The sequence below is a fragment of the Sciurus vulgaris genome (assembly GCF_902686455.1).
Source record: "Sciurus vulgaris genome assembly, chromosome: 9".
NCBI lineage: Eukaryota > Metazoa > Chordata > Mammalia > Rodentia > Sciuridae > Sciurus > Sciurus vulgaris.
In genome coordinates, this window is record NC_136469.1 from 127,085,010 (window position 1) to 128,238,442 (window position 1,153,433).

Genomic DNA, 1,153,433 nt, shown 5'->3' on the forward strand with positions numbered 1-1,153,433 from the left:
AAAATCTCAGTTTGATACTAGTGCTTTTAACACCTCTCTTGACTCAGGCCAAGAACCGCACTCAAAACTTTTGACCCTATTTAGAACTTAATGTATTATTTTCAACTTTTACATTTGCTTCCTATTGATGACAGCTGATAGGGTTTTTTGTTTGTTTTGTTGTTTTGTTTTGTTTTTAAAGACGCTATCAGCAGAACTGACATGTATGTAGCTCAGTGGTGAAGCACTTGCCTAGCTTGGGGGAGGTTTTGGTTTCCCAAAAAAAAAAAAAAAAAAAAAAAAAGCAAATGTTAGTAGCTCTAAAACAGTGTTAATATATGATGTCACGTGGTTCATTCATTCATGCGTTCAACAGACATTTGCAGAGCACCTACTGTGTGCCAGGATTGCTCCAAACCTTCACGGGAAAGCCCGGGCCTGGTGGAGCTTACATTCTAGCGGTGCAGTCGTGACGATGGTCAGGCATGGCCGGATTTGGGGACTGGCTTCTTAGGGGGGACACTGACCGTCGTCCGAGGCCCCTCCGGGCGCGGAGGCCGGTGTCCGGGGCGGGCGCAGCCAGCTCCCTTCCCCGCGCGCACGGGCGCGGGGCGCGGGGCGCGGGCCGGGGTCTGGCTGCGGCGGCGGCCGGGCGGGCGCGGCTCCTCCTCCCCTTCCTCCCGCGGAGGCTGACGTGGAGTCAACAGCGCGGGCGGCCGCAGGAGGCGGCGGCGCGGCGGCTCGGAGGCGCCGGGCCCTTTCGGGGCCGCGCGGGGCCCGGGCGGCGGCGGCGGCGCGGCGGGAGGAGGAGGAGGAGGAGGAGGAGGAGGAGGAAGGCGTCCATGAAGCCGGCCCGCGCATGGAGGAGGCCATGAGCAGCGACCGCACCGAAAGCGACTGGCAGGGGCTGGTGAGCGAGGTGAGGCCGCGGCGCCGGCCGGGCGGGGAGGGCCGGCCCGATCAGCCACCAGCCCAGGCCCGCGCCCCGGCGAGGCCGAGCGGGGCCGGGACGCGCGGGGCGGGCGCACTCGATGGCCGCGGCGCGCGGTCCCGCGCGACCTGTCAGGTGCGCAGTTCCTCAGTACTTTCGGGTCTAGGCGGACGCCACTGCTTTCCGCGCCATCTGGTGCCAGCCTTTGGAGAGGGGCCTTCCCCTTCCCGGGCAGGGTTTGGCTGTGGATTGGAGAGAGCAGCCCTGAGATCCGGGAGAAGGAGCCAAGCCCCACCTGCCTGCCTGGTCATCACGGTTTTGGAGGCAAGCGATTGGACGTTTGGTGCTGGAGCGCAAGGGTGGAGCCAGGGGGGGATCTGGGCCCTGGGGTAACACCTGGGCCAGGTGGGATTGCTTGCAGCCTTGGTTAGGGTAGGGGAGTTCCGGGTCCTCGCTGCTGCTCATCCATCGTGTATTCGATTCAACCAACACGTGCTTCTGTGGCCTACTATGTGCAAGGTGGTGGGGCCATTTATCAAAGGAGCGAGACCAGTGCAGAGGCGATTAGTTTGTGCAAACAGAACATCAGGCCTCCTAAACGATTTTGTCATACACATCCCTCTGAGACCTGCTTTCAGAGTCATGCTGTTTCCTCTTCAGTCTTCCCTGAGAATTTATTGGCTTGGGAGAGGTTGCAGGTTTCTTTAGGTAAGAGGGATGCTGATGTCTCCCTCTTTTGGGTGAGCTGCCATGGGTTACCTAGCCACCTGATGTCCAGCGTGTGCAGAGCAATGCATTTCTGAAGAGGAAGGAGATATTATAACTTCTGCCCTGGTTTAGTTTGTTTAGTATCAGTCTAAAAGCTCTCCATACCCCCTGGTATTCTGTGGCATGGTGTTGTAACCCATCTCTAGCTCCTTCAACTGTCAAGGGACAGATCCTCTGGGGAACTTTCTCTGGGCCCATCAGGAATCACACTTACTGGTTAAGGAGTCCATAGAAGTGCAGTGGTTAGGTACCCATATGCAGCAGGATATTCCCTGCTCTAACAAATGCCTATCAAATAATGTGTATTAGATACACATTATACATTATAAGATGCTTAGAAATCAGTGGTCAACAAGACAGATAATCCCCCTGCCCTTGAAGAACTCCTGAGGCTCAGTGGTATAGTCTGGGAGGAAGGTCATACCACAAACAACAAGAGCATACTAAAGCATGGGATGCAGTCAAATGCTAAATTGCATGAGATGTCCCGCGAGTGTGCCTCTCAGTGACGAGCTTACTACCACCTTGCACTCACCGTATTGTCCTGTGAATGTGGTCTCCTCACTGGGCCCTGTGATTTATTTGGCTCTTTATTCCCAGTGCCTACACACCCAACTCCATACACAGCAGGTGATCAATAAATGCTGTTGAACAAGTCAGTGGATCCCAAAATGGGTCTTTCGGGAGTTGTCTTGCCCATCCCAGGTGAGTGTCTCTAGAGGAATGCCACCTTGCCTTCCACAGACAGTCATTAAAGATCTCACACGTGGTGAGCACACAGCCAGGTGACAGGGAGATGTGAAAGTGAATCCAACCTGCTTCTCGCCTTAGTCATAGCTGATGGCTATTTCTCGAAGGCGTCCTTCATGTGAAGCACTGTACAGGAAGGAACTAAGCATTTCCCTAGTGGTCTGAGCTTCAGTCTCACAAAGAGACAGGCACAGATGATCTCTTACGCATGTAAGAGAATGATGGTCAGGCAGGTTGGGACTTGCTCAGAGTCTGACAGCTGGTGAATGGAGGAGGCAGGATTGGAACCCTGGTCTGTTTGGCTCCAGAGCCTACTTGGGATCACTACACCCTGCTTTGTATTTTAGTCATTGGTACATCTGTCTACATCTTCCTTTAGATGACAGGTTCCCTTAGGTAGGCGACCATGTCTTATTCATCTTTGAATCCTCAGCATCCAGATTGGTTTTCCTAGAATACTGCCTACTGATCATCCACATCAGAGTCATTTTTGGTGCCTGGGGAAAAAAATGCAAGTTTCAGGTTTCTCTTCAAATCAACTGTGGTAGATTGAATTGTGTCTCAAATTCCCCGCAGAAATGTCCAAGTCCTAACTCCTACTATCTGTGCGGGTGACTTTATTTGGAAACAGGGTCTTTGTAGATATAATCATGTTAAGAATCTTACAATGAGATCATCCTGGATTTAGGGTGGACCTTAAATCTGATGGGCTGGTGTCTTTGTAAGAGTAAAGAGGAGGTTTCAGACACTGAGCCACAGGAAAGAGAGGCTCAGAGGAGGCCCTGTGAAGGCCAAGACAGACTGGAAAGAAGCATCGACAGGCCAAGGAATCCACACTGCATCCACCAGAGGCTGGAAGAGGCACGAGCAGACTCCCCGGGAGCCTCCTGAGAAACCAGCCCTGCTGACACTGATTTTGGACTTCTGGCTTCCAGAACTATGGGAGAATAAACTTGTGTTGTTTTAAGCCCCCGATCTGCAGTGATTTTTGACAGCAGTCACAGGAAATGAAGTCGTACTGTTAGAAAGTGCCTGAGGGTTGCTCTAGGCTGCTTTCCCACAAGCTCAGCTCCTCAAGGGAACCCCTGTGCATCATCGGGGCCTGGTCTGTGGGTGTGGACTGGGCCTGGTACCCAAGCAAGTCTGAGTCAAGGAAGAGGGTGGCCAGTGGCTGGTGGTGTTACAAAGTGATCTGGGAACCCAGAGGAAGACTTGGAGACGATATCACGGCACGTATGACCTGAGCCGAGTGGAGCTTTTGGCCCGTTCAGATCTATTTATGCAGCAGTCCCGGTTTCTGCCGCCCACCTGGGTCCTCACTCCCATCGCCCTCCTGCCCTGCCCTCTCTTTCAATCAGTGTTCTTCCTCGGCTTGCCTCTAGGAAGCAGTTTTCATTTAAAACGATCCTACGGAGATGAGTTTTATTTTCATATTTTTCGTATAACAAGCTGAAATTACAGCCTTCTCTCAGGCCCTGAGGTGAACTCGCCGTGCATGTGGACAGGTCATGGCTGGGGTCCTCGTCGGGAAATGAAATGTCTGGGGGGCCACATGCTCTTCTCATCACCTGAGGTGAGCTTTCCAAACTGGAGAAATCTCAAACACAGCCATGCAGGCAATCAATAACTTCATATTTCCAAGATAAGAATCCTAGTCATCCGTCAGCCTCCCCCACCGTGATGGACGATGCCTAAATTCATTTCACTCTTTGAATTTTGGTTAGTTAATTAGAGAGCAATCGATCTCCTTTTCCTGAGCATGTCATGTACAGCAGACACGAGGTGTATGTAAGACAGCGAACCCTGGGCTTCAGCCCCAAGTAAAGCCCCTGCCTTTGGCAGAAATGGATGGAGCAGGGGTAGAGCTCAGTACAGTCACCAATTAAGAATAAGACCCAAGCCAGGTGCAGTGGCACATGTCTGTAATCTCAGCAACTTGGGAGGCTGAGGGATACTCCCAAGGTGTATCGACAGTTCAAAGCCAGCCTTAGTCACGTAGTGAAGCCCTAAGCAAATCATTGGCTTAGACTCTGAAGATGTTAAGAGATCTGGTGATTCTGCCTCTTCCCTGGTGCAAATGATCAAAATCTAAGCCAAAGTGGCTAAGCTCAGAGAGAATTTATTGGCTGATGCTGTGGATTGAATTTGGCCCCCTCCTCCAACTAAGTTTAAGTCCTGCCCCCTCTACTCCTGTGAAGGTGATCTGTTTTGGAAGTAGAGTCTTTGCAGATATAATAGAGTTAGGATGAGGTCCTACTGGGTGAGCTATAATGCAGTGACCAGCGTCCTTATAAGAAGAGGGGAATTTGGACATAGAGATGCAGAGGGAAGACAATGAGAAGGAGGGAGGGTGGCCGTGTGATGACAGAGGCAGAGGCGGGAGTTACCAGTTGCCAGTCAAGGAAAGCCAAAGATTGCCAGCAACCACCAGAAGCCAGAAAGAGGCCAGGATAGATCCCCACCTAGAGCGCCATCAGGGAATGTGACTCTGCTGACATGCTGATGTAGGACTATGAGAGAAATAATTTATATTGTTTTAAGTCATCCAGTTCGTGGTAGTTTGTTACGGCAGCCCTGAGAAACTAATAGAGCTGAAGTGACTAACACATAACTCCATGATGGAGCTCCCCTTAGGCATGGCTGCATCCAGCATTCCAATGGATGGTTTCCCCCATTTTTGTGTCTGCTTGCTTCCTGGCTTTAGTCTTAGCCTCCCATCATCTCAAGTTCAAGTCCAGAGGAGAAGATGAGACCCTGTCTAGCAGATCCCATAAAACTCCAGGATACTCCTTTCAAACCCCTTGGATCATGGGCCTGTCTTGCAAGAGATTGCTCAGGAGTGTGCTGATCTGATCATCTTCAACCTGGAGACGTACCCAGTCTGCCGGGCTCTGGGGACCGACAGTGGGGGTGGGGTAGACGCCCAAATAAAACCCAGGGGCTATTCCAGAAGAAGGGGATGTTGGGGAAGGTCGCTGCCCATGCCACTTCTCTGAGCCTGGTTTTCGTCATCGTTAGGTGGGATAATGGAAGGACCTAGCTCGTAGGCGCGAGGACTGTGAGAAGCCATGCTTGTCCACGCTTAGCGGCGCCTGGCAGGTGAGCATCCGTCCTGTGAGCTGAGCCCGTGACCCGCACACTGGGGAACACAGAAGGGAGCCCTCCTCATTTCATATAAACCCTTCATCTTGATTGCAGGGTCTCACGGTAGGAGTGGTGGGACGTGCCCTGGACCGGGCCCACACCTCCACCTTCCCTTGAACTGGAATCTCAGCGCCAGGGCAGGTCTGTGCTAAGTCAGGAGCCGGACGTGGCTGGGGACGCGCCGAGTCCTGGCCGTTTTCATTCAGCCTCGTTTTCCGGGCTTTGCTCCAGTATCCGGTCTTGGTCACTCGAGGTCACCATTGCGCGCTCCTTCATCCCCGCTCTGGCCCTTTGGCCGTCTATCCCAAGTCCGTGCCACGTTGGGTGAGTGAAGAGCAGATGGGTGTGTGGCCCGTCATGGCGCTGTTTCCGCTGTGTTCCGCTGCCCTTGTCCTCCGGGGCTGAGATTCTGCTGTCCTGGATTGTGCCAGGGCTGGGGGAAACTGGGAGACCCTCATGCAGTTGTCTGCAGAGGTGCGTCACCTACCAGGCTGGGTCAGGAGCGGGCACTGGCTGCGTCAGAGCCAAGTCTGAGATGCCTGCCCCCCAGGCCTGGTGGCTTCAGTATGATAGGTACTGCTGTCCCTTCCACGTGGTAGCCTGGCGGTCAGGCAGGGAGGCCAGCCCTGTTCTGTGTATCATTTCAGAGCTCTGGTGTCTTTCATGTCATTGCCCCTTCATGCCTCAGGGTGTGGCCCTCATCTGAGTGACTGAACTTGGGTGCCTGCCCCCTTGGGGTCCCAGCACAGTGGCCTGTGCACTGGGAAGGTGGCCAGGGGAGTCCAAGGCAAGGGCTTTTCTTTAAATAGGGACGGCTGGAGAGCTGTCCATTTCACTTCTGCTCACAGCCCATTGGTCTGAGCACAGTCACATGACCAGCTGCAGGGGAGGGGTGAGAAAATGTAACCTTTAGCTGGACTGCCCAGCTTATATTTGGGAGAACTCAGCTAAAAAGTGAGAAGGGCATAGGGGACACAGAAAACGATTCCTCAAGAAAGAAAAGCTGAAATCGGACTTTATTGAAATTAAAAGTTACTTGTTTTTGAAAGTTTCTGTTAAAAAAAGACAAGTCACATATTGGGAGAAAGTATCTAGAATATATAAAGAACCCTCACAATTCAATAATAAGCAGATGGACAATCTAATTTTTAAAATGGGCAAAAGATAAGTGGACACTGCACTGAAGAAGAGGTAGTGATGATCAAAAGCCCAGGAGCAGATGCTGGACTTCCTCCGCCATCAGTGAGGTGTAAATTGAAACCACAGTGAGACACCAGAACACACCTGTTAGATGGAAAACCAGCAACAAGCTGATAAAGAAGGGCTGATAGGGAGACACAGCAACCTGGAGTCTCATACACTGCTGGGGGAACAGAAGACAGTAGGGCAGTAGGATTGAATCCAGGGGAGCTTAGCCACTGAGTCACATCCCCAGCCTTTTGTTATATTTTATTTGAGACATGGTCTTGCTAAGTTGCTTAGGGCCTCAGTTGCTGAGGCTGGCTTTGAACTGGCAATCCTCCGGCCTCAGCCTCCTGAGCTGCTGGATTGTAGGTGCGTGCCACCATGCCCAGTTCAGTTCTACAGTTTCTTGTAAAGTCAGACATACACTTAACAAAACAACCCAGTCATCCTACTCCTAGGCAGGATTGGAGAGGAATGAAGACACATGTCCACACGAAAACCCGTGTGATATTGGATTCATGATCCCTAAAGACTGGAAACAGCCCCACCGGCTCAGTGTGTGGATAAACTGGTCATGGGCGTGAAGCGCTCTGCCCCCCGTGTTCAGGTGGAGTAGCCCGCAGGGCCTTGCAAGGAAGGCTGAACTTGAAGAATCCGGTGGGCCGAGGAAGCAGAGTCAGCGTGCCTCCTGCGTGATTCCATTTGCAAGAAGTGTTTTCTCAGCCACAGGAGGTCCTTCCAACAACATGCAACCCGAGGACTTCATTTTGAGGGATGCAAGGTAGAGGATTCATGGTACGACTGATTGTTTTAATATTTGTGATGAGTGGCTGTTTTGTATTGATTGGTGTCTGTCATACTTCTCTTTAAAAACACTGTTACTAAGGTATAATTGATATAAGAACTTCACATATTCAACAGGTGATTTCATGACTTGAACACGTGCATCCACCCGTGAAACGCTCACTGCCATCGAGCTACGCAGGCATTCTTGAGCAGTCGCAATGCAAAGGGCAGGAAGCAGGGCCTCGGGGGGCGGGAGGGACTGGCTGCAGATGGGCGCAAGCGAGCCTTCCACAGCGACGCGTGCCAAGTCTTGATTTTGGTGACTGTTACATGACGTTCATTAAAAGTCAAAGAACAACAGCAACACCGCCAAAAACTGTACACCTAAAAGACTGAATTTTTCTCTATGTTAATTGTACCTCAGTGAGCCTGATTTATTTTTCCTTTGGTACTGGGAATTGAACCCAGGGTGCGTTACACTCAGATTCCCACAGACTCATCCCTAGTCCTTTTTACTTTTTATTTTGAGACAGGTTCTTGCTAAGCTGCTGAGGGTGTCCCTGAATTGCTGAGGCTGGCCTTGAACTTGGGATCCTCCTGCCTCAACCTCCCAAGTTGCTGGGGTTACAGGCATGTGCCCCTGCACTTGGCAATAAGCCTAATTTTTTTGGACAGAGGGAAGATGTCTATCCAAGACAATAAGCCAGTACCACAGAGAACTGGACCCCCTCCCTCCCAATTCCCCAGCTCAACAGCTTCCCATGAGAACTACCAGTGCCCCCCAGTCCTTACCTCTCCCACCCCAGACCAATGGGGCCAAGCTTGGCATTCCTTCTTAGAGACTAGTAACTAAGTCCTCTTTGCACTTGATTCTTCCTCTTCCTGAACTTGGGATATCTTTCCCAATCTTTTTGAGGGTCAGGGATGGAGGGGACCACAGAGGAGTCTCTTCTATGCCCTGACACCTTAAAGTCTTTCAAAACTAAAGTGGGCATCTCTCTGTTAGCTGTGCTTGGCAGGACTGCCCCTTCTGTGGGGCAGGAAGGCATAGGTCCGGCTCCTGAAAAAGGGCAAGGCATATACAGGGAGAAATAGGGGTGAGGTGAGAAGAGAGGCTGCCAGTCGTCCAGAATATTCATTTCCATTAGCTGGTATTACTATTGAATGAAAATACACTCTACAACAGTAACACAGATCTTAGGGGTGTGTGTGTGTGTGTGTGTGTGTGTGTGTGTGTGTGTGTATGCATTTGGTGACTAAGCAGTGTAGACAACTTAGAAGAAGTAGATCTTTAAATGGGTCTCTTTGCTTTGACTAAAGAGGGCAAAGCAGATCCTGACTGGAAATGGGCATGAATGAGCCCTGAGCTTGTGGTTGGCCTTCCCTGAAACATTCCCGACAAGGGCAGAAACTACTGGGCTGATGTAGCAGGAATCGAGGTGGGATAGTCAGGGCGGACCAGGGGTGAGTGACTCCGAAGCCAGGCAGCAGGTGTGCCCTGTGGCAGCTGGTGGCAGAGAGGACTCGAATGCTGCTTCAGTTAGAGGCACGCCGATGAAGGTCCCTGGGAGAGATCTGTGTCTGCTGGACTCACGGTCATGGAGCTTCTGGTGTCCACGGAACACTGAGCCAGGCAGTGGGGCTATAAGAACAAATTTGGTAACTGCCGAGAATTAGGGAAAGACTGGTTCGGATGAGCTGCTGGGTCCTGGTGCTTTGCTGCCACCATTAAAATTCCCGATTGCTCTCATGGCGCCCCAGTCCTGGCATGTAGGCTATAGTGTGTACCATGCCCTTGACTCCTCTGTGTCCACGCTGGGCTCGAAAGATCGGGAACTCCTTGCGAGTAGGGACCATATGCAATTAATTGTAACCTTAGCACTACCTTGTGTGTTGTAGGTACTCAATAAATGCAGACCATATGAGTTCTTGGGAATCTGAGGGAAGGGATATGGGGCTTCTGTATTAGTGGGCATGGAGAAAAGGAGGAGGCTGGGGGAATCATCTTGGAGGAAGACCCCTTCAGGCCTGGGAGGATGGAGCAGGGTAAGTCCAAGATGGCCCTTTGTTGGGAGAAATCCTAGTTCTTGGCTCGCAGCAGTGAATGTCTCAAGTGTGTAAAGGAAAACCTTCACACATTCACGCCTGTCAGGAAAACCTGCAGAGAGGAGCATTCTGCTCTGGCCACCTAGGAAAGTAAATGACTGCCCCAAATTGACCTAGTGTTACCAAGGGAACCTGTGTAGGAGCCTGGTGGTCTGAACCCCCATGGCACATTGTGATTTATAGGCAAGAAACCTATAAAATGTATACCTGTTCCTGCAGTAAACGAGTTTGCAGGCTGCTCGCCACAAGCCTGCTTCCACCCAACTCCCGGAGTCTTGACTCTGCGGCCCTTACCTGTGCCTGAGCTAGCCTGGCAGCCCTACAGCCCTTGATGGGTGGCCGGAGAGTGGCGGTCCTGGACATGGTAGGAGTGTCAGAGCCTGAGGCCAGGGCTCGTGCTGTTTAGAGCTGTGCCTTGTTCGGAGTTTTCTGGGATTACTTGAACTCTGGCGAGGCGAGCGTAGTGCTCACTGGGAACGTCTTGAAGAGCAGCTATCTTCATAGTGGCAGGCTAATTTCAGAGTAAGTTTATTAAAATGAACATGCGGGGGCAAGTGAGCACACTGCTATTTTTAACTAATGGGATTCATGTTCTCTCCTGTGCAGGGAAATTCGCATATGTGCTTCTAAATTTGACAATTTCTACTCTTCTTATGTGAAAAAAAAATTAATTTAGGGGGTTTCACATTGAATAAAATGCATTGGCTGAAGCTGAGTAGAGGACTTTGGTTTGTCTCTGAATGAAAATGACCAGAGTGAATGACATTTTTGACTCAGTGTCTGGTTTTCCACCAATAAAACCACACCGGGGCTCTGGGCGCTTCGTGGCAGAGAGTTTGCTTCGTCGAGAGTATGTGCTTCCCCACGGAACCTACAGCTAGGTGGCACCAGGAGAAGGGGTTCCTGGTTCCTGTGGAACCAAACCCTCAGTCGATGTTTATTTTGAGGTCATTCTATTTTCATCTACTCTATTTCCATTATCTTCAGCTGTTTTATTGCAACAAATGTCCTAATTGTGCCCAGGGCATGAGATCTTCTGTAAGCCAGTCTGTGCTCTGTACAACTTGTCAAGAAAGTCACCTTGGAAACACAAAACCAAGACATTTTCCCCAAGGGTCTCTGACTCAGAGACCTTCCGTGGATCCCAGGCTAGCCGGGCTCTGTACCCTCTACACTGGCTGCTTCAGCCATGCGGGTCCTTCATGTGTTCTGGCTTCCGTCTTCTTCTCACACGCCAATCCCTTCCCCTGAGGCAAATCTTCCCCTTCTTCCCTGACCACAGCCTTTTCCAGTCGGTGGAAGTGCACATCCTTCCTGCCGTCCATCCACGCCCGCGGAGCTTGCAGCAAGCTCTGCACCCTGTTGCCACACGTCGCTTTCCTTAAAGCCCCACCTGGTCAGCACTCACCTGCTGCCTGAGGAAGGAGGGAGCCCTCTCTGCGTGTGGACATTACCTCCTACACAAGTTAGCTCCTAGGGGAAGGGCCTGGCCCTGTGGTGGAGGGGCCGGAGGCGGGATTTCTGGACTGATGGAGCGTCATGCTGTGGCTCAGGAAGAGCAGGACCTGAGGCCGGGCACGGACAGGGCATCCCACAGCCAACCTGTTCTGGCCCGTTTGCAGTGCTGACCTCGATTTCACATCCTCATTTGTGGGAAGTGACTTGTGGACATGCCTGTCACCTGTAGCTTGATTCGGTCCAAAGGTAGGGGTCAGTGAGGTCAGGATGGGTCCACCATGCCGATCCAGGTTGACTGGTTGTTGTGGAGGAGGAGTGAAGGGCGACCTAGGTAAGATTGTGGGGGCAGGGTGGGTCTCAGGGGACAAGGTCAGCCTCCAGTGGACCAGACACATACTGAGCACCCTGGGTGTGGAGACTTCTGCAGCACCAGAGGAGTCTGCAGGCAGGGGTGGTGGAGAACAGGGATCAGACCCAACACTAGGACATGTACTCTAACAAGGTCTCTGCAGGGTGAGGGAGGTTGACTTACACCGGGGGCCTGAGGAAGGTTCTCAATGGATGTGGCACTGGGTCCTGGAAGTTTGGTCAGGATCAGCAAGTGGAGATATAAAGAAAGAATGGAGCTAGCCAGGGGGCAAAAGACAGGACTTACTGGGGACTCTCAGATCATCTGTCCTCCCGTGGGGACACACAGTGGAGTGTCAGTGTGGTTTTTTGGGCAGACTGTGAATGTCCTGTGAGCTGTAGAGAAGGATCTGGCGTCCTGAGTGTGGCCTTCATTCTGGAGGAGGCTGATGGTGTGACTGTACCCTCTTAGCGTGAGCAGTGGCCTGAGTGCTCTGGAAAGGGAACTGCTCTTCTAGGGGTGGACATGAGGGGCTGGGTGGGGACAGGGTTGGGGAGAGCACAGGACCCATCTGCACCTGCACCTCTGCCCCTTGCTCTTATCCACTCTCAACCCACTTGAGTTTGTTGTCCATACCTTCTTTGTCCAAGTGGCCCTGGAGCATGCCCCCTGCCCCCGCAGCTTCCTGGTCCAGCTGCCATGAGCTACCCAAGTCCTCACACTCCCCTGCTAGGAGCTCCCTGGTCTTGGGCAGAGCTCCTGACCTTGAAGACTCATCTCCTCTGGACCTTGTACAACGGGGATAACACTACCTGCCTGTGTCCTGCCTTGTGTCTCTCAGTTAAGGGAACAATAAAGTGAGGTGGAGCTGTCAGGCGCATTTTAAAGCTCCATCCCCCTGTGGGGCTCCTATCTTTGTCTGCCTTCAGGAAAACCCTTCCCCAGGGCTCCGGAGATGCTTCTCCATAGGGAGGGGATGTGTCAGCTGCCGGCTGTCAACCTGATGCCATTGAAAATTCATATTGATGAGGCACAGATTGATGGCCTGTTTGCTCTGCCATCTGCAGACCCACCACCAAGGCAGGATTGGAGGTGGCAGGGGTGGGACTCCCTCTCCTCGCCAATTCTAATTTGCTTTTTAATGGGCTTCGGGATGGTGAGTGCTGCTGGGGTCAACCTGTAACCTCTTGCTTCCCAGCAGCCTCCAGCTTTTCCAGACTTTCGAGTGTGCTTACCGCCTGTTCCATCAATCCTGGGCAACTTCCTCTTCCCCAGCATCTCAGAGAACCTCTTGTTTACCTTTCAAGTTGGTACCCCACCTATTGTCCACAGTGTTCTGCCCCTTCCATTTGTACCCCTTTCTGGTCTTCAGAGCATCCCTGACTGCTTAGCTTTCTTTGTTTTGAATCAGCCCCTTAGTAAGCTGATTTCAGTGTTTAGGGAAGATAGCACTTGCTCATAAAGAACGAGGGGTCCCTCCCTCTGGCTAGGCATCTCCTCAGCCCTCCAGCTTCCCACATCCCTTTCCACCTTTCCATCCCATCCAAGCTTCTGGAAGCAAAACTCTGACTGTGACTGTTCACTGGAAGACGCTCCCCTTGGCCCTCACTCTGCTGGCATAGAAGGAGTTTCTTACTTTCATTCAAACCAACCTTTGCAGGCTTTGCATTTCCCCTACAAAATGGCAGCACTTCCTGTTCTGAGTCTGGAGCCTGGGTTTCCCCATTCCAAGCCTATCCTCAGGTCAGGCCCCTGCCTGGAACTCTGGTTCTCTTGCTTTTCCTCACTGCTCTTTCAAGGCTCAGCCACGACTGCCTTGCCCATCCAGGAGCCCTCTTCCCCTCCTGCCATTCCCCAGGCAGCCGTCTAGCTCTGCTCCCTGACCACGGATCTGGGGCCACTGTGTTGGGGTTGCCATGTTCCTGCCTCACCCCCAGCTGGCCGCTGCTTCAGAGCAGGAGTTCCCCCTGTGCCCAGCACGATGTCCTGGGTGGAGTGAAAAATCTAGAAGAAACCACAAACCCAAAGGACCCTCAGTTGAACACTTCAACTGAAAAACTACGTGATTAAAACAAGAACATCCCATCATTTTCTTTTCTCCAACCACATTCTCATCTCTTTCTTTCCCCAAAGTCCCCTCAGCTCCATTTTTATCCCACAGAGCTTCTGCCTTCCAAAATAATAGGTTGTGATCTTTTAAAGGTAGTAAGTCACATCACCTTTTAATAAGCTCGGCGGGGTTTATGAGCTTGCCATGACACAAGTCCTTCCTCCCTGTCTTCTTTTCCTTCCTTCCTTCCAACTGGACTCTCACTGTGTCAGATAGACTGCTTGAAAAAAAGCCAGAGGCTGCGGGTGGGAAGTGACTTGGTTATGAAGAGCTCCTTTCTATAGGCATCTCACCTGTACTGTCAGGTGGCTGAGCGAGTGCAATGCTTCCTCTCTGCTCCTGACCAGCGGCTAAGCTTGCTCCAAAGCTCATCTGCCACCCATGGTTGTCTCTTATGCAAAGAAGTCATGTGATTTCTTTCATTTCTATGGTCACCTGCTCATCATGAGAAATAACAATAAAAATAATTCCTTACATTTGTCTTTCCTCAACTGATATTCAAGAGGATTTGCTATGTCCCTGGTGCTCTGCCAAAAATTGGGGGGCAGTATCCATTGTCACCTCCCTCTGTGTTCCCTTCATACCATCTTGATGGTTGCACTGAGCAGGTGGTAGTGTCTTCATTTTATAGATAAAGAAAAGGGAATTCAGAGTATTTTCAGAATGATCAGAAATTTAGAGCCTTGTTTATGGTCACAGCAAGAATTGAAGGCGGAGAGCTAGGTTTTAACTTCTAGTCCATTCTGGGAGTTTGGGCTGGGCCCTCTGCATACCACTTTCATCAAGAGGTGACAGCCCTTTCCTGCTGAAAGACACCTATCCTCATGTCTGCTTCCAGCTGACTCAGATCCAAATCCAAGAATCTAAGCTAAAAAGGGAGACTTTGGCCTGACTTCCTTAACAAGACTCCTAAAGCACAAGAAGTAAAATCAAGAATCAATAAGTGGGATGATTCAAACTAAAAAGCTTCCTCTCATCAAAGGAAACAATCAATAATGTGAAGACAGAACCTACAGAGTGGGAGAAAATTATTACCACATGCACCTCAGGTAGAACACTAATCTCCAGGATATATAAAGAACTCAAAAAACTTACCACCAAAAAAAAAAAAAAAAATACCTAATCAATAAAAGGTCTAAGGAACTAAACAGACACTTCACAAAAGAAGAAATACACTTCATCAACAATGAAAAAAATGTTTGTCATCTCTAACAATTAGAGAAATGCAAATCAAAACTACACAGAGATACCATCTCACTCCAGTCAGAATGACAATTATCAAGAACACAAGCAACAGTCAGTGTTGTCAAGGATGTGGGGGAAAAGGTCACTCACACTTCACTGGTGGAACTGCAGATTGGTGCAACCACTATGAAAAGCAGTATGGAGATTCCTCAGAAAACTTGGAATGGAACCACCATCTGACCCAGGTATCCCACTCCTCAGTTTATACCCAAAGGACTTAAAATTAGCATACTGCGGTGACGCAGTCACATCCATGTTTATAGCAGCTCAATTCACCATAGCTAAACTATGGAACCAACCTAGGTGCCCTTCAACAGATGAATGAATTAAGAAAAGATGATATAGATACACAATGGAATATTACTTAAAGAAGAATGAAATGATGGCATTTGCAGGTAAATGAATGGAGCTGGAGAATATAGGCTGAGCAAAATAAGCCAAACCCAAAAAACCAAAGGCTGAATGTTTTCCCTGAAAAGTGGATGCCGATCCATAATGGGCAGGGGGTGGGGCTGTAGGGAAGAATGAAGGAACTTTGGGTTGGGCAGAGGGCAGTGTGTGGAGGGGTGGGGCAGTGGGGAAGGGAAGGACAGTGGAATGAGACAGATATTATTACCCTGTATACGTGTATGATTACACTGCTGGTGTGACTGCACCATGTACAGCCAGAGGATTGAGAAGTTGTGCTCCATTTGTGCACAGTGTGTCAAAATGCATTCTACTGTCATCTATAACCAATTAGAACAAATTTTTTTTAAAAAGGGGAGTCTTTGGGGTCTGGTTCTAGATTCCTGCCCAGACTTCAGAAAAGGCTGGGAGCTGAGCCACAGTGGGGTTGGGAACCCTTCAGATATGACCTTATCCCAAAGGGACGGTCAAAGCACTCTCTGTGCTGTGCTCAGCTGAGGCAGGTGCACCAGGAGGCCGGCTCTGACCAGCAGTGCCAGGACAGAGAGAACCTCGCAGCACCAGGGGCTCAGCTCCCTCCACCTGCTTCACCCCACGGCAGGGAGTCTCCTTGGGCAGCTGTGGGGCCCGTCCTTGGCCCCTGCACCTGCGGATGAGGGGAGGGTTGGGAAAAGCAAGTGGCTGAAGGGATTGTCTAGAGATGTTACACACCATGGGTGATGGTGGTTTTTAACTTTAAACATTGAATAATATAAATTCACCACACACTCCAAATTTAGAAAATATAGATATGTTTAAAGGGTAAAAAAAATTGATAGTTTCATTACTCAGAACTGAATGCTGTTAACATTCAAACATACCATTCCCCATTCCCGTTTTCTCGTGCCAGTTTCTATAAATGGCTTTATAGTGTATGCTATTTTATTTTTTCATTTGTATTGAGGCTAACTAACACACCGACTGTGAACACACACATTTTAAGTGGGCAGCTCAGTCCTCTTGTACATGTGTCTGGGTCAGTGTGACTTCTACCTGGATCAAGGTCTGGAACATTCTCAGCTCCGCAGAGGGCTCCATATGCCCTTCTCAGTCATATTCCCCCTGCCCCAGAGGGAACCCTTATTCCAATTTCCTGGGTGTATCTCAAAGAGCATCTGACATCCCAGCACTTGGTGGGCGGCGTCTGCTGGAGAACAAGTTCTAGAAGCTACCTCTTCCATTCCTCACCTGCCTTCTGAAAGAGCCACTTTTAAGAGAGGAGAGTTCATTGGACAATTTGAACACCTGATTTTAAGAGAGGTTCTTTTAAGATGGCATTGGTGAGCCAGGAAAGTAGCTGATCTGAGGCCTGGAGTGGTTCATGAAGACCCGGATGAGAAGATGAACCAGGAATCTCCCAGAAACCGCCACCCAGTGCTGAGCAGCCAGCCTTAGAGAGGCCCTGGGCCTTGGCCACGCCCACGGAGAGGCCCGCCCTTTGCCCCTTCTCTGGTTTGGTTTGTGGTGCTCTTCCCACAACTAATACCACAGCCACAACTCTGATTGCCACCGCAGTGTGAGCACACCAATCTGAAACCCAAAATTCTCCAAAATACAAAACTCGGATTGCTGACGTGATCCTCCAGGGATGCCTTCTGATGATGGGTCAGTGTCCACGAGGTTTGTTACATGCACAAAGTCATTAAAAATGTTGCGTAAAACTACCTTCGGGCAGTGGGTATAAGGCAGACACGAACATGAATGGACCTCGAGTTTGCACTTGGGTCCCATCCGCATGTCTCTCCTTCGCACGTTTGACCATTTCAAGATCTGATCGAAGCCCCCAAGCTGAAGCGCCTGCTCCCGAGCACTTCCCATGAGGGATGCTCCACCTGTCCTGCCCTCGTTGTCACCACTAATGGCCGTGAAGTCGCAGAAGTCTCCGCTTGGGGCTTGTCTGAAAGAGCAGGGCACATTTTGTGGGGCACTTTCAACGTGCAGGATGCCTTACCTGTGCGCCTTCCTCTGTTCCTCACAACAGCCGTGGGGGCAGCTGCAGGTGCCATCCGTGCAGGCTGTGGCCCACGCAGCAGGCAGAAGGGGGCATGCCAGAAACGCAAGAGCTGGGCGTGAACCCCAGGCCCTCCCATCCTGTTCTTTCCACTCTCCGGGAGCCTTAGCGAGGGAGTGTATGAACGAAGGAACCGACATACGTGTGAGTGAACCAACCAACCTGGAACACTGAACTTCTTACTTTCAGAAAGTATGTATTTTGAATTATGGTGCCAGAAGGGAAATATGCTTACATTTAACGCCCCCTTTATTGCCCCAGTAGGGTGCTCACACACTGTTGTGTCTTGGAGATCCAGTGTCGGCAGGGGTGACTTCTAAAACCTATTAAGAATTCAATTACACATTGTATACTACAGTGCTGGCGCTGATTTCCTCAAGGTCAGTTGCTTGGGCTTGCCGGTGTAACGCTGGTATGCTCTTTAGGATGACTTTACTGTGGGGCCAGAAAGACTAGCGTCCTAGGGAAGGTAGAACTGTGTCTCTCTCAAGTGCGGCTTGTACCGTGGTTCAAAGTTTGCCAGAGACTGGAAATTTCCATTTCTCTGGCCCCCACCATTCCAAGAGTGTGGACCAGTGTGTGGCTGGAAGGAAGATGGAAGAAGAGTGTTCCTCCCTTAAGGGAATCTGGAGGTCCCACAAGACACTTCTGCCCCCATCCTGTTGTCCACTGCTTTGTGGACCGTCGTGTGATCCGCCCGGTAGGGTCTCCTCGTGAGGGTCAAGTGATCTAGTGTGGGTGAGGGCCCAGACGGTGCCGCCTTCAGTATCTTGGCTAATGCTGCCGTGGTCCTTTCTGGGATCTGGGCCCATCATATTGGGCGGGGCTCTCAGTTACTTTGGGCTTTGTACCCTGCCACCTGGTGTGGACAGCAGCTGGCGCTGATGATGTCCATAGAGAAGATGCCGATGATGGGGCTGGTGTAGATCTCTAGTGAGAGACAGCCACATGCCGGTCACTGGGCTAAACACCTGGTTTGCACAATCTAATTTAGTCATTTAAGCCCTGTGACATAGGTACTGTCGTGGTCCCCGTCTTCCAGATGAAAGACCTTAGGCTCAGCAAGGATGGACTGACTTGCTCAAGATGACTCAGAAGTGAGGGCAGAGGTCGGGACCCAGGGTCTAACTTGGCCTATCCATGCTCTGTACCCGTCGAGTGCACGCTGCCTGTGTTTCTTCTCCCTTTGGAATGGTCAGCTTGGCCATGTACTGAGTCGTCCACTTTGATGCTACTTTTTGTGACAATCCTTATTATCATGGAATTTCTTTACTGAAAGAGAAATACTCATCCTTTGACTTTACCTGCGTCAGTGATACCTGTGTTTAATGTCAGGGATGCTTTTGTCAGGATGTCAAAAACACGCAGACAAGTAAACACAACAACCCATTTTATTGCCATTTAAACATGGTCCTGATGAGCGGCGAGGACAGAGGCAGTGGTGGGGTGGATGGATGGACTGTCAAGGAAAACGAGTTAAACTGTGCCCAGCGTCGGCTTGCACTTCACTGGTGATTTGTAGCCAGCGAGGATTTCTCCCTCTTCCTGGAAGGCCATAATTAACTCGGGTCACCCATGAGAGCCATTTCCTAACATCATCAACCCATTTGCACAGTTATGGACCAGAGAAACAGACCCAGATGATACCATCTCTGCCTTAAGTGGTTACAGTTTAGTTTGTCCTCTGAAAACTCCAGTGGTTTGAATCATGTCGCATGTCCCAAAATGAATCTCTGCCTGACTTTTTGCTGTGGGCTGGGTTCTTGTTGAGGAAAATTTCTTGCTCATCAGTAATGCCTGGCAATGGTGGAAGAAAAGTAAGCACAAGGAAGATGAAGTGCAGCAGCTAATGAGCAGCGTTCCGGAAAAAATGAGCAGGGTATAGAGAGAGCTTCGGCTGCAGACGCCTCCACCCTGTAGGTGAAGATTCAGGGCCCAGGTGGCCCTTTAGCCAGTTTCTGAGGTTCTCATCCAGGGAGAAGGACTGTAACGATCATGACTGGTTGACAGCTTGGCAGGTGGTGGTAGGAGGTCTGCTTACTTGGATATGAAGTGGCGATGGCTGTGCATGACTGATTTCAAGATCCCAAGTCTGCAGACGCCTGCCACTTGGGGCAGACTGGCATGGGACACCTCCTTGCCCATTGGAGGCCCTGCACCTGACTGGAGTGCCCGAGGGTGGGAGCCGGTGCTGTTCCCACATGTGCTCCCCCCACATGTGCTCCCCCGGAGTTGACTCTCTGTCTCCAGCGCTGTGGCCCTCATGGGACTGATCACTCCAGCAGGGGACAGTGTTCATCAGAAGGCAAGACCTCTCGGCAAGCAGGGGCGGAGATCATTTTCTGTCTTGAGTGGAACAAACACTGTTTTGACTTCCGAGTTAAGACTGGTGCCTTTGGAGCTTACTGAGTGGTTCTTTCAGGTGCACTGACTTATGGGATCCTTAGGGCCCTCCTGTGGGGGAATGCGGTGCTGGGTAGAAGTGGCACGGGACAAGCCTGGGTTCAAATCCCACTTTACCTCTTATACGACGTGAGATTTTGTTGTCATTATTTTGAACTATTTTTAAAAATCTCTTAGAGCCTTAGGTTTCCTCATCTGTAAAAGGGGACAGTAATCTCTCCCTTTGGGACAGCTGTGAGGATTAATGGTTGGTGCATGTGAAGCACTAGATCATCTATGGGTTCTGAGGAGCCTCTAAAATAATATTATTTTATAATATTATCATTTATTATAGAGGAGAACACAGAGCCACAAAGTGGGTGAGTGGCTCCTTGTGGTCCTCTTGGTACATGATGGCTGCAAAACCCATACTCTTTCACTCCACGTCCCAGGTGCTTCGTTCTGTCTGCTAGTGGTGCCTTCCCGTCTGGGTCTTCTGAATTCCCTCTTGTCAAAGGGCAGCCAGGAATCGATTTAGTTCTGCACATGCCACCCTGTAGCCCTCTCAGCATCTCCCCTACAAAGCAGAAGCACCCACAGGTCCCCTCTGCCTTGAGAGGTTTGGGGACAGGTCTGAGAAGTCAGCAGCTGAAGCATAGCAGAGGTGCCAAAGTCTGTCAGTGGTAGGAATTTTGGGGTCTTTTTATGATTTCTTCAAGACAAGGGGAAGATGAGCACAGGTGTTTCACATTTAAAGTCAGTCTGACACTTTACCAACTTTTTACCAATATCCTGCCTGCAAAGAAAGCCCTCTGCTACTGAGTTGAATTGTTACTCCATAGGTGGGAACCAGCATGTCCATCACCCACTCCACCCGCGACTGTTGGGTTCAGTGTGCAGCGGAAGGGGGCGATTCACTCTTGAATCTCTTAGCACCTGTCTTACAGGCTGTCTCTGCATCCAGCATATCACAGGCCCCCAGCAACCCATGGAAGTGGGAGAGGTTTGGTTGCAGGTCATTTCATGCTCCATCTTCAACCGCAGTCTCCGGAGCAAACCAGAACCACGGGTCCCACTGTCAGCATCTCTGCCTGAGCCAGAGGCAGGGGTGGATCAGCACTGCGGACAGAGCAACTTCACAATGGGCAAGCAGGGATTTAAAAAATGAATGCTGTCTTTGGCAAAAGGAGAGGGGGGTCCCCTGGCCCATTTATGGCAACGGAAGGAGAGAAATCCACTTTCCTTGTGTTTCCTTTTCATCTCATAGGCCTAGAACGGCACACTGTTGGAGGGTGTAGGGGCTAAGAAGACAAGAAGTGGGGAGAAATAAGAAGAGTGAAAGAACTGGAATAGATATTCAGACGGAGCTTGTTATTGAAAACTTCAGTTAACCAGGACTGTCAGTGAATTCCACATACCCCCCAGCTACTGCAGTTCACATTATAAACCCTTCCAATTACCTGAAATCTCACTTAACTTAAATTTCAGCACATCCCCTGGGGCATCCAAATAATCAAAGTTTGCCTGTCGCAAGTGATGTGGAGAGGGAAAAATGGGATGGTGAGTCTGAGAAAGACAGATCATAAAAAAATTCATCTTAGAGAATGGCATCAGCGTCATTAAGCCACCAACTCGAAATTGCTGAAATGTTATCTGAAAGTTACGGAGGCCAACGCAGATTTGGAAAAGGGCAGTGTGAATGTGCAGGGCGTGGCTGGGTTGGAGGACGGGGTACAGACCCGAGCGGAGAGTTAACCTTGGTGGCGGAGACTGGGCATGCTGGAGGGCTTCAGGAAACCTGCGTCAGCCAGCGGGTAGCTGTAACTGCCTGGCATCTTACTCGGTACACACCCAGACTGGCGTCTGGAGAAGTTAAGTACATGTGTCTCCAAGGGACAGTCCTGTGTGCCTGTGCAGGATGGGCAAATCTGCAGGACTTCTGAGAATGAACGCGACGCATGGATGGCGGCGGTGTGATGGAAGGAAGTGCTCATTGCGTTAAAAATGAGGTCCGCATACAAAGGGAGTTTTGGTAATCGCGCAGGATGTTTCCTGTGCCCTTTCCACGTACACTGATTCCCCCTCCGAAACACGATGCTGAAATGGTATTTAATGGATGGCAAGCACATGAAAATATGGAAGCATATCGGTACGTCCAAATCCACATAGGCATGCATGTTTTCCATGGAAACTGAAATTCGCTTATGTCTCTAATATAGACGGGACACACACCCCGGCCCAGGAGCTGAGCTCCGCTCTGGAGAGGGGATGAGGAAGGTGACGCCCTGGTGTGAGGCAGACAGGCAGGCAGGTGGGCGGGGCAGCTCACAGTGTGCGCATGCGTCTGCATTTGGTTTGTAATCCAGGTAAAGCCAGGCAGCCATCGGGAGCCAGCTCTTCCTGGGCCTGGGGGTGGCCGAGGACTTCCCACACAGGGAGCTAAGTACAGGACAGAGAGAGAGAAGAGAGAGGTGGGGAGGAGTGGAGAGAGTGTGGGAGTAGCTGTGCGGAAGAGCTGCAGGCCATGGAGTCAGAGAGGCAGGTTGGGGCCACACATCAGGGGGCTTATTTACCTGTCTCCTTGACACCAGAGATTTTTGTTAAAGGAGGATGGCCAGGACCTCATTTATGTTTTTCAAGAGGTCTGGGACCTGGACTAGATTGGGAAACCAGAAGAGGCCGCTGCAGGCAGCTGTCACTGGATCAGAGCCCGCAGGGGCCCTGGGAGCTGAGGGCTGGCTTGTTTGGGCTGAGGTGTGTTGACTGTCGCCTCCTGTTTACCTGAGCTGCTTGTTGGATAGAAAGGAGGCATTACTGAAGGGCAGAGGAGGGTGGGGAAAGAGGCAGTGACAGTAGAAAGTAAGAGCAGGTATGTTAGCTTTCTGACACTGTAACAAATCCCCAAGACAATCAACTTATAAAGAGAAAAGGGTTACTTGGGCTCAGCTTTAGCAGTCTTAGGCCATGGTCAGCCCTGTTGCTTTTGGGTCTGTGCTGAATCAGCACATCATGGTTGGGAACTGGTGGTAGAGCAACACCACTCACCTCCTGGCCAGGACATAGAAAGAAGAAAGGGCCCTGGGGTCCCACTCTCCCCTTGGAGGGTGTTCCCAGTGACCTAAAGACCTTCTGCTAGGCCCTACCTCCTAAAGGTCCTACCACCTCCCAATAGCACTGCTCCCAGGAACAAGATTTCAACCCATGGACCGTGGGGGGAAATTTAAGACAAACTATAGCAACAGGGGAGGAAGTTCTCTAAGAAAGAGGTAGTCTGCAGTTGAGAAGTTTCTAAATTATTCCTGAGCACGACCCCTTCAGCCAAGTGCGTTTATCATTACCTGAGAAGCGAGCAGGTCTTTGCAGCAGTTAATGAGAGCTAGCCTTCTCACATCAGTAAAAGTCACCGAGGACCATGAGTCACAGACTGGCTGAGAGGGTCAGTTGGTGGAGATACTCCCCTGACACTCAGCCACCTTCATCTCTCAGCAGCAGTTATCTGGTCGTAAAGCCATCCAAATAGTAATGTAGTATGTCAGATAGTCATTTAATTATTATGGTCTTCCTTGTAGCAATTATGATTTGCTTTATTACAGATAACAGGAGACAGGTAGATAAAAGCCACTCAACAGAGAAAACTGTGGATTTGGGTTCTTAGAAGATGAGTGTGAGGCTACCTTCAGGGTGTTTGTGTGTGGGCATGCGTTCACATTGACAAATGAGTTATGAACCCTGCTTTAAAAAATGTAATTGAAATGCAATTCAAAAGAAATCTCTTTTTGAATGGATAATAAAAATATTTCATGATACGTAGTATACATACCAGAAAACTGGGCTTATTTTCTGATATTTATTCCATTCACAGTTCATTGATTACCCAATCTACAGTGTGTGGGTTGTTCCCCGCTCCAGCTGGCCAGTGTATACCCAGTTGCAGCAGTGGGGGTCTCAGCAGGAGTGCTACTGAGCCCCATTGCACGGTGCATGGGTTCCTGTGCATGGTTTGTAGGGGTGCCGAGGTTAATTCAAATAAAGGGGATTCTTTCTTAAATGACCAGTATTTCTTTTTCAACCTTTATTCATGAACCCAGAAGGTGAACTTTAGCAAGACAGAGAAATACTCAGTGGGATGGTCCCTCCGGGGGGTTGTGGTGAGCATTTGCTGTTTTCTCAGTTCCCAGCATTCACATCTTTCCCAGAGCCCCAGCCCTTGGACAGCCTGCATGCTGTTGGGACTGCGGCAGGTTCCCTGTCCGCACACAGGCAAGGAATGGCACATTGGAGGCCCATTGGGACACCCTTGAACAGAGTGCTGAGAGCCTGAGGCACGTCATCAGCACGCAGAGCTTGCCTGCAGTGAGACCTGGTGGTTGGTGGTGCCAGGTCCTTCCTGTCCCCAGCATACAGAGTTGCCTAGTTCTCCCTGTACTTACGCCTGGCACTGTCCTCCTGCCAAACCTATGAGTGTCTGTGTCCTTCCAGCACATTCCTGTGTTAGAGCATCGGTTACATTGCTCACCACCCAAGAGTCTGACTGATAGTGCAGACGCCAGCTTGGCTCTGTCACTTACCACCTGTGTGATGAAGGATGATGGACCTCTCTGAGCTTCAGTGTCCTCTTCTCTAAAATGGTGTGGATCGTATAGCCTGTTGCCTAGGGTGGTGCGATGTTTCCAGGAGAGCATCAAGCAGAGTTAGGAAAACAGGGGTGCCACCAAATAGTGGCTGCTGCTACTGCAGTCATAATCAAAGAAAGGTCTTCTTGTTTTTATCACTCCTAACAAGGCCTGGCACACAGTCAACAGTCAGAAAATGCTAATTGATTTTTTCCTTCTCCCTTCCTGAAAACTAAGAGAATTCCTTCTCTCCTGAGGTTGAAGGAGAATAAAAACCCACGATCCCCATTCTACCTGTGAACCTGACCAGCAGAATTCGTATAAAGAGAATAAAGAGCAAATCCCTTGGCCCTACCCAAGTGACCAGAAACAGATATGTTCCCAGGCTTTGCCCTGCTCAGCTCGGCCCTTTGGGTTGTGTTTGGGCAGGCACTTGACCCGCTGGCCCATAGCACTCAGATTTGAACTCAGGCATCTGGCCTCCACTATGACCCCAAATTGCATTTCTTTCCGTTGTGAGAGTTTTGTAACTCTCTTTAAAGTTTTGTAATTTTCTTATGGTGTTTAGTATACTGGAGTTTGTAGCTGTTAGTGAATGATAATCAGGTATCTATTACTATCCTCATTATCTTCTATCTATATGACAAGTAATAAATTCTAAGTTCATGGACTTTTTTTCCTCACTAGTCATATTTATATTAATTTGGTGGCATGAAAAGGGCAGTAAGCTTGGAGTGAGAAGAATCCTCAGTTTAGGTCCTGACCTTGGTCTTGCTAGAGCCTTGGATAAGTCACTTCGACATGAGGAGCCCTGGTTTCCTTGTCTGTAGAATGAGGAGCTGGGACTGATTCCTGAGGTCTTTCTTGTTGGGAGTTTGGGCATCCATACCACCTGTGCCACAGGTATGATGAAGCTGGGATGAGATAATGTGTGGGGTTTCCTCATTGTCTGCATGTGTCCGTACATACATTCTCATTTCGTCATTTAGTTCACATGCACATATAAACACATACATATGGAGAGAGAATAGATGGGGACAGTTCACACATCACCTTGCATTTTTCTCAGTGTAGGGATCTGGAATGAATGAAATGAAGTCTGCTGTCATGGAGAAGGTGATACTGAAAATAAACCAGTCATCAAATATGTCACTCAAGGTCAAGTAGTGATACGTGCTATCAGATAATGGGACTGAGAGCTTGGGTGGCGGCAGAGAGGGATGATCATCCTGCAAAGGAAGCAGCAAAGATTTGGATAAAGCCAGGGAATGACCCGTGCAAGGTCCTGGGGTGGGATACAAATGTTTCCCTTAGAGCTGTTCAGTTACCTCTAGGAGCGTCTTGTTGAAAATATGGTTCTCTCCAAGAGAGGTAACATGTTGAGCTGCTGATAACTTCTTTGCTACCAGTGTTTAAGAGTAAAAGGAGCTGGGAATGTGTGCTGGAAACTTCTGCTTTGAGCTGACAGCTATAAGTAATGTGACCCTGAGGAAGACACTTAACCTCTCTGAATTACAGCTACTTTGCCCGTAAAATGGGAAAAACAGTTCTTGTCCCAGTTGTCAAAGTGTTGATTATCATATGAGAGTGTGGAAGTGGTTCATTCGCCTTAAATGCTGTACAACTAATGTCTAATTTTTTAAAAAGTTGGCATGGCATGTTAACACTGCACACTTCAATATCGGTTCATCAGAGTTTGCCTCAGTGGCAAAGAACGAGCCGATTACTCGTTTAGGTAATGGCCGTTGTCCGGGTACCTTTGGTGCCTACTCATTTCTCCACTCAGGTCCAGCATCATCTCTGAAGCTTTCTCCCCTTGGCCCCCACCCAACCTGTATGTCTCTTGTGCCTGGCACTAAATATTTGTTGAAAGAATGAAAAAGTGTGCAGTCATAGTGACTCAAGCTTCTAGTGTCAGTCCACAATAAATGTGTGAAAGCAGGCCCCTGTGCTTCTCGGATGCACATATTCCAAAAGGAAGTTTCATGGAGCCGCTAACCCTTACTGCACAGGATGCACCCTGATGCTTTCCGCTCAGTTCTGAATCTTTTTTTTTTTTTTTTACTGTTAAAATGAGGGTTACAACTGAATTGATTTCACTACCCAGACTAATGGATCATGACCATGATTTGAAAACACTATGGAATATTATGGATGTTACGGAATATTCTGGCTGACAGGAACTTTGTTCTTTGCAGTCAAGAGAGTCACTTGGGTTATCTGTGAGGCTCCTCCCAGCTCCAGCTTTTGATGCTGACTCTGAAAGAGAGAGAAGATAGGAGACTCTGGAAATAGGCACTAGGCATAATGTGAGTTTGAAGATTTAATGCATTTAATGGACTTTTAATTTTTCCCGGCCTACATGAGGATGTAGAAATCTAATGAATGCTTAATTTGGGGGCAACTACTGTTTGAGAAAGGTTTGATTTTAGTCATATACAAATTCCAGAGGCTATGTAGAGATTTGCCAGGGTGACTTCCAAATAAATGTCGGCTTCTTTCTCCAAAGTCTTTGGGCCCCAGATGTGTTTCAGGTACAGGAGTTTGGGAATCTGAAAGGAACCGTGATGAGCATACTGAACATTCTGTGGCACCCCAGCGGAGTCTTGGGCAGCAGCCCCTGAGCAAACACACTTATTTTTGTTCTACACATGTATGACAATTCACATTCTGGGATGGAGATCAATAGCAGCCTTAGATCAGCTGTCGCTGACCAGACAGGAAAATGTGTTCAGTTTTCAGGAATTTCAGGATTTCAGGTAACAGGAAGTGAAATTGCGTCACCCAGGCACCATGTTTTTGCTTTACAAAATTCAGGACCAGAAGTTCATCCCTTTGGGGAACCAGTGCTTGGCTCAATGCCCATCACAAAGAAGGTGCCCAGGAAACATTTGTTGAGTGAATGACTGAGGCCGACCCCAGCTTACAGCAAACTCCTCTTACGATCAAACCACTTTGAGAAGACAACTCTCTCATTCCTTTCTGAGGCCTGACAGTTCTACCCCACTTCCCAATAGTGGATGGAAACCTTATTATTTCTTCTAGGGTCCTCACAAGGAGCAGAGGAAGGATCCATGGGCATCTTTTCTTTTTCATTTCCTGTCAGACCTTGCACTGAGGAAAGAGAAGAGAGGCCCACTAGTTTTAGAGAGAGTTATATGAATAAATAAAACTTTTCACACCCATTTATTCTAGAAAATTCAGAAAAGTAGCCCAATTAATTATTGCCTTCTTACCTCTCATATTCTCAGAACACCAACTAGCTGTAGCTCCAACTTCGCAATGATATTATTATTATTATTTTTTTTTAACAGAATGCTGGCTATTTTTCAGGGATTGGGGCTCCCCAGGCTGACTCCATAATGATCTGGGTTCCAATTCTGGTTCTGCCAATCCTTTGGCACATTACATAAGCTCTTTCATTCAATTCTCCCTCATTTATAAAATATCGATGATAATTGATACTGTAACATCATTGTGTTTTCGTGAGGATTTACAGAGATCATATGGGTAAAGTACGTTCACAAAACTGCCTTTTCTTGTTCATAGTAATATGAATAGTGGTAACATTACTCCTATTCATGGTTGGAGTGACATAGCACAGGCTCAGGGGAGCCAGTGGAATTTCCACCAGACCCACACTCGCATTCTTTCATGTGGGCTGTTTTAGTCAGGATGGGCTGAATTCAGCTACTGTAACAAACAACCCTCACTCAAATCTCAGTGCCTTAACATGGCAATAGTTTATTCCTGGATCATGCAGTGTTCCCTGTGGACTCAAGTGACTGTCCAGGCAACTATTCACTGTTAGCTCTACACTCAGCTCCATTCAGACTGTTTGATCAGCGAGACTTCAGCCTAAGCCTTGTCCTGCTGATACAAATAAATGACATGGAATACAATTTTTGAAAATCAGTGCTTCAGACCATCACACACAAAAGAAAGAACAGCCCAGCATTGACTTGCTTTCTTTTTCTGTACCAGGGATTGAACCCAGGGTGGCTTAACCACTGAGTCACATCCCCAGCCCTTTTTATTTTTTATTGTGAGACAGGGTCTCATTAAGCTGCTTATGGCCTCAGCTAAGATGCTGAGACTGGCTTTGCACTCCTGAGCCACTGGGATTACAGGCATGTGCCATCGCACCTGGCTCAGCATTGACTCTCTGAAGACTGCTGTGTACCTGGTGTGGCTTTGGTTCCTATACAGACTGTATTTGCTTTCTTCTCTGTAGATGGAGCTTGTAACTGTCCTGTCTTCCACGCTGTCAAGGGAGTAGCACCGCAAACCTCTGTTCCTCACACCCCGGGCCACTGGGGCTTAGCAGGGCCTGTTCCCTTCCAGGCACCCTAGACCCAGAGCCAGGGAGGCTTGTTGCTGCCCCCTTGGCTCTGAGGTCCCCCATGGACCTTGGGAGGAAATGACTTTTCTCTTGAACCCTAATAAACAGTCATTCAAAACCAGGGGACTCAAATTTCCACTTTGCCAATAAGAAGTGGCCCTTCCCTATCCCTTTGTTAGATCAGATGTTCCAGCCTAGCCTCCCTACTGCAGCTTAGAGTGTCTGTCTACAATCGGGGTCTTCGTACCCCAAGTCAAAGACATCGTGGGTCTTTGGGGCCTTGGGTTTAAATCTGATAAATTGAAGGGATGAAGGTGAGACTGTCTTAGTGCCACCCACCCCTACAATCCTGACAACTGAGGCTGCTGATTGCAGGAAAAAGAGCTGAAGGGACAAGGGCAGATCTGCTCACTTGTGTGTAAATGGTATTTTTTCCTGTGAAATCTCAATACCTCCCTCAGGATGTCTCCGGGTAGGTCTCTGAGCCGCTCTCCTCTGATATTTACTCGTTGGGATTTTACTCTTGAGAAATCACTCTGGCAACAGAACTGTTTCGCCATGAAGACGATGTCAAAGTCTCAAAATCCAGGACGTTTTAAGGCAGGATTCCAACCTCATTACTGCCAGGGATGAAGCTCAGCCAAGGTGAAGTGTCCTCTCTTAGAACTCAAGCCTGTCTCAGAATGCCTTTTCTTTCCCCTTTGTTTTTGAAGCTAAGCAATTACTTTTTTTTTTTTCTAGAAAAAAAAATTGCGCTAATGCACAAAACTCTCTTTTTTCTCTTTCATTTATTTGAAATTGAACTTAACAAAGTCAGTTGCGAGCAGGCACTATATATGAGTAATGCTTTTTGTCCATAAAAGAGCATTGACTCAAATGGTACGGGGGTGCTGATTCCCTCTCCGCTTTGTGTGAGTCCATAATGACAAAGTACTCATGTCAGAGTGTATAATGAAACTATAAATTGTTTTCATGAATGCTCTGAATTTGGTCTTTTACGGGGCAAATTCAAAAGGTATTTAGTACCACATTTCACATGTGTGAATAACGCCAGATGGTGCAATATATCCAATAAAAGTAGAGTCCTTAGTGGGCTCACACTGGCCGCCGTGGAGGGTGATCGTCAGGTGCAGTTGGTTCATGGTGCAGGGGATTGGGGCGACGGAAGGATGGAGAAAACCCCTAACCAGGAGGCAGAAGTTCTGGCCAAGTGCACAGTTGGGGGAGAAGTCAGCCTGGCGGAAATACTTGGCTGCTAAAACTGGTTTCTACATTTGAGTCATAGAAAAACTTGCAGTATCAAGGTTGAGTTCGTGAACAAATGTATAAGTGAGGAAATGTCTGCTGGGTTTTGTGGGAAGGAGCAATCTGTGAAGTGATTTATGGTCCAACTAAATGATTTTTAATAATATTTTGATTTTTTATTATAGAAACCATTTGGGTTTATCCTTGAAATTTTAGAAAACCCAGAAAAGCAAAAAGAAATCTAAAAACTTGGGCAAATAATTTACTATTGAGAGATCATTTTTACAAAACTTTAATTATCTTTATCTCACAGAATTTCTGCATCTTCCTAAACAGAATTGGAGCCCAGCCATCTGTTTACCTCTCTGTGTAACTTAAAAGAACATTCTGCTTTTTAAACTTATTTGCCAATTAACTTATTATATCTGTCCCAGTTTGTTGAAGTTCATGCATAGCCAAGGTTTTAGTTCTGCCTGGAGGTCAGGCACTGTAGCACCTGTAGGCACGATGTCACCTCCGGCTAGACGCTCGCTCCCTGAAAAGGCAGTCAGGAGTTAGAGTGCAGCCCACGCCGCGCTGACCCGCTCTTGGTGCCTCGCTTTGCAGTACCTGGTGTGTAAAAGGAAGCTGGAGAGTAAGAAGGAGGCACTGCTGATCCTTTCCAAGGAGCTGGACACCTGCCAGCAGGAGAGGGACCAGTTCAAGCTCATGGCCAATCAGCTTCGAGAACGCCACCAGTCCCTGAAAAAGAAGTACCGGGAGCTGATCGTAAGTATGCCAACCGTGACTGTCCTGTGCCCTCCGTGGAGACAGAAAGGTGATTTCATGGCCTTTATCTTAAAAAAAAAAAAAAAAAAAAAAGTGATTGCATTCAAACAGTTCCAAAGTACAAAAGTGCATTGAAAGTCGCCACCTGTTTCTGCCCCAGTCTAGTCCCACCTTTGGTGACCGGCATATGCCTCCAGGCTGCATGCTCCGCAGTCTCTGAACACACACATGCGTCCGTACCTGCTTCTGTGTGATTATTTCTCACTAATTCGTTGATATGGACTTTTTATTTTAAAGAGGATTTGTGTTATAACTCTGCATTGATAAACAGGCCACTGTTTACATGTGGCTATTTAAATTAAAGCTAAATTAATTTGAATGAAACAAAGTAAGAAACTCACTTCCTCAGTCTCCCTTTCACACTTCATGGACTCAGACTCTGGGAGTGGCTGGTGGCTGCTGTCTGGGATGGTGTGGACAGGGAACACTTCCATGGTGCTCACTATACTGGGCGAGGGACATTTCCTTTGGGGCAGAGTCCTACCAGCCAGCACTGTGCAAATGTTAGTCTAAAACATGCCCTTTTTGCTTTGTTCTTTATTTTGGACAACTTTCTAGGCCATAGGTACAGATTTAACTCATTCTTTGAAACATTTGCATAGTCATTCATAGTAAGGGTATATCCAAATTTTTTAAAGTTTTCCCTTATTTGGGGCTGTAAGATTTCTCTTTAGGTTTTCATATGGCAAGATTTTCAAGGATACAGATTATACGGAAGCAGAGGATACCAACTACATGGTCATGTTTTGTGTTCTTGATTCCATCCCCGCCCTCTGACTGATGCAGTCTCTGAAGTGTAGACAGTACTGCTAAGTTTCCATCACGTGCTGGGGTCAGGAACAGAATAGAAAAATCCTCCGGTTTAAATAATGTGGACTTGTCCATGGAGCACATCTGTGTTGGAGTATGCGTTTAGTGAGCATTTACTTATTTCCCTGAGATATTTATATTCCCCAAGGGCTCCAAGAGAGAGCAATTCAATCCTTAAAAGTCATAAAGTCTAACAGGATGGAAAGTTCTGTTAGTGCTTTTTTCTGTGGACCAAATCGTATCCCCCACCCCAGTTTCTGCTCACAGAGAACACTCAAGTGGTAGTGGGGGTGGGGGTGGCTGTCCCTGACCTTTGGTTCTAACTACTTAAAAGAGGAATGAAAAGGAAATTAAATGTTATTTCAGTTTAGTCTCTGCTCAAAAATAATTTCGATAGACTCTGGTTTTTAATTTTTGGTTTTGGTTCACACAGTTTTAGAAAATATATAGGTTTGGTCCTAATTGGAACTAATTTTCCAAAATAACTCTGGCTCAGTGTACAGTTATTTATTTATTCGTTTTTTAAAGCATACTTGAGTTTGGTTCAACACATTACTGATTGCAGGTTGGCAGTGGTGGGGAGGGTCTGAATTTAGGTTCAGAGTTTGGTTCAATTACTTGAGTCTAAATACATAAGATATATGTAATGTTTGCTTCTTTGTAGGATGGAGATCCATCCCTTCCCCCTGAAAAGAGGAAACAGGTAAGACTTATTCCTAATCTTTGATAACTCTCAACTTATTAAGATTATTGTCTTACAATGATTGAGAGGATCAGAGACTCCCTGATCTTATCTTTGACCTCCTATCTTTGACCTTTGGCCGAAGATATCCAAAGACAGCTGTGTTAAACTCTTCTCTACTCCAGAGCTGTTCTGTGCTCGGATGTGCCTCACTTTATAGGTTTGTGTGCTCCAGGGGAGCCCAGACGTTGTTGGTGGTATGTTCCATGTCATGAGAGGCCTCTGCACTTGAGCAGGGCTCAAACTGGAGGCTACAAACAAGGATACAGGAATTATCTGTCCGTTCTCAGCTGTAATGGTTACCAACACCCTGTGTTCGCTGATGAGTGTCAATGACCATCATATATGTGATGCTTGTTCACTGAAGATATACCAGGCACCACATGTAAAATTCATGGGTTCATTACCTTGGGATTTTCAATGCTGGTGAACATTATGCTCAACACATGCATGCACAGACACACACACACACACACACACACACACACACACAATTGTACACACAAGTGCACACACTGCCATACCCATGACTTTTATTCTGAAACAGCAACCCAGTCCTGTGGTCACCCTCCTGTCATTCAATGCTGCTCACTTCCTCCCTCCTTCCTGGTTTATGAGGTTAGTTTATAATGCTCCACGTTTGATCTGAAGTCTAATTTTTCTGTGGAGCTAATTGATGTTTTTTTGTTTTTTTTTTCCCCCTAAATAAAATGACCTGGAAATTTATCATTACTGTTTAAAAACTGAAATCTGTACTCCTGAATTTCTGGGTGTATTTGGTTGTAAGAAGTCATCTTTGTCGCAATTTTAGTTTGTTGGTATTCATGAAGGAGTCTTAAGTGAATTCACATTCTGTGACTTTATAATAAAAAATTTACATTGACCAACGAGGATCTGATGAATTCCAGTAAGTCTGTCAAGCTGCATTCTTACAGTTCTAAAAATACAATCTCAGGGTCCCAAATGTTGGCATTGTCATTTTTAATGCAGCATCTGGTTTCTGTCCCTTTAGGATTTAGCATGGTGGTAGGAGCTTGGGCTGGGCAGCCCCCCTTCCTGGTTGGAGCTTTGAGTGGCTACATGAGCTGGGGTATTTGGAGATGCAAGTGACAGAAATTCTAAACCGCATAACCCATAAAGGAACTGACTGCCTTGTATAACCAGAAGCTCCAAAGCAGTGAAGGCCCCGGGGGCTGCAGGGTCAGTAGTGTCATGAATTTGCCAAGTCCTTGTTTTCTCTGTGGTGCCTCATTAAGCAATAAAAATACTGGGCTCCCAGGGAGAGTTAAATTTCAGACAGCCAATGAAAACCTTTTTAGTATAAAAGTGTGTCCCACGCCATGTTGGGGATATACTTACACTAAAATATCACTTATCATCCTTCTGAAATTCACATTCAACTGGGCATCCTGTACTTTGTTAGACAACCCTATCTCGTCTGCATCCTCTTGTTATTAGGATCTGCTTCCTTCTTGGCTGGTTCTCGGAGCAGGAGAAGCAGAAACCCCAGCCACAAATACAAGCCCTTCCCTCCAGCCTGTTTGGGCCAGTGTAGGAAATGCTCCCAGGGCTGTTCTAATGACCTTCAGCAGGGGAGAGCTCACCTGGCTCAGACTGATCACCTGGGGTGGAAGGGCTGTCGGGGTCAGTGGTGTGGCCTGGGGAGGGCTCCTCTGGGTGTCCACATCTTAGCTTTCTCTAAGGGGTAAATATGGTGTCCACCGCATGAAGAGGCTGTGAGGGGCAGATGGGTTGATGCAGGCCGAGTCCTTAGCCGTGCCTGGCCCAGGTGAGCCTCAGGATGAGCTCATTATCCTCCTTGTCTCATCAGCACTTTTAAAGCAATTCCTTGTTAGCATGTTGATCCATCCATCATGGCTCTTGGTCAGACATGTGTCCTTGTAAGGACCCTCTTCGTTGCACCTGGAACTCAAAGTAACTTGGACCAAAGAACAGGTCCATGGCTCACAGGACCTCAGAAGGGCTGGTCCAGCAGCCTTCATGGGAGGCAGACATGTACCTGGCCTCAGGAGCAGGGACAGCAGGGCTCAGGTCCCCAGGTCCCCCCTCTGCTCTCATCTGTCTCCATCCATCATTCTTTCTTTTTTTTTTTTTAAGGGGGGATACATGGGATTGAATCCAGGGGTGCTTAACCACTGAGCCACACCCTGCCCCCCCCCCTTATTTTCCTCCTCCATATTTTTATTTTTTAATTTTGTTTTTAACTTTGAGACAGGATCTCACTAAGTTGCCTAGGGCCTCGCCAAATTTGCTGAGGCTGGCTTTGAACTCTCAGTCCTCCTGCCTCAGTCTCCTGAGCTGTTAGGATTACAGGCACACCCCACGGTGCCTGGCTCATCATTTCTTGGAATGGCCCCGCTTTCTCCTCAGAATGGGAAATGTGGCCACCAGCCACCCTGGAGCTGTGGACTCCACCTTTTTCCACTAAACACAGGGTGCTCCCAGGGCCTTAGGTGAGATCCTGTAGGCTGTGTTCAGGCCAGAGCCCTGATTCAGGGCCAGACGAGTTTGGACAGGCATCCTGTAGATAGAAGGCAGCTCCTGCCATTGCCCTGGGAAAGGATGCTGAGCACACAGCCTTACGAGCATGTGTTCTCCTGGCCATCAGTTAGCTAGCCACAGCCCGGGTCGCCGCTGACTCTTGCTGTGTTCCGGGCACTGTGGATGATCTCTTTTGGTTCTCACCAGCCCTGTGAGGTCAGTCCCGAGATGATTAGTGCTGACAGGGGACGAGGATGCACCTGCAGTCAAGGAGGTCACACACCAGAAGTGACACAATCCTGGGCGATGGAGCCCGGCTGGGGCCCTGCGGAGTCCTCAGCTCTCCTGCTGGTGACTGTGGGACTCAGGCAATCCTTAGAGGGCGCTTTGTGGGTGTCCTGTGCCGATGTAGACAGGAGGGACATGAGAGTGGAAGAAGTCCAGCCCAAAGCCCCGTGTTGGCTGCCCTTCCTCTGTGTCCACCTTGTCACTCATGCCTCCTGTCCTAGCAGCAAATTTTATTAGTACCCCTTTTATTCCCCAAGGTGTGTTGATCAGGGGATCAATAACCCAGTCATCTTAACTCCAGTAGGGATGCTGTAAACAGACAGGAAGCAAAATCATTAAAATACACTGGATGTTAAATGGCAGTCAGTGCAAAAGAGAGAAAAACCATAGCCCAAAGGTAGGGAGGGAGTTCTGGCTAAGGAATGGGAAGATGTCTTGGTATGTAGTGGGGAAAAAATCATCCTAGGATAAGGAATAAGCATCTCACCCCTTTAAAACATTTCTTACATTTCACTTTCTGTTAACTTATTTAGGCATGCTTGGTCTTTGGTGAGTGGTGTTAAGGTGTCCTCTTCATTAGTTCAGTGTGGGGAAGAAAATGTAGCATTATACTTTTAGGCACTGGGTGCAGCTAACTTTCTATTTAGCCAGAAGCAGGCAGCTTTGGGGTGCACGTGCCAGTGTGGGAAGGAGGTGGCTATTTCCTAAGCTGTGTCATCAGCTGGAAGCAGGTGGACACACACACCTGACCTGGTTACCCTGTCATTACATACTTAAAGTATATTGCACATTTTTCCCAAAGGCAGAGTGACGTGTGAAGGATTTACCCTCCACCTTCCGCTCCCCTGGCCCCCAGAGGCAAAGCGAATGCAACTTGTATAAATGGAAAGCTCTAGAACCAGAACTGGCTGCCAGACTAGCAGGTGTGACCCGGAGGTCACAGGATGCCCGTGTTGGGAAGGGAGAAGATGCACACCGAGCATCTTCATCAATCTCTACTCCGAGGTGGTGTTTCTTGATTTGCGAGGAGGTGTCTGTGACCTTGCCTCACTGGGCTCCTCCTGCTTTTTCTTGACATGGAGGGGTAAGTGGCTGGGATCACTCCCTGGTGTCTTCCAACTTTCAGTTCATTTTTCTGGCTGGGTGTTTTTTATACTATCAGAGATGCCTTTGAGAATCTTTTGAAAGCCATGGGTCTTTGCTCTGGTAAAGGCCCACATCCATGCACGAAAGAAGTTTGCGTACCGTTGCCTGGAGTCACAGACCCCCTGCAGACCACCCATGGAGCCTGGGCATTCCAGGGCTGCATTTCGGAGCTCTAACTGTGCGGGGGTTTTTCCTTACGTACAGATAGGAAACAGTTCCACTTCCTTGTCTTTCTAGTGCTTTCCGGAGACCAGGCATACGTGCATGCACACGTGTATGTAATTTCCCAACTCTCTTCTGAAGTCCCATGGCAGCGAGTCTCTCATACAGTCTCAGGACAGCGCCGCGGGCGGCAGTAAACGGCAAGGACTTTGATTCTGGTGTGCAGTTGCATGGATTCAAATTTAGCCCTTCCACTTGCTGATTGGGTGATGTTGGGCGAGCAGAGGAACCTCTCTGAACCTCAGTTTCCTTCTTATCAAAATGGACATGATAATGAAACATATTCTCAAAGCTCTTAGGAATTGGGGTGGTACTATTTATAATGCTTATTGCCTGATGGTTAGTGAGTGATTGGTGAATGTCAGATATGTAAAATCCTTTCCTGTGCTTTACCCAAGGGCGCACAGTAGGCTAACAGCAGGTCTACAAGCCGAGCCCACCAGTGTGTAGCCTGGTATTCCATATCAGGTTTGGGTTCTTTGATTCTTAGACTGTTTGGGTGGGGAGGATGCTTAATCAACTATCCATCCAGTTACTCTGGAAACCCCCAAATTAAATGCCTTGTTCAGAGTACTCTGCTTAGGGACACTGGAGAACCAGAAAGCAGCTTGGGATTTTACACCGGGCCAGTCTTCCTGTGGCCACCAATATCTGGCCATGATTTATTTTCCTGCTTTTTAAAATCTCCTCCTTAGAGGATGGACTAGAACTGTAATGTTTATGGTGCTAGAGATATAGTTGTCTGGCTTTCTTTTGGAACTTGGAATCCTTTTTTTAAAACAACTCAATTTCCAATGGCAAATCATCCGGTAAAGAAGCTGTGAAGGAATCGTGACAACAGTGATTGCACTAATGGCCTCTCGGGGGACGCTGAAATGAAAACGGCTCCTCGTCACTCCAGGCAGAACCGAGCACAGCGCACCCCGGCGTGCTGCAGCCAGAGATCACCCCGAGATCTCAAACGACCCTTTAAATATTTTTCTTTTGCTAAACAAGCAGTTCCTCCCAGGGAGACAAAGGAGAATTTAAATTGTCTCGGGTTAATCTTCTTAGGAGTTGGGGTCCTTTCTGGTCACAGCGGCACATTTTCCCTCTGCAAACTTCTCCTGGAAGAAACAAACACATCTTGAAGGTCTTTGTCTTTTCCTGTTTGATTTCGAGCAGCTGTACCAGGGGAGGCATCTCTTCTGATCCAGGAGGGAGTCGTTGCTTTCTTGCCTCTGCAAAGTGATGGCTTATTTATACGGTGACATGCACAAGATGACAACCCTGGAGAAAGCAGAGTCCGCAGGGGCCCTCGGCGGGATGGGAGGAAGCCTTTCATTTCCGTAGAAAGGTCTTCTTGGTCAAGCTTATTTCCCTCCTCCATGACTGCATATCAGAGTGACTTTGTATATGTGTCCTGGTTTGATGCTCAGAACCTAAAACTTCCTTCAAAGACCTCTAGTGCTTTGAGATGTTTCTTTTCACAACACTTTGAACGACACAACTTAACCGTTACACCAGGGAAACTTGGAAGAAATCCGAGGTCCGGCTGCTCAGAACTTCCCAAATCGTATCGACAGCAACTTCGTTCTGAGCACCAGCCTACCTTCCGATAAGATATTTGGATCCTTGCAACGATTTTGTAAGGAGAGCAGGCGCAAACCCCCCCCCCCGCCCCCCGTCCAGTTTACATATAAGAAAATTTGAGTTTACAAAGCCTAAAGAACTTGGGAGCCACCAAGGGAGCCACTAAGTTGCAGAAGCAGAATCATAATGACCAGAATTAAGCTAACATTTATTTAAATAGCAGCCCCCCCCACCCATTGAAGGTTGCAAATGCTTTCATTAGCAAGTGTGCTTCTGAGATTAAGGGCGGCTGAGCTGAGTGTGGAGCAAGCTCCCTGTGGTTGTGTTTTGTGAATAATAAAGCTGTTGCTGTGGCAGGGGTCATCATTTTGGCAGTTGCTATGAATAGGGGGCCCTTGCTAAGCAAAGCAAGTTCCACCCAACTGCTGTTCACACAGGACTCACCATCAGACCAAAGCAGCAGAGGAGAAATTAGATTTGCTATCAATCACACCTTTCAAGAATACCCCATGATTCATCAAACATTTTTTTAATGCATTCTTGCTTAATCTAGTACTTTGCCCGGTTGAAGGTGTGGATTTAAGGGGCCAGGGTGTCGACCTTTTTAATGCAGCATTTGCTAAATCTGGTCTTTCTCTTTTTTTCTTATTCTTTTTGAGGAAGTGCCTAGATCAAGGAGTTTGCTTGTCTTTTTCCTCTCTGATTTTTTGGTTCCCTTTCTGACTTATACGTCTGCAAATTGAGAGGTGTGTTACAGGAATTTGTGGCGTGTCTCATTTTATGTTGCGATGTGGGACGATTTTTCTGTGGCTGGATTACTAGAATGGGGTATATACAATAAATTACAAAGACTCAGGATGACTTGGGGGATTGTGCCTTTCTTCTCCCGGCCTGGGTCTGAACCGGTTAAGGACTCAGGTGAGAACAGGTGTCCCTTCCGCTGACTCCTATTCCCAGTGTTTGGAACAGTGAAGGTCAGAAGCTCATCCTCACCTGCTCTCTTTTCTTTCTCTGCTGGGGAGACAGCTTTGCCTCCACCCTCCTAGGTTTGGTGACTGCAACCTGCAAATTTAAATAACAAAAGACAGAACCACAGGAGGAAAAAAAGCATACAACTTTATTAATATTTTATGTCCAATGGGAATTTGCTGAAAAGAAGTAAAACTCAAAGAAGTGTTAGGCTTGGAGCTTCTACTGCCTTTATAAAAAAGAAGGGAAGTTGGGCTTTGGGGGATGACTGATTGTGGGAAAGTGACTGGGAATATACTGGAAAAAATTAAGAGAAATAAGGGGTATGTCAGTGATGTTTATGAAGGCTCCCTGTGCCCACTCTGACCCTCTGTCTCTGGCGAGCAGTCTTTCTAGGCCCTGGAGAGAGGGACCTCTTCACAAATGGAAGTTTATGCCCCAACTTTAGGCAGAAAAGGGGGTGTAGAGAACTCTCCTTGGATCTGTTGATTGTCTGCTGCCTTCAGCTCCAGGTAACACTGTGACCGTGCTACGGTTTGGATGGGAGGTGTCCCCCGAGGCTCCTGTGTTATTGCAGAAATGTTCAGAAGGGAAGAGATTCGAGACCCATAACCTGGTCAGTCCAGCTCAGTGTGAACGGACAGACCTGGTGGCAACCATAGGCAAGTAGGGTGTGGCTAGAGGAAGTGGCCAGTGAGGTTGGTCCTAGAAGGGTTCAGCTCCCGGCCCGCTTCCCCGCCCTCTGCCTCCTGGCCTCAGGAGCTGAGTGGCTGTCTCCGCCAAGCCCTTCTGCCATGAGGTTCTGCCTCACCTGGGGCCCCAAGAATGGTGTTGGCCAACTATGGACTGAACCCCTGGAATCATGAGCCAAAGTAAATTTCTCCTCCTCTAAGTTGGTCTTGTCAGGTATTTTGGTCACAGCAAGGAAAAGCTAGTGTGGGGGTTTCTCGCCATGTCCCGTGTGGATGAGAAAAGGGTTAACAGCCAGAGGATGGTGCTGGCTATAAATCAATCCATTACACGTAAACTTATCTAATCAGTAAACACCCAAGAGCCAGTACTCTTTTTAAATGAGAGGGGGCATGAGGGATCTGGCCACACCAGCTCGGGCCTCTAACAGCGTGGAGTCACCCAGCTCTTATTTATAGCCACACAGGTACAGGGGCCCAGACTGGGAGGGGCTTCTTCTGTGAAGCACAGGATGGGGTGGGGTCAGGGGAGCCATCAGTCCAGGGAAGCCACCACAGAAGCAGACAGGGAAGCATTCCCACACAGCCCACATATTCCCCGGCCATCTGGGACAGTCCTCTGTGGCTGGCTGCCACTGTGTTCTGCGGTTCCACCTCATCTGATTCTGCTAGATAAGGATGGCTCCCCACAAGCTAGCATGGTGGCAGTGGCATAATTTGGAGTGGCATATTCCAATCCCTCTCTTACCCATCTTTTCATTGTTAATAGTGGCACAGAAATGGAATTTAGTAGGTCCTTTTCTCCCCATGTCAAATATTTAGGGCTCACTCTTACAGTTAGTATCCTGAGATCTCTTCTTATGAACCAGCGTTTATTCCCTAACCATTGAAAGTAGAATTCCTTAATAGTGATGATCATCACCAAATATGATAATAATTATATTTAAAAGTTGCCCATTATTTCTTGTAGGTGTAAAAATCATGTGGCTTCTCATCAATGTCTAGAGCAGCTCAATTCACAATAGCCAAGCTATGGAACCAACCTACATGCCCTTAAACAAATGAATAGATAAAGAAAATGTGGTATATATACACAATGGAATATTACTCACCCTTAAAGAAGAATGAAATTATGGCATTAAATGGATGGAACTGGAGATGATCGTGCTAAGTGAAATAAGCCAGTCCCAAAAATTCAAAGGCCAAATGTTCTTTCTGATATGCTGATGCTAACACATGATAATGGGACACTAAAGGGAGAATAGAAGTTCATTGGATTAGACAAAGGGGAATGAAGGGTAGCGGGGATGGGAACAAGAAAGACAGTACAATGAATCAGACATAATTTTTCTGTGTTCATCTATGAATACATGACCAGTTACGATTTGGATATGAGGTGACCCCCCAAAACTCACATGAGACAATACAAGAAGGTTCAGAGGAGAAACGATTGGGTTCTAAGAGTCTTAACCCAATCAGTGAATTAATCCCTGATGGGATTAATTGAAGTGGTAGGCTGTGGCTAGAGGAGATTGGAATTGGGGCGTGGCTAGGGGGTATATATTTCGTATCTGGAGAGTGGACTCTCTCTTTCTCTCTGCTTCCTGATGATGTGAGCTGCTATCCTCTGCCAAGCTCTTCTGCCATATTCAGCCTCACCTTGAGCCCCGAGGAATGGAACTGGCCTTCTATGGACTAAGACTCTGAAACCACGAATCCTCAGATAAACCTTTCCTCCTCTATAACTGTGCTGGTCAGATCATTTAGTCACAGCAGAGAAAAGCTGACTAAAACACCAGTGTAACTCCACATCATGCACAACCACAAAAATGGGAAGTTCTACTCACATGTGATATGTCAGAATACACTCTACTGTCATGTGTATCTAAAAAGAACAAGTTAAAAAATATTTAAAAAATCCTGTGGCATCTATAGTGCAAACTGTTCTGACACATTTTGTGCTGTTCTTAGGGGGACTGACGGGGTAGTAGAGGCAAGAGCTAGTGTTTACCATGCAGCGGGACTTGAAGAAAGATGAACTGATCTACCTCCATGAGAATCTCTGCACAAACGTTGCCAAGAGGTTGAGGGGCAGCCAGCTGCTCCCTTACTCCCCAGTCTCTGCTTGCCATCCCTGTGCAGAGAGCATTTCCAGGGCACCCTGACTCCCAGGGCAGGAGCTGGCTTTGGTGAGGGGCTTCGGCACACATCCACCATGGGAGGGGTCAGGGTGCTCCCTGCCAGCAGAAGGTGTTCAGAGAGGGGAGCCCAATACCCTCTTGCCCTCGAGTCTCCCACTCTATTTCCACCACATCCCCCCTCCCTTCCCCAGCACAATTTTAATAGATGAGCCACTAGCTCGATAGAGCGACTCAGGTGTATGGATTCCATAGTCTGTTCCTCTATTATCAGGGTGAAAATATCAACCTGTAATGTTGGCCCTGGCTGGATCTGAACATTGAAGAGCCCTCTCTGCAAATCTTTGCATGTTTTTCTATTTTTGATGACCCTGCCCCAGAGACCCAGAGGAAACGATCCCAAGTCCTGCTCCCTTCCCTGGGAAACCTTCTGAGACGCCCGCTACTTTCCCCCGACATCTCCTCTGCACAGTGCTACTATTTGAAACTGATGGTCACAGAGTCCTTCTCAATAACACGGAGACAAAACGCTCTGCATAGCTGATAAATTATAAGCAGGCGCCGCACATTCACTTGATGGATTGCTGGAGTGAGTGTGTGTGAGTCACGGGTGTTATTTTTGGTCAGAAGAATTGTGTGAACTTTCCTTCTCTATTCTGAGTGCTTTGAAATGTATGGTTTTTCTTTCTTTTTTTATTCTTTTCTTCTTTTGTTCTTTAAGGTGTATGTCAAAGAATTTAGGTACCATATCAGAATAGTCATTTTCTAGTTTTCAGAGTTATTGTTTTGGAGTTGAGGAGGTGGAAGGGTTGAATAGAGAAGAATTATATGTTGACAAGTAATCCAGTCTATTAAGTGTAAAAGAAAATTACAGTCACCTGCTTTAAGGTGTAGTGGCTCCTCCCCCATCCCACCATTTCTCAGGGTCAAGTTTAAGATGGGGGTGGGGGTAGATTAACATGAACTCACTTGGAGGAATAGGGTTTTTCTTTTTTTATTACCTTTATCTTATTTATTTATTTTTATGTGTTGCTGAGGATCAAACTCAGTGTCTCATGTGTTAGGCAAGTGCTCTACCACCGAGCTACAGCCCCAGCCCTTGGGATTTTAATTGAACATTATTTTGAGGAAATGCCTGGCTTTAGCTGGGTGTAATGGTGCACACCTGTAATCCCAGCAGCTCGGGAGGCTGAGGCAGGAGGATCGCAAGTTCAAAGCCAGCCTCAGCAACTCAGTGAGGCCCTGAGCAATTCAGCGAGACCCTGTCTCTAAGTAAAATGTAAAAAAAAGGGCTGCGGATGTGGCTCAGTGGTTAAGCACCACGCCCCTACCCCGGGCTCAATCCCCAGGACCAAATAAGTAAATAAATAAATACATAAAAATACATAAAGGCCTGACTCATTTTGGTAGATTTCTTCTCAGCCAGATTGCAGAGTGAATAATGTTTGATCATCACTGCGGGTTTCCAGATTGTCTCCTGAAGCAGCCAGGCCCTCTGCCCCGGGTTTCTCTGAAATCTCCCAGTGCCGCTCACACGGGGCGCCGCTCGGGTTTAGTGTCTGAATACTTGGGAGCGTCCTTCACCTCAGTGCTTTTCAGAGTGAGGCCCACGGACCCGCACAGGCTGCAATCTCATTGTTTCTGGGTTTCGATAAGACGATACAGAAATTGAAGTTGGTGTTCAGAGACTTACAGCAATCTGACAGCATGATTTTGTGTCTTTTGAATCCAACAATAAACATTTGATGTTTTATCTTGATGTCTTCTTAAATTCATTTTGCCAGTCATTCATGTTTATTGCATTTTACAAAAGTATCAGTCGGTGATGGGTTGGAGGAAGGGATGGGGTCTTTTACCACTGGAGGACTGAGTTCTTCTGGGTTAGCTACTGAGTCAGAGTTGTGAATGCGCAGGGTCTTCCCCTGTGCCTGAGGGGCACACGCCCTTACGGATTCAAGAAGGGAAGGCCAGGGGGGCTGCGACATTTTCATTGTTTATTTTTTGTCCTTTGGCAAGTTGCTGGGGTTACATGGGAAGTATTCCCCGTCACCCCGTCCTCCTCACTGTTTAGGAGGGGCCTCCGGGGAGGGTAGATTTTGCGGAGGAGGATGCTGAGGTCTTCCTGACTGCGGGTGGCAGCTAGCTCTGGACAGAGCAAGCGCGGTGGCTCCTCCCTGGGACGGTCCCTCCTGTCTGGTGGCCTGTCCCAGTAATGAGGAGCCGTGTTTGCTACTGCGAGAAAAGGCCAGTGAGATTCCGTCTGGGAATATGCTGGAGTCCCGTGCAGGAGAGGCCGAGGCCGCTTGCCTGTGAGACTCTGTGCTCAGCAGAGAGTGGTGGTGGGAGGGAAGTGACCGGGAGGTCCGTCAGGTCACCTCTGACTCCTCTGCAGCCTGGAGCCAGCCTGCCCCAGTGTCCATGGCCGGTTCCTTCAAAGGGAAGCTTGAGATGCGATGGGCAGGGGGAGACGGAAGGCAGGGGGCCCTTCCCCTGCCTGGAATGTTCCCCCGGGTGCCCACGAGGCTTGTGCTCTCTCCTTTGCCAAGTCTGGGTTTCAGTGTGGCCTCCTCTACTCCCTCTTTGTTTGTCTTTGGGGCACTTAATGTGCAACATACAGACTTCGTTTATCCTGATTTAATGTAGCTAATTAGGTGTATGTCGACAAGGGCAGGGTGTTGTCCGTGTTGCTCTCTGCTCTCTCTCCAGGTCTTACACAGTGCCTGGCGCAGAACGCACACTTGGCGAATCCTTGTCTTGTAAATGAATGAACTAACGAACAGGGAAGTGGTAGGGTCAAAGGCTGTGTCCAGCGAGGCACCTGCTGCATCCACACAGTTGTATCAAGTGGTTGTTGGAGCCAATGAAAGACCACAGTCAAGGGCAATAATCAGCCTTTAACAAGCACCTACTGTATGCCAAGCACTGGAGCGGATGATACCGCCGTTTACTGGTGACCAGTTCTGCTCCTTCTAATGTTGAAGATTGAACACTAGAGAAGCACGCCAAGGCAAGCATATTAAGCAGGTTTTATTTAAAGGTAATAATGCAGACTTCTCCCGGCAGGAAGAAGGGGGCCATGGCTGATGTTCTAAAGTCCCAAGAAGTGAGCGCACCCTACATCTTTTATAGGTTAAATTCTCTTTTGTTCTCCTGTTCTCTACCCCCTTATCTCTCCTTCCTATGTGACTATGTGACTAGTCCTGGTTTTGCATTAAGTGAGAAACCATGGGCAGGGGGAGGGCCAGGGTGATTCAGGCAGGTAAGGGCCCAGGGAGCATTAATTAGCAGCTCCTTGTTTGCAATCCTTGATAAAGGCAGGTAAATTTGGTAATCAATGGCCTCCGGAGATCCTTGACATTCCATTCTTCCGGGGGCAGTCTCCAACTTCCAGAGGCAGATGACTTTATGGCCTCCATTTCCTTGATTTGACCCGATTCTCTATTTCTACACTAACTACCTGTTCCCAATTCTGGCTTCACGGACATCTGTGCCCATTATTTAATTAAGTGACAGATTGTCACAAGAAATGTGTATTCTTAGCTGTTTTACAGGTGAGGACGCTCAAGGGTTAGGATCTCGTGCAGAGTGACCCAGCCCAGTTAGTGGCACAACTGAGATGCGACTCAGTCTCTCTGGTTTCATCCAGAGACGGTTCCACATGCTGGAAACTTCTGAAAACGTTGAATACGTTCCACACGCTGCAAACGTTGGTCACTGTGTCTCTTGGTCCTTTGCTTTTCTACTACAAAATGGGAAATAATTGTCCTCATCTTTCACTAACTTTTTATCTCATAATAGAAATCTGGGAAAATTAGAACCAAAGGTATAAGATATGAGTTTTACAAAAATGGGGTGCAAAATTAGATTGGGTTGCTGAATGATGCTCACCACTAAGGAGAGGAGCCCCAAGCGGAATCCCGCCGGTAGGGGCAAGGGTGTTTTGCAGCCAAGACTCAGGTCCAGGCCCTGGTTTCGGTTGTTGGCACCCAGTGGACTTGCTGGCCATGGCCCCTGGGCTGAGGCAGCCTCCAGACCCGGCTGCTTGTCTTTCATTCCAGCAGTATTCATGGAGCATCTGCTGGGTGCTGGGGAGAGGTCAGGAGAGAGAACGAAGTTCCTTGCCCTTCATGGACCTTCTATTTCAGCAAGGAGAGCGAGGCAGGAAATAGACAGGAAGCAGCAAACCATGAAGTAAATTATATAGTGTGTTTAAAGATGGCACGCGCTCTGGAAGGCTGGCAGAGGGGAAGGTCGCGGTATTCAATTGAATGGTCCAGGTGGCCCCTGTTGGACGGTGACCTCAGAGCGGCGTCCTGAGGTGACAGGGAATGAGCAGGTGGGCAGGGAGGGCAGTCCGGTCCCCAGAGAGAGGACAGAAGGCTGGCACCTGCTGAGATGGGGTCAGGCCTGGGAACAGAGGCCAGCGTCTGGGGGCAGGGGACCCCAAGGGCAGAGGCAGCAGGACATCCTCCCATGACTGCGGAGGAGGAGCCCCGTGGAGGGGGACTCAGGCGAGGCTTCCCCTTCTTTCCTTCCCGTCCGTCTCTGTCAGCACCTCACACAGTCCAGCATTCCCCGACGAGTGAGCACTGACGTCTTTGGAGAGGCAGCCACCTCCTCCAGGTTGGTCTCCTGGTGTCTGGATTTGCTTTCTTCAGCTCTAACGTGAAGGGAATCCATTCAGCCATCTGTGGTCCCCCGCCCAGGTCCTGACTGCAGGCTGGCTCCCTCTCCCGCTTCTGTCTGCAGAACACCTGCCCTACCCGGGCCCTAAGTGGAGCCCCGCACGGAGCCGAGGAGGGGCAAGCACTCTGCCTTTCTCTGGCAACGTCCTTGCTAAAGTTGAGAAGGAATGTGAGCAGCAAGGTGAGAAGTGCAGCAAGCAGTTCTCACAAAAAGAATAGTCTCCTGTAGAACGAGACAAGCATGAAATCCTGTAGAAGGAAAGGTCCCGTGAGCGAGGTGGACTGTTGAAAGCTGAGTGGATGGAAGCGGGTAGCCAGCAGGCGGCCAGGAGCTCCAGGGAACCTGGAAGGGAGTGTGGCAGGAGGTGCCTGCTGTCCACAGTCTGGGAAGGGAGACGGAAGCACACGGAGAGGCTGGCAGGGCTTCCCACACAGGGAGGGATAACGTCATGGAGACCAGGAAACGGAAGTGGGGGTCCTGGCTTTGGTACCACTGGAGCTAGAACAAGGGGACAGGAGGTGGGAATCAGCCCAGGAGACTGGAGAGTTACCTCGGGATCCTGATTTTGGAAGTTGTCCCATGTCATGACCTCTTTGACTGGCTCCTAAAATCATGATCAAAATTCTGTGTACTTTTAGCAAAGCAAAGCTCATTAACCAAGAAAAAAAAAAAAAAAAAAAAAAAAAAAAGACCTATCTGAATCAGAAAATGAAACTTACCAGACCCAAAGTGTAGAATTGGATTATGTCCATTTTCAAGATGGGCATTTTTCTGATGCGCTCTTAGAAAATTTTTGAACTAGTCACATACAACTGACTCCTGAACCCTCTCCAGCTGGGTGCCCTCCGCCAGCCATTCTGGAAACAAAGAACCTCCCCAAAAGGAGGCTCACGGCCGCTTCATCAGCAGGGCTGTGACTTACACGCTGACTCTGTGCCATGTGTGTTTGCTCCATTGGGCTCGGTCGCCAGCGTGATCAGATCCCACAAAGCCCCACATTTTTTCTGTCCTCGTTTCTGACTGTATTTCATGATGCCTTGATATTTCCAGGCTAATCTTGCACAACTATTGAGAGAGTCTCAGAACCGAAATAAACATCTGGGAGAAGAAATTAAAGAACTTCAGCAAAGGCTTGGAGAAGTCCAGGGTGACAATAAGGTACTGTGACTGTTGAAAGAGAGCTCTGTCGTGTGGTCGTGCGCTAGAGGTTCACGTATAGCATGTCGGGAAAATGCAATGCAGCAGTGGTTGAAAAATTCGTTTTTAGATTTTGACAATTGCAGTGAAAATTCAGCTTAGCATTTCATATCTTGATTGCACTGCTTTGCGCACGCGCGCGCGCGTGTGTGTGTGTGTGCGCGCGCACCTGCGTGTGTGTTTCTGGGTTGCTCTAAAACATTGTTACAACCCGGTGTGGAGGTTTCATTATGCTCAGCTTGGTGGTGAAGAGCGTTGCGGTTGCGGGCAAAATAAAACCCAAATGCCATACTTTCCCCTTCTGTACAAATAATGGATTTGTGGCTCAGATGATTTGGAATTATTCACATTCGGTTTTGAATTTTAAGTAGTCATCCTACTAATTATGTTCACATAACCAATTTATTTTATTGCTAAATTTGGCAATTTGTATGGAACATTGCTCAAAATCCACTGCTTGGTATTAATCAGACTCCCCTGTTGGCAACGTTAATTATAAAATATGAACTCATAAACTCCAAACTCAATGTGTGTGCTCTCTCTTTCTCCCCGCTGAAGCTGTGAACAAAAGTACAATCGGGAAAGGAAAGAAAAACTACTGAAGTTTAATTTTGTCCCCCAGAATAATTTCCTGTTTTGCCAAGATAGATTTATTTTCAACTTCTTGCCAAAGGCGGATTTTGCAACGGAAATGGCGTTGTATTTTGACTCTAAAAAACAAGAAACAAAACCCCCAAAAACCTTATATTGTGTGTGTGTGTTCAGGGCAGCTTTCTTGGGGAAATGTTTCCTGGATATTACCAAATTCATTGATAAATGACTGTGACTGTTTTTGCTGGGAGTTTTCGGTTATTGGAAGGTGCCAGTTTGAAAGATGTTCACTTAAAAAAAAAATGACAGAACTGTTAGGGAGAGACCTCTTCTGTAACACGAGATCAGAGAGGACTCTGTACCTTCTGCTGCATCAAGAGGCCTGATCTGAGGACACATATCAGCTGGGATGCTGCTGGACTTTGGAGATGGTTTGTCCCTCAAAGGTCCATGTGCTGGAAGTTTGGTCTCCAGTGTAACAGTATTAAAAGGTGCTGGGACCTTTAAAAGGTGAGGCTAATAGAAGGTTGTCACTTCATGACCACCCTTAGGAAGGAATTGACACTGATTTCCTGGAGTGGATCAGTTCCCACAAGAGACACTTGTTACAAAAGAGCAAACTCGACCCCTGCCTGCACAGGCTTCCTCTCGGCATGTGAGCTCTTTGCCATACACCACCCATTCCTCTCTCACACCATCCCACCATGTTGTGATTCAGCCTGCGGGCCCTTACCAGAAGCTCTCAAGCCTCCAGAACTTCTTTGTAATGTACCCAATCTCAGCTATTTTGTTACAGTAACAGCAAAACAAAGAACCAACACTTTGTTACATAGCCTTTTCTCTACTCTGTCTGCCTTAATTTTTTTTTTTTTAGAAAACCTTTTGGATTTCACATAAATTTGAAAAATTAGGTACTACTATTCTTGGTCATGAGGGTAGAGAGAACACCCGGGAAAGGTTTAATTAACACTGGACAAGCTAATCAGGCCTCATGTGTGGTTTTAGTCATCATTACAAGGATTCAAGCCCTGTAACCTAGGTGTTCAGTCACTAATTAAACACCGGACATTCTTAGTCACTTCCTCCAGTGATAACAGCAGGGCAAGCTTTTACAGAGAATGAAGCGTGCATTTGCGTGCCATATATTTTTTTAAGCTCATGAAAACACTGGAGGAATTCTGGAGACATCCTAAGCCTGCTAGAACCTTTGAACGTATGATTTTAAGATTCACGGTTCTTCTTGATTGACTGATTTTTGTCCTATTTCCTTTTTTGGGGTCATTACCCCTCCTCCAACTTTCCTAAAGACCTTTCTGCCTGATCTTTTGGTCGCTTAATCTTTTTGCCTTTTAAGTAAGTGAAATATTAGGCACTGACATCAGCAACTGATGTTCAAGGAAAGAAAGGAAGGACATGTTGTCTGTGTGTGCCCGTACACTGCATGTGCACATGAATACGTGCACACTCAGCTCCTTGTGTGTAGCCACAGTCGGAATGTCATGATTCGCTTGGGAACTGGATCTTTATTGCAGTAGCTGGATACATTTATCAACTGTTTTCTCACCCAAGGTTTAGGGTTTAGTGACTCATATCCAGGACCTGTGAAGTCATTTGCCTGCCAGAAGGTGCAGGAGATGTGGTGGTGTTCAGCAGACCCCAGCGCCCCGCCACCAACAAGAACGAAAAGGGAAAGGACTCCATCTGCATTCTCCTTTGCCTCTGAAGTTCTAGGGCTGGTTGATTTCCAGGCCCTGTGAGTCACAGACCTCCTCCCCCAGCCCGCCCCCAGTCCTCAACGTGAGGCCAGGTTACCCATTTGATGGTGACACCAAGTCAGAGCCCCAACCTGCATGGCAGAGAATGGGTTAGCCTTTGGAGGTTGGGTTTCGTAGTTTTTCTTTTTTTCTGATTCATTGTGTTTAGGCTGCTTCAGCCTTTCCATCATCTTCCAGATCTGGGCCCAGCTCCTGTCCTGGTGTGCCCAGCCTCCATGATCTGTCCCCTGCAGACTTCTTCAGCCACCTTGCCAGGGCTCACCTCATACCTATGCTAATTTCAGCCTGTGTTTTGCTCTGCCACTGTCTGCCACAGGACCTTTGAGCCTGCTGTTTGCTCTTCCTAGAAGGCTTTTCTCCTTGACTTCCCCTGCAACCTCCTGCTCATTTTTCAGGTCACAGGTCAAGTGTAGCCTTTGCCAGCTCTTTGGTGCCAGTCCTGCGCCTGCCCACGTGCTCTGCTCTGCTCCTCCACTGTACCCGTGCAGCACCCCAGCCCTCGGGTCAGCTCTTTGCAGGCTGAGGGCTCACCCTCCATACTGCGGTGTCCCTGGGAATTAGCATTCCTCATTCTCAGTATGCAGACATTGTTTTAAAACCCTTATTGAAGGAACGGAATGGAATAGCAAGCGAGTGACTGAATTCAAGGAACAGAGCAGGGCAAGGAAGGAGCAGCACGGAGGTTCAAGGAAGAGAAAGAAAGAACCCCAGTCCCTGAAGAGCTGCTCCATTCTGCTCAGCACCCGCCGCTCAGCTCGTGGGGTGAGGAGTCGCTGAGGAATCTGGAAAAGCAGGCTGTTTCCCTGAGGAGAAAAACCAGCGCAAGACGTGGGCTTGGGAAGCCCCTGCAGAGCGCAGGGTCGACTGCTGAGCCTTGGTGGGCAAAGCCGCGGGCCCTGCTCCCTGCTGGTCAGCTCCGGAGCCCTCCGCACCATGCTGGACTCCCATGCCAGCCAGAAGGGTCGTGGCCTCCCCTCTGAGTGACCATCCAAGTGGAAGCCGTCCGCCTCTGAGTCGCCGTTGTAGCCGCTGACCCTGAGCCACATTTTGGGAAGCCCAGATTCTAGTAAAGCCGTGTTTGAGAAACAAGGTGATGGGAAATGACTTGCCTTGGGTGTTTCAGGGTAGACTGATTTTCCATTTGTTCAGCTGGAGCCTTGGCAGTCTAAGTGCCATAAAGCATTTATTTCTCAGCAGCCTCTGGAAAGATTCGTCGCCGCCCTGGCTGAGGAGCAGCTCGGCCCCACGTGAGGCCGAGGGGGGCCTTCCTGCGCCAGCAAGGGCATCCCGATGGCCACCTGCCATCTCGCTGCCAGTGCCCAGGGTTCCTCAGACTCCCAGGTCAGCACAAACCCCAGCCCAAACCAGATGAGAGCGGTTAAAAAGGAACCTACCAGACTCCTGCCCCTGCTTTATAATCACAGGTTTTCAACGTGAAGGGGGACAGAGGCGTCTGGGGAAGGGAGGGATCACAATGCCATCAATCACCTGGGAAGAACTTTCCAGAGACTGGGTGCCCAGGACTGCCCCGGGTCAGTGTGTGAGGAATGAGGACCAGCCACGGGGCTCAGGTCCCAGGAGGACTTGCTTCCACCCAGAGGTCTGCCTGCTTCCTCATCTGCCCTCAAGAGCAGAGTGGATTCAGGGGATGTGGAGCTGGAGGAAGCCAGAGGTCTCTGCAATAGAACCAGCAGAGGAGGCGAGCCAGGGAACCCGCCCAGGGGGCAGCGAGCCTGCTGTGCCTCTCATATTCTGTGGCACAAATACCGAGGCCAAGACTAATATCACTCTACCAAAGTAGGATTCGCTCTCCCAAGAGAGCTGCGCCAGCTCCACCATGGAGAGGGACAGTGGGACACCGTCCAGGAGGCCCACACCGGGTACAGACCCAGCTGCACCTGCCATTGTCTGTGTGGCCTTGGCTAAGCCACTTCTCCCTCAGGCCTCAGTTTCCTCGACTGTAAAATGGCAATAACAACACCTCCCATGGAACAGTCCTCGGTTTCATCATGCGAGGCTGGCCAGTGTCCTCACAGCTCAGAGACACCGAGGAATAAGAGATGAGGTCCCCGCTCTCTGGAGCGTGTGTGCTGGCTGGGGGACAGGCGGTGGGAAAACCAGGCACACGCAGTCATCAGACTCTGGCTGGCGCGGCTGGGCAGACTGTCGTGGCAAAGGCAGCGCCCAGCTGGGTAAGTGCTGCTGCCTTTAGCACCACGTGGGCCCAGGTGGCCTGGAAGCTCCTGTGCGGAGCTCCTGGCATCCTGTTGCCAGTGGATTCCGTGTGAGTCCCCGGTGGAGACAGGGCACCGGCTTGGCCAGCGGCAGGCGTCGATGCCTTGGTGCGCTCCTGGCTGCCTCCTGGTTTTTCTTCATGTTCAAGATGGTGGCATGTCTGTGCAGGACCCCAGCGACGGGGAGCAGGAAGCCCAGGCCAGGCTGCTGCTCCTGCCAACAGCAGCTTTCCCAGGCCCGGGGCCCCCGCCGGCAGACTTGGGTCTGGCCGTTGCTGGGTGACATACACCCAGGGCTGTGCCCTTAATAATGAGCTTCATGTTGCCGGCTGACGGCCTTGGAGCACCCGTCCTACCCAGCCTTGGCACTGTCCAGTGATAGAGCCTTTCTGTGAACATACCTCTACTGACGTGGGACTTCTGGACGGATTCAGGGAGCAAACCAATTAAGTCGAAGCCACCAGCCAATACAGAGACCACTGAGCCTGCAGGTGACTAATTAAAGTGTACTTCCTTAAAAAAATGAAAAGCGAAGTTTACTCAGCTGCGGGTGTTGGCCCTGATCCTGGATGAGGGACAAAAGCTCTTTGTAAGCTTTATGCTTCAAGGAGAGCAGAGATGCCCTGGCTGGCGGGAAACCCAGGTGAAGAGGGCACGGTAATGAAAAGCTCCCACCGTGGGCATTACAGAAGCTGATCTCGAAGAATTGCTGTGAGGGACGGGGCCCCCTGCCCGCCAGACCGTCACATCTTGCCCTGACTGGGATCTTGATTATGAACCATAGGCGATGCTCGGCCACACGAGCTCAGCATCACCTGATGTTTCACTGCCAGGTGAATCAGATGCACTTGGTCCTCAGCATCACTGAGCCTGTCCTGGCTTAGATGAACTTGTGGCCTGAGTGGACCCTGTGGTCAAGAGAGCGTGGTTTCAGCTACTCATCACGTAGACCATGCATCGCAACCACACTTCTTAGTAGAAGATTGGTTTTGAAGGAACTCTGCTCAGGGCTTCTAGCACATGGTATCCAAATCACACACTCTCAAATAAAAAGAAGTCCAAGCTGTAAAGCTGCTTGGCAGGGTGATGTAAAAATCATGGCTCTGGGAGCAACGTGTGCTGAATTATCTGACAGGCGCTTAGGTCTTCCTAGCTGTGTGATCTTGGGCCAGTTGCTTGATTTCTCTGTGCTTCAGTCATTCTCATCTGTAGAATAGAGATAACGGGCCGTACTTAACCTACTGGAGGGTGCTTCCATTCAGTACAGTCAACGTGAACTTTTTTAGGACCAACCGAGTGATCTGGGGATGGACAGTAGACAAGGCCATGAGTCCAGCTCTCACCTGGCTTCCGTTTTAGCAGGCAGTGAGAAAACAGGCAAGTCGTATTTCACAGGTTCTGGGCATCTCTGATACAGCCAGTGGCATCGTGGAGTCATGATTGACACTTTATTCTTTTCAGAGGTTTTGAAGTGGGCACAGCTTTATATTGGATGAAATACAATATGTGTCAGAGGATGCTAAGTGCTGGATAGAGAATACAGCTGCCCCCAGGCTTGGGAGTGGCCAGGTGCGCTGGGGATGCTGGTTCCCTGAGTGCCCAGGGAAGGCCTTCTGCTCCTGTGTCCTTGGCACAGGGACCTACAGGAAGTGCAGTGGGCTCCTCCAAGGTGCAAAGGCCCTGAGGCAGGAGAGAGCTTGGGGTGTGAGGCACAGCAGGGGGGAGTGCCCCTTTGAGAGGGTTAAGTTAGCAAAGTTATAAGAAGCATGTGACACAGCATGTTCTATAGGAGGAGCCTATGCAAGGACTGGTGCAGTGGTTGTGGAGAAGGGCGGCACAGCATGGGCGCCGGAGCCCTCAGCTGCAGGCTCCACTCCGCCTCTGCCATTTGGAAATCGGCAACCGAGGAAAGTTACTTTGTCTCTCTGTGCTTCAGTTTCTTGCCTAGAAGGGGAAACAGTAACCACCGGCTAGGTGTCTTGTGGACTTAGGTGGTTGAAGGTGTCAGCACCGAGGACAGCGCAGGGCACCCAGTGCTGGTGCAGGGCGAGCAGAGAGGGAGACCTTCCGCATACGGAGCTCTGGCCCAGGAGACCCGGCCTCCAAGCCCTCGCCGGCCTCCGAGCGCATCCGGGAAGCACCGCGGGAGGGGCGCGCTGATCTCGGGACACGTGAGGCCCGGGGTCAGCAGAGGATTCAGTGCGTGTGACAGCAGGCTTGGCCCCCGCGGGGCCCACGGGGAGCAGGGCACAAACAGGGGGGTGGGGACACTTGATCTAAGACCTGAGTGAGAGGACAGAGGTATTTGGGCAGAGGAAGCGCCCAGGCCCAGAGGCAGGCCAGCGTGGCCGACGCAGAAGGCGGGTGGCATCCTCCTCTTCAGCCTGGTGGGGGCGTCAGGCTGCGTGGAAAGCAACGGTGGTGAGCACCTGTGTGAGGAGCTGCTGGCCTTGCTTCTCGGCCCAGATCCGGAGCTACTGAGCTGGAGACCTTGACACGGCGCTAAGGGGCGCGTGCGCCGTGGGCTCTGGCGCCTGCAGCGGGAGGGCGAGCCGGCCCAGCTCGGGATTGGAATACCAGGAGAGTCTAGGAATTGGCTCTCTACCCTCAGGGTCCAATTTTATTGAGGGTATTTTTGGAAGCTGAGGGGCCAGCTGGAGAGGATATGGAGGAAACCAGCAGGAAACGCACAGAATGGAGGAGCAGGCCTTGCTGATGACGTTGCTGCGCTCCATAAATGTTTAATAATCGCCTTTCGGTGCTGACCTCTTCCTGGGTGTGCAAGGACTAGGGACAAAGAAGGACTGGCATCCACTTCCTGTTCGTAGTTCTTTCATCTGACTCTCCAATAGCCCTGGGAAATAATAACCACTGTATTGGATTGTAACCATACCAACTATAACTCGGATGGCACTTCTAAAGCTCTGTTGAGAGTTGCGTGAACAGTGACCATTGTACTGTGTCTTCATATATAGGAATGGAAACCCCTGGAGCGGGAGATGTGCAGTGCACAACCTGGATAACCGTACATGACTGTCCTATCTACAATATAACTTTTATCCTTACCTTTTAAAAAGCCAGCAAGTCAAGTCACATGCGGTTTAGAAAGTTTAGATAGCTTGCCAAGAGCACACAGCTAGGAGTAGCAGAAAATTATCTGAATATAGATAATAATCCAGAGGATAGCTGTTCCGGCACCTGGCTGCCTCTATCAGGTAGAATGGATTCAGGTGAAAGAAAACAAGATGAGGTGGAGCAGGTTGAGGGCTATAAGAGACAAAGCCTGAGAGGAGATCAAAGAAGGAAGCAAGTCTTTCTAGCCCGCAGGCCTGGGGCGCGCCCCTGGAGGCCGGGGCAGCTGGGGAAGGGCACTCCGACCATCTTAGCACATTGTGCGGCGGCCATATCCCTCCGCCACAGCCGGCTGCAGCTGTGTCTGCTCCTCCAGCGGGTGACTCGCGCCGTAATTCATTCATAAACTTTTATTTCTTTCTAAATCATCAAACGGAGGCATCCATTGGTGGCGATGCGGGTGCTGCACAGGGCACGGATCCACCTGTGGGCTGGCGCAGGGAGGCTGGCGGTGGCGCCGACAGCCCTGTTTGAGGGAGTGAAGTGCCCCGAGCAGTCGCTTCGTGACATTTTCCAAGAGGGCTGGGAATCAGCCCCATTTGCCTGCACTGCAGATCGGGCCGCCCGGCTACCGTCGTAGAGCTCGATCTGAATGCTAATCACGAGAGCAGCTGACGTTTATGAAGCACTTCTGTGCTCCAGGGGTGGCACTGAGTGTCACAGAGAAGAGGCACCTTCTCTCAACAGGGGCAGGGGCTGAAATCAGCCTGGAACAGGCAGAAATTGGTGTCTAGCCCACTTTCTCCTTGATCTTCCCTTAAAATTGTCCGGGAATTCAGGGCCCGTTGTATTCCTGCTCCTGAATTGTAGTGTTATAAAAAATATAAACAGCATGATGTGGCATAAATGTCTCCATGTACATAATATTTGTGCATTTCATAAGCAAATGGGTACTTACTTTTCTGCCTCACTCCCAGGTTAGAACATTGGCCCGAGGAAGGTCGCACACGTTTTAACATATTTCCTTCTCTTCCCTCTCTCTTCCTCCTCTTTGCTGCTAAAACATGTATTTGAGCCCCCTAAGTAGATGCCCATTGGATATTCCTCTCCCGCGTCATGCCTCAGAGGACTGCCCACGGCTGAGCTGTCACCCACGAGGAGCCAGAGGCCCGGAGACGTTCAGATAAGTTTTCCATGTGGCTCAGCTCACGGTCTGTGGAGCCAGGACAGGAGCCCAAGAGCTGTCCACTGGGGGTGGGAGGCAGGAGGACCTCCCAGGACTCAGCCGTTCCTCTGGCCTCACCTCCTCAGGCCCTTCAGCTCCCCGCACTTGAATTTCTGACTCAACTCATGATCCAGCCATTACCAACACGGCCTCACTTCCAAAAAACGAGTGTTTCCACCGGCGCAGCCCTGCAAGTCAACAGTGGCAGTTGTATGCACATTAAACACCAAATGATTGTTAACATATTTATTGAAGCTTAACAGGCATCCGATATATAAAAGATGACTCTCTTATATGGCTGTCAGACCTCAATAAACATGTTTAATAATTAATTGGCAGTAAGCAAACATAATTGTGTGATTCTAAATTAAGCGTTCAGTGAAGCATACCGTGCACGGAAGCCACAGTGGTGTTTTATTGCCTCAAGCTCGGGCTCAGCCTGCTTTTCACGTCGCAAGAGGGATACCCGCTTTCAAGGACACGTCCAGGCGCCCCGCCTCGCGGGCGGGCTCAGCGCTGCTCCTCCCACCGGGCCCTCCATCTGACAGCCGGTTCCCATTCATCTGGCTGTCTGTCCTTCTGTACGTTCACTTTCCGGGTTCTCACATCCTGAGCCAAGAATTTGGTGGCATGAAAGATGCCCCCCATCTCTCCTTTCAGTCGAATTAGCCAGTGCGGGGAAGTCACTGCAGACTCTGGATTGGCCAGTACTGGGCCAGCGCTCCCAGGGAGGCAGGTGCTTCAGGTCTCAGCGTTGTGTCCGCTGGGGGTCAGTTACCACCTTGGTGTGCCCGTCTGTGGTTAGTTCATTCACAGATGCTCCTGGGTCCCACGGAGCCGTGACAGTGCCTGAAGCAGGCTCACTGAACCCGTATGCACAGCACAGCCTTCCTTCTGGCACCCAGGGACACTAGCCAGCATGCCGGCCCCACGCAGCTATCTTAAGGCAACCATTGCGCACTGTTGGAATGTAAATTAGGACTGTCACTGTGGACTGTGGCATGTCCTAGAAATGAAAATGAAATACCATAAGATCCAGGAATCCCACGCCTGGGTGTGTCATATCAAAGAGAATGAAGTCAGTGTGTATGAGAGACAGGGCACACCCTCTGTGTCCATTCATAATAGCCAAGATGGGGAACCAACCCAAGTGTCCACCAGCAACTGCATGGATAAGGAAAATGAGAGTATGCGCTGGGCGCACCCCCCCACACACACAATGAAATACTATTCAGCCTTAAAAAAGATGATGTTCTATCATTTGTGACAATGCAAATGAATCTAGAAGACAGACCAAGCACCGAAGGGCGAACACTTAAGGATTTTACTCATATCTAGAATCTAAAAATGGTCTCTTAGAAGTAGAGAGTAGAAAGGTGATTTTTAGAGGCTGGGGAGAAGGGGAGGGTGGTCAACAGGTACAGGTGGCAGTTGGATAGGGGGAATAAGTCCCCATGTTCTGTTGTGCAGTAGGAGGAGTACAGTTAGCAAGAACCCACTGTTTATTTCAAAATAGTTAGAATATTTTGAATGTGCTCTCCACAAGGAAGTGGTAAGTGTTTGGGGCGGTGGATATGCTAATTGCCCGGATGTGGCCAATACCCCATGTTTACATGCGTCGAAGCAGCGCGTTGTGCCCACAAATCCGCACAGCACACGTCAAGAAAACCCAGCAGGATCACATGCACAAAAAACCTTGGCGCTAACTGGACCACAGAAAGTCCCCTGGTCTCCAGTCGGCGAGCTGAACCGCGGAAGGTGGCCTCGTGTGATCTGTGCAGGGCGCTCGCTGGGAACTGTGTGCTCACCACTTCGCGCGTGTCCTACAATAACCACGAAAGTCCCAAGATGTTGATTTGCGATTTAAAGTAAGGCTGATTGGGAAGGCAGATTCACAAATCCGGAAGCTGGGGCCACGAACAGCCGGAGGGACGGTGCGCAGACCCCGCGCTGCGCAACCACCGGCCCGGCTCGCGCGCACCAGCCCTGGGGGCGCCGCAGCTCCGGGCACCCAACAAGTATTTGTTGAATTCAATAGAGTGGTTTTCAAACAAGGACCCACACTAAATGTCATCGGAAAACGCTCGTTCCTGTCCTTCACTCATCACTTCTTTCCAAGTTCATTGCTGCCGTTTGCTGACTGAGTTTCCTTCGTGTCCTACCTTGGCTTAAATAAGCTTCCTATCTCACCTGCCCTGCATCCTTCAGAGACTTTGAAAACTAAGACGTTGTCTCCATCAATATCTTAAGATTCATGCAGCAGCAAGGAAGAGCAGGCTCCAGCAGGCTGTCCCTGCCAGGTCACATCTGAGTGACAGTGAAGACTGTCCCCAGGACCTCCTCCATGGATAAAGACCATCCATGTGCACCTGCAGGGAGAAGTGGACTCAGGCCTAAAAGCTCCCTCCCAGAAGCATCAGGAAGCAGTGCTTTAACTGCAAACTCTTTTCAGAGCATTGTTTGGCACTGTGATGGGCCAGTTACAGCGACTCTGGGCTGTCCTACTGGGGGCTCCCATAATTCCCATTGTGACCTTACAGGGAAGGTCTGGCGCTGCAGGAGAGTCTTGGCTGCAGAGTCTGGAGAAGCTGTGGTTCTGCTGAGATGCCTTGGAAAATGATGTTTTTGAATACTGAAATTTTCTTCCTAGAGATTTTCAAACCTATAAATAAAATTAAATTTGTGCTTATCATTTAAAAAATTTGAAAGCAAAGAAAGGACAGACAGCAGTCTTACTATCCCCTAAACAGACCATTTTAACATTTTGAAGTACCCTGTCTTTCCTTCTCTCATGCTCGAGTTCTTTGTACAGTACAAGCACACTGCGTAGGAGGGCCTCTGCCCTCTTTTCCCACTCTGCCTGGCACGGCGAGGGCACTGCCTGGCATGACCGCAGCGATGGAGCCCTGGTTTCAGACAGCTGCACGCCTGCCTGGAGAGGGCGGCACTACCTCCGCTAACCCTTCTGCTGTTGGGCACTGTGTCCAGCTTTCTGACCCTCTAAACAGCAGTGCCATCTGATCTGCTTCGTCTTCCTTCCTAAAGCCAGTCCGTCTCTGGGGTTATTCTTAGCCTAGATTGTCAGAAGCAGGGTTACTGGATCATTGGGTAGCGGCGTTTTTAGGGCTCTTGATGGAGTGCCTAGTGGTTATGAGCATGGAGTGTGCCCATCTCAGCAAATCCTTGCCAGCATGGGTTCATCACTTTTGAATCTTTGCTGATTTAAATGAGACCCAGAGTCTGGCTCCTCTTCGTGGAAATGTTTCATGGTGCATCCGCCCTCCCTTTCCACGCCAGGCTTTATGCTCTGTGCATGCGTGGAGAAATTTTAAAATTCACCATATTGATGGACATGCAGCTGTCTTTTCCCCCACTGTTTCTTGAAGCAGTATTTTTTTTTCAGAAGTTTCATTCTGGTGTCCTTCAGTTTTTATTTGGATTTACTTATTCCTATTCTTTCTCTATCTCCTCTGTCTGTCCGTCTGTCTCTGTCCATCCCCTTCTCATCCTCCTGGAAATGCAGCTCTTGAGGATGACAATTGCCAAACAAAGGCTTGGGGATGAAGAGATCGGTGTGCGGCACTTTGCAGCCCACGAGCGTGAAGACTTGGTGCAGCAGCTGGAGCGGGCTAAGGAGCAGGTGACTGCTGGCCTCTGTGAGGGCCGGGGATGCGTTGGCATAGGGGGACGTGTGCAGGGAAGAGCAGCTGTGCCCCTGGGCCCCAGGGTATGTGGGGAGGGTGGGCTGCACCCTGATGTCAGATGCCTCTGTTCTGAACACAAGAAACTTTGCCCCTTCCCAGGGTAGACCAAGAGGGGATCAAAATGTGACAAACAGAACTGAATTTATAAGTTTCCTCTAACATGCTGAGCAATGCCTCTTAGGCAGAATCTCCACGGGTCCAGGGCCCTGGTGAGGGAGCAGCCCTGGGAGCCCAATGGCACTTCCCTCTTACTAATTGGTTCCGAAGAGCAGAGCAAAAGTCCCAGGTCTAGGGTGGATTGGGACAGTACAGATGGGTGGGACACCAGCAGCTGTGGCCAGTGTCCGGCTCAGCCTCTCCAGTCTGTGGCGAAGGGCTTGCTGCAGGGTAGGGACCTGGTTCTGCTCTTCCAGGCTGCCCTGCCTCTGCTGTCTCAGGGACAGTGAGGCCTGGTTGGAAGGCAGCCCCTGTTTCTGCCTCTTGTCCCTGGGCTTTGCCTGTGGCTTCACAGCATGTGGTTAAGAAGCCCAGTGACATGCTCTCTGGCCACAAAGCCAGGCAAGGCCGTCTGAGGGAGGGCGCTGGCTTGGGTTTCAGATCGAGTCTCTGGAGCATGATCTGCAGGCCTCGGTGGATGAGCTTCAGGACGTTAAGGAAGAGCGAGCTTCCTACCAGGACAAGGTGGAGAGGCTGAACCAGGAGCTCAACCACATCCTGGGCGGCCACGAGAACCGCATCATCGACGTGGACGCTCTGTGCATGGAAAACAGGCAAGAGCCGGCCGGCCTGAGCCGCACAGGCTGCTGGCGCTCCTCAGGCAGGGGCCAGCGGGAACCCCCTCAGGCATTTGAGAAAATTGCCTTACAAGTGGAAAGAAAGCCACAACCTCAAAATGATACCAATGTCACGCACTCGCTGTAAGAGTAAGAAAAGAGGCCGGGACGCCTCCCCCCTCCTTCCCCACGCCCGCCCTGGTTGGCCAGAAGGGCGAGGAACCAGCGAGAACTCCTTGTTATTGCTATCAGGGAGAAGGAGAAGAATAAGAAAATAAATTGAGAAATTCCCTTAGCTGTTTCTTTTCCCCGAGGCGGATTTCAGCGTGCGCGTGTGTCTGACTTCCTTGGGCCTGGTGTCGCCCCTTCCTGCTCTTCCTCCCGGTGGGATCATCTTAATGAGAATTATGTGAAAACGGTGTTGCTATCCCTGAGGGAATCTCTGCGAGGCCTGTTTTAAAGTGGGGTGTCTGTGATTTGGGCATGTTTGACCTTGATGGCATCCACTTAGAAAAGGTCACAAACATGCACATTTTTCTCCTCCTCCTTTCTGAGAAGAGAGAGAGCCTTAGCTGATGCCTCAGCTGGCGAGTGGCTTCCCCTGTTTCCTCGTGTGCTCTGGTGTGTGGGTTTTACGTTGCCCCCAAGCACATCCTGACTGCATATGTTCCTCCCCAGGTACCTTCAAGAGAGGTTAAAGCAACTCCACGAAGAGGTGAACCTCTTAAAGTCCAACATTGCAAAATACAAGGTAGTAAAATCACGATGACATTCTGGTCCACCTTGACATCTATACGTCACCCAGTTTGATTTCCCTTTTGTGTGTCACAGGCACAGAGTTTTACCTGGGGGAGAGCTTTACCTGGGGTAACCAATAACAATTAACCTCCAAACAGCAAATGCCACCAAAGCAGTGTCTGCTGGACCCCCTTTGTTGCTGTAGGGACAGAGTACCCTGAACCCCCAAACCTGGTCATTTCTACTTCCAGCCTCAGCCCTTATGAAATTAGGGGCCCTATTTTCTTGTAAAACACACTGTCTTCAGATGCTGTTTGTCTCATAATCATCGATAAGAAAATGATTCCCAAGAGACAGAGGAACAAAGTGAGAGAAATCACGGTCCAAATGACAATGTTCATGTCACAGTGAAAGGGCAGAATGTTTAAATTCTCCCCACTGTTATTTAGTCTAATTCTAGCACCATTAGTTTGATAATATCTATTTCTGCAGATGTTGGTTATAACTGTTATAATTAGAAAAATCTCCTGGGCTTCTCTGCTTTGGAAATAGATTGATTTCTCTTCCTGAGGGTGAAGTTTTGAAGCCATCTAGATGTTTGGAAGAGCCCACTCATGGTCTTGGTGGTTGGCTTTAGTTTTTGTTCACAGAAATATCCCAGCTGTTCCATTCTGTGGGGGCCACGCTTTAGTTTCTACCAGTCTATATACACACATGCAGCCACAGAAATATGCATCTTTTAATGCACAATTTTTAAAAAATGTGTGGATGCATGCATTTAACATTTATCCTTTTCTGTGCGCCAAGCCCTGATTATATATTGCACATGAATTTTAATACAAGACTCTGTTTGAAGAAAGGTATCACTAATCAGTTGTGGCTCTCTTTCCAACCCAGGCCCCAGATCCTTCCAGAGACCACCTTTGGTCCACGGAAGTAAACTTATTCTGTTTCACGTCTCTTTAAATGGAATTTCCAAAACTAGTGACTTTGCATGTCAGACTCTGTTCTTGTGTCAGATTTTATCTAATTTAATGAATATACAGTGAGCACCTTACAAACTTAGGGACAACTTTTTAAAAAAATCTTTACTGGATCCATAAAAACCATAACTCTTGGGCAAGGACTGAGAATTCTGTTTCCGGCCAGCACTCGGAGCTTGCCTGAGGTCCTCCTGTGCCAGAGGGAAATGCATCTCCTATAACTAGGTATTTGTCCATCACTGGCTTTCCTGACCAAGTTTTTTGTTTTTTCCCAATACTGCTTTAGAATGCTCTCGAGAGACGGAAAAACTCAAAAGGCCAGGGCAAATCCAGCAGCAGTGCTCTGACTGGAGTCCTGTCTGCGAAGCAAGGTAGGATCCGGTACCCCAGGCACAGTGCCAGGCCCACTCCAGAGTTCCCCGATAGTAGGTCTGGGGAGGGGACCTAAGAGGACGTGTGTTCCCAGGCGGTTCTGTGGCTGGCTTGGGGCCCTACTTTGAGAATCACTGCATTAGAGGTCTTCCTGATGTCTGGCCCCCTGAGGGAATATTTCCCATATGGCTCTCTGCCTCCAGGAATGCTTTGCCTTCCCTCACTACCAGCTGAGTGCCTGTCTCCAAGACATGTTTGATTCTCCTTGAGCTGCTCCTTCTCCGGGCCTCTGCCATCAGAATGGAAAGCCTGTAGCTGCTGAAATAGTTCCATCGTGGAACATGTGCCTCTTTTAAAGCAGCTTGTATTGATTGCAATTTTGTTCCTCCTTCTTGTCGATTCCTATGAAAAATAATGATCTTCCAGGAACAGTCCAGGGGAATAAATAGCAGAGAGCTTGCTTCTGACACTCGATATTTGGCATTCAGTTCTAAACATAAGCCTCAAGTCGCACATGCTCAGCTGGCCCACTTTTTGGCCATGGATAGTGCAGACCAGCAACTATAATGTGACCATCTTAATCAGAGCGAGGGTGGCTTAAAAGGAAGCTCTGGGTCTCCAGCCCCTCTGCTCCAGGCAACTTGATTTTCCACTCGACTGGGGAAGAACATCCTAGAATGTTTTTAAGAAGAAAACAGTAATACGCTATAAAAACATGCAGTATCCCATCTGCATTTAGCTCCAGCTACCATAAATAGCAACTGACCTTGAATGTGGGTTCCCAGTGCAGTCCCTGAGTGGGCATGCCAGCCACACCCCCACACAGTGGCAGATCTTTAAGTCTGACTCAACGCTTCCAGAAAGCCCCCATGAAAGCTTTTCAACAGTAATCTTTGGCATCAGTAATCAAAGCCAATAAATCTCCAGCAAGGCATTGTGAAAAGCTGAAACTGACCCCCTTTGAACCAAAAAGAAATAATTACAGACACATGCAAGCATTTGTTGCAAGAAAGTTCTACATTAGTTATAAAAAAATTGCAAACATCAATTATGGAGCAATAAACAAATTAGCGTATAGTGTTATATAGACTACTAAATAGACCTTAAGTTTTATGTTTTAGGGGATGGTAATGTTGTGTAACATTGTTAAATGGAGAGATAAGACCTTTTCCCATTTTTGAAGAAAAAAAATATTGTATATTTATTTACATATAGTCACATATATTTCCCTATAGTTACATATCATCACATAGATTTACATATAGTCACATAGGAAACAGCATTTAAGGTAGTGAGAGATTTATATCGTTTCTTCTGTCTGGAAAGAGCACCAGCGTCCTCATTTTACATTATCTTAGTTTATCTACCCTTTCTGAAAATAAAGATGGGATAATACATAGATTCAAAACCTCCAGTCTGTGGCACATGCCTATAATCCCAGGGACCTGGGAGGCTATGGCAGGAGGATCACAAGTTCAAACCAGCCTCAGCAACTTAGCAAAGCCCCAAGCAACTTAGTGAGACCCTATCTCAGAAGTAAATAATAAATAAATAAATAAGTGCTGGGGATGCACCTCAGTGGTAAAGCATCCAGTCCCCAGTATTGCCCCCAAAGTATGCAAACCAGCCTTGAAGAACAGACACTCAGAGTCAGAAAGGACCCATATGCAGGAACCTCTGAATGAACCTTGGGTAGCAAAGGCAGGGCTCTACATGGAGACCAAGCCCATGCTGCAGGAGGGGCTGGTGGTTTCTAACATTTAAGTCACTTTGAGCCCAGCCCAGAATAAATGGGGAAGCAGAGTTTTAGCAGCATCCCATATGAAAAAGCCGTAGAAAGTTTAGCAGATGATATTCTTGTGTTATTTATCAGTGGCGTTTCATTGCCAAAGAAGCTAATGAAATCTTTATTATATTAACATAAGTATGATCTTTGGAATAAAGGAAGGGGTGGGCCTACTGTTTGCTAAGCTAATTATACCATACCTGGGATCTTCCATTATATATTTATAACTGGCATGGAGACAAATCAGAAATGATTTTTTTTTTTTCAACAGACACTTTTTGCAACTAGACAGAAAGCAAGAGAATTTCCCATCAGAGCCATTTATAGGCCACTGGGTATTTGTCAACAGAGACCCACCCAGGGCAGGGGTGCGGAAGAGATGGGCCCCTCCCCCAGGTCAGAACCCTGCAGGCACACTGCCCTGTGTGGTGTTTGGCTTCATGCTGGCCTTGACCATGAATGTGACTTGGCAGTTAGTGGAGTAAGGAGCATCCAGGAACAGCTAGCTAGTCTGTGTGGCGATCTCTTTCCCAGCATTCAGGCATTTGCAATCTGCTGTGCAGTTCTTCACCATATCTTTGGGCCATTTATGCCTTTATTGGCTGAATAGTTTTCTTTGACTCAGTTTAATGTGACATGTTTCACTTGGTCTTGTCTTCTGTAGTAGCATCTGTGTTACATAAAATCACTCAGTTGTCATGCCATTTATTTTCTTTTCTACAATACCTTCAAATAACTCTGTAGCTATCCAAACATGCACAAAAACTATTTTGCATTCTCAATCACCTCCTACATTATCTGGCCACCTGCCAGGTGTATCACACCGTCAGAATATAAATAAGGAGCTCAGAGGTACGCATCATTGTCATTTGCATGGCAGTGTGACCTTTAGCCAGTGTGTTTAACCTATCTGCGCCTTGCTTTCCTGTCCACGAAATGGAAATAAACATTACCTCTTTTTTTTCAATTTTAGATCTCAGTGAGCTAGCATGAAGTGTCTAACATACTGAGCAAACGTAAACATTATTATCTTCTTTCAAATTGCAGATGAGAGTCCATAATCACACTGGATTTTATGTTCTTTTACTCTCGACAATTGAGGTGGTAGTAGAGTAGCATGTCAAAGCTGGGAACCTTCCATTCCCCAGGAGGGACTGACATGGGTCTGTCATCCATTCTAGAGGATTTACCGCTGAGTTGCCAATCTTATCCCACCTAGTTCAGGATCTGCTGTCCGAGGACCAGGGGTGCAGTCTTCCCGCTACTCCCCAGTCCATTTCTGACCTGAAGTCTCTGGCAACTGCCCTGTTGGAGACGATCCACGAGAAAAACATGGTCATCCAGCACCAGAGGCAAACCAACAAGTAGGTGTCGGGACCCTGGGGCTGGAATGGGGGTGGGGGTGGGGGGCTGTGGGTTCAAGTGACCAGAGGTGAATGGCAGGGGGAGGGGGTTCAAGGGGACATCCCTCAAATCTAGGAAGAAACGTATTAAGCTAGAACTGCACTTCTGCTTTGTGCCAGCATCTTGGCCACCTGCTGGGGCTGAGCAGGGCAGTAACACTGGGCATCGCCTGTTGGATGCTTGCCTCAAGGCATGCACAGAGGAATGTGTATTTCGTGATTTCTGCCTGGGTGGCTTAAACTACCGCTCCTCTGGGTCTTCTTTTGGTGGGGAGATTCAGTGCCACTCCACCCTCACAGCATGACTTCGGGGGGCTCTGACTGGCAGGAGCCGTCAACTTCTACCGGCAACTGGACCTCTGAGGAAGTTTCATGTCACTCTTCCAGATAAGCAAAAGAAATGGTGAAAAGAAACAACAAATAAAACAGAATGTCCTGTTTGGTTTTTATAGCATGTTGACTCTGTCATATAAAACCAAGCAAGTTACAGTAGGTTAGAGTAACAATTAGCAGCAGCAGAGTAAAATTGAAAGTGTTCAGAGAATGGTAGAGGAAAACAATAAGTTAAAGCAATAAATATCACACACATTAGTCTGTTTACTATTGCAGTAATTGAATACCTGAGACCAGGTAATTTATAGACTAGTAAGTCCAAGAGCACAGATCTGGCACCCAGTGAGGGCCATCCTGCCGCATTGTAACACAACAAGGGCATCACGTGGTGAAGGACGCTAGCTTGGGTCTCTATTATAAAGCCACTAATGCTGTCATAGGTCTCCACCCTCATGACCTCATCTGGTCCTCATTATTTCCCAAAGGCCCTACCTCCAATACCATTAGCATATAAATGTGTGGATTAAGTTTCCTACGTATGAATTTTGGGGAACATATTTAAATCCTAGAAGGGCCAGCTTCCTGGCATGCAGCCTGTGCTGGCGAGGACCTGGCACTTGATCCTTGTGTTCTGTTGTCGCCATCTTGAAAGTCATAATTTTTTTTTTTTAAAACCAGGGGGCTCATATTTTTATTTTGCACAGAATGCTGCAAATTATGTTTTTGAGTCCTGCTCACAAGACCTACACTCGGAACCAGAATGGAAGTGTGGAAGAGTCTAGCAGGGACTGGAATGCCCGAAGGGGAGGGATCGAGCCCTGGGGGGCTAGCAAAGGCAGGCCACTGGGTAGATGGGCAGGAGGAAAATGAATAAAAGCATTGTAAAAACACAATAGGCGAAGGAGAGGATGGAGCGCAAGGAAGACGCGCGGGAGACTGAGATGTGTGTGGAAGGAAGCAAGGAGCAGGACGCAGAGGTGGCCTCTCCAGGGGCTGGCAAGGATCATTTATTGAGGGAAGTTTACGACATTCCTGCAAAATGAAACCTTCGCCCAGAGACAAAACAGCCTGATGCGGACATGCAGACACCTCCCAGGGAGAAGCAGGAGTTGGAATCTGTGGGACTGTGACAGGTCTGTCCCATCCCTCCAGGGTGCTCCCACGTGCAGTGAGCCTGCTTTGTCCTTACTGCCCACTGAGCACCTCCTGGGAGCTCTGGGGCACTTTCAAACACCCTCAGGTCCTCCAGACCCCGAGCTGCCTGCAGCAAGTAGCCTTAGCTCCTTTGCTGAGCAAGCAGGGGTTACCCAACCGGAGCCCCTCCACCTGCCCCGCCCTGCAGCTCGTGTCTCTGCCCCCTCTCCTCCCTCTGCAGGGAACATGCCACCTGTTGCCCTGTGGGCCCATACCATCGCTTTGCCTTGGGGACTTTGCTCTCCAGCACCTCCTCTCTCAACCTCTTTCTCCCTTTCACCTTGGACCCCAGAGCCTCTCCTCAACCTTCAGCCTTCCCAGGAGCTCCACCCGCTGGGATCCTTGTGAAGGCACCTCCAGAACTTCTGGAGTGGCCACCCATCCAGGTGTGTCCTGGGAGCTGGCCTGGGGTGGAGTTCCCCGGGAGGGCACTTGGCCTTGATCAGGAGTGCGGGTTCCGGGCTCTGGTTCCAGCCCAGGTGAGTCCTTGTGCAGGAAGAGAGGGAACTGCAGCTTGCCTACCTCCCAGACCGCCTCCTGCGTTTTCCACTCATTTTATTTGATGGTCAGTCACCACTGTTCCCCGAGTCGCTCTCACTGAGATTCCTGTACATCAGACTTCCTTGGGCGTCGAGGTGGAAGCTCGGGCCATCTCTGGGGACTCCTTCACTCTTCCCCTGTCACCTCCTGCCCCTCGGCCTCTTATCCTGTCTCCTGTTCTTACCGGCCTTCCCGGGGAGTTCATGCCCTGTCTCTCTTTGCTCTCATTCTCTCTCACGCACTCTTCTCAGATTCTTGTCCCACCCACCCATTAAGGGGGTCCCCGTTTCCAGTTGCTAGACTGACCGTTTCTCCCAATATCCTTCCTGTTCCTCACATCCAGCAAACCCAGATCCTCAGACCCCAGCAGCCCCTCCCGGCCACACACCTAGGCCGCCACCACACCAGCCAACCAGAGTTCTGCACGCAGGCTTCAGCCGCCGCCACCATCAAGCTGGGCGGAGTCCCCCTGCCTGCCAGAGTCAGCCTGCACGAGGCCACCAGCCTGACACTCTTGCAGAGGACCCAGCTTCTCCTGGAGGATTCATTCCCTCACACCCAGGCCGACACACATTCCCCTGGTTCCAGCACTTCCTCCCTCTGCTGAGAAAGACTGCCATTTTCGTTTGGCCGTGTTGGTTTTTGCTTTAAAGCCCCTTTGCATGTTTCACTGTCTTTTATTAACTTTTGAGCCAACCATGGTTAAATTACAATGGATCTCCAAACTTCCCCTCTCAGTTCCCTTCATGAAAGGCACTCCAGTTCCTAATTGCTTATGTTTTCTTCCAAAGGATGCATCATATAAGCAAATACAAAATACACGTATATACACACAAATAAGTAGTCATATGTTTATATAAAAAATGGTTCACGATGGTAGCTAGCATTCACCACAGAAAAGGTCTTATCTCTGTTGTTCTGCACTGTGCTTCCCCCTTTAATAAGAGATCTTAGAGATTGCTTCCTATCAGTACATGAGGTGCCTAATGTGCCATTTTTAATACTTAGAAGGTCTTAAGTTTCATATTTTCAGTAAATGTTTTATTTGGGGGCATGTAAGGAAATCAATTATAAGACAAATGAAGGGCTAAGAATAGACTCTGAACTTGGTCTGCCTGCTGTTATCCCGTGTCACTGAGCCTCCTAACCTCAATAATGGCTTTGCTTTGGTGGAGCCCTGTGGCCTGGACAGAGGAACCCCTTTCTGAAGTGTGTGCTCCCCCTGCTGGCTTTCCGGTTTCGCTGGACAGTTGTCCTTTCCAGGGAGAAGGGGCCTCCATCTTGAAGAGCCGTGGTAAACTTTATGTGGTGATGGGCATTCCATTAATGGACAGTTGGAGGTTCTCTTGTCAAAGTGTTGGCCGTTGTCTGGTTATTACTAAAGAAGAGATGGGGTGGTTTATCTAAGGAGCGGGTACAGAGTGGCTGTTGGGAACGCTCAGTCCACTGAACAGCACTGGTCACTACCAGTGCCCCTGTCCTTCCCCACAAACCACATCCTTGCCTTGGAGGGGGCAGGGTGGGGACTGTATTAACATGCCTCTCCTGCTGTCCTCAAATGGTGTCCTCCTCCTCTTCCCTGGGGCATGGTCATTTTAAGATCTTCGTGGCAGCAGGAGGATGTCATGGATCAGAGCAGAAACTGGAACGGCCACCTGGGTGATTTGGGGTATCTCCAGGTTGTGTCTCCCCTCTAGGGCTGCGGGTGATTTCCTCGAGGACTTACCTGGGTGTTCCCACCTCTGTGATGTCCAGAGAGCAGGCACAGAGTGGGCAGTTCCTCGGTTAGTTTTGTCTTTGCAGATTCTGAAACCCACCCTTGGTGAGTCCACTGTCCTGGGGATCCATGCTGGACAGCCTTGCTGGGCCTGGAGTCTCCGGGATTTTCCTGGCCTGCTATGTGATGAGCTACAGTCTCTGCTATCCTCAAACAACCCACAACTAAATAAAAACTTTATATAAAAATCTCCCCGTCCTCCCCCCACCAGAGACAACACTCTCTTAAGCCTGTTTCTTCCTCAAGTCACGTGTCTCTGCTGAACTCCAGAGTCATCTCTTCCCCTTGCTCAGTCCGCTTTGCTACAACCGTGTCACTTGGGTTCTGGGCTCATCCCGTCCGTGGTCCTGAAACCTCTCCAGGGTCAGGCACATCCTCCAAGCAACCCCTCTCCACCTCCACCTGCACGACTTCTCCCAAGGGTACGTTGGCACTGACCCCTGGCAACTCCGCTCCGCTCTCCTGCGGCAGCTGGGTCCCCTGGCCCTCTCTGGCTGGCCGCTCCTGGCTGTGCGCACTCAGCTGGGGCTCGGAGGCCAGCGTGCCGTTTGGGATCCTGGAGGGCCTCGCCCTCCTCACCTGCCTCCTCTCCACCCCATTCCTTTGGCTTCCCTGCATCCCCTCGGGCCGGGTTGGGCCAGGTTGGGCCCCTGTGGACGACACCCTCCTACTGTCTTCAGGTCCACTCGGGCTCCTGCCAGTCCATGCTCACCTCTGTGCCAGGGACACCTTCCCAATCTTCACTAAATCTGCTTTCTACCTCGAACCCGTCCGCATGTCCCCCTGCCCATGGGTGGCATCTGAGTGGCAAGAGAACTTTCAGAATGGGGTTCATCAGTACCTAAAGACTCAGGAAAAATGAGTTTGTTAACGTAGTGCTGTTTGTTAATGGTAATGAAGTTGCTATTGGTGTTGATGGTGTTCTTGTTACTGTTACTCCTACATAACTTCTACTGGGTTCATTTTATTACCTCCAGTCCTGCATCAGATGATGGTTAAGTGTTAGAGGAGAAAGGAGCTTCCACTGGGACACTGGGGCAGGGACCCTGAACATGAATTATTGGGGACACCAGCAAATTCACTTTGCTCCCTTTTAGGGAGAAAAGGCTGTGTTTTCCAGAAGCACCTGTAAAAGTATGAGCTAATGTCTGTGCATCAGGCCTTCACCTTGGCCCGGACGGCATTCCTCAGTATCCGCAGAGGGAAGCCTTATCTTTTGTTTCCAAGAGGGAGCCAGGAACACATGATCTGATCTCCTTAGGAAACGGGCATCCACTTGAGCGTCATTATGATTGCATCTCAAACCCATCAGCTGTGAAGAGAGAGCTTGGATCAGAAGGTCTGAGCAAAATATTGAAAGTGAGATTTGGAAGAACAGTGTCTATGCAAGGGTCAGGGGCATGAAAGCAAAACGGACCTGATAAATGGAGTGAAAATAGAAAGTAATTGATAAAGACTGCAGAATTTTAAGATGTAAAGAAAAGAAGAAAAGAAAAGCTCTAAGTACCCAGAGGAAGAAAGCCACAGAGTAATGTCAGAGTTTTCTGGGAACTCAGAGGGAATATTAATTAAGATGCTGCAGGTCAACTCAGGTGAAGCAAGGATGATCCAAAGCCAGCTCTATGTGCAGATAGAGACGTATCCGTGCTACATTGGTGTGTGTACGTGGGCGTGTGCAGCTATCTCTGGATCTAAAGAGAGGTGGGAGAATAATTCTGGTGTTCTGATTTCTCCTGCTGCAAGAATTGAAACGTTACTGTTAAAGTGATCTCCATGGCATTTTAGCACAGCAGTGCCAAGAAAATCCCCCCAATAAATAAAGACTGGTTTTCAATTTCCAAGCCAAAGGCAAGTGGTTGAAGTTTTAGATGACTACCCAGCTGTATTTAATTTTGCATAAAGTGGAGGAGAGAGTGAATGCCCACGTGTAACCATGCTCAGGACGGAGTGTGGCTTCCTCCTGCAGAGTGGGATCTTCTCTGATGCTCATTCCAGAACACACATAGCCCAGTGAGTCAGAATGGACATCTTGGAAGGCAACAGAATTACCGAAGACTCTATCATAATGCTTGTTTTTATACTCACCATAGATGATTTCAAATTGTGAACAAAAAGAAAAACATTTTTAATCAGATATATGTACTGGAATCTTCCCTTTCCTGGGCACTGCCCTAGATGCCAGGAAAATGGACCTCAGCAAGACATCTAAGAAGAGTCTAAAATGGCACATCTTATTATTTTATTGACCCCAGAGGAACATGGCCAAGTATGTTCAGCCAACTAATTCTTTGCACTTGGTTGTTTCCAAAAATCAAATCCACCCTCAAAAAAACCAACATATGATACTATTACTTAGGGTGGTCACAATTAATGGCCATCTTTATCAGTGAACAGTTCTCAAAGAGAAATTCCATGAGATATTTTGGGCAATGGTGGGGCAATGGTTTAGCTTCCCAGGGAGCCACCTTGCAGCTGTGGACTCTCTGGATTGGCGTTTGTGGATACACATGACCGTTCACTTACTTTCCATTTCCACAGTCTGGTGCCTACACCCCATGTTGGCAGGTCTTAAATTGCAAACCTTTTTCTGTTTGGGCACTATTGGGTTTCCCAGGAGGCCACCTCTCAGCGCTGACAGCTGACAGGTTAGTCACTAATCTGTTGCCACTTTCTTCCCTTTTCCAGAATCCTAGGGAATCGGGTGGCTGAGCTGGAGAAAAAATTAAGAACTCTGGAAGTTTCTGGTTTGTGGAGTCTTCCAGGTAAGTGAAACTTCATGAAAACTGTTGGTTTGTTTTTCAGTTATTGATTTTGTTTTGTTTTAAAGGAAACTCATATAATTTGCCAAGAAGATTCTGTCTTTTCAATGTCCTTTTATTTGGAGAGCATTGCTGAAAAATCTACTTGTGTTTTAAATTCAGAAACCACCAAGGGAGGGGACAGAATCAGAAAAATCTGAAGAAATATTCAAGTCTCCTCTGTGGGCCACTGAAGTTTTGCTAACCTAAATTCTGAAATTGCTGTATATGTCTGCAGACACACACACACACACACACACACACACACACACACATTTTTAAACTTTGTGATGTAGCAAATTGTTTTAGTTTTTTTCTGTGAGCATCATATAAAGATTTGTTCAATGTAATCATCACTCCTAAAATGAATGTGAGAATATACAAAGATTTGTGCAATTTAATCATGAGGCCTAAACTCAAATGTAAGATTGTATAAAGATTTGTGCAGTTTAATCACTAGTACTAAAAATGAAGAGCCAACAAAATTTCTAATCCAGATGTACTTCCCCACCACCGTCTCCTGCTTCCCCATCACGTAGCTGGAAAACAAACGTTTCCTGAGATTTTTTTTTCCACAGTTGTACAATGTGTGAGGAAATTCTGACGTCTCCCTTTAATTAGCTATAGATATCCCAGTTATCTTGATAAAATACCCCTTTCAGGAGCCACCCTCCCCCCAAGCAATCCCCCTTGTCTTTCCAGTCTGTAGAAACTTATGTTTATCCTTTCCCCCCACCTCCTCTTTCCCTGGAAGGAGCATTGTGTCTATATTTTTAGTTACTTACCCTTTCTGTTCTGACCAGTCTCTTCTCCCCTGACTCACTTGGGCTGCTTCCCTGTAATGTGTGATAAATGGAAATTGCCACAGGGAGGTGGACAACGTCGAGTTTCTTAAATGTAAATCTGCACAGCTGCCTTTGGTTGCCTGGAACTGCGTTTCATATATTGGAAATTTTAGCAGAGGTTCCTTGAACTTGATGTCAAAAGACCCAACAGAACTAATTAGTGGCAAGTGCTGTCCTGGGGATTTGAATGATCCATTTTGCACACGGCCCTTTTGATGCTGTTAAGACCTCATCTTCCACGCAAGGCCTCTCTTTTATTGCACTGAATTCAACACGGTCAGGCAAATCTGTCATTTATTTGTGTAGTCAGAGTCCCATTTCTGGGCATGCACTGGAGTATGGAATTTTTTTTTTTTCCTCAAAATGACTTAGTGAAATTTCCCACTGTTTCATTTCTTTAATTTATGTAAAAAGATAGAAGTTGAATGAGTGAACAAATGCTGAGAATTTTGTCCCTGGTGGTGTTTGTTCCTGGTGGGACTTTATGGCCATTTTGCAATAACAGTTGTTTCTTTCCATTTTTTCTTTTTGTGCTGCCTGAAGGCCTGAGCTACAATGTTTCAGTAGGATTGGGGAGTATGTTCCTTCTTGAAATGTGCATTTGTGGCTAACACCAGCCTTGCTTCTGTCATGCCTGCATGCCAATCAGTAGCAATGCATGGTCTGTGTTTCCTTGAACTTCTCTGATCAGAATAGTCAGTTGAAATGGACAATTTAGTTGGTACAAAACAAAAACTGGAGGGGGTGCTAGCCTTAAGGGACCCACCTGAATGAATTTAATGCCACTTCCTGGTTGTTCTTGTCCCCAGCCTCCTCAGAGATGCAAACTGGGAGGACAGGAGAAAGATCCCCAGACCTGGTGCAGCGTATGTTACGGCAGTGGCACGTCCCTTGTGCAGGGAGTGGGGTGCTCTGCAGAAGCGTCATGTTATGGTCTTTTCCTGTAGGATGTTTTCCATCCCTGGTGACAGGTGGGGGCCTCCTCCCCTGTGAGTCCCAGCAGTCCCTCCATGCTGGTTGTTTGCTGTGTCTCCACTGAAACATCTAGGTGGTGGAGAAGGACTCAGGGTATTCTCCTCCTTCCTCATGTCTTCCCCTGCTTCCTTCCCCTCCCGTTCTCCTCTTCTCGTTCACTCGATCCCCGAATCTTGGTGTTTAGCCAGCTAGCGGACCCTGAGTCCCAGCATTTCCAAGAATTGCCAACTGTCTTCTTGACAGCACCTTGAAGGGGTCGGTGTCTTCTGCAGTAAGCCAGCTCAGCCACGCGGTGACTTCTGGTTGAGCAGGGACTTGGTGGATGGCGCAGAACAGGCTGCTGGTCACACGCTCGCCCCCTCCAGGAGTCTGCAGTTAGGGAGGCCTGAGGGATGGACTCAGGCAGCGAGAGGAGAACAAAGTGGAAGGTTCCAAAGATGTTGGTGTGGGAGGGACCAAGAGTCACCGGAAGGCCAGGTGACAGCAAGGTCAGGGAAGGCAGGTTCTGGGTGGCTGTACAGCACCTGCTCCCACGCCAGAGGCAGACATTGCTAATGGAGCCCTTGGCTCTGCCTGGCTGGTTCCCGATGTTGCCTGCAGTGGCTTCCCCGGCTCCTGTGGCCTTCCAGGAAGTCACCCTCTGACCAGAGCAGCTGTGTGAGTGGACATTCTCCCTGATCTAGTCAGAGCCCCTCGTGCTAGAGAAGGAAACAGGCAGGAAATTAGTGGCACCTGAGGCCACAGAGGTGGCATTAGGATGCAGGCATCAGCTTCTTGAGTCGGCCATCTACGGATGCTGGGGGGCTGCGTCCCGAGAAGACAGGAGCAGGCCCAGGAGCCCTTCTGAGAGCCTGCCAGCGCAGAGGGCCTGCCCCTCGCCACCTCGCAGCCTGAAGACTGCTGGTCTTTGCGCCGTGACTTTTCCTTGACTGCCCTCTCCTGCCCGCCTTGCTCTCTCAGGGACGCCACAGAGTGCTTGATGTGGTTTGCTAGAATTGGGGCCATTGTGTGATCTTGCCAGGAAGCGGACACATTCAACACATGTCACAGCCTGCCGAGAGGAGTCACGGGTAGCAAAGCCCCTTCCACACTCCAGAATGGTCTGTAATGGATAGAGAGGGTGTGGGGCTATTGTGGGAGCCAGAAGGGGCCCCACTGAGGGTGTCCCCCAGCAAGGAACGGCCCTCCACCTCCCCAGGCTCCTGCCCCAGCTCCTTCCCTCAGCCCTCGTCCTGCCCCCAGGAGAATGGGCACCGTCGCTCTGAGGGGAGGCTCCCGGGCGTGTTCATGCTCCAGGTGAAACACCGAAAGCCGGAAGAGCGCAGGCTAGAGCAGCGTCTGGCCCTTCGAGCTTTTCTTTCCTCCTCTGCACGCCAGGCCTCGGACTGGGTATGAGATGTGTGGCTTGAAAGGACTCGGTGCACCTTGGAGAGAGGGGAGGAGGGCTTTGTGCCAGAGGCATCTGCAGGGCTTCCAGAAACTCACTCAAAGCCGAATGGAGGGACCGGGCACTGGTTGGACCTCCACCCTCTGGACATAAGGACCAAAGGACCCAGATGAAGTTCAAGGTGTCAGACCATCAGACTTGCGGCCACTTCACCAACGTGCCTGGGATCTGGACTTGATAGTTAGAAACAATAGAACCAAGAGCCTTCTAGGGAAGGTTTTTGAATCCTCAGACACTTAGCAAGAATGACAGAAACTTGGAGTTCTACCTTAGCTTCAGGAAACAATCTCCCTGGGTAAGAGGAGTCCAGGGAGGTATTTATCTCTTCCGCGCCCCCTCCGGGATGGGGCATGGATGAGGAGTGGCTTGTTTCTCTCTCTACGTGCTTATTTATTTATTTGTTTATTTTTGGGAGAGCTTTGGTGTTGCTGGTATTTTTGAGGAACTGTGTGGAATGGATGGTGACCCTGTGGCCGGGTGGGGTCAATGGGACATTTGTCCTGAGGAATTCCTCTGGAGCAGAAGGCCAAGGCTGGCTTGGTCACAGCCAGCTCTCTCCTCTGCTCATACTTCTGATTCTTTGGCTACCGAGGCAGTAGAGATTGGAAGGGTGTCTGACAAAGAGTGGCAGGGTGTGTTTCTTACCTAGTCCCTGGAAGACTAGACAGTTTTTCATTCAGTTCACCTGCCAGAGAAAGATGGGTCTGGAAATGCAGTCCCATCCTTGACCTGTGCATAGGCTGTGTGGCCTTGATGGAGGGAAACAAGAAATCCACCGTGAGGTACCTGCTGTCCACTCATGATGACCAAAGCCTGGTCTCCATTACCAGGTCGCATCTTTGCAGCATGATGGAGCCCCGATGAAGTGTGGTGACTCAGCCTGAGGACCTCCTGACATCCCAAGTGCACATCAACCGCTGTCTTTGGGAAACCTCTCCAGACTGTGGTCCTGAAGATTTCTAGATTTTTCCCACATGAGGGATGCAGAACATCAGGCTCAGTTTCTACCAGGTTCTACACTTCTGGGATGACTCTCAGGTAGCAGAGAGACCAGAGGTGGTGGCTCCCAATCACCTATTCCATCTGCCTGGGGGCAGCTGCCACACACAGACCACCAGCCTCAGGATTCCTGAGAACACCTCAGTCATTGATTCAGACTCTGTCAGACGTCTATCAAGCACCCACCATGCGCCAACCTCTTACCTGGTCTTGGGAAGCAAGTTAATAAGACATGGACTAATGGGAAGCATGTGCCTGCTCATCATGCTCATGTTCAAAGCCACTCTTCTCTGCCGCTCACCTGTGTAGCTTGCTGCGGCCGCTAGGGTTGGAGTGGTTTCTTTTCCTTCTCCTCTTTGCTGAGAACTTTTCCTATCCATTAGGGATGTCATACTCACAGGTAAGGAGTTTGGCTGAATGGGACTGCATGATCTACTGGAAGCTCAGGTGGGATCATGTGGAGGACTCGATACAACCTGCTAGGGTAGGGTGCTCGTTCCACCCAAATAACCAAATGGAGTTAAATCAGATAAGAGTACGTGTGGTGGAACTTAAGCAATCCAGCAGGTGCCATTTGCTGACCGCTGACCGAACACCCAGATGCTTTTCATTGATCAGTTCATTTCCTCTTCACACCATCGAAAGATGCAGGGGGCGGAGGTGGGGAGGGGGGCGAGTTGCTTCCTCTTCTGACATGAGAGATGTGAGGCCTAGAGGTAAGGTGACTCTTTTGATTTGGCATGAACTGTCTGGTGTAGTTCCAACCCCTGTGCACCTAAGCCCTCTGCTATCATCTTACCCTGCCACTTGGTATTGGTGCCCCCAGGCTGCCCTTTAGTGGTGGCTTTTGTCAGCAGCCATTCCTGAGCAGGGTCTTTCATCATACACATCTGGCCCTAGACCTCACTGCTCCATCTTCATGTAGAGAAGGGGCAGCTGGCCATCTCTCCTCTGGATTACCTGTAATTGGAGAGGGTTCCTAACCCAAACAGCCAGGTAATCACAGGGGAGTAAATGTAACCCAGTTCCACTGATGACATAGCATGTCCCCTTTCCCCCTTTCCACGGCAGGGGGCAAGGACACCCTACTGTTCAGCGACTCTGCTCTTCCCACCATACAGAGGTCGAGATCCCCACTGCTGAAGTTTGTTGAACAGCCCACAGAGACCAGAGTGAATCCCAAGGATGGTAAGCACACTATGGCATCTCTGTCTTTATCTGACCCATGCCTACCATGGAGGAAGCTCTCAGTGGACACCAGTCCCTTTCCCTCTGATAGCTCCTATGGACTATCATGACATTCCTCACATTTACCTGGGTTCATCTTGTTGGAAAATCCCTGCACTCTGGGCAAGGTGGCATACTGATTAAGAGTGGCCTCAGGAGTTGACCAACTTGAGTTCATATTCCAGCCCCACAGCAAAATGGCTGTGAGAACTTGGGATTGTGATTCAATTTCTTCTGCTATAAATAGTGACATGATGGTGCCGACCTTGGGGAAATCTTGGCACATTGCCTGCACATAGTAAGTGATCTGGGAACATGGAGTGGAGAGAACATCTTCATCAGGCACACAGTTCTGGAGGCTGTGTTTGAAGTAGATCAAAGACCCACAAGAGGACCAGGTGAGGCAACAGATATGAGTGCCAGATCTCTTCCTATGTGGAGTCTCATCTCCCCAACAAAACTTTCCTTCCCATTTTTAGAGGTTTTGCTTGTCTCCTTCCTTCACCCCTCAGTAAGGTAGCCTGCTTCCAAGATGGCACCAAGTGATTCCTACCCTTTGGCATTTATACCCTTGTGTACTCCTCTCTTACACTGTATTAGGGTTGGTCTCTGTGTTTAATGGAGTGATGCTGAAGTGATGCACTGTGAATTCTGAGGTTGGGTCATAAAAGACATGTGGCTTGTGCCTTGCTATCTGTCTTGAATCTTTTACTATGGAGGAAGCAGGCTGCCATGTCATGAGGCTCCTCAAGCACCTCACATGCACTTCACATGGTGTGGAATTGAGGCTTGCAGTCATCCACCATGTGAGTGCGCCATCTTGGAAGCATTCCCTCCAGCCCCGGTCAAGCCTTCAGATGATTACAGTCCTGGTCAACACTTCACTGAGAACCTCGCAAGTGACCATTAGTCAGAACCATCCAACTAAACTGTTTCCAGACTCCTGGGTCTTAAACTGCTAGGTTCTGAAATGGTTTTTTTAGATAGCATAGATAACTAATATTCCCAGAATGAGACTATCAAGTTTCTTTCCTTAAACATCTGCATTTGTTCTCCATCTTCTCTTGTTCAAACTCATACCTTCAGTCATCAACTCCATAAGAATATTCTCAAAGTATTTTCTCCCACTGGGCTCCACCTGCAGTTATGACCCCGTATTTCCCAGAGCCTGGCTTTCCCACTGAATACATGTGGACTTCTCAAGCATGATGTCACCAACTCTTCCTGCTTTCTCCTTTTTTTCTCACCCTTTCATCTACTTAGACTGGACCGAGTGGAATCAGCTTCCCTTCCTCTCCATTCCGTCTGTCGCAAAACTCCTTCTGCAGTTTCCTGCCCCTTGGTCCCTCCCACCTCTGGCTCAGTTCAGGTCTTCATTGCCTCATTGGCAGCCCCTGGATTTCCTGCCTCCACAGCAGGGTAAAGCTGCTGGGTGGCTTTCCATCATGTCTGTACACTTTTCAAAAATCCTGAGTAATGCTCAACTGTCTTTTGCCTAAAATCTCAGCTCTGCAGCCTGGCCTTACCCTCCTTTCTAACTTAGGGTCATCTGAACTTTTATCCAATGAACTAACCAGCACTAGCAGTTACTTTTTATTATGCACAACTTGAAGTATCAACAATGTATTATTTACCAGGACCTATTTGTAAATGTATTATTTATCTGACCTATTTGGGTCAAATAGGTGGCTCTGCTGATCCGAGGTGGGTCCATAACCTGTTCAAAACACTCATCATAATGCACGGGAGGGTAAGAGTAGAAGCCAGGGCATGTCTGGGATTTCAACTGAAAGGTTCCCCAAGTACTTGTGGGGGAATTCCTGGAGAAAACCCCTAATTCTGGTAGGTTCCACACTGACCATAGAGCAAGGCTGGTACTTTCCAACCTGTAGCACATGGCTGTTTGCAAGGGTGGCCCATAACACACCATGACTCTTGTCTTGGCTGGTGGTCATCCCATGCTGGCAGCCAGTGTAGAGTGTCCTGTCTGCTCTGCGTGTGCAGAGCCCAGGGGCTGGCCTGGGCCTGCTACACCTAACTGGACCATGAGGCTGGCTTGATTTTCACAAGGCAGCAGTAAGTAACAGATTGATTCAAAATGATAGTTTCCAGAGCTCCATCATTAGCTCTCATTGTTCCAACCCCATCTTTACCAGCACTGAGGGGAAGCAAGGAAGCATTTTGGCGTGGCTCTCAGCATCTGGGATAGCCTTGCTACCACTGCCACCCTGATTAAGTCCAACTGAAAGCAGCGTAGACTCAGGAGTACAAAGCCCAGCAGAGAGCAGTTAACAAAGGCAGACAAATGTCCCCTTTGGGCCAAAGAGGGGGAACCCATTTAGGGGTCTAGCAATCATTTCTACAAAGCAACACTGTTATTTTTCATCTTTAAAGAAGAAAAACCACTTTTCTTTCTACACTATTCGTGTAATGAGGCATCTGTATTAGTCAACTGCCTTATCATTATTGATACATGTAATGTTATTAATAGGCATTAATGATATTAATTCTATTTTTTAAAACAATACAGAATAATTACTATTATTTGCAATAATATTTTCCTACTCTTGCCTGGTTCGGAAATCTTTTATGCAAATGGCAATGCTGTTCTTGAAGGAACAATAAAACCCTCACAGCTTAAGAGTTAACATTCCAGAATCTCAGAGGTAAAGGAGGATTTTGCCTCCACAGCAAGTAACCAAAGGTCTCAAGGGCAGAGCAATGGCTGTGACATTTTCAGGGAACCCTGTGTTCTGATGACTTGAGTATAGAACACTTCCTGGGTATCTTTTAGGTAAGTGAAAGAGGGAATGTGTTGGTAACTCCTACCATTGACCCATAATCCAATCCCAGAGCCTGGCCCCTGTATCTTTATAGTCCTGACTCTGAAAACCCAGCCCTTCTCAGAACGGACCAGACAGAGAACTGCAGCTTGCATCTGTCTATCCCCTTACTGCAGCTGTTGTAACGTAGAACCAGAACGGTGACAGCCACGTCCCCTCCCCCACCTCCATCCCCCTGCAGGAAGGTCGGAAACTTCTCCCTGATCATCTCAAAGGTTTGCCATTTAAAAAAAAAGATTCATATGTTTGGACATGAGCAGAATGTCATCTGAAGAAATGGCAGGAGACAAATACGAGTGATCAAAAGGTCCCATATCATTTAGACCACCCTCCCTGTGAGGTGGACGAAAGCAGAGAAGATCAGCCTGAATCACCGAAAAACACGCTGCTGATGGTTCAGGGGTCAGGGTGTTACGAGTGAGGTTAATTAATTTTTCAGGGGCAGCAGAATATACTATTAAGTGTCCTGGAAGAAGTAATTTCATGAGAGTAATTTCTAGAAGGAGTTTATTCATCTCACGTTGGTGAAAAATTTAACTGCAAAAGGCACCACCGTTTACTCCTTCTGAATAAAGCTGAAAACTTGCTCGCTTAACTCACTGTTTCTCATGTCCTCTCTGCAACCACTATAAAAATGTCCATTTGTTAGTATGAAATTTACGATGGTTCCTTGAGCTATCTTAGGTGTAGCTAAATGTTTGTGTGAGTTAGAAATCTCTCTCTTTTTTATTTTTCCAGAAAGTACCGTTTTAAGAACTTTTAGGGTAGCAACCTGAATTGAATATGACTTGCAATGAAGAATATAAATTCAAGAATTAATTTTCCTATATTAATGCATGGTATTTAAAAATGTGTGCTAATATATTCATGTATTCCTGCATTCATGTATAAGCCCATATATTCAAACTATTTAATAAATTATTTATTGAGTCCCCACTGTAGAACACGGGTGGATTTAAAACATTAATCAGGCTAGATTTTATACTTAATGTAGTTTTAGATAGCAATTTGGTGGGAGAGTGATGTGTAGCCTTGTGGGAAATCAGACACTGGGAATGTGACCTATGGCCAGATTTAACCAGATAGGCTTCGTGTCAGAGGTGGAGTTGGGCCCGACCTTGGAGGTCTGTCTTTGGAATATAGAAGGAAATGACAGTCCTGGAGGAACCAATCACCTAAGCCAAGGCTGGGGACAGGGTGGTGCACCAGGAAGTGTTGCTGGAGGGTAAGTTGGGTGGCAGGTGTTAAGGGAGATGCACGTGGGGTCAGGGAAGCGTGAGTGTCTGAGCTTTGTTCCAAGGCACTGGCAGCCTTGGAAGGTTTTACCGTTGGGGAAAACCAGGGTGAGATTTGTACTTCAAGCTCAGAGTGCTTCTCACACTGCAGTGTGTACCCACATCACCTGGGATCTTGCTAAAATGCAGCTTCTGAACAGGTAAATGGTGGCGGGGATCTGAGATCCTGCATGTCTAAGAAGCTCCCAGGGCTGGTCCGTGGACCCCACCTTGAATAGCAAAGCTTTTAGGAAGGGCTCCTCCCCCAGAAGGGTGAATTGGGGCAGGAGGAAGCGAGCAGCGAAGGAACCTGTTAGGAACTAACGTGCCTGTGATCCTAGCTGAACAGATCTGAATAGGTGTTTTTTTTAATCAAGGTTTGCTTAATCCACTAATTTATACATTCATGTATTTCATTTCAGCACAAGGAATGGTCTCATTTTCAGGTACAGTATTTATGGTAGAAGAATAATACACGGTTGTCCACAAGTAAATTCAGACTTGGGAAGGTATAAAGTAGATTCAATTCCAAGTTTGTCCCTGAGATTTTTCTGTGGTCATCAAAAAGTCTAGAGAGCTGGGTGAGGTGGCATGCATCTGTAATCTCAGCTACTCTGGAAGCAGAGGCAGGAAGATTGCAAGTTCAAAGTCAGCCTGGGCAACTTAATGAGACCCTATCTCAAAATAAAAAAGACTGGGGATGTAACTCAGTGATAGAGCACCCCTGACTTCAGCCCCAAGTAAAACGCGCGCACACACACACACACACACACACACACACACACACACACAGCTAAAGAGAACAAAATGACTTTTTTAAATGTGGAAAGAAATTTGTACCAGGAGAATTAGAGGGAAGACCTGCCTTGCTCAGGTGAAACCCACCATCTCCTCCCTAATGCTTTCATTTATTTAATCACACATAATCACCTCCTCTTCTTGTTCTCCATCCTTCTTCATTTTGGTAGTTTCATTTGCATCTCATAATCCATCTCATTTAGCTGTCTCATGTCTTCTAGGGTTTCTCAGTTTTTTTTAAACCAGAATTTAGTCACTTAAAAATATTGTTCTTAATTTTCAATTGATACATAATGATATTACATGTTTATGGGATATACTGTTACATTTCAATAGATTTATACGCTGTGTAAAAATCAAGTCAAGGTCATGGTATATTCATAACCTCAAATATTTATCATTTTCTTTGGGTGTAGACTCCCAAGCCTTATAAAGGCACTAAATCCTTCAAATCAGGCCAGAATCTTGGAGTTTGCATATCTTATTTTATAAAACTAGTAACACTAGCACATGTTACAAATGTAAATAGCACCAAAAGTGCAATTAAATTTAGAGTCTTTTTCCACCCTTGCTTCCTAGTTTTTCATCATATCAAGCTGGCAAAAATTAAAAAGGTTTTACAAAACTTAGTGTTGCTAGTCTGTTCCCCAAAGGCAACTTAACATTTTAGTGTATACAGGTTAAACATCCCTAATCTGAAATCTGAAAGGCTCCAAAATCTGAAACTTTTTTTTTTTTCAGTACCAGGGATTGAACTCAGGGGTACTCGACCACTGAGCCATATCCCCAGCCCTGTTTTGAATTTTATTTAGAGACAGTCTCACTGAGTTGCTTAGCACCTCAATTTTGCTAAGGCTGGCTTTGAACTTGTGATCCTCTTACCTCAGCCTCCAAAGCCACTGGGCTTACAGGCATTCACCACCAAGCCCTGCTAAAATCTGAAACTTTTTGAGTGCTAACATGATGCCACAAGTAGAGAGTTCTGCACCTGACCTCATGTGATGGGTCACAGTCAAAATGCAAACCCTAACCCCAACCCTAACCCTAACCCTAACCCTAACCTTAACCTTTGTGTAGAAGGTATGTATGGAACAAGGGAATTTCATGTTTAGACTTGGGTCCCATTTCTAAGATATCTCATTATATATGGGCAGATGTTTCAAAATAAAAAAAAAAAAAAAAAAAAAAAAAAAAAATCTGAACTTCTTCTGGTCTCAAGCATTTAGAATAGGGATACTCAACCTGTACGACTAGAAAGAATTTCACCACCGGACAGAGTACTTCCATTCGTAATCCCCTGTTGATGAGCCCTCAGATAGTTTCCATGTTTCTGCTATTAAAATCAATGCTGTATTGAGCATCCAGGAATAAATGTCTTGAAATATTTAGGCTGATATCCATGGGTAGATTCCTAATGATAGAATTACTTTGTCAAATGATTTTAAGGATGAGATAGATGATATTCAAATGACCTATAAGAGAGTCTTTGTACTTTTCATTCTCTTACTTTATAAAATTGCCCTGTTTCCCTGTATCCTTAGCAACATTGAGTTTTGTAAAACTTTTTTAGTTTTTGCCAGCTTAATATGATGAAAAACTACATCCTGTTGTAACTTAGATTACATTAATTGTGTGTGATGTTACAAATCATTTCATATGCTCACTGTATTTCTTTTTCTGTGAATTGCCTATTTTCATTCAATGTTTTTCATTCAATATTTGATGGAAATTGTATACTTAGATGAACAACTTCTAAACACAATGAGGTGAATACAATCCTACAAACATCATGTAGCGCAAAAGGAGCCAACACAAACTGGTGTGCACAGGTTCCAGTATATGAAGTTCAGTGACCAGGCAAAACTGATTTGGGCCTTCTAAACAGGGGTAGTGGTTGCCCTTGGCAGAAGAGAAGTGACCAGGAAGGGAGTCTGGGGAGACTCCACTAGGAAGCATTTGGAGGAGATGGGTCATATTCTGTTTCTCATCCCAGTTTCTGGTTTTACGAGGATTTTCACTTCGTGAAAATGCATTGATCTTGGTATAGTTTGGATCTTGCGTGGCCCCCAAAGGTCTGTGTGTTAGAGGACTGGTCCCCAGGGAGGTGCTGTTGGGAGGTGGTGAGACCTTTAAAAGGCAGGGCCTAGAGAGAAATCTTCGGGCCGTTGGGGTGTACCCTTGAAGGGAACAGTGGAACCTGGGCCCTTCCTCTCTTCTCTGGTGCTTCCTGGTCAGGAGGCAGGCTGTTCTGGTGCACCTCATGCTCCTGCCATGATGTGCTACATTGCCCAAGGTGATGGTGCCCAACAGCAAGGACTGGAACCCCAAAGCGGTGAGCCAGACAAGCCTTTCTGAGTTAGACGTCTCCACTATCGGATGTAGTAACAGGAAGTTTGCTAATGCAGAGCTGTATGCTTACGTAAGATTTGTCCAATCTTCCCGCATGTTATACTTTCATTAAAGGCCTATTTTTGAAACTATTCTTGAATGCTTACAATGTGTCCAATGAGGCCGGCAAGTCAGCTGAGGCTCCTGTTCCCAAGGACTTAGGGTTCTCAAATAAGGTGAAACTTGTCAAATACTTAGCTCAGTGCCTAGCACAGAAGAGCACCCAAATCACATGTGAGCTGGCAGGGTTCCCTTTAGAGAGGGGACAAACTGAACGATGTCATCAGAGACCTAAAGGGTATGTCACCCACCTGGAAGGTCACCTGTGAGTGAACCTGGGAAATGAAGCTTCAGAGTGAAGCGGGACCATGCAAAGGACCTAAGTGAAAGAAATGGAAGTTGGTCCTGAACCTCCAAGGCTCTTGCAAAAGGTTTTAAGCAAGATAATGATGTGTTTAGAACATACTCCAATTTCTCCCCAGCCCTGCTGGGTTCTGCAGCTCCCCACCATCCAGCATGCAGCCTAAAAACACACCTGCATGTATCTGATGGCAAGCCCAATGAGAATGGGTCCTACTGTGACTGGGTTCCAGAGGGCCAGCAAGTGTGTCAGGGCCCTTCATCCCCCCAGGACCTGTGCCTGCACTGTTTTAAACAGCCCTAACCATGGCTCTTCTGCACAGTTTCCTCGCCATTTTGCCTGAGGGCTAGGAACAGCTTGCTGTGGGAAGCAGTGTGGAGCTGGACAGCATGTCCTCGCACTGGGAGCTCACTCCACCAAGCTGCTGCCCAGCATCATCAGGTCTGCGAGGCACCTGAGGGAGCCCTTCCCCTCCCTTTGCATCTGAGACTCAGAGGCCAGACAGGTCCTTCTGATTACAAAGTAAAGGAGCAGGGAAGCAGGGACCAGGTGCTCTTTCCGGGCTCCCCCTTGTGTCCCGCCCCTTCTTGCTGCAGCTGTAGAATTCCCATCACATGCAGAAGGTTTCAGGGACGGTAACAGTGCTCAGCGAGGGACCTTGAAGCCGCTTTTGCACGTAATCTTTTATTTGAGGTTGAAGAAACATCGAAGTGCAGAGTGCGGCATGGACAGCAGGAAGGGGCGCGGTGACACTAAATCCTTCCCGCACAGTCCTGCTTCTCACCCTGAAGGTGGTCAGAGCCTCCTTCCTTTACCAAAGCGCCCCAGGTCTTCCGTAAGCTGCCAAATGCAGTTTCCTCCCAAGGAGGCCCGCTAGAGGTAGCCAGGCACCTAATGCGGAGGGATCGTGAACGTGACCAAGTGCGCTCTGTCCTACATCAGTGACAGCCAGCACGAGAGCACTTGGTCACTCTTTAAAATGTAGGTCCAGTGTTTCCCGTGGGCTGTGGCGCCCCGAATAGATGGGAGGGCTACGGGCGCTCTTCCTGGGTGTCCCTGCGCCAGTCACCGCGGGGCGACAGGTGGGCAGGAGAGGAGGGGCGAGGGCTGGCTTGCTGCCAGAGGTTTGAGGCTGTCTTGTTCTGTTTCAGGGGAGGTTCAGAAGCAAGAAGGAGATGAAAGCTGTGCCGCCGCCGGGGTGTTGACAGCGCCTGACGATGCTGTGAGGCCCGCTGTCAACTCCCCAGCAAATCCGAGCCCCGGGAACCCGCGCGAGCACTTTCATCCTTCATTACCCCAGTTACCTTCTGCGGAAGGAGAAGTAAACAGGCTTGGAAGGGAAATAATTAAACTGACAAAGGAACAGGCAGCTGCTGGACTGGAAGGGGTCAGGAGAGAGAGTCCCACGGAGGGGCGGAGGGGCGAGCTGGGGCTGTCCCTGCCGGGCCTGGCCTCCAGCGGGGAGCTACCCACATCTCTCCTGGACAGCTTGGAGTCCACGCAGCCAGCCGCCGAGGATTGCACACGGGAAGATGGCAAAGGGGTCCCGGAGGGTGGAGACACAGAGAGCGCCGTGCAAACATGAAGGGGACCGGGTCCGACGTGAGGACGCATGGGAGGCAGCAGGGACGGTAAAGAACCGAGGAAACGGCAGAGCGCGCGCCCAGGTTGCCTTCTCCTCAAACACCTCCGCGTGTGCAAATGAGAAAACACTCTGCTCCCGCTGCAAACTGTGAACGTCCCGAGATGCCGCGGCCGTTTGATTTATTAAATGCGGGGCCTCAAGCTCCTCAGCGTCATCTCTTTCTGCCGAAGATGCGCTGCTGTGAACACGGCCAGGCCCGGGAATCGTGGCTGCCATATGGCTGGTTCTCGGCATCCGTCTTTCTGTCAGCATTTGTTTTATTAGAGATAAGATGTTTTTCTATTAGCATTTAATGTTGTCGATCAAAATTATGGGAAGAGCTGGAAACGGATGGGGTTTTTAATCAGGTCTCCGTCTTGGTAATAGTGAGGCGGCTGGAGAGAAAGGTGTCATTGAGCATAATGTGTCCGCAGGGCCCACGGCTGCACTCCGTCATGTCAGGGCCCCGAGGACCTCGCAGCGTGGGTGTTCCTGGCATCCCACTGGCAGCACTGTCTGTCACAGCACCGACTGGCAGGTGGAAGGGGACTTAGGCAGCTGAGTAGGCTGGGCTTCTGGTGTGAAATCCACAGCCCCTGTTGAGGCTGGTGTGCTGACGGCCAGAACTGGGTTCTCCCGCCCCTGGGTCTGAAGGATTCACTGAGGTGAAGTGATGGAGCGGGAGGGGGAAGGGAGGGGGACCCCAGGTTGTTCTGATTTTTTGTTTCTGAGATGAGCTGAGTGCTAGAGCGGGAAATGATGGGTCTCTCTGTTCCGCATGGGCTATATACATGCTTTTATTGCCATTGAGGCTTGGGAAGGGCTACTGCTTCTGGGCCAGTCTAGTTTTCTGGGCTAGCCCTTCACTCCTTCAGAACGGTCAAGCCACCGCCTCTGGGCCACCAGGCACTGGGGTTTTAGAGACAAGACACAGCTTGTGGCCCTACAGAGTAAGGAAAGCATGATGACTTCACTACAGCCCAGCCCAAGGAGAGGACTGAAAACCAAGTATAAGGGTCAAGGGTGGGGAAGGAGGGAATGGTCCACCCTTCCTGCTTCTGTCCTTGGGGGTGAAAATGAGCTTTCCGGGTGACATCAGAGCTGCAAGGAATTGCAGAGGCACCAGACCATAGACCTTTCTCCGAGCTGGGCTGGGTTCCTCTCACCAGGATGGCCCAACGCAGCTCCCAAAGCTGAGTGCACCATGGTCCTCCTCTGAGCACCTCCCGCAGGGAAGGGAGCCTCTGGGGCAGTGGAGGTTGAAAACGCAGCCTAAGGAAACCAAAGCTCGTTCCGGGGTCATGGTCCTGGCTGGGACACCTGACACAGTGGCCAGCCTCCGCCAGTACTTTCCTGTGGTTCTTGTCTCCTGGTGGGGCCTCCAGCTGCTGCTCTCCCACTCCCCAGAGGCCACCTGCCTGCCTTGTGAAACGAGAGGGTGCTGAGTCAGTGCCCTGTTGCTCCTGGGGGCAAGGACACATCCTCGGTCTCTGACCGAGAGCCCCCGGGATTCCATTCCTGCTCTGTGTCCCAGTCTATCATTTACCCCCCAGGCCTACCCCATAACTCCTGCTCAGGGGAGGTGGCTTCTGAATCTCCCGAGCTCACACAGGCCAGTGGTCATGAACTTCCCAGGATTGGGCCTCAACTACTGCACAGGACCCCAGAACCAAAGGAAAACACAACCAGATTTCATACAATAATAACAAAAAGAAAAATTTTGCCACACATACGTTCTGGTGTTGACACACAGTTGAACTCATTTGTCACCTTCTAGAAAGCAGGGCAGATGATAAACTCGAGCACATGTCATCAGGACTGGAAAGCTCTGTGAACCCCAGAGAGCCTGGGCTTTGGGGAGATGGGGACAGAGAGAGCCATGACTTAAACTCTCTGGGTACAATTAGCCTGGGAGGGTCTTGTGTTATTAAGTGGGCCAGGAGCAGGTGAGTGAGAATCCTGTCACATAGGATCCATGTCCAACATGCCATTCACATGTCCCATCTAACATGGTTCTTCTGTTCCTCGGACATTAAAGGGAGCGTCACCAGTTCCTTGTGGTTGTCTGCTGTCTTCTTAAGAGTTGTTGGGAAGATTTGCTATGTTCTTGCCCTCACTCCACAAGATGACCCCACTTCAGTCTTGGTTCTCTCAGCAGCAAGTCACCCTTATGGAAATGTCAACAAAAGGGAAGGGCGTTCTCTTGCATAACAAGATCTTCTGAAGTGCAGCCCTCCAGGGTTGGTGCATTGCAGAAAGTCAGCAGGGATCTGGGCTTCCATCTCCCTGCTTCACTCTCCTCATGATGAGAAGACAGCTGCACCAGCTCCGGGTGTCACCTGTTCCCACGTATGTCCCAGAGCAGAAGGCAGTTTCTCCCCACATATGTAGGTGGGGGCTTTAAGAGCAAGGAATCCAGTTCCTGCCACATTTCATTGGTCAGAATCATCACATGCCACCTAACCAAGCCACATGCCTGTGTCTAAAGCAGTCTCTAGTAAGGAGATGGTTTGCCTGTGATGGGTTTGCGTTCATGGAGATTTACTGTCTGGATCAGGGAGGAGCCTTGTCCCCAGGTGCACAGGCACCAAAGGGATAACATAAAGAAGACCATGTCTTCGAAGTGCAGGAGAGGAAGTCACCAATGGTGACTTTGAGCCCCACATGTCTAGCCCGTCTTTGGTTACCTTTGAGTTTGGAGTTGGGGGAGGGGAATTTTTTGGCCCCCTCCTCCCTGGGCTCTTCAGGCTGTCCTGCTCTGTAGGTGGAGGCTCCCACCTGTTTGACTCTACGGGTGAGTCTGTCCTGCTATGTTCCCAGCTTGCTTGCCTGCAGAATGCAGAAGAGTCTGGATAGATGCAGTCAATCTGGCAGGTCTCCTAACACAGGTTCTTCCCACACTGCATTCCTGTGACTGCTCAGTACCGGGAGCTGTTAGGTGTGGATTTTTACATACGGGTATTTTCTCTTTCTTTTAATTAAGGCATGTGGAAATGGATTGGTGTTTGTAAACCAGGCATTTCTCATCCCCAATTCCTTCCTGTTCCACATGCCTCCTGCCCACCTGTCACCCTCTTGCCTTCTCCCACAGCTTGCCCCATGTCCACTGGGCCAGGGGCCTGGATGGCCCCTGCAGCTCAGCCCTGCTGGTGCCTCCTCCCCACTGGCAACCTTAAGACAGCGGAACGAGTTTCATTTTCCATCCTCATTCCTCTTCCTGTGCCCTGGCTCCCAAACACATATCTCGATCACTGTGCAAAGTTCTAGAACCAGGCTCTGCCCTCAGTTACTCACACTTCAGAGTGATTTTTCCCATGAATCCCTCCCACTGGGAGCATTTACACCCTGCTGATCATATGGCGTGGAAAGTTCTGTTTCCTCTTTTAGGAATTTCAAAGACCAGACACTTGCTTATTGAGGGTGTCTTTCTGACTCTTTAAAATGACAGTTTGCCTTGTCCCTCTAGCTGCACTGTGGGTGACAGGCACCCACTTCTCTTCGGAAAAGTTCTCTTTGAGCACCTTCTCTCTCTGCTATCATTCTGGAAGCCTCCATTTGGAGCAGTCCTCCTCCTTAGTAATACCAGGGTAGCTTCAGACAGCTCCAGTTAGGATGTCAAAAAGTCAAAGCCCGACTCGCTGCTTTAATATATTCCTTTTTCCCCGAATGTCTTTCTGAACAGAGAAAAAACTGAAGATCAGAGAGATGTGAACGGGAGCTCAAAGCAAATCTAATTAGAAAGAAGCAGAAAAAAGTAAGAAGGCCTTGCCTCTCGATATTATGGTGGCTCACAAAACAAAACAGGTTGATACAGCATGAAAGCAATTTAAAGTGATAGATACAGATATGCTGTCTTACCTTTCATATTACCTCTTTGCTAAAAGAATTTTTCTTCTGTATTCAGAGGGAAAGTCTGCAGAACGCTGAACGGTTTGATTTGGAGAATCTGTGAGCTCAGGAATATATTTGGGAAGCGGAGCCAAGGCCAGTGATAGCCTATTAAATTTAAAACAATTGGCTTTTTTTTTTTTTTTTTTTTGTATTTTTATTTAAAGAAAGAAGGAGTCTCTATTCATGTGCAGACCTTGCTATATTGGACTCTCTGATCATCATGTATCGCTACTCTGTCTTTTTTGTTACCTGAAATAAAAATGTGATAATTTTCCTGATATTGATGATTAATTATATTATTTCCTTGTTCTCCCTTGCTATGCTCCCCGCAGGGGCTGAGCATCACTTCCAGCGTATTGTAGCGACTTAGCCAATCTGTCACCTAAAATTATTTGATCATCTGGTAGTCATGAAAAAGATGGGGAATGTAAAGATTTTATGCTTTTAGTCAAAAAAGGCAGATCTAAAATCAGTTAGTTTATTTCCTGCAGTCTTTCAAGTTGACCAAAGCACTTGCTGATTTGCTCCATTTTCTTACGATTTTAGTATTTCTGTGTATATGCACTAAAAAGCCCCGTTTGGGGGGAGGGGGGGAAATTCACTGCAATTCTGAGAAAAAGCTTATCCTAAACATCTAAAGATAGCATTTCTAATTATTGTCTACATTGTGTTTAAACTATGCAAACTTGAACATTATTCTCTCTTTACCAGCTGTGTCTAGGTAGAGTCATTACATCAAACGCTTCTAATTTTACAAAAAGAAATCAAAACAAGTGTGTGTTTAAGTCCCAGTGACAAACGCGAACCCTGTGAGTCAAGTAGGCAAACTGATTAGCAAGCCACCGGGAAGTCAAAACAGCAAATATAAGGAGATTAACAAAACAGATCTGTCAGATTCAAGGAATAAAAATAGACTCCAGAGGCCACGCAGGGTCCAATGGGTGGTCTTGGTGGCACACGAAAGTTCTATGCCAAGAACCAGATGTCTGCCCTGTGCTTTGTGGCACATCTTCATCTCTGTCCCCCACTGCCATGAACTGGGTAGCTGGGTTCATCTCAGCCAGCCTCTTTTTTCTTTTCTTTTTTTTTTTTTTTCCCGCGGTGCTGGGGATTGGACCCAGGGCTTTGTGCTTGCAAGTCAAGCACTCTACCAACTGAGCTATCTCCCCAGCCCCTCAGCCAGCCTTAATGGACGCAGAAATCCTTTTTGAAAACCTCAGAGGTAGCCACCTTCACCTGGATCCTTCCAGTTGCATGACATGATCTTATAAGTCAGCCCAGTCCATTAATAGGTAGCTATTTTTCCTGACCTTAGCCACTGCTCTAACTAGATATTAATTAGATCCTTATTAGGTAAGCAGGCTCTGCTCTCCACCTGTTATTTCATCATGAAATCTTCCCAACAATCCAGTGTGAGGATCTGACTTTACAGATAAGAAAACCCGCATTTCTTTGCCCTTACACCAAATCAGTTCACCCCCTATCAATTCCTCTTTGTTACTTGGCTCTGGAGACCCACAGGATAAGGTGCCAATTCTATTCCCATTAACAGAAGGAAAATGGAATGAGTCTGCTAGAGGGTCTCCCCAGCCCTGTCTAGGGACCAAGGGTGGTAAAGAGGGAAATTAAGAACAGAAGACATTAAAAAGCACCTGCATTCTTTGGGAAAATACAGACCAAAGCCCCTTTGATGATCCTGAGTCAACCACTCTCTGGGCAGCAGAGAGGAAGATAGGGCGATGGGGGTGGGGGGCGTTATTCCCCTTTCAAGTGCTCATATGCAATTGCTACGGCATTTTCGCAACTTTTGATTGTGGATCTAGGCAAATACGTCCATTTAAGATCTGGCTATTTAAAGACTCTGTTTGCTAATACCTTTTCAATGCTGACCTGTAAGTTCCCAGTGAACATTTCAAACCAGGAAGAGCCAGGTGGTGGAGCAAAGCCACCAGCCTCTTTCTCCAGTTGTCACTGGGGTTCAAGGCAAGATGTTAAAATAACAAGTTAGTCCTAGTAAGAGGCAAAAATAACCAGTGGGGCTGGGTTTCTGGCTGTGGTTCACTTTGACTCACTGCCTGATGAGTCTGGGAGAAATGGAAGCGGCCTTTGAGCACCTGGAAAGGAAAATCTATAGTTGGGAGTGGGTCTCCCCAGGAGGTAGTTACCACAAGTGCTTTTGCTTGGTAGATGAAGGTGTATGCACAAACTCTTCTAGTGTGTGTATAGATTATAATTTTCAGAAAGGGAGCTGGAACCCCCACCTAGCCCTAATCAAAATCAGCCTGCCTTTGGAACCCACTGCTTCCCTTTGCCTTCTCAACTTGTCCTGGCACTGATACTTTCAGCACTTTTGGATGCCAGCACCAAGCCCTGTGACTTGCCCAGTCACATGGCTTCACTGGCAGTGACTGGGACATCTGGGAAGTAGACCAAAGGCTGCACTCATAGGCAGACTCAGAGGCCACTGCCCAGGTAAGCTGGGGCTTGCCTCTTCCCACCCAGGCCAGTGGCTCCAGCATTGAAATCACTCACCTGGGCACTTGGTGCAAATGTTTTCTTACTTCCCTTTGGATTCCAAAGGAATCTGGGATGTGCCTGTATGTGTGTGTGTCTCTCTCTCTCACACACACACACATGCACACACACACATATATACTATATTATATATAATATACATGTATGTATTACGCATGTATATATTTTTTGCTATCTCAAAAGAATCAAAATTTTAAAAAAAATTTTAAAAGCTGAATGTGGAAGAGAAACCTCAAACAAACAAAAAGTAGCCAAAATCCCAATGCATGATTGAATTGCTGTGTTTTTAATGTGCAACACAAAATTGCCGAACATCCCCCAAAGGAGCAGCTCTCTGAGGCTGACTGGGAGACAGCAGCAGGCCAAGGTGGGGAGACCCAACAGGGAGGCACTGCAGGAGTGCGGTGGGCAGGAGAGAGGCCCCATAGGAAACCTCAGGGCGGTCTCAGAAGGCCTAGGAGGAGGGGTGGAGGAGGTCCTCAGGGCAGAGAGGGGTCTTTGCCAGTAGGTGGGGGCTTAGGGTCAGGGCCAAAAGTGACCACACCCGGAGGAACTCTGAGTGATGGCCTGTTTCCATGTGCCTGGGTGGGGGGAGCCCAGAGATATTGGGGGGTGACCACTCAGAGGTCCTGGGTGGCCCTCAGGATTGAAAAGGCGAGCGTGTTGCACTCACGGAAGGGGCCTCAGGGTAGAGGGTGTCTCTGGACACAAAGAGACTCAGAGATGGAGGGGGGGTCTAGGACTATGGATTTTTCTCTGGACGCAGAGGGGTTCTCAGTGAACGTGGCAGTGCCTCAGGTGTGGCGGGGGTCTGGGGTCCGTGAAGGTGTCTCAGGGAGAAGGGTCCTGGGGTACACAAGGGTATCCAAGGGGGCTCTCCATTGCACAGGGGCGTGGGGCATGGAGGGCTCTGGGACACATGCAGGTCCAGGTGCAGGGACTCGTGGCACGCAAGGTGTCAGGCCTTGGCGCTGGACATGCGGGGCTGGGCGGCACTCAGGCGGCCTTGCACTCGCTCTCTCGCCTCCGCTTCTTGCGCTCCGCGTGCTCCTGCGCTTGGCGCGCCCAGGGCGCAGGGCCACTGGCGCCTACCACGCAGCAGGCGAGCCGGCGGCCGGCGTTGCCGTTCTCCACGCTGGCCTGGTTGCCGCCGCGGCCCAGGTCGTCCTCGCCGGCATGGACCACCACGGCGCGGCCCAGGATCGAGTAGGGGCCGGCGAGAGAGGCGGCGAGGCCGGCGCGGTATTTCCAGAGGCGGCCGTCGCGCACCGCGAAGTTGCCGAAGTCGCCCGGGTGCTGCGGGTGCTGCACCCCCAGCGGGTTGTAGTGCGGCCCGGTGGACTCGCAGCCCTGGCTCAGGTCCCCGAACTGGTGCACGTGGATGGCGCGGCTGGAGCTGTTGGGCTGGGCCGGGAAGCCCTCCAGGTCGAAGAAAGCCTCGAGCTTGGCGCCGGGTGTCTGCTGCCGGAAGAGGACCAGGCCGCTCACCCGCGGCTGCGCGGCGTCCAGCGAGGCGGAAGGCTGCACTCGGCAGACGGCGTGGAGCGCCGCGGCTGGCTCGCCGCCCGCCTCCCGCCGCTGCGCGAGCTCCTGCCAGATCGCCACCACTTTGGCGTGCGTGTCGCGGATCTGCTCTGCCAAGTCGGAGCCGGGCCCCGCGGGCTCGGGGACATTCCAGGTGTCCGCGAGACGGGCCGCCAGGAGCAGGGAGCAGTACAGCCAGGCCAGCATGGCCGGAGTCAGACACCTGCGGGGCGCCCCCGCGAGGATGGGGCGGAGCAAGCCTTAGTCTCTCGAAATACCGCATCGCAAGGGCCCCCACCGTTGTCAGATCCAGCCCCCCAAGTTCCCAGGGGGCGTCCTGACCCAGCGGGCATTCGGGGACCTGCTGAGTCGTGGGCACTGGGGTAGGAGCTCTTTGTTATAAAGGATGAGACCCCACCTGAGAAATCTCAGCCATCTGAGTCTCCAACCATCATGGTTCTTTCAGGTCCTGTTTCCCTGGCGTGGAGGGAATGGGTCTCAGGGCGCATGGACGGGCGCGGGTGTCTCAGGACCCCCCCAGAACTCCCCGTCCTCATCCCTTCCTGATCTCCTGCCTGGCTCTTTCTGTATCCTTCCAGCAAACAGACACTAGACTTAGGGCCCTGCCTTCTTAATTTTTGCATGTACTGTGCTCTCTCTGCGTGCCCTCCCACGCAGTAGACTTGGAGTTTGTGGTGATACAAACTTGGTTTTTCTTGGGTGTCCCCGGCACCTAGGCCTACACCAAGCAATAGGAGACATATAACTGATTTTTAAGAGAAGACACAAAAGCGAGGGACAGGTGGGTACCAAGTCATTCCAACACCATCTTATGCTGGAGTAGGACAGAGGAGGTCGTGCCCATCTCCCTAGGGAACTCCAGGAAGACTTCCCACCATAGTTGACTTTCTAGCTGAGTGCCACAAGATGGGTAGTTTCCCAGGAGAGCCAGGTAGGATGGCCTATTGGACAACAGGTTGTCCACAGACTGGGAAAGGGTACAGTTTGGGATTGGAGGAAATTCTGGGGCTGGAATGTGGTCTCTCTGACCAGGCAAAGTCGGGGCTCAAGAAGAATCTGGAGCCAGGCACAGAGGGAATGACTTTGCCATGCTAAGGAGGGTGGTATTGGCCAGGAACTGGTGCTGGTGGAAGAGTTCAATCAGAGGAGTGCGCAAGAGAGGGTTTGTTTTGTTTTTTAAAGTCCAGTGTTGTGTATTCAAACAAGCTAGAAGACAGAATTTTGAAAATTCTCACCATAAAGAAGTGCTAATCGAGGAGATAGACATGCTAGCCCTGATATGAACATTATCCAATGTGTACATGTATGGAAATATTGTATGGTATCCCATTACATATGTTCAGATGGTATGTGTCCATTGAAAAATCATTTTACAATAAAGCTCACTGAATCTGACAGGACAAAGGGGAAAGGCTGGGTTTCAGGGATGGAGAGAATAGGGAAAGGGATGGGAATAGTCCAGGGAGAGAGAGACACACACAGAGAAGCAGAGATGGAGAGAGCCTGATGGAGACCAGTTAGGAGGCCGTGGAAATAACCTAGGGCAGAAACCACAGAAACTTGCCAAAGTGGAGGCATCTAATAGAGAGGAGGGCGTGGCCTATCAGCCCTGGCAGGAGGACAGGAGTGGCAGCAAGTGCAGATGCCTGAGGTTCCAGCGGGGGAAACTGAGTGGCACTCAGGGTTCTAGGCCTCTAGGGGAGGGAAGGCATGGAGGACAGGTGAGGCCGGTCTGCTGAGGCTGGGATGCTGGGGCTGACCAGGGGAAGCAGGTGCATGGACCTTTGGAAACCCCGACCTGGAACTGTCTGGGAAGGGGAGACGGAGCTACTCAGTGTTGGCTGCACACCAGATTCTGAAGTTCAAGAATCAGACACCCGGCTCTGCCCAGGAGATTCCCATCCAGCCAACTTGATCGTTGCTGCTGTTGTTTTTTAAAGCAAAGCTCAAAGATTCTGGGGCCAGCCAGGGATCATGGAGCCAGATAAAGATTTGAATTTCAATCACAACATCTACAGTTGACCTTCAGTATCTGTGGGGAATTATTCCCACAACAGCCCCCACCCCATGGATGGACTTTAAAATCTGTGGGTGCTCAAGCCCTCCATAGAAAGAGGTGGGGTTTGCACATAACCTGCACACATGTCAGGCACACTCGAGTCATCTCCGGATTACTTACTGCATTTACCAGTGTATATGCTATGTGAATGGTTGTTATATCATATTGTTTAGAGAATAAAGACAATGAAAAACAGTCTGTACATGTTCAGAACAGACATGATATTTTTTGCCAAATACTTTCCACCTGAAGTTGGTTGTATCCACAGATGCAGAACCCAAGGACATGGAGGGTGACTGTACTATGACTTCATAGGGGCACTGACTTTCCTAGCCTCCTGTTCCTTACCTGTAAAATTAGGACAGTCATAACACCGACGGTCATGGTGAGGATTAAATGAGATATTTATAAACCAGGCTACTTTCACGTTTTAAAATCTGCCCACAGGGATTAATGATGCCTCCAAAGAACCAGTTTGAAGGTCAACTGAACTTTCAAGGCCTTCTTCAACTCCACCGGCCATTTTTAAAACAAGTTGCAGGATGAAGTGTGTCTTCCTTACATAAGTGTTACAGAAAGTCAACTGAGAACAGTGGATGAAGGCGTGGACTCTGGAACTCGCTTCACAAATCCCCAGCCTGCCCGCCACTTCTGCTCTAAGGGCCATTGTCATTTTTATAGAGAGCAGCAGAATAAAATACCCGGCTGCAAAGTGTAGCCGGGCCTACTTCCCCCCTGAGCCTCAGCTTTCTGATCTGCAAACAGGGCTCGGGCACCTGCCTCAGAATCTTGCTGCTAGGCTTGAATATACCACTGGCATTTCTGACACTTCCTGAACACAAAGGTCAGGCCGAAACCTCTTGGCATGTGCTATTTGTTTTAAACCTTCCCGAGACCTCGTGAGGTAGGTGCTAGCCTTATCCAAAACCCAACATGCAGGAAACTGAGGTACACAGGGGCTACTCCTGTGCTAAATGCTGAGCCCGAGGTTCAGGTATCACATGCACAGCTCTCGCCTAGGGCAGGCAGCACAGAGCCTGTGCTGGAAAGTTCTCAGCAAACAGCAGCTGGTAGCCAGCAGAGAGAAACTGGACCATCAGCTAAGAGAGGCTGCGGAAGCCATGGAAGGAGGAGTCGAGGAAAGGTTCCAAGACGGAGGAGCTTCAGAAATGGGCAAGTGGGGGTCATCCCTGTGCACCCTGCCTGGAGCTCCCATCTGCAGGGACCCTCGTTCTGAGGCAACCCTGCCATTCAGGAGCACCTACCCCTGGAGGGCCTTCAGATCATAGAGCAAAAACAGATTGTTTGGTGCGTCAATGGGCTTTGCTTTCAGGAATGCCTGAGTAATAGTAAACAGTTTAACGAGGTGTTCCCTCTTGAATAGAAAAGGAAAAAGACAATGCTTCCTCCCACCCAGGCACATGAGACTCCTTACTTCTAACCCTGTGCATCCCCTGTCCCTGGAGGCCCTACCTAAGCTCAGCCTTCTGGAACAGTCTCCTGTCTAGTGAGACAGCAAACAACCAAGTGACTTTTTGAGGGCCTGCTTTGTGCCAGGGTCTGCAGGGACAAAGCTACCGGGCGGGGAGGGAGGGACCGGGAGGCTTGTCCTGAACCGGAGGAAGCCACCAAGCCTGTATTTTCCTCTTGGCCCGTGTCTGGTCGGCTGCCACTTCCCTGCCATTCCCTGAAGCTGCAGTAGACAGGACACACCAGGCCATGTCAGAGGTGGGACCCGGTGTCACTTTCTCTGCTTCTCCTGCTACTCTCCTAGCCACCTCCTCCTGGGGTTTGGGTGTGCTCGAATCCCTCCCAATCCCTCCACTGCCTCCTAGAAAGAGTCCATGCCCTGAGCCAGAGCTGGCCAGGCCCTGGACAGTGTGCCTTTCCTAAGCAGGTGGCTTCGTAGGGTATGGCACCTCAGGGTGCCGGCCCCAGCCACGCAGCATCCAGAGGACAGGCTTTTCGTCAGGTTTCTTTTTTGTAACCCTGGGGCCTTCACGGGCTGGCCTCTGGCCTCTGGCCTCTGGTCTCTCCAGGTTGCCTCCCTCCTGCCCCCACCCCCACCCCACCCGGTACCTAGGGACCCATCCCCACTTCTGAGGGGCAGGCGTCTTTACTCTCCCACGAACATGATCCAGTCCTTTCCCGAGAAGGGGTCTGTGCCCCACCCCGCTGCCGGCTCCCAGTAGGCACGCTCAGAGGAGAACAAAATGAACCCCAACTTGGCACCCACCTTTCCCGCTCTTCCAAGAGCACTTTCCCTCCTGCGGAGTGGAAGCAGCACCGGCCACTGGAGGAATGCGGGCTGTCCCCAGAGCTGGGGTTTGTGAGCCAGCCGGAAAGCCAGCCCAGCCCGGGGAGTGGTCAGCGGGAGGGAAGAAGGTCATTGGGCCTGTCGAAAAAAGGCGTCCAGATGTCCCTGGTTGCAGAATTGCCTGGCCTCCCACTCCTCTGTCCGCATCTCCCAGCCCGGGCTCTCTTGCCAAGTATTGCTGACCTCCCTGGCTCATGCGGAAGGAGCCAGTAACCTTCAGACACAGCAGGGGACTAACAACGAGAGAGAAAATAGCTTGTTTGAAGAGGTATACAATGGCCTCTTTATTGAAGGTCTTTCATTTTCTCCCGATTTCCTCAGCTATTGACTGATTTTTCTCGATGCTGACATGTGTTTAAGATGGGCACAGGCACCTGGCATCTGTGTGGGGTGTATTCTCCAGGTGTGCCGCCCCACCTTGCAGAGGTGAGCATCAGGTGTGGCAGGGATTACACACTCAGGCTGCAGAGCCCCAGCGTTGTCCCTTCCCTGGATCAGTGACATCCCTGCCTGTGCCTCCCTTTCCCTAGCTGTAAAATGGGTATGTGATGTTGGCCAGCCTGAACAATCACAGTGATGATCAAATGAGATAAACGTGTGTGTGAACCTAGTGCCTGACTCTCGTAAATAATGTCACTGATATGTTATACACAATGACAGTAATAGTAACACTATTGTTGTCATTGTTGTTAATAAAATGACAGAGGAACCTTTTAAAAGAGCGTGTGGTCTGGGGAGACCACAAGCCTTTCCCCCATGGCAGCCTTTTTTCTTTTGCTGCCATGAACTCTTCTCAATCACAGCAGCTCTTTCCAGAAATAGAAGCCTTTCTTTCCCAGAAAGGCACACATGGGAGAGGCAGCGTGCCCCTGCCTGTCTGGCCTGCATTCCTTCAACAAATGTTGACTGGGCGCTCTATCCCCGCCAGGCTCCATGCGGTGTCAGGGACCCAGGGCTGCATGAGTCCCTGCCCTTTGGGGTTCACATTCTGAGGGGGGAGATGGTAGTGTCAACAGATATACCCAGGACCAAGCGAGGAGTACAGCTGGGGAGGAAGGTACAGGGTCCCTGGGAGTCCCCAACATCAGCCTGGGCAACAGGAAAGCTTGTTCAATAATCTAGACCTCTGGGTCCCACCCCACTGCCAGCAGCAACCTCTTAAAATCCCTGCTTTTTAGATGAGCAGCCAGGAACCCTGCTTAGCAGGAAGAAGGAAAAAATAAAGATTTTTGTCCAGGGAGCCATTCCTTCCAGGAGACAAAATGGTGACTTCCCAGAACTCAGGGGCTCCAGCCCCTCTGCCCTGCCGACCGTGCTCCAGGCTCACCAAGAGCTCGGCACCATCAGCTCCTTCCTGCAACTGTGAAGGACAGATGTGGTCACCCTCTGCTCCAAATGCCACCTGTCATCAACCCTCCCACCCCCGCAACATTCTGGCTTCTCACTGTGAATCTTTCAGCCATTTTTTTTTTTGAATCTTTACTTTCATTCAATTCTTGAAATCATTGTTACAGTAGCTCATAGCTACTGTTCCAAGTGGCACTATCTTCACTTGGCACCATGTCATTTCTTCTGAATTCCAAGAAGGCACTCCTCCATCCTGGTGTTCTGTGCTGGGTGTAGAAACCCAGATCCACTTTCTCTTCTGTGGCCTTGTAGGGGAGACGTGCCCATTTGTCACTCCCAACATCCGCTACCACTTTGGAAGCAGCACCCCAATTTCCTTTTGAAAAAGCATTGCACTTTTGGTCTAAGAGGTGATACTGACTTCACCCCTTGCTGCCGAGGTGGGTTCATGGCTTAGGTGTGATCAGTCAGATGATACATTCAGAGACAATGAGTTGCAATGCCACTTTTGCTTGGAGCATTAAAGGAGGTGTATCCTCTTTTCCATTGGACTTGAAACTGGAAGGAAAAGACGAGAATTTCTGTAGCCACGATTCTCCACTACAGGAGAACCTACCTGAGGCTATGCGCAACACAGATCAAAGTGGAATAAAGTAAAGTGAAATTTGGATTTGGTGGCATTGTTTGAGCCCCTGGATCTAGCCATACCTGAACCTTTGTTTTCATTATGTGAGTCAATACCTCCTAATTTTTCTCAAGTTATTTGGGTTGGGTTCCTGTTTGCAACCGAAAACTTTACAAAGCATTTTCTCATACAGTATCTTATTTAATGCTTATTAAAGTTTGTGGGGGTGGATATGAATTTGTCCACTGTATAAATAAAGAAACAAGATTCAGAAAAAAATAAATGAGGGGTCCAAAGTTGCAGGGCTAGAAAATGGGAAATCAAGATCTACACACAGGACTCTGATTCCCAAGCCTGGTCTCTAAATCTTTACAATTTCTTACTACCAACTAATGAAGAGATGAAAGAAAAGTTAGAAAGGAGTAATGGGTGAGTGAGTGCAAATTTTGCAGTTATTTTTGTAATATCAGCAACCACCCTGCAAACGAGACACGGAACCGTTGGCCTCTGCGCCTTCCACATCTGTTAATGTGTAATGCAATAGAAAATCAAGTGGGCGTTGCTGAGCGGCAGTAGCTACAGATGCATCCCAAAGTGCTCCTCCTTCCCAGGCAGAGGCGCCCTCTGCTCCAGAACTTTGTCCCTTTTCTGCAGGAATTCCAGTTGTAAATAGCTGCCTTGCCATTGTGCTCATAAAGCTGACAGAATTAAGTTCCACCAATAGATAGAAGGGTTACCAGCAGCTGCAGATTTTTGAAAGCCACAATGAGGGCTTTGAATTACCTCTCTGCAAAGCCGGGTTTTGTGCGAGGACACTTTGCCCACCCAGAGCACTTCAGACTCGCCTGAGAAAGCTTCCCGTGCCTCTCGCCTCCTCGCTGTTTCCCAGAGCCACTGGGGGAAGTGGAAGTGGACCCGAGAACGCCCCGTCCAGACTTGGCTGCCAAGCACATGTGGGACACAGGAGAAGCAGGTCCTCCCCGGCGAGGTGTGCAGGAAGAGCAGCACCCCTTCTACAAAAAGGAGTAAAATAGTAACAGCCAGGGTTCATCAGGGGCCTGTGTGCCAGGCACTCGCTGGCGATCCACACGCACCTTTTATTCACTGTTCTAGTGGGGAACAGGGGTGGCCTTCCCGGTCACCCTGCATTCTGCACATTTCCTTTTCACTAGGAACATGTCACCCTGCCCTCCAAATGCGGCCAAGAAAGCCAGAGCAACTCCCTGCCAGCTGAGCCCTGCGCTCTGCCGGTGGCTAACTCTGCATCCTGCCCAGGCCTGCAAGGAAACTCAGGCTTCCTGCCTCGCCACACAAAGCAACACGCAGGGCAGCGACTTAGAAGCAAGTCCTTGTACTTGTTTCCTGCGGCTGATTGCAGGGCACTCTACTTGGGAAAAGAGGCACATTTCCAGCTTACTTTTTGTCACGTTGATTTAACAAACATACACAGGACCCACACCCTGATCCCCCCCTTTTCTTACTCCCTCCTACTCTAGAAGCTGGAAAGCGAGACACTGGCCTTCCCAGAATCCCTTTCGACTGACTGTGGTCACGTGGCCCAATTGTGACCAAAGAGATGTGACCTGATGTGGCTCTGGAGAAAGCTTTTACTCTCTTTAGAAAAGGAACAGAAATAGATGGTGACATCCCCGTTCCTCTTGCCTGAACCGCAGGTTGGTGTCTGGCAGTGTGGTGGCTACCTGAGGACCACGAGTGGACAAGGAAGGGAACAGGGGCCATCCTCCCTGGGCACTTCAGCCAACACCAGCTCTGGACTTCTTATAACAGGAGAGACTGACCCTCCATGCACCCCAGGGCTACAGGGCTTCTGTTACTTGCATCCAAATGCACGCCTGACTCGGGCGACTGTGTGTGACCCTGAACAGGCTCCATGACAATGGAGAGATAGAAATCCCAGCCTTCCTTCAAGGGACTCATAGTCTACTTGGAGACACCTAGGTCTGAGGGTCTCACCAGGAAAATGAATAGAATCTTCCAGTGTTACCTCCTCTTATATAGGTGGAAAACAAGATCTGAAGCAGTTAATTTAATTAATTTGTCCAGGGTCACTCCTGTTAGATGCTCAAGCACCTTGAGCCTTCAGGCTGGTGACCTTCAAAGTCACCAGTTCCATCTCTTCACCTTCCCCTGCTGACTCCCAAACATGCAGCCCGAGGAAGAAGAATTCTCTCCAGTCTGAAAGCCAACAGGGCCCAGTCCCTGTCCTCCACACCCCCAGACTGGGCAAACTACAGACAGGATGGGCATAAAACCCCCAGGGAGCAAAGCCCGTGCCCACACACTGCCAGGCGAGAGGAGCAGGGCCTGGGGCGGGCAGCAGTTCCCACTCCTGGGGTTACAGAAGACTCCATTGGAGGGCGGTGCGGAGGAAGGCGAGGTCCTCTGACTCAGCCTCTGTGTTAGCAAAGCCATGAGGAAGTCGAAATGCAGCCAGGATCCAAAAAGCCTCAGTCGAGGTCCAGGGAAGAAAATGGGGAGTCAGCCGTGACTCTCACTAGGAAAATGAATCCAGTCTGCTTCGGGCCATTCTTATGATGGCTCACGGTTACCATCACAGTCCAGACCACCGCTACCCGCCAGCACAGCCATGGAGCAGGAACATGTGGACGATTAGAAGGTTCTGCGGTACATCCCGGCAGTGCGTTTTGAATTTCAATTCACAGAATTCAAGAGCAATCTTCTAAAGCAGCCAGCCTCCTCGTAGAGTCCAGGACTCTAGTCCTTCCTGAAGGACCTCAGCTGGGTCTTAAGACATCTCCTTCCTGGAGGGGATCTGCTCTGAGCAGCTGGCAGCCCTGGCTGGGGACCGAGGAATGGTACTTTAGCCTGTCTCTGCAACATCTCTCCACACTCTTAGATAAAGCAGGAATTTATCTCTCATTGGTCTATTCCCACCAAAAACCAGGGCGGAAAAACTCTGGTAATCAAGTTCATGTGGTATTGACATAATGACAGGCACAGATCAATGGAGCAGGAGAGAATCCCAAACCAACTTACTATATATGGTCAATTGACTTTTGACAAAGGCGTCAAGGTTATTTAATGGACACAGGACAATTTTTTCAACACTTGCTACTGGAACACCTGGCTTCCATATGGAAGCAAAATTAACTTCAGCTTTTATCTTACAATGCTGGCAAAGCTCTTTTCAAAATGGAGCATAGGCCTAAGTGTAAAAGTAAAACCATGAGACTTCTAGCAGGCACTGGTGATTTAGTGGAACACAGAAAAATAAACCAAATTAGGAAAACCGGGCTTCATCACAAGTAAACATGTTTGCTCTTTAATAGACACCTTTAAGAAACTGAGAAGACAACTCACTAACTGGAACAAATATCCCTAATACCTACATCTTTCAAAGGACTTGAGTTCAGAATACATAAAGAACTCATAGGTAAAAAAAAGAAAGACGGTCACGTTTTGAAGATGGGTCAAAGAATCTAACCAACACTTCACAAAAGAAGGTAAGCAAATGGCCAAGAAGTTTCCATTGGTCAGTAGGAAATGCAAAACAAAGCCACAGTTAATATCATTCCACATCACTTTCCTTGGCTAGACATAGTCTGGCAATGTCAATGTTGGCCAGGATGTACAGTCATTAGAAGTCTCAGATGTGACAGGTGGGTGTGAGAGATGCTCCGACCACTTGGGAAAACTGTTCAAAAGTTTCTTATGGGGCTAAATACAGTATACCTAACATATGATCTGATCTTTTCATTCTTAGGAAATGAAAATGTATCGCCACAGAGCTAGACATAAATACGCTTAAGAGTGCTGTTCATCAGGGTCCACTGGAAACTTCACCAAGATCCATTGGCAGCTAAACAAGCAAATATTTATGTTACAGTCTCACATTCTTAATTATGTTGCATTCTTAATTCTATTATGTTGCATCTTAATTCAGAATTAAGATGGAATAAACAACTGGCACATATTTCAACATACCTGTATCTCAGCAGTGTTACTCCAAGCAAAACAAAATAGTACATACTGTATCGTTCCATTTATATGAAGTCCTAGAATGGGAGACTAATCTATTGCCATCTAAATCAGAACAATGACTTCCTGGGATGGGGGTGGAGCAGCAGTGGGGGCGGAGGGCGTTTGTGGGTGGAGGTTGTAGGTTGTTCCAAAGGAGCAGGAGAAGTCTCTTCAGGGAACTGGGAGAGTTCCATATCTTGAATGTTGGAAGCTTATCTGAATGTTTATGTGGCAAAGATCATGCATGTCATTGCTTGTAAATTAGACCTCAATAAATTTGAAAAGCACAGACATCTTGTAAACATTACAGAATAAGAAGATTAGCAGATGTTATGTTAACCTCATTGGTGTGAGGCTGACCTCAAGTTCAAATCCTTTCCAGGCAAAGTTATCCAAATAGAATTTTGTCTTATGTTATTGGTCCTTAAAATTCCATCCTACAGAGTTGGGCTAAGACTTCCAATGAGCAAGGATTCTGGATTAAAAGAGAAACCTTCTCCTTCCCCAGTGTAATGGTTGTCCTGTTGAGGCCCTAACAATCCCTGAGACAACCTGGGGGTGCACTCCACTGAGTCTTCGCCTGGGGACCCCGGATCTCGTGGGAGCACTGCTTCTGACGTCAGGCGCACCACCTACCCCCTCAAAGCCTGCTGTCCCCACGTGCAAAAACAAGAGAGTAATGAAATTAAATCAAATAATGAGATCAACTGATAATTAGTAACATGTAAGGAGATCAGTGAAGTGCAAGGCAGAGAGTAACCACCACGTTTTGTAATTTCATTACCCATTTTTAAAGGATAATTCGTTTTATAAATTGGGCCGAGACCAAAACGCTATGGGTTGGGGATGGGAGGTAGTGTGAATGTAAATGCGTGGCTTTACCTCGTCTCACATGCCCGCTCCTGCTCCTCAGGACTCTGGCGCCCATGCCTTCTGTCTGTGCTTCAGCTGCAGCGGCTTCAGTTGCAAGCGACAGAAATGCGACTCATGCCAACTTCGGCACAAAGGACTTGTACTGGTTCACTTAAGCGAAAACTCGGCATCCTGTATTCTAACAGCCCTGTGGCTTCTCAGGTCTAAGTCTGGCAGCACCAACAGGTCATGGTCCCTCCTCTGAGCTGGGAGAGTGAGGAGGAGGAGGGAATGCAGGGCAGGGTCAGCGCTGCCAGGACCATGTGGGGAGAGGGGAAGACAGGGCTCCCCGAAGGAAGACAGCCAGTGGCTCTGATCGGTCCTCGTTCTGTAATCTGACAGGTGGAACCCGTCCTGCCCATTGCCGCCCTCTGTGCAGGCACCCTGAAGACCACAGAGGAGAAGACGGGAGCGGACTGGAGTCCTGGGAGAAATTCACTCCTGAGGAGCCCTCTGCACCTCACGGGAGCCTCAGTTTCCACATCTATCCCCAGTACTGCCCTGGTTCTTTACACTCCTGTGAACGTTGGCTCCACGCTGAGAAAAGGGCCATTTCTAAAGAGAGTCCATAGTTTTGTCTTGTGATTCCAAACAGACTCTGGAATCTTCTTTCCATTTGTACAGCACAGGGATAACTCCAGCCCCACCCTGTGGTACACGGGAGGTGGAAGGACAGGGAGGCAATGTTTGCTTTTTCATGATTTCTGTTTTCACAAGTGAACTGTTTGGGCCTTGGAACATTTTAATTGCTTCCTGTTATGAGACCAGTCCAATAGGATGAGTGAGTCTGACCATGTAGGTGGAAGCCACAAGTACTAGCTGAAGGCATAAGAAACCAAATTACCCTTTTTCACACGGAAGCCAGGAGGTGTCCCAACCAACACCAGTGGTAAGCTGGCATGTTGTCACGATTGCTCTGTGTTTGGGGACATTCCACTTTCTGCAGATTATTTGCATAATGTATGCAGTGGACACTGTTCCTTTCCTATGGTTGTTAGTCCTTGCTTTTCTTTTCTAGCAGGTATCCATTTTGTTCCAGTATCCGTGTCTCCCCCATAGGACTCAGGGGGTCCCAAGGACAGTTCCTGATTAATCTAGATGGATCAGCACAAGGTGGTCCCAAAGGATGCCGAGCAGAGAGATGGAGGAATCTGGGTCTTGATGGTTGGGCATCTTTTTTCAACCTCTGGGCTTCCCACTCTGTGATTTGATTATATAAGTTAGTGCAAGGCAGGATTTTCTTTTACTGGGAGCCAAAACTAATACAATTTGTCTTACCCTGTGAGGAACTGGCTTCCATAAAGACAGTGTCCAATAAAGAATGCTTTATCCTCTACTCATGCCGGCTCCAGAATCCAGACTGCTGTTTACAATTGGATCAACCCAAGAGTCTCTGCCAGGAATACTTTTGGCTGCAAATAATGGAAAATATGACAAAAAGTTTCTGAAACACTTGGACATTTGTCACAAGAAACAGCCAGTCCAGAGCTGGTGGGGGGCACCATCACACCAGCAGGGCTCAGAGCACTCCCGTGGTCCCTTTCCATCAGCGTCACTGAGCAGACTTCCGACCTCGGGCTGGTGGCCTCAGAGCTGCAGGGTGGCATTTCCACCTCCAGATGTGGCACCTCATTTCGGGCAGGATGAATAAAGGAGAGGTGGCATCCTCTTTCCCAGACAGCTTCAACTGATGTCTGGTGGCCAGAAGCGCATCACGGGGCATCCCTGGAAACAGAGCCTGGCAGAGCGAGTGTTCTAGCTGAACCTATCGCTCCTCTGACAAAACGAATCTCCTGTCCTTACAAGGAAGTGGGGATTTGATGAGGCAGGCGGCCGGCACTGTCTACCACGCTGGGTCTGATATTTATCTCCAGTACTTTAAAGAATTAAGGCGGTTCTCTAATTTTGGATTTCACAGAGACAGCATTAAGCATAGCTGGGAGGAGCCACCAAGCTCATTCCACCCGGTTTAACTGCTCACAGGTTGGCGGGAACAAAGAGGACCTAAACTACAAGCACACGCAATCATACAGTCATACATTTCTGACCTAGAGGGGGATACAAATCTTAGCAAGGTACAGCTAAGGGAAACTTTTTAAAACATTTTTTAAAAATTTGTTCTAATTAGTTGTACGTGACAGTAGAATGCATTTATGCGTTTTGATGAATCATCCATAACTGGAGTACAAGTTCTCTTTTTTCTGACTCTACGTGTTGTAGGATCACATGAGTCCTGCAGGCATCGTGTTTGTGAATACCAGGCTCTTCCTCGTCCCTGGCTATCCTGGCTCTGCATCGCTTTTTGGTTTTTCCCGTATCACTGTGGGTCCCAAGTTGTTCCTACTAGCAGAGCTGGTACACACACTGGCTTCCCCCTGCCTACACAGTCATCCATTCATTCATTCGTCTTTCCGTTTATTCCTTTGGTCTAAGTTTTGTACATTCAATCAAAGTAGCGTCTTGTCGAAGATACTTGTAGAACTTTAGCACTGAGGTTACTGCATAAGTCCGTCTAAATATCCTTTTGACATACACTCACACTACTTTGTTTTGCTGTCTCGCCATCAGAGCTGGAGGGCGACTTTCAGTAGCTGTCTGGGGCAAGCTTCAATCCTCAGCCCAAGAGTGGAAGCATTTTGTGTGGCTCTGATTTTTTTTCTGGGAACAGTAAAATATTCAGGTTGGAGTCCTGCTTGAAAATTCCCCTCACAGAGCTATCGCTGGCTCTCTACGACTTAGGGACGTGTCCAGCACAGCATAGCTAGGCAATGACTCTCGTGTCCCTTCTCAATCAGCACTGGCCCGGAAGCCCGTGGTTTTGCTGTCGAACCTCATGGGGTTGGGCGGCGTTTCTGTCTTGACGCAGGGAGAAAACAAATGGAAGGAAAAGTTAAGAAACAATTTGGCATTTCTCTTTTGGCTTAGACAAGGAAATCTCAATTCTCATCTCCAAAAATCCCAGTAAAGTACTTGTTTTTCCAGGAAACGGGAGGGCGCCTTCCATGGACCCATGCAGGCACGCAGGGATAATTTTCTAAAGGTGTGAGAGAGCTGGGAAGTGCAGCGGGGAGAGGTCTCAGAGTTGCCTCTGGAATACCCTGCCACAGACCGCGAGGTCCAACGACACACGTCGCTTTCTCAGAGTTCTGCAGGCTGCCCCAGGTCAAGGCATTGGCAAGGGCCCCTTCCTGTCCCCCTGTGGTCTGGTCTCTGGTCTCTCTCTTCTTAGTAGGACACTTATCCCATCATGGGGACCATCCTCATGACCTCACCCAAACCTATTACCTTCCTAAACCTTCACCCCAAATTCTACCCTTTAGGGGTTAGGGCTTCAAGGTGTGACTGTGAGGGGACACAAACCTTAGCCCCAAAGAGATGTCCAAGGTGTGTGAACTGGGTGTCTGGCAGGGTGGCAAAGTGTTCTGATTGCTTATTACTATGCAACATCCACCCCAAACTCAGTGGCATTAAACAACAACCATTTTATCACGTGCTATTGGTTAGCTGGGGATGGACTGGCAGACTTCTCTGGGTCTTGCTTGGCTTCCTCCTGGCAGTTGTAGGCTGGAGGTCTAGGTCCTGGGTGCTGAGATGGCTTCTCTCATGTGAGGACTCACCCTCCAAGGACTCTCCTCAGGGCCTCGTGCTGGTTGCCTCATAGCTGCAGAACAGGAAATTAGACTTCCTCTATGGAGCCTCCAGGCCCAGCAAAGGTTCCAAGCCTTCTTAGTGCCTGAGTTCAGAAATCCAGAAACATGCTGGGCATGGTGGTGCACACCTGAAATCCCAGCAGCTGAGGAGGCCGAGGCAGGAGGATTGTGAGTTTGAGGTCAGCCTCAGCAACAACTCAGCAAGACCCTGTTTCAAAATAAAAAATAAAAAGGACTGGGGGCATAAGTCAGTGGTAAAGTGCACCTGGATTCAATTTCCAGAATTGAGAGAGAGAGAGAGAGAGAGAGAGAGAGAGAGAATATAAATGAATGAATCCAGGACTATCATAACATCATTATCAAATTCTATTGGTCACGGCAATCATAGGTCAAACCCAAGAGTAGAAGGAAGGAAATGAACACGAGAAGGATTTGAATGCTTAGAATGTCACAAGGAAGAGAAAGCAGAGGCTGAATCTTGTCTATTTTGCAGTTTGGTTTGTGCCATCATCATGTCCCCAGAATCACTACCCATGTCCCCAGAGCAGAGATACTTAGGAGGCGATTCTAACTGGGGGAATGTGGGCTGTGAATGGGGTTGTGTAAGACTTGGGAATTAAACTCAGAGCCAGAGAGACTTTCAATGATACACTCACTTCCTCTCTGTGGGCCCATGTGTTTTTAATAATCCTTTCCTTGGCTGAAGACAAATCCTGTTTGAAACCACCTCATCCTGCCAGGGCCAAGGAAGGCTTTCTGGCCACCTGTAGCAGCACCTTTATTTAAACAAAATGTGTTGATTATTTTTAGCATAACTTAAGCCCTGGGAGACTAATGAGGTGTTAACAGTGTGTGTTAATTATGTGATTTTTGTTGTCTTCATTAACGTTAAGCTTCTCAATCCTATTTGCCACCTGAAGTCCCAGCGGAGCCACATGACTCTCCTGACCCCGCATCCTTGGTTTCCTGCAGTTCACACAATCACCTGAACAGATATTGTTTCCCCTGCTGAGAGCCAGATGAGCAAGGCTCCCGCATCCAGAAGACCCTGGTCCACCCCCTTTTTCTTTCTTTTCCATTTTTAATCTCCATTATTAGTCGTTGGATCTTACAGTAAGTTCTTGGTGCGAGAAGTTAGCGACATGAGCTCATTTTGGATCTTTCAGAGCTGACTGTCCTTCACTCCACAGAAAACTGCCAGGGAAGCTGAAAGCCAGGAAGAAGAAGCTCAAAATCAGCTTTCGTTGCTTTTTGTAGGCATTTTAATTAACCAAGGAATTGTGTTGCATACACATGCCTCGGATTATTTTAAACTTCTGCAATATATGCTATACCTCTGTCCCGAGTGACAATACATCCCAACCAGAATAACCTTTCCTCAGGAAGTGATAATCACCTAGCCCAGACTCATTTGAAGTCGCAATCAACGTCCCTTTCATGACTGTCTGCATTGCCGATGTTCTGGAGAGACCATTCTGCAATGGTGAGGGGGCCTTATTGCAAGTCCAGGAGGTAAAGGAGTTCAGAATTTCAGCCGGGGATGCCTTAATGATGGCCTCATCAGGGTGCATGAAGTTGGAATGAAAATAGCAGGTGAATCTGACTGGCAAATAGCACATTATGAGTCTTCCCAGTAATTAGAGTGGTCTAAAAATGGAATGGACTATCGCATGAGGTGGTGAGTTCCCTGTCAAGAAGGCAGGGGTGTTGCAGCGCGGGTTGCTTGTCAGGTGGGGCTTACACTCAATCCATTTGGGGGCCTCTTCCTACTTTCACCTTGATCCAGTCACTGTCCTAAGACCACAGAGAGCTGTAGTCTTGACTTTGGCAATTTGAAAGCTGAGTTCCAACCTGGAGTGTGATAGAGCAGGAAGTCAGGCAGCCCGGGTTCAAATCCTTGCTCTGACACTTATCAGCACTATGTAACCAGGAGCAGTTTACTTCAACTCTACACCCCCGTAAAGGAGGATTAAAATATATTGCCTTTAGAACTGTTGTAAGAGTTATAAATGATGCATTTAAATTATGAGTCCAAGGTCAGCACTCAATAAATAATGTCTCTGTTGACCTTTATGAATCTATTTTTCTTTGATATTCACTCTACACTTTAGTGATACTGTCTTGGTTTGTAAAACCAGAAAAAAACGGAGAGCTTATTAAGATAAAGGAACCACATGCTAGTGCTGGACCAACTGAGAAAATCAGATTGATCCAATTTTCCCAAGTAACCAACTAAGGTGTCTGCCTGAGCAGGCAGAATCCTACAGCACTGTCCCCTTCCCAGAAAAGTATATGTGCATTGCTGAGTGCCTAGCAGGTACTGGGCTCAGGCATACATTATCTGAATTTTTCTACACCATTCCCATGTCAACTGCAAGAGAAAGTCCTGGTCATCCCCATTTTATGGAGGTTAAAGCTAGGTGCACAAAGGCTGCGTGTCTAACCCAAGGACATGCAACCACGCCCTGGATCTACCTCACCACTCTGCCACCAAGTTCTAGTTCCATTCAGCATGCTCCCTTCACATGGCAGAGGGGAGCCAGGTGACCAGCTGCCCTTGAAAAGATGCTGCCACAGCTTGGGCCAACCAACGAGAGCTCCTGGGAACTGATGTTGGAGAAGGAGCTGGAGTCTTCGTTTCTAGGTGCCAGATCAGTTGTGATTTGTTATAATCCTGCTCTTTACCCGTTTGCCTTGGGCTTTAGAAGGGAAGGCATGTGTCTGTCAAGACTTCATATTCCCTCTTGCTCTCATGGCTCAAATTTTTTTAAAGTACAAAAAAGAACCACAAGCCATCCTAGCCCCCTGCCTCCCAGGTATCCAGTTCTCCTGCCCCACCCAGAGACAGCTGGCCAGTTTCCATGTACAGCCTGCCAGACCTTTGGAGGTTGTTGTTTTTGTAAATTGAGCAAAATTCACACAACACGCAATTCACCATTTTTAAGTGTGCAATTTGGTCTGTTCATAATATTGCATAACCACAACCGCACTCTAGTTTCCAAACTTCCCCATCACCCCAGAAAACAAAAACACAAAAAACAAAACTGCCCATTAAGTAACACTCCCCACTCCTCCTCTCTTTCCCTGGTAGCTGGGAATCCGCTCTCTGTCTCGATGGATTTGCCCATTATGGGGATATCAGACAGAAGGACTCGTGTAACACACAACCCTTGGTGTCTGACTCCTTCCATTTCACACAGTGGTTTTGAAGTTCTCCCACTTTACAACTTCCATCCAATTTCATTCCTTTTTGCTAATATATTTTTAATTGGTGCACAGTCATTATGTATTTTTATGGACTACAGTGTCACATTTTGACACATGTACACAAAGGAGTAATGATCAGATCTGGGTAACTGGTGTATCTATCACTTCACACAGACACATGTCACTTCTTTGTGATAGGAACATTCAGAATTCTATTAGGTGTTTTGCAACATTCTGTTAAGGGTTGTCATCCATAATTATTCTACTGTGCTCCAGGACATTAGAAGTCACTCCTCCTGACCAACTGCACCCCAGTACCTGTGGAGCATCCTCCCTCCACCCTGCCTCCTCCACATTCTCTCCAAGTTCTGGTGACCACAATTATTCTCCACTTCGTTGCGATAAATCAAGTTCCATATATAAGTAAAAACATGTGGCCTTTGTCTTTCTGTGCCTGGATTATTTCATGTATCCCTTCATGCCTTTTTATGGCTGGATACCTAGTCTGTTGTGTGTGAATACTACAGTTTGCTCATTCATTCATCCATTGTTGGACACTGAGACTTTCTCACCTTGTGTATTATGCTAATGCTTCTATGAAACATGTGTGTACAACTTCTGAAAGGTCATATGTTCTCATTTCTCTTGGGTGTATATCTATGAGTGGAATCTCTAGATCATATGGCAATTCTGTGTTTAAATTTTGAGGAATCCTAGACTTGAGGAAGTTTTGTTTTGGGGTGTTGTGTTGTTTTGTTTTGTTTGCATTATAAAATGGATGCAGTACTGGGGACCGAACTCAGCGCCTTGGGCATACCAAGCAAATACTCTAGCACCACGACACACCCCCAGCCTCCAGAGGTTTTTTTAAAAAAAATTTTGAGGTGGTAGATAGACAGAATGCCTTTATTTTATTTGTTTATTTTTATGTGGTGCTAAGGATCACAGCCAATGCCTCACACATGCTAGGCAAGTGCTCTACCACTGAGCTACAGCCCCAGCAGCCCCCCTGAGGTTTTAATGCATATAATTTATCCTGTTTTTATATTACAATTTGTTTTCATACTATGCATATTGTGCTGTACATAGTTTTATTCACTTGACAGTTTCAGACATCTTTCCAGATGTGTGCTAATAAATGTTTAACAACCAGCTCCCATAGGTTGCAGAGGGCCCTGATTGTAACATTTACAAACTTCCATGAAATAACTCTGACCATGGCCATCTAAGATCACTGACTGCAAAGTTAGGAAAAAATTCTTATGACCTGGTCCAAGCTGGCTCTGGCATACTACTGGATCCTTCCATATCACAGCAGGAAGAGTTGCCTCATTCATTTTTATGACTGCATAGCATGCCATTTTAGGATGTACTATAATTCTTTAACTTGTCCCTGATGACGGACACTTAGGTTGTTTCCAGTATTTTTCTTCCACGCACTAGGCTTTAATGGATAACCTCACGTGAATGTCATTTTGCATGTGTGCTAATGTAGCAGCAGACAAGGTTCCATGACTTCATAAGGACCACCATGGGAAGAAATTCTTTAAAGGCAATTTTTTACCTCCTTGGACAGTTATGGCTGTTAGAAAGTAGTCTGTGCAAAGTGTGATCTGTTTCTGCCCCAATTTCCCTCGGAGTAAAATGAATGCAGATTAATTAGCCAACTCAGAGAAATGCTGTAGGACTTCTAAATGAAATTGAAAACAACATTTTCCTTCTTGAAGACTGGAATTTGGGTAACTATAAAGTAGTGAAATCACACAATGTAACCTCAAGAGCTTTCATTCTATATTGGTGAAGGAAAAAAAAAAATCATCCCTGGGAAACTGTGACCCTGCTCAAGAGTCTCACGATGGTGAGATTTGCAGCAGAGAGAGCCAATTGGTTGATTAGGAAATGGGAAAAAGAGTTTTAGCCCAGTTCTTGTGCAGATTTTTTTCACCAAGAATGGTAAGACACGTGTCTCAATGGTGCTGGTACCTTAGAGCCATCTGGAAAGTTTTAAAATCTTGATGTTTAGGCCACAGCTCAAACCCATCAAGTCAGACTCCCTGAAGGGGGCATCCAGGCATCTGTATTTTTTAATGCTCCCAAGTGATTCCACTGTTCAGCCAAGGTTAAGAAGGGACCAGGAGGAAGGAATCAAATTGGGGAAATAGGGAAACACATTTGTCATGGTTATCTGGAGAAACAGAACCAACGAGAAGTATATATGTACATAGAAAGAAAGATTTGTTGTGATGAATTGGCCTACGTGATTTTGGAAGCTGGCAAGTCCCAAATCTGCAGAGGGTGCTGCAGGCTGAAGACCCAGTGGGAACCTACGCTAGGGTTCAACCCCAAAGGCCCTGCGGCGATTCCCTCCCGCGGGGGCGGGGTTAGCCTTCACTGATTGCATGAGCCCACCCAAGCCTGGGGGACCACCTGCTGGTACACGAAGCCCACAGGTTAAACTTCGATCTGGAACCAAAGCACTCTCAACATCCAGAGCAGTGTTTGGTCTCGTAACCTAGGCAACATCGCCCAACCATTGGGCTACTCCAGAACTTCATCTTCAGGGAGTAAAGACAGTTTTGTGGCTATTCCAAGTTTTATTTCTCTTGTTCGATTACAAATAGATTCTCTTTGAAATTTCTCAGTTGTTTCCTCAAGAGAGACCATTTGCTTGTCATTGGTAAACCCTATTCCCAGAGCCCACAGATTTTTATTAAAATTAAGGATTATCAGCAGAGAAAGTGTTTTGTATTTCCCTCACCTCTGAATTGGAAGTTTTTATTAGAAGATCATCAGCTTTTTTTTTGTCAGCAGCAGTGAATATTGTCATTTTGCAAGGAGACTCACTAGGGCGAAGATGAGAAGGCTGGCTTTAAGATATGAAGATATTCCTTCAGGAAAATCCAATTCCCTCCATTCTCTTGAAAGAACCCCAGTGTCAAAACCAACCAAGACTCAAAAAGATCGGTAGTGAGAGTTTTATTAACCTCAACAGGAAGGAATCTGTGGTTTATTGGGAGAAATCAAGGACAATTGAATCACCCCTTCTCTCCATTATAAAAGAGCTCTTTTAAAGTGACCCTGCGCATCACTAGCAATAGGATTTGCCTCCTTCCATCGTGATTGGAAGCTGAGTTTGGAAGCCCGCTTTTCTAAGTAGCCGGCCCTCGTGTTGGCTGGAGTCCTGAGGAGTTTAATCTCAGGTAGCAGATGAGGAATGAAGTCCTGTTTCAGAGAACATACTAGAACTCTTTGGGCCGGCGAGAAGACCCAGGCCATGAGAACAAAGCAGGGGATCTAGGATCCATGCTGAACCTCTCCTGTGGCTGTATGTGCTGCTCTGATTGCCAGGGCCCTTGGGTTCTGTAACCTGTGGAAGCAGCTGACGGATGAAGCAGAGTGGCTGTGAGTCAGCAGGAAACTGAGTCAGCCTCATCGATTTGGAGTAGGAGGCTGCAGTTGAGTTTGTGGGCACCCTGAATGGGTGTTTGTGGTCATGGAAATAGTTTAATTTGCCAGCTCTGAATCAACTAGCATTCATGCAGGCCCAGAAGCAGAAGAACTAAGGCTAAAAATAAGTCAACCTTTTATTTTTAGGCAAGGCAGATCGCAGCTCTCAAGCAGGAATCTGGGGCATGTGGACCTGCCTCAGTTTACATTCTGAAAGGGAAGGAGCCGAGGCTCAGGGTCCTGCCCATGGACAGGAGGGTGTGTGGGAAGAACTGCCCAAGCAAGGGACAGAGCCTGACCTGAACCTGTGTTACCCTCCTGCCCTATTCCCTGCTCAAGTTCGGGAAACCCAGGGCCTCAACTTTCTGTCTAAAACCCACCAGGAAGGTGATGAGCACACCTGTGCTGTGTGCAGGTGTGAGGTGTGCGGGCAGCAGTCCTGTGTGTCAGTACCCAGCTGCTCTGGTTGTTAAAACATTGGAATATTTCCTTTACTGCTTCATCAGTCGACACTGACCATGCCCACAGTTTGCCTTCCCATTACCAGTCAGCCAGACCTCCTCTGGACCTCCAAATTTCCCCAGTATCCAGAAACTAAGAATTAACTTAGTAAGGCATCCAGAAAATCTGATTCATTCTGGTCTCTTAAACCCCAGTAGCAAAACCCAGAATTCAGAAAGATTAATTGTCAGAGTTCTATCAGCCTCAGTAGAAGGGAATCCATGGTTGGTTGGGAAAATGATGGACAGCCAGTGACCTCTTCTCTCCTTTATAAAAGGACTTTGGAGATTTTCCACATCACCAGCAGTAGGATTTACTTTCTTCCGTAAGTGGTTGTAAGCTTCAGCACCAGGGTCAGCTACATCCTCTTAGATTGGTCCTTGACAATCCTGCAGTGTCTAATAGTGACCATCACCAGTAGGTTTAGACACATGTGTGTTCCAGCAAACAAAGGTGTTGGGCTGCTCACAGAAGGGACTGTATCCATGACCCTGCACACATAGTTAGCAGAAAATATTTCCCCCTATATTCAGTATTCCAGTCCTGTGGTGCCTTCTCTCAAGTACTCAGGCATAGACTCTTGGGTGCTATCATGCAGTGTCTCTGTGACCCATGACCCTCTGCTGGTGGAGATGTCACTTCCATCTTAGGCCTGGGAATCATGACAGGAAAGTAACGTACAGATAGAAGCTTATTGCTCTGATGGACCTAGACTTATTCTCATCCTTTGTAGGTCATTTTCTCAACTTGCACCCCAATGGACACTCTGGAGCAAGTCTGAGTTTCTATCAGTCCCAGATGTCCCTGTGTGTTAGATTTTGGGCCAACCTCATTTTGACAAGCTCTGAGATGAAGAAGGGCTCAAGACCAAGAGCTTGGTCAAGGTGAAACAATACCGAATTCTATCACTCTCTTTTCAAGGATTCAAACTTTCTACCAAGGAGTCAAACCTAGAGTCAACCCACTACAGACTGGATTATCCTCAAATTCCATTTACAATGAATGTGTTATAGCATTTATCCCATTTTATAGAAGAGAACAGACCCAGAGAAGTTTACTAGCTCAGCTAAGCTCACATAACCTATAAAGCGAGGTCTGGTGCCAGAACAGTCACAACAAAACCTGGGCAACTAACCACTCAGCAAAACACTTTTCTCAGGGTCTCTGGAAGTTCTTACCAATCTTTATCCACCAGCACATTGGAAGGTGCAAAGGCACATGAAGCTTATGAGTTAAGCATGAGGCTGAGCTTGAGGACTCTCGGTGGATCCCATACAAAACAGCAGCCAGTAGCAGAAAGCCTAGGGAGGACACTAGAGGTTAGAGGTTCTCCAGTTCCTGACTCAACACGTTGCTGCTCATATTCTCACATGGCTGGTTAAGACTGGCACACACAAGCACAATGACCACACACTGCTCAGTGTGTTCACAAGACCTTGGTCTTCCACATCCTGCTGTTTCTTTCCTCTCCTGCTTCTGGGGCCTATGACAAAGCTCCACTGGGAACAGCTATCATTTTCCTGGCTGATCTTTTCCCATCGGAGTCAACATTGCTGGGTCTTTCCAACGTCTTCCTTTTAAATCTAACCATTGGGCTCACTTCAGCTACACATATACCCAAATCAGAACGTCACAGAGAAGATGAGCAGCCATGCTCAACTCACCCAAGGGTGATGCAAATTCACAAACTGTTCTGCATTTTTATGTATGTGTTGACACATTTTAACTAATCAAAAAAAAAAAAATCTAGCAGTCAGTTGGGTGAACCAATCAGGTCTCTGATTTGCTTGCCAGCCCACAAAACTACCCCTTTATATTCCAGGCAACCTCTGTGATTCTCTGTGAGTGATTTATCCCCAGGCAGGGGTAACTTCTCGAGACTGTGTCTCAAGCACCTCTCTTCCCTCAGTGCCTAGCACTTCATTCTCCTGTGGACACACTGTGATTCCCTCACCTCCCACTTCAAATCCATCCCACAGCAACTTTATATCATTTCCACTAATTCTGCTGTGCAGAGAGACTAAGAAGCATCTTAGAAACAGTTCTTCATTTTCTTACATTTCAGTTAAAGTTTCTTTTCAATATTTTTCTCATTGGGTAAAATTACAAATATGTGCTCTTCTAAAATGTTTTTCCTGGTACACGTGGAAGGCAATTTCATATGGTGGCATAAGTGCCAGGCTCAATACCATTAAGTTAACATATTTGTGGGTTGGGAGGATTAAGACTGGGTATCTTTGGGGAGTCATCGTTCTGCGTTCCGTGGGTGAGGAAAGCTTTAAATAATGTAGAGCGTCTTGCACCAGAAAGTCAAGAAACGCTCAATAAATGATTTGGGCATGTCAGCAGAGCCCCAGGAGCCCGTGTGAAGGGACTTGTATTAGTCTGCTCGGGCTGCCATAACAGATTATCACAGACTGGGTGGCTTACTCAGCTGAAATTCATATTTTCATAGCTCTGGAGGATGCAGGTCCAAGATCAAGGTCTGGTCACTCCCGAGGCCTCCCTCTTCAGCTTGCTTGTGACCACCTTCTGTCTGTGTTCTCACGGGGCCTTTCCTCTGTGTATGCAGTGAGACACACACACACACACACGGAGAGAAATGATTTCTGGTGTCTCTTCTTTGTTTTTTTCTTTTTGACAGGAGGTAGTATTTCTTGCTGGGCTTAGTTAGAGTTGGCAATCCAGTGGAAGCCCTGGAGTGAGTGCAGGGGACACCACTGTCCAGGCTGCCATGCCTGGGGATGTGTTTGACCCCACAGCTATCTGAGATGAGCCATTGCTCAGCCACCATGTCTTCAAACTTACTTGCATTAAACTTGGTAAAGCTCCCACTTCTCTGAGATATGGATCTTCTGGTGGCCAAGGAATTTGAATTTGGCTCAGAATAAGGCCTGAATCATGTGGTTCTTGTTCTGCGACTTGGTGCAGATGAACATGATGACCTGGCCACTGTGTCCTGGGGCCTCCAAAAGGCACCTCACACCTATCTGGAGTCCAGAATGGGAATATCATGAGATCAGAGACGTGGACGTCCATTGGGAAGGGCTGTCTCCAAAGCCCTTAGGGCAACTCATACCAACAGGCTGGCACCCTGCCAAGGGGGCTGCTATTTGCAGTCATCACACACTGAGCCCCTATTAGGCGGGGAGCCTGGCTGGCTTTACTGGTTGCAGTTTCCTCTTACATGGATGATACCAGTGCTGTTGGATTAGGGTCCCAGCCTTATGACTTCATTTAACTTTAATGACCTCCATGAAGGCTTTAGCTTCAAATACAGTTACATTGGTGGTTAGAGTTTCAACACGTGCATTTTGGGGAGACGCAGTTCCATACATGACAGGCCTCCTGTCTGTTTTGTGGTCTAAGTCCCACTGCGTGAGCACAGGAAGGTCAGTACAGCTCTCCGGATGTCAGATGTGCAGGGTGAAGTGGGTGTGTAACCACAACATACAGATGGCCTTGACTCCACGTTGCCTGGAGGACTGACACAAGCAACTCCATTGGGATAGGTGTTACCAAAGGTTTCATATTTACCCATTTCTCCTGCTCATTTCATGGGCCAAAGAGAATTAGATTTGGGTGGAGTGAGTGAACCTGCTTGGGAGATCCTGATCCTGCAAGTAAGTGGACAGCGTAGCTCCCTGGCCCTGATGAGCTGGTCTTCCAAGTCATGTCAACACCTTAAAGCACAGGTCAGCACATGGCCACCATGTGCTGGCACCAGGTAGGGGTGCCTCCATGTAGAGTTGCTCATCTTCTCAATGCCCAGTTCCCCCCAAGCCCAGTCTAAAGAGATTCTCACAGTTACTCTAAACCCTAAGAAAAATGGAGCAATATCATAGACTCACTAAGAAATAAGTCATTTGCTTTTCTTCCTTTCTTCTTTCTTTCCTGTTACAAAAAGTGGAGAAAATCGTCCAGAATCACAAGCTAATTACAGCTTTGCTGCACTTCCACCCAGTGTTCCCCATGTGTCCCTTCCCGCCTATGGCTTCCATCACAGTGACCAGGCAGTCCTCTGCTCTGCCTGTTGCACCTAACCTTAGAGAACGTAATTTGGGGGATTGTGGTTTAAAAACATACCTGCACCTTCTCCGTCACTTCTCTCATGGAGACATGGTGTCTACGTTCCATATTCATGAATCTGGGGTGACATGGTGACTACTTGGCAACCAACTCAATGCAGCGGAAGTGATGCAACTTTCAAAATGGGCTCAGGAAAGCCCTGCTGCTTCTGCTGGCTCTTTGGGGATGTTAGTTTCGGGGGGAACGAGCACTGTGTCAGAAGGCCAAGTGTCCCGAGACCGCCCTGCTGCGGAGCCGGCAGGCAGACACTGATGGACAGCCCAGCCCAGCTCACAGCTGACAGCCAGCATCGGTGCCCGGCTATAGGGTGAGCCGCCCCGCGCATCTCACCCACTCAGCTCGTCAGATGTGTGCAGGCCCAGCTGACACCCCGCTGTAACTGCATGAGTAACCTCAAATGAGAACAGCTCAGCTGAGCCCTTTTCAAACTTCTGATGCTCAAAATTACCAGCAAAATAAAATGGTTGTTTTAAGTTGCTACGTTTCCAGGCAATTTTTCACACAGCAATACTAACCCAAATGAATTTTGATACCTGGAAATGAGGGGTCACTAAAATAAAAACCTAAAAGACATGGCATTGGCTTTGAGATTGGGCAGCAGGGGAGGGTTGGAGGGGCCTTGGGTCTGTTAACTGAAAACTGACAGACCCTGAGAAGGATACCAGCGAGGGCTTCGAGTAGGTGAGGGAAATATTATAAGAAGTAGTAGTGGACGTTCAGCAAAGCTGTCACCTGCAGTAATGTGGTGACAGAAAATATATCAGCTGATCTCCATGATCTAAGAAAATTTCCAGGTGATTTTCTTTGTGTGTGTGTTATTGGGGATTGAACCCAGGGTTTTGTGCACACTAGGCAAGCACTCTACCAGCTGAGCTATATCCTCAGCCCTTCCAAGTGAAGTTTTAAAGATGCCACCCAACTTCTTCTAGCTGCCTGTAGTAAAAGGAGGGCAAAGAGGTATAAACAGATAAACTTTAAAAAAGAAAAACTGTTCCATTTTCAATTGAAATTCAGAAGAAGTATAAATGGACTGAGAGGATATTTTTGGCCAGCAAAGTGTTCTTGACATAAGAAAAGACCTCAGGGAAAAGTCAAGTGGACTGCAGAGACCCTTCAGGACAATGCAACCATGGGGCACAGTGCAGCCTGAGGGGTGAGCTTAAGCCCTTTGTTAAGAATGCAGAAAGATATAAATATTGTGTGGCCCACTGTCCACATCTAAAGATCTTCAGATCATGCTTTGTAGGTCATTTCTTTTAAATAATGAACCTGCTAGGCTTTGAAGGATTTTGTCCCTCACTAGCCTTAAGAAAGATGAAGATACAGGAGAGACCCTACATGGTTTGGGTCAATGAAGGAAACTCTGATTCATAAAAACGGACAAAAATTTCAAGAGAATTATATTGGCAGAAGCAACATCACCTTTGAAAGAGATGAAAAAATGAAAAGAAGATTCTGGATCTACAACCTTCTGTGGGAAAGAAGCAAAATGAGAAGTTACTCAGCTGCACTCATGGGTCAGTTATTTGCGGAAAGAAAAGGTGATTCAGAAGGACAACCAGGAGGCCAGATAGGGGAGCCAAGAGCCACGGAGAGTCATCCCCAAAGAACAACACGGGATTCTAGTCAAGGACTGGTGCACGTGCTCAGTGGGATTTCAAACTCCTGAGCACTACCGACATCCCTGCCTCTTCTGAAGAAGAACACGCACTGTAGTTGTTCCTCCCTGGATCTCTTTAGTCCTTGTGTCTTCAGACACTTGATCAGACTCACATTCACACCTGGACCTGGGTGAGATACAACTCCTGAGCCTGTGGGACGTCTTGATGGGTGAGGGTACTTTGCATGTGGAAGAAATGCAAATATGACTGTAGTTTTTAGACATATCTTTAATTCTTCCCATTGAAGGACGGAGTCTGTCCTCCCCTTGAATTTGGACCAATCTTGTAAGAATGCAGCCAAACACGACAGTACACAACTTTCAAGACCAATTCAGAAAAGGCTCCGAAGCTTCCACCTGTGCTCTTGGAACATCGGCTCTGGGAGAAACCTGAGCCACATGAGTCCAATTACCCCGCGGCTGACGTGCTGGAGAGGCAGAGGGTAAGTGCTGTACAGCATGAAGATCCCAGCTAAGCTTCCGCCTGACAACCACACCAACTGCCGCTCCTTGCAGCGCAGGCCCAGTGGAGCCATCGGGTAGCTGGGGCCCTCTCAGAGATCAGAACGAACTCATGGCAGATTCCAAGAAGAACTGGGGGTCTCTCTGAGCTCCTGAGCTACAAAGCCGTGAGACAGAGAAAACGACTGCTTTAACTCACGGTTTTAAGGTGATTTTGTTAGGCTCCGAGAGTGATTGGAACTTGTTGCTACATAGTCTTCATAATTACTCTTTAAATGACTAGAGCTGCTTTCTGGGATTTTTGTTCTTTTTCTTCTCCGATGTAGGTAATAAAAACAATCGCCTTCCTCGTTTTCCTCCTTTTAGGTTATTTCTTTAGAATAAACTTCCAAAAGAAGAATAACCAAGTAAAAGAGCTTGTGCATTTTTACAACTTCCAGTCTATACCGCCAAAGTACTTTCCTAAAAGATGGTACCATTTGCCGCCAGCAACTTATGGGAACATACAACTCCACCAGCTTTGGGTATTGTTATTTTAAGCCATATTTAAAAGCTGTTGCAGATTTAAAAGATGCTCTGGTGCATTTCCTCCAAAATTCCATTACACCCACCCTAGGAGGGAATCCACGCTAGCTATGGTTAGAGTTCTTTCCTCCTCAGTCTAACTCAGTCCTTTTTAAAAAATCTGGTTAGAGCTTTGCTTTTTTCTTCCAACAGATCCTTCTATTGTCTTCCCAGTCTCGTTCTGGAAAGGTGACCAAGGAGAACATTAACAGCTTGGACTATATTTAACCTGCTGCATTGTTTGCATGTCTCCTCAAAATACCTCTGAACCAGGCTGGCTTTCTGATCTACCTTGGCCTGATATGACAGCAAGCTACTATGGATTGGAAGTTCACCATGAGTCATGCCTTGATTATTTCATTCCTTCTCTAAGCCACCCCACAAGATGGAATTTGTTCCTTATATTCTGATGAGGTTACTAGGCATCAGACATTAAGGAACTTGCCACAGTCTCATAATTTGTGATTGGCAGGTGCAGGATTTGAATTTATGCTTTTGCTCACTGAGCTTCACTGCCTGACCCAGATCACCAATCTGCTTGGTGTTGCCTTCCCATTCACCCAGACTTCCTGGAAGGAAACCAAAAAGCAGTGGGAAGTTCCCATAGGCTCCTTTCAAATGTCGTCTATATCCTCCAAACATTGTCCTGACCCATGTTTTTGAACCACCTCAATTTAAAAGCCAATGTTCACATTAGGAATACTTTTGTATCTGAGTGTAACAATAGCATTAAAATGTGTCTTAATGTACATTTTGTTAGAAATTAATTGGAGAAACTGTAAGTGAGCTTACCTATATTAATATATGAACATCTTTATTAAAAATGTATTCATGCATCTAAGAATATTTATGCTTAAATAACATGGAAAGAAAAAAGAATTTGAAGTCAATCTATTTTCTCTGATTCTTTATGTATCTTCTTCTTCAGGATAAACTGTGAGATGAAAAATTGAAGCCAAAAGAAGACTCCTTGGAGAGACTGCAGAGCGGGCTGTAAACATGACTTTGCTCCTCTGGAATGCGAACTCCAGGAAAGCAAGAACTTTGCTTTGCTCCCTGCTGTGTCTGCAGCACTTTAATAGCACCTGGTACACAGTAGGTGCTCATATTTGTGGAAATAGTGATTGGGCTGCTTGGCTCCCTGCCCAAGAGTTCCCTAGTCTCCTCAGCCGAGATCATTTGTTGTGTGATTCAAGCTCAGACTCTATCGTGGGACCAATCCCAGGCCCTTGACACTCAAGCCTGGTCCTAGGTCAGCATCTGGAAGGTTGTCAGGGAATGCAGAACCTCGGGGCTCCCTCCAGACCCACAGAAAGAATCAGCATGTTATCAGGTCCCTGAGTGACCTGCACCCACGTTTAAGTTTTCACATAAATGCCCAGGCTAGTCTCCACATTTTGTCCCGGGCCAACATTGCCACTGTGACTTGGGAAATTGCTACAAGATCTACTGAAGCAGAGACTTGGGGGGTCAGCCCAGTAATGTGCCCCCATGCCTCCAGGTACTCTGATGCTTGCTGATGTTTGAGCACCTGTTATCCTAAGTCAGCCTCACCTAATGTGGTGAGGCTTAGACCACTTAGACCTTGGCTCTCAGTTGTAGTAACTGAACTATTTTCTTATTTCTTCTTTTTAAGATATTTTTAGTTGTAGATGGCAAAATACCTTTATTCTATTTTTTTAATGTGGTGCTGAGGATCGAACCCAGTGCCTCACACGTGCTAAGCAAGTGCTCTACGGTTGAGCCACAACCCCAGCCCCCTGTTTCCTTATGTCTTATAATCAAACCTTTTCTTGAATTCCTTTGATGGCAGTGAATTCACTGCCTCCTAAAGTTTTATGCTCCAAATTTAGATAGCTCGGAAAATGCTTTCTTACCACTCGTATGTGGTGTGACGTATTCCACTCCACTCCACACGCAATGAGTAGTCTCATTCTTTTGACCCAACCTTCAAAGAGTCCAGATGTAGAATTTGAAATTTGGATTTCAGAACATACCAGTAGGTCATATCAGGCTTATCGGGGGCCACAGCACAGTTACTCCCTGCACTAAGACCCCCAGCAGAAGGGTTGCCGGGAGCTAAAGTCCAGCCTGTCGTCCACTCCTCAAGCGACACATCTAGCTACAGGGCTCTATTCATCCAGGAGGATGCCCTTCTCTAATTGACCCAGGGTATTGGGCATGCTAGCCGTGGCCCTGACTCTTACCCCCATGCCTTGCAAAGGATCATTTCAGTGTTTATGTTCAGCATGGTCCTACTTAACCAGGATCAGGCAGAACACCCAGTTCTGACAGGGTTTTCTACGCTGTGCCAGCCTCCTGGGTTACAGCTGGTGGGTTATTCTCTCCACTCCTTGGAACTGACAGGCACAGGGCTGTTTGTTTTTCCTGCAACTCCTACTCTTTCCTCCGGGTTCACTGATAACCTCTCAGTTGTCAGCAATTTGATCTTTCCTTTGAGGTTTATTAGTGCATTTTCCATTTTTTTGAGAACTCTTATACAAGATTCTGCAAATTCTTTAAAAACAAATACCCATAAGCAAACATATAGGGTTTGTAGTGTATTAATTTCAAAATATAAAATACATATTTGCCATTACAAGTTACAACCTGTAATGAGAAGTAGAGTTTAATTTTTTAAATAGTAGTTAACAAATGCTTACATATATATATTCATGCAATTCTTACAGTCATCATCTGCCTGTCACTTGTCAGAGTCAATTTTTACAAATTAACTGTTTTGTTGTTTATCATTATGCACCCCTTGACTGGCATTATAAGGTAAAGACCCACTTCCAGGTGACCTTTTAGGAAACATATTGATCTATTTCATGTAAAAGGATATGAAATTAAAATGTGTGTACTAGTAGCTTCTGCCCATTGATCCTAGATCTGTCACCAGAGGTAAAGAGAACATACTTTATCCTTCTTCCACCTATCAGTTCTGCAGAAGTTTGGAAACAACTGTATTCCCTCCCCACCTCTACTGTTCCCACACCCTTCATTTTCTGTTCTATAAGCTAAAGTCCCTTCCCCATGCTTTGCCTGGTGGTATTAGTCAGTTTGCCATTCTGATTGCTCTCCTCTGATTGAGTTCTCGCTGGTCTATAGCATGCAAAATGTGTGAGGTCTAAAAATGAAGACAACTTGGAACTTTCTGAGAAGGATGAAACAGAAATGTCATTTCCTTCTCCTTTGGTTTGGATGTGGTTCAACTCAAGGGCTTATATGCTGGAAGCTTGGTCCCCGATGTGGAGGAGTTAAAAGGTAGAACGACCTTTAAGAGGTAGGACCTAGAATGAGGTCACAGGGGACCCAGCCTTGGAAGAGTTTAAGGCAGTTCTTGTCGAACCCCTGACTTAGTTCTCAGGAAGGCAAGTTATAAAAGAAGGAGCCTGACTCCTGAATCACTCTCTGGCTTTCTGTCTCCCCTTATGATCTCTCCTCTCACACATGCTCCACCATTATGGTGCCATCTGCCATGAAGCTTTCACCAGAGCTGAGCAGAAGCCAGTGCCATGCCCTTGAACCTCTAGAACTTTGAGCAAAATATTCCTCTTTTCCTTGTAAACTACTCAGCCTCAGGTATTTCATTGCAGTTAACAGAAAGTGGACTAATACACCATCTTCTTCTGAGAAAATATACCTACATTAATGCTTAGTAACACAGCTTGCTTACTTAGCAGTCAAAACCCAAAAATTGTTGGCTTGCATGTTGTTGATAAACGAGCCATTGTTACTCAACCCTCCTTTGAATGGTTCTTTCTACCACAGCCTTCAGGGACTTTCCCCTTCACCTCCTGACCTTCCAGAAAAGACAACCAGCAGCCAAGTCTCACCACGTCTGTGTTCCCAGGCCCAGTCTCAATCCTGTCCCAGTACAGCCTTTGTAACTACTGCCGACTGCTTGTTTACCACAGACTTGGAAACCTTGATTTTTAACAAGAACAACAAAAAAAGAAGTGCTATCTATGAGGAGATCTGGTGACAATGATTTGTTATTATTACTGCTATTCCCAGCCCAGATGGTTCTCCAGATGAAATGGATAAAAATTGGATCCTCTTTGTGGCTGATGACAGGTGCAGACTTGGCCCCTCCAGTGGGACTTTGCCAGGCGCAGAGCTCACCGCCGACACAGGAGCTTCCCACAGGCCTGTGTGTGCTGTAGCACTCCCGAAACTGTCAAGTGAATAATTGGCCTCTTATCTGGAGTCTTTAGAAGATTCCCTTCTGCACATCCTTTGAAAAGCTGCATCCATCCAGTTCTTTGTTTGCAAGCCACAGAATCAGACTCTGGCTAACTTGAGCAGGAAAGGGTTTTATTAGGTGGACCTGGGGGTCCTTCCAGAACCGATGAACGTCCAGAGGGCCAAACTGTGTACATGACGAGAACCAGGGGAGCCGAAACGCAGGTAGCATGAGATGATTTACAATCTTGTCAGGTGCTGCTAAATACGAACGAAGTAAGCTTTTTATTTTCTGTTTTTGTATCATTCCCATCAAGATTTAGAAGTTGGGACCCAAGAGTTTGATGTCCACTTTTGACTTAGGTATGTTTCCTGGCTAGAAGAGGAAGGGTCTCTGGTTGGCAAGTCCCAGCAAAGCAGCACCTAAGAGGGCAGGAGCAGCCAGAAAAGTGTTGAATGTGGGGCGCGTAGGGAGAGGCACTCAGCAAGTTCTCCAGAAACAACTATAAACCTGGACAGGACTTTCAAAAACAACAACTTCGGAGCACTGAAATTGACGAAAATCATGCGAAAGACTAAGTGTGCATCCTGAGGAGACTCTTAACAAGCGACTGAACAGGGGTACAGCCTCCATCACCCCTCAGTTCCATCTGTGTGGTGGGTCTACTCATCAGGGCACATGGTGAAAAGCAATAGTGCTTCTATCAGAGGGGTGGGGGCTTCAGTGGCGTACAGCATGGAAGAAATCCCATGCCCCAGACATTAGAGCGAGCGAGAAATGGCATTAGTAAACAAACGGGCAAGACCTAAGCGACAGATATTCTGGGCTTGTGATATTGGTCTAGACAGGCAATAGACTGGAAGCATAGCCAGAATGTTGACAGGGAGCTCTAAGGAACCAGACAGCAAGAGCCAGCCTCGTGAAGCTCCCGAGGATCCCTAGGGGTCTGAAAGGCTGTGATCTGTTCAAGGCTGAGTGCACTGCTCAGAAGAGATCGAAGAGGACTCCAGCTGTCTACACTTCCTGGCTGAACGCGCACATGCACAGAAGACAGCGCTCACCAGCAAGGAAGAGCAGGGCAGAATCGTAAACCGGCTGAACTTTCAATGTGTTCCCCGCCCCCACACAGTGCTCCTCAGCAAAGAAGAGAAGCCTCCATGGCTCCACCTGCTGAGCACAACCTCTGACCAAGGGGATCAGCAGGAAGTGAAATTTAGAAATAAAAACAATAACACAAAAGAAAACGCAACAGAGACCTCAGCAGCCATACATGGTAGTAGAAGAAGTCCAGGGAAGTGGATATATAAAACAAACAAACAACAACAACAGTATAACAGACAGGGTGGGAGGATCCCAAAGAGCTTGTTGCTACAATCTGTTGTCTAAAATGTCTAGTTCCTGGTGAATATTTACTAGACATCGGAAGAAATGGGAGGAGGCTCAGGGAAAAAGCAGTCAATAGAAACCATCTTTGAGAAGTCTTTTGAGATGCTGGAGAAAATTCAAGCAGTTAATAAAAATATGTTTAAAAGTTAAAGAAAGTTACACTTTAAAAAGTAAGGGACTATGCTAAGTGAAATAAGCCAGTCCCAAAAAACCAAAGGCCAAATGTTCTCTCTGTAATGCGGATGCTAACACACAATAAGAGGAGGGAGGGAAGAACAAAAGTTCAGTGGATTAGACAAAGGGGAATAAAGGGAAGGGAGGAGGATGGGAATAGGAAAGACAGTAGAATGGACCAGACATGACTTTCCTATAGTCACATACAAATACACGACCAGTGAAACTCCACATCATGTTCAACTGCTAAAATGAGAAGTCATACTCCATGTGTGTATGATATGTCAAAATACACTCCACTGTCACGTATGTCTAAAAAAATAAATAAAATAACCTAAAAAACACAACAAATGAATTGGCAAGTATAGTTCATGGCACCACATGATTCCTTTAATACATTGTTCAAGTGCAGAAAATGTGATGTCATCATACATTGTGACAGAAGGGACATAAAAGCTGTTGTCAGAAGTGGCCTGAGGGAGAGTATCTGGGTGAAGTGATGAATGTTCTACAGTGTTTATTTCTTGACCTGGGTGGTGATTAGGTGGGCTTATTCTCTTAGAGGTGACTTATCAAACTTCTATAATTCCCTTTTAAAGTTTATTAAGTACATTTGTATAACTAGAATGTTACATATAATAAAATAATTTCATCTACATATATAAGATGAAAACTGAAGTGTATCCGATGAAAATAGAACACTGAAGAAGCTTAAAATTTTTTGTATTTGTAAAAACACTTTACATTTAAATGGACATTCATATACATGCAGTAAACACATTACTTCTGAACAGGAAGGGTAGATACCAAGTTCATAAAAATAGTTATCTCTGGGGAAGTAGAGAAGGGAGGTGTGCAAAAGAGGCCTCCACTGTGTGTGTAAATGAACATTCCCGTGTAACTATGGCAAAATGTCATCATTTATTAGATTCAGCTGAAGGGAATATAGTCATTTTTTATATTTGTTGTAATTGCCTATATGAAATATTTCATTTTTTTTAAGTTTTAAAAATTGTAAATAAGTTCTCTTGGCATCAGACATTCTGAAATAGAAATTTTTAATGGCTATACGTTACTGTAATAAACATCCTTATCTTAAAAAAAAAAGTAAGGGAAAGCCAGGTAACAATGAGTCATCAAATAGAGAACATCACCACACGGGTAGAAATTATATTTTTTAAAAAACCAAATAGAAAATCGAGTTGAAAGTAAAATAAGCAAAATGGAAGTTTGACGAGAGGGCTGAACATCAGATTTGAGACAGCTGGACAGATCATCAGTGAACTTGAAGATAGATCAATAAAAATTATCCAATCTGAAGGACAGGGGGAACAATGAAAAACATTAAACAGAGCCTCAAAGGCCTGTGGGGCTCCACTGAACATGCCACCGTGCGTGGACGGGGTCTTCTAGGAGGAGAGAAGTCGGGGGAAGGCATCAGTGCCTCAAAGAAATAATCACCAAAAACATCCCCAGGTGTGTCGAGAAACATTAATCTACACCTTTAAGAAGCCCTATGAACTCCAAAGAGGAAAAAATCCTACTACTACTCGAATGTGTTCAGTTAGTAATTAAAAACACTTTCACAAAGAAAACTCCAGAGCCAGATGGCTTCATTGGTGAATTCTATTAAATTTTTAAATGACAAATAACCCTAACACTTCAGAACCTTTTCAGAAATATAGGGCATGGAAACACTTTCCAAATAATTCTGACACCAGCATTACTCTGAAGCCAAAGTCAGACAAGAAATCACAAGAAAATAAAACTACAGACTAATAGTTTCGTGAACAGAGATACAAAAATCCTCCATGAAATATTAGCAAAATGAATCCAGAAACATACAAAAAGAATTATACACCATGACCAAGTTGAATTTATCTCAGTATTGCAAGATTGGTTTAACATCTGAACATTAATTAATGCAAGGCAACATATTAATAGAATAAAGCACAAATGCCACATGATTATCTCAATAGATGCAGGAAAAGCATTGAACAAAATCCAACACCCATTCAAGTGAAAAATTTGCAAGAAACTAAGAACAAAAGGAAAGTTCTTCAAGTTGATAAAGTACACCTCTGAAAAATTGAAGCTAATTCTATATTTCATGCCGTCCATCACCATCAGGAACACAGCAAGAATATCCTCTCTCACCACTTTCTATTTAACACTGTGGCTAGAAGGCCTAGCTAGCGAAGTAAGGCAAAAAATTTAACTGAAATCAATTCATATTATATAGAGAGAAGTAAAATGGTATGTGAAGACTACTTGATCATATGTGGAGAAAATCTTAAAGAAGCCATTTTTTTTTAACTACTAGAATTATATGGGTGAATCAATATTGATACGAGATCAATATAAAACACCAACTGTATTTCTACAATAGTAATAATGGACAATCCACAAAATGAAATTAAGAAAGCAATTTTAGAATAACATAACAGTGATAAAGCATTTACAAATAAATTTACCAATAAAATGCAAGACTCATGTACTGACAATTATAAAACCCTGCTGAGAGAAACTAAGGGAGATCTTAATACATGGAAAGGTATCCCATGTTCATGAATTGGATGACTCAATATGGTTGAGCTCAAATATCTCCACATTAATCTACAGATTCAAGAAAAAGTCTGTTAAAGTTCCAGATTTTTTTTCAGAAATTGGTGAGCTGATCCTAAAGCAAATATGAAAAGGCAAAGATCCTCGAATAGCAGAAACAATATTGAAAAAGAACAACACTGGAGAACACTCACCTCAAATTTTAAATATAAGCTGTCGCTCCACTTCCACCCTTCCTCAGGAATTCCCTGGCTTTCCCTGCCTTCTGGGAGGTGGCCCCAGAACCACCCGCCTCTGGATGGTCTCACCTGCCAGTGACTCCCCTCTCGTTCTCTGTGTGAGCAACACCTCCCAAAAGCTTGTGGTGTCTTGCTGCCTCTCACCCTCATGTCTTTTCCTTGTCCAGCTCCCCAACTCCTTCTAAATTCCTATGATGTCACAACACAGACGAACCTTAAAGACGTGAAAAGCTACACATCACATGACTTCATTTATATGCCATGTTCAGAGAAGAACACACACAGAGTTTGGAAGACAGATGGATATTTCCTGGAGGTGGGGTGTGTGAGCGAGGGTCGACTTCAAACAGGAAGAAAAGGTGTCTTGGGGTGAAGCATATGCTGGGCTGGGGTGACGACTGCACAACTCTAAACGGAAAAGTCATTGAATTATACATCTACGTGGTGAAGCCCATGGTTGGCAAACAATATCCCATTGAATGACATAAAGTTTCTATTTGAGTGCTGATTCCAAAACGGAGAAGAGCTAATGTTGGGTATGGAAAGAGCGCAAATGCCCAGAGCAGAGGGCTCCTGGAACTGTTATTGACCCCCACTGTCACCACCACGAGTTGAGCGCACAATCACGCGTGGATAGGGAAAGCAGCTGTGCCAATCATGGTTGTTGCTCATCAGTGTAAGATTCCGTTCCCTGTTTTCTGGGCACTGTGTCACTGTACTTTCTGTGTCCCCATGGTTGTTAGAAACATAAGTAGTCCCAGCCAATCAGTTGTGACCAGAAGTGACTGAGGAAGGCTTTCCAGAGTATTGCTCTTTACCCTCATAGTGATGGGCAATGATCCATGTGACTGAAACTCTGACAGGCCCCAGCCCACCTGGAAGTGTTGTTAGGTAGATAAAAATAACCTTTGCTATTTTATACCCCTAAAATTTGGGGGTTGTCACTACAGCATAATTTAACTATCCTGATTGGAAGCCAGCACTTTTTGGTCCAAATCTGAGTGATCTCAATCGCCACTAAAGATTATAGCACAATTTACTAATCAACTACTATGTGCCAGGTGCTTTGTGAGGTGCCTGACATATTCTTAGTTCTCTTAGCATCACTTCTAATTAGAACTAACTTTTCTCAACTGTATGAGAAAACTGAACCTCAAGAAGTTTCAACAACGTGAACAAAAGAGGATTTAAGTCTATTTGGGGCTAATATAAATCTCACTCACAAATTTGTTTGACAAGTATTAGCTGCTACCTCTTGCCTGCGGATCTTACATGCTGAGCACCAGGCCAATGCTAGTGAGCAAGACAATTACAGTCCCTCCTCTTCAAAGTTTAGGTGCTTCAGAACCAGCTGCATGCCTCAGTCTGATCCCCTAGAGATTGATTCAGTTGTTTGGGGAGGGGCCCCTGGTCTCGGGGCTCTTGAAAATTTCCCAGGTGATGCTCTTGAGCACCTGCATGTGAAATATGGATTTGGGGTCCAGCAGAATCAAGCATTTTGGCCCCAAACCCCTAATATCCACTCATCACACAGCCTCTTGCTTCTGTCCATGTTGGGCCAGGTGTGGCTGAGCCTATGCCATTAGCTCAGGTCACCAGGTCCCCTCCTTTCCTCTCGGAAGACCTCACCATAATCATCTTTGTTCCTAGCAATCTCACTCTCTTTGTCTGCCAGCGCATCTGTAATGACAAAATGTCTGAGCTGAATGAGATTTGACTTAGATCAGTGGTGGTCAGTGGTTCTCTTTAATCTCTTAAGTGCTCTTGTCTGTTGCACATAAATTGTTAAGAAAGAGTGGCATATGATGCAGACATTAGTAGAGACCCGAGTACAATTGGAGGTGGCATCAAGGAATGGGTTTTGCCCCTTTTTTGCCCCATACAGGGGCAATTCTCTCCGTAATTTCTCAGGACTCTGAAAGACATAGTTTGAAAACCACTTGTCTCCCCCCTCATTCTCTAGGCAGAGTTACTGAGGACCCTAGAGAAGGGACTTCTTCAAGGTCCCCCAGCTTCCTTAGTTGCAGACACTGAGGTGGGAACTGAGGTCTCTCATGTCCTTTCTTATGCTTACATCACTATAGCATAGAGTCTTCCAGACCATGTTCTTCTTAGCACCACGTTCAAGAATCTGAAAATATCCAAGTGATGAACAGCAGAATCCGTCAGAAAAGGCCTCCTGGAGAAGGAGTGGCTGAGTGAGTGGCACTAGGCAGATCAAGCATTTTAGCCAAGACAGCTGCAAATGTAAAGGTCCTGGGACAGAGGCCGTGATACCCTCAACAGCTTGCAAGTGTCCAGAGAGCAAGTGATGAGAGAGGAGGCTGAAATAACAGCCAGGGCCACAGCTGAATGACACCGACCTGATGCTCAGTTTAGACCTGGACTTCGTCCAGAAGGTGGTCAGAGCGACCTGGGAAAGTTGCCTATTATAGAGCATCACTCTGGCCCTGGTGAGCAGGTGGTTAAGTTGCTCAAGACTTGACACAGAAGGCCCAGGTGAGCTGTTGTGATAGCATACATGGCCAGTTCCAAGGGCATGACAGTCGGGGCAGGATGGAAACCAACCAGGAGGTAATATTGACAGCACCTTCTGAATCATCAAGTTGAAAGGATGAGAGAAAAGAAGGCACCACAGATGACCACCAGGTCTCCCTCGAGCAGCAGGACAGATGACAATGCCACCCACGGAGACAAGGAACAGAGGAGCAGGGAGCAAGGAGAGCAGAAGAGGTAAGATCACCCATCAATCAGGTGAATGTGTTGGCAACAGTGAGAAAACTCAACCTAAGGCCAGGGATAAGGACACACTCTCTTACATTACAAGGAACTCAGAGGTAGGCAGGTTTCCAGGCCTTCAGTTCAGGAGCTCAGCAAGTTCATCAGAGACAGACTTTCAAGAACGCTCTGTCGTGCCTGGTGTACCTGTGCACATGTTCTGGGCGGCAAGCAGCACAGTAGCCTTGTACTTGCACATGCCATCTTGATTTTCTAGAGCCACCCTAACAAAGTGCCAGACTCTGGATGGCTTAAGAGGTAGAAACTTACTGTCTCACAGTTCAGGAGCCAGGAGTCCAAACTCAAGGTGTTTGCGGAGTGGTCTCCTCCTCAAAGGGCTCTGCGGGGAAGCTGTTCCATGGCGTTCTCTGAGCTTCTGGTGTTGCATGAGCCTTGGCGTTCCTGGCTTCCAGCTGCAGAGCCTCTGTCCCTTCCTCTGGTCCAAATCTCCCTCTTATGAGGACTCCGGCCATATGTCATTAAGGATCCACTCTACTCCAGCGTGGCCTCCTCTAACTAATCACGTGCTAATGAAGCCACCCCCAAATGAGACCTTCTAGGACACCAGGTGTTAGGACTTCAACATTATTTTCGGAGGACACAATTCAACGCATAAACAACACCATGGCAGAAAGGGGGTTGATGGTTCGTTTTATGCGTCGACCTCACTAGGCCACTGGGAGTCCAGAGTTATTCCTGTTGTCTGGCTTTGGATGAGATTCACCTTCGGATCAGCACACTGGTAAAGCATGGTGACTGTCCTGTGGGTGGGCCTCCGCCAGTCCACTGAAGGCCTGAGCAGAACAACAAGGCCAAGGCTGGCCTCTCTTGAGGAGCATCCTTCCTTCCTGACTGCCTCCAAATGGGGCTTCAAACTGGGGCGTGGGCTTTCCCCATCTTCTGATTCCAGTGGAAACATGGTTCCTTCTGGGCCTCGGTCCTGTTGGCTTTTGTACTGGGACTTACCCGCTCAGCTGTCCTGGTTCTCAGGACTTCACACTCGGACTGGAAGGAAAGCATCCTCTCTCCCAGGACTCCAGCTTGCAGACTCACCCTGCAGGCCATGGGACTTGCCAGACTCCATAGTAAGCCAACCCCCTGTAATAACAAGTATACACATATCTATGCACACAAGTGTGTACACACACACAGACACAACACACACCTTTTTGGTTTTGTTTATGAGTTCTTGGTATCTCTTTTGCCCTTTTTTAGACCTTGTAAACCTTAGGCAGAAACTGTTCTCATTTGCCAAATTTGGGGAATAAGTCTAGAATGATTGCCTCAGACACATCTAAATTTATCTGAGTGATTTGGAGGAGATGTTGGTTCTGGAACAAAGTTAGGACTTCATCAGCATTGAAGAAGTGGAGAAGGCTTGGCAGGGCTGGCTGCAGCAGTCTGTGGGTCCAGGCCAAGTCAGCCCAGGTCCCGACAGGCAGACGGGGATGCTCTAGGGACCAGTGTGCCCAAGCTGAGGCCAGAGTCCTGCTAGATATTGCCTAGTGTATCCCTCTCAGGACCAGAACCCTCGTCCCAGCAAATGAGCCTCCTGGAATCTCTCATGGTGTGGAAATGGGGAGGTGCTGAAGCCAGATCCTGTCAATCATCTCCCAACTATGGATATAGAGTGATTTCCAGAGTCCCCTCCCATGTGTCATTCCCACGACCATCCTCGCCCTCCAAATGAGCCCAGAGGTGCCCCTGCTCTTCAGTAAGGCCCCAAGCAGTAGACACATTATCTGTCTCTGGCAGGTAGGCTGGGAACACCTGTTACCTCAGAAAATAAGTCCATCTCCACGTTCCAGAGGCTGCAAAGGCCTGAAAGCACATGGTCCCTCCCCTCCCGAAGCTTATCTTCTATTCCAGAACCCAGAACACAAGGGGTGACTAATGGCGCTCCTTTCTGTAAGGGAACTCCCTCCACTCCAGGCACCACGCTGACAACTGGACCTGCGCCTCCCACGTACCCCACTCAACAGCCATGAGACGCACACGGTTATTCGCATTTCACAGGGGAGGGAACAGAAGCTCAAGCACACCCCTAACTTGCTCAAGTGCGCGTGAGCCCACACTTGCGTAAGTTGAACTCACACTCAGCTCTGACCCCAAAGCCCGTCTTCTCGCCCCCACATGGGGCTGGAATGGTATGGGCTGGAGTTGGTGAGTGGGGACAGGTTCCCGTGGGGCGGAAGAAAAGAGCAAAGATCTCTCAAAAGGACAGCAGTTCCCGGAAGCTCACCTTGAACCATGAACAGAATTTATCATCCACTTTCTTTTCTTTCTCAGAGTGAGACAGCGAGACACAGAAGGGGACAATGAATCTTCCAAGGTCATGCCACAAGTCACTAGCCAAGCCTGGCCTGTCACTCAAGTTCTGAATTCCCAGCTCCCTGAGCTCAGCAGTGGAAGCCGCCGTGGTGGGGGTATGTCAAAATAAGTCTGGGATCAACACCTCCCCACCAGGGTCCCCTTCCTCCGCCTCCCCACGCGTCCCCTGCCCCCTCCACCAACACCCTCTCAGGGCCCCCGACCCCCAACCAGTCCATAAACAGACCCGGGAAATGCCAGGATCAGAGCGTCACATTGGCCATGAGGGACTCGGTCAACATCTTTGCCTTCTGGCTGTTCTAAACAAACAAAGGGCAGGGCACAAGTTATTAGTAAATACCAAGGCTCAGTTTATTGTATAAAACTTCAATCCAACAAATAAATGAGCCATCAAGTCTGAATTTATGTAGCATTCAAAACACATTAAAGCCATTTGACCATGACAAAGGCCTTTCCTGCTTTGAATGATGAAGCTGCTCTGTGAATACCCTTCGGATGAGGCATTAAGCGAGGTCCTTTCAGTGTGTCCCTGGGGACTGTCAAGGTGGAAGGGAAGGTTCTGGCTCTCTTTCTAAAGATCCTTTTGGGAAAATCCCATCCTGGCTAACGTCTCCTTTCTTAAAAAAGGGATTTGTAAACCTGTAACAGTCAGAACAATTACAGCCACTCAGCTAGCGGTTATTTGGCTGATCACCCCACATCTTTGTTTACCTTGAGAGATCCGGGAAAGTCAACCTGGAGTTCCTGGGCAAGATCGCATTCCAGGCCGCTGGAAGCTGATTCTAGGAAGTTCTGACCATGGCTGTGGCCTCTGAGCAAGTTCTTCTCTGCACATGGGCTATGATAATCCCTAGAGGGGCGGAGATAGATGAATGGGACAATAGGGGGAGAGCATTTAGACATTCCAAATTAAAGGTGGCATCGTTAATCATGCCTCAGGGTAACAGTTCCTTCCCACCTTCTCACCCCATTTTAGCTTTTCTTTCTTTTGCTTCAGGCAACGGAAAGTTTCTCATTTCTGTTGAAGTTGCTGCTTGTAAGAGCTGGGGTCTGCAGCTCCAGCTCATGATTGAGGGTCTCAGGAGGGACTTCCTGAGGTTGTGCTCCATCCGGTCAAGGACTGAGCCTCAGAATAAGCAAGCTTTCAGGCAATCCCCTACCCCCCCCAGAGACAGAGAGGGCCTAGGAGAGAGGATATTTGTGTGGTCTTCTTCCCAATGTCCCCCCACCCAAAGGCAACCTTCAAAGTGTCCCTTCCAGAAAGCACCAAGGTCTCGCTGGTTTTGAATCTGGGCTCATCGGAGTGCGGGGTCGCTCAGCTCCAGCTCATTTACCTCAGACGCCTTGATAGATGGATGGGCCCAGGTAGCACCTGAGGTGGATGCTTCGAAGGTTAGGCTTCAAGTGAGACAATGAGTGTAAAGCCCTAGTAACATATCTGGACTACTAAGTGTTAGCCACAGACTGAATATTTGTGTCTCTCAAAATTCATATGTTGGAACCTAGACTCCAAAGTGAAGGTCCTAAGCTACAGGATGTCAGTAGGTTCATGGGTGGAACCAGTGTCAGCCCCAGAGAGCTCCCTGTCTCTTCCACAACATGAGCCACAATAAGAAGGGAAGACAGCCATCTATGAAATAGGAGACAGGTTCTCACCACACACTGAACCTACTGGTGCTTTGATCTTGGACTTCCAGCCTCCAGAACTGCAAGAAATCAATTTCCATTGGCTATGCACCACCCAGTCTATGATATTCTTTTAAAGGAGCTCACACAACTAAGGCAGTGTTGAATGTATGGCTGCTGCGTGTCCTTCTACTACAACTATCGTGTCAGAGATGACAGTTCAGGAAGTAGAATCCTGCTAAAAGGCACTGAACGAAGTCAGGTAGATTATTTGTTTATTCAGGGCAGATTCCAAATCCTAAAGGAAACACAGAACTGGGCAAGTTTCTGAGTCTACCAATGGAGAGGAAGGCAGATGTTTGGGTTAAGCATTAGGATTCCCAGTATGTGTGTATCTATCCATCCATCCACCCCTCTATCCACCCATTGACCCTTCCATCCCTTCACTCATCCACCCCTCCATCCACCCATCTACCCATCCATCCATTCGCTCATCTATCCACCCATCATCCATCCATCCATCCGTTCATCCACCCATTCATGGAACAAAATCTTTCTATGCACATCTCGCATACCTGGTACTCGTATAAAATAGTGAACTGATGTTGCTCAGCTCCCAAAAAGCTACCACTGGGGAGGTTGGAAAAAGCAGACACATGCATAATAAACACTGCCATCACAACTGAGAAAAACATTTACAAATGTGCGGCACAGGGTACCACGCTAGGGAACAGTCAAGGGGGACACCTATTTGGAATGGATGGTCAGGGAAGACCTGCCTGAAGAAGCGACATTTGAAACAGACTTTAAGAAGCCAGCCAGGAGAAGGAAGGTTTGAGCGGTGTGAGGGAGACTTGCCCTCACAGAGCTGCCCAGCGGTCTTCATAATAGCAGATCTTGTGGATAGGACACCTGCCTGTGTGCCCTCAACCAATACTGGAGAGAAAGCTAGTGAGTGATACTCCTGGCATCATTGGTTCTGAGACTGGGTCCTAAAAGCGGCCCTAGAAAGATCCCATTTTGGGGAGAAGGACTATCAAAAGCAAGGACTCCCTGAGGGGTGGATGAATATCCATCCATACTCTCCCCAAATTCCTCATGAGATGCATTAGAGGAAAGGATTGGGAGTCTGGGGGACTAGTGGGACTGACCACTTAGTGACCTCTAGTCAGTCTGTTTTCCAAAGCCCCAGAAAGAGCACTATTGCTATTTACATTTCGACATAAATCAAGCTGACTTCAACCAGCAAGGCTATGTAAACTTGTGTTTAATGTCAGGTTTATATTAATATTTGCATTAACAAGATTGATCGTTTACATAACAATGCATACGTAAAGTCTGGGCTGGGTTTGGGTTTACTCACATTTGCATAATGTTTACAGATTGATTGATTAGACAGGCCACGCATAAATCCAAGTAAACTGCTAGTTGTTTGTTTATTTTTTTCTATTGGGGCTTGGTAGCCTATATCTTAATAAATGACTAACCTGAACCTAAGTCCTCTATTATAACCTTCACAGAAGATTAAATAGTTCTGAAAAGTAATTTTCCCTGAAAAAGAGGGAGATGAAATCATTGGGGATTTTCCCCCCCTTAATCTTCAGCATTGAGTGGTTAAAAGAGAGGACATCGGCTTAAACTCTGCTGTAACAGAGATAAAACCAGGCCGTAGGGGGAAATCTAGAGTCTAGACTCCTACCTTAGCCGTTGCAGCAGTGCCTTACAGAGGCTGTGACAGGGACCTTGACAGGACCTCTGGTCTCTGCATCTGCAGCTCAGAGAAGTGATGTGCAAACGGCCGCTCACTTCCTCTGACGTCTTGAGCGCCCCCACCTGGCTGAAAAATGATCCGCATACTTAGCCCCCAAACCCAAGCTGATGTAAGCTTGAAAAGGTGTAGAAGAGATTTCTCAAGAGAGAAATGAAAATCGACTCATTTTAAATGTGTTACTTTAATTTTTGTGACTGCCTGAGAGTTTGGAGACTCTCTTGGTTCATGGCACACAGTCCACATGGACACTGCTACCCAACAAAGGGCACCACTCAAATGCTCCCAGAAGATCCTTTGGAAGGTGTGGGGATAAACGAAAGCTTACCAGTGGAGACCCGCAGTTTCTTTATGGGGGTTTTCTATCGCAAAGGAGGCAGCCGCTGCCATTTGCATCTGGTCGAGACTCAAAGTCTGGCGGAGGAGCTAGAAAACAAGCGGAAATGAGAGTCCTCGTGCGCCCCGCCAGAGGCTGTGGACTTGGGGAAGCCACAGGTGGGCCAATAGGAACAGGGTGTCCTATGTGACCTGTCCTGGTTAGGGGTGCATATTCAGCTTCGTCTAATTGGTCCTCAATTGGAAGTGGAAACAAAAATTATGGAAGCATTCAGGGTTAATTGTTATGCAAGTTATTGTTTGGCTTTTTGAATTATTCTGAGATAGCCATCTAACTGCCGACAAGTTGATCTATGGTAGGCTGGCTCCCTGGGTTGGCTACTGTAGACCAGGGATTAGTTCCCTTAATCTGCAGCATTGAGTGGTTAAAAGAGGACGTCGGTTTCTTCTGCTCTAACAGAGATAAAACCAGGCCGTCGGGGAGAATCTAGAGTCCAGACTCCTACCTTGGCCATTTGTTCAGACATTCAGCTATGGCGGGGACCTTGATAGGATCTCTCTGATCTTTGCACCGGGGCTCAGAGGAGTGATGTGGAGACTGCAGCTTGCTTCCTCTGACGTCTTGAGCACCCCCACCTGACTGAAGAACGATATGGCTGCATGTGCTCCGTAGTATGCACCACTGGACTACACCTTCCACATTTACATCAACTGGTCTCCAGTACCCACTCCCACTAACAGCAGTGAGATCGATATCCTCATGCTTGTTCAACTAAAGGATGGTTTCCAGAGCTTTCTGTTCATATACTCCGGATATGAGAGTTGACTCATAAGATATATGCTCCTTAATGTCAGTAATTACTGCTGGAAGGCTCTCAGAATGGTTATAAACGTCTATATTCTAGCAACAGTGCTTGCGAGTTTTCATTTTTTCACGTCCTTGCCAATATTGGTAGTATTAGGCTATTTGTGGAACATGAGCTGTTCCTCATTTTTTAATGTTTTAATTTTCCTTTTATTTATTACAACTGAGGTTGAGCATCTCTCTTTGTTATGCAGTCAAGATTTCCCCAGTGTGAACTGTCTGTCCATATCCCTTATGCATGTCCTACTGGTTCTCTATCTTTTCCTTGTTCATTTTCAGAAGTTTCCTTTATATTCCAGATACTAATCCTTGATTGGTTTTGGAGGTTATTGGTTTTTTTTTTTTTTTTTTTTTTGTCTTCTAGTGAGTCTTTTTTCTTCTGGTCTAGTGAGCTTTGTTGGACAAAATTTCTGAATTTTGATAGAGACAAATTCATCAATTCTTTGTGTGCTTGGAGGTGACTATTTTAGAAGTACTTCCCTTATAAAAGAACAACAAAAAGAATCTCCTGAACTTTATTGGAGGGTTTTTTAACCAGAATGGCATTAACCTAGAATCAAAGGGTCCGCAAACTTGGATGAGGGAAAAAAATTACATTTTTATTTACACTAATCTCTAATAGACATACAGTATTTCTTTTGATTATAAATGTGGGCAACAAATCACAATAGTACTAACAAACTTGATTTTTTTTTCTTTTTTTTTCTTTTTTTTTTTATTGTAAACAAATGGGATACATGTTGTTTCTCTGTTTGTACATGGCGTAAAGGCATACCATTTGTGTAATCATAAATTTACATAGAGCAATGTTGTTTGATTCATTCTGTTATTTTTTCCCTTCCCCCCATCCCTCCCACCCCTCTTTACCCTCTATACAGTAGTTCCTTCCTCCATACTTGCCCCCCTCCCTAACCCTAACTCTAACCCTTCCCTCCCCCCCATTATGTGTCATCCTCCACTTATTAGCGATATCATTCGTCCTTTGGCTTTTTGAGATTGGCTTATCTCACTTAGCATGATATTCTCCAATTTCATCCATTTGCCTGCAAATGTCATGATTTTATCATTCTTTATGGCTGAGTAATATTCCATAGTATATATATACCACAGTTTCTTTATCCACTCATCAATTGAAGGGCATCTAGGTTGGTTCCACAGTCTGGCTATTGTGAATTGAGCAGCTATGAACATTGATGTGGCTGTATTTCTGTAGTATGCAGATTTTAAGTCCTTTGGGTATAGGCCAAGGAGTGGGATAGCTGGGTCAAATGGTGGTTCCATTCCAAGTTTTCTAAGGAATCTCCACACTGCTTTCCATAGTGGCTGCACTAATTTGCAGCCCCACCAGCAGTGTATGAGTGTACCTTTCTCCCCACATCCTCGCCAACACCTGTTGTTGCTCGTATTCTTGATAATCGCCATTCTAATTGGGGTGAGATGGAATCTTAGGGTGGTTTTGATTTGCATTTCTCTTATTACTAGAGATGTTGAACATTTTTCCATATGTTTGTTGATTGCTTGTAGATCTTCTTCTGTGAAGTGTCTATTCATTTCCTTAGCCCATTTGTTGACTGGACTATTTGAATTCTTGGAGTAGAGTTTTTTGAGTTCTTTATAGATTCTGGAGATTAGTGCTCTATCTGAAGTATGATTGGCAAAGATATTCTCCCACTCTGTAGGCTCTTTCTTCGCATTGCTGATAGTTTCCTTTGCTGAGAGAAAGCTTTTTAGTTTGAATCTATCCCAGTGGTTGATTCTAGCTTTTATTTCTTGTGCTATGGGAGTCCTGTTAAGGAAGTCTGGTCCTAGACCAACAAGGTGAAGATTTGGACCTACTTTTTCTTCTATAATCTGCAGGGTCTCTGGTCTGATTCTGAGGTCCTTAATCCATTTTGAGTTTAGTTTCGTGCAAACTGTTGATTTTGTCACCAAAACAAATGAATATTTGTTTTCACTTTACATTTACAGTTGTAAATATCTTAAAATTTTGTTCAGCCTCATCACTATTTTTGAATTGCTATGGTGATAAGATTTGCTGCTAAATATTATCAGGTAATGTCAAAATAAAAAGCATGTATTTTACTTCACTTTATACAATTTGTACATAATTGGTTTCCTTGGTTATCATATTTCATTTTTCACATTTTAAAATATTGTTCTGAGGAGTCCAAAGGTGTCCTCAGGTAACCAAAAGGATGTATGTTAAGAAGTCCACTTTATAGCTGTGCTCTTTACACTTATTTCTTAATCTGATGTTCATCTTCATGTATGGTTTCAATCCAATCCCTACCTCACACCATAAGCCATCATCACATGCTAAATAATCTTTCTCCTCCCCACTGGATTTTTATGACATCTCTATTACAATAAAACTTCCAACCCAAATTCTACTCTGAGGTTAATGCATGCCCATGAAGTATGCATTTTGAGTTTTATGCCATTTTTGTCTGTCTTATTTTCATGTGTTAATTTTTTCTACATTTGCTTTCAATATAATGAATTAAATAAAGATGTTTTAAAATATTTGTGGAAATGCATGGTTTAATGCTATTGAGTTTCAAATGAGAAAGCCTGAGTTCCCCCAAATGCCATACCAGGTACTGACAAACCTCTTTTGTAAAGGGTCCAATAGTAAATATTACAGGTTTCATAAGCCTAAACCATCCAACTCTGTCCTTTTACCATGAAAGCAGCCCCTGACAACATGGGAGCAAATGGACACGGCTGTGTTCCAATAAAACTTTATTTACAAAAACACACTGGCTGGATCTGGTCAACAGGACATAGTTTGCCAACCCCCATTCTATACCACTTGGAGTCTTCCCTTCCACAAGGGGCATTACAATGGGGTACCAACAGTCTTTACTGGGAAACTCATCAAAGGAATGATAATCTTAATGTAAGTCCCAGAGCAGTGGAGTTAGATATTAGATATCTTCATTTGCTATCCAAGCATATTTTATTATTTGCAGTGACCAATTTTTTTTTTTTTTTTTTTTTTTTTTTTGCGGTGCTGGGGATTGAACCCAGGGCCTTGTGCTTGAAAGGCAAGCACTCTACCAATTGAGCTATATCCCCAACCTCAAATTTTCTTAATGATTTCCTTATCACTGATCATTTGGTGCTCTCCTACATTTAATTTTCTATTTCCTATGATATAGCCATTAAAAATGTTTATGGAAATTAATAATAGCATATGTACATGCTTATGATACAATGTTGACTCAAAAATGAGAGTGAAAATAATGCATATAAGTAATAAATCATGTCTTAAAAGTACACAGAAATGTATAAAAGAAAAATGTTAGTGACAGATCCAGGTTTATGAAAGTATGGATGACTTTTTTTTTCTTCTGACATGTGTCTGAATTCTCTACAGTTTCTACAGTGGAGCTGTATTAATTTTAACTAAGCAATTTCTTTCCTTAAAAAATTTAAGGGATGGCATTTACAAAACACTGCATAAATCCCCTTAACCTCAAAGAACACTGAGCAGGTAGACAATGGAAAAGATGATTTAGTAACATCCCAGTAAATTCAGAGTGTGCCTCAGGTCAAGCCAAAGCCATTTGTACGTTTAGAATTTAATCTTTGTATTGAAAAAGAGCAAGCAATTAATAATGACAAATATTTCAGAAAATATTTAATATGTTAACTTTGGGGACTGTTATCAGGATCACATACAGTATGCCAAGAAGTTCCCAGGGATTGTCTCAGTTAATCTTTCCAATAATTCTCTAAGATATATGCTGTTCTTATCATCCCCATTTTATAGATGAGAAAATTGAGGCTTGTACTAGTTAATAACTGCGCAAGCTCCGCATATCTAGAAAGTAATGAGGATAGGATGCAAATCCAAGGAGATGTGACGCTCGGTCACGCAGGGAAGAAATTGAACTCCTTCCTATTACTTAAAAATAACTATTAGAAGCTTGCTATTTCCATTAGTTGAGGTGCTAGTTTCAAGTGGCTATTAATTATTCACTGAAGCAGTTCCCAGCAGGATCTCTATTAGTCAAACCTTGGTCTTGCCCTCTTTATACTCTGATCTCTGGATAAGCTGCATTTCTTTAAAAACATCCTCCAGTCAGACCGTCCGCTAGCCTCACCTTTCTCTCACGCCCTCTGTGTGATACCCATTCAGAATTCCACAGCTGTGTTGTCCAGCCGTGCACCAAAGTGGTTGCAATGGAGGGTTCTGACCTTGAGGGGCTTGCCTGCGGGAGCCGCCTGCTGCCCTTAAGCACCTCACACCCCAGTTGACACTCGACCACACTGATTTCTTTTGAGTTCTTCCATCATGTCTGGGGAGCTTCCACCTCAGGACATTTGCAGTGTCTGTTCCCTCAGTCCACAATAACTGTTCCCAGCTCTTCCAACAGAGGCTCACATTACCACCCCAGAGCGCCTCCAAGATAGCCATAGCTCACGTCCACTCCTGGCTTCCACCCCAGCACGTGCCGTCCCACACCTGGGATCTGCAGATTTTGTTTTCTTCATAGCACTTCACACTGCCTGCAACCACATCGTTCCTAAAGCCTTGCTTGTGTCCGTCACACTCACTTCTCTGTGGACGGAAACCCTGTTTCTTTTCCTCTACGGTCTCTGTTGCCGGAACCCAGCTACTCCTCACTGAAGATCTAGTCAATACATTTTTCCGTTGAATCTTCCCCACAACCACGGGACGGGTGCTGCTCTACCCTCGAGGGGACTCAGGCTCTGAGAATTTCAAATGATGGTCACAACTGTTTCCCCGAGTCACGCAGCCAAAACCCGGGGAGAGTGGAGATTTGAACCCAAGTCTCTCTGTCTCCTTTTGTTTGACCCTCCCAAGGCCAGGGATGGCTGGGCCCAAGACGCCTGCCCCTGCCTGCCCCTGCCTGCCCCTGGCCAGAGTATGCTGACGGTGGCGTGTTGGTCACATGTACTCATAGCCTAAAGGGAGGTCACACGAGAGCTGCCCTAGGAGGGGGAGCCGTGGAGACTGAGGGAAGCAGGCTTTGGGGTATCAGGAGGGTGAGGCGCCCGGGCTCCCGCGGGACCTCGTCACTGACTTATTTGGACACCTCTCCAGGCTAGCCGGGAACTGAAATGAGCTTCCCTGTCTGTCGAGTAAGAAGGGTCGTTGGTTAAAGGGGCCTCTTCCGTGGGGCAGGGCGGCAAGCGGGGTTTATGGCTCGGCCGTCTGAGGCCCTCCTGACTGCACAGATGCTGTGAGATTGTGTGGACAGGGCAAGAGAAAGCGAGAGGCCAGGTAGGGAGGAGGTGAGGTGCACGTTGCTGCGGAGCAGGACAGTCCAGAGCCCCCGCCAGCGTCCCGAGGGCAGGGCCCGGTCCTTTCCAGAGGGCTTCGTGATCTTCAGGGGATTCTTTCTTTTTTTCAGGAAGGCTGGTCTGTCTGGGAAGAACCTCAAGGGCAACGTTTTAGGGCATCTGAGCTCGTGAGGATGAATGTTGGCAGACTGGGTCTTGGAGCCTGTTCAACACCTGCCAGTGTTTTGCTAGTTGATTTTAAACACCCATAAAAATCAAGCCATACTGATGGGGAGACTAATATCTTCTTGGAAGCGGGCCCTGTTTTGAGCAAAGGCAGGACACACGCTGTCCAGCCGTGGATAACTGACCCAGGAGTCCTCTGGGGCTACTGTGGCCTTGAACGTGCGCACGTCTGAAGACCTTGTCAGCAGTGTGGTCCGCACCTAAGTCATGGCGCTCTTGCCTGCACTTCCGACACGTGGTTGTGTCCAACGTCCCGTTTTCTCCATCTCTGTGGGGTAAAGAGCTGTGTTCAGCTGCCCTTCATTTTGGTGTGTGTGTGTGTGTGTGTGTGTGTGTGCGTGTGTACTGTCAATCTTCATTTCCTGCAGTTGCTTCCTTCCTGTGCTCTTACCTGTCCCTGAAGGAAAGAGGACGTGAACATCAAAGTTGCCAGTGCCTGACTTGCTGGGAAGATGGGCAGCCGTTTTGATCTGCGGCCCTCAGAGAGATGTCACCTGTACGCCCTTCCCCCACCTGACGTTCACGCCTGCATGCACACGCACACGCAGGCATGCACACATAGTCATGTGCTACTGCCACAGACAGTTGGGGTCCCGCCTGTACCGTTTGTCACCTCCCTCCCTCACTCTGGCTGCAAAGAACATGTGCAGGTGCCTCCATCCCTCACCTCCCAGGATTTCGGCCTGGACTGTGCCTCCCACCGCCTCCTGCCCCTTCCGCCTCCCCTCTCCCACCTTCCGGACAGTCCACCTCACCCTTAAGCCCACACTTCCTCAGGGATGTGCATGCTTTACACAGCCCTGCATTTCCCATTCGGTCACCCTCTGTGCGGGGAGGTGGCCCTGTGCATGCCCACAGTGGCTCTGTCAGCTGCCCTGTGACCCTGCTCACATGACAGGCACAAGACTGAGCACCGACCAGGAGGGCCGCCCCGTGCATTTTCTTCCCGAATAGTCCTCGATCTTCCCATCCATTCTGTTCCTCCACCTCGCTTCAGACCCCCATGGATATCCCGTGAAGCAGCGGCAGCCTCTTAACTGAGGCCCTGGGGTCTCCCCTGCCCAGTCATCGGATAACAGGAACCATTGCTGCCCTGGCCTCCCTTCCTGGGACCCCAGTGTGGCGGGCCCTGCTCTGACTCCCCTTCGGCTGTTCCCCTCCCCAGGGAACAAGGAGACTGTGGACTAAGTGGCTGTTCCCACCAAAGCTCATTGACACCCCCCAACACCTGTCCCCTCCCAACAATCCCAGACCGGGATCCACACACCCAGGACGCTGCCTTGACAATTCTCCCGCCCAGGCCTGTTCTAGGCCGGCTCAGGACTCTTGCACTGAAGATGGAGCCACAGCCACCAGGCCTGAGGTGCAGCCAAGGGGCTGCCTTGTTCTTGGGGTGGGGTGTAGCTCCAGAGCTCTGGAGAAAGCTGCATACCTGCTGGAGTGGGCCAGAACTGGGGGAGGCAGAGAAGAGGAGCAGCAGGGTGGTGGGCCCTGATGACCTGAGGGCAGGCTGGGGCCACACAGTCCTGAGGCCACACCCTGCCTTGAGCCTCAAGGACTCCTTGTGGCCCTCAGGAAGCCCCCAGAACTCCTGAGCTGTGCTATGACGCCTAGAAGGGTCTTTCCCCTCCTGCGCATCTCCGGCTTCTGCAGAGCCTCCTCAGACACCTCAGTTTCCCACTCCACACCTACTAAGCGCATTGCAGGACCTTGGCAGATTCATCCTATCTCTTTTCCTCACGAGACTGCATGTTCCTTGAAGAAGACCACCAAGACCTGTTCTGCAAGTCTCCCCACTCCAGGACTCAGGTTGGCCCAGCTCGGACATTCGGGAAATGTGGTGTGGGCCAGGGGAGCTGTGCTCCTGAGAGCAGCCTGCGCCTCCCTGAGCCCGCGCACTCCATGGCTGTGTGTGGGGATGGAGGACGGGCAGCAGGGAGGATGAGAAGCGCGTCTAGGTAACGGGGAATGCTAGCGTGCAAATACACCAGCCCTTGCTAGAAGCTCCTCTGGAACAGAAGCTCTGGATCCCATCCACGCTGCCCTGAGCCTGCAGTCTGACTCTAATCCAGGTGCCCAAGGCCAGAGGGGCCTAAGGGTCTCAGTACTGCAGTGTCCTCTGTGAGTCCTGGACCCAAAGAAATGCTTGAGATTCCTGAAGCATGCATATGGAGACATTTTTAGAGTTCTTTTTCCATTGACGGCCACCATATTTATTTATTTACTTACTTACTTATTTTTTTCATAGAGGAGGTGTGATCCGGTGTGACTCTGGACTGAGGTATCTGCAGATGTGACCCTTATTTTAGCCTTGGGTCCACCACTCATGGTCTCCTAATCTCCATTAGAGGTCAGCAAACATTTTCTGCAAAGGGACAGAACAGGAACACTGTGGGCTTTGCAGGCCTGAACTTCTCAACCCTGCCTGGTGGCAGAGAAGGTGGCAGATGAGGCAGAATCGAATGCATCGTGGCTGTGGCCCAATAAAATAGTATTTACGAGAACAGAGGGCTAAATTGATCCATTGGCCACAGTTTACTAATTCCTGATGTCTTGAGATTCCTGACGTCTGATGTCTGTCATCTCCAACATATCGAAACCTCATCTAGAAAATAAAAACAAAAACAAGGACTTGGTATTTACCTCGGCGTACGCTGCTAGTAGTAGCAGCAGGGCCAGTCCCATTGACACACCACATTTATTATGTCTTCCCATCCACAGGTAAGCGGCAGTCAGCCGAGGGTCCCCTGTCATGCTAGCTGGGAGGGCAGGTCCAGGTAATATTCTCTTCGCTGTCAGACCATGGCCCCCTGCTTGCCTTGCATGCGGGTGCTGGCCACTCTACCTTGGAGGAGAAAGGCCTTTCTTGGGCAAGCTTCCAGATTTAAATCCTAAACAAGGCGAGCCACCTACCATGGGCTCTGCCAGCAGTGGAGGGCTGGCCTTCTCTGCACGGCACTGCCTGAGTCACAGGGCAGTCTTCCAGAACTTTCTGGGCCTGCCTGAAGCCAGGCCTGCCTTAACCCCACAGGGAGGCAAGAGCAGCCGGCACAACCTGAACGCCGAGTCCCCTACCTGAGGAGACCAGATTCAGCAATCTGTCACACACAGCCCGCCTCGTGGTGACACGGGGCTCCAGAAGTCAGGCGGCGCGGGCCGGCGGAAGAGCATCTGTCGCCGTGCCATGTAGACGGAGATTAGCGAGGATGGGGGATGATTATGGCACTGGCGCTCGGGTAACGTGCGTGGCAGGGGTAGAGGATTAAGCTAATTGAAGAAACGCCAGCTCTCCCTCCGAGGCGGCTGCGGAGATTGCTTTATCCTGGCATCGCCTCTGCTTCCGAGAGCCGGCTCGCGGCCTGCCCACATCGCCACTTTGTACCCAGAACTCTTTTCAGAAATAGTGTGAGTTGGCGTTAGCCATTCTGCAAAGGAGAGAGGAGCTAAAAATAAGAGCATGTGAAGGAGGCACCCGCCTTTTTTTTTTTTTTTTTTTCCTTTTTCTTTCTTTCCAATTTCCAAAGTAAGTTTCCCAGAGAAAGACGGAAGGCTGATTTTCCTGAGATGCCCCACATCTGTGCACGTGGGACAGGCAGTGAGAGGATCACACTGCACCCCTCTGCCACCTCTGGGCGCATCAGCTCCCAAGGCCACTGCCTGCAAAGAGAAAGTAAAGGTTTGGGGGTCTTAATCACCACTCTCTGCTCACCACCTTGCGCCCCAGCATCTCCAAACCCCAAACCAAACGCTTGGTCTCACATGAATGAGACGTGGTTTGGGGGTTCCCAGGTGACAGACGCTGGAGTCGCTGTGGAACGTATTTGGAAAAGAAGGAGCTAGTCAGAAAGGTATCCTCTTTCTTTTTAGTTCACAGTCTTATAAGACGTCTTCCCAAATATTATTTCACCAGTAGGCTTTTGTTTCCTCCCAAATAAGACGTCTTGTCTGAAAAACATCGTGGTATCATTTTTACCATGATGGGCTCTTAGATTGCTTAGAAGATGGATGGCCAGGTGAATCCTGGAAATATTTCTTTGAGAGCCCAGGACTAGAGACCTAACTACTTTCTCTGTCACTTACTAGCTTCTGACTTGGAGAACCAACTCCCTTCCTGTATAATGAGGGAACAGAGCTGTGAGGACTGTGTGAGGTCCCTCGAGAATGACATCTGGCAGATGGCGGGCACTCAGACGTGGGCACACCTTCTACCAGAAAGAAGGCACAAGGTACTGCTATATGAGGCAGGTTCTCCAGAGAAAGAAAGCCAATGTGATGTTCTGGAGGGTAATCTGCTTTCCGTGAAGTCTACTACTGGTATAAATGTTAAGTGCATCTAATAAACACTGCACAGCAACATTGAGACTGGTGTGTCTCAGGCACCAGTCTCGCCAAGTGGGCACATAAAATTAACCATTGCAGGTATGTTATCTCTTGCTTCAGAGAAAATTTGACCTGACCACAAGCAATGAGTATTGAATAAATCTTGGATTAACTGTACACTATTAACCGCTCATCTGCTTAACCCCATCAGAAACTTCCCGGGAAGGAAGACACCCAGGTATGATGCCAACACCCCAGTCTGGGAGCTGGCATCCCAGGTTCAAGTCCCCTCTGCCCTTGATTGGCAGGTCCCTGAGAGTTTCTCAACTTCCTTAGCTACAGCTCATAATAAGCACATCTGCCCTGCCAAATGTGCAGGGGAAATGTGCAACTGCAAGACTCCAATGAGGTGGCTTTGGGGAAGGGCTCCGCAAGTCAACTTCTAATGTCTTAATATCAGGCATTATCCTGCAAAGCACACAAAGCTCTGGACAGATTGAGTCCAATTATTAGTACCAAAGCAAATAGAAGCAACTCCACCATGCCATAAGTTCGACCTTACTCTAATACATTAGCTGGCATCATCATTAATGTTTTCAATTAGAATTCATTTTCTCACCTCCTTGGGATTTAGAATGGTTTTTTCGATGTGAATTAAACGACCAAGTTGTTGGAACCCTAACCTTTCTTCCCTCTCTCAATAAATTTTCACATGGAAAGCATTTCATTGCATTTGAGCAGAGCTCGAAGAGGCAGGTCCAGCAAATGTTTGTTGTGGATAATTCATTCATTACAGAGATATTTATGGAGGCCTCACCCCGCGCTGGGCCCTTGATGGAAAGGGGAGTGATTTTAAGTCCGAGGCTGACAGTGAATAGAGTAAGGACTTGATAGATGCCAGCTATTTATTTTTTGTTCATATGTTATTGTGTGACCATTAAATTTTTTGTTTTAAAAAGACAGGAGTGAGCTTTAAAACAAAGACAAGGCAAAACCAAACTTCCTCCCAACCTGACAGCTTGTTCAAAGTTCCCAGCCTGTGGCTCAGTTCAATATCACACCAAAGCCAGGGCACCAGAGCTCAGAAGAGAGAGGTAATCATTCTTTGGAAAACCTCGCCATCAAAGGAAATTGTCTTGTGTTGTCTCTTAGAACACTTCACACTTCATTGGGAAGCTATAAAAACAATTACCAGGTCATTAGTAAAGGTTATTATTTTTTTTAAGATCCAAAGCACCTCTCCCAGGATGACCTTAGCAGCATCGCAGTGCTAGGCGGTTGCTGTGGTGACAGAGCTCGGAGCGGAAGCTGAGGGCCCTGCAGCAAATGCTCACCCTTGGCTGAGCCTCAGTTTCCTCAGCCCTCGTGGTAGCCAGGACTCCCTGCCCATCTCACTGGACTCTGGAGAGGTCGAGATAAAAGAGCCTGTGACTAACACCCTGCACCAGCCTGGCCCCCACAGGGCATCCTTTTCCTTTCCTTGGCCCTAGGTTGCTTGTGTTTGGGGTCAGATGTGAACAGATGGGGCAGGAAAGATGGAGGCAGGCCCCTGGTCCATCAGGATAAGCAAAGTCTTGCTGCAGGAACAACCTGGAACCTCAGCAGTGGAAATAGCCAAGTTCATGTCCCACCCACTCAGAGACACAGGCTGGCAGAAGCTCCATCTCAACACCTCCAAGATCACAGAGGAAGGACCAAAGAAGTGCGATGAGCTACCTGCTAGTTCTGAATGTTTCTGTGCGTCGCGAGGTGCGCTATTACTGCCACGCAACATTTCATTGACCAAAGCAGGTCATGTTGCCGCACCTGGGTGGATGGGGGTGGGGTTGTGCCATTCCACCACAGCAGCAAGGGTTGGAAGCGGAGGAACAGACCATAGATGAGAACCCTGGACCCAAAGTGAGGTCCACAGGTAATAAACTGCAGGTGGAAATCTAGCAAAAGTTTAGTCTTTGACTCTGTCACATTGATTCAAATACTTTCCTTTAAACACTTACCCCTTCATTTATCCAGCAAGTTGGCCATGAGCCTTCAGAGGACCAGGCACTGTACTGGGCTCCGTGAACAGGATCTAGTCCCTGTCTGAGCACAGCGTACTTTCTAGAAGGAGGGCATCCAGCAATCGAGCAGAATGTGCACCCTGCCCCCGGGAGGCACTTGTACTACAAAGAAAAGCAGAACAAGGAAGGGAATCGAGGTTAGTTCGTCAGAGGGACTTGTGATGCGGACTTGCGAAAGTCAAGTGAGCTGAAAGTCCCCCAAATTGTATTTTATCCCTCCCCACCCTCTTGGAACTTTCCAGAAGGCAATGTGGCTGCTTCAAAATAAAGACATCAATGAGACCAACCTGAACCCAGGAAGACCCAGCACACTCTCCTTCCTCCCCCTCTCCCAAACTGCCTCCTCCTGCCAGCATGACTAAGAGACCCAGGGGAGTCCCTCCACGGGCCCCCATGGGGACACCAGGTGGGGAGGAGAGTCCCAGGCAGGATGAGACCACCCTCCCCCCAGACCTGCAGTGGTGATGGACACGCTGGTGAGGCCTCGGCCATCCGGTTTCTGCACTGATCTAGAACATGCCATTAACTCACCTGAAACTGTGTGAGATGCCCAGGTTCAGATTAGGGGTGAAGAACACTAGCATGGGGTCAGAGTTGGGTGCCAGAAGGTCACTTCCATCTTCCCATGGCCACAACCAGGACAGGAAAGTGCCCAGGCCGTTCATCCCCTCTGGCCTGCAGGCGGGTGCTTCCTTCCTCCCTTTGCATGCAGGGAGGGGGTGTGGGGGGCAGGGGTGGAGGTGGGGAGGGGTCCCACAGCGGCAGCTTCAGGCCTGCAGGTGGGTCTCATCATTTGTTGTTACGAGCTGCGCTCATATTATATTCTAGAAATGACCCCCACGACTGTGCTAATGCAGCACACACTTCGCAACCATTTGATGTTGGATAGGTTACACACACACCTCAGGGACCCGAGAGGGGTCTTTAGGATGCCATCATTTTGCATTAGAAAACAGAGACTCTGAGAGGGAACGACTCTGAAAGATACCCTCTCACCTCTGCGCCACCTCACCTCCATTCCCCTTTCCAGCAAGGCCAGGGCTGCTGTCCCTCCTCCCACAACACCTCCCAGACAGACTTTCCACAGGAACTCTTTTCTGTCCCAGACTCCTTTGTGGGTCTAATGATTGACAGAGAATCCCTTAAAAGAAAAAACTCATGAAACGCAAGGGAAAAATTAACCGTGTATTCCATGTGTTGAACCTTTTTGCTAAATCACCTCTCTTGCTTTTAATTGATGATGCAGAAATTGGTAGTTAATCCAATAAGAAAAAAATGAGCACTAAAACAAGTCGATCTTAAATATGCTCAAAAGTCATTCAGCTTTAAAACCATGATGATGTTTGCCTCGAAATAGAAACAGGGGCAGTTGGCATGGTCCGTGCATGTCAGAGTTGATACTCAATCAGCGTGACTTTCCTTTTGAAGATAGTGAATGCTGACTCAAAAGAAATCAGTGCTCCTGAAGTTCTTTGCCACAAGAGAGAAAATGAAGACTTGTGCTAACAAGCAACAGCATTCTCCAAGAGGGAAAATCATGGGCCCATCCACTTTGGTAAATTGCTTCTGAGTGTAAGTAACAAAATACCTAATTTAGTTTGAACTCAGAATGTCTTTTTCCCAATAATAAGCCTGAAGAAAGGGAGCCCCAGTGTGAGTTCAGCAGCTCAACAATATCAGAGTTCCAGGTCAGCTTCTCTGCAGTTCTCTTGACTTCCCCACATAGTCACAAGGTGGCTGCAGTAGCTCCAAACAACACATCTTCACATTAAAAAGACGCGTCAACAGTCACAGAGGGGTGTTGCTTCAATGTTCTTTGCTTCAATGTTCTTTACTTCAAGTCCCAAATAAGCTAGGACAGAGTCATAGAATAAGGATTCCACAAAATCTCTCCGACTGTGTATGTATGACTCCTTTTATTTGGAGGATGAATAATCAATTGTGTAAGATGTTTCAACAAAGGGGTTTTGTATTGAGATGAATACAAGTTTAAATACAGTTCTAGCCTTTTAAAATTAGGATTTTTCATGAGAAATGTCTGCATTATCCAGTGTCAGGATGGACAGGTGTAATTTTGCCCCGAAGCAGCACTGGGGTTGCCTGGGGTAGGAAGTCCTCACATCCAGTAACCTAAGTTGAAACAAAGGGCATATGTAAATTTGGATATCATTTCTTTTCTTTGGCATTTTTCCACTTAAGCTGGGCCCTTGGTAAACAAACACAGGAACGCTCACTCAGGATGAGAGTGCGTGTTGCCATTCGTTCCTGTCAACAGGAAGCTGCACTCCTGACCGGGATGTCGGGGGTGACCGGGATGGCGGGGTCTTCCCTGGCATGTCAGTTGCTAACCTCAGGCAGTAACAGTCTTTCCCACCCCATCTTGGTCTGCAGTGAAACCGCAAATAAAAATATTCTCATATTTAAGGAAAACATGTTGTTTTCACAAGTTAATTTCCAGAAACAAAATCTGAAAGAAAATATCTATTTTCCTGCCAGGAGATCATTCATTGACTACAGGCTGATCATTGTTTGCCAGCAGTTCCATTTTTCTTGGTGTGGCAGGATGGTTAGGTGCTACGTGTCCTGAGACCTCAGGGTCCTGCCGCCAGGGCATCGCCGTACAGGAACTGCCAAGAGAATGGGGTGGGAATGGGCTGCTACCTCCGCCCACTGCGGGCATAGGGTGCGATGTCACAGGGGAGGGTCTCCTTGGAGGCATCTGGCAGAGAAGAGCCGGATGGTCTGCTGAGGGACGGGCATGGCTTTGAAGGCTGGCTTCCCCACCTTGGCATTCTTGTTAGGCCAATTCAGGTCCCTAAACTTTCATTTCCTTACCTGAATAAAGAGGGTGGTCGTTACCTCCCGTGGGAGTGAGCACTCTAAGTTACAAAAATTGATTCTGTTTATAACTAACAGTAATCAAAGAATGTCTTGGTGTCCACAAGAGGCCTTGGAGCAAATGAAGCCAACCTGCATTTCCCCTAGGGAGGCAGGAGAACGGCCATTGGGGCCCAGCCTCCACTGTTCTATGGAGGCCATATGGTAAGGGAGGCCCATGAAGGTTCACGGTTGCAGTTGACTCACGCCAACCCCCAGCCTGCCAAGAGGAGATGCTCTGCCTCCCCTGGTCCAGCTGCAGGACACCAAGGCAGCATGGGAAGCTGACTTGTTTACACTCAGGCCAGAGTGAGAACCCAGAGCCACATGAAAGTCCAAGCCCGTGACCGTGGTTGGCGGCCACCCCACCGCTGTCCTTCGCCAGCCCTTCCCATGCACTCTACCTGCCTGTGAGTTTGCTCGCCACAGCCCAGCAGCCTGAGCAGAGGACTGCCAGGACACAGGAGAGGAGCTGGTGCATCGTCCTGGGTGTGACCACTAACCACAAGATCCGGGTCCTCCAGCCTACACTGGCCTCATCCTGTGGGTGCCAGACTGTGAAGGCTGATGTTTTCACTCTATCATATTTACATTTATCTATCATATCTCACTATATCATATTTATATTTAATATGTTTTCACCACATTTACATTTATCTATTATATTTCACTCTATCATGTTTATATTTATTTATTGTTTTAACCATCACTCTATTATACTTACATTTATTTTCATTCTATTTTCGCTCTCTCATGTTTACATTTGTTTATGTCTTCACTCCATGGCTCATGTGTGTTACTAACCAAGCACATGCTTCTCACTCCACCATTGAATATGCTCATTTCCACCTACGTCAGCATATGGGCTTTGTGTATGGGAATGGGTGTGTATGTGCCCACCATATTGTGCATGTCAGATGTGTCTTCTAGTCTTACTATCTTTCTTAATAAAGGTCCTTCCTCCTGCACAGTCGACTAAGTTCCTGACTGCTGGCCACCAGCTTCCCTGGTGGCTAAGGGTTTTGAGAAACATTTCTCTCCACATAAAGAAACCCGGTTCTGAGCTTCTCCATGATCTCCATCTCCCGCCCCTCAAGCTGTGAAAGAAACGATCACATTCCTATGTTTCCAGAGTCCGTGGAAGTCAAGTTCCAGGTTCTATGAATTCCTAGGTGACATAGGTTCTCAAGGTCACCTGAAGCTTCCCTGTCCTAAATCTATTGCCTGCTGCGCACATCAGTCCTTCCTCAGATTCCCCCTCTGCAGTCACAGCAAAGTAGATCAAAGACTGCAAGTCCACTGCTCTTCCTCAGCTGGGCGAGTTCTGCCTGATCCCCTCTGCGATCCTGGCCTTCTCCCTCTGCCACCTGCTCTTGGCCTTATTTTGTAGATCTGGGCACTCCAGAGGCAGGAGGGAGCTGGAGAAGCAAAGGCTGGAGACTACATTAGAAAACAAGGAGAATTTTCTCAAAGAGCATGGTGATTGCCAGAGAGAGAAAACCAAGCAATGCACTTTCAGGTGGAAAATGGACCTTAAGATGGAGTTATTTATTTAGCTAATATTTACATAGCTTTTCCTGTCCCACATTCTGATTTGAGGTCTTGACAAATCTTATCACATCAGGTCTCATCACACACCCTATGTAGTAGGTACTATTGTCAGACTTACTTTACAGAGGAGGAAACTAAAGATCAGAGAGGTCAAGTCCTTTGTCTAAGATCCCACAGCTTGAGAGCAGGACAGCAAACCCCAATTCAGACTGCCTGATCCAGAGTTCCTGCTGTTACCCTGGCCCTGTGGTCTTTCCTGGGGGGTTTATGGCCTGCATTTCCTTTTATGATAATTCTAAGACATACAAGTAGAGGTTTGGGCCACATTGACTTTGTCGATGACACCAACTTGAGACCCAAGTCTGTGGTGCCCTAGAATATTTGCTTTTAAGACAATTCCTGAATCGATAGACTTTGCTGAAGATGGACGGTGTCACTCATGGAATGGGATCACAGCATAATTTCACAGTCGTCTGCCTCCTTGACAGCTCCTCTCCTGCCTCCCCGCCCCCTCTCGTCTTGCCACTCTCCTCCAGGACTTTATTACACAGCTTTGATCAAGTCACTCCTCTCCAACACACATGTCCAGACCCGACCCTGTGCTCAGATGGACACATTTTTACAAACTTCACAGTATTCTTCTTCAGACAGTTCTAAAAGTTCACCGTCCCTTGAATTCCTGGATCCTTCATTTTCTGAGGAGATAAATCATTTTCCCCAGAATGTTGTCTGTAGGGTGCTCACAGGCAGAGGGTGAGGACCCAGAATGAAAGAGAAGCCACATTCAGAGTCACCTTTGAGAATTGTCATGGAAAAATACTGTGGCCTGATTTTTCTATGTATCCAGTCTCCTTGCGTTCGCTCTACTGATAAGCAGAATCGAGATGTTGGTGCTTCCCAAATAGAATTGTTTATTGCTGAATCCCTGAAAAGCCAAGGCAGAGACATTTTTCAAAAATCTGGCCACTTTGATATCAACAGCAACTTGGGCCCAACGGAGAATGTTACTTGCCGTTGCCAAACTGCAAAGATGTCCTCTCAAGTTTCCAAAAATACCTCCTTGCTGCAGAATTCTTTGCCTCAAAGAAGAAGGGCGATGGGTCACAACAGTCACCGAGTGGAAGGCAGCAGACATTAGTCACGCGGGGAGAAGCCGCAGATAGATTTTAAGAGCCACTGCAAACATGGGCCCGTGTGGTGTCCGGGGGGCATTTTTGTTTTAGCAGATATATCTCGGGATCTTTGAAGGAAGGATTGCACGGCCAACTCGTCAATTAATCAACCATCCCAAGGTCGCCAGGGACGGTGTGGATTGAGCCCAGGCAACAGGGGCCTGGAGGAACCAGCTTTAATTAAAGGATTTGTGCAGTAATGGAATCCTCAAATCCTCTGAGCAATGTTGCATGAACTGGGCCTTTCAATCCCGGTGTGCATTTTCCATGGCTGCAAAAGAGCAACAAATATCCTGACCAAGCACTTGGAGGAAGGAGGTTGTTACCCCATTTAGAAACCCCACCGAAGGACACAGCATTGGGAAACGAGCCCAAGCCAATGAAAAAGCAAACTGCGGTCTGCAGCCAGGGAAGGATATTCATTCTCCAAACTTGTCATAAAGCCCTGATATGGTCATTACTTTTTAAAGAGTTGCTTTGTGGGGCCGTAAGTGTTTTGACATTATCTGCACTTCAGAAACTCACCGAGCATCTTTGCTGAATTGTTACTCACAGTTTGGATGAGATCATCAATATCTAAGAGTTGAACCTCCTGGAGTTTGATGGGGCTCACACATTTGGGGTCATCTGGCAGAATTCTGTCCTTAGATGTTTTGTGACATGCAAAATATTCTTGCAGGACATTTATAAGTTTCTGAAAGGGTCAGCTACTCCATCTTGACCAGGTGAGCCCACTGCACACACAGCCTCACCTGGTTGACTGGCCTGGACATTTTTGAGTTTGTGATCTTCATCAGATATTCCCCAAAGCTGCATTCACCCCCTTTCTGTCATTTGGCACATGTCACACACCCATACCTTCTCCATACTCTCACGTTGTCTCAAAATTTGGGGTGCAGATAGCAAATACAGGCTAGGAGAAATGCCCCTTCCTAGTCACTAACAGGAACCCCACCTTGCTACTAGTGGCTACACATCATTTATCAAGTTCCATCACCAGGAAGCTCAGGGCCTCTGTGACATTCCTCGGTCCTCCACATGTTCTCAAAGAACAGAGACTTAACTTTCAAGAATCATTTTTTTAACAGTAGTTGTTATAAGATCATCTTTACGTGTTTTGAGGAACTGCTTTCAAATTCAAGTACATCGTTCAATGTTTCTCATCAAAGCAACCTGTAGACTGGACTATCCTCAGAGCTCAGAGCTACGATTACGATCTGTTTTCTCAATAACCAGATATGTACGGAACACGTGACTTAGTCTGGCCAGCCTACCATCACAAAACACAGAGGACTCGGGCTAAAGCCACAGACAGCTGTTTTTCACAGTTCTGCAGTCTGCAAGTCAGCAGGGCCAGTTTCTGGAGAGAGCTCACTTCCTGGCTTGCGGATGGCCACTTTCTCTCTGTGTCCTCACAGGTGAGGGACAGAGCACTCTGGTGTCTTCTTAGGAGGACCCTAATCCTCTTGGATCAGGACTCCGCCCTTATGACTTCCTCTATGATTTCATTAATTTTTGTAGTTACAGAATTCAATTTGATCTCTTTCTCTTTGTGTATCTACTTTAGCCTTTTGCTCTGAAATTATAAAAGGACTCACATAAAACATCTTGCAAGTCTGCTTTAAGCTGGTAACAACTTAACTTTTATGAAATAAAAACTCTACATTTAATGACCCTTCTCCCCTCCATTTTTTGTAATTGATGCAAAATTTACATCTTCTTATATGTTAACCTGTAATATATATTAAGACATTAGTTACTTTAAATACTTTGTCTTTGAACTCTTCTACTACAGTTATAAGTGATTTATACACAACTATCACAGTAGTGAAGTATTCTGAATGTGATTACATTCTTATGTTTACAGTGAGATTTATACTCTGATGTAGTTTCATGTTGTCAAGAGTCCCTTTATTTCAACCTGGGAATTTTCTTACCATATCTTGTATGGTAAGGCCAGTGCTGATGGACTCCCTCAGCTTTTATTTGTCTGGAAAACTCTCCATCTGTTTTTTACTTCCAAAGGACCACTTTGGTAGTTTTGGGGTTAGCAGTGTTTTCTTTAGCACTTCTCATATATTGTCCCACTTTCCCCCAACCTGAAAGATTTCTGCTGAGAAATCTGCTGTGATCCTGAGGGGGTTCCCTTGTATATGAGTTTCTTTTGCTGATTTCAAAATTCTCTGTTTGTCTTTGACTTTTGAGAATTTGATTATGATATTTGTCTTTGTGAGGATCTCTTTACGTTGGATCTTTTGGGAATTCTTTGAGATGCATGAATCTAGATGATCATTTCTTTCTCCAGAATGGAAAAGTTTTCTCACAGTATTTCTTAAAACATTATTTCTTTCTGTTTCCCTTTCTCCGCTAACCCTTTCTCTACTTCTTCTGGAATTCCCAGAATGTATACTTTGGTTCATTCAATGATGTCCTATAAGTCCTCTGGGCTTTCTTCTTTCTTTTTCTTTTCTTTTCTTTCTTTTTTTTTTTTTTTTTTTCCTGTTTGCTCCTTTGACTAGTTGATTTCAAATGACCTCTCTCCGGGTGTGCTTGATTTCTCCTCCTGACTGATCGATTCTGCTCTGGAAGCTGTCTAGGGAATTTTTTACCCTAGTCACTGTGTTCTTCACCTCCAGAATTTGGTTCATTTTCATAGTTTCTATTGATTTGTTAAACTTCTGATTTTGTTACAAGTTAAAAGGTAACAGATACGTTAATTAGCTTGATCACAGTAATCATTCCAAAATATTAATTTATATCAAAAACATCATTTTTATGTGCCTTAATATATATGATCGTTACTTGTCACTTTTTCCCAATAAAGCTGGAGAAATGGAAAGGGACAAAGAGAGATTCTAGAGCTTTCCTACTATCCTATGCCATCATGATCTGGTAAAATTGGCTTTCCGGCTTTCCGTGACTTACCAGAATTCTATGTCAGATGCGATCTCAGTTTTAGACATCAGAAAACAGACTCTGACTGGGTAAGCAGAGAAGGAGCTGGCTTCAAGGAAAATGACTGGCTTCCACATTGGGGAAGAGACGGCAGACATAGTTCTCCCTACCCTCCCACCAAGTTCAACTAAAAGCCCTGGAATTTAATTATATGAATAAAGGTGAGACAAAACTGAAAGATGGAGAAAGACTGGCAGAGGAAAAAGGAGAGAACACACAAATTAACGATGCTAGAATGAAGCATGGAGTATTACCACAGATCCAGCATCATCAGAAAGATTACAGGGGATGCCAGGAACAACTCTAAACAGGTAAATTTGATTCTGACCAAGGTCCAAGAGTATGATGTTTTCAGCAGATGATCCTGGGGCAACCAGACATTCACAAGCAAAAAAGGAAAAAAGAAAAAGAAAAAAAAAACCCTTGACTTAAACTTCAGACTTTGTACAAAATTAACTCAAGGGGATCATACACTTAAACATAAAATGTAAAACAACAAAACTTTTAGAAGATAATTTAAGAGGAAATACTTGACTTTTCGAATTTGTTGAAGATTTCTTAGACGTGACTCCAAAAGCACAAACCATAATATTAAAAATAGATAAACTGGATGTCATCAAAATTTAAAACTTTGCCTTGCATAAGACTTTGTTAAGAGGTAACAGATGAACTCTGAACTGAGAGAAAATGTTTGCAAACTACATATCTCACAGAGCTGATTCTAGAATACAGATGTTCCTTGATTTATAATGGGGATACACCCTGATAAACCCACTCTAAGGTGAAAAGAATTGCAAGTCCAAAGTGCCTTTAAAACACGTAACCTACCAGATACGTACGTAGCTTGGCCAGCCTGCCCAGTCATGCTCAGAACACCTGGGCCATCTTCCAGCTGGGAAAAGTCCTTGAGCACCAGGCCCGGCATGCCGTGAAGTGTTGAGCGTTTCACGCACACACACGCCATGGGAAGCAAGAACGCAAAACGCTACCCCAAGCCCCAGGCAGCAGTGCGGTCCAGACCCTCCCGGTCCTGTGCCAAGTGGGCAGGGCAGCCGACTGCTGGGCTCGGCAACAGGGCAGACTGACCCCCTGCACAGCACCAGCCAGGAAGACAAAAACACAGACCTCGAAGTACAGCGTAGACTGAGCGCGTATCACTTCTGGAACCATCTGAAGTGGAAAAATTGTTTCACTGAAACATTGTAAATCAGGGTCCACCTGTACATAAAGAACTCTCAAGATTCTGCATTAAAACAAAGTTAACTAGGCACAAGGCAAAGCCATAAAGAGATATTGAACTGAAGAGAATATATGGGTGGCAAATAAGAACCTGAGAAGATGTTCTCCATCACTAGCCATTAGAGAAAAGGCAGGCTCAAACAGTGAGTCAGCACTACACACCTAGCAAAAGAGCTAATAAATAAATATAAATAAATAAATAAATAAATAAGATTTTTTAAGCAGCAAGCCAGGAGCGGTGGAGCACACCTGAAATCCCAGCAACTCGGGAGGCTGAGGCAGGAGGATTGCAAGTTCCAGGCCAGACTCGGCAACTGAGCGAGACCCTGTCTCAAGATAAAAAATTAAAAGGGGGCTGGGGATATAGCTCAGTTGGTAGAGTGCTTGTCTTGCAAGCACAAGGACCTGGGTTCAATCCCCAGCACCGCAAAAAAAAGAAAAAAAAAAAAAAATTAAAAGGACTGTGGATGTGACTCAGTGGTACAGCAGCCCTGAGTTGTATCCCCAGAATTAAAAAAATAATAATAATAAATGACATTACCAAATGCTGAGGAAGATACAGAGAAAGAGAAGCTGAATCTTTCTTGCATTGCTGATGGGCCTGGGAAATGGCACCTCCACTCCAGAAGCAGTTTGACAGTTAAACAACAACAACAACTACAAAACTGAACATGTCACATGACCCAGGAGTCATGTGACATGACCCTTGGACATTTGTCTAGAGATATGAAAACCTATGTCTACACAAGAGCCTGAACATGATTATTCACGGAAGCACTATTTGTAATAGCCCAGAATTGGAAACCACCAAATTATCCCTCCATAAACGAACTGTTAAACAAATGGCAGTATGTCTCGTCTATAGGACAGAATAAAAGGAACAGAGAACGGTTACATGCAACACCCAGGACAGACCTCAAAGGCACTGTGTGGAGTGAAAACCAAAGTCAGCCTCAGACAACACACGGTGTGAGGCTATCTGTACTCGCCCTCGAATGACGCAGCGTTCAGAGGACAGCATTGAGTGGGTGCCAAGAGGTGGGCAACTGGCAAGAGGAAGAGTTGAGGAGAGCTCGGTGTCTCCGCTACGGTGGTGACCGCGTGGCTCCACCCCCGTACAGAGGCACACTCGTCCACCCGTGTCAATCTCCTGGTTCTCACTATGGCCATTTAAGATGCGGCCCCTGGGGGAACCTAGGCGATCCGGGACTTCCCTGTGTTCTCTTTGAAACTTCCCGTAAACATCTTGTCACTGAAACAATAGATTTTAAAATCTATTAGATTTTAAATAGATTTTAAAATAAGGCTCTTAGCTATCTCACAGATGCGGCTGGAATGCTGGAGAACAGACTCCAGGGCGAGAGCCTAGTGAAAACGGTCAACCCGAGGTGCAGACCTGCTCAGAGGAAGAAATCGCCACCGTGTGCGCTGGACTCCACAGTTTGCAGTGTGTAGAGCCTGCGCTGCGTGAGAGAGAGACAGACAGACAGACAGAGAGACAGAGAGAGAGAGAGAGCGCACAGGAGATGGGGGAGAGGAAAGGAAAGGGAAGAAGGGGAGGGCAAGGGAATATCTTCTGACTGAAGGGGCTGAGGTTACGGTCCCTGTCTCCGCTGCACTGAGGTCAGGATAGCAAAGACCACGTTTCCTGCTTCTGCGGCAGGAGGCAGCTGTCTCACCTGATCACCCGGGAGGTGAGAATCCCCTAAGCAAATGGAAAAAGTGCATCCAGTGGACAAAACAAATGGCCAATGTCCATCTCAAACCCTGGCGGTGAGGCCCCTTCCTGGGTCTCCCTGCCTCCGGCTCTCCTTCCTCCTCCCCATGAGACCTTGACTTGATCACTCCACTCTCCCTCCTGGGATCTCGGCCTCCAGGGCTGAGGGCGAGCTCAGCTGAGCACAGGGGCTTCTCTTCTCCATTCGGCCCTACTGCCCTGGTGTCCTCCTTCCACCACACCCCCTCTTCCCTGTCCGCACTGTCCACACCCTAGACTCCAGCTCAGAAGCCACGCTGAGTCCTTAGAGTCCCCTCCAGCCTCCTCAGGCCACTCCTGCAGGCGTGGGACACTCACTCACCTCCAGCCCATCCCCTTGCAAGGTCTGGCTCTGCTTTATTTTTTCTTTTCTTTTTCTTAATGTCAATTTCACCAGTTTTATTTTCATTAGATTCTACACATTTTGTCACCTGTGAGTTCACAGTTCAGACACCGAGCAGTTCTGATGCCACAGGGAGTCCTTCTAGATTTATTACTTTAAAATAAATAGACGTACGGAATGTCCCAGCCAATGAGAGGGAGTAGAGGTACAATTAAATGACTTATGTTGAAGTAAGAGTACAGCATTAGGTCAGAATGGAAGACCCCACTGAAGGGAGGACACTTCCTGCAACAGAGTCCTTGTGGTAGCCCAGGGAGCCTACGGAGAGAGGCGTCACCGCCACCCGCCTTTAGAGATGGGGATTTGGGGAGGGTTGTCCTTCAGATTGTTGCTTCTAATTCCTGGGACAGGCTATTTCTCTGTCCCTTGATTGCCCAATACCCCCATCTATATATTGTTTGCTTGATGCTTTTATTCTTTTTTTATTTTTTAATTCGTTCTTTTTAGATACACGACAGAAGAGTATATTTCAACACATTATACATGCATGGAGTCTAACTCATTCTAATTAGGATCCCTTTCTTGCGGTTGTATATGGTGTGGCAGGGAGTCACATCCAGTTCATTCTACTGCCTTTTCCATCTCCACCCCCTTTATTCCCCGTTGTCCAGTCCAGTGAACTTCTATTCTCCATCCCACTTGTGTATCAGCATCAGCATATCAGAGAAATTTGGCCCTTATTTTTTGGGATTGGCTTATATCACTTAGCATGGTGTTCTCCAGTTCCATCCATTTACTTGCAAATGCCTTAATTTCATTCTTCTTTAAGGCTGAGTCATTTCCGTTGTGTATGTACACCACGGTTTCTTTATCCACTCATCAACTGAAGGGCATCTAGGTTGGTTCCACAGTCTGGCTATTGTGAACTGAGCAGCTATGAACATTGATGTGGCTGCATCTCTGTAGTGTGCTGATGTTAAGTCCCTTGGGTATAGGCCGAGGAGTGGGAGAGCTGGCTCAAATGGAGGGTCCAAGTTTTCTGAGGAATCTCCACACTGCTTTCCAGAGTGGCTGCACCAATTTGCAGCCCCCCACAGTGTGAGTGTGGCCTTCCCCACATCCTTGTCTGGCTCTGCTTTCTACCCCTCGATTCTAGCAAGCCCCCAGCCCCACCTTTAAAACATTTCCCATTTAATCGAAGTCACCTGAGTAGGTATGTAAACCTCACTCAGCTGCACCCTGGCCCGACCGATGCAGCAGGACACCTGGGACTGTGTTTACTATTTGCTCAAAAGATGGTGTTGGTCACTAACGGGCCCCTTCAAGTACTGCCCCCTCACACTCAGCCTTCCCTCCTCCAGGTAGGTCTCACCGCCTCAGTGAGGGCTTCCTAAGGACCACAGGAGCAGAGCTCCCCAAGGCCCCTCTGCTGGCCCTGTGGTCTCATCACTACGTGCCACCGGGCGTCCATGTGCCCTTGTCTTCCACACCAGCCGAGGCTCTCTGGGAATTAACAGAGTCCCCACACCCAGCAAGACACAAGGTGCGGAGCAGGTGTTCAGTAAGTAGCACCCGGAGCAATAACTCGCTGACACAGGCCCCGCAGCCTTCCCCTGCCTGGAGGAGTCTGGCGATGGCGGGGAGACTACCCAAGGTTTGCAGACGTGGCTTTGCCTCAGTGAGAAGTGATTTCCGCTCTCCTTTGTGGCTGCCAAGCCTGCATTCCTCACTGTGGGTGGGGGAGTCCAGCAAGGAGGGAGCTGGTGCTGACCCACAGTCCACTTCCCCACATGGGCCTCTGGGCCAGCGGGTGACCTGCTCAGCGATGAGGCCACTGCAGAGTGACCTTCCCAGGATCTGGGGCCCTGAACCTCACAGTGGGCCGCAGGAGGCCCTCCGTCCTCCAGAGGCAAACATCAGTGCTTTCCTGCTGACCTCCCTCATTTTAAATGGGTCACCCCAGGAGTCGGTGGGTGGCTGCTGCTGTGGGTGGGTGGGTGGGAAACACTCTGGAGCAGAGCCCTCCCCTGGGCCTGGGGCTGCAGGAACAAATGTCAGATGATCGGCCCCTGGAAACGGAGGCGCACGGGGCGATGCTGGGAGACATGAGCACAGGGACCGTCCTGGGGGCGAACCGCGTGGCTGGGAGCGGCGTGGACTGGCGCGGACAGGAGCCTCCGCTGACCTGGCGGTGGGCGGCTCCCAGGAACGGCTGGTTCTAGGGGCCGCAGAGACCCTCCCGCCACGGCCTCCCTGTGCCTCTCGGACCATGAGGGTGGCCCCCAGCCCAGGGGCTGGCGCTCAGACAGCCATGTCTTCTTTCCCAAGTTCTCATGGAATGAGACACGACAGGTATTCCACATTCCTTCTTAAAGGCAAAGACAGGCAGTGAGCCCCAAGCTCTTGCAGTCTAAAGAGCAAACATCCTGATCCTAATCCAGTGCCTGGTCCACCAAATTTATATTTGGAAGCTGATGGAAGTTCAAATAATAATGAGATGCTAATCATAATAATAATGACAACTGACATTTCTTGAAAATGTACCATGTGACAGTAGGTATTTCAGTGCACGTGATCCCTTTCTTGAAGTAGGTACTGTCATTATCCACATTTTACAGATGAAGAAACTGAAGCCCAGAGAGGTGAAGTAAGTTGTCCAAGATCACACAGCCAGCAAGTGGCAGAAATGGGACTTGAACAATGGTAGACCTCCAGAGCCTTCACTCTCTACCTGTACACATGAGCCCTTGCCAGTGGTCAACATTAGCGGAAGGAGTGACAGCATTTAACTTATGTATTTTGTCTTATTAATTCATCTCCTGATTCTGAAAGTGATTTAGTTATGTTTAGAAATTAAGATATGTTGATTCAATGAACTTTTCCAGTAAAATTTGGAATATTACATAGCAAGGAAAGATGTGCCTGATAAACATTTACACATAAAGCAGGAACAGAATTATAAATAGTATTTTAAAAAGTATAACTCTGCAAATGAAGCATAAGAAAAAAACTATAAAGAAACCCACCAAAATAATTAGTAGTTATGTCAGAGTGTGAGATTACCTGAGATTGGTTTTATTTTTACATGTTCTCTATTTCAAAATTTCCTGGGATTTTTGAAAAAAAAAATTTTAAAGAAATGTGCAAAGCTCCCCCAAATAGCTTATTACTTTGAACCTTTGGCATTTGGGGAACCACAGAGGAAAAAATAATTTATAAAATCAAAAAATATGGGAACGGTTCATATTTTTTCTTTTCATTGTGTCCAAACTTCAAGGAATTTGTCTTGATTGTACTAATAAAAACTTGTCCTCCTTTCCGTCTCCCTAAGGAAAGAAGAGAGGAAGGAAAGAGAGAGAGGAGGGAGGGAGGGAAGGAGAGTGGAGGGGAAGGGGGAGGGCGGAGGGGGAAGGGGAGGGGGAGGAGAGAGAAGGGGAGGGGGGAAGAGGAAGAGGGGGGAGGAGGGGCCGAAGGAGGCGGCGAGGTGAATCTTGTTGCCCAGCGGAACCATTAAATTTCATGGCTTTGGGAACTGCTTAACAAGTCCACGAACACCAATCTTGCTGGATAATTAAAACCGTGTAAATGTCACTCTTCGGATCTCTGACATTTGGTCTGGGTCCTGACAGGGCCCGGGAACTGCAGAGAAGGACCTTTCCTGTCGTGTGCACGTGCCGATGCCCCTGGATGTAGAGAACCTGCACCTGCTACATCCGCGCCGCGCTTCCTCACCGCCACCGGCAGCACGTCTTCCGTGGCGGCTCTGTGTCCTGTATGGCTGCCCTGAATCACTTCAGGCGCGAGTCGGGGCTTCCTGCAAACAGGCCACCTTCCCTCCGGGCCTGGATCCTGTCCTGCGTGTCAGTAACGCACAGTCTCTGCCTTAAACAAGCTCAGGCACATCTGAACAACCCAACAGGGTAACTACCGTTTATTGACCACTTACTACGCACCCGGTTCTGTGCTGCATGCTCACCGGACCCTGGCTGAGCCGTGTGTGCAGTGCTGAGTTGGGAGGGAGCCAGCCTAAGTCCCAAGTCCCCAGTTCCCAGCTCTGTAACCTCAGCCTGTCTAGTCCTTAGGTCCATCCCTGGTAAATGGGAAATAATGGCACCCACTGCTTGGGCTCTTACAGAATCAGATGTGTTGGGACCTACACAAGCAAGGGTGCCTTGCTTGTGGCCACACTCCGGGGACCCCAGGCTGTGTGGATCTCAGTTCGTCACTTACTGCTCTTTCCACTATGGCAGCTCCCAGGTCACACTCACCATCCATTCCAACATTCGCTGCGCCTTCCAAAGTTCCTTCTTAGGGTCCTGCCCCTTCTTGCCCTGATTCTTCCCCTGCTCCCCACTCCCAGTGGGTGATACCCCCGTCCTAATTGTCCAGGTCAGAACCAGGTGTCACCCTTGCCTTCTCCAAGTTCAGCCATTCCTCAGGCCCCGTCGACTCTCCCCCCGAATCCCCCACTGGCTTCCTTCCCTGGGAGCAGCTCAGGGTCAGGGTCAGGGGCCTGGTCAGAGGCTGGCCTCCACTGCTTAGGAGGCGAGGGACGGGCCTCTCCTGCTGCAGTCACAGAACCTGTGCCGTAGGGTGTCGTGAGGCTAAGATCACACACTCCACCTGAACAGCGCCACTTGGGCTGTGGGGCCAGCATCTGTGCCAGGTCCAGCTGCAGTCTGTCCTCCCTGAACTTGCTGTCGTCTTTCTTCTCCTCCCTGCTTCAGGTCTTAGCCTTCAATCCATCACCACACAAAGTCAGAGGGATTTTGAATATGTAAATAAAACCGAATCCCTCCACTGCCAAGAATCTTTCAATGGCTTCCCATTAGATTTGGATAAGAGTCCAAACCCTTGGCTCTGGCCTGCAGCTGCCTACGTGAGGTCACCCTGTCGGCCTTGACCTCCCCTTGCTGCAGTCTAGGGGCACCAGCCACATGTCAGTTCCCCAAATGAGCCAAGCTTCGGCCAGCTGCAGGGCCTTTGCATATGCTGTTACCTGTGTCCCCCAGAACACTCATTCTTTGTGTTTTTCAGGTCTTCAGAGCATAAATGTTCTCTCAGGAGTGGGGGCTGCTCTGCCTTCCTGCTCCCCAGTGGCCTCTCCCTAGTTGTGGTTCTTTGCAGCTGAGTTTGAGAGTATCTCGGTTATTTGTTCCCTGGCTTATCTTCTGTCTGCCCAGCTAGCAGATGGCATGCTGTAGTTATGACGATGGCAAAACAAATTCCCCCCAAACTTAAGGCATGAAGCAGCCATCTGCCATGCTCACAGACCCCCGTGTCCAGGGATGAGGTAAGGCAGGCAGGGGTGGCTTATCTCCTAGGCCTTCTCCAGAGATCAAAGGCCGCGGGCTGGAAGAAGCGGGCCCTGGGGCATCCTTCTCCGTCTCCGAGGTCTCTCCAGCACCCAGCCGCATTTCTTAGGAACATCAACGTGGGGATCTCAAGGCTCCAGTCCCAGGAGAGGGCCTAGAAACAGGGTGTCACCTTTTGGGGTGAAGCCTTACAAGTTACACAGCACAGCTTCCACCAGGGTCGCAGGCCTCCCTGATTCACTGGGACACTCCCAGCTCTTAGTGGCCGAGGGCCAGTGCTGCACTGGCGGGGGAGAACGTGGGACAGAGAACACCCGCGTGGTGGCTTTGCAGACACCATCTGCCCGGGAGCTCGAAGACAGCAGCAACGCTGGCTGGCTGACACTGTCCCATAGCCACAGAGCATGTGTGGCCCACGGTAGGCGCTCAGCAAGCCTTCGTTGACTCAAGGAAAGACGTGCCTCCAGACATCCGGCATCGTCTTGCCCACGAAAACCAAACTGGGGCTCAGCATCAGCTCAGATAGAAACCGAGTCCCCCTAATTCCAATGCCTGGTCCTTCAGTGACATGCCCATCCCTCTCCCGTGTCGAATATTAAATCAACGAATACGGAATAAAAGAACAGAGGCCTCTATTTCGTTCCTCAGGGGCATCATATTAACATCACTCATTGGCATTCAGATCCATCAAGCTTTCTAATTTCCTTCCCAGATTTTTCTTTTCCAAAATTTTTAATGCTGATCCTTTTTTATGAGACATTTTTATTTTTGATCAACACACAGTCATTGTATATATTTACAGGGTCCAGTATGACTTTGCAATGCGTGTGTGCAGTGTGTCGCACTCAGATCAGGGTAACTGGCAAACCCATCCCGAGACTGATTGCGATGCACAGGTGTACCTGGTATCCTTCTGCCATTAGGTCACATGCCTGGTTGCTCCTAAGATGCATAAAACTGCTTCCAGGCAGGAGGCCTGGGAAGGGCCAGGCAGAACCCTCAGTGACCTCCAGTCCAGCGAGGACCGCCTGAGGAGCCTTTCTAACCAAAAGCTTCACTGGTTTCTGCAGTGACCGGAGGTCTGGGGACTGGGTGGTGGTTCTGAAGAAGAGCGTCACCAGGAAGCCCTGCTGTCCCTCCACCTCCTCCAGCGCGGCCCAGGGCTTCCTGCTAGTTGTCCAAAGGCTGTGCAGAGGTCTTCCGAGCAGAATGGAGGAACTCGGCCTTGACCTCTAACCCAAGTACTGGACGTAACCAACACAGAGGCCGACAAAGTCCTAGTGCACCAATGCGCAGGCCAGCGTGGTCCTGAGAGGCCAAGAAGGAAAGCGTTCTCTCTAGAGGGCAACGTGCGTTTTCCCAGCCAGTCTCTTCACTAAACGCTGCTCAGTTAAGGAGGCTAATGCCACCGTCCCTCACTTTCCAGCAAGGCCTCCCCTGGTCCCCTGGGGTTCCTTCCAGTGTGTGCCTTCTCTTGCATTTTCAAGGGTCAATCAGAAATTCCAGTTTGTCACCCAAGGCAGGGAAGAGCAAAGAAGCCTTGCTTTAGTTTGGAGGATGGCAGCGACAAGTAACCGAAAGTCCTCTGCAAACTGTCCAGGCCTGGAGGAAGCCCTAGCTCCTGCTGCAGGAAGCTCCCAGTAGGGGTGGGGTTCAAAACGAGAGTCCAGTGGTCCCAAGGTGCCATCGAGGACCCAGGTTGATCATGGGCAAGTAAAAGGAAAAAATACAGATTCATACAGTGACATCTACTGAGTAAGAGTGCCTGCTCAAGCCGGGCGTGGTGGGGCAGGCCTGTAATCCCAGCGGCTCCGGAGGCTGAGGCAGGAGGATGGTGAGTTCAAAGCCAGCCTCAGCAAAAGTGAGGTGCTAAGCAACTCAGTGAGACCCTGTCTCTAAATAAAATACAAAATAGACAGGGATGTGGCTCAGAGGTCCAGGGCCCCTGGGTTTAATCCCTGGTACCCCCACCCGCCACCGTGCAAAAATACCTGCTCATGAAATAGCTCACACTGCGTGATTCCATTTGCATCAATGCTGTGCTTGAACTCTGGAACATTCCCCAGAGACCCATGAGTTGAAGACTTGGTCCCCAGTCCAGCCGTGTTCAGAGGGGGGCTTGGGAAAGTGGTTGAAGCCTGAGGACTCCCCGCCATGATGTCCTCCTCCTCAGACCCAGGGCCACGGAGCCGCCAACCAAGAAACCATGAGCCAAAATAAATCTCTCCTCCTTTAAGTTGATTTTCCTAGGAATTTGTCACAGTGATGAAAAACTGACTAACAAAAAGAAATTCTAAAACAGGCAAAATGACTCTATTTAGTGATTCGATTTTAGATCAGTCATTATCTGGGGAAGGGATGCTGACAGATTCATTGCAGAAGGCATCGAGGAAGTTTCTTTGGTGTTGAAGATTTTCTGGACATTTCGACAGGATTATGAGTTACTCAGATAGATGTATTCATCAAACCACGTTGGATGGTATCATTAAGATTTGTGTACCTCACATCTATTTTATCTAAAAGAAAAAAACTTTAAATAAACATTGAATGCTTGCTAATGATTTGCATGCTGAAACATTTAGGAATGAAGCATATGGATGTCTGTAGTTTAATTGCACTTAAAAAATAAGATGGACTAAGGGATGGATTGATGTGTGATAAAGAACAGAGGACAAAATGTTAACTACTGTAGGATTAAGGTGTTAGTAAATGAGTATCACTGTACAGTGAGTGTGTTTGTGTGTGTGTATGTGTGTGCGCATGCACGCACACGGGTGCTTCTGGGGATTGGACCCAGGGCCCCTCTATGACTGAGCTATACCCTCAGACCTTTTTATTTTTATTTGAGACAGGGCTTCACTAAGTTGCCAAGGCTGGTCTCAAACTTGCAATCCTCCTGCCTCAGCCTCCCAAGTTGCTGGGATTACATTCATGGTCCACACATCCAGCTCACAGTACAGTTCTTTTCAACTTTTTCTGAATGTTTGAAATTTGCTACAATAATGAAAGAGGAAAATGAAAAAGAGAAAAGAATGAAGCCCGGTGGAAATGGTACACAGACCTGTGTTTGGTTTGAAATGACTTAAGACAAGATCAACTGGGGCTGCTTTGGAATGGAATTATCTCAGCATACTAAATTCCTTCATCTTATTAAGGACAAATTGAGAAGTTACAGATGTCATCGATTAATTTTTTTTAATAAGAAAATTTAAAAATCTGAGGTGCCCCTGAGCTTCCTGGCGCATCCCTGTGGTAGAGGTGAGCTCCCAAATTAGGCTAATTAAGCTAAGGAAAAGAGAATGTTTCACCAACTACTTGAAGCTGGCTGCAACCTCTTGACTAGAGAGACTGCTTTAATGAATGCCTGAGAGCTTACCCTTTCCCAAGGCCAGCACCTTCCTAGTTTTGTACATTTTTTCCAACAAGAATCCTCCCTCTTCAGCTTCCCGCCTCTGGAAAAAGAGGCTGAACACAAAAATAAATCATATTTAAGAGAGCCAAACGACACTGTTTGAACCATGCGGTGAGTTAAGCGAAGATGAACCAGAAGTATATGAATTAAATTTCCCCTCAAGCCCCATAGAAATCCAATAAATAAATTAAGTGCATGTGGATTTAAAAATTAAAGGCCGAGGAGGCTTGAGGCAAAGTGCATTTGACATTTGAAATAATAGAAACCTGAGAGGAGCCACGTAGCAAGATGTGCACTTACCTGGTGTAGCAGGGGCCTTGCTCACCGCCTCCGCCTGGCTCTGTGTTTACAGAGCACACTGGCGTTGCAGAGAAATTCAATGAAACTCTCCGGGCGCAGGTGTGACCGGAGTGCCACATTTAGAGGACGATGTCAGGGGGCCTCAGCTCAGCTCTCGCCTAGGAGAGCCATGATTACCACAGTCCTTACTTTTTCCGAGTTCCCCCTTCCTTTTGGAAAGATTGTCTGTGGTTCCAAGGTGGGTCTGCGGAAGGGCCCGCTTCCCCCTGGCAGCCCTTGGCAAGAGGCCAAAGGACCCGGGGATTCCTCGCTCTGACCTGGTAATTTCTGCTCTTAGGAATTTAGCCTTAGCCAGGAACTTTGAGATGTGGCCAAAGCAGTGCAGACGAGGATATTCATCACAGTGTTATTTAAGATAACAAAAAACTTAAAGCAACCATATGCCCAACAATAGGGAGTTGCATAAATCATTGTTTCAGAGGCTGTTTAACACAGTCCCTAAGACCAAGAAGGGCGTTTGAGACCTGGCTCAACTGCTGGCTAGCTTTGATACCTGGGTCTGTTTCCTACATTCCTCACTGAACCTCCAACTCCTCATCCACAGAATGGGATGATAACATTTCCTCCTAGCTGCTGTCAGAAGGATACAACCAGATAAAAGGAATATGCGGGACCTAATACACGGTCCAGCTTGATGGCTGGTAACACAATAACCATTGCATATCATGTACGCACTATTTTTTAAAAAGTTTTTTATACATATTTCTAGTTGTTGATGGACTTTTCTTTATTTATTTTTATATGAGATGCTTAAAATTGAACTCAGTGCCTCATTCATGTTAGGCAAGCACCCTACCACTGAGTCACACCCCCAGCCCCTCCTGTGCACTCTATTTTATAACAATTGCAAAGTATGTTGTCTGAAGAACAGTCAATGGCATGGAGCATGCTCATAATATCTTGTTAAGTAAGAGAAACAGTACAAAACCGAACATCAAATATAACTCAATTTCATTAAAATAGACATTTTATGAACATGAGGAAAAAGACTGGAAGGAATTTCATCAAAATGTTCCTAATGAGTTTTGAGAACACATGGACCCTCTCAGTTATGTTCTTTACCCTTTCCTCTATTTTCCAAATAATCAACATGGCTCATGTGCTACTTTGTCTAAGTTCCTTTTAAAATATCTTTATTGGTTTATTTTAACAGAGATGAATACAAAGAGCACATTATCTTATCACCTAGAAAACCTGGCTAGAATTGGGGAGAAAAAAAAAAAAGATATAAATATGGTTGGAAAATTTAAAGAAGCCAAAATTAATAGTGGAAATTTCCATTTACCCCCAGTCCCTCCCCTCAAAGATAAACACAGTTAATATTTCCCTTCGAAGCGGGAAAATAAACCATTGTCCAACAGAGCAAACAGCCCCATCCCATTCATTGAGTTTTTATCAAACTTTGTTTCCACCCTATTCTGGAAAGGCCCTGGCTTTTAAATCCTGTCGACACCACCCAGTGCCCGAGTGCACGTCCCCCGCTGGCCACAGCTGGGAACCGAGTGCTTTCCCAGCTCCCTCTGCACCGGGTCATGCGGCACCCTCGTCACTGCGCAGGGGTGCCGCGGGGCTTCCCTTGCTGATGGTGGCACCACACTGCACGTGGGCGCAGCACAGTGTAACTAGCTCCCACAGCGCCTTGACACCACCCGAATTTGCATTTCTCCTGTGGATGGATATTTAGCCTTGTTTCCATTTTTATTATTTTATAGCCAGAATGAAAATATCATTTTTTTAAAGATTTTTGTTTTCCCTTCATTAAACTTAAAACATATAAATACAAATTTTAAATTTTATGTTGGAAGCTTAGAAGCTAAAGTTGATACGGGTTATACGAGGATTTGCATTAACGAGCCATCTGAGTGTTAGGAGGTGTTCACCCACACTGACCCCTTTGAATGAACTTGGCTCACTGTGTTAGTAAACTTTTCGTTGCTATGACCAGGAAACCTGAGGAAAACAACTTAAGAGGAGGAAAACTGTATTTTGGTTCACAGTTTCAGAGGTCTCAGTCCATGGTGGACTGGCTCTGCTACTCTGGGCCGGAAGTGCGGCAGAACACCACGGTGGGAGGGCATGGTGAAGGAAAGCCGCTGAGCTCATGGCAGCCAGGAAGCAGCAACAGAGGGAGGGAGGAGGAGGGAGGAAGGGAACCGGGACCAGATGTAGTCCAAGACCACGCCCCCAGGGGCCTACTTGCTCCAGTCATGCCCCACCTGCCTAGGTTGCAACCCAGTGGTCCATTCAGTTGTCAATGGATTAATCCAGCAAATGGGCTCATCCACCAATAAGGTCAGAACCCTAACATTGAGAACCGCGCTTTCAACACAGATCCAAACGGCCCCTCATTCTCACCCACACTAGACCTCAGAGATGGGCAGTCCGCTCTGGAAGTCAGCAGCTTGCTGCCCCTCCCTGCCACATTGAGGTTTCCCGTCCCCTCCACTTAGCCCCAAAGCTCATCTCCCACTTTTCCTAGCCTGGAGGTAGGGAGTCCTGCTTTGAACTTGCTGTCCCAGCTCCTCACTGATAAACAGCAAGGAGGCGGAGCCAGGAGCAAAGACCCTTCGTCGTTCTTTATACCTTAAGGAGAGAGAAATGACTACCTGAATCAGTACGGAAGTTCCTGCCCCAAGCGGGGCTGCCTTGACAGAAAACTGAACTGTGTGGCCTTGGCGTGGTGGCCCCTTTGAGCCTTCACAGGTGTCTTGTCATGGTGTGGATCTGTCCAGGCTCTAGAATCAGCCTCCTGGCTCCCATGACTCAGCTGATTTTTGGTCAGTGAGGAGTTTTAGGAACAATGATTTCATCTTTACAGCCAAAGAGCGTGTTATGTGGTAGCAAAACACATAGATGCAAAGAGATAATCAGATGCGAATATTTTTGTTTAGGAAGGAAATTTGGTCATGGTTACTGTTCATGGAACTGACAGAAAGCATATTAACAAGAAGCTTACTAAGATTTCGAGGGGTCCCGCTGGCCAAAGACACTGTGAGTCAGGACTTTGTTCAAGTGTTAAACCCGTGTGTCTCCACTGGGGGCGATTTTGCCTTCCAGAGGTTTGCAGCAATGTCTAGACATTTTGGTTATCATTTAATTGGGTAGAGATGCCTCTAGCCACTGGCATCGAATAAGTAAAGGCCACAATGTTGCTAATCATGCTCCAGTACACAGGACAGACCCCATGAAGAGAATTATCCGGCCCCAAGTGTGGACGGTGATGAGCGGGGGGAACCCTCAGTACCCCCTACTCTTAGCAGGAGAAGGGACCCAGGAGAATAACAGACCACAGAGAATTGTAGACAAGGAGGTTTACTTTTAATCAAGAAAGTTCTGCTGGCCAGCAGAGACTTCACAGGTCTGTTCAGGAGGAGTGCATAATGGCCATGAACCAGTGGAGGACATGTGACCACCATCCACCCCTTCCCGAACGGGAAAGCCTACTGCCTCGTCCTGGCCCTGTTTTATGGTCACATTTGAGGCACAGGAGGATGGTGGCAGAGAACTTGACTTTTCAGTTTGCAGGTCAATGAGAATGAAATACTGCATCTGGACCTGGCAGAGATATTATTTGTCACCCAGAGATTTGGGACATTGAGCTGGACACAGTGACTGGACTGGGATCTGAATGAAGATGAGAAAGTCTATGCTTGAAAAAAAGGGTGTGAAGTTGCTTTGGTGATCACAAGGACAGAGTACAACAGAGGTCCCCAAACCCAAACCCTAACCCAGGCCACGTTTCCCTGTCACCGTTGTGTTTTGGTGTGGCTGTGAATCGACCTCTAATCTCTAAAATAAGAGTATCATTATGCTCACCATGGCCTGGCCGGCCCATGCAAACCTCCAGTCAAGCTCCCTCTTTTCCCCCCACTCCACTATGCTCATGCAGAGAAGCATGGGGGACTTGGAAACCCAATGTTGACGAGAACAGAGCCGCAATGTGGAAGGAGCCTGGGTCTGTGCATCACCCGCTGGAGGAGAGCTGCCTCTTAAACTGAAACGACTGTCTAGGGCTTCTGTGAACAAAGCACTCACTTCTCCTGTGTTAATCACATCAGGTTAAGGTTTATCTGTTACTGTCTATGACTAGCACGGCCCTAACTAACATACCAACAGAGGGGATGCTAGTCCAACTGGTTGAATTTTCACCTCTTTTAGGTGTGACTGTGTCTTCAGCCTACCTTGCAAGGCAGATCCACGTGGGACCCAGAATGTTCACTCTGGTTATCCCCAAGTCAGGGCACAATCCAGGAAGTCAGTCTGAGAGGCGCGGACACTTCAACAAAGGACTAGACACTCTCATCCCACAAGGCTGCCCCAGAGGGTCCTGAGACTGAGGCTGAATCACTGGGGTCTCTAGCCAATTTTCCCAGGAGACCCCAGATGAGATGCTACCCAGGATGCTGAAGCCAGAATTAAGGACAGGCAGTTAGTGTAAAAATAGGGATCGGTCAAATCGAGGAAATGAAGCCCTGAAGCCATCTGCCTCTGGAAGTTGGAGACTGCCCCTGAAAGAATGGAATGTCAAGGATCTCCGGAGCCCATTAATTACCAAATTTACCTGCCTTTATCAAGGACTGCAAGCATGGAGTGCTAATTAATGCCCCTTGGGCTCTTGTCTGGCTGAATCACTTTGGCCCTCCCCCTGCCCCATGGCTGCTTCTCACTTTTTACATCTCACCTACAAAACCGGGGCCTAGTCACATAGGCAGGTAAGTGGGGGAAAGAACTGGGGAACAAAAGAGATCTTAACCTATAAAAGGTGTAGGGCGCTCTAACTTCTGGGGACTTTAGAATATCAGCCATGGCCCCCTTCTCCCTCCCGGGAGAAGTCTGTATTATTAACTTTAAATAAAACCTGCTGAATATGCTTGCCTTGGCGTGCTTCTCTAGTGTTCAAACTTCAACATTAGAGGGAGCAGAGCTCATCACCGGTAAACAGCGGTATCAATGCTACCCAGACCTGAGCCAAGCACAGCCCCACTCGCTCCACGTCAAAGACCTGCAGGATCCAGGCCCTGGCTGGAGAGGGATGAAGAGGGCCCAGGTTGGTCCAGTGAGGAGGAGGATGTCATCTTCCAAGGTGCCAGGGCTTGACCAGAGGATCCCTGTATGGGCTCGGAGAATCCCTTGTGGCAGAGCAGATCTCCTGTCCTCCAGAATATTCTCTTTGGAAAGAACCTTAGAGAGCACCTGAGCCAACCTCACCAGAACAGCCTCTCCCCTATAGATGTGAAGTCTAATTCAACCTTGGCTAAGAGGAGCGTTGCCTGTAAGATTCCACCAGTGAAAATCTGAAGACAAGAGTACTAACTGAAACCCTTTGCATCTTGAAACAATACATACAGTAAAACTACTCGGTGCTTTTCTTTGATTGTGAGCTCCCGAGTACAGAGTAGTCTACCCACAACTGTGTATTCCAAGGACAGTTCCTCTGTCTTACACACAGTTGGCCCTCAATATACTTGTTGAGTTGCATCGAATTATTCTAAATGGTCAGGAAGATGGAGTCTCCGAAAGCAGATTCCTCGTTCTAAGGATCCCTCCCTCTGCAGGGACAGGAACATGTTTCCTATGTAAAGGCAGCTTCAGCCACCTCCCTTCCTGATAGGCTTCTCCATTATTACTCCTTTTATTCTGAGTCTGGCCGGGCCTTTGAACTTTGAGGACCTGCTCTTACTGCCCTGGGCTAGACGCACATGGTCCTGAGGTCAGATCCGGAGGCCGGCTTGTGAAAGCACCTGTAATCTGAAAGCCCTGAGCGGGAAGTCTCGCTGCTGTTCTTCTCCTGCTTCTCTCTTCCTAGCAGTGACTGAACGCGGCATCGTGACAAGCCCTGGGCTTGGCATCGTCCTCCATCTGCTCCCTGAACTTCAGAGAGCTCCCCTGGTATCTCCGTTTTACACACTCAAGCTTGGACAGGCTCGGGAACTAGCCAAGAGCTCACAGCTGGGAACCAGCAGAGCTAGGACTGAAACCAACTCTGTCTGATTCCAAAGCTGCCACCCCTTCTCCCCTCCTGGCTATTCTCCTTCCTCCTTTCTTCCCCCTCTACTCTTCCTCTTTTTCCTTCCTTTCTCCCCACCAACCCGGCAGGGGAATAGTGGGGGACAAACACTTGGTGGTCTCCCTGGCAGCCTGTCTCCTGCCCTTCTTCCCTGCACTAAGAATCCTGACTTTGCCCAGGTGTGGATTTCCCACACCTCAGGGGAAGGCAGATCCTCTTCCTGCTTCAGGGGGAATCTGAATTGTTTGGCTCCAAATCAACCAGAGTAATTATATTCCTTCACTCATGAATGTTTTAGGCAGGGGTCTGTAACTCATACTTCCCAGTGTGACGTTTGGGGAGTCTTTTGGGAGCTTATTGAAAAGCTACTTCACCCTATAGAAGGTACACATGGCTGTACAAAGGATGCGATGCCTGGAACTGTAGCAGCCATTTCGTTGCAATGAGAATTGGTCTGATACAAAATGGGAGGGACATGGGCTGTGAGACATCCCTGAGCTCTTGCCCTAACCATCCACAGAGCTGATAGAATAACTCCGGGCTTCTCATGTCATCAGAGTAGCCTCTTATTAATCAGGCTTGAGTTGCTTTTCTGTTTTTTATTTTGGTGTGTGTTTGCATGAATGTGTGTGTGTGTGTGTGTGTGTGTAACCGAAAGTCTGACTCACAGCTCTTTCCTGCCTTTAGTCCTTATTGTTTTCACAGGGTTGAGAAGCGCTGATCAAGCAACCCAACAGCATGGGTCGGATACTCTTTTTTGCACTCTGGAGGCTGTTTTAGAAATGGCAGACAGCAGCGCAAGGGGGCCTAGGTACGGATGCTCTGTGGCAGCCACATGTGCCTGGAGTCCACCTTAGGTTACAGGACAGGTTGGAGCAGATACCTTCCAATTGCCTAAGGCAGTGTCCACAGTCACTGACACACCTAGACACAGGTTCGCTAGGTCGTTACCCGTGGCCCATGACAGAAACACTGTCAGGCTAGAGGACAGGAGTGAGCCCCCGAATGTTGTTTGTGCTGGAAGAGACCTAGCGCATCTTGATCTGTTCCCATTGAGCAAGGAGGGAGGAGGTAAAATAATTGTCCAAGTCACAGCAGTCAGTCATTGCTCCAGGAGGGTCTACAACCCTGGCCTTCAGACTCCTGGGGGCTCCTGCAGCGCTCAGTCGTGCCTCATCCCAGATTGCTAAGTGTTTGCCACCCGGTCCCTGAATATGTAAAGGAAAAGTGCTTCACTTGATAAAGTTCAAATTAACAAGCAGTAAACTAAATCAAAGGGGAGGGCATGTGTGCACTTGTGCGTGGTGTGTGCATGGTGCGTGCGTGTACTCCTGTTGTGCAAAGAGAAGGACAGGTGAGCGTTCCAGAGGGCGGCTACCGCTGACCTGCCTCCCGGGCTCCTGTCCCTGGGCTGGCTGGTCACACCAGCTGCACTTCCCAGAGTGCTTCCCTTCCCAGCCTGCCACCAACAAATTGCTTTGATTTGCAAAACAGACAACTCTGCAATTGCCTGAGTACATTTAATCTTTTCAAATTAAGCCAACTTCACATTCGGCACACCATATGGAATTCTTCAGGGTGTTTATAAACACAGTTACACTTAAGCCCCGTCCACTCTGCTGAAACTGTACCAGAAATAGTACAGAGAGCCAAAACCGTCAGACTGAAGGGACACTCTGCTACCAGGCCAAGTCCTTTCAGAGGTAGAAAGAACTGTAGCTATCATCCGCTCCAGAGGCTGGACCCTGAGGCCCAGGGGCTGGGTTTGGCACACAGATGTGTGTTGAGTTTGGCTCGCTTTGGGTTTCTGAAAAAAAAAACTGCACCAACGTTTAAGAATTGAGTAATTTCATATGAAAATTCAGATTTCAACATCTTTTGAAAGAAGCTGGAAATGGGGCCATCCTGAGTACTCTGAGCAGCACAGCTGAAGAGGAGCAGCTTCTCCCTCTGCCAGGGGCGCCCTCCCCCCACACTCCCCTCCCTCCATTGTCTTTCCCCAACCGTCTGCCTCCCCCACTCCCTGGTCTCACTCTGCCAGACACTGTGGCTTTGCTGTCCTTAGGTAAATCAAGACATGGTTTTACAGAGGAAATAGCTGCATCTCAGCAGCCAAAATTGCCCAGCCTCCCGTCAGAGGAGGGGCAGGTGAGAGAGCCCACATTTAATTCATGGGGTGCTTAGCAGGCCCCGCAGGCTTAGGCAGGGAAAGCACAAGTCTGTCCCCTAACCCATAAGTTTCAGATGCCCGCTGGGCTGGGGCTCACTTCCCTCAGGAGGATGCAGGACAGCTCACTGATTTTACCTGTTTTGAGAGGTAATGGCTAGAGCTTCCCTTGGGATTAGAAGGCCAGGGGAGATTTGATCCTTGGTCTTGGGTTCGTTGAAGAAATTCATTCATTTCTTTGTGTGTGTGCATCAAACATTTATTATGTATGCTTTTCAAGAATTTCCTTAGGCTCTGGGGAGAAAAGGATATTAAATCTTGACTCTGATCCTCCAGGAACGTCCAGTCCAGCCCAGCAGAGGAAAACAGACATGAAAGTGGAGAATTCTAGCCCTAACCCACCCCCAACACCCCTTCTGATCAGATCTATAGGCAGAGGACAGTGATGGGGGGGGGGGGGGGGGGCTGGACACTGAGCTCACAGCCTGGATTCTAATGCTGCTCCTGTCCCTTCTTAGTTGGGGAAAAATGCTTCAACCCCTAAGGATCAGTTTTCACATTCTTTTAAAGCAATTTGATGCCTACCTCAGGGAATTCTTGGGAGGAAACATTTGAAGAGCTCCTTGCCCTGAGTAAGCATTCAATAACTAGAGGTTCTTCTAGAATGTTCCCTACCCTCTTCTCGTTTTCTTTTTCCCCCTTTTATTTCTCTCTCCCTCTTCCCCTCCTTCCTCTCTTCCTCCTCTTCCTCCCGCTCCTCTTCTCCTCTCTCTCTCTCTCTCTCTCTCTCTCTCTCTGTTCCTGACATTATTTTACATTCTGAGATTTCCAAATACTTTCTGGCATCTCGAGTGCTTCCTTGGGTGATGGGCAGGCCTCATAATGGAAAGTGCCAGCACTTATTAAAATGAACCCACGAGGCCTCCATGCTCATAAGTGGTGCATTGTTTGTGTTAACTTCTTTGAAGGACAGAAATTACTAAGGAATAAATCCTTAATTATTTGGTCTCATTTGCATGGAGAATCCTGGTTGCTGGTCCTGCTCTGGGGTTCTCACACACGACAAGTCTTGTGGGCCTTGAGCATTCCAGATTCAAAGGTAAAACAAAAGACCAAGAGCTAAAAAATCTTAGATATTTAATCCCAGGACAGATGCTTGTTCCCTTGTTGGCCATGAGCAAATTACCTCCCTTCCTGGCTTTCCCACCAGCAATGCAAAAATCAATTATTTCCTTGCCTCACTCGAGGGCTGAGAGACTTAATTAAGCTTTTGGAAGATGGTCGTTAGTTAACCTAATTCTCTCTGTAAACTAACAATCCTTTGCTTTCCTAATCACATCTCCCAAACTTTTCATAAATTAGTCCCCTTTTCCTAAAGTCAGAATGTAGGATGACTCTTCTTTTTTAAGATTCACTCCTTAAAGACTTTTAAAATGTTACTTGTATCACTTTCCCATGAACAGGCCCGGAGTGGGAAAATTCTGGTGAAGAATGATCAGGGGTGACCAAGACTACAGGAATGCAGTAGAGCGACCTTCTGTCTCTGTAAGGAAAGTGTTAACTTTGACCTTGAGAATGGAATATGGCCTTGGGCCCTCTGGCCATTATGGCGGCCTGAAGGGGAACCGTGGACCAGGTTAAACTTGCTTACTCTGCAGTGTGTAGCCCTAGCATGAATGAGAGTCCTTCAGACACGGGTTGGAATCCCAGCTTCACCTATTCCTAGTCCAGTGACCCTGGATACTTAAGTTTATGCTTTTTTATCTATGAAATGGTGCTGAAAGAGTCTCCTTCTCAGGCTTGTCTTAAGAATGAAGTGAAGCCATATGCGTTTCCCCTCCACATTCACACACCGAGAAGTGTGGACAGCTGTCCAATTTCCACAGCTAGATCATAACATGCTCCTCCAGAACAGTGGTTGTGTTAAATGCATCCAGCCTTTCTCAACAGGGGTTCTGCCAGACAATTAAGATCTATGGGAGATGATGGGAGTGACTGTATTAGTCAGTTTGCTATCACTGTGACAAAATACCTGAGAAAATCAGCTTAAAAGGAGGTTCATAGTTTCAGAGGTTCCAGTCCATGACTCTGTTGCTTTTGGACTTGTGGTGAGGCAGGACACCATGGCAGGGACCTCATGTTGGAGCAAAACTGCTCACCTCATGGCAACCAGGAAGCAGAGAGAGAAAAAAAGGGGCTGGGGTCCTCCAAAAGCACCCACAGAGACCCAACTTTCTTCAACTAGTCTCCACCTCCTGAAAGTTCCACCATTTCAATAGCACTATCAGCTGGGGACTAAGCCTAAAGCATATAAGTTTTTGGAGAACATTTAAGATCCAACTAGAACAATGACTTCTTTCTCTGTTCTCCCAACCGTGATATATAACTAGATACAAAGAAGAGAATTACCTGCATTGGATGCCTTAGGACATCGGGCCCTTGTTCTCTCTTGCAAACTGCTTAAAGAACTCTGGTAAGGTGAATACTGATCAATATAAAAGATAAACTCCAAACTTTCATTGGCTTAATAGAGCCAAAGTCCATGTCTGAGACAATGTCAATGTTTTGAATTGGCAGGAGCAATATTTCCCAGCCTACCAGGTGTCCACAGTCATCTGCATGAAGGAGAAAGCCCAGAGGAGAGAGTTTTCAGTTCCCATTCTATAAACTAGAACCCAGGTACAAGGGGAGCTAGGGCATGTGGTCTGTGAGACCAGAGAAAAGAAGAAAAAGGTGAGCAGGACCTGCCATATGTAAACGTCACCCAGTGTTCAGACTCTCCTGTCAGATCATACTGCAGGGGATGGCGATTGATAGGTGTTTGTAATGTATGAATGAATGAATCATCTGTTCAATCCATCCTGACACCCTTTTTTTTGGTTTTGTTTTGTTTTGTTGGCATCGGGGATTAAATCTAGGGGTGCTTAACCACTGAGCCATATCTCCAGCCCATTTTTATATTTTAGAGACAGGGTCTCACTGAGTTGCTTAGGGCCTCCTAAGTTGCTGAGGCTGGTTTTGAACTCATGATCCTTCTGCCTCAGCCTCCCAAGCGGCTGGGATTACAGTGTGCACCCCCGTGCCCAGCTCTTACACCCTTTGTGTTTATCTTATGTTCCGTTTTTCTCAGATCCTTCCTTCCAGGCAGCTATCACATATGGTGAAGACTTGACATCGCTCTGTGGATTTAAACTAGGTGTTTGGAAAGAGGACTTGACCTCAACCCCAGAGTCTTTCGATTTTATTTCTTTGTTGTTTGTTTTGCCCTGCTGGGGATCAAAATCAGGGCCCTACTAGGCAAGTGCTATTCTACCCCAGGCCTTCCGGAACCTTTGATCAATTGTCAGGTGAGTGACCTGGAGCCCTTGCTTCTTACTTATCATTATGGATAGGTGGGATGTGCTCTTTTGTCTACAGTTGAAACCATGCTTTGAGGTCCACTCATGGTTTTGGAGAAGGTCACAGAACTTAATGTGAATTAAAGTACTTTGAGAAGTGCCACACAAATGTAAATGCTATTGATATTAAACCTTGTTACATTATTAACTGGAAATGCTCAAGGCGTTTCTCCTCAAAGGGCACCTGCATCATAAGAAAAAACTGAACAGATTTCTAGTTGGGAGATAGCAGGCACTTCCTTTTTAGCCACATACCCACCCACCATGTCCCTGTGTCTTAGAAGTTGCATGTCAATAATTTCCATAAATGCCATCTCAGGGGACCAGAGAAAGGGGTGTTGCTTGAATCTGTAATGATGGTAGGCTCCAAGATAGGGAAGAATATGCAAACAAGCTGGTTCTGTCAGTAAGATTCAAACCAATTCAGAGACGGAAGGAAGAGATAGAGGAAGGGAAGGCCTGGCAGCCACTCCACCCCAGGAAGTGAACACCAGCAGATCCAAGTGAACTATTTCCTCCAAAGGAAAGGGTTAGAGAGAACTGGAGGGAAATGAGATGAAGAAAGTGAGTATTTTAGACTGTTCTACGGGGCAAAAGAACAATACTGTGTCAAGTACATGGAATCCACTGCCTTACACTGTGTGCCTTTGCAGAACAAGAGCGTGAAGGGCAACCCACCTCACAAACAGAACCTCACCCACAAGGAAGAGAATGTATTTGGTGTGTAGAGAAGACGCCAATACACAGCCAAATATAGTTGAGTTTAGATTTTTTTCTTGGACACTTATTTCTGCCTTGTCTTTAGGAAAACCTCTCTGAGCTTTTTGGGAGATAGTAATTCCTATGTCAAAGGTTGATTGCAAAGACTAGATCCACAATACGCCTGTTAGCCTGCCTAGCACGCAGCAGACACTCACTGAGCAAAAGTTATTATTAAATTAGACCAAAGCATCCATCTCCTATGATGATGCAGGAATTGTGTATTGGTGTGGTCAGCACCCACTTCTGAACAATAAAGAAACTTTGCAGAGCCTTGATCAACTTGCACACAATTCTTCTAAAAAGAAGATCCTGTCCCATCAAAGTCAGTGTTTTAGTCAGTTTTTTCACTGCTGTGACTAAAAGGATCTGACCAGCACAACTGTAGGGGAGATAAAAGGTTTATTTGAGGGCTCACGGTTTCAGAGGTCCTAGTCCATAGAAGGCCGACTGCGTTCTTCAGGGCCTGTGGTGAGGCTGAACATCATGGAGGGAAGCAGCTCACATCTTCAGAAAGGAGGGAGAGGGAGAAGGAGAGGGAGAGGGGGATGGGGAGGGTGTGGGGGAGGGGGAGGGGAGGAGGAGAGAGGACTTCATTCTCTAGATACAAAATATATACCCCACAGCCACGTCTCAATTCCCACCTCCTCCAGCCACACCTACCACTTCAGTTAATCCCATCAGGGATTAATTCACTGATTGGGTTAAGACACTTACAACCCAATCATTTCTCCTCTGAACCTTCTTGTGAGTTTTTGGGGGACACATCACATCCAAACCATAACAGTCAGATTGCTAAAAAGTACATCAAGAATCCACTGTCTGTCTGTTTCTGCTGCTATAACAGAATTCCAAAGACTGGTATTTATAAACAAGGGATTATTTGACTCAGGTTCTGGAAGCTGGAAGTCCAGGAGCATGACCCTGGCCTGTGGCGAAGGCCTCGGTGCTTTTTCGTCATACGGCGAAGGGCAAGTCTGCACCTGTGAATCAGAGAGAGAAAGAGGAGCCAACCAAGCCACTCCACACGGCATCAATCCGTGTTGGAGGGCTGAGCCCTCATAGCCCAGCCACAACCTGAAGGTCCTGCCTCTCGACACTGTGACACTGGCAATTAAATTTCAACGTGAGTTTTGGAGGAGACATTCCAAGCATGGCTTCCCACCCCAGCTCCCCCCCCCAATGCATGTACCCAATACATGTATTCCACCCGGAGAGCACCAAGGGTCTCAAACTATCTCCGCACCAACTCCAAAGACACAAGTCCAGAGACCGACCTAAATCAAGTAGGAGACTCAGGGTCCCGTTCATCCTCCGACACATTCCCTCCAGCTACGAGCCCATGATCACAGCAAGTCCTCTGCTCCCGGAAGATGGTGGTGGGACAGGCATAGGACAGAGGTCCCCATTCCAAAAGGGAAAAGTAGGCAAGAAAGGAGGGACAGCTGGTCCCAAAAAAGTCCAGAACCTAACAGGGAAAACGGCATTCCATCTTAAAGCTGGGGGATAACCTTTTGACCCCACTTCCCGCATCCTGGGTACCCTAGGTGACAGCTGGGCCCCCACAGCCCTCGGGGGTCCCACCTCCTTGACTTGGTGAGCTCATCCCGACCGCAGCTGTCACAGGCTGATGGAGTCTTGTGCCTGCTGTTCTCCCAGGCTGACTCCACAGTCTGGGATTTCAAGGGTGAGGCTCCACTAGGAAGTGCCCTAACGGGGCTCTCTGGGGCAGACCCAGCTCTGCCCCCACATTTCTGCCAGGCATTGCCCTAACAGGGGCTCTCTGCCCCTGTGACAAGTGTCTGCCGGGTCCCCAGGCTGTTCGCAACATCTTCTGAAATCGAAGTCCAGGAAGCGACGGCCTACAGCTCTTCATTCTGCGCACCTGCAGAGTGAGCACCGCGCGGACACCGCGGAGGGGCAGCCTGAGCCACAGCCGACCTGCGCATGCGTGCCTGGGTGGCTGCGCAGTGCTGTCGCAGAGTGTGGGGAGCAGAGTCTTGAGGCTGCCCTGGCCAGTGAGCCTTCCAGGCCTCGACCTTCTGAGCCTGTGACAGAAGGGGCGGCCTTGAGGATCTCTAAAACGCCTGTGGGGTCTTTGTCATATGGCTGAACGGCTTCTACCTCCAGGAAGCTCTTGCAGATAGTTACTCGGCCACAGCTCTGCTTTCTCTCCAGAAGTCACTTTCTCACTCTTGATGGCCAAAATGCAAGATTTCCAAATCTTCTCATTCTGCTTCCCTTCTAATTATAAATCCTATCTTTAAAAATGCCACATCTTACTGTGTGCAGTTAAAAGTAGCCGTACAGCAGCTCGAACACTTTGCTGCTTCGATGTTTCTTCTGTGGGTATCCTAGGTCATTGCTCTTGAGTCCCACCTTCCACAGAGCCCCAGGACAGACACAATTTCACCAAGTCTTCTGCTGTAGACAAAAGATGGATTTTACTCAACACCTTGTTCCTTAGTTCCATCTGAGACCTTAACAGAATGGCCTTTATGTCCATATTTCTGCCAACGTTCTCATCAGAACCACCTGGTTAATCTCTATGTCCCACACTTTGCCCAGAGCCCTCCTCTTCTTTAAGCCTTCACCAGAATTATCCTAAATGCTTCCTTCATGGCAACGAAGGATTTTTTCTAGCTAGCTCCTCCAAATCCTTCCAGCCTCTACCCATTACCCAGTCTAAAACCATTTCTGTTTTCAGTTATTGCTGTAGCAATAGCTGCTCTTCTCCATACCCCTTTTCTGTCTTAGTCTGTTTCCTGCTGCTATGACCAGATACCTCAAACTTGATAATTTATAAGCAAGAGGTTGTTGGTTCACAGTTCTGAAGACTGAGAAATCTGAGAGCATAGTGTAGGCATCTGGGGAAGGCCTTCATGCTTTGTCATAACGTGGCAGAAGGATGGGAGGGTACAGGCAAGATGGAGAGAGGAACCAGCAAAATACATCCTTTTTATCAGAAGTCCGCTCTCCATCAGGAGACACTCAAACCCTAGCATGGAAGCACTGTTGGCCCGGTTTTCCTTGGCTAACTCTCTTTAAAGTCATGATTTAAACAGCGCCACCTTTTGGTCAGGGGAGTGCTGCGTCTTGACCCTGCGGTCCTGCACAAACGCTCCTGGGTACCTCACCACTGGGTGTATATGGGCGTACTCTCTTGGTTTATGTCTCTTTTCAACCTCAAAACATAAGCTTCAAGAGGGCAGAGGGCTCCTCTGTCTGGTTGCTAGTGGCTGTGGCGTGTGACAGCCCAAATGCGATGTGTCTAATAAAATGGCTGGGAGGAGGAGAGGGCGGGAAGCTGGGCTGCCTGAATGATGAGTAAACATTTTAGCACCGACAACCCTGGCGCCCGCGCCAGCGCTGCATCCTGAAGCGCAGATGCAGATGCCCTCGGGAGAGGCGGCCGCGGACTGAAATGTGTTCTGGCGTGCAAAGGACTCGTAGGACAAAGGACTCCCCGCACAGCAAAGAGTCTCCGGGGAAGAGGAGCCGAGGAAGGCAAGCAGGGTCACCTGGGCGCGCGGTACAGGTGTGCGCGGGCCGGGAAGCCGCCCTCGCCAGCGCGCGCCCACGCAGAACCCAATTTGCACGCCCCTCCATCAGCCAGCCCTCGGTGAGGCCTCTGTCTTCCTCTCCGTCAGTGGCTGTAGGACAACGAGGAAATGCCTTTCAAGACCAGACCTGAATCTTGCAGTAAACAGGTTTTACTTGGCCCTGTTGTGTAGGCGCTAAACTCCATGATCCCCACGGGGCAGATTGAAATGCTGGCAGAGATGCTGTCAAGATTCCAGGTGGGGCCGGGGGGAATTCTAGCCATGAGGTAAACAAACAAATAAAAAGGCCTGAAAAACCATCCAGCGCCTTTTTCTCCTGAGAAGAGGCAAGTAGAGCTCAGCGCTGGGTTTGCATGACCTCCTTCTCCCTTCCCCAACACCTCCTTTGCCACCTCCCTGCCCCTCTCTCTCTTGTTGGCCTTTCCCCATCTTCCCCCTAGCTCTCTCTCCACTCCCTCCTCTCTCCCTCTCCCTTGTCTCCCTCCTTTCTTCCTTCTCTGTTTCTCTGTCTCCTCTCTTCTCCCCTCTACCTCCTTCTCCTTCTTGCCTCTGTCTGTCTGTCCCTCTCTCAACCGGATCAGTGGGGAAGATTCAAGTTTCATAGTAGATGGGAACTGCAGAAGAGAGATGCCTGACATGTATGAAGCACCTACTGTGTGTCGGGCCCTATACCCTGAGCTCCTGTTGTTTCATTGAACAGTCCTGTAGGAGCCACGCAGCACACAGCTAATCAATCAGACATCTGTCAAACTCCAGTACCTGTACTATTTAATTATTTTGAATTTTATTCAAACTGAGGACTATTTTCCTACAAAAGTGACATGCCATGCTCTTTTGCCCATTAACGTCACTTCCTATGGAAATAATTCAAGATGTATGCACAGGTGCAGCAAAGACTCCGTTACAGCATTGTTTTTTATTTAAAAAAAAAAAAATCAAAAAAACTAATGACCAATAGTAGGAACTGCTCAAATACATTGTGGAATACTCATGCAGTGGCACACCTCACAGACATTACAGAGGGTGCGGGATTGTTTACTGTTGCCATGGAAACGTGTTGATGAGTCCCCCCCTTTATTGTTTTCCATGTTGGTGATTTCTTATTGAAAGTTTCAGAAATAAACAGGCCCCGAATAATACATAAAAACTCATCTTAGCAAATAAATAAAGAGGCAAACATGGGCATATAAAAATTCATAAGGATGCAAAATTCAAGCTTATCTTTGAATGGTAAGATGATAGGTAACTTTTACTGCTTTTGCTTTTGTGTGTCTTTAGACATTTGTCTACCGTGAGCTTGCAATTCTTGAACGCTTTTAGTTTTTTCTATTTGAATCATTATTAGAATGATTAGAAATCTTTCTAAAACATTTGGCTTGAGGGTCCAGAATTTGGAAACATCTCTTTTCTTTTTTTAGCTTCGACTGAAAGGAGAAATACAGATCCTAGCCAAAAACTCACATTTGGCCAACATTGTTTCTTTTTATAATTACATTGTCAATCACGGATTAAAAGTAAGTGCCTGCGGCAGAAACAGGTCCTTTCCCCTTCAGTTTGTGTGGGGGGCTCTTTGGATATTCGCGTTTGCTTCCTTTCTTCTGTCCCCCTCTGGTCTTTATTTTTTCCTTCTTTTCTTCCACTGTTTTATACCAGAAGCTTATTCATTTGGACCCTTTTTCATTCTAGTTCGTGAAAAGAATTTATCGAAGACTGAAACTCTTTTTTTTTTATCTTTGAATAAAATTAGTGTTTGTTGAGTGAAGCGTTGCGTAGGCAGGATGAGGCGGGAGGGGTGTATTTACCCTCCTCTGGAAAATACTTCTGAACACTCTACAGTGTCCTTTTGTGCCCGGTTAATTAATGGGCTGATTACAAATGATTATAACTCATTGAGTTGATTTGGCAGAGTCTCTTCCTGGCAGCTCTCCGTTCTCTATTAGTTTGTATTTCTTGTCGGTATTGAAAATAACAAATCTTTTCCTTACAAATAGCATGGATTTTATTCAGAACTTGCTCAATAATTTGAGTGGATCTTCTGCAGTCTTCTAAATTTCAGATTTTACTATATTTTAGAACCCAGTGTATCCCTCCGTGAGACAAAAACATGGCTTTAAAAACACAAAAGATATTCTTTCACTAAAAACATAAGAATAAAGCCCTGGGGGTGTAGCTCAGTGATACAGTCAGTGTTGCTGAGTTTGCCTGAGGTCCTGGGTTTGATCGCTGCCATATGGACCTGTGTGTGTGTGTCTGTGTGTGGCATGAATTGAAGTATTAGTATGCCCACTGAATAAAACATAACGTAAACAACACCCAAGTGTGTAAAAGTGGAAAGTGGACGCCCACCCAGCCCGCCCCGCCCAGATCCATGCACAGGTGCAGAGGATTTATGCTCCTATACAACGTCGCAAGGGTCACATCCACAGCATTGGGGCGGGCTTTCTTCTCAATCAACTTCTGATGGCTGGATGCTGCCTGACCCTTAATAACACAGCCTCAAAGGCTTCATGGCCACTTGGTACATAAACATCAATTTGACAGAGTTGGCGATTTTCCAGTTTTTCAGAGTTTTGGGTTTTGTTGTTTTGTTTTGTTTAAAGCAAATTCTTTAATAAGCTTTAATAATATACCTACCAGGTAACTTTTTCCTAGGCCAAATGAAACAAGTATAGGAAAAAGGTAAGCTTTTACATATATGTAAGGCCATGGAATCTGAAATGGTACTGTTTAAAAAAGCAAACAGTAACTTGACTATTTAAATCAAAATAATATTTAAAAGTCAGTTCCTCAGTTGCACTAGCCACATTTCAGGGGCTCAAACACCATATGCAACTAGTGACTAGTATGTTGGAGAAAGCAAATAGAGAACATTTCCATCATTGGACAAAGATTTTCTTTTTAGGGGATTTTGGTGTGTTTTTTAAAAATTTATTTATATTTTTGGTGCTGGAAGTTGAACCCAAGACCTCACACATGCTAAGCACATACTCATCACTGAGTTACACCCCCCAACCCCCATTGTAGAAATTTTCTATTGGATAGTGTTGCTCTCGAGTCTAATACAGAACCAAAAAATACAAAATCATTTGTAAAACAATATATATGCTCAAGTCTGGGCTGCAGATATCTTAGACTTTGTATAATGGTGATAGTGCAGGAAGTACAGTATTGCTGGAAGAAGGACTAGACGATATCCCAGGCAGCTTCTGTTCTGTTCCTCCTGTGGAACAGGCCACCCCAGAACTGAATACCTTAAAGCGACAACAATCACTTGGTTGTCTCTCCTGGTTCTGGGCCCTGGACTGAGTGAGGTGGTCCCTACCAGGGCTCTTGGCAGCACAAAGTCTCCCGCTTCTGGGTCTGGTGATGATATGGCCAAGCCCTGGGACCTCTCCTGGAGGAAGCTGCAACACCTCTCTTGACCTGGCCCAGGAAGTCACTTTCAGTACCACACAAAGTCCCAGGCCTCCCCAGTTCAAGGAATGGGAACACATGCTTGTTCTTCACTGTGGAGGCTGCGAGCTTGGAAACTTCCCTTTGCCTCAGTTTCACAGGGACATGCTGCTGTCACTTCCCTCTTGGTTGCTGGCTCTGATTGCAGTTGAAGCACCAGCTAGGAACTGGTCATATTAACAGGAACTTGAATTAGATTCCTGCTGGAGGAATCTGAATCTTTATCATGCCATGGATCCCTTTGGTAATTTGAAAAAAAATCTGTGGATTCCTCAGAATAATGTTTTCTTGGTTGTTGTGGTGGTGGTGTTGTGGCTGGTACTGGGCAGAAGCACTTTACCACTAAGACACATCCCAAGCCCTTTTAATTTTTAAATAGGGTCTCCCTAAGTTGCTCAGGCTGGCCTTGAACTTGTGATCCTCCTGCCTCAACCTCCCAAGCTGTTGAAATTACTGATGTGCTCCCCCAAGTCCAGCAGCAAGAAGGATATTTTTTTTAAATCTCTCTCTCTCTCTCTCTCTCTCTCTCTCTCTCTCTCTCTCTTTGATGCTAGGGATTGAACTCAAGGGTCTTAACCACTGAGCTACATCCCTAGTCATTTTAATTTTATATTTTGAGACAGGGTCTCACAAAGTTTCTTAGGGCCTTGTTAAATTGCTGAGGCTGGTCTTGAACTTGCTATCCTCTTGCCTCAACCTCCTGAGTCTCTGGCATTACAGAGGTGGCCCATGGTACTGAAAGAATGGACATTTTTTTAAGCTGTTTTATCTCAACTCCCTAAGGTCTCCTTCCCAGTAATGGGAACAAAGCCCTTAAAGCTGTTCCAGGAAACAGCCCCAAACAGAGAGTAAAAGAGTAAATTGAGCCAGATAGCCAGATAGTGCTCAAACAGTAGGATTACCAGAAACTGTTGACCAGAATCTACGCCCTGTTGTGAAACATTGTGAAACGTGTTGTATGTTATCAGCCAACTCAGACCCCCTTTGGAATTTCCCGGCAGCTTTGTTTCCCTTTTTTCCTTTTTTTTCCCCTTTTTCTCCCTTTCATGTGCGACCCCTCCCGATGTGTGGTTTCTGCCTTTATAAACTTGTAAGATTTTCTGCTAGGGACTCGACTCCTCGACTCCTGCGTGAGTCACGAGTTGGGTCCCAGCGCTGGAATAAACACCTCTTGTGGTTTGCATCAAGTGATGCCTCCTGCGGTTCATTGGGGTTACCGTCGATCCGAGGGACAGAGTTGGGGTCTCCTTTTTGGGGGTCCTACAGTACCTGGCTCAGAATAATGTTTCCAAGAGCAAAAAATAAAAAATTCAATATAACGGAGAAACCCAGATGTATGGAAACAGTTATCAAATTATTTAGGTTATAATTTAATAATACCTAGTAAGTTCTAACAGCAGGTCTCAAGTACTATAATTTCACAGTTGCGATGAGTGTAAATGATAGAGATATCAAAGGTAACAATTGCAATACAAAAAGATTTGTGATTTCAGTTGATGACAAATTCACAAATACTGCTAACACTGTTGTGCTTTGTTGCCTACATTCATACTAAGAGGAAAAGCTAAATTTCAGTTAAAGGCAAGAACAGGCTGGACATGGTGGCCCCCACCTGTGATCCCTTCAGCTTAGGAAGCTGAGGCAGGAGGATGACAAGTTCAAAGCCAACCTCAGCAATTTAGAGAGGCCCCTAGCAACTTAGTGAGACCCTGTCTCAAAATAAAAAGTAAAAAGGGCTGGGGATGTGGCTCAGTGGTTGAGCACCCCTGAGTTCAATCCCTGGTACCAAAAACAATAAATAAATAAATAAAATAAAGGCAAGAGGAAATACACTTATCTTTTTCTCCTCCAGGTCTGCAGATCCCTGTGTGGCCATGCTGCGGAGCTCAGACCCACAGGGTTCTCTGTGCAGGGCAGCAGCCAGGAGCCCTTCAGGAGGGTGAGGTCAGGTACAGGCTGGGCGCAATGGATAGAGGGCAGGAAAGTAGGAGGGAAAATAGCCCACAGTGAGAATTTGAGGATCTAAGGACAGGAAATCAGAGACCAAGGTCAAAGGTGAGACCTGAGAACAGAATTCCCTCTCGCTGGGATGGCAAAGAAACATTTCCCCTTCCCCATCATTGGGATGCCCTGACTTGGTTTTGTCTGCCCACCCCTAGCCAATGGCCTGAAACTGCTTCTGTTGTCTGACCCTGAGCACCTCCCTTTCTCTGCCCGGCTGGACTTTCTTCCAGCACACACACATGCTTTCTGCAGCAGCACCTTCCTGGAGTCAGTTGGTCCAGATCCTTTTTTTTTTTTTTTTTTTTGGTGGGGTGGGTGGGGTCAGGGCTTAGGGAACTCATTAACTACATCACTCTTCTTTGGGCTCAAATTTTAAATCAAATGAGGGAGCCATGAATGAGGAGATGGATATCAAAACATCTGCTTCATTGCAATCAAACCCCAGGTCGGAGGGCACTGCTTAGCTGCACTCCTCCTGCTTCTCCCTGCCTCAACCGCCACCGGCTTCCGAGGCCTGGAAGCTGCAGGAGAATGTTGGAGTCTGGCCCCAGAGACTTCTCCAGGACCACTTGCCAGCACTGGTCCAGATGAGGGTGGTGAGCCGTGAGAGAGCAGAGAGGCCTGTGTGTGTGTGTGTGTGTGTGTGTGTGTGTGTGTGTGTGTGTGCGCGCGCACGTACACACACATACCTGCCTTTAGCGGTCTTGACAGATTCCTTCAACGGATCTAGAAGCGGGGACCCGCAGCTGACACCCATCAGCCAGGTAATGCATTCCACCTCCAAGAAGAGGAATAAGTATGTGGCAAGAGGCAGAAATGCTTCCAGAAAACTCTTAGTTGGAAAGTGTCTGCCCTCCAAAACCACATTCTAAACTGTCCTACCCAGGCATAAATAGTAAGGATTATGGTTATTATTATTCATAATTATTACAAGAAGAGGAGGATCAAGAGGTTTTCCCTACTTTACAAATAGGAACTAGATTAATATATAATCTCATTTAATCCTCACAATAACCCTCTATCATGGGAAGGTGAATCATGAAATTCTTGATATTGAGACATTTTTGGCTTAAAGGTGGTAATTTTGCATCCTTGCACCTAATGTTTCCCCCAATTTTACAGGTAAAGTCACTGAGATTTATAAAAATTAAGTAACTTGCCAAGGACCACATGGCCAGTAAGTGATCCATCTGGAACGCTAACTCAGGCCTGACTCCAAGGATTGTAGTGGGACCTGCCACAATAGGAAGGGTGTGCACTGAGGCCTGGAAAGGCACTTTGAGGGGTTGGAGGCTCATTTCACAGTACAGAAACTGTCGACCTTCTCTCCCCAGGCCCCGCGAGGGATTGAAAGTAAAGAGATACATAAACTATATGATCTACCCCCAGGGCTATCCTTCAGATCATGTAGTAGGTGCTCAGTAAATATATCTGGGGCAAGTTAATACCAAGCCTCACCCTCCCACACAGCACAAAGGGGGCCAGCTTGCTTGGGAGCAGCCTCTAACCTTGCAATGTCCAGCCCCTTGCTGTTTACTGAGCTCATTTGCGCACGTTCCCAGAGCTGGCCTGCTTCTCTGTTAAGCACCTGATTAAGGGCTGAAACTGATGACTTAGGCTGCTTCCCGAGAGCGATGAATCTCCACCGCTCAGAATTAAGTCGGCTTACAATAGAAATCAGGGCCAGAGTGGGAGCAGCCTTGGGCCAATTTAGAGAAATGTGAGAGATTAAGGGGCCAGCAATTTGGGATTCCTTTTTGCATTTTTTTTTCCTGAGCAAATCCATCCTGAATTCTTATCCCCATCACAAATCATTCCCGGGAAACAGGTCTTCCTTTAGGTACACTCTGACACCCGGGCAAGGGGCCTCTGGCAGTGAGACCCTGCTCCCAGGCTGGACAAGCTGTATTTGCAGCATGTCAGCCCTTCACCCCCAGTTTCCCACCACTGGGGTCTGGCCAGAGGATCACCCAGCCTGGCAGTTCTGCCTCCAAAGTATCTTTGGAGTGTACCCACTTTTATTGTGGTCCAAGTTCACATGGCAATAGTCTCTTCCCCATATCACTGATCTGTTAAAAACCCGACATGATATTGCTCTAGTCTAGCCACACTGAACTGCATGACTCTAGAATCCTGGACTCCCTTCACTCCTCAGATAAGTCATTCTCGAAAAAGCACCCTGCACGCTGCTCGTCCAGCTGGGGCATCTATCTCCCCGTCTGTCTCCCTCCACTCATCTCAGCCCCCATTTCCTGGGAGACGAGCCCTGGTCCTTCTGAGGTGCCTTCACCGCTCCGTGCTTCCTCTGTCCTAATGCATTTCACACCCCCATGGTCTTTCCCTTCTCTGCCTGTCCCACTGCATGTGCCTGAGTCACAGCTGGGTTTCAGTAAGTACTTGCTGAATGAATAAATACATGAACAAATAAAAAAGTGAAATGAAGGTTCCATGCTCCAGACGATTGAAACGTCTTCAAAACTGGCAGCCAGCTGTGTACCTGAGAGGACTTCACTTCTGCTCTGGAGACAGACACACAGACCCCAGGGTTGTCTGGGCAGATGAAAAATCCCAGGGGAGCCCCAGCACCCACAAGGCCACAGAGTGTCATGTCGATTCCCAAAGTCCAAAGTATATGGCAGGGGCTACACATTAGGGTGACTTCTTCATGGTACCATTTCAATCCTATTCAACAATATGAGGTCTAAAGCCCTTCGAGGCTGCCATGGGACTTCTTGATTTGCCTTTATTATCATTTTAAACATGCTGCCTGCATGAATTCTGGATGGCAGCAGCCTTTGTAAAGGACATTGACTTTGACAATGTCATTGCTGCTGTCCACAAGGGTAGGGGCCAGGTGTCTTAGTGTCTTGGGTGGCTATAACGAAATCCCCAAAGCTGGGTAACTTATATAATGAAGAGGTTTATTTGGCTTGATAGTGGTGGCCAGAGGGTCCAAATAGCATGGCGCCAGCATCCGGATGAGGACCTGGGTGCATCATCACAGAATGGACAAGCACAAAGAGAACTGGCCACGTGCGCCAAGAGACCACACGCGCAGTCTGCCCTTGCTTTCTAACAACCCACTCTTGAGAGACAGTATTCATCTGCTTGTGAGAGCGGGACCTCCATGACCTAATGGCCTTTCTGAAGGCCTCACTTAACGTTTCCACTACCCAACACTACTACGCAGGGGACCGAACACCTGGCACGTGAGCTTGTGAGGACAAACCACATCTCAGCCATCAGCTGGGTTACCTGTGAACCATACAGAGATCAGCGCCATCTATGCAGAGGAGACAAGGGGGAGGGAACAGTTATCCTTTGCTCCAAAGAATCTAAATGTTGGCATTTTTCAAGTTGAAATCACTAGAAGATGTGACTGAAAATATTTATTTTTGTTTTCAAGGGATACAAGTGTGGGTTTATTGTTTGTTTGTTGTTTTGTCATTGTTTTGTTTTGTTTTTGCTGCACTAGGGATTAAACCCAGAATCTCACCCATGCTAGGCAAGTGCTCCACCCCTGAGCTATATCCCCAGCCCCAACAAGGGTGCTTTTAAGGCCTATTTTTAATAAGCAACTAAATCCAGGACATTAAGTTACATTACATAAAAATTCACACAACTAGTTCTTATAAGGAATGCTCTCCAGAGTCTAAAGGCAGAGCTATTATAGATTTGTTGAACAAAGGAGGGTGTTCCAAGGTGAAGCCATCCTGTCAAAGACCCCAGAGTAGTCCTGCCTATCACTGTTATCCTTGATGTAACACCCCAAGACGTCAGTGACACTGGGTCCCAAACCAGCAGGTGTTGTAAGAAGATGATAAAGATACAGTATGTGTGTGTTCACGCTTGGCCTGTTCTGCAGTGCGTAGAGGCAGCTATTGGAAACATGCAAATTAAAATAGCAAGACATAAATGCTAAAACACAAGCATCCGAAAGCTTCTCATTGGAACGGGATGTCAAGTCCAAAAGTCCCTTGCATTATGCATCACGTGGAAGAGATGCAAACTTAGATTTGCATTTCCCAGAGCTCCCGATGAAAATGGAATGGAGCAAGGTATTCAGCACAGCACCGTGAGCTAGGTCTCAGACCTGCATAGCTGAGGGCTGGTCCTTGCTTGGCATGCAAAGACCCATGCCTGAGAAAATTGAGAAGTTTCAGATACTATTGAGGCAGATAGAAAGGAGTGGTATTTTGTCTTGAGTGAACAGATTTTTAAATTTTTTATCTGTTTTTTTAGTTATACGTGACAGTAGAGTGTATTTTGACATATTATACATAGAGTATAACTTCCCATTCTTGTGGATTTACATGATGTGGAGTCTCACTGGTCGTGTATTCTTATAGGAACATGGGAAATTCTGTCCCATTCATTCTGTCTTTCTTATTCCTACCCCTCCCTTCCCTTCATTCCCCTTTGTCTAATCCAATGAACTTCTCCCCCCCCCCCCTTATTGAGTGTCATAGCATCTGCATATCCGAGAGAACATTCAGCCTTTGGTTGAGTGAACTGATTCTTAATGTCCCTAAATCACACCATAAAGGTGACAGCCCCTTCTTCCCTCACGGATCTGTCCCAAGGCATATTCATTCAACAGACATCCACTGAGTCACAGCACACTGTGCCAGGCCCGGTTCTGCTGCGGTGGGCATTGTGACATGCTGCCCAAGAAGCCTTTGGGCATGAGGGACTCTCCTTCAGTTGCGAGGGTGTCAGCAACAGCCCAGTTCAGCAGCCACCTGGGCTGGGGACCTGCCTCACCTGGGGTCCCCAGCATCCAATGGCTATCAGCACAGGGTCATACATGCCAACCCCCTCGCCTCGGCTTGGGCAATTCTGAAGGCGCATCACGCCCTAGATTCCTAACGCCATGGTGTTGTTGGGTTCCACTAGACTGCTCTACACTCAGCTTCCCTGGCCCTGTCCTGCTTCCTTTTTTCCCTTCCTATAGGAAAGGATCCCGAAAGCCCTTCCTAATAATCCTTGGGCACACTATTCCCATCTCAGAAGAAAAAGAGATGCTCTACCTGGTTAGCAGCTGCATCCTGCTGCCTCTCCAGAAGGTCAGAGCAGAAGAGAGAGGGGAGAAGGACGCTCTGTTCCCTGGTGTCCAGCATCCAGCTTCTGCAGTCTCTCTTTTTCTCTCTCTTATATTTGCTTGGCAGAGTCCAGGGTCCTTTGACTCATTCTGTCCTCTCTCATTACCAAACTAATCTTGGGCTGCTTTCTTATGTTTAAAATGAGGGAAATGAACTACGATGGCTTGTAAGTTCTATAATTATGATCCATTGAACTTTTAAAAACAGTCATTTCTTTTAAATATCAATCCACATGTTTCAGAGAGCCCCCCAATTTATGCAAACACAAACTAAAGGACATCACAAAATACTATTTGGTTTTTCAATACACTATATTTTAGTAAATACATTTTACGTCACCATCATTGAAGAACATTCAATGAGCGTCCGCCAGATGCATCATATAGCTCTTGAAAAATCAGCAATTGTCAAGATGTTGACATGTTTAAATTTGGCTCCTATTACACGAAGAAAATGCAAGTCCATCTCTTCGATTAGGAATTACATTCAAGGTACATGGCTGTCGTTTCTTCTCCCTCTTCTCTTTTTCTTTCCCTTTCAAGCTGCCAGATGGTGCGAATCGAATGATTCTAGAAGGCAGAAATCCTGGATTTCTGCAGATGAGCATCCTGGCCGGTGCAGACCGTGCTCCCTCCACTGGTCCTCACAGTGGGATGTGCCCAGCCTCGAGCCCCCAGGCAGCCCTGAGCGAGCCCTGCGGCCCAGGGACAAGGGTGGATCCAGCAAGGTTTCAAATAACACTTATTTCAGGAATAAAACCTTCCTTTATCTCTTTCATTTATTTTCTTCAAATCTTAAAAGTGGACTGGACCACTAGGACACATGTTTTATCTTCATCTTAAAAATGGACTGCCCACTACGATACAGTAAAGTGTTACTGTTATCAGACTCCAACTTGAAGAGGTAGACCCTGAAGGAGGACCCGATTGTATTGGGCATTTCTACCTATTGACGTATTTCAACCTTATAAGCACGTCTCCATTTCCCAGAGGAGGAATGTGAAGCACTGAAAAGGGGAAGAACAATTTGCCCAAGGTTATCCTGCTAATGAGAGAGCGCCAGGATTTTAACCAGGGCCCTTGAGGGAAAAGAAACCAACCAGGCTTTGAACCACTTCCCTCGCCAGATGTGTGGTCAGTTAGCATCTCTGTCACTCAGTGTCCCCATTAAGAAACAGGAATAAGAACATCCTCTTTTGTACAGGATTGCTGTGAGGTGGTAAGAGGAGGCAAGGAAATCATTTAGCTCTGCCAGGCACACAGTGGGCTCTCAGGACATATTTGTCACCATTAAATTGCGAGAGACTCCATGGAGAAACGCTCAGATCCCTTGGAGACCTCCCCATTGGATCTGATTTGGCAGCTACACCTTTGAGGAGTTTCAAGTGTTGTTCCCCATCACATGCAGGCAACCAGGATTCCAACTCTCAGGGTGAAGGGAAGTCCTATGCGCATTGTGCAGATGTGCCTTCAAGCACATTGCCTGGGCTCCTCGGGACTCCCTTCACCCCCAGGGTGCTGCCGGCTGGGTGTCCCGTGCTGACTTCCCAGGTACAGAAGAGAGACCATAGTGAGGCGTGACCCAGGCAGGGACAAGGGTGGCCACAGCTACAGCAGCCTTTACTTTTCAAGATGGAATTCTTATTCATATTTTATCGGCAAGAAGATGTAAACTGGTATAAGATTTACAGAGAATAATTTGGGAAGGGCTGTCAAAATTTAAATACACGCACCTCAAGACCTGCGAGTCCCATTGAAAGAAACAGATAACTTCAGCAACGCCGATGAACACAGAAGGTGGAAAGCCAGCTAGATAGATGTCCATATATCTATAAAATCATGTGCAATGTTGGCAATGAAAGAATGAGATAAGTCTGTACTGATAAGAAAAAACACCAAGATATAGATAACTAAGTGAAAAACCCAGATGAAGTCCATGATGATCCATGTAAAATATATGCACACATGTACATATGTAAACAGCTTTGGGGATGTTAGAATAGTAGGCAGGGCACTGACAGGATCTGCTCAAATACGCAGCATCTGGAAGGAGATGCACAGGAACTGGTCTTTGTGGTGGAGGAGGAGGGGACCTGAAAGGGTGAAGGAGACAGATGTTTCACTATGGTTGCTGTCGTCCTTTTGAGATGCTGTGGTGGAGTATACCACCCATCCTCAGGGTAAACAAAATGATACAGAGAGATTAAATGGAACCCTCGCAGAGATGCATGGGAGGCCAGCAAGCCTCTCCAGAGCACCTGAGCGCGACGGACATTCGGGATGGATCATGCCGCCATGTGCACTGTAGCATGTTTACAGGGCTCCTTGGCCTCTACCCACTAAAAACCAGTAGCAACCCTTCCCCAAGTTGTATCATCAAAAATGTCTCCAGACATTGCCAGGCTACCTGCTCCTGGTTGAGAATCTCTGCTCTAGGAAATTTGGTGAGGTTGGATTGTATCTCTCTAATGAACTGAGCCACAGAGGAGTCTAACTCAGCACAGCCCTGTCTCTGCATGAAGCCCGTGTTCTCAGCAGGACAGTGGGCCCACCCAAGCTACCCATAAGAGGAGTGGACAAACCCTTTAATAATTTTCTTCCCTGTCCTTGTCTTTCCCTCCCAGCATGCACACTACACACACACACACACACACACACACACACACACACACACCATCCAGTACCTACGTGTTACAAAGAACCACACAGAACCCAGGGCTTGGGCGGTCTTGCTGACACAGACACCGTGGATTGGGGGAAACTGTCAATCAATCTGAACACAGAAGTCACGTAAGTAAAAAAGACTTTATCTGGGGCCCCACAAACTGCAATCTGGGAGACACTGGTTCAGGTATCTCTGAATCAACATTCTGATAAAGACATGGAAAGTGGGAGCTCAGGTGGGCTGTTGGATGTTGAGAACGAACAGGGGCCACGTGATCGATAGAAGGCAAGGAAAAAGAAGTACAATCAGGATAAAGAAGCCGTGAAACAGAAATCCAACAACCTCTTGATATGCACCTTGAGACTTTAGGCACAGGGTCATCCTCCAGTAGTTCTGGGCCGCCCAGATGCCTGCGTTGGGTCGAGGGTAGAGATGGCCGAAAGTCACACTGAGGCAGCACTGGAGTCACGCACGCGTCCTGCTTCGGCAGCCTCCCTGCTCCACCTGGAGAAGCTCTTTCAATGCTGTTTTCTTCATCGTTTTCCTTTGGTTTCCCCAGAGCCGGGGTGTGTGGTCTGAGGTCAAAGCCAGCCGTTCCCCTGCTGCGTGGCAGCGTTTGTGGGAGCCGGGGATCTGACCTTGGCAGAGGCTGGATCAGACGCGGCCCAGCCTTCTGCCGCTCACAGCTCTGGGGAAAGGCGACCTTCACAGAGCAGGGCGAGGCGGGTGCTAGGGCTGGCGGCCTCCCCGCCTTCCTTCCCTGCTCCTCTCTCCATTTCTCGCTCTCTGGAGTTTCCCACTCGTTCTACTTACTTATTTGTTGTCTGTCCACCTCTACTTAAGAGAGGGCGCCAGGGAAAACGGGCGCTACCCTCACTGTTTCTCCAGCATCAAGAACAGGACTTGGTGGGAAATAAATGATCAATAAATGCCTATTGATTGAATGACTGGAAGAAGGAATAATCCAGGGTATTGGAGAAAGAGGAGAGAAAACAAATGATAATAAGGGAAAAGAAAAAGAATAAGGCAGAAACCAGGACAGGAGCACCTGGGAGTCTCCACCTGGCTTCTCCTGCTTGGAACTGGAAGGGGTGAAAGCTCTTCCCCCCAGGGAGCTGGGATTCCTTCCCATGCCTCCTCCCCGCCTTCTGCCACTTGCCTCCCAGAAGCTGGAGCTGGACCACCCTTTTCAGGGTGCCATACCAGGAGAGGGTGATCCGACTGTGCGCAGGTTCTGGGGCTTGTGCGCCACTTACAGGGTCTTGGCACTGTCCGCCATTTCTGCAAGCAGACAACTGGTGAAAGAGGAGACTGTTCCCACAGCGAAGGCCAGCCTTCCCCGGGACAGAGCAGAATGGTGGCGATTGTCTGTGTTACTGCTGAGCAGTCCTCTCTCCCTCCTGTGGCCTTAGCCTGCGTCCCCACTGCCAGGGGGGCTTCTTTTGCCAGCGGAATCCTAGCAGACACAACTGAGCGAGACTTGGAGGCTAGCCCATTGGCTTGCTTTGTGCACACTGATGTTACCCCAAGGAAAGAGCATACCTGCATGGCCATGGCCTTTCTGGAATGAAGGTACAATGGCCAGGGCTAGGGAGCAATATATCACTGTGTGTGTGACAGAAAACCCCAACCCTAGGTGTTTAAATGAATACAGAGCTAATTTTCCTCATGCAGGGGTTAGAAGCCCAGGGCTGGCGCTGTAGCTGAGCACCACCATCAGGGACCCATGCTCCTCTGCCCTGTTGCTTGCTATTGTCAGCACGTGGCGCGTGGTCCCAACACCTCAAGATGGCTGCTGCGCATCCAGCTGTGGCCTCTGTGCTTCAGGCAGGAAAGTGGGGAGAAGGTGGTAGAGGGGGAAAGAACCAGATCTCTCCAAGGAGGACTGTGTCCTTGTATACAGGAGAGAAAGACTTTCCATTGACTTCCATGTAAGTCTGGAAGGTCAGAAGCGAGCCATGGTGGCCACACCTTGCTGGAAGCTGGCCTGGGAAATCGAGCATGTCCTCATTGCCTCTGCAGTTAAGAAACTAGGGAACTGCAAGTGCTGGGTAATGCAAGCTCCAGCACCTCAGCTGCCACAGACTCCCCACGTCCCGCTGCTCATTTACCTTGCATCCTTGGTCCTGGATGTGTTTGTGTTTGCGTGCCCTGCCACGGTATGGCGCCTGCTTTTGTTCTTCCGTGAGAGGGACTTGGTTTTGGAGTTTGCTCTTGAGTTCCTCCTTCTGGCAGAGACCTTGTAAGCTCACATGAGGACTGACTGCCAAAGACCCACACTCCCAGCTACTTAGCCACATATTTGTCTCTAGTCTCTAATGGTATCTAGGGCAAGAGCAATTTCCAACTTGCTCAAATAAGCAATGGGAAGCTTTTGGTTCATCTCTTAAAGGTAGCTTTCATGGCTGGGCACGGTGACATGCACCTGTAATCCCAGAGACTCGGGAGGCTGAGGCAGGAGGATTGCAAGTTTGAGGCCAGCCTTGGCAACTTAAGAGGCTCTAAGCAACTTAGCAAGACCCTGTCTCGAAATTAAAAACAAGAAGGGCTGGGCGTGTAGCTCAGGGGTGAAATACCCCTGGGTTCAATCCCCAGTACAAAAAAAAACAAACAATCAAACAAAAAATATATATACAGCTTTCACCATAGTAGTTGTCTTCTTGGAGTGGCCTTGGCTTAAAACTGAGGAAATATCCTTTTCCCTCTACTCTATTTGTCCTGTTTTTCCTTTTGATGGACAACTGATAGTTTCATACCATTTTTCGAGGCAGGCTTTTGAAGTTGCAGGAGGTGACCTCTATTTACTACAATAAAATTAGTGATTTATAGAAAGTCAGAATTCCACAATCCCCAGAATGCCCCTTTTATCCTCACTACCATGTCAACACAGCACCCAGCATCCAGTATGGCTCAAAGGTCTGAATTGTGTAGCAAAATAAATCATTTTTAAAATCCCAACAGTAATGTATGGTATGAGCATTCTTAACTTGAATTGAGTAAGGAGGAAGAGAGCAGAAGCATCCAACCTTGGCTGTGGATATTACTCAAGTTGATGTGGGCCAGAGAAGATTGGATATTTAATGTCAACAACACCATGAGAGAGGGTGAAAAATTCCAAGTTGCGATAGAAAGTAAGAAAGCAAATTTTAGGTCCCATAAGCCCCACCCTGTTCCCCCTCCCCCAACATCCTTCTCCCTATTATCTTTCTCTTTCCCCCTCTCCCTCCCTTCCTGCCTCCTGGTTCACTGCTGGATGCTTAGCCAAATTTTTCATAGGTCTCTAACTTAGGTTCAGTATAGACATTTAAATAGACTCAGAATGCTGGTCCCACAGTGAATGTTCTTGATCTTGCCCTTTATATCACCTAAACCTCCGAAACGGGTAGAACTGGGCAGAGCTGTGCATGGCCTGGGCAGATTTGCACATTGAAGGTGGTCTCTGCTCCAGGAGACTCAGGAATCAAGGAGAGGAAAGGTCTATCCATAACCTAGTGGAATAAGCTCAGGGGGCCTGGCTGTTCGGTTGCATCGGTCACTGCAGGTGAACACGTTCATTTTGAGCTTCTACTATTGAGTGCTGGAATACAAGGATCCTTGAGATAGGATTCTGCCCGAGAGCTCTTCAACTAAAGGAGGCGATTGACCCCAAAATAAATCATTTGCCCCTCTGGAAGAGCTCTGGTCCCTTAGGACCAGTCCTTCTTGAACTTAAATGCATGAACAAATCCCCTGAGGTCCTGGTAAAAATGCCAACTTGAATTCAGTAGATTGGGGTGAGCGCTGAGATTCTGCCTGTCTAACAAGCTCCCAGGTGATGCTGTGCTGCTAGCCTAGGGCCACACTTCCAGTAGCTTAGTCCTAAGGTTGGGTGTCAGCTAGGAGGAGGAAGCCTAGGGGGTTGTTGAGCAAGAAATGCCCCAGGGAGCAATTAATGGCTGCCCCTCCACACTGTAGAAGAATGTGGCTTCCAGTCCAGCTAAGCATATAATCTATGCTTTACCCATGACCTTACGTACACCCGTCACTGTGTTGGCACAAACCAAAGGAACATTTTCCAGCTGTGGACTGAAGTGCCGTTACAGGGGGCAGATGTTTGGAAAGGATGCTGCAAACCATTGCTGTGTCTTGGGAGTGGGGTATTGGAGCACTCCTGTTCTACTTAGGACAGTCTCATTTTTCTGTCTTCACTGGAAAAAGGAGCTCGGGGCAGTACGAATTCTGCAGCTCTTCTTCTGTTCTCTCACCCTCACCCCCTGACCCTTAAAGCTTATTTGTAATGATCAGAATTCTAAAGGTATGCAAACATAGTAGGTGCTCAATTAAAGCTTTAACAATCTTGAGCAGAAAACACACAGACATTTTATGCTTTTTACTTTTTCAAATCCCCAAACCAGACTCCAGTGCGGATTTTGTACTCATGGTAATCTCTTGTGTGTGTGTGTGTGTGGTGCTGGGATCAAACCTAGGACTTTGTGTGTGCCGAGCACTCATTCTACCACTGGACTCTCCAGCCAATTTGATAATTTGTTTTCAATTCAATTTTGTTCCTCTGAACAGCTGTTTAGAAAACTTTCCCTTTTTTTTTTTCTTTCCTTTTTTTTAAAGTACTGGGAATTGAACATAGGGCTTTGTACCTGTTAAGCAAGTACTCTACTACTGAAATATACCTCTTGCCCTTCCTCTACTTTCCTATAAAGGATCATGCCAGGGACCCACTCTCTGAAAAACTTTTGAGAGATCAATGAGTTCCCAGTCCCTGAAACTACAAATATATGCTATTTTATGAGCTATGTCCAATCACGCTAATGCTGCATAACAAACAAGACCTCGTATGCAATATGCTTACTGTTCGTGCATCTGGTGATTGGCTTGGAGATTCTGCAGATGTGGGTGGGCTCACTCACATATCTGAAGATTGTGGTTGTCAGAATATCTAGGGGGATCCTAGCTGGACAATTGGGGCAGCTATGCTTTGCAGCATTGTGTTCTATCTTCATGGTAATGTTATGGGTGCAAGAATACAAGTAGAGACACACAAGTGCTTGTCCCAGAGCCTCTACTGACATTATGTCTGCTCATATTCCATGTGTCATAGAAGGCCAAGGTCAGAGTGAGAGGGTGCTCCTAAGCTGTACTGTGAAGGTGCTGGATTTGGGGAGGAGAGAAAATCTGGGGTCATTCATGCAATGCATCGACTGCAGCTTTCACATGCACCGGAAGAACTTCACAGTCATAGTTAAGCTGATCCAAGCAACAGCTTTGCATCCAGCCAGCATCTACCCTTCTCTGCTCCCAGAAAGACAGAACAGCTGCAGAAAGTCAAGAGAAAACAAAGGCATCTGAGAGGATGAGAGCAACAGAGTATTTACCGACAATGCTCTATTCATAATCCACATTTAATTCAAACTCGAAAGGATGCATTTACAATCTGCCAGGCTTTACTCTGCCCGCCCCTTACATGGCATCTCTGCAGCAACAGAAATACCAAGCTTTCTGCCTCTTGCAAAAGCAGGGCCTGAGCTCACCAGGTAAACAAAGGGTAATGAAACAGCAAATGGCAGAGTGTGGAGTTGTGGGGAGGTGTCTAGTGGGATGCCACGGGGACATGATTTCATTCTGGTCTCATTTAACATCTTCATTAATGATCTGGAAGAGGGCAGAAGCAGCACATTAATTATAATCACGAGTGATGCTAAATCGGGATCTGTTGCCTGCACCAAAGGAAGGGACTCTAAAAAGACTGGGCAGGAGAGGAAGCCAGCTTGAAAAGGCGACCAGTGCCGAGGAAAGGCATCACAGCACAGTGGGAGGCCACCAATCTCTGGGAGGCAAGGAGGCCAAAGGCAAAGAAGTTGCCTGCAATCCATTCTGGAACAACCTATGGGATTCGCAGCTAACCAGAAAGAGGAAAAAGTTTACATCAGGAAGATGGCATCCGGAAACTAGATGCCGGCAAGCAGGGCAGCAGAGGGGAGAAAGACAGCGTTGCTTGAAGTCCAAGCAGGATAATCCTTCCTTCCTAGCCTGCTTCTCCCACCCACTAGGACGGGACTCGAGAGGGCAGGATATGTGTGTTGGTTTGTGTTCTGCTGCCTCTCCAGTGCCTGGAATTGGCCCTGCACAGGGAAGTCCCTTAATAAACAATCACTAAGTGAATTCCTGAGTGAATGAATGAGAAATGCAGTATGGCTTCTGAAGAAGCCAACCAAAGACGCTTTCTCCCCATAGGTGCAGAGACCCTGTGGGTCCTGCTGCATACCATAGTCCCTGCAATGACAGTGCCAACAGGTGCAGGGCTCTGACCATCCCGAATGCTTTGCGAACGTTCTTCCACTTAATCATCAAATAAAACCACAAAGCACATGCTATCTTTGCTCCCATTTTATATACAAGGTGCAGAGTTTAAGTACATTTTTCGAAGGTCCCGAAGTGTCGATGTTAGATCATGTCTTGTCCACGTATTTTACCACCTTACTCTGCTGGCTGCACTGGCTTCAGGGAGAGGGTGGGGCCTGTGAATGGGTGGGAAGAGCAAAAAGCACAGTCAAAGGGACACAAGGGACTCCTCCCAGGCTTCCTGCAGTGAGTCCCACCCAGTGGGAGCAGGAGCTGGCTCCACACAGCCCCTCGCCCTGACTGTGCCTGTAGTCTCTATTTTCTTTTTTATCCTTTCACTTCTTATCTCTCTGTTACCTACGTAAAAACCTAGAAACTTAGGTTTTGCTCCTGGGTTCTTCATTGTTTTCTCTACTTCTGTGTACAGATGAGCGCATACCTCTGCCGTTTGCGCGTATGGAGAGCCGAATGCTTTTAAATCACACCTCTAGCGCATGTCAGGTGAGTGGAGGGACTTCCAGGAGCAATTGGGTTTCCAGGGAACTTTTTTTCCCCTCCAACACTTTGACTTTACAACACAGCCCCAACGTCCTGGGCTACTCCTTAAAATCCCTGTAAGTTACTTAGCCTTGGGGCTCATGGTACTGATTTTACAGTAATTGTTTGTCTTGTCTGGTGCTTATGTGAATTCTTGAAGGTCATCAATTTTGACTTCTGTAATCGTCAGCATTTACAGAGGCAGCATGGTCCCCAGTGGGACAGATTGAAAATAAGGCAGGGACAACCGTGACTGGAGAGAGAATTCTAGAAGCATCAAGAAGTTGGGTCCAACCTGTAAGCAAAATAACTGACACGGGGACAGACCTCAATGGGTCAATGATGGCTGTTATAAAGCAGCAGGGTCAAGCAGCATTGGGGCACAGCTTCGGGGGAGAAAATGGTGACCAGTCATCACGAGGGTCTGGGTTTTATAGGTCATGGGACAAGTTGGTTCCCCCTTTTGGTGGGCTCACTGAGGGTGGGACGGAAGGGCAGGTAGGGAAGCTCCTGGGGCGTATTGTACAATTCAGTCAGGTGGGGTTCATCAGGTGCGGGTCAGGTGCTCTGTCTGCCTTCCCTCCGGCCGGGACCTGAGCTTCTAAATGACAGAAGTGTCGATGTACACATGGCAGGAAGGCAGGTGAAGGAACAGCTGCAGGGAGGCAAATGCCCTGAGGTCTCATATCCACGTCCGTCATAACCCCCTAAAGTTTGTCCTTCTGAAAGCTTCTTCCCCAAATTACCAATTTTTTTTTTCTTCTTTTGCCTTGTTCAAATTGAGTTTCTGTCTCTTGCAATGATGTTAGGGTCTGTCCCATTTTAAACATTCTAAACTTTGATTGGAGATTATTATTATTATTATTATTTGGTTCCAGGAATGGAATTGAACGCAGGGTGCTTAGCCACTCAGGCACATCCCTTTTTGTTTAATATTTTATTGGGAGACAGGGTCTCACTGAGTTGCTTAGGGCCTCGCTGAGTTGCTGAGGCTGGCTTTGAACTCATGATCGTCAGCATCCTGAGTTGCTGGAATTAGAGGCACGTACCACCACTTCTGGCTGATTTGGAGATTCTAATACTAATTACTGATGGAAGTCAATTCAGAAGTGCTCTGGGGGACAAAGAGAGGTCATTGTTTCAGACGATTCTGTGTTCCCCTAGAGATTCTAAGAACTGACTCTCACCAACTTTGAAACCAAAATAGTGAATATATGTCATAAACAGAAAGTCTTAATGCTGATGCAAGAAAGTACCAAAAAATTGCTCTCCACAAATCAAGATGACAATGGAAAGGCTTTTTCCAAAGTGTGTTCCACTCAGAATACAACGATCATTTCATTGGTCCTCCACTTTGGGAAATGAAAGGGGACGTCTTTGGCAAATATTCAAGGACAGTGGATGTAAAACAGGGCTGGTCACCCTACGTGAAATGCACTTCAACGAAGAGTTTCCTTGGTCTAGTAGGTTTGGAAAATCTGTATGCTAAACTTCCTTGTTGAGAGCCACACAGCAATTCTGTTAAAGGCATCAAGTATTATAGTAAAGATAAATGTCACCTACGCCAGTATTTCCAAAACCAATTTAATAACAAAATCTTTATTTTCAATAATGTTTACAATCCCAGGGACTCGGTGTTCCAGAGAACATACTTCAGAAAATGTTGACTTTAAATATGTCTGATTCAGATAGAGTATGACTTTCTACCTGCATGAATGACCTGTATCTAGAAGCCTCCAAAGCAAAAATACCTTCCCACCACATTTCTTTTTGACTGCATATTCGACTACTCTTTCCTCCTTTAAGGACCTTTTAAAGGATATGCAATTATAATGGGGTTAGGCGTTATGTCATCTGGAAGGAATAACTCATTAGCTAGCTAAACATTAGCAATAATTAGTTTATCTAAATAGCCACTTACCACCCATTGATTCTAAGTGGAGACTGGGTCCCGCAGGAATTGTCTTCATGGTAGGAGTGGAGAGAAAGGCTCTGGAGTATGGGATGCTGGCCTCGCCTGAGGGGTGTACATTCATATGTTTCTCAACACTTACTCTACCAGGACCTTTTGTCTATCTTTGTGCTTTGTTTTAGTCAGCTTTTTCGCTGCTGTTACTAAAAAGACTGTACCAGAACAACTGTAGAGGAGGAAGAATGTATTTGCAGGCTCACAGTTTGAGAGGTCTCAGTCCATGGACAGCAGGCTCCTTTCCTCAGAGCTTGAGGTAAGCCAGAACATCATGGCGGAAGAGTGTGGTGGAGACAAGAGCTCACATGATGATTAAGCAACAGAGAGACTCCCCTTGCCAGATACAAAATATATGCCCCCAAAGGCATACCCTCAATTGTTGGGAGAAATCCTAGTTCTTGGCTGGCAGCAGTGAAGGTCTCAAGTGTGTAAGGAAAATTTGCAGGGAGGAGCGTTCCACTTGGGCTACCTAGGAAAGTAAGCAACTGCTCCAAGTTGACTCAGTGTTACCAAGGGAACCCGTATAGGAACCTGGTGGTCTGATCCCCCGTGGCACATTGTGATTTGGCAAGAAACCTATAAAATGTATAGCTGTTCCCGCAATAAACGAGTTTGCAGGCTGCTTGCCACAAACTTGCTTCCACCCAACTCCCAGAGTCTGGGTCTTGACTCCACATCCTTACCCCATGTATGAGGTAGCCTGGCACAAGAGAAAAACTACACCCAATGACCCACCTCCTCCAGTCACACCCTACCCACCTTCAGTTATCACTCAGTTAATCCCACCAGGGGATTAACTCACTGATTGGCTCTCATAACCCAATCATGTTTCCTCTAAACCTTCTTGCATTGTTTCACACATGAACTTTTGCAGGACATCCCAAATCCAAACAATAACATGTCCTTATATCCTAACTTTAAAAAATAATGTCTCCCCAAAAGAGCAAACTTACTTAGTAGTGGTTTTTATGGCCTGACTTTCACCCTGCTCCTGAAATTACTTCCCTCCAACTCCAATCATGAGGTTCTAGAAAGAGTTCTTATGATATTCCAAAACCACACATTTTTGTTCCTAGTGAATAGTACAGGGGTAGGACCCTGTACCAAGCTGGACCAATTAGAGAACTTTTCTGGAACTTCAGACATTGTATCAGAGTGAGCAAGCCTCAGTCCCCAAGGGGCAACCAAAGCTGTTGGATAGGTGCTTGGGAGCTGCCAGCCGCCATGTGTCCAGCTACCTGGAGGAATGTTTTGTTTGAATGCTCTCCTCAAATTTCTGTGTTGGAAACTTTACCCTCAAAATGGTGGTATTGGGAGGTAGGACCTTTACATGGGGATTAAGTCATGAGGGCTGTGCCCACACAAATGGATCAATGCCATTATTCCAAGAGTGAGTCCCTTATAAAAGGATGACTTCAGTTCCCTTTTCTCTCTCTCTCTCTCTCTCTCTCTCTCTCTTGCCCTTTTGCCTTGGCCCTTGTGGGATGTAGTACCTCCATTTTGGACTTCCCAGTTTCCAGAACCAGGTTCCTTATCAATTACCCAGACTGATATTCTGTCATAGCAGCGCAAAACTAATTAAGACACAGCCTTAGAACAGAATTTCTCAAGTACTATTGACATTTGAGGTCTAGCAATTGTTTGGGGAGGTTGCTTTCTGTATTGTAGGATGCTTCGCAGCACCCTGGGCCTCTGTGCACTAGGGTCCAGCAGCATCATCTCCTTCTTTGTGATAACCAAAATGTCTCCAGATATTTCCAATGTTCTTAGGGAGGGAGGATCGCTCCCCTTCTCTTCTTGAGAACCACTGGTCTAGAGCATGCAGCTGACACTCTGAAAAGAGCGCAGGTGAGGGACAGGGAAAGAGACAATGTCCTGGTGACATTTAAGGCCCTGGCTCCAGCTGTCCCTGAGGCTCAGCGCACTTCAGTTCTTCCCGTGGATTGATTTCATGAGCCAATTAACTCCACTTTTTTTCTCTCTCTCTAAGCTGGCTCAAGTTGTATTTCTCTAGTTGCACACAAGAGTACTCTGTTAATCTATAATTTCCATTAGGATTTTTTTTTTTAACAAACTGAAAATAACAGGCTTCCTTACTCTCCTCCCCTCCATCAGCCCCAGCACCAGGCCTGTGATACCCTCAAAGACCCTGTGAGTCAGTGTCCCACCCCGACACTAGACTGAATGAGGACTGAGACCGTAACTGAGCCCTGGGCATCGTCTGATGTGCCCACCATCCCACTACCACTAAAGCAAACGGCAAAGACAGCTGCTTTCCTTCCTGGGGTGAGCAGCAGGAGTGACTTTGAGGGCCAGTGAGGGCAGCGGTGATGGAGAATGGGAAAGTGTGTTTTCTTTAGCTACACCAAACCTAGAAGAATAGCAAGTTGATAGCTCCATGTCAGAGGAAGTCTGTTCTTGGATAGATGTATGTATGTATATGTTTTCTAAGGTTTTGTTTTTATTTTTGTTTTGTTTTGTTGTTCCTTTGCAGCAGTGCTGGGGATGGAACCTAGTCATGCACACTCGACAAGCACTCTACCACTGAGCCACATCCTCACCCCCTGTATTTTATATATTGTGATTTTAACCCCGACCAGAAGACAGTTACGATATCTGGAGCTATATCTCTATATCTACATAGACAAAGTTACAGATATAGATACAGATGTAGCTACAAATATATTGTTTTAGACAGCTTCTTCTTTGTTGTGACCACCAGACCTGGCAAGAATAGTGGTGAGGTTGTTGAAATATCATAATAAGTCCACGCCTGTGGGCAAGCAGACCCTGAGCCCGCTGTGCACAGCTTTGCCACCACAACCCATCCCTTGGAGTCCCTGGAGGGCCTGAGGCCCCAGGAACTACCTGGCTAACACTACACCCCAGGCAGCCCCCGACCCTGTTTCTAAGCAAGCCTTTTCTGATTCTTTAGTATTGGTTTTTCACTAGTCTTTCAGTATTTTGAATATCACACCTGAAAGGGGAAACGGGCTGGGCAGAAGGGGAGGGAGGGTGATGAGACGGCGCTTCCTTTGTAATACTGCTTTGGAATGAGCCAGCTTCTGCCTTGCCATCTATGTTTTATGGACACATTTTTTCGGAAAGCACTGTGGACTCTTGCTCAAGTGATGAAGTGGCCTTGGCTCCTGCTGAAGGTGCTCGCAGGCCCACAGAAGAGAGGAGACACGTGTGCTCCAAGCTGCAGGGGAGGGAGAAGGTGCTCCAGCCAGGAGGCTGGGGCTCGGCGGCTGGGTACCGCCATTCCCTGTGGAACCCAGGCTACTTTTTCTGCAGTGTTCCAGAAGCTAGGGTAGACTGGCACTGTGCATCCTGCTCTCTTGTGGTCCTTCCTGATGGGCACAGGAGGGGAAACCCACAAGTAGGAATGAGGCTTGCTTCCCACCACGGAGGAAACACACCTATCACCCTGTCATGTCCAGGCTTTGCTGTGACCCTCTGAGCCACCAAGGCCACATTCATACCACGGCACTGATGCTATCAAGTGCTGCAAAATGTAGACCAGGGAAGGGATTTTTACCACTTTTTTCTTAGATTGCTTTTACTCCTCCTAATTTAGGCAAAGGAGAGATGCTCCAGCCTCCCTCCTTAATTCAGTGTATACTCAGGTCACAGAGAAGCAAACCAACCATTTTAAAACTAGTGCTCTCGAGAAGGCAGAGGAGAAAGCTGTGGGTAATGGCAGGCAAAGTTCACTGATCAAAATAGAAGAAAGACCAAAAAGTGACCCCTTCCATAAATATCTTCCCTCCCTCCTCCTGAGTCTATTTTTCCTTCCACAGTTCATCCTCTCCCTCTGCCACTCTGCGCCCCATTAAAGCAGGATGGTAGGCTCATTCCACAGTCAACTATTAGTTGATAAGGCTTAACAACTCCCAGTAGGTATTTGCATTTTAATAGAGAATTATTGAAGACCAAAAAGCTTTCAGAGGCCACAAGAACAAAGCACAGAGTGGGAAGCTGTGAAGTGATATTTCGGGGAGCGGAGAATTGTGCAGTTTGTTCTCAAGTTTCCCCATGTTGGATTTTGCCCTCTACAAGGACCCCTGATTGTCTGACCCCTGCTCTGGTGTTCTTCCCTCTAACCCCCTCTCCTGCACCATCTCCACAAACACTTCAGCTGACTCTGGCTTGTCTGTGGGCTTCTGAAGGAGAGAACTGTCCTTCACTGAGTGCAGCTCCTGATGGGTCATTCTGACCACGGAAGACCAGCGCTCAGGTCGGTGGCGATGGAGGGAGGGGTGAATGGCCCGACTGAGGAAAAGATCAGGAAGAGAAGGTGGTTGGGGTAGAATCCAAATGGAGAAGGTAAGGAGAGATGAGGAAAAAAGAGACAAGTGGAGATAGGGATGGACTACGGTGTTACATGGAAGACAGGTTGGTAAGGAGTCCATGGTACAAGAAAGGCCAAAGAACTTTTAGAGTAAGGATGTTTAATGATTAATTTAACTTTAGATGTATGTTTATGCTGAGTTCAACCCACTGCTATCGTTTGTATTTGTCTGTCCCCCACAGGTTCATGGGCTGGAGGCTTGGTCCCCAGTGGGTGATGTGAGAGGTGCTGGGACCTTTAAGAGGTGGGGTCTAGTGAAGGTGATTACGTCATTGGAGATGCTGCCTTTGGAAGGAATTAGTGAGGTTCTCATGGAACTTTAATCAGTTCCCTCCAGCCAGGATTGTTGTGGTCCCTTCCCACTCTCTGGTTCCCTGTCATACCATGTGATTGCTCCCTCCTCCCATTACTACATGTGCCATCTTGTTATCTAGCCAAAGGGGCCATCTCCAGAGACCAACTCAGTGGGCCCACCCAATCAGGGAATTTCAGGCTCCAGATACGTGAGCTAAATAAGCCTCTTTTCTTTATCAAACAACAGCTTTGGGTATTTTCTTGTAGCCACAGAAAACAGACTATTACATTCACTGCTGCTCTCAAAATTGTATTAATCAAAAACTTCTTCAGCAACTGGGTGTGATGGCACATGCCTATAATCCCAGTGATTCAGGAGGCTGAGGCAGTTCGATGCCAGCCTGAGCAATTTATAGAGACTCTCTCTCTCAAAATAGAAAACTGAAAAAAAAAAGGGGGGGGAGCAGGGATGTAGCTCAGTGGTAGAGCACCCCTGGGTTTAGTCCCTAGTGCTGCAAAAAAGATAATAAAGCAAAAAACTCTTCTTCAGATTCTAAGATAAATATCTGTGCTAGGCAAACCCTAAATGTTAAAATTTGGATTACTGTGGCCAAATTTTTAAGCCCTGTAGTCTACAAACCTTATTTCTAGGAATTCATCTGAAAATTAATTATATGAACTTAACATAAAACATTATTATACAAATATAGTATTATGTGTTCAAAGAAAAATTAAAAACAATGTCCAAAGTGTCCATAATGTCCTCTCCCAGGAACGCTTCCCCAGCCACTCTCTGTCAACATTTTTTCTCCATCCTTCAAAGTGTCTCAGTTTGATTTCTTACAAAAGCAGATCCTGAGTCAGGGGCTTGGTAAGTGACTTCATTGAAAGAGGAAGACAGGAGGGTGTAATGTTGAAGGGCAGGTTCCTACCGGCCAATCTGGGGATTACTCCCTACAGGGAACTTCTGAGGAACTTCGTAAAATGTGCCACAGAAGCATTCCACCTTGGAACAGGGATGCTGGGCATTGACTCACCTGGAGCACCTTAGTGGAGGGTTGCCACTGCGCTATGCAGTCTGGCGCTTGCAGGTCGCTCCCCAAGGAGACTGAGAACGACTTCATGGCACTGGAGAAAGCCTCAGCGGAGGAGCAGAGAGTCTTTTGAGATGAGGAGTTCTCAGCACACAGGGGCTGTCCTTGACAGCCGACCGTGACCTCAGGAGGTCCTGGTATGATGTGAGCGAGGCAGCTCAGCCTCTGCCAGAGTGCCCTAGTTCAAGTTCATCTCCATGCCAAAGAAAACTTCAGATCTTTTACAGAAGCTTCAGTGTCCCCCTTTGCGATGACAACCTTTTGTCTACGTTGCCCTTACTTTCTGTGTGAGTTTAGGTATCTCTTTTTGCCTCAGTTTCCTCATTTTTAAGGTGGGAAGGAGAATAGACCTGGTGATAATTAGAAAAAATGACTTCAGTTCTTTATTCTTCTGGTGTCCCTGCCCTTTACAACATAATATCGCAGCTCCTCTCACCGTCCTCCTCCCCCACTCCCTGAATCTGGGTTTCCCTTATAAATTTGCTTTGGCCAAATGCAAATGCAGCAGAATGACAGTATGGCATTTCCAAGTCTCAGCTTCTAGAGGTTTGTGCACTTCCACGTGCTCCTTGGAATCCTCCCTATTCCAGGAGAATGAACGGGAGCTAACCTGTTGGAGAGGAGATTCCATAAAACTCAGGCAAATTGTTCCCTCGGAGACCTCCCTCGACCAGCCAGCCCCCCAGCCACCCAGATGCATGAGAGAGCCCAGCCCAGGAGCCTTAGCCAACAGCCAGCTGCTTTGGAAGCAGAAGGGCCAAGCCAATGCATAGACTGGTGGGCAAAAATAAATGTGGAACGCCACGAAGGTTTTATGGTTGTTACCCAGCATTATTATGATAATAGATAACTGATACAGCATCAATTTCACTGAGGATTTTAAAAGCATATAAACATGTGTGCAGGATTTGGCACAGTGCCAGGACCGTGACCCCTTTTCCCTTAGACATTAACTGTTCCTGTTATAGTCATTATCGCACTATCAGAGTGTAGGATGTCGTCCTGTTATTTGTCTATATGTCAGCTTCTCCTTCTAAACTAGGGCCTCCTGGATGATAGAAAACCAGATCCAATTCATTCCGAGTGACATATTTCCCCATATCCAGGAGCCCATCATTCAGCAGGGAGAATGACATGTACATAAAATCCGTGGCAGAGACCCGAAATTGCAAAGACCCAAATGTGCACAGAGCAGGCACAGAGATGCTCAATAACAATGAAGCAGATAATACAAACCAAGCCTCCCCCACATCCCGGCATTTGCATGGAAGGTCAGATTGATTAAGGAGAGATGGTCTTCACCTCCACCACCCAGACACCTCGTCAAGGCAACGAGGGGCTTCTTCAGTGGTTTTATAGCTATAGTAGCCATAGCTGCAGCTCGTGCTTTCAGTCTCTCTCTCTCTCTCTCTCTCTCTCTCTCCAGAGACCAACCATCACATGATGAAAAAACTAATTAGAGCAAGCATGTGCCCAGAATAAGCAGCCTATTAAAGAAATTTGAGTCAAATGAATGCAAAAGGACATCTATTGTAAATCTATCCTTAACAAGTATTTATTTTTGCTCTTTCCCAACTTTCCTAGGGGAGTTTATTGTTTGAGGAAAGGCATGGTAAAAATCAGAATGTTTTTACAATACACCCCAGATCCCCGTAGAGTTCCTCTCTGGGGCCAGCAGGCTGCGTGGAGCCAGCTCCCAGCAGAAACGCTCTGCACCTGCTCAGCCTGGGCAGCAAGGTTAACAGAGACTTGGACAAATTCATCTTCATTTCATGTCTTCGACAGCCTCTCCTCTTAGGTCAAGCCCACGGCAAACCAAGTGATTTTATTAGAGGCAGGGAGAAGAGGTGGAGAACACATGGATTGACTTGGATTCCATTCCCCACTGTGCAACCCACCAGTTGGGGGACCTTAACCCAGTTGCTGAATTTCTCTGAGTCTCAATTCTCTTATCTGTAAAATAGGGATAAAAAGAAGCCACCCTGTAGAGCCCCTAGCAGGCTGGAGAAGAAATGCCAAAGGTCTGGCTCATGACAACCAGCACACAGGGGGCAGAACAGTCCACAGACAAGGAATGAGGCTCTCGAGGCTTTGCCACTTGCAAACTATTCTTAACCTCTCTGTGCCTCTGATTCTGTAAATCTGTAAAGGGGAGAAAATTATGGCTTGCATTGAGACTGTTGTGAGGATTAAACGAGCTATCAAACGTAAAGTCCTTCCAACGGATGTGTGCAGTAGTTCATAAGCGTTAGCTATGATTGTTACTCAGATAGAATTATTAATAGAAATCCCTGCTGACCAGATACCTCCTCATCATCTCACTTGAGTCCAGATATCAGCTGCAAGACATCAGCTCACACACGCAAATGGCAAGAGTGGGTTGAAGCAAATCATAACTCAGTGAGTCACGATTCCAGTTCATGAGCGAGAAGCACAATTCAATTTTATAGGCAGCTGGGCTGCTAATTAAGAAGAAGCCCTTAATTACGGCACCTGACACAAGCCCTGGCTCCAGCTCGCCCGCCTTATTTTTCCTCGCTTCTCCTCCCTCCGTCCATCACACTTCTCCATACAGGGCACGTCACTTGTCCAGAGACCTAGAAAATGAAACTCCCTGACTCTGGAACTTACACAGCACACATTTTGTGCTGGAAAAGCGGTGCTCAGGTCCCCAGACTGGCCACTTCTGAGGGTAACGAGGGAGCCTCAGGAGCAGAGGAAGCAAAGAAAATGGTCCCCAGAACTTACCCCAGGGAAATAAAAACCATTGCTTATATAAATGTCTCTCTGCAGCTGTTTATAATGATTTTATTCATGATTGCCCAGCGTCCTGCCACTGATGAATGGATAAACTGCCACATCTTCATCCAGTAGAATACTACTCAGCAATAAAAAAAGAGCAAGACACAGTTGTGTGTCACTTTGGGATGAAGGTATATTTGGAGGAACGAGTTGCTAGGCAATTTTTGCCATTGTGCAAGCATCACAGCGCATGCTTACATAAATCTAGATGGGACGGGGGAACCGTTCCATGTGTCCTCTGGAGGCAATCAAGAGACACATTAACACAAGATAGGTGAGGCCGCTGTCAGCAGAGTGTGGTAGACACTTGGACAGAAAAGCTTTGCTAAGAAGGAGGAACACACTCTAAAATCACAATAAGAAGGAAAGTGTAGCAAATATGTGACCCAGAAACATGGCCATGTGTTCTCATCATCAAGTGTTCTTTGCTGTACATAATTCTAAGTGTTCAGCTTCTTGTGCTCAGCAGAGTAGTAGGTTTCTTTTCACCAGCCTGACCACAGACCCGAGCGATGTGTACTCTAGGACTTTATGAGACAATGATGTCACTGAATGACCAGAGTTTTTCAATTTTGTTATAATCCCATGGGACTATGTCATATATGCAGCTGGTTGCTATCTGAAATGTCCTTAGTGGTGCATGATTATGTTAATAACACATGTATGACATACATAGATGTATCTCAAATACATTGGCTAAATCAAAGAAGCCAGACTCAAAAGACTTCATAGTGTATGACTCCCATGAATGTGACTTCCTGGAAAAGGTAATATTCTAGGAACAAAAAATATGAATGGTTGCTGGGACCTGGGGTTATAGGAGGGAGGTTAGCTCCAAAGGGCCCTAGGGAATTAGGGCATTTGGAAGGAATGGAAACGTTCCATATATTGATTTTGGTGGTGGTTACCTAGCACTTGTCTTTATTGAAACTCATAGCACTATACACTAAAATACATAAACTTTTGCATGTAAATCATACCTCAGTAAAACTAACTTGAAAATAAAAGTTACCTAGGCAATTCAGAGCAGCAAAAATCATGACCTCGATACCTCCCAAAGTCAAACAAATTTACTTTATTTTTTTAACATTAGGTATTTTAATTTTACATTACACATTTCTTGAGATCCTTGTTACCCATTAAAATATGCATTTTTAAAAATACTTTTTAGACGTTGGTAGATCTTTATTTTATTCTTTTATTTATATGTGGTGCTGAGATCAAACCCAGTGCCTCACACATTCGAGGCAAGCACTCTACCACTGAGCCACAACTCCAGCCCCTAAAATATGCATTTTTAAAAGCAAGGGGACAATCTCATCAAATACAGTAACATTAGCATAGAAAATATTTCCTTTCCAAGCAAAATCAGTCTTGCAGGAAGAATCAGATGTAAATTCCATCTGGCAGAACACGTAGACAGCCCTACTGCAGGTCCGATGACGTCTAAGATGGCATGCGCATGGCTTCAGACTCTGGGCAAGGGAGATAAGGGCTGTTAACATGACTTGCCCAGCCTATTCACAAGTGACTTCGATGCACAGTGAGAATAGCACTGGGAAAGCTGGCCCTATGAAATGAAGGCAAAGTTGAAGAGAGGTTAGTGCCAGGTGGGTACTCCCAGAAGAATGGCTTTGTCCAAGTTCAAGAAGCCAGTGTGGATAGTAACCCAAGAACTCTCATTGGGAACACTCCCAGACCTCTCAGCGCCTAGCATTGCAGAGAGACCTGGCTCTCACTTTTTATCACACACATATAAGCATGAGGACTGGTTGTTGGGAGCTTTCCCCAATTAGAACCATTTCTCTGGCTTAAAACATGTCACCTATGAATCACTAGCATCAGTGATTCAAACAATGACGGCACCAAAACGTGTCAGTTGACAGTGGGTAGCTCAAGGCTGGGAGGATGCCGAGGAGGATGGAAGTGACCAGAGCCCACCAGTACTAAGTCTTTGCTGGGTGAGACGATTGTGACCTCATCTCCTCCCACCACAACCTGCTGGGAAGAGGTTGTTATCACCGCTCTACAGACAGGAGACAAGGCTCATACCTTGTCTGATACCACTTGCTCTAAACCATTTTACATTTTCAGATTCAAATGTTCTGTGATTCCATGGTAAGTGGAAATGGTGATTTCTGAATTGAATTTAGACAGAAGTTGTGGGAGGCAAGAGGAGAGAAAATAAAACCATAAAGAGGTGGGCAGTGATGTGCTGGAAAGTGTTTTAACAACCAGCTCTGGGACGGGGCTGGGCACACCCGAAAACAAGTCCTTCTATCCTAACCCGCAAGCTTCCTGCCCACTGGACAGTCAGTGCTCCTGAGAGTTGTGGGTAAGGAAATCTTTGATGAAAAACATCAATCCAGAAAAAGTGTAAGAGAACCCTGGGGGAACTAGAAGGCAGGCCCACAGCGGAGGGTTAGGGAGAGCAAGGAGGCCGAAGGAGACGGGAGAGCTACAGAGCAGACTGCATTCGGGAGACCCGCCAGCTCCAGATGAAGGCCTTGCTGGAAGCCGAAAGAAACCCCAGGGACACCTACGACCCTTTGTGTTCCACGTCCCCCATGTTTAAGACTGTGGGTAGACTTGGGGTCGACCTCTGGAACAAAGGCGTGTCAAAGAGTTTGCGGCCTTCTTTGAAAACTGCCTTGAGAATGGGAGTGGGGAGCCCCCCAGGGGAAGCCGAGTGCACAGAAGGAAGGACTGGGTGTCCATCAATCCTGAAGGGCACTGAGAGAAATAAGGTGGGATCAGGAAGCGAGGGGCAGACAGGAAGGTCAGCTTGAGACGTCCAGGAGGAGGTCTGCATTTTGATGGGGGCGGTTCCTTGGTAGTGGTGGGGTGCCCCCTGTGCATTGCCAGTGATGCTGTCTGTGCACGGAGCTCTGCTGACCCCAAGTTGCTTCCTAACAGAAGCCTCTGCTTAAGGAGAGTCAGGAACACAGATCCGGGTCAGCATTCAGAGGAGCGACCCGTGGAACGCAAGACGCCGAGGACGAGAAGAGGAGAGCGATTTCACACTCCACCTCGCCCTGACGTCCAAGAAGCCAGGCTTCTACTCCTGAGCTACATCCCCAGCTAGATTTTTATTAATGTTGAGAAATTGCCCTTCCAAATATTTTTTTTTAACCTTCCATCAACAGTTTAGGGAGTTTCTATTTCCCCTCTCCAGGGACAACATTGCCTATTATTAAAAATTTTTTAAATGCTAATCGAGTACATAATTTCACTGCTGTATTCTGATGCTCTTATTTTAATACATTTATTAGCACTCCTTTGAATTTTGTGTTTACACCCTTTGCTTTTATTTCCAGTAACTCATTGGTCTTTTCCATGCAGAATGCAAGGAACTCTTTGCATATTAGAGAGTAACCTTTTGGGCACCATGTATGGCAAACATTTCTCTCTGTGTTTCTTGTTTATTTTTATTTTGTCTACAGAGGGTTATTTGTTTCGATGAGATATTTTTGCTTACAGATTTCAGGGTTTTTAAAAATTCAAAGAACTTGCCTTACTATTAGTTGGTTCTCAATTTCACATCATATTTGGTATGGCCTTCCCTATTCAAACATTTTAACAAAATTAATCCATGTTTTTGTCCAAAGTGGTTGCTGTTTTTGTGGTGTTTCTTTGAGAGTTTCAACCATTGAATTTCCTTTGGTTGAAAAAAGTGATATGAAGATTCAAGTGTCCCTCGTCAAATGACTTCCCCATTTTTCATAATATAATTTATTGATGAAGTATGAAAAGTATGGGGAAAAAAATCTTTTCACCACAATTTAAGAGGCCAGGTCTATCCTAAAATAATGTTCATATATACTTAGTTAATTTCTGAATTCGCCATTCTGTTTATTTAATAGAATTTTTCTGTCTCCATACCAGTCTGCAGCATGTTAAATCCTATAATGTAATGAAACATTTAAATATTTGATAGCAGTATTTCCCTTCATTATTCCTTTTTACCCAAAGACTTTTTAATTGTTCTTCTGCCATGTTTGTTTTTCTAGATGAAGTCCAGAATAATCTTACCGAGTTTTTTAAAACCTTACATTCTGACTGGCATTATCTTGAATTTATAAATGAATTTCAAGAGAGAGTTATCTTTTAATATATTCTTAATAATGTTCATAGCTCTTCAATTCCTAGAACAAAGAGACACACGTCTGTTGATGTGTTCAGCTCTCTTTGAGCAAAATCATATTGCATTATGTGGCATATCTTTGAGAGCTTGAGGACAGGGAGGGAGATCTTTTCTATAATTCTGTAATTACTCTTTGTTTTAACAATAACCCATTCTATAAGCAATTTTGAAGCACCTCTTACGTGTACCAGGCACCGTTTTAGACAATGAAGAAAGAATGAAGTGAACACAGAGTCCTTGTTCTGATACCTTCTCATGTGATGGTGGTTTCTGATGGAGAAGATAGTTGTGAGAAGCTCAGGAGAGTGCGGTGAGTGCTATTCCAGGGGTGGTAAAATGTACTATGGAATAAAGGATCAGAGAGTTTGGAAAGAGCTTATTTTCCTATAGGTTTGTTGGGAGTTTCCAAGATATGATATGTCAACTAGATTTTGAAGAAAAGGGAGTGTTGATCGATAAGAGTATTGTCTATTCATGTATCGACTGGAGTCTTGATGTTACTTCAAAAGATTATTTTAATTAAAAAAAATCTTCTTACTAAAGAAGTATTCATTAAAATTAGCTATTGTATATAAGCAAGTTTTCATACATGTGAGTGAATAAGACACACATTATATATATATAAATATGTATAAATGAATTTTTAACTGTTTTTAACTGTTGTATATGATGTAAATACTTTCAGCTAGCTTTATTAATTTTCATGGTACAGAAGTTCAAAACCTTCACAGTTAAATTTGTCACTTCCTGTTTAATTTCTCCTATTGTTTCAATCTTTCAAAAGCTACCATCTCTACAAAGACCTAGTAAATAGGGTTCCATTTTGGCTACCACATTTCAACAGTCACGTGGAATTTCTGAATAGCATACAAAAATGATGAGAAATGAAAGTAGGTTTCCATTTTTCACAAGTATAAGTTAAAATAGAACAGATCAAAGAGAGAACTTGCATATTGTCCCCAAGAATAATACAGAGGATGATGAGCAATGATTTTCCATGTCCACTAATTTTGATTAAGGAAAAATGTGTTCACAGCAACCTTCAAAAAAAAATTAACACTTTTAGAGGAACACAGGAAAGAAGTTATTTACTATCATGATGCTAGAGCAATGAAATACACTTCAAAATAAGATGAGGACCTTCTAGACCATGGGTCTTCCCAAGAAAACAAACTCCTCGGTGATTTGTACCAGTGGTTTACAACAGGAGTTCTTTGGAGAACCTTGCAGAAGGCTAAGAAAGAAGATAGGCCTGTTAGTTGCCAGAGTAGGACATGGGTCTAATGGCTAAACATAAAGATCTGGAAAAACCAGTTTGCCCTGCCTCTGTTTATAGGTGGTGAGCTGAGTCATCTGAGGGCTCAAGAGCTCTTCTCTCGAGTGCTTGACAGTACTCATCAAAATGCAAGTCACTTTCTTAAAAACAACAGTTGTAGTCACCCCTATGTGATTTTGTAATCTGTATTAATTCACGTCTGGCCTTGGGCAAATGGGCTAACAGTGACATGATGCCCCTCAGTTCCAATACGGCCACATTAAAAAACCAAAACCATTGAGAGATATTTTTAAAGGAGAGAATAAAAAAGCATTTTTCTGTGGTTCAGAAATGCTATGCTGGGAGAAAATTAGATAAAAATAGTTTAGCACATTCCCAAAGTCCCAAATTAACCAAATTTCTTTTCGTTGGGCGTGCATATTCAGCACAGAAGTCAATGGTCAAAATCTGGTCTTCAGTGACTTTGAAGACAGACATAAAGATGCATATGTCACGCTTTGAAAAGTTCTTAATTGACTACTAGCGCCATGGTAAAAGGAGATTAGAAATTTTTTCAGCTGCATAAGATTTTCAATGAGTTCCCTGAGGAAGTGGGTGGATATCTTTGATTTTAAGATTGAGTCGATTAGTAAGAAGGAAATGGAGTGTCAGGCTTAGAACCTCATCTTTATTACCCAGAATTTATGCAATTCATTTCCTCTCTGAATTGAACACATACTTCATCATCTCTTGGTTGATGTGGGCACTGGTACACATAGAGGGCTGGAGCTATAGATATTAGGGAAATGTGGCCAGGTCAAGTGTCACGAGACTGCCTTTTACTGGGAGGGCCACCAAGACCCAAAGTGTAGGAATTTAAGTTCATCTGATTCACTCAGATTTGGAGAGACTTGGCTCATTCACAAATTCTCAACTCTGTGAGGTCAAGAATGACAATGGACGAGTGAGATGCATCTGCCTTTCTTTCCTTGTCAAAGTCGATGGACTCACCAAAGAATTACTTTTAGAAAAATATGAATCCATAACAATGTGGGGAAAATGATAGAAAGCTCCATCACTGAGCCAGATATTTCAAATGATTTCTAAAAGAGAGAAGGCAGCAGGGATTGTATTTAAAAGGAAAAAAATCCTAGAGACTAACATGGGCTAAAACATGTAGCAGGACCAGGCTCCCGGCGTGCAATGCTCCGATCTGTTCTTTAATTCAACAAGTGTTTGTTACACATCTTTCATAGTCCAGCCACTGCTTTAGGCATTTGTGTCTCATCAATAAACCAAGCAAGATTTTTACCCTCTTGGAACTTAGATTCTGGTGGGATGAGACAAACAATAAAAGATACACTTGATAAATAAACATGTCAGTATGTCAGGAAAGGATGGGTGCAGTGGAAAATGAGCCAGTGGCCCAGGGCAGGGGAGATACATTGTCAGGTAAGGGAGTGGATATTGAATGAGAAGAGAAGGAAGCTGAAGGCAGCGGGGTCCTGGGGGAGGGCACTCTAACAGAAGGGACCGTGAGTTTGATGGCACCAGGGTGGGAAAGAGCATACAAGGTCTGCTGAGGGACTTCAGGGTGTCCAGAATGGCCATGGAGAGAAATTGGGAGATTGGAAGGAGATGAGGTTGAGAGTTCCCCGAGAGTATTGTGTGGGCATTGGGTTTATTCTAAATGACTGGGGGACAATCAGAGGGGTTTGTGTGGGGAGGAGAGGGCAGTGCAGGTTTTGAGCAAAGGAGTGATCTTATCAAGATATCCATGCTGAAGGACTGGACTCTGGGTGCCTGTTGAATGGGCTGCAGAGAACTGCAACAGACCCAGGGGAGCCAGTGAGCCTGGTGAGAGAGGAGAGAAGCAGGGCAAGTGATGAAAGTGGCTCATTCTGAATAACTTTTGGAGACAGAAGGAACAGAATTTCCTGAAGCATTGGGTAGAGGATAAAAGAGAAAGAGAAAAGTCATGGGTGACCTGTGTTGTGTGGCCTGACCACCTGAGACAGGGCCCCTACAGATCCCTAATGACATCATCCCAAGGTTATATAGGTCTGTGGCATTTGGGAGAGAGGAAAGGTGGTCCCAAATCCCATTTGGGATTGTACAGGGCTTCAGGTGTCAATTAGATGGTTATGTGGAGCTGTGACCAGGCAGGTGTCCAGGCTCTGCAGTTGAGAAGAGAGGACAGGGCCAGAGGTCTCTATTTGGAGGTTGTTGGGATATGAATCATATCTAAAGCCAAGAAACTGGACAAAATAGCCACATGGGGGAGTGTAGATAAGGAAGAGAGAAACGACATTCATTGATGAAAAAAGCAGATGAGTGTCTCAATGGATGCCCCCCATGAGATGTGCCCCTCGAACGCTTGTTCCTGATTTAGAAACAACAGGGCTCTCAGCAGGCTGGAAAGACGAAGAAACTTCTTTGAAGGCAAAAGAAGAAGGCCTTCGTACACAATGAAAGATATCATGTCCTTAGATGGAAGTCTTTCTGTATATATTTTTTTGTTTTTATCCCCTCTGATTACAAAGCTATTAAGACTTGTTGAACAATCAAAACAGTACAATGATGTATAAAAAGAAAGTCCATTGTCCTTTCATCCCCAGCTCTTTCTCCTGCGAGGTAACAAATGTTAACAACCTGGCGTTGAGCCCGCCGCATCTTTTCCATGGCTCATTCACAATGCCAAGCATTTATGCAGACCACAGATACAGAGGTTTGTTTGCATGCGCTTTGCTTTGACAAAACAAAATCACATCATACATGTTATGCGCTTTTTAAAAAAAGTATTTATGTATTGTTGTGATAGTGGGGGTTGGACCCAGGACACTTTTCCACTGAGCTACAGCCCAAGCCCTTTTTATTTTTGCATTTTGAGACAGAATCTTACTAAGTTGTGGAAGCTGGCCTTGAACTTGCTGTCCTCCTGCCTCAGCCTCTCCAGTTGCTTGAATGACAGATGTGAGCCATCATGTTCAACTAGTTTTTTAGAATTTAACAACGTATCGTGTACATCCTTACAAATATGTAGATACAGAGTCAGTGCCAACTCATTCTCCTAATATATCTCATATAAAATTATATGTGTACAGACACATTATACATGTGTATAATATATGTGTATAAATAATGTGTACACATTATATATATATATATATATATATTCACTAAGAGAATATCATTATGCTAATTGAGATCAGGGTTTTTTTTCCCCTTTCTCCTTTAGGCATCTCCCCAAATCCCTCCTATCCCCAACTTGACATAGTCCCATTAGCAACTCCATGTAGAGCATTTCATGGTTTTGTCCCAAGTTCATTATAAAGACAGAAGTTTGTGTACAAATATAGACATTTACACACACACACACACACACACACACACGCACAAGTACTAGTTCATCCCTGAACACCATAATACACACAATTCTCTGCATCTTGCCTTTTTCATTCAAGACCCTACGGAAATTGTTCTCATTGACATGCAGTAGTTCTAATTTCTTCTTGATAGTAGCTGCATAGAGTTTTATGATGCAGGCACAGTTTATTCAACTGTCATCACGAATGTATATTCACTTGGTTTTAAAGTTTTCTACTCTAAGTTTACATACAGCCTCTGTATTCATTCTTGCATTTCCACTGGCTGCATTCCCAGGCTGCACTGGGTCAAGGCTATGTGGATTCTTCACTTTAATTGATGCTGCTAGACTAGTCTTCTCGAAACACAATAACAGTCCACATTTTCGCAAGCAATGCATGATAGATAATATCATTCTTTTTAATTTTTGCCAGTCTGCTTGGCGTAGAGTAATATCTCATTATTTCAATTTGCAATTCCCTAGATTCTGGAGAGTTTGGTTGACTTTAATATGTTTATTAGCCACTCGGAGTTGCCATTCTGTGAATTACGTTTTTATACCTTTGCACCTTTAAAAACTTGGAATGTTTTATCTTTTGCTTATCAATTGGTAAGAATTGGTTGTATATAAAAAATATTTACCCTTTATGTGTTATCTGAATTGCACATATTTCTCTGAATGCATTTTTTTTACCTGATTTTGTTTTGGTACATTTGGCCATTTAAAAGTTTTAAATTATTATACAATCAAATATGTCTGTCTTGTATGCATCCTGAGTTTCTGGTTTTAGTTAAAGATGTTCTCTATCTCTTAGGTTTATAAAATGTTTTTCTAAGTTTATTGTTTACACCTAAGTTTTTAATCCATTTGAAACTCTTTTTTTTTTTTTTTTGATTTGTTGTGAAATTGAGATACAAGCTCATTTTGTTCTAGATGAATAGCTGGTTATGCCGGCACTATTTATTAAATAAACCATTCTTTCCCACAGAATTGAAATACTACCTTTGTCACATATTAAATTATGATATATACTGAGATCTATTTTTGGATTCACTCTTCTGTTCCAATGGTTTGTCTGCTCTTATACCAATAGCATGTGGATTATATTACAGTGATTTTGATTACAGCAGCTTTCACTTGAAGGCAAGTCTCTCATTATTTATCTTCTACATACTTTTCTTTGCTATTCAAGCATTTATATTTCCATGTGGATTTTTAAATAATTTTATCTTGACTCCACTCCTCAAAATGAGACCTACTGGGAAAATAGGTAGAATTATGCTATACTTATTAATTTAGGGGGATAATTGTTATTTTTAAAATCTGTAAAAATGACTGTAGTTATTTCTTCTAAAATAATCATTTATCACAACTTAAAATTAACAATTTCTTGATATAAGCAAATGTCTGGTTACTGTTCTAATTCCCCAATTATCTCGCAATTTGTTAAATTGCTAAACTTGTGATCTAATAAATTACAATTGGTTTGCTAGGTCTCTAAATCTTTTTAATCCATAAATTCTAATTCTTTCACCTGTTTTCTGGCATTTGACTGAAGAAGATAGGTTGTTTTCCTAGTAGCATTCCCGTAGGCTGAACTTTGATAACTGCACCTCTCTGGTGTCGTTTAATGTATTCTTCTATCCCCCGTAGTTCCCAGGTATATATTGGTGATGCAGTCTAGAGGTTTGATTAGAGTGAGGCTCAATTTTCTGGCAAGTATTCATCACAGAAATTAGCACACAAGGACTTGCGGTGGCATGCACCATCCTTCTCATGGTTAATTGTAGCATCTTTAGAAGTTTCTTCTATGAAGGCATGGTGTCCTCTTCAACCACCTGATAACTAGAAGTACAGTGCATGCAGAGGAATCAGCTAAAGGATTGATTTCCGATGAGCTGGTCTCCTAGAGTCCTCCAAAGGTGGCCTCTATGTTTTATTTAGATTGTTTTGTTATGACCTAGTGGATGTGAGCATGTTAGATGTGTTTTCGATCTAATATAATTACTCTGCTTATATTTCACTGACGGGTGGGAACCCATTAGATTAACTCTTGAGTCTGTGGACACACCCTGGAATCTTTGAGGCTGAACCCAAAGCTTAGGGCAGATGCATTTCCTTCCCTAGACCTCTCGAGCTGCGATCTGAGGGGTTCTGCTATCTCCTGGAGAAAATGGAAGTTGGAACCACATCTGTGCACTTGACTTTACTGGCTTAGTCACTGTGTCTGAGCTTTTTCTGTGAACAGAGAAGAAAATGGTGGTAATTTAGAAGATTACATATGTCATGAGTTTATACTAATAGTTCTACATCAACTACAGGATTTTTGCTTAACTCATTGATCACATTTCTGTGCACTGAACAACTGCAGTCATTAGCAATCCCAGTGGAATTCCTCATTTACTTTAGGCCCCTCTGTATACACTACAGCCCTGGAATAATTGTCTTCATGCCACTTCTAATTCAGGAGATTTCTGTGAGTGACTTATGATATTTTTTGCAGTTCTTTTTGGCCATAACCCACTAGGGATGGGCTATCAAATCACTATGCTTTCAAGTCACTTTAAATAGGTTCTCTATGTGACTGTGCCACCAGCCTAATTCCAGTTGGAATTTTGGGTTTTATTTTACTTTCTATTATTAGGGGTTGATTTTTAAAAAGTTAAGATTGTCATATAATTATGTTTCTCCTCATGTACATGTAAGTTTACGTATAGATGGATACATAAATAGGTAGTGAAATCTACAAACAAGGTATATTCAGAAAGGCCTAGCTTCTGTCTCTGCTACATCTCCCACAGGAAGTCATTTAAAACTGTTTTTAGGGGCTGGGTATATGATTTGGTGGTAGACCACTTGATTAGCATGCGGAAGACCCTGGGTTCATTCCCCAGCAGCACAAAAAGCAAAAACAATAACAAAAATTACTTTGTGGTTAATTAATTCTATTTTCAAATATAAAATGATACAGATTTATGCACATATATGTACATACATAGCATATGCATGTGTGTGTATCTTCTTTTTCTTAATTATGTGTCAGAAAGTTATGTACTCTTCCATCTTGCTTAATCTCAGGGATCACTTGAATTTCAATGTTGTCATTCCATGGAGTTCCCACGCTATCCAATTTCCTGTTAGCTTCAAATTAACCTGCCTTTCCTCAGGTGGGTCCGTAAGTATGAAATCCAACTGTGTCCTGCCTCCCCTTCTTCCATAGGTGAGAAGTTTTATTTTTTGATACTAACTTTTCCCATTCAAGAATAAGATATGTGAAAATGAGAGGTTCTCAGTCATACCTCATGTTAGTAAGTAATTTAATTCAATCCCAATCCAATTCTCTGGGGACTTTTTAGGGGAATTTGGTAAGCTGGTTAGACAATTACTATAAAGGGAAATGCACTTCAATGGCCAAGAGAATTTCAAAATAATAAAATAAGTGAGGGAAGACATTCCCTCCCAGCTAGTCAAGCACACCCTGAGAGTCCACAGTCTATCCATAGGCTAGATTCATGTGGATCTATCTACAACCACACTCTAGTCTATAGTATGGATTTACTTATATTAGGTCTTCTGCTCCTGGCTATGATGAAGTCATAAAGCCCAGATTTAACCTCCTCCCTAAACAAGTATAGTACTAGAGAGAACATTTCTGAGCTGCAGTGCATGGAAGGAGCACCCAACTTGAGAGCTCAGGGTGCAGAGTTGGGGGAGGGAGAAGCAGCTCACAGCCACACTGAAGGCCCTGAAGGTACAAGGGCTCTCTGTTTGAGAGCCCAGCTGAAAACCAGTTAGTAAACCTGTGCTTGGTCAGCTCAGGCTGCTCTAACAAGATACCATAGACTTCGTGGCTTAAATAACTCTCTTATTTCTCTCAGTTCTGGAGGCAGAAAGTCTAACATTAGAGTTTCTGCACCATTGGGATCTTGGTGAAGACTCTTTTTCATGGTTATATCCTTACCTGGTCTTCCCTGCTGCTTGCAGCTGGTTAGGGAGGAATATGTGTCCCCTTTTTGTAAGGATGTTAATCCCATCATAAATGCCTCACCCTCATAATTTAATCTAACCCTAATCACCTTCCAAAGGCCCTATCTTTGAATGCCATTACATTGAAAGCATTTCAACATATGGATTTGGGGGAAGACACAAGCATCCAGTCCATTCAGAATGAAGAAAGTAGATGAGGTGAGGGAAAGACCACCATAATGGACCTGGGTGAGTGATCCCCAGCACTAGTCCTAGGCTCAAGGCAGTTCTTGAACCAACTAACAAATCATCAAGGCAAGTTTTGAAAGAGTCAAATTCATCCCGAGTAACTTAACTGTGTCCAAGAACAAAGACCCAAAACATTTAAAGGAATAAAACAAAAATCCAGTATTGAATGAAACAAAATACAAAGTTTTTGGCACCCAGTAAAATTTACTAGGCCTAGAAGTGATGTTTGTGAGATGACAGAATAGGATTTTTCTACCATCATATGCACATGGAAGATTTTTGATTTTGACAACCACCCACAGATAAGAGTACCTGTGTGGGAGGCTGGGAGTCCAGTGGAGAAGTTTCAGCACACAGTTAGAGCAACGAAACTGAGAATAGATGCATCAAAGAGGGCACGAAGAATAATTTTACCTTGTTTTTATCACTGTTCCCCCAAAGCAGCATAGCTCAAGGCCAAGAGAGACCCGTTCAGCATGCAGTTTCTTCCACAAAAGAAATGAAAGCATAATGAGTGGGTGCATGAGTTCCCCAGGCACACAGGGTGCGCTCCAGAGGTCCACTTTCTTCTCGCATCACCAGGAATACTGAGTGATTGGCACAGCTGAGCACATGGGAGAGGCCGCGAGCAGGAAAGACAGGCAGGGACTTACATCAACCAGGTCTCAGATCGCAGTGAAGGGAAGCTTTTAGCATCCAACCTGGCTTTGCAGGATCAAGAGAAGGCATACAAACTCAGAATCCCACCCCCCAAAAAGAGACAGCAAGAGGTATAGAGCAGGCACATTCATAGAAAAAAATCTGAGGAAGCCTAAGAACCCTTGGATAGGCTGAATCAGGTAAAGAGAGTTCTCTCTAAATTAAGTCAGTAAAAACTGGAGGAGATAACTACTTCTTCAAATGAAAAAAAAAAAAAATGCAAGACTTCAAGAAATGTGAAAAATCAAGAAATATGACACCACTAAAAGGAACAACAATTTTCTAGTAACTGACCCAAAGAAATGGAGAACTATGTATTGCCTGACAATTCGAAATAATTGGTTTAAGAACGTTTAGCAAGTTACAAAATAAAGGGCCATTTTAGTCAGTTTTCTTGCTGCTGTGACTAAAAGCTATGACCAGATCCATCATAGAGGAGGAAAAGTTTATTTAGGGCTCACAGTTTCAGAGGTCTCAACCTATAGACGGCAGGCTCCATTCCTTGGGCTCAAGGTGAGGCAGGTGAAAGAGTGTGGCAGAGAGAACCAGCTTACCCGATGATCAGGAAGCAGAAAGAGAGGTCTCCACTTGCCAGATAGGACTACATACCCCAAAGCCAAGCCCCCATTTCCACCTCCTCCAGCCATATGCTACCACTCCAGTTACCACTCAGTTAATCCCTACCAGGGGATTCATTGCTAATTGGGTTAAGACTCTCACAATCTAATCATTTCTCCTCCAGTCCTTCTTGCATTGTCTCACATGTGAGCTTTTTGGGGACAACTCACATCCAAACAATAACAAGAGCCAATGGTATAATTTAGTGGTAGAGCACTTGAATACCATGCCAAGGCCCTGGGTTCAATCCTCAGGACCACAAAAAGGAAAGAAAATAAAAGTAACACAATTCAACAAAATGAGGAAAACAATACATGAAACCAAAACAAAAAGTACCTCAAAGAGCTAGAACTCAGATCAACCAAATGAAATCTGGAGTTGAGGAATGCAGTGAGTGAAATTTAAAAAGCAAAAGGCAATGTGAACAGTGGACTTGATCAAGAAAAAGAATCTACTTGGGTGCAGTGGCACACACCTGTAATTCCAGTGGCTCAGGAGGCAGAGGCAGGAGGATCTCAAGTTCAAAGCCAGCCTCAGCAACTTAGTGAGGACCTAAACAATTGAACAAGACATTATCTCTAAACAAAAAAATCAAAAACAGGCTGGGGATGTGGCAAGTGGTTTACCTTGGATTCGATCCCAGGTAAAAAAATAAGACGAAACGAAGAAAAGGAATTTATGAATTCAAAGACAGGCCATTTGAAATTTTCCAGTTAGAGAGAGAGAGAGAGAGAGAGAGAGAAGAAGAAAAGGAGGAGGAGGAGGAGGAGGAGGAGGAGGAGGAGGAGGAAAAAGAAAACTTACAGGATTTGCAGGACAACATCAAGAGAACTAATTTATAGATTACGGGAATTCTAGAAGGGAAAGAAAATGGGAGCCAAAAGCTTATTTAAAGAACTAACTGAAGCCTGGTATGGTGGTGCATGCCTGTAATCCCAGTGGTTTGGGAGGCTGAGGCAGGAGGATCTCAAGTTCGAAGCCAGCCTTAGCAAAAAGGAGATGCTGAGTAACTCAGTGAGATCCTGTCTCTAAAAAAAGTACAAAATAGGGCTGGGAATGTGGCTTAGTGGTCGAGTGCCCTGAATTCAATCCCTGGTAGTAAAAAAAAAAAAAAAAAAAAAAAAAAAAAAACTGGAAACTTCCTTAATTTGGGAAGAATTATGAATCCAAATAAATAAAGTTCCAAACAGAGTCAATCTAAAGAGGACTTCATCAAGACACAGTATAATCAAACTGACAAAAATTAAAGACAAAGAGAATTTTGAAAGCAGCAAGAGAAAGAGAGACAAGTCACACACATGGGAAGCCCCTTTCCCTTTAAGATTTTCTGTCGGTTTTTCAATAGAAAACTTGTAGGCTTTGAGATACTCAAAGTGCTAAAGGGAAAAACTGCCAACCAAGAATACTTTACCCAGCAAAGCTATCCCTTAGATATGAAGAATAGCTTAAGAATTGCTTAAATAAATAAAAGCTGAGGAGTTCATCACAACCAGACCTGTTCTACAAGAAATGCTAAAGGGAGTCTTTCGAGATGAGATGAAAGGATGATAATTAGTAATATAAAAGCACAGGAGAGGCTACAACTCACTGGTCAAGGTAAGTATACAGTCAAGTTAGAAGACTCTAGTACTATAATTGTGGTGTGTAGATCACGTGTAAGTCCAGCATAATAGTTAAAAGAGAAAAAGTATTAAAATGATTATAGTTATACTGACTTCCTAAGGGATAAACAGTATTTTTTTAAAAAGTAAAATATGACATCAAACACATAAAAAGTGTGTAAAGGAACAAAAGTGTAGAGTTTTTGTATGTGATTGAAGTTGAATTGCTGTCAGCTTAAAATATACTTTCATAATTATAAAATCTTAATGCAAGCCTCATGGTAATAAGAAAGCAGAAACCTGTAATAGTTACACAAAAGAGAAAGAGAAAGTAGTCAAAGCTCACCACTACAGAAAATTGACAGATGGCAAAGAAAATCAGCAAGGAGGAGGGAGGAATGAAGGAGTTACAAAACAGAGACAACAATGAATGAAATGGCAATAGTAACTTCTTATCATCAATAATGACTTCAAAAGTAAATAGATTAAATTCCCCAATCAAAAAACACAGTGGCTTCATAGATGGGGAAAAAGTATCAAAATATATGCTATGTACAAGAAAATCACTTGAACCTCAAGGGAAAACATACGCTAAAATTGTGAAAGGAAGTGAAAGATTGTCCATGCACATAAAAACTAAAAGAAGAAATGCCATGATAATTGTATCAGACAAGATAGACTTTAAGTCGAACACAGTAAACAAATTCAGTAAAGTTGCAGGTTTGCAAGATATAGAATCTAGAGTCGACCTACAAAGATCAACAGAGTTTCAATAAAAACTGACAATTGATTATGCAAAAAGAAATCAAGGGGGCTGGGGGATGTAGCTCTGTGGAAGAGGACAGCTGACCATGCACAAGGCCCTGGGTTCAATCCCTGGATCAAAAAAGAAGTCCAAAAATGGAAAAGAAATCAAGGAAAGAATTCCATTTACAATGACAACTAAAAGAAAAAAATAAAATAATCAGGAACAAATTTAGCCCAGAAAATGAGAAATTTATGCCCTGAATACTATAATCTTTGAAAGAAGAAATCGGAGAAGACATAAATGAATGGGAAGGAGCCCATGTTCATGGATCGGAAGAATTGGTGTTGTTTAAATGTTCAGACTATCCAGAAGAACCTGCTCAGCGCAATCCCTATCAAAATTCCAATTTACAGAAATAGAAAAAATAATCCTAAAATTCATAAGAAACCACAAAAACTCTGAATTGATAATCTCAAGTCAGAACAGAGCCATAGCATCACACTTTTTAATTTCAAATTATGTTACAAAGCTATAGCAATCAAAACTGGTATAAAAACAGACACAGAGACAAATAAAACAGAATAGAGAGCCCAGAAATAAGCCCCAAACATCTATAGTCAACCAGTCTTTGACAAAGGTACTGGAAACACACACACACACACAGTGGCATTGGAAAAACTGTGATGTTCACACTCAAAAGAATTAAATGGACCTTTGTTCTATAACATCCAAAAATAAATAAATAAGTAAAAATGGATTAAAGACTTAAACCCAAGAACTGAAACCACCGAACCCTTAGAAATAAAAGGATAGAAGAAAAGCCCATGACATTTATCTTGGCAGTGATTTTTGAATAGGACACCAAAAGCACAGACATGGAAAGCAAAAATAAACTATATACAAATAAGAAGTTTCTGCAGAGGAGATAATTGACGAAGTAAAAAGCAATCTACAGAATAGGAGAAAATATTTGCAAGCTACTTATCTGCTGAGGGATTAACATAAAATGTATAAGGAATACATATAACTCAATAGTAAAACAATTAAAAAGTGGACAAGGAGCCAGCCTAGATGTCCATCGATGGATGTAGGAATAAAAAAAGTGGGATATATACACAAGGAATTTTATTCAGCCATAATGAAAAATGAAATTACATCATTTTCAGGGAAGTAGATGGAACTAGAAAGCATGATGTTACACAAAAGAAGTCAAACTCAGAAGATCAGGGTGGTATGTTTTCTCTCATGTGGGGAAGCTAGAAAGAAAAAGGAAAAGAAATATGGGGGGTGGTACTCATGAAAATTCAAGGAAGATTAGAAAAGGGACCAGGGGAGGGCGGGGGCAGTGCTGGGGAGTGAAACTGGCCAAATACTGTTACATTTTGTGCACGCATGAATATATAACAACAAAGCCTATTGTTACATACAACTATAATGCACCAATAAAAAATGAGGAAAGAAAAAACGTGTACAAAAGATCTAACTAGACATTTTTTACATACAAATGCCTCACAGATATATGAGAGATACTCACCATCACTAATCCATCAGTCCCAATGAGACATCACCTCGCCTGTTGGGATGGGTGTTATCAAGCAAGACGGTGAAGGTGGCAGGCAGAGGGAGGCTTGAACAGTGTTGGTGGGAATGTAAATTGGTGCCGTTATTATGGAAAACAGTGTGGAAGCTCCTCAAAAGAATAAAAATAGAGCTACATCATCCAGCAATCCCTCTTCTGGGTATAGATTCTAAGGAGACCAAAATCACTACCCCAAAGAGATATCTGCACCCCTATGTTCATTGCAGCATTGTTACAATAGCCAAGGTATAGAAAAAAACCTAAGCATTTATTAACACATAAATGGATTAAAATGTGGCATATAAATATACATACACTGGAATAATATTCATCCTTAAACAATAAGAAAAATCTGTTATTTGTGATATGGTGGATGAAACTAGAGGACATAATCCTAGATGAAACAAGCCAGGCACAGTAAAACAAATATCACATGGTTTATATAGAATTTTAAAAATTTGGGGCTGGGGAGATAGCTCAGTTGGTAGCATAAGGCCCTGAGTTCGATCCCCAGCACCGCAAAAAAAAAAAAAAAAAAAAAAAAAAGAGTCTAGAATTTTAAAAATTCAATCTCATAAAAGCAGAATGGTGGTTGCCAGGGGCTGAGGGCTTGGGGGTGGAAGAAGTGAGGAGATGTTGGTCAAAGGGTACAACTTTCAGTTATAAGATGAATACATGTCACCAGGCATGGTGGCACACATCTGTAATCCCAGCGTCTCAGGAGGCTGAGGTGGGAGGATCAATGGTTCAAAGCCAGCCTCAGCAAAAGTGAGGCACTAAGCAACTCAGTGAGACCCTGTCTCTAAACAAAAAATACAAAATTGGGCTGGGGATGTAGCTCAGTGGTTGTGTGCCCCTGAGTTCAATCCCTGATACCCTCCTCACAAAAAAGATGAATATGGTCAGGTGATTTAATGTGCAATACAGTGACAATAGTTGAAAATAATGTATATTCTCTGACAGAAGAAAAATGTTCTCACCACACACAAAAAGATAACTATGTGAGGCAATTCATATGTTAATTAGCTTGATTCTGTTGATGATTGCATAATAAAATTGTATCTTAAAACATCACCTTGTACACTTTAAATGTGTACAATTTTATTTGTCAATCATACTGAAAGGTGGAAAATAAAATTGTCAGGTTTGCGAAGAGTAAACCTGCTCTGCTCTGCTTTGGCAAGTATATCCTGAGAAGCGAAAGTGTAGAAAGACAACGGACTCCATTTGTGGGCAGGCAGATCCACCAGAACAAGAACCAACAGGTCCGGTCACATGGCGACTCGTTCACCCCACTCAATGGAGAAACATGGAACAGGGGCAGCCAGCCCATCACCGGATCGGTAGAAGTGGTGAGATCTTCCTCTCTGGCACTTCCCCAAGGGGACGATGCATCTGCCAAGTATATAAAGCAGAGGTGGAAAAGAAGCTATCCCCGTACACCTCAGAAGTTGTAGGCTGAGACCTCAAACTTGGATAGAATATGGTCCCTGTTCCCAAGTCTTACCCCGTGTAATGATCTGCTTTTCTCACTTTCTGTTCCTTTCTGTTTTCTTTACTGTTTTCCATTCTCCTTACTAAAATAACTGAGCATCTGCATGGAACAAGGTGTTGCTCTGAGCTTCCCACCTCTCTATTGTCACAAGAAGAGGAGAAACGTACAAATCACCGGAGCCTGGAGCAGACCTCCCTTGGACGAGGCATCCAGGCTCCTGCCCTGAGACCTGGGTGACACCGAGCTCCACAGGAGCTGTCCTCAGGCCCATACTCACCCACTTGGCAAGGTGTTCTCGTGGCCAATGAAATGTGGCCACTTGGAGTCCCTGCTCCTGGGAGCCTAGACCGCAGCCATTCCGATTGTGCCAGAGTGTCCTTACGGGGAGGTACACACAGCCAGTAGCACTCTTGTATCTTTGCTCCAGATCCCTCAAATATTAGTGGTGAAGCTGCTGGCAATCCACAGGGGCCTGTGTGTATTGCACATTGATACACATCCCTTCTTGCCGAGGTGATTCACCATTATTTCTCACCAGCTTCACCTCTTTCTTTGGGGCCCAGACAGGACATCAGAAATCACTCCTTTTGCTGTTCTTCTGTGTCCTGTCTCTGCCTCACTGGAAAGAATTATCTGTATGCATTTCATTTCCCATTCACTCAGCTTGACCACTTAGGGTTCTCATCCCTACTGCTCTTTGGAAACAACTCATATAAAGACTGCCATTGGCCTCCATCATTCCACATCCAGTGGTCTATCCTAGCCATTTAAATTTTTAAAAAACTTTTTAATTTGTTCTACAGGACAGTAGAATGCATTTTGACACATTGTACACAAATGGAGCACAACTTCTCCTTCCTCTGGGTGTACATGGTGCAGAGTCACACCACCAGCGTAATCATACATGTATGTAGGTTAATAATGTCTGTCTCATCTTATTCCTGTATTAGGTTTGTAATTGCTGCAACAAATGTCTGCACACTTAGTATATTAGCATCTTAAAATGATAAGAATTTTATTATCGTATAGTTCTACATGATACAAGTTTAACAGGGGACTCACCGTCCTAAAATCAAGGTATCTGCAGAGCCATGTTCCTTCCCGGAGACTCCAGGAAAAAGTCTGTGTCCTTGTTCAATGGGATTATAAACAGAGTGTGGTTTTTGTGTTTGTAGGGTTGTTTCCTTGTTGGCCATCAGCTAGGGGTTGTTCCCAGTTCCTAGAGGACACACTCATCCTCTCACTCATGCCCTGCTTCCTTCAACGTTGAAGCCAGCACTGGTGGCTTGAGTCCCTTTCTAGATTTGAGCCTTTCCTGCCCCTTCATCACCTGGACACAGCAGGTTTCCCATAGTAGATTCTCCAACAGCAACCCAAGTGACTCATGAAAAAGTAAAATAAAAAATATCATTTCTTTATGTAAATCCTCCAATGGATTCCCATTGAAATTAGAACAAATCCAAATTCTTTACAATGACCCATGCCCTACACCATCTAGCCCCTGCCACCTAAATGACCTCATCTCAGTTCATTCCTTCTTGCTCACTGTATTCATTCTGACCTTTTTTTCTCTTTACACACTCATACTTGGTTTTCTCCTATATTTGCCCTTTGTCTGTCTGGTGTACTCCCTAGTTTTTAGGAAAATTGATTTCTGTCAGGCATGGTGGTGCACACCTGGAATCCCAGAGGCTCAGGAGGCTGAGGAAGGAGGAGCATGAGTTCAAAGCTAGTCTCAGCAATTTAGCAAGGCCCTAAGCAACTCAGTGAGACCTTTTCTCTAAATAAAATTCAAAAAAGGGCTGGGGATGTGGTTCAGTAGTTAAGTGCCCCTCATTCAATCCCCGGTACAAAAGAAAAAAAAAAGTTGATTTCCTATTATCTTAATCCAAATGTAACCCACTAAGAAGAGTCCAACCATGTGATAGTGCAGCTCTCACATCTCCAGTGCCTGTAGGCTGTGCAATACTTCCCTGAATTATTTTTTCATGCTGCTCCCCAACATCTAAAATTATCATTTAATTTGTTTATTTACTTGTTCACTATTTGCTAGCATGTAGATGCCATGAAAAGAGAAATCACATCTATAATGTTCATTGCTATAGTTTTATGTTATGGTTTAGATATGAGGTGTTCCCCAAAAGTTCATGTGTGAGAAAAATGCATGAAAGTTTAGAGGTGAAATGGTTGGGTTATGAGAGCCTTAACCTGATCAATGCATTAATCCCCTGATAGGGATTAGCTGGGTGGCGACTATAGACAGGTAGGGTGCGGCTGGAGGAGATGGGTCACTGGGAGTTGCCTTTGGGGTCTATATTTTGTCTGTGGTAAGAGGAGCCCTGTCCATCTTTGTTTGCTGGTACCATGTTCTAAACTCTTTTCTTCCACCACACTCTTCTGCCATGATGTTCTGCCTCATCTCAGGCACAGAGCAATGGAGTCAGCTGAAAACTCAGAGTTTCAATAATAGGAAGCACATTTTCCCAAAATGGATCATTGGGAGTGAAGAAAATAGAGTTGTTCCTAATTCCACCTTTTGATTTCTGGACCTACATAGTCTAACTACTGTGGACATAGCCATATAAAGTTCACTCAGTTAGAAAGTACAGTGCATTCTGAAGAGTAGCAGACTGTCTTCATATATTGTCTCTGAGCTTGTGCTTCTATCAGACCACTGTCCTCTGGGTATTGCAGTATGGTGGTTTAAAAAGCAAATCCCATGGTGATGTACCTGTTTCTGCATCTGCTTTAAAGTTAAGTTAGCCCTTTGTTGACAAGTGGGATCTCATACTGCTGATAGAGGCTGGCAGATGCTAATTGGATGATATGTCATTTTTCAGCACCTTCTGTATTATTTGAGGGATGCCTTTTGATAGGCATTAACTTGGGAAACCAAGAAGTGCCTGCTTTCATATGCTCATTCATGTAGCTTTATCATAGGACTTCTTGTCCTCTTATCTGCCAAGGGTATTCTCCTTTCACAACCCTGGCAAAGATTGATGTGGAGTCCTTCCTTGCTAAAGATCCCAAAGGAAAAAGCCATCCCGCAGTGTCATGCAGTATGTGAGCTGAAGTACTGCTGCTGGGGACACACGGTCTTCAGAACCTGAGGAAGCCTACTCAGCAGTCACTGGGCTGCCATTCTTGTGATGGGAGTTACAAAATGAGGACATTTCCCTTACTTTGTAAGGGACATCCCAGCATGCCCCAGATCACTGGACTTTGAAAAGTCACATAAGTGGTAGACTCCTGAATATTTTCAGGTGCATTTCCATCAGGGTGCCTTGTGACTTACCAAGACCTTCAACTTCCTAGCCACTTCTTGTACATTTGAATTAATGTGGTGCTAATGAACTGGTCTAGCGTTATCCTCTGGGACATCCAGCTGGTCCATACCTCTTCCCACCATGTTATGACAGAGAACAGCAAAGTCTTAGCTCTCTTGTGAAGGCTATCAAATGCACAGTGTTGCACATTCCAATGGAATGTGATAAATTGTTTCTGGTTCTATTTTTGGAAGAAAGAGAAAAAGAGTGGATCTGCCAGATCACTGGCCACTATCACACACCAGCATCCGTGCTAACTTGCTCTAGCAAAGCTCACACACCTGGCAAAGAAGCAGTCGCTGAGGATGCTATTTGGTCATGTTTGTGATAGTCCACTGCTACACTCCAGAATCTGTCTGGATGTTGCAGAGGCCAGACTGGCAGATTAAATGGATGTATGAGAAGAACCACCACCTATTCATGTGTTAGGTCTTTAGAGGAGGCAGCCACTTTAACTCTTTTTCTCCCAAGTATTTTTATTATTGTGGTAAAATATATAACTAATAGAATCTATCATTTCAACCATTTGAGTGTATGGTTGAATGCATCAAGGACATTTATCATCACCCATCTCCAGAACTTTGTCTTCCCAAACTGAAACTCTGTCCCTATTAAACAAGAATGTCTTCTTCTCCCTTCCTCCTCAGCCCCTGGCAACTACCATTTTCTGCTTCCTGTATCTATGAATTTGACCACTCTAGGTAACTCACAGAAGTGGATTCACACAATATTCATCCTTTTGTGTCTGTTTTGAAATATTTAGCATAATGCTTTTAAGACATCCATGTTACAGCATACGTCCTTCCATTTTAAAGCTATTCTGTTTATGTATATATGGTGTTTCATTCATCCATTCATCCATCAATGGACATGTGGGTTATTTTCCATTTTAGACTCTTATCTAATAATGCTGTTCTGGACATTAGTGTGCAAATTTCTGATTTAGCTCCTTCTTTCAAGTCTTCTGAGTGTGAACCCTGCAGCAGAATTTCAGGATCACATGGTTTATCTATTTTCAATTTTTTTTTAGGTCTTTCTATGCTGTTTTCCACATTGGCCAGACTATTTTTACATTCCTTCAGGTAATCAATGTTTCCAGGTTATCCACATTTTTGCCAAGACTTGTTATTTTCTCCTTAAAAAATAATCACTATCGTAAGGGTTGTGAAGTGGTATCTCATTATACTTTTGATTTGCAATTCTCTAATGTTTGCTGACACTGAGCATCTTTTCATGTGTTTGCCATTTGTCTACTTTCTTTGAGGAAATGTCTATTCAAGTCCTTTACCTTTTGTAGGGGGGTGGGTACTGGGGATTGAACCCAGGGGCACTTGACCACTGAGCCACATTCCCAGCCCTATTTTGTATTTTATTTAGTGACAGGGTCTCACTGAATTGCTTAGCACCTCACTTTTGCTGATGCTGGCTTTGAACTTGTGATCCTTCTGTCTCAGCCTCCTGAGCTGCTGGGATTTCAGGCATGTTCCACTGTGCCCAGCCCTTTATCCATTTTTTAACCAGGCTGCTTATTATTTTGTCATTGAGTTTTAGGAGTTCTCTAAACATTCTGGATATCAATTCCTTATTACATATGTAATTTGAAAATATTTCCTCCCATTATGTAGGCTGTCTTTTTACTTTGTTTATATTGTTTCTGATGAATAATATTTCTTAGTTTTCATAAAGTCTGGTTTGGGAGGCATGCAGACATGATTTCTTGAAATAGCATCTCTTCCCTCTATCTGTTCCTCTTCTCCTTCTGGAATCCCTACAGTGCATGTATTGGTTTGCTTGACGGTTTGTGTCAGTCAACTTTCCATCACTTTAACAAACACCTGAGATCATTAGATTATAAAGAGAAAAGTTTTATTTTGACTCAGAGTTTTGGAGGTTCTGGTTCATGATCTATTGACCTGTTGTTTAGGGTCTGTGGTGACACGTCATGGTAGAAGCCCTTGGCAGGGCAAATCTACTCACCTGTGGCTGGGGAGTGCAAGAGAAAGACAGAAGAGATAGAAAGACAGAAAGACAGAAGAAGGGTCCAACAATCCCCTTCAAAGACTCACCACCCCTCAATGTGCCAAGTGGGGGACCTTCAACTCACAGACCTCGGGGGGCAGGCCAGATCCACACTAGAACAGTGTCTCAGGTTTCACAGGTTCTGTTCAATTTTTTTCTATTTCTTCTTTTTTTTTTCCGCTCAGACTTAATAATTTCTATTGTCCCTTCTTAAAGTTTGCGAATTCCTTTACTCTGCTTGCTCAAATCTGCCTTTGACTCCCTCAAGTGAAATTGGCATTTCAATTGCTGTACTTTTCAGTTCCAGAATTTCTTTTTGGTTCCTTTTTAGGTTTTCTATTTCTATTGATATTTCCATTTTGTTCAGACATTGTTTTCTTGACTTTCCCAGTACCTTCCTTTACTTCTTTGTGCATCTTTAAGAAAGATAGATGTTTTATCATCTTTGTTTAGTAAATTTGCCATCAGGTCTTTCTCAGAGACAGTGTCTTAGTTTTTCTTTTCTTTTGGGCCATATTTTTCTATTTGCTTACATGCCTTGTGATTTTTTTTAATTGAAAATTAGACATTTGAATCTAATAAATCCCTTCCCCAGGGTTTGCTAGTTTCCTTACTTATTTTTGTGTGTTGATTTTGTCTGTGTTAATGATCACCCTGAGGTAGAACTCAAGGTCTTCTCCGGATCTTTTAGGGCTTTCCTCTGAGCATGTACCTTTTCTAAGATTCTCATTTTCTCTATATACGTTGTTTTTAATGTTCTTATTTTTGCTGTCTGGCTCCAAAAATGGGAAAAACCTAAAAATGAAGGTTTGGGGGGAGGTGCTAGCCCTTTCAATCCCCAGAAGTAACTTTAGCTGCAGGGACTTGCAACAAATGAGGGACTTGCAACAATGGCTGCCTCTGTGATCAGAACGCCCATCCCTGACTTTTGGAGGACATGGTCCTTTTTGCCCACTCTGGGTCCTCTCTAGCTATTTGTAAGCTGCTCCAAGAACATAAGCACAGCTGCCTGGCATGTGAGGTGGGGCATGGGCAACTGCTTCTGTGCTAAGAGCTGAAATTGACTAAATTTAACTGCACTTTACATTCTAGACTTGCCCTGGAAGTTTCAAGACTTCAGTAGACTCCAGAGTTGCCAAAGGGTTTCATCAGATAGAGTCAGTCAGAGCAATTGGTGTCTGAGATGAATTTCTGATTCTTTCTGTTCTGCCATCTTCCCCAACCTAACCCCTAGAGTTTTCCATATACATTTTTGACTAATCTAAGCCACCCTCAAATAACATTACATTGCTTTGTGAGTAGTGTGGGTAACTTGTCACAAAATATCCCCAATTCCCATCCCCCAACCTTGTGACAATGGTGCCATTCATTTCATCAGTCTGTATGGGTCAATCACCCAATACCATGCTATCATTACTTCAAACAAACTGTTGTCTTTTAGATCAATTAAAATTAATAAAAAATTACCTTTATTCACTCCTTCTCCAATACTCTTTCTTTATGTAGATGTTTCTGACCTATATTGTATCTTCTATCTTCTATCTTCCTTCCTGGCTTTCCTTTCCTTTCCCTGTCCTCCCTCCTCCCTCCCTCCCTCCCTCCCTCCCTTCCTTCCTTCCTTCCTTCCCTCCCTCCCTCCCTCCCTCCCTCCCTTTCTTACAGTGTTGGGGTTTGAACCCAGGTCCTCACACAGCTACTGCTGAACTACACTCCCAGCCACCATTTCTTTCTCTTGAAGAATTGTAAAAAATATTTCTTGCATGCAGTTCTGTTGGCAGTGAATTCCCTCTGTTTTTCTTGACTAAGAAAGTCTTTATTTCACTTTCAAAAGATAATTTTTCTCTACCTGAAATTGGAGATTAATGAGTTTTTATCTTTTAGGACTTTAAATATTTCCTTCTCTGCTTGCTTGCTTGGTTTTCACTGTGATTTTTATCTTTGTATTTTAAGTTAGGTATTTTTTCTCTTACTTCATTCAGTATTTTCTTTGTCATTGCTTTGGTGCAGTTTGAGTATAACATACCTACTTCTGTGTGTTTGGGTATTTATCCTGCTTAGTGTTCTCTGAATTTCCTGGATGGTGGTTGTATGTTTCTCATTAATTTTGCAAAATTCTCAGCCATAATTACTTAAAATAATTTGTTCTGTCCCATTCTATCTTTCTTCTCCTTCTGATATTCCTATTATATTTATGCTATACTTTTAAATTTTGACCCACCGTTCTTAATGTTCTGTTTGGGTTTTTTTAAAATTCTTGTTTCTTTTTGCATATCTGTTTAGGAAGTTTCTGTTGACTTACCTTCAATATTGCTGATTCTTTTCTTGGCCAGTTCTAGTGCACTAATGATCTTATCAAAAATGATAAAGATCATCTTCATTAATATTATAGTGTTTATGATTTCTAGCTTTTATTTTTATTTACTTATTTGTTTAGGTACCAGGGATCAAATCCAGGGGCATTTTGCCACTAAGCTGTATCCCCAACCCTTTCATTCTTTATTTTTTTCTTTTTATTTTTTTGCTGTGCTGGGGATCGAACCCAGGGCCTTGTGTTTGCAAGGCAAGCACTCTACCAACTGAGCTATCTCCCCAGCCCTCATTCTTTATTTTAAAAGGCTCTAGCATTGCCTTTTAGTCTTTCTTAGAATTTCCATCTTTCTACTTATAATACCCAGATGCTCTTCCTTGTCTATTTTTAAATGATAGCCCTTAACATATTATTCAGAGTTATTTTAACAGTTATGAATAACTATTATTCATAGTTATTTTGACAGTTCCAAAAGCTGCGTCATATCTGAGTCTGCTTCTAATGCTTGCTTTGTCTTTTCAGACATTTCCTCTTGCCTTGTAGCATGATGTTTTTGGAAATATGAACTGAAAGAAATTGCATTTAGTGTGAGGTTTTATGTTAATCTGGCTAAGAGACAGGCCATGTTTTATATTCACTGTAGCTGGAGATTTAAATCCCTCTACTGTCCTTGTATGGTCTCCCCTATGGAAGCTGGGCTTCTCTAAGAATTCCTTCTTAGCATCTAGATCTTGCAGCTTCTTTAGCTGCAATCCAGTTATTATTCTAGAGCTATGTTGGTATGCTGGTAAGGAGCAGGGAGGGAAAATTGTTTTGTAATCTTATGAATAAATTTTAGTCTCTTATTGGGCTATGACCCTGAGTAGTTGTGACCCTCACAAATTTTTAAAATTCATTTATTTATTTATTTTAACTTCTTCAAGTGAGATAAGAAGAACAAGGCAGAATAAGTTTCTGGAAATGTTTAACATCTCTAGCGATTAGAGAAATGCAAATTAAAACTACAGTGAGATTTTATCTCACTCCAGTCAGAATGGAAATGATCAAGAATACAATAAATGTTGTTGAGGATTGGGGGAAAAGGTACTCATACATTGCTGGTGGGACCACAATTGGTGCAACTGCTCTGGAAAGCAGTATGATTCCTCAGAAAACTTGGAATGGAACCACCGTTTGACCCAGGTTTCCCACTCCTCGGCATATACCCAAAGGACTTAAAATGAGCATACTATAGTGCCACAGTCACATCAATGTTTATAACAGCTCAATTTGCAAGCTGTAGAACCAACCTAGGTGCCTTTCAACAGATGAATGGATCCAGAAAATGTGGTACACGTACATAATGGAATATTACTCAGTCATAAAGAAGAATGAAATTATGGCATTTGCAGGTAAATGGATGGAACTAGAGACTCTCATGCTCAGTGAAATAAACCAGTCCCTCAAAAAACAAAAGCAAATGTTCTCTGTGATATGCAAATGCTAACTCATAATAAGCCGGGGGAGGGGGAGGGAAGAACAGAAGTTCATTGGATTAGACAAAGGGGAATGAGGGAAAGGAGGGGGGATGGGAATAGGAAAGACAGTAGAATAAATTGAACATAACTTGCCTATGTTCTTATGTGAGTACATGACCAGTGTAACTTCACATCATCTACAACCACAAAAATGGAAAGTTGTACTCCATCTATATATAATATGTCAAAATTCTACTGTCATGTATAACTAAAATGAACAAATTAAAAAAAGTTTTAAAGAGAATAAATTTATTCTTTTCCCTGGAAAGTAAGCCTTCACTATGAAGAATGTTCTGGGTATATTTCATAACCATTAGTCTTCTCTTGTCTCTGTGAAAGTCATGATGGCATCTTTATTAGCTTTTCATTGTGAAAATTTGGTGGTCTCCTGGAGGCAAAACCCATGAAAGTGTGGGGGCTTCCTTAAGGTTAAAGCATCCAGCAGTTTCCCCCATCTAGTCTACACCCAGCCCCTAGCAATTTGTTAGAATGCCCATCTGAAAGTCTCTGTTATCCACCGTTGTCATGGTGCTGCAGAGTCCTTTCTCCTGGGGACATGGTCTCTCCCTCTGTCAGTGTAGTCTGAGTCCAAAACCTCACTCAAGTCCAGAAACTAGGCAAATGATGGTGACTCTATCAGGCAGCTGCCCTCAACATTTTGATCATCCTTCCTGTGATGATCTCTGCTGTTCCGATTGAGGACTTGTGCTTATGATTGCCCGTCTATTCTGCCCTGAATGCCTGGGTCTATTCCACCCTCTCCCCAGCCTCTGTGAGTCAGGTCCCCTTGAGCCCCACCCTTCCCTTGAAGCATCCATCTGGCTTCTGAAGTTTAAATGCCACGTGTGACCTCTATGTTACAAGGTCCTATCATCCCTACTTCTGTTAATTAGCCCAGTTCTGAAGAAGCATCTTCTCCCTTCAGCCTGGGTTACAGGCAAAGCCACCACTGAATTACTGGGTGAGGCTGATGCCTCTGGCACCAGAGAATTCCTTATTGATTTTGTAAGTGGCATATCCTCTGAACTTTCCTATGAAAGATATTCATCTGTTGGGCTGTCCAGATTTATATAAGTATTTTCATTCTCACGTGCCACCTTATCTGAGTTGTTTTATTCCCTTTTACAGTGTCAAGAACAGTAGCTTAAGCATTTCTACTTAATTTGGTGTACTGTGGGCTGTTGATGTTCCATGCTTCTTGATGACATTCCAAATGTGGTCACACTTCCACCTGGTGTTCTTATCCGAATCTCATATCCTGGGGGAGTGTTACCAAATTGATAAATTCTGCATATCTAACTTTGTGTTCCATCTCCCACCCATCCATAACCTTCAGAACTCAGTCCCCTGATTACTCTCTTTTGCTCCTGCTGCTACTTGCTGGCCAGGTCCTACAGATTCTTTGAGGTAGGGTTGCATTTCAATACTGTCAGCCCTAAGATGCCCCTGGAATATTATATATAATGATCTGACCCTAATTTTTGTCTAGCTCTCAGAGGGGAGAGGGGGCATCCTGGTGGTCTTCTTGGTGAATGTTATTTTGCAGAGAGGCCTTTACATAATCTTGCAAGGAGAGTGCACTCATATTAATAGGAAGGAGTGGGGCATTTTGGCATGCTCAGCAGATTGAGGATAATCTACAGATTCAAGATTTTTCAGGTACATTAACCTAATGTTCTCCATCTCATGTGTCAGAGTCCCACTCTTTCCCAACCAGTCAATGTGACTCAAAGGTATCTGGGCTCATTTAACAGTTTTAAGTATTGTGAGTGCTCTGTAAGCCAATTTGAAAGGAAGCACTTAGGAATTTTATCATGTAGATACAACATATAACATGCATACAAAGATAAAACGCATAAACACATAGTTTTCATTTTAGAATATTAGTCATGAGACAAAGTGATATGGTAATGAAAACATTATAATCAGGCATAGTGGCACATGCCTATAATCCCAGCAGCTCAGGAGGCTGAGGCAGGAGGATGGTAAGTTCAAAGCCAGCCTCAGCAACTTAGTGAGGCCCTAAGCAACTTATTGAGACCCTGTTTCAAAATAAAACATAAAAAGAGCTGGGGATGTGGATAAGTGGTTGAGTGCCCCTGGGTTCAATACCTAGTACCCAAAAAATATTACCAGTTTATAAAAAGATAGTTGGCTCCAAACTATATTTATGACAAAAGGGAACAAGTTAAGGTCACCTATTCAATTTGAAGATTTTTATTTGTAGTCTTGTGAAGGTTGTAGGCCAAATTTTTCAGGGAAAGCATTCCTCATAGCATTTTGATTCCTAAAAAGGCTCTTTTATCTTCCCCTTTTCTTTTTCTCAGACTCAAATGAGATTAGGAGTTAACTCTTAGATGTAAGCATTCTAGCTAGAACTGGCTGAGATAACAAACCTCCAAGCAACCCTGAATAGCACATTTATCTTAATATAAGCAAAAAAGAAAAAAAATCAGCAGGACAAAACAAAACTAGCGAGCTTAAAAGTCATTACATGCTAACCCTATAATTACAGCTTAGAATTATCTTAATGGTGTTCACAAGAAATGTTTTGAATTAAGCATGTCAATCCGATGAAAATATTAAATTCAGCATGCAGAACCCAATGTGAATTCATCAGAAGTCCATAAGATGTTACCATAAGTTCAATTATGTTAAAAAGTGTAGAAGAAACTGCCAAAAAAAAAAAAGGCAGACTGACCTTAAGAACTTCCCACCAAAGTTATTCTTAAGGATTCTGGGGACAGTTTACATTGCTGGGTCTGAATTTGATTATGCCCAGTACTATCTCCAGGACTCATTTTCAGTCCATTTCTCTCCTGATTTCCAAAGAATACAGTGCTTTGAAATAGTACTACAAAAAAAAAAAAAATCATCTTTTCCCCTTTCATGAATTTATAACTGAAAGTTTGCCCAATTTTGGAAAACAAAACCCAGTGGTCTGCTATGGGGAGTAAATGAACATTTGTTATTGCTTTGGAATTTAGATATAACTGGTAAAAAGTATATAAGCGTGTCATTTATGCTACAGCTAGAATCAGATCTCAGAACAAGCCAGATCAGACCAGGGCTTCCTCTGAGAAGTCCAAACAGAACTTCTCTGGCAGAGATCCTTAGTCCTTACCCAAACTGGGACCATCGCAATGAAAGTCAAACCAGCACTTCCTTTCGAAAGTCAAATATAGGGCATCCTTGAGATAGAAGCCTTGCAGGGAAGGTCAACTAAAGGGAAGGAGAAATAGTATTTGGTCACTTGTACCAATTCCTCAGGTGATAAGATGTCTTTTGGACCCAGGAACCATCTGTCTATTGCAGAAGTGAAATTATGCACCAAAGGTAGGTGGTTCCAAGATGCAGAAATTCCTGGGGATGGTGCCTGCGACAAGTGGCCCAGGTAGCTGCTTTGCCTCTCTATACCAGTAAAGGACAACATGTCATGGGCAAAAAGTCTGTCTGAACTTGCCTCCTGACCGGATCACCAAATTGTTTCCAAAGCAAAATTATTTTTCCCTTTGTGTAGACTGCCAATCACTGACAGGACAGTTTCAAGTTTTGCAAGAAAGTTTATTCACATATGAGGAGTTCAGTGACCCAAGTCACAAATATACCTCTCGAAGGATAGATTTGGAAATATTTATCAGAAAAAGAAGCAGAGTGATACAAGGCAGGGGGAAAGGTGATAGGAAGTGACATATTCAATGGCTTGTGTATGTGTAATCAATCTTTGTGACTCTTCATGGGAAACATTTTCAGAAAATTGCAGCATTAGTCTAAGGGTGGAGTTTCTGGGCCCCTGATGTCAGAGGTTCCCATGACCCAAATGAAGAGTTAGTAGTTATAACAAAAGCAACTTCAAATCCCTGAAAAGTAACCTAAGCAGCTGTTACCCCCATAATCCATATGTCAGATGTGTTGTCTGCAGCAAAGCTAGTGGGAGACTACTGATATATTGCTCAGCTGCAGTACCTCCTAAATTAGTGATTTTTAAAGTCAACTAAAAGCAAGTGAAGCTAGAGGATTTATTCAGGGTTCAGTTTTATTATCATACTAAGTGGAGAACTCAGCTTTCTTTGGGAGTTCCCACTTAATCTTCAGTTACTATTATGTTTAATTTGTGTTTTGTTTTGTTTTTTTGTTTTTTTTGGTACCAGGGATTGAACCAAGGGCTGTGCTTAACCACTGAGCCACATCCCCCAAACCTTTTTATTTTGAGGCAGGGCCTCGATCAGTTGCTTAGGGTGTTGCTAAGTTGCTGAGGCTACCTATGAACTTGCGATCCTGCAGCTACCAAGCTTGACTACTATTATGTTTAAGTTCTGACACTATGCCTCAGTTCCCTCTGCCTTCCTTGCTCTTCGGATGACTCCTAGTTTTCATACTTAGTTCTGATTTGCAGTGATCACTCTAAGTCTTTCGTTGTCTCTCTACAAAGTATCAGTTCTACTTAGCAATAGCCTCAAACTCCAATGCCTTTATAAAGTCACTCTTTTCCCTGTACTTGAGAACACTGCAAGAAGTTTTGCTGTATACCCTGTGTTTTACCCAGCACATTATACATTCCGTTTGCTTTGGCTAGCTATGTTCTACCTGACACCATTGATTCATTGCTGGCCAAAAAACAGGTGACCAACTCCAAAATCCAATCAATATCTGCTATCTTGGACCTTTCCTGGCATCAAATATTTCATGCTGTATTCCATGAAAAGTAGGCCCTGAGTCAAAGATGAGTGTTTAAGAAGTTTATTAGTGAGTACAGTTGGGATCAACGTCAGTGCAAAGGTAGGGAAGAAAACAGGATCGGATGGGGGTAAGTTGGCAGTGATGCTGTTGTATAAAAACACCATCCCCAGTACCTGGGCAGTAACTTCTAAACTCTTGGAATTTCCTGAGTGGTGTTGTATCTTTGTTATTTATAATGGGCCCTTGGACCCCATCTGAATGACTCTGGGCAGGGTTGGGAGCTAGTGGTGCCAGAAAGACCAATCATGTGATTAAAGGTTGAAGTTTTGAGCCACATATCAATCAGTCCAACCTCCTGACCTTTAAGGAGAGGATAGGGGCTAGAAATTGAGTTCAACCTTTGGGCAAGTGATTCAGTCAATCACAGCCATATAATGAAACTCCAATTAAAATTCCAGACACTGAAACTCAGTGGAGCTTCACTGTTTGTGAGAACACAGATGTGTGGGAGGGTCACGTGTCCTAACTTCATGGGGACATGGAGGCTCCAATTTGTATCCTTTATAATAAAACCATAATCATAAGTACAGTGCCTTTCAAATTCCACAAATTCTTGCAAATTATCAAATACTATGGAATCGGGGGAAATCTTGAATTTGTAAACCAGTTGGGTAGAAGTGCAGCTGGTCTGTGGACCCTGGAATTTGTGGCTTCTCTGATGTGGGAGTATCTTCAGTCTTGTTGGGGATTCTACCTTTTACCTTGTGGAATCTGAAGTAGCTCTGGAAGATTAATGGTCAAATTGCACTGTGGTCCACAGATGCCACCCTAACAAAGAACTCAGCTAATTCTCCAGGGAGCCAGATTCTCCACCACTCACAGCTGCCTGGAGTTTAGGAGCGGGGCCAAACCTTCATACCTCTGTGATATGCTCTGACTGACTGGGCATGGCAGCTCTCTTTAGCCAAGGAAATTCCTGAACAGAGTTGACATTTGGGGACCGTCTGTGGGCAGCACTCTGGGCAGCTGAGTGATGGCTCATTCTGGAAGCGGGATTTCATTGCAAGTCAGAGCACCCACTATATTTTGTAACTATTTCTATCTCTTAAATAGTAGAGAGGATACAGTGATTAAAAATAGCACTGAAAATTATTTCGAATTTGTTAGCATTTTGTAGCTAAAGATAACTCAAAAGAGGGAGATTGGTGGGTTGATCCTGGCAAATCCTTGTGAGTGATCATATTGTTTTCCCACTTAAATCATTTCGCTGTCTTCCAATTGTTAGAGGATAACGTCTTACATCTTCAGCAGGCTCCTTGGGCTCTGCATGATGTAGCCTTTCTGGCATCTGGAAGACCACATTCTCCTCAACTCGTAGCACCCATGCGTTGTCCATAACTTTTTGAAATTTCAGGGTCACTGCTTGGAATGTTTGCTTCCTTATGGTCTGTCAATGTCTGTCAATTTCCCTTCCCTTCCCTTCTTCCCTTCCCTACTTCCCTTCCCTTCTTCCCTTCCCTTCCCTTTTCTTTCCTTTCTTTTCTTTCTTTCTCTAAATGTCCCTCTATGGTGTCTGTCCTCTATGATGGCCACAGCTCTACCAACAAAGAATCTAGCTGATTATTGTCTCTCTCTCTCTCCAACAAGTTTCATGGAGGCAGGAACTGTAGCTATATTGTTATTTTCTCTTTTCTCAGCACTTAACTCAGTGTCTGACATTGCAGCTTAACAAATATTTGTTGAATCAACAAATAAATGAGGAAATTAAGGGATGGATAACAGCAAGTCAGTGTAGTGGTTAATAATGTGGGTTCTGGAGTCAGACTGGGTTCAAATCCTCCAAATATTGACTCATCCACTGAGAGCCCTGAATATTAATTCTCCACTTGGATACTACTGTCAATTCACTTTGAGGATATCAGACTGGGAGAAGTCATCTTCAATAACCATACCCTATGAGAAAAATGTGGAACAAGAATACTTACTTAGCAGCAGCAGCTCAGCATAGCAGTTAATCACATACACTATCCGTGCTGAATCCCAGAGCCGTCTTCTTGGTTGCAATACTTAGCCTCTCTGTGCATCAGTTTCCTCATCTGTAAGTGAGTCTGACTCATACACACCTAACTATAAAAAGAGGATAAAATACGCAAGGAGCGGTGTCTGGTTCACTAGTTTAGGTTATGAGACACTGCTGGCTTGGAACTTGGAGCTTGCGAGCAGCGTGGTACGTTTCTCTCAGATGACTAAGTTCAAATAATAGATCAGAGGGTTGTCTAGAAGACATCAGGCGTAAAGGAAATAGAATATTCTCTGGAAATTTTCCAGCAAGCTGGGGTGGGGCATGGTGGGTGGCTCTTCTCTACCTAAAACTCCAGGATGGATCATTTAGTCCTAGAACTCTGTCCCTTCTCTTCAAGGACTGTGAACATTCTGGCAGACTCTGGGTCTTTGTTCCTTTTCATTTCTGGATTCCAGAAAGGTTACTGTCCTTTCTCCAGTCATTCGGGTTACAACATGATTGATTAGGTTAGTTTTCTAGTTAGGCCCTAGGTCTAATAGGAAAGTCTCATTCTTGAGTCTTTACCAAGTCTCCTTGTATGTTAATGAGAGGCTGATTCTCTTAGGTTGGGGCACATCTGCAGGTAGAATTCTAACTTATTTTACTGAATATTTCTGCACATTTTTAGAGCACTTTATAGAACTCTCAAACAGATCCTGGAACCTGGGACTAGACTAGTTGGAATGAAATCTGATTATTGATTTTGTGTTTGACACTAATTGGCTATGTGAACATGGTATTACCAAGGCAATCAGGTTTCCCCATTGGTTAAAATAAGGCAGAAAATCAGCTGGTAACTTTTTCAGAATTAAAATTCAATGAGTTTTCATCATGATCTCTGACAAATGCCAATATACTGTTAATGTACACCTTGGGTGGAAAGTTATACTGAACATTTTATAAGTGAAAAAAAAGGTATGCCGAATATGGTAGGTTGATTTGGTATCAAAATAAGAGTCCTCTTTATCAATTTCAGTTGGAATTATCTTAGTTCAGTTCCGGGAATTTGCTGAGAACCAGAGTAAGAGTCTTCATGGGGGGGGGGGGGGGGCAAGCAGTTCAACGATAACACGCTCATCTAGCATGTGCAAAGCCCTAGGTTTGATCCCTAGCACTGTAAAAATTAGAAATAAAGAAAAGGAAGATGAGTTCGCCTTGCTTGGGTTGGTTCATAGATCTTTTTCTCTTCTTGTGGGAATGAATGCAATTGAGCAAGCAGGCAGATTTTCCGGGGAGAATTGGTGCCACAAAAGTCTTAAGGGTCATCCTGCCCCACCAATTTGCTGTCCTTTAGGTGCAGCCCTAATGGCTGTGTGATTTGTTGACCTCGGTTAGCCTTAACGTCCTCATCTACAAAATACCTTGCAGGGTTGCTGTAAAAAATAAGGACGGAGACAGAGATAACGCTGTGAAAGTGTATAAAAGGCCTAGAGAGAGGGGGGAAAAAAGTAAAATAAAGCGCATAGTGACCCTAGAGATAATTTTCTGTGCCGTATCTAGTAAAAACATCTATCTGTAGCTTGTGTACATGTCGGTGCTAGGTAAAAACAGGACAAAATGAATGATGGCAAGTCTTAACGCTTTTTTCACCTCAGTTTTCGCACTGCAATTAATGTCTGGTGCAAAGCTGCCAAGTTCTAGGTCTGGAGTTGTAAAATAGTTGTGTTCCAATTCTGGCTCTGCCACTTATTGACTGCATGATCTTCTATCAGTTTCTCAACTTCTTTGGGTCTCAGATTTCCCTAAAGTTAGGTGATAGAGATGGATAAGCCTTCCTAACTAAGACCGTACTTTTTCAACTTCCCAAATAAGAGGGATAGGGTGAGGTTGAAATGGAGGGTCAAGGCCACTAGGCGCATCCCCGTTCTAGCAGCGGCTCAGATTGGCTCAAAGCGGGCGGAGGAGGGACCAGGCCGGCGGAGAGGAGAGTGGTCTGACCAATCCGGCGGCTGGCGGGACCGCAGTTCCCGCCTCTGGGCGGCGTGCGCGCGCATCACGCACGCACGCTCAGCACGCACGCTGCGGAAGCGCGCGCGCAGGCCCAGCCCTCGTCGCCGCCGCCATTTTAGCTCCTGGTTCCGGCCGCACGGTGTGGGCTGTTGTAGCGGGAGGGGTGGGGGTCCCCAAGAGTTAAGTAGCTGCCCTCCACTGTGCGGATACAGCCGCCAGCTTTTTTCTTTTTCTTCCTTCCTAACCGCTCGCTCGAAGAGTGCGAAGATGTCCAAGCGGCACCGGTTGGACCTGGGGGAGGATTACCCCTCCGGCAAGAAGCGTGCGGGGACCGATGGGTAAGCCAGGCCGGGGGCGCGAGGCAGCGGCTCGGGCTTTGTTGGGGTCCAGGCGGGGAGCGGGCCACGGCCGGCGTGGCCGAGCGGGTCCCGGAGCCCGAGCCTTTGTTTTCCTTGGGGCTCCGTTCGGCGGCGGTCCGGGCGGAGCGGCGCCGGATCGGCCCGGCAAGGGCGGCGGGGATGTTGGCGGGCCGCCGCCCGGCCCCGTCGCGGGGTGGAGAGGCCTGCGGTGTCCAGCAGGGCGCCGCCTCCGCGGCCCAGCCAGCGGGAGCCACTCTGGACCGAGCAGAGCAGGAGTGGCGCGCGGACCTCGTGGCCTCGGCTCCCGAGCGAGGCCTGGAGAGGGTGGGGGAGGGCGCGGCGAGCGTTCGCGCCCAAGGGCACCGGGCTCGGGGCGGAGGGCCGGGAGAGGGCCCCGGGACGCGGAGGAAGGCGCGGGGCGGCGGGGCGAGGAGCGCGTGGGCCCTGTGGGGCTGCGGCGGGCGGGCGGGCGGGCGGCGGGGCTGAGCGCCGCGGGCGGGCAGGGAGTGAGGGCCTGCGGGGAGAGGAAACGTGGGCCCGGTGGGCCGCGGGCTGCCGTCCCGAGCGTCCGAGCTCACAGTTGGCGGGAGAGCGCGGGCCCCCGTCCATTCAAACTCTTCAGAGCCGCTGGCAGGCTAACTTCCGTCCTCTGCCCACTCTCCCGCCATCTCCTTCATTTCCTGCTTTGGTGAAGACCGTGGTGTAGGGGTAGGAGTTGGAAGGCATGCTTTTTCCCCCCAAAGTTTTTAGTTTCTTTCGTGTTCCCTCCTCCCTTTGTAACTAGGAGACCGTATTCAAAAAGTGGTTTTAGTGTTGATGGCAAAATATCGCCATGTGAGGATTGAGAAATACAAGATTCTTGGTGTTGCAGATTCCTTTTCCTTACCTTTTCCCTAAAGGCGCAGAGGAATTTAGCAGTTAACTTAAGCAGTTATACTACAGTCATTTCTTGTCCAGTGTGTGTTTTCACTGTTGAAGAACAGAGTTCTGTGGGCAGTTAGGCAAAAAGAAAAACTTCAAACAAAAGTTCGAATGTCCAAATACCTTGCATAATTTCGTCATTTTTCTAGGTAATCTTTACTGTCAGTGTGGAGTAAAGACCAGAATGGGATGTACTTTTTCGATGCCTTGCATACATTGAATTATTAAATACAGAAAGATTTATGCCACATTTTAATGTAAGTTTTTTAGAAATTACAAGATTAGGTGTAGTAACCCTACAGTAACATCATAAGACAACCTCTGAGACTGCTCCTTGAGAAAACATTAGTGCGTTTAAACTCTCACAGACTGAGAACTCCAAACAACTTTCAAAAGAGTATAATCAGCTCCATTCAAGAAATGAGAAATGGAGACGGATGGAGTTAAGGTGGCTTGTTCAAGTTAACAGTTTTATAGTAGGATCTAGAATGCTGCTTTTTGAATTTTCACTTTGACACTAAGCCTGATACTGTACTTAAGAGTCATTACAACCTGTTTTAGTGACATTTATAATGGGTTGGTAAAGCAGGGAACACTTGGTTCTTGATTTCTTTGAAATAAAAATAAAATTGCTTGTCGTTTTGCTAAGATGCAGCCGATATCTCCAGTAAGGCCTGATTGGATCAGAGTATACTGGAAGAGAATTGACTCATCCGGTTTATGTGTATATGTACCATTTAAAATGCTTTCCTTGGGATTAGTAATCCCATGATATGCTTATGTGAATGCTCCAAAACAGATACCCTAAATGGACTTTTTGGGTTTGTGATTGTAACCACATGATATTCCCCTTGATACTGTTGGATATTTGCCTGTACATAGAGTGCATCCATGGAATAGTGCTTAAGGCCTGGATAAATTCTGGAGGAAGTTTTTGTACTAACTTCTGTGTCATTTGAGTGCAATTCCTCAAAGGACTAGTTTTCTTTAGCATTGGACTTCTGATGTTTCTATTAGGGTTCAAGATATGTTTGATATTATAATATGTTTGATACTTAAATAACTTTAAGTAATTTTTAAGTAACTTGTTGAATGACCAGTGACCCTGTAGTGGTTGGTTTTGTTTTTTGTTGTTTTAGTGCTGATAGTTAGCAAGTGTATTTGTTTGAGGACACAGGCTTATCACTTTTGTGAATTGTGCTGTCAAACATGATTGTCCCATTTCTCCAGTACTAAGAATGGAGGGTCTTTCAGTGGGAGATTTCACCCATATTCTTGTTTCTCTGCTATATAAGGTTTTATTTACTCCTGGCATGTTTTAGTTTGGAGGCATGTGGAGAAGTTACAGGTCTCATATTCTGCTGCTTTCCTTTTTTCCATGATCCTATACAGTCTTCAGTATAATGTTTCTAACAACAACAAAACAAACCTGGACCATGAAGTTTGGAAAATACTATTTGAAGCCAACATCCTGATGTTTCCTGATCAATACATTTCTTATTGATTATTATACACATTGTACAGTACAGAGTATATACTGTACACCTGACACTTGTAGATTCCTTATATATATATAAACACATTTTCACTACAGTCTTTTGTGGCAGGTAAAGAAAGTTGCAAAAACAAAACAAAAAAAGGCAAATTCCTGGTAATCTATGAAGAACATTTTTTGTGATGAACAGTTTTGGATAGTCATTTTTACCTAAACTGTGAACTGTAATGTTCAATATCAGTGGGATCTTTCAGTATGCATCATTGTGTGCTTTGATAGTTTTGCTAAGATGCCATTATCCTTTTCATTGGCTGTATAGTGTTCCACTTGTAAAGGTATATCATGACTTATTCACTATCCCATTCATTGATGGTTAGGTAGTTTCCCAGTTGTCATTTTATAGATTAAAAGTATGAACATCCTTACGTATACATATTTGTAATTGGAAGTTTTTGGAAGTAAGATTGCGAGGAAAAAAAGCAGTGTTTATTCAAAATATTCTTTTTTTGATGACTACTTTGTCACCATTAGGAGTATTTCAGCATCTGTTATTCCATGTAGAATTTTAACTTTTTTTTGGTACCAAAGTTTGAACCCAGGGATACTTAACACTGAACCACTTCCCCAGCCCTTTTTATTTTAAGGGTTTTACTAAGTTGCTGAAGCTGACTGACTTGGTGATCCATCTACTTTAGCCTCCTGAGTCACTGGGATTACAGGCATGCACCTCTGAGCCTGGCTTTAACATGGTATTCTAATTTTAAAGAAATCTAATAGTAACCAGTATTTACCGGGCATTTTCAGTGCTAGACAACACTTCAAACACATTGCATGCGTTAACTCATTTAATCTTTTCAATACCACGCAAGGCATTAATAGCCGTGTTTTAAATGAGGAAAGAAATATTATCATATAACTAGCTTAAGTACTGAGCCAGAGTTGAGCTGAAAAATTGTATGGAATCGTGTGCTTGACAAAAATGCATATTTAAAAAAGAGAATATGCATAAGCACAAGTCTGTACATATTTATGAAGCAGAAGGTTTAAGTTCCCACTTAACAGACTTAAATCTCATTAATACCTTTCACTATGTAGATTGATAAATTGAGGCTTATGTCTTGCCTGTGATTCTGTCCCTTTTCCTTTTATGCTGTGACTGCCTGCATTTCTTGGTCAACTGCTAATCTTTGTGTCTTCAAAATATATTTGATATTTGCTTCCTGTTCTGTAGGATTTTTTTTTTTTTTTTATAAAGTTGGTCTCTGAAAAATGTTCTTTGTTGACATAGGACGACAAGAGTGTATTTATTCCATAATCCCTCTTCCCCCAGTTTTATTACTCTTGAAAGTTTGGTCCATGTCTTAAGTATCTTGATACTACGTGAAAAGTACAAGAGAAATTCATTAAACTTTTTCTTTTCTTGGTCTCTTCCCTTCTCCCCCATGATGGTATGAGTAGTAGACAATCCTTATATTTAGAACAGATGTTCTTTAAGAGTTCTTTCTAGTTCTGTGTACTATTATCTTTGAGATGTCTACTCTGAGTCATTTATGACTATAGTGCTTCTCACTGAGCATATTTATACATGCTCTTTTGTAAACTATTCCATTGTTCACATTGGGGCTAATATGAATACATATTAAATTTATTGAGTACTTGATAAGGTAGAATGAGAGAAAGAAAGCCAGTAGTTAATAGCATATTTCAAAGATAGGTAAGGACTCTAAAATTTTGATTTGTGAGACTTCATTTTATGTTTAGTCATCCTTCCGATTTTCTTTACCTTTGATTTCTCTTGAGTTTGAGTATAACTTTCTAGCTTGTGTGCCCTATAATTCTGTAGAATGTGGACATTGGAATGGAAGAAGGAAAAATCACCAGTTTAAAATAAGGATTTTCCCCTTTAAGCCTTTTTTTTTTTTAATGGAATAGAATGGCATATTTAAGAAGAACAAGATCAGATCTAATTGGTTAGCTTACCATTTCTGTAAATGAACCATTCTAACTCAATACTGGGTTTAGTATTTTAGCTGTGGTCTGCCAAGAAGTTACTGTTGCCTCACTGATGTACCAGTATGGAGTATGAATGCTCTTTCTTCCTCTGCTACCTCTCTGCTATAGCACAGGAAACTTGTACTTCTTTGTGTGTTATGAATAAGGAGCAATGACATTTAGCTTCCTGTTTTTCCCATTTTTAATCTGGGTCCCAACACATTGTGGCAAGTTTCTTTGCTCTAGGAGTTTGTCTGAAATAAAGTGAATTAGTAAAATGAGCAAGCAAAAGATTTTATTTGTCATCAGGCCCTCAGAGGCCACCAGATGCAGCCCTTTGTCATGCTGCTTGTCAGATTTCCTCAAGTAGATTAGTTAAGAGTATCATTGTATTAGGACAATTTAGTAACTAGAAGTAGATACCAGAATTGGCTACTTAAAATTGGCCTAAGTTTAATAAAGTGGATAGCGGTGTAATTTTAGCATTTTTTAAATAGCAGTGAAATGATGAAGCTTGTTTTAGTTTGGCTATATTTTATTTTATGGTTGACCAGTATACATGGCTTTATCTTGTATACTTTGTAGTGTTTTACTTTTCCAAAAGGCTAAATGCAAGAGTAGACATTGAAAGCAAAGGAGTAAAAGTGTTTTAGTTTTAATTTTTCTTGTAAAGCATTATACACTTACTGAATAAAATTAGAAAGTATGATTAAGAAAACAAACTTGAGACAATCCTGTAATTCGTGTTTGTATTGTGATATTGTGTATAACATTGTACTGTGTTCTTTTCATTTAGCATTACAACATAAAGCAAAGTGCAGCTTGAAGGAGAATCTGGGAAAGATTGTGATGCCATCCTTTTTTTTTTTTGCCCATTATGTCTCTCTCTTCCCCACTCCAGTTGCACTCTATGACTTCTGTTGTGGAAATAGGAATTTTTTTTTTTTTTTTTTTTTTTTTCCACTTGCAGATTTGGTTCTTAGGAGATCTCACCTCATGTTAAGGTTTTTAGAAAGAGAATTTGAGGCATCATGAAGGAAGGGAAGTTTTATGGTGGATCATGGGAAGTCCTTGATTGTTATTTCTGTAATACTGCATAAAATTCAGAATCTGAATTTTAAAATTTTTGTTTCTAGGAAAGAACGAGATCGAGATCGGGATCGCGAAGATAGGTCCAAAGATCGAGACCGAGAACGTGATAGAGGCGATAGAGAACGAGAGAGGGAGAAAGAAAAGGAGAAGGAATTGCGAGCTTCAACCAATGCTATGCTTATCAGTGCCGGATTACCACCTCTGAAAGCTTCCCATTCAGCTCATTCAACCCACTCAGCTCATTCAACACATTCGACACATTCTGCTCATTCAACACACACTGGACATGCAGGACACACATCACTTCCACAGTGCATTAATCCATTCACCAATTTACCCCATACACCTCGATACTATGATATTCTAAAGAAACGACTTCAGCTCCCTGTTTGGGAATACAAGGATAGGTTTACAGATATTCTGGTTAGACACCAGTCATTTGTGCTAGTTGGTGAGACTGGGTCTGGTAAAACAACACAGGTGAGTTAACTGTGTTTTATAGTACAGAGCTTACTAATGTTTAAGCTTACCAGATGTTGCTTATTTGATCCCTGTGGTCATTTCCATTGTCTCCCTGCCTTTTAGAACACGTTGACCAAAGGCTGCTTTGATATTTAGTACTTTATGGTGACAAGTACTAGAGAGTACTTGTCTTCTCCAGAGTATATAGGGGAAAATAGCAGTGCTGGTTTTTTTCCAGTCTTAGTACCTAAAGTATAGCGGCAATGATCTCCCATTCATTTTGACTCTGGAACAGCAGAGATTTGAGGGTGTAAGAATTTCTTTTCTAGTGTTTGGGTCAAGAGATCTGAACCACTGGAGTGTTTTTTATTTGTTTTTGCTTTTTATTATAATTTTGTGGAACTGAATATTAACTTTTCCTTCAAAAAGTAGAAGGCATATGTAGTAACATCTCTGCTAATGACATCCTTCCAGAACTTAAACACTGTTGCCAGAATGTCCATATTAAGACATCTAGAATATTTTTCAAACATGGATGAATCATTAGTTACTGGACCCCTGTTAATAGATATGTAGGCTTTACATGGGCAGATATATTTATAAAAATGGAGACTTGGACCAGGCTGTCTTTTGTAGTTATAATAACGTGTAGCCAAATTACCTTTCCTTCATAGGTAACCTGTCAGTTTACCCTTCTGTATGCATGTGTGTTGGGAGTAACACTGGACTGAAGTCATAGGTGAAAAAAAATGATACTTGAGTAATTTTTGTTTTTTTTTGCTGAGTGAAGTTAACTATTTTTTGTTCATTGTAGAAAATTTGGAAAGTTTTATCTCTGCATAGCAAAATAATTATCTCTGCATAGCAAAATGGGTAAATATTGAAAATTGAATAATTACCCATTTTGCTATGCAGAGATAATTATTAATATATTGTTTTGAGCTGACTTATTTTATGTTTATGATTTAGCATACTGCATTGTTATATGGACCACAGATCAATTTGACTATTTCATAGAGACTTTTCAAAAGATACAGCAACCAAAATAGAAAAACTTTATTGAAGATTGAACTTTAGTGAATACTATTTTTCAAGTGAAGGAAAACTTAGTGCTGATGTTAGGAACAAACTATTGGCTTTTTAAAAAAAGTTTTGAAAACGTGAAAGTCTTTAACTCTTAACTATGCTAATCTATTCCATTAAGTCCCATGTTTTCAATTCTGTAAATAATTGAAAATTATGATGAAATTGACACAGTTGCATTAATATATGTTGGGAATTATTATATAATGCTAATTAAAATTATATTACTGTACTATAATTACATATTACATACTATATAACATTTTTATAGTTGTTCCACATCTGATACAATGGGACAAAATGGGTTAATGTCACAGTATTTTAAATAATTATATCAGCTGTTTTACTGCTTTGCAGAATATAAACACACCTGTTAATTAGGCATTGGGTACTTTACATATATTTTCTTATTTTAAGTTTATCTACGACTGCGGGTGAGGTAATCACATTTTACAGAAGAGTAGAATGTGGCTTAGATTAATGAGAAAACTTAGCTTTAGTGGGTTGGTCTGGGTTGCGTAGTTTTCTAGATTTAGGAGGGTTCAGCATTCAAAATTTTGTCCTTTTCTATAACCAAAGTTACACTTATTTCATACTGCTGTTCTGTGGTTTGATATGGTTAGCCTGTTTCACAGTTGTGTTTATTTGAAGTTTGTGTGAAAAATTTAATTGCTTCACGAGGAGGTGTGTGATTATTTGGATTACATGTGCTTTCATGGGTTACGTGAGATGTGAATACTAAAGGTTGCAGGGAATTTTGAGGATCTGAAGGGAAACTAGAAAGTTAAATAAGTAAATTTCATCCAAATACTTTTCAGCATATTATTACTAAACTTGGACTCACACCTAATAAAGAATGCCATTGTTTTGGTTATCTCTGCCTATCAGAAAATAAAATCAGACTTAATTTGAAATGATAACTTTAACTTTTGAAAGATTCATAGAAAAGACATCATGCATTGTGCTTGGTGTGCACATACTAGACCTATATTTGAGAAATTGAAGGTAGTTCAGTCAGAGGGAAAACATGAGCGAGGGCACAAATTTAGAGAAGGGAACCCTGCATATTTGTCTGGTGTGCAGGGTGTGCTAAGGGGTGATGGGGCGGGTGAGACTAGAGCTGTAGGTTGAGCCTTACTCCCTCTTGCCTGTAGATAAGGAAGCCATCAGAGGTTGTTGTTGTTTTTTTTTTTTTTGCAGTGCTGGGGATTGAACCCAGGGCCTTGTGCTTGCAAGGCAAGCACTTTACCAGCTGAGCTTTCTACCAACTGAGCTTTTTCATTAGAGGGGAGTGACAGATTTTTACAAAAATTTCAGTCATGACAGACCATATAGGAGATCGTAACAAAAGTTTTGACTTTGTCCAAGGGAGTAGTGGGAATGAGGAACAAAGAATGGAGTTAGCATGTTCACTGTTACTGAGTAGGGGACATGGAAAGAATTAAAAGGTGAGAAATGGTTTTGCTTTGAACTTGATGAATTTGAGATACCAATAAAATATTCATCCTTCAGAAGATGACTGCTAGATTAGGAGATGGGAGCTAGAGTTATGAGTTGACATTGTTCTTTTGTAGGCAATGTTAGAATTTAAGAGTATAGAAAAGGCTACTCGGGATAATGTATAAAAGAGGAAAGTCCCAGGAATGAGGATTAGGTTTTGGGAGGATAGCCTCAAGTAGAGGAAGGGAAGGAGGAAGGAAGAGCAAAACAGATGCCTGATTTGAGTAGACCAGTAGCCCACATCTTTCTGGACTTGCTTCCTTCCTAATCATATTTCCTTAGAAAATTCGAGTAGATGCATTATATAAGCTGTTTTGGAAACCTTTAAAAATCTCTGAAACTCTTTTAAAAGTCCAAGAATTTCTTGGTGTTTTTCAAACAAAACAAAATATTGCAACATACCGAATGTAGAGACAGATAAGAGAGTCCAGCTTTCTTCCAATAAGCCATACATTAAAGATATGTAAAAATAATGAAAATGCACTTTACTAGCTCAGTATTTTTTTTGATTGTAAGATGTTTTTTAAAATAGAGGATGGATTGTTATTAGTAACTAATAAACAATTTAGCAGTTTTCCAGTTTTAATTTCCAAGTATAATAAATGTATTAGTTGTTTGGTATCCTCATTGTTAACAGTGTAAGAAGATTCTAAAACTCAGAGAACTGCTAAATTAACCAAAACTTTTTTTAAAAAATAGGGTAAGTTATCAGTTTCATTAGCATAAATTTTTTAAAATGTGAATATTCTTGCCTTCAGAATTATGAATTAATTTTAAGTATTTTAAATCTGCCAATCAGTGGTTTTGAATTTTACATAACTTTTAAATAACTTTTAAAAGTACAATTTGCCTTTAGAGAGGAGGGTTGGTGAAATGAGGGTAGATAAATAAAACGTTATAAGAAGACCTCTTAACCATGGGTCTGTTGGTTTGCAAGACCAGGGAGACTCTGCTGTGTTAGTTTAGTATTTTTGTTCATTGAAAACAATGTAAAAATATGTGTTGTTGTGTTCTCAGAGAAGCAACATAATCATCTCTCAGTTGTTTGTCCAGTGTCATTTTCTTCCAAGTTCAAAAGTCATTGAACTAAAATGTAATAATAATGCAGTAACCAATACTCTTCATCAGGTATCATTGTACAAATAACTGTACCAGAAAACCCATTATATTTTGTATAGCATTAGCCCCTGATAGGCTTTTGGGAGCTTTGGGGAGGACAAATCATGTCTTTGTAGCAGTGGATTCCAGTTTCATGTGGTAGTCATTTGCCTTTTCCCTTGGTTCTTTTTCAGTTAAGTGATTGGAGAAGAACCATAAAATGAAAGGATCTATATGTGTCTTTGGATATGGAATAGGGAGGAAATATACTGTCAGCCTTACAACAATCTTGTGGTGGATTTTCTTTTTCCCTTCCCTCTTGATTGACCTTACCCAGCAAAGTGTGTTGCTGTAGGTCATATTGAATTTGGAACTGGCATTTACTAAAATTGAATTGAAAGATGGCACCTAAAGTGTTGGGATTGTGCATACCACTCCTGAAAGATGGATAGGGGTACTAGAGTTAGGTGCTAGGATTTAGCTTCTGCTGACTTACAGAATTTGAATTGAATTAGCAGGTACACTTAGGCTACAAAGGAATGTTTTCTGCTTTTACCACCATTTTGTAACTCATTGTGAATTTCGATGCTATACTTATTAAAAACTAACATCTATTTATAAAGTTGGATTTGTTTCAAGTAGGATTTTTTGTTTGTTATGTAGAGAAGTAGTTAATAGATGGATTGCTTATGTTGGTGCGCATACCATGCAAAACCTATGTGGACCTCACCCACTGAGTGTAATGATGTCACATCAATGTTATACTTGACCCCTTTTTGGCTATTTTCTATCTAAAATTATGTATGTTAAGTAAGGGAGAAATGTGTTACATAAGTTATTGTTATAAATAATTCTTTGTCACTAGCCTAATTGAATTTTAAGTTATTGAGAAAGTGCTTTATATTAAACATAGTTGATATGCAGAGTAGAATTAATTTATATGTGAAATTATTTGATAGATTCCACAGTGGTGTGTGGAGTATATGAGATCATTACCAGGACCCAAGAGAGGAGTTGCCTGTACACAACCCAGGAGGGTGGCTGCAATGAGCGTGGCTCAGAGGGTTGCTGATGAAATGGATGTGATGTTGGGCCAGGAAGTTGGTTACTCCATTCGATTTGAAGACTGCAGTAGTGCAAAAACCATCCTTAAGTAAGTACTTTATCTTTTAAAATGGATGCTTTTTCTAATGGTAGTTTTCTGCCACTTGTTAGGAACTTTGCTAGTGGAAGCTCATGTTATACAAATTTTGAATCGAATAGTTAGAAGTAGGCCATCTTTGACTTGCCAGATGACATTTTAATGTGGATTCTTTTTCTTGGTTATAGTATACATAGCTTTTTAGTAGAAATTGAAGTTTGTAGGTCATATTTTAGTTGCTTGAAGTTGTATCTCAGGTGAAAATGTAGTTTTAGTAGACGTGTTCTGAAATATCATTTAAATGTGATAGAAAAGTAAAGATATATTTTAGTGGGCTGGGGATGTAGCAGTGGTAGAGTGCTTGCATGAATGAGGCCCTGAGTTCAGTCCCTATCCCTGTGGAAAGAATGATTGATTTATCTTAAAAAAAGCTACTCTTAGAACAATGTGTGAGATGGGATATGATTTATGTGGGGGTGAGGGTTTTTTAATGTTAGTTATGCAGATCTTGCTACGCATACATAATGAACTAAAAGGACAAATCTTGTTATGTACTCAGGGTACCTCAAGGTGTGTTGGTTACTCTTTATAGTTGTCATACACGTGATCATATTGGTCTTTCTGAATGTTTTAACTTGACTAAAATGTCTTCTTCATTTTATAGTTGCATTTTTGCATAAGTAATGTATATTTCCTGATAGTCATTTCTTTAAAAAATCACATTTTTTTTCCTTATTGCTTTTGCTTGTCTGTATATATATGACATTTAAGTTATTTTAAAAGTTATTTCTTGGTGGGCTCAGTGGCACATGTCTGTAATCCTAGCTACTCTGGGGGCTGAGATCACAAGTTCAAAGGCCATCATGGGCAACATAGGCAGACCCTGTTTTGCTATAAAGATAACTGGGGATCTAGTTCAGGTAGAGCCCTTGCCTAGCATGTATAAGGCCTTCAGTGCAATCCCCAGTACTGCAAACAAAACAAAAAACGGGTCCGAGTGCAATTTCCTAAAATTTTTAAAGAAGTCATTTTGTTCCAAAATGGACAGTGACATGAATCTTCGCTGATGGATCTATCTATATCCATCTACAGTGTTAGGGGAGAAGTGGAACTCTTATCTCTCTTTTTTCAACTGTATATTTTATAGATATTTTTAAATGACAGCAGTTTACTAGTATAGTGAACTCCATGTATTTATCATGTATCTTCAACCTTGTATCCATATCCCAGTGTTTTCCCTCTCATTATTTTGAAACAGATCTTAGGTATCATATTATCTTTAAATTTTTAGTGTGTTTCTCAGTTTCTTAAAATATAAATATATCACAACTTTTAAAAAATCCTTCAATCAGAATATTCAGTCACTTCTTTTTTGTCCATTTTTTCCCTAGTTTTTTGGTATACATATTTTGTTTCAGTAGAATTTGATAGTTTCATACTTAAGAGCAGTTGAACATTTTTCATGTAAATCTTAATCTTAACTGAATAAATTTTAGTGATATTACATTATTGTTTGTTTGTAATTACATTGCAATTGACAATAATGTGAAATCATAGCTCGTTTTATACTACTTTAAAGTACTGATAATGTCAAAGATTTGAGGAAAATACTAAATTAACTCATCTCTAGTAGGTGTATCTTTGTGACATTTGATTTGCTGCATCATTTTTTTGGCAAGTTATAGTTAAGTTCAGAATTTAGAAGTTGAATTCGAGAAAGTTTCCATTATTGGAGGGGTGCGTGTGTGTGTATGTTTTCCTGTCTCGTAGGGATTATGCTTGTCCAAGATTTTGAGTTAATGGGGAGTGACAATATAAATAGACATGATAAAGTAAAATATATTTTTAGCATTGTGATGTTTTCTTGTGGAGCAGTTCCCAAAGATTATAACTAAATCTCTACAAGAAAATTTTTTCCAAACAGGGTAAGTTTGTTAATGTTGCTCCTCATAGAATCTGCCTGAAAGGTAGAAACTAACCCATTATTTTTAAATGACATTATAGTAGTAAAAGGGTATGTTATTGTAAATTACTTTAAAGTTTTCAATTTCCAGTGTGACTCTTTATTTCATATGAAGAGGACCAGTGGTAGGTTTAACTGATAAGAATACTTTGTTAAGCATAGTGATTTATTATTCCCTAGGTATATTTCATATAGTCACATTGACACATTGAGAACCAAGATGTTATAAATAGCTAAAGCCATAACTTATTGAACATCAGTTATATAGTTAATTGAGTAGGAAGAATGCATTCATCAAACAATTCTCTGAAGATTCTGCTTGAAGGACTCTGAATTTAGAGGGATTTGGGTTTTTTTGTTTGTTTTTTGTTTTTTAAGAATACTTCAGCTATTTTGGTGTATTTTTTAATTGTCCACATACAGATTTAAGAGTCCAAGGTGTTTCTTCATTGTTTGAGATATATACAGATAGATGATAAGTCTAATATTGTGCTGTTTTCAAAGAACTGATCTATTATAAGTTAATGCACACTGTTTTTAAGTCTTTAGTAACGACTTAGTCCCAGTGTACAAATTGCTAAATGTGTTTTTTTGTATTCTATTAGATATTTACTTGTCCTCATCCTTTCCTTCTGAAACTAATGCAACATATTTATTTTCCTTTTACTGTCTTGGAATAGAAATTTGGTTAGGGAGGAGAGGAAAAAGCCCAGTTGAGATAGCTCTAAAGAAGAGAAGACCAGACCATAAAACATAATGTTGCCATGCCATATTTTTGACTGATCAGTAAAAAATCAATTCATTTTGACGGAAAGAAGGCATTGATGGCGTCTAGCACTTTTGCAGTGGATTTTAAGAGGGACCTTATAGTTGGAGTTGTACACGATTTAAGAAATTCATCACTTTTTATTGTTCTTTTGTGGTGCTGGAGATTGAACTTAGAGCCTTGGGCCTGCCAGGCATTACTCTACCACTGAGCTACAACTCCAGCCTGGGAGCTGATTAATTTTTAGGGAAGACAATGGCTTGATAATTTTGTGCCTGTGGAGAAAGAATATTTGTTAATTTGGTAGCCAATTTCATTGTTATTTTAGGGAATATGCCTTTTGCTTTATTCCAAAGCTGCAAAATTATTGAAGTGTTTTGATATTGAGGGAATTCTGTTATGTACCAAGTAATCTTATTCAGTCATTTGATTGAGTACTTTATATATGTTGGGCAGTGTTAGGTGTAGAAACAAAAAGGAAATCTGGTTCTTGTCCCCAAAAAGCAAATACAAATGTAAGTATAAAATTTCTAAATGAGATAGATTCTGAAATAGAATATATGGAAGTATGCTTTGAGGGTTCAATTTATTTGGAAAAGAGAAGCTGGTATTTAAATCAAGGCCTAAAATGAAAGTAGTACTAGCCAGAACAGGGGGTGGGGGTGCATTCCAAGCAGATGGAACAGTAGGTGTTTTTAGAACTTTGTTTATTGAGTGGAAAAAAATTGTGACTTTTTACTTGAGAAGGTCTTTAATCCATATATTCTTTAAATGTCTGACTGATTTAAGTCAGCATTTTCATACCATATCAATTTTAAGATGTTAAAGAACTAGTTTATGTACTACTCATAGATGATTGAAGATAGCCTGTTTGGTCCTTCTTGCATCACTGGACCATAAACAAAGGGAACAGGGTTTGTGTCTGTATACCTGTGTACTTGCTCTGCACACAACAAACAGAACCTTTGTTCCTTTCTTTAATCTGGGGAAGTTAAAGTCATAATGGAGGAGTTTGAAGTTTTGTTACTATGGTGTAGAATTTGGACAAATTCAGCATAGTCATAAAAAATGGATAGATGATTCATGAAAAGACATTTTCTTTGTTAAAATTTCTTTAGGTGAAGGTGGGGTATAATGATGGAGTGGTATAGTATACATGATTTACCTTTTTTCCCTAAGTCTTGCAGTTTGGGGTGTCATATTCGTTTGAAATTTGGAATTTTACGACCCTAAGGACCCAGTCTGAGATAATATTAATGAACCAGAGCAGCTTTTAGAGGACATGTATGTTGGTTCTGTAATACTGTACCACTTTGAGATATTTTTCTGGTGTGTAACTTCAGGGCAAACCACTAAAAAGGCAAGAAAAGGTAAAGATTAAAGGACATGGTTGAAATATAATTCAGTGACCAAAGAAATGAAGAGTCTGGGATTTCAGAGTGTGATAAATTGTCCCTTGTAAAGCTTAAGGGAGATAAGTTTTGAATAGACTAGCCAAAGAAGTGTGTTTCCACACAATTCAGGTCATAAACCTCTAAAATTTGTTTTTAATCTCAAAAAGATAAAGAAACTCTGTAGGCCAGAAGATCAAAGAGAATACCAGAGTATTTAACAAGTATGTGCTTAATACAAAGACTACTACAGTAAGGAGCTGGAGGGATCAGAATCTTTTTTTTAAGGTTGGCACTGGAAGGCATGGCCATAGCAGATTCTTTTTGTGCCCCTGGAAACAATAGACTGAAGCAGTATTGTTTAAGGGCTACTTCAAGATTTCAGAGTGGGTATTCAGCAAGGCACCCTCTTTTAAAAATAGATGATTTGAGAAGAGAATTGAAAGTAAGTAGATCCCAGAGCACTGCCTCAGGGGTCACAGTAACTAAGTTGTGTCCTAGCTCTTCCACTCAGCAATATGATTTTGACTATGAATTAACCTTCCTGTACTCACTGCTTTTTCAGAAGATGAAGCTTATAATAACTACTTTATGGGGTTGTTCTGAGATCCCTGTTAATTTGTGTATAACCCTTAAGAGTAATTTTTTGATACTCAGATTAGCAGTGTTTCATTCAGCATTGCTGCTGGTAGTAGTGGTAGATTTCCAGCTTGAAAAATTACTGGTTCTTATCAAATCAGCTAACACAACTAGAAAGGCACTTATAAAAGCAGTTTAGTGAAGTTCCTTTTAACACAGTAATTGAGTTGTAATTGAGAAGGGTTAAATAAAATTTGATGGCCAACCTTTGAAGTCATTCCAGGAATTTCTTTGTGGATTCAAGTTTTAGATCTTCAGATTCAGTTTTGATTTATCTGCATAGATAGTTATGCCAGAATAGAGCCTATACTTGGAAAGGTAACCAAACTCTTAACTGTATGGGAATAGTGCAGTCTAACTAGGATTTTCAGAACAGATTTTCTGTTTTTGTGCTGTAGCATAAGGTATACTTGTGTAGCTCTCACTTCTGTGTACCTTGGAGATTGTTCTAGAACAATAATAATAACATCAAGTTACTTCACTCTTATTAATGGTTGCCTGGCATTTGCGATTGTCCTCTAGTTTGACTAATCTATTGATGGATATTTTGCGGTTTTTTCCATTAGAAACAGTTGGTATCCTCATCACCCTCTTACAACTTTGTATGCCCATTTTTTACACATTGGCATATGTGAAATGAATTCCCTGAGTGAAATTGGTTGGATCAAAGGTTTTGTTTGAATTTTACCAGCTTGTTGCCAGATTGCCCTTCATGAAGAATTGATCTACTCCCACCAGTAAGGATTGAGCAGATGAGTGTCTGTTTCTTTGCCTTTTCTGATACAGCCTAGTAAAACATCAATCTTATAAGTGAAAAATGGGGTCTCCTTATGGTTTTAATTTGCATTTCTTCTGTATGAAGTTGAGCATTTTTACAGGTATGTATTAGTCATTTATATATCTTTTGGAATCTGAGACTGATGCTTTTCTTATCTGTCCAGAAGGATTACCCTGGTTGGCAGCAGCTTATAAGGTGGTGTTTTAAAAAATGCATCTCAATTTCAGAGAAAATTGACAAAATGTACAGTTTTACACAATTGATAAAATTCAGTATTTGTTCAGTTTCTTATCTCTCTGTGGTTGGTTCTTAACTGATTTATATAGAGCTCTTAACAAAATTAGCACTTTGGAATTTTTGACTAGGTTGTCATTTGAATCTTAGCCATACTTCATGTAATGAAGAAACTTTTGTTTTTGATCAAGTACTGAACTTACTGCTTTATTTGATGTCCCAAGTTTTGCAACATAACCTGCCCAAGATTGTTTTACGTTATTTAATTCTTGTATTCTACTGTTGTTAAGCATCTTTGCTCAATTTGGATTTGGTTAGGGAGGAATTCATAAGGTTCATTATAAGGACTCACGGAGTTTCCCCTACTACTCCTTTTGCCACCTATACCAAATAACATAATATTGAGCTCTTGGGGCTTGCTTCCCTGCATAATTTTTCACTCATAACTGTAGCATTTAGTCATTGACACTAAAGTTAGGAATAATTTACATATGTAGTTTATTATTAAATTCCTAAATTGTTTGGTTTTCATTTAGAAAAAATGTGAATCGTTTTCTTAGTTTATGATTTTTTTCTTAGGCCAAAACACTTGGTGTTTCAAAAAATTTAAAAATGCATGAGTACAAAATTATAAATAATATGTGAAGGATGTCATGCTTTGCTTTGCTTTATTCAGAATTGGTGATGTCATGTGACTGGGATTAGAATTGGTTAGCTTGTAGTTAACTCTGCTATCTGCATATAGTGATTAGAATACATAAGCTAGGTTAGCACTATCAACACTTTGTGGGGTTTATTTCATTTAACAGTGTTTGCAGATCTGAACTGTTTCTGATTTGACTCAAAGGATTCTATTGCTGCATTAGGCATCTCCTTTGTTTAATCTGCCTCTTGTTTAACTTTATTTAGACTATGCCTTAAACTTTAGCAAGATCCGAATTGCTCGAAGCTCAGAATTTTAACAGTTCTATTAAAACACAGATTTCTATGCCTCACCTTCACAATTTTTGAATAAGTAAATCTGGGATGAGGCCCAAGTTTTCTATTTCTACTCAGTTCCCAGATAATGCTAATGTCTTTAAGTGAGTAGATCATTTCAAGTTTGGTTGTCCCTGTAGCATTTTGTTTACTTGTCCCGTTATTAAAACTTCAGAATTATGACTCATCTTTTAACCTAAGTAAATATTTTATTACTAGTAAGAAAGGTAGTAAAACTTGACATAGGTAAAGGAAAATGGTCTGTGACTTTTAGGACCACCAATATCTTCCTTGTTCTGTCTTCGTTGTGTCGGGTGTCGTCGTTGTCCCCCTCAGCCCCACACACCACTACCACCAGCAAGCAAAGGGTTTCTTAAATTTAACAGTACAGCAAATGATAAGGTACTTTTTTTTCCCTCTTGTTTTAGTGGCTTAAATTTAAAAAAAAAATTATTCTCTCAATTCTAGAGGCCGGAGGTTCAAAATCAATGTATTGACAGAGTTGGTTCCTTCTGGAGAGTCTCAGAGAAGAGCCTTTCATGATTCCATCCTAGCTTCTGGTGATAGCTAGCAGTTCTTGTTATTCCTGACTTGTAGTTATTACAACTCCAGTCTCTTCCTCCATCTTTACCTGACTTCCCCTGTGTCTCAAATTTCCCTCTCATTTCTTTTCATTAAGGATATGTGTCGGGGCTGGGGATATAGCTCAGTTGGTAGAGTGCTTGCCTTGTAAGAACAAGGTCCTGGGTTTGAACCCTGGCACCGCCAAAAAAAAAAAAAAAAAAGATATGTGTCATTAGGTTGAGAGAGCACCATAAATGCTTGTGATCTCATCTGAAGTTTTTAACTTAATTATATCTGTAAAACTTCTATTTTTGAATAAGGTCACATTCAGAAGTACCAGAGGTTAGAACTTGGACATATCTTTGATTAGGTACCTTTTTGTTCCTATGTATGCATGTATGCTGTGTTCCTTTAAGAAGAGTGTGCTAGTGTAGGAGGGGCCCCAAGATTGGGAATTAGTATAACATATTAACTAATTTTAATAAGCTATTTAACTGGTTTTGAGACTCTGGGAAAGTTAACTGTTATTATTCAGGTCTTTTCATTGGACAAGAAAAGCACATTTGACCATCTTAAAAGAGACCCTCCAACTTTAGAACTGTCATTCTCATAAAACTTGTTCAGACAACAAGCTTCATGTATTAATAATAAACCTCACGTATTTTGCAATGTAGGAGATACTAACTGCAGCATCTCATTGTTTGGATCACTGGGTGATTATCAGATTAACATTGAGGAAACATTAGGAGTTGTCTGTGGAATCTGAAAGATAGGGATTGAATTCGGTTGACCATTTATTTTAGTACTTACGATAAACGTGGTTGTTGATAAAGCACGGCAAATAATAGTTCCATTAACTAATTTGTGATGTTCGTAACTTGCCATTTGCAACATTTTCTCTTAGAAAAATACAAAAGAATGGCGAGTTGGTTGGCTGTGCTTTTGTATACTTCCATAATGTGGTTGCCTATGGCTTGAGAAATGTGGAGAAAAAAGATCAAAATAAAGAGAGTGGGTTTTTAGGAATTTTTAAGAAATTTTCAAGTGCAAGCTGTATTATTAGTTTTGTGGGGTTCCCCCCCTCATATTTTTAATGTCCAAAATTGAGGCATATCTTTATGTGGAATCATTATACTTGATGGCATTGTGGTGGTTACCATTGCTTGTGAATGCTTGAACATGATTTGGCTGTAATATTGTTGTCACTTCAATTAAGTAATGTTAGTTATTGGGACTATACACTTACTGAATTTTTGGCTAATTAAAATGTCTTCAAAAATGTTGCCCTGAGATTCCCTATTGCAATGAATAGCTACTGAGTGTAAGTTTGAGAAAGAGTGGTAGGGTATAAATCTGCTTATATTTGGACAAAATAGTATTTGCTCAGATGGAAACATAACCAAACCTTTCCTTCTTTTTTCTCCCTACAAAGCCATACATTAGTTCTCTTGAAGCTAAGGAAGTTAGTTACCCACAAGTGGATTATGTTTTGCCATTGAGATAATGTGCAAGAGGTTAACCTACCTCATGTCAGTAATACATCCAAAGGCACATGCTACCAAGTGTCCTCACATAGATCGAAGAGATTCCAGGGGATCTAGGGGCTATGGTATAGCTGATCCATGCATTGTGCTGGACTGACTTTCAGGCATTGAGTCCTATTTTAATTGGCAGTGTTTTTTCCTTCACAATCTTAATGAAATAATCTTGCAAGTAATACTGTTATCTATTCCAGAAATGGTGGTTGTTAGTTTAAAAAAATAACACCAAGGTATAAGATATAAAATATACAAATGGGACAAATGAACTTGTTTGCCAAAAGTTTTGTTAAATTTAAAGTTTTAAGTTTTGGTGAAATAAAGAGAGGAATTCACTTCTTACACACTGCCTGCCAGTTTGCTGAACTTACTGCTCCAACAGATGGCGTTAGCTAAAAATATCAAGTTGGTTCATGAAAGGTTAGACTAATCATGAAAAAGAGCCAAAAGAATGAAGTCATAAATGATGATTTCATGTATTTTCTACTGCTTTTTAAATCTGTAAATAAAATCATGGGCTTTTATTTACTGAATGAACTGTGACTTCAGCATTTAAAGTCATATTGTGTTTTGTCCAGGTGCCAAACTGAGGACATTTGTTTTGTGTGAGTGATAACAGTAACCAGAGTGGAATGGACAGGAGATGGCTGATACTGAATCTACATGGTGGTTCTTCTGTGATGGTTAGATTCCATATTAACTGCCTTCTCTTGAGCCATTCCTAATCCTGGTTTCCCTCTTTTTGGTTCATCAATCATTCTGGTGTCATTTGCCTTTTATATTCTATTTATTTACTAGCATTTCCACAGTGCTGGTGCTGCCCCTCAGTTCTAGAGCCTTTGTGAATGAATTCTTTTTATGCTTCATTCAGATTATTTTAAGGTGGGAAAATGGTAGACACATTTCTTTGTAAGCCCTTTTCAACCAAGAGCCTGAGCCTGTGAGCTTTATTAAGAATTGTTAGGGCTTTTTAAAAATGTACATTGGCATGTGGTAACATTTATATCTTGAAGCAACCGAAAATGGTTTATTGGTTTTATTTTGCAGGCTGAATGTTTATGCTTAAAATTACTTTTAAGAAATTTATATTTCAGTGTTGAATTTGGCATTTGTGCGCAACTGTGTGGTCATTGCGTTCCATAATCAGGAATATCTTGTGTTTCTCAGTGCATTGCAGTGTTTGAGATGTATGTATTTTATGATGTAGAGTTTGTTTGGTATATGCTTTTAAGAAATTCTCTTGAAGTTTAATTTTGCAATTGATTATGAAACAATAGCACATTTATTGTTGGGGTTGAATCTAGGGATGCTTTACCATTAAGCTACACCCCTAGCCTTTTCATTTTTTTTAGACAGGTTCTTGCTAAGTTGCTGGGTCTGACTTTGAACTTGAAATCCTCCTGCCTCAGACTCCCAAGTCTGCTTATAGGTGTGCACCCTTGCACCTGGCTGAAGAAGTTTAGTTTTTATTTACCTGATGTTCTTGTTTCATCTTTATGTCTTCAAGTTTTCTCTAGAAATGTAGTAAATGAACCTTGACCAACATGTTCTTTGTGAATATAGGTATATGACTGATGGGATGTTACTTCGTGAAGCCATGAACGATCCCCTTCTGGAGCGTTACGGTGTGATAATTCTTGATGAGGCTCATGAAAGGACACTGGCTACAGATATTCTCATGGGTGTTTTAAAGGAAGTTGTAAGACAAAGATCAGACTTAAAGGTGAAGTAATTTCCTTTACCCATTTAGTTCATTTTGTGTGCGTGCATGCATGTATAAAAGTGGAGAACATTCTGATCGCTAATCAGCTATTAAAAAAAAAACTTGTAAAAAATAGTGTCCAAGTGCTAGGTACTTTAATGTGGCTTCATTTTAGATTTCACTTATTTCTGCTACTTTTTAGTAATGTATTTTAAAGCAAAATCTTTGCAATTTCTGACCCACCCAATTCTTCATGATCTAACAACATGATTTTTTGTTTTGTTTTGTGATCATACTACTCACCCTATTCATAATTAAGTACAGAGATTCCTTTCTTAAAGGATCAAATCTTTGTCCCTCAGATCTGTTTTCTCCCAACATATACACATCCAGGACAATCAGAAATCTTGATTTATTAATTTATTTTTCAACCCTTTTCTTGCGTACCATTTGTTCCTTAACCAGTGTTACCATGTTGATTAAAGTCTTAAAACTGCCTGAATATTTTTTTGCCATTTTTGACCCAAAGTCAGGAAGTTCCCCCTTTTGCATTCTTGTGTGCCTGTACCATTCTTTGAAGCTTAAACTCATCAGTTCGTCTTTATTTGTTGGTATGTGTGCTTTAGAAGCACCATTTAAGTACTACTATCATTATTAAAAATTATGAATGAGTTGCAAGGTTTCAGGGAGAAATTTCATTTGAAGTAAAATTAAGAATTCTAGTGGAATGAAGTATGAGGGAGACGTAAAGTAAAATTTTAATGGTAATGATTTATATGGGGGAGGTGTAATCATGAAGTTCTGTACTTGAACAGGTTTGGGGGCAGTGGGGAGGACTGCCTTTTTACAAGTGTAGGAGAACCTTGCTTATTTTGGAGACTTTTTTTTAAAGTTGTGTTTATTAAAGAGGATTTGGAAGAAGTTCAAAAATTTACACCTGATCTACTGGTTAGTTTTGCATTTTCTTTTTTTCATGTGGAAAGTTGTTTTGTTTTATTAAATGCAGCAATAATTACATGACATAGTAATGTCCTCCACCAGTTCTTTTACATAATTTTATGAACTTTCATTTATAAGGTATTGTTTCAAAAAAATTGTAATTTACTTACTAGGCATTTTTAAGTATCTTTGAATATAAAAACTTTTACTGTACCTTTCTGTATTTGATTTTTCAAATGGTTTATTTAAAGATTTTTACAGTAAGTGAGTACTTTTCTATTTTTTCTTTCTTTGAGGCCATGTAAGAACACTTACAAATGACTCAAGTAATTTACTGTTTTCTTTCAGGTTATAGTTATGAGTGCTACTCTAGATGCGGGAAAATTCCAGATTTACTTTGATAACTGTCCTCTCTTAACTATTCCTGGCCGCACACATCCTGTTGAGATCTTTTATACTCCAGAACCAGAGAGAGATTATCTCGAAGCTGCAATTCGAACAGTGATCCAGATACATATGTGTGAAGAGGAGGAGGGAGATCTTCTGCTTTTCTTAACTGGTCAAGAGGTATCATTATGTGCTTTATTGTTTAACTTTTGACATAACATTTTTGTTAAATGGCAACTTCAAACAACAGTTTGACATATATTTATTACCCATAGTTTCCTTAATATTTTTTCCTTCAACCCGATTGTATTAATATATAAAATCTATAGCCCCTTTTATCTGTATACTCTTAGGAATACTTTTTAAACCACTAGTGCTTTTGTGTTAGGGCTAATTATCGAACATTAAATGGTTTTAGAATTCCAAGATTTAACAAATGTGTATCTTCACCTTGGAAAGGCCAAGGTATAAGTGTTATTTTACTGGGGCATGAATTCGCATTACAGCTGCTTTGAAATCAGGCAGTCCTCATAAGTTATTTAGCATGTGCGTGAATTTGAGTGTCGATCAGTTATCAAAAAAACTTTTGTTTTTGTCTCCTGTGCACTCCTTGAGGATTGGAAGGATAGCATGTCTTCTTTAGAATTTATCTCATTTTGAGAGATATATCTCCGTTGTCATGTGTTCTAAACTCTTTCCCATAGGGTATTCATAGACACATACTCTGACATTCTCAAGTGACTGCAATACTTCAGGAAAAACTATTTGGATAAAACAATTTTAGAAAATGTTTTTATTAAAGTGTTTCTTAAAGCTTTTTTCTTTTGCCCTGTTGGGTTTTGTGAATTTTCTGAAACATGCTAGAATTTTCTAGTATGATTCTAAATATACATGCAAATCACTTAGCAAACTTGGAGGTTCTGATTCAGTGGCTTGTGCCTGCCTCTGCCAAGCATACTGATAGTACTAACTTTCCTTCAAAGTTTAGTGGCAGGGTTCTAGAGCAGATCCACCAGAACTTTATAGTGCTAGAAACATGTATTTGCCCTCTTTGCTGTTATCACCACCAAAAAACAGGGCTGTTGAGCATTGCAAGGTGGCTGGGATGAGGAAGGACTAATTTTTAATTGTATCAAATATTAATTTGTTTAAATAGCTACACATGCTGACTCACATCCTATTTTTGTATTTGCATGGCCCACAGGTTAAGAATTGTTTTTACCTTTTTAGAAGGTTGTCTGTTAATAAAAGAACATGGCCATTGAGATTGTAGGCAACTGAGATCATAGATGAATGCAGAACTTAATGTATTTTGGCACCCTTTACAAAAGATCTGACTTTTCTTCTGGAACTTTTTTTTTTTCCTAGGTGTGGTAGACTGCCCATTTAATGGAAGAAAATTCTTTAAGACAAAGCAAATTCTTGTCTCTGTTTTAAACTTGTTGTAATAGATGAAGTTTGGGGGTGAAATGTAGGAATCTGCATCTTCTACAATCTCCTGGGGCCATTTTTATGACCACTTTTCCAGAGGAATATTTTAGTATAGTATGATGCCTGTGATAAAATAATGACATTCACCCCAAACATTGCTGATAGAAATTGCTTTCATCTCTCTGAGATACCAAAGGTCTGCTAAGCAACAACCTCTCTGCAGTAAAATGTGAATTCTCATGTGTGTTCACATTCTACAGGGATATTTGGTAGATAATATTTGAGCAAACACCATTGTTAAAAGCTATGAATGTTGAGTAATTTTTTTTTTATCTTGGATTTCTTCGGGTTTGTCTTGGTCATTTGTGATTTATGATTTGTTGGCCTTGGTTTCCTTTCTTTAAAGAAGGGTCTCTTTGTTGTGGATGCCATATAGAACATTAGTATCTAGCCTCTACCCATCAGATACAGTAATATTTCCTCCCTCAGTATGAAAACCAAAGATGTCTGCAGACATTACCAAATATCCCTTAGGAGGTTGCAGTCATTCCCTATAGAGAATCGTACTTGTTCTTTTGGAAAATGTTGCAAATTCAGTTTCCCAGATAAAGTTATTTTCTCTTGGTCATCCTTTTTATGCATTTTGACTAGGAAATTTCCCTACATTTTTTTTAGATGTTGATAGGCCTTTATTTTATTTATTTATTTATATGTGGTGCTGAGAATCGAACCCAGTGCCTCACATGCTAGACAAGCACTCTACCACTGAGCTACAACCCCAGCCCTCAAATATATTTTTTATGGCATATAAATGACATACGTGTTGTGACACATCGTAGAGGTATTCATTTTGTTCTCTTGTGTCTGGTCTCTAATTTATCACTTCTTCCAAAGTACAGTGCTGGAAACACGTATTTGCACTCTTCGCTGTGATCACCACCAAAAAACAGGGCTATTGAGCATTGCGAGGTGGCTGGGATGAGGAAGGACTAATTTTTAATTGTATCAAACATTAATTTAAGTTTAAATAGGTAGAAAAATGTTTTCTTAAATGACTAGTCACTATGCTCAGATAACCAAGCATATTTAAATTATATCAGATAGCCTCATAGTTAAGACCTCAAAGTGTTTATAGCTGGCGAAACAAAGGCAGTAATCCGTATGGTATTCAGATGTGTGCTAGAGTACATCTTTCATAAAATAAAGTGATACTGTACTTGTGAACTGTGTACCAGTTAATCTTTAGGTGCCTAATCTTGAATTTGGAGACCTTTGGGGAGAAGGTGGATTTTATTGATTGTGTTTAATAGATTTGATGTAAAGATACATAAAATATTACTCTTTCTCCCCTTTTTTGTGGAAGGTTAGTATTTTTAGTTGGTAGGTTAAGTGGTAGATTCTGGGAAGTTGGTACTCTGTCTTCATAAATTTGAATAGAAATTTCAAAGATTATTTAGGACATTAGCAATTTGATCACTTTTTTAAAACCGTGATGCTTCTGTAGTCATCTGAATTAATGTGGGAGGGAGAGAGCCCAGTTTAAATTGGTGAAAGATTGGGAAAATTTTGAAATCTACAATGTTACTGTTATTTCAGTGCATACAATCTGGATTTAAGCTTGCATGGGTACATGCCTGTAATCCCATTGACTTGGGAGGCTGAGGCAGGAGGTTTGCCAAATCTGAGGCTTTAGCAAAATCTTCCTCAAAAATAAAAAGGGCTGGGGATGTGGCTTGGTGGAAGATCACCCCTTTAATCTCTAGTCTGCAAAATAATAAAGAAATAATCTGGACCTATGATTAAAAATTAAGTTTTGTCAAGAGTAGAAGTCCTCAGAAATTATATAGTACTGGAGTAGGTAAGAGATTGTAATTGAAGTACCAATTGTTTGTAAGTGGATACTTGATTCTGAGATTCTTCATTCCTTAAGCAACAGACTCTTTAATTTTCCTTAGTAATATGCTTTCAACATGCATTGATTTCATAAGTAATGTCCAAATTAATTAACTAACATACTTGTGTAGCTGAAAGTCTTTTTCCTCAAGTCAGAAACTCCTGAACTTTTGACTTAATTCTCCATATTGCATTGCTTATGACCAAGTAGATGGCTACTGATTGGAAAGAGAACCTTCCACTTTATCCCTGTTCATTTTCTGATGAATGTAGGAGAGTTTTATGGCATTCTAAACTGATAGTGTTGACCCTAAGGTGGTTAAAACTCGAGGAAAAAAGTGTGGAATTTTAAAAACTGTTGAACATTTTATATATATATATATATATATATATATATATATATAAATATAAGTGATATAGATTTTTTTCCCCTTCACTTCAGAGGATTATTTATATCCCTTGCTGTCATCATTTTGTTTTAGCTGCATACGTGGCTGGACACATAGGTCCCAATTTGAAACTATCTTAAAATGCTGCCTTCTTAAAGCATATGTATAATTTGGGCTGATAATTTTTTAAGATGTGAAATCTGGATGTTAGATGACACTGGACCATTTATTTTCCAGTTGTGTTTTTGGTAAAATTAACAATTACAGATACTCTGAATATTGGAAATCTGATTTTGTACCTATGTTCCAAAATTTGATTTGGTAGAGATCTTAATTTTTGTATTTGCATGCCAGCAGGGGGCATTCTCATCTAGATACAGCATTTGAAGCAATTTTCTTGGTAAATACTTGTTTCCTTTGTTAATATTCTTTTGATGAATAGCATTATAATTTCATTTTCTCCTATGTACTTGAGATTTCAGAGGATACTATTAACATAAGGTTCTTGATAGTGATTTTTCTGGTGTCACAATTTTTAAGGCAGATACCCATTTTCAATAATGTAGTTATGTTTGGGGTAGGTGAAAACAATGTTTTTCTTAATATATCCAAGAACTTTATTCTTCAACACAAAGTTGTACTTGGACTTAAAATCATTTTAAGGAAACAAATTGTAGTTTGATGTAAAATCAGTATATCTGAAATTGCCCCCTCTTTGCAACGTTCTGTCTTTTGCAGAAAAGATAATTTGTTAATGAAGATAGCCTCGGGTTGGGTTATTCATTGAACACATGCCTGATACATTATAGGCTGTTTAATGTACTAACTTTCTCCAAGTTGAATTATTGTTTTGGTGAGATTTAGATAACATTTGTCCACTGTCCACTCCATCCTCTGTATTTTAGACCCCTCTGCTATTCCCAAAGCAGCCACTCCTCCCTCAGTCTCAATATTATTCATTACATAACCTTTTATTTGAATGCAAATGCATTGGAATAGTTTTCTGTGGTAAGGAAAATGCTGAAGCTGCTCTAAGATACTTGTGTTAGCCTAGTTCTTAAATGTCTCTGTTGATACTGTAAAGGTGTTTGTTCTCATTAGGCACAATGAAGCAAATCTTCCATATAATTGCATTAGTGATACGTGACATTAAAGCCTAATTGGCTTATTTAAAATATCTAGCACATCAATTTCTCTTAGATTATGAAAATTGAAAAGGTCAGGAGTGCAGTTAAATATTCCTGGGTGAGAAATTTCAATTTTAGTACAATTTGTTCAGAATTAATTAGGGAATCTGACTCTTCAAGAAAAGGGGTGTGGAATGCAAATAAGGTAGTTATATATTTGGTTGAATACAGAAATCAAAGTATTTTAGGTGGTTTTGGAAATCCCACTGAAATTTGCAAAAGTAGTTCTGGTTAATACATTGAAAATAGGGTATCCAGCAGGTCATGTACATAAAATAAACTGCACAGAAGTGTTTCAGCATTTTTGGTTTTAGACTCAAAACTCTCTATTTTGTAGGAAATTGATGAAGCCTGTAAAAGAATAAAGCGTGAGGTTGATGATTTGGGTCCTGAAGTTGGTGACATTAAAATCATTCCACTGTACTCTACGCTTCCACCCCAGCAGCAACAACGCATCTTTGAACCTCCACCTCCAAAAAAACAGAATGGAGCAATTGGAAGAAAGGTAACATAGAAACTTCCTTTATAACATTTCATTAATATAAAAAGACTTATTGAGATATGAGACTATGTTGTGGGTAATTGTGATTTGGATCAAACACAGCAATTAAGTTTTATAATCCTGCATGTGAGTTTTGGTAAATTCTTAATCTCTAGTCTTAATCAGTTTGGGAGATGGATTGTCAAGGGTAAGCTTGATGTATAACAAGGAACTGGGCTCTGATATATAAGTTTCTTCAGCTTTGTCATATAGGATAAAAATCTTGCCTCAAATTCACAATTTACAGATCCAATTTTTTGCGACCCCCCCCCCCGACTTTTTTGCTTATATTTTTAATGATTACTGAAAATAATAAATTATTAAAGAACATTTAACATTACTAGAAGAAAATATACTTTTGGAATTTACATTTATCAAATACAGTAAATTTGACTTTTAAAAAGTAGTCTAATCAAAGACTCATTGTGCTAAATTGCATTTTTGGTCTTCATGCTGTCTCTAGAATGTGAAAACATCTCCTGTCTAGTTTGTAGGCATTTGAATTTGGGGCGGGGGGAGTAACTTGATGTTTTAAGTGACATCTTTGGCATACAATTTTGAAGTTGATTTGTTGACTGGAAAGAACTTCTTTTATGTGGACTTTTTAGTGCGGTTACATATCATTAGAAGGTATTTATTAAGTATTTCTGTAGTGTTAGGGTTTAGATGTGAGGTGTCTCCACAAAAGCTAACATGTATGAGACAGTGCAAGAAGGTGCAGAGAAGAAATGATTGATTTCTAAGAGCTTAACCCAATCAGTGTATTAATCCCCTGGTAGGGATTAACTGAGTGGTAACTGATGTGGTGCGGTATCTCCGGAGAAGGTGAGGATTGGGACGTGACTTGGGGTACATATATTTGTATCTGGGAAATGGAGACTCTGCTTTCTGATCTTGATGTGATCTACTTCCTCCCATTACACTCCTCTGCATGATGTTCAGCCTAGCCTCTAGCCCTAAGAAATGGAGCTGGCTTATGTGGACTAAGACCTGAAACTCTGAGCCCTCAAATAAACTTTTCCTCCTTTAAAATTGTTCTGATCAGGACTGGAGATAATAGCTCAGTCGGTAGAGTGCTTGCCTTGCAAGCACAAGGCCCTGGGTTCAATCTCCAGTACTGCCAAAAAAAAAGTTCTGGTCAGATCTTGTAGACAAAGCAGTGGAAAAGCTGACTAAAGCACGTAGTAAAGAGAAAATAATACATCCTCTAGGCAGAGCTTAAAAGTTTTTCATTTGTCTTAAAAGTATATGTTCTCTGTATGTTTGCATTTTTTTAATTTTTAAACATTGTGCTATTTTTCATTGATTGAAACTGGCATATGCAGTAAATTTTGCCTCTTCTGCCCATCTTTTCATCTAGTTCTCATTCTGTTGAGATACTTTGACATGTGTGGGCCCACATTTCTTAAAATTTTACATCTAAGCTCTATTAATTAGTATATTAGTTCATGGGAACTTGTACTCAATAAGGTACCAGTCCAACAGAAAACATTTTGTAGAATCTACGATTTAACCCTTGGGCTAGAATTAGTTTTTATATTTCCTTTTTATGTTGCAAATCCTAAGGATGTGGAGAATTTTGTCTTATTGAAAAGAATGACTCAGCAATGGATATATGCTCATTTTGGGTGGCTCATCTTAGGCTTTTAATTCAAAACAAGGACCGCATAACACTTCACTATCCATTCATGGTGCTCCATTCAGCTAATGTTGAGAAATCATGCTGTCTCTTGGTGTGAGTCAGCTTCATCTTAGAGGTTAAGAAAACTCATAACTGCCCTAGAAGATTCCAAGGGGAGTGAGAGTGAGGAAGAATTTCGTGGCGGTCAGTGTGTCATTCTCCTAATGGGTAAGACACTCTGAGGCCCAGCATGTTAAAGCGCAGATGAAAGATTTTCATGTAGTGCTAGCTCCTGGAGGAGCATCTAAATAAACATCAAGTATTTTCAGTGCTGGGCAAGGTGGCTGCCTGAGCTGAGATGGGGGTACCAACTGCATCCCTGAGATCACTGAAACTTGTTCCATACTCTTTTCAAGCACTGACCAGCAGGCAAGATAAAGAGGTGACCAGTAGGCGTAGGGCCTGACAGACCTATTTAGAGCAGCAAAGGTGACTAGAGGATTGTGGGGGAGGAGGAAATGGTGAGAATTAAGAGCAAATGCTGTGGGGGAGGGCAGAGCAGGTAAAGCAGGAAGAACTGCTGTTTTATTTTTGTTTAAAATGCTATAACTTTTATAATAGTCACCTTAAGAAAGTAAAGGATTTAGGGCCACGGCTTGGTTCTGCTGTTATTAATATTACTATGCCAGTTACTATAAGTGTTACCTTTCACTATGATGTTCATAATTAATTTAAAATTGTATGTAGGAACATATAGAGATTTACTGTTTTTTGCTGTGAAAAACAAAATATAACTATTTTGTAAAATTGTTTACTCTTCTAACAAACACAGGATAACAGCACAGAACAGGTTATGAGAATATTGCAAGTTTTTGAACAAATTGAATATTTAATGCATTTTTTAAAAAATTACATCAAAATAATTATGATTATGTATAGCTTTATATTTGTGCCTTTTGTAAGGCAATGCCTTATTCCTCATTCTGTTTAAGCAAAATAGAGTCTATAACTTGATTGTGTTAGCCAACAACAGCCTTTGAGTATTAAATTTTAAAAATATGGTTATATCAAGTTTTGGGGGCATTTGAGCACTTGAGTAGCATTCTACTATTGGACTGATAGTATAATAGTTGAAGTTTTTAACAGTTGAGAAAGGTTGAGAATGCACTAATTTATTTGCATGAGGGTGTTTTTACCTGTTAAAGTTCAAGTATTTCAGTAAGGTAAAAACTGTAGGAGGGTCTTTTAAAATTATAGTTATTGGTAAATCTCTTCTGAGCACCCTAAGACTTCTAATTGTTGCTTTGTAGAATTGGTGTTATTAAAATCCAGCAGTGAGTCTTTAATTTAAAATACTTAGTTTTCATTAATTTGGTCTGTACACATGGTTTTCTGTAGCTTTCCTATAACTTAACTAAGTAATATGGCTCAAAATGTAGATTGCTCAATAAAATAGGGAAATGGCCCTTGTGAAGATGGTTCTGTAGTCTTAAAGAGAGATTTAATGATCCACGATCTCAAGATAGCTTGATGTACAAGCAGATAAATTAATGTCTTTAAATTGGCCAACTCCACAGAGTTCCCTGGAGAATAAAAATTCAAACTAGCTTAACCTAAATGCTTTATTGTGTCCCAAACAATATTCAAGTAGGGCAACACAAATGCTCTGAGTTACTCTGCTTTGAAGTGTAATTACTGAACTAAAAGTGGGTCCCATTAGCAGAGTTTACTCAGGGGGGAAACTTTGCATATTTTGGCAGTAATGCCAAACTTTTACCATGGGGTTTAGTTTGGAGTAATTTACCTCTAGTGAGATTTCAACGCATTTAATAACTATTTGAACTCTTAATGCAGAGGTACATTCTAGAAAGCTTGTAACAGTTACGTAGATTCCTACTGAATCTATGTAATTTTTTGACAAATTCAGGATCACTTTTCTCCTGACCAATTCCTAATTAGATGGTGTGTTATATAACCTGGAACATGCTTAGGACTTGATTCATTCTCTGAGATTCAAACAAAACAAAACAAAAACCTGGCTTTCCAGAGTGTTAGGGGTCATTCTTGAGTCTGCCTGCCAGCCTTATTCAATTTGCTTATGTTTGTTTCACTCCTGTTTATTGCTTGATTATCCTGTACATGTCCTTAAGAATGCCTTTCAGTAATACCATCAGATCACCTTTGCTTAAGAAGCCTTTGCCTTTTGCCAGTTCTTTCAATTAACCAATGAAAAAAGGAAGCCCCCCCCCCTTTTTGACATGTAAATAATCTGAAATACTGGTTGATAAATGTCAAGGTTTTGAACCAGTATTTTAGGAAATCTCCCACTACAATATGAAATCAGAAGTGAAACTCTTAGTATTAAATTCCAAGTAATAGTGGAACAAAAAGCCTATGAACTTTTAAAGCCATTTGATTTGCAAGATTAAAATTTTTCAAAAATAAAATAGGGATAAATAAAAGGCCTTTCATTTCTTAAATATTCCCATGGGGCATTCTTTTTTTTTTGTTTGTTTGTTTTTTTTTGTTTTTTGTTTTTTGCGGTGCTGGGGATTGAACCCAAGGCCTTGTGCTTGCAAGGCAAGCACTCTGGAACTGAGCTATCTCCCCAGCCCTCCCATGGGGCATTCTTATGCACGTATCCTTGTCTGAACTGACCCTTTTATGACTTGTGCCTTTTCTTTTGTGAGTAGATCTCACCTTACCTAAATGCCATTTTCTTGGTAAAACCTTTCTCTTCCTTGTGGAAATAACTCCTGTATAATCTCATAGCACATCTTCAGTGTCACTTACACATTCTATCCTTGTCTTCCCTTGCAAACTGTGAAAGCTAGAGGAGCATACTCTTACAGATTCATTTTGCGTATGTATGTGTATCTAGCTGAATACCAGTAATCTGTTCCTGAAAATCAGATCTTCTGGTTAAAATAATAACAAGGGATACCATTTCCTATTGTTTTTAAAAGGAAAAAAAAATTGTGTCTTTGTTCCTTGGAGTGTCTCCATTATCCTTAAACATATCTAACATGTTGCAAAGCTTGCACATGCAAAAAAAAGCTATTATATTAGTATGTAAATGATTTAACCATTATTCCATGTAACAAATGTGTGGTTCCCAACAGTTGCTTTGCAGGCAGTGTAACACATTACATGTCCTCACTTTGAGACACTTTCCAAAAACATCTCCTGTCCTCCAGTTCTTACTGTAGTATAACCTTTTCTTTATGTGCTGTTTTGTTTAAAATGTTGATTTTCCCCCCTGTGATATGAATATGAAATTTTCCTTTGTAAATATTGTCTGTAAACATTCAAAGAAATGCATGTTTTGTGAAGTTTAGCTATTAAGGAGTGTTATAGCAATAAGACATTCTGTTAGACTTCTATAATGACTTTATTAGTATTTTTCTTTTGATGCTATACTTCTGTGTGAATGATCAAAATGTAATATAGTTTATTGATAATCTGAAGGAATAGCTTTGTTGGAAAGAGGAATTGCTATTGTGAGCTAAATTGAAATTTGTTTTTAAATTGTGTTTGTCTTTTAAAGCATTAGCCATTGAAGATAAATCTTTGCTTCCGTTTTATTTACTGTTTCGGAAGTCATGTTAGTGGTTAATCTTATGTCATGTTAATTTTATTGATGTGTAATAAAAATTTGTATACCGTATTTTGTAACAGGTAGTTGTGTCAACTAACATTGCGGAAACATCATTGACAATAGATGGTGTGGTGTTTGTGATTGATCCTGGATTTGCAAAACAGAAGGTACTTATTTTAGTGCTTTAGTTGAATACTTCATAAATTAGTGTGAGCCTGACAGTATTTACCACACATTCATCTAATTAATTAAAAATTCCTTTTTAGCATTATTTTTCCTTTTTCCTTTTTTCTTTTTGCTGTATGATCCTTTTGCATTTTAGTTGGCTCTCAGAAGTTAAGGTAGTACTTTTTGTTTAATTGTATCTCCCCAGTCCCCCTTTTCCCTTTTCTTTAAGGTGTCTTAGTTTGTATGCTTACCTAAGAAGAGTGGGGTGATAATTAAATACAGGGATTACAGTCCTTGCAGATGAGTCAGGCATCCAGTATTAGAGTTCCTGCTGTGTGCTGGGCACACTGAATAAAGATTCTGAACTGTTCCTTTGGTTAACTGTGATGAACACCAAGCACTTCTGCTGGACAATGCTGGTACACAAATTTTTGGGGGTGGCGTGGGGGATAAGTTGATTATGTTTGTAGGTATATTATCAATGGAAAATATATCTGTTAAGAGCACGTATTTAACTTAATATGGACCAAATTAAAAATAATTTTTAAGATGTCCACTTTTAACATCAGGTGTTGAAATTGCAAGTTTCATTTTAGGAAAATTCTTCACTGTCCAGCATGGTGGAAGGGAAGTTAAATTAGGAGGAATAAAGGTGTTTTTTTTTGTTTGTTTGTTTTTGTTTTTTTTGCGGAGCTGGGGATTGAACCCAGGGCCTTGTGCATGCAAGGCAAGCACTCTACCAACTGAGGTATATCCCCAGCCTGAAATAAAGGTTTTGTAAGCTGTCTCTTATTATTGAATTTTTTCTTGTTAGCTTAAGTCTTCTGGACTAATAAGAGTGCTGGAAAGAAAGACCATGAGAGAGCAAGTTCCTTTTTGGGACAGATGATTAATAGTGATCATTAATATTATTTTGGTATCAGCTGTGGACTTTGGGTATTTCTAATGGGTCTAGTTTTATGTTTAGCTGAGAATTGTTCTTTTATTATGTTCATTCTAATAGGTATACAATCCTCGAATCAGAGTTGAATCCCTTTTGGTGACAGCTATTAGTAAAGCTTCAGCTCAACAAAGGGCTGGTCGAGCTGGACGTACCAGACCTGGGAAATGCTTTAGACTTTACACAGAAAAAGCTTATAAAACAGAAATGCAGGTAAGACATATTGCTGTGTTCTTCCTGTATATTTGGAAGGATAAATTGTGTTACCAGAAGAAAATTGTTTAATTCATCTTGCCTTTTATGAGCTGTTTAGTTTTTCCTTGAGTGAGATTTGTGGTGTAATCTACCAGTACATCTACTTCACCCCAGTTTTGAGTTGAGGTGGACAGTAGTAGACACTTCTGGCATTATAAAGATGGTTTGGGGAAATATCTGATTTCTCTCTAGTCTACTTCACATGTATTTTTATTCTGAGTCAGGAGTGTAGAAGTAATGCCATAGCAAACAACTAATGAGGCAGGGAACACAGATATGAATTCTCTGTAAGGAGGACTAGGAATGTTAAGCCTAACAAATTTTTTTTTTTTTTTTTTTTTTTTTGCTAGGATAACACCTATCCTGAGATATTGCGTTCCAATTTAGGATCAGTTGTGTTACAATTGAAGAAACTTGGTATTGATGATTTGGTGCATTTTGATTTTATGGATCCACCAGGTATGACTTTTCAAAGTACATTTTATTTGATCTTTTAAACAAAATTAAATTTTTAGTTTCTATGAATCCTATTCAGTATATGTATTAAATGCTTTATATTTACCTTTTCTGTTATATGGTAATATTATAACAAAAAAGTGTGACATACTTGAGCACTTATTTTTTTCTCCCTTTCCTTACAAGTTATTCTGGGAGTTTAGATTAATTGAATTTTTTATCTGGGCTCAAAAATGTGAGAATTTTATTTTCTAATTTTTCTTATGGAGAAATTGTTGGATGTGTTAATGGATTAATGTAATACATTTAAGGTGAAGACAGTTTTAACTACAGAAAAAACTTTTGTAATTTTGTATGATTCATTGTTTACTATATCTGTATAATTGAATTTGGTGACAGTTTTTGAGTTTCAAGTTAGGTCCACTGTAAAATGAAAAATGAGACTGCTTATAATAGTTCGTTCACACTGTCACATTTTTGCTTGCTTAAGGCAACTTGTCTAATAGATTGCCCTCTCCCTCTCCCCCAGCTCCTGAAACTCTGATGAGAGCCCTAGAACTTTTGAATTATCTGGCTGCTTTAAATGATGATGGAGATCTGACCGAATTGGGATCCATGATGGCAGAGTTCCCTCTAGATCCACAGCTCGCTAAAATGGTTATTGCAAGTTGTGACTACAACTGTTCTAATGAGGTCCTATCTATTACTGCTATGTTGTCAGGTAATAGAGGGAAAGGAACTAAAAATAGCCAAGCTCTTCAGAGTTTGGGTGGACTTCACTTTTGTTTGTGTTTTTTAATATTTAGTATGATAGTGGATTTTATAGATGGCTTTAAGGATTTCATTTTGTTTCCTAAATACCTTGTAAATAGCTTCATAATGACATAGTACTTACAAAAGTAAAGTATGTCTTTGTGCATAAAACATAGGAAAACATTGGCTCTCTTAAGTGCAAATAAAATTTACAGTAAGAATAAGTTTGAATGCAATTGTACCTGAATTTTTTGGTAGATCCATCAGTGCTATCTCTGAGGTTTATTACTGAAAAGTACAAGAAGAACTTTGTTCTAGTACTTGGCACTATTTAGTGAGCCTGTGGTACATTTAAATTGAACCTTTTCTCCATGTATGGATGTGTATTCCAGTGACAGCCAAACAAACCTGAATTGTAAATTTAGTAAATTTAGTATTAGAAATAGTTTTAGGCTTAAAATCTAATCTGATATTAATGTTCTTTTACAATGGCAGGAAAGCAGTTGGTAAAAGAAATACACTAATAAACTTGCTAATTTTTGAAAATTGGAATATTTAGCTGAGGAATTTGTGCTAATAGTAAAACTTAATCCACAGATGAATAGTAATTTAGAAATTAGATTTTCCAAAAAGGAGATGGAATATTGTTAACAAACAAATGGTTATTCTTACAGCTAAAAATAGAAAATAAGCTTTTACTGACAAATCAAAATATTCCATGCTACTAGTTTCAGTACTGGAGAGAACTACTTGCGGAGTGGTGTATTGATTTTGATTATGTAATGCCACAAGTAATTAAAAATCTATGGAATTAAAGGATAAATTGAAAATTTTTCTAAATATAAATTTATGGCTTAGTTTAGATGTGTGGTATATTCTAATGGTGTGAATTTTTTATTTAAGAAGTAGCTCTAAAATGTTTTCTTGCAGAGTTATGACTGATCAGACTCAGAGCAGATGGGCAGGGCAGTATCGAATCATTTAATTAAATTGTAGTCTCATTTGCGGAGGTGGTGGTAGGTTGTTGTCTGCCTTTCTTACATGTTTTGTTAGATTCTCACAGTTGTACTTCTCCCAAGATTTTAGTTTGTAGGGAAAGTGTGGGGCAAGAGTTAGCAGATTATTTTGTTGTATAGACATTCTGTATAATACCATTGTTTGAGTTTAGAATATTCTTGAATATTCTTGAATATTGTCATTGTGGTGAGGTTGAAAATCTTCCAACTACATCTTAGTGTTACTTGTAATAGGAATTGAGCAAAACATAGGGTTTAGTAGTGGTTGTCTTTAGAACATCAAGAGAATAAAAATTTATGTGCAGCAGTTTTTAAACAGGCCATTTGTGGGAGGAGTTAAAATAAGGAGTGAGGAAGGAATCATGGAATAAAAAGTTTGTTGATCTTTGTTTGCCACTTAAGTATTTTTTTTAAAAGTTTTCAGATGCATATCAGAGGCCTTGTGGGGCACTGCTTATTTATTCCCATTTAACTCTGGTGGCTAGTTCACGTTAACATTCACAGCTGTGAGAAGTTTCTGTACTTTATGAATTACTTGCTTCAGTTACATTAAGCAAGACTAAATATTTACTGTGATCATGTTTTGTTGTCTTTATTTGGCTACCTTGGCATCTTTTTAAAGGGGAAACTGTATGCAAAAGTGTTTTTCACACTGTATTTGATCTCGTTGTTGATTATTCCCATTATCTTTTACCTGAACTGATAATTTTTTTCACTGATAAAGTTTTAAGAGCTTTAAAAATGTGTTGAAAAAGTCCCAAGCTTGTTAAGTATTTATTTTCATATTGCTTCTTATGACTATGGAATTGCTAAAGTGAATTAAGGAAAGTTGTATTTCAAAAAATGTAGTGCACACTTTGTAACAACTTTAAAGCTTTGTGTGAATTAATATTGAGGCTCTAAACAAATAATGTAGTTATATACTTTGATGACCATTGAAATAATGACTGTTTCAGACTAATTGTCAACTTTTTAAATAATGGATTTTCCTTTTATTTTGAGGTTTTGATTCAAATAAGCTCTTTTTTTTTTTTTTTTTTTTAAACTTGGGGCTTTGTTTACTAATCATTTTATTAAAATACTGGAACACTAGGCTGAATATCCCAGCCTTTTTAAGTTTTCTTAATTCTAAGGCGGTTTAACCTTCCACCACTACTGCTATCATCAAACTCAAGATTTCTTGATATTCTTTATGTTTACATATGCTTCTGCTCACCAGTGCTAATAGTGATACCCACCAGTTGGTAATAGCCAGAGAATTAGGGAACAAATTCTGATAGAAGTATGACAGTAGATTGGTTGCACAGTTGTTTGAGTTCTGCAGTGGGCAACTGTAGTTTCTTAACTCACATGGCCATTTGAGGGCTGAATTGATGGCCTTTTAAAAAATACAATTAGCTAAGACTATTGACACCATAATTCTGGTTATTGGTAGAGCTATCAGCACTGGTTTTTGAAATAAGTTGAGCTTTCTAGTATCTTGATGGCCTTCAGAATAGCTGTTTTGATGCCTACTTTTAGATCTAGTTAAAATAATCAGGTACTCTGTAGCTTTGAAACCCTCTTGTCTTACAGATGTGGTTAGGTGTTGATGTACCAAATCAAGGTAGTAAACAGTCCAAGATGCAGTTGGAGGCCATCCTGCCCTGCCCTATGCTCTGTGAACTGACCTAGCTAGGCCTTGTTCCTCTATCTGTGAATGCGTGACTCATCGATATGGGCGTTTGTGTTGGGCCCATACCAACCTTGTTTAGTCCCACAGTGTTTTGTTCGCCCCACGGAGGCCAAGAAAGCTGCAGATGAGGCCAAGATGAGATTTGCCCACATAGATGGAGATCATCTGACACTGCTGAATGTCTACCACGCTTTTAAACAAAGTAAGTACAAATTAGATTGAAGACTCTCTTTTGTCTAAATGTCACTTGCAGCATATAAGATGTTTCTTCATCTCACTTTCATTTATTATCTGTGACAACTTTACATTAGAAACACAGAGGTACTTCAGAAAAACCCCTGACTACCATTTAAAATAGAAATTGGCCAATCTTTTTCAAAGTTGCTTATATTTATAGTCAGGGTGGGAAAACACCAATTATAAAACCCTGAAAAATACAGGGTGATAAAAATGAAACATAAATTCATCACTGAAATACAAATTATTATGTATTTCTTTCCACTCTTATATTTCTGTACATTTTATGCTTATGAACAGTTTTATATTTCTGTAATAAGTACTCTTAACATTTTAACTAAGCTTTATACATTAAAATAAAGCAAGCAGGTAACAATGAGCAACAGATTCAAATGTTGGTTTTTAGTCAGGCTTGCAAGTAGTCTGTAAACATGAGGGAAAAGTTCAAACTCTACTGTTAAGAGTCCTAAGGAATGTGTATGTCAAAAGATGTACCATTTTCTTACCATAATTTAAATGTGGCAGCAACTGAAGAAAATATTAGCTGTGTGGGAGTCCACTTAGTGAAATAATCATACACAGGAGCTTGGAATATAAGTTATGTGGTCTTTATGAAAAGCTGATTCTATATTACCAGTTACCTTAACAACTTAATACTTAATACTTAATACTCTTAATACTCTAACAACTTAATACTCTTTAGCCCAGAAATAATAATCATTAAAGATTTTCATCTCAGAATTACTTAATGATACTACCTAAGTGTCCAGTAGTAGAAAGATGGTCTGTGAATTTTGCTCTAGGCATGAAATATTGTTTGAACTTTTAAAATTATGTTGTCAGGATATTTAATGATGTGAAAAATGTTTGCCAGTTATTTTTAAATGATGAAACAGTAATAATAACCAAGTTATCACTATCTGCTTTTGTTGGAGCATACCATTTATAAAAGTTAAATGAGAAGGAAAGTTAAGGGGGATAAATACAGAAATGAATTGTAACAAAATCTGAAAAGGTTTGATTTCTGTGTACCTAAAAGCTAACCTAATGAATGATACATAATCAAAAACTGGTAACCCTACATAAAATTGTGAGATTATCATTCACTGTGAGCCCATGGTTTTTCATAAAGAGAATTAGTTTCCTTATTTATAAAGTTTCCATCCCAATTTTGTACCTCTTAAATTTGGGCTGATTTTATTATATCATTAAAATTCTATTTATGTTCCTAAAATTAAGCCTATTGACATTTGCAAATCTCTGTAGTGGATAGTAGTGCAAAGGTAGTCTAAAAGTGGTATTGCCAGTATGTGAAACACAATATAACACTTACTTGCATACCAATATATGTTAGCAGCTGTGCATCTGCTGCTAACATATATTGGTATGATTTGAGTAGAATTGCTGACTCTTTAGGAAAAGAAAGGATGGAGCCCTTCTGTTCCAGATCTAACTAATTGGCAAATGTGGGAGGCAAAGGAAACTTGATGAGAAACCCAGGGCTTAAGACCAGCACATGACTTACTTCAGGGCATTTATTTTATCCCTCTTGTGTCCAAATATTGCTAATGCATAATGTTAAAGTCTGTCCTAATCGGATAAGTCAGTTCAAAACCCAAATTCCCATTCGCTAAACATCATACTGGGTGATCAAGGGACATATAACCTGTCCTTGAGTAGGAGCAGTTTCTGTCTATCTTGATTCTTAGAATTCCCAATAATGCTATTATTAAGATAATATTTTAAGTGATAATTTAAATATTTGAAGCAATAGTGTGGTGGTCTTTTACCCTATTATTCTCAACACATTTTAAAGAATATTTTATAATTGGGAAATTGATTTTTTTCATGTAAACTTTTGATAACTAAGAACAGCAATATATTTGGATTTCATAGTGATGTATTGAATTGAAATATGAAAGAATGATATTTTGAAACTGTTTAAAGTATTACATATACTTTATATGTACTTTTATATGCTATATGTACAATATTTGAAATTAGGAATTAATATTTAAAATGGTGAAAGTAATGCTTGTTTATGAATGTATTTGGTCTTTTCAAAAGTTTTTCTCTCAAAATAAATCATGTACATCTACAGATGCTGGTCCAGTCAGAGGGTGTGTAAAGAATTAGTTATAGGTCTGGGGATATCGCTCAGTTTGGTAGAATGCTTGCCTCATAAGCACAAGGCCCTGGGTTCAACCCCCAGCACTAAAAAAAAAAAGAGAGAGAGAGAGAGAGAGAGAGATTTAGAGCTATACCATTCACCTGTTAGATGTGTGGTCATTTTCTAACAAATACTTCCCACTGCCAAAGGGAGGTGAAGGCAGTGGATGATTCTTAACCCTGATCCATATACTTGTCTTAATAAGTCAGAGGAAACAGAATGATTTGATACTTGATAGAACTGTCTTCTTCAAAGGAGTTAAAAGTAAAAATATCTCTAAAGCATAACTTCAAATGGTGGTTTTTTCTTGATTGGTTAGTTGATGGATATTTCAACTAGTTATCATAGTCTTTAAAGATTATTTCCTATCTCCCCTTTTATTTCTGAAATGGATTTTTGTATTGGATAAGAATTTGTTGTTTTCTCTTAAGAATTCATCAAGACAGCTGTGCATTGTAATGGGTGGAATTCTAGAACCTGTAGGAGAAAAATTCTATATCAGTAACTGGGGAATGATGAACATGGTTCTAATTTTATGCTTTTTATTCCCACCCGTTTCCCAAGACTCCTCAGTTTTATTTATCCAAGGACTTGTGAAGTAAATGATGCAGTTTTCCACCATGACTGATTTTTGGGACGTTAAGATGTTAGTGTAAACTTCTTCATGATACTTCACTTTGAACTATTTCCTTAGATGAACAGAACTGGGTTATTTGGAAGCTTACCAAGGATTTGCAGTAGAGAAATAAAATTTTGATAGTGAAATTACATTAAGTGCCTGTTTATTAAGCATGAGTTGAGGTTCCAAACTTCTTGTAAACTTTATCATTTGTATTTCAGGCCTTGCTTATAAATTGCTGAGCAGCATGTGTCATAATTAAACTTTAACCTTTTGAGGTTGAGGGGTCTCTAACACAGGCATAGTTATAGTCCAGAATAATTGTTTGAAGTTTATATTCCTAACTTTTTAAGTGGGGAGTGAACCCAGAGCCCTCCACCATTGGGCTCCATCCCTAGCCAGTCCGTTTTGTTTTGAGACAGGCTCTCAAGTAGCTGAGGCTGGCTTTAAATTTAGAATTCTGCTGCTTCAGCCTCCCTAGTCACTGCATTTTTATAACTGTTATGTAGTATTAGCTAGGTGAATGATAATGATAAATCAATAAGTTCCATAAAAACAGGTGGGGTTTTTTTGGTTTTTTTGTTGTTGTTGTTTGTTTTTGATATTGAGGGATTGAACCCAGTGGCACACTGGGAATGTATCCCCAGCCCTGTTTTGTATTTTATGTAGAGACAGGGTCTGTACATAAAAGCACCAAATTGCTTATTAGCACCTCAGCCTCCACAGCTGCTGGATCACAGGCATGCACGATTCATAATTACTGTTTTGGCATCTAGTGGTCTAAAACTCTTAGTACCGTTTCTGATTTTGAACCATAGTACAGGTCTTTAGAAATTTGGTAAAATTGTAGTTGATTAAAGAAAATGATATGGGTAAAATCTCCTTTTTTGAATTATTTAGCTTTTACTCTTTAAAACAATTTTTCCTTTTTAATAGAAAATATTCCTATGTGGCTGATTCATGGTCCCCCTGTTTTTCCTCCCCTTCAACTTTTTAGATCATGAGTCGGTTCAGTGGTGTTATGACAACTTCATTAACTACCGGTCCCTGATGTCCGCAGACAATGTACGCCAGCAGCTATCTCGAATTATGGACAGATTTAATTTGCCTCGTAGAAGTACTGACTTTACAAGCAGGGACTATTATATTAACATAAGAAAAGCTTTGGTTACTGGGTATTTTATGCAGGTATGTAGATTATAAAAGAATGCATAATTAAATGTTTACATAGTATTAATTGATTTGTTAAACACTTGTATCCACTTAAGTGCCAGAGTTGGTTTCTAGAACCGCCAGGAAGAGTTGATCTTAAGTGTTCTTGCATCTAGTTTGTTTGAGTGAATGAATGTGTTTAGAAATTATGTCTAATGAGTTAAGTTAATGGCCTAAATGGCAAAGTTAGTATTCCAGTTAGGTTAGATGCTACTTGAGAATTACATTTTTACTCCTGGAGTCTTCGTTATACCAAATGGGTACTTGTTGTTTTGTTTTTTTTGGGGTGTGTGTGTGTGAATTTCAACTCGATTTGATAACTGTACTAAGGTTTCCCCAAATCTTAATATCAGTTGGAAGTGTAAAAGTACTAAAAGGGAGCAATTATCTGGGTGCATTCAGAAGTACACACACTAGAAACTAAGTGCCCTCAAATTTAAACTTGCCAGTAAGTAGATTTTATTTACAGTTTACATAGTGATTGTTGGTTATAATACCCTTGGGCATTGCAAAAGCCAAAAATATCTTGGCATGAGCAGTAAAGATGAAAAAATAAAAGATTTCATTTAGTTTAGTTGAAGTGTACAATATTGAAGGCTATCAGAACTGCAATTAAAAGTGTTGGGTAAATACCGTGAGCATTTATTTTAAGGGGAAATTACATATGAAAATTTCAGAAAAAAATCTTCCAATGTTAATAAAATTGAAAATGAACAGTCCATTACTTAAGTTGGGGTTGTTTTTTTCTTAGTTGTCTATTCTGTCTCCTGCTTGATTGTTCATTCCGTCTTTGTCTTTGTCTGTTAAACTGCCAACATTAAGGCCCCTTGTGCTTATTATTTTAGTGAAACTAAACATAATTCCAGAGTCAAAAACCAAAGATCTGTGTACCTGTATTTGAGTTAAAATAATAGTAAGAATGTTTATCATGGCATAAGATCTTTTGCTTATTAAGAATTAGGTGAATATTGTAGTTGAAGGTAAAAAACCTTTTTTTCCAGATGCTTGCCTATTACTATATTATTATTGATTTATTATGTACTCGTATACACTGGCTTATTTTTGACATTTCATAGGTTTTCAGTTCATATCCCAAAAGACTGATAAAAGCTATGTTCAAGTCTGTCTCTATAAAGTTTCATGTAAGCAGCATTCCATGTAGTATCTAACACCTAGTAGGTACTTAATACTTACTGAATGAACTTGAGTATATTTTCTATTATTCACATGCGTTCTTTATGCACAGAATTCTAGAATTGAAAAGGGCTGTTATTGATTCCATATTTGTTAATTAAATATTAGGTGAGTGTCACTAGTCCTGTTTGATTTTCTAAAAAAGAATTATGGGGATGAATTTGATGTAACTGTTCCCTTTTCCCATTCTTTTCTCTGCTTTTTGCTTCTTTGCTCTTTCTAATTCATATCTTAGACACAAATTTGGTAATTGTTCATCTAGTCCGCCGTTGGCACATGGTGCTCAAAAGCCGATTTTCTATAGCATAAGGCAGGAAGGCTCAGATGGTATCTGTGGACCCATTAAATCTTGCCACAAATTGCTTGTAGTGGAGCAGCAGCCATAGACAAATGGGTGTGTCTGTGTTCCAATAAAACTTAGGAATGTTAAAATTTGAATTTCGTATGATTTTCTTGCTTCATAAAATGGTTTTCTTTTGAATTTCCTTTTTTTTCTGCTCCAAGCATTGGCGAGTACGTAGACCATTCTTGACTCACAGGCCTTAGAAATATAAGCCGTAAGTTGAGTTTGGCCTGTGCTTTGCTGATCTTGTGATAAATAGGAGTAGCTATAGGATAAAAGGCACAACGTGAGATCCACCTGTTCTTAATTATATAGTTAGCACTATACTGCTTCTCAGAAGCATTGTGTTAATTTTACTGGGTTTTGATTTCAGGTGGCACATTTAGAACGAACAGGGCATTACTTAACTGTGAAAGATAACCAGGTGGTTCAGTTGCACCCCTCTACTGTTCTCGACCACAAGCCTGAATGGGTGCTTTATAATGAGTTTGTTCTAACAACGAAGAATTACATCCGGACATGTACAGATATCAAGCCAGAATGGTAAGCATAGTTTTTGTTTTGATAGTTTTTATTAGATCAAAATACTCTGTTGCAGGTGTCATGGCCTTCTCATCGGTTTTCTCCTCAGCTAGGAGTCTGTAATCTAGTTTGTCTCTCTTTCGTTTGGTAGGAGGACAGTGGGAGCATTGGTATCAGCAGGATTTGGATTTGAGTACCATCAAGAGTTTCTTTGGAGCCATTCCTTTGTTGCTGTGCTTATAAGTCCATACTATTCTCTAGTTCCAAAAGTCTGTCTTTTCTGTTTTATTTGTCCCAGTGTAGTTAACTGTTTAATATATGATAGTGTTTTAGGAGCTATGCAAGTATAAAAAATACTGCTTTGTATCTTAGCATATTTGCTTTTTAAAAATGTAATTAGAATGGACTTTGATTTTATCTATTTGTTTTTGCCAGACCCATTCTATAACTTAATGATGAGAAATGTTAACCAACAGTGGTGGGACTGAAACACTTAGGGTGATGTCACTTGCTTACTATCGTGCAGCTTTTTTCTTACACAGGATTTTGACAATTATGTACAACCTTGCCTTTTTATCTTTAGTGCTTTATTGAGAAATGCATAGTTGTTTTGGCATATAGAGTTATAGTTATTAAGACATTGACAATGAGAAGATGCAATGATTTGAATGTTAAGATGTTTTCTTAGATAGAACCTGTTTTACTATAATCTTGGACAAACAGGTTAAAGTAGTAAGCTGGAGTGATGAAATCAGTAACCTTACATTAACATCTTCATGTGAACATAAAGAACACTTGGAAAAGAATATATCATCAGGTTCTTTTGTTTTAAAGTTCAGAAGAAATTCAACAGAAATTTTGTATTTTACTAAATACATTTCTAAACGTGGTATTTTTATTGATTTGGATTGGTAGATTTGCCTTTGTTCATCAGTATTATTAATGATAAATGCCTAACTTTTTAACAACTCTAGTACTTTAGTTAAATGTTAATTTGGTTATTTTTCCCTCTCTGGACAGGTTGGTGAAAATTGCCCCTCAATATTATGACATGAGCAATTTCCCACAGTGTGAAGCAAAGAGACAGTTGGACCGCATTATTGCCAAACTTCAATCCAAGGAATATTCACAGTACTGAATTCCATGCTTAGAACTGAAGTTATTCAGAGGACAGCTTTAAAAGATGAATGAACTCAAAAGTTCAAGTTGTGCTCTTCACGTTGGTTCAATAATGGCCTTTATTTGAAAGCTTTTTAATTTTTCTTTACAGTAAATATTCCATTCTGATTTCATAAATTAAACATTTATGCCTCCCCTTTGTGTTGACACTGTAGCTCATACTGGAAAAGTCGATCAATGTTTTGCAGTTTATTGAAAGTAGTTCTATATATAACAATGTTATAAGCATTTCTTTAGAAATGGTTGAAAATGCTTCTAAAATGTGATTATCGACCATGGTATGCATGATCGTTGTAATTGTTGACATTCCTTTTAGAAGTTGTGAAATGTTACAACTTGTGCTTATGTAGACACAATCTTCTGTCTCAGTACAGAGGCACTGACTTCAATAAAGTCTATTTATACTAATTTTGGTCAAAGCCCTTTGGTATCTTTATTCTAGTCTCTTTAAGTATAACTGCTTCTCTTCCCATGTGTGGGACTTTTTCTTTCTTTTTCTTTTTCTTTTTCTTTTTCTTTTTTTTTTATTATAATTGTACTGTTACATCCTTAGCATTTTTCCACAAGGAGTACTCCCTAAGTGAAGTTAGTCATTAAAGCAATATTTTTAAGAGCATAGTGTAGCACTTGTTAGTTTAATCAGTATGTGATCTGTTAGTTTAATCAGTATGTGATATAATGAGATAGTGTGTGTAATATCTTTTGAAATTGAATCCTAAGAGTAATGAAAGATAGCTTCCTCTTTTTCTTACAGTTCCATTTCATAAAGCTGATAATTTATTATCTTGTTACTGCATTTTTGCCAGATTTTTTAATAACTGAGATAAACATTTTAAAGTACTCTATCCTCTGAAACGTGTTTATTTGTATTAGAGGAAATGATATTTATATTGTATATCTTGATGAGTTTTACTAAATTTTCAGTATTGGAAGTTTTATGCCATATACAAAGTCATTTGTATAGTGTGTTAAAATAAGAATTTGACCTTCCATTTCCTATAACAGGCAGTACACAGATTCATATCCCTTTGGAACCAAAAATGGGATGTTTGATGTGGCCCATCAAAGATTCTGTAATAAATCTCAGTTGTTTTCACTTGAAGACTAAATACTGTACTCATTAATGTCTGGACTCCCCCTTTCTCCTCCCTTTTTTTTAAATGTTAAGAGAAAATTTGTAGGTTGTGTTAGATTTAAATATACTTGGAAATATTTTTTAGTATGTGATGTAAAGACTTATTTGGGCAAATTAACTGTTACAGCCTACTAGGATACTTTTTAGTGTGGGTCGCTCGCTGTTAATTAATAATGCCTAGTGGCTTCTAAGACTTATGTTCTTCTGTAGGCACCTCATTTTGTTCCCATAGAATAATTTTCATGCTGGAATAATGTTTTAGATTACAGTTAAGTACTGGTGTGGGTTTCCAGGAATTATGAATGCTGTGTTCATTTTGTAAATGACAAGGCTGCCTGCATTGGAAGTAACCACATCGAGATAGCAGTGCAAGCTGGACTTTGTTCCCCCTCACAGTATCTGCCCCACAGCCTCTGTTTTTGCTAAGCTGACCATATCTAACCAAACCTGGGAGTTCCTTGCTTATTTACTGGCTGAGATATGACTTCTGAAATTATAATCTCTAACCCCTTTATCTTTACAGACTTGGCAACTAGACCCCAAAGTTGTGTGTTCTATAGATTTAGACTTTCAGTACCTTTGTGATACAGAACAAAAGAATTAAATTTTAAAATAACCTGCAACACTAATATTTGGAAAACCTTTTTGAAGAGGTTTTCTTCCTTAACTCTCAGCTAATGCCTTCCCCTTTTTCCTTTATTTTTTCTTCTGTGTGTGTGTGTGTGTGTGTGTGTGTGTGCGCGCGCGCGCTAGGGATCAAACCCAGGTCCTCAACTAAACTAAAACTGAACTCAACTCAGCTGAACTAAACCGAGTTCAACTCAACTGAACTAAAAATATTCCTGATTTGTTTCTCTACATAAGGCTATCTGCTGAGCATTTAAGTATTTGAAGTTATTTGTCATCTTCCCTGTTCCTATCGTTCTTCATCTTTCATGGTTTCTAGGTATCCTGAACATTACTGGTTAATTTCTGCCAGGTGGCTGTGGATTACTGTCAATACTATGGTCTCAACCAGCAGACTTCAGTTGGACTTTTGTATTTCCCAGAGGACCACACCTGCATTCCCTTCTGTTAATGCAGCCTAAGATGACATTAACCTTTTAAGCAGCCACAGCACCTTTTTGGCTCATATTCTTACTTTACATTTAAGTCACCTAATTATTACATGAGAGTTTTAATCTTTGTGGCCCAGGACTGAGAAAGGTCCTTCACAGACCTTGGATGATTTGGTCTTTGAAGACTTCTTCCACACGTTTAAATGCATCTGTAGGTCATTAAGTAATATTTTAAAAATTAAAGCTCAGATGGGAATATCTTAATTATAAATGTTTTCTAACAGTCACAGAATTATTCTAGTACCAGTCTCCTACACATTGTTTTCAAATGCAATTTTCATCAGTATTACATTTTAAAATGAAGTTGACAATTTTGATCAATGATTATATAAACATTAATTTGCATTTTGCAGTATGTGTTTATAGTAGAGGAGAGATTTGTTCTCAAGCATTTCGGTGGTCTCTTACTATACCTTTGCTGCTGTACCTGTGTGCCCCATAAGTTACAAATGGTCAAGTAGTTCATCTTGCAGCAATCAACAAGGCAAACAGATGTGTTTTGAGAATTTACTAATTTTGGTGCCTTTTAATTCTGTTGGTATAGCAGTGGCTGTATTTGACTTGCTGTGAATTCTCTAATTTGAACACTGGATAGTTACTCATTGCCAGAGCATTTGCACTCAAGAAAAGCAGCATTTGCTAGCCAACTCTCTCATTAGGTATGTTGCAAAGATTAGCTCAAACCTGGGAGCTTCATTTCTGGCAAGTTGCTTATAATTTCTTATTTTATTTACTTATATTTTATTGCTTTAAGAATATTTTTCTGTTTTAAAGGACGCTGTTTTTTTTTATAGATTCCTCATTTGTAATTAATAGACTTACAAATTGAAACTGAGAACTCAAGTCATAAAGATGGGAAGACCATATTTCTGTTAACTTGAAAATTGTTTAGTTTTATTTTACTCCCTAGTGATATTCCTTTGTAGGATTTATAATTTGATTAGTGATACTGACCATTGTTCACTTTATTAAGCACCAACTCAGGCATCTCTATGAGACTAGCTATAAAGATAAATTGATAGTAAGAGACCTTCTCAAATTATGGTCTGCTGGAGTTTAAAACCTATACACAAAGAACTAATACAAAGCAAAGCATGAAGAATGCAATATAAAGGAAAGAACTGTCAAGTCAGAAACGAAAGATTGGTAAAGATTAGACAAGTCTCGAGAATTGGCGTCCTCAGAGCTGATGGGAAGAAGGTGGATATAAGCTGCCCTTTAAGTTAACTGGTCAAGTGTGAGCCACTGAAAGTCAGGGAAGCCTGACTGGGCAGATCACCACCTCTCCTGGCTCTTGCTCATTGTTGCCACATCTCAGGGCTGATGGTATTTCATACAATAAAGCTAGAAACCCAGATTTTATATATATGTTGGCTCTCCCTACTACAAAAAAAGCTTTTTTCTTTTTTTTTTTTAAAGCTGAATTCTGCGCCACCATTTACAACTTAGGGATTCAGTAATCATGTACTATTTTGTGGAGAAAGTAGTGTTTCGGTTGGACCTTGAGCAATTTTTAGGATTTCAACAATTAACATTTCTAGCCAAGAGTGACAGGGCAGAGATGCTTTTTAAAAGTTCTGCTTTACTGGAGTACAAATAACATACATAAGCTATACCTTTTTAGATGTAGAGGTACCGTTTGATAAAATTTGACTGATATATCTGCTGTGTAATCACAGTCAATATGTGAAATTTTCATCACCCCAGATATTTCCCCCCATCTTTTTGTAGCTAATTTTCCCCTTTCCAGAGAGCTTGGAAACTCTGAACTTTGTTCTTTTAGTTTTGCCTTTTTTAGAAGGTCATAAATGGAATCATATGTGTCTTAGGTTAAGTGACTAGTCACAGTTTTTGCCCTTTTAATTATTAGTTTGTTTTATTGTTCAGAGAGTGTACTTTGGATCCAACTCCTTCATGAGATAAATGTTTTTTCAGGCCGTAGCCTTGTTTTTTTCCCCAAGAGTATCTTCTGAAGAGCAGAACTTTTAAATATTGATGAAGTCCAGTTTATCTGGTTTTTGTGTTGGTTGTCTTAAATGATTTGTGCTGTTTGTGTCAGGACTACTTTTTTTGGTGTGAAGAGAAGGCAGCAAGGGATGCAGTTGGGCTGCAGCATCATGTATCCTGTCTAGAAAGAGCGAAGACAGATGAGGGTGTGAGTTTAGGTTAGGACTGAGCTGTGAAGGACCTTGAAGTGGGTCCAAATTCAATATATAGGATGGATTGCCAGAGGAGGGGACACTGAAAGCACTCTGAAAAGAATATATTACAATAACCAAGTTGATGAGATTGAACCAGAAGAATAGTGAAAGGGCAAGAGATGAAGTAGCAGGGTTAGCCTAGGGATATATGTGAGTGTATAACTTTGGGTGCCAATTGTGAATCCATGTTTATTGAGATCTTGGTTGCCACTTAGAAAAATAGCATAAATTACAATACAGATCTTTTATAAGGGAAGTAAGAAAGATGAGACCAGAAAGTAAAGCAATTTAATGCAGAGAAGGTATGCTGGGTGAAAGTTGTGAAGATGTAAAGGGCCATTGGAATTTGCAGTTTGGTCTTCAGCCAGTCTAACGTTCAGTGGAGGCTGTACGAAGGTAGCCTGAAGGGCCCAGGTGCAGCCTGAGTGTTTTATGTGACCACTGTGGGATATTTAAACCAGTGGAGAGAAATCACAAATAAGGCTTTCAAATTATTCGTAAGTCTGGCATGGGCAGTCTCCTTAAGATCTGCATCATCCGACATTCAGGCACGTCGGGGTCTTTTCTGCCCTTACCAGGCATGTATTCAGTGTGGCAGCACCTTAGCTTGCTGGCATTTACAATGCCTACCTGGCCCATGGGCATTGTTGAGTGAGAACGGGATTTGCAGAGACTGCTTTTCACCAAGAGGGTCATCATTGAGGAGGGAACCAAGAGGAGGAGCACTTTAAGATGAGGGACATGTTTTGGGGCAAAACTTACATCACTGCTGTAGGAGAGCATGGGATGGAGACCATGAAGTTGAAGCCAAAATTGGTGGTGATACCTTGGAAATAAGGAGAAAGTTTTCTTAAGCCAGGGTAAAGAGAGAAGAGAGGGTTAAGGGACTTCAACTCCAATGGTTTTGTACCTTGGCGGGGAGGGATGGATCTGTAAACTGGAGTGTGAGGTGGATCCTGTTTAGGCTTGAGAAAAGTAAATGTGAAAGAGACTTTGGAGATAAGCAAGAGTTTCTTGGGTGTATTGATCTGATAATTTTGTGAATTCACTCTGGGTTTGCTGGGTAGAGATCTGTAGCCTGAAAACAAGGGGAAGACCAACCCAGGTGAGTAATGACGGGCACAGAGAAGAATGGCAAAGTTCAAAGGTCTTGCCATTACAGCAAATGTTCTTTATTTATACCTGAATTTAATACCTTCACTGTGGTGGATTCACATGGCACCTGTACCCATAACCTCATGTAGAACTGTTCTATGGGTTTTCCTTCTGTCTTGTGCTCTGTGATCTCTGGTTTGTGTTTTGGTGAACATTCTGCACTTCAGTAGTACCCATGACTTTCTTTGCTGAGAGCTGTCTTCATTTGACCTTATAGATAATGCTGTTTGGGTAAAGGTTCGGGCAGTTTAAAGTAGAAATCTTAACTTAGATCTAAGGGAGAATCGGTAAAATGAGACTATCAATTTTAGGAGTGATTTATTTAAAGCCATTATTGAACGGAAGTTTATTTCAATGATTACAGAGATGTGCTTTATTTTAGATCATACAAAGAAATTAATTGCTAAGATGTGGTACTTGGAAATGTTTCAGCTCTTTGGTACTATGGCTGTTTAGTGCCTTAGCATAGCAAAGAACCTAGTATTTAATACATGGGGAGAATTCACTAGTGCTAATGTTCTTTAAATGATATTTTAAGAAATTATAGGCAATCGTACAATAAATTATTTGTTTTTAAATGGTTAGAATTTCACCTCTGGTTTGTAATATGAGTGTATACCATTACTTAATGTATAGTGTCAGTTCTACTTAGTACAAAAACATTAGAAGACTATTTTATACACTATTTTAAAAATGCTTGAACCTTTATATGTGGGTATTTTGTGGTTATTACTTCCTGAAGTCAGTTAATATTAGTGAAACTTTTTGTAACTTGAAGTACAGTTTACATTTTATTTTCTTACTGTTCTCCTTTTACATTTAGGGAGCTGGGCTGATAAAGGTGTTTTTTAATCTTTATGAGTCCCTACTTTGACTTGCCTTTATAGAGAAGTTTAATTGTCTCTGAAATTGAGGAGTTTTTGATCACTTTAGAGGTGTCTGCTTTAAGTAGGACATACTGCTAAGGATCTGTTCACGGCAGACCTGGTCAGTTAATTTATTATAGTCGGGTAAGAAGGATAGAGGTGCAAATTTCCCAGTTTTTGCTTTCCTACCAAAGAGAAATCTAATAAGTATCTTTTGGAATAGGGAACTTTTAAGGAGTGGAAGATAGCTTTTAGACAGTTAAAGTCATGTTTTAGCCAAGAAAAGGAAGACTGAAGGCAATAGAGAAAATGGCTGTCATTATGGAAGGAAATAGAAAATGATCAATAGCAACTTAATTAATTATAGGAATCTCCTTGATCAGAAGTGAACCTCATATATAACTAGGGTAGATTGTATTATCATCTCAGAGGAACTGAGGCCCAGGGTCACATGGCCATTTATCAGTAAAACTGGCATTACTTACTTGGAAGTGCTCCCTCAGCTCCTTGACACCTTTTCCCTTAGTTAGCTGCCTGTTCTGAGATTGTGTGCTCATCCTGAATTTAAGGCATCATTGTGAAAGTTGTGGGCGTAGTAATTTCCCTTTCTGGTTTACTGGTAATGGGAAAGCAGACCTGAAACAGGATTTTCCAGAGCTCTTGGTCCTCCTTTGCAAGGTTCTGAGGAGGGTATCTTCTTTGTGTTGTTTTTTTTTTACCAGTGGCTTGCTCCCTTTATAGTACAGGTATTTGGTACAGTCATTCTTCAATGTTTTTTAAATGAAGAATGATGTAGCTAGTTAAAGGGAACATAATCCAAAAGGAACTTGCGCATTTTGTTGGTTGGAAATATTTCCAAATTGAGTCATACATTCTCACCTGCTTATGTACACCAGATCGGTTTTCCCAGTGACTTGGAGCCATCTCGATGATCATTGTCTTTTTATTGAGTATTTGTGGTTGTTTTCCTCTGCTAGACTGTGAGTTCCTGAAGTGCTAGTGCATGTCACTGTATCCCCAGTACAGCACCAGGCCCAGTATGTGAAAACTTTTCAACAAATCTTAAAATATGACCGCTGTGGCTTTCCTGTTTGCTTTTATTAGTGCTGGTCTTACCTTCTTAGATTGCTTGTGCACGCGCGCGCGCACACACACACACACACACACACACACACACACCTCCCCCACTTTATCTTTAACTAACTAGCCCAGAAACTGATTTTCCAAATGTGTCTAGTTTAGTGTGGTGTAATGGTTATAGCATGCGCATTGTAAACAGACTGATGGGATTTGTAGTCCTAGCTGTGCCCTCATCTAGCACTTAGATGGTGGATTAGTGACTTTGCTAAGCCTCTTGGTCATTTCTAAATGGAAGATTTGATGATAATAGTTACCAAAGTGGTTGTATTCACTAAACGAAGTAATACATGACCAGCGCCTGGTTAGCAGTTGCCTGAAAGTGGCAGCTTTTCCTTTACAGATAGGATTAAGTAGATAGTTGGTGGGGCCTATATGTAAAGCTCATTCTTTATATGGGTTTTGAAGCATGTATTATGACCTTCCAGAGATTCAATGCAGGGTTCTTACTTATCATCTGGAAAGAGATCCTGTGTGTAAGTGTGGATACTACTGTGATTATTATAACTAGAGTGTTTCTCTCAAATGCTTCCCTGTCCCTCATATGCCAGGCAGTGCTTGAAGGGAAGTGACCAGAAAGGATGTACTGAAAGGTGTCACAAGCTCTTCGTGGATAATCCACTTGTATTTGTGAGTCGAAAGTGAGATATCTGTGACAATATTTATGGTATCTGCTGAAGTCAGTGTCTGATTACAAATCAATGACCAAAATGTATCTACAAGGGGAACTTAGGACATGGAATTCTAACAATCAGTTTAAGTTTCCAGGGAAAGACTACATTTGTTGTGACCTTCCACATCCTGAGGGATTTTGGCACAGCCAGACCAGGAGCATGTTTAGGCGTAGAGAAGATTTTGAACTCTGGCATACAGGCTTTTTCTTCTGTAGTCTCTTTTTTTTCTAGTTCAATAAAGGTAGAAAGCAAAGTAATATTGAAATAGTATATATAAAGTAATTAGCTTGTTATATACTTTGTGCTAAAATAAAAATGTTAGCTTTTTTTATAGGCATGAGATCAAGGGAGTAATTTTTTTGAAAATAATTTTCATTGTGGGAAAAAAGTATTTAGGGTTTTTTTTCCCCAAATTTTATCGAGTTACTGTAAATCGTATCAGTCCCATTTTCATATTATGGCATTATATCCACACAATATAAAGATCTATTAATAGTGATCTAAAAGTTTTGTATAGTTGTTGGGTTTCCTATAAAATTTCTAGGCCTATTAGATTTATTTTTATAGTGCGTGTTTAAAGTTTTACTCTTTGTTGGAAAATAGGAAATGAGAAAAGTGGATGAGTGGCCGTGCACCGCCCCTCCCTGTTTATTCCAGGCCTTGGGAAGTGAGGTGGTGAGGAAATTCTGGACCTGGTGCTGGGCAGTTACAAGAAATAGAGTGACAGGCTATGAAATGGTGTCATAACTTACCAGTGGCTAGTAAATAGGGTAGTGGCCTTCTGACACCATTTTGATTGAAGGCAGTTTAATTGTATTGCTTCTGTTTATGATAAGCATTTGGAATCCCCAAATGTGTGAATGCAATGGTTATAGTATTTCTGTTATATAAATTTAATTTCTTAAGTGATATTTCTTCTTTAAGTTCTACTTCACAGTAAAAGTTATTTGAAAAATGTTCCTCACTGCATGTGTTCACAGAGAAATTCAACATTCTTCATGAACATAAGCAGTAATTACATCCAGTGATTGTAAAAAATTGGAAACTTGCACTTAATTGACAGTTGGTGATCCATCTCCATATAGCCCCGAAATTGTTAAAACAATTAAACAATTTAGATTCAGAATTCTGTGGGTTTTTTTAGCTGTATTATTTCTACTTGAAGAAGACTTTGCCCGTGGAGTGAAGATTCTACTTTCTGAGCATATCACATTCATGCTTCCAGCCTCATTGCTTCTTGCAGCATAAACAACAAACACTCAAACCACTGAGCATTTACCAGGATACTCATAGAGGAAGGTTGCAGCCATTTGAGCTAATTTTTGCATGCTTTGTCAATTCAAATTTTCTACTAGGGTGAAAATCCACTTTGGTTTGCAGTGGTGATGGGTTTTATCCTCTGATGAGTCAACCTTTTCGATTTTTGAAAGAGAACAGTTTTAACCTTTGCAGTCATGTAGCACTTTTAAATTCAAAACAAGAGTCTGACTTCTTGGCTCTTAAAATAATACTGTTTGTTTTTGTGGACTGGGAGGGCTAAATGGATAGTTAGTTTCTTTTGCAATTGGAATAACTGTCATAAAATCAGAGAAAATGTTGGAAAGGGATCTCAGGAGTCATTGATTTAAACCCTCATTTTCAGAGAAAACCAACGCCCAGATAGCCAAGTGCTGCTCAAGGTCATTCCATTTCTTGTTTGTCTCCTCATTCCAAGTGAGGGCTTTTCTTCTGTGGTATATTCCTGAAGGGTTTCTTTGGTTTTGGTTTTTGTTTTGTTTTTTAATATTCCCACTTGATTTTCTGCTTTCCCCAAACAAAAACTTTTGAACTATTCCAGTGACATTAAGATGATGGGATATAAAACCTGATTTTAGTTACAAAAGAACATCTTTTTTCCATTAGTTTTCTGATTAACTATGCAGGATGTTTTAAACCTTTACTAATTTCAGACTGATTTTCCCTAATCATTTGATTAGCTTCCGATAATGCTATGAAATGCTGGTTCTTTATAAATAAGATGATGTTTATTTCTTTTTCATTACACTTGCAGATAACTTGTAACCATATCTTGACTTTTCAAATATATTTTTTTAGTTGTGGATGGACACAATACCTTTATTTTGTTTATTTAGTTTTTTTATGTGGTTCTGGGGATTAAACCCAGAACCTCATGCTTGCTAACCAAGAGCTCTACCACTGACCCACAACCCCAGCCCATATCTTGACTTTTTAAGGAAAAGTTTGTTCAATTTGGGGACAAAAAAAAAATATTTCTGGTTTCGATTTACCCCTACCATTTCTTTGAACACTTTCTGTTATGAATCAGGTACTGCTGAGTACATAACATGTGCTATTTATCCTGTCTTTACAATATCCCAGCGAGGCAAATGAGAAATGGAGGGTATGTGACAGGCCCAAGGCCTGTAAGAAAAAAACTGGGTCACAGGTCTTGGGAGCAGAGTGGTGGGGTGGGAACAGTTGCCCACCAGCTTGATCTCCACTTAGCCCACCCCATTTCAGCCTTCCCCTTACTATACACACACATACCACACACACACCCGCTGGTGTTTTAGCCTGTGCCCTTTGGACCTTGTCCCTTAAAGGCCCACGTGTGTCCTGCCCCGGTCTTCCTAAGCTTGGCAGTGTCAAAGCATACCAAGTCACATCATCCTGTAAGATTTGCAGTTCTTTCCTTCCACCTCCATCCCAGGACTTTCCCTATTTTCCTCGTAAGCTTAGGAAAGGTGTTCTACTTATTTCCTTCTGTCTCTCTAGATGTTTTGTTTCAGGAAACTTTCAGGTGGTTTTTTTGAAATCTGTAAAGAAGCAAACCTCTCATGATCATTAAATCAGGAGGTCATGCCACCAGGCTGTCTTAATTATTTGTATGGACGTAGTAAAGATACTTATTAATGTGTGCAGATGAAAGTTTAGTAAATATTTCCTATATTGACATACTTGGACTGCTCATTTTCACTCCTTTAGCAAATCTTACTTGAGTTCTGTTGGCATAATTGAGGTCGATAAACCCTCATTTCTTTTCCTTTCCCTAAAGCTGGACCCAGTGTTCAGGCTTTGAAACCAGAACGCTCCTGTGGGAAAAGTGAAGACCATTTCTTAGCCGCCTGTTTCATACTTCATCTCCATCGTGGAAGGGCAGGGGAGAGCCAGGCAGTTTTGAGCTGAATCTAACTCCCACTACGTACCTCCACAGGGGATTTACCTTCAAGAGATGGAGATTTTGAGCCACTTAACTGACTGCCACGACGGTTCATTCCCTCACCTAGAGACTGCAGTGGCATCTCACCTCTTATCCAGGGGTCAAACTCTAAGCCAGTCCTTAGAAGCAGAACTCATGCTTTAGCCCAAATTTTATCTCCCTAAGAAGGTGGTATGACTGGACTATTTTAAGGAAAATTTGAAAATCATGACCACTTCTTCTGCCAAATTGAAAGCCTACAGATTTTTAGTTTAGAAGCATTATAGTTGGCCTTCATTCAGATGCCATGTACAAAAAAGAAAAATCTTTATCAAAGCAAGAATGTTATTTGGAAGATAACACCGTTTAAGAGACAGACTGGTCTTGAGATGAGCCAGCAACAGTCACACATCTCACACGTGCAAGACATTTGGGCTCAGAGTAGTGGGCAGAGTTGTCCAGACTACATTAATTTTGTTGGTATTTGCTGACACCTCATAATTGAATTATCACTTTTAATTTCTGTCTTGGTACTCTGAGGATGACATTGGGTAATCATGTGACAAATGCAGTGTAAGCTATGATCTCTGTGGTAGACATCAGTGCTGTTCTCCAAGGTTTCTTTGGGTTTGCATGTCCCCCTTGAAGTTTCTATGACCAGAACTCTAGTGTGGCCAGCAGGATTGAGCAGAAGTGACTTGAGACCCATCTTGATGGAAGCCATAAATGCAGTCACATGCAATTCACTGTGCTCCCTGTCTGCCACAGCAACATTCCAGAGCAAGGTGCCACAGAGAAAAGCCACCAGCTGACCCGAGACGAAGATGAGTAAGAAAGCAACCTAGCCCACAGCAATAATCTCAGCTACTTGGGAGGCCAAGGCAGGAGAATCTCAAGTTAAAATCCAGCCTCAGCAATTTAGACCCTGTTTCAAAGTAAAAAGTACTGCTCAGTGGTAGAATACCCGAGTTCAATCCCAAGAAGTCCTAGGTTGTAGAAACCATTGAGATTTGGGGTGGTTATTACAATAAAGCTGAGCACAGCCATCCTCACTGACTACAACACATTCAGGTCTTAGCAGTCTTATGCTATTCTGCTTGTAGTCAGTGAAGTGTGTTTTTTTGTTTTTGTCTTTTTTTTTTTTGGTGCTGGGGATTGAACCCAGGACCTTGTGCTTGCAAGGCAAGCACTCTACCAACTGAGATATCTCCCCAGCCCTGTAGTCAGTGAAGTTTAAGGTGAACATACATTTGTGAATTATATCTAAAACTAAGTCTTCTGAATTCTTAGTGGAAGATAGTGCTAAGCCCCTTCCACTAGCCCCACATGAACAGTAGTAGAACCAGGTGGAGATTGACTATCTTGTGATCGCCTCCTCTAGTCCTGACTGTGCTAGTCAGTCCTAATGTCAGCTCAGAGGACTAGTTGCCGCAGAGGCTAGTTTCAGTTTAAACCTAGGCATTTGCTAAGACTACCTACTTGCTGAAGTTTAGTAGCTCATTTTAAGGGTTATTCTGGATTGAAAATGGAAAATTCAGGTCTCTTCACTTTTTTCTCTGATCCTGACCTTGCAAAAAGTCACACTGAAGCCAGGCAAGGTGTTGCACGCCTGTAATTCCTGCAACTCAGGAGATGGAGGCAGGAGGATCGCAAGTTCAAGACCAACCTGAGCAACTTAGTGAGACCGTGTCTCAAAAATAAGAAGGACTGGGGATGTGACTCAGTGGTTAAGCACCCTTGGGTTCAGTCCCTGCTACCCAAAAAAGACAAAAGTCACCCTGAGGTAAACAACAAAAATCCTTAACTGGCTAAGGGGACTGTCCTTAGCAATTGGCTGTTAAATCGCTCCTGTGGTGGGGCAGTGTGTGTTAGACTCAACTCTTCAGAGCCCTTTGACTTATCTTCCTGATTTGTATTACGTCTTATCTTGAAAAGAAAGCCCTCAGCCACCAAATGTGAGGTGAGTTATCAGAGTGCTACACCTTTCAAATTCAGGTTTTTTTTAAAAAAAATTGTAAAGCCAAATATATTCATTTACATTCACTACAAGTTACTAAGAATTGCTGAGCTGGCGACATTTAATTGCTTAAGAATATCATGTACCACACATGACTCTATCTTGGTTTATTATATAGCTGTATAATTCACTTTTATGCATTTCTGTGTACAAACACGGAAGGAGAGATGAGCAGTTCACTAGTATTGGGGGGACTATTTTATAATATGGTTAAAACAATATTTCTCAGTTCAACACTTTACCTCATACCAATTAAATCAAAAGTGCTGGGCCCAAGTGTTGGGATATGGTCCCTTGTGGATCTAATGTGAATCCAGGGTTGAGAGAACCATGAGGTTGGAATCTGTGTCAGACTGGATTTAATCTGGGTGCACTGAGGAAGCCACTTAAAATAGGGATAGCATCTACCATCATTTAAGTATAACTTTATTAGCTGTTAAGCAGCAAGTCCCTGGTCACAAGTTACTGTGGTTTGTGGGACGTATACACCTGGGTCAGATCTGGACAGAATGTCTTTTCACTGATGCAAACCCAACTTGACCGGGTTTGAGACGTGACTTGCCCAAGTTGGCACAGCTTGGCCTGGGATCCTGTTTTCTTCCTCTAAACTAGATCTGTCATCTTTCCATACCGTGCTCTTTAGATTTCAGCATCTCAGTTGCATCAATTCCAGGGAAACGGGTCCAGCATCTTTCCCAAAGGAAGATCAACATCGAGTGCTTGAGTGTCCACACGGTCCCGCCTCCGCTTGCTCCAATCCCACTGCTTCTCCCAGAACATTGTTAGGTGACAGCACTCGGGGCCTGGGGAAGCCAAGGGACTCTTCGGGCGTGGTGACGTGGGTGTCAGCAGGGTGCAGGAGTGGAGTGATGGGACGCTGGAGTGCGTTGGCCCTGGCTTCTCACTGCCAGCCAAGTACCTTCAGGTCTGCAGGTCAGCTTCTGCGTGGGCTCACTGGCGATTGTGCCTGCCTTTCGGGGCTGTGAGGAGGCTGAATATTACTGACTGTCATTTCCCAGCTGTGTGACCTTGGTAATTACTTGCCTATTAGTGCCATTCGTAGAGCAGGACAATGACAACAGTGCCAGCTCACAGGGTGCTTGTGAAGTCCTGAGCATGTGCCTGGTGGGGGCTGCCTTAGTTGTGCCTTGTTAGGAAAAATGGCCAGTTTCCATCCCTCCTCCTCAAATATGATGAGGTGACACTACTGCAAAGGCTACCGCCTCTTCTGAGGGCTGATGGACAGTGGCCACGAAGCCCCGTGCACTATCACAGAAAGCCCCTTCCCTCTCCCTTGCTCTTCTGTGACCATATCCCACATTTCCCAGCGTGGTCCTGGTGGTCTGCAGTTTCCCTTCTCTGCTTCCCTCTGGTTACCTCCTTATTATTGTCTTTGTCCAGAATGGGAAAGGGAAGTAGGAGAGGACACAGATCTGCACTGCATTCACACCTCCCTGTCACCCAGTGAGCCTCACACTCGAGAAGCTGTGGTTCACAAGGCACTTGCCAGTCTACTGCCTCTGATGGACGTTATTACCCCATTTCTGTGATTGTAAAAACTTATGCTCAAACAGAAGAAGTGATTCCCAGAGCTCTCTTAGTTACTGAAGACAAAGCCTAAAATCTCTTACTTGTGTGTGTGTGTGTGTGTGTGTGTGTGTGACCTCAGGTTCAGAGGACTGAGTTAATCAAGCACACCCTTTAGTAAGTGACACATTATCATCATTTGTTCAAATAAAGTGTAGGGATGTGAGCTACTGCCCAGGGCAGAGGTGAGCGGATGGCGCTGAGCAAATGGCCCCCCTGGGCTTCCCGGGAGGAATGGAGTCGCACTGGGCCCTGTGTGGTGAAGCTGAGTCTCAACGCACCAGCCAAGAGCAGGCCATTCGGGTTCCCTCCCCACCTTTGAAATGTGGCTTGAAACCTCCCCCAGGGTTGGACTGTAAAACATAGCGCCCCATTCCTGAACGACCCTCTTTCCATCGCCCCGTCTGGACCCGTACTTCCCAAGTTCTAGCGAGACACCTGCCAGGTTTATGCTGCTGCCTGAGGCTTTTCCTGCGTCCCCAAGGCAGGCCTGAGGAGTCACTGGCTCCAAACGCAGCCTTGAACCAAAGGTGCCTCCTCAGCTGCACTGCCAGCTGACTCAGCCGAAGCACTGGGCTCTTCCCGGGAGCACGGCTGCCGGCCATGCTTCTCTGAGCCAGTCATCACGACCGGGAGCCGGCCCTGCTGACTGTCTGAGCTGGGTCCTCACTTCACCCTGGGCCGCGGTGCAGTGGTGGACGATGGAGCACAGAGCCTCATGGGACTCATGGGACTAGGAGAAGGGGGTCTCAGAGACACACTGCTGTCACCCACCCGGGAGCCGGGGGTGTGGGTTTAGGCAATTTACCTGACAGGCTTGTTTCCCCATCTATAAGATGGGAATAATAATTAAAGTATTTACTACAAAAAGTGTTGTGTCTTGGTCCTTTCACACTGCTATAATAACATGCCACAGACTAAGTGGTTTATAAAGAAAAGAAGTTTATTTCCCACAGTTTTGGAGGCTGGGAAGTCCAAGGTCACAGCCCTGGCAGACTCAGTGTCTGGTGAGGATTGCTCTCTGGTGCACAGATGGTGTCTTCTCACTGTGTCCTCACACAGTGGGAGGGGCAGCCAGGTCTCGGGCCTCTTTATTAAGTGCACTAACCCCAGGCACGAGAATTGTACCCTCACGATCTCACCTCCTCCTGAGGGCCCACCTTCTGATACCGTCATCTTAGGGGTTAGGACCTCAACATTAGAACTGGGGAGGGGGGCCATGCACATTTAGACCACAGACCACAGTGTCTTAGAACATTGCCTGATACGTGGAATGTCCTCAATCAATGCTTCCTTTCACATGGAACCCCTAGTCCCAAAATTCATTTAGAAGAATAAAAGACCCAGAATAGCCAAAGTGATTCGAAGCCAAAAAAGACTTCATGATACTGGCATAAAACAGACCCAGAGACCAATGGTGCAGAATACAAGACACACAGAAAGTCTCCCACCTACAGTTAGCTGATCCTCGACCATGGTGCCAAAAACATACACCGGGGAAAAGACAGCCTTCTTAACAAGCAGTGCTGGGAACCCTGGTTAACCATATGTAGAAAAACCAAATACCCTGTACAAAAATCAACTCAAAATGGGTCAAATAACTTAGAATTAGATCAGAAACCATGCAACTCTTAAAGTGTAATGTCAACACTTCAGTTTTTAGGCACAGGCAATGACTTTCTCAACAAGACACCCAAAACTCAGGAAATAATACCAAATAATGGTGTAGTATCAAATTCAAAAGAGCCTGTACAGCAAAGGAAACAATTAGGAATGTGAAGGAAGACCCCACAGAAAGGGAGAAAATCTTGGCTAGCTACTCTTCTGACAAAGAATTAATATCTAGAATATATAAAAAATTCAAAAAAACTTTAATACCAACTCCTCCCCACAAATAATCCAATTAATAAATGGGAAAATGAACTACAGACACTTCTCAAAAGAAGAAATGCAAATGGTCAATAGATACATGAAAAGATGTTCAACTTTTTTTTTTTTTTGCACTAGGGATAAAGCCCAGGATCTCCCACATGCTCAGCAAGTTCTCTACAACTGAGCCCTAGCTCTTCCCACTGATTTTTTTAACAGTCTCCATAATACGTAATTAAACCAGGGAAGCAGGTAAGTGCAATCAGAACACTGCTTCCTGAGAACAGGACCAATGCAGAACTGTGCTGACCCGTCACAGGTGCTCAGCTGTCCATTGTATGAGGGGGTAACTGGCACTGAGCGCTGTGCAGGAGAAAGGTGCACTCGATCTGTGGAAATCTATGGGCAGACTCAGGAAGGCCTACCAGCTGGGAGGATTTCATGGTCCCTGGGCATCATTAGCATGATTTGCAGAGGTCAACGTGGCTGATGGTTAATCCAGTTGGTTAAGGGAGAGTTGATTGCTACCGCTGCCCCCACATTAGGTGTTAATATCTAGGGGAAACGTGGGTTTCTTTTGGAAATCACGTGTCTCTCATCTCAAGAACATACCACTTGCTTTCATGGTGGAGGAAGAAGGGAAGGAAAAGGAAGGATGGCATCTCCATCTACAGAGGTAAGGAGCATATAGACCTTGAAAAAAATCTGTTTAATGTAATGATGTTTGAAAATATTCTTTGATACCTACTGTTTTCATGACAAATTATAGAATGAAAAGCTCAAGAAAATTCAGTGGTGGAAATATGCAGAAGCAACAGCAAGCCTAGACAGGAAGTCCAGGAGGAGGCGGCCGTGTCTCCAGTGCCTGTCCCACTGCTTGCTCAATAAAGATGGTGGAAGAAATCAGATTCTCAGCAAGATGCCCACCCTAAGGCAGAGGCAGCTACAGAATTGTAGATTTGGGAAATATAATGCATGCTTTTTAACAAAGGAAGATATGTTTTAAAATATTGAAAAACAATCTTTTAAAAATAATAATAGTTTTTCCAAATAAATCAGGACAGGGTTCTGTTAGTGTACTTCCCAATGTTGCTTCCATAGTGAGGCCTGGTGGAGGGTTGATTCACCTGATGGGTTTTGGACTGTCCAGTTCACCAGCATGAGGTTGCCAAGCACGTGACCGTGGATACGTGGTTACATGGAACAGATGGATGTAGCAAAGCTCTGAGAGCCCACAGCCGCTGAGGACCAAACCTAATTCTGCCAGGTGACTACATCTGGACTTGAACCATAGCTCCTTCCTGGGTCTCTAGCCTGCTGGTCTACCCTGCAGATTTTGGATACAAAACTCCAAAATTTTGTGAGCCAGTTCCTTAAAGTCTCTCTCTGTCTCTATCTCTGTCTCTCTCTCTCAAAAAGACTTTAGATGCTGCCGGTCCGGCTGACTGGCAGAAGTTCTGTAGGCTCAGGAATCACCAGTAGGGACAAGTGACATTTGTGTTTCACTGCTCCTTCTGGAGCACTTGCCTTGGTCAGTGTTGCACTGTGAACAATAGGAGTGGACCTAGGCTCACTGGGCTGAAGAGGTGGTTATGAGGAGCGTGTTGGGAGCTCAAGGACTTGTTGAGGTGCTGGGGATCCATGCTCAACGTCCAGGAGCTGCATCCGAAAGCATAGATCTGTCCAAGAAGGAAGTGGCCATTGCCACTGCCACTGAGCAGCAGGTTGGCTTCTCTAACAGGGACCTGACCTCAGTGGAGATGCCCTGGTCGCCAGCATAGATGCCAACTCTGTGCCAGAAAGTCAGCTTCGTGTTCAACACTGCCCTCAGATACCGGCCTTCTTAGCAGCATGGACTCCATGTTACTCTCTTCTAGGTCAAAGTCTTTAGATGCCCTGAGTGGTGGAGCCTGGGTCTCATGCCTGTGCTCAGCTACCCAGGAGGCCGGGAGAGCCAGGCTTCGGGTGTTGACTCGGAGAGGAGAGCCACCATGATGTGGAGATGGTGTTGCCTGGCATAGGGAGGGTGTTTCACAGGGCTGGTTAGCAAGGAAACAAGACAGATGTCCAAAATGCACTCTTACAGGATGTCCTTGACCACCAGTCTGCTTGTATTGCTCCAGGGAAGGATGCTACTTTCTTTGGAGGACAACCTGACTGGGCCCCAATTCTGGACCTATGTCTCTGCTGAGCTGAATCTATGTCCCCATAACTTCTCCCCTCTGTGTATTTTGAACAGCACAGATAATGGATTTGGTGCAGCACTATGTCCCCCGTCTCAGAGTTGGGCAAATCAGGGTTCAAGTCCAAGCTCCATCTCCTAGGAGCCATGTGGCCCTGGGCACTGCCTTGTTGCGTCAATTCTGTGTTCCCACCTGTAAAATAGGGCTAATGGCGCCTGCCAGATAAATCTGGGGCAAGGACTGAGTGAGGCCTTAACAGAGGACTGGGGCTGGGAACAGCAGTAACCAGGGGATGAGTCGTAACACTTCTTCACATAACACCTTTCAGGAACTGCCATGGTCACTGTCATCATGTCCCCGTACCACCTCAAGCCCCAGTATCTTCTTGTTCAAGTGAGCATGTGTCCATCAGAGGACTCCTACCTCCTGAGACCTGCCCAGTCCATTTCCTGTCTTCTTCTTCCTTTTGACCCTATGTGGGCCCGGGGCCTTCTACTCAGTGTTCACACGTGGCCATCAGGTTCTGGTTTCCCTCCTCCCCTGCTGCCCTCTCCACCCCTACCCTGCCCCCAGGTCACATGCTTCCCGCCGCCTCCATCTTGAAACCTCCCCTTCTTTCCTTTTCTGTTGGTGTCTGTGCAGACTCTTGATGCTTGAGGCTAAAAGACTGATAGATTTTTGGTTTTGATTTCTCCTGTGACAGACTGTGGCACTTCAAAGACTGGATATCACTTCAAAGTCACCTCTTTCCTTAAAGAATACTTGTTTTGACAACTCCCTGTGATGTCTTCTCCACCCACATCTCTTGCTTTTCACTTCTTTCAGCATCCATCTTCCCCTCTTCCTCTTCCCAGCCATCACTCATGGAAGTGAACAGTATATCAGTCATGATGAGAGACTCATTACCTCATTTCACTTAATCCCCATGAACCCTATGGAAGTAAGTAATACAATCCCCACCCAGAAAGGTTATGTACTAGACCAGAAATAGAGTCAAGAATGGATCAAGGGCTGGTGATTCAGAGGACTTAACCCCTCTTAACCACTTAACTATACATCCATCCTTTCATCCATCAATCCATCCATCAATCCACTTACCCACCCATACAACTAACCACCCACTCACCCCATCCATCGACTGACTCACCCACCTACACATCCATCCATCCACTTTCTACCCATCCATTCACCCATTCATCCACTCATCCAGGCAGTCATTCATCCATCCATCCACCCATCCATCCATCCATCCACCCATCCATCCATCCATCCATCCATCCATCCATCCATCCATCCATCCTCCCATCCATCAATTCATCCATCCACCCCTCCATCCACTCATCTAGGCAGCCATCCATCCATCCATCCATCCACCCATTCATCAACTCATTCAGTCATCCATCCGCCCATCCATCCACCCACCCATCCATCCATTCATCCTCCATACACCCATCCACTCATCCATCCACCCAGGCAGTCATCCATCCATCCATCCACCCATTCATCCACTCATCCAGCCATCCATCTGCCCATCCATCCATCCATTCATCCATCCATCCATCCATCCATCCACCCACCCATCCATTCATCCAGGTAGCCATCCACCCCTCCACCCATCCATCCATCCACCCACCCACCCATTCATCCAGGTAGCCATCCACCCATCCAGGCACCCATCCATCCATCCAGGCATCCATCCATCCATCCATCCATCCATCCATCCAGTCATCCATCCATTCATCCTCCATACACCCATCCACTCATCCATCCACCCAGGCAGTCATCCATCCATCCAGGCATCCATCCATCCACCCATCCATCCATCCATCCACCCATCCATCCACCCATCCATCCACCCATCCATCCACCCATCCACCCATCCACCCACCCATCCACCCACCCATCCATCCATCCACCCATCCACCCATCCACCCATCCATCCATCCATCCATCCATCCATCCATCCATCCATCCATCCATCCATCCAGTCATCCACCCATCCACCCAGTGATCCATTCATCTCACCAGCAGCACTTTTCTATTCTACCTCAAGTATTACACTAGGCTCTTACTAGCAAAAGAAGCATGTAGACTCGTGAGGGAAACATAGGTGCTTGAGACTATTAGTCATCTGTTGACTAATTGGACTCCATTTGCTCCCCAGAAAACACATCTGCTCTCATGATGAACTGAGAGCCTCTGGGAAAATGTACTCTGTCACCTTGAAAGCCCTTGCAAAATGGGGAACTGGACCTCTGGCTACCTGACAGGTGACCACCTGCAGCCACGCCTGACACATAGTAGGTGCTGCCTCTGAATGCTGTGAAGTGGGGCCCAGTTGTGCACTGGCCTTGCTCACTGAGGGGGAAAAGAAGCCAATGTGAAAACATTTCCTCCCTCCTTCTTTCTATTCAGTCCAGCAGTGATACACCTGAAGCCAGAGGAGGAGCATATTTTCACAGAAACCCTCAAATGTCTGCAGCTTACTTTATTTCATGGCAGAATCTAGGGTGCATTCTTTTGCACATACACAAATTCACAAATTCTACTTTTCTATCACCTAAGTTATCTTTAACATATACTGTAGATTTTTTTTTTTTCTTCCTAAAGATTTTTCTGGTCATTAAAAGTATTAGAGAGGGTCCTGTGTGGCTTTGGGTAAGTTTCTTAATTTGTCCCAGGGCCTGAGTCTTAATTCTCACATTTTCGCAATGAAAGAGGACTGTGAAGAAGGCAGGGAATGACAGCTACAGAGCATTTCCTCTGGTGCCTGTCACAGAATAGCTGCTCAATAAAATTTTGTTCCCACCATCTCCTGCTGTCTAACAAATGATCTCGAGTGACTTAAAACAGCCACTTCTCTGTATTTCATGAAGTAGGGGTCTGGTTATTGGAGGGGAGGGCAGATGGCTTATGGTCCTCAATGGCTGGGATGGCTCATCAGGGGCTGGCAGATCCAAGACAGCTCACTGACAGCAGGGCAAGATGGTGCCTCTCCTCAGGGCTGCTTGGCCTTCCTCGCAGGAGTGGTTGGGCTCCAAGAGACCATGACAGAACGGCAGTGCTTCTTGTGATCTAGCCTCAAATATCCCCGTGGTGATTCTGCTATTTCGTTTCCTTGGTCAAGCGAGTCCTTAGGGCCAGCTCAGATTCCAGGGGACTGAGTCAGACTCCCCCTGTTGAAAGGACAGCCGTGAGGAACATGCCACCGTCCTTAACCCGCAGGAGCTAGAGGACGTATTCTTTTTCATTGGTCTGAGGCCTGCAGTCAGCACCAGCTGTTGGCTGCTGAGCTGAAAGAGGGTCTACTCAAGGTCAGTCCTTCCAGCTGCCCAGCTGTGGCGCAGCAGCTGGTTCTTCACTTGTCTCTGCTGGCCTCTCACCAAACTGGGAGATGTAGCTCTGGGAGCCGGCCGTGGGCCTACCTCTCTGTCCCTGTGGACTGTGTCTTCCAAGCCATTCAGTGCAGATAGCAAAACTGTGTTTGTGGTTGTGTGTGTGTGTGTGTGTGTGTGTGCGTGTGTGTTGGTGAGTACGGAAAATTCGTGAATACACCATTCCACACTAAGATCAGCTCTGAGTCTACTTTTAGGATCCAGAGCACAGACTTTATTCCCAGTGGTGTGAGTGAAACCTGTTGGTTGCCGGGATCCTTTGTCTTCTGGATTCCCTCTAGGCAGTTGTCTGGGTGCTGGAAAGGTCCTTCCTGTTGTACACACTTTAGGTTTCTTTCTGGTTCTAGGTTTGTATTTGGTCTCATAACTCAGATTTTCCACGGGGACAGTGCTCGGGCACATTTGCCTCTGTCCTTGAGATATCTACACCAAGCCATTATTCAAATGGGTAAAGTCCATCTCGTTACTTTCGGTATGCTCCTTATTTTCCAAAACCAGCATTTCTCAAAGTGAGTATGAATAGATCTCGTGTCTGTAACAAGTGGCCAAGGAAAGGTTGACTGCTTAAACAAAGTCAAGCAAACAGGTTTCTTTCCTGCAGGACTTTTTGGAACTTAACAAACTGATGTTTACTTTGCATTTCAGAGAAAGTAGTGAACACCACGCCTCAGACTCACAGGACCCCAGACCCTTCTCAGAGGGCAGCTCCCTGGACTTATGTCTCACCAGACACTCTAAGAAGTTCAGGCCTCCACCTGGCCCCTTTTGGGGGAAGATGCAGATGACCCACCTCTGGGTCTGCGTCTCCATTTCTGGTGTCTGCAGACCTTCCCTTCCTACAGGTACAGGAGAGTGTTGTCCTTCCCTGGCATCCTGGAGGTGACCTGCTAGAGCAGGAGGAGTTCAGCTTCCATTATTGGTTTCTCCTATTTGCTCTGGGATTCTGGGGAAATAACTAATTCCCTGGAGCCTCAGATTTCTCAGGTTGAATGTGGAGAGAACAGAACCCACTGATCTGGGCCCAGGGAGCTTCTCTGTGGAGGTGCACACAGAGCTGGACCCAGACGGTGCCCTGAGCATGTGTGTTCCCTTCCTAGTTCTGGGGGAGCAATGAGTGAACGCACTCGCCCCCTAGTGGACATTTCTGCCTCTGCCTCCTGAGACCACAATAGAGAGGACTGGATTGTCCCTGGCTGGCTTGCTACTTACTGTCCCCAGGTGGTGTGTGGGCAATTGTCTTAGACTAAAAAGGCAAGAAACTGTTTAGATGAAGGTGATAGGTTTGAGGACAGGGACTGTGGCTCCCATCCCCATTTAAAGATGCTGGCCTGGAGGTCACACAGAAACGTCAGGATGATACTGGAATTGAGGGATGGGCCATTTCCACACATCGGAAAGCTTGCGTGGACACCCAGGAACAAGATATCATTGGCTGCCTTCATCATGTATCATTCTTCGTTTTGAGGGGACAGAAGTATGAGTCACCTCATCTTGTCTGTGACTCAAGGTCATCTCTAATGTCTAAATGCCTTGCAAATGGTAAGCAATCAGTGTTAACAATAGTGTTTACTGAGAGCTTGTTCTTCCAGGTACTGTCTCTGGTGCTTTACATATTTAATCCTTGTGCCAAGCTTTGGAAGATGGTACACATGATTCTTATTCTTTGCAATGGAAACTGAAGCACAGAGTACTTAAGCAACTTGCTCGAGGTCACACAGCTAACATGGGATAAAACCAACATTCAAACCTATGCAGTCTGATTTCACACTCATGTGCTTAACCACTACACCAAGCTGCCCCTCTCCGTAAAAACCACTTGTTGACTACTGGATTAACCAACAAGTACTTCCCATGCCTTTGCTGTGTGCCCGCCCACGTGCCAGAGCTGAGGAGGATACAAAAGATTCATGAGACTATTTGGTATCTATGATTGCTCCAAAATTGGTTTTGACTTCTTAATAAAGGGTAAAATCCCCGAGGAAATACTGAATGATGAAATTTAAAAGAGCGAGGTTTTCAAAGTAGGAAGAAACTGGTTAATAGCAGGCTGAAGGGCAAACATGTTTAAAAAAAGAACCAACCCAGGGAAAATCAACACTGTATTAGTGACACATATGATTTGTATGCCTGTGAGCAGGAAAATGTGAAAGGGGGAGAGAGACGTCTCCTTGAGTAAATGAAGCATGGAAGTTCATTAGAACTATAAAAAAGGAGTTGAAAGAGGAAGCCCTGCCTTCAGAGTGCCGAGGGACTGTAAAATAAACTGTGTCAGGTAGGTGCAAATTGGAAACTGGAGACGCAAAGGCACGATCAGAGGAACACATTTACAAAAATATCAGATAAATAATAAATTATTAACTATGTTAAAAGCTAAAAGGATCCTTACGTCTGCAAGGCTCTTAAATTCAAGGGGAAAAAATGCTGGGTTGGTCTGGTCCAAGGGAGCGAAGGGAGGGGAGGGAGCCGGCCTGGCTGGATGGGTCCTTCCTCTGAAGATGCTGGAACCCCTGGTGGGACTGTCACAGGAAATCCTTAGGCCCAAGGTAGGATGTGAGGCCCCAGAGGAAAGGAAGGAGCCAGCTAACCACACCAGGACACTCTCAAGTGGCAGGTCCCCGTCCCCATCCTGGGTCCCTAGAGGGAGGCCTGGTGGGAGGGCCCGTGTCCGGGACAGGGGGGCCCTTGCTCAGGGTGGCAGGGCTGAGGTGACACTCTGCGGACACCTCCCTCCCTTAGAACATCAGTGCCTGCGTGAGTGAGCTCTCCCGCAGGCTCCCGGGATGATCACTGAGGAAGACAAGATTTATTTGGGCTCACAATTTTAGAGGTTTCAGCCCACGGCCAGTGGGGCCTGCTGCTTTGGGCCCGTGGCGGCCCATCATGGTGGCAGCGAAGGACAGGGCAAAGCTGTTCTCCTCATGGCCCAGAAGCCAAGGAAAGAAAGGAAAAGAGCAGCGTCCCACAACTCACTTAAAGTGGCCCAAAGATGTCCACCAGGCCCACCTCTGACAGGCTCACCACCTCCCATGAGCTCTGCGCCTAGGACCAAGTCTTGAAGGCACAGGCTTGGGGACACCCGAGACCCAGACGACAGCACTCCCTAAGCTGCGGGACTCCTTGCTGCCTCTCCCACCTGCACCACGGGTTTGCACCACCATGACCCTGCGGCCGGCAGAACAGCCAAGAGCAGATGCGCACAGGGCTCAGGGTTCGTCCCTGCTCGGCCTCTGAGCGGCCCGGGTGACCGCAGACCACACAGAGTAAGTTACTTCCATTTCTCTAATCTGTGAAATGAGAAGGATCACGAGAGCCCCCAGTGGAGCCGTAGAGGGTCGGGCTGCCTGTGCCAACCCCGAAACAGGCCTGCCCCGTGGAGGCTGCGCAGTGGGCCGGCCTCCTGGTCGCCTGAACGTGTCTCCAGTGCTGTCTGCGGGGCATTTCCCCAAGCCCCTTAGTGACATGCGTCTTCTTCGTCACTGCCACCACCCTATGAGGCAGTTACAATTCCCATTTTATAGATCAGGAAAATGAGGGGGCCTGAGGTCGCTCAGCTGAGAAGAGGATCACAAGGTCAAGACCAGCCTCAGCCACTGCGTGGGATCCTCTCAGGAAAAAATGTGAAGGGCTGAGGAGGCAGCGCAGTGGGAGAGCGCTCGCCTGGTGGGCGCAAGGCCTGGGCTCCATCCCGCGTGGGGTGGGGGGCAGAAGAATAAGGAGAAGAGGAAAGCAGAGGCTGGTGACCCGTCCAGCGCACATCACGGAGGACGTGAGGCAAACTGATCTGCAGAGGAGTGGGCGGTGCGCAGGCAGGTGGAGGAGGCGTGGTCTGCAGGCGGTGGAGGACCCCGCACAGAGCCGCTGCTTACTTGGTAGTGTGTCCTTGGCGGGGCGCTGTGGCCTCTCAGAACTTCACCCCGTCTCCCGCGCACAGAACAGGCTGGAGGGTGAAGTTCCATGAGGGATGTAAGTGCCTAGCCCAGTGCTTGGCATGTGGTCTGAGTCATGGTTCATATTACTTATTGCTATGAACAGAGATGAACAAGAAAGAGTTTTCCTCCTAAGGTGTCTGTCTCAACAATGGCACTTCCTGAGAGTTGAGAAAGGTCAGAGGTAGGTACTAGTTCCCTCGGTTTATCAGAGTAAACAGATTGAGAAATGGAAGTAACTTACTCTGAATTTTTCAAGCTCCCCAGTGGTGAGACTTGGCAAATGGTGTGCAAACTATCTGGGTCATGATCATGATATGATGATGGTGCCTGGCAGGCTCACAGATAGGAGTATTGTGTGCAAATTCAAATTTATTTATTCTACTGTTGATTAATGCTGATGTCTTAATATCCCAGATTTGCATCTTCAAAAGAAAGGCCAATCCAACACGATCTATTAGGCAGTTTTTAGTTGCTATAATGAAATTCCTGAGGTTGGGTACTTAATAGAGAAAAGAGGTTTCGTTAGCTCACAGTTCTGGAGGCTCAAAGGCATGGCACTGGCTTCTGCTCCGTTCCGATGAGGTCCCCGTGCTGGTGGCATCATGGTGGTGGGAGTGTACGTGGAAGTGAGGGATCGCATGTGAGGCAGGAAGCCAGAGTGGTCTAGGGTCGTGTTCACTCTTCAGTAAGAGCCTTCTCCCAAGAACCACACCATGCCTTCCAGGGCAGTGCCCCCAGTGACCTAGTCACCTGTCGCTGGGCCTGTCTCTTAAAGGTCCCGCCATCTCTATCTCACCACTCTGAGATGGAGTCTCTGACTCCATGCCCTTGGGGGCCACACCCGAGCCGTATGCCAACCACAGCCCTCAGAGCGTGGATGCTGCCGTCGCGGGAGACTTGCCGGCTCACTCCATGTTCACCGCAGCCCTGCGGCCAGGTGGGTGTCACCACCCCTGTACACATAGGGTGACTGGGACCCCGTCGAAGGCCACGCAGAACAGAGCCAGGATCAGCCCCCAGCCCTGGCCCAGGGTCCTGGTCACTCCCGGCTGCCTGGACTCTCACGGATTCCTCATTGCTTTGGTCATTCCCTAGGGTCCCCGTTAAGCTTTTGTTTTATGTCGAGGGACTTGCATCAGTCTGACCCTTGCTCGCGGTGATCACCCTGCCTGTAACTTGCATGTCACTCCATCTCACCTCCTCCGTCCTCCTAGGTGGCCCCTGCCACTCCCCCTCATCACGTCCCTTGGGGAGATAGTTTTCTAGCACGTGGCGATGTCTCGAATCATCCTGTCCACTGATTTGCTTATTCGTTTTACTGCGCATCTCAAGCCACGGGCAGCAAGTTCCATGACAGGAAGAAATGTACTGGCCTCCATTCTCCACTGAGGCCAGGAGATGGCCTGTCGGGGGGACAGTGCAGAGGTATTCAGGTGGGTCCTGGCCTCTCCGCTTACTCTCTGCTGACGGATTGGGTCACGAGGTCTCTCTTTCCTCATGGGCAAAGCAGAGATAGCAGTTGACAAGAAATGGTCTGCAAATGCGGAAAATAGGCGAAAATACGGAGGAGCCAGGAGAGAGTCAGGATGTGTCAGTGGGAAGACGTCAGGCTGTCACGTGGCGCGTAGAGTTGAGACGGGGCTGTGCTTCCTGTCCGCCTGCTTTCCAAACCTGAATTCCCCATGTTCTGGTTTCTGTGCCTCAACTATGGAATGGGGGTGGTCAGGGTCCAGGTCGAAGGGTGGTCAGGGTCTAGGTTGAAGGGTGGTCAGGGTCCAGGTCGAAGGGCGGTGACCCTTCCTGAGATCATGGCGGTGGGGGAGGGGCGTTGCTGGCCCAGCCTGTGACATTGGAGCATTGTCACTATGGCTGCTGTGGTTACTGCAATGTGTCCAGGGAAAAGAAAAGGGTGCAAAATGGTGCAAGATGGAAGCTTGTGTCCACAGGACTGGAGAGTAGAGTTTGTGGACCAAAAAGGCACAGGATCCCTCTGGCCAAATGGTTTTTCTTATTTTATTTCGTTCTTCCTCTATCCATCTCTCCCTCCCTTCTGATAATCTTCCTCCCTTTCTTTCTTTTCACAAGCATGGATTACTTTGTGCAATGAGGAAAAAAACCAAGAAAAGTTCAAATAATCCAAATAATAAAATTGTGAAACAGGTCAGCACACTTTCCAGGGAGCGGGGAGGAGCCTCGGTCCCCTTCCGTCCCTGCGGACACACTTCCCTACCAGAGGCATCTGAACCTGGGAACAATAAGCAGCATTCACCAAAAGCCTTTTGGACCTTGCACTGAGCCGCTCACACATTCCCCAATTCAGTCCTCAGGACAGACCCGCAGGACAGGTACTACTGTTGCTATTACACACGCAAGGAACACAGAGTCCAGGGACTTCCCCGGGGGCCCGGCTTCTGAGGAGGCTGTTGCAACTGACCTGTCTGACTTGAAGCCTGAGGTCTGAAGCTTCCCTGTTCCACCTGTGGGCTGCAGACCAGCAGCGGCACGTCTCCCTGAGTTTGCTAGAAAACAGAACCTCAGGCCCCAGCCCAGCTCTGCCCAGCCAGGATCTGCACCGTGGCTGGATCCCAGGACGTTGCACTCAGCCCAGCTGGAGAAGCCACCATCTGCACCACCGTGTGCCCTGGATTCCTGCTGTGCCAGCCCTTCACCATTGACTTCTCTGTGCCTGGCCTGAGGCCCGTTCCCTGAGGTCTAACCTCCAGATCCAGCAGAACCGAGTAGCAGGGACACCCATGCCGCTCTCGTGAGTAACCACTCTGCGGTTCTGAGACGAAGGTGTGAAGAAAGAGATGTTGGAATCCACCGACCTGACATGGGATCATCTATGGAGCATCGATATCCATTTTATCCCTTTCCAAATAGTGGACTGTAAATAGGGTATTTGTTATTTAAGGAAAACTAAATACTGCGGTCTTCGTAATCAGAGGCCTCTGTGCTACGCTCAAATGTGGCTCAGGTGCTCTGATTTAAGGGTCTAGCGACAGAATGACAAGGGTAAATTCTCCTGGCCGGGGTGTTTGTATATGATGATGGAATGCAAACAAGGGTTGTTTGGCTCAGAAAGGAAGCAGAGAAAACTTCATCTAGGTATTTAATTATACAGGGCTGAGTGGAAATGGGCTTTGTGTCCTCGTTTGCCCAGGGTTGGAAGCCCATTCGTAGGTCACTCCGAGTCAAAAGGCATTAAAATGTATAAGGAGGAACCGGAATGTAAGAGCGAGCCTAAGTTTTCTGCATTTCTGGTTGTCTGTGTCCTCACCCAGGCTGCTGTCAGCCTGTGATTCGCGGCTGTAGCCAGGTATGGAGCTGGATAACATGGTTGGTACCACGTACACAGGTGTGCGTGCACGTGTGCACACACACACACGCACGCACACACATAGAGGCTGCCGACGGTGTCTGTGAGAAAAACCAAGTGGATCAGGTCTGCTCATGTGCCGTTCAACTCCTTATGGGCAAAAACACTGAAAGGAACACTTCCTTCTGACTGTGTGTAACCAGGGCTGCCCAGCCAGGTGACCTCAGGCTCCGGGCCTCACTGCTTGATTTGCCAGGTTCGTATGAAATATCAGAGCTTTTTCACTAGAGTTGGAGCCAAGGAGGGAACTAGAAAGATAAATGATTTAATTCGGACTGTCAGATTCTGTTTGTTTGAAGCAAGGACTCACAAGGAGAAAAGCACATTAATTGAGGTCTCAAGGTGGTGGTAGAACACATTTTCTTTATTGCTGCTCTCTGTGTAGGGGGATTGCTTCCTTCTTCCTCATCTTTGGAAAGTGGATTCCGTCTCGTTCAGTCAACTTTTATTGAACATGGTTCTGAGTCGGTTTAGAAAACCAAGGTAGATAAGACCAGCTCATGGGCAGGGGTAAAATCAGGGAGAAGAGAGACACGAGGGATCCTCCGGGGTTGTTACAAAGGACTGTCCCCCCCAAAAGTGTGACTTCCAAGCCAAGATCTTGAGAAGGTGTCTGCCAGGCAGGAAGGGTAGGGACGGTGTTCCAGGCAAGGAGACGGCAGGGGCAGAGCTATAACTGAGCAGAAGAATGTCCCCGGGCATTTCAGCCAAGTGTGGGTCGGGAGGCCTGAGAGGAGGTGCAGAGAAGAAAGTCCCTGAGGATGAGGCTGTAGGGGCCTTGTAAGGGGCTTGTGGCTCCTTAGAAGGCCATGTGGGATTATCAGAAATCGTGCCAGATCTGAGGGCAGGCAACTCAGCTGGAGGAATTCTGTGACTTGGGTTTCCACCCAAAGGACAGTGGAAGCCACTGGAGGGAAGCCATGGCTAGCTTGGTGCAGAGAAGAGCACTCGGTCTGCAGGGCGAAGGAATGGCTGGTGGAGGGCAAGAGTGGATGCAGAAGGACGCAGCGGGCGACTGCTTTACGGGCAGAGCAAGAGAGGAAGGTGGCCTGGGCTGGGTGACCCAGTGGGAGGGAAGTCCAAGTATTCAAGGAGAGACCCTGGGTGTAGGTGTCCACGGGGAGGGCGTGTCCAGACTTCCTCCTGGCGACCTCCCCCGGACGGTCGCGGCTCCCCATGGCCCTGGCCTTCCAGGTGCGGTTCAGAGGTGGCTTCTGTGGATGAGGCATTAGGTCCTCCCAGCTTTCAGCAGGTGTGGTGGCTGAGTCGGATGTTGGGATCCTGAGTGCCCTTCGCGTCTTCTCCCCTCTGGACTCCTGTCTGCTATGGGGCAGAGACTAAAAAGGAGCTCACTTGGTATCCGTGGGAACCCAGCCTTTCTTAACGCTTGGGGACATAGCAGCTAGACAGCTAGAAACCTCATTTTCCAGACTCCTTTACAGGCAAGGCACGTGACCAAGGTGTCTCCAAGCAAATCCACCTTCTCCTTGCTTAAAGGCGGAAGTAAGCAAATGTGCCCTGGCTGCTAGGTCCGGGGAGAGCCAATGTTCTGGTGGGCAAGGGGGCAACATTTCTTTTTCTCCAGGTACAGAGGAAGGCGGAGTTCCTGCTGTCTGGTCCCTCACGTCAGACAGCTTCTTACTCTGGCAGCTTTGTTCCTGTTTGTAGCATCCAAACCCCATTCTCTGGCCCTCCCAGGAATTAGGTGGCTTACCTGAGACTTTCTGCTTAACTATCTGAAGTGAATTCTGTTCCTGAAAATAAGAACCTGCAACATACACACCAATTAACTTCATTGATCACTGTACATTTTGTTCATTTGTACATGTAGTGGTGTTCTCTCCTTGGAACAGAATCTGAGCTCCTTAAGGACAGGAAAGAGGTCATATGTCCTCCGCAATGTTAACCACAATGCTGAGCACACAGTAGGCATGATGTGGACTGCTGACATTTTTGCCTGCTTCATTGCCAGTCCTTTTTCTTCCAGAAATAGATTAACGTGTTGAGTTCCATTTTTCCCCTAGGACCCACATCCTCTCTGGTCTTGCTTCCCTTGGTTGATGGTGTTCACTTCACGTCTAGTGCCCAGATTTGCATGTGACTCAAGCATGGCCAGTCAGCGCTCCTCGCGACTGCAATTAGTGTAAGATGGGCACAGCACCTAACCAGTACCAATGCTTTGGAATCTCATCCATCATCTTTTGCCAGAGAGAGGGGCAGCAGGCTTTCATATACCCACGCTTCGTCAGGGACACTGATACAAAGGAAGGGGCGAGCCGGGCGCTGCAGAAGGTTCCATGTGGAATTGAGAATGAAGTCAACCCCAAGGCAGCAAAACCAACACATTGTGTTACTGACATGGTTTGAGTCTTTCATAGATCTTCCTTGTCTGAAGACCATCCCACTCCTGGCCTATGCAGCTAGGTGAGCCAACTGAGTTGTTTTCCAGAAAAAGTTTTGTTTTTTGCTTTAGCCAATGGAGTTGGGGATTCTGTAACTTGCAACCAAGAGTCCTGACGAATACAGAAGCTGTCCATAACTATCTTCTGACTAGCTGGTCTGCAAAGAGGCAAGAGTAAAAGGTTATAATTCCTTATTAAACAACACAAAACAAAAACAAAACAGCTGGGTGCCATGGCATATATCTGTAATCCCAGTGGCTCAGGAGGCTGAGGCAGGAGGATCACAAGTTGGAGGCCAGTCTCAGCAACTTAATGAGGCTGTCTCAAAATTAAAAATGCACATGCATGGCACACATCCCCACACAGGGGTAGGGATGTAGCCAAGTGGCTAAGCCCTCCTGGGTTCAATCCCTGGTACCAAATAAATAATGATGGTAATAATTATAATAGCAATAACACTAAACCCTTTCTGTCACCTCCTCTCTAGCCTTTCTCCAGGGGCTCAGGACATGGCCGCCCATTAATTACTTGATGGAATGAACAATTCAAATAAAGTTGAGAAGTACCCTGGTCCAGTATCCTCTTAAACAAGTTGGCAACTACTTCTGGAAAGGAAGAGGCTCCAAGCGAGAGGCAGACACTGAGAAGTGTGATGTGGCTCTAAGCTTGTCCTGCTGTAGGTGTACCATAGAGCATGGTGTTTATGGACCTGGGTCCTAAGGTTACGTGGGTTTGAACATTACTGCAGACTCAGATGTATCATCTTGGCCAGGCTGCTTAATTCCCACAAATCAGGCTCAAACTGACTTGTAATGAAAGAGGGGTTTATTGGCTTGTGCCCTTGGAAAGTTGGGGGAGGTGTTCAGCTTCAGGTCAAGCTGGATCCAGCTGCTCTTAAGCTATGACAGCCATTTATGTTGTTTCCTCTCAAGCTCTTTCCTCTGGGCTGGCTTCATTCTCAAGCAATTGAGTCCATTCTTTGGGAGTAACTTGGCCTGGGAGAACTGCAGGCTAACTTTCTCCCAGTTTTGCTCTCCTGGCAGAAGGAATACTCCTGTATCTCCAGTGATAAACTGAGGCAAGCATTCATTGGGTCAGTGTGGGTCCTGTGCACACTCCTGACGTGAGGCCGATCATAGAGACAGGGGAGGGAAGAGGAACCAATGCTAGGTGGGTGAAAACAGCAGATGCCACTCCACCTGCTTTCCCATGGCATTCTCCGGGATGATCCACCAACCCAGTGTGACATTAAAGGAGCTCATGCTTGGGTCACAGAAGCAGTTCCCACCCCACCCATGCCCCTACACCCCTTAACGCTTCCATGTCCATGGCCCCAGATCCCAGCATCAGCAGCTGAATCCCTTTGCTGGGGGACCATTCTCTGACTGCCGTTGCCCCTTTGCCCATGCTGGCCATAGGCTGGGTATGCTGGGAGCCCACCGCCCCTGGCACAGCCTTCTGCTGAGAAGTTGGAGGATCCTGGCCCCGAAGGAGGGCACCCCTGGGTGCACCCCAGCCTGCCTCCCGGGGGGTCCAAGGATTCAGGCCCCATTGCCCAGAGTGGACTTCCTACAGGTTCCTGGAAAGAAGCACTTCTTTTTGTCACTTCTGCTTCCTTACCTGTGCTTGCTAGCATCACTCCAGTCTTCACCTCAGGGAAGCCCAAGTAAGAAAGTTGTCATGTGTGGACATCAGGCCTGGGGCTCAGGGTGGGCCTGTTTTCTACTGCGCATCCCCGGCTGGGTAGGTTTTAACGAGATGAGGTGTATTTTGTCACCTCATTTTGTATTTGGTGTATAGAGCACCAAGGCGGCAGGGTGTGGGGACAGCAGTGTGTGTGTGCATCTGGTGATGGCCTTCTTGCTGGTGGGCTTCTGAGGTGGCCCAGGGCATCACATGGCAAGAGAAGGGGAGTATGTGTGCGTGTTTCCTCTGGTCCTCTCCCTCTTCTTATAAAGACCCCAGTATTCAACCCTGGTGACGCTATCTAACCCTAATGCCTTCTCCAAAGCCCCATCTCTAAGTACCATCATTAGATTAAGTGTCACCCGTTGGCCTCACATTGGGGATTCAACTCCAGCTCTGACATGAGTCACAAGGTTTGGACTCCGGTCACTTTGTAGCTGAGTGACCTGGGTGAGTTCTTCAGCCTCTCTGAGCCATAGCACATGCTGTTATTGTCTTGGCTGTTTCTAGGTTCGCTGCCACCTGCCTTTCTTTCTGGGTCAACTGTCACGACCTTCTTCCTATCCTGGATCTCTCCCTCTTCGGTTACAAGCATTCCCCTGCCCCTCGAACTTGACCATGTCTCACCACTTCTTAATTTTACTCTTTTCCCAGGATAATTTAAGTTTGATGAGAGGATGTCACTATTTAAATCATTACATAGAAAAATCGGCAACTAAAAAACCAGATAGACCTGCTGACATTTGCTGAGGTTGGAACTTTCCTTAAAGTAGGAGTAATGCTGGTTTTCACTTTGCCTAGAGTTGACACATGTGTTTGTTTTCAGAGAGGTTTCTTTTCCCCTCAAACTAAGACAAATTAGCAGACTTTCTTTTAATAAAGGAGATTGAGTGAAATCTACTTCCTCTGTACATTACATCTGCTTCCCATCTGCAGTTTTAGCCCAAATGATCATTTTTTTATCCACATGCACAAGAATTTGGCCTCTTGTGTCTGCAGAGCCGTGCATCCAGTTGCTGAACGACACCCTAGTGGTACCAGAGTGTTAATGCACCTCATTTAGACACAGGAATCCACCCTGGCATCATCTGGACTGTTAACCAATTTCCACTATGAGATTAATGCAAAACTTATTTCTTGGGAGGGGGAAGTGTTGATGAATAAACATGGATTGCTCACTAATGGAATGCTATCAATTCAACAAATCATGCATTTCAGCCAACAAAGGGTGACTTGGCAAAGGGACACAGGAATGCGTGCCGAAGAAAGTTTGGTTTGTCTTAGGAGAACCAACCCCAGAGGATTTGGAAATCAAAGCTTTAGGTGTTGGGTATCCATCTTCAGACTTCTGCCTACCTCCCAGCAAGGAGCTGGCAAGGTGGCTGGAGTGATCTTTCTCAATGAGCTTACAGTTCCCTCTGCTCCCCAAGGGGCCGTCTCCATCTGTTCTGGCCCCAGTGGGGGTACAGGGGAGGTTGGCTTGTTTTTATGTTGTTGGGAACTAGCGAACAAACCTCTGTGTTGCTGTGCTAATGCAGGTGAGTCAACCTACTGAGAAAGGAAGAATTCTTTTGGGGTGGCGAGGCTGCCCTGGAAGGGGTCTAGCAGGACAGAGAGGAAGGCCTTTTATCAGAAATGAGCTCAGGCAACCCTCTTTGGGGCTTCCCTGTTTTAAAAAAGAAAGAGCTGGAGATTTGAGGGGAGCCAAATGCTTATGGCCAGAGGCCAGACTTCATTTATACAAATGTTCCCCTGGGTGTGCGCCAGGCAGGTTCTTTTCGGCCGATTTTCCACCGCCTCCCTGGTACCTCTGCGGGCCCTGGGCCTGAGCCTGTTCTCACTTCCCTATTTGTCAATAGGAAAGACAAACTTCCAGGGAAGGAGAAATCCTGAGCTGGAATTGTTTGATTTAAGAGTCAGCTCTGCCTCTTACTAGCTGTAGGTAGGAGCTGGAGTTGGGGGGGGGGGGTCTTTCTTTGAGTCTCAATTTCTTCATCTACGAAACAAAAGTGATAATAGTTGCCACCCAGGACAAAAGCGCACTTATCAATTTGGGGCATTGAGAGGTTTGGAACCACTGGTCCATTTGTAGACTGTTTTGTGTGACCATCTGGAACCCCGGGTCATAGAAGAGCAGTGCAATGAAGGGGCATTTTGACTTGGCTGGGAGAGGTAGCTTGAGTTCCATTCCTGTCACTTGGAGCTGGGGAACTGGGGCAGGTTATTTAGCATGAGCCTACTTTCATGTCTGTAGAATGGGGATAAAGAGTCCTGCTTCTTCCAGGTCTTTTTTTTTTTTTTTTTTTTTTTGATGAATAAATCTATTTATTCAACAAATAGGAGATGGAATAACAGAGACAGAAGTGAGGAAAGGGGACCTGAGCTGAAATCAGGGAAGCAATGATTGGAGCAGGAACAGAAATGTCACTTGGGTTAATGCACATATGAGAAGCACTTTGCAAACTGTGTATTTCTACAGTGCTCCGTATAAATGTTATCTAAAGGACTTTATTTAGACAGAAAGTCCAAGAAACCTCAGGAATTGGGCCTAATTTTATATTTTCCAGTCCCTTTACATTTAATGTTTACAGGGACGATGGAGGAGAAGCCCCTCTGTTCAATATTGGTTGAGATCAGCACCGCTTTTGACAACTGAAAGAATTCCCATGGGTCTAATGCTTTCTAAAAACTATTCTATTTTTGAAGCCGAGTCAGTCAGCATTATTAGTACATTAAATTTCATCTTGCAATGTTCTTTCCAACATCATTTTTTAGAAAAAAAAATCGCTTCCTTCCCTATAGTGGCTGGTGGGGACCCTATAGGGACCACTGATTTGTATCACCATTCTTCATTGGATCCAGAAAACAAGATGGTGACCTATTTTTTAAAAAAGGTCATTTGACACATCATTGAAAACCAAGTCAATCTCAGAAAAAGAAAACAGGTATTTAGCCGGAAATCTAATCCGTTTCTGAGTTTCCGCTCAGAAACTCGGGAGCCATGCTATTTGCTAGGAAAAAAGGAGCTGTCTTTCTGGAGGGATTCTTTCTTCTTCCTTTATTTCCCTTCTGAAATCACCAGCTGATGTTTATGACATCACTGGGTTGCTGTGGAAATGTTTATTTCACAGAGGATTTCGACCTCAAGTGGGGAATTTACAAGAGGAAGTGTGAACTCTTGGAAAAACAAAATTGGTTTGAATAAAATGAGCAGCATTTGAAGGGAAGATTCAGAAAGAAAACAATATAAACTGCCTATAAGAATTGTTTCAAGTTTTCCTGCGAGGATTCGCGACTTGGAAGAGCATCGTACACAGAGATGTCAGTTTATATATGAATTTTACTTTCCATAAATATCTATATAAAGAGTCCGGGGAAGCAAGCAAAGAATGTCTTTTGCAGAAAATAAAACAACTTTTAGCTACTCAATTATTAAGACTGAGAGAAAGGTTTGGTCCTGAGATACCATGGGGGTGGGGGAGGAAATTTTATCTATTTACATTTTTATAACATATAACGGATTTAAGAGAAGAGCTCCCTTAAATTTTTTGACTGAAGGGGCCTAGGTTTTAGTACAGAAGCTACCAAATCCTTTTTCGTTTTAAACTGTTAAATCAACAGAACGCCAAACTGGAGCCTTTCTTCCTGCTGGGGCAGTATTGTCCCCTAAATCCACTTTCCAGTCCTCTCAGCCTAGCCTAGTTTGATATAGCATTGACTTAGGCTAACTACAGCAACCGGCAAAAGGAAGTGGGTTTGCTTTTGGGATGACAGGAGGCGGCCACGGGTGTGTGTGTGTGCCTGCGTGTGAGCGCGCGGGGTCTGGGAGACTAGGGGACCGAGAAAGAAAGAAAATCGAGACATAGCAACTGTGTGAAAATAATTTCCCCGTGGCTGGAAAAAAGGATCTGTGCACGGGAAAGCAATTTTAGGAATTAAAAAAAAAAAAAAAAAAAAAAGCAAAAAAAGCCTTCAAACGGGGTGGGAGGAAGGCTTGCCAAGAGGCGCAGGGCGTAAGGGGGGCCTAGGTGTCTTCCCCGACATCCTCCTTTTCTCTTCCCGGGCTTGGGGCGGCCCCCTCTCACCAACCCACCTGCCCGAAGCCGCACTTGCGCCCCCTGTTGCCCAAGGGAGCGCACAGCCGGGCGGGGACGGTGAGATGGGGCTGGCCGCGGGGGCTGCAAAGGTCTGGCGGCGCGGGCTGATTTAGTGGCCGGGGCTGTAGTACAGGCTGTCCCCGGCAGCCGGCGGAGTCAGGGAGCCCACGTGACGGCCCCGGCTCTCCGGTGAGCTCCCCAAACAGACGCACACTCAGCCACGCGGGCGCGCGCGCGCGCGCACACGCACACACACATACACACACGCACACACACACGCGCGCACACACACACACACACACACACACACACACACACACACGCACGCACCCCCGCGCGCACACGCCCGCCCGCCCGCTCTGCCTCTGCGCCCTCCATCCCGGCTCGCTCATTCTCTCGCCCTCTTGCTTCCCCTGCGGTCTCTCGCTCTGCGCGCACACACCACACACACGCACACGCACACACACGCGCGCACACACGCAGCCGGCACAGGCGGCGGCGGCGGCGGCGGCGGCGGCTGCCCAAGTCAGGACGAACCTCTCTAGGTACCGTCTTGAGCAGGCGGCAGCGGCGGCGGCGGCGGCGGCGGCAGCCCGAGCATCCCTCCTCACCCGGAGAGGGAGCACCGCCGAGAGTTTCCGTTCCCTTGGCCATTCCCTTCCCCCTCCTTTTCTTTATTTGCGAGAGAATTTCTTCTTGGCTTATTGGTTTAATTTGATTTTGAACATTTTTGGTTGCTTTTGTGTGTGTGTGTGCTTTTTTTTCTTTCCTCATTTTATTTGCATCCAGAGCATGGCGGGCTGCGGGCTGTCGGAAGACACCTTCTTCTCTTCCTTCTTTTACAACTACGGCTCCTCCTGGGAAACCCCTTCCAACCAGGTAAGGGGTGGCTCGGTGCCGGGTGGCGTCGCGCCCCGTGCCCCCAGCCGCTCGCTCACTTGGCGCTCGGCGGGGAGGCAGAGGCTCGGGAGGGGGTGGGGAGGATGGGGGGCCAAGTGGGTCGCACTGTCTGGGTCAGCGCCAACCGGCGAGAGGAGGTGTCCCTCCTTCCCCCAGCGCCAGATTTCCAGTCTACGGGGTCTGTCGCGTCCCTCCCGTGCCCATTCTGCCATCGACACCTCCCCCCACCACCTCCCAGCCCAGGGGGAACCGGAGAAAGAGGCAGGAGCTGGCGCGTTACCCCGAACAACTCCAGGCAAAAACCAGGGAACTCGAGCGCAACCTTCCCCAAGTCGCCGCGGGCGCCGCGCCCCTGTGCGCCCGGCGCCTGCCCGCCCTCCAGTTGCGCCGAGGGGCTGCGGAGCCGCGAGCCCCCCGCGACGTGCTGTTACCCCCCTCCAATTCCCCCTCCCCGGGCCCTGAGCCACCTCTTTCCCTAAAATGGCTGCAATCTCAAGTAGAGGCGTCCCCTGACCCGCGGAGGTCGGGGGGAGGCGGGGGGAAGCTCCACTCCCCCTGACCCCGCGACTCCCCCGACGCGCACAAGCACCCAACAAACACACACACTTAACTTTGATGACTGTGCAATGCAGTCCGGCTGCATCGTGCCCTGGAAGCTCCCGGCCGCCGGCCTGTAGGTGTGCGTGTCGGTGTGATACGGGGGACCTGGGGAAAGCTGGGGGTAGATGCCGGAGGGGGCACGGGCGGAGATGGGTGTCAGCGGGCCACTGGTATCCTGGAGAGACAGGCATGTGCTCAGGGTCTAGGGATGAAAAAGCTATTCTGGGAGCCAGAGCGAGAATTAGAGGAAAAATGCCTTTTAATTAAATAAATGTTGTAGTCTGCTGCCCCCACCGCTTGTTTGGTGAAAGTCTACAGGCATCTGTCATCTCCAAACTACATGGGGAAGTGGAGCTGGGGTCGGAGGAGGGGAGGAGTGTGTGTGTGCGTGTGTGCGTGTGTGTGCGCGCGCGCGTGTCGGGGCTGGAGAAAGTTGGGGCCAGAGGCTAGGTGGAGGAGCAGTGGTGAAGGCAGCAGCAACTAGGTGGGCCGACCCGGGCGCCGGGGATTCCCGGCCCGGTAGAGCGCGCGCCGCGGGGGGCGGGGGTGTCGAGGAAAAGAGCTCGGCTGGGCCCGGCTCGCCGGGCCGCCGCGGCGCCTCTCTCCGGAGCCCGCCCGGCAGCCTCGGTCGCTCACGAGGCTGCACGCCGCGCTTGCCGGCGCTGGCGCGCTCTCTCCCGGGCCCAGGGCGCAGCGCGCTCCTGAGAGCTCGCGGCAAAGGAAAAAAATAAAAAAAATAAGAGAGAGAGGGAGAAAGAGAGGGAGCGAGGAGAGAGCGAGAGCGATAGAGAGACACCGAAAGCAGAGCGAGGGGAGAGAAAGCTAGCGCCCTAAAGCAAAACAACCGAAAAATGTGTTCCGCCGCCCCGTATCACCCCAAGTTTCCAAGAAGCAAATCGCCAAACTAGTAGTTGCCAGGTGAAGACCTCGCCTCCTCGGCGTGGGCTCTCCAGAAAGCGCCGTGGCCACCCGAGTGAATAATACATAAGGGCTGCCGGGGAGCCTTGGAGAGGCTCCCGCCGCCGCGGCAGCAGCGGCGAGAGGCGGCGCGAGCTCCGGCCAGACCGCCGGGCCGCCGCCGCGCGTGGGGGCGTCTGAGCCGCCCCGGGGAATCACGCGGGTCAGTGGCTGGGCGTAGAGTCCCTGCGGGAGGATAGGCCGCCCCGGCGCGTGAAGATGGGGTTCGCGGCTAGCCAGCCGGCTGAGGGGAGGGAAGCCCCGCTGCGAATGGAAACTTGCCGGAGCTGCCGAGGTGGTCGTGCCGGCGCTGGAGTTGGGGACCCTGGAGAGGCATGAATCGGGCCCTCGGGGCGCCCTGGCTGTCCACAGCCAGCACTGGGGTCTTTTTCCAGACCAATCCCGGGGCTCTCCACCCTTCCCGCGCCTGTTTCGGCTGCTGAGAGCCAACGACCCCTCCAGCTTGGCAAACTCCAGCTGTCCAGGAGCGGGCGTCCGCGTGCTTGTGTGTGTGTGTGTGTGTGTGTGTGTGTGTGTGTGTGTGTGTGTGCATGTATGCATGTGCGTGTGTGTGTTTGTCAATGAGTCAGAAGCCAACGCTAGCTCGCCTTTGAGGACCGAAGCGGGTACCAAAGGCTTGAACCACACATCCGGCACTGGCCTGGCCTGCATTCGGGATTCCTCGGCAGCGCCGCGCCCCCCAGTCCTGGAGTCAGATGCTTTAGGATAAGTTTCCAGACGCGTAGCTTCGACCTGAACCTCCGGGCCGCGAAACTCGGCCACTTAGTATTCCTCCCTAGGAAGAAAGAAGGGAGATCCGATGTGAGGAGGCACGCGGCGATGCCGCTTTACAGCGATGGGAGGTTCGCAGCATCTTTAATGAGATAGGAAAAAAGTCATTTTAAGAGCACTTGCAAGCCAAGGGCCGCGGCCCGATTTCGCAAGACAGGCAATCACGTGCAAACTCCTTGGAAACCAGAGGAGGTGGGCGAGAGGGAGGGGTGCGGGGCAGGTTTGGGGTAAAGGAAAGGCGGAAGCAATGTGGGGGGAGGGGGCGTTTTCAAAAGAGAAAAACTATCGGTTTCTTCGGGTAAAGTTAGTTTAACTTGGTTTGGAAAAGCATTTCCCCAAAAGGCAACATCTTTCTTCTGGAAAGGGAGACTCATGTTGCTAAGAAAATCGAAAGAATTTCTGATAAGGCAGCTGGCGCTGCTCTATGGGAGGATGATTAGCTCACAGGCTGGTATTGGGTAACGTGCTACTCTTAGAGCAGCGGAATCGTATGGTGGGGAAAGGGAGATTATTTGAAGTATTGATTTCTTCTTCCAGTGGTGCGGTATGAACTTTAAGATAAAGTACAGAAACAAATGAGAGATGTACATCATTAGGGGAAGGTGCCATCAAATGCTACCGGAGCTTTTCTGTCTGTTGGCAAAGGCAGCCAGGGCAGTGCGTCTTACCAGGCGTTGCGGCTTGCAAGGCAGCCACCATCACCATTTCCAGGGATGAAGAATGCACAGAGTGTGCATGAGGCCCTTGCTGATCTCCAGTGTGCGTTTCAGCGTCGAGCATGGGCCAAGGACTGAGAAAACTGCTCCTAACTGTTTCTACGAAGAAAAAGGCTAAAACAAAGGCAATAGTTTAAATCCCATCTCGGACTCGGGCAGAGCTGCTATGGAGGCCTGGGCCAAATTTGAAAGAGTGAGAGTTATTCATAATTTTACCTGAATTGCTGCCAGAAGGCTTACAAATCCTCCATTCCCTAAAAATAGCAATGTTCTTCAAATGTAATTTGTTTACTCTACCTCAATTAAAAATAAAACCCTCTTCCTAGTGTTATAAAGTGCTTATGAAGGTAAGGGTTGATGTACTAAAAAAAAATCAAGCTTTTTATTTCTAGATCAATATGATGTGCTCTCAACATCTAATACCATGTAAAAGGAGCCTTTTTACAACATCAATAGCAGGCAGGCATGCCTCCCTAAGAAGCTCTTTTCCTGGAACCACAAGGCATTTTGATTACTTTCATTTTCACAAGAAACATGATTATGACATCTCTCTTTATAAACAAGCAAGTGAAAAAAATAATGAAGATGGAAGTTCTTGATAGATAGACCTGGAAATCAGGAAACAACTGGACTGGGGCATTTATTCAATACCAAAACATGCAAACAAAAACAAGCAAACAAACAAACCAGCCACAAATCACTGCCGACTGGAAGGTTTGTAGTTATTCTGTGACATTTTATTATTAAAGCTGGGGGTGTGTGATTTTTTGGAGAGAGCCCAATGTGTATTGCAGCCGAAACTACATCTGTTACCATTTAAACTGGGAAATTCCATCCTATATCTGAATAGACCATGTTGCAGATATTTCGCACCCACTTGCCAATGTGCAAAACATACCATAGCAAGTGTATGTGTGGGGGTGGGGGTGGCATCTGCTTAGGTGGAATTTATTTCTTCAATTAGAATGAACCCTGGATTAAAGTGTGTATGTGAAATGTCTCTGATTTGGCTCAGTGCAGCAGACAACAGACCACTCTTTAATTTACAGTTTCACGCCTAGGGATGGCAGTAGTGCAAGCTTCAAAACGGAGCCTTATCTTTTCATGTTGTGCTTTTCAACCTGGGATTCTCCCCTGTAGTTGTCTAAGCTTTCTGTCTCCAACGTGAGGCTGACTGTCGAGTGGTCTTTTGGACCTAGGTCACCTTCTTAATCGTCACTGTGTAAGCCCAACTCGAAGCAGGCCAGGCCTGTAAGATACCAAATTCATCAATTGAAAGTGAAAAATGGAGCTAATTAGCTGACTGCTTGGGTGTCCATGGGGCCAGGCATCTGACTTTACTCAGCTGATTGGCCAGTTCTTTGGTTCCCGGTAGTTTACCCCAAGTGTGTAAAAAAAGAAGTGATAACCAGACTTGGCTGTGCTTTTTAACTTTTCTTTTTCTACCCCCTGCCTCTGCCACTCCATCAACATTTTCCAGGCTTGAAATAGAAAATGGCATCCTGTGGGAGCATCCTCCATCTCTCTTCTCAGAGGGGGCCATGCCTGCTTTGAATTCAGCCCTGGACTTTGATTAGCCAGTACCTGTGATTATTTGTACTCCGTCTTTTCAAGTAGGTTAGAAATTTCAATGCAGAATCATTAATGAATGTGGGTAAGTTGTTGAAAGCTTGTTCTGACAGCCTTTTAATTAATTAATTAACTAATTATTATTATTTTTATTTTTGGCTTGGCACTACTTCCGTGAACATGGAAAATAGCCACAGCAGGAAGCTGCCCATTGAGGAACCCTGTTTTACCATCCAGCCCACCTACCATAAGGAATTCAATGTTTTTTTTCTCCCTTTCTGGATATATAATAATTCTTAAACTGGCAACAGCGTTAATTAGTAGCTACAAGAGAAGCTATATGAAGAAGGTGGGGTTTCTCCTTTTCCTATTCCTGTGACCCTATAATGGAAATGTAAAAGTGCAGGGAAGGGTCAAGTCTTGTGTATGCCTTCCCTTGACAAAGTTGTTAGAAAGCCAGTATCTCAAAGTTCAAAAATATAAACTGAGAATCTGTTACTTTAAACATTTGATTTTATTTTCCTGAAGATGTGTGTGTGTGTGATCTGCACAGAATTTTTTTCTTTCTTTCTGGAAATTGTACCCAGGGACTGGCATAGACTAAGTATGTATTCTACTACTGAACTACACCCCCAGCCTGCAAAATAGTTTCAAAGTGCATTTCTACATATTTACCCTAAATCAGTTTTAGAAATCCATCTGTAAATCCAGCTCACATTCTCCTGGTTTTTCTAACTTTTCTCCTGGGTAAATAGAAAAGTGAAAGAGACTAGAATGACAGTTTTTTTGGTGGGTCTTCTAGTAAGCCTAGGTTCCTTATAGCATCAGCTTGAAAATATTCTTCACTTTCCGTAAATTTCTGCAAACCTAAAAGTTGGGAACTGAAGAGTCATGATAGTAACTACCATTCATTAATGCTGTTCCAAGTACTTTATACCTATGTGACTCATTTAATCTTCATAAGAACATGTGAGGTAGTTTTTTTTTTTTTTTTTTACTATTATTCCCCTTTTGCAGATGAAGACTTGATGCTAGTTAAGGGGCAGCTGGGTCTACCAGGTAGCCTGGTGCCAGCTTGCACTTACTGTCTACTCTGTTTTCTCTCCAGGACCACATAAAGATGTTGTGTGGCCACATGTACACTTCTAGTAAGTTTGCAATGGTGTCATATATTTACCAGCTTCAGGAAATAAAGAGATCTCCGTTGCTTGTCCAAGTCTGCCCAGTTTTCTTTCTTTTGTGAAACCAGATAGAACTCTCTTTGGTGAATGAGGTGAAGTCATCAACCATAACTACATGAAGCTTTCTAAATTCTCTTGGTTAAAAGGACTTGATGTTTGAGCTTGCCATTCTTCTTTGGTTTTAATAGTTGAGCCAGCTGGAGAGACTGATGGGGTCTTCAGATTGCCACCTTCCAGACCTGAATGACCAAGAGATAGTGTGGGCTTCATTCCAAATGTACATAAGTGTCCACAAAATAACCCTGCATAGAAGACATAATTTTAAGATCCATAAATCATTTTATAAAAAATTGTTCAGAGGCATCAAAACCCTATCCCATGTATCTATACATCCATATAATTTTTTGGTATGTACCTGCTTTCATTTCATAAAACAACCCATATCATTTTGGGCCTGCACTCTATCGAGAGAGTGATGTTTGAGTTCAGTCCAAAATTTACCTTTCTTATCACGCCATGTTGTAACAGGTATCTTCCGCACAGAATCATGTACCTAACATTTACGTCCATCATGAACTAATGCCTTTTAGTGGTGTAGCCCTTATATTGTGATCTTCCACAGCATAGTTGTGTGAAGGGGAGGGAAACATTAAATGTCAGTAGCTACAGCAAGACGGGCGGTGGGAAGAGGGCAGAGTTTCTCTCTGGTTTCACGTTCCTGTGGCCCTAGCGAAAATGTAAAAGTGCAGGGTTTGCATTGGAATGAGAATGGGGTCACCTCCCTTTTGAAGTCATCATCGAGGAAGCAGAACTTCCTTCCAGAGAGACCATAGGAAATCAATGATCGCACTTTGCCAGCGAAGAGGTAAATGTGTACAGCAGATGGCATTAAATAAAAGGGCAGCAGAAAATGACTTACTCTCCCAGGCAGTGTGACTTTTTGGTCTCTTCAAAGAATTCACATTTTTTGATTTAATAATTATATTTAAATATTTCTTTTCTTTTGGATTATGTATTTTAAAAAAAGAATAAAGGAGAGAAATGCCATTAGGTGCTGTTACAGCCTTTTCACTTTAAAGGTAGTTATTCCGACAAGGCAGGGCGCCTGGAAAACGGTACTGGATCATCTCTCCTCTTTTGGTTAATAAGAATCGACCTGATTTATTGAAAGTGACTAGGCTTGTGCTCATTTATTTATTTATTTGGCGTATTCGCTGAAGAGGGGGAAGTTTGCTGCTGGGGAAGCCTCTCTTTCACAGAAGGGGTTGTTGAGGGATCCTTTAAACAGATGAGGAGGAGACGGAGGCTGAGGTCAAGGGCAATGTGGGTGTGGAAACTTGGTGAACCGGGGAAGAGCCGGCCAGTGGTTCTAGAGCTGGCATGTCTGGCTGCTTTATGAGCACATCTTGCACATTTGAAAGAAATAGCTGCAGGCCAGAGCTAAGGGGCAAAGAGAACGTCCGGCTTGTATCTGGAAGAAGGCAAGACATCTAGGTAATTTCTTGTTGGAAAAAGTATTAGAAAGTGTGTCGGTTGTGTAACAAAGCCAGCAAAAAGATGCCGAGAGAAAGGAACTAGCGAACACCCCCAACCACATTTTGTTCCAATTTATTATTTCCAGTAGCAGTTTAGTCCCTAATGTTAACAATGAGTGATTATGATTCTGTAGTTTCGTTTACAGCATAAATTAGCATTTTGTTTTCTGTTACAGCTTTTGAATGAGGAATTATAATGTATAATTTGCTGAAAATAGATGTTATCATCTCTTAGGATGAGAACAACCACATAAACTTGAACAAATGATAAAAATGGAATCAATTACATTTCAAATGGAAGTAGTTTACAAACCTCCAAATACAAAGTGGCAGTAGTAGCTGGTTATTGTAACAAATAATTAGTTTTTTTAAACAACATTTATTGAATTCCATTGACAATTTGGTAATTGTTCACAGTTGGCTGTAGCCCTCCCTCTTCTGATGCAAAATGTGGCATGGAACAACTGCATTTTATAAACCGCAGTTTGCCTCGTTTCTTTCATTTTTGCCTCCAGAATGTGTACTTATTGGCGTGGGGAACACTTTCTACGAGAAAACATTGAATTATGTCACCAGGCCTAGGTGACAGAGAGACATGGAGGGGCTGATGAGAGAGGGTGTTTTCAGGTTCCTGAAAAAAGAAACAAATTATCAAAATGAGGTGAGTGGGTGGATGTGGAAGGGAAACTTTTTAAACAGTTGATCAAATAGGCAAAGGGTGGCTTTACTCCAGCCTGAACTGAGGTCTCTTCTCCCATAACCCTTTCTGTCTTGTCTTGTTATTATTTATGTGTTGGTCTCACCTCCCATGCTGCGGAGGAAGCTTCTCTGGGGAAAAAGCCAGGCCATTCTTAGTTCCAGATTCCTGGCCAGGTCCAGCCTGGAGCAGACAGAACCCAGGTGCAGGATGAATGGCTGGGTTTCAGAAGACACCTCTTATGCCTCTATGTGTGTCACCTTATTTATTGTTCTTTGTTCCATCTCTTGGGATGATAAGGACAATTCTGCAATGTCATTTTTGAAAATGGGGAATTTGACTTGGAGAACAAATGACTCCCGTTTCCATTTAAGTGTCCCCAGGGAAGAACAAGATTGGGTTAACCTACGCTTACTGAACCTCTTAATTTTTAAAATGAAAAATTATGAAGTATACATTTAAATTAATAAATTCAGAAAGGGTAGAGGAGGAAAAGTGAGAATCTGAGGGCCTTATTTTTTTATTTATTTATTTTTTTTTGGTAACTGCTACACGCTGTGCAGATCATTCATTTTTGATTATTTCTAAAAGATTAATCTATTTCTTTAAAGTTAATATGCAAAGAAATATGTTCAACATCACTTTATTTTTAGATCCCACGATTTAGTCTGAAACAAATCAGTGGTGCATTATAAACACACAAGAATGTATCTAATGATGGGAGTCGGGCTGAACAGATGCTAAGAAAGATGCTTCGCGCGAAGTCGAGGGAGCCGCAGGAGGGAATGGGAAAAATCTCTGGCAGTTGGAGGGCTTGTGAGATGAACGCCGTGGAGAAGTCACCCACCAAGCGTGCCTGTGCAGTTCAGGGCCGGAGACTCTGCTCTGTGCGAGGGCAGGAATGTGACATCTGTCCTTAGACTTGTTGGTGAGGGTGAAATGAGACCTTGGGCCTGGAAGACCTTTGATATCGAGTAATAAAGGGCGAGTCAAGGTCAGGTCTCCTGGCTCATTCCTCCTGTCTTCACGGAACATAGTAGAGTCTCAGTAAATTATGTTGAGTCAATCCCTTTATCGGACACCTACTAGAATATTCCAGAAATGTTTTAAAGTGCCTCACGTGGATTAACCCATCAAAACAACTCTACGTGTGGGTATTGTTCGCATGACACATTGCGGACGTGGGTGTGGAGGCACCAAGAGTTGGAGGGACATGACCAAGATCACACAGTAAGCGGAAGAGCCAGGCTTCACGGTCTGGCTGCCAAGCCCCTGTGTTAGCAAGGCTGCCCTTAGAGGGCAGGTTGATGGGGGAATGGACGGAGGAGCACCTTCAGCATCAGCCTGGGTTAGCAGGGGAAGCTCAGCTCAGGCAGAGGAGGGACGTGGCCAGTGTGGCCAGTGTGTGAAGAAAGGAGCGAATCCCAGTGCTGTGTCCTTTGGAGGAGGGGCCGCTCATGACTGAGGAATCACAGAAGGTTTGTGGGGTTTGTTCTGGGCTTGAAAAAGCAGAGAGGATCTGGGCAGGTGAGAATAGGGGAGGGAATGGGGCAAGAGGGACGTTTCCAGGCAGAAGTGAGTGTAGGAGGAATTTATCATGGAATTGTTGTTGAGGATCATTTGTTTTGTTTGGTCAATTTTCTCATGTAGTAAATTTATTGAGCACCTCCTATGTGCTTGCCCCTGCCCACAAGGAGCTGTAATTTAGTAGGATTCATACCCCACATCTGTGCAGTGTGTGTGTGTGTGTATATATATATATATTTATATCTCATGATCACACACACACACATATATATGTATCTATCTCATGGAACTTGATAGATGAATAGGTATGTGTATTATATATGTATAAAAGAATATAGATATCCCTATGCATATCTACATGTTATATACACATAATATCTGTCAGATATATCATCCATATATACACCCCTGTATCATCTATCATCTCTCATTCATCTGCCTACCTGTCATCTAGCTATCATCATCTTTTCTAAACTGTGCCAAGTGCCAAGAAGGAACTATAAAGAATGGGCACAGAGAGAACAGTGGTAGATTTGGCTTTGGAAATGGACAAGTAGGGACTCACAGGGTGAATCTACAGTCCTCCTCTTGTGTCATGGATTCTCCCATCAGCAGGTCCCCCTCCCACCTCTTCCTAGAAAGGGAAGGAGCTCGCAGAGCTGGGACCACAGGGGGGGAGTGGAGTTGGTGATGGAGACCAGAGGGTTGTCTCCCACCCTTTTGTTCTCTCTGTGACTAGCAAGCAGGAAAGCCCTCAAACTTGAAAGTTAAGATCTTTGACTCATTTAAACCCACTCTGTTGACAATGTCAAAAGAACCGTTTCATTAGTAAACCAAAGAAGTTTTATTTTTGGGTTTTATTGCACTTCAATAGATTACTAACTTATTTCTGGATTAAAAGTAGTCACCCGGGCTAGAAAGCAAAATAGCATCTGAAGCCGGGGGCCACTCTGAGGCCTGCAGAGCAGTGCTAATGAAATCCTGGATGGCTCTCTTTGCACAATGTCCATCTAAAAGGGCTTTGATGAAAACAGTCAAACACACTGTGCATGGGAATGGCATTATCTTTACGCTGTTTGTCAAAGGCTTGTTATTTTAGGAAGTAGGATAGTAACAGTTGCATTAGAAAATTTTAAAAAATTATTTCCTCTAATTAAACTGGTCCTAAAGTCCAAGTTGCAAAGAAACAATGGGTTGATTCATTTATTTACAGGTCTTAAAATATTGGTTTATTTTTCCAAAATCTTGGTCATGTTCTTTCTTTCACTGCACTAGTTTAAATCCAGTACGATGATACTTTGGGCAAACTGTTAAGTGCTTCCTGGGTCGTGATGGTTACAGTGGAAGGAGAGTTTGCCTGTTGAAAAGAGAAATCATTATTAGTGTGAATACAGACCCAGAAATAAAGTTGATCTTAAGTAAATAAATGCTGCAGTCATTAGAAAATGCTTGTTTGCAGTGATATTAAGCATTTGCATGGTGGGCTCAGCTGGGGAATAAGGACCACATCCAGACTGAACCTCTGCCTCTGCTGTAGCCAGTTCTGTCAAGTGACCTCTCCGAGCATCCCCAAGCTTTGACCGAACTCATTTCAGGCTAATGAATCTTCCCCAAGCATCACTAACTAAGCAACTAGCTTTAATAAACGAACCAGAGAAGGTACTGTAATATAAGCATCTCTGAAAATACTCAAAATATCCCACCTTCCCAGAGAATTTTGGGAAAATGCCTCATCTTCTACATGGGCATATACAATTTTGAAGAAGTCTTCATCAGTATTCAGCACTGGTCAAAGGCTAGTTGTTATTAGTTTTCTTTTATTCTTTTGTATCTAGAGTAAATAGTTACAAGTTTTTCCTTAATTGATTTATAAATGCCTTGAATTCTTTGTGTGTGTGTGTGTTTAAACATTATCTGTACCACCACCATATTAAATACAGTTCAGGACATGAAAGAGTTGCTACCTAAAATCCTTATTGATCATTTGAATAGGGAAATCATCTTTAACTCGTTCTAGGAATTTAAAGACATCAGCCCCTAATAACCACGTAATTATGAGCTATAGAAGATCAGAATTTAGAGAGGGTGGAATATTCTTGAATTATTTTCTCTCACCCCCAGAGGTCCTTTCTTACAGAAGGAAATTTTCCTCTTGAAAGTAGGATGAATATCTCTTTTGTTCTGTATTTTCAAATATGGGGAATATCTTCCTTTTAATTTTACTGTTTAATTTTAAACACATATTCAGAACTGTTTTTTTAGGGCAGTGTTTGAAAACCATAAAGCAGAAAATGGATGAAAGGATATTATAGGTTTTTCTTAATGTGATATGTTTTGTTTTGAAATTTTTTTTTTCTTAGAGAAGCTCAGAAAAAAAGAGGAAAGTCAAAATCATACATAATCCAAATACTTCAAGATAATCACAGATAATATTTTGATGTGTATTCTTCCAATCTTTTTTCTAGGCCTAGGTACTTCATATGTACATTAGCATCCCATGTAAGTATTTTTATGATCTGATTTTAGCTCATTTACTGTACAATACCATTGACCTCTGCATCATTTTTAGTTTTCTGTAGTATCCTTGGGTATGATCATAAGACCTTTTATGTAATCACTTTTTATTAGGTATTTAGGTTGTCATCAGTCGTCACTGAACTTAGTGCACATCTATGATTATTCCTTGAGGATCATTCCTAGTGGTTCTGCTGAGTTAAAGGACTCACAAAAGCTCGTTTTGAGATGGTGTCTCACTATGCTGCCTGGGTGGGCCTCACAATTGAGCTCCTCCGTCCTCGGCCTCCTGTGTGGCTGGCTTTGCAGGTGTGCACCACTCTGCTCAGCCTAAAGGCACACACTTCGAGACTTTTGTATTCATTGTCTCTCTAAAAAGATGCATCAGCTTATGCTCCTGAAAAGAACAACAGCAAAACATACACTCCTGACAGCTACATGTAAGGGTATCTGGAGGAGCAGCTATAAAATGAATCCTCCTATTATGGTATTTTCTTTGTCCAAATCAAAACTCAAAACTAAACCATTTTAATTACCATCTCAGTCAAAGGTCATGCTTACAATGATGAAAACCTTCCTTCATCTTAGGTCTTGCAAATTCTTTTGGCTGCTGGAACAAATCGTGGGTCACAGGAACCAAGCAAGTAGTTCATGTCAAGAGTTTCGCTCTGGTTATCAGATGGAAGGATTTTTTTTCCTGCCAGTATCTCTGCAAATACCTACTGACTTAGGTTCTGTTGAGATCCATAGGGAAAGACCTTTCTTCCTCTGTTCACTGAACTACTTCTTCAAAACAGGGAATCAGCCTGACTCCTCACTGTATCTCTTGTCATCCCTGAGATGATTCCAAGGGAAGGGGAACGTCCACTAGGTACTCATGCACCATTTTTGTTGGTCTGGTTGGGACCTGGAAACAACAAACCTTAGAGAAATTTCTGAAACTAAAACTAACTTTTTGTGGTGCTGGGGATCAAACCCAGGGCCTCACACATGTTGGGCAATTGTTGGGCCATGGCCCCACGCTCCAAGTGACTCTTCCACGAAGGGACATGTGTGTGTGGTGACTGTCACGCTTGTTTCTGTCTGGCTTGCCTCTCTCCCTTTCTCAGTTGGCATCCTCACAACTGTCAACAGTGTGCTCAGACCCTGACCAGTGAAAATAAGCTCTCCTCCCCCACCTGATTTCTCCCTGAGAGAGTGCACGGCAGAAGCCGTGACTGTCCCTTTGCCCAAAGGTGTGGCGGGTACTGCTGCTTTGGGAACATTTGCTACCATCACACAAACCAGTATGAGCTCTTTGCCCCCCCAGAGAAATGTAGGTCCCGTCCTATTCTTCTTCCTGGCCACCTTGTAAGGTCCTGGTTATGGCCCTGTGTCTTTGAGGGCTCAGGTCCTTGGCCCTCCTCCTCTTCTCCATCTCATGGTCCCCATCACAGTGGCCTTCAGAATCCAGTGACTTAGCTTCACAGTGACACTTCACCCCACTGTGCTTCAGCAGCCCCAGCACATCACCCACGCCTGGTCTCATCCTCTTGACTGTCTCTGCTTCTGGAACCTTCAGCTGCAGTGTGACTACTGCTAGCTCCTTAGCTTTCTTGCTCACTCCCATTTATTTCCAAGAGATTGGCTCCTTTCTACTCTTCTCTTTCCCAGATCATCAACTAGGTTCTTCCCCTTACTCTTTCTTTTGGCCAGTCAGAGATTCTAGGATGCTTTATTTTATCCTTTCTGTTGCCTAAACCTCAAAGACTATCATCTCTTGCCCTTTTCTCTCTGTCCACAAAATCCCAATCTCAGGTCAGTCCAGCAAACCGCCTTGGTTGTTCTCTGGGCAAGCCATTGACAGCTGTTGAGAAACAAAACCCCAAACAATAATAACAGAAAACCATGTCAGAGATTGCCCCTGTAATTTTATTGTCCCCAACCTCAGTGCCATTGAGCAAGCCCCATGTGGGATACCAAGTTCACTTATGTCCACAGCTGCAGCTCCACCCACTGCTTTTGTCCCCACTCCTCTGGCCACTACTGGGTGCCTTCCCAGGTGAAGACGCGTGGTCCTCCATGAAGGAGAGCCTCTCATCTCTCCCAGCTTTCCTTCTGCCAGTGCCGTGAACATCATCCCCGCGCTTCTTCTGGACTGGAATGCATCAGTTACAGATCAAGTTAGAGTGAGCACACTGAAAGCTGCCCTAGAGAAAAACTTCTCCAGGGAAAAGAACCCCGAGAGAGGCTGCTGGTCTCCTTCTTCCCTCTGTTGCATGGGATGGAGGGTCCAGCTGAGGTTGGGGACCATGCATTCTTACGGCATGAATCTGTGTGACTGAGGTTGGTTGCTCTCAGTAACTCAGTTTCCTGGGGCAAAGAGGGAGACACAGTTCCAGGCGGGGTGACCTATGTGTGCTGACCTCAGCAAGAGATTGTTTGCACTTGTTATTTCCCCTGTCTCTTGTCCATTCACTTTTTAAGGACCTTGAATCAGAGTTTAGCCTTCAACACTTTGCTGAAACTCTTCTGGCAATGGCTTTGTAATTTTCAATGTTGGGACACTGTATTAACCCTATTTGTTTTTAAAGACATACCTGTGACTTTGACTCTTGAGAAATTCTTTTGACCTCTGGGGGATGTCTCTTGTCTTTCATCTTGTCCCCTCCTCTCCCTGACCTTAAGCGTTGGTGTTCCCGGAGTCCCATTCTGGATCTGTTCTTCTTCCACTCTGTCCTTGCTCTTTCAGCAATCTACTCATGCGTGGAAACCAGTCACGTGGCTGTCTTTTAGATTGGTGTTTCCAGACAAGACCTCTCTCCTAAGCTTCAGGGCTATTTAACCAAGAGCTCTGCGGAATTTCCAACATGTTATGTCAAAGGCAATTTCTTATCCAGATTGCTTTGCCCTTGAATTCCGTATCTGGGCCTCAATACTCATCCTACATACCAGTTAATTTGTGGTATATCAAGACCACCCCAAAACTCAGGGACCTAAACCAGCAGCCATGTGGAAATGCAAAGTTATGTGGGTCAGCAGGGTGGGCTGAGTTCAGCCAGAGTGTCCTTTGGCTGGACATGGTTGGTTCCTTTTGTTTGTTGATGGCTTTGCTCGTATATCTGACAGACAGTTGGCTCCTGGCTGGGGAACTGGGGCCAACACAGCCAGGTACCCAGCGTTCCATCTCCCAGTGCCACCCGGACCCTCCGGCAGCAGTGATCATGGATTGCCAACGAGAACAAGAGGAAGGGGCAAGACCTTGGGAGGCCTGCACGGAACCATAAAGCTTTCCCTCTGTCTCTTTCTCTCAGGCAGACATGTCACAGGGTTGGCTCAGGCAGGGAGCAGAGAAATGTTCCTCCTCTTGATGGGAGGGTTGTTAAGGCCACATCACAAGGCCAGGCATGTGGGGGGGGTCGTGCCATTTTTAGACTTCATTACCCCCATATCAGGGCCCACGCTGTGGCCTCATTTTAATGCGGCCATCTCTGTAAAGACCCATCTGCAGACAGTGGTGTTCTGAGGTGCTGGGTTAGGACCTCTGACTTTTTCCGAAGGGAGCAGTTCCGCCCACAGCCGTCTCCCGCCACCCCGGCCTCTGCCTTGTTCTCAGTCGATGCTGCTGTAGTGACAGGGTTCACGATTCCACGTGTCCTGCCCGGTTTCCGTGTCTCCTCCCCTAGACTCTGAGCTCCGTGAGGGCAGAGCGTGACGCGCCTGGCGTCTTCCGCACGTGGAGGAGTCGATACTGACTGAGGCGAAGGAAGGCGAAAACCTTCTGCTTAGGAAGAACAAGGGGAGCTGGACCACCCTCGGCAGCCGTCCTCAGATCCCTGATCTCCAGACTTGTAACTGGGACCCGGGCTGGTGCTGGGGCCTGCTGCCTTTTGGTGGCCCCGCTCCTTCTGAGTCATGTTCCGATTTGCACAGGACCTCGGAAGGCTGGGGGCATGGAACCTTCTAGACCCACCTGTGCAACTTGAACGTGTTCTGCTCACTAAAGAAATGGGCTGCATGGCCAACGACAATGACGTTGGACTTTCCCAGAGCAGTCTGTATTAGGGTTCTCCAGAGAAACAACCGAAGAGGGGTGTCTGTCTGTCTACCTGTGTATCTATCTATCTATGTATTTACTGATTGATTGACTCAGGCCATTGTAGAGGTCAAAACCGACAGGGTAGGCTGGCAGGCTGGAGAACCAAGGAAAAGCAGCACTTGAAGCTGCAATTCTTGTGTTAGTAGGATCCCTTTGTGCTCAGGGAAGGTCAGTCTGTTTTCTATCCAGGCCTTCAACTGATTGGATGAGGCCCACCCACCCCAGACAGGGTTTTCTGCTTTACTGAAAATCCACCAATTTAAATGTTAATCATCCATAAAAACACTGTCACAGAAACCTCCAGAATAATGTTTGATTAAATAGCTGATCATTACAGCCCAGCTAAGTTGATGCATGTAATTAACCATCACACAGTCAAGCCCTGTTGGTTCCATGGGGCATTTTATGACATGGAATGCAATATCTGTAATGTAGGCAGAAAGTGGACTAAAATCAGTCAGTCACTGGTGTATGTACGTACGTGCACAGAAGACATTCTCACTGGAAGTGACATTAGGGTCTTGTCTGATGTAGATGTCACCCAGCATTTTCAAAAGATACTCAGTGGTCTCAAGAGGATAGACATGGGATTTTAGGTGCAAGATATGACAAGCCCCGAGTGTTTAAGGAAACTTTAACATCCTTATTTGAGGGTGAATTCAGTTCCCGTCAATAACAACACAAATAAAGATACGGTATTCATTTTTATGCAGAAATGAAATCAAAGCTCTGGTATGTGCAGGGAAGGCATATTATAGGTTAAAAAAACAATGAAAATCAAAGAATTATTTGATCAGAAACCCAAGCCAGAGTGCTGATTATCTCAACTTAGTTATCTTCCTTACTATTACTCTTAGATCTCTTTGTGATTCACATCAAATTCCTGTAGTCTTGGGTCTTTGAGCAGACTCGGAAGAGGTCTGAAAAGAAATAATTGTTTTCTCAGGCAGTTTTTGGTTTCTGAGGAAGTCCTTCACAGTGGAAGAGGCGTTGGTGGGTGGTCATTTGAGGGGTAGCAAGAGGCAGGCAGCCACACTCTCACTGGGTCTGAAGACACATAGAGAAGCAGGAATCTGGAGTCAGCTGCTGTCCATTCTTCAAATGGCCAGAAACAGAGATGGCGAAATACTGCCTTTGAAGATGGCAGTAGGCATCTGGCCCGGACATCGTATGCAGAGTTTATAGCATTGAGGGAAGAGAGGACTGTTACCTGGAGCAACAGATCCAACAAGGTGGTTATTAATATTGTCATCGTTTTTACTAGTGAGTGTAATCCAGGTTTCAGATTCTTCCATTTTTATCAGGAAGAATCTTTGAAATATATGTATCTCCCTGGGCAGGGTTGTGTACGAATTGCACAAGGCTTCAACGTTTTGACTTCTCCCAGATAGAATCTGTGCATACAGAAGTTCTGGAAGGAGCTCCAAGGATAGCTAATGGTGTGAGCCTGTTACCAACCCTGGGCTGACCTTCGAAGTGGGCCTCACCTCATGGACTTTGTGAGGTCATTGAGAGTTAAATGAGATAATACACACGAAAGCTCAGGACTGTGCCCAGTGTGTGGGAAGCAAACAGAGGGGGATGGTGACGCTAGTGTCAAACAGGAACAGGGGCATGGATGTGGCACTGAGAACACTAGCCGGGCCTACAAGGGACCCTTGGAGAACTGAAATCTATTTGATCTAGTCATTTCTCCATGTCCTTCTGGATTTATTTCCAAGGACCTTGTTGATGAAGAGACATTTCCATACAACATTTTCCAGGAACACATATTTATTCCTTTGTTCAGTCTCATGTCCTTGCTTACACCAGCCAGGCCATTTCTAGAAGATCCATTGTCTGATTTAGATTTTAATATTTTCCCCTGATTTCTGCACACAAAATAGGGGAAAATCCGCCCATTTATTTGCAGGGGATAAAAACATATAATACCAAAGAAAACGAGAAAGTAAAACTCCAGAAAAACATGATTCTTCAGAAAATACAATCCAATTATAGGAGACAGGTAATATCTAGATCATTTTTGGTTGACCTATAATAAATGCAGATTGCCTAGATGTTTAATATAGAGTGGTATTTCAAAACCAAACAGTGGCTATTATTTCCACTATCAGTGGAAAAAGTAATATTAAAGTAGAAATTAAGACTTCAGACTTAGAAATGTGTGGCAGTCTTATGAGCAAAAGGACATGGAAAACTGGTCACTTTTTTGGGGGGGGTTATTGGGGATTGAACTCACGGGTACTTGATCACTGAGCCACATCCCCAGCCCTGTTTTGTATTTTATTTAGAGATAGGGTCTCACTGAGTTGCTTAACGCCTCGCCTTTGCTGAGGCTGGCTTTGAACCCTCGAGCTTCAGATTCCTGAGCCGCTGGATGACAAGCGTGTGCCATTTTTTTAGTTGTAGATGGACACAATTCCTTTCTTTAATTTATTTATTTTCACATGGTGCTGAGGTTTGAACCCAGTGCCCCACAGGTGCTGGGCAAGTGCTCCACCACTGAGCCACAGCCCTGGCCTCTGAAAACTGGTAACTTTTCAAAGCTCAAGTCTGAGGATGGTTCTCCTGACAAATACTTTTGGAAGGTCTGTCACACGGCATGCACAAGAAAGAATGGCTGTGGCTTTGATGGAATGTATCAACTGGCAGGTGCAGACAGAATTAAAACAGTAAGGCTGAAAGGGGGCACAGGATAATTTCTGAAAATTATCATGGTGGTTTCAAAACTGGGCCAAGTGATGCAATAGACAGTGACCAGAGAAAGAATGGGGGTGGTCACGGGGAGTCTCGCTGGGAGGTGGTGGGGGGCTTATGTTCCAGGTGGGCCCTGGTGGGAAGCACTTCCGCTGAGATCTCGGCTGGGGGTGAGGGGCTGTGGCCAGAGGTAAGGTCAGAGGTGGTAATCCAAGGCCGTGTGACTGTGGCTGGTGTAAGGAGCTTGGAAATTATTTCAGTGATACTGGATCCATTGGACACTCTCAAACAGGGGAGGGACCTGCTTCTTGTCTTCAGTGGATTTGTATTTTTCTTCTTTTGGTACCAGGGATTGAACCCAGGGGTGCTTTACCACTGATCACATCTCCAGCCCTTTTTTATATTTTATTTAGAGACAGGGTCCCGATGAGTTACTTAGGGCCTTGCTAAGTTGCTGAGGCTGGCTTTGAACTCACAATCCTCCTGCCTCAGCCTCCTGAGCTGCTGGGATTATAGGTGTGTGCCACGGCACCTGGCTGGACTTGTCTTTTTTGAAGATCACTCTGGCTGCTCTGAAGTGGACGGGCGACAGAGAGGCAAGAATGAGTGCAGAGGACAGTCGGAGGCTCTTGATAATGCAGGTGAGAGAGGGCAGGGCAGGGACTCAGGACGAGACTCATGGACCCAGGTCAAGGAGAGCTTGGGCAGTGGCCTCTGCCCAGCAGCACATTTGGTAAGAAGTGCAGGTGATGAACTTGAAGCTGGCTCTTCAGTCATTCCACGGTGGACACGCCTTTCCCACCAAAGGTGCTTTGGGCTCTGGGCTCCTGCAGTCACTGCGTGCCAAGCGTTGAGCAGCGTCACTCCAGTCCTACGGGAAAGTGACTCTTTGTTTGGGCAAAAGGAGGGAGTTAGGAAACCTTGACAAAAGCCAAGGGCAGGTGTCCCTGGTTTGTTGCCATGCGTGGGAATTCCCGGTAGTGGGAATGGAGCAGTGGCCCTGGACAGAGGCTTCCTCTGCTGAGCCCCTTGGGGCTTTTAGAGAAGAACCTGTCCATCATTTAAACAGGGAGACCCCTGTTTTGCTGGCTGTGGAGCAGATCCATTGCTCGGTTTGAAGTGCGTGGAGAGGGAGTTCCCAGCAGTCCTCTGGGGCCACCGTCCTCTCTGCCACAGTCCCACGGGAGAGGATGTCTTCCCGGCGAGGACTGGGAGAGGCGAGGAGGACCGGGGACGTGGCGGAGGCCAAGGATGTGGCTCCCATCCTTCGTTTTGTTCAAGCTCTTTCGTGCACCAACGGCAGCCCCGTGGCGAAGGGCTTTGGTGGGTGACAGATGCACGCGGCCCATCCTGGGATCGGAGGTCGGGAAGGAGAATGAAGCCACCTCTGGTGGGACACGTGACCGGGTGCTGCAGTTGGCGGGAAGGACGCCACCTTCGCGTCCTGGGAGCCCCTCTCCCTCCGCGGGCTGCTGGTCCTGAGGCTACGCCAGCACCTCTAGGCACCAGGGTCCCGTTGCCCGCCTTCTCCACCCTTCCCTCCGCACCCAGCCGAGCTGTCCTCAGCATCCTCCCGTCTTGCTATCGTCTGAGTTTTTGTCTCTTTCTTTCCCTTGAAGGAATCACAACATACAGAGCTTCGACGCTCAGTAGTAAAAACCCAAAGAAACTAATCAGAGAAAAACAGTTCCAAAACTTGAGCAAACATTCCTCTTAAACAGATTCGCAAAGGGCCATCAGGGTTGAAAAGATGCTCAGAGTCACTGATGATGGGGGAATGTAACCAAACCACCGTGAGACCTCCCCTCACAGCTGAGGATAGCTGTCGAAAGAAAGAAGGAGAAACAATCAACAACAAAGAAACGACCACAGTTAGAGAGGATGTGAAGAAGGTCCGCTGCCCTCTTCCTTACCCTGCTCCTCCACCCGTCAGGGCCCAGAGCCAGGCGGGTGTTAGAGGGTGTGTGGCTTCACCACTGTGATTTCAGAGATATCGAATGAGTATCTTTTAACTAGCAATGTTTTCTAGAGTCTTGGAGTACATTTGGCAAAAGTAGGCAGGTCTCCCCACAATAAACCCAGAAGTACAAATTGGTGAGTTTTTTCTGGTCATTTCCATATTCCCTACCCACCACCTTGTGGCCCCGCTCAGATCTGAGGACTTCAGGAGAGCTATACGTGGACCCTTGACCTCTGAAATGCTTTAAATTTAAAGCTGAACAAATAGCAACCCCTTTCTTTAGAGATTTGGAAGAGCTGAACCCTCTGCGTGCAAAATCATTATTATTTTATAATAACAATAAAACCCACTGCTGGTAATCTGCACAGGCCCTAAGTAAAACATACCAAGCCAGCACCCACAGTCTGTGCCATTGGAATAGACAAAGCGGAATTGTCAAGATATTGATTTTGTATCAACACGGCCTTACTGACACATGATTTAGGAAACGTTTAGATGAAAGGCCAGTCAGAGGAAGGGGATTAGCCAAGTCTTCAACCTAGAAAGACCATCGGTCTTGAGCTCTTACTTAAAGTTCACATCTGTGGAAGCCTCTGCTGCTGGGTTTGGTCCCGGCCGACGGTGGTGATTGTCCTGTGTCTTAGGCAGACCTGGTCTTTTCACTTCTGGGGCTCCTGAGAGGGAACGGCAGCAGGTGTGCTGAGCTAGCTTCAGGTTCTTCAGGTCGAAGCCCTGCCTGTCATCATCAGGTTGATGTGGGGCGTCCAAGGAGATGTGCTGTCTCTTTCTCTCGTTTGTCCTCCCAAACAGACATAAACTGAGTGGCTCTGTTTTAGTCGGCTTTTTCTTTGCTGTGATGAAAAGACCTGACAAGAATTTTAGGAGGAAAAGTTTATTTGGGAGCTCATAGTTTCAGAGGCCTCAGTCCATGGACAGCCAGCTCCCTTCCTCCGGGTTCAAGGTGAGGCTGAACATCATGGCGGAAGAGTGTGGCGGAGGGAAGCAGTTCACATGAGGATCAGAAAGCAGAGAGAGAGAAAGAGAGACTCCATGCTCCAGATACAAAACTCATACCCAAAGGCACACCCCCAGGGACCCACTCCTCCAACCACACCCTACCCGCCTTCATCGACCACTCAGGTAGTCCCGTCAGGGACTTATTTATGACTGGGTTAAGGCTCTCAAAACCCAGTCATTTCTCCTCTGAACCTTCTTGCATTGTCTTACACGTGAGCTTTGGGGGACATCTCACATCCAGCCCAAACACTCACCCAGGCCGCTGTCCCTGAGTCACCCCTCCATACATTTAAGTTGGCCTCCTCTAGAGGCTGGTCCTGACTTTTTCCTTTCCATTGCTTTATGTTCCATCTCTAATGTTCATACAGTTAGCAGTTGACTGTGAGTGACCCTTGTCTTCATCCTTTTTGTTTTTTTTTTTTTATTGCAAATAACATAATATTACAGACTGGGGAAGTTATGAAGAATAGAAGTTTGATCTGGCTTATGGTTCTGGTCCAAAGTCTAGGGGGTCACATCTGGTGAGGGGCTTCATGCTGACAGGGTCCTGAGGTGGCACAGGGCACCATGGAGTGAGAGACAGGGACTGTAGGGGTGATCCATCTAGACTGTCTTTTTAGCAGGTCCATTCTGGAGATAACCCATTAACTCATTAATCCACTAATCCCATGAATGGATTAATCCGTTCATGTGGGCAGAGCACTAATCACCTCTTAAAGGTCCTACCTCTCAATATCTCATAATGGAATTAAATTTGAACATGAATTTTGCAGGGGACAAACCATATTTGTACCATAAAAACCTGTACCGATTTCTGTTTTATTGTATTGGTTTTGTCTTCCAATAAATTAGTTTTTTTCTTTCTTTTCCTCCCTCCCTTCTTTTCTTTTCTTTTCTTTTTGTTTTGTTTCTCTTCTCTTCTTTTCTTAGAAAAACCTCTCAAAATTGACCTGCTCTCTCTGTTATAACTTCAGTACATATTTTCACTGGTTTTTGCTTGGACAAGTGCAGTAGACTCTTCATCGAACCACTTAAAAACAAAAGTTTCTGAAACACAAACGTGGCTGCGGTAATTCCTTGTGGGTCCCATTGCCTTCTGTGTGATTTCAGAGGCTGCCCAGCTCTTGGCGACCTGGTTTGTGATGCCTGCATTTCCTAGTCTCACCTCCTTCCCTCCACACCTCCTTTCCTCAGGAGCTCCTTCTTGGTGTTCATGCGACATAAGCTGCTGAGCCTTGATCCCTGCCCAGACTTCTCTGACTCTTGTGCTTCTGTAATTATTATCACATTATTTTTTTTTAAATACATTTTTTTGAACTAAAATAGTGACACTAAAAGTGAAGGAAGAGAGGTAAAGAATGTGTATAATAATGAACATTATTTGCCCAACCAGACAAATATATAATTTGTGCAGGTTAAAAAAGCATATTAATAACTTCATGAGGCTAACCAATTTAGGACTCAATTAGAAATGAGATCCCAGGAACTACATACAAATTATTATAATTATGGTGACAGGAAATGGTGCTCCTAGGAAATGGTAGGAGGCAGAAATTTAAAAGGGAAATATATTATTTAAAAGTCAGGCAGCTTGTCTTTGCGGCCCTAAGAGTTGAATTGGGAAAATTAAAGATCTCAGATCATAAAACTACTAGCAGAATGAAGGACTAAGCTAATCCACTCAGCGGAAAGCAGTTCACCACCATAATTGGAAATACAGGCTTGTGGTTACTTAATAGAAGCGAACATTTAATCATGTCAGGACCACTGTGTGCCATAGATTTAACATACCATCTCTAACATATTTTGCAACTTGGACGATTAATTCCACACCTGCACTGTCCTGTATCCAGCTTTATAAAACATGTCCTCCCCATAAAAATAAATGTATGTGGCAAATAGCCTCCTCTCTTGTTTGCCAAAAAGCAGATTATTATCCGGAAGGCCAAATTATCACCTGCTGTCAACAAATGGATTACCCAAGTTAAGGTCATTATTGTTGCTGTCATTATCTTAGACGCCGAAGCTGTTCCATGTGAACTTAGGCATGAGATGGAGGATCTCAAATCTCTCTGGGGTTTCCATTAGACCTTTTGAACTTCATTTTGCATGCTTGCAAGATTATGAATTAGAACTATTTAAGTAGCCCCACATTTTTTTTTTTTTTAAAGAAACTGCCGCTTTAAATGAAGAATTTTTCCCTTCCTGCAAAAGGTTTTGGATTAACTCAGCAGCCCATGGGCGCATTCCTGTTTGTCATCGACTGACATTTTTCTTTCTGGATTTTTAGAAATATAATGCAAGATAAAAATACACTTGGAGGTGAAACAGTGAGGGGTAGAGATAACAAGAATATTTATTTAGTTTACTCCTCTGCTTTTATTTTTTTCCCCTTATTATTTATGGAATTTATGTTTGTCCTCGTTCTGAAACTCTAATGTCTGTTTCAGTTAACTGATTTCCATGTTTCTATTTTATTTAATTAAACTTTTTGAAGACCACCCCCCCCCCCCCTTTAAATGAGACATGACTGAGGAGGAAATGAATAGCAACATCTTTGCATAACTGATACGTTGAAAAATGCATGACCACTTAAATGTCACAACTCCATGGAGCATTTCTTTTTCATTCTGGTGCTACTGAATTTTAAGGATGAGCTGTGTTTTGCATTTCCTGCTTTGCTTAAACAAGGCAGCGGCGTACTGCTGGCTGAGAACCATCTCCAGGACAGCCGTGTGCTGGGATCTCTTTACTCCCTTCTCCTTCCTGCTTTCCCTTCTTCCCAGTTTAAGTGAATTCTTCAGTCCTTCCTCCCTTTCTCCCCGCCCTTCCTCCCTTCCTCCCTATTTCCTGCTCTCTTTTCTTTGGCAAATAGCCAGGGCTGTGGGTATGACCGAGGTGAGCCCAGCCTTGGGCTAAGGCAGCAAACTCTGCTTTGGGGGTGGCCGTGCCTCCTCCTGCCTCCCCTGCCTCCTGGGCCTGTTGTGGAGCGAGGCTCCCCCTTCTGCCAGGGCCAGCGAGCGGCAGGAGTTGCTCTGGCTCTGGGTGGTACCTGTCCCCTGCCTCCATCCCCGACCGGACTCCTCATTTACTTGCTCTTCAGTAATCAGGCTGCAGTGGCTTAGACTCGGAGAATGAGGTAAGGTCTGATTCAGACGTCCTACCAGCAGGATCCCATGGGCGGAAAGGGGCAGGAGAATACTAATCTGAAAGGGAAATAAGAGGACACAGGAACAATTAGGTTATTACGAGACAAAATGAATCAAAGCTGGAAGAACGTAAGGGTAAAGGAAGTGGGTCAGGAGACTTCTGTTTCCTAAGAACCTACTATGGGTGGGATGTGCCTGTGGACACGGCAGCCTGGCAGGATGGGATTCTGGCTGGGTGGTGACTGGAGCATGCCTTTGTCCTTGTCACAGTCCCCACCATTCCACAGTGTCTCTCTACAAGTGGCGACTATTTTTAAGGAACATGATTTTTTTAATGTTATTTTAAATCTTAGCTTAATATTGTGCTAGTCCGTGCTTCTTCGGAGGCACCTCTGCCCTGCCAAGGGAGAACCACCAAAGGCAGCCACTTCTCAGTCAGTGGCTGCCATGGAGGACAGCAGCATTGGGGACGAACTCTGAATTTCAACAGAAAGGTGTTCCAGGATTATTTGTCTGTCTGCTCGTTTATTGTGTGTCTGAAATCTCTTGATTTTAAAATGTTGGCAACTAAAACCCCAAATCCCAAAATTAACATTATCAAATAAATGTGTTGGCATGACTGTTTTGGGTCTGGAGGTCACGACTTGACCCCTGTTACCCGCCATGGCTGTCCCACTCTTTAGCGAGAGCTAGTGGACCTACTTGGCAGCCCAGCCCCCAGCTGAGATTGCTAGTCCCTTTTCCAGGTGTTACAGGCAGAAAGTGATTGAAGAGTTTGGAAGAAAACCTGCATTCCATGAATTCTTCTGAGTACCTACTATGTGCCAGAGGCCATGTTGTTCCCTGCTGCTGCCCTGAGAGTACTCTGCTCTACTTCAGAGCACTGGCAGGATCTCTGGAAAGTTCTCCACCACTGCCATATTGAAAGAACAGTTCAGGACGACAAGACGAGGCCTCCCGGGGTTCACTGCCCATGAATTGCACAGATCTTCCTGTTACAGGAACTCAGAGGAAGGAGGGAGATTTCTCTTTGGGCTTGGTATGCAAAGGGTCAACAGATTAGGAATCTTCTTCAAAACAGCCCGGCTAAAGGAGAGAGATTCACAGAAAGAGACTGCGGCAACTTCTGTTTTGGAAGAATTCCTTCTGGAGAAAAGGTCTCCCCCTTGGACTTTAGGGAATTGGCCCCAAAGCTTGAGTCACTTGCCCATGAGTTCATGGTAAATTCATGGTGAGGACAGGCCTAGAACCCCTGGACTCTTTGAGCTTAACATTGACCTTTGATGTGCAGAGCTCAGAATGGTCACAACCAACAGAAATCTGTGGAGAACCACAACAGAGTCCTTTTTACCTGCAGGTTAGAAACTTTCTAATGCTGACTTGCAATTTTTTGCATTTCTCTGGAAATCGTTCTACATGTTCAAATGGTTGATGGTTGTACCCAGATGGTGGCCATATAGTCCCTAGGCATGAGCGTCAGCCCAGTTCTAGTTGAGCATTATACACGGTCACTGGGAAATGCTAGGACGACTTCTAGTCTTGAACCTGGAAGAAGATTACAGAGGGAACACACAGATAACGTCTGCGTGGCATACCTAAGGAGCACTAGCTGCTCTGTAGAGCAGAGATTTTCAGGCCCGATCTTATTAACTGCAAAGCCCTGTGCTCAATTGAACTTCTCACTCAAAACCCCTAGGTTGAAAACAGATAAAAATGGTGCTCCTACCTCCTCTCACCCAGCTTTCCCTTAGGGTGCTGTGTTTATCCCTGGGGCTTAGAAATCCAATATTGCATCAGTTCTTCTCTCAAACAATGAGAAGGATGGAGAAGGATGGCGGGGAGGGGAACAGTATTCAAGCCAGTGTGTTCCAAAGTGCACGACTTTGACCCTTCCTGGGCAGGTGGGAGTCCAAAGCCATGGGGAGAGGCAAGGAAATATGAGAATTTCTGTGTCGATTTATTTTATATCTTATCCTTCTCAATTTCTTTTTGTTTAAGTGTTATATGATATGCATAATATATTAGTTCAGTAGCACTAATTTATAATGGAATGGCATTATAAATTTTATTATATTATAAATTCAAAAGCACATTTTGGTGATATGTATGCAACTTTAATTTTACCAATGAGATACAGGGTCAAAAATGTTTGGAGACTACTCTCCTAGATTTGGAGTATCTTTTGTATTTCCGATTCCTTCTACTGAGGGACCTGGATCCCACCACGATAGAAATGAGAAGCCTAGGCATTCTGTAATTTGTCATTTATGGCAGGTTTTGAGGATATAAACACTGCAGTGGTATTTTTGAGAGGAAATGTTTATCATTATAGCTCCAAAACACATCACAAACAGAAACAATAATTTCATTAGTAGCCGAAAATTGTAATAATGCGGTTGAATATAAATTTCACTGCTATGGTAATTCTGAAACCCAAGGATGATGAATAAAAAATTGCAGCTGTGTTATTGGGAATAAACTTTATTGCTATGAGTAAGACACAAGTGGGAGGATTGATGGAGACTGAAATTTGGGGTGATGTTTTCAGCCAGGAGAACGGGTGTCAGCAGGAACGTATTCTTCCCTCCAATATCAGACCTGGCCTCGTGGAAAATCCCTCCTCTGGAAAGAATGCCTGGTGCTGCCTTCACTCCAGTCTCAAGTGGCTCATCTCTTTCTTCCTCAGTCTTTCTTGTCTCAGCAGCTCTGTGCCATTGCCTAAGCCACACTTGAGGGTCAGCCTGCCTTTCCCTGTTCCTCCACATGGAACCTGCCACCTGTGCCATCCACCTCTGGGCTGTGTCTTGAGTCAGCTTGTTCTTCTCCATCTCCTCTGGCAGCCCCTGGTCCAATCCTGGGCTACACTGTCACCTCGAACTGGCTCTGCTTCCTGTCTCTCCACTCAGCTCATCTGCAGAGTGAGCATTGCCATATGGTCGTGGATCAACCGCTCTTTGGCTAGAACGTTCCTGACTTTCCCTTTCGTAGAGCATTAAATCCAAACTCCGTAACGCAGTCTTTAAAGACTTGTGGCATCGCCAACCTCATCTCGTGTGCTCTTCTCCCTGGGTCACTATGTTCAGTTTCTCATGTCTCCCTTCTGAGTCTCAGACAGCAGTCCACGTCAGCTGTAGGACTCTGTTCCTTCAGCGCTCAGCTGCCCATGTCCACCCTTCAGGGTTTCAGCCACCTATTCCTTTCTGGAGAGACACCTCCCTGACCACCCCAGCTAAATGGCCACTGGGGGCTTCCATTGAAGTTTAGTCTGCACTAGAATTATGGCCTCCATGCATCCAGGACCTGGGTGAGAGGGCCACCTGAAGCTGTGCCAGGAAGCAATCCTACATCTCGTTCTTTCCTTTATTCACACACCTACTTCCAGTCTCACAGTGCCTTGTGTGTCTGCTTGTTGTCAGATGTTGGAATAAACAAAAGCCCATTCTTTAAAGGACAGGAAAGCTTGTGACTTCCAGGCTTGTAGTTCCACATCTGATGACACATTGGGGCAAACAGGATACCTGTGCGTTTCTGATGCTCGGCTGAGCTCTCCACAAAGCAGGCCAGACAGGCATTCCTCGCCTGTGGTGGATCTAGGCGATGGGGTGTCCAGTAGATGTCAACTCATCTGCCACCTCTGCTCACCTGTGAGACCAGCACAACTTGGACCTGGGCCCCACAGAGCCACGCGAGAGCCTGAGGCAGTGGGAAAATCAGTAACACCCACCCTATCTTTACTCAAATTTTAAACATTTTGCTTATCATCAATTTTTTGGTGTTGATTTTTAAACATTGCATTAAAATACTATATTGCTTACTGAGATTTGGGTGTCCCTTCAAGTTTTGCATCTAAGACAAGTACCTAACCTGCTCTACTCTGGCCCAGAATGTTATATTGATCAGGAGTAAATAAGGACTGTATCAGGAACCAGAGGCCTTATTTTGACTGACTAGAAGAGAGAAGTTGAAGAGTAATGTTGTCTGTGGTGAGTGGAGAGCTGGGTGGGTGCCTCCAGCTGCCCACTTTACTAAACAAACCAGATCAGTACACCGCAGGGGCTAGGAAATGTCACAGGGTTATTTTTTTAACAGCTCAGTACATTGATTAAGTCTCAGGGCAGGGTCATAAGAAAATGGTGGAACGCTAGGGCCTCTCATGACCACAGGTTCAAATCTTGCTTTTACCAGGTAATTTACTGCATGATTTAAGGCAAGTGATTTATCTTCCTTGAGCCTCAACATCTTTCTTAGTTAAAACAGAAATTTAAAAATAAACCCACTATTCGGTGGACTGTGGTGGTCATTAAATGATTATTTCAGCGTCTGCCTATGGAGTGCCCACAGGTGCCAGCTCTGTATGTGACTCTGGGTTTCAGAGGTGAGGAAATGGCACCAGGATGTTGTCTCACTCTTCTGGGATCCCAAAGGTGAGAAGGGGAGGTGGACATTCATCTGGGTCTCTCGTGTGGTAAGTCCCCACGTTAGGAAGCCCAGGGAGAGTCTCCTCCAGGAGGCAATGATACAGCTGCAGTCGGAGAGAAAACCAGTGCAGCGGCCACAGCAGGTAGGAAGGCTCCTGAGCAGGGGGAACAGCTCAGGTGAAGGCTCGGTGGAGGGAAGGGCCTGGCCTGACTGCAGAGGTGACGAATGCCAGCGTGACTCTCGTGCAGGGCACTCATTCATGTGGTTTACCATTGCCAGCCTCTCTCCTGGCCTCTGGGTGATACGGGGAGGATGAGTTCCAGAAGCTTCACTGGCTGACTAATGCCACACTCAGGAAGACGTCTAGGTATGGGGCTGTATTTCTAGAGAAGAGAGCCAACTTTACAATGGATGTTGAATAAACAAGAAGGGACGTTTCTGTGTCACTTGCCATATTTCTTGGGAAATAAAAGTTATTTTTCCAGAAATAAGTATTCAGCAAGAAAAGGTCCTGAGCTGTGGAGTGCCAGTGTTGAAAAAAAAAAAAAAAAATCCCTGGTGTGTTAACATTTCTGAACAAAATGTCCAGGCAGCCCTCGTGACAGCACCCATTTTTCCTGCCAGGTAGTGGAGTTTTGGGGGAATCTTTAAGGTTCCAGCTGATAACATGTATCCATGGGCCTGTCTTGAATGTCCAAAAAATTAGGTGAGAGGGAAAGTGAAGCTGTTGAATCTCAAAAGTAATCACAGCGATGCATCGAGGGAACTTGACGTTGGCAGAATCCATCCTTTTTTTCTTTTTTTTTTTTTTAAATATTTTTAGTTGTAGATGGACACAATATGTTTATTTTGTGTTTTATGTGGTTCTGGGGATAAAACCCAGTGCCTCACACATGCTAGGCAAGCGCTCTACCACTGAGTCACAATCTCAGCCCCAGAATTCATTCTTTCTGGAGGTCACAGAGCAGGTGAAAAAGGGCCACTAATTCTGTCCCACAGACTCCTGCTTTCCCTAGCCAGGAGTAACCTCAAAGAGCGTGAGTTTCCAAGCCCCTCCATGAACACTGTGCAGTGTGTTATCACGCGGGTGCAATTTACAGCAGCTGATACTGCCTGGAAATCCTCACCCAATCCAACAGAAGGTGGCCACTCTTCATGGCCTTTTGCATTTGAACTAGTGACTGAGAGGTGAGAAACTCTATCTTCCATTACTAAGTCCTCAGCTCTCCTGGGAACCCCGACAGAGCTGTGACTCTGAGGGTCCTCTCTGTGGCATGCTGCATGGACTGGAAGCGAATCCTCCACGCAAATCCCAGGATGCCAGCTTAGCAATTAACAGCTCCGGCTTTCCTGAGAGGGGCTCCTCGTCGCTGCCAAACTGCGAAAAAATCCCATGTGAGAGGTGGCGAGTTCTTAGCAAAACTCCCCCACAGTCTGTTGTCTAAGCTCCTCATTAGCTCAAGGGCTTTCTTCCCGCTTTGGGAGAGAGGGAGCCATTCTGAGCAGTGGCCTGCCAGGGATCCAAGGGACACCAGTGAGGTTTCCAGGCAACTCAGAGATTGCAAGAGAGAGACCCCAAGAAGAGCCATCGACAGGTCGTTCTCCCCGTCGAGGGTCTTCCGTGGGGGCAGGGCGGGGGGGATAGCCTTTATAGAGGCCAGAGAGGCTCAGTGTTGTGTAGTTAATAAAGGCTTTATAAGGACGGGGACAACACCATCTGGTCCTGGGCTCCTGCCAGGTAGAGGAGACTCATAGCCTCTTGAGTTTCCGCAGAGAAAATGGGGCCATTCAGGGAAGAGAGTGTGTGCTCAGGAAAGTGAGAAGCTAGAGCTCATTTAACAGGAGAGGTGGGGGGTGGGGAGAGGTGGCCCCGTGGTAGAGTACATCTCTAGGGTGGGGGAGTGTGTGCGGGCTAAGATGGACTCTGGCCGAGGATGGGCCACACCTGATCCAAGAATGCAAAAAGGAGTAATTTCTGGCTGGCATTTAGCATCCCAGGCTACCCATTGTCTGGGGTGTGTGGATCTAAGAAGAGGAAACTTGAAATGTAAAAGCCTGTCAAATCCTCCTTTCAGCAAGATTTCTCCTTCGTCAACTCCGAGCGTCTAGAAAGGAGGGTTTAAGGCGAAGACTTCTGCATCCCTTCTGCAGATGGAGGTAATCAGCATCAGCTGGAGGAAGATGTAGTTTTCTAGTTTATGAAACTTGTAGGCCAAACTAAAACCTGGTGACCTATTTCATGAAGTAAACTGAAGACTAGGCAGGCACCCTCCAGAGAATCGTTTGTTCCCCTAGAGCAAAGTCAGATAATATTTATTCATGGTATTAAAAAATTTAAATGAAGTCTTCCAGGAGCAGCATCCTGAGGAAGAAATAAAAATGTACCAGGACACTGGTTAGAAATGCTGCTATAGATTAAGACTATGGAGACAATTAATATTGAGGAAAAAGTCAATCTAGCAAGGTAAGAAATGGAAATATTTATATAAAAAGTTAAAAAAATCCCATTAGTTATTACCCAGGTGGACATATCTCCATGTAATTATGGACTCTGCTAACAAAAGCAAATTGCCCTCCCTGGTTCCATCTCCGAGGCATTACAGTTGGCAGAAGTTCTTTTCATGGGGAAGTAATTTAAATAGATATGGAATGAGTTGAGGGTCTCTGTAAATTTTTTCTTATTTGATAGGTCAAAAATGTGACTCCAGGGTGCAAGGAGAACAGCTGGAGAGGAGACCACCAGGTGCCTCCTGGACACTCTGTGTCCCCGGAACTGCACTGGGAAAGATGGCAGAAGACAGGCAGGGGAGGCACCAAAGCAGTGTTTAGGAGTTGGCAACAGTCATTCCAATAAAGGGAGACTGGAGATGGTGCGTGCGTGTGCGTGTGCATGTGGTGTGTGTGTGTGCGTGTGTGTGTGTATCTTTTTTTTTTTTTTTGTAGTGCTGGGGATGGAACCCAGGGCATCTAATGGGCTCGGGGAGGGCTCTGCCCCAGCCCAGCCCTTGAGCACTATGACACCCACATGCAGGTCGGAAGCTCATGGAGGATTAATGCAAGCTCAGGATCATGTGATCCCCTCTGGTGGGGCCAAGACTAACTCTTCTCATGGGCAGGGCAGGGGAGTGGGCTTCCTCCCAGGGCAGTTCTCAGCAGACCACGCTGGGATGCCAGGTGCATCCCATTCCCTTTCCTTGAGTCCACGCTGGGGCTTGAGGCCTCACTACCGGGAATCCCACGACGGCGCTGACCCCACATGGAGAAAAGGTTTTCAGTTTGGGCCAGGTCTTTGTGCTTCTGGAAATCTCTGCTTCCCCCTGGTTAGCCGTCTTTGGATTCCTCACGGCAGACCGTCCAAAATGAGCTTCCCCTCATCCTCTTCGTATGATGCAGACAATCTTGCCTCCTCTTTCATAGAGGAAAGTAAGCTTGAGGATTGTCTTGTTTTCTTTGCACAGACCTGAGCGTTTGCCCTCGGCAGCTCACATCTTCTGCTCTCCTTGTCCCTCTGGGACAGTTTTGAAGCTCAAGTCCTTCACCTGTGTGCGGGGCTCCCTGGTCCCTTCCTCCTTCTACTACCCTATTGCCTTGATTTCTCCTCTCCTGTCTTCAATGTTGCTCTTCAGTGCATTCGTCCAAGTCACACATGATCTCAGCTCGCTTCCATCTCTCTTTCCCCAGTGAACCTTCTCTGGACATCTCCTTCCATTCCTGTGAACCAGCACCCCACCCCCACTTCCTCTGAGTCCTAACAATTTCACTTCTATCCCCACATGTTATTGAAATGGCTCTGGCTAAGGTTACCACTGACCTAATTTTCAAATCCAATGACCTATTTTTGTCATCTTTCTTGATTTCTTTAAAGCACTTGCCTGAGTCGGCAACTCCCATGTTTTGAAATCCTTTACTTCCTTGACTTGATTGGTTGATTTATTCACTTAATAAATAGTCATTGGTCCTTGCTGTGTGCCAGGGTCCCCATTTGAGGTTCTGGAGACGCAGCAGTGGAATATATTCAGGTGGATCAAGCAGGCAAGAAGATGAATGTCGAGTGTCATGTCGGGTAACGATGAGGCCGAGAAACCCTTCCATTTCTGGCCGCTCCTCCCCCTTGTGAGACCTCTGCTCTCTGTTGTTCTTCTGGTGGCTTCTTGGATATTGGTGTTCCCAGAGTGACAGCATGCTTTGCTTTTGGCTTTCCTAGGCAATCCTCTAAGAGATCTCAGCCACTCCCAGGTTCTAATGATACCTCTGCTGATTACAGACACTATACGTGCTCATCTCAGGTGTATCTTCCAAAGTTTGGATATTTCTATCCATTTGCTGAAATTCCCACTGAGGTATCCTTAGTTACTTCACATTTACCATGTCCAGGCTTCTGTCTCCGGCCTGCTCCAGCTTCTGTGTTGACATCACCTTATTAGTCCCTTGATCTAGAAAATTCTCCCTCATCCCTCCTGTAATAAGTTGCCCAGGGCAGTTGATTGTGTGCCTTAAAGGCTCTGGAACTTTCTGCTGTTCTCAGCCTGGGATCTGCACCATAGTTCCAACTCCCGTGGGGCCTGTCCACTTTCTTGCCTTCTCACCAGCTTCCCCGGCTCCAGCTCCCCACTCCAGCCCACCTCTTGACTGACTGCCAACATTATCACCCTACATATACCTGAGTTTGACATCCCCCATTTAAAAATCTCCTTTGTCTCCCTGTGGCCCACAGCAAGGCTTTAGGAATCCCAGGTACATGAGCAGTGGCTCCTGAGAATGTTTTAAGGGGCTGCAGCAACCATTCTGCAAGATGACGCAGAGAACATCCGAGTGAACTTCACACAGGAAGGCAAGTGTTGCTTTGTGAACCTTTTGTTTCTGTCATAAAATTGGCATGTGCTAGATAGTGATGTCAAATGTCTGTCTTCTCTGGACAGCTTCAGAAAAGCTTTAAAAAGTCCTGGCTTCAAGGGGGTGATCTAAAATCCTTTGGCATATAAGGCCCCCGTAAGTCCCTCCTTCGTCTTCCTCAGCAAGATCCTGCACAGGACCCCATCACAACGACACTCTTCTGCAGTTACGCACGCGGACAGAGCTTCTCACTGCTGGGAGCCTGCTGGGTTCTCCCTGCTCCATGCCTCTGCCCCTACTGCTATCCGAACTGCCTTTAATGTCCCAGTCAGTGTCCCCTCTCTGGCCCATCCTACTCAGGGCCACTTGTTCCCTTCATTCCTGAGCGTCCCCAGGCTTCCTGACCTTCCATCAGCACTGGCATTGTGGGAATGCGATTTCTGTTGATATTCCTTTTCTCCCTAATAGGCCATGTGAAGGGTGGGATGTGAGGTCAATTCATCTTTGTTTCTTTGACCTCTAGCACGGGGCCCGGGACCCAGGTTTCAGGAAATGTAGGAAACTACGTGTGTGTGTAAGAGAGTGCACATGTGCACAAGAAGCTGCCCTTAGTTTTCTGGCAGTGATAACTACGTGTGCGTGCACACCAGCTCCCTTGTGAGCTCTGGGACTGATTCTGTGTATTTACTAGCTTGCCCAGTGCTGGAAGCCAGACACTGACCACAAGGGCCACTTCCAGGCTAAAAAGATGGAACTTTGCAGTGAAACTGCACATGCATGTTGTCAAGCGCCAACTGCAACATGACACCCGTCTCCATCCTTGTGTGGGGTCTCACTTATGAGAGACTCCATAAGGTCAATGGTTTGTGGAATTGGGTCCAATGTCAATTATACTCTGTCTTCATAGAGTCCAGGATTAATTATACCATAGCCTGAGGCTGTTAAATAAGACATTTGTATACCTAATGATAAGAAAGATAATAGTTTCTAAATGAATTTGACAGAGTCACCACAGGAAAGAGAGGAGGGCGGTTGGCCTGAGTATGTTCCTGTTACATAATTTTTACTCCTGAACTATGGTTTTGGATTTATTTTAGAACACAGATCCACCACCGCCTTGCAGCTGGATCAGGTCATGTCCAAGGGTCTTCTTTACTAAGAGGAAAAATGGTCCTGGAGGTGGCCCCACATCCAGTTTCACCTTACAACTTAGTGGCTTAGGTGACTTTGATAAATTCCTTGTATTTGTTGAGCTTTAGCTTCACTCTGCAGAGCAGCACTGTCTTGGAGATCACAGAGGCTAAACATCTTTGGAACCTGTGAATCACCCTAAGGGTGACATTTTGAAGGCAAAGAGAAAGAAATAGAGAGCAGAACAAGACAGGGAATGGGACCTGGCAAAAGAAAGAGAGGAAGGAGGAGGTGGGACCCAGGGCGGGTGGAGAGGACTGGCCCATCTCCGGCTCTTTGGAGGCACCTTTGGCAATTTGGATTCCCTTTGGCAATTCTCTCCACCACCGCTGCCCCAGGCCTTCTCTTCTGAGACACCAGGAGAGGTGCCCAAATCAGGGAGACGCTGGTTCTGAATAGCAAGGGATCCGGACCAGAGTGTCTCAACCTCCGCACTGTTGACATACGGGTTCTGATGACGCTTGGTAGTGGGGGACTGTCCTGAGGGCCCCCTCCATCGCCTACCCCCATTTGACACCAGCAACCCCCCTCCCCCACTGCTCCAGTTATGACGAACCCAGACGTGTCCAGACAGGTACTTTCCACCCTCCTCTGGCACAATGCAGCCATGGGCAGATCTGACAGTGTTGGGCAGGTCACCTCCTAAAAGGACAAAGAGGATAATGATTTGAAAGAAAAGTGACTATAGGACCCTACCAAAGACTAGGTAAGTGACATTTCCAGATAGGCAGGAGGGATTGAAAAAGCAAGCAATAAGAAAACCAGGAAAAGAGGACCCATGCTTACTGGTTTCCTGACATTAAGACTCAACCTTATTATGTTCACGGGGTGAGAATCTGGGAGTTACTGTGACTCAAAGGAATGGGCAGGTGTCCACTCCAGAGGAGCCAGCTCACAGGGCAAGACCCAGAAGAGCCAGGGAGCTGGTGTTGGGATGTCAACCATTTGAAAAAATACTTGCTGTACCTGGCTCCACGTCATTCATTTTCTACAAAGTGCCCAATTGTCTGTGTAAGGAATCCCACGAAAACCACGCTGGACCTGGGAAATCACATAAGGGAGTTCATTAAGCAAACAGAGTGTCTTCCTGCAGGGTAAGAGAGAAAATGAGAGGAAAAGAAAGGAAAGAGAAAGGGCCCGCGCTAGAGAGAGTGGAAAAGCGAGGAGGAGAAAGAAAGTGAGTCAGGGGGAGAAAAGCAAGAGAGGAAGCTGGCAGAGAAGCTATCTTTAAGGATCCCGCTGGGCTAACAGGGGACCAATAACGCAGAAGGATACTTGCAAGCTGACTGATGAACCAATAGCGAGCTAGGATGTTCACAGACTGACAGTAGTTGGGAGGCGGGGAAAATGGCTGCACCGGAAAGGGCGGGGAGAGCAGCTTTCAGACTGACGAACTAGGTTGTGATGCCTCGGAAAGGGCAGGGAGCAGCTTTGTATTACAGTCTGTCCTCCCCCTACTGCTTTTCCAACAAAACAAAGAAACAAACAAAAATCTAGCCAGCAGGTTTCTTGGGAGACTGGTAAGTCTCCACAAAGCAGCTGGACTCTGTTCTCCTGCCTTGGAATGGAATGTTCAGGAAGGTCCTCCTCCCAGACTGTAGTTCCTTTCATCTTGGTCAGACATCATTTCAGATAAAAACCCTTATTTGTGCAGCAGAAAGATTGCAAAGAAGGGAATGGATACAAATTTTTTTGTATATTTGAAACTATTTTTAATTATGATTTTTAAATTGACATAAAGTTTGTACACACTGATGGGGGACCGTGGGACGTTTGGATACACATTGTGTGACATTCAAGTCAGGGTGAGCATAACCACCTCCACAAGCACGTACCCCGTCCCTGTGGTAAAGCCATTAACGTCCATTGCTTTGGCTTCCTTGACAGGCACGACACTGTATCCTTGTCTAGAGCCACCTCCTGTGCCTGGTACAGCCAGATTGTCACTCGTGCCCTTTGACCAACCTCTCCATCCATCCCAACCCTCCTCAGCCTCTGGCAACCACCGTTCTGCTCTCAACGTCTATGAGATTAACATGCAAAATTTTTTAAGTCTGCAAAATCCCTAGTTACCAGAAGGCAGGAAAGAAATACAACTGGGTTCGTGATGAGGACATTAGAAAATTGAAAACACATTAAACTTCATGTGGATCAGACCAGCCTCCACAGCAAACTCTCCGTGACTTTACCTTGCTTCCTCCCCAACCTGGTAGTTAGTTCAACTGTGCCTCACCGTTTTGACCTGCAAAATGGGAATATGGCTGCATCCTTTCACAGAGGTGAAGAAGATATTAGCTCAGATCCTTGCACTTTCCCGACAGCAGAGGCTTAAAAAGGTCAAAATGTTCTCTTCCAGTGTTTGATAAAAACTCCCTTCCTCTTTACAGGGCCTCTTTCTGTGTGTGTTTTTGATTACATGGGTCTGAGTGTTTATCTTTTCAGTATAGCACTATTACCCTAAGGTACATATTTTTTTAGATCATTATAAGATTCCTGGTGTGATAACTCTGGGGAGGGAAAAAAAAATCTGTGCACACAGGCCAGACTCAGCACAGTTTGAGCATTTACAGCAAGATCGTATTGCTCATTTCCAAGCCACACACCTGCGATGTGCGCCACACCATACTTAAGCCATAATGCATGGTTTCAAGGTCACTGCCTGTTATTATCTGACCGGTAATGACCACAGAACTATACATTATTGCTATTAGGGGCCATTTTTGTACTATTTTCAGTTTTCCTTTTTATTGAGTAGCTGCAGACACCCCCAGACTTTCACAGGGTTGGATTACAGTAGCTGAAACCCTCTGTCATTTCGGTGGATTTTCTTTCTGGGAGGAGGTGGTACGAGCTGCTGTTTTTGTTCGTATACTGTCGACGAGACTGAAGTTTATTTGAAATGTTCCTTTTATTTTTAAATGGCACTTAGACTTTTCACCCTAAGGAGCCCTGTTTTTCTCTGCTTTACAATCAGGGCCTAAGGTTGGAGGAGGAGTGGATTTGTTTATTTTCTTACCTTTCCTGAATAATTACTCATTATATCTCCAGGGAATCACGATGTCAATACTAGGTATTCTGGAATTATAAAGCATCCTATTGCCTCTCTTTAAAGAGAAATAGGATTGGGGTCCAAAGTGAACCCATGGTGTCTTTTCCCCTCAACTGTCACCTCAAAGCACACCTATGATTGATTGTGTCACTCATTTTACTGAGGAAACGGGAGCTCTGGAATGTGGATTAGTGAGATCTTTATTTTTCAAACGTGTAAGCGTTTCTTTTTGAAATATTTACTGTTAAATAAAATACCACGGAGGATTTTTATTTTTATTTTTTTGTAAAAGCTCATTATTTCATTGTTAGCTTCTGTCAACTTTCATTTTTTTTTTTTTTTGGTAGAGATTCAAATAATTATTCAGAAACTAATATGAGGGGAAAGAATCAGGAATGCAGCATTGGGAGGATTTGATCCACGATGGGAATTCTCTCTGTGCAAATTCAGGGGGATGCTGACGGATCCCTTCAGCTGAGCCGTTGGATATAAAGGTCTTAGCAGTGAAACTTCATTTTGACAGCTTTTACTGTCGGACAGCAGGGCTCATTATATTTGCCATGTTGATTTATTATTTTTAACTTCTTTTACATATGTATGCATGCTAGGGAGCAATTTCCCTCCTATCTTTTTTTTCCATCGCTACGTGGACTTATGAAGGAGCATATTAACATTTTTAATGGGAGATTTTATGTAGGAATAAGAAACAACTAACATTAATTATTATACTTGTCTAAAGTGGAGAAGAATTTCCACCATATATCTTTGTCTATTTATGTAACTGTCTGATGGTGGATAAATTATACCCTAGTTGCTGCAGTAAATTAAAAAATAATAATAATCCAAGCTACAGAAGCAGTTTTATAAATCTATGGTTCTATGGAAACATATCAGGAGATATATTTGGGTTTTCCCAAGACTTTGTTATTATGTCATGTACAAAGCTTTGCTAATGTGTGTCACTGTGGCCCAGTTACTGCAACAATAATTGTGATCCGTGAGATTTTAAGGTGTTCTCTATTATCTGTTGCTGTAGTATTTTCTTCCATAGGAGAAATCAGATGGGTGGAGAGTTGGGTTCCACGTGATTCTTTGCGAACTAAAGAGGCATTGAGTATTTAGATGATGACAGAATGATCTTTTATACTTTTAAATACACAATCCCAAGAAGGTTTAAATCAATGTGTTAATTGGTAAGTGATATTGTAATTATATGCATAATCAGGGAAATTTTGAATCTAGATTATTTACTTGCTCTCAGGAAATTAATCTGCAGAGGTCATATATTAGATTGCTTGTTTATTAAGTGGAGCCCCTGTAGTTACAAAGTGCCGACTGGCTCTGCTCTCTGTGAAGCATTCTCCTAGATGTTCCCAGCAGGTGTCAACGGTACAGAGCCTCGAGTGCTTATTGATCCAGATTCAAACAGTTCATTAATCTAAGCACACATTATATAGATTTTTCAATGTAATTTTGAAAGGGTTGAAAAACTATATTGAATGATGAGAGATGATACTCAAATTATGCTTTTTATAGCACATCTCCCTTGGGATTGTGGCATGGGGTAGATACTGGAACGCACAACGCGTGGTCACTGCTGCTTCCTTATTACTGGGTGGTTACTGAAAAGTTTGTCCAGCTTGGCTCTTCCCAAGTACTTTTCCCACCCTTCCTTATTTGGCATAACCATTGGGGTTCTCCAAACAGTGTGAACAAAATTAGCTTTAGACACATAAAGTCTGAAAAAAAAAAAATCACATGGAGAGCAAAACATTTTTTAGCATGCTTTTATCTTTCTCATAAATGCAGCAAAAGTTTTTCTGAAGTTTTTCATTCAGTTTTATACATGTACCAGATAGTGTCAAATAATGTGTTTTTAATGTTCTTAAATCAACACAGTAAGACTCCCAGTTCCATAAACAATGTTGGAAAGAATCATTGCATATATGTCAATCTTGACCACCGTGGCCGCCATTTTGTGTCTGACTGAGCCAAAGTAATGCTTCATCGAGATGGGCTGAAGAGTAGGCCTGGTGGGGGAGGTGTTTACTTATCTTTGGCCTGTTGCATGTGTTGTTAGTGTCTTTAATTTGGGATAATGCTTTTACGGCCTTTACAGCCACTGTTAGAAAGGAGGCTGGGACAGGTAACTATTGTATTCTTACAAATGTGCAAATGACTGATACTGGCTTATTTCCTAAGAGGAAAAGCAGCAGCAGCAGGAAGATAATAAGAACTTGACAGGGAGAGAAAGCATACAAAAAGGGAAAGGCTAGAGGTCATGGAATGCCCAGCCATCACCCGATATATCCTGCCTTGACAGTCATAACTTGTCAATAAAGCTGGACCACAATAGAAAGATTTGATTAGCAAGAGACATGTGCTTGGTTTTATTTTATTCTTCTAGCTTAATAGACTGTGTGGTCATCTTTTCTTGAATCTCATTTGGAACGACTTTGAGAGTTTCATCCATCTTTAGTGAAGACATCAGTTTGAATAGACTGAAACCTCTGGCAACCTATCATGGCCCTACCATGCATTAGGCACTGGATAAAGCAAAGCCTACACGTGCCTCGGTGTGGAGCCAACAGGTCACTGGTTTGTCACCAGATACAGGATTATGTCAAGTTGGTGAGTGCTGGAGTTAGGAGAGCAGCAGTGGTAACAAGTTTTGTCCAGTTCATGTGAGCAGGTCTATCGAAGATGTGACATTGAACCAGAACTCAAGTGTGTACATTCAAGGTTTGGGAAAACTACTAGAACTATTCGCTATCTGTAACAGCATAATAGGGGCTGCATATTAATTTTATTTTACACTCAAGGTGTCTGTGTCTTTGCATCTTGGAGAATTGGCTTGAGAGGCTGCAATACTGCTGACCTGTGGGTTAGAATGCTATCATGCTTGAGGATGCTTAGCTAGTGGGGTGCAATTATGCTTACTCAGGCATTTGCAACTGATTAAAGCTTTATTTCCAGAGCTATCTATTGTTTCAGAAGTAATTTGGGCATGATTATGAAAGTTACTGTATTACCAATTTATGCTAACTTTAACATATTCCATACTAAAAGTGTTAAGTTCTGAGGCTATTAAAAATGGCTTGCCTTATGTGGCCATAGTTCTCGATGAGAACTATTTTTTTTTTTTTAAAGGGGAACCAAATAAAAGGCATGTTGGTGTCTTTCATTTACCATTATGTAGTTTGATGTGTAGACGGGCCTGAGTTAATAAGGGAAGGCTTACGAGAAGAAGCAGGTTTTATTCTGGATCTTAAAGTGTGAGAATGAAAGATGGAAAGCTTAGGAAGATCCAGGCATGGAAAAGAGGTTAATAAAAAGAATTCAAAATGAAAATAGAAGACCCTGTCAACTTCAGACTTTATTGTGCTATAATCCATCTGTCCCAAACCATCTCCAGCTTGGAGACATCCCAAGTTCTATCTGACCATATCTGACCATCTTGGATGAGTGATGCTTTTGGTCAAAGGTCAGCAGGTGTTTTTCTTTTGTAAAAGACCAGAGAGTTCATCTCTTGGGCTTTGTGAGCCATATGGACTTTGTTGCCTCTGCACAAATGCAGCTGTAGACAGCGCATGGTTGAGTAGTTGCGGCTGTGTACCAATAAAACTTTATTTGCAAAAATGGGTAACAGTTCTGACTGTGGGCCTCAGTCTGTGATTCCTATTTAAAGTCATTGTTTTCTGAACTTCAATATTTTTGGTACTACTATTAGGAGTTTATTAAATCTGAACAGTACCTGCATTATTGTTTAAATAAATTTCTAGTTTGTAGTAGTTTACTTTTTAATTTTAATAAAGCAACTTAAACATATTTTACAAAGAACTCTATATCACTACCATGGAAAAGCAATGTTATGCTTTACTGATAAGGTACTACTACAAATTAAATACAGTGAAGACAAACCAGTACAGTCATGCACTATTTCATTGTGTGCACACTATGTTTTGGGAAACATTGACTAGGACCATGTCAGTAACAAAGAAGACAGCTTAAAACTCATCTCTCAGATATGATGACTTCTTCCTCAGATGTCTTAAAAGAATGTAGACAGGTAGGCGCCATCATGGAGGTAGTGGCTGAGGAAGGTTGGGTCAAGAATTACTGCATGGAAGACCAGGCTATTATATGATTTCTCCAAGACAGTTCCTGGTCTAGGGTTGTTTGATCAAATATATAACACCCATTAAACTTGAATTCCAGATAAACAACAAATGATTATTTTATTTTAGGATAACAAATGATTATTTTATGTGCCCATGCAATATTTGGCACATACTTATCCTAAAAACTTGGTTGTTTATATGAAACTCAAATTTAACTCAGGCTCATCTTTTTGGCTAACTCTGGTGCTACGGTTTGAATGTATGTACCCCCACCCCCTCCCCCCAAAACCTTCAAAATCTGTATGTTGAAACTTAAATTCTCAATTCCAATAGCACCAAGAGGCAGGACCTTTGGAAGATGGCTCTACTATCATGGATGGGATTAGTGCTCTTCTGAAAAAGGTTTGAAGGAGCTGACTTGCTCTTTCTACCATGAGAAGACACAGCTGGAGGTGCCACCTGTGTCCTAGAAGGAGGCCCTCACCAGATGCAGAATCTTCCAGTGCCTGAGCTTTGACTTAGACTCAAGAGCCTTAAGAAATAAATTTCTGTTGTTTATAAGCCATCCAGTTTAAAGTGTTTTGTGACAGTTGCTTGAATGGGCTAAGACATCTGGCCACCCTATTATGGCTCCACAGCAAGGGTCATTTGGAGGACATGCCAAGTGGTGGTGATGGGGTTGGTGAGTACGAAAAGTGTGGGCAGAGAAGCATCAAAGTGGCCTACTTAAAACTGAGTCCACGGTGGATCTCAGCAGGGGACAGGGAGTAAGTTGGCCTGATCAGGTGGTATGGGTCAGCAATTAAGGCAGATTCTTATGACTTGTAACCCCAGCCAGAATTTTGTGCATCATCAATTTCCATACCAGAAAACCACTGGAGGGTTCTAAAGAAGGGCATGTGCTAGGGCAGAAACTAATCTTTCAAAGAACCTCAACGTTAGCCTATTTGTGCAGCTACATCGTGCCTTCGATGCTCTGGAAAAATAATCAAAGGAGAATTTAGAACTGTTCTCGGATTGTCAGTTTTTCATCTAAAAATGTTAATGTACATTAAACTTTTAATTAAAAAAAGCATATCCCATCACAAACTATTTTTAATATGGAATATTTAGCGGCAGTGCACACATTCTGTTCTGAGCTCTATCAGGCTATTAACCAGAATAATTTGGGTTTAAAAATGAGCTGAATTAGGTTGTGTACCCTCAGGTTAAGTCCCAAACAAGTCACATTATTTAAACTGTCGTCTTTACAAGGTGCATGCGTGTTTTGGGTTGTTCTATGAAGGATGAAGTTATAATTTGGTTGTGAGTGTCTGATGGCATCAGGAATGTCAGCCACCGCCAGAGCCATTTATGGAAAAGAGAAAAGAGGAATCTCATTATGGGTCTTTAGAGCCTATTTTTTCATCTTCCTTTTTGCTTGAAAATAATTTTATTTATATAATTGCAGGTCTTGGGGACTGTATGGGTACAAGGTTGCCTGGATTTAGACTAAATATTTGTTCACATTTGTGAGTTTGTATGAGGATGCATTTGGACATGAAAACCTAAAGTTGGCAGGAATTTTTCTATCCTCTTTTGTCTCTTCTGGGTGATTTGGATGTGATTATAATCAGGAAATAGTTTGAATGTGATAGAACCCTGATGATTCCTAATTCTGGCTGTCATGTGCACCAGCCACTTCTGTTTCTCTCTGGAAGGAATTGAAAAGTCAGCGGATAGAAGTTGCTTTTGCAGACGGATGAGAACCAGTGCACGCCTAGCTCACCTGGCCACTAGGTGGCACTGCAGCCACAAGGAAGTGTGGTCACAGTTACATAGTTCGGCTGTGGCATTAAGGAAGTCCTCCCAGGCTGCAGCTGGGTAAGGACAGCTTGTGTGTTTCTGGCATCCCTATACTGTAGGGCTCCTTGAATTCTGCTGCATACTCTGGGTATCTGGCATGCTGCTGAAAGGGAAGAGGGTGGTTTGCTTAGGATACGAAGCTTCGTGTGTCTGTGTTGTGGTCACACGTGTGTGTAGGCACTTGTGCGTACACACTGAAGATCTGCTGGGGCTGGTGTTGGTTGGGGGATGGGAATTGAAGAACAATTTCACACTTCCGTGGCCAGAAGCAGGATGGTCTCCTCCAGATGAGTGGCAGAGGATCTCCTGACCCAGGCCTTTTTCTTTGGTGTTTATGTACTAGAATGTTCTCAGTAGAGACAACCAACTTCTGGCAGATGTTGAGTATCATAGCATCTCTCTGTATGCCAGCCTCCTCTTCCAGTTTTTTTTCTTTTCTTTTCTGTTTTTAACTACTGAGAAAAGAAATATTATTGTTTGAAAGAATGCTTTCTGTTTTTCCTTTTCAAACAGAAGCCAAGTGTTTGGAGTCTAGACACCAGGGTCACTATTGCCTCAAAGAAGAAAAGAAAGCCAGAAGAATCTAGTAAGAGTGTCAAGGGTGAAAACTGAATAACAACAATCCCAGTTGCTCCTGAAATACAGGGATCTGGCAGAGAATTGGCAAAAATATCTTCTAATTAGTGAAAGATGTGATATTGATTGAAAAGTGCCTGCTGAAATCAAGTTTGCTCTTCAATGACTTAAAGAAACATTGCTTACGGCACTGGTAATTTAATTGGCAAGCAGTGGTTCTTAATGGAAGTGTTAAGGGCCATGTTTATGGAGGTCCTCCTAGGTACCAGATGCTTCACACAGTCTCTACCTTGGCCCCATGAAGTGGATATTATCCAGCTGTTTGGTGCATACAGACATGGCAGCATTGGTAGGTTGGCACCTGGCTTGGGTTCTGATACCCAAGAAGCTCTGCTTAGAATTAGCCAGTTAGGCTCTGACACTTGTCTCTGTGTTTAGAAATGACCTGACAATGAAACATCAAGGTTGCTTCTCCTTACTTCTCCAGGACCTGTCACAGTGCCTGGCTGGCTTCCAGCGGGACCTCAGGAGACATTTGTTCAACCAATAGATAAGAACAGCACACCTGGAAGTATTTAGAAAACTAGTTAATTAGAAAACTAATTGGTAATTAGACATTAGTAATCAGAAAACTAGTTGCCCCTAGATGTACAGAATTCGGATTTGAGCAACTCCCTACGGTTTAGAAGGACCGAGTCTTACTTTATCTCATCCATCCAACCTCAGGCCTCAGAGGGGACTCTCACTGAATTTTACAAAAGGACGAAGCTGGAGCTGTGGGGTTCAGGAAGCTCCTTGAGGCTGTGGTGCTTGAGTCGGGTTTTCTGACTCCAGACTAAAGGGTCTTTAAGGGGGCTGCCCTCCATACATTTCTACGCTATTTTTTGGAAATTAGAATTATATAATGAATAGTATTCCTATTTCTAAGGCATATATGATAAACATCCTTACAGAAAAAACTAAATAAGTAATCTGAGTAGGGAAGTAGTAGAATTGACATATAGAATCCGTTTCACTTAAAAATCTCTGTTTTTAAACTTTTATATATAATAAATGTTAATTCCAGAAGACTTAGAAGATACAGACAAGCAAAGCAAAATCAGATGAAAACCACTTATTTCCTTTTCCAGTTAGAGATAAACATTTATGGAATCTGTAGTTTCATCTATGCATACACATGTTTTTAAGAAGAGATCATGTTTTGTAATTTGCTTTTGAAGCTTAATGTATTGTACACATCTTTATGTGTCGATAAATTATTTCTACATCATAACTTTTAATGGCTGCAAAGTGATCTGCAAGATGAACATATCATAATTTATTTAACCAACCCCTTATTGTGGGCCATTTGGGTTGTTTCCAAATTTTTACTATAATAAAGCAATATTACAACGAACATCCTTGAATAAGTGTCTTTTTGCAGTTAATCTTGACCCTTGTTTTATTGATGCACTTGCGCAGACCCAGACAGGCTCCAGAGCTTGCCTGATGGGCAGAACCTGGGCCAGGTTTCAGGCTCTGACCACTGAGCAGCACTGGGTTTTCCGCCCCGTCAGCAGAGGCTGGTCTGGTGGTTGTGGCCGTTCCCTGTGTGGCATTCTGTGGAAAGGGAGGGATTCTTGATGTGTGCTGGAAGTCATTGAGAAACAGAGCTGTGCTACCCCCAGAAAAGAAGTCAAGTTCAAACAAGGCGGATACTGCCGGGCACGGTGGTGCACACCTGTAATCCCAGGGACTTGGGGGCTGAGGCAGGAGGATCTCAAGTTCAAAGCCAGTCTCAGCAACTTAGCGAGGCATTAAGCAACTTGGTGAGACCCTGTCCTCTAAAAAAAAAAAAAAAAAAAAAAAAAAAAAAAAAAAAAAAAAGCAGATACCGTGGTTTTATTGCTTGAACACTGCACATGGAATTTTTTCTTTACACCCTTTTCTTCTATGACATTCTGTTTCTTCCTGGTTCTCTGACCTTCCTCCTTTTCTTCCTCCTCCCCTCCCTCCCAAGGACCACTATCGCTTGAGTTTCTCTTGGAATTTCTGTCCTTGCCGCCTTTCCCTGTTTAAATGGCGGCCTCTAACTTGCGGGAGACTGCTGCCTGGAGCTGCAGTCTGGCTGTCTTCCCACAGGCCAGGTCCACCCTTCCTGTGCTCGGTTAGACTTTGCATTTCTGGAGCCAAAACTCCTCATGAAAGCCACTCACCTCCTCGGGCTAGACTCCCAGTGGCCTGCGTCCTCTCTGGTCTCCTGGGACCTCTCCGCTGCTGCCGAGTGCAGGCAGGTCTGCTCTCTGCCCTTCTCCCCACACCCACGACCCCTGCCCTGCTTCCAGCGCTCAGTCCCTCCTGCCTGAATGAGTGCACGTGGTCCCACCGCCTCTCTTCTCTTCTGGGCCGTCCTGCACAGGCTTGGCAATCCGTCTTCTGAGGTCACCACCAGATCCACCCTGTCAACCACAGATTCTAGACTCTGTAATCTGTCCCGAAACTACCTTCTTAGCCTCATCTGCCCCCTTTCTCCAGCCCAGACATGTTCAGTCAAGCCAGACTCCTTGGTACTCCCTTGACACCCTGGGTCACAAGTGACGCTGAGCCTTGACCAGGCCAGCCTCTGGGCCTGGAGTGCCCGTCACACACTGCTGTTTAAGATCCTGAACACAAGGCCACATCTTCCACGAGGCCTCCCCTGGTTTCTGAGCCCAGGGTGCTGCTCCTTCTGGGGTCAGTCCTGTCCTGGCTGGTGGTGCTGGACACCTGCCGAGGCTCCTCCTGCGCCTAGTTTTGCTCATCAGATCAGAACTCGCTCTCCTCGTGGAGGGGAGATGAGCTTTCTCAACTCCCTGCAGCCTCCCTTCTCAGCCTCAGCTCAGGAGTGAGTCGGTGCTGGGTTCTCTTAAACTACTGGTTGAATAAATATAATAATTTGGGATTTAAGAAATGTTCAACTATAGTATAGGACAAAATATTAAGTGTCCCTGTTCTCAAAGCAGAGCCAACTCTCTGTCTTCGTAACTATTACTGGTCAGACCCTCTTCTTGCTCAATGTGCTGGCAACACATATGAATGGGATTCATAAATAGCAGCTCAGAAGGTCAGTGGAGTTGGCTGGGAAGTTGAACTTTTGTAAGTGGGAACCCTTCTCTCTGTCCTTAAAATATACTCTGCCTGATCCCTTCCAGCAGAAAGGTCACAGGACTGGAATCAAAACGTTTGACCTCTGCTGCTTATAAACTGTGTAATCCTGGGCAACATTTGTGGTGTGCAATGCAGTAATGGCCTCTTTATTACTTCAGTATTGCATTCGGTTATTGTCAACAGGTGGCTTGAAAATTAAAAGGAAGATTTATTTTTCTTGTAAATAAAGTCCAGAGACAGCCAGGGTTCCCCAGCAGTTAATAAACCCAGCTCTTACTCTGTCTTGCTGTTGGCATGTAGTTCTCATATTCATGGTAGACTAGGATGGCTGCTTGGGCTCCAGCCATCATATCAGCATTCCCAGCAAGAGGATAGAGCCAAAGTCACCACCTCCTCCTTGAAATCTGTCTTTAAACAATTTAAAAGTTTTCTTTTTTTTTTTTCTCCCCAGGAGTTCTAGCCAACACCTTTGTTTTAGAGCTGATGCAGTGCTTAGCCCCAACTGCTTATTTGAAATACATCTGGGCTTTTAAAAAGCACCTATACTTTGGGGCTCACTGTAAATGAGTTAACTCAGAATGTTGATGGTGGGGCTCAGGAGTCAATATTTTTAGACAACCCAGGTGAACCCATTGCATAGCAGAGATGGAGGACCACTGAGCTAGAGACGTTGTAACTGATAATCCACATGGGAGGTCTGGAGAGTGAAAGGGGGGCAAATGGCACACACGGGGCCTGTCCCAGGTGAACTCAGAGAGATTGTTCATCCTGTACCCCTCTTTGCCAGTGGCTAGACTCCCTTTTCTACTGCTACTGTTCTGGAGGGAGAAAGAAGGGGAGAAAAGGTATCGGCTGGAAACAGCACACTCTTCTGTTCTGCTCGGGCTGGGACTAAATGACATAAAGATGCATGAAATCACTCTTTAAGATGCAAATGCTGAAAGATGTGTTCATAAATACCTTCATGATATACTACACTTCAGCACTTGTGATGGTTGGAGGAGCCGCATTGGACTTCCTGAGCCTGTGTTTTTGGTCCACTGAGTTCCTTCAGGTCACCTTCTCAACAGTGAGCGTCCTGGGAGACCAAGCCTCGTGGTGGACTGAAGTTGCATCTGGAGGCCCCCAGGCTGGGTTGAATCCTGGCTGTGCTACCTACTAACTTTGTCACTTGGCTTCTCTAAATCGCTCCAAAGTCCCCAGAATATTACTTGGTTCAAGGAGCAGGTGTAAGGATTAAAGAAACTAACGTGTGGAAAAGATTTTAATCTGTGGAAAAGATTTAATCTGGGGGCCCAGGCAGGCGTGGAACACTCAATAATTGGCCCCACTCTGATTCACAAGATTACCTGGGGAATGCTGAGAAAGGCCTTCTTTTCTGCTTTTCCAGAGTAGGTGTGGGGTTCTTCTTGGGTGAGTCTGGGTTGGGTCCTTCCTCCTCTCTGCTGCTGGTGTCTTGTCCTCACTGATCTCCAACAAGGATGAGGGCTGAATACCGGTGGGGATCTCAGCCAACTATAGAAGCTAATAGCCAGAATTAAATTAATTATTTCGGTGACTTGATCCACACTTGGGGAGACTGTGCATTTGAAGTAACCTTTGCCTGTGGCGATTTTGTCTCTGACTTCTGGCCACCATGTGGGTGGTGTAATCTCCCTTTCCATCCATTCAGTTGCTAACTTGTAAACTTTCTTCCCCCGGGCTTGCTCCTGTAATCTTGCCTGCTCCGTGTTTTGCTGTAGTCTTGTCTTCCTTTATTCATTCTGCATTGCTTTTATCTCCTTACCTTTCTTCCCGCGGAGTGTAAACAAACCTTAAGGCAAAAAAAAAAAAAAAGGCAGGATCTGCTTAGCTCCCTGGAAGGGGAAAGCAGTCTAAATCTTAGAGACAGTACACTTACTGTTGGCAGAGTCCAAATCCAATACTTTCTACTTGTAGCACCGCCGCCCTGCTAAGACGTCTGAGAGAAGAAAAAGCCAGCACCAGCCACCCGCTTGTCAACGTATTTCCAGTTTGTGGATGGAAAACCACTTCCAAGCCTCTGCGATTTTCTTCACGGAGGTGATCCTTCTAATTGAGTTGCAAAGGACCAGAGAGTCAATATTTTAGGCCTTACCGTCCCTTTGGCAACCACTCAATCAGCAGCTCTGTGCAGAAGAGGCTGCAGATGGGGGCGTGGCTGTGTTGCCAATAAAACTTTATGGACATTGACATTTGAATTCCTATATTTTTTCACATGTCATTAAATTTATTCTTCTGATTTTTTTTTTTTTTTTCTTTTCAACTTTTAAAAGATGTGCAAACGGTTCTGAGCTCACAGCCGCAGGGCACCAGGTGGAAGGCGTGGCCTTGGGCAGGGCCTGCAGACCCTTGCGCTCCCTGCCCTGGAGCAGCCCAGCCTGGGGACAGTAAGGAGATCAGTGTTTGCCAGGGGTCGGAGCGGAAGAGGAGGGATGGCTATGGGGAACATGAGGACCTACAGGCAGAGGATGGTGACATTTGTCGAAACCCACGGCACGCGCACACCGAGTCGCTCCAGTGTCAGGTCCGGATCTTGGGTGATGACGATGTGTCAATTTAGGGTCAGTGATCGTAACAGATGAACCTCTCTGATGTGGAGTGTGCATGGCCGGGAGGCCGTGCCTATGTGGGGGCAGAGGCAGATGGGAAATTCTGTGCCATCTACTCAGTTTTGCTGTGACCCTAAAATGAGTCTTAAAAAATAAAACCTATTAAAATATAATAAGGTTGATGATAACTGCTCAGCTGAAGTCAGTGTCCAGCAGACCCAGGGGCACCTTGTAGCCTTGTGGACACTGAGGAAGCAGGACATGATGTTGCTGGCTGGGTCAGTGACCCAGGGCAGGCAGCTTCCTGTCTTTCCCTTGGGGTGTTCCTTCGAACCAGAGTCTGGAGCAAAATCTCTCCAATAAAACATTTCTGGCTGCCTCTCGGATTGTCACAATGTACACGTTCATGTTTCTGAGATGTCATGAAAAACAACCATCACCAAAGGCAAAACCTCTTTTGGATTGTTTCACCCAATAGTTCCCAAACACACACGACCTCAGACACCATGGAACTCTAGTAAAATGGGGAGGGGGCAGTGGCATGGGGTCCACATCACTCTGGGAAGTGCTGGTCCAAGGCGCTTTGGCCAGCATGCAAATCCTTTCTTCACGGAGCCTAGAATAGGATGGAGGGGAGAAGACAAGGACTTAGACTGATGCGTGTCTTATTGCTATTTGATGATACCTCCTAACGTATCATTGTACTTTATTAGAAAATTATAAGTCATTGGCAAATGTATGGATTTAAACCAATCTATTTAAATTAGATTTTTAATATTGTCCTCTATTTTTTTCAATAACAATAGACCATTGGCACAGAAAGGCAAGTTAAAGGAAGAGTCTGCTTCAGTGACAGATATTTGTTCTTTTTTTTTTTCCCCCCCAAACTCACTACCTGAAGAGAGATGTACATAGAATTATGGTTCTTGATATAGCAGCACACATATTAGTGAATTGATTTAATTTATTAGTGAAGTTAATGACTTGCTAACCTCTTTGGTGTTGTTTGTGGGAATAATCAATGACCCTAAAGTAGATTCGTCTGTGAGCTGCTCAGTCTGCAGGCTCCTGCTTGGACTCCCCCAGAGCGGGAAGCAGTTTGGTTGGACTCCCATTTGGCACACACATTGCGTTCTGGTCCAAATGGCATCTCTCTGGGTTGTCAATCATGCTCTCCTGTAAAACCTCCTTCCTTCCTTCCTAGGGATTGAACTCAGGGTACTTTACCACTGAGCTATATCCTCAGTCCTTTTTTTTTTTTTTCCTTTTTTAAAATTTTGAGACAGAGTCTTCCTGAGTTGCTGAGTCTGAGTCTGGCCTCGAACTTAGGATCCTCCTACCTCAGCCTCTCAAATCACTGAGATTACAGGCATGCACCACTCTGACACCCAGAGTGATGAGCACATACCTTCTTAAGACTCTTTCAACCCCGAACCAACCCACGTGGTTGTTTTCCTCAGGCTATCCCACACGCAACCTCCCAAGTGAAGTAGAGTCTGTTGGGTTCCTGAATGTGATGTGCATTTTAGGACAGAAATCCAAAGTGATTTACACTGGGAGGCAGATGATCTATAGTGATATAATATTGCCAAGCCTTGAAAGTCAGTGATTTCTTTTCCATTACAACTTGCAAAAGTTATATCTGCATATTTCAGCACTTTATTGTAGATACTGTCCCTTTAACTCTTTAAGAATCGGGCAACTTCATCAGGAAAAAGTTATTTTCACGTGAAGCAGGGAAGCACAGAGATGTTGAAGAATGTGTCCAAGGACTCCCAGCTAGAAGAAGGTGGAGCCGGGATTGGAATTCCACCCTCAACTCCACTTCTGTCTGCTCTCTTCTCAGAGATGGACACCCTGTGCTTGGGCAGATAATAATGTATCAATGCTGCATTTAAATATCCCTGTGTTTGCTTCTAAGATGAAATCACCTAATAGTCACTAATATTCTTTTTTATTTTTTTGGTACTGGGATTGAACCCAGGGGTGCTTAACCACTGAGCTGCACCCCCTGCCCTTTTAAAAATATTTCGTTTGGAAACAGGGTCTTGCTAAGTTGCTTAGGGCCTTGCTAAGTTGCTGAGACTGGGTTTGAACTCTTGATCCTCCTGCCTCTGTTTCCCCAGTGGCTGGGATTACAGGAGTGCACTACCATGCCTGGCCACTAGCCACTAGTATTCTGATCTCAGTAAACTTCAGGCTTTGTCTGGCCACATCTATAACTCTTACAAAAATCTTTCCATTAGGAAACATTTAAAAAATATCCAAGAGTAGAAGGCAAGAGTCTAATTATTCCCCAAGATCCATTTTCCTAGTTTGACCAATTAGCAACACATGGCCAAGCTTGTTTCAACTATTAACTGGATTAATATGAAAATCCCAGATATAGTATTTCTTCTGTAGATATTTAAGAATGCCTCTCTATGAGATCAAGGTTTCTGATTATGTTTTACTACTTAACAAACCGTCTTCAACCCTAGTGTATTAAAACAATATTTTATTGCTTTTGCTCATGGTTTGGTGGGCTGACTGGCCTCAGATGGGCAGTGCCTGTCTGAAGTCTCTAATGTGATTATAATCAGTTTTCACTGGGGGCTGCAATGGTCTGAAGATGTGACTGGGCTGATCTCCAGGGTGACAAACTCATGATGCTCAGCTGGAGACCCAGGCGGGGCTGCTGACTCTCTTCCTGAGAATGGTCTTTCTGTGTGTGTGTGTGTGTGTGTGTGTGTGTATGTGTGTTTCTCTGAGTTTGGCTGCTGGGTGCCAGGAGGGAATGTCTCAAGAGCAAGGGTTTTGAGACACTTTCATAGAAGCTACAAGGCTCTAGTGACCTGGTCTTGGAGGTCACAGACCATCACTTCCAATCACATTCCACTGGAGCAGCAGATCACAAAGGCCACCCCAGATTCCAAGGAGGGGGATGAGACTCTCAGTGGGAAGAATAACTGAAAAATATGAATAATTTCTTAATATCACAAATACCCAGTAAATGTTCAAATTGCCCCCTAGTTGAACTGTTGGTATATTATAGTTCTCCCCAAAGCAAGATCAAAATGAGGTCTACACATTGTGTTTGGGGGATTTGACTTTTGTGTCTCTTTTATTGTCACATACCTACTCTCCTTCCTTCTTTGCTTGCAATCTATTTGTTGGAGAAGCAGGGTAGTTTGTCCTGTTGAATTTCCCTGTCTGGGTTTTGCTGCCTCCGTCTCTTTCATTTCACTCTTATAAACTGTTAGGTCCAGAAACTTGATCAAGTTCAGGTCCAAGATTTAGGTGGAAATGCATCGTGGGTGGTGGTGTGTGCTTCGGATTCATCACACCAGGAGGTGTGGAATCAGTTTTACTCTCGCTGGGTGATGTTAAAATTGATTTGTGGGTTTGGTGTTGAATCCAGTGCTTCTTACTCCAGTGGAGGCTTTTCAAAAGGAGCTTGGAAATAGCAGCCTCCCATTTTGCAGGCTCAGGAAATGAGTTTGGAATGGGTATCTGAATCTACATCTTCATTTACTGTGCACCCTTCCCAATCGTTCATTCGGATTGATATATTTTTCATTAACAACCTCTTTTCGATTATCCCTGTTTCACGAGGGGGAGATCGAGGCCCAGACCCCTGATTCCTAGTCTCCAGGCAGTGGATGCCTATTGTGTATTGTCATATTCCAGAAGGATTAGCTCTCATTTTCAGAATTCCTGGGGGAAACCAACTTAGGTCTGTGGGGCAGAGAACAAGATCCGTGGGAGTGTGCAATGAGGAATTCACACATTTAGTTGCCTTCTCTTAAAATCTAGTGTCACTGGACTGATCCAGGAGAATTCAGAGGTTGGGAGACACATTCTGTCCCTGCTCCCCACAGTGGGAGGGTGACCTATTTCACATGAACATCTCCCACCCTTTGACTTAGTGTGCAACGGGGCCAGAGGGGTGTGTCCCACTGCCTCTGTGGAGGGTCCAGGGAGGATGCCCTGTCTTATGTTAGTGCTGCTTCCTTTACTCAGACCCTGAGTGCTGACAGGAGGCTCAGAAATGACAATTTTATTTTAAAGAAAATATTTGCAAATGCAATTTGCAGTTTATACATGAAGAGTAATGAGCAAAATGGATGCAGCTGTCTCTTCCACGAACCCTGCGGTGCCACCCAGTTTCACTTCCTCCCCAAGTGATAACGTCATCGTCGGCAGCTTTGGTGCCTCTCGTGAGGACTTTGGAGCCCTCTGGAGCTTCAAAGAGACAGTGGAGTGGGGCTCAAAAATATATGCATGCCCCATGGTGCCTGGGGGTATCTATGACTGCAAGAGCTGAAAAAGAGAAAGTTTGGAAGGACAGAACCCAGGAAGAGCACAGAAATGGTTCCTGTGACCGGGTGTGGGGGCGGGCGTGTGTAATCCCAGCAACTTGGGAGGCTGAGGCAGGAGGATGGAGAGTTCAAAGCCCACCTTAGCAACTTGGTGAGGCTCTATGCAAATCAGTGGGACCCTATCTTTAAATAAAATATAACAAAAGGGCTGGGGATGTGGCTCAGTGGTTAAGCTCCCTTAGGTTCAATCCCTAGTACAAAATAATAATAATAATAATAATAATAATAATAATAATAATAAATAATTTCTGTCTGAGAGTGAGCAGCAAGGATGGGGGAGAGCCCTGACAGGTGCTGCCTGGGAGCAGGAGCCACGCCTTTTCTCCTGGGAGCCCTATTGAAGGACTCTGCATGTCTTGCTTCTCTGCAGAGCTCTGTAGCGCCCTCTTGGGGCTGAATGTCTGCCCTCAAGGTGGTCTTGACCTGTCAGGTCAAGCTCTGTCACCCTCCCGTGGTTGTTCTCCACCTTCTCATGCAGATGTACCCACTGCTGGCGCCCCCCTGGAGCCAGCTGCATCCTCTGAGGAGGGCATTCTGGAAATCCCCATCCTCCCTGTTGCTGGGGTCTCTAGGATCATGGGCTTTGCATTTTGACAAAGCCTCTTTCTTAATGATGCTTGGAAAGCGGAGGTGACTAGTTCCAACTTAGAAGATGCAATTTCTTGGCCTGTGTAGCGTTAGCTTAAGTTATCTTAAAGGGTACTGCGTGACCTCCATCATGGCCAGTCCAAACCCCTTTAGACAAAAAGAGACCAGCACCGGTGTGAAGACACACCCACACAATTTGATTTTGATATCCACTCCGCCAAGCAGATACAAAGATGGTGCCCATGGCTTCGGGGGGAGGGCAGACCCCTCAGGTGAAGCCCGGCCGTGGGTTCCCAGGACAGTTCTGCGGTCCATTTAGGAGAGAGGACTCACCTGGAGGTATGTTACGGCTTTATTTACTTGCAGCCCAACTTCTTTTTGTGGGACGGTGACTGTGGCTGCTGCGTGGAGCCTCGTTAACCTGAACGTATTAGCCACTCAGGGCGAGGGTGTTTTTACTGACCACGCAGTCCCCTCGTTTAAAATGTGTTGGCAATTTATGTGCAGCGTGGTGGCTGCTGCTTCTCAAAATGTGTTTCTGTCACGTGTGCCTTTCCCATGGACAAGGGGTCCTCTCGTGGTACTTCCTCGCCTGCTGTTTGGGACCTAGGGGTTGAACTTCGTATTCTGTATCGGATCATCCAGGAGGAAAAAGTAGGAAGGAATGAAGGGAGGGAGAGAGAGAAAAGGGACAGGGGAGGGTCATGGAAGGAGGAAAAGGGGGACAAAGAAAGGAAAGGAGAAGATAAAAAGAGGGAAGTGGGGTTGGGGAGAGAAAAGAAAGCATGAGCCAGCTTTCTGATCCCCTAAGACTGGGCAGCTCATTAGTCGGGTTGAGGAAAGCACTGTTGACAGATGTGTTTGTCCTCTGCCATCTTGCTTCCCAAGTGAAGAGGATGGGCCTCCCTGGCTGGTGGGAGGCCACCTTGGGTCCTGTCTTCACCCTGGGAGAGCAGCCTGTCCACTGGGGGCCCCCCAGTCGTGATGTCATGGGAGTTTCTACCTCATGCTTGTATGTCATTCACACGAGTGGAGCATTATGGGAGCCGAGCTGGATCGATGTCCTCTCCAAGAATAGCACTGATTATAGAACAGATTTTCCCATGTACAGAGCCATTTTTAATTCACTGCCTACCACAGCTGCCAGCCTGCAGAGATAATTCCTTCTAGCAGAATAGCTTTAGATTATTATAGGGAAATCAAATTTGCATAAAAGCTCTCTCTCCTCTCTCTCTCACTCACCCTCTCTCCTCCTTTCTCAATCAGTAACCAGATACTGCCAATTACTTTTGTTGGAAGAACTTCTTTTGGAGAGAGAAGAAACACATTGTTTTTTTCCTGAAAAAGAAAAAGTGCCACCCAGAACTTCTCAGTACAACTGAGAAGATTGGGACACTGGGACACTTTCCATTTGATACACGCTTTACTGTTTTCAAAGTCCTTTTCAGTTTGACCAACTTTGTATTTTTATTTTCTTTTTTTGACGGAGCAAAAGACCTGAGGCCATTAAAATGCCTGGCCCTTGTTTTCACAACAACTTCATTGGATTTATGCAAAAGCTAGATACAATGCATATGGCAGGCATCATCAGGTCCATTTTGCAGATGAGGGAGCTGAAGCCCAGGGGAGTTTCGGTGACTTCTGGGCCGTGTGTGGAACCGAGAGCGATGGACTGAGAACTGGAAGCTGGTTTGCAGAGTCTGGTTTGGGCTTTTGTGCGGTAGCTACTGTGATGTTACTCAGTGGAGGAAAGACAGTCCACAGCTGCTTGACCAAACCTCTAATCTGACAATATTTAAGAATCAGAAGATTTTACCCTCCCACCCCCTCCCCCTCAAAGGACTTTGACTTCTCTTGAAAACTATAGAGTGTGGCGACTTGAGACTGTACTCTATCAAGTGAGGTGGGACTGAGCAGTTGTGGGCCACTCACTCCCACAGGTCGCTCACGTAAGTGCCCAGCTTTGGGTCCTGAAGGCTCTGGGTTTTCCCCTCCACTGAATCGGGAGAACAGGGACGCGAGTGCTCCATACCTGGAGTAACATTCTTGCACCGTTTTCAAAATAATCTTTTAGTTTTTCCAAGGCTCAATTTATCAGCTCTATAAAAACAAAAAACAAAAAACAAAAAACAAGTAGGCAAGCTTGTCTCCTGGGGGTTCCCAATCCTGATGATTCAGGGTTTGGAGACTCACTAAAGGTTTTTAGTTTACCACTGTCGGCTGAGATTCCACTTGTGTTCCTGAAAAAGCTTTCGTGGTCGCTATCTTATTTAATTGCTTTCTGTTTTCTGATCTGTTTGAAGCCACCTTTTGGGGGATGGAGAGAGGGAAGCTGGTTTTTTCTAGTTCTCACTTTTGTACTTGGACCTTGATTTCCTGATGTTCTGCTGCATCTAGGTTCTTTTTACTAGGAAAATGAGGAGAGGACTATCAGAAGAAATAAATAGAGATGAGCATGGCGTTGAGAGCTGCTCAGATGGGAGGTGCAGCTGAGTTCAAACGTGCTGTGTGAGCTTCATTGAATCATTTGATTCAACCGTGGAAGCTGCAGGCTGGACGGGGTCACCAGCCTAGGGGCCCTTCTGGGAAGGGATCTTGTGCTGTGGGCATTTGTTCTGATCCCCACATCTATGATCCTTCTCGCTTGGGTTATGCTCACCTGTTCGTTTGGAGTTGACTTGGCCATCTGTCCAGGGTCCCGGGATGAGTAGAATGTTGTTTTGGGTGCACCTGGCATAAACTTGCAAGTCTGCAATTCAAAATCCTGGATCTTCTCCATGCACCTCCTGAGCACAGGGCTGCCTGTGCACCGTACGATTTGGTTTCAAAGCTAGTGACAGCCTTCTTGCCCCTAATACTCCTACTTCTTCTCAGTTCTTAAAATTCCACTTAAGTTGTGCTGCTCTGGCTTTAGGCTTTGATTTTGTGTTAAAAGAAAAATCACAGTTACCTTTGCAAATGGAGTTTGCAAAACACATTCATCCACTTTATCTCATTCCATCTCCACAAGAGCCCCTCAAGGCAGGAGAGTGACATTGTCCCTTTTGAGGAAGAGAAAGACAGAGGAAAGACTATGATTTGGGATCCAGATATGCTGGGTTTGAATCTCAGCTCTACTACTCATTAACTGTGTGACCTTGAACAGGCAGTTTGACAGTTCTGAACTTAATTTATTTCCCTCCATGCAGAGGATTCAAACTTTGCTTCACAGAGTGAGCATAAGGATGAATGTTTTCATTAGCTCATTCTTTTCTGATTCATTCTAGAAATATTTATTCAGCCCCTAATGAGAGTTAGGCACTGTCCTAGGCTTTGGGGACATATTAGTAATGTGACAGACTCAGCTCTTTTCTCCCCAGGTCTTACAATCCAGTACCAGGCACATAATAATTCCTCAATTAGTGGTGGTTGCTGAGACTGGTGGGCGTCAAGTTCCATGGTGAATATAGAGCAGAGTGAGAACTAAGCTCAGATTTTGGAGTCTTTGTCCCTAAAGTCTTTGGCTAGTGGATTTTGTCTGCTCATCCTCTGGGGAAAGGGAGCTCCCTGTTATTGCAAATTGAGTCATTTTTTCCCCTAGTCATCATCTCTGGTGTGGACCATTTTAGGACAAATTAGTTAGATGGATTACGACCCAGTTCTGGGGTGAGTGCTGGCTCTGCAGCTAATTGTGTGTCCTTGGACAACTTACCTGACTTCTCTAATTCTCAGTTTCTTCATCTGCAGAGAGGGCAAAGTGAGGGCCCCTGCCTCATTGGCATGCTGTGGGGATCAGCTCTAGAGGTCCCCTGCACGATGCCTGGCTCACAGGGCTGAGCTTGGTCCCTGGTGGTGGTGGTTGTTATGGAGTCGATTCTCGGCACACAGGCCGGTGGCAAGAGTGGCCCCTCGTCCTTCCCAGGATTGGCCACCCTCTCTGGTGACGGGGGGGACCTAACTTAGCAGCAGTTGCCGGGTCTGAGAGCCAATGGGATCTCTCTCCCCATCTCCCATCATTCATCCACATCCTCCATTTTGAAGCGTGATGGGTGGAATGGGTCACTTGGCATATCTACCTCACATTTTCTATGGATGCTTTGAAAAGCCACCATGACCTTCATCATCTTCACCTCCTCTTCCTCCTCCTCCTCCCCAGCATCATCATAGCTAGCTTTTACCCTGTGCTAGGGGCCAGGTGCTCCGCCTGGACCAACTCACGGAATCCTCACATTAGAACATGAGATGAAGTTGTTCTCAAGTCAGACGCCTACAGATGAAGCAAATGTACAGCTATCATTACTGGCAATAGTCACCACGGGGGGACGTGGAGAGGAGTACATCTCAGCTCTCTGAATATTTAAGAATTACTTCATAGAACATTTGGGAGACTCCTTTGGTGTACGTGTATGTGTGTGTGTGTGTGTGTGTGTGTGTGTGTGTGTGTGTGTGTGTTATGGTGAGTATGCAAATATTTGCAATACTTTGCTGGTCTGCTATAATTTGGCTCTTGACTGTGTCCTATGCACTGAAAGCTTGGACCCCAGGCCATGGTGCTCCTGGAGGTGGTGGAATCTTTGGGAAGGGAGCGCAGTGGAGGGAAGTTGGGGGCCTGTCTCTTTTCTTTATTTCCTAGCTGCTCTTAGGTAGATAGGTTCTTCTCATATGTTGCCTTGTCACAGACCCAAAAGCAATGGAGCCAATGAACATGGGCTAAAATCTCCAAAACTGTGAGCCAAAATGAACCTTCCTTCTCTTTCAGTTTATTACCTCAGGTGGTTGTTAGAAAGCTGATTGACACACACCCATTTCTAAAATATTGTCTAGTGGACATGAATATTTGAACTTTGGTAATATAAACACTTAGCAAATATCTACTGTGTTCTGGCACCTCAATGTTTTCCAATACCCCACTTCCTCTGTCCACCTGGGGAAGTTTTTGACTTACATATAATGTTCTTTCTCTACGTTGATGAATTAGTTACTTTCAGTCCCAGCGAGGTAGAGTGTTTTTCCTAGAGCTGCTTCTCCATTCTGCTCTTTGGTGATGGGTAAAGCAGTCTGTAAGAGGCCTTCCAGAACAGTTAACAGGTAAGATATTCCCCATTTTATAGGGCTGAGTCCTTTGTACTTAAATTTTTTTCTGATTCTAGAAAAAACATCAACCTAAACTTCTAATTCTGGCTATGTGGCAGGTTGACCAGATATTCTGATAAATCTTTCTGTTCAAAGAACCTAAGGATACTGGATAAAATATAACTAACATTTTCATAATATCTGCAAAAAAGTAAGTGAAATTTCCATGGGCTAAAAATAAATAGGGAGATGGAAGCAGGGTAGGAAGCATTAGCGGATGTTCTGCCCTGAGGGTGTTTGCTGAGAGCAGAAAGTTAGATTCTTGAGCTTTAACTGCTCTGCTGGGGACTAGAAACCAGGCTTTGGACCCTTGCCATGTGGAAAGCTGAAACTGAGACTGACATAAAGCCTAGTCTCTCAAGAGGCTACACCCTCCATGAAAACTCACTTGGGAGAGAGAGAGAGAGAAAGTAAGAAAGTCCCTCTGTTGGATGAGATTTCTCAGGCATAGCTCTGGGCAGAGAAAAAATGTCTTCTTCCCAAAATTAGTGGCTAGAAGTGCTAAGAAGATGCAGAAGCAAATGTTCTCTGCAGAAAAGCACCTTTATCCCAGTCCCTGGGGCATCTCCACAGGTGCAGATTAGCCTTCCCGTCCCTCCTAATTCACAATTAGAAATGTGTAAAATATTTTAGTTGTCTTGCACTTATTAAGTCAAGGGAAACAACAAATAGCAGAATGAGACCCTCAAATACTTCACATATTGGAATCATGATGACACAGAAAAAAGAATATAGGAATGAGAGAAGTAGGTTTCAAATGTTTTATGAAATCAGAGAACAGAAATCATGAGCAAAGAAATAGGCTAATCCCAAATAATATATATATCCAAAGGTCTATCCAAAAGACTAGGAAGATTTGAAAAAGGATCAAATAGAACATCTGGAAATAAAAATAGAATTATTGAAATTAAAAGTAAACTTTGAAAAGAATAATGGACCCTCACAAATGAACGATTTCAGAAGTGAGCAATGTTAATATTGTTATATAATTCATTCAAGTTTTTCTCATGCAAATTTGCAAGATAGAATATTCCATAACAGTATAATTTTATATGCTATCATTTTCTTCCTATATAATAAACATTTTCCCATCACTGTGCCATAAAATATATGTAGAAATAGGTGCAAAATAAGAAATGCTATAATGCAAACGTGCTGGAATTTATTTATTTGCCTTACAAGCAATATTTGCAAAGAATACTTGACAGAAGCCTCCAGGCCTTCGTAAGGCACAGTGTGACTTTCTCCATATTCTACTGGTTTAAATGAGTTATGTGGCAATCTCAGGCTTGGGTAGCATGGACTGCTTAATGGTGTGAGAACTGGGAGGCCTGGTTCAGGAGAGACCTAGCTGCCATATGTTTTTTCTTTCCTTTAAAGAAATACAAACAGTAGCATATTGCACATTGTTTTGTGTCTTTTTGAGCAAATATTTTGCCATATACATTTGATACTGATACATATATTATTTGGGATTAGCTTTGACTGCAAGTAAAACTCCAATTTACTATTGCTTAAATGAAACAAACATTTGTCTTCTGAATTTAAAAATGTGAAGATAATGGGCATTTCTATTTCATTGGTCCACGATGGGCGATTTCCATTCTCAAGCTACCTCAAGATCCAAATGGCCTTTGCATTCATAATCCAGCCAGAAGGAAAGGAGAAAGTGGGGAAAGAGTATGTGTCTCCTTAAGGGTGCTACCTGGGGTTTGCACCCGTCATTCCCACTTACATCACTCAGGTTAGAACAAATAGGGGGCCATGGCTAGGTACAAGGAGGCTAGGACCTGGGGTCTTTATTATAAGTGGCTATGTACCCAGTTAAAAAGTTGGGGATTTTATTCTAAAGAGGAAGGGGAGAATGGGTATCAGAGGACCAGAGTGCAGTAAAAATTTCTCTTCTTGCCTGTAATCACAGCGGCTCCGGTGGCTGAGGCAGGAGGATCATGAGTTCAAAGTCAGCCTCAGCAAGAGTGAGGTGCTAAGCAACTCAGTGAGACCCTGTCTGTAAATAAAATACGAAATAGGGTTGGGGATATATTCAGTCATTTAGTACCTCTGAGTTCATTTAGTCCCTCCTTACCCTCCCAAAATAGTCTCTCATATTTTATACATTTGAGTCCAAACACAAAAATTTTTATGTAGTCTGCCACATTATTTTAATGAAGATTGTAGCAGCTAAGTGTGCTCAAATACCTCACATCTCCCTCATTAACATAGGATATAATGAATTTTATAATATTGTCAGCTAAAATCTTTGGTTACTAGTGTGGATTGACTTTTTAAAATAGTGTTTGTTAGTCATTTATATTTTATCTTTGGGACCTTTTTGTTTATGTCCCATGTCTGTGAAGTAATTTGGTTTGTTTTTCTTTTCTTTTTCTAATAACTTTATAATGAAGTTATTGACCCTTTATGGTATTAATTTTGGAGCAGAAGTAATGTCTCTCAGTGTTCTGGAACAGGAAATGTTTGGTTCACAGATTTTTTTCTGTAGTACATTAATTGCAGAAATTAGATCTTTCTGTGAAAAAAAAAATCGGAAAAACAAGAAAGACAAGGAGAAAGGGTCTCGTGGACAGTTACATTCAGTTTGTTTGAGGCATAAGCTGTGGGATCACGGCAGTGTGCTTGGCCCCTGAACTGGTTGCATTGACTCTCTGAATCCTGATTTGTCAGGTCTCAAAAGGGGGAAATAAAAATAGAGGACTTGTACTAAGATGTGAGTTCACTCTCCTTTCAAGGTAGAGAAAGTTGTAAGGATGCCACCTGTCCATTAGAGGGCGCTCTACAGACAGCCAAGATGGCAGTCTTTCAGTTAGGGGCACTTCCTCTAATTTGATCTGCACGACATTTCACCCATAGGGAGAATGCTCTCAGAGTTGTTCTGCACTGGACCATAAAGGTCAAGAGTCACAGCCCTTAAAAAGAGACTTTCTCTTGGAGAATAATAGAGCAAACACTTCTCCTAACACAGAAGGGAGGCAACTTGCCTAACATTCCCCAGTTTGTCAACTGTGGCAGCAGGTCTAGAGCTAGCGCCTGTGGGTCGCCATATTAGGGTGGCACTTTCCTCTGGGCCTGGCTGCCTCCGAGCCTTCACCAGCATCCTACTCCTGCCCACAGGGTTTGTGCCTCACACGTGCTCTGGAGTGGCATGGCTGCATATGGAGTCTCTCTGCCATAGACCTACAGAGTTGCCCAGTTCAGCCCTAAATGTAGAAACGCAACAGGTTGCAGCTCTCAGAACACTAGAAACAGGTTGCTTCTCTAGAACTCTAGAAAGATGTGAGCAAGTGGTTGAGGGCTATTGCGAAAGCCTGGAGGATTGATGAAGTTGCCAACCTAGAACAAGAAGACAGAATGGATGGAAAGCAAAATGGTGTAATGAACCCCCTTCTTTGCTCTCTAAAAATGGTTTTTATGATGTGGAAGCATGGAGTGGGCAGGACAAATGCCACATTTGGAGCCAGATGTGGGATTCTTTCCTGACCCTGTTGCTTACAATGATGTGCCTCTGTGCAAGTCCCAGCATGGCTTCTCTGAACCTCAGTTTCTTCCTCCATGAGTTGGAAGAGTAATGCCTGTCCAATCTTACTCCTAGGCTCAGGTTGTGTTGAAGTTGAAATCACCTGGGGAATATAATACACATATTAAAGAAATACTGCTTATCTGGTAGGAAGAGCAGCTTCATGTTCCAAGAGTAGCTTACTCCATATTTCCTCTTCAGGATGATTGGCATTTATAGCATGATTCTGCTTCAGATGTAGCCTGGAGCAGAAAATCACACAGAGCCTGAATCTGGGGTCAGAGAAAGCTAAGAGTGGGGAGTACTGGTTCTTTGGGTCTAATAGAGAGAAAATAATGACCAGTTTTACTATTTATATTATCACTGACTATATTAGTTTCCAATAATAAACATTAAAACAATTTCTGAAAAATCTAGGCAGGAAAATGCTAAGATCCTTATGTTTTCCATTGGGGGTGAGCATGTGCTTAAATATTGAAAGACACAAAGAATGTTGCACATAAACCCACTGAGATTTTGAGAGTTTGTTGCTCATTAAGGTGTCACATCTAGTAGCTGATGGAGGCAGGACTTGAATTCAGGTCTTTCTGGTCAGTTCTGAATCACTGTTTGTATTGTATTGTCTCCAAAGGATGACGATTTATTGCTCTAGTTACATCAAGCGGGACACTGTACCACATACGCTTTTTCATTGTTTTCTGAAAACCAATTAACTTCCAAGCTCTATATTATTTGCTTTTAAGCAATAGTGATTAATAACGTGTCTCATTGATTCCAAGACAAGCGTTTTCCCCCCACATTTTAACATCTCTGAAAATTGGATGCTTCTTAGAAGCGATGGTGTATTGTCATTTAATTGGCAGCATTTTTCTTTCTTAGTGGCATATAAAATAATGGTGCATCTCACAATTGATAGCATCTTAGATTTGATGAAATGCAGTAATAATGACTTGGTTCAGAGAAAGAGAAGTAGGGAGAAACAGACATGACCATGGAGTGAGGCAGGGTGTACCCCAGGGGAGGAACACAAGTCTATTTTCCATCTCTTTTCTTACCACTCCAGCTAAGACCTTTGGCTTCTCTCAGACAGTCTGATGTCTCAGATTTTCTTCCCTTTTCTGCCTGATTCTGTTTTGTATCCCAGCCAGAGTTCTCTGTTTATAGAACTACCTCCCTGTAATGATTCTCCACCATCTCATGTGCAGGTCCAACATGGCGGCATGAACATCAGGGTCCACAGGTCTCCCACATCTGCTTCCTGCCTTCTCTGCCCTTTCATTCTTCTCTCAAGCAGCTCCTCTAGGACTTGGATCACAGTGTTTCCCAGGGACAGCAGCAATCTATTCTGTGAGGACTTCTCCATGTGCTTGATCACGTGGCTTCCTAATCTTGATGGCTCTTTCCCTTACTCAGTGATAATGGCATTCCTAAACTTCCTCCTCCATGATCCTTCCAGAGAGAATTAGTTGTGCATGTCCACAGGACATTGCTTGACATTTGATTTCATACTTCTGTTTTTCTAATCTTAGTTATGTACTTCGTTGACATCCACATGCCCATCTCTGCTGGGATTGGAAGCCTTCTGCAGACAGGGATGCCTTCTCGATGCTTTCCTGTGGCTTCGTTAAGGCCTTCTGTGCAGCTGTAAGAATGAATAGAAGCAGTTGAAATCACGCGACTGATTGTTTTATGCAGTTTCCTCTCCTCTTTCAGATGCCTAGTCTTGGATTAAACAGCTCATTTGTTTGGCTTACACTTAAGTTTCATTGTAGGTAGTAGTTACTAAGGCATTTGTAGAAACTACATTGTTCTTTGCATGGAAGGTCATAGAATCTTCTAAAAACCTTTCATGAGCAAGCAGACCCTGAGGTAAAACCAAAGAAAGGCCAGGAAGCGTGCGTGTGTGTGTGTGTGTGTGTGTGTGTGTGTGATATGCACACACTCATGTGCATGTGTGCTGGTGGGGCAGTAATCCACTGGGCTTAGCATTGTGCTTTCTGGTTGACATTGCTCTTCATTCGAAACCCAAAAGACAAAATTCAGTGACCAAAGATAATGGTAATCTAAGCAGAAAGAAAGAGAGATAAATAAAATACTTGCAGTTTTTATACTTGAGCAGTCCTGTTATCCTTTTCAGAGTCTTAGATAAGGAGCTTTGCTCAGCCTGTACAAGCCGAGGCAATGGGAAAGTGTGCAGAATTACAAAGATAGATGCTGTTTCTGGAAAGAAGTCTGATTCTGCTACCCATGTTGTCTTCTGGAAAGAGAAAGCAGAAAAATCTGGAACCTCTACCCCATCAATTCGGTCTGATTAATGGTGTTTAAGCAGCTCCTAATAAGGCCCCCTGCTTACTCATCTTATCTCTGCTGAGGAGGAATAATGTCAGGAAGGGCGGAGATAAAAATAGGAGGCAGCTTTATGGGCACACACCTTTTATCTCCTTATGAGACTTTCAGAACGTATCTGGCTGCTTTCTATCAAAAATAGCTCTGCTCAGTTCATAGTACGTTCTTAAGGAGTTCGGTGGTGGGGGCAAGGGCGGGAGGCCTCGTGGTTGGCTATTCTCCTTTTAGATTCCCCTACACTGAGGTCCAATCAACATGATAGCTTAATTGCCCTCCGAGGAATGCTCTGGTACAATCAAGACTGACATGTGATGGTCTTTGGAGTGAGAATCTTCATTTTTTTCAAGAAGTCTTCACCTAGTTGACACTCATTTATAAAAGAGAGTTGGGTGTTAATGATTGATGGCAATTGGACACGTCTACTTGTCCTTCTGAGGTTGGTTTCTTTTCCCTTGGTTTTTATTGGCAGATCCAGGGAAGAAGGGGTTGGCAACAATACCCTGATACTCTCAGGTTTTTCTAGGGTCTCCCCGGTGCTTCGGCAAACTGAATTGGAATGATCATTAATTCGATCAATTTTACATTAGAAACTAATTTCCGCTTGTATCTTCTGGATCCTTTGTTGGGGCACAATCCTGTGGTTGGCCGATCTTTAAAAGAATATACAGTGAATCTGTTTCAGAGTCCATTGAAAGCAATTTGCTATTCACATGTTAAATATATGGGACAGTTGGTCTTGCTAGAGCAATACAATTATTGTAGAAAAGAATTTTCAATGATGAAAATGAAAAAAATTTAAAATAGTCATAATTTACTGCTCCGGAGTGCCGGGCAGCTGTTTTCTGCCTCGATCTGTATTCTAATAAGTCTTTTAAATGAAGAGATTTATGAGATTATTTTAATTTTGATGTCTTTTTAATGCTTCATGCATTTTAAATACAACCTTTTAATAGTTTTTGAGATTGAAGAATTTAATTTTGTTTTATACTGCAGAAATAAATGTGTTCTCAGGAGACCACACCATTATTGTAGTTCATTCTTTCTTTTTTAAAATCAGCATATCCACCACATACAGCTCAATTGCCGATCAGAACCAATAAAGTTCGATTTCAGCAAAGTCTTATTGAGGTGGAGAGCCAGCAAATTAGGAGGAAAAAAAATACATGCTGTATTACAAACTAACTGGTATGAAACAGAGTTTTGTGGGTTTAGAGGTAAATTTATCCCAGTGAGGAAAAGATTTCTTGATGAAGATGAACCAGCTTTATTGGGTAGTCAGAGATGTTATGTGGATTGAATATTCTGTTTATGGAGCACACAGCTTGTGAAAAAAAATATGGCCAAGTCGAACTCAAATTTTGGAGAGATCACTGTTGTGTGTATAAAACTGCAAACTGATTCCGAAATATGATGTTATGGACAACATTCACCTAGAAACATATTTTAGAAAAATTATAACCACCTGGTACAATTAGATTTTTAAGAACTTCCTAATAATATTATAATTTTATTTTTACATTCTAGGCAGTGAAAATCATAACGCTAAGGAAAAGCTTCATAGCCAAAAGATTTGAAGTACTCAAAACAGCCCTGTCAAAATGCAAACACAAGGACTTACCCCTCACTAAAAGCTTTTTCCAGATATTTTCAGACACAATTAATTACATTCCCAAGCTGCTGTAGACAACTTTACATGTGCTAATTGGAGTTATTAGGAGGTCATGAAATTTAGATCTGCTATCATCTCAGAAGAGGTTTGAGACACAGAAAATTCTTGAATCTACTTACTTTTCAAGGTTTTTTGGTTTGTTTGCTTGGTTTTGGTAATTGAAGCCAGGGTCTTGTGTATGCTAAGAACATGCTTCTCCACTGAGCTAGGTCCCCCAGCCTCTTATTTTTCTAAAAAGGTAAGAGATCAAAATATAAAGGCTACCAAAAGTAGTTTCAAACATTATTTAATATCATGGAAAATATTCCCACTCTCATGTTACATGGAAACAAATAGAACTGCACTTCCAATATCCCAATGATGAGAGGGAGTAGTTTTTGAGAACAACACCACCAAATTGTTATAACAAAACTGTAGGAAGTGATACACTGTTTTATTTTGCAGTTATGTAAATAAGTGTTAGTGTATACATGGTGTATATGCAAACCTTTACAATATTAAGAATGTTTATTTTGGGGTTGTGGAATTTAGTGTTTTTTTTTTTTTTTTTTTTTTTTTTTTTTTTTTTGGTTTCTCTTTCTCCTGATTTTCCACGATGATTCTTCTACAGCAACACAACCTGATTAAAAATATGCCTGTTTCTGTAAAGTAACAGAATTTATTATACAAATTGCTAAAAATCCTACCCCTGTGGTAAGCATCATATTTTCAAATAGTGGTCTTTTAGTCTGTGTTTTAGAGGGAAAAAGTAATAACTTCCTGTCTCAGGACCTTGATCACCTTTTGTCTGAGGAAGTTATCACATTCCATGAACTTTAGGATATGGCTGTTGAAATGCAGTTTGCATATTGCTGCTTTTGGAAATCCTCTCTTCCTATCATATTCTCTGAAAAAAAGAGTTACGGACAATTCATGCCCTGATTAATGATTACTCCAGTTTTACTATACCACTATAAACTTCAAACCCATCCAAACTACTTTGTCAACAAAGAGGAAGCTCATAAACTCCCAACTGGATCACACTGTGATGGTTGACACCACTTATAGCTTTTTCTTTAATTTGTAGCTTTGGAACAAAACCATCCTCAGCCCTTAATTAACATCTCTCCTAGTGGGGAAGACTGCCAATTGACTTGTTCTCTTAGACCTTGGTTTCTCGAGACATCTATTGGGTCTAAGGCTTGTCTTACGGAGATGTAGTGAAATCATGAGAGTTAATTCATGCAAATGATGGTATGCATGTGAAAGTGATAATAATAGTTTCTATTATCCTTATTTATGTTATCATTATTATTAGTGATAAAGGCGGGCTTCCTCAATACCAGAGCCCTGATGCTTCTGGTATCCCTGTAGCATCTAAGAGTAATAAGGGCTAACATTATCTGTGTACTTATTATGTTCCAGAAATAGCTCTCCTTGCTCTGCAGACATTAATCTCACTTAATATTTACAAGATCTCATGAGATAGGTACTATCATCCCCGTTTTGCAAACGAGGAACCGGGAGCACAGAATGTTTCTGCTGCTCATGGAAGATCTTCCAGCAAATACTGTGGGAGCCCAGATCTGAAACCCTCTGATTTTGCAGCCCCTCCTTCTAATATTTAAGGCCTTTGAGATAGTAAGCAAAACAATCGCTATCTGAGGCACTAGTATAGGTGGTGAGAAGTTCAGTTCTCCTGGAAATATTGGGAAACAGTTTTTGTTAACCTACATCCCTTAAATTGAAACAAGACCTATTAACAACGGATTGATCTAACTCTACCCTAGTATTCTTATTTGTGCATAGTCAAAATCTTACCGAAAATATTTTTTAAAATGGTCTATCGTAAATAGCATTCAAGTCAAAATACAGAGAAACTTGGTAATTTAGCACTTCACTAGCAGTTTACGCTAGAACCGTCTGCCGTCATCATTTCTTTGTTCTTGGGAAAAATGGTGAAAAAAGCATTTTAAAAGTATATTTGCAGACATGGAGTGTATAGATAACAGGGAACCTGTCAGTACCATTTGAATGAGTCATACTTGCAAACGGATAACTCCATTTAACCTTGCATCAGTTCTAAACAGAGCTTCAGAGTCTACGAATGAGTCAGAGTCTACAAATAGTCTATAAGCATGTTTAGATAGATTTTTTAGATCTCTTTTTTTCTACGTAGGACTATTTCCTTTCTATTGATTTTGGTCCTCAGTTACTCCCCCACTCACCCATCCTTCCTGTATTTCTTCCTCCTTCCTTCCTTTTAAATTCTGTATGTTCTTACAAGAACATTAGGGGAAAATTTGAAGAAAGAAGCAAAAATAATTTTTTACAACATAATAATTGTTGTAAAATTCCTACAACATAGCTCTTGTGTTTTGAGTTCGAGTATTATATTATCTTTAAGATGTTTTTTGGTTTGCATACATAATTTGTAATTATATGATTGTGGGTGAAGTGAACAAATAATTTTATTCAGCTTTGTTTCCTATATTTAGTAACTGTGTATTATTCCAATTAAGCTGATGTTTATACTTTTCTTCCACTGCTGACTTGTTCTGTTCTAAGTTTTTGCTCTTTTCAGATAATTCCTAGTGAACGTATTTATGCAGATAGCATTTTCTCCTGTCATATAAGAAATTCCTGGGTTAGAAAAAAATTATTGGGTTAGAGGTAATAAATATTTTAACAAATCTCAATACATATAATGAAACTGATATTTCTAGGTGAACTGAAGGGAAGATACAGATTCTGACCCCATTGTGGGCTGAAGATCTTAACATTAATACCCCAATGAGAATCACAACAAAAATTAAATTTCTTCAATTTCTGTCCAAACTTCTTCAACTAGTTTATAATACTCAAATGGATTTTTATGTAGCCAACCTTAAGTCTATTTCATATTGAAAGAATTGTTCTGTTAATTTAATCTTGGCTACCCAGTAGACAATTTAGGCAAAAATAATTCAATCCTGGTGCCAAATTATTTAGAGCCAGCAATTGAATTCTTTATGTTAACCAACTCTTTCAATGACCTGGGTAACATAAATATTTAAAATGAGAATTTCAAAATGGGATCTCGGATTTTTTTGCATCAACAAGAGACTCGGTGGACGTGGATTTGCTAGATGATGCTGACGTTTTAAGTGCAAACATTTGGGCTTGTGTTGTCATATAACTTGCTTTGCGACTACATGACTGTAGTTTTATTAGGTAAGAAATAATGACTTCATTCTGGGGGGATTGTACTGTACTTGGAGGTAACCACTTAGTGATCAACTATTCAGGCCTTTCTTTCCTAACCCTGTGCTCCTTTCCATTGCTGCTTTCTTCCGCAGTTCATAGTTAGGTTTACGAAAAGGAGTTGTCACACTCTCCTTACATCTGGATCAGCCCTCCCTCTAGGCTTCTGTCCATGCTGCCCACTGACATTGCTCCAGAAATGGTCAATGAGGATTTTCATTATCAAACCTAAATGACATTTTTTGCTCTTATCTTATTGTGCCTCTATAGCATTTCACAATTTTTTAAATTCTTTTTTTATTTGTTCTAATTAGTTATATGTGACCGTAGAATGCATTTTGACACATTGCACACAAATGGAGCACAACTTCCTTCCTTTGGCTGTACCTGGTGCAGAGTCACATAGGTCATGCAATCATACATGTATATAGGGTAATAATGTTCGCTCCACTCCACTGTCCTTCCCACCACCACACCCCTCTGTCCAATCCAAAGTTCCACTATTCTTCCCTAGCCCCACTTCCCTGCCCATTTTGGATCAGCATATGCTTATCAGAGAAACATGCAGCCTTTGGTTTTTTGGGATTGGCTTACTTTGCTTGGCATGATATTCTCCAGCTCCATCCATTTACCTACAAATGCTATAATTTTATTCTTATTTAAGGCTGAATAATATTCCATTGTGTATATCTTTAACCATACATCTGTTGAAAGGCATTCTAGATGCATTTCACAATTTGGGGCACTCCTTGAAAATCTCTGGTCCTGTGATCTTACTCTGACTGTGGAATCTTGGTTACTTTGTTAGCTCTGTCTCTGAATTCAACTGTTGATGTGACTGAGGTTCCTGGACTCCTCACTTACTCAGTCCTTTACAGCAATTTCATCTTTTTTTTTTTTTTTTAAGTGCACAGCTGTATGCTGAGAACTCAAGACTATTCCTCTACCCTTCACTTATCTGGGTATCCAGAGTCACTAATTTTACACTTCCCAAGTCAGATTCCCTGGCTCTTTGACCGGACCCAACTCATATAGTTTATGGTATCGCTCTCTACTCAGTTACTCAATCTAGAAACCAGGAATTAGAAACTTTTTCTTATTCAACCCACATCTAATGGGCCACTAAGACTGCCTATTCTTTTTCTTAACCGGCTCTGGAATGCCTTCCCTCCTTTCTGTTTGTACTGTTTCTGCCTGGGGTAAATCTGTGGGCCTCTCCTCACTTGTATTCCTGACTCTGGTCTTGCTTTTCTCCAGTTCTTTGCTTGCTTCAGCTGGAGTGGCTAATTACTCAGTTAATCCTATTACTGTCCTGATGAACCTCTCCCCATGATGTTTTTCTCAAGTCTTTATGCATCATCTAGAAAGGATATATTGGGCACTAACCACAGTCTTCCAGGATTCTCCACGGGCCATGTCCATCATCATCTTCCAAGATTCTTGGCCATGCTATTTGCATGATATTGTGAACAATGATATTGCTCATTTTTCTTGCTGTTTCCATGTGCCTCCTGCCTCTGTGTCTGGGCTGATTCTCTCTGTCATTATTGAGCAGTTGTTTACTTTGCAAGACTCAGTGCACAGTTGCCTTCCTTCTCTGGGCTTTTATTGGAGTTACTGCCAGGTGCTCAGAGCTCCCTACTCTCAAAGAGATTCTCACGGAGACTGACACTTTTTATCTCCCCAGCAGAGTGTGAATTGGTAGGGCAAAGATAATGTTTTTCCTCAAATAACATTTACGTCCCATGATTTTCAAAAAGCACCAAATATTTATTTTATTGTGAAGAATTTAAATAATGAAGTCCAAAGACGGAAGTAAAAACCACAAGTTTTACTTGTATCCCTACTACCCACATTTACATAATCCAGTTTGATTGCATATCTCTATATAATTATTGCTATTACAAAATGGACATCATAGGGCATAGAGAATCTTGTGATCTTTAAGTAAACTAATATATCATGAAAATTTCCCTGTGTATTGAAATATTCTTTAAAAATATAATAATTAATGGTTGAATTATATTTGATGCTGTTATGGATATACCATAATTCATGTAACCAGTGCTCGCTGATGCAGGTTTAATTTTTTCAATTTCAATATGCTGAAGCTTCATTGAACAACATTTTTATTGATATTTAACAAATTTTATGAAATAGAAGAAGAGTAAAAAGAAGATTTATCACAATAAAAACCTAATTTCTTCAAAATTCAAAGGAAGACTTTTATGAAAATCAATAAATGCCTGTTAAATCCAAAGCTTTATTAACCCTTTGGATTTTTTTTAAAAGAGTGTTGATAATTAAATACACTTAAAAAGGCCCAACCTTTGCTGTGGATTAAACATACAGAATGTACCAGAGTGAATATTGCTGAACTTCAGCTTCCCCATCTTCTGATTTTGCAGTAATATAGCTTTTTATGTAACTAGTTCATATTTGTGAAGTGCTTTGGAGATGAAAGCCATTATGTAAAGGCAAAATCACTTCATAAAAATGTTACATATAAAATACAAAAATCCATAGACGGAATCTAAGATTTTCAAAGTAGCATCAACTCTTTCATGTCATCATTTATAACCACCATCTTTAGACTAGTAATCCAGGATTCATTTATAGATTATTCCTGGAGCAGTTTTGTGTTATCTGTGATGGTGAAATTGTTTTCACAGTCAAAGGCGGTGGTTAGGAATGACATTATTCTTTTCAACCATGGTTATTGGAGTTGTAGCACAATTTATAAATAGGCGAGGATAAATAAAAATTGGCCATAAATATACATCTTTCTTTCTGCCATCCAACATTACAACCACACAGATTGGTATTTTGGAGAAAAAGATTTCATCTTGTGCTGTTTAGGTTTTAAAGTTGCAATAATCGTAAATTACAGATCATCTTACTTCTGAAGCATATTAAAGAAAGAGGGTGACACTGCGTGGGTGACAGACCTGGAGTGGTAGCTAGGTGTTGTTAAATCAGGATTCTCTTCTTGTACCTTGTAAACTATATCTCACCTAGACAACGTCACTCCCAAACTCAAGGTGTCTGATGTTAACGTGGGCCCTTTTACTCACATGATGACTTTTCATTCTAAAATGTTGCCTTCAGAGTTCTCTGGACCTCCCTTCCCACTTTCTATGTGTGTCACTGTGACACGAAGCATGATTGAAGCACCCTGAAACCATCACGACCTATTTGCATCGATTGCTGTGATTACAGTTAGCGCTCACCACCCAGACTCATCTTAACTGACCAACCCCAGAGCATCCTTTGCAATGTGCTTTCTTTGCCCAGAATTGAATGTCATTTATGGTGAAGGTAAGAACAGGAGTCAGAGTTGGAGCAGTACAAGGAACCAAGAATCAGGCCAGGTGCAGCTGGCACGCCATGGTGGACGACCAGTGGCTTTGCCCTTGTTTTCATACCTCTCTACTGGAATTGATAGATATTTATGCAATATGACTTTGACTTTGGGAAACATGTGAAATATCCTCCATTGAGTTTTTGTTTATTTACTCTTAGCTCTTCCTCTCTTCTGCTCCTGGCCTCTTCCTTCCTATCACCCCAGATCTGGGCCACTGCCTCTTGCCCCCAGTTGGGCCTGCTTGGCTTTTAGGGGTATTTAAATCCAGGCATACATGGAGTATGACAAAATTAATGTTGCTCTAGAAACCTTTCTCTTTTTTTTTTTGGCATATGACCTTTTTGTACACTTGAAATTGCATTTAATATTTCATTACTACAGGTCTTTCCATTTAATTTCCTGGATTTTTTTTCATTTGGAAAAAATCTACAAATTTGGTTTTGCAGTACAGAATTATGGGGCTCTAATAATTCTCCAGTCTATGACAGTTCGGTAACTGGTGCCCTCTAGCATCTTTATTGCACAGTTTTATTGCTAAAAGGTTAGGCCATTTGACCATTTTATTTTAGACTTATCCATCAAATATTGCCTACAGAGAATTAAAATCATGCATATTTTTAGAGAATTAAAATCATGCACATTTTAAAAAATGTAGCTAATATTGAGTCATTTCTTTGGAAGAACTCAGATTCACCATGAGAAGAACCCCCAATCGAGATGCATAGCACATAGTGGATGGGTTTGTGATGGTGGCAATGTGGGTATACTTCATCCAGCAAGTATACAGCAGCAAAGGTACTTGATAAATGTTTCCTGAATACTATCCTCCTTTTAGTCACCCATAAATATTTCTAGAATATCAACCCTTGGTCAATTGGCAAATTCTTTCGTCCTGATCTAACAAAGAAGAGATCAGTGAGCTGATTACATAAACTCTTCTGCAATCTGTTTTATTTTCCAAGTGACTGAAATGTGATCAAGAGAAGGTTAAGATGGAACTTTCATAAGGTTCCTAACTTTTCTGAGGATTGGGAAATGGAAGGATGCGTTGTGTAGTTGGGCATCTGTTTTTCATGGCTTGAAGATGGACCTTTCCATGGAGCAGAGTGGAAATTCCTTAATGCGACAGCCTTTTATGGAGTCCACTTCTGCCTTCCCTCTTCTTCACCCCCTGCAGGGCTTGAAGTGCCATTTGCTCCATAGGACATGCAGTAAATACCCGATTGCTTTTGGAATTAACTGATTTGATGGAAAGCTCTTGCTTTGCCTCTGGTGAGAAGTTCACATATGCTTATGTGCACTGAATGTGTTAACAAAGTACAGTCATGTGCCACTAACAACATCTCAATCAGTGGATGGACCCCATGTGTGATGGTGGTCACATGAGATATATTCCTAGTGACACCTAGTCTTCTAAGTTTGTGTAAGTACTCCTGTGATTTTCGCACAATGATGAAATCGTTCAAGGACTCTGTTCTCAGCATGTATCCCTGTCGCTAAGCGACCCATGGTGGTATGTATCATACTTCAAAGGTCCTTAATGAGATTGATGATAATAACATGGTAATTTCCCAAAGAAGTTAAAAATGTATAGGCTGTGAGGTGTTACTTAGGGTGTAACTGGAGAGCCCTTCAGGAAAAAGAGCTTGGTGTGTGGTGTTCTTTCTGATGTGAAGTCTCTGTTGTCCTGCGGTCCACCAAGTGATTTCTCCAGTGTTCCTACAGCATCTTTGGTCACCACTTGGCATTAGCAAGCCTCTGTTGGGTCTGCTCTGCTTCTCCTCTTTACCCTTGGATCCCTGTCTGCTGTTCAAGAGCATGACCAAGTGCCTCTTAGGACATGGACTTGCCCTTCCTTCCACCTGGGATACTCTCTTTGGCTCTTACTCAGGCCATTTCCTTCCATCCTTCCCTTGAACCTAAATACTTTCCTGCAGAGAAGGCTTCCCTATGACCCTATGTAGGCCATTTCTTTTTTTTTTTCCTATTGCGACACCCTTTTAATTTCAGTTTTAATGATCTTATTTAATCCCGTTCTTTCCCCACCAATGGAAGCTTTAGCCTCTCCCTTGTGGTTTGCCATGTCCCCAGGTCTACTGCACTGGCTGGCAGAGAGTGGTGCTTAATAACAAATATTTTTTGGATGAATTAATTGATATTCAAGTGACCCATTTAAGTACAATTCTTGCTTCAGCTAGTCGACATGACATTTTCCTTTTTAGCTGTCTTTTGGTCTATCCCCTGTTCCACTGTTGAAGAAGCTGACTGATTTTGATAAAATTTGGTACACTGCACAGCCTAAGTCCCATCTTGAATTGGATTTATAACTCAGTCTGTCATCTTGAATCCAAATGGTGGCAGATAAAACTTGACAAATGGGACTTTGAGCAGATTTCAGTACAGTTTGGTACATGGATCGATGTACCATTTAATTGAAATGTGTGGAGTCTAAATTTCACGAATCTTAACCCTAACCTGAACCCACCTCAACCCGATTTTCCTTTTTAATGATACTGTTTTCTTCAAGACCTAACATTTGGGGCGAGATTAAAAGTGTCTCAGGAGGTGAAAATCAACAAGGAGTTTTAATGGTGGATATTTAGCTATTTTCTCTAAAACCCCTCACATCCCTCAGCCTGACAGGGCCGATGATCGACACAAGATTTCTGTGTGACTTTTGGCAGCCAAGCCACATGGAATGGTCTCTAAAGATAGAGTGACAGAGTAGGATTGTTCTCTCACTTTTCCAGCAGACCAGGAGTAGATGCAGATGGAAGAAAATAAATATCAACCTTGGGTCAGTGGAATAGATTTTCCCACATGGAAAATCTTTCCCTTTCCAGGAAACATTCTCAACATTGTAGGAAAAGTTATGTCTGATATCTGGGATTGTCTCTTAAAAATCCCATATGAGGTTTCATGTATTTTTAGAGCCGGAAAAATCCTGACAAGTGATGTTTAGGAAATGTAAGTGCCTCCTTGGTTTTGTTCTGATTTCTGTATGCCCGTGCTCAATGCTAAGTTCCTTGGCTAGAGAATTGGCATGGGCATTCAGTGATCTATTTGTGTTTGCTATCACACAGCAATTCCCAGCAACTTCCAAAACATTGGAAAAGTCCATGTCCACAATGTGAGCAAGAAAGAAGAAAATATAGACTGCAGATTATTTGCTATTTGCAATGGAGAATTCTGACCCCAATGCCCTGAAAAATATAGTCTCATTAATGAGTAACCCATCACATGTTCTTTTGATCTATTCTTAAAAACACAGCCCTCTCTTTTGGTGTCATAATCCTGTGCCTTCCTTGCCCTCAACCTCAACCAGGGACCTTTTCCTCCTTGTCCCTTCTTTATCACTTATAAACATGCATAACATGCTTCAGTTCCTCCTTTCAATTTTTTTCTGATCATAAAAGACATGTTCATTTATTATAGATTTGCAATCTGCAGACCTGCATATGGAAGAGACTAGAAATGACCCATGAGTCTAATGTGTGGCGGTAAACCATCCTCACAGGTTTTAGCATGTTTCCGTTTAGACTTTTTCCCCCTATATCTGTATATGTATGGATAGGACAAAACTAATTTCTAGCAGCAATCTTATTTAGAGCTTCAGTGCTAAGCATTTTTCTTGCTGCTTAGTCTCAGTGGTCTGAGAAATTCATTCGATGGCCCTGCCAAAGATGGAAAGGGCAAATATCTTTTATTTTGCTGTCTTTTTTCCTCCTCCATCTGTGCAGGCACCTTTTGCCCTGATATCACTAGACCCGACTGTTTCCTCATTAGCTGCCTTTGACCGTGTGCCTCCTTTCCCCTGCTCTTTGGGCTGCAGGAGGCCAGCACTGGCCTACTTATCTCGTGGCCTGCAGTTCTGTGAGTTCACACTTGTAGCTTCTCCCTTCCAGGGTGGAGGGCTGGATTGTGTTTCTGCTTCTCTGCAGCGGAGGGAGGGAGGAGGCTGCTGATCATGGTGGGGAGGCTGAGCTTTGAAGCGCTAAGTGTCTTTCTGACTGGCGTTGATCTGCTCAGCCAAAGACATAGGGATTCTAGAAAAATCCAGTCTGGCTTTCCTCCAGCTCTTTCTTCTCTGCTTGCAGAACCTCCTGTCACCTCCAAGTTGTAGGAAGGGACAGTAGCTGATATGTATGCAGCATTAGTACTTTGCTACATTCACTCCTCATACTGACCCATGAAATAGGTATTATTATCTGCATTTTGGGGATAAGGAAGTGGAGACTTAGGGAGGTTAAGTGGCTTGTTTAAGGCCACCACCTGAGGATTTGATACCAGGTCTGTGTAACTCCAAAGCCTGTGTGTTTCACCAAAACACAAAGTCCTTTTTGGTAGAGAAATAAACCTCAACTCTTATCAGCTCTCTGGAAAAGGCTAAGTAAGAACTGCAGTTAGAATAAAGCAAACGTGCTTACTGATAAAAACTACATAGGCAAGTGAAAACAAGAAAAGGTCACCTGTCTCTACACTGAGATCAAGGACTCAAAGAATGTTAGAGCTAGACAGGACCCTAGGGGTCATACTGGTCAGAGATCCTCCACTCTGGCCACGTTAGAACCACCTGGGAAACTTAAACACACACAGACACTCAGCACACACTAACCCATTCAATAATTTCTAGGTGTGGCCATTGTTTTTTTTTTTTTTTTGGTACTAGGAATTGGACCCAGGGGCGCTTAACCACTGAGCCAAATCCCCGGCTCTTTTTAAAATTTTTGTTTTTTTGAGACAGGGTCTCACTAAGTTGCTTAGGGTCTCACCAAGTTGCCAAGGCTGGTTTTGAACTCATAATTCTCCTGCTTCATTCTCCAGAGCTACTGGAATTACAGGCATGTGCCCTTGTGCCTAACCAGGTGGGGGAATTTTTATAAAACTCTTCAGAGGATTCTAACATGAAACTAGCTTTGAAAACCAGCCACTGATTTAGGTCAACCATCTCATTTGCCATTTAAGTAAACTCAAATGTCAACAAGTCACAAGGTTAGTCAGGAAAAGACATGGAAGGAGATTGTAGCTCATAGTCAGTTTTGGTGCTGCCTCTGGGTGAATGGAATGAGCTCGGAGCTGTCCATCAAAACTTCATCGGATCAGAAATGCATGTGCTTCTCCCAACTCTGGAGGTGGGGGTGGGTGGGGAAAGAGCGAGACCTCTTTCTCAATGCCCTTCCGCAGGTTAAGTCGCATAAGGTGGTCTTAGTTACAGATGAGCCCGTTCTGCTGACTTGCCATGTTCCACTCGTGGAAGGTCCAGGTGCCCATCGTCACATCCCGTCTGTGGACTGTCCCCCACCCACACCTCTTCCTTTACCTCGTTGACTTTTCGCCTTTCCTTTTCCAGAGATGCCGGGTCACCTCTCCTTTGGAGAAGGCAGTGTGGGTTGGAGACCGTACAGAGGGCAGTTACCACCACTCAACGCCCCTCTCAAGTCTCCGGGCACCTTCATTATTCAGAGGAAGTGTATTAGGGACAGAAGGGGCGGAAGGCTTAGAGGTAGAATGCAGTCGTGTTTGCTGGTTTAATGAGGCACGGATAGCTCAACTGTGCTATGACGTCATTCACGTAATGGAGATGAGAGAAGCCAAGGGGAAGGTGAGGGGGACAGAATGGGGTCAGGGACTCTTGTTCCTGCTTTCCATTGACCTGTTTGATGGGCTGGAGCACTTGCACCTCTTTTGTGACTAATAGAACCAGAGAGATATCCCCTCTAGAGAAACTAGATGCTTTTTCTTGGGTTGAGTTGAGAATCAAATTGACATGGTTAAATCCGTTTTTGAGAACAGGATTCAGCTTAATAAGATGACCATCCTAATAACGAGGCTCCTCAAATCCAAGTTATTAATCTACTCTCTTTTTTTGTCCATCTCTATGTGTCTATTTCTATATGTCCCATCAATCTATATAAACTTATCTATATATTTTATCTTTATACTATCACTATTATTTACTCTCTATTATGTATCCATCCATGAGGCCAAGTCTTAGAGGAAAGTGCCAATTTTTGACCATTTGTTATCTCAAACAAATGAACAAACCAACCAACCACTAGTGGCTAGTGGTTTCAGATGGTTTAATCTAATAACTTATTTTACTTTTTTAATCTCCAGATATTTATTCAGAGAAAAAAATTTATATCATCATTTCAAATGGAAACCAGTCTCACTGGCTGTAAATAGAAGGATACCTAAAACAAGTAAAAGAGCACCAAGTCAGCATCAGAGAGGCCTGCTGAGCACCCTGAGCCTGAATCCCGCTTCTCCTCCGTCGAGAGGAGCACGGAGCTGGGCAGGAGAGGGAGGTTTAAGGTATGCTACTCCCAGGCCCGGAATCACAGGCATGGAAGACGGGGCTGAGAAGGAGGCAGCACATGACCTCGTGCTGCTGGGACCCTGCAGAGCCTCCATTTTCTGCAGGTGCAGTGGTCTCACACCCTGGTGACCTGGAGGCACAGGAGGCCATTGTGACTTGCTGAGCCCCGCTACCACTACCTGGGTAGGTTGAGGTGCTGGCTGCCTTTCTTCATGGTGACAAAGTCAACTGTGTTGACGGGGCAGTTGTGACTTCTTGAATAATTATGCAACAGCGAGTGTGCCAGAACTCTTCTTGCTGCATTTATAGCTACGGCTTTGCAGGGTGTTAAAAAAGCATGGCGCGCTCCCAGCTACCATGCTTTTAAAAAAGTGAATGAGCTTGGGGCTTTCTGTTTCTTCCTCTGTGTGACCCTGAGCACTCTTCCTCTTCCCTCAGAACCTCAGTGTTCTCATGTGTAAGTTGGAGACTGGTCCTGCTTCTCTTACCTGCTTTGCAGGATTCTAATAAAGACACATGAGACAGTGATTGGCAAGTGCATTAAGGACGTAAAGTATTGCTATTATTCTGGCTCAGATAAACTTACCTGTAACTCCCAAGTCGCTAAGAATATTCTCCTCCCGCTTCCCCTTATCAGTGAACAGGAACTGTTAGAGAGAGAGTGTTCCTCATTTCCGATGGAGTGGCCATGTTCAGAGTGTTAATATGAAGTGGCAAACCATTAGATTTGAACTATTGGTAAAAATAACTTTGGTTTTTATCTGTGTAAAAATGATGTATCTGTTCAATTAAAACATCCGTGCCTTGGTTCAGATATATGGTGTCCCCCAAAACCTCTGGTGTGAGACTATGCAAGAATTTGCAGAGGTGAAATCATTATATTATAAAAGTGTAACCTAATCAGTGGATTAATCCATTGAAATGGATTAACTGGGTCATAACTGTAGGCAGGTAGTGTGTGGCTGGAGGAGGGGGGTCAGTGGGGGCGTGCCTTTGGGGTTTATATCTTGTCCCTGGTGTGTGGGGCTCTCTCTCTGCTTCCTGGTGGCCATGTCCTGAGCTGTCTTCCTCCTCCACATCTTTCCATCATGATGTTCAGCTTCAGCTTGTTCCCAGAGCAATGGCTTCAGCTGACCTTGTACTGAACTTCTGAAACCATGAGCCAAAATAAATTTTTCCTCCCCTAAGTTGTTCTTTTTAGGTCTTTGGGTGACAGCAACAAATAAAAATGACTAGAACAATTGGCAAAATAGCCATAAACCAAAAGAAGGAAGGCACCATGATCTGTGTTCTCACTCTTGTCTTCCGTTCTCTTATCTCTGTCAATTCTTATGTCCAAGAACCATGTGTCTTCATATCTGTGGCCTGGGACAGAGATGCTCAGTCTCTTCTGCAAGGGCGGTGGTCAGAGCCAGCTGGGTGAGGCGGGAGGTTGAAGGGACGGCAGAGTGAGGCTCCGGAGTCTCTGACGTGTCTCCATTCCCTTGTTGGGAGGGGTTTGTGCGTCCTTTTTCAAAGAAGATGAAGAAAATGGAAAGAAACTGAGTTACAGGCTCCAAAAAAAAAAAAAAAAAAAAAAGCCATTTCTACCTGTTTCCTGTTTTGTAATGTGTCTCCTGGTGGATGCGCCTCATTCTCGTTGTTTTGTTCAAGGGAATGTTTTGACTTTCATACATGGTAGTTTCAACTATCTCCCTTCTGCTTAAGACATTGATTAAAATATTAATCAGGTTATGGCATAGCGCACTGGGAACAGGACACTTAAAGGTCTTTTTTTTTTCACTTGGTGTGGTGTAAATTATATGGTAAAAATGTATAGAGTAGTATATTGATATTTTAAAAGTCTTTGTTTAGGAAATTTGCCTTAAAATTACCAAGTAACATCTTGAAGAGAAAGTTCAATCTTCAATCCCATTATTGTAGGAATCTTGGTTACCCAGCTTCAGATAGGAATATATAACAAGAGAAAAACTATAAGGTGATATCAGGAGAAAGGGGAGAGAAGTTTTTTTTTTTTTTTTTTTTTTTTGCAAAGTTCTAAATTTGCATGCAGGTTACCATGACTACCCAATATCTTTATCGCTTATTGAAAGCATCTGTTAACCTTCTTGGTGTCCCACCCATAGCTGTATTCCAGGAATGCTATGCTAAGATTGTGCGGTACTTCAGAACTGCCCCTTTGATTGCTGAGTTTGAGTTGGGGAAGTCCAGTTATTATGCAAATGGAGTGCAGAACTCCTTCTTTCTGTAGTTTCAACTTCACTTTTGACCCACTGGTTAAGATGATTCCTATCTCACATCCTAACATGCAGCAGGGCGTTTAGGTTTCTGTGACTTGAAAGTAAATGAGAAATATCTCAGTCATTTTGGCAAGTTATAGGAAGATATCTTTAGAAAAACTTACTTATATAATTTTGATGTCTTTTCCTTTCTCTCTCTTCCATGTAGAAACCATAGGTGAGTGCATAGAAATTTGGTACTCTGGGAACTGAAGATATTTGTGTCCCTTGAAGAAAAGGATGTACTTCCTAGTTGTACTCTGGGAGGGACTGGCTTATGATTACAGTGATTGTCCCTGTTTATTGGAGTGTTTTATAATTTCTGGTTATGCTGGTTTTCTCTAAAGCACTATCTATCCTGTTAAGCACAAAAGGACTCTGAAAGTGGCTAGATTTGCTTTTTAAGTTTTTTTCTCCAGCAGTAAAGAAACAATGATACCTTCATTAAGGCAGTATACATATTAATACATGTTTATAGAAATTGACTTCCATTTCTAAGCAAGCAAGAAAAGACCTTTTTAGATATTTTAACATGTCCTTGACATCTTCCCACTGTTCCTTCTAAATTTCTTATTAATATTTGCATTAATCTGGAATTAGTCTCATCTTTCAAAACTGAAGCTCCCAGAGTTGTTTGTAGGCAGGGCTGGCTTAGCTGACCAGATTCCTGACATACCAGAGCTCAGTGCCCAGCCCTGTCATCTGGAATTTTCTGGTGTGTGAACCTTTTACACTTCAGCTGTTAAATACAAGCTTTAAAAGTCAAGATGAGCTCTGAAGATCAGAAGTTTTCTTTCTGTGTTTGCTCTCTCAGTCTTAATTCTAAACTAACAATTGGATTCTGGTGACTAGTTGGGCTCACTGGTGGCTATTTAGCACACGTTTCGCTGATGGATGATGGAATGGAGGGTCATCTTCCTTCGTGGTGTTCCCGAGATCACCCTGCGTCCTCCTCGGGTGCCCACTTTCCCTTCTGCCGAGTGGTTACTAACCCCTGGGATCTTTTTTTTTTTTTTCTCCATTTTTTTGTTAAAAATCATAAATTTACATAGGGCAATGTTGTTTGATTCCCCCTGGGATCTTAATAGTGGTGGCCAACCATGAACCCAAATCCTTCTCTTGACCACAGTCGCTTTTCAAAAGGACTAAAGTCCCCATGGGACAATTTCAGCCATTATGACCTATTTTGACCACACACCCCAGAAGAGACCAGGAGTTTAGAAAGAGCCTTGTCGTTTCTCCATGAGTGTGCACATAAAATGACAACGCCTCACCCGCCTCCTGAAACATTCCTGAACAGAATCCCAGCACAGTGGTCATCTTGCAAGCAGGATCAGAGTTCGAAGGTACCAGAAAAGTGTTGAAAATAGTTCTTTTTTTTTTTTTATTTCAGAGAGCAAAAATTCCTTCCAATGACTGTGATCAGTGAAATTATACTGCGTTACCTCCAAGAAGGGCCTGCCTGGGTTAGGTTTTGCTGTCTCTTAATTCATTACAATGAGGGCATTGGCTAAAAATTGTATAGGACTTTACATCTTGAGAGGGGCAGAGGAGAAAACACTGAACTGGGTTCAGGATTTTTGAGAAGTGTCTGTTGGGGAGGCACCTTTGGAGCTTCCAAAACACTCAGTTCTACTAGTTTAATCAGTATCAGTTTTGTGCTATCTGGTTTTCCTGAAATAGGAGAAAAATGTTTGCTGTTGGTCATGGGAAGGGAGCCTTAAAATAGAAGATAAAGGAAATAAACATATTTCTTTTCTCAGCTAGATTACTAAGAGTGGAGTCAATTATTATAAAAGAAAAAAGTCACTGAACAATCCTTTCTGGACTAGAAAGTTTTTAGGTAAATACCAGTTCTCACATAAATTGTATAGAGTCAATAAAAATCGGCCTAATCATTTCAATAAACATGACATGATTTCTTTTCTCATTAAAGATTTAAGGACTAATGCTACCTAGATGACAAGTCTCTTCAATGAAGGAAACTGAATAAAGTATGTGAAAAGAATATTCTGGCTGTTTCCCAGAAAGAAATGCTGGCATTTGGGTTTAAATGCCAAGGAATCACATTTCTGACTTAATCTTTCAATGGCACAAATTTAAATTCTTTGCCAGGAAATTTCTGACTGATGAGTCCTCCACTTGTTCAAGCTCAGTGGTTTCCATCCAGTAGGTAACAGGGGGAGGAATGTTTAGCTCTTTCCTCTGCCTCACCCCCTCTCCCTCTCAAGTTGATTATGAGAGAAGCCAAACTTGGCAAAGTATAGCATACCAAGTGATCCGGCTGTTCTAAATCTTTCATTGTATATTCTCTAATTTTGAACCTGTCAAGTATTATCTGTCAATCATCTGCATATAGCTCTTTAAGATTACAGAGTCGTGGATGTGCATAGGAGATTGACTAAATCCTCTGATTGGCAATAAGATGAATAAGAAAAAAAGTCGAAGCATACATTAAAGAAACCTATGGCTAATAAAGACCTCAATGTTTTCTTAGGAGGAATAGAAAAGATGTGATCGGGGAAAAAAGGAAGTTTGGAGAATGCAGCACAAATGGGATTTATCTGATGTACATTTAATAAGATAATAATGCTGCCGCACCGGCAATGCTGAAGAACAAGAGGAATTATTAGATGTGTGCATGGAAGGTAAAATTCCTGCAAAGAATTGCTTTGGGGAGTATACAAGATACAGGAAATGAAATGAAATAAAATAAATACCGGGAGAGGACTGCTTTCTCTTTATTGCTGGATGAATCTAATTAATTGCTAATAAAGCATTGAGCTCCAAATTACTCAAATCATGGCCCTTGTTTCAATTTGGGAATTTTCTTTTTAAATACTGATTCATTAGGACAGGAGAAAATGTCACCGGGCAGGGAACAAGTTTATGGTTTTGAATGTTGACTTTTCAAAGCTATAAAATATTGAGAGTTATCATGAAGGTATTTTAAAATAGTTTGGAAGCTTTTTTCCTCTTTATTTTGGTGGGAGCCTTATTGTTTTTAAAAGTCCCATTGGAACCTACAGTCAATCAAAGAACTTGTCAATTTTTCAATGCCATCTCTACAGTTTTTGTTGTGCTAGGGATTTCAGAATGGGCAGGGCGTAGGGGAAATGGTCAGGGTTTTTGATATGAGCAAGTCTCATTCAAATCCTGGATTTAGTGTTCAGAAGTGTCTGCTGGGTAAGTTACAAAACTTCACTGAGCCCTAGTCTCTGTTGTTGATAAGCATCCTTTTATGAGGGTTACTAATAATCAATTTATTTACTATTTATTGAGTAGTCACACGCTACTAATTGCTGTGTGCTCCGCATATAATCTGCTGATACAGTAACTGGAGCCAATACTTGCTGAAAACTTATTAGCTGTTGGATATTGTACTCACCATTTCATATACAGTATCTAATCGAACATTTACTACATCTCTGCAATACATGCATGTATCTAGGTACACACATATACAAAATCCATTCAAACAGAGATCTATAACTGACTATATAATAGAAGTGGAATAATTTACTCTCAGGAAAGATTGGTTTCCTCATTAGAGGTAAGTTTAAAATTTTTTTTTTTTCCTTTCTTCTTTTCTTGTTATTCTTAGAAGAAAAGACTCGACTAGTACTCATTTGAGCAGCTAGAGAAGAATGACATAGGATTCGGATGCCTTGAGAAGGGAGGAGATGCCCACATGTTGGCTTCATGCAGAGTTGGAGGGTGGCCCCAGGGCAGCTCCTAGATGCAGCCTGACAGGAATCCCTGGTTTCAGTGCTTCCAGCTTTTAACATGGTGCTTTGTGTCTGAACATCACTTCCGCTAAACGTTTTGCCATTGGAAATGTCATGCAAACCAAAGTTTGCCGTGTACTAATTCACAGAGAAGAGAGATGGTGTTGTTGCCTGCAGGAAATCCCTTTATGTAATTTGAATGTCTTTATTATAAATAAGCCTCGAGCCCCTTAACGCTTAATCCTGGTCCAGATAGGCTGCTTCTCTTCCCGTCCCTGTGAGCCAGGATACTGGATCATCCACCGCTGATATTTGCAAGCCATTTATTTTGCAGTTGTTAAAAGGGGGTGGACTTGTTCTGGAGATCTTGGGCCTCTACAGCTGAATCTCACAAGAAAATCTTTAGCCAAGTCAGGTTTTAATCGCTGTGTTAGTCATCCTACTGATTACATAAGGAACACTGTAGGAGCATTTCAAATGCCATCGGCTCTTGGCAGTGGAATGACAATAAGGAGGAAGTATTAAAAACTAGGTGCTCTTAAAGGCAGACGTGGAGAGGGGCCTCCAACCTCTGCTCCTGAACATGCCTCCCATCCATTCTGCTCCTTTATAAGAGTACTCAGTGGAAGGAAAGCATCATTTGAATTAATTATTTGCACATATGGTGCAGTCCTGATGTCAGCTAATGCTACATTAAGGACAGACATGCTGGGCACCCATTAAATAATCAAGTAAATATTTGTATTGTTTATGATAAACGGGTTCCTTCTGCGGGTATTTTCTGTGCCTCTGTAAACATTCCGTTAGGAGGCAGATTTTGTTTGTCGGGGCTTCATACCGGGCTTAAATCTGACAGAGAGTGCTGTTTAAATTCCAAATCCGACAAAGAAACCTCACACCCACTGTGTTTTTTGGAGCTAAGTGAATATTTAGTAACACTTTAATATAATAGCTGGATCATTATGGTATATTACTGAACTAATGCTATGTTAATAACATTAATCACGTGGACTCCTTGTCCTAGCCTGAATGTTGTAAGTATTTCTATATGATTTCCACTATAATTCAATAGTCATTAGTGCCACAATGACTTCAAGCTGGCAGCACATGTTTGTATTGAACCAACATGAGGGTTGGGTCCCCACACATAAGGGAGCTGGGCCTTGCAATAAAAGACAGGCCAGGTGAGGCAGGCCGGTCCTCCTGGGGGACATCTGTTGTGTACAGGAACACAGGCAAGGTTTAGGAGTGTCCTGGAGATGGGGGTCAAGGTTGGCCTTTCACAGTATCACTGGAGGTCACACTGGAGAGGGAAATATGCAAGGAGCAATTTCTGGACACATTTTTCTGAAAAGAATCCAGTGTTGGAGAATCGCCTGTGGCCCGTCAGAGAGAGGATGCTGGAGGCCTGAGGATCTGTGCTTGGAGTTCTCTGAATAGAAATGCCTGGTGACCGTTAGGGCTTGTCACCATAAGGATCTCATAATGATTCTTTTTCAACGAGCTTGAGGGAATCTTGATGCTCAGTGCACTATGTGTGGAAGGAGTTTCGGGGTGTGCTCGAATACCTCTTTCGCTTCATGAAAACAAAGGTTATCATGTGCTTCATACTTCACCCAAGTATGGAAGTGCGTGGTGGTGTTCAACCAGGGTTCTTGGGAAATGAGGACAAGCTGTGCCCAACGCTGTTGGCTCATGGAAGTGAGTGTAACTGCATGACCAGACTCGCAAGCAACCTCTCAACATTTCTTGTAAAGTTAAAGGCAAGGTCCTCATTCACTTTCTCCAAGTGGAAAAAGCAGGCCAATAAGAGTTTCTATTTCACTTTATGTCACTGCAACTTGTAACTGGCTACTTCTTGGCTGTGTATAGCCATTTTATCTTCTTTTATACCTTGCTTAAAAAAAAAAAAAAAAAAAAACTCTCTAAATTTACTTTTTCTTTAACCCCAAGGACAGATTTCTGGTCTCTTAGTTAAAGAATTCAGTCATTCATTCAGTTACTTGTTGAGCAAACTCTTACTGATTGCTTGCTGGGTCTCAGAAGTTGGGCTCCATGCTGGAATGGATATGGGAATCTCGAACCTGTGTTTTGGAGCAGCAGAAAGAGTGGGTGGGAGATGTAAATTCCTGAAAAGGAAGCTTGTCACAGTCAACCTCTGAAGTGGGTGAAGGACAGAGAGGGGACCCCTGACTGGAGTCCTCAGAGGAGGATGCCAGGGGCAGGAATGCGAAGAATGTTCTGGATCAATTGCAGCACTGAGCAGACACAAGTTTGGTAAGGGACTTAATCTTGCTGTTCTTAAGGCTTTACTATGACAGAAAGTCTCTCTCAGAATGTTCCCACTGGGCTGAAGTCTAGTTTATCTTCTCTTTTCCCGGCGCTGGAAATGGAAGGCAGGGCCTCACTAGGCCGGGGAGCGCTTCACCGCTGAGCCACACCCAGCCTGGCTGGTCTCATCTCCATTCCTGCATGGGAACTCATCCCGATTGTGGGCTAGGACTGAGGAGACTGCTGGTCCCAGGGAAGGATCAGACTTCACTCTCAGTGGGAGCCTGTCCCTCAGCCTCTGGCTTTCTGAAGTCAGAAGGAGGCTTCTTCAGCTGAGGCCAGGGCTTCCCCTGCTGGGGCAGTGGTGTGAGGGTACTGCTGCTTCCCTTGTGGGGGGTTCCTGAGTGTCAGTTTCTCTAGCTTTTACCTGGGTGTCTTGGATTTAGAATAGCACTAGTTTTTTTCTCTTTGATTTTTAGATTTGCATTATTTTATAGGCAAACAAATGAAAATGGAGTCATTCCAACAATGGATACATTCAGAGTGTCACACACACATCCCGTCTATAGGAAAGGACATAAAAGGCAATGTGGAGAAAGAGAGAGAAGGAGATAGAGCGACAGAGACAGGGACAGAAAGAGACAGATTTCATTTGGAGGGAAGTTTATGAAATTTTGGTAATACTTTTGAAATGAGAGAGAGAGGGGGGGGGGGACTTGGACACATCAGGCCTTGTTGACCTTATTGCTATAAGAACTGGCACTTGGTTCTCCTCCCTGAGGTAAACCTGGGGTGGAGGGACATGGGGCACAGGGTGGGGTGGGGGATCCCAGTCCTCACACGTCCTGATGTTTCCCTACTGAGTTCCTGCTTGCCATTTAAATCACGTCCTCTCCCTGTTCCTTCTGGAGCTTTTGGGGTCTGGCCCCTGCTGCATCTCCCGCCACTCCTTCCCTCCTCTGCTCTGCTGAAGTCCCCTCTGCATTCCAGCCTGAGCACCCACACGAGTCCTCACCTCCTCACATGCCCACATTTCCCTCCGCCCAAGAGCTGCTTGGCCAGGCCCTCTCTGCACCTAACTGGGCAGGAGCCAGCGTCCTGTTGAATCCCGCCAGGAACTTGATCCGGGCCCCAGAGGCTGCCCACCGACTCAAGCTCTTTATAAGGTGTGGCTCTGTGGTCGGCGTTGAAGCCCCGGGACGATGCCACCATGCTCCAGCTCCTGCTGGCCGCGGGCACTGCATGATCTGGGGCGTAGATGCTCTTATTACCCTTCCAGGCCTGAAAAGAAAGCTGAGTCTAAGGCAGAACCAGGCACCGCCCGAGGCGCCCCAGCTGCCGGCCTTTGCTCAATCCAGCGCCGCCTCGCCTCGGCAGATGTACCCAAGAACCCTGGTGAGCCGAGTGCTGTTCCAAGGGCCTGGTGAACAGGGCTGCCTAAATGCTTGCATCCTGTTCCCACACACTCCTGTTCTGGAGCGGAAAGGCAGAGAACGCAGGAGCCCGGGTCGGGGCCGCAGGGCACCCGGGAGCTGAGGAAAGTGAGCAGGAAGGGGCAGGAGGGCGTTGGGTCTGGAGTCTCTGCCAGACAGGAGGCAACTGTGGTGGAGCAGTGACAGTCCAGAGAGGATGTCTGGAATGGCCACCCATGGCCACCCATGACCACCAGGAGGCTGGCTGTGAATGGTGGTGTGGAGTTTGGGTTCTGCTCTGAAGCCACGGATGGATGATGGAGGAAAGACCTAATCTGACTTGTGTTTTTAAAAACTGATTCCCATAACCGGGTGGAGTGTGGACCATGTGGGGGGCTGAAGGTGACTTCAGGGGGACCAGTTAGGAAGCTTTGGCCCCCATCTCGGGGACTGCGATGGTGGCTGGCTGCTGTGGACATGGCAGGGAGTTAACAGGCTCAAGAGGTATTGGAATGTCAAGCCAGTTATGTCTTCCGATAGATAGAATGTGAGCTCTAAGAGGAAAAGAAGGAAAACTTGCCTGGTTGTGGGGAGAGTGGGTCCATCTTCTGCTCAGACAGAAGAGACCTGCATTTACTTCCAGGCGGCTGGTATTAGTTCCTGGGGCTGCTGTAACAACAGATCCCAAACTTGGATGGCTTACACCAGAAATGTATTATCTCACAGCTCTGGAGGGCTGGCCTGGCTGCTGAACAGGACAAACCACCCCCAGGTTTACTAACACGGTGCAGCATCAGGGCCCAGGAAGCCATCTTTCAATCATGCTGGAGGATCTCGGCTCTGAGAAATGGGAATGGAGGGGTGCTTTAGGCATGGAAGACATGGGGAGGGGTTTGGAAGTAAAGGCACTGCTAGAGAAGGAGACTGTGAGTGAAGGGAAAAGGCTGATTCTAGATTTATACTCTGGAAGGCACAACTAAGGACACAGGCAGAGGTGATGCTGAGAACATTTAAATGTAGCTTGAGCATTTGGGTCAATATCGGGCATCATGGTGAAGAGAGTTACCGTGTTTTAAGAGTATGGGTTGGAGTCAGAGCCTGACTTGAATCTGCCCTCTGCCATTTACTGTGTATCCTGGGCAAGGTACTTACCCTCTCATGGCTTTAGTTACCAAATCTATAAAATGGGGATATGATACTACCACATTCATAGGGTTCTTTTAAAGATGAAATAAGTTAGTACATAAAGATCTTGGAGCAGCATGTGGCACACATAAACACTTTGTTACACAAAAAGAGCTTGGGTGTGGGGTTGAGCTCTGACTCTGCCAAATACTACCTGCATGGCCTTGAGCAGGTTACCAGTCTTAATTTCCTTATCTGTAAGGTGGACATAATAACACCTGCCTGAAAAGGCCAGTGTGAGGATTAGTGAGATACTATGGATGGCGTCTCTGGAATGCCACCAGATACATTGTGGGCATTCATAAATGTTAGCTCTGTATTAACAGGAGAGACTCACCACCCTGGGAAACAGGCATGATGTAGACATGCCTATCTCATGAAGCATGGATGATAGGCATGGTGGCCATTTGTCAGGGATTCAGGGGATGAATGCTGGCATTAGGAGGAAGGTCCGAGATAATATCTTTTCCAGCTTTCAGCCAGACCATTTTTTTGCAAAGGGAGCTGCTAAAACCAAAAAAGTAGGAAAAAATTTAACAAAGAAATGTATTTCCAATTTATCACTTGAATGCATTGATTAAATATTATGCCAGATATAGAATGGTGAACTTGTGATAGGAATATTGGAATGAACAGTATAATTTAGGGCCCAAGAGTATGACCTCTGGCATCAGCCAGCCTGGGTTTGGTTTTCACCAATTTCTTGGGGATGTTTTGTCTGTTGACCTTGCCTTGAATCTGACCCTGAGTCTCAGACTTGGACTGCAGTTACTTATTTGGCTGCAAATTTCTTTGGCTGCTTCCAGGGGAGTATCTTGGAAGAGAGCATAAGGAAGTCAGGTTAGGTGTGTTAATGAGCAGGTTACTGCTAGGGGCACCTGGAGCCCACTTCTGCTGGCATTTCTCAATGACAGCATCTCCCTGTCTCAGCATCATCCCAGGCAAGTGGAGAGGAAGCTCCAGTGTTATCCACCAACTCCTGTTTGTCATTATGTGATGGGGTACAGGAAGTGCTTCACACTCCCATACTCCCCCACTCAGGGTCAAAGTACTTTTGTGACCAGAGCAAGTCCTCAGGTAAAGGGTCTTGGCTTGAGGGAAGAAGCTCAGGATCCTGACCCATGTGTACAGAGGGTGGGCACTGACAATATCTGCTGAGACAAGTCATTTGATTTCTCTAAATCTCAGTTTCCTCCTCTAGAAAATGGGAACAATAATAACGTATACTCATAGTTCTTTGTGGGGGTTGAGGGAGATAATGAACGTATAATGTTGAACCTCCATGGCTTGGTCTGTGGAAAGCCAGCAAGGATAGCTATTATTGTGATGGAAGAGAATTATATGAACAAGGAGACTGTACCTCCCAAAGAATAGTGTCCACAAACACTGCTCACGAAATAAATTATTAGAGAGAGTTTGTGTCCATTTAATTTGCTTGGAGAAGTGCCCATAATAGAATCTTATACCATTGGACACTTCAAAGAATTATGTGTGGCCAACACATTGAAGACATTTATCCACTTGGACAGAAGGTTCATCTTGAATATAGAGCCTGTAATTTACTTACAGGTGTATATAGTGGGATAACTCAGGTTAATGTCCATGAACAGAGACCAACAATTAGCAAGTTAATTAGGGTCCTGATTCTAGTAGCAAAAGATAATCATTTATTAGCTTAGGTCAGACCTTGGACCTTCTTATGAAGTGACTTTTTATGAAAATGTTGACTAAAAGAGAATCTCTGTACCTTCTCACGTAGAATTCATGCACGCTTGGGAAACCAATTCTCATGGAGACCAGGGTAAGGACCACAGTGAGTTTTGGAGGCTTGGCCTCAGCCAGCCTGTCTATAATGATGGCCAAAATATAAACAGGATCCTAATGTGATAGGAATATGGGTCCTGCTTCTCTTACTCTTCTGCTGGTATGTGACTAGCATGTACTATTTTGCAGCCAAATCTCAGATAAATTAACATTATCATCTCAATCGGGTATTTGTTTAAAAAAACCAATATCATCATCATCATCAACAATAACAACAAAACAAACAAAACACCAAGGGTACTATTGAGCCTGGGGCTAAAAGGCATTAGGAAGTGGTAAGCTTTCCTTTTTTTTTGTTCTTCACCATTGACTGGCACCTGGGATTCTGCACAAGGGCTGGGGACTATAAATCCAATTTACAGAAGGGGTGAAGGCAAGCGGGGAGACAGTTTGCAACGGAAGAGGTTGTGAAGCTGCAGCTCCTTTTTTGGGTCATAAAAGGCAGGCGTTTATTGTGTCTGTTTGAAATCCCTCTCTGGCCTGCCTTGCCTGTTCTTCTGGCACCAGTGCCTGCTTAGTGTGGTTGGAAAGTTGCTTAGAATGTCCCTTGACTAATAAGGTGATGCTTGGCCATGCCTCACGAGCTGCAGAGAGGATGATGGACAAGGTTTGTAAAATCTGTTTGGCTCCTGCTTTCTACCCCATCAGTCATGAATTGTAAGAGTGCATTGTTTCTTTTCGTAAAATAGGAGCCGAGATGAGGTCGTGACAAACGTAGCATTGTTAGTCACTTCAGCCTCCAGAAAGAAGTTGATCCTGGGTTCCAACACATCTCCTGACCTTCCTTTGCTGGGGCAGACCTCCTGTACCCATTTCCCATATTGATATGAGCTGGGTTGGCCAAAGGAAATGCTTAATATGAAAAATCCAAGTTAAAAACAAATTGATGCTTTTAAATTACATACGACATAATCCCCCCACCTCTCCTTAACATTGCCTTGGTAAACTTAATTTTAGGAAATAAGAGAAAACCAAATGGTGGACTACTCCAAAACTCATTTTCTGTGGCCCAGGTTCCAACACTCTAGGTATTGGTGAAGTTTAATGAATCATTCCTATTCAATATGTATCCTTGGGGAGGCAGGTGAAAGAATAAAGTTCCCCTCCCTTTACTGGGTCTGTGTCCTGATCCCAGAGCTTGTGAATGTCCCCTTACTAGCAGATAGACTTTGCAGATATGATGAAGGTTACAGACCTTGAGATGGAGAGATTATCTCAAATTGTCTGGGGAGACCCAGTGGAATCACATGAGTCCTTAAAATTGGAGGATGTGTCTTGGATGTGGCTAGAAAGAGGCCTGGCATGGATGAGATGTGGGGAGTGTGCCTGAGGAGCTGGATTCTGCCAACAGCAGTAATGAGTAAGGAAGAGATCCTCCACTACAGCCCCAGGAAGGAGCTCAGCCCTTCCTGGATTTGAGTCTAGGGAGACCATATCAGACCTCTTACCTAGACTGCAGATTAGTCCATTTGTGTTGGTTTAAGCCGCAGCATGTGTGGCGATTGGTTGCAGCAGCAATAGCAAACCCATCCATTGCTGTATCTCTGATCTAGAGTTGTCCTAGTGATGGAGTGGCTTCTGAATCCAGTGTGCATATGCCACCATCAGGAAGAGCTGCCTCCTTTCCTAGTCAAAGGAAAAGCTCAGGCTCTGCAGTGTTTTGAGGACATCCACCTGTGGTCCTAGGGTGCTACAAAGTCAGGAGACGTGGGCAGTGGAGGACCAGCAAGGAATGAAGGACTATTCATGGTGCCCCCTGCATTCCTGACTGTGCTGGGTTTTCATCAGCTTCCTACCCCCACAACCATCTGTGAGGTGAACATCATATTTTACAGATGGGAACCTTGTTTTGAGAAGCTCAATGACTTTTCCGAGCTTACAGAAAGTAGTAAGTAGGATAGTGGTATCCTGGACCTCCGGGGAGTATGTTCTTTGTCCTGCTCTCTACTCTTGGATTCTTCTTAGCGAGACCTGGGAGTTAAAATTTAGTGGGCAACTCACTGCAGAAAACAAGAAAATAGAACCACTTGCTGATCTTTCCTTAATGTTTCTTGAGCTGATGGAACTTGAGGGAGGGCTGGGGTGTGGCTGAGTGGTAGAGCACTTGCCTAGCATGCAGAAAAACCCTGGGTTTGATCCCCAGCACCTCACCCCCATCACACCCCCAAACAAAAACATCGATGAAGGCGGAGGGCATTGGGCATGCCTTCCCCCACAAAACCGGAGTCGGAGGGTGGGATCTAGACAGAAGGGCTCATGCAGGCTCCACTTAGACCCCTCTGGTGTTCAGCTTCCCCAATTACTAATGTTTGTGGAACCAGGTTGGTGTTTAAGATGAAAGACTATTGGGATAAAAAGAAAGATGGATTATTTCAAAGGGTCACTGCCGACTGGCTTTGCAGGTCTACTGCGTTAAGCCAGAGTTGGTTCCATTGCTGGCAATGCCGCGGGTTAAGATATGTACACCATGCCCCTGAACTCCCAAGAATTCAGTGGGAGGACTGCTGGAGGCCTGCAGTCAGGATTTGGTTAATAGGTGGCTTTAAAGCACTCACTGCCCGGCATTGGCTCTACAGGAACAGAGAAGCAGATCTACAAGCGCTGGCTGCTTCTGAGGACCATCTGGTTGACAAGATGAGCAGGTTTCTCTGAACAGCTCCTCTTGTGCTCCACAGGTGGGAGGGGAACTCAGAGGTCACCTGGGCACATGCCCAGATTTGGCGCAGGCTGGCAGTCCAAATGTTGGAGGTGCTTGTTTGCTCAGGGATTGGTTTGTGGGGGATGCAGCTTAGAACCTAGTCCTCAGACTTTGGCCAGGGTTTGAGGACTGGACCTCAGTGTGTTACTCAAGAGTTGTGTGGCCATCTGGATACCACCCCTGAGAGTGGGGGGTTGGACGTTGGTCATCCTCTGTGCACCCACACCCATAGGATGTCGAATGTTAGACCATTATTCTTACATATACCCTTCCTTGATCCAGCTTCTAGAATCTTCTGCCATGTTTTTCCCCACTCCCGTTGGCCATTCCAGTCCTACCTGCACTCTCTCCCAGCTTCTGATGGCGGTGGTCTTCTACCTCTGTGCTTTTTGTTGGTCCTCTTTGCCACAGCCTACACCTTGCCTCCAGGGTCAGTCTTCCCTGCCTCCCGTCTTGGGATCCGTGCTGGTTCCTGCCCCTCATGACCTTCACCTCCCAGACTTCTCCTGGCCTCTCACCTCCCAGTGCCGGTGGCTCCCTCACTGAAGCCCCAGAAGGCCCCATTCAGCAGTTGGAATAGCAAGAGTGAACCCCAAGTCAGTCTCCTTGGTTTCCACCCTTCAGGTTTTTAACTCTGCTTTGAGAATTTTTCTGTGACCCTAGAACCGAAGAAACATTGGACCTCACCTAGCAAATTTTCACAGGAACTTCTACATAGGATAGAATTCAAATTCTTACTGAAATAAAAAAGTAAATCCTTTCTTCTTTGTAGGAGGCCATTTTTAAGAAGATCCTCCCCCATAGCAAAAAAAAAAAAAAAAAAAAAAAAAAAAAGTAATTTTTAAGTTAAAAAATAGTATCAGAGTACTCTATTCCTCCAATCAGGGTGCCATACAATTTCTGTACCATGAAATCTTTTTATTCCCTCCCTAAGCTCAACTCTTAAGATAATTTTAAATATGCAAGCCTCACACATCTTACACTGGATAATTAGTGTCTTTTTGGAAAGGGTTTTAGGTTGTATTTGTCTTTATTTTTGTGAATGATTTTTATTTTTCGTAAATAGAATCCTTTAATGTAAATTATAACTGAAAGTAAGTCTCACACTTCAAGCAAAACACCTGTAGTTAAAACATCTGTTTTAAACACTGCTTTCAACATAGCCCTCCTCTGCTCAGAAATTTTGAGTGGTTTCCTAACTTCTTTTTTCCTGTAATCTAAATTTTAGAGTCTGACTCTCCAGGTCTTCTAGCATTGAGCCCCACCTGGCACTTACCTTTGCAGAAGTTTTTTTTTTTTTTTTTTTTTTTTTTTTTTTTTTTTTTTTTAATTTAATTGCCCTTCAACCACATTCTGCTCATAATGAATGAGAAGCTCTGTTGTTGTTAGTAATAGAGACCCTGATGCCAGAGTTTCTGGGCTTAAGCCATGTCTGTTGGCTGTAGGACTTTGGCAAAGTGCATGCTTAGTTAGTTTTGGTTTCCCTATCTGTAAGATGGGGTAGTAATGGGTCCCATCTTATAGGGTTGGGCATGAGGATGAAATATATTCTTGGCTGTGGAATGCTTTCTGGCACCCAGTAAGTGCCCAGTAGTTGTGAGTTATGATAACATTTTTCTCATGAAGGATTTGTGATGTGGATAAGAGAAATATTTATGTTCTTTTCTTTGTTCTCTTACATCTGGGGTGTATGTGTCCTTGCATTAGGCTTAACCTGAAATTGGCATAGCATTTGGAAGTTTTTGCAGGTGTTATTGGTACCAGTGCACCCAACCACAGGAAACTTTGCTAGTTCAGGTTGTACCAAGTAAAGAATTTCCCCAAAGTGACACAAATTATTATGCTCAGCCCTCACCATTATACACACAAGTTATTATTTTAAATCAAGAAAGTCAAACAAGTTTTAGGTTTGGATCACTATGTTAGTTCATTTCTGCTGCTATAACAAAATGCCAGAGATGGTCTGATTTGTAAACAATGAAATTTATTTCTCAACATTTCTGGAGGCTGGGAAATCTAAGCAGAGGCGCCAGTGGGTTTTGGTGTCTGGGGAGGCTGCTCTCTAATCCAGGATGATTCTCTGTGCACTCTGGAGGGCCTGGATGCTGAGCCCTCACATGATGGAAGGAATGGAAGGGCAGAAGGAAGTCACCCCTCAAACCCTTACATAAAACCCTCATCTTATCCGTGAGCACAGACCCCACATGGCCTGATCACCTCCCAAAGTTCCCACCTCTTAACACTGTTGCCTTGGGGATCAAGTTTCAATGTGAATTCTGGAGGGACACAAACATTCAAACCCTGGTAATCACTTTTCCTAAATTTATTGCCATGTCCTTGACACTAGTCGTTATGGTTAGGGTCTGAGGTGTCCCCTTTGTTAACGTGTGCTCCTGTGTTAATGCAGGAGCGTTCAGAGGTGAAATGATCGAATTCTGAGTGCTGTTCCCTAATCAGTGGATTAATTCATTTGACGGCTTAATAACTCGAAAGGGCTACACTGGGTGGAAACCGTAGGCAGGTAGAGTTTGGCTGGAGGAAGTAGGAGTCTGAAGGGGGATTAGCTCTTGTCCTCTAGCTTCTCTCTCTCGCTCTGCTTCCTGGTGGCGGTGAACTGAGCCGATTTCCTCCACCTTGCCCTCTGTCAGGATGTTCTGTCTCACCTCACCTCAGACCCAGAGCAGTGGGACCTGCTGACTGTGGACTGAAATCTCTGAAACCATGAGCTCAAAATAAACTTTTTCTCCTCTAAGTTGTTCTGCCCAGGTGTTTTGGTCATGGTGATGAAAACTGACTAACAACACTAGCTCAGGGTACGGTGTAGGTAATTCATCTGTGAAGATGGGTTCGGTTTGAATCAGGAAACTGTAAGAAGCGGAGTGTTTTAGTGGTGGTTTTGCTATTTTGAAATTTTCTATTCTGGTTTCCCAGTCCTCTGCCTCCAAATAAATCCCACAAGCCAAGTGACCTTCAAAGCTTAGTTTGTAGTTCACTGAGAACATCAGAAAATGAGAATGTCACAGTGAGTCAGATTTCTAGCCTCTCACCCATTTTTCTGTCACCAATATTGAGGGAAACCTGACAGAGATATAGCAGAAGATTATCTTGGGGAAGTTGGCTACTCTGCTCTACCCTATCAGCAAAGCAAGGCAATCCAGTGGATCAACCTGGGTTGGATGTCCATGATGGAACCCAAAGAAGAAATCAAAGGCTCAATTTCAGAGTCTGTACATTTTTTTCAACTGTTCCAAAACTTAGTTTAATTAAAAGAAAGTTTGTGTTTAATCATTTCACTCATTTGCTTTAAAGAACAATCCCTTTGATTTTAGCATACCCTCAGGAAGGAAATCCATTTTGCATCACAAATTTTGGTCCTGGTATTATAATATAGGAAATACTTCCATCTTTATCATGTGGTATCCATGATATATAGTTCTCTCTGAAAGACAAACTAATAGGATTCTTACTGTTATTTTTTAGTCGAGGGAGGCAAAATAGTATAATAGATAAAACAGATTTTAGGAATAAAATATTTGGTAATTGTCAGCAATACCACCTCAGGCAAGTTCCCTAAACTGTAAGCCTCCGATTGCTCATTTGTAATTGCAGACAAATTTTAATGAAAATCACACACACACACACACTCATACACACACACACACTTACTCACATACATACATTATATACGTACTTCTTGAAGAATACTTTCCAGTGTAAGTGAACCTATACAAGCGAAATGCTTAAGACATGATCTTGCATTCATTAAGAGCTCCATGCACAGATATTCCATCTGTCAGCACTCAGATGCCTTTTAATTCCATGCATGTGAAAGGCACAGGGGCCACCAGATGAGAAATAAATGGCCTCTGCCCTTGAGAATCTTATAAAGATACAAAATGTGGGAAGTCTGAGTTTCAGTAAAGAAGAAAGAAGTTGGGTGTGGGTTTATTGTATGTTGTGGTGAGATGATGGAGATATCTTTTTAAAAATTTTTATTGTACACAAGTGGGATACATGTTGTTTCTCTGTTTGTACATGAAGTAAAGGCATACCATTTGTGTAATCACACATTTACATAGGGTAATGCTGTTTGATGGAGATATCTTCAAAATGGCAGCAAGGCCTGCCAGGATCTGTCTCCTGCCTGTGTGAACAGCCTGATCCCAGGCTTATTCCTTCTGTACTCACTAAACTTCAGCTACATTTGCCATATCTACTCAGTCAACAACTATTTAGCAGGTATTTAGTGAGCACCTTCTATAAGCAAGACACCAGTTCATGTGGTGTGGTGAACAAAGCAAGTTTGGATCCTGCTTTGCTGGAACACATAAGTCACCAGTGTCTCAAGCTCTTTCTCACCACAAGGCCTTTAATTATATGCCTTCTTTGCCTAGAATGTATTTTCTTGGATGTCTTCTCTACACTATTTGTCCTTTAGAGCATAAAGTTCCTCTATAGATAAGACTTGTTGACCTCTGAGCCCCGAGTCACTCTAAATGAAATTCCACCATTATCCTTTCTCAAGGTATCCTTTGCTTTTATTTTGAAACACATTTCACAGTTTGTTTCTACCATTGCTCCTTTACTGCCTCATGCACTAGACTAGACTCTAAGCTCCACGAGGTCACAAGACTCTTGACTTATTGTTTTATCCACCCCATCTAGGACTTAACAGGCTCCCAACGGAATCTTAAAGATATATGCTGATCTAATTAAAGAATTGATTTAGTATTGAAATATGTTTTCATTTTAGAAGCACTGATGGAAAATGTGTGCAGATCTTTAGTGGTGATAATCCATTTAGATTGGTAGGTTTATTTTGGTTCTTCTAGTTGATTTTATATATGTGTGTATGTATAGTTTTTTAATTGCTAAAGTATGATCCCAGGGAGCTTATTCCTTATCTTTGAAAAGCTTTCAAATAGTTTTCTTTTCTTCCCTATAGGAATAGCTTGTAGAGTGAATTTTTTTTCTTGGGATTTTGGCATGTTCTTTAATCTTTGTAATAGCACAGGTTACTCAGAATTAAATGCCTTGGGTGTAGCTGAGGTTCATTGTTCAGTAGGAAAATGTAAATCCTCTCCCTTAATTGCCCATGTCATTGGTGTAAACACAAATCTCTGGAGATCACTTTTAGAAGAAAATGAAGAAACAAATGGATGATGTTCTGAACCAATGCTGCCCATGTGTTTGCCTGCTGCAGGTGGGGGTAGACGGGCTGGAAGTGGTGTGGATGGTGGCTTTAAGGTGACCGGGCACTAAAACCTAGAAGCATGACTCAAACAGAAAGCTTTTGGCTGAGTGGACAAAGCCAGGTCACTGTGGTTCCATATTTTGGAAAGTGTTCATTTCAAGTTCCCATACTGCTATCTAAAAAAAAAAAAATCTGCCATCACGGCAAATGATACTGTTGGATGTGGACTGAAACCCCATAAAATTGTATGGGTGATATTAATTTAGTCACCTACGGCTTAATAGTCATTTTATGGACATTAAAAAAAAGTTTTGTAGCCATAATGTTTTATCTATCTTTATGGTCTCTTATGCTGTGTTTAATCAGTGTAATTATGGGAGGAGATAATTAAATATAGTACTATACAGTTCTTAAGATTTTAATGCAGTTATTACTGATTTAACCACAAAAAGGATATATAAGATCTAAGCCATTGCAAATCTTAAGGAGAAATATTCAACCAGAATTTTTAGTAAGCAGTTTAAATGATAGAGGGGAAAGTTGTGCCTTCTTGGTTTGTCAGTTTATTTATGCCATTCAATATATTTTTTATTTATAACTGGGATGGAAAATCAGGAGGAGATGACTATTTGTACTAGTCTGTAAGCCAAGTGATGTCTCTCTATAGTTCAAACTGGTTACATTAGAAATAGTTTAGTGCCCCCAAAGACTATTCATGAAAACAATTTAAAACTGAGATTATACATGTAATATATTTTATTGTATATGTCTACTCAATATACATTAGCTATATCATTTTTTTTCTGAGCATAACTGAAAACAATTCCATTTATTTTTTTAAAATAGAAAGAGGCATTGCCAATCAATGCCTGTATCCTGAACTATCTTCTTTAGGGAAGGCAGCATTGAGCTCCTATTGCTATTTGTAAAAGCATAAAGTTTTGAGCTGGAAGCACTACTTGGAGGGTCTGGATAGTCTGTGTGGGTCTCCACAAAGGAACAGTTTTTGAGTGGCACTCAGGGAACAAGACCTAGACTGGAGAAAACAGGGAGGAGGGTGTGTCTGGTGGGGGACCAGTGTAAGCAAAGGTAGAAAGGCTTGGCATCTCTGAGGAAAGGCAATGAACTCCTTCCTGATCACCTCTGCCTCAGAGCAGGTGGACCTGTGTAATTGGAAATAAATTAGGAGAAGGGAAAAAAAAAATCAGGCCATAACGTGGGGGTCTTAAAGCATCCTGCAAAAATTACTGAACACAATGGGATATTGCTCAGGCTTCAAAAGGAATGAGATTCTGATATATGCACATTTTTATGAATGAACCTTGATGACATCATGCTAAGTGAAATAAACCAGACACAAGAGGACAAGTATTATAGAATTTGCTTGTACGAGGGACCTATGGTAGTGAAGCTCATGGAGATGGGAAGCAGAATGGAGGTTACCAGGCGTCAGGGAAGAGAGGCATTGGAGTGATATTTCAGCAGGTACAGATTAGTGGTAGCGATTCCACAGCAACGTGAACAGATGTATTTAATGCCACTGAATTGTATCCTTGAACATGGCTAAAATGGTAAACTTCAGGTTATGTCTATTTTACCACAATAGGAAAACAAAAAAAAGTACTGGACTGAATTTTGTGAGCAATGGGAAGTCATCAGAGAGTCTTCTGGAAGGGATGACAAGATCCCAGCAGAGTGTTGGCATTAGGTCTTTGGTTCCTTTAGCTTTGTGCTTTGAGGGGCAAGCTGTGTTGGAGACCATCTCTACTTCTACAGCAAGGGAAGATGAACCTTCAGTGCCTGTAGTTTTAGGATAAAAGTAACAGTATCCATAAGTAGAAGCTGCTAATGGGGAATGCTTTATAGGGACTAGAACTGAGGCAGGGAAAGACGACTTAAAAACCAAGGTTGGAATCCTCTGTTTGAGGATTTTTGGCAGTGTCAAAGAAATTTTGATTTGTGTGAGCTTCTGGAAAACATGAGTTGGACAAAACACCAAGGCCTGATGTTGACAGTTATCAGCCTGGAATTAATGAAAAATGTGAGACCAGATCCTTAGGTTTTAGAGTAGTGTTGTGCACTGAATTGATGTTGTGTTCTTTTTCATTCTCCAGCAAATGTATTCTCATTGTGTGCTCCAAGGAAATGATTAAAAAACATTATTGAAATACTTCTTTTCCTCTCTCCTTCACTGGAAGAGGCCACAAGTGTCTGACTTTTCAATTTGAACCAATCCTCTACTTTTGTGTTCTATAGCAGCTCTGAATGCTTTCCCTGTGGTTCACTGGCTTGCAGGATTTTACAGCAGAAGAATCCCAAAGGGGTTAACAAACCATCGTCTCCCATCTCTTTTCTTTGGAGACAAAGAAGCTGGAGCCCGGAGAATCATCCTGGACCTTTTATAATTCCATCAAATTTCTGGCAATTAAAACACATGGCAAGACGAAGCCAGGTGAAGCTTGTCAGGTGTGCCAAGCTCAAGGAAGAAGGAAGGACCAGCAGAGGAGGGACGCAAGGTGAGGGAGAGTATCGGGGAGGAGGCAGGTTTTGGGGGGAGGTCAGCTCTAGGAACTGAGGAGCTTGGCTGTAGGCTAGGGGCTGCGGGGATGCACAGATGGAGCTTCTGTGGTGGACCTTGGATGAGCTGAAGTGCAGCTTTGAGTTTAGACCTGGGGTTACATGTGGCTTCACTCTCTATGCACTGCGTGATTTTGGATTAACTATTGACTTCTCTGAACCTCAGTTTTCTTATTTGTGACAGAGCAGCAATCTCTTTGTCACAGAAGTGTTCTGAGGGTCAAGGATGAAATGCTGCTAAGCAAGTGCTCAGGGGACAGCTATTATCACATCGTGGAGGTATGGTCAGGCATCCTCTCTGACCTTCTCTGGTTGCCCTTTAGGAGCTCGGGGGCATTTCAGGTGACCTCCGGGGAGCTCTGGTCTCCTGGTGGTGTGGTTTATCTCTCTCCTGCCTCCCCACACAGCATTGCTCTTGGAGGTTAGGGATGCTGTTCAACTTTCTAACCTCCCAGCATGACCCTTCAATGATCATCCAGTGACTGGTAGAATGAATGAATAAGAGAATAACTGACTTGTTTTGCAAAAAGGAGGGACAGAACTTAGGGGGCATAAGCTGGTGACCCCCTGTAGGTGGCATAGGGTACTAGTAGTGAGAATTAGGGTTCAGATGGGCCATTTTTATAAATGACAAATCAAGTGGTGATTATTTGCTTTATAACATACCTATATACAATTTTGAAAAAAATGCTTTGCTCGATAAGGGACCCAGAGAATGTACTTTTTTTGGGGAGGGAGAATGCAATTTAACAATAGAGAGAAACTTAAAAAGCTTCATAACCTTTGAGCCAAGAAGTTTACTTCTGGAATTATTTCCTAAAGAAATAATTGAAAAATGCAGAAAGAACTTTTTGCACCAAGTGTTCATGGTAGCACTATGTAATAGCAAAAATTTGGAAAAAAATGCAACTATTTACCCAAAATGTATTTTGGTATGCTCACACATTGGAATAAGATGCAACCATTAAAATTGATGCTGCTGATAATTGTAATAAAAGGACAATGTATGTATTTATGCAAAAATTAGTGAAATATGCAAATTTATGATGTTTGTTAAAATACAGGAATAAAACACATACACATTTAACAGTGATTGCTTCCATACTGTATTAAGAATGGGTGATTGCTGTATTTTTTATTTTTCTGTATTGTCAATAAACATGAAAGGAGATAGTGTGTTTACAGTTAGACAAAGTTGCACACAGGACCCAGCTTCCCGTGTGCATTTCAGGAGGGAGTGCCCCACCTGGAGAGCACCTCCACCTCCTTTCTCTTCCCAATAGATGAAGAGACGATAGATGAGGGTGTGTCCCTAGTGACAGTGGGACGGGAAGCTCTCACAGACAGGGAGGTGGAAACCACACCCCTGTGATATATGTCCTGGAACCAGACACAAGATCCCAGGGAGAGGCAGCTGAAAGAGACTGGGAGAAGGATGAGGGAAGCCCAGGAAGTTGGGGAAGAAATGGAAGAGGAAGACACTTGGTGTTTTGAGGGGACTGTGAAGAAAACCCCAGCTAGCTCCTTCCATTGCTCTGGGTCTCCGTTGTACTCTGAATGGTAAATTAATAAGTGCTTTATTTTTATTTACTTTATTTAAAAATTGTAGCTTCAAGCAATAAATAAACAGGCATATCCACCCTAGTTCCACCTCTAGGAAGCATTTATAATTCGAATCAGAACCCAGACCATTTTTTCCTCCCAAGTGCCTCATCTGGGAACCTCAGCCCGGGTTGGATTGTGCGTGACTGTGGTCTACGTCCAACCCTTTGTTTTCCCTGATAAAGAATCCTCTGAAATCTAGTGAGCAGCCACTTTCCCAGCTCTGAACAGATCCATAAGTGGGGATACCTTGCTGACATTTGTCACTGGTGGGTGTTTACAGACTTGTGACATCTATGAAAGGAACTTGCTAGAGGAGAGAAGACAAAGAAGCAGCAGCTTAGAGCAGGGGAAAATGGCTTTCGGCATCTAGCACCTGTGAGCGGGTATCTTAACCCTGCCCTCACCCCAGCACCCTACAGACACCACTTCTCTGACTATCCTCATCTGTCTGATGAAGGAAGATTGTCAGACCTAATTCAAGGGTTATTATGAAGACTCAATGACAAACCCCTTACATACGGGGTAGTCACTGGCGTGAGTCTCTGTGCCATTTCTTGTCTGCCTACCTTAAGCCAGGAACGAGGCTAAGTGATTTCCAGGGCCCCTCTAGTAATTTAGACAGACAACTCCCATTATTTCCTTCGAATGCAATAAAGTTGTTTTGAGTATATCCTGATAAGTAATTGCCTCCCTTAATGATACTCTAGTGGAATACAATATGGAAACCTCTGAAGGTTTCTATTCTTGAAACTAATTTTTAAATACAAGTGCTTACAATTAGTCCTACCTCGGTGTGATTCGTAGCATACCAAAAAGCCCTGGGCTTCTAAATATAGAAATCAAGATACCCTGCATCCTCTGATAGCCAAATTGGAAAACCTTACACAAAAGGAGAAAATGCTCACATTCCATGTGTCACGTCATAGGGAATGTGGTCTCTCCAATTAATGAGTCTCAGGAAAATGTTCAGTCTGTTAATAGGTAGCTCCCTGCCCCCACATCCCTCCTTCCCAACATAGTACATAAGGTAATTTCCTGGAAAAACATTCCCAGTAATTAAAACGCAAAACCAAAACCCCCCCAAATTGTGGATGGTAATACTTGGTACTGGAGAACATTGCCAACATGGTAGTTAAAAATTTCCTTGGCAAATAAAAAAAATGGCAAAAATATAGCCAGATGCTAAGTGAGATTCCTGGAATTCCACCTGGATGATGAGTAGACCTCACCCCCTGGGGGTCACACCCTGGTGTCCTGTGACAGAGGTGCTCTCAGCAACTGCATCTGCTTTTGACTGTGCTGAGAACATGACCCTCCTGTCTTTTTACCTCACAAGATCTCTGATAATAGTTTTCCAGTAGATGAAAAAATGGACCACCCTAGATACCTGACTTTCTGTAGCGTGTGCTGATGGAGGTGATGAGCACGCTGGAGTGAGGGAGAAACTTATTCTTTGGCCTCGGTTTCCTCATCTATAAGGTGGGTATATGATATTTACCTCACAGTATTGTCCGGGAGAATCAGTGGAGAAAGTGGCGTGCTTGGTTCTCAAAGTCTGGTTCCCAGATCAGCAGCAGCATCACCCCCAGAAACTTGTTGAAATTACAAAATCCTGGACCCCCCAGACTTTCTGAATCAGAAGCTTGGGAGTGGGGTGTAGCATGTTTAATGAGCCCTCTAGGGACTCTGACATCCTTTAAGTATGGGGACCCCTGGGCCAATTTCCTTCTCCCTGGCCCTTTTGTTATACCCAGAGGTTTGTGGCTCTATAATATGATCCACAAGAGAGACACTTGAGAGTTTGATTTTATTTTGCTATTTCTAACTTACTCTCTGCCTCAGGTAAGATTGAGGAGCTCTCTAGAGCACAGGAGTCTTCCCTGCAGAGTGGGGAGAACAGAATAAGAATTATAAAATGATTAGGGAAAATTTAGCAGACTGAACAATTGGAACAAATATGGAATCATCTTTTGGGACTGCATCGGAAATGTTTAAAATATCAGAAAGTGGGGAAGGTAGAAGAATGTCATTAGGTCATATCCCTAGCAGACCTTTACCTCTTTAAAGTGTTTCCTCATCTGTGATTTTATTTATACTCAGTTTGGCAAATAGCCGAGGGATTATCTTCAGAGTACAGATGAGGAAACAGTCTCAGTGAAGCTGAGTAACTTTCTGAAATACACTCTTCAGAAAATTAATTAATGTTAATTGAGTGTCATATCTAATGATGACTTAATCCATGGCCTTTGCTTCCTGGGCTTCTCCTCTTACACCTTATGTATTTGGGGGATCATAGATGTTCATTTATTCTTTAATTTTGCTTTGAATCAATTGGTTGTAAGTTTTACAGGTTTTTAGTTAGAACTTATTGGTAAATTTCATATATACAAAGTAAGCTATGTACTCTGGGTTCTACATTTTGAAATCACAAGGCAAGGGTGTTTCACACATTCAAGAAATACTTATTGAGGGTTGATTCTGTTGTAGGCACTAGGTTGGATCTTTGTGTTACAGGAGTGAGTGAAATAGACCTCCACTTGTTATTCTCATTTAGTCCTCTCAATTTATCACCTCCAGTGGTGTGGTCTTTCTTGCTGCTGCTAAGCCTGCTCAGACTCCCTGCGTCTTGGGTTCAGCTGGGAGGCATCCCTTGGGACCAGCTTGGAAACCACTGATCTCCAGAGGACCCCAGTCAAAGAAGGTGGTTTGGACAACAAACCAACTTGTAAGCTATTGCCCAACACCCACAACTGTCTAAGTAGACAATCTACCTTGGCCATGCAGAGGTGTCTCTCCATGGGAAGTGGAAGGTTTCACATGGTCTGATAGAGGGAAGATTCAATAAATAATTATTCATATATTCAAACAATATTTTTGGAGAACCACAATAGTCCAGAAACTGGGATTCAAGCATTGAGCAAGGTGTGAACTCTGTCCTTCTGTTTTCTAGTTAAGGGAATTAAGAAACAACTAACTCATAATTCAGGGTAAGGAGATGATGAGTGGTTGTCTAGGGGCAGTGAGATGTGGCTCTTTTAGGCAGTTTTCAGGAGAGGCTTTTCGGAAGAGGGAAGATATGAGCTCAGATCAGAGTGCTACAGAGGAGATACTCTTAGTTGACAGCTAAGAAAAAAGCATTTCGGGGAAGGCAATGCAGAGGCGCCAGGCTTGGCTACTGCTCTGGGAGGCTCTGCCCACTGACTGCACGTAGTTGTGCTGGGCAGTGTGGGACCTGCAAGGTTTTCTCCAGCCACCCTCTTCCCACTGCCTACAGTTGCCACTCAGTCCATTCAGACTGGGATGCTCTGACTAGATGATGGCTCTCAAACCCAGTCATTTCACCTTAGAAGATTCCTGCATTGACATAGGAGCTTTTGGGGAACACCTCATAGCCAAACTGTAACAGCGGTACACGTTTGATGATATGATGATGATGACGATGACGATGATGATGATGATGATGATGATGATAGTGGTAATGATGGTAAGAGAGAGTCCTGAAAGTCAGGCAGGAATTTGCCAGGACAACCTTGGTGGGATGGTGGGGTCATCTGAAATCTGTAAGCTTGAGTGATAGAAGAGGAAAAGAGAGGGTAGAGAGAAAATTCAGCCCCTAGTTTGTACACATTTGAAATTAAAAAAAAAAAAATAGTTCTATTTGGTTTGCTTTGTCAGCTTCAGAAGGAAGTCAATATCTGTTGCCCATCTACTTTATTCATATCTGCATTTGAACCACAAAACTCTTGGGTATGGCGCTAAGTTCTAGGTGGGTAAGACAGACAGAATCCCTACTGGTGAGGAGACTTTTTTCTTTTTCTTTTTTTTTTTTTTTATGCTGCCATTTGTTTATTTTTAATTTTTTTAATTAAAAATCATAAATTCACATAGGGCAATGTTGTTTGATTCAGTCTGTTATTTTTTTCCCCTTCCTCCCCACCCCTCCCACCCCTCTTTTCCCTCTATACAGTCCTTCCTTCCTCCATTCTAACCACCCTCCTTATCCCTAACCCTAAACCTAACCCTAACCCTAACACAAACCCCTCCTACCCCCCATTACATGTCCTCATCCGCTTATCAGCGAGATCATTCTTCCTTTAGTTTTTTGAGATTGGCTTATCTCACTTAGCATGATATCCGGTGAGGAGACTTAAATCAAAGATCACCAGTGCGTAACTGTGGTTGTGGTAAGATATGCAGAATGCATACACTGGCCCAGAAGATCATATCAGCACCTAGCCTAGACTTTGCAGATGACATTCAACTGAACAAGAAGAATGAGGAGATGGTAGGGAACGAGAGGGGAGATCCCCAGGAGGAGGTAGCAGTGGCGAGGACTTGGGGAGCCAGCAACCTGAGTGGTGGCTGTTGTGTAGAGGACAGTGTTTGTGGGACCAGTGGCAGGAGCTGGAGCTGGAGAGGCAGGCAGGACCCATCACCTCAAAATCTCCTTAAGGATTGCAGATTTTATCCTAAGGGTAATGGGGTTCACTGGAATGGTAGTATTTGAGGAGTTCCCAAAATTGCTAAGTCTTTTTGCCTGAAGAGGAGGGGGGAAAAGCTTAAAGTGATGGGAGATGGCGTTGAGGGATGAACTTGGCTGGTTTCACTTGAACAAATAAATCACCAGTTGCCATTTATCCCCAATCAGCCATAATCCCAGCATTCTCACCCGGGGTCAGTCTGGACAAAAGCAGCCCACTCTGCTCCCTTCCACATCTGTCAGCCTGTAATAGCATCCTTATCTGAGGAAATCTCTAGATTGCTCCCCAACATAAACTGTTTGCTGGGTAGCCAGGGTCAGCCATGGCTGCTAAGCTCTCAGACGGCCCCAGGTGCCCTGTTTGAACTGCAGAGGGTTCAACAGAATTGAAGTGGCCGGGCGAGGCGGTGGTGTTTACTGATACAGGTTTGAGTCTGAGACTGTCATTTCTCGGCACCTGTGTGTACAAAGCACCTGCACAAACCACTCTTGGGCTGAATGGCCAAGCAGTGTGACAGCCACAAAGGACATTGGTTTCCCATCACTGCCCTCAAAGAATGGGGACATTTAAAACAAGCTCCTATCACGCAAGGGGGCTGGTTTCTTACACATGTGTGGTGGTGAGGAGAAATAGCCCTCAAGTTACAAAACAGGGCTGTCGCTTTTTTGTGCCAACATTGAAATAAAAATAGCCTCTCTTGGGCAGGGAGGTGATTTTGGTAGGTAAACTCCTCTAACTATCTGCCAGCCATCCTGCCTGTGTTTAAATGTTTAAATATTTCAAATGAGCAGTTTACGTAGAAAGGTCCTCCTTGCCCAAAGGGGTTAAAAACACATGGAACATGTTTCTGAGTGCTTCTTTTCTTTTGTTAATGGGAACTGACATTCCCTACAATCAAATGGGACTGAGCCTAATCATATTCTCCATGACAGAAGAAATTAAGGTCTGTGGTAGAAGACATTATAATCCTGACAGAATTTTCATGCTCTCCCAAAGTCCAAATTACTCTGTTTACTGAAATCACATGTTGGTGGATCTTTGTCTTAATCCTCTGATTTGGGGATCTGTTAATTTCCATTCTGCAGGGCTGGGGAGCCTTCAATGTTATCAGCAATTTTCCATCAGTCTTCCGATGTGCTCCAGCAGATAAGCGGTTGCCTCCCACAGTCCTTTGGAAATCTCCCCCAGGCTGGATGACTTCAGGGCGTGGACTGGCCAGGGGCAGCCTTGAGAACTCAGTCATTTTGTTTTTCTCAAAATAGTTAAAACCAGGCTCAGCATGGTTTCTTCCTTCCCAAATGATCTGTTTGGGATCTAGCAGCAGTTGAGCTGCTCAGAATTTATATAGCAGAATACCTGAGGTCCAGCTCCACACTCAACAGAACAAAACAAAACATTTTATTATTTTTTTAATGATAGATGATGTGATAGTCTATGCTGCTTTTCAAAGCTTACATACATCCAAAGGTAAAGTAGGTGGTGCAGTTACATCATTTGGCGACACACGATGAGGATGGTATTCAAAATATTGCACAATGCTTATAGTAGAAGCATACCCAGTAGAGACCACAGCCAATCAGGATGGATGCCTGTGTAAACAGCTGGTGTCGCAGTAGCCAGTGGGGCTGGGATGTGCTTAACAACAGACTGTCCAGAAAGCTCATAAAGCCCTGAGTTACAGAACATGCTGATTTCTGTGGTATGAACAGTCCCACCAATGCCAATTTCAAGCCACCCAGTGATATTGATTGGCTTACAAAATTCCTGCAAATTTAACAGTCAGCTCTTGCAAAGTCAATCTAAGAGAGTTCCAGCACACCCCTGTCTGTAGCAAGTATTAGCTTGATAGCATTCCTGCATACCCAGACATAGTAGGTCCAGGTACACACATACCCCCAGTACATATACACCCGTTTTTCTTCCTCCAAAAACAAGAAGTTTTAAATTGTACATGGGAACAGTCCAGGGGGGAACAAAGTGGCTGAAGTGTTACAAGATGGGCCATCAGGGTTGTGGCAAGGAAAGCTGGAGTCTGATTATTTTCCGTTTCCCCTTTGTAGTGAAGCTCCAAAGTCAAGTTTCATTTTCAAAATGCATTTCTCACCAAATGCTTTTTTTTTTTTTTTTTTTTTAAATGTGCTTCAACTGAGGAGAGAGAAAATAATTTTGTACCCTGGCCACCAGTGATGCTAGCTTGAAAGTCACCAATTTAAAAAAACCATTTTCAGATTTGGTATGTGGGCAAAATATGTGCAGGCTGTAATCAGGAAATTCTGCATAAGAGGGAGTGCATTTGAGCTGATTTTAACTCGGTGGGTAATGAACGAATTCTCCAGCATTGTAGCTAGAATAATTCCTTGTGCGGCTTCTTGGGGGCAGCTATGATCTAAAAATGGTTGATGCTTTTATTAGGTCAGTGTTCTCCATTAATCCGTGATCTATTTTAGAAGAAAAAACAATCCCATACAGGCGGTGAGATTTTTGATTTGAGCACCTTGGTCAGAGGCCCATTATTTCTCTTTTAGGGACATGTCCAGAGTTGCTTCTTGCAAGTGAAGTCCTTACAAAGAATTCTAATAGGCACCCTGCTGGGTTGTTGTGTGTTCTTAAGTCTCTTTTCATTTGAATTGGAAAGAAATAGCAGTCAGCTGAAATGCTGGTCTCTTTGGAAGTGGCCTTTGTAGAGCGAAACAATACAAACCAACTGTCCATCATCACGCATTACGCCTAAATCATGGCCATCAAATGGTATGGATCGGGTGGATGGTGATCTTCACATTCTACAGCATCTGACAAATATTGCCCAATCCATCCATAAACATCTCCATCGGTGCCTCTCTGGGTTCTGGAAACGTGGTTACGTCAGGAGGGTACTGCTGTGAAGAAATTAGTCACAGAAATACTTGTATCATTCTTTTTGCTTTGATTTCCTTACATATCGAAATCAGTTTCTGATTCCTACTTGGAGAAAATAATACAGTAGTTCCTAGTGGAAAACCTGTCTCCAGTTATATTTAGCAGGGAAATGAGTCAAACTATTGAGAGACTGCCAGCTTCGTCATTATAGGATTATGCATTTTAATGGGACACACATTCGAAGGCCTTCAGGTTTGATAGTTGCGTCACACACGTTTTTTTTTTTTCCAAGCATTCTGAGGCCTGGAAAGTACCTAGTTTTTAAAAGCCAGGTGTTGGGTGACCTCTGTTTCTTTTTGCTTCATTTTAATCACTTGATCCTTCTTACACGGTATCGTTGAGGATGAGGGAATCGACACCAGCACATTTAATTCGAAGGGCACCTCTATTTTGGAAGCTTTACATGATGACTTAGCAGAGAAATGAATTTCCTCTTCTTAGGAGCTTGCTTAGATAATTCAGGCTTGCACAAAGAGGAGTCAGGCCCTTTGTTTCTGAGACTCTTCCTCAGCTCAGCTGGGACTAGTGAGAGAATGGAGGTCTGGATGCCTTACTGGTCTATGTAAGGATGATTTCTGGGAATGGCTGGCGTAGTTTTGTGATTTCAGAGTTCTATCAGGGAAGGCCTTCTGAGAGTTGTTTTCTGCCTCTTGACCTTGTTTACACAAATTCACTTAATGGCAAAATAACAAAACAGGTTTCAGAAGTTTATCATTCATCCTTGTACAGTTGTCTGTGTATGTGTCTCTTGCCACCAATCTGCAAATCTTGGAGGGTCTGTACGGCAGGCTGAGAGGTGTTCTTATGTAAAGCTTTGGCACACATTCCCAGGAGCTTCACTGAGCTTTTCACAGAGAGACACCTGTTTATTGGCTTAGACTTCAAAACCCATCTCTGTTTTTACAAGGATGCTCTTTGCTTTCAAAGGACGTTCATTACCTGGTGAAATGTTTTCAGGTTCCTAATGCTTAAATAACATTTGGGAGATGTCAAAAATAGTAAAAACCAAGTCTTGGTTTAAATGCATAGCTTGACAGAGAGAAAAGAGGGAGTAAGAGAAGGGGGTGTATGTATCATGACTAGTATTGAATGCTAAGGTTACCTACTTGCCTTTGGACTTGGCCAAGGAAATGTGAATTTGGTTGAATAGAATCTATGAGATATAAAATTAAGTGTGGTATTTATTTTCAGTGAAGAAGTTCTATTATTTATTCTAGAATAAAAAAGAGACATGCTTTTCTCCCTTCCTTCCTTCTTGTGATATGAAACATAAGATGGATGGTAGTTGTAGAAAACATTGTGTGACCCTCTAGGAAACAAGAGGCCTCTGGAAGGTTGAAGAGGTCCATGGCAGTACTTCACAGTGAGGAGAGATTTCCTAAAGAAATCCGCTTTTTAGAAATGTAAGTTTATACAATAAATGAAAAGAAATCCTCTCTAGCATTCCTTTAAACGGAACCTTCTCCCTAGTAAGCCCTTCAGTGTTGCTTATTCAAATTGTCTTATTTTGATGGTTTCTGGTGGCCTTGTCCTACATCAGGTGAGGAAGGTGAGGTATACCTGTGTCCAGGAGGACTCTTGCAGAGGAATCGTCTTTCTTTTTGATGAGCCAGCTTTTTGGACAACAAACATTGAAGAAGACTTTAAACAAATTACTATGAAATCAGAGACATCCCTGTGGCCAGAAACAGGTACTTTAGAGAAAAGTAACGCATCCTTCTTATAGTACATTTAACTCACTCTGCAAAAATGTAATGGGAAGAAAACTTTTTTCCCAGACCCCAAATGTCCACCTTGAGTTATGAGTATCAATAATATTCGCAATAACTGCAGACAGAACTGTTGCTTGTATGAGCATCTAATTCTATTAAAAAATAAAGCTCACTAAGCTACTTGGGGAAAAGGGTACCGAATGCAGTGAATTCTAAAAGCTAATTGTATTATGTTAAAAGCACTTCCTCGACCCATTTATTTTTTTCTGTCTTTAATTTCATGGAGTGTTTCCTTGGTCTTGCCTTATGGCCAGGGTAACTAAGAGTGTCCTCCTAGCACAGCCACGGAGCCCCATTCATTAATTATTTTGTTCATACTTTTTATCTTTTTTGACACCTCCTTTTCACAATGAAGTAACTCTCATCTCAAGACAAATGAGGTCTTTTCTCAAATGGATGAGCTTCCTTATTTTTTCTCTTTCCTTCTCTGATCTCAATTGATTTTCTTTTTGGATCTGGAAGATCTGCTGTTTCCCTCTGTCCACAGGAGTAGCATTCACTGTTGAAGGTGATGTTCACATGCTGCTTTGTTGGATGGCCTGGGAGTTCTTCAGATTCTATGGGTTGGGTCACTAATTTGGCACAGCCAGTAGTACCTAGTTACCTCTTCTGTGCTTGTAAGTTCACCACTGGACTGCAGGCTCTTGCGAGCACACACTCAGGGGTGCCCACATCTCTCAGCTTCATTGCTTGATTGACATAGGGACCACCCGGACAAGATCAGAGACAAAAACAGGTCAGTAGAGCCCAGAACCCGACACTTTCTGGTGTGTCTTCAGTGTTTAAACAACGCTGTGTATGGGTTATTGACAGTCTTGATGATGGCAGACTTTTGAAGATGCCACTCCCATGAGGCTGTCCAACTGGGATGAGGAGAGCTTCCTGGGGACAAGTCACCACTTCTGCTGAACCCATCAAGACACACAAAAGTCACAGAGTGCAAGTGTTTACTTCATCTTTTCTGGTGTTTCTTTAGATCGTGGCTCAGTTTCATTAGTTCCTTTAGTCCTTCTAGCTTTAGCTTCAAGCTGAAGAGTTTTAGCTCTTTTCACAGAAGATCTGAAAGACCCATCATTTTGCCAAGAGGAAAGCTGAGTGTGATTTCGTCATTCCACAGATAGAGCAGCCAAGCAGAGGGGTGTACGGAGACCTGTAGGCTCAGCCAGGCCCTAGCCCTGCCAGCTGGTGCTTTCTCCACAAGGCCACGTGGTCTCTTGTCATTAGCTACTTGCATCTTCCTATTTACCGTCCTTCATTTGACAAATCATTAAAAATAGATAGCACAACACCAGCCTCAGGACTCATCTTTGGGCAGCCCCGTTATTTTTAGCTCCCCATGTGGAGAATTGGCTATTTATTCCTGCGCTTGGGTTCCTCTCGGTTAAGAAGGCTTTAATCACGACAGAACTTCACCTTTTACCCCATAGTTACTGACTAGCCCGCCTGGCTTTAATAGCCTCCTATGAGAGACCTTCTCAGCAGCCTTTAGAAAGTCTAAATAAATTATGCCCACGGATTCCTTTTTATCTGCTGTTTTTAGCACACAATTTTCCCAAACAAAAAACCAGGCCAGAGTGCACGTTTGTCTGGGTAGGTGCTTTGAAAGGCCTTTCTGTGGAATTTCTTCTCTCCTTATCCTGGGGTCAAGGTGGATGCTTGTCTGGGGCTGGGGCTGAGGCTGGGGCTGAGGAGGGTGGCAGCAGGTCTGAAGTGAAGAAATCCGGCCATACAGCTGGATTCTCCTTTCCAAGACCCCATGTGGCCCGTCTCATTGCATATTCCTTAGGGCCAACCCTTTAGCATTCACTGTCTCTTCTTGCTCCAGTCCTTCTAAAGGCAGGCTCCTGAGAATCCCCTTCCATTCTTTCATTCCTTGTTGAGCCTTGAAAGCAAGTAGGACCTCTCCTTCCTTGAGGCTTCCTGGTTCCCTCTACAAAACTCTGTCACAAAGCTGTATCACTTTTGCTATTCTTTTATTTACTTGTGGGTTTCACCAGACTTGTCACACTTTTCCTGTCGTGTGCCAGTGTGCAGCAGAGTGACTGGGATGTAGTGAGTGCTCAGTTAATATCCATCTGCTCAGTGAATGGACTCTGTGTCTCCAGGGCCTGGTACAGAGTTGCAGTATAGCAAGATTCAATATTGGTTAATCAATGTATGAATGAGTGTGGTAGTCAACTTTCTGAAGCTGTGACAAAATACCTGAGAGAAAATGCTTATAAGAAGGAAAAATTTATTTTGGCTCACTGCCTCAGGGGTTTCCAGTCATGGTAATCTGGTTTTGTTGCTTTGGGCCTGCAACGAATTGGAACATGATGGCAGTTATTTAGAGGAAGAAAGCTATTTCCTCCTGGCTGCTGAGAAGCAAAGAGAGAGGGAGAAAGAGAAGAGAGAGAGAAAGGAGCAGGGTCTCAGTATCTCCACCAAGGGCACATCCTATCCTCAACTTCTTTCCACTAGGCACCACTTCCTAAAGGTTCCACAACGGACTGGTAGCTGGGACTCCAACCTTCAAGAAAGGAACCTCTCTGGATCTTAAGCTCCAAACCATAATGATGAATTAGGGTTGAGTGACCATGGTTAAGGTCCTCACCAGCTGAGGGCTGGTGGGAAAGCTGCCGATCCCACCTATTTCTTTTTTCTTCTCAGTGCCAGGGATTGAATCCAGGATCTTGCACATTCCCAGGCAAGCTCTGGACCACTGAGCTACATCACAAATCCCAATCAAAACTTCTTAAGCCTCACTTTTCTCATCTGTATAATGGGGAAAATATTACCCACCTCAGAGGGTGAGGGTGAGGATTTAGCCAGGACATTCTGGGAATAATTCTTAGTTACAGTTTGATGTTATTTTAATTTTTGTTCCTGAATCAAAATGAAGTAAACTTCCCCTCCCCCCACCTGTGCACAGAAATGAACATGGCTTCTGCTACAGGACTGGGGATGGTTGGGATGTTCATAGCCATAACTGTACTAAATCAGCCCAAGATGTGGTGGTTTCGAGAATGCCCTATCTACTGTCGCAGTTTTTCAATGTGCTAGGCAAGTTGAGTACTTGGTATTTGATATTTATCTCTCAAAACAAGTCTTTATGGGTAGGCATTCTTATTCCCATTTTACAGACAATGAAATGGAAACTCAGAAGGGTCAATAACAAGGACTTGCATGGGTACATGATGGAACCAAGTGGGGATTTAGGGTCTTGTCCATGAGACCATCTAACCAGTTTGATTTGAAAGTTGCTCTTATAAAAACAGATGGAGGTTTTTAAAAAAAAGTATTCTTATATAAATCTTTGAGGAAAAGTTCATTTGCAACTAAGACCCCCCTTAATGGCACAATCATGCCTCCTCACTTTCGCTTCAAAAGGGTGATAAAACTGCAAGTTACTGAAGAACATCCCCTTAAGTAGTCCTTGAAAGCAAAGCATCTGACCTTTTTGCTAACTGAAGTCAGAGGTCTGGTTTGGAATCTTGACATGCACCCTGTACTGGCTCAGCAGCTACTGAGATGTTGTTGGTCGTTTGGCCCCCTATATCTATCTCTGCTGGTACAGCTGTCTCTGTTCATCTAAGATAGAACCAACTGTGGGAGACATATTTGATCTTGACAAATGCAGCGTCACTTTGGCCAGCCCCTTGTGTCAGGAGAAATTGCGATCATCCTGCTAGATCAAGACAGATGAGAACATTAATGATCCTGAAAATCATTCTGGACTCCAAGAAAAGGGACAAATTGAGCAGAACCCACAGCCCACGAGAGTGAAAAGTGCTAGGTTCAGAAGCTGCACCCTTGGCTTGGCTTGGCATTGGAGGCATGCTGGACAGCATGACCTGGGGTCTTCATGCCGGACAGAGTTCTTGGCAGGCACTGTCCTTTAAGAAGAGTAGGTCCAGACTGGAACCTTTAGATCATTCCATGCTGTCTAGTCTTGTCTGTTCTAAGAGTCTCTTAACTATGGCACTCTTGACATTTTAGACCAGGTAATTTCTTTATTAAAAAAATATTTTTTAGTTTTCAGGATATTTATTTATTTATTTATATGTGGTGCTGTGGATTGAACCCAGTACCTTACACATGCTAGGCAAGTGCTCTACCATTGACCCACAACCCCAGCCCTAGCTAATTCCTTATTTGTGGAAGATGTCTCATGCATTTCTTTGTGGGGTATTTATCAGAATCCCTGGCATCTATCTATTAAATATCAATATCATCTCCCAGTTGGGAAGATAAAATATCTGCAGACATTGCTAATTGTCTCCTGGGAATAGAACAAAATTGACCCTGGTGGAGGAGCTCTGCTATAGGAAACGATCATTGTTTAGAAGTAGTTACCTGTTTGTCATCATCTCTGGGTTTGACCTCATGAAGCAATTCCAAGAGAACTGTCAAATGTTAAGATGTGGGTAGAAGAGCCTTCCTGAGGTGAGAGGGTCTAGACCTTTGACTTCCACTCTGTTTTCATTTCTTTCCCCCCCTTTACAAGGGACATCGGTGTCCCTTGTTTATTCTCTGAAATGGAGCCAAGCTTTCATGGTAGAAACAGCAGTGCCATAAGTGCTGTTAATTATCCTTGAAGGATTTTTAGATGGTGGAAAGCAGATAGCTTTAGAGACTGGGGACATCTGTCTAAATTAGCAGAAGAGACGATTCCTGTCACTACTCTGGATTCCCCAGGCGAATCTCAAGTTTGGGTTAATAATAGCTCTCTACATACAATAATCCATTTTCTAAAGTTAAGCTTTTTGTCCAGGTGATGGATAGAACACATTTTTTTTTTTTTTTTGCAAATTAAAACCAAATGATTAAATATAGGAAGCACTGTAACAGAAACTCCTATTACCACCCAGAGTAATTGTTAACGTTTTGTCATATTTGATTCAATATCTTTTTTAAATTTAAGAAATAGATTGTCTTAGTTAATTTGTGCTGCTATAACAAAATACCTGAGATTAGATAACTTTTAAATAATAGAAATCTTTTTTTTTTTTCACAGTACTGGAGACTGGGAAGTCCAAGGTCAAGGCACCAACATGTTAGGTGTCTGGTAAGGACCCATTCCTCATGGATGGCAATAATAGGTATTCTCACTTGGCAGAATAACAGGGCCAAAGGATCTAAGCTAGTTTCCTCCAGCCCTGTTTAAGGCACTAATCCATCCACCAGAGCAGAATCCTAGTGAGTTCATTGCTTCCCATCAGGCCCCACCTCTTAATTCCACCACATGGGGATTAAATTTCAACTTGAATTTTGAGCACAAATATTCAAACCATAGCAGAGATCTTCATTGGTAAAGGGAAATAATCCATTCCTAATATCAAATCCTTCCAGTTCTTCCAGATGCCTCCCATATTCTGAAGTTGTTATAGACCTTACTAGTGTATTTTTCACTCTTATTTACATACATATGGATCTCTGAAAAATGTATTAGATGCCCTTTAAATTTTTTAACATACATTTTGTTAGACTGGTTTTCTCTCAGATGCACTTCCTTCAAAATAATTTTGAAGCCTATCCACATGGATATGTATAAATCTAGTCAATTAGAAGTTGAACACTTTTTGTATTTCATTGTATGAATAAATTTTATTTTCCTTTCTCCTATTGATGGACATTTATGTTTCCCATTTTTCACTTATACCAATAATATTGCAGTGAATAACCTTGTAATTTCTTCTAGAGTTTCTTTAGTGTATGTCCCTCGCAGTGAAATTGGATTTGGCATACACATTTTAAACTCTGCCTGGTAAAATCAATGTTCTTTAAAACTGGTGGTTCCAGTTGACATTCCCACCATGAGTGTATCAGAATTGCCTCCAATACACTTTCTTGGGTGCGTTGCACTGAAGCTTCCTCTCTTGCTTGACTTTTGATCGACCAGCCAGTGGGGTTATGATATACTGGGTGGAGGTTTTGCAATTGAAAATCATTCTACCACAAACATTGGGTACACTTCCAATCCTGGTAGAAGGGTGACTTGTCTTCAGTTCACTACTGTAATGAACCTTGCAATTGACAATTGATATGGCTGTGAGCAATGAGCTGTTAGGTGCATGCCGCCTATTTTGGCTGGAACATGGCAAATACTTCCCTTCGCTGTTCTGTTGACTCCTGTTTACCTCTGATGTCTCTATCTGAGCTGGTCCTCTCTCTCACCCAGTAAGGCTTTCTCTCCCTTTCCTCCATTCCTTTATTCTCTGGTGTGAAAACTGATGCAAATACATTATTTAGTTTCCCTACAATCTCCTTATCCTTCTGAATATCTCCTTTGTGCATGGCTTGTCTAGCCGATTCACTGATCCCTTTGCAGCCGTCTTACTTCTGATGTACTTAAAGAATTTAATATTATTTGTTGTGTTATCATTGGCTGTTTGTTTTCAAACACCATTTTTAATCCTTTCTAATCTATACTTTACATCTCACCTGCTAAAGTTTATTCTTCTGTAAGCCTCACGCTGGAATGGATTTCAATTTTTTGAAAGATCCTTTTCCTTTGGTCTCAATAAGCTTCAGAATCTTGGTGTTTTTCTTTCTTTTTTGGGCCACTGTTTTTAATTTTTGTTCTGATTATGGATTTCAAATTCAGAATCTCTCTTTTTCAGAGGATTTTTTTTTTCATGAGAGAATCACAGGAAGGATGTTATACACTGTCGGATAAAGCAATAAACAAACAAACTTCTAGGAAAGTAAATTTTCTTGTGTTTTAACAAACCGTTGCATTTTATGCTTCTGGATAGATCCTAGTTAGAGCAGAGGCAGCTGTCTTGGCAGTGGGTTAGTGAATTGAAACCTTATTTTTGGTTAGTAGGTGAAACCCTTTTCCCCTTTTGGGGATGACTGGAGTCACAGAATTAACCAAAAGGAAAAACAAAACATGAAAGCTGATTTTCTGACAAATAAGAAAATTAAAGACCTCTTTTTAATCTTCCTTTTTGATTCTTTCTTCTACAGAAGCCCCTGAATCTTGCAGAGCCTCAGTTCTTAGATACTTCTTCTTCTTTGTGTAGCTAGGGGATCTCATCTAACATTTATAATTGTATTTAGGGTGAGATCTTTTGATAGTGTCTATATGGCTCTGAGGCTCTGTTAATTTTTTCCATTCTTTCTTCTTTGTTCTTCAGATTGTATAATATCTATTGATCAGTAATCAAGCTCATTGGATCATTCCTCTGTCGTTTCTGTTCTGCTGTTAAGCCCATCTAGTTATTAAAAAAAAAAAAAAGGAGAGATATTCTGTTTTGATTTCTGAAAATTCTAGTGAGTTCTTTTTGAATTTATTTTTCATTGTAGGATATCCTATCTAGTCATTCATTACAAACATGTTTTCTTTTACTTCATTGAGCAAAGTTCTAATAGTTGCTTTAAAGTCAAAGTCTACTTTTCAGTATCTGGGTCATCTTGTCTCCCAGTCATTGTAAATTTTATGTTGTGGAGATTCAGATTTGTTATATTCCTCAAAGAGTATTGATATTTTTGTTTTAGTAGTCAATTAACTTGGTTGAACCCCATCAAAACAATTTCTTGGGCAGTGGTTGAAATTGCAGTTCAGTTATTTTGTCCTTAGCTCATCTGCTTTCCTTTGGCTCCATGCAGCTGTGGCTCAGGGCCACCAGAGATTTATTGTCATCTGATTCTTCAGACCAGAAGAACAGGTTATTCTCCTAAATCAGCTAAAAATTATAAAAATGGGAAATACCTGTGACAATATGTTTTCCCCAGTATCAATTTCTTTCTAGAATCTGTCTGTTTTTATTTGCTTTCTAGAGCCTTCACGTAGGTGTTCTTGTTCTTTTGTCCTGAGTTTATGGTTTTTATCTGCAGGCTGTCAATCTGATGCAAGTACTTTCAGTGACATTGGAAGTAGATCTCCTCAACCTCATGTTTGCAATGTCCTTCCTGTGCCCATGCCTGCCACATTTGCAGCTGCAGTTCTGAGCACTCTCTTGAGCTCCTGGCATATGTAGCCTATAGGGTCACTTGTCCTCTCCATTTGGAAGTGTAATAGACATCTCTAACACAATATGCCTAAAATGCATTTATCTTTGTTTTTCTTTCACCCTCATTCTCAATAACTAGAATACCAACCTCCTTGATGTCCAGCTAGCAGTCACTTTTGGCATGTTCTTTTTCACGAATCCTCAACCTGTCAGGGAATCCTATGAGCTCCATCTAACATAAACATTGAGTTCACCCACTTTTCTCCATCTCTAGGATTTCCACATTCCCTCTCTCCTTGACAGATGCTGGAATAACTTCTTGATAATGGACCTTCCTTTCATCTTTTCCACATTCTCTTCAGAGTCTTCATCATAAAACAGCCAGGTATTCTTCAAATATTAATCAGATTATGTGACTCTCTGGGTGGAAACCCTGCAGTGATTTAGATATCTTGCCCATGGCTACTTGTCCTAGTCCCCACGGTCATGTGTGATGCCATTCCTCTTTGCTTCTTGGATCTCATCTTGGCCTCTCTTTCCACCAGGCCCTAGACATTTTCTGTGTCTGGAACAAGTCTCAATCTTTCTCACTTCTGGGTTTTTGCACTTGGTATGCTTTTCATCCGGATGGCTCTCTCTACTCCTTTTGTATTACCGGAACCTCTTCCTCCTTCTTAAATTCAAGCATTACCTTCTTAAAGTGACTTTTTCTACTCAATCAGTAAAATTTCTTTCTATCTTCTCAGCTTGTTTACTTCCCTCATGGAGTATGTCATAGACACTTTGCTTGTTTGTTACTCCTGCTCCTCATTCTAGCATGACCTCCCTGGGACCCAGAATCCTTTTCTGTCTTCATTGCTCTTCCTCAGTGCCAACATTGCATCTGGCATATGGAAGGTACTCAGTAATATTTGTTGAATGAATGAATGAATGAATGAATGAAGTCAGGAATATAGAGCTGTTTCCTCTAATGCAATAATGTCAACTCATCTACACGTTTTCTCTTTTCTAATACCTTATGCTCAAAGGTTAAAAAAAAAAAAAAAAATCACTGCCAGAACTGCGATTTTCCCTATTTGTATCCACCCCTTGGAAATTTTATCCTCATCCCATTACTAATTAGCTGGATGAACCTGAGTGAGTCTCCCATCTTCTTTGGGTATGGTTTTTTCATCTGGATATGATGAAGTAAAGTGAAAATTAATAGTTGACAGTTTTTTAAGGAGTAGGAAATCTTCCCATTTTATTTCAAATAAAGTCTTCTGTTAACCTTCAAAGAGCCCCATTCACAGTGAGGTGGGAGGCCCACTGCCCTTCCTCTCCCTCTCACACTTGACCCCTGAGACACCTCTGCAGAGGCAAGCTGTCAGAGTCCAGCTTGGGAGCCATGTCCTTTAATCTCAAGCAGCCCCTGATTCTATCGCATGATCAGTTTCTCTGAGATGAACTCTAGGTAAATAAATCTCATGCTTCCCACTGTGGAAAAAGAATAATTAATCCCTCTGTACTATATATATCAAAAAATATTCACTCTTGTTTAAAAAACTGAGGCAAGAAAATATGACTCCTGACCCAGCAAACTAAATAAAAGTTAACCTGATTTGAATATACTTTGGAGAAGACATGCTCTTCAAATTTCTTAAATTTTTTCTTTAAATTTTTAAAAAATTCTTGATTTCCTGAGGCATAGCTGTGTTTCCCGATAGTTGAGCAAAGCAGGGCTTTTAGCATCAGAGCTATGGAGCAAGAATTTGTGTCCCTACCTGTCTTGAGTATTCATTTAAAAAGGGAGGACAAGTTAGTGGAAAAAGCAGGCTGAGATGGGAGGGTAGGCTCCTGAGTAGGCTGGGCCTGGGTTACTGTTAATTAATGGCTCAAACTCACTTCATCTTTGGAACCAGCTCCTCTGCTGCTGCTAAGTCATGACTTCTTTTCTTCTTACATACCTGTGTTCCTCAGAGAATCTGCCTTTTTAAGTGTACAGTAGTTCTTTAGTCTTTTAATTGCTACATAAAGACTCGGCTCTTCTGGTTCTTTTAAGCCATGTCCAGGATCAAAATGGAAAGGTTTTCAGCTTCTTCCTTGCCTCCTCTTATTGTGGGTACAGTAAGCTTCTTGAGGCCAAGGAGGGTATTAGAACTGCCTCAAATTCCCAGGAGTGCCTGGCATGATGCTGGGCATATACCTTATCTGTTGACATTGTGCATTTCAAACAAATGTTAGGAAAAGCACTGGTTCCTCTTTGTGAAAGTAATATGTATTTGTTGTAGAAATCTCAATCTCAACAGAAAGAAAGTGTATTCCTACTGTCAGCCAGGGAAGCTGCCTCAGAGGTTTTGATAGAATGGGTGAAGTGTCAGGGTGAAATCTGGGGAATCTCATCTACTTTCTGTATCACTGTAAGGACAGGTGCTACAGGACTACTGTTGGTCACCAAAGGCATATCCCACAGAAGGAGAGCCAGGCCAGTGGGCTGAAACTTACAGATGAGTTAGGTGTTTTTTAAAAGAGGAAATAAGTAGATTTTGGAAATCCTACCGATCAGTGAATATTTTATCAATCTTCAGAAAAATCTGGTAAAACTCTGAAGAAGTAAATAGCTAGGCATTAAACATAGAGAATAAAGAAGCAGCACTAAAATTAACAAAAAAGGAAGCCTAAATAACTTCATTTCTTTTCTTGTGAACTATTAGATTGATAAATCAGACCATATTATACTTAGTGGGAGAGTGATTCCACGTGTATGTTTGGTTATTATTGTTAATATGACTTTCTGGTTGGGGGATGGTGGCGAAGATGGACTGAAGGGTGACACTTAGAAGGATATGGTGTCTATGGGGAAGGTCAGTGGGGTAGAGGGAGATGGAGAAGGAGAGCTGGAGGGAGGAGGGATGGGAAAGGGCAGGATATAGAATGGATTTCACAAGATCATGTTATATACATGCATAAATGTACCAAAGGTAATTTCACCTTTATGTGTATTTAGGAAGTACCAATCCAAAGTAAATAAATAATGGAACAAAAGGAAGATCAGTAGAGTAGAAGAAGGAGAGCAGGTGGAGGAGGGGAAGGGGGAAATTGGCAACTGAAGTCAAATTCCTTACATGTACGATTTTGTAAAAATGAGTTGAACTACTATGTATAATTAGAATGTGCAAATAAAACCATTATTTCATGTAAAAAAGAAGAATATATTGTTGATCAAATAATTATGTACCAGATGTTTTGACACATCAAATTTATCATGGCTACCAGGTTATCACCCACAACGCATAAGCCTCCTCTGGATAATTCTGCCATTATCTTTCTAGATGGTAATGCTTAAAACCACAGAGCATCTTCAGAGTAAACGTCTTTCTTATTTTCTACAAAGTCTGTCAATTCCATTGCCACCATCTTGGTTTAGGTCCTTATTTCTTTCTTATTTCTAAATTACTGATCTCCTTGTCTTTGAATAGTAATACCTTCATGTAGTATACCTAAGCATATTCTTCCTTTAGTACAGACCCAATTCTATCATATCCCTCCTCAAAACATAGAGGATCTAGATCAAGGGTTGACAAATGTTGACATGCAGGTCAAATCTGGCCCACCACCTTTTTTTTTTTTTTTTTTTTTTTTTTTTAATTTGGGTGCTGGGGATTGAACCCAGGACCTTGTGCTTACAAGGCAAGCACTCTACCGACTGGGCTATCTCCCCAGCCCCCACCACTTGTTTTTGTAAATAAAGTTTTACTAGCACATGCCATGTTCATTTGCTTATGCAATTGTCTATGGCTACTTTTGAACTACAAGGACAAACTTGACTGGTTGCAAACATATAGACTGCAAAGCCTAACATATTTATGGTTAAGCCCTTGATCATCAAGTTTGCCATCCTCTGAACTAGACCATTGTTCAGAATTTGCAGATCAGGAAGCTAGTATGCTGGTCGTTCACTGTGTTGTCCAAGGTCTTTCTGTGAATCTGTTGCCCAGTCAAGAACTTATGGGCACACAGACTTTGTCTCATTCTTAGTCCTCTGTGTCTATCGATTGCATTCTCTTAACGTATGGACATTGACTACTCCTACATCCTCTGTTCCTGGTGTCATTCAGATTTCCTCCATGAGGGTACATTCCTGCTTTTGACATGCTCTTCTTCTATTGTGTAAATTCAGTCACATTCTGTGCACTTGTTGGATTGTGGGTCTACCTAGGATGTGATGACCCAGACGTCCCCATAATGGTAATGAGCACCATCTTTTAAGTAGCAGACATCATGCTAGGCATGTAGCACACATCACCTGTAATTCTCACTACCTCCTTGTAGTGAAGACATTATAACTCTTGTCTATAGATCAAGAAATGGAGACAGAGTGGTTAATAAATGTGCCCAAAGTCACACAGATGGTAAATGCTAAAAACCAGATTAGAATCCAGATCTGTTTGACTCCCAAGGTCATGTTCTTTCCATCATGGCCTCCTGCTTCTCAGTGATAGTATGGTGTGTGTGTGTGTGTGTGTGTGTGTGTGTGTGTATACTCCATTTTAGAGTGAACTCAAGCAACTGCCTTGTAGATATAGACCATTTAATTGATTTTGATCTTCACAACAACTTATTAGAATGTAAGCTTCAAAAAGGCAGGGACTTTGTCTGACCTCTCTCAGCCATAATCTTTGTACTTGGCATGGTAGTTGAACAAAGGTTGGTGCTTAAAACTATTTTCTTAAATGAGTGGGTCATCCTTTTGATCTTCTTTTAAAATCCAGTAGCCCATGATTTTTTCCTGGTCCTTCTTTTATCACTAGAACTCTCTGTATAGCATGTATAACTTCCCTGTCATTAAGGGACCACTCTTCCCTACTGGCCAAGAACAGTTCCAGCTTGTTTCTATTGTTTTGGTATGGTTATTAATAAGACCTTCAGTCCCTCTCAAAAGCATCTTAATTTGATCATGTTGTCATCTGCATATAACATTGAAAACATTTCTGAGTGCAGAGGGTTGAATTTGGAAGTCTCGGGGAGAGATTGCTATAAGTACAGACTCTGGAACCAGGCCACTTGGTTTTGAATCTTAGCTCAACTATATACATCCTGTGCAATGTAGGCAAGTAACCTAACCTCTCTGTGCCTTCATTTCCTCTTGGAGACAAGACCGAGATCTACTTTGCAGAATTACTGTGAAGAATTAAATGGAATAACAGTGCAAAGTATTTGCAAGAATTCCTGGGTCATGGTAAGGATTCTAAGTGATAGTTATTGGGTGTACTCCAGTCTAAGCAATTGCAATATGTTTTTTAACAAGTTATAATAAGTTTGGGAGCCTTTTATGAGAAATATCTATCCTTCAGCACTAATAAAACATGAAATGAAGTATACAGGGCCCCCTCCCAAAGCCTGCACTTTGCAACACTAGCAGACAGTCAGTCAGGAATTATCGCTCAAAATACCCTGGTACCCAGTGAGCAGTTTTCTGGAGGCCCTCAATCATCCTGCACTTCTTGGCCTGTCCTCTGGGTGATAGAATCTTCCAGAACAGAAACTTGTCTTCAGATTTGCATTTCAAGGGAGTTGGGGTGGGGACTTGCCCCCAAAGTTCTGTCCCGAAAACGGATGACCATTTCCTATGTACATTTCTTATTGGGACTCACCCCAAGGCAGAAAGAATCTCGCATGTCCATTTCCCCTTCTTTCTAGCATGTGTTTCCAAAGTGAGAGTGTTCGAGCAATACCACGTTCGGTTAAGCTGGACACAAAGAGTCTCTGGTTTAAAAGGCACCAGAAAGGAAAAACAACCAATTTCAGCTTTTTTCCCTTCTTCTCTACAACACTGTTTATTAGACCAGATGATGTACTCGACTCCAAAACATTCATATGGAAAAAAAAATGAAGAATTGTGATTAAAATTGATTTTTTCCCTTTGGGAAGTTGGAATCAAAAATGGTTACCTGCTCATTTATGAAACAGATTTATTCTGTTGACATGGAGGCTTGTTTGAAATGTAATTGAATTTCTGTTACCTAATGGAAAGTGACAGTTAACAGTATTTATTTTCCATTTGTGTCTCAGCAGATAACATAACACAATTTTGATTTGTAGTTAGCTTCGGAATCTGAGATTGTTCTATCTCTGTAATTGAAAAGATGAGAGTGTGATGGCCCCAATACAATCCTTTTTTGTTTTTATACAACCAGTAAAGGTAGCTTTAATACAGTAAACAGCCTCTCTCCCAGGCTGCTAATGGTTCTATTCAGATCTACCGTGTGCATCCTGTCTTTCTTATTAGACTCTGATACATCTTTCTGTGTTGATAATCTCTCCATTTAGGCTCACATTTTTTTTTTTTCTCTAAAACTAATTTCTGTAAATAACCTCATCTCTGTTTTCTGCCCCTCCCTTTGGCTCAGAAATAACTTCTATCTTGGAAATACAGTGAATATTCTTTACAGGATTTGAACGGCTCCTGTTTGAAAAGCTGACATTTTTGGGAGCCTTGTGCATGGGGATGGAAGTTCTGGTGAGGGTGATTTTGGAAGGGGGTGGTAGTTCATGGCTGGTGTTTTCTGGTCAGGGGAAGGCATGTGTCCTTGGATTGGATGTTTGGCTTTTTCTTTATATGAGTCTTGATCCAAGAGGGCTTGCTTCCCTGTACAGAATAAGGACTCCTGAAGTGGACTGCGCATGGGAAGAACGGCCATGAGAGCTTCCTTGTCCCTTACGGAAGTGGCAGCCAGCCCTGCAGCCTCCCCAGCCTCTTTCATTTGTCTTCCCTTAACTTTATTCCTTGGACCTTTTGCTTTCCCAGAAACCCCTTTGGATGGATAATTCCGGACTGCTATTTGAGAAGCACTCTGTGTGTGTGTGTGTGTGACAAATGGCAGAAATGGAGGTTTCACGGCCGCTGGACTTGATTATGGAATGCCCTGCCTGGCCCTTGACTTGCTAAGTGACCGTGGGACGTCTGCGTGGTCCACCTGCTGTAAATGAGGGCCTGGGAGGCCTTCAACAGTGGTGCGTGAAAGGTCTTCAGCGAAGCCTCAGCATTTAGATTCAATAAAAGCAGCCCTCTGCCTCAGGGCCACCTCCATCAAACACCCTGTCAAAGTGCCCTGGTGTAAGACAAGTAGCCACAGTGGCCTGGAGGGCAGGGGCAGAGAGGAGATGGCCAGATGCGGTCCATTCATAACCACAGCCTGCGAGGCGTGAGCAGACATGTCTGTGCCTACTCATTTCAAAGTTGCCCATCAGTCTCTGTGACCAGGGCAGAAATCTTCTAGAGATCGATTCCAGCAAAACTCAGGACATTTAAGCTTTTTTATTATGGTAGGTGGTGTCTTGTAAATACATATGCAGCCATGAAATCAAGCCTTTTATGCGACATCAGATATCATAACCATCAATTATTACTCTATCAAACCATTTCCTCATTCATATTGAAAAATGAATAAAGAAGGAAGACAGGTGTTTGGAGGTGGCTTGAGTCCAGAGTGGCAAGGGGTTCAGGAGAAGGCAGCATCTGCCTTGGAGGGACGAGCAGACAAGGAAGTGGCTTCTCCAAGGCAGGATTAGCATTGCCTCACAGGGCGGGGCTAGTTTCAGGAGGAGCTTCCAGCTTCTAGACTGGGCAGGCCAGTCTAGACAATGGTCACTCCTTCAGGGAACATTTGTGGGCTACCTCTCACGTGCCAGTACTGTGCTATGTTAAGGGGGTGAATGATAAAAAGGCCACAAACAGGATCTTTGCATTTTTAGAAGTTACGGGTCCTAAGAACCAAGAAACCTAGGGCTTCTGTTTAAAAATACATGCTCACACAATTTTGTTTTTAGCAATAGAGGTGGGGTACATTTTAAGTGCTGATCCTGAAATAATCCTCTTTGGTGGCTTCTGCAGCTGATTACGATCTTTCTTAACTGATCTTTATATTCACTAAATGGACCCTGGGCTCTTTACTGATTTGATGACTCAGTTTCTCTGTCAATAAAATTATGTGAATAATTTTACCCATACCATAGAGGTAGTTACAATTTGCTACAAAGTTTAGAGACAAAAAGCTCTGAATCTCTGCTGGTGTAATTATTTACTTAACAGAGTTCAGGTCTCAGCAACATGAACTTCATTAACCCTGGACTTGGATGACTTTTCCAGATAAAATTCTTCCAATTTGTTGCATCTGATAGATTCTGTGTTTTTAAAATTTAATTTTATTATTTATTTAAAATCTTTTTTTGTAGTGCTGGGGATAGAAGCCAGGGCCTTGTGCCTACTAATCAAGTGCTCTATTGCCAGTCCTCTGGGCTTTTTTTTTTTTTTTTTTTTAAAGATGAAGATTGAAAATAAATTCTTCTTGTATTAAGGTAAAATCTCAATTATATTCATTTATTCACTGTTAATGGGCTCTTACATGATTATTTTGACTTTTAATATGGGATCCTTTATACTTATCAGATTAGATAGCAAATCCATTTGGGCATAAACAAATTAGAATTTTTTTTGTCTTTATGAATGAAGACCAGGAATAGGGCCTTCTACTGGTAATAGTGGTATGGAAGTTCCAAAAGCTTACCCAGATATTTTCTTTCTGCTCTGTAGCATCTGAGCTTTAAGATGAAAGAGCTGCTTAAATCTCTAGTCACTATTTTTATGTTTCAGATTGAAAAGAGGAAGGGAAGGGAAGGGGCCCAAAAGAGGTGATCTCCAGCTGTCTGTCATCTCTTAAGTAGTTTCTGGGCCATCCTAGTCAATGACCTCTGCTTGCATGCCATGGGGCAGAGTAGCCCCTGCATAGCTAGCTGAAGGGAGGCCACTGTCGATGGTTCATTTCACAGCTTCCCTTGCAGCTAGATTTTATCATGAAGAAGAGGAGGGGGTGGAAGGAGTACATGCTAGGTAGGCAGCTTGCCTCACAGTTATTAGGTAGACATTCTCTGTCATGATTTCGCTGATGGATCCATTTAATTATAAATTCATTGCCGATGTCAGGTGCCGAAGGTAAATAAGTTTACCTATCTGGAAACTGATATTATCCATTTTTAGTTATGTACGTGGGTGTCTATACATACTTATTTTTATACAGTCATGTATTTTGATATACTTATGCAATGCTTCATCACACAGACACAAATATATGCCAATATGCCTACATCATGTAAGTTTTTAACTTATGCAACAAATGCTAGAGTTTGGAAAAATCCCATTGCTAAAATGAAGAAGAAAAAAAAGAAAACAAGAGCAGCTGCAAGGTGATTTTGCCTTATTTCTAGATAACGAGGTCCTATATATCAAAATGTGGCGAAGGGAACAATGGTATGAAAAAACAAGGAAGACGCAAATAGCAAATGCAAACTGTTCCTGTAAAGGACGCTGGGAGGAGGTGGCCACCCAGGACTGCCAGGTCCTCAGGTCTGTCTCATACTGCTCCCACCTATTCAGGCCTGGCCTCTAGGAGGCACCAATGCAAGGGACCAGATTGGAAATGAGGACTCAGATTGGGAAGGATGAACTAGGCAGAAGCTTAAATTGTAGATATGGAAGTGTTTAATGTTCACATCACAAACAAAAATCCACATGATCTTCTGATGCAGACTGCCATTTCAACACGCATGCTCCCTACAGATGAGGTTGTCTAATATGAAATTAATAGACAATGATTTCGCATTTCTGGAAACAGTGCTTTCTAGCCAAGTGAGTCGCTTTCTAGTTAATCGTTTCTCTTATGATGGTCCGTAACAGGAGAGACAGTTCTGTGCAAGGGCCGGGTTCAGTCAGTGCTTAGCGTGCCATGCGGCATGCTATAGTGATTTGATGGGCAGCCATCCATGTCCATAGGATATTTACGGAAGAGCTGTATTTTGATTTATGTAGAGGAGGACTAACCTGTAGCTCTCAATGGTCACACTCCACACAGAGTCGACTCTTTAATCCCAGCAAGGCCTAACAAGATGGTTAACCATTCAATCCCCAAAGCAGCAAATCACAGCTTCAGGCCACTCTGTACCCTCCTACAGCCCATCTACTTCCCTCTGTATCCTATGTCACCATGGCTTAGGCAATAATGTTTATGCACAAGACACGGACTTTCAACATTGGGATGTCGATACATTTTATATCACACAGGAAACTATGACTTTAGTGAATAATTGTTATTAGCCGAGGTCTCATTTGTCAGTTGGGGACTGTGGTCAGCTGTGGCAACCCAGGCTGACAAATGAGGATATCAGTGCCTGAATTTAAAATTGGGCCCTTTGAGGAGTTGTGTAATAAAGAGCATAAAATTTTCCCTGCAGCAGTTCTTTGTGTTTAATCTGTGAGTTTGGCTGTGACTTTCGGCCGTGTTTGTGCGTGGGTTTTGGTATGGGATGTTTTATCCCCTTCCTGGTAGTGAGACCTATGGATTCCGTGGACTCAATGCTATGCTTCTTTTCACTGCTTGGTCCACCAGTCGCCTATTAGCTGCTCTATTACTGTAGCAAGAGGAGTTGTTTAGGTCCTTATCATTAAACATTTAGTATGCACATTTATTAAACACATATGTGGTATAAATGCTGTTTCACAGAAGGGAGGAATAGGTGCTTCTAGATGTGTACATTCTGAGGAGTAAATTTGTATGACAGATACCAGTAAAACCCAAGAACTTTATGGGAACTATGCCTCTTGGACATCTGTTTCTCGGTTTTATTTTTGATGTCAAATTGAACATATTAAAAGCCATGTTTTACTGAGACACTCTGTATTTCCTATTACATTTTATGCTTGGACACGGCCTTTTTCTATGAGTATTCCCTCTCTATCCTAGAATCTGGTACCTCTAGGTGCTTAGTATCTGTTGGTTGGAATGAACTAGACTATAATGGAGATACTGTGATCAGAACAGGGTAACGAACCGTCTGCAAATCACGGTGGGTAATGGTGATCAGGTATGATAAAATGACAGAAACTATGGCCAACACTTATGGAGTGGTGACAACATAGTGGGCCCTATTCCAAACAGTCTACATGGATTAAAACTTTTAAACCTCACAAGTAAATGAGATGTACACTATTATCATTCCCTTCTTGTAGTCAGGGAAGTCAAGGCACAGAGTGGTTGGGTAACTTATACAAGGTTGCACGGTCAATAAGGCTCAGAACCAGGGTTAGAACCTAGAAGTCGCGTTTCACAGTACTCAACTGTGACCACTACACAATATTTTTATAACCATTTATGTATTTGTCTCCCTAAGGATCCATTCTCCGTTTCTTTCTTTTTCTTTTGGTAAGAGCACATGATTTTGCTTCTCTAACCAGATCTGTGATTCAGATCAGGTCAATCTGAATTTCCCTCCCAGGAACTGGGACACTGACGTAGTTGGAACTGAAGCAAGTTTCCGTGGAGGTGGCTGGTCAGAAGGTCTAATGGTTCCTGTCACCTCGACTTCCTGAGCAAATCCTATCCCCGTTCCCTTTAGAGCCGGACTCTTCCATCTTTTCTTTGGTTGTCTGCGTTTCCGCATGTCAACATTTATTCAGGCTCACATTAGCCAAAGACGGCTTCTGTTGCTCACGACCAGAGAACCTGGTGGACCCTGAGCGCAGCTGACAGGGGTGTGGTTACGTCTTAGTAAATAGTCTGGTCTCCAGTTCCCCGGATGTGGAACAGTAGACGCTTTGAAAGCAGCGAAACAAAAGTTGTGGCTATTTCTTCCTGTGCACAAATGGGATTATCATTAAAGAGTTGCCTCAAAATATGAGGAATAGCACTTTCTCTTTCCCCAAAGCTCATGTGGGCTCAAGTTGTTAGTTATTTTCTGATTCCTGGGATGGAAACAAGCAACCAAGGGTGGCTTTTCTCGACCTTATGGGAGGAATCTTTTTATTTATTTTTTTATTATTATTTATTTTTATTTTTCTGGTGGTTATTAATGTCACAAAGCACACTTTATTTTTATTTGAATTTGCCAAATGTTCTATACAAGGCAGACACTTCACCATGAAATATTTAAATTAAAAATAAATAAGTTCATTCCATCCTACATAGATCTTCATCTGCCACATACAAATAAAAGACATCAGTTATAAATTAAATAAGTTAAAATAAATAGTTGTAGGAGACTGTGTGGTCCAGCAAGATCACCTCTTTGTTCCCTTTGTTCTGGACCCCAATTTCTATGCTGTGTAGGACACTGGACAGTTCATTGGGATTAGCCCCTCAGTGAAAAGCCCTTGAACACAAGTTTCCAAATCATGTTTGGATGCTGGGGTCAGGTGCTCAGAGTCTAGCACAGTGTCTGAAGGCAGAGATCAGCAAGGTGAAAGCTCAGAAGCCCAGGCCTCTTACCCACCACCACACCTTCTTGTAATTTACCCAGAGATACAGAAACAGGAAATTCAAAGAGCACAAAGCAAGACATACCACAGTGAAGCAGTCAGAAATGTCAGTTGAGTCTGAAATGTTGAACGGTCAAACTCTACTTTGTACCAAGACATGGCAATTTCTAACAGTCACAGGCTAAATTTTACCACAGAATTTCTGATTTCATTAAATAGGTTGAACTAATTTAAACCTCTTAATTAGAAAACAAGCCTTCTGGAGGCAGAGTTCAGGTCACAGATGAGGTCTATTCAAGGCCTGTCACTAATCCCCTTCACAGGCAAGGCATTACTCATCAACCACTGCACTCTTTTAGCTCAGATCCCTCCTCCATATAGCACTCCAGACAGCCTCTACCAATCCATTAGTTTTAATGCTTGAGACAAAAATTCATTACTAACCCTAGTCCTTCTCTATGTACTGAACTCTTTCATGTGAAGGAGGCATTGAAGCTGGACACCTATGTATCTTAGGTGCCTTCAGACTAATCATTTAATCTTTTTGAACTGGTGTCTATATATAAATGGATAAAGCCACCTAACTCAGCTGTTGTAAAGATTAGGATAATTTGTGTAAAGTGCTCAGTATCATGCCTGGCACATAGTAGGCATTTAATAAATGATAATTATTATTACCATTATTATTATGGGATAATTTTAAGGCTACTGATGTTGCAAATGGAATTGATAATGACGTTTCCATTGACAGAGGACAGCGTAATATTATATATTAGGTCAAACCATATGCAATGGGTATTTGACTCTTTTTGACCTCTAGACCAATATGCAATGGTCTAGTTCATTCAAATCACTTATATATTCTAACTTTATCAGACTCTTTGCTTCATGGTTGTCCCCAGAGACATATGCCCACCATTTAAAAAGTTCCTCAAATCAGTTGCTAGTGTAAGCACAGCAGGGAATCTGCTGAGGGAAGTTGAGGACTTGATGACTAATCCCACTATCTTGTGTCTATTCATATAACTTCTGGAGGCCTCAATTTCCCTATCTGTAGATTGGAAATAATTTTGTGTGTGTGTGTGTGTGTGTGTGTGTGTGTGTGTGTGTTTTCAAGTGGGGCTTTGTGATGAGAAGAAGAGATAATGGCTGGGAAAGCACTTTTGAAAGTTAAAAATCATTGTACCAAATCAAGGTATTGTTAATTCTACTAGATTATGCCACTTAAGAAAATATTAACATTTAATTTTAATCTTTTTCTATAGAAAAACTGCACATAAGAGAACAGAGAATTCATGCAATCATGCCAAATGACCATCAGAACTGATTTTGATGACACTGTCAAGTAGATGTTAGAACTATTCAGTAAATACCTAATGCTTTGTCCTTAAAATTTGTACCTCATCAAGGTGAAATAAACATGAAACGAGAATAGTGAGAACCATGGGATTTACAAACCCCTCAAATGTCAAGCTTTTACATTCATGTCAGAAATTATACATTTTGGAAAAGCCCACAAGGAAAACAGAGGAATTGCCTTTGTTCTCCCTTGTAGTTCTTTAAAATGGGCTGGCAACGTTTGCTTTTGGTAGAGTTATGCCTAAGGATAGGGAAACAAACTTTATGACCTCCCAAAGTAACTTTCAGACCAACAGTTCCATTTTTCCCTCAAGGGACCGTTCCTTTTCCATGCCCAAAGCCGGGGCGATCAGTTAGTGAGGGAGAATGATGTTCGGACCAGCTACTAGTACAGGTGAGTGTGGCTCAGTCCCAATCCTCAAGTTTTCTTCCCTTGTCCTGTGAACCGCAGCCAGTGCAAGGCACCTGGGAAGGGTCACCTTTAGTCGGCCTCGAAGGCGCTGTTGGTGGCTCCCACAGATTCAGACTTCTTCTTGTGCCTGGTCCACATTTTTCGGAGGATGCCAGAGACACCGCAGGAAGCACTGCCTGTCAGTGGCAGGGAAGCCTCCGCACCCTGGGGGAGAGTTGGATACTCTTCCGTCATCTTCTTGAGATGTCTGGATCCTCTTCCTAGAACAGTTCCATTCTCTGAGCCTGTGGCTACCACCTCTGCTGCAGCTGGAGATTTCACTGAGATCCGGGCCACTGGAGGAATCAGTGATTTTCCATATGCTCGATTCCCACACAGATTTGATGCTTTGGGTTCAGAAATCCCCACAGGTCTGGAGGGGGTTTTGGCGGGATGCGCCCCGGGAGGACGAGCGTTCTGCAGCCGCCTGAACCTGCGGCCTTCGCCTGCGTCCGACGGTCGCTACGGTGCGGCAGCAGCTCCAGGGGCCGGGACGTGTAGAGGTCCGACTCGATCACCACATTCTTGGTCAAGAGGTGTTGAGAGCTTTTGACTCTTCTCCTGGCTGGACTGGACACCTTGGAAGGAATCACGGTGGTGCAAACTTCTATATTTTCATCGCTGCAGCTGTAAATCTGATGCACCGTTTCACCTTCTCTCCCCCAAGTGTCTGGGAACCGGCAGCCTGTCTCTGGACCCCTAGTCGCGAGGTTTCCTAATCCAGTCTGGCTCTCGGATCCTCTTTTTATTTATTTATTTATTTATTGACCCTTTGCTTCTGGATACAAAGAGTACGTATGAATGGATGTGGTCTGTCCATTGGCCTTTTGGGTTGTTACCATTCCCACTATGGCTCATGAAGGTAAATTGTGGTTGGGTTTTGAGGTGAGCTGAAGGACGTGAGGAGCTTATGGGGCATAAGGGAAATGCTTTTAAAAGTACATTTTTGCAAAGAACATGTATCCAAGCATCACGGCCTAGAGGTTCAGAGTTCGTGGGGAGCGACTGCAGGGCTGTGGGCTCACTTCTCCTGGCACTGCTTCTGGGCCTGTTCACTTCCTATCACCTCCTTGCCTGTATTCTGAGGTGTGGTGGTGTGGTGCCCACCCGTGCCTGGTACACAGTAACATTTACTAAATGGTGTTCGCTATTTATAATAATGGTTTGATACCCAGATCTTCTAATGTGCCTGCTTGATGTGAGCATCACTTAGATACTTCCTTACCATCTTTTATTTGTTATGCTTTGATGTCTTTTTATCTCAGCAATACTTAAGTCTATTATTTCTTATCTTCTTCCTCACCATTACCTAACCAATCCCTAGTTTCTAACAGTCTTCCATGCAGTGGAAATAGAGCAGCGTGGACCAGGGAGACAGGAAGATGTGCCCTGGGTGCTAAGCCAGGCTTCTGCCTCCTGGCACCTCCACTTACCAGCTGTGTGATGCTGGACAACTTTCTGCAGCTCACCAAGTGAAAAACTGTACCAGCCTCGCACAGATGGGATGAGTGAGTGACCTTGGTCAGAAAGGCCCAGCATGGGGCTGAATACAAAGGTCACGAGGCAGAGAGACTCAGCACATCCGGGCATAAGATGTTCTTGACAATGCCATCATTTTCTGTGTGGAATGGGAATGGGTTGCCGCTTAACCTTATCCCAGATACACAGCTCAGCAATGCTGGCCATGTAGGTGTGAAGGTCTGTCCTGAACCTATGAATAATTCAAGCAAACCTTCTGCTGACCTAAGTGATCTAGGCAAAGAGGCTGGCCTTTAAGGGACTTTGTCAAACGGGGCTTAACTCCTTGTCTCCTCAGGATTAAGCCAAATTCTTCAGGGATAGGGTTCCAAGATACAAAATAGGATGCCCAGTTAATTTGAATTTCAGATAAATAATGAATAATCTTTAGTACAAGTATGTCCCATGGACAATATTTGAAACATGCTTATGCTATAAAATGATTTGAGTTTGGCATTCAAATTTAGCTGGGTAACCTAGGGGTGTGTGTGTGTGTGTGTCTGTGTGTGTTTCCCCTAAGCTTGATGACCTCATCTGTGGTCCACGTAGTGCCTACCCTGTTAATCTTGCTGATGAATTAAAAAAATCAGGCCTTTCAGGATAAAGTTGGTTTTTTTTTGTCCCCAGTATCTGGTACCCAGGGTTCTAGTCCAAGGCTCTCTGATGCTTTTCCCACACACTCCAATAGCATTTTACCTTAAATTTTGCGTTCATCTATTTTAATCCCTTTCATCAGATGAACAGCATTAACTCATCCTATTTATATATAATCTATTTATAAGCACCGTGAAAGAGAGGGTATGTTTGGCAGGAGAAGCATCTCCTATTTAGCAACTGGCAAACGTCAAGAGAGGTTTTGGCTTCAATAAACATCTCTCAAAGTTGTGATGGAGGGAGGGAGATTATTACCATCCTCTTCCTTTTGGGATAAACTCAAAAAATGAAACAAAAATGAAAACAAACATACAAAAACATCTCATGTGAGGGAATGGCGAGATTTTCTCCGATCCTTAGCCGGTATTCTTTGCGGCTGCTTCTCTATCCCAACTCTCGAGGCACTAAGTAAACAGCTTTGCATGAATTGGAGAGGCAGCTGGGGTGAAGGCAGCGGTTGCTGCCTGCCTCTGATTGACCCCAGCATAGTCAGTCGCTCATGAAGCTCCCTCCTCAGAAGCCTTCCCAGGGGCTTGCTGGCGCCAGGAAGGGTTAGGTGGGCAGAGGGCTTCGGCTGTGCCATGCCACTGCGCTGGCTTCACGGCCAGAGCTGACGCCCTCCAGATGCCTGGTGGGATCTCCCCAGAGCCACAGACACACTTGGTCTGGAAGAACTGGGGTCCTTCCTGTCTTATCACGTTTCTGTGGAATTGTGCATGTGTGTGTTGTCGGGGCGATAGGGCAGAAAATCTTTCTCCTGGGTTCTTATTTTTCAAAAGGAAGAGATGAAGACTAGACTGCCTAGCGAGCCTGTATTTGTGGTGGACACCCAGTGAGCCCTGACTCTCGTTAGGAATCTCCAAGGCCAGGATTCTTTACCCACAGAACACTGGTCTTTGGAGGTAGGTGGTGGGGGAATGGAGTGTAGACCTCACTAGGCTTCTTGGTAACTCAGCTGGCTTATGCTCATTCTGATTCCTTAAATTGTGAGTTAACCATATTTCTGAATTGCTTCCTACTTATTTTAGAAAAGGGAGAATTTGTAGCAATAGATATGCAATATTTATTCCCAGAGAGAGAGAGAGAGAGAGACTTAAGAAATGAAAGCTCATAGATTTAAGCCTTGGCAGAGGAGCAATAGTACATTTTAGGGACCTTGTCCGTGTGTCAAGGGGACGGAGGCATGGTCAAATCACGTTTCATACCAGGGAAGGCTCTGTAGCTATTAAAATAATAATTATGATAATAACCTGCACTGCTATAGGTTTTCAATCTGCCAATTTTGATTCCCAAAGTCTTATGTAAATGAACTCATTGCACTTATATATTTATCCATCTTTCCATTCATACCATAAAAATAGCCTCAGCTTTGGCCCAGGTTTAAGAAAATGCAGTAGGAAAGAGATCAGAAAAATACGATTTCTATATTCTAAGTCCTCGATTTAAATTTGAAACGAGAAGGCGTTTGGGCCTGTAATGGGCAGAAGACAACTTAGGGAGACATGTAATACCAGAACTCAGAGCCAGAGGAAGGCACCTGAGAAACAAGATCATTCTAGAAAGTCCTGAGGAAAGCTGGCACCTCTGAGTGAGGCTGGAAGGAAGGCTGAGCTTTGAAGTGTCTGCCAGGACAGAAGATCACATCTCGGGTGTGGGGAGGAGCAGCTTGGGGGGGAGCCAAGACAGTCATGACAGGTGGCATCTCCAAAGCTTCTCTGGATAAATCAGGGCCAGGAGCATACTCAGGGCATGAGTGCTGCTTGTTTATAGTTCACATTTTCTATAGAACAGCAGACAGAGTCCTGACCTCACAGCCCCTCGTAAAGCAACGAGGATCAGTGCAATCGGGTCATTTAAAGAGACAACATTTCCCTCCTTCCACGCAGGCAGTGTTTGTTGACTATTTGATCAACATATTTGTTGCAGTGTTGAGTGACTATTTTGTACCTGGAGATTTATGTTTGTTCTCCTGGGGATCCTCTGTACACAGGAGCAGGAATGGGGCCAACTCCTTATGGCAGCGCCCACCGGGAGCTAAGTCCTCGGGAAGCCCAGGTGAGGAAGCTTCCAGTGCTGAGTCTTCCCCTTGGTCCATGTCCCTCCCTTCTCTTCTGGTCTCTGAGGAAGCAAGTCCTCTCTCGCTTTTTCTGCCACTTGCTGTGGTCTGACATCCAAGGCGATAACCCTCTTTTCCTTTGTGCTTACAGGAGCCTGGTTATTTTCTTCCAGCTGCTGTAGCCATTTTCTTCCCAAATTCACGTATGTCTTCATTTCTCACGTTCTCCAAAGAATTCTCTCCCTAACTCTTCCACTCTTCGCTGATTCCACCCCAGATGTTTCTCTCTGACTTACTGGTTTTCCCTGCTCCTTTTCTCTTGTAATTCATTTACTTATCCTTCATGTCCTCTGGTGTCCACCCCAGGCACCCTGGCTCCTGAGTTCAGCATGAGTGGGTCAAGATCACAGGCCGTGGGATCAGTTGGACCCAAGACCGAAGCCAGTTCTGTGTCACTGGTTGTGTGTTTGGGGACAAGTTATTGAGTTCTCTGAGCTTCAGTGTTCTCATATTAGGAATAAAACTCCCGCTCTCCGTTGTGTGTGGTACTCAGCACCTTGGCTGGCAGAGAGCTCTGGTCCAATACATGGCAGCTGTGGGCTGTTATTCATTGTTCCATGCCATACTAGCTCAAGATCAAGTTCAAGGCGTACTTTTCAACATTTACATCTTATGTGCATTTACGTATAATGGCTGCACGTAAGCTCTTTTCCACTACAAAACCAAGATGGGCAAATGGTGGAAGAACTTAATTTATTATGTCATTAAGACATAATGATATAATACATTATATATATCTAACTATATATGTGTATATTATATATATAGAGAGAGAGGGAGAGAGCGAGAGAGAATTTCTAATAGGCAGTTTTGTTAGGCCCAGGACTTTGGATTTATTATAGAAAGCAATGCAGCTTCTTTGACGAAGGACTGATGCTGGGCACTGGTTTTAGGGTCCGTTTGGCAGTGGGGTGCAACAGTTAAGGAAGCTGCAGGTAAGAAGCACACATGGGGGCCGCAGTGATGATTCAAGAGGCAGCAAGTGGGAGAAAGGCCTGAATTAAAGGGTCAGCAGTGCCAACAGGAGATGAGAGACAAATGGGGTTCACAAAACAGGAGGATCACGATGGAGAGGAGGAGAGTGTGGACAAACCCAGATTTTGCCTGTAAAATATCATGGAAATGTCTCAAATTAATAAAATGAGGACTTTGCAGAAAGGAATCAGTAGGAAAAGAGACATCAAGTTAAATTTTGGGCAGACTGACTAATGTCACCTCAACTGGATTTCAAAATTAAAATCTAAAGGAGTCAGCGATAAGGGGCTGCCTTGGGAGTCTCCAGCATTAAGTCATTCATTGAAACCTTTTTCACTTCATTAGCGTGACAGGGTTATTAAGTGCCTACTATGTGCCAGGCATGATTCTGTGACCTAGAGATATGTGCAGCACAGTCCTGTCCTCCTGAGCTGAGCCCCAGTGGGCACTCAAGATCATGACCATGACTCATATTGATTGGGGACAGCATGCGATCAGCACTTTACCGGCATTATGTCATTGATCCTTATGACCCCTCAGTGAGGAAGGCACAGTCTCCATTGCACAGATGAGGAAACAGAGCCTGGGAGGGAGAGTTGGGAAGTGGAAAGGAGATGAAGGAGAGGGAGAGACATGGGAGAGAAACCGGAAGCAGAGAGTAGACCAGAGCAACGTCCAGGTACCTTGGGAAGTTCAGCGGAGTAAGAAGTGAGATTCCTGTATCTGGTGGGAAAGCAAACCCTGATGGTCCTGTGGCTAGTCTCCCCAGGGAATACAGGTCCATGCCAGGTTCAGATCTCTTTCCAGGTGGAGGAAGAGCTAGTGGGGAAACAGACAGGACTGCTCATCCCAGGAGGTAGGGAGAGAACCAAGGGAAGTGAAATAGCTGTTAACAGACATGACCACGTGATGCTGTTTTCTGAGTGGAGAAGCCTGAGAGAGGAGATGGGGGCATGGATTTGCTGTGCCATGGGCAGGAGGGACTCTGATTTGGACAACTGACTTTTCTGTGGAGCAAGGAGAGACTGCATGTCATCAGGTCCCTTGCTCAGCAGAAAGGATCCGTGGGAGGAAGATGTGCAGTAGCATCTCCAGGGAATCCATCAAATGGAACTTCACTATTCACTCGGTTGTGTCGCTGACGTCTGCTGCTGTTTATTTATTTATTTAGGGTTTTTAAATAGCCATTGCTCTTATCCTGTTGGTGCATGTCTTGTTCTTGAAGGAAAACGCTGGTGATATGAAGAGGAAATTTGTATTTGCACTTCGTCAGTGGTTCACATCCTCTTCCTGTCAACTTTATGAGTGTGAAATGCCATTAATCATTATGGTGTCATAAAACACACTTTACAATAATGCTATTTCCCCCCCAAGGTTTATTTCTACCATTCTAAGAGATATTTGTGTGGAAATAGCTTTCATTTGGAGCCTTTCATCTTGAACTCCATAGTTATTCCTGGAACTGCCGCCCCTAAGATGATAATTGTCTTCGGATGCCTGTTACAGGCTTTGCAATCTCCTGAGGGAGCTCTGCAGAGGAATGGGTTAGGGTACTAAGGAGACCCTTAGTTTTTGAACTAAAATCAACATATGGCCTTTCCCTGGTACCATGTGTCCAGTCTATGGGGTCTGGAAATCCAGCGGGGTCTTGTCAGGTAGAAGGAGCTCTGAATCCCCGGAGGCGGTCAGGAGCGGCCGGTGGCTGCAGGATCTTCACCCTGGAATCCAGGCTTGATGGCAAATTGAGTCCTGGTCCAGGGAATGACTGTGAGGCCAGCCGCACGACTGCAAGGAGCTGCAAGCTGCAGGGATGGCTGTGAACCTCAAGGAGGACTCCAAGGGGCCCGGGGTCCCTAGGGGCTGGGAGGGACCTCATAAAAGGTGGGGCAGGATGGGAGCAGGCTCGATGGAGTCGGTACTGCCCATGGGCTGTGGGTCAGCACTCAAGGCTTCCGGACGGTAGGTTACTCTTCTCCATTTCCACACTACGCCCAGTCAGGAGCCGTCTTTTTCTGAATATGGGAACATATAGCTTGTCCTTGTTGTTTGGAAGAGGTAGTATTTTTAAAAAAATTGCTCTCCTTTGTATCTCTTGACTTTTGTGTCCATCCAGTGAAAAACGTATATGTGTGTGTGTGTGTGTGTGTGTAAGGGTGGTTACTGAGCATTTTATTGGTCTGAAATGGGAGATACTGGTTCTGTACCAGGGCACTAAAGTGGTAAGTTGCTTCCCTGCTAAACAAGGTACTTAACTTGATTTTATTTTGTTTATTTATTGAGCTAGTTTTTTACTTAACACTTGGTTTTGTATCCGTTAGGGCGATCTTGGCTTCAGATAACCAGAGTCAATGGTAAGAGACTTAAACACTGAAGGAGTTGGTTATCCGATAAGACAGGATGAAGTGTGCAGCCCCTGACACGGCTTCTCTGACCCTTGCTTCTTGATGCCCCTCACTTTGAGTAGGGGCTGGATTTTGGGCCTCATTATAAAGCAGTGGCTTTCTGCTAGGGATGATTTGTCCCCTAGGACATTTGGCAATGTCTGGGGACACTGTTATTTTTTGTCACACCTGGTGTGGTGGTGGTAGCGTTGGCACACAGTGGGTGGAGGCCAGCAGTGGGTGGAGGCCAGGCCTGCTGCTAAACATTCCCACAACGTGCAGGATACCCTTACAGTGGGGAAGGATCCAACAGCAAGATGGAGAGGCCCTGTGTTGCAAGAACAGAATATGGTAGGAAATAATGGATGTCGTGGCTGTGATTAGGTTGTGGAGACTGTGTTGTCTACCCTGGGTGGGCTCCATCACCCCTCTGGGACCCTGGCTCTGGGGAGAGCCCTTGCCACGGGAGGGGCCTGTGTGAGTGAGTTTGGACGTGGATCCTCTGAGGCTGGCCAACGGCCCCATGAGTGGTCTGGGTGTGCCTGCATCTTGATTGTGGCCTGGGGCGGACCCTGAGCCAGAATCCCTCATCCAGGTCCCCCTCAGATTCCTGATCCATCAAAGTTGTGTGATTACGCATGTTGTTCTAAATCGCCATGTTTTGGGGTGACATGAGGTATGGCAGCAGATAAGGAACCCACAAGAAGTCCAGAGGCAAGGCGGGTCCAGAAGTGGATGAGAGACTAGCGATGTGTCCAGGCCCGGGGTCCTCGTGCCTTCGCCCCACCTCTTCTATATGGTCCTTCAGCTTTCTGGTGAAGTTCATGTGCGGGCTATTTAGCTACTTAGTGGCCACAGGCACTCAGAGCTGCAGGCAGGAAAGAAACCCTCTTCTTGGGCATTTCTTTTATTAGGAATAAATGTTCTCTCTGGAGCCACCTGTGGGACTTTTCCCTCAGATCCCTTTGGTCATGATAAAGACATACACTGACGTCTTCGTTGTGAGACAGTCTGGGAAAGTAAATATTAGACATCTTTAGTCTTTTTTGTGAGAAGTGGTTTCTATTAGCAAGGAAGAAGAGCAAGCTGAGGGAGAGAGGATGCCATCTTCCCCCTCATGAGAGGGAGCTGTAGCAGGGGGCCACTCTCCCTTGGTGGCAGCAGCCACATCTTGACTCTGTGAGGCTATTTAATAGATCTCTGGGCTCCTACTCCTAGGGCTAGTATATGTATCACTCGCCACTTCCTCTTTTTAAAAAAAAATTTTTTTTTGTTGTAAATGAACCTTTATTTTATTTATGTATTTATATGTGGTGCTGAGAATTGAACCCTGTGCCTCATGCGTGCTAGGCAAGCACTCTACCACTGAACCATGACCCCAGCCCTGCCACTTCCTCTTTATAGCACGGTTTTCCCACCGAGATATGCTTGGGTACAGGGGAGGAAGGCCCGGGTGGCCCCAGGTGCGTGCTCCTGGCCGCTGGCTGGCTCCGGGCCTGCTGCAGCAATAGCGGGCGGGGCTCTCTCTGAAAGTTTGGGACGAGCAGCTGAGGAGGGATGAACTGGGTTTCAGAATTCTCCTTTCCCTGGAGCTTTGATGGAACGCTGCTGCTTCTGGCTCATTGTGCCATGGCCTCCTAGGCCTCCTAGAGGAGAAATCGTGGAGAGAAACGGAATCACACATTTTATCCTCAGGACTGCACTGGAAGTGGTAGGATGATGAAGAATACGCGTGAGGGAGAAGTTTGTGCACCCAGTGATCTGCAGAGGCAGGGTGAACACGAAGTCTGGCTTACAGACAGTGAATAAGAGGCATCTGAGCTACCATGCCTCAACCCAGAGGCAGAAGGTGCAAGGAAAAGATCATGAAATTAGGAGCTGTTCAAACCTCATTTGCTGTGTGATCTTGGGCAAGTCATTCAACCTTTCTGAGGCTCAATTTCACAATCTGTAGCACATGAAAACACTTGGCTGAGTAAGCAAAGAAGTGACTTGACTCTGCACAGCAGAGAGAATCTTCAAGTTTGGCATTTGCTTCTCATCTTCTAACTCTTTTTAGGAGCTCCCGGCACCTACTCATCCCTCATTCTTCTCTGATGATGTCCACGTGTTTGGGTGTCTGATCATATGGAAAGGACTCAAAGGAATACTAGGGGCAAGAATCTTTAATTTCTGAACTATCTCAGGCATATTTGCATTTTGAGAGCAGAGGGTTGGATGGAGTGAGGCTAAATTCAAAGATATAAATCATGAGTAGTAAGACGTCAGTAGGAAAAGTTTGAGGTGAGGGATACTGTGTCCTTTGGTGGCATTTTAAATCACTCCTCTAGCACACTGACTCCTTCTCTGCCCGAGACTGATTTTACAAAGGCAGATTCCCTGTTAGAACAAAAGGACTGGATTAACACCGGCTCCCCTGGCCCCGGTGAATGAGTTGGCCGCTTCTTCTTTCCTTTCTAATAGGTGGAAGGTGTTCCGCCACATCCCTGCATCAGGGCAGGGCAGATGGGAGGTGTCATTCATTCTTTGGAAAGGGTCAGAGGAGAGAGACTGGAGCCATCCCTAAGTTGGTAGCACCTGGGATACCTCTTCCTGAAGGGCACTCAGCAGACGTGGGAGGGAGCAGGGTCTCTTCATCTCTGTCGTGGCTCCGGGTTGCCCTGTGTGGCCCTTTCCCCTTCAAAATGTCCATTTTAAATGGATTTCCAAGGCTGACTGAAGAACCCACAGCTGAAAACTGACCCCTGGAAGACAGGAAGGAAGCGGTTAAGGACTTGGGCTCTGGAGTTCACAGCCTGGTTCAAATTCCATGCTTGGTAGTCATGACCTTGGAGACATCGCTTAATTAACCTCCCAAAGCTGAGGCTTCTTCATCTGTAACCTGGATTAATGGCAGTGGTAAGAGGCAGCGCCTAGCCGTGTACTACAGCGAGCTCAGACCTGCCCCACACATCGACGACTCCTGTCATCCTCATGGCCACTGAGATCCGAGTGTCCTTGTCGCTCTGGAGCCAAGGCAGGGTAAGGTCCAGTGACTGGGATGAGCCAGTCGGCTTGATGGGTCTGCTTGTCCCTGGATGAGCCAGTTCGTCAACCTCAGGAGGAGGGCCCCATCCCCGCTCCTACCCGCCCGCTGCCCTGATGTCATGGGATTCTGTGGAGGACTCACTGAGATCGTGCAGGCAAAGTCACAGGGACCCCTTGACCTTACTGTCATCTTCTTATTTCCTATTTGTGGGACTACTTTCTAGAGAAAATCTGAAGTGTGTTCCTGAGTGTCAGTTAGGTTAAAGGGTCATCTATTACCGACCCTTGGAAATTTCCAGAAAAATAATTTATAGGCAACCTTTTTCTTCTTCTGCTCCCTCTTTGAAGTTCAAGTGCAACCACTTGAAAGGAGACGTCCGTGTGTTAAGTATCTGAAGGTGAGTAGGGCAGGTGTGTGACCTTCGTCCTTAAAGATGAGAACAGGGAAGAAGCAGTGAGGAGCCCAGGGCTAGTCAGCCACGTGGTCAGGCCTGCCGTCCCTGACCTCCTGCCAGGCCTCGCAGCAGGCTGACTTGGTCATGGTGGAGAGGACACCAACAGTGGAACTCCGCGGGTGAGCACAGCCACGTCTGCTCTTAGAGCCTGATCTTTTTGGATCAAACGTCATTGCCACATCTTTATCAGGACATAATGAGCGTCGCGGGAGGGCGGCTGGTGGTCTGTCGTGTGTCTGGGCCTAAGAGTTGTTGCAAAGGAGAAGCGAAGGCCAGCGACTGGGTCGTTTTGGAGGGGCCGTGGGACGTCACAGCCGTATTATTGAAGTTGACCTTCTGCTTAAACCTGTAGCCGTCTCATCAATCAGCTGCCTGGGGTCTCCTGAAGGGCAGTCAAATGATTCTGTTAATCGCTGGCTCATTCTCGGGTTCTCGCTTCAGGAGTAATAAATTTTTAAAACTTTTTAAAAAATGAAAAGTTGGGTGACAGGTGTGTATGGAAGAAAAATAATCAGATGGAGGAACAGTCATTTAGGAGCGAGCAGTCGGAGCAAGGGCTGGAAAAAGGCAAAAGTTTCTCCTGGCTGTGGAAGACCTCGCTAGCTCCCAGAGCTGTGCCTGGATGAAGAGGGGAAATAAGGCTCTGGACTTAGCCACCACTTGGTTCTCCATCACTTGGTGCTGAGTGTTCAGTACTCAGGAAGACCAGGCAGAGTGCCGGACACAGTGGCACATGCCTGTATTCCCAGAAACATCGGAGGCTGAGGCAAGAGGATCACAAGTTTGAGGCCAGCCTCAGCCACTTAGCAAGGCCCCATGCAACTCACCGAGACCTATCTCTAAATAAAATTAACAAAAGGGGTGAGGATGTGACTCAGTGGTTGAGCATCCCTGGGTTTATTCCCCGGTACCAGAAAATTAAAGACTGTGGACTTGCACATGGGGATGTTCATTACAGAATGAACCACAGAGAGATGATCCACTCCATGACGGCCTCTGACAGACAGGCACCCGTGAAAGTAGGCAGGTGCCTGACTCATTTCTCACTCATCATCTCAAACATTAGCCTTTCTTTTGTTTTATAGCTTCAGGGAAAAACCAAAACCCAGGCATGATAACCCCTGGAGAGCTGTATCTCCATTACTGTAAGCAGGTTGCTTTGCAGAGATTCTTGTATTGATAAGATGGAGAAGCAATCACTAGCCGAGAGCCCTGGGTGGTGCTTGATCATCTGGTTGACAACACTGGCTTGTCTCAGGATCATGGGCCTCCAGGTCAGAATGCCCTGAGCCCATTTAGCTGTGTGACTTTGGGCAAGTTACTTAACCTTTCTGAGTTTCAGTTTCCTCATAGATGGGGATAGTCACATTTACCCTACAGAGTTGTTGTCGTCATTCTGACATAAGATCCCTCATTCATTTAAGAAAGTGTTTATTGATGCAATGAACATCTTAAAATAGCACTGAGGTTAAAAGTATGAATAGTGGAACCGGAATATCTCTGTTGAATTCTGGTCTCACCACTTCCTCAGACAAGCTGAGCATCCATTTTTTGCATCTTTAAAAAATGAGTCTAACACCCTTGTCTCCTTGATGGGATGATTGTGGGGCTCTGATGAGTTTCTGTCTGTAAAGCCCTTGGATTGTGCCTGGCACACAGTCAGTGCAGTGTGAGCCACTGTTTTACAACAGGGACAAAAACACACCAAATAAAAGCAAAAGGAAAACCCAACAGAGGCAAGGTGGCTGCCTTCTGGTAACTCCTGGTTTGCAGGGAAGATGGGGCACACAGAGCGCTATGGCACAGGCCCTGGTACAGTGGGTGTTCAGTATATGGCAGCTGTAAGTGTCGTTGTTGCTGAATTTACTAGGCTTGAGACACGAGAAGCCAGAATCTGAAATGCAGGGGTGAGCTGCACATCATGTGTGGCCCTCCTGTCCTGCCCGGACCTCCTTCCCATTCCTCATCTCGCATAGGGGACGAATGTGTCCTTTGAGATAGGCAAGAAAGCAGAGGTGACTGCTTGACAGCCTGCTTATAAAGTGTATTTTTACCCACGATGACAAATGTTGGGCTCCTCCAGCTTTGGTTGGCTGGTTCGGTTTTGTGTGACCTGTACCCAAGAGAACATGACTGCAGCACGCCAGGATATCTTGAGTGATGAGCCCCATAAGTCTCTGCAGGAAGTAGCTGTTGAGAAACCAGTCCTGGAGTGCCAAAGGGCCAGGAGCAGAACCAAGGCCCACCAGTGCGCAGAGGAGACGGGTTAAGGAGGTGGGGGGCCCGTGAGGTGAGACCACCTGCTCACTCATTTTCATTGCACGAGGAGGGATTAAGCCCGTTGGAAAGAAACGCAGCCCTTCATCTGGAATTCCCTTAGAAATGTGTGCTATAAGAAATATCATGGCTGGGGGTGCACACCTGAAATCTCAGCGCTCGGGAGGTGAGGCAGGAGGATCACAAGTTCAAGGTCAGTCTCAGCAACTTGGTGAGGCCCTAAGCAACTTAGTGAGACCCTGTCTCAAAATAAATAAATAAATAACTAAAAAAAGGTCTGACTGGAGATGTGGCTTAGTGGTTAAGTGCCCCTGGGTTCAATCCCTGGTACCAATGAATGAATGAATGATGAAATAAAATAAAGAAAAAGAAATATTATGGCTGTGTGATGTCTTCCCTACCAACATTTTCTACTCATCAATTAGGAGGCAAAAAGAATATTTCATCCGTTCTATCCTCCCTTAATCTCTCTCTCCCTCTTTTCCTCCCCCAGTCCCACCCCCTCTCTCTCCCTCCTGCTGCTTCCCATCCTCTCCTGGTCCCTGTTCCTGTCCCTCTCTCTCTTTCTGAGGTTAAAGGGCATCCCAGACACAGTAGAACAGACCCACACGGAAGTCAGGAGGCAGCTCTGAAGCAGGTCACAGCGTATTTCTGAGAACAAAAACTGTGATCCTTTGCCCTTTCCACTTCCTGGGAAGTTGGTTGCTTTATTTGGCATTTGTTTAGCATTTATTTACAAAGTTTAGGCAGCAGCTGTGACTTCGGCAGGTACACAGGGAGGAGAGCTAGCAAGCTGCCAGATTCCACGAGTACAAATCAAACGTAATGTCGTAATGTCGTGTTGCGTGAGTTCTCAGCATTGTGTGGAATTAAACTTTGGACTGTTGAGTTGCCGTGTGAGAAAGGTGCGTCCACTGGTCTCTGCTCAGCATTAAAGATGAGATGTCTGTCTGGCTGGGAGGCCTCAGGGTAGTCCTATTTGGAAGGGGTGGGACGCGTGGGGCACTGTTGTGGGAAGAGCGGATAGCGAGATACTGGCTTTCTGGTTGAACTGGGCTGGACCTCTCTAATAATAGCTCTCAGAGGGAAAGGCCAATTTGCTCTCCTGCTGGTTTCTAGAATGCTTAAATTCCTTTTTCTCGGTGGCCCAGTTATGTACCTTAAGCATATGGGAACGCCAGCCACTATCTGCCCCAAATTGTACATCCCAAACACATTTCTAACAATGTGTCCTTTTGATGAGGGCAGAAAGATGGAAGAGGGGCGTCAGAGATGGCCCCATCGTAGCCGTGAACATAGCAGTCGCTCACCCTTGCAGGGGGCTGCAGGGAGCTGCGGTGCCTGAGGGTGTTGCGTATGTCACTGGAGCTTTGTCACCATCTGTGGCAGAAGTGGGGAGTGAAGAGACCATGTGTGAGCCAACGCGGGAGAGTCTGCCTGGTTCTGGCGGGTGAATTCTTTGTTTGTTTGATTTTACTTTTTTGGTTAGAGAGCTAGACACAACGATAACAAATGCTTGGCCTAACTCTGCAGCATTCAAGATGGAAAGATTTTTTCCCTCTCCCCCTTATTACTTCTTTCATGATCGTCTTGAGCAAGCCCATGTTCTTTTTCTTCAACTCCAAACTTCCCTCCACATGAGCCAAGAATAGGGTTTTACGTGGACTACTCAAGAGATTCATGTCACCCCCGCTTCCCCAGGATGCCTGAAAGATCACTAAACTTTGCTTTGCTTTTTGTCCAGCATTTGGCTATTCAAGGCTTCTTGTATGTCTGTTCCACATATTTAAGGTAAAAATACAGACCAGACGAGAGTGGGCCAGATCAGACTAGATCAGATCAGACTACACTATTCCAGACCAGACCAGACCACATTAGAGCAGAGCAGAACAGAACAGACCAAAACAGGTCAGACCAGAGCAGACCAGACCACGTCAGACCAGACCAGATGAGACCAGACCAGACCAAACCAAAATATGCCAGATCAGACCAGATCAGACCAGACCAGACTAGACCAGACCAAACCAAACCAAACCAAACCAGGCCAGATCAGACCAGAACAGATCAGAACAGACAAGACCAGTCCAGAGAAGACCAAAGAGATGATTGGCTCACTCAAGCCAAAGACCATCTTATGATTCAAGCTTGTTAAAGAGAGCAGAATGTGGACAGGTCACAGAAATAGGGAGTTGGAAGAAGGAAAAGGTTAGGTGAGAAAAAACATGGCAGACTCTGTTGGCCAGTGGGAGAATGCTAGCGCCAACATTTTTCTCAGCCCAGTGAGCTTTTCTTCTGGTTCTGAGAACAGTTTCTGTCATTTTTACTATGGAAAGATGTACGTGGGACTCAGCTGCTTGGGCTGGGACATTGGTTTTCTGGTGACTGATTATCTGGTGTGGGGCAAGGTGAAGTTGAGCCTGTCTGCTGAGGAAGCAGAGTTGCCACAGTGAGGTCTAACCACTATGCTTCAGTGCTCCAAAAAACAGTGAGGCTTTGACCCTTCTTGTACAAATCTCATAGTGTGGGGATATCTTATTTTGTTGAGTCAAAATAGCAGAACAGGGTGGAGATTCAGAGGAGGACCCTAGCTCAGGAGTTGTGGGAACAAAGGGGAGTATCTGGGTTAGAGGCTTCTAGAGAAGGGACATACTTCTTCGAGAATCATGAAGGACATGGGGCCCTTGGCCTGCATGCAATATTTGAATTTTCGTAAAACTATATTTTCCCACTCTTTGTTTTTTCTCCTGTGTAGCCATAAGGGTTGGAACTATAATGTTTACAATGAGAGATGGGGCTGGGACAAGTTCCCAGGACCCCGGACAGAACCTGACACACAGCTGGTGCTCAACACGTCAGTTGAATGAATGAATACCTGTTATTAGCCATCCCTTGGATTTGGAGAAAGTGTGAATCTTTTTGTTGCTAATCATTTTCTTTTTGTATTAAAAAAATTCGAAAGTTGAGATGTGCTTCTTGCAACAGAAACCATCTGGAGCTCCTGAACACATCCTTGGTACATTACAGTATCTAATTTAACCTCACAGCAGTGTGCAAAGGAGTTTACTATCCTTTCTATTTTTTAGCAATGACAAAACCAAAGCTCAGAGAAAGTAAGTTGCTTTCTGATGGCATAGCTAGTGAGCAGTAGGGTCCCGTTTACTCTCCTGTCTGTCTGACCCTCAAGCTGGTACTCTGTCCCCATTTATCTGCTGTCTCACATTAATGTTCACAGTTGATTGGAAAGTCAGTCTTTTAAACAAGGGAATAAATGAAATGAGAGAGTTTTATTTCCCATCAGATTTCATCTCCCTTAGAGAGATTTATGTCCCTGGATTGTATTTCATGGAACCTTTTTTACGAGTAGCTAGATTTATAGGTAATAATCAATAGAGTGCTGAGCTGGAATTCTGTTACATATGCATACCTTTCACAAAGAACAGGTGAAATGGTCCAGGGAAGAGATGGGCTTTGTTGTTCCCAAGCCTGCTACTGTGCTGATACTGTTGGAGAGCTCGGAGGAAACAGGCAGAAGCTGTGCTGGGAAGGATACTTGGGAATTAGGGGTTCAGCTCTATATTTGGAAAAGGCAACCCACCAGAGGAAGCCCATCTGTCAGGGGAGGCCATGATTCCCTCCCCAAAGGCTTCTCGTGTGTGTTTTTGAAAATAGAAACCTGTGCAGCATCCCTTGTCTGGAGCTGCGCGCCTCCCGGAACACCTTAGGAACCTGGGTGGGAATTCCTTTTGACGTGAGTCTGTATCTTTCTTTGATGGGCGGGCATGCATGACGCCGTGCATCTTGGTCAGAACAAGTGATCCCAGAACCCAAGTGTGCTTCTGTGTGCGGGCACAAGTCTACTCCTGTGTCTTCGGTACCTTCCCTTTCTTGTGCCTTTCTTGCCCACTTTATATTTTTTGGAGTTGGCCTGTTTAATTTCTTCAGGGTCTCAGTATGATGTGTGAAGAGGACTTAAGCTATTTCTTTTCCCATGTATATCTGAGTCTAATTTCAGTATCCACGGAGACCAGCAAACCTTTAAGAGACAAAGCAATGAGTTGCTAATTATGAGAGTCCAGGCTTTTGAAAGAGTAGTGTTATAATATATCAAGGGCAAAGGGCTCCTCCCAGATGCCTTTCAAATATGGTCATGGCAGCCACTGGTTCCTCAACTTGGAAGTACATCAGAATAAGATGGGAGCTTATTAAAAATACAGAAGTTTGAGAGTAGGCCTCCCAATCCAAACATGCAACTTTGGAATAGAACGCAAGGACCGCAACACTTGAGACCCCAGCACAAAGGCAGCTGCCTCTTCTGCCTTTTGGGGTTGAGCGGGGTCTCAGTGTAAATGCAGCTGTCCAGCCCTGGGGCTCTGAGTCTGTAGCTCTCTCCTGGCAGAGTGACTATGGGCACTCCCTAAGCTATCCACAGGGATGCTTTCTCTAGAGCCGGTGGCGGTAGTCACTTCCCTGTGTCCAGAAGGGCCCGCATGCCTGCTCTTTCTTTAAGTTTGGGCAACTCTAGCGCACGTCTTGTTGAGTCCACCAAACTTTTATCAGAGGCCCCACTGCCTCCTGAAGCGTCCAGGGATAGGATGCAATGATCATTTCAGAGTGTCTTTAAGTTTATGCTTTGCTTCTTCAAATGTCCTAAGATCTGTCTTCCCTCTGTTCCCTCCATCTTTCCTCCCTTCTCTCCTTCGACCTTAAGGTAAAGAAACCAGTATGATGCTTGGTGTCCCAGGAACGGCTCCAGGGCTCTTTCCAGGAGCCTCCATGTATTATATATACATGCCTCACTTGCACATTTGGATCGGCAGTGCGTTCTTGTAAATGCTGTCATAAAGCTAGGCTCTTCCATCCAGAATGGGAATGGAGTTGTTAAAGACAGTTGATGAGGTGGCATCTGTTGGCCAACAGTTTTATGCTGCAGTAGCTCTGAGCAGATAACATTAATAGGAATCACATTTTAAAGTTGTAAATTTGATGTAAAATACTAAATTTGACAATAATTGCATTATAAAGCAAAAATTCTATTTATTAAAGGGCTCCCGCCTCTCCTTCGTGTGAGGGGCTCTGAAATTCTTGCTCATACCTGCCCCTAGCAATTATCATGCCTTCTCTAAAATTCTGTTTTATTTTTCCATTTTCATAACAACTACATTATGATGTGACATATTTTTTCCAGATATTTTGCTTGAATAAATAAATAGGATATTAAATTCAACTGGGGTATTAGATTATAAATTAGTTCTGTAATAGGCGTCATAATGTTATTTAGATTTTCAGTTTACACAGACCTTGTAGCAACTCCCCAGAGCTATGCTACAGAATTAGAAGTAGATAGAAGTTGATGTAAGAAAATTGGTTTTTGTAATATGCTGATGCCAGTCGAGTTGTACTGTAAGGTATTTAAATAAAGCGTTCCTACTTATTTCATTGTACAGACAAAAGATTGATAATGATTCCAAATGATTGATTTGCTGATGCAGATACTGGCCATTTGTGTAGCTAAAATATTTCGTCCCCAAATTAAAGAAGTACTTATATATGAATTAAAAACATCCCAGTCTTAGGAAGCATATCAACTGTTCCATTAATGGGGGTTTCTCTTTCATCTGATTGTTGTAACAGTGACATAATCCCACAACCGTTCTTGGTAGCCAGGTTAGCCCTTTAAGTTGTACTTCACATGGAGGAAGATACTTGAACCAGGGACCCTGCATCATTGTTGAGGTCATTAACAAGAAGGACACAACCTTATTGAACCATTACTTACCCAACACATGGAAAACATGCACATTTAATAAAAAACTCTCATTTTCCAGATGCACACTAAAAGCAATTTATAACAAGAGCATCTGGGTAGCAAAAGGAATTTTTCCTTACATTGGGCTCCCCATTACTCCCATTCGGGGGTTGGTAAGCCATGGTGGGCGAGGCAGATCTGACCCACTCGTTTTGCATAGCTTACCAACCAAGGGTGATTTTTGCATTTAAATGACTGAGTAAAAATTAAAAGAATAATGTTGCTTCATGACACATGGCAGTGATAGGAAATTCAGTTCCAGGGTGGATAAATAAAGTTTTATTGGAACACAGTCATACTCTCTGGCCCTTTATAGAAAACATTGACTGACCTCTGCCTTAAACGAGAGCTAGGAGGGCTGAGGATGTAGCTCAGTTGGTTGAGTGCTTGTCTGGCATGCATGAGTCCCTGGGTTCAATCCCCAGCACCCCAAACAAACAAAAGCAAAGCTGTGTAAACTGCTGTGTCCAGCCACATTGGAAAGCCCTCAGCTGGTCCTGGTAGGAAAAAGATATATCCTGTGCTTGGGACTTCTGCTGACTAGTGAACAGTGGTGCTTTGCCTAAAAGGCAAAATATGAATTAACAAATGAAAAGGATAGTACCCTTGGGTCTTGGTTCAAAAAGATGCCCAATGGGAAATCAATACAACTAACTTCTGTAGCATGAAGGGAAATATCCTACTGGGATAAGCTCACTTCCAAGTTTTATGGAACTTTTATCTGAACAACAACAGCAGGTTGGTACCCTGTGGGATTCAGAAAAGTGCTTTGGCTGGGCTGGCTGTGGTTCAGAGTCCCGCCAGACACACGGTACCAGTGGGAGGGCGTCTTGGGCTGGGCAGGTGAGCTCTGGTCCTGCTAATTTTGCCTCTGACACTTTGGACAAATTTCATTCTCTCGCAGGTGCCAGTTTTTTCATCTGAAAACTGAAGTGGCTGTTCTCAGTGACCTCAGAGATGACACAGTACCTCTGCTTAGGGCACCTATCACTAGCTTAAGAAGGTCCCAGTCCCAGGAAAGACCGTCTTTTCTTTCTGGCATCTTTGTGGCTTCCTCTTGCCTCTAAAAAGCTGCATTTCATTAAGGGTTCACAAGTCTTGACATGTTTGTAAAGAAAGACACGGCAGGAATTCATATGCCTCGCCTTATAACAAACATGTTGTGAATAACCTATATTTGGAATACAATTTGTCATAGGGATGCGGGCAGAGTTTTAAATTTGAACAGCTTCTGAGATGCGATGCTTTATTCTGCACCAGCGGCTCCCAGGGCCCTTCCACTTTGTACTTTGAAGGGAGTCTTTATTGGAGAAGCCGCTCTCTATTCCTGAAGAATGGGAACATTTGCATTAAACGATGCAAGAGATGCCATTGTAATTTCATGAGAATTACCCTTTCCAATGAATGTTAGATTAAGAACCAAGTAAAATCCCTTGAAAGTGGCTGGAAGATAAATCAGAGCGGAGCTGCAGTTAGGTAGAACTAAATTTTATCCCTTCCCTTTAAAATGGTTTTTAATTGATTTGGCATACTTTTTAAGTTAATAATGAATACTCTACCTGGGTCTGCATGATCACTCCTGTGAATTAGATCTATTGCGCTTGAAACAGCTTTCCTTACAGAGGACAGTGATTTTAATGAAGAGTCTTTGCTTATTGCACCGATGGAAATGTGGTTCATGGTGGTTCCAGACAGTTCTCTAATTAGCAGTCCAGTCTGTACCCTTGAATATTTTACCTGAAACGGAATGGAAATGTGGACGGGACAGGTGCTTTATCATGATGGTGGGAGTCCTGCCTACTTTGCATGAAGATCTTGGAGCTGGGAGAGTCATATAAAGATGTGTGAGACCCAGAGATCTTTCAAAAGGGATGGAAGAGGCAACTGAATGAACAGAATGGTTCTTAGGTTAGGGTAGCAAATTTCACAAGGGATTTGCGTGTGTGTGTGTGTGTGTGTGTGTGTGTGTGTGTGTGTGTGTGTTTAATAGAGAGAGAGAGAGAGAGAGAGAGAGAGAGAGAGGGGGAGAGAGAGGGGGGGGGGGAAGGGCATTAAATCCTGTGGATGGAGGTAGGAATTTCATGACTCTTGACTCACCTGCTGGGCAACGGAGTCTCCTCAGGGTTTCTCCGGGTGTGATCAATGGGGCACAGGTTGTGTCCTTGTGACATGCTCAAAGGCCATGATGGGAACCAGAATGGCAGGGCCAAGAAGAGATGAGCCAAAGCCAGGCATTCCCAAGAGCAGATAATGTAGAGTAGCACACAGTGTGTGGCCAGTGACTCCCACTCCTGAGTGAGAAAGAAATGGAGACGATTAGAAGGAGGGAAGAAAGGGAAAGATTAAATTATTTTGAAGACTATATAGTGACCTGAGAGATAGAAGCTAGTATTCAGCACATTTGTACATTAAATAGGGCATTAGATCACAAGTACGGAGACTGGAATCTGGAAAGTTTGGGAAAAGAATGTGAGTATTAAAAAAAAATGATAATAACAACCATTGGCATGTACTGAAGACCTGGCACATTGGTGGTGCCCCGAGTCTCAGGCACAACAGGGTGCACCCTAGTTGTGATGCAACCCCCTGAGGTGGGCATTGCTATATTATCCATTTTAAAGAACAGAAAACTGAGGCACAGAGAAATGACCACGAGCCAAGGTCTTCTGGCTAGGAATGAAGAGAAAGAGGATTTAAATCCTGGAAGAATGACTTCAACTCTCATGCTCGACTGACTGTGCAGAGGAAACCAGGTTCACTACATAAAGGCGGAGGAAGAGTTGCCCATTTCTTCAGCTCACAAAACAACAGTCGGAACTGCAGGCTGAAGAGCTGCCAGTTCCCATCATGCACTTGGAGCAGTAGACCGCTGCATGCTCTCTTGCTACCAAACTGTAATTAAAATTATCATACAGTATAATGATTTCTAATACATTTCAGAACAAATCACCATCTTATATCTGACATGTTGTTAATGTTTACTACCATAATTACCAATTTGAAATATAAGGCAGCAATTTTTATTAGTGTTTGGTTATGTATAATTATGTCAAATATGAGACTACAATTTAGATTGAACTGTATCAGCAGTGATCATACAAAATGATTATACTGTATATTTGACATCCTGGATATTTTATATATGTATGGATTTCCCCCCTCCAAACCATAAAGAATTACTTAAAAATAATTCAAAGGTTATTTATAATACACTTCATGAGTTTCAGAGGATCAGAATATGCATACTATAAATGGAACATACCGAATCATGGTTTAGCTCAAAGAGATGGAGACTATGTGTCAGTGATTCCCTGGTATGCTAGACCCTCTCCGGGACTGTTTGCACATTAAATTTCTAATAGTCTCCATAATACATATAATGCTTTCTCCATTTTCCTGACCAGATGACTGAGGCCCAGATATCTAAAAGATTTTTTTCTATCTTGTACATTGTGAAGCTGAAATTCAAGTTCAAGATCTTTCTTCCAGGTGGTTAATAAAGAGATCATTTGTAGTAGACTACCTCCAGAGTGTACATTCCTATTGTGTTACCCAACTTCCATTATTGTAACAAAATACTTGAGGTAACAAGCTTAAAAAGAAGAAAGTTAATTTTGGTTCACAATTTTGTAGGTGTCATGCCATGGTTGGTTGGCCTGTTGCTTTTGGACCTATGATGAGGTAGTATATCATGACAGTGGTGAGTGACAGAGGAAGCTTCTCACCTCATGGCAACAGGGAAGAACAAAAAGAGAGAAAGAAGAGTGGCCAGGTTCCAATATCCCCTTCAAAGGTAGACCCTCAATGATGTAACTCTTTCCATGAGGTCCCACCTCCTGAAGGTCCCACTACTTTGCAAGAGCACCATAGGCTGGGGGTCAAGCATTTAACACATGGCCCATGGCGGACACTTATTCAAACCACATCACCTATAAAATTAGTAGTGACCTATATTAAATGAGATACTGGATATGCTGGCCCTGCCTTATTTATTGTAGTAGTTAGGCTCCTCCAGAGAAAACACGCGCACACACACCCACACACACTCATTGGTTTATGTGGCTTACATGAGTCTCAGCTTCTGAGCCACAGGAGTCTCATGAGTCACAGAAGTCTCAGAAGCCACCCAGATCTGCAGTCCGAAGGTCCAAGTCCCAAGAGAGTCAGAGATACAAGTTCCAAAGATACAATGGCAGGAGAACCAGGAGGGCTGATAGTGTAAATTCCAGTCTGAGTCTGAGGGTAGAACACTGATGTCCCAGTTTAAATCCTATCAGAGAACAGATTCTCTCTCACTCAGTCTTTTATTCTATTCAGGCCTACAGGGATTTGGATGAGACTTCTCTGCATTGGGAAGGGCAATTCGCTTCACTCAGTCTACTGATCCAAATGTTAACCTTATCCAGAAACACCCTCACGAATGCACCCAGAATATCACTTAACCATATATCTGGGCACCCTGTGGCCCAGTCCAGTGGACACATAAAATCAGCCCTCACATACATTATCTCATAAATAAGTTTCATTAGGTCCATTTTAGAGCTTGGAAAGTGCAAACTCAGAAGGTTTAAGAGTCTTATCTAAGTTTACATAAATTAATAAGTGAACTCAAATTGAAGATTTGTGAACTAAATTCTAGTGTTTTTTTTTTTTTTTTTCAGGACTGATTGTTATCACTGGAGACTCTATAGCTGCCCTTTATTACAAAAAGCTTGAGTTCTTTTAAGCTATCTACATTTATTATACTCGTATATTCCTTGTGATATGTCCCTTTCTGCATAAGGAACTGAAATGTGGGAAGGTTCTCACAGTGGCAAAACTAAGACTTGAATATAGGACTTGTCTGATTTCAGAGTTCATTCACTTATTCATTCCCTCTTGACATAACAATGAAGTCACTTCTTGGAATAAATGTTCCAATTTCTTATCCTCCCCCAAGAAGAAACATTTTTACTCTTAAATGCACATATGTACCTGTCTGTCTGTCTATTGCATTTCCCTGAATACTCTTTTATAAATGTTTCAAATGTTTGACCATCAGAATTTATTCAGATGTAAACATGTCAATGACAAAAACTGAAACATAAAAATAAACAAGCAAATATCAAACACAAAAACCAAAATCCAGAAAGATTATTTCTTGGTCCTGGTGAATAATCAAATTATTTAAAAGAAAGAAATATTTTAGATTTTAAATATAAGAAAACTATATTAGAGAAAGAAGAAAATGGAGTAGTTATATACTTTAATTCAATCACTACTATGACTAGGTGAATCTGCACCCAATGACTCATCTACCTCTACTTTTGTAGGAAAGTTCCATGAGGGCAGGGACCCTGTGCTTTGCTCATGGCTACCCCTGTTGTTTCCAATAGTGCTTTAATTATAGTGGCAGTAATTCCATGAATATGTATAGATTAAAGAATTGATCAATGAAGTACAAATACGTTTAACTTTTTTATTTTGTAGTATGTCATATGCATTTTTAATCATAAGCCTTTTAAATATGGCTTAAAATTAAATTTACAAAGCAATCGATTGTTGGTGGAGAAATTGCATCCCAACCAAGCATGAGATTTATGTCTTTGATTGATATTTTCAAACTGCATCTTACTTTTTTTGGATGGAAGTAATATACCTTTGTATAATTGAAGACTGTTCTCTCTGAGGTCCTATTTGGTAGCCATGGAAACACTTGCAAGAAATTGCACCCTGTACTCACCTGGTGCCAGTTAGCTTTGAAGTCTATGCCTAGCAGAAGGACATCTCGTGTGAGTTTCTGGTTCCCACAGTGGGAAGGGGCTTGTTCACTTGAGTATCCATCATTGGACCAGTAGCTTGGATCTGCAAAGCCAACCCTAGGAACTAGACAAGGCAGGGTTCGATTGTGTTACAACTGAGTTTTTTGGGTGGTTGCTGGTTGAACTCAAAGCAGTGACCTTGGTTGCTGCTGGGTCTGTCTGAGTTACAGGGTGCCCAATCAATCTCACTGAAAATCAGCCCACCCTTGCAGCCCAATGGATAAAATAACATACTTCATTTTTGGTTGTTTTATTGGGCTTTATAGTAGACAGTCATCATGCTTGATTAAAAAGTATACACGACAACATCCAAAAGGTACATGTCAAAATATCACATTCTAACAAAGCAGTTACACATGTGTATTTTTTGTTTCTTTCAAGTGATTCCAACATCACTGGGATGTATGAATAAGTCCTTTTAAGGTTCATCATGAAAAAGAGACTTATAAGTCCTTTAGCCTAATTCTACAATTGATCCTCTAAGAAAAGTTAAATATCACCGTTGTTTATAGATTGCTAGATCACCACAAAGATAATTCTTTTATAAATACAGATGGTGCCCTTATGGAAATTACATGACAGTAAATAGATGCCAATAGAAAAAAAAACATGACATGCTGATTAGCTAATAAAATGGCATTCTGTGGAATTATGCTTTTTTACCTAATTTATGGCTTATTTGAACTCATGATGCCCTGTTTTTCATTTTGGTTTTTAACGAGTGTTCCTTTTCAAATATAAAAAATGTAAAATAATACGAATTTGACTGTCTTAAACATAAAATGCTAGTCACCGACTAGCAGTGAATCAGGCCTGTAGGACTTCCACTTCCTCACCTCCTCCCATATGAACTGATGAGGTTTTTTTTTTTGGTATTGGGGAGCGAATCCAGGGGTGCTTAACTACTGAGCCACATCCCCAGCCCTTTTTTGTATTTTACTTAGAGACAGGGTGTCACTGAGTTACTTAGGGCCTCGCTAAGTCGCTGAGGCTGGCTTTGAACTCCTGATCCTCCTGCCTCAGCCTCCTGAGCTGCTGGGATTACAGGCATGCACCACCATACCCGGCTGAACTGAGGAGGTAAACACTGCCAGAAGCTGACGACCCAACCCTTGACTGAATAATACCAAAACATGAGTCAGTGCATATGCTATTGGAAGATTATAATACAGAAGTTAGTCCTCTGGGCTTTGACAGGCAAGAGGAGAGGGGCTGGAGCAAGAACCTGTATTTCCTGAGAGCTTCCTATCGATCAGAGAAACCATCTCTGTTGGTTCCTCTCTGGGGATTTTTCTTTTATTTTCTGTGGGTTGTATTGTATGGAAATAAACAGCCCGCTGTTCTCTCTCTCTCTCTCTCTCTCTCTCTCTCTCTCTCTCTCTTTCTCTCTCTCTAAACATCAGTAAAAAGAATAAATAGAAAGAGTGGAGAGTAGTGTCCTGAGGCGGGGTCATTTGCATGGGAGTGCGGCGTCCCCAGGGTCATTGCTGTGTTTGGTGGGTGGAGGTTGCCTGACCTCCCCTAAACAGCACGTGAGAAATCCCGTAATCAGTGTAATGTATTCTGTTATGGGAGTAATCAAGTCATTCAGCATTGAAGGAAGATCCAATTTTTAGAAAGTGGTTGATGAATGTAGTTTCAGGTATTCAGAGGAGGCTGATGTACCTGGGCTATTTGGGTCTTCTGCTAGAACAGGGGGGAAAAAAAAGAAAGAAGGAAAAAAAAAAAAAAAAAAGCAGCACTTGAGGAAACTGAAGTGGACCATTCTAAAAATATCTATGTTTCAGGATATATTTTCCTAGCGGCATAGTATGCAATTTAAGATTTTAAAATTAAACATGTCTGTGCTTTTGAATTTCGTATTGCCGAAAGCTTAGTTAGTTGGAAGTGAGACTTGGGGGCGGTGGCCTGAGCTGATCTGAGGATGGGTCCTTCCTCCTCCTAGGCTGTTTCCCCAGATCTTTGCAGGGTGGGGATCCTCCTTGTTATTGAAGTATTAATTGAAAAAATTCCTGCTTCAGAAACTCCTTCCCTGAGCAAATTTTCCCTGTCCCTTCCCTAAGCCATGGAGGTCTTTGAGCTACACTTTCCCTTTACCCCTTCCCTTCCCTTCTCTTCCTTTTTTTTTTTTTTTTTTTTTTTTAATATCATTTTCTTCCAGCTCCTTATCACCAACAGAAATTCTTATTTCCTTGCTCACTTTTCCTCCCCGGGGTGCTCGAAAGCTCTCGGAAAGCAGGATCTTGGTGTTGTTCATCATGGTATCCACAAGCCTCCCAACAATTCCAGACTCCTTGGAGGCCCAGTGAAATGCTGCTTGATTGAAGGAATGCTTGATTCTAAACCAGGGGCTCAGGGGAGCACCCCCAGCCTGTTGGGTGCATCGTGGAGCAGTGCCCTGGAGCAGGGCATTCTCCCTACTGCACCAGCACAGACCCTTCCCTGGTGGCACACCTGATGGGCAAGGCTCACCCAGTCCACCTGGTTCCCAGTTTGGAGGCTGGAGCTAATTAGGCACTCTGGTTCCCAGCCAGGTCCCAAGCTGGCAGTCATGCAAAATGCTGCAGAGTGTCCCCGCTAGTTAAGCTTCATATTACTTAAGACATCCATTTCAAAAATAACTCCGGCATCTATGGGTATGTTCTGTACTCGATTCACAGGGCTTTAGCAGTCCAAATCCCATTAATGCCTGAGCCCTTGCACAAAGCCTTTGTATTGAGTTGGGTCAACTTAATCTGTGAGCTTGTGGTCTCCCTCCCCGCACCTTAGACTTTTCAGCGACTCTCTTGCTTACTTCTCTCATTTGTTCTCTCTTTTTACTTATTCCTCTTTCTTTCATTTCACATACTCTCTTCATTCCTTTTCTCTCCCCTCCTTTCGTTCTGCTTCCCTCTTCTGTGCGTGTGTGTGCACGTGTATGTGTGTGTGTGTGTGTGTGTGTGTGTGTGGTGTCTGCCTGTCTCTCTTCTCTTGACTCAGAGACAGTGGGTGGTCATGGATTCTTTCTTCCTGCCCCTGAATTCTCAGCAGCTTTGACCCCATTTCCTCTCCACCTCTGATTTATCTAGCCACCTAGTTCTAAGTCATGAAAAGTCACATATATGTAACTCTTCACATACAAGCTGGTAATTTGGGGACCAGTCATTGATGTATCAACACATCCCTATAGAATTTCTTTTCTTTTTTCTTTCCTGGCATTGATTTCCTGTTATGAAGGTAATGCATGCTCACTATGAAACTTTTGGATAATAAAGAAAACCTAGGTTGACTTTAAGCAGAAGGATTCCCCCGTGTAGCCAGAAGAGGATTTGGCTTTCAAGAGAATAATTAACGAAACTCGTTTTAAGGGCCTATTTATTGCAGAAAAGAGGGGAATTACCTGTCTGAGGGAATGAGAAGTGTTTAGAGGCTGTAGGCACTTCCCCAGAATGCTCTGTGGTCCCAGAATAATGACTTCTTTTATTGGGAGCAGAGGAGAAGTTGCTGAGGTCCAGTGGATAGGAAACACTGCTGCTAGGCTTTCTTGGTTTGCAGAAAATTTGCCCAAGTTTGCCTTTTCCAAGAAAGCCATCTGAGCACATCAAAACCAAATAGCCATATTTTTATTCCTTTTGTTTTGGTTTTGCAAACCCACATTTCTCAAAGTATATGATTTTTCCATGCCAAAGTGTTCCATGCTCAAATAAGTTGGGCAGACCTTCACACCACTGTTGACCTTTCTTGGGGGTATGTGATGCACAAAGAGGTCTCTGCTCCTTCATTTCCTTGTTTCTGAAAATTTTTGATGGTGGAGGTTTCTTCCTTTGTACTTTTCGACCATATTGCTAATGTTCTCAACATCTATTTTGCCATAAAAACAAACAAGGAAAACAAATAAGCAAACGCAGCTCTTGTTTTCCTGCTCTGGGGTTGTAGTCGGCTTGGCTTGGGCTTTTGTATTTCTGTTGTCCTTTTTGTTCTTAGACCAGAAGATGAGGGAGGTGATCAATCCACGGAATTCTTAGTACCAGACACCAATTTGGTCCTTTTGCATTACTGCATTTCAATCACAGCAACTTGGGGTCCTCCAACCTGTTGGAGTTGAGTGCAGGGCATTGGTGCCAGGACCCCCTGCAGATACCCAAATCCATGGATGTAGTGTTTGCATCTCACCTAAACAAAGTCTCCTCTTGCATACTTTAAATCATCTTTAGATTACATGCAATACCCAAGGCATTGTAAATGCTATGTGAATAATTGTACCTTGTCACTTAGGGAATAATGACAAGAAGCAAAAGTCTGTACACGTTTAGTACAGATGCAATTTCATTTTTTTTTGGTCTGTGATTGGCTGAGTCTGCAGATGCAGGACCCAGAGATGTAGAGAACTGTGTGTGTGTGTGTGTGTGTGTGTGTGTGTGTGTGTGTGTGTGTGTGTGAGCGTATGCATGCATGCGCCAATTTCCCCAGAATCCAGAATCCATTCCAGGGCCTGAAATGTAATAGATGCTTGGTGAAAAATATGTACTGGCATGAAATGGTAGCATTTGTCACTGCTGCATACATATTTACTTGTTTATTTGTTTACAGGGCACCTCTCCATGTCTGTGTGTAAACTTCTCATGGGGAAAGGTGTGGGGGCCATTTGTTCACACCTGTGAACCCATACTACACGCTCAGAAAATGGTGAAAGAATAAATTGTCCAACGACAAGTTTTACTATTACTTCTACTTTCTGAAAACTCTTCAAATTGCTTTCTTTATTCATCTACTTTTCTCTTAGGAGTAGTTAAAATCTACTAAGGGCTGTAAATAAGAGAAAGCTACATCGGTAGCTATTCCAATGTAGCGAGTACTAAAGGGCTCGGGGTTAATATGTGTGGGGCTGCCTGCCTGTCAGATGCAGCTCTAGTCTGGTGCATGGGCAGGATTCTAGCCACAGGGACAGTGTGCAGGGTCACACTCTGCTTCCTACCTCTGCTTACCACTTGCATGGCATGACTGTCTTCTGCAGAAATCCAAAGTTGAAAAAAAATTTCCAGATAGCAGTTACCCTTCCTATCCACCAAAACCAGAGTCCTAGACTTCTTCATCGGGGATGGGGAGATGGGGGGAAGGTATTTCATTGTAATTTATCTCCTTGGCAATCCTTTATAGACCATTTTTGGAAAGGGTTCATGCATTCCATCAGATTGCCAAAGGGACTTGGAAAGGTTATGAACCCCTGAAAAAGCCCTGGCTAGTAAATAGACCGGGTGGGATATTTTGGGTGGTGTCAAGGTAAGGGCAAAGGGTTGAAAAATGGATTTTCTTTAATCTTTCAAGTTAAAAAAAATCTATGTGTGTGTTCAATATTTGCCCCTGCCCTGGACCCTCCATAGCGCTCACTTAGAGCTCTCTCTCTCTCCCTCCCTCCCTGCACACACACACAATGACACACAATCACACACACACACACTTGCCCCGGGTGCCTTTAGAGCAGCAGGGTTCTGGCTCTCCTGTGGCTCAGGAAGGCAGGTGAAGCCTGGCTCCTGAGCAGGACCACCTTCACTTCTGTTGAGCCATCAGAAATGAGCACAGGCTCTGTGTGGAACGCAGAGTGTAGTGGCAGGGCATTCTGCCAAAATGTCTTCCAGCCGGCTGGTGGAGTCTGAAGCACGCCCAGCCCTGATTGGATTGCCACAGCCCCAGAAGCACTTTAATCTCAACTGCAGTTACATGGGGAGGGGAACCTGGGAGGGTGGTGAGGAGATTCCTGGAGGCTGAGCCTCCCAGCTTGGGGTCATGCTGGGAATATTAAATGGCTTGCTCCAGAGATAAAGTAAGGGGTCCCTAAGAATGGGTCTGTTGGCAGTGACCCTGTAACTTGGGTTCTGTGATATTAAATCCTCATCAAAATAGGCTTTCAACACCCACAGTTTGGTAGTGGCAGGTTGGGGATCAGGAGCTGCTTATACTCGGAGGACAAAGCTTTGAAAACAGACACACTTTTATTCTGGATGTGTGTTGAGGGTGGGGAGGAGGAGGAAAAAATAGAGAAGCTGGATCATGAAGAAAGAAGGAATTCGGCAATAGCCAGAAATGGCAAAAGAGAAGGAGAAAGACATGAGAAGCACAGAGTAGCCAGAAACACGTTCTAACCCAAATAAGGGCATTTTCCCAATTACACACGTGTGTCTATGTGAAAGTGGTTGAAAAAATTAAAAGCCCTTCCTTGAAACACGTTTATTTTTGTAGACCCCTACAGAATAACATAAATCACAATAGGTTTCCACTAAACACGTCCAAAGCCAGATGTGGAAATGGACCAGGTTCTTTACCCACTTGGGACCAAAAAGGTGACCTGAGCCAGAGGGGAGCATCCTGGTGGTGAGGAGACTGGATGAGGCAGGAGAGGGCTGGGAGGGGCCCAGGACACAGAGGGGTGTGTGGCCTGCAGAGGGCAGAGGCTCTGAAGGTTGGGACATTTTGCACTTCAGGCAAAAAGCCTGAAAAGAGAGAAAAGCCAGGGCTGAGATTCAAGAATGTGGTCCAGTGGGAGGCAAAGATAGACTGCCCAGCGATGGCACTGTTGATGGATGGTGGTGATGAGGGATGAAGGCTGGAAAGGAGAGGCAGGAAGAGTAACAATGGAGGCATTCTTTACTACCCAGAGGCTCTCCCACTAGGGTGGCAGGGATGTGCTGATTTCTGGAGTGATTTTTATGAAAACCAGTCAGGAAAGTTGACAAGCGGGCAAGCCCCGTGCTCGCTGCAGTAGGAATGTCCCTCTCCGTCTGTGTCTGAGGATGTAGGAACCTGTGAGCATCAGGCAGTGGCAAAGTTGTTGGGGCAGGGGTGGGGGGCGAGCATCAAGGTGGAAATTCATAGCTATTATTCTTGTGGCCTCTAGCTATAAAAGCTAACAGGTGAAGATAGTGTAGAGTCCCAAAGTAGGGAAAAAATGACATTTTAACATTTTTGTCAGGTAAGCAATTTAAAAATAAACTTGAATTCAATACATACCATTAATGCTAGAGGTTGTGTTATAACGATGCAAAAACGCCTATTTTCGAAAGCAATTGGAAAAAAAAATGTCGTAGGGGGTGAGGAACCATATATAGAAGAGGCATATGCGATTGTGGCGGCAATCTCACAAAGCACTGAAAACAGACCCCAACTCTGCCCTGCAGAATTAACACCACCACCTATGTCAGGGCTCACTATTATCGTAATATCTGCTCTTGGATTCTGTCCAGTTCCATTAGCGATTCCCATGTTGATTGCTCTGTTACTCGTGAATGTTAATTGCTTCTAAATCTCGTTGGATGTTCAGATGCTCGGCGGAAAAAAAAAAATTCTGACTGGCGAAGGTGTGAGTTTTATTAATGTGCCAGTAAACAAGAAATCTGTTTAGAGACCCGAGTGCAGTGTCTGTGGCTCGAGACACCGTCACAGCTGATGTGGCGTCTTTCTTTGTCTGTCTGTCGTATGTTGGGTGTGACAGTTGGGGCTGGAGGGACAGCTTTCCAGTGATGCTGTGGTGTTGGTCCAAAGCTGGTATGTTTGTAGAAATACCCAGATCATCAAATCCTCCCCTCCAGGATCCCCAGTTTGCTTACCATGCATGTGACGAGGCCACCTCGGAGCCGTTTTTATGCTTAGTAAGTACTATTAAGTCAGAAGATGTAAAAATGTGGACATGTTTGGCCTGGCACCTGTTTATGGACTAGAAGGAACCCTGGAAATAAGTGTCTTGTGCTGCTACTTCCCTGTTGGGTAATAAAGGCTCAGGGAGAGGAAAAGGGTGAACCACCCGGGACTCCAAGCAGAGCCCATTAGACAGTAAAGGCCACCTGACTCTTGCTCCAGCAACCAAGAGAAGAAAAAACAAAAAGACAAAAAAGAAAAACAAAAAATAAAAATAAAAAAAGGCTATTTATTTACACTTTCCATAACCATTTCACTGGGTGATTGCGGAGTGTTGGGTTGAAAAATCTACTATTATCCAGTATGGAAATTGGTTTGTTAGTAATTATAACAGCATCCCACAGGGAGTAAAAGCAGGTAGGAAAGAAAGGGACAGACCCTAGTGCTGGGCTGTGATCCACTTATTTGGTCAATATTTATATTTTGTCTTGATTCTAGAATTCAGCAGCGAGCAACATAAGTCCCCTGCTCGTTGAAGCTCCTGTTCTAGTGGGGACATGTAGGAAAATGGATCAAAGGCTGTGTGATATTAGGTTATGGTGAGTCTCGCCAAGAAAGGGAAAGAGCCGTGAGGGGCAGGTCTGAGCGCTGCCACTGCTTTACCCAGAGGAGGCCCGGGGAGCCTGAATTTGGACAGAGAACTGGTCAAAGGGGTGGAGCAAGTCATGGTGGTCCTGCCAAGGTGGTCTCATGCCAGGGGAACAGCTGGAGGGACAAAGGTCTGGAGGTGGGAATGTGCGTGGGCATCTGAGGGGGAAAGGGGTAAGGAGAACGGTGGGAAATCGTGACCCTCAAGTCACAGGCACTTTTCCAGGAGACCCATCGGTTAGCTTTTCTGCCATCCCACATAGGACGGCTCATAAACAGAACACAAGCCATCTTTCTTGAGACTATTCCCTGAAAGTGTCATCCTTCTGGAATAGGTGTCTATGACTCACCAGGGGTGTCCGGAAACCAGTGGATCTTTCTGGAGGGTTTTGATCAGAGTGGTCATGGGGCACTAAAACCAAACTGTTGAATGGCGGATTTCTTGATGACAGGACCTACGTTGTACATATTTTTTTTGTGTCTTCCAAGAAACCAGATGCAATGATAAGCTTAAACCTCGTAAGAACTCAACGAATATTGGTTATTTTTTCAATGCATGAATAAATGGCCCAAGAGTGGTAAGAAGGATGGGATGTCCTAGAAAGGATTGTTAAAAATACACCCTTCTAAAAATGTTGCTGGCGAGATTACTTCTGAAGCATCCTGACTTCTTTGGAATATTTTTTTGAAGACAAGTCCATATGCTGACATGTGAACATAAGTATATAACAAACTGAACAGTAGTAACATTATTTTCTGGCCAAATTTTAGTTGGATGGTTGCATTTTGTCAATCTAATTTTTCCTCCATATTTTAAATGGAACGTAGGAAGTTTTCCCACCCCTTTCTTCGGTTTGAAGGGAATCCTGGTGTCTGGGTTCATATGAACACGGGGTTACATGCAACACTGTTTTTCTATGGGCAAAACGTGTCCAATAAGTTCAGATTGTGGTGAAAGTTATGTGGGAAAATAGCAGTCTCCAGGGGGACGGTGGGATGGTCAAGATGCTTTGTGATGGGGAAGAACCAAGTCCTAATCCTTACCCTCCTACCACTGAATTCTCCCCCTAATGGACCAATAGTTGATTCCCCTGTTGACTTCAATCCCCATCTGCAAAGTGGGGGTAACACAAACTTACCCTCTGCCTTTCAGGTTTTTTGCGAAAATCAGTGAACTAATATTGGTAAAATCGGAGCCCCATGGATGAAGGGTACTTTGTAAGTATGACACATTACTGTCATGTTATTTTCTATTACTCCAAAGTGCAAATACCAGATGTCTGCTCTTGCCATATCAGGGATCCAGTAACACCATGTTTCACACCCAGATATTGATAATCTGACTTCTTTTGAGGAATTTAATATTTCTGAACTCTCTAACATTTTTGTCAACATGTTGGATGTAGAAAAGTTATCTTTTTCAGCAAAAAAAAAAAAAAAAAAAAAGAAAATAATTCAAGCAGTGTTTTCTAGATAATTTTGAAGAATGTATGTTTGCACATTATGTAAAAATGTTGATATAATCTGTAGATTTAAATGCATGGTGTTTTTATTCCCTTCCCCCACCCCCTGTTCTTTTTGGATTGTATTTGACTTCATTTTGAGCAGTTTGCTTCTGAGAAGGGGCTGGTTTCGGGCAGAGGTTGAATGTTCCAATGAGGGCGAGCGAGGTTTTGTTAATGGTGACAGGTGGCTAAGTACTGTGTTGCCAGACCTGGGGAGGAGAGCAGGCCAGCCAGGCTGGTGAGCTCAGTGTGGATCGAATCTCTTAAACTAGGTTTCAGTCCAGGTGACTCGGGAGTTGCTTCCTGTCCAAAAAGGTACAAGCCAGAGAGTAGGCAGAGACAGTGCAATCCCAAAGTGACTGTTTCACTTGATTTTCTCCATTGAATGGCATGCCATTTTATTTTGCTAGGTCAAGCAATGTCCTGGAATTCTATGTATGGCTGCGGAGTGGCTGGCTATCTGCCTGGTGCCTTAAAGCCATGGCATTTTCTCTTTTTTAAAAGGGTGGCTGACACTTTTTAAAAACTCCTAACATAGAGATATTTAAAAACTTTTTGAAGCACATTTTAGCCAGTGACCCTGGGACTCATGGGATGGAGGACCTATGTCCGTGGGCCAGTTCCATCTGCCTGGTGCTTGAGAGTCCCTAGAGGCAGAGCATCTGCCCATTGCGACTTCACTTCTTCTAATCGTCTCCACCTGTGGGTCGTGATTTTAGCACCTATACCTATAGAGCACAAGTTTTCCTCTTGCCAAGTGACACCTTTTTAAATACTAGGTGGCACCCCTTGGGTCCCCTCTTGTGTCAGTTTCAGTTTCCTCCACAAGGAGAAGTCGTTGTCATGATTTCCACAATCTTTACCTCCTTGGAAAGGTTCTCACTTGTCTATATCTTTCTTAACAAGCAGCATTAAGAATCTACCTTCACCAGGTCCCATCCTGCATCTCAGAGTCAAGAGACCTAATCAAAGACATGGAAGAGAATGACCTCGGAAGAAATGGTCCAGAATCACGTGCGCCCATGGATCGGTTTGAGTAACAAGACAGCAAAGCCCACATCCCTCTGTGAGGTGCAGATGATTGACAGGGAGAAAGTTGTTTTGGTTGATAATACAATCTGCTTGCCTCCTGTAGACACAGCAGTAGCCTACTAATTCGTTAGAAGTGAATTAAGGTTGTTTACCGATGTTTAAAAGTAACTGTCACAGTGGAAAAAAAAGTTCATGCTAAATGAGACCACTCACCTACTTTGGAGTTGCTGTTTATTTTAAGCTGAGTGCATAAATAATATATTGAGATACGAAGGGTGATTTCGAGCATTAGAACACGAAGCCTCCTGTTTACTAACTGTCATTGGGCTGAAGAGAATTTAAACAGCTCTGAACCTTTTTGTCTGTGGATGCGAGGCATGAAATTAACTTTCATTTCATAGTTAGCAGAAATCATGATTACGGCAGTCCCGTTGTCGTGTCTCCTGCCGATCTGGATCTTTTTTGCTATGCAAGACAAGTCTTGGCAGCAGGATGCTTTCCATGTCTCGCTGGAAACAAGACCTCCTTCCTCCCCCACAACATAGGCAGGGACTGTCTGGATCACAGAGTCCAGGATCAAAGGAGGAATGGTGGAAGTCTAGTTCCCAGGGTGTCAGGTTCTGACTGCCAGCAGCAGGATCTGAAGCTCACTCCCATCTGTAGAATGGGAATAACAGCATTGTCTACTGGCTCACAGAAAGGCACTGAGACCCCAGTGAGGTAACTGTTGTCAAATGACTTCGAAAGGCATGAGGTGTCAGCTGAGCAGGACGAGATCATAACTTTTAATGCTATGAAGGCTGAATGTGAAGTGATCCACACCTATTCACTCATTTCATCCCAGCCGTCCTGTGGGATAGGAACTCTCATGATCCCAATTGTACCAGTACAAGACCTGAAGTACAGGGAAGCTCAGTGACTGCTCCATTCTCTCAGAGCTAAGAGGTTGCAAAGCTGAGGTTCCAGGGGTCGAGGCTTTACGATTCCTTATCTGGGAGGAGCAACCAGGTTTTCCTGCATATGACTTTGCCTCTTAATCATGCACAAGTAAATGAAATATCATTTCTAAAAGCCTGGACCACATTCAGGTGGAGAAAATGCAAATATTAAAGTTCTCCCTCAGCAAAGAGTGCTCTCATTGGGTAGAGATGTAGCAGGCTGTATGGATTAATTATGTTTTATGTATAAAGAGAGGGGTGATTCTTTGACAAAAAGCCCTGAGTAAAAAGACCTATTACTCATGATGCTTTCAGAAACAAGAAATTCGATTCACATTTTGTTCCCTTAAACTTGAAAGTATGATAGCCTATTTTGGAGTGTAGGGAGAATATTAGAGAATGAATAGAAAATGTATGGAATGTTTAATTTTGCATGATTACATTTCATATTTGCTGAAGTAACTGAGGCAAATAGAAATGAATAATAGCATCACAGAATACCTATTTTAGATGTTTTGATGGAATACTCTGGGTTTTACAGTCTAATATATGAACCCTTTGGGATAAATCCTTATTAAGCAAATGAACAAGAATGTATTCGTGTTCGCATCATTGAAAATATGTAATTTGTACAACTACTTTTAAAATTTATATTTACACTATATTTATTTGAATTTCAAAAGAGAAAAGAGCTTACCATGATTAATGGAAACAAAAATTATGTGTATTTGCAGACTTTACCCCCCTGAAAAATGCTCAGTCTGTACTGGGGTCAAACTTGAAATTTGGAGTGTGAAGAGTGGGAGTCTAACTGGCTTTCAGTTTCTGAATGAAGCAGTTCAAAAAACAGGATCATTTCCATAATCCAAGAAAAATGGATGGATTCCTGAGAAGTAATCAGCCGGGGGAAAGAACAGATCCTGTGCTTCCAAATTGCAGAAATCTCAGCAATTGCTTCTGTGCCCTCGTACTTGTTAATACAATAAGATAATTGCATAATTAAATACACTATGGAATTTCAATAATTGGAAACTTTGTTTTCTCATCACAACATGCAACTTGCTGATGCTGAAAAGCTTCCGCAGTGTTTTCAGAGGCCAGGATCATTCTTTCACATCATGTCCTCTGCAGCCTTCTGCGGCTCCTCTCCTAATTCTGAGACACTTCCCTTACAGGTTATTTTTAGTTGGTTGTATTTAGACAAGGTGAAATTAAGCAGGAAGTCCCCAAAGTCTGACTTGCCGGCCCAGGCCATGAGAGTTGAAGATTGTTTTGCTGAAGGTGTTCCTAATTCTATTTGGTCTTTGTACATAGTAGTTGATGCAAAGCAGCCTGAGGGCATGTGCTGTTTGGAACCAGGGAGCACCTCCCTGGGTAATGGTTGTGACACAGCTTAGTGAAGTCTCATGGGTTTGTATCTGGGGTGGCCTTTCTTCTGTGGCAGTGGAAAAGGTACTCAACCTCTCATTTTGGTGTACTGGTAGGAGATGAATAGTAGCACTTACATGTTTGGTGCAAAGCTTAATGGAGTTGGTGTATGGAAAGAGGTTAGAAAAGACTGGGCAGATTCTAACATCCAATAGATGTTAGCTACTGTTCTTAGGCCACGCAGGGAGAAGTTTCATATTCATCAGAACTGTAAAACAAATAAATAGAGTTTTATTCATTAAATGAACATATTTTTTAAGCACTTTATGTACCACCATCTTGGATGCCAAAGGAAAAAAGATGAATTATACCAATTACCTGGAAATGTGCAACCAAATTGGGAAAATAGACATGCAGGTAGAGGCTACTGCTGCTGCTGCTACTGGTAATAATGATGGCAATAAAAATCATATATTAGAACAGTATCAGATGCATAAACATTTTAGCAGGAACTGGCTTTTGATGGCTTCCCCTGCACTGAACACATCTTGAATTTGGCTTAAGATTATTTGCTTGAAAGTCAAAACAGTTGACTGGAATGGAGGAGGTGCCTAGCACAGAGTAGTCACTTAAGTGTGTAGTGCATTTAATACCCACCCAGAGAATAAGTGAGTAGATGGATGCATGGATAAAGTTGGATTTAAGCTTTTTTTTAAATTTTTTTTTTGGGGTGCTGGGGATCAAACCCAGGGCCTTGTGCTTGTAAGGCAAGCACTCTACCGACTGAGCTATCTCCCCAGCCCTAAGCTTTTTATTAGAAGTCAAAAGTGTTTGTACAGTTTGTTACAGTCAGTTTGAGAATGCAGATGAATTTGCCATTGTTCCCTACCAGGACTGGCTCTGGGCAAGGGAAGCACAAGAGATACCAACCTTGAAGAGGGCATCCCTCTTGGGATCCTATGAGTGTTTCCTTAAATTTTGTGTCTTAGATGACTTGCACTTCTCCCCACGATCCAGGTCCTGTTCAGTGCCTCAGTCTCTCATGCATACACCTAGCACACTGCTTTGAACTTTCTTCTCCTAAATCTTATTTTGAAGAATTTCAAACCTACAGAAAGGTTTAAAAATGGCTCACAAAACTCTGTAAACCTTACCCCCACATGCAGCAATGGCTACTATTTTGTCACATTTACCGTATCTTTCTTTGATAAATATAATTTTGAACCTTGCATAATTCCTGATTGAAATCTTATTGCATCCCCCATTCAAAATTCCCAGTGTCTGCCTCTCATGCATGTGATGTTAAATTTGCTTCCTAAATTGGAATCTCAAACATTATAAATTTTGGAAGAAAAAGCCAAAGAGATCATTAAAAGAACTCTGTTTACATTTTTTCAAGTTTAAAAACTGGTGCTCGAAAACTTCTTTTTAGATTCTAACTTACTAATGTATTTAGAATATGTCCAATATAAGATACCTGCAATTTTAAAGATTAGAATGTTTTTCTCGATGCTCTGACATTCTCTTCCACGGAGGAGAGATTTTTTTTTTTTTTTTTTGAAAAGGCAAATTCTCTTGACCATTATTTTTCTGAGTGCCTTTCAAAAGTAAATGGTAGTCCAATTATTCTTGCAATGAAATTCTTGCTTTCCATGTTGAGAAGAATTCACTATAAGGAATGACTTTGCAAATACAACATGGAGGTTTGATTATAATTTTGGTAACATATTCTGAAATAGAATGGAATACAGACTTTATTTTGGGCCACACTGACAAATTTCCACGAGAAAAACCTCTTTTTTTTTTTGATAATCTTGGATGTTTATTAAAAATACATTGTCTGTCACAAAAAAAAAAAAAAGTATGACAAGATTTGCCAGAGTTTGCATTATTTCAGTGGTTTTGGAATTGCTGTCTGTGGAAGCTTAGGGAATGTGGGGAAGGGCCTCTGGGCCCCTTTCAGTGGTAGTGAGGGGGCCACAGGGAGGGAGTAGACCAACATTAGAAATCTAGGTCCCCTCTCAGGTTCCATCAAACGACTCTGACATTATGTGCTTTATATTGGGCATCTACTTAAGAATCGGTTCACAGGAAAATGTTCTAAAGCTAAGAAAGAAATATTTCAGAAATCATAGCTTTAGTGGGTAGAAGAGGAATAGGAGAGGATCATCCTGCAGATGCCGGTTGACAGGGAGAAGTGTAGCTGTCAAGTTGAAGGGTGGGATTGGTCGGAAAAACTATGAAAAGTAGACCCAGGAGCTAAAGCCCAGCTGGACCCAGGAGTCCTAAGCAGGGTCAGATGCTCACCAGGCCCTAAGGTTGTGGTCTTAATTTTGAATGATCCTTGCTCTATAACCTGGAGATTCTGGGTCAACAGGTCTCCGGAGGGGCTCGGGGGTCTAGTCTTTTAACCGTCACCCTGTATCCCTCAGAGCAGTCGCCTGATGTCATGTTCACATCATAGAACGTTACAGGATTTGGTGTTGATAAAGATGACTAGAGTCTTAAAGAAAATGTTAAGTTCCATTCAGGATACTGAAACCCTTTTTCAAATTCAGGGACTTTCTAGAATGAGTTCCTTCTAAATGGTTAAAATATAAAGTTATCCTGATTAATGGAGGGAAAGACAAGTCAGTAAATAATTATATCACAGTGTGAAGTTTACTTAGTCCAGTGGGAGAGGTCCCCATGATGGGAAAGGAAAGAACGTGTCCTGAAGGGTACCCTGAGGGACTCTTGGCAGAGGGAATTTTGGGGAGATGCTTCATGGCTCAGAGGGATGTTCATAGGTTCTGGGTTAGACTCGCCTGGGTTTGAGTCTTGACTCTTTGGGTTACAAGTTGTGGAAGTTTGGGACAAAGGTCCAATCTCTTTAAGCCTGGCTCTTCCTCAGAGGGTCAGAATGGAGATTAAGTTAGATGATGTGTAGAAAGTCCTGAGCACAGGGCCTGCACTCAAGTCCCGAGCACGGATGCTTGATAAGTGGCTGAAATTACTATTATGTAATTTCATACTATTATGTAATAATAGTAATAATAAATACTATTATTATTACTATTAAGATGGACCTTAAAATGCACAGGTTTTAGAGGCAGGGGAGTGTGTTATTTATTGGTTTTGCCCTTGGTTTTGACAGGGGCAGGAACAGGGTGTCAACAGATAATCTAAGAAGAATAACAGCAAAAGCAAACCGATTTAATGCCTTGTTTAGTGTTTCTGAGTGTTGTTCATATAGAAGGTTCTAGATGGTGTGAAAGTTTTATGAGTCATAATTAATCATGATTTTGAAATAGGTATTTTCTATTTAACAGACCATGAAACTGAGGCACGGAAAAGTAAGTTTTCCAAGATGACACAGCTAGGAGTGTCAGAGCCAGGATTTGGACACATTCCCATCTGTACTCCTAATGTCTGTGCTATGCTATTGTAATATTTATGTTCATTAGGAAAAGAACTAGTTTTAATAACCATGGTGTTTATAGACATTGGTGCCTAGAACAATAGAAACATTTTACAAAATAACTTGATTTAAACAAATCATTTAAGATGAGTAACGGTGGGTATTGCATCAAATACAATAAAAATTCTGTCTGTGGCCATCCAGATGACTTTTGGAAATTCTGAGGCAGTAAAAGCAGCAAGGATAGATTGGGGATACTGGGGAAGACTGTTGCCTCCAAATCATTGCATATGAAACAGCAAGAGAGCCTTTAAATTCTAAGGAAGAAGCAAGTCTGTCCACCCCAGGGAGCCTGCTCAGGGAAGGGAGGCCTAAGTAGCTGGACACGTTCTCTCCCATTTCCTGCCTTCCATCCCTCCTTGGCCTGTGTCTGTTGAGTGGCCAGATGGGATGAGGGCAATTTTAGAGATTCTAGTGTCTTCTCCTTTTCTGCCCCTCAGGCCTATCCCCTCTCCTCCCTCTTCCCTCTTTTCTTCCCTCCTCTGCTTTTTATTGTGCATGGGAACAGAGGCCCCAGCATGCGAATGCTTCATGCAATTCAATAGGAGAAAGAGTTTATTGCTTTCGATGGCATTGTAATTTACCTCCAGCACTCCAGGATGGCACCTGGGGCTGCCCTGCATCTCTCCTTTGGATGTGGGCAGGAAAATCTGAAAGCCCAGATAATCCTAAACCAATCCACACATAGGCTTTTCTATTTGCAGCAGATTTACTTTTCTAACAACCTGTTTGAGGCTAATATTAAAATGAGTGTGCAGTCCCTGAGCAAATGAGCACAGGTGTCAGTTCCACACTGCAGCAGTGTCTAGCCCGCCACTCTGGGTGAGGAGTGCAGGGGTAATTTCACGGTCCCCCAGACCTGGGTGTGGGGTGCCTGCCCGCCCTGGGCTCTGGGCCCGCAGTGTTCTGCCCTTGTGATGCTGGGTTCTCATGCCTAGGCGTGATCTGTCTCCTCATCCAGTTTTTCCCATTTCCTCTGTCTTATCCTGAGGAAGGGCATCGTAATCTCTCTTCTCCGTTCCCACCATTTAGTGCTCTCCTTGGCCTATGGTATGCATTCAACAAATGAACTATTTTGCCATTGATCGATGAGCAATATCGATAATTCAGTGTTTCTCAATTCAGTTTTTCTTTCCTGATATTGGGGATTGAATGCAGGGGTCCTCTGCCACTGAACAACATCCCCCACCCTTTATTTAAATTTTATTTTGAGACAGAGTCTTGCTAAGTTGCCCAGACTAGCCTCAAACTTAACAGTCTTCTTGTTTCAGCCTCTTGAGTCACTGGGATTACAGGCATGTAACCCTGTGCTCAGTTCAATAAATGAACTATTGCCCATTGGTTAACAAGTATTATCAATAATTCAGTGTTGCTTGATTCGGATTATATCTCAACACATTTATTCAGTACTTACTATGTGATAGGCATTGTATTTGGTGATTTTGGACTATTTGAATCTTGCCATAGACCTCTGTAGGCGTTGGGCCAATAGCCTCAGCGTGGTGACATGACTTACCTTAAGTCACACACTCTTGGCTCTGTATGATCCAGGTCCAGATGTCAAGGGTCAGGCTGAGTTCTGTTCCTTTATGCTACTTCTCCTGGTTTTGGGAACAGTGAGCTCTTCCTCCCACTGGGGTTTCCTTACAACTGACTCCCCAGGATCTCACTGGTCAACTTCAAGTAGAAGGAATGTTCCTCCTGTATGTAAATGGAGAATTCTATCCTCATGGCATGAGACCCCGAGTGTCCTCAAACACCACTGTCCCCAATGAGGCCAGGAATGGAAGCTTCTTTCAAGTGTGCAGCGGGGGCCTCCTGGGCACCTGGCAGATTAGAATAGTTGTCACAGTGACTAGAAAATTGAATTGGTTAAACCTTCTGGTTTTAGATTGTTTTTGGAGAGTGAGGAACTCTATGATTTTTACTTGTCACAGGCTAAAAGGAAAAAAAATGTAAGAGTGAAACTTCATAGCTATTTTTCTTTCCTGTATGTTCATAGTGGTTATTTATATCTGGGAAGTTTCCATTGGGATTTAGTTCAGGATATAGACTTGGCAGGGTGGCTTCTGCACTCTGTGGTGACATTTGACAGACTGCAGGCAAAGCAGGATGGATCTCTAATATCTAGATGGATGGATTTGGGGGCGAAGTGTTGGGATTGGACTGTATTATGAAATGGATTTATTGATCGGAATCTAAAAGCAGTGCATCACTTGTCAATGTGAGATCTGCATCAATAACATTTGATAAATTAGGACTCCCAACCCTTGCTTTGTTTGCTTTATCAACTCCACTTGGCAATAACAATGAAAGACTCCAGGTGGTGTATTGTGAGTGGCTTATTGCGCTCCTCGTGTGCGTGACTGACCTTAGGGCTCAGCTCCGTGATCCTGTACATGTTCTTACCACCCAGAAGTGCACTGCTGTGCCCGACTTCCTCTCCAGAATTAGACATTCCCCCGCTAAGTTGCATTTCAATATCTGCCTCCTGCATTAACCTTGAAACGCTGTGCCCACGATGAAGACAGCCTCTTCATTTCCCAGCTGAAGAAATTAAGATGCTGTGAGGTTAAATGAGCTGCCCAAGGCCACACGGTAAATCTCGAATACAGCTGGGGTGTGAACAGAGGTGTCATGATTCCCGGGCCAGGGTACTGCACTTCTCTGTGGTTATAGAATTAAAGCAGGTGAATTTGCAAAAAGCTTGCTGACAATCCACTTTCTCCCCAGGTGTGCTGAGGTGGCCATCTTACCTCAGAGTCTTCTGGGGAAGAAACCCATGGCCCTGTGTGTACGAATTAGAGGTTCCTTTGAGTTTTGGCAGGGAAGGTGCTTTATCCGATGTTTGCAGCCACAGAGCAAGGCCGAGGACTTTCTCATCCCACTGGGTGCTAACCTTCTCAGGATGCTCCTCATCATGCCACCTGTATCTTTTGGGGGCAACTCTATACCCAGCCAGATAGATGTTGGATGGCAGGGATGTGGTTGGTACAAAGAGAAGAACTGGTACACCCCCTGCTCCACCCGAAGAGCTAACATTTTAATTGGTGGCATGTTATCCACAAATACCTTCATCTGTGGGCTGTGGAGACCCATGTGCAAGGTGAAATGAGTCCCTTCACAGAACCACAGCCACAAACACAGTAACACTGCACAATTGCAGTGTGCTAATTCAATGTTCTGTACACATTTACTCAGCTGATCCTGAAATAAAGTTAACAGGTATTTGGTACTTGGGGCAAGTGATGTGTGCCAGGTGGGGTTCAGATATAATTTTGAGCACATAGCTGATCTCTTTGATGTAAGCTGTGTTACTATTTTCCTTTTAAGCGTCTTTTAGAATTTTTAATTAAAGTCACTTTACTCTGTCACAATAGTGATGATAAACTGGAATAGAAAACTAAAGGGACAATTACCTGGTGAATTAGAGCAAAATCTTTTATAAACTAGAATGCTTGGAAAGTAAGTAGAGTTTTATCAGATTAGTTAGGGAAAACTGTCATTTTTTACAGTTTTGGTTGAAAATTCCTTCTAAAGTATTTTCATGTCCATAGCTGTGTTTTTCTTTCTTCCTGAGTATACATGACATTATGATTGTAACTCAGTTTTTCTTTTTGTAGAGACTGAGTGGGTTATCATTCTGAGCAATGGAGTATTTTTTTTTTTTTTTAGTCAACTGATTAGCTAGAAATTTTTGATATTGGCCTTTTTCAAATACAGTAAGTTTAAGAGCACTTTCTCTATAATCACACTTCCCTGCCCCTCATTCCAGGGAAGGTGACCTTGCTTTCTACTCCCCAAAGTGTTTCGAATGTGTCTTCCAAGTTTCTTGTGCTAGAAACTTAATCCCCAGAGTCACTTGCTAACAGTATTTGAGAGGTGAGAACTTTGAGGAGGTGACTGGGTCATGAAGGCTCTGCCCTCACAAGTGGAATAATCATTCCACTCTTGGGGTAATGGGTTCATGGGTCACGGAGGGAGGATCTTCCTTATGAATGGAGCTCTCGCCAGCATGCTTGCTCTGTGCTACCTGGCACTCTGCAGAGTCCCCTCCAGCAAGAAGGCTCTCATTAGATGCAGCCCTTCAACCTTGGACTTTCAGGCCTCCAGAACTCAAAGAAGTACATTTCTTTTCTTTTCATAAATTATCCAGTCCGTGGCATTCACTTATAGTGACAGAATGCAAAGGAAGACACTCCCCTCTCCATATTCTCCAGAACTCAAAGAAGAAAGCCGATTTCACCTGAAAACATTGGTAGAAGGACAGATTGCCCCCGAGCTTCACATCTAATTGGTTGACTGCGAATTGTTTTTGCAAAGTTCCCTGTACTTCTCTAGCAAGTCCTCTAACAAGTGTATTAATATCCTTGTTTCTAATAAGTAGGTGCCCTGTGGCCCACACTTGAGAAACAGCGTCAGAGGCAGAATTGGCTCTTCCAATTTCCCCATGAAGCAGGACAGTAGGTGAGTGTTTGGAGGAAACAATTCCTAGAAGATGGTTCCATAGGTGTCTTGGTGGTGGTGGCTTCTAGTCAATGACCAGCTACTTACATAGTCTCATAGAAAACGTAGACCATGTGTCTTGAATCAGTTCAAGTTTACAAACATTCATTAAAGACATGCCCTTAGATCCTAAGGGTCTGAACAAGAAATAGTATATATGGGTCTCAGAGAAACATATTGTGGGAGTCGATTGTTTTTTTTATGATAGAATTTTTCATGCAAAGAATATATTATTTGATTGATATCAGATTGTAGATGATCTGTGGGGGAAAAACAATATTACCAGCAAATTATCCCATTAAAGTTTTTTGTCCAGTCATTTGTACACCATAGGAACAAGCATGCTTTGAAATCTTTAGTTGTCTGTCACATAGAGAAATTATTCATAGAGAGTATTTTCATTACTTTCAAAACAACAACTCTGCTATGACTGAGCTTGTGTGTTTGTGTGTGTGTATACACACATGGTTTGTGAGTGCACACCAGCAAACAAACTATGAACTAATAATAAAACAACAAATTAGCAACAATTTAATTAAGCACAATTGACGTCAAAGTATCTGAATAGGGATATGATTACATAATTACATGTAAAAATTTGAGGCCAAGAGAAGATACTTTTCTTTTTTGATGTTCAGTTCCACATCTGCCAGTGTCCAGCAGCTGTTCTTGGAGCTGCCAAGCCAGGTCACGACTTGGGCGAAATCTTTTCTGAGGGAATGGTCTATGCAAACTGGCAAGCTGTCAAGCTGTGTGTGGTCCTCGTAACAGCAAATGAGTAAATCAGAGTTATAAGTTGCAAATGTGCCCCAAATTAACTTCTGCATAGTAGAGAATGAGCTTGGCATAATTTAGAGTCCGGCTCAGTGACAGCCTTCTCTCGTGGCAGCTGAATCAAGGCGATGAAGGGATATGAGGGCCCAGTGGGTCTCGGTGCTTCCACAGGGTATGAACTCAGTGTACTGTGCTTGAAATGTCACATTCCAAGAGCTCCTGGAATTACCAGGCTCAGTGTCATATCGCACTATGGGTTTTGCTCACATGATGCAATTCCTTGCTTATCTGACCAGGCCTAAAATAAGACACTCGAATGCTTTATTTATGAGCTCTGAGCCACCTAGGCCCAAGATGTAAGTAACCTTGGGGTACACAGCATTGGATCACTTCAATTCCCATTAACTACCTGTTTCTAAATGGGGAAGAGCATCTAACCGGCACATTGTGTTATTCATGAAGACACAAGCAGCCTGTTGTCCTGTCACTCTGGTTGACTCCCGTGTGTGTGATCCAGCTGTTGAAGGCTGCAGAGTGGAAGTTTCTAAGTTGGATTTCTCCTTTCTCTTTTTATTTTCACTTTCCTTTCCTTTCTCTCCTCCTTAACTTTTTTTTTTATATCAATGAAATTAAAACAAGAGAAACAATTCAAAATAACTGGCAAAACGAAAAAAGTAAACAAAATTGATAAACCCTTAGCTACACTTACGAAGAGGAGAGAGAAAACACATATTACTAGGATTAGTGGTAGAAAAGGAAAGATCACAACAGACACCACTGAAATAATAACATAATTAGAAGCTACTCTGAAAATCTATACTCCAACAAAATAGAGAATATTGAAGACACTGACAAATTTTTAGAGACATATGATCCTCCCTCCTACTTTGAAAACAAACATTCTTAAAAAGAACCTTGGCCAATCCCAGCTGTTCTTAAGCACGTACCTATGTGTAAAGTGGCTATGAGTGGATCCCCTCTTCCACAGAGCAGGTCACAGAGTTGGTGGTGGGGACCCATTTTGCATAATGATGTCTGGATTGTGTTGGTGTTTCAACTTTGCTGCTATAATATTTTGGGTTGGGTAGACCTTCCTATAGCCTCTCCTGTGAATTGCAGGATATTTGGAACATCCTTGGTCTCCAGTCACTAGCTACCAGTATTCCTTCCTATTTGTGATGACTAAAATGTCTCCAGACAGTCCCTTCTTTCCTCTTGGGAAGAAGCCTGCCCTGGTTGATTGAGTGTGACAACTTACCAGGTCTTTGTTAATGAGAATCTCAGTAAGCCCGTGGTCATCCCATCTGGGTTTGGGGCAGAAAATTTGGGTTTGAATCTTAGCTCTAATGCTTCTTGGCTGTGTGACTTCAGGCAAATATTTAACTTATCTAAGCCATTGTTTCTTGACCTCTAGAATAGGGATAATAGCATATAACTGCTAAGTTAATTCAAAAATCAGTGTACTAATACGTATAAAGAAAGTGGTGCACAGCACACACTCAAAAATTGATGATCTGATTCTGACCTGATATATGAAATATTACTAATAATGGCTGACCTGGGCCTGCAGAGATGTGAGAGGCAGCAGCCTGAGTCCCTGCCGTGATGTGTTGCTGAGCTCTGGTTTTCTCCTTTGCCCATCTGCTCCCAACCCTGGCCATTCTTATACTCCAGGAATAGGTTAATGATGGCCAGGGACAAGAGACTGGGAGAATGGAAAGAGAAATGGTGAGGTGCAGGGAAGAAGCAGTTTCCTGGAGGACCGTTTCGATGAGCGAGCCCTGTGAAGAGTCTTGGCAGTTCATTTGATGTCTTGAATTTGGAAACATGGAAAGATCATAAAAACAAAGATGGCCTGGGCACATCACTTTTCTGAACCCTGTTCTGTACTCAACAAGTGCCAAATCCACCTCGTATCTTTTGCTCCAGGAGAGAGTGAAATCTCTTTCCTTATTCAGGACCGAGGGTGACAAATGTTAAATCTGTTTTCTTAGGAAGCAGCTGAGAAAACAGTCGAGATGATTCCATGTGACTAGCGCAATTTTCTGCCTGGTTCTTCAAAGTCTGAGTCCCTTTTGAGCTGTATCTGAATCTAAAAATAAGGACCAGGCTAAGGAAGGAGTAGACATCAGACAGCTGGTTACAACTGTAAACTCTGACATCTCTGTCACTCATTGCTCCGACACTTTACAGAGCCTCTCGCGTCTGCTACCTGCCAGCAATGAAGAAAACTTGCACAAAGCCTCTTTTTCCTGTTTGACCTGAAAATCTCCTTTTCTGAGACTGTTGAATTTTCACTAATTTCTGTAGCTTGTTCTGCCTTATGTCCACCCTTTCTTTAGTTTTTTTTCTAGAGGCACCACAGAACACAAAGGTAGGAAGGAAAAGGAGAGATCATCAGGTTCATTAGTTGAACTGCTTCCAGACTATTCTCAACATGTTCCATTTGCCTCCTCTTTGCATGATTCCTGAGATAGGGAGCTCAATATTACCATAAGTCCATGCTGAACCATGGACTCTAATTGTTCGAGGTGCAGAAATTTTCTCTAATCTCTGCATTTGCACCTGATATTCCTCTAACAAGTACATAGTGACAACCCACTATGTGTCAGGACCCAAGGGGATGCTGTGCTCATGGGGATGTGTTGAATGCACATAAATCATCTATTTGTTCTTTCAACAAACATTTGTGAGCCATGCTGATGAGCCAGGCATCTCGATAGGGGTGAAGATATATCAGAACAAGAGTGGCATCCTGTTTTCATGGAGGTTGCAGTCTAATGGAAGAGAAAGATGATCAGAAGTCTACTTTATGAGTACAAAATAGGACAGTAGTGGGGGAAAGGTGTGTAGTTTTGAGTGTGCATAACCATGGAATCTGATTCAAATTGGGTGGAAAGGGGGCTTGGGAAAGTTTCCCCACCATACAGGATGGTGAGTTCTGGTTTTTTCCTTTGCCCATCTGCTCCCAGGATGAGTGGGCATTAGTGAGGTTCTGAGGTTGAAGGAGAGGGGAGGACCTAGAATGCTCAGTGGGTGGCAGGTACCATGATGGCAGCAAGCATCGGGACACAAAGTAGTGGAGGTCAGCAGGATGGGAGTCTGCAGAGTGGAGGGGGTGAGCTCAGCAGGGTTTCAGAGGCTGTATACTTGGGTCTTCATGGTAACATGAAGGCTATGCAAGGGATTTTAAGAGCTGTTTAGGGGCTGAAATTGGCAGACTTTGTCACTGTTAGCCATGAACCAGATCGGATCAGTGGATAGGAAAGACATACTGAGATAAATGCTACAAGAGCACTAAGGACCGAGCGGCAGACTCTGGTGGTGAGGTCAGATGGTGACAAGGGAATCCTTGGGAAGTACCAGTGGATGTTCTCTGAGCCAGCAAGGGGGTGGGGAAAGCGGCAACTGCAGCAACAGCAGGCCTGGGGACTCACAGGAATGCTGCCGAACACAGGTATCCTTCACAGGCTGCAGCACAGGGCCAGGGTCAATGTCGGGCATGAGGACATGAGTCTGCAACACCGACCACCCTGCAGACTGTGCAAGGGCGCTGGGCTCCATCCTGAGAACAAGGCTTTGCAGAGCTCTGAATGGAAGAGCAAGGGCCACGGTTGGAGTTTTAGGACAGCCACGTGGCTCCTGTGTTGAGGTGGAGGCTGGAGCCCAGGGTATCCAGTGCCAGGACTGTACTGCAGTCATGGTGGGGAAGAAAGAGACCTTCCTGCAGGGCAGCATGGTGGGCGGGATCACGAAGGAGAAGGTAGTCCACAGAAGCTGGGGCTCTCACATGCCACTTCCACGCTGGCTATTGCTTTGCTAAGACCTGGGCAAGTGCTGGCTCCTGTGAACTGTAATCTATGCAAAATGTGACTTGGAAAGAAATGACAGCAGAGCAAACTGATTAAACATTCGACGCCTTACGGAAGCAGTAAGGAGCTTTTTCCTTTTGTCTGCTCTATAGAATTGTTTGTGCACCTGTTCATTTTCATTGTCCAAAGTGGAGTATTATTTATAAAATGCTGTCTCCCCCTTGATCAAACATCTGGATATTGGGAATTGCACTGATTAGACATCTGGATTTAGGCCTGAAGTTTTGTCTCTTCTCCCAGCTGTTTGGTGTCCCACTGACAAAGCCCAGGAGTCCCTGTGAACAGCCATCTCATAAAACTAGAAGCTCAACAAGGCTTGAGCTGCGGATTCACTCCCAGGGCCATAAAAGTGGAGAAACGCACACAAAGGTGCTAGGAAGTCATCAGACTAATTATGGTCCAAGGGATGGAGAATTTTTCTGATTCACCAAAAGGATCATACAGTCATGTACTTGAGCGCTTTGGGAATATTCTCAGATGGATGTTTGCTCTGGACCACTGGCAGGGGGGAAGGCCAGGGAGAATACAATGTTACCCCTACAGAAGGGGCTGCCAATTGAATTAAAGTTCATCCTTCAGCCAGGCTGGCAGGCAAAGAGCCAAAGACCTTGAAGCTTGAGTCCATTCTTTTCTAAATAGCATTTGTTGTTGTTGTTATAAAATATCTTCCAAGTTTTTTGATTAACATGTTGTGATCTTTCATGAAAGAATGATCTGCAAGGGGTTTGGGCAATTATTTAAATATAGGAATTATATACACATACTTTAGGAAAGGACAGCTACCTTATAAAATGTAGGGCAGGGAAACATGCATGAAAGAATTTGTGTTAATAAATTGACAGGAAACTGTCTTGTTACTCCTGGAACTGGAGTGGGTGAGCTCATGTCTATACCTCCTACACCTTCAGCATCAGTCTCTCTCCCATCCCCAAGTATCTTTATCTTTGGATGCAAGGGGCATGTGACTATCACAGGTCCCAACGGTCCCAGAGTCTGATGAGGCTGTTCCTGTGCACCAGAAGTGCTGACTTTCCCACTCATCTGCTGAGGATGCCACTCTACTGAAAAGCCCCTTCCTCCTTCCAGACAGGAGAGCTGCCTTGGGGCCCAGGGCATATCTGGCCAGCGACAACCCTCTGCTAGAATTGCCTCCGTTGGAACTACTGTCAAGGCAAAATTGCTTTATTTCCTAATTCTGATGATATTAGCAAATACATGTAATGGGAAATAAAATTAATCAGTTTGTGCTTGTGAAATTGCCTCCTGTTTACCTCAGCCTTGTAGCGATTTTTCCCCCTCCTACAGGGGTTATTTTAATTAACAGCATGAATTTTTGGTAGTTTAATTTATTTTATGATTGTGTAAAAATACTCCTTTGTAAGGGTTTATATATAACTAGCCAGCTAATTAGCAGTAATATTTTAACAACAGCTGTAGAAGCGGGGAGTCCCATGAAACATGGTTTCTCCCTTCAGACCGCCAAGATATTTATTGGTGCCTTTTCTTATCAGCTCAGGCTGGAGGCAGCCGAGGAGGGCAGTGTGCACATCAGATAATTAAAAGAGAAGTGAGTCGAGTCCTCCTCTCACCTGGCACACCGAGCCTCCTCCTAAGGACTTCTGAGTCTCGGAGCCTCTGATTTAGGACTCCAGCCCTGCCTTCGACTTCTTCCTAAGCCTATTATATATTCACCGTGGGTCCCCATGCAAGATATACCTCTCCGGAAAATTATGAGTAGTCTTTTAAGGGCATTAACTTGTACTAATAGCAGTCACCAACATTTGTACTACACTTCCCATTTAGGCAAAGCCGTTTAACATAGAGTGAGGCTCACCTAACTTTCAGGTAACATACTTGAATTTGAGTTTGAAAATGGGGAAGGAGCTTGGGAGGAGGAGAGGAAGTGGGAGGGAAGAGATGCTGGGAAGCAGGGAAGTGGAAGGTTTGAGAAGGAAAGAGACAGGAAGGAGACCAAAGATAGAGCCGTCTAGCTGGCACACGCCCACCACCCGCTCCCCTCCAATCCTCCGTGTTCTGTCCTCACCCCAGACCTATTCAGTCACTTCAGATTTGGGTCCAGAAGAAGTGCACTCCTTGGCCACTCTCGGTGATGTTCCAGAGTTCAAAGAAAAGTGGCTTGCCTTTCATACCACATTTTCACCCCCGGAGGGTCCTTCGGAGCTCAACAGGAATGCTGCCTACTCCTGATTTCCCCTTACAGGTGTCAATTTAGGTCCTAACTTCTGCAAATGTTTGCGATGCTCATAGTCCTGGGAGCTGGGTATCCTTAGCCCTATTTTGTATTCTTAACCTTATTTTATGGATAGGGACATATCCCATGGATATCCCTATCCATGACTTGTGTTGGTTCACACAGACAGGCTGTGTGTGTGTGTGTTTGTGTGTGTGTGTAAGGGGGGCGTGGCATGGAGTGGAACTGTACCCAGTCCTTAAATATCTGTGGCTTCTTTTCTTGGAGCTTCTGCAAATCCCTCCTTATTTTCCACAGGGAACAGACCTTTTTCTCTGTGTTCACAGTGCTTGGTTGTTACAGGGTCCCCATTTTCTTGTTGTGGTTCATTTGCATGCGCTTTTCCCTCATAGGCTTTGAGCCCCAAGAGAGCAGGATCTCTGTCTTTGTGCCTACCTTGGTCCATAGTAGATGCTCAATAAGGGATTTTTTTTAAAAAAATATTTTTATTGTAAACAAATGGGATACATGTTGTTTCTCTGTACATGGAGTAAAGGCATACCATTTGTGTAATCATACATTTACATAGGGTAATGGTGTTTGATTCATTCTGTTAGTTTTTCCTTCCCCCCCACCCCTCCCACCCCTCTTTTCCCTCTATACAGTCCCTCCTTCCTCCATTCTTGCGCCCTCCCACCCCCAATAAGGGATTTTTAGAAAAAAAATTATAATAAGTTGAACCAAAGTTTCCAGTGCAAACTTTATTCAAATAAGGAGCATAAATTTTTGATGAATTGTTTGATATTCAACTTATTATACTAATGGTTATGTCTGAAAATACCACCTGTGTTGTGGTAGCTAGTGTGATGTCTCCAATGTTAACCACCATTATGTCCCCAACTTTAATAAAGTGTCTACATAAAATACAATGTAAAAACTTCCAAAGAGTGTCTAAAGCAATAAAATATGGGGAAGCAGCACACATACTGACATATAGGTGAGTACGTGGGCACATACACATACACATGCAACCTTGGTTTGGTAGGAGTCACTTAACAGGTATTCTGGAGAGGTCAATGCCCAGCATGTGGTGGGGGTGGGGGAGTATAATGTTCCTAGGAAACAGAAGCCTCCTTGTACACTTGCTCACTCCAGTAATCGACATGAGAGTTTACATTTGTAAAGCATTTTACATTCCACACGCAAAAGCACTAGAATACAGTGGCCCTTGGGCTTGCTTTGCTGAATGGATGCTGCATACCCAAAATTTCTAAAGGTGCATCAGTGCCTGACATATAGAGTAGGCACCCAATATACACCAATGGCTTTCACCATAACCTGTGAATTGGTGCTAACATCACCCCTATTTGGCAAATGAGGTGCTTGCAGAGAAGTTAATGATCCTGATGAAAGTTTCCTAGTTAATCAACAGCAGAGCCAGGAGTCCGGCTCACCAAAGGTTATGCTTTATTTTATCAATTTTAAGGTAGCTTCTAGAACAAAAATACCTGTACATGTGGATAGATATTAACTAAGTGTCAAGGCAGCCTGCGGTTGTAGAGCGAGAACTTTGTGTAGTGATTAGACATAAGGCTCTGTCCCCAGGAAAACTTGGTCTCTGCCACTTGTTTCCTGGGAGACTTCCGATGAGTTGTTTAACCTCTTCTCAATGTTTAAACTCTTAACAGTTTTCTCATCTGTTAAATGGAAGCAGTATTAGCCCATGACACTGTCTCAAGAATTGTGGGAGAGGATACCATCACTGAGTGCTGGGCCTGTCCTCAGGGTTCAAGGACAGTTACCTAAAAAGTGGGATGATGGGTCTTGACTTTTGTCCTTATGGCCGTGCGATCTTCCTGGGTCAAACTCTCCTCCTTTGGAAAATGACAAGCTGTGAAGTCTCTTCCCACTCAAACGTTAGTGATCCCAGCACACCTTCGTGGTGTGTGACATTTAATGTGACTCCTTCAGTATTCCTCAAACGTTTTCATTCTTTGATGAAGAGAGAAAATAATAATGTGAAGTGGAAAGAGAGAGGAGAGAAGAGGAATTGTAAGGGCTTGGGTCGGGAGGGTTGCAGGAGTGGGGATCATATGACAAGCAGCTAAATTGACCATTATGGGTATCGAACTCCATTTGGTGTGTGATAGTAGTGAGCACTGGCCATATGAAACTCATATCTATATATCAGCTTTCCCCAGACACCACTGCAATTAATGGGCACCGAATGAGGAATGAGATTTGGCTGGGCAGAGAGAACAGTAGAAAATATGAGAAATATAAGTATAATACTGTAATTAAAGGAAAACCAATGTGACTTATAGCCTCCACCTCAATTCTTTTTCTTTTCTTTCCCCATTAAGTTGCATAAGCAAGAAATCCTGTGGAAAGTAAAAAGGAGATGTGACATTTCTTTAAAAATCTTTAAAAAAAGAAAAGGAGAAATTCAAAGTTGGGATCTCTGGACGGGGAAACAATAAAATGTTAGATAATTCTCAGGTTCTCACTGCAAGAAAACAATAATTATATTTTGTATTTTATTATAATAATAGGTTCCCAGCTAAATGCACAAATCTAATAAAACCATAATACCAAGCTACAATGGGCTTCATGAATTGTAAATGGAAAGAATTTAAATGTTTTTGGCATCTGCCACCTAGTTCCCCAATAATAAGATCTATAATTTCCTGATAAGCATGTGTACGACTCTTGTGAGTTTAGCCCTGAAGAAGGGCCAAAGCCTATTTTCAGTGTTCATGTGAATTTCTTATTGCCTTGGCGAGTCCTACTCTTTCATGTCTAACCCGTTTGCCATTTAAAAGCATTGAAAGTACTGAGAGAGAGATTTTTTTGTGACTTTTAAAGGGATTTTGAACATATAATTAGCTGTACAGGACCAGAAAATGGTGATTCATCTCGGGTTTATTTAAGAAGTCTCTGAAGCACTGGGTATCACTTGTACACATTTAAAGAACACTGTGTTTGCAAATGGAGCAGGAGAAGTGAGTACGTGTTTGTAAGGCCCAGGGCACAGCGGGAAGAGCTGCTGCTTTGATCTGAGTGTCTGCTGTGAGAGTCCAGTGCCTTTTGCTCTGGTTCAGGGTACAGGTGAACTAGCGGTCCATGAGGGTATGGCCAGGGGGGTGGGAAAGAGGGGCTGTGATTTTTCTGCTCAGGATCTCAGAACCCGAAAAGGTCTTGGCTCAGAGTGGGTGCCTCCTGGGGCCTGGCACACAGCACTTCACCAACTTGGGGCACTGCACCAATTCCTTGGAGATGCCCTATCTTAAAAAATAAAAAAAAATGAGAGAGAGAGAGAGAGAGAGAGAGAGAGAGAGAGAGAGAGAGAGAGAGAGAGAGAGAGGAAGTTCCATCACATGTGGGGTCCAAGTGCAGGCCATGTAGCCATATTGTAGAATGCCTGCCCCTCATGCTGGAGGCCCGGGTTCGAGTCCCCAGCACTCTGGGATTACGGAAATGACAAACATGTGGGGTCCACTTCGGCTTGGATCCTGGTTTATGACTATCTAGTGCCAAGTTCCCAAGCATATGCATAAAGAAGCCAGCAGAAGTGTCTTCTGTCTTTAAGTGATCCTGCATCCCTCCAAAGATCCTCATGGGTGGCGCGACTAAAGAGTCCAGAACTCTTGTCAAAAAGCTGGGAGGCATAGGGCATTAAAGCTGCCAGCCCATCACTGGAAACCAGTAGCAGGTACAGTCCCCACCCACTCCTGCACCTGGCTGATGATCCACCCTGTGGATCCTTTAGGCTCCTGCTGAGACTTTGGATATTGTGAGAACTTAATTGCTAGCGGTGGGAGTTTGAGATACTTAGTACATGCAGTCACAGGATGAGGGAAAACGCCCCTGAAGAACTTGCCCTGTGCCCCTGTGTCCCGCACCGCCGCCCCAGTTTCTGTCCTTCTTTTCCTTTCGGGCTTGGAAAGGCGGTTCCGTTGAGCTGAGTCACTTCCTTATCAGCCGCGGGTGAGTCTACCTTGCCTTTGCCCCCAGTCTCATTTAATTAGATATAAGCCTACCTCAAAGTCAATTCATTCTGTTTCTTAACATTGACCGCAGTTTCTCTTTTGGCTAACTCCTTGCCTTTCCCTCTGATTGAAGCAGTGGAGGCTGATAATTCATTTTGTTCCGCCATTATTGATTTGGTGGCTCTGATCCAAAATTTGGAAATTTCTCTCCAGGTTGTTCTTGCCCTTGGTTTTTACAAAGACATTGCATAAAATGAAGGGTGTAGGTCAGAAATAGAAACCTCAGTGCTACTTTAGGGTATGAGGGTCCACTTTCAATTGTGAGAGAGGCTTATTGTTAATTACAGAGATTTCCAAGGGCCTCACGCACTTCTCAGGTGCTGGCTGGGGAAAAAATCCTTCTTACAAAATGCTTTCGAAACTGAGAATGGATTTGAAAGACTATTGTCTGCCCGGGCTCAGAAATTATTCCCTCATAAAGGACTTGTGTAAAGGTTTTCAAGATACCTTTATGTGAAAGATAAACTATATTAAAAGTCCAGGAGTTTCTGCTCACCACATTTTTGCTGAAGGTTTCCTTTCTTGATTCTTGTAAATGTCAGTTCCTTAAAGTCGCTGTCTCTCTTGGATGAAGGATTCTGAACCTGAGACTAGATGCTTCCCTGACAGTCTTTCTTTTTATTCTGGGTACCTTGGTGGGTGTTAAGGGGCCAGCAGAATTTTTCTTGAGGAAGCATTACTACTATGAGATTACGGGTGGGCAGTTATCATAAAAACAAATAAACAAACAAACAAAAAAAACCAAACTTCCTTTCAGGAATGTTCATTCTATGAACATTTCAGAACCCCAGGAATCAAGAATCTGTGTTGCAGAGCTATCATAGAGACTCATGTTTCTCTGTTCATCCTCTAGAATGGAATGTTTTCTTTTTCGTGTTGCAAATGGTTGTAATAAAAGACTCTCCTTAAGAAAAGAAAGGAAGAAAATGAAAACAGTTGGTACAGCAGGCTGAGCCAGTGACTGCTCAGGTCTCTTATTGGATTAGAGGAGAGAACAGAGGAAACGAGTGGAATGTATTATTTGCCTCATGTTACCTTACTTCTCTGTGGAGCTGGGTCCTTTGAATTAGCACAAACCATGGTGGTGTGTGAGCTTCTTCCTTTTCGCCTCTGAGTTTTTAAAAGACAAAGAATCTGTGACATTGTCTTGTATTTTTAGAAAACTGGTAGTAGATGCCTTCCAGAGACACTTATTCTAAATGAAGCTACATTCTTCTCTCTTCCTTCTCTTCTAATTTGATATCATTGGTCTCTATAAATAAAACAGGGCTGCGATGCCAGCTCATCATTGGCTCCTCAGCCTTGACCTCGTGCCTGTAATGAACTTGGTTGCCTCTGCTCAGAGAGGGAAATTGTAACCAGAAAAAGAATGTTTTCCTGAAGCTAAATAGAAACCCCAAAGATGCAATCCCCACCTAGGGACTTTTAAAATATTTCCCTTCTGTCATCACGAGAATTACAAACAGGTAGTGTAAAGAGGTTTATCAGCCTCACTGGCCATCAGCTACCAAAGCCTCCAGCCAAAATTGGGGAAGATTCTTACTGCGTTAAGCATTCTGGCTCGATGCGGCAAAATCCAAATCCACCCATTGTCCTTTGATTTCAATAGACCCTCTAGATTCTTAATTACAACACTGGCTAATTATGCAGTCCAAGTTCTAAACCGCACTGGATTTGCCCAGCACGTCTCTCCTTCTCGCTGGCATTATTGTATTGGTTTTTCCGACCCTGTCAGACTGAGATTTAAATCCTTAAGCTGACATTCATTGTGTTCTGTGTATCAGCTTTTCCTGCCTTTCTGAATTACGTGCCCAATAAAGTTCTCAACTTCTGTCATAGGTCAGGACTTGGTCTTTTATAAATTCTTAGGCTGAGGCCATTTAAATTCTGTTTTTGATTTTATCCTGCCTCTTCAATTATTTGCCTTGTAAGCGCTTTAACTTTTTGGCCTTTAGCCCCAACTTCTTAGGCTATTAATTTTTTTTTAACCTGTGTGACCATTGAAGCAAATTTATAGAAAATCTCACTGACAATGAGGTAGCACCATTCTGGAGAGAGAAGAGAATGTCTGGAACATCTTCAGATTGGAGTATTTGCCAAACCTTGTGTGAGTGAGCACCTGTGTGTCCTCGGGGCAGGTCCACAAGGGAGTCTGCAGCCACCAGAAACTTGAAGGTGTGGGATGCTGTCCATCCTCACATTTCTTCTGTTCTTTAGAGTGTGGTTGCCATTTCAATGGGACAGTATCTTAGTTTCCACTAAATCCAGTTTGGGGGGAAGGGACTCTTTAGCATAATATATTTTTTGAAAGGCTTATGATACATGAACAGGCCAAAATATTTGCTTGGTTATTGGGTGATTTGTTAAAGTAGTTTTGTTTTTGGTTTTCAGCTGGAGAGGAAATTCTCAAATTTCAATTTATTTGCATATGCTTCTCAGTGAGACATTTTGAGTTGACCCTAGGAATTCCAAAGATGTATTGATGACACATGGTTTCTGGCCTTTCCTTAAGAAAAAAGTGGGCCCAAGCCAATATGAACAGGCAAGTGGCACTGTGTCTCCTGGTCCCCTGATGCAGCTTCGAGCACCTCTGTCGGTTCTCCAGTGGCTACTGGACGCTCCTGACATCTGCCTGCCCTGCTTTCTCCTCTACCTATCTCTGCATCGCAGCTGGAAGTCTTTGTCTCCTTTCCTTGGAGTTTCACATTCTGCCAGCTAAATCATGAACACATCCATGAAAATGTGTGAGCCGGTACTAGTTAGCCAATTTATCACCCTTTCTAGAGAAAACATTTGCATTTTTAACAGAATCCTTCTAGAAGCAAAGCACTAAGTCAAAAAGCCGGTGCTCATGGCAAGAATTTAATTTGATCCTGTGAATATCTCCTAAGCAGGCCAGGCCGAGAGCTTGTTCCCTGTACCAGCATGAGAACTAAACCAGCTCTCATAAGACAGTGGCAGCATGTCTTTGTGATTTAAAAAAAATCTATTTATGTATTATGTATATATATGTTTCTGGGTGCGCAGCTTATTGATCCTAGCAGCTGTTGAATTTTTATATGCCATTTATGATTGTTCCCGTGATATAGTAAAATATTCAAGGCAAATTTGATCAGTGTTTCTTAAAAAGGTCAAGTACTTCTGTATAACATTAGTCTGAAGACATTCCAAGATGCTCCCTGCTGGTCCAAAGGGAGTTGGACAGGTGTATGTGACTAATAGAGTCACAAATTGGAGGCTGGCAATGAGGTGACAGGAGAGTTTAGGCAAATTGGCCTTTGCATCAATGGTTAAACTGATCTGAGATCTCGCGGCAAAGGGAGCGATGTCACTCCATGGGGTCACCTCACTTAGGTACAGGAAGAGGTGATTCTGTCACAGGACTTTTCCAGGCGTCCCCCCAGGAAGTAAAGAACGGAGCATGGGAATGACGGTAGTTGGCCAGTCACAGCCTAATTCAGTCATGTCACATGCTGAACTGCCTGGTAATTTCATTGTCACACTGAAAGACAGATTGAGACATATTTCAAAAAAGTGTTTCATGGTGACCTGAAAGGTGATGTATTTGAAGACGGCCACAGAAAAGTAGACAGTGTATACCATTTTGTGTGAATTTGAAAAGTTTTTCTCTTAAATTGAAGGGAAAACAGGAAAAAAAAAATGGCCAAATGCAGGGCTATTTTCTTTGCTAGAATAGTTGTTACTTTTTTTCCCCCTAGAAAAATAAATAGGTTACTATCTAGGTCTTTGTGTTTCTCTTCCTCAACTTTATTGTATGTCTTGTCAGTTTCACTCTGGCAGTATTATATTTGACAAGAAAAGGACTGGATTTTGAGTTGGCAAAAAAAGGAGGAAAAAAAGCAGATGTCCCAAATACCCAAATAATGTTGAGTGGCACCCTGGGTCTTTGTGCTCCTTATGGAAATATGCTTGCTTTCTGATTGGATGTTTCTGATGGAGTTTGACCTCTGCTACAAGCTGCAGCTGCAGAGCTAATCTGGGGAGAGTTGCAACCCTCCCCACCCCAAAGGAATTTGTTGCCTGGGTAAATTCCCAAGACATAAACTCTGTCTCCCAAGATTCCTGAAATTGAGTCCTTTGGCCTCCTGGCAAATCGTCTGTACTGAGCACCCTTAGGAGACCAACCAGACCAGACTGGTGAGTGCCTCATGTGTGGTTATCGGAGGGCTCTGAATGGTTTGGTGTTCTTCAGTGGGATTTACAGGTCAAGACCGCTAGACAGGATGTACAGGGAAAGATGAGAGCCACCGGTGTCATGAAATAAGTGAATGACAGCCCAGGACCAGGTTTTAAACCCAGAGACCCTTCCTTCTACCTCTCTACTCTCCTGCTCATGTTAGTGGTACATTCACAGCTGTGGTGTGGGTATCATTATGGGATGTCAGGACATGAGACCCAGGAGATAGGCAGGGGCTGAAATATAGAGGAACTTGAGTTTAAGCCTGTGGACTTGGAATTTTCTCTGGAGGCACCACAGATTCTCCTGTCACTTGGTTTGGAACAGTCCCTCTGTTCCATACCTGATGAACTCTTTCAGATTATAAAGGTATAGTGACATAATTCCTTGTCAAACAATAAAAATTAAAAAAGTGAATTTTATGATCTGTCTGGTTCCCTGCTTCTTTGCAGAGAGGTACACCCTTAGATCACTTGTATCTGCTTTCTACATCATACTTTGAAGTCAACGCTGAGCCAACGTGCTTGACAGTGTGCAGTTGGCAGTTCTCTCTGCTCAGCGACATGTCTGTCTCACGATGTCATCTGTTTCTTCCACTTTGGACCTTTCCTCACGTCTGCCTTGACTTCCCTCTCTCTTTTCACACTGCTCAGAGACCTCCGCCTTCGGTTCCTAGATTTCTTTCCTTCCTATGTTGTTTTCCTGGTTCAAGTTAGAGACCAAACCCTGGAACAAAGGAAGGTGCTGTAAGGGTGGTTCCAGGGTCATGAGAGGGATAATGGAGGAGTAGGCTCTGCTTCCTGCTTCAGCAGCAGCCAGTGATGACCTTGGGTCAATTTCCTGTCTCTTGTCCTCACCTCCCTCATCTGTGAAGCAAAGCGGTCCAGATCAGATAGGAACTGACCCTTATTAAACCTGGTAGATCCTAGGTCTACCCATGCCTCCCTCACAGGGAACTTCTAGGGGGTCTGGGAGAGAGAGAGAGAGATCCCTAAGGTGGGGGCTTTTACTGTTTGTATTCACTGCGCAGCCAGGTTAGGGATTTAAACATGATCCTTCTCACCCTAAACTGTATGTTTGTTTGTACACACGTAGACATGCAAGAATGCCTAAGGATAATAAATGGGGACGTGTTGCCAAGACCAGCACTTCAATCAACAGCATTGCGATGGTAGCACCACCAACGGGTCTAGTTAAAGAGATTCAGGTTGCACTTCATTTGAAAGTGGATTGGAACCATCGTGGAGCATGGCGGGAGGAAGGAATGGGCAGCCATAGAGTGAAGGTCTGATGCTGGCACTGGCACTTTGGGATTCTGGTCTGCATTTCCAAAAATTGCCTTTGATAGCCATGTTGTCCTGCACTGAGTTATAGGAACTCCAGAGACCAGAGGCATCCACTGAACTGAAGGCTTCCCCTGCCATCAACAACAGCAGGTCCTTTAAGCAATGATTGCTTTAGGGGGGATATACCAGTGGTCTCACTCAAGCTGAACACTCGAATCACCTGGAGAACTTCAAAGGCAGTCCCAATACTAAAATTTTGTTCATAATTAGCTGAATATGAGTTCCTGGGAGTGGACCCCAGACCTCGGGAAAGCTCCTGCACAATGGGGAGGGAGAACCACTCGTTCTAAGTCTTTGCCTCCCTAAGCACGGTCATCACTTGTGGGGGCTTGTAAGATAAAGTTACTGATCCCAGATGATCTTGACAATGGAAGAGAAAGCAAATTCATTGGCAAACAAAAATATGAACTTTGGCCAATAAGATTAACTTGTAATAACTTACTAACACAAAAATTTATAGACTAAATTGATTTGTGATCATTCTTATAAGAGGCATAGCAAGACAGCATTAGACCAAAAAACCAGAGCTGGTCCTCATTGTTGGGAGATTTTGAGGGGGATTATCAGTTTTCTTACCTGAGTTTTGAATAAGTTGAGAAATGAAAGATTTAAAAATGGAGGCCAAATATCTTATTTCCATTGGAGCTTGTTGTGGTTTAGATATTAGGTATCCCCCAAAAGCTCATGAGTGAGACAGTGCAAGAAGGTATAGAGGAGAAATGATTGGGTTAGAGAGCCTTAACTCAATCCGTGAATTCATCACCTGATGGAATTAACTGAGTGGTAACTGAAGGCAGGTGGGGTGTGGCTGGAGGAGGTGGGCATTTGGGGCACGACTTTGGGGTGTATATTCTGTATCTGGTAAGTGGAGTCTTTCTCTCTCTGCTTCTTGGTCATCATGTGAGCTATTTCCCTCCACCACACTCTTCCACCATATTGTTCTGCCTCATCTTGAGCCCTGAGCAATGGAGCTGGCTATCTATGAACTGAGGCCTCTGAAACTATGAGCCCCCAAATAAAATTTTCCTCCTTTACAGTTATTCTGGTAAGGTCTTTTAGTTACAGCAGCCAAAAAGCTGAATAAAAGAGAGCTGAAACTAAGTTTGGCCATGAGAAGCAAGTGGCCCAACACGAGAACCCATTTATTCATCTGGCTATTGCAGGATACTCCCTTTTCCCACTGAGGCTTGCTGGAGTAACCAGGAATGCTGGATTCCTGAGGGTGGCATGTGTCCAACATGAGTAGGATGGAGCTGAGCTAAGCATGTTCAGGTGTTCTTCCCAAATCAGAGAGACTCTCCACTCACTTCCCTGTTATAAAGGGATGTGGAAAGGCAGCAGTTTTCCAGGGGAACATTTCTCCATGAAAACCAGAAATCAGAGAAAGGTGGTTGAGAGCAACCACTAAGTAACTTAGTCTGTTTTCTATTGCTATAACTGAACGGCAAAGACTGGGTAATTTATAAAGAATAGAAGTTCATTTGGCTCATCATTCTGGAGGCTGTGAATTCCCAAAGCATGGCTCTGTCATCTGCTCTGCACCTGGTGAGGGCCTTCTTGCTGTAACATAACATGATGGAAAGTGTCCTATGGTGAGTCCGAACAAATGTGTAGCCCAGATCTCTCATCCTTTTATAAACACACCAATGCCATCATAGGTGTCCCACTCTTACAACCTTGTCTAATCCTAATAGCTCCTAAAGGCCTTACCTCTGTACACCATTAATACAGAAATTTGGGGATTAAATGTCTAACTTGAGAACTTTGGGGCATCACATCAAGCTGTAGCCCTAGGAAACCTTCACCCCATTTTGAACCTCCACAACTCAAGTACCCAATGTCCTTCTCTCTGGAATCTACCTTCAGATTTTTCATTAATGTCCAGTTTTCCCTCCCAGGACATGAGAACCCTGGAGTCTGAGGCATAGCCTGGGACTTGGGGGATTGAAAGACTAGAGTCTGAACTGAAGCTGGGGGTGAGGGGATGCTGGGGGCTCTTCCATCACCTGACTAAACATCCTGCAGTATTGGAAACCACCTTTGTGCCTGACCCATGATTGATGGAGTTAGCATTTTACGTTTATCATCTTTTTTGAGGCTCCTAGTGGCCTGGATTTCTTTGTGTTATTCTAGACCCTTGTCACAGATGAGTCTACTGAGATGTAGACAATGTAGATTATCTGCTGATGGGTATATTTCATGTAGGATTGCAACCAAGAATTCAAACCCATCTTTGGCTGAATGCAAAATATGGGTTTTCTTTCAAGTTCCACTACTCTGCACAGAATGAAGACTAAGATAGGGGGTTTTCCATTTTTTTACTAAATATTCCAAAAGAAGGTGCTCCTGGAGGTGAGGGAGGGGGACCGGCATGCACACCTCTCTCAATTCCTGCCTTTATGCACTTCATTGTCTATAACCTCACACAGTTCTAGATCCTAGAGTGGGAGGGTGTGAGACAGACTGCTGGGTCGGGGGGCAGCCTGTCTTTTGGAAGGAAACTGCTAATTATCTTAATTTTTCCGAATGAGATGACTGAGCAGATGAGGTGCTGTGACTGGTCCAAGATGACACAGTGGTAACGCACTTCTAGGAGGCCTGGGGACTTCATCTCCTCCACCTGCAATGTGGAAACACAGGGCCAAAGAATAAACCCGAGGAAAGGCGGTGAAGGCGCTTTCCTGTGATTATTCCAGAGCAGCTCATTCCTTGCTTTAAGTCAGCCTTCCTACCTGACTGCAGTCAAGAGCCAGAAGCGACTGACTGGGGACCCGTGCTGCACGGCCTCCCTCTGTTCATGTCGCCTGATCCTCCTTATTAGTGGTGAGCAGCCGTTCCGACCTGCCTGAGTCTGCAGGGCAGGGGAAAGACATTGGAGCAATTCTTACCTCACAGCAAACAGCTGCTGAAGGGACAGGGGCTGCGTCAGCTGCGTGTGGCACAGGAGACTGGGCTCTGCTGCCCTGCTGTCGGTCTGATTCCCTGCCACCCGGCAGTCTGGCCAGTGTGAGCTCACGGAAGACAACTGCATGAAAACTCACCGTGTCGCTCGGTAAATAAATACCGAGTCAGATGGTGGCAGAGTCAGACCCCTGCTCCTAGTTCAGCAGGAATGGCAAAAATAGGGACAGTCTAGGCCCCTGAAAACATGATCACCTGGAACTGGTTTTTGATTCTCATTCCTTTACTGCTCTTTCCTTCTCTTTTCTTCCCTCTTATTGGTCCATCTTTCTGACTCTCTTCTTTTGGTCTTATTCTCAATTTTAATTTCTGTTTGTTTCCATTTGATCATTCATTCGGATGTTCATTCAATGTGATCCCCTGTTTCCCGGACAACTAGGAGTATCTGGTAATTTCACAAACTTAGAAAGTTCCCAAAGAAGACTCTTATTCTTCTCTGCCTAACCTCTGCCTTCCACAGTCATTTCTACCTTGGCACGTGGAAATCCCACTTTCCATCTGTTCCCACCCATTAACTTGGGGGTTACCCTTGACTCCTTTCTTTCAATCACATTTTGTATCTGATGCATTTGTAAATCTAGTGGGACATGTCTTCAAAACTTCCCCAGAATCTGATCACCGTCCGTAATCACCCGGGTCCTAGGCTCTTAGCGAGATATTCAGACAGACTTCTCTGGTCTTTCCTTTCCTTTGTGGACCATTCTCAACACAGCAGCAGACCTGGTCTAGGAAAATTAGTCAGAGTATGCCACTCTTTTGCTCCAGACCCTTTAAGCCTCCTCAAGCCACTCAGAGTAAAAGCTCTGGTCCTAAAATAGTGCCCGAGACCCCAAATTCTTCCCTCTCTCGCTGAGCACCGCCCACACCGGCCCCCTTGCTGTTCTCAGAATGTTCTCCACATACTCTTCCCAGTGACCGTGCATATCATATGCTTCCTTGGCCTTCCTCAGATCCCGCGGGGCTTGCTCTCATTGCCTGTTCACGTCTTCTTTCAGTGAGGGCTTCCCTGAGCACCCTATTTAAAGTCATGAGCCTCTCTCTTGCCCCAAAGTGCTCTCACATACCTGAGCTGCCACATTTTCTCCATAGCACATGCCCAGATCTCAGGTTTGGTCTGCTTTGTGTATTTTCTAATTATCGTCGGTGATCTCTACTTTACCCTTGCACCTCGTCCTCATCCCTGTGAGAATGTCAGCTCCGGAAGCCACAGACTCTTGTCTGTTGGGTTCAGCGCTTTAGCTCCCTTGTCTGGACAATTGCCTTCCACAGGAAAAGCGTTCAGTAAATATTTGCTGAATGAGTGAAAAATGTAAGTGATGGAGTGAGTTACTGAGCCGTGGCCAGGCGTGGGGTTAGCATCTAGGCACCGATCATTCCTTCACTTATGTATGCTTTTAACAAATATTTTTGAGGAGCAGTGTGATGTGGTCTTCGTGTCCTGGTACATCCTCTCCTTCTTTCCTTGTGAACTCATTTCTCCTTCCAGACCTCTCTTTGTCCCCATCTCCACGTCAATGTACTGACTCCTTTCTCTTTTTGAAATACCTCACTTCTTTCTCCTATCTCATCTTCACTTGTTCCTCTTTCTATGGCCCTGATCTTTGTCTGACATGGCAGTAGCTGTGCAGTCTGAGCAGAGCCTTAGAGATCTGGTTTGCTGTAGGTTCCCTCCTGTGCACTGCGGTGCTCAGCATGTGAAGACAGCACAGGTGTTCAGGAACCACTCTGCCTGCTACCCCTCCTCAAGCCTGCTCAGCCTTCCTGCTCTGTAAGGAGGTGAGGATTAAGCAACTCTTACGTTTCTGGTTCTACCATGAGTAGTGGAACTTGGCCGACTTCTTAGTCCCATCTATTTCTGATATTTCTGCCCAGGGTTCCATGGGAATTGATTCTCAGAAAAGGCAAGTTTCTTTCTTTGAAAAAAAAAAAAAAAAAGGAAGACATATGAACATCTGCATAATATCATAGTAGCATTAATGCAACTCTAAGTGGGAAGAAGAAGAGCATCACTGTAATACCTGCGTTTATCTCTATTTCCTTTCTACTCCAATCACACAAATTTAGTGTTCTGTATTTTCACGTTCCTACCTAACTTCCACAGTGACTATTTTTAATGGTGGCTTACTCCTGCATTTTCTTGATCATGAGATGCTACTGATTTTAAGATGTACCATTGTTTTCATAATGAAGCTTTTTGAAGATGAAAAGAAATATCACCACATTAAATGTACACATCGAATGTAAGATGCAGTCTTATTTCAGAAGGGTTGAAGTGATCATAAAATTGAGAACATAAAGTACCTCATGGTATATATATTCCACAATCTGCTTTTCCTATCAAAAATCTCCTGCTGTGAAAGTCTATGTGTCCATAGCGTTCATCTTTTGAATGATTTTCTTGGTACACATTCATATGGGTACAAAGATTCTTACGATTGTTTTAAAATCATGCTGCTATGATGTTTTTCAAAAGGTTTAAAACATTTTACACTTGTCACCCAAAATGTGTGCTGAGTATTTATGCCTAATTGCAACTCTGCCAGCATTAGGTATTATGCTTTTTTGGTTTACTTTTGTTTTTTGTTAAGTTTTTATGTTTATATGGGTGGTTTATATTTGCATTATTTTGGTTATTTGGGAGGTGGTATAAAACATATTAGTCGCAGACTTAGTGATGTATCTAAACTGCAGGGAAAGGTGTTGTTATTGACAGGGTGATATAAGTTGATCTCATTTAGATGACAAAGACTGGAATTTATTCTTCAAAGTTCTGGCCTTTGGCTGAGGTGGAGGAGAGATTAAATTAATAGAATTATTGAAAAAGAAAATCAATTTTTGTTTCTGAGAACAAATCTAATTAGACTTTTGCCATTTCCCAAGGACCTTTAAAGAAGGTGCTATCTTCTAACCTTGGAGTTTTCAAGAATTTCTGTTAGGAATGTTATGCTGCTTGTTTCTGCCAGAGTGTGTAAGGAGCATAATCAATGATTGCACCACAATGAGAGTAAGTGACATTTGCATATTGTGTTTGCCATTTGCCGGGCAAAGTGACCTCACCTTGTACACAGTAGCTCATGGAACTTTCCTAATTCCATTCGTTAGGTATTATTACCTTTATTCCCATTGATGGATGAGGAAATTAAGACCCAGAGAAGTTGATGTAGCTCAGACGTAAAGAAGTTGGGGTACAAAAGACGCAGACCAGTTTTCAGCCTGCTTCCTTCAGCACCTCCAGGTACTGTCTTCTCCCAGAACAACGCACTGCGGTGTGGACAGGCGGTTGACAGAGAGTCCTGGAGGACTTCCGACTCTATGCTAATCAGCTTCACTTTCCACCTCTAGGATGGGAGGATGAGATTTATTCCCTTGACAACCGAAAGCACATTTTCCAGCCTCCTCTGCCTCTTGACTCAAGTCCAGAACCAAACACCCTGATGATATCTTTTGCCCTTGGATATGGTCCCTGAATCACGCCCTTCTCTTGTCCCCTTTTCCTTCCCCCTGTGTTATCAGTGGGCATCTCTCAGTGAGGCAGATGTTTGGAACACTGGGATTTGCTAAAATTAACACACACATTCCAAATGCTGCAGTATCCAGGATGCTTCTAGAACGCTTTTATTTCCCTATCGAAAGAATGTTGAACTTTGAAAAAAGGTCTTATCGTTATTGGAGCAAACCAAACCATTTCAACTCGCCAATTTAATGCCTGTTCCTTTGCTCTTCAAAAGCGTCGTTTTGTGCTATTTGAAAGCATGAAAATGTTTCCTTTGTGCTCAGTTGTGAAGAATTAGTAATATGTTTTATTTACCTGAAATTGTACTCTGGTTTAGAAGTTAATTGAGACCAATGATTAAGAGCACAGGTTTTAGAGTCAGAAAGTCCTGGAGAAGAATTCCACCAACTCTCATTCTGTGACCTTGGACAAGTTGTCTGATTCCCTTGGGTGCAGAATAAGGATAAAACCATTGCATCTCATGGGTTTGCTATAAATTGTAAATTAAAAGAATGAGCTAATGCTTATAAAATCCACAGATAATACATGACCATAGTAAGTATTCAATAAATTAGCTAATAATAACACATAGGTAATAGAATGTGATAAAAATTTAGGTGAAGCTCAAAGTTGGCTCTCTTGGGGGCTGCATCTTGTTCTTCTCTAAATCAAGGGCTCCTAGCCTTCTTCATTGCTGCATTTTGGGAATTTTTTCTTCTCCAAACATTTTCTCAAAAAGGTGTAATAATTGAAATTCATTTTGTCTGTGGACATTTAAAAACATAATAATACAGCTTATTTAATGAGCATCAGAGATAACTTTTTTCTTTTTGGTGGGTAGGTAGGAGTTCATTTCTAGAATTGCACAAAGGAATTGGAAGACTGGTGGATTCATTTCCAAGGAGAGATGGTCTCAAATTTCCTATCTAAACTTGCTTCTGCTTAATGATGGGGTCCTGCTGCTGGGTGTTCTCATCAGGAAGTGCCCCCAGTGGGCCTCTCAGCAGGAGGGCAGGGATGGTGGAGAAGTGAACCCCAGAGTGGAAAGGGCCTGTGTGTTGGTTTGTGTCTATGTGGCCTCCAGGACCAAGTTCGAGGTACCCCACCCAGAGAACCAGCCATGTGAACATCAGCCTACCTCCATATATATAACTAGTCTCTGTGGCATCCACGTTTCGGGGAGGGGAGGCGGGACCTCTGGAGTCCAGCCAGGGGCTGCAGGTGTTTAGTGAAGACAGATAAGAGTTAAGGGAATAATGGAGACAACTCGTTGATTGATTGATTGTTAACTAAGCAGGACTCTGCTCCTGAGGCTCTATCTTGATGACGTTTCCTGTGGGATGGAGGCTCTGATGCAGGTGATGACAGAAAACTGACCGGAGAACTCAGGAGAAGCAAGAGCCCCACAGGATGGAGCAGACAACCTGGTTGCTGTTGTTCGTGAGATTCCGCCTGGGAATGTAGCAACCCCAGCCTACAGGCATTGATCTGACAGCTGCTCTCAGCCTTGGAGAGAGACTCAGGGTCAGCTGCTGCCAGATAACAAGAGTTCAGAGCACGCTGCTGGCCCAGGTGTGACTGCCCCTGGCGGTGTGCTGGCACCTGCAGAAAGGCATGGCTGTCTCCTTGGCTCCTTTTCCAAGGGTCATGGGGCCATGGTACTTCCGAGAGGTTTGGCGTGGTACCAGTTACCTCGTGTGCTCACCTTTCTGCTACCGCTGCTTCTGAGTCAGCTGAAAGTGTGAATTCTGAAGAGAAAGCAAGCATCCCCCGCCACCCAGACAGCGTGACAGTTGTTTTAGTCGGAAGAGGGTGGTGAGGTCCTGGTCTCCCTCTTAATGGTTGTACTGGAAGAGCAATGGCCTTACGCATGTGCATCTCAGTCAAAGCAGAATCAAGGGCCATTGGGACGTGAGTCTCAAAGGGACAATAAAAGAGTGCTGGGATGAAGGAACACGATGTCAAACTTCTCCTCTTAGAGAGAAGAATAAAATGTGGTTGGAGGGAGTTAGTGCTGTGACCGATCCGGCTGCTTGCTAGCTCTAGTCCTTGATGGTTTCCCCACTCACCTGCACTTTCTCTGTATTCTTCAAGGTGCAGAGAAACTCCTGTGCATCGCTGTGTCCAAGGTTCCCCAAAGTCATCCTGGAATGTTGTATTCCCATGATAACCACTGCCACTTCAGATTTTGTGTACCAGGATTGGCAGGAATCTTGTCTACCTGTTGCATCTGGGGCTCCTTAATTTCCAGAGCAGATAGTATGTGGCACTTATTTATTCTTTTGACAAACATTCGTAGTGCTCTCATTATATGCCAGTTCCTAATGTGTGTTCTACCAATATTTTAGGTTCAGTAGGTCTCTGGGTAAATTCAGTACCATTTCTCCAATCTGTACTCTGAAATACTCCTTTATCTCTATTTCTAATTTTGTATGAATGACACCAACATTAATGCATTCCTTTCCTGACTTTGTCATTTATTTAAACAACTTTTAAAAACTTGCATTATTTTTGTGTAGATGTTGGGCATTTGTTGTAGAAATATTAGAAGAAAGTCTATGACCTAAAAATTGGGGACAATCACTTGCTATTTCAAACCAGTTGTCACACAGTGATATTCCTACTTTTCCCTGGTCTCTGGTGTGGGACTTCTCTCTCCCTACAGTCACCATCCAGTACCTTCCACATCCTCATGTGCTTGCACCTAAGCAATGACAGTAGTCTCTAACTGGACACCTCCCATTCTCCACATTCTGCTGTCCTTGGAGCCCACTTCTGTGAAGGTCTGGAATGGTCCATACAAGACCATATGATCAAGAATGAAAGTTACCTTGCTACTTATTCTCAACTGACTATTAATTTTGCCTCCACATCTCTGGTAGAGAAAGCAAGGTTACAGTTCTTTAATTACCTCTATGATCTACTGTTTCTGGAGAGTATGTGTGTGGTATAAGTCCGTTGAAATTTTCTTCAGATGTTTTGAAGAAAATACCCGAGGGAACGATAAACTCTCCATTTCCTTAGGTCCTTAGCCTGTGCTTGTCCCTGCTTCTGCACATCACAGCCATTGATCCATATGTTACCTCCGCTCCAGATAATGACTTCAGGTCTGCCAAAGTTGGCCCCAGGCCCTGTCGTAAGATGGAACTTAGTGTATTGAGGACCTAGTGTGTGCCAGGTGCTTTGTGTGTTATCTCTCACATGGTCTTTACAACAGTGATGTATATATTGCATGTATATTGCACCTGTCACTGTTTAGTTCAGCTTTAATGGGAAGCATTGGCACAGAGAACTTGAACAAAGCATCCAGGGTCACAAAACCTGGTTTGGGATGCTTGATGAATAGTCCCTACTCAGGGAGAACCTCAAATGATTAGGAAACCCCAGAGGTGCTTCCTCACTTAAGTCCTTTTTGTATGAGATTTTCTTTCTGTCTTTTTCTTTTTCTCAGGTAATAAGATTTATGTGTAGGTTCCAGAAACTTTCTTTTCAAATCCACTTCAAATATTTGAATAAAGAAGAGATTGGTACCCTGAGATTTTTTTTTTAAAATTATGTTTCATGGAAGAAATAATTTGAGCCAGAAAGTTCAAAAACAAAAACAAAAAACAAAGAGCAGAAATATTCTCAGTATTCTCAGTATATCTTTTCAACTATGAAGAACCTCATTATTGCCTCTGGGAGAAGAGATGAAGTCAGTTTATGGTGTGTCATCTTGTAAGAATGAGCTGCAACATGGGGTGCTTGTGGGGTCCATCCAGCTGGGAGGGTTGGGCAGCCCTCAGATGTACTTGAGAGGTTTACACCCCAGTTTCAAGGGGAGATGGGAAAAGTGGATTGAGTGTTGCTTTGTCTCACCTTTTGTGGGGTGGGGTGGGGGCTGCAAGAACCAATGAGACAGGTGTGCCCTCTCCATGGGGATTGTGTGACAACTGCTTACAGTGAACGCTCAACAAATACTTTTTCACATTAATTCAACGTGGATTCCCCACTATGACTTTCTTAGCCATTTCCCCCAGGCCTAAAAGAGGGAGGAGAACCTTGAACTTGGCACCACGTGATTCATATTCTTTTCTGGCTTCTCCCTGTCAAACCCTTTCTAGGTCTGGTATGAAACATAATTCTCTCTCCCTTTTCTTCCATAATAAATATAGTCTTAATTTAAAGTTGCTTGTAAACCCTTTCAGAACATAGCAAAATCCTACAGGTGAAAGAAAATTTGAATTTAATATTAAGCAACTGGTCATTAGCAAAGGTAGAAGTCACTATCAGGATTATCAGATTTTGAATATTTTAAATTTTGTTCTTTCTCTCTCATGAAGGATCTTAGTAAAAAATTAAAAAAAAAAATCATTTAATGAGGTCAATAACAAGCCAGCACTTTAATGACTGAAATTCAGTGTGGGTCTTCCGGAGCCAATTCTGTGCAGGCATCTTCCAGGGTCCACACAAGGACTCTGTGCCACCATTGTGAATTTGTCTGCTAGTCCATCATCTGCCTTTTGCTCTTGCATATTACCCATCTCTTTGCTTTATATGTTCCCCTCCTCTTCCCTGTTCCAAATTCCTCCCCAGACCTTTCTAGAATAGCCTGTACCGTAATTCTTCCTGCTTGACTTCCATACCGCAGGCGTGGTTTTCAAGGCCTGTGTGAACTCCTGCCTGACTCCAGCTTCCCTGCATCCTTAGCAAGAGAAAGTGAAGCAGGGTTGCTGTTCTTGGCAAGGCATGTCATTTGTTTTACAGGTCTGTAGTTGATTAATTTGCAAATGATATTCCCAATAAAGTGCTTAGAAGTAGATAATTACAACTATATTAACAGTTGCCGGCGAAGCAGATGGTATTGTGAGGAGCTGCCACGTGGCATTAGTGCTGAGCTCCACTCTAATGTCCCATCTACCCCAGAAAACCACCAACAAGCGCAAATCCTGCTGATATTCCAGATTGGGAGGAAATTGTGCTTTTGCCTCACATTCCATTCTTATCAGAATTTTTATGTGTCTTTCCGCCGTTGCTCCAGCGCTCAGTGAACTGGTACATTTTATGTAGAGTCCTGAAACTCTCCGACTCTGTAATTCTGAATTAGCCCCATATTAAGCCTGCACGAAGCCAGTTTTTAAACTGTTCATCAGTGTTCCTCCTACCATGCCAGATATTTTTAAACGTAGATTATCTCTGCACAAACATATAATTTCAATTTCCTAAATTACCTGAGCCAACATGCCATGTTAGATAATCAATTAAGAATTTTTGAAGGCAGAGCAAATCTCTTCCTCTTTTTCTTTTTGTGGCGTAGGAGTGAATACACAGACACACAGATACTCAGAGCATGCTGGTCCGGGTGCTTGTACATACGTACACACATGTGCATGCATGCACACTCTTGTCTACTTAGCATCCATGTTTTATTAAGTTGCTTAGTGGAAAGGGGTCATTTTTCAGCTCCTAGCTCTCAGGAAAAAGGCCACAATGTCATGGCTTCCTGTCTGGACATTCAGAGTTGTCCCTTTCAGTTAGGCTAGAGTTACAGAAGTGTTCACACAACAGGGTGTAGGAATTTGGAAGAAATATTCTTCTGTGCTCTGATTGGCTGAAGACCCCTGGGCTGTGGGGTAAAGCCTGTGAGTCACAAGGGGCAGGCTGGAATATGAAACAAAGCCCCTCCAGGGACCACTGTGGGGTCTTTGCTCCTGATCAGCCACAGCAAGGACCAACCTTCAGCTACTGTTATCCCTGAGCCAGTGCTGGCCTGGAGGACTGAGGCACAGCCCGTGGCAGTAGACTTGGGACCACCTCTACTTGCCCAGGTCCATGGTCATTTCTGCTAAGAGAGTAAGAAAGGGCAGTGCCCACTGTTTCCAAGGAGTGAGGACCACATGTGGGCTGCCAGTACCTCGTGCTTGGGTAACGCTGCCTCGGAGCCTGTGCTTGCTGACTTTTCTAGAAGCAGGCATTGGGGGTCTTGTTAGGGGCTTGTGCATTAGGGGCTTAGTTTAATATGCAAGTTGACTCCAGATTTCCCAAGGAGTTGCTCAATAATTAGCAAGCTTTTTTAAAAATTATTTTATTTTTACTGTTGATGTGCACTAGATGTTTTTGGTTTCAGCTACCATTTCTTGAGTATACTAAGCATCAGACATTGTAATAAATACAAATACTTTGAATACTTTACTCCATTTAATTCTCACAACATTTTATGAAAGATAATATCTGCATTTTACAAGTGAAGACATACTCAGAGAGGTTAAGTAATTTGTTCAAGGTTACTCAACTGATAAGTGTTAAAGTTGAGATTGAAACCCTAAACTGCCAGACTTTTAACTGTGAAATAACTGAATATTCAGTTATGTTATGAAGGTAATTCAATAAATATTTATTTTTTGGCACCTAAAAATTTTTTATGGGACTACACAAGTCTATAAGAATGTCCTACTTGTGTAATAGGTGAACAAGGACATCACTAAAGTTGTAAGGGTTCTGCTCAAGCATCATAGAAGTAGATCCTGGGAAAGGCTGGGAGATGTGGCCCAAGTGGGAGATTGGAGTTGGGTGGACGAAGGTCTGGAAAGTGCTGTGCAGGAGTTGGGAAAGCCTCCAACGGCTGTGGGAAGCCACCAGGGTTCAGGTCAACAAGTCACAGGATCAGACAAGATCTTTAGGAAAGCTTTAGAAAGAAGATGTTTCAGGAGAAGGTGAACAATCTTGTTAGGAAGTCTTTGGAACAACCCAGATGAGTGATGGTCAAGTGCTGGCCAACCCAGGTGATAGGGGAGCAGAAAAGAGCATGACAGAGGTGGAGCATCCCGGTGTACATGTAATGACAGCTGGTATTTATCAGTGCACTGTGACCATGCACCTGTCATTGTTTAAGCATTTAAAAAATGTATGAACCTGTTTAAAAAATGTATGAACCCATTTAATCCTTACAATACCCTAGGAAGTAAGCTGTGTTATTTCCTTTATTTTCTAGATGAGGCGATGGAGAGACAGAGTAGACAGGCAATCTTGAGGTGCTTAACCTCTTGGGTGCACCTGGTCCAAAGAAATATAGTTTGTATGGGGCTGGGCCTGTTTCACTCCAGATCCTGAGTGATCTGGCTAGCTTGGTGTCAGACCCTGGATGGAGGTGGAGGGTCAGGATCCTACTTGTCTTTTCCTGCTCAGGACAGGCATCCTTACACATGGAGCCTTTATACTGCTATCCAGGGCACAATAGATCGAGGGCAAGGGAAGGGCATCTGCTTTACTGAGTGGTGGCTCTGCTCATCTCCTGAATCCTGGCAGCCCTTCCCAGGGGAACGATATCGCTCTTTCTTTCTCTTTACCTCTCTTAGGTAGGAATTACCTTCTGTATTGGAGTCTCCGGTGAAACCGAGATCAGGAGACTTGAGCTCAGGACTGTCTATAGCTTATGAAAGCATGCTCTGAGCACGAGTCTCAGGTCCCTGAGTTTCATGCTTCTCATTGTTCAGGACTGCTTATTCTTCTAGTCATGAGTCAAAGAATAAATACTGCACACCTACTATGGGCCATGCACATGCTAGGGAGGCACTGTGGATACCCAGCCAAGAAAATGTTCCTGCACATGCCCTTAAGTAGTCAGCATTTTGTGCTGGTACAAGTAAGTAAATAAGCAATTGCAATTCCAAGAATCAGGAGACGATATTCATTACTGGTTTTAAAAATCTGAAGTGCTTTGAAATGGTGAGTTATGATTGTTATTAACTCTATTAGGGAGAGTGAGGGGAGTAAGTCAGAAAATGCCAGAGAAATCTAGGCTGGGGGTTGAGCTTTCTGCATCTCCCCAGGCCCCTACTGGGCGAGGTTCCAAAAGTGCAGTCCCCTCCAATGCGGGTGCCATGGCTCCCGCTTGCTTTTGACCTTTTTGGAGAGTACTTGCATGAACACACTTCATTTTCAAAAGTTTAAAAATACGCACTTGGAATTGTAGATGAATAAGCACTAATCCTGGGTCATGAGTGGGTGGGCGGATTGTGCTGAGCTGCGAGTGTGCAAGGGCCACGTGCCCTGGGATTTGACGTCAGTCCCATCCAGGGGGTGCACAGCGTCTGTGCTCCTCCGCGAGGTCACTCTGTGATGCAATGTGTTTTCACAGCCCGTGAATCAATTCCCTCTAGGAATAAACCCCACACACCATGCTGATTAGCTGGATATGCTACTGTTGAAATTCCTGATTTTGCAATATTTAAGCACTTTCTCAGCTGAGAAGGTAAAATAGGGTAAGCAGAAAATTAAAAAACCATGTATTTATTTGAATTAAATCCTTTCCTTTTTGAATGTTGACCTTTGAGTTTCCAAATTGGTCTGAGGAATACCTTGATAAAAGGTTATATGATTGCATTTTGAGAAACAACTTTATATATATATCTATATATTTATAAAGACTTTGTATTTTTGGTAGCACTTTAATATCAGTTTTCTAATTTAATCCTTCAAGCCAACATTGTAAAGCAGGTGGAACATTTGTAATAGATTATAAATGGCACTCAGGACAGAAAAAAAAATTTTTTCCACCCAAGTCTTCAACAAAAAACTAGAAGGAGAAAAAAAAAAAAAAAGGATGGGGGAAATGAATACTTATTGATCAATTACTATGTGCTCGGTATTTAATACACAATCTAGTATAATTTTTATATAATTCTGCAGGGATAAGTGTTCATATTTCCATTTTACAGGTAGTTAAGCCGTGATCAGACAGTTAATTAGAGCTGAAGCTGGAGATTTGATTGTAGATGTCCTTGATTCTAAATCTATATTCAATATTCAGTTATGGAGTTAATTCAGTGAACCTCTGTTTTTAGCACCTAGACCATTTTTACAGACCATGTGGCTATTAAAGGTGAATGTTAAGCAGTGCATATCCTTGATTTTACATGGGTTGTGCTCAGGATGGTGGAGGTAGTGATGTGGGAGGTTGAAGCTGGGCTGGGAAAAGTTTCAGTAGTACTGTGCAGTTTGGACAGGATCCTACAGACCATGGGGAAGGCTTGTGTGTTTAGGAAACGAATCTCATGGTCCCATGTGATTTAGAAAGTGTTGAGACAGGCTGCTCTTTCTCCAGTTGGATGCTTTCTAATGTTCTCTTATCACGTGCACCTATCAGAAAACTCCCCTGAGCAAGCACCTCCAGTAAATGGGTGTTTGTGTTTCGACAAATCACCTGCATGCACTTTGGCACTACTACCCTGTGTGTGTTATAAAACACGCGGGCGGTGGAGACAAATGTGCCTGACTGTGAACAGAAGATGTGCTCGCTTTCTGAACCCTGTTTGGAAGACTGTGATCTAGGCTATGCTCCTTCTCAGCAAGTTAGGGACACAGAGTTCATGGCTGTGACTCAGTCTCTTGGAAACACCCACTGGTCTGCACAGGCATGTGTCAGGGCAGGGTGTTCTCCGCAGTGATATGCTGGCCTTTTGGATAGAACATCTTTTTTTCTTGTGAGGAGCTGTGCTGTGCATTGTGGGATGGTTAGTGGCATCCCCGGCCACTGTCCGTCCATTAGATGCCCCAACTGTGACAACTAAAAATGTCTTCAGACACTGCCAAATGTCCCCTGTTGAGGGATGGGTATGGGTGATCATCCCCACCTGGAAACCACTGCTTAGAGTCATCAATATATGCCCTAAGAAGAAGGCAGATATTTTATCTGACCCATTTTAGATTCACCCAGAGGGCCCTTGGGCTTGGTTCCAACTGGTATCTGTCAGCTCCTGAGGGTGGCCAGCCAGAACAGAGGTCCAGCTGTTCAGGGCTGATAGCAGTCTTTAGATGGCTCCTGTCCCCATGCATATCATGTCTAATTTTAACATCTCATGCTTCACTGCTGATGGACTTTGACAAGGCCCAGCATGGAAGACCATGGTGGTCTAGTGTGGGGTATCCAATGCATGGTAGTTCAGAGCTTGGACCCTAGAGTCAGGTAGACCTATGTTCAAATCTGTATTCTGACGTTGTGACCTTGAACTACTACCTGATCTCTCTCAGCTCATCTACCAAGTAGTGAATAGACATAATGAAGGAAATGTATGAATCATAGTATTTAAAAAGTATTTAGCATCACGATTGTTCCTAGCTCTTATTAAATAGTAGTAGCTATAATTGTGATTATGACAAGGATTATATAAATCAGACTTTTGCCTTGTACATAGTAAGCCCTCAACGGATTATACATATTATAATAATAAAATGTAAACTTGTATGTTTTTGAGTTTGATTACAGATTCCATGAAGTGGGGATTAGAACTGTCTTATTTGCCACTGAATTTCCATTCCCTAGTCCAGCCTGATATGTAATAGGTTGCTCTGGTTTGGATGTTGAATATCCCCCAAAGTTCTTTGTGTTGGAGACTTGGTTCCTAGGGCAGTGGTTTTGGGAGGTGGTGGGACCTTTGAGATGTGGAGGTCTATGGGAGGACCTTAGGTCATTGGGGGTGTCCTCTCCATTTCATTCTGTTTTCTGACTTTTGATGTAAGTGGTTTGCTCTGCCATGCACTCCCACCATGATGTGTCATTGTTGCCAGAGACCCAAAGCAATGGGCCACCTGACCTTGGATTGGACCAGAACTGAGAGCTAATAAAACCATTTCTCCTTATAACTTGATTATCTCAAGTATTTTGTGATAGAGACAGAAGGCTGACGAATGTATGGGAGTCAATAATTGTCATGAGTCCATGAGCATGTGTGGTCTTTCTTGTAAGCCATCAAAGATGTGTGCTCATTATCTCTTTCCATCTACTTTGGGTACCATCTGCAGAAGTGCTCTTGCCTATCTACACTGTGCACCTGAGGTGAGTGAGTATGTTCCCCTCTACCACGGAGAAAGGAAGGAAGGCAGCTCCAGTTTCTCTTATGACTTCAACCTCAAGGAAGAGGGAATTTGTTATTTTATCTCATCAATGGAAATGCATAAACTTAATCATCAGGACTGTCTAATTATGCTCTTGGATTTGACTGTATGCTGTCACAGTATTTTCTGGAATTCCATTTCATAATCAACTTTGCTTATCAGGTTTCAGATTTTTGATTTATTCTTTTTTTTTTTCCCTCTGGCTAGCTTTAGAAAAATTAGAACTCTTTTGTGACTTTATAGAAAGGAAGAAAAAAAAACCTTATGAGGTAGAGGAATTTTTTTATTGAGAATACATATGAAATCATCTATAAATCAGACATAACAATGCTTGATAAATTCAGGAGAAAATTGATTGCAGCAGCAATAGCTGATTTAAACTAATGCCTGGTTGCGTCATTATTCAAACAAACACAGGAGCAACATCCGTTTTAATTTCTGTCTTGTTTAAAAATGAGCATTTCTTTTCAGCAAATGACTGTTGGTGATTTGCATCTTTACATTAAAAAGGGGGAAAATTTTCCACCATTTTCTGACTCGTTCATGTTGTGTGTTCTTGAAATTTTTAGCACCTCAAACCTGTAATTTTCAGAATATGTTTTATAAAAGTGGAATTAGCAGTTTGGGCTTGTTTTTGTGTTTGTATGGGAGTTGAGAGTATATTAGAGAGTTGTGTACATAAGTATGCATGTGGTTTTTGTCGTTTAACCTAAATGAGATATGCAGTTGGAATGTTCCTTTTGTTCAAAAAGCATGCATTCAAAAAAACGTATTACCTCTCAACTTCATTGAATAACCTCTCTTTAGGTATTAATGGAATGAGTGAATAGAAGTTCCATTTTGCCTTGTCTGGTATCACTCAGACTGATTTTATGTTAAATTATATGTAATTGCCTAGCCACATCAAAATATTAAAAAACATTTGAGAGTAAGACAAGTCCTATTATTCCCACTGTGTCTAGGAAAGGATGTTGCAACTCAAAGGAAGTAAATAACTGAGAGACTGAGGGTTTCCAGTTTTTCCCCCAATTATAAACATATCTGAAAAAAGTGGAAAAATTTTTAAGTCAGGAGGAAGAATATTTAAAGTTACATAAAGTTCTGCCATATAATTGCAACTGCTGCTAGCACTCTTGATGGTCTTAGTCTGTTTTTTCTATAGATGAGTTTACATAAAGAAGTTGAGATAATACTGTACATTTTTCCTTTTTGTATCTTGATATTTCTTTCAGGCATCTTGCCATCATGTTTCTGTGTTACTGCAAATTTGAAGCAGTTGAATATCTGTGTTAATGAGTGAACCATAATTGACTAAGCTCTTATTTCTCTCTTGTTAGAAATCTAGGTTGTTTCCATTATTTTTGTTGCACAAAATGGCAGACTTTTTAAGTAGGTGAAAGCACTCTGGCCCAGGTCCTTATTCCATGTCTCCTTCTTTGGTGGTTTTCTTACACTAGCTCCTGTGGTCTTAATTTATCTTCCTCACTAAGCAACGTGGCCTGTGCTACTTGGCCCTCTACTGTTTTATTAAGATGTTCACATTTTTAGCAAGGGCTGGTCTTAGGCATAAAGGGCTCAGGTGATTTACTGCCATCACCTTCAACTCTTGACCCTGGCTTGGGGACCTTACTGCCCTCAGCCCCAAGAAGGGAGACGTGGTTGAAGGAGAGTAAATGAACTTTGCTTTGCCTTTTAGAACTGAGTTTAAATGATTCAAGGTTTGCTTCCTTTCAAACCTGCTTTTAATCTTGAATTGTCAGAAATTTCTTATGTTTGGTCATATTTTGCTCTTACTGAATATGGGTTACTTTATGCAGAAAATGTATGGCTTATTAGCCATAGTCACGAACTTTCCCAATGTGATCCTGCAGCAGAATGAATCCTAAATATCCTGACTCTGACATTAGGATTTGTACGTGGGCATTACGCTCAGAGTGGAAACTGTGCGAGGCACCGATCACGAGCCTGTAAGAAAACCTATGGTTGCTTTCATCCAGGTTGGAAAGACAGAATCAGGGAATGCTGCTGTCCAGAGAGGTCAAGGGCGCACATCTTAAACATCTGCTTCTTTAAATCATGTCTTCCACCAATTTCACATTATAATTTTCATGAGAGACTCTCTCTGCTAAATCAACTTACATTGTGTTAAATATGTAGCTAATGCCCAAAGTCTCTCCTTTTAGATGGGAGATTTAATCTTTCAGCCAATGGTTTTGCTGGCTGTTTTTTTTCTTGTCTTGACTCTTGGTCACATCAGTGGTAACTATTGCTAGGCTGGCCTGAAAGGAAATTTTCATTTAAAAAGTATATAGTGAGCTCAGCTCTTGCTATGTTCTAAGTTATTTCAAAGATGAGTATGGGGTGTAAGGAGCTGGGCGATCCTTTGAGAGGTCCTAGGGTCAATACTGCCACATGTACAGGTGTCCTACCTTATAAAAAAAAAAAAAAAAAAAAAAAAAAAAAAAAAAAAAAAGATGACATCCTGATTTCTGTTGCACAGAGTTTCCTGCTTAATACTCAGTTCTGAACAGTGTGGCTCCTGTGTATGCATCTGTCATTCCCTTGTCTCTATGATCAGGTTCCAGTAAACAAACCCCAAACAACTACTGTGGTCAAGAGCTGTGAGCACAGTGGTGTGGCACCACAGGGGAAGGTAATGCTGCTTCCTGTGGGATCTCAGGGTGTGGAGGGGCAGGACTGGCTTCCTAGAATGATTCTAGGAAGATACCTCCTCCCTCCCATCGCCCCAGGGTATCCGAAGCATCTGACAACACTTATTAACCAGTTACCCTTTACCAGGCTGGAGATGGAATGACGAGGAAGAGGCAAGGTCCTTGCCCTCAAAGAGCTTCTATTCCAGTGGAGCAGCTGGTTAACACTAATTAAACCACCAAATTTCAAAACTCCCCGTGTAAATGTTTCAGTGGCTCTCCATGCTGCCGCCGCTGCTGTCTTAGCAGAAAATCTCTTCTGGCCCCTTATAAGTCCTTTAACTCTTTGCTGGCCCAGTGTGAGTTTTATTAACATCATGCTGCGTTCATAGGAGGCCCTCGTTAAGTACTTGTTGATTAGTTGGCTGATTCTGCAAGTTTCCTAAGAGACATTGGCGTTTTCCTTTAAAATTGAGTTTTCTACATCTTTGACTTTTATCTCGTTTTCAAGCAGGGGCTCCACAGGAGTTGACTCAATGGTGGTTTCAGTTCTGTATCTATAATAAGCAAATCCCTTAAACATTTATTTCTAGAGGTCATGCTCTACTCCAGCAACTTAATTTCATAGTAATGACGAGTTCATTTTCAAATGATCACTTCAAAGCACCCATAGGCACAGAGTCCAGTCCTCTGCGTTCAAGGGATCCAGAATTGAAACCACTCTGAGTACTTTGGCACATTCCTTTTCTTCAAAGAGCTCAGAGCAACTTGTGTGTTTTATCTCTTTGATCCCCACATTATCCACCAGTCATTCACCACGGGCCTTCATTCTGGCCTCACCCTCCGAGTGTCTATGGGCCGAAGGATGCATTTTTATATTCCAAGATGTCTTTTGCTTTTTTATTTTAAAGATGAACCTGTAAGTACTTCTTTGTTTTTCTCCATTTTCTTTCCTGGATCTTTATTTCTCTTTAGTTTTACCCTCCTCCATGTTCTTGAAATAATTCCTTACTTCTGTCTTGGAAGAATGGACCTCCGGGCTTTCTGTTCTTAGTGAAGTAGTTCAGGTTTCTGTGCCCTCCCTGCTGGGCGACCCCACACCTACCATCAGGAAGTCTTCCTATTTCCAACACTCAGCCTCCCATCTGCAGATTGGACTGCAAGTTGGATTTTAAAAGCCGTGCCCTGTTAAATTGAGAACAGTTGAATTTTCAGAGTTACGGCTCTGGTTGGGAATCCCTCCTCTCTCCTTCCAAGGCCCCAGATGTTCTGAAGGAGGATTCTGTCCTGGAAGTGGGCAGAAACCTCCTGGATCTCTTCCCTGCTGGTTTGAGGACTAGCCTCTCCAAAGGTCTTGCACTGTATGGGCTCCCTAAGGCTGATTTATCTGGGAGAGGGCTTTGGAAGGGAGGTTGAATCCTGGCTGACAGTGACCATTTTCTGAAACCAGGGTGGCCAAATAAGTGTTGCTAGGTAATGACCCTGCTTGGACCCACTTGAGAGACACAGTGGGAAGAGGAGCCCACAGGTCTTGTTTGGGAAGGGTCTGGTGGGATGAAAGGACCAACTCTTCACCTCAGGGAAAAAGACAGGGTCTCCTCTGTCCCCAAAGGACAAGAAGAGGGTTGACTCAAATGGAGAGTTTCCCAGCTTTTTGGCACAGTGCTGAAGTCTGTTTAAGTTGCTGGAATCATTTGATACTACCACAGTGTCTACTATGTGGGAGATGCCACCTGTCAGCTTTCACCCCAGTACTCTACACTCTCCACAGGACTAGAGGCAATGGCAACATCAGTCACTCATTCACCCAACCTGTGAGCATCTCCTGAGCACCTTGCATGCTCCTGGCTCTGTTAGATTTGATGGAACCACACCAACAAAATAGGACATGGGTCACTCTCTCTCAAGTGTCATTTGAATCATATTGAAGCCCAAGGCAGGGACATATGACGCAGCTAGAAAACAGTGCCCAGCTGTGTAGAATTGAACTGCACATGGAAATGAACTTGCAACGTTATTTAAAATTGCAATGAAATTAGAAACACTTGATGTCCATCAGCGTGGGAATGCCTGAAAATGAGGATACAACCAAACCATAGGATATTCTGTACCTGTTAAAGGGTGCTATAAATAGAACCATAGGCAACGACATTGAGAGATTGCCAACACTCTCTGTTAAGTGGAAATGAAAGAATCTTACTTTTGCTATGGGCCATTTTATATTGAAAATACTTAGATGTGTTCATGAATGTAGATAAATGCAAGGAGGAGAGACTTCCAGAATTTTTATATGTGTACTTTTGCTTCTCTATTTCATAATGTATTCATATATTACTTATGTAACATGAGAAATGAATAAGGAAGTAGGCGCCATTATATGTGATCAGAAGAGAGAAGCCACAGAGCTGAGGGTGCAGTAAAGATTCTCCTTTTTGACTCTGGATACTGAGCCACCACCTTGGGTGAAGGAGGACCAGGGACTTGGCTGAGGTGGTTCTCCTCGGGCCACAAGAATCAATATGACTTTAAAAATGGCTGACTCTGCTTGTGATCAACACCCCGATGGTGGCACCCAGCATTTGTCTTCATTTGCTCCTTCTATCTGAAGTGTTTGTGTTAATGGGGATGAGGGCTGGCAATGTAACTTTTGGCTCCTTATCCTCAGAGAAGTCCTAAGATGACTGCTTAAAGTCCCTTTCTGCAGTTACTTTTTTAGACCTTGACAGCTGCTGAGATATGAGAGAGCTGGTATTGTACTTATGGCTTCAATTTTATTTTAACATTGATACCAGTCACATGCTAATAAAAAATAAGGTGCATTATGATGATGTAGTTTTATGGCATGCAATGTCTATATACTGAACCGCTCAGGAGCTATTTGAGTGTATATGTTCTTTCTTTCTTGAAAGATTATATATTCATTGCCATCATTGATCTTGTCTTTTTAGCTTGTAGGTATCCCCTGTAACTCTGTAGAATGGCACCTTGTTATGTATTGGACTCTTAAGAAGTGTTTGTTGATTAGATAAATGAATTAATGAATGGAGTAGCCTATGACTTATTGTTCTAATAGGAAACATTTAGAAAACAGAGATAACTCAATATAAATGAGGTCATGGACTGAAAACTGTATAGAATACATCTGCTTTTCAGTGAAATTCCTTGGGCCATTTTTTTTTTTAAATATGAAATCTTTCTGAACAGTAAGAAAAACACAGAGAATAATATAATGAATACAAATGCCTACCAAGCACCCATGTGTTCAATATCCATATTTAACAAATGCTAACAGTTTGTCATGTTTGCATTAGATTTGTTTTTTTGCTTAACCATAAAACATTGCAGTTGCATTAATGTTCTGTTTGCTTTCTCTCCAATCCCGTTTCCCTCTCACCTCTCAGTGGTGGCCACTTTTCTACAGGAAGCCACATATGATTTTTATACTTTCACTTTTTATGTAAGAACATGTTTCATTATGCCATGTAGAGTCTTGTGAGCCTGCAAGCTCACATAACAGCATCGTGCTATAGAGACCCCTCCTGTGTCTTGCTTTGCTCTCAGTATTGGAGCAGATTTCACCATGTTGATGACGTAGATCTAGTTCTTTCATTTGATTGCTCTGATTTACTTATTGCCTGTTGGTTCATGGCTATTGAGGGGCACCTAGATGTGTCCCCTAGTTTTCACAGTTGCTGACAATGTATCAACAGCATCTTCCTGGACATCTTCTTTTGTGTGGGATCATGTTTACTTTAGAGATGTGCTTGGAAGTAAAATGGCTCAGTTGTGGGGACATTATGTTTTCAACTGTAGTAGATATTGGTAAAATATCCTCTCCAAAGCCGATCTGTTTGATTTTCCCAACCGACCACATAGGAACTCGCCGGCTTCTGCATAATCTTCATGACACTTGGTGTCCTGGAGCTCTCTCTTTTGGTTTTCCTAATGGGGATTATTTCTGGCTGGTAATGGCTGTGTTACAAAGTTCAGCTCCTGCCAGTGTGCTTTATGTTCCAGGATTGTGTGATATTGCCTGGCCATGTTACCATGGCTAAAGCCTTTCCCTTTGCCAGGGATGTGTTTCTTGCCTTTGAATGGCAAACTCATTTGTTAGGTCCCAGTGCAAATGCCCTCCATCGAACTTTCTCAGAGTGACTGACTATTCCCTCCTCTTGTCCTCTTGGCTCTCTGTATGGCTCTCATTTATTGCGATTAGCATGTTGGATTATTGTTACTCTCTGTGGCCATTTCCATCACTGGATGGTGAGATTTTTCCAGGTCGGGGACAATGTGCACCATATTCATTTCTGATACCCTTAGATTTTTCTACCAGGTACAGCTCGGTAAATGTATGTTACATAAATACATAATTAGTTAAGAATTTACTACTCAACAAAATCTGCCAAGCACTTTTCTAGGTGGGGTGTCACAGGGAAACAACTCTCTGCTTTCATCGAGCTTACTCGTCTGCATTCGGAGGGCAGGGGTGGGGAAAGGGATAGGTGTTGCACACTTCAACAAAGCAATATAGACCGTGCTGGGGATGAGCATGAAGCCAGGGTCCAGGAGAGAGTCCAGTAGAGAGAGGGAAGCAGTTGCTGATGCTGTCCAGCATCACGTCCCTCCTGCCACCTCTGCCTTTAGCTTCAGCTGGAGAAGAGGTGCTTTGCATGCGACAACTTGTCCCCTCTGGCACCTTCTGCCTGGTGGCTTTCTCCAAAGTGGAGGAGTCACTCCTCTGGAGAGCAGCAGCGTGTAAGTGTGCCGCAGCCCAAAAGACTGGCCCTTCCCTCTGGCAGGTTGAGTTCTGATTGCCCACAAGGATCAGCAGCTCAATCTCCCACTCTTCATTGGCTTTTCCTCCCCATGTTACTTCCCCATTCCCTCCTTCCAGCTCCCTAGAACCACCTCTCCAATAAACAATTGCTTCCAAGATCTCAGTTTGGGGTGCAGGAACCCAAACTAAGAGAAGGCTGGAGGGGCGGCAGTTACGAGGGAGTTAGAAAAGGACTCTTTGGATGGGGCCCTGAATAGAAAGAGAGCGAGCTGTGGACACTGAGGAAAGGTGTCTCAGCTGGCTGGAACAGCAAGTGTCACTCCAGTCCTGCTGCAGAGGCAGGAGTGGGCTTGAGGAACAGGGAGGAGAAACAGCTGGAGCACAGGTGACCAAGACAGAGGGCTGGAGATGAAGCTGGAGGAGGAGAGGGGACCCTGTAAGCAACGCATTCATTCTGGATGAATGAATGGATGGGTCTGAACAGAGGAACGGTGGAATGGGACTCAGGCTTGAAATGGACAAAAGCATTCATGTGTACTTCTGATTGAAACAGACCTAACCAAATACTCTGATGACTTAGAGGCTCCAAGCCACGCATATCTGAAGGATAATTATATTTCACGAGACAGTGTTGCACCCCAACCAACTATTCTGGTCAGGATTGATTTGATGTCATACTTAGATACCCCTGAAGTTGACTACTCTTGGAAGTTGCTAAGCCTGTGAAAGGAGAAGCAGGAACAGGGGGTGGACAATAGGAGTTCGAGGCCAGTTGGAATTTGACCAGTTACTAAGGATTTTGAAAATAACATGTGAGGCAGCCGAGAGGTTACAGCCTCCTTCTTGCTTTGGGATGGGAGCATTTAAGTCAGAGTATACACCGCTTAGTGATGTTTTCTAGCAGGTGGACTGTGAGCAAAGGTAAGCTTCCTTCCCCAAACCAAAGCCCACAGCTAAAGGGGATGTTAGCTAATTCATCAGTTTGCGAGTAAGAAACTGCTAACTGGCAGCTCAATTACTTTTGTGTTCCCTGTGGCGAAGCCATGTAGGATTGTTGGGTTTTATAGCATTTTCTTCTTTACAAGGAGCTGCCTTCTTCCTTTAGTGCTAGGATTTTAAAAAAAAATTATTTATTATTTATTTGTTATTTTTAGTGCATTATGGTTATACATAAGGATATAACTATTTGTTTTGACATATTCATAAATGCATATAACGTAGTCTTTTCTATTTCAATCCCCAGCATTATCTTTTTCCTTCTCCTTCCCCAATCTCCTTCCTCTCTCTTTTGGTTTTCCTTCTACTTATTGATGTATTTTTTTTAATTGGTGCATTACGGTTGTACATAAAGTTTTGTGATGTTTATTTAGGGCTTAGTTTCAAAACAAGCGCACTAATCAGATCACAGAACAAGATGACTCAGTGAAATGATGTCCTGTCCTCTTTTAGTTGTAGGAGCCAAAGGACCTAGTGATACAGGGATGCAGAGTCTGTCTGGGATTAGCCAGACAGGCTGGTCAATGCGTGGGCCTCAAAGTGGGGCTCAGAGAAAGGAAAGTGAGGAAAGTTCAGAGGAATGCCTCTTTTCTGTTTGGAAATTCAGGAATGAATAATCTGACACTAATCTGACTTTCTCTAGGCCTCCTGTTCATTTGCTCCATGTGCATTAAATTTATCATCACTGACGTAGCTGGAAAATAGAGGTCAAGTTTCATTTTGGCCTGTAATGTGATAAAAATGACCTGAGAAAGGTAGATGACAGGTTGTTATTTTATGCCCCTGGAAAATAGCAAAGATCAGAAAGCTCCTCCTCTGTGTCCTCCTTTTTATTCCCCACCCTATCTTCTTGGATGGCTGATACTGACTCTCCTTAGTAATGTATCATAATGCACTTCCTGATTTGTTGGAAGGGTGGTCAAGGTTTGAAATAAGAACGATCTATTCCTAACTGGCAATTTCCATCAGTCCAGGTTGACTAGGCACCTTTCGCCCTGTGAGTTCTTTCCGGAACCACTGACAAGTCATAAAAATATCCAGTGTACAAGCGTGACATTCAAGTGCACTGTCTCTTCTGCTTATAGTTCACTGACTCCCAGAAGTCATCTATTTATAGCAATTAATGATTTCTAAGCAATTAGATCCCCCTGTTCCAACAACTATCATGTTGTAGGATGACTCCTTCACCAAAGAAATGCGTGTGGCAGGCCATTTCAGATACAGGAAGAGAGGCCAGAGCTGGTTTGCACAAGGGAGGAGAAGAAATCCTTTCCTCCAGCCCTCCAGTGGGCTCACAGCCGACAAAGGCTATCAGGAATTGTTCCCATATCAAGCATTTTTTGAACTCAGGAAATGCTTCACCTCTGTGTCACCCTGGCTAAGAGGAGCCTGGTGGCACCTGCCTGTTCCTGTTGCTGCATTGCAGTCTTCTCCACAGGAGGTCCTTCACGAGTCAGGACTCCTCTCTCTGCTCTGTAGAGATCCTTTGCAAAGGCTCATCTTGGGTAATTGTTATTACTACCATCTGCATTACGGTATAATTACCTTTCCAAACGCTAGATCTCTTTAGCTGATGTTTAAAGATAAGTAATAGCCAAATAATTGCAAAGCCTTGGGATACGGAGCAGGAGGACTCCAGAGAAGGGTGGGCTGTGTCGATAGCTCGCATTTCTTCCTCCTGGGTCCAGTTTTCTTTTCTTCTCTGGGGTGACAGATATTCCTCCCTGGCTCCCCTTTATTTTACACAGACGGATGACTAAGTCAACAGTGTAGAATTTATCCTCATCCTAATCCAACATCCACCCTACAGAACCATCAGGATGAGGGGGTGGGGGCCCTTACCGAAGTTAACTTGTGTTAATCAGAAGTCTTGGCTGGTAAGTTTTCTCTCCATACCTGGGATCCAAAGTGGGAAAGCCGATGAAATGAACTGGAGAGAACCCCACAGCCTCCCTGGGAGGGAGGCAGATTTAGTGTGGTCTGTTCTCTCCTCACTTCTCCACTTTTAAATAGGCTGTCGATTGGAACATCTTTTTGGTGGCCCTTATACTCTGAGGTTTAGGTGACAGTTTGGTGGCAAAAACTTGAGCATGTTTCTTTATTAGCATAATCAATCAGCAGAACCTCAGCTACATGTAAACCTGGTGCTTTGGCTATAAATCCCAGAGCAAGAAAAACACAAAATCATGGACGGAGAGACATGAAAATAAGAAGAATGTAAAGTGAAGAAAAGGGGGAACATAGGGATTAATTGATAACACTGAGGAAAAGTATGGCAGTATTGTGATAGTTTACAAATAAAACAAATACTGAATTTATGGCTTTAAAATTGCTCTTTGAATTCCCTTGTTGTTTAGTTGTTCTTGCTTTTCTGGAAATTCATTTGACTAAGCAAATCTGGCCCAAGTATTTACCTAAGTTCTTAAACAAGTAAGGCAGATGGATTACTTTGAGCCACATGGACTCAAAGAATAGTTATAATATGCCCACAAAACATTGTGGTAAGTCCTAGTTTTGTAAAACACCACCTGTCTCCAGAACTTACTTTTGCAGTAAAAACTTTTGGCAGACATAATAATTAGTATGATGGAGATGCTTAAAAATTACAACCATTTGAAGATTATTTACTTCACACTAAACTTTATATTAGCATTATCTTTTTAATCTTCACAGGAGCCCTATGGGTAAAATCACAATCTTTTCCATATTACAGATAAAAAAATTCAGCCTTATAATTTAAATAAGTTGTCCAAAATTATATTAGTTCCCAAAACTGGGATTTGAACCCGGGTTTAGATAATGCAAGTCTGACAGCCTGCATTGTTAACTATTTCATATTTAACATCTGCATTGTATTCATCTAGCAGAGTCGATGGGATCAGTATCTCTCTTTATGTCTTTCTATATTTATGTTCGTGTACATAGACAAAGACGTACAATTCATATATTTGTATATGCAAGTTTATCTGTGATTGTACATTATGACCATTGGATACAGTCTGTGTTAGTAAGCTCTTCACCATTGTGACCAAAATACTTGACATGAACAACTTAAAACAGTTAAAGAAGGAAAGATTTATTTTGTCTTATGGTTTCAGTTCATGATTGCCTGACTCCAAGGCAGAAGTATCATGGTGCAGTGGTGTGGAGGAGGAAAGCTACTTAGCTCAAGGCAGCTGGGAAACAGAGAGAGAGACAGGAAGAGAAGAGAAGAAGGGACCAGGGACACCATATAGTCCCCAAGGGCACATTCACCCAGTGACCTACTTCCCGAATCCATGCCCCACCTACCTGCAGTTCCACTTCCTCCCAACTGTCCATTCTCATTATTTATCCATCACGTGATGAGATTAGAGCCCTCATGTTTTGATAACTTCCCCAAAGCACCATCTCTGAACATTGCTCCTTTGGGAACCAAGTTTTCAACACATGAGTTTTGGGGGTCATTACAGAGCCAACCATATCTCCGTTGTTAGGCTATTTTGAGCCAGGATTGATAGTGGCCTAGAATGCCGATATTTTACCTTAACGGATAACCATTCTCTATTCCAGAAGAGAACATATGCGAGAAAAGATACTGGTTAGCTAGTATTTATTTGTAAGATTGTATATTGGCCTTTTCCCATCTGAAATAGCATCCGCTGATCTGCTCCATTTCCACCATCAATAAAAAAATCATTTTGAAAGCATTTCATACAGTCATATTTTAAGAAATATCTGCACCCATCAGAGCCAGCATTCAGAGAAATATTCAATAGTTTCCTGATGGTGTGTGTGTGTGTGTGTGTGTGTGTGTGTGTGTGTGTGTGTGTGTTCACAGTAGAAATTTGACTTGCTCCCTAAAAGACGTTCTGGAGCCACTGACATCTGAAAGTCCCCTCTTCTATCCTGTTTTCTTTTGTTGTACCATTTAATTCCATGTTCAAGGGCTAAATTCCTGCAAGGGATGTGATGTCATGCCCCAGCACTATTGTAAAATGCAGTGTTTTCTAGAGAAGCAGCATTGGATGAGGACAGGTAGAGAAACAGAAGGAGGGTGAAGACTAGTGAAAACTGAAAGGGGCAATGGGGTTGAAGGATAGGAAGGGGATGCCAAGGGACATGCAGGCAAATGCCTTCTTCCCATTTGTCATTCAACCAGGTCTCACTGGGTGTTTGATTGGATTAGCCAAGAAAGGAGTTGAGTCAGTACTTGCTGCTTTCAAGGACATCCCCCCTTAGCAATAAGAAAATGGGTTCTTCCTGGTGGAGAGGCGCTTATTCTCTGGGTCTATCCGATTTCCTCTCCTTTCCTTTTGCTTGTTGGTGAACTCCACTTTGTGACACTGGAGCAGAAAGAGAGAAAAGGCACAAGGTCTGACCTCACAGAACCCTCAACCTGGGGGACACACTAAGCAACCTCAGTGTGCAGGGCTTCCTAGAGCTCAGGCAAGAGTCACTGGGATAGGTTTTGTTAAAGGTAACATTAAACTCTGGTCCTCCAACATGAACAGCATCCGCGTTCCCCATATGTGGAAGCAGGAGGGAGTGGAAACCGATCAGGAAAATCTCCTTCTAGAGTCAGAATTTTCAGGTCCTAATGAAGGCTCTCATAGCTTGCAAGTAGGGTAAAACAGATGGGTCCTTGAGATCTCACTGGGAGGTGTTCCCTACAAAGATTCACTTCTGGAAGGCTGGGAAGAGGTGATGCTGTGGGTCTGTCTCTCCCTTGCATTCCTCTGACATCTCTAGAAGGGATGCAAATTGAATGTCAAAGCCAAGGTACCCCTTCCTACTACTGTAGTGGATATCTGAGTCATTAAAGATTGACATCACCTCAGTGTTCCCGGCCTTGCTTCCTGGTATCTTCTTGGACCCTCGACGAGGGAGATGCTTAGGGAGAGACAAATACATCCTAAACAGAGGGATTCATACATTTTAAACAAAGAAAACCAGAAGACTTCTAAAAACCTGAAACGCCAAATGGTTGGATATTTGTGAGAAAAGTCGTTAGCCATCCTTAAATTTGCATCACCTCTTATATACGCCAAAGCTTTTGCATTTATAGACTTGGTAATTGATCCATATCTCTCTTCTTGCTTTCTCTTTTCTAATGTTCTGGTCCTAAGAAAAATAGTATTTCTAATTTACATGTCCAAATTGGTTTCAACTTACTTATATTGAATGATAATAGATTTCTTTTTCTTATAATTAATGTTGTCTGAAAACATAATACAGATTTAACTTATCATTGTAAAGATCTTAAGATTTTAATATTTTGCAGAGGCATAAATACAGTGTAGCTATAATTATTTCATTATGTATGTATAAAAATAGGATACGGCAAAAAGTACATGCTTTCCCTCACTGATTACTCTTAATGTCTCCCAAATTTCCTGATTTACAATATTCTCTAAGGATGTAGATTTTTCTAATTGAAGTACAGTAATTTGCATATTTTTAGACCTTGTTGACACAGTTAATTGATATGTCATTACTTATATCATGCTGAATATAATTTATGCTCTTTATTCACGGCAGACTTACAATGCTGTCCTTTTGGGGGAGAATTCACGAAGTAGTGTTCTTTGTCTTGCTTTCCCTTCCTGCTTAACCAATCTTTGACCAAGGAAGACCAAAAAGGAGAGAAAGTCCATTAGCAGGGTTTCTTGTTCAGCTGAATATGAACTATTAACATGGTCACTGAAGAACTCCAAGTCTGAGTGGCAAATTTTTCCCAGCAGCTGACTATTTTCAAGAATTTTGCATGTTATTATCTCAATTAACCCCCCTGTAACCCTTGAGATGGAGATCATTATACTTGGTTTCCCTGTGAGCATGAGGCTCAGTGGGCCTGCAGACTGGTCAAAGGTCATAGGACTAGAGGATGGCAAAGCAGCCATGGGCGGGAACCTTCTTTCTCTAGGAAAGCCGTTTTTCCACTCACCATTCACCAAGAGGTCAGGAAAGAGGATTAGAAGCATGCGCAAAGTAGAACTGGAAAGTAAGGAAGAAATACCATCAGAGCCACGGATCACACATGTGAACTTAGAGACAGATCGGGGTGCCTGTCCATAGTGTCCACAGGCAAGTGCAAAGGATTTCATGGTCCTCTGTAGTGATAAGGCCTTAGCCTTCCTGCTCTGAGAGCTCCGAATGGGAGGTTGTGTGCTCCCCCGAGGTGGGGCCTGGTGTTTTTTGCTGTCTCTTGTCACTCCCATGGTGCTTTGCTGTGTTCAAATGTGTTCAAATGAAATAGCTGTTGAATGAATGAATGAATGGCATTCATCAGAAGTTGGAGTCAATTACGTCTGTGCCAGCTGCGGCCACCCACACCGGCCCTCACCACACAGGCCTCCCCTGCCAGGGAAGATTACTTTTTGCCTTTCTCCTTTCCTTTTCTTCTTCTTTTTAAAGCCCCATTACTCAGGCTGGAGAGTTCTCTTGTTAAAAAGATGGCTGGAATTTGGCTTAGCGTTTACGTGGTTTGCTAAAGATGTAAGATCTGCTGTTGGTGGATTTCCAAGTGTGCAATCTATCCAAGCAGCTGAAAATCACAACAAATGGAGTCCAGAAAGCATGCAAAGGCGAGACATTATTGTATAATGGAAAAAGCATAGGCCTGGTAGAGAGACAGACCTGGGCATGGCTCCAAGGTCTGCCGTTGGCTGGGCATGTCACCCCTTGACAATCACCCATCTGAACCTCAGTTTCCTTTTTCTACACAACAGGGCTCTAGTTAATGCATCCCTCCGAAGGCAGTTCAGAGATCAGGTATGTAAAGTGCATAGCCTGGTACCTGGTGCCTCCTGGGTGCCATTTCTCTTGCTCATTCCTGTCAAGCTGACATGGAATCCATTTAGATGAGTTGCAACTTATGCTCAGAGAACACACACGGCTCAATTCTTCATCACAGATGTGGGATCGTGGGACGTTCTCGTGCTGGGTTAGAGGCCTGGGCACCGATGGAGGGACTACATTCTTCACCCAGCTGCTGTGTGGGCCTTTCATCTCCTGGGACCTGGGGAAGCCAGGAGCTGCCTTAACTCACAGGACAGGCCGTGCAGGATTCTGCTGGAGCTCTTTTTCTGGTGAAGGACAGACTGATGTTCCTTGAGAGGGGTGAGACTGGAAATGTGCTGAGTGAGAGAAAGGAGGGCGGGCTGGATGCTGGCTGAACTTCACCTGGATTTCTAGAGGAACAGGGTAGCAGGGTGGAAAGAGCCCGGGCTGTGGAGACCTGCAGCTGCCTCCTGCCTGTGGCGCCAACTCTAATGAGAAAGGTCCCTTCATCTCTTCAAAGCCAAACTTCCTGCTTTGTAAAGTGGGGCTCATGGGACTTTGAGAGGATTAGAACCTGGGAGTTTTTGGAATTCAGATATTATAGAGGCAACCATTTTCATCATTTTTATTAGATTCCTTCCAGGCCAGTTGTGTCCAAAGATAGAGTTGGTAGCCACCCACGTATTATGATTTTACCCAAGACCAGCCCGTGGCAAGGAGCCACCGCCAGCCAGGGGTCACATTTTTCACAAAGCTTCTGTAACTCTGGGCATTTCAACTGGGTAAGAGTCATCAGGCCACCTGGAAGGGAACCTTCTCAGCAAGGTGCCAGGTTATCAAGGGTTTGTCTATGGGGCATATCAGGTGCCAGGTTATCAAGGGTTTGTGTATGGGGCACATGGGTTCCAGTCCTTGCAACTATGGCAGCACCTTGCAGAAACGGGATGGAGAGCAGGTGTGTCTGAGAGCAGGGTGCCAGAGAGTGGTGGAAGGCATGGTGGTAGAAGGCAATGCTTTGGTGTGGCGTTCAGGGAGGACTAGTGGGGACACCATGAGCTCTAGTTTGCAGGGAAAGAGCCAGGGCCACCATGATCCCCTTGACTAAAGTCAGCTCTGTTTTCAAGGTGTGCCAACTTTGTGAACACATTGTGAATACAAGTTAGAAGAATATAGTCACCTGTGCCAGGAGCAATGTAAGAGCTGTGGGTGGCTGGAGGGGGAGTTGTCCACCCACAGAGGCAAGTAAGGAAGGCTTCACTGAAGAGATGACATTAGGAAGACCCCTGCTCACTGCATCTAGTTCCATTGCTTTTGCTCAGTTCTGGAATACACTGTTCTTTCCTATCCCAGGCCTTTGCATATGCCGTTCCCACAACCTAGAATGCTTTTCACTGTATGCCTTAGCTAACCTACTTCCAGGCATCCTGCAGCCTTATTTTAAATATCCCATCCTTAAAAGATCCCTCAATCTGAGTCAGGTCCTTCCTGTTGTTCTCTTTCAATGGAGCTGCTACTTGTTCTTTAGGACGTTTATTAAAAGTTTGTGACTATATATTTAGATGTATGCTCACTTAACATTATTTCCTCTGCTGGGTTCTTGAAGGCAGGGACCATATCTGGTGTTTTTAATTTTTTTAAATCCCTGCCACATAAGGACAAATGCATGGTTAAACCATAGTAGCTGTGTGATCTTCAATTATTATTTGCTAAATGAATGAATGAATAAATATATCAAGTAACTGTTGATCTAAAGAGATCTTAGTAGATACTGAACATAAAAGATAAAGAGGAATAAACTGAAATCAAAGATAATAATGTAGTTGGCAGCAGATTGTGGACCAGAAATTGAATTTCCTGATCTCCTTACCAGTGATTTTACTTTTCTATAATTTTAGAGGTAGTCTGGTGTGATGGTTTAAGGGGGAATGTTCTGGAATCGGCACTTACTAGCTGGGTACTGTAGGCAAAATACCTCAGCACTTTGGTTTTTTTCATCCATGTCACTGGCAAAGAAAGCCTACCTTCCTCATCAGGTGGTCATGAGAAGCAAGGGAGATGTCCTAGTACAGGAGTTAAGACGTGTGGCCTCTGCAGCGTGCTCCGTAAATCTCAGCCATCACCACCCTGTCACCAGCTCACCACTGTCATCATCTTCACGCCATGAGGGCATCTGCCCATGTCGAGCGACTCCATCTTCAGGTGCGTTGGTAAATGGGACTTGTATTCATGGAATCTTATGGCCTTAAAAATCAAAGTCCCTCGAAAGTCAATGGGAGCTGCGGTCACATGTTCCTCTCTGGGAAGCATAGTGTTTGGCAATTTGAAACGAAGTGTGCTTAAAGAAAAGGTGCACTAAGTTTTTGTCCTAGAAGATGCTCATCTGAAAAACCCCTCTGGCTGCATGGGAATCAGCCTTACGGGTCACAGCAGGTACACAATGTTTTGATGGTGGTTGCTCTATTCTTGGCAGTGCAGCCCACGGCTCTGGTCACCAGTGGCACTAAATGGATGAGAAGATTCTTTGCCTCCCATGTAAAGGAGTGCTTGTTCCAAAGTGGTTCCAGCTGGGGACTCACCTCCTCGCAACCTACCTTGAGAGACTAATGCTCTAATGAAGTGTGAGTAATAGCAGTGGAGGTGTGTGAAGTCCTTCTTCACCAGCTGCCAGCAGGACCCTGAGCCCTTTTCTTGCATTTCTGCTCAAAAACTCATCCCAGCAACCTGCTAGGTTACAGAGGACACCGAGACCCAGAGAGGGTAAATGGACTGCCCAAGATCACCTGGAAAAGATGAGGCACATTTGGGGTCTGAATGCAGAGGAGTCCAGGTTCTTAATAACTGGGTGATCCCAACCTAGGGGAGGCACAACTGTGTGACAGATGGGGTTATTTGAAACCCAGATATCTGTTGGGTTGCTTGACTTTGAATGGATTCACAGGAGGGTCTCTGCACTCTGAGCATTTGACACTGTCTCTGCTTCTGTGTCTCTGTGTCTCTCTGCCCTTCTCTCTTGTTCTCCTTTGCTATGTCATCCCCCCTTCCTCTTTTCCTCACCCTCCCTGCCTCACGCAAGGCTGAAGTCTCCAGTCTGCATGCAGTCTGTACGGTTGATAATTGACATGTATGGTAGAGGCATCGACAAGCCACAAATTCATGAACATTCAAATTGAACTTGCTGTACATGAGTAACCAAAGATTGGCATAAGAATTTTCGCCTCCTGCCAACTTCTCCTCCAATATCTGGAAGTAGAATCTGACCCAGAGATGATTCTTCATACATGTAATGCTTTGGCTGCTTTAAAAGAGAGGAAAAAGGTAAAACTTCTGAAGTCCTGAAAGAAAGCAATATTCTCAACTTAAAAAAAAAAAAATCTATTCTCTTCAGCTATAAACATGCAATAAATCACCCATACAAAGTGCCTAATCTTTAAGCTGAAAGTTGTCAGCTGCTCTACCTAGCTTCTTGGAGTGGCGAGGAGAAAAGCAATGCCAATGTCTTCACCCTTGAGAGGGAACCGTGGCTACACACTGATTGTGAGCTTGTGGAATACTGCGATTTCATAGGTGAGCATTGCTGGGGTACTGGAGGTGGGCTCATCTTGGCGCTTTTGGAAAATCCAGGGTTTGCTGTGTAAATAGGAGGCTGATTTTAGTTCTAAGATGAGAAAACCATGCACCTCTCTGTTTCTTGGGTATGACTTGAGAATTTTAATGATTTTGGAATTACATTGTGACAGGTTGAGATTTTTTGGTGAAGGATGGCAAAGGACATAATTACTCAAGTTTCAGGAAATATCTAGTATTTCATGAGGGAAAATGTCAACAGTTGGTACATCTGATGATTTCATTTTCTATGTGTGAAAACAGAGGCAAATGCCTGTGTTTGAGGAGAGTAATTGTATAGATCAGTGTCTGCACTTTTCTTGAACACACTGTTAAAATCATAATTAAGCCTCTACACCTGTTAGACAGAAAGCAGCAAGCAAAACGCTCTGCTCAGAGCACAGAACCTCCTAAGAAGCGCACAGCATCCCCCAAAGGAGTCTGGGAGCCAGTGTAGCTCTCCCCTCTGGTTCTTCCCCACCCTGCCTCATTCCCCGGTTCCCCTTCACTTTCTGCTTCTGATCACTTCTTCTCCTCCTTCCCCATTTCTCTTTTGGGAAAAACTAGTTCTTGACCATCCAAAATGATTTTAGCTGGGCCATCTTGGATCAGGATTGGGGTTTAGCCCTTTATTTTGTTTCTTGAGTGGAATTTCAGGTCGGCTCTGAAGGACAGGAAGGTGGCAAACGGTCACTATTCCAGGAATGGTCATGTTTTACATCTGCCCCTGGCTAAAGCTAGGCATATAAGGTGAACACCAATCATGGATCTAGCACTTATTAAGCACCTACTGTGTACAGGCATTTAGCTAGGTACCCAGGAGGTATTGTTTTTACCCTCAGGGACCAGATAGTATTGATGGTTGAAAAACTCATGTACCTTTTGCAATCCCAGGTATGGAAAAGAACCTGCTAAGATCTGGTTATATTGATTTCTCCCACACGTCTTCCATACTAGTTTCAGAGATTTTAAACGACCCATATGGGGGGTGAGGGAGAAAAATTGAGTTTAATGTGCATCATTGCATCTTCTGCCTCACCAGAAAATAGAATATTTTCTTTTTTTTTTCCACAGTCAATTTACATATTCTCCTTAAGAAATCAGTTTCCTAATTACCAAATTAGGGATAATAAAAGTCCCAGACTCTGAGTAACATGCTTAGAACAGTATCAAGCATGTTAACACGCTCAATAATTGTTAACTATCATTTTTGTTGTTTTTATTGGCTTCCTAGAATTTTTATCATGGATTCCAGGTAGTTCAGTAATACTTCCACAGCATCACCCTCACCTACTGTTATCAGAGGGCAGGACTGTGACTGAAAAGCAAGTCGGGGGCAGAGGGGGGATACCAAAGGAAGCTTTTGCAGGTTTTTTTTTTTTTTTTTTTTTTTTTGTAAGGAAGTACTTTTCACATCAGGCTCGTGAACATGGAGTCGTGTGTCTTTTCTTTAACTTGTAAACTGATCATTGGCAGAAGCTAGGTTCCCATAACGTCACATTGAAAACACATTTCCCTGAGTCGAGGCCCTAAGTCGAATCTTGCCTTTTTCCTCTTATCACAAGCAGATCCTTTGCAAGATCAGATGTTCCCGACGGAGGTAACAAGGTCATTGAAGGGAGAATTAAAGAGTGGAGTGAGGAAGGAAATTCAGTCCCACGATGAGATTATTGTGTATCACAAAAATGGGGCCCCACTTGCTCCGGGTCTGTTCTGAATATAAACATGATTTTGACCACAATCTAGTACCGAGCAGGGGTTGGAAAAATGCCAGGTATCCAGTGAGCATTGCCCAGCTCTTCTCAGAGCTTAGAGACCCTTGTTTCTGCTTTCTGGTCTCCCACTGAACATTGGCACACCCTTACATGATAAAACTGTGCAGTCGTTGGAAGGTGGAGTGACCCAGGGATCAGACTCTGGGGCCGGGCTGCCTGGTGCACAGCCTGGGTCTGCTGGCTTGGAAAGACTATGTCATAATCAACTTCCTCAGCACCCTGGGCGTCAGTATCCTCATGTATAAAAAGGGGACAGTGCAGGTCCCTACCTGACGGGGGTGACTGTCTACAGAGCGAGCTCATATCTGCAGTATGGGCCACTTAGTAAGTTCCAGAAAAGCATTTACTGGTGTGATTGTTGTTCCTCCCACCAGCTATGACATCTTTTACTCTGTGCCAGGCACTTGGACAAATGCTTCGCATCACACCTGTGATTTTTGTCCTTATTTCCATCTGGTCTTGGATATCGTTTCCTCTTGGAGTCATCTCCTGAGGAAGACATGCTAGCGGCTCTTTTCTTTTCCTTAGAGCCCTCCTCAGAGCCTGGAGTCATTGATGTCACTCCTTTGGTGCTTATCAGGTCGCTCCCACCTAGAATGCCAGCTTGCTGAAGGCAGAGGGGCTGGTGTCTTGTTAACACACCCAGTATTCCTGCTGGCCCGGCAGGCCAGGCATGCCTAGGTGCTCCCAGATACTGATTGATGTGGCTCTCTGGTTCAGCAGAGTTGTCCCCAAGAGCTTGACCCACTTCTCAGATGATTTGATTTCAGCATTTTCTCCAGACCACTATTCATCCTGTTCCTCTTTAAAGTGGTATCAAGACCTGAGCACCATCTATCAGACATGATCTTGTCAACCCAGAGGACTTGGGATACATGGGCTCCCTCACAGGAAAATGGACCCCCCATGTTGTTTTCTCAGTGTGAGATTTTGGTGGCTATTTTTTTTCTTGGTTTCAGTCAGGTAACTCACACATTAGATACTGGACAAATACTCTATGGAGGAAGATTTTTCTTGCACAATTGTAGTTGACCAAGCAGGACTTTACTTTTGTCCTTGATAAATTAAGTTCTCTTGGCTCTGTGCCCAAGTTTCTGTTTGTCAAGGTATCTTGGAACTTTCATTCTGACATCTATTGTATGAACTTGCTCTTATCTTCATTTCACCTGTACCTAGTTAAGCTGCAGGATTATACTCCTTCCTTCAAGGATCTTGCAAACCTGTGGGGGCAGACAGAACCTGGGAAACCCAATGTGGACCCTGCATTTATGAAAAATTGGGCAGAATACCTGCAATAGTAATACCTTGTCTTTCTTAGCATGTGTGAGGCTCTGTTCTAGGAGTTTGGAATGAGTTAGCTCATTGAATCGTCACAAAAAGCCTGCAAGGTATCTGCTATTATTTCTCCATCTACGTGGAGAAACTAAATAACTAATGAGAGAAATCAGACAATAAGCCCAAAACACTTAGGCAGAGTTGGGATTCACACAGGAGGGGATTTGAATCTGTGTTTTTCATTCTAATACAACTCTCTTCTGATTACTCTTGTAGGTGCTGATTGACTCTTTAGTACTTCAGGTTACAGTGCCTAGTACTTCCTCCTTATAGTACTTCCTGGTTACACTGATTTCTAACTTTTAGTAATTCACCTAAGCATACTATCTTATGCTGAAAGAAATTATAAAGCACATTTCCCAATGTTTTGACCAAGTTAAGATTTACTGTGTTTATGGCATTTCTGTGTGTGTGTGTGTGTGTGTGTTTGGTGGGCAATAATTAAATAATTAAAGGGACAAAAAATATGCTTCCAAAGGTGGAAATTGTTTTATTGTGGACTTGGCATCTACCTACCTGGATGAAGCACAGGTAAGCTTCTTTTTCCCAGAGGAGTCATGTTTTGAGTTTTGATTTTGTAAATGACACAGTAACAATGACTTGAAATGCTCTTGCTTAAAAGCTTATGTGGGGGATTGAGAGTATTCGGAAATGCTGTGGGGCACTGGGAATAGTCTAGCAGCTTTTGAACATTCATCTTCTAGTCCACACGGATGGGAATGACCCGTTTCACAGGCTCAGAGCCATCAGAGGGCCTGGTGATATTTACCAGGCCCAACTTCAAGTTGCTTACTCGGATCATGAGCGCTGAAGAGAGTCAAAAGCTCAGTTGGGTCCAACTGTGTCTGCTTGATGGGCCCAGGGTGAGAATACTGCACCAGATTCTTCAGATGGCACGACATTGCTAAAGCAAGTGACCGATGAGTTGTCCTGTCCATAGAGCTCCTTTTGGCTGATAAAACCCTGTAAGTTGTCCCTTCTATATAGTCAATATTCAAAAGTAAAGAGTTGTAGTTAGTCAAATCTGAGTAAAGCAATATTTCTCAGAGTATACTAAGCAGGATGATTTTAAATGGCACACAGATGAATACATTTTTATTTAAAGTAATGTGTAAAAAAAAGGTAACTAGTTTATAAAACAAGTGATCTCACGGTTATTGCCACTTGGGATTAGGCAAAGTGAAAAATGAAAGTCAGGTTTAATTTCATTTAAAGAGAAATATTCAGTAAATAACCATATAGGTAGTTCGCAGATTAGCAACGATTGTGAAAGTAATATGTAAATGAATGTAGTTTGGAGAGTATTGAGCTAATACAATGTTAATTAAAAATGTAATGTTGTGCATGTAAATGACAGTAAAAGTTTTTCATGCTCATTATATTTTCAGAGCTCAAATTGGGCATGTAGTCAGAGTGGATGCAGTTGTTTATAATAGAAAGAAGGGTTGATTAATAGAGGTAAAGCAATAATGATGGTCAATCCCAGAAGGCCATCACTCCTTGGTAGAATGGTGGGATCTGGTAATAAAACACACACAGCGAGGAATAATTAATCTCTACTGATTGTTTAAATCAGATAATTCCATGCTTTTATTTTTTCATATTACTTTAACCTTATACCCTCATTTTTTTTTCCAGTACTGGTGATTGAACCCAGGGACTAGGGTACACTAGACAAAAGATTCACCACTGAACCACATCCCTAGCTCCAACTTTTATTTTTCAATCACAAAATAATTCTAGTGTTTCTGTAACAAATACAAACATGCTAGTTGAGATAGTTGAGCTAACTTTGACTATCTGAACCCTTGTTAACAATGGCACATTTCAGCTCGCTCTTGCTTTGTAACAAGCCACCCCAAGATTTGGTCATTCAAATAATAACCATTTATTTAGCTTGGGATTCAGTGGTTCTGCAGTTTGACCTTGTCTCATCTGGATGCATTTGTCTAGGTTTACTAGACAGCTTTGCATTTGGGACTTGGCAGGCTGTCACCTGGGGTGGTGGGGGTGGTTGGGTCACATGTCTCTCATCTAGAAAGCTAGCATGGGCTTGTTCTTCTGGCAGAGATAGGATCCTAAGAGAGAGGGTATAGAAGAATGTCAGACCTCTTGAGTCTCAGAACTGACACTATACTGTACTGTTTAGGGTACACAGATTGGTTCAAGCAAGTCCCAAGGCCCACTGAGATACAAAGGGAAAGGAACTCTACTTTCAGATGAGAGGAGCTAAGCTCTCATCTACCTCCAGATGAGAGGGGAGGAAGCATGGTGGCCATTTCCCCCAGTCTCTTAGAGCCACTTGGAAAATTTTTCACCTTGGACAAGTCACTTCACTTCATTAGATCTTTGTATCCTTCTGTGTAACACAGAGATCATCCATAGACTCCTCAGCTATCCCAGTTGTAGCACAAACAAGGCCAGTCACAGATTACTCTGTGCATGCAGGCTAACCCTAACCCTAACCCTAACCCCGGCACAAGGAAAGGGCCATAAATGGCAGCAACTCCTTTTTTACTAATAAAAAAGATAAACTATAGGTAGAGAATACTGAGTAGGTTGTGATTAAAAAAGAAACAAAAACAGGAGACAAGGCAAACCCATTGTGGTGAAATATGAGCTTACCCCAAATTTCACAACTGCTTTGCTATAAAATGTCTTTGTTCCTCACCAGTTGATGGCTTTTGAAATCATTTATTTTTATTGTCTAACAAAGGGCACTTTGTTGAGTGCTTCATTATCTGTAGAAATGCTTTAGCGCTTGCACCAAAACTCTGCTCAAATGCTGGTACTGGCAATACCTCTTAGTGATAATTTTCAAGTTAAGTATTATGCATCAGATAAATGATTGTGCATATAAATGGTCATTTTAGATTGTGCATTAGCAGGTAGAAATGGACAGTCTTTCCCAAGAAATATTCAACATTTTCCCCCTACAGTTAACTGCTTCAAGTTAAGATTGTAGAGCATGCTGTGTTGTTGTACAAAGTCAGATTAAAAAAAGAAGAAAGGTTTTCAAACTGTTAGCTCTTCCCAGAAAGGATGTGGTACTTTTGCTGTTTCTTGCTTCCTTGATAGCCTCACAAGGTTTATAATGTTATTTGAGTAATGCTGATAAAAAACACTAATAGCAGTGTGCCAATTAGAACTGTGGTTTTAACACAATACAGGCATTGTTTTAAAGTGCAAACATCTAGATATCATAAAAGCAGGTATCCTCTAGCCAAAGGGCCTCTTTGCCTGCTGCTTTCTGCATTAGAATCTGGAAGGCATGGATTGATTGGATGTTTACTGAGACCTCAGTGGTCAAGTAATAAATGGTAAATAAATGCATATTAAAATGAAGAATGAATGAACCATGGTTTATGGAGAACATTGTTCCTCATTGGTATTATATTTTCAAAGGTCATCCTTTAGCCCAAGACCTCCCAACCAAGAATGTTAAGTGGTGCTGTTTTCCCCAGAGGCAATTCCACATGCTGTTTGCAGGCATGTAGCTCTGTAAGGTAGCCAATTTATGACACACAGAGGAGACAATTTCCTTACAAGGTAACTTTCAAAATTGTAGCTCATCTCTTAGAAATTATGTGTTTACCTGTTTTTTTTTTTTTTTAATTCTATTTTTGTGGTGCTGGGATTGAACCCAGGACCTCATGTGTGCTATGGGAGCACTTTACAACTGAGCCACACCCTGGCCTCCATGCTACATTTTTGTTGTATGGCAGGACTCAGGAAGTGAAGGGCATGTAACAGATCAGAAAAAGTATCTTACAAAAAGAAAAAAATATCACTCGCTGAAAAGGGAGTTCTATTTGTTGTCAGTGCTGGGGACAAAGCAGTATATAATAGTGACTGGGTTATAGGGTGCATGACCTGAAAGAAGAGACCCTTCTTCATGCAACAGACATTCATTGCATCTCCCTGGACTTCCAAGTTGTAGATGGCCCTGGGAATCCAGCTGTCCTCCATAGCCATTCTCCAGTTTTAAGGTTCTGAACAGTGGCTGTTTGCGGAGGTGGGCAAAGTCCCACCCAGGGATCCTCAAGACTTGACAAGACCACAGTGATGGTCAAGTCCTTGCTCTTCACCATGTTTTTAGCTGGAATTCCAAGTGGCTGCTCTTGAAGATGGACCAGTTGATGCTGCTCATGAGTTTTAAGCTTCCAGAGAGGATGCCACATGCTGCCTGGGTAAGTGGTCATTATGGTAATCATGAAATAAATGAGATTCTGGAGGATTTTGCTCTCTCTTCTGACAAGTAGAACTATGAATAAGATTAAAATGAATTTTAAAGATACTTTATTATTTATGTTTAGCTTGGTGCTATTAGCTATATATAAAATAAGAGGAAAGCAACCAAAAGATAAAAAATAATTCACCAGAAATCAGAGTAAGTTCAATAGTTATTGTCACAAAATGGGATCATCTCTTTATCACAAAGAATAGGGAAGGACCTTCCTGCCTCCCAGGGTGGTATTCCATTTCCTCCAGTAAATAATATAGGGTTTCCCCCATAATTACCTGATAGATAGGAATAGCTCCTTGGGATCCATTTCAGTCTATTGGGTAAATGATATGTTTTCTAATGGCATTTTTACCCAACAGTGAAACTTGTGAACTAATGGCACATATAGTGAGGCCACTGCAGGTAAACGTATAGAGGCAGCAGTTACTTTATAAAGTTATAGTAGGCCCCAAGCTACAAGATTCCAGGGAGACAACATTTGTATTTAGTATTACCAGAGAAAATAAACACTTTGCGAGAACATTCTTAGGGCATTTTCACAGGATGTTCTGAGAGGCCATGTGCTGGGCAGAATGCCATTTCTAGCCTGTGACATCCCTCCACTTCAGTCAGTGACATCCCATTCAAAATGCAGCTGCTGTTTGCCGCTATGAAAGACATGTCCGAATTAGTCTGGAAAGATCCCATGACTAGTCCCATAGGGCAGCCTGGAATATTAGTCTTGGAACTGTGGATAGGGGAGTGATTTAGATCACAGAGGTGACCGTGAGATCATGGAAAAAGGCCTCGAGTGGCAGTCATATCTTGGGTTGGAACCTGAGCTGACAGTTCACTTGCCCCCATGAGCCACACTGTCTGTCTTACAATGGGTTTAGGCGTCACCACGTTACACAGGGGGTGGCTGGCTTCCTATATATTAATACTGGGAGGTTCCTGGTAAAACTGGACCTCCAGTGACAGCCTATTAAGAAGCCAGACCAACAATAAATGTTTGGCCAGTATGACAAGTGTTGTCTAAACTTGTCTGCTCCGGGAATCTGTTAAAATACAGAGTTCCTGGTCTTTTACCTGACCTGTTCAGAAGCAAGGCCTGAGAACATTTCTTAAATCTCTGGGTATTCAATGATTGTCCCACATAATTCTTATAGTCAGATGAGGTTGGAAAATGGCAGAGAAGACACAAAGCTGCAAAAGATTGTTCAGTGGTTTTCGTCATCCATGGGACTGAATCAAGTGCATGGTTTGTCCTGCTATACATCCCATTCAAGTGGCCTTGACTCCTGCAATTAGCAATATAGCTGAGCCATTAGGATTGATTCAGGTGTGTGGTGCAGATGTGCCCGTGACTCTCTCATGACCATCTCAGGGTGGTTTGGCTGCATTTCTTTGACAGATTGAATTTTTTTGTTGTTGTTGGGATAAGTCCAAATTGCAAGGCACACTCAATGTATTCTAAGCTTAAAATGAATATCGGTCCAAGAATCATAGTTCCCAAAGAGATAGAAATCAAAGTGACAAGCCTGCACAGCTCTCTCGGAGCTGACCTCAGCTGCTCCATGTAGCATCAGTGCTGGATGCTGAACGGGATGGAGCTGTCATTAAAATGCTCTTCCTGCAGTGGTGATGGGCTTGCTTTGAGTCCATTCAGTCTGGTATCCGTAAGATGCTTAAGAGGTACCCGTGAGCTGGCGCCATGGTCCGTACAGCCTGGCCCTCTGCCTTGAGTCGCACCTATTTAGTAGAGTGTTTGGGGCATCTTGTAATTCCTTTCCGTGTTGATGATCTAGAAAATTAGGCATGTCAGTAGAATAAGAACTATGAGAATGAGCCACAATGCACTGAAAGCTTCGTATGTACCAGAGAGCAGCCCACATTTTAAATGTCATTCCATTTCATCTTCATAACAACTCTGAGTCGCTCTTCCCATTTTATAGATGAGGAAGCTGATGTTTGGAAGAGGTTATGAAACCTGCACAAGATTGTTGAGCTGCTCTAATGGATGACACAGACTTTACTGGAATCCAGTTCCAACCTCCAGCCTTAAACCATTGGGCTGAGATGTTCTCACAGTGCATCCCAATGTTCCAGGCTTTTCCACCTGCTGGCTTCAGATGTAGTCCCATTAATATTTATTCTCTCAGGCTCCGTCTCCTTGACTCCAGTTTGTGTCATTCCTGGCAACCTGCCTTCTCCAGACGTTTCTGAAAAGGTCTGGGAGGGAGGTGGTTTATTTGTGCAGTCCGGTGCTGGCCATTGCTAGTTTGCTTTTGTACAAGATCTCCTGGGTCTTGCTTTTCCACTATTTCCATTCTGAGTCACAGAATCAGAATTAGAAAGGGTTTTAACATTTATTTAGACCAGTCCTGGAACGTCCACAGCATCTTAACTGTACTCTGACCCTCTGTGGACCTCTCTGAACAACTCCAAGCACAGAGCTGTCCAGCCCCAGTCTGCCTATGGCAATGGTGAAAGACATTGCAACCTGTTCACAGTTCCTTCCAGGTACAGTCTTCTGAGGGTATAGTGAGGAAACACAAGGGTACAAAGCCAGTGTTCAAAAATGATGGTTGGTTGAATCCAGGACACGAGATCCCTTGGTTTTGGAAAAATTGTCTTCCTTGGATAAACTCCAAAGCGACTTCACATTGAAGCTTAGGAGAATGGTAAAGTAGAAAAGATTGAAGAGGCTTTTAAGTCACCAAGGGACTGATGTAAAGGAAACATCACAGTGTTTTCAGGATTGAAGGGAGTCTCAACCAGCAAGGGTTAAGTGCCATGTTTGCATTTTATTGATTTCCTACCTATTGATTTCAACGGATGAACTGTCTGCCTGAGAGAAAAGACACGGACAGTGAAGCCGAGCCCCGGATGCTGGGTCCTTCCGGGGAGGGAGGGAATTACTCGGAAAGCACCCCAGGCGCTCTCTTCTTCCTGCTTCCACCCCTGACCACGTTCCCAGGCTGTCATCCTCTTGGAATCCTGGAGGGAGACCTGTGGGCTGCCGAGCCTCCGCCACTCTCCTCCCAGGAAGTCTGGGCTGCAGGGCGAGGAGACGGGGTGCTCTCATTTCCATCGTAGTGAGCCATTAGGATACCAGAACCAGCCTGAGCTTCACCCGTCTGATGCACCTGGGTGTCCCCAATGCCTAGCGACTGGTTGCACAAAGTAGATCCTCAGCAAATGTCTCTAACCATGGATAAAGAAATTGCCTAATGGATTTTCTTTTCTTTAAAATATTCTTGAGTTGGGAGTTTATCTGAACCTTTCCTTTATTTTTTTTTCCAGTTGGAAATACCCAGACGGGCAGGGATTGATCTTAAACTTCTTGGAGGTGATATCTTAGGAGGCCATGGGGTTCAGCATCAGTCTTTTTCTGCTTTGATAGCGTGACGGAGAGTTTTTGCTCTAGTAGAGGCTGCTGTTGGAGGCTGTTCTCCTGCCTCTGTCTTCTCAATTGACTCAGAACACAATGGTAAAACACCTGAATACTTCCAAAATGGAAAGCAACGTGCAGAAGAGAGGAAAGAGAAATGAATTTCACTTGTATTTGTGAATTGACCACACAGTACCTAAGCAAGAAATAAGAAATCTGGGACATTATCATCCCTTTTGTTATATAAGGTGGTTACATTTTTCCACACCAAAATCAGTCTTAAAAATGCACATTGATAAAAAATTCTATAATACCATGAAAGTGGAATGCCATACAGTACATCTGCATATCCCAAATTAATGTCTTTATAGATGTAGCATATGCAATCCCTGTGAATATGACCTGTTCATCAAATAGAAACTTTGCCTTAAAGTATTTCAAGTGTTAAGAATCAATTCAGTTACAAATTTATATTTGGTGGCATGTGCCCAATAGAATTTTGAGTCCAACACAGTTCTGAGTGCTGGGGCATGGCAGTGAACAGCTTTGGTCTCAAGGAACTTATTCTTTAAAGGGGAGATTAAGACAATAAAAAACAAACGAGTAAAATATGTAACATTAGATGGCAATAAATGGTATAGAGAAAAGTTAGGTTGTCAAGGAGGATAGGAACGAGGGACTGGAGGTGAGACTGGGAGAATTTTAAACAAGGTTATCAGGGACAGCTTCACTGAGAAAGGTAATATTTGGGCAAGGACATGATGAAGATGAGAGATCAAGTTGTGTGAGTATATGGGAAGGGGTGGCATTCCAGACAGAAGAAAATGCAGGTGCAAAGGTCCTGTGGCATGAAGGTACATGGTGTGCACAAGTAATAGTGAGAAGGTCAGATCAGATGGTTAGAGTGGAGGGAAAGAGATGTTATCAGAGAAGTGGGACCAAGCAGAGTCAATGACATCCTTAGAACATGCCTTGAAAGGTAGAGAGATCCTTGTCCCAGGGAGAGGCTGAAGGAGCTCTTGGCAGGGATCCAGTGGTGATAGGTCAGGTGTCAAATGATCAACTTGATGCAAGAACTTTTCAGGTCTCTTGCAAAACTGAGATGACATCAGATCCTATGCACTAGAAAGTGGCTGTTCCATACACCCTGGGTGGGGCGTGCGAGTGGGTGGGATTGGAGCTGGGGAGCCTTTGCTCTTCCCACCAGCTGAGGAAAGACCCCCTTGGCATTGAAGGTAGTGGAGATGTGCACTGAGCAGCCTCTGGGGAGCTCAGCACAACATTTCACTTTGTCCTCTGGAGTCTTCCTTGGCCCCTCCCTGCCCTGCCATTGCAATTTAGATCAATTTAAAAATCAAGAATTCTTTTTTTCCCCCTCAGTAGATTATACCCTCTTGGTGTATAGGTAGGAGGGAAAATAATTTAGTTTGTGCAGCTCCAACAGGTACTTTATAGTACATTAATGTCCACTTAGCTGCCACATGGATTGCTCTGTCAATACCCAAGGCATTTAAAGTTGCAATTTTAGGATCTCTTTCACGCTGGTTGCAGACACATTCAAGCTGGAGTTGCTGCCTTGCACACCCCCCGCTGGGGGGGGACTAGTTGATTTTCCACCCTTCAAACCACTCAGTGGAGAACTGTTGGGGCTACAGTCAGGTACCCAGGGAGAGCCACCTGCCACACTGTATTTTAAAAGCTTTCTTTTTCTCTTTAGCAGCTGTTGCATCTGGTCTTTTACCAGTTTGTCAGTGGTGGCAAATGATGGCCCACAGGTTATGCAGGGCCTTCGGGTCTTTTTTTTTTTTTTTTTTTTTTAATGCTCATTGTAAAACCTTAAGTGACTGAGCATTTGGGATACAGTGACCAATGTATAGAAATCATCGTTAAGTTTTCTTATTTATCCTGGAATAAACATCATTTTTTGACCATGCAAAATAGTTTATGGGTCATGTGTATGGCTTTGATGCAAAGAGCCTGTCTTTTTCGAAATGAGCTTTTAAAGTGGTTTTAGATTTACAGAGAAATTGTTCCAGCATGTCCTTGCTCCTGTTTTCCCGCATTCTTCATCTTACATTAATATGGTGCATTTGTTATCATCAATGAACCAATAGTGATACTTTACTATCAACTAAAGTCCACATTTCATTCTCATTTTTTACCTGATGTCCTTTCTCTGTTCCAGGATCCAGGACTCCACAGGACAGTTCATTGTCATGTCTCTTTAGTCTCCTCTTGGGTGTGATGATCTGTTTCCTTTTTTCATTGATGACCCTGATAGTTTGGAGGGGGGTTGGTCAGGCAGTTTGTAAAATGTCCCTTGATTGAGATTTGTCTGGTATGTTTCTCATGATCAGGTTGGGCTTGCGAGTTTTGGGAGAGCAAGAACACCATTTTTATTTTTATTTTTGCTTTTATTTATTTATTTTTTCATTTATTCATTCATTTATTTATTTATTATTATTTTTAGCACGTCTGATCAGGGGTGACTCATCACTGTTGATGCTGAGCTTGGTCAGCTGGCGGCAGCAGTGTGGCCAGCTTCTCACTGTTAAGTGAATCTCTTATTTCCTCTTTTCCTACGCTGCAAGGTTTGGAAGGAAGTCACCACACACCTTGAGGGTGGTGTATATACAGAAATGAGCTGCAGTTTGACTGCATGGGAGATTTGTCTGTCCTTCATTTATTTATTCATTCAATCACGTATTTGTGTCACTATAAACTCATGGATATTTATTTTGTCCTTTGAGTTGTAATCCAGTACTGTTACTAGTCTTGTGCAAGCTTTGGCTGTTGGAAGAGCTCTTTCAGTTGGTTCCTGGGTCCCTTTGACAAGTTCCCGTCATTGTTTGTGTGTATGTGTGAGCGTGTCCTTACTTTCTGGTACTACAAAACATAGGGGTGCCAAAAAGCATTACTGGCTCCAGGATCGTTTTGATATGTTCCCTACCCCAGTCCAAGAACCAGTCATTTCTGCAAGGAGCCCTGGCTGCTTTCTTATGGAGGAAGGCATTAGAAATGAAGACCTGGGCTGTGCAGTGCTCACGGTTGCTGGGATTTCTTCTAAACTCTCAGGTGTAATCTTTATCTGTAACACAAATACCTATGGAGGACACAGTGGTGCTATGGCAGAGCTCAAAGCTGATATTGGGAGCACTAGCTCACGCTTGTCCACGTAAGTGTGAGCGTGAGTGTGAGCATGGGCAAGCCTCACCACCTGAGCCTCAGCTTCCTCTGTGACAGATAAAATGAGGACATTGGTATTTTGCTCAATTCATTAGCAGGATTGCAGCCAAGATCCAGAGAGTCCATATCATTTGATGAGATGTTGCAAATTGAAATTTTACCTAAAGACTGGCTTTATTTTCAACCTTCTAAAACTTTTGTGTATATGGTGCCTTGTCACAGCTGTAATTTAGTTTCATCAAATTTCATGCATGTTCAAGTCGGGGACCCCAAATAACAGCATTCAATACATATCATTTTTAACTTTGGAATTCATCTGTTAATATACCCATTATAAATGAGAAAAAAAGGTCCTAAAATTGTATTTATATTTATTTTCTGCAGATGCCCCCATATTTTAAGAGGTTTAAAATAAAACAGATGAGCTATATTCTGATCAAAAAGATTATTGTGGTCACTACCAGTAGTTATGCCAAGAAAAGTTGGGGGGACTTTGAGCCTTCTTTAGCAGGCTCTCTTTCTACACCACATAAAAGTGCTAAGTCAAAGAGGTGTGCTCATTATGGAAAATGTCACATTGAGACTGTCCCCTCACCCCTGTCCCAATCTGTCTTCCCATCCTCCTCCCTCTGATTGAAATTCTAGGTCTGCCAGTGTGGACAGCCAGAAGGTTTATTTACCCACCAATCTGTGCACTAGAACAAAAGCAAAGACTAAATAATACTTTCCCCACATGCTGTAAGCTGAAGGCCGTGCCTTGTACGGAACGTGGTAGAACTCTCTGCAATTTAACAACCATTCTCCAAGGCAACTAATTTGAAAGGGTAAAACAAAATCAAATCAACCTCTTTCAGTTTGAAGTCCCTTGTGTAAACCACCTAGATGGCCCGTGTGTAGCGCCGTGGAGATAGTTCGAGATGGAGGACCCGGAGGCTCAGCTCAAAGCTGTCAATCTCTGGGCATTGCTCCCTCGGCCTGGGTGACCCTGTGGAATCACCTCCAGCTGTGGGTTATAAATGATGTAGGCGAGGCGGTCAACCAACTCAGCATGAAGGGACACACATTTTGCTGGTGCTGCTGGGTTTGGGCTGCTTATTGGAATTTTAAAATGTGGTTTCCTCCTGGCAAAGGGCCCCCTGCTTTATCCCAGTGGCCAGTGATACCGAGGTTTAGCCTCTGCCCTGGTCACCACTAGACTCCACTCCTGACTGACTCAACTTGGTTTTTCTCTGCACAGAGCTCAGCTTGCACATAACACCTTTTTAAATCAGTTTATTTGTTTTTTCTTTTAATTAAGAGCTAATGTCAGAGAAAGGAAGCGTGCTAGGAAGATAGTTGCCGATTTTACTATGGGATGCAATCCGGAGTTGCTTGTTCTGAAAATGAGAATTATTTCGTTCCAACAGGATTTTTCATTTTGCTGTACATAAACCAGTCTAAGGTGAAATGACCAAGGAAGGAGAAGGTTGAGCAGTGGAGGTCTGGACTGGTTTAAAATGTGCTGATTTAAATTAATAGTCATGGTATTCCAGAGTGATATGGGAAGAAGGCCTTCTCACTGGTTTGAAAACAGCTCCCTACGGGCTGTTTCGTCTTAAACACAGCCTAATGGAGTGGTACTTAATGAGAGCGATGTGGATCTCAAATTCAATTTTGCTTCTAACTGGCTAAAGCACGTATTTAACTTTGATCTGTAAGTAGGAATCGGGAGCATGATTGGCTAATGTTTGACTTCCAGTTGGCTTAATGAGATTTTATGAATATCAATATTGCTACAGCATCATAATGTATTTGCCAGCTTTTTGTGGCAGTGAAAAAATATTGTCATCTCTTTGTCAAGTCACTTGGTTTCATGACGCCACCGTAATTATTCCGATTTCTCTTTAGTGAGTGTGGGACAGCTGCTTCTTAATTTTGGGCGAGGTCAGCATATTTTTTTAATTGATGCTTAGTTTGACTTCATCTACTGTCAGTCAACTGTTGTTAATGGGCTCTATTCTACACAGAAGTGCTGATAGTCCACGCAGTTGGTGAACCCCAGCCGGGCTGGGCATTCAGAAATGTCTGCAAGGTTACATTAGCCATTCAGTAGCAGTACTGAATTTATGTGGTTAAATTCATTTCAGCCATTGAAACTTGACAACTAATTTTGGATAAGAATGATTGGAATTGATAAACTCTCTTATTTTTGGAAGTGGCTGTTTTTCAAAACAAATCTTTTATCTAGTATGGCACATAATTTAGTAGAAACATACAAATCGGCATTGCCGTTGATCATGGGGGCTGGGGAGCATTCAAATCATTAGACCCTTTATTTTTCAGGAAGAAATAAAGACTATTGCATGAAGGCCCACACACCCAGAACAACGCACATCTAGCAACAGTTTGTAACATTATTTTTTTGAAGGGAAGATAGAAACATGGCGACTGTTTTCCACACATTTTCTATTATTACTTTTAGAAGAAAATGTGACAAAATACTTGGACATTTCTGGCATGGTAGAAAATGCCAATAAATTTGATCTAGATCTCCCACTCCTCGGTTATACCCGAAGGACTTAAAATCATTATACTTAGGGATACAGCCACATCAATGTTTATAGCAGCTCAACTCACAATAGCTAAACCATAAAACCAACCTAGGTGTCCTTCAACAGATGAATGGATAAAGAAAATGTGGTGTATACACACAATGGAATATTACTCAGCCTTCAAGAAGAATGAAATGATGGCATTTGCCAGTAAATGGATGGAGCTGGAGAATATCTTGCTAAGGCAAATAAACCAATTCCCAAAACCAAAGGTTAAATGTTTTATCTGGTATGCAGATGCTAATTCACAATAAAGGGGGGCGGACTAGGGAAAAATAGTTACTCTGGATTAGGTAGAAGGGAGTATGGGGTAAGTAGAATGAATCAGGCATTATTACGCCATGTGCATATATGACTGCATGACCAATGTGATTCTAAGTCATGTACAACCAGAAGAATGAGAAGTTGATTCCATTTATGTATGATGTGTCAAAGTGCACACTACTATGCACTACTGTGTACTACTGTTGTGTATAATTAATTGGAACAAATTAAAAAAAAAGGAACAATTTCATGAGAACCTTGGTCTGCAGGAAAGGTTCTTCACACTGTGGCCCCCTTTGTTCTTTCTAAGGATTCTGCACTGTAGCTAACGGGATCCTCCCTTAATAGCTTATGGGACGGATTTGATGAGGCTGCCAGGGCCCCAGACCCATCGCTAGAAGGTGGCTGAGCTAAATGCATGCTCAGGGGGCCTGGCTCTGAGTCCATTTCCTCCCATTACAGCCGGAGCTTCATGAGTGAATGGATCCTCTCACGTCTGCTCACATCTGTGTCTCCCAGCGCTCCACATGGTGGCTGGCACCCAGTGATACCGTCGCTCTGTCATTCCCTTCCCCGACCTCTGACTTCGCCACGGGAACCTCTGCACACTGCCTCTTCCCCTGAACTTCTTCTCTCCAATGATATTCAGTCAGCTGGTTGTACCCACTTATTAATCCGCTGCCTGTCCAGCCTCCTTACCTTTTCTAAGGATGCTGTCATAGTCTCACAACAGCTTCAAGACTGAGGTAGATCCTGTTGCCTCCATCAGGAAATGGGCTCAGGGGAGTTAAGTGACTTCCCTCCAGCACACATCTTGTTGGCCTTACAACTGATATCAGACTCCAAATCTGCCCTGCTTCAAAGTCTGGGCTCCTTCTGCATGGACTCTGAGCTGGGAGGTGACGTTCTAGGTGGAGGCAAGCTGGAATTCATAAATGTGAGGGACAGCAGAGTGGAGTGTCCATAGCCAGTCTCAAGACGAGGGGACTTTGAATACAGTCTTTGGGAGCAGGTGTTTTAGAGTCATTTCCTGCGGGGACCTGGGCCATTTAACCAAGCTGCTCTACTCTTCCTCACTGTGCCAATCCAGACTCCTGACCTTCTGGATTTGGAGCCAGCGAATAGGACTTGAGAGTCATTACTTGGAAGGTGACTTGTCCTTTGACTAACTACTTTTTGGCCGCTCATGGGCTCCCCACTGCGTCTGGAGGGACAACACCTCCCGCTAGGCTGAGCGGAGGTTCAGCCCAGTCCCCCTTTGTGCCTTCCCCCGAAGGCACGGCTCGCGCTTCAGGTCAAACGTTCTCCTGTGTGCCTCTACTGTGTTTTCTAGACTCGCCCCTCCTGAGACACACCTAGTTTTTGGCTTGAGGAGGGAGGGCCTTTGACGGAGCCAGTGACTCTCCAAAACTCTTTCCTGTTGAAATTCTTTTGCTTTTCTTCTCATCGGGCTTCTGTCTAGGGAGCCTCTTAGAGTTAAGAAATTAGACTACAGACAGTCTGTGCTGCACTCCTGTGACACAGAGGCCCAGTCAGAAAGCCCAGTGACATCCAGATTGTCAAATGTTGACTTCAGATCCTTAGCTGTTCAGCTTGCATTGCTGGACGGAGGCAGGCAGGAGTCTCGATTTTCCAAATGTTCCCAACCAACGGAGGTTTCCGGGCGGCCTATTTTGTCTCTGCAGAAAGCTACCCACCTTCTCTCTGTCCCACCTCTTCCTTGTAGCTGTGAGAATCAGGGGTGTTGACTGTTGTTCTTGGCCAACAGTCTGTTGTCTGCTCAGGTCTCAGGAATGAAGAAGCAAGGCTGCCCAGCTATGAGCAGGGTTTTGGCTGCCCCTCCTCTTGTCCTAGGCCTCTACCCCAACCAGTGCCTTGAGGGCACAGTGCAAGGCACACCTGGGCTTCGCGTGGCTCCCCAACTTCACAGAACTAGCACGTGTGATGTGGTCAGCTCTGGTCCAGGCCTCGGGGCTGTGTGGCAAACCAGGTAGATAAGGTAGATAAGGCCGCTGCTCTCCTCACCCTGAGTTTCCTCTCCCTAGGGGACTCCGACCAGCTCGGTGATACTTTTCTTCATCACAAAGGGACGCCTTTGCTATTTTTCTGAGCTTCAGGTAGCATTGTGAACTCTCTCTGCCCTTTCATTCAATCAGCTCAGCATTTTGTGGAACTGAAGTTTGTTTTGCTCAGCAGAGCTTGGGAATTTGGTGCATACTTCTATCCAGATCATTTGTAAAAATATTAAAGAAGGCCAAGATCAGTGTGGCCTCTGGGGCTCCCTCTTGTTGCACTTTGTCTTATCTTTAAGCTGATTTGCCCGACACAGGTTAGGTATATAGTACGTGTTCAATAAATATCGTGTTGATTCATCGATCCCCTTTTCTTGTCAGGCTACTTCCCATAATCCCAGAATGACTCCGTGTTTGAATGGCCCTGGATCTGAAATATTGTCAGAAGTCTCTTTGAAGCTAAATAAGCTGTATGAACTCGTTTCTCCTCTTTCCCGAGTTTGCTTTCTCAGAGGAGTTGCATGATCAAGCAGACCTGAATGTGCCTCCTACCTCACCTGGGCTCCTCTACCCCTGTTAGTTTTGCTGTCTTCAGTGTTCAGTGATCTGACAACTTTGATTCCCAGAGTTTGCAGATCTCTGAATGAAGTGGAGTGCTTTATTTTTCCAGGGTCTGGGAGCATGCCTCTGCCCACCCCACACCGCACTGGCTAAGGGTAGAGATAATCTGAGTGTTTTGTTTGGGAGGCCCTCAGCTTTGTCCTTGAGTTCAAAGCCTGTTTATACATTGCAGTTTTTTTCTAGAAATGGAAGGCAAACCATTGATTTTCATCCATGCAATTATTCGGTGCCAGGACCCATTCTAGTATGAAGAACAAGGGTCTCTGTGTTTGGGGGACTGATGTTCTAGAAATGGGGCGACAAATAAGCAAACACATATAACAAGGAGAATTTCGATTGTGGTAAGGGCTGTGGGACAAATGACTGAGTGGGGGCATTGAGACATGGGACCAGGCAGGGGAAGAGGCACATTTAGATAGATAGCTTCTCCTTTTGGGGAGATGACATCTGACTGCATATGGCTTAGTGAGGAGCCAGCCATGTGGCCATCTTGATGAAGAAAATTCATGGGAGAGGAGAAGCAAGGAACTAGGGACAAGCTTGGCGTTATATTCAGAATTCCTGAGCAACTGGTGACCAGTTCAGGTTTTAATATATCCTCTGACTTCTACTTAACAGCTTTTGCATCATCGAGTGACATGTTGCTAGGAAGTCTATATAGATTAGCAGCAGTTACCTAAGGAGGGCAGGCTATTTATTAGTTTTGGTTCATGATGTATCCCACATGCACATGGAATGTACTTGATGAGGGGAAATACTGGTTAGTGATATGGACCAAATTATACTGTTATATTGTGTGCATGTATGAATATTTCACAAAGAATCCTGCTACTGGGTATAATTATAATGCACTGATAAAGATATGGGCAAAAAGAAAGCATTTAATGAATATTTGTGAAATAAACAACTCCTTCTTGCTGCCTTGCAGAGGAAGCTGCACCTCCCCTAATTTAGAGATCAGAAGCCTAAGATCCAGAGAGGCTAAGTGGGGGGTCATTAAGAGGGAGCTCTGGGATTGGAGCCCAAGCCGGAGACCGTCAGTGTCCAAAGCCCATGGCTTTCCCACTGGGCTGTGCCTCCCTTGCCTGGTTTGGTGTGTTTGATCCCCTGCTTTCAGAGTCTAATCTCGTTAGCGTGCTTGCAGTCAAGATTGAGGCAGGGAGTTAATTTGCCTGTTTGGCTGTCTCCTGTTCATCGGGGAGTGGTCGGTCCTCCGACAGTGGTCCCACCGACTTCCCAGCTCACTTGCTGCCTTTGATACGGGCTCAGATCTTTTCAAAAGCCAGACCTCAAACTCAGGCTGCCAAAGCCTGCCTTCCGAGAGGTTTTACATAAATCATGGAGTCAGCACGGACCCGCTCTTACATTCAGGCAAGTGTAAGAGAGCAGAAAGGAAGGGAACTGGCACGATGGAATACCTACTACGTGGGTTGTTTGGGACAAGCATTTTGCATTCTATGCAGGGAATCTAACTTAACAGTGATTTTTACTGAAAACTGGTGATGCTGGTCGGTGGCGAGGCCAGATAAACCTGGATTAAATTATGGGCTTTAACATTGATCAACTATATGGCTTTAGAAAACTGACTTAATCCCCCTGATTCTTGTTTCTTACTTATATAATGTCTAATGTGACTTATTCCCTAGGCTAATTACGAGGATTAATAAAATAAGGCAACATTTATAAATGCTTGCTCAAAGCCAGCATTCAATGAATGTGGCACATACATTATTAGGCTTTATTGAGTCTAAGATGCAATATATTAAGTACCATTATTTTACATAAAACTTAAAAAAGCTGCCGTCAATTCAACTATCATGCACTATCAAGTATAAGATACATTATGATATGAGAGATGGGAAAATAAGCATTTTTAGAATGATTGAAATATTGGATATATTATAGGTTATATAACCCATTAATAATGACAATAAATTACTGAAGCATCTAAGGCAAATAATTGGCTACTGTTTGTCAAGTGCTGTAGGAATGAGAACTGGCACCTTTCTTTATAGCCTCTCTCAATTACTAATGACCTTCAAAATCAAAAATGATTTTCTTATATTAAGTCAAGCTGTCCCACAACAATTTAAATCAGTTTTACTTATTTATTCTGCTGTGGAGATAACAAGCCAGTGGTCAATGTCCCCAGAATAGTCATTCATCTTCTTGTTAACTTATAACTTAAATGCCTTTCTTTCAGGCTAATTACAGTATAATTATCTAGGCCTGCAAAACGTCTTGCCAATGTAATGTGGATGGACTTGGGGAATTAAGGGATTTTAAAAGCCAGCCATTCATCCATTCAACAGGTGTTGATTGTGCGCAAAACATGTACCTGGTCTTTTTTTATTGTTGGAAGGGGGATAGTGAACTGGACAAGGCCCTGCTGTCATGGAATTTGGGGAGACATTTAATTAATAAGTGAAAAATAGGTAAGATTTTTGAATGGTCATGAAGTCTATGACAAAAATAAGCCAGGATAATGGCAGGGAAAGTGACTTAAGCTGACATTATTGTGGTAGAACAGGAGAGAGGTCACTCTGGGGAGGGGACTGGCGTGCACTGGTCAGGGGCAACAGCTTTCCCTAAGACTCCTGAAGTAGACATGGGATGGACCCGTTTAGGAAACCAGAAACAAGGGGAGGGTAGAGGAGAGAAGGAAAAGGAGGGAGGCAGAGGCTAGGTCATGGGGCATTCTAGGGAGGGATGGCGGGAGTTCACTCTAAATGTGAAAAGGACACAAAGGAACAGGAAGGGCTGGGGACAGGGGTGAGAAGTGATAAGAGCGGATTTGCTTTTTTGCTTTTAACTGTTTTGATTTCCCTGGCTGCAGAGTGAAGTGAGAGAAGCCTGGGGTGAGGACAGGGGTCAGTCATCAAAGCAGGAGAACAGCTAGGAGGATGCCACCGAGATCAGACCGAATCTAAAATGCAAGGAATGGAGAGGCAGCCCTGTGGTCAGCTTGGGGCAGATTTCGGAGATGGAGTTCTTGGGATACGGATTTGGGAGGGTGAAAGGAACAGAAAAGTCCGAACTGGTTCCTAGACATCGGGCTTAAGAAACTGAACAGTCATGCCATTTATTAAGGATAAAGCCAAGAAGAAGTCCACTCAGGGAGTCATCTGTCTGGGCTCCATGGCCATGGATGTGTGTTAGGCATCCTGGGAGAGGTGGAAGGGGGCAGAAATCGAGTCAGGAATTCAGAGGACATAGGTGAATATATAAATTGGGAGTATTATTTAATGTCCAGGCGAGATTTTCTGAGGAGAGAATGGAAGTAGGTTTGAGAACACGTGTAGAGGAAGAAGAGGGGGGAAGGGAACTTTGAAGGAGCTCCCACAGAAGTGGGCTACTAGAAGATGAAGAGCTTCACAGAAAAATTAAGGGGAGAAAAAGGAACAGGGTTAAAGATGCTGCATGCCAGAACCTGATCGTGGAGTGGTCTACCCATCGGGGACTGAGCATGTGGTGGAGGGTGGTGTGTCTGAGGAGCAGAGAGATGGGAACTGCAGCCCGGCCTGATGAGAGACGTGTTGGCCATCTGCCCCGCTGGTTAACAGTGCCATTTCAAAAGAAGTCAGAAGAAGTCCTAATGAAAATAAATGCTGTTTGGAATGGAGAGAGCGGGCAGAGTTCATTTTCTCCCTTTCCTTTTCAGGTAGTTCTGAACAATAAAAACCACCAAGCACTATTCATATCTGATTAAGCAAAAGTATAAGAGAGAGAGAGAGAGAGAGAGAGAGAGAGAGAGAGAGAGAGAGAGAAAGAGAGAGAGAGAGACTGCAAGAGCCAAGTGGCAAGCTTAATCTTTGGTATTTAGAATGATGAAGAGGAGCAATATGTGAAATCCACTTAAAATATGATTTCATGTTCTAATATACATTTTGAATTTATGGGGAACTGACTTCTGCCATTTATCCAGAAAGCAAAAAAAATTCATATGCTATGCTGCTGAACTTATCAGACCATAATGGGACACCTAGCATTTTTCACAAGTGATTGATCTTCCCCGCCCCTTAACAGTCCTATCCTGTTAGATGTATATATATAAAAAAATGGAATACATTTCAAGCTTCTCTTGAGTTGAATTGAGCAGAAACCAAAGAAGGCACTAATATTTGCCAGCTTTAGTAAGGGGAAAAAAGAGAAGGAATATGGGATGGGGGAGTGTTTCCTTCACTTCATGAAAAAGGGAGAAAATTTCCACTGGGACCAAAGCCCAGGGGTGTATATGTTAATTGGAATATTCCCCACTAAGGTTAAATAGAACTTAAACACTGTTTGAAGCCTATGCTATATATCCCAAAATACATACTGAACCAGGAGGTAAAGAAACTGGGTTTTATTTCCAGCTGTGTCGCTGATTTGAACGAGTTGTTTAACCTGTGCGTGGAGCTCAGTTTATCCATCTTCAAAATGAGAAAAACAGCATTCGCCTACACCCAGCAGAAAGCCAGGTTTCATATTCAAAGCTGAGGGTCCTGTTTCAATTTGAGTTGTAAGGTGAGTAGATTCTCTTAAAAAAAAAAAAAAAAATGTTCAGAATCCCAGGAATAGGAAGAAAGAAACAGCAGGGTGTCTGGGTCTAAAAGCCCTTCCTGTGCACAGACCTCCCCCAAGAATACAACACACAGTGCAGCTCCTTTGCTGAATCCCTTGCATCTCCCCGAGGTGACTGACTCTTCTGGTTTTCCTAGGCACCCCCCACCTCCAATTTTAGGACAGAAAAATCCTACATGTTGGGAATGTGCTCAGCCTGGGTCAAGCCCAGACTTCACTGGTCCCTCTAGTTTCCACTGAGCCTTGGGTTGCGCTTGTTTCCGTGTATCTGTAGCTAGACCTCAAGCTTCATGAGGGCACAGGAAGTGAAATAAACGTTTATATTCCCCTTGTGTTTTCTTTTTTTCAATGCTGGGCCTTGAACACATTAGGTAAGCACTCTACTCCTGAGACCAGCTAAGCCACAGCCTCTTCCCCTGGTAGTTTTGACCGTCAGCGCTGGGGGTTGGGGGCCATGGTATGACCCTTGTGTAAATACTATGTTGACTGATTTGTTTCCCAGGTGCAGCCTAAGATCTCAAGTGCCTCTGCAAGATGTTTTGCTAGCTGATTTAAAATACATTATCATATTTAATACTAGACTTTATTGAGGTTATGAGTGATCTTTCTATCTACAGATAAAGAGGTTGAGTTTCAGAGAAGAGAAGGACGCACGCTAGGCCAGCCATCTTCCCAGTGGCTGACCTGAGAGTAGAATACAGCTCTTTGCAGAGCAAGGCCCAGGCTGTTAGTAAGGTTCTTAGTTTCTGGGTCTGGGAGGCCCTTGTCCCTCACTTGATCAGAGCATGTCTGAGCATATCTCAAGATCTAGCTGAACTACTGCAAGGGCCATTCCCTGATACTCTTGCCAGTTAGAATCTCTCTTTTAATTGGGTCAACACCAGTCTTTATTTCTTTGGAATTTAATCTTTCCTGCCTCTTATAATATTGATTTCATATCTGTGTCTTGCTTTATGTTTCTTGGGTGATTGTGTATATTTTGACTACAGGGATGAGAGCTTCAGTAATCTTTGAATTTCTGATTGTGGTATGTCACTTGTTCATTCATTCACTCATTCATCCAAGGTTTGACAACTGGGTCTTGACTGTGAAGGGAAAGGGGCATGTGCTTTGCTTGGATTGATGTCAGTGGCAAAATCTGAAATTAGAAAGCATCGTGTGTCTTTAGTCGGGTTGCCTGCTCATATATACTGAATTTTATTCAAATGCCAGTTGACCAAGACTTGCAATAGTCTCTTCCTATAGAATTGTGCTGTTTTCTCAACATTTTTACAGTTCTACTAGACAATTAAAATGTTCAGATTCTATGACTATTAGAAGAAAGTCATTGGCTTGGTTAGTTTACTTGACAGGCATGTTTTGAGCATTCTCTGTGTGCAGGACGTCCATGGCCAGGTCTCTTAGGCAACTGGAAGAATTGCCCTCCAGAAGCTCCCAATTGGACACATTTGATGGACTCTCAAGGTGGCCACACCCATCCCTTGGGAGAAGAAGTTTCCCAGTGTGCAGGTGCACCAGGTCACAGGGGGCGGGACACAACATTCAGGGAACCCTGGACAACTTCCTGGAGGAAATGGGATTCAAACTGGACCTTAATTTTTGAAGAAAATAAAAAGTAACAGTGCTGACAATTTCAAGTGTCTTCATGAGAAAGGTGGCTCCTGAGTTTGTCTCTGTGAATTCCTCTGCCCAACCTCTACCTTTCTGAGAAATCCTGCTTTTCTGAGACAATTTGTCCTGTGATCTCTTCACTTTTTCCTTTCTTTCTTGCCACCTTGAAGAATCTGTTTGGCAAGGCCAGTATCCTTCAGGTTGGTTTCAGTTTGACCTTATTTCCAGATTTGTAGCGATAGAAACCCTATGTAAAGATCAGATCACACCATTTCTATCCATCAACATGGTCCCTATCCAGCTGTCATTAACATGGCAGAGGGAAGAATATAATCAGGTTTTCATGTGAATGAGGAACATGGGGAAATGTTTACAGCATCTTATGAAATTTTTATGGACTAAGGAGTGAGTGATTGACATGTTAATAAACAGCAGAAAAATATTTGGTTTGCTTTCTAGTTATCCTTGTATTTCCTATTGGAAACCTGTTGTCAACAGGCATATGTCTTCCATGCCCAGTGTACACATGTCTGTTGATAATTGCTATTTATACTTCATTTATAAAGAAATCCTGGCGGAACATTAGAACTCCAATCTGCACTATCTAACTTCATTTTTATTCCGATCATATCTTCCCATTGGTGGAAAGAAGTGAGGAGTGGTGCTTGATATTTTTTTCAAAGCATTCTATTTCTTTGAGATGCTTTTAAAATTATTTCAGTTCTGAATGCTGGAAACCTGGCAAAAATAATTGAATTGTCAGTATTTGGTACAAATTCACATATCCAACGACTAGGTTATTTTCGGTTCACTGGTATTCCTGGTCCTCTTCCATATGACTTACAAACAGAGCATTGGTATTTTCAGCAAACACTCTCTGCTTCTCTACAGTTACCTTTTCCTGCATCCAAAGTGTCTCCCTGAAATCAGATCAGAGCTATTATTACTGTTGCTAACAATAGCTCCTGTCCACAGCAGGGAAGAACAATTAACAAATTCATCAATTGTGTTTGTTTGGATGTCTGAGCTCAAGGCTAATTATTTAATTAATGTCTTCTGTCTTGAACAGAAGTGTTAGCACATGGAGGTGTTGCTGAGCGGCAAACAAGGTGGGATTTGAGAAATTTCAACTTATTTGTGATATGCAAATAGACGTTTATTTATTTAAGACCCAGAATTAGGGTTGGGATATTTTCATCTCTGCAGTTAACACTGGGAATGCTAGGTACCCAGATAATTAATTAAATTAATTAAACTAGCTGATGTCTTTTTATAGTCATTGGAAGGTACTTCGCAGCCATGGCTAGTAATAATAATGAATGGCAAAGTATTCAAATATTGCACCAAAGCTTTGTGGCATTTCATGCTCTCCTGTAGTTACCGAGTGTGCTCAGCCTTCAAGGCCCCACTCCCTCTCTGCCTCTTCAGTGTCACCCCCTAACTCTTTAGGTGTATCTCTTACATGGTGGCATATTCTGCATGGTGTGTAAAGCCACCTTCCTCTCTGGGGGTGTTGGCCCACATCTTGGTGTCCCAGGATCAATCACAGTGTTTGACACATCTCAGGTGTTCCATAAATGTTTGCATGAATGGAAGGCAGATTGTCAGAGTTTCATTGATTTTAATACCAACCAAGGAAAGTGTTTGCTTTTAAAGCTGCTTCTTTTGAAGTATGTAAGTAGAGATAGAAACGTGAGACAGTTACCAGACCTTTGTGGTTAATGAAAAGCTGCTTCCTTTAACTATCTTCGTGTTGGGTGGAAGTGGCTTAAAGAGAAGAAAGAATAACCTTGAGGTGCCCAGCAATTCCCTTGGCTGAGGAGCAGCTCTGTTCTCAGGTTTGTTCGAGTAAGACTGCCATATCCCCTCACCCCCTGCATTGTTGCTGAAACAGATGAACCAGATGAACCAGGTCTTCCTAAGACCACAAGATCTGAGTTTTGTTGAGTTTGATGGTTCCAACCACTTCACATTACTGTCTTTCTGTCCCCTGAGAAACTTTAGGGGGTACTGTTTGAGAAGTCTGGACCTGTATCTGGATGTCATGGTGTCCAAGTTGAGATGGTGACCTCTGGAACCAAAAGGCCTGGGTTCATTCATTAGCTCCATGACAGATGGACTGCATTACCACTGTCTCTGTGCCTCCATGTAACCATCCGTGGGATAGGGCCACTGAGTGCAGGTTGTTGGGGTGAATGAATGAATGAATATATCTAACTAGTAGAACTTAATGCTTGCTGTGAAACGAGGTGCACCCAATAGATGTTCATAGATGTTGTGGACAGATGTTTGTGCTCCTTCAAATTTCATGCACTGAAGTGCTAACCCTCAATGTGATGCTCTTTTGAGGGGGGACCTTTGGGAGCTTACTGCACTTGCCAGAAGCCCTTTCTCCTTCTACTATGTGAGGGGATCTGCAAGCCAGAAAGGGAGCCCCCAACAGGAACAAAACTGTTGGCAGCTTGATTTTGGACCTCCAGCCTCTAGAAGTGTGAGGAATGTATTTCTGCTTAAGCCCCCCCCCCCCAGGCTATGGTGTTCTGTTAGAAATAAGACCCAGGGCGCACACGCACTTTCTACCCTCAGGCTACATATAGTTTGAGGATGGCGAGGTAGAGGAAAGTTTGTTGGCAGCAGCAAGAGGTAACGGGAATGTACAGGAGACAGAACTTGGTGAGGATGTGAGGAGGCAGTGGAAATGGGGATGGGCAAATCTTGGAGGCCCCTGGTAGCAGCACCCGGTCACAGGAAGGATGACACAAAGAACTGACTTTGGATTCAGAGTGACTTAGATGGGATCCAGGCTTGCCTCTTTCAGTTGTATGACCCTGAGGACATCCATGCACCTTTCCAGGTGTTAGAGTGCCTGTCTGTAAAAATCAGTGTCATCTGCATGTGTCACATGCTGTTCTGAAGATGACTGCTATTAGCATTCCCCCCGTGTACCGAGCATGGAGATTTTGGAGTCGAGGAGAGCGACTCCAGCAACAACCTTTAAGAATTACCTGGTGCAAGAAAAGAAAGGACCTGTTGGTTGTAAAATTTCAAAGGAGTGGGGCTTATAGGGTGGGTCAAGCCCTCTCATTTTAATGTGAAGGGTTTAATCTATGTTGATAGGTGTTTTTTTCCTGAACGTCATTTAATCAAAAGCTAAAGCAAAAGATCTCATTCTTACTCCCAGGAGAAGCACAGAGGCTTCAAAGCCACCACAATACTTGCGGAAGGAAGTTTGGAGAAGAATAATACATTAATTAACATTTGTGTCCAATGCCCTTTTACGTTCCACCCACTCATCCTTTCTGCATGAAAATCCCACAGCGACCCAGGTGGTCTCCACTGACCTCCCTACTTATAGTTCGCAAGCTCACCATCCCAGGAGCAATTTTTAACCACAAAACACAGCCTGGTGTGACTTTTCAGTTCATGACTGAGGATGAAATAAGATTCTCTCATCTTGTTTGCACTGCTGATTTGTTAGCTTTTTATCGATTAAAGATCTCAATGCACAATTTGTTTTTCATCTTCAGTAAGGATATTCTGTGTCTGTCCTCCTGTCTATGAGTTATTGATCTACTATGATCTGTAAAAACTCCTTTGTCCCCAAAGTTAGGGGCATTCCACCTTCCTGCAGAGTTTTGGAAAGATAGTCATTCATCCTATTTCGAATCAATGCATTTCAGCTTCTCCCAGGAGATTTGCTGTAAGTGAAGAAAAATTAGATTTAGATTTAGATGAAAACAGTTAAGGCTAGGAAGGCCCCTGTTAATTTCTATTATTTCATAACTGGCTGATTGTAGGAGGATCCATATGTATACATAACCAAAGATCAAAGATTCCACGCTGCTCAGGCTTTTCCACACTTGTTTAGATGCCAGGCATCGTGGCATTTCCATTCTACTTGCAAGTGCCTGTAAGAACGTGTGCATCTCTGGGACAATTAGAAGAGAGCTTGCTTACCCTCTTATAAACTGCACAACTCATTCACATCAGGAAATGTGTGTAAATCATAACATATACGAAACCCAAGCCTTGAATGGCAGCAAATTGATTCCCTAAATGAACAAATAAATTAGTACTAAAAAACGGCAGCCCAACAGACCTTTTTTTTTTTTTTAACCTCAGCCTAGTTCTGTGGATACAGATTCTTTCACTGCCAAATGATTGTTTTTATTAGGAGACTGTCATAAAAGATGCTAGATATTAAAATCTTTTTAAAACTGCTAGATCCAACAACCCATTAATACTGCTTACCTCGGTTTTATCTTTTAGAAATATTGGCTTTAGGAGCAAATGGTGAATTATGAAGATACATACAGGTGGCATATCTTCATTATTCTTGATTTACCATGTAAGATAGATAGAGCTAATAATAACTGTACTCGTAAAGAAAACTGTGGATCAGAACCCTTTTCTCCTTCATTCCCAAGCAGTTGTGAGCATTCTTTTTGTAATTTGCCAATTTTATTGTTGTCATTCATTTAAGCATGCTTTTCCCCTCATTTGAGGATAAGTGCAGTAATAATTTTAATGGGTGTGTGAAAGGGAAGACCACCCAGAGATTAATATTCAGACGCAGCATGATTTGAGAGCAGCCTCGAGTGCTGGTGAGCATGCCACAGTTTTGACAGATAAATGAAGCACAAGTGTTTACATTGCATTTAGCCTGGCATTTGGTCTTAGGTCAGTAGGCTTGTCTCAGCTACTGTTTGTGAATGCCCTTACTTATGAAGAGGGGGGTATGCTTCATCTGTCTTGACAAACATGTACCATGTCCACGTCTACATGACAGAAGCCTAAGTAGTTTTGTTCTGTGTTTACAGATACCTCCAGCTTTGGTCTAGGGTGAGTCAATTATCTAGTCCCCTGACTCAGCCTGTTTGAACTTAGGATTCATTACAGACCTGCGGGTACCTGTTCTTGGCCTGAACCCACCCTAGAGATCTCAGGCCTGCCAGCCCTTTTGCTGCTCTGGGCAGGGCTGAACAGCTTGTGCTTCATCCATACTGATGTGTGGGTTCCTTTTCAACCTGCTGGAGCTCCTCGAGGTGAGAGACCATATCTCTTTGTCTTCTCATATCCAGAATCTGGCAGTGCACAGAGCAGATGCTCAACAAGGAGGGGAAGGAGGGGAGGAGCTCAGTGGCTGGGATATGGTGTTGGAGATCTCAGCTGAGCTCATCCAGGGAGCAATCATTCCACTGAGGCTCAAAGAAGACCTTAGAGAGCAGGTGGGATCAGAGCCTGGCCATGAAAGAGGGGTAGAAGCAGGCTCACAGGCATAGCCCTTGGGCAGATAGAGGGATGGTGTTTCAAAGGTGAGTGCTGCACATTCTACACTCAAAGCCAGTGGAGTGGCCAGGAGTGTGTTCCATTATAGGACGAGAAGCGGCACACAGGCTAGTCTGAGTAAAGCGTGTTTGTGTCGGGGCAGCAATGGGGGGAAAATGAAAGCAGCGCAGACCCTAAGTGGGTTGGAGTGAGGCGCCTGAGGGGCGTGGACAGCCGCTCCTGCTGCCTCTTACAGAGTGGGGCCTGGCTCTTCGAGTTTCTCCAGTTGAAAGAGCTGCCTGTTACTCCAGCTCCTTCATATTTTGATTCATTTTCTTCTTTCCCTCATGGGCCGGTGTGGCTTCATGCTCTGAATTGGTCCAACCTCATAATTCTATTGCCCTTGGTCCACACAGCTCTGGAGCTCTTGGATATTCTCTTAGGAGGATTTGAGCTACTGACCACTGGTGAGTTCATAGGTTGGTTGGCTGTAAACTTGAGGCCATTTCTGGTTCAATTAGCCAAGGTCAGGTAAGGAGGCACCTGTCCAGGTGATTGTGTGATTCAGAATCTTTAAAATGGGCTGTGGGCAGAGCAGACAATAAAATATGCCCAGTGCTGATGGGGGGGAGGGGGAAGACACAGTGAGGGGTCCTCGCAAGTGCCTAAAGGCTTTGGCGTGAGCCCTGTAGCCAGAAGTCTAGTGCAAATGGTTGGCCTTATCCACCCTGATTCAGGACCCTGAGAAATACCCACTCTCTCATGGTGCATGTTACCATGGGGTCTTCCCAAACCGCCTGGCCTTCTGGCTAGACTGTGAGTCCAGGCATGCATGGGACAATCTGCTTGCTCTGCATAGCAGGCCCCCTTCCCCTGGCCTCCTAGGTTCTTTTCTTCTCTTGCCCTGGGGTAGGTCAGGGCTGGTATGAGTGTGAGGAGAAGTGACAATTGTGTTGTCAATTAAACTTTAAGACTGTCAACCCCCAGGCAGGGCATCTGTTCCCCTGAATCAAAGTTTCCTAAGAGTAGAATGTCCTTTCAATACTCAGCAGATATATATTGGGGACTACCCTCTCCCAGGCCTGGGGGCTATGGAGACGAAAGTGAAACACACATTCCTGACCTCATGGAACTTGGCGAGGGGAGAGGCAAAAGAGAAAAAAAAAGATAATATAAGACAGTTAGTGCTATAGAAAATGACCACAGGGGAGTGGGCTGGAAGGCCGCTGGAGGGCTTGAGCAAAGGCAGAGGTCAGAGTAGGCTTCTCCTCCCTGCTGGGTGGGGATGGCCCTGGCACCCTGCTCCTGCCAGCCCCCTCCTGAGCTGCTCCAGAGGTCCAGTGTTGGCCCCTGTGTTGATTTTATCTTTCAGGTCTCATTTAAGCTGCTTGCAACTTGTCTGCTGCTCACGATTCATCTGTGGGGAAAGTGCTGACGCAGATGGGGATGGCCAATGTGTACCTCTTAGTGGGACATCGTGCTTCCCTAGTCAGTGTACGAAGGTGCCCCGTCCCAAGTGTAGAAATATTTGAAGTCACATGCAACGTCTGGCTCACATTAACCCAAAGGGACACACTCTTCCAGAGCTTTGAGGACCTTTGTTCCAACTTTGTTGTCAACTTTATCGAGCTCTTCGTCATCAGGACTTCACTTCCGCAGGAATGTGTGTTCTGGTCCGGGCATGCACGTGGCTGATACTGAGCACTGAACCACGCATGTCCTGTTTATCCTTTGGTTTTGTACTAAATGCTGTTTCTTGCTTTAGTTCTTTGATCCAACATCTATTAAACCGTTTAAATGGGCTAATAATTGAAGAGGCAGTTATCAGTCACTTCTTGAAAAGATTCTGGTGTCAATACCTTCAAAAAAATCTGACAAAAAGTGTCACATCTTGGTGATTCAGAGGACCCTTGTTAGAGATGAAAGAGACCCTTTTAACTCATACTCCCCTACTTGATTGGACCCTGGGCCACTTTGGGGGGCATAATTCCTGGTGGTTGTTCCAGGAATATGTATGAAAATTCTCACTGGACCTGCATCTCCGAACATGGAAATGTCAGGCTCAGAGGAAGCCACGCGCACCAGTGGAAACTTCAAGCACATTATCGCTCACTTACAGGCACTAATGACTCCAATAATGTAGTGAAGTTTAGCATAAATAGGCTCATCATTAAAGTTGATGGCAGAAGTATAAACAAGGCCCACACTATTAAATTTGCTATTTGTTCGTTATGCATCTGGAATTATCCGGCTGTCTGTAGCTGTCTCGGACTGGGTGTTCATAAACCTAAGTAGAATTGTGGTATTCTTTTGTTTTTCTGTCCCACCTAGAAGAATGAGGTGATTTTAAAAGACATGTCTTCTCCTACAAATGGGATTACCAAAGTTGAGAAGGACAGTTCTTGGAGTTGCTGAGGTGACATCTGTCATTCTGGTCACAAGTTCTTTCACAGCCCCAGGGTTTCACAGAAAAACGCAGCAACAGATACAGAGAAGCGGGTTAAGGGTCTGATGATGTGACCTTGGCAAGACACTCAGACTTGTTGAGCTACTGTGCCATTATCTGTAGGCAGAGGTGGTGATATGATTTTATCTGCTGTACAGGGTGGCACGAGACACCAGGCTGAGTTACAGGTGCAGGGGGTTTTGAAGCAGTCTCCCCACGGTTGCTGGGATCAACTGAGTCACTTTGGGTGTGCACCTCATCTCACTGTTCCCCTGTACAGTGGAGCTAATGACAGAGGACTGTGGGGATTAAGTGTGTAAGTCTATGAACTGCTTAGGCCTGTACTTGGTGCACATGTGTGTGTGCGTGCACCCACATGCACACTGTAGCTCTTCCATAAACTAGATGTGCTCAGAACTGTGCAAAACTAGAGGGAGTCATGCAAGATAATAATTATTCCTGGCTCTTAAGAATCCAGATTAAAATTAAAAAAAAAATTAAAAAAGGTTGCTTTTACAACTGGCAAGTGAAAACATGCATTTCCCTGGCTGGGGTGCAAAGTGCCACCTGTGTCATCCCATCCACGGTCTGCATCAGAGGAGGGCTAATGTGTGTTTGAACAGGGGAGCTTTGCACAGGGCGCTCACTCTGTTCTAGGGTCTGGGTGAGGTGACTGTGAAGGTTCGGGCAGGTGGGAAGGGAGGAGTGGAGAAAGGGGACAAGCTCGTGGGACAAAGAGGAGAAAAAGTGGCCTTTCTCAGCAGCTCTCATCCTGCATTTGTCTGGCCAGGTGACCGAGGCCCACATTTCTCCTCCTACAGCAAGGAGCAGGTGTCTGTGTCCTTCCCTGATCTTCCCTTAGTGGACACAGGAGACCAGAAACGTTATGGAGAAGGGATCCGGCTGCACCGCTATTGGTTGCAAATCTGTCTGTGGACACTGGGCCACTGTCTTTAAAACTGCACATTTTCCTTGAGCAGTCGTCCTTAAAGCTTCCAAACCTGCTTCTACTTCTTACTCACCGGCCCATGTACACCTCAATTAGAGTGTTCCTTAGGTCACCAGCTGTCCTCGTGACAATACACACCTCCCTAAAGTTAACATCATAAATCTCACACGTTGGCAGTGGAGGAGGCCTAGGGAACATTTGTGACTTGAAGATAATCAAAACAGTTAACATCTGTCCACTTTATTTGCTAAAATACACGTTAATGTTCCAGGATTAAATGTGCAGACACTTTCTTGGGACACTTTGTGTATTGTAATTGTTGACTTTCATATCTTATCAAATGGGCCATGAGCTCCTTTGGGGGAAACTCTCTTCCATCTCTGTCCCTGTACCTTTGGCCCTGCAGCGGACACAGTGTGTGGTCAGCAGGGGCTGGTTGAATGAACGGATGAACGAGTGAGGAGCACATGCACTCGTGGCTCCGTCAGGACCAGGCTGAAGAGAACCAGTTTAGCTGCTATTTTTGCTTCAAGCTTGCAGCGAACTTGGAATAAGACTGCCAGGTTCCTATTCGTTCCTGGCTCTTCCCCAATTTGCTGTAATGCCAAGTGGCAGTTCTGAGATCCGAGTTTTGCCTGTGATTTGACTTAAGCCTTCCTGAGAATGGGAGCCATGTCTGTGTTATTTATAACTCTATTGCCAGCACAGTTGCCTGAGTGTGATACGTGTTCAATAAATGCTTATTGATGAACAAGTGATCAAGATACTTGGCACACTCATATAAGCAGGCCTAGGTGCTTGCTTTCTCGCCCTCTCCCCCTCCCCACCTTCCTCCCTGTACTGCAAACTATCGTTATTATTATAAAAGCTATTCACATTCATATAGCCCCACTATATTTTAATTGAAAAGCCCTTCTCTCACTCTTGCCGGGCCAGCTCTGCTCTTTTGGCCTTTAGGGTTGAACGTAAATCGCCTCCTCAGTGCGTTCTTCCCTTGTTGAAATCCTCAGTCTCTACCTCAGTCCCCACCTCAGTCCCCATCAGCATGAGTGTCCCAGCTCACAGCAGTCTGATCTGGTCCCTGATTCTGTGGTGCCCACTTCCCTATCACAATGCTGGTCCAGGAGGCAGGGCCTCTGTCTGTCAGAATACCATTATGTCTCCAACACTTGGTACACAGTAGGCTCTTTGCAAACATTTGCTGAATGAGCAATTCAAGGAGTGAAAATGAGAGGAAAAGAAATTATTTCTAATTTTTAATCACACCCCCAAATAACCACCAATAAAATCTTTGGTGTGTATTCTTCTTCTATTATTATTATTATTATTATTTTTGTGGTGCTGGGGATTGAACCCAGGGCCTTGTGCTTGTGAGGCAAGCACTCTACTAAGTGAGCCATATCCCCAGCCCTATTCTTCTCTTTTTGAAAGGAACATGTACACATTGTTTTTAATGAACATAGTTTGAGCCCATGCTGGCTCTTTTCTTACTTGCCTTTCCCCCACATAATAATCCTAAATGTTGACCCTCTGTGTGTCCTAGTGCTACTCATGCTGATTACAGTCACAGTGGGCTCCTTACTGTTCCTTGAACATCCCAGGCATGCTCCAGTCTCAGAGTCTCTGCACATCCCACTCCGTCTCTCTGGAATCTCTCTCTCCCTTTTTATTTTTGGCAAATCCACATGACCAATGTCCCCATGTCCTTTAGGTCTTGTTCAGTTGTTACCTTCTCTGTGGGCTCTTCCTTGACCACCCCTCCCCATCTTAAAATGGCGACCCCAGTCTTGGCCCTGTTCTTCCACATTTCCCTGCTTCATGTTTCTCCCTAGCACTTTGTACCTTCTGACGTGATACACCTTTTTACTTATTTGTGAGTCCTCTTCCACGGCCTTAAAATGCAAGTAACCAGGGAAACACAGAATTTTTCTCATTTTCTTTTTTGCTGCAACCCCAGTGCCCAAAGCAGTGCCGGGGACACTTTATTGAGGTTGGTCTCTGTCCGTGTGTGTGGGATTAATCACCTCTCAAACACTCTCATGTCAGATGTTCCGGCTGGGGGGGCCAAAAGGCTTTAACTGATGGAGTGTATGTTACCCTGTGTGCCGACTCTCTTATAACAGGATAATATTATGAAAGCTAAATAGTTCTTTGAGCGCCTCAGGAAAGGCTCATAAATTAGTTTTATGGCTGATCATTTTTTAGTTTGATGCCATGATTTTTGAGCCACTATTTAGTCGCAGACTTTGTGTCCTGATTAGAAAACTGGTGCCTTTTCCTAGTAGCCGTTCTTAGAACCTGTGGACCTGTGGTGCTTTTTATTTTCACTGAAGGAAACTGAGTGTTTCTCTCTTTACTTCAGATGGTCACATCTTTAGATCCTGAAGAGAGAGAAGCAGCGCGTTCTCTCAGGAGTCCAAATGCAGCAACAGATTTTGCCTCCAAGCAAGTAAGACATGCCATAAAAGCAAGCGACTTTCCTTCACCGTCCCTACCCTCATTTGAATTTTCGACACCTCACTGGTCATTTTGAGATGTAGCTGATTCTGAGACTGTCACAGCAGGGTGAGGGGGGTAGGCGCCATTTTCCCTTGGGCCTCCTGCTTTTGCTTGATAAAGTTAGTCCTTGAATAGCACGTTCTTCACTTCTCCTTTGCTTGTGGTCCCTGCTTGTTGGTCTGAGCAGTACATAATTTGGTGTAACATAATTTGGTGTAATAAATGCTAGGTCTGGGGTTAAGCTGCATCAACCCAGTGATTTTTGAGCATAGAGTCCATGCTAAATATGGTGACCAGAATTCACACCCTCTCTGTGTCCTGTAATCTGCATAGGTGCTTCCAGCAGTGAACTCCCAGTAGGCAGGACACCGAACAGGTGGGCTCTGTGACCAGTTGACCAAGCTTCTCTTCTCTGTGCCTCCCTGGGCTGCCATCTTGGGAGCTATAGACAGTACTATGTCAGTGTTCTGTTGAACTCCTCTGTAGTGAGGGATTTCTCCTGCTCCTCATCCTCTGTTTTCTTCCCAACTCACAGTTCTAAGGATCCTGGCTCAGCACCTTCTGGTGCCTCCAAATGCAGTTTGAAGACTGCATTCAATGATTAGTTCTCCTTAGAGATCTCCTAACTCCTATTAGTCCTTTGGTTGTCTGGGGAATTATTCAATATGGTTCAGAGGAGAAAAAACAGATTAAGTCTTGGTTGCCAAGAACACCCTCTTCATCATTGTTGAATGGGACTGTCTCTATTTTTGTTTCCTTTGGGGAAGAGCCTGGTGGGTGGAGGTAATAGCTCCTCAGTCTGAAAAGGCTGGTGTCTCTGGGTATCTGGGAATAAGCATGTTCATCAGTAACTGATGAATCCTCTAATAATCCTCTAAGTCACCCTTCTCTCAGGCATGTGAGCACAAAGAAAGAGATTCACCTTTCTTTGTCTCTCTTTTCATTAGAATCCTATTCTTAGGCCAGTGGCATATAATTCACATCTCTTACAACCACGTCCTGCACTCCTTTTAGGAATTTCCGGACCCGGTATCTCATGAAGCTGAGGGCAGCCCATTATCAGAGTCCTCTTCTGATGATACATAAAGCTATTTTCAGAAGGTCTTCAATGTAGCATTGTCCAATGATCAGCCACGAAATCACAGATCCTTGACATAGTTGTGAACAAAAGAAATTCCTTGTTCCTGTCTCAATGCAATGTGATTACAGGGCCGGTGATCAGATAGGTGACCCAAGATGGATGCCTTCCCGAATATAACTCAAGTTTATCTGTACCTGTCCCCATCGCTATCGCTGCATATGTCCGTTGCATTAGAAGATGGATTTATTCCAGTCTTGGCCTGAACCACACCTTGTGTTTACCCTTGGTTTCCGTGCTGAGGGCGAATGTACTCTCTCACCTGCACCCTTGTGGCCTGGCGTCTCACAGCCAGATGGCAAGCAGACATCGAGGGCAGTTTTTGGCTCCTGACCCAGCAAGGCTGTCCACATGATCTCCGGAGCAGAGCAGTAGGGCAGAAAACAGGCCTGCCTCTGCTAGCTACATGGAGTACCCTAGCACTTCCTCCTTCTTCCCAAGGAAGAAGGAGGCAGTGTGTTTGGGATTGTTTGCTTATTTTTTGGAGAGGCATGCAGTCGGGTTTTCAGATGAGCTTGTTTCAGAGATGCTGCCTCTTAGGTTTAGTCCTGTGGATAATTGCGTAGTAACGGACCAGAGCTTCACAGGCCTCTCTTTTGGTGCACTCCGTTCCAGCATTTAAGCTCATAAATGAGCACTTCCCTTGTATATCATCAAGGGTTTCGTTTCTTGATACTTGTGCTCAAATGCTTATTAATATGTGCACAGGAAGTAGGTGCTGTAGTGTGCCTTTATGGAGGGACATGCCCAGGATGCTAACTTGCACCTCAAAGTCCTCAGAGTTATGCAAATGGGAAAGAAGTCAGATTAAAAAAAGATCACGTTGGAATTTGGTGGATTTGCCACTGAATGGCATTCTTTGGATGATATTGCATCAACTAATAATGAAAAAAGAAAAGAAAAAGTATAGTTTACAATTGTGTTTACTATTTGTGTATTTCATACTTAGTCATTCATGACAATTGATTTTTTAAAAAATATAACTGTACAGCAAAAATTCACTAGGAAATGTGTCAGAGGTTTCTCTTTGGTAGAGAAAATCAACTTAGTAACTTGTTTCAGCTGAAATAGTTTAACACACTTTGCATCTAACATTGATTTAGAGGAAGAAGAACTGCAGCAAAGAATTCCATGGAGTTTCTAAGGAGGCATTGCTAATGGAAACAAGTTTCCTTGGGTGGATCACAATGTACCACCCGCAACACAAGTTAAGAGAGGTGCTGGATTGAGGATGTGGAGTATCTTGTAGGTTAAAGGTGCAAGTCTCAAAATCAATACTCTTGCTTAATAGACCGTCCCCACTGTGTTTTCATACAGGGTGGAATGTATTCACATGTACACATTAGGATCTTTGCATTCACTTGGGTTTCTCCTGATGTTTCCAGTTGAACGGAGTCTACAGGCCAAAGGGAGAGATGACCACATTAATGGTCAAAGCCCTTTGCTATTGTGAGACGAGACATGATTCTTTTTCACTTCTTAACAAGAATAAGCAGGAACTGAATCTTGTCAGGCTTGGTAAGACTTCAGTGATTTGCAAAAGCAAATGCTTCTCATGTGACCAAGCTGCTTATTCCTGGCCACATACTCTGGGATTTTACCAGGAACAAGCAGAGGCCCCAAAACAAACAGCCCTAAAGGACTTGTGAACAGGAAACGTACCTTCCCGTGTTGACCTGAACTTATATGTTGAGTAAACAAGCGCCTATTCTGTATACCCTGGTGTCTCTAAGCAGCTTCCAATTTCACTGCAATTGGACTGTGTCCAATTGTCCCTTTGGTTCTGGTTCTTAAAACTGCCAAGAATTGAAGCTAGAGAGAGACCTGACTTAACCAGAGAAACTGAATCGGAACAGGCCGTGGGTGGATAGTGTTTCTCAGGTCGTGGGTGAGTTACCTGACCCCGGGGAGGGAGCGGCGGCAGTGACGAGGGACGCACATGACATGGTGGCCCTGTCTGATTGCGTTGTGACTGCAGACCTGGCAGTGTGTTTGTTGTTCTAACTTTTAGATGTCTAATAGCTGGTTTAATCTGGTGAGCACACAGGCCAGGGGTGTGGGCAGTTAATATACTAAGGACCTTGGGTTCCACACTGACACTGGTGCCCTGGATTTTCCTTTGCCAAGTAGTGTGTCAGATGCTTGTATGACGACTCACAAACATGAATTGAGAGAAGTTCATGTAAGATGTCTTTATGGGTTAGTTAGTAACCAGAATCATTTTTATACTAGAAGTATCAAGTAGTTTTTGCCTGTGTATCAGTTAAAACAATGGTTTAGACTGGATTGTTCAGATGGTGCTTTGGGGAAAGGATTTTGAAAAAGCTCTTTGTTTGTATGCAGTGGTCTCCCAGACCCCTTGTCTGTGGCATGGACACATGGAAGCTACCCTGAGATATGAATCTGCCCATGGCCAGAGGCCAGGAATGTTATCTAGGTCTTACGTTTGATGTGATTCTTTCTTCTTGCTGTGCTGCCATTTCTTACAGGAGACTGGGCGTGGGTCTCTGAATATTGGAAGGTGACTTCCTCCTTCCTCCTTGCTGTTTGGCAACTCATCTTGACGGATCTACTTCTACTTGTGCACCTACGAAATGAGTCTGGGGGAATGGGAACCCACATTCCTTGAGGTCCTGAGTTATGCTAAGAAGCTGTGCGTCCAAGTGTGCTGGGGATTCGTAGGTGGGTCTTAGTCCACCCAGGCTGCTCTTACAAAGTCCTGCAGCCTGGGTGGCTTAACAGAAATGTATTTTCTCACAGTTCCAGAGGCTAAAGGTCAACATCAAGAGGGTAGAAGGTTGATTTCATTCTGGTTCCTCTCCCCTCATCGGGTAGATGTCAGCATCCTAGTCTCATGCTCGGGTCATTTACATTTAGGCCCACCCAGAGGACCTTAATTGACCATCTAACCTTAATTACTTTTAAAGGCTTTATCTCCAAGTACAAAAATATGGCCACATTCTGAGGTACTAGGGGTTAGGACTTCAGCATAAGTATCTTAGGGACTCTCAGTTCAGTCCATGATATGTCCCCTAAGAGGTGGGACCAATATTATAATTTCCAGCTGAGAAGACAGACTCTCTTACAGAGAGAGATAAAGCCCAGAGGTGAGTCACTGTCTCACTTCTTATTTGGTGCTCTCTCTCGTTTCTTTGGTTCTGCAGAAGCAGACCTCCGTGCTGGGGACATTTGGCACTATGACTTATAAAGTACGGTGTTTCCGTAGCCCTGTTCCTGTTCCTGGGGTTCTACACCTCTGATTCTTATGACACATGTTCACAGGTTTAGAAAGGGGCTGTGACTCATAGTCTTCCTGTGCTCCATGAGAAATCTAACTCTGCAATATGGCTGTCAGAGTTTAAGAGCTCATTCTTTGTGGAAATGGCAAATGGGCTTGTTATTACCTTTGAATGACCTCTTTCTAGCCCAACACCAAGAAAAAGGGCTCATTGACCCAGTTGACTCTACCCTTTATAATCTTCAAACCGTTCAATTAAGTGCCTGTATAGCATCTCCATATGTTGGCTGGATGCAAGATGCCAATATTTCAACACTGCTTTCTCATTAAAATGATCAGGGCATACGCCTGGAAGATTCCAGTGTGTGCCTCACCTGGGACCTCCCCAAGGGAAACGTGCCTGCCAAGCAAACCAGAAATAGTGTCAGGGAGGAAGTGCACCCCTCTGCTGGCTCCCCTCCTGGATGGAGTCATTAATGAGTACTTTCTACCCTTGGCAGGGCCAGGTAAGTTTGAGAAGTGCACCTCCTGTGGTGTTTAAACACATTTCACTGACTCCCATGATAGCGAGGCATGAAGAATCAACATATTGACCCCCCCAGAGTATATATTAAATTCTGAAGGATTAATCAAAACTGCACCATGTTGTGTGCAATTAAACCCTTGAAAGGCAAAATAAATTTGCTGGAGCAGTAGCAGCTCTCGTACCACTTCTAGCCGGAATGAGGCATTTTTCAGTTCTATTACTAACAGATGAGTTTTTGCACAGGAGCATTTTTCAGGAGGTGGGATGGGCCAGAAGGAGCCATCTGCAAAACTCTTTCATGGATGGGCAGAGAACAGGGAGTCGAACTCCATTCTAGTGTTATCCTTTGGAATCAGGTAAATACCGAGCAAAATTCTTCCATCAGAAAGAGCAGTGGGTTGTGTCATTTTTTATTAGAGGAGAAAATGCCAAGGAGTACATACTGTAGGAAGCATGGAGGGAGTGGAACTTCAGCCATGTGCCAGGGCCCTCAGTGGAGAAACTCCCCGGAAGCAGTCCCCTGGGGAAGGATTGGCTCGTTCACCTAGCCATGCACCTCCATTAATAAGGATGTGATTTGGTGTCTACTACCAATTCAGGTGAGCAGAAACCTGGAGAAATTTCTTTTCTCCTCCATACAACCATGTCTGAAGTCACCCTGGATGGAGCTCACTGCTACCTCTGTGCTCCATTTAAATGTTTCAGTTGTGCCAAATGGTACATTGCACAGCCATTTTAGTTTATTATGTTTTTGAAAGAGTCAATTAGAGTCTGTTGTAAAGCGCTGGGAAGTCTCAGTCCTCCAAGGGCTTCCAAAGGACAAGGCTGTCATTGGATTGCTCTGGAATGACACGTGGTGGTCAACAGGCCGCAGAAGCAGGACTTCCAAGATGGCCCTGAGCACGAAAGGAGAATCAAAGCATTAGAGTTCTGCAGGAAGGGAGTTAAGAAATTTAAAAAACAAACAAACAAACAAACAAACAAAAATACCCAAAACTTGATGAAGGCATGGATGAGACCAGAATGACATTTTTTCTTGTCCACTTTAGGCAATAAATTTTCTGTCCTAGCCAGAGTGACAAAGCTCGAGAGAGAATCTCAAGGATGGAGAAGGGAGCACACTGCTAATGGCACAAATTCATCTCTGTGTCTGCAGATCACTGGGAAAAAATATTAGTGAATAAAAATGCAGAAGCTGTATAAAAAAATCCAAAATTGTATTCATTGCAAGAGAAAATATGTAGAATAATGGGAAATCCTTGAATTAGTAACTTCAGAAGTCTTTACTATATATGCAGCATAACAATTAGAAAGATAAGGATTATGTGCTTAATTTATACAAAGCAAATTTGTTTTTTTCTCTCAAAGTTCAGAAATAAATTTTATTGAGAGATGCATTGAAAACTCTCATGACATCTGGAATATGGAGATCTAATTGCTGATTCAATGGCATTGCGAACACGAAGCATATTTCCTTGGTGAAATGTCAAAAAGGCAGCAATCAAAATGAAGCGTTTAAGCATTAAAATGGAGAAATGATGACTGGGTTGATTCGTAAACATTTATCTCTAAGCTTACTTTATGAAAAAGAAGGAACAAGATTAAGAGCACGATGGCGAATTTACCATTGAGTCCTGGTACCATGAGGGTGTGGGCATCTCAGGATGTGCCGTGGGTTCCATCAAACATTGTGTTTCCCTACACTCTGATCACCCCACTTGACTTTTCACATAGGATTTATTGCATTTTAATCAACGACAAGAGTGGCAAAGGGGTTAGGGAAGGAATGAACAAGAAGGAACATTTCTCTATCTTTGAAATAATCACTTTATGCATGTTTGTAAGTCATTGACTTATCCCTCTAATATTGGTTGGTGATGATTTACTTTGACGTGTGTTATTGAAGAGGTGACTGGGTTAGGAATCTCAACTGGCCTAACTGTGCAGCCTCAGCCATTTAGAGCTGATTGTCCCAAGGGTCAGTGTTGGTGACTCCGATTGTATTCTTTAGAGGTAGATTATGACTTGAGGGTACATCTCAAGCTTGCTTCTCTTTCTGGTAAAAGGAAAACCTAGGAACTGTTAGCCTGGATGTTAACTCTTAACCTGCACGTGAAACCAAAATGTGTTCGGTCAACTGGGGAGAAGCCTAATAAACTTGTTAAAGTAATGGTCTCTCCTGCTGGAAGCAGTGGCACATGTCTGTAATTCTAGCAGTTTGGGAGGCTGGGGCAGGAGGATCACCAGTTCAAGGCCAGCAACTTCGAAAGACCCTAAGCAACTTAGTGAGATCCTGTCTCAACATAAAAAGTAAAAAGAAAAAGGACTGGGCATGTAGCTCAGTGGTTAAGCTCCCTTGGGTTTATCCCCGGTACTGAAAAAAAGAATAATGTTCCCTTGTGCTTGCCAATATAAATCTCCACTTTCTAGAAAAGTTGCCCGGAAAGACTTTTCCAATGAAAAGAGGAAAATTGTTAAATCAACAAAAATCTTCACCTAGGGAGGTGCATATGATTATTGGTCAACAAATGAATAATCTTCCCAAATGAAAATATTTTCTAGGTCCCAAATTATGCCAATCATCTACAGTGAAACCCCTCTTCAACCAAGAGCAGATGAAGAAATAAAATCTGCCCAAGGAGTGAAGTTACTTTTCCCCGAAGCAATGCATTTGTAAGGTCTCCACTGTATTGTGCTTGCAAATAACATTTATTTCTGTAGTGTAAATATGCAAGAGTTCATTTTAATAAAAAGTAAGTCCTAAAATAAGATAAAACCCATGACTAGACTTGCATTTGAAGATTTAGAGTGTATTCATCTGCTGGTTTTCGGTATAAATATTCATTGGTTTTGAGCTCTCAGGTGTTGGAACTTTTAATCTGCATTCAGATGGAGGTACTTTAATCAGACAGTTCATAAAAGTCTGCGACTTTCCCCCCACCAAGAAAAAAAAAAAAAAATAACCACAAAGAGTAACAGAGAGACTAGAGGGTACTAGGGCTTTACAATAACCCACCAAGCTGAACTGCCTTGCTGGAGGGGGACGAGCATAAACACCAAATGCCATTTTGTACCATAATATCAATATTCTATTAAAAATAAATCTCTTGCTGTTAGACCGAAAAGTCTCCAAAACCTGTCACTTGACAGCAGTCTTCAGAGATGAGTGATAATGGGTAAAAAATCCCATAGCATCTGTTTACCATGTACTCACACAAACTGTTAGGAATGTTTTTAAATGTCAGCAGTAATGTATGCGTGTGTATTAGCTATCACAGAGCAGTGTCGCCACCCAGACGGCACTGGGGACTGCTCTAAATTAGGTAGGTCAAGTGAGGAAGGTACAGGAGGAATCCTTTGGAAGGATGTTGTTTGGGAAAAGAAGAATCTGAGCTGCAAATGTGAATACATGAATACTCAGGAAACCCCTTCCACCAGGTTTTGAATCAAGCTTTAAATCACAAGAAAGTTTATCCTCAGGCCCCCGTGCCAAGGTCGGTTTGGGGTGAGCAGAAGGTGGAGGGAAAGTGTTTTGCATGAGATGTATTTTGCATTAGCGGGCTCTCGGGTTTCTCTTGGTAACCTAAGCACATACTCAGAGGAGAAAGTCACTGAGGTGCAATCGCTGACTAAACAATGCGGTGGTGACAATGTTGTTAGCAGCTGTGTAGCACTGGATCATTCTGTCCTGTTCAGCGACCGAGAGGGGAAACCCTGCTCAGGGTCCCTGCAATGTCCCTGGGACTCCGGGCGGTTTCCAAACTTTATGGCCGTGATTGCCTCTTTCATAAAATAGAAAGATGTTTGACAATTGATCTTGATAAAGCAGGTTTTTTCTGCTATGCAAAGCCCCTCGAAGGCAACACGGCAAGTACATGAACGGAGTGTGTGTCATGGGAAACAGGAGTGAAGTTAGCCCTGCCCCTCGCAAGAGCTGGCCTCTGACACCTGTTTAGTATCCCATGCCTCTGCCTCAGTTTCCCCTTCCTCTGAGTGGGGTGTGTGTGACAGCATTGCCTTTGCGGGGTTGCTGGAAGGATTCAGTAAGAACATTCATGTAGACGCCTTTCTCCGCACTCAGGAAGCGCTGAAGGCAAGATCAGAGGGAGGCCAGGCTGAACTGGTCAAAGCCTGCGCCCAGCCTGTTTCAACGTGAAGGTGGCTTCCTTACTTTTGAGTGCACGTGAGAATCTGGCCGTCTGGTCTGGAGAGCTGGACGGTTCAGTCCTCGTTCACACATCAGAACTGCGGGCCTCTGCTTCCTTCCTGAGACGCCTGTTCGTGTACAGAATGGTCCCTTCTAAGGTGCTTATGAGAATCGGCTTCCTTCCTGATCTTGTCTTCTACATTAGATGACTTATTAAGCTCCTTTAAAAAGTAGGATCATCCATTGAAACTGGGAAAAAAAAGTAGAATCAAGGTCACCTTTAGACACCCTCACATTTTGGTTTTTACTTTAAATTGTGATGTTTTAACAAAATGTGGTTTGATTTGGTTTGTCTAGTTGCATAAGTTGCAGGAGGGACGACAGAATCAAAGTAAGTAGCCTCCTCCCATTGTCCAAGCTCAGTTGGAGGCATGTTCAGAAGGCTGCTTCTCCTTTCCTTTCCCCCTTCCTTCCTTCCTTCCTTCCTTCCTCTCTTCCTCTTTCTTTCTTTCTTTCTTTCTTTCTTTCTTTCTTTCTTTCTTTCTTTCTTTCTTTCTTTCTTTCTTTCTTTCTTTCTTTCTTCCTTCCTTCCTTCCTCCCTCCCTCCCCCCCTCCCTTTCTCCCTCCCTCCCTTCCTTTCTCCCTCCCTCCCTTCCTCTCTCTTTCTTTCTTTCTTTCTTTCTTTCTTTCTTTCTTTCTTTCTTTCTTTCTTTCTTTCTTCCTTCCTTCCTTCCTTCCTCCCTCCTCCCCTCCCTCCCTTCCTCCCTCCCTTCCTCCCTTCCTCTCTCTTTCTCCTTTCTTTCTTTCTTTCTTTCTTTCTTTCTTTCTTTCTTTCTTTCTTTCTTTCTTTCTTCCTTCCTTTCTCCCTCCCTCCCTTCATCCCTCCCTTCCTCCCTTCCTCTCTCTTTCTCTTTCTTTCTTTCTTTCTTTCTTTCTTTCTTTCTTTCTTTCTTTCTTTCTTTCTTTCTTTCTTTCTTCCTTCCTTTCTCCCTCCCTCCCTCCCTTTCTTCCTCCCTTCCTCCCTCCCTCCCTTCCTTTCTTTCTTTTCATGGTACACATAACATTCTTCCTTTGTAGCACACATGCACGTTGCCTATTACAGAACAGTTACTGATGTGCACCACGTATCTGTCTTCCGGGTAGCATCCTCACTCTGCCAGGACCCTGTCTTACTTACTAGCACAATATATACTCTCAGAACAATGCCTGGGACTTCCTAGACTCAGTTATCTTTTGTTAACTGAGCATAGTTGTAACAGTAGGTCGGTGATAGAATCTGTGAAATTAGTTTCTAAGGCTTTTGGATCAACCAGTGGATTGTGGTTTTGGTGTCAGACATAACCTTGGTGCTCAGACGAAAACTGTTTTAAACCCTTCCTCAGATGACAACATTTCCCCTCCGCTCAGCAAACATGTATCAGAGAGGTGCTGTGTGCCTGGCCCTGTGCTAGGTCCTGAAGACACACAGTCCCTGGAGCCAGGCCAAGAGTTCATAAGGGGAAGCGGGCACATAAATAAGCCCTGTAGAGTGAAAGGGCAGTGAGTTCACAGGGACCACAAAGGCCAGTTCTATTCAGAAGAGTCAGAAACCACTTCCTGCAGGAAGTGCGTGGGAAATCTCAGCAGGTTTTCTGGGTGCAGAGTAGTTGGGGGAGAGGCAGGGGAACACAGTGAAGACCCCAGGGCTCAGCATGCTGGGACTAGGTATGGAAAAGAGGTGGGTGCTTGAGAGGTGATCCTTGAGCAGATGGCAGGCCCAGTGCCTGGTACCCAGGAGGTTGGACTATATCCTGTAGGTAGTGAGTGGTTGCTGGTGGGTCTTTGGTAGCTTGTGGTATGGGTTGATCTGATTCTCATTAACAGAAGCATCAAATGTTACAGCTGGAGGTGAAATTAGGATAAATCCCCCTGTTTTACAGATGAGGAAGTTCAGACCTGGAAATGTGAAGTGATTTGGAGGTGATGACATTGCACAGGAAGCTGGGTGAAGTGATTTCTAGGACAACAGTTGGGGGTCAGAACTGAGTTTGACCATCTTACTGTGTTTTATCAAACGAGTTCCTTAACCTCAGTTGCTTCATCTTTAAGATGGAGACAGCGATGCAGCCTGCTTCACAGGTGGGTAGGTAAACATTGTTGAGGCAATGCACATGCAGGTCTGACGGAAAGGTATGCTGGAGAAATGTACCTGCTATTTGTATAAAGCCTGGTCTTTGGCCTCAGGTTGCCTGGGTATGAACTTTGACTTCTCCACTTTCAAATTGGACAACGTTGGACAAGTGGCTTAACTTCCCAGTCCTTCAGATCTCTGGATATCAATAGGGATAATAATAGTATTTACTGCATTGTTAGTTGTGAGTATTCAATGACCGTCTATTAAAACACAATCCCCAGAACACTGCAAGTTCTTAATGCATGTTATCCACTACTAATTTATTATTTTATTCTTATTAGCCTAGTGGTCTTTCTAGTACACAATGACTTATTCCCAGACAGCTCCAAATCCACAGAAGTCTTGCAGTTGATCAAATGTATGTTCTAGATGCTTCTATGATGAGCATTTCCTGGGTGATGGCAATAGACCTTGGCTGTTTAGTCCTAGGCCTGGGGGCCTTGGGCATCATCTTAGATGAACCAAGCTCTTCATGGAGGCTCTGGGCTCTAGCTACGGGGATTTCTAAGGTTCCCCTCATAGCAGAGTGCTCCTCAGTCTCAGTGGTTGTATGAAGCATTGATATCTGGATTAAATCTTTCTCTGGCTCACACTCTTTCCTCTCGTTATTGTTGCTATTTACTAGATGGGGTCCTGTCATTTATTTTTTATGTTCCAGATGATGAGAACACCCAAAAATTCATTGTAGGCTTAGTTGAAAATACAGGAATCTATAAAAGATGGAGTCCCCTTTGAAACTGCACAGGGCAGCTCTGCCGTAGGCGCACTGCGACTCTCGTCAGAGCATTAGGAAGGGCTGCTCGCCACTCGGGGGAAGAGTATTTTGTCACGTGCTGTGACTTTTCTCTTGGTGAGACTTTGATGGCTTTAAAGGGGACCCTGCTTCATTTTGCCACAAACTTCAGATCATCTTCTTAAATGATGAGCGGGAAGTAGGCTTTTATTTGGGACATGGGAATATGGCAAGATTTTCACCTTGTTTGACTGAAGCTGCTTTGAAAATAGGATGGGCTTTTATTTAATTTCTATAAATGTGATATAATGATGTGAGGGAAAAATTTGAAAGTGAAGGTAAAAGTTTCCACAATCCCCTACTGACACAAATACTGATTTTGGCTAAATTTATGCCTTATCATTGTACTCACACATGCACACGTGCGTACATACACACAGCCTGAGGAGCTTGGATGTTGCTTCTGACTCTGGGTGCTGAGACCAGCTTTAGTTCTTTTGGTTACATGAACCTTGTCAGGACTGGATCCATAATGCACTCTTTCACCTGACTAATGATAATAAATAAAATGTTACTTATTTAGTGCATTGCACTTATGAGGCACTGTTGTGAGGACTGTATAGATGTCTATCGATCCATGGAACCCATAAGATACATATTCTAGTACAGCCATCACATTACAAATGAGTAAAATCTAAGCCACCATGAAGCAATGTCATGGGCCTGGACCTGGAGTGTTTGGCCAACGTGTGGACTCCACTCTTGATTGGTGTCCTTTCCTCCTGCCATATGCATGGACGACATCAAGGCCAAAGGAGATAGTTGCAAATAAGGTATGGAGGTATGACTCGGGTGAGCAGATGTTCAACAGAGAGAAGCACTTGGAATTTGAATTTGGTGGAAACATGTTACAGAGCTACTATAAGCATGAAAAAACTTGAAGCTCATCTTTGATTCTGTTCCCTAGTACCCAATCAGGCTTTGAGGTTCTCACCAGCCCTCCAGGCTCAATTTAGTGTCTTCAATTATGAGAATTTTCTTCTGGAAGAAATAGAAAGTTGTGAAGGAACTTAGTAGGTTAATTTCTTATGAAGTTAAATCTTTCTCCATATTTTATAAAATATGTACCCCCACATGAATACTTACATATATGTGTATGTATGTATATAGACGAATGTGTGTATATATAAACTAACTATATGATATATTAATATGCATATTAATTAATCATATATAGGTCATTCACATGATTCTTGAGGATTGTACTTGAATTTTGGAAAACAGAGGATGGTACACTCCCATTTCCATTCTCTCTCCCACCAGATCAGAATGTTTCTAAACAGATATTTTGATGTTGTACAAAATCTTCGGATTTCTAAGAAAACTTTGGTGCTTTGGTTTAAGGTGAGGAAAGACTGCTGATCCCTCTGCTCCCCCTCCTGTTTTACTTAGTGACTTTTTGTATTGCAGGGTAATAAAAATCTTTCTAAATACTCTGGCCTTGGCAGCCAATGGTGGATGGTACCATGGTCAGGAAGTTTGTCAAGGCTAAACATTTTTCAAAAAAATAAAAATAAAAGCCAAGCAGACTGATAAAAAGGGCATAGTGCTTTTGATGAGGCCTGCAGAATCTCAAGGCATGGTTCACCCCCTCTTTTAATTATCCAGTTCATTTAGTCAGCTGTGGCCCGGGACTTGAGGAGGTCATCTGCAGTGGGAGAGGAAGGCACAGCCGCTGACCCACGGCTTGGTGCCGGGTTGGAGAATGGCCACCCAGGCTGACTCGTCTTCATCAAATGGAAGCTGGGGATGAGGGCCGTGTGACAGAGTGTGGATCTGAGAGGTCATCCTGATGCCCTGAGCTTCCTTGAAGCTCGTCATAAAAAAGGACTTGCATCTGAGAAACTGGCCAGTGGGCCTGGTTTGGTGATGGTTCATTCACTGGAGCTGAGAGAACTGAGGCTCCAGAATTGAAGTCGCCGGTACTGGCTGCTGGAGTACGGCCTCGGGAGGCGGTCATTAATGTGATGTTGACCCCACCCTTCTCCACCTCTGCTGACTATTTGAAATACAAGGGACAACCTTTTGGGGCTTCTTGCCACCATTAGACAGCAAAAGAGACATCATCTTCAGGCAGGGAGAAAAGGCCAGGAAACTCACCATGCTCCTGCCTCACTGGCTCTGACGCTCACTTGTCCTACGGTGACTCAGGAAAGCGCCCACCTCATCCATCTATGAGGTTTCTGCTTGGGCCTCTTGAGGTCACCACAGTCTGCTCCTGCCATGGAGCTCACTTAAAACCAAGGGACTGGAGAGGTGATTCCGTCCCCTGGTGCAACTTCAGGTTGCAAGTAGCATTGCTGATTGGTTAACTCGGAAGAACTCTGAGTCAACTGACCCGAGTAAAAGATGCGTGTGTGTGTGTGTGTGTGTGTGTGTGTGTGTGTGGTGAGAAGCCAAGACCATCTGATGGCTTAAATTACTATTTAATTTTACAATGGGGAAGAAGTTAATCATTGTCAAATGATGCTCTGTTGGCATTTGTATGGGTTGTAGAGGGAAGGAGATCTGGATTCGGCTCTGCTGTGCCACTTGCAGTGGACGGTCACTGTCCTGGGAAAGTTGCTAACTCTCTGATCTTCACTCTGTCCCCTTAGCTGTAATGTGAAGATAATGATGACTACCTCACTAGGTCATAGTTAGAGCACAGAGCAGCCTTCATTTGAAAGTCAGGCAGAGGTTTTTAAACATTAACTCATCCTCCTCTTGCTTTGCTCTCAGTGTAACACAGGCAAGGAAAGGTGTTCTCTGATTTATTCAAGGAGCCCTGTGAGAGTCCTGCAGGGAACTAGGTGACCACATAGCTCTAGCCCTGTGCAGCATCAGCTCAAGAAACCAATGAGCTCCTTGTTTTACTGTAGAAATAAGGCACATTTACCAAGTTCAGGGCATGAGGTCTGTTACTCAGCTCTTGTTATACAAACCCCTAATAAACTGTATAACTTTTTAGCTACTTTGAAGATTTGATGCCATAATTTGTAATACCAGGTCTCTCCTGTACAGATATTTATGAATATAGAGGACAGGATGTAGGGAAGGAGAAGGAGGTAGGCTTGAGTAGAATTTTCCATCGAAGTCAGGGAGTGTTGTAAAAGTAGGGGGTTGATTGACTTGCAGAACTGCTTCTGTCAGAAAAGAGGTCCCTGGCTACATCTGTTCAGTACCAATGGCAGATGCTTTGGGGTGTGTGGGGTCTCCTCTGGAAGACTCAGAGGTGAGGGTCCACAGCCCCAGATCGCATGATCAGGAAGGCAGTGAGTGTTTGCTTGGAGACCACCCTGGAGATGCAATGAGGAGGAAGCTTCTCTGTGTGCTCACTGTCTGTGACAAAACTGAATTTATAGACATTTTGTTGGAGCTCTTGTGGAGGGAGGATCTGGCAAGCTCTTTGAGAGCCCAGAATGATAATGATAAGTGGGAGTTAATTATGTGATCCCCATCATTATTAATTTAAGATGTGTGAAATACCATTGTTGGACACTATATAACAGAGGATCATTATTCTGCATGCAGTTGGGGCTGATCATAAAACATATTTGGAAATCTTTTCACTATCCTACTCTCAGCCTCTGGCTCCCTAACTCAGTATTTTCTGTGATGTCTAAGTCCCTAACCATGATCTCAGGAGTGTCCTGGACTCAGTCTCATCCCGTGTCTTCTTCCATTCAAGGGGGGAGTGTGAAGTATTTACTCTAAGAAATTGCAAGACCCAGGGAGGTTTTCTGAAATTCTTGTGCTCTCTTGTGTTTACCATAAATCTGAGACAGTGATATGATCAGCAAGCTTATTTATGTCTGAATACAAAACACGAATAAAATTTAAACAGAGCAGTCTCCCTTCCCAGCCTCTCCCTTCGTAGATTGAATATGACGCTGACAACTGTGGTGGACAGTCTGTCCCACGATCAGGTATTGATTAGTCATTTGGTTGGCAGTAAATTGTTCTCCCTGCTAACGTTCGTATCTCCTTTCTTAAAAACGTGCTCCTACCTTCAGTTCCCTCCCCAATGTCATTTGAAGACGCTCTGGCCAGCAGCAAGGGCCCTCCCTCCCTGCTGTCTAGAGAACAAGTCACTTCCGGCGCAGACCCGAAGCTCAGGGCTTCCATGCTGCTCTGCAATGACACACAGATTGCAGGTCATGCCACAGACTGTCAACATAAAGTGTCTGTTGGCATCAATAGGATGACTCTTCAGGAAGTGATAACTTTAAAAATGTATGATGAGTACCAGTGAATTAAGACAGATGGGCTGATTTGTGTTATTCCTAAAATAACCGGCAAGTAGGTGTTTATCTCATTTTGCAACGGGACAAAATTGCTTTTTGGAGTGATTCATTTGTGATCCCGGCTAAGCTGTACTATTAATTTACTTTACTTCTGACTGGTGTGTTTGCCTCAGTATTTATTGTGTTTCCCATCAGTATTGTCAAACTGTGGTGCTGCTTTGACACCTCGACATTTGCATTTAGATTATGGGGTTATGGGTTAGTGCTGTGAGATAGTGTATCTAGCTATAGTTTGGTTTTTGAAGGTGGTATTCAAAGCCATTTCTGACATCTTTCCCTAGATTCTGCATGTAGAATTTTGATGGTTATTATGACCCTCCAACAGGTTCTCCTGCCTCCAATCTTTCTCCACCTTATCACCCATTTTTAGTATTGTTGCTCAGTAAACTTTTTAACATGCAAATTTGATTCTGTTGCAGCGTTTTCTTTCTTTTTCTTTCTTTCTTTCTTTCTTTCTTTCTTTCTTTCTTTCTTTCTTTCTTTCTTTCTTTCTTTTTCTTTCTTTCTTTCTTTCTTTCTTTCTTTCTTTCTTTTTTTCTTTCTTTCTTTCTTCTTCTTCTTTTTTTTTTTTTTTTTTTTTTAAAGCAAACTTAGATTTCTACAGGGATCAGCCTCAACAAAGGCACAGAGCGGTTAGGTGTGATGGTGCCTATCTAGACTAGGAGAAGAGCCTTCAACCCAGCAGTGATGGTCTGGCTACTGGGAAGGCGGGTCCAGTTTCTCAAGGGAATTCAGAAATCCGGGTTTGAGTTGAATGACTTGAAAGTCTCTAACAGGCCAAACACATTGCATCTGTACCCAGTCTCGACTCTGTCCTGTTACAGTCCCTTGCTGTTTCACCATCAGATCACCAGATAGTGACCAAACTCTTTAGCATGGAATGTGCCACTCTTAGTAACGAGGCCTTCATTTCTGTGTGTCTTCTGCGTTGGTCTCCACGCATGTTCCTCGCCTGTCAGTCACATGGAGACAACTAGCATAGAACCTCATACAACACAATCCCACTGGGGAAAAGGAGGAGGAGGGAGCATTTGCCTCGAGGTGCATGAAACGACTGGGGAGACCCTGTGCAGTCAGGCTCTGGCTGCAGGAGCTCATGGCCACCCCAGTCCCATCTGTAGTATGGTACCACCTGGTGGCGGAGGTCTGCTCTGGCTCACTTGTTGAAAAGAAACCCTGGTTGGCTGGGATGTCCAGGATAGCTACTGTGACTCCAGGAGTCTCTAGCTAGTTGTCATCTATTTCTTTGGTTCACTCTGGACTATTAGGTTGGGAGAATATTTTGTATATGGCACTCATATATAGTTTCCCCTCCATGCATGTGACACCATATGGGTGTGTACACACACACACACACACACACACAGACATACAAACACACAACAAAGAACTTTAGCCTTCTCCATTTGAGAACTGGGACTGGACAGACGACAGGGCCAATTCTTAATTATTCCTAAATTCACATCATTGCATGGCATACCATCCTGAGGTCTTCTTGAACTTGTAATTGCTCAAATGGCAGCTGAGTTACATTTAGCTTCTGGGCCTTGTAAGGGCTGTTCTTTCCGGTAGCCTCACTCTGGTTAACTCCTCTTAATCTTTTAGGATTTCGGCTCCTATTTATCCACCTTTTTGAAGCCCTCTCTAAGCCCCTAGTAGGAATCAGATACTTCCCCTTCAGAGTTCTTGGTGTTTCTGAACAATCTAGTGCACCTCTGTAATTGGTTCGTTCTACTTTTATGTCCCAGGCTAGTTTTGAGTGGATCAGGGACAAGGATCATATTCTCAATATCCTTTTCTTTTCCCAGAACCTCTCGGTTGCTTTTTTACACATTTGTTCAATGATTGGAAGAATTAAAATGCAGAATAGCCCAAGAGATGCAGAAAGGTTTCCTAAGTAAGAGTGAAGCAAAAAATGTATATAGACAGATATGCATAAATTGGGATATCTCTGTCTGTTTCTCTTTCTCTCTCAGCCTCTTTCTCCTTTCTGTGCACACACAGGGGTTAAGAAATGAGAGTACCTTGGAGTACCTTCCTCTTCACGCCATCCACCAGTGACATTATTCCACGTTTTTGTTTTTCTCTAAACTTCCTGGCCCAGAACAAAGTCTTGCATGAGGGGGGCCTTTCTTGCTGTTTCCTGGCTTGGACTGAAGTCAGCCGTAGCAGAAAAGAGTCTCACAAATAGGTCTGCTCTCACCAGATCGCCAGCCAAGTTGCGAGGGTTGGATGTGCTCCTGGAAGCTCGGGGCACGCTCTTGCACGGTGCCCTGCCCTTTCACCACCTTCATGTCCTACTGTCCCTGCTGCCCCGTCACCCAGCGCCGGTATGAACGTTCCCTCCACTCCCTCCTCTTCCCCTTGACCTTTTCTCCCTTTGAGTCAGCATTGGTGACGCGCTCTTCCCAGGCACTTGGAGTCTTGAGTCTTGCTAAAACGAGGTTCTCGGGAACAAAGGGAACTCGAGTTCAGGGTTAAGATGCTAAAATCAGATTGTTCTCCTCTGGCAGTAAATTGGTATGCCGCTCTCACTACCGCCGCAGATAAAATTAACCATGCGTTGAAATTATTGCAATAGGCAGTGTCATCAAAGCCTATTTGTAATGAAAATATGATGTTTCAAACCTAAACTCAGGAGTATAATGAATGTAGGACCATATGTTCCCCTCCCACGTAGGCTGCAGAGAGGAGATGCTATTTAAAATATATAGCTGTGGATGGGGCTCCTGGTTTTCTTTGCATTCCTCTCCCTTGTCCCTGTGGGTTGTCCAGAAAGAGCGTAGGGCAGGAAAGAGGTGACCGGGCCCATCCGGGATGGCTGCTGGGGTTGAGGTGGGTTTGGTGGCCTCTCTGGCATGGGCGGCTCTCATTCATGGGCACTGTCTGCCCCTAGTGATCTTCCTGCTGCCAGCTGTTGTGCTTAGGCAGGTCCTGGATGGAGGAGAAGGACCAAAGGTGGACTACTAGTGTGACCCCTGAGACCCAGGGTCCTTACTCAGGGGCTCCGGAGGTAGGGTCATTTGGAGTTCTAGCTGTGGGAAGGAAGACATCCTTATTCCAGCTCCTGGATGTCTTTTCCTGGCCAAACCCACTTTTCTGAGGGGCTGACTTCCATCCCATGACCTGGGGCCTCAGCCACCCAGGTGTGGGGCTTCTGATTCAGCTGCACTGGAGTTCCCAGGAGTGTGACCCGGAATCCTATGGTTACGGGCATGCATAGATAGGCAGTCGTTAATGCCCCTGCTCTTCGGGCGAGGAAGCAGAGGTTAAGAAGCATCCTGGAATGACGGCCAGCATGCTGAATGATTTCCTGCTCATCACTGCTGGAGAGAGGAGAGCAGGAGAGACTAATTACTGGTTGGCATCCTGGCTTTGCTGTTATCTTAGTCCACAGGCAGCTATAGCAATCCTAAAGGCCGAGAGGCTTATAAACAACAGAAATCTATTTCTCACACTTTTGGAGACTGGGTGTCTAAGATCAAGGCAGATTCGGTGTCTGCTAAGGGTGACTTCTGGGGTTATGGAGCCGTCCCCTCTGTGCTCATGCTGTGAAAGGGATGAGGGGTCTTCGCAGGACCTCTTCACTAGGGTACTAACCCCACTGCTATGACTCTGTCCCTATGACACCTCTCAAAGACACCACCTCCTAACACCGTCATCTTGGGAGTTGGGATTTGTTTGTGAATGTTTTAGGAGGACACAAACACAGCAGCTATTTCATACCCAGGGAAATTATTGCAGGTTTCTCACGCTCTCTGACTTGATTTTCTCATCTGTCAAATGGGGGCAATGGTCATGCCCAAAGTCTTTAGGGGATTAGAAGAGATATTGAATGAAGAGGAGGAGGATCAGTACATAAGTGATTCCAAAATCTTGTCATGAATACAGTGCTGTCCCCTCTGCCAGAGAAGGTGCCGTTCCTGCACTTCCCTGCCTCAGCCCAACTGCAGCTGGTGGTTCTGAGCACTGTCTCCTCGTCCCTCTTGTCCTGAGGTCCCTGGGATGTGGATGTGGAGTGTGGGAACCAGATAGACTGAGGTTCAGATCCCTCTTATCAACTGACTGAGCCCTGGAGCCTTAGTTTCCTCACTATAAATTGGTAACACTCATGTGTAGTTTTAAAGGAAGTTTTTTTTTTTTTTTTTTTTTCTGGAAAGATTAAATGAAACTATATGCATTCTAGTACAGTGCAGGCATTTCATATCTCTGAGACTTTTGCTTCTTCATATACTCTTAGCTCTCTTGTTCTGATTCTTATATCATTCTTGGACCTCTTGGTATCATCTGTCCCAGGGATATTTGGAACCAGAGAAGGGTATTTGTGAGAACTAAAAAAAGAATTTAAGAGTCAAGGAATATGCCTCAGAGGGAGGAATTCCATGCACCTTTTATGAGATGACTTTGGATGTGTCTGAGCATATGTAAATAGGAGGTGGGTTTCAGTTGGGCCCAGGGAGTAGAGGGTGACTCAGACACTCACTCATATCTCAAGTCATCCCAGATGAATGACTGCATTCCTTTCTTCTTTGCTTCTTCTCTGTATTGAAGCATGTATCCTATTATCCAAATTACAACCCTCCAATCATTTGCATTTATAATTTTGGTTTTGCCAAGTGTGTACACTGTCTCATTGTAAAGTCGGCTAGGACTTGGACTTTTCTAAAGAAGAACTTGTTAAAATCATGAGCTGCAAGTGAAGAAGTGCCCCCTCGGGTCCCTCTCTGGGTGCTGGTTTGATCTCCTGATGGTTCTCAGCTGGATTGCCACAGAGACACTCTCTTATCTCTTCCCCCTTCAGTTTTCACAGCTGAGACATTGGAAGGGTGCATCCTGCCCCCCTACCACCAGGGCTTCCCCACGGAGTGAGAGAGTTCATGTCTGAGAACATTCTGGGTGCACCTTGGTGAAGGAGAGCAACAGGAGCTGAAGGGGGCCCTTTTTGGGCTCAATTCTTGGCTCTTCCACTGAGAGGTTTTGTCTTCCAGAGGTGGGGGCTTTATTTGGGGGAGAGAGAAGGAACATGGCCAGTTCTCATCTTCTTCATTTTGATAAAACATCTTTTAGAAAGATTTCCTGACCAAAAAAAGCCTCCCTTGGCACGTCTGGGAGCGCTGGCTTGGCATTCCGTTTTATGTTGAGACAATGCTAAACAAAGTCCCTCTCCAATGACTGCCTGATAAAGGAATAAATTGACTGTACAAGGTGATGCGTTTGATAGGTCATTCTTGCCGATGCACTAGAAACACCTTCTATTAAGAACAAAATGAGGACAAATTTGTTATGCACCTTTTGTTATTTTTAGATTGCATTGACATTTTTTTTTTCCAGGTTGGAGCCTATTATTCTGAACTTCCTAATAAACAGCAGTGACTTAGAAAATGCTTCATTGTGTTGACCTCTACTTAATTTTCTATGCGAGTGGAAGAAACTATTACGGAGGGCCAATCAGCACTTTAAATATCCCGTGTGTATATGTTATGCTTATAAATAGATGTGGATGGAGCTTCTGAACATATTTTTATCAGCCTGTGTAAGGGTAAAGGGCTTATTCAATACATATAAATATATATTTATGTATATGTCTATATTTATCTGTTTCTGAGAAGAGGGGGAAATGGTTCATTTCAGGACCATTGTGGTTCTGGCGATCACATGGCTGCTAAAATGTTAAAACCGGGGAGTGTTCTAAAAATAATAATATTCCGCTGTGGCTTGCCTTTGGTGCGAGCACTACGTAGGGCAATTAGACAGAAATGATAGTCCACCACCCTCTTCCTCTTTAGCACAGGGCAGTGGTCAAGAGAGGACGAGAGGTGTTGGAGGGGCCAGGGAATCACACACAGGGGACAGCAGCACCTTTCGGCCTTGGGGAGGGGGTTTCTTTTAATTTTCTTCAAGTTCAAGTTGTAGGAGGGTGGCTAGCACAGCTGTTCTTTGTAGCTTCTCTCTGGCAGGCCGACAAGAAAATCAGAAAGCGGCTGGCGTCCCTGACTTGGCCCATAAATAGCGGCCAAGTGCTGGGTTTTGAAACGCCCGTGTAGCTCATTGACCGCATGTTATGGTTGGGATGCTAATGGTTTATGTGGCCTGCAGGTGACAGGAAGATTTCTGCAGGCAGGGCTTCGTTGTAAATCCCATCTGCTGCCGCCTCCTATGGATCAGAGGCGGTTTCCGAGTGATCACAGGCTTTTTGAGTTACGGTGACGAGGGCCCAGATGAGTGATGGGTGGGCCTGGCACAGCTGTGGCTCCTGTCCGTGGAGTTCCAGAGGCTGCATCCTCTGAGATGGTGCTGCGAGGATCTGGGAATCAGAAATGAGGCCCGACTCGTGTGACAGGCTGGGGACTCAGTGAGAGCACCAGAAGGAATGCTCAGAACTTTTAGGTGACTCCTCAGAACTGGGGTGAGCAGGAGGGTAATTCATCCAGAGAGCATTGATCCTCCTTCTGATCACTGTTGATTATTAACAGCCATTATGTTTGTTCCTGCAAAGGGCTTTTTAGTTCCACAGTGTCCTTCTATCTGTCATCTGGTCTTATCCTCATACCAAGTGGCAGATATTTATGGAAGGGCCCGGGATCTTTTCAGAGGAGCCACGGAGCTCCTGTTGTAAGTGCTGTGCTGTTCCAGGTGCTGCTCAAAGTTAATTAGAAAGAACTGTTCCCTGCCCGCCAGACGCACGGCAAGAGCGATGTGAAGCCGCACATGCGGAACTTGCCGAAGCTGTCCTTCCAAAGACCCTTTCAAAATAAGGGGGACGGGGAGAGGGGATTCTTGTCTGGGGCCTTTCTTGATAAACTTACTCCTGAAGAAACAGTCAATGAACACCAGAAGCACACAGTGACGTCATGTGTGCTTGGCCCTGTCCTCCGTGGTACTGCACGTGGCTTCCCTCACCGAATGGTCACAGCACCTGCACAACATGGGTACTACTCTCAGCCCTGCTTGATCAAAGAGGAAACTGAGGCACCGGGTGAGCTCCAGGCCACACAGCTGGTGGAGCTCGGGTGGTGTCCATTTGATCTTGAAGTAAAGCGTGAAGCTCTGCAGTGACAAGGACATGATTACTTTGAGATTCCAAAGCCCTGCTGGGTAACCATTGCAATCCTTCCAGAGGCATCTAAAACTCCTTTTCCCCAAAGGATTATCTTCCAGCTTCACCATGAAGGCTCATAGCCCTCAATTTTTTTTTTTTTTTTAACATTGTGAAGGTCAGAAGAGAACCCAGTTGGGGGTGCAGCACAGTTGCTAGGTTAGGTTCCCCAAGGTTCACTAGGAACTCTGTACCCAAGGATGCCACGCAATCTTATAACCTAAGAGTAGCGCAGTGGTGCAGAAAGAGAGGATTTGAAGTCTGAAGGTATGAGTTTGAAACTCTGATGAATTTTTGAAGATTTACGCCTGGAATTTAATTTCCCTCTTGTACAATTGAAGCCACGAGGCCTATCTTGCTGTGTGTGAGGGCTCCTGGCTGGACTTGCCCCATCTCCCTGCCTCTGCACATACCTTTCCTTCCTCAGGAGCCGGGATTGCCCCTCCCAGATCTCTGCAACAGGGTGGGGTGGGGAGCTGTCCCTCATCATGCTCCAGGGTCAGCTTGCAGTCTCTCTTGATCATGTTACTCTGGAGACTCTTCTCATTATTTTCCTTCACATTCTTTGTAGCATTTATTCCATTTAGAAATGATCATTCTCCCCTATGCCCCCCCCCCCTTTTTCTTTGCAAGAGATGATCTTTTCATTTGCTTACTGCTTGACTATCTGCAAACCCAAACACACGGAGTGTGAATTCCTGAAATTGTAAACCATCTAGAACCCTGCCTGGAACTGAGAAGACATTCAGTAGGAGTTGTTGAAACAGTTAATGAGGAGGTGAGAGAGGGAGGGAGCTACTTGGGGCTTATTTGGGATAAAGTAAATGAAATTATCTATACAAACTCTTATATTTCATTCCACAAGGAAAATGAAGGGGCAGATTTTGCTTAGGGTATTTAGATGCACCAACGTGGTCTCTCTGAAAACTTGCTTAGGCGGCTGAATGAGGTCTTTCCTCTCATCTGCTTGTGTCAGTTCCAATAAGCGGAAGGCAAGATAATAGCCAACTCAAAATTAGAAAACCTCTTCCCCCATTATCCTCACCATAATGCTGGAATCGAGTTAAGTAAATTTCTTGCATATGTTCTTGATTGAAATTGAATAAAAATCAATGCCCAATGAAGCCCAAAGCTACCTTTAAGATCTTCCAGAGTTTCATGTCTCTGATCTTATCAGGGAGGACAATCAAAGAGAGGATGTGCTGGGTCAGTCTTTGGATAAGAGAGAATTGAAGAATAGCCATTAATGATTTTCTAATACTTTGTCAGCATGAAAGTGCCACGTCATTGGTGTGTTCGACAACAGTGTTTCTGGCAGCCAGAGAGCTTCCGTTTTGCTGGAAGCTGGTTCACAAAGTCTCTTCGGTACCCTGCCCTTCTGTGTTCCATTTTAATTGGAATAAAATGATAATGCTTCTTGATAAAACTCAGAATCAGAAAACCCTCCAAATCCAGGATAAACTTTCAAGATGAGATTGAAATGGAGATGTTTGTTTTCACGTGGTATCACGCAGGCAGAATGATGTATGTCGCACTTCTCGGTTTTTTACAAGCCCCGGGATCTTCCCAAGCACGTTTGATTGTCCCTGCTACCTACCCTCTACCAGAAAAATGTTTATTTAAATATTGTACCATCCCCACAAGCACTTTTATTATTTACCGATTTAAAAAAATGACATCATTACTTTTCTTCTGAATTTTTTAAAGCGACAATTGTGCAATTAAATTACTGAATTCATTTATATTTAATTGTGCTTTTCGTTTTAATGTGCTATTGGACGACATTTCTTTCTGAGGCTGTTAGTTTTCCACGCAACATGGAGAATCTAAGGCTATATCAAGGAAATATATTACATGGGCAAGACAAAGTCTCATTAGTGTTATTTATAGCATGCCGAAACCTCATTAGGGGAAGGTATGCTGGATTCAAAAATGCATTACCGGGAACGCTTTATTTTTTTTGTACTGGAGAAATTGCTTTTATTGTGTTTCTTTGTCACAAGCACAGTAGCTACTGGACATTTTGGTTTCTTAAAGTATGAAATAAATTAAGTTAGAAGAAAAGAGTAATTAATCCACTAGCAAGTATAGCCTCATCATATTAGCAGAATGGCCTGCGTGTGGTTCTAAGGAATTTCTATTTACCCATGTACCTTTCCCCGACCAACCATTAATTTATAACTTGTTTCACCTCAGGTAAAACGCAATATTTTTCAGGGCAGTAGTTTGCATCTTAAACAGTAATAATGTGCTTTTAGTGCATTTCAAATCAGGGATGAGTGAAATCTGAGGTGCAGAGTCACAAATTGCCCAATTTAGGAAGTTCTGCTGGTTCCAGTGTGAGCCATATATTCAGCCCCGCGTAAACAGTGTCCAGAAGGCTGGCTGGAGGGCTGCGATTGGAGGCGAACGGGAACAAAGGAAGGAGACCCTGAGTTATCAGCCTCAGGAATAAAAAGCATTTGTCGTCTGTGGCTGCCCCTGCTTGCCAGTCTGCCTGGCGACATGGAGCAAGGGGCTTTGGGCTATTATAGTTAAAACTCTGCTTTTCTGGGTCTTCGCCTTGCTGCAGGGTGGGATAGTGGAAGTAATTCAGACCCAGTCACTGGTTTCTCTGCTCCATTACCGTCCGGTCTGTGGTGGTTCATTATCATCTGTCTTTGGGTGAAAGGCTGTATCACTTAGGAATAATTTCCACTGTAAGATTCAGAAAACACAACTCACAGTTGTTTACTATGGAAGTACATTTATTATTTATTTAACAGGAAAGGTGTTCCCAGGGCTTGTTCATTAGCTCAGTGATGCCACAAGGAACACAGGGTCTTTACAGCCCTCTTTTCTGTTGTTCTCAGCTGTTTCTCATCTTGCTTACTTCCCCATGCTCTCGAGATAGCTGCCTTGGCTCCAAGTATGGTACCCTTATACCGTACGTGTTGCAAGCAGAAAGGAAAGGGCGGGGCAAAAGGCTTATAAGTTTTATTATCCTTTTTCCCTTTAGAGGAAGCTTCTTCCCCAATTGCACATGTCTCCTTAAGGTTTATCAGCCAGAACTGGGTCATTGGACCGCATCTTCCCCCAAATTACTAAGAAAGAGCAATCAAATAACCAGGATGAGACTGGGGCATGCAGATCTCCCTGAGATGGAGGTTTCTCTCTAGGGGTTAAGGTTATTGGATAATGATCATTTAATATGTATTGTCTGCCTTCTTGGCCACAAAGTAATTGACCAGATACTTTTTTTTTAAATATTTTTTTAGTTGTCAATCTTTAATTTAATTTATTTATTTATGTGGGGTGCTGAGGATTGAACCCTGGACCTCACACATGTCAGCGCTCTACCACTGAGCTACAACTCCAGCCCCCAGGTGGTTCTTACTAGTCCCATTTGTGATCAAGCATTCTGCATCAAGACAGAAGATTTTTCACATCTAGCCTTCCTTTCTCCTTTGATCCATTCATCTGTCCATCCATCCACCCACCCATCTACCCATCCACTTACCTACTGAACATTTGAAGAGTAGCTCCCATTTGCTAGGTACGTATTAATTGATTTTGGGGATACAGAGATAAATCAGACATGGATTGTGTGCTGAAAGGAACCTTATATATTTTGGAAGTCATACACATGCTCAAGACAGGAAGTATGACTTGGACCAGGAGTTCAGAGGTGGGGATCAGGGAAACTTTCTGGAGTAAGGTGGGATTTAAGCAGCCTGTCTGTCTAACATCTGTATTAAACATAGTAGCTCCTTCTGCAGCTTTCTCATTGGAAAAAGAACTTCTACAATCTCCTAGGAGTTATTTTTGACAGCTTTTCTTGTCATGCTGTGACACATGGCATGGTGGAGTGGTCTTGGGTTGAGAAAAGTATGATGACCGGGCAAGGGACGGGGCCCCACGTGCTTCTGCCTGCTTGATAATGAGTGCATTTGAATCTGCAGATGAATGGGTGGCTGGGTTTGATGAGATTGCTACTGGAATTATATCACTAGTGATTCCAAGTGATGCATTGGGGGCAAGATCACTACGGCAAAAACCAAGAGGAGGAATAGAAATCATCAGCCACTTAACGGTGATGAATGATCATGACATTGACGTCTGATCTTTTTTTCCTCTTGGAAGCAGACAGCCCTGTACCTGGCCACATTTCCAGGACAAACTGACATAAATAGCTGCTAGGCGTACACCTACCGATGGCCTACCTGACAACTGATACTTGATGTCGGAAACTATTTAGCGTAGAGGGGCTCACCTGAGACTTGGGGGTCAAGTTCAGCCTGTGGTCACATTCTATTGGGTGTAGGTGGCATTTTAAAAAATCATGAAATGACCAAAAAAAAAAAAAAAAAATCAGGTTTCTGGCTCCTCTTTTGAAAAGGAAGAAATTTCATACCACATTCCTACAAAGATCGTCTGGAACTGCTGTGCCCCAACCTCTTTAGACAGGGTGTGCCTCCCTGTTTGCTGTAGTCACTGCGGTTCCCTCTGGTCTCACAATGACTCTACCGGACTTCCGGTTCCTCGGACTGACAATGGAAACTGTGGGCATTGGTGTCCCTGACTTAGAGGTTTGAGTTCAGATCAAGGCAAAGCAGAACAGATACACTTCCTCCATTAGGAGCAAGTCTATTTATCTTTTAAAGTCCTCAGCAAAGCTCAGTACTGTCTTCACAAAGTTTTATTGTTTTGTTTGTTTGTCTAAAAATCAAGAATAAACTTTAGTGTTTGAATTGCTAATAGCCCTCTTAGTAATGCGTCAACATTTCAGTTAGTTTTAAATGGAGTAAAACTATTTCGGCACGATTAATCTAGCTAAGTGTAACAGGCTTCTTCAGCACACACACACACACACACACACACACACACACACACAGACTCTCTCTACTCTGAGGCATTCTGGAAGGCAATTAACTCTTTCTAGAACTCTCATTAAATGATTCCAAGTGACCCGAAAGAGTTAACCCACCTCCCAAGAATGCAATTAACTTCATTGGGGCACTGCAAATTACAATCTTGGAAAATTTGGTTGAGTTATTGCAGTTGTTACTATTGCTGTTAAATAGTAGTAATAATGGATTTATGTAGTACCTTGACACCACAGAGCTAAAAACAATTACATTTAAATATCAATTTAATTTAATGTGAAGCCATGTTTTGTCTGATCATTGTGGCTAATTGCCATCTTTTAGAAGCAGTTTCCACAACATTTTTATTAACAGTCTGGTAGCAAGTTAGCTGTTTGGAAGTTTCTTGTGTGAAGTATTCTGCAATGTGAATTTTTATGTGTCAAAAATATCTTTTTAAAGGTATTTACTGACTGATGTGTATGTAATGGATGACCCTCTGAAGACTGGGAATGATGGTAGACAGAACATATCTTTGAATCAAATATGTCTGGAGAATGTTCATGTGTCTAAGATGAAGGTTTCAAATAATAAAGTCAATATGTACAAAAATATAAGAAATGGGCTCGCCTACCCCTTTGTAAACCAGGATTCCCTATAAACAATCAATAATTGTTCAATAAATACCCAGAGATCCAACAATATGATAATTAGTGATGTTTGTGATGATCTCCCTAGGGCAATGGAGAATGTGTGTGATCTCACAATAACAACAAAGAAAGACTAAATACCTTAAATGTTTTTTCCCTTAAGCTTCTGATATAAGAAATGATCACACAATGAAAATCAGTGGGAGATAAAAATAATATTTAAGTGGTTTCTATATAATGACCAGCCCAAATGATGGAGTGCTGGGCTTGAAAGTTGGAAGGCCTGGTTTTCCCAGTGCTTCAGCTCTTTCACAGGGAGGGAGAGCTGAAGCAAGTTATTAAGCATTTCTGAGTTCTTGTGGGCTTCTTTTTCTGAAATGAAGATGGATATACCTTCCTGGGTTCTCGGGGGTTTAACGTGTATGGAGCTCACTCAGAGCTGGGCACACTGAAGAGGCTTAGTGTGCTTGTCCAGTGTTCGTTCTTTTTGCTTTTACATGAAGAAAATCTTTTCTGCATGTTGTATATTAGGAACTTTTTAGAAATGGTCAATATTAGTGTCCACAGTCCATGACAATGATCTCATTGTTCTTACCTGAGTTTCCCACCTTGTCCCAAAGTGCCCGTGTGATGACATACCTGGACCTTCTTTCCTGAGGATTATTTTTCTGATGATTTGGTGATTCTTCTTGCAGAGCTGGGGAAGAATTGGTTGGCCTGAGCTGAGACTTTAAGTCCCACAGTACTGAATTAAATGATTTAGACAGGAGTTCGTTTCGTATGTGCACTTCGAACAACAGAACAGCATCTAGTTCATTTCGTGCTCAGGGAACCTCTTCTCAGAAACCACAGGTTGTGATGTTTGGAAGTGAAGCAGAACATACCGAGCTCTTGGGTTAAACTTCTCCATAAGGAAGTGCCCACTGGTCTTTCCATCTAAAGCTAAGTCATGTGGTGGAAATGGGTTGGGTAGACCAGATGGCCAGGTGAGGGCATTGGCATCCAGGCCAAGGTGCTCAGGCTGGCTGCCACGGACAGCTGAGCACTGGTGCGTGCGAAGTAGTGGTGTGGAAAGACATGCGGTCTGGTCACCACCTGTAAAAGTGGAGAGCGCAGAGGGCAAAGTTGGAGACTTGCTAGGAGACAGTTGCTGGAAGGCCCTCCCACCTCAACTGCCCCTCCTCTCCAGGCTCCTGGGCTGCTTCCTCCTCCTCCTCTGCCTGCTCTGTAGGGGTGCTGAGCTCATCTGCAGCAGCTGGAGGGGAGGGTCCCTGGCTCTGTGCCCCTACTTCTAAGGAGACTTAAGTAGAGGAGGGTCTGTTCCTCCAACAGCAGGGGCTCCAGCCCTGTCTTCACTCACACTTTTGAACTTGCTCTTCCTCCCCTCCCCCTTGCTTATGTCTGTGTGGAAGCCTAGAGAGGAGAAGAGGTGTGGGTCACACCACTACTCGGCATTTATCTTCAAGGTCGATCGTAGGGATCAATAATTGAACAGCGAGTTTTAAATATGAAGTGCCATATAAATGCTAAATAGACTTGTAATTGATGGGGGCTCTCATGTTTCAGATGCCATCAGGTGGGATGGGAATGCATAGATATAAAGGCTTCTTCATAAATATAACCACAAAGCAATGCTTGTGTTTGTTCGACAAATATTTAACCAGGGTGTACTAGGAACCCAACATTGTGGAAGGTGCTAGAGAGACAGAGGGAACATCCACAGAACGAGGTTAGACCCCCTCTCCACACTGAAGAGGCACGGATGTTCTCAGGGGGAGAGATAGGAATGAGCCACTGAATGCACAAGATGCACGGAGTGATAAAAAGGTGTTTTACGGAGAAAAATAAAGCAAAGAGGCAGATGAAGAGTCTGAGAAGGTAAAATTGGGAAGGAAGAGGCCCAGAGAAGACCTTGTTGGGTCATATCTTAATAATTAATATTAATATTTTTCAAAATCTATTTCAAGCTGGATAAAGAATGCCTATTCTGTTATATAAGGTAAACTGTGTCCTTTTCAATATGGCAGAGTTGTATCTGTGTGTGTGTGTGTGTGTGTGTGTGTGTGTGTGTGTGTGTGTGTGATCTTTATAACTTCAGATTCAGGATTTCTTTTCTGACCAGTATTTCTGAGTTCTACAAATCCACTAATCCTTTTTCCGGATCCTTCCCAGTTTTTTTGGCCTTCATCCTCCCATGTCTTCCTCTCAATACATCCCATCTGGACCCTAAGTTTAGTAGCATATACTGGCCAAAGTTATCTCTGCGTGAAACGCAGTTACCCTAGAAATTCAAATTCCAAGAAGTCTGGGAACACGTGTGAAGGTCAGGTCCAGAGGGTCTTCACGGCATGTGCACAGACCTGACACAGTGGTCAAGTGTCCAGGCTCAGGAGCTGGCACAGTGGTGCACACCCATAATCCCAGCTGCTTCAGAGGCAGAGGCAGGGGGATCATGAGTTCAAAGTCAGCCTCAGTAACTCAGTGAGGCCCTAGGCAACTCAGCAAGACCTGTCTCTAAATAAAGTACAAAAACAGGCTGGGGATGTGGCTCAGAGGGTAAGTGCTCCTGGGTTCAATCCCTGGTTTGGTACCTGTCCCCCACCTTCCAAAAAGAGTCCAGGTTCTGGGGTTAATGCTGAGGTCTCTGCCAAGTGATCTGATCTTTCTGAACCTCAATTTCTTCATCTGCAAAAAGGGAATAATGATTCCTCCTTAGAGAGCCATGGTGTGATTCAGTGAGGGAATCTCTGAAAAGTGGTTGGCAAGCTCAGCCCTTAGCCTGACCTAGAATATGCCTGGGCTTGTTAGTCGCTTGCTTCCTAATTTTTTCCCTCATTCTAAGTCTTGAAAGATAATTAGTGTACTATCGTTTTCTTATAACTGGAATGGATCATGGAAATTATCTGGTCTAATAGTTTTCAAATTATTTTTTTAATCAATAAAAGGAATCCCATTTTTTCTAAAAGAGATGACGTGGAGTCCTGTGTAAGAGGAAGGTTGAACTTATTGAAATGGGAGCACACAGACTGGATCCTGCCCATGCACCCCGTGCACCTTTGGACCTTCAGTCTATCTTCTCTCCCAATAGCAAGCTCTGAGTCACTCTAGAAACACTCGTGCTTCCTAGGACTTTGAATCAACTGAGGCAGTTTATCAGCATGGGAGGGAAGGTCCAAATGCTGTGCATCTTTATTTTCATTTATTTTTTTGGCAGCGCTGGAGCACCGGGGACCCAGGCCTGGGCTTGCTGGGCAAGCACTGTCCCACTCAGCTCCTTCCCCGCCTGCTATACATGTTTAAATTTCTTTTGTCCACAATCAATCACAAATCACTGCCTTCCTAGAAAAACTCGAGTGGAGAACGATCTCATCCCACCCGCTCCATTCTCTTGGCCTCTTGTGTCTTATTGAATTTTTCCTTTTCAAGTTCAGTGGCTATCTACTTGGCAAACCCAAAGGGTTTTTCATCTTCTTTCATCTCTTTGTAGCATCTGCAACTGACAATCTCCTATTTTCTGGTATTCTACCACTTTGGGCTACCATGAGCCTATGATAAGGACCTGAGGCCACCCAATAATCCTGCCTCATTGACAGCATGGATTACATACTCTCTTTCTCATAAGTCCTCCATGGCTCCCTATTGCCTGCAGAATCAAGAATATACTTGGTAGCCAACATGCAAGGCCCTTCATGATCGATCTGATATTAGTCTTTTTTTGAACTTGAAATTTTTGGATTGCCCTCAATTGTGGCCTAAAACTGCTCTCGACCATCTAAACTGTTTTTGTAAAGCTGAAAAGGTCCACTTATGGCTAGGGAAAGAAAAATATAGAGGTGAGATTAGAGAAGATACAAAAAAATAAAGACGTTCTCTGTAAGGTGGGGAAGATTTATAATGGTAGAGGTGGCAGTGAGAGCAGGACATGTCCTGTGGTCATTAACAGAGCTCGAGCGTGTGTCTTTGTCAGATGGAACTTATTTGAGATCAGGCCCCAATGTGTTATTCAGCCTCAGAAGCTTCTAGAGTCCATAAAATTCTGTGCATCATAATCCTCAACAAATAAATATGTAGAAGAAGGAATGACCAACTGAATTTCAAGTCTAGTGGAGTTAAACAATTTACACAAGTTAATATGGTTTACTAATTAATAGATTTAAGCCTGTGAAAAATGAAAACTAATATAGAAATGAGTCTTTTATTATCTAATTCCCTAATGTGTTTTTTTCGTTTTTATAAATGATGCAGTCATGCTATTATGCTGTATTTGTGTTCATTAATAATTTTGCCAGAGGAAAGTCAGTGTCCTGTTGGAATTATTTGTATTCTCGACCTTTTTATCATGACTTTTCCAAAGAATGCGATGTCAGTTGCTTTTGCCAAATAAAGCTGCAATCATGAAGTACTCCAAAACTTAGTGGCTTGAAGCAGTCACCATTTCTTATTTCTCAAGAGTCTGGGGTTCGTCTGTGCAAATCTGCAGGTCTAAGCCAGGCCCAGCGGATCTCGGCTGGGCTCAGTTTTGTGTCTGGGCCAGCTGGCTGGTGACTGGGGCCTGGCAGGTGGAGGATAACCTTGGCTGTATGCTGAGTGGTCTCAGGCTAGCTCAGGTTTGTTCTCTTGGTGAATGTAGAGGAAAAAGAGAGACTAGGCTCAGATCACCACTGTCACTTCTGCCACATTCTGTTGGCTAAAGCAAGTGACAAGGCAATAGAGATTCAAGGGTTGGCATGATGGACTATGCCATCCCATTTGTTGGGAGAAGCTGCAGGGTCATGAGGTCAAGTTCGGGATACAGGGAGGGAGAGAACACTAGGGGTATCTTTGCTGGCCATCTACCATGTATCATCAATTTTTCTTGAGACCAGGGAAGATGCTTGAAAGATTGGGGGCTGCCTGTCCTCTCCTTGTTCCTTGTTCCTCAAGCTGCTAGCCGAAGGTACCAGAGTGCTTCCTTTCGACCTGCCCCTGAAGCTGAGTCAATCTTTTAAAGCTAATTCTACATTCTGTCCTTTTCATGCCCTCTTAGTTTCTTATCTGAAACATAGGAAAGGATAGATCAGTTGATTTGTTGCCTTTGTGTCTTTAATGAATAGAGAAACGACTTTGGGAAGTTCATAGGAAGCAGAGAGGTAGATAGAGGCTTTTGGGTCGTCTCTTTCTTGGCACTTTTTAAATTTTTTTTAAAGGCAAAATCTAGAAGAAAGAAGAGGAAAGTCTGGGGGATATTTTGTGGTTTGGGAAGGATCTAACTAGGTGTGTGAGGGCATCGGAGGGAGGGAGCAAATGGAAGTGCTGATCTGGGGTATTGGAAGGCAGGAGAAAGAAGGGACTGATCAATACCTATTTTTCAAGTGCGGAGCATAATTTGTGTCAGTCTGCTGAAATGACTTAGTGCTTCACAGTTAATGGCCGTGAGCACATTCCTTTATCGCAGCACTCTCCAAAATGTTTGCCATCAACAATTCTAAAAGGTTGTGAGTGACTCACAGCCAATGTCAGTAATGCACTGGAACTTCGTGAGCTGGGGCCTCTTCTCTGAAAACCCTCCCCTTGGACTTCATGCCTCTATATTTACATCTCCGGCTTGGCAGCCCCTCAAGTCCTCCAGCACACTTGCCATCTTGCTTGATCATCCATTCTATGTCAAGTTTCCCTTCTTTCATTTGGGGCTCTCCTGGGTCCCCCACTTGGCCCTTTCTTAGGCCCTGACAAAATAACATTTTCTTGCTATGCAGTGTGGTCCGTGGAGCAACAGCATAGACCTCACCTGGAAGCTTAGGAGAATACAGTTTCAGGCCCTGCTCTAAGCCTGCTGATTCAGAGCCTGCGCCTCAACAAGGAAGATACAGAGAAGATTTGTGGGTACACAGAAGTTGGAGAAAGTACACTATTCCTCTACCAGTGATTCTCACCCTGCTAATTCTTTTTCCTCCCTGTTAACCTCCCCAGGCCCTTTTTGCTCTTGTCTTAGGTTAGAAAACGCTCCCCGACTTTTTACCAGCCTCTACACAAGTGACTCCAAAGTGTGATGAGTGGCCCTGTCATGAAATGAAATAAGTCCCATTAAAAGAGAATTATTTCTTCAGGCCTGCAGATTTGCTCTGGCAATTGGAAGTTGATGGTGGTTATGAGGTTTTCTTACTTTGCAAAGTGATAGGAACTACAAAGAAGTCTGAGAATTTAGGCATCGCCAAAAGCCAGGTTCATGTTATCTTACCCTCACTGTATCCTAATTTGAATCAAACCTTTCTGCCAGGAGAGTGGGTGCTGTGTGTGATTTGAGGCATACTAGAAATATAATCAAGTAAATAGCTCCCACTTGAGTGAGTTATGTCCATTCACTGGGTCCTTACCACGAACCATGTGCCATACGTGAATATTCATAAGAATTAATCAGCACAGGAGCTCACTGAAATATGCTGCCCATTTTGCAGATGAAGAAACTGAAGCTCAGAGATGGGATTGCCCAAAGTCACACCACTGGTGAACTATAGTGCTTGGCAGAGGCTGCAGTACTGTAGGATATTTCCAAATGGAAATTCCTTTCTTCACCTCTACAATGCTCTTTCCTTGAGGCTTGCCGGGCACGTATTTTGGGGGAGAGCCTTCACACTCAGCTAACTCCTGACCTCCTTCTGGACCCAGGCTCGGGTATTTTGAGTCCCCCTTCTCCTTCCTTTCCTGCATTGTCTGTTTCAAAGTTTTGTCCGGCTTCTCATCTGTCCTGCTACCTCTTGACAAGGCATGGCCTCTCTCTCCTCTGAGCTGTTGTCTGAGATCTTTGGAGCTTGGCTTACTGGTAGACTCGCCTGGCACCCACTCCAGCAAGGTCGTTGTGTCCTTTGCTCCCCTCTGCTCCCTTTGCCCTGCCTGGCACTGTGCCTGGTCCGTCACAAATAACTCGTATTTGTTCAGTGAATTGAATCTGAGCTGATTTCCCTGACAGGGACCTTGGGAGTTTCAGAGCCCGTGAGGGAGGAAGGTTGTTGATGGAGGAGAATTTGGTCCACACAGGCTATTTCACACTTTGTTGCAAGGACCAACCCAGATTTCTCTTCAGAGACAGTCCATCGAGAACCCAGGCTGAGGAGGCAAAGAGCGAGAGACAGTGTGTTCCAAAAGCCTGTAGCCTTTTTGGCCTCCCTCTTACCTACAGGAGTCTACTCAACTGTTAAGGAGCTTTTGTGCTTAAGAATCTCACTAGTAAAACTCATGGAAGAAGAAAGCAGAAAGCATTTAAAACTTCCTCTTGGAAAGCTATTCTGTCTTTGATTTTTCAGAATGTCTTCAAGTGATTTGGGTCTATTTTTAATACCCGTGAGACATGCTGTTGTAAGGAGAGCTAAATATAGGGGCCACATCCCCCTTTCTTTTATTCACTGGCCTTAATCTTCCTAGGAGGAAAAGAAAATGCACAGGACATTTCACCATGGAGTGGTGACGTTCGCCCTGATGGGCCCTGTTGAAAGGAAATTCATAAATACTGTGTCGGAAATAAAGATAATGAATGGATCCTTTTTGGAGAAAACGTTAAGTGGGAGTTTATTTATGTTAAACCTTCCCTGTCGGCTGCAGACTGCGAGATAGTTCCTCTTGTTTTGCTCGGGTCCTTTGGGGACAGCAGTCAGTCTGCGTTACTGGAGTGAGCTCCAGCGCTCGACCAACGGGATGGAGAGGCGCGGGACACTCACCAAAAATAGCACACAGCATCAAAGCAGAGGCTGGAACTCGGGTTCGTTTTATACTGACAAGGCTTTTTCTTTTACTTTCCTTTCTTTTTTTTTTAAAGAAGGCATTAAGCGCATCTTAAAAGCAAACAACTTTGTGAATACCCACTGGACCAGAAGGAGACGCTCTGGCTCGTCGCAGTAGTGGTCAGCCCCAGGGCTCAGGGTCTCAGGGCCTGTGCGTTCTTTCATGCCTTTGTGGCCCCCACCCTTCCAGGCTCCATCATTTCCGGTTTGGGTGAACTCCTAGATTCTCAGAATTTGAGATGTGGCTTACAAAATTCTCCTTGGTGAGTCTTGAACCTGCCTCTGGTTGCTACCCTTGCCTTTGGTCTGCAGCCGGAAAGACCTTGGGAGTGTGACTGACAGAGAGAAATCAAATCATGCGCTTGGTCAAGGTTGCCCTCCCTTTAAGGCCATGGGAACTTCGGGAAGTTTTTGAAGCTCTCCATGCCTCAGTTTCTTGGTCTGTAAAACTAGGGTGATAGTAACATTTCACAGAATTGTCTTAAAGACTGCAGTGTGATAGCATGTGTAGTGTAGGGGAGGCCAGGGAAGCTTCTGGATGAGTCACATGAGTTTAAGACCCTGGTTTGCTATACAGTCGGCTCTCCATACTCATGGGCTCCACACCCATGGCTTCAACCAAACAGATATCAAAAACATTTTTAAAAATTGCCTCTGTACCTAACACAAGAAGACTTTTTTTCCTTGTCATTATTCCATAGGCAACACAATACCACAATTCTTCATACACTTATATTGTCTTAGGTATTAGATGTAATCCAGAGCTGATTTAAAATACAGAAGAGGTACATAGACTACATGCAAGTACCATTTTATGTAAGAGTTTTTGATATCTGCAGATTTTGGTACCTGAAGGGTCCTGGAACCAGTCCCTCAGGATACCTAGAGACGATAATATTTACTATGTTTTAACAACCATCTGGGGGATGGGCTTGAGTTAATATGGATTCCCAGTGCATTCACAGTCCCAATTCCTGGTGTTGTTCCAAGTAGAGTGATAGTTTCAGTGTTAGACAAGAAGTTGTATCTCTGCTCCAGGTGGACCACCTCTTAAAGAAGAGACCTCCCCCTCTTGGCCTCCCACTCTTGGCCTCCCCTGCTGCTTCTCAATAAATAAGAGCAACCCAAGACTTCCGAACTGCAGTGGAAACAGGGGAGAACTTCTGTCACAGGTGGAAATCTACAGCTCTCTGATAGCACCGTTTCTGCCCAAGTCCAGCAGTTCAGTCCAACCCAGTCCCTGAACCTCCCAAAGGAAGCCATACTTGTCCACGTCTTCACTTTTAAATGTGATTTGAAGGACTGTTACCATCTCTGCCCATTCTGGGTAGTGCTGCCTCTGAAGAGAAACTTGGGGGAGGTAGGGCCTTGGAGGCTATTAGACAGAAGGACACTTGTCTCCAGATTTCTTTATTCATACAAATCATTGACTTCAGTGTAAGGAACAAGAGCTTATTGGTTTGTGTGGACACCACTGCTTTGTAGTCATCCATGGATACTTGGATTTAGGATTGAGTCTCAAGAAAAGAAGAGAATCCATGGGTTGGAAGACTGGGAAATGTTGTTCTGGTGCCATGTCTATATTGATGTAGAATTGTTTCAGAAGCTATTTTATTTGAAAACACTGACACCATATACCAAGTTTTTATACGAAGGGTGGGACAGGGTCTCCAGGGTGCTCTTCCCTAAGGACACTATGAGCTCTGACTTGGAGTTGAACTGTGTCAGGTGTAGGGCTGGCCTGGGCTGGATCCCTGGAGTAGGGCAGGTACGTTCCCGGATCTCAAATACTGCTTGTAGCTGCAGTGGTTCGCTTACCTGGCTCTGTCTCAGCAGACGGTGGAGGTCTGGATGCGTCTTTTACATCTCAATCAGTAGCATCTAGTGTAGAACTTAGCACATAGTAGGTGTTCAGTGTGTGCTTTCTGAATCCATGCATATATCCTGGAGCAACACAAAGACATAAAAACATAACTTTGCATCTGTTGACTCATGAAGAAAGACATTTATCTTGATTTCTGTTACCAGATGAAATATATCTAGGATGTCAGTTTAGGATTCAGAAAAACATTTAAATTTGAATTCTGAAATCCGGTACAGTCTATCTATAAATTTATAGTTTGCTTGATAGCTCCGATAGGCACATTTAAAATCTAAAAGAAAGTGGATTAAATAAATCATAGACTTTGTCTCCCAACTCTCACTACCTGCTCCCTAAAAGTGTTCAACAAATATATGCTCGGTTTCACAGAGGCTTGGTCAATATGTGGCCCGCACCTGAAAATTGTAGTTTATCTGTTGTAGAACCTTAAAAATTATGGCTGTTCAGACGGAAGCTAGGAAGTATGAATTCAGCTCTTATTTTGTAGTTCCTGTCATAATGCTCTATTGGAAAAAAAAAAAAGCCATGTTTGTAGCCAGTCGCCTAAACTCTAAATTATATATATATATATATATATATATATATATATATATATATATATATGAAAAATATGTGTGTGTGTGTGTATGTGTGTGTGTGTGTGTGTGTGTGTGTGTGGTGTGGTTTTAAACCAGACCTTGGTGTTACTTTAACTTGGTTTTCATGGTTTAATTTATTTTAGTTGGTAAAGATTATTCATCACTCATTTAATTCCAAGGTTATCTATTGATTCTTTTTTCCTCATTTGGTATTTTCTGACATTTTGTGGCACTCAGTATTGATTTATACAAAATCAGTCATCTGAATGTCCAGAGGAGGAGGCCTCTGTATATCATCAGCTGTTTTTCTGGACTAATAAGGGGAGCAGCCATGGATGTTGAGGGTGTTGGATGATTTTTAGGGGCTGGAATCTGGCCCCTCACACCTACTGGATCCTGCTTGTAAAATGAGATCACTGAGAGGCTAAGTTCTTCCCCATAGTTCTTGTCAGTCATTTTCTTCCCAAGCTCCTCTAAACCTATCACCTAGTGTACAGGTAAATAAATTAATAAATCTTGCTGTGTGAAGAGACCATTAAGGTAAATCTTCCTACCCGACCACTTCTAAAACTTAAGGAATCGGCCTTGTTAAAATACAGATGAAATTCTATAGGTCTGGAGAGGGGCCTGAGCTTTTGCATTTCTAGTCAGCTCCTCAGCCGGGATGCTGGTCTGTAAAGGTTGAGTGGTAAGACCTTAGCCCACCTTCCAACCAAATAACCATCTTCGTTCTCTCTTCTTTTGAAATTCTAGAACTGCATCTGAGGTCCCTCTTGAATCATGTTAATGTAAGGAGTGAATGGAGATGGAGGAAGTGCTCCCTCCCCTTCCCCCAACGTGGAGTTTATATCAGCCATGAGAACCTGGTTATGGCCTATAAGCACATAGACCAATTGGATAGTTTTAATCATCTGTAATCAGAAGAATTTGGTGGTTCACAAAGTCAGTTTTCAAGAGTCTTTGAATTAATATTTTCTAAATTACTTTGTGCCTAGAGGGGCTTTGGTCATCTCTCGCTCTTCTTATCTGACCTCCTTTGAGATCTCCCTTGTCCCTTCCTTTTTCCTGGACTGGTTACAAGGAGTCTTACTCTCTAAGCTGACTTGGGAAATAACTTGTCATGAAGTGGTAGGCGATAAAACTTTGGGCTATCCCTTGTAGGAGGATACAATGATGGAAGTGTTTTAAAACCAAACCATGAGACTGTAGAGATTTTAGACCACTGGAGGACTTTTGGGGTGGGGATGGGAGAGGGTTTGAAATTTCCAGCTTGCTCCATAGACATCAGACAGCTGTTTCTTCTAGTTACTCATACAATCTGCCTTCTCACCCTAGTCCTTAGTATATTGTTATTATTTCTGGGGGCTTATACCTAGAGATGCTCTTTAAAGGAAACTCTTCGAAGAAAGTATTCTGTAATTCATCTCTGCAGGTCTTAATATTTGCCAGGACTGCACTCAGGTCTTTGGGCTCTCTTGTTCTCCAGAACATCACAAAGTCAGGAACAGGATATAAACATCCTGGAAAGGCAAATGTTATTTTTATACTGAATTGGGAAGGATGATGTATGGAATGTCTTCACCTGGTTGGACTTAGATTTGATTCTTCCCAAATCAGTGACAGATTCATAAGTAGAGAAAAATTGGGTTCTCATCTATATGTTGTTTTTATTACATTATTTTGCTTCAGGCTCAAACATATCAAAGTAATTCAGACACTGTGGATGAAATCATCTGATTTCCATCAATAAATGTCTACTAAATCCTTCCGATTATAGGCAGTTGGCATTATTATACAGTTCTAGAAAGGCATGGTAATGCCATGCAGTAATTAATTGGTATCTACATGGTTCAGATTTATACAAAGTTTAATGTTTATAGTTACAGCCAGGCTGCTTCTTACTTAAGTAATATAAGTACACTTACGTAGTGAAACGGATTCTGTTTCTTGGTTGTAACATTTGAGTCTATTGCTTTCTATCTCTATTCATTAGGTGTAGGTTAAGGACAAGCCCTTCCTGTTTTGCCATTTTCTTTCTAATAAAAGAAGTCTCCTTCTGAAAATGGCAGTTGACTGGTTAATCATGTAAGTTGATTAACTTAGGGAATCATAGATAATGTATACACGAGAGCATTCAACTTTGGCTCAAAACACATAAAGGCACATTGGTTGAACACTGCTCTGCTAAGCAGCCATGTGTTTTTTGTGTGAATCACAGAGTGGAATTCTGACGTTTTTCCTGTGTAAACTACATTTCTAAAAAAGCCTCTACGAATTTCTGTTTTCCTTAAAGTGAATTAAGAATCTAAAAATGGTAACTAGCAACCTGAGCACAGAATCTATAGGTTTCTCTGATCCCTGGCTTCCCAAAGCAATATTTTTTTAAAAAATTAAAACTTTTCCCTGTGGGGATCTTTCCAAAGCAGAAGACTTGCTTCATAAATGCAGCAGGTTTCTTTCCATACAAACTAATATTTTATAGACATCCTTATTTAATTAAATTATGTGATTCCATTAGTAGCCCAACTGGCATAAACAGGATTGGGAACAGATGCAAAGGACTCTCCATAAGCCCTCGGCTCAGAGACATGGAGCTGAGGGGTGGCAGTACACTAGGAAGTACTTCCTCCCTGGCCCCAGGTCTCCTGCTGGCCACGATGCCGATGGGATCATGGCAGTTCAGTTGAGATATTGCCGAGAGGGAGTGAGGAGCCGAGCATTTCCAGTGGAACAGTAAGCTGGAAACCAGCACTGTGAGTTTTTCCTCCTCAGAAACACGATGACTATCATGCTGGGGTTCACTGTTTTGGATTTATCATTCTTAGTGACAGAGCTGGTTTTCCTGTTGCTGTGGTTTGCTTGGGAATAAACATATGGCTAGCTCTGGTGTGGGGATTGGATGCACCCTTAGAATATTTCTTGAAGTGAAATTCTGAGGTCCTAGACACTCACTCTACTGGTGTTTAATAAGACAAAAACCAAAACAGAAGTAAAGACACAATTTGGGGGGAAAATGTGATGCTCATATTTTCATGTCTTGGAAAACTTCATTGAAATGGATTTAAATGGGACTATGACATCCAGTAGGTGGCAGGGTCTTGAAGATTCTAGCACAGAGTCGAGTGGGAGAGTGTGTCCCCAACCCTGTGAGTGGGTGTCAGTTTTCTCACATGCCTGGGACCTCCTTGGCCCCAGACTTATTTTCCTCCGTGTCTCTTTCTACCCAGGCTTCTTTTCATTGTTTCTTTTAGACCGAATATCCGCATTACTAGAGCAAGGTACTGTCTTCACCGGCATTTGGTACTGTGGAGTTCATGGTTTAATTTATTTGGAAAACTTTATTTTCTAGTCCTTTGATTCTTACAGTGAAGTATTAACTCATTTTTATTCCACAAGATAAGGGAATTTTCCTTAAAATCAAGGGAAGACCGATGGATGCATTTGGTATAGATTTTTTTCTTTTTACATAGAACTTTTTCATAAGGAAAGTGTTACAGATTCTAAAACTCTTTCTGTTCTTATTAGTCAGCATATTCTTAATATGCTGCTTATCTTGAGGGAAAAATAGAGTTTTCCGTTACCTTTTGGCATCAATCTGATGTCAGTTTCCACGTGGTTCGGGCAGCAATTTGCAGGACCATGCTCCTGATGTGGTGAGCGTAGAGAATTGTTTATTCTGAGGCAAGGAAAGATCGGTGAAAAGTAAGTATTCAGTTTCCTCTACTTAAAGGTGACATTCTAGCATACACTTTATTGTAAACTGTGTTTTATTTTGAATTCAGAAAGCACTGGTTTGCTAAGGGTGCCAGAGCCAAAGTATTGCAAATGAGGTGGCTTACCCAATAGCACTGTTGTCCTGCAGTCCTTGAGGCTGGGAGTCCAAGATCAAGGTGCCCACAGAGTTGGTTCCTCTGAGGACTGGGAGTCTGTGTCACACTTCTGTCCTGCTTTTGATTGCTGCTGGCCATGCTTGGTGCTCTCCGGCTTGGAGATGCATCAGCCTGGTCTCTACCTTCTTCTTCACGAGGTGCTCTTCTCCTGTGCACCTGTGTGTCCAAGTTTCCCCCTGTTGTAAGGACACCAGTCACGTCACATTAAAGTCCACCCCAATGACCTCATTTTCGTTTGATTACCTTTGTAAAGACCCTGTCTCTAAATAATGTCACACTCTGAGGTACTGGGGTTAGGACTCTCACTTATAGTCTCAGGAGAAACAATTTAGTCAACTGAACAGGCATATTTATTAGCACCTGCATTTGAAAACCTTAAAGAAATCAAAGAATCTCAAAGCAGTGTCCCAGAGCAAGCTCAAGGGTGTCCTGTTAAGAGGCACAGGAATTTGATGTGAAAGACTTAACATTCTCAAAATGTCAGTGTTACAATCTGGACAGAGTGGTTAGTCATGCTTTTCTTAGGCTTGATTTTCATAGTTGAACCTTCATTTAATGCAAACATTTGACAAAGATAGAAACAAATCTAATTCCCTTTGATTTCTTGATGCAAGAATAGTGAATAAAAACTATGCTATTTAATAAACTCCTGTATTCATGTATGTCCTCATTATGTTTACACTTGGAGTCCTGCACTTTTTTTTTTTTAAATCATCTGTGAATTCATACTGAGCTACATTTATTATTTGATGCTTCATTTTGCTTTCATTAATTTCCTTGCTAAGTGATAAATGGCATAGAGTCATGCTCTTCTGGGTTTGCTTTCTGAGATGGAGGGATACTGCATTATTAAACAGTTACTTTTTCTTTTAAAAATTTATATTTCTGCATCATCAATAGGAATTCCCACATTAATACTCCTATATCATTAACAGGGGAAAAGAAAGGAAAAGCTATAAAAGAAGGAAATAATAGAGGGTGAAGGGAAAGTGTAGAACAGAGTGAGCCTGTAATAGAATATATTTAAAGTAATATTGCCATCTCACCCAATGCTTGTGATGCGTGTTCCAGCTGCATTATATTTTATTTTATTCTTACAACAATGCTGTACAGTAAGGAAAGTGTATTGGTCAGTATAGGCTAGGTTGTGCTGTGACAACAAATATCCCTGAAGGTTTACTTCTTGTTCACATAATGCCTGTTGTTGGACCAGGTAACTCTCAAGGCAACTGTTTTCCATGAGTTGGCTCAGGGTTCTAGTCTGTTCTGGTGAGAAGGTCCGTGTTATCAGCGTGTGCTTCTGCAATCACTGTGGTAGGGGAAAGCAGGCAAACGACAGTGCTAGTGATGAAGACCTTCTTTGGGAGATAATATCCATAGTTTCCTTGACTGAAAGAAGTCAGGCGATTAGGTCAAATTTTAAGAGGAATAGGAGAGAATGTAATCTTGCTTTGTGTCCAAAAGTAGAGGGGAACCAGATATTAGTGAAAAATATTGTGCTTGAGATGATACTACATGGACATGGAAACTATAAACCAGGGTTCAGATAAGCTAAGGAAGCTTCCCAGGGGCACAGAATTAGAAGAGCGTGGAACTGCTACTCAAAAGCTAGGTCTGTTCTATCCCAGAGGTTGTGTTCCCAACCATTCTGTGTGTTGCCTTCCACAAGAACAGACTCAACTACACTGCAGCTGGTGAGATTCAAATGGGAAAAACTGATTGCTCCCCACTTTCCTTATGGGGTTCTGTTGAGAATTTAAAGAAGATAGGGATGAACCAGATGATTGGCGAGGCTTCCACTGAGTCTGGTCTCTGGGGTAATTTTCTGGACCATTGCTCCTGTAGCTTTCTTACACCTCATCAGAACCTCTGAGAAGCATCTGCACTTTCCCAAGAAAATAAGAACCAAGCAGGGAAAGGCAGGGTTTTGTGTTAGTCTGCTTTGCTTGAGGCGTGGTGGATGGAAGGTATGGTCTGTGATTATCACAAGGATGATAATAGTGAGTTAGCTGGGTTTCAGTCAACTTTTCATCGTTGTGGCCAAAATATCCCAGAACAACTTAGAGGAGGAAAAGTTTATTTGGGGCTTGTGGTTTCAGAGGCCTCAGTCCATAGATGGCTGACTTCTTTGGTCTGGGTCCAAGGTGAGGTAGCACATCATGGGGGAAGGGTCCAACAAAGGAAAGCTGCTAAGTTTATGGCAGCAAGGAAGGAATGGGGAGGGACCACAGGAAGAATAACTCCAGAGTACAGCCCCAGTGACCATCTCCTTCAGCTATGACCACCAGCCTGAAGTTAACACATGAGCAGTCCGTTCAAACAGGAGTGGCCAATGAGGTTTCAACTCTCATAACCTAATCATTTCACTTCAACATTCCTCCACATTAATACAGGAATATTCTTTTCTTTTAGGGAACAGCTCTTATCCAAACTGTAATTCTTCTTATGGCAATTATAGCCTATGAAGCTTGTTCTCATACCACCTGAAGATAAGAATAGACCTAAGTGTAGTAATTGTGATTTCAGATCAGTGAGATGTGATTGTCAAAAGAGCTAATGGGATCTAAGATGGCATGAGTGAAGGGGTATCAAGTAGGTTGGAACTGACCTCAGAGTCAGATCCTGGTTACCTCCTGGTCTCCTCACCTAGACCAATGTCTTCATCTCCCTTGGCGTCTTCATCCATAAATCAGGAGTAGAATGATGACTTCAGAGAATCAAGAGCCTAATGAAGCAATTAACAGTGCTGCTCACCTAGCTCCATGATCCATAAATGCTGGTTGCTCTTCCTATTATGCTGATGGTCGATGATGTGATTTTTCAAACAAGGCATGTGATTATTTGGCTCTATTTGTAATGGTAGGTCACAGAAGGGATATTATAATCACTTTGAGGAATACTCAAGATAGTCGAATTCATTTTGAGGCTGGCAACCAGGATAAAGAAATGACCTGAAACTATCCTATATAGTTTTCTGTAGGAACTAACAATATTTAATCTGGAAAATGGAATCTTGAGTAGAAGCTTGAGGGCATGGTTCACTACCATCTCTGGATCTCTGAAAGGTTGTCCTACAGAACTGACTTCAGTATTACTCTTTATGGGATTAGGATGTAGTGCATCCATGGGTAGAAATTGTAGGGAAAAGGGTATCAGTTCAATGTGGGCAAAGTTGCCATCCATGGAACTCTCTGGGTGGGTTTACTCTTATGGGTGATATAACTTTATTTGGATGGATATTGGCAATGATTCAATAGGAATTTATAATGAATTTTGTGATTCTAAACTGGATGCTCACTGGAACCATACAGAGAACTTTAAAAAAAATACCAGTGTCTTGTGCCCTCTGATAAACCAATTAGCTCTGAATCTCTGAGGTTGAGCCTAGTTCTGAATGGCAGAAGACAGTACCGTTCTGTATGAGGAGCAGTAATGAAGCAGGATAATTTGATTGGACTTGGTGTGGTGGAGTCCCAGATTTGGAGGAGTCCATTCAAACTAGTTTGGGAAAGGTGTTGAAGTTCACAATCAGGTTGAAATGCCTGCCTATGGAACATCTTACTTGGGGGAAAACAGGGAACATGATACCAAGATTCAACTAGAAGGATGAATCTATTTCCACCCAAAGTAGTTCGCTATTATTCATGTTTACTGGCAGCTGAGTGATTCATAAGGTGCTTTTGGGGGGAGATATGTTCAAATGAAATGTGTTTGCTACTACATAAAGATCATTTCTTGTAGGATACACCAGCCTACTAAGGCAACCCTGCAGAACAACTCAGATTCTGCACTCTGGTGTGTGTGTGTGTGTGTGTGTGTGTGTGTGTGTGTGTGTGGGTTGGGGCAAGGAGTTGGGCGTGCACACAGAAATGCACACTTCCACAGTATAGAGCATGCCTTCACATTCGCTCCTCTGACCTTTACACCAGAAGCATAAGAATGACCCTTTATCCACTGGCCCTGAAGCTTGGTTGTTACTAATCTGGATGCTGGATGGCGGAGCTGTCCTTCAGCCTGGTCAGTTGGCAGCTGTCTGGGTAGCCCCACGTATCCTAACTTTGTTCCCGAGTGGCTTCCTCCTGCCTGATCCCTCATCCTCTGGCATGGCATTTTCTCCATGACAGTCTGCCCCTGAACTGCCCTCGCTGCTGCTTTGGTAAAGGCTTGCAAGGAAAGAGAATAAGAGCTGCTGGCGAACCCAGTTTGTGCAGGCAGCACCAGCGATGGATGAGACCTCTTCCAGACTGGAAGAAGACTGGAGAAAAGGACTTCAGCGAGAAGCAAGCTGGCAGGTAAGTGATGTCCTCAATCCAGATGGGACCCAAATTTCTCTCAATTCTTTTAGCCTCAAGTCTCAGGAATACACACAAGTCTATTTGCAGAACTGTATTATCTGCAGGCATATCCATTTGGGACAAGTCATCATTAGTTTCCGTGTCTTTGAAAACCATGCAAATAAGACTCCAAATGAATTTACTCTGGATTTTCAAGCAAGCTAATAGGGTTTTACAAATCTATAGATGTTGCTAAATTTATACTTCTTTAATAAAAAGCCCTTGAATTAGCAAGTTGCAGGTGTATATCAAAAGGAAACATGCAGATTTGGTTTGTTCGAATACAAGTTCATCGCAATATAAAAATTTAATACAACACCTGTCATCAGACTTACTTTATGGTGTTAGAGCAGCTTGGAATAAGGGGACTGGTTTTAACCTATTTTAATGAGGTGACCATTCTTTTAATGCAGCCTGCGTTCCTCCCTTATTTATGCTGAACTCATAATAGGTAGAAACTCGGTGGTATGCAGAGAGTTCAAGCTAAAGAATTCATTTTGGCGTAGAGGCAGTTTTCATTAAAATATGCAAAGTAGTAATGTTTATACGTTACAATACCTATTTCAAATTAGCAAAATTATATGCTGCTGTCTCGTAAGCTGCCAACTGAAATCCCTTCCTAAATCCTGTTGAATGGCTTTGATTACTGTTCTTCACATTACACATTGCACACCTCTAATGCATATTTTTACGCATCCACTCCATTGCCATTTAATTAGACAACTATATTGAAAAGCAATGCCAGAGCTTTTTTCTTTCTTTCTTTCTTTCTTTCTTTCTTTCTTTTTTTTTTTTTTTTTTTTTTTTTTTTTTGATAATCTGCTGCTTTATGGAAAACGAACACCTCTGTTCCTGGAGCTCTTCTGAGGGGTGGTCTTGGTGAAAGTGAAACTGATTTTCCATTTTGTCTCTAGCAGAAAGTTTTCTATAAAGATGGTGGTTCAGAAGGCGTTGATTTTCATTGTCGCTTTAAAAAAAATTCTCCCTTTTTGTCAAAAGAGGGGCCTTTCATAAGATTTCTTCTCTCTCCTGCTATAGAATTTGAGTGAAAAGTACTACTGGTATTGACAGGTGTGTGTTGTTCTTTGCAATGTGATGTTAAATAAAGAGCTTCAGAAAAATCTCCTCTAGCCTGGCATGAAATTAGAGTCCTTCTGCTTTGGGTGGGGAATTTTCTGGAAGGTAAGGAGGGATACAAAGAGAATCCCCACATGCTAATTTGAGAATGACACGTGAGTAATCTCTAGGGGTCCAAACAAATATTAAGATATCTTATGGTATGCTAATGTGACTTTTAGATTTTTGTCTTTTGTTTATGTTTTTCTCTAGAAAGTTGGCATCTTATATATAATCTTCATTTCAAAGAAGAGTGAAGGGAGGAAGGATGTGAGGAGATGACTCAGATATCTCTGTGGATAAAATATTTAAACTAGAAACACCAAGTCCAAATGTTTATGTGAAATTACATGTGTCTTGTCACCGTTAGCATCTCAGGGACCTTTAGCTTATTCATTTCCCCAAAGGCACATAATGACAATGTACTCTGCTATTGGCCTCTAAGGATGTGATCCTTTACAGCCGGCTGATCCCTGTCATTTCTATGGTGACAACCAAGGCTCCCCATTGTAGCTAGCAGTGGGCATCCCAGGTTCTACTGTGGTCTCCCTGACACTTGGCACAGCAAGGCAGTGGGGGGAAAGGATGTCCCAGGGTGTTGCTGCAGCATCACCTACTCTGTCTCCCCTCCCCCACTCCACGAGTTCTGCCCGTGGCCCCCGCTCTTCAGTCATCTGTATTGCTATGCTGGGTCCCCACGAGCACAGTCACCCACTTGAGATGACACAAATGCCTATGTGGTGAGGGTGACTTCTTTTGTCCATCCATGGTAGTAATGAAGATGGGGAAAGTCGAAGGCATTGAAAACTAAACTGTGACAGATGCGAAGCTTTAGCTTAGCCAAATACTACATTTCCTGCCAGAACCGATCTAATACTTCCTACCTACCTAGCATTCACCACTCAGCACCGCGGGGTATGAGTGTGTGTTTTCAGTCACACAGAGCCCAGGTCTCTTAGGCAGTCTGGATCACAGACATGATTGCCCACATCATTTTTTTTTTTTTTAACAATAACTAGAACAAACATTTATTTAGTGTTTTATGCAACATGTATTTATAGGATGTATAAACAAAATATGGAGACTGTCAAGTACTGAATTGAAAATATAGTTTTCTCCGGTCACAGCATTATCCAAAGAGCTGCCTACAGAAGTGCACAGACTTTGGGTGAATTGCCCCAAATTTTACTGATGAGGAAATTAAGGCTTGTGAAGGCCATGTAACCTGCTCAAAGCCATCCTGGGTTCTAGTTCAGGCCTGCTTGACTCCAGGGCTTGGGCCCTTCCACTTTTGTAACGGGGCCATCTGAGTAGAATTTCATCTCATTTTTTATTTCATGGAATAATAGCTTGCAAGCAGCTGTGACGTGGGCAGGCAGGAAACAGGCGGGAGGCAGGGGAAAAGCATGATGATCTTCTAATGGAATAATCAATCTCTGAATCATTAAGACTTTAATAAAATGTTTTTAATAGTTTATTTTTTTAACCCTTGCTCTATACCAGGCCCTAAACAAAACTTAAAATCCTTCCAAGTAGTCTGGCAGGTATTTTTTGTTCCTATTGTACAGATGGGGAAACAGAGGCCCAGTGGTATCAAGAAACGTGTGAAAGGTCACATAACCACTAACCCATTGGCCTGACCCTGGGGCCTGCACTCTTGTTCCGCAGGCTCTGAGTATATGCCATGTTATTTTCTGATCATACATATTTTAATTCTCTCCACTCATAATGATGTGATGACGTTGGTCCTTGAGAAGTCCCCCTGATGGTTCTTATTTATTATTATTATTATTATGTTTTTTAGGAAATTAGGAGTTGGGCAAAGTGCCTTGCTTACTGACTTCTTCAGAATGTGTTTTAATTGGATGCTGTGTGCCTTATGCGAACTGGCTTACCCATGGAGTTGGAAATGAGCTAGATGTAATTTCTAGAGTCGACTCTAAATCTGAATAGTCATTTAGGCACATAACCCATTCTGGAAAACCAACAGCAGTGGCGTCCGGGTCACTGCTCCTACCTCCTGGAGCTCAGTCGGGTCATCTACAAGAGAAGCTCCGGAGCAGAGGGCAGTGGTTTATATGTTCAGGTAACCCATGCTCATGGCAAACTCCTCAATCTGTGTGTCACTTCTTCACTTGTAAACAGGTGATTATACCTGGGCAAGGCCCTGATGATGCTTCATTGATCTGGGTGATTTTCAGCTGGAAAACACTCAAGGGCCGAGGACTCATTTCTGGCTAATGTTTTATCTTGGGGTGGTGCCTTTGATTTGTTTTATTTTAGTTTTTGAACTGGAATCTCACTGTGTTGCCCAGGTTAGCCTTGAACTTCTAGGATTGAATGATCCTGCTACCTCGGCCTCCCAAGTAGCTGGTACTGTAAGTGTGCGTCACCGCCTCTGGCTTTAAAATAATCCATGTCACCGCTGTGTGGCCATTTTGAACCCATCTATCAATGCTGTCTATGTGTGCCTGTCTCCCCACGGGAAGATAAATTCCTCAAGGGCAGAGGTGCATCACAGACCTGGCACAGATAAACCTTGAATGAATGTTTGCCGAGCAGAATGGAATTGCATATTTGATCTGTAAGAAGTGCAGACAGGATCTAGCCCTGAGGCCTTGGTGTTGCAATTGAAAAGGGAGGAAAAGTGGTGCCCCAAATTCCAGGGCTCCTCAGGGGGCAGCAGGAGTTATGGTCTCCTAGTTTGGTCTTCCTTCTCTTCCCTGTTCCGCTTGGATACAAACTCCTTCCTGTGCCTCCAGTTTCTCATCTGTGATATCAGAACTAAAGTGTGATATTTGTGTCTGTTTAGGTGTCTTTCCTTACTAGAGGGTCAAGAACAGGAAATCTCGAGCCAGTCTTCTGGGTTTTAGCCTTGGTGTCCTAGTTACCAACTGTAGAACTTTGGTAAAGTAGTAAAACCTCTCTGTTCTTTGGCTTTTTTTTTAACCTATAAAGTGGGGATAAATGTAGCAGCTATTTGGTATGAGGTTGTTGGGGTGATTCAATGAATTAGTTTGTGGGAAATGTGCAGGAGAGTACTTTAATATGTACCACTTAGCACCCCTAGGGCACATTGCATGTGTCAGCAAGTAGCTACCTCTTATCTATTTAATGTGATCAGAAGGTCGAGTGTTTGAACACCTACTGTGTACAAGGCATATCCACTCTGTCATGGATGAGAAAGTCTGGAGGCAGTGCCCTTTTAGGGGAGAGCACAACAGGCTGGTAGAATTATGGCTAATCCTATAACATGGGAGCCCTGAGTACTGGCCTCCAGGATGGTCCTGGGAAGTGCTTAGATGAGGTAATACTAATTCTCAAACAAAGAAAAGAGGTTAAGCCCAACAAAGAACTGGGATGATGCTTCAAGTCCAAGGGAGAGAACATGTCAGAGACAGGAAGGAGAGGAACAGTAACATGTGTCAAGGAAATGGGCAGGAGTGGTGGGTGATAAGTTTAAAGAAACAGGCAGGAGACAAGTCCTACATGGCCAGACCAAACAGCTCAGCCTGGCAGAGGAGAATCAGAAATGGGTGTTAAGCAGAGACAGGACACAGGTATCAAACTTGACTTCTGGAAAGATTATTCCAGCTTCAATGTGGAGGATAAACTGGGATGCAAAAGACTGGAGGCAAGAAATCCAATTAAGCTGCTTCATGACTTGAAGTGAAGGCTAGCTGGAGCATGGACATAAGATGGAGGCAGAGGGATGGGTTCCAGAAATATCTAGAACGTACCAGGCTCAGGATTTGCTGATTGATTTGTTCTTGGTGATTGCATGGAGGAGGGTGTAGGGGGAGCCAATGGACTCCTATGTTTCTCTTTGGGGTGACCAGCTGGAGATGGGTGCCACTATCAGAGAAGAGATCACTGGAGGCGATGTACAATGAACTAAGATGGGGTGGATCATAACTAACCACATAGTAGAGGAGATTCGTAATAAATAGCAGCAATCTATAGCATGTTATGCCAGGAGGATAAACAAAGCCTGTGAAGACTCAGAGAAAGCAATATGAAAAGTACTTACCATAGACCAAGGCTTACCCTGTGCCAAGAGTGGTTTCAAACACTTTCTTCACATTAACTCATAGACTCTTCCCCATCTGTGAAATAGAGATGCTGGTTCTTTCTCCACTTTGTAGAGGATGTAATTTCATAGAAGGTAAGGTTACTTAACTAGTATGTAGGACTGGATCCAAGCTGCCTGGATCCAGAGCTTATAACCTCACTAGGATTATGTCCATCTCCTTGGAGGCTGGGACAGAATGGGTGGCACATGTACCAGATCTTTCGGGAGGAGCAGAATTTTGCAAGCATGGGACTCTGAATTAGAATCCAGGCTCTTACTGAGGGCGGATAGGCCCTCCTCAGGGCAGATAGAGTTGTCTCTTTCATATCGGGTATCCCAAGATTACGGGACCAGCTGAGCTTTGCAAGATGTGGAAGGTCAGTTCCACAGTTCCCAGCAGCTGTGAGGGAGGCCCCTAGCAAGACTAGTCAGAGTCCAACAGGTCTGTGCCCAGCATGGGTATACCAGAAATGACCAAACTAGAAAATAGGGCTGGGCTGGACATCTGTGGGTCTTCACCTCTCTGAGCTATTTCTCCTCTCTAAGATGAAAAGAAAAATACCCCTCTGCTAGGTAAGAATTCAATTAAGTAATGTGTTTTTGAAAGAGTTTTGCCCACTGTAGAAATTCTGCATGTGTAAAATAAAGCAGAATCATATTTTGAAATAATAACATATAAAAAGAGTGTTCTGATGCAAATCAAAATTACTCTGAGATTTCATTTCGCTCCAATTAGAATGGTAATTATTAGGAATACAGCAACAAATAACATTGGCAAGGATATGGGGGAAAAATACACTCATATATTGCTGGTAAGATTGCAAATTGGTGTAGCTGCTCTGGAAAGCAGTATGGAGATTCCTTGGAAAATTTGGAATGGAACCACCATTTGACCCAGCTATCCCACTCCTTGGCCTATACCCAAAGGACTTAAAATCAGCTACAGTGACACAGTCACATCAATGTTTATAGCTGTTTGATTCACAATAGCTAAATTGTAGAACCAACCTAGATGCCCTTCAATAGATGAATGGATAAAGAAACTGTGCTATATATACACAATGGAATATTAATTTTAAAGGCAAATAAAATTATGGCATTTGAAGGTAAATGGATAGATTTGGAGAATATCATGCTAAATGAGATAAGTCAATCCCCCCAAAACCAAAGGTCAAATGTTTTCTCTGATAAGTGGATGCTGAAACATAACATTGGCAGGATGGCTGATGGTAAGGGAAGAATGGAGGAACTTTGGATTGTGCAGAGGAAAGGGGAGAGGTCAGGGGATGGGAAAGATGGTGAAATGAGACAGACATCATTACCCTATGTATATGTGTGATTGCATGAATGGTGTGACTCTACATAGTGTACATCAGAGAAAAGAAAAGTTGTACTCCATTTGTGTACAATGAATCAAAATGCATTCTGCTGTCATGCATAACTAAACAGATCAACAACAACAAAAAGAGTGTTCTGCATTCTCCACCTTCCTTCCCAATTTCATTACCATTTTGTATTTCCATGTTCATGGAGGAAGGAAAACAAGGTTGGGTGCTGCTTCCTGTTCTTAGGGGAGAAGTTTTTCCTCTGTGTTTGAAGTGTATCCTCTTGGGCACTGATACTGGTTCATGTTTTGAGTTGGCTTCATGTATATAGAAATCTGCTTCAAGATACTGTCAGCCACCAAGCGAGTAAATGGTGATGGCTCAAATCAGCACCGTTGGAACTTCAGGTCAAGTGTGTAATGGACCCAGCACAAACTAACTTAAGCATAGAAGCTACAGGAGTTGTTTATCAGAAAACAAGTCCTGTTCTTCATCTATTGTTGTATTTCTGGCACAACGATATCTTTTGAGAAGGCCCCTTGTCTTATGACTGGTTGTCACTTTTTGTTGTTGCCTTTGAGTGTGGGACCCAATCATTCATTTATTCATTCATGGGCTCAGGGAAGGTGAGTGGTTGATATATGTCTTAGATTCAAATATTATAGATTCATAAGACTGGGAGAGACCTTGGGATTGTTTGCTTTCATCCCACATGTTCCTCATTCTGAGCAGATGCAAGTCCACAAGGCTGAAGATGGATCACCTCATAAAGCCTCTCTCCATAACTCATTGCTGGGCCTAACAAACGATTCTTAGGCTAGGGAAATTCTTCCTTGTGGAGGATTTTAACTGCACCCGTTGCGACTGAGGCCCAGTTCCGCTCCTTCATCCTCCCTGGAGGTGGAGAAAAACAGCTCAGTCACTGTCCTCAGGAATCAGCCTTCCTGGCCTTAAAGATCATTATGAAACCAGCCTTCAGTTTTTGCTTCTCAAGGCTAAGCCGCCTAAACCCATAGGTATAATTCTTCATTTCCATCTTCTTCTTGAGTTTCTTTGAACCTTTTCCAAATCTGCCCATCAGCCCTACCTTCTGTAGCTGGGAACCTTTTGGGAGGATTGACCCGAGACTCACAGTCCCCGTCAGCTGATCATTCATTTAATGAGCTAATACTCATTTATTGAGCGCCATATTTTAAATACTAGAGCTCTGAGTCACTCCTTTAGACCACAGATAGGTGAAGGACAGCACAACGTAGCAGTTCAAAGCCTGGACGTCATGGGTCAGTCCTTGCCCGCTGGGTGCCCGCCAATCCGTTACTTAAGCTCCCCGTGTCCTAGATCTCTTGTGGGCACGATGGGATAACCATAGTCCCTGTCTCATAGAGGTGTCGGGAGTGATGAATAAGCACACCTAACACACCTGGAACAGTGGTTGGCACATAGTTATGGTGACAGAACTCTTTTAAATAGAATAAAAATGAAGTAAGATGCAGACTCTGCCCTTGAGTTGTACCCATTCTACTTAGAAGGATAAACTAAGTGACTCATGAACAACTAATTGTAATTCAGCACATTAAGGGTTTTGGTTACTGTAGCAGTGTGTGGAATGGAAGCTCAGAGACCCAAGGGAAAGGATGCCTGGGGGAGTTGAGATGGCTTTGTGAGTTGGGAAGGTGGACTGTTTTAGGTACTTCCTAGACTCAGGTCTCATTGACTCAGAGGACTGGGAGAGGCCTGAGATGACATCTCACTGTGCATTTTCAACTTGAAAAGTGTTGCCTTGGCCCTTCAGGGAAAGAACGAGGGCTTTCCAGGCTGGTGAAATGGAGGAAAAGTGGTCTAGGCCAAGGGAGCCTTGTGAACTTGTGAATAAAGACCTAAAGAAGGGAACGGTGGCATGTGTCTGAGGAACAATGAGTTGGGTTGTGGTGGGCGATGGGAAGTCTGCAGGGAGCTGGGGCCTTGCCGAGCTATTTGCCTTGTCCCTAACCTAGTCCATGCACATGGGTTTTGACATCTATTTTACAAAGTTATATATCACTAGAGAGACTGCCCAAGCACTGGATGTTTCTCCTCCACAGGTTGAGCCCCCAACCTGAAAACCTGCAATCCAAATTGCTCCAGAATCCACGTTTTGAGTGCCAACATGAAACCCCAAGTAGAAAATTTTACAACATAAAATTTGTTTCATGTGCAGCATTACTAAAAATATTGTGCTAGGTACAGTGGCTCTTGACTGTAATCCCAGGGGTGAGCACCACCGTTCAAAGAGGACCACGAGTTCAAAACCTCAGCAACTGAATGAGGCCCTAAGCAACTTAGTGAGAACCAAAGGGCTAGGGATGTGGCTCAGTGGTTAAGCATCCCTGAGTTCAGTCCCTAGTGCTTGCTATATATATATATATATATATATACACACACACACACACATACATACATACACACACATCAATACATATTTACACTTACACATGTAAATGAAAAAGTATGAAATTACCTCTAGCCTGTTATAAAGTGTATGTGAAAAATAAATTTCACATTTAGACTTGGTTTCCATCCCCAAGATATCTTATTATGTATATGAAAATATTCCAAAATACAAAAACATACCCAATTCCAGAACATTCCTGGTCCCAAGCATTTTGGATAAAGAACATGCACTTGCAGTAGTTTTCTTTCTGCTGGGTTCCGAGCTCTGTGTCACTCCTGGAGGCCAGAGCTTGAATTGCATTTGTTTGCCTATTTCTTTGGGGACTGAGTGCCGGGTCAGAGCGAATTGGAGCCACCACGTGCCTTGAGATGGGGTCAACCCTTGTTCTCACTCCCCTGGAACACGCATGAATGAACACAATGCAACCCAACCATCCAGGGATTTTACAGTTCTCCAGTGTGACTCCATTTCAGCTACCTCTGAGGACAGGGACAGTTTTGTGCCAGACCCAAGCAGTCCCTCTGAGAACTTATTTCTCCCTGTGGTGTCTTTGCCTGTCATGTTCAGCTTCTGTCCCTCCCTCTGTGTGCCACATTTTTGGCTTTTGGCTGGGCCCACCTCCTGTGAACCCAGGGTGGGTCTGAGGCACACACTCTCTTCGCTTCTCTGAGCATCAACCGGCCTAGGACACAAGCCCCGGCCATGAGGTCTAAGGATCATCCGAGATGTGGAAGGCCGATTTTAAAAGAAGGTTGAGGAGAAAAGGCAGCTCTCCAGTATCTAAGGAGACAGATGTGTTTTACATCAAATTCCCCGGCTGGAAAAAAAAAAAAAATGTCAGAAGAAGTGAGAAATACTCAAATTGTAGCAGCTGGTTGAATGTGGCGATTCTCTCACTTAGGGCAAAAGAGCTGCAGTTTTCTATCTAATTCACTACTCAATCATTCCATGGCCCCTGTCTCAAGCTCAATTTAAGCTCAGTCCCCAGTACACAGAGCCACTATACAGTGTAAAAAGAAATGACTGGCCAAAGGGACCGAGGGGAAGCAGGAGCCACGTGGTGACCCAAAGCTTGAGTTATCAAGTAGTCCTGGGACCACGTGGTATCGCTCTCCAAAGTGCTCATAAAGTCCACGTAACTAGGTCATTCCTCCTCTCGCCTTTACATTTTCATTATTACTACCTGATCGGAGAGTATGATCTTTTAAAATGCTCATCACATTTATTGGGGAAACAGACAAATGTGCTCAGCAATCAGGGGCAGAACCTGGATTGAAACTGGGCTGCCTCAAGGGCTTTGAATTGAAATGGAAACAGGCTGGCTCTCTGCAGAACTCTATTACTGTTGATGACTGTTTGTCTTTTTCAGAGGAGTTCGGGTGAGCAATAAATATGACTGCTCTTTAGGGAGAGCGCGCTGAAAACTGTTGGATCTTTCCTTACACATGTCAAGAGTATTTCAGTTTTCAAAAGCACTTTTCCATTTATAATCCTTTTCCAAACTCATGGATGCTGTATGAAGGAAATGGCAGCAATGTTATTAGAACCAATCATCAAGTGAACAGATAGAGCGGTGACAGGTTAAGTGCCTGGTCTGATAGGGCCACGATTAGAACTGGGGTATGAGGCAATCCTGTGCTATTTTGCCCAGATTGTGCTGCCTCTCTGTTCACTGGTCAAAGGTAAGTTTCTTAAAGGTCGTACAAATTGTGTTCTTACACGAATTCCTAATTAGCTTCAACCAATTGTCCCCCCTCTTAAAAGAATGTGGCTTTTAAAGCTAAACAATTTTATGTAATCATTTCTAAGGAACAGTTTCTCCTACCAACTCCAACAAAGAAATCGTTGGTGGAAAAGCAAGATGTTCATGCTTCCAGAGCTGATCATAATGCTTGGGGCATGGGCTTCTTGCAGCGGTGGGAGTCCAGCAGGGCTATTACACAGTCAGTAATCCGGGCATATGCTGCAGAAATACATAATTTTGTGTAACACTCTAAAAGACTTTATTTTTAGCATTGCTGGATTCCTTTTTTTTTTTTTCCTTCACGCTGCAAAAGGAGGCACACCATCTTCCCCAACTCAGCCGAGACGTGACTTCAACAGCATAAATCACCTTAACCTCACTCTTTATGTAAATATTCAGTGGAACAAAGATCTGAACTAATGAGACCCAAATGTTTTCTTAAGAAAATCTGGAAACTGAAGTGGTCAAGTGGTTAGATGATACAGTTTTATTTTGGTGGGGAGAGTATTAAAATTCTTAGATGCATTCTTTCCTTCTTTCATATTTTTCTTTTCTGGTTCGTAATTGATCTTGAACTATGGGCCAGCATCTTATGTTGTACTTTTCTTGCATCATTAATATATGCTTTGTGTCTATGTTGTGTTTGCTTAGAATCAACCTGCTCTTCTCTCTCCCATCTCCTTTCTCAATTCAAGCAATCAATCAAACAAACAAAAGAACCAACAGAAACAAGAAACACACAGAGACCCTCACGGCCATCTTTAAAAACTCCTGTCACCAATGCATAGGACATTGAAATACTAAAATATACTACTTATATCTGAGCTCTGGAGGCAAACCAATGAGGATTTATCTCTACCATTGACTGGGTCACTTTCAATAGACTCCCACATTAAAGATTCATTTACCTTATCTTTAAAATGGGATCAAAATGGTCCCTTTTTCTTGAAATGATTGTAAGAATTAAAGGGAACAACAGTGCTAACTCTCTTGGCAGGATGATTAAGACACAGAAAGCACTTGGTAAGATTAGTAACTATTATTCTCATTGTGAAGGTGTTCTCATGCTCATGGTCAGGGTCATGACAATGTCGTCTACAATTCTGTGCATGCCAACTGACTCCCCCGCGGAATCCGAGGAAGATACCCAAGAGAGGAGACAACAATTTTCATATTATCAGGTGAAATTATTGGTTCCACAGGAAAGGAAAGATACTTAGAACAACTGAAAAGTTATTAGAAATGATGAGAATTGTGTTAGTTGATTTAATATAAAATAAATAAATAAATAAAATAAATAACTTTCTGATATAGTGGTGATAATCAGTCAGAAAATACAAAAAATAAAAATCATTCAGAACAGCATCAACATGTAAAATGTCCAAGAGTAAACTTGTTGAGAAATTAGGTAGATGCTGTACAAAGAAAACAATAAAATGAAGCAGGAGATGTAAGGCAGGACTTGGACTCATGGAGAAGGTGTCATGGTCCTGGAGGGAGGAGTCCATACTGTCAGCCCCTCTGTTCTTCTCAAATGAAGGTGCATATTTAATGCAATTCTAATCGAAATCATGTTGCTCCTGTTGTTTCCTGGAAATTTGACCATGTATTCCAAAGTTCATCTTGAATAATAAAGTGGAAGAGTTAAGGAAAAAAAATAAGAGAGAGAGAGAGAGAGAGAGAGAGAGAGAGAGCAATCTTGTAGATACTACAGTGTTCTATAGTGGTGACCATAGTTAAAACAGGATGTTCTGGATTGTGAACCAACAGATAAGTGGGGTCAAAATCACCCAGAACCCAGACTTTGTGAGTCATGGGAGTTTAGAACATGGTCATAGTTACATTACACCTTAGTTAAGGGACAAAAATTCTGCAGTCAGTGGGATGGAGTCACCTGGCTAAGTGACTGGGAGAAAATAGACCGTCTACAGTTCAGAGGATAAACAGTAAAATGTAAAGAATTGGAAGCATATTTTCAGCAAGGAGAACATCTAGAACAACATGTATCTGTTCAGGGAATGGGAAGGCTTCTAAGCACGAAGGGAAAGGGTAATAATTTTGATTACTGCCAAGTGTGAAAATTATTTCTATGAGAAATGTCAGAAACAAACAATGAAACCCAACAAATAAAATCATGGGAAATATTTTTTGGAAAACTTGGCCAAAAAGTATCTTTAACAGATGAAGTGTTCATACAGATAAGAAATAACTTAACCTTCCATTAGGGAAAGAAGATGAGCTGGGTTCATGGCAACTAGCAGGAATTAAATGAGATCTTGAGAGTCAGTGCTACTGGTGGCTGGGGATTATGGGATGTGCCCCATAGCTACTGCTTCTTTGTTGGTGGGGGATGGGGATCAAGAGTTTAAAAAAACTTCACAATATTATTCCAGAAATAGATCTGAAGAAAATTACCAAAGACAAACTTTTGGTGAAAGGATGTTTATTTTGCTATCGTTTATAATAATAAAATGTTGGTTCAGCCTACATTTCCAGTCACAGGTTAATGGTCAGCTATACTATGAGCTATCCATTAAAATAGGTTTTTGATACTTAGTGTGTGTGGGGAGCTTTGGAAATAAAATTAAGTGGAAATAGCAGGGATGATGATTTGAGTTAAACCCTATGAAAAGACAGCAAAGACATAAAAAGAAAGTTTAAACCTCAAAGGACAAAGAAAATGAAAGAGGAGATGACATTGGTGAAGAACTGTCAGCTACATTTCGAAGGCTCAAAAGAGAATAAACAAATGGTAACTGACTTGGCACGGAATTAAAATAATAGTGAAATTTAAGCTGGTAGTGGGAGGAATCAACAGAAAGTACTGCCAGATTCTGGAAATGCTCAGGAACTGAAGGGGCCAGGTGTCTTAGAAGGCGAGGCACGCAGAGTTCAACTTGGGTGAGCAGGTCACAGAAAGAGCAAGTTGATGAGACCCTGTTCCCCACTGGGCAAGGCTTGAAGTCCCTATTCTAATGAAGCTGAGCCAGAGATCAGGCACCATGCAGGGATAGGTAACATGTAGTCATGAAAATGGAAAGGTTTCCAAGTGAAAGTCTGTAGTCTCAACGGTGAAACCCTACCTTCTCTCTTCTCTTCCAAAGTGCAGGCAGTTGGCTTGTTAGGGGCAAGAGCAAAGAACTCCTTTTTGAAGAGTCTGACCAGTCCAAGCAAGGCCTCTGCAGTGAGGCCCACCTCCTCATGCTGCCCACCCTGCTGTGCTCCTGGGAATTGTAGTCAGCCTTGGATGCTTCACTCTAAAACAGAGCAGATAATGGGATATTCCTGGAATATCTTTAATATGAGAGAGAGAGAGAGAGAGAGAGAGAGAGAGAGAGAGAGAGAGAGAGAGAGAGACCACAATACAAATAAAAAATAACCAGAGAAACTCTGAGACAGTGCAGGACAGATGAAATGTCAAAAAAATCCCTAGCTTATTTTGAGAAGTAAGAGATTTTATTGTATCCATGATACAAGAACAGGTCGCTAGAAAAAAGAATAGAAAGAAAAATCAGAAGGAACTCAGAAAAATGAAACAAAAGAGGTGAAAGACTTCTACAATGAAAACTATAGAACATTAAAGAAAGAAATTGAAGAAGATCTCCCGTATTCTTGGATAGGCAGAATTACATGCTTCCAAAGGTGCTATATAGATTTTATGCAATTCCAATTAAAATTCCATTGACATTTCTCATAGAAATAGAGAAAGCAATCATAAAATTCATCTGGAAGAACAAAAGACCCAGAATAGCCAAAGCAATCCTGGGCAGGAAGAGTGATGCAGGAGGTATCACAATACCAGACCTTAAATTCTACTATTGAACAATAGGAACAAAAAAGGCATGGTAGACCAATGGTAAAGACTAGAGGACACAGAGACAAACACACATAAATACAGTTATCTCATACTACACGAAGTTTCCAAAACCATACAATGGAGAAAAGATAACCTCTTCAACATTTGGTGTTGGAAAAACCGGAAATTCATATGCAGCAAAATGAAATTAAACCCCTATCTCTCACCCTGTACAAAACTCAACTCAAAATGGATCAAGGATCTAGGAATTAGAAATCAATGGAGCAGTAGGAAAATAAATTTGTAATGAATTTATGAGAAAAAAGGAGTAGAAAAAAATTTTTTAAATCTGAGGAATAGCCCAGAAAGTTCAATGTCAAACAGTAGGCATTTCAGAAAGAGATACCAGATAATATGGAAGGAAGGAAACTATTAAAGAAATAATACAGGAGAGTTTCCTTAACAAAGGAGATTTACAGATCTTAAGGGCCTGCTCAAAGTTAGCTTAATGAATGCACAGTGAATGGAACATACACAACACACACACAATACACACTCCTAGATACATCATTAAAGAATTTCAGAACATGCTAAAAAATTCCAGAAAGAAGAAAAGTTTCCATGCAAAAGATTTGAGAATCTCATTGGAAAAACAATGCTTGAAGCCAGAAACAAATAGAACACTGTATTCAAAATTGCAATTGACTCCCAAACTAGAAGTCAATATCGTGTCCCTGCCTCCCATTGCCATGAGAATTTAAAACAGAAGCCATTTCATGGAACTAAATAAGATAACAAGTGTAAGTTGATCAAATTTCGCAATACAATAAGGCATTTTTATAGATGCAAGTTCTTTACACCTTTTTCAGAAAGCTACTAAAGGATGTATGTCATAAAAATAAGAGAGTAAACCAATAAAGAGGACGATACCAGATCCAGGAAATAAAAGATACCAATTAAAAGAGGCCAAAGATAATGCTAGTATAATGACTAACACAGCTCTAGTATGTTCACTCTGAAGAATACCTGGAGAGAAATCAGCCTAGGTCAGAGCAGAAGGATTGAGGACTCCTGGAGAGAAGACCCCTGGTAGGAAGAAAGGAACTCATCTGTTGTCTGCTGTGTTTGCATACATTTCAGAGGAATTTTTCAACCTGACAAGAGTTTGGTATAGGATAAAAAAAACAAAATTATATACATAAATGAAAAAGAAGAAATAAGATAATTAACAAATCCAGGGAAATCTAAGTGGTATTTTTAAAAAATTTAATTATGACATATTATATAACTGAGCAGTGAATGAAATTTAGATAGTTAAAATAATAGCATAAACACTGAATAGTTATTTAACAAAAAACTATAAAATAACTGTTTTGGGAGGATGTGAGGAGAGGTCATGGCTCTGTGAAGAGGGTACGTTTCTATGTTTCCTCATCCACGTTCAAAATTCAGTGGGTGATGTCTGACACAATATGGTGGATGGGTTATTGAGTTTGCAAACAAGGAAACAAGCACGGGGTTAGAGGATCTTTTCAAAGTTTCAAAGAAAGTCCACAGTAAAGCCACAACTAGAACCCAAGGCTTGGTACTGAGATATGGCAGAGAGTTCTGGCAACACGCACGCTCTGCCTTACCACTACTTTTCCCATATCTTCAGGTTGGATCACTCAATACAAGTTCCCTTCTCAATAAGCCAGTATTTGAATTAAGATATGTAACCAGTGGTTTTCTTTGTATTCCTCGTGGGTTTCATTCTAAGAGGCAGAAAATGGACTCAAGTCTTCTGTAAGAGTAAGCAGAATGCATATATGAATTGTGACTCATGGACTGGTGGGTTCTGGGTCTGGGTCTGGGTCTGAAGGCTGACTCTTCCACTGCTGAGCTGTCTGAAACTGGGCAAGCTACTTCATCTATCCTAAGCTTTGGTTTTCTCATTTATAAAATGGGATTTAAAATTGTAGGTGTGATAAGGGATTAAATAAGATAATGAACGTACAGGGTTGAGCACTGCCTGGGTCAGGGAGAGGCTGGACTTGTTAAAGATTATGGCTGCAGTGGAAGTGTAATTGCTGGGTAGGGGGCAGGAGGACAGTTGGTCCCCTATCTCAGTACAAATATTGTACCCTTTGAACATAGTCATAATCTAATAATTTTAATACATGGCTGTTGGAGACTGTGCTGTAAATATATGAGATATGCAGAGAAACTAGTCAAAATGAATGGGACTGGTGTCTGGGTCAGAGCCTGCTGCAAGTGGTATTGAACTGCCTTCAGCAACACTGCAATGTTTGTTATTTCTTCTAGTTACCCACAGACTACTTCTCCATGGGACATCTCTGAATAAGAAATCCGGTTTGAGAATTATTTGAAAATTTCATGAGTATAGTTCCAAGAAGTCACTAAGCAAAAGCAGGCTGCTTGACCTTGACCTCTTGCCTTTACCAGGTGGCCCCTGGTAGAGACCACTTCCAACCACGTATTTTCACAAGGATGGATTGCTAGGTTGCTTGTTCTATCCGGTGAAACCTTTGTAGCAATTTTCTTGTTTTTAAGAAATGCACCACTTATGACACAAAATATTTTCCAAACCTGATGTATTATTCGATGACAAGTCTTGTTCTCTGATAGATGAGGTGGAGATGGGCTCGTGGAAACTTGAAGGTTTCTGCAGAGGGCAGAGAATTATTCTGCCCCTCCAGGGAAATGATGTATTTCTCTCCATCACTGGGCTTTGCCACTTAACCCCTGAGACTTGAAGGAAAGGAAGATATGCTGGGGGCTCAAGTATGTGTCCCTGGAGCAAGAAGCTGGAATCAGTGGGGGTTGACATGGGGCCATTTTCCATCCTTCTGCTTAAAGGAAAAGCACCTGTGCCACTTAGGGAAGGTGGGAGCTTCCCATTCATTGTCCTGCTATGCTTGTGGTTCAAAGGCCAAACCTCTCTGAGTAGAGTCTAGGATGTAGGAAACACATAGTCAGCTGCTTAAGGTCTAAAGCATGCAATTATCAGCATCCCACTGTGCTGGGCAGAACTTCTCAATCACTGACACTTACAGAGGGACAATACTTCACCCAAAATTTCAGGGACTTATATGAGGAGATAAAAGGATAAATTTGATTTCATGGTAGAAAGTGAAATCTCACCAGGATTCTAGAAGGAACATGTGGGGGGAACTACTGTGGAGAAAGGTGACATAAAGGAGGAAATAAAATGTTGTATTTATCAAATCATCATGTTGAAGAAATTTATACAATTCTATTTGTATCTGGACTTGACACAATTGTATTTGCTATCTACATCTCCATAAAGTTGTGGAAAAAAATTAAAAAGCCAAAAAAAAAAAAAAACCCAAAAAGTTCTGAATCGGGGAATGAGGGAATGACTATTTAGGTAATAAGGAGCTAAGTGCATGTGCCATTTCCATTTGATTCTCATGGCCATCTTGTAAACATAACTCTGATTATTCCCATTGACAGCAGAGGAAAGGGAAGGATGGGGAAGTTGCTTCTCCATGAGTGTCCAAGCTCACAGAGGTCGTAGGAGGTAACACTGTCTCCATCTTCCTATCCCCAAAGGTTATCCTTTGCTTCCCCTTATGTATGAGGAATGCTATTTCCTTTCTTTTCCAGTGGCTGGAATTCTCTTTGCTGGGATCCTCCCTCCTAGTGCTTACTGGTCCTATTCACTTTGCCTTCTGGTAATGATTCGCTTTGATGGAATCTGCACAGTGAAGAGGACTGTGGTATCCTGACCCAGGCCTATCCATTTCTGCCTGTCGCTCATTGGATGTGGTGCTGGAGCCCACCCAGAGCCATCGGGGTCCACAGGTACCACCACACTCTCCCCGACCCTTTGCCTCCCCACCACATGTACACATTGCACACGCTGATACCCACATCCGGGAAAGGATCCATCCTGACTGCCTAGAGCGAGGAGAGGCCTGACTTAATGCTGGTCAGTAGCACATGTTGGTCCAAATCCTGGTTCTACCACTAGGGACTGTTCGACATTTAGTAGCTTTTAGTTTACCTACCTTCTTCGAGTTAATTTCTGTGTTTCTCAATCTGAAAAATAACAATAACAATAGTAAATGCACTGAAGGACTGCCCAAATAAGAAAAACCACATTTGCACAGTTGCCACCACCATCATCATACCACCATCACCTACAAGAGCCTGCACATAGTAGGTGCTCTTTTTGCCCGAGATTGGTTTCAGGTATTGGAAGTTTGATTTGCAGGAATTGGGGTGAGTTAAGGGGTCAGTGCTCAAGAGAGGGATGGACTGTGAACATGAGTTGACCCAAAGAAGTTTATATGTGTGTTTTAAGGCCAGTTCAGAAATCTTTGATCGTTGGTTGCACAAAGACTGTGGATTACCACTGAAAGGGTGAGAAAATACTGGGGAGGATGGCTAAGCCATTAAGGATCAAGTTTCTCTTTTTTCGTGTGTATTTGAATTCCTAATTTTCAAATTTATAAGAGCAAGTAATTATATCACCAATTAAATGAGTGAAAAAAATCTATAAAACTAAAGAAATGCTATTCTTGTGGAATAATATATGTACATAAAATTAGAGCAATTCACAAATGTAGAATTCTAATGTTATATTTGATGGTTGCAAGTGCTAAGCCTGCATTCATATTTCCATTACGGCTCTGTTTTCTTTCAGTTTGAGGAAATGTTTCCCTTAGCGAAAAACTCTAATGCTTTATTTTAGCCCGAAGGGATAAATCTCATGCAAGATCTGTTTTAAATGATTTTTTGAGGTTTTGAAGAAATAAAATATTTTTACTTTAATCTCATTAATTTTTTTTGTTGTTCTGGGACGACATAAACATAAATGAACTTTAAAAGTTGAAACTTTCCACCTGCCTAGTTTCTAGTGAGGAGAAATTACTCATGAGCTGAGAACAGTTCAGAGAGAAAAATGAAAGAATCCAGAGGAGGCAGAAGTGTGGAGTCAGGTATTGGAAGGGAGATCAGGGTCATTTGAACCCACTTGTACCCTACAATGACCTGATAAATCTGTAAAATCAATATGCATGTCTAAAATTCAACAGTATATTTATCCTCACTCACCAAGATATAAATTGAAAGAAAATCTAAAATCCCTTCTAGCTTTAATTTAAACATTTCAGAGTAAGAATGTGTGAGCCAGGTGTGGTGGCACATGCCTATAATCCCAGTCACTAGGGAGGCTAAGGTAGGAGGATTGCAAGTTCAAGGCCAGCCTCAGCAACTAAGCAAGGCCCCAAGCAACTTAGTGAGGACTTGTCTCAAAAAAAAAAAAAAAAAAAAAAAAAAAAAAAAAAAAAAATGTAAAAAGAGCCCAGGGTGTGACTCAGTGGTTAAGCACCTCTGGGTTCAATCTCTAGTACAAAAAAAAAAAAAAAAAAAAAGTATAATATAGATTTAAAAAAAATGTTTTTGATTTATAATAAAAATCAATGCAATGAAAAGCAATGGTGTCTTGGCCTACCTCTCCCCCCTCTATGCCTTATGCTTATTCCTTAAAGGCAAATGGTTTTTCCCCTTCCTGCCTTTCAGGATACAACAAAAACAACAAAAAGCAAAACCTTAAATCTCACTTAATCTTCTACTTAACTTTTTAAATTCTTATATGATGCTAAGTCATTACTTAGAATTGATTAGCGAGTTATTTTCCAAGAATCAGGGAATGTAAAAATGAAAAAGTTCTTCAAGATTCAAACGAATTCACCTCATATCATAAATGAAGAAACCAAAGTCCAGACAGATCCTGAGACTCACCCGAGGCAGTTAGTTTATGACAACCTGTGGTGTAAACTTAGGTCTGATGCCCGGTCCTCGCTATCATACTGTTTCTGGGATTGTTCTGGACAATTCAGGCACATGCTGATAGTGCTTTATAAGCTGGGCCAATCCTTTAGAACATTAGACTATTTTAAAATGATAGTTAAGGTGAACGCAGTAGGGGCCATGTGTTCGACGTAGAGATCAGTGCAGAGTATAGTGTACCTGTAAACACTACGGTGTGCCCTGTAATTGACCCAGTTGGGAAGAAAAGGGAAAAGAACATGCAATTTGGAATAGGAAACAAGAAGCATTATGGATGAAGGGAGTTACGTAATATTATGACGTGTAATTGGTAGGAGCTTTTCAATGTTAGGTTCCAGTTCTTTCCATAGTGAATGTTCCTCTGGTTTGTCTTTAGACAAGGAAGAGACTATTGCTGATTTGGAGGTTATGGGAGATCATGTCAGAGTGCGGCAGAGGAAATTTGAGAGTATACAGATAGGGAAAAATAGAAATGAGAACTTGGGATATAGGCGAGTGTGTGCGTGTGTGTGTGTTAGGTGGAGGCAGTGATGGTAAATTGAAGGCAAGAGTCAAGAAAGTGTCCCGGCATTCTTGGAACTGTCTTTAACACAGGACGACACATTTGAAATCTAGTCTTCAGGTCACCAGGAGTTTGATCAGGTAGCAGCTAAGCCATGTTAGGTCAGTTTCACAAACTGAAAGAAAACATAATTGGCCTAGACAAGGGGTTGGCAAAATTATTCTGTAAAGGGCCAACTAGTAAATATTTTAGCCTTTGCCTGCCCTGTCGTAATTACTCAGCTCTCCTCGGCAGCATAAAGGCAACCGTGGACCCATGGATGACATGGAAACCAATGAGCATGGCTGTGGCCCCACGAAGCTTCATTTATGGTGACAGAAATTTGAATTGCATATTATTTTCTTATGTCACAAAACAGTCTCTTCTTTTACTCTTGTTTTCAAATCTGTAAAAATATAAAACCATTCTTATGAGTCATTCAAACTCAGATGGCTGCTGGATTTGGCCCAGGGGCTGTAGTGTGCTGACCACTGGGCTTGACTGATGAAGTGCTTGAATCTATCTTTTAAGAAATGGTTCTTCTGTCCCAGAAAACAGGTAGAGAAGAGTTTCCATTTTTTTTTTCTCCCTAATTTCGTAGTTTCTGGAATCTGAGTACTTTCTGATTTTGCTTTGTTTTCTGTAGAATAGCAATCTTAGGATATGGGACAGAGCAAGACCTGCAAGTGATCTTTTCATTCTAATACCCTATCTTCTAGATGATCTAGAAAGCACTCCAGTGAATAGAGAGGGTTCTTTGCTGCATTGTACCGACCAGCTGCTGAATAGGTTTTTCATCATGATAGGCAGTCCTAAGGATTTTTGTTGCTCTGAAGTATACTCTGTATTCTGGTTATTTCTTTGGAGAATGTGTTCCAGTGAAAGACCTTTCCATGTGTCCTTTAGGTCCCGACATCCTCCCATCCATCACAGAGGGTCTTCTTTTCTAGTGCATCCAGCAGAGAGTGCCCAACCGTGTCCCTCACTGGTCACTGCCGTCCCCACTTGCCGGTAGTGTAATTCCTATTTCTAATCCATACAATTTTGATTGGGTCTTGGCCTCATGATGCCAGTAATCCATATACTGATGGCATATTTTCAAGATGGCGTGTGTCTTCCACATAAAAACTCTTTTGCAGATGGCAGAGTGACACTCAGGGAAGTCACACAGGTAGAAAGTGGTGGAACTATAGCTCAAAGCCAAATTGGCTTCCAGCTGTGTTACTCTTTCTGCTCAGCCAAGCAGCCTTCCTCTAGTTTAGAGTTTATAGGGCTTGGGATCCAAAGCCACTTGTAAAGTTTGATGTGATAAGGTCAATTATTCTTAAAATTTATTGTCAGTAGAGAGTGTTTATTCATTTTATTAATGTGTTTGCTTCCTCCTAAGCTAAAGTCATTGACTCGCATGTAGGAGGACATTTCATGCCTTAGAGAGTGAAAAATGAATACCCACATTCGAATTTGTTGACCAATTAGTTCCTCTTCCCTCTGTTGTTCATGGGGATTTTTTACTTTGTACATTAAAAGAAAATAAGTACCAAGGAAATGGGAGAATTAAAGGATTAGAACACAACTTCAAAATTAAATTCCTTAGGATGTATTGGATGAATGGAGATATATATATATGTGTGTGTGTGCATATATATATATATGATTATATGTATAAAACATATATATACACAGATTACTCTTATTTCAACTAAATACTTGATTATTACTTGATTTCCTTTCCAATATGAATCTATCCCAAATGTGAATGCCTAGAGTATTCCCTTATTCTTTATTCTGCCAAACTTTCAAAAACCCATGCTGTCCTCAATGTCTCCTAGGGAAGATGAGACCTAACTACTAACGCAAGGAGCATTTGGTGTTCTTGCAACAAACAAGAAAGCTTGAAATAACTTAAGAAAAATGTAAAATGGTATGACCAGAGCCACTGTTCATCTTATGATAAGCTGGAAGAACTTAAAAAAATGTGTTTTCAGGCCCACCCAGGAATGTAAAATAAATAAATACATAGGAATGTGTCAAAGCAGAGTGTTTCCGGGAAAGTCTTTGTGATTGGATAGAGCTGACCCAGGCTCTAGAAATGGGTGGGCTTGGGAGGGACAGAGAAACTCATTTCTTGAGTCTGAATTGTGCTGGGCATGATGTTACCCCTTGAATCCTTACTAATCAGCAGTATTACTATATCCACTTTGAATCTGAAGAAAGCAAGGCTCCCAGAGGTAGGACAGCTCATTGAGGAGCAAACCATCTGAGGTCAAATTTCCTGGTGTGACTCTAGGCACTACCATTTTACCAGCCATGTGACAAATGCAAAACCCTAAACTTTCCTTTGCCTTGGTTTCCTTCTTTGTAAAATGGAGATCTTAATAGTTCCTACCTTGTGGCTTTCTTGTGAAGTTCGGATGAATTAAGGCATGTAAAGCACCTGGCACAGAGTAAATGCTCCAAAAATAGCCTGCATGGCAATTGCTTATCACCTGGCACCTTAGCCAGGAGCAGAGCTGAGAATGCAGGTCTGACCCTAACTCCCTGCTTTTTTTGGAAGGTGGTACTGGTGGATCCAGAAGCAGACCAATGCGGGAGGCAGAATGTGACCCCGTGGTGGCACCATGAGGAGTCATGGTGAGAGTGACTTGTTGAGGCAGAGGATTTGGGATAATGAGTGTCATGAAAGAAAGTCGAGCTTGTGGGAAAGTGTACCAGTGTCACCCTGCAAGGCTTATTTAAACAGTCTGTCTGGGTGACGACTAGGTAAACATTACTTTATGCCTTTTCCTTCCACTTCAATTCAGGCCAGGTCTTTGCGAACCTTGTTCTGATGTCACATGCCTCCTGGGAAACACAGGCATATGTAAATGAATGCATGTGCACACACAGTGCACATGGTAGCACTCAGCATAGTGTAGATACTAAATGTGACATGGCACAGCCCTGGCTCTTACTCATCAACCCTATGTGTGCTCAGCATACAGAATTAATTTGCAGTTCCTTGAGCCACATGGAATTATAAGCCCTGTGAGGGCAGGTCGCTGTCCCTCAGGCTCTGCTGTTTCCCTACCTGGCACAGTGCTGGTGCATAGAAGGTGCTCAGGTGGTGGGAAAGTGAATGGTGAGTAATGAGGGTCTCTTACCCTTCTGGACTTTTGTAGCTACTGTTCCCTCTGACTGCAACACTGTGCCTTGTTTAACCTATTGGTTCCTGTCTATCTGCTCTGGAGGCACGCCTTGCTTCTTCCTTCCTCTTTTAAATCTGAGTTGGGTGCACATAGACATGGGCCTCAGTTCCACCTGCTGGGGCTTGGGCTGCACTGTACTGCAATCCCCTCCTTAGACCGGTTGCCTCATTGCACAGTGGCTTCCTGGAGACGGAGACGGAGACAGAGGTGTCCTTATTCAGTACCACATGCCCTGTGCCTAGTGGACTGACTGTCAGCCTCCCCGGAGGATCAGGACCTGTCTGTGAATACAAATGGGTGGGTGTGCACCCCACGCACATGCCATTTTGTCCTAGCCCCTCTGGGCAAGTGAGTCACCAAGGTAAGTGACAGGTGACTCAGGATGGTGGCAGATGTCTCTCTCCTCCTTTTCTGGCAGTGGGGAAGCATGGCTCAGCCTCCATAGTTACTCTGGCAGTTGGAATTCACAAAAACGAGCAGCTGACAGCGGAGTGGAGAGCCGAGCCGGGAAGTCCATAATCAGCCTCGGGACTTTAATGAGTGTTCTCCAGAGCAGAGGCGCTAACTAACCGTCCTGGGCTCCCTTGATCAGTTTAATTGGAGGACAGACGGTCTTAAACATTTAAAAGAGCTGACAGAAGGATCCAATTCCCAAGGCTTCCCCTGTAGCTAAACCTGTGCCTGTAAGCTCACTCTCTCGGCCACGTGCGAGGCTCGATTTTTGACCCTTAGCAGAGTCCAGATCTCAATGTTCCAGCTCTGTTTCTGAGCTTGATCTTAATTTTGTCCTTTTGAGCACATTCAGAGGACTACTGATACCCCCTTCATTCCGATGTCTTGCTACTGAAAATATGTTTGAAAGAGGGGTTCCTCTGGGGAGCGTTTTGATGTCTGCATATGCCATGGATGTCCTGTTTTTATAATGCACATTTACAGCTAACTCTGTTTACTCCCTAACTGTTTAGGAATCACTATAGAATTTCCTACTAATTGAGGTGCTTCTTTGCATTAAATGTGTTTTGTTTTCTTAGCAAATTAAAATACTTGGAACATTGAATTTTTGTCTTAATAATAAGTATTGTAGAAGCTGATAAATGTGAGATTAATGGCCAAAAAGAGACATTTCAGATGGATAATTTAGATTTTATCATTTATTAATCATAGAAAGTAAACCTGCTGTATAAGTAATTTTAGTTTTATCAAGAAGATAAATTGTTCTGGCTAATGAATGTATAGATAGTCTATGCCAAAGGCATTTGGAGTAATCTGTTAATCATTTAACTGTGTCAGGGCATATGCTACGTCTTCATAAAGCAATTAAAACACATAACTTTCTCCACTGAAATGTGTGTTGGCCTTCACTGCCTAAAGCAAATTAAAATGGCATTTGTCTTAGACTAGATTCTGGTGGCACAATATCTAAAGGCAAAAACATGGAGGGCTATAGACGTCATGGCAAAGAAGGACTGGTTCAGTCTCTCATACCAGAGGCGAGGTCGCAAATCACCCTTAGAGTGGAGCCGCACTAATAGGGAAGGACTTTCTGGCTCCCAAGTACCTATCAAAGTGGATGGGTTCTTGGCGGAAAATCCCAGGGGAACTTTTCCCCTTCCAGCGCCTGGGGATTTACATCTGTGGGTCCCATTAGCACTAATGGGTGCTCCTCGAATGCAAACTGTCCTCCTGCTGATGGAGGAGCAAACCCCTCACTAATATTCTTGCTCCATTTATCTGGTGTTCGAAGACGGACAGAGGGCTGCATTAACGGGCTCAGAGAGCGTAATGGTTGCCATTATGCTAATAGAGATTTGTGTCAGCTCTTTTCCAGAGGGTCATAATTCTACTTTTAAAACTCTCTTTCGGGGAAACAAATTTTTAAATATTCATATTACTTTTGTTGTTGTTTTTCCACAAACCAACCATGCCTGCTGCCACAAAAAAGTAATGGACGACGTGCCTCACTTGGCAGGAGCTTGTGGGAGGCGACTTGCCTTCCACCTCTCTTTCAGATGCCTTCTGCCTGACTTGCCTGGGACTCAGGGCTCAGCTTCGATCCTGTGCCTGTGGGTGGAGTCTCAGGGTGGAGTCTGCTGGGTGCTCTGTGGACGGCATCACTTGACACCTGAGGAGACGGAAGGCAAAGAGGGGTCAGGCAGGAACTTGAGACAGTTTGGAAATGAAAGACTGAAACTCACCTGCTTTAGAAACCAGATTTCTGATTTCCAGGCTTAGGGTGATTCTAGTAACTCCCAAAGCAACTGAGGAGGAAGTGCAGAGATAGGCAGGGCCTGGGCCTAGCTTCTACCTGGGCTCCACTGCTTCCATATCAGCGTTATGAAGTTCCCAGCACCTGCTGGCTCCTCAGAAGCTAGTGAACAGCTCACAGACGTGTGAATGGATGGACAGGACTGACGTTGGCTTTGGCCTGTTCCTTTTAGTATCTTCCTGGAACCTAAGGAAGACAATGTGCTCAGATCTCCTGGAGCCCATAGGAGGCATTAAAGAGCACAAAGGCATAGGGTGAACACACAGTAGGTGCTTTTCTCTTGAGGGCAGTTCCCCCTTCCCCTTCTTTTTGCCGATGAAGCATCTTCCCAATTCTTCTGTCCTTACTGGATTCCTTGTCTAAGTTTTTTATTCCTAAAATAAAACCAGCTTCTTTTCTGGTCACAGAGGCCTGTGTGCAGCCGTCTGCCCTCCTTTTTGGTGCCTGGGGGCCTGGAAAACCTCTTCTGGGAGGGGAAGGAGGGAGGGGAAGGTGCTGCTTGGGCAGCTCGGATGCGGGCGTCTGGCCAGCTCCGGAAGGCTGGCCCACTCCAGAGTCTCGAACACAGATTCCCCGCTGAGCGGCATGTCGATGCCAGCAGACTGCCAGGCGGGCCCCCTGATGTTTGTAATACACGGATCCATATCAGCGTTATGAAGTTCCATATTAATATGATGCTAAATAGGGATTCCTACTCTTGGAAGAGGGGGAGGGGGAGCACCGAACGAGGTCACCAGTAGAAACGAAGCCCCAGGACGGAGGAGCAGCGGGCGTGCAGGTGACTGGCGATGCATTAGCAGTGGGGGAAGCTGGAGCAGCAGCTGCCTGCATTATTCCTGGTTCCAGCCCAGTGCCCCCTCTCTCCTCTTTCTCATTGAATTTGATGCTTTATGGAACCTGCAACGTCATAAAAATAACACTCTGCTGCATCCTTCACCCCGGGATCTCAAAGCCCTCTACGGACATTAATATTTATCGCTAGGAACCTGGGATGTCGGTTGAGAAATATTATCCCAATTTTACAGATGAGGAACTTGAGATTGGGTGGTTAAGTGACTTGGCAGAAGTCACTCCCTACCTACTGAGTGGTGGGGCCATGCCCTGGGACGGATCCCAGAAAAGTATGCGGAGCCCTTGGCAGAACGAGAGAATGCCCTTTGTTTAACGGGGAGAAAACAGAGTGCCCCGGACAAGCCAGAGGCGGGCAGACAAGTGGCTCAGCGCCTCTCACTGACTTTTATTCCCCTCTCGTCAGGCTTGAGGGAGTCGTGGCCTGTTCAATTTTTCACTTCTCCGCCAACCTTGCCAATTAAATCTGCCAGTTCAGAATCTGTGGGCAGTTTTCCTTATAGAACTTTCAGGAAATACAAAAGGGCCTGCTTGGGAGAACGATGACCATGATGGTCAAGAAGAAAGAAGACGTGCCTCAGAAGACAAGCGAAAGACCAAAGAGGCTGAGGGAGAAGATTTTCCAAACTGAAGGAGTGTTGAGCCATCTGGTCAGGATGCACCCCTTGGCTGCAGGGCCAGAACTCCGGATCTACAGGCATGTTTTCATCTTGAACTTGAAATTGTTCAGGAGAAATCAAGGGGAGCTTTACATTTTTCTGTGTAAACACAAGGCCTTGAAAAATGCATGGATTTAAAAAAAACAATTTAAATACATTTGTAGACGAGGCTTTCATTTGAAGGAATCTAGCGATCTGTTTTGTTAACAGAAAGGCAATGCTGTAGTGGTAGTTCTTAGCTCTTGGTGATCTGGCTAAGAGGGAGGATAGAGGTAGGATAGTGCTGTACCCACCTAGCTCTCCTTTACTAACCATTTTTACCTCTCTGAGCTGGATCAGAGACTGTATGGCTTCAGAATAAGGAGCCATGTAAATGGAGGTTCCACACTATGGATGGGTGCCCCAGGCCAGGTGGGGAGACATGAGGCTGAATCCCTATGGAAATGTGAGATGAACTGCCTGAAGATTGGTACTCTGACCTTGGGGAGCACAGTGCAAGGGGTGATTCATGTTTGGGATGTTCTACTTGTAGATTATATTCTTCCCAAACTGGCCTTGATGAGGCTGGCACATTTTACCCATGAAGAATCGGATGGTGGTCATCCAGTTCATTTTATGAGTCAACAAAAGCTGTTCAGAAGCACTTGACCTAGTTGAATGAAGTTATGGTTTATGGAAATTTAGGAGACATCAAGAGTCTCATGTCTAACCCTGTAGGTGTTATTATTGTGTCACTGTCACCTGTAGTACACCCTGAGTACTGTTAGAGAAGGACATGAAAGTCACTCTCTTAGAGCCAAAGCATGCTGTTTCCATGCTTCTCAGGTTTTTATCAATAAGGTTAGAATAATGTCCTAGGTCTGAGTTTGCACAGAACTTTGTTTATTGCTAGGAGTATAAATAGATAACAGGACAAGTTTTGTGGACAGGAACCCAGATCCAACGTGCCAAAACCTTCAGTAGACTTGCTATAGCCATTGTTACTTCTTCCCGTGATGCAGAAGAAGGTTGTATAGAGGAAGACTGTACCAATGACAAGGTGAAGCATACCATGTTAAATTGGTAATTGAAGCTGTGGTTCTCCCAAACTCTGTGAAATCTAAGCTCTAGTCAGCTGGCTGGACTTAGAGAAGGTGGTTGAGGACTCCTTTACCCAAACTGGGTAGAGCTAAATGACCTCCTTTCTCCTGGTTTCTGTTTGAGCTCTAGGCCTGTCCTAGGGTACCAACCATAGGTGAGCACCAATTTAGAGCAAGAACTCAAAGCAAAAGCCCAGAGAGGCTGGGACTCCAAGAGCCTGGATTCAGCAGGTCCCTGGAAGTTGACCCCCAGCCTGATCTCTTCCTTCATCATACCCAAAGCACTACATAGTACCATTGCTCAGAATATGATCTTTCTCTTCGACCTGATTCTTCCTTCAAGAAGCGAGTCTGTCTATCAATATTTCTTGGGTTGAGGAATAGAAGTTCTTGTGCTTAGAGGAATAGAAGAATTTTTATCTTCCTCTTGTGGTTGATCTGAGACCTGAGGAAGCAGAGGCAGGATGATTGTTGCCATAAATGTTATGCAGTTTCTAAGACCCTTGCCTGGCATTGTCTTTGACCAGACTGGGCTACTTCAGTCTGTGCATGAAGCCTCTGATGAGTTACCAGAAGAATGAGATCGAGTCAACAGGCTAAATCTGGCTTCCAACCAGGGTGACTGCTCCTCAGCACTGTGGTCCCAACCCACATCTACCTGGTGAAGGCTGGAACAGCAAAAACCGGTCAGCTTTCAGAAAAAACTACCTTATCATGGTGATTGAGAGTGTGGACTCTAGGAGCTGGCTTAAGGCTGGTTCCCAGGGAGACATGGACACATTCTGTAACTCTTTCAGCTTCTTTTTTGTGCATTTAAAAGAACAAAGATGCTTATGCTGTGGGAGCAATGAGTGCTGCTGTAATTAAAGGAATAGTGTGCATAAATAGATAGCACAGTGCATGGCATATGGGAGGTGCCCTCATGATTTTATCTATAAGATGGGGTCAAATATTATGGTAGACCTCACAGGGTTCATTCTAGAATTAAATGGGTTAATTCATGTAGTGCACTGGCATTTACCACCTGGTATAAAGTAAGTACTCATTAAAGCTATTTGTACTACCATATGCTCATTGCTATTGTTTTTCTAAATTAATATAAAGACTTCCAAGGAAGATGCCATGAAGCAATTCCCTTTCCTGGTCACATAGTGAAAAAGAAAGATTTCACTGGGCAAGTCCAAATGGCCAGGACGCTGTGATGACTGACAACCAGAATGTGTGCAGAAGTACTTCCTTTACCGCCATCCCCGCTTCCTTTTTGAAGGGCCATCTTTCCCCAACCTTCATAAGGCCTAAATATCAAAACGCAGAGCGTGGGGGCTTTTGTTTTTACAGTGATTTTTGTTTTTGTTGTTGTTGTTATTCCACAAAAGTACTTTTAAAAATAGCACAACCCAGTATTAGACAAATGTTTATCCGATTATATAAGCACATCAACCAAGAGAACATAATAAGGTAGAGTTTCTAGAAATTCTAAACATGAAAAACAGGCATATTAAAAATGAATGAAAAATTATAGGTATTACTGTGGTAAGCTGCTTGGAATATTCTTTAACGGTGTACATTTCCTGAAATTGTGCTCTGTGGCACTTGCTTGCAAAATGAAAGAAAGTCTGTTTCTAGGGCCTGCTTGTGTGGCCCTGCACACAACCAAGTGGATACTTCCAACTTGTGTGTTTGTTGATTAGATTTTTTGGTTTGGTTTGGCTTTTGGGTTTTAACTTCTGGTTTGGTTTGGCTTCCGAGTCAGGTGAAGTTCTGTCTTTCTCACTGTGCATCTTCAGAGCTTAAAGGCAGAACTTTCATGGTAAGATCACAGGTCTGGAGAAAGCAGCTTTATAGTGAGCCTTCTGGAATAGCCAAAGCTGAATGCCTCTTGTGGTGGGTGTCTGCTGGGGAGGCCCTGCTTGTGCAGTGTGCTGGGGGCATATAGGGAGGCGATTCTGAACCTTGCACTTCCAGAGAGAGAGACCCAGGTGCCTCTTAGGTACTGCAGTTTTGAAGCCAACAATCATTTTAGGCCACGTTGCCCTGGATTGTGGTAGCTGTGGGAATAACCTGGAGAAAAATGATCCTTGTTATAAAGGATGAAGAAAGCTGGAGGGCCCCCCCCCCCCCCCCCCCCCCCGCCACAGGGGAGGACAGAGAGAAGATCTCCTGTTGGGTGCTGAATTCAGAATTGTGTGCACAGTTGGGAAATGATGACATTGGGCTGTCCTGCACGGGGCTTGTCTTGACGATGCTGTGAGATGTTTCAGGGAAATGACCCTTGACAAGAGTGTTTGACAGCCACAGCTGTGCCCAGATGTGGGACCGGGGAGCTATGGGCAGGGGTACAAAATCAATGCCGCTGACAATTGCAGTCCTTCTTCCTTTTCTCTCTCCCACACCAAAGACAACCTCGGGAGAGGCTCAGCGTGCTTGTCAGGAAGATGAATAGCTAAGTATGAAGTTCGAAAGCCGCTTGCTTGTTTAGAGTAATGTTCGAAAACAGCTCGCTCAGCCTTGCTGTGGGGACAGTGCAGCCCACAGTACATTTGGGTGAGCCAGAAGCCTCCGATGTTGCAATTCCCACCAACATAAATGATACTTTGGGTGGATTTGCATCGCTATGTTGGATAAATGCTGAGAAAAGTCCTGTAATCCATGAGTGTGGCAAGCCAGCTGCTGCTCCCCTTGAAAAGGTCAGGATTGCAGTAAGAAGCACGTTTGGAAGTTTTGCTCGGGGTTACCCGGTACTCGGTATGTTCAGACATTTCCCTTGGGATTGCGACGGCACCAGCATGCTCTCTTTGGTCAAAGTGGTGGAGCTTGGTTGAAAGAGTCGTGGATGGGAGCCTAAGAGATCGTTTGATGGGTCTCACTGGCAGAACACAATCAAAACCCATCCCCACTCCCACCTGCCTCCCAGCCCCACACAGACAGTCATTCCCTTCTTTTCTCTGGTCCACTGTATACAAGAAAGTCCTGGTCCTTAGAACATACTCGAATCTTTCATTTTATCTTTGTTTCTCAGCTGCGCTTCTCCCTAGTTGATCTGAATGATTTCCCTTTTGTTTCCTTTACTAAATTTACTGCTTATCTCATAAACAAGAGGAGGGGGCTGCAAATCAATGGCTGCCTGGGTGTGTGGGGGCACGGGGGCCTCTCACGCCGGCTCGTTTGTGAGTGTGTAGGCAGCAGAAGTAAATTAGCTCGCAGATTTCAGGAGAGACTGTTATCAGCGTCCTCTGCCAGGGATCATGCAGAGTGCCAAATTACAATTGATTTCTCAATAAAATTGAGTTCAACCTTCCCCAACATAATCCGAGACAGAAATGACAGAGAACTGTCTCACTTTAAAAATTTTATTCTTTTCAGTCAATTTTGTTCTTGGAGGTTTACGATTGTTATTAGCCTTGGACCATGAGATACTCACTTCCCCTACCTTCTGGACTTCCCAAAGCAGGCAGGGTCAGTGGAGGAAGCACAGGTGCCCAGGGCCAGCTCCCCAGACTCTCCCTCTTGGTGGGGCTCTTCACTGGTGTCACATGAAGAGGCCACTGGCCTGGAAGATCCAGAAATGCAGGAGTCTGCTCTGTATTTGGAATGAATCAGAGGGTCATGGCTGTTTACAGCAGGTGCCCCTTTCCCTCACTCTTCTCCCTACACAGCCACGCATGTGCATGCTCAGACACACTCGTGTGCACACCCCTGCCTTCTGCTCAGAGCCCATTGCTTTGGGAATCACCAACCAACCAACCTAATTAAAACACATTTTTCCATTTGCTGGAGCAATTCCCTGCATGCGGTGCTTTGCTCCCACCAAGCTGGGCCTGCTCAGTTTACTACCTGTGTCCCACTCCTGAAGAGGGTCATCTCTGTCCCCAAAGCAGCCAAGCCAGTTCCTGTCGCTCTGTGTTCTGAGGTTGAAAGCGCTCACCTTCCTCAGGGGAAGCCAACTCCTTCTGGGGAGGGGCATGCCCCGCTGCCCTCTGCCTCCCCCACCACCTCCCCTGCCATCTTCCCGATGACTCAGGTTCTTCGACAATCACGAAGGAACGTGCCATGCTAAATACTCTACGAAAAATCTCGGGCATTTTGATGCCTGCCGTTGCTCCCTCTCCCTCCAGCTTTCTTTTTCCCATCGCGATCATTTTCGAGGGCACGGCTCAGTGACATCAAGCTCGCTCACGTGGGTGTGCAGCCACCACCACCTCCACGGCTCTCTCCATCTTGCGAAGACGAGACTCTGTACCCATTCCACGATGACTCCCCCACCCTCATCCTTCACCTGGCCGCCACTGTTCTACTTTGCATCTATGAATTTGACCACTCTGGCTGGAACCACACGGTATCATTTCACTTAACATGGCGCCCTCGAGTGTATCCTACTGTACCAGAATGTCCTGCCTTTTTAAGGCAGGGTAATATTCCACTACAGGGCCCTACCATGCTGTACTTAATTCATTTGTGCAACGCTGGACAGTTACTTCCACGGTGAGGTTCTTGGGAATAGCCCCTCTGTGAACAGAGGTGTATACTTATCTTTTGAAGATGCTACTTTCAATTCTTTGGTATATAGATCTAGAAGTGGGATTGCTCCATGGTTTGGTAACTCCGTTTTCATTTCTTTATTGAGAAACGCCATGCTGGTTTCCACAGCATCTATGCATTTCACCTTCCCACCAACAGTGCACATAGGGCCTGGTTTTTCCACGTCCTCACCGGCACTTGTCATTTCTGTTTTTCTTCCTTTTATGACAGTAGCTCACCTGCTGGGCATGAGGCAGTGTGTTTCGTGACCCCTCCATGCAGTGGGCTATGTTATTTTCCTCATTTTACACATCAGAATGTGGAGGATTGGGGGTGTCGCGTAAATTGTTCAAGGTCACAGAGCCATTGTCACTCAAGTCGATCTGGTCTTAGAGCCACCATAGAAAAATAAGGTCCCTATTCTGTGCATTGGCCATATGACAATCTAACAATATTGGAGCTTTTCTTTTTCCTTTTAACGTCTAAGTTGCCACGTGCCTTCTTGGGGAGATAGGGCTGTGCTCACTGCACATGAACACACAGAATGCTCTCTTCCTTTATTAGTCTAAGCAAAGCAAAGGGAAAATAAGCCAACCAACGGCATGATTTACTCTCCATGCCATAATAATTTTCCTAATTGACTGGATAAGAACTGACCTAGGGACTCCTCTTAGGGTTAGAAGGAGACTGGCTATTTCCTGTTTTCTACACAGAATGTGCCTTTAAAGAGAATCGATAGTCCAGAGGGTTTTATCTCAGATCTAAGGTCAAAGGCATAAGATATTGACGTATGCATTTCGTTGCCCCCTGGGAACCTTCTGTTTAGCAATCCTATATCTGAGCCCTAAATCTGCCACTTCTCAACTTAGCCACCTTAGGCAAATCTATTCACCTCTCCAAACTTCTGTCTTCTCATCTATAGAATGGGAGTGAAAATATTAAGCTCAGATCTACCTCATCACATCTATCTCTTCTTCCCAAAGAAAGAGTGAAAACAAAATAAACCTCTTATGTATGCCAGAAAATCCAGCTCAGCACTCACCACTGCTCTCTTTAGTTCAGCTGGACAGAGATCTCCCTGATTCAAACTGACTCCATCACTCAACAACCCTGAGGTATTGGATGCTCCAGCGGAGAACCGATCTGGTACCAGGTCACGGTAGAAAAGCAGAAGGACACAGCAAAAATGCCCTCTCTGGGGAGGATGTAAATGGGGAGTCAGGAGCCAGGGGAAATTCAGGGGCCTGGGTCCATCCTGAATTTAGCCAAGTTGATGTGTGACTTGGGGCAGGCCATCAAAGTGCCCCCAGCTGACGGTGCTAATCAATTATGTAAAATGAATGGACACCTTTTCCCAGTTTCTTACTCTTTCTGTAAAGCTAATATAATTTTATCTTTTGGTTCCTTTCATGGCTCTTTTTACTGATCTCTATGGTGCCATGAAATGAGTCTGTGTGTGCATATGCATGTGTGTGCGTGTATGTGTGTGGGGTTCCTTGGCACTTAGAGTTGTTCGGTAAGCATATTCCCCTTCCTTTCTCCTCTCGCTCTGTCTTCCCTTCTGTCTTCCCATGATGCTCTGGAGCAACCAGACTTCAGGGCTACTTCTGCTTCACACTCATTTCATCTCCATCTCCACCCCGACTGAATGCATAGCTACTTCTTGAATAAAGGTGGCTGGTGGTATACTATGACTCGATGGGGTAGGCCCCCAAGCCAGTTTTTCTAAAGGACATGGGAATCTTTGAAAGAGGACCACCATCTCATATTAGAGAGTACATTCCAGAATCACGTGGACGTGGGCTGGAAGGCATGTTGTCCCTTCTTGTAGCTATGCAAGTGAGCCACATTCTACTGCAGAGTTGCAAGCTCTGGTTTTCGTGCTTTTCTCGGTTAAGTTTCAGCCACATGGTAGCTTTAAGATCCAGAGTGCTGCTTAACCTCCTTATTGTGCCTTGACTTTCTGGTCTGTGAAAAGAGTAGTCCCACGACATAATTCATCGGTGGTGAGAATAGATGTGATGACATACATAAAGCATTTACAGCAGCTCCTGGTGTGACTTAGCAATATTGTGGGTACTGCTGCTGCTGTTACCACAATTAGTATCTTTACTTCTGTAGTTACCGTTATGGCTATGATAGAGTCACCTGCCTGCTTAAAAGCACTATCCATTTTAAGACTATTTCTTGGATTCAGATACATCCTGAGAAATATTCCTTCAAGCACAATTGCTCGGTGTCCTATAGTGACTTCAAGTTCTAAAGGGATGACATTTCTTTATTTAAACAGGATTTTTCATATTTTAATAAAGTATGTTAATAGTAACTCGTTTGCCAGTTGAGCGAGATTATGTTTTTACCATGAGATTTAAATATGTATGTAAATGTAAATTATGTGAAAATTTTCCTCAGTTGAAAAGATGTCTTTAAACACCTACAACACCAGAGTGTAACTTATTCCAGAGTACAAATAAGATTAGCGACAGGGAGAAGAGAGCATTAGTATTTTAAAACCCTAAATAGACATGCACAAGCAGAAGGTTGAAAAATTCAAGTGGAATAAATGTTTCCAACATTCTCTCCTTTTTAAGCAAGATATCAATAATGGTGTGTTACCTCAGATGGGTAACGTCCTCTAACAAACTTGTCTTAGTGCCTATACAAGAGGGATTTAAAAAATTGTTTTATAAAGAGGTTATTAAAAGGGAAGTGTTTCATCCATTCCCAGACACCATCTCTCCCTAGTCACAAATAATAATGTCCATATAAAAATGAGCATTTCTTTTTCCCCTTAGGATATCTGTTCTTAAAATCACATTCAGATTCTTATAATTCCAATACTGCAAACAGCTGGTTCTGACCTCTAATCCTTTTTCCATTAGAGATTTCAACACTACTTTGAGCAACACTGGTTAGTTGATGACCCAAATCTTCTTAATCCTGAGTAACTGGAATGTTAGATCAGTAACTAGAGTATATTTTTCTAATTTACTCCATCATTTTTCTTCTTCCCTTTATATCTTTATGATACTCCAGGACTGCACAAGGGCAGGTTGTGCTGTGTCCTTTTGGTTGGCTGAGAGGGTTGAAAGAGCAAGCCCTAGATTTCTTTTGATCCACCTCAGCACCTAATATGGGTTATTACTTTTGTTCTTAGCTCCTAGCACCCATATTTTATTGAGCAATTGGTTGTGCTCTGGTCAGATGCTGAATTTAAGGACATGATCTCATTTAATCTTTGCAACTAACATGGGTCTTCATCTTCATATGAGGAAACTGAGGCACAGAGAATTAAAGTTTCTTGCCACATCTCGGTCAACAAATGGCAAAAGTGGTTAAGAGTCAATCCTAGATCTAGTTTTGAACCTGTGTTCTTATTCACTATAAATTTTAGTATTTGTTTGGATGGAGGAATCCATCTTAAATTCCATTTTCAATGTTTACAAGGATTTAGAGATGAACAGTGTCTTTTTTCTTTTCTTGTTGCCCCTCATTTTCTTTAGGTGAGTCGTAAACCTTTAAAAACAAAATAGTGCCTAACCTTTAATGCACATAAGTTTGCACCCATATTAGTCAATTTTCTCTTCTCTGTTGCTCTTTACCATGGCTTGGTGTCCATTGAGCAACTTAAGGTTAATTTCTTCAGTTATGAAAGTGATGTTTTATATCCTGTATTTGATTTATATTCTGCCCGTGAATTTCAAAACCTTAAATTAACTGAAAAGAGGCATTGGTTGGGTTTCAAATCCTGCCGGACTTAAAAAAAATCTGGTTGCATAACAGGGGAGTTTCTTTGGAATTGTGTCTGTAAATCAAAATGTTTATCTACCAAGTTACCTAAAATAACTCAGAAGAAGACATGGAGAAAGGAAGGTACAGTTGGCATGGCTGACAATGCCGGACAACTGAAATAAATGAAATAAATTAAAAAGCACAGGAAATGTGGCTCATTCCTGGGGCTAGTTCTGTAGGACCTGATTCTACTTGAGTTGTTCCATCTCCTTCAAACTTGGCTTTTCTAAAACACCTCACTCATTCCATCAATCATGTTCATACTGTCATTCCTTGTAACAATATTTGAGTGCCTATTGTATACTTACTACTTTGTCAAGCTCAGAATGACACCTTTTCCTGATTTCTATGATTTTCAATAATATCAGCTTTAGAACTTGGGAATCACTGTTTATACCTTCCAATGAAGTTGGGTATCCAAATCTTGTTCTTTGTTTATTTGTGATACCTCTATACCTGTTATTCTCTCACCCATAAAATGGGAACAAATAGCACTTAACCCAGGGCTGTCATATTAAAAGAAAGGATGAAGCTGGGCATGGTGGTGCACATCTTTAATCCCAGCAGCTTGGGAGGCTGAGGCAGGAGGATCTTGAGTTCAAAGCCAGCCTCAGCAAAAATAAGTGAGGTACTATACAACTCAGTGAGACCCTGTCTCTAAATAAAATACAAAATAGGGCTGGGGATGTGGCTCAGTAGTTGGGTGCCCTGAGTTCAATCCCTTGTACCCACCACCCCACAAAAAATGAAAGGATGAACCTATAGCCCTTGGCATAGAGAGAGTCTCCCTGGAGCAAGGGCAGAAAGAGCTGTCATTGTTGTTGACATCACTGATGACAGAATTTAGCTTTTTTCTTCTAAAAGCGTTCCACTTCTCTCAAACACAAAGATAAGTCTTTTGAATCCCCCCTTTATTCCCAGAGGACTGGAACCATATCTCTTATCACATTCCACTCTTAGTTCTGAGCCAGGCATTCAATAAAATATTTGAATACATGGATGGAGCTCTATGAATAGACTAGGTTCCAAATAGAATGTTGATTGGATTTGGTAGCAAGGCTGATAAAATTGCTTTGGAAATAAGCTAGTTGTCAATGAGTATTTAAGGATCAGACTTTCCTTGGATAAACTGCATTCTCTGGAAATGAATTCCATGATGCCAAAGAACAACCACAACCAAAATATTTCTTTGAAGCAATAGAATTAGAAAGCGAAGGGGACCAAGTGGCCAGACAGGCCACTTCATGTGAAGAGGGAGCCAGACTGCTAGAGGAGTCTGATGTGAGGGGATTAATTAGCAATTTTGGCCCACTCCTTCAACTAAATCGCAGAGAGAAGCCGCTTAACGGAGCCAAAGTGGAGGAAGTGTTTGGTAGGAGGGTTAGAAAGTGACACAAGAGGTTAAACAAAAGGGTACTCTTAGCCACTAAACTATACCATATAAATCAGCAGGATCACATTATTTATTCTGAGGGTCCTCAAAGAGCTAACAAGGGAGATAACTCAGGGAAAAAAAATCTTCAGAAAATCACAAAATGAACCTAAGGAACCATGGAAATATGTAAGTCTTCTACACAGTCAATCATTGATTCAGCTTATTAATGGAGAAGAATACAGACATTTCAAATTGTGGCTAATCCTCAAACTGTTGCTTTTATTTTAAGTGCTTCTATGTTGTCCCATCCATAGAAGGAGAATGAACCTTCTAACTGTATTCTCTAATGTCATGCTGGATTTTCTAGGTGCCATTCATTGATCAGGGCTGGGAGATGGCATCCCAAGGGACACTGAAGAGTTTGAAGAGGGCTGTTTTGGATTGGGGGAGGAGGAACCCACCACTGCCTTAGGCAATGGCAAAATGAATAACCAATGGATAAACCTTGTAAAGCCAAACCCTTCATGGAAGAGTCCTTGCAAGTTTCAAAGTCAAAGGAAAACAGCCATTGGCATTGACTTGTTTTCATCATCCTCTCTCTTCAGTCAAAGCCCAGGAAGTGGGAGAAATGTCAGACTCATGGCTTCCTTCCTCCATTCCTAGCTAGACTTCCAGAAATACAATAGCCACCCGCTGCAAGACTCCCTCCCTTCTCCTCTCCCTCCAAGTTTCCCCCAAGTCTGCCCTAGGTGTCTGCTGACTTTCCCTTCCACCCTCTTTTGAACCTGACAGTTTTCCTCCTCATCTTGCTGTCTTCTCAGGTGCTCCCTTTTCCTGATAAATACAATTGTGGCCCAGAACTCAAAAGAGGAGACGCCAATACCAGAACTTTTCTTGGGAGTGAAGAGTAAAGAACAGAGACTGTGATAATTAACATGTCACCCATGTAACAAGCATAGGGATGATGAACGTTTTCTGTATAAAGATATGTGTCAAGCTGAATGTTGTCTCCACTTTACCCAGAAAGAAATTGAGGTCCGGAGATGGCCTATGTGGGCTAGAGTCAAGAAGACACTTCCTAAATTTCCTTTAGTTGGAACTAGTTGATCAAATCAGTTGACTGACAGGAAGAGGTTAGTGTCTAATAAACTTGGGGGGTTGGGAACACAAGGTCTAGGGAAGACTTGGGTGGAATTATAAAAAGGTGTGAGGATGGCAATACAGAATTTTCTTTCCTTCATAAATTCTGTAGGTGCAGGTTGGACAGAGATACTGTTCTAGGCCCCATTTGGGGTAAGATGCATTTCATGGATATTGGGAAGACTGGCTTGAATCCTGTCTGAGGCTGGATTTCACGGAGTGCTACAAAGCCTCACCAATGGGTGCTTACATTCCCTCTTCTTTGGAATTCTTGAGTTTTGGGTCATAAACTGTGTTTCCCTCAGAAAAGTCCTTACACAGATCCAAGCAGATCAAAGAACTAGTTGTGACTATTGGAGAAACTTGATCACAAATGAGAACAAGAAATAAAATGTCCAAAGAGAGGAGCCGAGGAAGAGAGAGACCTCAGATTTGATCACCTGTGATTAGCAAAGGGCTCTGATGGAGAGATAGTCCTGGGATGCCCAAGACTGTGGAACATGAGTCTGTGTCTATGTATTTGTTAGAGCACATCTTGCTTTTAAAAATAGATGAAAAGGAGAGATTGCAAGCAAGGGTGGCAAGGATGATAAATGGATTAGGAGGCATGGCTTACTGTATGAAGAGAGATTGGAGTAATATAGCGTAGATAGCCTAGAGAAAGAACTAGCAGGGGAGAGGGAAGCTGCTAATACTCCTAAGCACCTGAGAGGTTGTAACATGAGTGACATTCATTCTGGGTCCCGAGCACATCAAAAGGTATGCTTATTATGCTCTGAAGATATATATGTGCCCATTTACCCCCTCAGTTCAATGGTGCTGAACCCCAAAAGGCAGGTAGTGAAGTGTAAAGTCTGAAGAGTTGAAAAGAAAAGATTTAAGTGTTTATGTTACCTTCAAGGAATGATATTATGAACTCACTGCTCTGTAAGATTGAGAGTGACATTAAGCATGGGAGATTGTATAGCTTCCCTGGGTGTGTTCATGAACACAGTTTCTGGCTGACGTCTCAGCCTTCAGGGTACCCTGAGATAGACCTGGTTCACCTGCTTGGTGATGACTAGATCCCAGGTACATTTTGTTTGGCTGAAAAGGACTGATTATAAAGCATTTATTGATTCATGAATGAGTGGTCAAGTGTAGGGGTTCTATAGCACGGGAGTTCAAATCCTCACCTGGTTATATGTTACTGAGACAAGCTGGCAAGAAACAACCTTGCTAACAGTCTCCTTATATGCAAAATGGGGCAAAGAACAATGCTATCTCCTAGGGTTCTTGTGAGGATCAAGAGAGAGAATATATGTGAAGCAGTTAGCACAGTGCGAGGCACTTTGCACTTGAAATTATTGTGTTATTTATTCAATAGATATTGAAGGATCTGTTGTAAACCAAGCTAATTCATGAGCCGTGGATATAGTAGTGAAGTGATTGAAGATCCTGTGCAAGGGGCTTGGTTTCTAGTGGGAATGAGAGAATAAACAAACTAATATGTAATATGTCAACTAGTAATAAGTCTGATGAAGAAAAATAAATCAGGCAAAGAGGCCAGGGCAGAGAGTAGAGAAAGCACCACTCTAAAGGGACCAAAACTGAGAGAGAGAGATGATGAGCATGAGAAACTAGTAGTTCACCCAGACAAAGGATGCCTGGGATGAAGATGAAATGAATGGATCACAGGTTGGGAGAGGTAGATAGGGGCTGGAAGAGAACCTCCAGTGGTTTATCAGTTAGAGAAGGTTTGCTGCCATGATAAGCTTCTACCACAACTCCATTGCTTACCACGGCAGAAAGGAACCCTTTACTCATGTGACAGTTGGTCTTCAAATTGATCCAGGAGCCCAGGTTCCTTCTGTCTTGTGGCTCTTCAATTCTCCATGGTCCCTAAGTTCTAGGATGGACTTTCTGCCTCTAGTGCAGACTGGGACACAGACAGAGCACAGGAAATGGCATGGAAGGTGATTTGGAACCAGGTTGTGCATAGCACAGCTCACTGGTATCCACATTCCATTGGCAGGAAGTTCATGTGGTCACACTTAATGTCCAGGAAGGTAGGACGCTGAACTCCAGCCGTGAGCCCAGGAGAAAGGAAATGGGTTTTGATGAACACACAGCCAGTAACATCTGCCATGTATGTCATGTGGAGGGTCTGGGTTTAATCCTCAGGGTAAAGGGCAGTCACTGATGTAATTTAGTACTGAATGATTGAGTTTGCATTTTAGAAATGTCAGTCTGGTATAGGATCAAATAGGGACAAAAATCCAAGTTAACCAAGTGCCAAGTACATCACTTAAGACCCACAGAGGTGGGTGGAGGGGAGGGGGCAGGCTGAGAGGCATGGAAGAGTTTGGACAGGCTGAAATTTAGTGGATGGAGAGTAGAGAAGACAGGAATCAGTGGGAACATTCAAGAACTCCCACCTGTCATTCACTGAGAGAAGAAACAGAAAGGGAGACAATTGGTGAGGGGAAATGAGGAGTTTGAGGAACAAGAATTTTCTTTTCTGACTCCTGTCTTTTGGTAAGTTTGTTCTTCAAATGAAAATCAGGGAAGTGTCCTGATGGCACAGTGAAGCTGTGGGGCCGCATATTTGTAATCAGGATTTTCTTGGAATATGGGATGCAGTTGCTTTGTGCCTAGTGTTTTCCATACTGTATACTCATTTATTCACAAATTATATTAACTGTACATTTAATGAGGATTTAGTAATGTGCCAGGAATAGTTCTTGGCCCCTGCAACTAAGTCATGATCCCTATAACCAGAAACAAATACTTGCATGGCTTGTTGACTGATAAGTTCATTGATAAAATTGTATTGGTTTTAGATTATGAGGTCAGGGGATGCCCAGTGTATTTTTTTATAGGTTGAACTGTGTCTTCCAAAAAGATATGATGAAGTCTTAACCTCCAGAACCTGTGAATGTGACCTTCTTAAATTGGAAATAGGGTCTTGGCATAATTAGTTGAGTTAAAGTAAGGTCATACTGGATTCATGTGGATCCTAAAGCAAATATGGTGTCATTATAAGACCAGAGGAATTTGAACACATACTCACAGGGATAAAGGCAGATGCAGAAATTGGAATCAAATAACTCCAAGGATTGCTGGCAACCCTTGGAAGCTTGAAGAGGACTAGGATGATTTCTTCGTGGAGTGTTAAGAGAGACTGTGGCCTGCTGACTCCTTGTTTTTGGATTTCTAGACTCCATAACTGTAAGAGAATCAGTGTCTGTTTCTTTAAGCCACTCAGTTTCTAGTACTTTGCTGTAGTAGCCCTCAGGAACCAACACAATTTGTATCTAGCAACATTTAAAGCAAGGAGGTATTTTAATGGAGAGGGATAGCATACCTTTACTTAGTATCCAAAGTAATCATTAATTTGAAAATACGTTTTTCCTTATTTTTATTGGTACATTATCATTTTACATGTTGGGATTCATTGTTACGTATTCATTCATGCATACAATATAACGATGTAATTGGGTCAATATTATTCCCCAGTCTCTTCCCTTTTGTACCCCACCTCCCTCCCCATAGTCCCCTTCGTCTATTTTATTGATCTCCTTTCAGTTTTCATAAGTTCCCTCCCATCTTTCTTTTCCATTTTTCTCTATCTTCCACATATGAGAGAAAACATATGACACTTGACTTTCTGAGTTTGGCTTATTTCAGTTAACAGAATGTTCTCAAGTTCCATCCATTTTCCTATAAAAATATTTTTATGTTTCAAAATCATCAAAATATCTTCATATCTATTCTTATTCTGATGTTATATTATTTCTACTGTAGAGAAGAAGAAACAAAAGGCTTAGTGAACTGTGGAACTTGCCCCAGTTCACATAGCTGATGAGTGGAATTGAGGTCCTCTGGCTGCAATACACATTCTGGGAACTGGGGTGATTCCCTTGCAAGAATTAGGATGGAGGCTTTTGCTGAGTCATCAGGTGCTACCCAGGGAAATTAGGAAGCAGTGACCCTGCAGGCTCTGGGTAGTTCCCCTGAGAACTTCTGTGTTCAGTAGGGCTTAAAATACTTGCCTGCTTGGAAAGGCTTACCTTTCTCCCTCTCTGAGCATTGCCTGGAAGTGCAAAAGACAAGTGCAAATGAGTTGTCCTTGGCTGTCACTTGTGCTATGTGCATGGCAGTTTAAGGACTCTTGTCTGCTTAAAATGTTTCTTTGGGTGTTGCACAAGTGGCCTTCCAGCTGCTGGAGAGTGGAGTGCGCTTTCCAGTGACCAGCCTTGCCAATTAACTGGGTGTCCTGTGCTCTTGTGGAACTCAGTGTCACCACATGTCATTTTGAGATGCGCCCTGTGTTCCTATGGCTCAGAGGTTCTGCAAGCTGAATGTGTACAATGCCTAAAATATCTCAGAGCAGTTGAATATGTCTGAGCTCAGAGTTTTCATGCCAAGCTCAGGATTAAAGATGCTATCTTTTGAAAGCCCAGAACCTGTTAAGGCTTGGTGTGGAGTTAGGAGGAGCACATCCTTTCCTAGAATGAATCCAAAATGGCCACCCTGGCCCTGTGTGAGGCTTCTGAGAGGCCACCATGATTTTGACTAATGATGTTTTATTTCCTAATGCTTTGTGCTGTGCTTGCAGGCATCAGAATGGTTCTTTTAAGAGACTTATCACTGGTGCAACTCAGATTAGAATCTGGCCCTCAAGGTCTTTTAAAAGAGGAAGGCGTCATGAGAAACTGTAGACCAAGAAGACAAAGTGCCATCTCATTTGCTATCTCTGTAAGGGAGTGCTCAGGGTGACTGAGAAGGAAGAAATGGGCTGATTCAGAGACAGACTGTCTTTTGGTAAAAGTGGGAGGGTCCTTGTTACACTTAACTGCCATCTTGCTTGAGAGAGCTTCCGCCCAGGTGCTACTGTTGACATCTGGTAGAATGCAATTAGTGGCAGTGCAGTGACCCAGTTCCACACTGTGAAGTGAAAGTCGTGCACACAAACACATTTCCAGGCCAAATTGATCTGATGGGTGATACATCCAGAATGTGAAACTGTTGGCTCATCTTTACCCCAGAATTGAGGACATGAAATTTCTTTCATATATGCTTTCTCCATTCCTTCCTCAGTGGCAGGTATGGAGAGTGGAAGATGCAAAAATATTCTATTCAATTTTCAATTTCCTTGCTAGATATTAACTGATTTAAGTCAAGTCATGGACTGTGAGAACACCACAAGACCCAGAATAGTGCTTTAAGTATTTTACATATTTAATCCTTAAAGCTAAACCCATTTTAGCTTTGTCCTGCTTAAAACCATTTTACAAATAAGTAAACCAAGTCTGATAGTTTATAACTAAGTAGACTATTTACTATTAGTTTACAATTAAGAAGCCTACTACAGATTAATCACCAGGGTTGGGCAGGAGAGCAAATTGTAGGAAGATATAGAAAAGATGTCATGGACAAAGTAACATTTGAACTGTCTTAGGAAATTCTTTCTGTACAGATAGGAAAATGTGAGCAAAGATATGTTTATAAAATATACGATACTCCATGGAGTGGTGATGGAATTCATCTGGAACCCACAGGAGCACAGAATGGAAAAGTGGAAGTCATAGGAAGTCCCACGTCAGATTAGAAAGGCTCTGAGTCCCAAGCTATAGAATTCCAGAAACTTCTTCCAACAGTAGTTTGCTGAGCACTTGAAGGGTTTGAGCAAGATGGTTTGTGGGGAGGGTTGTAGGAGACGGACAGGATTGTGCTTTCAGGGAGATTAATTTGGTAGCAATGTCTTCTGATAGCATCAGGGGTGGGCTACATAGGTGGACAGGAGACAACAAGAAGAGAACCCTTATTTGGATTTCTAAGTTTAGTTGCAAATTTACTCTTTCAAGATTAAAGGAAATTCATCTCTTGTTTCAGTAGAAGAGAACTAAGGTGGGAGAGGATGAAGGGAAAACATGACCATTTACTGACCCCAGATAAGCCACCTACAAAGTTAATAACTTCAGGAAGATTAGCAAATCATAAGGAACAAAACTGAACTTTTGGGGCAGATCACTTTCTTAGTATCATTGATGACTGATGTTAATGACAGTGACCCAAATAGTCCAGGAGGTCTTTATTAACAAAGAAAACAATGTGGGTAATAAAGAAAGGTATTCCACTGCTAATAAACCTTGGGGACAATGGAGTCCTATATATCTTTGTATTCTTTAGGATTATGATACTAATGGTACCCTTTACACTAACCTGACTTTTTGGCCTAGAAATAGAAAGGCTAATTTATATGCCCATAGGGCACACAGGAGTTTATATACACTATATCATGATATTTAAACAAGTTTATTTATTTAGAGCACATGAGGGTATATACAGCATATCATGATATTTAAACAAGTTTATTTATTTAGAAAAGGTGACTTTTAAATAGAGGATCATTAAAATGACTGACATTAGAAAGACGACATCAACCAAGGTTTTCTTTCACATGGTTTTCAGTTGACATTTATGTGGCCCGGCATCTACTGCACGGATTCCTTTGTTCCCTTCTGCACTACACAGAATAGCTTAAGCTGCCAGTTGCTTAAGGAATATAAGTAGCATGTGTTTCCTGGAGTCAAGGATTATGCAGTGCACTTTAAATTTTAATAGCCACTGATAGAGACCTCAAGAGATTCGTGCACACAGGAGTACTGGACTTCAGCTTTCATTTTTTTTTCCCCCTGTATAGAAAGATGGCCCTGCTGGACCATGGGGGAAGGCACAGAGGCAGAGTGGGTGACTATTTGAAGTAGAATTTATTTTTCATCACATTCCATGCATGTTTCCTATTGGGGTAACTCAGTGTATACATTTTTAATATTATGAAGCCACCAGTATTAATAAAAAAAAAAAAAACAGCTGAATACATATCAACATCCTTGGAGAGCAGGCTTTGGAATGCTGAGTGGGACTGGAAGAAGATAAATAAAACTTGAGGAAATCTCTTTCAGAGATTTTTAGAGACATTTACTTATCAGTAGTCCAGATGGTGCTTGAAATGATGAATAATAAACTTTACAAGTAGGTGAAACCATGGCTGGTAGGAAAAATTTCTGAGGGTGTATGTGAGAAAATACACGATATGAAGAATAAGGAAAGGAGTAAAATTAAAGAGGCAATATAGAGCGATATCTTTTATGCTTATTCTTTATTTGCAGATTTTTGGTGTCTTCTTATAACTTCATATTCCACAATCTAAAACTCCAAAGTAGGACTCTTTAAAGACCAACATAATAGTCATACAATTAGATCATTTATGAAAAAGAATGCCATTTTCTTAAAAATCACCTTTCCATCGGAGGGTATCATATCCTGGGACCATGTATGTGCTTTAAGGTATCTGTTAACTCTTTGAAATTGTATCGGGAAATCCACATGTATGTGACTGCATGAACTGCTAGAGAGAGAGGTCTCTGTATACATATATATTTTTTCCTTTAGACTTACAACAAAGGGGTTTGTAACCCTCCACAGGCAGAGACCCACTGGGTTAATGGAAGGTGGCCCCATCAGTCAGGATTCTGGCAGGTAACAGATGGCACACTGAAATGGGGTTAGAGTGTAATGAAGAGACTATTTTCAGGGGTGTGGGAAGGGTTAAAAGAAATCAACAAGTGATGAATACCCTGGGGCTAGGGACAATGGTGGCAGGTCAGAAACACCCAGAGAGACCTGGAGATGCCAGGGAGGGAGCTGGTTCTGGAGCCCAGAGAACTGTAGCAGCAGCTGTTGGAGAGGGGGTATGGGGACACAGCTGTGTTGGAGGAGGAGTACTGTCTTTTCCAGCTGTGCTGGATGGGGGTCCGGGGGTGGGGGGGCGCTTGGGGAAATGCTCTACCTCATTTTCTTCTTGGCCTTAAATCTATTGTTAGACCTTTCCAATATCTCAACCTTCTCAGAAGTGGAAGGCAAGGAAACCCATAGACACAATCTTTAAAGGCCGGTCTCCTGGGGCCTGTGCAGCAGAGAAGGGTGAAGCTGACATCTGGAAGGATAAATCGAGGCAACCTGGCCCAGGACACTTAGCAAGCGTGTTTTATTACAGTCCCTATGTCTATTCTCCTACTGCCAATGTGGACGGGAGCCAAGTCCTGCTATGATAACTTTCTCAACCTAGGAATATTCACAACCTAGACCAATGCAGCTCTAATTTATGTTTTTCCGATCTTCAGCTTTGTGAGGATGGTTTCTAATTGAGATATGCAAACACTAGGGGTTATCAGTTTAAAATTAATTTCATGTTCATTATTGTGGATGTTGGGAAAAAATTTTAGGTAGGTAGATGCCATATGAGCCAGAATACTGCAGAAGCAAAGAAGAAAAATAATCATTTATTCACTCCCACTGAAACAAAACTTATGGTTCCATTATTTTCGACACAAGTTGTACTTTGCTTTGATTTCAGTGACTCAGATCTGTGAGCTCCAGTATTGCATTAACTCATTGTATGGAGTTCATTATTGTAATTAGACTGCTTTTTAAGTTTATTAGCAGACTCACTAATGTACTCTTTAAAAGCTTTATTTGGAAGACTGTCAATATCCGAAGCCAATAGAACCAAAGAGCTTGTGCCACGCGCTCTCTTGCTGAAAATCATGTTATCAATTTTCATGTGACTGTAAATCAATTAGAGTGACAGAGAGATGATTTGAAGTCAATTTTCTGTTTATTGCTAAATTAGCATTTGATCACATGTGCTTATTTGGGGTTTTAAAGAGGCTCTGAATTCTTTTGTCAAGAGACAGAGTGGAGGTAGACGATGGGGATAATCACTTATGATTTTTAAAATATTTGCATATTAAGATGCAAAGTCTATAACTGATAGTTACAGAACTAAGATGGCAGATCCATGTGTGTGGTCGGGTTGGGAGTTAGTTGAAGAAAACTGATCTGCTGATTGCTGCACCTAAGATAGACCTGGTCAGAGCATAGTCCAGGAAATGAACCAAGTATTGGATATTTATGGACGATTAACACAATTATCCTCAAGATGAACGGGATCCAGTTAGTCAAATAATAATTTACCATAATATGTACCATCTTCAGGGTAGGATATAAGGATAGTTTGGCTATATGGAGCTGAAAACATGCAATTGCTGGTCCCGGTCGTTGGTAAGATATTGACAGCACCAGCAGGCTTTAAACAGAGGACTCTGAAATGAACAGAGAAAGTAAGGGATGTGATGTGGGTATTGGTGATGGTGGTGACTGACTTTTTATTGAGCACCTACTATGTGCCTAACACTATGCCTAGTGTCTTAGAGAATGTGCTTCTGTCAGCCACTCTAGGAGTTGCTCCCTGTGGCAGGTTACTTTAGAGTTATCGTCCATATTTAAAAGAAGGCCAGAAACAAAGGCAACTCTTCTTAACCAGGTTACAGACTACTTATTCTAGGCATTACCATCTCTCTTAATAGAGGAAGAAACCAAAGCAGTGATTGAGGTTGAGTTTTGTCCAACCACAGAGATGACGCCTTTGACCATGATCCTCAGATTTTAACTTAGGATCGGAGGCCTGTTTTCGTGACCTCCTTTAGCCTTTTGTAAGCTGACTCATCTTTGGGTTCCTTTTTCTTGGGCATAAAACACGGGATTAAGCAAAATGAGCTCTAAGGGTTTTTGTAGCCTTAAATATTCAGATTTTAGGACTGTCCAAATGCAGCCATTCCTCTCCAATGTAGAATATTATGCCAATATTCCAGTTATAAATCAAATACTAGGGAATCTGAAATGCAGGCATTATATTTCTCATAAGAACCTCAACTCCTTGTAATTGTGTATTTTCAATTACTCAGTGGTGTAATTGAATCACTAAAGTATGGCTCCCTAATTTATGTCGGCTAGCAGGTGGACAAGTTTACTATCAGAAGTGTTGCACATTCTGACTTTTCTCCCTTTAAGATATGCTTCCAATTGGAAAGCGGAATAAATTACTATGGATTTGTCGATGATTCACAGTTACGGAGGGAACATTACAGCTCTGGGGTGACAGAATGTATTTTGTCCATATATTTGGACAAGTGATGTGGAGTTTAAATTACTTATGATAATATTTAATGGTGGGCCAGTAAATGCACTGTTGTCTGTTTCGTGAGTGTAATTAAATTGTGTAAGACAAGACCTCGCTGTGGCTCTTAGCTATTAAATCTCTGTGGCGACAGGAGGTTAAGGCTGCCAGCATTCTGGGGGGGCAATACCAGGACTGAGGAGTGAAGAGGGAGGATCTGCTAGCTTCTACCATATATCACCTGCTCTATGAGAATCCTGAATGTCCATCTCAATGTAGTGTCAAGGGTACACTTACAAGGTTTAAGTAGGAATTAAAGTGGAGCTGGGTCTGTGGTTGCATGTAGCCCTTTGTTTTCAGAAACACAATTAAAGGAAAGATTAAAAAAAATTCAAGCCACCAACTCATAGGAAAATATTCTTCCCCTTCCTTCAAGATCTCAGAGGGAATAACATCTGCAGGGAGAGCACCAGGGATGGGGTCAGGGCCTGGGTATAGAATGTTCTTGCTCTAGATGCAGCTGAGGGAGACAGCTGGATTGCAAGCTGGATCCAAATAACCCCGGAGGGTCAGAGTCAGGAGAGACAATTACTCTAGCACCTGGTTCCTGAATTGTAAATATCACTTATAGACTTTGGGCCCAACCTTGAGTTAATTGCACTGGCTCAGGGGAAACTGGGCTATGGAGGATGGGTACTACGATTCTGTCTATTTGAGGATGGTTTGGGCAACCTTCACTGCAGACAGATCCACCTCCCTATTAGTTGGGTGCCCTTTGAATTCCAGCAATCTGAGCTAGAGGTGACAAAGACATCCTGATTCTGTTTTATAGAGGGGGCTCCAGGTAATCCTGAATCAAAGGGTCGTGCACAGTGGAGCCATAAGCACTTTATGTTATTTTGCTCTGCAAGGTCAGAACGTTCTGTTGCTCACCCGCTTGTGTTTGGGCGGGTTGTTTACTGCACAGGGGGACTTGATTTGAGAAGGCAAGTAGGAGACTGAAATCCAGTCCATTCCCAGCTTGCTAAACTGTGTGTCCTGGTGCGTGTTGCTTGTTCTGGAAGAAAGGGGTATCTCCTTTGATTTTTTAAAAGGCTACCATTTAGGCTGGCAGCAGCTTGGATCATTGTAGACATTTAGGTCAACACAAAATTGTTGAGTATCTACTTTGTACCAGGCACCATGCTAAGTTCTGGTGGGTATGGAACGAGCAAGCCGTGGCTTCAGCTCTTTAGCGGCTAGGATCTGGGGGAGCTGACAGGCAGGCAAATGGATGAAGGAGCTGTGGTGTGGTATCTGCAGGGATAAGAGCACATACAACACAGCATGCCACTGATACAAAGAGGGGGCGCCTAGGCGGTGGGGCAAGGTCACTGAGGCACATACACAGGTGCACATGCCGTACATGCCTACTCTGATGCCTTTTATGTTATTGGAAAATCTGTTGGTTATCTAAAGGTGAATGTGAACATACAGTTAGGGATGCTCTGCTCTCTCTGCTGGTAATGGAGATCATACTTAATAATAAAATCACAATTGACTACCTTATTGACAGGGTTTTCACAAGTGTGGCTGTAAATAAATTGGAGTTGATACTCCCATGTGATTTGGAAGGATCACGGAGCCTTTCTGGGGTGATGCCTACATAAACATTCTGAAATAAGTCAAACGAAGGTGAGCCCAGGAACATGGCCAACCCATTGTAATTAATGACTGAAATTTCCAGAGTTAGCCTTGTTCATTTTTCTCTGAAAGCTGAAGATTAAATCAATCTAAAAATAGTAATAGTAGCTAACTTTTTTATAAGCATCTCCAAATGACCTGATGAAGCAGTTTCTGTTATGGGCTATATATTAAAGATGAAGAAAATGAGACTCTGGTTGTTAAGAAACATTGCCAAGTCCAGCAAATGGAAGAACCAAGAATTCATGACGATTCATTTAATTGCTAAGGCTCGATGCTTCCAGAGTAGTAATTGGACCTGGTTAGCAGGTCTCCTGTAATAACTTGTCAAATAACTTTCAGGATGGGACTCTATTTGTTAATGTTTATAGAATCGTAACATATCGGGATTCTCAAGAAATGCCTATAGACTCTTCAAAGTGTATAGATCACTAGCAGATGAAAGTAAATAATAATGACATTATTCAAAGCACTTTGTATTACAATGTGCTTTTTATTAATGCATTGAAACTGCAGAACAGTGTATAAAATACATTAATCTTAAGTTTGCAGCTCAGTGGATATGTGTATGTATGCACACTATTTCTAATACTCATTTCAAGAAATGATTACCTAACAGGTAACCAGTCCCTAAGACTACTTCTGTCATTAGCAATTAGTTTTGTCTGTTCTCGAACACTACATACATGGAATTATGTAGTATTTTACTCTTCTACATCTGTTTTCCTTTGCTCAGCCAAATGTCTGTGAGATTTTCCCATGTTCTTACATGTATTAGTGACTGTTCACTTTTTTGCTGTATATTCATTTACCTTCATCTATGTAGTCCTCCTGCAGATGAATGCTCTGGGTTGTTTCTAGTTTGGGGCTAATATAATTAAAGCTACTAGAAACATTTTTGTACATAAGCTTATATAAGCATATATGCTAAGTTTTCTTGTATATAAACCCAGGAGTGGAATTGCAGATGATGCTATGTGCTCGCTTTAGTAGATATTACCAAGTAGTTTTTCACAGTAGTTGAACTAATTTACATTCTCAGCAGCAACATATAGGAGAGTTCTAGTTGCCCCACATTTGTGTCAACATTTGGTGCTATCCATTTAGTGTTAGTCATTTTGGTGGGTATACAATGGTACCTGTTTTGCTCTTCTTCATCTAGTCTCTTAAATTTAATATTGTAAGAACTCCATGAGGTGGGTGCTATTATGTCCCCATTACATAGATGAATAAATTGAGGCACCAATGTTAAATAATTTGCCCAAGCTTACACAGGCAGTCAGTGGAAAAGAAGATTTGAAGCTAGGTAGTCTGGTTCCAGAGTTAACATTCTAAAATGCTTTGCTACACAGTGGGAGTATTTTTGAGAAGTGAAGATACACCTGTTCTCTGGAATAGCATTATTATTTAAAAAAAGTTTTTTAGATGTACATGGACACAATACTTTTATTTTATTTACTTATTTTTTTTTTTTATTTTTTTTTTTTTATGTTGTGCTGATGATTGAACCCAGTACCTCACCACGCTAGGCAAATACGCTCCACTGAGCTCCAGACCCAGCTCCTGGGATAGTGCTATTTAAGGCCACAATTCTTTAAGTCTCTGAATAGTGACTCCTAGCACTTTTGTTATGGTTCCTCACTGATAAAAATATATATTTAAAACTTTAAAATATAAATCATTGTAACATTTTTTAAACCATTTAATCTAAGTAAATGCTGATGCTTTTTGTCTTAGTAAACATTAAAAATAAATATATAGGAAAAGTTGTGTGTGAACCACACCAAATGATCTTGCATGCTGTTGCAGATTTGTAATTTGGGAAACAATGATTTGAAGTAGGCCCTATGAAAATTACCCATATTGTCAATTTTTAAAAAATGTGTTGCTCTATATAATGATTGAAAGCAAACATGAAATTCAATTTATTGGCCTTACAGAGATACACGCACCACCTTATTAGTTTCAACAAGTGTTTCTTGCAAATTTTACTATGTTCCAGTGCTCTCCAGAAGCAGATGATAAGTAAGACCCAGTCTTGGTGGTTTTCTCTCACAGAGAGTACAGTGTGGTAGCTGAGGAGGAATAATTAGCTACGGCCACAGGTTTCTGCACTGGAAGGCAGGCGGGCTTCACGCTCCGGGGACGTCCAGAGGTCTCTGTGCCATTGTCTGCCATACTTGGCCGCCATTTCCCAATGGACTGTCAAGATGAGCAGTTGATAATCATATGTGCCACTTTTTGATCAGAGGAAGAAAAAGCCATTCTGTCTCTGTTCTCAGTTACTATTTTGTCTTCTTACTTCTTTAAAAATAAATCTGTTTAATTTTATCATCAACATACCAAAAACTATTTTAATATATTAGTATGATGAACCACCACGTATCTGTTACCCAGCTTCAACATTTAACGATTCATAGCCAATCTTGTTTCTGTAACATTCCCTTCCCCCATATTACTTTAAAGCAAATCCAAGATACTATTTTCCTGTAAATATTTCATTGTGTATGTTTAATGAATAATAACAGCAGTGAAAATTGAATAATTCTTATTTTCATTTTCATCAAATATGCAGTCAGCCTATTTCCAATTGTATAAAGGTCCTGTGTCTGACAGCATGTTTATACCTACCTAACTCAGGCCCCTGTGTTGCTGCTGTTGATTGATAATGACTTTTAAGTTTGATTTAATCTATAGAGTCCTATAACATCTCTATAGTTGCTTTACTTTAGAACAGGATGACCAATCACTTCCAATTTCTGAGATTAGCGTGGTTAAAGGTGATGTGGATATTGGAGAATGTCTTTTCTCTCCGTCTTCAGTATCTTGAAAGAAAAAGGCCTAGGACTGGCTTCTGAACTACCCTTTGGGAGAAATAATGAGGCTGCTTTGTTTGGAACGCATTTCCGCACGTCCAGCAGATATCTACATGATCATCTATTTATGATGCCGTGGCATCACTGACTCCTCCCCAAGACTCTCTTCCCCACGTGCTCGGGAAGATGAAGGCCAAATGCTCTGCCAGGCATCCTGTGGCTTCGGAGCCAGAGCCTTGCCATTTGGATATGAATGGTATTTTTGAGGGAAAACTGGTTTGAGAGCAGCTTAAATGTAGCAGTAAATGAATATGAGTCGGAGTTAAGCATCCCATGGCCCCGCTCCACGCAGCCCCAGCCCTTCCAGCCATTTGGAGCCATTTCCTCTGCACTCCGCCTAGTCGGTTTCACACAGGGTAGCAGCATGAGACAGGAATGACGGCTTTTGTATGCCGGTCCGTGTGCCGGTTCCCTCTATCAGCCACTCGAAGGCATTTTGGAATTGTGTGCTTTTTTTTTTTTTTTTAAACAGCATATAAAGCTAAATTGAATTCAATGCTAGTAAAAAGGGTGGCTTATGTCAGAGACAAGGATGTGCTCTTTCAACTCTAAATGGAATAGCAAGGACCTGAATGTAAGGTGTTATTTCCTGTAGGGCAGGGAAAGATTATTTTCTTCTGTGATACCTTTTCCCTGTACCACTCTTGATTCTCCGTTGTACTGCTCTTGGTTATTTAATTGGCGTATGTGTGTGTGTGCGTGTATGTATGTATATACAACTACGTATCTGCTTGTTTCTCTTATCTCCTTTATTACGAAAACAGAAAGTGCCAGATGAGTGTTAGTTATCCTCTACCAGCCAATGTTTACAGAACTGTGTATATTGAGTCATTTAATCACAGCCCTTGGCCACTTGCCTGTGTAACCTTGGGCAAGTTACTTAACATCTCTGTGCTTAAATTTCCTCATTTATGAAATGGAGATAATCATTTAATTTGACAAGTCTTTGAGATAAGTGTTTTAATTACTTCCATTCTGCAGAAGAGAAGAGTGAGGCAGAGAGGTTACCAGTCCTAGATCCCACAGATAATAAGTGGTGTACCCCAGACTTCACCTCCTGAGCCTGTGCTCTTGAAAGTTACTCAGTTCAATTTCTTTTTCATGCATATGAATCATGAACATAGATATGAATAAGTAGATACACACAATCTCCTTTCTCCCTTTTTTTTTTAAACTTTTATTTTTGCTTAACATGTGTTAATTGTACATATTCATGGGGTTTATATGCTCCTTCAAAACTATTGAACTATTTTGGGGCAATTCTATATACCGGTTGTGTGATTTGGAACAAATTCTTTAACAACCTCTGCTCCTGGGTTTTTATTCTTAAAATGAAGAAAAAAAAATCTCATGTGCAGTTTTTGTGAGACCAAATAAGAGCATTAATATCTAAGTGCTCATGAACTGAAGCAGATGTTGCACCAGTGCACGGAGTTTAAACAGCATTCCTAACATGTGCTCTGTGCCCCGCTCAGAGGGTTTGCGTGTGACCAGAACACAGAAGGCCCATGCCCTCTTAGAGCTTCCTATCTTCTGGACAAGATCAACAATGACAAATCTTGACAAGTGTCAAAAAAGAAATAAACTACTCTTAGCTTTCCTGAGCATGCCGGGTGTAGCGCTTGGCCCCGTAGGGGAAGCTCAGCAAATACTTGTTGGATTAGATGGACGACATCAGCCACCAAAGACCAGGACCAGTGGCTCAAAAATGCAAATGTCAGATGAGAGTGTGTCTGAAGGGTAGAAGGCAGGGCAGGGCTGACTCAGCAGGAACTGCAGACAACACAAGCATGGAGGAGCCGGAGGGCAGTGGTCTGCCGGGGAGCTGGCCCTGGCAGCAGCATGAGTCCTGTGCACACCATGACAATGGGAAGACAAGAGGCATCTTAAGTCAGGAGTCTTGGGTCTGCTATTGGCCTACTCTGGGTTTAGGGACAAGGTTCTTAGCCTTGGTGAGCTTTTGTCCCGTATGTGTATGTATGTGTGTGTGTGTGTACGCACGTTTTGGTGACTTTATGTCAAAAGGTTTTTATAATCATTGTTATTCATTGTTATTCTCATAACCTTATTATTGCAAAGTTGCTGGTCACTCAGTTTTAGTTTCCTTTCTTTTTAGAAGCCTCAAACACCAGTGTCATATAGGATGTGGTGTGGTAGAATGCTTCCAGTCTGAGGAGAGCAAGTGATCTGGGGCTCATCCTGCCCCCTTGGCAGGGGCGGTCTTAGGATGGCACTGCACTCCTCTGGGCTTCTGCCTTCTCACAGGCAAACTCTGGTTGGGCTGGATGACCCCCCAAGGTAATTTCTGACACTGGGATTCTCTAGTCAATGAGATTGCACACCTGGCCACTGGAGACGCCCCGAGGGGAGGAAGAAGGAGGGGCGCATCACCTACCACTAATTAAAGCTTACTGCGCTGGTTCTCAGTTGGGGGTGATTTCCACTGCTGCCTTCCCAGGGATGTTCAGCCACATCTAGACACTGTACGTTGTCAGCTGGGCGCACTGCTACCCGCATCCAGTGCGGAGGGGCCCTGGTCGTTGCCAAGCCTCTAGCAACACGCAGGACGGACCTCTGCAGCAAAGAGTGATCCGGGCCAAACTGTTAATGGTGCCAAGGCTGAGCACTCTGTCCTTGCTTAACGCTCACCTGTGCTTTCAGACCAACAGGAGCTGAGCCCCAGGTGTCCTTGCACCAAGACTACATCCAGTTATTATTCTAAGCACCTTGGTCATTTAAAAGGCCCACACACACATTTTGATATTTAGGAGGCTTTGCTTCCTTCTCTTTGTCTCTAGGTGACAGGGAGTTGAAAACAAAGGCGAGGTGCCAGGGAAAGAAGAAATGGAATCAGGGATGCCTCAGGGTGGAGGGCAGGAAGCATCTTATGCAAACAGGGGCCAGAGCTGGAGGGGAAATGGGCCACCGTCTATTTAGCTAAGGGACCGACAGGCTGTGAGCGATTAGATTCTTGTGGGAATCCTTTCCTGACGTTAACTCATTCACTCTCCGTGGAGCTCTGGTGGTGGGCAGCTGCATGCTTTTGCTGGGGATACAGAGAGGGCCAAGAGGAGCAGGGACTGCTCCAAAGAGGAGGCCTCCTGTGCCCACCTCCTCCCAGGGCGTCCTAGGGCTCCTTCCAGAATCATCTTGGAGTTGCTTCCTCTTCTGACCCTTCTCTGCAGGCACGTACTTCCCTGCAGAGACCAGGCCTTACAACTTCCTGGATCCCAAGCATCTTGCTCATGCCTGGCATCGGACAGGGACTCAAAGAAAGAAAAATATCTTTTTTTTTTTTTTAAAGAATGAGTGAGCAAATGAATGAATGGGTGGACTGAGGCCTGGCTTCAAAAGCCAGTCTTCAGTCAATTTATTTTAAAACTCCTCCCATTTCCCTTCCAACCTAGCCTACACTGTGTAGCCCAGACTGGAGCGAGATGAGAGAGGCGAGGAGGGCAGCTTTTTGGCTGAGGACGCAGGAGGCTGCCTGGAGGTGACCGTCCTGTGGAGAAAGGGAGGTAAAGGGATCTGAGGGCATTTAAACAGGAGTGAGAACCGTGGATGAGCTGGTGTTGTGGGTCAGGAGCGTGAAGGTGATGAAGGGAAATAATAGGACCAGAACTGCTCTATTATGGGAAGATATTCACGACCTCTATAAAGATGGTATATGGCTCGAAAGGCATTATTTCAGTAGGTGTCTCCAAGTTGTGTGAATTAATACGGAGCAGCCTGGGTGCTGGAACTCATCAGCTTCTCAAACGTAACTTATTTACACTGGAGGTAGACCTTTCTGAGACCGTGGCCTCGGCCAATGTAAATGACGATGTGATGAGAACTGTATTTCCTAGTCGTGACTGTGGCTTTGTCATAAGGCCTCGGGGTGGGGAGGGAGCTTTAAAATGCACTTGATACTTTTTATAGGTGACTTTGTTTTCTGTCACCTGCAGTCCTCCTTGAAACCAACCGTCTGATCCACTGCAAACACACGCACGACCCTCACAAACTGATGGTGTTGGTTAAGCACTATTGTGTAGCTGTCAGTTCAGTTCTTTAAAAGTCACTCACATGGGTTAATTGTCTGCTGTCCGCATCAATAGGTTATTAGTGTTAATTTACAACATGGTCCCTCCCTTTCACCTCACCAGTTAAACCCTTCTGCCTGCATGGGTGCTGAGGTTGGGTGGGGTGCCTCTTCCCGTACTGGCTTCCTTTTGGAGACCCCTTGAATGGCCAGTGCTCCTCCTTTGTCCAGAGGCCTTGATAGTGCACGTGATCCCCAGCAGCCAGTGAACCTAGGGTGTTGGTTTCAGGCTTCAGTGAAGTGGTCCTGTCCATCGAGGCATTTTTTCTGGCTATGGTATGAACGCTTTTTCATAGTAATGTTTCCCCTTAGGGTCCAAAAGACATTTTGGAATCTTAGCATGAAATAAATAACAAGAACAAAGGGACTCCGTTCTCAGATTTTTCAGTTCTCTCTCTCCACCCACCTCACCAACAACTCCCTCAGCAGCTCTGCAGAGCAGAGTGGAGCAGGGGAATCATCTACTGAGTGACACCTGTGTGGCGTGCCATTTTGACCCTTCCTCCCAGGTAGGCATCCTCATCCTGAAAATTCAGATGGAAAAGTCAAGGCCCTGAGATGGTTTGGAACACATCCCAAGTCATAGGCCAGTTAAGTGGAGAACTGGGGTTTCCAATACAGATTGGTCTTTGCTCAAAACTTCTAGAGAATTCCATCAAATCCCATATGCAAGGGAAAGGGAAGGGCCACAGAAAGGCTAAGGCAAGAGAAAAGATTTGTAGTTGGGGAAACAGGAGCATATTGGGTGAGGAGTGGAGGGAGAGAGTCAAGGGGTTTAATTACTTTTCACTCTTGTCATTAAAGGGCTCCATAAACACCCACCAGTGGGCCCAGTGAAATCTTCAGAACCTCCTCATGGATTTTCCCCTGAGGTCATTAACCAGAGGTTACAGGCAGCCACATTCTGGCCAGGGCAGTTATCTGTGTCCCTGACTTGATCATCTTGATGCTGCTTGAACTTTGAGCTCATTTTTTTTTTTTTTTTTTTTTTGTAGAAAGTGGAGGAACAGTGTGGCAAATCATTATATTGATAGCTAGCAATTATTGAGAACTTGTTGCACAACAAGTAAGCACCCAATCTAGGATGTCTTAAATTCCTTCTGGGGAAGGACCCCCTTTCTTTTTACCTTTCTTTCCTTTTTAACATTGCCAATCTGTCATGGACATTGTCCTATTAATTAATAGATGAAATTATAAATGACCTAAAAAGTCTTTTGTTCTATTAATTTTATAGTTAGTGGACCTAAAATTTACTCTATCAACTGTCAGTTTTATTCACTTATCTGATGAGGGACTGGTGATATACAGGAGGCAGGGTGCATGGTCTGTAGACTGTATTTTTGAGGAGCCCTTCTCTGAGCAACTGACATGCAGTACTTCTTGGGAGGCATATGTTCCCATGTTGTAGAGGAGGGGACAAAGACACTGGAAGTAAATATCCACAGCTACAGAGCTAGCGAGATGAGGAGCAGACATTGGAAGGCAGGTAGCCGGTTGCAGAACATTCCCGGTCAACCTCCCTGGATTATGCCTGGACTCATGGGGCACAGAGTTTGAACTTGGACTGGGAGAGATCCTGAGCGAGTCCTGGCCTGGTCTTTAGCTCTTGTATGACATTAGGATTAAGTGACATCTCAAAGACTCATGGCTGGCCCCTGGCATGGTATAGGTGCTCAACAAATAGAAGCCATTCATTTTGACAAGAGCAAAATTCCAAGTGGCACTTTGATAGTGATTTTGGGTGGATTATTTGATTTGATGCAGTTAATATTCCACAAGCCAATGTGTCTCGACTGTCATGTTTATCAGAAAACAGTTTGTCAGTTTTTTATTCTATGAGAGAAATAAGTTTTATTTTATCATTTAAGGTCTCTGCCCATTTATTACTTAACCCTATAGCAGAAATGGCCAGCAATAAAGCTTATCATGAGAATAGATTTTGTTTTCTTGGAGAACCAGTAAAATCACAGATTTTGTTTCTTCGGGGAGTTTCCATCCAAGGTCTGCTTGCCAATTCCAGCTTCTCCAATGATTAGCTGTGGACCGCTGGCTGAGTTACTTTATTCCAAACCTCAGTTGCTTCATCTATAAAGTGGGATGGTGATAACAGGACCTATTTCAGAGTGTTATGGGCAGGATTCAGTAAATCAGTACAGACAATGCTCTTGACACAGAGTCTAAAAGATAATAAGCACTTAGCAAATAATAGTTCTAATTACTGGTGTTGAGTGTTGTCTTGGAAAATGAGAGAAGGGTGGAATCCCAAGATATCACCTATGGGCTTTATGAGGAGACCCCCAGCATACAACCAGAAACAATTTGTGGAATTATCAATATATATATGTATGTATTGCAAATTGAACACAGGGGCACTTTACCACTGAGCTATGTCTCCAACCCTTTTTATTTTTTATTTTGGGACAGGGTCTGGCTTAATTGCTTCAGGGCCTTGCAAATTTGCTGAGTCTGACTTCGAACTTGTGATCCTCCTGCCTTGGCTTTCTTAGTCTCTGGGATTACTACAGGTGTGTGCCACCACACCCAACATGAAATCAATGATAATATGAAGAGTTCACTCAGAACATTTTTCTTTAGCAACTACTACCTGATGGACATGGTGCTGAGCATTCACACACACAATTCCTTGAATTTTCTCAGAATTTTTCTGAGCAGTAGTTAAATGAAATTAAATCTCAAGGTAATTAAGTTAGTTACTCAGTGTCCCACAGTGAGTGCATAGAGGTCTCACAAACTGAAACCAGGGTAAGCCTGTCTGTATCCACACTGTTTTTCAGCTAATTCTAACCAGAAGCAAAACTGATGATAAATAGTTAATATTTACTTCTCTGTTACTATGTGTTGGGCTTTGTTCCCAGTACTGTATATGAAGACTCTTATTTTCGCTCACATAATCCTGAGATAATTGCTACCATGATTCCTGTTTATAGATGAAGAAACAGATCAGGGAAACTTGGAAGCTCAAGCAGAATAATGGAACCCAGCTTGGCATGCAGACAGTCTGGTTCTACAGCCCACACTGCCCCGGATGCAGGGCACACCCAGACACACACACCAGCCTGGGGGCAGGTGTGCATTATCCTGTCCCTTGGGTCAAATGCTTCCTCTGTCTTGGATCTTGGTGCCATTCTCTGAAAACTAAGGGGACGTTAGAGCCTCTTGAAAGTCATTTCTGCCACTAAGAGCCTATGACTGTCAATAGGAGGACAAAATACAGCTTTCCTTCTATGACTCCACCACATTACTGACCTGCTAGAAAATAGCCATCATGGGAAACGGCTTAATTTACACTTAGGCCCTATTTATAAAATTTTGGGGAAAGAAGGCAGGATGGGAGGACCAACAAAGCCATTCAAGGCACGTTATCAGCTCCTTGCCTGGGACTTAATCCTGGAGCGCTGGTTCTGTCCCTAAACACATGCCCTGCCTCCTGGATGGAGAGATTGCTCGGCTGCGCTCCTCACCCACAGCTTTCCTGTATGCCGTGCTCCTTAGACGAACTGCAGATGATTGCCTGTTTTGCACAGTGGACACTCCATGGCTCAGAGTGGTGAATGACGATTATTGGGCGGAAGCGTGTGTCTAAAGACCTACCAATTTCCCCCTGTGGAGTCTTTGAGCGTCTGTGCTGTTGGAGTGGCTCATTTGTTGGTTTGCAGAATTAAAAAAAATGTTTGGAAATTCTGAGCTTTTCATAGTCATCCCGAGTATTCATTTGAAAAGAGCTTTTTGTTCTTTCACTTAAACATAACAGGAGAAAGGGACCTAAAGACCATCATGCACCCACTTTATTCTATTAACAAAGAAGCTGAAGGTCAGAGAGGTGACTCAGCCAAACCCAAGACACTCAAGATAAGACACTCTGGATAATCTTTATCAAGAGTTCCACCCACCTCTGAGCATTTACTCTGAATTGTATGTGTGCAAAGAGTTCTCTGGAGAGAGTCTATGGAAGGGTTCAGAGACATATGGGCTCACAGATCATGTGAATGACTGACAGGTGGAGGGCAGTTGGGACTGGTGGGAAGTGTGGCTAACTGAATGCCACATAGCCCCATTGTCAGGAAAAGGTACTACTGAGCAACAGTCACGTGCTACTGTGGACTAGTGCAAAGCTAGACTGTCAGACATTTGACTTCCAAGAGAAGAAAGTTTTATGAATTTTGTGTAAAATATTTTACTTTTAAATGTTGGTGACTCATAAAAATACTTTTTAAGGTATTGTGCCAGCCAAACATAGTATAATTTCGGAGTGGGTGCAAATCAGGGACAGTCCATTTGCAAAAACAAATCTATAACTTCCATAAGATTCTAGAAAAGGAACACAATCTAACAAACACAGATGTCCCACTCAGGGGACAACAGTCCCAGCCCCAGGCTCCAGGGTTCTCTTCCTCCTTTTCCTATTGTGTTAGATGATGATTCAAAAACATCACCTAGACCTGCTGTGGCGTCCAGGTCAGTCGACAGCGACTCTGTGCCACGGAACACTGTGTCTATTCACAATGGCCCCTAGCTATTGCACCTGAGTCTTCCCTATCTTCTGCACCCCCTCTATTCACCTCTGTACCTTCTTTCCTGGTGACAACGTGTAGCACCAAATACCCATCTGTGAGGGGGGCAAGGCACTGGGCAGATGTGACAGGCCGCACTGCCCAAGTCTTACCAACTTGTCAAACCCGGTTAAGTAAGAGAGATTAGGAGAGGGTGTGGCCGGGTGTGGGAACAAGAGCCCTGATTCCTGGGAAGGGGAGAGAGAATGCTCCTTTAAGAAAGATGGCAGCAATGAATGGGAATTGAAAGGTTTTATCATGGCAGATAAATCTCTACTGTCTTCTCCAAATCCAGGGCCTTAGCTAGGACATAAAGATGGTGTGTAGTCAAGTGTATTGAGGCTCCCACCGATGTGTAGTTGAAGTTCTGTGTTCATAAAACACAGACACATCTCTATTCCTCTTTCCTCGTGCTGTGCTCTCTCTTTGTTAATTGTCTCATTTAGCACCTGAGGATTTCCCCTTTCCAGAAAAGGCATCGCAGAGTGTGCTGCTCTGGGTGGACCACTTGGGGAAAGTCTGGTGTGATCCCTTTTAAAGGGCCAGGAATTGTTTCCTCCTTTAGGAAAGGAAATGCCAAATCGAGGGGCAGGGACAGCTTACGCTGTCACTTTGTGAGATGGTGTGTTTTCAGCCCACTTGCCAGAAGGGCTGTATTTATCAGTATTAAAAGTACTAAGTGAAATATCATTACTTGTGTAACAGGGGGATATAATTAAATTCTACATGCTTTAAGGAATCAAGCCAGGGTCAGAGCTGTTTTGCATATAGCATGCACGGATTAGGTGAAAGTAGCCTGTTTTAACTGTCACTCGATATTAAATTAGCTATTAGGTAAGTGTTTCAGACCCGCCCAGCACAGCAGCTATTTGGCCAGCCTTCCCCATCCTTGCCTTGTGCTATGGAGTGATCTAGTGCTTATATGCTGATCACTTGATAATCTTACACAATTGGACAGCACGGCCACTGTCTGCCCTGTTTAAATTGCCACTAGACGCCATTGGGTTCAGTGCTTTTCATTCCCAAAGAAACTTTGAAGTCTGTCTCTGACAAGGACCTGGAGAGGATGAAGTGGATCTAAATTGGTGCCCATCAGAATTTAGGGGCTGTCACACTGGGCGTGGGCAGCAGTGTGACTAGGCTGGTTAGCAAACCAGAAATTGAGTCATGTGGGAGGCGGCAGGCAGACAGCGGGGGTGGAGGCAGGAGCTGCTTCAGGTGAACCGACCAGAGAAGAGGTGGCTGACAGAATGGAAGTCATGGTCAACGGGATCAGACACACATGTGGATTCAAAATCCGGTTCCATAGTTCACCCCCTGTGTGAACTAACAAAACCTCTCAGCCTTGGTCTCCTTCTCTGTAACATGGGGGATTGGGGTGAGTGAGGATTGCAGGTGAGCCACACAAGAGGTCTGGGTCAGCGCTAGGTGTGAAGAACTTTGTACAAGCTGGTCCCAGATGCACTGGGAGCCTGGCCTTGAATTTTGAAAGGTGTCCCCTAGTGTTTGGATACTGATCCAAACACAGAGAGGCTGCTTGCCCTCTTAGAGTCAGCCTGCGAGTGTGAGCTGCCCATGGCCCCCAGAGTCTACTGCACCCACAGAGAAGGCAGAAACAAAGATTCGTGCCGGTTTGCAATGTAGACCTTCCGGGGAGCAGTCGCTGAGGTCGGCCACCTGTGGGAACGCACTCCGAGGGAGGAGAAGCTCAGTTTTCCTCTGCTCAGAAGGTTTGTAGCGGAACAATCTCAGCTGTCTACTCTCAGGATGCCACCTGCTCTGATCACCCACTCACTTCATCTTTACTTTTTTTATGCCTCTTAGTGTTTCTACCTTGTGTTTGCAGGTTTTTAATCTCCTCTGGACCAAATTCCTGTGTGGCTCAGCTTTGATGCAGTCAGACCAGCCAGTATAATCCCTGGCTATAGCAGGAGCTTAGCCAGTGTTTGTTGAATGAACAAACGTATTTGCTTAGCGGTAGGGGGATGATTTTATTGACCTGTCTTAGTTTCTCTTGGCCAACAATGATATCATCTCTACTTGAAGTATTCAGAGAAATAAAACTTAAGTCTATGACCCTAAGAGTCTTATATTTCCTGTGATGTCAAACTTCATATCCTCAAGGTATCATGGCTGGAAAGTTCTGGAGTCTACAGTCAAGAATGGCCTGAACATCACAGCAGGGAGCCCCCTGTGTAACATCAAGGGGCCACTGGTCTTTCATCTTTCCCTACTTATTGTTGAGGGTCTCGATGGGCCCTTATCTGTTCTTTTCTGAACCTGTCTATCCTCTGTTAACTCAGGTTTCAACTTCCACGTGTATAAAGTATTAACCTTTCTTATAACAAAGTCAGTTTGAGTTGAGTTTTTCCTGAAACTTGCTGCCCAAAGAATGTAAAGGAATCAAAATTAATCTTACCTTGCATATCTATTGTAACAGTGACAATTAATGCAAACTGATGGCAGGTTTGCCAATAATCTTAAATAAAAAAGCAAAATCCCTCCAATACAGCCAGTATGAAGACTGCATAAAAATCAATAATACATAAATGTAGATCACAAAATAATGTTAACTAAAAACAAAGTTGAAAACATTAAGAAGAAATTGTAAAATATTTTAAAGATTTTAATTAATACTTTACACATTGCCTTCTAATTCTTCTTTCTCTTCTTTCTGAAAATGAGGAGTTTTTCAAGGTTAAGGGTCCTATCTTAATCATCCCAATTCCAGGTGTAGTTGCCGGAATATTTTTAGTTTGATATAAGTTAGGATGGATGAAGTTCTGATGCCATGACAAACAACCGTGAAATTTCAATACCAAAAAGTCCAAAAGTTTGTGTCTTGTGTAAGTTTTGTGTCCATATGGGGTTGAGAGGGACGCTGAGCCTGAATCACAGCAGAACCTACGGACCAAGCAGGCTGTGACCCAGCCCCCAGCCCCTGCTCTCTAGGGGCTCTGGCTGTTGTCCAATCTGAGGCAACTGGTTGTTCCATCTTCAAGTGAGTTGCTCCTATTCCTCATCCTCACTTCCCTGGCCCATCACTCACCTTCACCACCATCACCACAAATTCTGGATAGGCTGGGGTGCCTCTGACATGCCAAGTGCTTCTCTGGGCGTTTGGAATCTGTCAAGGAACAGGCAGGCAGGAAATCTCAGCCCCAGACTTTGCATCAGAAGTGCAGGGGGCGCCCACAAGAGGTGACAGGTACCCTAAGGGGAACACACGTGTATTGGAAGGCAGGGAGAGTGGTGGCAAAGAGGGCAGGGAATGGGGAGAAGGCCAGGGAGGGAAAGGCAGCGGTGGAGATGGAGGGAGAGGAGGAGGGAGACAGGTGCCCAGGATGGAGACAACCAGAGACAGAGGAAGAGGAAGAGGAAGGAGGACCAGTGAGGAGCTGGGCAGACAGAGTGAGATGCATAGAAGCCAGGTAGAGCGAGGGCCATGGAGCACCTGGCCGAGCAGAGGAGCAGAGATGTCACCTGCTGCACTCCATCTTGCCACTTGTGAGTCAGCTTTTGAACTTGCCCTGTAGTCCTGCCCTTGTCCTCTGGGTGCCTCCCATTCCACTGCCCTGGCCACTCTGTATGGCCCACAGCTGATCATTTCATCCTCCCTTCCTGCCTGAGCACTTCTGAGTAACGTCCACCTCTGGCTCTGGCCATCCCTCTCTCTCCAGTCTCAGCTCTGTCACCTTAAGTTGGCACATAACCAAATGGCTTTTCTCACATCTCCCACTCTGCAAGGGCTTCTCTGACCTCCTCCCTGGTAACCTGAGACGGGATGCTAACGTGGGTGCACCACACACAGGCCATGCTTCCCAAGGGCCAGTGTCCAGCACCTCCCAGGCAGTGCTTGGCTTCACTGACCACACTTGACACTGGATGCTGTGGTCCTCTTCATTGTAGAGGTAATAAGGTTAAGGCACAGAGAGGTTTAGGAGCTTGCCCAAAATGACCCAGATTGTAAGCAGCAGAGTAGCCTGTTCTTCTACACAAATAGGGGCAGGTTGTACTCATTCCTAACACTAAATTTATCGCAATTTTTTTGATATTTCCCTATCTCCCCTTATCTCCTGTCCTTCCTGCCCCCCGCCCCAGATAACACATCCTGTGAGCTATTTGAGGACTGGACAAACAACTTTGATGCAGAGCTTAGCGCCTGGCGGGAGGCAGCTCCAAATACATCATGCAGGAAGGAAGGAACGTGTCACTGTTAGAACATGCGTACCGTGCGAGGGCCGCAGGTGACCTGAGTACTCTCAGACATGGCTTTAGGAGTCCCAAGTGCCTCCTGTCCTACAGAAGTCTCTCTGAGGGAGCACAGAATGGCAGAGGAGGGATGATCCAGGTGAGGATGCCCTTGGCAATCGATGGTCCATATGTGCTGGCCTAGCAGAACCTCTGCAGCATCTTGTGTGTCTGAAGATGGGAAGAAAGCAGACCAGAAAAGCCCTGTTTCCAGACCAACACTTTCCAGGTGGCATTTCAAAGGTTACAAGGGCCCCGATGCCCCAAGGATCACACAGGTCTTTGCTGAGAAGCCCGGGAAGTCGACTGAAATTCCTCTTGTTTTTGCAGCCTTGGAACCATTAAGTTGGTTGCCTGAGTTGACTGGTTGACCCAGGCTGCGTTGGCCTGAGCAGAGGCCTGGAGGCAGTGTTTAACTCTTGACAGAACTGGGAGAGGTGTTTCCCAGAATAAAATTGCACCCAAGTATTGATATTTACCATTGGCAGATACATGCACTTCCAGATGTCCATGGGCTACATGGGCACATCTCTTCTGAGAGCCCAGGGGTGTGTGAACTGGAGTTGTGGATGAAGATGAGGAAGGGGTCGTTGACCCTCCCCTCTACTCCCAGGCTGTAACATCACACCACTGTGACATCACACACTGTTTTACTCACATGTCCTGATTCCTTCGGAAAGCTCAGGACAGTCCATCTTACAGGCTCCGAGTGACTTGGTCTAGCAGCAGATGGCCTTAAACCTGTGAAGTACTGTCTTGCAGGGTTGGAGAACATTGAACGCAAGAGGAAAACGTAAAATAAATAAGAGCTCCTAAGACAGTCCATATTGATATTATACTTATAAAACCTAAAAGCCCCTGCTGCCTGTGAAAAATTAATGATAGGCATGGTCAATATTAATTGTCCCTCCAAAAAGGCAGGGGAAGAAATTCCTCCAAAATAAGGATCAATATAATCCCCCTGCCAGTACTGTATTGAGCCTCTCTTCCAAAAATAAATATATTTTTTAAAGCATTGACAGGATTATTTAGGAAAGCGTTTACTTAGTTCTGCTAATGGAAACCCATGATAATGATCTTTGAACAATAGGCTTTAGAAGCATCAGCTGTCAGGTAGTAGAGGACTGCTTCCCAGTCAATACTACAGTGCTTCCTCTGCATTGGGAGAAGCCAGCACGAAGGGGTGGAAGGATTTTGGATATCCAATCTTCTCTTTATAAAGTCCCCCCCCACTTCCCATGAATTATTAAGTACAAATCCAGTCACGCACGGGAGAAAAAAAGTACATGATTTACCTAGGAGTGTGCTGGTTAGCTGGTTGCTGAGTTCAGGGAGAATTCCATGTGTTTCTAGTTTCTCTGTCTGTAGAAATGGAGCAAGATCCTTCCTGCATCTCAAGTGAATGATTTTTCAATTAGCCTGGAGTTCCTCTGCGGTATTCCCTTTGCAGTCCTACGTGGGTGATGGAGAGCAAAGGTTTAAGAGGTTTTGGACAATTTATGTGGTTTGGAGAGGCTGTTTGTCAAGAAACAATATCTGCAACAACTTTTATGTTCAATTTGAGTCCCAGGTCTTTTGCTTATTTTTATAGCCCTGTTTTCTGAGGTGTTAAAGCTGACTGAAAGGCGGTGTTTAAGTGGTGTTGGTGGAGTTGGAAAGATGTTTCTGGAGGGTGCTGGAAGAGCGCGGAAACCTAACTCTTGAATACAAGGAGACAGTGGACATTGGAATGACCGGAGGGTCATGTGGTAGGTGCCACGAAAATACTTTGAAACCTGAATGTAGTTTGAGCTGAGACCCTTATTGACAGGGTGGTGGAATGAGTGTTTAAAAGAACAGGTTTTGGAGTCAATCAGATCTGGGGGAACTGCAAATACCATTTCCTAAGACAAAGTACTTATCATCATCATGTCTTGGTTTTCTAACCTGTAATATCAGGGATGATACAAGTTTAAGTAAGATAGGACATGGAAAGTGCTGAGTCACAGCCCCACACCAGGCAAGCCCTCATTGAATATATTTCTATTGTTATTGCTGCTGCTGCTGCTGCTGCTGTTTAAGAGTCTAACTCAGGATAATACAAAGGGATAGATACAAAGACAGAATTGGAAAGATGTCCCTCTAGGTGTTGTTTATAACAGTGAACAACTAAATTGGTTGAATGTACGGTGGCATATATAAACCATGGTTACTGTATTATTTGGCTGTTAAGAACTATATGGTGGGCACTTAATAACCGAAAGGTTAAAGAGTAGTTTAAGTGGAATATTGGATTGCAAAGCAGTATCTTCCCTCCATTTATTCAAGCAGTACGGTCCTCAATCCATACTCACAGATACGAGAGGTATACCTGGCTGTATCCTTGGGGGATGGAACCATGATTTTGAATGTTTGTGGTTTTTGCAATGTCCACAAGATTTTGTTGATCAAAGTCTGTCTCCGATTGGAAGAAAGAAAACCTTAAAATGGGGTGAGGATCCTAGCTGGGGAAGATCTTTAATGGTTAAAAAAAAAAAGTCAAAACATCAGTGAGATTTTGTCAGATTTCAGGATGTGAGTACAGACGGACTGGGGGTTGAGCTACTCCATCAGAAAACGTAAGCAAGGTATGAAAGATCAGGAACATTTGAAAATGAGATCATGAGGAATGAGAACTATACAGTCGCTCGGCCTCATATATTTTTTTTATTAGAAGACTTACTGACATTTGAAAAATGGAGACCTGTGCCACTGGCTTGAGGTTGATTGGCATTTATGGGCAGTATAAGGCATTATCTGCCCCCCTTCTGCCGCCCTCACCCCACATCCAAACCCTCACCCATCCGCCTTCCGAATGAAATTGTATAAGCTGTAAGTCTAAAAATGACTATGTGCAGAAAGACTAGTTGTCGTTTTCAAAATATGACTTATCTGGATAGAAGTTGGAAAAAAGTAACTTGTGACATTTTAAACACTTTTACTGACTCTTGTTGAAAAGGAAAAAAAAAGAAATAAGGAGGAAAAAGAAAATTGTACCTGTTCAGAAAGAAACAGTGAGAACTGAGAATAGTTTCATATCAAGTCTTTATTGAAATAGTCGGGTCTAAATCCCAACGGATTTTGTAAAAATTGAAATAATGTTTGGAAGGAGCACATGATTGCTATAAATATCTATTTATATTCATACCTCAGGAGTGGGCCAGGTCCCTTAATTTTCTTCATAAATGGGAAATTATTTTCACGAACAGAGATTTATCATTTTTATGATAGTACAACTTGACCCTTAGAGTTCTGGAATTTTCAGGACTTCCAACTGAATATATTTCAGAAATAGGATGCATGTATTCCTGTGTAAGCCCACAAATGCTTGTGAATGAGTCTGTTCTCCTCCAAGGGTTAAGGCACATTTATGAATATTTGATCCTTTTTACTTCAAGTGTTTTCAAGGGAAAATTTATACTTGTTCCCAAGTCATAATACTCTCAAGAATGTCCACATACACTTTTTTTTCCTGTCAAGTATTTAATTTCAGGAATAACAAGTTTTATTTTAGGATTTTATTCATCTTTAACACATCCTGGAAGTTGAGCATCAAAAGGATGCTGAATGTTATTTATTTACAAATAATGACAGCATTATTGTTGTTACCAAAATATTCTAAACACAATTTTGCTAGGAAGACTGTTCCAAGTACAAACTTAGGTAGATCAGATTGACTTCCTGAAATGCCCGTTTCTGCCTTAGTTTGTCTCTTTCCTTGTTGCTGTGTGGTTCTCCTTACTCTGCTTGCTGTCTCTGTCTCTGCTTGCCTGTCTTGCCTTTCTCCGATTTTCTCTGGTGTTCATATTTTCATGTATGGAACACCCTGCATTCCCGCTTCAGGAAGCCCTGCCTTCTGGGGGCTGTGGAGACCTGAGCTTCCCAGTGAGACTTATCCTTGACATTCATTACTTCAGAGCCCTTTTGGTTGCCAGGAATTAGTATCAGGGACTAATTGCATGCATACTACTAGGAGATGAAAATATTTAATGCTTTGTGTTCTACTGTGCAGGTCAAAAACTGGCCACCTGGTTATTTTCGTCTATCTAAATGTTTAAATAGTGTTTAATAGATTGCCAGGATTTCAAAGTTTTACATGAAAATGTAGACTTAAAGAATCAGGAGATTTTTGCCAGGCTGAATGTATTTCACATGCAATGTGCTGAAATGTTAGTGGGGCGGGGGGGGGGTGTAGCTACCCATGTTTTCCAGGAAGTCCTGCCCTGCCTTCACCTCCAGGGTCTTCCCTGATCCCTGAAGGCATTTCACTTGGCTGCACTTTCTGCTTCTATAATTCCTCTCCTGGAAACCTTCTTTTCCCTCTATAAAAACAGTAAGCACAATGGGAATTCTAGTTACTGTGACTGGACCAGAGGCAGAGAATGTTGCTATCAGCACTGATAGTATCACTGAAGATCATCAAGATCTGAGGCGATCAACTGTTTAGATTTATTGGTGTAATTCATCATCTGGTATTCTTCAGGTGTGTTGTTTAGGTTTTTAAGCTTAGGGGTCATAAAGTAAGTTTAAATATACCCTATCACCATTTGAACAGTAGTGACATGTGAAAGGACTTAGCGTCCAATGATGCAGGTATATGTGCAGCACTTCTGGGATTTGGCATCTTTCATGGAACCACATCTGAATTTTCCTTTTCCCCTACAAATGTATGATAACTTCTCCTGGGTGTTGCTCCTTCCAGCAGTAGGGATCTTTTGGAAAATGCCAGGATTATATCAGTGCCTGGCCTATACCTGGCATTTAACAGATGTTCGTTAAACGAACACAAGTTTTTTTCTGTATGTTCATTTTTACATATGTTTATGAGACAGAGGTTGGAAAAACCTTACCTTTGATGATACTTTAAGTCAAAGAGAAAATGAGTTAGATTTGGTCAGTTAGCCTGAATGTTTGTTTACATGATAAAATTGCTGTCTTCTTCCCATTTCTTCCCAATCCCCATCACACTGTGACCTCCCTTCTCCATACTGGTTCAGCTTTCACTTACTATGAGTTCTTGAAATGGTCATGTATATTAACGATCCTGATTCTAGTTTGTCCTTTCAACAGGATTTCACTGAAATCATGGTTTTCAATTTTCAGAACATTTACAAAATTATTTCCTTGCTGAAATGATTGATGAATTCTGGGTTCATAATTTTCTATACATTATGCAAATATCACAACCTTTGGCATGACTGTATTGGCAATGATTTTATTAAACCAAAGGACATACGATAAGATATTCGTGCAGATCTTGTCAACCTCCAAAGAACTCAGGCCTTCGTGCTCTTGGGATTCTCCATGGGAGAACCTTACCTCTTTTGGCAAGTATTGATAATGAAGCCAGTATATTTTCTCCAACTGAAAGTGGGGTGTCTTCTCAAAGTTTCTCCACATTACAGAGGGACCGTTAGTATCAGTTTGCTTTGCACATCTTTCTGTAGCTTTGTACTCTTCATGTGTATTGTCTGTTGGACAAACTCAACTCATCTTCTAGAAATGATAAGTACCATGATAGCTTTTCCTTCCAGAGTCTCCCAGGTGTACATACACATGAGCGCACTACACACACACACATACACACATGTCACAGTGAACTGAGACTAGCTCTGAGCTGCTAAAGACCTAGGCAGTCGCAGGCTAGCTTGATGTAGAAGTGAAAGCCAAATTCAGACCCAACGTTCCCTTGTCTCTTCCTTACTTAGGACTCCATTACTTCCTGAATAAATAAATAAATAAGTAAGAAGATGAGGAAGAGAACCCATTTTAATGCAGAGTTAATATAACTGTTTTACCATAAAAACTTTGAAATATCCTCTTAAATACAAGTAAGATGCACCAAACTGAAGGGAGTCCTCATGGGCACCCCGATAACAGAGTAGTTTGGAAAGACGTAGAGATCTCACTTTATAAAGGAGTCTGATCTATCTCTATATTATCTCTACATCATCTATATCTATGTCTAATTATCTTTCATTTAAATATGTATGTGTATACTTGTATATATGTGTATATACATATAGAAATCTATATTCATATCCATATATAAAATATATCCAAGTGTATATTGTCTCATTCTCTTGAACAAAGAAAAGAAAAAATATGGCTACTTTTTCTGGTCCAGCCCAGTAATTGACTGCAGAGTGGTCCTGCCTTCCTTCTGCACCTCTTTTTCTTGTTTCCTGCTGTGCTAGGAAATGACTTGGAGCTAGAAATGTCAAGTGAGAACTGTAGCATTGTAGAAGGCAGAATTTTATCACAGCCCCTAAGACCTGGGTACCCCAGATATATGCCCTTGATTTTCATCAAGTGAGAGCTCATCCTGGGTGGGGGGATCAACTTGATCAGGTAAAAGCCTTTAAGAGAGGAATCTGGTCTTTCCTGTGATGATAGGCTCTCTCCTCAGCTGTGAACTGCCTGTGGAGATGGATGTCCTTTAGAAGCAGGGGACCTCAATCTTACACCCACAGTGTACTGGATATGGGGACCATTTGGTGGAGCATAGAAGAGAATCCTGAGCCCCAATGAGACCAAGTCTGGCAAACACTTGATTGCAGTCTTACAAACCCTGGGCAGAGGACCCAGCTACCTTATAGCCATCCTTTGACCCACAGCAACCACAGCATGACAAATGTGTGTTGTTTTAAGCCACTTAGGTATTAAGAATTGCTAATGCAACAATAGAAGATGAATCCACACATCCAAAGTCCTGTATGTTCAGACAGGGTCTGAGGCCTGCGCTGCTTCCCCTTCATCTTGCTTCGTCCTCCTCCAGAGATGAAACCCAGGAGGGATCCAAATAAGTCTGAGGCATAGACAGCCCTATGTTCACCCCGGCCTGAGTGACTGCTTTTGCTCCGTGTCTGTGAACTCAGCCTTGTTCACATTCGCTTTAGTCTGTTACTACCACAGGGAGAATTTCTCTTTTCAGGGCAGAAATTTTTAGCTTGCTCTCTTGGTTTGGAAATATCAGACCCTGGATGCTGGGAATGGGGTCTTGGAACTGACCTGAAGTTCCCCACAGACATGTCATCCTGTGCCACTGGGTGAGGAGGAAGACATGTGGCTGCCACAGTATACTCCTTTTATGTCCCTACTTTCTTTTTTAATATTCTTTCCTGTTCAGGCTTCTCGGCTCTTTCTTCCCCTTTCCCTTTGTGTGGTGGCATTGGCCTTGAATGTTAATGAGGAAAACTTGGTCCCACCCCAAGAGCTTATTTGGGGGTAATTAATTCTTGGCACCACGACTGTGCTCCACAACTGTGACTTCCTTCGGTACGAATTGACTGACTAAATGTCCAAGCATGGGATATGTGCAATTATTGCCTTTCCTTTTGCCAAAAACTTAATCATTTATTGAACTTGCCCTGGTAGAAATAGGAATGGTGATTGGGTGCGTAGGAGAGTAAGGACGGAATTCATATGAGGATGGATCCAGAATCCTGGAGAACAAAGACTCGAGTTTCTCGAGGCCCCTGCTTTGCAAAGTTATCTTCTGGGGCTCTGGAAGAAGATAGTTCTCACAAGCTGAGCTGGGTCTTATGGAGGTGTTATGGTTTGGATCTAGAAATGTCCCTGAAAAAGTCCAAGTGTTAGGCAGTGCCCCAATGTTCAGAAGTGAAAAACTGAGTTATGAGAGATGTATCCTAATCAGTGGATTAATACATTTGATGGATTAGTAATTCAAATGGATTATTGGGTGGACTGGGTGGTTACTAAAGGCAGATGGGTGCAGCTGGAGGAAGTAGGTCACCGGGGGTGTGCCCTTTGGGACTGTATCTTGTCCCTGGCTCCTCTCCCTCTCTCTCTCTCTCTCACTGTGCTTCTCCCACCATAAGCTGAACAGCTTTCCTCCCCCACACTCTTCTGCCATGATGTTTCTGCAATGCTGTGGGCTGAACATGAACTGAGATCTCTGAAACCCTGAGCCCAAACAAATCTCTCCTTCTCAATGTTGTTCTTCTCAGGAATTTTGATTACAGAAACATAAAGCTGATTGGCACAGGAGGTTATAGTCTATTAGGGGAGCAGGTGGTAAAAAACGACCATTTAAACTGTGTTGCCATGAGTACAAAGAGAGAAAGAAGAAGACCAGGAGACCAAACTCTGTCCAGGACAGTAGGGGAGGCATCTGAGAACTGGTGTTTGGGTTACCATGGGAAGGATCAGGGGAATTTGGCCAGAAGCAGGAGAATATGTGGTGGTGATGAACTCATTAATTCTTCAGCACATGTTGGACTTGGACTTGAAACTGGGTATAATTTCAGAAAAAAACTTGTATTGCCCAATGCATGGCAAAGTAAAAAATAACTAATTAATGCTCTAGTAATTTAGAATCTGCGAAACTAAACACTGCAGGGCTGGGAGTCATCTCCATCTTGTTCTCTGCCATGTCCACAATGTCTAACAGAGATATTTGCCTGTAGTGAGTGCTAATCGCCTAGTGAATGAGTCATTACTAAGCAACCCCTTACAAGGATTTTTCTAATAGAACTGTCTCCTATTCATTGGAGTAGGGCAACAAAGGAATATTGGAAATGAATCCATGGAAAACTCGCTTAGATTCAACGTGTTTTCAATGTACCAAAAATTGTTTTAAAAATACTATCTCCTTTATCTAATATTGGCCTTCTTTCCCATCTGAACTTTTGGATGAGTGAGGATTTCATGAGGCTAGGAAGGCTCTTCTCTTTGGTGTTTTACCAGGCATGAGGACAAGGAAGAATTTTAGAGGCTGACGAGCAAGCCAGGCGTGAATTCAAGACCAGTGATGTAGAAAGTCTCATGAAGCAGGGCTTCAAAGCAGAAGAGCAGGTCAGCAGCCAGTAGGCCACCAAAGACGTGGAGCAGAGACAGTCTGTCCTAGATGACCAGCCTTGGTCATAGAATTGCCAAAAGCAGAAGTCCAGGACAGAGCTTGTTTGTAGAGGGAAGGCTAAGAGTGAACAGTAGAAATCAGATGCTCAAGCCAGCACGTGGCATGCACCTGTCATCCCAACAACTGAGGAGGCTGAGACAGGAGGCTCACAAGTTTGAGGCCAGCCTGGGCCTTGTAGCAATACCCTGTCTCAAAATAAAATAGGAAAGGAATGGAGTGTAGCCCAGTGGTAGACACTTGCCTTGCATGTATGAGGCCCTTTATTCCATCCCCAGCATCCACACCCCCCCAAATGGATCAAGAGTGATGTGAGTACAGGTCCACCACTGAGAGATGGCTGATATTTCTTGACAATAGGCTTTCCAGATATCACCACCTCACGTAGAAATTACCTACTCTGGGCTTGACCAAGAAGGTCCGGTAATGCTAAACATACTCCCCCCAAAAAGTTTCACCTCTTTGTATACACTCAGTTTTAGCTTGAGCTACTCCTGATAATGCTCATTAAAACAAAACAAAACAAAACAAAAAAAAACTCCTTGGTTTCTAAAACTCTCCGGGCATGTAATGGCAGCTCCATTTTGAGCAGTCACTCTCTCACTAGTTTTGAGTGAATATTCTAAGTGCTCCTATGAGGAGGCCAGGAGTATGCAAGGTATAATATAAAACTCAATTTCTATTTTAGGTAGCAGTAGGTTATGTGCATAAAAGGCCTTTTGCTGGGTTGCACGTTAGATACCTCATTAACTTAAAAACAGAATTCAAATGTAAATTATAACCCTTGTTATTACTTATAACTGCAGCTCAGATAAGCTGGCAGTTTCCCCATATCTTCATAAACCAGTAACCTCCAGAAGAAATTACATATTGCACCTCATACCTAATTGTCCTTAAAGAGGTAATGCTTGTTCAGAGAGGGTATCAGGTGGCCACACATTCCACATGAAGCTGCTGCCCCATGCTCCTGGTGAAGTTCCCCCTTTCTGCCATTTTCCTGCAGCTTCCAGGCTGACTGAATTTGGATCTTGAGTGTGAAAGAGGTGAAGCTCTTGCATCTGGTTGTAGGGACTGTGGGCCAGGGAAGGTCGGTGAGAAGGAACATCTAGGACATTGTAAACGCAAGAGAGCAATCTATGAGCAGCCTGTAGAGAGTCCCAGGTGATTCTCCAGAGCCCATGGATTGGAAAGCCAAGCAGCATTGGCACGTTTCCTCTTGGGCTCAAGCTGTCTCATTTACTCTGCAAGCACAGGAGTGAAATGCTCTATAAACTCCTTGAACAAGACTCTCCAACAGGCATCTGCAGGTGTGAGTGAGAGTGTGCCTACGTGTGAGTATGTATGAACTTAGATTCGGTGCTGTTTTATTTCCTTCAGACCCTTAAAATGGGAATAAAATTTTTGGCTGATGGTCAAGTTCTTGCCTGGCTACCCAAAGGCTCCTGAGGGATACTACGGAAGTTCTATCCTCTCTAGAAAGACGACCTGATTTACAAGTCTGTTTTCTGCCGATGACTTATTTGGTAGTGAACAGAAGGAAGAAGGGAAGACGAGCTGTGGTGTTACAGGGAGTACCCCGGGTGCTGCTGGTCACTTGCAGTCGGGACAGCAGAGGTCCCGATTTGACTACCAATTCTTCATACATCTAGGCAAGGAGAAACCCACTAAACCTCGTAATCATGATGAACAGATGGTCCCGAGCCCGCCTCTGGATTTCTGGATGGTGCCAAGTGAAAATTAACACACCTGGGCCTTCTGTTATTTGAAAACGAAGATCTCAGTGTTGGTATGTGGAGGCCCTGTCCCAACCAGAGTGTGTCAGTTATTCCAATTTTCAGCATGTCTCTGCTTCTTGGGCAAGCATTATAGGGTGCATGCAGTCTGCCCTGAGGAGGGTATGTGGACAATTCTAAGTTCTTATCTCTCTCCATTTGATAGTCTAGGTACATGTTTAGTAAGTTACTACACTAGCTCGGACAAAAAATTGTTATATAAGCTCAGTGTTTTGTAGATAGCAGTCCTAAGTGTGCACTAAATCGATGAAGTTCTGGGCACCATTACTTTTCTGACATGTTCCATATCCTTGCTGCACCTTTTGGTCTGTCTTCCCCAAGACAGAATATAAGTCGTATGAGGGTAGGGGCTTTTTGATCCATTGCTGTGTCTCAGAGCAGGCATAGGGTTGGTATCTAGGAAATGTCCCTTAACTGAATGGGTCACTCACGAGGACTGGGTGAGCTGCACTCTAGTGGTGTTTCTGGATCAATGTCCTCTAAGTACTCCCATCTGTACTAAGCCACCGTGAAAACTCACAGTCACTGAGTGGTCTGTTGTGTTCTGGGTACTAGATGAATGGTTTGCTGAACATACAAATGAGTCATTTCATTTACAGTCTTATGAGTTACGGATTATGATCAGACCCATTTCGTGTGTTAAGAGACTTGCTTGAGACACAGTATTAATAAGAGGAGGGACAACAGTTAGACCTCAGGTCTTGTTAACTCCAGGGGCCCTCCTTGAATCACAGATGGCTCCTGTGTCTTTCTTAGATTTGTTTATTCAATCGACCGATTCCCTGACCGGCTCTTCCTGGGGACTTTGTAGTGCAAGCTAATGTGTTGGAGCCTGGCAACATGGTCCGTGCTTTTTCTCATGTAAAGGTGTGTTGAGGGGTGTTCAGGGCAGGGGTTGGGGGTGGGTGAGGTGATGGTGGGCCTGCCAATGCAACCTACACATTACAAAGTTACTAAATGGCTCTTCCCAGTGGAGGAGGAAGCATACAGTGACATGCCCCACGGCTGGTCTGCAGGAACGTGCCCTGCAAACCAGCCCCAACCTCCTGTTCCGAAACTGAGATCTTGTCAGTTTCCCTTCAGTCACGCTAAACCCACAACGATTTCTTACCCTTTTGACTCAACCTGTATGTTACCCACTTTACTTCTCAAAATGGAAGTTGACAGAGCCCGGCTGGTAGTCACAAGAAGAGAAGAGAATGGGAAGAGACCAGCAGTCCACTGTCAGCCCTGCCCAGCACAGCATTCCCTGCTGTCATCCTCATGGGTTGAGTGACTCTTCAGAACTGCTTCTTAGTTTTTATTTAGGGCTGTATTATTTTAATGTCACTCACAATGCTTCATAACCCTCACACTATCGCCAGAAGGCACCTCTAACCAGAGTAAAACCAGACCCTGCTCTCAGAACGAAGACTGTAGAAGAAACTTGACCACCTTCTTTTCTTGCAGAGGCAACATCAAAATGTTGATGTTGGCTTATTAATTCCCAGAATTTACAATCAACTTCTCAATTAATTATGTAAAATTCTTATAAAATAGTGAATCGGCATTAGGAGTCTTTTGCTTTCTCTCTGTCTCTCTTTTTTTTTTTTCCCTTCACTGTATTTTTTTTAATAGGCTGCGGGATACATTGCAGCAACTATTTCACATGGGAGTTTGTGCCACCATAATAATTAATGCCAGAAAGTTATGTGAAGGTCTTCCTGTATTAAGCAAGCTAGCCCTTGCTGAGAAAGAAAGATAAATGGTGGGAAAGTTAAGAAGAAAGCTGCTGTAAAAATGACCTAAGATTTAAGATATATAAACTGCGGGAAAAGAACCCACATATTTTTATCTTTGCCGAGAAAGGTTACTATTTTTCTAAGACAGTAACAGAATAATAACATCCTCAGTTAGCAAATAATTGCACAACTGTGTGATCAGATGTCTATAGATGTTGCAGGAAAGAAAAAAATGGACAGGGAATGACGCCTTGCCCAGCTTTTGTTTGCTGCCCTTCTAGTGATTAGATTCTGTCAATCAAAGCCTGTTTTTATATAAAAAGCCATTAGGAGTTAGAGCTTCAGTATTTCTGAAGGGCAACCAAACTTGAATGCAGTTAGAGATAGCAGGTTCTCCATGCCGGCGCCATCATGGGGGTGAATTATAGGTATTGGCATTTAGCTTTGTAAACTGTGCTTACCTAGGGATTTTAATAAACCATGGATTGAAGTTTTATGTTTTCACTTCCTAAGAACATATAGCATTTTTATACGGAGACTTTATTAGTTGTTTGTATGGCTTCATCAAATCGCAATTCATAGGGAAGATGTACAAGGACTGGAAATAGATATATTCCAAGGAGTGGAATAAGATCAGTTTGTAAGTCAATATCTGCCAAGGGGGGAGGAAAAAAACCTCCTAAGGATCTTTTGTGTTCCCTTTAAATAAAGAGCTCTTTTTCTTCAGGCTTCAAATAAACTTTTATCTTCCCCAAGTTGGTTGTGAGGTCTTCAGTGCATCTAATGAGGACCAAGGCAGAGGTACAATAGGTTGACTCAGCACTGGAGAGTTCAGATGGAGCGTCCGGCTCCTCACATCACTTCCCAGCTGGGCGAGATCTGGCAGAGCGTGAGGGCCGGCTTCCTGCCTCTCCTTGTGCATTCCCAAGACCCCTCTCCATTCGGCTTTGTCATGGTTCGCCCCCATCTGAGCAGGAACCTTTATTGAATATTCTGACCTCATTCTCCGGGTATTGCTCCCAGGATGTCACTGCAAGGTCTGTAGAGAGAGTAGGAGCCTGCGGAAGGGGCCGCACTGCAGGGCTGAGGTCCGTGCGCTGAGCTGGTGCAGAAAGGTGCCCTGAGTCTGCATGTCCCTCTGAGTTCTCCTGGGGATCACTGCAGCGGTCTCCCAACTCCCAAATCCCCCAGCACTTCCACATAACGTCTATCATGCTGCTTTTGATCTGAGCATCTTACCTCTCCTGCCCCTCCCCTGGGATGTTTTTCTTTTAAATGTCATTCACTTGCCCCTAAGACAAAGTTGGGCTCCCTGCCAGAGTTGGGCTCTCTGCTTATTTTACCCCACATCCAGGCCTCCCTTGGGCCTTGGATGGACCCACAGCAATGTAGGTTCTCAAAGCTTTACTTCACCAACCATGGGACCTCTGCAGCTGGCGCTCCCTGTGCACAAAATGCTCTGCCTTTAGCCACAGCTGTCACTTTGTCCCCGGCTGATCTCTCAGCTCCTTCTTCCTTCCTGGGAATGCCATCCAGCCTGAATCACTGCCCTGTCCTGGTCTCCTTCACTGCACCAGGCACCTCTCTTTGAAGCACCTTACCGTACTTGCAGTTGCTATGCCCTATTTGGGGGATGTCTGTTTCTCTCTGGTAAATGACAAATAAGCTTCCTGAGGGCAGAGGTCACTTCCGTTTTGGCTATTCATGCCCTCTCCAGTGCCTGACTTAGAGCCTGTCACAGAGCAGGCATTGAGAGACCTTATTTAAAGAAGGAAAGGATGATAGTCTTGGTGAAAAATATGTGCATGCTCAAGAAGGCACATGGGGTGGGGGTGAGTGGTGCACTCTCCAGTAGCCTAGGACAGAATTGTGCAAATGGCTCTCCCCTTCTGGTTTAGATGTCCTATTTCATTGGGTGTAAGACCCCGTCATGTATGGTGCTTGATTGCTTTGCACACCACCAAGAAACCGAAAACACTGCCGATTAAACTAGGACATAGTATTGATTACAAGACGCATTACAATTTTAGACATCAAACTATCCGATGACAACATGTGGAAATCTGTTCATCTTAGAGTTGATGCACATTAGAATTAAGCTACCTTGAATACAGGAAACATGAACTACATGAGCAGTAAACAGACCCAGGGTAGGATGAGGAAGGCAGGCCATGTGAATTGGTACTACTGTGTAGTAAATTTTGTATTTGGATCTCAGCATTGGTTCTCCCTCTGATTATATGATATGGATTGGGGGCACATCTAGTCATGCAGGAGGCTTTGGTCAACAGGTGAGAAGTAGCTCTCGAGTTGGGATTATGAGGTGCAGTCTAGAAAATGGCAAGAAGACCTCATGGCACTCTGGTATACACCAAGTGGGGGACTAGCAAGTCACAAACAAACATCACAGAATGCAGACCAAAGAGCTGCTCAGGCCAGTTGGTGCATCTCTCTGAGATTGTATCTGCAGTGTTATTCTGAAGGGGAATGGAATAACAATGGTTTGAACCAATGTCTGTTGATAAACAAATACATTGAGAAGCCATTAATCTTGTCCCGTCAGTGAATTTTCCAGCAGCTCTTCTCCACATGAGTGCTGAACCTTTGCTTTACCCTTCAATCTGGGAGAGCTCCTGGGAGAAAGACTAACTTGTCAAAAATCAGGACTCTTGAGGGAAGTCTTGGGTCTATAACTAGCTAAGTGTCCTTGTCAGACCATGTCACCCTATGAGCCTCAGTAGGTTGACATGTGTCCAAGAATCTTCCCACCACCACTCTTGATTCCGACCCCACCCATCTGATACTGGAATCATAAGATTTCTGGTTTGGGGCAGGGATGCCCTCTCTTCCCTGGAGAGACTGCTCCACATTTCTTTTTAACTACTCAACACAATTCGGAGACAGTCACTATACCAAAGCAATGTCTCCTGCCTCCTCTGCCCTTCTGTCCCCTTCTTTTCCTTTCTCTTGGTATTTGTTCTTTTCGTAGGTCTAGCTGTCTGGCCTTTACTCCAGCCCATGTGTAGTACCTCAGATCTACATGCAGATGAATCTGACAGGATCTTTGGGGATTGTCTCAACTAATTAGCTCATTTAACAGAGGAGCAGACTTTCAGGGGGATGGGGTGACCCAGCCGGGGGTGGTGGACCAGGATGTGGCTCTCTAGGCCACCACCCCTGTTCTCTCCAGTACAACAAAACAATTTAATTCTCAACAATGCTCAGGACAGTAGATTCCTGTATCCTCTTTTAAGTTTCCATTTGCTCCTTCTGAGTTTTCAAAATCTATTTTGAAAAAAGATATATCTCTTTTTATCAAAAGCTCTTTTTATTTCACATTAAAATATGAATATGAATTCCCTTACATGTATAGTTCTTATAATTTTCTTTAAACCACCAGCTTTAAGACTCTTGCTGTTTTTAAAAATTTAATCCTCTTTCTTAGTGTGATGTGGGGACCCAGGACACTTCTTTAGGGCCCTTCTAGAGATTCTCATGCTCTTGAAGACGTCACTTGTGTTTGCACGCAGATGGAGTCTTTGAAGGTTGCCAGTGCTTTTGGTAAGCCCTCAAGAGAAAAATCAAGCTGATATGGAATGGACTTTTTTGGGGGCTCTCAAATGTGGTCTTATTTGAATTCTTCCAATGATCCTCTGGGCTAGTCAGTATCACTTTACAAATAAAGATCCACAAGTCACTCAAGTAGCAAGAGTTAGAGACAAGATTCAAACCCAAATCTATTTCTTTCTGAAGCTTGGTGTTCTGCTGGCCATTTGTCTACCCAAAACCAAGAACTTCAATTTTTCCTAATGTGTGGCTAGTTCGTTCTTGAACTGTTGAATTATTTATCTTTTACTGGAGACCAGTTACACAATCAGTGATTTCCTTAAAGAGATTTATACACTGTCCCTTTCATTTTCTGTCTTATCTGAACATCCCTGGGAATTTATCATCCACAAGCAGCTGTCTTAGAGGTGAAAACTGCCTCAGGTTAACAGTGTAGAGTTGCTAGTGAGTGGAGATTGGTAAAATGAAATTAATCGGTTTTAATTCATCTCTCAGGGAGGATTTTGCAACACGTTCACTGCAGGAAGTTGTCAGTTGTGTTTTGATCAGCCCAACCGATCTGCGGTTTGAATCCTAAAGTCATGGAATGTTGCCCTTCTCCATTTGGGGGCCAGTGTCTGTCCCTCTGATCACTCATGCTACTTCTTTTGGAAATCAGAGCATCTTTGGGCTTCAGTTCCCCTCTATCCAACTTGGGAAGCTTAGGTGGCACATTCTGATGTGGTCACAGCTTGGAGCACCCGAGGGTTGCCTGCATTAGAGTTGGGCTCTCTTAAGCTGCTATGGCAACACAGATAGCTTGAGTTCCAAAGATTACTCAACCCAGCGATGCCCAGTATCACTTTCACCTTGCCTCTGTTTCAAAGATCTATCGCTCAGTGTTTCAGAACATGGACAAACCATATGCCTTTGACTGGTGCCAAAGTTCAAGACATTCTTTGAAAAACACCTCTGCATTATTACTTTTGAAGGTTGTGTTGCTGTTTATATAGGGACGGCCAGGGCACCCATTTAGATTTTGCCTTAACATACTTTTTTTTTCAAAAGGACTTTCATGTGTGTTATCTCAGTCCTTCAATCCTTTCTTTGCACTGCAGTTAAAGTGATTTTTGAAAAAAAAAATCAATCTGATCCTATCATATCCTCACTTAAAACCCTCCATTTACTTCCTGTTGCTGTTAAAATAAATTCCAAATTCCTTTCCATGGTGCCTGTGGTAACTGACCCTCACTACCTCTCTACTCCATTCACTTTCTACAAGTAGCCACTCTGGTCTTTTCCTATTCCTGGAATTTGTTTTTGTTCTAGGACCTCTGCCCTTTCTCCCTGTATCTAGGATGCTTTTTGTGAAAATATCTGCCTGGCTGGCTCCTGGACACCCAAAGCAGGTGTCAGCTGAATGATACCCAGAGCCTGGTAATCCAGTGGGACAAGTTCCCTTGCTCAGGGAGGAACCCCACTTCAACCCCTTCCTCAAGTGAATCTTCAACGACACAGTTTCCCATTCGAGTCTACCCTTTCATCTACTCTACAGCTGTGTCAAGCCTTACATACTGTTGAAAATATATTCAGCTAATTTCCTAGAGGCTGAAGGAGCACAGCTGTGATCTCCTCAGGACTCCCCCTTCAGTGCTGCTCACTCAGAGGGCAAGAAAACACGAGGTTTGAAGGCACAGGTAAGACCGCTGGGCTCTGCATAAGAGAACGTGTCCCCCAGACCAGCGATCTCACTCTCCCGTGGCCAACACATCCTCCTCTTCTGGACAATGAGAGACTTTTGGGCTTCATCTTTTCATTTGTGGCCAGAGTTTTCATATGTGACCATGTTTTCCTATACGATCATAAAAGTGGATTTCTCTGTGGTGGTGATGAGAAGAATCAGACTAACTAAATCTTTTAAGATTGCAATGAACCCAATTTTCCATTTCAAAGCTGGGTTCTATCCTCTGGAGAAGATCCCAGACTCTGTGAGGTGGCTGGGTCCCTCCTCTTCTCTCCCTGTGCTTAGCAGGTCGGTCAGGAACAAATTGAAGGAAAAGAAAATGTGACTTGTGGCATGTCGAGTGTGGCATGTGGGACAGTGACTTATAATGAAGGACACTGCTAGGTGTGTTTTCTGGTCCTTTATTTCAAAGTTCCTATGGAGAATTTGACAATTTAATATTGTCTCTGTCCTTTTTTGAAAAAATAGTTTTAGTTGTAAATGAACATAATTACTTTATTTTTTGTGTGGTGCTGAGGATCAAACACAGTGCTTCATGCATGCTAGGAAAATGCTGTACCACTGATCTACAACCCCAGCCCTCTAGTCCTTCTTATTTGTGTTTTTGTGGGGAACAGAGCTAGAAAAATATAGTTATGACTTTTAAAAAAATCAGCTAGCACTTTTGAGAACCATAATTAACACTGGGATAATGCCAAGACTTTGCTTGATTTTTTTTTTTTTTTTAACCCTTTTCTACGATCTCAGCAGCAAATTGCAAGGAGATCAATGATTTCTGTTCTCTGGAAATGAAAAACAAGGTCGAACTGAATTTCTAAAGCAGGGGGATGTTCTAAAAGGAACTCCCAGAAATGAATGTTTTCTTTCAAGTTCTTCTTCTTCTCCTTCTTCTTTTCTTTTTTTTTTTTTTTTTTTTTTTTTTTTTAGTATCACCCAATTTGTGTGAAACACAACAAATGAATAAGAACCCACCTTTTCTGATGGTCATGACAGGTGGCTGATTGTATGTCTTCCTGCTCCATTTTGTGGTATGTTTTGTGTTCCATGTATGATTTATCTGATCATCACCCTTTCCTCTGGGACTAATAGATTCATTAAGTCTCTCCAGATACTTGAAGAACATCCGTTTCACTCCCACACTCTAATTAAAGGCTGGGATCCAACTGTAAGATTTTGCAGTTCTTTAACAGCTTTTCTTGCGTCGTCAGATGGAGTTAATCTCTCTGAAGACAGGCTGAGTTTGGGGCAGGTAAAGCTCCTGGAGAAGATTCTCGTAATTACCAGTGACCAGCATTTAATGTCTCTCCAGCAGACCCCACTTTGCCCCTTTACAAGACGAGATGCAAGGGGGAAAGAAATCAGTAGCTTTACAGTGAGCCGGATTTTGTTTACTAAGTCTAGTCTGGCTTTGGAAATATACCTAGGCTTGCAAACAGTTTCTGAATCTTGTCTGGGCTGTTAGTTGCTACGTTGTTGCTATGTTTTTGCACAGTTGATCTGGCTCCTTTTGAAGATGTACAGTACCATGTTCTCACTTAAAAAAAAATTGCCAGGAGGAAAAAAAATCATTTGCTTCTCCCTTTCTGTTCCTTACAAGGGCGATCTGTATCATTCAGCACGAGAGCTTGTGACAGGTGCCTGGCTTGGCAAAGCACTCAGGTGCTCTAAAGACTCAGTGCAGAAAAATAAAGGGACATCCTGGAGAGGCGAACCATTTGCCCCACTCCCACTAATTAATAGCATATTATAACAAAGGAAATCATTAAAAAGTGCAGGTATGTTTTTGCAAGTCACATTCATCAAACATGGGAAAGTAGTCCGGCGCTCTATTGGTCCCTGCATATTCTCAACATGATATATGGATTTTCCTTTCTATTGTTCAAATGTGAAAATATTTTAGAAAGAAAAACATGCTTGTATTACCATTTATAAAAAGTACTGAAAGGGATAGAAAGGAAAGTGTAATAAGACCAGTATATCTTTTAAAATGCATCTTTAGCTGTAGATACACAAAATACCTCTATTTTATATATTTATTTATTTTATGTGGTGCTAAAGATTGAACCCAGTGCCTTATATGAGCCAGGCAAGTGCTCTATCACTGAGCTCCAACCCCAGCCCAAGACCAGTATTATTTTTATGGCAAAAGTAACCTTTCTGTGGTCCTCTTTAGATAAAAGTGAATATTGGGAAGAAAAGGAAAGATATGTAGTTCCCTTATTTATCTTAGTCTAAAATCTGTTTTACTCCAGCTGGTTGTTGGCATTGTGTGATGCTGTGACACAGGATCAGAGGAGCAGATTATCAGAAAAAAAGGAGATTCCCAATTTAAGTTACTCATCAAAATTTCCCCCTTATCTCTACATCACAGAAAAATAAGTAGTTGTTAGATTTCAAATCCTGCAGTCTTTCTGATTTATCATCAAATCGTGGATGCACTTAGCTGCCTAGCGTCAGGGAATCCAATAAGTCCTGTCACATAAGGAAAAAAGAAAAAGTCCTATTGGATAATGGGTTACATTCTCCCCCACAGTGATTTATTTCTGTCACAAGACTTAATTTTATCATGGGGCAGATGCTCTGTCTGTATCAGTGCATTTATTTCTGCATTTATCTGCTTCATTAAAAGAAAAAGCACCTGCTGCATTGGGGGGGGTGTGTTTGGCTTCTTTATTAGATGCCCTGATGACCTGATTTTGTGCTATTTAAGCACATCTTTAATTTCATTTTAATTTTTTTCTATGAGTTGAAAATTCCTCAGCTCCTTGATAAGGTGAGCCCCATGTGAAGGAGCCACTGCAAATGGAATGGCGAGGGATGGCCAATGGGGAGACAGAGGGTGCTGACATCAGGTCCCCGTACCAAGTGTCTGCCATTCATGTGGGGGGAGTGAGCAGGGCTTAGTGGGGTTACGGGGTGATGCTGGGACGAACCAGTGACGGCCTATGTTATGAATCACATTTTTTTTTGAATAAAGCTTTATTTTTTTTGTTTACAGAATTATATATTTTTTTAAAATTTTGATTCATTGTACACAAATGGGGTACAACGATCGCTTCTCTGGTTGCACACGAATGAATGACTTTTGCTGGCCTGCTGGTGACGGTCGCTGCTGCCCTTCACGAAACCTGCAGGTAGACTTAGAAATGTGTGCAGCAGGAAAGAGCAAGAAAAAGGAATGGAGAGGATGGAAAAGAGGGAAGGAAGGAAGAAACAGACAGGGAAGGAGCAGGGAGGAAAGGAAGGAGGAGGGAGAGAGGAAAAGAAAGGAAGGAGAAAAGGGAAGAAAGGAAAGAAGGATGGGGAAGAAGGAGAGAGGGAAGGGAGGAACTTAGACGATCCCCGTCATTCCGTCGGGACTGAGTCCCTGCGCCTGGCCACAGCACATTTAATGACGTGCTCGGGCCTGGTCAGTACGGCCCTCCCTCCAATCTGCCACTTAATAATAGACTCCGCTCCCCTGAATGATCATCCTGTTCTTGGGGCTGCTGAGGGCCACAGGTTGGAGTCCTTCGCCAACTGTCAGCAGTCCAAGGGGCGGCTACATCTGCCTCTCAGCGCTGCTGCTTTCCGGGGGCCCTCTGTGCACAGCGTCTCCTCTCCCCGCCGCGGGGAGTCCCAGCGAGAGACTGTCAGATGGCCCAACTGTTGGGCAGCTCAGGAGAGCCGCAGTGCCCACTTGACATGTCCTCCCGTCACCTGCCTATGGCGAGTGACAAGACAAACTGGCTTCTAGGAAGTTCCCCAAATCCTGGCCTCACTTCCGGCCACTCTTCCCAACCTGCTTCCTCACCGATTTCCCTTACCAAGCACCAGTTCAGCCCCCACCCACCCTGCAGACCTTTTATGCGTTGGGGAAGGCTCAGAGGTGAAGGCAGATTCTGATGTCGAGTTTCTCAGATTTGCATTTTCGTGGGATCGCTGCAAGAAAGCTAATAGACAGGAAAGGAGACCAAGTTAATGACAATCCTCCAAACAGCTGTTGTATGATTCGGCTCCACTACTTCAGTTAATTAATCAGCACCTTGCTGGCAACTCAGGGGGAGAGACTCGTTAGATACTGGTAGCAGACAGACAGTGCTTTCATATCAAATATGTTCAACAACATCTAATACAGTGATAGCGTCCACAGAAGAGAGTAGGGAATACCAGGGCTTAGAGAGACACTCTGGAAACAGCCCTGATATTGCTGTAGACGCACGCTTGCTGGAAGTACTACATATGCTGTTTTCTTTGTAGTCTGTTACCAGTCCAAATAAAACCCGGGCAAAAGACTCTCCAGGGTTCGCTGTTAACATAGATGCCTCTTTATTGTAATAAATAAATATGTATTTGTAGGTTGATCACAATGTGCATGATACATACTAAATCAAGCATTTCATTTCTGATTTTAGTCACAGTATCCCATTTGGAATTTTAATCACTGAAATCTTCCTCAGACTTGACAACAACTGAGCGAGAAGAGAACCTTCAAATATAGGCCACTCATCAGACCACTGCAGCATTTCACATGAGAGTTATTGACTCCCCAAACTTTTCCCTGACTTTTGGTATTCTAAAGGGAAGCAACCTCTTGTTCTCCCTAGGAAGTCAATAAAGTCATACATATTTTATGAATGATAATGCACAGAAATCTTAAACAGACAAAATTGTATCTATATCTGGCTGAGGTACTCTGAATTTTCTTACTCTTCCGAAATCACTGTCAGGAAAATTGGTACTGAGTTGCGTGTGAAAGTTGTGCTATTCTAACTTTCCTATCACCACATGACCTATTGATTAATTAAATACCATTTTGCATACTCTTCTTACTTCCTTGACTCTCTGTTATATTGTGTCTTTATCTGACACTGCACAGAGAGAAAATTCCGGAAACAGGACTGGCTTAAAAAAAAAACAAAAAACTTCTGCATATTTGCCCTCAAATGATACGTGCTCTCCCAGTCATATTTAAATTTTGCATGACTGATAGAAGGAGAAAGAGAACATTGATCAAAATAAACCATACATGTAATTATTACTTAAGCCTTAAAAATACACATGGGTATGTTTTATGTTTTATGATTTTATCTGTTTTATCATTTTCCATTCTTCAGGGATAAACTTGAAAAGTGGAAATTGTCTCATGTGTGTTAAATGATGATGCTTGAGAAATTCCCTTCTCTGCTATTCTCATAACTAAAATCCAGCCTCTAGTCTCGGGTCCACCTGTCAGAGGTCAGGGGGGAACTTCATACCAAGGACTTGAAGCTGCATTAACCAATTCATCTGGATGAATTATCCAGTCGACCCATATGTACTGATATAGACAATTATGGCTTTGGTTCTTTAATGAATCCTACATTATGGCAGAAGAATATCAGAGTGTCTGTGATACTCCAGGGAACTATAAAGAGAAATGTCCCTTTTAAATTAGCTTTATGGCTCTGAAGCTTTATGTATTTACTCGCAAGTTCAATATTAACTCAAAGTACTCCTCTCAAACCATCCCTGTTGTCGACTACAACGTTGCTTGTAGAAAGGGCTTTTTTGGCAGTTATTAATGGTGAGTCTGTTTCAAAAAGAAAAACAATTCCCACCTGCTACCATCGCTTTTGCTACAGAGAGCAGGTTGCTTTCTTAATCTAGGTAATCTGAAGCACAAACCTGAGATGACAAAAGGACTTTTGCCTAATCCAGCTACTCAGAGTGTGATTTACTTTTAGATTTTATCTATAGATAGACTTTTTGACATCCTTCTTTTTCCACATTATGGGCTCCTGATTTATGACACCTTTAGAAGAGAGAAGAAATTTCCTAGGGAAAGAGGCAGTGGCCGAGGGGTAGCTTTGTGATTGTTCCTCTGTGGTGGGTCTCAGGTTGCTTGAAAATTCTGTTGTTTTATGGTCTCTTTCTTTAGAAACTCCTTTGCATGTTCAAAGCTTAACCAAAGATGGCAGATATAGCACATGTGCCACTATGATTCTTCTGAACCTATGACAGATACTACTCATTGAACATAGCGTCGTTACTACAGGGCTCATGATAGCCTCAGAATCTTTCTGAACCCCAGACTCCACGGAGCCAACTATTTATTGATCAAAGGTGGCATGAGAGATGGAATTGAATTTATTTACTGTCCTTGGCCTAGACCAGAGTTTGGCAAACTATAACTCACAGCCAAATCTGGTTGTCCAGCTGATTTTGTAAATAAAGTTTTATTGGAATACAGCCGTGCTCATTCATTTATATGTTGTTGAAGGCTGCTTCAAGTTTCAGCAATATAGTTGAGTAGTTATGGTAACATGCCTTAAAATACTTAATCTTTGACCCTTTACAGAAAACATCTTGCTGACCCCTGGCTTAGATCTGTGTGTTTCCTGGCTAGGCTTTCCTTTTTAGCAGAAATGGACAGGGTAGGAAGCATTCTCAGGAGAAACGGAGAAGAGTGGGTGGAGAAAACAGATGAGTCAAATTTCAATGCCCAACCAGGCCCCATGAGCAGATGTTGTAGGCTTTGGTTGGAACAGCCTGATGTGGGCTTGAGAAGCAGTGAATTTGCTTCATGGAGGAAATCCCTTTTGATTGAAAGCAGCTCAGGATAGAGGGGCCTCTCAGGATAGAGGGGCTTCTCAGGATAGAGTGACTTCTCAGGATAGAGTGACTTCTCTTTTTTGGAAGCTGCTCTGCAGTGGAAAGATCTTAGGTGTTGCCACCATCATACCTGAGTGGGGGCATGACCTCTACCCACTTCCTGTGTGACTTCAGATCTTGCATTATCAGTGGGGCTGGTGGTGACCTCATCAGTTGCTGGAAAACACCATCACAGCTCTCAAAATGCTGCTCAACTACCACATCCAGGCCCCTGGAATGGTGCTCCCTCTTGTGTCCCCTGAAGATAAGAAGAGTCTCCTCGGAGGACGCTTCTCAAAGGCGACTGGGTTTGGCTTGCTGTCAGATGTCCTGTGGAAGGCTGAGTAGAAATAACCTCATCTTCTCAGACACTCCCACTGGCTTAAAGGGGTTCTCCATGGCTTCATTCAGCTAATCAAGGAGCATGGAAAACAGAATACAACTCATTTCCCTCCCACAGTCTACCAGGAACAGGCGAGTAAACCACCATTAGGCTGGAGAAGGAAGGCCCTGCTGAGGCTTATGGAGAGTGCAGCTCCCTCCCTGGGTGGTCAGCAAAGACTTCCCCTCAGAGGGGGCCCTGACCGAGTTGAGCCATGTGGAGAATTTTGTGCAATGAAGGAGGGGTATGGTGAGGGTCCCAGGCCTGCGAAGAGTCAGGAAGTGATAAAGAGTCAAAGTGAGAGGTACGGCTGGAGAGTGGTGGGCAGAGGTCCTCAGAGAATTACAAAGATCTTCTGTGCAAAGCTAAGGGAATGTGAATTCTAGCTACTGTCCAACTGAGGGGTGGTAAGCAGCACAGTGATGTGATCATATGGTGGACAGGTCTTTAAAAGAGGACCGCATGATGGAGGTCAGAGAGGAACTGTCAGCCGAAATACAACACTTGAGGCGAATAGCTTCAAGACAACATGGAAGACTCAGGGCAAGGAATTCCCCAGATCAGGTGGGTGTGTTTCTCTTTTCTGGGGAATCAATCTACCTGACGTCCCCACTGCGTTTTCTTCCAAGTAGCCCAGGATATCTACAGGACCAAGAGAACCCACCAGCCCTAGATTGGGTGCTCTCCTCGGCTGTGGGCCTGGCCCAGATCCGAGTTTTGATGTGAACACTATTTTCAACTGGAACATGACACAAGAGATTAATTATATATCACAATGATTTTGACTCATGCTAAATGATATTAAACTGCTACCTTAGGTAGAGCTGTCAGTTTCAAACCTACCTTGCACAGGTGTTTCTTTTGGGTCAGCAATCCTTTGTGAATGGAGTTGGTAAACATTCTAAACTTAGAATGGGCTCCTTTCTATCTGGTTGACTTCCAGTCCTTTTTGCTTCTGTGGTCATCTTCTATGTGTATCGCAGTGACCAAACACAGTCCTGGTCTCTGTCATTTTTGACAGGACTCCAGGGCCCTTCTTGCAAAGTTTAACTTGCCCTCCGGACTTCTTTTTTCCTTACGGTATTTTATGCCTTTCCCAGCTCACCTCGTTCCTTCTGCATTCTCTGCAGCTTTAGTCGGAGGCAGTGGGGCATGTTGCAAGGTATATGCACTTGAAGACCTGCCAGACGTGAGGTGGAAACCTGGGTTACCAGATATTCATTTTATGACCTTGGAAAAACGTTTGCTTCTTTCATTTTCCCTTTCTTCATCTGTAAAAATGAAATTACTAGAACCTACCCCACAGATCATCCTTAGCTGTAAATCAGATATGTGATGTGCCTACTGTGATTTACATGCCTGCAAAATGATGGTTGTCTGTGGTACAATCGTAGTATTGTCTTCCTCCCTCCCTTTTCTCTGCCCAATTTGCGTGACTGTTTATTTCCTATGTCATTAGCAGCAAGACCAACTTCCCCACAGATCACTTTTCTCCTCAAGCCCCTGAAAGACTTTTACCCCAGGAAACAAAAGGGCCCCTTTCTCTAGTTCTTTCTGGCAGGTTTACTTTAAAGTCTGTTGAATCTTCCGAGCAGGATCAAAAGAACTCCAGGCTCCTGGATTTCAGAATCATCTAAATCTGCTCAGGAGCCCTCAACTGGTTACAGCCTACAACCCAGGATTACACAGACAGGCGGGATGGGCTTGTTAAGCCAAGACAGAGGGAAGAGGCCAGAATGTTAGCACAAAGAGCAGTCACCCGAAAATGAGGTGCCCAGGATTCTAATCCTCAGCTTAGTACCAGCTCATGGCCAGAGCCTCTGACCAGGCCAGGACATTTTATCTCCGATTCACATTTTCTGGCAACGTCTATTCTACCTTTTTTTAACCTCAGGAGAAATTGTCCAACGCAAATGACAACCTTTTAAATAGTGAACTCCCATTAGGAAGGAAAAGGTGTCTGATTGATTGTTTTTAGCCCTTCAGATACCACTGAAAAAAATGACTCTTGGGGACACTGAATGTCATCCTGTCACTGTCATGCCTCAGCTGAGCTGTGTAGAAAAACACGGCTGCCTTCCTCTCTCCTCTAGATGCTGGTTGACTTCTGAATGCCCCATGTCCATGAAGGTAGGTAACAAGTAACCTGAGAGCATTCAAAGTCAGCGGTTCAAACGCTGTCTCTAGCCCTGCTGAGCTGAGGTCCTTGGGCAGGTACCTTGCTTTTCCAGGCCTCACTCTCAGTATCTGTAAAATGGAGCTGATGATAATTGTCACTGGCTGATAAAATTAAACTAAAAACAAGGTAAACAAGTAGCTAAACTAAGCAGAGTATAGCTGATTTTAAATATGCTATTGTAAATGTGAACTTCTTTTCCATCATGAATCCTGTTTCATGGAAGAACTTGGAAAATGTTTTTTTTTATGACTAGGGGTCATTAGATGACAGTGATTTCTTCCTACTGCCATTGATCTAGTGAATTTTCTCCTCTGGCCTCCTCTGTCATTTTGCAGGGGTTAAATTTATTCCATCTGCAGTGGGTTGGTACCTGAGCTATGATTCAGTACTGAAGGAAGAAATAATCTGTGTAAAGACACATGGTATGTTACAGGGCACATTGTATATATTCAGTAATTATTAAATACCATTATTATTCTTACTAGTTTCTATAATTGGGTAACATAGGGCATAGATTTTCCTACTACTTATTGATCTCTGTGTATACAGAGTTTGCCCTTTTATTTTATCTTGCTTTGTTTGTGGCCTTTGGTTTTTAAGAGGAGACAATAGGGCATTTTCCTTCAGATTCTAGGATTAGGGGATGAAGCTCATTGTCATCTACAGGGGTCACAATTAAACACAAATAGTAGTTTAGTTACTAAGAGGATCTGATTAACAGTACCAAGGGCTCTTTGAATTTTTCACAAAGTAAGTGCTGTGTAGATTAAATATTGTTTAATTGAAAGCAGAGGGCACACTTTCATAGGTCCATAAGTGTTGAAAGTTTTGGCCAGAAGGAGCCAGTAGACCCCATCGCCAGGCGTGAACATGGAGGCAAACACAGGGGAGGGAAGCAGAAAAACTGCGAAGGGAATTGAAGAGATTTTGATACAAGTGGGTCTAAAATTAATGGCTATATCAAGCCCTTCAATCACTCTTTAAAAATGGAAACTTGCAGCTTGTCAAAAGGTATGATTAACACTCACCAAATCAGGCACCCTCCATTTAACTGTGGCTAAAACGTGGGTCTTGGTGTCAAACCCATCTGGATTCAAATCCCAACTGCTGTTTTCTGGGTGCCAATCCGATAAGGACTTATAGGACTTTTCAGGTGTTGGTTTCCTGACTTCTTTTTTAACCTGGAGAAATATAATACCCATTTTTCAGAATTTTTAATGTAGGTTAAATAAACTAATATATACAACACTTAAAGCAATGCTTGGCGCACAGCAGGGATAATGACATCAGTTGATGATAACACATAATGGCAACACGATCACTGTGTTCCTGCGCTCCGTACTGGCCTCGTGGCATAAACAAATGAATAACAGGACTCTATTTTCCATGGGACTGGCACAAGGAAATAGGATTGAAACTTCCTTAAGTTCCTAAGGACTGACCATGTGAAAGGAGAGGAACAATCACTGAGAGAAAGCTGAGGGAGGACTTACTTGTTACATTGTTTAATGCTACAAACAGAATCCCAGGGTCAATTCCTTCCTAAGTTCAGTGCCTGGAAAATATTTTTTGTTCTGCTGAATTGAGATCATACTTAGAAGGAGACAGTGGGAACTTGTTAGATGCTAAGAAACTCACTGTCTACTATTTTGTGCTTTGGTGCTGTAGTAATCTTCTGCTAAGATTTCTTACTATGTTTTTTCCATTCCTCTTTCTTTATGTCTTGGCTTCTGACTTTTGTTTCGTGTTAATTTTCCCATTGAGGTGCTGAAACATCAGCAATGGCTTTCAGAAGCCTGGTCTCATGTTTCTGCTGTGTCCTTGGTTGGTGTGACTATCCTTTGGGGCAATTGGTTCAAGCTGTTGCAGCCTGAGTTTTCTCATTGGTCAAATGAAGGTTTTAAAAACTACTTTGCAGCCAGGTGGCGCACACCTGCAATCCCAGTTACTCGGGAGTCTGAAGCAGGAGGATTAAGTTTGAGACCATCCTAGACAATTTTGCAAGACTATGTCTCAAATAAAATTTAAGAAAGAACTGGAGACATAGCTCAGTGGTAAAACCCTTACCCTGAGTTGGATCCCCAGTACAACAAAAAACAATGAAGAACTACTTTGCGGGTCTGGTCGGGGAATATACTGAGACAATTTAGGTCCAGTGCCTGGAGCAGGGTTGGACTCATTGGGGCTTTCATCTGTCACCTCGGCCACCCCATGTTTCCTTTTATGATTTCTTTGAAGTTCTTTCAGAAAAGAAATCCATTCTCCTTAGAAGGGATCAGAGCTGAGAAGCTTCAGGCTGGAGGGGTGCAGAGACTGCTTCTGTCTTAGTGTTTTCCTCCGGGACAGGTGCTTCTCTTACCTGATTGATTTTTGTTAATTCTAGATCAATCAATTGATTTGTTGAACAAATATTTATTGAGCACTATTTTGCTTGGCATTGGGGGTACAAGAGTGAAGTAAACATTGTTCTTGATTTCACAGAACTTTTTCTGTACTCTTACATCTCTACCTCTCAAAAAGAAAAGCCATCTCTCCATCCTCCTCTGATGTGGTCCTGTCTGTGGAGGAAGGGGCATCAGTTCTGGAAAGGGGAGTGGTCCTATTTTTTGGGATTGACCTTTGAAGGTTGAGCTTGGAAAGGTGGTCCCTCCTGGTAAATGAAATGTTCTGGAAAGCTCTGGAAAGTTCTAGTTTTAACTAGGTATTTCAAATTAATTTAAGCAGATCTACCTATAAGAATGTTTTGATGGCAGTTGCCAAACTCTTGTGGAGTGAGATATTTAGACACGTTTTATTTCTGCATTTCAGGGTGCAGTTTTGGTAATGGAGGCCAGTTTCTGTCTCAGAGGGAGGTGCCTCTTTCCCTCTCTCCTGGACTTGGTTTTGCTGTGTTATACTTTATCCCCCAGCTAAGGAAACTGAAAACGGTGCTTAGGTCGGGTGCTCTTCCATTTCTGCCCATCTCCTCTGGGCTGGTGATGCCTCTGGAGCACCATGTGGCAGTAGGGTGAGCTCACCTCTGTGTGGTGAGCTGGACCCAAGCACAGGGACCAGCTGATCAGTAATCTGGAAATGGCCAGTGTTTTCTCAGAGGGAGCTTAGTCTTCAGCGTGGCTGCTGTGTTCTTACTGTGACGGAATGGAAGATGGATGTTGTTTTTTATGATTCTTGAAAGCATGTGGCAATTTTCTTATGGATAATGTAGTATTATACTAATTACAGTAGGAAAATGATCCATCCTAATGTCTATTAGTTCTGCTTACTACAATCCGTGGTGTACTACTACTGAGGTACAGAGAGGTCGTCCAATGACTGAGCTCATACGCACCTGGCATGCAGGGCTGTGCAGTATATATAACTTGATTGTTGGTGAAACACCCAATTCTTTATTATTGTCCATAGTGTAGATGTCCATAGTGTGTGTGTGTGTCTATGTATGCATGTGTACATGTGTGTGTATTTGTGTACACACATGCACACACTTAGAGGTTAAAGAAACAGCATATTAATATATATACATTTGAAATGGCATGATATATTAATAGTATACAAGGTATTTACATAATAGTTGTATATAATATGATGTAAAAAGAGTTTGAAAATAGATATATTTATATAATATTAATACTGTTTATCATATATAACAGTACACTATTTTCCTGATTTTATTTATAATACAAACACACACGTATACATACACACATATATACATGCACACACAAACATTCTGAAGGGAACATTAACTATATGGATCAATTATTTAAAGAAGCTAATTAAGACTACTACAACAGCTACTTTTTTGCCTTTTGAGATGGGTGAAATTATTAACTGTCTGTTTTTTACCTATGTAATTATTTTCCTTTAAGTAACTTATAATCTTGTCAAATAGTAGCCCAAGATCAAGAGATCTCATATTAGTAAGTTCAGTAATCAGAAATTAGAGTTGAGGTTCACTTTCTACAGTATCCTGTTTTATAAGCTTCAGTATTCATTTACCCCTCCATTCATTCACTCATTCGTTATTTAATTCAGTGATTATTGATTGAGCAGCTATAGGCTCAGAGTCAAGTGATGAAGAAAGTAAAAGCAGAGGCTGTCCCTCTTCGTGGAGTTTACCTTCAGAGTAAATGTGGAACTTTGATACACGCTAACTTCTCCAGTTCTGTAAAACATAGTGGTCCCTCTTTCTTGCCTGTCCTTCTTCCTCTCACCCCAGTTTTCTTGTGGGATTGTTGTGCCTGTCAAATGGAAAGCTGGGTAAAAGCAATCCAGAGCATGTCAAACACAGGGCCAGCGCATCCTGGTACTGCCCCAGGACCTCACCCACCACACTTAGTTATGAAGACAAAGCATACAGTTAAAAACATCTGTCAAGAAAGCAATGCAGTGTTCAACCGCTACAGAAACCATTAATTATTGACATGACCTCTTGTTAACTGAGGATTGAAATGTGCATTATTAAAAGAAAACTCCACCCCAAGTTTTAAAGCCATTAATCTGAAAGTTTAGTAGGTATTAGATCTTGTAATGATGGGGACATTAGAAACACTTTGATAAATATATACTTACTGGCAACCTTTCCAGCTCCACTTTTCTGAATACCCATGTCTGTGTCAGAAAATGTTCCCGAGAGGCTATGGAAGGAGGGTGACATTTCGTATATGTGTGTACATGATATTTATTTTTTAGAAATATATTTCTATTTTAACTATTTTCTATATTATACTAGTATACTATATGTCATGAAAAATATAGGCTATTAATAATGTATCTTTACTATTTTAGATATGTATATACAATAGTGTACTATTTTTTTGACCTATAGGTGTATGTGTGTATATATATATGTATTTGTGTGTGTGTGTGTGTGTGTGTGTGTGTGTGTGTGTGTAGTACTATTGGGATAATTTCTACTAATGCAAAACATGGATATATTCTAATTTCTTAAGAGAGCAAGAAAGTTATTCATCTTCAGTATATCGAGTTTCTAACAAATGTCTTTCAAAGGTTTGTTTGAGAGTAGCTTTTGCTTCTGGATATTTCTAGCAACACTGAGCATCAGATTGTTCTTTCTCATTCACTTAACGAGCATCTGCAGACAAGCCCCAGAGCTGTAACAGTGAGTTGGGAGCTATGGAGGCCATGGGGAAGGAACTGAGGCTCTGGTCTCCTGGGACTTGGAGTTGGGAGGGGAGGTCGGGCAACTGGCAGGTGGGTATAACTCAGAAGCGCGCGTTCTGGAACGTGGAGGTGACGAGACACTGAGAGCATACAGGAGAGGTGCTGCTTCTCAGGACACCATGGAGAAGGCAGCGATGCAGGAATCTCTAAAGCAGGAGAGAAAGGAGGTAGGTGGGCCATGGAGAGGAGCGCGGGGCTGGCTGGGCTGAGTGAACGAGGCCTGCCAGGAGACAGTGTGGATGGCGTCCTGGGCTTAGGAAACCACTAAGGTGACATGTGCACAGGGGCACCATGGTGAGGCCTGGTGTGGATATTAGTGCTAATGGGCAAGTGCTAGAGTCTGTGGAAGTGACCACCCTGAGGTCATTTTCTGCAGTCCCTCGTAGGGCAACCCAGGTGTGACCTGTGGTATTCCACCATCCCAGAAGGGAGAGGGACAAACTCAGTCCCCTTAGCATTGTTCTCAGTAAGTGATTTTGTGCCTTTGGGTTAATATTTCTGACATGTGGATTACCATGAGGAAGCTTCCATTTCACATCCACCAAGTATCCTTAACATACACTAAGAGGTATCCTGGGACTTCAGAGCTAAAGGTAGGCCTTGACACCTTGGGGATTACTTTTACAAGTCCTATGCCCTATCTCACGGCAGTAGCATGAATAAGGAAATACTATGAAGCAACCTGTTATTTCTAGGTTACATAGGATAACTTGATGGTGAGTAGAAATAGTATCCTTGGTGATGTTCGATTTACATTTTGTGATTTTCTTTGTGCTTGTCTCCTTGAAAATGTCATCTGTTTGACATGGAGGCTCAATAATGCCTCCATGTTGGATTGTCTACCATACAGAGGCTAAACGGTATGATGGAGAAGACCCCCGTGCCTTAGTGTGAATTTTATTTTTTGCTGAATACTGGGCTATGTGATATGTGACCCAGGGCAAATCTGACTTTTTTCCAGTCTCAATTTCATCATCTGTAAAAGGTAAATGCTACTACCAACTGTGATTGTGAGATTGAAACAATGAAATGAGATCATGTACATAAAATGTCTAATGTAGTCTAGGTTTCTGTAGGCTTTTTCTCCAAGGGTTGCCCTACCTCCTGCAAGGGAAATTCAATTGCTTTGAGCTTCTGAGAAGCCTGCAGTGCTGGCTCTGTCCAGTGAGTAGCTCTGTTGCTGCTATCCTAGCAAGTAGAGCCTTCCTAACCATTATTTTTAACTGGATGTTACCTGGGGTCACATACAAGTCATTTTAATTTGAGAACTTGAGTCACAATGCCATTGCATTTAAGTTTAATTGATGAAGAGTGCCACGAACCAACGTATAGTGAAATCTTTTTTCCCTAGCTGATCTCTATTAAATGTATGTAAATATTTTAGAGACTTAAAAAATCTTCCTTAAGGCATTTCGATTAATACTGAGATGCATCCCAGTGAATACTTTCCTTTCCAAATGTTTACTAGAAATTCTGATTTTCCATTGATGCTAAGGAGGCCTTCAATATACAGCTCACTTTTAATAACCCTTTGGAGATTTAATATCAGAGACTCAAGTTGTTTTAAAACTGGAAAAGGCCTTAGGGTGTGCCAAATCAATTCTTCTCACCTTATAGGTAAGGAAACTGAGGTCTAGAGAGAGGAAGGTAGTCCGAGATTACACAGCCTGACACAGAGATTAACTGCAGGAGGGAGAGTGGGTCTTCTGATTTCTTGACCAGAGACTTTCAAGTTAGTTTACTATTTTAGGCCATCATTTCCTCATTAAAAAAATGACTGGGGTGTGATACATGACATGTTTTTGGTATGATTAACCCACATGTAAAATAACACCAACAAATATCATTATATATATATATATTTATAATAATTATATATGTACATATGTATATTTATATACATTTTATATTATGTCAGTCAACTTTCTATTACTGTGACAAAATACTTGAGATAATCAACTTATAAGGAGGAAAAGTTTATTGTGGCTCACTCTTTTGGAGGTTTCTGTTCATGGCCTGTTGACCCCATTGCTTTGGGACTTGGGGTGTGGTAATATATTGTGGCAGTTGTACATGGCAGAAGAAACCGCTCATGTTAGGGTGTCCAGGAAGTGAGAGAAAGGTAGGGGCTAGGGTTTCATGATGCCCTTCAAGGGCACACCCCTAGTGACCTAACACCCTCCCACCAGGCCCCACCTCTTAAAGGTTCTACCACCTTCTAATAGTGTCCTTAGTACATGGGCCTTTGAGGGACATATATTTTCTCTATTTGCTCTGTAATTCTTTAAGATTTGTAATTTGATTGTGATATTACAGGATTTATTCGCCTCTATTCTCAAATTTGAAAACAGCTCCCACCTAGACATAACTGGTCAAAATCATCATGCTCACCAATGTACGTTTACCTCTGTTTAGCCAAAATATTTCTTCCTAAAAATACTGAGAATAAATGCCTGCTGTTTAGGCATGGTTGAATGAAAAAATCGTGGAATGTGTCTAATCTTTCTGGCCTTTTCAACCTTCTATATAACCGTTGCTTTTGAATCTTGGACAGTGCTGGTCATCACGATCCAACTGAACCTGTTTCTTCCTCTGATTTTGCATCAGAATGGACTCTAATGGGTGAGCCATCTCACTCTTGAGTATTCAGAAGATGAAACACCAGAAGTGAAATCTGTTGTCCAGCACCCAGTGTCTATGTCGTGAATGAAGCGTCCATCCGTGTATCATTTAAAATCATTTGCTATGTGTTTGGTAGCCTCTGGAACTGCAAAGCAGCTGGCTCCCACCCACCATGTAATAAGTGCTGATGGACTTGAAGGCTGTTAGTAACTCATCTCTCAATTTCTGTCCTCCTGACTTTCACCACAGCTCTACAATCTCTCTCCTTTTAATTCCCAGGGCTTTAATTATTTCCATTTCTGTCTTAGGGTCACTCTGAAATGTTCGTCAGTGTTCGATGGCATTGCATCTACTGGGTTCTACTGACAACTCTAGTTCATGTCTTCCCGAAGGTCCCAAGAATCCCCCAGTGTCCTGCCTGACAACCACCATTGTGGAGTGGGGGTTGGGAGATGGTTTAGTTTTGTTCTTCTACCACCTCCTGTGTGTGGCTCAAGGAAAACATCCGAAGTCTATGAGTTTCCATTGCTTCATCTGTAAAACGGGGCTACAAATTCCTCTCCTCATCTACCTGAAGAGGTGCTGGGGGAATCTGCTATGGTGAAAGGTAGAAAATACTTGTTGAAACATGAGGATGTCCATGGAAAGGGATGTCTGTGGGATTATCCATCTTGCCTTGTCTTACTAGCGACCTTCTTGATAAGACTTTCCTATTTTCCACATTAACCCTCGAAGTCATTTTTAGAAGAATTCATTTTTTTTAATAAAACAGTTCTTGTATCAGTTTAATTAATCAATATTTAGTATTATCTATCTACACTGTGCCAAAGCACAGATGGTAAGACACCCTGAAAGGAAAACAGACATGATATTTGCCCTCATTAGAGGTTAAAATGGATATGTTAATAGATGTTAGAACTGGTGATGGGGTTGGTAGAGAAAGAAGGACAGGATTTAATTGAAATGAACAAATGAGCATTTAAACTGTGATAAGTATCATGAAGGAGAATTAGAAAGACCCATAGAAGCACATAGAGGATAGGAAGGGATCTCTGAAGGAAATGACCTTTCAGAAAAGACCAGAAGGACTACAAAGGAAGGTGGAGGCTGGGGAGAAAAATTCAGTTGTGCATGTCCAGGACTTTGGGAAAACAAAGCTTTATAATTATTTTTATCTAGTTTTTATATTTCTGTTTTAGCCTTTTGGGAGGACATAGGTACATACCATGTGAATGTATGTATGTGCGTGTGTATATACATGTATTTATGTTTCATGCATAGCTTGTAAATGACCAAATAGTCAGGGATGCTAAAACATTTTTGCTAAAAGAAATGTACAACCATACAAGGTAAGAGAACAGCATTTGAGCCAGGTAGAAGAGGATGCCAAAAGGAGGAGTGGCATGGGCAATCTTAAGAAGCTTCCAGAAGAGTAGAACTGTGGTGAGGGAGAAAATGAGAGGGCGGGTGGTGTGTGAGGAGCTGTGCAGAGAGGCACGGGCCAGTGAGCGCTCCTCCTTCTTGTTCAGCACTGGAAAGCCATTGGAGATTCCCTGTCTCCCTCTTCCTTTTACTGTCTTCTCTCCCTTGTTCCCTTTCTTGTCTTCCTTTAATAAATATTTCATTTTGACAGGCGTCATTTCATCATTTCTTATATCCTGTATTCTTGAAATTCTTGGCTTGTGTTTTTGCCTCTCTCCATTCAAGACCTCCTTTATGCAAGGAACGGGTTGTCCTACCTGCTCTTCAAATAGGCACGGAGGGTGCACACTGCATCCCCCACGAGGCATTGCTGCCCCGGGTGGTAGTGTGATGATTTAAAGGCATTGCATCTAATTTGACAAGTGTGTCCATCAAAACAGGAGACTTGATTTGTCTCATGATGTCTCCTATGCATACAGTAGTACTTTCTTGGGACCAGTAGTGGTTATTTATCAAGGTAGAAATAAAATAGAATTTAAAGTTCTTAGAGTGTTTACTGTGTGTGTGGCACCATGCCAGCTACTTTACATAATTTCTATTATTTATTTATTTACTTTTGCAGTGCTGGGGATCGATCCCAGGACCTTGGGCATGCTGGGCGAGCACCCTACTACTCAGCTGCACCCCAGCCTCTCTCCCTCTCTCTTTTTACAATAATACTGTTAAGCATTTACACTCTATAGTGTAAACCAGAAAATGGGACATACATGACCTACAAAAAGAAAGTTTTGTTTGGTGTTATAGATCAGGGTCGACAAAACTTTTTCTGCAAAGGACCAGATAGTGAATAATTTAGATATGTCAGGCCATACCGTTTCTGTTGCAGATCCCTAACTCTACCATTGTAGTAGAAGAGCAACCAGGGACAACATGTATGAACAAATGGACATGACTGTGTTTCAATAAAACTTTATTTACAACAGCAAATAGTGCTCTGTATTTGGACCATGGACTGTTGTTGGCCAACTCCTGTTAAAGGCAATAATAAAAATATAGCATTAATTACTGTCCTTCATCAGCTGCCATTCTGTAGGCCAAATGGTTTCCATACATTTTTCTGCCACTCTTCTTCCCACAACTATTCCCTATGGCAAGTGTTTTAATCCTTGTTCTATAAATGAAAAAACAGACTTAAATAATTTGCTTAAGGTGAAGCAGCTGGTCAGTGACAGAACCAGGGTTTTGTCCTAGGTCTTTGCTCATTGTATAGGCTGTTGGTACCTTCACCCTTTCTTCCTTCCTTTATTATAGCAACTCTGTTTGCCTGAGCTTTCTTCTGTCCAGTTATGAACAACATTTCCTGGCCTTTCTTGCAGTGGGGTGTGATGTGACAATTCCAGGGAGTGAGATGTGAGTGCCACGATGTTTTCAATTTCCATGTACAGCCCATGATGGATGGGATATACTCATCACATTGTCTTCTTCTTCCCTCTGGCTGGAATGCTGTCATGTCGGCCGGCGCTGGATCAGCTCTTTAAACCATGAGTAGAAAGCAGTGTATTGAAGACACCTGAGTCCCTAGCAACATTCTGGCTGAGGACCTGGAATAGAACTAGCATGTCAGCACAAGACTATGTGTTATTTGAACAGCTCTAAACACTTTTCCTAATATAAAAGTCCATTTACATGGTGGAGGGGTATATATTGAGAAGATTCTCAGAAATATCTTTTGCTTATGGGTAGGAGTAAATATATTTTCAGTGTCTGGGAGAAATGAAATGAAGAAGTGCCATTTTATTGATGTGCCTGAGTCAAAACATCTTGCTCTTTCTTCTGAGTTCTTCCATTTCTCTATTTTGACTTTATGGTTTTCTCTCCTGCCTCTTCTGTCCAACATCTTCTGAGTTCTTATGCTTTAATCCAGTTACTCTCACACAATTCCTGGGTTTTCTTTTCACACTAAGTTCAGCATCTCCTCAGCCTCCCTATTCCTAGGGCCTCAAAGACAAGTACAGAAGATTTCATAGCTGATCACTTTGTGATCAAACGAAATCAAACCAAAGCAAAACAAAAATGAAAATAAATGGGATAATAATCATAAGTTTAAAAAAAAAAACTCACCTGGAAAAATTACAAGGATTTAAAAGCTTACAAGTACTTTTGTATGCAGAAGGTCTTTGATCCTTGCTTGTTGGCATCCTTCAAAGGAACTGAGCCTGTTCTTCCTCTCTCCCTCTCTCCCTTTCTCCTCCTGATCCCTTCTCTTTGATAGGTGATGTTCATCCTTTCTTCCAGAATTGCTCCTCTTCTAGTCCACATATAATTTCTCTCAAGTTGCCCACTTTACTCCTGCGACTGTCAGAAAAGACTTGGAGAGAGAATTTCTCTAGCAATGTTCTCTTTGGAACATTTCTCCTATTTCTTGGAAAGTTGAAATCATGGTTGACTCTGCTGTTTACCTTTGTTACCTAAGTTGGAAAGGAACGAACACTCATAAGAAGTTATTTGTGGTCTTCTAGATAGGATTTCCAGTGATTTCAGAAAATGAACACTCAGTGAACCCAGGTTCCTGACTTCTGTCCTCAGGATATTTTTACTGAGATGTGTATGGGGTATTTTAGGAAGGAGGCTGAGTAGTTCACTCGTCTTCACCAGAATTCCCTTAGCCTATGTTTTAGTCAGCATTTAACATCACTGTGACCAATAAACCTGACAAGAATAACATAGAGGAGAAAAAGTTTGTCTTCAAGGTCACTGTTTCAGAGGTCTCAGCCCATAGATGGCCAACCCCACTGCTTTGGGCCCAAGGTGAGGCAGACCATCATGGAGGAAGAGTGTAGTAGAGGAAAGCAGCTCAGAACCTGACAAACAGGAAGCAGAGAGAGTTTCACTCATCAATACAAAATATATACCTCAAAGGCATTCCCTCAGTAACCTACCTCTTCCGGCCACACCCTACCCACCTGCAGTCACCATCCAGTTAATCCATTCAAGTGGATCAATGTGCCTATTAGATTAAGGCTCCCATAATCAATCAGTTCACATCTGAACTTTCTTTCGTTGTCTCACACACGAGTGTTTGAGGGACATCGTATATGCAAACCATAACTGCCTGTCCACAGGAGGGGACTAGTAGGGATCCCCATCTGACAGGATGTTGGGAAATCAAATGAGTATGTGTGAAAGTGCTTTGCAAATTATAATGTAGTTTAAACAGGTCTGATCACGTGTTCTGAAGGAGCAGGCTTCTCTCAGAGTCTGACATCAGAGGCTGCAGGGAGAGGAGGTAGTGAAGCCTCCCATGCCCAGCCTCTACCCTGAGTGACGGGAAGTCTGTGGCTGCCCCAAATGCCTCCGTTCCCCTCTGACTGCCCTGGAGTGATACTGGACATTAGTCTTGGGTGCTCAGTCTCCAGCCTGATGCTTTCCTTTCCTTGAGTTTCTGGGAAATTCTTTATTTCTTTTGATCATTTATTTTTTCTGCTTAAACTGGCCCAAAAAGGTTGTGTTGTTTCCAACTAAGAATCACAACTGATAAAGACCGGGAGATCTATTAAGTAAAGTGACCAAAAGACCAGGGACATTCTCAGAATAGAGTATCCACACCAACAGGGAGCCCACCATAGTAAGAAGCGGAAGCCAGGTTGGGATAGGCAGAGTGGAACCAAGTGACCAGATCACTGAAGGCCACTTAGAGGAGAAACGATCTAAACCAGAGGGAAGGGAAACTACCGAAGATACTGGAGCAGATAAATGACATTCCTGAATACGAGTTTTCAGGAATTATGAAAACTTCATTATGAAAATGAAGACCAAGAGAGAGACCACGATCTTCCCCTGTCTCCTGGCTGGAGGTTTGAATTCAAGCCATAAGAATGGGTGCTGGCTAAGTTAATCAAAACAGAAAAGACAGGCTATGGGGGAGCTCTGGAATCAGAGGAGAGCCAACAGAGCCAGGCTTCAGCAGCGCAGGGCCAGAGCCTCCCCGAGGAGCGGGGGCCCAGGGAGCAGCACTGCAGTCTTTGCAAGGGACTCCTTCCTGCGCTTACCCCACAGCGAGGGCAGACTGTGTGCCCTGATTAACAGCCCCAGTAGGACCACCCACAGAGAGAGCAGTGTTCTCCAGGAAGCTCAGATGCTGTGAGCAGGCGAGACAGGATGTCCACTGCACCTGTCTCAGCCACAGCCTGGAGACATTGCATCCTGGGGGTGCAGAAGACCAAAAGCACATGTGGGTGCTGACTAACTAAACAGAGGTGAGGCAGAAGCATCCGAGGGAAGGGGATCGTTTTCCTCCCTGTATAGCTAAGGCCCCTGGCAACATCCCTCAATAGGTTTACAGCAGCTTCTTGTCCCCCCTGCAGGGCTGTGAATTGGGATCATTAAGTTTTAAGTTGTTCTGCTGTCTCCGTGTAAGTGATCGTGTAAATATCAGGATGCTGGATGGGGAAGCAAGTAACGGCATGACTCTCAAGCCCTGGATTATTGCTTATTAACTGACATCTAGAAAAACCTCAAGAAGCACACCCCAGCCCCCAAATCCTAAGCCAAACCTACTTTATGAGCACCGAGTTAGAAAGGCAAAGCTAATAATTGTAACCATGTAGATGCAGAAACCATTAATGTTCCTCATGCCCTGTGGTAGGAAGAAATATATTAAAAATTGATTTTTGGTTTCTGCCTTTGTCTGTGTAACATTTATAATAAAGGATACAGGAGAGAGTATCCTTTAAAATTGATATTTCCAAGCATTTTGGGCTTGTTGGTGTTAAAATAAATTCTTATTAATGGCTTCATATTGCATGGTAAAAGGTCAACATCTGAATATGACAATTTTATCTTCTTAAAAAAAAAAGAGAGAGATGGTGCTAGCGTTCCTGAATAATTATGTACAAGCCAGGATTTTTGCTACATTATTGGGTTAGGACATTTTTAGACGTGAAATTATCCTTTGAATGTAATGTGAGCTAAGGGTCGTAAAAAGTGCAGCTTACGTTTCTTCTTCCAATTTCTGTCTTTTTCTTTTTCTTTTTTGTTTTGGTCTCTCCCCTTGTTTCTTTCTATATGTGAGAGGGTATGTCTGGCCTCCCTGTCTATGTTCGGTAAGTGGTAAGCCATGTGTTCCTACTATATCTTTGTCTCTGGGCTTCTATTATCAGTTTACTCTTTTATAATTGAAGACGCTTTTGTGATCTGCAAAGAACACATTTCATTTGATTCTGTTCCTGCCGCAGTTTCCTGGACATGAAGCAATGAACATACAATCCTGCGGGTGTTTTTTTTTTTTTTTCCATTTTTCCCTCCCAGTCACTTTAAATAAAACACACTTCTAAAATACCTGCCCTATTTGTTCTGAATGTTTGAGAATGTATCTTAGCTGTAATTCCCCAGAAATGAAATGGCATGTTGCACTTTCTGATGGGTTTTCATTAATCTGGTATAGTTTTGCTGCTGATTTGAGTTTATCAAATAGGGTTATAACCTGATAGAAATAACACTGTCAAATGCTTGGATTTATCATATGTTTTGCAATTCCATAGATGACGTGGACAAGATGGATCCATATCAGAAAATAGCCTTTGATTCAGAGGAGCAGCAGAGGCTGGATGTGTTAATTGCCAAACCACCTAAAGTGTATGAAGAATGACATTTTATGTTACCTCATTCATCATATTTTTAGAAAGTCTGTGTGATGAATTAATAAAACATAACAAATCTTCTATGCAAACCAAGTGTTTATAATATATGGAGCATAATCTAACTGTTCTGCTATAAAATGAATTAAAGTAGTCTCCAGCCAGTAAACTCAAACAGAATAGGGAAGGATGGTTAGGTGACCTCAACATGCAAGAATTTTACTATTGAATGCATTATTTCCTTTCAAATGGTCCTCCCCTGTCACGTTGGAGTGGGTTCAATGTGATGCTGGAGTCTTTTCTTCAGCTAGTAAGTAAGCAATGCTGGATGCAAATTGGAAGCCTAGAGGCTGGGGGTGGGGTGCTAACTATGGCCACTGGGATCTGAATGGAGTCCTTCTATAAATGCCAACTGAAACTGTTGTGGTTTTGATGTGATTGTCTGCCGGCTACTCAATGAACTAGCAATCCTTAAATACTAGTGCGGCACCCACAGTGTGTGAAAACAGAAGGTAAATGTAAATTGTGATGCAGATGCTTCCGATGGCTTATCTACCATCATCACCACCTCAGCATTCATTTACTTTTTCCCTTTAAGTTGTTGACAAGCTGGTGCCATGTTTGTCTTTTAAGTAGGAAGTTTTAGGGGGTGACAATCATAGAAGTAGTTGTACTTTCAAAACTATCCATTTCTCAGACACTTTGATTTTCCATTGTTGGCATATTTAAGGTAGACAGCTTCTTTGAGAGTTTGCTTAGTATTTTTGTCTTTGTTTTGGCTTGTTTCTTACAATGAGCAATTTTACAGATAACTAAACTTCCATTCCAGTCTTCTTCTCTTTGGAAGAGAGGCATTCTATTGTTTTGCCTTGGCTCAGTATCAGTAAATGCAATGACCAGGAGGACGATGGGTTGGCAAATCCTAAGATTTCAGGACATGTGCAGGAGAAGACAGGGTCTATGAGGTGCTGATCCTGGGCCTGCGCACTGTAGAGAGGTAAACTCTCCCTTCTCAGGGGAAAGCGATGGAAAGAAATATTCTTTAGCCGTGATGATTACTACAATATTGTGCTCCCGAATGGACACTGAGAAGCAACCTCCTCTTTTTCCTCCTCCTCCTCCTTCTTCTCCCTCTTCTCTGTCTTTCCCTCCTCCAAATCCTCCTCTCCTTTCTTCTTTTTCAACAGCTAATCAGAAGGACCACAAGCTCTTACATTGACTGTGTTCAAGCTGCCATAATAAGGTTCCTCAATCCGGGGCCTACACAGCAGAAATGTATTCTTGAAGTTCTGGAGACTGAAAGTCCAAGAGCAAATTGCTCCATGGAGTTGAGCAACTTTAACTTTACAGGCTGTGCCATCTTCTCTGGCGTTCTTGTATGGCCTTTGCTCTGGATGTGCACACATTGCTGCTGTCCCTTCCTCTTGACCCTACTGGCTTAGGACCTCAGCCTTACGATCTCATTTAAACTTAGAACTTCCTTCAAGTCTCTGTTTCCTAGTGGAGTCACAATGTATTAGGTCAGGGCATCAATACATAAACGTGGTGGTGGGGCACAATTTAATCTAACAGTCCCTTTACCCCTGTCTGGATAAAGTATCCATTTAGGCATTTTTGGGGAGTGAGAATAGAGAATACTATACTTTTGGAGAATGAAAGAGATGTGAAGGTGTTAACTCTTTGTGAAGGTGGTGACACCCCACCCAATGTCCCTCCTCCCTTTAATATCCCATTTCTCTGTTTTGGGACATCTCAGTCCTCAGGGATCAACTGCCCTCCTTTCTGAAGTCCTGAACCTAGAGATCTGTTGGGATGTTTGTGGCAGAACCTCTAGATTTTAGGAAGCCTATTTATGGATGACTTAACTTCCATGATCCTTCTTTTCTGTTCTTCCCGGAGCTTTCCCATTCTATTGTCCATTCACTACACAGTCTGCCCTTTATTTTTCTAAATCAATGTGAAATCTCTCATATTTGCTAGACCAAACCTGACTCGCTGGCAGTGTGGGAACTTCCAGTTCCTCTCGTTGGCAGAGGAAGGATGGCTGTCAAATTGGTCACTGCTTCCTTTGTCATCACTGCTGATATTTATTGGGCAGCTGTGGTTTATTTGATTCCCACAACCATCTTCAGTAGGATCTCATTACTATCATGATTCATGTATTACAGATGTGCAAACTGAGCCATTAGCTATTTGCATATTAGAAATTAAAAATGAAAGTCCTTAAGAGGTTAGTGATTTGCTCAGGATTGCAGAGCTTGTAACTGGCTGAACAAGAATCTGAATTCAGGAAGCCTGTTTTAGTGCTGGTGCTATTAACTGTGATGCTCTTGGAAGCGTAACTTAGATCAGGTAGAGACCCAGAAACTTCCACGATTCAGGTTTACGTAATTAATGAAAATGCAAAGTTCCAAGTGACTTTTATTTTCATGTGGTCCTACAATGAAAGGTCACTCAACATACTCCGGGAAACTGGGATTATTATTTTTAAAAGAAATGATCAGTTTTTGAACACTTACATACCACTTTGTCTACATAGTCTCAAAGTTTCTCAGTAGAGTAAGATTGGATTTCAATGCCCCCATTTTACAGATAAAGAAACCTATGCCAGCTAAGAGGTTAAAGCGCACACGGTTAGCTAATAATGGGCTTAATGCTCTTACTAGGCGGCTCTTTGCATTCTAACCCTGTTCCTTCCTGTCTCCAGGCTTTGCACTGTGCCCACAGCGCTGACTCCAATCCCGAGGCCTCACTGCTGCCTCACTGGAGGTAGTATTGCCTAAATAAAACACAGGTACCGACTTGGGTGCAACCAGGCTTATTGCTACCAACTTGAAGTTTTCTAACTTCTTCAAGGCTCTCTGGGACTCAATTTTCTTCTATGTTAAATAGGGAAAATAGTGTTAATTATCTCAAGGCAGCGTTTCATTAATTCAATAAATATTTAACATCTTTTATATGACTGTGAACATGAGAAACAGGGTTTCAGCCTCAAAGGTCCCTGTGAGTTTTAAATTAAATAATACATGCAAAGGCTAGCACCGTTTCCTGGACTTGGGACTACGCAGCCACTCTTATGGGACTGTATTATTATTGTTAGTAATAGTATGATTTTGAATCCCATAAGGATGCTCTTAGATGTGAGCAAAACAGATGTTTTATAGAAATATATACTCGCATACATTCTTGAACAGAGAACAATATTTGGTCATGTTATCACTATTGAATCTTCAGTATCATTAATTGGATATGATGCACCTAATCCTTGGCTATCAACCTACCCAAGACTTGGGCCTGTTCTCTATGACTTTATAGTTTTTCTTCTCCCTTTTCATCTCTCGAGGCTGTTACAAGTCCCTCTCTTTGATCTCCAGGAGCTTTCAAAGCAGTTGGAAAAGTTTCCTTTACTTCACGAACCACTCTTTCCTCTCCACGTAGACGTATGTGGGCCCTCTCTTTCTGCATCTTGGTGGTGCAGCCCTCATAGGTTCCCAGTACCAGTAAATTTGTTTTGTTTTATGAATGTTAGTGTCCTCTACCAATGAGGTTCTGTGGTTTCCCCTGAGCTTTGGATTTCATTTCAGAACTGGATCCCATACATTCAATTAGGAACACTTAAAAAACTTCTCTCTACTGGTTTACAGTCCCATCTGGAGGAAGGGGGTTACTCTGCAGAATAAATTGAGTGTGAAATTTGGCTATGCAATAAGAATTCACTTCCGTTAAGGGGAAGAGAAGAGATGTATAAAATTCAAATCATGCATAGAATAAATGCTTTATCTTTAAGAAACATATAAATAGACATCAAACACCATAGGGACATAGAGGGTTTCCTCTCTCTTTTTTTTTAAGAAACAAATTTGTGTGCAATTTCAGAGCAAAACCTTTGCAAGGAAAGATTCTGCATGTCCAATGCTGATAAGACTGCCCAAATATAAATTTTATGATGCATTTCCTTTAGAATTCCATCTTTCTACCAGCACAATCAAAGAAAGGAAAATAAAGTTTGAAAGCCTTTGGAGAACCAAGTGCAGGCCCCTGAGGAAATCAGGAAAGAATTGAGAAGCTGATATTGTAGCTAATTTGTGACATTTTTTGCTAAGGCTGCTCTCCTTAAAAGAAAGCACTTGCTGTCAATTTTCTTTCCTTCTTTAGCCACAGGACTGCCCTCCTGTGCATACCTGCCATTGATAAAAATGCAGGGTAGGAAGTGAGAGAACGAAGCAATAGGGAAGTTTGCAAGCCCCATCCTGAGCCCAGGAAGACCCCAGTGGAAGGACCGCTCATCTGAATTGAATGACAATACAGCTACTGTTTGCTTAACCAGCTGCTGAAGGATCCTCAACCTGACATCAGGGCACAGATAGGCAGTTGATGTCAGTCTGAGGAGGTTCCTTGGAGGACCCTCAGAGGAGGACAGCTGAAGATACCCATGGAAAAATTATCTTTCAAAAATCTTCCAAAAAATAATGATCAGACTTTGTATTTTTGTCTTGGAACATTTACCAAATTGGGACATATAAAAATGGTTTTGTGCACAGATGAATTAGGGGAATATTATTAAAGAAAAAACAGTAATTTTATTTCAGGACTTCTCAAAGCACTTAATGTATTCATCAGCATTGTGAATACCTAAGAGAGAAACATAGTATGAAATAGTAGTTTGATTTTGCAATAAATATCTCATAGGTCTATGATTCTTTGGAACACACTTGAAGATATCCTGGTAGAGTGCTTCACAAAATACTTTCATACGAATTATATTTGAAAAGTGAGCAGATATATATTTCATTGAGGATGTATTAAACTGCAGCCTGTCAGTCTAATAAAATGTCAGTTACCTAAGGGTTGCATGCCTTCATCCGTAGTCGTAGTGAGTAACAAAAACTCATACTTTGGTCATTGTGATCTACAATCCTCTGGAACTTTCTGCGTTGCACATCTGGGTTTTCTATTTTTAGAAGCTGCTGTTTATTTGCAGGAAATATTGAATCCATCTTCCTAGTCTAGGTTTATTCTACTGGCAAGAGATTTCAGATTTTCATTTTTATCATCATCTCTTTAAACCTGATTGTGTTTAACTTCTTACAGTTTCATTATTTCTAAGCACCGCCTCTGATGTTTTACATTTCAAATTTCACTCTATTTCTTTAAACGTCTGTGCCTTTATTCCAGTGTCATTTCGGGGGGTGAATTCCCTCTTTTCAACCTGCTTAACCAACATCATTGGATGAGCAAGTTGGCAGCTATTTTGAAGTGTGGGAAGTTGGTCCTGGTGATAGATTTTGTGTTTGTATTTGGTTTTGAAGTACTGTTTTCTGCTAAAAATGTGAATGAGAGAAAGCTTAACAAATGCAGTTAGATGCCTAGAAGACAGGTCCAAGAGGCCATCTGTAGTTTTGGGGAGAGTGCCCTTGCTTTGAACTATTTCCCTGTAGAAGTGGATTAACCTTCATTAAGTAGCAATTTTGGTAATTCCAAATACACTATGCCCCAACCATCAGGATTATGTGAGTCATTACTACATAGTACCTTACAATTGTCTAGAACCTCACTTCCAAGAATCTCCAAGGATTTTTGCATTTAGTAACAGATATATCTAGGGATTATTTCAGAATATCTGTGTCTCTATCAATCAGCAAAGAGAATGATCTAGGTCCAGCCTGGGAGAGGAGCTTAGAGTCCCCTGCAGTGCTGTGCTGTGCTGGCTGCTCCCCTTTTAGCTCTAAGGTTCTAGAAAGGCCTGGTGTATTATGGGGTGGGCACTGGTGTCCCCAAGTGGCCAGCATGGGTGTGTTGTAGTGTTTAACAATTGATGCAGCTGTACTGTGCTGAGTATCAGGATAGCATGTGTCATCGAAAAGATACTAGGAAACAGGAATAGGAATTATTCTCCTTATTTTAGAAAAATCACAAAAGACAACAGAAATCTGAGACATGAAGACCTCTTGACCTTTAATCAAAATCATTGTCACTGACACTATGCAGAACAGATACCAACCTGATATTCTCTCTGTTGAGGTGGGAAGAAATTAAGGGAGGTAGTGGCCTTGTGTCCCTTTACACAGGTAACACATTTTGGGAAGTTTGGCAAACACTCACAAGAACAATTCCATTCAGGCAAGGAAATTGCATATGACTCCATGAATTGAATCCGCCATTTTCCCAGGGTCAAATGCTAGCTTAATAGCTTAGCCTCCAGGTGGCGCTTGCCGTGCCCCTCTGTAACCATGTGTTATACTGCCTGTACCAGACATCAGCAGCCAAGCATATAAATCATGATTTGAAAAATTGGAGGGGGCTAGACTGGGACATGTGGCTAACAGCTTGTTTTCTGCTACATTGCAAAATAGCAGAGCTGTGCTCAGAGTTGCAAGGCGCACCTGACTTTAGAGCCTACCGTTAACTCATTTGGCTTGTTTCCAGCAGCAAAACCCAAGGAGGTTGCACCAGGAACCCTCAGACCTCTGCAGCAGCAGGCGAAGCATTGCTGGTACCATTTGGTTTCCTATGTAATCAGATGACTGCTGCTATGGTGAGGCGGAATTTGTTGTGCTGAAATGCTCTCTAGCTCCCTGCAGACTGAGGCAGGAATCCTTAGACCAAGAGGCAAAGGACAGCCAGTGAAAAAGGAAATCTGTCTAGCTGTTAGTAAGCCCACATTGCTTTTAGTAAATGAGGTGGGAGTTAGTGATATTCTAAGCCAGCCTGGATGCTCATGGTAGCTAGTATACATCCATATCTATGACTACCTTCCTGTCTAATGGTTGCTTTTGGAATGGCTAGGAGAAATGTTGCCTCATCACTCTGGGAAAATACAAAAGAGAACAGTGGAAAGTCCTCACTCACTCCAGGAGGAAAGATTAAGGGACATAATGGGACATTTTGAGCAGGCGGTATTGAAGTTGCCGCCTGCTGAGAGTGTGTCATTTGTGCTCTGGGCTGTCTTTAGGGTAGGCATGTGTCTGTGAGCCCCGTAGTGGGTGGGTCCAATGACAATTCAGTGGCAAGAAGAAGGAAATCATCAAAATGTCCAGAGGTGTAGGAGTGGAGCTGAATGTAAAGTTATTAGAGAACATAGATTCATGGACAGCCGGAATCACCATGGGAACTTCAAAAGGAAGTCAACAATGAAAATCTTCCAAATTTCCCGAGTACTTAATAGTATAAACTCAGGTAAATACTAATAAGTAAATATTCACTGAGCGAACTGGGTTGTAGCTCAGTGGTAAAATGCTTGTCCAGTATGTGCCTGGCCCTGGGTTCAATCCCCAGCACCCCCCAAAAATATTCATTGAGAACCTCCCTATTCATAGTGCTCTTGCTGGCACTGGAAGTGTCCTGAAAATTCTAAAGGAAATTCCATTATGAAGAGGAGCAGCCCTTATAGTGGCTATAGTTGTGGGTCACAGCTGCATCACTTGCTAACCTGATGACCCTGGGAAAGCCATTTCACATTTATGTGGCTCAGAGTCCATGATGGTAGACCCTGGCTCCTGGGATTCTTGTGAGGTTAATGCACTTCACACATACAGCATTTATAGAAAAGTGTACACAGTAAGCACTTAATCAACGCTAGCCATTTGATGCATACTCTAGACAAACACTGATGAAGACTTTGACCTTGGCACTGTGGCTGTCTGGCTTGAGGCCCAGCCTCGTCTCCACCATTAAGCAGTGGTATGGCTTCAGCAAGTTCTTGCTTCTGCGCTTTGCTGAGACACCGTGCTCTCATCTGTAAGATGGGAATCTTCAGACTCGTTCCCCTGGCCAGAGGGTCACTCAGTAGGCTTCCATAGCAGTCCCTTAACGGAAGCCCTTTGCAAGCTGTAAAGTTCTGGGCAAAAGCAAAGGCTGAGACAGTCTTATTTTATTTTACTATTTTCTGGGTACCAGGTATGGAACTCAGGGGCACTCAACCACTGAACCACATCCCCAGCCCTATTTTGTATTTTATTTAGAGACACGGTCTCACTGAGTTGCTTAGTGCCTCACTTATATTTGCTGAGGCTGGTTTTGAACTTGTGATTCTCCTGCCTCATCCTCCTGAGCTGCTGGGATTACAGATTTGCAGCATCGTGTCTGTCTGGAGGACAGTCTTATTCCAATAAGGCATCTGTTAGTAAGAATAAGTGACTATCATCTAGTTGAAGGTATAAAGTATTTGGAAGAAAAAGGTGACTATTGCTCTAAGATAGATAGTATAAATAAAGAATGCTAAAGATAAATTAGATGCAGAACCATCTGAGAGGGCTTGCTGGGCACGGTGGGATCAGCACTGAGATCTGAAGGAAGGGCCCAGAGACTAGAGAACAATTTTGTGGGACTGAAGACAATGACGATGATGGCAAGGTTGCAAAACCTGTGTTTATGAAGCTGTGATATATGCACTGCTCAACATTTTCTCTAATTAAATTAAAAAAAAAAATCCTTCATGACTCCCACTTTGCTGAGGTGGAGACTGAGGCTTGACTGAGGCTGAGTCACTTGCTGGAAGACACGGGGCTAACAAATGGTGATCATGGGATCTGGATACTGTTCTAGCTGGTGTCAGGGTCTAGGATTTCAGTCACATGGGCTCTACTGCCTCCTCATGATGGTTTCAGAGAGGCCACCATGTGGCTCTCTCTCCTTGTTTAATTTGTTTTTTTTCTGGGAAGACTTTTTTGGTTCTTTTTCTCCCCTATCTTTGGGCTATCTGTCCCCATTTGCTTTCTCCCATGTAGCCTCTGTCCACACTATTGTGTCACACCTGACTTCTGTGTCCTAAGCTTCAGTTGCATGGGGAGGTCCATGAGAGGAGAGAGAGTCTGCCTGTTAACATGAATTCAAGGAAGGAGGAAGGAAGGAGGAAAGGAAAGGAAGGAGGAGAAAGCGGGCAGGTTTCATCAAAGATAAGCCTGGCAATAATGACTTTGAGGTTCAGAGGGTAAAATAATTCTTAGAAGCCACCTCAGAACAGAATTCTTGTATTGTCTCACTGTGCACACAGGTGGGAATATGTTATGCTTTCCCTTAGACTCGAAGTTCTCAAGAGCCTGAGAGGAGCCCATTCCTGGGTAGGCAGACCGGTCCCACCAGAACGTGAGTGTAGCTGTCTGCATGCATCTGTGTACCTGCTCTGCTGGCATGTGGGCCCCATAACTCACAGCCATTGCAGCCAATTTGGTCGATAATCTGCAAATTAAAAATTCAATAAGTAGTTCCCAGAATCATTTTCAAAAGCCAGGATGTAGAAATTAACATGTTAATAATCGGTGCATGGTGGTGTGAGTTTTCTGCTGTGGGTTGCCATTGCTTTAATTTGGTATTACAAAAAGGCCATGGGATGCATTCCTTTAATTTTGTTGCACAGAGTGTCGGCTTTTCGGGGTGTTCTGTAAGTATTGATGTGGGTAATGATATTGCACATGGATTTTGTGGCAACTTAGGCAGGAAATAAATAGGGTGAGGTAGGATCATCAGAATTTCCTTTAATAATAAGGCCTTACATCTGCACAGCACTTTCGGTCTTTAGCACATCCTCAAATGACTCTCAGGCTCGCTTTCAATGAGCCTGAGAGGTAGTCAGGGCAGACATTCTTTCCTGTACTCACACATGAAGGAGCGTGTTGGGAAACACGTGACTTCAACCAACAGCCCTTGTGCAGGAAGGTGTGGAGAGAAACTGGGTTTCTCCATTTTTACATGGATGCCCTTCCCCCTGGATGTGGAACTTGCAGTGCTAACAAATTCTCACACAGTTTGCTCCAACCATTCAGGTATGATCACTTCCATGCCAAATACCTGGTCTAAAAACTACTCTAGGAGCAGCAAAGCTCTGACAGACAGACCTAGGTTCGAATCTCTGTTCCATCACAGATTACTTCAGAGACCCTGGACTTGTTACTTAACCATGTGAGTTTCAGGTATCTCATTGAAGTGATGGGGATAATAAGGACTACTCTGTAGGATCGACATTAGGATGAGAACAGAGAGGATGGTGAAAAATTACTTGGTGGTTGCTTAAAATGTGATTCCCTCTTGCTACTGAAGATGTGTGGGGCAAGGTGTTTGGAATGAAAGGTGTCTTAAACAGTCTTTATTATGGTGTCCGTGTAGTAGCCATGAGCTCCATGTAGCTAGTTACATTTAAACTGATTTGATTTAAAATTTGAAAAAACACCGAGCTCATCTGTCTCCCTACCCAAATGTCAAGTCCAAAAGTCACATGGGCCTAGTGGCCACCATATTGGGTGGCACAGACACAGAACAGTCTCATTGTTATAGAAAGTTCTATAGGACATCACTACCCTACAAGAGATGACCTCTTGAAGGAAACAGGCAGGAGAGATATTACGCAAAGTCTGGACCCCAGGTTGCCATGAGAGGAGACCACCAGGCAAACATGGACCTGTGTGCCCATGTTCCTTTGTTTAGCAATATTGTTTACATTGGAGCTATGCAAATCACGGGTGAGGAATCCAGTGCAGTGCATTTAATAGGCCCACTCCAGAACATCCTGCTGATAATTGTGTAGAGCTCTGCAAATGGTGGGTAATTTCCTCTCAGGTGCCTGTTCTACACGCTTGTTTGGCATGCTTTATTGTCGGGTGGATTTACACTCTGCATTTGCCATAAAAACTGTTTCCAAAAGAAACAAGAAGCGTGGCAAGATAAAAAAGCGATATAAAAAGGGTATTTTGTGATTTATTTATGTCAAATTTATGGAAGATGACAGGAGGCATTACAGTTCCAAAATTAGTTGTCACAGTCAGGCTGTAAATCCTGTAGGACAGAAGTTACAGGAATGGGTTGGAGACCAGGACTCCTGGGTCGGTGAGGGGCCCATGGGAAGGCTAGAGAAGGCAGGGGATTCCTAATCCCCCACAGACGGGCTCTGCCATCTCTCAAGTTCAGGAGCTAGCATTTAAGAGTTAACAAGGATGGGGTGCCTGCTGTTTTAAATAGTTTCTATGTATAATCTCACTTAATTCCCACCATTTCTTGTCATTTTAATCATCTTATAGATGTGGAAACTATACTGTCCCACTGTCCCAAGAAGTACCCTGAATGAGGGGTAAGGGAAAACAAAGAGAGTTGCTGATTTGAATGGACTTGCTATGCTATCACAAAAATCCTTTCAGTTCATTCATGATCCACAGCTCCTATTCAGTACTATGTGCCAGACATAGTACCAAGCACTAGTGGTATAGGAATGACAAGATATGACCTCTGCCATCAGGAACTTTGGAGCTAACAAGTGATGGAGCCTATAGACCAAGAACCCAGGTTTGATTCTGACTGAAAACAGTGGTGTGCTACAGATCATATGGAGTTCTCTGGAGCCACAGGAGGCTCCTTGGCCTTCCAAGTGGAGTGTGTGGAAGAGCTTCATGGAAGATGTGGTCTTTGAGACAGTGATGGGTCCTTCATGGTCAGAGATGGGGAGAAGAATAGACCAACTGATATCACTCAGCTTGTATTTTCCAAGGAAATGAGCTGCAGGGCACCAATCTATTTACATGTTTTAAAAAATTCCTTATGATTGGTTGGTAGATGGTATTCTAAAGAAGAAAGTAGAGGAAGATGAAGTTTCTCCTGCAATTAAAGAATACGGTTTTCTTTATTTGTTAAGTGACATAATTATACCTACTTATGGGATGCAGTGTGATATTATGAACCATGTATATGATGTGCAATGATGAAATGTGGAATGGTGAGCATATCCATCACCTCAACCACGAATCTTTTTGTGACGAGAACATTCAAAATTCTCTCTTGAACTTCCTTGGAAATATGTAATGACTTATCGTTAGCCTAGTCAGTCACTGTGCCGCAGAGCATGACAACTTCTCCCCGTATCTAACTATAATTTAATTTCCTTCAACCAACCTCTCCCCTTCTCAGCCTCCCTCTACCCTCTCCAGCCTCTGAGCATCGTGATTCCACTTCTCCAAGCTTAACAAGCACCCTCTGTTTCTGCAGCCACTCCTACTGGTTCTCCTTTAAGGACTTTATTCAGTATTGAAGACGTCTTCTTCCTTCCCTGTCCCCAAAGGGGTCATCTCCAGCCTTCCTCCTTTCTCTTTCCACATGCTTTCTGTGCCATCTCACCCACTCACCTGACTCAGATCCCATGTGTTTCCTGATGACCCCCCAACTCCCCTCTGGTCTGTAATAGTAGCCCCATCTTCCTTTTGAGCTCCAGATCTATAATTCCACCTGCCCACTAACATTTTCTTTTAATTTTTGTTTTTGAGTTGTAGATGAGCACAATGCCTTTGTTTTATTTATTTATTTGTACGTGGTGCTGAGGATCAAACCCAGGGCCTCACAAGTGCCAGGCAGGTGCTCTACCACTGAGCTACCACCCAAGCCCTGCCCACCAACATATTTTTTTAATCATTATCATTATTTTTATTTAGTTTTTAATTTTTTACAGACTGCATTTTGATTCATTATACACAAATGGGGTACATCATTTCGTTTCTATGGTTGTGCACAATGTAGATTCATACCATTCGTGTAATCAGGGTAATGATGTCTGTCTCATTCCGCCATTTTTTATACCCCCTCCCTCTCATTTCCTTCTACATAATCTAAAGTTCCCCAATTCTTCTCTCACTCCACCCCCCCCACCCCCATTATATATCATTCTCCACTTATCAGGGAAAACATTCGGCCTTTGGTTTTTTGGGCACTAACATTTTTAACAGACCTGTTCCACAGATCCCAAGCTTGTTTTTCTGTCTATTCCCTATCACAGTGAGAGGTACCATGGACCAAGGAAAACCCCAAGGGCCAGTCTAGGTCATCCCTTCTCTCTCCATCTCTACAGCCCACCATTTACCCAGTCCTTAATATATCTATTGCCTTTCTCATCTGAAGTTGCTATTAATAAAGGAGCGATAAAGAGCACAGATTCTGTAGATAGAGGGCATGTGTGGCTTCTGGCTCAGCAACTTAAGTCACTGATGCTCTCTGTACCTTAGCGTCCTCTCCTGTCAAACAGGGACCACATAGAATAGTAACAAGGATTTAATGAATCATAGACTAGTTTCTAGTACAGGTGAGCACCATTTAAGTCTTTGCCATTCTAAGTGAACATTTATGGTGCAGAGCACTGTACTGAGTCCTTGGCCTTTATTTCTTAGAATCTCCACAACGCAGAAGGAATTTTTGTTAGTCCCATTTTACAGATGAGAAAACTGATCCTTCAAGAAGGAAAATAAGTTACCCATACATCTAGAGGGTAACAAAGCTGGCACTCTAACAACAAAGTGGAGCCCAAACCCATACCTTGCCCACTCTGCTTTCTGGATTTACCCAAAAAGCCCCTCCCAACTGGCCTGCTGGCTTCTAGCTTTGTCTCCCTCTAGTGTCTGTCACATAGCCATGCATAATCAGGAAGGCATGATTGGGAAGATGAAGACTTCATAAACTTCAAAATGTCCTCCCTTGCTGGCCCTTCCTCCCTCTTCACTCTGCTCTGGTACCTTTGCTTCTCGTCCCCTTGACCAACTTTCCAAGAACACCCAGGGGCAAGAGCATGGCTGCCAGGAAAGGGGTTCATGAAAGCAATTATGCAGTAAGCAGGGACCCAGTGTTATGGCCATGCATTTATGGGCAGTTAAGCTGCCCAAAGGGTGCTGGGAAATGTATTGACTTCCCTCTAGGGCTCGAGTTAAGACTCTGCCTCCATGTGGCCCTACAATTCTTCCAGGATTTCTCTACCTCTACAAAGAGAAGATGCCTCTTGTTTCAAATGCACTGAGTCTTGGCTAATGATCGTGAAGGATTTCCAGGTGCTGGAAGACAAAGGCAGGGCCTCAATACCCAGGTAATATAAATCATATGTGGATAAAAAGAGACAAGTAAATTAGATCAATCAAAGGTCACTCATTTACTCAGCTGGGTCCACTGAAAGTTCATCCAGCTTTGTTTCTTGCCAGGAGTGAATGGATTTGAAAGTAAAGATTTTCAATGGTATTTTGCTCACAAAAGTTTCCTGCAGTGGGTAAAGAATGATATTGCTCATGGTAATAGCATGAGAGAGGCCAGGGAGGAAGCATAATTTGAAACATGAATGTCCCTTGCTATTTCCTTTGATGAAAAATCATAAAAGATCTTGGAGGTTTAACGCTAGGTCCTCGTTTCTTGAGCCTGTGTTTGAGAAACTGATTGATTGTGGTTTTTCACAGGGTCTCCACCATGTCAGGATCACAAAATGTCACTTTGCAGTTAGATGGCCCCCATCTGAAAGGCACCGAGAGATGCCAATTGCAATTCAAAAATCTCAATTTTCAAATATACCTTACAGCTTATTCCTGGTGAGAAACACTTTCCCCCCCTCATGGGCATGCTAAGTGTTGTGCTGAGAAAAAAGGTGGAGAATGTTCTTTTGAATGAAAGGAAATTTGCAGCTAGAAGCTCGAGTCCCGGGAGCTTAAGGGGCCTCTCTTCTTTTAGTGCTTCTTGCTGTGCAGCTTTCCTGTGGGCTCAGGTAAGAGTAGGAGCCAATTGAAATGGACGAGGTAAAAGGCACAGCCTCATGGCAGCCGCCTTGATCACCTTCTCCACTCAGGCCTCCGTCAAGGTTACAGTCCATACATGCAGGCTTCCAGCAGACCAAGTGCAGACAGTAAGCCCTTGGCAAACAGGAGTCTCCTATTGACTTTTGGGATTGCTCAGACCCAGACAAATAACTCCCTGGCGAGGAAGAGTCAGCCCCAAATTCCAGTCCCAGTTTGGATTTGGGAATGAGGAAGCTTTGACAGTCTCTGACTGTCCCATGTCTTGGCAGCCTTGAGCTCAGAGACAGTAGTCTGTGGAACCATCTTGGTGGAGCCTGAGGAGAGACAACAAGGCCAGGTGGGGAGTTTTGCTTCCTGGTGCTCTTACTAGAGAACTGCTTGACCTTGAGCAAGCCCGTCACCCTCCCTGGGCCTCGGCTTTCTCATCTGTAAAATGAAGCCAAATGACCTGGCAGTCCTAAGAGGCTAAGCTTACATTTCAGCCCTCCCCCCATAATATACAATAGCATTTGACTATCACTGTTGAGTGGATATTTGGATTTTTCTACCCCACTCTATTTTATGTGGGAGAAAATTTGCCCTTTGCTATTTCTGCTTTCTTCTTGGTGTTATTAAAAGAAAGAAAGAAAAAGAAAGAAAGAAAGAAAGAAGGAAGAAAAAAAGCAAGGAAGAAAAGAAGAAAGGAAGGAAGGAAGGAAGGAAGGAAGGAAGGAAGGAAGGAAGGAAGGAAGGAAGGAAGGAAAGAAAGAGGAGGTGTTGTAAAGATGGCCCCATTTGGCCTTCTCAGCAGATTTCCCATTTGATTCTTTCTCCTCTAGTCCTTTTCTTACTGGCCAGAAGGGTTTGATTTAGTTGGAAATGGCACCTAACAGTGCAAATGCTCATTAGCTTTATTGGTCATGATCCCCGAACACATTTCTTTGTCCGAAGCCTTCAAAACAGCTTATTAGTTGAAGTATGCACTTTGACACCTTCAGGGCTGGTGTCACCATGTGGGTTGCTGTCACCTATAGGGAAAGGATGATTTCAGAAGAGTTGGCTGGGATGAGCATCTCATCACTGCCTAACACACACATGGGACTGGGATAGGCCGAATCATACCTGTCCCAATTACCACAGGGAAAAATGCCAGTTCTTATACCACGTGGTCATAATGCAGTCACAGGTGACATGGGAGGGTGGGAGAGAGGCCATTGTCATTCAGCCTGATCGTCATACGTTTTTTTGGGAATTGGAGTCAGACTGAACTACCCACACTTGCCTTCACTGTTAACGAAGGGTGAGGTGTGTGGGTCAGTGGAGGAGATGTTCTGTCTCCCCGATAGGTTCTGAAGGCACATTTGAACTGGCTGAGAACTCCCCAGGGTCCTGTGGCTTCTGTGGAAGTGTAAGGATAAATCATGCCATACACTATAGCCAAGTCTTTGGTTCAGTCCTCGACTCAGGAGATTTTGAGCTTCTTCCAAGTTGGATGAAATTTTGGTCACAGAGAAATTGAATCTACATTGCAATTTTGTCATCGGAACTGCTACTGTGGCAGACCTTTATGGAGTTAGTGTTGTTATGAGATGCAAATAGTAAAGATTTTACTGCTCCTTCTCTAGCATTAAAATTAAAACAGAAATGTGATTAGTACAACCCTTCACAGATTATTTTCTTGATAACTCCGAGAGCACTTCCTGATCTGAGGAGTTTACTCTAACTACCATGTTTTGTCATGTGCTTATAAGTCCAACTGGACCACCAGATTTTCAGAGAAACTGGAATGACTTACTTTAGTGATGTCTAGCTTTGTTATAAATTTGGGCACACTAAGGTGAGCCTGTGGCATCAGGCAATATACCAATGTGATGATGTTCCCTTAGGTAGAGGTAACAGTGCTAATCGAGCATGCTCATTAAATCTTACCTATCTGTAGGAAACATCACAAACTTCATGATGATGGTTTGCCTCCAGATATATTGAGAATTTCACTTCTTTTTCCTTTTAGTCATTTTCACAGGATAGGTGTGACGATTTACCTGAACAAAGCAAGCTCAATGGAGTTCAAGTAGACTTGTGGATTTGGCCCATTCCTACCTCTCAAATTAGAAGCCAAAGGTTGCCAACTCATTTTTCGTGGGCAAATTAGCCATGATTTACCTACATTTGTACACTGTAGAGAAAGGTTTCTTCATAATACCTCAGTACTTATTGACATTTTACACCAGCCGATAATTCTTTATTGGGGGGGCGGGTTTTCTTGTGTAATGCAGCCTCCTGGCCTCTACCTACTAGATGCTGGTAATATTCCCTGCTCCATCCTATCAGTTATCACAACCAAAAGTGTCCCCCAACATTGCCCAGTGCCCTCCAGGGATAAAATGGCTCAGCTTTAGAGATATTTCTGACACAAAAGGATGAGAATTTAGGCCTCCCTATCTAAAATAGAGGCTGAATCTTTCTGACCACCTTATCAGATTTCAAATCAGTTTTTAAAGGTTAGTCTGGATTTATACCTGATTCAACTCAGCAGGAAAAATCATACCATGTTGCGTGTGAAGTGACTATAATTTATTAGCTCATTAGTCTGGCCTCAAAATTGCCATTTTTGAGCCCTTGTCCAGGTTGATAGAGTTTCTTGGGTGAGTTGCTTTTTTACAGACTCAAGGTTACCCTCTGCTTTTGAGCACACACTGCAAGAGTTTCCTGGGCTTGCCCTGGCCTGGTGCACTTACTGATAAGCAGCCTCTACTTGTGTTTCCCACCATTCAAAATCTGCTGCTGCTGTCACCTTTCCAGGTGTTATCAAAGCTCTGTTAGCACAAGGACAAAGAAGGGCTGAAGCAGACAGCTAAGAAGGAGGAAGGCTAACATGCCAAACCCACCTTCCTCCCAGCACCTTCCTAGAAGAGTCTAATCCACAGCTTCTTGAGGGCTCAGAAGGTCAGTCAGAGTCATATCTTCAGGTTGGCATCTTGTCAAATGGCCAGGATGAAGGTAGGGGGAGTGATTTTCCCCAAAGCCACATTGTGCTGCTGTGGCCCATTGAAGGAACAGGGAGGACTCTCAACTTCTTGTGTGGACTGCTCTGTTCACCACCTCTTATTATCACCTTCCGTGGAGTCAAAAATCATACTGGCCAACTGAGGAGGTTTTCCCGTTTAGAAGTATGTCATACCCATCCTAACACCATAATAATTACTGAAATATGCAAGAGGGGCACATTTCATTTTGGACTTGATGCCTGCAAATAATTTGGAGCCTGGGCAGCCAATTCATATATCCTGATGGATTTTTATCTGACCAGGTGTTCACTTTGTTCCCTGCTTAGCTCTCTGTCAGCAAAGAGCTGCTCCTCACGTGGACTCCATCGAGGAGGACCATATGGTGGGCAGTGCCTCCCCTTCCATCAGCCCAGCCACATTCTCTTGTTCATCTGTGGGGGGACGAGGGGGAGGCTCTTCTCCTGCACGGGGAACCTGTCGGTGCTTGGAGAGAACTGAGCATAGAATTCCCTTTTTCCATGTGATGGAGACTTTTTAATTTAATTTTATTTTTGGTAAATAAATCAAGAGTACTAGCTCAATTCATTTATTTGCATACTGAAGTTCTAGGATATGTTCCAAATTCCATTCCTAATGTCTATATGAATAAACCTTTTGGGGATAAATGACACTAATAAACATATTCTTTAAGGAATTAAGATGACTATTATTCTATTTGGCATTTTTAGAGTATATTACAGTTAATACAGATACATGTACTTAAATCAGAGTTTTAAATAATGTAGATTCCAAGTTATAAATTGGAAAGTGTTCAGGCCCCTGGGCTCCAATCTATTTTTGCTATGAATTTGTGGTAGGTCTCAAGTCAATTTATCAGTCCTTTGTAATTTCAATATGCCAATTTATGAGTTTGCCTTTCTGGAATTTTCTAAACATTCTATAAAGACTTCAGATTTTTTTTTCCCGTAAAAGTATGCTTATATTTATAGTAAAACTTTAATTCTATCTACAGTAAAATGAAAAGGAAGTAAAATAATGATTATTGTTAAAATGGTTCAGTGGTTGGCACATGATTCAAACTTGAATCAAATGGAGTTAATTTTTGCATCTTTTGTATACAATAAACCAAGTCTAACTTCATTTCCTCAAAGATGTTTCTTAAACTGAGTTTATGTTTCTTGTCTTTCCATTTTTTTTTCTTATTTGAAATGCCCTTATTTAAAGGCATGCCCAGGAAGGGACTACGAGCAACTAATTATGTCAGTTGCAAAATAGCTACAATCTGGGGCCTCAAGTGAACCCTATACTCAGGTGTCCCTTTCTCCTTTGGTCAACATTCCAGGTTCTCACCATATTGGTAATCATGTGCTTTAAAATCCAGAGGGGGCTGTTTCTTAATTGCACATATAAGAATCAATCAACAAAATTATGAGTACCATCTATAAATAGCTATAGATGTATTATGTGGAGAGCTATGTAAGAGGACTCCTTCAGAGGTTTTTTTTTTTTTTTTTCCCTCTCTCTCTGTCTTCTGTGACATTTGTTGCACCACACATTGTTCTCGTTCTCTCTCAGCAGCAGCCCATAAATGGCCCAAGAGCAGGCGGGGCTTTGCTTTCTTTGCAACTGTGTACTCAGGACCTAGAGGGGAGGCTAGCATGCTGTAGACTCCCATAAACATTGCAGTGAATGACTGAGTGATGGATCTTGATGCGAACAATTTGGAATTTATCTGTTTCAATCCCTTCTCTATACAGATGCGGAAATTAGGCTAAGGATAGTTCTCTAAATTGATTGACTATTCATGCATTTATTTTTCACTCCTTCTGTTCATCCATCAACTATTTATTGAACACTCAGTACGTACCAAGCATTGTATTAACTCATACTGACACCAGAGAAAAATAAAACACAGACCAGTTTCAGGAAGGTCAGGGTTCATAGGGGAAACAGGCAAAGGAACAAATAATGACTCTGGATTAAGTCTTGATAAACCCATAATAAGTTGAAAATATAAGAAGAAGTGTTCTAATACACCTAATCTACAGAATATTATAATTTAGCAGCACAGGACACTGTAGAATATCTGCTCTTTGCAGATTCCTTGGGAAGAGTAGTAAAGGGGAGACTGTCAGAGGAGTTGACTATGGAGAGGGGAGAAGGAGGCAGGAGAAGATGAGGGTCAGGAGGGTACCAAGAAGAAGCCCAGCAATTGCAAAGGCTTGGGAACAGGGATGACATGGCTCATGTCCTTAGCAATTCAATGCACTGAGCATTTGAAACAACTTGGGAAAGGAATAACATTGTAGTGCTTAGAATATGGTCTTTGGATCCAGGGCACTTGAGTTCAAATCCTGGTTTTGTACTTGATGTGTACCATAACATGGGGCAATGTAGGTTCTTTGTGTCCTAGATTCTTATCTGTAAAATGTAAATAATGGTACTACTTCACACAGTAGTCTGAAGATTAAGTGAAGTACATTCGTGCCTTCTACCTAGTAAGAGCTTAATAAAAATTAGTGGCTATTGTTCTCATTGTTATAATTAGGAAATAGTAGGACACAAAATTGGCAAGGTTGACTAAGTGAGGTGGTAGAAATCTTGACTTTGAATTTGATTCAATATGTATTGAGTCACTGCTGGGATGTATGCATGTCTGGGAGGAAAATATTTGGATTTTTATTTAGAGAAAGAACTCTTGGACTGCCAAATAGAGGGAGGACTTTAAAGAGGAGAAAGTTAAAAAGAGGATGAACTAGAGGCTTGTTGGAAGATTACACTGGAGACAGAGGGGAGGGAAGGGAGGTAGAATCTCTGAACTGATATTTCAGAGGTAGAATGGTTAAGATAAGGGAGGGATGCTACAGTTCCCAGCTTAGACTCTGTGTGGTCAAGGGAAGTTACAATCCCAAACCCTGCACATAGGAAGCCAATATGCTCAGGGATTACTTGGGATAGCATTACTGATGGTTCCTATCTTGAGTTGTTTCAACCTATGATTTTTCAACTTTACTATCATGTGAAAGCAATAGGCAATTCTGTAGAATCTGTACTTTAATCTTTTTTCCATCATGGTGATACAGTGCTGTATGATATTCTACCCAGCATCAGTGAGCCAGTTCCGAGTCAGTCGCTTAATCTCAAGGTCAAACCACAGACACTGTGCAGTGCTCTGAACTGCTAAATTTTGCAGTTCTGTAGGCCAGATGTGCTAGAAGCAGTTTCGGCTTTCAACCTATCATGGGTTTATCAGGCTGTGACCCCATCCATCGTAAGTTAAGAAGCCTCTTTATAGTGCTTTGCTACTCAGAGTGTGGTCCGCAGACCAGCAGCAGCGTCGCCTGGAAGCTTGCTGCAATTCAGAAGGTCCAAATCCCATCCCAGATCTTTTGAATCAAAAAAAATCTACATTTTAACAAAACCCATAGGTAATGTGCACACATGTTTCAGTTGGAAAAGTATGGGTCTGGAATAGGTCTTGATGAACTGTGGCCTTGGATCAAATCCAGCTCCCTAGCTGTTTTAGTACAGCCTATGAGCTAAGAATGGTTTTGTATTTTTAAATAATTGAAAAAAAAGGAAGAGGAAAAAATATTCCATGATACATAAAAGTTATATGAAATTCAAATTCAAATTTCAGTGTCTGTAAATATAGTTTTATTGGAACACAGCCATGTCTCCTTCACTGACATGCTGCCTGAGGCTGCTTTCCTCCTGCAGTGGTAGAGGTGAGAACGTACGACTCCCCAAGATGAGCATATTTTCTAGTTGACTTTTTATGGGAAAATTCCTGATTTCTGCTCTAGAAAAAGAATGTGGAAGTCAGGAAGTCCTCAGTTCCAGTCCTGGTATTGCCATGTACCAACACATCAATAACTACATGCTATTAAATAACTAGTTTCTCAATTTGCTCTGTTTCACACTATTTACACAAAACCATTGACTTGAATTCTCTAGGCCTTAATTATTCATACTTGGAAAATGAAGATTAAATTTCAACTTCATGATATCATGAATTATCAGGAATAAGGCATCTATGGTGCTCATCCCGAAGCCTAGCATGTAATAAGTGCTCAATGCATAGTAGCTGTTGTCCTTATGATCAGTAGCTGCATGCAAACTCTTTGCTTTTGTCCTGTGTTTTCTCTTGAGACACCTTCCTTCTCAGGCCCTTCCAGCACTGTAGACCTGAACAAACCACTCCAGGTTCCCTTGATTCCAGGCCTTGTTCAACTAACCAATTTTAGAGAAATGCACAGTAATAAAGAAAATTGCTCCTTTACATCAGTAGTTGGGTCTGTCATGAATAATGATATTAATAACTAATAGCCCACAATGTGGTGTAGATACCAGGGAGTAATTTATTTTGATATTTTTATGCCATCATAATGAATTTGTTTGTTATTCATCGTAACTCACTTTCGAGGCATAAATCAATGCTGTTTTATATTCTGGGCAGATGCCATGTGTATTTCCAGAGGTTTTCTAAGGTAAAGAATTAACATTTATTAATAGTAACACAAGCACTGGGTATTTTGAACACATTTTTAAAAGCAGCAGTAAAGAAGTCACTGCTGTGGATATATTTCCATTTTGAGAGAATGCTGCACATAACCAGGCTGGTATTTAATGCTCCAGACCTTGATTTGAACTTAAATTGAATGTAGATAAACATTTTGGTTATCTTTTCAATTGAAGTATAACTTTTCCTCAAAAGAAAGATACTGTTTCAAGAAAAATTGAATGCTGCTCTCTCCTTGCCTCCACCTTTTCTTATTAGCTACACTCTGATATCTCTTCTAGCAAATTCTGATATCCAGGGATGCTTAGTGAAAAGAGCAAGACAACAGTAAAGCTGAGGATATATATGATTCTATTTTCTCATTGTGAAAATAATATTTGGGCTGCCGTGTTAAGTATCAAGTAATTTCCTTCGATCTTCAATTATTGTAAATATCTTCTCTTCGTACAGTCTTTAAGAGTTAGGAAATAGAAAAACTGAGTCAGATTCCTTGCAAGTTATGGTTATTAAGGATAAAAATAATAGAACATTTCATCTATTTCTTCACAACTTTTCACAAAATATGTACATATTTTTCTATTTGATTCTTAATTTTCATCTTAATGTGCTGTTTCCATCAACTATAAATCAAACATTTATATTTTCAGTAGGCATCTACTAGAATTATTCTAAAGCTACATATATAGTTACTGGGAATTTCAGATATTAATTGAAACATTCAAATAAAACTTCTAAGTGTAAGCTCTTTCTAGAAAGCCTTAAGTTGTAACTCAGTGTAAGTCTCTTGAGTTCTTTTTAATATAAAAGAGTAGGTATTACATTTATATTATAAATAGAACAAAACTGTCCAAAGAGCCTCTAAGATAACTATTGCATAGAGAATATATGTGTTTGGGACTAACATCTGTCTGGGGCCAGACTAAGAGTAAATGCAAAACACATGGAAACTACATTATCAGAGCTAGTGTTACTAAAATACTCAAGTAGAAAAACTCAGTCAGTTTCTCTTACAAACTACATTTAGTTTGGTGAATCTGCTATGGGGCTTTTATACACCAATTCTTTTCCTTTCAGTCCCAGAAATACTGACGTATTAAAAGTTGGAGAAGATAAATTTTAGCTTGGTTTAGAAAGGTAGCCAGCAACCATAAACAACTTAAACTCTTAGCTGTAAAATTGCTATGCACAATTTAAAAATAAATTATTGACTGTAAGGGGTTAGGTGCGTAAGGGATGGCATAGAGAAAACAGTCGTATTTCAAGAGAAACTCAACCGAAGCGTTTTTATTGCACAGTGTTGTCTTATGAAAAATCTTAGAACTGTTCTAATTGAAGGCATTTGTTTTACAAGGTGCCTGGAATATCATTGTGTGTTTGCACATGTGACAACATAGCCTTGTATTTCCTTCTTGGCCCATGTCTCTTAGAGTTTCTAACTTTCTTAGGTGAAGTTGTTTGATGGTTTGAACTGATTACAACATGGTCTGTTCCCAAATAGTCCATCAATGAATGTGAATAATTGCATGGTTCTGAAAACTGAAAAGAATCAGTGGGTCCTACAATAACTTGCAGGCTTAATCTCAGTGAGCTTTGAATATACAGGGCCACTGGTCACATCACTGGAGATACACCTCCATAATCGAACGATTTCCTCATCTTTGATACACATCATGATATCATAGTGAAGTCGGGGCTGACCGTTCACATCGTATCTGCATCAAATGCTTGCAGACAGTGTGTTTGGTATGTTTAAAGCCAAACCAACATTATCCCATAATAAAGTTCTCTCTGCTTCTGTAACACGATAGTACCTTATACTAGGTAGCTGCTAAGAGGTGTATTCAAAAAAGCAGCAGGAAGTGATTTAGAAATGTGAGATAGGAGCATTATATATATTACATGCATAACTGACCTAACATGTCTTTCACACATTTAACAGGTATATAAACATAGTTCGTTTACACATTTAACTAGTATATACCCAGCACATTTAACTTGTGACCTGTTTCAAAAAACTCACAACAGAATTAAGCATTTCCCTCTATGTCTGCCTGGTTTTATTTATTTTTTGCCTACTGCTTTAGGAACGAAAGCTAAGATTAAAAGGCTTGACCTATGTAAGTTATAGCGAACTTCCATGTTTTTCCAGGCAGGTAGGCGACAGGAGCAGAAAGGAAGGCTGTCAATCACATCTTCACATGGTGTGTTCTAATAGACTTCTGAATAAGGATTTCGGCAGAACACAGGATCTATAGAGAGTGCTTAAATGGAAAGACTTTAATGAAGGGACTACTTAAAGAGATATTACCATGTAAAAAGAATAAGTAAATATGTGGGAGCACTAAGAGATTAGCAAAAACTAGATTTTAGGAGAGGACACTTAGCGTGAGGCAAATAAAATTTCAACCTCAGTGTGTCGTGTTTTGTGGGCCCCTGCCAAGTCCCTAAGATGGGCAAGGAATATGTTCCCTTTTTATATTTTATATAAAAATTGAAAATTCAACCACACAGGTTTTGGCCCCTTAAAGCCTGCATGTGCCCCTAACTTTTAACTGTCCTAGGACCAAAGGACAAGGAGAGGACCTGGGGTTGCCTGAGCACTGTGAGACATGCAGGAGGAGGTGAAGGTGTAGGGAGATGGACATGTTGCTAGGAGATTAGCCTGGAAGCAGGAGGAAGTGGGAAAGGAAACTCCTCAACCCGTTCTCACCCCACTCTGGTTTCCTGATGCTGCTTCTCCTTGGCTGAGTCTGGTAGGAAGCCAGCGGGCAAAGGGGCCTGGGCGAGGCTGGGTATGGGCACCCAAGATGCAGAGTAGAGTAGAAAAAGAAGAAGAGCAGATCAGAGACTGGGAGGAGAAAGAGCAAGGGAGAACAACAGCTAGTAAAATGGTGACAAAAATCAGCCTGGCAATCTGTTTTCTCCTATGTGGGTATTGAACGTATGAGTCTGTGGTTTGAATTTTGTTAGAGACTGCTGCCAGCCTGTGAACCAAGGAGGTTAGGTGAAGAATGAAATGCAATACAGTGTCTAAAAAGGCCTATCCTCCAGACTGGGCTTATGCAAAGGTGTGTTCAGAACAAGTAACAGAACACAGAGCAACCATGCGCCGGGGAACCCTGGTGCAGTAAAGTGGAAGGAAATGGCCATGAGTCACAGTTATTCCATCTACAGACACGCTCCCAACGAACACCCACCTTCCAACATCAGCCTTCCTTAATCACTGTTCAGACACTTGCACTTCACTGAGGAATGCTGGTGAACAGTGGACTCCTGAAATGTCCTCTTGGAGGTGAGGCTAGTGGCTTTTCTGGTAGGCAGACTGGAGACAGCTCATTTTTCATGGAAGGATTCTACATTGACTGACCGCAATTTACTCAAGTGGGTAAACTGAGGAGGTTAGGAGAGGGATTAGTTAAGATATAGGTCTCTCTTCTGAATTCTGAAGTAGGTTTAAAGTGAAGTTTAGTCCAGAGAGTCAGCTTTTCAGCTTCCCTGAGATGACTGTCGCCATCATTGTATGGATCCTGTTGTTCCTCACTTGGGAAAGAGATGTTTTCTTTGGAATCTATTGTAAGGTCGGGTTTTCAAACTGAAATGCATTTCATTTATATGTTTTGATCTCTATTTTAAGCTACACTGTGTGATGTATGGATGGCAAAGAATCCCTTGGCCATGCATGGTGTCCTGTCTCCTATTCATTGGTGATCTGCTTCTCAGAGTCTCTAGCCTCCTGTCCCAGATGTTGCTTCTTTATGTCTACTTACTAGTGAAAACAAAGCATGTAGCCCCCCGTAGACAGCTGTGGGCTTCCATTTGTGCTTCTCTCTTGGCCTGGCAGATCCTTCCTGCTTCTAGTCACTCATTCATTACTTAGTTGTCTTGAGTCAGTCCTGGAATCCTGTATAGAAAAGCATCCCTAATCCTTGTGTCCCTCTATCTCATCACTTTTGTCACACATCACTCTGAAATCTGTATGTTTGGCTCTGCCTACTGCACTAGAGGGCTTTTCAGGTCAGGGAACAAGTCTAATTCTTTTCCAGAAAGTACAGGCTCTGGCACGTAGCAAGTCATCAATAAGTATTTGTTGAACGGAACAATTGTATAATTGCAAAAATTTTAGTTTTCCCCAAAGCAGAAAGCACTGTGTAATCCTCAAGGTAGCCCTAGTGTCCTAGTTAAAACTTAGTCCAATGTGTAAAATTTAATTATCTCTCTCTGATTAATTGGCTCCTGAGATGACTTTTGGATTTTCCCTGTGCTTAGGGTAAAATTAGACCAGTAAGTGTCTGCTTCATCACACTAAGCTACCTGAAAGAGTAAGTTGTACTTTTTGTTAAGACTTGAAAGGGCAGATTAGGTAATATCTATTATATGAAGTAGTAGGAAAGAGAACTAACCATGATTGTCACTATCCGGCCATGTCCACAGCAAGTTAAGGTGGTAATGAAGATGTCTGTTACCATACTGGATCCTCACGCACACTCTTGATGTGACCACAATGGGGATCTGACTTGTCAATTTTTACCTGAGAGATATCAAATAATTTCCCCAAGGTCACCATTCTGAAGATGGTAGAATTTGCACATTGGTCTTCCTGAGTGAGGGCCTTTGCTTTGTCTCCATTGTTCCAAGATACCTTTCATCATTGAGAGAAGACTCTATCGTGACCAGGTATGACTGACTTTCATCCACCAATGCTTCTTCTATAATTTTGATAAGGTTTTGGTCTTTTGTTAAAGGACATCATGTGTATTGGGCAGATGATGTGTATTTCTAGCAATTTACGGAAAGTTGGCTTTAGAAATAGTGTTGGAGAGGAAGAGAATTTATAGAAGAGAGGTGGATGAAAAAATGCTAGAGATTGATGAGATAGTGAATATATAATTTTTCTTAGGGCAAGAAAACAGACTCTTGAAGATAAGTTTCTCAGAGAAGATTTATATTAGCATTCTTAAAGATGTATGGAATATATACCTTTCTAGGAAGTGAATTTGAAATCTACTTTGGGGTTATACCTATGATGAGTCAATTTGCCAATGGAGGGTTTGGGATTGGACGATTTCCCATCTGCCTTTCTAAGTACCAAGTGCTTTATACCTTGCCAGGCATCATCCATTTCAGAGGGGAGCACTTTTAAAATGGGTTTCCATCTCAACTCAGCCACATTTTTAGTGCACCGGGAAATTCATTTGAATAATAGGCCTTATTTTCTATGTGCTTTCAGCAGAATTGAGAGCAAGGAAAGAAAACAAGGCAGATTTGTAGGGTAGCTGCAAAGTGAAAATTATGCATTTGAGTGAGTGATGGCATGTGCTTGTTTTCAGTCCCCACCTCTTGTGAATACTTCCCCAGAGTCTCATGGTTAGGAGAGGGGAACGTGGCTCTTGCCCTTGAGTTTGCATCAGGCTGTGTTATTGGACCTTGGAACACTTGACAATACGGATTTTAGGGAAAGAAAACATCATGAGATTTGCAAAGTCTGAAGAGGCCCAGCAAAATGGAATCCATTTGCTTAAAATGGTAGGGAGTTTATTTACTGGATTAAGTGTGAAGTATGTTGATAACAGATGGAACGAGTGATCACATGACATATTTAAATAGTCTAAGGATAACCTCGATGTCCTGGTCAATGTTCCTTCTCTCAATTAATGCCAGTGCTAATTAACTGGCACAAGTGTTCCTAGCCATATGGGGGATGTTGCTGAAAGCCGGCTGGCAGCCTATATCCAGCCTCTACCTGTACGTAATTTAGTGTTTTGCCTGGTGTTTTGGGACTTCCATAATGGAACAAGCCAGCACAGAGAGAGCCGTGGTTGCAAGCATCACGATGTTTTCTTTGTTTCTTTTGTGCAAATTATTCCAAACATGCTTGAAAAATTGGAAATAGCATTGATTTTTTGTTGGAAAGCGAAGCTGTACTTGGTCCATGTATGTAGGGGGAGTTCCTTGAGGTTCTGAGTGGCCTGTTACTTGACCTTTATTCTGATTTCCTAATAATGGGCAGCTAACTCATAAATGATGTTCACTGAACCGGGGCTGTGCCACTGAGTTAGCAAATGCATTATGACTTAAAAAATAAATGGGAGAACTAGTTGAGGCAAATAAAAGGGTATAAGGATTTGGGAGTTGGGTTCTAATTGTGCACCCACTTGTGATTCTTATAGGAAGCAGCTGTGCTAGACCAAAGAGCACTGGATTTGGAGACTGATAATTTGAGGGAGAATCTTACTTATGTTGGTCACCAGCTCTGTGGCCCTGGCTCCTCCTAAGGGCTGGCTTGGGACACAGACTTTAGCTTCAATAAATCTATCAATGCTCTCTAAAGTACCTCAAATAAGAGTCAGATTGAAGTAAAATAGGGTGAAAATTTAATTTATCATCAAAATGGAGCACTTGAGACTGAAAAGAGGAATTCAAAATAATTACTTAGGGACCACAGGCATGTAGCTGGACTATTCTGGGCAACTGGGGTGCAGTATCCACAGGCGAGGACAGTGTGCTCTGCAAATCAACATCAAGACTGGGTGTCTCGTGCTCTGTGTTCCAACAAGATTTCAGCCCCCCAAGAAGTCCCCACCAAGAAACTTTGAAGCCTTCATTGTCTTGGAGAAACATGTGGCCGAACTTCTCTGTTCCTCTGCTAGCTATAAAATGGGGGTTACAGTACTTGCCTGTCAGACCTGTAGAAGCATTAAATGTGTATGAAACATCTGTGACAGGGAGTGTCACAGAGGAATTATTTGTCAGTCAGTCTTATTGTCCTATTATCTCCCTCCTACCCTTTCATTCTTTCGCATGCAGGTGATTGTACAATATGCAAGACAACTAATGCACATATTGAAAGGAAGGTACAATATTTTTGTATTCCCTACTAATGCTGAGTCCTTGGAAGGTAGCACTCATGCGTTATTAAACATTAATCCCGACTGCCTGGTGCCTGGGACAGAGGACCTACTCGGTAACATTTGTTGAAAACATGAATGAATTCGAGAATGAAGGATGAGAGGCAGGCCATAGCAGAGGTTTGCAGACAAGGGAGAATGTGGCTTCCTTCTTGGCTGATGCCCATCCAGGAAGTAAGAGAACACAGCACAGTCTTTCCCAAGTGGAGACGCAAGGCAGTTGGCAAAACAGGAGGGACTGTCAAAATCGAGGGAGACTGTGGCCCTCTCTCCCCTCTTGGCTCCCCAAAACTTGCTGAGTTTTTGAGATGGATCAGAAGCCTAATTGGCGACCAGTGTGGCAGGGAGGGAAAATGCCTGCTGTTTCCCTTGTGCCCACTCTTTGTCTCCCACACTGGCAATTACGTTGCCTGTACTGTCAGAGGCTGCTCAGACAGGCTGCCATGTGCCCAGAGAGCAACAGACAGACCAGGAAACTGAGGCTGTGAGCTCTCATGGTGAACCTGGGAGGACCCTGGGTCCCCATGTGATGGTTGTGAAGTCTGATGTGTCATGTCTTGACTTAGTGGCTGTTGGTTTCCTGTCTGCACTGAGGAGTTGCAGGCAAGCTTTGGGGAGTGGATTGCAAACAGGTCCAAGGAGGCCATGGTCATGGTCTGGTCTGCACACGAGAGGGCAGGCTTGAGGTTCTCCTGCCCAGGCTCAAATTCCACCTCCATCTTTAGTAGCGTTGTCGCCTTGGCCAGATGAACTAAATTCTTGAAGTCTTCATTTTTGCACCTGTAGAAGTGATAATAATCATATTTACCCGAAAGGATGACTTTGAAGGTAAAATGAATCATCTGTGTCAAATACTTAGGACACTGCTTGGCACATTATAGGCACACAATGACTATAAACTGATATTTTTCATATGAACACTAATTAGAATCATCATCATCATCTTCATTTTTAGTGGGTTCTGAGCTTGATCTTTTGTTACACCAAACTCTCTCAGAGAGGTGAATTTTTTCTAGTTAGCTGGCACCAGGGAACCACCTGGGGTGTGGATATATTGTAAGACAGGGAGTTGTCATATCAAGTTTATTACATGTTTCAATAGCCAGGGGCTGATTAGTACAAATGGAGTTTCATACTAACTTGCCAGAGGCAGATAGTGCACAATTGGGCTCTGTGGGTTCAGTTTGATTATTGTAGGAAGATCTTTTACACTAGGGGTGCCACAAGGATATTAAAAAATGCCATCTTTGTACCAGTTAATAACAGTGACACACACGTACATCACACATATACAATGACATGCCTCAGAAAGGTGTTGTGTGGTCACTGCCTGGCAGTGTTGCAACCGTGGTTCCTTATGATTAGGACAGGAGTGAGGATTTCCATCACCTGGAGACACTAGCTGTCCTGATGTCCCAACACAATGCATGACTCACGTGCTGGTGCAGTTGCTAGTGTGAGCAAATGCCCGGTTGCTGCCCATTGTTTAAAAGTGCCGCACTTACGATTATGTGCAGGACATAACACCCGGCCATGGTAGCAAACAACTGCGTTACTGATTTATGTGCTTACTAGCCCATACTTTTAATCATTATTTTAGTATGCACTCCTTCTACAGAAATAGTTTACTGTAAAATAGGACGTGGTGCCATGCCAGCGGCTGCCTAGCACAGCTTGTGTTTACGGCTCCTCTTGATTGTATCATTTTCTCTTGTGCTTGATTTAATCTCACGTAGTTTTGTTCATCCTGGCTCTGGGAGTAATAGGCTGCACTCTATGTACACACACACACACACACACACACACACACACACACACACACACACATGCACACAGCTTAGCTGTATAGTAGGCGACACTGTCTAGATTTTACAGAGTGATGAAATTTCCTGTCTGCATCTCTTAGAATTTATCTCTCTGTTTAAGCCATGCATGACCATATTTGTGTGTATGTATACGTACATATGTGTGTGGGTATATGTATATGCTCATGCATGACTTAAGCATGTATATATATAAATATATATTATGTATATCTACATATTTTATATATTATCACCAGAAAAGAAATATATGCACCTGAAAACTCCTCTCAGACTTGAAGCATGGAAACCAAATTCTATTCTAGGTGGGAGCAAAGCCATAATAGATTAAAAAACACAAACCCCCAAAAATGATCCCCTCTACTGGGGAGCAGAATTCATTGATGTCCTCTCTTCGTTCTTGCATGTCTGGGCTGCACTGGGCCTTTGCTGTCCTTCCTACTAATATTATTCTACTGTCAAGTTCCTGGCATCCCAGAGTAGGAAAGAATTTTTCTCTCCTTGCGCTTGAGCTGGGCGCTGGGAAATCCTCTTGTCCTGGATTTGTGGTGGTGGCAAAGCCATTCTTCACGCTGACGCCACTCTGTATTTTGGCAATTGTTAAATCCAGCCCAGCCTTGGCTCGTGAGGGGCTGTGCTTGATGTAGACAAAAAGTGAATTTCTCCTTTGTGCCTCCATCTGAGTCTCTCTCTCTCTCTCTCTCTCTCTCTCTCTCTCTCTCTCTCTCTCTCTCTCTTTCTCTCTCTCTCTGTGAAAGTAGAACCCGCTTTAATTTTGCTGGTCCTGACGAGGAGATTTCTCCCAGACTGCAAGTCAGCATTTGCCCACACAATTGTTGGGCAAAATCTATTTTTAAAAACGTCCATAAATCCTACTGGGAGATGAGATGGGTGCTCTTCTGGGGGAGGGAAGAGCCTACATACCCCATGGCGGGCTGTCAAGGGACTGAAGCAAGACTCACTCCCTGCGCCTCCCCCCGTGCTCTCGGAGCCTGGCATCCTAAAGATACCCATGCAAAGTTGTAATGTGGGGGAAGTTGCTTCTGCCAGGGGTGAGGGGAGGGCCCAGCCTGTCCTTCTGTGTCTGCCTCCAGCTGTTCTGGGTTGTGCCAGTTCTGAACCTCCAGCCGTTTGTGACTCACATCTGCAGGTCACATGAAGCTGACCATCATGACACGTGCGTCACTGGCCTTGGAAATACAAACTCAGAAATCAGGTTAGGCTTCTTTTATTCTTTTGTTTCTCTTTCTTTGAAATGGGAGCAGATTAGGAAGGTTTGACAAGGGTTTTATTATTGTTTAATCAGAAGTTTTTACAAAAACAAATATGAGAACTTGGGTACAATTAAAAGGCTCAGATTGATGAAAAGATGCAGAAGGCTGTCTTCTTGCCCTGACACTGGTGTGTGAGATTCCTCAGCCACGTGCTCCTCACCTGTCTCTCCTGCTGGGATCACCCTCCCTGCCCGCTGCCCCTTCTCCAGATCAGCTGTCACCTCCCGGCCTCGGCTTTTCCTTTCCTCCGATTCTGTCCTGAGGATTGCTTCTTCTGGTCACTCTCCCGCTCACCAGAGACATTTTAAAGGTGTCTCGCGTATTGCTTTATGGAGTAGTTCTTTGACTTTTCAATAGTACTTTGTCCCTTTTCACTTCAGCTAGGTTGCAGATTCTTTGGAGGAAAGAATAGTATTCCTTGTGTCTTAGTTCTGTATGATTGCTGTATATGTATTCATGTTTACCTACCCTTGTTTTGACTAATTTTTTAAATAAGCATAATATATATTTTGGTACCTCAAAGAAGTGAATAGAGCTAAGCAAAAATAAATTGAAAATGCAAATTGTAGACTTTGGTCATATTAGGTATAAAGTCCAAAATAGTTTTTTAAAAATCATGCCATCTGAATGAAGGGGTGGGGTCAGGGAGAGGTCTTAGAGTGGATGCCTGAAACTGTTTTGTATACTTTTTACATATTAACTGCTAGGAACATTCTTACCTTCTATGGGGTATGTGCAATGACATTCTTATTTTCAAGATGAGGAAACTGAGACTCAGAGCTATAAACTGACTTGCCCACAGCTATATAGTTAACATGTAATAGAGCATTATTTTGTTTATTTGTTTGTTTGTTTTGTACTCAGTGTTGAATCCAGGGGTGCTTTACCACTGAGTTACATCCTCAGCCCTTTTCATTGTTTATTTTGAGACAAAGTCTCACTAAGTTGTGGAAAGACTTGCTAAGTTGCTGAGGCTGGCTTTGAACTTGTGATCCTCCTGCCTCAGCCTCCTGAGCCACTGGGATTACAGGCATGCACCATCGCATCCTGCTGTTTTGCAATCTGTTTTGCAATTTTTTTCACTTGACACATGATAATGCATCCATTTATTAAACAAGCATTTATTAAATAGTTATGTGCTGTGCATTTTGTTAGATTTTGCAGCAGAAGGGAGACACTTCAAAAGTAAACATGGTGTGATCTGTGTTCTACTACAGAAGTTTAGGGTATTATGGGGGCCAACAGCAGCACCTAACCTCCACTGGAGGTGGTTCACATATTTCTCTATCATCCTTCTTCATGCCTATGTTCTTCAAATAAATATCTTAAGTCAGAATCTTTTTAGAGTCGTGGACAAGTTGCTAAGGAGGTAGAGAGAATTCCCATGCATCTTGTCCTAGCTTCGCCTGATTTGCTATGGCACATTTGTCACAGCTAATGAACCTATATTGACACAGTGATCAAAACCTGAACTCCAGACTCCTAATCAGATTCCCTTAGTTCTTCCCTCTTCCCCTGTTCTAGGATACCACTCTGTATTCGGTGGTCATCTCTTAGGTTTTTCTGGGTCATGACATTTTCTCAGATTTTCCTTCTTCTTAATGAGTTTTGAGGAGAACTAGTCGGGTGTTGTGTAGAATGTTTCTCAATTGGGATTTGTCTGATGTTTAGCTCATGGTTGGACTGAGTTTAGGGGAGGAGACCACAGAGGTGAAGTACCATTCTCAACATACTAAGAGATATGCTATTAACATAAGTTATGGCATTATCTTTGAGGCTCTGGCTAAGGTCATACCTGTCAGTTTTCTCCACTGTGAAATCACTCCCTACCCCTATTTCCTAATGCACCCTGTAGAAGTCACTACGCCTAGCCCACAGTTAAGGACTGGGGAGTCATGTTGTATGTCCTTGTGGGAGGAGCATGCCTGCATTTTCACAGTGTATGGATGTTCCAGAACTGATTTGTCAAGCCCCTAAGACTTGACATTGAGGTTTTACCACCTTAGTAACTATTACAAGCAATGACACATGAACATTCTTTACAAATATCCTTGAACTCCTCAAAATTTTTCTTTTTAAATAAAGTCTGCAGTATAAATTTGGGTTAGAGGGCAAGTATTTTCCCCAAACATTTAAAAATTTATATTGATAAATTACTTTCTAGAAAAGTAATACCTATTTACTCTCACGAGTACCAGTTTCAGCAAACCATAGGCATGTTGCCCTTTATTCTTGATCATTGATGGTTTGGTAAGCAGAGAATTTAGACATGAGTAGTTATGTAATTAAAAGAAAACATAGAGTAAAAGTCCTTTTTTGTTTGAGAAATTAACATTATATTTTCTTAATTTATAATGGAGCACGCTAAGGTTTACTAAAAGGTTAATTCAGTGGCTATTTGCTGGGCCATGTGCTAGGTAGGTGAATAGTCCCTACTCCTAAGGATATTTCAGACTAGGGATTTTAGCAACATAAAAAAGTTCAAATTATTCCTGCAACTCAAATAATACCACAATTCAAATTGTACTTACATTTATTCCATTAAAAATTCACAAAGCACCGCCTTAGACTCTGTCTACATGACTTTTCATGCTGAAAAATGGTGAGGACTGCTTGAAGTATTTTTGTAGTGCTAAAATTTATTTAACATGAAATTTAGAGACCTACATAGATGGAGAGGTTATTGGTGCATGAAGGAACCTACACTCCAAACAGAAATTCTTTATGTAAATATTGGACTCTGAAAAGATCCTCACTGAGGAACCTGGCTTTGTGAGTTCACAGATGCCAAATGGGAGGTGATTATGAAAGAATTATGAATTCCAAGATGTAGTGTTACATACGCCTGAGTTTAGATTCCCAAAGGGACCAATTTACTAATACTAAGTGTATGAGCACTAAGTGGGATAAGGGGAAAACAGAACTGCACAGATTCAGTAAGTGCAGAAATGAATTTTAAATAAGTAACAGTTATGAGGGTGTCTCAGAGTTTGGGATTTATCCTAAACCTTTTACTTATTGGTAAGATCTCTGTACTATATCTAGATAGGTTAAATAGAGCAAAAGAGGAAAAAACAATCAGAGTATTGACAGAAAAGTTCACATGTTTGGCTGAGCCTGAACATGCAGAATTGATGGGAGATTGGGAATCATTTAGCTGCAATCAAAATCCAAAGGTTACTAAGTCCTTTCCTAGAGGGACATTTCATGCTGTTCTTCAGTGAATTCAGTAACTTATTCCTCTCCTTTTTCATTGGTTCTTTGCATATATATCCCTTAAAAAAAGTCATGATGTGTCATCATGTGTCATGATAATATTGTTTAAGAACATTCATGGATCAGTATGGCAAGAGAAGAAGAAAAAAATTATTCCATTCAGGTAAAAAATCTACGAGAAGATGGCAATTCTTTTTTTATTTTTATTTTTTATCTTTTGCCTTCTGGAAATATTCCATCTTCTGCAGTGGAAAGACTGTATCTGCTCAGGTTATGTTGTTTTCTTGGGTTGTTGATTTTAAGAGCTAAGGACTGTCCAGCTTAAAGTAGGGAGGACAAAGAGCTCTGGCCAATCTGTGAAACAATGCCACTTTTTAGTCTCCAAATCCAATTAAAATCTGTATTAGTAGGACAGGTAAATAGGAACAGGAAAGATATTATAGCCATTCTTTATAATGTAATTGTACTGGTGGCCAGTGCTGTGACTTGGGTTCATGCAATGAGTTTCTTTAGTGGCAATGCCCAACGCGTGTCCAGGGAAATAACACCTGAGAGAATCGATGGCTATGAAGCCCACTTAGTGGTGACACTGTGCCCCAGGACTGTGCATGGCCCCATAAAGTTAGAACGGTCTTGCATCAGAATTTCTGCTCTGAAAAGCAACACCAGGTGCCCTCTGACATGGAGATCCATCAGCAGAGTCGTTCTCCTTTCTAATGTGAGTATATGTGCAGTGGAACATATATCCTATCTGTGGAGTTTATAATTCCCTTTAGGGACAAGGTTAAAGGTGGGTCATTATTTCTGTTTCAAAAGGTGACCCTGAAATTCTTTGTTTATATCAGTGGCCTGTCTGATCCAGGCTGATGCTATCATACTCTAATCTGTATGTTGAAGTTTTACTCTCTCTCTCTCTTAAAGCAATGTGGATTGGTTAACCCATCTTAGACATAAGGCACTTAAAAAAATCCATTTTCAGTGACTCAGAGTTCCATTTCTACTAAGGTCTCTAATAGACATTAATATTATGACATATTCTAGAAGGCTACGTTTTAGCCTATGTTCTGTGGACATTTTTTGCATCTGAGGCTTTAAATTGAATCTATTTCACAATGAGGTAGGTTGTCTTGTGGAATCCAGGAGGAAATGATCTTAGTTGGGTATTTATGTAGCAAACAACTAAGAAAGACCCAGGAAAATTAGAATCAAGTTCTATAAACTGATTTTTTTTGAGGCCCAGGTTGACTTGTCAGAAAGTTCAGAGAACAAGACAGTTCCATGAACTAACTACACACATTTTGTGGACTAATTGACTTTTTCACTGTCTTCTTTGCTGGTATCATCTGTTTTCATGATGTCGCTTTAACTGATCAGACTGTTCATTTAGTGTGATCATAGGCAGGAAGAGTCAGTGCGTCAGGGGATGTTTTCTTTCTTGTGTTTATTTGTTTTTAACATGTTAGCAGAAACTGCTGCATATTCTCAAATGGAAATCTTTCCTCCCCCATCCTTGGAAATTACCTGCTGAAGTTACCTGAGAAAACACAACTCATCTTTTAAGACTTCAATGAAACATCACCTCCTTCTGGAGTTCCTCAGAAGTTAATGGTACAATTAGAACATTCTCTTCTCTGCTTCATGTGGCCCCTCCCCTAGTCTCTGTTGCAAGATGGGGTTCATTGCATTGATGTGGCTAGTTAGTACATAGCTGTCAATTTCCTCAAGACAGGGATGGTATTTTTTTAAATCTATGTAGCTAAATGGATGAGCGCATGACGAAAGAAAGAAAGAAAGAGTACACTTTATGGGTTTAATAGATTAATTACTGAGTGAAGAAAGTTCCAGATACTTTTTATAGGTTCCATTAAACCACTGGTTGCTTCTAGGAATTTAGACGGATATGGGCATCTCACTCCAAGTGAGAAGGTGGAGTTCTAGGGGATATTCTAGAGAAGTAAAGGAAATGAAATATATTTTCAAATCCATGTTGTTATTACATACAGATTCTGAACACTTCCCCATGAGGGAAGATGAAAGGAGATGACTTGGACTAATGAGACTGACTTTGCTCTTATTACTGAGAGGTAACAGTCTATTTTTGAAAAAAGAAAATATAAACTAGCCTTTGAAAGTTCATATTCTGTCCTTTCTTTGCTAGTTATATATCCTTGAGCCTCAGTGTTCTGGGAGAAACTGGGGTAATACCACCTTTCTGGAGAGTTGTAATTTGAGTTAAATTACGATATTCTATGTGAAGTTCCCAACGTTAGTCACACATATTTGATTAAATGGGAGCCATTGTTAGTGTTGAATTGTAACTCTCTAACTCCTAGGTTTAGTTAGTAAACTACCCTTAATCCTTTCCCTATCTCTAATTTTTAAATAGGATAGAAATGCATTTCCAAGAGAATGTTCAAGCACAGGGCAAAGACAGCAACCTCTGAGCTCCCCTACTGCCATAGAATTCTATGGCCATGATAATCTTTGAAATGTGCTTTGGATTCTTTTAGGAGGAGAGTGTACAGAAATAGAATATAGTTGCTGTTATTTGCTAAATGTCCTTTGACCTAGAGGGTGATAAGGTGACAGACACCCTTCTGAGGGTGCTCATTGCATTTATGCATTATTTTTGCCCATCTGTCAATGAATTAGTCTTTAATTTGGGCTGAGCCATTTTGGTATTTCAAAACAAACAAACATATTTTGAAACAGCACAGAAAAATGTCATTATGGATTTTAATATGTTTACTATGCTTTATTTTGGAAGATTTTGATATGCAAAGTTCCTATTGAAATGCAGAAGAGGTTGCCACCATTGATTTGAGTACTAAAAATAAGACGTAGGCATGTTCTTCTTCCTTTTTTTTATTTTTTCTTTTTTCCTTATTTGAGTAATTGTACGGTAGAGAGCTAAATGACAAGGAAAACAGAATGCTAAAAAGCAACACTGGGTAAGCTGCCCAGGCTGGGCAATCATCACCGTGGACCCCATCCAGCCCAAAATAGCCTTGCTGAGCATCTGAGCAAGCGCAGCTGTGGCAGCTTCTCTCTGACACCAAGGGGGCACCCGACGGGCAGCCACAGGATGCCTGAGAGCCACCAGAGGCCAATGTTCACTGGGCAGCAGACACACCGTCTCCTGGCAGCTCTTTCTTCCCCAATATGAGAGCAATGTCCTACAGGGATGACGAAGGTTGATGTCCCTGTTATTGTCTTTCTCCACTTCTCTGACCTTTTCTTCTAACTTTCTTGCTCAAATCTACCTCTTTCCTCTGCACGACTCCCACCTCATCGAAGGCTCTGGTGCTGCCACGCCCTGAAGTCTCCTGGCTTACTCCCCCGGGCCTCTTGTACCTTCCTTCACCATGCATGGAACTTCCGCCTCACACCTCCAAGGAGGCCTTCCTCGTCATGGCTTTAGTCAGTCACCCTCTCCTGACTTGCACAGCTTCACAGATCCCAGTCAGTCACTTAAAGTCTGTTTTTCTGTCTTGACTGCAAGGTCCTTGAAGGCATGTCTTATCTGCCACTAAATCCTCCAGTGACTCCTTACCATGACATACGCCATATTCTAAGTGTCAATAATTTAATGAAGGCATGAAGGCCTGACCTAGAGAGCTATTAGACCACAAAAAGAGATGAATTTTTTCCTTTAATGAACACGTGTCCCTTGGTGATGCTTTCCAGGAGAGACTTTTCGTGGTTCCTCCGACTGTTTTCTGTGAAGAACTGTTTTTGTGCTGAAATGAAATCCAAGGTAAGAAGCTATACTTAGAAAAAAACAATTTTTTTTGCTGGTTTTCCTGTCCCTGTGCGATTCTTGCACTTCCTCAGCACACTTATTTTTTTAATGTCTCTGGAGCCATGGCTCTGGATCTATCTCATAGGACCCATTTTGGCCATTCTGAGCCTCCCTTGTGACTCCACACTAGATAGTTTCTTTTGGACCTACCTCCAAGCCCGATTGTGCTTATGCATATTATTCTGACTTTGCAAAGTCCTGTGGAGATGAATGGGATGTTTTTCAAGGTACTTCCCTTTGGGACATAGCAAAAAGGGATTGATCCTAAATAATGAGAAGTTGTATAATTGAATAGACTGTGATGATAAGGCAGAAAATATTACCATACAACAGCTCTGCTCTTCCTCCAGGGGACAGAGAGGCAGAGAGATTGTTTCTGTCCCTTGCAGAGCTATTAACCTTTTCAGACTCTCAGGATGTCGAGTGGGAGAATAATATCCCAACAAGTGAGTTTATGTTCAGTGATTGACAAGTCAACTGGACCTTCCTACTTTTCTGGTAAAAGAGGCCTATGGAAGCAGAAAATTTGTTGATTTTAATGGGAAAAAGATGTTGAAGGAAGTCAGTAGAGTTTGTGTCCTGGGATGATTTTTTTTTTTTTTCCAGTGAAAAGAAGAGGGAATTTGTGGGCTGGGAATAGGGACTCTTGGTTATGATCCACAGTTCTACTTCTGGCTTAGTGCCAAGTTTTACTTTGGACAGAAGTGGCAGAACTTTCTGCCCCAATTTCCTGGTACAGAATGGGATCAGCAGTACTTTTGAATGCATCTGCACACATTGCATGAGGGTATTTTGAAGACAATTTAGCTCCTTATCTTGGTGGGAGAAAGACAAAAATTAATGAAAGATGGATTTTCTCCATGAAGACAGCAAAGGTAAGCTACATCAGGAGAAAGCTTCCCAGGGACCTGGGAATATGCTAATTCTTATACTACCTGCTGTCCTCTCCCCTCTCGATGCCATGTAATGGAGGTTGTGGTTGGAAAAGTTGCATCACTCTGGGGACCCTGAAAGTTTGTGATTTGTTGCTATAGCAACTGCTCTCCATTGACTCCTCATGGTCTCTGGTCATAGTGACTTGCCCAGACATTTCTTCCTTTGTTTGGACATTGCCTAGAAGTCCATCTCTTGTGGTGTCCCAGTGCATGTGAGACTTAATGCTCTGCCATTTTTGCCATTTTTACACGATTAGCCTTCTTTTGCCCTTCTGCTGCTATTCATACCTGACTAATGATTGATCACTCTATGCCAGATCTTTACGACAGGATAGTTGAAACCCAGAACTAGACTGTCCAGCCCTATCACTTAGTAGTTCTGTGATCTTAAGGAAATTTCTTAACATAATCGTATTCCATGGCATCATTGTCACCACTGCATTAACATATATTCACATGTATTCTACGCATCCTAATCTTGCACAAAGGCAGTTTAGTAATAAAGGAATTTTAAGAAGTACTGGCACAAGTTTTCTTTAAAAGCTTCACATATTGATTGCATCCAGGGTTTTGCGAAAAATTTGGCATAAAATCTGTGACAATTATGCAGTGAAATAAGTAGTAGCGTGTCCCAGTAGGGTGATAATAAGCATCTCTACCTTAAAGTAATTCTTCCTTATCTACAGTTTCACTTTCTGCAGTTTTTCTTATATGCAGTCAACCACTGTTCTAAAATTTTGAAAGGAAATTTCTAGAAATAAATGATTCATAAGTTTTAAATTTCATGACATTCTGAAATAGAATGATGGAATTTCATACATTACTGCTCCATCCTGCCTGGGGTTTGAATCATCCTTTGTGCAGTGTATCCATGCTGTATACACCATCTGCTTGATAGTCACTGAGCCATCCTGGTTATCAGATCAACTGTCATAGTATCACAGTGCTTGGATATAAAGGTTTGTAATATCTACTGGTATCAGACATTCACTGGGCATCTGGAACATACCCCCTGTTGATAAGCAGGACTAATGTGTCTGGATATCTTGGGATCAGGCATGAGACCTATATGAAGATGATTTAGAATAGTACATAGCACACAATAGTTTTCTGAATACAGACTGATATTGTTATTATCTCTTGGAATCATTTGGTTGATCAATTGTATCTAAAGGCTTTGTAATGATATTGACTCTTAACATTAAACAATACTGATAATACTTTGTTTCCTGATATAAAGCACTAATTAATATTTAGTAAAGCCAGTGCTTAATATTATTAAGTTAACACTTTATGTGTTTAAAGGAGAACATGTCAGTCATTTGCTTTATTGCCTCTTCTTCAAAATAAAATTAAAGGACTACTTATGTAGAGAGTCAAAATTTTAGATATGAACCCATTTTGCAATTCTTTTTAAATGTTTAAATCTAACTTCACTAGTGTATCAGATGTAAAATAGTTAGGAACATGAGATTGGACTCTTTCAATTATGCGTTGAATCCTGATTTCACAATTTACTAGTTGGGCGACCATAGGCAAATCATTTAGACTCTCAGTGTTCACTGTTTTTGTTTGTTTTTGCATCTGTAAAACAGAGATCCTAATGCCAGCCCACAGTTTGCCATTATGATAAAATGAGATATGGCATGCAAATAATTTTGAAGCTGGGGTAAGGTACTATTCCATAGAAAAAGTCATATTGCACACCTTTGGAGGAGCACTATTCACATTGTATCACAAGGCATCTCTTGGAGTTATGCAATAGCTGGTCCTGATACAAAAAACTGATGATCTATTAACCTTGTCATTGTGATGATACAGGTAGGAAAATTACCTCTGAGTCAGAAACACAAGGTAATTTGCTCTTTTTCTGCCAAGTATGTAAGCAGAAACAAAATGTTCAAAATTGGTATATCAGACACAACCATAAGTTATCTCTCTTTTATTTCACCAATTAATGTCCAAGAGGTTCCTGAATGTGTGTTGTACTTAACAGTGATCAAGTCTGTGCTTTTTACAAAATGTACTAGGGGGAAGAGCCGATGGTCATTTCTCGTTGGATGTCCTGAGTGCCGGGCTTAGTCCTGTCCACCCCACCTCCCCGCACACAGGTATTGTAGGCAGCTCTTCTGGGAGGTAGCACAGGACACCAGTAGTATTTTGCAAGAAGGATCCTTGGCTTTGCCTGTGGAGCAGAGAATGTGATCCCCAGCTGGGAGCCAAACCACAAGCATGTGAGCAGAGCCTCGAGCTTGGTTTCTGCCCCAAGTACACGTAGGGGATGTGGAAAAAGACCAGGAACCTTTGTGAAGTGATGCAGCTCACATGTAGAGACAGTTTCCACCAGCTCTGCTGAGATGCTCTGCCGTGGTCCAAAGGAGAAAGTGCAGTGGTAATCATTTTGGCTGACCTGAAATCATCCCCCATGGAAAAGGGATGTGCTCCCCGACTTCCTAGATCTGGGGTCTCAGGCAATTCTATGTAACCTGATGTGCTTGTGTTTCTTCATCTATAACTTGAGATTGATAACCACTGCTCTGCCTATCTGGTAGTGTCTGGTCCAGAGTTATTGCCTCAGCGATGTTTGTTGTAAATATTGCCAACATGGCCAGCTTTGCCATATGGGATGCCCTGAGTTCTAGCTCTTATTGTTATGATTAGTCTACAGAAAGTCTCAGGAGCCCAATGTCAGCAGGAAGTAGAGCTCTCCGTGTGAAGTGTCTCCGTTATGGTCACGATCATAGCTATTCTGTATAACAGGGGTTGATTTGTCCAGAGAGTCCAGCATTTATTTTATTTAATTAATTAATTTATTTTTTTGACTACCAGGCTGAGAGGAGGAGGTAGATGCTGTGCTGTCAACTAGGACAGCTGCTTCAGTTATGACCACACAGTGTCACTGTTGAATGTTGATCCTGCATGGCTCAGAAGAGGCTGGTCCAATATTGTAGGGGCTTTGTGGCTTGCAGATCTTGATGCATGTCTAGCAATGTCCCCTATTTGGGCTCCTCATTACCATTATCTTGATCTCCCTCACAGGCCAAGTCAATACTTTCATTGCACAATACCAAGTCAGAGTAGCAGATTTTGGATTTCTAGTCTTAGCCAAATCTCTCTATCCCCATGTTCACCCAGTGAGGGTCCCTATCTCTCTTGTTGGGTCCTCCTGTGGGAGCTCCTTAGTGGAGGCTGCCCCAGTCTTAAAGAGGAATTCCAATAGTAGTGGACATCGAATGAGACCTTTCAACTTTTCTTTCCAAAGACTTTTCTTAGCCCTTACGCCAATCCATTCCCCTCTCCCCTGTGAACAGTTCTGTGTAGCAAAGGACATTGAGAGACGCTCTCTCTGCAAGGCACTCAGGACTTATTGCAATCTTTCCCTGATGGAATTGGGTGCCTGTGGGCCTCCTGGTTACATAACTAAGGAGAAGACTTCCATTGCCCCACCCCCTGCAGATGCGTGTCTGGCAGCGCTGGTACCCCAGGGCCCATGATGATTAAGTAATGTTACGGAGAACATGCCTTCTAAACTAAAGAACTGTATATAAAGTAAGCCGTTATGATTATTATTAAACGGGCCGGGGATGATTTATACACATGGCACAGGCAGGGCTAGCTCTCATAAACTTCAGGTGATAGCCAGGGAGCTGTCTGAAATAAAATTGCTTTCAGCATCACAGAGTGAGCTGGGCCAGGAGGGCCATTTCCCCTTAATGTTAAATCATGTTTCTTTTCATTCCCTCATTCTCTGTTTTCCACCGTCATCCATTTCACATTAGCTTCTCTTGCTTTGGCTTTATAAGCTCAGAGCCAGTCTGCAGCCAGCAAGAGAGAGCCCAGAAAACCTGTGAGGTAGGAAAGAGGAAGCTCAAAGCCAGATCCAGGAAGCAGAGCAAGGACAACAGTATTAAAAACTCGGGGTAGACCAGCTGTGCTACCTATCCATCTCACCTAACCCCAAAACAAACAGGGCGATTTCTTTTACTTATGAGGAAACTGAGATGGAGGAGGGGAGCATTAGGGACCGGCCCAAGTACATAGCCCTTGAGAAGCAAATGCAAGAGGTGGACTTCCCTTCTTTGCAGGTGTTTTGTTTTAGCACATCCATCTGACTTCTGGAAGGGGCATGGTCCCCTCTTTAAAAAAAAAAAAAAATTGCGCAGAGAGTTCAGACATTTGGCACCAGGATATTGGGAAGAATTCCTTCCTGCGATGCTTGACTTTCTCTTTGGGGTTTTCTCATCTTGATCCAGCAGTCACTACTTGTGGGGAAGTCTACCACCTGGCCGGTGCAAGTGATCTTTCTTCTCTCGGAATGCCAGCACCTGGAGCGAGTGCGTCTCCTGCTCCCAGGTCCTGTTGGTTGTGACTTTCCCTCTTCAGAGCAAATCACTGCGACTGTCAGGGAAATCTAGACACACGGTGCCCCGGAGGCCCCTGATCATCAGACTTTGCATACATTAGCAAGAAAAGTTCCAGCTTCACTCTTCCACAGGGAAATTCTTCCTTCTTAGCTTCACCATGAAATTCTACCCTCCTTGATTGAGCTCTAGTAAGACGTCTTTCTACTGAACACAATTTTTATTTCTCATTTTAAAAAAACAATACCTTTTTCTAGTTCCTTCACTACAAATAGTAAAAATTTTCATTGCTGCCATTTATTGCTCTGGGTTTAGCTGCTATTGTTTCTCCATTTGTATGTGATATTTGTTATGCTTTTCTTACTCATTTGTGTTTCCTGAAAGATCATATTAGGAGCACAAACCCCAGGTTTGTTCCCCCTTCTGCTACTCATGAGCTGTGTGATTTTAGCAAAGTTACTTCATATCTCTGAGCTCTGATTCTTAAAGGGGGAAGAGTGACATGACATCTCCACAGGCAAAAGGAGGATGACCTGGTAATTTCCAACCAAAGAGCTATGAGTCATGCCACCTCAGGACATTATCTGTTGATCTCCACCTTCTCATGAATTATGTCCTTCCAGAATCTTCCAATCTTTTCCACCAGTACCTTTGGTTCTTATCTATTCCTGATAACTGTGAATAATCACTGCTAATGTGTATAGGGCTTGAGTAAATGAAAGGATTTCCTTCTTTCTACCTTTGTCCCTACCCATTACAACCACTGTTAACATTTGCTTTGCATCTGTGAGGGGCCTGACTTTGTGCTGAGTGTAAACCTTTATCTCAGTAATTCCTCTGAACAGCCCTGGCAGTTGTCTACTACTTTCCCCATTTGTGGCACGAGGCTCAGCGAGGTAAAGTGATTGTGCAGCACTCACGGACAGTCAGTCAGTGGTGGAGCCCAGCTCCGGCCCTGGGCATCGCTGACTGCAGAGATCCTGGGAACTCTCCGGCTTCCCGGGGGCTACTGTTTCCTGAGCCACCTACACTTGTAAGCACTTAACATGCTTCAGTTCTTTTTCCCTCACAGCAGTCTTGTAGATTAGGTATTATTATTTCCATTTTACTGCTGAGGATAATAAAGCTTGGAGAGAGATGTTAGGTAAGAGTACCACAGAGGCACACGGCCAATAAATGTTCTCAAGTCCAATGTCAGATGACCTCCCTTCTCGCTTCCTTTCTCTGCTTGTGAATGAATCAGTGAGTATGGTCACCTTCTTCTCTTCTCTCTTCCACTGTTCTTGGCTTCCTCTATTCTCCTTCTTCTTAAAAAAAAAAGAAGAAAAAATATATATATGAGACTTTACTTTTCAAATTGAAAATCTGTCAAATGCTGGAGGTTAAAGAAAAAGTGGGGATACAGAAAAACATGAGCCAAGCAGAGCCAGGCTGGAATCACCTTCCCCCCAGAGGTAACCGCTGTCCTTCCCCTGTTCCCTCCCTCCTTTCCTGCCCTCAATTGGCGTCCTCTTAGCCAAGAGTCACATTCCTTCTCTCCCTCTTCCAGCACGAACTCCCTTTGGGGGTCCGAGTTTCCCTGCTGGCGGGCACTTGGCATAACGTGTGACACACACATTTGCAAAACTAATCAGCTGTGGAAGGCACAGGGAGTCCAGCTCAAGCTAGGGAGGCAGCGGCGCCCACAGCTAATTCCCTCTCCCTGGCCCAGAGCTGGGGGAGAGCAGGCGACTCCCTGTAACTGAGCCCCAGCTGCCCCTTGCTGGGACTGTGGAGGCAACAGAGGCCCTAGCAACGGAAAATGCCACCGGACACTCCATGAGGCGGCATGGTGCCGGCTGCCTCTGGGAGCCTGGCGTTCTAAGCCAAAGTTCAGCTGAAGGGCAGTAGCCAAGCCAGGAAGTCATGCGACTCTCATGTTGGTTAGTGTGTCACTTTGAACAGCTCTTATCTGATATTATTATGACTAACTCAGTGCTGACAGCATGGGACAGATTATAGGGGCCATGTGACAATTATTTAAGGCATCACTGAGCGTGCTGTGTGGCTTATATTAACCCATTCTGTCCAGGATCACTTTCCCACAGGAGTTCATCCCCTTGAGTCCAGGTGGGGAGGGCCAGGAAGAGAGACACAGGAGTCCCCCGAATCCTGAAAGGGCCTCCTGGCTCCCATTTGGACAGCCTCTGTGCCACAATTTATTTTTGTCCCCAAGGCTTGATGGTATATGCTCTTTGGGCTTAAGAAAAAAATCAATGGTGAAGGTTGTTCGTATTTCAAAACCTTTCTTTCTTACACCTTGTGCTGATAAAATTCCTTGCCTTTGTCGTTGTTGTTGTTAAGGTTGATCTTTAAGATATTAGAGAACCGCATTGAAGTCCTAGCTGGAGAAACAGTCCTTCAGCGGTGTACCTAAATGTCAGCGGTGAGAGGGCCCTGCTCCCCGCCATATGATTGGCGTCTTGGATGGAGTGAAGCAGACAGAGGAAATACTGTTATTTATTATTTATATGCTGCTCCGAGTATACATGGATGGCACAACGGTAGGCAGGTGCTCAAGGGCTGGAACACCAAAAACCAAACGCACATTCACTCAGTTAAGCCATGGCAGTGATATAAAGGGTCTTTATGTTTGAGTGAAAGGGATGTTCAAACCTGATTTGGAGACGGGAAAGTAAATAAAACAGAGCATCTGGTTGAAAATTCAGATGCTATCATTGCAGTCTATCCAGGCGCTAAAATACAAGTGCAATTCAACGTGCTTCCCAGAAACGACAAACAGGGGTCAGCAGACCCACAGAACAGGTCAGACAGCAGCCACTCTTGAGGCTTCCTTTGATGGGTGTAGGCCCTCTTAACACTCTGCTATAAAACGGAATAATAATCATACCTTCCTCATAGGATTGTTAAAAAGATTTAATGAGAAGAGACTTATAAAGGCTTAGCCTTAATAAAAGGTGCTTAATAAAAGGTGGCAGGTGTTGTCCTAGTTTTATATCTTGCTGTGTTATTATCTGTAGGGCAAATGTTCTATATCAAAAGGCAGCAAAATTTGAATGTAGGCTTGAGATGTTGACTTTTCCAGGAGAAAACATCATTTCCCATGGAGGCTAAAGCCCTTCCTGATCTGTCTCCCCACCCCACCCCCCACAATGAGTGCCATGTTTTTCCTCCATCAAATGCTTGCTACTTCATCTGTCACGGACATTCAGCAGTGTTCACAGCTTGCTCAGGGACCAGAACCACTTCCAGCAAGGAGTGAGTAGGACCCCAGGAGACAACACCAGCCTTTCCCTATTGTTCCAAATAATTCACCTCTGGCCCCATTTTTACATGTTTCTCACCATACAAAGACCTGTGGTTAGGTTAACCTACAGATAGATGGTAGATTTAGGAACATCTGTGGTATGAGCACAACCTTAGGAACTTGACCAACTTATCCAAGGTTTTCTTTCAAGCATGCATAGCACACAGTCTCATTTTGTCTAAAACAGTGTGTTAGTACCTTGTATAAATTGGTGCTCTGTAGCTCTCCTTGGTTGACCTAACAGTTAATCCAGTTTGGGGTGAGCTCCTTATTCAGTTATTTATGTTGAATGCTTATTTTGTGCCAGATGTTCTTCCAGGGCCTAGAGAAAAACAGCCCAGAAGCCTAAATAATTTTAATTTCCTTCATTTTTCCACCAAAAGCTGTAGGTTTTTACCACTAAGGAAATTTTACTCAGTGGTAGCTGCATATAAGAGCAGTGACCCCTTGGCGGTCAAGCATCAAACCCTGAAAACAGTCTCGATGCTTCTCTTTGGCTCCTGCATCCTCATGCCTCAGATCAAGGTTGATCTTCATCTGAGATGCACATTATGACAGTATTGATGATCAAAATATTGAGATATAATTTTGTAACTAGCTGCTACTCAGGCAGTCTGGGTGCACAATTCCCTGTCACTTGGCGTCTGCTCTTGGAATTCCTTGACTGCCTTGATATCTGGGAAACAAAGGATTAATCCTTGTCATAGCAGAGTTCCTAGGACACATTTTGATTGGTTGGTGGCCCTTTCTATAGTGATTGGAATACCTATGCATGTTTGGGTCATAGCATAATTTTGTTCCATGATTAGAAAGTAAGTCTTTGTAAGCTGGATTTCAGCTGAGGTTAGTGTAGTGCCGTTGAAAAGCCTCGGCTGGATCAAGATTACATCCCTTCTGATTTGTGTGGTCTTGAGTGGGTTAGTCTCATCCCAACCTATCAGAGGGTTAATGCAAGGATAAATTAATTCAGACATGGAAATCACTGAGAACAGTATTTCAGCAAGGCAGGTGCTCAGGAAAGATTGCTTATTTATTATAGGTAGAAAGTTGGTTTGAACTCAAACTTGAATATGATTGGTTTTAAGAAAAGATGAAACCTATCCAATCACCTCCTTCCCCATCTACCAAACTAAATGAAACCAAACTAAATGAAAACAAGAAAGGAACCATAAAACTTTTCTTGGTGGATGTCAACACATGAAGTTCTTGTTTCACAGGCATAATAGCATAAATCTCATCCATGTATAAAATATACACACATATGGTGTTTAGTCAGCTATTTTGCTTCTGTGACTAAAAATTCTGACCAGAACAATTGTGGAGGAATAAAAGTTTATTTGCAGGCTTAAGGTTTCAGAGATCTCAGTCCATAGAAGGCTGGGCTCCATTCCTCAGGGCTCCAGGTGAGGCAGAACATCATGGTGGAAGAATGTGGCAGAGGGAAGCAACCTGCATCAACAGGAAGCAGAGAGAGTCCACTTGCCAGATACAAATATGTACTCAAAGTCATGCCCCAATTCCCACCTCCTCCAGTCACGCCCTACAACTCAGTTAATCTCTACCAGGGATTAAATCAGCCATTGGGTTAAGACTCTCAGAACCCAATCATTTTTTCCTCTGACCTTTCTTGTACTGTCTCACACATGAGTTTTTGGGGGACACCTCACATCTAAAATGTAACATATGGTATTGTGAGTGAGATCATGTATTGGGGTAATTGGTTCAGTGTGAGGTATATGGAGGATGAAGAGGATGAATAAGAGAGCCCCTATTGTCAATCAGCTAATTGTTGTTGGGGGAAACAGATGAACATGGCTACAATGTGCTGGATGCAGTAGCAGACAAGAACATCAGGCACTTAAAGAGCTTGAGCAGAAGGTTCTAACTTGGTCTTCAGAGGTTAATGGAACTTCCCAAGAGACTGCCTTCAGAGCTGATTCTGGAAGGAAGAAGAGTACTAGATAAGGAGAGGGCCCAGAAAGGGATTTGGGACACACCTTAAGCAAGAGCATGACAAAGGGATCTAGATGTGGGACACTCTTTTGGAAGTTGGGAGCAGGCAGTGCTATGAGGTCAGACTGGAGCTACAGGCAAGGCCAAAGCAAAAGAGGCCTCACCATGTTCAAGAGCTCCTCAAGATCCGTGTGGAGGACCAGAAAAGACCTGTGCCTGAGTGATGTGTGGCCAGAGACACGTGCCTGGGTGACATGTCACCAGTAGTGTTTTAGAGAGACCAATGAGGTAAGTTGAGGAGAGCTTGAACTAAAGCTCTATGATGGAATGAAAGGAAAGGGACTAACTTGGGGGGGTGGGGGGGCTAGCTTTGTGGTTTGGGTAGATTGTGTTACCGCTTTCCAGTGGACACAGAGCACAGACAGAAAAGAGGCAGGAGGTGGGGAGGAAGGTCAGGTCCACTGAGATACATTTGAGTTTCCCTGGACCTGTCAGGCAGCAGCGGCCACAGTCCTCTGGCTGCACAGGATGTTCTGGGCTAGAGACATAAACTCGGAACTATCAGTGTAGTGATGGGAGTTAAACCTTGAGAGGCATGAGATTTGCCAAGGAAGAGCAAGAAGGAGGAGGAGGGTGGGCTGGGAACAGAATTACCGGGGACACCTACCTTTAAGGGAGAGGACCCTGAAAAACAGCATTTGGAAAGACTGGGAACCAGAAAAATACAGATGATGAAAAGCAAATTCAGAGGGCAGATAGAAATACAACCATGAGCAATTAACACAATTTTCTTATCCCATTTCCTAGGTGACTTTATAGGTTTGAATTTGGGGGTAACTGCCTTGACTAAAGATTTCTTTTATTTTTAATTTTAAGATCATTTTTATTCTTTCTTTTTTTAATAAGTATTAGTTTCACTGCAGGTAATCATCTAGCACTCAACGAAACCCACATTTTTTTTTTTTTTTTTTTTGCCTGTAGACTAAAAAAACTAAACTATAAAGTGGGACATGAAAAACGCTCCTGCTGTATCTCCTCACATCTCACCCCATCAGTGAAAACCAGGTTCATAAAACCTTCATTGGAGGACTGAACTGGGTTTAGGTCAATTCTCCTTTTTAACTGAATCCATTCTGTTTTCTCTCATCATCCTCCAAATATGTTCTTTAGGCTGCTTTTCACATCCTTTTATGAAATGTTTGTCCTAAATCTCTTTATTTTGAGTGGCACTTATAAACTGGAGTCTAGTGCAGAGCAGATGTATTCATTTACTAGTTTGCTTTGATGGCTCCTTTAAGAGGCTTTATAATCTTTATATTTTACCATTGGGTTTGGGATTTTATGCTCCTTTAACAGGTGTATTACCTTCATCAGATGTTTTCATTTTAAGCTGTTGACTTATAACACATGGCCTGCGGGGATCGGTGTGCGGATAATTTATTCACTTACAGATTTATTCTCCTATTCATTTTTGTATTTAGTGCAGGGAACCCTAGATTGATTGATAATGACAGTTCGTTGGTAAAAATGACTCTTTCCAGGGCCAAATAATTATTTCCTTCAGTTGACAAAGGGTCAATGAAAAGATCACTCGATTGAGAGAATTCTTAAAAAAGTTAATGAAAAACAAAATGCTTTCAGGCCCACGATTAGTCTCCAAGTCTGCGACAATTGTGCTTATACACGGCTTCCTGAGAACACTCGAAGGTTTGTCCATCAGCCTCTTCCACTGTCGAGTCTTTCCACTCTTCAAAGGATAATGTGTTGAACTTAAGATGGGCCTGTCCTGATCGTTTGCACCAGGAGCAGGTCACACCTTCCATGTATGACAGGAAAGGGGGACAGATTGCCATCCCTCCCGCTGGATGTGCAACGTGCGACTGATCAGGAGAGCTGTAAATGAAAACTGCAGGCAACTGGTGGTTCATGACCAGCAGCTCCATCTTGTGCACACTTTGATGATGGGAATGAGGGTAGGAATGTAGTGAGGCAACCGGTCCTGCCCAGCCCTGGGGCTGCGTGGGAGTCCCTATGAGTGTGAAGAGGCTTCTGACTTGGAGGTCTTGCAAAGAAACAATAGGAAATGAAATATTATTTCTTTACTTTTTGTCTTAGACATCTTCTGGGGACATGGAGTAAACCCTTCCACCAAACAGGGTTGGCAATCCGAAAAAGGCTTAGGGCATCTCATAGAAAGGGTAGAGCAAAGCCTTTGTCAACAGAAAGAGGGAGGGCAAGGAGCTTAATTCGGTCTCACTTGGACTCCGGCCTGTTTGCGGTATTATTAAAATGAATGTGATGGTCCCTTCATCTTCTGCGATGGAGTGTCTTCCTCAGAGTAGTCTCTGTGAGTGATCCAGAGAGCTTCGGTATCATTTCTACCTGTGCCCAGGAGGGGCCAGGACTGAGCCAGCATTGCAATGGGATGGCCCCTGGCGCGCTGGACTCTGAAAGGGCCTCTCCTCCTCGTGAAGAATGGGAGCGTGGCCAGCCCTGGAAGAGACGCTCATGAGCTCTCCTCACACTCGTCTTGTGTTCCTTTAAAGTAAACAAAGCCGCTTCAGCATGAAGCAAGAACAATGAAAATATGAAAGAGAGTGTTGAAGGTGGGAGGAGAGTCAGGAGAGGAGGTCGGCCAATCATTCGGAAAGTGAACTTTTGGGGAAAAGCTTTATCTCAGGGACAGAATGTAATGGCTCTTTTCCTTTGTCATCCAGAGGTCAAATGAAAATTTCCACCACAATACAACTGGAGATTTCTAAATAGATGCGGCCCCTCCTTTTATACACGCCCTTCCTCGTTGTTCTTTCTTTTCTTCTTCCTTATTCCGACGGCTCTTCGAATGGACTGCTTTTACTAGCAGTCTTTTCATTCATGTTTTTGTGTCAACAATACTTGTTGACCATTTTCCGCACATCACTACGAGCTCCTTGAGAGAAGAGCGGGTAGGAGTCACATTTTGCTTCCACTACCTGCTAGTCTCTGCCCAGCAACTCTTCTCGTCTCAGGCACTCATTTGTTGAATGTGTGATAAGTGAATAACACATGAGCATTCAGGCAGCTGACAAAGTTTAGGAAGGGTGGTGGATAATGGAAATGGGATCATTTTCAAGTGGGGGAGCTAAGCAGGTCGCCATGTTTCTCAGTCACCGCTGCAACTGTATGAATGGATGGCTGTCAACACAATTCTGTACCTCAGTCTGCCCACCTGAGCAATGTCTCAGTAATAATTTTCTAATACTCAAAACTAGGGTGAGACTTGTTTGTTAGAGCTAAGGAGACTTGATATCCTTTTACCAAAAAAAAAAAAAAAAAAAAATGAAGCCAAGCCAAGCAAACAAACTCGGTGTACTAGATACTTATTGTTTTTCAGAAAAAAATCATCTGGGCTTGACAGCACCAGAGGAGTTAAAAGCAACCCAACAAAATGAAAACTAAAGCTCCCTGGGGGAAAGTCAAGAACTAGAAAACGCAATAGTTAGCTGCTAAAATGTCTGCTTCGTTTTGGCCACTTCTTGAACCTTGCCCATTGCAATGGCCCCCAGTTGAAGTGGCAAAGAGGTGTCAGTGATAAATCACCCTGCCATGAAAGAGCACAAACTTTAGTAAATTGCATGTGGAAGCCAGAGTGAGTACGATAATGGTGCAGCCTAGGCCAGGCAGCAGGACCCAGTGGGGTGGAATATTTGTCCCTCCTTAGCCACAACGGGATGCCTTCTGTTCATTCATAGATGGAAAAATGAGTTGGGCATGTTTTCATTGAAGCATTCCATTGTATCTGTCAAGAATACCAAACAACACCCAGAAGGCTCAATGGGTGGCAGGAAACCCTCACCTCAAAACCCAGAGTGTCAGAGACTTACTATGGGCCCATGAAAGTCAACTCCTGCTTTAAAATCATTATTAAAAAAAAAAAAAAATCAAACGAAAGTGAATTAACTGAACTAATAAAAACTAATCCTCTTAAGACATGGTAGAGTTTTTTTTTTTTTTTTTAAATTAAAAGCCACTGTGTGAACAGATCCACTTCACTACTGTGACTTGGGGAAAGAAAGCAGCAGAAACCCCTTGTCGCTGTAGAGATTCAGACCACGCATGGATGTGCGCCTGCATATTTTGGTGAGAAGGTGAAGTTGTCCGAGATGTTTTCTTCTGGATGTGATGGGATGTCGAGGGCTCCCTGTCTTCTGGTGGATACTGAAGCTAAGTCATGTATTTTTCTCTGACCGGAATCAATTCTCTTGGAGTGCCAGACACCCAGGCCGCTGGAGGCCTGTTTCGACTGTGCCCAACATTTCTTCCTTACACAGAGGGATCTCGACTGTTTGCATACAAGTTCCCTTATCAGACTGCAAATTCCATAAGGTCAAAATCCATCTCTGATTACCGAGGTATCTTTCTCTGCCCACCTTCTGGCAGGGGAGGAACATCATGAACTTAGTGCATATTCAATAAATACTTGTGGGATGAATGAGTGACATTCTTCCCTGTCACTGTGCCCCCTAGCATTTCTAGCACCACACTGTAATTTGGGGGCAGCAGAGACATTCTATTTAGGTAAATGCCATATTTTCCTTTAAGCCATAGATTCTTAATTACTTTTCCTTTAGGACCCCACTTCCTTTTGAAAGTGAATCCAAATAATTCCCCCTTCCCCAGCAACTAAATCACAAAATATGCACCAGTAAGAAACTTGCTTTCATAGGCTCCCTGTGCCTTTTCCAATAAATTCCAGAAGAGCCCCACACAAAAGTTGTGCTTATCTTGTTAACCCCTACCCTCCCCCCTGCCTGAGCTGGATGGGAGGAAGTTTTCAGACCCTTTGTTGTTGCCACTGAAATGTCAAACAAAATGGTGTCAGTGTGCCTGGGGCTTTACATGGACAAGCTGCCTGGCACCCTGGTGTCTGCTGGATAGCTCATTTTTCACATCAGGGCAGCCAAATCAAATCCCACGCCTGGCTCAGGCTGAGCACTGAGACGCCCGGAAGAAACAGTTTTAAATTACAAGGTGTTTCAACCCCCGTGCATTTCCCTCTGCAGAGACCTTCTGGGGAGCTGAAGAATTCCTTGTCATTCAGTTCAGTTCCTTCCACACCCCCTCCTCCTGCCCAGGGCCACACACACTTGGTTATCTGAGGACAGGAGTTGGGTTGTTTACTATTTTCCCAGGGTACAAAGTCTTGAAGAGTTTAATTGTGGATGTAATCTGAAGAATCAAAGTCAGCCTCGTTCCTCAGAAGAATGGGGCGAGTGTGGGAGAAAGGAATTGGTCCGCTTTGCATGGTGCCCAGAACAGCATAGCCCACTCCTTTCCCTTTGAGAAACGTTGTGGGAGGGGGAGGCTGGTGGGGGAGGTTCAATTGTCCTTTTTATGGACGAACCCTTGGTCTTCTGGGTTCTCTCTCTCAGCTGGCTCTTTGCTGTAACCCAGATGGCCAGGCCGGGCTGGGGTCCTGTGACTGGTATGTCAGCAGAGCTGGAGCCCTGGCTGGGGGCAGGTTCCTGGTGGCTGGAACTGGTTTGAAGGATGGGAGGAACCTCTCTGCTCCTTGCAAACAGGAGTCTGTGGTTTCCATAGCAGGAGCCAGCAGGAAGGACTCTAGAGGCTGGGTGGGCAGCAGTGCAGGAGATGAGGAGGCCCACAGAAAGGAATTCCAGTAATACCCTCCCCAATTTGCCCTTTCCTGAGCTTGGGGGGTGGGGTTGAGGTTAGGGCAATGAGTGGAGGAAATTTGGGTGGGGAAAGAAAAAGACAAGATGGGTAATTTCAGTTTTCTTTATAAATAAATTTAGGGTTTCAAGGAAAAATAAGTTTTGGCATGTCCAAGGATTATGCCTCAATCAAATCACCCAGGGGCAAGAAGGTTTGCTGGCCCCTCCTGGGCTCCATGTCCCTCCATGCATTTCCCGGCTGCTGGCTGTGCAGTGTGTTCTGCATCTAGTACTTTAGTGGCAATGGATGGAAAATTGAAAACTTGACCACAGTATAAACAAACTACTGTCCTGAGGACTGATATAGACATTAACCTTGGTTCCATTTTGTTCCTTTCAAAAGGACTTAGATCAAGTCATAGTAGCCAGGCTGCTCTCCAGGAAAAGGGCTGGTAGCTCACTGAGGTAGTTCATCACCTGCCACAGCAGGATACAGTCCCATTGGTAGAAGCTTCTCTGCACTTGATCTTAACCCATACCATTATGTTTATGATTGCTCCTTTGAACATTTTATGTTTATCTTTTCAAATCAATAGATAGTTTTTGACAGATTGTGATGGGGATTTCTTTATGCATACCACTCTTCTTGCTGAGATTAAAATTACAGTCTCTAAAGTGATTTCCATTTACATTTGATCCTATGTGGACCTCAAGGGTCAAACAGAGCACGTCGGAGCTTTTGAATCTTTGCTCTTTTCTTAGCCTCCTCACCCACCACTGGCGATGCCAGTTCCCGTGTTTCCCACTGTCTTCTTGAATATGCTGGCTTCTGTGGTAGCCTCTTAGCAGGATCTTTTATTAACAAAAACCTTACTGTGCTGAACTTGGTTCTTCCGATCTGGATCCAAGTTTCAGGGTGCTTTTCTCTGTCCTCCATTTGCTCTGTGCGTGCTCTGCCTAAGCTACTTTATCAGTGCGTGAAAAGGGAGAACATTTCTGTCAATAACAATATTTTATCTAGGGCTCCTGACCAATTTAGTGTAAGGACTATCACTCAAATCCTATTTCTATTAGTAAGAAGGCGGACTTTTTTTAAAGGGCTGAAGCAGGAGGAGAGAATCGCCATTCATTTATTGGTAACTTAGAATAGAGAGTGAGTAAAAGCTGAGCAGCCTCTCAAGGGGATTTACAATTCACTTCTTTTTTAAGGAAAGAAAAAACACTCGCTTTATTAGATGAAAAGAGATATATTGCAAACTGCAAAAATCCTCCTGCAGTATAAATATCTTCTAAGATATAGAAATCATTGAATGGTAGTTTAATTTAGGACCTTAGAGATTTTCTATTGCCACCTCTCTAGGTTAGAGATGGGGAAACTGAGGCATGCTGTATTTGCATGCTTTTATCCAAAGTTGTGCATTTGGTAAATGTACAAGTAAGTACATGCAGACAGGTCTCCATCAGAACAGGTCTGATACTGATCAGTCCCATGAAATCACACAGAAATGTGTGTGTATGATACTTTTGATATCACTTGCTATCTTATTGATGCTATACAGGGTAGAAAGAACGAAGACCTGAGACTGCTGCCCTCAACACGATTTATGGGTTTTATTTTTTGAAAAATAAGGTATTTTCAAATGGAGAAATCAGAGAATGGGCAGGTTGATATGTAACAAAGCACTAGGTGGTCCAATGTGGCCAGGAGCATCACTGGATATTAACCATGTTGAGTCAGGATTTGGAAATAGATGGATTCCCTAAAAATAACTCACAAAGAGACAGTAAAATAGAGTTATGTAGCAGAACCAGGAGAGGATGGAGAAGCAGAGTGGGCATGAAAATATATGGGACAGGAATGGCAAAATGCTTGTATGTTAGTCAGCTTTTCATGACTGCGACCAAAATACCTGAGAAGAGCAACTTAGAGGTGGGAAGATTCATTGGGGCTCACAGTTTCAGAGGTTTCAGTCCATGGTCAGCCAACTCCAAGGCAGAATCATCATGGCGGAAGGGCGTGTGTGTGGGGGAGGTGTTCTGCTCATGGCAGCCATAAGAGTAGAGAGACAGACAGACAGACAGACACACACACACACACACACACACACACACAAAGAGACTAAAGAGACGATAGCCTTTCAAGGGCAACCCCCAATGACTTACTTGCCCAACTATCTCCCAGTCGTCTGTTCTCCCATCAGTGGATTAATCCACTAATGAGGTCAGAGCCCTCATGATGTCCCATTTCTGAACACATGGGACTTTGGTGGACGTTCTAGGTCCAACCCATAACAACTTGACACACAAGCCACTTGCCCCACTCCTTTTTCACGGCAGACATCACTCATTGATGGCAGTCCTTTTCCTAGAGACCAGTTAGGGTCACTTTATTTACACAAGCTCTGGTAGCTAGTAGAAAATAGTTAGAATGCACAGGAGTAATGAAACTTATTTGCTAACCTTCATGTTGGATAAAAGATCTCCCTGGACGGGATAAATTTTAATATTAGAAGATAAAAATAAAAAAGCCTTACCTTTTTGTGGTCATACATAGTATTTTTCATGATGATCCTTCATGAAGAGGTCTGAAATGTTTATGCATTACCTATTTTAAATTTAAATTATTTGTTGTCCTGCTGGACCTTCCCAAATCTAGCACCTCCTGTAGTGTTTGGTACATGTGGGCATGCAGTAAATATTTGTTGAATGATGAAACTCATGAGGAGTTAATTGTAGCCTTAAAGAGGGGAAAGGCCAGAGTTTTATAAGGTGAATCCATCCAGCTCATGCTGGGACTTCAGCCAGGAAGGGCATATCTGCAATATATCTCAACCTATAAACTACCTTCTTCTATAAAATTGGTGTCAGCAGGACCCTACCGTTCCCTACCAACGCACGTTGCTCTTAAGTCATGGCATTAATTAATAGGGAATATTTATTGTTAAAAAAAAAAGGAGTAGCAATTGTAATCTACCTGTTTTCCTGCTTTTGGATATCTTAAAAAACTCTGTCCTACCACAAATAATATGGCAGTATTCTATTTTCAGAGCCCATGTTACCATTTGATTTTAATTTGTTATGAATTAATGAGATTGTGAAATAGGTGAGATGGGGGTTCAGTCTTTATTCCAACTGCTCATCCACAAGAGAACAACACTTCTCATGTAGTCTTCTATCAGGCAAAGGTAGGGATGCAGAGAAGGATGTGATATGCTTTCCTAATCTCAAGGAGCTCAGACATAGGAGAGGCCAGTGGTGTGAATGGGTAGCCACAGAATCTGCCGCTTTCAGCATGGATACCTTCCACGGGAGTTACTCAGCTACACTTACAGACCGTCTTCTGTTGTATTCTTTATATCCTCAACTTTAGGTTAGCAAATACATTTTATCTCTCCTGCCTGCCTCCAATTGCTTCATAATGACTACTTGGGGATCATTGTCAAAATTTCTGAGGTCACGCATTAGATTCTGGGGAAAAGGGCAGCCGTGGTGAGTGATGTCAGTCTGTAGCAAAGGAGAGCGAGGCCAGCCTGTGCCAGGAAGAACAGTCCTTTGTGCTGAGAAATAGTCGCTTGGGAATATTCCTCAACACCTTCCCCTAGTTTGATTCAGTAGTTCATTTTTATTTCTTCTGAGTTTCGGATGTGGAATTCCTAAATGTCATGCTTTGTAAATGATGCAGTGGACATGACTCCATGGAAGCATCATTCTAGGGGGCTAAAGAGATGGCAGACAAAGGCCTTTCAAGACTTCAATAAGAATGTCTCGATATTTGTCCTTTAAGATAATGGTGAGGATAACTAGCATTTGTATGTTGCATTATAGTTTACAAAGCACTTTCACAAATTGGAAATGACCTAATGTGTGTGAATAGGGTATTGGTCAAATAATCAAGGCACTTGCATACCATAGGTGGAGCTGGGCAGCTGGTACGTGGAATGGCGTGGATCTTTATTTCTGGATAGAGCACCATGGTAAGTGTTTATTAAAATGCAGTTTTCCGGAGCATATCACATATCACGTGTCCAACGCTGTTTGAAAATTTATATTTTCATAAACATATATCTGTGAGGACGGCATAGGAAGAAAGCTGGGATTTATATGATCAAATTCTAATGGTGGTTCTCACTATTTGCTGAGAGATAGAGGGGATCTTTGCATTTTCTAAAAACTTATGCTGAACAAATTCGACTTCCATGAAAAATAAACAACAAAGTCACCCTTTAAAAACTTATGGAAAAGTGTCACTTGTTATGTCACTCAATCCTTACAACTACCCCCATGGGTAGTTACTATCCACATTTTACAAATGAAGAACAGGAGTTCAAATTTACTGCTAACTCTAGTTTTCCTGTGTGCTAGGCAATGATCCAGTTGTTGTACATGTGTGGACATAAACATACATGTACATATGTATTTATGCCATATATATATATATATATATATATATATATCTCCTATATTATCCGTATATATATACTCATTACATTTTCACAGAAATACTTTGAGGTAAAGTATTTTCATTATTCCTATTCCACAGGTGAAGAAATGAGGCACAGAGAGGCTAAGTAAATTGTCAAAAGTCACACAGCTTTCAAGCTTAGAAGTATCAGCGCCAGGATTTTAAAGCCAGGTCACTTGACTCTAGAATCTCCAGTTATACCTTGTTGCCTGAGAGAAGACACAAGAGGACATGGTGGCCCAGGAAACTGAATTCAATCTTCTGGCTCCAAATTATGTCCCCTTGTTCCTACATGTAGGCATGTGCCTTTCATGTGAAGCTGATCATGAATATCAGGCTGTTATCAACCCACCTCGACATAGCCCCATAGGCTGGGTGTAATATTAATTATACAACATTGTGTTAGTCAAGCTTTGCATTGCTGTGACTGAAATACCTGAGAAGAGCCACTTAGGGGAAGGAAAGTTATTCTAGCCTCATGATTTAAGAGGTTCAGTCCATGGTTGACCAACTCCACATGGTCTGGGCTCCAGGTGAAGCAGAACATCAATGGTAGAAGGACATTGCAGAGGATAATTGCTGGGCTCATGGCAGCCAGGAAGCAGAGAGAGAAGCAGTGGAAGGAGGAGACAGGGACAAAATGTAATCCCCAAGGATACACTCCCAGCTACCTCTTCCGCCAGCTAGTCACCACCTACCTGTTGTTAATATCCAGCACAGTAGTCCTTTCAAAGGACTATCCACCAAACAGATTAACCCACTGATCAGGTTATAGCTTGTTTTATCTCTGAACATTCCTGAATTAACACACGAGTTTTGAGGGGACACCTCATATCCAAACCATCACAGACCTCATGATAAATTTCTCTTGAAATCAGATTGGGAATAAAATCTCAATCTCAATTCCCCCATTCCTACCACATGCCAGTCATTGTTTCTAGGCACTTGTGTTAAAATAGTGAAAAAAAAAAAAATTAGACTCCTGCTCTCATGAACTTATAGTCCAGTAGAATGAAGAGAAAATAAGCAAGCAAAGGAAATTGAATTTAGAGTATTGATAACTTCTATGGAGAAAAATGTAAAAGAATGAGGATCTTAATATCTGGTGCAGGAGTGGAACTTGGTAGAGCTGAAGTAAAGAGGTTGGGGAAGTCCTGTTTCCTTTTGTTGGGTTACAAATATTTATTTAACCCAATGCATATTAATTTTTGTCTAAACTGCCAGGAAACTCAGAGCTCCATGTAGAACTTAGTTATAAAAATACAGTGCACTCCAGGCATAGGGCAGGATTTATTTCCTTGCTCCTTTTCAAACCGATTTGATCTGGTTTTCATTTTTATTGTCTTGTTTCATGTGTCTAACTTTATATGTAATCCCCAAATTCCATTTTTATAGATAGATAGGGTACCAATCTTAAACATTAAAAAGAGGAATAGAGTCAGTTCTAAGTACAAAAGAAACAAGACAGCCATCTTCCTCTATCCCAAAGGAGTCCCTCTTCCTTTATACCCATATTGGCCATTGCATATCTCATCTCTGATTTGACTGGGGGACCCTTCCTCTTTCTTTATTGCTTTCTCTCCAACATGAAGTGTGTGTGCACACATTAGCATGTGTGTGCTCTTTTCTGATTTCTATCCCCAAGAAGATCTAGAGTTGTGTGTGTAGAATAGAGATGGCCTTTTTCCCTTCAGATAAAAAAATCTTTACCCTTTAATTGCCATTCACTTTTTGAGTAACCGTGGAACTTTCTAGAATCTCCACGATTCTTAGCAGGAGTCGTGAATGTTGATAGATATTGTAGTTTTCCTGGGTAATTAAAACTACAGTTATTTATAAGGCTTCATTTAGAAAGTGCTGCGATATATAGTTTGCTGTTAATTGATGACAGATACATACTATTGATCAATAATGCAGGATATTAATACCCACGTCTTCTATTGCTGAGTTATGCTTTCAGTATTGAGAGCTTGAGAAGCAGTGCTTTATGCTACTGTCAGTGGCTGGAAGATAATTCAAAGCTGTAATGTTCACTGATATCCCAGGTAGCTGTGATAGGCTCAGGCCACACTGACCTGCAGGTAACATGGTTAGTTACACACACAAAAAAAGAGTCCTGTTTTTAAACAAGATTTTGAAGACATCTGTCACCCCCTGTTAACAGTATTTCTTTTGTTGTTTTTTCTGATAATGATGAGACAAACACTTTTGGCTCATCTAACTGGTTGTGTTCAAAATGATATTCTCCAGTTTGGGGTAATTTTGGGAAGGGGCCTGCTTATGGTTGTGGCAAGGCCTCAGTAAGGCTGTGGGGGTCAGGAGGGCTGCAAGTTGTATTTGTGGCTCTGTCTGTCTCATCCCCTGGACTTAAGGACAGATGCTACGTGTTCTGTAAATTGGCATCTGGGTATAGGGCTGACACGACAAAGATTTACTTAATAAATGAATGCCTATATAAATGAGCCAATCCCTCCTCAAAGAGGTGAGGGGTATGTTCCCTGGGCTCTCCCAAGGCCCTCCTGTGTGGCTTCACTCCAGGACCTAGAACTGAAGCAGTCACACTTGCTTGTTCCCGTGCTCAGTTCCAACCTGTGGGTGCAGCAAAGGCAGGACTTTTGTCTTCCTGTTCACAGTGCTGAGGCCGGTACCACCTGGGAACGTGGACGGCCCTTGTGCTCACTGGGAAAGGGCGGCTGTGGAGAGGGATGGATGGACAGCCGCCTCCTCTGCTGTCCTCTGTTATTAGCTCAAAAGTAAAATAATTGGGTTTGAATCAGTTCATCGGGGAAAACTTTTCTGCCAACCCCTGCAGAGCTGTAGAACTGCAGCCCTCCTCTGTGGACTGCATACGTGTTTACTGAGCTGTTCATTACTGTTTTACCACCTAGCGACAAGACAGTGGCCTTGTCTTCATGCAGCTTGAGTTCTGAACACTCTTCTTTATGCCTCATGTTAACCATTCACGTTCCCTCTGCGCAGAAAGTTCTGGGTTTGCTTTTGAAAAAATAATCACATTAAAAACGACAATCCTGAGCTTTGAGACAGTTCTCTAGATAACCTCTTAGTGATAAAGGACCTCCGTTCAACTCCATTTGATATGCTCATTGACTATGTTGGGTTGTATGTGGGAACAGGGAGAGATTTAAGGGATTACACATGACTTGGGGCTGGCAGGGCTACAATTTATAGGGCAGGTCATCAAGTTAGAAATTCAGTGAAGAGTTGATGCTGCAGTCCTAAGTTCAAAAGGCACAGGACAGCCAAGCAGGCCAGAAACAGAGAGGATTTAATCTCACAGAAACGTTCTTCTCAAGGAAACTTCAGTTTTTGCTCTTAAGGCTTCCCACTGATCTAGTGTACCCACAACTGATTATAAAGATTTCTTACATTCACAAAATACCTTTACGGCAACATCTAAACGAGGGCTTGACCAAATACTTTGACTTTATCGCCTAGCTAAATTGACACATAAAATGAACCTTCAGGGGTATTCTCTCTTATGATCCTGATATATTCTTCATAAGACCGGAAGAGGTAAGAGAGTGTGCTCTGCTTTACAGTTAAGGAAACTGAGCTGCAGAGCGCCTCCAAGCTCTCCCAGGCCCCATGGCTGAGAGCTGAGGTCAGCATCAGAACAGGGTGTCCGGAGGTCCTCAGCTCAGAGTGCCTCTTGGCTTGGCCTGAAACACCTAATTGATGATCTGCTATTGAACAGGTAATCTCCTTACCTGAAATTCTCTCTGCCTTCTTCTCTTAATATTTCCTAATACATTTTTTTAACTTAAAAAATTGGTTTCTTTTATCAGGTATCTTTTCAAACTAGTCCTTATGAACTCTTTGTGGGCCAACCTTTCTCTTTTGTGATTATTGTGTTTGTAATTCATTGTGTTTGGGAACATGCAGTTGCCAAAGAGACCCCAGAATGATCCTTCTTTAAAAATGCTTTTTAGTCTTAGTCAGGTGAGGTAAATGCTGTATAACTTTGTTGCTGTAAGTATCATAATTGTATCTTACACGTGAAAGTTTTAGGTAAATCTCATGTTGATGGTTCTTACCATAATAATAAATGGGAGCTTTTAAAGAGCTACCAATATGCATTTTACTATATAATTTTTGATAAAATTCATATTCACATATCATAATTTCTCTGGTCCTTGATGGACCCCAATTGTTTTTCTGTTGGAAATTTATTGACTAGCTATAGTTTAACACATGTTTATTGGATAAATTCATAATAGTTTAATAAAAAATTAATAGCAAATACTTTCAAATTTGTGGCCCATGGAGGGGGGGGGTCATCAGGTGACTATTAGAAGTTAGCAGTGAGATTAAGTCAAGATTGTGTATCATGTTATCATCCAATATATCTCAAGTAACCAGGAAACATGGGAACTTTTATAGAATTATTTGTGCCCAAATCTCTGACCCCACAAGATCACAAATGCCTCATGAATATTTTGTGTATACCTATAAATAAGATCAATGGGTAATATCATTATCTTGATAATTCAAACATGACAAAGGTGTTTATTTTACTGAGTGTGCCCAACACACCGGATGGTTTTCAGAGTGGGGATGTGGGACAGACCGTCCTGCTAATGCCTGCTTCCCCTTCCTTGCGCTGTTGCAAGAAGGCTGGGGTTCTACTCTCTGTGTTCACTGTGTTCTGTAGATTTATTTCTTCTTTCAGATTAAAAGATCCATTCTCCCTGTAGACTGCATCCCATGAGACTGGGAGCCAGGTTCTTACCCAACTCTGTAGCTTGAGTGCTTCCCACAGTTTTAAGCAGTAAAATTTTAAAACTTTGGCAGGTAATAGAGGGAGTCAGTTTGTTGGTTGGAGGCCAAGTGTGTATTAGGGGTGTGACTCCAGAACCAGGCTGCCCAGGCTCAGTCCCAACCTCCCTGTTTATTAGATATGTAACCTTGAACAAGTTACTCCACACTCTGCATCTCAGTTTCTCCATCTGAAAAGAGAGAGCTAACAATAGTTCTCATTGCATGAGAAAATATCTGTAAAGTACTTGGGATAGTAGTGGATATCTAATGTACATGATAACTTAGATACTTCTTTAAAAACACACCTGGTTCCATTCTAAACTACTCTGTGTCTTATTACTCTGGTCTTCTGGTGACTAGCATTTTATAGGTTAAAGACCAACTTTCATGGTAAGATCACATTAGCAACTGCATCTACCACCCCTCTGACTGAGAATCAAGTCTAAGTTATCACTACTTTTTATATTCATATATTATATGTATTTGCGTGTGTGTGTGTGCGCATATATATATATATATATATATATATATATATATATATAGTCTCTTTTTTGTTGTTTTCTGCATTTCCCTTAGCAGCTAAGCCTGACCTTGTGTGATTCATTGTTTGTCACCAGGACTTCTTATTTTCCAGCCTCCTTAGCATTGAGGAGAACTAACATTTACCACATGTCTACCAGGTGCCAAGCTAGGTGTCTGATCTTTATCTACTCCTGAGGACAGTGGTATCATCTCTATTTTACAGAAGCCCAGGAATATCAAGTACCTTGAACCATTCAAAAACTAAGACAGCCTAGTTCTATCTCATGTCAAAGGAAAAGCTGTCTCTGCCTCCTTATCTTTCCTCCCTCTGCCTAATCTCCTTAGGGTCCCAGCAGCCACCACCCCCGGAATCCCACCAAAAGCCAGCAGAATCCACATGCTCCTTTCCAGACAAGTATGGCTCTTGTAACCCTTCATTTGGGATCCCAGAACTTGTATTAGAAGTTCCTGGCAAGCCCTGTCTGTTTTCCTGTATTTGCATGTTGGTATCCACAAAGGATTAACCGGTACTATATTATCAGTTCAAGCACCCAGGAAAGCAGGGCACCAAGTTAGGAATCAAAATTCTTTCTTTGCACTAGTTTGACATTTGATCTTTTAAACCAATCATCAAAACACCCATTATAACAGAGATCAAGATTTTATTGGGCACCTCTGTATGTACATAATTTAGTGATGAGTCTAGTTTGAATTTTGAGTTATATATGAGCCAGTGGTCTATAAAAGTCTTTGTAGGGCCTGGCTGTATTTATAAGGTTAATTAGATCTATTCTCAAGCTCTTAACTGATCCTCACCCTTCCTTCCCCAGCACACTCACTACTGTTGTATTGGCATGTGGGTGTTTGATTGATTGTATCTGACTGTGGGTGCTTTCATGGAAGGTGGTCATAAAACCTTATATAAGTTGAGCACCTGGCATGTGGCTAGACCATCTTTTGGAGCGTACCAAATTCTTGCTGAGGTTTCCCCTTTTCTCTTGTGTTTTACACAGTTGCATATATATATACATATATATATATATATATATATATATGCACATATATATATACATATATATATAGTTTCACACATGGGCTACATGTGAGAGGTCTGTGGTGTGTCTCATGGCATGACAGAGAAAAAGATAATAATTTACCTCATTAGAATCTTTTCTTTTCTTTTTTTTCTCTTTTTTGGTATTGGGGGTTGAACTCAGAGTCACTTAACTACTGAACACATCCCCAGAGCTTTTTATATTTTGTTTAGAGGCAGGATCTTGCCAAGTTGCTGAGGCTGGCTTTCAACTCTCTATCCTCTTGCCTCAGCCTCCCGAGCTGCTGGGATTACAGGTGTACACCACCATGCCTGGTTCATTGGAATCTTTTATGCAAGAATTTTTAGGTTAATTTTAATTTTCAAGGGTCATCTTTATCTAGCTTTACAAGGTGAGAATACTCTGAATAGTTAGTGTCTACAGATTGAGCATCCCTATTCCTAATTTGAAAGCCAAGTTTTTGAGACTCCCCATGATACCACAAGTGGAAAGTTCCACACCTGACCTAGTAATAGTTTGCAGCCCAAACACAGGTGCAATAAAAGTATTGTATGCAATTACTCTTCAGACTATATAAGGCGTATGTGAAGCATAAAAAGAATTTGATGTTGAGACTTGAATCTCATTCCCAAAATATCTCATTCCATATATGCAAGCATTTCAAAATCCAAAACAATCTAGGATCTGAAATACTTCTGGTCCTACACACTTCAGATAAGAGACACTCAGCATATACTAGGCAGAGTTCATGTCAGGGAGAAGGAAGTCCATTGTGCACCCTTGGACATGTCTAAAGTTACTGTCTGAGACTATAAATATCAACTGCAGACATGAATTGAAGAGACAGATTCCTTGTGGTTAATTTTTCCAAGTAGGATGGTATTTTCTTCTCCGTTCTCTAGTCCTTTTCCAAGTGTCAGTGGTTATTGATAATATTTAGAAAAATAACACGCGGATTTTATGAATGTATCTCTTCTCTCCTATGTCACCAACTTGTTTTATTTATTTATAACTCCGGGCATTTACAGAGTTGTTTTATGATGCAGATATTCAAATAAAGCTTCAGTACTTATAATCAACCTAAGTTTCAGGTTTTCTTTTTTTCTGAATGGAACATTCACCTATGTTTGGAATTTTTAAATTTTTGATTTTTTTTTTAATATTTAATCTTTGATGATTTTTTTCTATAAATACCTAAAGAGATGCTTGAAATTGGAAACACAGGCACTGCCTCTAGTTCTTTTAAAAGAGGTATGTTTTTGTGGCAATGTGCACTGTGTCTTTCCTCAGACATTTGCCCAAACTTGGAATGATTAAGTATTGGTTGCGAATCCAAAGCTCGTTTTATTTCCATTGTAAAGGTTTTGAGCTTTTCTCCATGTGTTTCGTCTTTAGAAGGGCCTCTCTCTCACATATTCATCGTGCAGGCTCACCTTGTGCTTCAGGCAGAGTTGCCTCCTGTCCTTTCTATGCACAAGGCCCCCACTTGGAAACTTGAACTGTTTCCCTTGCGTTTGTGTCTTCGTAAAACCCAAATCCACTCCAAGAAATAAAAAGCATAGAAGCTTTATTGCACATATTTTATTTCAATATGTTTTGAGTGAGGATAGAGAGGGAAGGTGGAGGACAGAGAACTAGTTGAAGCTGAACATCTTTTGGGGGATAGGGGTACACCAGGGATTGAACTCAGGGGCACTCAACCACTGAGCCACATCCCCAGCCCTATTTTGTATTCTATTCAGATACAGGGTCTCACTGAGTTGCTTAGCACCTCACTTATTTTTGTTGAGGCTGTCTTTGAACTCACAATCCTCCTACCCCGGCCTCCATAGCTGCTGATTACTGGCATGTGCCACTGTGCCCGGGGAAGCAGAACATCTCGAAGAAGAAAGGGGCATTTATGTAGCACCCACCACATCCAGGCCCTCTGGAAGTTTCCTTCTCTATATCCCTTTAGTTAATCATGTTGGATTCTAATGAAAAGCCTGTGGGTTGGATATTATTCTCATTTTCCACATGGAAACATTAAAACTCAGAGAAGTTGATTAGCTCAATCTGTGGTGCGTGGACTGAGTGGACGTCACACTCCTGGTCCTGTCTCTGCTTGTCCTCAGTGAGTGCACACCAGCACAGCCAGTGTGTTCCACACCCACCTGAGCTCTCATTCTGCTTTGAGGTGTGTGTTCCTGGCAGCATAATTTGCATACATAGAAAAGGATGATGAATGTGAACTTGGCCTAATGCTCTTTTGGAAAGTGAGTTGCTTTTATTCAAATCAACACCTTTGCATAGACCTCAAGATAATGCACAACCAAAAGAGTGCAACTTTCATTTTTACTAAGTTATACTAGTCAGTTTGGTTTTGGTTTTGGTCTTATGTGTGGTAGTGACAGTGGCAGTGGGTAGTTGAGAATGGTCATGGGCCATCCCAGGTCACCTGTGGTCTTCCAGGCTCCAGAGGGTGTGCGTGCATCAGAGGATCCAGCCTACTCTGACTTTGCATTCTGGGCCATTTATTCTAGACACTATCCCATTGCGGGCCCACAGATCTACCAGGGATGCAGGTATTTTGGAACTCAGTTATAATTGCTGTAAAACCAGGGCCAAAGCCTACATTTCTTTAGGTATATATTCAATAATTTTTTTTTTTTAACATTTCCAGAATCGGAGAAGTTTAAAAAACCATGTATTTTAGCCTCTCTTTTTAAAGACTGGCACCATAAGGAGTTTCGAATGTCCCTAAACCAAATGACCTTGTCATAGTTGACCACTTTTCCAACCAAAGTTTATAAAATATCTGTTGGAAGTTGATTTTAATATTGATACTGGGAGGTGAAACTATGGTCTATTTGTTGAGATCTGTCCCAGATTAGATCAACATATTACATATACTTCATTGTACAGACTTGGCCTTGTAGCACATTTTTAGCATGTAAAGTAGCTTCGAAATATGGTTTGCCCTGTGGTCTAATTATGTGTTAACTATGGTCGTTGTTTGGAATTGTCACTTCAATATATACAATGGAATATTACTCCACCATAAAGAATGATAAAATTATGGCATTTGCAGGCAAATGGATGAAATTGGAGAATATCATGCTAAGTGAGATAAGCCAATCTCAGAAAACCAAAGGATGAATGATCTCGCTAATAAGCAGATGATGACACATAATGGGGGGTGGGAGGGTTTAGTGTTAGGGTTAGGGTTAGGTTTAGGGTTAGGGTTAGGGAGGGTGGCAAGAATGGAGGAAGGAGGGACTGTATAGAGGGAAAAGAGGGGTGGGAGGGGTGGGGGGAAGGGAAAAATAACAGAATGAAACAAACATCATTACCCTATGTAAATCATTACCCTATGTAAATGTATGATTACACAAATGGTATGCCTTTACTCCATGTAAGAGAAACAACATGTATCCCATTTGTTTACAATAAAAAAAAAAAAGGAGGTTCTCATTTCAGTTAAGGAGAAGGGCGGTATTATAATCAGGGCCCTGTCTCCTTTGGGGATGCTCTTCGGTGTCCTGAATCAAACACCTCAAGTTTACTTTATAGGTTTATCTGCAAAGAGAGTTACGTTCTCTTAAATGACACATCAGATCAAGTTCATAGACACTTGTAGTAGGTCTTCCTTTGATCAGAGCAAGTTGCTGAGTGTAGACTGTGTTCTTAGTTCTTGTCTTTCTAATATCCTCAGTAGTTTTAGGTAGATATTTGTGCTTTTTTACTGTTCTTGTGAACATGAAACCGTGGTGCCCTTCTGATTTGTGGTGAAATTCCTCGACATATAAGTTACACGATGGTTGGGCCTGAACAAAAATGCCATTTTTCTGCATAGCCTGGTCATTAAGAGTAAAACATTTGGAGTCAGACAGAACTGGCTTCACATCTCCGGTCTCCCACACACCAGCCTTCTGTCTTTAGAAAAGTTGCTTAACCTCTCTGAAGTCCAGTGAGCTCATCTCTAGAATCAGCAGAATAGTAGCACTTGCTCCTACCATTAGTGTAAGGATTAAATGAGATAATATACCTAACTACTTAGCATATTGCTTGGCAAAATATGCATGCACCAAAAGCTGGATGTCGTTTCCTCATGACACTTATTTTCACACTCACCCAAAGACCTACAGACTATCTAGCAGGTTCTTTCCAAGTTGGAGGTTAGTGGGCAGCAGGAGGAACTTGCTTCATTTTCCATTCTTTAGACTTGTTTATTACAGTCGTAGGTTACCATGGAGACTCTCAGGATTAAGACGGCATTATTGAGTTAAGCATTCAATGAGCACCTCGGGAGAGAAAAGCCATAACATGTATGCTTGCCGTCGCAGTTTCCAGACGAAAAGGTTAGGGGGGAGAAGAAGTTGCAGCTTTCCTTGGTCTTGGAGTTCCCTGACTTCACAGAGAACTATGATCAGGAGTTGAAACTCAGATCATCTCCCTCCTTTCACTCTTGTGTAGACCATTCCATAAAGTTATCGATAGTTAGGGTCAGAGTCCCAAAAGAGGCAGCTCCTCTTTAGAGACCAGGGAATGTGGCTTTCTGAAATAGATTCTGAAGTCGAAAAGAACTCCGAGTGTTTTCTGAGAAGGGTTGACCTCCTTTCATGCCACTTACTGTGAATTAAAGCTGCAAGGGGGAACTAGTTTGGGCTTGTGGTACAGCACTTAGTGCCACCGCTGCCAGGGAACAAGATTTGTGTTTCTAAGGCGATACAACAAAAAGGAGAATGCTTTAAGAGCCAGCGGCTGTCAGAGTGTAAAAGTATCTATGTTCCGAAAGGGAAATAGGAGCTGAATTAAGTAATTTTATACACACGTTACAGGGTGCCCTTCTGCTAGTCATTCTTAAATTCTAAAGCAAATAGTTGTGACCACAAAGGGCTCAGTCCATCTCAGCTGATTTTAGCTGGCAGACTCAAACTGGATATGATTGGTATTGACCTGCCCTATGCATGTGATTTTAAGATGGTCTGACTCTTGTCTGTCATTCTGTTGGGTTGTATTAATAACAGGGGACAAAGGGTGACATAGTCCAGCAGAGGTTTGGGCAGTCACTTGACTACATATTCTGAATAAACTAGAGGAGGAAAACTACAGTTCTACAACTAGGACAGCAAAGCAGAGCCTTTCCCAGTATCTTTAATGCCAATATCAACCTGTTTGCAAATGTTTAGCCGGTAATAGGCATGCAAGTATGTCCTAAACAGGTTCGTTGGATAAAGTACCCTCCCAGGATAGAATTCACAGGGCGAGTACACCCAGAAAAAATTACAGTACTGCTATATTTACTTAGTGTCTCTGCACTAGGATTTATTTTCCACAGTTGGAAAGGGAACCACCTGTCTCAACTGCTGATGTCAGAGAGCTCCCTCGAGACTCGGGGCTGTTGGGAAGCACAGATACTGTACATATTTGCTCTTACGTCCATATCTGGCTAAGATTAGGTTCAAATTTGTGCCCTATCGTGGAGTTCATTGAGCAGTGACTCTGAGGTGCCCTTCTACGTCACCATACCCTTGTGAATTAAAAAGTAGCATGTGTAAGCCCCCGTTTGCAAACATTTCCCCAACTGGAGATACAAGTATTTGCACTGCAGCAAAATGAATGCCACTCGTCCTGGGGTTATCGACTATGGATTCAATTTTGGAAGTGAGTAGCAGGAGGCATTATCTTTGCACGTAGGAGCTGTGGCACTGTTGCTATTGCGGGGGGTGGGGGGCTTTGCTTTATTTCTAGTGGTGAGAGTTTTTTAAAAATATTTATCAGATTGGAGTTTTATGTCTATATTATTAAAGAGGCAATAAAAAAAGATTAGTCTGTAGTACACTTCTATTTATTTCTTAAGCTGGTAGTGTAATCAAAGTGAAGAAATTGTTGTAGAGTAATGAAATGCCTAATTAGAAAAGATTGGATATTATGACCGTGCATTTCAGGCGAACTATTGTGGTCATTTGTCTTTGTATGTTTGTTTGTTTGAAGATTTTTCAGAGGTGTGTAACTCACTCTTCCATTTCTTTGTGCCTGGGAGAGAACGAAGCCTTTTAAACGTAGCTCCCTAAGGAAGCGTGAGGGCCACTAGACTGCACGTCCCCGGGGGGTAGGCTTTGTGTCACAGTCAGGGGCGCCCACTTAAACTCTCCCATTGACTGTACAATTGCAGCAAATACGATGTCATCAACATTACTCAGATATTGCATAAAAATAGAATCGGTACCAACAAAGGCAAAAGACTTGCTATTAGTGAAGTTGTTCATTATTTTAATCGAGCCATGCACCTGAATTTGAATATTTCTACCAACTTGCAAATTATATGGTTATTACACAAAATAGGTGGAAAACAGAATCTGAGGGTATAAATTACATTCTTGGGTCACATCAAATCAATGTCTTATTAGGGATCAGTACCAGGGTTTTTAATTCCCAGCCTTCCTATGATACACACTTGCAATTAAATTTATATCTGAATGATGCTTGGGTATCTTTCTCAAATTCTAAAATAGAGTAAATAGGCTGGGCTAAGACCCCTCGGTTCATCTAATCTTTCCCCTAGTGTAGGATTTCCTCTGAACCATTAAAAGTGTTATAATATATGATTGATATTAATTAGTTTTCTGTAAAGTACTGCACTTCTTAACATGAACTGAACTAGAAATAAATATATTACCATGAATTAAGATTTTATTAGTTGAGAAGAAGAATTAGATGAAGGCACCTATGTGAAATCCAAAGTACAGGCGTCAAATTGAATTAATGCCAGCACTGCCTTGAGATTAATTTGAGTACTGAATAAGAAATAGTATACCATAACATACTGTGTTTACTGAATCATTTTTGGCATCAAAAATGAAGGCTACATTATAGATGCAACAACAGGCTTTTCTCCCTTGGAAGAGAGAGGGTAATTAAAGTAAATGCTACCCTCTGAAAAACGCCTCAGGTCTCCAGGATCCAAAAAGTCTTCTTGAGAACATTGAATCCTTGTATATATCCTGGACTTCACATCGTGGGTGATGCTCTGGCCATCTCCTGCCTCCTATTAGAGTTTTATAATACAATTGGTTCTATCTCCACCCTCCCAACTCTGGAATGCTGGATAAAGCTCACTTTATATATTTGCATCTCATTATTATGTATATGTTTGAAAAGGTGCAGAAGGTGCTGAAAGATTTATGGGATTGCCCCAGGGATGTTCTAAAAGGGATTCCTAATGATTTTGTAAGGAGGATGGATCACATAGCATTTAGTACAGGACCATGCAAGCTGAGCACTGTGAAGCTCAACACCTCACCCTGTAGACTTTGATGGGAGTGGCGCCCCCTGCAGTTGTGCCCTGTTGTGGCTCTGCTCTACTTCTATGACTCCTTTAGTTCTGAAATCCCTAAGCCTGTGATTCATTAATTTATTTGCGTCTATGATGTCACTCCAAGTTTAAATGCACTGTCAAATAGGAATATTATGCATATGTCACATGCAACTTTAAATTTTCTAGTAACCCCATTTTAAACAGATAAATTTAATTTTAACAATATCTTTTATTTAACACAATGTATCCAAATATTTTATCAACATGCAATCTATCAATTATTAATGACCTATTTTGCATTCTACTTTTATAGCAAGACTTTGAAACCGCAGGCATACTTTTTCATTTAAAGAACATCTCTATTTTGATTGGACACATTTCTAGAGCTCAGAAGTCCCTTGTGACTAATGGTTACCATATTGGTCAATACAGTTTTCAACTTGTATGCAGACTTGTCGGCACTCCGTTACACAGAGAAACCACTTTTAAAAAATAACAAATATGGGCGATGAAACACAACATATTCTTTGTCATTTTATCAATTTAAAAAGTGATTGTATGATTGACCACATATTTTCAAGATGTGAATGCTAAGAGAATGTAGCTGATAGTCCACTGGGGGTAAAATTGACTGTGCATTGAATTATTTTGATCCTCTGACTTTGTTTCTATTCTGCCTGCTGTGTGTACTTCAGATATCATCATTTAACATGATTTGATACTTTGGTGATTCCTCCCACATTTGCAAACTCACGGTATCTTGTCAGTTTTCATGCACCATATGGATGTCTTGTTTCTTACAGAGAAATTCTTGAAAGACTCTTGGCTCAAATAACATTGTGGCCAGTCTCTTGGAATCAAAACTGTTTTCTGCACTTGCTGCTTCTGGTCTCTTTAGAGGAAGAGTCAGGTTAGGACTGGTATGAGGTTGTGAGGTTTTTTTTTTTTTTCCTTTCTTTTCTTCATGTCATCAGAGAAACCAACAGGCATTTGGCATCTCTGTGTCCCCATCACTTGTGATGATTCTGTCATGCATAGAAAGTCAGCTTAATATGGGACTTAAAGAGAAAGGCTGCTCTGCTCTGCTCCACTTAACGTCTAGAATTTTTTTCTCGTTAAGATAAGGAAGCCAGGCAAAAAGCAAACTCATGAATCCACTATAATATTACATGATTTTCAAAGGAGTTTTAAATATTCATACATGAATAACAGGTATCACTATTGAGTACTTCTGTGCCAAGCACTGGGCTCATATAATCTCACTTAACCCCAATGCCAGCCATGTAAAATAGGCATTTGCATCGCCATTTTTAAAAGCAAGGTTTTGAGGTTCAGATAGTGTGGGCAACTTGCTTGAGACCTCAGAGATGGGTCAGAAGTGGCAGGTCTATGTGGTCAGACTTTAAGTCTCATGCTGTCAGAGAAGGGGACAGCATCATCAACCCAAGTCAATGACACCCTTCGACAGCGAACTTTGAAGCAAGGATAAAAATACTACAAGTTTGAATTTGGAAGATTCCTTCATTTTATTTGTCCAAAAAGTTCATACAAGCAATACCTAAACCTGTTCCATCTTTTGCAAAAGAGAAAATAGATCTAGAGAGTTCAGTGGCTTTGTCCGAAGTCAAACAAATCAACCATAGCACCAGGTTCCTTGATTCCTGATCCACTGTTGTTTGCCTGAGTGACTTAAAGAAGATGGTTGAGCATGGGGGATTTTTTTTTCCTTAATGAACAGAAAGAAAGCAAACTTTAAAATGTTTTGATATAAAAACATTTCTTTTAGTTTCTTCTTTGTGTATTTTATTCTTTTCATTGAAATATAATGTAGATTTTGAAAAGTGCCCATATCCCCAGGGTTCAGATCAATAAATTTTCCCTAACTGCCCAAACCCATAGAACCACCACTAACATAAGGAAAGAGATGACAACTAGCTCCCCGTGAGTCTGTTGTGCCTGTCTCTCTGCCTGCAGCAAGGGCATCCTCTCTCCTGACTTCCAGCCATGTATATTAGACATGTCTGTGTCAGGGTTTCGTAGAAAAGGGAATCATAAGCAAGGTACTTTTGTGGGTGAGTCTGAGTGTCCCATTATGCAGCTAATGTTCACTTCCTGGTATGTAGCAGTTGTCAGGCTTCTGAAGTATTGGAGCCCCAACAACCATTCTATTGTAGATTTGTTTAACATTAATTATTATTATTATTTAAAATGGGGGGATTATTAGCCATGTTTTGTTTGACTCAGTCTCAGAAGAAAGCTGAGATTCGGTACCTCAGTGGTTGCAGGTATGACAGGTCCCCACGAGCCACTCTTGTCTCGGGTTCTTACGTAATATGTGACATTGGGTAATGTGATCGAGAGACAAAGAGCACACATGCTGAAAATACCCGCAGGAGAGCGCCGGGCTGGAGTTCCCACTTCATGGCTTTGTACGGCTGTGCAAAAGGTTAGGTGTGGCCTATTTTTAGGTGCCCTGCATGGAAAGAAATCTACTAAGATGGATGGTAGAAAGTTCCATCTCAGAGTTGTTAGGGATTTTTGTTTGGAAAGGAAGTAGGAAAAGAATGCACGGTGATCCTCTTCTTGGGCAAAGAGCAAACTGGACTCTTCACAGTATGTCTTGTTTAAAAAAGAGAAACTGTCAAATTCCTTTCGCAGATTACCTTATGGGCACAGAGATCAGGCTTTCTTAGATTAGTTTTCTTTTTGTTTCTTTTCTTCAGTGGCAGGAAAATATGAAGTTAAGTATGTCATGCTGGCGAGTGTTGCTGGTAAGAGCAGGTTTTGAGGGGAGAAGCTGGTGGTTTATCAAGACATTGTTCCGACAGGTTTATCATTGACCTGGTCCAACTTTACCTGTTCCATGTAATCTTTGCTCTTTCTCCAAATTCTCTGGTAGGGAATTTAGTGTGTCTGCTGGTGTTCATTCCTCCCTAGAGGAAAACCTCCAAGCTGGGTGGTATTGGATGGCTTGGAAGCACAAACCCTTTGCATCTTGCTGTAGAAGATGCAGCAAGGTTCTGTGTAGAAAGGAAAGAGTCTATCGGGGAAAACTCTGCCAACTCCCAGGAATACATAAGCTACCCACCCTGTGACATGGCCTTGATTTAGCACGCTGGCTAATAATGCCATGATAAAATATTTTCAGCATATAACCTTCTTTTCTCCCTCCACACCATACAGTGATATCTTAGGTTATCCCCCCTAAATTAAAAAGACACAGGATCTTATTTTATTAAATACAATGAGCTTTTCATTTAAGGGGCAGTGCTCTGATATGAGAAGGAAAAAGGGTGACTTAAAACTTTTATTTCCCTAGATGCTGCAAAACTTACTCACATTTACAAAATCCTACGTTTAGGAGCCACCTTCTTTTCTAAATCTGAGTAACACCATCTCTTCTTTTGTCACAAAACCAAAGCACATGTTGATATATTATATAGCACACATATGCATAGATGTAAGAAAACAGTAACTATGTGTTTTTCACATTTGCTGTGTAAACAGAGACTTTGTCTTACATATGACTTGTGCCACTTAGAAGAATTAATGATAAACAGTATGAGAGCTGCCTTTCTCTGGTAAGCTATCTGGGATTTGTAAGAAACCCATGTCTATAGAAACCAGCTCCTTTCAGCCAACACATGTGCTTTAAAGTATTATATTCACAAGTCTCTTTCCTAGAATGGTTAGTAGTTAAATATCCATGGTACAAGAAAAGTAATGAAGCTGTGCTTTTTCAGTAAAACCTAACACCAGTTAGCTTTCTTGCATGTTGTGCCTGATTCCCAGTGTCCGTACAATGACACACTTGGAGTCACCTTGTGCAGCGGAGTCTTCCTGAGTTGGCTGGGATGCAGGCACATCATAACACTTCAGAGCTGGCCAGCTTCAGAGGTGATGTAATTGAATCTGGCCATCGTTTTTGACAGATAAGGAAACTGAGGCTCCAAATCATTGTGGGAATTACCCCCAGTCAGATGGCTGGCAAAGGACATGGCGGAGTGAGGACCCCAGTTCCTCCTGCTCATCCCACCTTCTTCTTTGAGCTGAATCAAGAGTCACAAAGTCACTCTGTATATTAGGCAGAATGGAGCCTCATGTGACCTTAAGCCACACAGCCTTGGTTTCAACCTCTGTATTCCCCTTCTTACATAAGGAATTATGTAATTACATAAGAAATTGTTATTACTTATGGTCAAAATAATGATCACCCAAGTGCATGTGCAGGAAGGGAGACATGCAGGAGAGACCCAGGAGACTTCAAGAACACTGAAGTGAGTTGCTAACCAAAAAGCCTTCATTCTTGGATGCAGTCAGCTCTCCAGGGGAAGAAGGTGGGTCGGTACCCCTCATGTGAACTTTGGAGGTCCCTCTCCTATTGAGCTTCCTGCCCAGGAGCAAGGATGCAACATGACATCCTTTACCCAGATGGTTCCCATTTGGGGACAAGCAGTGTTCTAAAAGTTCATTTCCAAGTTGCTGGTTTGAAACTTGGAATGTGTTTTCCTCCTCAAGTCAGTTTCAGGTGTCTTTAATGGAAGCCACCTCTCCCTCAATTCTTCCCCTAAGTCTTCTCTTCATGCCCTTCCTGCCTCCCTAGTCAGGAGCTAAGACTCTCTTCCTGAGAAATCTTCTCAAGAGTTTCATCATATCATCTTTTTAAGACACTGACTGTTGTTTTTTTTTTTTTTCTTTGCTATGTTTCTAAACAATATGCGAGCAAACTGTGACCACAAATAGATGCTTTTATATAAATGGATGAAAATTTAACCCTACCAAGGATAATTAATTTCAAAGGAAGAGTTTAACATGAATTGATAACCTTTTAAGTTGAGAGACAAAGTGAAGATGGAATGACATCTGCGAGTCAGTTGTTTGGGTTCATCTCTGAGGTGGCTAGTGGTAGTTGATAGCTTCCCTCTCCCTATAATTCAGGCCTCAGAAGGTTCCTACCAGTACCAGGTAGTGACTTCCTGCTGTCACTCCTGAGTCTTGTGGCCTGAGTGCAGTAGCTGCTAGCCTCAGCGTGATAGAAATGGCTACATTTTAAACAGATGATGAATATTTGAGGAAGATAAGGGATGTCAGAGGTTGTTTCTGTCTGTTCCCTTTCTTGTATGTCAAGAAGACACAGCTCTAATACTGAATATTTCTATTCCTCTCAAAATGAATAGTTATTCTGAATATACAAGTTATCCTTGTTTATGACAGAAAATATAAAGTTACAGAAAGGCACCAGCACACCAAGAAAATTCACCAGGACTTATAATTTCATCAACTACAATGAACAGTTCATTTATGTTCTCTTCTTCATCTTCTTTTCTCCTGACTACAAATATTTATAGGAAAATTTTTTATGATTATAGTTATTTCCAGTTTAATATTAAACCCTAATATATATTGAACATTTCTCATTATGCTATGAAATGTATTTTGTAAGTTTTTAATGGCAACCTTGAATATATATGTATGTATACTGCTTTATAATTTACTTAACTGTGCCTATCAGTATTGGATAGTTACATCACATTCACATTTTGAAAAACATAAATGTAAATGATATAGAGTTGAGGACCCTCAAAAATCTTTGTGCACATTCCTCTGTTATTTTTGTAGGATGAATTTCTAGAATTAGAATTTCTGAGTCTCTCTGGGACTATCCATTTTTAAATATTTTAATACATATTAACTATTTGTCCTCCAGAAAAATTGTACCCATTTATAATCCTGCCAGTAGTATTTTACATTTTTTGTTTGTCTTTTTATTGCACTGCTAAAAGTGAAGGTTGATTGTAGAGGGGATCTTCTTCATTAAGGATGTTTCTTAAAAAGTCCTGTGTCTAATCAAGTTAGTAAGTATCATGTAAAATTCTACATATTACCACAAAATTTAACTAAGACCTTAAAGTTAATTGATTCTTAAGAACTAATTTACTTTCAACCTCTCCCAAATTTGAGGTACATATATTTTATCTTTCTAAAATAAAATACAAATATCAAAGTGCTAAAAAAATCTATAACAGAAACAAAAGCAAAATACCCCACAATTCCTCCAGGCTCTGTCTGATGTGATAAAGAAAAAAAAGAAAAACAAAAAACCAAAAAGGTTCCCAGAACCTCACTCATTTCATTCTTCCTTTTTGAGACTGTTTGCAAAATACAATTTTCTCCCTTAAAATTAAGAAAACTTAAGCTAATTAGGACCAAGCTCCAAAAATAAGTGCCAGGGGAACAGTCTGGCTATGATTTAACAATTTGCAAACCTTAGTTTTCTCCAGCCCTTATAAACCACAGCTAGTGGAATGAAATCTTTCTTTAAATGGAATATGATGTTTTTGAGGTGCAGTAGTGTCTTACATTTTTAACCAATGCCAGATTTAATAAAGTGTGGTATGCCTTATTTTCTCTTCTAATTAAAAAATTAGTAAATAACCCTATTGGACATATCTTATCTAAATAATCAAGAACTCTCTCTATTATAGGTGAATTCACCTGAAATAATTAAGGTTAATGAAAATGTCTGTACATTCACAAATAGGATTGAGTTGCATATGATAACACCAGATTTTAACCCTTCTTTTATTATCTCTTTCTTATCTGTGTTCACTTATTGTTTTATGTTCAGATTAGTCCAACTAACTACAACTCAGATTAATTTTCACATTGTTTTGGTTGTAATATAAAAAATGCCAAAAGGACATAGGACTGGTCTGAAGAAGTTTTTATTGGAGATGAGAGCTGTATTGCTGTGGCTGTCTATCATCTCTTGTTTATTAAAAAAAAAAAAATGCTAGGAGGTATTAAAGTTGTCCACCAACCTTCCTCGACTTGTTTCCCCAAAGATTCTTTGTTCACATTGACATCGCCATGGATGTCTGTGTAAAATAAGATTTAATTTGAGTATTTATAGAATAGAGATCTTTGACATTCCCTATCCTGTATTCAACTCTTGTACCCTGCACAATCTCAGCTTCCAACCCGGAACCCAAAATACATGCTCAGAAATGGATATGGATACCAGGATCAATGGTTCCCTCTAGGAACTAAGAGCCAGCCATTAAGTGACTATAAGCAATGATTAACTTTAAAAATATTAGCCATTCTAGGCAGGTCCCTTTCCTTTCTGGAAGAATGCTCCAGGCAGGCAGCATTCTGGGGAATACCTCTTTCCAGTTACATAGACACTTCCTCAGACACAGTGACCTCAGGGGTCCTTGCTGTGCATTAGATTTGGGGAGGGTTATGATGTGTAGAAATTTACTTCTTCTAGAAGGGCTTTCAGAGATCTGCTTACTCTTTCAACTGTTGTTCAAACTCTTACCTGCCTGATTTTTCTTAGTTATAAAATGGGCACCCAGATGATCTTTCTTGGGAAGGTTTAGGACTACCTTCATAACATAGTATTTGAAGTGCTGATCTCAGTGTCCAACCAGTGCAAGCTTGGCTGTATGTCTCCCTCTTTCTGTTTCTTCCTTGAATAGTGCCACCTTAAATTTATTCCTATTATTGTAAGCCTACAAGAACAAATCAAAGAGACGTTTATACTAATATATTTACTTCTGAGTTTCCTTCAGTGCTCACCTGGATACAATGTTGACACCGAGTGTTTTTCCTATAGTCTGTGGAATGAGTTTGAGTGTTCCAATTTGATTGTATTTATTTATTTTTTTAAATGGGAAATTGTCTGAAATATGGATGATGGACAAAGCTTATAATTTGGGGGCAGGAGTGGGGAAAGAAACCCAGATTTTAAACATTTTGTCAAATATTTTTGTTACAGAATTTAATTATTCTCATGAATTATTGAATTGAATTACCTCCCCCTCCCATCAACTCAAAAGACAGATTCTCCTGCTTCCATCAATGTGGGAACTTTGGAATACATTAATAGGATTATTGAGGGGCGGATTCCATGGGGTGTGGAATCCAGGCTCTGTGTAGATATTATAGGTATCCAGCAGATGTTAATAAATACCTCTTCCAATTGTCGGGAGCAAATGGGGTTGATTTGGATCTGTTTTAGTGGTCAGTGAAAGGAACTTGTGCCTAAATGGGGTGTGTTTTAAAGAGTAGAAGTAGAATCTGGCTATTGAATAAAATGATACTGCTTTTTTACGGCAAATGCTTCTCCATTTTTAAGGTCTGTCATGCCCCTAAAATTGCAAGCTCCCCTGTGTCCCCGTCATACGCCTTCCTGGCAGTCCTTGGGATGCATTGCTGGGCACACAGTAAGGCTTCGATAGATCCTCGTTCACTGAATCAAACATTTGGAAACCTTGGAGGCAGAGTTGTGGAAGGGGTGGAAGGAAGGCTGCAGGGAGAGAGGAAGAGCGGCAGTCAAGGCAGAGAGAGAATTAAATATAGAAACTGCCTGGGGAGCCAGAAAAGACCAAGGTTGGTGAGCAACTAACAATTTAAGTTCTCCTGAGGAAAGGGAAAAACTGGACAGAAGAGAATTTTTAATCTGAGGAGTTAATTAACCAAATTATAAGACCTTTTAAAATATCCCTCTCATTTGAGTTGTAATTTTGAGACTTAAAAAAATAGTAGCAGGTACTCTAATTTGTCCTGTGAATAGGTTTAAATTTGGATTTGTGTACTAGTAGAGATTGAAGGGGGGCAATGCAATATGCTGGAGTTTAGGAGACCTTGAAATGTTTTGACCCCTAAAAATATGGCATATATGAAACCACCTTTCCTCTGGTGGCTTGGTTGATCTGACTGTTTTAAGAAGTGGAATTAGGTGGCAAAACATGAGCGTGGATCCCCCAACTACACAATGCGCAAAGGTTAAAATATCAAAAACTATAATGCAACATACTCTAGTGCAAAGAACGTCTCTAAAATGTGTGAATAGGATTTTTTAAAAAGTATGGTGACTGCCCAGCATTGGATGGAGACAGAGAAAATTGTCAGTGACTTGCACGATGCAGGGATCATTTGATAATAATTAATAAACATCGACTCCTCTTGGCCAAATGACCAATATTATTTCACAGTTGACTGTGTTGAGGGTAGAGCCAATGACCTTTGTCCTGAATTTTAATAATTTACTGAAGTTTTACATTAAGTCAGAATATAATTGGGAGGAAAATTAGTGTTTTTTTTTTTTTTTTTTTTTGTGAGGAGCACAAAGTAATGTCACTAATTGCCTACATGAAAGCATTCCCCAGGTTGTATTTTTCTCTTTTTTTTTTTAAACTTGGAAAATTAAAACTACAGCAACTTTCTGCAAAGTGTAAGGGAATATGTGCCAGAAAAATATATTCAGTTCACTTAAAATGTCAAAGCTCTTGGCCATCTTTTCATGTCCATTAATGACAAACTTGTCAATTTAATCACATTATTCAGAAATTTACTAGCAACTTGTTGCAGGTATCAGAGGAGATGAATCTTTAGATAAGTGGTCTGAAAAAAGCAGCAAACTGGTGGCTTTTTGTCTTGTTTGTTTTATATTGTATTTCTTTCTTTCACTTTACTATTTGAGCATTTCAATATTGAAAATGTGTGTTAGAGAAAAACCACCTACTTTTTTCTTCCTAAGGAGATAGATAATAAAGAACACATTAAATGAACCTCTAGAAGAGGAACTTAAATTAATAGAACTTTCAAAATTATTTTTTAGATACTTGGGATTTTATTTTTAGACAAATTATTGTCCAGTAAAAGGATTGAGCTGATTTTTAAAAGTCTGTTGAGTTTGGAGTTTCATGAAACGTGTCTTTCCAAAGATCCATACATCCCCCTGGAACTTGGAAGGGTTAAGTCTGAGCACTGTAATGTTATGGGAAGTATTTTTCCGCTGTCTCTAGTACCTTGGGTTTGTTATGTATTCAATATGTAGTGTCATCATAAAACAGTAGCACCTGCATTATTAGCCCTCATTGTCTCAAGGTACGAGCTGAGAAATAATAAAACAGTAAAGCTCAAGAAATGAATATTTCTGCTAATGGCATGTGGGTATTTTCCCTTCACTCCATGGGCATTCTTGATTTCAAACGCAAACTGCAGGACCCAGGGCACGAGGGTTGGAATCCAATGTTTATTCAAAAAGGCACCCTAAGGCAGTCAGGGAGGAAAGGCTACATGTATGGAAGAAGGCAGCTGAAAGCCAGAGCTGTTCTGGGCACAGCAGCCGCGGCTGTATTTACTAACATTTGTTTTCTGGGAGCCTATGAAAGAAATGGAAATAATGAGAAGGAACCTGAAAGGATGGGGTTTTGTGGCTTGCTCTCCTTATATGGAGCAAAGCAAACTGCAGTAACAATTCGGGAGCTGGTGTTCCCTACACACATGGGGACAGCCGATTTCTGGGCAGAGGAGTTTGTTTATACCTTAACAAATACAGACTGTTTTGTTGATTAAACAAGCAAAAAAAATGCCTCATTTGCTCTTTCAAACACTCCCCCAATTAGAAAATGTCTCATAAAAATGCATCATGTGATAAGCTCTTGCTTTAGTCCCAAACTGAGCTTGGGTCTACTTGGAGATCTTACGGTCCTTTGAGAATACACATTTTTTAGTTAAGAATATAGTTATTCTGTCGTGAAACAGGGAGCTCTGCCACTTGCTCAATTTGGAGGAAAAATAAATTAAAAAAAGATTGCAGGGGATTTTAGTTATTATATGGCCAGGGCTCTGTTTAGAGTCTGTGGCATTCAAAGCTGGCTTTAATCACAGCATGATGCTTGAAACCTCCAAAAGTCCAAGTGTTTCTTTTCTTTCTTTCTTTCTTTCTTCTTTCCTTTTTTTTTTTTTTTTTTTTTTTTTTTAAGCGTTACTTCACTGAGGCAGAGGGCTGCCTTTGAGTGACGTCAGGAGTTTGAGCAGCAAGCTGCACAGGAGAAGGGAGGCTGGGTGAGTGACAGCCCAGCCTACTTTTTAATAGCTTTGTCATGTGACTGGGGACTGTAGTAAGACAGGTGCCTTCAGTTCACTCTCAGTAAGGGGCTGGTTGCCTGCATGAGTGTGTGCTCGGTATCACTGTGGATTGGAGTTGAAAAAGCTTGACTGGCGTCATTCAGGAGCTGGATGGCGTGGGACATGTGCAGCCAGGACTCTGTATGGAGTGACATCGAGGTGAGCTGGGGCTGGGCTCCGCAGGCATTGCAGCCAGGACCGAAGCTTCCCTCAGATGGAATTATTCCTGTAAGGGGGGATGGGCTTGGGTGAGGAGAGGAGGCAGAAAAGTAGCCGGAGCGGGCGGGAGCTTTTGGAAGGGAATCTCAATCTTATCTTAACTCCAATAAGTTTGCTATTTTAAGGTGGCTCTGAGATGCCTTGAGCAAATCAAAGCTCAGCTGCTGTCATCAGTATCTGTTGCAGTTAGAAACTCTTTCCATGTGCCTTTGGCTCTGTTTCTACTCATATGCAATATTTATGCTCTAAGATATTGATATGAATCAGAAGCTGAAGTCTTTCCAGTGGTGTTTAGTGGCCTGGTTGGAAAAATGCCATTTCTATTTATAAGAAAATGAAGATAAAAATATTAAAATGGATGTGTTCAAATATAGTCCGTTTTGACTCTAGCCCGGATTTTTGGTTTTTTTTCCCTTTCTCTGTTCGTCAGAGAACTTACAAAATCCTAAACGTTCCTGCTGGATTGTTTTAGGTTGCTTTTCCCACAGAATATAAAATGCTGCTGCTGCTTCCTTTAAAACTCCTGTGTGTGGTTGAAAGATTTGGTCAGCAAATTGAAAGAAAGAAAAAAAAAAAAAATGCCTGATAGTGCAAGGTTTTCCGTTTGAGTCAGTGGCAGGGAAGCTAATGGTTAAATCTCCCTGTACCACGGAGAGCTGCCTGAAGAGAATAGAGTTTATGCAGGACTGTGTGTGGAGCTGCTCGCTGCTTGTGTAAAAATAGACGGCAATACATCAATTCCACAGTCTGTGCTGGCTACAATTCATACAGGAGGAAAAAAAAAAAAATGCAAGCGGTTTCCTCGTAATCTCTGGAGTCTAGTTGGGGGACAGAGGACCTCGCCGTGTTTGCATTCAGCACAATGGAATGTTCCCGGAAAGTTTGGGCAACTTGAGAAACAAGCGAAACTTTCTGTGGACTCTGCTGAGATGGACCCAAATTGAATTGCACGGAGGATCCGAGCTGCTAACAATGAACCTGGCAAAGGACTGCGAGTGCTTCCTCCGGGTAGCTGGGGGCACGTAGGGTAAGGGGGAGGATCAAGTGCCACACGTGATTTGATTAAATAAGATGTGCATGCGGTGCAGCGATACACATCTAAAGTGAAAATAATTTGGCCGAGGCCATCTGCGAAAGCATTTTTCCTATCTAGCGAGGCATGCCCTGGATTCTTAACTCCTTGCTGGGTTTGCAAACGTTGGCTCTGCTGCCCTTCTTGCCTTGGCAGATTGTATTTTGTGGGTTGTAATCCTTCTTATCTTGTTGTGATTTCTTGGTAAGGCAGAATAGATATGGAGAATTCATATGTCCTGTAGCTATTAAGAGTCAGGGTTCTAAGTGGCTTCAAAGTCCTAATTGTTTGAGTAGCCTGGAGTGTCCTGTGGGTGGTTGTCTGGCTGGCACCGTGGGTCTCTGCTGCTGTAGTTTCGTTTTTCCATCATGCATAATTCTTGATGCTGTTACTTGATTGAGGAACTAGATCATATGGAAATAAGGAAGGTTAACTTTAACTACTGGAATTCCTGCGGTCATTTTCAAATAAGCATCCAGGCCGATCAGAACAGTGGCCTTTCCTTTTTTTTTTTTTTTTTTTTTTTTAAGGGGGAGAGGTCTTGGGCTCCTTGTCCAGCCATGGATTGAGTTGTAGGTTGGCTGTGACTGGCCAGTCGCTGTTGCACAGTAGGCAGCAACTGCTAGAAGCCCTGCCTTCGCGACAGCCACTCTGGGAATCACCTCTGCCAGTCTCAAATATTAGAGCAGCAGGTAGCGTAGGCAGCTTTCATTTTTTGAATCATTAATGTTTGCTGTCATCCTAAAACGTCTTATGCCCTTTTGCACATAATGACAGGACAGCACACTGGTTAATAAAGGCCCGTATCACTGGAGGTGCTCGGAGTCCCCCGTGTTTCACAGTTTAATGAAGGTGATGTACAATAAGGTTACCAAGATTGATAGAGACAATTCACATGACATACACTCCACCAACACTGTCATTCTTTACGGCCCCCCTCTCCACCCCCTTTCCCTGTCTTGACTAATTTTTTTTTAAAGAAGTTAAGATTCTTTTTTCATTAATATAATTAATGTGGCTGAGTCCACTTTTTCTTCTCTCTCTCTTTAAAATTTACCATCAAAACCTCCAAAAGGTTAATGGAGAATTATACTTAATTATAATGATTCATTATCATCAGTGCAGTTAAGCTAATTTATTGTCTGCTCCTTAACTAAGAGAAAAGTCTGTTGGGGTGAAATAACGTACAATAATTAGCCTTTTGTGTTTAGTGACTGCTTCATCCTCTTAAATCTTATTATAAAATTAAGGCTACAGTTGTGACATAGCTGTCATCGTTGCAAGGAGGCACTAGAACGAGACTGTGTGAGTGCAGTGGAGCACACCTGTTACAGATGTATGGGGAAGCCGTAAATATCAGCATGTCAGATGAGGACAGTTACAGGACTCGGACTCTGTCCACCACCATCCAAAGGCCAAATATAAATTAATAACAGGGACACTTGCTACTACTAATGTGTTTTAGATTAGCAGAATAATGCCACATTCAGAGGCACGGAATTTATTAGCATGTCAACTTTGGCAAGAGCACAGGAACTTTTTGGAACCATAATATAAAAGCAAAACAGGAGAGGGAGAGCAGGAGGAGAGAGAGAGAGATGTGTACAAGACAGTAATATACAACACATTGATCCAGTCTATTCCTTTCAAAAAAAGGTACTTACACATTTCTGGAAAGTTCCAGGGTTTTGTACAGGGCGTGCCTGGAGAGGGCAGTTAGACATTGTCTACCAGTCCATAGGTATGACCCTTCAGCATTCCCAAAACACAGTTCCTGAGTTTCACAACGGGAACTTAAGGCAGAAGTAGACAGCCTACATTTTAATTTTTCGATACTGCTTATGCTTTATTATTTTAAAGGACTATCCCCTCCAACGAAAACCTAGTTTTTTTGCACCATGAACAAAGTTCTCCCCTTGCCTCTGAATGGATGGTGTCGAGGAAGAGTTAATACTGAATGGGTGTGCTTGGACTGTAAGCAGCGCGGGCCAGAATGTGCCCGGGGAGTGTAACACCCATAACAAAACAAGAACATTGGACTGGGACACGATCTGCTCTTCTGTCCGGCCACCATTGCTTTCAACCTCATTGAATATACCCATCTGTAACTTTGGGCTCAGATAATAAAAAGGAAAGACTAATAAAATGATAAGGAAGAAGTTTTGATAGAGAGGACAGCCCTTTCCTTACATTACCTTCTGCCTGCAGCTGGGGATCGCACAGGGCTGGTGGCCTTAGGGAAGAACTGCAGTGATTTTCAGACTCCTCCCATTCTCCTCGTACCAGCTGCCCACTCCATTACCCAGTCCCTACTTCTCAGTGTGTGGCTTATCATCACACTGCTGCATATGATCCGTGTAATGCAGCCTGCCAGGGATGACAGGGGTGCTTGAGGAAAAAAATCTGCATAAAACTTATTCAAAATCTAAATGTCAAGGGATATCTGCAGCTTCATGCCCAACTGCTGCGTGGATGTGAACAACTAGACAGCATCTCTCCTGACCTCATAAGGTAGAGGCATGAGGGTACTGCTTCTGAGTGGGAGACCCAGATTCAGACAGCTTGACTCACAGGTAGATAATGTCCCTATGGCTCTGGCTGGCATCACCAGACCCTGGCCATAGGAGTTTCTGCAGGGTTCTTTATAGTATGCAACCTGGAATCAGCACTTAGATAGCCAATTCAATTTTAGGAAACCACTTCATTGGTAATGGGGTCCACTTCCTTGGAAAGCAATAGGGTGGGGCAGTTAATGATATCTCCTACATGCAAGGAAGCAAAAGAATATAGCAATCTAAAATGGCCTTGGGGACAAGCAGCCCAGCTCCAGTAGAGGATATGTTAAACCTTTCAATATATTGAAATCATTTTATAACTCTGAACCAAAATAGTTATTTTGAATTCATTTGGAGCATAGTTGAGATACACCTGAATAATGAACAAGATATAATTGTGATTGTTATTGTGATTCTTCTTCTCCAGGTGATCCCAAACACACACACACACATGCATGCACACACCTTGTAAGTAACTTGGAGTGAGATATAAAGGCCACATAAGAAAAAATATGATTTTTGTTCTTCATCTCAAGGTTACCTGCTTTTACCTGTTAAAGATGAAGACCAGAAAATCATAAAAAGTTAAGTGAGAGTAAATGATTTAAGTAACAATTCAAGAGAACCACAGATGAGTCAAAGGTCTTGCATCATTAGTTGCTGAATGACAAAGTTTCAAAGGAGCGTGAGTGGAGAAAGTTTTCCTCAAGTAGTTCCTGTCTTCTATCTTTCACTTGCCAGTTGTTTAGGAGAGTCCAGTAAGTGTGATGACAATTCCAAGGTAAAATCAAGCTTATGTCCTTCTCTCTAAAAGACTATACTGTCAGGATAGAGTTAGATTTTGCATACAGTTAACCACAAGACAGTTTGATGTGGTAAAGGCTAACTCTTCAATCGGTACAAACAAATGTTGATTTCTAGCTGGAGAACTCAAAGAGTGCTTCATGAAGCACAGGACTTATCATGGATTTAGAGGTGGGATTTTGCATGGAATAAAGCAGGCAAAGTATCCTTTGGGAGCCAAGTGGGAACAGAATTTAGGGTGTTTTCCCTGGCGATTAAAGCCCCAGAGACCAGCTTTGGTGGTGTCGTTGAATTAACCAGGCTTAATTCCTATCACATGCTATCATGGCTTAATACATTCCTGCAGTTAATGAAAGCTTTTTTTTTTTTTTTCCCCTTTTCTGCCTCCTGCAGTGTGCTGCTCTGGTTGGTGAAGACCAGCCTCTTTGCCCAGATCTTCCTGAGCTTGATCTTTCTGAACTAGATGTGAACGACTTGGACACAGATAGCTTTCTGGGTGGACTCAAGTGGTGCAGTGACCAATCAGAAATAATATCCAACCAGTACAGCAATGAGCCTGCAAACATATTTGAGGTAAGGACCTCCTTTGCAGAAGTTCATTTCTTCTTGACCGTGGCTTGGACCAGTCTGACATGGGATAGGCCTGGAAAGTCTATTGGGTTCTTATTGTATTGCCAGCAAAAGAGTTTTCGTCACACTTTCTTTTTTGATGGAAAAAAATATTTTGGGAAAACAAATGGATTTTTTTTAATAATTAAGGGGCTGAGAACTGACCCCAGAGTGCATTAAGTTGTGTTGAAATACATGGGTTGTGAAAGAATTGATGACAAGAACAAAAGTCTAAACCTGTTTATTCCAATTTCCCAAGGAGAGAGTCTTAGCCATAAATGGTGCCTAATATAAATTAATATAAGAAGGAATTTTTTAACTGAGGATTTAGAAATCTGCCTTTGTTTTATTAAGCAGGTGAGCAGTTTCGATTATTACTCTTATATTTTTGGTATATATCACTAATTTCTTTGTATGGTGGAAACTTTTAAACTCAACAAATCTAATCTATGTTTATAAATTAGTCAAAATTCATTTACCTTTCAATAGTGAAAATTACTTCTAGATGCTTATTATGAGCCTACGCTATAATAAAAAATGTTAACCTTCCCCTACGAACATGTTTCTTAGAGAACAGGGGTGCTTTCTTGCAAGATAAGCACTCTTCTGCTTGAAAAGAAATCATTCCTTGTAGGGACCTTTTAGTGAGGACTCTGACGAGTAAATTGAATAAAAATTAAAAAATCACCTAGTTTTCAATATTAGAATAACCAATGCTATCATCATGAGCTAATATTTTTGAGCACCTACTATGTGCTGATTGCATACAAAGCCTCCATAATCCACCAGTGAAGGCATGTATTGGTTGTTTTCAATGTTCTTTGATTAAATTTCTGAGTCTTTAGGAAAACCAATATTATAGTATTAGTTAAGTTTTCCACCACCCAGCTCATGGAAGACGCTGAATAAATGTTTTTTGAACATTGACAACAATAATAGTAAAACAACAATGGCCAACATTTTGGAACACTTTCCCTGTCATCTTACACGTTCCTCAAAACAACCTATTGTTTAGGTTCTATTAGTATTGGTCCCATTTTACTTATGCAGACACCGAGTCTCAGAGGTTAAATGGTTTTCCCAGAATCACACAGTGGACTAATAAATACTTGGCATTTAAATTCTAAATTTATCTGACTTCAAAGTCTGTACCATTGATAAAAATAGGGGAACAGTGAATTTGGGTGATAGCCATCCTTTAGAAACATGTATGAAACTGCTTCTTGGCTCAACAAATTTAAAAATAGAACAGAATCTTTCAGTGTTGGTTGACTTGGAGGCACAGGCACCCCGTAAGCTGATGGGGGCTCTGCCCTCAGCAAAGATTTTGTAACAGGTCTGGAGCATTAAGTGGGTTTTACAGGAATGCTTCAGGTAGGGGAACGAGGGGGAGGAAATACTGAGGGTTTGTGGTTCCTGTACTTTCCCAGGCATTTCAGCTGGGTCTTAGAAAGTTCATGTGAGGACTTGGCCGGTTAGAACTGGTAAATTGAACATTCCTCATTCAGTACCCTTGTCAGGTTACACACCCATTCTAAGTCATGCTGCATTAAATAAACAGTACTTTAAAAAATGTCCATCTCTATAGATCTCTTATCTAATAATCAATCCACTCCATATTGGGTCAAGGCCACACTTTCTTTAGATCATGGTTAGAGAATAGCTAAAAGGTGGGGTATGGAAGTATGGTCCTCAATGCCTCCCTACTTTCAAAAAGGACAGCTTTCTTCCTGGTCTTAAGTCCCCATATTTCCTGGTGTTGTATCTACATGGGGTGCTTCTTGTTTATTCCTTCAGGATCCTTGCTCATCAGATAAGTGCTCACCAGTTATCTACCTATAGATACTTAATCAGCACAGGGACTTTCCTTATAAAACTTTCAAAAACTGATAGAATTGTTTTCAATGCCCGCCAAACACAAGTCTCATTCCATTTAATCTTGCATTAGGTCATTTTAAGCCAGTGATTCTCAACGGAAAGCAATCCCGCCTCCCCAGATATTTGGCAGCCTTTGGGGGGTGTTTGAGTGTGAGGACTAGGGCAAGGTGATCCTACTGGCATTTAGTGGGCACTATTGGAATTTAGGGCTGGCACTAAATATCCAACAATGCACAGGAAATCTTGCCACAGCACAGGGCTCTGATTTCAAATGACAGTTGTCCTGGAGCTGAGAAACCCTGTTTGTTTGTTTGATTGTTTTTGAAAGTCTCAGCAATCTGACCAATCCATACCCTACATGAAGTTCAAAAGATGAACTGGTCCAATGGTTGTGACAAAACACAGTGAGGCAATGGATACAAAGAATGAGAAGTCACATAAAATCATGGAGCTGCCCGGGGCCTCAGGACTCACACATCAGGTGTACTCTTAGTGACAGAAAGAAGGAGTGACTGTTTAGATAAGTCCCCACTGCAGCCTCTCTGATGTCACAGGGCCTGTTCTTCTCTGTCCAGGCAAAGGGTAAGGTCCTATGTGGCAACAGGCAGCAGCGTCATGAGCATTTGCATAGAGTGTTGACACCTCTACTCTTTGCCCTCCAGTGGTAAATGCAGACATGTTTTCTGAAATGGGAAAAGAAAGTGTGTTTTAAGCTTAAGTGAAATTCTGAAATTGGTCTTCCCTGGCAAAAAAAAAAAAAAAAAAAAAAAAAATTCACATGCAATATAACCTTTGAATATCTCTAACTCCGTGTCTCCAGCAAAGCAGCACTTCAGAGAGGTCCTTTTCCAGGGCTGATGTTTCCAGAGGACTTTTCCCCAGTACATGCCTCCTTCTTCCTCTCAAAGCCCTGCGTTGTCACCTGAGAAGGACTCCTACCAGCCAACCACTTAGCCATGGCTCTGCCTTCGCTTATCTGCCATTAATAAGTATTATCTACTCTGGTTTAAAAAAGCATTGAGCAGTTCAACGCTTTTCCCTGACTCCAGTAGCATGCTGATGATACCTCTGGAAACAGGCCACAGGATTACTAAATTCTAAACAAAGCAGAAAGTGAGATTTAGGGTGGTGTAATGGTATAACAGACCATTATAGCATTGAGAACACAGGAAAGTCTCTTCCTCTTATATCTGAATTGAAATTTAAGTTTCATTTAATTTCCTAAACAGAAAACAAATAATAAAAATAAAAAGAATGAAGTCGTATGTCCCAACTTGGGAAAGAGAACTTCTGAGTGGGAATAAACTGTGCCAGTGTGCATCTGTACACAGTGGTTGGTTAACTGGACACACAAACAATCTGCTTGCACAACCCATGTCCAGATGTGTAAATGCAGGCCACCAGGTATTATGCAGAAGTCCTTTGAGAAACAGAGCACAAGGCCTATAGGCACAGCCTCCAGCAAATCAGATCCATGTGTAAGGAAAACAGGATGCTGTCCCTGGCTGGTAGCAAGATTTATGTTTCAGAATATTGCAACATAACTTCCTTCCCTTCTGCCTTTGTGCATTGTTTGAAGAAGGAGAATAAAGGGCTGCTTTTACAGTGCAGTAGTTTGTAAAGATGGGTGGTATGGGGTTTGTTTCAATAGCACATGACCTCTCTGGGTCACTGTGGGGCCCTTGTCCCAGGTTTATTTTAATACCTGCGTGAATGCCTCCATGATACAAGTGAATGGCATTTTCCATTCATTCATCTGGTACCTGAGAGCGCTGCCCCTTGGAGTTCCTTAGAAGAATGTCCAGTGAGCATGTCGTTGTCCCTAAGTCTTCACTCATAATGTGAACTGAGTCCTGCCTTTACTACCAGGGAGAGGACTCACGGACTGTGGCCGGTATCATGTTTGGTAGTTATGAGAACTCCCAAGAAGGTCTGAGGCTGTGGCATTTTGTAGGGGGGAAGTGTGGGGTAGTTGTGTATTACCTGGGGATAGGGTAGCCTGCTACATGGCCACCAGGAAGTGAGTGGTGAAAGCTTTCAGGAATACTTGGTCATTCTGGTGGGAACATAGATGATGTACATGTTTTCTTCTGGCTTTCCATTTTATTTCTAAATTTTTAAAGAATGAGCACATATTATGTACCTATCAAAAAAGTGAAAATAACAAATCTTGGCAATTCAACAGACCATGAGAATTTGGAGAGCAGGGATTCTGCCTGTCTTGTTCACTGAAAGTTTTCTAGATGTTTGCTTAGCAGAAAGTAAGTGCCTACAAAGCACAAGAGATCTACTTTCTAAAGAAATTGGAATACAGTTTGGGAGGCAGCATGAACAAATATGAAACAATTAACAAACAATGCAAGAATGTGTATACATAAATGAAAATGTATGTATTTGTTTACATATGAGCAATTGGAAATCAATGTGAGATGTGGATTCGTATGTACGAAGTATATGTACACAGATAGAATTATTGATATTACATATATTAGTCATTAGAAACCAGGACAAGACTCTCCTACGCCTGTGTGTGCAAGTGCACGCGCTTGCTGAGGAGGGAAGCAATATGAATAAATTCACCAAGGCTGGTAAGAGAATGAGTCAAGTGTTTTCATGGAGAAGGAATGTCAGTGAGGAGCTTGGTTTCTCAAAGTAAAATATGTATTAATGAGAATACAAGAGTAGAGGAAGTAAGTTTGAATGTAGTGTAGGTATAAAATTATGGGGAGTTGTAAGAACCCAGTTGGAAGTGTTTAGAGCTTATGTGGTAGAAATTAGGGCATAATTGAAGTTTTTTTTTTTCTTTGCAGAAGCACGTAATGCAGGTGCTGACAGTTTTCAGAGGTATAGGCAAATAGGAAGTAGGGGGAGCCAGACAGCAGGCTCTGCTGTATGCCAAACCCAGTGTGATTCAGGGGCAGGGAAGGGACAAGGTGATAGCAGAGGGGATGGCATCCAGAGAGCAGACTCCAAATTCCCTGAAGGAAAATTCCATCACTCCTGGTCATTGTGAGTTGGGTACAGAGGGAGGTGCAAGGAATGCTAACTCAAACATATTCCCAAGAGAGTCAGGACTTCATGGCGGCCATTCCTGGTGATGTGCCCGCTTGCTTTAGGAGCTTTTTCAGACTTGAGTCTTTTTACAAAGGGGCTCTCCATCTCCCTGTGCCTCAGGGACAGAACATATTTAACCCAATCCACAAATTTACATGGTGCCTGCTTTTCCTCACTTGTCTCCTTGGAGGAAATTCTGCAGCCTTCCATGGTAATGAATTCCTGCTTCTGACTGTGCCTGTGGTCAGACCGACTTTTCTATGAATGGCAAACCTCTTGGAATTTTAACAAAGCAAACAGACAAGGAAAAAAAAGCGTGTGTGTAAAAACAACCTCACCTTAATTTAATCAACAAGAGAATAAATTCTCCTTTGTTATGTGGAGAGACTGAATTAATTTACAATAATCACTTTTTAAAGATTTCTGGAATTTCCAATTTGCAATCAATACATTTTTGTCATTTAAATTAAATTTATGGCCCACCACCAGATTTTTGCCACACTTGGTAATGACACTTACGGAGAACATAGACTTCAAGTAAGAAAATAATAGCCATTTAAGTGGGGAGATAATTGGCTGTAACATAAGAACGTTGAAGAATGTGGAAACTCATGGAGACTTATGGAGTATTTTAAAAATTTATGTTGTACTTATCTTTGCATTTGTAGTCTACCACAAAATTCCAAATTCTGGGTATAAATCAGTTAGATGTTCATCTTGGAGACTCACAAATCAGAAAGCAACAATCTAATCCAGCCTGTGTGCTGTTTCATTTTCATCTTCTTCCGTCAGTTTATCTTGCAGGGAAACTAACTAGCAGTGCTGTGTGTGTGTGTTTGTGTGTGTGTGTGTGTGTGTGTGTGTGTGTGTGTGTGTGTGTGAAAGAGAGAGAGAGAGAGTGAGTGTGTGTTCATCTGTACACCTTAGTTAAACACTGTTTCAGACTTCTTGGCTTGATAACATCTGGCTTATCTTGGGAACATCTGGTTTATCGCCCTTTTCCTCCCTGCCATTATGCTGACCACTGGAAAAATATGGTTCAGGAGTTCCAACCCACAGGCCTGTGTTTATTGGTATCATCCCCTCCTGGGGAATAGCAAAGTCACAGGATGCAGGTTCACCAGCTCTAACTTTCCTAGTGAGGCTTTTGGTTGTGGTCACAAGATATGAGGTTGACTGCTATTTATTGTGGAAGCTGATTCAGTTATCAGTCTTTGCAATCTGGAAGGTGAGAATCTATAGGTTCAATTAGGCACAATAATTTTAGAAAATAGTATTTTATGTTTTGGGGGTAGAGACCCATGATTTCTTGTCAGCTGTTCTGGGCACTCCAAGAAGTAGGTGAGTCACTTTATGGGCTCGACTTAGGCTTTTCCAACCTTCCAGACTCTCAAGTGGGTAATTTAAATAAAAATTCCTCTGCTTGGATATCTTTGAGGCCAAAAAAGTGGAGACTCAATTTCACAAGAAGGAAATCTTGGAGTAGAATCAGGAAAAAAATGGCTCATTGCCTTTTAGGTTTACTTCAAAGATGCTAGTCTAGGTGAAAGAAATCAAGGTTCATTCAGGATGCTGCATTGGGTGAATGGTCTACTTGTATAGCAGCCATGTGTGCTGGGCAGTAACCATGTATACATGCTGTATTTATTTGCCCATGTACATTTATCTATACGCCATGCCATAGAAGTACAGCCCAGCAGATGGTCCACCTCTGAATGAGATGAAGACACGAAACAGATAAAAAGATAAAGAAAGTTAAAAACCACGTTGTTAAACTGAGAGCCAAATTGTTCCTCCACCATTCCCTATCCTAGACCTCCTGTTTTTAACAAGGTTAATTTGTCCCTGTAATTATGTTCCTATTCTTTTAGCAATGAAAAATTTTATTGTGAGTTTTATAAAATGAATTGCCTGTGATGTGAAACAATTTCGTAAGGACCATTTTTATCTTCTCCCTTAACCTCTCAGGTTACTTTTAAGACTGTGCGCTCTCAGGTACAACTTGAAAACCACACGAGGCACTGTATTCTCCTGTAGGCTGCAAAGATGCTGACTTATAAGCAGCAAGGACAGGAGCGAGGGAACAGCAGAGAGAGATCCACAGTGAAATACACATGCTTACTCTTGACAAGGGCAAAATTTTTCAAAGATAAGTGACTTCTTATCCATTAAGTTGTCCTGAAGAGATGATAGGAGATACCTTTATGCTTTTCCTTTTCCAAAATGATAGAGGAATTTTCACAGCTTCAGATTCTATACACTCATATTTTGTAGACCTGCCCATCTCCATTACTACCACGAGTTATTCATTCAAGGTTTGCAGCCAGGTGGATTAATGAATTACCAGCTCTTGGGGAAAATGACCTGGCCTGACTTTTATACAATTCCCTTTACTCCACTCCTCTTCGCCCTCACCAGTCTTGAAACTGAGTCCCCTACAGTGTTTTTCCCCAGAAGTAGCTTTTTTAAAGCTCTTGCCCACCCCCCTCTCCATTTTTTATTCTCTCCCAAACTTCTACTCAGAAACAGCACTTTAAGGAGGCGCAATCAGGCTGCTGGGGCAGAGAGGAGGGAGGAGAGTCAGTTGCCAGATCCTTGGTGGCCGTCACCCCTCCCTGTGCCGCATCACACGACTTACTTGATCCCCCTCTTGAGCTCCATGAGTTCCACGGGGTTCCTCACGCAATATGCAGAGCTAGAGCTCTGAACTTTGAAGGAAAGCCTCAGAGCTATTTGCAAAGTGCTAGTGCTTAGTGAATACTAAATTACATTTAGGAAATAGTCTACGGCTACCAGTTATACTTCATTTTTATTCTTGACACAGACACCTAAATCAGAGAACAGTAACATTTGAGAGATTATGGAAGCAGTTTGGGTATGTTCCAACACCATAATAGGATCAGAATTTTAAGGCCTTTTGTATTATTACCAATAGTTACTTAGTTTCTACTGCAGTGTACTTTGTAGGGAATTACAGCTTTTACTAAAAAGATTAAAATGCTATTATGCAAATGATTGCAGTATGTTATTATGTTTACAAATTAACATCCATGGCTCAACACACAAATTAACTAACTATTCTATCTGTGTTATTAAGGATTTAATAAAGTAACTGTTAATAAAAATGGGTAGCTTGGAACACTTAATAAGAAACCAGAGTGATTTAACACGTAGAACTAGAGCATTGTGTTTAATGTTCTAGGTGATGTAATGGTAAAATAAAGTTGAGCAAAGCCCATAGAAGAACCAGAAGTGTGTGAACAGCAGTGCTGCTTGCCTGAGATGCTGATGAACTTGAACTAAATAGCTCTGGGCTACACCGTACAGTGGGCAGCAGTATATCAATAAATCTAAGCAAAGCACACAAAACATCTTCTATTGATAAATAGTTCATTGAAATGATAATTGCCCTCCATTACATGTTTGGTATGTTTCATACTCACAGGGAATACTTGCAGTATTCTAAAATGGAGCTCAGAGGAGATTTTGCAGTGGTGAACAGGATTTAGACGCAGAATATCGCTGCGTGATAAAAGAGGAGAAAGCTAGCTTCAGACTAAGATGACTTTACAAACAGGCTGCAAATTGCTATTCCTGGCTGTTCATAAGAGATCATAAAAGCAAGGAGATAAGAGCCGCCAAGTTCCCTGGGAAATGAATGTATGTGATTATGTTATCTCATGGTTGGATTTACTAGACAAACCAACACCAACTTCACTTTGGCCCAACAGGAAAAGTAAAAGAGATGCAGATTTTGTCTAGCAAACTTTGTTGGACTGGGAGAAAGTTCCAAAACTCTGCAGTTAAAGTGATTCAAAAGACCCTTTGCTGGATCTGAAAACAAGAGTTTAGGGGTATAATCTAGCATTGTGCAAACTAACAAACAAGAAACAAAACAATTACTGGGAAAGTTAATTCATATTTCAAATATTTTGGATGAATTTTTTTTTCTTATTCATCAAAGATGTTGAAGACTTCTGAGTCTGTAAACAATTCTCTGTTTAGGTCTACCTCCTGAGGGCTGTTAAGTTGAGCTTCTCAAGCAGGAATATCTGAGTGTAGTCAGGAAATGTTCTAGCAGAAAAGCGATCACAAAGTTGGTCAAGGTTTGTGCCCTTGCATACAATACAAGCAATTTATTTTGTTCCAAATAGCACCTCTGTTGTTGGGAAACTACTTATGCAAATTTTTGATATCTAGCTTTAGCAAGGTGCCTGGTTCCTTCATTTCCTTCCACATTTGGATAAATTGTGTTGTTCTTCACTATTCCAAATTTGTCCTTGTGGAAGTGAACACTTGCAAATTGGTTGAAGCTTGCTAAGAGTCAGAAAGGGAGGGGAGGAGGGAAGAGAATGAAAATCCGGACCAAAAACAGTTGCTGCAACAGTTGATGTTTGTGGCCTTGTCTGGATCGCAGGCACCTGATCAAGAAAGTAGTATGATCCTGTTATGCGACTCAGTGGGCATTCTGGAAATCTTGCCAATATTCACCTGACATGAACAAGGGTTAAAGTCCTTCCTTGCTGTAACTTTGTACAGAGTGGAAATGTGTGCTTATGTGCGTGTGTGTGTGTGTGTGTGTGTGTGTGTGTGTGTATGTGCATATTTGTGTGTGTGTGTTTGTGTGTATGCGCATGTGCATGCACGCACACAGTCATATATATATATATATATGTATATTTTTAAAACTAAGATAAAAGGGACCTTTGCTATAGAAGGGTGTAAAATAATTAGTCCAGTAGACAACTGTCTTGGCCCATGTTTAAACAGAGCTTTAAGGACACAGTGTTCTCGACACTCACATATCTAAATACAAACCAGTGTCAGCTGCCATGCAGACCAGAATGTAATAGCCTGCTTTCACATAGGTCATCGTCAACCCATTTTGGTCACAGTCACACTGCACATCTGTTTCTGTGAGCTGCAGCTTCTTAAGGTGGCATTTGGACTTCGTAAGAACACAAACAACTGAGCTATAAATTGCCACTGCTGGAGTTATTTTGAATAAGTGTATACTGTTTCATATTTATAATGGTGAGGCTTCATAATATTCACAGTGAATATATAACACCGATCAGTTCAACAAGCATGAAATTGTATGTTGTCAACTTGTCACATAAATAGAGTCATATTCTGGCTTGCGATAATGTTGAACTAACATTTTTTCCCCCAGAATTGTCGAGAGGGTCACAAAAAAGTGAGGCTGTCGCACTTGCTCTGGGTAGATAAACAGTCAGGGCTATTGTAAAGTTGGTATTCCTGTTGATGGACTTCCTTTTCTTTCCTCAGAGTTAGCTTTTCCTGGGTGAATGCTAATTGGTTAATCTGCTGTGTCTTTTCTGTCATCCAATGGTATCATTTTCAGCCAGTGCTTGGTGGATTTCGTTGGGTTTGTATGTGTGAGTGGCATATTTTTCTCCTTTAAAATCATTTTGGGTTTTTTTTTCCATGCCTGTAGTGCAAATCGGTGCTAATTGTCATGAAATTCCCTCCAGCGTTCTCCCTGCTTTTGCACCCCAGTTAACTCTAAATTCATTACCAGAGCATTAGCAAAGAGTGACAGCCAGAGACTTTGTTCAAACTTTCCTGAGACAGAAGATTTAGAGAGAGACAGAAAAAAAATTATAGAACCAAATTTTCAACTTACTGAAATGAGAAAAGACGAATGAAATGTATTTGCCAGTAGCTAGGGAGCAACTCAGAGACCAGTTTCCACAGTGGCTGATATTTCTGCACCAGAGGCATGAGTAGAAACTGATACAAGTTTTTTTTTTTTTTTTTTTGGCTTTTGAGAAATTCTTAGATGTGTTAAACTCTCCCAATCTTTCCCCACATGGCCCGAAGACAAGAAGGCATTGCAGCCTATGTCTGCAATCATTTTGACTTACCTGGTTAAGTCGCTCACTTCAAGACCTCAGGAGAGTGCTTTGGATCTTCTAAAGCACTATGCAGATATTACTGAGGATTTGTGCTAATCCTGTTCTCTTCATCTCATATCCCTTGGGGTATGGGTGGCCACATTTTCTCAAATGAGAAACGAGTCACTGGTCAAAGCTCTTGGTTTCCATCTTTTACACATTTTCACATTTCTTCATGCCTGTGGACTTTACCCACTGATGTGTTTACCCTCTCATCTCAAAAAAATTACCATCAACCATGAGCATGCTTGGTTCCTTGCCCATTTCTGAGGACACACTGGTTAAGAGTTGACATGGTCCTTGGTTCCATGGAACTCATGATTGGTGTTGAACACAGATCTTTAAAACTGAGTGAGAGAATTTCACAGATAGACAAAGCCAAGCAAGGACTTTCTCCACCCCTCTGTTAATCCTGGTCATTGTTAACAGATAAATTCTGTCTTTCTTGCACTCATTAGCTTCAGAAATACCTTTAGCTTGCAGTGGAATCCTAATGGAAAACATTTCTCCTGGCTGGGAGGACCCTCTATTTCCCACCTATAGCCCAGATATAGGGCCCAACAGAAGCAACATAAGGGATAAAATCTTTGAAATTGGGAGACCTGGGATTCATGTTGTCCTACATGCAGTAGTAAACAAGTTTAATGAGTAAACAAGTTTACTCACTGGAATTACTGAGGGAAAATAAGAGGATGCCATCCTAAGGGGAGAAAGTCCAACTGTTAGTAGGAAGTTCTTTAACCAGTGTGCAAATCTGACGTAGCAAGATTGCAGCCCCCTGGCAACGCGCAAGGGGCTTCCGCGGAGGAGAGCCATTTTGTGCCACTTTAGGCCTGTTGACCTTTCTGAGAATGATATTGCAATCCAGCTGGAAGGAGCTGAGCACGCTGCTGGCCTGTAGCAGACACTCTGTAGATGTGGCTCTTCTCCTTCTTGGATCCTTTGTCTCTGGTTTTGTCTCATTACCTCTAGGGTGATGCCACCCTGCCTCCTCAGAAGGAGACAGAGTAGAAGAATGCTACTGACCCCTGTCCCCTCTCTCTGAAAAACCAGGGATCACATCTCTAGCCAGCCCTATTCAGTTAGATCCCTTTCAGATTCCAATAATACTCTAGCTGCAATCTCTTCTGCCTAGTCCTTTTTGAGAAGTATATTTTTACATTCGAGTGGCTCTTGCTTAGGGGACAAAGTCCCCTTTTATAGGAATGCCCTTGGTTTTTCCATGAGCTCTTGGCCAAAGGATATTGGCTTCGCTGGGTGTCATCTCATCTGCTCAGACATGAAGTTGGAGCTTCTGTGTTCCAGACATCCTCGTCCGAGGATCCTCGCCAGCTAAGATTCTATCCAGAAATGTTCTCATGTCAGATTCCTCTTGTGTCTTGCCAGCCCATGCTTAGTGGGGACACCCTGCTGTCCTCTGAGCTACATGGCTCACCCTGGTTTTTTTTTTCTCTGAGGTAGAGCTGCTTGATGGGCAGCTCCTGTTCCCACTGGAGGAGAGTCTGGCAAATGCCTTAGAACTGAAAAGCAGTGATGCTGCATGGGAGAAGTAGCTTCGTTCTCCTGCTGCTCTGCAATTCCAGGGCACTGCATGCAGCAGATTTGAGAGTTACATTAGGTCACAATGCCACTGTCTAGCTCCTTTAATCCTATCATCGGCAATCCCAGCAATGTCGCTGAGGTGGCTGCCCCTGTCCTAAAGGAATTTGTGTCAATTTCTCCCAGGATACAGCTGGTCTGGACCACTTTGCAATATTTGTTCTAACTGGAAATTTTGACAGAGACATTCTGTCCACACAGAGTTAAAGAAATTTCTGTGTTTAGTTGCATTCGGAGGTAACTAAATGTTGCCTGGTCTCGGCAGATAACTGAGTCTGTGAATTCACACAGCACATGCCCTGCCCTGTTTAGTTTGTCTTTGAATGGCAAATGTGTTTCTTTTCTGAGTCAGCAGAAGGGATGATACCCTGTAACAGGACCATATGACCTCCCTGCTGCTTTTCGGGTATTAAAAAACAAAATGCAGATTCCACTATATTCCTTTGGTTACTAGTTTGTTTTTATTTCCCACCAGGTGTACTATGGCTGAAAGAGAAGATGTCTGTCTTACAGAGAGGATGCATGCTTCATGTAATCATAGAGCTATTTTTATAATTTACAGTAGAAAACCTCATTTCTCTGCCCATTTTTAACTTAATATTAGTAATGGTCTGAAACAGAGCCGAGAAATACACCATTTTGTAAAGATGTCTTTGAGAAACCAAACAAGGTTCAGAAAAATTCCCTCACACCTAGCACATTTTATTCCCAGATAAGCTTCTCCATCCCTCACTTAGCACTTGGTTCCTTTTGTTTAATTTATAGTTTAAATGACTCTAGTTACCTGTTTCCTGAGCACGTCAGACATGAGAATAAGTGATTTAGAAAGTTAATAAGATGGTAAAGGAGAACATAGACAGATGAGAGAATTGACCAAAACACAAGACTGAAAACTATAAAGCCTTAACAAACACTCAAAACATGACTCTCTGGGGCCATTTAGTGAGAGGGTAAGTAGCTACAGCTTCCTACAGTCATTTTGCCATATCATACAATGCTACAAAAATCAATTCCCATAATTTTTAATATGGGGGAAATATGTAAATGATTTATAAATCTTTCGATTAAAGTACTTGGATAAAAAGTTTGGTACTTTTTAAAATTAAAGTCACGTTCTTTCATTCATCTGCACAAGTGCCTGTGTGGGCAAATGCCTGATGATGTAAGAGAAAAGTTCAGCATATGTACAACCTGTACGTGTGGTTTTAGATTTAAAATATTTTATAGAGTCTCTAATGCTAGCCTATAAGTCTTTCCCATGCAGGAGCACATGGTAAACAAGAGAATGCTCCAAGAAATGTTGAAGCTAATTTGAGAATCTGTTAGAATACTTTCTCCCCTAGTAAGGGAGAGATTTCCTCCAAGAAAGAGACCACCAATTCTTTTACTTGTCAATTGTAAAGCTCTTTGGCTACAGATACATTATAGATAGTGTATTTTGTATATATATATATATATATATATATATATATTATTATATAGTAAAGATGAATACAACCAAAAGAGTTAACATCAAGTAGGTAACTCCCCACGTTACCTTAGAATGAAATTGCCTCTATGCCCCCTCTCCTTGGATTTCCATCTTTATCCTACCCTGCCTCCAAATAAACCACCACTCCAACAATGCACAGTGTACCTGTACATATCCATGTGCAGCACATTTAATCAAAATATTGGTATCAAGAGTAAACCCTCTCTTTTTCCTTCTCATTTTTTTTGGAGTCTCTTATAAATAAAAAAAAAAAAAATCACTAACCTTAGGACTTGCAAAGCAATCATTAAAATGTGCTGCTTGGTTTTGGATAAAAGATTTCAGTTAATGTATAAGACCAAGTCCCCTAAATCTAATTACTGCCTGGAAACTCAGAGAATCCTGTAGCTGTATCTTTTTTACCCACACCCTCCCGACTGGCTCTGGTTCCTTGCACCTGGAAATGGACAGCTTGGGCTTCTCTATGTGGATCCTGGGTCTTGGTTAGGTCATGACCCCTCATTAATATTCAAACTTGGGCAGTTTCAAAAAGTGCTGTCCTCCTTGTCCACTGTAAGCTGTCCAGCTCCCTTGGAACTTTCTCACGCTTATCCTTTGTATGAAGGCATCCGTGTCTCTCTTCATGTCCCTTTCAGGAGCAATTCTTCCCCTTGTTCAATTTTTCCCCTTTCTCTTTATGGCTGCCGTAATAGCCCCTGATGCCGTCAGGCAGCCATGACCCTGTCCATCACTCACCTGCAAGCTATTCTTGAACCAGTGGATGGTCCCAGAGCGACCGGATTAATTGCGCCAGTGGTGGGCATTTCCACCGACCTTTCGTCTCGTAGCATAAAAGCTGATTCCGGGCTGTGTTCAAGGCAGGCTGCCCTGCCATCTCCCTGCCCTCCATGGAGCCAAGCTGTGGAAAGGAGCGCATCAATGCAAATTAAGGGCAGAGCAGGAATACAAGGTGTGCAGCTGGGGTTATCAGAAATTAAATCACTCCTCTTTTGAGTGCCATTGGAAATAAGTCTTAAGGAGGGAGAATCCACAGGAAATTTTCCATAGATACCATTTCCATAAAGGGCATTGTGACAATGTGCTATTTTAAAGACAGGTTGTTTTGGTCTCTGTTTAGTTGGAGCTTTTACCAGGGACAGGATAAACTATTAAGTCCCTAAATTTAGGAAGGTATTTGTGGCCCTCTTTGGCACAGAGTTGTTGTTCTCACATGTGCCAAGGAGCATCTTTTCCTTCCACTGAGGTCTTTTGATGGCTGTCTAGGTGGTACCTTCTTGACCATGTCTCTTGAACCATATTATAACCACACAAGGGGAAGCTGGCACCTCTTTGCCTCCTCCATGCCTAGCACAATGCCACACACATTGGCACTCTCTCCCTTGCATGCTAACGGATGGACTTACAGTGGTTCTACTGAACTCAGAGAGTGAGAGAGAATAAAATGACCTTCCCAGAGATTCTGACCAATCAGGCTAAAAATAAGACATGTCAAAGATCTGAGAACATGTTCTCCAAGAGATGGTTTATAAACAGAGCCAACAGTGACAGCAGTATGCTGTGCGTCTGCCAGAGCGGCTGTGAACTTGTCTTCTAACTCACTGGTCGACTTGGTGCTCAGAGTAAGATACATGGAGGTTTCAGTGGCAGTTGGGAGACGTGTGGTTTTATGAAGCCATTGTGTGTCCACAGAGGCACTGCTAAGGACATGGAGCATGTGTTCTCTTGTCTCCTACAGAAGAAGGACATTTCTCACACTTAATGAAGAGCTGAAGAACAGGTACCTTTCAGGGGTTCCAGTGAACCCACGTAACTTCTGCCTCTGGATAAGGAACCAGCTGTTACCTAGGAACTCATGAAATGTCAGGGCCACAAATCTGCAGCATACTCTTCCCAACACTTCCCATATTTCCTGGTCAGTTTTGACTCTCTCAATGGGTTAAAACTTCACATTTTTGCAGATGTTTTGTTACCATTGCTGTAGTTTCCTTGTCAACAGTTGCAATGAAAAGAATTTGCCTATTATGGACAAGTGGTTGCATGATTGCACACATTTACTGTTTCATAATTGTACAGCAGTTACCTGATTTGTTGGAAAAGTCAAGCACAGGGGCCAGGGAGAAATCCTGGGGAAGGATGCTAATTCTTATGGCATCCGGGCTTTCTGGAAGTCGTGAATTTTCTATAGACTATGATTATAGGTGCTGTGGTGCAAAAAGAGCAAGGAGAGAATCCCCTCACCTTAATCTTCTGGCTTTTCCTGGTTTCTATAGTGCAGTTGATTTCGTGGTTGGCTACTTTAGCAAGGGCTTTGGTGAGCTTTTCTGGAATGGAATAGAGTAACCGGGTCAGGACTTGAGGATGACTTGCCTGATCAGTATGCTCTGAGGATGCTCTAGTACAAAAACTCGTTTCACACATTCTTAAGTTGACCAGTTTGTCACCTGTTTAAAGAGCAACACCCACCTATGAGACACTGATGTAGGTGCTCATGGTACCAAGGTGCATCATGCATATGATATATAAGAGGCAAGGTTTCCCCTTCAGGGGTCACTTGTGTGAAGACAGCCCTAAAGTATGAGAAGAGGAAGAGATCAGCAGCAAAGATAGAAAGGAAGCACTACCCAGGACACTAGCAGAGGAGTAAAAAGAGGAAAATGGCAATTGTTAGAGTATTTACTCATGAGGCTTGAGTAATCGGAAGTTAAACATATTCATACTCATTTAAGACATGAAGTAAATTGTACATCCCACCTCTTAGGACAAAAACGGTTACACACAGTAGGTTCTTAATCACATGTTTTCATGGATTCGCCTTCTAACAAGCCACATGGATGCCTGCTTGGCACTCTAGCAACTCATTAGATATTAACAAAAGCAGCCCAGCTCAATAAGAAGGATTCCTCAGTCAAACACCCCTGGGGCAATATCTCTGAGAGCAAATGTGACAAATAGAATCAGAAGTGAATTAAATAGTCAGCTACAGCAAGCCAAACTTAAAAAAAAAAAAAAAAAAAGAAAAAAGAAAAGAAAGAAAAGAAAAAAAATTAAAAAAAGCTCTGAAATGACCAAAAATGGAAACATATTACAGTTATCTGCATTCACAGTACAGAGCAAGTTTGGTCGTATTTAAGATAATTCTCTAGTGCCTGCTATTTTTAGCCCAGGGGTAAGCTTCTCTAAGAGTCTTCCAGTACTGCATCCCTTTAACCTGGCCTAACAAACTAAGCCAATAAGCTGTCTGATTTCCCTGTCCGTCCGGGAGGAAGAGAGATAGCTAAAACAAACCATTTGCAGGGAAAATGTTCGGCCTATCTTGTATTAAGAGCTTTTTTCATATAGATTTTTAAAACATCCCAATATTAAGTGTTGCCTGTCAGAGACCAAAATGTCAAGCTTTGCTGTTTTGAAATTGTAGGCTCATGGTTATAAAAAGAGGATTTTATAGGCCTAGTCTAATGGAAATAAACATTACTCCATTACCTTCAGTAAAACCAAGTCTTTACAGCTCAAGCTATCATTATTAATGTCTATGAGAAGAAAGAAACGTTTCTGGGGGTTTATTTATTTTTTTTAGGCAAAGAAAGACCGGCAAGCTGTACCATAGCAAATGAAAGTTTTCTTAACGCGTTCTCCTCAGTGACTTTGCGGTGTGTAATTTAAAAGCAGAAAGCAAAGAAAATGCAGTTTTGAAACACTGCGCTGGCTATTCCTGGTGTCTTTCGTTCTTACACATTAGCAAGTCTTTGTGAGACTATTGCTCTGTCAATTCTTGTCTGTCTGTCTCTATATAGTGTATACAAACAACTTGATCAGCTCTTTAGTGTTCAGCACCTCCATTTTGTGTGTGTGTGTGTGTGTGTGTGTGTGTGTGTGTGTGTGTGTGAAGGGCTACAGGTGTGTGTTGTATAAGCACCTGTGTGAATTACAGAACTTCACAAGGTATTAGCTTTTATTCAATTTTTCAGGCAGGGTTCTGATGACTGATGAAGTTTAAGATTATTCCCAGGGTGACCAGTCTACCCAAATTCAGAAGAGTGCAATTTCCAGTCTAGTGTGAGACGTATTTCAGCCACAGATTCTACCTGTAAGATAATCAATCACCAGATTTATTTTACTTATTTATTTTTGATGATTCTTTTTAGTTATACATGACAGTAGAATCCGTTTCGATAAAATTATAGATGCACAGATTATATGTTATTCTATCTAGTTAGAACCCCATTCTTGTGGATGTACATGATGGTGGGATTTAGTTGGGTATTTTCATATATGTATGTAGGAATGAACTCATATGATTTGCAAGGCATTAGGCCAGGTGCAGTGAGTGATAGGAACATGTCAACACAGGGCGCCAGTCCTCAAGCAGACGAGTTACTGAATAGCAGAGATGAGATGTCACACACACAAAGTGGCAGTCAAAGAAGTTCAGGACGCGCAGAGATCCTACTATGTCCCAGATACCACGCCTAAATCTTCTCTCTTTCAGAGTCTGCACCTACCTGAATCACTAGCTTTCTCATAAAACATTTTATTGGGGCCAGTCACTACCCTTGGTTACACATACTTTCTATCTTCCCACAGATTAGCATTTAACCAGAACTCAAATTTCCTGGTTCCCACTGCTTCTCCTAAGCGTCAATCAGATGAAATTGGCATTTTCTATCTGGAAGCGTCAGAAACACTGGCCAGCCACATAACCACCTCTAAGATATATTTGCCTGATTGAGACACTCTATGGACTCTTAAATGATCAAACGGTGCTTGTTTCCGCAGCGATCTGGCATGGTCCAGGCACCTGAGTCCTGCAGTTACCGACTCCTGCAGTGAGCTGCCCAGAGCCTTGCAGGCTTGTGCTTGATCTTTAGTCCCCTTTAAGTCTGGCTGTTAATCTTTAGCACAAGGCTGACGCTGCAATACAGAGCGCACCAGGTTGCCTAACTTCTTGTTTGTGTGTTCCCAGAGATCACAGCCAGGTTGCTGTTTTTCCCCCAAACCCCAAGCCTTGGGTCAACTGTCTCTGTCTCTGTCCTTTGTTCTCCATGTAAAGTTGCTGAAGCCTCCCTTCTTGTTCTTGGTGAGTGTTCACCACCTTCTACCACGTTTTTGAATCTTCACTCACTTGTACTCAGGTGATCCCAGACACCTCTGCCTGTCCCAGGACTCCTGAGGGTATCACATCCCATACGTACCAGACCTGATGATGGATTCCACCATTATTTTTTCACCTTCTGCTATGTACCTAGAACTTTGTCAGAAACTATGATACATACAAAAGAAGTATATGAACTTTTAAGGATTATCTTTCTTGGGGTATACACAGCTTTTTGGCAAAAAAGACTCACTCAAGTGACACAATCAATGGGTGATTGTCACTTGACAATTGACTTAATCACTAGACACAACCCTGTTCTAGGTATTATATAGAATTTAAATCAATGAACTAGCCCCATCTCCAGTGTCCATTAGAAACTAATTGTCAGGCAAGGAAATGTAGCTGTTGGTAAGATATTAAGCAACAGAGAAGGCATCCAGGTGGAGGTTGCCTCTGAATAGACCTTCTGAAGGGAGAGACTTCCATCTGCAGAGAAGAAAGATACCAGTTTTCATCTTGTTATTATTTTAACACATACTTAGCACTTCTGTGTGCATGAACTTGTATGTGTTAGAGTAAGAAATCGATAGGATAGTGCCAATGTTAAGAACAAGTCATGGTGGGGAGGTCAGCCCAAGCGATGATTAGGAAGCAGAACTCATTGGGTAGAAAACAAAGCGGGTCCAAGTGAACAGAATCTTGGAATTATGCAAAACTACCACGAGATTTAGTTGAGCATGCTAATTGCACAATAGGGAAACTGAGGCACGGGGTTATTAAATGATTTGCATAAGGAGCATCCATGTTCAGTCAGGACAAGCTGGGTGAAGACATCACAAGTTTTGCTGGGAACCTGGCACACCTCTGGAGGCAACGTGGAAGAAGAGCTATCTTGGACATCGATTGCAGGTGTGGGCCCAGTGAGGAAACCACTGTGGTTTTCAAGCTTGAGGTAATGGGGCTTGAATTAGGAGGGAATGGAAAGGATGGATGTGGGAGACTGTGAAGAAAAGATCGATAAAGATCTTTATCATAGAAAGTGATAGGTTCGATGCTGTCTGTGGCGAGAGAAGAATAGTAAAAATGGCTGTGGTTTCAAGGTTGGGCGATTTGGAGAACTGGGATCAGTTGAAGGAAATAAGAGGATCAGAGAGGAGCAAAGAGGAAGGGTCCAGAGTGTAACGTGTGGATGGCCAGGCATGGGGGCTGGCTGCCACGGCGACACAATATCATAATAGCCATGCTCTGGAGTGGTCGTGGAAGGCCGTCTTAAAGAAAATATTTATTTGGCAATATACTAGGGGAGAGACATCAGGGCTCCCCTTTACCCCACTTATTAAAGGTAATTTACTTTTGCTTTGAGACCAATCATTTACTGAAATCTTCTTGCCCATGGTAAAGGTAGCTTTGGTGAGTATTTCCATGTGCCAAGCACTGAGGTTAAACATTTCAAAGCCATGTTTTCATGCAAAGAGAGAAAAAAAAAAAAAAAAAAAACCTTCACTCTATAAAGGTTAATAAGTTAAGTACTAATCTCATCTAATTATCATCATCATCATCACAATGAGTTGGAAATGGTACCTCTGTTTACAGGTGGAAAGGGAGGCATAGATAAGTAACTTGCCCCAGGTCAAGTCACAGAATGATATCAGAAGATCTAAGATTGCCTAACTCCCAAACTTCAGTTCTCAACCGCTCTCTATGCTGCCTCTTAATCCATACCTCAATGGCCAGCACCCAGCCTCTCATCTCCCCGGCCCAGTCCCCTTCAAATTTTTCAAGTGCCTGGAATTACTTCAATATTCTTGTTTTCAATCTTTCTGAATTTTAAAATCACAGGAACCTCTTGAAGTCAGGAAATGTTTTCTGATTAATTCTACCTCTCCCTCAACAGCTGGCAGAGCTGCCTGATCTTGTTCGAATAGATTTGGTGTCATTTAGTGGAGAGATCAGCGTGAATCCGCCCTGCTGCAAACTGGTCAGCAGATGAGAGCTCATGCCTTACTGGACAAAGAGCTGTGGACATTTTCATTTGAAAAGGAGTATCCATAAAAGCGTCTATTAAATTGTTGAGGCTAGGAACTGTGAATTCTTCAGCCCACTGTGAATGCTGCTGATACTTGACTAAGATTTTTGTTGGCAATTGGTTAAGAAGGAAGGCAAATACAAAGTATTGATAATGCATCCTAAACTTGACTTTAATGTTCTTTATTGGACTCTTGGGCATGTCTGTAAAGTAGACTCAATAGACTATGTCTGTAAAAAGTCTGCAAGATAGGTTTAGTAGGGAACAAAATTCTTTTAAAATTCAATTGAATTTTGACTCACAAATAATATCTTGGGGTGCACCAAACCATTTTGTATTTTTTTCTTAGTATTTTGGCTTCTTTGCTTCCCAGGTTAAGGAGTGAAATTGTGCCATCTTCACCTTTTTCTTATACACAATTTTTTTTTCATATAATAGGGGTCCAATAAACATAAGCCCTAAAACTTCATGTTATTCGTCAGCTAAATTATAAGCCAGCATGATGATTTTTATTTCATTTGATTCCTGTATTCTCCTAGAAATTTTTCAGTTGCTAATTCAAAATGGGTAAATAAAAGGTACTCAGTAGCTGGTGAATGAATGGATGAATGAGACGTTGAATTTGTGATCTTTAAAACCACCCTGGAAAAATTACCTGGGTATGAAAATCTGTTTAGTAGCTGCTGGGCTGGGTCTGGTAACTGTATCAAAATCTTCAAATCAGTCAGTAATTCAATTTTGGCTTGTTCATTCTTCATTTTGAATCATATAGGTTCTTGTACATGTTTAAGATGTCCAAAGGATGTCTAGGATATAGCAGTGCCCATTTTGCATTTCTGGTTATGTTTACAAAACAGTGTTTTATCGCTGTCTAAACATGAGAGTGCTCACTACCACTCCCTCTGCAGCACGTGGAGAAAGAGCTGGTGTGTGTCTCTGCCCTTAGTTTGAAATATGTTGTACTTGGAGGTCATAGTGTTCTGGTTTGGGTAGCAAATTATTGATCAGGGTATTATGATAATAGCTATACTGCTGATTGGATGAGGATAAATATCCATGAATGCAACTGGTATTACCTGACTTTGTGGGAGACTGGTCGTCCATGGGACCTCTGTAGGAATGGCCAGTAGTAGGAATATTATCGACACTTAGTAGGCACAGTGTAAGACCATGATACCTAATTCCTCCACTGAACATTATTTACGTTCTTGCTCTTATCTCTGCCTGCATCTTTTTATTCTTTCTTTATATTTCCTTTGACATTTTAGATTTTTTCCACTGTTCTTCATTCATTTTTTTTTTTATTCTTGCCGAAGGAGTCACATTGTCATCCGTTATTTGAAGGATTACGAGGACACAATATTATTGCTGATACCTCCATACTCTTGAGTTTAATGGTGCTTTTTCTAATGTCACTGGAAACTTCTTTTAAAAAATTAATTGCATCTATGTAAGGTATACAACCTGGAGTTTTGATATCCATTGTGAAATGGTTACTGCAGTCAAGCAAATTGACATATCTGTCACCTCAGATATACCTTTTTGTAGTAAGGGCAACTACAATCTACTCAGCAATACCAGGGTTATTAGCTTGGTCCTCAAGAGTCTTGGTCTCCAGACTCTTCATCCTATTATGGAGTTTGTACCCTTTGGCCAACATCTCCTCACTACTTTGGCCCTACCCCTGCTCCGCCCTAGAAACTGTGGTTTTATCCAGAGATTTCTTCATTGTCTAATATCAAAGCCCTTTTGAGTTCCCCATTCTACTTGAACTTTCTATGCTATTTAAGTATTTTTCATTTGCCTAGCTTCTAGTGAAACTTTTTCCCTTGGTGTTTTATTGTAAATATTTGAATTTTTGTTAATGTTCCTCTTTATAGTCTCCCAACTTTTTGAGTACACCTTCTTCTTTGAACATACCTTTTCTCTCTCCTTTGTGAGGAGACCCTGAAGACACCTCTTTGAGCACTCACACAGACTAACGCTAACTGGGCAAACCCAAGACCACGTCTGAGGTGGCTCCCCAGGGCCTCTGTGTCTGACTGTGTTAGCATCATCACTGAGCTAAGAACTGTCTTGGCCTGACTGTGGGATGGGCATTTTAAGTAGTACTTCCTTCCCTAATTAGCAGAGGGACCCCAAGGACAACGGTATATGAAACGATGCTTAAGCAGCTGCCCGGTAGCACTTAGTTCCCTGGGAAGTCTGCAGAGCCGACCATTTCATTTGAACAGTATACTGGAATGGGCTAGTATTAAAAGTCATTATAATAATACCTTAATTTATATTTATAAGCATATTCATTTATATCATGTAAACATATTTAATATTACTTTAATTTGTGTTTATACTTAACTTATTTGATAAAATATAAATTATATATTGATATACCTAAATTTATGTTTATATTCCAACTCCCAGAGTCAGTCCATGCCAATTTTACCTCTTCTTTCTGTCTTCCTAAATGAACTGAAAAAACAAACATTTTGTGGTGTGGAAGTGAATCTCAGAGTTAAGACCCTTGCTGATCCACAAACTAGCAGTCGCAAAGATGGGATTTGACTTTCAATCTTCTGAATATTAAACAGACTCCCAGTTTTATGATATTATCTCTACATAGCATTTTCCATATGTGCGGAGGACCGCATTAAACCTTTAAAAACCAAATGAGTGCTGTATCTCCACTTCACACGGAGAAAACAGTGACTGGAGAGGTTTGCCAGGCTTCCTGAGGTCAGTAGCACTTTCTTTCTCCTTTGCGTGTGTAGAGGAGGCAAGAGGCAGTAGAGCAAGGTGGTTAGGGGACTGGGCCCTGGAGTTGGAGAAGCCCGCATTTCAAAGCCTAGTTCTTGTGCTGGGATCATGGGTACATTTCTCTTTTCATAAAATCATGCTAGTCTCATAGTGTTATTTGTGCATCCAGCAAATATTTACTGATCATCTTCACATGTGAAAGTCTTCTAAGGACAGAGGAGAGAAGAGGAAAACAAAATACTGCCCAAATGAGCCTTTCATTGCCAGGGGTTTTCGTTAGGTCTATAGGAAAAAGCCTTGAAAGTGCTCCGAACAGTGCCAGAGACGAAGATGGTCATGAAGAAATGCTTTTTCACAAAATGAACATAAAGTGTATAGACACCTGGAGGTGATGGGATTCACCTTTTATCCACAAATACAGTCAAAAGGAGAGTCAATATAATATTAAATTTTGTTTCCTAAGAACCATTTCCTTCCATGGAAACCATTAATAATTTACTTACAGGAGATGAGATTTATAATTTAAGCTTCTTTGGTTGCAAACAACAACAACATACCAATAATAACAACATAATAAAAAGAATCAACTTCAGCTTTCTCAAGCAGAGGGCAGAGGATATCTGTGGTAATGGAATTGATGAGAGGGTGTTGAATTAGACTTGACAACTGAAAAATCTGGAACCTGGGAACTGAACTGCAGGAAGATTCTGATCAGGATTCAAATTCTACCTGGCTTGCCTTGGGTCTGGGCCAACCCCTGGGAGGCAAGGAGAGAATGAGACTTTTTGCCTGCTGGCTCTGTGTGTGTCCAGTGGAGAAGGGATGCTCTGTAAAGGGAAAGTGTGGTTCTGTTACAAACATCTTAGAAGCTCAAGAAATAATGCATGATAGCTATGGAGTCTTAACGCTGGATGTGAGATCCTGTAAGCAGAAACTGCTTGACACGGGAAGGAAGGGGGTTCTCGTTCCCAACTAAACAGTGGGAATTCTACCACCCAGTGGCTGTGCTCTGAAATTCCATGAATTGCAATTAGTGTTTATGTTTTAGTTATTTTTTGCCTTTAAAATATAAATACGTATTTATCTGTAGATATATGCATATGGTCAGTAAATGCATTCCATGAAACTTCCTCTCTGACATCATTTGTCACAGGTAAGTGCTCCTTCTTCTGTGGTCTCTGCATTTGTCACTAGGCACTCATTGCCTTTTATATTGTCACAGTAGTTCCAGAAACACTTACAGAGCATCAGTGATGAGCATCTTTTGTGAGCCCCGCAGGCTTTGGGAATAAGGAGAGATGTGTTACATTATATTCTGTTATGACATGTATTTGCTGTCCCTGAGAAATCTTTTATGTATATCTGCCAAGAAACATTAGCTTTTTCATTTTTTCAGTTTTCAAATAATGTATGTAGAGATATAAGGGGAGTGCATAGTTCAATGCCTGTACTTAATTGGTAGTCAATAAATGGCAATTTGTAGGAACATCCAATACACTGAACTTCCTGGATAGCTTTGTAAAACCAAAAGTGTCCTTGGGAACAAAACTGCTTGAGAATTCTGGTCAAGATTCAAATCCCAGGGAGGGAGCATCCAATAATCTGTCCCTGGGCTCTGTGAGCCTTTGGTAAGAATGGGCCTTCTGTTTACTGGTTCCCCAGTATGGATCCAATGTGCACTTCCATCAAAGACAAATTTGAGGAGGGAGGAGCCAGGTCCCTTTACATGGGGTTAACCCCACACCTACCATAGTTCCAAGCTCATGATGTATATCTAAGAATTACTGGATGGAGAAAAGACCACATTGGGAAGCTTTAGACAAAGTTACCTGCTCAAGTGGCTATCATTACTGTGTAATTTTTAAAAGTAATCTGACAACAGGCAAGATGTGCAATCTCTATCATGAAATGTATCCTTTGGAGGGAAGACAAGCAGCCACAGTGTGTCTCTCAGTGCCCTGCAGGTTTGAGCATGGCCTGGGCCTCCCTCTGATGCAGCTGAGGAGGACCTACAGGCAAGGGCATTGTTTGTGTTAAAAGTGAACCACGTGTAGTCAACGATGTTCACAATGACTAATGAGTCCTGGTGAGCAGAAACCAGGAAGCAGGATGTGTGGTCCACACTACCAAAATATCAGCACAGAGAATCTCTGCTCAGAGCGTGGGCTATACAAGTTTTAGCCTTCAGCATTTTCGACAGCTGTTAGATTTTTCTTTACAGTTGTGGTGGCACATTCTGGAAGGGCAGTAAGCACTAATATACATTGTGTGAGCTTTATGGGATGGGGATAAGGGACCCAACTCTTTTGCTTTTTATTATAACTGTCATGGCAAATTTCTGTGTGCTATACTTTATTTTGGTTCAGGATGGGAGAACGTGGTTGGAATAAGTATCAGGCGATTGATTCCTGTGATGTAGTAGTAGTGCAATTATTCCTTTCTCTGATGACTATAGAATGACTTCCTACTCTGTGCCAGGTCCAGTGACAATGGCTTTTTGGGGTACCAGTTGCATGTTTTTGATTTGTTTGACATGCACATGTCTTCATGCCCCTCTGTGCAAGTTTCTATGTATATCACTTCTCACAGACCACAAACCCCCAACACCCCACTCTGGATTCCATAGTAGCTGTGCTGCCCACCATGTTTTCTCAGTCTGCCTGTCAGTATGCCTGGGGAACTATTTGAGGGTCTGGACTAATTTTCATTAGTCACATTACTTAATTCAGTATCTGAAAAAGTATATGCTTATTAGGTGCATGACATTAGGTATGTGTACATTCCACAAAGCACAACAATAGGTATTTTAAGAAGTACCAAGTGTAGGGCTCTTGGTTGCCCCAAAAAAGGTTCCAATTAACTCAACCATTCTTATATATTTAACAGGTGATTTTTGAATATCTGGTTAGTTCCAGGTTATCAACAATTTTAAATTACAGTTGAGTATTTTAAAATATAAATAGAATTAAAAAGTGTTTGACTTGAGTGCTAAAAAGGTAGGTTTGTATGACAACAGGGTGGGACAGGTAACTGGGTCTGAAGGTCATGTGAAGAGGCTGGTAAAATATTTCATACTATTTTATATTAAACAAAGAGAGCCCTCTTTCCCTCTTTCATTTTCCTTCATGTCTGCTCATTTACCTATCTGAGAGTTACCCCGTGTCTGTGTATTCCAACCATTTTATTAGATATTTGGAATATAAACATAAATGTCGCACCCTCCCCAGGAAATGCACATCACTAAACAATGTTTAGAGGTGAGCGCTGCCTCTGAGCCAAACATTTTAGTACAATGCTTATCAGTATAAAAACTCATCTTGGTGGGACAGGGGCATCTTTGTTTATAGAGTTTTTATTCCTTCTTGCAAGCTATGTTTCTGTGCTAAGCCCATGCGACCGTTTGACTCTAAGAACTCAGTCACACTAGACAGCCTGGCATTTGCATGGGAACATTGAAACGTGCACAAATTTCTGGCAACTGGAAAGGTTCATGGTGAAGTTTTATGTAAAGTCTAGAAGTGGTCAAAATGTGCCTTCTCTTCGAATGATTGTCGAAGGGATTTCCATGACCAAAATAACATAACTATGCTAAAAATCCTGTGGCCTGATAAGAAATCCCTCTCCCAGGTTCTTGGCAACATCATTTCAAGCTCAGCATGATTCTCCTTTCTCAGAACTCACACTTCGTATCTGAATGACTTGTCTGACATGTGTCATGTGCACATGGCCTTGTGGAGTCAGCTACATTTTCATTGTTCCTATCTCACTTCCTTGACTGGATTATAAACTCTTTGAGGATAATAAAACTAACAATGATGATAGTTAAAATTTACTGAAGGCATCTATGTGCTGGGAAAAATTCTAAGCACTTCTCATGTTTTAATTCATTTACTCTTTACAACCACCTGTGAGTCAGGTATTTCATCATTTTCTTCCCTGTGGATGGGAAACTGAGACCCAGAGAAGTTTAGTAGCTCCCCCGGGGCAGAGCAAGCCCAGTCACTGTCCACTTAGCTTTTTGTCCCTTGTGCAGCTTGTCCAGGTGTCTCCAGCTTTACCACATGGTGATTTGCATATAAAAATCCTCCAAGCACATATATGCTTCTCTGAGTCATGAGTCATATATCTTTACATATTTATCTTGTTGCACATATAAAGACAGATAAAAATGTACTTATAGGGACTGGGGATGTGGCTCAGCATACAGCACATGCTTAGGGTGTACAAGGCCCTGGGTTCAATCCCCAACACAATAAAACCCCAAAATTACAACAACAGCAAACACACACAAAACCCAGAAACAAAAAATTTTAAACATGTGCTCATAAAAAGACAAAAACTAGACTTTACATAATAAAGTATAAAACAGGGGCTGAGGATATAGCTCAGTTGGTAGAGTGTTTGCTTTGTATGCATAAGGCCCTGGGTTCAAACCTCAGCAAAAAAAAAAAAAAAAAAAAAAAATGTATAAAACATGGCATGATGTGCTAAGATAGTGTAAAATAGTTAGGTCCATGTGCTTAACCAAAAGTTGATGGGACAGGAAGACTTAAACAAGATCTGTAGCCTGAAGGATTTCTATGAGGAAAAAAAAAAAAAAGGAGGAGATTTTTTTTTTTTTTTTTTTTTTTTATATCAGGGATACCAAAATGAGGATGTGAGAAAATCGGGAAATAATTTAAAAAGGGAAACTAGAGGAGAAAGTGATTTCAGTGTTGGGGAGGTGGGCAGAAGATCAAGTGTGTGATGTGGCTGAGAGGGCAGGCCAGTCCCTGGCCACAGAAAGTTGGGTGTTGTGGAGGAGAGAGGGGAGACCTAGAGAAGTCACCCCTGAATGACATGCTCAGTTGCTCCCTATGATCCCTTCTGTCCAGATCATCTGCTCTATTTTTAAAATGCAAAAATTTCAGATTAAATTTTCTGCTCAGTAAATGATATTTATTATTCTAATACTGTTTGAAAACATTTTGTAGTCAAAACCCATGTTTGGGCCCTGTCTGGGCCTGTTCTGGCTAAAGACCTGCAGTTCGTAGCCTGAGCCAGAATGAATGAAATGACAGAATCATCTAAGTCTAACTCAGAACCTGGTGTCAGGCTTCTCTCTCTAGTGGGGATTATTCTATAATCAAACAGAATTTTTTCTGCCCTGTATAATGGGGTTAAGTTCTACAGAAAATGTGCTGCATTGATGGAAACTAGATTCTTGCTATTAAACTGGTGTTTGTGGCTTAGCAGCCTGAGCATCATCTGGGAGCTTGATAGAAACTCAGCATCCCAGGCTGCATCCCAGACTTCCTCAATCAGAATCTGCATTTTTTTTGGGGGGTGGGGGCTACCTGGGATTGAACTCAGGGGCACTTAATCACTGAGTCACATCCCCAGTTGTATTTGGTATTTATTTAGAGAAAGGGTCTCACTGAGTTGCTTAGCACCTCGCTTTTGCTGAGGCTGACTTTGAACTTACGATACTCCTGCTTTGACCTCCTGAGCCGCTGGAATTACAGGATTGTGTCACCTCATCCAGCCAGAATCTGCTTTTTTAACATCTTTAGGTGTTCTGTATGCACATTAATGTGTGAGAAGCACCAAATTTAGTATATTAATGTTCTTGTTTTTAAATAGCCCCTAAAGACAGAGCATATAGCAAAAGTTTGAGCAGACAGCAACATTTCAGAGAACCTCTAGTGTTACTAGTGGAACATGGGACAAGAAAAGGTTCACTGTCACTGAAGCCTGAACAGAGTAGTTAATATGGTAATGCTGACATATTTAGTAATGCATTCACAGTGTTAAGTTCTTTACAAGAACTTGGTGAGCCAACTACAAGGCTTAACACAGATAATGCATTTACTTGGTAATCAGTAAATTACCTTATGTAGTCAGTAAAATGTTGAATCCTAGACAACTGATAAGATCATTTGCTTTCACGTGTATTTTCAATACTGTGCTCAGTCTCAAGTATAAATTGAATAGAGTGACCTTTTGGTACTCTATGAAATTGACTGCATTTCCTAAGATTCTGCGGTTTCAATTACCATAAATTTTTGATATTGGGCCCACAGTCATTGCTTTGGCCTCAGCATAACAATATCATATGGTTGGTTCTGATAATACAGTTGGCACTAGTGCAACATGTGCTACTAAGGTGGGCAGGCCTGTGTGTTCCAATCAGAACTTCCTGTCAGGTACAAGAGCAAGATGCAATTTACCAAATCAAGTCTAATCACCAATCCATTGCAAATGAGAAGGAGTTTTTCAGTCCAGTGATGGAAACTGTGTTCTAGGTTGCTCGCTGGATTTGGAGTTTGTGAGATGGATAAGTCAATTAGTGGTCCCTCAGTTTATTAGCAACTTAATTGTCAGAATGTAATGAGATTTTTGAACTGCAACAATCATTAGAAGCAATGAAACTAGTGACTTCTTTATTTTCTAGAATATTCATTGAGCTCTGTTTTTTCCCCAAAGAAATCTTAATAATAAAATTAACACTTAACTTTAAATTTCTATCTCTGAAAGTGTAAGAATTTCTGAATTCTGTCACTGGAAACATGCTTGGGAATATTTAGGGTCACTGAGGAGAGGAAACTGGGTTCAAATTCCCACTCTGCCACATTTGTTATATATCCTTTGTTAAATTCCTTAATCTCTGTAAACGTCAGTCTCCTAATCTGTAAAACATTGATATAATAGTTATTTCGAGGGATTGTTATATGGATAAAAAGGAATGATCTGTGCAAAGTGCTTAATAATATCCTCAGTACAAGAAAAATTCAGTCAATGACAGTGACCGTCATTCATTTGTAAACCTAGACATTTTTCTTCTCTTACCTTTATTTGAAAATTATTTCATTTTTCAAGATTGAAGGTGTGATCATTAAAAAGCATTGTAGCCCAGGGTATTATCTACTAGTCTGAAGACTGCATCTTGCTGCCATGCTTTTATTTTATAGAAGTCGATGGTTTCTGTCCAATCAGGAGTTGACTTTGTTCCTTGGTAGATCATGGTTGCTCTTAATAGCCTTTATGGCAACATTGGTCCAATGACTTCACAGGAGCTCAAAGAGAAATCTTGCTTCTTCTCTAGTGCTTTATTATATATAGCTGTTGCTACAGAAGACCTTGGCAATGTTTAAGAATAAAGAGCTGTTGGAGTTGTGAGTGGTGATTAAAACTTTAATTCACATTTCAAAGACAGTCATTATTTTCTGAAGTCCACAGCTCTGAAGAGTAGTATAATAAGAAAAGAGTATTTCATTTCCAAATAAAAGTGAGTTAACATTAGGAATTCTTCCATTTTTCTTCTATTTTCCTTTCCTGATTTTCATTTCCATATTTTCAGTTTTTGGTTGTTTTTTTAACCTCCTACAACACACAAATAATCATATTACTTTGCAGATCAGTGAATGCTGGCTAGCTAGGATGCTATGAACAGCATGAGGAGCAGGATATCGACCACCAGATAGCTGCTCACACACCTGAGACACCTGCCATCCAAAACACACTTTCTAAATCTACACACGAATGAGAAAAGCCAAGTAAAACATGTCTGTGGCCTTCAAGAACCTTACCAATGCATATGGCCTCTTCCCTTTTTTTACTGAGACAAAATATTTGTACATATTTGTGGGTACAGTATGATAATTTAATATGAAAAACAATGATTGACTTTTTCTTTAATGTTATCAATAATTTAAGTAAAATGCTTATAGTATTTATTGCAGACTCTTTTACCTAGTCTTATTTTTAAAGAAAATATTTTAATTAGCTTTTTCCTCTTATCATCTTCAAACACAATAAATTTCCTTTTCACATATATCCTTTGTTTATATTTCCTATGGCTCGGTGGTTCTTGGTTACTTTTAAAAAAATGATATTGTTGTCCTTGTTCAGTTATTGCAAATTTAAGGCAATATCTTTGAGTCTTTTACCAGCTAAACTAAACCCAGTTTACATAGATTGTGATATGGCTTATCTTAGGTGGTAGATTAAGTTCTTAGGTCATAGAGTTTCCTAGGGTTTCTTTGTAAGTTTTTCTCATTTACAACAGTGTAACATCTTATAAGTGATTTTACATAAGGAACATCATTAAAGAAATAGTTGGAAATGTTTATATGGTGTGCATCGTGCCTTTCATGCCCAGGGTCTCATTTAATCCTTACCACGACGTCATCCAATGATGATCTCCATTTTTACAGGTTGTGGAGTTCAAGTGCCTTCACAAAGGACACAGGCCTATAGGTGATAAAATTAAAACTTGAATTCCATCTTCTAGAACAAAATCCTATCAGACTACTTTGGAATTATTCACAATGGATGTACTATTGATGGGAATAGCAGCAAAATGAGAGTGCCTGGGTGAATGTTTCAGGAATATTGACTGCTCTTCCAGGGACGAATTGAGCAGCAATTGATGCTATAAATGACATCAAACTATTTTGCTATCAACTGCTAAAGTCTAGTGCTTTCATATCGTGCCTGGAGGTGAAGGGATCTACTCTAGGGCTACCCCAAGCTAATAGCATTGGATCTTTTATTCCTGAGCAGATTACATCGAATGACATTATCCCAACAGACAGCCCTAGTAGTTTTTCTACAACCATTGATATTAGCTAAGGCAAAGGGGATTCCGGGGACAGGTTAGCGGAAGGCATTGTGGTTTCTCTCCTGCTTCAGTGACTTTGCTATATAGACTCTTGTACAGATTCTGTTACTTTTTTTCTACAGGTTTGTTAGAGTCTTCTTGCTATTTTGAAGTGTTGTGAGGAAGAAATAAATTTAAATATTCAACTATATAAGCATGGAACTTGAGAAATTCAATAAATATTTTTTAATGATTTTATCTGAGATGTATGAATCTTTAGTACTACAGTTTTACATAATGCTTCTTACCTCTTCCTCAAAGTACATTGTCATATGTATATTTTTAATGTCCAATAACCTTATTGGATACCCATGGCAGGTTTCATTGCTACTTTTTTACAGATGAGAAAAAGCCCAGGGAAGGTCAATTGGAAGCTGGGTCCGTGAAGTTGAGTTGTCCTGGACTGACCTTTACTCATTATTTAATCACACTTGAGCTTTTCTCTGGCTCCTCTTTTCCCATACTACAAGTACGAGCATATACCGTGGATTTTTATTTTTAGATTTTTTAATTTATAAGTATAAACATGCTTCTTACAGAAAGATTAGAAAAAGATGAATTGATCTGGGTTCTAGGCATCTGAAGTCTCAGCTCCTGTAACATTTTGGTGTTTATTCTTTCAGATGTTTCTCCGTGTAATGCGTAGGCTGTTGTCTAGGTCTATTTGCTCACTTTCTTGATCAACTTAATAATATTTAATGGGTATGCTCCATTTTAGTAGACACTTTCCTAGATCATCATTTTCATGGATGTGAAGCATTCCACTCCATGGAGTACCTAGATGTCTTTTTGTCATTACACCCATAATCCCATAGCCTGTCCAACCTATGGCCAGAGGCAACTCTTCAGTGGTCTCTGATGATTTTTAAAAAGGGATCCAGTTTGATGTTGGTCGTCCCTGTAAATGATGCTCTTGCTGGTGATTGTGCCCATCATATACCAAAAAGCTCTCTTGAGTGGACATACAAGTGCTGAAGAAAGATCTGGGCAGGTAATTGAGGAGAGAACTGGTACTTGGAAAAGAGAGTCCCTCCAGTAAGGGGCCAAGCTTGGATGAAGAATCTACTCTCTGGAGCACAAGAGGGATTCTGGGCAGCTCAAAGTGGGTCAGCCGGTCTTCACTGACAGGCCTCTTCTGCTTCAGCCCATAAAATGGATCACAGCAAATATTCTCCCTTTTTCTCAGTCTCTCCATTCAGTCTTTCATATGAGTGTACCTCAATCCTGGATTCCAATAAAATTTCAACTGGGGGACTTTTACGAGTGCTAATTACCACCTCCAAAAATACTGATTTAATTGTTCTGGGGTGAGTCCAAGCAAAAATAGATTTTTCAAACACACACATGATTTTCGTATGTAGCCAAAGTTGAGAGTTACTGCTCTACATGCGTCTTTTATTTTGTATAAAAGAGAGTAGAAGACTATTTTGGAGTCAGGGTTTTGTACTATGAGTTAGATTTTCAATAGTTTTAAATATTTAAGTGTTTCTCAGTTATCTCAGTATGAAATATTTTCTTAGAAAAATATTCATGCTCTAATTTTATAAATCTGATTTTTAAATATTTTTAGCTTTCTTTAATTGCCTTAACCTTTCACTTATTCCTCACAATTTGTGTGTGTGTGTGTGTGTGTGTGTGTGTGTGTGTGTGTGTATGTTTAGTCTTTTAATTTGTCAATCATCTGTCTTCTCCTGGTAGAAGCACTCTGGGGGCAGGGATTTTTAAATTATTGTGGTCATTATTATATCCCCAGTGTCAAGAAACCGTGGTACATAGTAAGTACTTGATGAATATTTGTTAACATGTTCTGACACACATTTTGATGCATGAATCATGATTTCTAATTTCAAGAAACTTATTATCTATTGAAAAAGACACAGATATGGAAATTAATAATCAGATTTCACTGTTTCTTTAGGACTCAATATATTGGAATTTCACATTTCTAATACTTTAAACAAAATCGAAGCTTAAAGTGTAAGAGAAAGCACCTCACTCTTACTTTCTTTTATTCTCTTGGGAAGCAACATGATAGCAAAACTAAAGAGCCATGTTGACTCAGAACAAATACAAGCTTAGATCAGTTACTAGTAGACCTTGAGACAGTCTGTTTAACCCTTTGGGTGTCTGTGTTCTCATCTCTAACATCACTCCATGGGATGACTTGACTCTTTTGCAGTTCTTACTATTTGGTGTTTCTGTGTTACTCCAGCCTGGCCCATTATTTAAAAGGAGTTGTTAAGTAATCATTAAGTGACTTGTTTTATTTATTTATTTATTTTTCATTGTCTGTAACTCTGGAATTTTTATCCATGCTGTTATAGAACCATATGCTTTTTAAGTCCTGTTATTGATCTCACTTCAATAACAACAACAACAACAACAACAGTAAACACCCCCTTTGGTGTTATCAGCCACTTTATTTAATTCAAAGTCACATGCTACTTCTCTGCATGCTCACCACAGATGCATACAAATCACCCACAATCATGAATGAGTCTGCATTTAGAACCAATTCAGTGGAAAGTATTTAAAGATTCTTCACGAAGGGTACACTCAGTCTGGCATTAAAAGAAGCTCAATTTCTAAATCCTAGGAGATTGCAAACTCAGATGCTTTGGAAACCTAAATCCATGTAGAATTCTTAGATGCAAAGTCATTGAGAAAATGAAGCTCTCATATTGTATTTATTCGGCAAGTATTTATTGACAACTCACGACTGTGCAGAACTCTTAAGTGGAATAGTAAAGTTCTCAAGGAGTCTAAGATCCAATCTCCAGCTCTAAATGGCTCCTACTCTCTTGGGGAAGGGCCAGGGAAAGCACAGAGGATTACCAGGAAGCACACTTTGATTTCCTTTACCCTGGGTGGCCCCACAGTGAGGGCAGCCTTGCCCCTGAATAGCTTCCAGCTTGAGACCATTTTCTCTCTTTCTAATGCTATTGCCAGGATAGTGCGGTAATCAGATCATTTGACATTGCCTGTGTCTTAGTGTACCCAACCTGAAATCCCATCCAGATCCAGGTGTCAGGGACCTGCAGCTGCAGATTCTCACACATCTTGTGGTGCTAAGTCTTTGTGAACAAGTAGCATTGGCCGTTCCAAAGGTGCCTTCTAAGCACTTTCAGGAAAAAAATGAATTACCTTGTAATTTTTTAGCTGTAATAGAGAATTATTATAAACACTGCTTGTATAGTCAGTCTAGAAAACACTGTTTATGCCTGTGGTTAGCATAGTCTGCTAATTTGCAGCAATAAAGCCTTATGAGATATTTACAGTAGGCCTCCTTTCTGAAGTCCTGGTGCTGATGTTCTGAATGATTCATGCTCATGTGTGATGTTTGTTAAATATTTTGAGTACACCCTTCTTCCCACTTATACCTAATGTAAAATATGAACAATTAATTTTTGCTCATGGCAAGTCCCTATCTTAGGGTCTTTAAACTTGCTTTTACTCACTTCTCTGCCTAGAACCTTTCTTTTTTAGTTAGTATAACTTGCTACTTTAAATGCCATCCTTCTACCAATATATAACATATATATTTGTAGTTACTAGGGGAACTTGCATACATTTTCTATTCTCTGTGTGCATATATACATATATGTATATAAATGTAAAACACATATAACTGTACACATTCTCCCTTTATATGTATTTTATCTGTCTATTTATATTTGGAAGGGGTTGCTGGGCTTATTATCTGACATCCTCTCTCCACCAGTCTAAACTGTAAGTTCCTAAAAACCGATAATAATATATACTAGGCACTCATATAAAAACAGATAACACATACTAGGCACTCAAATATGTATAAGTGATTATATATAAATATGTATTATATGTATATGTACATATACATATAAAGTAATTATATGTATATATGTATACATTTGTAAATGTGATATAAGCCTGCATATTTGTGTACAAACGAAAGGTGTGTCAACCATAGATATCATGTTCAATGTGGTATGGATTTCAAGCAATCACTTCATGCCCTGGATCATAACTAACCTTGCTTGTTAATTATCATACCTCAAACCTGACAAGTAACTGGTAAGCACTGATCTTTATACACCCTGTGGGATTTCTGAGTATTCATGTATTTAATAGTTTTGATGTCACACAGTTTATATATAGAGTAGGTATAGTGTACAGAATGTTTTTCTTTTATCCCTTCATTTCTTCATATCCTGTCCCCAGCTCAAATTCTACTTTTGAACTAGTGGTCCATAATGGGACTCAGACATTTGTATTTCTATTGAGGGACCCTGATTGTTCCAATAAAGTATCTAGGAATTTCTAGACACCAGTACAAGTCGGACTTGTTGAAAGCCAAGAAGAAAGAATGCTTAGAATAGGATTTAAAATAGGGATAGTTCATAAGCAAATGAAGGGAAAAGGAAGAACATTCTAGTGGTAGTCAGGGTTTCCCAGCAGGACCGGAGATAGGCCGTGAGGTCACGTGGACCAGTAAGAAATTGTGATAAGCAATTTCAAAACGACTTCATCTTTCTGCATAGAAGACTAACTGCTTAATGGAATATAACTACATCTATCACCTTAGTTTTATCTGTTGATAAATAACTAATATGCTTTTCTAACTCATTTTGCATCCTCTGATTTGAGATAGATTGGAATAGTGCATGTTTATACCCATTTTGTTCTAATAACCTCTTCAGTAAAATTGTAATATATAAAAAAGAAAGCGAGAGCAATATTTTCTTTAGTTATATCTGTTTTAATACCAATTCTGTCTCTCATTAGCCATGTGATTTTGGCATTGATAATAGTGTTAAATAGATTGTTTAAATGAAATAATGCATAGATAGAAATTAATTCAGCATCAAATATAGGAAGCATTCAGTAAAGGTTAGAAGCTATTTACCATTTTAAAATTAAAGTAACTTTTTTTTCCTAAGAGAATTATGACACTATTGAAATGAACAGAAAAAGGTAAGTTGGGGTTATAAGATAATGATCAGTATCTTGTAACCAATCTTAGCAACTGATTGTTTGTACTTTGATTTGGTCAGAGAGGATTGAAAATAATCCTGTTTCATATAAATGAATGTTTTTAAATGGTTCCTGGTTTTAAACTGCTCATCCTCATTTTTCAAAATATTCATTTTTTGAATCACTCAAAGAATCATTCTGTTTTGCTGATTAATGCTATAGTGAGCCTCCAGTATGTTCATGATAAGATAAATAACATATTTAAGTGTGTGCATTGCTTTCTAAAAAATAGTTATATTGGTATATAAGTACACAAAATATATCTCATACCACAATATTGATTATCAACCCTTGTACTAATGTCCACAGTTCCACAGAACACAGTTTAAAAACTCCTGACTGGGATTAGTGATTTTTGGAACTGATAATAGTGATAAATAAATTGTTTACATGAAATAATGCACATATAGAAATTGAATCAGTATTGGACACATAGGAAACATTTAGTAAAGATTGGCTGGTGTTTGCCATTTTAAACTTAAAATAGCATTTGTCTAAGAGAATTATGACACTATTTAAATGAACAGAAAAGAGTTAAGTTGGGATTTAAGATAGTGATCGTATCTTCTAACCCATCTTAGCACCCATTTCAGCCCCAGTGCAAGTGGTGTTGAGTGGCAAGGGGTGACTCTGGTCCTTTTAGACTACATCAGTTGTTTCCTCTTAATTGGTGAGCTGAGACTCCACAGGGGTAGATAGTAAGCTTATCTGGCATGATTTTCTCTTCAAAAATCCATCTTGGCTCTTCTAAGATATTTGCAAATTGACTGCTTGGTGATGTGTGCCAGTATTCTTCCAAAAAACAGAGTTGGGAAGGATAAATCTATGCATTTACAAGACCCTCTCCATCCTTTACAAGAGATGGTTGTCACATTTATTCAGATTCAAAGCTAGTGAATAATTTCAGAATTAGTCACTCTGTACTTGTAGCAATTCAAATTTCTTCTTTCCTGCTCAGAATATATTGGCTACTTACCTGGTCCATCAGCTGGTTTATGTGAAATGAATGCAAGCTTATTTCCAATCATAGTCTGAAATAGACATTATTAAGAAGACAAATGTGCTCGGCATGGGGAATACAGAGAAAATAACCAAAGAAGAATGGAAAGTTACATTATATTCTTAGGACTTTTAAGTTAGTCTTTTTCATTTTAATTAGGCATCTACTATATGCCAAGTAGTGCTGGGTATCAAACCCAGGGTCTTGCTCATGCTAGGCAAGCATTCTACCTCTGAGCTGTACCCACATCCCTACATGCCAGGTATCTTAACAGTGATCAAATAGGTTTTGCAGAGTTTCTATTTTAGATAGCCTTTTAAGAAATTGGTAAGATATATGTTGAGCTATAGAGATGAATGCTGAAAAGGAAATAAACTAGGGAAGATTGGCTAGGATATGTGCAGCGTAGTAGGAAAGGTCTCACTGAGAAGGCGACATTTGAATAAATGAAGGAATGAAAAGGAAACAATGTGACCATCTGTATAAAGACCCTCCTAGACAGAGGAAGCAGCAAGGGCAAAGGCCTCAGGGCAGGAGAGTGCCTGGCTCTTCTGTGGGCCAGTGGGGAGGTCAGAGTGTGTGCAGAGGATTCAGGTAAATGGGGTGTTGACAATGTATGACGATAATCCGGTGTAGGGCATTCGCTTTCCTCTGATAGCCTGTGATAGTCTGGGTTAAGCTTTGAATAATGGATTACATTCTTAAAATGTCCTGGTTTGGATGACAAATTATATGGTGGTCCCGGGCTAATAAGTCACTCTTAAAATTTTGGCTTTTACTCTTAGAGACATAGAAGCCATGGGGTGGGGGTTGTGGGGGCAGTCAGAAGAGGAACAAGAGATGACCTGGGTTTTTCCACTGCCCCTTAGTCTTCTTTGTTGAGTGTGGAGTATTGGGGTGGGCTGGCACGTGGAAAGGGTCAAAACAGAGGCCCATCTGGAGCTTATAGGATGAGCATTGTGGAACATGCATTACAGCTGGAGGGTTGAGCCATTCCAGTTGAGAATGTGAGGCCAGTAGTGGAAACGGAACTGGGTCCATTCTCCCGCCTCACAGTCCTGGCTTCTTTCTCCAGCACCCTGCTTTTCTCTTGGTTGTAAACTTGAGGATAAATGAGATGCCAGCCTCTCATGTTTAGGCCTTTCTATGGAACCTCTGTATTTACAATTTTGGCTCACGTAATCTTTCCAGAATAAGAGATTCTACATGTTCAGCACACACTTATTAACTCATGAATGTGTGATATAAATAAATTAGAATGGAGTCTAAGTACGGATGTGATATAAATTTTATGCCTGCTTAAATACCACGTACGTATTCATGGGAATTAAATGGATTCCCAAGGTCTAAATATATCAGTGGAGGAAATTCTTCAGTTTTGCTTGTATTTTATTTCCACTTGATTTCTGTTTTATCTTTGTAAGAATTACCCTCAGTTCTCGATCATTGCTTTGCTCAGAGTGGACAACAGGGAGAAAGAATGCATGTGCTGATTAAATGCTTTCATGTGTCATCTATAATTGAGTACTTGAGAACAGACTCCAGAGACTGAAGTGTGCATGTATACATTGTTTTAAATATGTGTACTGTGTAAATAAACTTGTGGATGCTGGGGGGAGGAGTGTGGACACATTTACATACATGATATTTCAAGTAGTCTATATGCCCATGGTAAGCTACCCAAGAGTGAAATTAAAATTTGTGCTCTTTCTACTAGCCCCTAAATCCTAGTGACTTTAGCATTCAACTGGGCTTATCTGTCCTGGGAATAAAATAACAATAAGCAAACTCCCAAAGCATTTGTAAGAAGTGAATAGATATACAAGTATTTCGTAAATATGGTGGTTTTTATTGTCTTCATTACTTTATGTTGCACATATATGCTTGAGATTTCTCACTCTCTCTCTCTCTCTCTCTCTCTCTCTCTCCTCTCTCTCTCTCTCTGTTTCTTTCTTTCTATCTTTCTTTCTTTCTTTCTTTCTTTCTTGTCCTGGGGATTGAACCCAGGGGTGCTTAATCACTGAGTCACATCTCTAGCACTTTTTATATTTTATTTAGAGACAAGCTTCACTGAATTAATCAGGACCTCACTAAGTTGGTGAGGTTGGCTTTGAACTTGTGATTCTCCTGCCTCAGCCTCCCCAGCAGCTGGGATTACAGGTGTATGCCACCATGCATACCTTTCCTTTGCTTGAGATTTCTTAAGTTCTTTTTTTCCCCCACCTTCAAGTGTCTGTCCCTTACTCAAAGCCCTGTCTTCTGTGTGTTAAACAAAAAGTTAATGGGTTTAGGGACACCTATCAAATGGGATGGGAGCTAGGAACCTGTAAATAGTGCCATGTGGGGATTCCACATGTTCTCTGATGGGTGTGTGAGAGGGAGGCAAATAGGCTGTCAGTGCCTGCAACTGAATGTAAGAGAAGAAAGAAAAACTGTGGATTGTGGAGAAAGAGTAGAGGGAAAGAAAGACAGTTGTCTGAAGGTGGTATTCAAATATTTAACAAACCAGGCATGTAGCACACACTGGTAATCCCAGAGGCTCGGGAGGCTGAGATAGGAGGATCACAAGTTGAAAGTCAGCCTCAGCAACTTAGTAAGGTCCTGAGCAACTTAGTGAGACCCATTTTCAAAGTAAAATAAATAAATAAGAATGGACTGGGGAAGTGGCTAAGTGGTTAAGCACCCCTTGATTTAATCCCTGGTACCTAAATAAATAAATAAATAAATCTAAAAACAATGAACATCTTATTCTGCAGAGGCTAAGATCATTCAAAGCAGAAATGTGCAATAAACCGTCAAGAGGCATTTTCCTGTGTATAATGCTTTAAAGAAAAAAAATCTAACAGCCTCACATTCTATTTCAGGGGGTTAGTCTGGATTATTATTTTTTAATTTCATTTCAGAAAATAATTTAGTTTCTCTTTATTTTGAACTCAGCTTCTTGAAACTCTTGAATCAAACTTTACACATCAAAAAAAACCAAACTTTATACATTCTAACATTTTTTTTTTATTTGTACATGAAACCATGTACAGAACTTTATGGCGATTCAGGAAAGGGACATCTTTCATCTTTCATATTCCTTATTTGAACACCTAAATTTATTATAAAAGTTGCTTCCTTGTTTAGTTGTTTGAACTCCTGGTGGGGCCTGGTGGAACAAATAATCCAAAATAGTGGATAATCCAAAAATGTCATTTATATTTGGCTTTGGAATACACTACCAGATGTTACTCTAGCAGATTTCCCTTCCTAATTAGGCCTCACTTAAAGTAGAAGTTAATTTTGTCTTCATTAGCTGTTTCCAAATCAGCAGGATAGGGCAAGGAGGAAGCCCAGGGCATGCTGGGTATTTGGGGGAAGCTGGCCCAGAGCTAAAAGTCGGCTGTAGATCGTGCTCAAAGAATGAAATTCAAGTATGGGTAATCAAGATGATGGGCATGTATGCTGGATGTTTATGAGCACCAGCTTGAAGAATTCTCAGGCTTTATCAACTCCTTCTTTATCCTATTAATCATTAGTGCAAAAAAAAAAAATTACATAATGGGAATTAGGCAAAAAATAAAAAAAAAAACCTGAATTTTGTATAGAAAAAAATAAGAGGTTCAAAGAGGTTAAGTGACCCCTCACACAGATTGATCTCTGAGTAAACAGTACCTAAGACTCTGAAACTGATTTATATGATAAGAAGACCCCTCCTGTTTCCTTCTTATTGATGATTTGAATAATGAGGAAACAAGAATTCTCCTGGCCTAATTCGCATTAAGAGAGCTAAGATAATGAAGCTGTGATTAAATGGCTATTAAACTATTTTTATCAAACAGAGATCAAGCGAGTGTGAGAATCTGGGGACACTGAGTGTAATTGCGATCCTACAAGATGCAGAAAAAATTACTACCAGAGCAGGGCATGGTCCTTCCCTAACAGGCCACATTTAAAAACCTTTGGGATACCACACACTGATTCTCTCAGGGGTCAGTTGGCATCCTAGGTCCCTCATCTCCTCCTTGATTCAATGGCTTTATTCGCTCTTGCAGGTGTGGAGTTCAGTGAGTTGAGTGCCCTGTCTGCCTCACCATGTCAAACCAGTTGGAAAGTCCTTTTGCCACCTGCCCACAAGGGAGGAAGCCCCTGTTTTTGTAGACCAGCTCCAGAACTGTAATCTGGAAGTGTCTGTGGACACCCAAAGGGGCACTACCTGCCTTCTTTCAATTGTACCTTTTGAGTTATGTCAGGCCTAATCCAGGTCATTGAGGGACCCACCTGGAGTCCCAAAGAGCAGTGATGAGCCTTCAAATTCTGTTGACTGTTGTAAGCTATCACTTGTTAATGATGTGGCAGGGGTAGGAATCATCGTTGATTCTACATTTTGGGTTGTGGGTATAAATGCCTGTGTATCATCTGTCACTGGAGATTCTTTATACCTGGAGTGAGGTTGTGTCACTGTGTTTTCTTTCTTACTGGAGAGCCCTTGGAGAGTGAAGTTTTACAGGCACCGAGACCTTTGTTTCGGTTGAAAGAACAGCAGCAGAAGGGCATTGTGTAAGGAGAACCCAAGGTTGAACCCACCCCCCACCCCCTCGGAAACGTTTGATAACCAAGGAGCTCAGCTGTGGGAGTACCTGTGGCCTGTTTTCCTCTGCCGCCAGACCCAAGCGGAGTTAAGGTGTAGCAGTTGATTCTTCCCCATGCTTTCTTCCTTTCCTCTCTTATTTTCTTTTTTCTTTCTCTTATTTTTCAACCTGAACACAAGAAGCATATTTTTTATAAATTTCTAATTTCAAACAATTAGCGAGCAGTATCACAGTCAAGTCTTTGAAAGGTTATCTTGCAATGTCATTTTCCTGACTACTGTCTCTCCATACCCTGTCACTTGTGAACAGACATGTGTTCATAGGCCAGTGCACTTCATCTGTGGCGACTTTGATTTATTTGCTCTGTAAATTGGGACCGAAGCGATAATAGAAAGTGACATTAATTGTTTAACAGTCCTCTTTGTCATATCCATTGCCTTCTCTGGGACATGTGATTGTTGAATCTCATATGAAACTAATTGAAATTGCCACAGCGAGGGGCAACAACCACTCAACTTTAGGAGTATTTTTTGAGCTTTGAGACCCAAGTATCACCAATAAATAGCAAGCTTTCTTCCCAGAACTCCATGATTAAAGAACATCGAGATATTTTAAAATAATATTTTTTCTTCCATAATTCAAAATAACAAATAAATTTTTTATTACATAATAATAATGTTTTTTTCTTCCATAATTTATTTTACTAAAATAAATGGTTTTTGAGAATCTCTGAGTCAGTCACATACAGGGATGATAAAAAAAAATATTTAACAATTATTTTGAGTGGACTGTAAATAATGAACACAGACCCACTGGTAAATGTTGGTTGAATACAAGCCTCCTTGGAACACACATGAGTGGGCATGTATGCACACACACGCTCACATGCATGTTATGTCAATCTCCCACTCCACACACCCATCCCTCCCATTGTGGTTCCAGTAGAGAGGAAAATTAAAGTAGTTGGTGGTTTAATCAGATCTTGTAAATTAATTATGACATTGTCAAGCTCCACTATTTCTGCCATTGTATTTGGTGTACATTCACTCAGGCTTATTAAAGAAATTGGAGAAAACTAGTTAATTTAAGTGTCCTTTGTCATTTTGACTTGATTGGAATTATCATAGTTTGTTTACACAAGGGATAGAACTAAGGCACTATTGTATTATGTGATTGAAAGCAAATAGCAACTTGTGGTATTGCTGGAAAACCAAACACAAAATTTAAATCAGGGTAAACAAAATTACTCATTTATTGGTAAACATTTTTGACTGTTTTTCTTGAGCTCTTTTTGAACTTCAGTGAAAGAAGCCTTTTCAAAAATGGGGTACCCGAACAAATGTTCAGTTCATTGAAAATGTGTATATGTGTCTGTGTGCATGTGTAGATTTGAGATAGTTTTAAAGAATGTTTTATTAGATAATATGGAGAAATTTACAGTCATTTCATGAGCATGCAGTGATTTTAAATAACGTATATTTCATTTTAATATAATTATATTTAGAAGAGTTTAATAATCTGAATTTGACTGTTAGCATGTGTAGGAAGCTAAAGACTAAGGTGACTGGCATTTTTGGATACCGGAGTACAATCCTCAGCAGAAAATAAGGGGAAGATCTTTCCCTATCTTTGTTTTTAGGACTACATGAATAGGGTCAGGAGAATCTGGGCTGGCTATGTTCAATAAGCTCTGTTTTGAATTGTGCAGTTTGAGTGCTAATGAATTGGTCAGTAATTGGAAGTAAGTGTGCCATTTTGAGTTGATAGTTTACTTCTGGTTAGGACTGACCTTCTTCAGTAGAGTTTAAAGCTTCATCCAGTGGTCACACCACATGGTAGCCAAATTACTTGACTCAAAATCTCAAATCTAGGAGTGGTAGGGAGATGCATTGAGCAAATGTAAAAATGTGCATTGATGTCCACCATGAGTACAAATAGTTCTTCTTGGCCTCTTGAATCCAAAAGAAAAAGAAGTCTGTAGTTTTACTCCTGGAGAGAAACTGATCAGTAATGAGAGAAAAACAATTTTTATGTGAAAATAGAATGTATACGTGATAAAACTCTGCCTAATTTCTCTAGTAATACAATTTGATTTTCTGATTAGCTGTCTTATTCTGTGATTCTTGTAATTTTGTCAGGTCAATTAACTGGAGTTCAGTGTAGAGAGAAAGGAAGTGTGGGCACTGCTGGCTTCATTAGATGTCAGCAGCTTAGGTGCATTTGTAATAGAATCTGTGTGGGATAATTTAGCACATACTGTTAATGTCATAGCGTACAGAACTTTTAGAAAAGAGACTTTGGAAGCAGGTCAAATTAGACAAACAATATGAAGTGCTAAAGGAAGGAAAAGAAAGTGATCCACGCAGTCTATATTGTTGGCAAAAAAATGCAGATCGGTGAATTATTCAGAAAGTAATCATTGACTATCTAAACTGTGTGTCCAGCCCTGAAACTGATTGTCCAGGTGCAGAGAATTTAATACATTCTCCTGTTAGCAAGGTACACAAGCCCGATTCAGGAGTCCTTGAATGTTTTGTACAGAGTACTGAAATTAGTACTATCTTTTATAATAAATTGTTCACAGGTTCTTCTTTTCCCCTGGAAGGTTTCTGAAGGGATGGAGTTTTGTCTTATTTCTCTTTGTATCTCCACTACCACCTACCCTGGCTGTGGCACAAAGTAAGGTGTTCAAAACCTGTCAGTAGAATCAATGACTGAAGATTAGTTTTCTGTGGGTGTGTTGGTGAGCCTTAATCTGGGAGGTGGGAAAAAATACCACCCTGGTCACAAGAGAAGAGTACATTTAAGTCATTACAAAATAAGATTCTACCAGAAAAAGAGGGATCAACCAGAAGAAGAGGGATTGAGGTAGTTGCAGAAAGTCTGAGGAATTGTTATCCAAGTTAAAGAAGTCAAGAGAAATTAGCAGTTTTGTTGTGAAAAGGTCCAAAGTTTGGGATTTGAAGATAAGTGAGCTATTGTAAAGTAGAAATGTCCAGTAGGCAGTTAGAGATTTATGACTAAAGTTGGGAGAGATGTCAGGGAGAGAAATAAATGATTTTTGGAGTGTTCAGTGATGAGATTATAATTGAAATCAGGAAAGTGTGTAGGTTCTCCTGGTATCGTTTAAGTTTCTGGCAGTGTTCAAATCAGACGTTACCTAAACATTTGCAGGGGTGCTGTATAGAAGATCTAAACACCATGTCTGCAGATTCAATAGAGGATGATTAAGATTCTCTCCAGTCCTGAGATTTCCTAAATCTTACCATTTAGTGAGGGGACAAAACACAAGCCTGTGGAAAGGTGAATGACACAGAATCACACACAGCAGAATCCAGCACTGACATACAGGCTGCTAAGCAGGGCAGTCAACAATCAGAAATGGGTACTGCAGGGGTGTTCTTTAAACATGTGGTTCAGACCCAATCTGAGTCAGGAGAAGCCACGGTCGTCCTGTCCTGGTGAAGTGCAGGATTTCACATACAGTTTACTCATTCTATTGAACACGTGCAGCCCATGCTGATTAATAGTGCTACCCACCTCCCAGTGTCAACTCACTCCTGTCTTCTTCCGGCTTCTTTTCTGCTTTTCCAGAAGATAGATGAAGAGAATGAGGCAAACTTGCTCGCAGTCCTCACAGAGACACTAGACAGTCTCCCTGTGGATGAAGACGGATTGCCCTCATTTGATGCACTGACAGATGGAGACGTGACCACTGACAACGAGGCCAGTCCTTCCTCCATGCCTGACGGCACCCCTCCACCTCAGGAGGCAGAAGAGCCGTCTCTAGTAAGAACCCTTTCTACTGTTTGACTCCCACGAGCCACCTCTGGCTACTGGCTGCGTGGGCATGATGTAGAAGGTTTGGATTTTACACTGATGCCCAAACAATCCTGAGGCACACTCACAGTTGCAAATTCTGCAATTCTCTGTGTAAAAGTGTTGATAATTTAGTTTTTATATAGTATTCGAAGTACTTTTAAAACAATCTCGGAGCTGAGACTGTCGCTCAATGTTAGAGAGCTTGGCCAGCATGCAGGAGTTCCTGAGTTTGAGCCTCAGAACTGTAAAACAATAGATATAGATAAATACAGATATATCAAACATAAAATTATTTTTTGCTGTTTACATATACATGCTTTTATTTCTTAGTATTTATTTCACAGTGCAAACTTACAAAAAGTAGACTAAAAAGAACTAAAAATTCATCTGATTTTAAAAAAATTATATAAAACATGATTGGAATCTCCTTTAAGATATACTATGAACATGTTGATAAAATTTTAAGAATATGAATAATTTTTAGTGCTCACATAGTATTATATTGTATGGGAATGTAATTTATTATGTAATTACTTATGGTTGGATATTTAGGCTTTTTCCTATTTTTCACAATTATGAATTATATAATAATTGACATGTTTGCATTTTTAGCCTTCTGCACACAATTCTATAAATAGAGTTGGTGGATCTAGGGGTATGCAGTATTTGAAAATGCTGGGTTCATATTTCTTATGAAGATTGGAAAAATAATAGCACATTTGCAACCTAAGTTACTTAAAATTTATGGTAGGCAATGAAGAGCGAATTTTCTTTTCAATGCAGTGCTAGACCAGAGTTTTATTAGTTCTAAGACACAGTTTACCTTCTCAGCTATGGTAGCCATTTGTCATTTGCCATAAATCTGATGTAAGAGCATGCTGTGTAAATTACGGGATGCCAGCATCCAGACTCCTGTAATGTGCTTTGGTACGCCATTTGGAGGTAGTTTTCTCACATCCTTAAGTTTTAAAAGAAGGTTCCATAAACGTGGAGACCTTACTCATATTCCTTTGTATTTTGAGATTTCTGGTCTTGAGCATATCTCATGTGTAATTGCCTCTGGTTTAATTTCACTGTTTCTCCACTTCTCAGTGTCATTAGCATTGCTGGCTAGAACTCTGATTTCTTTACATTGTGACCAGATGATTTTCATCTGCACAATTTATCTATTTGGGAGGGTTTGCTGACCCAAAGGCATTCTGTGGGTCAAGGCAGGGAGGTGCTTGAGAGTCAGCCAGGCAAATGAAGAAAAATGTGGAGGACAGCCTTGCCCAGATCAGAGCCCTCACCTCCCAACCTACAGGCTGAGCTACAGAACTCCACCCTGAGGTCCTTTCTTTCCTTTCTGCGATCAGAATGGCCAGAGTTACTGCCCAAACATTCTGTGACTCAGCCAATCTGGAGGGCTGATTGTGAAACATGTTAAAAGCATCACACAATCTTTCACGTATTGCCACTTCATTGATTTGAGGTTTAGAGGAAAATTATGTATCTTTTTCCCACTCCCAAGTCCTCCTTGAGCAAGGCAACATTGCTCAACTCATATAGTAGTGACTTGGAAATCACTTTAGGAGCAACTGCTTTATATCAAAAAATAATTTAAAAAATTACTATTGACAATGCCAAGTCTCAAATAGAAGCAAAGGTACTACTTTCGTGGTTGGTAGTGTACTGCCAAACTTTTTCTCACTTTTTAAAAAATGTATCCTTGAGCTCTGTTGTGCTCAGGTGTGATAGAGTTAAAGAGTGATATAATTAATTTTTATAATAATAATTAAAGTCTAAAACTTCATTTACTGACCTGAGTGCTTAAGAGATCTATAACTGCTCTCGCTCTTCCCTTCCTTGATGTTCCCAGCTTAAGAAGCTCCTGCTGGCACCAGCCAACACTCAGCTGAGTTACAATGAATGCAGTGGCCTCAGTACCCAGAACCATGCAAACCACAATCACAGGATCAGAACAAACCCTGCAGTTGTTAAGGTACAAACGTGTTTTAATACATCAGGGAAGTAACACACATTGTTGCTCAAAGCTGTGAAACAGCCCCTAAGTTTGTATGTATTAATTCAACCGGGTCCTGCAGCCACCTCACGGGTGTGACAAAGATTATGAAATGGGTTTTCAGAAGCAGCATTCAAGCTACTTGAAATAGAAAGAGTTCATTTTAGCCTTGGCTTTGGATGATCGGAACAGAAATACTACGGAGTGTGATCCCTTGCTCACTTTATGAACACGTACAGGAGTGTAGGCTCCAAGAAAAATGTGCTGATTGGCTCTAGGTATCTGTAAGTGACTTTAGGATGCAAGGTGGCTGTTTTGCCAGCCGTCTAACCTGAGAAACATTTCTTTGGAATCGCTGCAAAAGATCTGTCTCTGTCATTAATTGGATGGAATGCTGGCAATGACATAATTCAGTTAGCAGGCTGTATTAAACAATGTTTGTCTTGCCATTCACTGTGAGCGAAAACGGAGCGTTAAGGGGTACTTAAGAGAGTTGTGAATACTGGGCTTCAGCAATCAGCGGTAAATTAAGGTTTAAACCAGCTTATTATTATTTTTTTTTTATTCACAGTAAAGGCGCTGTAGGATCTTGTTAGTTACATGTTGCTGAGTAGGAACATTGAAATGTAGGAGAAATGAAATAAAAAAGCTGCGTAAATGTCATTTAGGAATTTTAAATGTAATTTTCTTTCCTTGTTCTGCAAACAATTATTCACAGCTCATAGATCTAGTACACTTAGACTGAACACTTCACTGGAAATCTCATCTCTTCAGAAAACCTATATCCATTCTGATAAGGTTCAGTTCACTAATTTTAGCTTTCTTTCTGCCTTGTTTTTAAGACCGAGAATTCATGGAGCAATAAAGCGAAGAGCATTTGTCAACAGCAAAAGCCACAAAGACGTCCCTGCTCGGAGCTTCTCAAGTATCTAACCACAAACGATGACCCTCCTCACACCAAACCCACAGAGAACAGGAACAGCAGCAGAGACAAATGCACCTCCAAAAAGAAGTCCCACACACAATCGCAGTCGCAACATGTACAAGGTAGGCGGGGATCAGTGCGCTGTCAGGCGCTGCAGAGACCAAAGACTCAGGGTCTAAGCGCACGTTGAGCACTCGGTCCTGTGGGTGTCTCCATGGAACGGGAATTCAGCACTTTATTACCGAGGGGAAGAAAACCCTTCCTTGGACACAGATTGAGCATATCCTATTCCGCTGATAGGCAGTAGCTGCAACTAACTACCAAAAGATCCCTGAAATTATAGCTGGGTGGAGGGTGAAGTAGATGGGAAGGAATCGCGACATCCTTGAGGCTTATGTGAATCTTTGAATTGCTGAGATCATGGGAGTTAGGTGTGATCTGGGCTAGCCAACTCATTAAAGAGTATTTCGCCACCCCCCCCCCCCCCCCTTTGGGTAATGGAAAAACTAAAGCACTATAGATTTGCTCTCTATACCATAAGAAGTAGTAAACAGTATTTATGTAGCCACTCCCGATTATTAAGTACACTTTTCTTTCCTTCTTTGTTTTTAACACCATATGCTGCGCTTACAGATTTTATATTGTATATAAGGATTTAATGATTTAGAAATTCCTGAAGTTTTTTTTTTTTTTTTTTTTTTGCTCAATTTTTAAAAAAAATGTTGCCTAGATTAAACAAAACATCTGGGTTGATTTTCATTATTCCCATGTATTGCTAGAAGGCCCAAGCTTCTGATGTAAATTGGGGTTATTTGGGGAGAATCTCTTGGCAAAGATATCATTTTCTTCTTTGGCTCTTCCCCCTCAAAACGTTAAGTCCAGGAGACCCAAAGAGAGCTTGTTGGGAGTGACCATTGCTTAAAATAGGCCAGCTCCTACTACCTCTGACATTGTCTAGAAGGAGGCATATTCTAAAATAACCATTATAAACACCCACCTGTTTTTTTTTTTTTTTTTTCCTTTTGTTTCTCCAACTTCTCCTTCTAGCTGCAGAATGATAGCCCCTGATCCCTGTTTTGAACCATGATTGTTTCGTACAGGTATGCTGTTGTTGCTGCTGATGTTCATAAGTATTTTCTTCCCCACTGTTTTGAATCCCCTCCCTTCATCTCCTCCACATTAGCACAAGATTTTTAGGAACTTTCCTTTAATATTTTAATTGGCTCTCAATTGGGTTTTCTGTGGTGGATATGTCAAGTTCATTGTCCATCTCCTTCTGTCAGTTTGGAGAGATATATTTAGTGAAATAGGCCAAGTTCCCTTAGAGCTCCCTTTGTGCAGATTAGTTCCTGATGGCAAGCTCTGTCACAGTTATTTTTTGGGAGCAGAACCCCATGCTGAGGGACCCAGGCTGTTGCAAGCCTGCAGGGAAGGAGAGCCTTTGGGGTAGCTGTAGAAAGTGAGCAGAAGATTTTGCTGTGCTTCTCTGCACCTGTCTTGTCATACATTGGTTTTCTGAAGCTGAATTTAAGTCCTGAGCTCACTAAAACCCTGTGATCAATGAACCCAGCACAGCAGCACATGGCTTAAAGGTCTTATTTATTTATTTTTCTTAAGTTGGTCCTTTTGGATTTTGAAGTTTTTAAAAGTCCACATCCACTAAATATAAATTATTGTAATCTTACAAATCATAGTAGTAAAAAATTAAACAGGCCTCTGTAGGACTTACCCTCGAGGTGAGACCAGTTACATGTAGATTTTGTTAAGGTATGTGTCTGTGGCAAAGCATAAAAGGCTTACCCCAGAACAAAGCCCACTGATTAAAAAATAAAAAATTCCGGTTACTAAAGGAATAAAATTCTGTTTATTAAAGGCCTAAGAGAAATAGAACATGGCTGACTTATAATAACCAATAAATGCTCAGCTCCAGAGATTAAGTTATTATTCAAAATCAAAAAGCAGAAAGTACAAGAACAGTTGAAGATACAAATGAAGAGGATCTGCTGAGTTTCCCTTTCCAAATGTGCCATAATTTTTCCCCCTGAACTGCACATATGCTCTCTGTGATATTGTGGGGTCATACACTTTTCAGTTTCTTAGGAAGATCAACTGGTCTTTGGTATGTGTTGGTATCCCACTTATTCAGTTATTCACTAATGTGTTTACCCAAAAATAGCATGATCTGCATGAAAAAGAGGCATTCCTGTTTTTAAGGACCTAGCAGTCTCTAGTCTACCAATCCTTGGAACACTGTTCATGAAACTCTCAGTAAACCAAACCAATTCTCTTCCATTGGGAGCATCTGTGAGCCCAGTTGATTCAGGGATTAGGTGCTGAATATGGTTTGGGGACTGTCCTCTTCCTATGATTCTCATTTCCTTTTTTGCCATTGGTCCCATTAAATATGACTGTGCTGATACACCTTCTTCCTTGCCCTTGGCCTTAGCTATATAGAACTATCAGAACTGTAGGGGTGTTCCCTTGAGCAGTTCAGAGAGTCTGACTACATCTTGAAACTGGAATTTCAGTTTCTGATTTTCAGTGTACATTTATTGTGTCCTATAGCACCTAGTTCCTTATTTGGTTACATTTTCTATGGGACCTGAATGAATTATCCTAATTCTTAGTTGAAATCCTTAAAAGTGGGCAAATTTCCTTCATAAATGAGTTATTTTTGAAAGGCTCATTAAATTAGATGTACTAAAAAAATTAATGTAAAATCAGCTCATTTATCTGTAGGTATGTAAAAGCCAATTAATCGATGTACCTAATTTGTAGAAGACAGCATGAGCTTTATATTTCTGGATGCACATTGGATAGATGATATGCCATTCAATTGTTAAAAAACTAAATCTAAATCTACAAATTAAATATGTAAATACTATTTATCCAAGTAAAGTACCTAATTTCAGACTAATTTGGATATAAATAATATTTTCCCATTTCAAAGGACCTTAATTACCGGTTTTGATTAATTTATTTTAAAGTCTGTTGAATACAATTCCTTTTGATAATGGGAAAAAGGAAATATCTTGACCAATTCTGCCAGTAACCAGTTTTATGGCCCTGCAAATATCATTTAGCATCTTTGGGTCTCAGTTTCTTCATCCATAAAATAAGAAAGTTTATTATAAAGACACTTTTGGTTTCAACTCTGTGATTTTCATTGCATAAATAACTACTTTTGACCTTCTGAAAGTAGTTGCTTGATGAGAAAAAAGTTGACGTAAACTTGTATACATACAAGTGTATCTTCGTAGAGGAGCATAAAAGTACAAATGAAACCTGAATGTCTAGCTCAAGTACATTTCTCATCACATACTCCCCTCTTTCTGTTCAAAATATAGGACTGACATGGAGAAGTAATTGACATATTGTGATGAGAAGACTCCCACCCATTTCCCTGTCATTATTGGGATATGCCTCCTGTAGGAAATAGGACCTAGGAAAGACTAAAAGGAAGTGGAGAGATCTTGCAAGTCTATGGATCTCTCAACAGATAAACACAATATCTTACTTCAGTTGTCTATCCGAGTTGGGGTTCCAAACTCCATTTAAGCCATCTGGGTCAATGCCCACAATTTGCCTATAATTGCTCAATTAATTTTCAGTGAACGGAATGGTTATTGCTTGAGCTTCGGCCTCACAGAAATAACCTATTCTCAGGGCTAGATATAAAATTACACATTTTAGGAGTAAAATCAACTGAATATTCATAACGTTCTGTCACCTTGTAGTTACTCTGCTGTTTTCTTATCTAAACAAACCATGTACTGTATTCCAAATTAAAACAGAAAACATTATTTCTCTCTGATGATATGATGCAAATTTTGTATTCTTAACAGGATGGTACATTTTGGGGAAAATTCTGTTTTTGTATGTGTTGTCAAATGATAGTTTACTGATGCAAATGTTGTTTGGAATTTGTTTTAGCATAATGGACTGTTCTCTGACTTTGATTCAATTTTCGGGGATTTCCTTAGTTCAGCCTTCCAATTTTCTGGTCATATTTCTAACTTGACTATAGTAGAAAGAAAATAAATCTAAAAAATACTCAATATTTCATAATTAGTTCTTTTTTTCTCCTTTAGCCAAACCAACAACTTTATCTCTTCCTCTGACCCCAGAGTCACCAAAGTAAGTATTAAGAAATGTTACCATTTTCAGAAAGGGAAGGGGGTTCTAATACATTTGGCTACAGCAACTCCATTTCAGTTTGTTTTTATAAATGTGCCATATCTTCCAGTGACCCCAAGGGTTCCCCATTTGAGAACAAGACTATTGAACGAACCTTAAGTGTGGAACTCTCTGGAACTGCAGGTAAGCCTTATATTTCACTTGGAACCTGTATGCATGTATCTGAATGAGAGAGAAATACATATTACTAATGAATGTACTCTCAATGACATAAAGATTACAAACAAAATTTGATAGGAAGTTATCCGTAAATATTTCCAATTGCTTATTTAAAAAAATGAATTAAATGTTTTAAAGACAAGTTGTTTATTATTTGTCAAAACTGGACCAGGTGTTCATTTTCCTTCTGGAGCCTCACAGAATTCTATTTCTGATTAAGACACCAAAACTTGAGTAGGAGAAATGAATATTTTGATCTCCCACCCAATCAATGTGCTAGGGATATAAGTGGTTTTGGTTAATTTCACAGGGACCTCATGAGGATGGTGGTAGTTTTCTCATTTTTAAGATGAAGAGAGAAATTTTAGAGATATGAAGTAAGTTGTACAAGATCATGAGATGCAAAAAGCACAGGCCAAACATTTGAATTCAGACTTGCTATTTATCAGTGTCTCACCTGGAACATTTTCTCTCTGTCATGCTCACCAGCATGACACCACCCTGTATATCATTATTTTTATATCTTTCCAGCAAAGGAGAATACTGAAAATATGTCCATTCATCAAAACAAAATGCTTTTATCTGTTTTTCAACAAGAGCAATTTCCTTCATTATTTGGAACTTCTGATCTCCTTTAGCCAGTCTTTCCTGGCTTGACATGAAGAGGAAGGAGCTTGACAGAGTTGGACTAACTGAAGAGTTTCTAGGCAAACTTCTGAGTTGGTTGTAAATGGTACTTCTGGGCTAAGTGCTTTAGCTTTAGGTACTTGAACTCCACCAGAAACTGAATCTTAAGGTGGCTGAACAAGAAATTCTTTGGCTCTGGCCATTGCTGATAAGGACAAAGGAAGAGTAAGTTAAACACAATGCTTTCAACCAGAACCATGGTGCCTACACGCACCACGGTCATTGTCACCAAGTTTAATTTCACACTTTGAGTTTGCTAAATTACCTACTTATGAAAGGTCTACTGCATGAATGCATGATCTGGTCAAGCAGTAGAGTAGTTAATTTCATGGGATATAAATAATGTATGTGTGAATGCAGAGACATGCATACTTACATGTATACACAATACATCTTTATAATCACACACACACATATATTCACCTATAAGCATATGCACCACATGATTTCTTAAATAAATTATAACTTACATGTATGATTAGAAATAATTCTTGTGTGTACATACTGCATACAATAGTGGCCTTCTTATCTGACCAGTGAGGACTAATAATTTGTGGGTTTAGTTGAAAGATTGATACAAGCACCACAATTTTGTTGTTTTACTTTTGCTTGAAATATATGAATATACATCCTAATGTCACATTTTTGGTTTTTACCTTGAATTTAAGTGTGATAACTAGGGATCTGTTCTTCTTTCTTGCATGACTCAGACTTCTGCTGTATCATAGATGGTATCTACTTTGTTTCTTGTTCTTTGAAGGAAAAGAATTAAAGACATTTGTATGGTAATCTGAATACAAAACTGTTTTAGATTTTTAAGATTTTTCCCAATGTTTTGTGATACCACCTGCCCACAACTAATTTGCAGCCCTTGTTTTAGCAATGTAGCTTCAATGTGTCTTCTCATAGAAGTGACTTTTCATTCATTTACATGATGTTTTACCACTTTACTACATATCAGTCATTGGTGCAGTGAGCATTAACTGGTTTGGGAAAATATCCAAGGGCTCTTGGTAACAATTCAGCTGAAAGGAATCTATTAACTGGGAGTATTCAGAATGTTGTGAGGATTAGATGGTGACTCTGTACTAATTGTGTGCACCAATTCAAGAACACTTTTCATTATTCTGATTATAAACAATGTAAGCCTGCTACAAAAACATCAAAAATATAAACCAGTTGGAAAATATATCATAGTTCTAAGACATAAAGATATCTACAGTATTGTTTTCTATGGATAATTTCATTCATTGATGATGACTTTTTTGTATGTGAGTGTGTATATATAAAATTTTGCATCCCAATCTTTTTTTATTATTTATTTATTTATTTACAGACTACATTTTGATTCATTGTACACAAATGGGGTACATCATTTCGTTTCCATGGTTGTACATGATGTAGATTCATACCATTCGTGTAATCATACATGTGCATAGGGTAATGGTGTCTGAGAATTTTATATCATCTCAAACTATTATCAGACTTTTAGAGTATTGTATAATATTTATTTGAGTAGGCATTTCAAACATTATTTAATCATTCCTCTATTGTTTTATGTTAAGGTTGTTTTTTAATATTACTCTTTGGAAACAGTTCTGCAGTGGAAATCTCCGTTCATAAATTTTTAAATATTATTTTCTCAAAATACGTTCCTAATAGTTGTTAATGTCAAAAATAATGATATAAATATCTTAGGAGCATCTGATGTATGCATTGCCACATTGCTTTCCAAAGGGGGTACTTCTATTTATATCCCATTTTTAGCACTGAATGGACATCTTTGCTTTTGTTTTTTTCCTTTCTCTTACTAGGGATTAAACCCAGGGTACTTTACCAATAAGCTAAATCCCCAACCCCTTTTATTTTGAAACAGGGTCTTGCTAAGTTAACCAAGCTAGCCTCAAACTTACGGTCCTCCTGCCTCAGCCTCCTGAGTTGCTGGGATTACAGACATGTGCCACCATGCTCAGCAGGATCCTTGCTTCATCATGTCTTTCCTGACATTGATTATTTTCATGTTTAAAGTATTTGTCTAATTTATAAACGTGAGCATATCATTTCATTTGCATTTTTTCTATTAGTGAGATTATGGGGTTATAAAACATCACTTCATTTTATTTTATTCTTGGCAGAAGTCGAACATTTTTTTCTGATTGGGAGATTATTTATTCATTGGTTCATTTACTTTTTACTTATTTACTTTTGCAGTACTAGGGATCAAGCCCAAGACTTCTCACATGCTAGGCAAGGGCTCTACCAGAGTCACATCCCAAGCCCCAAAACTTACTTTTAAAGAATTTATTTATAATTTTGGAATTTTAGTAGCCTGATCTACTGAAAGGCAAGTAGAGACTTATTAAGATATTTGGTTCATGTTAGGAATATTTAAAATTTTATAAAGTGGATTTGTTTCTTCAGTGAATCAATATATATCTTATTATTTAAATCTTTTACTCTTGATACTGTTGAAATATTGGGTTCAATGAAATCAATTTACCAACATACTTTGATTCCTGCTCCTTGCTGACGATATGTCAGGTCTTGGTAGATGTTACAGCAAGTGTAAGACAGTCATTCATGCAAACATGGAGCACATAATAGTGCTTGGCTTTAGTAGGTGCTAAATAAATGTTCTCATCTTTTAGGTGTAAGAGTCTAGTCTATTGGAAAAATAACACGTATTGATAAGTACCATGATAAGAAAAAATATTTGTTGGATATAATGTTTTGCCACTTTCTAAGAAAGATAGGCACATAGAGTGGTTTTTATTTGTTAAGCATGATGATAAGAACTGTGTGGATGTAGGCTGTGGAAGCTGAGGTAGAGCCATATTGCATTACATGAGAAAAGGAATCTAGAGCTATAGGAAACAGAGGATGAGGAAGGACTTAGAGAGTGCAGAAGAGGTCTGGAAGGTGAGGCTTGGAACCTGCCATGCGGAAGTAGAAGAGAGGGGTAGAAGGAAGACTTTTTTTTTGTTGCTGTTTTTTGATAAAGTTATTCTAGATATGAAATGCTATGCAGTATATGATGTCTATGGTCTCCATCTCCTCTAAAAATCTTCAGTGAAATGCATCACTTAATAGTGTGACCAACATTGATTGCACTTCAGAATCACAAAGGAAGAAAGGAAGATGTCAAAGGGACCGTGTAACATGGCTCTAAAGTTAAAGACAGCAGTTGTGCAAAAGATTTCTAAGAACTGTAGAAACAGTTCAAGGACTGAAGGATACATTAAGACAATACCATTATCTTAGAGAAAGATGTAGGTGACCCATGGAATGGAGTTTGGAGGACATTGAACTCGCAAAAGACTCAACTAACTTGAGAAATCTTTTGGGAGAAAAGTAGTATCTGCATCAGATTTTGAAGCATGGAGGTGAAAAGGAGAGATATATTCATACAAGAAGAGAAACAGGAAGGCAGGAAATCAACGAGTTGGTGAAATAGCATGAATTCAGCATGGGCAATGAAATCAGTAAGGGACTCCAAAGGGGAACACATGCTTTTTCCCTTGCTAATTTTCTGATTGCTAATACTCTTTTTGTACCCTTTGTTGATTTTTGTACTCTTTGTTGATTTTTTTCTTGTCCTTAGATTTTTCAAATTTTAAGTCACATAACTACCAAATGAAATTACTGTCTGACCCAAAGGAACAAAATATAGGTTGAAATACAATATTGCCAGTGTTTCACCATTTTTTTACATACAAAAATGGTGACCACATGTGGTTCAACGAGAATTAAAATACTCTACAAACAGCAAAGTCACCAATAAAAGTATACTGTTATAACTTTTGAAAAGCAGATAGCATATCTTAGTGAAGTTGTATGAAACCTTGCTTCCATGTGAGATAAATTCAAGTTCAAAATGTGAATCTACCCTTGTCTAGCATATGGGCTTAGTTTGCTCATCTTCCCTAAGATTCAGGATCCTTGCATCAGATGAAGGAATGACCATACTTGCATGTCCATACTGCTGTGGAGATTAAATGAGATAAAACCAAAGTGCCAACCTCTTGTACAAGGATTCATAAATATTAGCCTGTTGGTTACTAATTCGCAGATAACTTCACCTGTGGAGGCCATTGTCCCTTGAATCTGTCTTTTCAACTGTTGACTGTCTTCTGTTCTCTAAGATTGATGATCTTGTTGCTGTATCCTCTTTGGCACTCTCATGTATGAGGTTATTTATTCTGTTTTGTGCCATGCCCAACCCCTGGCCCCAATATACCTACTTCTGTCAAATTGTACAGATACTGTTTTTGGTGTGGGTGTGGGATTTAGCAACTCAGAGCAGAAACCACATCTCTTTCATATTCTCTCAACAACTACTACTTCTATTATTATAAATTCCGATGATTAAATTGTTCCATAATTGGCACTTTACATATATTTTTTGACTCCCTGTCCATTTCATTATTAAGAAAATAGATATATGTTGACTCTGGGTTCAAAGTAGATCTTTGACTAGAGTGAATATCTCTTTCCTGAAGCCTGAAATTTAATTTAGTAGTTGACATCTGTTATGTTAAGGAGGTTTCATTTCACTTGCCAAGTTTCATTGATTGGTATTGACTGCCAGGAGCATTGTGTTGAGAAAGACTCTAAGGCCAAGTCTGCACTCAGTGGGAATGTTGTGATCCATTAGCGATGTCTGCTATAGGTGCAGCAGGGGTGTGGATAGGATGGATACAGCCTTCACATGTTGATTTCATGATCCTTGCTCTACATGTTTAATCTGTTTGGGTAAGGCAAAATAAGTTGATCAAGCTGTTGCCCAATCCTTCTGGTGTATTTCCTTTCTTTAGTCTCACAGATTTTGGTGAAATTTTCTAAACATTTAAGTGGAAATGTAAAGAGTCAACAGAATTCTAAGACCTCCAGAATAATGTCTTTGCCCCATCTGCAGTATCTTTGGGAGACAGGAGGGATGAGATGGGAAGCTTGCTTTATTAGGCATTGCCAGCTGGTCTGACTTCTTTGTGATTGTCCTAAACTAGCTCATTTTGGCTGATAAAAAAAAAACCCTCTTCTCTTTTACAGGTGTAAAAACTAATTTGATTTCAAAATAACTGTTAGTAAAGCAAGATGAGAGAAAAGAGAATGCTCTTTTGGCAGAAGGCATTTAAATCTATTGCATATGGAGATTCAGAGTACTGTGGGGTTTTCTGTTTGTTTGTTTGTTTGTTTGCTTCTGAAAGGAAGTGGTGAGGCAACATCAGCTCCAAAAGTTGATGGTTTTAGCCACAGACTTGAGTGAATATGGCGAGGGACCAAAGTGGCCTTCATATTTCATGCATATCTATGTGTAGATTGTTTAATTGTTATCACCACAAACACTGTAAAAGCAATATGACTATTTCATAACTGAGGAAGAAAACAAGAAGAATAACCAGCAATCTGGTGACCCTAATACAGCTAGGTTTTAGCAATTTTTTTCTCCATTGATATATGCTTTTTTAATGGTTTTAATCACAGTGAAAATATGATTTGATATTATTTGTTTTTCAATTAATATTTCCCTTCATTTAAATCAGCAATCATTATTTTAGTGAACTTATAACTTAAAAAACACTCGTCAATCAATTAATTTCTAACTACTTCTTTCATGTAGATTTTTTTCTTTTTTCTTTTATTCTTTTTTCCCTTTTTTCATGTAGATTTTTATTTGGTCATGTTTGTACTTATTTAAAAGTTCACTTTTCTGGAAGAAATATTGACAAACAGCATAAATTTGATATATCCTTTTGATAGCTTCTTCTTTTGTATGTGACATACTTGGGGTAAAATAGACCAAAGCAAAATATGAACAGGAGTCTGTAGTTTTAAAAAGAAAACCACGGCATCAGAGAACTGGAAAGTGATTTTGACAGGTCATATAATCCATTCCTGTGCAGGGAGAATTCAAGAAAGGGAGACCCAACAAATTCTCTTTACAGCCCATTCCAATGCTTGGCAACTCTCACTGTTAGGAATTTCTTCCATATTTCAGCCACATCCTTCATTTTCTATTTTCAGTCTCATTCCTCATGACCCTTCATCTATAACCATTAGTCCTTTCTTCCTTAGTTTTCTGTTCTGGAAATGGTACTATCCTATTTTCTTGATGTCTGGTATACCAAAGCAGTTTCCTCTCCCACGTCAACTTTAGATTTAGTGGCAGACACCTGCAATGCCAGGTTCCCTGTCCCAGTTCTGCAGAAAGTGTGTGCGGGCCAATCCATGTCTTTACCTTCTGTGAGCAAAAGTTGAGGCGTAAGTAAGGTACATGTTAGAGGAATGGTCGAGCTCTCGACCGTAAGGCTGGTTGGTTCCTCCATAATCAGAGCGATGCAAGGAATATTTGAAGCAGTAAAGTCAGCGCCTCTCCCGTCAGAATGGTCTGCTGTCAACTGGAGCACCAGAGCAGGGTATAAAGCCCCTCTGTGCCAAGTGCTGACATGTTTGTGCCTGGAGCTCATAGAACACCCATGATTCCTGGGAAAGTGGGGGGCGGAGAGCAGGACTTTATCAATGAAAATAGCTACTGCTGTCGGGGTGGCACTGGTCCCCAGTAAGTACCAGCCTTCCCCTGCTCTCTGACCCACTCCAAGTTCTTGAAGCCTACAATATGTGAGAAGGAGAGTCATGTCCTCTTTGTCCAGTCTCCCTATCTTGGTGGGCTTTTAAGCAAAGTAGAAATCCTTTCTTTGTTTTCCCTTGAATACCTGAATTGAGATGCTCCTCAAGCAGATCCCCACTGTTAAATGAACTCAAGACTAAGTTGCGGAGCTAGCACTAGATGCTATAAAATGTTACAAAACTATGACGCAAAACAGGAAAAAAAAAAGAGTCCGCCTAAAGTTGGATGGATGTTGGAGCCAAGCAGAAGTGTCGCCATCTATCAGAGTCATGCAATTAAACAACCCCCAAAGAGGTGTCCTCGGAGAAAATCATTTTAGAGTACACAATGAAAAACAAAACAAAACTTGTCTCTGACTTTTTTTTTTTTTTAATAAAAGGGACTGCTTAAAACGATGACTGTAAGAGTGTGTGCCACTTCGCCCAGATTTGCCGTGCACAAGTGAGGAAGTGTGAGTGATGTAGAGGTACTTGTTTATTATAGAGCACATTTCAATGCAGTAATCATAAATATTGCTAAGGTTGTGCTCTGTTGAAATATGACCTACATCCTCTTGATTGTTTGTGTTACGTGATTTGTCTGACACCCATTACATTCTGGGTAATAGCAGCCATTTGTTGCTCTGCACAGCAGGCTCTTTTGACAAAAGAAAATAGGCAGCAATAAAAAAGCTATAGTCTGAATTACATTCTGCACAGAGCTGCACTGCTGAGAGTTTGTGCAAGTGTGTTAACAATGCTCTGAACTGCCTCTTGTCAGCCTTCAGCCTGTAATGGCCATCTGTCCTCACATAAATCTGTCAAAACCTGCTAAGTTCAAGAGAGAGCATGGAATATACCTTGTAATGTCAACACCAAAATGTACACATTCTCCAGAAAATCAACACACAGGAAATAATCCGGAGGTTATGGGAGGCATTAGCACTGTTGATTTAGGCTTCTGGCATGAAATTGAGAGTCCAGTGATTAGCGGGAAGATGAGCAAAGGTAGTGGCATTAAGGAATTGAGCACTGATCTTTCCTCTGCCCCGGGAAAGGAAGTGTGGGCAGAAGAGGCGAGGTTGGAGAAACACCCTGGATGCAGGGGCATTGCAAGGTTGGGGTGCCCATCAACAGCTCTGGAAAGTTTGACACTATGTTAAAAGAAAAAAAAAAAAAAATACTCTCAGCATTTTAGTCTTGTTTGGCCTGGGGTCTCGACCATATCTGGAGATAGATTTTCAATTAAGCACTTGGCGATAGGAAATCTTGTCATTCTTGCCACTTCTCAGTCTTGTGCTGAGATATTCTCTGGTTAAAGATCTTTAAATAAAAGTTAAAAAATTTAGGGAACTGTCTAAATTATTTTCCTTTAGCCATCTCAGCACTAATCCTAAAGTATCTCTCATCCAGTAAGCAAATATTACTTGTTTGGTTTAACAGGTGATGTGAACAGAAATTCACAGTTCTGATAATTTTCACATGCAGGACATATTTAGTTGTCTCTGAGCATTTCCATAAGTTTTAATCATATCTGAAAGAAAAATATACTGATTTAAAATGTCAAAGAATTGTCTTTTTATTAAAATGAACCATGAAGTCCTTGAGGGTAGAATCCCTGAAACAGCAGCATCTGCAATAGCATCCAGCACATAGTAGGTGTTCACTGAACTCCTATTCAGTGGCCAGAGGCCATCTGATACTGAAGGAGATAAAAAGCTTTGTTTTTAACTCAAAGAAAGTATAAAGTTGCCACTTCCAAGAGCAACTTGAGAACCAGTTATTTAAGCGATAATGAGCTTAGGTACTGGGACAGGGTTTCGAATTTTCAAGACTAAAAAGAATTTCTATATTTAAAATCCCTAGATAGCTGAGCTATTTTTAGAACTCGTCTCTAATAGTGGCCTAATTTGGTGTTTCTGAAGTTTAGGGTTTCTTTTTATAAATCTAGAATGTCCGTCAAAACACACGTTTGGGAGTACCAAGGCGACATCCTACGGAGATTCTTGAGGGTCATGGTGCTCCACGTGTGGTCTGGGCACCTCCCGGTTAAAACTGTTTAGCCAGCTTCTGAAGCGAATCTTGGGCCTCTGAGATGAGAGCTTTTCTGATAAGGAGAAGCTAGAAAAATTAAAATGAGCAAAAACATGTTGTGAGAAATAAGCCCAAGAGATTTCTCCAAAAGAGTCTAAGATCTATTTTGAGAGAAGATACAATTCACATTCAAAAGGAGATAAGCAAGAAGACAGCACTATCTGTCCTATGTGAAGTGAGTGATCCCCACAGTAAACTATCGGAGAAGCAAAAATGATCCTAACTTGGAACGAAGAGGAAAAGATTTGTGGAGTTGGGTTTTAGGAAGTTGTATGTCATTTCTTCCGATTTAAGGGCCCTAACATTTGTCTTATTTAATTGGTATTTATTCAGCAAAAGCGCTTATGTGTCATTATTTCTTGAGCATCTTAGACTCCCGTGAGAAATATTTGAAAACTTGCCATCTCTTTCCTGGGTATCGGTGTCTTTAAATTTGTTGCGTTGGTAGCTGAAGGTAGTGTGTGGTGGAAATGGGGCAGGGCAGAAGTTACCCAGAGCAAGAACAAGAGAGAAAAGAGGAAAGGGAGCACACGGGAACTTCTTAGATTGAACAGAAGACATACTCAGCTAAGAAAGAGGAAGCAGGAGGGGGCATAGCTGAGTGCACAGGTGTTCGTTCAGTCAAATTTTGACCCCTCTCGGCTGCAGAAAGGGGTGAGAGGGTGTTCAAGAGCACCTGCCAGTCAAAACAAGCTCTACTGGCCCAGGAAGCATGGAAGGCAGGATCTACCCCTCTGCACTACCTTCCTGGGCCTTCCAGGCTTTTCTGGAATGGAATTCCAAGGCCAAACCCCTCCCTGTTTCTATACCCTTCATCCTTTCATTTAGAATGAATTACCTATGATTACTAAAATTTGCCCAAAATTGGTGTAAAATAGTTCATTTGGGGGGAGAAAACATTGAGTTCTTCCACCTCCTTTTTGTAGAGTAGGAGAGTGAGGCAGTACCTTCCTGTTCATATCAAAATTTCATGTGGCTTTCTGTGACCTACTTGCTTCTTGATATATATTTATTTTTTTCCAGCAAGGTAGGATTTTTTTTTTCTTGAAATGTGCAGTTGCCTCAAGTCTAACCCCAGGCTTGTTAGCGGGCTGGAAACTCTTTTTTTGCTGAATAGCGTTCACCCATCCTCCTAAATAGAAAGTGTATTGTAAACTAAAATGTTCCCTTGTAAGCATAAAGTCATTTGAACTCCAGCCTGCCCTTCTTCAAAGTCCCTTGGACCCTGGAGCCATTTCACAATGATTCTTCCTGGGTGTGGCGGGAGGAGGAGAATCTACTGAGGGGTGAAACTTAGCAGTAACTACCATGCTTCACGGACCCTCCTACCTTGGCCTCTGAAGGAATTTTCCATCCTTCTGTGGCAGAAGAGGAAAGGCAACAACGGACGGGTGTTCCCCTTTCTTCCTTTCTTTCTTCTTTATTTAATTAGTTGCCAGTGCTCGGATTCATTTCAATCCTTCCGTCTCATCGCCCTCACTGATGTGCTCTAAATAAAATGGTCCACTGGCGGCGATATTTACTGTTACTGTTCACTTAGGTTTCTGTTGCAGAACCATATTTTAGACAGAATGTATTAGTTATGCTTACAAGAACGTATTATACCTACATTAGCCATGGTTTACTAAGCTAATGAACTGTGGAGACAAAGAATCATTGCCGTCAAGTCATGGAGTGACTCTGGTTTCCTGCATTCGTCTGGTCTGTCGTATTTGACTGACTTGGAAGTTGCTTCTCCCATTCCCACCCGGACCAACATTTGCTTTCATTCCATTTTTTTTCTCCAAATTGCTTAATTCCCCAGCTTCAAGGTTAGATTTTCTTGATTGGGTAAAGAGCCCTGAGCCGGATGCCTTTTCTGCAACATTCTTTGCAGACAAATGCTATTAAGGCTACTCTGTGGCTCCCGAGTCCCACTGCTTGAATTTCCATGAGGCAGCCGGTACCATACCCTCGAAGGAATGGAGTCCCGGGGGCCGGGGTGACACCTCCGTGTTTCCTGGGAAGCAGGATTTGTTAGCATCGGTGTTTGAAATACAAAATATCATGGTTCCCACTGCTGCCGGGTGTTGTCGATCCATCTTTTCTTGGTGACAGAGGCTTAGGGGAAGAGTCTGCTTTTAAAGTGTCCTGAATTTAGCTTTCTTTTCTTCACTCAGTTTTAACCCTTGTCTAAAACCTTGAAAAAGTTAGGAAATGTGTCTCGTCATTTAAGAACATTATCTCCGTCTCTTTTCTCTCTTTGTCACTGTTTTTTTTTTTTCTTTCTTTCTTTCTTTGCCTCAGGCCTCACTCCACCCACAACTCCTCCTCATAAAGCCAACCAAGATAACCCTTTTAGGGCTTCTCCAAAGCCGAAGTCCTCCTGCAAGACCGTGGTGCCACCGCCATCAAAGAAGCCCCGGTACAGCGAGTCTTCCGGTACCCAAGGCAATAACTCTACCAAAAAAGGGCCTGAGCAGTCCGAGTTGTACGCGCAGCTCAGCAAGTCCTCGGTGCCCAGCAGTGGACACGAGGAAAGGAAGGCTAAGCGGCCCAGCCCACGCCTGTTTGGTGACCATGACTATTGCCAGTCAATTAATTCCAAGACGGAAATACTTATTCACGTGTCACAGGAGCTCCCAGACTCTAGACAACTAGACTATAAAGATGCCTCCTCTGCCTGGCAGGGGCAGGTTTGTTCTTCCACAGACTCAGACCAGCTCTACCTGAGAGAGACGCTGGAGGCCAGCAGGCAGGCCTCTCCTTGCAGCACCAGAAAACAGCTCCAAGACCAGGAGATCCGAGCCGAGCTGAACAAGCACTTCGGTCATCCCAGTCAAGCTGTTTTTGACGACGAAGCAGATAAGACCAGTGAACTGAGGGACAGTGATTTCAGTAATGAACAATTCTCCAAACTACCTATGTTTATAAATTCAGGACTAGCCATGGATGGCCTGTTCGATGACAGCGAAGATGAAAGTGATAAACTGAGCTGCCCTTGGGATGGCACGCAGTCCTATTCATTGTTCGACGTGTCGCCTTCTTGCTCTTCTTTTAACTCTCCGTGTAGAGATTCGGTGTCACCGCCCAAATCCTTATTTTCTCAAAGACCCCAAAGGATGCGCTCTCGTTCAAGGTCCTTTTCTCGACACAGGTCGTGTTCCCGATCACCGTATTCCAGGTCAAGATCAAGGTCCCCGGGCAGTAGATCCTCCTCAAGGTAAACCTTATCGAAACCCACCCAGGGCTTAAGGTGCTGCCCAGGAAGTCAAAGGCATATCCAAATCCCAGAGCTGACCCAGCTCTCCGCCCCTGCCTTCCCCGTGCTGCTGAAACCATGGTTAAACGTCCTTCCCTCCCCAAGTTCCCTCTCATCTCTCAGACCTGGGCCCAGTGCCTTGAGCCAGTGCGATCAGAGAGAGCAATTTGTAAGAAACTTGTTCATCTAACTTTTTCCATTACCTGGAGAGCTGCCCTGTGCCAGGATAGTTGAGATCCATGCGAGATAAAGCTGACAGCGTACCAGACCTGGTGCTCAGTGTTCACATCAATAAGGAACACAGAGAGAGAACACACTCCTCCCAGGCCCTGAGCTGACGAGCTGATCACAAGCTGTCACTGGGAACTCTCACTAGGCGTTAGGAAGGAAAAGCCAGTTTATGTAGCACGGAGTTCCACGGGATGTTCCCAAGCGCCAATAAACTTGGGGTACATGGCAGTGGCAAATGTCCCTTTCATTTTTCTCCTCTCTCCCAGGTCCTGCTACTACTACGAGTCAAGCCACCACAGACACCGCACACACCGAAATTCTCCCTTATATGTGAGATCACGTTCAAGATCGCCCTACAGCCGGAGGCCCAGGTAATGAGGCGTGTCCTCGTCCTTGGGCTTCTTAGATCCCCTTCCATTAGATGGCAAGATGGCATCTAGAGCCCTTCTGATCTCCCCAAATTACCATTCATCTTGCTCCTGCAAATGGAGGTGGTTGACTTAATGACAAAGTTGTGTTTCCCAGGTATGACAGCTATGAGGCGTATCAGCACGAAAGGCTGAAGAGGGAAGAATACCGCAAAGAGTACGCGAAGCGGGAATCCGAGAGGGCCAAGCAGAGGGAGAGGCAGAGGCAGAAGGCGATTGTAAGCAGCTGGGAGCGAACTTTCTTTTTAAAAGAGGGTTGCTATTTTTTTTTTTTTTTTCTATGTGCCTTTTTTTTTCTTTTCTTTTTTTGGTAGATTAGAAAATAAACTAAAGTTAAGACTTTATTTAAATGGGCCATAATCAGCCTTTTAAAACATGAATGAGTTTTCAGTCCTGCTTAACACAACTTATTGGAGAAAAGTGCTATGTCAGTACATTTCTCATTCTAGGTGCATTTGGAAGTTCATTACTATTTTCGAGTTTTGTTTTGAAGAATGGAGTAGTAGAGATTTACTTGGGCAGATACCAGTTTCATCTGGCTAAAGATGTGTCTCCTCCCTGTTTCTGGTTGCTTCTTTCTCCAAGTGGACAATGAAGAGGGATTGCTGTTTGGTTTCAGTTTTCATCTTTTTGGCAGACACTAGGATTGGATTGTCCATGAGGAGACTGGGTTCATGTTAGCTTTAAAGGAAACTCTAGAGGAAGATTTGCTGAGAAAGTTATCATTTCTTATTTTGGCATCTGCTGATAAGTAGACTTTATCCCAGCTCCACACTGCTGCTTATCCAACTAAACCTTAGATGGCAAATTGAAGCTCTGTGACCATCAAGGCCCAGTACACGCCCGTGGCAGACATTTCTAATTGATTATGGAACTCTGTCCCACCAAGCCCCCACAGAGTCTTAGGGTCTTTCCCAACATGGTGCTCCAGGGAGCCCTGGCTAATCAATCCGATATGGCTCTGTTTTGGTTCATTGCACCTGTGGCCTATCTGTGCTTGTTGCTAAGAGTCAGTTCAGTAAAAATCAGCATTTGACATATTTTGCTTATAAGCTAACCAAGGCTTAGAAATGATTTTAAACTATGAAGGTTGGCTTTCTATGGTACTTTTAAGAAAACCCACTAATATCAAAAAAATTTTGAAAAGTCTCAATAAAAGAGCTAATAGTCAAACTCAAGCATTAGCCAACATTTGCCAGTTGGAGGAAAAAAGGTCAAATGAGAGGTTTGTTAATCACAGGCATCAAGGAGAAAGGAGTGAGAGGTAACTGAACAGTTAGACCTTAGTTCTGGGGTGTTTACTGCCATTTAACTTTGAACCTACCAAAGATTGAATCAAAGGCCTTGTGCAAATTATGACACTTTTCCTCCTTTTTCTCAACTTTCAAATGAGCTTTGATATTAAGATTTGCCAGAGAAACATTAGTTAACACTTACGAAGACTAATGACAATTAAAAATTCAATTTTTCTAATATTGCTATATTTAATTAATGACCTATTCAATAATTATAATAACTCACATTTATATGGTGCCATACAGTTTGCAAAGCCTTTGAATATGGCACATTACAATTAATCATTACAAAAGAGAATCATGTTAAGCAAGCATGTAGGAAAATAGTTATTTCAGTGTTTGCACATTCATATTTTATAAAATCCTTGATTCCCCCCCAATAGAATATTAAAGATAGAGACAATAGTTTCATCTTGTATGTACTCATTTGGTGAAAACATAACTGAATTCTAACAAAAGCCATATTAATATTTTCATCGAAAACATGTAAATAAATAACACATGCCTATTTTATGCCTTTCAAAGATAATTTAGCCCCCAATACTCAGAATAAAGAAACCCTAAAGGGAGGGAGGGCAAAAGATTTCCTATACCTGCAGTGTCAAATATGTGACTGTTAGCTCATGGATGGTTTGACTAAGCAGAATTAAGATATGGTGTGTGTTTAAAGTAAAAAGACTGAATACAAAAATTAATGAAAAAAATTAATACTTTAATATCAGTCTGCAAGAGAGGGAACTTTTTGTTAGTTTGGCTCTTTCCGAACAGATGGGACAGTGTTGTTGTTCTAGATGAGCCAGAAGCTTCCTTGGGGTTTCCACATTCGGTTTGAAAGCAGAAACCACCCTGCCTTCCTTTATGGTACAAATGTTGATGAGTTCCTCAGTTTTTTCTTTTAAAAGGACAATCTTTATCAGTTCTCTTCAAAAAAGGACTTGCAGTGTTGCAAATGTCAACTTGGCTTCTCTTAAATCATTTCTTATAAACTAGGTATTGGAAAGAGTCTTGATTTGGGGACATGTTTTAGCTTTTGGTTTTGAAAAGCAGATAAAAAGCAAAAACCTAGGACACAGAGTTTTCTTACAAATTAAGGGATCTATAGGTACTAAGTGCTTAATAAAGATTTGGAACCTTTCTTTTTTCATTATTTTTCATTGGTTCACAATAGATACACAAAATGTTAGGATCCATTTTGACATAATTATAAATGCATGGAATACAATTTGCTCCAATTCATTCCCGATACTTAGCCTTACCCTGTGCTCTGTCCTCGTATTTCCTTTCATCTACTATACTGATCTTTCTATTTATTTACATTTTGTTTACATTAATGTCTTGTGCATATATATAATGGTGAGTTCGCTACAGTATATTCATGTATGTTCGTTGTAAGATTTGGAACTTTCTGTTGAATCATTCTCCCTGGGACAATTATATGCTATTTTTGTTTAACACAAATGAAAACTCGTGAGTTTCTTTGATGAACATTTGCTAGAGCTTGGGATATAAAATTAGATATGACCTGGTCCCCACAACCAGAGACCTTCAAGTCTCCTGACAGATAAAGCTGCAAAGGCAGACAAAGTAGGGTTATAAATGGTATGATAGAGGATCCCTCTAGGGTGTTGTACTGGTAGTCACCCAGACACGGGAATGAGGAAGGACATCCCTATGTAGATTGAGAATGATCTTAACTAGAAAAGGAAGGGAGGGCAAAGATGTCCTATACCTGCCATGTCAAATATGGTGGCTGGCAGCCCATGGATAGTTTGACTAGGCAGAATTAAGAGACAGTGTGAGATTAAATTTTAATGACTAATTACAAAAATTAATGAAAAAATATGTAATTAATACTTTAATATCAATCCAAAGTTCATACGATAATGGCTTAGATATAGTGAGCTAAATAAAATGTATTTTTAAGATTGAATTTTCAGTTTGTTTTTCTTCTTTTGAATGTGACTCTTTGACAATTTAAAATTACCTACATGGCATATATATATTTTTTAATATTGCTGTTCAAGACAGAGGCTATAGCTCATACTAAGTTTCAGGAAAATAGTTCAATGTATTAGAAGACTACTAGTCATTTAACTAAACCATTGGGGCACAGGAAGAGCAGGAAATAAGTTGAGAGACTTCAGTGAGAGGCAGATTCTGAAGGGTTCTGTAACTCATGCTAAAGATTTTGAAATGTATCTTGAAGGCATAGTGGAACTATTTAATGAATTTACCCACAGGAAGATTTTCTGATTGATTTCCTTTCTCTAAATGGTCTGCTTTCTCGTGCCATAATGCATTTGCAAAGTATGTTTTTATGGACTTGAGCACAGGGTTACATGCAATAATTTTTGACTCATTTGACTAAAATGAGTTTTAAAATTCATTTTTGAAGTAGCTAAGTGAACTAGGACAGGCCCCCCCCAAGTCGGCTGCCAGGTAGGTGATTCCCATGCACTCTTGGAAATACCCTCAAAGTGATGAATGAGGAGCAAATTACATTTGGAATATCTTGGAAGCCATGCTGGATTAACCATTAATCATACCATCATATATTTAGGGGACCAGCACACAGAGGCCCCAAAAGGAAAAATTTTAAAAGCATTAAAAATATAAAAATTTATATTTACAGAATTAGTGTCTTCTATCTTTGTCTTTTGAACTAGGTTGCATTTTATTTTCAATCCCATAAGAAGGTGGTTTAGGATGTCTGTAAACTTTTCATCGATTGTTCCTCTAAAAGGCTAAATCCAGCCAAACTTGCAGGCATCACATCAGAAACTAAGAGAACACTGTTAGCTATTATTAATACAGAATCCTCCAGAGTGGACAAACATCACTATTGTGTCCAGAGCTGTTTTCATACAATTCCCACTCAAATTCTTTCTCGAAAGCCAATTGACTCTCTGCCTTCCTGTGTCTCCTGAACTTGAAATAATTCACATTACAATGGGCTCTGCAAGCCAGAATTTAGTGCCTACTGTCTAAACTGCCACTGCTCTAATTTCTTGGTGAATTCTACTTCCAACTGCATTTGCAATCTGTACAGTTTCCTGCCAGAAAACATGATAATGGGTTGTTAATTTAAAGGACAAATCTAGACATTATGATATGGCTCAGTGCTTAAAACCCAACCCAGATGTGCCTGGGCAGTGGCCATCCATTTCATTGCTCCTCTCTGTTGGTCAGTATGCAGCCCTGGAGCCAGGAACAGTATGTCATCACCCATGACTACAAACTTCTTCCAAATGAAACAACAAATAAACAAAAGTTCCACAATTTGTCAGTTATTCTTTTTGGAGGAAATGCATTGGTTTTTTTATTATAAGCTCTCCCAACCCCATTTTTTTTTTCTCAGTGCTGGAGTATCCAAGCCTTTTTAAGAAGCAATTTCATGTGTGTGATTATAATATTTTATTGCAACTTTAAGTTCAGTATTTGCACATTTTCAGTTTTGTGATAAGATGAACAAATTCTAGAGATCTGCTGTAGAACATATTCCCTATAGTTAATAATATGGTAGCGTGCACTTTGAATTATGCTGAGAGAGAGAGAAAGAGAGAACACAATAGAATACAAGGGGACTTATGGAATGACAGATAAGTTGATTATTTTATTATCTTGGTTATTCTGCTGGAATGGGGCGTGTACATCACCCCAAGTACACATTTAATATGTGCAACTTTTCATACATCAATTATACTTCAATAAAATTTATTAAAAGCAGTTACCATAGTTGCAGTCTGTAGCTTTCATATTTTCTGACTTGCCAGTGTGTTTACTTGCGTCTTGGTTTTTAGTTGGCCAATAGGTCTGAAATAGACCAGGCTGAACTTATTCACATTAGCCTTCTGTAACAAGCAGGGAGATTCCTGGGTAGTACTCAAATGGGGTAATTGGAAAGCAGAATGTTGGTGTATTATTTCTCTCCTAAGGACACTGTTAGTAGCAGACACTTACTGCAAGATTTCTGAATTGGATGAGTGTAATCAGTATTAAGAGAAAGAAGGAAAAAAAAAGACTTGTAATGCATTTTTCAGAGAGTTGGTCTTTCTTTCTGTAAACTCTTATTCTCTCATCACCACTTGTCTCTCTTGCTTGTTTTTAGTAGAGGTACCTACACATACCCTTTGCTTGTCCCTGGTATTCACAATCTCTTTGGAATTTTAGTTTGGTGTGTATGATGCTAGGACTCAAACTCAGGGTCTGGAGCATGCTAAGCATATTCTCTACCCTTGAACTACCCCTCCAGCCCAATCTGGAGACTTTTCAAGGAAGTCACATTGCAGCTAACCTGGAAATGAACACAGCTTTCATTGTCAAGGTGGATAAGCAATTAGCAGGGGAGGAGGAAGTTTGGCATTATTGGCCTGGAAATGTAGAATAAAAGTTCTGAGAAGCGAATTCCAAATTATATCAGACTCTTCCTTGTAGGTACCTAGCATTATAGGACATTGTAGTGAGATAATCCAGAAAAAAGCCTTAAACACAGTACTTGACCTACATGGGGTTCAATAAGTGTAAATCTCCCTACTTCTGTCTTTTCTTAATCTAACACCTTTTACTAAGTAGCTCACTGTTTGATGAGAAACCACCATTGTTTGTTTTCCTCACCTAGCTGGGAGGCTCTTTGCTCTATTTGATAAAGATTTTGGTAAAGCAAAGTAAGTTAATTCAGTCATTTTTTTTTCCTTTTATTTATCTCTTGTGTTTTGGTATAATGAGGATTTAGTATAGCTGTTAATGCAACGTAAATCTTCAATTTTATTACCCATCCCATCAGCAAACTAGCTTTTGTGAAAATTGAAGCTAAAAGTTATTTGATAAATGTTCCGTCCTCCTCAATAGTGAAAACTGGCCTGAAAATCATTTTTCAAGGAGCTTTTTCCAAAGGTTTCTAGTTCCTTCAAGCCTTTCAGAAGTTGGAAATGTTATTAAGCATTTTGATTTCTTTTCCTTTCATCTCCTGTTTAGAAATTAATGTCTTGAAAAATTGGCTGCAAATGTTAAGGTTTTTTAAAGATATGAAATCTATTCATCTGTCTAATACAACTGCAACATGTTAAAAACCATCGGTCCTTTGCTAGACATCTTGGCCAATCTTGGAAAGATTTTTGTCTTTGCCTTCTAGACCTTCAGATGCCTTCTATTTTCGTTTTTAGCACTTGGAAAACAAAGCACTTCAATAATTTTCTCAGATGAGAATTTCAGCATGCATTCAGTCTCTGCGCATTGTAAGAGACTGTATGAGAGCAAGGCAAGTCCCGTTTCTGTGTTTCATAAAGAGAGAAGGTAGACACAAAGGTAATTTAAACAATTGCAGAACAGCCCTCTGGTTCCCTGTTTCTTCCCTCTAGTTTGCCTCTTCTTTTTCCTGCAGAATGTATCAGTATCTATTCTAAAAGGTCCTCCAGTTCATCTTCTTTTTTGTGGAATCGTTGTTGCATACAACTTTGCGTAAAGCTGCAATTCAGGAGCTGCCCCAATATGTCTGCATATGGGTGTACATATGGTCGATTTTAGCTCTAACTTCAAATTTCCTTGAATACATAGACTGTGTGTATTCCCATAATGGTAGATGAGCAATTTCTTTGCTATGGCTCAATTTCTTTCTCTCCTTCTGCATTTCTCTCTCCTTTCCCTCTATGTTGTAGTAACTTTGCTAAAAGGTTCATTAAAAAAAAAAAAAAATCCATAACACGGATGCAAGCAGGCGCCAGGAAATTTAAGTTTAGATAACAGTCCCATCACATTTGACTGTTTGGCTGAAGCTGGCTGTGTAAAGAGAATGGAATGTGGTGTTATAATTCTCTTGCCGATGTGTGCACACTGCTCCAGCATGAGCCTCACCAGCCACTTCTATTTATCGACTACCAGGATGTGCTGGGTGCTGTGAAAGAACACACCCACAACCTTCAGTTGAGACATACAATCTACATGGAAGTGGATCAGGCAGCCCCAGCTGTGTGCTCTGCTTCCTCTGACCAGTTCTGCAGGCTTGATAGCCATTGTCAGAGGAATCCTATTGAACCCAGTATTCCAATGGAGTCCCACCTCTGATTTCCAGAGGTGATATTTTAGGACTGAGAGGCAACACATATGTAGCTTATTCACTTTGTGAAGTCAATCAGCTGAGCTACCTGGGCAGATTTTCTTATGATCAGAGCACCAACACAACTATCATTTTCTTTTATATTAGAGAGTAAGGCACTTAGACATCTTTACTGTAACAAAGGGGACAGAGCAAGTCTAAAAATGATTAATTGGCAGTTGATTTCTTCTATGAGGACTATTCATGAAGATTCTATTATATTTCAGTTATCCTCAAAATAGAGTCATGAAAAGGAAGGATAGAGTCTCTCTTTTCATGAAGTCCTATATGGTACTAGGGAGGCAGATATTGAACAGTAGATAAACTATTAATTATTCAACTACAACTGGGCATAGTACTACAAAGGAGAAATAGAAATGGCTGCATTCCATGTCAGCAGCTAATAAGTCTTATTTCACCTCAAGTATCAGAAAGGAAATGAGTACTGAGCTTAATATAATTCTAGAAAGTGTATGTGAGGGGCTTGGGGTGTAGTATGAGAAGGACATTCCAGAAATGGCTTGTGCAAAACCTTGGGGAGGAAGGAACATGGTATATACTGGGGTCCCAAAGAGGCTCAGTGTGGCTGGAAACCAGTCAAGGAAAGAATGGACTGTGGGAGAGAGTTCTGGTCATGCAAGGCCTGCCTACCAAGTCTTGTTAATGATTTATGCATTTTGTTAAAAGTTGCAAGAAGCCATTGAAATGTTTTAGATGGTAATTGACATGATTAAATTCTTGTTTCCATAGTTAAGACTATTTTGACTGCAATAGCAGAACAGATTGGAAGAAGGAAAATGTGGACACAGGGATTCAAGCTAAAAGGTTATTATACTATCCAGAAGGAGAATCTGGCAGCTTGGCTTAGAGGAGAGCAAATAAAGGAAACAGATGAGAGGGCGATTCAGGAGGTAAAACTCAAGAGAAGTTAGTGACTAGACATAGGGAGGAGACAAGGAGAGAGCAGATATTTTTAAGGGAGGTGCTCAGACTTTTGTTCTGAATAACTGTCTGGATGGTGGTAACTTCACTGATGTAAGAGCCCAGGAAAAGGACCAGCTGGGGAAAGGGGGAGCTGGAGATCCTGGTTTGGGTAAGGCTGGTTCAGTTCGAGATGCCTATGGGATGGCTAGCCTGAGATGTCAAGTAGATAGCTGACTGAGTCTGAAGAACAGACTCTAGAAATAGAGCCTGGAGCATTGTATATGGTACTGTACGGCCAGGCATAAATGAGCAGACCATCCAGGAGGTATGGAGTCTGTGAATAGCTCAGTCACATTTCAAGAGTGCTCATCAAGTGCTCCCTTTCTGCCGGATCATTTGCTAAATGCTTGGCACATGTAAAGGAAAAACATTCAATAGATATTGTGGGAATCTCTCTAAAACTGAATTACCTTTGACACCATCCAAGAATTGAGACTCTCAGTGCATCCAGAGAAAGCTCTTAGACAGGTGAAGTCTGTGTTTGGTCCTGTGTTTCTCAGTCTTTTCGTCCATTAACTGAATCCTGTGCAACCTTAAGTTCATTTTATTCTCCTTTGCCCTTGCTAGACATAGACTAGTTGGTAAGCACATCCTTGTTCTCAGCTCCTTGTGTTCTCTTCTCTCAGTTTTGAGAGACATTGCCACCTTTGGCTTTGCCTCCTTAGAACAAGAGCTGCAGGATTGCTTCTTACCCTGAGAATGCGTCCCTGTTTTATTTATTTAGTTTTTAAAGGAATCTGTCTTCAGGCTACAAAATATTATTCCCATATTTGTAGGTTATAACTTGCTGATGACTTTTAGATTATGATGATATTGACTTCAATTGTGAAAATTAGGCCACACCCCTCTAGTCTGTTCCTAAAATAAGACCAGATCTATTGGCAAAGTGAAATTTATAGCCTCTTTTATTTAGCTCTTACTCTTCAGAGACTCAAGGCTTAACGTGGCCTACATTTTAAGATTAAGTTTTTCAAACTATTGTCTTTAGACTACCTGCATCAGAAACACCAGGGTGTGTTTGTTATAGATGAAGATTGCTGAATCTTGTCTTCCAATTTATTTATTTTTATTGTCCAGGTGGGACAAACCCCCAAAAACTTGTATTTTAAATAAGGAACCCAAGTAATTTTTATGTGTACTAGAATTTAAGAACCATGTTTTAAGAATGTTAAAATTTGTACAACACCTTATTAGAATTCTGAGTTGGTAAGAAATTAAATAGTTTTGCAAGCCAGGTCAGAATTGTAATATTTTTCAAGATTAATAATCAAGATACAAGTATTCAAAACTTTTATAGGCATTGGTCAGTTATCCATTGTTAAAAAAGAAAGAAAAAGATTTAAATGTACAAAATTTCTTTTCCAATACGTGAAATTTCTTGTAAGGAAAGAACCGAACAGATAGGAAATGTAGAAAAGAGCAGAGGTACAGAGAAGAATGCATGGGTGAGAGAGGAGAAATGGACAAGGTGAAAGTTGAAAGTGAAACTGGATTCCCCGGTAGCCTTTTCTTGGTTATGGTATACGATTTGCTCCAGTTGGCACGCTCTGTGAGTTTCTCTTATGCATAGTTGTACTTTATGGATGCTTCTAGATGTGCATCCTCTTTGCTATCTCCAGAACTAGCTACAGTATCTGCTTACTTTCTCCCCCATAGGAAGAGCGCCGTGTGATTTATGTTGGTAAAATCAGACCTGACACTACACGGACAGAACTGAGGGACCGCTTTGAAGTTTTTGGTGAAATTGAGGAGTGCACAGTAAATCTACGGGATGATGGGTGAGAATCTTCAAGATTATTTCTTGTTTAGAAGCTGACGTATGTAAAAAATTATGGCCCTAAGATTACTGGGATGGGAGTTGCCAGTGTAAGTGCTTTGACAGATGACATGTTGAGTTCAGAACCTTATTTATTTTCTTTCATCCCTATTTATTAATCTTTCTAGTTGAGATTTCCTGTCCCAGAAATAAGTATTTAGCTGCTTGACAGGACAATCACACTGATAAATGGATGCAGTGGCTCAGACATTGGCCCCAGCAAAGTCTCCCAAAGTAGAAAGGGTTACAGTGCTGTATGCTAATGCTCCTTAACCAGTTTTGAATTTCTCTTCTTTGTCCACTGCAGAGACAGCTATGGTTTCATTACCTACCGCTACACCTGTGATGCTTTTGCTGCTCTTGAAAATGGATATACTTTGCGCAGGTCAAACGAGACTGACTTCCAGCTGTACTTTTGTGGACGCAAGCAATTTTTCAAGTCTAACTATGCAGACCTAGGTATGGATTTTATTGTATGTAGACTGAGGAATCCATAATGTAGAGCTCAAAACAGGGGCAAACATGCTCTGCAGGCACCTTGGGTTGGAGCATCTCATCACTTTATTTTACTGGAGGGAATATTTGAATGAAGTTTTTTTTTTTTTTTTTTTTCTTTTTTTAATGTATGAATGTTTCAGAAGTAAGGGGCCTAGGTTTTGGCAGTAAATGGCAGAAATAAACTCTTGCGCTATCTGTATAGGTGCTGAAACTGCACTGTGTGTGAGTGCGCGCGTGCCTACGTGTGTAGTGTTTGTGGTATACAATGTGTACACACATGTATTTAGGTTGAGTGTGTGTCTTTTGTGTGGGTGTATTTGTGATCTGCTTTTGCTTTCCATACCTACCCTGAGTCCTTTTCATAAACCTAGTAGTGACTTATTTGTTTTATGGAACAGAATGTGTGAAGGTCCTATTCTTTCTTCCTTATTATTTCACAAACTCTGAAAAATATTATCATTTTCTATGATTTGCAACTTGAGAGGAAAAAGTGAAAACTTCACATGCTACGTCACCCCGCGTTAACTTTTTTTAAAGTGGACAAGAAGATGAGTGCTTCCATTCGCTGGACGCTGTTGTGAGGCTTTGCAAGCCTTTTCTCATTTGATTATTCCAATTAATCTAGGGGGTGGACATTACTGTTGTCGTTCTCATTTCACAGATGATAAGAGTGAAACATACATAGATGTTGTTTCTCTTGTAATAACAGTTGTATAGACTCAAGGGGTAAACTTTGGAAAATACAAAAAACTATTAAGAAGAAAAGTAAAATCACCTATCAACCCATCTCCCAGAGATAACCACTATTACCCTCCAACTGTGTTGCTTTGCAGTATTTTGTCTTGGACTGCCTACTTTCTTATGTTTGAGGATGTAAACAGAATGTGATTCATAGGATGAATCCTCTATCAACACATTTTAATGACCACACAGTATGTATTGGGAAAATAGCATCATCATATTTAATCATTCCATTCTAGAGACAGATTTATTCACTCCTGAATTTTTTGATAATATAAATAATGCTACAGTGGACATCTTAATTTCCTTTCCAACTTTGATTTTCTTCTTTTGCCTGTCATTCCTTATCTCATGTGAAGATTATAAGCCTTTTAATTCTTTGAGGAAGGAATGAAGAAAGGCAAATGTCTTGTGCATATAACGTAATTATTCAAAATTAATTTATTATAATCACAAAATTAGCATATGCATGTATTCCTCAGCATTACTAGACATCATTGCTATCACTCCTGCATGGTGTAAAGAGAGAAATGAATACCAAATACAAGGATTTCTTTTTTCCCTTTCAACAAAGTGATGTCTTCTGGAGTAATTGATATTGGTGGTGTGCATTGTTCAGAGGGAATATGCTATAATTCACTTCACCAGCTAAATAGATAGTGTGAAGCATGGGAGAGGCAGCTGACTGTTAGAGAGATGGAGGCCCAGGGATGAAAATATAAAAGGTGGCAAGTCATTTGTTCAAATGTTGGCTGATAGAAACACTCAAGACAGATTGAAGCCTTGAGTTGATTTGACTTATTTTCTTCAGTGATGAAGGCCAGGGTGTTTCTGGTCTCTCAAAACATCTAGAGTTTAAAATAAGCTACCTAGAGGGGCCTTTAGATCACGATTCATCATGGTAGAGGGAGGATTGGATGGTATTTCCAAACTGAACTGGCACCTCCCTGAAATATTTCTGAGAAGAACGGCTCCCCTCTGGTTATCTCCCTGCCTCGTCAGCAGCCATAGGAACTTTGCCATTGCTCAGCTCACTCTGTATTTTCTTAGAAGTGTGTTTGATGTGCATTGTGGCAGCATGGGATTTTCCAGTTCCCTCAAGCTATCCAGTGGCATGAGAGTAGGCCTAAGAACCCTGGCATTGGAGTCCTGCCAGCCTGGCTTTGAAACTTGGCTCACCACTGGTCTTGGAGAAACCATTCAGCTCCGTTGGCTTCTGGTTCTTCTTTGGTGAAATACCTTCCAATCCTGTTGGGAAAGCTGTATTAAATAAACGTTCAGGGAGCTGTTATCACAGTGTCTGGAGGAACATAGGTGTTCGATAAATAGTAAATGTGATCATAATTAATTAAAAATGATAGCAATGGGAAGTTAGAAATTTGGAGTTGTTTTAAAATGGAAGAATCGACACCGGGGGCAAGCTTTGGAATTCTAAGAAATTCTTGTCTTTGACCCCTGAAGAATTCAAGTTAAATGCTTCAGGAATACACGGGCACTAACTATAGTGAGAATGGGATACACTGGTTCCTTAAAGGAATTGGGAATTTTTATGTATTTCAAGAAAAAAATGATGATAATGAAATAGAGATTACTTTCACCAAGGGAAAAATTACCTATCACTTTAGACAGATTCAATTTTTTCTGTTTTTATTTGCTTCCTTAAGTAAAATTTGCTTACACATTACATTTTTCTATTATTAAAACTAGTTAAACTAACTAGTTACAAACTAGTTAGTTTTAAACTAACAATATTTTTAAATAGAGCAAAACATAGTGATTTCAGCTACTATTCTTGACCTCTTTTTATTAAAAAGACTAAAGTTCAATATGACTTGATAGATGCTACTCTGGTGAGCCCAGGGTGTGAGACTTGGTTTATAGGAATCTTCAGTATGTGTGTCTTTCTACTGACTGTTGTATAAGCAAATGGATCTTTCTAAAATATCCTGATAAAAATATTAAAGAGGAAAGACAGAGAAATTATATTGGGACTATAGATCATAATAGAAGGATGAATCATTGTTATGAATATAATAGTTTTGGTCAGAAAGTAGTTCTGTTTAATACTGATGTTCCAACATATAAGAAAAATGAAATAACACATCCATCACGAATTCCTTTTTAACTGAAAAATGTATTAAATTATTAGCATCTTGAATATATGCATAATTTTACATACACCCTTGCCATTTATTGGTAAATCACTCCCAGATCCCATCACAAATATTTTCAACCATGGTTTGAATAATATATAGGATTTTGAGATTCATATATTCATTCAACAAACATTAATTTGAAAACTACCTTGTGCCCACAGTGTTCTAGGTGCTGGGAATACAAATGTGATGTGATTTGTTTCTATTAATACAGTCTCATTATTTATAATAAATTCTTTTGAAAAATAGATTGACTTTTAAGTCATTCCTAGAAAAATTTTCTCCTATCTTTTGAGTTCTACCATGTTTCTGTTAGTGGGAAAGAATGTGGTGAACTGATTATTATTGTCTAAGAAATGTGACCATGTTCTATTTCATGCAACAAAATAGTTTTCTTTTTTTTTTTTTTTTCTTTTTGGAGGGATACCTGTTGGGTTGCATAGCATGCCTACGTTACAGTACAGGTGTCTTTACTTTCTCATTTAAGGAACCGTTGAGAGTGGAAATACAGAAACATTGAAATTCTGGTATTAGAATAATCCAAAGTTAGGACATTTAATTATTCTCAAAATTCTGTCAAAGGGAGAGTATGTGTACCTGTTCTTGATGGCTTCATGCTGCCTTTTGTCACATAGACCACCGTCTGGGCAAATCACCCATCCTGAGGTACCAGGCAAAGGGAGGCTGATCTCAAACCCTTTTTCCCAGAATAAGACATTTTCTCTACTAAAAAAAAAAATTGATTTGAACAACAGCTGCTCAGGAAGCCTTAGTAATCTAAGCAAACCATTCATTAGGCCACGAAAGAGAGGGCTGACCCAGTGTAATTTAAGAATTGACTATTTGGGATGTTATTGAGGAAATGATGGCCCATTTTTGTCTTTGTTCTTATCTCTGAGGAAAACTGCAACTGTTGTTCTTACCCAGACAACCTGTGGGGAAAAGGAAACTAGGGATGGTGAGATGAAAAGAAAAAGAAAAGTGAAGGAATTTCCTCGTCTTCAAATCTAAGCCAGGGAGAGTTGGCGGAAGCGGGTGGGAGAGGGCAGCAGAAAATCAGCCTGGTGCTGGGCTGCTGGGAGCACGGCGGACGTTTCAGCAAAACAATTAATTATGTCAATGATTGCGCTTCCACTTAATCTATTGTGCTCTTCTATCACTTTGAGCATTTCCATTGTAACTTACTCTGGAAGAAACATGGGAACGCTCATATTTTAGTAGAATTGTTAATGTGTTCCGGAAAGGTCTTGTTTTCCCTTCAAATTAATGTTTTTCAAAGAAGGAATGTATTTGTAAGAGGCTTTTTATTATACTTCCAAGCCAACCTTTCTCACTTGCAAAGGACCAGCAAGAAATATCTGACTTTTTTGCAGATGTCAATGGAGAAAAATCAGAAATATGTAACGGAATTGCATTTTACATTCAACACTGTGGAAGCACATCTGTTTTGTTAAGGGTTTTTTGAAGGAGAAAGTGGAATTTTGTACAAAACCTGACTTGGGACTAGTTCAAGGTTCCAAGAGTGTGATTTTATTTATAGCTGTGTATTTGTTCTCTTCTATTAATGAGCAAAGAGGCTGAATGTACCCTCCCAGCGTCTGAAGCATTTCTCTGGACCTAAATTGGGGCCAGTTTGCACCTCCGCTGTTGGAGTGCCTAGACATTCAGGGGTAGATGCAGGGATTGACTGTATGTCCCTCCTGCCTCAAAAGGGGTATAGCAGGTTGGAGACCAGGGGAAGTTCTGTTGGTTCTCTCCATCTTACTTAACTGACTTGTATGCTTAACGAGACTAACCCCAGTGAGTAGGACATTAGTTCCAGTTTGTACTGATTCTGCATCTAAGTTATTGAGAAGCCCTAGGCAAGTCACTTATTCCAGGGGCAAGAGGAGGGTGGTCATCTATAAAACAGAGGTGTTAAGTCTGCCCTACCTACCTCTCAGAAGTGTTTCAATCTAAAAAAATCAATAGGTATATGTTTTTGAAAGTTCACCACTCCCTGCTCTGCATGTATATATCCAATAACATCTGAGTTTTGCTTTTTAAAGCATATTGATTGTATAAATTGCAATTGAATGGGGTACTCTTGAATTAGGATGCTGTGTTAATGGCAACCAGCAAAGGGTGTCTCTAACCTGACTTGGGTTTCTTTCAGATTCAAACTCAGATGACTTTGACCCTGCTTCCACCAAGAGCAAGTATGACTCTCTGGATTTTGATAGTTTACTGAAAGAAGCTCAGAGAAGCTTGCGCAGGTAACATGTTACCTGGCTAAGGATGACAGAGATGGTGAATACCTCACGGGACAGCGCGCCCTTCCCTAACAGACTATTGCAAGTCATACTTAGGAATTTCTCCTCCTTTACACTCTCTGTACAAAAACGAAACAAAACAACAACAATACAACAAGAACAACAACAACAACAACAACAACAACAATGGTTTACATGAGCAGAGCTGCTGAAGAGGCAAGAGACAGAATGATATCCAGTAAGCACAAGTTTATTCATGGGTGTCAGCTTTGCTTTCCTTGGAGTCTCTTGGTGATTGTGTGTGTGTGTGTGTGTGTGTGTGTGTGTGCGCGCGCGCGCGCACATGTGCACGCTTGGTTTGGGGGAAGTGTGCATGCGTGTGTGTGCCTGTGAGGACTAGGGGCACCTGACCAGAACGAGCAAGGGCAGACCACTTCAAATGGCAGCCGTTTCATGAAGACACACTTAAAACCTAGAACTTCAAAATGTTCATAATCTATTCAAAAGGAAAAAATATATATACATATATACACATAAATTACAAAGGAAAGAAAACTAACCAATCAACCACAAAGCGACCCTAAAATGACAGCTGCTTGATGTCCCGGGCATCAGCCTCCGTACTCTGTTTTTTAAGAAAGTGCAAAATCAACTCGAAGCGAGCTTTCTCTCCTAACATAATGATTATGTGACAATCCCGAAGAAACCACAGGTTCCATAGAACTGATCTCCTCCCTCCCTCTCTCTCTCTCTCTTTCGCTCTCTCTCTCTCCCTCTCTCTCTCTCTCTCTCTCTCTCTGTCTTTTTGTCTCTCTCCTCTCTTTTTCCCTTTTCCTTTTGCCTTGGAATCTGGGTTGGGAGAGGGTACCGAGGGCACCAGAGTGCTAAACTTTCCTAACATTTGAAGTTTCTGTAGTTCGTCCTTTGTCCTGACACCCATGTAAATGTCCAAAACGTTGATCTTCCACTGCAAATCTTAAAAGCCTTGTCAATGGTCAAGCGTGCAGCTCATTCAGCAGTTCTTCCTGAGACGCGGACGCGGTGTTACATTACAAATGAGAGTTGAGTAGAACTCTCTGGATGTGTTCAGATAGTGTAATTGCTACATTCTCTGATGTAGTTAAGTATTTACAGATGTTAAATGGAGTATTTTTATTTTATGTACATACTATACAACGATGTTCTTTTTTTGTTACAGCTATGCACTGTATATGCAGCCTTCTTTTCGAAACTGCTAAATTTTTCTTAATCGAGAATATTCAAATGTAATTATGAGGTGAACCAATTATTGTACACTAACATATTTAGAAGCTGAACTTACTGCTTATATATATTTGATTGTAAAAAAAAAAAACAAAAAACAAAAGACAGTGTGTGTGTCCGTTGAGTGCAACTACAAAAAAAAAAAAAAAAAAATGACGCTTTACGCACATCCATCCCTTCTTTCTTAGGTGAGCTTCAATCTAAGCATCTTGTCAAAAAAAAAAAAAAAAAAATCCTAGTCCCCTCAAGGTATTAACCACTTCTGCGATATTTTTCCACATTTTCTTGTTGCTTGTTTTTCTTTGAAGTTTTATACACTGGATTTGTTAGGGGAATGAAATTTTCTCATCTAAAATTTTTCTAGAAGATATCATGATTTTATGTAAAGTCTCTCAATGGGTAACCATTAAGAAATGTTTTTATTTTCTCTATCAACAGTAGTTTTGAAACTAGAGGTCAAAAATCTTTTTAAAATGCTGTTCTGTTTTAATTTTTGTGATTTTAATTTGATACAAAATGCTGAGGTAATAATTACAGTATGATTTTTACAATAATTAATGTGTGTCTGAAGACTATCTTTGAAGCCAGTATCTCTTTCCCTTGGCAGAGTATGACGATGGTATTTATCTGTATTTTTTACAGTTATGCATCCTGTATAAATACTGATATTTCATTCCTTTGTTTACTAAAAGAGACATATTTATCAGTTGCAGATAGCCTATTTATTATAAATTATGAGATGATAAAAATAATAAAGCCAGAGGAAACTCCCCTAGGATGCATGGCGGTTGTCAGGTGAGCGTGTCAGCTCTTCAGTGGGGAAACTCGCCTTTTGCAGAAGCAGTGTTTGTACTTGCACTAGCATGGCCTCTGACGTGACCATGATGTTGTTCTTGATGACATTGCTTCTGCTAAACTCAATAAAAAAAACTTCAGAAAAACCTCCATTTTGAGCATCAGGATTTCATCTGAGTGTGGAGTCCCTGGAATGGAATTCACTGACGTTTGGAGTGTGTATTCAAGTTTCTAAATTGAGATTCGATTACTGTTTGGCTCCCGTGACTTTTCTGGAAGATGTGACATACCTACTACTTAAGCGTTCTTTTCCTTTCTCTCGCCCAACACGATCTTATACAATGGGTCTCACCCCCAGGCGAATGCAGCGGATTTTGACGGCTGCAGTCATTTATCACCAGCATACTGTGTTCTGAGTGAATCCACTGTCTGTCCTGTTGGATGCTTGCTTGAGTTTTTGGCTTCTTATTTCTAAGTAGATAGAAAGCAATAAAAATACTATGACATAAAAGAACTTGTTCACAGGTTCTGCGTTACAACAGTAACACACCTTCAATCCGCCTAATTCTTGTTGTTCTGTAGGTTAAATGCAGGTATTTTAACTCTTTGTGAACGCCAAACTAAAGTTTACAGTCTTTCTTTTGGAATTTTGAGTATCTTCTGTTGTAGAATAATAATAATAAAAAAAGACTATTAAGAGCAATAAATTATTTTTAAGAAATCAATATTTAGTAAATCCTATTATGTGTTTAAGGACCAGATGCGTTCTCTCTTTTGCCTTTCAATTTTTGTGATCCAATTTAAATACATTCTCCTTTTCGCCCTGGATTGTTGACATGAGTGAAACATTTGGTTTCTTTCCTCACTTATCAAAAGACAACACTACAGACTTCATGTCGAGGATTAATTTGTCCCCTCCCCTCCAGTCTGACAAATATTGTCACCATGAAGATAGTTTTCCTCCATGGATGTCAAATCACATCTCGAATTAGTGAAGCTTTTGTACCTTATGCAGACACTGTGGGTAGCTCATTGAAACGTAAGCTGTGTTCCTTTCATTTTTAATTGTTTTGGGAGAGAATATTTCCAGTGAACATGCACACCCCATCTTCACAGGAGGCAATTTCAGCATAGATGTGCAGGGTTTTTAGATGACCCAGGCCATTGCCTTCACGCTGTGGTAAGTACCACATCTACAATTTTGGTAACCGAACTGGTGCTTTAGAAATGTGGGTTTTTGTTTTTTTTTTTAAAGAGATGTAGCAGACTAATTCTTCCAGTGCAACAAAATCAGTTTTTGCTTAACGACTCCAAGAACAACGGTCGGGCTGTCAACATTCAAAGCAGCAGAGAGGGAACTTTGCACTATTGGGGTATGACGTTTGGGTCCGTTGAAAAAAGGAAACCTTTTCATGCCTTTAGATGTGAGCTTACAGTAGGTGATGATTCTGTGTCCTTCTTTGATGGCTGTAACGAGAACTTCAATCACTGTAGTCTAAGACCTGATCTATAGATGACCTAGAATAGCCATGTAATATAATGTGATGATTCTAAATTTGTACCTATGTGACAGACATTTTCAATAATGTGAACTGCTGATTTGAAAGAGCTACTTTAAGATTTGTAGGTGAAAGTGTAATACTGTTGGTTGAACTATGCTGAAGAGGGAAAGTGAGAGATTAGTTGAGCCCTTGCCGGGCTTTTTTTTCCACCTGCCAATTCTACATGTATTGTTGTGGTTTTATTCATTGTACGAAAATTCCTGTGATTTTTTTTTTTTTAATGTGCAGTACACATCAGCCTCACTGAGCTAATAAAGGGAAACGAATGTTTCAAATCTACTTTTGCTTTTCTTATTTATCGTAACCAAACTGCTGGCATGTTTCTCAGATCAGTACACATTACTTGCTTCTTATTATTCTGTTTCCTCTCTGGTTCTGTCCCCCTTCTCCCTGCTTTTCCATATTCATAGATGCATTTCAGCTCTAAGGAAACGGGCACCTCCTGTATTTTACCTTGTCTTCTTTCCAACTGTAAAGGCAGATGTGGTGATTTCTATAATGAACGTTCAGAGGTGAAAAGTGACATGAGACTTCATCAAATCGATTAGCTCTATTTTCGCTCTTAGCCCTGGAAAGTGTGTATTTTTACATACAAGTTATTGTCCCCAGGGAGGAACCTATGAAATATTCAGTGTAGGAAGCAATTCTACTGTATAGATGAACTGGAGACTTCTCAAAGACATAACGAGATGCCACACCTCGTCATCTGTAAGTCATCTGTTTGTCTGTGGGATGAGCTGATAGTTGCTGATGTGTCTTCTTGTCAGAGTGTGGGTTTGCTCAGGGGGTGGCAGGGGTCCTGATGACAGGGAATTCATTGTTAGCCTCTGCCCTCCCTGATTTCGATGGTCCATTCCACTCTCAACCTCTTGCACTGCAAAATTCAGCATCAGCATAGCTCTGGGGAAGGGGGGCTAAGTGTATCCTAGCCCTTTCCCCAAAATCTCCTAGAAAGAAAAGAATGTTGGTAAATATTGGAAATAGGATAGAGCTACCAAGAACGTGTGAAAATCCAAATGAATGGACTGTCTTTGCTGAGGTTTTGGATTTGGGGTGAGGAAGGGAGGAGAGGAGGACATGGTAAATCTGAGGAAAGAAATTAACCAAATAATGCTACGTCCACATATAAATATACAACAATGGATCCCCAACATAGAGATAGATGGTGCTCTACTTAAAATAGCGATAACGGAAGGGAGATCAGTAGAGTAGAGCAAGTGAGTGGGGGAGGGAGGAAGAGTGGGTAAGGAAGGTACTGGGAAAAATCACCTCATGTGCATGTACAGATAAGGCAAAATGAAGCCCACCATCATGTATGATGATAACGTATCAATTAAAAAGCAGGAGAAATAGTTTTAAAAATGGGCTAAACAACATTGAGCATGCCCCATGATTCTATTTTAAACTACTAACAAAATTTGTCAGTTATTTCATCAATCTCACTTAGATGAAAATGAAGTTACTATTGTCTTAGGCAAATACTGTATTTATCTACAACCGTGGGTACCAACGGTTCTTGGGATCCAGTGAAGAAGCCAGATCCTGACTTGCCTTCACTTTGATTAAATTATGTAGGGCCTCTTTTTGCTTCTGGTGAGAGGCAGCAAGGATATTCAGAATATTGCAAGTCTTGCTTAAAGGGTTAACTTTTTGTTCTAATAAACCCTTTGAGAACAGAGAGAAAATGAGGGATTTTAAGAAGCAAAAGTAGCCACTAGTTTGGTACTGGAGTGTCCTGATTAAAGATAAAGGATTCATTTCATGTTATCCTCAAAACATTAAATCACTTCCATCCTTGATGATACTAATGGCAAAAATAATTACTGAAACCAAAAATAAGCGAACACTTGATATGAATAGTTTATTTAAAAGGAGCTTGTCTCATTTCAAAAGTCCTCCAAACGAAATCTCTCTAATACATACAATGTGATATTGAGCTGAAATTCTTTTTCACCATTGCCAGTTCTCTCTTTTTTGTAGGGTTATTTAGCTAATCACTGGTTATAATTTACAGCCCTAATAACATTATTATACTCATTTGACACCAGTGTTACTAGCTACGCAGTTGTAACTCAGTATTAATTATAGAATATTTTAACCAAAGCATACTTTTTGCAATATTTACTTTGCATTAATCTCACATTTTCCAATTCTCCTTGCTATTCCTTGTTTTCAAACACACTAAACACCATTATAAATCAATCTTTGTACTTTATCAAACAGCAGAGAGTAATAAAGAAGGTCACAACTCATAGAGGAGTTCCTTGGAGGTTTTTAACATCATGATTTAAATCTCAGAAAGATTTAATCAAAAGCTGAATTAATCCCTGGGGGAAAAGATGCTGTATAGATTCCATTGATGGACACAAAGAAGCCTATTTCTTTTCACTGGTCTCTGTAACATGTTGGAGAAAAGGAGCAAAGTCTTTCTGTGAAAGGAAAATATTATTTCCTTGGTTGAGGAAAAGATAATATGCAAAAACCTTCCTGTCATGCTTCATCTCTTCCATGGCTGATTTTATTCTACTTACTGTGGCATGATCTGCTCTTCTAGTACACAGTTAAGTTAAATGTCCTCCACCTTCTCGTTCCCCTCAATATATCCCATGTGATTCCAGTAACTGTGCAGAGTCCCCAGAGCTGCATTCAGTCAAGCATGTGGAATGTGTGGTTCTCATGGGCTGATGTCCAGGTCTCTTCTGTGTAATCAGGTGACTGCCCCAGGGCACATTCTCAGCATTCAAGGACACTGAGAACTCACAAGAAGACGTGAACTTAAAATTCAGGTATTTCCAGGACCAGGTCCTACTGAAAAGCCCAGCATTGTTCCATGACGAGGATGACTGTTTGGGCAAAAGGCTGCCCACCTTTCCGCATGCCACCTTCACCTCCATAATTCCATAGGAATGTGACTAGGTTCCTTTCAGCTCAACACTCATGGCTCACCAAGAGCACTCCTATAGACAGGGCAAAGTGGAATTAATGAGTTGAAAAAAGTGAGAGAACTTTTAGAGGAGAAAACCAAATGATCCTATAATATTTTCATGATTAAATTAAATGAGCATAATTATACATGCCCGTATGCACACCCTGGCATTATTATAATCAAGAACCTTAAAATATTGTATTGTTTCAAATTTATGCATATAGCACTTAACTGAAGGCAAGTAGATAGTGTGATATTTGAATTTGCATATTGACCATTTTCATATATTTTCATATATTAATTTCGAGTAGGAAGAAGCTGAATTATTAGAAAAAAAATCCTGTCCTGGGGAGATGTAGAAAAAATATTGTGCTTCTGCTGGTTTTTGAACATCAGGGGCACTTAGCAACATTCTCTCTCTCTTTTTTTTCCCACATAGTTTTCTGTGATGGATTTTCAACAAGATGACATCCAAGTGAAAGCTGAAATTAAATGGGAAGGAAAGAATGTTAAGTGGTAAAATCCTAAATAGCTTATTAGACTACTTAATTGGAAGGAATTTATTTTTGCTGCTGTTAGGAAGTCTATAGTCAAGCTTCTCTTTAACAATACTAATTGATGAAAAAAAAAGTAGCTATCGTAATGTAGTTACCGCACAATACCCTCCAGCAAGTCATTTAAGGAAATTCACAGGTACTTTCTTGTGATTGACTTTGGTGGTGTTGAAAACCCTGTTCTGTTTCCATTCGTATCATTGCTTTCTCACTTCATTTCCAACCAGGTCCCTTGCTTATTCCTATCACAGCTTCACTGTGCACTTAAAGGACTTACTTAATTCTTAAAAGAAAATGAAGCCATGCTTGTTCTTAGTTGAACCGTTTAGCAGGTTTTTAGTTTGATCACTGCACCCTCTAATTAAATGTATGACTAACGTTTCACAGGGCTTAGAGGTAGTACCCTCTGTGAGCACTTCCCTATTTGAGGGCAGAAATATGTGTAGGCTATCACAGGATGGGAGGTAATTACTCTGCATCCTAGAAAAGGACAGGTTAGTTAACTGGTACACAGCATGCGATGTGGTCATCTTACTTTCATGTCAGGTAACTTCACCACCACTTGCAATGCAAGACCTCATTCTCCTAACACGTAGCTGGATTCGTGGGAAAAGCACCCTTCCCAGGGCCAATCATCTGAATCACAGGGTAACCACCCACAATTAGAGGGAAAGCATAAACTGACATTCATCACCCCTTATTTGGCCTCAGCTTCTGGAGGATGGGACCTATCTGTGTTGGGCTGACATTTCCCATTTCCAGTAACAAGTTAGCAGCACACAAGGGGGGTTTCATTCTGATGAATGAAATAATTCACGGACAACCCATAAGAGCTCCTTTGTCACATGGTGCCAGGGGCTGACAGAGACTGCCTGCCATAGCACACCATGGCGAAGACTAAGAGTAAAAAGGTCACCTGAAGGGAAGAGAAGGTAGAAACAGAAGGTTAACCAAACACACTTGAACTTCAGGTACAAAGCAAGGTTTGGACAAAGCTTTCCTATGGTTTCTTTTATACCTTTTATGATGACACTTTCCATGGGATTATATAAACAAAAGAGGAGACTGCACAGCTAGGGCAGTGGAGCTGTGGAGAACGGCCTTCTGGGGCTGGTTCCTTGTGTGTGGGTGGCTCTGTGTCAGTTGGACAGCAACTGGCCTTTGCCAGCCTGGTGATTGCTCAGAGGGGATGATTAAAATCCTGTTCACTGCCTTGCTACTGGATTGACGGGAGACCTGTGGGGATTTCCACAACCAGGATTTTGGATAGAACTTTTCAGCTTTAATTTTGTGGGATGATAAAAGAATGACCCTATGTGCATAAACATAAAGGACTTTTCATGTTTCAATAATACTTTCAGGGAAACCCCCTTTTATTCTTCGAATTGATTCAATTTTAACATCTGAAAGTAGCTACTTGCATCAAGGGGCATTCACAGAGTTTCAGCATTTTGAAGGTTAAATTTGAATTTTCTGAAAAGTCTTATCTGCTAGATACCATGGAGACATGGCATTGGGGAAATTTAAAGTCGTTATTTGCTTTTTTTTTTACTTTGTTGTTGTTGTTGTTCTCTTACAAACTTAGTCTTATTTACTCTTTTTAGAAACTTAATCAATTTACAGACTTCCTTTCTTAGAATCAGCTCTTAGACACATCTGGTTAACATGATTTCCAGAAACTTCACCTCAGATTATAATGTTCCTTAAGCTGACCCTTTTCCTTTTCCTTTAATATCCCCAGTTCAAAATAAGATGAATCTTCCTGATGCAGAAAAAGAGCAAATATGAAAAGCTACCTTCCAGTTGAAAATGCAATAGATCCAAAGTGTTATGAAAAATGTGAAGAGAATGATAATTATGATGAGGGTATCAGCCAACATTTCCTGTGGATTTACCATCTCTCAGTCGCTTTACTTTGTTGTTTACATGTGCTTCCTTAATCCTCCTTCCTAAAGGATAAGTAGCAACACAACTCTTCCCATTTTGCAGATGAGGAAATAGAAGTTCAGGGAAGTTATTTTCCAGATTTGGACAAAGTCCATTTAACCTCAGAACTTATTTTCTGATCTATTATGCTCTATATAACACCTCCAAGAATAACATATTGTTTCACAGGAAACATTTGTTTTTTCTGTTGTAGGTTATTTGTTGTTGAAAAGTTTGTGGAGTTTTGTTGTTCCCAGCTGGTTGAAGTCAAGCTTTTCATATACTGCATTTATTCTACATTGACTGAGCTCCTCTAAGCATAAGAGATCATGGGAGGTTCTAGGAACAGTGGGGGAATAGACATGAATCTTATTCCACATCTAGTTCACGGATAAGAGTAAAGCAAAATGTGAATTTCCTAATAGCAGAAGTAGGACACTCTCGCCAGGAGCCTTAGTGTGAGTCTCTGGCTCTCTCTCACCTACACATGCTGTAGTTTCTGAAATGTGTGTTGCTGTACAGGAACAGAGGACGGAGGCTGCAGGTCATGCCTGGGACCCATCTAAGGTGAAAAGATCACAAGTCAAAAATGCACTTGCTTAAAAAAAAAAAAAAAAATGCACTTGCTGCATTGAACCTGCCGAGATTGTGGCTTAGGAGCACAGCACACTGCGGAGTTATCAGTAGTTTCCCTGGTGATCCTACAGACGACTCTGAGCTGCAGAGCTTTGCCATGGTCCAGGGTCATGCCAGAGGGATGCACTACATACGACTGGCCCAGGAAAAGATGCCAATCCAAGATTCAAAGTACAAATTCCTCTGAATGTGTATCATTTTCACATCATCTTAAAGTGTTAAAAATCCTCAGTTGAACAATCTGAAGTCAAGGACTGTCTGGATCATCTACATCTATGAAGACTTAGGTCAGAGGATGGCACAGGCTGGGGACCCCACAGTCCAGCCGTACTTGAACCACTTCCCTATGTTAGCCTGGATTTGGAGGTTCAGACAGTCCATCCTTAGTCTGGGGAATTAAATAATAAAAAGAACCAACATTTAAGTGCTCTTTGTGGTTTTCCAAGAGCCACAAAGCTCTTTGTGGTTTTAAATTTTTCTGGTTCAAGACTGGGATATGTGGGAAGCAGTGGACACATTGACAAGCCACCTTTTGACCCAACACTTCCTCCTTCCTGAGGCTATATTCATTGTTCTGACAGAATTCTAGGTTGATTATCATCTGATTGTGACAGGGAACTTCTTCAGATTTCTCAAATTTATTTATCTGGCTGTCTCTCTACCATGCTGACCCTCGAGTTAAGTCTTAGGGTTTCTGTGGACACTGATCTATAGACACAGTCTCAGCTTATGGATAGGCTTTTTGAAGTTGTATCTGGCACAAGTTCAGCTTAGTAGGGAAAGGGGACTCTGTTTCTCATATTGCAATAGCTGGGCCCCAATCCAGTGGCCACGGTCAGTGAAAATGTCAGTTAGAATGACGAAGGGGGGGAGGGGAGATTAGTCACGGGCTTCCATCTATGGAATTCTATGACCCTTAATAAAAATAACCCAGGGCTGTGACATCCAGAGTGGGAGAAGAATTCTCATTAAACGGTTTAACAATGGTTACAAAACAGACACTAGCATACTCTTTTAAAAATGTCCCTTAGGTTTTAATTAGAAAATCATTCAAATAAATATGCAAGTGCACAAAATAATAGAATTGAGCCCTGCCTATCTATTACTCAGACTTATGAGCTATTAACGTTTAACCCCAAATACTGAAAGTAAAAACAAATCACACACCTATCTCTTTCTCTTGCCTCCATAGTAATCTCTCCCCAGTGGTTAGCGTGTGAAATTTCTGTTCATTTATTCGGCAACTACATTTCCACATATCCAAAAGTAACATGCAGAATTATTCTGTGTCTTTTGAAAATTTACATATGTTTTTCTCCTGTAGGAATCCTTTTGCAATTTACCAGTTGTGCCTTTTAATGCAAATGCAATTAGAACAATTGAGCCTTGGTGGAAGTCAGGAGGAGCGCCTTCTTTCAGGTGTTGGGAGTGGCCTTTGCAGCTGCGCTGACTGTCCCAGCTAATCATTCTTCCCAGTTCTCCTAACGTTCATCTTGGTTTTCTATTTATCACTTTGGCTCATGGTTAAGTGCATTTATGCAATAGCTTTAAAAGTCTTCGACCCTTGATCCACACCCTCATTGTGCTTATTGAGTGGCTATAAAGTTGTTCCAGGGGAACAGGAGGTCATAAAATCACAGCAGAAGATGGAAACCCATCCCTAGATAGTTTTTCTTTCTTTCTTTCTTTCTTCTTTTTTTTTTTTTTTTAAATAAGAGAATGAATTCTTTGATTTTTCTTTTTTCTTAGAGCAATTTTTTTGCTAGGCTCTTCATATCCCATTTCCACATACCTGTGCAAGACTTTGCCCTATCTGGAGAGGAAACCGAGGAGCCCCAACACTGAGGAAATTATTTCTCATAATAGTAACCGATTAAACTAGTTACCAGTAGAAGCACTTGTTTCAGCCCTTTAGTTAATTGAAGTGTTGCAAACTAAATATGATTCTAAATTGTTTCAGTATTCCAAAGCTGTTCATGCAAGCAGATAAAAGTGAAAAAAAAAATAACAAATCAGTTTGGAATGTGCAAATCAGGCATACAGTGCTGGCATTTAGATCTATGACCTGATAACTCTGCTGTAGGTACTTGGGAAAACTTTGTGGGCTTCCCTGCCCCCCTTTTTTTTTTTGCTGAACTCTCCTTTGAAACCCCTGAACCACTACTTGATGTGATATTCAATAAGTACAAGTCAGGCTGCAATCAGAAGGGGAACTGTCTGTATCAGGATTTTTCTACCGATTTGCCTGGAAAATAATCTCTTCGTGATTCATTTCACGGCCCAGGTAAGAAGGGGATTGTTGAAGGGAGATTGAGCTTAATGGAGGAAGTGCAGCATGTTATTCTGGAAAAAATCTGGCTAGAACTTGGTTTATGAGCCTAGTTGGAGGGCATACTTCTCTTCCAGGTGGTGGACCTTCTGTACCCACAAACCACGCTCATAATAAATGAATGTCTAAATACAAGAAAGAGAAGGCCACAGGGAAAATCTGGAGACTAAAGAAGGTTTTCTCAGTTTTCCCAGTTTCTTTCTCTTCTTGTTGTTCCCACCCCATTTGTGGACCTATATGTGTTGATCGCCAACACAGATACAGACAACTTTCCATTTCCATAGCTTTCAGGTGCTGTGAGTTTCTTGATTACTTACAAAGATCAGGTCAAGGATTGGAATAAAAGGAGTTATTTATTTCAGTGGGGAGGCGGTGAACCTCTTGGCAGCTTAAGGAAACATCTTGAGTAACAAATCATACAAGATCCATGTCAATTTCCCATCCCTCCAAGGTCCCCCAAAAGAAACCCAAGAAGATCAAGTGAAATTCTATGTCATTGGATTTCATACACTTTATTTGAAAGGATAAATTCTAGGAATTAGAAGGAACTTCAGGACATGGGCCTAAGAGGAAGCAAAAGAGGATGCTCAGGGTCATGAATGGTAAGATTTGGATCATGCAGTAGTAGAATCTCAGTAAGAATGTAGTCTGCCATTTTTGTTCCAGATACACCATACAATGTTGGTGTATCTAGCACCATACAAGATTGGAGCATGGACCAGAAACCCACTAACAAGAACAAATCCATGCAGAAAAACCTGAGTCCATAAGAAGACTAGTGATATTGACTGATCATTCAGGTATGGCCGAAAAGGAAGGCAGAAAAAAGTCTTATTACAGATTAGGCAGCTGCATCAATAGAATGAGTTGAAAGGTTCAGGATAGATCCTTTTCACCAAAATATCTCTTCTATGGCTTACAGATCATACTGGAAATTCAAAATTTGGTGATTTGTGTATTTTTTAAAATAGGCTGGAGATGATAAACTAGCCTAGCATACATTGACTAAGATCATTTCAAGATGAGAGCTAATTGTTTGAGGGCAAAAGTGAGAGAAATCTGGACACACGTGTCCTCACTGCCTAGGGGAACGCAGGACAGACAGTGACACTGGGTGCCCAGGGAAAGGTGGCATAGTGAGGGTGTCATCAACTTTCCCATCAGGCTCCAGTTTGAGGGGCACCTCATCCATTAAACATTGATCAGTGTCAACACTGAGCACAATGTCAAGCATAGAAGGGTTAAATCACGTACCTCCTACCTCCAGGAAACCCTAATCAAGTATGAAGATATACATAATAGTCAACAACAACAAAAAAATTCTACTATATTCCAGATGCTATTTCATTGCCAAAATGTTGAAACTGAATTAAGGAGACACACTGTTCTCCAAAAAAAAAAAAAAAATCGAAATCCAGGAGAAGCACATGGTGAAATGAGTATGGAAGTACAGATGTTCCAAGGTCTATAGGATTAATTCCTCTACTCAGGAGGGAGGAAGGACAGTAGAAGGTCCGTGGAATCTGTCCTATCTGAACTGTGCCTAGATGTGCAGCCTTATACAATAGGGAGAGCAGGAGCAGTAAAACTCCCTTTCCCCAGATCTCCTCTGAAGTCGAGAACAATCTCTATTTGCTTATGAACAGTTACTATTGTTTAGTAAATTAGTTCAAGTGTTGCTTAGCCTATAAAAGCTTTCCTGACCCACTTTTCCCACTCTCTGTCCCTGGATTTGTAGAACTTCTGCACATACATCTATCATAACATTGATAATATCATATTCTAAATTATTAGTTGTATTTTGCCTATTGAGATTATAAAGGTGTAGACTGAATGGATGGATGAATAAAAAAAGGACAGAATTTTCATTTTAGCTAAAGTAATCCATACATTTCCTGGCTCTGAGCCACTTCTGGAATGCCATTCTTCTCAAGCTCCTCTACAAATGGCAATTTATGATTCTTGATATGGGAAAATGATCCCTCAAGCTTTCTCTGAGAAATAGTAAGCCATATTTGTGGTGGTGTTTTCCTTCTCCTGCTTAGTCACAGAACCGCACAACCCCAACAGTTTTACAGTAACAACAATGCAATTTCTTCATGTGGAAGGAGGGTCACAGTGAGTTCTGGTCTGTGCAGAATGTGAGTTGGGCCTTCTAACTCCTCCTAGCCCAGGTCACCTCTGGGGAAGCTGACTGAGGCTTCTCCCTCCTGCACATCTTTTCCTTTTCTTTCTCAGCTGCACAGTTCTAACTTGCCTGGCTTGGATACACCTCACTCAGGCCAAACTTCTGTATTCTTTACCCCCGGGGAAATTTGAGTCAGGCAAGGGACTGCTGAGTGTTGGGCTGCACAGCCAGCTTTTCCAGGACTTGGCGATTATTTTAACAACTCTGGTTATTGTTTTAGGGGCACTTCCCTAGGGGCCTAGAAATTTCTGCTGATCCTAGGGACTTAGAGGAGCTTGAAACTTAGTGCAAAAGACTCACCTGAGCTCAAATGAATGAAGCCTGGGGACATTTGCTCATGCCTTCCAAATATCTGTCTGAAAACATCTCATTTCTGCTATTTCCATGGCCAAATGAATTGTCACATCCATGTGCAACCCTTACCCAGCAATCTGTTTATCAAGAAAGAGAAGCCTGTAGTCTCCCAATTTCTGCTTTCCAGGTGAGTGATATTAATTACTTTGCAGCAGGCACGGTTTATCTCTGGCTGAAACCAAAGCAGATGAAAATGTTGCTGTGCAGTAAGATTTTTTTTTCTTTTCTTGAAACGAATGGGAGGAAGATACGTATCTGGGAGAACAGGTTTCAGGTGGACCTTCCATCAGCAGTGCTTTGAAATGCATTGTTAGACTATGGCTGATCTGAGTAAGGAATAAAAATAGCATGTCGTATGGTGACTACATTAACTCATTTCCAACACAAGAGGCTGAGGGCCCCACACAATGACAGACTTGCTCTGAAAGTAGAAAGCACTGACTCCATTCATAACCATGGAGCTAGTTCTCAATCGAAGGCATTTCCTGAAAGATATGGCTAATTTCTCTAAAGTTATGGCTTTACATTGGAATTCATATCCGTTCCCCAACACAGAGAACAAACTTTTTAATTGGCTTACCCTCGTCTAAGTATTATTAAGACTGACCCCCCTTAAAAATGGGTAGAATGCATATGGAGTCAATCCTGAATCTCCAGAAGTTGACAAACAAATAATTAGGATCCCAGACAGTGAAATAACTGGCAACCGTAGCTATGTGACTCCTTGGCATTGTTTTCTATATATATCTTGGCCTTAGTTTCCTCAATAGAAAATGGGAACCTAAAGTCAATTTGATGGATTAAAAATTTCATTTCCTGGGCTAATTTATCCAAAAGAACCTGGCAAGCAATGCACACACCTCCTTTACTTGGTGGCTTAGATGGATGACACCCTTGCAAAGATGGAAAAGTTGTGGTGAAATTTGAGGGCCAAACAAGTATGTTTTAATTCAGTTTTGTTTTAGTTTCCATACACTCTTCTAGACAGTGAAGGGAACACATAAATGCAAATGCAAAAACCCAGCCTGTGCTACAGCCGAGCACTCCTGGTTCAATATTGGCCCGTTCTGGCTTTACTGTGGACCAGCAGAAAGCACCTTGCCAGTGTGTCTCCCCTCCAGGTACCCCCCACTACATATCTCAAGTGAAGGAGGCAGATGGCTTCTAATCCTGACATGCCATGACTTGCACCTTAAGTCTCAGGGCCTGGTGGCTCCAGTCATCCTTTGCATCTTCTTCATTAGTTCCTTTTCTTCCATTTGTATTTTTCATGCTGTGTTCCCTTGGATTTTTTCTTTTATCATCTTGTCTTTGTGCACATTCTCCTTGGGATATATCGGGCACGGTGGCAACATTGACTTACCTAAGACTGTGGAAGGTCTCCTTGGCCACTTCCCCAAGCTTCAGACTCTTGGATAATTAACTACTGGATACCTCTTTTTGAGTGTCCCCAGAAGTGTAAACACAATGTGTTCCAAAATGGACACTTTATCTTACTCCCTAAAAACCTACTTACATTCCTGTTTTCAGAGATTTTCATCAACTCAAACTGCCCTGGTCAAAAACTGAGGAGTCATAAGAAGCCCTCCCTACTTTCCACAACCACATCTAACTGACACTAAATCTTGTTTATTTCTTTCAAAGCTCTCAAACTCATCCTTTCATTCTCATTATTCCATTTATAATCAATACCACTATATTTTTTGCTTAGTCATTAAAACATACCTTCTAAAACTCTAATTGTACCTACCCTACTCCACTCTTACTTAGAGCTTATGGTGTGTTTCAAATGATTCCACGGAACCAACGTCCTTGACATTGATGGTGTGGGTGAATAGCCTACCTCCTTTTCAAATATTACTTCTATGACACTCTCCATGCCATCAATATTCTGAACTATGGCTCACTCTTTTTGCCTCCTTCAATACTTCTGGAATATTCTATCATATTTCCAATACTTAAAGGTGTTTAAGTATTGAAACAAAGCTGTTTCTTCTTGGAATGCCCTCTCTCTTCTCTCAGAGAAGTTACAGGTATTTTCCTTATAGGTTAAGAGTCTATACTTGGGAGAAAGACAAAGCTGTGTCAAATCCTTGATCCAGTATTTGTAAGTTCTGCAATGAGAGGCAAGTAATCTAAGTTTTAGTTGTATTACTTTTCAAATGAAAATAACAACACTTGCTATATACCATTGCTCAACATTAAATATGCTACTCTTTGAATGGCACTAGGCCCAAAGGAACCTTCCATAATTGGTAAGTAATATTTGTTCTTTGCAATTGGACTCAGCTCCTTTGTCTTTTCCCAGCCATACCTACACATGTCCTGAATCTGGAATTTAAGCTCCATGATGTCAAGTCTATTTTGGTTACGTTTATTTAGCACTTGTCTCTGTGTATGAACAACAGCAGGCCTGCCATAGAAGAGACATTCCATCAGGATTCAACTCAGACACTGTTTCTTCAAGGAAGAACCTGTATCTTCCCGGGTATTGTTTAAATTCTCCTCCAAAGAAACAGGTTCTACTTATTTGCTCTTGGAATGGTTTCTCCTTCCTCTCTCATCTCTTAAAGTTTTAGAGGATAAAGGCTGCATCAGTTGCACCTTGGAATCCCAAGACCCTTCCCAGTTCCATGTGATATTGGTCAAGAAGACCTAAATGAATGAGAGAGTGAATGAATGGCAGAGTGGTAGATCTGGATTTCTTTCCCTTTTACTTTTCTTCCTCCATGCTCCATTTGCTTTCTGTTTCTAAGAGTTAGGCAGACAAGATTGCTTCTTTCCCCAGAGTAGACATCATAGTCAGTCTCCTGTACTCTTATGAAATTGGAGCTTTGATAGCAGCAGTGGGGGAGGTAGGGATCTTTGATTAATGGAGCTTTAGACCAGGGTTCCTCTGAGCAAAAGCAGGCATATCCAAGCTGCTAGAGAGCTTTACCTACCTGCCTGGAGGAAGTCTGAAAAACTAGTAGGTAGGTAAGTGTCCACCCTGGAACTCTGCCCATGGAGGTATAAATAAGAGCCTAGGAGGACTATGTGTATTCAAGTGTCCAGGCGAGAGTGGCTGAGCAACAGTCTGAAAAAGAAGAGAAAGACTTCTTTATTCTCTGGGCCATGGCCTCCAAACCACCTTGTAGGCAAGGCAAAAAAAGCTGAGCTGACTCTGATAGGCATCAAAATGAAAGGGTTTGTGTGCAAATCAGGGAAAAATCCTTTCAGCACCTACAGGACAGATGCCAGGGAGTTAACATTTGGAAACCTCAGCTCAGTGCCAGGTCGTTGTTTGAAAAGGAGCAGATCTTGGAGCAAATGCCAGTGAAGTGCAGTGGGGGAAGAAGTGAGGACAAGGACTCCAGCAATTAGCTATTCAAGAATGTTCCAGACACCTGATAGCTCTTTTCCTTGTCAAAAGGAAAGAGAGAGAGAGAGAAGAAGAAAGGACATTCAAAGGAGCGTTCATGGAAGCAGGCTGCTCGGGGTTTTCAAGGGAATTGGGAGGGCAGATGCTACAAGGTTATTGGAGTCAGTGTCAAATGTGAGAACGGTGTCAGTGACACGAGCTAAGAAATGACTAAGCACTGGAGCCCTGGAGTAGCTAACAGACGGATCCAAAGGCCAAGTGTGGCAGTTGTCTCAACTCATTTGAATATTTCTGATGAGGTGATGAAAAATAGCAGGAGGGATGGAACTTTTTCTGTTTCAAGATATCCCAAGATTATAAGATGATATTCCCTGAATATGTCACTCTGGGATTGCAATTGATCAGTCCTCGCCTTTAGTCACTTTCTCTGGATTTCTAGAGTGGAAGTCTTTGGAGAAATACACACCAAGTTTCCCTTTGACGGGAGGACTTTATTGCTAAGGATGTCCCATTGGCACTGCGGGCTCTCCCCGTTCCCCCCTCAGACTCCCCCATTGGACCTGTACAATGAAGGGCATGGATTCACCCTCAGGCAGGTCACCTTTTGGTTTATGTAGAGCTTCCTGTTCTTCCTGCCGTCTCTGTTTCTCCTTTCAACAGTGTTACTGTAAATATTTTTTGAGGGTTTTTTTTTTGTGTGTGTGTGTGGGAGGGTGCTGGGGACAAAACACAGGTCCTCAACCCTTGCCAGGCAAGTGCTCTATCACTAAACTACATCCCTAGACCCAGTGGTTTATGTCGAGGATTCTGAAAAATTAGGGTCTGCCGGGACATAGGGAAGTCAGAGGAGAAACATTAAAAAAGCAAAATCATAAATATGAATCTCATTCCCTCTCAAGGAGTGTATGCATGTGAAAAGTAATTGAGTAAACATCTGGCATATACTTGATGCTTGATGCTTACTCCTATCCTTGCTTCTCCTCCCTTATTAGTTCCCACGCTCCCTGGCCTTTCTTTCTTGTTGCTTTTTTATGAAAGATTAAGATTACCTTGAGAAGCATGATTGAAAATGAGAGTAGCCACCAATTCCTTGGTGTCTCCTTTGCACGGGACCCTACACTGGTCATTTTTATGATCTCAGTTGTGGTTTCTGCAACCCTGAAATAGAGGGGCGAATGTACCCACTTTACACATGGAAATTGGGTTAGCATGGGGTAAGTCACTTCACTGGGTAGCTGAAAAATGATGGAGCTAGAGCTGAATCTCATGATTTTAATACTGCAATTTCTCTCTCATGGACCATGCAAATGTGGCTCCTTAGAGTGAATACATGTCATTCAGCAGGAATGGGACCAGGGTTGGTTGGATGGGTGAATTAAGAGAAAGCCTTCCCTGTAGCATCTTCTTTTCACCTCCTCTGTTCAGACAGCAGTCAATCATGTTGACTTTTGGTCAAGCACCTGTGGCTACTGGCTGAATCTGGAGCTCACCACTTACTTTTCTGTCCGGTGGGGCTCAAGATCTCAATTAGCTTATTAAATTAACTTATTTTGACTAAGAGTTCTTCCAAAGCCAGAATCCTTTTGTAAATGTTAAATCCAGAGGCAAGGATGGAAATTTTAGGTGGAAAAAGATTTCTGGGAGAAATGTGTGAAGTAGGCAGATTCACTGCCACTCAAATCTCCCAGAGTGGCAGCCATGTTCACAGTTCCATGTCACAAAAGCCCCACTGGAAAATCAGGTGTTGGAACCCAAGTCTCTAATTTGCTCAAGAATAAGTTCCATTTGGGGTCTGTTGCATATTTCTTGAGCACCTACTATCTGCTAAGCTTTTCTCTAGGCAGGAGAGTCAATGGGAAACATGTCAAGTGCCTGAGAGATCTGTGCTACTGGAGATTTTTCCTCCATGTTCCTCCCATTGGATGATTCCCTAGCTTGTTGACCACTTAGGAAGATAACTTTGAAAAGATCAAATATGTGGCTAGGGAGAAAAAAGATTAAGGTGAAAAAAGAGGGATAGCAGTTTTGATATTAGCTTATTTAGAATTACCGGTTTCAATCAATGACAATTTTAAGATATTAAATGCATTCCAGAGTGACTTGTCACAAAAAAAGAAAAGGTGCCATTGCTGATATTCTCCCAGGTTTTTCTAATAAGATCAGGGTCTGTTATGGGAAATAAGCTGGAAGATGAATAGGATGTCAGAATGCAATTGAGTTCCAAGGATTTTCCACAAGTGCCCCAGTAAACACGGCGTGAGTGAGTTTGTTCTGAGATGATGGGTACGGGTGCCTTTGGTGAAATTAGCCCAGGAAATGACTGCTTTCTAACCATGGGAAAGAGTGTCTGGCCATCCTTTCTTAACCAATTGAAAAATATCTCTTGGTATTTTCCTTTGAATTAAGTCAAAGAAGGAGGTTGCTAAATGAACCCTCTTCTCCTTTGATTCTACATTCATTTCTATTCTAACAAAAAGTCTCCATAGATCTTTCTATGGTCCTAATGAAACCAAATCTAGCTCCACAAATTACTAGCTGTGTTACTTTGGGCAAAAATGTAATTCCTCTCAGCCTCAGTTTCCTCATCTAGAGAATGGGGATAATAATATCAAGGCAAATAATAATAGCAAACATTGATCATTGGTTGTTCATAGTCCCACAGAGCTAAATATGCTACATGCATTGATAGTATTACATAGATATTACATGTATTATCAAGAATCATGGTTGTAGTGCAGGAATCACTAGAGGTGACATTCAAAAAAATTATGGTATAGTTTTAAAAGTATGAATGGCTTTACAACTTTTGTGATAATCATCACTGCTGTGGAGTGACTGTTACCTAATAAGTGACATACTTTGTAAGTGCTTCTGCACTCAGCAGGGAGATGGTGCTCTTCTAAATTCCACTGAGTCCTCTGGACAGTAGGATAATAGGATATATCAGTCATCTTCTATTGCTATAATGAAATAACTGAGGTAATTAATATATAAAGAGAAAAGGTTTATTTTGGCTCATAGTTTTGGAGGTTTCAGTTCATGATTGAGCCATGCCAACACTTTAGGCCTCTGACAAGGGAGGCATGTTATGGCAGGAGCACATGGAAGGAAATTGCTTACCTCCTGAACCAGGAAGCAAAAGAGATGAAAGAGACCAGGCTTCTACAATCCAACTTTGAGGGTGTGTGCCCTGGTTCTCAAGCTTACTGGTAGACCCCACATCCTAAAGTTTCCACCATTTCCCAATAGTGCCCTTCAAGGTATCAAGTTTTTAACACACAGATCTTCAGGAGACATTTAACATCCAAACTATAGCATTAGGCATTTAATTGACTAAAAATGTATAGTTGTGTCTGAGCCTATTTTGTGTTGCTATAACAAAATAACCTGGGCTTGGCACTTTATAAGGAAATGGAGTTTATTTAGCTCACTTCGTGTCAGTCTAAGAGCATTGCACTGGCATCAATTTCTGGTGAGTGACCAAGCTCACTCTTTCAACAGGCTGCTCTTGAGGGAACCTAACCCACTCTGAGAGACCAGCATGGATCTCTTCATGAGAGTGAGCCCCTGTGATTAACCATCTCTCCAATATCCTGCCACCTCAAAAATCATACTTTGGGGAGCAAGCTTCCAGTGCACAAAACTTTGAGGGACAGACCATACCCAAAGCATAACAAATATCTATTAAAATAAATGTGCAGATTTATCAATATGCAATAGTGATTCCTTGTTGAATGAGAGAGAGAGAGAAATGCCTCATTACACACCCTTGAAAATGAAGCAGTAAACCACAGTATTCCCACCTGTCACTCTCATCTGTGACCTGCTCTCTGGTTTGGTCTGGAAAATTCCAGCCTAGCAGAACCCAGAATACAAGTGCTTCACCGTCTGCATTGTCCCTGGTGGAGTCTGCCCACACTTCAGCCCTGCAGCAAGCTCTTCTTGAAGAAGGAAGGAAAGGAGCCCTTCCAGTAGGCTCCCACGGAACTGTGGTCTCCTCTTCCCTTCACTGCTGGTCTTGGGTCTTTTCTCTGCTCTACTCTTATGGGATTCATGGTCACCAGTAAAATTTGCTTGTAGGGTCCAGCCACATTGCTCCTGGTTACAATTCAATCCAACCTCCTGGTGGCCTCCATCCTGCCTTGCCTCTGTCCAGCCCTCTGCACTACCATTCCTGATAATATGAACCTCCTTATAGGGAGGTGATTTGGTCTTTTAGATATTTTGGATCATGTGGGCTGGTTGGGAGAATGAGGGTGGGGGGCTGAAAAAAAAAAATAGGTCCCTGAGAATTTAGCAACATCTAGAGATTCCTTGTGGTTTTGGCAGCAAATTATTATAGCAAGAAAGGTGACTTCAGCTGGTGCTGACTGGGAAAAGCTTGACAGAGCTACTTCCTGGGCTTTGCCTGGTCCCTGAATTCCCCTTCATCAACTTTTATATCATTTTTTCATGGTAGGTGTGTGCAAGAAACATTTTATGAGCACCTTGTGCAGCTGAGAAGAAAGAGTCCCTGGTTGCTGCTCAGTCTAAGTGGGGGAGACCGATGAGTAAGTTAGCGAGGAGATTGAAGGCAATGAGTCATGGGGTTCTTGATTGTTTTTCAAATTGCAGAAGAAGCACCTGTTTTCCACCATGGGGTTAGTGGGGCACCAGAGGAAACCTTTCTAGGCACAGTTGCAATGTACTGAATCAGAAGAGTCAGGGATGAACTAATTAGGGGAAGAAGCAGAGGCAGTAGTGGCTGGACATCAAGCAGACATGTGCTCAAATGCTGTATCCACCATGCATGAGCTGTGTTGTTCTGGTCAAACAATTGATTCCCTCAAAATGTAGGTACCTGAGTTCCAGTGTAGATCAACCTTTTTTTTTTTTTCAGGAATTTTTCTGAAAATTAGCAAACTATTTTTAAGTGTTAGACCCATATTTAACAAAGAGCAGCTAATTGATACTTGGAGACACTGTTGTTGTTATTATTCACGATAATTGTTATATGTTATGAATTTATCAAAGAACAACTGAATGATAATTGACACTTGAGCATGATCCCTTGAACATACCAAGGACTTTCAGCTTGACTGTTACCTGCAGTGGTGTAGAAGATTAGGAAACAGGAGGGAAGCCATACCTGTGGATGGTTATGCAGAAACCAGCTTGTTGAAGGCCTTGTGCCCTGGCATTTAGGAGCACATAGTGTGTTCTCAAAGGGGATGGGGCCGCTGACGGTTGGCCACTTTTCAGTAAAAGTTGTGTGGAAGCAATCAGACACCCCAAGATGATGCAGACCTCTTTACTGTGGACTGTCTGATCTCTGTTTGCAAAGCCTTGGTTCATTTACCACCTGGCTGCAGAAAATAGAAACCCAGGCACCACTTGCCTCTGAAGAATTCTCAGCAATTTTTCAGAAGAGTCAAACATTCTGTGTGAAATTCTTGGAGATTTCTCCCCTTCACTCTGAAATGCCCTGAATTTCAAGCAGCTCTAATGTTGCTGACTCATATCTAGTTTCATAAGAATCTGGGTTGACTTGTCATATGTTATAAATCTCTAGTTTACTGAATCTCTCCGGCTGTAAGGTGGACCAGGAAGTCAGTCAAAGGGATTCGAGGTGGGCTAAACAGAAGTTGAGTTAAAAGTGTCCAGGGATATTGCTCACTTTTCCGGTTTCTTCAGTGAAAGGAGATCTTTCATGTTTTTACAGAGGGTTATCATTTAACTTCTGTCTTGAGGGAATTCCAAGGAGTAGACTTCAAAGACATATGTCCATGTAGGGCTGATGGTATTTAACCTAATTTTCCCAGGATTTCCTTTAAAGTCTTACAGAATCTCTCCATATCATTCATGGAAAAAGCAAGTCATAACTCTGACAAGAAGCACGTTTTCTCTTTTTAGGACTTTGGTGTGACTTTCCCTATCAAGGACAGTGACCACAAGCCACTCTGGGAAACTGGATACTCAGGCTTATGTGTTTAACAGGAAATGAAAAGATTTGGCAAAGTAGAGAAAGAGAAAAAGAGTCTGGACTGAAGATAAATATGACTTATGTCACAGTTTTGTTTTGTTTTCCCAGGAATCAACTCTATTGACAAAGCCTACAGAGTAAATACCATGGGACCTAACTCTGAGTTTGTAAGCCAATTTAAATCAGGGCAACTCTTTTCTGTTGAGAATAAATTTGCCTATGCCTTTGGACAGGTTTCTCAGTTAGTTCTCCCAGGATAGGCAGACAGATAAGCTAATGGATGGATGGACAGAGGAAGGGAGGGATGGAGGGATGGAGTGTGTGGAACAGCAGTCCTGCCAGAAAATGTAACTGCTTCATCCATTCTTGTATATATGTTTTTCCTTGAGGATTTCTTTATTTTCTGGCGTTGTTGTTTGTGACATCTATATTCCCCTCTCTTTCAGTTTAATCTTTCTTGGCCAAATCCAAGGTCAGAGAGAGCAATCTGCCACAGCCTGCCTAGTAAAATGCATGTCTCCTGATTAGGAAATTGAGCTTCTACCATTTACCAAGCCGTGGTTTCTCACAGGGAGAGATGCTGACTCACAGAACAGGCAAGGTGATTCATATATGCAAATGCATAATTCATCTACTCACACTGATTTTGTTAACAACAGGTCTGTGGTATCTAAGGAGCCATCAGGCACTCAGGGTTCATTTTGCATAATTATACAATCTGCAATGATATCATCTTACGTCTCCTTATTGTTGTATCATCTCTTTCCCTTTCTAGAGATGGAACTCCATGAAGGCAGGGGTTTCTAGGCCGTTGTTAACTGGAGTACCATCCCTTAGAGTAGTGCCTGGTGGGGTAGAAACCCACTAAATCTTTCAATAAATGAGTGACTGAGTACATGGTTAGGATACCTTCTCCTTTTTTTCTTGTTGCCTTGGTTTCATGCAGTTTTCTAGTATCTCCTTGGGGAGGGTATAAAGAATCCCTAGAGACCTTAGGAGTATTCTTCAGCACTAGGTCATCCCAACATGAGGAGCTGGATTTCCAGGCCCATTCTTTCTCACTGACCTCAGTTGATTTTAAGTCAACCTTTCTGTATTTTGTTTTGTTTTGTTTTGTTTTATTCTCCCTTTACTTCTGGCTTAGCTTGTAGTAGAAACCTATTTTTAGGTTATTTTGCATGTACATACACTTATTTCTAATGTGTTATTAAATCACATTTTATGCTTTATTTTGTTCCCTACAAACTTTGTTTTATTTTCTTTATACCTTCTAATTTGCTCCTCTCATAGATAGTTCTTCCCTTTCAAGTCACTAAACAGTAATTGGCCTGAGTCTCTTGATAGCATCTCTCTTTATTTTGGTATCTTCTACAGTATCTTTCAGCATGCTTGCAATGTGGCCCAGACCAAATAAATACCTTCAATGCGCTTGGCAAGTATTAACTCCTAGTAGCTTACTCCTTTTTATCTATCCTTTAGGTATCCAGACAGATTTGAAGTGAGAAACAGAAGGTCATTTGAACAAGGATCTGTTTTCTTGGGCAGGGGAGGGGAGTCTTCTTAAAGTTGTATTTAGAAGCAGGGTTTTCCATTGACTTCTGTGGTTTGTTTTAAAGGGTAGATAATCTTTCAAAAGAAGTAGTGAAGGCATCTTTTCAAATATGAAAAACACGTATAGTTTCAAAAAAGTTTCAGATATAAAGAAAAAAGGGCAGAATTAAGTGAAGTCAATTATCCATATGAATTTTTTCCTAGCAAATACAATAATGAAACTTTGAATAAATTCAATGAGATGCTGGCATATCTTGTTGAATAATCATACAGATGAGAAAATCAGTTAGGACTGAGGGAAGCAAGATGGCAAAAAACGTGATTGAAACACTCATTTAGGATCCCCTCCCTTCAAAAAACTCAACCATATCCTGAAGAGCAAGGACTTGTGTTTGGGTCATGAACCAAATACCTATGGAATGTGTGCCTGCGATCACGAAGAGGTGCAGTGGGGTTTCACGTTATGTACCAACTCCAGCCGACTGGTTGTAGCTGACTGGAACTCTGTGTAAGGAGCTTCTCAGTGGTAAGTGGTAAGTGTGGGAAAATGTGCCATAATCATCGGCAGTGTCTCCTGGGGCACAGTACTTGGAAGTGAAAGCATGAGTACTGTGAATTTTTCATTGTTGATTCATGTCTAATTATTGCTCCATAGTATCTTTTATTTTTTTCTCTATAATTTTTTTTTGTTTCTAAATTTGGGGTTATAAAATTTGTTTCTGGAAAGATTGATGTATCATAATAGCCATCTGGCCCTTGTGTTGTTTGCCCAGTTGGGGCTATTACAAAATTGCACCCTATCTATCACCTCTGACAGATTTCATAGCAGAGAGCAAATATCCCACATGGACTGTGAAGGAACAGAGATTTTGATCTAAGGAAGTAGAGATATGCAGTATGAATTCACTATTATTTTTATTAGGGAAATGATGCTAGAGACTTCAGTGACTTTACAAAGGGCTCTGCAAATTAAGTATGCTTTCAATCACAAACAACAGCAAACCCAGTCAACAGTGGTGTAGAATTATGTAAATAACTGTTCACTCCACAGATTTGGGAAGTGGGTGGTCGCTGACATTTGTTCGGTCGTGCAATAGTGTCAGGGTCTGCACCTCTTTGGCTCCCTTGGAATGTTTCTCATGGCTACCAAATAGATGCCACAGGCATCTCCTGCCTACCTTGACTTTGCAAATATGGGGCAAGATGAAGCATCTGTGACTTCTGCTCCTTTTATCAGTATGGAGAAAACTTTCACATATGACCTGTGAACTTTGTATCTCTCTGTTTGGAAGAGTGTCCTGTGGCTTGCTCTGGTCCCAGGGGAAGCTGAGAAAGTTCCCATGTAGCTTTCCTGGCCTCTGAGGAAGGAGGCCAGAGAGGAAGGTGTTGGGGTATGTGTTGACTGATCAACCAATAGCCGTTGTCACAATCCTACCCTGCAATTCACAGGCTTTCCTACACAGACTTCTCCGTATGTGTTTGTGTGTGTGTGTGTCTGTGTCATTAATATATAAATATTAATGAAGTCTACTCATTTGTCTTCTGCAGAAAGTAACTCCACATATAATTTGTTTGAAAATACAGCTTGAAATGCAGCATCACTGTGTGACATTTATCAGTTCCAGATGTAGATTTTCTGGTCTAGTGGTGAAAAGCCAGTTATCTGTTCCCTTCACCCAGTGAAGGGACAGGAGAACAATGACATTCCAACTTGGAAAAAGAATGGGAATGACACACAAATTCCTGTTTCTGAATGCGCATAATAGCATGGACTTTGTTTTGGCGGCGGAGTAAATTCTCATATTAGACCATTTGCCCATTCCTGTCTTTTTCTAGGAAGAGTGCTAGGATCTGGGAGGACTCAGGAGATCATTATGCCAATTACATTCACTGCCACATCTGAAGTAGGTCTTGATGAAGATGCTTTTCTGAGGAATGTATGACTTTCCTAGTTTATTTCTTACTCGTGTAGGTTCACAAGGCTGATAGTCGCAGTGATTTTGTTAGTAATTTTCACATAGGTAACTGAAAGGAAATGTATGTGTAGACAGAGTCTTTAATGGTGAAAAATCATGTCTTCTGGGATTAGTTCAAGGATTTGTTCCTAGTGGGCAGTGCCTTATGGAAAAATGGAAGAAAACAAAAGGCTGTGTTGGAAGACAGCAGGCTTGATAAAATTTACGCTAAGAAATAGGGGAAAGAAGGCAGTGGGGGAGGGCCTTGACTATCATAAAGATATAGGGAAATGAGTGAAGGAGCAGTAGGAGAATGAGAGGGAAGAAGGAAGGGAAAGGGAAGAAGATATGGAATGAATGTAACAGAATTATGCTACATGCATATGTAAATGTACCAAAGGGAATTTCACCTCATGTGTAGGTAGTACTCTGTTGTATTCTATTACCACTGCTGAATGTGGACGAGTGCTGTGGCTTGGAGAAACGATGAAATAAATAAATACAGGCATGAAAGTACGACCAGTAGAGTAGAGGAGGGAGAACGGGGGAAGAAAAGGGAAGAGGACTGGAATTTGAAATCAAATTCCTTGCATAATTTTGTCAAAAGGAACCCAAATTTTATATATAATTAAGATGTTCTAATACAAAATTATGCTAAGGCATAACTGTAGGAGTTGTTGAATACCGGCCTTCTGCAGTGCTGCCGGCCAGTGGTAGCTGCTGCCCGCCCACATGTGCAGTGAGTACCCTGACGTAGTGCGGCGGCCACTGATGATCCCTCTCCAGCCCTGAGGCCCATGTTTACTTTGACTCTTCATTGCCTCTGCTCTACTAGCTGCTGCGGTCTGGATCTAGTTCAGGTGTCCCCCAAGGGTCCACTGTGATTTGAGACTTGATCCTCAATATGGCATTGCTGGGAGGAGGGGCCTGCGGGGAGGTCCTCAGGTCATTAGGGCATGCCCTTGGGAGGAAGGAACTGTGAGGTCTCTGACTCCTTCCTGTTGGATGATGCAGGCTCTTCTTTACACACGCGCTTCCACCCTGATGGGAGACCTCGCCAGAATGGAGCCAATGGTAGCGCCGTGAGCTGGGACCTCACGAACTGCATTCTAAACAAGCCTATTCTTCATGAGAAGGTCCTGTGGGGTATTGCGCTACAGTAACGAAAAGTTGACTAGGACCTAGGGCATTAAATACTTTTGGCTTGTATCTACTTAGGTAATCACAGAAGTACATTTTCTTCAGTATAAGGGATCCTGAGACCCATTCGAACATTTTCCAAGGAAATGTCACTTTAGGAAAATGCTAATCAAAGCCTTTAAAAAGGACAGCATCAAGTTTTCAGGAAGTAATAAAAATAAAGAGCAAGTCAGAAATAGGTTTGTTAGAGACAAAGTATGAATCCTTTGAAAGTAGATTTGGGAGATAATTATGCTAATGTAGACCAACTGCTGTGGCTCTCCTCTCCTGTGTGTCTTGGCACAGTGCACTACCCAGGGGCATGTCCTTAAAGCCATTGACCCATCCTGGATACAAGCCAAACAAGGAAGGGTCAAGAGCAGAAGCCCAATTAATCAGGTACCACCAGTGTAGGCGGGCAAGAAACCAAAGACTGGAAGGTCAGCTATGACGGGGGAGCATGAAGGTGTAATAGATCTCGGAACACAAGCAGGGTCCAGAGTCTAGAAGGTTAGGAGTTTGGCAGAAATATCTCTGGTAATAAGCGCTGAACTTGGACCCTAGGGCAGAAAGTACTCCATTGTATTCTGTTATCACTGCTGAATGTGGATGAATTGCTGCGCATTGTCAGAAAGTCTCAAAGCCATTTTTTTGTGATTAAAATAAGGAACAAGATACCAGTGAGACCTTACTGAGATACTGAGATTTAACTACTAGAATCTTTTTTTTTTTTGCTTTTTAATTTTTTTGTCCTCTCATTTATTCATAATAATTTTGAGAATTTATACAATTTTGAAAGCATGCTATTTTGACTGTGAATAATAGCTGACATTTTGGGATGGAATGTCTACAACACACTAGACATAGTTCTAAGTGTTTTACATAGAATAAATATTAATACAATGTACTAAGTGTTAACATTATATAATAGTATATAATAATATAAGGAGTATTTAACCTTTATGACAATATGATGTTTTTGTCACTTTCACTTTAAGGGAAGGACGTAAATCCTGCATAACTCCCAAGAGTCTCTACATAGGCTCTCTACTTGACCATCCTCTTTGGTCCATCTAACCAACCATCCATCCTTCCACTCATTCACTAATTCAAGAAATTGATAAACAACTTATTTTGGTAGATTCTGGAAATAGCAAACACATTTGAGTAGCTCTCTGCTTTGGAACCTTACAGTCCCGGAGGAGACTCAAACAGCAAAATCATCACCTGTGATAAAGTGTGGTAAGTAACGGAAGAAGATGCAAGATACAGTGTGAACTTCAAAGGGGCAGGTGAGGTTGTTCACGAAGAGGCAGAAAAGTTTTTGAGAAGCTATCTGAACTGAAAAACAAAGGGGCGCTAAGGATTCAGTGAGTAGGAGGAAATTCTGTTCAAGTACTTGAAAGGTACGCATTTCTCAATTGGAACATAGAGTGGGAAGAATAAGAGCGAAAGAGATTAGGAAAGAAAGGAAGGCAGGACGCCAGGCTACCAAGGGCATCCTGAAGGGCTTGAATTTTATCTTAATGACACCGGGAAGCTTTTGATGAGTGTTAAGTAGAGAGGAGAGACATGATTCATTTATTTTGCATTCTAGAAGTATTTCTCTGGCTGCAGTGCAGAGCGTGGACTGGCTGGGCAGGACTGTAGGCAAAGTCATTTGGGTGGCCTGTAGTTACAACCTCCAGGTGAGAGGGGGCAGTGGACTGAGTGTGACAGTGGCCATTAGGATGAAGAAAGGTGAATGACGGGGGAGATGCCAGGGATTCGAGGTAGGCAGAACCTGCTGTTGGCCTTCCTCATGGAATGTGTAGTATCATGCATATATTGCAATTCATCTGGAGGAGATATCACTGAATGAAGCCCTCACGCCATATTTTTAACTTCTAATTGCATGCCTGAGGGGTGATGGAAAAACCTATGCTTCCAAAAACACACATTTTCATACAGAGTAGTACACAACAAGAGAATCTCTCATTTTCATAAAAAATAGAGCCCAAAATTTATGGCAAAAACGAGCTATATTTAAGCATTAGGGGGCTTGGTTGACACTTGAAATCTTTTTCTGAAGTTATCAAACCAAGAGGAAGCTATGCTGTGAGGCATTTAAATATGGGGCTTAGTGGGGAGGTTTTGGGGATCTCTTCCAAATATAGTTATTTTTTAAATTTAATCATTTATTTTTTGAATTTTTTACAGACTGCATTTTGATTCCTTGTACACAAATGGGGTACATCATTTTGTTTCTGTGGTTGAACATGAGGTAGATTCATACCATTCCTGTAATCATACATGTACATAGGGTAGTGATGTCTGTCTCAGTCCACCATTTTCATACCCCCTCCCTCTCATTTCCCTCTATATAATCTAAAGTTCCTCCATTCTTGAAAGAAGGAATAAAATAGAAAATATGCGATGCTGTCACGCTGAAATTCTACCTTTCCTCTCAAGTGACCTTTCTTTGAAGGGAAGGAAGACTTGGAGCCAGATTCTAAGAAAGCAAAATTACAGTAGCAACTTAGAAGAATCTGGACTCAGCCTGGTGCCCACGCTAGGCTGTGATGGAAAACCAGAGAAGCCCTATTTTTCACCCCTTTCATAACCAGTAGGTACATGATAGAGACTCCTTTTAGGAATCATATCGCCTCCCTTATCAACTTTAACTTTTGTCCAATTGCAGAGACTCAGATTTTACTGCCAGTCATTTCAGCTGCTAGTCGGCAGACCATGGAGAGTAGCTTTTTCTGGCCTGTGGAGCATGCCTTTCCTGTTGTTTCACGCTGTATTCTGTAGCTTACTCTTATGTTTGTGCTGTGGTTAGCTCAGGCCTAATTCTCAAGTCAGCACCAGTGCTGAGTTTAAGTCCCTTGTGCCTTATCTTGAAAAGAATTAAATCGCATATTTAAATAGGCATCTGGTAGAAGCCAGAGATAGGCTCCTTCTTGCCACTAGGCCATGGCTCTTATTCCATTGCTCTTTTGTCATTTCCAAGGTTCTTCAGAGTGCAGTGACTTTTCTCATCCATGGTCTTGGAGCAAAGTCTTACAGGAAGCTGGGTCCCAGGGAGTTCCTGTGACATCTCCATCGGCTCTCGCCTGAAGGATTGAAATCACCTGTTTTCCTAACTCCCCACCTGCACACCTGCCGTTCTCTAGGATCTCCTAACCTTATCTTTTCTCCCCTGTTGTAATCCCTGAGAGTTATTAGAGACTTTCTCAGCCTGCCTGCTATTAACTCTCCCTGGATTATGATGGTTCATCCAGACTGATCTTTGAGTTTCCTGGGTGGGGTGCACCTTCCCTCTCACCTAGGACTTTCACTTGTAATTCTGGCTGTCTGAAAGAGGCTTCCCAGACTTCTGACCACCCTTCATGTCTCAGCTGAATCCATATTTGCTCTGGAAACCTTCTTTACTTATCCCCAAAGTCAGAGTCCTCTTTCTTTCCCTTATCAAATTTCTTTAATAATTCTTTTTTATAGTCACCTGTTTGCATGTCTGTTTTCCTCACAGATTACAAGCCACTAGGGAAAAGGGACCGTAGTTTTCACCTTTATCAGTGCCTAGCACAATAGCTACCGTAGAGTAAGATCTTGGTAAATTCAAGCCGACTTTTTAGGGTGATAGGAAAGAAATGTTTGCTTCACATCAGAAATCATTCTCAGCAATCAAGGGAAATATCTGATATTAATTCATTCGTTCATGCTTACTCCATAAATATTTTGAGTCCTTATGAATATGGCAGGGACTATTTTGAGCACTAAGGATATAGAGAGGAATATGACTTTTTTTTTCTTATAGACATTCCCAGTTTGTATGGGTAAATAGAGAAGTACATAGTTATGATGTGATGTATGCTATAATAAATAAATACATAAGTTGCTATGGAACATAGAAAAAGAGAGCTGAAGTCTGCCTGAGCACTTAAAGACACGGCACATACCGAGTCTTATTAAGTTGCAAGTGGGGATTGGTGGAGTAAGAGGAAAGAAGCAATTCCTAGGAGGAGTCGAAATGTGGAAAGGATAAAAATTGACGAGAATATTGGTATATCGGGGAAACTGAATGGTCATTGAAGCATCTGATAATGGTGACTCACTGCACCTGTCAGTCTAGTGAGGAACTAAATAATCATGTATTTTGATGTAAATAAAAAATCTAATGCTATTGATTGGTTTTAGGTAGGAGAGAAATATGCTCACAGTGGTGCTTTACAAAGAGCCCTCTAGCAGTGGTGTGGAACTCAGGAAGAGGTAAAGTCAGAGGAGGTGACGGAAAGACTCTTCACTGATATTGCGAAGAAATATAGTAGACCTTCTGGGTCTAAGTTTCTGGCAATATATCTGGAGAGAAAGTGAAAGGATCAGGAGTGAATTAGGAGGTAGAACCGTACTGCCAAGACTTAAAATGTGCTGTTCCTTCTTGTATTATTGCCCTCTCCTTTCTTTAGATAATTACCATTTGTCCTTTGTCATTCAATTTAAGGATTGCCTCTGGCAAGTTTTTCTGCCTCTCTCACCTCAGTCTGATTAGGATACCCCTTCCTTTAGGCTCTCATTGAATATAGTATGTAGCTTCTGCAACACTAAATTATAAGCAATTTGAGAGCAAAGATAATGTCTGATTCAACCTAGCAAAACGTTAGCAGAGTGTCTGGCACCTAGTGTACACTTTGAAAGTGTTTCCTATGTGGATGAATAGATGAGTGACTAAATGACTACTTTTAATGAAAAGTATGTGAAAAAGAACTGTTTAGATTTCTTCTTGGACAAAAAAGAGAAACAGTGGAATAACCACTGAGAAGTGGAAAAGAGGAGGAAAATCAAGTTGACAAGAGTTTGGAAAAGGTGACGATGATGACATCTATTTAGGATGGGTTCGATGTGAGTGGCTTAGGGAGAAGAACTCATAGAAGTGTTCTGGCATGAGGTCAAGATTTGTGACTTATGGGTTGATAGGTAAATGGTAGTTAAAAATGTCATGCAGTTTAGTCATCAGGAACACCGTGTACATGGAGAACAAAAAATGTCAAAAAGAGAGCCCTAAGGATCACCAACATATGGTGCTTGGCTGCAGAAGCACTCAGGGAGACCCAGGAGGGATTGGTAGACATTAACAAAGTATTTTGGAGAAGTATTGCTATAGAAGACAAGAGAGGAATAAGTCTCAGGAATGAGCATTATCAAATATTTCCAAGATGACAGGTATAATAGGGGGTTGAAAATGATCAATTCGTGTGTGTGTATGTGTGTGTGTGGTATTTTTGTTTGTTGGTTGGTTTGTAGTGCTAGGGATAGAATCCAAGGACCCACACACAGTAGGCAAGGGCTCTGTCACTGATTTGTGCCTCCAGCAGCTAAGTTCATTTTTTGTCACTGGGGTATTGGGCATGCTACAGAGTTGGTGATAGTATGAGAAAGGTAATCATTAGAATCAGTGAGTGTAATATCCTCTTCTAGAAAGCTTGTTCATGAAAAAAGCAAAATGGACGGTATATATAGAAATAGAGAAATGTGAGAAATCAGCTATTGAGTTGGGAGTGCTATTTTTTTAAAACTGGAAAAAATAAGCAGGATTATATCTTGAGAATAAGTAGTGATTTAAGAGTAACATTGCATAACTTGTCTACATAAAAATATGAATACACCACAGTAAGTCTTACCATCATGTCCATCCACAAGAAATTAGTTTAAAAAATAGCTATAGGTAAATGGCAGAAGGATCAATAGAGGGTAGAGAGGAGGAGGTAGGGAGAGGGAAGGGGAAGGAGAGGTACTGACTTAGAATAAGATATTTTCTATGTTTGTATAATTATATCAAAATGATTCTACCATCATATATAACTAAAAAGAACCAATAAAATTTAAAAAGAGGCAACATTAATAAAACAGGTGGAGATGTTTTCTGGAACAAGGCTTAGGATTGAATGGGCTCAAGAGCCCCAAATGATGGATCACCATTGTCTGAAGCAGAGTCACATCTGCTCTAAGATTAAAGGGAGATTAAAAGGTGAATACTTGCCTGAATTTGAGTTAAGTGGGCAATCCATTCATACATTATTTCTTCCTTACTCTGGAAAGTGGACAGCAAGATCATCTGCTGAGAATTAAGGGATATAAGTGATAAAGAAAATTGTAAATGCTGTCTTTTGGACTGGCATCTCTAGTAACGACATGGAACTAAACAGATGAAAAGTTATCACGTAGCTGTGCAGATTTGCTCAAGATGAATAAGAATGTCTGTTGTGCAGCAATTTTCACAGTTGCATGATTTGTTTAGCATCAGGAAATAACGTGTCCACCTAAAATTAAGAAGGCAGATAATTACAATGATGCAAATTGACTTGAACTGGATACATACATGGGATCCATGATTCATAGTCCATGTGCAACTTCAGGAGTAGAGAGCTTGTAGGCTCCTTAAAAGGAATACAAAAATTCGCATATATATGGACTTTTATGGAGAGAGAATTCATCCTTAGTTTTCACTCAGCTTTCAAGATGCCTTTGATCAAAATTTTAATATTAAAAGATTGAATGAGGAATACGAATAGTTGTGGGTGAATAAGTGATACTCAATGTTGATGAAAGAATGAGAACGTGATTCTTTGGGGCTACAATATTTGTAAGGGGATTACTTATTTTAAAAAAGTACATGCATCACATACACACATACACCTGAAAAGGGACTAATATCCAGAATATATAAAGAACTCTCAAAATTCAATTGTAAGAAAACAAGCATCCCCAAACAGGCAAAATATTTGAACTGAGTGGCAAAAGATCACATTAACTGCACTGGCCATTAGAGAAATTCAGATTTCAACCACAAAGAAATACTACTACACAATTATTAGAATAGCTCAAGTAAAAAAAAAAAAAAAAAAAAAAAACAAAATAGAAAAGAATGGGAATGTACAATGTCAGTGATGATATAGAGAAAATGGAATTTAACATATTGCTACTCTACACTGCTCAGTATACACCAAAGAGAAATAAAAGGATTTTGGAAAGGAGTTTGCCTTGAGACACAAGGGAATTTGGGCGGGGGGTGATGGAACAATTCTCCATCTTGATTTTTTGGTGGTTACAAGCCAACAATTGTTAAAAATTTTCAAAATGCATAGCCTATTCACATAAAAGTTAAAATATTTTTTGTTGTATGGAACATATTTCAAAACATGTAGAAAAAAGTACAGTGCATAACTCTATGGAAAAAGTGCTCTGAAGGTGAATGGCAGGCAGTGGGTAAATGATTTTGAACTGTTCTCAGCATCACCTTTCCCACAGACTGTTTTTTCTTTGATGCAACCTCTTCTTCAATTACAGAAGCAAAGCACAGAAGGCTCTAAGGTTTTCATGGAGAAGAGCTTCTGGGAGAAGAATCTTCATGTGGTAACAGTAGGAGAAAGAACCCTACTGGCAAGATGAAAATCAATGGAAAACATCTGGGCCCTTTCCAACTAGGATCTTTTTCCCAACTTATTTTCTAGTAAGACTTTGATTTTTAATAAGAATGGATTCCATTGCCTTCCATCATTAAGCCCAAACTTGTGCCCCAGGGAGAGGCAATCACATCAGTTCCTCCCATTCCTGTTTCATCTTACAGAACAGCAGAGAAGATGAGCATATTAGATCTTTGTTCATTGATTAAAGCCAGCCTTGCTTGGAATACATACCGAGTAGGGGTGTTTTCTTAAATCAAAGCAGAAGAGCTTTCATTTCCTGAGGTCCAAGCAAAGAGGAGAACTGTCAGGGTTTGCCCAAGCACCACTCAGTGACCTGGATATGTGGGGGGTGAAAATACGTGGAAGACAAGCAAGAGAAAGTGAAATCGAGGTTGGGAAAGTGCCAAGCATGAAACAATAGCAGCCTTATCCTCCTCGCAACATTCACAAGACCAAGCACATGTAATTAACTCTTCCATCTGTATCTTCAGGTTTGAATTAAAATGAATCGAGTTGAATGGAGTGGCATGGTGTCTGGAAGACTAGGTGTCACTTATGGAAACTCAAGAATGCACCCTAGAAGCATCTATGGGACCAGAGCATCAGTTAATCTTGTTGCTAGTGATGACAAGATGCCGCATGGACCCCGAGGTTTCCTCTTATCCTTGAATATCTGCTGTTATTCCGAAATGCCTAAAGGGTAAAGTCACAGAGCTGGCATGCTCTGTGAAAAATTCCTACGTAAAATGAGTAGCAGGGAGACTGCAGTTAACCCATGGGAACTTACACATGTGAGAGTTGAAGGCTAACACTCCAGAGAAGCGAGAGCTGCTAGTAAATAAGACACAACTGCTTTGAGTTCAGTTCACTATAAGGACACTTCCAGAAAAGCAGCAGAATGGAATGCTCCCTTAACTGCTTCGTGCAATTATAGAATACTGAGTGGACAGGACAGGAGGGACAGGGAAAGGGTGAATTTAGTGAGAAATGCAGAGATGAAACAATTGTCAGAATAAAGGTACCTGGTCAGATTTTTTTTTTACCAAAACATATTGGAGGGAGAACAAATTTTAGCAATGTCATACATAAAGAAGATAATCCAAGTGAAACTTAGACTTCTAAAACTTGGCTGCAGATTGAGAAAAAATTGACATGGATGTAACAATGGTCTGTGTTTAGGAAAGGAAATACCTAATGCGGACTGCTAGGGGACAAAAGCAGCTGGGTTCCCACCAGTGAATACCAGGCCAATGCAGTCATTGACACAGAAGACATCTGCAGTGGCCTGGACCCACAACCAGGCAGAGGTTTTCATGAATTTTTTAGGAAGGGAAAATTAGGAATTAAAATGAGAGTTGCATTTACATACAATTTGACTTTGCTAAATATAGTTTTGTTTACATTATACAGAGAGCTCAACAAGCCAGAGTTTCTGTTTTGCTAGTGTCCTGACAAATAAATGATTACAGACTCCAATCAAGTAATTGGAGGAGTGTTCAATAGAGAAATGATTTCAAAGATAAAGGGAAAAGTCAAGAAATAGAGAGCAGTGGAGTAGTGACAGGGTTACCCATTACCATTTCTAGGAATAAAGGGCAGAGAGAAAAAATAGTCACCGGCAGTAAAGAAGAAAAATACTCAATGTGGGCCATTTCATAGGCCATCTCGTGTGATGAGAATGTAGGAGGTGGAGCACCATGAGTTCAGGGGGGTGAGGACGGTAGCAGGCTTCTTTCTCCTCTCTCCTACTTTGTCCTGTGGCCCCACTGGCTGACTCCTACAGGAGCCAGAGCCTCCTCAGGGGGTACAAGGCAAAGGTGGGGTGAGGAAGAGGAGTGAGCAAATCCACAGAGACAAGATTGCCTGCAACAAGTTCCCCCTAGGCACTCAGCAACCATGTTGTCCAGCAGACGTTGAAAACTTATGATTTCAAGTTGTCAGTGCATCATGGGGGTGACACCAATTCCTTCATTCTACACGAAACTTAAAATACTAGGCAATAGTCATGGTATAAATTAGTGGAAAACATGGAAAACAAGTCATCATAAACTTTAGCTTCCTTCATCTTGCTTTAATTGCTGGTGGTGAGGCAGAATTTGCCATCATCTTTGCCATCTATTAAGGTCCCTCGTGCCTTCTGCCTGCACCTTGGCTGGAGAGGCGGTGGCCTGAACCTTCATCCCCATAGGTCTGTGTCCTACTGATCTTGTCTTTTTGAGGGGATTTAAGTAGATTCCCTTTTCTAATCATTAGTTCTGTTGGGTAAAAGGGAACTAAGAGGTGTCCTTGAGGACCTCCTGCATTATAAGCACAGTCCCCCTTGTGTTCATTGATGACAGCAATCGTCCACACAGAGCAGTCACCTGGCGTTGATCCTGGCAGTCCAGGATCCATCAACCATGTCAAGCAGTCACCCTTCTCTGCCTGTTGGCACAGCTGTGCAGGAACCCTGCATGGCTGAGGGGGAAGAATCAGCTCGAATTTCAAGGGAATCAGCGTTAGTATCTTGTTGCCAGGTGTTTCTCCTTTGGCATTAGGATCTCCAAATACATAAGCCTTCGGAGTTAACCAGCAGATGTCATTAGTAGTAAGTGCCCATTACTGCATTGTTCTTGCCTTAAAATGTATCACCTGGTTGAAGGTCCTATTCTGAGGGGTACTGTACTAGGTTTCCAGACATATATAACAAAGAACCACAAATGGAGCGGATTTAGAAAACAGAAACTTATTTTCTCACAGATCTAACAGTCCAAAGTTCAAGATTACCTGTCAGCAGTACCATGCCTCCTGGGAAGGCTGTGGGGAAGAATCTGTTCCAGGCCTCTCTCCTAGCTTCTGGTGGTTCATGGCTTGTGTCAACAGACCTCCAATTTCTACATGGTATTCTTTCTCTGTGTGTGTGTCTCCTTCCATGCACAAATTAGTCTTTTTCTATAAAGACACAAGTTACAACATTGCATAAATGGACAGCCATGCACCCATGTGACTTTGCCTTACTAAACTGATTGTATCTGCTATAATCCTATTTCCAAATAAGGTTACACTCTGAGGCATAGGGGGGTCAAGACTTCAACATATGAATTTTAAGGGATACAATACAGTTCAACCTGTGGCAGGTGCCATAGCAATCATTATGACTATTTCTCCTTCCACACCAAGTATTTGAGTCCATCACCTGAAGTACCCCTGGAAGAATTACTTTCTTGTAGCAAAATGGAAGGTCTCCATCACAGTTACAACTCCATGAGGTCAGAGCATTTTAAATGACCACTTGTGTTATGTTTATGAGGTCCTGAATTACAAGATCCTTCCAAGTACTTATTGTATATAAACACCAAGGTTGAGGACCACCAGACCAGGTAAATAGCCTGCTATTGAATTTTTATTTAAGGAGTCTTCTTTCTGCCTGTGCATATACTGTGTTACATGCATTTCTTATGAAAGTTGAAAATCTTGCTGAGGCAATTCTGAATAGATGAAGATAGACTCAAATGAAATGACAACTTTGCTTTTTATTAGAGCCATTCTTTCAGTAGAAACAGTGATAGATGGAAGATAGATAGATAGATAGATAGATAGAGCTTTCTCATTGGGGACAGTTCTAGGAACAGCTCCTCAAAGGCTTTATGCTTTTATTATCAGCTCTGTGGTCATGTTTAACATTAAGTAATTTTTCAAATACCAGCATACATTCATGTGCTTACACATACACGTGCTTACACATACATGCATGCTCACATAGGACATAAATGGCTATTTATGTTACGTATGATTTGAGTGACAATAAAAAAACCTTTTTTGTCTTAGAGTCAATTGCCCTTTATCCCATTTTGAATTCCAGAATTGTCACTACATGCCAGGCAAAAATCCTCCCTGCTACAATATTCTGTGCAGAAGTTGTTTATTCTAATAAAATATTTCCTTAGAAGTTGTTTATTCTAATAAAATATCTCTATTGCAGTGCAAAGATGACAGGATTGGGGATAGGGAAATGTAGGCATCACCTCAAGTCCTGGGCCTAACTATCCCTGTACAACTGACAAACTGAATCTATTTAGTCCTGCATTATCTTATTTGAAGATAAAAGGATTGGATAAAAAAATAAAGATTTGTAATATTTTACTGGTCCAAATAATCTCATGGACTACTTGTGAAATGATAGTTTTACAGACCCATTCCAGATGAATCACAATCAAGTCTCTGGAGTAAGAGTCAGCAGGGATTTTTATACTCACATTAATCCCCAGACCCACCTTACATTCTTATGAACCCACAACTTGGGGAAATGATCTCTCAGGTTATTTTTATAGTCTATTCCTGTTCTAATTATCTGTGCAAACTAGATAAAGGCCACTAAACTTTTTAACCCATTAAATCATGTTATTCCTTTCAGTTTTCTGGTGATCATCAGGTAGAAGTATGTCCTGAGGAATGGGGCCCAGGATGGGTAACTTCTGATGAGCTGACAGTTTGGTACTGCAGGAGGCCCAGATGTCAGGTGCAACAGAGGAAGCTTGGATGACTTGAGGACAGAATGAGGGCCTCAGAGATAAATTTGGAGATAAGAAAAAAACTAAATGTGTATATGATCTGTGTGTGTGTGTGTGTGTGTGTGTGTGCGCGTGTGTGTATAAGAAACAAACTCAGTATCCAAATTATAGAGACATTTATAGAAATTGCTAAAAATGATAGTGCAGATCTATATTTATTGAAATGGAAAGATGCACATGATGGGTTTCTAAGTGAAAATTGTGTCTTAGGTTTCACTTTGGAAAAAGAAATATTCCCTTGGAATTTGGAGACTATACATTTGAAGTCTGGCTGAGTTTCTTAAGTGGTGGGAGTAGTTAATTTTTATGCTCTCTCATTTCCCTTTTGATATAAACTAAATTTTTTTACAATGGGAATTCAATAGTTTACAATTGGAAAGAGCAATAAAGCTATTTCCATTCTGACAATAAAAGGGAGTGCTGGTGGCAGGAGGAGGATGAGGGTGGTAGTTGTTGGACACATGAAGAACCAAACAGAACAGAAGCAGGGGTGTGCTGGGTAGAAAACAAACAAGCTCCCCAGGCCACAGAGGAAAAGGCATGCAAGAGCAGAGGGAAGCAGAGCTATTCCTGGGGAAGCTCGCCTTCTTCCAGGTTCTTATCACCTTGCTCCTTGGCCCCCAGATTGCTGTGCAGTCCTCTGTACATTCCTGGGGCTCATAAGCTACCTGTGGGTCGCCAGAGCAAGGATAACTTCAGTGCCCAGGCCATAGTGGATTGTTTAAGATTTAACTCCTTTGCTTCTAGCTGCCAGCTGACAAGTTTGCCTGGGGTTACCTGCTCCACAGACCAATGTATTTATTTCTGATGTGCAACCCAGTATTGCAGGGTTGACTAGCAGCTTAGAGGGAAGGCGAGGGAATGGAGGCTATTTATAGCGAACAGCAACAAAGGTTTCCTTTCTTTCCTTTACCGAGAATTGTATTTCTCTGAAACTCTGCCCATGTTGTGCAGAAATCAAAAGGGCAAAAGAACAAGTTCCTCAGAGCTGGTTGCAAAGTTCCAGGGCTCTGTTTTTAGAGCAAATCTGCCAGCTTCAGAGGAGGTTGCAGCCACCCTCGGATTCTAAATCAGCTTGATGGCGGTGCAAATAGATGCAAATGAGGGTCAAATCAATTTCCATAATGAACAGCACAGGCAAAGCGGACTCCTCTCCACCTGACTCAAAATTACTAGAAAATCCAATGAGGGTGAAAAAAGAAACAAAGAAAGAAAGGGAATGCTAAGTGACTAGGAAACTGTTGTTCCTCGGATCTTGAAAACGGAAATTGTGAGGTCCAAGAATGATTTTGGACTGTGTTCTAGAAGCTTACACAGAAATGGCTAATTGCAGCGTAGCTCTTCTGGAGATTTTGATTGTGACCGGGCCTCCTATGCTTCATGTGTTGTGGTTTAACTTTCCCTGTTCCTGAACTCCACGTAATACCACACTGGTTGGCCTTCGACACCTCCTCCCGTCTTTTACCTTCCTTGAGGTATAGTTCATCTGCCATAAAATTCACCATTGTAGAGTGCATAATTTGGTGATTTTTATAACATCATAGAGCTATACAATCATTACCACTATCAAATTATGGAACTTCCATCATCCCCAAAATAAATCCATGCCCATTAGCAATCATCCATCCCCCTTCCTCCAGTTCTGGCAACTACTAATCTGCTTTCTGTCCCTGTGACTTTGCCTGTTCTGGAGGTTGCATATAAATGGAACCACAGACTAGGTGGTCTTTGGTGCCTGTCTACCTTTACTGTGCCTCGTATTTTCAACATTCGTCCACGTTGGTGGCCTGTATCAGTACTTCATACCTTCCTATGGTGGTTTGGCCTCTCTTCAGCAGAATCTACACCAGGGACATAAATTTCCGTGTCTCAGAGAATTGCAGTGAGCTCTGCTTATTTTGCTGAAAACCACATGAAGTTGGAGATTCAGTAACATGGCTTAACCTTATTACTTGTACATTTGGTCTTTGCCCACTGTTCATTTCCCTGTATGTCAGAAATGAGCTTCATGTCATTCAACCGATGCTGAGCTGAGCTGGGTTTACATTAATCATTAACAGTTTTTTTTTTTTTTTTTTTTTTTTGAGCCACAATGCAGACATTCATTTCCAAAAAGTATTTTGGTACTTCTGGCACAGCCTGTGTCTCTGCATATGGTTGACTTGCTTCTCTGAGAGAGATGAGATTCACTAGAAGTATGATACATATGGGCCATTGACTGAACCATCTGAGGAATTTTTAATTGGTGTGAATATGGAATGTAATAATTTTTGTGAATCCATTGCTTTTAAATGCTTAAGTACATGGAGAGAACTAATTGAATGGGCTTTATTTTCTGGAAGGCCCTTAGTGCTTTGGATACCTCCAAATTTCTTCATATAAAGCTGTATTTCCATGAAAATCATTATGATGCATTTACGAAATGTCTCTCTTGTGCATATCCATACTTTGAAGAACCGTGGTGTCTAACAATAATCATGTACAGTAAACCTTCTGCTCTTGACCATTCAGCCAATAGAGCATCACACTAATCAGGCAATAAACAGGTAGAATGAAAATTGAGGTTCTTGATTATGCCTCCAAGGCAGTGCTTAAATCCATTGCAGGACAAAGGAATCAAGTTTAGCTTTAAATTGTGTTCTTCCTGGGATTTACTATTATGGAGCAAGTTTGACAAGTGGGTGAAAAGAACATAACAGAAATCTATTTTTCTACCAAGTGCTAACAAAGAAGGGATCTCCTGAGAGAGAACTCATTTATTCTAGGGCTGATCTGGGACCTCCACCTGGAGAGATGAGTTCTCTTAAAGTCTGTGTAGTATTCCAGAGGGTCACCATAGTTGTGAAGTGGATTCAGATCTGGACAGACAATGCCATTATTCATATTAGTGTAAAATTAGGGAGAAGATGCCAAATTCATGTGATTTTCAAGATAAAAGATGCTATATCATAAACAGTTGACTCTTATGTTAGCCCATTGTGTTCTGCCAGTCACAAAAGGGTTCAGGTTGACTATGCAGGGAATTGGGTAGGGAAGTTTGAGCAACATTAATGATAGCGATTTTCTTTCCTAAGGCCAAAGAGAAGTAAACGAATTGGCTGTGTATAGCAACTTGACTCTTACTGTAAAGGAAATAATAGAGATTTTAGTAGAAAAACTCTTTCAATCATTCAGATTGCACCCCAACCTACAACCTTAACATCCACCTTCCCCACACTAAACACTGTGTAAGATACTTGGACACAAGACCTATAGGTTATAGCTGTGCCTATGTCCCAAGCATAGCACAGCAGATGGTGGCAGATCACTCTCGTCCTTACAGCACAGAACCCAGCGTCACTTCAGGAGCTGCTACACACCAGAAGCACCGTGGATCAGGTGACAGGAAGTTTTTGGGTAGCACTAGCTAGAGCGACAGTGTGAGGGTAGGAGGGTGGTAAGGATTTGAAAGGGTAGGACGACTGCATTGTGGGCACCCCTGGGATAATAAAGAAGAGTCACACAGCATCCTTGGCGGAACTACTGTGGGCGTAACCTTTCTGTGCCAAGAGCTACTATCCCCTTTTCTATCGTCCTTATGTGGTGAAGGTTGGCATGTTGTGTTCACAGACACATGGGGGAATCGTCAGCATAGGTGGGAAAAATTAGCAGGGTCCTGAAACTCTGCAACAGTAGATTTGGGTGAAAGCCAAAAAAAAAAAAAAAAAAAAAAAAAAAAAAATAATAATAATAATGACTGGAACCATAAAAATAATAGCTATTGCATATACTGTGTGCTAGGCTCTGTGCCAAATGCTTGCATTCGGTGTCTCTTTCAGTCCTCACAATAACTCTTTGAATTAAATACATTTATTACATCCATGATACAGTCAAGGAAGCCAAAGCATCTTAAGTTAGTCTTACCTTGGAAGGGACATTTTCAGAATTTAAATCCAGGTTTGTTTCCCACTCCTAGCTCTTGCTCTTAACCTCCACAGTAAATTACCAACCAGGTAATCACTAGAATAACCTCATTTTTAGCCATTCATGCATTGTGTCTGTATGGATATTTATTTGATCACAATAGTATATTTCTTTGAAATATTATCTAAAACTTTGGCTTAAATACATAAAGATATAGCTATTCAATACTTTAAATGTGCTGTGTTCACATGGACAAGTAACGTCAAAGTAAGTGTGTGAGTGTGATAAAAGAGTAGATTTAAATGTAAATAAAGAGTAATATTGTAGAAACATTTTTATAATTGTTCAGTTTGCTTTGGTGGAGAAAACCAGGAAGAAAGATGTGTTTCCTGAATATCCTGGTTTCTGGTGCATCTTGGTATCACTCTGACCTTCACATCAACCTTGTAAAGTTGATATCATTGTATTTATTTTATAGGTGAGAGAAAGGAGGTCTAGAGATTTTAAGTAACTCACCTGAAATCTTAAGTCAGGAAAGAGATTCAAAATTATGACTTAAAGCCCACCTGCATCGCTGGGGTTCAATCGGGAAAGATGTTAGAGATGGAAAGGATCATTGTTTTCTTAGCCTTTAAACATGGTTAAGCATGGAGGATACATTTTTTTCAATTCATCCATCAAACACTTGTGGAATAGCTACATTATACCATACTAGATGCTGGATATAAGTCTTAAAATTGATCTTGGGGGAAATTCCATTGTCCAATGGGAGAAGCAGAACATAAGACTATTACTGATTAATAGGTGAAAAATGCAAGATTGTGTAGGCAGAAAAGGGGGAAAAATCCACATTGCTAGGTAGACTTGGGAAAATATAGAAGAAGAGGTGACATTGAAGCAGGATCTTGAATAGGAGTTTGCCAGACAGAGAACATGTGAAAGAAAACATCAAAGATCTTCCTGAAGGTGCAGAAGAGCTCAGCTTGGGAAGGGAAGGAACATCCATTTGTGTGACTCCAATCTGGTCTTGAGTAAGGCAGTAGAGAGAAGAAGAGAGAGATCTGGTAGTTTATTCTTGAGGCCTGCTTTTCGAAGATTTTGTATGCCAAAGGAATGACCCTGAACTTCTTCCATGTCCAGTAAAAAAATCATAATAAAGCTTTCACAGGGAATGTGAATGAACTTCTGTGTTCAGAAGATAATTATATAAAGTTTGAGATGCCATATTAAAGTACTAAAAAAGGGGGCATGAAGAAAAAATTTTAAAAGATGGACCATCTTGAAGACATCCCTAAACTTCTAGAACACTCCACACAGAGGATCACCTATTCCTGAGGAATCTCTTCTAAATTAGGTGCCATGGTCACGTTTACGATCCTGTAGCTCGTTCTTACCTGGGCTGTTACCCTGGCTACTTCTCCTGAATCCCTGGTCTCCTATAGCTTGAGTCAGAAGCCTCTGCAAACCCAAGGCCTTGAGGATCCCAAGGATACCTGACTCAGTTTGTGAGTAATGCTATACTGTGGTATCTTTCCTCAGTCAAGGCCATGTTGTTCCTTGCATGAAGCTAAATTTCATAGGAATGGGATGTTTCCTCATGGGTTTGCCCCATATAGATCAAAGTTGATGGAGCTTCTGATGCTTTCAACCTTCAGAACAGCCTGGCAGGACCTGGTGTGACCCAAGACTGGTCACCTTGGACAGCATAGTCTGTCATCCAGTTGCTCTAGTGACTCATGTGTATAACATTAATTTTTTTGTATATGTGGCATGAAGCAAAAACATGACCAATAAGAATTCAAACAGTGTAAAGATTCCTGGGAGATGAGCTTGCAGAAAGGTACAGAGTTAGAGAAAATACTTTACTTCGCATTTCCCATACTAGATTGGAAACATTTCCAGAGATTTGAATTCTGTTCTTGATTCTCTTTGTAGTTTGTTTTATGACCTTGGTCAAGTCAATTAACCTTTCCATTCCTCTGATTGACCTCAGTAAACTTAGAATAATATATCCCTGGCTGCCTGGCTCCCAGGCATGTTCGGTTGAAAGGGTTAATAGGAGAAAGTTTAGAAAGTATCGAAGGCACTGTTTATCTGAAAGTCTACAGTCTGTTGTGATAGGCAATCTACAAGGGAGTGTGACAGATAGTAGTGAGCTATGAAACCTTTATAAGAAAGGTGATTGGGCACAGTTATCTCTTTTCCTTGAAAACCCTCAACTTGCAGGTCAATGAGCACCTCTGTCCTGGGTGATTTTCAAGGTTAGAAGGAACACGTGCCTTACCACTGTACTGTAGCAAAATCAGTTAATTATAGCGCAACCTGTTCCTAACAGCCCCTGAAGGTACTTCCTGACCTTGGACAGGGCTGTGAAAAGACACTCTCCTGACCAGGAAATATCTGGACTTATGAGCCCTTTCCCTGTATTCACGTATTTACAAGGGGAGCTAAATGCAGAAGTCACAATTTCCTTTGAAAGTCACCACACCTGTCTTCTCTCTGTGACTTCTTGATCCTGCCCAGAAAGGACAGTGGCCAGTGGGAGTTTGCTTGTGATTGCAACTGCCAGGCAAGGGAAGTCTGGTGGTATAATGAGGACCATTTCATCACTGGAAAACAGGAGATGCTGAGCCCCAGCAGAACCTGTGGACAGACTGGGGAACCAGGGAGAAAGGCTCAGTTTCAATGTCACATTGAAACCACAATGGCAACACTATGAAGCGCAGAGTAAAGAATACCAACTGGCACCAGTTGATTGGTGCACCCAGTTTAGGGACTTAGTTGGTTTATCAAAGATTAAACTTTCATGTCCTCTGTGATCCAGAAATTCACTTTATAGCCCTATAGAAAAAATATCATTCCTGCATAAAGAACCATGGATACTGACAGACATTTAACACACTTTGTAATTCTTGAAAAGGCATGCCTTAAATACAGGGAATGATGAACTAAGCAACGGACTATTCATATTGTGGAACACAACACGATGACTTAAAAGCACATGGGAGACATGTCTGATCATCAGCATATCCTGTTAGTTTTACTCTGAAATGTACCTTCACTCTGACTAATCCTTACCATTTCCACCCTAGGCCACATCCAACACCTCCACCATCCATCCATCATTGTTCCTATGGAATAGGACCTGGCAGAAGTAGGTCATGACCTCCCAGCTTCCTTATCGTCCTCTACAGTTTATTTTCAATTTAGCAGGCCGTGCGGCACGTGAGATGCCAAAGTCATCACTGCTCTAGAATAACACTGAAGGTCCTCATCAGGGCCTATGGGGCCCCAGACGATTTGAGCCCTGGCTACCTCTACAAATTAATGTCTTATGTTAACATATGGCATAGTGGGTACTCCACAGAGCCCTTCTGAATCCTTGGAAGTGCGCTATATGTGCACCTCGAAGGACAGATGCATAGGACATACAGGTCACTCTGTGGATAACTACACCAACCATCAGTTTGAAATGCCTGGGTTGGGACCCTAGTCATTGGCTTTCAGCTACATGACCTTGTGAAGATTAGCAAGTCTATGTCTCTTAAATTTCTTACCTAAAAATGTGGACTCACTAATGTTTTCTATCTCATAGGAATGTTGTGAGGATTAAATGATCAATTCACTTTAAGCAGTAGAGCCACGTCCCTCTCACGGCCAGTCTCAATTAGTATTGTAGTATTTTCTCCCAACGCTTTGGAGCTCCCATATGAGTTTTTGGTTTTGCTTTTTTAATGTTTTCACCCTGTCATGTGTCATGGGTGTTATATTTATGTAGTGTGATCATAAAGGGACTTATCAATAAGGTGAACTGGAGGCAGTGAAACTGTAGTCCATGTCAATTTTCAGGAAGAATATTTAGGCAGAGAGGATAATTCAAGGAAATGCCCTATGGTTAGGGCATTCCTGAATATTCTATATAGAATAGTACCATGACACATGACATGGAGAAAATAGAAAGAAAAAGAAAGGCAGAGTAGCTTCAAATAGTAGTGATGCAATATTAAGACTTAACTGTGATTAAAATGTAGCTCTCAGCTCTTCTTCATATGTATCACCATTTAATTCTCACTACAAGGCTGATCATTCCAGAAGGAACAAGAGGTAAAGGAATGGGAAGAGTTAGAAACATGGTAAGATGGAGTGGGAGCTTAGAGTATGCAGAGCCTGAGGGCCCAGTGAAGACTTGAGTAACACTCCTGAGGCAGGAAGCTGTGAGGAGGTGGCCTAGGAGACCAACGTGTTGGAAGGACCTGAAAGCAGGGGTAGATAGGACCCTGGTGACTTGCAGAGTACTGGAGAGTGCAGAGTTAAATGATTGAACTGAGAGGCCTTGCTGCAGAACGGGAAGGGGTGTGTGAGAGAAGAGTGAAGTCAAAGAAGACCTGGTTGAGTTAATATATGAGAGGCCTAGTTGACCTGGCTTCTGGTTGAGTTTTGATCAAATGATAAAATTGGATTGCTGTTATGGCATCTATCAAGTGATGGGAGGAGAAAGAATTTAGTCTCCAGGTACAACAAAGGGTTCCATCAGTTTTCACATACAATCAGAGATGTCAAAGAGTTGGATATAAGAGTCTCAAATTCTGGGAAAAAGGCTGGACATATTAAAAACTAAACATTGAATTCTAGAACTCAACCTTGTGCAGACTGGTAATGACCTTGGTATATCTGGTGTGCCTCTGTTGGCAGAGGAGTCCTTTCCTTTTTATTTTTCCTCTGAGTTTTACTTTCAACATTCTTCGTTTGATCTGATTTTCCTACCTGTTGAGAATCAGAAAGAAAGAAAAAATGTAAAAAGTATGTTGGGTTTTTTTTTCCCCTCTTCAGTCTTTCCATTCAAAATGGCACTGTTTTGGCTTAAAAAAACAGAATAGCTGTTGGGTGCCCACAGAGAGGGAGATAAACTGAGAATTGACAGTGATTAGAAATATCTAATACGAGGAGGAAACACGAAATGATTGATAGTATTTTTTATAATGTGGGACTTCAGTGAGACATGATTACAGAGAAACATTCTAGGAGAGAGGATAAAGATGCAAAATCATATGAGCTACAATAATCCCAAGAGTATTAGTTCTAATATGTCAAATGTAGCCGCTATCATAACAATATTATTTTTCTTAACTACTATTACTCTTACTAGCTCTTCTTGTTAACTGCCACTGGTTCTGAATATCAGGGTTCACCTTATACTACCTTATTTGATCCTCGCATGTTGCCCTGTTCTTATTGGTTCATCTGTTGCTCAATTCAGAAAGCTGAGAATCAAAACCAGAGAGTTCTTATCATATGGGCAGTCCTGGTATAGAATTTCCCAAGGTTATTTCACAGAATATTAAGTACTATGAAAAGAAAATGGTGACCCTAGAAAATTGGGAAATGTTAGATTAAACAATATAAACATGCTTTTTAACAGGATTTCTCAGGTCATTAATATGCTAATATGATATGATTCTAAAAGGGCTTTAGCATGCAGCATTTCTCAGCTACTTGAGCACAGAAATGATTTCTTTCCTGGAGCTTCTTGCAAGTTTAATACTAGAAAGAACACATTGTGGAACATGCCTCTTTCGGTCAACATAATATTGTGGAATGATATACATCTATAACTTCGTTTTTAATGGAATTTCTCTCAAAATCTTTCTGCTCTGTCACACTGCCATAAGCATTGGATACAATGATATATTTCTGATTTCTCACTACATCCTGGGTATGGATTTACATTTGATTGATGCCCTGTTGTTGGTCATGCAAGCATGATTTCACCTTGAACATGATTTCAATTTGATGGATGCCCAGAGTGTTTGTCATGTGAGTAGGGTCTGGCCACACCAGATTTTTCTTTGGGCAACTTTGGCTAATGGCCATTGTTCTCTTGCCATGGTTATCTCTTGGGTCCTGGATGCTTTGCACTGTCCTGGTCTCTGTTGACCTGCTTCAGCTCTCCTAGCTCCTCCTAGTTAGATGCAATACCCCAAGTACTTCATATATCAGTAGGGACTTTGTATGAACCCCTTGCTCTGAGAGTGAGGGCATGAGTCACAGCTCTTCACCCGTAGTAGTCCTAGACTCTATGTGGACAGATAACCCTTCTGCAGGTCCCATTGCTGAACGCATGCAACAGGTTCATTCAAAACTCTCAGATATGTTGAAAGGACCCTATTTAGCCCTTGTCAATGTCTCCAGAGATGAGACATTTAACTGTGAACACTTAACTCATGGTTGCGGGCTCAGGTCTCTGTAGATTGATGCCTCAGATAGAGAGTTGTTTGGACTTCTAGGAACCTTTTATTGAGGAGGCTCTTCAGCTATGTTTTGCTTGTTACTGGTACAATAATACATCAAAGACTACAATGGACACTTGGATTTTGTGTATGCTGAGTGTCCAGGCTCGTGCTGAAGCCTTTACACACATTTTTTTAATCGACAGCCTTGTGAGATAAATATAGTTATCCCTCTTTTTCAGAGAAGGAAACTGTGCCGAGTTAACAACTTGCCAAAGTATGTCTCTGCTTCTTAATGGTAGGAACAATATCCAAGCCCAGGTTTTTGTTTTTAGGTCTTTGCTTCCCATATACAATTAGAAAACTGAATCTCTGTGCTTTACCTGAATTTGCTTCTGTTTCCCTTAATTTAAATTTAAATAGTATTGTCCACAAAAAGCAAAGTTACTTTGCGTCAGAATTAACCATGTGTTCATTTGTAATCAAGCAAACATTTATTGGAGGCTAACAGTGTCAGATTTTGTTTCATGAAAGAAAATGGAAAATTTCTAAAAAGACATCATCTCTGACTTCAGGAGGCTCCTGGTTTTTAAGGAGATGGAAACGTAAACAGGTACGTAGGGAACATAATGAATGCTATTATAGGTAGTCATATTTTTAACACTTGTAGTCCTTTAATTCAGTAGAATGACCAGCAGGTCATTGCAAGCACCATTACCTTAGTGTTTAAACCAAATAAATCTCAAAAAGGGTAATCCTCATGCTTATTGTACATATGTTCTAGTAACTATATGGTTAGATGGCTAAGTGAAACATCACTTCTTTTCCTATGTAGGTGACGGTGCTTCCTTTAGTGAATCATTAAGCATACTCCAGAGATGTGAAGAATTGATAATAATCCAGAGTGAATAAATCAGATCACTCAAGTTGATCACAGTTGCAAGACTTCCTTGAAGATTATTTATGCATCAGAGTAAAACTCTCCTCCAGGAAACAGAAGTTGAGTGGGAAGGCCTTAGGTGTCTGTAAGTTTTGAACCAGCAAATGTTGTCATTAGGTACGCTGGAACTTATCCTTGGAAGGTTACAATAAATAAGTAGTTCTACATGTGGGTTCTGGAGAGGCAAGATGGTATCCTCAGGCAACATGGCAGACAGCCAGGAAAGAGGGAAGAACCATAGGGATACCTGAGCCAGACATTTTTGAGAACGAAATTGTGTCAGGAACAGGGATTTGGGGTATGAAGATTCTTCACTGCATTTCCAAGGATGTATAAAATAAAAACTATTCTTGATAAAAAGAAATATATAGCCTACATTTGATCTCATTATTTTTCCATAATTTTAAGTATTTCTTCAATATGTCAGCTTGTTTCAGTTTTTCTAAGAAGAAATATAAAGAGGGATTTGTATCAATATTTGGATCAGAAGAAAAAGAGCTTTCCTGCTGAAATAGAGTAGAAATGGGCAATTTTGTAAAAATCCAATTGTACAATCCAAATTGTATTATGATGTAATAGTAGGAAATTAGGAATAGCAGGTCAGTAGGAGAACAGGGAATAATATCAATAATTCTAGGACATTCATGTACTCAAAATCAAAGATTTTAGTAAGGGATGCTAGGTGTCTAGAATTCTAGAATTGTCTAGTGTAGACAACAGGAAAACCAGCCTTGCTTTGACTGTCAAAACCATGCATGAGTCTAAAATCACAGGGACCCAGGAAGAAGAGACGTTAGCCAGGGACAACAGTTAAGAGTGACAATTTGTTCACTGTTTGCCTCATTAAGCAAGTGAGATTATACTACCTTTCAGAAACCTTAGAATTTTCTATCATCTTCCCTTATTCTGCCCTGGTTTGAAAGCTCATACTGACATCCTAAGGGAGTACGTTTTGCTTTCTAGATTGTGTTGAGGTAGGACTGCTGAAACTTGGTGGGAGTAAAAGTCTGTGTTAGAGATAAGATGATACTCATACCCTGTTTATCAAGGATTACTGTATTATTCATACTGCATATAAAAGAGAAAGGTAAATGTATTTGATTCTTTCTTCATTCAAAATTATCTATAGTGATAAACTATTGACTAGACATGTTGCTGGATCCTAAGGGAAAATTTATAGCTACAAAATCTTTACACTCCATGAATGGTACTGGGACAAAAAATATGATTTTATCTTAAGTGCTAAGCTTTGATAGGTTCAGAAGGCCCTAGCATATCAGAGTAGAAGAAACTCACCATGCCGACGGTGAAGGTTGGCTACTTAGAAATGTTGACACTGAAACAGAGACCTGAAGAGACTTCACCTGTATTAGGTCCAATAAGCCAGCACAGAGACAATAAGGTTTAAAGGAAACAAAGATGGGGCCTTGCTCTGAAGTGTTTTATCTCTCTTTAAAGATATAAGCCATTCTAGAAATTAGCATAACTACGAGACTGTAAATGATTATTAGCTGCAATGTGTGGTAGAGATAAGTTTATGGGAGGTCAGAGGAGGGAAAAGATCTCTGTGGATATCAGTATGGCCAATTTATAAATGACTTGATTTGGATGCCCACTCTGATACTTTGCCATCTGCTTTAAAAGAATTTCCTTCCATTATGTAAAATACCTGATCATAGGGTGGTGCCTATGTTAATGGATGCTTCTTCTTTTGGGGAAGCCTCATGTGCTCCATCTCAAGTAGAGCTTCAAAGTCAGATTACATTAGGTGTTCATGCTGTTTGCCACTTGGCAATTCTAATCTATCAGCAGATGTCTGGTAGAGCACTTTTGTGCATAGAGCCTTTAGGAGAAGACAGAGCTAAGGAAACTCACCAGCCCCTTTAGAGACAGAAACTCACAAGGCACACACCTTACCATCCAATCTTTATGGCTCAGCAGGAGGCCTACAGTATAATTTCAGACTTTTTCTTGGCATGTGGAATCTATTACTCCTAAAACTTCAAAATGTACATATTTCCCCCAAATGAGATGTAAGTCTGTTGAGTTAATTACCATACAATTATAGCAATGGAAAAGAAAACCCTAATCAAACGCGAACAGCTTGTCTAACTATTAACCAGGCCATGGTGAACCATTACTTAGCTCTGACTTACGTGATCTATCATAGACTTTTGGCCCTCGGTGAACAAATGCTTAAATGAGTCCACAATCATTTAAAACCAAGAGGCCTGGCCACATGGAATATTGTGATTGTCTTTAGATTGTTAGTCATTACATTTTACTGGCACAAAGTCATGGCAGCCTTCCTCTTCCTCCAATCTTCTCCATGTGATGGGAAAGAGTGGGCAGGACCAAAGAGGCACCATTTCCCAGGACTCCATCTACTAATGTGGTGATTTGTGTTAAAACATTTCTGCTCATACAGTCCCTTAAGCCACTTCTAAAAAGCATTAATATGTCAAATCGCCCTGGATAAATTTCCTTTCTAGGAAGATCCAGAGTCCAAAGCATCAAATTCAGAGTATCCTTTAACATTCATCCCCTTTGAGCTAATTCAGGCTAATTGGCGTTATTGCCAACATACTACAGTCAAATAAAAAATAAAAATTAAAAAAAATCCCCTCAGCTGTGGCATAATAAACTTTTGGTTTATAGTCCGAAATACAACAGGTCAGTTCTTATCAACTTAAGGCCATGAAAGCAGGGTTTGCTGTGGTTGAATAAACCTAAGTTGTTAGCCAGATTGAGATTCAGGATTGGGAAAGAAAAATAGGAAGGCTAATGCCAATCAGGAGTTATAACACTGCTTTTGAAGTTAGGTAATCAGACTATGGGTTTATTTTATCCCCCAGAGCAGTAAAAAGTAGACATACTACCCAGTACTAACCCCATCACTCCAAGCTTGCCTTGGTATCAGTCACGGGGGTCTCCAAGCCATTGCTGATCAGGAAAGGCATTTATGAGGGGTCAGATACACAGTCAACATGAAGACTGATTGAAGGTTGAGCAGATTCATCTATCTTTGACTTTGACAGAGTGGGGGTTTTAGAAATAAGGGCATGTAGCTGATTCAATTCTGCAAGCGCAGGCTTTACTACTGCAAATGAGTTTTTCTATTGACAAAGAAGTCTACATATCATTTTGGTTTTCTGTTGTTTCCTGGTAACTAGGGTCTGGCACAGGGAGGAGGGGAGGGAGGTGTAAGGAAAGGGTGGAGGTGGATCCCTGCTAATGGTGTTATTGAGCTTCTACAGCAACCACCAACGGTAACCACCCCAAGGGCCTATCTGTAAACAAACAGGCTGTTCCCAAGAAAATATCAGTCTCATAAGACCAGTATGAGCAAGCATATTGTGTCCTTCTTTTTTCCACTCCATCCTTCTGCTAACAAGAAGAGAAAGGCAAACATCTCGGGAATAAGAACCCAGTTGGGGTGATATTCCAGGATGCTTTGAATGTCAAGACTTGCTTTCCAAGCTTACCTTGCTTCCTGTAAGAGTTTTGCAAAAGCTGAAAATTAGCTTTGGAAGAAATCCCAGCTAGACGTTTGCGTGGGGAGAAAATGCCAGAGAGACTGAAGCTTATGAAAAAGTGCCCAGGCCAAGGCTGGGAAAAAGTCAAGCTCAGAAGGTACAGAATAGGAAGCATAGCAATGATTTGTGGAGGCATGGGATGCCTGCAGCAAAGAGGGAGGCAGAGGGAAAGGAGGGGGAAGAAGAGCAATGAAACCCAGAAAAGGAGAAGAGTACAAATAAGGGGACCAGTTTCAGGCTGGAGAGAAAGAGTAAGGAGGGGTCAAGGGACCACCTCCGGGGAAATGTGTCAAGGGCATCTCTGGAGAAGCTCTTAGGCATTAGAACAGAAGCCAATCTCTCAGTCTTGTCTATTGGAGGTGATGGATCTGTTTCCTTCATGAGCTCTATAAAAGCATTTTCCTAGAGAAGATGAGAAACACACTTCTTAGAAGAATAGGGTGGCTTGGTGGAGGCCCACCTGCATATCTTCTGCTTAGGAAATGAAATGACAGGACCTTACAGGGAGATAATAGGTGATGAGTTAATGTGAGTGCTTCACCTTAACAAAAGATAGTGCTGGGTGTGGGCAGGATTGTTGGGAGCTACTTCTCAGTGTTCTGGAAGCTCAGCACGGCCCTGTTTTCACCACCATGACCCTGGGTTTTCTTGTGTTTGAAAAAAGTAGGGCAAAATTGAGTTCATCTGCATTACATACCCACAAAATACAGGAGCTCTGAGTGACTTCTTTGAATTTTTGTGGCCATGGTTGTAAGGTTTTTCCTTGACGAAACCAATTGTTGTTGGAATAGAGAAAACTATCCTTGATATGCTGAATTTTTTCAAAGAGTGCAGCGAGGCCCTTATGCCAGCAGCCAAACGTGAGTTTTAAAAAAACAGGTAAAATAGATTTGGAAGGAGGACAATAAAATTTTTGGGGTAACAAACACCTTCAAAGAAGATTTAGATACCTGCTGCCCACCAGCGTCCCCCAGCAAAGGTGAAGTCACCAACTTTAGCAAAAATTTGCATTCTGATATATTCAATAAAGAAGAACAGAAAAGTGTGTTTAGCATAGATAGGTGAGAGACCTTCTCCGGATGGTTTGCTGGATGGCTCCCAGCATGGGCCTAGTCTGCTAATACTCCTGTTCTCCTGAATATCCTTCATGAATCTGGCGGAAGCAAGCTGATGGAGTCCGACATTTTCCTTGTCCTGCATCAGTACTATTTTGTCCACTCTGACTCCATTCTCCTCTGATACGTAACATTGCCACTGAATAATTTAACCTCTTCATTTAGATTCTGATAACTTATGAGACAGCTTTGTAATAACAGAGCAATAGCAATAGCATCCTTGTGTACACACTATGCCAAGCCATGCACTTGGCTTTTATATGCCATCTTACTTTATCTTCACAGAAACTATGCAAGGTAATTATTTCAGTATCCATTAAACAGATGAAGAAACCTGAGCTTAGAGGAGTTAGTGCATTTCCCCAAGTCTCTGCAGCTTGGAAGTGGTAGAGGAGAAATGCAAATGTGAAGAGAGTCTGACTACAGCCCACAGTCATAGCCATTAAGGTATACAGTCTCCCAGGGGTCACTGACAGGAGTCTGAGGGAGGAGCTATAAATAAATATGTATGCAATTCAAAATTGAATTAGAAATCATCCTTCTTTAGATCTGTCTTCAAATTAATATGCCTTTGACACTTAATGTAGTTACCTTTTAGTCCAGTAGCCAACCAAAACTATAGATACTAAAGCCGGACAGATGTGTGTTCCCTCCTATATCCTCCACCTCCAGCTGTGTGCTCCTGGTCAGGTTACTCAACTTTTCTGAATTTCAATCCACTTATTTTTAAAATTGAGATAATAATGTCTGTATGGAGTTGTAGAAAGGATTACATGCTGTAAACCATGAATGCTCATGGAGTAGATGCCTCAAACACTTTGTCTTCTCCAATACCCTTGTGACTCTGTCTACTGCTTCAGCCAAGCAGTAAGCAGGAAGTCAAAGAGACTTCTTCCCTGGATAACTTTATCAAATGCTTTGCTTTTTGGTCCTTAATTCAATTGTGTCTTTAAAAACATGAAATCTCATCATACCTTCTTTCTAGCATCCCACGTGATAGCTCATGAAAGGTGTTACATTCCCTTGATTTTCTTGATTTTCTCTTCTTCAGATATTAGTTTGTGCCTAGGCACTGTCAATACCCTAATAAGTAACTCGTACCATCTGAGAGTGGCAGGTGCTCTTTTGGAAGTTGATGCCTCCTTTCCATCAACAGACTTTCTTGGTAGTGATCAAGGACAGTAGTGCCATTACAGATGAGTTGGGATTTCATTGAAATCTGTAGAGCAGGGCTAATGGGAAATATTGTCATCCTGTAGATACTGCAAGAGCTGCTGCAGTTACTTAATTTGAAGGGACATTTCATAATCCTGGCTAAATTGGAATCACAAGTCAGAAGAAATCTAGGAGCAAATTGTACTGATCTTGCCCACTAGAGGCTTTGAAAGAATAAGTCTTGCCACAATTGGTCATGGCTGTTGATGAAGGTTTTTTTTTTTTTAGCTCAAGAGGGAAAGCCTCTATTTCAGGAATTGGGAGTTTCCAATGACAGAAATGATCAATTCTTTACAAACCAAAAAGGCTCATGATTAAGCAGGGTGAGAAATATTAGTGTTCAGTGAAGCGGTGTGAAATTAAAGTACTTTTAAAATTATTTTAGGAAGACATAATGGGTGCGCAGGAGAGGCCTGTGCTCACATTAGGGTTCTCATATCAAGTTTAGAGGAGAAAATGATAAAAGCAAATATTGGGTGATTATTCTGGAACTGTGTAAAACACCTCAAACATTATGTCAAGTGATTCTTACAACAATCATGTAGATTGTATCTACAGTTTTAATCTGTGGCTCCTAAAGATTAAATAATCTACTCTAGGGCATATGGCTGGCACATTTCACAACCTGAACTCAAGATCTGTCTGAGGAGCATGTCCTCTTTCTGCCATGTGAATCTCACTTTCTGTCTGGGGCTTTTTTGCCAACATGTCACCTACCACTTGGTCACCCCATTTTAGTGAAACTGGGCTTTCTCTTTATTCATCTAGGATGCAAAATAAGTGGCCTTTAGCATAATACCAGAGATAGAATTACCTAAGAACTGCTAACGATGGAGCCTCATCAGTGGAATGAGAATGGGAAAGAGATTTGAAAATAGTATTTGAACCAGGGACATCCATGGGACTACTTCTGAATGCACGTGAGAATGGTGGTCTGTTCACTACTTCCTCCAGGACCCTCAGGGTGGAAGAAGGAGCCACCCACACTGAGCATGAGGACTCAACAGCAACCAGGAGGCGAGAACTCTTCCCTAAGCAGCTACTCTTTGTCAGGCACTGTACTAGATGTTTCAGCTCGGATCTGCCAAAGTTTCACAGTTTTTATTTTTAAGATAAGATGAATGTTATGAGAACCAACATTTAGATCAAGCATGTTGCACAGAATCACAAAGTTAGGAAGTGACAGAGCTGAGATGGGGATCTGTCCAACTCCAAGTGTTTAGTGTGTCCTACTTTGATCTACTTATGAGTTAATGACCAACATTTACTTACTGTACGTGAAGCATAAGAATCTCGGATAAATAAAGAACAAGTCTTAGCCTCAAGACTTTTTATTTTCTATGTTTGAGACAATCTTTTCCTGTTAGGAAGAAACCTTGACAGATGGTTGAACAGGACTGAGTCTCTCTGCTTTCTCCGCCTGTTCGGCCCTGCACAACTCCAGGTGAGCAGTAGATATTCTGCAGAGCTACATAATTGCCTCATCCATCTCAGGACTCACTTCTCCTACCATCTCCCACTTAAAGAGGTGAATCAGAATCATTCCACTTCAAATCATGACCCCTCAATGCTTTGGAGAATTCCACCTTTGTGATTCCCTTGCTCTTCTATTAAGAGAAGTGGAAATGAGAGTGGCTTCGGGTACAGAGCCCATGGGGTGGGAGAGAAGCTGGAGAGATCAGAAAACAGTGTGTCATAATCTCATAGGTCTTTTCCCTCTGGATTTCAGGACTTTTCTCCTAATGCCAGTTTCCTCTGTGCTGTTGCCCAGATCAATAGAGAAAGACAAAAACAAATAAAAAAAAAACCCTACAAATAGAAGTTTGGGGTGATTCCATCCCACTCGGCTTGGCTCCCTCTCTAGGCAGGAGGATGGAGGGGGCGTTCAGAGCTGCCGGCTTCCTAGCACAGGCAGCTGGAGGGTGCACCATCCTTTTGGGACCCTTTGAGTTCTCAAGAGGTGCTGCAGTGTAGAATGCGGTGCTTCATAGAGACGGGTGACATTTCTCCAACTCTGGCTTTCTCTTTTAGGGCTCAGAACAGTGCATAGTAAGTGCTCAATCAATACAGATTGTTTATAGTAACATGACTTTAAAAAGTGGATAAAGATGGGACAGAGCTTTGTTTACTTCAGTGACAACTCAAAGTCTATGAGACCATAGTTTCTACTAAATTGAAAAATTGATTTGACATATGGATACAGAAACCCTGGTCCATTCGCTTGTGTACCCATTTCGGAAGCAGTAAACCCAGTGACTTCTATGTAAAAGACATGGCTCCAAGCCAAGAAAATACAGTAGTGAATTAATAGACACAGTCTCAGTCCTCAAAGAGTTATAGACTAGTGAAGGAGCAATCTGAAATAAAAGAACAGGAAAACACATATATCATATTATTTTATATTAAATTACAAAAGGAGATGACTAAAGTTCAGATCATGGTATAAAAAGCATTTGTCTCCATGAAAGTCTTTAATTTATTTGATCTCTCTCTCTTTTCCTCCATCTTTTGTTTTCCCTAAAACTCCTGTCACTTAGTTTCCTACACTTAGTAGGCATAATAAATACTACCAGAAATACAAACACTTTTTTAGCACTTTTATGTGTCAGTCATTGCAAAGTGACTTCATCTGTATCTCACATTGTGCTAAACACTTAACAGAATAAGAGAAGCCAGTGACTTTCATGTAATATTCATTTAATCTTCTTAAGATCTCTATAAGGTGTTACTATTATTATAGGTAAATTATACCTTTACAAAGTTCATACAACTGGTAGCTATCTGTATTCAGCTGCGAACCCAGACGGTTTTGTTTCATGGTGACCATTCGTAATTACTGCCCTGAGGGACCCATGCCAACCTTGTCTGAATATACAATAGAATATATCAGAATGCAGTGCAAATGCAAAATAAATCCATATCGTCAGTTATAAATGTACATTCATATAAATATATAATGGGGTCACATATAAATATAAATATGTAATAAAGGATCACAATATAAGATCCATTTCCTGTTTGCATCATGGTCAAAAGAACCTGAGAAGCATTACTACTAACCCACTGAAACCCCATAACACAGGAAAATGCAGAGCTCCACTCATAACTCCAGAAGTGTTTGCTATTTAAAAATGCACTCTGTGGAGAAGGCAAATGCAATGTCAAAAGTAGGCCCATTTTCCATGGTTCATGGACTAACTCCTAAGTTCAACTCCTAAGTTTGTAGCCAGGGATATTATAGATTCTTGACAAAAAATTTTCCCTCAGTGTTAGTTTTTATTTGAGGTCTTATTTGTGGGGTTGTTGCAAAGAGATGTTATATTTAAATTGCTTGGCATATCACTAATGCTTAATAAACATTGTCATGAGTGACTTCTCTGGCCCATTTCGTGATTCATGCTGTTTAGACATTAGATCCTATTTGAAGAAAGCCCTACAGATGCCACAAGTCGGTTGTGTGACCTCAAACTGTTTGGGAGACCTAACATTTTAAATCATTAGGCTATGGTGACTGAGAAGTAGGTCATCTAATCTTTTAGGAAGTCAGTAATAGAGCAACCACTCCAAGTAGCCTAGGAGATGGAATGTGCCAATGCACCTGTCCATATCTTTGTCAAAGAATAAAGCAATGGACAGGGCATGTCAGGGGAAAGGGTAACTGTGATTCTCCAGGCCCATTCATACCAATGATGTTTTGAAGGTGAAGCTGCTATGGAAAGTCACATGTTGGAAGGATTCATTGAGCTTAGGCACATTAAAGATTGGAAGATTGTGGAAACTCCCTCCCAGGCTGCAATCTCCTGAGAACTCTGGAACCTGTATTTTTCCAGTTCTGCAAGGACTCTTGCTCTGAAATGAAAAAAACAGATGCTCCTTGCAGCTGGTTTCACCTATTAGCTCTTTAATCTATCCTAGAAGAGAGCTTTGCTTCCGTAATAGCAATGTGTTCAATCTGGGTAGATGTGCAAGATCCCGGCCTGACAGCATTAAATTGCAGAGGAAATACCAGATACCAATTCTCTTTCTTCACTTCAGTGAATTTCTCTCCTCCTTGTCTCTGCTCCTAGCTCCCACCACTCTTGCCTTGCCCCCACCCCCTACCACCATCACCTTTGTAGTTGAAGGCATGGATGGAGATGTTTCCAACTACTTAGTTTCAATCAATCCTCAGCATTGTTTATATATTGAAAGACTCTTTTCATGTTGTTTTCTTTAGCAACATTTGCTTTTATTTGACTCACTGTTCCAATAATTGGGAAATGAAATCTTCCCTGAAAAGGTGCAAGTGAATAGGACTTAATAGTTCCAATTCAGCCATAGCTACAGGAAATGTTTGAGGGTTACAACCCTTGTCAGAGTGAGACACTTGCTTTTATGAAGAGCATATATTCGAACAATTGCAACTAAATACAGTCGTCCTAACCCCTGCACCCATAAACAGTGATTGTAAATGGTGACCTTTAAAAGGAAAAAAAAAGAAGAAAGATTCTTAGATGTGGGGTTGAGTAGGTTGGAATTGTATTTTTGTACCATTTTTCAGAAGTCTATGTCTTTCTCGTGTGTTGTGTGTGAATTTTTTATTCCTTACTTATTTCTAAAATTTACTATTATTAACATTCAATCTAATGTATTTGTTCTAATCCAATTCTGCTTCCCAATGCCCAGGTTAAGAAAATAAGCATTCACTTTCAGCCATAGGCATCTACAGAAGCAAATACTAACTAAAACATGACCAAAAGTCAACTGAAGGAGAAACAGAACAGATTGGAATTCCTTGTAGCTCCCCTCCTGATTTCTTTCAGGCCCCAGGCAAGTGAGCATGTGCTAATTTGCATGGTTGACTAAATGGCATGCTTAGACCCCAAATTTGCATCTCTGCTTGGGTTCAAAAGTGGGTCCCTGATCCAGTTTCCCTTTGTTTCTGTTGTTTCTCACTCATAAGTTAAACCCTTTGGGGAGCGAGGCTCACCAGGGTACAGCTTAGTGCAGACAAGCAATAATTGTCTGGGCCCCATCTTCATGTAATATGGGGTACAGCCAGCTGGTGCGGATGTGATGGATAAGGTAGGGGATAGGCAGGGAGAGGGAAGGGGAAGAAATCATCGTCATTGCAACCATGCAGAAGGTTTGAGGTAACTTGCCCCACTCTGCTCTTTTCAAGTAAAGAGCTCATTCGCTGAAGGGTGGCCACAGGTCTCCAGCCTCCTTCCTCCTTCTCAGACCTGAAGAGGGAAGTTGGAGGAGGGCCAAGATAAACTGAACAGGCTTATGTGAACTACAGCTTTTTCTCTGCCTCAATTTCCTTGCCTGTGAAATGGGACCTGATCTAAGTCCCTGGATTGTTTGGAAGATTATCTTGTTTTCTGAGATCTTTTAAGATCCAGAAATGGAAAGTCAGTTGCGTCTTGTATGTGATGGTACTGAGAAGACTCCTGAAATACCACGGATGGTCCTTGAGAAAGGATTCAGACACACAGACATGGGCAGCAGGGGCCTGTGTACCTCTCTTAGTCCCGCTGACCTAGTTCACCATGACAATTTCATTGGTGGGGAAATTAACACCCAAAGAACTGAAGTAAGTTGTTAAGTCAGACTGTCAAAGCGAAGTGCTTTATAAAGGTAAAGCCATTGTATATGTATGCCTGTGATGAGGACTACATCAGGTCTTTGCTTGGGAGAAAATTCAACTCAGTAGATATTACTTCCGTGACTGTATTAGTTTGGTTGCAAGTGTCAGAAAATGAACCTGAGCAAACTATTGGCCAGAGGAGTCATTTACCAACCTACACAAAGCAAGAAAACAAGGGGTGGGGAAGAGGGATCCAGTTGAGCCTAAGAAACCATGGGATCAGGGTTTGATTGCTGTAGAACTTCTCTGAAAGTCGCATAGGTAGTTTTGTCTCCATCTCAACTTCATTACTATTATTTTTTCACTACATGTTCTATTTTTGGGGAGGGATATGGAAAACAAGATTCTTATTTATTTATTTATTTATTTTTGCTCTGCCCACAAGAGGGAGCCTGTATCACCCTCTCTGAGGTCTGAAATTTGAACCCAGGGAGGAAGTGAGGTTGTATAAAAATATGGCAGCTCAGTCATGAGCTCATGGGTGGAGCAGGAAAGCAGCTGATCTCAGTAACACCTTTCCTGTGCAGAAAACTAATATGATAGAGTCACTTCAAAGACACACTTAATCACATAAATACGACTGCAGGCCCACTTGATGCCAGAGTTCTCTCATATCTTGCATTAAAAGAGATGAATTTGATGTTGCTACTATCAATCTCAGCTTCCACATTGGGTTGACACTTATCTTGTTCATATGATAAGTCTTCTCAGTTCAAGCGAACTGCTTACTTCCTCTGGCATTTAACTGAAGAAAGAAGGGACCCATGTTAGTGAAGATCCTGTGTGTTTCTGGACCCAAGTTCTTCCTGTTTTTTGCAAGAGGTGATTGACTTGGCATGACCACCCTTCAGTGCTTGGACTGGAACCCCAAGTACAATGGCACTCTTGATCATGTCCAGACCTTCCCAAGCTGGACTTCAAGTTCAGGGGCAGGACCTTCCTTCATCTTCTTTTCATCCCTGGGGTTTTACATATAGCATTGTAGTTTCTTTTGGGCTTGACAAGCTAATAAGTCACTTGTCACCTTCAGTACTCCTAGTAATTAAAAGAACCAACTAACCACATGCTAAATGGAAACATTAAAACTCACATGAGGTTCCTGTGTGACTACAAGGGCAATTGAGGTGACGCAAACCAAAAAAGGCCCAGAGCTTCTCTGAAGGCAGTTTTTATGTTCCAGCCAGGTATTACTGCGATTAGAAATACAAGGTATCATAATTGTAAGGAAAGTATTTTGACTGCCTCAAAAGTATAGCACTTTATAAATCAGTTGTTATGTTCCTGGAGAAAGGAAGCTTTCCAAATAAAATAAAACATCTCAGAAATTAATTGTATTTTTCTTCTAGTAAATAACCTCTTTTGCCCACAGATATGGATGAATGCAAATGAAGGTGCTGTTTTCATATTCATAATGGATTTTAAGTTTAACTGTAACATAGATTAAACTAGGCCAAGGACTATAGAAGGGGATAATATTTATTATATATTTGTTCCAGAGATCTTGTTTCATTCTTTCTCCCAAGTGGAGCAATGCACCCATAACATTGAAAGAAAGCAAAATATTCCCATCGTGGAAAACCAGGGCCTCTATTATACAAGCAGATAAAATCCCCAACACTATACAGACATCACTCCCTGAGTAACATCACTCCTTGAGAAGTAGATGCATAGATGACAAACTGTACATACCCAAAAGAATAAAGTCTTTTATCATTCTCATAGCAATCTTGTGTGCTCTATTTTGTCTTGAAAACTGAAATCCCCCAACATGATTTTGCAATTTCAAGGTCACACAGGTAGTAATTGACACAGCTCACTGAACCACCCTGTCTCTGCTTTGCTTTGGCAAGGCTGATTCCAGAATGAATGAAACATGTTGAGCCCTACTGGAAGCTACATGCCATTCATATCATGTCTTCAAGCTTCCAAGAGAGATTATTATAGTTGGGATTAAAAAAAAATCCCCTTTCAACTTCACATATTTATGAATGTGCCAATGAACACTTTAAGAATGTATCTATCAATATCAAATGTGGTTTTTAGCAGAAACCTTGAAAAAAATTGCAGAATTATCCTCTGAAATATTGCTGCTATTATTTTTTAAAATTGCAAGAAAATGTTCTGCCATTTCAGACCATTTATCTCTGTTAACAAGACACTTCTTTAGTTGGATAGATAATATACACCCATCTGGTGTGCAGTTTCTTCATTTACTCTGGTAATAATAACTAAAGGCACCTCTCCATTGCTATGGCATTGTCCAGGCCTATCTTTTGCCTTTCTTGCTGTTGATGGGGGATGCAAAAAGCAAGAAAAAATTGGGACCTGGGAGTAACACACAGACATGCCACTTAGAATATCATTTCCATGTTGAGGAAGAGAATAGTGCCCGAGTGTTAATGAAAATAGAACTTTACTTAAAATATCCCTGTTCCTTAGGCAAAATACAGGAATTCCACAAGGCATGTTTGGATTACCCGCTTGCTATGGTTTAGATAGAGCTTGACTGTCACCCAACGGTTCATGCATCGGAAGATTGGGTCTCAGTGTGGTGATGATGGGAGATGGGGTGGAACTTTTAGGAGGTGGGCTCTAGTACAAAGTGGTTGTCACTGGGGGCAAAACTTTCATTAGGGATTAAGTAGCTCATGTGGGGCTCCAATAAGTTCTGTGGGAGTGGTGAGCCTGCTTCTGACCTCTGTCTGGCATATTGTCTCGCCACGTACTCTGTTCTTTCTGCAAGCTTCCGCCATTGTGACACCAACTACCATGAGGACCTCACCAGAACTGAACTAATTCTGGCACCATGCCCTTGAATCTCCAAAACTGTGAGCTGTATAAACTTCTTCTCTTTATAAAACACCTAACCTCAGATATTTTGTAATAGTAATAGAAAACTGTTACACTGCTTTTGTTGAACACTGACCCATGATCTTCTCTTCCATTGCATGAAGTTCTCTACCACATATACATATTTGTGAATATTTTTGTCTGAGTTATGTAGAGAGATGAAATAATTATAACGAATTGGACCAACAACTTTTCATTTGTCTTAAACTTTATATTCAATGCAATGAGAAATGAGGACAATTGAGACAATTTTCTGGATAATGCAAGGTAAACAATTTGCTTTAATTTCCTTGATGTTCAATAAATAGTGTTCTTCAGTAACTTGATAGTTCCTTCCTTTCTCCATTTTCTTTCCTATATTCATACAGTTGGCATTTTGGCACAGAATTTGCCTGGGAATTCTTCAAGGTATAAATTTTTGTCCCGAAACTACAAATTACAATTTCACCTTTCTCTTTTGCTTCCATTTCTTATCCTGTGTTTTCTCTTCATCTCATGCTTTCTCTATCTCCTCCTTATTTTTGTATATGTCTGACATCATTAATTGGTATTTAAAGAATATAGTCTATCAAAAAGTGAATTCAGAGAAATTTACTTTTTTGTTTTAGTTTGACTAAAATTTTCTCTTTAATGCTTTGTTTTTGCTTTGCAGCAGCATAGCTAAATACCATGCTTGTTCCAGACCTTTCTTGGCAGGTGAACAGTCTGCCTTCTTGCACTCACGGTTGGTAGCAGTATCTCTGTGCCCCAGCTCACAGTCAGGCTGGGAGACAGGGGGAGGTGGAGATGGAACAACCGGTAATTTTGAAAATGATGGGTAACCACTTACCAGGTGACTTCAAGAGGTTTTTAAAAAATAATAATACAAGTAAACAAAATTCAACCAGCAGGGGCTTTGTCTTGAAGCCATTTCTTTGTATGGACAAGGCTACTTAGTGCTATGCCAGAGTGGCTATTAAAGGGCTCATTTCATTTCATTTTTTTTTTTTCGTGCAAGCAGCAGTTAAAAAATACTCCTATGAAAATACATTTCATTCTTATTTTCCTCTCCAAAAGGTTGTTGATTTAATTTTTCTTATACCATAAGCTAAAGTGACATTCTTTTGTTTTCCTTTTTTTATGTAAGGGCTTTTTAAAGGCATAGTTAATATATAACAAGCAGCACACACTTAGAGTATGTTTTAACATATATATACAGATTTAATCCTGAAACTCCAAAAAAAATTCTTATGTATCCTTGGATCTATTGCTTAAAGTTGACTATGCTTACAATAAGATGAGGCTTTATCCTCATACATACATGTATAAACACATATACATATCTTATATACTGCATTTTCTCTCCATCCCCTTTCTTCTTATTATTCCTGGTTCTGCCGGACACTCTCTTAATTGCTATTTATTGAAGTATTCTATTAAAAAGTGAATTTAAAGAATTCAGATTTAAATTTTATAATAGAACTTATGATTGGAAGAAAGCTGATTAGAGATGATATAACAAGATGCCTTCATTTTGTAGAAGGGGAAACTGAGGATCAAGGTCATTTATTCAAGATCAAAAGATGCTTGGTGATATCCCAGGCAGGTCTCTTGATTTTTGGTGCCATGGCAGTTATATGTACCCATCTGTCATTTTTAGTCTTGATGACAGAAAAAAAAAAATTCTAAAAGGTAAAAAATACTCAACATTATGTTAAGGCCTGATTTGATGCAAATTTTCTTGCTAAATTTACTAGAAAGTAAATAAAAGCAGGCTCTCAAATTCTCCCTTTAGTTCATGAGTGTGTGTTTAGAAGGGTACATTCAAGAAACAAGGTCATGAGATACTCACACAGATATTGGCAGGAGCATAAAGAAAGATATATCATGTAGGACTAGACTTTTTTTTTTTTTTTCTGTTTAATAAATGTGTGCTGACCAAGTTAGAAATACAAAATTCACCATGAAGAAATCCAACACATAAACCACAATGCAGAGACCCAGCGTCCCTATTTTTCTTTTCCATTCTTATTTTGAGATGTTCCTGAATCTTTGTCAAATTTAGCTGTTGTTCCTTCTTGGAATAGGAGCCCTGGGTATGGGAGGTCACTGGAAGATTTTTAAATCGAATATGGGATCAGAAAATGTTTAAACTGTAATTTAAATGCTTATAAAAAAGCACTAAAGGAAGAAGTACAGTAAGCATGTTCAATATACACTTTCTGGCTAAAAATGATCTGTAATATCTGAAAACTAGAAATCTGTGCAAATGATAAAGAATCATGTTCATCTCTTTTTTTTCCCAATCTCTTCTTTAACTTTAAATTTGAATTTTTTTAAGGTTTTTTAAAAATGTATTTCTATTGTAAACAAATGGGATACATGTTGTTTCTCTGGTTGTTCATGAAGTAAAGGCATACCATTTGTGTAATCATACATTTGCATAGGGTAATGGTGTTTGATTCATTCTGTTATTTTTTCCTCCCCCCCACCCCTCCCACCTCTCTTTTCCCTCTATACAGTCCCTCCTTCCTCCATTCTTGCCCCATGTTCCTCTCTTGATGGATGTTTTCCACCTCTGACATAGAATCATCATGCCTGAAGTCAGAGGATCAGTATTTTTGTATGTTGTCAGTGAAGTCCTCTCTATCTTTTCAGTGCAAAAAAAAAGTCTCCTTTTTCTTTACATTTCAGCTTCTATCTTTGTGATTCCTTATAATTAATATGGACGTGGTATCAAGGCCCTACCTATTCCAGGAACCTTACATTGAATACTCATACACACTGAAGTCAGACGATATCGACTCAAAGCAGTTTAAGAGGTATTTGAAGTAAGAAAAAAACATTCAGGAAGACGTGCATAACATGTTTGACAGTACTTCTGGAATATGGCATTATACCCAAACTCCACTGCTCCTGATGTGTTATTTGGGAAGTCTCTGAATGTACACATGCTCTGTTTCTTTTTAACTATGTAATCTCAGCAACTAGTACATTGCCTGAGACCAAGTTGGGTGCTCTGTGCAGTTTAGATAAATGAACAGTCAGGATCAATTCTTTCCAGCCCACTTTTATCCCAGCAGTGACTTAACAAGGGGAGTAATCATTAAGAAGTTCTGTCTGCCCACTTGTTAAGGCCACAGATATTGATTGAATATTTTCTATGGGTCCTAGGATGTTCTAGATATTGGGGTACAAGCCATTAGCAGGAAGACAGATTCCTGCTCTCTCTGAGATGACTGTCTACTAGAGAAAGATAGACAAATCTACACATAATCCCAGATGGAGCTTTATAGAAATTAAAATGCAGTGGTGAGATGGAGTGAGGAACAGGGAGGGTTGGTTAGGAGTGTCTCAGTCAGTCACATCTGTGGGGACATTGACACAATGGGACTGAACCGATCATGGGAAGCTCAGGCTGGACAGTGCTCCAAGAGAACGGCAAGTGCGAAGCTGCAAGAGGGGATAAGGTGATGTACTCAGAGGACAAAAAGGCCACAGCAGCTGAGTGGAGAGAAGGACCGGAACAGTCAGAGAGCTGACAAGAGAGCAATGGGCAAGGCCATGGCAGGCTGTGGAAGTCTGTCTGCTGGATTTTATTAGCTTTAAATAAGTTCTTCATTAAATACCAGTTTTTCATTAAATACCAGCTCCTGATATATTATTTTAAAGTCTACTAAGATAAGCTTTTAGGTTAAAAACCTTATTTCTAATGCTTATTAAGGAATTATGATATTAAGAAATGAATTAAGAATTTGGCAAAAAAAAAAAAAAGCTCTATGTAGCTGTAGCTAGATGAGGTAGTTTGAACTTCCTTCAATGATTAAGTGTTTGTTATAATCAGGGCCTACATACTTTAAGGGATCAGATAGTAAATAATTTAGTAGTTGAGAACCAAGAGGCAAAATCCAGGATATATTTAGGTATTTACAATGTATATTGCAATTACACACAAGAAAGGTTTACTATTGTAACCACTTTTGTGTGTCCAACTCCTTACATAACTATTTACCACCTCAGTCTTTAAACATGTAAAAAATCATTCTTAGCTCATGGGTCAAGCGAAAGAGGCAAGGATGGGTCAGTTAGCTGTGCATCCTCTTTGGCCACCACTGAATTTAAAGAAGTATCAGAAATCTTCTTTTCAGCAGAATAATTGACATCAGTGTGAAAAACATGACATTTTAGAAATTCAAATAACTTTGAATGTAAGCTATAATGCAAAAAAAAGAAGTTAAACAATCCCTGTGATTTTATTTTTATTGAACACCTATTCTCTTGGTTTTGAACATGCAGATTTAAGAAATAACATTTGGTGGAGTTTGTAGCATAAACATTGACAATCAAGGATGATGTCTGTGGTGGTTAATTTTATGTGTCAACTTGACTGGGTTATGGTGCCCAGCTGTTTGATCAAACAGTCTTCTAGCTACTGCTGTAAAGGTTTTTTGCAGATATGATTAACAGCTGATGTTGACTTTAGCAGGGAACAGTAATATGAGAGGATCTCATCCAATCACGCAAGAGCAAAAGCGAATATCTAGGAGACAGAAATGTGTGCTCCAACACAGTAATAGAGACAATCTTGCTTGAATTTTCAGCCTACCTGTCTGCCCTACAGATTTCACCAGCAATTTCTTAAAGATATACATAGCACATGCAGTCATCTTTTGTTGTCTTTGGGGAGTCAGTTCTAGGACCTTTGTGCCTACCAAAATCTTCTAGTGCTTAAGCCCTTTATATAAAACAGTATCATTTGAATTTAAGCTATATACATTCTTCCATGTGTTTTAAATCATCTCTAGATTACTATAACACTTAATATACTACAGATGCCATATAAACCTTCTGCTGTATTGTTGAGAAAACACTGACAGGAAAGAAAAGTCTTGCAAATGTTCAGTCCAGAAACAACTTTTTCTGAATGTTTTTGATCTGTGGTTGGTTGAATCCACAGATATGGAACCCATAGATATGTAGGGCTGACAGTGTGTATGAGTGTATAGATTCTATTTGTTCTCTTCTCTGGAGAAACCTGGATGATACAATGCCCTGGGTGTTTCTTCAAGTCTGAGAAGATTAAAAGTTACTGTCACTTTTTGGAATAAGGCCCCACTGTCTGCTCTTTTGTTTCCAAACTGTAAGTTTCATCATCAGAGTAACAAGCACTTGGCATAGGCATCGCAAGAGTCTCTAGTACTGGACTTAGATATAGCAGCCAAGAATTTTGAGAGTTACATTCCTAAGCCCTGCCCGCAATCTTACATATCACCTATCTTGAGAAAACCCTCTAGTCCATAAATAGAATTTACAATTGTTAGGTCATCGGATTCATTCCATATGCAAGTCTTTCTTTTCACATGCTTCCTCCCTTGGCCTTGTAAATAACCCAAATAAATCCTCTATGTATAGTTTATGGGAGTTCCTACTCTCAATTAGGAATGGAATGCCGTAAACTGGCTATATCAGTTGCAGAAAGAGCTCTTCTCTCCTCATTAACTCACCACTTCAGAGAACTCAGTGCCTAGGGGAACCCTTGTCTTCTACCAGGGTTTCAGGCGCTCTGATATTTTTTTTCCCCAAGAATTGAATGATTGTGCTCTTGGGGAAACAGCATCATCTGTGACAGATAACTTCTTTATTGTGGAAGATGAGTAACAGTGACTGCAGCACTGATATCACACTTAAAAACCAAAAGGGAAAGAAAGGTGATAGTGAGTATCGCCCAACACCTGTCCATAAAGCTCATGATTCATCACACCCAGAGAATTCCGCAGGAATAATACATTCATTGTGTCATGGCCACCGAATCTTCCCAAGTTTAATAGCTGCTGCAGATCCATGGTGCAGAAGCCTCTGAATTAAGATGATTCAGTAGGTTCCAATTCATCCTAAATAAGTGGCTGTCTAGATAAACGAAGTTCATCAAATTGCACTGAATACCATATAACAACCTTGCGGGGACTGCATGCCCTGGGGACATGGACAGTGTCTCACAGTGTGCTTGGCAGCAACTCTGGTGCACAGCTCTTTTTGAGGTCCCTGTTAAATAATAACAATATGACAATGAGTTTGCCCTGAATCACTTTGGTTTTTATCAGCACAGGTAATGGTTTAATAACATCAATTAAGTTACTTAAATTCAACCACATAATGAAATACCCATATGGAATGTGAGCTTTGGAAACAATTTTTTAAGTAGTAATAAAAGAAAACAAAACAAAAGTCAGTGTTAATTACATCTCATTCAATGTGTTGGAAATAGGACAGCTCAGATTCAGGTTTATTTTAATGGATGATCTGGATTGGTGAGATTTCCCTAGCCTCTCAGAGTTCTCTTTAGCTAGTTCCTTGGTTCCCTAGCGTGCTGGAGAGACACTTGGCCAGTGACACAGTATGGCCAGAGGAGCCAAATCATTGGAAAAGACACTGAGTGCTCACTGGGATGCTTAGACAATGAGGTAGTAGGCTGGCTGCTTCTTCTCCAACATTTGCCCCACAGGAAGTAACTATGTCCAAGGTCAGCTTTCCATGGACCAGGGCATCCTCCCTCCAGTAGAGGAACTGTGAGTTCACTGTGCAGGAAATAGCAAGCTCTCACATCCAGACTGGTATTAAGCAGCCTCTGCAACCCCCGAGTCGGAAGTAGGAGTAGGGCTTGTTCCATCCCTGGACTGTCTTCTCACACTGCATGCAATGTCTTGGTCCTGGCCTAACATTTTGTGGGATAATGGAAGGATCAGAAGACTTGGTCCCCCCCTCCCCCCCGTTTTTTTTTTTCTTAATAACATTTGGCTTCAGGAAAGTTTCTCCAGTCTCCAAAAATTCTTCACTCATACTCCTTAATTGATAACATGCATTATAAAATTCTATGTCATGGCAAGTGGGGCTGATGCTAAAGGACTCTCATGGCAGAACACACAGTCTAAGCTGTCATTGGGAGTCCTAATTTCTAGGAATTGCTCTTTTCTTCAAGATGAAGCAGGCCCTTGACACTGGCTGGAGCTAGCTGTTAGGCCGTACCAGTTTCCACCTGACTTGCTGTGGCTAGTTTGCTGCGTAGGGTGAGGGTGAATACTGCCACTTGAAGTGCTTTCCAACCCCTCTTACTGCACCTCTGGGGAGCCCAGCTCTGCAGCTATTTCCTCCTCCTGTGTTTCTGCTTATTGTGGTTTGTATACAGGGTGTCCCCCAAAGCTCCTGTATTGATGCAGGAATGTAAAATGATTAGATTATGAGAACTGTGACCTAATCAGTCCATCCAAGTTTGAATGGACAGACTGGGTGGTAACGGAGGTGGGGGGGGAGTGTGACTGGGCAAGGTGGGTCATTGGGTCCTAGTCCTGGAAGAGTGAATCTTTCCTGAGCCCCTTCCCATCTCTACTTCCTGACCCCACCACCACCTGAGCAGCTTTCTTCCTCTGGGCCCATGATGTTCTGCCTTGCCTTGGGCCCAGAGTAAAGGAGTCAGTCATCTCTGGATTGAGACCTCTGAAACCACGAGTCCCAAATAAATGTTTCCTCCTCTAAGTGGTTATGGGCAGGTATCTTTGTCATAGCGAAGCAAAAATTAACTAGAACTCGGCCATGCTGGGCTGTCCAGGCCTCTTTTGTTTTACAACTTTGGGGCTATTCATGGACCCACAACCAAGACTCTATTTTCTGACTTAACATATCCAATAGTAAAATGGAAATTGGCACACTTACCTTTACTAACGTATTCCTTTTGGAGGCCAGATTACAGTGTTAAGCTATATTTACATTTTACAAATGCTTTTGTGGTGTAAAGGAAAAAAAAAAACAAGGAATTTGGCATTTGAATGTAAAATATGAATCTTATTCTACTATTTAGTAAATCCTTTTATCTCTCTGCCTCTCAATTTTTAGATCCATACAGTATGTCATGGGAAGTTGGGGGTGGGAGGATTTATCACTCGCCAACTTCTCCTGGAGGGATTGTAATGGAAGTTGCTATACTGAAAGTACCTTGCAAAGGTAAAGAGGGGTGCAGAAACATCAGTTAGTGAATGATCTTTGGGACTAAAGGGAGAAAGGGCATGATCCTCATTAAAGGTACAGTAACAGGAATTTGAAAGTTGAAGCTATACAACCAGCCTAACGACAGCAACAGCTGAGACTAGTACTCAGAATTTTTACCCTCAGTTTCAATTTCTGTTTTCTCAATAAGACTGAAGAGAAAAGAAAACAAAATCTGAAGCTTCTACAGTCCTTTAGTTTGAAGATTGACTATTGACTCTGATCACTTCTCTACCACAGGTAGCGACCAGCCTAGTTCAGTCATCTTTCCCCTAAGCATTTGGCTTTAATGTTATATGATGCTACTAGAATCTTCTAGGTGATGTGCCTAGGTATTTTCAGGTACAGAGAGTAAGGAACTGGTTTCTTCAAGTGTATTTTTCTTAATAAGGAGGAAAACTTTTTTAACGGACATGTTATGCATTTTTGAGTCTCAGATTATTTTCAAGTTAACACCATCTAGGAAATTCACATCTTTCCTTCTTATTAGGTATTTTCAGAGACTCTTCCCAGTTTTTAAAATAGTTATCAGTAAAAGAACCTTAAAATTTTGTGTGTGGCTTCATAAAGAACATTTGCTTATACAAATTACTATGTGTAAGAGGTTGTACCTACATAAGAAGATGGAGGTCCTTCCTCTAAATGATTTTTATCTTCATTTCATGGACCAAAGTTATCCCTCCTCTGAGAGGGATAGATCTGGACTTTGTTGGCCAATGTTTTCTTCTGCCTGGGATCAGCATGTGTTCAATATTGCTGATCCACAAGGGTGGTTCTCTCTGATTGTCTTTTTCCTGGCAAATCCTTAGCATCTCCAATGTAAAGCTATGCTTTCAAGACACAAGTGGGTAGCTCTCTGAGCAAGAGCTTTCTGTGAGTGGCAAGAACAGAAAAGATGGTGCTGGCTTGTTCCTCCCCAGCTGAACAGAGCAGGCTGAGCTTCTACCTCATCTAGCTTAGCACACTAACTATGTCCTTGTGGGCAATAAATCATGTACATTACCTGAAAAGGCAAAGCATGAAGGATCCAGTTTCTGCTGTTCTCAGAAAATAAGAACCCCTCTTTTAGGAGTTATTAATCATGCTTCTCAGCTTCTTGTATGAAACACAATAGTTAAAGATGTTTCATCTTTTTTTGTTCAATGATGATAGTGAAGATAGGATATTAAATGGTTGGTGGTTATTGGCATTGATGCTCAGGCATTGACTCTGTCTTGCTTCTCTCCTCCAGGTAGCAATTGGGCAAGGCCGGCTGCCTCCACCTAATCATCTGGTCCTTGGTTACACAAAGTCAATTGAATGTAAGGAGACCTGAGATGAGTGTTCTGGTATAAATCTTTGGGCAGCGGTTGAGTGGACATGAGAAAGTTATATGCAAGACGAGGGAAGAGAAGGCAGTCTTTGACTATGCAGAAATCTCCAGGAAACAGGAAAGAAAACAGTTACAATGGAAAGTGAGCTTAGGTAGTGGGAAAATAATATTTTTAGTGAGTGTTTTGCACGGATGTGCTTGTTAAACCAAAGAGAACAAAACTCTCCATCACCAGAGGAGCCAGCCAGGTGTCCAATATATTTAGAAACCACCATAAGTTATTCACGAGATCCTCTCACCTCATGTATTTCTTGTTTAGCTGAGCTTTGGGAACTAGGGATTTAGGACAAAAATGAAAGAAAAATCAGGGAAGGAAATAGGTTTTGCTGCTGATCACTGAGTTAAGAAGAGAACTTCTAGATATTGCTGTCTGAGAGGCTGAGAATTTCTGTGTTGTGTAAATTAGCATGGATGCCAGGTGATAGTGCCTTGTTGAGGCCATCATGGGGCAAAGAAGCACAGAGACAGATCATGTAGTATAAGGTTACTGGACAAAAGTAAAGCTCTAGTTAGAGAAAAATGGAGACACCATCATAGACATTCTAAGAGACTACACTAATTCCAGGACTGGTGTCTACTAACCCTTTGTATAAATGCAGTGTAAACTTCCTGACCTAATAGGAAAGATGATAGAGCAAAGTAGTTAGGAGAGGGTTTAAAAAATCAAATGTCTGTGCTTGTATCCTAGGTACACATATTCCCAGCTATATCAGCCAGCTATTGTCCTAACAGTGCTGAGCAACAAATCACTCCAAAACTCAGAAGCATAGGATAACTAGACACTTTTGCTCAGATAGGTATTTGGGAGTCAGCGGGGGTTTGACAGAACTGGTCTGATCATTTAGTTTGGGCATCAGTCCACAGATTCACTATTTGACTTCCATTCCTCTGAGACTCATAGGCTACTTGGACCATATTTCTGTAGAGTAAAAGACCAAACTCAAGCAAGCATACCTTCACTTCTATGTACCCACCATTGACTGAGCAAGTCACATAAGCAAGACCTAACTCAAGGGGAAGTACATTCAACCCCCAATGGAGTCAAGTCAAGTATATGGTCAAGTTCAATATCCATGGGAAGCATAGCCCTCCAATGGGAAAGTGAGCTGGGAGAAAGGAGGGTAGTGTTGAGGAAATAATAACTTAATCTACCATGCTGGCTCTGCAAACTTGAGTATTTGCACTTCTCCAGACTCAGTTAACTCATCAGGTAACAGGGAAATGAAGGTGAAATCTGAGGACTGAACTGGATAATATACTTGCAAAGTTAAAAGTCCCTGACCCATAATAGTTTTATTTATCATCTTTCATATACTTTACTCTTACCTCCTTGCTAGATACACACATGCTCATTACTACCTGATTGTTGTAGAACTCAGGTTTTTGTTAGTTATAAGCAAAAGAAATGCCTGTTGTGTTGACACATAAAAAGAAGTGAACCAAAAAACAAATAAATAAAAGTACAAAACTCAGAAGGTTGTCAGGACAGCAGGAAATTTCACTATAAGTCCATCCATATCCATCATAGGGATATTGCTGTCACTGACAGCAATTAGTTGCCACCATTGTTGTTATGTTGCCTCTGGCCCTGGGCCGCTGGTCGCTGGATATCGCTTCTGTTCTACAGCTCCAAATTGAATAGATCCACCAGTGTTCTAGGTTTTTATGAAGACTGTTTCCTGCATTCCTCCCCAGAAGATCCATTCTAGTGGATGAGCCTCGGTCGCATGTACATGAACAGGATTTCGAGGAAGTGATTTTTGATGTTTGCTATTTTGACATTTTTAGTGGAGTTATCTCCTTTCAAGGTGTGTCCTAGGGAATCCTTCACACATGGAGAAGTGTTTCAGATTTGAGATCACCCAGTGCAACTGTGGTTTCTAGCTCCTAAGTTCAGCTTTTGCCTGTGGATGATGGCTTCCGGAAGGCTTAGAAAAGGTCACAGTGTTTCCATGTGAACGGTTGCATCAGAGTGAAATTGCCTCCTGTTGTTTTTGTAGCATTTTGTTTTCTCCTTTCTGTTCATGCTAATTGTGGGTGATTTCTCATCTTCCCCCTTTTTAAATCATGTTGGTTTATCTAACTGGGCTCAAGCACTTCACTTGTCATCAGGTCTCTGAATTTCGATGTTAAGCTTTTAGCTCTCCTTAGTGCGTATCAAAGGGTACACGTGTATATCGTCAGGATTTAGTGAATCGACATGTTTTCGCCATTGGAAACCTATCAGCCACCACTAAAAGGAGTTGCCTAAACTGATGCCTGTCCAGCTGATGCTGTAAACACTGTTCTTAGCTATAAAACAATGACTTTTCTGAGTCTGATTCCTTGGTGGCTATAGGTTGGTTTGAATTAGCCAGACAAGTAATCCCTTTCTGGGACCATGGAATATGTGCAACCTCAAACCTCAAAGTGATTTGGGGTTCTTCAATTTTCTAGCTGTGTCCTTGGGAAAGTTAGCCAACTTCTCTGAGTTTCAGTTTTTAATTTGTTTTCCAGGAATGTCACCATTCTTATACTGGAAGACCCTTGCAAGCCTTAGATAAAATGCACATCAATATTGGGCCACTTTTCTTCTCATTCATTCTGCTCTCGCCAGGCTTTATAATTAATTAATTAATTAATTTTTGACAAGTTCCTTCCGGTCTCAAGGTCTTTTAAAATATTCTTTATCACTTATGTTGCCACCTCTTGACATTAATAGCATTTATTTATTCATTTATGTAACAGATATTTACAGAGTGCCCTATCTAAGGCAAGTATCACTTTAGGTATGGGGACTGTATCAGAGTACAAACAAGAGTACTTGCCTTCTTACAGCTCACACTGTGTTTAGAAGAGAGTCTTACATTAGCTTGTTAGATGGTGGTAAAGGCTAAAGACAAGCCCAGAAGGGCTTAGAAAGGGCAGGGGTTGGAACTATCATTTAAATTGTCCAGTACAGCAAAGTGCTCAATGCTCCCTGGTACCAGGGATGAATTTTTAACCCCTTGCAATGTTATGGGGTCAAATCACTAATTCAGGTTGATGGGCTTATAATAAAAGTGATGTGGTCACTCCCACTGGAGCATTTAAGAGTGGCTTTGCATGGGGGCATGGCCATCCTTCCTCTGCCACAGAGGCCATGGAGGAAGGCTATGTGGTCCAGACAGTGCTGATGAAAGATGGCAGAGCTTTCCTCAGCCCATCTGACCCATCACTGTGGACACATAATGTGAACAAGAAACACACATGTGCTGCGTGATACGGTGCTAATGTGTCACCTCTCCATCATCATCGGCTTATCCCAACTAGTGCAGTGGGTCTCACAGGCACTCACTGAACAGGTGGCTTGATGTCACTATCTCAATGAGGAGGCAGAGTAAGGAGGTTTTTTGTCTCAGATGGCAGCTTAAAAATGACCGTCCTTCACTACTTCTTCAGTGCCACAAGCACAAAGACTACATTTGTTTTGTTTTGTTTATTATATTGAATTTCAGCATTGTAAGAATTCAATACCTTTTGAAAAATGAATAAATGGATATAAATACATAGGCATACGTTCATATTTATATATATGCATCACTATACATATGACTGAAGAATTTGCACAAAAGAGTGTTGGGACACAAATGTAACCATTATTTTTGTATTTAATATTTAATCTCTTGTCTTTAACTTGTTCTTCAAATGAAAACTATCATACATATTTATTTAATTAGGTTTTCTTTGACTCATAACAATATTAATTACACATTACATTTGGACATAAGCAAAGCAGAAGTCATACTGGAACTGAAAGGCTGCTGTATCTGTCAGGTTCAAGGCTGCTGATACGTAATGGACGGCAGCTAATAATGCCTACTATCTATTTGTTGAGAGATCACTATGTTCTCATAAAATGCCAAACCCTTCACATGTATTAACTTATTTAATCCTCATAATGAATCGAATACTTGGTTCCACTATTTCCCCCATGGTGTGGAAATACATAGGGTGAGAAACTCTTTCAAGTTGCCACAGTTAGCAAATGAAAGAGCCAAAATGAGACTGGCTATTTTTATTCCAGAGCTGTGCCATTAATATTTCTACCCTACAGCCTCGACCTGGTCTAGCTTCCTCCATTTCATCTACTGGGTGTTGCTAAGTCCTCAACAGAAAAGTTTGTGGCCTCAGTTTCACATTTTGCTATTCATGTAACTCAGTTCCTCTTATTATGCCTGTTTCTCTCTGGTTCTATCGGCCTGTCTCACCATAAACTTTCTGAACTTGTTTACTGACTTCCTTTCTCATAACCTCAATGCTCCTTTATGCCTTGGCTCTACATGATACCTTCTCTGTAAATCCTTCAGTTTCAGTCTTCAATTACTGATTTTTTTTTTTTTTCAGAACTCAAGCAAGAGTCTATCATACTCTAAGACCCAGCCTAGACTTTCAGAGCAGGGCAGGTCATAATTTCTTACCCACATCATAGACCTCTTGTTGGTACTGCCTACCAAACATCCAGTCATCTTAACCTGTGATAGAAACACTCTTACCTAGGGATTCTTAGAGTGAAATGCTTGGTTGAAACTATTTACTTGAAAAAACTTATGGGCAGGTGGGAATCATAATGAACCTAAGAACCTTCACTGCATGTCTGTGATGAGCCAGGCACCACCCAAAACATACCAGACACATTGGATAATACAGCCTTCAAGATTGTCATCACCATGATTTCTATTTAACAGATGGAGATACTGGGTCTTTTAATCTTGCCCAAGGGGTCAAGGCAAGGAAATAACTGAACAGATATATTCAGACGGTCTCAACAGTTGTACTACACTAGGCCAGAAGTTTCCTTTGCACATATTTATTTTATTTAAAAAATCTCTGCTCTCTTTCTACCTGACATAAATAGAACAGTTGAAAGTCACCACTACTGTCAATATTAGAGGCATGTCAAATGCTGTCACTTAGCCAGAAAGCCACTCTGGAGTAACTGTGTAATATTATACAACATGACAAGCTCTCATCCACAGTGGCAACATTAAAGCCAGGGGCATGTGGTTTGTGCAAAACCCCAAAGCCATTAGCTGAAATCCCAGGACCAGAAGGCTGAAGAATTAACCACCCAACCCAATATGGTGTCGGCCCTGGATAGCAGAGGCCCACGCTGCACGGGTGGGTTATTTTCATTCAAGGCAAAATGTGTGCTGACATTCAGTTTTCTGTTCTGGAGCTAGCTGGGCACATTATCTTCTCAGTGTGGATTGGATGAGGGAGGTGAGAAGCAAACAGAAAATTCTTGGCAGCCAAAGACAGTCAGGCAACAGAGGAAGGGAAGAGAACTGTCAGAGGACTGAGGAGGAGTCACTTGACTTTTGGGATGTTCCTACCACTTTCCTTCAGTCATAAGGCTGATTTTTGAATGTATCTTTTCTTTTGCAATACTGGGGATTGAACCCAGGCCTTCATGCATGCCAGGCAAGTGTTCTTCCACAGAATCACATCCCCAACCTTTGAAAGTATATTCTTGATACATGAGAAATGAGAGAGACTGGAAATGGTTATCTACTGGAAATGGTTTATCAACTTTGCCTCTCTGCCTTTATCCTAAGTATCACTGGATCATCCAGAATTTTAGCAGTTAAGATACTTCCAAGAACAAGAACAGGAACATTCAAATTGTAGGAAAAAATAAAAATATTCAATTGTTTAAATGATGAAAAAATAACACATAGTGATACAAACCACTGAGTTCCCAAAATAGAGTGGGCTTAAAGTAAAATTTGCTACATTTGTTTCTCTATATATTTTTTTAAGCATTAACTGATTTTCTTTGTATTTGCAGTATGGTGGCCAACAACATCCAGTCACATGTTTCTTGGGTCTAGGAAGAGAAAATTGCCCTCTAATAAGTTCTTCAATAAAAGCAAAGGAGATTCCCTTCTAGAAGCCCCAGCCCTCATATCTTCTGGTTTCTTTGCTCTACTTGAATCATCTGCCTATTCCCACTCCAATTACTATGGTTTTGCTGTGGGCTGTGCTGATTAAGTTAAGCTAATTAAGAAGCATCATCGGAGCTCAGGATGAAATCATGTCAAACTAGACTAAAAGTGGGTGGAAGGGTAGTTTTCCATGCATCCTCTTGACTACTAGGGAAGGAAATAAATTCAGTGTGTTAGTCAACTTTGCCTTTCTGGGACTAAAATACCTGGCACTAATAATTTAGTGGGGAGGAAAGTTTATTTGGGGATCATGGTTTCAGAGGTCTCAGTCCATAGATAGCAGAGTCCATGTCCTGGACCCAAGGTGAGGCAGCACATTATGGCAGAAGGAGCCAGTGGAGAAAAACTGCTCAGTTCATGACAGCCACAAAAAAGAGAGAGATGGGGGTAAGGGTTTGCAAGCAAGAAGAGCAACATTACAGGGTGTGCCTCCTGTGATCACCTCCTCCAGCCACATCCTGCCTGCCTACAGTCACCACCCCGTCAATCCATTCAAACTACGATGGACTGATGAAGTTACAGCTTTCTCAATCCAATCAATTTTCCTCTCAACAGGAGTAGCACAGGAGTTGTGTAGTTCACCTCATGTCCAAACCATAACACTCAGGGAGGCAGCGAGACACCATGTGAGGCCCATGTCCCATCTCAGCTGGAGTATTGCAGATCTTCTCATTGAGCTCCTACAGTCTTGTTCCCTTGGGCCCACCATTGATGCTGCTCAGGATGATGAAAACAAGAGATTCAAGCACCTTACCTGGTATACAAAGCCTGTTGTGAACTGCTTCCTACCTATCTTTTACTCTCCTTTCTATTCCCTCTCCACAAAGAACTGTGTGAAGCTTCAGAATCTCTTCCAAACTCGCCCATGTAGCTTTATGTTAGCATTCTTCAAAGATCAGCCCAAACATTTTGTTCTAGAGACCTTTTATGACCTAACCATGTTGGACGAGGTTCCCTGCTCTGTGTGTTCATGAGAACCTGAGATCTCCTTTTATAGTAGAAACATCCTTCTTCATTGATTTGCTTATTCTTCTCTCTCCTCAGGATTTTAAGTTTCTTCAAGGAAAAGTCCTCAGCTTTGTTGCCTGGGATTCCACGTGGCATTATGTACATATTTAGTCACCGACGTGATTCTATTTGCCAGTAAACTCTGCTAAGTTGTGAGGGGGCAGTATGAAAAGGAAACAAAGGAAAACCTAGATCCATGATGTCATAGAGCTTGCATACTAAAAAATAATTAACTCGGCATGGCAGTGCACACCTGTAATCCCAGTGGCCGGGGAGACTGAGGCAGGAGAATTGCAAGTTTGAGGCCAGCCTCAAAATTTCAAGGAGGCTTTATGCAACTTAGTGAGACTCTGTCTCAAAATAAAAAATAAAAAAAGGGCTGAGGGATGTGACTCAGTGACCCTGGGTTCAATCTCCTATATTACAATAAATTAAGTAATGAAATAAAAATAATTATTAAAAAATAAAGAAAGAAATGAGAGAAGGAATGGGAAGCATCTGCCAGCATCTCAGGAGATGTACTGAAAAGAGAATGATGTGGGTCTTTCTCAGTGGAACTGGACGATCTCTGAGCTGCATTTTTAACACCTATAAGATGAGGAGATTTTCTGTGTTTACCATTAAAAGAATAAAATTACATTTTTGCTACACTCCACCAAGTCTTTCTTCCTTTATTCACCTAACAAGTGGAGGGGAGTGGGGCTTGTTGACCTTCATCCGGAGATGTCTGAAGGGATTTTGGCATATCTGGAGGGACAGTCACGTACCAACCCTGTGTGCACACCCAGCTGCAATCCTCTAAGCAGTCCGAGCATCCAACAGTGGATGACTCCTCCCTAGAACACTGCCTGATTTTCTTGGATGAGAATCTCAAAACCACATTTGTATCTACTGATTCAAGACTAAAAAAAAAAAAAAAAAGAACATTATATTAAATGAAAATCCAGTGAATTTGGTTCCAATCTCAATCTTGCCTTGCTGTTCTGGCAACGTATTATTCCAACTTATTGCCAAATAACTTATACCTAACTTTTAACTAACATTTAATGTTGAAAAACTCTAGGTACATAATTCCTATTAATTAAAAACTGCTTATAATTAAGAAAACAAATGCATAATAAATGCTTCCATTATGAAATGGCCTCTATTTATTGTCAATTTTTATTTTTTATTTTTTTGCTCATTTGCTCATTTGTTAAATCTCAGTATTCAGTATCTGAACTGGGTTTCCCAGTCATTATTATGAATTAGCAACATGCTGCTGTAATTCATTGTAATTCACCAGAGAAGAAGTTTGGATAAATAGAGAAAGGATTTTAGCAAAAATCACCGTGGTGAAACCAAATTGCAGGGAAGACTGGGTCCCTCTGCTAACTTTTTATTTCCTGTGTTCCCTACTGTCTTATGAGAGAAAAAAAGGTAAAATAAATGAAGTCCTTTAAAAAATCAAATTCAAAACTAGATTTTAATAAAGTTAACATTAATAGTTGAGATGATTAGAGGAAAAGGGCTTCTAATCAATCCAACAGATAAGATCGCAGTCATAATTGTACTGGCTGTTATTATTTCCTTTTCATGTACTTGCACCAAATGGAAAATAAAGTCTTGAGATGCCTACAAGTGGAAATGAAAATAATGGTTTTCAGTGATAATTTGATAGGAAGTAATTGGCCACCTGAAGAGAAAAACCCTCATCATGGAAATAATTATAAATAATTGGTTACCACAAGATTGGACTATATTTGACACACTCAGCACAATAAATACTCTTAACTAAAGGTGCTAGCATGAGGGTTTGAGGGTGTTAGCAGCCATGTGAGTTGGAGACAAAAATCTTTACTTACAGGCTGGCATGGTGCAGCTTTGGTCCACAGATGTGGTTATTTGAATGACAATATCATTTTTAATTGTATTTTAATTAGATGTTAATGTTGTTAAAATGAAGAAGATTTTGCATAAAAGCCAGTATTTATAGTTTTTCTCTTGAAAAAGAATGAAACTATTGAGCAACACTGGACCTGTATTGCCATAGTCCTATCAACTCTTTGGAACTGATAAAACTCCTAGGGTTACGCACAGTCCCATGTGATCTACTTTATTCATCTAGAAGCCAGCCTGTTTGAATTTGCGCCTCCATCTCTGAGAACATCTCCATATGTATATAAACATCTGAGTTTGTATAATAAGTTCAAAATTCTTAATTTACTTCATCCTCACAACAATTTTGTAGAATAAACAAAGTAGACTCTCAAGAGGCTCATCCAGGAAGACAAGCCCAGAGGTAAACACATGGATCCAAGTGTTCTGACTCTTCACCACAAACCTGTCCACTGAGCCCTTGTCAGAGGTCAGTTGTAAAACTCCCTATTGTAGTAATACGGGCACTCAGGTGAAGTAAACATCTTTTTTTTTTTTTTTTTTTTTTATTCTAAAGAAATAGCCTTTATCGTCATAGATGAAATGACTTATTTTGTGTGAGAAATGCTAAATAACCAAAAGTTAAGATAAGGTTCAAAATTCTGACCCATAGGAACACTTCTAGAAAGTTCCTTGGGGCTATTTGGTTAGTCATAAAAATAACCAATTTCATTTTCTACCCCCAGAGCCTCAGAGGCTTTGCACTAAATAGGATATAGGCTCTCCTCTCACTGGATAGTTGACTTTCTCCAGTTTAATATATTTTAATTGGATCCACTTCAGGGAGACCAGGGCCTAGAACAAGTTGCCTAGAATGTTCTTTGTTTTCCCTCCTAAATCCCGGCTCTTTGAGGACAGGCTTTTCCTCCTCTTCCATGTCTCTGTTCAACAGTCACTTCCTGAATAAGGAGTGGCTTCTCCTGACAAAAGCCCTCTGTGACATCAGTCTGTTTTATTGGCTTCAGAGATCTTTCCACGGCCTCAGTCTTTCTGGCTTAGTCATTGTTTAACAGTGATTACGTAACAATTACTTCTATTATTTTTGTTTCCACAAAGCTGCAGGCTGCACAAAGACAAAGACCTGTTTGGTGTGTTTGCAATGACGTCCCAGCAAGGGGAAGGTGTGCTGAAGATGTTTCGTAAGAAGTTGTCCTCCAGGAGGGGGTTTTACAGCTGCACATGCACACCCTCAGAAAGCTCTGGAGGGCGGTGGATGGGCCTGGTCCAGGGCGAGGACCTCAAGCCCTGGAGCAGGGGCCTCTGCCCTGCCCCGAAGGGAGGCCATGCTGTCAGACACTCTTCTTACCAGCTCTTCTCTCCTCTCATCTGTTTTCCGTACAGCCTGGTTCCTGACGCTCCAGTTGGGCTCTGTTTTCTTTCTTCAGTTCTGCTGACTCACTGTCCTCATTTTGATTCACATACATCAATTTTCAAGGCTGCTTTAAAGTGGAATGACTGTACAAATATTTTTCGAACTTCTGCCTTTCTTAGCATCAGTATTAATTCCAGTATTTTGAGAACAAATGAAATATTTTTGCTATCAACTTTTATACCGGTGCTGCTCAGTATAAATATAGTGCCAGCCAGATATATAATTTTTAAAAGTTTTGAATCACTGAAAGTACAATTTATAATAATTATCTAGTAAATTCATGATTATGAGAGTGACCGCATTAAAAAGTAAAAGGGAACATGAGAAATGAATATTAATAACCTATTTTAATTAAACGAATTCCAAAAAACTTTTAGACAGTATTCAAAATGAAAATGTTGATTTTCATTCTTTCATTTGTACTGGGTCTTTGAAACCCAAAAGGTGCTTTACACTTGCGGCAGATCTCAACCTGGACTAGCCACACTTCAAGTGTTCATTAGGTGCACATGGTCAGTGGCTACCATATGGGCAAAATGGATCTATAATTTCCTCCTGCCATTGCAACAGGGAGAGGGCTAAGGGTGTTCTAGCCTTTCGGTGAGAATAGCCTTGGGAAGATGATTGAAGCATACGACCCTTGATAAGACAAATAGTAATGTTCACAGTGCTGAAGGGACAGCCTGAATGAGAGCCTAAGAAATGGGTGGTTCTCATGAGGATATGATGAGTTGGCAAAAGAGGGAGGCCAGCACTGGGGCGGGGAGCACTTAAGCTAAGGAGAGAGCTAGGAATCGGGGCTAGGAAGGCCTGTCCACTTTCTTCAATTCTCGTCTCCTAGTCCTTACCAAACTGTCCTACTATTTTTATTATGCCACCTGTTACCACTCTAGTCCCCATCATGGACTTTTGAAGTAACTATTTACCAAATTGGTCCAAGTGTGTATGCAGATGATTAGTAAATGGAAGAAAAGAAGCTTATCTTTGAAATAATTGAAAACATCAACTAAATACCTGAAACAATGGACTGACATGTTTAGAACACAGCCAGCACCATTTTTTTCCCCGTTAATCTCTCTGTGTACTTCTAAAACATTAAATGATTCCAATTTCAGAATTTGTGTGTGTGGGTGGGTGTGTGCGTGTGTGTGTGTGTGTGAAATAATGATATCATAGAAGAAAAGACCAGTGTTTTGGTTCTTAAAAGCATCAAGGAACATAGAATGTGAGGATAATAAAACTGACATCACCATCACTAATCCCAGCTACCTTGGCCCCTCTCTTGTTTTCAACTTTTATTCCCATGGTTCAAAGACAAATTCTTGGCATTTCTTCATTCAAATTCTGTAGAGAGGAAAATCTTATTGTTCCACTTTTGTACTCGGTCACATCATCATTTTCTGGGTGGACAGTTCTTGAGCCAGGTCATCCAAGAAGTTCAAGTAGCCATGACAGGAGAGGTGTTGTGATTCCTATTGATCTGTAGATGGACAGGCAAACCAAATGATGTGTTTTAGCATATGTATGTACCTGGCAGGTGGGGGACCAGCTGGCAGGGCTGCCTGGCTTCCTTCAAAGCCATACAGAGTAACAGATGATAGAGGGTGGATTAGGAGAGACTTCCTGGGTCCAAAACTCAACTCTACCAAGGGCCAGTTGAATGTACTCAGGCAAAGTAACCTCTCTGCATATCTCTCATCTGTATAATGAATGGAGATACCAATAGTATTAATATCTATTTCTTGGTTGTTGTTTAGATTAATTCAAGTAGTATATTAAAGTTATTTGCATGGAGTCTGCCATATAGTTAGCTATATACATTCACACACATATATGTGTAGATATATTTACTTATATATAAATATAAATGTAAGTATACATAAATATAAATGTAAATATTTACATATTCATGTATACATTTGTATCTTTTTCCTCTCACTTTTTCAAAGCAAAGAACACACTTGCCACACTGTACTTCATCTTGACAATCTAACAACTACAAACAGTGGGTATTATAATTCTCATACCATCCACCAGGCAACCCTTTTTAGTGTTAAGCTACTCAATCCTAACCACACGATTAAAAGTTGGCAGAGCTCAGACTTTAAATGAAGGGTAATCAATGTCGAAGCATGATCCTCCTCTCACCAGAAATATTTCTGTCCCAAGAGATCACAGATAGCATGTGAGGTGAGTGTTGAGAGTCAGCGTCCTCTGGGAAATTTTATTTCAATGGTATTTGATACATTATCCCAGATCCCATCCTCAGGATCATTTTTGGTTTGCATGGAACCTCATCCCTAGCCCCATGACCTATCCATTGACATGTCTTATACTGTTCAACTGCAAGACCTGCCACTGAGCACTAGACTAGTGCCCTGTACAGTTGGGTCTCACTGCAGTCAAGTTGTCACTGATGTGTTGAAAAGGTTTGTTCTGGTTTGCTTTGCAGAGAATGAACTGATGCCTCCTTGAGCCAGATCAGCCACACTATTTGAATAACAGGGCGGTAGAACCCAGTCAAAAGACCCAGACTTTTGGTCCAGGGACCATAGTGGTGGAAGAGACGACAGCCTTCTAGAAGCTCTCTGTCAGCCCAGTAGACTTGAAATGGCTTGCAAGGCTATGCAGCTTGACCAGAATCCTCCTGCATTTGCAAACACTTTTTTTTTTTTTTTTTTTTTTTATCATGCTTTAGCTTTTTAAAAAGAGGTCCAAGCTTTGAACTGTTCTGTGAAAGATAGACTTTGCCTTTGGAGCTTGGGGAAGGAAAAGAAAAAAAAAAAGACACCTGTGTAGAAAAGTACGAATGTATCCCATTTAAGGGTAGAACCATTATGAACATTGGTGCTGTTAAATTCTGAAAATCAGGGCTTGGAAGGAAATGCCTCCTCTGCTGATTACAGTGTAGCTGGTGCAGCTAAAGAGGCTCCAGACACTACTAGAATAGCAGATCTCCGCGTGTGACTACAGAGGAATATGTAAGAAAGAAAAAGACAGATGGTGTGCTTAGGTGCACTTAAGTCTGATTGCATGAGTTGATAATGAATGTTTAAATATGGCACTCCCATAAAATCAGATACCTGTAGACAATACTGGAATAACTACAGACTTGCTAGGGGGAAAAATGAAGTTGTGGATTCTAATTTTTGTTTTTGTCATTATTATGATTGTCTATTTACTTGTATGGGAATTTTCATAACTTTCTCGGAGCCTAATCATAAAACATAAAACACAATCAGTAGCATAAAAAATAGATTCTTAGAAATAAAAGAGGACTTAAAGATTATTTCAGAGCTGCGGAAGCTTATGACCATATAGGCAAGATTTAAAAGGCCAGGTAGCTCCTGGTGACAGATCGAGGATTAAAGTCATGTCACATAACCTACAGAAACTCCTTGCCCAGTCATTATTCCACCACAGAGCACCATGCTTTCTCTCCAAGAGAATTATATTAAAATGATAAGCCAAACAAGAATCATAAACAAACATAACTTGCATCATTTAAGGGGAATAGTCTTCTACCCCCTCCTATTATTATTATTATTATTATTATTATTATTATTATTAGTTACCGGGGATTAAACTCAGGGCCTTGGACATGCTAGGCAAATACTCTGCCACTGAGCTACATTCCCAGAAGTACATTCATTTACATATTTTATTGACTGCAACAAAATCAAACAGAATTTTTAAGAACTTTATAGAAATGGGTTTCACAGTAATAAATGTGTGCTCATGTTTCTAGAGGGGCTGCAGTTTTCACATCTTTTCTGTCCAAACACCTCTCGAGTTAGACTATCAAAAGTGCAAACACTAAAAAGTCAGGCACCTTACTCAGACCAGGTCCCAGGAAGGGTTATGTCATTGGGTGTTTCTGGGGACCAGGGGTCCACTCCCCTGTGCACTGTGGTGGTGAGGGCACGGGAAAGAGGCAATCAGGACCTGAAGTGCATGCTCCAAGCTGAAAGGAGACATCGATCAGCAGCTGTAAATAAATTGGAAGTGGCACCTTAAGTGCCTTAAATGTTGGAAGTTAAACCTTAAATCGCGACCTTATTCTTAAAGGAGCCGGGGAGCCTCCCATCAAAGACACTGGTGGCATAATCCAGATGAGTAATGCTGCTGATCTCTGTAAGGACTTCATGAGCTGAGTAGGAAAGACAGTCCCTGGTGCAGAGAGCACTAAAAGTCCACCTGTCACTTACCATCTGGGTGGTGAAAGATGCACATATTTAAAGTCAGAGAGTGTTGACATATATGGGGAGCTCCTTGTATGGCAATGGAACTGCTTCCCTATCACCATCTCCAAACAAGGGCCACATCATGCTGCTAAAATGGCCATTCTTGCCAGAAAACACATTTAGAAAATAACTCTTCAACAAGTAAGGAAAGGACAATTTCATAACCATAAATTAATAAATTATGTATAAATTATGCTGCTGTTGAATACAACTATGAAATTACTAGTATTTCCCACAGGAATAGATAGATACATTCAGGAAGCAAATATGATACCCATGTTATTGCTGAGGCTTTTAAAGATTTTTTTTTCTCAACCCTTCAAAATGACAAAATGCTCATTAATTACAATTGCCAAGGGTGGTGTGAATATTGTAAAACACGTACACATCCTTCGCAGATGCCATCAGCAAAACAGAAATTTTGAAAAATTCTGGATCCAGAAAAATCATATAAAATCAGATTGATGTAGAAATCAGAACAGAGAAAATCATAACCATTGGAGGTGTTAGTCACCTTTTTATTGCCATGACCAAAATATCCATCAAGAACAACTTGGAGAAAGAAAAGCTTACTTTGGCTTGTGGTTACAGAGGTTTAATCCATGTTTGCTCTGGGTCCAGGTTGAGGCAGAACATCACATGAATAGGTGTAGAGAAGCCGCATTGCTCTGCTCATGGAAGACAGAAGCAGAAAGAGAGAGAAGGGGCCAGGGAAGAACAACCACTCCAGGGTATACCACCAGTGACCCACCTCCTCCAGTCACACCTCACCTGCTTACAGGTACCACCCTGTTAATCCATTCAAACCAGGATGGACTAGTTAAGCGACAATTCTCAGTCTAATCATTTCACCTGTAAATATTCCTACACTAACACAGGAGCTTTGGATGCACCTCATACGCAAATCAGAACAGGAGGTAAGAGCAATTTTAGCTAACACAGACCCCAAGGGTGTAACACAGACCCCTAATGGCAGTGCAGAAAGAGCATGAGCAATCAGTTGGGTGACTGTGACTGTGTGAGCAGTACCAAGGCTTGGCTATGGCAGACCTGGTCCAGTGACACTTATCCTGTGCCTCCTGCAGCATATGACTCAGGGCTAATTCCTGGTTGTTCCTAGCTGTGTGTTAGGCAGCCTGGTCAACTAGCTTACTTTAGGATTTCACACCTCTGTAATGGATCTGGAAGGATAAAATAATAATAATCATGATACAGGAGAAAGGACAACAGATCCACCCACTATTGAAAGAGTGCAGGGATGGGTGGACGAGTTCCATCCAGAGTAAAGGCACCTTTGTCTGGCAATTCTGAGGGAGGGAGAGGTTTTCAGACCTGAACCTGATCGAGTCATTGATTCTCCAGGAAGTCCACTTGTCCATCAGCCATGTTCTTTAAACACAGCACTCAAACAGCATCCAGCATGTCAGGAAATTGCTATAAGAACAGTCTAATTCAGACAAGAAAGGAGAGAAAGCACAGGCTCCCATTTAATGAGAAAGTCCACATAAGCCACAGAGAATAAAGTTGGGAAAACTGAATTTTAAGATTGACAGGCTTTTTCTAGAAAATATAAGGGACCAAAATTTTGTCCCAAAGAAGGAAATAATCTGAACAGATAGAAAATCATAGGTAAAATTGAGATCTCATTTTTCTTTCTTCCCCCATCAAAGGAAAGAAACCAAAGAAGTTTTATGAGTGAGAGTCATCAATATATTACAAACAAATAAACATTCATTTATGTAAAAATGATCCCAGATCTTAGAATAAAATGGAGAGCTTCTCAACTCAGTCTATAAATCCTTACATCACTACAGGGAAAGAATAGATTTTTTTAAATAAATAAATAACAACAAAAAGCCAAAATCCAAAACCTATTATTCTGTCATATTTATAAATACCTAGACAAAAATTCTCCATCAACATTTAGTAATACAGATTCAATACCTTATTAAACGAATATTTCTTGAGTTGTTATTATGTTGCTGGAGAGTTATGTTAAAAAAAGAAAATGTCCCTTATTTGTTAAGGTGTAACCAGTCTATCCTTGTGAACTGTATAATTTTTATTTTTGATGGTATAAAGATGTTTGAGACACACTAGTATAATCCAGTATGCTTGCTACAGTATCATATAAATGTGGTTTTATTCACATTAAAGAATGTACAATTGACATATAAATGTATATGAGTATTTGTGTGTGCATTTAAAATAGACAATAAAATAAATGGAAGGATAAAATCTCAGTACAATAACAGTGACTGCTTTGAGAAGGATTAGTTTGCTTTTGCAAAACATTTTATCATCTGCAGGTATCAGCATTTGTTAAATAAATTAGTCGAGTTGAGGAAGGACAAAATAAAATTTTCACTTTTATTACAGGAATTCATATTATTCAAATAAGTATATATTTAGTTTATTAAAATAATATAAATCTATGTATTACATGCATACAAACGTACGTAACCACTGTTGTTTAGTGGTCCTTCCCTCAACAAATATTTGTTGATAAAATACAATGTACCAACCATTACTCTACATTCTTGGTACTGATTGCTCAACAAAACTCAATGAAATTTCAAATTACTTATAATTATCATTACTTAATCATTTTTAATCCAACAAACTGATTGATCTCAATCTAGTTCAGATGTTTCATTAGGAGGAATCTATCACATTTCCATTTCATAAAACTGAAAGATTCAACAAAAATGAAATTTTTGCTAATCCTATTCTTCAATATGCACACAAATGCAAATCACAGAGGTCACCTGGAAATGGATTGCTTGGGCTCCTTTTTCTTTCTTTATTTTTGGGTAAAATTCACCAGCACTTACATTAGGACTTTTTGTTAAGACACAAAAATCAACTCTAAGAAAGAAGGATGGGAAATTGTTGATTACTTATAAGTTAGAAAAACGAAAAACTTTCTAACAAAGGGAAAATGCCTCAGAGAACACTGAGTTTGAAACCAGCTTGATATGATTGTAAATGTCATATTAGATGTGTGAGTACTTCTGGGTTTTATACCTGGGCAAGGGTCCGGGAAGTAGTGCTAGCCAGGATGGCTTGGAGAAGCCTGGAGAAAATTATGGACCTCATTAAGTGAGGTAGAAATACTATAATTCTCATAACAGACTGTGGAAGAAGAGCTAGACAAGCAACAAGAAGTGGGCATGTTAGAATGGATAGACTGTATAAACACCCAAAACCCCAGCTGACTGTGTTCCATGGGATGACTCAAAGAAGCTTTTGCTGATAAAAGCAATAAAGAGTTCACTGGTGAGAAGGGTACTGTCATGAGAGTAACTGAGTGATGGTTGTCTTCTGAGGGTCAGACTTGACATTGGGGATGCTTCTTATAGCATTAGGAACAATAGGATTCCCTATTGCCAGGAGCAGAGCATAATTCTCAGAAGCCAAGTGGGGATACTTATTGTAATGAAGAGTGGGATTGGGGTGGTAGCCAGGAGGACTTGACTTACAGACAGCTATGAGGACTGAAAATAAAACAGTAGCCAAAATCATACTGCATGATCTACACTGACAAAAGAAATCAAAACCGGATGATCAGGAGACCAAGGGGAGCTACCTAATAAAACTCCGACTCTCTTGTTTTGCTTCTGGATTGAAGTCAACTTTCACATTTGCAATCCATGAACTAAAGGAGAGGCCAGATTTTCAGGAGAAAGCATCCTAGAGCGCCATGGCAAGTATATAATGTTTCCATATGTCTTCCTACAGGGACCTTCATCCATTTATGACAGGGGAGAGGAATATCCAACATTTCAAGGACAGAGGGTCCAAGTTAACATTGAAATCTAGGGATCCAGAGCCTCATCAGAGCTTCCATGGGGAAGCAAAGCAGTAAATGGCAATTGGCCCAGGTCCAGTTCACAGTGTGTCCAGTGGTTTCAAGGACCCACCTGGTAGTCACTTCCCAGCCTCTGAATACATAATTGGAATGGACATACTTAGTAGTTATCCTCCCATGTTGGATACTTCACTTGTGTAATAAGAGCTATTGTAGAAAGGATGACCTCTGAATCTGAACATCCCTCTTATCAAGTTAGCTGTGGAATAAAAATAGATCATAGATCAGGAAAACAGCAGAAGTCATGCTACCTAAAGATTCAAGGAATATAAGGATGGGAGATTCATTGTATCTCTATTTTATTCACTGGACTATACCTTATCAATCAGATAAATTCTGAAGATAACAGTACTCTCCACTCAGTTGCATAGTACCCCAACTGCAGATGTGACATTATAAGAGGTGGTGCAATCATTAGAATATTGAATGCCTTCAAAGGTATGTCTTAAAGACTTGGTCACCAGGGAGGTGCTACTGAGAGATGGTGGAGTTTTCAGCAGGTAAGATCTGGTGGGAAGTACTTAGGTCACTGGGGGCATGCCCCAAAGGGGGTTGTGGGACCCCAGTCATTTCCTCTCCTTTTTCTCTTTTGCTTCCTGGACAGAAAGTGTGAATTTAACTCTGTCATGTATTCCCATTCTGCATATCCACTGGAGGCTCAGAGTAATGGGTTCACCCAATCATGAATGAGAATCTCTAAAACTAAGAGTCAAAGTCAGGCTTTCTCTTATGGGTTAATTTTCTCAGGCATTTTGTTATAGTGATGGAAAGCTGACTAACAGATGTGGTATGTTTGCTCTAACAGATAAAATATCCTCAAGTATCTGGTATTTAGTCATTCACCTGGTGAATATTTTTTATTTTTTCCATTCTTATTAAAAGGGTGAATCAAAACCAGTTTTAATTCACACAAAAGAGACAACAGTATGAGCTTTCAGTTTTTCCCCAGGACCATGTGAAAACATCTTCTGTGTTCTGTCAAATGTCAACTGAAGAAAGCTGGATGATCATGACATACTTCAGAACATCACACTTATCCATTATACACTGACATCATATAATTCTATGAATGAGCAAAAAGTAGCAAGTGTATTAAAGGCCTTAGTAAGATCTAAGTCCTCAAAGAAGAGGAGATAAATAGGATAAAGATTTAAGAGATATATTGCTAGTGGAATTTTAGAATTTCAGAGGTCTGAGACATGTTGCATAATGCCTTCCAAACTAAGGACAAATGATCACATCTTGCCACCTCACCATCGTGAGGAAAGAGGAAAGGTACCTACTTCACAGATGTCTTCAGGTTCTGGAGATACCCAATTCCATACCTAAGATATTGTTCCAGTTCACATCCTGGATGTCCCAAGATTATAGGTAAATAAGAGTAGAACTCAGGGCAGAAAAGGATTCTGCAGCAGGTTTGACTCCACACAATTGACTTTTGCCACTTACATCATGGCTAATTCTATAACAATAGCATTAATGTTGGTAAAAGATACCATTTTAGTCTGGTATAACAAAAACATCATAACCTGAGTGGCCTTTAAACAACAATATTTATTGCTCACAATTCTGAATACCAGGGAGTCCAAGATCAAGCTCTAGAGATTTGGTGTTTGGCAAGGGCCCACTTCCTGTTTCACTGATGTTCCTTTTTTTGCCCTCACGTGGTAGAAAGGGCGATAAACCTCTCTGGGTTGTGGGACCCGAGTCTTTTCCTCCCCTATTTCTCTTTATGAGGTACTAATTCCCATCATAAGGACTCTCCTTTCAAAACCTAATCACCTCTCAGAGACTGCCCCTCTAAATACCACTCCACTGGACATCAGGATTTAATATATGAATTTTAGAGGGGAAACAATCTATAGCAGAAACTTTGTTGAATTTATGCAAGATTCAGCGATAAGGATGGGGTTTCATTCTCCCTGGTAAACCAACCAGATCAACCATCAGTACTAGCTACGCAGAGGAGAAATTTAGGTAACTGAATAAAGGAAATAATGATGAATTTTAGAACACTTAATAGTTTTAAAATATATTTTTTGAATAAAAAAACCTTCTGAGTTCCAGTTTACTTTACCTGGGAAATGCTAATTTTTTATAAAACAGTGCTAATGAAAAGGGCACAATTTAGGGTCACAAAGGTCAGGACAGAATCTTGTGCTGAGGATTGAGTTGACCTCTGTGTTATCATGTGCACTGCCATATGTCACAAACTATCACACTACTCTAGTTAAGCCTCTTTAAGTGACAGGACATGGCTTACAGTGATCTCAAATGAATAAAGAGAAGGAAGTTGAGAAATTAGGCAAATTCACTCAACTGATGGTATTTGAATGGCTGCTTCTTCACATCGTTGTTCAACTTCTCGCCCGTTGAGAACCAATTCTTGATACTGGAAAATAAGTTATAGTTATGTGCATTTTGAAAAATCCCTTCCAAACTAGGCTTTTGAAATCACAAAAAAATTGCTTTATTTAATCTTTTTTATTACCTAAAATACATAGGTTCTCTTCCTGTTTGGCTGGGTTCTTGTAATTATGTAATATTTCAACAACAATAGCAGCTACAGCGATAATATAATAAAACTACATTTGGTGAGTGAATTATGAATCCAAGGCATTACACTAAGAAATTTTCATATATAATTTATTAATCTTCAAAATGGCTATAAGAATAGATAAAATATCAAACCTATTTAGTATTTGGTAAAATTGAAATAAATTAAAAACTTACTTGAATTCGTAGATCTAGACAATGCTAGAAATGGGGGCTCTTAATTTTATACTATCTGACTTCTCTGGCCATACCCCTAACTACAAGCATAATGCAATAATTGCTGTCAAGCAGTACAAATCTATGGAGCACTGAATGAATTCTCACATATCTTAAATTAATTGTAAAAAGCCCTAGCAAGTATCGGAAGGCAAGGATATGAAGCATCGCATACAGGGACTGTGAAAATAGTTTACATTTAGCAATAAAAACTAGTGTTTACTTTTTCTTCTTTTCAAATGGTATTGCCAACTTAGTGTGTCCATGTCAGCATTATGTAGGAAAGAAATCTGTATCTTAAACCAAGTTTTGTCATCCATGTTGTGGAAATCACAAGTCAATCAACCTCCTGTGACCAAATTTTCTCACGTTTGCAAAAGCATATTACTACCATTCAGATCTGCTTTAATGATTAAATGGGCTAAAGTTGGTAAATCAGGTAGCACAGCATCCCCATCCCTTACAATTAACAAACAAACAATATGCCAATAAGGAAACATGAGGTTTTCAAAGGTCGATGGAGCAACTTACCCTATATCTGTTGTGATACAAAGCTCCTTAAGTGGCCAAAGATATTCACTGGATTTTAAATCCTCATAACATTGTAAACATCTCTGGGGCAATTGCAAATAGACAGGGAATACACATGAGTATTTAGATGTGGAAAGTGATTCCACTTTCTACTTTATTTTGTCCTATGGGGTTTTCTGAATAGCTCCCTTTTCTTTTAATTCTATAGTGAATTAAACAGGCTTTTTTTTTTAGACAGCAGTGTTGCCCAGTTTGGCTTTGAACGCACCAATCTTCAAAACTCCAGTCTCCTGAGTAGCTGTGTTTAGAGATGTGCACCACAGCATGAAGTTTTTTGCTTTCTTTGTTTGCTTGTTGTTTTCATTCATGTCCTCTGACATCAGCATTATGATTTTCCTTTTAGGAAACACCAGTCCACACTTTTATCGAATGCAGTTGGTGTGTGGTGTGGTGGAGATAATCTTGGTCTTCAGCTGAAGAGGAGTGATTTGAGTTGGGGTTTAGGAGTGACCCAGGGGTGAACACTTCAACCAAACCAGGTCAATCAGGGCCAAGGGAATTCATTCTGGATTTCTTACTGGGAAAGAAATGTATTCTTTCTACTGAGTTAGATAGGATACAAATATAAGCTTGGAACTATATAGTAGCTCTCTTGCCATCGTTAATGTCAAGAATCACTCTTGAAGGCAAGATAGCTTCTTGCCAAACCATGGAAGCAACACAGGGAAGTAAAGTTAAGAGACAGAGTCCCAAGGGTGCCATCTGATTTTCTGTGCATCTGCCTGTATCTAAAACTAGAATATGACCAAAATTTTCAGTGTCCAGGACCAACCAATTATCCTTTTTTCCCTTTAATTAGTAAATTGGAACTGTTGTCATTTGCCACCAAACAATACTAAGATATTCTCTTGACTCTCGAGCATCATAACTGCTAAATGCATTTTTTTGGGGGGGGTACCAAGGGTTGAACTCAGGGGAGCTCCAACACTGAGCTATGTCCCCAGCCCTATTTTGTGTTTTATTTAGAGACAGGGTCTCACTGAGTTGCTTAGCACCTCACTTTTGCCGAGGCTGGCTTGAACTCTCGATCCTCCTGCTTCAGCCTCCTGAGTCACTTGGATTACAGGCACGTACCACCACCACGCCCAATTGACAAATGTATTTGAAATGCTCAACCCCACCAGTGACACACACCCCAAGATTTTCAGAGTGCTAACTGTACTCTTCAGACTTGTCTCAGTTAAGTGCTCCTTTCAAAATCCAACCAGTGAGTTCCTTTTTCCAACTTCTGGTCTTACTACATTGTCTTTCCCTTAAGAATCTGAATATAGCAACTGAGCTCTCTATAATAGAATGGCAAGATTATTTTGCATAAACACACATGGCTTCTTCCAACTCTCCCAAATGAGTTCTCTCCATTAGTGCATAGAGATGCCCATGGCATATGGCTCCAACAACACTACTGTGTTCGCTCCCTACAGAGATTCTCTGGGTCAGCTCTGGAGATAGTAATTACTCCTTGCATGGAAGTAGCTGTACTCAGGGGCTTTTGTAATTGATGTTTCTTACGTTACTGTTTCTTTCTCTTCAGAGATGCCTTGGAGAGCTGAAGACTAACTTATCTAGGTAATATTTGCTTTTTATTTACTTTTAAACCAAATATGATGAATAGAATTTCTGATTACAAAGACCCTGCAATCATGTCTGATACTTCTCCTTGCTAATAATAATCCCTCAAAAACAGTTATTGGACATTTTGGTAAAGGCAACTATATTTACTTATTTATAATTAAGACATTACCTCCTGAAATTATGAAGTTGCTCTTTAATATGAATATCACATGATCCATATTGCAGGGGAAACACTTCCTTTCTTAGGCTTTTAAGACTTACTTCTTCACTTTTTAGAGAAAACACCATGTCCTTTTAAATTATTAACACGAGAAAATGTCATTTGTTTCTAGCTCTTTTGAATACTACCTTCAATGTTTCACAGATTTGAGATCTATAATAACCATACAAACTGAAATTACCAGAGCAGCTTCTTAGTTGGCCTAATTTAAGCATAGCAGAGAGAGTGTTAAGCATGCGGCCATCTGATAGAGGACCTTATTTGAAGAACATTATAGCTAAATTGGAGAGAGCATAGGGCAACAGAAATGATAAATGGAATGGAAGGGATTACTGAACATATGAGAAGAGATTAAGAAAAATGGGGTTGTTTAGTCTTGAAAGAAGATGAGTCTGAGGTGAATTGATTGAGGAATTTGAACTAGCTAAGGGCCACAATGCAATTAAGTTTGATCCATTCGAAGGTGTACCTTTAGGCAGAAATGTGTGAAAGGCAAATTAAAGGGCTCTTATTTTACAGAAAGTGTGGTGATAAGCAAAGAAAGGATTTGTAAGTACTAAGCTAAAATAAAATAGTATTATCATACTTAAGAAAATATTTGTATGATTTAATTGAAGACTCTCATAAAAGCAAGAGAAAGATAGTGGGAATAAGTGTCCAAAGTCTTGGCATGTTTTTCTTTTTCTTTTGAGGCAAATCCATTTTTTAAAAAATCATTTCCTACTCATGTTATATTGGGATACAAGCATTTGGTTTGAATTCTAACTATTCACATGTTACCTAATTGAATCTGTGCTTTGGTTTCCTCATCGATTAAAGAGATTTCAGAGCTAATACTTGCACTATTTTGTTATTTGCTAAGTAACTAAATAAAAAAAATTTAAATGCATTATAGTATAAAATTTTGTTACATGGGTATTGTTATATTTGTCAATGTAAATGTGGTCAAGCACAGTTTTACAAAATAATACATGAAATATATTGAGAGCACTGTAAAAAAAATTCAAATAATTTTCTTGTACTCTATCATGATCCCAAAATAGCATGCAGTAGTAATCAAAAATTTATAAAATAATCTAAAATACTCAAAGTAATGCAACAGCAACAAAAATATTAGGAATATAAAATTTACTGAAGAATTAGGCCAAAAATTATATCATGTGGATTTAATATGTGAAGACTACAAAACTTCGTGAAGCTTTCTACCAACCGAGGGTAAAAACTAAACAATTACAACAAAACAACAAAAATCAAAACCCTGAACAGTCACATAGCATAGTAAATTCAGAATAGAATTAGACCAAATGTTATGGCAACAGACAGCTAATCTGAGCATCATGGTCAAATGAGGGCCCACCTAAGGGAACACTACAATCATAATTACCAAATTCCTTAATAACATATTTAACAATAATATAATAATACTTTCCATAGGACTCTCCATTTTTAGTGCCCAACAGCATAAATAGTTGGCATAAAATCAAAATATAAATCTAGGGTAGTTCTAATGAGTATTGTATAAATTGTTCAAACATCTAGTTCTTCCTTGAAATCTTAAATACTATATTTCATTCACTGGTTAATTAATTGCATCCATTAAAAATGAATATCTACTCTTTGTCAAAGTTCAAACTTTTAGTATATACAAAAACAAAGCATAGTCTCTTAATCAGTTCTACTTCTGACTCTAATAGACTAGGTAGTATCAGACTAAACAGCTCGCAGAAATTACTATAAAATCTGAACAAAATATTAAGAAAAAAGATATATTAAGATATAGAAAACAACCAAGGCAATCCAAATTTGGGAGATAAGAATTTAGAGAAATGTTTCTACGGGATCAAGGAACTAAAAAAAAAAAAAAAAAAAAAAAAAATCAGTTGTGTAGTAGTACTTGAGAAATAAAAAAGAAATTTGAGCAATAAAGGGGAAAAAATCAAAGTAAACAGTCTGTGCTTTCTTGAGAGTTTTGAAGTGCTATGCAGTAGGATTATGAACAGATGAACAAATGATAAGTACATGATGCTGACTAAGATGACATAATCTTGTAGCTACTGGTCAGAAGAAAAATAAGTCCTCTGAAAGATAAGCATCTTCAGAATCTTTAAAATTTTGTTGGCTTGCAATATCTAAATTTTAATTAGTTACTCTTATAAAATAGAATCAAATGACCAAAAACAAAAGAAGGAACAAACAAGTAAACAAAAACTAGAAAAATATCTTGAGTAAAAAGTCAAAGAGAGATTTTAAGATAAGCAAGATTAATGGTTCAAAATACATGAAAAAAAAAAAGAATAACATTGATGGAGAACTTGAAAACATGAGAAGAAATCATATTGAAATGCTAGTATTAAAAAATAAAATAATGGCAAGTGTTGAATAGAATTTTTAAATAAAAGACTAAATGCAATAGAAGATAGGATTAGATAAAGAGAAGACAGAATAGTAGGAAATATTCAGTCTGAGGTATATAGAGAATAAAACAGGATGCAAAATACAAAAAAGAGTATAACAAACATATAAAACAGAAGAAAAATGTTAATAAACTTTTAATTTGAGTCCTAGAGTAGGAGAGAATAAGAGAAGGAATGGAAAAAATACTTTTGAATAGATATCAACAGATTATTTTTCAAAACCAATTCAAGACATTAAACCATAAATTTAGCTTAGAAAAGTGAACATAGGATAAATACAAAAAAGATTACAGGCAATCATAGTAGATATATTTTAAAATAAGGATAGACATAAAATCTAAAACCCAGAGAACAAAAACCACATTATTTGCAAAGGAAAGGTTATAGAGCTAAGAAATATTGCTGACTTCTAAATAGAAATGCTGGAAGGATAAAGATAATGGGATAAATTTTAAACTGTAAAACAAAATAATTGCCAACCTAGATATAAAATGTTGCTAGAACATGCCCCCAAATATTGAGGTGAAGTAAAGGCATTTTAAACTGTATTATATTGCTTCCATAATGTGTCATACATTTGATGCCAAATATCATTGCAAGTTGATAGTTTTGTCACAATAAAGATCTGAAGCCCAACGCCAGTCTCATTGGACTGTAAGCAAGTGTGGTAGGATGAGTTCTGTTCTGGAAACTAAGACAATCCATTTCCTTATCTTGTCAAGCTTACAGAAGTCATTCTTACGTCTTGTTGTGTGTCATCCTTTCTCTGTCTTCAAGATTAGCAGTACTGGGCCAAGTCTTTCTCAAACTGCCATCCCTCTGGCTCCCCAAAGCTGTTAAGTTTCTCTAATATTTCTAAAACCATGCATAATTTGAACTATTATCCTCTCAAGATGCCTAACCTCTATCACATTTGTAAAGTTTCTTTTGTCCTAAAATGTATGCATGCATAGGTTTTGAAGATTAGGGTGTTAATATCTTTGGGGGGGGGGGCATCATTCTGCCTATCACACAAATAAAAACATTTAGAACTTGTCACTTGCTAAAAGGAGTGCTTCAAGAAGAAGGAATTTAAATGTTTTTTTTTTAGCTCCAGAAATCATTTTATATGCAACATGTTGTAACTAAAATAATCAAGCACATATTTGCTTTCCATCTCTGAAAAAGTTTTTTCCAAAGTAAAATTAACTAATTAACTAACATGATTATGAGTGATAATAATAAACACTAACATATTACTCAAATATTCTTCACACTTGTAGTTTAAGCCATAGAAATAAGATTATATATTATGTTTCACAGAATCTTACATAGTAGTGGGTTTGACCTACAAAATTTACAGAGGAGGAAAATAACACTTCTCATCATGTGTATGTATACTGAACCATGTTGTATGTTGTTATTTGTAGTATCAATTGTGATTTAAAAGACTGAAAAGCACTATGAAGATACTTCCTTTAATTCATAGGCAGACATAATTATCTTTTTGACCAGATAATCCCAAATATGTTCTATGAGGACAACAACATTATTTGAAAATATTTTTCCTTATATACTTAAAACATGTTTATAGCATCACTGTTTTAACTGTGTTATTGAGTATGAGGGAAAATTATTTTAAAAGAATAATAGTGCAAGTAGAAATAAAATTATTAAAAAGGTCAATATTTGGATAAGCATTACTATTTTAAATGTTAATCTATCTTCAGTTATTGAAATAAGCTCCAGTAATATGCTGGAGCCAGCTAACACCAGTTTGTAGGAACTTACTGCTAAATTTTCATTAATTCTGAAATCTAGTTGTTCCACGCATTACTTAAACCATTATCAAAAACTAAATTGTAGAAAATTACAAGTAAGTAGATTATATTCGTAGATACACAAAATGCAACTTCCAAGTTATTTTACTACATTTCATTATAACTAAGCTTCTGAGACTATTGACATCTATTATACCTCTGAGGGAAATACGACATAGTGATACATGATTTCATTTGTCCCAGCATCATTCAGTGATGTTGGATTGCAATTTGGAGTTGATCATCATAAGGGTATTTACACTATGAAAATTGATAAATACTACTTGATATATCATCTTTATTGATTGTCCAAAAAGGGGCAAAGAATGTTAGTTGGACATCTTAGAATTAGCAGGAAATTGCTCACATCAAAGCACCAAGCTGTAACATTTATCTTCATCATTTCATTTTTATAATGCTCATTAATGTAAGGTAAGAAACCATTGATGTCGTGTCTATCTTTTCTCATGATTGCAACCATCATTTGACAAAGGATATGAGAGTTTAGATAAAAATAACTGGAAGCATTCTGTAAGAATCAATTAGCCATATGAAATTTACAATTGTATTGTATATGATATTATTATTTATAAAATTAGTGCTAGTATTACTTTATATCAGGAGAAAGCACAGATGTTCCTTGACTGATGGTAAGGTTTTGTTCCAGTAAACACATTATAAGTAGAAAATAACATATGTCAAAAATGCACTTAATACTCCTAACCTACTGAAACATCAAAGCTTACCAACAGGGTACAGGGTAGAGCCCTGATTGTTTACCCTGCTCTATGGCTGGCTGAGTGCTGTGGCTGCTGCTGCTGAATAACCTAGAATAATCAGAGACTATCATACTACATATCACTAGTCCAGAAAAACATCAATAATGAAAATTCAAATTATGGTTTCTACTGAATGCATACTGTCTTTACACCATTCTAAAAATCCAAATTATTCTAAGTTAGGGAGGGTCTGTATAACAAATTTGTATATATGCATACATTTTACCCTGAAAACTAATTGCTAAACATTTACCAGTGCATATTGAAGTAGGCCCCCGAAATACAATAGAACAGTGGTGGTATTAAAGTGTTAGAACTGAGAGACAGTGAAATTATTAATTAAGTTCAAGGATTCAGGTTGTAATTTCTAGGGTGACCACTAAATGAATATAAGTAGCAAGAAGAAGATAATCAATTAGGCATTTCTGTTCAAAAAAAAATAAAAGAGAGAGTGAATGTTGTCTCTTAATTTAATGTAATTAATGATATATTTGGAATTAAAAGGATAATCCCATTTTTTGCTTTTTAAAAATTTGATTTATCTACATGTGTTCCTTTTTTTCTTCTATTTTCTCTCTATGTAGAGAAAGTTAGACTTTTAACAAAATTGTTAGCATTTCTCTATATAGATTTGTAGACTGACTTCATTACATGTCATATTGCATGCCATTAAATGTTCTTTGAAACATCATTTTTAATGGCAACATAAAAATCTCATTATATGTACTATTATTTATCCTCTTCCCCATTGGTTGATATTTGCTTTTTTATGAGCTATTATGAATAACGCTATGTGGAACATTCTTTCCCACACATTTCTTTGGCAAACCTTTGATTATTCCCATAGGGTAGGTTCTAGAAATATAATTAAAAGGTACGAGTTGTTTTAAACTCTTCATACATATTGCTAATTATGTATTATCAGAAAGGTTGTGTTAATTCACAAGGATGTTCCTTTCTCACTAGTTTCTTTAACATTGAATATTATTACTTAAAAACATATTTGCCATTCTTTAAAATTTTAAACACACATCTTGTTGGCCTTGGCATTTGCATTTCTTTATAACTATGAAATTTAAGTAGTTTGGGGGTTTATTTTCCAAATCTTTGAATTTTTGGTTCATATCTTTTGTTTTAATTTTTCAAACTTTCCTTTCTTTTATTAATATTTCCCTGTGTTTTATTTTCATTGCTATGAATGGAATGCTTATGTCCTCCCCTCTTCCACCAAACTCAGCTTGAAACATAATCTTCAGGGAATGTTACTTGGTGGGGAGAACTTTGGGAGGGCTCTGTCCTTGTGAATGAGATAACTGCTCCTTTAAAAATGACCCCAGAAACCTTCCTCACCCTTTCTGCCATGTGAGTCCACAGTGAGAAACTGCCATCTTCGAATCAGTAAGTGGGCCCTCAACAGACACTGAATCTGCTAGCATCCTGATCTCCAGAAACATGAGAATCAGATTTCTGCTGTTTATAGCTACTCAGTTTATAGTATTTTGTTATAGCAGATCAACAGACAAAACGTTCCTAATGAACCATCAACCCACAGAATTGCATATGACAATATTAATCAGTTCATTAAATATTTATAGAGATTTACTAGCTTTTAGACCTATGAAGAGTTAAAAATATATAACACACCAAGGAGCTCATAAGCGTGGTAAAAAAATTGTTTATTCATTTAATAATTGAACCCAATTTAGAGTAAAGAATCACCAACAGCCAAATATGTATCACAAGCAATAAACATACACACCAGGAAATACATTATTTGGAAAGTTTTTTTTTTTTTTTTTTTTTTTTTAATGGAGCTGGGTATTCATTGAGACTTGAAGGAAAAATGATGTGTAGATTGAGAGAAGTCAGCTAAAAATGAATAGAAGGATGTCCCAATGTATGTTTGTGGATGAATGGAAAGAGTGGAATCCATGGCCTGGTGCTTTCAGCAAATGCGTTGGTGCCATGATTATTTGAAAAGATTGGTGGAGCCAGATATGTGTCTTGATGCTTCCCCATCAACACATAACAGCCCGCACTCCTTTTCCAACCATAATGCATTTCAAGACCCACTACTGAGGTGAAAAGCAGCAAGAAGACAATGTTGAGAAAGAGGATAAGAGGGTACCCTGCCCGCGGGAGCCAATTCTCTCTCCAGTGATTTTAATGTCAGCGCTCAGTGGAGGAGGCTGGGGAGAGTTCCTGGGGCAGATGACATACACATTGAGATGCTCTAGAGAGAAATAAATGGATGAGAAGATCAGACGTGCCTCAACCCACTACAGGTGGAAAGGACAAACGAGTCTTGAATTTAGGACTTTTATAGACTTCACTTGGCTGATGCATTTGAACATTTGCCTTCCAACCCCTTCTGTTCTGTTTAAAAAAGACAACAAAATAATTATAAACATTCAAATTACAGGGAATAATCTCAAAAGCAAATCATTTAAGGCTTCCTCTTAATCGGCACTGGACTTTCCATCCCGCTTTAAATAACAGGAACACAGGTCAAAATGTAAGAAAGGACTGTCTTGAGGCACTGGAAAACAGGTCGCACAGCACTGAGGAGGGAAACAATTGATATGAATTCCACAGTGCCCCCAGCTTTCTAATGGAAAGTGTTTTCCGAACTGTACAGTAAGGGACAAGCCCCAAGCCCAGCACTGTAGTCTCATGGAGAAGTACAAGGCTCACCACTGTAGTCTCACAAAGAAGCACCAAGCCCGCCACTGTAGTCTTGCTGAGAAGCACCATGCCCAGCCCTATAGTCTCACTGAGGGGAGGATAAAAACAACAGAGTGACTGTTAGAATACTAAGTCAAAAAATGTCAGTCTTTTTCTCCAAAGAACTACCCAAGCAGTTTCTGTGAGAAATAAGATCCACTTTGGGGCACTGTTGGGAGAAGAGAAATAAGAAGACACAGGTTGCACCCAATAACCACCATGTAGAGGGAACAAAAATCAAGAGTAGGGAATGATTATTATTCCCATCATTAATTCACTACAACTTACAAATTTATTTTTACAGTTTACCATTATAAATTATAAATCGACTACAAGTTTACCTCCATACAAACCACATGCTCTAAGAAGGGAGGGTTTTTCTTCTATTCATCCTGAATCCCCAACACCTTGAACACTCCAGGGCAGGTTTCATGTGCTCAAACAATTTTATGAAAATCTAAGTGTCCTTGTGATGCTGTGAGAGCTCAAGTTCTAGATGGGCATGTTTGGTGGGGAGGGGTAAATATTATTTTTCTTTTGACATCTTTTTAATTTGGTATTAAATATCACTATAATCTCAAATTGAACTGCCTGGTTAGCCCACATTAATAATGTCTATACTGAGGAAAAGTGGAAGGAGGTAGAGCAATCAAAATCTGAAATACCATGTCACAAATAAATTTCTTCCAACGAGACATGTTCATAGGGCACCCAGGAAACTGGAGTCCAGGTTGAACCTTCTGCTCAACACCAGTTGCCTTTCATACTTCACTATTATGAAAAGGAAATATGCTTTCTCTTCCTCCTCATGGGGAGAATGAAAGCTTTAAATTTTCAGTAGATTGGTTTATAAAGGAGCATTTTAGTAGTGCTTTATGTCAAGTCACAAACACTCGTCGCCGCCCTAAAGCTTTTGTCCATTTTCCCTGCCATGTTTAAATACACATTTCAAACCAATGCTGCTTCCTTCTTTGCTTTCAGAGAAAATAAAAATTCCCTAAGATACAACTGGAAATAACCCACAGCTATGGAACACCAGAAGTCCTCAGAGGAAAATTTAAGGTGAGAAAGTTGTGTTTCAGTCTCCAATACTTTACCATGTGACAGATGGGCTCCATTTGTGAAAACTTGAACTGACGAAGATGTCAAGGGCCTGATGTTCCCTCCACCAGGATGGAGAGTACTCTGGGTGACTTGAGAGGCCACAGGGACACCTGGAACAGTGATGACCGGGAGTGGTAGGAGCAACAGAAGCGGTCGGGGTTAGACCATCAAGATTCATTTCCCGGATCCACGATGGCGGACTAGAGGGTGACTGCATCTCCAGTCGCTCCAGAACCCAGGATTCAAAAAGGGGAGGCATTGAGAGACTTGGGCTAAAATAGAGAAACAGGGTGAGTCTCCCCCACCCAGTGAAGTGCTGCCCGGGTGGCAGGCCTGGATTCGGTGGCTTATTAGAGTAGGGTAAGGCAGCTAGAGTCTTCCCCAAGCAGCTCTGTGCACTCCGGCGGTGGGCTCCTCCCACAGGGCCAGATTCTCCAGCATCTCGGAGCAGGCCCCCCAGTGAGAGCCTTTCTGCACAGAACCAAGCTTCAAGTCCCTGAACCAGGGCGGTGAGTTCCTGCCTGCAGGTTGCATCAGGGACCAGGACAGGGCAGCCAGGGACTTCCCCAAGCAGCCCGCAGCCCGGCCCCCTCTGGCGGGAAGCGCCTTTCCAGGCCCCCCAGTGATAGCCTTTCCACACAGAACCAGCTCCAAGTCCTGGAAACAGTAGAGGACTAGGGGCAGCTTTCCTTGGAAGCACTGCTTTATCAAGTTACTCCAAGATTTCAGGCTACTGAAGGCAGGAAGGTGATACACTGGAAATCTACAGGGACAATATAAGCCAATAGAAGAATTCTGAAATATCACAAAGTCCTACTGACATCTGACCAATATGAGAAAACAAGGGAAGAAAATGTCCCAAACAAACCTAGATACTATATCAATAAAACCCAATGACAACACAGCAGAAGAAATGTCAGAAAGGGAGTTCAGAATGTACATAATTAAAACAATCAGGGAAGCAAATGAGGAGATGAAAGAGCAAATGCAGGCATTGAAGGAGGAGATGAAAGAGCAAATGCAGGCATTAAATGATCGCACCAATCAATAGTTAAAAGAGCAAATACGGGAAGCAAGAGATCATTTAAATAAAGAGTTAGAGATACTGAAAAAAAACAAACAGAAATCTTTGAAATGAAGGAAACAATAAACCAAGTTAAAAACTCCATAAAAAGCATAATCAATAGGATAGGACACCTGGAAGAAAGAACCTCAGATATTGAAGACAAAATATTTAATCTTGAAAACAAAGTTGACCAAACAGAAAAGATGGTAAGAAATCATGAACAGAATCTACAAGAATTATGGGATATCATGAATAAACCAAATTTAAGAATTATTGGGATTGAGGAAGGCTTAGAGAAACAAACCAAAGCAATGAACAATCTATTCAATGAAATAATATCAGAAAATTTCCCAAATCTCAAGAATGAAATGGAAAACCAAGTACAAGAGGCTTATAGGACTCCAAATATACAAAATTACAACAGACCCACACCAAGGCACATTATTATGAAAATACCTAACATACAAAATAAAGACAGAATTTTAAAGGCCACGAGAGAAAAGAATCAAATTACATTCAGGGGGAAACCAATAAGAATATCAGCAGATTTTTCAATCCAGACCCTAAAAGCTAGAAGGGCCTGGAACAACATTTACCAAGCCCTGAAAGAAAATGGATGCCAACCAAGAATCTTATACCCAGCAAAACTTACTTTCAGATTTGATGATGAAATAAGAACCTTCCATGATAAACAAAAGCTAAAGGAATTTACAAAAAGAAAGCCAGTTTTGCAGAATATTCTCAGCAAAATATTCCATGAGGAAGAGATGAAAAACAACGATGCAAATCAGCAATGGGAGGAACTAGCCTAAAGGAATAGCCAAATAAAGGAGAAACCAAATCATGTCAAAAAACAAAAATGAGTCAATTGTCTGGGAATATAAATCATATCACAATAATAACCCTGAATGTTAATGACCTGAACTCATCAATCAAAAGACATAGACTGGCAGAATGGATTAAAAAGAAAAATCCAACAATTTGCTGCCTGCAAGAGACTCATCTCATAGAAAGAGATACCCATAGACTAAAGGTGAAAGGATGGGAAAAAACATACCAGGCACATGGACACAGCAAAAAAACTGGAGTATCCATCCTCATTTCAGATAATGTGGACTTCAAGCCAAAACTAGTCAGAAGGGATAAAGAAGGACATTACATACTGCTTAAGGGAAGCATAAATCAGCAAGACATAACAATCATAAATATCTATGCCCCGAACATTGGCTCATCCATGTATGTCAAACAAATCCTTCTCAATTCCAGAAATCAAATAGACCACAACATAATAATACTAGGCCATTTTAACACACCTCTCTCACCGTGGATAGATTGTCCAAACAAAAATTGAATAAAGAAACCATAGATCTCAATAACACAATCAACAATTTAGACTTAACCCACTTATATAGAATATACCATCCAACAAAGAACGAATACACTTTCTTCTCAGCAGCACATGGATCCTTCTCTAAAACAGACCATGCCTTATGCCACAAAGCTACTGTTAGCAAATACAAGAAGATAGAGATACTACCTTGTACTCTATCAGATCATAATGGACCGAAATTAGAAATAAATGACAGAATAAAAAAAAAAAACTTCTCCAATACTTGGAGATTAAATAATACACTATTATATGATGAATGGATAACAGAAGACATCAGGAGGGAAATTAAAAAATTCTTAGAAGTAAATGAGAACAAAGACACATCATATCAAAATCTCTGGGACACTATGAAAACAGTACTTAGAGGAAGATTTATTTCATGGGGCTCATTCAACAAAAGAAGTAGAAATCAACAAAAAAACGACTTAACATTACAGCTCAAAGCCCTAGAAAAAGAAGAGCAGACCAACATCAAAAGTAGTAGAAGACAGGAAATAGTTAAAATCAGAGCCAAAATCAACGAAATTGAAACAAAAGAAACAATTGGAAAAATTAACAAAATAAATAGTTGGTTCTTGGAAAAAATAAACAAAATTGATAAACCCTTAGCCACACTAACAAAGAGAAAGAGGGAGAACACTCAAATTACTAAAATTTGGAATGAACAAGGAAATATCACAACAGACACAAGTGAAATACAAAACATAATTAGAAGCTATTTTGAAAATCTATACTCCAACAAAACAGAAAACCTTGAAGACATCAACAAGTTTCTAGAGACATATGAATTACCTAAACTGAATCAGGAGGACATACACAATTTAAATAAATCAATTTCAAGCAATGAAATAGAAGAGGTCATCAAAAGCCTACCAACAAAGAAAAGTCCAGGACCAGATGGGTTCTCAGCCAAGTTCTACAAAACCTTTAAAGAAGAACTCATTCTAATACTTCTCAAAGTATTCCATAATATAGAAGAGGAGGGAACCCTCCCAAACTCATTCTATGAAGCCAATATCACCCTGATACCTAAACCAGACAGAGACACATCCAGGAAAGAAAATTTCAGACCAATATCCTTAATGAACATCAATGCAAAAATTCTCGACAAAATTTTAGCAAATCGCATACAAAAATATATTAAAAAGATAGTGCACCACGATCAAGTGGGTTTTATCCCAGGAATGCAAGGTTGGTTCAACATCCAGAAATCAATAAATGTCATTCACCATATCAACAGACTTAAAGTTAAGAATGACATGATTATTTCAATACATGCAGAAAAAGCATTCGATAAAATACAGCATCCCTTCATGCTCAAAACACTAGAGAAAATTGGGGTAGTGGGAACATTCCTTAACATTGTAAAGGCCATCTACGCTAAGCCCATAGCCAATATAATTCCAAATGGTGAAAAACTGAAAGCATTCCCCCTAAGAACTGGAACAAGGCAGGGATGCCCTCTTTCACTACTTCTATTCAATATCGTTCTTGAGACTCTAGCCAGAGCAATTAGACAAACCAAAGAAATTAAAGGCATACGAATTGGGAAAGAGGAACTCAAACTATCCCTGTTCACTGATGACATGATTATATATTTAGAGGAACCTGGAAATTCCACCAGAAAACTCTTAGAACTCATAAGTGAATTCAGTAAAGTAGCAGGTTACAAGATCAATGCTCATAAATCCAACGCATTTTTATACATAAGTGATGAATCTTCAGAAAGAGAAATTAGGAAAACTACCCCATTCACAATAGCATCAAAAAAAATAAAGTACTTGGGAATCAATCTCACAAAAGAGGTGAAAGACCTCTACAATGAGAATTACAGAACACTAAATAAAGAAATTAAAGAAAATCTTAGAAGATGGAAAGATCTCCCATGTTCTTGGATAGGCAGAATTAATATTGTCAAAATGGCCATACTACCAAAAGTGCTATACAGATTCAATGCAATTCCAATTAAAATCCCAATGATGTACCTTACAGAAATAGAGCAAGCAATTATGAAATTCATCTGGAAGAATAAGAAACCCAGAATAGCTAAAGCAATCCTCATTAGAAAGAGCAAAGCAGGGGTTATCGCAATACCAGTTCTTCAACTCTATTACAAAGCAATAGTAAGAAAAACGGCATGATATTGGTACCAAAATAGACAGGTAGACCAATAGTACAGAATAGAGGACATGGACACAAACCCAAATAAATACAATTTTCTCATACTAGACAAAGGTTCCAAAAATATGCAATGGAGAAAAGATACCCTCTTCAACAAATGCTGCTGGGCGAACTGGAAATCCATATGTAACAGAATGAAACTAAATCCCTATCTCTCACCCTGCACAAAACTCAACTCAAAATGGATCAAGGACCTCAGAATCAGACCAGAGACCCTGCATCTTATAGAAGAAAAACTAGGTCCAAACCTTCAACTTGTTGGCTTAGGATCAGACTTCCTTAACAGGACTCTCATAGCACAAGATATAAAAGCTAGAATCAACCACTGGGATAGATTCAAACTAAAAAGCTTTCTCTCAGCAAAGGAAACTATCAGTAATGTGAAGAGAGAGCCTACAGAGTGGGAGAATATCTTTGTCACTCATACTTCAGATAGAGTGCTAATTTCCAGAATCTATAAAGAACTCAAAAAACTGTACACCAAGAATACAAATAATCCAATCAACAAATGTGCTAAGGAAATGAACAGACACTTCACAGAAGAAGATGTACAAGCAATCAACAGATATATGAAAAAATGTTCAACTTCTCTAGTAATAAGAGAAATGCAAATCAAAACTACCCTAAGATTTCATCTCACCCCAATTAGAATGGCGATTATCAAGAATACAAGCAACAATAGGTGTTGGCGAGGTTGTGGGGAAAAAGGTACACTCATACATTGCTGGTGGGGTTGCAAATTAGTACAGCACTCTGGAAAGCAGTATGGAGATTCCTCAGAAAGCTTGGAATGGAATCACCATTTGATGCAGCTATCCCACTCCTTGGCCTATACCTAAAGGACTTAAAATCAGCATACTACAGAGATACAGCCACATCAGTGTTCATAGCTGCTCAATTCACTACAGCCAGATTGTGGAACCAACCTAGATGCCCTTCAGTTGATGAATGGATAAAGAAACTGTGGCATATATATACAATGGAATATTACTCCGCCATGAAGAATGATAAAATTATGGCGTTTGCAGGCAAATGGATGAAATTGGAGGATATCATGCTAAGTGAGATAAGCCAATCTCAAAAAACTAAAGGACGAATGATCTCGCTGATAAGTGGATGAGGACATTTAAGGGGGGTAGGAGGGGTTAGCATTATGGTCAGGGTTAGGTTTAGGGTTAGGGATAAGGAGGGTGGTAAGAATGGAGGAAGGAAGGACTGTATAGAGGGAAAAGAGGGGTGGGTGGGGTGGGGGGAAGGAAAAATATAACAGAATGAATCAAACAATATTGCCCTATGTAAATTTATGATTTTTAATTAAAATAAATTAAAAAAAAAGAAAAAAAGATTAATTTCCCAGCAGGAGAGATCCTTGGTAAGCCAACTCACAGTGCCAATGGGAAATGATAACTTTTTTGGTTTCTTGGCTAGAAATGTGCCCTTTAACTCAACCCTTCTGGTGATGGCCAGACACGATTTCAGAGCCTCGAGTAGCGGGAGGCTGTGGAGGGAGACTGTCAGGGGGTGTGCCACAGGCATGGAGTGGGGTTCAAGGATGGTGAGGCTGTCTATAGTGCACAACACTTGTAAATAATAATTGTGACAAAGAATCAGGTTGGACACATGTACCTTAAGGGGTAGCCTCAAAATGTTTTTGCTTGACAATCCCTAAAATAATAAAGTAAAATAACACACACACTTATGCACATTTTGGTAGAGTTTTTCATCTCCTATTGAAGTTCTTTCAGAGATGCATTTCCTTGATAGTGCAAATATTGACATTTTAAAATGTAACTGTTAGTTAGATCTTGCTTTAATTTTTCCCAATATGATGTAACTATCATAATGACTAAATAGTTACCACCATTCATTTAAAATACATGAATGACTTTAAAAATAACAGCATTAATTTGCCCTTCAAATTAGTATTTTTTTCTACTTCCTCTGAACATTTTTATCCTAATATCATGTGTTTTAAGCTTGGAAGAATTTTATTGATTGCCATGTACATAGATTGAGATTTAAATTTTTTAAATGTTGCCTGTAATCATAAGACTGTTAAGTGTTAAAAAATATTCTACATTGAGTTATAGAGTTGGCTTAAGTATGTCAATGATCAAAACAACATATTGTGATTCAAATTTGATTTATAATTATTAAGCATCAAAGTAATGTTTTATTGGCTATTCATCTCTTAATGAGGTCTACATCATTTTATTCTTTCATTGGCCCATATGTCTATGGATGAATATCACTTATTACTAGTATCACCTAGTTACCTGTTCCTATTTTTGGTTTTTGTAGATATAAGTGCTGAGAAATCACATTCATATATAAGTGGATGGAAACAGAAGAACCAATGTCATTCAAGTCTTTGATCTTCTTTGGCAATATATGCTCACATTCACACAGTCACTGCTCATCATCAATTATTTTTAATCTATTAGCTGACAACTTGATTAGTCCTTCTCGATTTTGCCAAAAGAAAAGATTTGGAAACCACCTTGACTTTCAAAAGAAATTTGTCATGTAATCATTAGAGTCTTTCAGATTTTCAGCATCTTTACCAGTCTATGTCCCTTGGTCTGGTGTCACAGAAGTTTATGCACTCCAGGACACTTCACCAGAGGTAGATTCTGGTTAGTGAGAACTATTCCTTTCTTTCCTAAAGCAGAAAAACTGACTTTTTTTCAGAAAAGGTGGAAATTTTAAAAACCTTGCTTTTTCTGTTCTCGGGAGATTAATGTTAAGAAAGAACAACCACAGAAGTTGGAAACTCAGAAATTCTTAGAAAATACTCAAGTAGCAGTGGTGATATATGAAGCACAGTTGTGATAGCTCGACTGCTCTAGAATAGAGTTCCTGCATTAGCCTTGTGTCATGACAGACTGAACAGAATGTCCTCCATTGATTACCATCCATCTCCTTCATATTGGGTAGATATTAGTCACCTGTGAGATACATAGTAAATACATCTAGCACACTGTGAAGTGTAGGCAATGGTAAGCATGCCAAAACACATGAATGAGCCAAAAGCTCTTAGACCAGGAAGAGATTGCATTAGTCAGTAGGAAATAAAGGCGGTCTGTACTCAGGGGCACTGATCCCTTTAATAGAACCTTAATACAAGTGTGCTAAACAAAGATAATCTTCTTGCAAAAAAAAATTTATTCTAATATTATCTACCACAATGAAAAATTCTGGTTCTTGGTGTATTCATTAAATAAGTGTGACAAAATTCTTCAAGAAATGTTTTCCAGATCTTACAATTATCTTAGAGAGATTCTTCAGTAATTCTAATAAATATTTGTTATATTATTAGTTCACTGAAAACATAAGATGTGAAACTCTATTAAAATACAATAAAATCTATGAAAAATTATGTATATGAGGAAAAACTTGAGAATATATGAGGATAATAATCATCATAGATTACTATCTGTTTGTTCTTTTCCTTCTAAATGGAAGAAATAAAATTAAATGTAAATGTGATTATATTTCTTGAAGGTGTTCATTGTTATTTACACGAAGTTATGATATATAAATAAAATGTTATAAACATTTATGTAATTTGTTATAAATTACAACAAATACATATTTTGTTAATTTGGAGAAAACGGTACATGTACTTAGTAACATGGCCAAATAGCTTAAAAACTTACAAAATAAAAATCTATTTTCTACTAATTCAGTCTTCCAGAAGTTGCTTCCCATAACCACCCTATCATACTTCTAGGAACTTTCTATACGTGTGAGGACATGTTGATGCATACATGCATAAATGAGAAGATATCAATTGTGTTTGTTTTTATTTATTTAACATTCTCCTAAAATCAATATTTCCCTGATTTGCCATTTTGGTCCCTTTTTCTTTGGATCATTCAGAATGTTTATGGGCTCCCTTTAGTATTTATAATAGCTGTCTTTAAATTTCTATATATTAGATTTAAATCTCTTTTTCTCTGTGAACTTTAGATAGCATGTTTACTAATTAATTTCCGTTTCGTGGTTCTGGTATCCACTTTCTCCCCACTGACTTCAGGGTTGCCTTGGTTATAATTCTGTCTCTGCTTTATCACTTGGTTCCTTGGTACTTTCAAATTTTCAAGATCTTCATTGATCAAAATATATGTTGAATTAATTTCTGGTTATTGAAAACATAAGAAGAAAACAGCATGTTCTCTCCAGTCTGCTTTCCCTTTTTCACCTTTAAATTCACATTAATTATGTAATGATTCTACATTGCAATATAAATGATATTTACACTGTATAATTCTCACACCTCCTTTGTATTAAGTATCTATTTAAAGGATTTACTACTCATTTTTATTTTCAGGTTTAGTTTTCTCATCAATTGGTTTGTGAATGAGTTCACATTATTCATTTTGTTTTGTTAATAAGAGCCCATAGGTGCTGTATCCCCAGAGTTCTAAAAAACCATAGAAAACTTTGGATCACATTTTCTTATTCCAAAGAAAGCATTGTTCTGAATGGTTTTCATATGTTTCTCAGGTATAAAACTAATAAAATCTGAATCCAGCCTGAATATTCCCGTTTCAGACATAAATTGAGCACATTGCCTGGATTATTTATTCTTCATCATTTATTATTTTTTTAATCTTGTATACATGTATAAAATTTTCCTAAGGCATAATTTCCCTTTTTATTCATCAGATTTGATTCTCTTTTATAGTATCTTTTAAAATTTTTCCATTCCATTTTTACCTTTGACTTCATTTGAGACACCGATTACATGTACATTATTGATTTTTATCATAATTCAGATTTATCATTTTCTCTGTAATTTTTAATAAAATCTCTTCTCTTTTTTCTTTTGTTCAATTTTTCAAGGGCATCTCTTTGTCCATTACTTTATTTTTAAGCAATATTTACACTTGTGTTTGTTTTTAATTTAATTTTAGTAACTGAAGTTGTTTTGAATTTTCTCCTCCATTTCTATCTATTGCAATCTTCTCATTTTATTAGTTTTCTTTTTCATCACATTTGTCTATCTATATCTTGAATTCTTTCAGGGTGACATTAATTTTTTATTACTTTGTTTCAAAAAAATTGGTTTATCTAATTTTTTAGTGATTTTTAATAACAATTTTGCTGATATTTATAATTGTCTCTTTTGAAATTTCTGTGGTCTTATTTTAATTTCCTACATATATCTTCATGCCATTCCAATGTTGGATGCATACTTTCATATTGTTTTTTTTTTAATCTGATCCATTTTTTCAGATCCAGCAGTTTATTTAAGACTAGTAAAGTATGTAGTGAGATCATCTAAGAAGGGTGCTCAATCACAATCTTGTATTGAGGTCCACTGACACTAACATTCTGCCACAGAAGCACTTATTTACTCTGGACCAACAGAAAGTCTGCAAAACCTCATTTGCCACAATTACTGTTCCTTGGTATGATTGTTGGTGTTGCATATGCTGTAATATCATCAAATTTGGATGTGATTGCCAACTCAGTTGTGACAAGATTCTTGGAAAGTTGGTTTGTGCCCTTGTGATGGTTAAATTTACTTGTCAAATTGGCCACAGGGTTTCCAAATTTAGTATTTTTTCTGGGTGTGTCCATGAGGGTGTTTCTCAATGAGATTACCATTTGATTTGGCGGGCTCACTGAAGCAGATGCCCTTCTGCAATGGAGGTGGGCATCATCCAATTCATTAAAGAGCTTAATAGAGAAAAGGTGTTGCAAGAAGGAATTTGCCTTTTGTTCTAGTCTGATTTTTGGCTGCTGTGACTAAAAGATCTGACCAGAACAACTTGAAAGGAGGGAAAGTTTATTTGAAGGCTCACTATTTCAGAAGTCTTAGTCCATAAAAGGCTGACTCCATTCTTTGGGGCTTGAGGTGATGCTGAACATCATGGCAGAAGAGTGTGACAGAGGGAAGCAGTTCACAAGTTGCTCAGAAAGCAGAGAGAGAGACTCCACTCTCCTGATACAAATACATACCCCAAAGTCATGAGACCCCAATGCCCCACCTCCTCCATCCACACCCCACCTGCCTCCAGGTACCATTCGGTCATTCCCATCAGGGATTAATTCACTGTTGGTTTAAGGCTCTGACAACCTAATTTCTCCTCCAAACCTTCTTGCTTTGTCTCACATGTGAACTTTTGGGACAGACCTTGCATACAAACCATAAAACCCTTTTTCCTCCCTCACTGCTTAAGTTGGGACATCACATCTCATCTTCTCCAGTTCTTGATTTGAATTTACAATGTGGTTCCTCTGGTTCTCAAGACTTAGAACTCAATTTGAATTACCCTGTTGAGTTTTTCCTGGGTCACCAGCTTACAGACATGAACTAAGATGTATATAGATCATAGTACATCTCAGCTTCCATATTGTGTGAACCAATAGACACACAAACATATGTATGTTTATGTAGTTATTAATAGTATATATGCATATGTGTATGTATATACACACATTGTTTGTGTGTGTGTGTGTGTGTGTGTGTGACAAATACAATGCTTGTCTTTATTTGACTCCTTTTCCTCTGTGGCTGTAATTTCCCACAGGTACTATATAAGAGGTTAGAAATTCTCCACTCAAAATAACTTACCCAACTATTAAGATCTCTTCTAGCTTTCCAAATTCTGTAGGTATATTTATCTTTTCTCAACATTGTCCCTGGATATCATCATATTTCACCATATTTGGCAATGATTATTTAGTTTATGGATGGGCAGGGTGGTTATGTTCTACTTCCATTATAGAAGGCATTTGTCACTTTTATTTTGTGCTCTTTATTATTTTCAGTTGGTTTTACAGAGGTACATTGGGGCAAAAATGCTCTTCTTTTGTCCAACTTAACTTGAAATTACATTCTCCTTAAAGCTAAGAAAACATATCTTCAGTAGTAATAAGAATTTTTTTTAGGTAGGAATTAGGATTGAGACCTGAATAATCAATGGCATTTGTCATCAAATAGGAGGATGTAGTTATTAGATAGGACAAAACTACAGAGGGAACAATTATCTATGTTATGTATCAAAAGAGGAAATGCTGTTTGGCTGGAATAGAGTATTTTATAGAGTTATATGAGGTAGATTTTGAAGGACAGGTTCAAAGAAGGCCATTGAGAGTGTATAGTATGGAGTTTTGCTTTATTTTGTGGGAAATGGGAGGACTGAATGAAAGTCTGCATGAAGAATAACACATTCATAGCTCTTCTTCAGAAAGATTAATCTAGGCTTGGTATAACAGATTAAAGGCTAAATGATAAATTGTGCACAGGGAATTCTTTTAGGGTGTTGCAGTGCAGTTTCTCTATTAGTTTTCTATTTTTCATAATAAATTATGTAAGAAAGTAGCAACTTAAAATAGTTTCTGTGGAGCAGGAGTCAGCACACAGGAGAGGAGAGTAGCTCAGTGCTTTTCTCAGGTCTGACAAAACTACAATCCTGTGATAACTGGGGCTATAGTCTCACCTGTGGCTTGGACTTCTCTTCTGAGTGCATTCAGTTTTTTGAGAAAATCCATTTCCTACACATCTCATGGAACTTGCTCTTCAAAGACATCGATCCTCGTTTATGATTAAAACAGGACTTCTAGGAAAATCTCCCTTTTGATTAAATTCAATTGTCTGGGGTCTTGATTGCATCTGCCAAGTCCTTCTATCCTTGTCTTATAACCTGATCAAGGGGGTGAGAGCTTTACCTTTGACTTATAATGTGACTTCATCACGAGCTTAACATCAAGGTTGTGGACATCACGGAATCATCTTAGAAATCTGCTTACCATGCTGTCTCAGAGACCCGGGGCAGAACATGATAGTGCCTTTCACAGACGTGTGCTCTAACAGTTCTGTAACAGAAGCTGGTGTAGAAACCACCAACCAACCAACGGAACAGTTAACGACAGAGTGATGAAAGCAGAATAGCAGCATGTACGAGTGTGGAGTGGCCCCAATTTATTTCTGGAAAGGGCGAAATCAAAAAGAGCTTTCCAGAAGACACATTTCTTGAAGGATGACCAAGATGTACAAAGTAAACAAATACAGAATAGACAAACAAAGCAGGAGGAATGATTACCCATGGATAAATATTTTTGATGCCTATAATATTATATTTATAATAATTTGATAATTTATTCATTACATATTTTGCCTTAATTTTGATTTTAAAACTGTTGCATTAAATGTTATCTATTTTGATTACAGTTTTTTTCCCCTTTTCTTTCTTTCTCTCTTTTTTTGAGTGGTGGCATCCTCAAATTTGGCACTTGAGGCAAATGCCGCACTCTCTTGACCGAAATCCATGGCAGTGAGCACCAGAGAGCAGAGCTACCCAGGGAACTGCAAATGTTTAGGAATGGCTGAAGTGTAGGGTAAGAGTGAAGGAATTAGAGAGAAGAAGCTAGAACAACTGACTGGAGTAAGAGCATGGAAAGTCTTATTTGTACATGGAGGGAAATCACCCAAGTCTTTTCCTGAGGATCTCAGGGAAGAATTATGGTTTTCAACTAGAGAGTGACCAGATGAGACTGTCATTTAGACAGATTTTCCTGGCAGAAGTGTTCAGGCTCGTTTGGAATCTTTGCTATTCTATGTTAAAGAAGAACAATTAGGAGACTATTGTAGTGGCAGCGAGAGATAAGTAATTACAGTGATGTTACCCATAGTGTTTGGCTCACTGAAAAGTATTTTAATTTTGGGCTTCCCCAGTAGAAACTGAATTCCTTTTTGGAGAGCATATTTGATGGCTTTTTTGACTCTCTAAATGGTAGACCTTTTTTGCTAATGTGTTTTTTTTTTATGGTAATCACATTTACAGCTGAAGCAGTTCTGTAACTATAGGCAGCTTATTTCACCTGAGAAAATGTTTTTGATAAGATACAATGTTCTGATACATGATGCCAGAATTGAGTCTAAGCCCACAGTTTTTATTGCATTTATCTGCAGTGATGTTAGGCGAGGAGTAAGGCAAATGAATTCTCACCATACAAAATTGAACAACCCAGCTTTATAATTGCTTCAGGATAGTCGATTGCCTATTTTGTCTCTGTTCAAAGTACCCAAAGGAAATCTTGCTAAGGCCATTGAAAATATCAGAGTCTGCAGATGGAGATCATAACTATATGGTATTGGCTGTATATTTAATATACAACTAGTGAAAACGATTCAAGGGAGGGAGCCAGGATTACAATTGGATGCTTGATTGGAAGGGCTGATATTAACCAAGAGGCCAATCTATAAAAGACTATTTTACATAGTAAAGAAGTGGCATATTAAAAAAAGTATTTACTGCCTTGAAGGATTTTAAATATGTGCAACATAATTGCTGATGGAAACATATAGTTCTTTATACATGACAATGTTATTTAATGTGTCCAATACCAGCCCTTACCCCACACATCCATCCTTCGGATTTTTATTTTTTTTAAGTTTGTGATACAGTAGTCTCAGATTGTTTTCTCCTTTGTAGAAAGAAATCAAAAAATCTAATTTACTTTATATTTAGGTGTTTGTTTTTCAGTTAGAAAAGGACTTCAATTATTTAGCATTTCTTATATAGAATAATCATCAGTTAACTAGAAAATGTCATGATCGGTTGTTGGAATTAGACAGAGTTGTTCATTTTAGGATTGATTAGAAACTTTTAGGAACAAAAGAAGATCCTAAAGATCAAACCAAAAGTTTTCAAAATTCCCTTGAGCCTTCAGTCCATACTGCAGATTTTATTCATGGTGAAGTTTGTAACTGCTTTGAACATGCATGTGTAGGGTAGAGTCCCAAAAGAAAATTCCTCCAAGACTCAACCCAGGACAAAGAAGGAACTGCAAATCAAAAGCACTGAGTGAGATACCACCTCCCATCAATTAGGATGGCTATTACGAAACATCATATGTACTTGTTGATAAGCATGTAGAGAAAATGGGACCCTTGTACACTGCCAAAGGAAATGTAGATTTCAGCGGCCATTATGGAACATAATACAGAGGTTTCTAAAGAGATTAAAAATAGAACTACCTTGTGAATTTGTGATCAGTCTTCTGAGGGAATGCCAAATGGAAATGAAATCTTCACTCTGTGAAGGTATTTGCCCTCCCCTGTCCACTGCTTTGCTAAGCACAATGGCCAAGACATGGAAACAACCTTCATATCTGTTGGTGAATGAATGGAGAGACTATTGTTCATATACACACTAGACTACTATTCAGCCCTAAAAATGAATAAGATCATGCCATTTGTCACAACGCAAACAAATCCGAAGGACGTTGTTCCAAGTGAAATAAGGCAGGTACTGGAAAAAAAAAAGAATATTGCATTGTCTCTGTTATTTGTGCAATCTAAAAAATATAAAATAAAACATAAAGAGATAAAAGCAGTGGTTTCCAGGGGTAGCACTGGAAGGAAGGGCAGAAAATAGGAAAATATATGTCAGAGGTACAAAGTGGCAGATGTGAAGGCTGGAGGAGCAAGTCTAGAGATCTGATGTCAAACAGGAGGCAAGATAAGAAAATTGTGCTGTATTTGGGATTTATGCTAAATGAGTAAATTTTAGTTACTCTTGTCACAAAAGCAACCAAAACACGGATAACTATGTGGAATGATGAATATGTTAATTCAGTTTACTATAGTAACCTTTTTTTACTATCTATATGTGTCCCATAACATCAAAATAGTCTATTTAAAAAAATTACAAAGAGGGAGGAGATGCTTCCATATGGAGCATCATTTCAGCAGCTCCAAAATTGTCTTCCTGGTTCCAGAATACTTCATACTTAAAATCCCACTACACATGACACAATCTTTCATTACATAACAGAATTTGAAAAACAAGGTTTAAAGCATAAATCTTCCTAAGAGAGTTTATATTTTAATTACATTTTTATTAAAGCAAAAATTACTGGTAGCTGAGCTTTGCCCAGGAGACCACCGTCAGAGACATGCTCTGATATAGTAAGTTAGAGAGGGTGGTTATGGAGGGAGAGCTGGAGAATAAGAAGACTCACTGGCCACTATCCCATCCTGGCTTTTTCACTTTACTTAACAATAACAACCACAAAATCTAAGTTTTAATTGAAAGTAAAATGCCTTGATATGCTGAAAACCTAAGACAATACAAAAGTGCAGAAAATTAAATAAAATTAAATTTTTCTTACAGTGGATTTGGACCCCTTTCTCTGGAAGTAACTATTGTTAGAAAATGTTTAAGTGCATTTCCTCGGGAACATTCTCAGAATATATAAGCATGCCTCGTCTGCCAATATAACATATGTAATATGTGTATATGTGTGCATTTGTGTGTGTGTGTGTGTGTGTGTGTGTGTGTGTAAATTCTCTGGTGCACAAATGGGAGTAGATAATGCATTACCTTTCATAATAATGTGCTTCTAGATCTCTCCTTGTGGGTGTCTGCAGGCCTCTCTATTTCCCTGCAGTACCAGCAAAGCCGGGTTTCTCATGCTGAGCACTGTGCACATTTGGGGCCAGGCAGTTCTGTTTTGCACAGCAGTCGTGCACCTTGCAGAACGTTTAGTGTCATGCTTGGGGTCCACCTGCTTCATTCCAGTGGTATTGCCATGTTTGTAATTTGGGGATGAACTCCTGATTGAGGAACTCTGAGGAACTCCTGGTTGGGAAACACTGTTTTAGAGAGAATCTATTATAAAAATACAGACTCCCTTAGATAAATATTCAAATCATTGTTAGTTTTGAACAACAACAAAAAAATAAGCATTAAGCATCGCAAATCTCTGACTTTGAGTAGAATAATTCCTCGCTGAATTCCCCTATCAAAGGGAATGTGTATTTGACATTTTGTACAGACACTTTTGGTTTATAGATACTCTGCACTTCTGCTTTAGTACCAGTCTGTCAGAATCATTTGCTGATCTCAGGTTGGAGGACAAGAGAATTCTCAATAAACGTTGAAATTATACATTCACCAACTCTGAAGATGATGACGGCAGCAGCATAGTCATCATGGCCTTGACCAAGGCTATGCCAGAGGAGAAGGTATCATGCCAGCTGTTTAGATCTCAATGTGAAAGGGAAGGGACAGAGAGAGGCAGCCAAGTGGGAGGTGACGGGAAAGCAAACATTGAGTACACCTCTCCTATGTCCAGGTGCTGCGATGTGCACTTTACATATGTTAGCTCCGGTGTGTGAGGAATTATCATCATGGCCCCTGCAGGCACTGGCTCAGGCCTCTGGGCACAAGCCCAAACCAGGTGAGCAGGCGTATTTAAAAACTAATCACTGCCAACATCAATGCAGGTGCTGTCTCCCTTGTGCAAAGGCAAGAGACACCTAGAGATGGTCTTTGTTTCATAGCTGGTGTATTTCACTGAAATAACCCATTCTGCCAGTGCCTCCAAAGCTTCTATGATAGAAGCTTAAAATATGTATTAAGCCAAAGTCACAAACCACTGGCTAGAAGTCTGGATTGGTCAACAGACATGATTTGCTTGGCTCCTACAGTGTTATAAAACAATTGAGCCAACTTTTAAAACTCAGGAGATGTTATATAAAATCTTGAGTTCTGTTTTTTCTTTAAAAAAGATGAAGATCTTTGACACCGGATAGGCATTCCACCTGACAATAATTGGTATGGGTGGGAGGGGTACCACATGCCCCTTGAGATAGGGCATGTGCTCTTCAACTTGTCCTGTGTCCCCTGCTCCCTGTGCCCTCCCTGGTGCCCTGTATAGGCTCAGCTACTGCTGAAACAGTAGCCAAGGTGTGTCTTCCAGTGGAGAAACTTCTCATTGTACGTATTCTCAAATCATGGGGAAAGGAAGGCTAGCCCGCAGCAGCCTGTCCAGCTCCTAGGAGGAGTGAAGCTAAGCACAGCCAAGTAGTTCTTAACAATGACTGCACATTAGAATTACCTAAAAGTGATTTTTTAAAGGGTGAATACCTAAATCTCACACCCTCACCTTCATTGATTTGAGAGAAATCCGGGACATAGATAGTTTTTAAGTGCTCCCAAATGTAAACAGAGGAAATATTGGCACATCTAAGTCCTAACCCAGATCACTGCTTGTATAACCTGTTACCTTTCAGTTTAGAAGTCCCTTCCCCAAGCCAACCACTTTTACCACACTGCTTATACAACCTATAAAAAAGTCGTCTAGTTCAACTCAGTAAAGTGCATGTTCAAAGCAAAGCAAGCTACAGGGCATAAGAGTCACTAATAGACTCTGGTAGTTTCTTGCTCACCTGGAGTTTGAGGTCATTGCTCCTCTTTCTGCACCATTTAACTGACTAACTCAGGCCACCCTATCTTCAACACACCGATCTGTTCCTCTTGCTGGGTGCATTTCTTCTGCTCTTCACTGTTACCGTTTGCAAATGAATGGCTTGGGTTTCAGAGAGCTCCATCAACTTAGTGAAGCTTGTGTTTATGGTAAGAGGCAAACCTAGGACTCAACTCAAATCTTCCTTATTGCAAAAACCTCATGCTCTTTCCACCCTACCAATTTGTTCTGTAATATCATTTCCTCTTATTTCCGAAAGTCTTTTGACTGGAGTCAAAGCCTTTTATTTCACAAAGAGAAAGAGCTTGAGGGAAATTGCCTCTGGAGAGAGCAAAGTGATGAAACAAAGCCAGGATGATATATAAATGACTAATTGCAGATTCTTTCATGATACTGGGTTGGGATTAGATATGATAACACTACTTTTGTCTGGTTATAGGAGTTTCACACATTCATTGGAAAAAAATTTGGAAAATAGAGAAAAATAGGAGGAAGACATTTTAAGTTACTAGAGAATTACTACTCTTGAAAAACACTCAATATTTTGATCTGGTTTCTTCAGTCTTTGTTCTTAGCCACTTATCTCAAAATCATGATCATATGGTAGATACAATTTTCTCTCCAAAATCATCACCTAATATTATATATAATTTTACCAATTCATTGAAAATTCTCCGAAAGATTTCTAATGGCTGTGAAATACCTTGGTGTGAATAACTGCTATAATTTATTTAGCCAATATTGCCCATGATGCTAGAGATAAATTTTGAAAGATGTGAGGGTATTTTACAAATGGACAAGGGAACACCAGGGCTTCTGTGCCAGCTGTCTATCAGTATTCACTGACCTGGGTTGCTTCCCAAGAACCACAGCTGTAGCTACTCTTTGCTCTTGGTTGATTATTTGATTTGGATTTGAACTGAATCTTTGGAGAGTTTGAATTATGCCAGTCTTTCAAGGGAGAAGGACTGAATTAGGAATAGAAAAAAGGAGGAAACAGAGGCAAACCGGCATTATTTTATTAAGTTAGAAATGCAAAGATGCTTTTTCTTACTGTTGAAAACAAAGATGATGGTCAGAACTCTAACATGAACTACGTGCAGATGTAGAAGATGCATATGGAATTCGAGTGTCTTCTTGAACTAGCACCATATTGAAGTACGAGATTTTTAAACCACAGCTTCTAAGGATTATTTATTGAACATACATTCTGTATTAAACATAAAACATTAAGGATGTGATGATGGGCCTAAGAGACACACAATTTGCTTTCTGATAGCTTTGGAAGATAAATAACAATATTTGTACTCCTATTTACTCATTTATAAAGTAAAAAAAAAATTACATCCACTTTCAGAGATAAAGCATTATTTTCTCACTTCATTCACCAATTCAAGAAATATTTATTAGTTGTCTATTGTATTTCGTGCCCTTTGCTACCTGCTGCTCATTCAAAGCTACGAGATTATGCAGAACTCTAAGTACAATGAGAGTAAACAATAGAAATGTAATTGACAATAAAATGCAGTGATTTGCCATTATGGAAGTATGCTCAGAACAATTAGGGTCATATAGAGGAAGCCCCTGTTTTCCTGAGGAGGAACAGAAAGTCTGGGAAGTGTAGCAGGGAGTCCAGGACACATGAGTTAAGAGCTTTCCATGCGGAGACTCTGGGGAGGGCCATGTGGCATATTCATCAGCCCAGGGGTGTGCAGAAGCATGCTGTATTCAAGAAATGATTAGCATACAGTAGATTTTTGTGTGACAAATAATCATACATGAAAGTATATAATTACAAGTAGTCACAGGGACTATGAAAATAATTCTTAAAGTCACCTAAGCCAGTCTGCTCCCTATCACAACAAAAAATACCTGCGATAATCCACTTGTGAAGAGAAAAGGTTTAGTTTGGCTGGTAGTTTTGGAGGTTTCAGTCTATGATCAGTTGGTCCATTGCTTTGGGTGGGGCAGCATGTCATGGTGGAGGTGCATGAAGTAGCAAAACTATTCACCACATGGCCAGGAGGCAAAAGAGAGAAAGAAGAGTGGGGTTCCCCAATCTCCTTCAAGGGCACACCCACAGTGACCTAAAGACATGCCCCTAGGCCTTACCTCTTAAAGGACCCGCCATCTTCCAATAGTTCCATGAGCTAGGGAACCAAGCCTTTAACACATAGACTTTTGGGATCACTTAACATCAAACTATAGCATCCCCCCAGTAGACTTCCCTGGGGAGGGTGACATTGGTTCTATGTGCAAAACATGTCTGACAGAACATTGGAAAACGGCAATTTGATAGATTTATAATGTTATATGGCTCAAGCATGAGGATAAGGTAGAAAGGTTTGAATTAAAGAAATGGCTTTATTTGTACTAGACCTAGATCTTAGTTCCTTCTTTTACTGTTTCTCTTGCAAAGTGACCTCAGGAATTTCCTACCAGCCTTTTCTTTTAAGGACTGTTCTTTTCCTATTCCCATAGCTACCACGTTGTTCCCAGTCTCATCACACACACCACCTCTTGGCAATTGATTTTAGGGATGCACATAATCCAAGGCATGTCAATCATACTTCCACTCACTTCAAGCCATGAATTATTGGTGTAAGTGAGCTCAGAGTTTTCTCCAAGAGGTTTCTTCTCTGATCATTCTTCTTTATTTACAATTGCAAAGAATGTATGCTGCATCATTGGTGACACAGCGTGCCAGTAACATACGCTTATTAATGCCAACAACTTCTGTTGCAGAGAAACAGTATAGGATCTCCTGAAGCTTCATAGTTGTGTGTGAGCTTTACCTGGAACAGTCTTAGTGAATATGTGGAAGAGGAATGTCCAGAGAAGATTCCACCCACCTTTTAACACAAAGCATGCTATAGTTTAGCATGAAGGAGCAAAGAAAATACCTGTAAATAAGGTATCAGATAATCCTCACTGTTCCAAGGAGGTGGAACAGGAAGGATAATGTCATGGGTCAGGTCTGTATTCTGACTTTCACAAACTAGGATCACCAATATCAGTCAAAGACCTTGGCATTTCTCTGAACGTGGGAAAAAAAAAAAAAAAAAAAGAGAAAACTTGTCTTCTTCATTTACTTAGCCAAAAATGCCATTGTCCCACCCTAGCATTTTTAAAGGAAATGAAATAGTAAGAGACTCATTTTAATAATGCAAACAGTTCACACAAAATGCATTGATGGAGTCTTTTTCCTGGGGCTTCTTTTTGGGGTTCTCTGGATGAAATGGAAAATCTAGAAAGAAACAAAACTCCTTATATACCTTGTGTAGAGAAAATATCACTTATCTAAGGAAACAATTCCTATAGTCTGTGTAAGGACATGGACCCGACAAGAACCAAAAACAGGACAGATGGCATGTTCAGACCACCTTCTCATTCCCTGAGAAGTGGGATTGTTTAAAATGGGCAGTTCATTATTGCTATAGTCATCTGACTGTGCAGTAGCACTCAACAACACACAAGAACTTCTTTTTCCTATTTAACTGCAACTTAGAACCTGCCAATCAACCTTTCCCCAGCCCTGTCTCCCCACAACTCTACTCAGTTTCTGAGGGTCACCATTCCACCCTCAACTCCTGTGAGATCAATGTCCCTTGATTCCACATATGAGAGAGATGGTGCAGTTCTTGTCTTTCTTATCTGTAACACTGTCTTGACATTACTACTTCTGAAAGGAGAATTTGAATTATTATTCCATGCATGAATAAAATGCTAGTTTGTGATGGGTGGTAAGAATAGATGTTAACAAGTACAATGCAGAAAAAGCCCCAAATGATTGTGTGGCTAATTAGGTTTAAAAAATTTTGTGTTAGATATGTGCAGGACTTTCCCCCTCTTTAATAATTTAAATTATGTCACAAGTCTCCAAAAAGTTAAAACTATCGTTCAAAATCCACTTAACTTTAGAAACCTCTCTTTTCCCACTCAGATTCTTGAATAATTAATCCTTATAATAATACCACTAATACTAAATGAGGTTTTAATAAGTGCCAGGAACTGTATTAGTTGGTTTACACAAATTATCTCATTTCATACTCATGGCAAGTCTGAAATGTAGTATCTATTACTTATTCACAGAGGCAAACTGAAGCTCTGTGAACTTCATGTGTTTTCCAATTTCATCAAAGCTTGTGGAAAAAGATGATTTGAAATGAACCACGGTAGTCCTGTTGATGGTGTCCTTGGCCAGAGATCTGACTTGGGAATGTCAACAAACTACATTTGACTACTCACCTCATAAAAACAGACGATGGTAAAATACAGAGAGAGAACTGTAGTCAATATGGCCACATTGGGAAGACAAAGTGAGACCCAGACAGAATATCTGCCCTGTATTCAAGATGCCAAAATAAACTGGATTTCAATGAGGAAACAACTGGGAATGGGTGAGGGGTGTGTATAATTGAATAGTCTTGGTCAGCCGGGATCTGGCCAAACATTTGCTCATTGCTGGTTCTACAAGGGGTCTCTGGAGACGTTCTTATTACTTGAGAGGGCAATTTCCACCTGCTGTTCAGGGTGTTTATGTGCCAGATCTGTGACCTGGAAAAGAGCAATTTAGTTTTCATGAGATGGTTGCTCCTACTATGTGGACAGTTCCTGGAAGGTGTAGGACAAAGTCTGAGGACTTCTTGGCATCATTCCAAGGACTTGAAGCAGGATGCTACAAATCTTGCAAATCTGGCCTCAGGCTTGAAGGGGGATGAGATAGTTTAGGTAAATTTAGGGCCAGTAAACTAGTACTACTAGTTTTTAGATGAACACTCCTTAAATTATTAGCATGCTGAGCAGGGACCTAATTCAACGTTTAAGGCAATAAAGGCGACAGATACAAATAGAAAGCAGAAATGCCGAGCTTTTTACTGCTTTCAGTTACTTCTTGGACATCTGCCGGTCCAGGTAGAGTCACTGCTTCAGCAAAGGCAGTCACTCTAAATCCTATTACAGTCTGACTCCAGAACTTGTGTTATATGGCACCAGTTATTGTCACACATAAGTTCTAAGAATAGCATGAGGAAAGGTGATACATAATATAAAACTCTTTAACAATACTTGCCTTTTATATGAATTGGTGCTTATTATTTGGACTAGATTGTTTGGGAACACCTGACGATTTTCTTAAAAGCACTTTGGCCAACTAGAATGAGTCATCACGAGCCATGTGTTAGGTGGACCCACCTATATTTCAACAGGGAAAGTTATAAAATGACTTTTTCTTAAAAGACAACATTATGAAACATCTTTGTGATTCTTTCTTGATGTCCCTCATCTTAAGGTGGGAGGAGCCATAATTAATTCCTTCTGAAAATCAATTCTTGTTATAAAGATTAAAAAAAGAATATGCAACTATATTCAATTAGAAAATATTCACACAAAGAAAACAGAAGAAAGTAACAGGAATTTTTCAGCAGATGGATTCATAAAATTATGATTGATTTTTTCTTCTTTCTATGTAATTTGAAAGTCTCCAAATGACCATTTTATTCTGTATAACTTCAAACCAAATGATAAATTTTCTTAAATGTAATTTTAAATGCCATTTAAGTCACTTAGTACACTAATGTGATATTTTGGCTAGCACTTTTTCCTAAAATCAGGAAAACTGTTTGTGCAACTCTTAAATATGTGGTTTATGCTGGAGAGTCTAAAGTTTCTTTCTGCATCTGATTCCTACAACTATTGGACCAGCATAACAATTTACCCCTTTTTTGACTACCTTATAATTCTTCCTTCCTATTGATGCCCTTCTGACCCTTTAGGGAATTGTTCATTATGTATTGTCTTGGTATGAAGTGGAATTGCCCTTTGATTCATTCTATTACCCATATTCTGAAACTTTAAAACTTTCTCCTCACTCCATCATTTTCAAATCTGTTTTATACTGATTTTCCCCATTTTTTTTATTGTGATAAGAACACAGAGACCTACCTACTTAATGGATTTTTAAGTGCACAATACAATATGACTGACTATAGGCTCCACACAGTAAAGCAGGTCTCTACAGCTTATTCCTCTTGTTTGAAAGCAGGCCCATCATTTAGTGACTCTCCATTTCCCCCTTTCCCTAGCCCTTGAAAACCAGTATTCCATGCCTTAATGTTATGAATGTTCTTAGATTTCTCATTTGAGTAAAATTGTGTAGTATTTGTCTTTCTGGAACTGACTTATTTCACCTAGTGTAATGTCCTCAGTGTTCATCTCTGTTGTCATGTATCACAGAATTCCGTTTTTTAAAAAACCAAGTCTAAACAGTATTCTATTGTGTGTGTATACTACATTTTTTTTTACCTCCCTTCATCCATATGAGCATTTAGATCACTTCTGTATCTTGGCTATTAAGAATAACGCTGCAATAAAAACAGAAGTGCTAAGATCTTTTGAAATTCTGATTTCAATTCTTTAGGATAAATACTGAGAAGTGACATTGCTAGATCATATGGTAATTCTATTTTCTTCCTTTTTTTTTTTTTTTTTTTTTTTAGAAATTCCATATTGCTTCCCATATAGTTGCAGTACTTGGCAATCCCATCAACAGTGCAGTAGTTCAAAGTTGTCTAACATTATAATAAATTTGGTTTTCTTGAAAATAACCATATTGATAGATATGAGGTGGTATCTCATTGTAGTTTCAATTTGTATTTCAGGTTGGTTAGTGACATTGACCACTTTTTGTGCCAGTTTTGGTCATCTCATTAGATTCTGAAAAAGTATTTGATGGAATTCAACAACTGTTCATGATTTAAAAAAAAAAACAAAAACAAAACAAAAAAAAAAAACCTCTCAATAAAATAGAAGAGAATAAAAGCCATATATGAAAAGCCCACAGCTAACATTATTCTCAGGGGTGAAAAACTGAAGATTTTCCTCTAAGATCAGGAAAAAGACAAGGGTATTCTTTCTTGCCACTTCATTCAACTTGGTAATGAAATTCCTAGCCAGCCAGAGCAATTAGGGAAGAAAAATAAATAAAAGACATTCACATTGGTAAAGAAAAAGAAGTAAACATCACTTTTTAGAGATGATATGATCTTATATGTAGAAATCCCTAAAGATCTACTAAAAATAACTGTTAGAAATAATAAATGAATTTAATTAAGCTTCATGATACAAAATCAACATACAAAAATTAGTTCTGTACTCTAACAATGAAATATCTGAAAATAAAATTAGGAAAATAATTCCATATACTATACTTCCTAAAAGAATAAAATGCCTAAATTCCTTTAACTAAGATCTTATATATAGAAAACTACAAAATATTGATGAGAAAAATTAAATAAGATGCAAACAAATGTAAATTATTCAACCTATTTTCATGAGTTGGACTATTGAGGCTTTGGATCTTGAACTAGACTTTCTAGAGTAAGTGTCACTTGGAAATAATTTCATTTCCAGCTAGTCAGTTTTTCCCTGCTGTGAAGTGACTGCTATGTTTTAGCCTAATATTTTGGAATTTTTTTTTTTAGTTTTGTTCCTTTATAAACCTGGTCTTTCAGGTTTCCATGAATTCTGTGAGTTCCTCCTTAACTTTCCAGTAAATTTTCTTCCATTGAATTTATCCAGGATCAGTGTTTATTGCTTTCAACATAGACCCTAGATCATGTACACATTGACAATCATTCTATGTGATAATCACTGGAAAATGTTTCCTTTCAGCTCAATAAAATTTAACAATGAAGCATGTTTAGTGTCTAGACAAAATCAAATATTAAAAGCTAAATTTAATAACATGTCACCTCACCTAGAATATAACAAAAACACCAATGACCACAATATATCCATTGAAAGCATGAAAGGTATTTTAATGCCATAAATACATTTTAGGCTCTAGTGTGAATTGAGAATTAATTCTCACACGACCATAGATGTGTGGACCTGGGGATAAAAAGTCATTTTTCAATCTGAAGACTTCAGCCTATCATGGAATCCTTAATTATCTCATGCTCCTGAATTTTCACAGAATCCTAGACCTAGTAGGCTTTCTTTTCTTCTTTTCTTTTCTGGTTGTTGCTCTGATTATTCTTCAAAACCTTTTGTTGAGGAGAACATATTTCTTGGCCAGCTTAAGCTACTCTCAAAGTTCTGAAGATAACCTCCTAATTCCCCAATTCCTTGGTAATTAAAATCTTTCCGAAGTGGTGCATTGGATTTGTAATAACTCTCATGAGGTCAGAGCCAATCAGAAGACCCAAGCCCATTTCCTAGTCTTTTACATAATGACGTTCCCAATGCTAGACACTCAGATACTTAAAGTAGCTGTGATTCAAAGAGGCAAGTGTTTTCTCTAGGTTGCCGAAACCAAAGCAGCTTTTCAAATGAGAAGCTGACCTAATTGGCTTGAGTTCTGTCCTGAAGAGATATTTTGTCCTCTCTGGCTTTATTTGCTTACTTAGGGGGTTAACCAGGCTAACATATTTGACCTGCAAATATATTTCTTCAAAAGAATACACCCCACCCACCACCATCCCTTCAAAAACAGGTAATGCAGAAGGCTGCAGATCATGTGAGAAGACAGGCAGGGGATTGTGTTTGCTTCACCTGGTAGTGGCCACTGGCCCACCCAGCTCCTGCTGTTCTCCCTCCCATCCACTACCTGGAGTGGGAATGGAAGGAGCTGCTGTCAGGTTTCCTGCAACAGAGTTGCAGCAGGTGCTTTATAGTTAATGATATCTCACCTCAATTTTTGGTTACCTGTAAAGTGACACTTCCCGCATGCCCCCTTTTTAGGTACAATTTGGCATTATTATTTTTTTTTTCATTTTATACCCTTCCCATGTGCCAGCTTTTATAAGGACTGGGTGATGTGCACAACAGTAATGAAATCACACACATGGTCTCTGTCCTCAGACCTTACAGTCCAGTAGAGAAATAGAGATGCAATTACAATGCCTATGATTCATAGTGATGGTAAAAAGGAGTGCTAGGGGGATAATAGCAGGTGTCCTCAACCTACCTTTCTGAGATGGGGTTGTCTTCCTGTGATGTGATTGAGTGCAGAGTGCAGTGTTCCCTTCTGGGTGAGTGCAAAGCCAGAAAGCACAACCAGAATGGAGGTGGGTGAAGAAAGCTTCAGATTTTCAGTGACTCAGGAGTGCATTGGAGAGAATTCTCAAAATAGTGCTTCCTCAAGCAAAGTAGGGGGCTTTTGCTGGGGAAATGTACACATATTCATAAAGGAAGGACTCATCATATGCAGAGATGGGCACATTCCTCAGCACGCACCTGGAGGTCATACCTTGCGTGCTCAAAAACCAAACTGGTAGAACAGAACTACTGAATGGGGAATTTAGCATTATAATGAGCAAAGTTTATTATAGGTCATCTATAGTGACTCAGTGACTTTGACTGGCTTTTTGTAAATTTCTCTGAAGGACCCAACTTTGAAGGAGCATTTACTGACATTTAAAGGGGCAACAGCTTTGCCCCATGTAATCATATTTGACTGCGCTTGCAAAATGTCTGCCTAGTGACTAACAGTAAGAGTCAGCTAGGTGAAGCAGGTGTATACTATAAGTCAAGAAAAAGAATTTTCTTCTTCTCTTTCTCCTCCTACTTCTTTTTCTTGTCCATTGTATGACAAATTCATACACATTGTAAAATTTTTAGAAGGTAGAAAATATAAAGAAGAAAAAAAACGTTTATCTTAAGTCTTACTATCCAAGTATTATTAACCATTAACATTATGGCTAACCATTAATATTAACCTTTTTCCTACTTATTGGTGTGTACAGGCAGGGTAGGACTGATGGGATTTAGAGTAAAACTAGATTTTACATTTTTCAAAATTACCTACTATATATACAATTTTGAATACTGTGATATTTTCCCTTAAAATTGTACCATAGGTTTTGTTTCACTTCATTAAAGCTTTCAAAAACATCATTTTAATGGTTCATTTGGTCTTTCTACATGAATCCCTCTGGTTTCTCCCACTTGTGTGGTCTCCCAATAATCTCTCTTGTTCATGCCCCAAACCAGACTTGCTTTCTTAGCACTTCCTTGGAATTGATATCTGTCACATACATAATCTACATCATTTGTGCAAATTGAGAATGACCCAGTGCCCCCAGATGGTTAGACAAAACATGCTTAGAGAGAGTGCATTCCAGGTATCGTCTTGCACTGTCTTTGGGAACCCCTCCCATGAATGGTATGTGTTCCTAACTAATCTATTGATTGCTGTTCCATTAGAACGTAAACACGAATCAGAAGTTAACACACTTTGGCCGAATCTATTCTGAACCTTATTTGACTACTTTCATTGGGTAACATCTAAGTACCTCACACTGTGAATTATTGATTTGCTGGTCGTCATTTGTACTGAAACTTTCCCTTCAGTCAGGGTTAGGGTAAGGTTAGGACATGATGTGCCAGGTATTTGAAAATAGTTAATTCAGTGGCAGCTACTCCCACAAATCCATGCATTCAAGTCATAAATATCATATCTGCACTCTCTAGCATCATCGTCATCATCAATGCCATTAATATTATCACCATCACTGATATCATTCAGGGCAATCATTGCACTTAGTGAGTTTTATTTGCAGTCCTAATTCCAAAAATTTAAACAAAAGATTCAGCTAGTAAATGACTAGGCTGATGATTGAACCTGATTTTATTGATTCCAGCATATTGATTTCAGAAGACAAGGAACATGAGAAGGTGTGTGTGTCTCTCTCTCTCTGTGTGTGTGTGTGTGTGTGTGTGTGTGTGTGTGTGTGTTAGGAAAAACTAGGTAATATCTTCACTTTAGAAAGGCTTTGAGATAGATCATTAGACTTTACCTTCTTTCAAGAAGGATATTAGGCAACAAAGAACCCAAGCACTTTTATGGAAAAGAAGGGTGCATCTCATTTGCTATCATGGATTGTATTTCTGTACCAATAATACTATCATTTTGGTTGTTTTCTTCTCTCTACTCCATGTGAGTCCTTTTGAGCTCTTCTCTTCTAGCTTCACCTGAGTCTAAGAGTCAAAGCCAAGGTAAAGATGATGTTTCTAGGCTTAGAGGAGTAATACCATGGACAATGTGCTTATGGGCTTTGCTATGATTTGAATATTCCCTCCAAAATTTATGTTAAATTTAATTATCATTATTATGGTATTAAGAAGTGGGTATGAAGAGGTGGCTAGATGATGGGGTGAATGCTATAGTCTTGGGTGTGGAAGAGTTATGGTGTAAATAGGCTCCCAGTGAAAGGATAAGCCAGCCCCCATTCTCTGACTCTCTCACTTGCACCACGTAATGAAGCAGCATTCAGGCCCTTGTCAGAAGCCGGCATCATTCTCTTAGACTTCCCAAACTCCAGATGCATAAATACATAAACTTACTCTTATAAATTATGCAGTCTGTGGTTATCTGTCTGGCGTCAGGAGAAAGACATAGGTACATAGGCATAGCCATGTACCTATTTGTAGGTATAGCCACATACTTTTATTTACTTTATTTCTCTTCTTTATTCTATCTTTTCCCTCTCTCTATCCTGACACCAAATATAGAACAGAAAACATACAGATGCTTACTGTATGAGTTTGGGGGCAGGCAGTTCTTAAGAGACCCTTCATAATCTGTCTCCTGGTGCTCATGTCCTTGCATAACCTCCTCCCCTTGAGCATAGAGAGGATTGGAGACTTGTTACTACCCAGTAGAATAAGGCAAAGGTGATGGGAGATAGCTTTTGTGATATGTTATCACATGTGTCATTCTGTAGTGCTAGCAGATCATTCTTGAGACTCTCCTTATTGACTGGATGAAGTACGTGACCATGTTGGAGAAACCTTGATGATAAGGGACTGCGGGCAGTCTCTAGGAGGTTGGGCAACCTCCAGCCAGTAGTCAGCAGGAAGTTGGGGCCTCATTGTTATACTCTCAAAGAAACAGCTTTTGAGAACCTGAGTGTGGTTGGAAGTGAATTCTTTCCCACTCTAGTCTGCAGATGAGAATGCAGCCCACTGGACGCCTAGCGGGTGAACTGAAGGGCATTGAGTGCAATCCACCTTCTCTGCTTTTCCTTCCACTACTTTATTTTGGTAGAAGTCAAAGACCCTGATTCTGCCAATGCAACAGATCCTTTGGTCTTTATTTCATAGGTTGTCTCAGTGTCGTTTCTACCTACACCATTCGAAGCTTTCTACTTTGGTGTTTAACTAGCAGTATCAAATAGAACCAATGTGGATTTATTTTCAAAACACACATGGGCCACACCTTTCTTAGGGGTATTGACTAGAAGTGAGACCTGGGCATATACATCTTAAAAGAAATAATTATAATGTGTTATATAGGTCCCTCCTGTCCTTTACTAAATTCTTAGTCATAGCCAAGAACTCCTCTTGTTTAACTGCAGTGTTTTATTTGTACATCTTTCACTGGTTCTTATCATGTTGAATTAGCATATTTTTATGGCTACCTTTCCCTATTAAATGCCTGAGGGCAGAGTCTGGGTTTATTTCCTTTTCATCTTAGTCTGCATCTTTTATATATATATATAGAGAGAGAGAGAGAGAGAGAGAGATAGATAGATATAGATATATATATATATATATATATAGATATTCCCAGTGCCAAGAATTGGGCTTGGCATATAGAACTTGCACAACTCAACTGAACTCTTACTGAACTTATTGACAGTAGGTACAAGTGCACTGTATATGACATATGTTTAACTCTTTTTAAACCTTGAAACTTAGGATATGGTGCACATTGGAAGAGATGGAGATGAAGAGATCATGGATTGTGTAAGGAGATTGCTCCTGACTGCACTAATATGCAGTTTTGGTTGGAACCACTCTGGGTGTGGCCTGAAATTTATTTAACCTCTTCTGACTGGTTTTGAGGGCTTGGTAAAAGCAGTTCATTACTATTTTCTAAATTCTCTTTCATTTTTAAGTCCTAACATTGTTCAAGTTATTTTAGCTTTGTTTTCATGTAGTTTTACTATTGCTGTAGAATAAGTCAACCCAGTGTGAATGAATGGGAATGTGTGTTGTGGGGGAGACTACAAGGGAGAAAAATCAGGTGAAGTCAAATGAATGCAGTCACATATTTGGAATTCACACTAAATTCCCCCATATCAAATTCCATCTTGCTCTGCATTCCATTCTCTGAACTATCCATTGAAATGAAATATCTAAGAAATATGAATGGTTCCAGGTATGGTTGGAGTTAGGGAAGCCTTGCAAATTTCTCTTAATGGTTGTCAACTGGAGCAAGTCAAGCCCTGAATTTGTTCTTTTCCTTTATCTTTGAAGCACATTGCATTTACCATACTTAGAGAATATCTTGCATGTTTTCCTGTGATGTTTTCCTAGCTGGTGGAAGAATACTTTGCATAAAGAAAGCCAGGAACAGTAATACTGTGTGATTCCTTTCTTTATTCTTTTTCCAGTCTTGAGATACAAATGAAGTTCAGACTCTGGGGACGTCAGAGCTGAGTCTTGGTGTCAGCTGTGGAATGACATCACTACAATGAATTTTGGAACAGAGAGAACCCCAACTTGTAGGCCACTATTTTGGGGATGAGAGTTGAACCCAGGATGACACCGAGAGCAGAACAAAGGCAATATGGTGAAGTAAAACAAAACAGACTCTGTGTTTGATTTCTAAAACACTGTAAGGTTTGGGCTTGGGAATCTGTGTTTGTGGAGAAATATTGCATGCATTGATTCAGGCAGATATTTAGGATAGACATAAGCACCCGAGGATGGCAGATGTGTTTGATGAGGCCAGATGTACAAAAGCAGACACATGTGTACGTCTGCCTAGCCAAAGATGTGAAAGGAAGAAGTGAAAGGTGAAAATAAATGACAGGTAAATGTGGGTGGGGACCAAGATGCCACCGAGATTCAGACACAGGGGAAATACAGCTGTTCCTTGAGTCTTAGAGCACACAATCCACCAGTAGCAGATAAAAATAAATTTAGATTCCTCATCTATGCTTCTGTACTGCTAGGAGTTGTCAATTACTACTTCTTTTGTTAAACTTATTATTTTACTTTAGGAGTAACATTTTATAACCATTTGAAAAATTATAAACAATTTTCAACCCGAATACCTGTCTGTTCTGGTATTGAACCAGAAAACATGAATAACAAGAACCCATCAAAAGCTGTGTGGACCACGCTTTCACCCTTGACTGCGTCCTTGTTCTCTCTGCTCAAATGAAGATCTGATCAATTTTTTACACACCATAAGCAATGCAGGGAAGAAGAGGAGAATTTAATTTATATGTACAAACCCATGAATGAGTCATATGCAATGTCTCTTCCCACCTCCAAACCCCCTTCCTAACCCTGGCAATTGGAGGAAAGGAACAGCATAAAAAATTGACCATTTAGAAACCCAGAAATGATAACACTGGTTACAAACTGCTATTGTAACAATTCACAACAATGAAGACCCTCCCAGCCCACCCAGGAAGAGCAGGAGGGAGTGTGTCCTGATTTTACAAGAAGTCTGATGGAAACATAATTCCTTTTCTTACAAAGGTTGATCAAAAGTGTATATAAATAAAGATATGCTTTCTTTGAATTAAACATGAAAATTCATCAGCACACGTGTGCTACTGTGTCCGTGACAGTTGTCTGTTAAAATGTGAAGTTTTCATTGTCATCTCTAGCTTTTATATTTCTTTGAAATAAAAAGTCCCAGAACAAAATAATTGGACTTTTAGAAGCAGTGGGAGGGGAAAAGGAAGGGAGAATGTGGAATAAAGATGGGTGATTTTTAACTATGACTTCCCATTGGACAAATCAGAGAGCTATTTTTCTAGCACTGAAGTGGCAAGTTTGGGTCCTGTCCCCAGAGATTCTGGGGGTCAATCGTACTGGGCCGGGGGCCCAGCATCAGCATTTTCCAAGGTTCCCCAGGTGATTCTAATATGCAGCCAAGTGTGCAAACCCGTGAAAAAAAGAACTGATGAGGCACAGATGTAGTAGAGGTACCATAATGAAATAGCTTCCTGTGGCAAGATGGACATAACTGAGTTCCAGTCGAATTGCATAAACAAATCCAGTCAATCAACCCACAGTTCCTTGTTCTGGTTCTGTACTAACCAAACACAATTTGGTTGTATTTGACTTCTCATCTTGATCTTGCTACAGTGTAAGATCAGGTTTTTCCCATTAACACCAGAGTTTTGGTTTATGAGATAATTACATGTCTAATTGCATATGAATCAATAAAATGGCCTCTTAAATTAACTTTGGTCTCATCCAAGATTGATTAGGAGAATTAATCTCCCAATTCTGCTTAGTTCTGAAGCCCTGGAAGTTCAGAGTTTTAAAGCAGTGGGCCAGATAAGAACTGGAAGAATAAACTGAAGAGCTGCAGAATGTGATTCAGGCCTTTGATTTTCTTTTAATGACAAACAATGGGAATATTATCAATTCTATGGATAAAATACTATCTTGACAGACCCAAGATTTTTTGACAATTCTTCATAGATGTTGGCAAATTTTTTGCCAGGTAGAGTGGCACACCTCTGTAATTCCAGTGACTCTGGAGGCTGAAGCAGGAGGATCACAAGTTTGAGACCAGCCTAAGAAGCTTACAGAGGCCCTCAGGACCATAGCAAGATTTGCCTGAAAAAGAAAGAAAGAAATGGAAAGGGTGGGGAATGGAGCTCAGAGGTAAAATACCCTGGATTCAATCCCCAGCACTGCTCCCCACCCCAAGAAAAGGATTTGGCCAATTTTTGATAAAATGGATGAATTACTGGTCTGGAAATAAAAATGTTTTTTCCAAAGAAACATGTGTTTCTCAGTTATCCTTGAGTTTGATGACCGTGGTAGATTGTTGATCGGGTATTTTGCAGAATATCCTTGAATTTAATCTTTTTTTTTTTTTTTTTTGGCATTCAAGTCATTCTGAGCTTGATCTTAGCCTGTATCATCATTTAGGGTAAAGTCAAATAGTCACGATGCTGAACGAGGTTTGATGCAGTGTGATCTTATACATGCCAATTATTTTCTTTGGGCATCGTTTTCCTTAATGCAAAATACGAGAGTAGGGTTATATGGAAATATCTCTAGATTCCTTCTAGCTCTAGAAAAATATACACATATGCAAATATGGCCTGGTTTTTTGTAAATACACATTTCTATTTAGAACTTCTCTAAGTTTATAGAAAAATTGAGATAGTACTATGACTTCACATATTGTTAACACCTCCCCTTAGTATGTGCACTTCTTATAATTAATAAATAAATGTTGATGCATTTTTATTAACCAAAGTCAATGCTGCTTTATTCAGATTTGCTCAGTTTTTGCCTGAGATTCTTTTTCTGTTCCAGGATTACCCTGAGATACCACATTACACATGGTCTCTTCAGGCTCCTCTTGGTCATGTGTTTCTCAGTTATCCTTGATTTTGATGACCGTGGTAGATTGTTGATCGGGTATTTTGCAGAATATCCTTGAATTTAATTTTTTTTTTTTTTTTTTTTTTTTTTTTTTTTTTTTTTTTTTTTATGCTAGACTAATGGGCTTTGAGTGAAGACCACAAGAACAGAGTCTATTCTATCACATTGTGTCAAGGGTACATACTGGATCATCTAGCTAAGGTCCTGTTTATCAATACTTTCCCTACCGAAAAGTTACTCTTCCTGCCCTTCTCCTGATTTGTTACCTATAAAAGGAAATCACAGTCAACAGCCCAACATAAGGATAGGATTCATACTCCTTCTCCCGGAGAGCAGAGTAACCAGGGAATAATTTTATAAGTTGTTTGGAATTCTTTCATGAGTAGTGTTTGCCTCTCCCAATTTATTTATCACTTATTTATATCAGCATGGACTCATGAACATTTATTTTATACTTTGAGCCACAATTCAATACTATGTTGGTTGTTTATTTTGTGGCCCAAGTGTTTCAATTTTGTCTACTGGGAGCTCTTTCAGTTGACTCCTGTGTCTGTTTCCACGTGTCCTCATCTTTTCTTTTTTCTTTTTTTTTTTTTTTTTTTTTCCTTGTTGTTCTGGGGATTGAACCAGGACCTGAGATTCTCTAGACAAGTGCTCCACCACTGGACTAGACCCAGTCCCAATCCTCACCATTGATCACCATGTACATGTGTATGTGTGTTTTGTTTCTGGCACTGTCATCTGTTTCAGGATGTGCCTGTATATTTCCAGCCCTGTTTTAGAGTTGAATGTTCTCCAAGGAACCCTAGTTCTATTTACTAGTGAGTGGTCAGGATCTGGGTTCTAACTGAACTCCTGGCTGTTGAGCTGCCATTGTTTCTAGGCATGCTTAGCCAACAGACAAGGAAATGTGTGTTTGTATAGACTAGCATGTGTATGTACAAATATCTATAAATATTTCTACATGCAGCCATCTGTATCTATATTTCTCTACATGTAAATTCATACTGATGTCTATAACTCTAATCCCTTACAACATAGATCATTCTAGACTTTTCCAGGTATCTATAACCTTCACTCCAACAGTGAGAAACCTGGCTCCCACCATCTGGCTTCTGTTTAATTGGGGAATTCATATGCAGAGGTACCAGAGCTATTTAGCACTTACCCCATGAGAACAACTTCACCAACCAGAGTACAGTGCTTATGCACAATCTCTTTGGCCTTGACACCTGCAGACTCTGTTCATTTTCAAAGTGACTTGGATTAGCACCTTCCCTGCTCCACCATCTTGTCATCCAGTGAGTTAGTTTCATATTTTTCACATATATTAGATTGTGTTTTATTACATTCTGCATTCTATCTTATGATCCTTCAACTTCCCATATTATTTTTTAAATTTGAATACAATAAAGTTTAGTTTCTGTGAGTAAAGCATTTTGATCACTACTTTTGTAGGCTATTATTTGCAGTTCAGTGATTCATCAGTAAATAAATATCATGTACATAAACACTTTTGACTTATGGTCTGATGGTTTTCCAGAGGGTCATACACTGTAAAAATGCAGTCTGAAAGATAAATTCACATACATATATGTGAATGTTTAAATAGACACACACACACACACAGAGAAAGAGAGAGAGAAAAAAAGAGAGAACCTTCAGAGTCCTATGGTCAGGATTCTTGGTTACAGGTAACAGATCAAAGATGCAAGGCAATAACTACTCAATAAGGGTATGGGGAGAAAGTGCAATAATACCATAGGTACCAACCATTGAGATTTAACAGTTATCCTCATTGTGCCTAAAATTTGCTTCATCAGTCCTTTTCCTTTCAAAAAAATTTTGTCTTAGCTACTTTGAAGCAAATACCAGATGAAAAGTCATCATTCTATCTACCAAAATGAGCAATAATTTCTTAATATGCCTAATGGTGCCTGAACTCTGATTGTCTAAAAAGTACTTCTGGACCTGGCTTGTCTGACTTCTGAGGCAAACGAGGTTTCATTACATCAGTGTGTCACTGCTTTTAATTTTTCCATTCAGGTGCTTCTCCTTCCCACTTTAATTTTCATGCCCTTGTCCCTGCTTGACCCTGGAGTGGATCGTGTGTCATGCCAGATGCCTCGCATGGTGCATTTGCCTCTTTGGGGGACATTTAACTTGTCTTTTGCTTCCTGGGATGCTATACATGGCAGTGCACTCTTGATCAGTTCAGATTCAGCTTCTGGGGAGTTCTTCATGGTGGGTGTGCTGTGCTTTACTTGGTGTCAGGCCAACAAGCTCTGACTCTCCTTACTTTTTGTGCCACCAAAATCCATCATGGGTTCAAACGGCAACAATTTGGTCACCACAATGTAGTTTTCTTGAAGTTTCCATCTGATGGCTTCACCCAGTGATGATTACTGCCTCAACCAATCAGTTATTTTGGGCATTACAAAATGGTGACTTCCCCATTTTGTCATTCTTCCCACATTTGGTAACTAGAATTCCTATTTAATGAATACTTTTCCTGCCCCATCCATGACTCCTTGGTTATCTTGAATTATAGGTTCTACAGTTAAGGCAAGATTAACACTAAACTCTTTTCTTTCAATCGCCGATATTAAGAGAAAGGAATTGGTGGTCTAATTTTTTTCAAACAGTCATTGAGATGTTTGTTATGTAAGTATTCAGGTATATTTGCATGTATTTTCATTAATTTATGGTACTATCTCTTGTTAGTTTAATTTGAACTCATGTTTTTAATAATATTTCATACATTTCAACCATTTCCATATATTTTTCTTTTTGATACTTAAAAAGAAAGACAAAGATGTCTTTTGATTTGGGTCCTTGGGTAATTTTGATGTGGTACTTTAGACTATGTAAGTCTTTCTTGTTTGGAGCATAAGAAAAAAGAAAATATTCTCCAGCATTATCTTCCAGGAGTCCTGGTTTTATTAAAAATAATATTTAGGGTCCACAACAAAATGATAGTCTCATTACTTTGGGGCTATAAATTGCATATTTTATAATAGCAAACATCATGATTATATATGGATATTTCCAATTTGGAATTGTCTTACATAGTTCTTTTTAAAGCTCTTAAGTATACCCATGTGTTTCTTTTATCTTATTTTGAAAAGCTTGATTTCTAGTAACATTAACAAAATTACTTACTTGCATTACACTATAACATATAAAACAATTTTGAAATAATAGTATGAACACTGCTTCAATTAGATTACTAACTGTGTTTCAAGACTTCCTTTCACTATTGTTCTTTGAATAGTAGCTGCAGAGAATGTACTGTCAAAATACTGTGTTTTAAAGTCACTTGAATTCCAATCTCTGTGATTATGCCATCAACTTCATACAATCTGTACATTCACAATAGTTTTATAGTTGAATGAATCAATATTGTCTTTTATTGTTTTGGATTTTGACTTAAAATTACAAAAGTGTTCTTCCTCGGCTATTGAATGTATTTAGTCAAGTGTCTTACTCTATCTTTGGGATTTCAGCTTTCACATTTAAATCTCTTCTTCATCTAGTTTCTTTCTAGCTTACAAGGTGAAGTATAAGCATGATTTGATTTTTTTCATAATGAGTAGCTATTGTTTTCAGCACCTCCCTGTATTGTCATGGGTTGAGTTATGTCACCTGAGAAACAGGGTTTGAACACATAGACCTCAGTACTTCAGATGTGACCTTTTTTTTGGGCATAGGGACATTAAAGAGGAAATCAAGTTAAAATGAAGTAATTAAAGGAGGCACTAATCCCATGTGACTGATGTCCTTATGCATATTGGAAAATTTGGTCACAGAGATGGATATACCAAAATGAAAGAGTTTAGTTGAGAGACACAGAGAGATGGTCAAATGCAAACAAAGGACTAAGGACCCCTGGAGTTAGGGCAGGGGCCTGGAAGAGTTTCTCCCTAGTGTCATCAGAGGACCCATGTGCCTGCCATCACTTTGATTTTGAACTTCTGGCCTGCAGATCCATGAGACAGTAGCTACCCAATGTGTGGTGGTACCTTTTTACCGTATCACTAAGAAACGAACACACCCAATGGATCTGAGACAACAGGTTTATCATTTACCACATTTTTTCAATATGCTACTTGATAATCCTTGTGAACGTTGTGTTTTACTCCATTTGTATTCTGTGTACTCGTGTGTCAATAACACAGTGTTTTAATTGAAGAGGGTCTACACTGTTTTAGCATCTGGTAGAGTTCTGCTACCCCTGTGGTCTTTTTCTTTTTGTAGTTTAATTTCATACTCTTTCTTGTTTACCATTTGAATTTTTTTTAATTGTTAATTTTAGGAAGAAAGTTTTTTTGGATTACAACATTTTCTATTTTAAGACTCAGTCACTCTAGTCTTTCAACCAGTCCCTGGGGCCATATGTCTCTTAGTGTCCCTCTGTTGTCTGGACTTCAGAAATGATGCCATTTGATATCGAAATATTTTCTCCACAAAGATTGAAAATTTATTGAATGCAAGCGTTCTCTTAAAAGTTTTTACTACCCCAAGAACCACTTTTTAGACATATACCTAATCTTGAAATTTAAATGATAATTATATATTGAACAGAATCAAGTTGTGCAGATGCCCATTTTAAAGTTATGGAAGAGGAATCAGTGGCTTCTAATTCACAGTTCTGAATGACATGATTTGGGGGTAAGTGACGGCTAGATGTGCAATCTTATAACCTCACTTCTAAGATTCTATCAGTCTACCTATTTACACCTACCTACCTACCTCTTTAACTCTTACTCCAAATCATAGAAATCTACACAGTTAAAAACTTTAAGCCCAGCTTCCTGCATTTTAAAAATCTAAGATTGGAAAGCCTCCCTCAGCAGATGGTATTGACGATGAGATGATCCTGGCTCCTTCCGGGGTGTGGAGTCTTCTCCAGGATTTGTCCTCTGTCCTAACAGCCCTGCTCCTTTCTTCCTGTTCCTCCTCAGGATCCATCAGACAAATGAGGATGGACATCCTTGCTCCTCCTCAGGACCAAGCTCACTCCTGCCCTTTCCCTGCCTGCTACTGTGCCTGCGTTTCTGCTCAGCCTACTCTGGGACTTCCTGAAGTCACAAGCTCAAAAGCTCATCCTCAAGTGGCCTTCACTCATCACCGTGTGTACAATGGCCCATTTTCCCAGTCACTCTTTAATCCTTACCCTACGTAGGTTTCTTCACAGCACTTCCTTATACCTGAAATTTTACTGCATATTTATTCTTTCACTTGTTATCTCTCTCACTAGCCTCTAAAGTTACCTGAAACCAAAGAGATCATCTTCTTCAGTTTGATATCCCTTAGTTTGTAACTTTGCATTAGGTGCTCAATAAGTATTTCATCTTTAACATTTTATTTATTTATTTAATTTTGGTACAGAGAATCGACCCAGGGACACTAATCTACACACCCAGTCCTATTTATTTATTTATTTATTTATTTATTTATTTATTCATTTATTTATTTATTCATTTTAAATTTTGAAAGAGTGTCTTGCTCAACTGCCCAGGTTGCACTTGAACTTGGAATCCTCCTCCCTCAGCCTCCCAAATTGCTGGAATCTGAGGCATGGGCCACCACTTCTGGCACAATAAGCGTTTCTCAAGTTCGGAAATAGACACCGTATGTATGAAACGCTTGGCACACAGTAATAATTGTGTGAGTGGTACTTTTCTTTTATTTATCTTATAGCAGTGACTTTTGGTGCTTCAGAAGATACTTGTTAAACTTGTTCTATTCCTTCTTCCCAGCACCATATTCCTGAACTCTGGTTAATACAGATTTAAGTGATTGTATTTCATTTGCTGAACTGCACATTTTACGTGTTTTTCTGAGCTCAGGCTATTCTGCACTTGAATTGACAGGAGGTCATAACATTTTAAAATGCCCCTTCCTTGCCATTAGTCATGCTGATTTCTCAGGTTCTGGGTATGCTCATGTGTCCAATTAAATTTGGGCTGTTTGCTCTCCAGGTGCCAGCAGAAACTCTGTGTCTCTGCATTTGCTTTTCACAGTTGGATCTCCAGCCCGTGACAGTGTCTCTCTTAGTAATCATTTTGCCATTTGGGACTTAATGGTACCCTTAACTACAATGGAAGAAATTCAGGCTGACTTGACTTCCCTATTCTTCAGGTGGAAATGTATTAGTATTACTGATTTTCTTTAAGATTTTGCAGCGTAGTGGTCTAAAATTGAGGTAGGGAATTGCCTGTCCTACTGAAAGTTTAGGAAAGTATGAAATTTGGCAAAGTTTCTAACCAAGCTTGACATTTCTCTGAATTGTCAAGGCCTCAGCAGTCAGGACCAGGAGAAGACATAGGATTCAGCCTCCATGGTCCTGTCCCTTTTGACAGACATGAGAGGGTCTAATCACCAACGGAGGGTGTTTAAAATGCCGAGGAGCAAGGCAAGTGCCAGAAGACAGAGAAAGGGTGTGTTGTTCATTAGGTATAAATTGTGCACATGACAGTAGGCTGAGTGCTAGATCAGAAGCACGGGAGTAGCTTTCAGAGCAATAAATGCTGGCAATTCTAACTAAATGCTGGCAATTCTAACGAAATGCTGGCTTAGGCACCCGCTGCACTTTACCCTTTGACTCACCTGGGCTTTGTTAAGGATTGTGGTTTCTAAACTTCAGACATTCAGGTAGATGATCTTTCTACTTTGCTTGTATCTGAGTACCACTTGCAGTATTATTTATTAGTATTCTTTTTAAAAGATCTATTGCTATGGTTTGGGAGTGCATGTCCCTCTGGATTCATATGTTGAAACCTAACCAACAATGTGATGGAGGTAGGTACTTTTGAAGTAAATAGAGGGTGAGCATGGATTAGTGACTTTATAAAGGAGGACCCCAGAGAGCTACCCTGACCCTTGTACCATGTGAGGACTAGCTGAGAAGATGGTTGTAAAAGCCCCAGGAAGCAGACCCTCAAAGACCCAATCGGTCAGGATTTTTATCTTGGACTTTCTAGCCTTCAGATCTGCCAGAAATAATTTTTTTCTTTAATTGGCCAGTTTAAGGTGTAGCCCAAATGGACTAAGACATTAACATATTTTTTAAATGTATTTCAATTTCTTATAAAAGAAAAAGTCATACAACTTCATACTCATTTTTTCTTGTCACAGAAAGCAATTATTAATTAAACATTTTAACATTAAAAATTATGCCAAAAGACATGGGTGGCCTGAGTCCCTGCCTTACTTTTAGAAGGCCTGGAATTTTTAACTTCAAATTATTCAGGTGGCAGATGTAGGCTTTCATTTCATGTCTGATTTTATTATGAATTCTATCTAGGTGGTCTTGGTCCCAAATTGTCTCTGCCTTTTATGTTTATAGTACAGCGGTGTCTGTCACCCCTATTAGTTGCTAGAAACTTTCTTAGTTGATTCTGTGAACTAGCTTGAGCTCCATTTTGGATAAGGTGTGGGCTGTCTGCTTAGAAGTGGGGAAAAATGTCTAATGTTCTCTTGGACAATGCAAAAGTACCCCCCATCCCCCCCAGTAGGGTTATCGTCTTCTTTTCCATCTTGAAAATTTAATTTCCCAGACAAGGCTAGGCATTTTGGGATCTTCTCATCTTAGAGATAGATGAGAAGAATGGGGGGAGGGAGAAAAAAGGAAGAAATAAAGTCATTTTTACAATGCTCTCAATGAGTCAAATACAGTTCTACCTGTTTTATAATTCAATGCTTTAAAACTCTTCATTGTAATCTCCATTTACAGCTAAGTAAAATATGCTAAAGAGATTGCAGAAATTTACAAAGGTATGCATGGTTGAGGCTGAGCTGCAACCAGTTCTTTGGGAGAACACAGTGTGTGCTTCTCCCAGTCGAAATCCTGTAAAGGAGAGCCCAGTGGCATTTCAAAGATATGATATGCAGAGTTGATAATCCCTCTTAAACTGACAAAAACTCAATCATTTTTGTGATTCAAATAGCTGCAAAATATATATGTTTCTGATTCTAGTTGCACTTAAGGTATAAAAAGACTATTTTCAAAGAGCCATTTAATGTTCAAGAGCCTTACAAATAGGATCAGGTGACTCATGGTGGCTGAGAAGATCTATTTCTTGTTTCAGTCTTAAATGTGCTGAAATGATATCCAATTCATAATGCTACTATTGATATGCCCAGAGGGTAGAATCCTGTGACTACTTAATCTCATGTTCCCTCAGAGCAGAGAACTGCATAATCTTTCATTGTGTGAGGGCACCATAATTCATTCCAGCATTTCTCTCTCTTTGATTGTTAGGTTGTTTTCATTTCTTTGCTATATGAAAAATCATTTTATTATTAGTTTTAAGTCCAATTTGATAGGTACAGGTGATATTTTATTTTTAAATGAACCTTATTTTATTGTTCATGAGTGTAAGGTATGTATCAGATATTTTTTCAATTTTCAGTTTATGTGTGTTTTGCATGATTCTACTGGTAAGGTTAACTTTTTGTCACTGACTCACAAGCTCATTGAAGACAGAGACCTTGTTTATACTGTTTGCATTGTATTTCCAATTTCTAGAATAGAGCCATGTACAAAAGTAGGTATTAAGTAAGAAAGGTCCCTTGATACTCCCCTGGGAGTTGATAATCCTTCTTAAACTGACAAACACTGAATCATCTTTATGATTCAAACAGTAGCAAAATATATGTTTCTGAGTCTCTGTTAATAAGAAAATTCCTTAAGGTGAGAAATTTACAAAAGCTAGTGTAAGATTTCAGTGAAAGTGCCTCTTTCATGTCCAGGAACACCATCCTGCGTATACTTTGGAATTCCCACATGGATTTTACATGGAAGATTTGGATCTGAATGTCTATCGTCTCACTGCCAATTTTTAACTCAAATGTTGAGAAGCATCTAGTGCAATGCTCCCACTTTGGACTTTCAAGTTTTGAGGGTCAAGATTCTCCAGAGAACTGAGAAAGGAGCAATGAATAAATATTTGTTTAAAAAGGAAATTCAAATTACCAGAAAGAAATGGTATGAATTATGGAGAAAAAATTTAATAACTAGAAATGTCATATAGATCAATCATTGATAACAAGAATGTAAAAAGCATATGAATGCTTACATTGTGATAGAATTAAGCTAAACATTTCAACTTTGAAAGTTTCCTTCCATAACCCAATAAGAAATCTTAAAACATCTGTATGCACTGCCCCCTCCATATAGCTTACATATACAATAGAATAAAAAACAAAAATGAAAAACAAAACAACAAGACAAACTTTATTTTGCCCCTTCAAAGAAAATGTTTAGACATGAAGGTGTGTTTCTTGCAACTTTTTCTACGAATCAACCACTATATTCAAGCATTCATGAGCTTAGTTAATTTTCTGAGATAGCTATTGTTGTTATCCCACTTGGCAGATGCAGCAACTGAGACACAGAGAAGTTAAATAACCTGCCTGCAGACAGACAGGTCCTAAGAGGAGGAGGCAGGAACTCAACCCAGGGAATCTGACTCAGAGGCTGAATCCTTAACTGGTAAACTCAAGGGTATAATCCAGGGATTTGAACCCTTTGACCTATATATTTCTACTTTCTTACCCTTGGGAATAAAAAAAACAACAACTTCTATGTGTTAGTGTAAGATACATCCTGGGCACAAATCCAAGTGATTTGTCTTGTATACTAAGTCATTTGGACTTCAAAACAACCTCACAAAGGACACACTCTTACTGTCATTCCTATTTACAAAGAAGAAACTGAGAAAAACTGACGTCAAGTAATGTCGATATAAATTATGTGTTTATAAGAGGAAGTCCAGACCTGACCCAGGCACCAAGGGATTGAAACTCTCACCCCTGACACCGGCAGATCCTCTACTTCTCTCTTTTTCCTTTAACACCTGCTCCTCCTCCTAATCTTTTCCTCCACTCCTGTTCATACCTCCCTACCTTTTCCTCTTCTGTCAAATATCATATCCAACATTGTCCTTCAACTTTTTGGTGTTGAATTCATAATACATTTTAGCTTTGCTAAATTATTAAATATTCTTCCACATCATTATATTTAATAATCATATACTATTCATCAATGTGGGCAAACCATAAAATTTGTTATTTTCTATAATGCTGATTCTTATTTCCATACTGGTATACAAGTTCTCTGTATAAAATAAGTATATTAATCCTTTAGACTTTTATACTATTAAATATATTTTTGAAGAATTTTACAGCAACATTTACTGAAGATCTTTCATTTTCTTATTGTGGTTCTGACTTTTTATTTTCTAAATTCCTTTAGAAATAAGGATATGTTTAAGAAACCTAAATTCCACTGATAATCTATGACCTCAGAGGAACTCTTACTTTGAAATATAAATGTGAATCAATAGTTAAACAAATAGCAATTGAAACCAAGAGGGTTAACAATAATGTTTAGTGAGAGTGTAGAGTAATAAGAGAAAGAGGATTTAGGAATGAGATCGATATCCTAAGACCCCAAAATGGAAGGAGACTAAGAGGAGAAATCTAGAAGTTGTATCCTGGAATGAAAGAGAAAAGTCTTCAAGAGTAGCCAATTAATGAGAATGATTTACTGAGAAGACAGAAAGAAGGGAAATAATCTGATGACTAAAAGTACTTTTGTTGACATGGTAGCTGGCTTCCTCTTTTGTGTAAGCTATTGTTATAGAGAGATGCAAAGCAGTACTAATGTCGCATAACAGGTGCAGGGGTATGGAGAGAGAGAAGGAGAGGAAGGATCTCTATACCTTATGTGACCTTTTCCAGAGTTCAGGTTGTGGAAGGGAGTAGAGAAATGGAAAGCTTCCAAAAAGGACCTTTGATTTTCTCAGGATACAAGAAAATTGAGAACTGAAATGTTGACAAGAAGAATGCAAAACAAGTAAATAGATAAATAAACAAAAAGTTTGGAACCATGGATTTAAAATTTAATATTTAAAACATCCTGAAAGGGGGAAGAAATGGAAAAGGGACTACAGGTGGTAACTTAGAATTTACTGGTAGGAAAGACTATCAATTTTAGGGAAGATATTGGAACAAATAATAATAGTAGTAGATATAGGAACACAGAGGTATGAGATTTTGAAAGTAAACATTGAGGGTGACTTAGCTCCTGCATGATGTGTCCTTCTTTCCCTGGGAAGCATGGAAATGACATGCTGAGAGAGTTCCCGTCTGCAAATGTGTATGTAGATATGAGTGTGAAAAACTGGGGGAAAATATGGGTGATAAGGAAAAGGTAGAGATTTGAGAAATATACTTCTCAAGAACAAAATTAAAATGAGTTGAGCATTCAAATTTTAGAGAATAAAATAAGTATTAATCTGTATATTAATGAAAAATTTCAGCTATACATCAGCAAAAATTATTTTAAAATATCAAGCAAAAATGACATGCACCTTGGTGAAATTATTATAGAAAAATGTTATGTTCCTAGAAAATGAAGAAGTGGATCCCTATGAAAGATTAAACAAAACGAGCAAAAACAAAACGAGAAACTTCTGAACAATGTGGCAAACACACAAAGTCACCCACGCATGCACATACACTTCAATGCCTACACTTTTGATTGGGAATAGAAGTAAACTCCAAAGTACATCAGGTCAAGTGGTCCCAAGAAAGTTAAAAAAACATTTTAAGAAATCTTGTATAATCATAAAGAAAAGTGGACAGTTCTTTTTTATTTATCTTTTAATTTTTTACGGACTGCATTTTGATTCATTGTACACAAATGGGGTACATCATTTTGTTTCTATGGTTGCGCATGATGTAGATTCATATCATTTGTATAATCATACATGTACATAGGATAATGATGTCTGTCTCATTCCACCATTTTTCATACCCCCTCCTTCATACCATTCATGTAATCATACATGTACATAGTGGACAATTTTATAGGAAAAGAAATGTAAGATAAATTGACATAGCACTTAGAAAACAAAACACAAAATAATGCCACAGAAAAATTTCAAAAAGTTTCAAAAAAAAAGTCTATCAAAAATGGATGATCTTCACGTACAAAGATGATTTTCAGGGTGAGTGTAACAGTTACCAGTTTCTACCATACTGCTGTGTAACAAGGAAACACAAAAGTCTTGGCTATCTGCAACAGGTTGCGTGGAGTCTGCAGATGTAAGCTGGTCTGGCAAAGGCATCTCTGTTAACCTCACCTAGGCTAGCTTATGAATCTGAGGGTAGGACAAGGGGCTAGTGAGCCAGCCAAATTTGACTATGAAGTTTTGTTCTACTCCAAGTCTTCCTTCCTCTACCTGGGATCAGTGGCCTCATCGAGGATATGTTTCTTTTGGAAATGGCACAAGTGGAAGAAAAAAAAAACATAATAGTGCATATCTCTTTAAAGCATTTGGCCATGTTATTATGAGCTAACATTTTGTTGGCCAAACCAAATCAAGTGGCTCAGCCTTATATCAAGGGGCAGATAAAATAAACTTTCAACAAGAAGTTGAATAATTGAAATCATTCTGTAATTAAAAGAATAAATTTCTTCAAATGTTAGGAGGAATTTAAGACAATTATTTAAGAATGTAGAGAAAAAGCAAAGCAATCCAAGTTCTTTCTTTGGAAGCTAGAATAATACTAATACTAATTCTGATAATGGTAGTTCACATGATCACCTATACACCACACAAATTACAGATAGAGCACATGGGCTGACAAAAATTACATTGATTTCAATTATAAATACTGATACCAACTTCCTAAATAAAATGTAAATAACTTGAGTCTAGAATAGAATGAAAAATTGTTAGTGTGTTAACTTTAAAATAATACTTCAAAATTAGAAATCTAATGGATTCATTATTTCAGTAGATTTATGAAACAATAAACTAAATAAAGTTTGACTAATAAATATAATTGAAATAAAAGAACAGAATATAAAATATCCAAGGTAGAAGTCATCAAAGAATGAGCTATCAGTTGAAAGAATGAATTAAGGAACATTTCCAATAGGAAACAGGAAAGTTGTTATGGTTTGATTGTGAGGTGCCCCCCAAAAGCTCACATGTGAGAACGATGCTTCCTGGTTCAAAGGAGAGAGGATTGTGTTGTGAGAGTCTTAACCTGTTCAGTGATTTAATCCCCTGTTAGGGATTAACTGAGTGGTAACTGAAGTAGTAGGGTGTGGCTGGAGGAGTTGGGAACTGGGATGTGGTTTGGGGGTATATATTTGTATCTGGAGAGTAGAGACTCACTCTCTCTGCTTCCTGATGATGTGAGCTACTTCCCTCAGCCACATTCTTCTACCACGATGTTCAGTGTTCAGCCTTACCTAGAACCTTGAGAGGTGGAGTCGACCTTCTGTGGAGTAAGACCTCTGAAACTGTGAGCCCTCAAGTAAACTCTTCCTCCTCTACAGTCATGCTGGTCGGGTCATTTAGTCACAGCAGTGAAAAAGCTGACTAAAACAAAAGTGCAAAACAAAAGTAGAGCAATATATAGATACAATAGTGCAAACATCTGTCAAACAGTGTCTCAGATGAAAATAAGAACTGACACACTATAGGAAATACTTTTAAAAATAATGGCAGCATTTTTGGAAACACTGCCTGGGCTATTCTCTGATTCCATATTGAAATAATCTGGGAAGTTTCTGAAAGTTTACATAAGGAAGAATCTATGTCTATGTTTTATTAAAAATGAAATTCATGGAAATTAATACCAAAAATGCCAGTGTGCAATAAACAAATCAAAATGGTTATCAGATACCTACCATCTTCTAAGTCTCTAAGCCCAAATAATTTTATCATCCAAAATTAGAAAAATTGACCAAAGAATATACATTTAGCTTTTTTTTAAGTTTACTACTAAATTCATATCATAATGAAAGATTTTTTTTAAGATTTTCACATATGCAACTTAAATCTACCTTCTGGGATGAAAACATTCATGGTGGCTTCACATTTCATATAAAATGGGATAGCTTCTCAAAAAATTCTAAGGAAAAGAATATGTTGCCTAAAATTGTGATATACAACCAAGATATGCTCAGGTAGACAGGACAATAGCTATGCAGGAGAAATGACAGATAATCTTGAAAATACTCAGAGAAGATAGTACCCATAAGTCTGCCTAGAAAAAAAAATACATATATTTATATACTAAAAACTAATTAATAGGTGGATTCAAACAAAGAGCTCATGGTGGAAGCATGTGTTGAAACATACAGATACGTAAGACTGGGAAGGATGGTTCAGGCCATAATGTAAATGCTAGAAAATTTGAAACAAATTCTATGCATCGAAAAAGACAATTAGAGAAGGGACAAAAAAGTTCGAGAAAATGTGTATCTAATTGTTTCATATTTGATAACAAGGAATCATTAAAGGTTTCTACATTGAAAATGTACTTAAATACATCCTGACATTGACTTCTTAATATTTTTAATATTTTTCCTTAACTCAGAATTCAAAGAATTCAATGTTTCATAATTTTAAAATAAAATTTGTTCTTTTATATTTTATATTTCTTATAATGTGCAGTTTTATTAATAAAACAATAAAGATGCTAGGTTTGATCAATTAAATGCAAATAATCAAAATGTAAATCTATAAACAAGAAATAAAGAAAATTAACCAAGGAGATTGAATATATATTAAACAGACTTTAGCATGTCTAGTAGTAGTTACTTTAGTCTGTTTTCAGTTACCATAACTGCATACCACAGAATAGGTGATTTATAAAGAAAGAATGTTTACTCAGCTCATCGTTCTGTTCATCCAAGAGCTTGATACCAACACTTGATTGGCAGCTGCTGAGGGCCTTCATGCTGGGCCATGACAGGGCAGAGGACATCACGTGGTGGGTGAGACAGCAAGCCTGCCAACTCTGGTCTCTTTTCCTCTTTTTGTAAAGCCACTAATGCATTCATGAGGGTCCCACCCTTCTGACCTCATAGTTTTACCTGCTACAGGCCCTACCTCCAAACACCATTAATATTTAGTTTTGAACTTTAAGTTTTAACATGAGTTTTGGAGGGGATAAACATTCAGATCCTAGCTGTCATCCATAAGGAAACAAAATGAAGAAAAGTTGCATTTCTAAAAATGGCTAAAAAATCATAACATTCCTGGGGCAAACTTGACAATTTTCCAAATTTATATGAAGAAACCCTCAAATACTGAGAGCCGTGAAAGATGACTCCAACATAAGGAGCGTCATGCATTATTTCCTGACTGTACAAATGTAATATTTATTGTAAAGATATTATTTTCTTCTAATGATTAATTAACATGAGCCACTTTCAACTGAAATCCTGATAGATCATTAAAACAAAATGGAAAATACAGATACCAATTTAAATATGTGCTGAATTTTAGTGTATAATATAGATGATATTTTATATCAGGCAAAACTTACAATTCCTCAAAAATTTCAGACGATGCTAAATGTCTAAAACATTGGATTTCTAAATAATTTCTAAAAGTGCATCCTAGAAAGATTGAAATATTAAAATATAAAAATGATACCATAAAACATTGAGATGAAACATGGGTGCCTATTTTATCATCTTGGAGCATAGAAGACCTTCTAAACATCATGAAATATAGAAGCTATTTTTTAGGAAGATAAAAATTATAACCCATATTTTTAATATTTCAACAAAATCGAACCAAAGAAAATATTCGATATTGGTAAGGCTATGCTAAAACAGGCTTCTTCATGAATTTTGAAGAGGAATTTAAATTGGTGTAAATTTTTGGAGGTAAGTTTACCAACTACCAACATTTTAAATGTTTGTTTTTTTGATCCAATAATCACCATTGGATTATGCAAACAATATTTATTAACAATGCAATATATACCTGTCTTTGTACTAAATTCTGTCTAAAAATCACCTGACTATAACAGATATAGTACCTGCCTACTGCAAGGTATTTTCTTAAGGAAGGGGACATATTTGTCCATAAAGGTAACAAGACTTAAGCTGGGGTCCTTCATTTGCATCAATTTTTTCTCAGGTCTTGAATATTTTTGTGCTTTATTTTGAATTTTCGTTTTTAGAGATGGCATGTTCAAGCCCCCTAAAACTTAGGTTTGGTTCTGTTTAGAACAAAAACAAAGAAATTAGTAAAAATGGCAGCAATTTTCTTCTTAGTCATAATTTTAGTTGAAAAAAGTATAATCTAAATATAACATTATTAAAATAAGATCAAATACTTACATAGCTCTTTGTACTAAACACTTCACTAAGATCTGCATTCTTTTAAAGTCAGCTTTTCCTTAAATTAATCTGAGTAATATTATTTATCCCCATTATACATATGAGAAAATTAAGTTATAGAGACAATTAATACAATCTAAGTTTCCAATGATAGGCCATGAATGCATTAAATACATCAAGGTTTAGCCAACATGATTATCTAATGGGATCAACATGATAAAATAAACATACAGTATTTGATATGGAAATATGCCAATATGCTAAGTTAAAAAGTTAGTTGTTAATGTAGCATTGGTTATATGATTCATTTATGAAAAATTTCTCAAAGCCTACTTCTATTTCAGTTTATTTCTGTGTTTACTTTTACTCAATTCTGTAGCTACTGTGTGCTTATGGGTTCCCATTTGCACAGAGAGATGTCATAAAGAATGATCCTCAAAATGGCAGAAATGGAGGCCAGAGTTTATTTCTGGGTCAATGAGATTTGAAGTAATTTTTTAAAAAGGTTTATTACTCTTAATTTTCTGCAATTACTCCAGTATTTTGACTGAAAATGCATTTTGTGCTCTGGTATCTTCCCTACAAAACAACAGATGTTGCCTTCCTTAGCTCTCTCTGTGCGTGGGGGTGTATGTGGTACTGGGGAATCCAGAGTCTTGTACACTCTCAAAATTCTCTCTGCCATTGAGCCACATAACCAGCCCAACTGTTGATTTTGAAGAGAAAGCATTTAATAGAATTTTGGACTAAACCTACGTTACAAAACAGCATGCATATTTTGTATGCTTGTATGATCTAATTAATATTTATATCCAGTCTTAAAACCATACACAGTGTAGTCAGCAGTACTTCTGTGTGATAGAGTTGCAGGCAACTTTAGAAATGTCTTCTTGTGTCTCCATAGTGTTCAATTTTCCCTCAATGTACATATTCATGTATTAGGTCATAACATTGACCTATAAACCCATTAAAAACAAAGTGGTAGCCACATATATTCCATGAATTAAATAATCATTTGGATTTTCAAACTAATTGATTAATGCCACATGTGTGTGTGCATATAAATATATGTATGTATTTCTAAACAAATCTTTAATAATTGCTTTTGTTGTGACCCACGCTTCTGAAAACCTGAGTCCTCACATATGACCCCGTCTGTCTGCCCTTCATTTTTAACATCATTGTTTGCATCTTTGAGATTTTCTTCTTCATTTTGCCTTTTTTCTGCAGATTCCAGAGTTTAAACTCATCATCCCTAATTCTGCAGCCTTAATGTTGCTCTTTATTGCTTTTAATGCAGATTTCTATGTTATAATTGCATTTTTAATCTCCTTATAATCTTTATCATGTCCAACTCAGGTTTTCATTTCTACCTGCTTCTCAGCCAACTCCCCTCTTATCTCAACTTTTTTTCATGTAATCTCATCTTTCATCTCTTTGTTCAGACTATGGTTTTCATATTTTATTGAGATTGCAAGGCAAATGACTTCTGAAATTCCTGTTTTCTTTTGTGGCTTTTTAAAGTGCATTTTTTGTGCATCTTAATTGCCCTTTCCTCCTTTATGTGCAGGATATTTTCACTGGAACCTTTTTTTTCCCCTATTTTCAGTGCCATCATCTTTAAATAATGAGGGAGCTATCATCCATGGGTGATGATGGGCTGTATCAGGTCTTTCCATTCAGCTCTCGATTCTTGTTAAAATATGACTCTCAGATCTCAAGCATAAAGTTTGGTTGATAGTCATGGATCAATGACACATTTAAAGTGTCTAGCAATCATTTATCTAATGGCGACATTGGTCTTGGGAGAGACGTTCTGTTCTTGAGTTACTGTTGACTAGTTATGAAGAGATAGTATAAGTAGTAATTAGGGTATTGCTCTCTACACTAAAATGGTGCATTATAATTCTGGGTTCATCGATTATTAAAAGAGTAATGTATTACCTTCAAGAGCTACTTCATTCTGTGAAATAGGCACTATAATACCACAATGGCACATATTCATTGGATCATATGAGGATTAAAACTAATATCAAACTTATAAAGACTAAAGTGCTCTAAATGCAATTCCAATTAAAATCCCAATGACGTACCTTACAGAAATAGAGCAAGCAATTATGAAATTCATCTGGAAGAATAAGAAACCCAGAATAGCTAAAGCAATCCTTAGCAGGAAGAGTGAAACGGGGTATTGCAATACCAGATCTTCAACTCTACTACAAAGCAATAGTAACAAAAACGGCATGGTATTGGTACCAAAATAGAAAGGTAGATCAATGGTACAGAATAGAGGACATGGACACAAACCCAAATAAATACAATTTTCTCATACTAGACAAAGGTGCCAAAAATATGCAATGGAGAAAAGATAGCCTCTTCAACAAATGGTGCTGGGAGAATTGGAAATCCATATGCAACAGAATGAAACTAAACCCATATCTCTCACCATGCACGAAACTAAACTCAAAATGGATTAAGGACCTTGGAATCAAATCAGAGACCCTGCAGATTATAGAAGAAAAAGTAGGTCCAAATCTTCACCTTGTTGGTCTAGGACCAGACTTCCTTAACAGGACTCCCATAGCACAAGAAATAAAAGTTAGAATCAACCACTGGGATAGATTCAAACTAAAAAGCTTTCTCTCAGCAAAGGAAACTATCAGCAATGCGAAGAAAGAGCCTACAGAGTGGGAGAAAATCTTTGCCAATCATACTTCAGATAGAGCACTAATCTCCAGAATCTATAAAGAACTCAAAAAACTCTACTCCAAGAATTCAAATAATCCAGTCAACAAATGGGCTAAGGAAATGAATAGACACTTCACAGAAGAAGATTTACAAGCAATCAACAAACATATGGAAAAATGCTCAACATCTCTAGTAATAAGAGAAATGCAAATCAAAACCACCCTAAGATTCCATCTCACCCCAATTAGAATGGCGATTATCAAGAATACGAGCAACAACAGGTGTTGGCGAGGATGTGGGGAGAAAGGTACACTCATACATTGCTGGTGGGGCTGCAAATTAGTGCAGCCACTCTGGAAAGCAGTGTGGAGATTCCTTAGAAAACTTGGAATGGACCCTCCATTTGACCCAGCTATCCCACTCCTTGGCATACCCAAAGGACTTAAAATCAGCATACTACAGAGATACAGCCACATCAATGTTCATAGCTGCTCAATTCACAATAGCCAGACTGTGGAACCAACCTAGATGCCCTTCAATTGATGAGTGGATAAAGAAACTGTGGTATATATATACAATGGAATATTACTCAGCCATAAAGAATGATAAAATTATGGCATTTGCAGGCAAATGGATGAAATTGGAGAATATCATGCTAAGTGAGATAAGCCAATCTCAAAAAGCCAAAGGACGAATGATATTACTAATAAGTGGAGGATGACACATAATGGGGTGGAGGGAAGGGTTAGTGTTAGGGTTAGAGTTAGGGTTAGGGAGGGGGGCAAGTATGGAGGAAGGAACTACTGTATAGAGGGTAAAGAGGGGTGGGAGGGGTGGGGGGAAGGGAAAAAATAACAGAATGAATCAAACAACATCACTCTATGTAAATTTATGATTACACAAATGGTATGCCTTTATGCCATGTACAAACAGAGAAACAACATGTATCCCATTTGTTTACAATAAAAAAATAAATAAATAAATAAAGTGCTCTAAATGGATTAACTCAGAAAATCTTCCCAATTAATTGTTTTGTCATGTTGCAGGGGAGGAAATTGAGGCAGGTACATATTAAGTAAATCACTCAAGGTCACATAGCTTGCAAAATGTTGAACTGGGATTAGAATTCAGGCAGTTTCTTTCCATGTAGTGTTTCATATTTGCTATTTAATAAATATTTGCTGTTGTTATTATTTAAGGGAAATTTATTCATGGATCATCTAAAGTAGTGAGTAGTATTTCCTGGGGCAAAATTCAGTCTTTCATGTCTATGATTTTTTTCTCTCCCCACATTTTCATATTATTGAGTCTCACTCTAAGATGTAAATATGCCACAGCCTAACTCCTTGGCCTCCATGTCTGTATCATTCCTGAAAATTTGAATCCCCGAATATATTCAGAAGGAAAAGTTTGATTAGGGGAACCAGGGTAAAACATGTGTATAAGTAAGTGTGTTTTCCCTTTCATTGCAATATATATGTGTGTGTACACACACACACACACACACACACACACACACACACATTGCATGCACACAGCTGCTTTGGAATCTGTGTTGTGTGTTCTGTTTGGCAGGGCTGTGGCTGTGTGATCAATCTGTGGCTGGCAGTTTCTGATTCTGCACTTTGGAACCAATGCACAGTCAAATGTGGAGATTGCTACTGCGTTGTCCTTCACGTTGGCAGTTTTGATCTCTTGCAAGTGACAAGTTATGTGCTAATGTCACCTGACAATTGTGTTTCTCTTTTCCACTTCATGAATATTATAATTAGAGGAAATTCCTCTAAGATTTTGGCAGTAGATTAGTTGTCAATCTTAGTTTCTTGGTTTATTATACACTCTCATCTCTTTCTATGTTTTTCTAGATATTTTCTCAAGAAAATCACAAACTATGAAATGGGGAAAGCTCTTCAAACACCTTCTTAAGTTTCTTTCTCTCAATGCACCCCATTTTCCAACAACACACACTCTCTGAGTTGAAGAACTTAAATGTATACTTAATATCCAGGTGATATGACAAGAGAGAAGTATTAACACGATATGAGAGGGAAAAAAGGTGGAGTAAGTTCCTTGAGGAAGTTTGCTCTGCACCCTTACGCTGTGAGCGTGAGATGATCTCAAGTCAAAACAGACAGAGAGGCACACAGACCTGCAACCTGGAGGCTCTGATGCTGAATTTTATGTGTCAACTTGATTTTGGGACACCCAGAACCTAGCGAAGCATTATTTCTGGGTGTGTCTGCGAGGGGGTTTCTAGAAAACAATAGCATTTAAACAGGTGAACTGAACAGAGCACATAGCCCTCCCCAGTGCGTGTGGGCATCCTTCAGTTCATTGAGAAAACAAAAAGAACAAGAGCAAGGAGCAGGGCTGGATTTGCCCTCCCTCTGCCTGACTGTGTGAACGACGATCTGCTGCTTTTGGTCTTCCTGATTCCCAGACTTCCAGACTCAGACTGGAATCTACACCATTGACCATATGGCTCTCAGATCTTCTCACTGCACTACCAGCTTTCCTGGCTCTCCAACTTACACACAAATAAGCATTTAGCTTCCGTTGTCACAAAAGCCAACACTTCACACTCACTTGCTCTCTCTCCAGCCACATGAGTCTGTACGTATATAATGTATTATATAATATATTTATATATAGATATATATCATATTATATAGAATATATTTATATATAGACATATAAATACATGCAGAATAGCTAATATATAATACTATATGTATATTTATATTACTCCATCTATTTTTCTGGGGAAACTTAATACCAAGAATTGAAGTGCTGCTTTAATAAACACCTAAATATGTGAAAGTGGTCTTGTAACTGAGTGATGGACTAGAAAAGGCTGATATTAGTGTGAAGAGACTTTAAAGGTGATTCTGGTGGTGACAGCTCAGATTAAACAGAAGAGCTACAGAGAAAGCTCTGTCTCCTCAGAAGACGTGAGTCATAACACACAGGATGCTGAAGTAAATACAGACATTAAGGGTGATTCTGATGAGAGTCAGACAGAAATGGAGAGCATCTCGCCGCAGGTCAACATGGGAAAGACGGTTCTGGCTGTAAAGTGGGAAGAAGGCAGGTGGAGGTGCTGTGTTCTAATGGGCTGTGGAAGGCAGAACGTCCAGACAGGAAAATCAGATGTCTCACAGAGGAGGTTTCTAGCACAGGCTGAAAGCCCGGCTTGGTTCCTCCTGACTGCTTCTACTATAAAGCAGGGGGAGAGAAACGATTCGAAGAAGGGATTGTTAAGAAAAAAGAGCCCCAAAGTGAAGGATTTGGAAAAATCTCAGTCAATCCGTATTGGAAAAAAAAAAAAAAAAGGAAGAAAGAAAAGAAGAGAGAGAAAGAGAAGGAGGGAGGGAGGGAGGGAGGGAGGAAGAAGGGAAGACAAGAGAGAGAGACAGAGAGAGAAAGGAAGGAAGGAAGGGAGGAAGGGAGGGAAGGGCGAACTCATCTGAGGAGAGCACCTCAGACTGGCTCGGCAACCACGTGACCTGGGAGCCTGATTGTGGGCTGAGGACCACCCTCCTGCACGGGAGCAGAAGTAGAGGTGGCCGCACCAGCAGAAGCACTGCTCACCAAGACCAAAGGAAACTGAGGACATAGGATGGATTACGAAAGGCTATAGATGCATTATCCTCCAAGAAAAGGGAAGGGGGCCCTGAGGTGACTCTGAGATCAACACAGCTGCCATTCCACCACAGGCCCAGGGAATGGACCTAGATGCACAGGGAAAGGGCTAGTTTTAAGGGTGGGATTGCCTCTCTGGCTTTGCAGGTCTAGGATGCTCCCTCCCGGGGAATTAGGGTGCACCACCATAGAAAGCAGTGTGATGGGGGGCCACTACCCCAATCTCTAGGGTTTCTATGATTCCCCCCCCCAGGTGACTTTTCCTGTCACGTGGGGCAAGGACACTGACATCTCTACCAGTTTCTAATCTATAACACCTTTTTAGATGGTCAAACGACCTTTCCTTGGACACTTCTAGGGTAAGTAAACAGGACTTGGAAATCTAAAGAAATCTAAATCTAAAGGAATATATCTAAAGAAATTATATTTCTAAAATATACTTTTTTAAATTAACTTGGTATTTTTATGAAGGGATATCATCCATTGCCTCTGCTACAGAGATGCCCCCTTCTTCCTGCTAACAAACTAGTTTGTTCAGCGAGTAGGTGGGATTCTTTGTGGATTTCTTTGATTGTGTGGGATGTAGACCCCTCCCCCAGACGGCATTGTGGATGGTGTGATCCAGGCCTCACGCTGTCATTCCTCCAGGGCACACGTGTGACCCAGCTGTGGGTAATGGGTCAATAGGAGAAATGGTGGAGTTGTTTAATATTGTGGAGTTGTTTAATATTTGAGCTGGAGATTTTCCATCTCAAATATTAAAATAAAAGGAATTGTACTAGTAAACTTGGTTAAATAAATACGAGACATTTTGAAATTATAGAGAAGACATGACGGGCTAGTGGTTTAATTTGGCTGGTTTGATTCCACATACATTTGTGCTATACGATTAGGAATTTCAACCGACAACAACAATCAGAATTGGAGTTTGGAAGTCAGTTAGAAACTGAGAAATCGAGGGTTTTGTACGCAGGGCCAAGAAAATACACTGTTGTACTCCAAGGAGGAATCCTGGACCCAGATGCACAATTGTCCTGGAGAATGTGAAGGATTAAATGTTCCAGAGGTTAATATGGAGATGACAGGAAAGAGTCAGGTGGGAAATGAAGGCACATCCAGTTGAAAGACTCAGGCAGGAGCTTCTAGACAATTCCTGCAGATGACTACAGGGAGGCTGTCTTAAGCCACTGGGTTTGTAAAATTTAGACAGGATTGTTTTTGGAACTCAATTACAAAAGAGAGATGTCCCGTATTTGGACTAGAGTACAGAGGTAGAACTTTTTGAAGACAAAGTCTATCAAAAACACTTGGGGAAACTGATGTGTAAACATCACCTCCTACTCCTTACCTCCTGCCATCTATCCCAATGCCCTTTTTCTTGACTTTGGACTTGATTTCTTCATTATGCCTTTGTTTCTAACTCCAGGTTTGGGGCTTATATTCAACTCTCGGCATTTCCTAAAAACTTTGCTTTCTAATTACCTTTAGAGTTTGCTTTCTTTCTTTCTTTTCTGCTCTTTTTTTTTTTTTTTTTTTTTTTTTTCCTTTTTTCATTTTGTTCACCATACAATTTAATACTTAGTCTGGACAGAGATCTATATGGCTTATGCCCTAGTCTGGTTTTCTTTGGCCCCAGTTGAGATCGGGTTTGACAAAAGGCCAAGGAGATTTGCTGTCAAGCGTGTTTGCCCAGGCTTTGTCACTTTCCCTGGATTGGGATGATATATCAAACATCAGCTTCAGGGACAAGAAGACATCTTTAAAAAGCGAGGTTCCTTGCCTGGGTGAGGGGAAGCAATCAAGCAGAGACAGGTTGCTAACCAGTATCAGAACAGATGGCCTTCGGAGGACCCTGGTGACATGCTCAAGAGCAGGGGCTGCTTTCTCGATTCCTACCCTTGGACATTCTTAGTGATAAAGTAGGACGCTTTCTTTTACTGATTGCATTAGTTGAGACAATAGCAGGGGCCTCATACTCCACTTGGCACCTAGTCCTATCATCCTGTCTTGTTCTACTTGTCAAACAAGTTTGAAACTGTCACAAGCGTCCTGACCAATTCACCCTGCCTTGTATTCCTTGGCCCCAGACATCTGGAGAGTTGAGGCCCTGCCATTGAATCTCAATTTTCCATTCCCTTTAAATCCCAGCAATGCACATCCCTGGCTGAAAGAAAAACAACCACAACAACCACGTTGGATATGTGATCATCCCATCTCTGAACTTCCAATTCCCAGTCACACTTCGTTTTCTGTTTCAAAAATGATCATGTGCTCTGCTACGAGTGACCTTTGCACTCTGACCTGGACTTTTTAACGATGTTATCTGCCTTAACTCCCTCAGACCTTCTCCGGGTTCCCTTTGACATCAATAAGTCATCCCTGTCCTCTTCCTCCATTGCTTTTCCATTCTTTCTGCCTCAGCCTCTGCTCCTCCTTTGTATGCGCTTCCATTCTCCAAAGCTCCTTCCACATCCTATATGGCAATTTTTCCTCGGTGGTGGCAGGAAAGAGACAGATAAGCTATTGCAAGCTTTCTTTTCAAGATTCATAATTACATTTCAACAAAAAAAGTATTGATTGCTAAACACTGTCTCAGGTTCTGGTGATAAAGTGATCAAAAAAAGACAATCCCTGTCCCCAGAAAAGCTCACAGTCCTATGCAAACAGCAGGGTGGTGCATATGTGAGTCTTTGAGGACAGTAGGGTGCACTCTGTAGAAGAGCTGCAGACAGCAACTCTCGAGATATCAAGGATGGGACCATATCCTGTGCAGGTGAGAGAGTGTCACGGACTAGACGCAACAGTTACATAGCTGCTGGTTTCTAGATATTCCAAGATTTTATTACAAACTGTAGCATGCTAGAGAGAAGATTATTTCTTCCTTTATTTGCAAGAAAACAGACTCCAAGAGATTGAATGAAATGCCTAAATTTGCTGAGCAAGTTAAGACAGTGCTGGGATCTTAGGAAAATGAACACGAATGGTTGAAATAGATGAACACTCAGAATCTCAGGGGCTTAATAAAATAAAAAAGTATCCTTCCTCTTGCATGTGAAACTGAGGTGGGCTGGGTGGTCATCTATTTCTCTCAGAGGCATGCCATTTGGAACACACAATCTCCAAAATGTTTCTAGCAGAGGAAGAGAGATGTGAAACATTGCTATAGCTGGCATGTTAAATTTTCACTAAATGCTCATCTGTTAAAGAATGGCCAGGGTGGCACTAACCAGAAGCAGTAGGACATTTGAGAGGTGGAATCTGTGGGAGATCCTTAGGTCACTGGGAGTGTGTCCTGGAAGAAGACTATGGGATCCTGTCCTTATTGCTCTGTGAGGTCAATGATTATACTCTACCATACATTCCCAGTACGATGTGTTGACGTGTCATGGGCTCAGAAAAACAGAATCATCCAATCATAGACTAGAAACTCCAAAACTGTGATCCACAATAAACCTTTTATCTTCTAATCTGATGATTTCAGCTATTTCGCTCTAGTAATGGAAGGCTGGCTAATCAAAGATACATGCTGCTCTTAGTTGCTTTGCCCTCAAAGTGGAAGATGTCATTTTTTTGTCTCAATTCATTGATATACACAAACTTTATTGCCCAAATATGAGAAATGTATAAGAGTGCATGAAACTATTGGGTCCAAACTCTGTTACATCTGATGTCCCTGAGGAATTCTGGTTCTATTAATGAGCGTCTCTCAAAGTATGCTGGTGGTGGTTATGGAAGAACACAAAAGGTATGTTTAGGAAAGATGGTGGATGAGGGTAGAAGCATGAGATATATCACTGGTTCTTTGTTTCAGCCAATCTTCTTAGCAAGTCTGGTGTTTATTTTCCACACTACTTTGCTTATGAGTGACCCCTATGTCCCACAGCCGAAGGGCATGACCATCCTTTTGTCCAACTGAGTTCAAGAGAATTTTGAAAGTGCAGAATGGGATATCATTGTGTTAATCATTTTGTGATTATTACTGCAGAATAAAATGCCTAGCATAGTAAATAATAGCATTATAGCTGTCTTTGAAAGAAAAGGTCAATATTATACCTGCTTGTGATAGGAGAGATTAATATACTCTTGCTATTATTAATAATAGTAATTAGACTCTATTGCTTTTGCTGATCCTTAGGTACCATTTATAGGAACAGCCTAATGTTCTTCCTGAGCATGACTTGGAATATTTTAGCACGTCATTGCAAGCATTGAAAATCGGTGCCAGGATCTTCTTATCATTTTATTAGCTTTTGGCACTTGGACTTTGTATTTATATTGGTCTTACTTTTCCACCTCTGAAACAGTTAGCAAGGATTTTTATATGAAAGAGAAGACCTTTGCTTAATAGCGTTTCCTGTTGGGGGGAGTAAGAATAGATCTTTGCATATTTTGCACCATTTAGCACAGACACTGCTGCAAATTAAGAGGACGGGCATCCTTGTCAGGGCCATTAACACTTGCAGCAGAAAACTCTTCCTAGCTGCAGAGTCGGGGGGGGGGGGGGGAGGGCTTAAATTAAGGTGGTTGTACAGGGAAACCTTCTCAGAGACAAGTAGCAGGGTGGGGGGAGGGGACAGGGAAGCTGGGTGTTTGGTGACTAGAGGGTCAGATTTTTTTCTGTTACACTTCCTCCATCAAGATCACCTTCGAGCTTTGGGCAAAGAAATCATTTTGTACATATAGGAAAACATGCCAGGGTAATCCTTGTTTAAAAATTAAACACACGAGGGTAATTTCAGGGGTTCCCCCATTCAAATAAATTCTCCTCCATGTTCTTTTCTATACTTGGAATTTTCACTACTATTTCTAATTTTGGATTAAGGCTTGAAAGGTTTTATTAAAACGAACCAATGTTACCTAGCAGGGGTAAACTACTTACTCTTTATCATTAATGTCTTACTGTGAATAATTAAAATATGGTTTCTTGTCTCAGCTAAGCCTTAAAAAATAATCACAGTAATGTTTAAAAACTTAAAATTTACTGCATGCCCGAGTTTACAATGCGAACTGAGTTATTCCCTCATTTATTTCTTATAATAATCTTATGAGATAACGTAGGCAGAAGGAAGCTGTTATTCTCATTTAACAGAGACAGAATCAGAGGCTCTGACTGGTCAATTTACTGTTCAAGGACATTCCGAAGGACTGGACTATAAAATGAAGTAGTGAGAAGGGAGAAGGAGGAAGTGAAACAGCCGATGGGGGTCAGTTCCTGCTGGACTAGCAAGGACACACTGACTGGCTGGAGTCTGTGGGGAGGTCCGGGGGTGTGGATGAGCTTCAGGGTAGAGAGAGAGGCTACTAAAAACAGTAGCATGATCTGCCTTTTCTTGTGCATCTATTAAGTGCTAAGCACTGAGGTAGACTCACGTATGGTTTCATTTCTTCCCCTTTATGTTCCCGCAAATATATAGTAACAGGGAATTAAAAACTTAAAAATCTTGCTCAACTGAAAGGGGCAAAATAGTTTTCTAGTCCTAAGTCCCACATTCTTCTGGAGCCACAAACTACCTACTGTGTAGGAAAGTGAACAAGGAAAAGGTCAGAGTAGGGCCTTGAAAACAAACCCCCCTTTCTTCACATTTGTCTCAGACTGGACCTCTCTGCCTTTCACCTTCCCGTTAACTCTGTAATCCTGCAAAGAACAAAAACGTTATCACGCTCCGACCCAAGGAAAGACTTCAAACATTTCTACCTGGATACTCTCTTTTGTCTTTCAAAATTTCACAGTCTCCCCTAAATTCATTTTGTGGGGACTTTCACTTGTTTATTACATCTATGGTGGATGTAAAATCATGAGGGTTTGTGGGGTTTTGTTTGTTTGTTTGTTAATACAATAAAAGCAGCTTTTTACCCCTTCCTAAACAATGAGGTTGCCAATGCGTTTCTCTCTTATGTCAAAAATTACCCCTCCATGACCTTTTGATGCAATACCACCTGTTCAAAGTTTCTGGTCAGATTTTTTTTTTCCCCAAGTAAAAATTCATGTAGGGCAGAGCATGATACAAGAAAGGCAGGTGGCTTGACTTTCCTTAGCATTTGCACGCCGACGTGCTGTAAACTAGAATTACTCTTCTTGATTGAAAGGTGGACACCTCTTGGGCCAAACGTGGCAGCTGCTAACAGTGTACATTAATAAAACATGATCATCTTAAGCAGCAAGTAATGATGAGCTGATGTGCTTAATTGACAAGGCAGACAGGGTTTGATCGGGCTGAGAGGTGTTTTCTGAGTTTCCATCTTCCTGTTGAGCGATCTTGGGATCCTAGGTAGGCTGCTTAATGTCTTCATTATTCCAGTTCCTCATCTGTAAAATGGGAATAATAACACTTCCCTAGCTCACAGAGGCATCCTCTGAATTAATTAACTTCCAAGAAGATCTCTGAGGTCCCTGGATGAATGGTGTCAGATGATTGCAAATGATTAGTGTCCTTGTTTTCCTGACACTTGCCCATAAGGCTCATGGATCAAATCTAGCTTCAGCTGAACTAGGCGAAGCAATGGATTCTGCAACTGCACTTGATGGCAGTTTGCCCTGAAGATAAAGTCTGTCACACACAATCTCTCCCCAGAGCAAGCTTAAACTGGTCACAGTATTGATGTAGGTGATCTGCCTGCCAGGACGCACAGAGGCAGTTTAACTAGAGCTAATTATGGCCAGCAATAATGCCAGAGCCAAGAGCTCACCTTTGATTACGAAGGGATGTTCCAAGAAACAACTCCTGAACTAGATCATCAGGCGGAATTTTCTGCACCATTGGTGACACTCTGACGAATGTCCAGGTTCTTCAAATGTCAGAAGGAGGAGGCCTGTGATAGTTTCCTAGAGAGGAAAAGAACCAGAGAGAATTGTTTTCCTTGCAAATTGCCCTCTGTGAGGTTCACCATTTATTTATTTTGGCCATTTTTGTTGTTGCACAAATGTTAAATGTTTGTTCCTAGGACAGGAAGGAAGAGAGGGAAAAAAAAAAAAAAAATAACGGCACATGAGACAGGGAAAATGGACCCCTGAATACCACAGGAGCTTTGGATCTGACAAGAGGCAACACAGACATGAGCCAATATACTGATTGAGAACAGGATGTGCAGATTTAAGCAAGCTGGGAGCTAACACCCCATGTAGGCACTCGGATGTGCTATGACCCATCTTACGAATAATAAAATCATAAGCTGCAAATGCATGCGACATGTCCACCCAAATATTCTCATTTCCATCACTGCCACCTTACTTCAGATCCCCAGCTCTTCTCACTAGACAGCTCCAAAGACCTTCAGACTGGGTTCTCATTACACCCTTTGCCCTCTTATAGCTTCCTCAACATATCCAAGATTACTTAGAGCAAGTTACAATTCGGTTTCTATCTTTCAAAACTCCCTTCCCCATTGCTCTTCAAGTTAAATTCAAATGCTTACCCTCCTTGCTGGTTTCTATTGCCCATCTGTACACTAATCGTATTATCAAACCTGCCTGTTCAGGAAACTCCATCCGTATTAGTTTTCTTTGGGTTCCCTGAAAGTCAAGCCTTTTCTTGCCCCAGGATCTTTGCATATGCTCTTCTTGTCTAAAATATTCTTCCCTACTAGCAAGACCTCAATCCTTACCACTTGTCAATTTAAAAGTAAATTCTCTCTCTCTCTCTCTCTCTCTCTCTCTCTCTCGCCAATATCCTGTTTATTATTTTTTCATGGTATTTTCTGCAATCTCACTTATGTTCATTCATTTATAATTTACTTGTTACCTTGTTACCTGTTTCTTTCTCCTAAAAAATTGAGCTCTCAGATAGAAAGAACTTGCCGCTGTATTGGCAACCCAGCAAAACACCTGGCACAACCAAATGTAAAGTTGCTTAATGCTGTTGAATAACAAGACCTTTATTGAGCAACTACTCCATGTCACATATTGCAATACGCAAATCTTGTTTTTCCATGCAACGACCTTTAGAGGTTGATATTCCTTAGTTATAGTTTTCATGCAAATAAACTGAGGCTTAGAGATATTGATACTTGCTGAAGACCACAGCTTGAATTTAGAGAAAACTGGATTAAGTCTCCCTGGCTCCAAAGCCAGGTCTGGTCCCATTGTTCCCTAACTTTGGAGGCTGGGTAAGCAATCTAAATGAAGTGGTCAGTCATAAATCCCTTCTCAATGCCATTGAACATGCATTGGCTTGAAGGCATTTCTTGGAGATTGGAATCTAAGAGAAAACCCCAAGTTGTTAACTCCTTACTACCAAGAACTTAGCAAATATTCTCAAGGGCAGAATTAGTAAAAACCTTGAAAACAACAGTCTTTTCTGCCCTTCTGAGGCAATTTTCTCACCCCTTTTCAAACAACTTCTTGCCTGGACATCTGATTGTTGTTTCCTGGAGGAAAGTTTAGGGAGTGTGAAAATCACTCCCAGGTTCACTTGAATTCAATTAAGAACACTCACCATTTAACAATCTACATAACTACATAGCAAAAGTCATTTAATTAAAATATAAAAAGACAGGGACTTTTCTTGACTTTGGCATTTATCATGTGATATTTTGTGTGGGGGTTGAAGGACTTCCAACTACTTTAAGCAGGATAACTTTTATAAAATGAGACAGACTTCAAATAGCGGTGTGGTTCTTTGACAAAAAGTTTTAGAAATCATTTATGTGCACATGAGCAATGTTTTCTACCATAATATGAATACTTTTCCTGAAAGATTCTTTTTTTTTTTTTTTTAATTCAAGATTGTTTTGCTAAATGGCTTCCAGTTGCCTAGGAGGTTAGTAAAAAGATGCGAGAATGTATTTAAGTCATCAAATCTCAAGCAGAACAATCAAAACAACTGTAAAGGCCCATCAAAATGAAATTTTAAATATCGTGGCACAGCTGTGGATGGCTACCAAACAAAGACCCCAAACTAAGATCAGAAGAGTCAGTTTCAATTAAACCTGCTTCTTTCCCCCAGGAAGGGTTGGCCATTGAAAGTTGAAGCAAGTAAGTGCCTCTGGACTCTAAGGACTGGTGGAAAAGACAGGAAGGGACCTGTGGACTCAGTCACAGGGGCTCTGGGAAGGCAGAAGCAAAGGCCCTCAAACCTCCTGGAAGATTCTCAGTGGACTTCCTGGCCGGAGACCCCTGGCTCAATCTGAAGGGCCAGGCTGAGCTGTCCAGCAGGATGAGGAGGCGGAGGAGTCCCCTGAAGCCTCCTTGCGCCTGCAATTCACTTTCTTCTCTGGCAGGGAATGGAATGGCCCCACACCTAGTTTTGGGTTGATATTTCTGAAGATGAGAAAGGATTTTTCTTTCCAGAAACCACTTGAAAATACTTGAGAAAAATTCTGCTGTGCCTAAGTTGAATTCCCTTCCAGTTTGTAGTCTAATCATGGGCTAGAGAAAAAAAAAAAAAAAATTTTTTTTTTTGGATGGGTATAGCTTTGGCTCATCCTTCATGCCTGGAATACTGCTGTCCAAGCAGCATTTAAAACCTAGAGGAGAGAGAAAGAAGCATTTCCCAGACCAAGTAGAGACAAAGAAATAGTGAATACTTCTAGGGCCTGTCCTCAAATTTTGCAGTGGTAAAAGGAACTAAGGATCTATGGATACATTGTGGGATGATTTGCCCATTGAAAAACCATCGGGGAAGAAGAAATAAGCATTTGCTAAAGTATTTTCTGTGCTAAGCTGGTGTGTTTTCCTCTACTCTCATTGATTCTCATGACAACCTTTGGTGATAGGTAGTGTTTTAACTATGAGGAACAGAGAGGTTAAGTAACTCTTAGAAGATCACATGGAACAGGAAGTCAGAGAAACTTTGCTCATGATTAGCATTTCATGTCCCCTTCCACTACACTATATGGGGTCTTTGGAAAATAATATTTGTAGCATAATGCATAATCTTCCAAAGGGCCAGAGGTGTGCAAATAGGAGCTTTGTTTTGTTTTCTTTTTTGCTGACTTTATGATAAGATGGTCTTCTTTCTTCAAATTTTAATGTGCTGTGTCAGGAGAAAATACATAATGAGTGCTCTGGATTTTCTGTCTTTTGAGCTGATTCTGTAAGATGTGTCACATGTCTCTTCCTTAGAGAGAGTAATTAATGGGATGTATTGTTATTGCCATATGATATCATCTCTGGAAGAATTTCTCTTTGGGCACAATGTGGGGGTGGGAGAGGGAGAGTAGTAATACTCGTAAATTTCCGCATCAATCTTGAACAATTTCCCAATAGGATAGTGCAGGAAAACATCAATAATTAAATGGGAAGTACCCCTTCATCTTTATAGAGAGATTTTCTTATTAAGCTTGAATGACATTTCTTCGGGAAGGGTCACTCTCCCTGGTAGGTAGTCTGGTTGTGGACTGGCAGGGGATGGGGAGGGGAGGGTGCAGTGCTGTTAAGACAGTATTTGCATCACTCAGGAAGAGGCAGAGCTGCTTCTTAGGCTGGTCCACTGCTCCTTTAATCAGCACGGCACAGGGTTCCCTAGGAAGGATTGCTTTTCTTCTCAGGTACACCTGCGCATGGCTACAGAAGAGAGGAGATATAAATGGGGTGGGGGGAGAGGTGTATCTTATTTTATTACCCTTTTGTGTAATAGTAGTAAAAGTTTTGTATGGAGTATTGTATACAGTAAAACAATCATTTGTCAAAGGGTAAACTTACCAAACACCAATGTCTGTTTTAAAAGATCCCTGGGGTGTCATGAAGTACACAGTGCTCATAAAATGTTGTACTCCAGGGTTAGATATTCGTGTTTCCTCAATTACTGGAGTTTTCTAAAGTCTCCACGGAAGGAGGATTAAACATTTGCTGTCAGGAAGCACCGGGCTGTACTTTGTCCCATGCTTTGACACATTCATTAGCCCAGATTCTAAATTTTCAATTACAAAATCCATAAAGCACTCCCCCACCAAAAAAAAAAAAAAAACCCAAATAACAAAAAAACATAAAACTGTCCCCAAAACAATTAAAAAGACAGAAGGAGAGAGAGAGAGAGAGAGAGAGAAACCAACAGCCAGGACTTGCACACAGTGGTTTTGAAGACTCTATTCTTGCCTGTCATTTCATTTGACCGTTACAGGCAGTTGTCCCCGTGATGAATGAAACCTGGAGTTATATTGAAATCGTAAGTTACTCTGATTGATTATTTACAGTTCGATGTCTTGAGAAAGTTAAGAACTGCTTTCTTTTAAACTTTGTCTTTAGTGGAAAACTGATAGGACTCAAGATGGAGATGAGGAACATAAAGACATTAACAAAATCCCAGGGTGCAGTGGCAGGCACAGAACATCTTTAGGTAGCCTTGCACACGAGGAGGATCGCTGACAGGGAAGGGGAAACGCCCATTTCCACAACATGTAAATTCAGGAATTCTTATTTGAAAGGCCAGAATAAGTTCTATGAAAGACCAGTAAAATTAAAAAATATGGATTGCCAACTTCTGCTCTGAAATGTGAAGTCACTGAATGCCAATGCCCACAATCCTTACAAAGAAAGCGAGGCAGCCTGAGAATGGAGGACATTTTCTTGGGCCAACCAAGGAACTGAAGTCTCAGGGCAAAACCACCACTCTGAAGTTTCTAGCACACGTGTACCCACAGAAGCACATCCTGGATCCACCTGCCCAGAGCCATCAATGAATAGGAATGCTCAAGTGGTGCCTTAATCCATTTGGGTTGCTATAATGAAATACTACAAACTGGGAAGCTTATAAACAATAGAAATTTATTTTTCATGTTTCAGGAAACAAGGAAGTCCAAGGCTACAGCAGATTTGCTGTCTGGCAGGGACCAATTTTTTTTCTCATAGTGTCTTCATACAATGGCAGGACACTAAGCCCATTTGTGAGGGGAGAACCCTCCTGTCTTAGCTAATTCCCAAAGGTCCACCTCCCAATACCATATTTAGAAAGATAGGATTTCCACAGGTGAATTTTGGACACTCAGACATTCAGATTATAGTAAATGGTAATTTTGGTCAACTGTTGGAGTTTAAGTGTGGTCTAGCATGAGACTGAAAAATTCCTTGTACCCACTGTCCTAGGGGGTCTCTGAGACTCTATTGGTTTTATCTTGAGACCCTTTGTTGGGTTTTCAGGTGCAGATCCAGGAAGGAAACATTGAGGCTCTGGTAAAAAGAAGGGAAGAGTCATCATTGTGAAATGAACCCAGAGTCCTCTCAATAACAAAGCTTTCCTTTGGGGTAAAGGTTTGCCAAAGCCTTGTGTCAACTGGAAAATGGAATTCCTCCTTCTCCAGCCACACGTAGCCTTCTTCTTTCTCCTGAGAGAGGAAATACCAGAGCACACAGGGATCAATGCTTCATGGAACAGACTGGAAACTGACCCTAAGGAAGGGTGCAGAAGCTGGTGGGAGGAAAGCTGTGTGAGAAAAGCCATTACAGGCCTGAGATTTAATACAAGACCATCTCCCCATTAATAGTCAACCTCGAGTCCTGTGTTGGTGCATCATGTATGATTTTCAAGAAAAAAAAATCAACGCATGTTAGAAGGTAAAAACAAAAACTGAAGAGACAGAAAGCAAGTATGAGAATCAGATTCAGATATAATCACATGTATTTTGGAATCATTGGAATTTAAAATGATTCTAATTGACATGGTAAGGACTCTCATGAAAAATGGCAGACACCATGCAAGAACGAATGAGTGACATAAGGAGAAAGATGATTCTCTGGGAAAAATCAAAAGGAAATGTTGAGGTCCCAACAACTGTAACTGCAATGAGGGCAGTGTGTTTGAGGAGCTCATCAGGAGACTTGGCATGTGGGGGAGGGAGTTGGGAACCTTGAAAAGAGGCCAGTGACAACTTTTCAAACTGAAATACAGAAAAAAAAAAAAAAAATTAAAACAAAATAGACTTCCAAGGACAGTGGGACAACAGCTGAACATTCGCATCATTGCAACAGAAGTGATTAGAGCAGAATAAGAGCTTAGAGAAATAAAAGCCGAGAATTTTCTAAAGGTAACAAAGGTTAGAAAATCACACGTCCCAGAAGCTCAGACAGCACAATTCAGGATGAATGTCTCAAATGCTATCTGCAGGCATATTATCTTAGAAAATTAACAGAGAGAAAGCTTGAGAAAAACCAGAGATGGGGAAACATCTCACCTATAGAAGAAGAAGAATTTCAGCAGACTTCCTATTGAAGAAAATGCAAGCAAGACAATTGGGGGTGAAATATTAAATATATTGAAAAACAAACAAGCAAAAACCCCTTACCAGTCTTAGAGGTCATATCCTACAAAATTATCTCTTAAAATTGAAGGAGAAAAATATTGAGAAACTTTCTCAGAAGAATTTAAACTGAGGGGATTTATGACTAGTCAATCTGCTTTGGAAAAAGGTTAACTTATTCAGGTAAAGGAAAGATATATTATGGACAGAATGCTTGCGTCCCCAACTCTGATATGCTGATGTGCTGTAATATACATTGATTATAAGTAAAACTTTGTTGAAATATACATACATGAGGGAAAATGATATTTTGAATAATTAAGTTAGCTCTTTTGGCGAAACCTCAATTCCTTCTTTCTTATCATTAAAAAGCAGACAGAAGTATCCATCAAGGCAGCTCTCTCAGGTAGAGGACCCAGATCTGTAGGATACAGGAACTTTGATTGTCTATCTGGACAATCAGTACTGACTTGTGAAATCCGGATTTAAATAATTATGTGATTTCAGCATGCTCTCGATATGAAGACTAATAAAAGCATTTGATTGCCATTTCTTAAAATGCATACAGAGTATGCCCATTAGTACACTTTCCATGCTTTGTGTTGATGGAAAATCCATCTTTAACCATGAAGTAATTGATTTTCATAAGCATCCTTTTCATATATTACCAATTCTATAAGCCCACCATTAAGGGACAGTTTGAGCTTCACCAGTCTCTCCTTTTCCTTGGGCTTTCTGGTTTATTCGAGTAACCAAGGAACAAAAATAGCTGCGGTTTTGGCAGGATCCATTCTCTGTTCCCACAGGGAATACTCACTATTTAGCAATGAGCATTTTCAAATGCAAATGACCCTCCAAATTAGGGCAGTCCTCCTTCTTAGAGCCACTACTAAGCCACCACCTGCATGTGTTCCTATTCAAAGCCAGTCTACTCAGCCCATATGCATCTCCTCCAGTGTTTTATTTGACAATCTGTTTCAGCTTCGCAAGGGAGCTAGCAAATTATGTATTGCTCATTTTGTCAAAGTCATCATTGATGACAATTCCGGCATCAAGAGGCTCATTTTATTCTGCAGATGTTTTTATCAAATAGAAGATAAATCATGGTTTCCCATTTTGTTTTGTGTTGTACTTCTGGGAATAACGGAGGGCACGAATAAAAACCTTTTCATTAATAAAGAAAGAAAGAAATACACTCAAGAGGATCACCACTGCATGATTTTCAGATATGCAGAGCACGCAGCGACAAGAGATATATTTAGCACCAGAGTAACTGGCTTGGGGGAGGGGGATGGTCAAGGGAAAGGGAGATGGAGGTAATCTTAACTTTTCAGAGATTAATTTCTCTCATTCTTTTGGGTATACTAGTCCCAGTTTAATTGAGTTTCAGTACAGAGTAATGTTCACCATAGCATCTTCTAAAAGAGGCATCGTAAAATAGCCTGCCAAAATTATTAGCCTCACTGACAGACCCCTCATTGTGAGAGTTGCCCTGAATTTCTCGTGCAGAGTGGCTGGGATTCCTGATTTTTTGGTCATAAGATCCGGTGGTCAATGGATCTCTTGATTTTGTCTGCCAAAGTCTTTTCTCAAACTCAGTCTTTTCTTAGGGTTAAGAAAAGAAATAATACAACCACAACAATACTAGGCATGCGAATCTGTGTTCACCTTCAGCTAGAAGATGTAGGTAGCTGAAGAAAGCAAGGTAGGACTTAAATTAAGATGGATTTAATACAGGCCCACCATCTGAAAGGCAGATTGTTCTATTAGATTAAGATTACCAGGAATGCTTTGTGGCTGTCCCTCTAGCTCCTAGTGCCATGTGGAGCCCAATGGTATTGAAATCACAAGAGAATGGACAAAGTTTGAGTGACAGCATAGTGAAAGGCAAGCCAAGAAGGGATATAGTTTTGGACATTCTCTGGAGGATGCTGGGAATCAAGGAAAGTTCTAGAGGAGAAGCAGAGAATAGAAAAGAGAGCAGTTAATACAATTCTGCCTTCACACAAGCCATCATTCATTGTCTCTGATGTTAATTATGTGCAAGGTTCAATATGAAGCCTGAGTAATGCCACCCAATTACAGTGAGAAATGCATATTATTACTCATCATTTTCAAACTCTGTCTTGAGAAATTATCCTATTTTGGTGTGAGAAATTGAGGCTCAACTGGTTATGATATTTGCCCAAGACCAAATATCAAGACCTTTTGAATGTGGGGCAATGGCTAAAACCATAGGTTTACATTGGAATGGTTCTTGGTTTGAAATTGTAGAATCAAGATTTTACAACATAAGAGCTGTGTGAAGTGATATAACTTTGAATTGAGTTGGTTAACAAACTCCTCACCATTAGCTAATGCAGTCATATTTTCCTTTATCTTCACCACCTACTTATTGGGGTCTAATATGTGCCACTCTGCACAGAAAGGAGACAGGCACATGCATATACATATATGTAAAACGTATGAATACACATATATGTGAAAAAATTGCATTGGGCTTCCAAATTAAGATTTAAGCCACTAATCTCAAAGGGATTCGTGTAGCAACTTCTTGTTTTTCTTGAAATCTCACCACAGGTAGACAGTTTCTTTCTTTTTCATATCAGTCCTTCTTTCAAATCCTACCCAGTCTCTCTAGGAAACCCTGGGATGCTTTGCATCAGGATTGCAATTTACTATTTAAGGATGAAATTACTTCTTATTTCTCAATTGTTCTCCCATTAAGTCTGAAAGAAACAGAAGCTGATCAATATACAAAGGATTCATAAAGCTAAGCTTCTTCAGTGACCACGTGGGTGGATTTTTCCTCCCTTTTGCTTTACTTCCATGTGATTTAACACTGAAGTTAAGGCAAAAACAACAGCAACAAAAGAACAGGAAAAGCAAATAAGATTTTAACAAGCTTTCAATAGGCTGACAAAAGGAGATGGGAAACTGGAAACATGAAAATAATAAGCAGCAACTCCGCCAAGAAATACAGCCTCTAAATGGATCCTGAATGAGAAATTTACTTATTTATTGGCATCTTTCAGTTCAGTTTTGCATTAACTATTTTTTCTCCTCTTGTTTTGAAACCATTTGGATTTATTGCATCTCCTGGTGTTCTTTTGCATCTTTTGTTTGTTTTTTAACATTCAATCTCCTTATTTTAACATCTCTTTATGTTCAGATTTTTTCCGACACCATTTACTCTTTTTTTCCACTACAAAGAGTAGAAATCATGGAATGAACAGTTAGAGTTATTGTTACTGCACAAATAGCTTAAGACAGATCGTAAAGTCCCTAGTGATCAAGGAACTACATAATGCTGACTAGCTCCAGCAGAGACAGCAAAAATTTTCATAAGCCAGATGCTTAGCTTTCAGCTCAACCCCATCAACTTATCTCCACCATGTGAGAAGCTCCCATTACTTTTCCAAACGCCTATTGTCTTTCTGACCCTAGGAGAAATTCTGCAGTTTCTGGGGTATTTCCCCAGCTTCATTCTGTCTACAACTGCACATAACTCAAAATGATGAGGACACATGACACAGGAGAAAACGATGAGGATGCACTATGGAAGACAGACGGGCACTATTTTCTCCAGCCATAAGCAAATTCAGATGTAGAATTTCAAACCAGGGGACACCAAAGACCCTCTGAATGAGATGCTGCCACTTGCAATGTAAGAACTTAGACCTTCCCTTGTAAGTATAGAAGGTGAATAGCTGTATTTTCCTAAAGAGCAATATTGGGTTGCTTAATGAACTAACATTTTAGATACATCATAAGTCAAATGACCATGACTTAGGGTTCATGAGCTGCACAAAATGTTAACTGATTTTTATTTTAATTTGCTAATCTCCTAAAAGAATTTCCTATCCTGGAATCCCTGAAAACTCTCCTTAGAATTTGACTGTTCATAATAAGAGGAAATCAGCGAAATCTTTTGCAAGTTTTCTTGTTTGTATGTTTTTTTTTTTTTTTTTTTTTTTAATCTGGTCTGTAAATTCTAAACCCTTTATATGGAGGCATGACAAAATTAAATCTCATAAATATTTTTTTGTTGAGAAAAGCATCTGCATAAATACAAGATGGAGAATGAATTGACTAGCCATCATGGTAACAAGCAAAATGAATATTCCCTCCAACCAGCTCAGTGGTATTCAGGCTTGTGAAGCACATGCCTCCTGGGGAGAACATAACCCCTGGCAGGAAAGAATTTGATGATGTCGAATGTGGGAAATGAAGCTTCTGCTACATGGGGGGCCAAGCAGATCACACTAGATGTGTTAGCTTTGTAGGTTGTCACAACCAATTGAAACAAGCTGGGTGGACTCTAATAACAGAAATGCACCCTCTCACAGGTCTAGAGGTTAGACGCCTGAACTCAGGGTAGTGGAAGGGCTGTGCTCTCTCTGAGGAGTATAGGAGAGGGTCCTTCCTTGCCTCTTCCAGCTTTGATTAGTTGCCACTGACCTTTGGTGTATGGATGAGTTGCTTCCATCACTGCCTGTTTTCACATTGTCTTCTCCACTGTTAGATTGTCTGTTTGTGTCCAAAGTTTCCTCTTCTCATTGAGACAGCATTCAAACTGGTTTTTGGGCCCACTTCATAGAAAAACAAACCCAGCTCTCACACAACCGACAACACAAAAGGCTTCTGTGACCTCAGAAGTTATGAGGGCTTCTCCCATACACCAGGCATACAGTCAACTGGGGGTTCTTTAATTCAATTCAATTCTGACACCATCTACCACTATCTGGTAGCATCTTCAGATCCACAAGTTGAAGGGAGACTGTTCTCCCTTTCAGAAGTCATTGGTAAACCCACATTGTTTCTCCTGCTCTTCTGACAGACCAACTATGAGGCAAAATTCATTTAATCCCTTCCTTGAATTTGATCAATTTCTTCACATGGCTCACAGAATTCAGTGAAATGCATAGATTTACCAACACTGGCTTTGATAAAGGATAAAGATGAGGATGAGGAAATACACAAGGCAAGGCAAGCGGGAAGGGGCACAGATGTTCCATGCTCTCTCTGGGCATGCCACTTTGCAGGACCCTCCAGGTGTTCAGCTATCCAGAAACTCCATGAACTTGTCTTTTGGTTTTTTTATGGTGGTTTCCTTTTATAGACATTGCCAATTAAATTTTTGAACACCAGTGGTCAACCTAACCTTTAAGACCTCTCCTCTCCTGGGATGTTAGGACATGGGGCTGAAAGTTCCAATCCTCTAAACCTGCCTTGGTCATTCTGGTGACCTGTCCACATCCTGAAGCTACTGAAGGTCTCCAAGCCTTCAGTTAACCTATTAACACACAAAAGACACTGCCACTTCAGAGTTACCATGAATTTTATAGGTTTTATGCCAGGAAATGGCAATAAAGACCAATTATGCATATCACAATGTCAGAGCACCCCAATCCAACATGACCTCATCTTAACTTGACAATATTTTCAAAATAAATTTGAATTCAGAGATTCCAGGTGGAAATGAATTTTGGGGTGAACACTGTTCAATCTAGTGTACTAGTATTCAAGTACTAGTATTCAAATCTAGTGTACTAGTATTCAAGTTCCATTTCAGGTAGTATTTCTGTATGGGCAACTCAAACCTAACATGTCTAAACCTGAACTCTTCATCATGTATTCCAAAACACATGCTCTATCCAACATCCCCCCATCTCACTTAAATGACAATGGAATCCTTTTATTTTCTCAAGTCTACAAAGTTACAATGGTCCCTTTTAGTGTTTTTCTTTCATCGTTCACATTCAAACTATCAGAAAATTCTCTTGGTTTTAGCTAGAAGTGACATCTAGAATCTGACCACTTTTCAAGTGCCTATATATGAACAGCTATCATATCCCACTTGGTTCACTTCAAAGACTTTGAATTGGCCTCCATGTCTGCCCTTCTCTTAGAGTCTACATTTGAGCACCAGCTGGAGGGATCCTGTTGAAACTTAGGTCATATGAAGTCACTCCTCTGCTAAAACCCCTTAAGTGGTTCCCCATCTCATTCAGAGTAAAAGTCCAAACTTCTATAAGTTCCTAAAGGACCCCTCCCAGACCAATCTGATCTTGCCCTCCCCCTCTCCCTCCCTTTGCCGCACTCACACTGCCTCTCAGTGTCAAACACACCAATTACACACCCAACTTAGGACCTTTGTGTGGCTATTTCCTCTCTCCAAAACAACTTTGAAAATATTCACGTTTCCTCGTTGCTGGAGGAGTCAAGGGCAGTTGGGACAAAACTGAGTTCAAAATGATGTCAAAGGAATTCAAGTGTCGTTTTTAGTTCTTAGAATTAGACCAGAAGAAAACCACTATAAGACATACTATAAAAAAGACATACCTCCTTCCCATCATTTGGACGCTTTTAACAATACAATAATAACAATATTATATTTTCAAAATACTTTTGCACAAGTACTAGGCATATTGTTAGAATTACTTTTTACATTATAATGCAATCTATGAATTCTTAGTGAATCTTATATCCATTAGAATATTGAAAAGACAACCTTTGAGACACCACAAGGAAGAGAATACTGTGTAATTATTTGAAATAAAGAAAAACTCTCTTCCTCATCATCCAACTTAAATATATTAACTCAGAGTGTCACATCCTTATTCCATCACTAGTTTATATGGGAAGTGTGGATTTAGAGGAAGTCCACACCTCCACCCACATATTTCCAACCAATAACCCCTGGGTCTGTAACCTGGATTTATTTTCTTAAAAATTATAATTCGATAAAAAAAAAAAATCCATTTCCAAAGACTACAAGAATGACCCAAGGAAACATTAGATGGGTTCAGACAATTAATAAGTCTTAGATTCAAAGGAAAAACAGACATTGCTTGTCTTTGAAAACAAAGTTCATAGACCAAGGTAACAAACAAAACAATTTTTAAAGAAGAAATTATAAAATGAGTGTCAGAGGTGAGAATCAAGCAAGCAGAACTCTAGAAAGATGTAGAAGAGACCAATGCAAACACAAAAGGAAGAAAATTCACTTATTTTTTTCCCCAGAAATATCTAATTTATTGTCCACACCTCAGGATTTTAACTGTTTTAAAAATATATTTAATTTTAACTTTTACTTTGAAATAGCATTGGACTTAACAGAAAAGTCACAAAAACAGTACAGAGGGTTTGCATATACTTTTTACCTAGTTGGCCTTCGTCTTCAAGTCCTACATAGACATAGTAAAATTATAGAAGTGTAGCATTGTTCAAGTCCAAGTTTTTGACTTTGAAGAGTGTTTCAAAGTTTTCTTCATGTGGATTTTGGTCATTTGCTAATAACTTCATTGGTATTATTTGGTCATCTTTATTGATGGAATAAGTGGTTATTTTTCCTCTACCTTTGTTGAGGAAAACAGTTCACACAGAGAAGAGGTTTAGAAACTAAAAAACAAATAAATTCAAAGAATAATATTTTGTAAAGGAATAAAAATTTCTTTGGAATCACTAGAAAATTAACTTATGACAGGACAATAAGGTATAACTTCCACAGAAAAAGCTGTCAGGAAAATGGCAAGTGGGTTTGTGGAAATTTCACAAAATAGAACAGGATAGTATGACATTTAAAATTGATTATAGAAAATTTACCCAGTATGAGGACACAAAAAGAAATTAAACATATGTAAAAAGTGATCTTCTATTTGTCCGATAAAAATAGAATATATAGAACATTAAAAAAAAACATACAATGAAAATATCTAAAACTTTAGGGCAACACTTGTATTTGCAAATGAAAACCACAACAATGAAACAAAACACCACTCCTATACCTAATCCATCAACGCCAAATCACACTGGTGATATAATTGAATTTCAAAGTGAAAAGCAAAAAGGAAAAATCAAACACAGACCCTGTTTTAGTCAACTTTTTCACTGCCCAAGCAGAACAATTTAAAGGGAGGAAGAGTTTATTTGAGGGCTCTTGGTTTTAGAGGTTTTAGTTCATAGAAGGCCAGCTCCATTCCTCGGGACTCCAAGTGAAGCTGAATATCATGGCAGAAGAGCATGGCAGAGGGAAGCAGCTCACCTTATCAGGAAATAGAGACTCCACTACTCCCCAGATACAAATATATACCCCATAGCCACGCCCCCAATGAACCACTTCCTCCAGCCACACCCTACCTGCCTCCAGTCACCACACAGTTAATCCCATCAGGGATTAGTTCACTGATTACATCAATCTATAACCCAATTATTTCTCCTTTAAACCTTTTTGAGTCCTCTCACAAGTGAGCTTTTGGGGCACACTTCATCTAAACCTTAACAGATCCTATTTCCAATAGTAGAGTTCTGTTATTGGAATAATACTTCTGCTAAACACAGCAAAAATTGCTGTATAATATATAAGAAATGTACTTTAAAGTATTGAAAACAGATATTAAGGAGCCACTAAATGGGAAATCTGTGAGAATATAGGAACACAGAGTTACATGTTGTGCACTCCGCTGGAAAGGAGAAGGATTTGCTCTGATGACATTTGCTACAATTGACAAGCTTGAGCCTTTGGTTTTGGCAAGCAGTACTATGTTCAAAGAGAAACAGGGGACATTTTCATATTACCTCGGGAAGATAAGGTTGAATAGGAAGTCACTGTGTCCTTAGGGGACACAGGGATATTGCTAAGATGCTGAAGAGATAAAGGCCCTGTGTATTGATGGAGTGAGGGGGGATTGAAAAACAACAGCAACTGTTTGAGAAATAGTGAATCGTGGTCATAACATTCCCATTTGTCAGCTTTGTTGTAGCCCAGATACATATTGTTTGTAAATTCCAAGTAAACTTAACCTTTGATTTGGGATGATCATGGATTAATGCAGCCTGGTAGAAAATAATTTCATCCTGGATAATAGAATCCATGCCCTGGCATAATTTTTTCAAGGACAATGAGCAGTACACAATCGAAAATATCCAAACACAAAGGAAGCAAGGCATCATTATTGAGAATCAATAAAACTACATTGAAAGAGACTTTAAGCAATGAATCTATCTAATGTGTCTTAAAAGTACACTGTGCTTATTATATATACATAAACCAAACATAAAATTAAAAATATGTGTAACAGGGACCCATAGAACATCTCATAATGCATAAATGCATATGGAAAAGGAAAAAAAAGTGAAATTTAAAAATGGAAAAAAAAGAATTTTAAAAATCTATTGATTTTTTTAAATTTTATACCTTTTAAAATCAATTATATTTAGGAACAGTTATTTAAAAATCAACTTTATGGAGCCATACTTAAAATAGTATCTCTAGAGTTTCATACATTTTAGAAAGTGTCAATCCTGTATACACTACCATGCATATTATGGGTAGTGACTGAATGATGGCCCTAAAAATATTCATCATCATCCCTGAAAGCAGTGAATGTTACTCTATATGGTAGTGGTTTTGAAATGTAATTAAAATCTCCTTCTCTATCTCTACTGTCATTTTATTGCTTAAAGCCTATTTTATCTGTTATTAGAACCATTCCAGCTGTCCTTCAGTTAATCATTGCCTAGTATATCTGTGTCCATTCTTTCACCTTCAACTCATTTGTGTCTTTGAAAGTAAAGTGTCTCTTTTAAACAGCATATAGTTGGATAAAGAATTTTTTAAACCCATTTGCTGGCCTCTGGTTTTTGGTTGGAATGTTTATCCCCTTCACATTTAATGTAAATACGGCATGGTATGAGTTTAGTTAGCTGTTTTGATATCAAAAATTTTTTTCTGCCCTTTCTCTCATATTTTGGGGCTTTGAATTATGTGTTTGTTGATGTACTTGCTGGTGCTCCATAGATTTTTTAATAGATTATTTTGAAGGACCGTTTTAGGTTCATAGTAAAATTGAGCAGAAATTAATAGAGATTGCCTATATATTCCTTGTCTCCACACATGCTTCGCCTCTCTTGTTATCCACATTTCCTTCCACAGTGGTACTTTGAATACCTTTATCACATCTAATTTAAGTCTTTGTCTAATAATTCTCATGTCTGGTTTTTCTCAGAAGCTGCTTCTATTGATTGCTTTGAGTACTATGCATGGACCTTACTATCCTGTTTATGTGCTTTATAATTTCTTGTTGAAAACTAATCATTTTAAATCATGTGGCAACTCCAGAAATTCCTTGGCTGTGAAACTTTTTGTTGTCAGTTAATGATTAAACAGAAATTTTCCTAAATGCCTTGAACCAATAAGTCTCCCAGTCTTTGTAAAAGACTCGGTACATGTTTGGGACAAATCACCAACATGATAGAGTTTACAACCCTGCTTACATTTTTGCTTCCTGCAGAGATGAAAGACTGAGGCCTTGTTACATGTGCAACTCTACAAATTCACATGGTCTTCAAGATATCCAGGAATGTGCCCCTATGGACACCTTATTTTCCAAATTTTATTCTTAAGATCTTTTTTGTCAGACTCTATCTTGCCCCAGATGGTATAACCACTTCAGAAATTGCATAGGCAAAGAATCATCTCTTTTTGACAAGCATTGGGACATGAGGCTACTCATATTGAATGAACTTGAATCAGGCCACATAAAGAGAAGTCCTTGAATGCAGATGATCCATAGATTTGCACAACAGGTCAGATAGCAGCATTTACCTGTGACGGGGCTTTTGAGAAGGTTTCCAGCCAGCTCTGAATCACCCAGCCATCGGTAAACTGCTTTTTGATTGCTCCTACTGTGGTTGTGGGGCCATGGGTATTCAAGTCTACTTTTGTGATTTTGGTTGTGTTTGGGGGCTTTGTTTTGTTATTTGTTTGTTTGGTTCTGGTAATTGAACATAGAGTCATGTGTATGCTAAGCATGTACTCTACTATGAGCTACAAACCCCAGAACCTTCAAGGCTACTTTGGAACTCCTAAGAGACTGATGGAAATAAGGAAAGCTAAACTACCACAAAACTTGCTGCTCCTATCAAGATGCAGTCACTGGCCTTGCTTTGATGCCCTCAAATTGTTACAGGCCTGTGATTCAACTCCGGAGTTCTGAAAACTTAGATTTTTGACACTTGTGATAGTATTTGTATTGCTTTTTGATAAAAAATAGATTTTTCCACTAATTCAGAATGATTTTCTTATTTTTAAAAAATTTTAAATTTTTATTTAAAATAACTGACAAAGAGTTGTCTACATGGTTGTAACCTATTTGGCTTCATATGCAATTTAAGTGGTTGTTTGTTTCATATTCTTACTACCTATTTCCAAAAGAGTAATAAGAATAAGTATGCAGGCAAATATAATCGATTAGATATGAAAAGATAATTTTTAAGAACAGGTTGGTAGAAATCTTCCATTTACAAAAATCACAGAAACAATAAGTGAAAACATGCACACACACACACACACACACACACACACACACACACATACACACAGAGAAATTATTGTATGATTTTAGAACAACAGAGGTAAAGGGAAGTTCAAAAAAGCATCTGAGGAGGAGTATGAATATAGGGTAACTGCAAAAGAAAAAATGTCAGAGATTATTTATTGTTAGAAGTCCCGGCTACTGGAAAATTTAGAACAAGATGTTCAAAGGTACATAGGAAATTCTCTTCGGCCATGCAAATTATCAATCAACTATGAGAAGATGCACTAGGTATTTTTGACAGAAAATGAAAAACCTTACTTCGGTTTCATGTCCTTAGAAAGTTGATCCACCACAGTTTATTCTCCTGTGCATTCCAATGTACAAAGAGGGAAAGAAAGGCATGGCTTCCAGGCTGCAGGGACTCCAACACAGGGAAATGAGGAAGATGGCAATCACCAGGTAGAAAGAAGTGCAGGAGGTCAAGGTGACATAAATCCAGGATCCCAGAGAAGGAAAAAGCATTCTTGGAGAAGTGTATCCAGGAATAAAAGATGAATTTCATAACTCCCTCAGAGATTCCTCAAACCTTAAGAGTTTGAAAGTTACATACCTCCACAATGTAAAAAGTACATGAAGGAAAGGCTGAATAGACAAGAAATAAGAAGGATATAATAGAAAAATATTTAAATTGGAAGTCAAAAGATAGCTGTTCAAAATTAATGGATATTTTATAGATTTAGTGGTCTCCATTTGAACTGAAATAATGTATTTACAGTAGTTAATGAGCACAGGGATGAGAATAAGTCAGTGGAGTGAGAGAAGTTCCTCTTTCATATCTCCTTTATCATCTGCATTTTTATTTATGTAGCAATCAACTCTACATGTTGTGTCAGTTTGCAAGTCATTAGCCTTACCGCATACCCTGGGTAGGTGCTCTGGTTACAAGGAAACTTGAACATCAGAGACTTCCTCCATTTTAATATTGGCGATATCAGTGATAAGTTCATGGATTACAGAAGTCAGATATTGGGTTGGGGAGGTAGCTCAGTGGTAGAGCACTTAACTAGTCTTGGTGACGTCCTTAGTTCAATCCCCAGTACTGCAGAAAAAGAGGTGGGCACAGGGGTCATAGCTAAGTGGTAGATCTTGCCTCGCTCATGTGAGGTGCTGGGTTTGATCCTCAGCACCACATAAATAAATAAATGAATAAATAAATAAATAAATGAATAATGGTATAAAAAAAAGATTCCACAAGACAGATATTAATGTGACTTAAAAATCCACTATTTATATGTTCCTAATTTGTAAGAGTCAGCTCAGTATTATTGTGGGAATTACATGAGAACATATTTATACATAGAACTCATCACAGTACCTGGCACTGAATGGGGACTTAAATATGAGAAATGACAAGGAGACACCCGGCCACCTCCCCTTGGCAGCCCTACCTTGGCACCCTCACTCTAAGAGGTACCAAGGGTTTTTAATTTTCTGTCAAAAATACCTAGTGTCAAAAATCTCATGGTTGATTGATAATTTGCATGGCGGAAGAGAATTTCCTATGTACCTTTGAACACCGTGTTCTACATTTTCCAGTAGCCAGGACTGCTAACAATAAATAATCTCTGACATTTTTTCTTTTGCAGTTACCCTATATTCCTACTTCTCCTCAGATGCTTTTGTGATCATCCCTTTACCTCTGTTGTTCTAAAATTATACAATAATTTCTTGGTGTGTGTATGTATGTGTGTGTGTGTGTGTGTGTGAGTGTGTGTGTGTGTACATGTTTTCACTTACTATTTTTGTGATTTTTCTAAATGGAAGACTTATACCAACCTGTTCTTAAAAATTATCTTTTCATATCTAATCAATTATATTTGCCTGCATACTTACTCTTATTACTCTTTTGGAAATAGGTAGTAAGAATATGAAACAACTGACCTCTTTTGACTGTGTGTGTGTCTGATGTGTGTATGTGTGTGTTTAAGCGTGTAAGTGCCTTTGGAATGATTCATTGGGTTACTGACAAAGAATACCAAAGTTTGAGTATTTTTCTCTCCACTTTTTGTCTTACAAAATATCAACATAATAGCAACAAGTGGGAAGCTTTGGAGTTTTTTTGTAAACAGACCTGTAAAACAATTATTTACATTTAAGCTCTCTGTCTTAAAGTTTGCACATACTTACCAAAATTTAAATTTTTCTTTGACTTCCTATAGTACTATCCCAATATACTTTCTTCCTTCTGGCGTCTTTGCCAGTGTGGTTTCTGAAGCCTGAAGAATGGCCTCTGAGTGAGATTCCTTTGGTAGAAGAACATGAGTTCAAAGCCGGGGACAGACTCTACCTGAAGTTCCATCTTGCTTCTCAGGACCTGTGAGGTTCCTGACTTGTGTAATCTGTAGCCTCAGAACCTCTCTGTAGCAAGTGAGGCCATGGACATTGACAGAATACCATCACGTCAAGTCACAGAAGTGCTCTGAGACTAGGAAAGAAATGTACAAACGTAGCAGCTCTCATTTCCATTACTCTTGGCTTTTGTGGTGTTGTCATGCACTTTTTCTGTCCTGACAGAATTTACTGTGTGCTGAAGTATTTATTCTTTGTGTATTGCTGCTTTCTTTTAGTATGAATAAATTTCACAGAAAATGCATTTTTCCTGCTTTTCTTGCGCACATTGTAGATTTTTACTAAAAAAATGGGGTGACTCGATTAATTAAAGGCAGAACTCTGGAGCTGGTAAGGAGAAGAGAAGCAAAAATTCTAAGTTCTTTTTTTCCTCAAAGTAGGGAAAGGACCTGATATTATAGGAAGATTCGGTTTAAAAAGAACCTTCTCTTCTGTTCACTTGAAGGTTCTAACTAGAACCATTGTACAGATGTACACAGCATTAAAACAAATAAATCAGCAAAACACCCTTTAGGTCTGGGGTGTAGCTCAGTGTTGGAGCACTCGCCTAGAAGGTGCAATGCTCTGGGTTCTAGCCTCAGCACAGGGAAAAACCAAACCAAACCAAAACCAAACAAATACCTGTGGAAAACTGTCTTGGAAAAACCACACCAGAATGTTCTGAGTTCCACCTGACATAGGCTAAAAAGTTCACACTCCCAGGTATGACATATAAAATCCCTTATGATTTGACCTCTGTCTTCAGTTGTTCAAACTTCATTTATTTCTTCAGGTCTGAGTCTCACTCTAGCTGAGGCTAGGCCTCCAAGTTGATGTAATCCCATGTCAGCCTCCAGGGTAGCTGGGATTATGGGCTTGAACCACTGTTCTCCTCAACTGGAACTTCATAATCTAGAAATAATTAATGTCTCTGAATTCACCAGTTATGATTAATGCCTCCTGGTCTTTTTAATATAGATTCTCCTAATTCTAATGTATATACTCTTTATCCAAAAGTTCTATTAGTCTAAAAATCCCTAGTCGAAGCTCACCATTTCCAGGGCCCCATCTTCCAGTTCCTCCCCCCTTTCCTCCTGACTCCACCAATCTTCAGATCTTGGCACCTTGCCCTTTGGCAGGCTGGGCACCCATCAGCTTTGCTCAGTGGTGTGTTGGCACATCAGTCATTTTTCCTAGACTGAGGGTAGCAGGGTAGGGACTTCTGAGCCAAACATTTGATGAACAATACACTTAATGAGTTTGTGAATGAAAGAGTGAGCTCTGACTCTTTTTGAGTCTGGTTTTATTGGTTTGAATTTTAGTTAACTCACTATTTTGGTATTTTTAGCAGCTTTATTGGGATCTAATTTATATATCACAATGTTCACCCATTTGAAGTGAACAACTTAGCGATTTTTAGCCTATCTTTCTAGACTTGCACTTCTTTCAATTTTGGCAGAGAGCTTTTCTCCTGGAAATTTTATGTGGAACAACAAAATAGTTTAACTTAAGAATGAATAACGGATGAAGAGAATGAAGGAGGGAGGAATTGTCTTCTGTAAAAACAACATGAGTACACACATCAGTCCCCTAACTCAGGAGAGATGAATCTCCAAATCAGATTTGTTGGGTAATATTTGTGAATGACAAACTATGTTTAAACTTAATTCTTCGCTTCTTTTAATATAGCCTTGTCTTATTCTGTCTTGTGAAACTATCACAGAATACCACACACTGGGTAATTTACAAAGCAAAGATTTTTTTTCATGGTCCTGGGGCTGGCGAGTTCATGATCAGAAGGGCTGTACCTGGTAAGGGTCTTTTCGTTGCATCATGACATGGCAGAAGGCATCACCTCGGAAGACAGAGGATAGGAGCAAGAGGACACTAATGTGCCAGAGAGCTCCCTTTATAACAAAGCCACTCTAGAACAATGAGCCCCTCCCTGTGAGGTTGGATCCTGCGTGGCCTTGTAAAGGTCCCCCTTCTCAAGACCTGCACATGGCAACTAAATTTCAACATGAGCTCTGGAGGGGACATTCAGACCACAGCAAGTCCTTTCCACACATTGTCTGCTACTGTGATTTGTATATGTCTATGTGGAAGAGCAAGAATCATAAATTCTATTTATTTCTTTCTTCTCGGGGCTTATAGTACTATTTTGCACATAGTAGGTGCAACAAAAACATGTTGTAGTTGTGCATTAAATCAAAAAACTAAAGAGAAAAACAGAAGAGACTGTTATCATCACAGAAAAAAGGATGATGGAAATCATCTGATAACAGCCCACTTAGATTTTCAAAATCTGAATTTCCCAGGCAGTAGTTTTTAAAACATACTAATTTCATTTCTTCACTTTGAATTGCTAGCAATGCTTTGCAACTTACCTACTTATCACTCCAGAGGGGTAAGGTCTGAGAACTGTAGCCCTCTATTTATAAAGATCAGTGCATTCACTGATCTTTATACTGTCTCCTGATGAGAAGTTGACAAGCTTTAAATAGACTTAGGCAACTGCCCATTACATTTTATGGTTGCAACGTGGAGAGAACAGAGTATTCACCAGGAATCCTGAGGATGTTTTAAGAAATAATTATCCAAGTGCAGATACTAAAATAGCACCAGAAAAATAAGCCCACCCCAATCTGTTCCACAACACCCCATCTCCTCAAAGGGGGAAAAAAAACCACTGAATGAAAAGTTGACACATTAACATAATTATTTGAATCTTGTGAAACTACTTCTATACCCTTGGAGTTTGGAGGTCAGTCTAATTTCTTGATTAGCTGAATGTATATTAAATTGGATCTCTTTGAATTTTGGGAGTTGTCCATCAATAATTAACGGCTTGTTAATTGCATGTAAATGTCTATGTCACTTAACCTGGCAATGTTTTATTTCTCAGTTCTGTCATTCAGTGTTTACCCGTCTACATTCCACATTCTGTGACACTTTTCTATTAAGCACCCGTTTCCCGGCATTCACTCCTCTGTCACAGGCATCTTGGACTCTGTTGTTCCCCTACTAACTGCATATTCATAAACACTACACACTCTTGCCACAGTGGTCCATGCTATTGATGGCATGGCTTCTACCTCATAAATGCCCTGCAATGGTCCTTGGTGGAAAGTCTTGTTCCCCTGCAAAGTCATTCCCCTGCAAAACAGCAAATAAACAGAACTCTGCATCACGCTGTCCCCTTTAAGCAATAATTGGTTGCTTTGCAACTTTTTGGCCCGACGCTTCCTAATTTGTAATGCACGAAGCTCTGTTCAAAAGAATAACATATTCCATTTCTGTTTACAGAACTAACGCTTGATGCAAAAAGAGATAGAAAATAAGATCGGCCCTTTATTGGTGATAATTATAGCCAACAATACTGAGCAAGATATGGAAGGGTTAGATAAAAGCAAATGAACTTACTTTTTAAATTGAGTTTACTAGATGTAATCATATAAAGAAGTACAAATCTTTTAGCTGTTCAATTAAAACTACCTTATTTTTTCCAATAATTTAGGGGTCCATTTTTATATTATTTTGCATAAGTATTCCAACCAATTTCCATAAATTTGCATTTTTGTTCAAAAAGCCCTAATGCCAATTATGTAAAGTAAAATGTGTTTAATTAGTGCATTCCACAGCAACTGCATTCAAGCCTAGTTTGTTTGCAGGGGAGGCTCCAGATTGGCTAAGCACAGGGATCCATGGGCTGATAACCCGGAATCCATCTCAAGCCCCACACACTCCACACTAGAAAGTGAGATGAGGAAATGCTTCCCAGAGAGGTTAAAATATATTGAATAGAGAATACCTATGAAGCTTCATTTCAGTAAACCTGGTGTCCTAAAATAGAGGGAGATCTACTAGTGCCAGCAGCAGCATCTGCATGTGACCCTCCCGTTTGTGTCTAATTCTTAGGGACTGGACCATGTTCACCTGTGTCATTCCATTCTTCCAAACACATCCCTGTGCCAGAAGAGAGGTGGGAAGAAGGACTCATGCTGTTATCTGAAACTTTTTGTTTTCCAGTTCAGGGTTCATTCAGAAAACACGGGAAAACATGCTACTGTCTTTCCGCAATTAAGGGTGGGCATCAGTAGTTCCTTATTTTGTACATTTATTCTTTCCTGGGAAGTTCATGCCATGTAAGTCCATCTCAAGGACATGTTACTTGTGTGCTAAAATGAAGCAAAGAACATGTTTAGTGTCAGCATTAGGTCTAGTTTTAAAACTATTGGCTGCTGGCAAGCTTGAGAGTGAGATTCTTTGAATTTTAATTGTTAGAATTTCTAAGGAAATTAAGAAGCCATAGTAATTGACTGAACTAAATATGTCCATTGAGTTTCTTCAATTATAGTTTATGTACAAACTATAATACAACGGGGTTTGCAAAAGTAGGAAATAACTATTTTTCATGCTTATTTGAGTTGCATATGAGGTGTATCTTAGTTACTATTTTTTTTTTCAATGCTGGGGATTGAACCCAGTGCCTTACATATATCAGCTAAATTCTTTATATTCAACCCCTATCTTCATTACTTCTTAAATTGATTCTAGTCTAAATGTTTCCATAGGGCTTAAAATACATTTTCACAGAGAGTCATTTAGTATAAATTCAGGAAGTCGAGGTGTCCCTCTTTTGACTCCAACTGGTTGAACTTGAAGTCACAAGTTTAAGAAACTTCATGAGAAAGTCATATTTCATCTTAAGCTTTCTTTCAATGGACAGCACTCTCATGGGGATCTGGTGACTCTGGAATGGTAGGTCACACAATGGGAGGAAGCAACCAGGACTATCCTCTCATGATTTCCTGGCATCCAATTCTTGTTTGGACAGGTGATTGATGGCTGTGAAGCTGCCAGACTTAAATATACAAAGCATAGAATTGTCTTATGCATCACACAGGCCTGTTATTGGGGGCAAGGTTGAGTCTATCAGATCGGGGCAGAGTAATTGAAAAAAAATCTTTGTCTGGTTAGGTACACCTTCTGGGAAGGTCCATGTTGGCTTAACCAAAGCTTCTTTCCATTGGGCCCATTCCGCACATTGGAGCCAGAGGTATTTATAATCATTTCTGGTTGCAGCTGGTTCTCACAGCATTTCTGTCTTGGAGATTTGTAAGTACCTCACTGTTCACTGTATTATGTTAGTGCAGATGCAAAGGACATTGCCTATATTTTCAATACAATAATATATATTAACACTCCATTAAGCCCACTTCAGTTGAAATTGATTGCTTAGAAGTGATCGCTAATACACACAGCCTGGGACAAGGCACTGTAATGAGCTGTGACCAAATCCCCTGTGTCCATTAGCTGCGATGCACCGGCCGCCTGCCATCAAATCTAGTGGAAGAGTGACCACACAGCTTCTGTCCTATGCTTAATTTTTAATAGAATCTAATATCACTCAGCGATTTTAGAACTTCTATGAGGGAAGGTGAAAACAGATTTCCCCAGAGTTGGCCCCATGTTCCAGGAAGAGTAGATCTCCAGCTGGATTTTAAGTATTTCCTGTGCTGATTTTCAATTGGTTCTTGAGGAAGCCAGCCTTTCTGGAGGAGAATGGATCTTCACAAATCATAGAAGCATCGTCTTTTATCATGATCAACTAGTGAAGTAGCCCCAAGTAGATCAGGTTTTCTACTACTTAAAGGTTCATGTTTTTGTGTGCCGGTGTTGCTTGTAGGATTGTTGGTTAAACTGGAGCATGTGGAGTGTCAAGTAAGTGTACCTGACTGCCCACAACCTCCTCCTTCTCACTTCCACTGAGCAGGCAGGGAAAGGTGCTCACAGGTAGAGTATCTGAGTATTACCACGTATGGTCCCAGTGACCACTTTGGGATGAGGATCCCCACTATTAAATGCTTTACAAGTATTTGACTTCACAAGGCAAAGAAAGCAGCTTTGGAAACCTTAGTAATCTTTTATTTACTTGCTCTCCCTTGGGTTTCTTTTATGTACTAGTTAATATAACACATGACATCTTGGGATAAGGTCAGCTTAAAGGTGATCTAGTTCAACCCATCCACCTATGTGTCACTTTTATTTTCTTACACATCTTTGATATTAACTGTGTTACAGAACACATACGGCCCTGAAGGAAGTCTGGCTCAGGTTGGTTGGATAAAATAAAACTCAGAGAGTTTCGAAGACTTATGTCAGCACATGTTAAATGGCAGATTATAGGTACAAATTGAGGACCCAACTTTATCAAAAATGTCTTTACATTCCTGCACAGTCTTCTAAGACTGGCTTTTAACCAAAAAAATCCCTGATTAATTGAGGAGAATGATGTGGGTTAAGGACAATTTGGAAGAGTGATCATTTTGGAAAAAAAATGTGTTTGTGTGAGAGAAAAAGGTGTTGATGAAAACCTGTGCCAACAAGACCAGAGAAGGACAAAAGTCACCCGAGAGAGCACCAAAAGGGAGGTCTGAGAAGGAGATGTGCGGAGAGCACACGGAAAGCTGATCTTAGGATACGCAATGTAAAGTTTCCCACTTTCCTCCTTATACATTTTTAAGAAAATCTGCATTGGTGATGAACACGCTGATGTGAGTAGATTCTACCCAGTTAAGGAAATGTACTGAGTCTGCATTGATGTGGACTTAATCTAGAGCTTCACACTGGAACACTATCTGTGATGAGGTGTTGTTTTGAAGGCATCTCTTTATGTTCACTTCTTAGGCTAGGTTATAGTATTCTAAAAGTGTCCTCTTTACTGCTTTTTCTCCTATGTCCCTATCAGTACCCAAAGTGACAAACAGTAGGTATATACCATGTTTTGTTGAAACGAAGTGAAATCGGTATCCAAAACTTTTTTATAGCTACCTCACAAAGGGATGCTCAGGATAAATAGCTCCTGAAATGGATTATGCCAAGAGCTTGTGTTTATACTTAATTAAACTTGTCCCAGAAATGGTTTACAATAGATACATATACTTCAGCTTTTCTGTTTTCTTTTATTTATTTATTTATTTTGTTTGCTTTTAGTTGCAAACAATAAAAACCTACAATGAGCATCCTAAGCAAAACTAATTTTCCTGAAAAGATGTTGGGTAGCTCTCTAAATAAATGTACAGACCAGAAAACTAGACCACACCTGCAAAGTTCCAAATAGAACAAGAGCCATCAGGGCAGGAGAACCTATCCAGCCAGGATAGCCAGGTGCCAAGCTTAGGATAAATGAATGTCAACTACGTTTTCAGATTTTGACTCTCTCTTGCGGAACTTCTAAAAGAAAATGTCTGGTTGCTTGAGTTTAAGGCACATGCTAGCCTCCTGTTGACTGCAATGAGTTGGAGAGAAAAGACTTGGTCCCAGCAACCTGCAGTGCTTCCAAGGACTCCTTCAGCTATTGAGGTGCAGTCCCATCAAGCAATGGAACAGAGTGGAGTCTATGGAAGAAATGGGACTTTTGGAAAGCACCCACAAGTGACAGGCAGCCAGAGTGGTAAATAGCCGCAGATTAGTTCACCTTCCCCACTAGTTCTTTCCATTTTGAGAGGAGAACTCTATGAATACAGCCCCAAGTGTGAGCCTTTGTACATAGAGAACATGAGGAAGAGGTAAGTGAAAAGTCAAACACACCGCTGTGCACGCACAAGCACACACACACACGTGCAAGCCAGAAAACCATCAGAGAGAGGAGTTGTAGAGAAGAGAACCCTCTCACTTCAGTAAGACAGGGGTTTTCAGAAATGAAAACAAATAAAGACTCTCATGGATTGATTCCTGTTGTTTTCCTTTTTCTACGAAGTGTTTCCCTCAGATGCCTTGTAGCCCAGTTTTCCTTCATTTATAAAATAATTTTCACCATATATTTAGTATCCTCTCTCAATTTCCAACAGCTGTCTTGAAGGGGTTATGCAGAGATTTAAGAGTATCCAAAAGAACATTGAATCTTGATTATGAATGGCTACAAAGAAACCAACACTGGGGAGTTGAGAAGACAGGGCTACTTAGGGAGCCCATCATTTCTATCTGTCACTGACAAGTCACCAGGCCACTATAACTCAAAATCATTAGTCATGTCTTCTGGAAGCTCAGAGGCAACACTAAAGAAAAGCAGCAGGCACTGGGGTGTTTCAGGAGTAGAGATTCTTTCTATACACTGGTCATATTCTGAAGACCCCACAGATTTAAAAAAAAAAAATAAAGTGACAGATGCTGGCAGTACCCTACTAGATTTGTGCCAACCTATTTTGAGTATGCAGCAAAGCTGCAAATTTTGCTGATTCAGGATTCTATAGTAGGAAAAGGAATTCTGATAATCCTGTTGTGAGAATACCATTGAAAAGATTACCAAGAAAGACAGCATTTGTTACTTCTTTGTAGGAAAGATTGGAAAGCCACTAAAGAAAGTTTTCTAAACCTTGAAGAGATAAAAATACATGAAATATTCCAAAGGATCAAACTGAAGCAAAACTGAACTTATTAAATACACATGTTTTGCAAAGCCAAACCATTGCCTGTTATTCTCTTACATGCATTGCCTGCAAACAGCTTTGGAAATGTGCAGAGCATTTAACACATCACTGAAAACCTAAATACCAAAGTGTCCACTGAGGTGAGATATATTTAGCCATCCACTGTGCCTGTGACTGCATTCGCCATTTTTGTCTGTTGCTATGTCAAGGACTTTTAATGCACCATTTTAAGAAATTCTCCTGTTTTCTAGGTAAAAATGATGACAATGACAACAAAAATCTTGATGCAAATCTGCATTGGAGGATGCAATCCTTTTCCTAAAAATGTGCATTTATGCCTGGGGCTAACTCTAGGCTCTGTCAAGGATACATCTGAAATGAGGAAGAAGTAGTTTACAGGACTAGAGAAATTTGGAACAGTGCCTTGTGAAAAATTAGATCTCCTACCTCATCCCATTAAACTAAATGATTTTGCATTAAAAAGCACAACTTCTATTAAAATTTTTTCTTCAGATGAAACCCATGTGAATATGTGAGTAAAAAGTACAGCTAAGAAAGAGAGCAGAAGCAGCTCCCAGAAGGATGACCTTGGAATATTCCAGATAGTTCTTACATTGGTTCTGGTCTAGATGTCATTAAGGGAGAGGAGAAAAAAAAATTGGCAAGACCCCACTTATTTTGCAATCAAATATCTTCTGCTCCCTCCCACAATGCAGTTTTACCACATCAGGCACATTTCAATACTGGGTAGACAGAAGAACTTGTCCCATTGAGTCATTAATATTGATTTCTTAACACAGAACTGAAATTTGGGTTGCCTTGGCACCAAGTATGCTATCCATATGCAAAATGAAAGAGAGAATTAGCAGGTGCTCCAACTAAACATTTCTAGAATGAACTGAGAGTCATATTCCACTATGTTTCTCCTGCAAACTATGGGATGACCTCTGCTTGAGAGCAAATATTCTCTTGAAGTTAACGATCAGTATTCCCAACAGATGGATGGTGACATAGTCTAAATATTCCATAGACATACTTCTACTATGTTAAACCCATTTTTGTGCTGATCCAGCGTATAATTTTTTGAAGGAAAGAACCCTGTCAATTTCCCAAACTTGCCTGAGAATGTAACATAAATAGACACGAGGTATCACAAAAAAACTGACAACTTTTCTGTTAAAATTCATTTGTTACTGCATCAACTGCAGAAGAAAGCAGTTTAGACTTACATATTTACTTTGAAAATTGTCAGCAAAGTATTTAGAGGTATGTATTTTTAATGGGTACATTTTAGAATATAAGATGGTTTTGAAAAACATTTGAAAGATGGTTTTATAAGGAGCTACTTGAATGAGTGTTTTTGTATCAGAAAGGTATACAGATGGTAGCAGAAGCATTCTCTGGGACCCTGAAGCACATAAAAATACAATTATGAAGTATGAAAGGGTATTCTGGTTGGATGGAGAGTTAGAGAAAGAGGGGAATCATGGGAGACCCTCTTGGCCTCTCAGAACTTTCCTCACTCTTTGATGATGACATTTACTATAAAAAATACCTTTTCTATTGTGTTTTGGTCCACATGGGTTTGTCCTATGCACAGGCCTTGAGGTGTATATGACTACTAAAATAATAAATAAACCCTGTTCTCATATTGACAATGCTGGAAAAATTTCTCCTTCAAAATATTTTGAGTAACTATTGGGTGTTAGAATATTGTGTTAGACTCATGTAAGATCATCTAAATCACACATAAACCAATCAAAGAAGACATTACTGTGTCCATCTTGTAGATGGGAACCTAAATACACAGGCATCTGTATCCTCATTTCACAGATATTGTAGTTCATTATAGTCAGACTTCCATTGTCATCTATCCAAAGTTCTCCCCCGAATCTTATTAATGATCTCCTTCCTTCTATTTGCAAGGAGTGTTTTGAATTCCACTCCTATTTGATTTTGATAAAATCGAATACTGTGATCATTTTTCTTTTAAAGATCCTTTTGGACTTTTTCCCCTATAACATTATTCATCATAGGATTCTTTCCTCTTTCTTTTTGTAGGTTCTTCTTTTTTCTTTCTATCCTTCAAAGTCTAGAATTCTGATCTCATCCCTTTTCTCCTCTGTCCTGACCATTCCCATATCAATAGCTCTATCCCAAACCTCTCCCCAAAAGCTAGACATATTTTTTCGTCTGCCCACCAGAAACAAATGTACCATAGAAACTTCAAAACTGATGTATCTCAAACTGAAATCTTGCTCCTCCTATAGACCAACCCTTCACCACAGAGCTCTACCAACACACACACACACACACACACGCACACACTCACTCCTGTACTCTTTCTGCAGGTTCTATTTTAATGAAAGGGACTACAATCCACCTGATTTTGCCCACATAGAAGCTTCAACCCATACATCTAAGCATTGGTCAAATCCTAACTTTATTTTCCCTCTAATTAGCAATAATTAGCAATAATTGCCTCCTCTTCACCCTATTAAATGCATACACCAGCAAATCCTTCCAAAGGTGTTTCGCTGTTTAAACTTCTTCACTACTCTCCCCAAGTCCTCAGGATAAAAATCTTTATTATGGACTACATTTGAGTTCCTTAAACTTGCTTAATCATGATAGACAACATATTTTGATGTTCAGTGTCCTGATTCCTAACTGTTACACCTAGAGAGTCTACCACAGTGCGTCATAGAGCGGGTGGGATGTTGTAAATGTGTAGTTTTTAACTAGCTCCTTGAATTTTATCGAACAGGTAAATTTGAACTTATATTGGTTTATTAATCCATTTATAATTTGGGGGTTGCCTGATTTTTACCTCATGTGGTATCACTATTAGGCAATTTCTGACATCTAACTTCAGACCTGGCATTTTTTTCTAGATGGATTAATGAATAAACTCATCAAATGGGATTTGAACCCAAGATTGTCTGATTCCAAATGGCATGACTTTGTCACACATTGGTTAGAGTGACAGAAGGGTAAAAGGAGAGCACATCAGAGAGGAAGGATGCAGAGTCATGTCCTTGAAAGCTGGAAATGGGTCGCCTGAACATCCAGACACTTTATTTCTATGGTGTAAATGCAGCATTGATGCATGGGGAAATGTGAGAGCAGGTACTATGTGCTGGTCCTTTCATAAGCACCAGCAACAGAGGGATGAATCAGGCAGACATAGTCCACGTGTTTACAGAGCTCCTGTGCAGGTGGGTAAAAGACAAACTAAACCACCAACAGGTAAGTATGAAAATCACACCCTGAAAGAGAGAAAATGCTCAGAGCTGTATTTCAAATAGCTGACTATGGAGGTGAAGCTTCAAACCAAGGACAGAAAGATACTACCATGTCATGGGCTGCTTAGGAAATGTTGGGTATTTAATTTCATTTGCATCAGATGCTGATGAAAAAATTATCAAATAAAGGACTTTGGGCATGTTTGGCTACTTCCTTTAAGAACTGAATCATGCAATTTGGGCACAGATTTTTATGGCAAGTTTTCAACTATAGAATAAGTCATTCTCCAGCATTCATTAAGAAGTTACATAGAAGGACAGTTTTTATACTTATACCAAGGAAAGTAGTTTTTTTCTTTTGCTTTTATTTCCAATTTCAATATTTTAATATTTTCAATTTCACATTTTTCCTTTATTTTGTTGATTTTATGGTTGTGTGCAGTGTTTGTTCCAGAATATTCAATTTGTGACTGATAAAAAGAATAAGCTAATAAAGGTAGTGCATAATGTAGTAAGGGAATATTTGTCTATATGTTATTTGAAATATATGAAATTAGGTTATTGAAATAAAGGTTATTATTTCATGAAAACATTGGATACCAAGATCAATAAGTTACTAGAACAATAATTCAATGAAGTAGGAAATATTTTTGGAAAATAAAGATTCATGAATCACAGAGAATTAATTTTGCAAACACATTGTTCAGTTTCTCCCAGAAGAAAAACTCTCTTCACATCAAGGAAGTTGACAGAAATACCATTGCTTATATTTGATGAGAATTGGAGACAAAGCCATATCATAAATGATTATAATTTTTGTAGGGATAGCAAGAGGCCAGATTTTGAAAGCATATCTTCCCAGGGTTTGGAAGGGAAAGAAAAGTTTCACATCAAGTCAGAAATATGGAAGAAAGCAATATAATATTTTAATAACCAACTTTTCCCAGTTACCACATTCTGGATAAAACAAACTATTTGTGAAAAATGCATTTTAAAGAACAGTATATAGTATCTATCTCAGGAGGTTAAATTTTCAAAGGTAAATTTTACACCAAGAGAACTGAATGATTCTCTTAGTATTCACAAATGTTCTTATATAATACAATTCACTTAAGACTAGGATATATCAATGTAATTTGTGGATGTTGACTGTCTAACCTTCAATTTGATGAAAAAAATTCATCCATTACAAAGACCTTCATTTTTATATCCATAACATTCTATTGAATATAAAACCACCTGAAAAGAATAAGAATAAAAAAGTCCTTGTCTTACTTAGTTAAGAAACACATGGGACTCAATATATTAAAGATTTTTTAAGAGTCAATTTTTTCCCACTGTACTTTTACTATTGGAGAAGAATAAAAATCACCAAAAAAGAGAGAAAAAGGAATCAATCAACAGGGATTTATATAATATTTATGGAGGGCTCAGTATTGGACAGGATGTTACAGAAAAATGAGGATAAGTAAGAGTGAAAGATTGCCTATAAGAAAAGTATAGTTTAATTGGGGGATTGCATTATCTCAAAGGAAATAGTTTGGGAGTAATTCAATGAGGAGGGGGATGCTGGAAAAAGTTTCATATGGCATCTGAGAAAGGTTGGATTTTGAAGAACGAGTATTTGAAAAGCTTGAGAATATAACAAAAAGGAGACTAACATTTCTTGAACCTTAGTAGTTTCTAGATATAGTGTTAAATGCACCTCATTTTTTGCTTTGAATTTTAATAGACCTGTAAGATAGGTAACGTTCTTCCCTTGAAATTGAAGAAACTAGAGCCTAAGGAAGTGAGGCAATTACCCATAGTGTGCAGCGTATACTTGACAGGCACCGGGGTTAAATACAGGGCTTTTTTAAAATTAGTGCATTTTAATTACACAGAATAATGGGTTTCATTGTGGCATATTTGTACATGTGAATAACATACTTTAATCATACCCACCCTCCATTACCCTTCAAAACCTTCCCCTTTCCCTTTACTCTGAACCCTTCCTCTTCTCTAATAGTGTCCCTGCTACTTTCATGGCCCTTTTCACCCTTAGTTTCCACATGAGGGAAAACATTCAATATTTGACTTTCTGTGTCTGATTTATTTTTTTGTAATATTATGATTTCCAGTTCCATTCATTTTCCTGCAAATAGCATGATTTTGTCCTTTTTCATAACAGAATAATACCCCATTCTGTATATCTACCAAGTTTATAATCAATTCATCCATTGACAGTCACCTAGGCTGACTCCATAATTTGGCTCTTATGCATTGTTCCACAATAAGCATGGTATGCAAGTTATCCATGTAGTATGCCGACTTGAATTCTTCTGGTTATATACCAGGGAGTGAGATAGCATGTTACTTCTATTTTTAGTGATTGAGGCACCTCCATGCTGATTTCCATGGTTGCTATACTAATTTATGTTTCCACCAACAGTGTATATTAAGGAGTTTTTCTCCCCTGCATTCTTACTGTGCTTCTTTCCCCCTATATTCTTTATGATTGCCTTTCTGAGTAGGGTGAGATGAAATCTCAGTGTAGTTTTGATTTGCATTTAACTTATGATGAAAGATGTTGAACATTTTTAAAATATAATTATTAGCCATTCATACACTTCTTCTTTTGAAAAGTTTCTGTTTAGTTAATTTGCTCACTTATCAATTGGGGTTTTTATTTTTAGTGTTAAGTTAAATTTTTTGAAATCCTTCTATATTGTGGATGTCAGAAGAAAGCTGGAAAAGATTTTCTCCCCTTCTTTAGGTTCTGTTTTTACTCTGTCATTTGCTGTGCAGAAACTTTTTGATTTGGTACCATCCTCAACTTGGTGAGTCTTGCTATTTTCTCCTGAGCATTAGAGAAATTGTGGAAACTATAAGAACACATGGAGATTGAACAATACACTTTTTTGTTTGGGGGGGGAGTATGAGGGATTGAACTTAGGGGTGCCAACCACCGAGCCACATCCCCAGTCCTATTTTGTATTTTATTTAGAGACAAGGTCTCACTGAGTTGCTTAGTGCCTTGGTATTGCTGAGGCTGGCTTTGAACTCATGATCCTCATGATTCAGCCTCCCGAGTTGCTGGGATTACAGGCATGCACCACCACAACTGGTTGAACAATAGATTTTTGAATGATCAGTGGATCATTGAAAAAATGAGGGTACAAATGACAAAATTCCTGCAATTACATAAGAATGGAAAAACAACATACCAAAATCTGGAATACAGCAAAGGCAGTTCTAAGAGGAAATTTTATAGTTATAGGCACATACATTGAAAAAATCAGAGAGATCTCACATATAAACTAAAGATGTATCTTGAAGTCTTAGAAAAAGAAGAACAAACCAAAACCAAAGCCAGTAGAAGAAAGAAATGATAAAAATCAGAGTTGAAATAAATCAAATAAAGACTAAAAGAACAAAACGGAAGGATCAATGGAACTAAGAGTTGGCTCTTGTTAAAAAGATAAACAAGATTGATAAACCCTTAACCAAACTGACCAAAAGAGAGAGAAGAGCTAAATTAATAAAATAGAGATAAAAGGGGGATTTATAACAGATACCATGGATCCAGAAGATCATTAGGGACTATTTTGAAAACTTGAATTCCAACAAGTTAAAAAATGTGCAGGAACTGGATACAGTTCTAGACACTTATAAGCTACCAAATTTGACCAAAGAAGATATAATAAAAAATCAATACCAAGCAATGAGATTGAAGACATGATAGGTCTCTCAACAT

At 42.3% G+C, this 1,153,433-nt stretch overlaps 4 protein-coding genes, 2 long non-coding RNA genes and 1 pseudogene across 16 annotated transcripts; 4 read left to right on the forward strand and 3 right to left on the reverse strand.

Annotated features, from left to right (window-relative positions):
* The first annotated feature begins 646 nt into the window (after nt 1-646).
* CCDC149 (coiled-coil domain containing 149) lies at nt 647-88,895 on the forward strand. Of its 7 annotated transcripts, XM_079153486.1 has the most exons (15): nt 882-898; nt 26,463-26,573; nt 30,458-30,619; nt 32,154-32,192; nt 47,494-47,601; nt 60,061-60,177; nt 60,839-61,011; nt 61,693-61,765; nt 63,022-63,106; nt 66,113-66,257; nt 72,826-72,902; nt 74,327-74,359; nt 78,276-78,392; nt 82,971-82,994; nt 87,247-88,895. In XM_079153486.1, the coding sequence occupies exons 3-15, from the start codon at nt 30,560-30,562 to the stop codon at nt 87,678-87,680; spliced, it is 1,485 nt and encodes a 494-aa protein (XP_079009612.1). In that variant the 5' UTR covers nt 882-898; nt 26,463-26,573; nt 30,458-30,559; the 3' UTR covers nt 87,681-88,895. The 7 variants fall into 7 exon arrangements, with proteins under 7 accessions (XP_079009611.1, XP_079009607.1, XP_079009609.1 ...); XM_079153481.1 differs by lacking the exon at nt 26,463-26,573 and having other exon boundaries at nt 655-898; XM_079153485.1 differs by lacking the exons at nt 26,463-26,573; nt 47,494-47,601 and having other exon boundaries at nt 647-898.
* Nucleotides 88,896-94,410: 5,515 nt separating this feature from the next.
* On the reverse strand, nt 94,411-100,140 carry SOD3 (superoxide dismutase 3). Its single transcript, XM_079153496.1, has 2 exons — nt 99,986-100,140; nt 94,411-95,892 (listed from the first exon to the last, which is right to left on the reverse strand). Exon 2 carries the CDS (start codon nt 95,874-95,876, stop codon nt 95,142-95,144), a length of 735 nt encoding a protein of 244 aa, XP_079009622.1. The 5' UTR covers nt 95,877-95,892; nt 99,986-100,140; the 3' UTR covers nt 94,411-95,141.
* Nucleotides 100,141-259,828: 159,688 nt separating this feature from the next.
* Nucleotides 259,829-307,257, forward strand: DHX15 (DEAH-box helicase 15). The gene is made up of 14 exons (XM_079154567.1): nt 259,829-260,072; nt 265,638-266,073; nt 270,696-270,889; nt 281,292-281,451; nt 282,718-282,936; nt 287,994-288,161; nt 293,497-293,583; nt 294,588-294,737; nt 295,130-295,238; nt 295,765-295,956; nt 298,759-298,881; nt 302,703-302,893; nt 304,828-304,997; nt 305,997-307,257. The coding sequence occupies exons 1-14, from the start codon at nt 260,002-260,004 to the stop codon at nt 306,112-306,114; spliced, it is 2,388 nt and encodes a 795-aa protein (XP_079010693.1). The 5' UTR covers nt 259,829-260,001; the 3' UTR covers nt 306,115-307,257.
* Nucleotides 307,258-344,488: 37,231 nt separating this feature from the next.
* On the forward strand, nt 344,489-950,609 carry PPARGC1A (PPARG coactivator 1 alpha). Of its 4 annotated transcripts, XM_079153479.1 has the most exons (14): nt 344,489-345,063; nt 516,711-516,775; nt 863,229-863,408; nt 910,080-910,274; nt 912,166-912,288; nt 913,152-913,356; nt 917,326-917,371; nt 917,481-917,554; nt 929,264-930,179; nt 930,716-930,820; nt 930,975-931,095; nt 940,904-941,025; nt 941,371-941,522; nt 946,614-950,609. In XM_079153479.1, exons 2-14 carry the CDS (start codon nt 516,758-516,760, stop codon nt 946,715-946,717), a joined length of 2,361 nt encoding a protein of 786 aa, XP_079009605.1. In that variant the 5' UTR covers nt 344,489-345,063; nt 516,711-516,757; the 3' UTR covers nt 946,718-950,609. The 4 variants fall into 4 exon arrangements, with proteins under 4 accessions (XP_079009605.1, XP_079009604.1, XP_079009603.1 ...); XM_079153478.1 differs by lacking the exons at nt 344,489-345,063; nt 516,711-516,775 and adding an exon at nt 845,451-845,608; XM_079153477.1 differs by lacking the exons at nt 344,489-345,063; nt 516,711-516,775 and adding an exon at nt 858,105-858,344.
* Nucleotides 481,606-490,761, reverse strand: LOC306669843 (vexin-like; annotated as a pseudogene). The gene is made up of 2 exons: nt 490,637-490,761; nt 481,606-482,990 (listed from the first exon to the last, which is right to left on the reverse strand). The product of its transcript is annotated as a vexin-like (transcript).
* Nucleotides 498,731-504,442, reverse strand: LOC306669512. The gene is made up of 3 exons (XR_013766138.1): nt 503,598-504,442; nt 503,060-503,237; nt 498,731-502,827 (listed from the first exon to the last, which is right to left on the reverse strand). It is a non-coding gene; the product is annotated as an uncharacterized lncRNA (long non-coding RNA).
* A 24,030-nt stretch (nt 950,610-974,639) lies between the features above and the next one.
* On the forward strand, nt 974,640-983,232 carry LOC306669477. Its single transcript, XR_013766129.1, has 3 exons — nt 974,640-975,290; nt 976,250-976,493; nt 982,578-983,232. It is a non-coding gene; the product is annotated as an uncharacterized lncRNA (long non-coding RNA).
* The last annotated feature ends 170,201 nt before the right edge of the window (nt 983,233-1,153,433 follow it).

Excerpts from the sequence above, each read along its gene's own strand:
- CCDC149 (XM_079153481.1), top strand. The coding sequence starts at position 839 with ATGGAGGAGGCCATGAGCAGCGACCGCACCGAAAGCGACTGGCAGGGG. Across the intron at positions 47,602-60,060 it reads AAGTCCAGGGTGACAATAAG|CTCTTGAGGATGACAATTGC; the intron begins GTACTGTGACTG and ends CTGGAAATGCAG. Across the intron at positions 61,766-63,021 it reads CCAACATTGCAAAATACAAG|AATGCTCTCGAGAGACGGAA; the intron begins GTAGTAAAATCA and ends ATACTGCTTTAG.
- SOD3 (XM_079153496.1), bottom strand. The coding sequence starts at position 95,876 with ATGCTGGCCTGGCTGTACTGCTCCCTGCTCCTGGCGGCCCGTCTCGCG.
- DHX15 (XM_079154567.1), top strand. The coding sequence starts at position 260,002 with ATGTCCAAGCGGCACCGGTTGGACCTGGGGGAGGATTACCCCTCCGGC. Across the intron at positions 302,894-304,827 it reads TTACTGGGTATTTTATGCAG|GTGGCACATTTAGAACGAAC; the intron begins GTATGTAGATTA and ends TTTTGATTTCAG. Across the intron at positions 304,998-305,996 it reads ACAGATATCAAGCCAGAATG|GTTGGTGAAAATTGCCCCTC; the intron begins GTAAGCATAGTT and ends CTCTCTGGACAG.
- PPARGC1A (XM_079153476.1), top strand. The coding sequence starts at position 859,272 with ATGTTCCCGGAAAGTTTGGGCAACTTGAGAAACAAGCGAAACTTTCTG. Across the intron at positions 930,180-930,715 it reads GGCAGTAGATCCTCCTCAAG|GTCCTGCTACTACTACGAGT; the intron begins GTAAACCTTATC and ends CCTCTCTCCCAG. Across the intron at positions 930,821-930,974 it reads CCCTACAGCCGGAGGCCCAG|GTATGACAGCTATGAGGCGT; the intron begins GTAATGAGGCGT and ends TGTGTTTCCCAG.